General features: G+C 33.1%; 24 protein-coding genes, 1 long non-coding RNA gene and 1 other non-coding gene across 41 annotated transcripts; 13 read left to right on the top strand and 13 right to left on the bottom strand.

Moving 5' to 3' along the window:
• Positions 1 to 37,201: 37,201 nt before the first annotated feature.
• On the top strand, positions 37,202 to 438,149 carry LOC145329363 (pyrroline-5-carboxylate reductase-like). The gene is made up of 13 exons (XM_080173443.1): positions 37,202 to 37,210; positions 430,732 to 430,769; positions 431,684 to 431,777; positions 432,179 to 432,249; positions 432,453 to 432,515; positions 432,896 to 432,963; positions 433,339 to 433,382; positions 433,879 to 433,912; positions 435,353 to 435,444; positions 436,487 to 436,562; positions 436,979 to 437,086; positions 437,233 to 437,355; positions 437,840 to 438,149. The coding sequence occupies exons 2-13, from the start codon at positions 430,742 to 430,744 to the stop codon at positions 437,876 to 437,878; spliced, it is 840 nt and encodes a 279-aa protein (XP_080029569.1). The 5' UTR covers positions 37,202 to 37,210; positions 430,732 to 430,741; the 3' UTR covers positions 437,879 to 438,149.
• LOC145329359 (diuretic hormone receptor-like) lies at positions 74,607 to 192,169 on the top strand. 3 transcript variants are annotated; one of them, XM_080173433.1, is made up of 23 exons: positions 74,607 to 74,768; positions 111,279 to 111,351; positions 112,065 to 112,304; positions 114,390 to 114,404; positions 123,961 to 124,026; positions 125,031 to 125,071; positions 125,586 to 125,657; positions 140,799 to 140,860; positions 142,191 to 142,322; positions 148,727 to 148,784; positions 158,428 to 158,521; positions 161,205 to 161,281; positions 167,440 to 167,480; positions 168,638 to 168,718; positions 170,281 to 170,378; positions 175,393 to 175,506; positions 176,173 to 176,269; positions 179,538 to 179,638; positions 181,228 to 181,269; positions 182,924 to 182,968; positions 186,759 to 186,793; positions 189,150 to 189,349; positions 190,014 to 192,169. In XM_080173433.1, the coding sequence occupies exons 3-23, from the start codon at positions 112,176 to 112,178 to the stop codon at positions 190,103 to 190,105; spliced, it is 1,692 nt and encodes a 563-aa protein (XP_080029559.1). In that variant the 5' UTR covers positions 74,607 to 74,768; positions 111,279 to 111,351; positions 112,065 to 112,175; the 3' UTR covers positions 190,106 to 192,169. The 3 variants fall into 3 exon arrangements, with proteins under 3 accessions (XP_080029559.1, XP_080029561.1, XP_080029560.1); XM_080173435.1 differs by having other exon boundaries at positions 186,759 to 186,789; positions 189,188 to 189,349; XM_080173434.1 differs by lacking the exon at positions 114,390 to 114,404 and having other exon boundaries at positions 74,609 to 74,768.
• LOC145329355 (uncharacterized) lies at positions 267,152 to 276,298 on the bottom strand. The gene is made up of 7 exons (XM_080173426.1): positions 275,939 to 276,298; positions 272,715 to 272,797; positions 271,382 to 271,499; positions 270,690 to 270,920; positions 268,718 to 268,896; positions 268,198 to 268,329; positions 267,152 to 267,867 (listed from the first exon to the last, which is right to left on the bottom strand). Exons 1-7 carry the CDS (start codon positions 276,071 to 276,073, stop codon positions 267,576 to 267,578), a joined length of 1,170 nt encoding a protein of 389 aa, XP_080029552.1. The 5' UTR covers positions 276,074 to 276,298; the 3' UTR covers positions 267,152 to 267,575.
• O-fut2 (O-fucosyltransferase 2) lies at positions 279,985 to 320,317 on the bottom strand. Of its 2 annotated transcripts, XM_080173441.1 has the most exons (20): positions 320,239 to 320,317; positions 315,123 to 315,183; positions 314,229 to 314,305; positions 310,651 to 310,706; positions 309,742 to 309,805; positions 308,917 to 308,976; positions 304,125 to 304,207; positions 303,247 to 303,296; positions 301,864 to 301,918; positions 300,629 to 300,701; positions 299,929 to 300,001; positions 296,093 to 296,161; positions 295,328 to 295,375; positions 294,535 to 294,584; positions 293,063 to 293,159; positions 292,009 to 292,075; positions 290,436 to 290,521; positions 285,419 to 285,458; positions 282,986 to 283,072; positions 279,985 to 282,330 (listed from the first exon to the last, which is right to left on the bottom strand). In XM_080173441.1, the coding sequence occupies exons 1-20, from the start codon at positions 320,294 to 320,296 to the stop codon at positions 282,286 to 282,288; spliced, it is 1,299 nt and encodes a 432-aa protein (XP_080029567.1). In that variant the 5' UTR covers positions 320,297 to 320,317; the 3' UTR covers positions 279,985 to 282,285. The 2 variants fall into 2 exon arrangements, with proteins under 2 accessions (XP_080029567.1, XP_080029568.1); XM_080173442.1 differs by lacking the exons at positions 279,985 to 282,330; positions 282,986 to 283,072; positions 285,419 to 285,458; positions 290,436 to 290,521 and adding an exon at positions 290,672 to 290,755.
• Positions 324,012 to 348,094, bottom strand: Cog2 (conserved oligomeric Golgi complex subunit 2). 2 transcript variants are annotated; one of them, XM_080173431.1, is made up of 23 exons: positions 347,970 to 348,094; positions 346,096 to 346,188; positions 344,331 to 344,449; positions 344,063 to 344,152; positions 343,349 to 343,428; positions 342,978 to 343,060; positions 338,916 to 339,011; positions 337,846 to 337,924; positions 337,456 to 337,512; positions 336,439 to 336,513; positions 335,944 to 336,047; positions 333,937 to 334,016; positions 332,951 to 332,998; positions 332,613 to 332,715; positions 332,356 to 332,513; positions 331,694 to 331,841; positions 331,354 to 331,451; positions 330,688 to 330,797; positions 330,014 to 330,134; positions 327,990 to 328,188; positions 325,748 to 325,893; positions 325,010 to 325,318; positions 324,012 to 324,185 (listed from the first exon to the last, which is right to left on the bottom strand). In XM_080173431.1, exons 1-22 carry the CDS (start codon positions 348,072 to 348,074, stop codon positions 325,213 to 325,215), a joined length of 2,298 nt encoding a protein of 765 aa, XP_080029557.1. In that variant the 5' UTR covers positions 348,075 to 348,094; the 3' UTR covers positions 324,012 to 324,185; positions 325,010 to 325,212. The 2 variants fall into 2 exon arrangements, with proteins under 2 accessions (XP_080029557.1, XP_080029558.1); XM_080173432.1 differs by having other exon boundaries at positions 324,092 to 324,136.
• Positions 348,092 to 362,012, bottom strand: Trax (Translin associated factor X). Of its 4 annotated transcripts, XR_013882876.1 has the most exons (16): positions 361,865 to 362,012; positions 360,682 to 360,759; positions 360,283 to 360,326; positions 359,435 to 359,535; positions 358,729 to 358,962; positions 357,852 to 357,978; positions 357,286 to 357,389; positions 356,757 to 356,865; positions 356,439 to 356,480; positions 352,925 to 353,019; positions 351,911 to 352,136; positions 351,541 to 351,604; positions 350,535 to 350,614; positions 350,009 to 350,098; positions 348,743 to 349,477; positions 348,092 to 348,410 (listed from the first exon to the last, which is right to left on the bottom strand). XR_013882876.1 is itself a non-coding variant. In XM_080173438.1 (15 exons), the coding sequence occupies exons 1-15, from the start codon at positions 362,010 to 362,012 to the stop codon at positions 349,370 to 349,372; spliced, it is 1,647 nt and encodes a 548-aa protein (XP_080029564.1). In that variant the 3' UTR covers positions 348,092 to 349,369. The 4 variants fall into 4 exon arrangements, 3 of the variants coding, with proteins under 3 accessions (XP_080029564.1, XP_080029565.1, XP_080029563.1); XM_080173438.1 differs by having other exon boundaries at positions 348,092 to 349,477; positions 360,682 to 360,756; XM_080173439.1 differs by having other exon boundaries at positions 348,092 to 349,477; positions 351,911 to 352,133.
• Positions 361,967 to 364,126, bottom strand: LOC145329364 (uncharacterized). The gene is made up of 3 exons (XM_080173444.1): positions 363,303 to 364,126; positions 362,760 to 362,900; positions 361,967 to 362,561 (listed from the first exon to the last, which is right to left on the bottom strand). Exons 1-3 carry the CDS (start codon positions 363,395 to 363,397, stop codon positions 362,447 to 362,449), a joined length of 351 nt encoding a protein of 116 aa, XP_080029570.1. The 5' UTR covers positions 363,398 to 364,126; the 3' UTR covers positions 361,967 to 362,446.
• LOC145329357 (acyl-coenzyme A diphosphatase NUDT19-like) lies at positions 373,880 to 404,879 on the bottom strand. Of its 2 annotated transcripts, XM_080173429.1 has the most exons (20): positions 404,822 to 404,879; positions 398,684 to 398,751; positions 397,841 to 397,946; positions 391,970 to 392,062; positions 391,661 to 391,724; positions 391,310 to 391,388; positions 390,665 to 390,732; positions 390,167 to 390,234; positions 389,655 to 389,730; positions 389,367 to 389,418; positions 389,000 to 389,060; positions 381,517 to 381,603; positions 380,902 to 380,980; positions 380,567 to 380,639; positions 379,986 to 380,047; positions 379,271 to 379,326; positions 378,734 to 378,814; positions 375,714 to 375,778; positions 375,087 to 375,143; positions 373,880 to 374,148 (listed from the first exon to the last, which is right to left on the bottom strand). In XM_080173429.1, the coding sequence occupies exons 2-20, from the start codon at positions 398,749 to 398,751 to the stop codon at positions 374,091 to 374,093; spliced, it is 1,353 nt and encodes a 450-aa protein (XP_080029555.1). In that variant the 5' UTR covers positions 404,822 to 404,879; the 3' UTR covers positions 373,880 to 374,090. The 2 variants fall into 2 exon arrangements, with proteins under 2 accessions (XP_080029555.1, XP_080029556.1); XM_080173430.1 differs by lacking the exons at positions 373,880 to 374,148; positions 375,087 to 375,143; positions 375,714 to 375,778 and adding an exon at positions 377,727 to 377,962.
• LOC145329356 (NEDD8 ultimate buster 1-like) lies at positions 404,874 to 419,564 on the bottom strand. The gene is made up of 23 exons (XM_080173428.1): positions 419,490 to 419,564; positions 418,987 to 419,041; positions 418,706 to 418,795; positions 418,282 to 418,328; positions 417,977 to 418,042; positions 417,285 to 417,319; positions 416,787 to 416,896; positions 416,490 to 416,555; positions 416,137 to 416,252; positions 415,801 to 415,868; positions 415,082 to 415,146; positions 414,356 to 414,480; positions 413,534 to 413,613; positions 412,912 to 412,952; positions 411,747 to 411,854; positions 410,923 to 411,015; positions 410,330 to 410,385; positions 409,334 to 409,427; positions 408,638 to 408,745; positions 408,114 to 408,175; positions 407,718 to 407,775; positions 407,281 to 407,388; positions 404,874 to 405,662 (listed from the first exon to the last, which is right to left on the bottom strand). The coding sequence occupies exons 1-23, from the start codon at positions 419,543 to 419,545 to the stop codon at positions 405,582 to 405,584; spliced, it is 1,788 nt and encodes a 595-aa protein (XP_080029554.1). The 5' UTR covers positions 419,546 to 419,564; the 3' UTR covers positions 404,874 to 405,581.
• LOC145329365 (vacuolar ATPase assembly integral membrane protein VMA21 homolog) lies at positions 425,793 to 428,526 on the top strand. Its single transcript, XM_080173445.1, has 5 exons — positions 425,793 to 425,866; positions 426,309 to 426,347; positions 427,045 to 427,138; positions 427,712 to 427,795; positions 428,356 to 428,526. The coding sequence occupies exons 1-5, from the start codon at positions 425,829 to 425,831 to the stop codon at positions 428,398 to 428,400; spliced, it is 300 nt and encodes a 99-aa protein (XP_080029571.1). The 5' UTR covers positions 425,793 to 425,828; the 3' UTR covers positions 428,401 to 428,526.
• A 247-nt stretch (positions 438,150 to 438,396) lies between the features above and the next one.
• Positions 438,397 to 458,773, top strand: LOC145329361 (uncharacterized). Its single transcript, XM_080173440.1, has 13 exons — positions 438,397 to 438,840; positions 439,289 to 439,401; positions 440,116 to 440,195; positions 440,971 to 441,055; positions 441,381 to 441,559; positions 441,816 to 441,903; positions 442,275 to 442,383; positions 453,032 to 453,078; positions 453,459 to 453,589; positions 454,669 to 454,765; positions 456,537 to 456,662; positions 457,492 to 457,657; positions 458,069 to 458,773. The coding sequence occupies exons 1-13, from the start codon at positions 438,604 to 438,606 to the stop codon at positions 458,192 to 458,194; spliced, it is 1,584 nt and encodes a 527-aa protein (XP_080029566.1). The 5' UTR covers positions 438,397 to 438,603; the 3' UTR covers positions 458,195 to 458,773.
• Positions 458,774 to 459,733: 960 nt separating this feature from the next.
• On the bottom strand, positions 459,734 to 482,011 carry LOC145330429 (apicoplast pyruvate carrier 2-like). The gene is made up of 14 exons (XM_080175064.1): positions 481,933 to 482,011; positions 481,118 to 481,183; positions 480,129 to 480,207; positions 479,376 to 479,454; positions 478,494 to 478,559; positions 471,552 to 471,649; positions 470,363 to 470,491; positions 469,783 to 469,867; positions 469,184 to 469,290; positions 468,944 to 468,972; positions 461,622 to 461,704; positions 461,012 to 461,139; positions 460,718 to 460,783; positions 459,734 to 459,971 (listed from the first exon to the last, which is right to left on the bottom strand). Exons 1-14 carry the CDS (start codon positions 482,007 to 482,009, stop codon positions 459,831 to 459,833), a joined length of 1,233 nt encoding a protein of 410 aa, XP_080031190.1. The 5' UTR covers positions 482,010 to 482,011; the 3' UTR covers positions 459,734 to 459,830.
• TRNAT-UGU (transfer RNA threonine (anticodon UGU)) lies at positions 467,041 to 467,112 on the bottom strand. The gene has a single exon. It is a non-coding gene; the product is annotated as a tRNA-Thr (tRNA).
• Positions 482,012 to 484,151: 2,140 nt separating the features above from the next.
• LOC145330518 (uncharacterized) lies at positions 484,152 to 513,778 on the top strand. The gene is made up of 8 exons (XM_080175146.1): positions 484,152 to 484,404; positions 485,135 to 485,302; positions 485,608 to 485,681; positions 507,521 to 507,543; positions 508,138 to 508,193; positions 511,436 to 511,531; positions 512,422 to 512,499; positions 512,887 to 513,778. Exons 1-8 carry the CDS (start codon positions 484,268 to 484,270, stop codon positions 512,942 to 512,944), a joined length of 690 nt encoding a protein of 229 aa, XP_080031272.1. The 5' UTR covers positions 484,152 to 484,267; the 3' UTR covers positions 512,945 to 513,778.
• A 53,446-nt stretch (positions 513,779 to 567,224) lies between these two features.
• LOC145330430 (uncharacterized) lies at positions 567,225 to 626,855 on the top strand. Its single transcript, XM_080175065.1, has 18 exons — positions 567,225 to 567,309; positions 568,243 to 568,302; positions 575,279 to 575,368; positions 576,567 to 576,650; positions 578,313 to 578,355; positions 578,519 to 578,611; positions 586,231 to 586,355; positions 587,198 to 587,265; positions 589,068 to 589,139; positions 594,047 to 594,132; positions 597,087 to 597,152; positions 598,551 to 598,610; positions 606,250 to 606,300; positions 618,406 to 618,464; positions 619,528 to 619,600; positions 621,861 to 622,001; positions 625,797 to 625,862; positions 626,298 to 626,855. Exons 2-18 carry the CDS (start codon positions 568,245 to 568,247, stop codon positions 626,359 to 626,361), a joined length of 1,299 nt encoding a protein of 432 aa, XP_080031191.1. The 5' UTR covers positions 567,225 to 567,309; positions 568,243 to 568,244; the 3' UTR covers positions 626,362 to 626,855.
• Positions 626,856 to 632,498: 5,643 nt separating this feature from the next.
• Positions 632,499 to 734,885, bottom strand: LOC145329366 (uncharacterized). 5 transcript variants are annotated; one of them, XM_080173449.1, is made up of 15 exons: positions 645,085 to 645,222; positions 644,461 to 644,688; positions 643,826 to 643,901; positions 642,836 to 643,031; positions 642,216 to 642,430; positions 641,892 to 641,984; positions 641,659 to 641,720; positions 641,193 to 641,410; positions 640,468 to 640,555; positions 638,846 to 639,002; positions 636,534 to 636,613; positions 635,435 to 635,528; positions 634,700 to 634,852; positions 633,945 to 634,118; positions 632,499 to 633,402 (listed from the first exon to the last, which is right to left on the bottom strand). In XM_080173449.1, the coding sequence occupies exons 1-15, from the start codon at positions 645,180 to 645,182 to the stop codon at positions 633,325 to 633,327; spliced, it is 2,010 nt and encodes a 669-aa protein (XP_080029575.1). In that variant the 5' UTR covers positions 645,183 to 645,222; the 3' UTR covers positions 632,499 to 633,324. The 5 variants fall into 5 exon arrangements, with proteins under 5 accessions (XP_080029575.1, XP_080029572.1, XP_080029573.1 ...); XM_080173446.1 differs by having other exon boundaries at positions 638,846 to 639,014; XM_080173447.1 differs by having other exon boundaries at positions 638,846 to 639,014; positions 644,461 to 644,682; positions 645,085 to 645,199.
• A 55,516-nt stretch (positions 734,886 to 790,401) lies between these two features.
• On the top strand, positions 790,402 to 799,066 carry LOC145330431 (uncharacterized). Its single transcript, XM_080175066.1, has 3 exons — positions 790,402 to 790,538; positions 791,172 to 791,245; positions 792,047 to 799,066. The coding sequence occupies exon 3, from the start codon at positions 792,320 to 792,322 to the stop codon at positions 799,064 to 799,066; it is 6,747 nt and encodes a 2,248-aa protein (XP_080031192.1). The 5' UTR covers positions 790,402 to 790,538; positions 791,172 to 791,245; positions 792,047 to 792,319.
• A 3,875-nt stretch (positions 799,067 to 802,941) lies between these two features.
• Positions 802,942 to 804,225, top strand: LOC145329367 (uncharacterized). Its single transcript, XR_013882878.1, has 2 exons — positions 802,942 to 803,282; positions 804,084 to 804,225. It is a non-coding gene; the product is annotated as an uncharacterized LOC145329367 (long non-coding RNA).
• A 16,729-nt stretch (positions 804,226 to 820,954) lies between these two features.
• LOC145329369 (calumenin-A-like) lies at positions 820,955 to 836,662 on the top strand. 2 transcript variants are annotated; one of them, XM_080173454.1, is made up of 11 exons: positions 820,955 to 821,060; positions 821,805 to 821,859; positions 830,454 to 830,544; positions 831,047 to 831,109; positions 831,875 to 831,965; positions 832,926 to 832,966; positions 833,349 to 833,523; positions 834,046 to 834,153; positions 834,624 to 834,725; positions 835,408 to 835,509; positions 835,981 to 836,662. In XM_080173454.1, exons 1-11 carry the CDS (start codon positions 820,980 to 820,982, stop codon positions 836,065 to 836,067), a joined length of 996 nt encoding a protein of 331 aa, XP_080029580.1. In that variant the 5' UTR covers positions 820,955 to 820,979; the 3' UTR covers positions 836,068 to 836,662. The 2 variants fall into 2 exon arrangements, with proteins under 2 accessions (XP_080029580.1, XP_080029579.1); XM_080173453.1 differs by lacking the exon at positions 832,926 to 832,966 and having other exon boundaries at positions 831,875 to 832,006.
• Positions 836,559 to 852,431, bottom strand: LOC145329368 (gastric triacylglycerol lipase-like). The gene is made up of 13 exons (XM_080173452.1): positions 852,268 to 852,431; positions 850,741 to 850,872; positions 850,147 to 850,228; positions 849,689 to 849,780; positions 849,164 to 849,308; positions 848,629 to 848,753; positions 846,636 to 846,739; positions 840,854 to 840,925; positions 840,135 to 840,255; positions 839,789 to 839,826; positions 839,319 to 839,420; positions 838,129 to 838,235; positions 836,559 to 836,958 (listed from the first exon to the last, which is right to left on the bottom strand). Exons 1-13 carry the CDS (start codon positions 852,353 to 852,355, stop codon positions 836,859 to 836,861), a joined length of 1,308 nt encoding a protein of 435 aa, XP_080029578.1. The 5' UTR covers positions 852,356 to 852,431; the 3' UTR covers positions 836,559 to 836,858.
• Positions 852,432 to 859,940: 7,509 nt separating this feature from the next.
• LOC145329370 (uncharacterized) lies at positions 859,941 to 872,295 on the top strand. 2 transcript variants are annotated; one of them, XM_080173455.1, is made up of 21 exons: positions 859,941 to 860,193; positions 860,690 to 860,782; positions 861,040 to 861,133; positions 861,470 to 861,596; positions 862,135 to 862,191; positions 862,800 to 862,916; positions 864,173 to 864,218; positions 864,597 to 864,677; positions 865,683 to 865,728; positions 865,981 to 866,027; positions 866,510 to 866,570; positions 867,279 to 867,314; positions 867,587 to 867,657; positions 868,400 to 868,459; positions 869,081 to 869,133; positions 869,453 to 869,510; positions 869,801 to 869,842; positions 870,461 to 870,508; positions 870,855 to 870,959; positions 871,856 to 871,911; positions 872,193 to 872,295. In XM_080173455.1, exons 1-21 carry the CDS (start codon positions 860,057 to 860,059, stop codon positions 872,225 to 872,227), a joined length of 1,470 nt encoding a protein of 489 aa, XP_080029581.1. In that variant the 5' UTR covers positions 859,941 to 860,056; the 3' UTR covers positions 872,228 to 872,295. The 2 variants fall into 2 exon arrangements, with proteins under 2 accessions (XP_080029581.1, XP_080029582.1); XM_080173456.1 differs by lacking the exon at positions 864,173 to 864,218 and adding an exon at positions 863,605 to 863,650 and having other exon boundaries at positions 859,949 to 860,193.
• Positions 872,201 to 893,451, bottom strand: LOC145329372 (uncharacterized). Its single transcript, XM_080173457.1, has 22 exons — positions 893,263 to 893,451; positions 892,431 to 892,513; positions 892,108 to 892,197; positions 891,647 to 891,681; positions 890,927 to 890,985; positions 889,526 to 889,634; positions 889,095 to 889,151; positions 887,415 to 887,528; positions 885,465 to 885,537; positions 882,184 to 882,249; positions 879,764 to 879,809; positions 879,104 to 879,202; positions 877,938 to 877,973; positions 877,363 to 877,433; positions 877,033 to 877,089; positions 876,479 to 876,531; positions 876,046 to 876,103; positions 875,726 to 875,767; positions 874,406 to 874,453; positions 873,616 to 873,723; positions 872,459 to 872,514; positions 872,201 to 872,336 (listed from the first exon to the last, which is right to left on the bottom strand). Exons 1-22 carry the CDS (start codon positions 893,314 to 893,316, stop codon positions 872,302 to 872,304), a joined length of 1,449 nt encoding a protein of 482 aa, XP_080029583.1. The 5' UTR covers positions 893,317 to 893,451; the 3' UTR covers positions 872,201 to 872,301.
• An 18,656-nt stretch (positions 893,452 to 912,107) lies between these two features.
• On the top strand, positions 912,108 to 962,940 carry LOC145329373 (somatostatin receptor type 2-like). 2 transcript variants are annotated; one of them, XM_080173458.1, is made up of 17 exons: positions 912,108 to 912,245; positions 929,855 to 930,107; positions 930,386 to 930,523; positions 931,203 to 931,380; positions 931,955 to 932,056; positions 937,211 to 937,342; positions 938,547 to 938,595; positions 941,305 to 941,400; positions 941,633 to 941,745; positions 942,357 to 942,405; positions 945,120 to 945,182; positions 948,450 to 948,522; positions 949,049 to 949,099; positions 950,199 to 950,305; positions 954,591 to 954,671; positions 960,250 to 960,336; positions 960,663 to 962,940. In XM_080173458.1, exons 3-17 carry the CDS (start codon positions 930,482 to 930,484, stop codon positions 960,772 to 960,774), a joined length of 1,335 nt encoding a protein of 444 aa, XP_080029584.1. In that variant the 5' UTR covers positions 912,108 to 912,245; positions 929,855 to 930,107; positions 930,386 to 930,481; the 3' UTR covers positions 960,775 to 962,940. The 2 variants fall into 2 exon arrangements, with proteins under 2 accessions (XP_080029584.1, XP_080029585.1); XM_080173459.1 differs by having other exon boundaries at positions 945,120 to 945,176.
• A 77,702-nt stretch (positions 962,941 to 1,040,642) lies between these two features.
• On the top strand, positions 1,040,643 to 1,056,281 carry LOC145330432 (uncharacterized). The gene is made up of 17 exons (XM_080175067.1): positions 1,040,643 to 1,040,734; positions 1,046,911 to 1,046,999; positions 1,047,105 to 1,047,144; positions 1,047,565 to 1,047,609; positions 1,048,571 to 1,048,666; positions 1,049,015 to 1,049,145; positions 1,049,669 to 1,049,763; positions 1,050,810 to 1,050,973; positions 1,051,411 to 1,051,593; positions 1,051,937 to 1,052,056; positions 1,052,204 to 1,052,344; positions 1,052,731 to 1,052,838; positions 1,053,214 to 1,053,397; positions 1,053,660 to 1,054,083; positions 1,054,458 to 1,054,557; positions 1,055,479 to 1,055,565; positions 1,056,270 to 1,056,281. The coding sequence occupies exons 5-17, from the start codon at positions 1,048,616 to 1,048,618 to the stop codon at positions 1,056,279 to 1,056,281; spliced, it is 1,800 nt and encodes a 599-aa protein (XP_080031193.1). The 5' UTR covers positions 1,040,643 to 1,040,734; positions 1,046,911 to 1,046,999; positions 1,047,105 to 1,047,144; positions 1,047,565 to 1,047,609; positions 1,048,571 to 1,048,615.
• A 782-nt stretch (positions 1,056,282 to 1,057,063) lies between these two features.
• LOC145330433 (uncharacterized) lies at positions 1,057,064 to 1,060,734 on the top strand. The gene is made up of 5 exons (XM_080175068.1): positions 1,057,064 to 1,057,135; positions 1,058,051 to 1,058,122; positions 1,058,523 to 1,058,650; positions 1,059,451 to 1,059,544; positions 1,060,351 to 1,060,734. Exons 1-5 carry the CDS (start codon positions 1,057,064 to 1,057,066, stop codon positions 1,060,477 to 1,060,479), a joined length of 495 nt encoding a protein of 164 aa, XP_080031194.1. The 3' UTR covers positions 1,060,480 to 1,060,734.
• A 1,235-nt stretch (positions 1,060,735 to 1,061,969) lies between these two features.
• LOC145329374 (juvenile hormone esterase-like) lies at positions 1,061,970 to 1,146,823 on the bottom strand. Its single transcript, XM_080173461.1, has 34 exons — positions 1,146,351 to 1,146,823; positions 1,120,208 to 1,120,436; positions 1,119,668 to 1,119,770; positions 1,118,452 to 1,118,511; positions 1,117,978 to 1,118,069; positions 1,116,378 to 1,116,480; positions 1,115,899 to 1,115,946; positions 1,115,330 to 1,115,380; positions 1,114,855 to 1,114,909; positions 1,111,188 to 1,111,291; positions 1,110,577 to 1,110,610; positions 1,109,934 to 1,110,012; positions 1,109,105 to 1,109,180; positions 1,106,274 to 1,106,359; positions 1,105,384 to 1,105,524; positions 1,104,364 to 1,104,436; positions 1,103,651 to 1,103,802; positions 1,092,639 to 1,092,729; positions 1,092,179 to 1,092,271; positions 1,091,814 to 1,091,900; positions 1,081,054 to 1,081,110; positions 1,080,096 to 1,080,143; positions 1,079,419 to 1,079,520; positions 1,076,047 to 1,076,111; positions 1,074,288 to 1,074,353; positions 1,073,032 to 1,073,069; positions 1,072,040 to 1,072,088; positions 1,069,509 to 1,069,605; positions 1,069,001 to 1,069,125; positions 1,068,562 to 1,068,643; positions 1,067,932 to 1,068,025; positions 1,067,212 to 1,067,304; positions 1,063,759 to 1,063,844; positions 1,061,970 to 1,063,233 (listed from the first exon to the last, which is right to left on the bottom strand). Exons 1-34 carry the CDS (start codon positions 1,146,354 to 1,146,356, stop codon positions 1,063,197 to 1,063,199), a joined length of 2,802 nt encoding a protein of 933 aa, XP_080029587.1. The 5' UTR covers positions 1,146,357 to 1,146,823; the 3' UTR covers positions 1,061,970 to 1,063,196.
• Positions 1,146,824 to 1,153,433: the final 6,610 nt, after the last annotated feature.

Consider the following 1,153,433-nt stretch of genomic DNA (forward strand, 5'->3'; position numbering starts at 1 on the left):
GATTTCAACGAGCCCTAGCCTTGAATTATTCTACCAAAACAAACTAGCAGGATTTAGTCATACAGAAATTATATATTTAACTGAATAATATTTACAATGAATGTTTACTATATATATACAACAGATTATAACAATGGTTAGGTTTGAAGGGGGTGTGGGACGCTAGGGCTTAGCTCCCGGCGGTAGACAGGCTGTGGGGGCAGCGGTGGTAAAAGGGGAGGCAGCGCCTCCCGGTTGTATAATCGTGTGAGGGGCGCGTGATAGCTGCGTATTTGAGTCCCTCCCCACATTTAGGCAGGCCAGTTTGACCGCTGGGTAGCGGGGTCAACATCGGTCATGAGATAGATGGTGATATAATAAGATTAGTGCAGAGGGTTTGTTATGATAAGTCACAGCGTAGCAACTCTGTAAACTGCCTGTCCGTCTGGTTGTCGTATTACCACATCTCCACCATTCTCACTTTGATTTCCACTACTTTGAACTGTGACATCATAATAAATGATAGCTATAGTGGCTGGGATTAAAGTCATTGTTACAGAAGAATTGTAGATATTAACATGCTTAAATTGCTATGCTATTTTGTTTTGTATGCTTATTGCTTACGGAGAGCTTAAGTAGTAAAATTTTGATAATTGAAATTTTAGAGCAACCACATGGATTGCTCACAAATAAACAGACTAGTTGCTTTACCACTAGCCTCTAGGGAATTTTAGGTGGGTCATGAAAATAGCCACAAACCTCTAAAAGATATTTGTAAACCTTCCCTGAAAAGCCTTTTCCGAGATACTTATCTACAGATAGAATACCTTACTCCTTCGATATAAAAGGAGGGTTATGCCCAATAATATCTGATAAAAAAAGCATGTTCAGTTGCTTTCTCTCAAAGTGAATAGCCAGCACAAAAAACCTTTTCTTAATTTTGAATTAATTAAAAAAGTTTTAGTTTTTTCTTTATGCTTATTCCCTAAGGGGGGGGGGGGATCTGTGTTCGACCAGGCAATTTGAGGGAAAACTATTGATAAAACTATTATAATGTTTCTTTTAAACCTATGTGTGTAACTGAAATGTTATTTTGTAAAAAAACCTTTATGTCAAGCTACAACTGAGAGAATAATTATACTACACAAGAAACAATTAATTTAGTAACTTCATTTTTACAGGCAAACATTTTATACAATTAAGGTTTGTTTTACCATAGGTGATATTTTTGCGGCTTGGTGACTTATTTTTTTATGAGGCTTTGCTAAAGATCCTCAAAACCCCTTATATTGGGCTGCATTTGACTTTTGACAGTTGATTTAGAAAGCATTTCACCTGCCATTGTCTTAACCATAAGGATTCCTGTATTTTTCCAGATTGTTAAACAAGTGTAATAGTTATTTCTAGCATCGTATTATAAACAGCTTTCCGCGGATATAAAATGTACAATTACAAGATTAAAACTAGTTTTTTTAGTCCCGATAAGCCAAAGGCACGGGCTAAAAAACATGTTTTAATCTTATGTTTAAACATTTTTATATTGGTAGAAAACTGGATATTATACGATGCTAGACATAGTTTTTTTTTTTGTATGGATGAGAACCGGTTCTAATCCACCGGATATTAATCGGTTTTGAATGAATACGAGAAAAAAATTATATATCTAGTACTTGTAGAAAAAATACAAATATTTTTAAAGAATATGAAAAACAATCAAAAACAGATTTATCTTCTAAATCCCAAACCAAATCTACATTGACAATAACAAGACGTAGTTTTCTTTTCTTTTAATACAATCTAGGGCTCGGCAGCCTAAGCCGTGACCTATAAAAGCCTCAGCCGCGGCTAAGATAAAGCCTAGCCAAGCAACTCTAAACCGCATAAGTCATGGTTAATGGTTAATCCATGGATAATCCAACGAAAGAAGATTGTCAAATAATGTAACTAATGTAATAATCCAAGATTTTTATTTACAAAAAGTTTAATACTAAAAAATGTACCTGAATTTCATAATTTACTATTTAAATGGGCCTGAAATTTATAACATAGAAAAATAATATTTCTCCTAATATGAATGTCACATTAATATATTAATCGGTATTACCTGCCAAAATTAAGATAAGAGATTTAAGATAAGATTTATTTTCCTCAATAGGTACAACATGTTAATAGTTTATTAAATTGATACAAATATACATAGGTTACTATGCAGTTTCTTGTTTCTTTGATTCTTGAATTCTTTGTGATGCACAATAACATAAATAATATAGATGGTACCTAGCACAGGATTGACCCAACTACTTCTCCTCCCCTAGTTCCATGTCAATAGTAATACAGCTAGATATTAGGATATTTTAAGGCTGAATCCCATGCGACATTGTACCAGATGGGTGGCGTAACCCTTTAGGGGTTGTTGAGCCTCTGCTGTACTTTAGCGCTTGCCAGGCTATTAGAATGACTCTCTTTCGATTTAAAAATAAAACGTTTGTTATTGCCTCTTCGGGCACTTGAGTTAGGGGGGGGGGGGGGGGTTGAGGTGACATTTGCGTTTAAGTAGTAAAGTATTTCAGTTGATATTAAAGATGTATTATTTTTTTGTGAAGATTCTGTTTGTCGGTCTAGAATGCTCTAAAGGAAATCAAATTTCTGTAAAGGAATTTTTTTTCTCGTATTCATTCGAATCCGGTGGATAGGAACCGGTTCTCATCCATACGAAAAAACTATGTCTAGCATCGTATTATATCCAGTTTTCTACGAATATAGAAATGTACAATCATAAGATTAAAACCAGTTTTTTTAGCCGGTGCCTCCGGCACCTCGGGGCTAAAAAAACTAGTTTTAATCTTATAATTGTACACTCTATATCCGCGGAAAGCCGTTTATAATACGATACGAGAAATAACTATTCTGGTCTTCTGATGAAAATGAAAGGCTGATTTGAAATTGCTGACCAATTCAATCTAACAGTATCTATAATACAAAGTAGCTTGATGTCTGTCTGTATGTCCGTCCGTCCGTCCTTCTGAAGCTTAAGATCTCGGTAACCACTGAACCGATCGGATTCTACTCTTCAGGGAATATACCTACTGGTCCTGTGGTGGTCCTTTTTTTTGTAGAAGATTTCCTTGGTCCTTTCTTTTACGAATTTCACCGTAACTTTTTTTTGATCACCTCTTGGGGCAAAGTCCCTAGAGGCTAGGGGCGAAGCCGCTAGAAAAGTTTATAGTAACAAATCAAAGATAGACTGCTGTAATTTTATGTGAAAATTAATAAAGCCACTGAGAATCTACTCTACAAACCATATGTCCGTCTTTCTGTCTGTTATGCTCAATTTACTTATAATCTTTGTTTTGACTTTATTCTTGTTCTCTTAAAACTTATTGGTATTAGTATATCCTTTGAAAGTGTAAGGTTTTTCTTGTAGTTTAAGATTTTAATAACTACTGAGTTCTCTTTCTTAGAGAAGCTTTCCGTTGGTGACGGGTTTTAGATTATTTTATGTCTTTCAGATTAAAGTAGCTTGGGATGGTAACAAGCTATTATTATGCACTTTCCTAACCCCTTTAAAAAACAGAGGACCCTATATGCTAGAGACCCAATTGCTAGTTATATATAGATTAAAAACAAACGCCACAACCGTAAAGGAATATTTTGAAAGATTTATTCACAAAAACAGACGACACAATTTTTTAGTAGTGAACCTTTTTATAATAAAGTGTTGCAAGTCTTTAATCGTTACAAGAAAGTCTGTACGTCCATTTAACCCTTACAGATCGGGGGGAGGGGGGGTCATATTGACCCCCCCCCTCTAGTTTTTTCAATGTCATTTTTTTGAAGGTAAGATAGAGAGTTGTGACTTCATGACTTTTTAAGTTTAGTAATTATACGTCGGCAAGAGTTGGTCTTATAAGGATATCTGGTCTGTGTCGGTCGTGGCGTCTGGTCAAAGTCGGTTAGGTGGCACCAAATTTAGAAAAAATTCTAAATAAATCTTAATTTCTTCATTATGACTTTAATGTCTAAGTTAGAGACCAAATTTTTTTTTTGGTGAATACTGAGATATCAATGCCCTTTTGAGAAAAGTGGTGTTTTGACCGTTTGACCGGACCATGACCGACTTTATGACCGATTTTTGTCCGGCTTTTACTACAGACAAATATCATGAATATCGTGGCTTCTATTACAGCTACAGACCTATAAATTTTTTTGGTAAATCCTTGAGCAATTAACAGATAAAAATATTAATTGGCGCCGCCAACCGCCGTTTTACCGCCGTAACCGCCGAAAATGGCGGTTTCCGTTATTTGCCGTTTTTTGGCGATGATCAGAAAAAGTAATTTTTTTGTGATGAAACATAAAGTTCGTCCTAAAATTTGGTCATCCTAGCTGCAAAATTGGCCGCTCTACAACTGTTTTAAAATTTAGCGGCTGGCCGCTAAAAAGCGGCTAAGAAGCGGCCTGACCGCTATGACTAGAAAAAGTAATTTTCTCTAAAAATACACATGAACCACCAGAAAAAATTTTTACGTCTTTATCTGTAACAGAAGCCGAGATAGAGGGGGGGTCAATATGACCCCCCCCCCCCCCCCCCCCGATCTATTAAGGTGGGAATTGGGGCCCGATCTGTAAGGATTAAATCATGCTGATTTTTAAAACTTTTTTTTGTCAACAGTTTTTGTATGGTATAATTATTCTACTCATCTAATTTTTGGTATAATAATGCCAAGGACAACAATGTACATTATTATATAAGCGAAGTATCTCTATAATCAAGAACAAAATATGTAAGTTTGTTCTTAAACAGAACCCACAATTTTATGTATAAGTTTTATGATTTAATATTAATTTAATTAAGTTTTAGCACTGTACAAGTATTGATATCCTGTCGTCTAATTTTAAAGCTTTGCTTTATTCGGTTGTTGGTCATCCTTGTTTGTCATTGTTTACCAAAGCTTTTAATACACAATAACATGAAATAGAACGTATATAAAAAAGTAAACAATAAAAATCCTTTTTTGTGTGTGTGTTTTCGTCGTAAATTTTCAGACGTGCCCTACATTCAAATGGCTTTTTTTGTTTGACATTAGCGGACACGTCCATAGACGCCTCTCTTTGGATAGCAGTAAAATAGCTTTAAACCTTCCCAGCACCTGATTCCCATGGGAAGCTACACTGTAAAGGAGAAACATATCGGTTCACAGTGATGAGCGAGATCCTTCAGTGCACACAGACAGACAAACAGAAAATATCCTGTTATTTTTATAAAGGGATAAACTATCTTTTTATAAGAAGCCTAATTGTTTTGAAAACGAAGCTAAAACAAGGATGACAACATCCATAAAAGCGAAGCACTGAAACGGTAGGACAAACAGACATTAACACTTGTATAGTGTCAGAACTGAATAATCAGAATATAAATGTATAAGATTCGAAGCAAAATTGTAAGTAAATTTGTTGAAAAACTCTTTGATACAGGATAATGTTTATGGACATACTTACATTTTTAGGACTTGATTATAAAGTTGCTTCGCTTTAAATATTGTACTTTGTTGTCCCAGGAATTAGTATACCAAAAATCAGATCAAACGGATAATTAGATCACATAAAGATTTGTAGTTAAAAAAGTAAAAAAATCAACATGTTTAAAATGGACATACGGACATTCTAGTAATGATTATAGAGTTGCTACGCTTTCTAAATCGTACCTAACTACTACAGGAATTATCATGCAAAGTTTGAAATCTATAGGACAATTCTAACATGCCTAAATTAACGAATAAAAGCTATCTATCGCGGACGGACGGACCAACCCTAATTATAGAAAAGATTCGCTTTTAAAAATTAATAATGTTTGTTTTCCATCTTTACCTGTTTAGAGTTTTAAATAATGTATAAGATCGATGCATCAAGAAATCAGAAATTTCTTATGTACGTACAATTCCATATGTTCAAGATTAAAATATTATCAAAATATTTAGAAAAAATAATTCAGACTGGACTGTTTTATGCTAGTGACGTTAAAATGGTCCCTTCTTTTGATATGTATTTAATAGTGGAATGTCTGGGCGCATAAGCAGACGTAACGCATTTTCATGCAAACTTAGAACTTCCAGACAGAGGTTGTGCAATAAGATATATAAGTTGGAAGGAATTTTAATGTTAGAGGGAGATTTGAAATCTGCATCAAATTTAAGGATTTTTTTTATAAAATTCGTTTTTTGTTTAACTCTTTATCAAAAAGAGGAAATACAATTTAAGTTAATTAATTTTGACATCTTTGATTGGTAGATTGAAAACTACCTGCGCTCAGATTGGAGATGCTTAGCATTCAACCAATTAGAGCGCAGGTAGTTTCTAATCCACCTATCCTATTGGTCAAAATTAATTAACTTAAATTGTATTTCCGCTTTTAGATAAAGAATTATACAAAAATCGAATTTTATAAAAAAAAATCCTTAAAATTTGATGCAGATTTCAAATCTCCCCCTAACATTAAAATTCCTTCCAACTTATATATCCTATTGTGCAATTAAAGGGTTCCTTGCGCGGGTAGGCTAAAAAAAATTCCAGGTTTTTGAAAATACCCATTTAAGCGGATTGCACAGCCTTAAAGTCACATGTCTTGGTATACTGGAAAAGGTAAAAATCAAATTTTATTTTGGGGGCTTTTTGAGAAAATCCGCAAAATATTTTTTTTTTCATTTTCGCCTAAAATCCTCTAAAAATAAGGTAAAAATGTTAGGGTAGTTCTTATAAAACTATTATTGCTCAGCCCATAGTTATCCTAAAAAAATGTTAGACATACCAATGGAAAGCTTATCTCCTCTAGTTTTCAAAATGACAAACATTTTTAACGTTCATTGTATAAATTTGTATCTATGTTGGTAAATGTAAAAAGTATCATCAAACACATCTAAATGTACATTCATCTATCTTAATATTGCAAGCTGAATAAAAACCTTGGGTACAAGAATAAAAAAACCTTGGGTACTAGAATGAAAAACCTTGGGTACCAGAATAAAATATCTTGGGTACCAGAGTTAATATTGTTTACCCTTCGCCATCCTACAGCAAAATACACAACCTCCATCCCTCCCTGATTGGTCTAAATTGATTGAAAGGCCAAAACTCCAGGGATCTAAAGGGATAAGACAATGGTCGATAAATTGATGTACATCTCCAATAATGAATACCTCTTATGCATATTGACAATAGTGGTTCAAACATCTGGACACTCAACTAAATCTAACAAATAAAAAAACCTTATTTATTATATAAAAATTTGTGGACTAGTGTAATAAACATCCCATATTACCCCCCCCCCCCTCCAAAACACAGAGACATTGTACATTAAATTATACTGGTACACAATGTTTTATAACCACTTTATCTTACTCATAGGCTTAAAAACTTTGGGTCTTTTAATTGAATTTTGATTGGTTGGTTCCAAACTATCAGTGTTAAAATTTTTCTACACATAACTTTAATCTACAGAGGGGGTAATTTAGGGGATTTACATCAATCTAAATTTCATTCTCTTATCCCTTAAGATCACTGAAAAGCCCTGGTTGTGCTTTAAAATGACTATTACTATTGCTATACTAATACTATTGCTATTATTGTCAAGCGCCAGACATAGTAGCAGTGGATATTATGACAGGAGGGGTATTTTTTCTAGGGGCAATTTATCTTGGGGGGTGGTGGTACCCTCCTCCAAAATAGTTAAAAACCTTCCTAGTACCTATGAGAAGCTACCCGCTAAAGGAGAACCTGATCTGTTCAACAGTTAGCAAGAAGTGTGCGCATCTACTAGGGTCTTTTCAGAAAATTGACCAGTAAGGTCAATGAAAAACACCTATGTGATTTTTAAATAAAGACTAGGATGAAAACATCTGTAAAGGCGAAACATGAAAATAATGGAGGGACAAACGGACAAAGTGAGTTAAATAGCAGATGTCATAAAAAAAGTAAGAAACACTCTTTCTCTGAATTTTCACCAAGTGAAAGTCTTGTGTCATTATCTTTTATGAGAAAAAAGTTATTAATTAATTAAAATTTCAAATTGTGATTTTTTGATGGATTTCTTTGATGAAATGACAGGCTGGTCAATTTTTAGGCCATTTTTTGCTGTTTTCGGCCCGCCACGCCCAAACGGTTTGAGATAATCTCACGGGACCTTATGCCCGACCTAAGCCTGGTTATTTGTAAGGTCTAAGAAAAAAAAATCCCGGATTGGATGAAGCACGACGTCGCTGCGTGCCGTCAAAAATCGCTGGTCGGCTCATTTTGCCCCCTCAAACCCTCACCTCGTGCCATTTTTCTGTGTAAAGATTATAATTATAATCTTTTGCGTAAGTCTGTTTTTTTTCCTAGACCTCACAAATAACCAGACTTAGGTTGGGCAAAAGGTCCCGTGAGATTATCTCAAACCGTTTGGGCGTGACGGCCCAAAAACCGCAAAAAATGGCCTAAAAATTGACCGGCCTGTCATTTCATCAAAGAAATCCATCAAAAAATCACAATTTGAAATTTTAATTAATTTATAACTTTTTTCTCATAAGAGATAATGACACAAGACTTTCACTTGGTGAAAATTCTGCATTGTGGGCCGCCTAGACTTTATATTTGGTGACCCTGGGGTGACGGGTTCAGTGCCCCCCACACCCACGAAGTGGGCATACTTTTGAAAATCACGTTTTTTTCAGTTTTTCCCCTTAAAGGAGGGGAAGGAGTCGTTTTAGAGACTTCAAGCATCTCTTTGATGTTGAACAACTTTTTGAGGCAGACATTTCTTTATTTATGTTTCATTCGCCTCCGGATGACCGTTTAGCCGTTATTTGCCGCCGAAGGCGTGATTTTTGGCGATTTTTGCCGTTTCCGAGGTTTTAATGGACATTTAGGAGGGGAAAGAGTTGCCCAATCAAGTTGATAATGAAGTACATTTTTGTAGGCAATTGCATTGGCTAAATTTAATGTGAAGTAAAATTTTTTGTACCTCTAACCGGTTTTGCTCCAGCTGAATCGATTTACAGATACCCCCTAAAAACCGGTTTTTCATAAAATTCACGGCCGGTTTTGGCCGGATCCGGCTCAAAGTTTGCATGGAGTCATCCTTTGATATTCCCAACAGTTGATACTTGACTCAGCAAGATCCCAGAAAAGTGTGGTATATCTAGGGTGCCCCCCCCCCATAATTTTTAATTTTAGTTCAAAAAATTATTTTTTTTTAAGGGGGGGGGGGTATTTTTTATTTTTTTGGGGGGTTAAGGGTTCCCACCCTCAAGAAAATAGTTATAAACCTTCCCGGGACCTATGAGAAGCTACCTTGTTAAGGAGAACCAGATCAGTTCAGCGGTTAGCGAGATCCTTCGGTACAAACACACAGACACACAAACAGACAAACAACCTGTTACTTTAGTATAAGGATATAAGGTAATTTACATAGGACTATAAAATGAAGAACAAGGATAAGCACACCCATAAGTAGTAAAACACAAAAAATCATGGAAAGGAATACGGACATGTTGATTGATTTAATTACAAATCAAGAAAATATTTGTTTAGACAAATTACTAAACCTCAAATCTGTTTTTTTATATCTTTAATAATTATATTTTGCAGGATGACTGACGGACAATGAAGATGAAATATTGGAAGCTCACTCATTGGAATATGAAATCTTCACAAAAAATGCAACCGTAGATCTTGAATAGTAGTCGAGAAAATCATATTTCCCCTATATTGTTACGGACTCTTGGATTGACGTACGGACGGATGAATAGACAAAGTGAATTATAAAGTAGCATTCCTACTAAAACTCGTAGAGTGTCCATCTGTAAATACTGATGGATGGTAACTATTTTGGCAAGGTACCTGCCCCCCTCCCAGAGAAGTAAATGAGCTAGGACGAGTATAAGAACTCAGGCATCTAATCAATCTTTTTGCACTCAGAACAAAAATACAACCAAAGTTTTTAATATTATTTGAAGTGCAGCTACTCTATAATGATGGTATGTACTCACGTTCGTCTGTATGTATGTTCTTCACTGTGTAAAAGTATTCGAGCATGATTTCTAAAAAAAATTAAAGGTAGGGAGATAAAGTGTATAAAAAATAGCCATGTGACGTCATAAAATCGAGGGGGATGCGAGGAGAAGTGGGAAAGAAATACACTAAAAAGGAGATGAACAATCCCTCATTTTTAAGACGTCACATGGCTGATGTTTTGATGTCCTGCGCTGCGTAAAATTACTCGAAAGTGATTTTAAATGATTTCTAAAAAAAATTAAAGGTATGGAGACAAAGTGTCTCAAAAAACAGCCATGTGACGTCATAAAATCGAGGGAGATGAGAGGAGAAGTGGGAACGAAAAACCCTGAAAAGGAGATGAATAATCCCTCATTTTATGACGTCACATGGCTGATTTTTTTGTTGTCTTTCACTGTGTAAAATTACTCAAACAAAGAGAAAATATAACTAAATTATTTTTCATAGATGAAAATATTATATATTTGTTCTTAAATTTTTTGAAAGAATTAAAATTAAATAATCTATAACCCTTCTTTACCCCCAAAATTTGTAATCTTTGCATGTAAAATTTTTTTACTGTACATTCCCTTTAGATTATTTTGCAAATTAAAAAGTTTAGGCTATTTGGACTGGGGTTTTATTTCTATAAATTAGTGAAAATCTACGTTCATTTCCGTAAAAGTACAACTACACTGCTACACAAGTTCTAACAAATTAGATCAAATAAAGTTAAGGGTGTGCAAAAAAATGCATCCTTTTATAAAATACGAAATGTGCGGCTTGTGTTAATGGTTATTAGAATATTAGATTGCCCCCCTGGATAGTAAAAGGAAAGTTTATAAGATTAATTCCCGGGCCAACTAAACTGGTATTGATTTTTATAAACTTTATTGTTCGTGGAAAATATTCAATGATACAATGCTATTTTTCCGTATGACTGAGAACCAGTTCTAATCCACCGGATATTAATAGGTTTTGAATGAAAACGAGAAAACAATATTTTTTTGTTTTCCTTTATGAGTGACTAACTACCAGGGAGTAAGGGAGGGGACAATGGGCAATTAATTCAATTTAAGAGTATTTGCTGAAAGACCTTGAAATCCAGATTAATCCAGAAAATATGGAGGAAATTTTAAAGGGAGAGTTAATACAATACAGAAAACAAGATAAGAAGAAAGTTCCAAGGAAAAAGCATTCATTTGAAAATTATATTACCAGCACATCATACTGACGTAACCATTATATAATTAATAACTAGAAAAATCTTCCTGGAACCCATTCAACCCAAAATTTAATTAGTTTCTTAAATTATTTACTAAACAAATATCACAATAAAGTATTTATCTATGAAATGATATTTTCTGGAGAGAAAAAAATGTTTAAAACCAGCCATATCATAACAAATTAAGTTTATTGATACTTGTCTGCAATATTCAAAATTACCAAACGAGTCATTCTTGCACATTCTCTTTAAGCCAGTACCCAAAGTCTGAGACTCCTAAAAGTTGAATATTCGATCCATTGTCCCCTCCCTTACTTCCGGCTAACTACGCAGAGATAAGAATAACCCAGGAATAACAATATTATTTAATTACAAGTATTATCAGGGATCTTAGGGGATAAGACATTGGACTAGGAATTTATGTAATTCCCCCATGATTAAGTTTAAAATTACCCCTTTTGTAGATTTGAATTATTGGTTTTAAAGTTTGGACACTGCTTTATAAAAACCAACTAAACAAAATTTTAAGCTTACGAATGAGAGATTGGGTTATAAAACTTTGGGCACTAGTAGAATTTTAATTCCATTGTCTCCTCCTTGGATGTAAAAAATACGTGGATATTATGACAGGGTAAATTAGTTGTGAAGTGACCTTGTTCCAATGGAACTCGTTTATTGGTCAGTTCATTCATCCAAAGGAGGGGATGGAATGGGGTAAAGCCATCTGCCAGCTTTATTAGAGAGCATAAAAAACTTGTGCAAGATCCAAATAATAATATATCTATTTTTCCTCCATGAGTATTACGAAGAGTAGGAGAGTGCGCCCTTGACCTATTTAGACTTAAACAGAGTATCTATTAATCATGGAGACTATGTTGTCGGAGTATTCCTTGATGCAATGAAAGCTTTTGATTCTGTTAATCATGATATACTTTTAAGTAAGCTTGATAATGCTGGTATACGAGGTAATGCTCTTAACTGGTTCAAAAGCTATCTGAGTGGCAGAAACCAGAAAGTAAAAGTTGGAGAATCTTGGTCTGAATTACAAAACATTAACATTTCCGTTCTTCAAGGTAGCATTTTAGGCGTAATCCTGTTTATAATATTCATTAACGATTTACATAGAGCCTCTGATAAAGCCCTAACTGTATTGTTTGCTGATGATGCAACACCACTGTTTTCACATAGCAATTTAAATGATTTGAATGTATTAGTAAATAAAGAACTTAGTAAAATCTGTGACTGGTATAGTGCGAATAAGCTTGCACTGCATCCAGATAAATCTAAATTTATTTTATTTAAATCCAAATATGACAATTTGGAACAATTGTCTATTAACAATGCAAGCCCTTATTTTCCCCTTTACCTTAACATGAATGACTCTAATGAATGTAACATAACTAAAATTAAAATGATAAAGCATGTTCCTAATTCTGATGAAAAAAGTGTACGTGCACTAGGAGTTCTATTGGATCAAGATCTAACTCTAGTAGAACATGTTAAATCCCTACACTCAAAATTATCCAGAAATTTATATTCACTTAGACAAATAAGTAATCTATTTCCTACACCAATATTAAAACTGGTATATAATGCTAATTTCCAATCTCATATCAATTATTGTTCAAATATTCTGTCTATGTGTACTAAAACTACACTTGATCCTATTATTAAAATGCAGAAGAAAGCTATAAGATTAGTCTCAAAAGTAAAATATAATGAAAGCACTACACCTCTATTTAAGGAACATAATATCCTTCCAATAATGCAACAAATAGAATATTCATCTCTTATGATTATGCATGACTATTTAAATGAAACTCTTTCTCCTTCTTTTTATCCCACCTGGATTAGAAATAATCACCTAAATGGTAATTATAATCTTAGAAATGGCAATGATATTCATATAAGGCCTCATAGATATGAATATCTTAAAAAACATCCAATTTTCAACTTTGGCATCCTTTGGAATAATCTAAGTGATGAGATTAAATCTATTGAAGATAGAAACCTTTTTGCTAAATCTATCAAGTCTAAACTAATTAATGCCTTGCAATAGCTATTTTTATCAAATAATCTAAGTCTCCAGCTCTGTAAATTTTGTAATTTTTTATTTATGTTATTTATATTTTGGCGATACTACCTAGATTCTATAAGTTTAATGGGATCCAGGATACCTTTGTTTAATATATTTTGGGCAAAGTAGACAGATCCTTAGTGATCTATTCATGGCTACCCGGGCAGAACTGATTAGGATTTAGGTTGTTTATTGTTTATTGTTATAGTAATTTGAATTGTGTTTTTATGTTATTTTTTGATTTTATGACTATGTTTAATTTTTATGCCCAAATAAATATGTTTATGTTTATGTTTATGTTTATATTTTTTTGTAGCGAAGCTTCTATATTATTACAGCTGTGCATCTTTACGTCTTTCTCTCAGAAGAGTTTCAGAGGTATACGTTATGTTTACGGCTTCTATTTACGATACAAAACTTATTTTTTTTGTGAAGATTCATATGAGCAATAAGCATGAAATTTGTTTGTTTGTTTGATTTTTATAAGATAAATTAGATTTACCCGTCTTTAATTAAAGTCGGACGACTGATTTCTTTTTTGCGGAAAGTCCTCTCATTGTTAACCAATTACCCTATAACTTAATTAGTCTGTCTATCTAAGCTAAAATATTATTATTTTTTTTGGGTAGGGGGGGGGGGGGGCCCGGGGGGGGGCTTAGTTTTCTTCGCTGATGTAGGAATAGTTATTTAATGCATCATAATATTGTAAACTGTTTTCTGTGGAAATTAAAATGAAACATTAAAAGATTAAACCAGTTTTGTTAGCCCCGAAGGTCAAGGCTAACCTAACCGTATATTAATCGGTTTCGAAGCCATACTTGAAATTTACTTTTTATTTCTTGATCAATATGCATTTTGTCTATAACTAATTCTGTCCTTTCGTTATTCTGTTTTCATATTTATGTGTATCGCTAATTATGAATATTGTCATCCTTGTTTATTGAAAGAGTAATAACAAGGAAAATTATGTAAATAAGTAGCGCAGCTACAAAACAACAATATTATAAACATCAATAAGAAAATTATACATGTTTAAGAGTATTTCATACTTAATAACAAAAGAAATAATGATATCATAAACCTAATCCTAATATATATAAATCTAAACAGAAGTAAATTTTTTTGTTTAAATGCTTGCAATTATCTAAAACTACTAAACAAATTGAGTTCTCCTTTTAAGTGAAACTTTTTATAGTTTCGGGGATGGTTTTAGGCTATTTAACTAGTATTTAGCTAGTATCTTTACCAAATAAGTTTAAAAAAATTTATTACAATAAGACATTACATATAATCTATAAGCCATTTTGTAGTATAGAAAAAGTAAAACTCACGAAGCGATAAAACTGCTTAATCTCTTAACTTACCAAGTTTTTATTCCTCTGTGACATCGATTAATGAAACTTCTTTATATTCAGACAAACATTATATTAGATTTTCAGGAATAGATTCATAGATACACATTTTTATGGAAGATGATTAAAGTTCCTCCACATATTTTTACGTCATACGATATAATAGCCATTGAGAGGCCAGTATACACTGTAATTGACCAGTGGTAAAATTTAAGCTAGCCTCTCATTGGTTATTCTATCGTATGACGTAATAAGTGACTTTAATCATCTTCTTTTTATAAGTATTGACCTCTTCTGCAATAAAATACACTTTGGCAAAATTCTTAAATTTTTGTAATCCTTAGTAGTAAGTTTATTTTGTAGAAAAAGCTCACTTACTAACTGCTAAAACTAACTGCTGAACCGATATGGTTCTCTTTTACAGAATAGCCTTTTTATATATCAAGGGAAGGGTTATTTTTGGGAAAGGTATCTCCCCCCCCCCCGCCCAAAGAGAAATCACCACAGGTAAATAAGGTGACGCTAAAACTACAATATAAAGTGAGGGGGTCGACTTCCCCATTCACAGAGCTCTAAAATAAGACAGTAGGACTACTGAATATGAATTTATAATTATAGGATACTGGGATCATGGAAAGAAAACAAAGTCATTCCTAAATTAGGACAGAAGTCACCTTCCTAGGAAGGACATAAGTAGCCTTCCTTAAGTGAGAATTTGTTAGATGAAGGGCATAACATGCTTCCCTTAAAAAAGATTTTGCAAGATTGAGGACATAAGTAGCCTCCCTTCACCTCACAAAACCTAGCTTTTTGGTCCATCACATAGCAAAATGTTGGAAAACTTAGCTTTTCTGTCCTTCACATAGCAAATTCTTGCAAAACATAGCAAATTCTTGCAAAACATAGCAAATTCTTGCAAAACATAGCAAATTCTTGCAAAACATAGCAAATTCTTGCAAAACATAGCATATTCTTGCAAAACATAGCAAATTCTTGCAAAACATAGCAAATTCTTGGAAAACTTAGCTTTTCTGTCCTTCACATAGCTAATTCTTGCAAAACAAAGCAAATTCTTACAAAACATAGCAAATTCTTGCAAAACATAGCAAATTCTTACAAAACATAGCAAATTCTTGCAAAACATAGCAAATTCTTACAAAACATGGCAAATTCTTAGAAAACTTAGCTTTTCTGTCCTTCACATAGCTAATTCTTGCAAATCATAGCAAATTCTTACAAAACATAGCAAATTCTTGCAAAACATAGCAAATTCTTACAAAACATAGCAAATTCTTGCAAAACATAGCAAATTCTTACAAAACATAGCATATTCTTGCAAAACATAGCAAATTCTTGCAAAACATGGCAAATTCTTAGAAAACTTAGCTTTTCTGTCCTTCACATAGCTAATTCTTGCAAATCATAGCAAATTCTTACAAAAAATAGCAAATTCTTGCAAAACATAGCAAATTCTTACAAAACATAGCAAATTCTTGCAAAACATGGCTAATTCTTAGAAAACTTAGCTTTTCTGTCCTTCACATAGCTAATTCTTGCAAATCATAGCAAATTCTTACAAAACATAGCAAATTCTTGCAAAACATAGCAAATTCTTACAAAACATAGCAAATTCTTGCAAAACATAGCAAATTCTTGCAAAACATAGCAAATTCTTACAAAACATAGCAAATTCTTGCAAAACATAGCAAATTCTTGCAAAACATGGCAAATTCTTAGAAAACTTAGCTTTTCTGTCCTTCACATAGCTAATTCTTGCAAATCATAGCAAATTCTTACAAAACATAGCAAATTCTTGCAAAACATAGCAAATTCTTACAAAACATAGCAAATTCTTACAAAACATAGCAAATTCTTGCAAAACATAGCAAATTCTTGCAAAACATGGCAAATTCTTAGAAAACTTAGCTTTTCTGTCCTTCACATAGCTAATTCTTGCAAATCATAGCAAATTCTTACAAAACATAGCAAATTCTTGCAAAACATAGCAAATTCTTACAAAACATAGCAAATTCTTGCAAAACATAGCAAATTCTTGCAAAACATTGCAAATTCTTACAAAACATAGCAAATTATTGCAAATCATAGCAAATTCTTACAAAACATAGCAAATTCTAGCAAAACATAGCAAATTCTTACAAAACATTGCAAATTCTTGGAAAACTTAGCTTTTCTGTCCTTCACATAGCTAATTCTTGCAAAACATAATAAATTCTTACAAAAAATAGCAAATTCTTACAAAACATAGCAAATTCTTACAAAACATAGCAAATTCTTACAAAACATAGCAAATTCTTGCAAAACATAGCAAATTCATAAAATGAGGGTCACAAACTCAAAAACGAATTTTCAGCGCGATCTGACCACCGGTTCTCAAGATACGGTGACCTGGTGTCCTTGGTACCAACGGTAAGATTTGGGAAATGGTTCGAATCCTTAGTAAATTTTTAAGTCCAAAAATTTTTTGACACTTAGAATATTTTCGACCTGGTGTCCTCTCAGTAGGTACACTTGGTGTCACCTGGGTATTTTTTCTTCAATATATGTAGCCAAATTTACTAAGGATTCGAACCATTTCCCAAATCTTACAGTCGGTACAAAGGACACCAGGTCACTGTATCTCAAGAACCGGTGGTCGGATCGCGCTGAAAATTCGTTTTTGAGTTTGGGACCCTTAATGCAAGAATTTGCTATGTTTTGCAAGAATTTCCTACGTTTTGTAAGAATTTGCTATGTTTTGTAAGAGTTTGCTATGTTTTGCAAGAATTTGCTATGTTTTGTAAGAATTTGCTATGTTTTGCAAGAATTTGCTATTTTTTGTAAGAATTTGCTATGTTTTGCAAGAATTTGCTATGTGAAGGACAGAAAAGCTAAGTTTTGCAAGAATTTGCTATGTTTTGTAAGAATTTGCCATGTTTTGCAAGAATTAGCTATGTGAAGGACAGAAAAGCTAAGTTTTCCAAGAATTTGCTATGTTTTGTAAGAATTTGCTATGTTTTGCAAGAATTTGCTATGTTTTGTAAGAATTTGCTATGTTTTGCAAGAATTTGCTATGTTTTGTAAGAATTTGCAATGTTTTGCAAGAATTTGCTATGTTTTGTAAGAATTTGCTTTGTTTTGCAAGAATTAGCTATGTGAAGGACAGAAAAGCTAAGTTTTCAAGAATTTGCAATGTTTTGCAAGAATTTGCTATATTTTGCAAGAATTTGCTATGTTTTGCAAGAATTTGCTATGTTTTGCATGAATTTGCTATGTTTTGTAAGAATTTGCTATGTTTTGTAAGAATTTGCAATGTCTTGCAAGAATTTGCTATGTTTTGTAAGAATTTGCTATGTTTTGCAAGAATTAGCTATGTGAAGGACAGAAAAGCTAAGTTTTCTAAGAATTTGCTATGTTTTGTAAGAATTTGCTATGTTTTGCAAGAATTTGCTATGTTTTGTAAGAATTTGCTATGTTTTGCAAGAATTTGCTATGTTTTGTAAGAATTTGCAATGTTTTGCAAGAATTTGCTATGTTTTGTAAGAATTTGCAATGTTTTGCAAGAATTTGCTATGTTTTGTAAGAATATGCTATGTTTTGCAAGGGTTAGCTATGTGAAGGACAGAAAAGCTAAGTTTTCCAAGAATTTGCTATGTTTTGCAAGAATTTCCTATGTTTTGCAAGAATTTGCTATGTTTTGCAAGAATTTGCTATGTTTTGCAAGAATTTGCTATGTTTTGCAAGAATTTGCTATGTTTTGTAAGAATTTGCTATGTTTTGCAAGAATTAGCTATGTGAAGGACAGAAAAGCTAAGTTTTGCAAGAATTTGCTATGTTTCGCAAGAATTTGCTATGTTTTGCAAGAATTTGCTATGTTTTGCAAGAATTTGCTATGTTTTGCAAGAATTTGCTATGCTTTGCAAGAATTTGCTATGCTTTGCAAGAATTTGCTATGTTTTGCAAGAATTTGCTATGTTTTGCAAGATGAAGGACATAAGCAGCCTTCCTAATGTAAGAATTTGTCAGACAAAGGACATAAGTCACTTCCCTTAAGTTAGATTTTGTTAGATGAAGTAGCCTTCCTTAGATCAATTTGCAGTGACTTCTGTCCTAATTAGGAATGACTTTGTTTTCTTTCCATGATCCGATACTGTTTACTGACATACTTACATTTAAGGGCTTTATTATAAAAATGCTTCGCTTCTAATATTATTTTACCATGATGTCCTAGGAATCATTATTCTAAAATAAAGATAAATAAGATAAGAACCTAGTAATAGTGTCTAACTTTTTATCTTTGTGACGTAACAAAAATCGAAGGATGAGAGGGGAGGTGGGAAAGGAAACCCATAAAAAAGAGATGGATTTTTATTAGGTCACAAAGGTAAAAAGTTAGACACTATTACTAGGTTCTCTCCGTTATGTACAAATGTTCGGCCAGATATGCCCTAATTATATAAGAGCTTTACTTTTAAAAACTTCTTTTTGAGAAGGATCATAATTACTTCCCTTTTAAGTTTGTAGGATTACCACATTCGATAAAGGTTCATTACCCAAGAACCACTACATTACTCTAGTCCTCGCAGTTCTTAACATTAAGGTAGGGAAGAGGGGGTGGGAAGGGGGGTGGTTAAAGAAGGACTGCATGGGGCAGAAATAAATGGCGGCCCACAAATCTCAACATTCAAAAATAGTGGCCAATTTATTATATCAAGGGATCCAATGGCGTGCTCAAAGGATATCTTATCTTTATATAAAAGTAACAGGATGTATGTATTTCTGTTTGACTATCTGTTGTAATAAAGAATCTCGCTAATTGCTTATCCGATATGGTTCTTCTTTACAGTGAAGCTTCGGTTTAGGTCCAGGAAAGAATTTTTAAATTATTTATTGGAGGGGGACTACCACCATCCCAAGAGAATTCGCCCCCTCAAAAAAATTTCTACCAAATATTTTTGTACTTTTCTTTTATATTCTGTAGAATTAGAATGGAGGGGGCCAGGGGGGGGGGGTTTATCCTACCCACACCTCAAGTGTCCCTAGAGGACAAACATGGTTATTAAGCTTTTTAAATTTTATTTTTAGCTTGTAGGTAACAGACACCTAGCAGACAAGAATGTACACAAATTTAAAGTACACAGGCAAATAACCCCAAACATACTACCACTAATCTTTTTATGACTACTGAAAATCTGCTTTATAACTATCTTACTTTTGTCCATCCACGATTTTTTTGCGTTTCTCTACTTATGAATCGTGTCATCCTTGTTAAATCAACTCTAACCTCTTGGAGCTTTTGTTGCAAAAGGAAAGTAGAGTTGATTTTTGTTTTAAGTGGAGATTATAAACAACTTGATATTTTTTTTGTTTGGTCTAAAATTATAATTACGCCCTTCCTTTTATATGACCTTGAAACTATTGTAGTACAGGGATATAAAGGGATAAGACAATGACCGATAAATTGTTTTACATAAACAATGATGATACACAAAATTATTCCTCCTGTAGATTACAATTTGTGTTTAAAACATTAAGACACTTAACTTAAAGAACCTACCAATTGAAAAATTTACAACCCTAACGAATAAAAAAAATATTTTTTAAAAATTTTGGGGACTAGTGTAATAACCAGCCCAATGTCCCCTCCCTGTATGTTGTATGTTGTAACCCATGCACGAATATAAAAAGTACAAAGTTAAGTGAAAGGCCCACACTGAACTGGAGGGAAAAAGGATGGCAATTTCCCTCAAAAGTACCTAGTTGAGCACTGACCCCCCCCCCTCCCAACCTCCTTTTTTTAAAATATTGAAAAGATGAGATGTGGTGTAGATTTTTTTACTTTAGGTCAGGTTTGGATATGTTGTATTATGCATTTGGAAGCCCCTTATTTTAAAGTTATTAGAAATTAAAGGGTGTTGGGGGGGGGGGGGTTCGCTAGGTTCTTCATGGGAAAGCACCAAAAAGGTATTTATTCATAGGGAAAACATTTGCAAGTTTCCTTTCAAAGTAAACTAGACCAAATAAAATTATCAAAAGCGTATTTTTTGTGCATATTTAAGGTTAGGCCAGAGTAGGTTAAGGTAAAGAGAACCCCACAGTGACTAGATGATGCACATATTTTTGTCTATCAGATTGTTTATTTCAAATATTTTTGTACTTAATAATCCTACTATACCACTCTAGACATTTTTAGTAGATATATTAAGCTTTATATTCTCAGAAATATTTGCTTTGCTATTTTAAATTAATTATTTTAATTTTTCATTATGTTACATTTTTGTTGTCCTTATTAAAATCTAAATTGATGTTTCTGGTCTAATTCTATTTTTTTATTTGGGGGAGGATTTAATTTTGAAAACTTAGGGATTTTTCTATTAATACTCACACACCACAAACACACTCTCACGCACACACACACACACAATAACTAATATTGTCAATGAAGAAAAAAGATTGATTAATTGTTTTTATTGTGGTAGTTTACAGGGAGGGATCTGAAATTGGGCTGTAAATAATACTAGTACCATAAGTTTATAACAACTTTATGTTATTCGTTGACTAAAAAACCTTGGATACTTTTACTTTTATTTGTTGGATCAAAATCAGTATTGTCTAACTCTAACGTGTCAACTTATATTTTATTCTATAGAGGGTAATTATATTTATCATCATGGGGAGTGTCTTATTCCTTATCAACCCTGAATAGTTTAAGCAATATTTTTTAGTATGTCTGTAGCCTAAGATCTCGCAACCACTGTACCAACATTGTTATCCTTTACTTTGAAGATTGGTATAGGCCCATGGAAGGTTTAAAACTTTTTTAGGGAAAGGTACCTTAATAAAACAACCCCCGCGCTAAAATTATTTTCTTTCTTTTATAACTAAAATGGTAAGTGAAGAGTCAGCATTCTTTATTAGTAAAATATAAAAGTAATGCATATTTTGTTAAAAATTACAAACAAATTAGATACTGAAAGAAAACAAGGATGACAACATTCACAAAAGCGAATACTTGCATTTTTAGGGACTGATTCAAGAAATGTTTCACTTCAGATATTGTACTTTGTTGTCCCAGGAATCAATGTTCCAAAAATTAGATTAATAGGATGATTATATCCTACAAAAAATTGTTGTTAAAAAGGTTAAAATCATCATATTGTAAATGAAATTAAGGACTTTTTGGAAATAATAATAGATTTAATATTTTCTAATAATGATTTCTAGTACGATTATACATAATTTTCTAAGGAAAGCGTCTTGAACTAAGTAATTTAAGAAAAGTCACATGCGAGACATTAATGAATACCTTGGCCCAAAACAGGCTCAACTCATTACCATGCAGAATTAGGACTTTCAGAAAAAGTTCGTACGATTAATAAGTTGGTTGTCTGGTTGGGTGTTATCTAACCGTATACTCCGGGTGTTAGGTTAGAAAAGGAGACATTGGCTATTAGTTATCCGTGGTTGTTGGACCTGAGACGGTAAAATTTCATGAACTGCAGCCTTGCCCGTTTGAGGTCAATTTTAGTGTTCGGATTTTATTTATAATGGCATCCTTGTTAAAAGCGAAGCTTTTCTATGAATAGGGTCGGTCTGTACGTCCGTTCGTCCGGAACGGATAGCTTTTTATGTTAATTTAGGCATAGAATTGTCCTATCGATTTCAAACTGTGCCTGGTGATTTCTGTGGTAGTTTAGAAAGCGTAGCAACTCTATAATCGTTACCAGAATGTCCGTAAGTCCATTTTAAACATGTTAGCTTTCAACTTTTTTAACAACAGATTTTTGTGTGATATAATAATCCGATTGATCTGATTTTTGGAATGCTGTTTCCTAGGACAACAAAGAACAATGTTATAAGCGAAGCATCTCTATAATCTAGTACTAAACAAATAAGTGTGTCCTTAAACATTATCCTATATTTTGGAAGTTTTTCAACAAATTTACGTATAATGTTGTATCGACTTTTATACATTTACATTCTGAATATTCAGTTCTGACACTCAATAAGTTTTTATGTTCGTTTGTCCTACCGTTTCAGAACTTCGCTTTTATGTATGTTTGCATCCTTGTTAATAGAAGATTTGTGCAAATGTTTGTTAACGCCTCATTACCAAAACTAAACGTGTTTGTGAAAAATTAGAAATTTCTTCTCCATTTCATCCTAACTTTTTACCCTTCGACTATTTACTAGTGTTGAGCCGGATATCCGGCCATTTTCAATATCCGACCGGATACCGGTTATTAAACTATCCGGATACCGGATATCCAGCTGATTTATAATGCCGGATATCCGGTAATTTTCCGATATCGGGCAATTTCAATATCCGGCAGGATATCCGGTATCCGGCAAAAAAGTAACCGGCCCAACCCTATTATTTACTCTCTATAATGTACTTTTAACCTTTCTCTCTTTCTTAAAAGCAATACTTTTCTATAATTAGAGCCAGTAGTTCTGTCTGTAACGTTAATTAAGGCACATTAGAATTGACCTATCAACTTCAAACTAGAAAAATTGATTCCTGTTAAAGTAAAAAGTTTAATTATCTATCCATTTTATTTATGAATAACCATTACAAATCAATCACTTAGTCTATCTAGATATCTAAATTTCCATTGATGAATTATTTATCTATCCCTCGTTCTATAATATTCTTACTATAAAAGTAACAGGATGTCTTTACATGTGTGTATCTGACTGGTCGTGTGTTTGTACGAAAAGTTTTCACTTACTGCCCAACTGATACGTTTTCTTTGTAGTGAAGTTTCCTGAAGTTTTTTTTAAAAGCGAAGCTTTTCTATAATTAGGGTCGGTCCGTCCGTCCGTCCGTAACAGATAGCTTTTTTTGTTAATTAAGGCATGTTAGAATTGCCCTATCAATTTCAAACTTTGCTTGGTCATTCCTGTAGTAGTTAGGTACGATTTAAAAAGCGTAGCAACTCTATAATCATTATCAAAATGTCCGTACGTCCATTTTAAACATGTTGATTTTTTTACTTTTTTAACAACAAATTTTGATGTAATCTAATCATCCGATTGATCTGATTTTTTGTATACTGATTCCGGGGACAACAAAATACAATATTATAAGCGTAGCAACTCTATAATTAAGTCCTAAAAATGTCAGTATGTCCATAAACAGTATTCTGTATCAAGCATTTTTTCAACAAATTTACTTACAATTTTGCATCGACTCTTATACATTTATATTCTGATAAATCAGTTCTGAAACTATACAATTTGTAATGTCCCTTTGTCCTACCGTTTTAGAGCTTCGCTTTTGTGGATGTTGTCATCCTTGTTTACTTAACACTTAAATTTAAGGTCTTGATCTAATTTCTCCCTCCCTCTTCTCAGGCTTCTAGGGACATTTACTTGGAAGGGATGAGAAACTAGCTCCGAAAAAAAGTTGTCGGGTCTTTTTAAAAACCAAATAGGTTGAGCAGTTTTAAAATACACATGATGTATCATATACATATAAAAACAAAGCTCTTTCTCCTTTTACCCGTAAAGATATTTATAGTATTATTTTTAGAAACAACTAAACAAATAAAAAAAAAACGTTATTAACAGCAGTTTGAATATAACAAAGCATTTGATAAATAAATATTCTTTTTTTAGTGAAGCTTTTCTTTATTTATGGTATTTAGGTCCAAACACAATGGTTCAATAAATTAATAACAACTTTTGTGAAATATAACATCTTATTCATTTGATTTTGGAACATTGATTCTTAGGACAATAAGGTAGAATATTTTAAGCAAAGCATCTCCTTAATAAACAGAATTCTGAATTCAAGCAATTTTGCGGCAAGTTTATTTTCTGTTTATACCTTTAAATTAATATTTTGCTTTAGAACTTTTGAAACTCTACAATTGTATATGTTCGTTTGTTCTTCACTCTTATGGATGTTGTCATCCTTGTTTAGCTACATTTAACATTCCTATATTTAGAAATTTTCCTTTTTTTAATATTACACCACAAACTTATATATAAGTTACAGAGAGGGAGGGATCATTGTACAATCAATTTTACTGGTACCCACAGTTTTTATAAACACGTTCTCGAAATTGTTGGCTAAACAACGTTGGGTACTTTTATTATTTTTCACAATAATAATTTTGCCACACAAGCGAGTAGCGAGCCTGATTTTAAAAAAAATAATCCACCTCTATTTGAAGAATTCACATTTCAAAAAATTTACTACGAAATTTGGGCAATCAAGTCTGATTCAGCAAAGCTTTAGACTAAGAAATTATACCGTTTACAGCTGATTTTTATCTATGTATGAAATGAAAAAAAAACATACGTTCGTAATAAAATGTGTACACAATTTAAACCAATGAGATATCTTGAATGTTCCTTAACCCTTTACAGTCGGGCCCCTTGCCGCACCTTAATCGGTCGGGGGGGGGGGGGGGGGCGTTCAACGCCCCCCCTAATTATCTCAGTTCCTATTAGAGCTAGAGGGCTAAATTTTTTTGTTCAAGTCCCCTGTTTGATAATGAATTTCCGACCTTTTATAAGTCTAAGTCAATTTTCGCTTCCTTCACCCTTTTATTTAACAACCTTTGTTTTTAGGTCTTTTTTTATTTAAAAATTTCAAACGGCTGTAATTTTTTTATTTTTGAAGCTAGAAGAAAAATTTTTTCCCAGAAAATGTTTATTTTTATGTAAATTTTACATTAGAAATATCAAAATATAAATTTCAGCGGTCGCAGCTGTACTTGGCAGCTGCCAGCCACCGCAGTCGGCGGTCGGCGGGAAAACGGCGGCGGATCTTCATGAAATTTTAATACGTTATGTAGACATGTAAGAAAAGCTTAAGTTTAAAATTTGAAGTCTCTAAGTAAAAAATTGCGGCCACATGAGCCTTTTAAAGATTTCTGGAGACCTGGAGGATCAGAACCTGCAGGATCATACCTGGAACCTAAAAATGACTTGAACACCTGTATTTCATATAAGGATGTACTACTAGAGGATTTTTTAGTATTTTGGTATGATAAAATGCTTTGTTTACGTCAAAAAAATATTTTTGCTCTTTACCTGGATGACCCTGCCAGGTTTGCTGGCATCCTGTGCCCGCCAGGATGGAGATATTCAAAAAATTCCAACTCTCAGTTATGTGTCATACCCATACTTAAAAAGTCAAGCAGTTTGGGCTCTTTATCTTTCACACACAGAAAATGAGATAGAAAAAACCGGATGGGGGGGCGTTCAACGCCCCCCCCCCCCCGACCGTTAAGGGTTAAGGATTCTCCTATTGGTGGAATCAGACATTATGTCTCTTTAGTAAATCTCTCTACTATTGTAGAAAAATTGTATTGCAAATTAAACGAGTACCAAAAATTAAACAAGGTTAGGTACTTTTATTAAATCTTAAATGGTTGAAAGAAATTACCAATTTTCCAACTTTTCTATTAATAATTCTGATCTACAAAAAGGTTAACTTTTTTCACATCCATTATCCTTTAATATCCCTGCCAAGTATAGATTATCTTTAGGTTTGGATAGAAAAATATATGAAATGCGGGTTTCCTCCCTCCCCCCCCCCCCAATATTATGACAATTATCGGTTTATTGATGTTGGACACCTATGCTATACCCTCGAGGTTTTAACTTTTACTTTTTAAAAGCGAAGCTTTTTTATAATTAGGGTCGGTCCGTCCGTAACGGTAGGCTCTTTTCGTTAATTTAGGCATGTTAGAATTGTCCCGTCGATTTCAAACGTTGCATGATGATTCCTGTAGCAGTTAGGAACAAGCTAGAAAGCGAAGCAACTCTATAATCATTAACAGAAAGTCCATTTTAAACATGTTTCTTTTTAACTTCTTTAACAACATACTAGCGGCTACGCCCCTTGAGTCTTCTAGGGGCACTAGCACATTCCCCAAAAATAGTTGTAAACCTTTCAAGGACCTATGAGAAGTTACCTTGTACAGGAGAACAATATCGGTTAAATCTTTCGCTACAGACAAAAAAACCTTACTACTTTATATTATAGGATTTTCATGAGATAAAATTATCCGATTGGACAGATTTTAGAAATACTGATTCCTAGGACATCAAAGTACATTGTTATGAGCGAAGCATATCTATAATCAAGTCCTAAAATTAAAAGTAAATAATATCCTGTTTTTATGCAGTTCTAACACTATACAAGTGTTAATGTTCGTTTGTCCTACCGTTTCAGAGCTTCGCTTTTATGGATGTTGTCATCCTTGTTATATAAAAATCCATAAACCATATAGGAAGTTTAAATTGTCAATATTATTCTTATAATTGATTATTTAAATTTTATATTTTATTTTAAAAATACAATTTATGATATATCCATAATGCAAGACTAAATGATGCTGTCTGTCTGAAGCTTAAGATCTAGCTAACTGATAGACTTTTCTTTTCAGGAAATACACCTAATTGTCCAAGGATTTCTCCTTTTTTTAAATCTTTTTTTTACCCTTTTTCTATCTTATTTTCTGTCTGTGAAAGATAGAGGGCTATAACTCTGTGACTTTTTAAATATGGGTATGACACATAACTGAGATTTGGAATTTTTTAGATATCCCCACCCTGGCCGGCTTAGGATGCCAGCAGACCTAGCAGTGTCATCCAGGTAAAGAGCAAAAATATTTTTTTAACTAAAACAAAGTATTTTATCTTACCAAAATACTAAAATACTCTAGTAATAAACCCTTATATGTATATAATATTAGTGTTCAAGCCAATTTCAGCTTCCAGATATGATCCTGCAGGTCCTGATCCTCCAGGTCTCCAGAAATCTTTAAAAGCATCCTGTGACCGCAATTTTTGACTTAGAGACTTCAAATTTTAAACTTAAGATTTTCTTACATCCTTATACTAAAGTAACAGGATGTTTGTCTGTCTGTCTGTGTGTACCGAAGGATCTCGCTAACCGCTGAACCGATCGGGTTCTCCTTAACAGGGTAGCTTCTCATAAGTCCCGGGAAAGTTTATAACTATTTTGGGGGAGGGTACCACCACCCTCCCAAGAGAAATGACAAAAAAATAAAAAAAAATTAAATTTAGGGGAGACTTCAACGTCAAATAAGGTGGTATCGTACATAATTATAACAAAACCTGTTTGGAATGATCCTATAAGTGATAGTGTTGAATCAGTTGCTCAAGTCATGGTAACCTACCCTCTAAAAATCAATGCTATCCACGTTTTCAAACCTAAACCTGAAACCAGCAAAAACTTTGCTCAAAAAGCTAAACCATCAGGTCGTAAAAGATCACGAAACCTCTCTACAGATAAAGATCAAATTGAAATAATAGAATTGGATAAAGAGGATGGGCCACAAATATTGGAGCCTGAAAAGCAAAAAAAGCGCTAATGTTGAGATTTTGAATATTTGTAACAAAATTTTAACTCAAACAAATGATTTAAAACCTCTGAGACAAGATATAACAAACCTTTCTGCTCAACTCAGCAAAACAAAAATAGACAGCAACACAGAAGAATTGAAGCAAGAATCTAGTTTACTAAGAGATAAAATAGATAAAATGACATCAGAAAACATATCAACTATGGAAAAGTGGAATAGTGAGAAATTGAATCTGTACAATGAAATAGAGAAACTAAAATCAGAAAACAAATCATTGACAAACGTTAATAAAACATTAATAACTTTAACAAACAACAACATTTAAAGTGCCACTAGAGGCCTCTAGGGGCGTAGCCGCTAGTGTCTACATAACGCATATATATTTTATAAAGATCCACCGCCGTTTTCCCGCCGACCGCCGACTGCAGCGGCTGGCAGCTGTCTAGTACAGCTGCGGCCGCCGAAATTTATGCTTGAGATTTATAAGATAAAATTTACACAAAGATAAATATTTCCTGAAAAAATTGTTTTTCTAGCTTCAAAAATAAGTAAAAAAGGACCTAAAAACAAAGGTTGTTAAATAAAAGGATGAAGGAAGCGAAAATCGACTTTGACTCGTTGAACGCCTCCCCCACAGTGGGTTTTTGGGCTAATTTGAGGATTTTTTAACTTTATGAGTCACAAATGCCAACAAAAGCTTATTCTATGTAAAAATAAAGTTAAAACCTTTCATATACAGGTTATAGCTTATGTAATATAACATATTATATACATATTATTGTGATTTTAATAAGAAAAATGTCCCTAGAACTAATCTACTCATATGGTTAAAAATTCGAAATTTCTTATATTATTCTGTTAAAAAGAAAAATTTTTTTAACATCGACTTAGACCCCAATTAAAACTTTTGAAGAGTTTTTAAGGTGTACATATATGATTAATATGCATATTATATGTTTTCAATAAATAGTATACAGGGCTCGGCAGCTGCGCATCAGCTGTGACTAAGCTGTATATTTTAACCCATTTTGATGTTTTAAAAGATCTTTGATAAGAGGGATTTTCATACTTGGTTCAGGTTCGACCTTTTAGTTGATATTTAAAATTGTAAAAGGTTTGCCTGAGGTATACAGGCTGCCGAGCCTTTTTACAATGTCCTTAAAAATTATCCTGTAATTATTCAGTTTTTCAACAAATTTACTTACAATTCTGTTAAACTTTTATACATTTATGTTCTGATTATTTAGTTATGACAATTTATAAGTGTTAATGTTCGTTTGTCCCACTGTTTCAGAGCTTCGCTTTAATGGATGTTGTCATCCTTGTTATTTTCAAATTTGAATAGTTGGATGGAGAGTTTAAGTAATACCTACAGTAAATGAATGTGGATTCAGGGACTACTATTAAATTTAGAAACCAAGACCATTGAAAGGAAAGAACAATATAAATCAAGTATTTTAAACAAAGTTAAAGGACTGACATAAAAAATAGTGGCTTATAAGTCAAATTTAATTTAACTGTTTCAGAAATACAGAAAGGAAGACATACGCACATTTATAAAAATTGAGCAGCTTTGTTCCTAAAACTATTTCATAATAATCATTGTATATGTTTTCAGAATATCCTATAATATAAAGTACTAAGCTTTTTTTTGTGTGTAGCGAAGGATCTCACTCACCACTGAACCGATATGGTTCTTCTTTAGAGGGAGGCTTCTTATAGGATGGGTTTAGGCTATTTCATTTTCATAAATAAGCCTGGGTATTGGAAAGCGTATCAACCCTATAATCATTACCAGAATGTCAATACGTTTATATTGATTTTTAACTTATATTATAAGTACAATATTATAAGCTACGCATCTCTATAATCAATTCCTAACAATGTCCGTTTACCCTTAAACAGTATTTTATATTTAAGAACTTTTGCAACAAATTTAGGCAAAATTTTGACAAGACTTATTTATATATATTTTACATATTCACGCTGTTTGTCTGTCACCCCTTTTCAGAGCTTTGCTTTTATGAATTTTGTCATCCTTTTTCAAATACTAGCAAATGCTACCCTAGCATCTAGGGACTCTATATTCAAAGAAAGGTGGAAGACAGGAAAATAGCCTAAAACCGTACCTACCCAGCCATTTTATTAAAATAAAATAGCCTAAAACCATGCCAAAACCAATATGTAGCTACACAGTAAAGGAAGACTATATTGGTTCAGCGGTTAGCGAGATCCTTCCCTACAGATAAAAAAAGCTTATTACTTTATTTATTACTAGCGGCTTCGCCCCTAGCCTCTAGGGGCTTCGCCCCATATAGTTTTGGGAAGTCAACCCTCCTTAATAGAAATATTCAAAAAATTATTCTTTGTTTAATTTCTCTGTGGTAAAATTAAACCCAGGTTGTGCGCTATATGCAAAAAAATTTTAATTTGTACAAATTAAACCCAGGTTGTTTGCCGTATACACAAAAATTTCAATTCGTAAAAATTAGACCTAGGTTGTAGACGCATACACAAAAAATAAAAATTAAAAAAAATATTTTGATTTTTTTTTCGGGGGGGGGGGGGTATTCATGGGGGCTTCGCCCCATGTTGCAGTGGGGTTCCCCCACCCCAATTACTGGTTTTTGTTTAAAAAAAATAAAAAAAAAATAAATTTTTGGAAGTGGGGAATTTTTTTATTTTTTGGGGGGTCGGGGTGTCCCACCCCCCAAGAAAATAGCTTAAAACCACCAGAGGACCAGTAGGTATATTCCTAGAAGGGTAGAGCCCAATTTGATCAGCAGTTACTTAGATTTTACAAAAAATGTAAAAAAAAAATTTTGGGGGTTGGATTTTTTTTATTTTTGGGGGGGTTGGGGGTGTCCCACCCCCCAAGAAAATAGCCTAAAACCACCACAGGACCAGTAGGTATATTCCCTGAAGAGTAGAATCCGATCGGTTCAGTGGTTACCGAGATCTTAAGGGACAGACAGACAGACGGACAGACAGACGGACAGACGGACAGACGGACAGACATCAAGCTACTTTGTATTATAGATGATAAATCAACTGGTTGTCAGACCATTACCGATAGACTGAAGGACTTAGTAAATTATAATCTGGATGCTTCTTAGTATGGTAATAAAGTCTTTTAAATAGCAGCCGAGAAATTCACGTTTTCCCTAATAATGTTTCTAACGGACAGATGTACCGACAGACGGACGTATCATTTACAGAATAGCTTTACTATTAAAAACGGAAAGGTAACCTTTAAAGATTAAATATGTGTGTTATTAAATTATATCAATTTTTAGTAGTTTGACTTCATAATGGTATTTAATTTATATTAATACAACTTCACAGTATCTATTTTCTAAGCTGGATTTCTCATTTGGGGCTACGAGTTGCCAAGAGTTATGAACTAATCTTGAATTATGAATACTTGAATTTAATCAGGGCCTAAATAACTTTTGGCAACTCGTAGCCCCAAGTGAGAAAAACCTTTAAACGTAAAAAATACATGTTATTTTAAGATGCAATATTAGGTATTCTTGGATTTTAAATTACAGGTTTATGACAACTTTTCTTATTTTTCTTTGCATTTTAAAGTAGAAACATCTGTATATATCAATGAAATATTGTTACATATCATTTAATCGGATTTTTACACCAATTTACTCTAGGAAAAAGTAGGAAAAGCAATGTATGATGATTTTAATGAAAAAATTCACTTTTTAAAAATATTCCTTTGACCACGTTCAGCAAAACGGCTGTATTTTGCCTAATTTTGTAGTATATAAAAAAAATCTGTTGCATGGCAACTTTTGAATGGTAATACTAGCCCCTGGGACATTTAACTCAAAATTGAGGAAATTTAAAAAATGACCAAAAATCCCACTGTGTCCCCCCTGACCGATAAAGGTGCGGCAAGGGGCCCGACTGTTAAGGGTTAATGATTGTAAAAATTTTCTTGCCATTAGCCTTTTTTTGCCCCTGCAGGAAGCTGGGGAAGGGGGGGGGGGGGTTGGAGGGGTTGAATTCTATAAAAAAAGAAATATAAAAGAAGGAAAGAAACTAAAAAAGAAGAACAAATAGAAAAATTTTAAAATATAAAAAAATAAAAAAAGTTATATAAAAAATATAAAAAAACATGAAAAATTAAAAATATAACTTCTTTTTTGGGGCGGGTGGTTGGGGGTTCCTTTTTGGGAGGGTTGGTGGTGTCACACTTTCCAAGAAAATAGCTTAAAACCACCACATGACCAATAGGTATCATTTCTGAAGAATAGAATCCAATTGGTACAGCGGATACTAAGATCTTAAGCTTCAGATGGGCGGACGGACATCATTCTGCTTTGTATTATAGATAAAAACTCTTTAATCTGTGTATTGGATTTATTAAAAAGCATTTCCAAAAATTTTCTAACATTGTACAGTGGGGCAGATTAAATAAAATGTTGAAAATAAAATTTTGTTTATTTCATAGAAGAAATACACTGAGCAGATTTTTTTAATCTTAAAGAAAGTGTGATTAATGGAGGAGGTCATGATCTTCAAAATCCTTTTATTCTAAAAAGGTCTTTGAATAAAATATTTATATTTTTTTATTTTTTTTATTTGGCACATAGTTCAGTATGTTATTTTTAGATTAAAGTTTTGTATAAAAATAAATAAAAACAAGGATAACAACATCCATGTAAGCGAAACATAACAAATCAATCAGGCAAGTCTGACAAATGACAAAGAACTAGTAAAGAGTAACAAAGCATTTAATATTCAACAATATCTAAAAGTTAGTTTGAACAAAATTTCTGTATAATTCTTTAAATGACTCAGATACAAGATGTATAACATATGGATTATGGACATACTTACATTTTAAGTCTTGATCATAGAGTTGTTTGTTTTTATAATTATACATTATGGTCATGGAAATAGGATGATTTAATAAAATAAAAAAGTATTTAGAAAAGCCAAAAATCGTCATGTTTAAAATGGACATTCGGACTTTCTTGTTATGATTACAGAGTTGCTACGATCGTTAAGTTGCACCTAACTAGTACAGGAATGATCATAACAATAATAAAATCGATATGCCAATTCTAAAATGTCTTAATTATATAATGATAACCATTACGGACATACAAACCGAGCATAATTATAGAAAAGCTTCGCAAGTTACCAGCTATAAGGTATACTCAGCAATGAAAAATTGTAAATGTTAATGCATAGTTTTGTATAAAGTTGAGAATGTTTTGCCAAGATATGGGACAACATCATTAATCTACACAATTTAGTGTCGCTGCAAATAAACACAGTTTTTTAGGTTATAAGTTTAGCGAAAATCATATAATATAAATCAGGAAAATGTTTTGTTTGTGTTTTCAGATGTCGCCAACCATAAAGCCGATCGAGTTATCCATTTTAGGGAAGCTTCACAAAGCTTACCCATAACAGCTAGGCCCTTTATCTGTCGGTGGGGGTTGGGTGATTCCAACTCCCCCTCTGTTGATCAAGCTTCTATTAGAGCTAGAGAGTACCCTGCCCCCTTGACCGTTAAAGAATGTCTTGGGAGGGGTTATTGCTTTTTTCTTCCACCCCAAATAGCAAAGATTAATCAAGTTAAAAAGGAGAATATTTTTTATGAAGGGTTTAAAATGGGAGAATTAATTATTCCAATTTACTGCTGTAATTTTGGAATTTTCCCTTAAAGTCTGGTTGGGTTAGGTTATAATGGGTGGGATTTTCTTAGGTTTTTGAAATATGCTCCTTTAAAAAGATGAACCTATATCGATTTAGTTGGTATTAATTTATTTAGGAAAAAGCATACAGACATTCTACTTCTTTTATACGAATATAGGATTATTTTTTGTGTTTTTGTTGATTTTTCTAAACAACCACAATTTTTCACAAAACTTTTACACATTTTTTTCTCCAACTCTTTATTCATTCAAGTTATCTTTCCAGCGTGACAGCAGATTTTTACAAGTCTAGCCACTCTATAACTTCCCCCCCCCCCCTATATTTATCATTTTATGATTATAATGTAATATTCTAATGTATGTATGTCAGTCTAAAACACTTTAATGAAAAATTGATTAAGATTTTCTCACTTCCTATTCAAGATAGACGGATGAAACTTCTTTTCAACATTTCCATCATTTTGGAGCATATTTAGTTGTATTTTGATATTTAAGTATAAAACATCCTTGACAGTACCACTGCTTTTAAGCAGCTTTTTTCCTCCACATATTTTTGGTGTATTTTGGTTCGATTTTCACAATTATTTTTGGTAAATGAAAAAATTTTCCGTTCAAAGAGATTTTTGTGTCTCTCTATATGAAAAAAGAGGTAAATTAAATTTTTTTATCTTACACATATCACGTCATACAATACAAATGACCAATCATTGACCAGTATACATATTAATTGACTAATGGTAAACTGTAAACTGGCCTATCATTGGTCATTTGTATCGTATAAAGTCATTTTTTATAGGCACTATAAGCTGATTCACACATATCTTTGGTGTTTTTGGTCCTATTTTAACAATTTTTGTGGTTAATAATATCAAAATCTATATTCTGGGCCTTTTATGGGATTTTAGTAATTATAGGTACAAGTCCAAATCATTTTTTAAAAAAATTTTAAAGCTATTTACATATTGTTTATGAGTAGAGCTATACTACATTTTGCTTATTGATGTTTTCATCCTTGTTGTTAACAATTGGTTTTCAATAATGCGTATATATTACTAGAAAAGTACATTACTCAAACACACATTATGCTCAAATAAACAAAAAAAAACCAAGGATAACAACATCTGTAAGAGCTAACCTCTTAAATCAGACTTTAGGTGAAACGAATATTAACGTCTTTAAAGTGACATTACTTAATAAGCAAAGTATTAATTTAAAAGTCTAAACAAATTGTATTGTAGTAAGTGTATCTCTGCTATATTCTTTACATTGTGACTTTAGTTTCCACGAGATTTGGCTGTCAAATTATCATGTTTTTTATAGAAATTTTGATTCATAAAACGATTAGTCACCATAAAATAAGCAAGACGTTTCCATAGCTTTTGTAACCTTACTTCAAATATCCCTAAAACATAATAAATGTTAAGATATATCCAGCCGTTAGTGAGATTTTAGAGACAAACAAAACAAGAAGTTTACCTCTTTTTCTATTAAAATATTTGCTAGAGCGCAGCTCATTAATTTCTCATGGCTCGTCAAACAATTTCTATCCAGGGATAAAGGGAAAAAAATATATATTTCAAAAGACAAAACTTTTCTATAATTATAGTAGATCCGTATGTCCATAACGGATGGCTCTTATTAAATTTAGGTATGTGAGAGTAGAGGCTGCGGCTAGTAGTTGCTAATAAATTGTTTGGCCAAAGATAGCTGTGGCTTAGAGAAGCTGACTCTTCCTAAAAACGACCTTGTTGAATGCAGCTGCAGCTCCAGCTGTTTAGAAGCCGTGTAGCTACGGCTGATGGTGAGGCTTATTGGATGTTTTAGTTAGTCGCGCGGCTGACAGTATTAATTTTTCAGTCAAGGGGTAATTAAAGCAAGGGGAGAGGGGGGCGTTAAACCCCCATTTCAAATTTTAGTTTAAAAAAGAAAGAAAAAATATCTTTTTTGGGGTCATTTTTTTCAAGGGCCATTTCTCTTGAGAGGGCAGTAGTACCTGCGGTTAGTGATATCCTTCGGTACACACACACACACAGACAGATACACATCCTGTTACTTCTATATAAGGTTAACGGGAATTTTTTTTATTCATTTACCCCAGATTTCTCATAAAGAGCGCCTCTAATTGTGTGTTATTACCGTTTACATTCCCGGGGACACATTAAGTTCTTTTTATTTATTTTAACCCAGCTCTTTTTTTTGTTATAAATATTTACATGGTACAATAATGTTTTTGTATTTAACTATTTTGCCTCTCAAAAACAATAAATTACATGGTGATATGATTTCTTAATCATTATATAAAAGTAATATGCTGTCTGTCTTTCTGTAACTTATACATTATAATAAGATGGTTGTCTGTCTGTACCGCAGGATCTTAATAGTCGCTGAACCGATATATATTTAGTAGCGAAGCTATTCTATAATTTACTATGTCTGACCGTCCGTCCATTAGTCAGTCCGATACGATAATACGATGTGATAAATACTATTAAATTTTATCATATAAATGGCTTTGCAGTGTATAGCTAGTTGTGTTATTGAGATCCGTTTTCAATATTGCTCAACACTTGAAATTTGTAAATACTGAAAAGAAAAACGATAATATTGATATTTCCATATTGAATTTTGTTCAGAATTATGCTTCAAACTAAATTATATGTAAACTGTATTTATTTTTGGTAATACTTGCGGCGAATGCGCCCCTAGCATCTAGGGAAGGGACGTATTAAAAATAGCTCAAAACCATACCAAAACTGAAATCTACAATCATATAGCCTAAAACCAGCCCGGAATCTATGTGAAACTTCCCTGTGATAGAGAACTCAATCAGTCAAGTAGTTAAATCTTAAAATTTAACAAAGCCCAAATTGTGTTAAAATTGTGTCAAAAATGATCCATGTGACGTAATTAAATGAGGGAGATAAGAGGAGAAGTGGAAAAGAAAACCCATAAAAAAGAGAAGGATAATCCCTCATTTTTATTACGTCACATGGATCTTATTGACACAATTTTAACACAATTTGGAGTTTGTCTTAAAAGGATAGGTATTGTTTTGTATACATTTCATATTTTATTATATTTTTTGGTGCTTTCCTCGCATCGCTTTTAAAAATGGGTAATTATATTTAACGTAATCGAGAAAGGGAGAGGGGGTAAACATTAATTCATCGTCCATTATCTTATCCCTTGAGAACCCTGAATTTTGCAAAGTAGGCCACCAGAGGTTTATGTAATGCAGTACATTTCTGCAGGAGTGTCAAATTTAAAACTGAATCAACCAAAATGGTGTAAAAATAGTTTTATGGCCTATAGGAAGCTTTAAAATAGGGATATCCAAAAACTTTGTTTGTGTGTAACATTTATAGGGGTAGTTGCACGAAATGCATATGAACTTTACCTACCATTGTTGGACGTAACTCAAAAACTGGGTGGTAAGATTTATTTTTATTTTATATGTCGTCATAGCTAACCTATGTATATCACATATTCTACAAAAACAATCAAAGGTTCACTTCTACAAGTACCCCAACTCGTTAAATGCACTTCGTGGAACTATCCTTTTGGTATTTCTTGGCTGATGATTACCGAATTTAAAATTTGTTTCAGCAAAAGATGAGATCCAATCGCTCTCTACCGAAATTTGATGATGTGCCAAAGAACGTAGTATGTATGTTAAAGTCTTTATGAAATTTATGAAATATCTTGGCCAAAAGTTCAGAATTTCAAAAAGACATCTAAAATCATGTTATGAACAAATGTTATCGTCCTAATATATGTATAAGTGTAGATATATAATCCAGACCTGCCCCAATAGTAGAGACCCTTTTCGTCTGCTAGCAAATTGCTTCCTATTTTTGTAGGGACTCGAATTTGTGTATATTTCCGACGCTATTATCTAATACAAAGACCCAATACCAAATCAGGATAGGGTCCCCGCCCACACATGCCCCTCTATTCGTTTACTTTACTATCGTCCATGTTTATAAAAAAAAATTTGGTGGGAGAACCATCTTTACCATCTGTACTTCACATACCTGTAATGGAATATAGTCGCTATTTCTCATGGACATAGGGATAATGCAATGGATCTAGAATTTATTCATTTAATTGTTCATGATATTTGGTATCGAAACCCAGGTATAAGTGTCCAAACGTTTCAACCAATAATTGTAATCTACAGAAGAGTTCATTTTGTGCATCAACAATGAGGATATACATCAATTTATCGGCCATTGTCTTATCCCTTACGATCCCTAACTGAAACAAGAGCAACTGTTTTTATTTATGCAATTTCAATGAATCAGTTTTGTGGGCTATTGGGCTAATAACTTAATCTAATAATTTAATTAGGTATTTAGTAGGTATAAAAGACAAAGCCCAAATTGTGTTAAAATTGGGTCAAAAATGATCCATGTGACGTAATAAAATGAGGGGGATGAGAGGAGAAGTGGAAAAGAAAACCCCATAAAAAGATATGATTAATCCCTCATTTTTATTACGTCACATGGATCTTTTTTGCACAATGATAACACAATTTGGGCTTTGTCGGTATAAAAGATCTAGATACATACTCTCTTTTATCAGCCAATAGGAAAACAGCGGAGGAAAAATCCTGCCATATAATTGGTTAGAATGTGTTCATATTTTGGTACGAAATGAAAGTTATTTTATCATTTCAGATATATCATATAAGCTGTAAATAATCGCATTGTTAAGCTTTGCTTGGGTAAATTATAGCTAGCTTTCGAAAAAAATCCCTTTTTAGGTTTGCCGGATTTTGGGGCCAGATTGACCCTCTAGATATTTATCATATATATTTTTTATCGCTCCATGGTCTAATCCCTCCATTCCTGCCTATTCTCCAGAGAATTAAAGTTAGCTGGCTTTGTTGACACCTAGAAAAAGTTTGAATCATTTATTCATTACTCTTTTACTTACACTTGCGTAAAGAAAAACTTTATTGAGCCAAGCTTCTCTGTATTTTGGGTATGTCTGTAGATATAGCTCAACGTCTTAATCTGAGATGGATTCTTAAAAAAACTTTTTAGCTCACTGGCTCACTAAAATCAGTGAAGCTCGCTAAAAATATTTGTGAAAAATCCTCCAAAATCTCATAAAAAATCTATAAAAAAAAATAAAATCATAAAAGGGTTATTAACATTAGAATTTGTTTAATTTTTGTAGATTTTTTATGCGATCTTGGAGGAGTTTTCATATTTTTTTTTAGCGAGCCTCATTGATTTTAGTGAGCCAAAAAGTTTTTAAGAATCCACCTCAGAGTATATAAAAGTAACAAGATGATCTATTAAACTTTGATTACCAGTATAATTTACAGTCCAATGGCTCCTCCCTTGTAATCTATAATACAAAGTAGCTTGATGTCTGTCTGTCCGTCCGTCCGTCTGTCCGTTCGTCTGAAGCTTAAGATCTCGGTAACCACTGAACCGATCGGATTCTACTCTTCAGGGAATATACCTACTGGTCCTCTGTGGTTTTAGGCTATTTTCTTGGGGGGTGGGACATCCCCAACCCCCCCCCAAAAAAACAAAAAAAATCACCCCCCATTTTTTTTGTAGGAGATATCCTTGGTCCTTTTTTTGCAGGAGATTTCCTTGGTCCTTCTTATTTTTTTTTTTTACGAATTTCACCTTAACTTTTTTTTATCATCTCTTGGGGCAAAGCCCCTAGAGGCTAGGGGCGAAGCCGCTAGTGTAACAAAAGCTCTATACAATAACAGTGACGTTTTCCTTGTAGTGGGACAAAGTGTCTCAAAAAATCAGTATTGTGACGTCATAAAAATGAGGGATTATCCATCTCCTTTTTAGTGGGTTTCTTTCCCACTTCTCCTCTCATCTCCCTCATTTTTATGACGTCAAATGGCTGATTTTTGAGACACTTTGTCCCACTACGTATTCCTTAAACTGAAATATAAATAGCTTATAGTTGCTGCGTTACTTAGGGATTTAACTGTTTTTGTCCCTAGAGCCCTAGAGGTCTCTATGGGAACTTGAAGGGGGGGGGGGGGGGGGTAAGGTATGTTGAACTTCGACTTTTATTTTAGTTTTACAAGTTATTTTTGGGATGGAATTTTTTATGGGCGATTTTTCTTGCGTGGTTGCAGGTAACCTTCCTCAAAATGATTAAAACCTTCCCTTAAAAGCTTCACTGTAAAGGAGAATAGTTTCGGTCCAGAATTTATAGACTCAAAGTTTTTCTACAAACAATAAAGGTCTTTAAGATGAAAATGATAGTTCTGATCTATAAATATAAATGTAGTAATGATAGAATCGTCTTATACTTGATTCTTCTTTTTACAACAAGGTACTACATATAAAGAAAAGCAAACCATGTTGATTTTTAAAACTTTTTACTATAAATGTTTCTTCAAATGGTACCGTATTTAAGCATTAATATACAGCTTTACTTTTATGGATTTTGTTATCCTTGTTATTATTTTAAATTTATATGTATTTCCATTTCAGCATTAAAAACTTTCTGTAGAAAAATTATAATGTTTTTTTTACTTTGCAAAATAATTATCTATTATTTGTTAAAATAACATATTTCCCTTCTGCTCTTTTAAGTTACCTAAAGTTAATGACTTGTTAGAACTTGTACGAAAAAAAGTAAGTTATTCTTATATAAAAGTAACAGAATGTTTGTTTGTCTGTCTGTGTGCACTGCAGGATCTTGCTAACAGCTGTGAGGCTTATCATAGGTCTAGGGAAGGTTTATGACTATTTTGGATGAGGGTATCTATATCCTTCTAAGAAAAATTACAAAAAAATACCTACACCCGTAAAAAAGTTTTCAAGTGCCCTAAATTCTAAATAAAGTTTTCCTATCCTTTCTATATTTGGCAGTGATTTGAACCGAATGAGGATAAAAGAAAAAGTTTGATAATCAAGTTGTCATCTTACCAATGAAATATTTATAAAGTTGCTCAATTTAAAATATTTTCCTACTAAAGAGGGGCTCAGTGCAAGGGCGTACACACGATTGAAGCTGGAGGGGGGGGGGGGGGTTTGGAAGCTTCAAAATATATCTAATCCCCCTAAAATTTCTCTTCTAAACAGATATTTTTACTACTGAGGGGAGGGAGTGGTGGTCTCTCCCTTTTGCTAAACTTTTTTTTACGGAGCGGGGGGGGGGGGTGAAACTCACCTGAAAATGATATGGAATAAGTGCTTTCTCCAATTGATTGTTTTTTTTTGTCTTAACAGGAATAATGGGGGGAGGGGTTCACTCTTACCTTGTCTGATAGAGTGTGCGTTATCGCAAGTAAACGCCATTTTTTTTTACAGTGTATTGGAAGGGGGGAGGTGGTAGTAAACTTACGTGAAAATATTTTGAGGGTGTTCCCAGGGGCGTCCAATTTTTTTTTGGGGGGGGGGTAAATACCCCCTCCTATATGGTTGGGGGTGCCTACGGCACCCCCAGGGTAGGGGTAAATTTTAAATGGGAAAGGGGGGGGGGTAAATGAAAAAAAAATTTTGGGGGGGGTAATCGCCCCATTACCCCCCCCCCCCCCTTGGACGTCTATGGGTGTTCCCTCTCATGTGTACGCCTGGCAGTTTGTGCAAAACTTTTTAGACAAATATTATTTTTCATTGCACACACGTAAAAAATATTTTTTTTTTTAGATTTAGATCTATGATAAAAGTGCTTATTTAAATAATTTATATTTAAAAGCCTAAAAGTTCAGTCCGTCCGTCCATATAGAACGGAATGTCATAATAATTAATTTTGGAATATTAGTATTGTCTTATTGATTCCAAACTTTTCATAATAAATTTGTAACAGTTAGGTACAATTTAGAAAGCGTAGCAGCTCATTAATCGTCAACAGAAAGGTCGTACGCCCATTGATAATATGCTGACTCTTAACCTTTTGACAATTCTTTTGCATTATATAATCATCCAATACATCTAATTTTTGATATAAAGATTCCTAGTTAAGGAGAACTCTATCAGATCAGCGGTTAGCACGATCTTTTGTTGCAGACACACACACACACACAGATATATATCCGATTACTTTTATGTAATGGTGTAATGTATATTGCAACATGAAATGTAGAAACAAAATGTTAAACGACATAACAACTCATTCCCTTGAAAAAAAAATGTCCGCATTGCCATAATTCAAACCTTGATACCATTTAGGCCCACTTCCCCTTGTTCCAGCACCCCACAGTTTAACAACTTTTTCAGTATGGCTTCCAAACCGAATATTATCCAGTGGATTAGAACCGGTTATCAGCTTACTGATAAATCATGTATAGCATTGTATTACAGGCAATTTTCCACGAATATTAAAATCAAAATCATAAAGTTAATACTTGTTTTTTTAGCCCAAGCCTTCGGCTCCTATGGGCTAACAAATCTTTATCAATTTTCAATTTAATATCCGCGGAAAGCTGTCTATAATACGATGCGATAAGTAACTAATATCACCCCTCCCCCCCAAGTGATTTGTGGGAAGGTTTAGGGATAGAGTTTAACTTAAAGTCAAGAAAATAAAACATTATGATAACCTGTTTTACCCCATCCCTTATCCTCTACCCCACTTTTGCTTTCATTACAAAATTCTTCCATCCTAACTTAACAACGCTACTCAATACTGTGGCTCACCAAATTTACACATAAGGTGACGTTAACATGGGAAATACATATAATTAATTATGAAAATAATATATCCAAGTGCGTCTGTCGATAAAAAGAGAAAGACACAATAAATCATTTAGCTCTTTATTTTTAATTTTTTAAGTTTAAAAATATTGTACTCGGCTATTCCTTGGCCGATTTAGGCTTTTAATCATATCCTGGCCGAGACAAATTTAGACCGTTGACTAATCAAAAATCGGTTCAGTTAGAGGGATACCCAACGTCTCAATTTATTGCTACCAAAAGTCTTATAACTACGTTGCAATTATATAAAAACCCGTAAATTGAGTTTAATCAAAGGAGTATACTACATATTTCAATCACGCCCCCATCCCGTGATACAGCGTGGAATTAATTTGTCATCGACCGGTTTAGGCATTTAAACGGATGTTCATTGTTGTATTCCCATTATCTATTATATTTTCCCAACCTATGCACAATGGATTTGCTGGGGACAAAATATTTTACTTTTTACACACACACTTTAGACTCAACTGGAATGATTTTCTACAATCATGATCTGTAAATATGTAACGTATTGCTCTTATAATTAATTTAGGCATGTTAGAATTTTCATATCAATTTCAAACTTTGCATGTTAACAGTTATTTGCGATTTAGAAATCTTTGAAAATCTATAATTATTACCAGAAACACCGTACGGCCATTTAAGACAGTCGACAACAATTCATCCACAACGTGCAATATTTTAAGGGAAGCATCTCAATTATCAAGTCCTAAAAATATAAGTATGTCCTTAAACAGAATCAGATATATTTACTCAATTTTGCAATTTTGCAATAAGTCAATATACAATAATTTTGTTTAACACCAAAAAGAGTTCATGTTCTTTTGTTCTACCATTCAATTTTAAGAGCTGCGCTTTTATGGATGTTGTTATCCTTGTTTAATTTATGAAGGTGCAATCACATCGTATTACAGACATCTTTCCATGGATATAATGCTAAACCGTTTCCGTTCAGAACTGGTTTTAATCCGTCGGATTCGAAGCCATACTGTAAAAAAAACATTTAAGATTTTCCATGATCTATGCTTACTCATAAGTAGCTAAAAATTATCTGAAAATTTTCTCTGCTTTTACTGTATTATACTTAACTATTATTTGTTTATTTTAGCAAAACATAATATCTTTATCTCTAGCCATTCATAATTTTATGATAATTTCTATTTATATATAATTAATTACATGTATGTATATTTGTTACATCATAGTTAATAACCTAATCCTATGGTGTACTTATGGCATAACACGACCATTGTATATAAATAAAAAAATGGAAAAATATGCTCTGTTATTTATGTTTAAAATCCAATAAACTTTTTTATATGAAATAGTTATGTATGTTTCTGCTTTTATTGAAAGCGTTTTGAATTCATTAGTTTGGCTTTAGGCTATTTCCCGACTTCTCCACTTAACAAAAGACTGGGATCTGAAATTAAACAACAATTACAACCCCTTTAACCCTTAACGGTCGGGGGGGGGGGGGGCGTTGAACGCCCCCCCATCCGGTTTTTTCTATCTCATTTTCTGTGTGTGAAAGATAAAGAGCCCAAACTGCTTGACTTTTTAAGTATGGGTATGACACATAACTGAGAGTTGGAATTTTTTTAATATCTCCATCCTGGCGGGCACAGGATGCCAGCAAACCTGGCAGGGTCATCCAGGTAAAGAGCAAAAATATTTTTTTGACTAAAACAAAGCATTTTATTATACCAAAATACTAAAAAGTCCTCTAGTAGTTCATCCTTATATGAAATACAGGTGTTCAAGTCTTTTTCAGGTTCCAGGTATGATCCTGCAGGTCCTGATCCTCCAGGTCTCCAGAAATCTTTAAAAGGCTCCTGTGGCCGCAATTTTTGACTTAGAGACTTCAAATTTTAAACTTAAGCTTTTCTCACATGTCTACATAACGTATTAAAATTTCATGAAGATCCACCGTCGTTTTCCCGCTGACCGCCGACTGCAGCGGCTGGCAGCTGTCAAGTACAGCTGCGGCCGCTGAAATTTATATTTTGATATTTCTAATGTAAAATTTACATAAAAATAAACATTTTCTGGGAAAAAATTTTTCTTCTAGCTTCAAAAATAAGAAAATTACAGCCGTTTGAAATTTTTAAATAAAAAAAGACCTAAAAACAAAGGTTGTTAAATAAAAGGGTGAAGGAAGCGAAAATTGACTTAGACTTATAAAAGGTCGGAAATTCATTATCAAACAGGGGACTTGCACAAAAATTTAGCCCTCTAGCTCTAATAGGAACTGAGATAATTAGGGGGGGCCCCCCCCCCGACCGATTAAGGTGCGGCAAGGGGCCCGACTGTAAAGGGATAAGTAGCAGGCATAACAATTAATTATGGATCCTCAAGTGGACAAAGTTAGGTATAGAGTATATGTTCAAGAGATAAATAAGGATCAGTAGTCTATTTTAAATAGCAAATTAACTCCCAAAATAAAGGATGAGCTATCGCTCCATCTTTTCTTCTCTTGAGCAACAAAATATTCCTTCCTCTATATGATAATAATACTACATTTCCTCTATAAAGTTATGGACGGACTAACGGACAATGTGAATTATAGAGTAGCTCATAATTAACATTTTGTACTTACTTGACCTAGTTTGTGTGAATGCACCTATCAATGGATTTATGATTATTTGTATCGTATACCAGATTATCATGTACTCTAAAAAAGTGAAACTTGTTATGGGCTAAAATAACAATCTTCCCCATCCCCCCTCTTTATAATATACAATCCCCTCCTAGTGGATATAAGAACTAAAAAGTAAATGGTGGGGAATAGCAACCTAAATTGGAAGCTCTATATAGTGCCTATAAAAAGGGGATAAATTAAAAAAAACTTTTGGCAGAAGTATCCCGAATAATGTCATACTAGAAAGTCCAATATTTTAAAATGACGTAATTGGGATACATTTTCAAAAAAATTATCCTCTATTTTATAGATACTATAAAGAGCTACCCTAAACTGACAATAATTTTTCTCCTTTCATAATATCCACGTATATTGTACATCCATTCACCTATCTGATATTTATAATTATACTGCATTGTTTTCATACATATTAACTATCCATATATCTCTGATATTTGTAATTATACTTTATTGTTTTCATACACATTAACTATCCGTATATCTCTGATATTTGTAATTATACTGCATTGTTTTCATACACATTAACTATCCGTATATCTCTGATATTTGTAATTATACTGCATTGTTTTCATACACATTAACTATCCGTATATCTCTGATATTTGTAATTATACTGCATTGTTTTCATAAAAATTAACTACCCGTATATCTCTGATATTTGTAATTATACTGCATTGTTTTCATACACATTAAATATCCGCATATCTCTGATATTTGTAATTATACTGCATTGTTTTCATACTCATTAACCATCCGTATATCTCTGATATTTGTAATTATACAGCATTGTTTTCATACACATTAACTATCCGTATATCTCTGATATTTGTAATTATACAGCATTGTTTTCATACACATTTACTATCCGTATATCTCTGATATTTGTAATTATACTGCATTGTTTTCATACACATTAACTATCCGTATATCTCTGATATTTGTAATTATACTGCATTGTTTTCATACACATTAACTATCCGTATATCTCTGATATTTGTAATTATACTGCATTGTTTTCATACACATTAACTATCCGTATATCTCTGATATTTGTAATTATACAGCATTGTTTTCATACACATTAACTATCCGTATATCTCTGATATTTGTAATTATACTGCATTGTTTTCATATACATTAACTATCCGTATATCTCTGATATTTATAATTATACTGCATTGTTTTCATATACATTAACTATCCGTATATCTCTGATATTTGTAATTATACTGCATTGTTTTCATACACATTAAGCAAATACCCGTCCATCCATTAATCCTGCCCAGCTATTGTCCTCACAAATATATAATTCTTCTGGAACAAAATTGTATTTTTTGCCTATTTATAGATAGGTTGCACCATTAAGCAGTACATACAATATACCTTACCTAATTATTTATCATGGAAAAAATATATTTTTAGTAACAAAGTAATTCTTGCACAAATATGTATAGCAGTTCAACTGTCATCCTAGTAAAATAAAGGTTAAATCATTATGGCATGGGGGGGGGGGACACCATGGAAACTGTCCCAATTTTGTATAACTTTTGCGGAACATGTTCCAGTTACGTCATATTTTTCTTTCCCGAAAAAGAGAAGGGGGGAAGAAAATCTCTTCAAAAGAGATGGGGAAAACTCCCTTTTCTCCCATCTCTTTTTTCTTCCCCCCTTCCCTTTTTTTTCTTTCCCCCTTCCCTTTTTCGTGAAAATATGACGTAACTGGAACATGTTCCGCAAAAGTGATACAAAATTGGGACAGTTTCCATGGTGTCGGGAGGGGGGGGTGAGCGGTTAATGACGACCATTCATGGGCTTGGTGGGGCTTCGGATTCTAAACCTCTCCACGCATCTTGAAACATAATACGCGTCTTAATCGCGGTGTAAAGCGTCCTTCGCACTATAGACAACCAACCCTTTGATTCTTCGACCTTTGTCTTAGAAGTCCTAACTAAGTTGCGCCTGTTTTGGGCCATTGCATTCCCCCCTAATCAAACTATTTATGTCGTGCACCTGGCATAGCAGCAGTAGGAACCATATTTAACGTTTTTGGTTATGACACGGTGTTAAGCCGAGATTCGAACCTATCACCTCCCCGCGACGAGCGGGTGGGCTACGTGTTGAGCCATCTATCTATAGACTTCTTATTTAAAAACTAATTTGTCCGTTTAGCCGTTTAGTAAAAAGATTATATCAGTCTAGGTGTTTAAACTTATTTTCTTCTTAATATTTTTCTATGGCTTTACAAAGGTAAATGTTAAATTACCAGAGGGCAAAAAATTGTTTAATTACAATGTCAACAAAAAAAAGAACATTATACACTAATGTAACATGTAAGGAAACTAGAAAAGGCAAGGTAAAATTACAGTAATTTCTTTTATATTGTTATTTATCGCACCGTTTTATAGACAGCTTTCCGCGGAAAGTAATATAAAAATATATGATTAGTTCTAGTTGTTTAAGGCCTCGACACGACACATGATTTTTCAATATGGTCCAGAATCGGTTCTAATTCTGTGGATGTTGATCGGAAGCCGTGCCTCCAGCCGTGTGCAGCGGCTAAGGGTGGCTGAGGATTATTGGGTCGCATAAGAATCCGAGCAGCTGACTACTAATGAACTAGATGCACGAATTGACCAATAAGTGAATGTCCATGTTTGCAAAAACATTTCCCTGTCATAATATCTACGTATATGCATAGGCGTCCAAGGGGGGGGGACGATTTTGGGGGGGGTATTTACCCCCCCGAACCATTTTGGGGGGGGTAATTACCCCCCCCAAAATAAATGTGCTTTAAAAAAATTTTTTTGGGGGGGTATTTACCCCCCCCCCCCCCAAATTGAATGTTCTTAAAAAAAAAATTTTACTGAAAATTTTTTTTTGGGGGGGGGGGAGGGAGTAATCCCCGCCCCCCCCCCCCCCCCTAAAAAAAGTCATAGTGTGACTCGAGCCTTGAGGTGTAATATATTTTATGTTCCTCGTTTAATCTCCTAATAGTTAATGAAAAGTATATCCTAATGTTTCAATTAAATCAGATCTTGAAGACCATGATAACAAAAAATTTAATAGTTTGATCATGTTTTATTTGCTTGGGCCTTTATAAGGGCTAAAACCATCCCGGGGATCTATGATGTAATTGTAAAGCACTGAAGATTCCATAAAATAGATACCTAACTAAATTAAATATTTCATTAAATAATGAAAAAGAATTTCTATAGGCGATTTCTTTTGGGAGGATGTCAGGGTGTCTCAAAACTAGTTATAAAACTTACCAGGACCTATAAGACGCTTCACTTTAAAGTATAATCATATTGGTTCATTGGTTAGTGAGTTAATTATTGTATTTTTATGTTCTAAGGAATGAGATACTACTATATATTGAATAGTAGTGGCGCCCTTAGCATCTAAGAACTCGTGTTTTCTAAAGGGTAAAAAGGGAGGAGAAAATAGCTTAAAACCACTCAAAGGATTGACCTATAATAGTGTGGAACCATCATGGGATCTATGTGAAGCTTCCTAAAAAGGAGAACTCAGTATTAAAAGTAATGAAATCTGAAGCTATAGTCAAATAAACCTTACTTACTACTTTATGTTATAGGATAGTACTTATTAACTTAATAGATTAGGTAGGTGCTTTTTTTACATAATTAAATTACCCCCCCCAAAAATTTTACCCCCGGGGTAAATTAGTTTGGGGGGGGTAATTACCCCCCCCAATAGATTTGGGGGGAGTATTTACCCCCCCCAACAGACTTTAGGGGGGGTAATTACCCCCCCCAATCAAATTTTACTCCCGGGGTAAAAATTTTGGGGGGGGTAAAAAAAAATTTCGGCGCGCTTCGCGCGCCATTTTACCCCCCCCAAACACGAATTACCCCCCCCCTAAAATTTTTTACCCCCCCCCAAAAAAAAAGCTTGGACGCCCCTGCGTATATGGTATATCAATTGGTATTATAAGGCTATATGCCTGTTGAGTTATTTAAATCATGATTCAATTGCAAACATAAAATATTTTTAGCCAAGATTTGAAGAGAAAATTTATGGCATGGCTTCGAAACCGATTAATATTCGCTTGAGCCATGTTGAAAATCATGCGTAACAACTTTCTGTAAATGATGAATTAATCTTATGATTTTTCTTTTTACCCTCCGCGGAAAGATGTCTACAATACGATGCGATTAATAACCATTTCAAATAGATCAAAAATAAAAAGTTTCAAAATAGAATATACAATTCTTTTTCGTAAGAAACATTTGTTCTTTTATCTTTCTTTATGAAAGAGAAGCTTTTCTGTAATAAGGGTTTTACGTCCGTGTATAACGGTTAGCACCCTTCATTTGTTTAGACATGTTAGAATTTCAGATCGATTTCCATCTTTGGGTGATTTATGTAAAAGTAAATTTTAGACAGCGTAGCATCTCTATAATCGTAACCAGAAAGCTCGTACTTCCATTTCAAACATCCTGATTTTTTAACTTTAAAACTTAAAAAAAACTCTATGTATGATATAATCATCCTATTCATCTGATTTTCGGAACATTGATTTCTAGGACAACAAGGTACAATATTTTGAGCGAAGCTTCTAAATAATTAAGTCATAAAAATATAAGTATATCCTTAAACAGTATACTATATTTATGTATTCTTCTCATTTAGTTCTGACATTCTACAAGTGTTAATGTTCGTTTGTCCCAACGTTTCTGAGCTGCGCTTTTATGGATGTTGTCATCCTTGTTTTATATGATTTTTAAGAGGATTGTAAGAGGTCTATTGATCTTATTTCTTAGAAAAATGGTTCATATATTTATTGATATCTTATGATAAAATATGTTAATTTTTTTATCATTGTTGAATTTTCAAATCGTTTGATAAGTTGTCCTATCTATAATAGTAGAACGATGTATGTCTGTCTAACTGTCTGTCTGAAGCTTAAGATCTCGGTTCTTCTCTTCAGGGAATATACTCACTGGTCCTGTGGTGGTTTTAAAAAAACATTTCATTTTACCATCCGCGGAAGCTGTCTATAATACGATGCGATAAATAACTATTTTCTCTTTAATTTTTTCGTATCTTTTATTTGATGAGTACTTTTAATGAATGCTTTAACCCTAAGTATACATAATTTATAACCATTCATAAAAAGATTGGATATAGAATAAGTGGATAGATATTATGACAGGGGAAAAATTGTCGTCAATTTAGCTTGCCAGCATGGAACTCAATTGTTGGTAAGTTCATTCAGCCAGTATGACGGGACGGGAGGGGGAAATGCGATTGGAGGGGGAAATCGTTATTTTAGCCTGCTGCGTCTTTTACTTTTTTAGAGAACATGAAAATCTGGTGTAATATCCAAGAAAAAAATATATTCATTATTCATAAAAAGTAACCTACATTCAAGATTGGATAGCTGTTTCAAAATAAGAAAAAAAGATATTACTTTAAATAGCTAAAAAATCATAGTTTAAAAATAATAAAAAAATAACAAACATTTGTAAATTTCTATGTCCTGGGTTGGTATAGGATCCTAGTCCCCGGCCCCAGGTAACAATACTTGTGCAAGTAGCCTAAAACCTTCTCTGAAAAAATACTAAACTCATCTATACATTGTGGATGGATCGTTCCGGCTGTTTAAGAGACCTTACTGGATATACACACTTTTACACCTACACACTCATACACCTACACACTCATACACCTACACACTCATACACCTACACACTCATACACCTACACACTCATACACCTACACACTCATACACCTACACACTCATACACCTACACACACATACACCTACACACTCATACACCTACACACTCATACACCTACACACTCATACACCTACACACTCATACACCTACACACTCATACACCTACACACTCATACACCTACACACTCATACACCTACACACTCATACACCTACACACTCATACACCTACACACTCATACACCTACACACTCATACACCTACACACTCATACACCTACACACTCATACACCTACACACACATACACCTACACACTCATACACCTACACACTCATACACCTACACACTCATACACCTACACACTCATACACCTACACACTCATACACCTACACACTCATACACCTACACACTCATACACCTACACACTCATACACCTACACACTCATACACCTACACACTCATACACCTACACACTCATACACCTACACACTCATACACCTACACACTCATACACCTACACACTCATACACCTACACACTCATACACCTACACACTCATACACCTACACACTCATACACCTACACACTCATACACCTACACACTCATACACCTACACACTCATACACCTACACACTCATACACCTACACACACATACACCTACACACTCATACACCTACACACACATACACCTACACACTCATACACCTACACACACATACACCTACACACTCATACACCTACACACTCATACACCTACACACTCATACACCTACACACACACCCATATTCTTATTATATACAAATAACAGAATTTATGTGTGGGTGTGTAGCTTGATATCTAACTAGTCGCTGGACCATATGGTTCTCCTTTATAGTAAAACCAATGTTTTTTAAAATTTAAAATTTTAACAGTTAAATTGAAAGTGGGCGGTCGATTTACCTCCTCCTCACTCCCCCACTCCTTCACACTGTAGATCGCTCTAGTACTAGTTTGTAATAGTTTCTTAATTGTTTTTCAAAATACTTCTCCATATTTATGTTGATGTTTATAAATAGCGGTCCATAAATCAAAATAATAATTTATAGATGAAGTTATTATGTTTATCATTTTATGGATAAATTTATTTTCCATTGTCTTATCTCTTGAGACGGAAGGCATTGCACACCGACACAACAATAAGCATCGACGTTTAGGTTGATAAATGTGGAGGATTATATGAAACCAATAATGGACCAATATTAGTCTTAACTAGGGTTAGGCCGGATATCCGGCCATTTTCAACATCCAGCCGGATACCGGATATTGAAAGTATTCGGATAACGGATATCCGGTTGATATATAATGCCTTACATCCGGTAATTTGTCGGATATGGAACGTTGGCCAAATATCCGGCCGGATCCGGCATTATAATTCCGCCGGATATCTGGTATCCGGCCAAAAAAGTATCCGGCCCAACCTTAGTCTTAACAATAACCACTATGATACACAAATATACAAAATATTATAATAATTATCAAATATTTTTTAGTGTAAAGGAACACATGAAATCCTTATATAAACAAGGATGACAACATCCATAGTAGCGAAGCACAAAAAATTGTGGATGGGAATACGTAGAAGTAGATTTAAAGTGTATTTATTAAAATCAAGAATAGATTTATTGGAGAAAATAAACACAAAACCTTGTTTTATTTTGTATGATGAAGACGGTTAAAGTAAATTACATACTAGATGCACATAACAATGGGGGAAAAAAATTTGAAACTGTTAATGCAAAAAAGTTTTAAAATTGGACCAAAAATACCAAAGATATGGGAAAATATGTCAAACATATAAAAATAGCCAAAAACCTGCTAAAAGGCAGTTTGGCCGCCATTGTTTCTTTTCTTAAAACACCAGAAATTTAATGTTAATATCTTTAACTGAAAAATTTTTGAAAATTGGACTATAAACACCAAAGATGTGGGTAAAAATGTGATAAATACAAAAATAGCCAAAAACCTGCAAAAAGGCAGTCTGACAGTCATTGTTGTTTTCTTCAAATGACAGGAAATTTAATTTTGATATCTTTAACTGAAAAAATTTCGAAAATCGGACCATAAACACCAAAGATATGGGGAAAAATGTGAAAAATATAAAAATAGCCAAAAACCTGCAAAAAGGCAGTCTGACCGTCATTGTTGTTTTCTTCAAATGACGGGAAATTTAATTTTGATATCTTTAACTGAAAAAATTTTGAAAATCGGACCATAAACACCAAAGATATGGGGAAAATTTGGAAAATATAAAAAATAGCCTAAAACCTGCTAAAAAGCAGTCCGACCGCCATTGATGTTTAATAGTTAATAGTGCTCCTTAATGATGGGAATGTTGTCAAAAAATTTCAGCTCTCTATCTTTTATAGGAGCCGAGAAAATCACGTTTCCCCCAATTCATTAATTACGTACGGACAGACGGACGGACGGACAGACGGACAGACTGACGGACATTGTGAATTATAGAGTAGCTTCGCTACTAAAAAACGTCTCTGTTTGTATCGAAAGATCTCGCTAACCACTGAACCGATATGGTTTTTCTTTTGGTATAGCGATTCATAGGTTTTGGGAAGGTTTATAACTATTTTGGTGGAGGGTGCCCTCGCCCTCTATAGAGAAATTGCCCTTAGAATAAAAGAATCAAAAACACCTTCCCCCATTTTTTTAAATTTTAAAACTAAAATTGAAAGATCGACGTCTTTCTGCATGTAAGTCAGTAAAATTCAACGTATTCATATTTCCTTACTTTTTAGGGAAGCTTAAATTTGGGAATAGTTTAGGGAGGAAGGGGACATTGGACTGGTAATTGCACTAGTACCCAAACTTTTAACAGTTATTTCTCGCATCGTATTATAAACGGCTTTCCGTGGATATAGAATGTACAATTATAAGATTAAAAACTAGTTTTTTTAGCCCCGAGGTTCCAAAAGCAACGTCTAAAAAACTGGTTTTAATCTTATGATTGTACATTTTTATATTCGTAGAAAGCTGGATATAATACGATGCTAGACATAGTTTTTTCATATGGAAGAGAACCGGTTCCTATCCACCGGATTCGAATGAATACGAACAAATAACATTATTTTGTTTGTTACCTTTGATTTTATGTTGAGTGTACAAAAGTTTCAACCACTAGTTTTTTAATCTATAGAAGGAGTATTTTTTGATTATCCGCAATAGATAAACAATTTATCGTCCATTGTATAATCCATTGGAATTAAATATTGTAAGTAGGTTTGATGTCTTATTTTTTAAAATTTTTGTTTCTTGTAATTTCAAAGTGGAAAATGTAACTTTGTGAATATGTTTTACCTCTAACAATAGGTATAAGATATCTAGATGGCCAAACATTCAAACTTTAAGTTCTAACACAATTTTATAATATATAATTCATTAAAATAATTATTGATATAGAATACAATGGATGTTATTATGGGGGAAAAAAGTTTTGACTTTCTACAAGTGTTAATGTGGTTTGACCTAATATTGTCTGATTTTTAGAGCTTTGCTCTTATGGATTTTGAAATCCTTTTTTTACAGAAGATATTCATCTACATAACGAGTCTAAATACAATCTTTTTTTCATTATTAAATATTATACGTTATGTACTCTGTAGTGTATATACAAGGGCATGATTAGGATTTTGACAAGAGGGGGAATGTAATATTTAACCCTCTCTGAATAAAAACATTTCTTAAGAAGGTAGGAGTTGTGATATTAAAAAAATGGTAAGGGGGATATCCCCCCCCCCTCTAAAATTCTCCTCATGTGTACACCCATGTAAGAATAATAAGGATTCAGGGATCTTAAGGGATATGACAAAAACCAGTAAATTGATTTACATACCATACATCCCCAATAAGGTTAAAATTATTGGCTAAAAAGTTTGAACACTACTAGTTTGAACCAACTATTTAGGTTTTAAAAAAGTACCCAAAGTTTTTAAGCCAAAGTATTAAAAATTATAGGGTACCAGTATAATTTACAGTATATTGTCCCCTCCCTGGCTGATATGGATTAGTTTATTTGCCAAGATAATGTTATTATGATCATTATTTGTTGGGAAATCACAAATGAATATGCCAACAAATATGTTCTATAAGAAAAGTTGGGTATGAAAGAAGTATAGCTTATTAATATCAAGGGATAAGTCAATGGACGATAAATTAATGTACATACAACACTAATGATGATAAACAAGTTTACCCCTTCTGTAGATTAAAATGACAGGATGAGAGTTTAGTTTGGAACCCACTATACTCAGCCTTAAAAAAATACTCAAAGTTTTCAAGCCAACGAATAAGTAATAGTTATTTCTCGCATTGTATTATAAACGGCTTTCCGCGGATATAGAATGTACAACTATGAGATTAAAACTAGTTTTTTTAGCCGCGAGGTGCCGAAGGCACCGGCTAAAAAACTGGTTTTAATCTTATGATTGTACATTTTTATATTCGTAGAAAGCTGGATATAATACGATGCTAGACATAGTTTTTTCGTATGGATGAAAACCGGTTCCTATCCACCGGATTCGAATGAATACGATAAATGTTTTTATAAAACTTTGGGCACCAGTGCAGTGTAATTTACAGTCCCCAATGTGTCCTACCTCCATGAGTATTTCTACTAGATATTGGAGTATCCAAAGGGGGATAGGGAGGGGGGGGGGGCGTATGTTAAAATTTAATTTTTTGGAAGCACTGCAACTCTGTTTGTACGGATGTCCGACAGCCTGTCTGGGGTAAACAAAAAATCAATAAGAAAATGTCCAGTATGGCATTGAAACCGATAATATCCGCTGGATTAGAACTGGTTCTCAGTCATACGGAAAATCGTTTATAGCACAATATTAAGTAGACAGTTTTCCATTAATATTAAAAAAAAATCATAGAACTATTACCAGTTTTGTTAGCCCGGGGCATTTGGTTTTCATTTTTATCTTAATGTCCGCGGAAAGCTATCTATAATAAGATGCAATAAAAACTATTATTATTAAATTAGAAACATTTACTTTAATTTATTAGAGTCTAAAAGATTTGTTATTTGAATATCCAAAGTTGTAGTGAGACGTTTTTGTGCATACTAACTATACCTTGGAGACCTCGTAATAATAGGTATAGTAGATCTAGATGGCTAACCAGCTCCAAAAATACATCTAATTTAAAAAAAAAACTCCAGCAGACAAACCTTTTTTGATTTTGTTATAAACTATCAATTCCAATTACTTTTTCGACCATTCAATTTGCCAAAAAAAATTAACCAATGAGAGGCCACTATAAATTTTACCATTGGTCAATTACAGTGTACGCTGGCCTCTCATTGGTTATTTTTTGACGTCATAATCTGTGCCGCCACTTTTACCAGCTTTGCCCTGTCCGTAACAAAGTCTGTACACTTTATAACCAATAATATGGCTTGATTGTTAATTCACTGCTTTCCTATTGGCTGATTCAGAGAGTATATATCTATATGCATCTATTTCACAGTGATTTACTCACAAATCTAGGAATTGGCAATTACTACGAATAATGTCTTTATAAAAAGGATGGCAATATCCATAAGTAGCGAAGCACATAAAAATATAGATGGACAAACAGACAATGTCAGTTGTAAAGCAGGTGTTCTGTGTGATAAAAATAAGATTTTTTTTTAGGAGAGTTGATAATTTGTTATTACAGCCGAAAATGAAACCTCAGCTTAAAGTTATTTTTTTAAATATTAATTTAGGTAAGACTTTTTGATAACTTATGCTTATATACGTGATGTTATCTACCTAAATTAGAAAGGGAGGGGATATTGGACAGTAAATTATGCTGGTTTCCATGCAAAGTTGACTCATACGTTGTCTTAAAAACTTTGGTTTCTTTATAGAAATCTTCATTGGGTGGCGAAAACTAGTAGTTTCAATTTGCAATAATTTGGAGATACGGAAAGTGTCATGTGTGACGTCATAAAAAAATACGTCTGAATCCATTTTTTTATATGGGTTTCCTTTCCCACTTCTCTCCTCATTATTCATTTTTAGACGTATTTTTATGAAACTTTTCTTATCTCCATATAATTATGGTCTAAGAATTGGTAGTTTTGTAAGTAAATTTATTTATTGTCTATTGCCTTTTCCCTTATAATCCCTGGCCTACATACATACAAGGACAAAATGTCCTTCCATATATAAGATTAATGTTTCTTCATCCCCAGAAAATGTGAAATAATTTACTCTACCCTGGGGAAATCAATATTACGAAGCTTTGATATAAAGCCATTTTGTTGTGCATATCCTATAATATATATCAGGTTTTTTCTTTCTCAACTAGATCTCAAAATCTCGGAAATTGCTAGTCCGAATGGTTTGTACTTTTTACGGATGCTTTGTAATATACAAAATGGTTTTAGGATATTTTCTGATGACTGTCTGTCCGTGCGTCTGAAGCTTAAGATCTCGGTAACTGCAGAACAGATTGGGCTCTACTCTATTTTCAAATGGGGGGGGGGGCATATATAATCATTTAGAAATAAATAAGGATATTTTTTTTTGGGGGGGGGAATTCCTTGGCCCAAAATAGGCACAAATCATTACGATTCACAGTTTGGACTTCCAGGTAAAGTCGGGCAATCAAAGGGTTGGTTGTCTGCAATAGTAAGGATATTTTTGCCTTGTGGACTGCTATAACGATCTGGCCCTAATTTGTTATCAACTGTACCTGGAAGTATTAATTAGGTATACTTGAGTTTTACTTTGGTTTCAACTTTTTTAAAAATTAACTTTTGATTCATGAATATGAACTAACATTATCAAATTGGTGTCAAATTTTCAAAATTCTAAAAATAGAAACAATTGAATACATCATTATAAAATTTATGGATCTAATGAATGGTAATAAGGGTGTTTACTCATTCTTAGTAAAATTTTCATATCTTCAAAAGTTTAATAATCCGCTAATATCACACCATATATAATTCATCCACCAACGTTATAATAAAATTCAATAGACAAATAGATTTTATTGTGTGTTTTGAAGTTTTATAAAAAAATAATTTGTCTGATAATGTCTTTTCAAAGAAACAAATAAGTATACCACTAATGTGCTTTTAATTTTAGGGAATATTTACTTCTGCATTGTCCTATAACTTGAGGCCCCGACAGGGCTATCAACAACAGAACTCACTACTTAACCTAACCAAATATTATTTAATGAGAGAGCTGGTCAAGTCATAATGTTATTGAACGTGGCAATAGTGGTACCCTCCTATAAAATAGCTATAAACCATCTCAGGACCTATGACAAGCTACATGTTCCTTTAGTACAGACAGAAATCCAGTTACTGTTATATAAGGATCGGATTTTTATTTTATTCCTTGCTTTAAGAATGTGGTAATAAATATTTTTTCGTGTGGTAATGTTTTAACCCCCATATTTAAGGAAATCACGGAGAAGGGGATCATTGCAATGTAAATTCGATTACTGGTACCCAAAGTTTTATAAAAAAAACCCGTTCTCTCATTTGTTGCCTACTATGGGTATTTATAAAACCGAAGCTTTTCTATAATTAGGGTCGGTCCGTCCGTACGTCCGTCACAGACGGATAGCTTTTTTAGTTAATTTAGGTATGTTAGAATTGTCCTATCGATTTCAAACTTTGCATGGTGATTCCTTTAGTAGTTAGGAACGATTTAGAAAGCAACTCTATAATCACTAAAAGAATGTCCGTACGTCCATTTTAAATATGTTGATTTTTTTTTACTTTTTTAACAATAAATTAATATGTTAATGTACGTTTGTCCTACTGTTTCATTGCTTCGCTTTTATGGATTTTGTCATCCTTGGTTTTATTAAATATGGATAGCTTGGTTCAAATTAACAGTATTCAGTGTCAGACTTTTCTATCAATGATTTTTATCATTTTTTATTTTGATTGGTTGGTTCATTAGGTTGCGTGTCAATAATTTGAATTTACCTAAGAGCAATTTTGTTTATTATCATTTGGGATGTTTATTAATTTATCGTCCATTGTCATATCCCTTAATATCCGTGAATGAAAGTCATGAATGGTGCACATTAATAATTGAACTGTTCCAAATAAGTAATAATAATACTTTATTCTATAAATACATTTCTTGAATTTTCACTGAGGAAATGGGTGGGGAAAATCAATGGCTTTGATTTTGAGCTGTGTTTTTAGTAGCAAAGCTACTCTATAATTTGATATGCCCGTCTAACCATCCGCCTGTCCATCCGTATGTCTGAAACATTTTGGGGGAAATCTTTTTCAAATTTTCATGGATTAATTATTTTTACATTCTATCAAGTTTCATTAAGATTTGTCTATGAATTGCGGTGCTAGATCGATTTCTAGATTTCATGATTTTAAAGGTTTCTTGATTTCCCTATTTTATCAAGTTTATTGTATGCTCTGTAGTAAAATTTTCTCCGATATCCCTTTATAAATTTTTAGCTTCGTTACTTATGGATGCTGTCATATTTGTTTTTGTGTATGTAGTCTCTTTAGTCTCTAGTAGAGTTGTTAAGTTAAGACTCTAGGGGGCTAGGTGTCGCTTCGGGTACTAGGTAACTAGACCTCTCTCCACGCACCTTGAAACATACATACAATACTTATGATTGCGGTGTAAAGCATCCATTCCCCCATCAGACAACCAACTCTCTGAGATGCACGACCTTTGTCTGAGAAGTCCCAACTGTGCAAGGTAGCGAGTTGCGCCTGTTTTGGGCCAAGGCATTCCCCCAACTCTAACTATTTACGTCGCGCATCTGACATAGTAGCAGTGGGAACCATTTTTAACGTCTTTAGTTATGACGCGGTGTCGGGCCGAGATTCGAACCTATCACCTTCCCGACGACGAGCGGATGCGCTACGTGTTGAGCCACGGTCGCGGGTTAGTAGAGTTGTTACACTTTCTATCAAAGGATATGACAAAAACATACAGACATAGTCATAGATTTACAATAAGATGGACCTACAGACCAAAAAAAAATTATAGAAAAGCTTCGCTTTTAAAAATAATAATGCATAAATTTAAATTTTCATATCCTTTCGTGAGTGTAAGTTTAGAAATATGTGTTGAAATTATAATTCGTATCACACTTTACTTTAATTGTACAAAACATGTTTTATTACAATTTTACACGAAATGTCTGTAGTAAATTTATATGTGTAATTATCATGTGCTTTAACGACTCATTCATGAGTTAAAACCTAATATAAAATTAATGGGATGTTTGTGTATCTTTAGCTTAATCGCTAACCACTGGTCCGATATGGTTCTTTTTTACAGGTAAGCTTCTTATAGTAACATAGATCATTCTAAGGAAAATTGTTCATGGGAAAAAATAAAAGAAAATGGTCGATTTTCTCCCCTCCTCCTTCCCAAAGAAGGAAAAGAGAAATTTCATTGTTTTCCATGTGATCAAATATCCAATAATTAAACTCAAACTTTTGGGTATAGTCCTTTTTGTAGCAACGCTTCTTAAGGGGAGTTTCGTCGTATTTTCACAATAACTTTTTCCCTATTTCTAGCTATTGCGGGGGTTCTAACCTAACCTAACCTAAAATAATCTAAAGAAACTAATGTGAAAATACGACGAAACTCCCCTAAGAGGAGTTGCCACGAAAGGGACTATACCCAATTTTTAGTAGCGAAGCTACTCTATAATTCACTTTGTCCGTCCGTCAGTCCGTCAGTCCGTAACACTATGGGGGAAATGGGATTTACTCAGCTCCTATAAAAGGTAGAATGCTGAAATTTTTTGACAACGTTCCCATTATTAAGGAGCACAATTAATTATAAAACATCGATGGCGATAGGACCGCTTTTTAGCAGGTTTTAGGCTATTTTTGTATTTTTCACATTTTTCTCCATATCTTCCGTGTTTATGGTGCGATTTTCAAAATTTTTTCAGTTATAGATATCAAAATTAAATTTCCAGTTGTTTAAAGAAAACAACTATGAAGGTTAGACTGCCTTTAAGCAGGTTTTAGGCTATTTTTGTATTTTTCTCATTTTTCTCCATATCTTTGGTGTTTATGGTCCGATTTCCAAAATTTTTTTAGTTATAGATATCAAAATTAAATTTCCTGTCCTTTAAAGAAAACAACTATGACAGCCAGACTGCCTTTCAGCAGGTTTTAGGCTATTTTTTGTATTTTTTACATTTTTCTCCATATCTTTGGTGTTTATGGTACGATTTTCAAATTTTTTCAGTTATACATATCAAAATTAAATTTCCTGTTGTTTAAAGCAAACAACCATGACGGTTAGACTTCCTTTTTGCAGGTTTTTGGCTATTTTTAAATTTTTCTATATCTTTGATGTATATTGTCCGATTTTCAAATTTTATTATGCTAAGAATTTAAAAATTGAATTTCTTTTTAAGAAAACAAGCATGGCGGTCAGACTGTCTTTTAGCAGGTTTTTGCTATTTTTATATTTGCTATTTTGCATATTTCCAATCCCCATATCTTTTTTTTGGGATATCAGTATCAAAATCATTTTTTTCCATTGTTATGAGCATCTTTTATGTAATTTACTTTGACCGTCATCATTATACAAAATAAAACAGGGTTTCGTGTTTTTTTTCTCCAATAAATCAATTAATGAATACACTTTAAATCTACGTATTAACATCCATGATTTTATTTTAGTGCTTCGCTACTTATTGATGTTGTCATACTTGTTTTTATCTATTCCTTGTAAAAGCTTTGTAAAGCTCATCCTTGTTAACATTTTCATTCATAAGATAACAAGAACAAAAATCGTGCGTAGTCGAGTACAGATACCTCCCCCCCTCCCTCAATGGAAAAAAAATAGAGGGGAGCTAGTTTTCGCATGTTTGTGTTTTACTATAGGTCAGGGTAGGTTAAATGGTAGCCCAGCCGGATTGGGGCACTGAAATTATATATAAGGTTAGCTACGTTAAAAACTTCACCCCTTATTTTTAATATTTTTTAAAACAACAGGGGAAGGGGGGGGGGGTTGATTTGCTTGCAAGGCACTCTATAGAGAAAGCATCATATTTTGAATGGATTTCTATTTTGTACTTTATTTAGAAGTTTCTAGCTATTTGACGTAGACATACAGATGTATTAAAAGGAAAGTTGAAGAGTGGTTGCATGCCCAAAAAACGTCAACTTTGCATGAGCAGCATTTAGTTTGCAAGTTTGTTTTGTTGAGTGGGCACTTTTACAATACTTTAAACAAATAAATATATTACAATAGATGGTCAATCCCATAATAGGGGCGACAATTATGTTGGCCAATAAAATGTCCCAAAGCAAATCTTTATCCCTATGAAATTTAACTGTTTACAGCTGACTTTGATGTATACAACCAATTATTTGGTCGGATTGAACCGCCTCTGTTTTACTTAATGCAAAATTAAGGGATTGTTCATCCAGATTTTTATCTTTATTTTTAACCACAAGTACAATAAAACCTTACAAGCTATCTTATTCACTATACGCTATTTCGTCAATAATGTTGCTCTTATCGTTAAGTTAGGTATGTTTAGAATTGTACTATCAATTTCAAACTTGACATGGCGATTCCCGTAGTAGTTAATTACTATTGTAAATAGAATTTTGTACGATGATTCTTGGAACATTTAGGTAATGGATGCTAGTTAGCGGCCAAACGACTGGTTGTACATGTTATGCCCGCACATAAATGATCTAGAATATCCAAGATCCAATAATATACAGAGAACGCTTGACTGAAGAAAACACGCGTGAAATAGTTTTTTTTGCGCATTTATGTGTGCTGCGAGATAACTGTGAATGATTAAGTTAGAGCTTATTCCAATAATTTGTAGGCCTTGTCATATAAATTTTGTGTAAATATAATATATAATTATACACTCAGCCGTTTGTCTGCTAACATCCTTCAAAGTTCATAGATTTTTGTAGATTATCGATCCTAGAAGCGAGAACTTCACCTGTTATCCCTTTATTTAATTACATTTCTCGTATTCATTCGAATCCAGTGGATAGGAACCGGTTCTCATCCATACGAAAAAACTATGTCCAGCATCGTACTAAATCCAGCTTTCTACGACTATAGAAAGGTACACTCATAAGATTAAAACCAGTTTTTTTAGGCGGTGCCTTCGGCACCTCGGGGCTAAAATAACTAGTTTTAATCTCATAATTGTACTTTCTATATCCGCGGAAAGCCGTTTATAATACGATACGAGAAATAACTATTACTCCTTCTGATATTCCTGGCTGAATGTTGTGTACTTTTTCTCCAATACTAATTAAGTAGATATGTCTGTTTTCTTAGCCAACTAAAGGTTTGGCAAATAAACATTAGACGGTGTCCAGGGATTAGACAATGGACATTAAATTGAAGCACATCCCCTTTAAATATAAATTATTCTGTTTGTATTGTTGAATATCATTGGTGGAAAACTTGGTCTTTGTAGGTTTGAACAACCCAATCACGATAAAAGTGCCCAATGTTTTTGAGCCAACAAAAAAGAGAACCAGTATAAATTACAATCCAATGTCTCCTCCCTGACTGAAAGGTACCATATCATATTATAACTCGTACAATTAAACATTTATTTGCGTTTTAGCAACTCTATAACTAATGTTCTCTTAAACATATAGAGGCTAGATTCATAGATATGAAAAACATTACCGTTAATTGAGATGCTTTGCTTAAAATATTTTACCTTATTATCATAGGAATTAATATTCTAAAAATCAGATGAATAGGTTAAATACATCTTACAAAAAATGTTGTCAAAAAAGTTAAAAATCAGTATTTTTTTAATGAACTTTCTGGTAACGATTATAGAGTTGCAACACTTTCTATTTCGAGGAATCATCATGCAAAGCATAAAATCGATAGGATAATTCGAACATTCCTAAATTAAGGTTAAGAGCCAACCGTTACGTACTGACAGCTTAACAAAAGTACGGTCAGACCCTAATTATAGGAAAGCTTCGCATTTATTTAAAATCTTTAATAATTTCCAAGTTTAGGGAATTAATCTGTACTTTACCATGGAGGGAGGAGACTAGCAAATCTAAATTTTAATACAACCCAAAATTTATAAACCAGTTCTGTCATTTGTTCACTTAAAAACTTAATTCAAATCTTGTATCTGCTGTGTTTTTATTAATAATTTTAATTTACATAGGGGTTATTTTATTTAAATTAATAGGGAGACAGCATAAAGTTACACCAAACAATGACGTCATACGATATAATAACCAATGAGAGGCCACGGCCAGTATAAATTTTATGGGCTCTCATTGGTCAACTTTATTGTATGACGTCATGTTTTTGGTGCCACTTTACGCTGTCTCATTAATAGGGGAGTTCATTATAATTTATGATATTTGTCTCTCCTATTAGGATGCCTGACTAAATCAGGGATGCACGGCAAGAACACTGGATGAAAGACTAATACGTGAAAATTTACTTCTATGTCCTTTCCCTTCCTCCTGAATCTAACTGGAAAAATTTCATTTCCTCTCATTTTCTCAACTTTTAAGATTAGGACTTTATTAAGGATTAAGATGAAAATAAAACTACCTCATAACGACAATACACACCAATGGATATTTTATTATTTGGATCTTATATCAGATTTTTATGTTCTCTAATAAAGTGAAACTAGTCAGGGAGTAAGGAAGGGGACAATGGGCAAGTAATTCAATTTAAGAGTTTTCGCTAAAAGGCCATGAAATCCAGATTTATCAAGAAAATTTGAAGAAGATTGTAAAGGGTGTGTTAATCAAATTTAGAAAACTATAAAATGAGAAAAAAGTCCTAAGAAAAAAAACATTCATTTGAAAATTTGATTAATAGTACATCAGACTGACGTAATCATTTTGTAATTAATTACTAGAAAAATCGTCCCTGGAACTCATTCACCTCATATTCCTAGATTTTAAAATTCCATTACATACAAGAATTAAATTTAAAGGTTCTTAGATTGTTTATTACACAAATATTAAGATAAAGTTTTTATTTATTAAATTATATTTTTTGGAGAAAAAAAATGTTAAACCCAGCCATCTCATAACAAATTTTTCTGTCTGCTATATTCAAAACTAACTTAGCGAGTTAGTGGCAATGATGCGCTATTACCCAAAGTCAGTCAGAACCTGCTAAATTCTTGCACATTCCCTTTAAGCCGGTACCCAAAGTCTGAGACTCCTAAAAATTGAATACTCGATCCATTGTCTCCTACCTCACTCCCTGGAAACTAGTAGCGGGGAAAAACAACAATAACCCCCTCCAACCCATTTACCCCGTCCCCTCTCCTCCTACTGGATGAACGAAGTGACCAATATATGTATATGTATATATATGTAAATTCAACATTCATTACCATTACCATTAGCCAGCCGTTTGTCCATTTGCAGCTGTTCAAGTCGAAGAAACTTAGTATGTTGGTCTTAATCCGAATTTCACTTCCAACTTACATTTAACCTTAATGCTAGGTATATACATATATTATATTACTTCAAGGAAATTCTCTTAAAAATCAATTAAAGTTTGTACACTAACTTTCAGTTTGAAAACTTTTGCAAATAATTTCATAGTATAACAGCATGACATAAAAAAACTAAAAGTATTTCCAAACACCATATATTATTAACTAGCGGCTTCGTCTCTAGCCTCTAAAGGCTTTGCCTTTAGAGGTAATTAAAAAAAACTGTGGTAGTGGTGCACTAATGCTTTAAGTAACCGGCATAAAAAACATTGTTTTTTGTTTTTTGGGGGGTTTGGGGGGTGTCCCAACCCCCAAGAAAATAGCCTAAAACCACCACAGGACAAGTAGATATATTCTCTGAAGAATAGAATCTAATCGGTTCAGTGGTTACCGAGATCTTAAGCTTCAGACGGACGGACGGACACACATCAGGCTACTTTGTATTATAGATAACAAAGCTACTCTATAATTAATATGATAGCTTGTCAGTGCATCCCCTAAATAAAAACTTCCGTCGATCTTTCGACCGTGCTACAAAATAAATAAATATTTATTTATAGATTAAGATTGAATAATTTTCTATTGATTGTCATACTTAGTCTTTCTCTAATTTTTTTTTACCACTGAACATCTGCGTTTTTACTCACTTTTACTGTTTGTCCGTCAATCCATGATTTTTTGGTGCTTCCCTACTTATGTATGTTGTCATTCTGGATTTTAGGTAAAACAGTATTTTCCAACAAGTATATCTTTAGTTGCTGCCCAGAGTAATACATTCTAACCCCTAGGGACTAACGAACAGAAGGACAGACACATGAATTTATAGAGTAGCTTCACTACAAACAAGAAATATACTGTTGATATAGAATAAGCTTAATATAAAGGATGGATAAATATAAATAATGTTGAAAACAGCTCAGAATTGATGTATGGATGAGTGAAAGTAAATATTTATTGCCTTTATCTTATACGAGCGGCTACGCCTCTAGAGGCCTCTAGGGGCACTTTAAGTCAAACACACTTTATTCAATTATAGTTTTAAAAAGAAAAAGTAAAAAAAAAAATAATAGAAGGTTTTTTTTCTATGGTCGATTTCTCTTTTTTTAACCCTACCCCAAAATGGTTATAAACCTTCTCGGGACCTATGAGAAGCTACCCTGTTAAGGAGAACCCGATCGGTTCAGCGGTTAGCGAGATCCTTCGGTACACACACACAGACAAACACACATCCTGTTACTTTTTTATAAGGATAATAAAATAAGAATAACAATTTACATTCAAGTAGGGAGGGAGAGAACGTTGGACTGTAAATTGTACAAAATGTTGTTGAATTACAAAATTACTGGCTGAAAACTATGGAGACTTTTTAATCAAATCTTGATTTGTAGGTACAGCTTTCCGCGGATATAAAATCTACAATTATAACATTAAAACCAGTTTTTTTAGCCCAGAGATGCCGAAGGCACGGGTTAAAAGCTGGTTTTAATCTTATGATTGTACCTTATTATATTTGTAGAAAACTGGATATAATACAATTCTAGACATAGTTTCTTCGTATGGATGAGATCCGGTTCTTATCCACCGGATATTAAACGGTTTCGAATATAAACCTTCCAATTTATTATATATTTTGATCAATAATGTAAAGTGAATAGCTGACACAAATATCCTATTCTATATCATAGCCTTTATCCTATCCAGGGAAAAGGGTATGTGATTCTGACAAACAATTCTGTGTGAAAATTTCCCACAAGCCCCCTTCCCTCTTTTCTCCCCTTCTTACCCACTTCCCTTTCAGTTACAGAAAATTATTATTTTTACTCCAACTTTACTCCAACAAAATATTAAATTTTTGGCAATTTCAAATGGAATTAATTGGCTGAATAGCAGCCCCTGATCCTATCATATTTGTATACCTGTCCAACTTTCAATTTCCATACTTTACATTAATAATACATTTTTTAGTGAAGCTTTTCTACTATGACCAACCTAATTGTAAATTGAGGCATGTTAGAATCATTTGGTTGATTTTGAGCTTCGATCGCCTTATGGATATTGCCATCCTCGTTGTGTGTATACTTTACACACACACACATGCATACAAACACACACACACATTCACAAACACACACACACACACATGCATACAAATACACACATACACACACACACACACACACACATGCCCATGTTTGTTTAGTATTCAAAAAGCATTTTTGTTAATGAAAGTTATGTATGCTTTACACATCAGGGATTTTCAGGGATGAGACAATGGAACATAAATTTAATGGGGTATAGTCCTTTCGTGGCAACGCCTCTTAAGAGGCGATTCTTCGTACTTTCAAAATGGCTATGATAGGTTATTTTATCTTAGATTAGGTAATATGGGGTTAGTTGATTGCAATTGGCCCCGCAGGGTTAGAGCCCAAGGCTAAATGAATCTTGTAGATTATTGTTAATGGTGGAAAAGTTTAGACGCTGCTGGTTTATACAAAGCAATAAAAATTAAAATATAACTTCCTATTTTAAGGCAAGGCATTCCAATTATAAGTCGAATATTCCCTTTCTCTCTGGTATACACCATATATGTATGCATAATAACATAATAGCATATTCATTTGAGGAAATAGTTTATTTAGAACCTTTGCAGCGCAGCTACTATATAACTAATGTATGTCCGTAAGTATATCAGCGCAATTATCAACACCCCCTTTCGGACACATAGATTCATACCGATATATAAAATGTATATAGCATACTTAAATTAAAAAGTTTACAGCTAGCATTACTTGACAATTTCACATCCGTTCTTATTTACATTATTTTACATGTTTTTTTTTGTTGTAAAAAAATATTAAATCACAAATAAAAGAAAATAAAAGATATAAAGAAAAAGCTTAAGTGAAAAATTTACATAATATAAAAATTAAGAAAAAAGGAAACAGTTAAGTAATAACTAAGTTTCTTTCAATTTAGAAAGAAAATTGCTTAAAACCATCACAGATCTTATAAGCATGTTTCCTGAAAAGTATAGCTATAGCCCAAGTGGCTCAGTTTTACTATATATTACGGATAGGTACTGAAAATATGCCAGAAGATATTCGTATATGCGCAACATATAAACATGCTTGTCCATGTTGTGCTACACAGTAAGAACGGTAATTAAGAAACGAGGAAAAATTTAAAGTGAAGCTACTCTATAAGTTATTGTGTCTGTCTGTTTGTATTTCCACCTGTACTTTGGTAAATCCGTATTTCCGTATGTCCGTTTGCATGATTCTCCTTCTGTCTATCTATCCTTCTTTCTGTCTGTCCTTCTGTTTATCCTATGCATGTATACCTATCTGTATTTCTGCCCTTATGTATGCCCAACTTTCTATGTTTCTGTCTTTCCTTTTGTATGACTGACTTTATTTCTGGCTGTCCCTTTTTCTACTAAATGTCTGTCGATTTGTCTTGTAGGTCTATCCATCATTTTGTTTTTCCTTATCTATCTATCTGTCTATCTATCTTTTGTCTGTCCTTCTATGTAACTTTACTGATGTCTATCTGTACTTCTGTCTTTCCATCCCACTGTTTAAAATTGTTTTTGCTTTAGTAGTCATGAAGTATATACTTACTAGAGGCTTCGCCCCTAGGGGCTTTGCCCCAAGAGGTGAATAAAAAAATCTTTAAAAAATAGCTTAAAACCACCACAGGACCAATAGTTATATACCCCGAAGAGTAGAATCCAATCGGTTCAGTGGTTACTGAGATCTTGAGGGACAGACAGACAGACTGACGAACGGACAGACAGACATCATTCTACTTTGTATTAGAGATAATGAAGGATCTCGCTAATCGCTGAACTATGTGGTTATTATACTGTCATAGACAAATATTCAAATTGTCAAAGAAAATGATCGTTGAAAACCTTGCAATTAATATGGTTGGTCTATGAAGATAAATTTCAAAATTATTTTTAGTTAAAAAAAAGCCGCTAGGCGTCGTTTTTAATAACTATAATTAAAATTTTCTACTGTTTTAACTTTCTAAAAATAAAAATAAATTAGATATCGTATTTTAAATTTATTATTTGTTTATTTATTTTTTTACTTTGAAGAAAACTAGCTAAAAACTTTTGAAAAAAGAATTAGTATCTAAAATATGTGTGACTTAAAAATAAGATTTGTAATCTGATTACACGATTTTAATTTTTTCTTTAAATATGTTTATGTTTGTGTATAAGCAATCCATGCGATTGCTTAATAAATCCAATTATAAAATTACCACAACTCTCAAACATCATAAAGGGATTAGCCACCCCAACCTAAATAGAGAAAAATTGCCCCTGGAGAAAAAAACACCCTTAGCTTTTTGTTAATTTTTCTTTATATAACTTAAAGGGTACCATCACCCTTCGCAGTTTGTCACTAAAACAAGGATGACAACATCCATAAAAGCGAAGCACTGAAATGGTAGGACAAACGGATATTAACACTTGTATAGTGTCAGAACTGAGTGATAAGAATATAAATGTTTAAGAGACAAAGCAAAATTGTAAGTAAATTTGTTGAAAAACTTCTTGATACAGGATAATGTTTATGGACATACTTACATTTTTAGGACTTGATTATAGAGTTGCTTCGCTTATAATATTGTATTTTATACCAAAAATCAGACCAATCGGATAATTAGGTCACATACAAATTTGTTGCTAAAAATGTAAAAAAATCAACATGTTTAAAATGGACGTACGGACATTCTGGTAATGATTATAGAGTTGCTACGCTTTCTAACTCGTACCTAACTGTTACAGGAATCACCATGCAAAATTTGAAATCGATAGGACAATTCTAACATGCCTAAATTAACGAAAAAAAGCTATTTAAAAAGTAAAAAAATCAACTTGTTTAAAATGGACGTACGGACATTTTGGTAATGATTATAGAGTTGCTACGCTTTCTAAATCGTACCTAACTACTAAAGGAATCACCATGCAAAATTTGAAATCGATAGGACAATTTAACATGTCTAAATTAACGAAAAAAGCTATCCGTGACGGACGTACGGACGGACGGACGGACGGACCGACCCCAATTATAGAAAAGCTTCGCTTTTAAAAATAATTACAATCTAATTAATTCGGGATGGTGGTTGAAGGAAATCATTTTAGTTTTAGAGCCTTGATATACATATATATAAAGGGTGGTTACTCCCCCCCCCCCCTCAAACTAATTTTGGGACCTCTGAAACCTCTAACTAAAATATAATGTAAACGTATTTTTGTCAAGATACAATTTCTAAAAAGAGCATAGAAAACATATTGGAAACAATAGTATTAATATTGCCAATATTTTATTTAATTAATGGGCCAGTCAATAATTTGACCAAAATAATTAATTTATTTCATTAACTTTGCAAAATTATTGACAATAAAACTAACAAATGATGTGCATTTTTGCTAGCGAAGCTACTCAATAATTCACTTTATCTGTCTGCAGTCAGTTCATAAAGGGGAAATGTAATTTTCTCGGCTGCTTTTGAAGATAGATAGCTGAAATTTTTAAATAAGATTCCTAGGACATATGCGCATTTAGGCTATACCTAGTTTTGTCCGTCTGTTTGTCGGTCTTGCTTCAAAAGACAAGAATCTAAAGGTTTCGTTATTTTCTTTGAGTTTTGCACATTCTCTCCCATTCTTTTTCATTATTATGGCAACTGAATACCTGCTCTATAACTCACTTTGTCCGTTTTTCCATTCCATGATTTTTTCGTGGTTTTAATCAGATGCTTGAAGAGGGGGTGTGTTTAGATACGTATCCACCCATTTCAAAATTAAGGATGGTGTATTGCAAAATTTATATTGGCGATTTTCCTGGGAGAGTGAAGTATCCCTTACCTTTTCAGGATCTACAAAAATCTTCACTGCAAAGACCATTGGCTACAGAGAGATTTCCTAATGTCGGTCGTTTACCATACTGTCGGACTCGTTTTTATGGATGTTGTAATACTTGTTTTTGGTAATTATCCTTATAATAAAGTAAAAGGATGTTTGTTTGTTCGTTTGTTTGTTTGTCTGTTTGTTTGTCTGTTTGTTTGTACCGAAGGATCTCGCTAACCGCTGAACCGATCGGGTTCTCCTTAAAAGGGTAGCTTCTCCTAGGTCCCAGGAAAGTATAATTATTTTGGGGGATGGTACCACCACCCTCCAAAGAGAAATCGACCTTAGAAAAAATTAACCTCCCCCCCTAAAAAATAAATAATTTCAAAAAAAAAATCTTTTTAAAATCTTAATTAAAAAAATGGGTTTTGGGATTCATCTCCTCTTTCAAGTGCCTCTAGAGGCCTCAAGAGCTGTAGCCGCTAGTTAGGACTATAATAAGAAAGGTATAATAAAATTTTTAGATAGGTGATTTTTTTCTGGGGGCCATTTTTGGACGGTGGTGGTACCCTTCACCAAAATGGATTAAAAACATTCCTAGGACCTGTGAGAAGCTTTATTGTAAAGTAGAACCATATCAGTTTAGCAGTTACAAAGATCCTTGGTACAGACAGATAGACAGACAGACAGACAGACAGACAGACAGACACAGATTCTGTTATTTTTATACAAGGATAGTTTTTCAAAATGAAACATTTTATGACATCACTTGGTCAAAGCTCTGTTTGCATATGAATTATCTTTTTCACAAAATGGCTACGTCATAATAAATTTATGTACTAAACTCTTTCAAGATATATAAAGTATAAGATGATTAATTTTCCGGAAATGGATTTATTATTACTTGGATCTCACACCAGATTAACATGTACTCTAATAAAGTAAAACTTGAAGCTGGCTAAAATAACGATCCCACCATCCACCCCTTTCACCCCATTACCTCCCCTCCTAATGGATTAACGAAAGGACCAATAATGTCACCATGATGTCCATGTTAGCAACCTAATTTAACGACAATTTTTAAAAGCGACGCTTTTCTATAAATAGGGTCGGTCCGTCCGTCCGTCCGTACTTCCGTCCGAGATAGTTAGCCTTTATTCGTTAATTTAGGCATGTTAAAATTGTCCTATCGATTTCAAACTTTGCATGAAGAGTTCTGCAGTAGTAAGGTATGATTTAGAAAGCGTAGCAACTCTATAATCGTTACCAGAATGTCCGTACGTACATTTTAAACATATTGATTTTTTTTACTTTTTTAATGACAATTTTTTATGTGATAAAAACATCCGATTGATCTGATTTTTTGATTACTGATTCCTATAACAACAAGGTACAATATTATGAGCGAGCATCTCTATAATCAAGTATTAAAAATGTCGGTATGTCCTTAAGCAGAATTCTGTATTTAAGAAGTTTTTGGGTTTAGAGTGGCTCTAGTTCTGTCAAAATTTTTAACAAATTTCTGTTACAGAAAAATATAAGGATGTCTGTCTGTGTTTGTGTCTGTCTGTAACGCAAGATCTCTTTAATGGCTAAACTGATAAGGTTCTCCTATAAAATGCAGCTTCATTTTCTAGGTATGGTATAACTCTCTAAAAAAAATTAATTAACCATAAGAAAAAATTAAAAACTTTTTCTTTTTAAATGGTTTCAAAATCTGAACAATCTGGTTTATTTAAGTCAGCTTGACTTTATGATGGTGTTTAACAATTCAAGTAACAAAATATATGACAAAGCCCAAATTTTGTCATAATTGTGTCAGAAATCATCCATGTGGCGTCATAAAAATGAGGGATTATCCGTCTTTTTTTAGGGGGTTTCTTTCCCACTTCTACTCTCATCTCCCTCATTTCTATGACGTCACATGGATAATTTTTGACACAATTTGGGCTTTGTTATAGATAAAATAATATTTACTTAAAACTAAAAGATTAAAATAATTGTTGGAAAAGTTGGGATACTGCCAGTTTTCAATCAAGTTTTAAAAATACCTAAATTCTGAAGCCAACGAATGTGTTTAGGTTACGTTGACGATCTGTATAATTTACAATCCGATGTCCGCTCCATCAGTTAATAATCCAACAAATCAAATGTTATTTTGGTGGAATTAACTTATTCTTAAGCACAAAAACTTTGGGTACTTTTATTGAATTGTGATTGGTTGGTTGCAAACTATTAATGTCAAACCTTTCAATTAAAAATTAAAATTTGTTTATTTGAATGTACATCAATTTATAGTCCATTGTCTTATCTCTAAAGATCTCTGACAAAAGACCACAAAAACGTGATAAATTTTAAAACAAAATAGTTCCATCCTAGTCTATTTTTAGTATTATTTGGTGGGTGTTTGGGTGTACGGGCATAGGGTATGGGTGTAAAGAGTAATAACCAGGGAGGGAGGGAGGGAACATTGCACCCTAAATTTATACTGGTATTAAAAGTTGTTTAAACACTATCAATCATTCGTTGGTTTAAAAACTTTGAGTTCTTTTCTTTATTGTCTAAACTTTTCAACCAACAATTTTGATTTAGGAAATTTTGTTTGTCCTAATTGGAGTGTACATAAATTTAACATCCCTTAGAATCCCTGGAAATAACAAAAAAAAAGAATGAGTGAAATATTTTGGGGCTGGGGAGATTGGTAGACGGAGGTTAACTCACAATTTTTAGGCATACCAGAAGGGTGTGGATATTGGGAATACTCAAATATACCCACACACACACATACACACTCACACACATACACACACACACACACACACACACACACACACACACACACACACACACACACACACACATACACAAACACCAATATTTTGCGATCTTTCTCGTTTCTCGGCCAAGAAGCGTCAGTCGACTCATTCAACTTTCTCTCTCTCTGTCTCTGTCTCTCTCTGTCTCTGTCTCTCTCTCTCTCTCTCTCTCTCTCTCTCTCTCTCTCTCTCTCTCTCTCTCTCTCTCTCTCTCTCTCTCTCTCTCTCTCTCTCTCTCTCTCTCTCTCTCTCTCTCTCTTCTCTCTCTTCTATCTCTTTCTTTCTTTCTTTCCCTTTGCAACCCCTCTAAGTGTAATTCCGTCTAACTTAAACTCTATGTCTCTCAAATTCTCCGAAGGAAACATATATATATGTATTAAAGAATAAGTTATACATACATATATACATATGTTTAGAATGCATGACAGCGGCGTCAGCCACGATAACTTCGCGGCTGACTCGGTGTGAAAGCATTCCACCTCTCGCACACACGGAGTTACTAAAACACCGAGAACTTTTACTCATATGGAGAGAGATAGAGAGAGTGCATGCTAGGCATGTGTGTGTGTGTGTGTGTGTGTGTGTGTGTGTGTGTGTGTGTGTGTCTGTGTGTGTATGTGTGAGTGTGTGTGTGACAAGACTCGACGAAATGATAGGGGGGGGAAACGGATAGATATTGCTTTAGTCACTATTTACAGTAAACAGCGCAAACAGAACGAATTCTATAACCCCCCCAAAAAAGTCCCTTCAAATAAATATATAAAGTTAAAAAGTTATAAATTTAACAATTCTTAAAATTTGTGAAGAAATCAGATTTTTTGGAGTTTTTTGAAAGGTAATCAATTTTTTGACAAATATAAATAGCAATTAGGAACAATTTGTTTATTTATTTCTATCATTAAAAGGTGGAAAGTTATAAATAAATAACATATAACTAAAACACTGTGGTATACAATAAAATATTTTTTATTTATACCTAAAACAAGGATGATAACATCGTCATCCATTAAAACATCCATAAAAACGAAGTTTTTTATTTAAACGGTAGACAAACTAACATTAACTTTTTAAAGAGTGTCAAAACTTAATAACTTAAAGGTGTAAACTAAATTGTAATGTATATGAATTTGCTGCCAAATTGCGTAAATACAGGATTCAGTGAATTCTTGATGCTTCTTAAGAAATTGTAATATAATAATATAATTATAACATCTTCTAATATTACAATTTTCATGTAATGATAGCTAGACTTACATAAAAATACGGCCAATACAAAATGATACCAATTTTATTAGTTTTAAGATTAAAAAATCAAATCATCTGAAGTTCCCGGTAAAATGATCTTGGAATCGATTATTTTTAAAAAGCATTTGATTTTAAAGGCTGCCAAACGGCAGAACGTATTTAAATCATTCTTGCACATAGCTTTAACTGACAAAAGAAGGCCTACAAATAAATAATATAAAATAAACTTACCAATAATGCACAGTTTTTTTCCGCAACGTAAATAAATGCGCGAAAAAGACTTATTTGACGCGTATTTTCTTCAGTAAAACTTGGCTTTTCCAGTTTATACATGGGCCTTCCTATGCTTATAACGATGTAGAGGCATAGCCTAAATGTTTAACCGTTTGGCAGCTAGCAACTTTTAAAGTTCATAGCTTGTTGGCGATAATAGATTCAAGAAAATTTACCGTGTGCGGCACTAGATCCAAAAATCAATTGCTTTTAAAATTTTACTTTTCAAACTTGTAAATATCTATGTATAAGGACACGCAAAGCTTTTTACACGTATAGAATATGTAACGTGAACTTTTTGCCTATAGATTTTATTCTGAAATATACTTGAAGTATCTTTGCTGCTTCTTTTACTCAATAATAGAGGTATTAAAGTAATGGCAGACAATTTAGAGTAAACTTTCAATATTATACCTTTCTTTTCCTTTACATAAGTCAACTTTATATTAAGCACTAGCGGCTACGTCCCTAGAGGCCTCTAAAGGAACTTGAAGGAATAGAGGGGGTGTGGGGGGGATAAGTTATCCCTCTACTATAAATTTTAGTTTGAAACAAAATGAAAAAATTAAGGAGGGGTATTATTTCTCGGGGTGATTTCTCTTTGGTAGGTTGAGGTACCCTCCCATAAACCCTACATGAACCAATAAGAAGCTTCACTGTAAATGAGAACCATATCGGTAACTTTACAAAGTGTCTTTAAAAAAACAGCCACGTGACATCACAAAAATGAGAGAAATGAGAAGTGGGAAAGAAAATCTCTAAAAAAGAGATGGATAATCCCTCATTTTTATGACGTCACATGGCTGATTTTTGAGACACTTAAAGTTACACAATATCGGTCCAGTGGCTAGCGAGATATTAACAAACAGACAGACAGACAGACAGAAATTCATCCTTTCATTTTTATATGAGGATATACTTACTTAAGGTTATAAAGTTTTAAAAACTATCCTATAATAAAAAGTAGTAAGCGTTTTTTGTTTGTCCCGAAGGATCTCGCTAACCGCTGAACTGATATTGTTCTCCTTTACCTCCTTTACAGTGAAGCTTCTTATAGGTCCTGGGAAGGTTTTAAATATTTTTTACTCTTTTGAAACTCAAATTTAAAATGAGATGAAGTCGACTTTTCCCCCTCCTACATTAAGTGCCCCTAGAGTCTAGGGGCGTAGCCGCTAGTGTAACTAAAATTAATACAAATCATTAAGGGTATCATTTAAATGAAAGCTACTCTATAATTAATTTAGTGCTAAGTGTGCGATGAAAATATTAATTATCCGTGTGTATCTCTAATCCAAATAGCTTTACTAAGAGGCATGGCTGTTAAGTATCAACGTCAGATTTCTTATTCTTATGACAGTCAGAGTTACACTATTTTAAAGAAAGTTTTCTGTACTACGTCAGGGAGGAAGGGAGGGGGAAATTAGACTGTTAATGTTACTTGTACCCAAAGTTTAATAACAACTGTTTCATTCAAGATTAAAATTTTTATTGGTTGTACAAACTATATGTGTCTAAACTGTGTTTGAGCTAAAAAGTGGTAATATTGTTTATTATAAATGGGGTTAAACATAATGTTTTGTCATTTGTCTTATCCCTTAAGATCCCTGATTTTAAAGGAAGTATAGTCAAGCAAAACACCGTTTCTCTAGGAAACATTTTTACCAATTGATAAGTGTAACTGTACATAAATGTAAATAAAAAGAGTTGACCTTATATAGCCTAAGCAAAATACAAACAACAAAATTACCCCTTTTGTAGATTAAAATTATTGGTTAGACGACTCAATAAATATTTAATTAATTAAAGTATCTAAACGTTTTTAAGCCTACGACTGAGATACGTTTTTGGAGATCAGCATACTTCAGAGTCTAAAAAAACAATTCATTTTCCGAAATAAAAACGAAATTCTGTACACTTTCTAACCAATAATATGGCCTATGAATAATCCTTATAGTAAAGTAACAGGATACTTGTTTGTTTGTCTCTACCGAAGATTTTCTTAACAGGGTAGCTTCTCATAGGTCCCGGGAAGGTTTATAGCTATTTTGGGGGAGGGTATTACCACCCTCCAAAGAAAAATCGACAAAAATAAAAAAAAACATAACTAACACCATAGGCGAAAAAATATTTTTGGTAAATAGCTGATTTTAAAATAGATTGAAAAGAAACAATTTTTGTGTCCCTAGAGGCCTCTGGGGGCGTAGCCGCTAGTATACATATGTGAAGGTTGGGTGGCTCTAATTAAAAAGATAAGTGTGATATTATTATTTGCTCTCAGTACATAAACACTTATATTAAAGTAAATAAGCTTGCAAAAACAATTATATATGAGTTCATATCCTATTATAAAATACTAGCGGCTTTGCCCCTAGCCTCTAGGGGCTTTGCCCCAAGAGATTTAATCAAACCAATTTTTCGTATTTTAGATTTAAAAGAATTATTTTTAAAAATATTTTTTTTTGGGGGGGGAGATTTTTTTTGTTTTAGAGGGGGGGGGTAGTCGACCCCACAATTTTAATTTTATTTTTAAAAAGAATTTTTTTGTGGGGGGGGGGAGTAATTTTCATTTTTTGGGGGGTTGGGGGTGTCCCACCCCCCTAGAAAATAGTTATAAACCTTCCCGGGACCTATGAGAAGCTACCCTGTAAAGGAGACCCCGATCGGTTCAGCGGTTAGCGAGATACTTCGCTACAAACAGACAGACAAACAAACATACAAACAAACAGACATCGTTCTACTTTGTATTGTAGATAAGTATTTTTTTATATGTTTGATAAGATTTCAGTTAGTACTTAATTAATAGTTTGATGCTTACTTTAAATACCAAGGCTATAGCCGCCAAATAAAATCGACGTTTTATAACTTTAAAATTCAACTAGATGTCTAAACCTTTTCTTTATATGGCAACCCGCTAAAGTAAAAAAAAATTAGAGTTAAATTAAGACTTTTAATAGTTATTAATCGCATAGTATTGTAGACAGCTTTTGGTGGATAGTAAAATGATAAATTATTAGATTGATTCCAGTTTTATTAACCCCAAGGGGCCGAAGTCCCGGCCTAACAAACTGCTATTATTTTTATTTTGTTATTTACAGAAAATTGTCTAAAATACGATACGATATTCTATTTAACAGTAGGGCTCAAAACCATGATTTGTTGATATGTTGAGCTTTGCTTTTATGAATGTTGTCATCCTTGTTTTAATATGTAAATAATAGGATATAACACAACATCGACTACAGACAATAGAATATAAATTGCATTAAAACAAGGATAACAAAAATCCATGAATGCAAATGTAAACACATGATACAAAGGCAGAAACAATTGTAGAGCAGAAGCATATCTTATTAAAAAATTGTCTTATTTTCTTGAATCAATACTATATGCAAAATAACTATTTAATTAACCTTACTAAAATTCTATTAATATCTAAACAATATATGCTTCTTAGATTATACTTTATTGTTGCAAGAATCTTCATCTAAAGTCTAAATGAACAAATTGAATTTTAATTGTCTTTATTAGAGAAACGGTATTCCTTCATTATTGACAAAAGAAACAAAAGTTTAAAGCAATAATACATAACCCATACTGATTTTTAAGTTGTTAATTTTTTTGGGGGGTAAAGTGGATTTTGACAATACAATATATAGGTAAAATAGGAAACCTGATACTTCATCTTTATTTATTTGTCTATGTAGAAAAAATATGGAAGCCATAAAAAGTGTATAATACCATACGAAAATAAACACACAACGTTAAAAAATTATGTACTTATTTAGCATAGCTTTTTGTTATGCATTCAATATATGCATTCATTGTATTCTAAATGATAATATTGAAATTAAAAAGTAGGATTTTTAATACTGTACATTATCGCTTAAAAAACAACTATCTATAGTATAGATGGTCCTATGACAAACGCAGGAGTCCCAAACGCAGGAGTGGACTCTTAATCTAACCTATTTTAGAATTTCTTTTAGTTTTTTTTTTAATGCCAAACCCCTGCGGGGGGCTTATTTGTACATTCATATCTTAACCTAACCTAATCTGTACAGAAATACTTAATTAAATTAATATTTTAACACTCCTGCGTTTGTCCATTCCTGCGTTTGTCCTGGAACCGTATAGATGTATATACCGATAATACCTCTCCCCCCCCCCCCTTTTTCAATGACCTTTTCGTCTGCTAGCAATTTTTGTCTCATAATCCTTATAAAGTAGTAAGCTTTTTTTGTCTGTAGCGAGAGATCTCGCTAACCGCTGAACCGATATGGTCCTCCTTTATTTCAATCTATTTGTATGGTCCGGGGGATGGTTTTAGGCTATTGCATTTTTATAAAAAGTCTAGGCATGGTTTTAGGCTATATTGTGCCCTTACTTATTCCTTCGAATATAGTTCCCTAGATACTAGGGGCGCAGCCGCTAGTAAAATATAATATAAGATACAGCCGCTAGTGACGTATTCATTTTAAGTCAATCCGTTTAATAAATTTTCACAGGACCCAAGCGAGTTTAATTGAATTATCGGCTTAATTGCGGTGGCCGAAACCCACCCTTAAAAGTTAAATGTTGAATTAAAATTTGAAATAAACATACAAATACACATTTACTTACAAATATAAATATACAATTAGGTGGAATCCCTCTTATCGTATATGGGACAAAGACCAAGCTGCATTACTTTTGTGTCACTTTTGATTCCTGTGACGTCATAAAATTAGGAAGATGTGGAGAAGATGGAAAGAAAACCAATTAAAAAGAGATGGAGAATATGACGTCAAAAGTGGTGCAAAAGTAATGGACGAAAAAAGTATTTTTTTATGCTTATTTATTTTGGTTAGATTAGGTTAGAGGACCCCCACAGGGATAGATTGGTCCCCGCAGGTTTAGAGCTCCCTTCCCAAAGCTAAAATTATGTTCTGTTTTAAGGGGGATGGGAAGTCTAAAAATATGTTTGAGTGAAAGCACAGACAATTGTCTTCATAATCAAATATGTAGAAGAAAAATCAATCTATAAATAATAAATTAGGAGGTTGGTTGGAAAAGAAACAAGGACACTTCTACTATTATTGCTTTAAAAGGTGAAAGTTTTTAATGTGTTTTCTCGTATTCATTCGAATCCGGTGGATAGGAACCGGTTCTCATCCATACCAAAAAAACTATGTCTAACATCGTATTATATCCAGCTTTCTACGAAATTAAAAATGTACAATCATAAGATTAAAACTAGTTATTTTAGCCCCGAGGTGCCGAATTGTACATTCTATATCCGCGGAAAGCCGTTTATAATACGATGCGAGAAATAACTATTCCTTTTTTTGATAAAATCTTCAATATAAAAGGTCCAACCATTTAAACTTAACCTACTTGATTTGATTTATAAACTGACAGACAGACAGACAGACGCACATTCACAAGTTATATATTGTAGCTATGCTGCTAAAAGAAAATGTGTTTGTTCAAATTCATTGTCAGTTTATTGATTTTTGTTTTTACAATTATAGATAATTAATATATGTACTCAATTGTTGTTTTTAATAAAAAATTACTCAAGCGTTAGTAAATATATATTTTTTGGCCTGTGTATAGAAAAACTGGGTATAGTCCCTTTCGTGGCAACGCACCTTAAGGGGCGATTCTTCGTATTTTCACAGTAGCTTTTCTCCTGTGGGGAAATCACCAAACCCAATATAACCTAACCTAACCTAAAATAATCTATAAAAAGCCATTTTAAAAATAAAACGAATCGCCCCTTAAGGGGTGTTGCCACGAAAGGAACTATTCCCGAAAAACTCACTCTGTCTGTAGATAACGTTGTTAAAATGCAGTTTTATAAAATTCCACCTTATATTCGTTTATTACCAGCAAGTTGTTTCGCTTTTATTTTGTTAAAAAGCCTGGACGTCTATGCTCCAAACCTTTTCTTTTTTTTTCAAATGAAAAATAAAAGAAAGAAATTTTGATGTGACATGTTTTAATTTTTTATAATTTTTTTTTAGATTCACATGACCAATATGCAACTTCACAGTAAAAAAATGATTATAACAGTTGTTATCAAGATCTTAAGTGGCATATAGACAATTCGTTGCTTAAATGATTCTGCCAAACTTCGGTTGTTTTTCTTTTTGTTTTAAGGACCTACTTGCAGGGAGTAAGGGAGGGGACAATGTATCGAATATTCAACTTTTAGGAGTCTCAGACTTTGGGGACTGGCTTAAAGGGAATGTCATAGAATAAGGAGGAATAGAAATGAAAACCCTAAATATTTCTGGGAAATTTGAAGGAATCTTTGACTTGCGCAGTAAAGACAATAATGCTAAAGTACAAATCACAATGACTAGTTGTCACTATTACATACTCTTGCTTTAATTTTGGTAAGTACAATTGACCACATTTGTAATTTTAAAGGGTCAGCTAAATGGGTACAGCCCCTTCCTCCCCCATCCCCCCTTCCACAAGTTAATGTATGGATGTAGATGCTATCATGTATAAATCAGCTGTTTAAAAACAAACATAAGAGCGCAACCTAGTTTTATAACATAAATACTGAGACCAATATCTTTTTTGTAAAATTTACATAATTAAATTTTTTTAAGGCTTAATATGCACATTAAATTCATTTTTAATCCATTGTGAATAGGGAAGAGGAAGCTGGATTCTTGGGTACATGGCTTTTAGTAAACTATTGCAAAAGGAATTTATTTTGAATAGTTTTACTGAATAATTACTGAAATCATGTTATTTACTAACAGCCTTATAGCCGTTTTGGTCTTTCAAAAGTTCCAATTTTACTTCAGGCTAGCCAGGCAGAATCTTCTACCTGGATTCTATTCTATACTTTATCTTCTTTGGGGAATGTGCAAGAATTTAGCAGTTTCTGACTGAGTTTGGGGACTTGAGCATAGAATGCCGCTACTCGTTATGAATGTTTTGAATATTGCAGACGGGGAGAAGGGATAAGGGAAGTGGGGGGAAGGGAAATAAACACTCGTTGTGTTAGTTTGGAATGTAGCAGACGGGGAGAAGGGAGAAGGGAGGTGGGGGCAAGGGGCAAGGAAAATAAACAGAATAAAAAGGGGCAGTCATATTCTTGCTAGCAGCTGGCCGGGTCCAATAATCTTTTAATATAAAAATCACACCAAAAAACCTTAATATATTTCATCAAAAACAAGTTGTGATTTCACTTTACATGACGCTATGGAAATCTATTATTCAATTAACAATCCCTTTATAATTATCTACAAATTTATTGGATTAAACTGGATTTCATGCCCTTTCTTTGATAACTCTTATATTGAATTAATTGCCCATTGTCCCCTCCCTTACTCCCTGACCTACTTGGCACTTCATTTATTGATATATGAAAACACCTAACCCAGGGCCAGGGGTTTAGAAATAAGCAAATAAAATTTGTCTGTCTGTGTGTATGTTTTCTCTCTGTTTGTAACGAAGGATCTTGCTAATCGCTGAACCAATATGGTTCTCCTTTACAATGCAACATCCTGTAGGTCCTGGGAAGGTTTATAACTTTTTGGGGGAGGGTAGCATCACCCTTCAAAAAAAATCTTATAAAATCTTATAAAAATTACCATCCCAACAAAACTTTTCCCGTAGGTTCTCATAGGTCACGGAAAGGGTTTGGGGGAGGGTACCACCACCCTCCTAAGAGAAATCGCCCCTAGAAAAAAATTACCCTCCCCCCAAAAAAACTTTTTTTTACTTTTTCTTTTAAAATCTAAAGTAATAAATTGGGTTATCAAATTCGACTCTCCCCTCAAGTGCCCCTAGAGGCCTAGGGGCGTAGCCGCTAGTTTAAAAAATAAGTTGGCTATTACCTCACTTGGTATTTTCTTTTCCCCTGATAAAACCAAACCTGACACACTCTTGATATACCAAAGTAGATTTTGCCAAGAAAAGTCTACACACAAAAATGGCCATGTACAATAGAGGCGAAGTTTTTTGCATGATTCATCCATTAATGAAGTTTGTGTGTTCGTGTTAGTAACTTGTTATTGAAGCTTCCTACTAGTCCTATTATATTTTTTTAAAGGGAGGGGTGAGATTAATTTTCTTTGTAAATATTCAACAATCGAAAATGATACATAGTGTCGTTTTATGGCTGTAATTTTTTTTTTTTTATTATTGGGGATCTACATCCAAAATGTAAAGTAATTACACTGAGACAAAAAAAAGGATCTACGCTGAAAAAAAACTTTGTCTTAGTAAAAATATGAGAAAGAATAATATTATGTGAGAAGGAAATGGCCAGGGCTCGGCAGTCACTCTTAAGCTGTCACCAGGGAGGAGGGGTCATAGGGCTTCATATCAAACAGGGGTATTTTATAACCCCGGCATCTTATTCGTTAGATCAAAAACTTTGGGTACTTTTATTTAATATTGATTGGTTGGTTTCAAACTAGTAGTGTCAAAACTTTTCAACGAATAATTTTGACATACATAAGGGTTAATTTTGTTTAATATTATAGAGGATGTTTATAATTTTATCGTTCATACCTATTATAATAATTCGCCCATTCAGCTAGACTAAACCTGCTAAAACGGGTTTAAAAGGACGGATAATGGACAGCCTATGCGCGGCTGCCGAGCCTGTAAATGTCTCTGATAGCCTGCGGACTAACTTTAAGTTAAATCAACAAAATAAACACACGCACAAGCATAAGTAACAATGTTGTAGGAATCAGTTTTCAAGTATGGGCCGAGTCATCCGGTAATAAAGAAAGTAATATGGTGCGTTATTTTTCTTTTAAAAGATAAAATTCGAAACGGGCATGGGGTCGATTTTCTTGTACTTTTTAGGGAGGCTTATAAAAAATATCTTGGGGTGGTTTGAAGCTATTTTCCTAAATTCCCTGCCATTCCATGGAGGCTAGGGACAAATTAACTTGTATAGAAGGTGAACTATTCTAAATTCTAATTCTGCTTGTAAAATCCAATAACCATTTGATGAAACATTTAATCGGTGTGGGTTTTTAAAAGATATAATAGGAGAATCAGTTTTAGAATTTAAAGAAGGATTTGTACAAAATGAATTCGGTGGTGAAACTACCGTTTAGCCGTTTAAGACATAACATTTTATACTTGTAGCCAAAAAAATTTAAACACGAAAAGTTTGATATTTATGATTTAGCAGCTACGCCCCTAAAGACTTAAGGAAGGGGGAGGGGGGTTGAAATCAACCCTCTCACTTTAAAGTTTAAAGTAAAAAAAAGGTGGGTTTGTGATTCGTTCCAGAGGCGAATTCATTTGGGATGGTCGAGGTACCCTCCCTCAAAATGGTTATAACCACTCTAGGACATATGATAGGCTTCACTGTAAAGGAGAATCATATCAGTACGGAAAGACGGATTCACAGACTGACACACACATTCAGACAGACATACTGTTACTTTTATAAAAGGAAAAATATTCCAAACTTTATACATAGACAAAAATTGTAGAACTACTCTGAGAGCGTCAAGTAGAGTTTATCTTGAAAATGATTTCCGGAATTCAAAAGTAGAAACAATAAAAATATTATCCCCTCTTTTTATATCAAATGATAATATTTAAAATAAAATTATCATATACTTTTATTTTATTTTAAAACCTCAATTTTATAGTATGTTTGGGGTGGAAAGATGAATGTAGGCTTTTGAAATCCTTTTTTTTTGTCAAAAAGATTTTCTAAATTTTGCTCTAGTTGAAAAAAAAGGTCAATACTTTTTTCATATATGTTGAAAATTTTTAGCCTTTATAAAATGATGTTTAAAACACTTATACTGATATTTTCAACTGCAAATTTTGAAGAAAAAAAAATGATTTACAGTTTTGCCTATTGCAAATTATGTCCTTGATTGAGCTTCAAATTATACTGGTACCCAAAGTTTTATATAATGTGTCAACCTAAAAACTTTGGGGACTTTTATCAAATTTTTAATTGGTTGGTAAAAAAAAACTAGCAATCACTTTAATTCCAATAAAAGTAATTTGTTTTATTATAATAGAGCATGTTCATCAATTTGTCGTCGATTTTCTTATCCCATAATATTTGTTAAGTAAGAAGAATGTAGTTTGTCTGCCCTACTATTAAATCTAATAAAAGTTGGGCGCACAAACACTTGAAGAATACTAAGCATAGCTAGCTGGCTGAACCTCAGGGATATTAAGGGAATTGATACATATCTTCAACGATTATAAATAAAGTTACTCAATATGCAGATTCAAATTATTAGTTGAATTAAAGAGTTTTGAGCGCTAACAGTTTCGAGCAAACCAATGAAAATTTAATAAAAGTATCTAAAGTTTTTATGCTAACAACAAAGAGGTCACGAGGTGATAGGTTCGAATCTCGTTCCGACACCATGTCATAACTAAAAACGTAAAAATGGCTTCTACTGCTGTAATGTTAGTTGCGCGACATAAATAGTAAAGATTAGGGGAATGCCTTGGCCCATAAACAGGTGCAACCCATTACCATGCACATTGCACAGTTAGGACTTCTCAGACAAATGTCGTGCAATCAAAGTGTTGGTTGTCTGATAAATGTTACTTAACCTAATATCCTTAGGTGTTAGAGTATCGCATCCCATTACACGCGGATGATGCTCTGGATTTTCTAGATGATTACTTAAGAATCTCGCCCTTACGAGGTAAGATAGGATTAGTGAATTAGTGATTAGTTACAAAACGTTGGGTACTTTACAGTCCAATATGTCCCTTACCTCCCTGCAAAACCTAAACTAGATATTTTTCTACAAGTATTGATTTCTTAGATGCGAAGCATCTCTATACTTCCATTTATAACTGACCTCTTCCCTTTTTCAATCTTTTAAACAGATCCTAAGAAATGCTTTATTCGGGTGGTTGACTTGACACAAAACAAGCTCTTTTAAACTTTTATAATTTTTGTTATTATTTTAGAATATATCCCATAACCTAATTTCTTGTATGATTTAACGTGTCCTACTATAGCTAAAAACTTTTGATAGATATTTTTGAATCATAATTGTGAAGAAGAACCCAATCGGTCCAGTGGTAAGCAAAATATTCCACATAAGACAGACAGACTCTTAAATTTATTCAATTATTGATTAAACAAGGATGACAAACAACAATATGTAGGACATACAGACGGACGGACATTTCAAATAAAAGAGTAGCTTTGCTTCTAAAAAGCGTTTTATACTTTGCATTGAAGAATATTTTCAATATTACTTTATATAACTTATTTGAATGCTTTAAGCAAATAAAGAAAAGCAAATATCGCCGATAAAAATAGAACAATATTGTAAAATTTATAGTCTAAAAGAAAGGGAAAAAATACGGGTTTTTTCGTAGTAGGTCAAAGATTGCATTTATAATATTATTGCAAAAATTTATCTTATTTTGTGTTGAGAATTTACTCAGAAAAACACAATCTGTTATTCGTTGCCTCCAGAAGGAGTAATTTTATTTATCATCATTGGGATATCAATTAATCTACCTGTTTCTTATCTCTTAAAATCAATGATTCTCTAATAAAAACAGGGCTGCTTGTCTGTCTGTCTAAACCGAAGGATATTGCTTACCGCTGAACCCCGATATGGTTCTCCTATACAATGTAGATCTCTATAGGTCCTGGGAATATTTATAACTATTTTGTGGGATGGTACCCCCAGTCCCAACCCTTCTAAGAGAAATAAAACCTGGAAAAAATTGCCCCTAAGAATATTTTTTAACTTTTAAAATTAAATTAAGAAACACTATTTTTGTTATATAGCAAGATTTAGAAAATAAAAGCCTTGGAATGAGTTATCCCTAGAGAGAAAGTATTTATAGCTGGCCACACTATAAGGCCAACAATACCACGTTAGCAACATGGAGTGGAAGTTTAAATAAACAAAGCTAATTTACAAACAAAAATTAAACGACAAACATACAAACAATCTACTGATATATTTCTAAACCTTATCTGGGCATATAAGAAGGTCTAATATATAGTAGAGCCATATCAACATTCTACTGTTAATATTATCCTATTATATAAATTAGTAAGGTCTTTTAGTCTGTAGATTAAGATTTCAATAACTACTGAACCGATTGATTTTTCCACTTTAGAGAACATTACATAGGTCAAGGAATGGAATTATTTGAAACCGCATTCCCCTAGATGCTAGAAGCAAAGTAATAGTATAAGAATAAAAGAAAATTTCTTATTTGTTAGCCTAACAACTCCAGAGACTTTTATGAATTTTTATTGGTTGATTTATTATGTTGAGGGTCTAAAAGTTTTAAACACTAATTGTAATTTACAGAAGGGGTAAATTTGTGTATCCTCATTGGATATGTAGATCAATTTATCGGCCATTGTCTTATCCCTTTTGATCCCTGGGTTTTTCTTCTACACATCTAGCTAGGATGTATTGAATTTTAGTTTCCAAAAGCATCCGCGTCTTATCTCAATATTTACTACTAGCTAAAAAAGCTTCAAACTTCCAAAAAAAATCAAAATTTGAAAAATTGAAATTTTGAATGTATAATGTATAAATCGTTTATACATTATTTCGTTTTTACCTTTGACAGGAATAGCTGAAAATAGCATTTGCAATAATTGGGTTATCTGCTGTAAACATTTGGAAATTATTGAAGAAATAGGCAATCCATTTTCAGCACATTCTAGCTAGCCGGTACAATGTACAGTGTAAGTACAATATCTTATTGACCTAAATGCCGTGATGATAGATACACAGTAGACCAAGAATGTACATCAGTTTAAAAAGTATAATCTTAGTTTCGTAGATTTATCAAGAGAAATATTTCTAAAACTCGAGAGAAAAAAAACACATGTTCAAAATATTTTCTGTACAAAATCAGAGCGTAAATTAATCTCCATCTAATGCTGGTAAAGATTTATTGTAATATATTGGAAAGTCTATGGAAGATAGATACCTCCAAGGCCAACCCTTACAGCCCTCCAGCAGGGAGGTGGAAAACTATTTTAGAAACACAAATTAACAAGGATGACAACATCGTCCACAAAAGTGAAGCACTTAAATCATACCATAGAACAAACGAACATTAACATTAAAACATCAGATAATTTGAAAATTATATTGTATAAATTGACATGTATTTAATAGACCTACGATCAATCTGGTGACGGTTTTAATGTTACTACGCTTACTAAATCATACCTAACGGTCAATGGCATCATCATGCAAAGTTTAAAATCGATAGGACAATTCTAACATACCTAAATTACCGATTAGTGTGCGGACTTACAGACATACCCTAGTTATTGAAGAGCTTTGTTTTGTAAGAAGTGTTTAGACCAATATATGTTAAATGGGGGTCCAGTATAGTTTACTGTCCAATGTCCCCTCCCTCCCTGATTTTAAGTCACATGCACCCTGTCAAATAATGAATGACTAAAATTGCTAATTTGCGTGAAAAAATATACATATGTAATCTTTATAATAGAGTAACAGGATCTGTGTATACAGAAGGATCTCGCTAATCGCAGAACCTATATGGTTCTCCTTTACAATTTAGCTTCTAATAGGTTGAAACCTATTTTGGGGGAGGGTACCATTAACCTCCCAAGATAAATTGCCCCTAGAATAAATTAAAGAATAGTTATTTATCGCATCGTATTATAGTCAGCGGTCCGCGGATAAAATCAGCCCGGATGAAATGTAGCAAAAAAAAACACAAATAGAATATAGCCTAAAACTAGCTTTAAAATAGAAAACTTTAACAATCCAGTGGTTCGCAGATAAACAAAAAAACCTTAATACTTCATTATCTTCTTCTGAAATAAAAATAGGAGGAAGTCGTTCTGTCTGTTTGTACCGCTCAACCGATATATTTCTCCTATTCAGTGAAGCTTCTCATAGGTACAGGGAAGAAAAAAATACCCTGTTTTAAAGATAAAATTCGAGTTTCGATCTCCCTACCTTACCTTAAGTGCCTCTAGAGGCCTTTATGGGCGTATCCTGAAGTATGTGTTATATATTTCTTTAATTTTGCTTGTTATGTTAATGCTGTCATTGTGTTTACATCTTAATCTTGGTGTGTCTTCATTTCCGCCTAGGGTTATATACTTGCAAATACATTAGCTGACTTAAAAATGGCCCGATACAAAATCGGTAAAGGGACTCTGCCCCATGGTAGTTATATGTATCTTTTGCCCCCTCAATTCTAAAACATTAATGAATTTGCCCCTGGCCTCTAGGCGATTCGTCTATAGATGTAATGGGCAGTCCCCTCTCCTATATAGGATCGTTCTTAACGCTATTAGGAAGTTATAAAAAAATTCTCTTATCAAAGTTAAGTTACTCTCTTGTAAAATTATACCAATCTTCAGCTTTAGACAGACAGATGGACAGACATCGTTCTGCTTTGTATTTTAGATAATATAGTTCTGATGATATGCGGAACTGAATGCACATTGTTAATTTTCTGACATTTAAAATTTCCAGGGAGGAGGGGGGGGGGGGACATTGAACTATAAATTACACTGGTATCCAAAGTTTTAAATCTTCATTTGTTGGCTTGAAAACTTTGGGTACATTTGTCAAATTTTGATTGGTTTGTTCCAAACTAGTAATGTTCAAACTTTTTAATTTTGATGTACAGAAGGGGTAAGTTTGTTTATCATTATGGGGAATTTTATCAAATTATCATCCATTGTCTTATCCCTTAAGATCCCTGAGAATTACTCCTACAACAACAACAGACTAAGTAACTCTATCTTTTAAACTTTTATGCAAATCATTTCTATAATTAGGGTATGTCTGTTTAAAAACTTGATTTCTATCTTAGCATGAGGGTTAATTTTAAACTTATTTAAGCTAATTTATAAATAGGGCATTTTCTCCCTTAAAAGTTACTGAAAGTAAATATAAATTCATCAACAAGGGTGTATTTCATAGTTTAATAATTTTTAAAAGCAAAGCTTTTCTTTTTTGAGGGTCGGTCCGTCCGTCCGATTGATCTAATGTTTTGAATACTGATTCCTAGGACAACAAAGTACAATGTTATAAGCGAAGCATCTCTATAATAAATTCCCAAAAATGTAAGTATGTCCTTAATTATTATACTGTATTTAAGCAGTTTTTCAACAAATATACTTTTATATATCTATATTCTAATTATTAAGTTCTGACACTCTACAAGTGTTAATGTTTGTTTGTCCTACCGTTTCAGAGCTTTGCTTTTATGGATGTTGTAATCCTTGTTTTATATACAATTGAATGATTTTATTATATTTCTTAATTAAACAAGTCTAGCTTTGCCCCTAACCTCCAGGGGCTTTGTCCCAAGATTTGAGGGTGTTGCTACTAATGGACATTTTTGTCCTTGTTAAAAGGACTCTCCACAGAAAAATCAACTTTGGATTTTTGAAAATCTAACCTGAAACTATTATTCTCTGTTCAATTTTAGGCATTTTTTGTTTTTGTGGCATCGCGATCGAAGCCCTTTGAAAATTTTGTCCGCCGCCTATTTGTACTGCCGCTATAACAATATATACTACACTTTCCTCCACTCAATCTGGTTCGCCGCTAAAGAACATTTGCTCCATTGCAACCGGCCGCTCTACGATTTATCCTCTTCCTTGACTGGACAATCCAACCGCCTCCATTTTGTGTTCGCCTCCGCCAAATATAACCATCTTTTGCCGCAGTTGCCGCATTCATCGCCCTTCTCCGCCGCTACTCCGCTATACATTGCGTACGTAGCTATACACAACACCCCCAGCCTCCATTTAATTTCTGAACAAGGGAGAGGGGAGCATGTATTAAAAAGCGACGTAGAGCGGAGTAGCGGCGGAGAAGGGCGATGAATGCGGCAACGGCGGCAAAAATAGAAGCTAAAAATCACTAAAGCAGCACAAATTAAATGGCGGGAGGATTCACTTAAAGGAGGTAAAAAATTTCAAAGGGCTTCGATCGCGATGCCACAAAAACAAAAAATGCCTAAAATTGAACAGAGAATAATAATTTCAGGTTAGATTTTCAAAAATCTAAAGTTGATTTTTCTGTGGAGAGTCCTTTTAATTCAAATAGAGAAGCTTTTAACTGTACAACTTTTGTGGATAAATAAGCAGGGATATTAAGGGATAAGACAATGGACGATAAGTTAATTTACCCATTATGTAGATTAAAATTATTGGCTAAAACGTTTTGGCAACGTTAGTTTGAAACTAACCAATGAAAATTTAAAAGTACCCAAAGTTTTTAAGTTTGCCAATAAGCGAGCGCGGTTAAAAACTTTGGGTACCAGTGAAATAAACAATCCCATGTCTTCTTCCTCTCTGATAAGAAGATGTAAAATCATATGTTATTTTACCAGAAATAATATAAATAAACATTTTACAGTTTAAGATAGAGAGAGCGCGGGGGGTATGCATTGACTTCCACATAAATATATTATTATTTAATTGGTAGCGCAAATGATAATGTATAGATTTATATTCCAGACAACTACCTCTCTCAAATATCCAGGACTCTTTAAACTAGCAGATGAAAATTTAAATCATTAAACTTTATTGTCTCAATTAAGCTATTAGGAACTTTTTGTACAATTTTCATTGTTTTGGATAGGCTTTTAACTAAATAATTAAAGTGGCTACAAATTTTCTATGTCCTATTGGGTATTTTATCAGTTTTATAACATAAATAGATAATTTGGAAAAAATTTTAAAACCAATATAAAAACTAATTTGCCTGAAAAAAATATAGAATACATTGCAGTTCATAAAACAATTTAGATTTTGTTCAATTGTAAATAGAATTTAAAGAAATTATGCGGAAACGAATGCGCGCCCAAAAAAAGTGGGCTATTTAAATCAATATATTATTACTTGGATGTTGCACCAGATTTTCATGTACTCTGTTAAAGTGATGCTCGCAGCTGGCTTAAAAACAATACCCCCATAAATTCCATTTACCCAATCCCCTCCCCTTCTACTGGATGAACTATCTGACTTATAAATGAGTTCCATATTAGCAAGCTAAGTTGAAAAAAACAATTTTTAATATATCCACGTATATCATATATCTAATGCTATTTATTTTCTTTCACTTTATTCATTTAATACAATTTGTACCTTTTACTCAGAGTGGAATTGCAAAATTGAAATGTTTATTATTCTTAAAATACTAATATATCAAAATTTTGAAACAAATAAACTTTCTAGATCAAAGGAATATGAAATATTTTATGTAAATGCGTTGGCGTTTTGGTGGGATAAACAGGGTTCAAAATAGACGATAAAATCATTTTTAACCTCGATTGCGATCAATAAAATTACCCCCTAATGTAGATTATATTTATTGGTGGATAGGTTTGTACAAAAAAAGGTCTGAACAACCCAATCAAAATTCAAGTATTTTCTAAGCCAATAAATAAGACATCTTGATTATAAAACTTTAGGAACAACTATAATTTACAGTCAAATGTCCCCTCCCTCCCATGCTATATACTCACTGTAATGATTTACAACCATGTGTACCCCCACCTCCCTCAATCTCATACTTTAGGGGGGTGTCAAAATTTTTCTCCTTATTTTTTATGTTGTGGACACAATCTTTTGCACCTCCGTCAACAAAGGTCTACATCCCCCTGATATATCCAATAATATAGCCAAGGGGGGTGTCAGGTAAAAAGCCAACCCCCCCCCCCCTTAAATTCAAGGTATTTCGCCCGTAAATTTACCATATCAGGGATACTGTTAATTTTTGAGTAGGTGGGGGTTACCCTCACAACACCACCCTACACCCCCGCCCCCTTCTATTTATGCGGGGTGTCTAAAAAAAGCATAAAAATTTTAAATGCTTTTCGCCCCTCCCTTTTACGCACATTCATTTTATGGAAGCTTTTTGATGATTAATATGATATTAGGAAAAAGTTGAGTATATCAATATATTACCAATTTTTATAATGTTAGCTTCCTTTTACGGAGGGAAGGGATACTGGACTAATAATTATTCCAGTCTCTTTCGTTGGCTTCATAACCAAAATTTGTTTATCATAATTGGGGGTTTACACAATTTACCATCCATTGACTTATCCCTTTAGATCCCTGGGTTGAGGTACATCCATTACTAAATGAAAGATATCGTTTTCATCAGACAACATTTGCTTTAGAGGCATGAGTACATTATTTCTTTCGAGGGTGTAGTTACTCCCTCCCCACCCCCCCCTCCTATAATAGTTTTTAAAAGCGAAGCTTTTCTATAATTAGGGTCGGTCCGTCCGTCTGAGATAGTTAGCTTTTATTCGTTAATTTAGGCATGTTAGAATTGTTCTATCGATTTCAAACTATGCATGGTGATTCCTGTAGAAGTTAGGTATTTAGAAAGCGTAGCAACTCTATAATCGTTACCAGAATGTCCGTACGTCCATTTTAAACATATTGATTTTTTTTACTTTTTTAATAACAATTTTTTATGTGATAAAATCATCCGATTGATCTGATTTTTTTATTACTGATTACAATAAGGTACAATATTATGAGCGAAGCATCTCTATAATCAAGTATTAAAATGTCAGTATGTCCTTAAACAGAATTCTGTATTTAAGTTTTGCAACAAATTTACGTTTAATTTTGTCAAACCTTATTTTTTCATATTTTGTATATTCAATTCTGACACTCAACAAAAGTTAATGTTCGTCTGTCATATCGTTTCAGAGCTTCGTTTTTATGGATGTTGTCATCCTTGTTTTCAATGGGAAGGGTGGATTTTTATAAACTCCCCCTGGACCTATAAAAAGCTTCACTGTAAAGGAGAAATATGTTGGTCCAGAAGTTGTTGAGATCTTCTGCTTCAGACACACATCCTGTTACTTTTGAATAAAGATAAACAATCTGGTTCTGTTACTCTCCCCTTTTTTGGGACGTAACCGCTGGTTTTATATAAACAAAAGAAAAATATAATTTAGTAAGAATGGATATATTATTGCTTGGATCTTACACCATATTTTCATGTTCTATAATAATGTTATCTCTGTAGCGGGCTAAAATAACGATATCCCACATCCCCCTTCTTTACCCCATTTCCTCCCCTCCTACTGGATAAACTGCCCGACCTATAAAAACGACGATATTTCTCCTGGTATAATATCCACGTATATTCTACATCCATTATATCTATACGTATATATATTAAGAGATATAAGTTTTCCGGAATTGTAATGTAGGGAGTAGATTTGAAATCTGCATCAAATTTTAAGGATTTTTTATAAAATTCGTTTTTTGTATAATTCTTTATCTAAAAGCGGAAATACAAATTAAGTTAATTAATTTTGGCATCTGTGATTGGTGGATTTAAAAAATCTGCGCTCTGATTGGATGTCGTACATCATTCAACCAATTAGAGCGCAGGTAGTTTAAAATCCACCTATCCTATTGGTCAAAATTAATTAACTTAAAATGTATTTTCGCTTTTAGATAAAGAATTTTACAAAAAACGAATTTTATAAAAAATCCTTAAAATTTGATGCAGATTTCAAATCTACTCCCTACATTAAAATTCCGGAAAACTTATATCTCTTAATATATATATAAGTATAGATTACATACATATTTGCACGTTCATAAGTATAACTTTATCTTGGCTAACAAAACTAGCGTCCGTATTCATGAAATTGACTAATTAGTTAGGACATTATCAGCGAAGTTTTCCTTCATTTGGCCATGCTCGTCCGTACGTAATGTATAGCTCTTATCGTTAAAAAAAAAACATGTTAATATTGTCCTAGCAATTTCAAACTTTACATGCCCATTCCAGTTGTAGTTAAGAACGATGTAATAAAGCCTAGCAACTTTATATTCTTTGTAGAATATAATTATGAATTATCTTCTTCAATTAATTATTCATCTGATTGCCTCTAGGGGAGTAGTCGCTAGTTTTTACCAAAAAATATAAGAGATGTTTAATGAATGCGGGCTACAAGTTTACAAGTTATTAATTACCTTTCCCTTGTCTCGTGTTTTCAACATTTTACCTTGTTTCCGCACATTTAACACTTTGTCGGACATTTCCACAGTCAAATGCTTTGTTTAGGTCAAACTGCAAACGAAAGTGAAATGCTTTCTTGAGGTCAAACTGTATATTAAAGCTTATTTACTACCAATTACAACCAATTGCAGACTTTTCAACAAAAAGATTCGGTCTGTCTGTAATGTTAATTTATGCATGTTAAAATTGTTAAAATTTTGAACTTCGTGATTCGCTACTACTTTAAACCAATTGATTTTGACATAATTTTAAAAATATGTTGTTACATCACTATGAGTTTTGTAATTGTGATTCTCTAAATAATTAACTAATTTTAAACTTTTTTTCAGGTAAGACTTACTAACAGAGCTGGGAAAATCATTGAAAAAAAATAATAAGTTTAAATATTAGAACACAACCAGTTCACAACAAACCAACAAAATTAGCCAAAGTTAATCTTTAGTTACCAGTGAATCTACAGTCCAGTTTCCTGCCCCTCCCTACTTATTTCTAGGTAAAACACCAAACATTATCATGATTTTCTTTGAAAAAAATAAATAGATAAGAAGTTTAATTAATTTTGTATTGTATTTTACTTAAAACTAAAGTTGAACAGCAAAGTGTAAAGTTTTGAAAAATGTCCCAGAAAATTGCGTCGTCTTTGAACACTAAATCCAAGGATTAGAACCTACATTCAAACATTTTAAAAGGCTGTAAAGATTTTTCTCGTATTCATTCGAATCCGGTGGATAAGAACCGATTCTCATCTACACAAAAAAACTATGTCTAGCATCGCATTAAATCCAGCTTTCTACGAGTATAAAAATGTACAATCATAAGATTAAAACCATTTTTAGCCCGTGCCTTCGGCATCTCGAGGCTAAAAAAACTGGTTTTAATCTTATATACATTCTATATCCGCGGAAAGCTGTTTACAATACGAAGCGAGAAATAACTAATATTGTTCTTTGTCCCTTTTCACCCTCAGAGATATAAAGAGATATGAAATGGACGATAAATTGATGAACATCCCTATAATGTAAAGCAAGATCAACCCTCCTGTATATTAAAATTAATGGTTTAAACATTTGAACACTGATACATAATAAACGAACCAATCAAAATGTTACAAAAGTACTTAAAGTTTTGAAGCCCACTAAACGTCATTAAAAACTTTGGGTACTGGTGTAATTAAGAGTCAGATATCCTTTCCTTCCATGTTTAAATCCAGAATCAATAATTTAAAAAAAATATTTTATCAAAATTTGTTTATATTAGTATATTAGTCCTCTGTCTTTGACACAGGATTTCACTCAGTTAGGGAAATTAAGCATAAATACTCAAGTTTAATGACCTTTAATAGTTTTTAAGATTATTTGGATAAAGCAAAATCAAGAAATAAAACAGAAAATTTGGTTTGCAATACTTTTGTGAAAAACGCAATTAATTTGAAATATTATATTTATGTACTTTCTGCCTGCTAATGATTATTGAGTTGCTGCGCTTTTTAAAAATTATATCTAACTTTAGGACAATTCTAACAAGCATAGATTATTTATCAGAGCTCTTCGCTATGGATGGACTGACTAACTGATCATAATTATAGAAAAACATTTTAGCTTTTAGAATTTAAATATTTTTTGAAAAGCTCCAAGCCCCCTAACTGTTAGTTCAGCTTTTGTATGGGAAGTACGAATTTGTCATGTTTTAAATTTGGCCATATTAATTATATATTCTTTAGTCCTAACCTTCCACATACAGTGTTAAACTAGTTTTTTAATGCAAAATTTTATTAACTTTTTTTATCAACGATAAAAATATTTCTTAAAACTCATAACAGTTATTTTTAGTCTACAGAAGGGGTAATTTTGTTTATCAAATCTGTCGTTCAATATCTTATTATTTAAGACAGCGTGGGCAGAGCTATGCCAAAAATATGATTCAATATATTTTTTCCTAATAAACACTCAACTAGTGTTTCTTAGTGTTCAAAAGAATTTATATTTTTTAATGTTTAAATTATATATAGAGGAGCTTCATTAAAAACAAGGCTGCCAACATCTGTAAAAGCAAAGCTCTAAAATCAGACAGGACAAACAAACATTAACACTTGTAGAGTATCATAACTTAATAAGCAGAATAATAATATATATGAGTCTAAACAAAATCGTAAGTAAATTTGTTCCAAAATCGCGTATATACAGGAAACTGTTAAAAGACATATTTAAATTTTTAGAGCTTGATTATAGAGATTTTTTGTTTGAAATATTTTACCTCATTGTCCTATGGGTTATTGTTTCACAAATACTTATTTCATAAAAAAAAAATTTCCGTAAAAACGACGGCATGTTTTAAATGGACGTACGGACTTTCTAGCAACGATTATAGAGTTGCTATACTTAATAAATTATAAACTATTGTTATAGAAATCATCATGTTATTTTTAAGATGACTGAATTAACGGTAAAGCTATCTTTTGCATACAGACGGACGTAAAACCTTAGTTTTTCGCAAAAAAGAAACATTTTTTTTACAAAATGTTTTTATCTAGTTTTATCTTGTAATTTTTTATTGTACCTTGTTATATCAATATCATAGTTATATCTAAAAATATAATTTCATTTCAACATACACATATCAGTAGTCATTCTTAGTTTTAGTACATTTTTTTGTAGTAGGGGGGTAGGGGGGGGGGCGGGGGGGTATATTTCTATGAGCGATTTCTAAAAGGAGGGCAGGGGTATTTTACTTTTCTATTAGGATTTAGCATAAAAACCTAATTGTGAATATGATTTTTATCTTCTTTGAAGATTCCTGTGACAGTGAAAGACAATATAGAAATGTGCAAAAATGTATGCAAATAAAAACATAGAATTTTGCCATAAATAATTTATAAAGCTCTTTATAGTGCCTGACATCGTACAAAATAAATGACCAATAATAGTCCAATACACGGACTAAATTACCAATGGCAGGCCAGTATGCATTTTAATTGACAAATGGTAGGCACTGACAGACAGACAAATTGAATTATAGATTAGCTCCACTACTAAAAAAAATCAAATAAAGTAAAATTGAAAATACGAGAGAGGAAAAAAATGAAAAATGTTTACACATGTGTTTTGAAAAAATTGAAATCTTTTTACATTTTTTTTTCTAATTTCCGCGGCTAATCGACTTCTGTGTAGTGAAACTTTGTGCTACTCAGAATCAGCGAGGGAGGGGACAGTAGGCTGTTTATTACACTAGTCCCCAAAGTTTTATAAAGCGTTGGTTTAACAACTTTGGGGACTTTTGTTGACAGTTTGTTTCATAAAGCTATGTGTCAGAACGTTTAAACCACTAATTGTAATCTACAGAAGGGGTTATTTTGTGTATCATCATTGGGGATGTACGTCAATTTATCGGTCATTGTCTTATCCATTAAAAACCCTGAGTGAAACTTTGTGTTACTCAGAAGAATCCTTGAACAGCGTGTTTAAACAAGGATAATAACTTCATAAAAAGGCAAAGCTCAAACAACCAAAACAATGCTGAGGTGTACAAACATTTTAGCAAAAAACACAATGGCAGATAAATTGATGTACATCCCCAGTAATGATAGTCAAAATTACCACTTCGGAAAGTTAATATTGTTGGTTGAAAAGTTTAGTCCAGTTTGTAGCAACGATTATGGTATAGGAAAATACTCTCCTATTAAACCATTAAACCGATTGAGTTCTCCAATTAAGAAAGTTTTACATAGGTCTAAATTTTTATTTGGAATGGTTCTAAGCTATTTATCTGCCCTTCCTCTCTTAGATGCTGGAAGTGCAGCCGCTATTTCTTCAACATGAAATATTTAATGTATTCGGGTAATCCAATAAATTTGTTGAAAAACAGCTTGATACAGGATAATGTTTATGGACATATTTACATTTCTAGGACTCGATTATAGAGTTGCTTCGCTTATAACATTATACTTTGTTGTCCCAGGAATCAATATACCAAAAATCAGATCAATCGGTTAATTAGATCACATAAACATTTACTGATAAAAAAGTAAAAAAATCAACATTTTTAAAATGGACGTACGTACATTCTGGTAATGATTATAGAGTTGCTACGCTTTCTAATTCGTACCTAACTACTAAAGAAATCAACATGCAGAGTTTGAAATCGATAGGACAATTCTAACATGCCTAAATTAACGAAAAATAGCTATCCGTTTCGGTTGGACGTACGGACTCTAATTATAGAAAAGCTTCGATTTTGAAAAGAAGTAAAGAACAGTCACAGTTAAAGAGTAGATGTGTCCCTAAAAGATTGAAAATGTAAAAATTATCCATATGTATTTTTTCTTTCTCTAGATTGACAGGCGGATATTTGCTATTATTAATATTTTATATTAATAATGAAATCATAGATATTTGAATATACTAACTCAAATATTTTCAATAATCTGAGGTGAATTCTTTAAAAAAATTGCCTCGCTAAAATCAGCGAGGCTCACTAAAAATTTGGAGGGGATAATTATGCCTTACTAAAATTTTAATTTCTGAAATATGAAGTGTCAAGTCTCTTTAAGTTCTCTTGTTTGTTAGAATGCTTCGCCTCTTTTGAATGTTGTTATCCCTGCTATCTTAGTTCGCCCGTTAATTTTCACCAGGTAAAGCAAATAGAGAGAGTGAGAGAGATAGAAAGGGTGTGTGTGTGAGAGAGAAAGAGAGAGAGAAAGAGAGAGAGAGAGAGACAGAGAGAGAGAGAGAGAGAGAGAGAGAGAGAGAGAGAGAGAGAGAGAGAAAGAGAGAGAGAAAGAGAGAGAGAGAGAGAGAGAGAGAGAGAGAGAGAAAGATAAAGAGTGAGAAAGATAGATAGATAGACTGAGAGAGTAATAAGATAAATGTTAAAAAATGTTGCGTCTCTAGATCTGTAAAAGATTTTTAACAAATCTATGAGTTTAATAATTTGTACTAGTCTCGCATTAGCATAGAAAAATATAGAATTTCACTGAAAAATATTTTTTTAAAGTAAGATTTTAAACATCTAAATTTATGTAATATTATGGACAAGATATTATGACTACATACTTACATTCTTACATACAAGTAACAGGATGTTTGCGAGTCTATCTGTATGTCTGTGTGTACCAAAGGATCTTGCTAACCGCTGGACCAATTTGGTTTATCTTTACAGTAAAGCTTTTCATAGATTCTGGAATGTTTTAGACTATTTTGGGGGAGGGTAACTGCACCCTGTAAAAAGCTCCCCCCCCCCCCCACCGTCAAAAAAACTATAATATAAAGTGGAGGTTCGACTCCCCCTCCTTCCCTGCCCCTAGAGGCCTCTAGGGGAGTAGCATCTAGCTGATATAAAAAATACATGATAGTAGCCAAATTAATAATTACTTGGATACTATGCATTAATTCATATCCAATACTAGCTAGCTACAATATAAATGTACATTAATAATATCTTTTGATACTATGTTGCTTATTTGAAAAAAACGCAAGGATAACAAAATACGTAACTAGCAAAGCATAAAAATCATTGATGGACTAACAGACAGAGTTAGTTATGAGAAATCTTATTGGATGATTATTATAGGTATGTCTTTTGTTGCATGAACGGCAGACTTATGGAACTAGTAGGTTTTATACTCGATACTTTTTGGCGAGGGATGTCTTTTTATAAAATCAGATTATGGAAAGAAAACGAAGTAGGTGATTACGTCGTTTTTTCACAGAAGCTTTTCTCCTATTTCTAGTCCCCGCAAGGGTTACTAAACCCTGCGGGATATTAACATTTATCTTACCTAACCTAAAATAACATATCAAAATTTACTCTGAAAATACGACAAAACCCGCTACTTGGTTTTCTTTCCATGATCCAAAAAATCTTCAATAAAAGATGATAAAACTGACAGACGTACTAACGGACATACAAGGTGAACTAAATAGTAGTATGTATTCGTAGTTATAAGTTACAAAATAAGCTACCTGTCTATTGGTCTATAGCGGTGAATGCTGTTAACTAAAACTGACATTTAGTAATGTTCTTAGAGGCCAAGACGGGGGGTAGGAAAATTAAGGGGGGAGGGGATCAAGGGTATTCTTCAGGGGGTTGTTATATATATATTCTAAATTTAGGGTGTCTAGGGATACCCCCCCCCCTCCCTTCCACCAGGCACCTATATGTCCAGGAAGTATCATGCACAAATTCTGGAATGGCGTCAACGCATTAACTTTGTGTAAAGTACAAATTATGAAATACAAGAATGTTTTCTTACATTTATAGCACGGCTTTAAATTTAGACTTTTTTGTAAATCAACCTTACTTACAGTTACAATAATTTGTAGGAAGACAAAGTGTCTCAAAAATCAGCCATGTGACGTCTTAAAAATGAGGGAGATGGTATGAGAAGTAGAAAAGAAAAACCCTAAAAAAGAGATGGATAATCCCTGATTTTTTGAGACACTTTGTCACATTACGAATAATTTTAGTATGACTTTTAAGATTAAGTTTATCATTTGTTTTTTACTTTGTGATATTAAAAAGAGGGTGGTGGTAACAACCCCCCCCCCCCCCCGGAAAAGGAGAATACACTGTTTCCTAACAAATATACTTTTTATAAGTATTAATAAGTTTTTTCCCACTTATACCTAGTCGCAAGAATCTTTAATTTATTTTCTTCTTTTTAAAACAAAGATAACCGCACATATGAAAGGACAAACGAACATGAGCTAATTCTACAAAATATCTGCACCTCTAATAAATACTTACATTTTGTCCGCAAACATAGATTAATTTATTTTAAATCATTTTCGCAAGCACCGAGTAATTTATCACAAACTTTTAACTTAAAATGACCAAAATTTTAAAACATTATCTCTTAAGCAACGAAAAAAATCCCTACTTTCTCGTTTTCCTTCTAATTCAAAAGTAAAAAAAAGTTATAAATATTTTTCAAATAGCATTTTAAACTTAGTTCTAAAAAGATTTGCTGTCAAAAGTTATAAATTGAGCATAGATTTTGCTGTCAAAAATATAACGCTACATTTCTTTGAAAAATGCGTAATGACATTAATATTCAATTTATTTGTTTTAAATTATTTTTAATTCTTAATATTATTGAATTAAATCTATAAAAAATATCAAATATATTTTTAACTTTGACACCATTCAACTGTAGCGAAACTCGTTTACTTAAAGTATTTTATTGACATTCAAAGCAAGCCATACAGTAGAAACTCATTCATAATTTATATCTTCATTTGAAATTTTAGACGTCTATCTACATTATGAGCCAAGAAAATCTTGCTTTTGTATTAACGTAACGGCAGATCTTTAGTTATAGAGCTGCAGTTTTTTTTGTATCTAATGGAGTGTGTTTGTGTGTGTGTATGTGTGTGTTTTGTATTGACAAGGTGACCTAAATTTGTTTGGAATGTTTATGGTGTGACCTCACTTCCGCGAAAGTCATCAGATAGGCATAATATAACAAAACCACAAGTTTCCCCTTACCTTTTTAAAAGCAAAGCTTTTCTATAAATAGGGTCGGTTCGTACATCCATACGTCCGGAACGGATTGTTTTTTTAGTTAATTTAGGCATTTCAGTTGCACGGTGATTCCTTTAGTAGTTGGGTACGATTTAGAAAGCGGAGCAACTCTATGATTCCTGTAGTAGTTAGGTACGATTTATAATAATACATGCGGAAGTATATGCCCATCAATATTTTCTATCAAGTTGAACAGGATATAATTATACATGTGGAAATATATACCCACCAATATTTTCTATCAAGTTGAACAGGATATAATAATACATGGGGAAGTATATGCCCACCAATAATTTCTATCAAGTTGAACAGGATATAATAATACATGTGGAAATATATACCCACCAATAATTTATATCAAGTTGAATAGGATATAATAATACATGGGGAAGTATATGCCCACCAATAATTTCTATCAAGTTGAACAGGATATAATAATACATGGGGAAGTATGTATATGCCCACTAATTATTTCTATCAAGTTGAATAGGATATAATAATACATGTGGAAATATATACCCACCAATAATTTATATCAAGTTGAACAGGATATAATAATACATGCGGAAGTATATGCATACCAATAATTTCTATCAAGTTGAACAGAATATAATAATACATGGGGAAGTATATGCCCACCTATATTTTCTATCAAGTTGAACAGGATATAATAATACATGGGGAAGTATATGCCCACCAATAATTTATATCAAGTTGAACAGGATATAATAATACATGTGGAAGTATATGCCCACCAATAATTTATATCAAGTTGAACAGGATATAATAATACATGGGGAAGTATATGCATACCAATAATTTCTATCAAGTTGAACAGGATATAATGATACATGCGGAAGTATATGCATACCAATAATTTATATCAAGTTGAACAGGATATAATAATACATGGGGAAGTATATGCATACCAATAATTTATATCAAGTTGAACAGGATATAATAATACATGCGGAAGTATATGCATACCAATAATTTCTATCAAGTTGAACAGAATATAATAATACATGGGGAAGTATATGCCCACCTATATTTTCTATCAAGTTGAACAGGATATAATAATACATGCGGAAGTATATGCATACCAATAATTTCTATCAAGTTGAACAGGATATAATAAAACATGGGAAGTATATGCCCACCAATAATTTCTATCAAGTTGAACAGGATATAATAATACATGCAGAAATATATGCCCACCAATAATTTCTATCAAGTTAAACAGGATATAATTATACATGTGAAAATATATGCCCACCAATAATTTCTATCAAGTTGAACAGGATATAATAATACATGCGGAAGTATATGCCCACCAATAATTTCTATCAAGTTGAACAGAATATAATTATACATGTGGAAGTATATGCACACCAATAATTTCTATCAAGTTGAACAGAATATAATAATACATGGGGAAGTATATGCACACCAATAATTTATATCAAGTTGAACAGGATATAATAATACATGTGGAAATATATACCCACCAATAATTTCTATCAAGTTGAACAGGATATAATAATACATGCGGAAGTATATGCATACCAATAATTTCTATCAAGTTGAACAGGATATAATAAAACATGGGGAAGTATATGCCCACCAATAATTTCTATCAAGTTGAACAGGATATAATAATACATGCAGAAATATATGCCCACCAATAATTTCTATCAAGTTAAACAGGATATAATTATACATGTGAAAATATATGCCCACCAATAATTTCTATCAAGTTGAACAGGATATAATAATACATGCGGAAGTATATGCCCACCAATAATTTCTATCAAGTTGAACAGAATATAATTATACATGTGGAAGTATATGCACACCAATAATTTCTATCAAGTTGAACAGAATATAATAATACATGGGGAAGTATATGCACACCAATAATTTATATCAAGTTGAACAGGATATAATAATACATGTGGAAATATATACCCACCAATAATTTATATCAAGTTGAACAGGATATAATAATACATGGGGAAGTATATGCATACCAATAATTTCTATCAAGTTGAACAGGATATAATAATACATGGGGAAGTATATGCATACCAATAATTTATATCAAGTTGAACAGGATATAATAATACATGTGGAAATATATACCCACCAATAATTTATATCAAGTTGAACAGGATATAATAATACATGGGGAAGTATATGCATACCAATAATTTCTATCAAGTTGAATAGGATATAATAATACATGCGGAAATATATGCACACCAATAATTTCTATCAAGTTGAACAGGATATAATAATACATGCAGAAATATATGCCCACCAATAATTTCTATCAAGTTAAACAGGATATAATTATACATGTGAAAATATATGCCCACCAATAATTTCTATCAAGTTGAACAGGATATAATAATACATGCGGAAGTATATGCCCACCAATAATTTCTATCAAGTTGAACAGAATATAATTATACATGTGGAAGTATATGCACACCAATAATTTCTATCAAGTTGAACAGAATATAATAATACATGGGGAAGTATATGCACACCAATAATTTATATCAAGTTGAACAGGATATAATAATACATGCGGAAATATATGCACACCAATAATTTCTATCAAGTTGGACAGAATATAATAATGCATGCGGAAATATATGCACACCAATAATTTCTATAAAGTTGAACAGGATGTAATAATACATGGGGAAGTATATACCCATCAATAATTTCTATCAAGTTGAACAGGATATAATAATACATGCGGAAGTATATACCCACCAATAATTTATATCAAGTTGAACAGGATATAATAATACATGCGGAAGTATATACCCACCAATAATTTCTATCAAGTTGAACAGGATATAATAATACATGGGATTGGGGAAGTATATGCACACCAATAATTTCTATCAAGTTGAACAGGATATAATAATACATGCGGAAGTATATGCCCACCAATATTTTCTATCAAGTTGAACAGGATATAATAATACATGCGGAAGTATATACCCATCAATATTTTCTATCAAGTTGAACAGATTTTCAAAGAAATTAGACATATTTCAAACAATGTAACCAAAATAATTGCCTAAAACAGCTACCTAATGAATAAATAAAAAATATTTTCTTTTTTAGCAATCTAAATTATTCAAAAGCCTTTAAATTTAAAGTGTATTATTATGGGATCATAAGGGATAAGACAATTGACGGTAAATTATTGTACACCCCCAATCACGATAATCAAAATTGTTTAAAAGTTCGGACACAGAAGGATTGTACAACCCAACTAAGATTTAAGCACCCAAAATTTATAAGTCTACAAATGAGAGATCTTGTTTATAAAAGTTTGAGTACCAATATATTTTATAGTGAGATATAGAGTGAGAGATACTACGTAGATACAACAGACTATGGGACGCACAGACATAAACTAGTTAAAGAGTAGCTATGCCTATATACATTACATAATTTTTTATATGTCATTACAAAAACACCTGTTCAGATCAAAAATGATTTTGATGATAAGCTAGCAAAATTTACCCATAATATTTCATGTTTTCGGCCACATGGAGTATAGATATTGAAAAAAAGGACGAGTATGTCAAAATATCTTATCCTTATAATAAAGTAAAAGGATGTTTGTCTGTCTGTTTGTTTGTACCGAAAGATCTCGCTAACTGCTGAGCCGATAGGGTTCTTCTTAACAGGGTAGCTTTTCATAGGTAAGGTTTATAACTATTTTGGAGGAGGGTAACACCAACCCACCAAGAGAAATCACCAAGAAATCGAATATCTTTGTAAATATTCGTAGAGACTTGAACACAACATAGAAATCGCACAATTTATTCTTTAACTTTTTATTTAGCCGTTGGAATTCAATTTCCCTCTTCTCAAGTTCTCCTAGAGGCCTCTAGGGGCTTAGCTTATATTAAAAAGTAAGTCTGACCGTCTGTCTGATTGAAGTTAAATATCTCGGTAACCGCTGAACCGAATGGGCTTTTCTCTTCAGGGAACATTGACACTGGTTGTTCGGCGTTGGTTTTAAGCTATTTTGTTAGAGGATGGGACACTTCAAACCCCAAAAAGAAAAAATATCCTCCTCAGTCCTCTCAAGTAAAAAAGTAAAGTAAACGTTTCGACTTATTGTCCACTGTCTTATACCCGCAAGATCTCATTGTCGAATCCTTATCCCAACTCCTGATATGATGTTAGGACTATTTAAATCTGTTTCTTGTGTCGCGTTGGTGGAATTTATGATTTGATAATTCTTTAATGTATTTCCTACTTTAGATAAGCTCACTTTTTAACCCACAGATAACACATTAAAAGGGACATATCGACTTTTTAACAGCGAAGCTTTTTTTACATTTAAAGTCTGTCAGTTTGTCTATCATTTTTTTAGGCATTTTTTTACTCCCCTATCGTTTTCAAATGTTTTAGTATCTGTAACAATTAGATACAATTAGGGCTCGGCAGCTGTGCATAAGCCAGGGCTCGGCAGCTGAGCATCAGCCTCAAGTTTTAACCTGTTTGGTTGCTTTAATTTAAAAAAAAAGAGATATTGGAATGTTTTTAAAATGTTGCGTTGCTGCCGAGCCCTGGCTAATTCTACCTCTAATGGCTAAAAATTAATTTTTTAACAAAATCTAAAACACAACGACGGGAATCAAGATGAGGAGGGGGGGGGTGGTCCAACGATTCAGAGGATTATAACGCAATTTTTTTTTATTTTAAAAGAGTCTGTTGAGTCATTCTATTTTTATTGCACGTACAGTTAAGCATAAATACTATTTGATAAACCGAATTTAACCATAGAAAACTATATTTAGATAATTAAAGTATTCTCATTTAAAGAATTACGAAATATAGTCGACCTATAAAAAATTCAGTTACATTGGCTAAGATTGACCATTAAAAAATATCAAGCATAATAATCTTTATTAAGCTGATTAAATAAAGAGCTCAATTGGTTTTTAATTTCTTGTTTTGTTTAAGCTTACCAGTGCGGTTAAGCTATTTGATTCGTTGTCTTTAGTACTTTTGGTAGTAGCTACTCAATAATACACCTTGTCTGTCCGTCAGTCAGTCTGTGTGGCTATTGTGGAAATGTGGGTTTATCGACTTCTATTGAAGATAGACAGCTGAAATTTTCAGTAAAAACTCCAATGACAATTGCCTGTCTTTTGCTTGTCATGCTTCAAAAGACAAAATTGTTTAGGGCTTCTACAATCTAAATATTATCTTTCTTTCTTTTCCATTCTATTATTTTTTTGTGTTTCGCTACTTATGGATGTTGTCATCCTTGTTTGTATTTGAGTACAATACATTGAATCTAACAAAAAAAACATTTGTCGCTGAAAAAATAAATCTATTTTTAAATATAATTTCTTTATGTAAACAGAAATTGTATTCATTCATAACAATTCTGCTTACAATTTTGCACATTTGCTAAAGCCTTGTCATATTAAAATTAATGATAATAATTATGTTTTTTTAAATATAAGGTTAAAGAGTAAATTACCCACAAGCCCTAATTAAAGTGTCAAGGGAAATGATGGGAAGGATGCAAAAGTCGAATACGCGTCACACGAAAGACGTTAAAAATGGTTTCTACATGCTCTGGTCGGCGCAGGACATCAAAGAGTTTGAGTAGGGGGATCTAACTAAGTACTGACCCAAATCATAGAAATGCTTCGCGAACCTAGTATTAGTGTCGGACTGATTATGACGTAAGAAAAAAGATTAGCCAATGAGAGGCCACTATAAATTTTACCATTGGTCAATAATGGCCTCTCATTGGCTAATTTTTTTTCTTACGTCATAATCAGTCCGACAGTAATACTAGGTTCTGCTTCGCTTTAAAAACAAAAATAAAACTTTAGTTATGTACTTTTAAAATTATAACTCAGATATACCGAGCATTTTCTAGTTATATTCTAATTCTTTGCAAGAAATATAGAAAATATACATCCCTTTTACTACTTAAATTGACATTGAAAGATCAATCTGAACGTATTATTGGTTAGACCGTGTACATATTTTTGTACAAAAAGCTAGTATTTTTATTTCAATTATTTAAGAAGTTTACTTGATTTTATTAGTAGAAGCATTGTTAGGGAAATCATCGCTAACTTGATATGATTGAGTCTAAAGGACTAATTATAAACAAGTTATTCGTCTGCTTTAAATCTTTTTTTTAAGATTGATGGATTATATTGCCTGATTGTCCACCTAGGGTAATAAATCTACTTATTACTAAGAATAGTAAACTTTGACTGTCTATATTTATGTATATGCAATTTGGGATATCTTAACTTAATGGCGTTTACATGGGGTGGAAAGGATTGGCTCATTGTTTTTTTATTACAAAAGTCAAACAAACAAATTTTGGTTTTAAAAAAGACTGAAAAATTTAAATTTTTATTATGATTTTTAACACTCCCCTCCTTAAAATCAATGGGGTGTGAGGTTTAGGGGGTATAACTGTAGTGATAAGCCCTATAGGATAAGGACGAAGCCGCTTGGAAGAAAAGTTTTAAGGATCATATGGAAGACTGTTATGATAAGTTGGCTGACATTACCAGATAATGGATAAGGCTCCGAGGTTTTACTTTACACCATGATACAATATAATTTTCTGTACAATATTTATAACTAGCGGATACGCCCCTAGAAGCCTTTAGGGGCAATTAAGTGAATTTTAGATTATATTTTTAAAAGGAAAATGTAACAAAATTTTTTTAGGGTTATTTTTTCTAAGGTCAACTTCTCTTGGGAGGGTTGAAGTATCTTCCCACAAAATAGTTATGAACCTTCTCTAGACCTAAAAGACCTAAATTCACTGTATATAGATCCAGCATTTAGAGAGATCTTAAAGTACAGACAGATAAACATCCTGTTACTTTTAAACACGTATATTTCGCTAAAGCGTGTATCTAAGTATACATGAGTTTAAAATCACAAAGGATAACTTAGATAAGTATAACTTTTTCCAGAGTAATTTAGTTTGAAAATGAGTGGTTTCATAGTTAGGACATTAGTAAAAATAGATTTGGGAATTGGCATTTTAAAGGGAAAAATGCTTAAAAGCTTTAAGATTGTTTTTTTTTAAGTTTATACATTCCTAATTATAGATAATATTAGTGAGGCATATACCCAGACTGAAAGGCAACTCAAACAAACAAAAACAAAAAATATAGTTTGTTTGTCTGTCCGTCTGTCTGTTTGTCCGTGCAAGTTTCAAAGGTTAAGTTATTTGTCATATGAAAAAGCTGGGATAAGTGTCAGAAATTGTCAAATAAACAAGTTTAAAAGTTGAGTCAGAAGTAATGAACATTTCAAACTTGTCTTATTATGACATCTTATAGGAGAAAGTACAATTTTTAAAAAAAAATTATTTCCCATTGAAATCAAACATTCGCATGTCTCATTCAAAAATTTTAGTGACAAATTTAGAATTTGGAAAATTCATAGTTCTTTTAACAAAACAAAAATTTGACCTCTAATATTAGCACAAGAACAAATGAACAAAATGAAAATGGTTGCTGTAAAACTTTGGACACCTAATCAAGATTCCAGACTCGAAAGTTTTTAAGCCAAATAATGAGAGATCGTGTTTACAAATCTTTTGGGGACCAGTATAATTTACAGTCCTTTGCCAATCAAAATTGATACACATCGTTTACTCTTTTACAAAAAAAATAAAAATACAGTTTATTAGTAGCGAAGCTACTCTATAACTCACGTTGTCTGTCCGTCAGTCCGTCACGCTATTGGGAAATATGATTTTCTAAGGAACTAGTAAAGTTAGACAGCTGTACATTGTTTTGTCCGTCTGTCTGTCGGTCACGCTTCAAAAGTCTCGCAATTTTCTGTGAGTTGATTTCTCTTTTTCCATTTCTTTGTTATGATAACTGATCGTCTTGCAAGAATGGATTTATAATTACATGGATGTTTCACCAGATTTTCGTGTGCTAAACTAGCGATACCCTCCATCCACCCCCATTACCAAATCCAATCCCCTCTTTGTGGATGAATAAACTGATCAATATATGATGTTCTTGTTTGAAACCTAAATTGACGACAATTTTTACCCTGTCATAATAACCACGTACATTCTATATCCATTCTTATAACTCACTTCAACCGTCTATGATTTTAAAGTGCTCTGCTACTTATGACTGTTGTCATCCTTGTTTTTATATAGCCTACCTACAAATAGAATCTTTGTTCCAAATGATTAGTTCTGTGCTGAAAGTTTGAGATGATATTTATTGTTGTGTTATTTTCAGGTCACTGATATCTTACAGACAATATAGACAGAAGGCGGGAGATAGCAAGCACAAGTATTGCATTATTTCAAAGGTAAGCTTAATGGATTTATTATTACTTGGATCTTACACTAGATTTTCATGTTCTCTTATAAAATTAACCTTATAGCGGGCTAAAATAACGAGCTCACCGATCCCCTCCCCTCCTACTGGAGTAATGGTCCCACAAATAAATGACAGGGGAAATAGCATGCTGAATTGACGACAATTTTTCTCCTGTCATGATATCCACGTATATTCTACATCCATTTGTAAGCTTTTATATTTAGAAATAAACAAGGAAAATCTTTTAGGTGGCATAGCTTCTATATAAATAACACTTAATAACTAATATATACAAGCGGATTTGGTCCTATTGGCCTCTAGGGGCACTTGAGGTGGGGTGTGGTGTGACCTAACACTTTTAAACCTTTTTTTGGGGCGGGGTCTTTCTTTTTCTAGTGGCGATTCCTTTTCGGAGCGTTTTGTAAACCACCTTCCCCCTAAAATTATTAATAACCTTCCCAGGACCTATGAAAAGTTTTACTGTTAAGGAAAACCATATTAATTCATTGGTTAGCAAGATCCTTCAGTACACACAGACAGAGGCCACAGAACCTGTCACTTTTATATTGTTTAATCCTTTTTGTTGGCCGCCCTGATGTCCTTGATAAATATTTTTTTTTGGCTTAGAACCAGTTTCTATTCTTCGGAATCAAAAGAAAATAAAAAAAATATTCGAACATGCAAGTATTTTGTATTTTTTAGGTGAAGCCACAAAAATGGAGATGAATATTCGAAATTCTAAAAAATTGTGAAATCCAAATTCTCCAATTGCTAAAAATCGGATTGAGCTGGCTGTAGGAAGTCGCCACGGAAATGTCGTCTTACGACCATTTTGATGAGGAAAAAGCCCGCGAAGCCTGGGCATCAGCTGATCTGAAACCCAGGCCGGGATTTGGATTTTATCCAGATTATGTTTGGGACGCGCTGGAAGGTTTTACCGCGGTAAGGATTTCATTTTTAGCTTTAATTGTGTTTTTTTAACTATTTTTTGGCAGTAATTGATAATTGAACAAATGTGAAGCACTTTTTTTGACAGCACGATTTTTATACTGTAATTGTGTGTTTTGGGGGATTGGGCGAAATTGATTGCTTTTGCTTCGGGAAGCTACTATTTAGCTTTACTTCAACTGTAAATAAAAATAGCTTTTCAGATTTGGTAAGTCTATAGTAAAATTTTGCTTAGATCTAGCATTTCCTTAAAAACATTGAACTTTCATAGGACCGCTTGCAGCAAAATGACTTAGCGTTCATTTTATCGTTAAACAACAAATAACTTGCATACACATAAACAAGAATATTTAATATATTCGGTTTTCCCACAGTCAACTAAAGTGCGCGAAAAAACTCAACTTTTTATGACTGTTTTCATAAGCTAAGCTCTCTCTGCTCATGTTAGGTTGCTCTGAATTAATTTCAAAAATAAGGAGAGTGGTTTCATTGCTCGAAAGGCACTTTTAGGGAAAGCCTCTGATAATCTAACACTCAATGATTTGGCTTCTAGAAGACAAAAGTTAAAGAAAGGTTCGATTCTTGCAATATTTTATTGTGAACTATACCAGATCAAGTTATAAAAAATATATTTAGTATTTTGCAATTAAAAACTCACAATAACAATTCGCTAAGCATGGTATATAGAAAAGTACAAGAAAATTTTTAAGGTCTTTATAAATTTTTTAAAAAGCCTTGGTTGTAATATTAATTTTTGTATCTTTTTCTTATAAGTAGATTTTTAAGAATAATATTTAAATGTTTATGCTTATTGATATCTATAATACAAAGTAGAACGATGTCTGTCTGTTGTCTGTCTGAAGCTTAAGATCTCAGTAACTGGGCTCTACTCTTCAGGGAATATATCTACGGGTTTTAGGCTAGTTTTAGGCTAATATCTGGGGGTTGGGACACTCAAAAAATGAAAAATACCCCTCCCCCCCAAAAAATATTTCTTTATTAAATTAAAATTATAAAAGGGGGGTTGTTTACTAATTACGCTCCCCCCCCCCCCATTTCCCCCCTTTTTTTAAAGATCTGGGGGCTAGGGGCGAAACGGCTAGTATATTACAAAAGGTTAAAAAACACATGGAATTATGAATTGATTGTTTACAGAGTGACTTTTGTATTGCGTTGCAGAAAAGCTTTAAATGCCACCATAGATTCATAGAAATAGAAATAGAAGATCTAGAGGTTCAATCTGGCAACATAATCCGTTAAACTTAGACGAGCCTTTTTTTATGAGTTCCAAAAAGCTGGCTTTATCCTAAGAAATTTATCTATTCATAGCTGACGTTTGCTTTACAGTTTAAGAGCAAAGAAATTTTTACAAGATATAATTTAACCAAGCAAATTTTTTTCTAAGAAATCCTACTTTTTATAGCTGACTCTATGAAATGAAAAAATGAAATGCCCATTTTCTACCTAAATATGTACACTTTCTAACCAATAATATGGCCGTATTCTCTTCCTATTGGCTGATTTAGCTAGTATGTATCTAGATCTTTTATATCCATATTTGTGTCACTTATCCTTTATTATCCTTCTGCACATAAGCTAATATTTATACAAGATACGGCAAAGGATAAGCATTCAATATTTCAAACTAGGATGTATTCTTGCATAGAAGCGTTATTTTTTAGAATTTTAGACCGAAAAGTAACAAGAATTTATATATAAAACAGTCACTAAATTGCAAAATGTACTGAACGTTTACAATTTTAATAATAGAATGATTTTGCTTACAAAAGGGCGATTTAGGCTTTGTTAAACTATTGCATCTTATAATTTGCCGCTAATATGAACCAACCACGACGCTGTACAATAAAACGCTGGTATTTAGACTATATAGGGGAAACATGATTGGTTTTTATTGGCGGCAAATTCAGAAATTATTTAAATTTTATAAATACAGTTTCAGTATTATAAAAAACATTCAATTGTTGTAAAATTTGAATATATTTTATAAGATCCTAATAGTTCATCTTTTAGGCTAAAAAACAAAAATATATTACTAGATATTAATACGACTTTTTTCAGTTTTATATGAGTCAGGTAACCGTGTATAACACTTTACTATTATTTTCACTCCTCACGTTTTTAAATCAATGTTCTCTAACTAAACCTATTAAATTTTGTTTTATGTTGTAAATGTTGGTTGTAACACAAGAGCTGGATCTTTAGATCATTTTAGTGGTGAGCCAGATCGGGGTGAGCAAAATTTCAGCCAATCACAGCGCAGCATTTCATAAAATGCTGTTCTCTCATTGGTGGAAAGTTGGCTCACCCCGATCTGGCTCACCACTAAAATGATTTAAAGATCCAGCTAAGGTTAGATACATGGATGGATACATGGATGGAGTGCTGTTCATTGGAAGAGCTATTGTACTATTATTAGTCTCAAGGCTACTCTATAATTAACTTTGTCTGTCCGTCAGTCAGTCAGTCCGTAACGCTGTTGAAGATGGACAACTGAAATATTCATTCCTATAAGTTATGCGCAGTTAGTCTATACATTGTTTTGTCCGTCCAATGTTCAATGCTTTAAAAGACATAAACCTTAATTTTTAAAGGTTTTATGATTATCTTTTACCTTTTTAATATTCTCTCTTAGTTTTCTTTTTTATGACAACTTAACATCGGCTATTTGTCAGTTAGTCAACTAACTTTTAATGTGCTTCGTTACTTAGGATGTTGTCATCCTTGTTTAAATAAAATGAAAAGATAATGTACGCTAGCTCTCCAATTATTCTGGCCCATATCGTGTATCCAACTATTATTACTAGGTGTTTATAAACGATAAATATTACATGTTTATATACAAGATTTATGCAAAATGCAAAAGTTATTACTTTTAAGTTGGGCAGCTGAAAAAATGTTCCTTTGTTAAGTAGACAAGAAAATAAATTTCATAAGAAAAATTTTTTATGAAAAATTCCAGGAAGTGTTAATTACTTTTTAACCAGTCAAAAAATGAAGCTAGAAAAAGTGGCTCCACAGATTATGACATCATGCAATAGAATAACCAATGAGAGGCCAGCATAAATTTTACCATTGCTTTATTCTGGCCTCTTATTGGCTATTCTATCGTATGACGTCATAATCTGTGGAGCCACTTTTTCTGGCTTCCAAAAAATAATTATGGTATTATCCTCTTAGAATTTTTTTTTTCAATTTTGAAAATTGGAGTACCCCCCCCCCCCCCACCCCCCAAAGCGAACTATGAACTCTGGCCGCAGCGCTCGGCTCTCTAGCCTAAAACCTAACCTAACCTAAATTAGTTGTTCCTCGTTGTCGGGGGGGGGGGGGGGAGGGGGGGGTACTAAAATTTTCAAAATTGAAAAAAAATTCTAAGAGGATAATGCCATAATTATTAAATCTTCGATTTCCTTTAAGACTTTTTTTTTGAAAGAAAAACATGTTTATCATCTGCCCAACCGAATAAAGTGCAGGCATTTATCATATACATGAAGTGAGTTATCTTTTATAAAAGTTTTTTCAATTTCCTCTTTTGCATGAATCTTGTGTACATAAACGGTAATATTATTTAATTCAATGTTATTATTAATGGAAGCACAGTACAATATATAAGTTGAAAGAGAATTGTCAGTTTCTTAGATGCGTAGTTAATAAAATATAAAAAGTCTTAAAAAATTCTTTTTAGAGGTTAAAATTTTGAAAGGGCTATACAGTGAACTTTGGTGGATTGGTTTTGCACTTTACATCATCAAACTTAACTTTCCTCCCCCTTTTTTTTAGCACTAAAAACTGCCTTTCGGAATATTTTCTGGTGAATTTTAAATATTTTTCGGTGTACATATTTTTTCTGAAAGCCATTAAAACAAAAAAAATTCTGTTTTTTTGCTACGCGTTTCTAGAGCTGTCATTCTTGTTATCTAAAATATTTAAATCAGCACTTTTAAATGATTACATGTTATGTGTTTAAAATGAATCTAGTTAAAAATGATTATTTAACTCTTTTTATAGAATTTACAAGGACATTTATATCTACAGTAGCGTAGATTACGTTATATTACACTTTTTTTAAATTAAAAATGTTAAAGTCCAATACATAGTGTTTTATTGTTTAATTTTAACAAATCATCATTTGGTTTATATATAAAAAACATGATATTTCAATGAGTAATTTAAACTACGCTTAACAGAATAAAGATTCCTTTTTTGCACAGTCAGACAAAAGGTTGTAAGAATACAACACTTTAGATACTGAGTAGCTGCGTTACAATGAAAATTATTCATTTTAGGGGTAAAATAACAAATTACTTAAAACAGTAAAAATGATATAATTATTTTGTAATTTTAGGTGTTTTTTTTAGTTTATAGAAATAATATTAAATTTGCAATTATTTACTAAAATTTAAAATAGGGGTCGATTTCTCCATACCCTCTCTCAAGTGCCTCTAGAGACCTCTAGAGGGTTTAGCTGCAAATTTTTAAAGAAGTAAAATATTAATCTATTGGCGGCTGCCAATGTACAAATTTTTGTCTCAAGCAAGAGTGTAAATCTCCGAAAATTGTTGGTCTGAATGGGTTCTACTTTTAGGGAAGCTTTGTGAACGTCTTGAGATTATTTTGGGATATATTCCTGACCTCCCCTATCGCCTCCTAGAGATTAGCAACTAGAATTCCATAATCTAATATAATTCAATATTAAAATAGTTGTAAATAATCAATATATTAAATTGTAGATACTTTTACTAAAAAATTGTTTTTTTCACTATTTAGTCTTTTTAGAATTTTTTCAGTCAATTAGTATCACAGCAATAACAAGTTTTGGAAAGAATTGTAGAAGTGTAGAATTAGAACAATACAATAATCCTTAAGAGACAGCCTGATTTTTTACAGTTTAATTAAAGAACAACAGATTAGCTACTTACAAAAATATTTGCCAGCTTCAATAATTAATGCTTGTAACTTATTAATTGTTGTTTTTTCTTATATTTCACCCTATAATAATTTAAAATTTTAATAAAGCACATTTTATATATTTTCACTTAATTTTTCACACTTTTATCATGTATTATATCTTAGATACAGATTACACTTTAGTTAAAATATATTATTTAGTTGAAGGCGAAGGAAAAAAAATCCATAATGATTTAGCTGCTTTTAGACCTTGCTTTTTTTATCATGATAGTTTGTTTGAAATTGATTGTCTATTTAAAAGTGTTTTTTAGTACAAGTTGAAACTAGCATAATCATTTCCAAAAAAAGCGCCGCAAGAACGGGAACAGTAAATCTTATTTAGAAAAAATGGTATATAACTAAAATTGTTAAGATAGTTTTTGTCAACAAATTTAAAATATGATATTTTAGCATTAACTTGAATAAACCATCTTTTTAAAATCTAACAATAAACAAGAATATTCAGTCAGAACAGACGCCCTATTCATAAAGTATCTGCACTATAAAAAAAGTAAATGTATAATAACATTATAATTGATTACAATATTTGTAAATAGAATCTTTACAAAAGTTTTTTTCACATGTTTTCAGACACCTTTTTTTAGAAGCGTGGCAACTCTACAAATCTTCTATCTAATCCCTACAAAAAAAGTAAGAAGATGTCTGTGAGTCTTGCAGTGTGTGAATGTCTGTGTGTACCAAAGGATCTTGCTAACCACTGAACAAAAATGGTTCTCTTTTACAAAAAAAAATTAAATCATATTTTGACCATGATAAAAACTTCTAAATTCAAGAAAGGCTGGTGAATTCCTAAAAAGTTCATGTTTAGCTTGAATTATAAACAAACAAACAAAAAAATACCTCTTACCTTTTTTTAAAAAAAGGCGGGGTTGGAGGGAGTTTTTTTTGGCTCAACAAAGCACTTTGAGAGAAATCGTCGGAAGTTCTCTGCATAGGGATTACTCGTCCTTGTTTATATAACACATGTGTGCACTTATTTACGCTGCATTCAATAACAAGAACGAAAAAGGCAATACCAAGCAAAAAATCAAATTTCACAAAATAAACAAAAAAGCATGAAAAAAATTATGGAAACACAAAGTAAATTATAGAGCAGTTTCGCTACTTAACAGACAGGAAAAAATTAAGTTGCAATATAAGGAGTAATGGGTAAATCAAATGAAAAAAAAGGTCAGATTTGGTCAAGAACAATACCATTACAATCAAATAACCCAAAGCTAACATGCACTAAAAGAACTCTATAATGCAATTTTTACCATTAAAGTTAAAAGATATTAAAAAATTTGATGATAATTGAACTTGTAGCCTACTACAATATGTGACAATGTCTAAGAGGAAAACCTTGCTTTACATACATACATACATACATACACAGTGAGGAAAGCTAAGCCATATAGGACAAACTTGCATGTTAAAAATGTCATGTAATCAAATTTTTCATTTAATATAATTTAAAAGTATATGTTTATACATTTTTTATTGAAAAATAAGGATAGAAATTGAATATAACAGAAAGGCCTGTGTTAAACTTACTTTTATAGTACACCAGCTACTTAATGATTCTTTTAAAGAGATAAATTGATTTTTTGAGAAGATTCTTCAAACTTTTTTAGAACAACTCACGACTTTAACATAAGAGTTGTAAACAAGGATGATAAAATTCATTTATAGCGAAAAACAAAACATTTTGGATGGGAATATGGACAAGGTAGCATGACTAATAAACCGCTCATTTGTAAAAGGAACTTTAGCAAAAAAATTGCAATATATCTTGAATAGAAGCCGAGAAATTCCCATTTCCCCTTTAGAGTTACAGGATATGGACGTACAGACAATCAAAGTGAATCATAGAATAGCTTCGCTACTAAAAAAAAGTTATGATATCTGGTTAATGATATTGCTAATATATTTATAACATTTCATGAGCCAATATTATGATATAAATGTCATATAGAGAATATTATTTTATTGGACAGTTGGGGACAGAAGTTGGCTAGACTATACTAAAGATTTTTTTGCCATAATAATCTATAAATCTCATTTTGTAAAGTCAATAAAGGTCGTTAACAAATGTACAGATTCTAAAATTCGTTAGCTTAAAAACTTTTGATAGTAATTTTGAATTTGATTTGGTTTAATTAGTATCCTAACCTTTCAACAAATAATTTTGAACAAGAATTTAAATTTTGTTTTTCATCATTTGCGTTGTACTCCAATTTATCGTCCATTGTCTTTGGACCCCGGCCCTGGGTTACAACAAAACTCTGAGAATCATACATTTTTAAAATTCAATGAAATGAAAAAAAGCAAATGCCAAACTATATTAAAATCAACTGACAAACCCACTTCTAGATACTTGTGCAATTTTAATGAAAGAAAACTAGTATCCCTTCACTGCCGAATATGACAACATTTACAAGTTGAGAAGCGCAAAAAAAAACATTGAATGGACAAACGATCAAAGTGAGTTATAAAGCAGATGTTCAGTTGTCATAATAAAGAAAAAAAAGAGAGATAATATACAGAAAAAAAGAGGGAGGAGTATTTTTTTTGTTTGTTGATTATTTTAGGTCAACCTCAGTTAATCTTTTGGGTCTTGTATAGCCTCGTAGGGCTAGGTCCTCGCAGGTTTAGGAACCACATGGTTAAGTCCTCCCGCAAGGTTATAATTTCTGCTATTATTGGAGAAATTTTAATAACATAAACACAAAGATAAATGTAATTCAAGCAAATAATACAGTGTGTTTTTTTTATGAGAACTTTTTTGAAAGCAATTTTACCCCATTTATAGTTATCAGAATTTAATGATTAATGGCTTATTTTCTTCGTTTTTTAATGCAATTTATGAAACAACAAAAAAATATTACAGTTTTGTTTAAAAAGTACAGTAAAATGTAAAATTCAAAACTTAGGTGTCAACATCTAAAAATGGTTTTAGCGCATTTTTCTTATGTTCAAATCTTCTACCTTTTGCAAGAATGGCTGCAAAACGCTCCAAAGTTGAGATATAGAGCCAAAAATCAATACAGATACTATTGGGGACATGCACAAGTATATATTAAAGTTTGAAGGCCATATCTCAATCAGGGAGGGAGTACTGGCCACCTAAAGTTGACTACTGAAAATCAAATTTTTTTCTTGCAAAGGGTAGAAGATTTGAGCACAAGAAAAATGCGCTAAAACCATTTTTAGATGTTGTCACCTAAGTTTTGAATTTTAGATTTTACTGTACTTTTTAATTAAAACACTAAAATATTTTTTTGTTGTTTCATAAATTGCATTAAAAAACGAAGAAAATAAGCCATTAATCATTAAATTCTGATAACTATAAGTAGGGTAAAATTGCTTTCAAAAAAGTTCCCATAAAAAAACACACTGTATTTGCAATAGTATTGAATTCAGATTAAATTTCAAAATGATAATTAACTCAAGGAAAATACTAAATCAGCAAAAAAATGAACATCAAATTTGTAAATATCTTCAATCTTTAATTACAAAATAATTTTCTAGTATTATATTTCACTTCAAAATTAAATAATTAATTTGATTAAGTATTAAGTATATGTGAACTTAATTATTTAAAAACCTAAGCTTAGATTTAATTTTTTATTGCAAAATTAAATATAACCATGCTCAGTTAATGTTGTTTTTTAAGCTTGAACTGCAAAGGCCGAACCTCACTAAAATATCCTTATATAAAGGGATGATAAACAATCAAGATGGACAAAAAATGTTTTGGTATCAGACAGATTAATCATCATCCTAAAAAGTACCTTCTCATTATTGCCTAAACCTTGCCCCTTGCTCGATTATGACAGTTGTCCTACTTTAATTACCCTAACAAACAAAACCTAAAAACAGTAACAACTAGATATAGAATAGCACTACTGATAGTACCACCAAACAAAGGACGTCCAAGCTTTTTTTATTTGGTGGGTTGGGGGGGGGGGATCACACCTTTACCCACCTTTGGACGTCCCTGCACCAAACACTATCTCCTCGTTATTTTTTATGGATTCCTCACTTCAAATTATGAATGAAAAAAAATTATTTATGCATACTAAAGGATGGCAGGCAAATTTGGGGTCTGACTTTGTACAGCGAATATTCTGTACATATGGTTTTTCTTGAGTTAATATGTTTATTTACCAAAATGTACAATGCAATGGTATTCTTAAACCCGATTAATAATTTAGTTTTTAGAAGCAGTATTTTAGTGGCTAGTCTAACACTTTTCAAACTCGTGTACGTTCTTGGACTACTGGGAAGCTGTCACCAAGATAAAGAGATTCCTTGAAACCAGCATTTATAAGAATTTTCTCTGTTCTAAAATTCTGACAAATGTAGGATCAAATTATAAAATTGTTTGTAATGTTTCCTAGAAATTCAGCTTTGTACCCTTAATCAAGAATTTCTGCTTCTTAGATATTTGACAAAAAAAAGGGTAATTTCAATAAATCACTATAGATCACTTCTTCTTTATTTAAGTTTATATTTTAGCTAAAGAGTCATAGTAGATTTTTTATCATTCAATGTTTAGGCAGTAATATAATAGTTATTTCTCGCATCGTGTTATAAACAGCTTTTGGCGGATATAAAATGTACAATTAAAAGTTTAAACACAGTTTTTTTGCCCCGAGATGCCGAATTCGTAGAAAACTGGATACAAAACAATGCTGGACATACTTTTTTCGTATTGATGAGAACCGGTTCTAATCCGCTGGTTTTGAATGAATACGAGAAATAACTATTCTATATTCAATAAAAGTCATAAAAATCCAACTACTTCTAAATATTCTTCTATAGAGTAGCAGCGTTATAACAAAAACATTTTTAAAAGCGAAGCTTTTCTATGATTAGGGTTGGTCCGTCCGTCCGTAACGGATAGCTTTTTTCGTAATTTAGGCATGTTAGAATTGCCCTATTTATTTCAAACTTTGCATGGTGATTCCTGTAGTAGTTAGGTACGATTTAGAAAGCATAGCAACTCTATAATCATTACCAGAATGTCCGTACGTCCATTATAAACATGTTGATTTATTTACTTTTTGAACAACAAATTTTTATGTGATCTAATAATCCGATTGATCTGCTTTTTGGTATACTGAATCCTGGGACAACAAAGTACAATATTATAAGCGAAGCAACTATATAATCAAGTCCTAAAAATGTAAGTACGTCCATAAACATTATTCTGTATCATGCAGTTTTTCAACAATTTTACTTACAATTTTGCTTCGAATCTTATACATTTATATTCTGATTATTTAGTTCTGACACTATACAAGTGTTAATGTCCGTTTGTCCTACCGTTTCAGTGCTTCGCTTTTATGGATGTTGTCATCCTTGTTCTATAATTATTCTATAGGATAGAACTATTTAAAATTTAATTTCATAAATCTATTTGTTTAGGAATTTCAAACATGTTTGTAAACTTAAGTTTTTAATTGTTAACCCTTTGATAGTTGTTGAAACTTTAATATTCAATTACTCATTTAAAGCTTTAAATTTTATTAAAACATGTATGTTATAAGATTTATAATGATTATTTTTTTAACAATAGCTAGGTTTCGCATAATTGTAAAGAAATAGGGAAAAATCGTAGATGTTAGTTTTATGTGATTAAAAAAAGAATTTTTAAAAATATACTGTTATGAAGTATTAAAACAAACGTAATAACATTGATGTCATTATTGTTTAATTTAAAAAAAATTATTCTAATATGAAATGTGACTCTAAACCAAAGAAATCTTTTTCTTATCCCCTGCTTTATGTACCCCGAGTCTTTTTAATGAAATAATAAATTAATAATAAAGATTTATAATTAGGTATCTAAATCTATTTTGGTTCTATTATACACTTTAAAATAAATAATATGCAAAAATAGTTAGAAATAAAGTGAAAATTTTAATGATTTAAAGGATATTTAAAGCTAGGTTTATCAAGCGAATAAAATCCTCTAAATACACAGCTAAAAAAACATACTGTTAGAGGGGTTACATAAGTTTAAACACTAGTTTTAGACTAATTAAATATAAAAAATTTAGCTGTGCATTTTTAGTATTTTGATTGCTCGATAATTAACTTTCGCTTTATTTATGATAATTTTGATAATATGAACTGAAATAGATCTAACACAACTAAAATGTCAAAATAAAATTAGTTCAATATAATTTGAGTTGTACTTTACACAGTAATATTTCTCTATGTTACAGGAGGGCAGCTATAAACAAAGTTTGGTACTTCAAATAAATATCACTTTGAATTTATTTCTACTCTAGATGTTCTTAAGTAGAATATTTTTTATCGCATCGTATTATAGACAGCTTTTCGCGGATAGTAAAATGAAAATTGTAAAAATCATTCCAGTTTTGAACAATACAAAACATGATTTTTCAGTATAGTTTGGAACCGGTTTTTATCCAGAGGACATTAATCGGTCTTTAAGCCATATTAGAATATATTTTTAAGTTTAAAGTAAGTCAATTGGCTATCTATTTAAAAAAATGAAAACAGAAACTGCTTAGAAATATTTTTATAAAAAAAACTGTAATAATTTAGTTTAGATGATAGTATACTATAATGTAGATTATATCTCCCAAATATTAGCTGCTCTACTGTAATTGTTTTATGTGAAGATTTGATTATAATTTTGATGTTGTAGGAAGAGGCTGAGGGGGCAGGTGTTGACATCAGCAATTACACCATACCTCATAAAGATCTTTTCAGGGTAAGATTTATTTCTGTTCTAGAAGTTTTAGTGTTCTAATTTGTAATTAGCTGATACGCTCCTAGAGGCCATTTGGAAAACAGAAAGAGGTCGAACCTATACCTTTTTGGTATGAATATAGATTTTTAGGTCCTGGGAAGGTTTATTACTGTTTTGGGGTAGTGTAGTTTCACCAAGATAAATCTCACCTGAAAAAGAAACCTTTCCAATAAAAAAAGTGTTTTATTTGATTTTTTCTTTTTAGAAATAAAAGTTGTGAAGGGGCTTAACCGCTAGTTATAAATATTCATTTCCCAGAATATTATATTAATAAGGAAATAATCTCTTTTTTTTGTATAAAAGACTAATCAGTTAACACAGTTGACTTTAGCCAAAAGTAGTTTAAACCACTAATTGTAATCTACAGAAGGGGTAATCTTGTTTATCATCAGTGGAGTGCATTACTAAAAAAGCAGCGAATTAAAGGCATAAGACAATAGCTGATAAATTAAAAACATCCCCAATGATCACACTCAAAATTAACCCATCTGTAGATTACAATTAGTGGTTGAAACGTTTAGACACTCAGCTCTATTAACCAAATCCATTAAAAATTCCCTAAAGTTATTGAGCCAAAAATAAAAAAATGTTATCATAAAACTTTAAGGACTAGAGTAATAAATATTCCAATGACTCCTCCTTACTTGAGAAAAAAAACCAACAATCTGTTTGAGCTATCTGTGTAATAGTTATTTCTCGTATCGTATTATAAACAGCTTTCCGCGGATATAAAATGTACAATTATAATGAAAACCAGTTTTAAGCCCCGAGATGCCAGAGGCACGGGCGAAAAAAACTGGTTTTTAATCTTATGATTGTACATTTTTATATTCGTAGAAAACTGGATATAATACGGTGCTAGACTTAATTTTTTCGTATGGATGAGAACCGGTTCTAATCCACTGGATATTAATCGGTTTCGAATGAATACGAGAAATAATTTTCTAATTTTCTTTTTTTTTCAGTGTTCTGTACTCAACCACACTTGGCAATTCCTATTCCCAGGGTAAGTGGGTCAGATTAATTACGGTTTACAAAGTACACAATCATTAATATAAAAAAAAACTTTATTTATTTCTTAAACAAGGATGATTAAATGCAAAGGAAGAAAATGTGTTTTTTTTTAATTATTATAATAAGTTTGTTTTATTAATGTATCGAAGTAATATGAATTTAACATGTCGTAGAATATGTATGATACCAACTAATAGAGCAATCAAGTGTTTTTGAATGTTCTTTATTGATAACGATACCAGCAAATATAAAATTTAAAGATCATAGATTAAACCTTGTAGAGTTATTTAACAATAAAAATAATCTCAAAGTAATGGTGATTTCCTCGAAGTTCCTAAAGAGTACACCGACCTCCCCTCCCCCTTATTTTTTAATCAAATCTAACCTGACCTAAATGAACACAAACAAACGACAAACAATCCCAACCCTTGAAATTAATCTATTTCAAGAGGGGTTTCTATGATCGACTGCGCACTTTGAGGGAAATAATCTTCCAATTATTTTAGGTTGCATGATTCAGGCATCGGTGTGTGCCCTCCGCTCTGGGATAAAGCTTCCTGTATACCCCCGGTTCTTGAAGGAATACAACATTACAACATTATTGATTATCTTCGCTTATAATATTGCTTTAATTCTTAAACAACAAGCAATTTTTTGGTTATAAAATATTTGGCTATTCTCCCTTTTGTGACAACGCCTCTTGTGTTTCGTCGTATTTCTACTGTAGATTTTCTCCTATTTCTAGCCCCTGTATGTGGCTCTAACCCTGCGGGGCAATCAACTTACCTAAAATAACCTATTAAAAGCTACTGTGAAAATACGAAAAAACGCCCCTTAAGAGACGTTGTCACGAAAGGGCCTATACCCAAATATCTTAATAAGCGAGCTATTCTACAACTAAGGCATATCCGTATGGACTTAATTTAGTAATTTAAATACACAATTTTATTTTTCATATAAACCCCTCAAAATCGAACCTATAGCATGACCTTAAGTTGTTCTGTACCTGGATGACCCAGTAAGTTTTGCCAGGGCCATTTATCTTTTAAGTCTGGAGGTAACCGTCCCCAAAAGTAGTTAAAAACCTTTCCTGGACAATATATTAGAAGCTTTACTATAAAGTAACACATCCTGTTACTTTAAAATAAGGATAATAAATTGAAATATTTGATTAAATGTTTGATATCATCTTAAATGATAATATTAAAACGTTTTCTAAGACTAAATTTAAACCATGACTAGAAAGAATTTTATGAAAATTGAAATATTTATCTTGACATAACATAGACCACTCTAGATGAATTACCAGGTAGTCTGGGAGGGGACATTAAATTTTAATTCATAATGGTCTCCAAAGTTTAGTGTATTATTCGTTGGCTTTGGGGACCTTTATTAAATCTTGATTAAGCAATAAATTCTAGCAATTTCCAAACAAAAAATGTGGAGAAAGACTAAAGTACATAACTTTTGTGTCACTTTTGAGGAAGACGATTCCCTTTTCTCCCATCTCTTTTGAAGAGATTTTTTTACCCCCTTCCCTTTTTTTTCTGATGTGTATATGACGTCACAGAAATCGTCTTCCTCAAAAGTGACACAAAAGTTATGTAGTTTAGTCTTTCTCAAAAAGTGTAGTTTTCCAATTGGGTATGTAGAGAAAGAAGACGAAGAAAGTCCCTCAATGACGTCATAAAAATGAGGGATGAGGAGAGGGGGGTTGAGAAAGAAAACCCCTGAAAAAGAGATGGATAATCCCTCGTTTTTATGACGTAACATGCAGATTTTGTTGAGGGATTTTCTTCGTCTTCGTAGAGAAGGGGTGGTAATTTTGTTTATCATGATTGGTTATGTATATCAATTTATCATCCATTGTCTTATCCCTGGAAACCCTGATGTTGACATACTTATTTGCAAGATAACTCTACTAGGTTTATATTGAAATGTTTATTTTACATAATGGAAAAATTCTTTAAATTTTAAATGGGGTTTACAAGTACTTAAGTAAAATAAAACTAACGGATAAGACAATGGATGATAAAATGTTTATATATTTTTGAGCCTTAGATAAAACTTTATAAACCTTTGGGTTCAAGTAAAATTTACAGTCCAATGGCACCTCCCTCCCTTATACACAAACTTTTTCGCCAATAATTTTAATTTACAGAACGGATCATAATCCAGAGGTATATATATCGTCAATTAAATTCCCTGGGTGTAATAATATAAAATCTAATTTTGAGCGTGATCTAATTAATTCCAATTTAGCAAATAGGTAAATTACCATTAATGGAATTTGGGATAATTTACACTTTTTCTAATATTATTACAAAAAAATAGTTTAGTAAGATTTTCTGAAAACCTTTATTATTTTGATTTACATTTCTGGGGACATTTTCTATTTTATATGGGATGTACAAAAATGTATGATATTTATTTAGGTTGAAGGATAATTGAAATCTAATCAATCTCATTAAAGTTGTAATTACCTCCACCCAGCATAGGAAAGAAAAAATCTCAAATAAAATATGTTTAGCGTAAAGTTAGGAAGACGTAGAAAGTCTCTCAAAAATTAGCATGTTACGTCATAAAAACGTGGGATTATATCTTTTTTAGAGGTTTTCTTTCCCACTCCTCCTCTACTCATTCCTCATTTTTTATGACGTCAGTGAGGGACTTACTTCGTCTTCTAAAGTTAGCCTGGTGATTCCTGAAACTTTATTTATTTAATCTATTTCGCATCGCTTAGATTAATGGTGTTATTCTTATCTAGTAGCCCAGTTACTCCAAAATTAAGTTGTGCCCATACGTCCATAAGATATATGCATTGCTACGCTACTGAAAGAGACGATTGCCTACTTTTTTATTGTTTGTGTAAGAAAAATAAATGAAAATTGTTAGGCAGATGATAAATTATCAGTGAGGGAGGGGACATTGGGCTGGTAATTACACTGGTACCCAAAGTTTTATAACCACTAGGGTTGGGCCGGATATCCGGTGTGGCCGGATATCCGGCCGTATACCGGATATTGAAACTATCCGGCCGGATATCCGGCCACACCGGATATCCGGATACCGGATATTGAAACTATCCGGCCGGATATCCGGCCACACCGGATATCCGGATACCGGATATTGAAACTATCCGGCCACACCGGATATCCGGCCCAACCCTAATAACCACTTTACCTTATTCGGTGTCTTAAAAACTTTGGGTACTTTAACTAAAAGTTTAAGATATTAACATTGGGGATGCATATCAATTTCTTCTCAATCCCTTAATATCCCGGCCCTGTGAATGATGGATTATTATATTTTGTCTCTACCGATCACATACAATTCCATTATCCCAATAACAAAAAAAGGTTCATATCTCGTTTCCCGGGATATAGGAATAGAACAATTGACGACAAATTAATCTTCATCCAATTCTTGTATGTAAATTGTTCATATATATTATATGTAGACTTTGTAAATGGTTTTGTAAAGATTGAGGTGAAGATTAAATTACCTTTTATTGGTTTTTTCCTTCCTGATTTTATGTACAGATTAAATCATTTTCTTGCAACACTTTTTTAAAGGGAAGCTTTATACAATTAGAGTAAGTACATACGAATAGCTCATAGACGTCCAAGCTTTTTTTTTTTTGGAGGGGGGGGGTAAAAATTAAAAGGGGGGGGGTAAACAAATTTAAGGGGGGGGTAAATCGTATTTTTGGGGGGGGGGGTTAAAATGGCGCCAAAATTTTTTTTACCCCCCCCCCAAAAAAAAAAATTTTTACCCCGGGGGTAAAATTTGCTTGGGGGGGGGTGTAATTACCCCCCCTGAAATCTGTTGGCAGGGGTAAATTTTGTTTACCCCCCCTAAAATTTACCCCCGGGGTAAAATTTTTTGGGTGGGGGTAATTTAAATTTTATTAAATATTTAGTATTCAACCTCTACCCCGAGGGTAGGGGTAAATTTTAAATGGGGGGGGGAAATGAAAAAAAATTTGGGGGGGGGGGTAATCGCCCCATTATCTCCCCCCCCCCCTTGGACGTCTATGGGTTAGCTATTTACATATATTTAGGTATATTAGAATTGTCATATTGATTTCAAACTCTGGAGGAAGATTCCTGTAACAATTAGGTACGAATTAGAAACCGTATCAACTCTGTAATCGTTACTTGAAAGTCCGTACGTCCATTTAAAATACTTCAACAACAATATTTTTGTGAGTTAATCATTCATCATTTTTTCTAACAATGATTCCTGGGACAACAATTACAATATTTTAAGCGAAGAATCTCTATATCAACTCCTAAAATGTAAGTTTGCAGGTATAAGGTATAACCAACAAGCGAAAAAAAAACTAAAATAATATTTGGGGGGCAAATGGAGAGGTCGTCAATCTTACGATGTGTTGCCCCCCAACGACAGCTGAAAAACACGTATAGGTTTCGTGACTTTTTCTGAATTAATTTCGTTATTGGTATAAGCTGGTAAGTTTGTCCTGAAACATAATCCTGTTCTTAAGCAATTTTACAAGAAGATAATATACAGTTTTGTTTAGACTTTTAAATTGACGTTCTGTTTATTAATTTTTGACACTCAACAAGTGTTCTTCGCTACTTTACTTACGAATCTTGTTATACTTGTTTTATATTAGCATGAATTAATGCTGTTCTAATTATGCCCAATTTTCCTTGTACTGATAACCAAGTTTGAAGACAGAGCACTACTTGTTGATATGATGGATTAAAACAACTTTGGGAGATATTAATCAAGATTAACTTAGTGTGCAATAACTTCCTCACAGCATCAAGAAATCGCACCGCATAATTTTTTGCATTAAAGTAAAACACTAGAGGGAGAAAGGGTTAAATAACTGTATCTCCCCATTGCAACCGCCTTGTTCAACCTTTCTAATTGGTCATTGAAAATAACCAATGGTGTCACTTATATTAACACAGCCAAGTAGCAGAAAATAATTTAACAGCAGACGAAAGAGGTCTTTGAAAAAGGAAGGGAGGTAGTTGTCTGTATATACATCTATACTATAGATCTATTTGCTTTTTAATCTCATTCTTTGATAAACAATTCTAGTGCTCTTAAAGGATAAGACAATTGATAATAATTGATGCACATCCCCTTTGATGATACACAAAATTTTATTATTACCCCTTTCGTTATTAGTTGAAAAATTGGACACAGTTTGTTTCAACCCACTACTTAAAAGTCAATGCATGTATCTTAAGCATTGAACAAACGCAAGAGATCATATAAGAATTAGATACCAGAGCTGGATCTTTAAATCAGTTAGTGGTGCGCCAAATCGGGGCGATCCAGATCGGCGCACCTAGATATTATTAGATATCAATCTTTAAATCAAAATGGCATGGGCGAACCAGCGCGCCCAGTGGCGCGATACTGGCGCGGCATTGACACTCAACGACCACCGGACCACCTCTGGATCGCCCCGATCTAGCGCACCACTGAAACGATTTAAAGATCCAGCTCAGTATAAATTAAAGTCCAATGTCCCCTCCCTTCCTCATTTATTGTGAATTATTAACGCTCTGGTTCTTTGCGAATATGAAGGATTTAATAATATGGCGGACTTGAATGCACACCGATAACTATGCAGACATGATGAGATAATAATCATGGGAGGGAGGAAACATTGGGCTGTTTATTACACTGGTACCCAAGTTTTATAACAATTGTTGCTAAGAAACTTTGGGTACTTTTGCTAAATATTAATTTGTTAGTTTAAAACTTTGGTGTCCAAACGTTTCAACCATTGATTTTAATCATCAGAAGGGCTAATTTTGTCTGTAAGTTGATGATGTACTTAAAATTTATTGACCACTGTCTTATCCCTTTAGATCCCAGAAAAATACTACTACATCTATCATTTTACATATTAGATTAATAAAAAAAACACTCATGCAATGATGTAAATTATATAACAAAGAAAAACTCTTTTTGTTTGTTTTCATTCATACAATAAATGTATAAGTACATATAGATGTATATTACAGAAAACTTCCTCCCCAAAATAGCAAGGACCCTTTAGCTAGCAGACGAAAATTCAAAAATTTTCCTCTCATAATAAGCTCTTGGTTGTAATTTTCATTGTTTTGGGTAGTTTTTCACTAAAGGGTTAAATCAGCGACAAATTAGCTATGTCCTTTTTGGTTATTGTCATTTTTATAAGATCAATTATCATTTTTTCAAAACATATATCCTGTTTTTCTCTTGTATAAGCATAAAGCGTATTTGGATATGACACAGGTTGGGTCGAGATTCGAACCCATCACCTGCACCAATGTTATAATGACATTTGTTTGACTGCCATTTTTAAACATTCATTTATATACATAGAAAATGGTAAAATTATATAAGAATGTATTAAAGCAAATAATATTTATTATTACATTGAATTCCACATAATTACCTTAATATTCATAATAATAATGACAAATATAAAAAAAGGAAATCTTTTTTCAGAATGGCTTCGAAACCGATTAATATCCGCTGTATTAGAAAAGGGTTCTCAAAAATCATGTATAGCATCGTATTATAGACATTTTTCTATGGATAATGAAATAAAAATCATAAAATTAATATCAGTTTTTTTTAGCTTGGGACTTCGGCCCCTAGGAGCTCACGAAACTGTTTTTTTAATTTTAATATCCGCAGGAAGCTGTCTATAATACCATGCGATAGACAACTATTCTTTGAATAGTGCATGAATTCACAATTTCATAGCCATAGCCATTTGTTCAGATATAGGACAATTATTGATAATTTAGTTTACACCCCCAACCCCTCTTCCCCAATTATGACTAACAAAATAACACTATTGGCGAACTGGTTACTCTCAAGAGTCAATATAATCCCCAATATGATAATTTTTACATTTTCCCTGCGCAAAAATATTTTCAAAACTGTTTATTTAAGCTTCGCTTTTACTGATGTTGTTATCCTTGTTCTGATAATGCATGTATTATATGTTTGATATATCTGCGTTCTAGATTTCTATGGCGAGCATTTTTACTCCTAGCATAATCAACTAAAAAGTAAAAATACGCAATTAAAAAAAAAAAAAAATGAGTTGTTTTTGATAAAAATAGCTCTTAACATTCTGTTTTATCTTAAAATTCAATAGTAAATTGGCCAAAATTTAGTTTTAGATTGTTATTAATTTTATTATAATTATTATTTATTGTAAAGATACTAGGGGCGAATTAAGATAATAGTATAAACATAATAAAAAAATATTCTAAACATTGTAAGAGCCTAGAGGTTGCATTGAGAAGGTAAATTGTTTACATATCCTGGTACCTATAATACTACTTTGTTTGCATCTCACACTGGGATAAAAATTACTTACATTAACATGTATGATGAGTTAGTACTTCTAAACAAACATTGTGTAATTAAATGGATGGATGGCTTTAGCTTTTAGTCATGCACTTTATTAGCAAGATTTTTACAGAATATTGAACAAACTTAAATTACAAATATTTTTTAAAAAAATAGTTTTTGCTTCATTTTTTATATAAATATAAATCATAATATTTTTGTCCCAAATAAACAAAAAGCAAGCATTGTGTGTAAAGTATATACAGAAACATAGTTTTTATTCTTATTCAATATCATAAAAGGTTAATACATTCTTTATAGTCTAGTAGCAGAAAACGGTAGCCGCCATTTTCAGGGTAGCCGATGACCGCTGAATGCTGTTTAAGAAATTAGCGGCTGCTGCAGAAAAGATGGATTGCTGGCATTGCGGCTAGTATCCCATCTGCCATCTCATAATTTTAATCTACTGCCGCGGCTGAATATAATATTATAGTTAATAAGGTGGCTTTTTGACTCTAAGCAGCGTATGATTTTTAGCGTCCATATGCAATAAAGCAGCATTACTTGTAACTTTAGAATTTTAAGAAATAGTAGTTTGGAGACGACTGCTTATTTAAACCAATTGCTTGGCTGCGGTTGCAAGATTTCAAAAATCTGTTATCGGATGAAAAATAAACAACATTTACAATAAGCAATGTCTAGATTGTTTATTATGGTTGTAATATTATCTTCGCCCCTAGTATATTTGGGTTCTCCATTTATGGTATAGGGTGTATGTAGATAGATGCTAGTATATAGACTTTAACTTAGATTTACTATAACATAAAACCAAAATTTGTTAACTTGTTAACAATCGAATTTTTTTAAATAGTGGTTGGGATTTGTCTTGTTTCTTGGCTTTAGTTATAAAAATTTAATGGTTTGAAAGGAGGGGGTTAAGGGGTCGATAAACCCCACCACCCACCCAAAAAATAAATAAGTACTTGATTTGCGGCTGTCATGCCCTGTCTAGTAGGAGAGAAGGAGATAGGAAAAACAATTGTATATCTTTTATTATATAATATACATTTATACATATTAGACCTGTATTTAATGGCGTGTACATGGGGTGGGGTATCGTCCTATTCTTGCCTTTTTCATTAAAATTAAACAAATTAAGAACTTAATTGTCAAGATTATAAAATATATCATTGACTGACAGATCACCAGGCAAAATAAATCATATACTAGATGCTAATTGGTTCAGGGAATCTTCACCAAAAATTTAGTTCGTTTATCTTTAACACCAGCCAAGATATCTAAAATTCCTCAATACCATTTCTAACAGGCTACAAAAGACCAACTCTACAAAAGACCAACTAGGCGTTGCTACAAAAGACCAACACCTACAAAAGAACAACACCTGGTCTTTTGAAGAGTTGGTCTTTTGCAGGTGCTGGTCTTTTGTAGAGTTGATCTTTTGGAGCAACGCCCTAAGACGATCATTTATAGAATGGCTTAACTACTTTTAAAAAGCTTTGTACCCACCCGTGTATAAATGATAGCTACGCCCTTACTGTGCATTCTACATGATAAGCAAAGCATGGATATAAGTAAATTGTTTTTTCCTAGAAAAGATTTACTTCTACGTATATTCTTTTATGATATTCATAAATGGACAAATAACTCTGGCAATTGTTTATTTATCCCCAATTTATTTATACAGTATCTACTCTATAATTTACTTTATCTGTTTGTCAGTCAGTTTGTAATGCTGATATGTGGGAAAATGTGATTTTTTTGTGTTGCTATTGAAAAAAGACAGCTGAAATTTTTAGTGGAGATTTCTGTGACACAGCCGCACCTTGAATGCACATTGTTTTGGCTGACTGTCTGTTGGTCTTGCTTCAAAAGACATAAACCTCATTTTTTAAAGGTTTCGTGATTTTCTTTGAGTTTTTGCATATTACTTTCTCTTTATTTCCTGCACATCTGCTTATAAATATCTTTGTCCTTTAGTCTATTACATATTTTTTTGTGCTTCGCTACTTTTGGATGTTGTCATCCTTGTTAAATGTAAATAAATTTGATATAACAATATTGTGATGGGTTTTACCGTTAAAGTCTTTTTTTTGCAAAATGGACATTAAAAAAGGGATGACAATATACATAAGTAGCTAAGCTCTTAACAAACAAGGATGACAACATCCATAAAAGCGAAGCACTGAAACGGTAGGACAAAGGGACATTAACACATGTATAGTGTCAGAACTGAATAATCAGAATATAAATGTATAAGAGTCGAAGCAAAATTGTAAGTTAATTTGTTCAAAAATTGCTTGATACAGGATAATGTTTATGGACATACTTACATTTTTAGGACTTGATTATAGAGTTGCTTCGCTTATAATATTGATATTTTTTGTCCCAGAAATCAATATACCAAAAATCAAATCAATCGGATAAAATTTGAAGTAGAAAAGTAGAAAAATCAACATGTTAAAAATAAACGTACGGACATTCTGGTAATGATTATAGAGTTGCTACGCTTTCTAAATCGTACCTAACTACTACAGAAATCACCATGCAATGTTTGAAATCGATAGGACAATTCTAACATGCCTAAATTAACGAAAAAAGCTATCCATCTCAGACGTACGGACGGACGGACCGATCCTAATTATAGAAAAGCTTCGCTTTTAAAAATGTAAAAAATGATTTAGCATAAGAGAGAAAGAGTCATATGGGTATTGGGTATAGTAGGTACTGAATAAATGGATTTATTACTACCTGGATCTTATACCAGATTATCATGTACTCTAATCAAGTGAAAATTGTAGCGGGCAAAAATAAATCCCCCTATAGAATAAGGACGAAATTTTCTTTGATTTCCCCCTCTACCCCCTTTACTCTATCCCCTCCTCTCCTACTGGATGAACAAACTGACTAATAAATGACAAGAAATATAGCAGCCTAAATTAACGACAATTTTTCCACTGTCATAATATCCACGTTCAAAATCCTTTACTGCATATAATAGATGATCAGTATTTAAACAAATCTACACACAAAAATTTCATCAATCTTTGATTAAATAAAGATATACTTATATAAATTAAAATGTACAAAACCATTTCTGTTTATTTGTTAAGTTCAGAGAAAAATTACTTTTTCCTTTTCTTTTGATAGAATATGAATTATTAATAGTTTTTTTTTATATTATTAATGATCCAATACAATTTTCAGTATAGGTATAAGAACAAAACTATAAAAAAATAATAAAAAAATGCTCTTATTTTATAAGAGTAAAATGAAATTTCAATCAAACTTCTAAGTTTGTAATTTACTTATCTGTCAGTCTATCATTAAAATTTACAATGGATTAGAACCGGTTATTGGCCATACTGAAAAATCTTGTATGCGTTGTATTACAGAGTATTTTTTACGAATATTAAAATGATAACTATAAAATGGACACAAGTTTTCTGAACACGGGACTTGGTTTTAATATTGTAATTTTTTATCTTAATATCCGCAGAAAGCTGTCTATAATTTGATGCGATGAATAACTATTAAAATTTTAATTCTTATTTAATTTTAGAATACAAACCTATACAACCATTAGGTTACATCTATAATACAAAGTAGCTTGATGTCTGTCTGTCTGTCTGTCTGTCTGTCCGTCCGTCCGTCTGTCTGAAGCTTAAGATCTCGGTAACCACTGAACCGATTGGATTCTACTCTTCAGGGTATATAACTATCGGTCCTGTGGTGATTTTAAGCTATTTTCTTGGGGGGTGGGACACCCCCAACCCCCCCAGGAATGAAAATGTTTTTTTTTGCAGAAGATTTCCTTGGTCCTTTATTTTTGCAGAAGATTTCCTTGGTCCTTTTTTATGCAGAAGATTTTCTTGGTCCTTTTACGAATTTCGCCAAAAATTTTTTTGATCTTCTCTTGGGGCAAAGCCCCTAGAGGCTAGGGGCGAATCCGCTAGTAATACTACAATGTATAACACATTAATTTTTCAATAATTCTTAAGGCCCAATCCAATAACTTATGTGTGTGTGTGTGAGAGAATGTATGTGTGTGTGTGTTGAAGTAAATCAATAAACCTTGTCATATATAAAAATGTATTTACAGTTTGAGTCTAAAAATAGGAACACAGGAGTTGTTTTTCTCCACATTAATAGTAACATTATTTGCTAATAATTTATTAGTTGTAAATGATGATTACTGTGATAATATTAACAGCTACTCTACAATTATGGAAAGTCAGTTGTATGTCCCAATCAATACTGGGCATTAGCGTTAATGATATCGTGCCTGTAAGCTGTCGGGGAAGTGTCATACTCGAGTCAGGACCACACCGCAGCATACTAGAGTCGTTGAAAATGATTTTAGGGATTGCTTTGGCCCATAAACAGGCGCAATTTATTAGAGTACCGCTTTCCATTGCAAACGGAAAATAATCTGGCTAATCTAGATGATCACTTGAATTAGAAGGAAAAAACGCCCTTATCAAGAAAGTTACCTGAATGATTATCTTATTTACTTACTGATTTTGAAGTTTAAAAATATGACTTAAAATAGAAGTCTGAAACTTAGTTATTTCATTCTTTATTGTTAATACACAATAAAAAGAAAAAAAATTACTGTATAATATTTTAATTTTCATTTTTTGGCTTAAATGTTGTTTAGCTTGTTATTGCTGCGCTGCTTTTGGATAAACTTGTCCTTGTTTGTCGAAAAATATTACATATTATTATATTTGGTGCGACGAAGGTAGTAATCACGGTGACAGGAAATTCAAATGTTCCACTTTGTACAGTATAAATTCTGTACATATAGTGTTTATTTTCATATACAAATATGTTTTAAAAGTTTTATCTAACAGAACGTACGACAAAAATATATTTTTAACATCAAATATCAATAACATTTTTTGATTCAGCATTTTTTTATCATTGTACTTTAAAGCTTGCGTACATTCTAAGACTACTTGTTATCTATCACCATAATCAGTACAAAAATATAAGTTTATTTTTATAAGGGATAACAAATTTCCCAGATGGCTTCGAAACCGATTAATATCCGCTGGATTTGAACTAATTCTGCACCAAACTTAAAATAATGGATCGTACCATATTATAGTCAATTTTCAACAATTAAATTTTCGAGCCTAAAAGATCTGGTTTAAATATTATGGTTTTTATTTTAATTTTTACAGTAAACTGGCTATAATATGATAAAATAAAATACATGATTTTTCAGATTGAATTAGAACTGGGTATAATCTAGAGAATTTTTTAACGGAAATACTGGAAATTTCTTACTTCTGTGTGGGTAAGTTGGTTAGGCCATTTAATTTAAAATGTTGTTTCATGCCCGAGTGCTATTCTTAGTGCATTAATTCAATAAATGGTTGTTAAATGCATATTATACCCATAGATCATTGTAGAAATTTATCTGAAACTATATTTTAACTGAAACATCTATAATACAAAGTATGTCCCTTGAGATCTCGGTAACCACCAAACCGATCGGATTCTACTATTCAGGGAATATACCTACTGATCCTATGGTTCTAGTGATAAAATATAGGATGCCAATAACAATTTAATGTCAATCCTTAAAGGTTTCTTAAAATTTTCCTCTGTCAAATGATTAATATAACATTTATATATCAGTGGCAAATAAGCTATTAAAACATTCTTCTATATTTATCTATGTACGTTTTCTTTGGGTTTAACATATAATAAATTTTTATAATAAAAACTATACCCAGCTTTCCACGAATATAAAAATGTACAATCATAAGATTAAAACCAGTTATAATTGTACATTCTATATCCGCGGAAAGCCGTTTATAATACGATGAAAGAAATAACTATTATTAAATGTATACAAAAGAAGGTGTATCAACTTTTTTATAGCTAGTCGGTTCTTTTAGTAAGTAGTAGATGTAAAATTTTTCATAGAATTCAGATATGCAATCGGTTTTTTTGTAGACCTCTTATTTTTTAAGTAATTTAAGTTTTTTTTAAAAAAGATTAAGTCGATTTTAAGGTACTAAAACGCAACAAAAAAAGGAAGAAAATGACCATTATGTACAAAAATAGTAAGATCTTTAATTTGACACCTTACTTTTTGAATTTTGTCAGGTAATTATTGAAAAAATTGATTTTTTTAAACCCACGAGAATAAAAACTTTGAACTTAATTTTATCATTTCACAGGTAAAAAAATATGGGTTCATATATACCTTTAGAATCAGAAAAATATTACGAATCCATTGTAAGCAAAATTGAAAAAAGTAAAATAAATAAAAAATAAACAAATGGCCAATTATATTTTTTGTTCAGGCAACACTTTCGTCTTCCCTTTTTAACCCCCTTTTTACCCCCTCTTTACCCCCTTCCCATTTTTATACTCAATTCAAGAATTAAGACGTTGCCTGTATAATATAATATGATATTTTCATATAATTCCTTTTATTGTAGTTTATATACTATATTGTAAACTTTTTTTTTCAATTTTGCTTACAATGGATTTGTAATATTTTTCTGATTCTAAAGGTATATATGAACCCATATTTTTACCTGTGAAATGATAAAATTAAGTTCAAAGTTTTTATTCTCGTGGGTTTAAAAAATTGATTTTTTCAATAATTACCTGACAGAATTGAAAAAGTAAGGTATCAAATTAAAGATCTTAATATTTTTGTTCATAATGGCAATTTTCTTTCTTTTTTTGTTGCATTTTAGTACCTTAAAATCGACTTAATTTTATTTAAAAAAAACTTAAATTACTTAAAAATAAGAGGTCTACAAAAAAACCGATTGCATATCTGAATTCTATGAAAAATTTTACATCTACTACTTACTAAAAGAACCGGCTAGCTATAAAAAAAAAGTTGATACACCTTCTTTGACTATGAATTAACCCTCCCTTCGATCCTATTCATTTCTATTCAGAAGCGTAGCCATTATTTAATTAATATATATCAGTTGGGCACTTAGTCAGTCTGTCAGTACGTCATTCTGTCAGAGTAAGTATAGTAATTCGTTTATAATAAATCGTTATTCATACATTTCCACACTCCCGCTTTGTTCCGTATTTCACGAATACCTTTAAAGACCATTACCATTGATAGGTTGCTCTGTTTTAAATTAAATTAATCAAATATCATTGTCAATATTAATTCTGAATAATACCAGCTAAAATTGCTGTGCTGAGCTACTTGTGGACATGTTTTACCTTGTACATTAAGCTTAGTTTTCCTCAATTATCTTTTAACAAGGATGACAACATCCAGAAAAGCGAATATCTAAAATAAAAAGGAAGGACGAACGAACATTAACATTTGGAGAGTGTCAGAACTTTATAAGCAGAATATAAATATATAAGTATAAACAAAATTGTAAGTAAATTTGTTGTAAAATTACTCAAATACTGGATACTGTTAAGGACATACTTACATTTTTAGGACCCTAATTATAGGAAAGCTTCGCTTTTAAAAATTGTACAGTAACATTAATCATTCTTTAATTTAATCGTTTTTCATTGAAATTTTGCAATAATTACATTTTATAGTCTTTTTATTTAGTCCAGTAAAATTAAAATCGTGAATTAAACTACTGTAAAACTAGCTGCTTTGCCTTTTGTTTCAAAAAAATTAGGTGGTGGGACGTTAGAATCTTGAAAGATTGCGTATTGTTAAATAAAATGTGATAAAAACTAGTTGTAGAAGTTGTAAAGCAAAGAACATTCGTCCTAAAAAACACACAATGCTAAAAAATAAAGTAAAAAAACTATTAAGCAACTAATAAAGCAGAAATTGGTATTTTATTTATGCAAATCAATGTAGGGATTAAAAAATCCATAATTCAAAAAACGAAGCTCTGAAACTGTAAGACAGACGAACATTAACACTCGAATACACAACTAAATAAGCAGTATTTAATGTATAAGTCTAAACAATTGTTGCAAACTGCTTAAATACAGGATACTCTATACTTATACATTATTAGACTTGATTATAGATGATTAGCATATTCACTGTATAACTTTGTTGTCCTAGGAAAAAGTATTCAAAAAATCCGATTAGTAGGATAATTTTATCATATAAAAAAATTTTCCCCAAAAAGTTGAAAATCAACATTTTTTAAATGAAGGCACGGACATTCTGGTAACGATTATAGAGTTGTTACGCTTTCTAAGTGTTACCTAACTACTACAGAGAGAGCATGAAATCTATAGGACAATTTAAAATACCTAAATTAACAATAAGAGCTTACCGTTACGGACACACTGAACTCTCCAATTTAGAGAAAAGCTTCACTTTTAAAAAGACCTTGAACATTATCCAGGTATAAAAATGTTGTAATGACTATGCCAGGTGAGACTGCAGTATTCCCATGTATGCAAATGTATGATGGAACTAGATATTATGCTAAAGGTAAAGTATTTTTAATATAATACCTACTCTATATTCACTTATAGTCTGTCTGTATGTATGTCCATATATTCCAATGTAAGCAGTTATTTCACTTTTTCTTTCTTTCAAAGTAGTATAATGATTTAGGCGGTGCTTTAGAAGAGGTATTTGAGTTTTTGTAGATTAAGAATTAAATTTCAAAAGTAATTTTATTTGACATATGAGTTTATTCAGGTACATTTTTATAAAACAACATTTAGTTTGCAATGGACGGATAAACATCCTGCTCATTAGATAGCTGCGCTGCTAGAAGCTGTATAATTAGATATTGTAAAAAAAATTATATTTCATGCAGCAGTCTTTATTTTTAAAAGTGAATCTTTTTTATAATTTGTGTCGGTCCGTCTTCTGTACATATGTCCTATCAATTACAAACATTGCATGATGATGTCTGGAACAATTATTAGAATATTGATTCTTTGAACAACAAGGTATAACATTATACTATATATTATTATATATAATAAAATCTAAAAAACGTCCTAATTTCATATCAAGTTATGACACTCAATGGCGTTAATATTCGTTAGTTTGTTCTACCGTCTGACTTTAAAGCTTCGCTTTTATGAATGTTGTCATCCTCTATAATTGATTAATTTCAGGGAAAATATAAAAAATTACACTCGACATGAAATATATTTTATTTGTGTCATAATAATGAAAACTACATGACAGAACAAATTATTAAAATAAACACATTATGATAGTTATTCAAAAAAACTCTATTTTTAACTTTATAATGTGTCATGCAAAGAGGTACAGAAAATGTAACAAGAATGACAATACTATATAAAGCGAAGCTCTAAAATAAAAATAAACTATCATTAAAACGAGTGTCATAACTTAACATAAATTTACAAGTCTAAATAAAAAATTGTATGAATTTTCCTTAATGCTTAAATACAGCATATTCTTTATGGACACAATTACATTTTTAGTACTTAATTATAAAGATGCTTCGCTCATAATATTGTACCTTGTTGTCCTAAGAATCATTATCTAAAATTATTAATTAATAGGATAATTATATTATACAAAAATTAATATAAAAAACGTTTTAAATCTGGCATGTTTTAAATGGACGTACGTTCTTTCTGGTAATGATCATGGAACTGCTACGCGTTCTAAATTATAACTAACTGTCACATGAATCATCATGCAAAGTTGGAATTCGATAATAACTTAAGTCTTGAATTGTTGGGACAAACCACTAGTGTTTAAACTTTTCAACAATAATTTTATTCTACTGAAAGGGTAATTTTGTTTCAATTTATTGTCCTATACATTGTAGACAACGCCACCCGCGTGTGCCTGGCGAACGGGACCTGGGCCAACAAAACAGATTATGATTTCTGTACGGAGATGACTGTGGATCCAGATCAGGAACCTGAAATTGAAATTTCTGTTCACGTCTATTTTATTGGTAGGTGTAAATAATTTTAAATTAAAATGCGTCATGACTAAAGATGTTAAATGTGAGATAAAAGTAGGGGGGAATGCCCTAGCTCAAAACAAAAGCAACTCATTACATAAAATAAAAGTCTTGAAATCAAAGGGTTAGTTGCAATGGTGTGCACAGCGATTCACCAAGCGAAATCATTTGGGGATGAAATCGATGAAAACAGGCCTTCCACATGTTTTATGCTATTTTATGGATAGGATAACATGGTTGTAAAACTTTGGGTACCAATGTAATTTACACTCCAAAGTCCTCTTCCTCCCTGGTCAATACTAAAACCTTGAAGGCAATCATGAAAACACCACACAAAATAGAACAGTATTACGATAAGGAAAAAAATTAGGCAAAACTAATCAACAACAAAAAAAACACATAAAAAATGAATATTTTGTACCACTGTTTTGTCATAAATATTTAATTTGAAACCAAAAATTATATAATTACTGCGTATTAGATAAGATAAAAAAATATAATAGTTATTTCTCGCATCGTATTATAAACAGCTTTCCGCGGATATAGAATGTACAATTATAAGATTAAAACCAGTTTTTTTAACCCCGAGATGCCGAAGGCACGGGCTAAAAAAACTGGTTTTAATCTTATGATTGTACATTTTTGTGTTCGTAGAAAGCTGGATATAATACGATGCTAGACATAGTTTTTTCGTATGGATGATAACCGGTTCCTATTCACCGTATTCGAATGAATACGAGAATAATTATTTCTCGCATCGTATTATAAACGGCTTTCCGCGGATATAGAATGTACAATTATATGATTAAAACTAGTTTTTTTAGCCCCGAGGTGCCGGAGGCACCGGCTAAAAAAACTAGTTTTAATCTTATGATTGTACATTTCTATATTTGTAGAAAACTGGATATAATTCGATGCTAGACATAGTTTTTTCGTATGGATGAGAACCGGTTCCTATCCACCGGATTCGAATGAATACGAGAAAAAATATTCTATTTTTTCTATTGACATTAATTACAGTGAAAAGGGTCTTGTTTAAAGTATGAAAAATACTACATATTTATAAAAAAAACCTAAAAATAATGCTTATAATCAAATAACAACACCAAATTACATGCATATAAAAGACACCAAATCAGTCAAAATACACAGAAACACAGACATATACTAGGGCTCGGCACCCCCACGTAAGCTATAACTAAGCATCAAATTTAAATCTGTTTGGAATCTTTGAATTTTTTTTTGTAAATGTGTATTGTCATAATTGGGTATGGTTTTGACTTCTAGCTGATTTTCAAAATTGTAAAAGGGTGATTTACCTGAGACTCACAGGCGGCTGACACGCGGCTGCCGAGCCCTGATATATACCCTTGGTGCACACCCAGACTCTCACACACACACATACACACAGAAACACCAATTCTAATTTCGGGATCTTGTGCAGTTCACGGTAAAATAGTCCTGGTAACGGTTATCTCAAAAACTCTATAAACTTTAATACAATCTGCTAAACGGCTGAACGTTCATAAGAAGACTAAAAAATATTCTGGAATATCTAAGGGGCAAAGATGCACAGGGAAAGCTCAAGTGAAAAAAAAACGAGTAAAATAAGTCTTTTTCGCGCATTTAAGTACACTGCGAGATGTCTGTGCATTATTGGGTATTAACTATTCCAGATTTGAAGCCCTTCTTTTGAATTAAAATTTTATCCAAGCATAATCTAAACGTTCCACCGTTTGGCCAATTTTGCAGCTTTTAAAGTTCATAGATTTTTGTAGATAATCGTTACCAGGAACATTCACCGTGAACTGCACTAGGTGTCTAGATCCCAATTTTGTTCTGGAGGCAGGCAGACAAAAATAAATACTTATTCCTGATTGGAACCAGAGCTGAATCTTTAAATCATTTTAATGGTGCGCCATATCGGGGTGCTCCAAATTTCGGCCAATCACAGCGCGGCATTCCACACAATGCTGTGCTCTCATTGGTGGAAAGTTGGATCGCCCCGATATGGCGCACCATCAAAATGATTTAAAGATCCAGCTCAGCTTTGGTGAGCTATAAAAACCTAACAACATTTTAGCTTTGCTGGTCCTTCAAATTTTATATACACGTTCCCTCATTCGTTTATCTTAAAAAAAACTTTTCCACCATACTATTAATCTACAATAAAGGCAATTTTGTTATCATAAATTTATCGTCAATTGTCTTATCCCTGAAGGTGCTTGCCTAGAACAAAGATTGATTTTTCCATTAGCCAATGAATCAAGATACAACACAGAATGGTGGTGTCCTTTCACATCCGCTTTGTGTTACATTTTTACAAAAGACAAATAAGCAAAAAAAAATGATAAGAATTAAATTGTTTTTACAGTTATCTCTTGGGGGGGGGGGGGGAATAAAATCCCCCCTCGCCACTTCCTATATTAAAAACTATAAAAATATATCAAGACACACCGAACTGTTTATACTTTTGTGCCGCCGTTATTTACCATTACAAATGGCAATAACGGAGAAAAAAAACCTGAAAAACGATGTTTGATTGAATTTTCTCAATTGACCAGTTGTACGCTATAGCCCCACCCCCTTCCCCCAATTGCCAGCATAGGGTTGGTATTCTTTATTGATATTTTTTGGTAATATTAACAGAGGGAGGAAACATAAGACCCCAAACTTATGTCAACTCGACCATTTGTTAACTACCAATCAATTTAATCTGTAAAAATGTAATTTTGTTTATCATAATTTCGGGTGTATATAAATTTAATGTACATTGTCTTTTCCCTTAAGGACCTTGGATACTTGTGGGGAAGTGAATAAACGTCCATCATAGCACATACACACACACACACACACACACATGCATGCACCTTGCTCAAATAAGGATACATTTTACCTAGAAAAATTATTTCCATATAATGTTTTACATTTTTACTTTATACAGCACAATCAACATTCAATCTTACTAGAGTATAATCTAACGAATGACAGAACGTTTACCAATTATAATCTATAGCCCCCACCCCACTTCCTCCCTTAGATATATTTTTTACAATAATTATCCCTCTCCGATAGATGCTATAACTTTTTAAGGTAATAACCTCGACTAGCCAGTTACTTGAATACAAAATGCACTTTATGTATTAGAATTACATTTATATGTATGTAATCCTTATAATAAAGTAACAGGGTGTGTGTTTGTCTGTCTGTGTGTACCGAAGGATCTCGCTAACCGCTGAACCGATCGGGTTCTCCTTAACAGGGTAGCTATTTATAGGTCCCGGGAAGGTTTATAACTATTTTGGGGGAGGGTACCACCATCCTCCAAAGAGAAATCGCCCCTATAAAAAAAAGTATCCCCCCCCCCTAAAAAATGTACAAAGTTTTCTTAAACTAAAAGTAAAAACGAGGGGGGGGGGCCTTCCCCCCAACAAAAAAAATGTCCACCCCTCCCCCCCAAAAAAGATTTTTTTAACTTTTTCTTTTGAAATCTAAAATAAGAAATACGGTTATCAAATTCGACTCCCCCCTCACCAATGCACCTAGAGGCCTCTAGGGGCGTAGTCGCTAGTCTATAATATAAAGCAGAACGATTCTGTCCGTCTGTCTGTATGTTTGTACCGAAGGATCTCGCTAACTGCTGAACCGATCGGGTTCTCCTTAACAGGGTGGCTTCTTATAGGTCCCGGGAAGGTTTATAACTATTTTGGGGGAGGGTACAACCACCGTTCCTATAGAAATCGACAAAAATAAAAATAAATAAAACGCCGCCCTGCGGACAAATTTTCAATTAGCAAATAGTTATTTCTCGCATCGTATTATAAACAGCCTTCCGCTGATATAAAATGTACAATTAGATTAAAACCATTTTTTTAGCCCCAAGAGAGTTGCCGAAATGCTCTTTGGAAATGGTACCTTCACAAAAAATCTATCTTCATTGGCAGCCAAGAAAATCAATAATATAAGAAAAATATAAAAAAAGCTACATGTCCTTTCACCAATCTTAGAAAAAAAAATTATGGACAGAAGGACGGACTAACAGACAAAGAGAATTATAGAGTAGCGTCGCTATTAATAAAGAACACGGGTTTAAGCAGATGCTGCTAATTAAAAAATGTCATAGAAGTTTTGCGAAAAGAATATATATGCACTATATAGTGTTCAATTATTTCCGTTAAAAATAAACAGAATAGCACTGAATAAAATTGTCATCCTTATATAAAAGTTACAGGATGTCTGTCCGTCTCTCCTTAGGATCTTGCTAACCGCTGAACCTATATGGTTCTCTTTTACAATGTAGGTCCTGGATAGGTTAATAACTATTTTGATGGTGGGTACTACCAATCTAAAAAAAAGTTGTAAGTTGTTCTGGGTTTTACATTAAATTATCGTCCATTGTCTGAGCCCCTTACAATCGTGCAAGCTGGACGCAATTGATTAAACACCTAGTGATATACATTCTAGACAACACACAACTTTTAAATAATTTGTTTAAAACTTGCGAGACTAAAACAGTTTTTAAACATAAAAGATTAAATTAAAAGAAAATATACATAATTTGTATCTTAACTTATAATGTACTAATTATATAATTATAGATAACCAACCAACCTTTTTTATTGTACATCATTTGAATTTAAGTCTTAAGAAAAGATATGTATAGGATTTGTTATAGTTAAGCTTTTTTTAAATCAGAATTAATAGAGAAACAAGGATGACAACATCAAAAAAAAAACGAAGCTCTAGAACAGACGAATATTAACACCTTTAAAGTGTCAGTAAATAATATATAGAAGGTTAATAAAGGATGTTGTTAAAGGTCTTGTTTATAGATATTCTTCGCTTACTCTACCTTGTTGCTTAGGAATCATCATTCCGAAAACTAGATGAATGGGATGATTATAACATACAAAAAAAATTGTCAAAAGAGTCAAACATCAACAGGTTTTTTTATGGACAATTATACAGTTGCTTTGCTTTCTAAACCGTTCCTAATTGTTACAGGAAATATAGAAATATAGAAAAGCGTCGCTTTCAACAAATTCTAAATTAATCAGTATTAAAACAAATTTGAAATATCTGTTAATATTATTAGTTAATTTAGTTAAAGAAAGAACTGTAGTAAAGTCTCTGGTTTTAAATATTAGATTATAAAGTTAACAAAACTTGGCCAAACCAATAAATGTTTATTGGAACTCTTTTGTCCTTTGAATAGGATAAGTTTTCCTAAAAAAAATAATTGTTATAAAATAGATAAGAAATTTAAAGTGTATTTTTGGGTATTCCATAACTATAACCTATGGATTCCCCTTCGTTTTCAAATGATCATCTAGAGAACACATAGGCATCATCTGCTTGTAATGGGATGCAATACATTTTAAACGCCTTTAGTTATGACGCCGTGTTGGGCTGAGAATCGAATCTATCAACTCCCCGATGACGAGTGGATGCGCTACATGTTGAGCCACGGACGCGAGTTTTAGGGTATTCCAAATCCCTTCTGGCCTAATTTATTATTTTGTTTTAGGGTATTCCATATACCTTCTAACCTAATTATTTACTAAGTATATTTGCGTTAACTTTTATTTAATGAAATCTTCCAATTTTTAACCTGTACAAAACGGCCTGCTTAATTGCTTCAAGATCCATGTCAGATCTATATAGGAAATAAATGTCTATAAACGAGCTCAAGTTTTCCAAGGACTATTTGTTGAAAACTCATAGTGCTCCAATAATCCATAATAAACTCTCATTGCCCAGAACGATAAGACCCATTATTTTACTTTATTAAAAACAAATTCATTTTTTTCATTTCATGTTGCTATTTACATTATAATGAAGTATTTAATTTCTAATCATAAAAAAGAAAATTTAAATTTATGATATAATAAATTTAAGAAAACTCTGTTTTAAAAGAATTCGATTGTGGCGACACTTTGTGTGTTCAAATATTGAACTAAAATTGTAATCATATAATAAACCCTTTGGTGATGGTAATGTAAAGAAAAAAATATAATTTAAAAGATCTTTTTAGGATCATTTAAATTATTAAATACTTACTTCCATTTAAATAGTAATGCCGGGTGAGGAAAATAGATTTATTGAGAAATATATATGCATATAGAAAACTAGCCAATAGGGAGATAGTTATATCGAGCCAACTCTAGTTATTTATATTTAGGGTATTCCATATCCCTTCTGGCCTAACTATTATTTTATTTTTAGGGTATTCCATATCCCTTATGGCCTAATTATTATTTATTTTAGGGTATTCCATATACCTTATGGCCTAATTGTTATTTATTTTAGGGTATTCCATATACCTTCTAACCTAATTATTATTTATTTTTAGGGTATTCCATATCCCTTATGGCCTAATTATTATTTATTTTTAGGGTATTCCATATCCCTTCTGGCCCTGATCTTTGCTCTGTGTATCTTCCTTTCATTCAGGTAAAAAATTATTTTAATAAAAGAGACTAATCACAGGATGTTTGACTGTCTGTCTAAAGACTTTGCTAAATGTAGAAACGACGTGCTACTTCTTTACACAGGAGTTTATTTTATTTTTTTCTAAAACTGAAATTTCTGAATTTCTTAAGGACTATTAATGTTTAATATCTATTAGAAGATTTTGACAGTTTTGATAAGAGCTTTCCTTTAAAAAACTAGAAAAACTTTACTTTTGAAAATAGAATAATATGTTATTATGTAAAGTACAACAGAGATTTGGTTTACAAGATTAATCTATTATTAATTCAGAGTCAAAAAAATTCAATGTTAAAAGCTACTCAATAACTTTACTCGAGTGAAAACAGATCAGTTTTTTTAGCTCCGTATCTAAAACAATTCATTTTAATATTCAAATCATATTTTGTACAACATTGTCTTTATAAACCATAAAAAATGGCAGTTCAGAAGAAAAATCCATAAGGCACATTATGGACCTGAGCTTAACTTAAATTGCACCCCCTCCGTATTAAGGGGGTTAGATATTCATTTCTTACTTTAGGTCAGGTTAGGTTAGGTTATATTTGGCATCTTGTAAGCCCGCATGTTAAGGACACCGCAAGTAAGAAATAGGAAAAAGCTACCCCCCACCCCCCCCCCCCCCCCCCACCAAATATTTTAATTTATTTATAAGAAAGAATTACCCATTGTCACATCCCTGCCAGTTTATACGATTTTCTAATTTTACCTCCTATTTACTTGACAAAGACTTACATGTTACAAACATTTTTCAATGTGTCTCACTCAGGAATTTAAAGGGATAAGACAATTAAATTGAAGTACGTCACCGATGATGATACACAAAATTACCCTTTTGTAGATTACAATTATTGATTGAAACGTATGGACACTCTAATTAATGAACCAATCCAAAATCCAATAAAATTTCTAAGAAAACGATATTATAAAACTTTGGGGACTAGTGTTATAAGCAGCCCAATGTCCCTTCCCACCCTGTGTCTCATTTCAAAAAGGATTATTTCTGCGATCATTTTTAATCCTCAATAACAGTATAAATTTTGAATTTTGTCATTAAAAAATATTACTTTTTACAGTACTTTGATGCTATCTAAATGTAAAATAAAGACTATAAAACCTTGCCAAAATTTGTTTAGCAAAAGATACAGATGTTTCTTCTTTCGTATAATGGACCTAAGTGAGAAGCTACATTGTAAAGGAGTACCTTAGCAGTTCAGCGATTAGAAAGATCTTTCGTTACAGACAGACAGGCAACATCTTGTTGGTTTTATATAAGAATTATCATACTACTCTTTTGAAACAACATTTAAATGAGGATTTAAAAAATGTCTGCACTACCGACAAATCAATTAAAAAGTAACTTAGTAATTAAACTTTTAAGTACTATAATGCCATAAATGATGGATGGATTTTTTCTTAAAGACAACTATAGCATTAATTACATACTTAATATTTATATTATAATGAAAGCAGGGAGAAGGGAATGATATTCTGACAAACAATTATAAAGGAAAATTTCCCCACAACCCCCTTCCCTTTTTCCTCCCCTTCTTACCCATCCCTCTTCATTTCCATGAAAAACAAAAACAAAATATACTTCCACATAGCTTAAAAGGTTTCGTGATTTTTTTTGTAGAGTTGATTGTTACAATAGCTACCCCTGGATGAAAACAATTTGGACTTTTATTAACAAATTTATTAAGCCATATAGGTTATGCTATGTCTTATATTAGTTTATCCAGTTATTGAACTGTAAATTACACAATACACATACACTGATTTCCAAAGTTTTATAACACACACTTTTATTAGATTTTTATTGATTTATTTCAAAATTTCCAACGAACATTTTAACAAATACAGAAAGGGTATCACTGTGTATCATCATCGGGAATGTATATTAATTTATCCTCAATTGTCTTATCCCTTGAGATCCCTGGATTTATCCCTACCGCACATTCACAGGGAGTAAGGGAGGGGACAATGGGCAATTAATTCAATTTAAGAGGGTTCGCTGAAAAGCAATGAAAACCAGATTTATTAAGAAAATTTTATCAAAATTGTAAGGGGATCATGGTAACCTAATTTAGAACAAAATTAGTTCTAAGAAAAAAAATCATTTACTTGAAAATTGAATAATCAACACATCACAATGTAGTAAACATTCTGTAATTAATCACTAGAAAAATCTTGTTTAGAACTACCTCAACCCTTCTGATATATTTATAACTGACCCCAAAATCAATCGGTTCTTAGATTATTTAATACATAAATATCACAGTAGAGTTTCTATACATGAAAAGACATTTTCTTGGGAAAAAATATTTGTTAAAACCAGCGATAAATAACAAACTTTTCTGTCTGCATATTCAAAACTAGCTCAGCTAGTTAGCGGGGCATTGATGCGCAAGTCCCCAAAATCAGTAAGAATCTGCTGTATTCGTGCACATTCCCTTTAAGCCAGTCCCCAAAGTCTGAGACTCCTTTAAAATTGAATATTTGATCCATTGTCCCCTCCCTTACTCCCTGGCACATGCATATGATTTTGTTCACTTTGTCCAGTGAGTTTGTTTAGCCAGCCTTATCCAATAATTTTTAACTGACGTATCCCCAACCCCCCCCATCCATCATCCATTTAGTATACGGCATGTTCTCATGAAGGAAGGGGACAATAGGCTGTTTATTACACTAGTCCAAAAATTTTTTTTTTCATATCGTTTTCTAATTCGTTAGCTAGGGGACTTTTATTTAATTTTGATTGGTTGGTTCATTAAGTTGAGTGTCCAAATGTCCTAACCACTTATTAATATCTACAGTAGGAAAAATTTTGTGTATCATTATTGGAGATACACATCAATTTATCGGCCCTGTAGATCCCTGGCATGGTCTACCTTTTTTTTTTGGGGGGGGGGGGGGTGGAGTTTGTCTTAACTTCCAGCTGCGAGTTTATGACACTTTCCCCAATACTATGCAAATTTGTTTGCCCATAACTCTACTTCCATTAAGGAAAAGTTGTTTGAAAAGAATAATTTTATGTTGCAAGTCAATTTGATTAATGTACAAAGGTTTGTTTGTCAGTAAAAAGGGGAATAATAAAAGACTATTGTGTAATGAAGTTTTAAAAAGAGCAAAACAAATTTGGGGGGGTGCCTTTCTTTCAAGTGTCGATTTATCTTGTGAGGGTGGTGTTAGCCTCCCCCAAAATGATAATACACCTTACCAGGACCTATGAGAAGCTACATTGTAGAGGAGAACCATAGCGGTTCAGCGGTTATCGAGATCCTTTGGTACACACAGACAGACATCCTGTTTCTTTTCTATAAAGATTTGCTAAAAAAAATGCTATATGAGTTATCGCATAGTAAGATAGATAATTATAAATTAAATTCTAGTCTTATACCAATTAGAGTCTAAAGTCGAGCCCAAAAAGTAGCATAAAACCATCACAGTAAAATTACCTAAAATAGAAAACCCAATCAGGTAGGTAGTTATTGAGATCTTAAGCTTCTGACAATAAGAACATTTCTACTTTAAGAATAAAGTTTTATATTATAGTAATACTTATTTTGTTATTTGCAACAAATAAATCATAAAAAATTGCAAACACATTTTAAATTTAGGTATTTTTAAAATATTGTAATATCTCATCAGGTTTAAAAAATATATAGGATATTACAATTTCTTTTTAAAATTTTTATTATATTTTTATAAAATAAAAACTTCGCTTCTATTGAGCGTATTTCATTCTTGTTTTGTAGATTGTTTTAATCTGGTATAAAGAAGAGATGGGACAATGTAATTTAAATTAAGTATTTTAATAGTTGAAAATTAACATTCTAACCACTCATGAAAATCATTTCATATTGATGATAAAAAACTTCCATCGCGTCAAAGTTAGACCATACCTACATAAATTAATTTACCATTGTGCTATCCCTGCTTCCCTTGTGATAATAAATTATACCTAAACAGATTTATCATCTTGTCAAAGGCATAAAAGGCTTTTCTTCCTCCGCAGAGAAGGTAAAAGCCTGGCAAAGTATTAGCAAACTTTATACAAGAGTAATTCCAGTTTTATATACTTACTTTTTTATATCTTAGCTGGAGGTTACGCCTCTAGAGGCCTCTTGGTGCACTTTAGGTGGAGGCTTGGGGAAGGGGGAAAGGTAGAACCCCTTCCTTTCATTTTTATTTTCAAAAATGAATAACAAAATCTATTAAACATTAAAAATGGCCTAAATGTTGCTTTTCTGTGTTAATTTTGTTTTGCTTGTCAGTCCACACCTCATAACATATTATCTATACAAGTATTGAATGCAGTTTGTTGGCTAGTGTGTCTTCACTTCCGCGTCCCTCCGTTAGTATGTCCGTCTGACCGTAATTGATAGCTCTGTATCTTTAGCTTGTCAGAATATTTCTATCAAATTTGAGTTTTGTATTTCTGATACAATATGGTATAAGCTAGCAAGCTAAAGAAATCAGTATATGTATTTAAAACCTTTTGTAGTCTATACGGACAAATACTTCTGTTTTAAAGAAAAATAAGATATAATGTATACGCGTAGCATCTCTATAATTACGTCTGAAAATGTAAGTACGTCCATAATAAATTAGGAAGAATTGTGCATATTAATCGATGTCACTGTAGTAGCACCATTTTCTTAGTCTATTAACTTTTTGCGAACATATATCATTTTGCTTATAAGACATATTTGCGCAATTGATTGCACATCTTGAAGCTTGCTTAAAAAATTATTATTACAAACTAACTTTACTGATATTGGAATACAATTGCATTGATAATGAACCCAAATATTTTATAAACACGTTTTGGCATTCGTTGGCTTTTTAATTAAATCTTGATTGGTTGGTACAAAACTTTAGTGTACAAACTTTTCCACCAATAATTATGATCTACACAAGGGTTAATCTGCCTTAACTGGGTTTCTACTAGGGTTGGCCCGGATACTTTTTGGGCCGGATACCGGATATCCGGCTGATTTCTAAATCCGGATATCCGGTTCTGGACGGATATCAGGCCAACGTTCGATATCCGGCAAATTACCGGATATCCGGCCCAACCCTAGTTTCTACATCAATGTATCGTCTATTTTCTTACTTTATCTTTAAGAAATGGGACAATGGAAATATTATTAATTGGATCTTACACCAGATTTTCAAGTAAAAGTAAAGTGAAACTTGCAGCGGACTAAAAATATTCTTCCCTTCCAACCACTTTATCCTATCCTACTGTATGAACGAACGGACCAATAAGTGACAGGGGAAATAGCAGTCTAAATTGACGACAAATTTTCCCCTGTCATATTATCCACGTATATTCTACATCCATTTATGTATGTGATAATTATGTATACAAGAGTACAAAACAGTCTATTACTATACTGCCAACTGAAAAAGATATATCAATTTGCGATCAAAAAAATTGATTACCCATTCCTTCCCTAATTTCCGAAGTTTGCAGCTTTTTTAGCTAGTAGTAAATATATAGATAGGATGAGGGTGCTATGTACACAATCGGAAACTAGAATTCGTCTGACCCTACAAGAGTACAAAACAGTCAAGTACTATACTGTCAACTGAAAAAGATATATTAATTTGCACACATTGTAAAGTATTGGTAAGAAGATAGCGCCAATAGATAATGGGATTTACAAATGAAGCGTTCCACTCTCTTTGCATTTGTATTTGTGTGTGTGTGTGTGTGTGTGTGTGTGTGTGTGTGTGTGTGTGAGTGTGGGGGTGGGTGTGTGTGTGAGTGTGTGATTGTGTGTGTGTGTGTGTGTGTGTGAAAGTTTGCAAGGAGAGAAGGGGACATGGTACTCAAAATAATACTAGTACCCAAAGTTTTATAAATGTCTCAACTCATTCGTAGGCTTAAAAACCCCTTGAGAACCTTTACCAAATATTGATAGTGCTTTAAAAAAATGTTCAATATGGACTCGAAACAGATAAAAATCCGCTTGATCAAAACTGAAAAATCATATATAGCATCTTATTAAAGACATTTTCCACGAATATAAAAATAAAAATTATTTTTAATCTTTTAAATTCATGTTAATATCCGCTGAAAGCTGTCTAAAATACGATGTTATAAATGACTATTCTACCATTAGATTTAATCAACAGAATGGGTAATTTGTAATATCATCATTAAGAATATTTACATCAATTTACCATACTTTGTCTTATACTTTAATCCATGGAGAGTTAGGTTTGCACTTTTGCACAGGTAACTGTTATTCAAAATAACTTAGGTTTCCTTATTTTATAGACGAATCTGTATCTATCAAATTCTTGTTTAAAAGTAACAGGATGTATACTCTGTTTGTGTGTCTGTCTGCCTTTTCCGCTAACCGCTGAACCGTTGTGAGTCTTCTCTACAGTGTAGCCTCGAATAAGTCCTGGAAAGTATTATAATTATTTTGGGTGCACAACCCTCCTTAGGAAAATCGCCCCAAGAAAAAATATACCCCCTTAAATTTTATTTTATATCTTTTTTTAAAACTAAAATTGAATATGGGTACTGGTTTTCGACTTTCATCTTACCAACTCAAGTGCTTCCAGAGGCCTCTAGGGGCGCAGCACAACAACTCCTAATATCTTAATAGTTATTTCTCGCATCGAATTATAAACGGCTTTCCGCGGAAATAGAATGTACAATTATAAGATTAAAACTAGTTTTTTTAGCCCCGAGATGCCGAAGGCACGGTCTAAAAAAACTGGTTTTAATCTTATGATTGTACATTTCTATATTCGTAGAAAACTGGATATAATACGATGCTAGACATAGTTTTTTCGTATGGATGAGAACCGGTTCCTATGAATGAATACGAGAAACACCAATTAAACTATTTTATTATATTTTGATTTTTTTCTTCCTTGTTTTTTTAACTCGAAGATATGTTGTTTGTAAAATGAAATTGTACCTTTAAAATAAATGAATAAATGATGTTGTTATTTTATAAAACTTCTCTTTCTTTGTATCTTTCTAAATTTTATATTCAGAACTTTTTTTTAGTCTTTAAATTGAAAATTAACTTATACAAATGATAATCTATGATGCAAAGTTGAATGATGTATGTCTGTCCGTCCGTCTGCTTGCCTGTCTGTACAGTTAAATGAAGATACCTTAAAAACTGTTTGCCTCCCCCCCCCCCCCCCTACAAAAGAAGAATCACTTTTAAAACTTTTCCTTTGTCTAAAATCTTAGGTGGTGATTCGTCCTACCCTTCCTCCCCCCCCCCCCCTCTTATCTTTATAGAAAACTAATCCTATTGTATAAAGTAGTAAGCAATTTTTGTCTGTACAGAAGGATCTCTAGAATCGCTAAACAGATATGGTTCTTCTCTACAGTGTAGCTTATCATAGGCCCTGGGAAGGTTTATAACTACTTTAGGGGAGGGTACCACCACTCTCCCAAGAGCAATCGCCCATATTGCCCCTAGAAAAAAATGAACCCTCCCAAAAACTTTCAAAACTTTTCATTTTAAAACTAATAATAGAATAATAATAGAAAGTAGAGGGGTCCACTTTCACCTCAAAGGCCCATAGAGGCCTCTAGGGGTGAAGCCATTAGTGTGTAAATAAAAGAGTCGCACTAATAATGTTGTAGCTTAAGGATATAAAAACTTTTTTAATAAAAAAAAACTTGTGACAAAATTGTACGAGAGTTTTCGTCTAAACAAAGGGTTAATGAAAATATATTTGGTGTGGAAAAGATCTTTACTAAAATATTAAGTGACTGGCAGCTACGTCACAAGAGGCCTTTAGAAGCATTTGAGGTAGGTTTGGGGGGGGGGGGGCTGTTAGCTTGTTTATTAGAATTACAACATTTTGTATAATACAGTTATACTATTCATCTGATTTTTGAACGAATGATTCCAAGGATGATAAGGTACAATGATATAGGCGTAGCATGTCTTTATTTAAATCTAAAAAGTGTAAGTATGTCCTTGAATAGTCTCATGTATTTAATAAATTTTACATCATAAATATTTGTATACAATTTTACCCTGACACTCTACAAGTGTTAATGTGTGCTTGCCCTGCCGCTTGATGTTAGAGCTTTTATGATTAGTTGTCATCCTTGTTTTTATATAAAATATATATATTTGTAGGCGCATATCAAATTGATAGGTATAAAATAAAGTACATTTGTAAGTAAACAATTTATGAACATTGGTACTCAAATTAATGGGGCAGCTACAAAAATTTTATAAATAAAAGAACATTAGTCGTAGGGCAGAGCTGAAAAATAGCATAAAACCATCCTAAAAATTAAATCACACAAGTACCCATATTTTTATACACATCTTATTTGTTGACTCAAAAAACTTTGGTATGTTGTTTGAATTTTGATTGGTTGATTCTAAACTAGTAGTGTCCAAACTTTTCTGCCAATAGTTTGAATCAAAATGGAGATTTTTAAATAGGAATAAGGAATAACATTTCTCTGCCCAACTGTGGTACTTAATCATTAGCTCACTGTCTTTTTATTTTCATTAATTATTAACAACTCATGGCTTTATTTTCTTCTTCACAACTATAATCAAACCTCAAGGCCAAACTAGAGTACTTAAATTACTGTTTTTTTTTGTTTGTTTTTACAACGTTTTATTTTAAAGAAATACTATTACATTTGAAATATGACAGCTTTCTTTGGAAAAGTTTTATTTATTTATATTATTACGCCCCATAGAGGAATCTAGGGACACTTCTTAAAGGGGGGGGGGGAGTTTGCCCACTCTTCTTTTTTGAATTTTAGTTTGAAAAGTAAAGGTAAAAAAAAATTAAGGGGTTTAATTTTTAGAGGTGGTTTCTCTTGGAAGGTTGGTGGTTGTACCCTCCCATGATATATTAGAAACCTTTAATGAACATATGAGAGGCTATATTTTAAAGGAAAATAAAATAGATTAGACATCCCGTTATTTTTATAAATGGATAAGAATTAAAATGGAAAAAAATGTATGTATTAAATCAAATGATCCAAAGATCCATATTGGATTATTTCTTACTATACATATTTCAGAGAGATGAGATGCCTACGTCACAAGATCCATATTGGATTATTCCTTACTATCCATATTTCAGGAAGATGATATGCCTACGTCACAAAATCCATATTGGATTATTTCTTACTATACATATTTCAGGGAGATAAGATTTCTACGTCACAAGATCCATATTGGATTATTTCTTACTATACATATTTCAGGGAGATGAGATGTCTACGTCACAAGATCCATATTGGATTATTTCTTACTATACATATTTCAGGGAGATGAGATGCCTACGTCACAAGATCCATATTAGATTATTTCTTACTATACATATTTCAGAGAGATGAGATGTCTACGTCACAAGATCCATATTGGATTATTTCTTACAATACATATTTCAGAGAGATGAGATGTCTACGTCACAAGATCCATATTGGATTATTTCTTACTATACATATTTCAGAGAGATGAGATGCCTACGTCACAAAATCCATATTGGATTATTCCTTACTATACATATTTCAGGGAGGTGAGATGTCTACGTCACAAGATCCATATTGGATTATTTCTTACTATACATATTTCAGGGAGATGAGATGTCTACGTCACAAGATCCATATTGGATTATTCCTTACCTACATATTCACAGACCTGGCTTGGATACTCACCTCCTTGTTACAGGTAAGCCAGTCCGTTAGTTGGACTTCAAAATACAATTATATTGTTAATACTCTTATATACAACTAGCGGCTACGCCTTAAAAAGGCCTCTATTCATTATCTAATTTCTTATAAGATGTTTCTTTTTCATGTTTACGTTTTTAAGACACTGCGAGATTTTTCCAAATGTTTTTTGGTATTTTTAGCTAATTCTCTTGGGAGGGTGGTGGTATCCTCCCTCAAAATAGTTGTAAACCTTCCTAGAGACCTATCAAAAGCTACCCTGTAAAGTAGAACCATATTGGTTCAGCAAATTACGAGATCTTTCTATACAGATAGACAGACAAACATCCTGTTACTTTATTATAAGGATGATATAGAAAGATTAGAAAGAATGCCTTGGTAATGGTATGTAAACTGGCGAAAGTTCATTTCAACACAAAAGAACTATAAGCAATTTTTTTTATCAAAGGAGTCGCTGTTTATTGGTTGTTTTTATAATGTCATGTTATTTTTATTTCTTTAATTTATAAGATTTTTAGATTTTAAAATGGACTGACTGATATAATTTTTTTAAATAAAGATTTTTTTCATGTCAAACAACAAAAAAGTAATTTACCCAATAGAGAAGGTTATATTAACTATGAGTAATTAATTTAAAAATGTTATTATTAATTATATAATGTACATGCATAAAGTACATTTATCAGAAAATCATGCTTTTAAAATAAAAAAAAGCTTTTTTGACTTTTACTTTTACGCAATGTTTAATCCTATTTCTAATACTAGCAACTACGCTCCCGGGGGTCTAATGGGCCACTTAAGTGAAGGAGTGGGGAGGAGCCACTTATTAAAATTACCTAGTAATTTTAGTTTTTAAAAGGAAAAGTTAAAAAAAATTGTTAAGGTTCAGTTTTTTTCAAGGGGAGATTGCTTTTAAGAGGGTAGTTAAAAATAGTTATAAACCTTACCTGGACCCATGAGAAGCCTCGACAAAAAACGTTTAGCAAAATTTATGAAAGGGGCCCACTTAATGCTTATTTAAATGTTTAAGGGAAATTATTGTTCTATTTTCACGCAATAAATTAATCTTTCCTATCCTTTTGGCTGCTTAATACAATCTATAATCTAATTCTATAATCCAGTGTTGCGGAGCCGGAGCCGTAATTTTCTTTTAAAAACGGCTCCGGCTCCGGACTAGATAAACAAAGAGATTTTTTATAAATTATAATTTGGTAACTCTGTTTTGTCATGTTCAAATGCCCCTTTTAAGTTTTTCAAGACCATTTTTATCAAAAAATTAACTTTAAAACCTTTAAAAGTCAAAAATAGACGTGGGAAAAAATATGTCGAGTTTTTTCTTGATTTTAGGTCGGAGCAGGAGCCGGAGTGGCACCAAAATCAAACGGCTCCGCAACGCTGCTATAATCATTACATTCACACACGAAATACAAATGGGACCAGAACAATTTTGTCCATAAGCTGCGCAGTATTATCAGCTTAAAATTATTTATAATAAAAAAAAACTTTCCCTTTATATGGATAGAATGGGAGCCATCTCAAGGCTTAAATCCAAAAATAAAATAGCCTAAAACCATCCTGGGACCTATGAGGATCTTAAGATTCATTAAAAAATCGTCTTTATATAATAAGATTTAAATAGTTAACTCTTTTCACATTTTTTAAATTATTGATTGCTTGCAAATTAAATGACTCGCAAATTATTTATGATGTTTTAGTAAAGTAATTTTTAAAAATTTCAAACACGAAAAGAAAAAAAGTATTATTGCCAGAAAGACACACAAATAGACATATCCTTTTTTAAAGAGAAGTTGCGCTACAAGTAAAAGTTATTTAATAGACTATTCACATAAAAGGTATGTAATTATTCCATTAAATGTATATAAAAGTTTAATTTATTTTTCCTTGTGTAATTTAGAACAGTCTGTTGCAGTAATTTTGGGTGAATTGTGAGAATTAAACATTTTCTTGTCATATTATGTCGTGTTTTAATACTTCATAAAAGTTTACAACTCATATTTTTAGAAATTCATTTTATTCCATTTGAATTTAAAATTTGGTCTTTTTTTAACCTGCTATCGTAGCTCAACACGTAGCGCATCCGCTCGTCGCCGGGGAGGTGTTAGGTTCGAATCTCGGGCCGACACCGCGTCATAACTGAAGACGTTAAAAATGGTTCCTACTGCTGCTATGTCTGGTGCGCGACATAAATAGTAAGAGTAGGATGAATGCCTTGGCCAATAAACAGGCGCAACTTACTACCATTCACAGTTAGGATTTCTCAGACAAAGGATTAGTTGTCTGATGGATGTTACTTAACCTAATATCCTTGGGTGTTAGAGTATCGCATCCCATTACACATGGATGATGCTCTGAATTCTCTAGATGATCACTTAAAATCGAAGGAGAATCCCGCCCTTAAGAGGTAATGTTAATGGTAAGTTTGGTCTTTAAAGGATCAGAGTTTTTAACAAAGTACCAAAGTCTGAAATTTATAAGCTATGATCCTCAAAATTTGATAAGTTATTTGGGGTGTCCAAACCAGAAGTGGCTCTACTTTCCAAATAATTAATTAAATCTTTATTAGTGCTAATTATTACCGGGGATGAACATAAGTTTATCGTCCATTGTCTTATCCCTTTAGATCCCTGTCACATCATAAATTTTTCTTATATTATATTCAGTCTCCAATGATGAACGACCAAGAAGATGAAAATTTGACAATATTTGTGGTCTGGTGTACAATTAGAAATATGCTCAAGTAAGTCTAGATTCTTAACCCGCGACTCTTAATTAACACTTCGCTCTTCGTCGAGGAGGTGGTGAGTTCAAATCTCGGCACCACGCCCCATCATAAATATAAACAAAGACGTTTGGAATGGTTCCTAATGATACTATGGTGCACTTATAACCATGCACAGTTAAGTCTTACAGACAAAGGTCGTGCAATCAAAGAATTTGTTTTCTGTGTTTTTCAACGTTCTTAGTATGGCACATTGTGCCCAAGACTCAAACTCAAAAACACCCCAACAATAAGCGAGCGCATCCTTTTATTCAATAATATATTATACAGTATGGCTTCGTAACCGATTAATTTTCGCGGGATTATAACAGGTTTTAAGCTATAATAAAAACCATGTATCGTATAAAAGACAATTTTCCAAGCATAAATAATCATTAAATTTGTTGTAGTTTTGCCAGCCGCGGCCAAGTATATGATAAAATGCAAATATAATTGTAACTGTATCTTTTCAAATAAAAAAATATGATCAAATGCTTTGTGGAAGTCAAACTGTCTTTAATTAAACAGATAACTAAAGCAACTTCAAGTTCGAGCTAGTTAAGGGGAAAGTAGTTCAGAAAAAATTATACAACCAAAGTATTAGATCAATGTTAGAAATCCTTATGTAAAAGTAACAGGATGTGTAGGAGTTTGACTGTCTGTCTACCTGTGTGTTTGTTTGTACCGAAGGATATCACTTACCGATATGGTTCTCCCTCTTTTATATTATAGATTTTCACATATTCAGGAAAGTCTTTTATATTATAGATTTTCACATATTCAGGGAAGATTATAATTATATTGGGGAAGGTAACACAACCCTCCAAAGAAAAAATCGCCCCTACAAAAAGTTGACCGCTTTCCCTAGTAGCGTAGCCTCTAGTGCAATATAAACCAACGAAATTGCGTTTGGACCGAATACTGCCTGTTTTGGCAGAAATAATCCTTGTTTGATAGAAACCTAATGCATTATGAATATCAATATTCAATACATAAACATATTTATTGGAAATTATTATTTTTATATGAAAACGGACGGTGGGTTAATTCAGGGTTCAATTTTGTACTTTTTCTCGAGTTAAAAAATATCTTTTTTACTAAAATTAACAATACAAATATTCACTTTATTTTTTAAGTGGTTACATGCCCTTATACTTTAATAAAACTTTCGTACATTCTTAGTCTACTGAGTGTCAGTCATCCAAAAAATATCTTTAAGAATAGTAGTATTAAGCTGTCAGGAAATAGCCAATATTCCGTTACTTCTATTTTCTTTTTATAAGCGCAGATTTTTATTTATCATTTTGTCTGTCTGTTTGTCAATTCTTCGGTTTGTCTAAATATCCGTCAATGATAACAAGCTAAGATTTACTCGGCTACAAATATTGAACTGATTTTAATTGTAAAACTACTTTATAACACACTTGTTCTGTCGGTCTTTCTGTCTGTGTTGCTTTAAATAACATCAAATTTATATAAATGTATTCCGTTCTCAAATGCAATCAATGATAGTTTGTAACTGGACAAAGTGTCTCAAAAATCAGCCATGTAACGTAATAAAAATGAGGGGGAAGATCATTTCTATGACGTCACTTAGCTGTTTTTTAAGACACTTTGTCCAGTTACATTTGTTTTTCTACTAATGGATGTTGTCATCCTTGCTTTTATTTATCGGCTTACGGCATTTCCTTTTATCTTTTTACTAGCGACTACGCCCCCTAGAGGCCTCTAGTGGCACTTTAGATGTTTTTGTTTGTTAAAGTCTCTACGTTACTTCTTTATGTTTCGATACCTCTTTATGTTACGTTGAAGTCTCCCATAAATTTTTAAAATTTTCGATTTTTTGTCATTTCTCTTGGGAGGGTGGTTGTACCCTCCCCCAAAATAGTTATAAACCTTCCCAGAACCCATGAGAATCTACCCTGTTAAGGAGAACCCGATCGGTTCCGCGGTTGGCGAGATCCTTCGGTACAGACACACAGACAAAGAAACAGACAAACATCCTGTTACTTTAGTATAAGGATTTAAAATTGTTATAATCAATGATGTTTAGGGGTGTTACTGTTATTAGTAACCAATCTGCTCTGTGTCTGTCTGTCTTTCTGTCTGTCTTTTTGTCTGTCTTTCTGTTGTCTTTCTGTCTGTCTGCCTTTCTGTCTGTCTTTCTGTCTGTCTTTTTGTCTGTCTTTATGTCTGTCTTTCTGTCTGTCTTTCTGTCTGTCTGTCTTTATGTCTGTCTTTCTGTCTGTCTTTCTGTCTGTCTTTTTGTCTGTCTTTCTGTCTGTCTTTCTGTTTGTCTTTCTTTCTGTCTGTCCTTCTTTATGTACATCCATCTGTTTATGATAATGACAATAACAATTGTGTAAAGAAATATGATTATTCGCGTATAGTCTAAGAAGAAATTTTACTACCTAAATAATTTAAAAATTTCATATAATTTATGATAATCCATTATTTTTAAAAATTCCCAGTTCTTAGAAATAGTTTTTTTCTATTTCTTCATCACTGTGTATTCTTATTCTTGTTTTCAAAGTTTTTAAATTCAAAATAAATGACCTAACGCTACTTTTTCAGACGAGTGAAATTATAAAATTTCACACAACCAAATAAATTGGCACGAAATATGAAAACCATATCAACAAAAATTTCCCGAGAAAGAGTTGGGATTAATAATATTTTTGATTTGTTATTTGGCTATGATTATAATCATATTCTAGTTAGAAGCCAGAGAGACTCATTCAATACTCGTTCAATACTAGCCATACATATATAAATATATGCAGCATGCATAGACTAATATGCAAGAGAGAAAGGGGACAATGGGCTGTTTATTACACTAGTCCCTAAAGTCTTGGCTAAACAACTTTGGGGACTTTTAGTCAATTTTGATTGGTTGGTTCATCAAGTTGAGTGTTCAAGCGTTTCAATCATTAATCGTTATCTACAGAAGGGATAATTTTGCGTGTAATCATTGTGGATGTACACCAATTTACCGGCCATTGTCATATCCCTTTAGATCCCTGCTAAAATATACAAACGTAGAGAACCAAATATAATTTTTTAAAAAAACAAGGATGACAACATCAATAATTAGTAAACCACAAAGAATAATGGAATGGACAAAGTAATCTATAAAGCAGATGTTAAATTGTCATAAAAAAGAGAAATAATAGGCAAAATCTTAAAGAAAATCACGAAATTTTTTTTAAAAATTGTTTATTTTTTAAACAGGACATGTGAATCTTCGCCAAAAAATTTTAACCATCTATCATAATAGCCTGCGAAAAATAACACATTTTCTCGCGTCTCGTTTGACTGACTAACTGACATATTGACAAAGTGAATTATAGAGCTTCTCTCCCAAAAAAAAAACGTAACTCAAGAGAAGCTTGACACTATACTCATAAATAAACATATCTTTAATATGCAAGCCTAAAATATCAATCTTATTTATTTTATTTAAAACCTCGCGGTCAAACTTAATTATAAGGAAGCCCAAATACTTTTGATTTGATTGAATATTTGTGTTTTGTAGACTGTTTTCAACAGGGCTCGGCAGCCGCATGTTAACTGTACAAAAGCCGCCAATTCAGTTTGGGTGCCTTAAAAATAATAAAAAGGCGGTTTTCTAAAGAAGGAAACATATCTCAAGAATGGCTTTAAAACCTATAAATATCCGCTGGATGAGAACTGATACTGAAATATATTTTAATGTCTTCTGAAAGCTGTCTATATCACTATGCGATAAATAACTTATACATCCGTTAATTCTTAATATTAAGAAATCATTTCGGATTCTAGGTGAGACTTCATCACGGCTGCCGAGCCTTAGTTTCCGACTAAATTAGGCAAAATTAATTAATATAAATTATTCATGATATTGAATTTAGAGGGAGCAACCTTATTTTATAGTATTTACATGGAGCTACTATTTAAAGCATACTGATTGTATGATAACCTATTCATCAAATTTTTGGAAAAATGATTCCTGTTACAACTAGTATATATAATTTTGTTTAGACTTTGATTAATTAATATTCTTAAGTTCTGACACTCTACAAGTAATACTGTTTGTTTGCTCTACAGTCTTAATTAAAAGCTTTGCTCTTATGGATGTTGTTTTCTTTGTTGTATGATAAAGTAAATGAATAATGGGAAGCCCTGATGAAGATAAATAATGTCATAAGATGTGGATATAAAACTTGAAAATTAAGATTAATAACTGGGAAAGCCTGCTAGGATGCCAGCATATTTATATTTTTACAACTTTTTTCGCCATAGACAAAAAAAACAGTATGATTTATTTTTCTTTTTAATATATATTTTCTTTAATAAAATGTCTTAGTATTGATCAAAAATAGTTTTTTCCATCTGAATTGGAATGCTTTATTACTTTGCCTAACATTTAGGAAAGATGACATGTAGGTTCTTCCACAATTGACCAATTCTTGCAAATGTTTTCTTATTTTCAGTATTGCCTTTTTTAGAAGCACAGTTACTATATAGATACAGGCCGGTGAATGTACAATCATTCGTTCGTTCAACATAGTAACTAAATAATTTAGAGATTTATATCAGCACATACAAACAACGAAATTAATTCGAAAAAATCATGAAACCTAAATTGATTTTTTCAGCTGTCGTTGGGGGTCAACACATAGTAGAATTGGCGACCTTTACATATGTCCCCCAATTATTATTTTATATTTATTTCGCTTGTTGGTTATACCTTTTTCCTGGATTTTTATTACGACTAAAACATTTATTGCTCAATTACTGTTGGGCTTTGTAATAATACATAATGTATTTCGTATGCTAATTTTTAAAATAGACATACGGACTTTCTAGTATTGATAAAAGAGATGCTACACATCTACATTGTACCCTACTGAAACAGGAACCATGATAAAAATTGAGATCGATAGGACGATTCTATCACTACTAAATTAGAACACAGAGCTATCCGTCGCCTCCACACAGACGGACGGAAGGATAGACTTTTAGACTCTATGTAATTGTAGAAATTCTGCGCTTTAAAAAATATTCATGCTGTAAATACAAAGTTTTATTTTTTTTAAATTCACGCAAGCATTCATGAATTTTATATTGTTAAAAGTTTTAATAAATTCATATGTTCTTAGTTAAAGTTTTAATTATGTGACATTCTATTTTCCAGTATGGCTTTGAAACCGCTTAATATCCACTGAATTTAAACCGGTGATAAGCTATACTTTAAAAATCATGTATGCGATAAATAACTCTTAAGCAAATCAGCGGTCGGCCGCAAATAGTCCGCCAATTTTAACCCGATTTCGTACATGATATATTTTTTTGAAGCGGTTGGATTGTCATAATAGCATGGAGCATAAGGGAAAAGACAATCGACGCTAAATTGATATACTATATCCTTAATAATGATAAACAAAACTATCCCATCTTTTGATAAATATTTCTAGTTTAGACTCAACCAATCAATATACAAAAAAGTACCCAAAAGCCAACGAATATTATAATATAATTTAAAAACTTTGGGTACCAGTATTATTTACAGTCCATTGTCCCTTCCCTCTCTGACAGTCAGAATTGAATTATCATGCCTTTAGAAGTAGACACCTAATTTCCGTTGATTTTTCTATTGCTGAGCCCTGATATGCTAATCATATTCATATAAGTCTTGAATTAGAATTAAAACAATGAGTTGCTAAAACAAACATTATTTTACGGGGTGCAATGACTTCCACAAAAGTACCAATAAGCATAAGAAGCAAAAATAGATAGAGTGTTTAATAAAAAAAGTTATGAAAATAATAAAGGGCATAAATATTCTCGTAAGAGGGGTTTATTGAGGTGTTAATAACCCCTCAAAAATGTTTTAGAATTTAATAAAATAATAGTTATTTCTCGTATCGTATTATAAACGGCTTTCCGGGGATATAGAATGTACAAGTATAAGATTAAAACTAAGGCACCGGCTAAAAAAACTAGTTTTAATCTTATGATTGTACATTTCTATATTCGTAGAAAACTGGATATAATACGATGCTAGACATAGTTTTTTCGTGTGGATGAGAACCGGTTCCTATCCACCGGATTCGAATGAATACAAGAAATATTCTTATTTTTTTTATTTTTTTCAGTTACTTCCATCTCACGACGTTTTTCTGGATGTTCCTTGAAGGTAAACCAATCTTTTTATAATCCTAATATAAAGTAACAGGATGTCTACTTGTATGTGGCTTAAGATCTCTATAACCACTGGGTCTAAATGGTTCTCCTGTACTGCGAAGCTTCTTATAGGTCCAGGGAAGGTTTATTACTATTTTTGGGGAGGGTATCTCAAACTTCCCAAGAGAAATCGCCCCTATAAAACTAAACCTAGCTAATAGGAGATATCAGAAAAATAGCCTAAATCCACCCTAAGATATTTTATGAAGCTTCCCTGAGTAGTTCAATACATTCAGGTTAATATCTAAAGCTCCAGATAAAAAAAACTGTGTACAATACTTTATACTAGTGGCTTCGACCCTAGCCTCTAGGGGCTATGCCCCAAGAGGTTTGATCAACCTAATTTTTTTGTATATTAGATTTAAAAGAAAAATAATTTTTTAAAATATTTTTTTTGGGGGGAAGGGTATTTTTCATTTTTGGGTGGGTTGGGGGTGTCCCTTCCCCCAAGATATAGTTATAAACCTTCCTGGGACCTATGAAGAGCTACCCTGTTAAGGAGAACCCGATCGGTTCAGCGGTTAGCGAGATCCTTCGGTACAAACATACAAACACACAGACAAACATACAGACAAACACAGAGACAAACATCCTGTTACTTTTTTATAAGGATTATAGGATAGCATACTATACTATAGTAGAAATAAAAAGTAAAACAATTTTCAAAGTGAATACTTTTTTTGATGAATGGTTTTTTTCACATGATTTAACGTTAATCAATTAAAGTTTTAAGTAAAACATAAAAGAAATTAACGTCATGTCCGAATCATTGACAGTACAAATGTCTGCACTTAATATTGAGAAGCGTCGCTTCTCTACAACTATTGAAATTCGTTCATTAATTCAATGCAAGTAGTTCTAAAATTTAATCTTCAGGGATAAAACAATGGACAATAAATTGATTCTGTATTCCCCTAATCACAATAAACAAAATTAACCCTATGAATATTTAATTTTATGGTAGAAAAGTTTGGACACTGCTAGAATATTATACCTAACCAAGTAAGGATGGTTTTATACCATTTCACTGCCTTATCTTATCTAGACGCAAAGAGCGTAGCCGTCAACATACCTATTTGTAACACTATTCTAATAATTTTTATATTTTAGGATTATATCTGTTTTTACAAGTTCAAGTTCCGCTGAGTTTGGCCAACATTAAACATAAACATTTTCTTATTGTTGGATGGGGTAAGTTTCACACTTTTTTTTAAAACCCGGTGTAATCGTCAACTGGGTACATGCCGCGCTTGATCATTCATCGGAGAAAAATTGTCGTCTTTGCTACATGGAATAAGGAAAGGATTTCTCATGGGCTTTCACATAGAACACGACACAAAAAAAAACTCAAGGGGAACCTTGACAGCGATACAGTATCCTTATATAAAAATAATAGGATGTTTGTATGTCTGTACCATAGGATCTCACAACTGCCAGACCAAAGGTAACATGATGTCATTGAGTATGTATGTCTGTATCGAATGATCTCGCTAATCGCTGGACCGATATGGTTCTCCTTAATCATTATATAAAAGTAACAGGATGTCAAGAAATCGTTGTCTTTCTGTACCAATGGATCTTTAGGTCTTAGTGTACCGATGGATCTTGCTGGACCGATATGGTTCTCCTTTATCATAATATAAAAGTAACAGGATCTCTGAGACTCTTTAGGTATTAGTGTACCAATGGATATTGTTAACTGCTGGACCGATATGGTTCTCCTTTATCATTATATAAAAGTAACAGGATGTCTGAGAGTCTGTATGTCTGTATAGAATGATCTCGCTAACTGCTGGAACGATATGGTTCTTCTCCTTTGTCATTATATAAAAGTAACAAGATGTCTTTGATTCTATCTGTCCATAAAGAAGGATCTTGCTAACCGACTGACCGATATGGTTCTCCTTTATCATTATATAAAAGTAATAGGATGTCTTTAAGTCTATCTGTCCATAAAAAGGATCTTGCTAACCGACTGACCGATTTGGTTCTCCTTTAGAGTGGGGCTTCTAATAGGTCCTAGGAAGGTTTAAAACTATTTTGGCCAAAGACAAGTCTTCCTGGAAAAAATTATCTATTCTTTTCAAACTTAATAAAAGTCAAACAATTCATCTATGCAACGAATATAACGAATAGTTAAAAAGTCAAGTAAACTGAAAAGGGCACCTCAGTTTTATTTTGCAATGACGCAAAAATTACGCAAAAAAAATATTTATTGGATGTTAACTTTCAATTTTAGTTTAAAATATAAAAAATATTTTTTGGGGGAGGGGTATTTTTTTCATGGGGCGGTTTCTCTAGGAAGGGATGTGATACCTTCCCTCAAAATAACTTTAAAAAAACCTTCCCAGGGCCTTTGAGAAGCTACGCGTTAAAGGAGAATCATATCGGTTTTGCGGTTAGCGAGATCTTTCAGTACATGCAAACAGATAAATTGACAGACAGACACCCTGTTAGCTTTATATAATTTTGTATTTAAAAAAGGATTTCAAAAAAAAGTATTTTCAAAAACCAAAATATTTTGCAATGTTATGATTGTTTGGTCTTTTGTCCCCACTCCTTGAATGAAAATGCATTTGTGCAAAATTTATTGGCTCTGAATGAGTCTTTATTTTCACATTATGTGCAAATATTTATGTTTGTAAATGGGGGATTTCCCTTCTATGGTATTTGGAACATTTGGAACTTTTTTTTAAAGTGCGTTGTTATTGGAGGGAGGGTCCAATGGAATATTAATTTATAAAAATGTTAAGGTGTTCCCGGCCTGGTGATACTAGTGTGGGGGATACTCAGAATGTGTTTGGAGAATACAAATTCACCAGCTGACCCTAATGATTATCCAGGCCTAAAGGTAAATATAAGAGCTTTCCAGACATACGGACGGACATACTGATACTAATTGTAGAAAAAACTAACTTTAGAAATACAGATTAATAGATCAATCTTTAGCGTAAAACATTTTCAGCATAACTTCCTCTCCTCTACATGTACATTTTACATTTACTAGCGAAAGCGCCCATAGCATCTAGAGGCTTTTTTATTTGAATGGATATGAAAGAGTTGAAAAATAGCCTAAAACCATATCAGGACCTATAAGAAGCTTCATTGTAAAGGAGAACCATATCGGTTCAGCGGTTAGCGAGATCCTTCGCTATAGACAAAAAAAGCTTATTACTTTTTATAATAACTAGCGGCTTCGCCCCTAGCCTCTAGGGGCTTATAAGTGACACAGATTATGTAAACTATAAATCTTATTCATAGTAAATGTATCTTTCTAGCTTAGTTAAGATCCTAGGTTACTATATACATATGTGTTTTATTATCCAAAATTATAAGCTTACTACGCCACTTTTGGATAAGTTTGTCTTTGATTTTCGTTTTACTAATCATATTTAATATTTTGGTATTGTGATATTTTCTGAATGAAATATTTGCTCGAGTGAAAGAATACATCTTGAAACTTTGATGTCAAGAGAAAACTTTTTCCTTCTTTTTTTTTGCATACAAGCTAGTTATTTCCGTATTGGACAGAGGCTTTAAGGGATAAGGCGATGGATAATAAATAGATAAGCAACCCCAAAGACAGTCCAGAAAATGAAGAACCCCCAACTGTCCTACTTTGAACAAGACGATTCCAGTGACGTCATATACGTTTCGGGAAAGAAAAAGGGAAGGGGGGAAGAAAATCTCTTCCAAAGAGATGGGAGAAAAGGGAAGAGATTTTCTTCCCCCCTTCCCTAAACGTATATGACGTCACTGGAATCGTCTTTCTCAAAGTGGGACAGATTGGGGTTCGTCCAGAAAATTATCAATTCTATAGATTAGATTATTAATTAAAAAGTTTAAACACTATACCAACTAATAAAAATTCAATAAAAGTTCCCAAAGTTTTTGGGCCAACTAATAAGATTAACATGGTTGTAAAACTTTGGGTACTACTAGGTATTTTTTTAGTCTCTTCCCTCCCTACGTCGTAGAACTATTCTAAAATGCTTATAAAATATTAGGATTTTTTACTAACTTAACAATAAGTTTAATCTACTGATTGGGTTTGAACATTAATTCATCGTTCATTGTCTTATCCCTTAAGATAACTAAAGTTGACTCAATTCTTCAAGATTTGAAATTAAATTTTCAATTAACCATTGAATTAAAATTAATTAATAAAAATTAAATGTTAATTCTATCTTTGAATATTAGCGGCTGCTCCCCTAGCCTCTATGGCCTCTGTATTCTAAGGGGGAATTGATGGAAAGAAAAGTTACCATAGAATCATCTCAAGACTTAAATGTAAATAATAAAATAGCCTAAAACCATTCCAGGACCTACATAAATGGAGAACTCAATCAGTTCACTAGTTATTGAAATTTTAAGCTTCAGACAAAAAAAAACTTGCTACTTTATATAATAGGATTTCAAAATGCTTTAAAGTTGCATATTTTCTAATTTGAGAAATAATTTGTCTATGTTATCAGCTGTTAAATCCATGTCTCTACGCAGCGCGACTACGCAAGCGACACTATGCGGCGGAAATATTTCAATTTTTTTCGTTTTTATTGTGATTTCTCTTGGGAGGGTGGTGGAACCCTCCCCCAAAATAGTTATAAACCTTCCCGGGACCTATGATAAGCTACCCTGTTAAGAAGAACCAGATCGGTACAGCGGTTAGCGAGATCCTTCGGTACAGACACACAGACAAACATCCTGTTACTTTAGTATCAGGATAAAACTACGAGTATCTGTAAATATTGATTAAAAAGCAACCAAATAACCAATATTAATATTACTCCTAATGGAGGATAAAAGTTATTTACCGCATATAAAAGATTTTTTGTGAAAAAGGGATCATTAATGTGTATATAAATTCTTAAATAATGTAATATTATTTTTATTTAAAAAATTTGAATATGTATTGCCTCTTGGAGATTCTTTAACGGTTAACCTAAAAATACTTTGCTACGGTTTATTAAAATTCACTCGTAACTTTATTTTTTTAAATATTGTTAGTAGCGAAGCTACTATATAACTTACTTTATCCATTCGTCAGTCAGCCAGTCCGTAACGCTATGTGGGAACTGTAATTTTCTTAGCTGCTAAACAAGATAGATGGATATTTTTTATTAAGATTCCTTGTACCAATGAGCATCTAGTGCTTAATATACTTTGTCCGTCAGTCTGTCAGGTATGCTACATAGTATAGGTATTAAATTTATATAAAAAAAATAAGGGGGAAAGGTTTCGTGATTTTTCAGATATATTTATATCTTTTTATTATAACATATGCTCTCTAAATCTCCTTGTCTGTATATCTATGATTGTCATCCTAATTTCATATCCTATCCTTCCTATTGTATAAAGTAGTAAGCTTTTTTTGTCTGTTGCGAAGGATCGTGCTAACTGTTAAAGCGATATGGTGAAGCTCCTTATATGTCCAGGGAAGGTTTTTAATTATTTTGGAAAATGGGATCTTCACCCTACCAACCAATAAAAAAAGTTCACCCCTAAAATTTTTTTTTTACTTTTTCTTTTTAAAACTTCCCCTCACATGTGCCCCTAAAGGCTTCTAGGGGCGTAGCCGTTAGTCCTATTACATAAAGTAGTAAGGCTTAAGATCTCAATAACTGCTGAACCGATTGGTTCTGGGATGGTTTTAGGCTATTTTATTTTAAGTCTTGGGATGGTTTTAAGCTATTTTTCAATCCCCTTCGATTACAGAACCACTAGGTGCTAGGGACGTAGCCGCTAGTTTTATTTGTTATTTGCGTATCCCTAAATGTCTGAGCACACATGTAAGATTAATTGATTTCCAACAAACCAGAAAAGTCTACCACACGTCCTCTTAATTAAAACAAGATTTATTAAGTATAGTTATTTATCTCATCGTTTTATAGACAGCTTTCCGTGGATAGTAAAATGAAAATTGTTGTATTAATAACAGTTTTGTTGACCAAGGCCATCAAAACTAATTTTTATTTTGTCATATGGATAAAAACCGGTTCTATTTCAGCGAATATTAATCAGTATCGAGGCCATACTGTCAAAAAATAATTTACTTGTATTATACGATAATCATGGAATGATTTTGATATTAATTTTCAATGCCAAATCTTATTTGGGTTCCAGGACAAACGCAGGAGTCCCAAACGTCGGAGTGGACAAACGCAGGAGTGTTAAAATATTGATTTGATTAGGTATTTCTGTACAGGTTAGGTTAGGTTAATATATAAATATTCAAATGATATATCAAAAACCTATACCTAAGATTGTTTAATATAGGTTAGGTGAGGTTAATTTTCCACTCCAATGTTTGTCTACTCCGACGTTTGTCCCAGGACCCTTATTTTGATTAAAGAGTATAGTAATTGTGCAAAGCTCTCTCACAAGAAAAAAACTTTGGTTCAGTGCAAAACATTTATTACAAGAGTGATTTCATTTACCAAAGTTAGAGAGCATCCAGGAAGGGGGAGGTGACATTGGACTGTAAATTACACTGGTACCCAAAGTTTTATATAATCTTATTTGTTGGTTTAAAAACTGAGGTTACATTTATTGAGTTGTGATTGGTTATTTTCAGACTTTAAAAGGACTCTCCACAGAAAAATCATCTTTGGATTTTTGAAAATCTAACCTGAAATTATTATTCTCTGTTCAATTTTAGGCATTTTTTGTTTTTGTGGCATCGCGATCGAAGCCCTTTGAAATTTTTTACCTCCTTTAAGTGAATCCTCCCGCCATTTAATTTGTGCTGCTTTAGTGATTTTTAGCTTCTATTTTTGCCGCCGTTGCCGCATTCATCGCCCTTCTCCGCCGCTACTCCGCTATTCATCGCTTTTTAATACATGCTCCCCTCTCCCTTGTTCAGAAATTAAATGGAGGCTGGGGGTGTTGTGTATAGCAACGTACGCAATGTATAGCGGAGTAGCGGCGGAGAAGGGCGATGAATGCGGCAACTGCAGCAAAAGATGGTTATATTTGGCAGAGGCGAACACAAAATGGAGGCGGCAGGATTGTCCAGTCAAGGAAGAGGATAAATAGTAGAGCGGCCGGTTGCAATGGAGCAAATGTTCTTTAGCGGCAAACATATATTGAGTGGAGGAAAGTGTAGTATATATTGTTATAGCGGCAGTACAAATAGGCAGCGGACAAAATTTTCAAAGGGCTTCGATCGCGATGCCACAAAAACAAAAAATGCCTAAAATTGAACAGAGAATAATAGTTTCAGGTTAGATTTTCAAAAATCCAAAGTTGATTTTTCTGTGGAGAGTCCTTTTAAGTGTTTAAACTTTTCAATTTGCTGTAGGGTTAATATTGTTTATTATCATTAGGGGTATAAGCAATTTATTGCCTATTGTGTTATCCCTTCAGCTCCCTGGAGAGTATCAAACAAACTTTTACCATCAGTTTATCTCTTTTAAACATTCCTAATGGATAAGACAATGGACGATAAATTGACATAATCCCCAAGGCCTATCAACAAAATTACCCCTTTTGTAGATGAAGTTCCTATAAATTTGAAACAACAAATAAGATAACGTGGTTAATTAAGCTGTACGTGCCAGTTTAATTTACATCCCACTATCCATTCCACAGCATAGTTTTAAACCTTAACCAGACTTATTAAAAGCTTCTCTGTTAAGGAGAACCATATCGGGGTTCCATTAATCTTATAAGGGATAATTAGACAATGGAGTGGAGAAACAAAATTATCCCTTCTCTATATAAAAATTATTATTTTTTGAATTGCCTGTACTCTGCTAGATTTTACACACTAATCAAGATTTGAAACCAACATATTTTATTCCCCTTTCTTCCATTACACTACAAGATTGTAAATGATTCATACTGATATCTTTTTATTCTTTTAGAAAGTGAATCGTTGCCCGTTCTACGAGGATCACTCTGTTGACTTCCCCGCCTACAAGATGCCTGTCCTTGTTCTCCTGCTGGCCAACTGTTTCTTTCTGGTTTGGATCATGGTGGTAAGTTTGGTTCTCCAACAGATCTATAATATAGATGTATATACAGACAACTACCTCCTTTTATTTTTCAAAGACCTCTTTCGTCTGCTTCTAAATTATTTTCTGCTACTTGGCTGTGTAATATAAGCGATACCATTTGTTGATTTTTAATGACCCAATAGAAAGGTTGCACTAGGCGGTTGCGATGAAGAGATAGAGTTATTCAACCCTTTCTCCCTCTAGTGTTTTACTCTACTGGTTCTCCCGTCATTTTCGCCTGTATAAGTTTTTTACAATAGTAAATAATTAATCCAAAGATCTTTTGGGATAAGACAATGGACGATAAATTGATGTATTATACATCCCCATTGATGATAGATTGGTTGAAATTTGGGACTGATACCAACCAAACAAGATTCAATAAAGGTACCCAAAGTTTTATCCAACGAATAAGATCAAGTGAATATAAGACTTTGGGTCCAGTGTAATTTTAAGTCCAAAGAACTTACTCTACCTAAGATAATTACATAATCCAGGATAAATTCCCATTGATAATAAATAAAATTACCCCTTCTGTAAATTGAATTTATTGGTTGAACGTTTAAAAATCATTTTTCAATGAAAGTGCCCAAAATTTTTGAGCACTTTTTTCTAATTGTAAAAAAACTAATAAATAATTATTTTTAGATTGTAATATCTAAGCTGCGAGCACAGACAGTTATGGAATATGATAGGAAACATTGGAAAGCTGCCAAAGCTTTAATTGTCATTATTCCGCTGTTAGGTAAAGATTTTCTCAATTTAAAGCCACATTTTATTGGCAGGTGCTTTTACATTTGCTTTAAGAAAAATTCAGGGGTATAAAGGGATAAGACAGTGGCCGATAAATAGATGTACGTCCCCAATAATGATACACTAAAATACGCAATCTGTAGATTACAATGATAGTTTAAACCAAACAATCAAATTATATAATCATATGATATTTTGTAGTTAGTAAGTTATAAAACTATGAGAAAATAAAGTTATAGTTACTAATGGCTAAATAACTAATTTTTTTTAATTAATAGATTTTGAAATGTTAGAGGTGTCTAGGGGTATTGGGGTTAAGGGGTGGATTTTATGTCGACCCTCCACTTTACAATTTAGTTTTAAAAAGAAGAACTAAAAGGGAGTGGGGTGTATTTTATCATGGATGATTTCTCTCAATATAGTTACAAACCTTCCGAGGACCTATAAAGGCTACATTTTAAAGGAGAACCATGTCGGTTCAGCGGTTATCAAAAACAAAAAGATAGACATCATGATAATAAAAATATTTATCCTAAAATGTAGGTAAATGCAAATTTATAAAAACTGAGGTAATAAAACATAGAAAATGTTTATAATAGCCTCAAATTTGCATTTGTAAACTGTTTTAACTGCATAAAATTTCAGATTTAACTCTTATTCGAATAGTGAACCCTCATATAATCCATGATTATTATAATACATTAATAAAAAAGAAAATAGTTGAAGATGGATATAAAAAGAACCCTCTACTTTTTAGATTTAAAAAGAAAAATTAGAAGAAAAAAATTAGGTGGGGGTATTTTTTCAGAGACGATTTCTCTTATTAAGGTAAACCACCCTAAAATAGTTATATTCATTTCCTGAGCTGGATCTTTAAAATATTTAAGTGGTGAGCCAGATCGGGGTGAGCCAACTTTCCACCAATGAGAGCACAGCATTTTATGAAATGCCGCGCTGTGATTGGCTGAAATTCGGCTCACCCCGATCTGGCTCACCACTAAAATGATTTAAAGATCCAGCTCAGTGGTTTTCGGGATCTTTATCTAAAAAAAACTGACATATGGACATCCTGTTACTTTTATATAAGGATTCTTGTGGGTTATCATTTAGTCCAATGTCAGTTTATAAGTTTTTGCCTCAAATTAATGTTTATTTATTCTTTCTAGATTAAGGGTTTACACTTTGCCAAAACTGTTAAAGAAAGAAACACAAATCTTTATTGCGTTATCTTATTAAACAACTAGTATAGCGGTTGCGCCCCCAGAGATCTTTTTCAAGGGAGATTTTTGTTTGGAGAATCGACCACAGCCATTTTTAAAATAAATTGTAAGAAAGAAAAATTAATTTTTGGGTGGTATTATTTTGATGGAGGGTTTTGGTATACTCCCCAAAATAGTTATAAACCTTCCCTAGACCTAAGAGTTGAAACACCTGAGAACCATATCGATTCAAACATCCTTGTACTTTTATATAAGGATAAAACAATCGATAACTTTAAAGTCCACTAAACAAAATATATCTAAAGTAATGAAAATTGTTAATTTTTAGATAAAGATTGTTTTTTTATTCGTTTCTTACAAAATTTACAGCTAATGTTAAAAAACCATTTTAGAAGCAGAACATGAAATCTTCAAGCTATAATTTGAAATGTCCGTCCGTCTGTCCGTCAGGGACAGTAAGGGAAAGCGTGATTTTCTCGGCTCCTATAAAAGATAGATAGCTGAAATTGCCATGGATTAGATATGTTAACATTCTTCATATTTTCACAAAGTCTCATTAAGATTCGTTGATTATTCGGGGTGCTACATCGATTCCTACATTTTTAGGTTTGTATGATTTTCTCAACTCCTATTCAAAGACGGCTGAAATTTTCAGGGAATATTTTTTATGAATGTACTCTATAGTTCATTTATTCCGGATATCCATCCATAATTTTTTAGCTTCGCTACTTATGGATGTTGTCATCCTTGTTTAATTGTCTTCAGCAATCAGATTTGAGAGTTAAAAACTGATGTGGTTATTATGTATTCAAGCTTATTTAAAACACTCTGCAGTAAAACTAGTATAGTAGTTTTGCTTTTAAATTTTTTTTTTTATGTTTTTGTAAAGAAATACGTCATCTGATCTGTCAATTGCATTTGCTGAGTTAACAAAGTATCAAATTTATTTCCCTCCTTCTTCAAATAAAATCAGTCTTTGTCAGATTTGAAAAATTGTTCAACAAAATAAGCTTATTTATAACAGAATTTTTTTTGCATATTATATTTTTTTTTAAATTAAGAAAAATAATTGTTTGAATATTATAAACTCAAATTTGCTACAGATACCAACGGGTTCTTTAATTAAAAATATGAACAAGGATGACAACATCCATAAGTAGCGAAGCACAAAAAAATCTTGGATGAGAGTACGTACAAATAGATTTAAAGTGTATTTATTAAGATCAAGAATGGATTTATTGGAGATAATAAACACGAAACCTTGTTTTATTTTGTATTATGACGACGGTCAAAGAAAATTACATAAAAGATGCTCATAACAATGGGAAAAATTATTTGATACTGATATCCTAAAAAAGTTTGAAAGTTTGAATTTAAAAAAACCAAAGATATGGGGAAATATGTAAAACATATCAAAATAGCCAAAAACTCTGCTAAGGCAGTCTGACCGCCATAGTTGTTTTCTTAAAACAACAGGAAATTAAATTTTTATATCTTTAACTTTTAACATTTGGAAAATCGGACCATATACACCAGAGACATTTAAAAATATGTGGAACATTTAAAAATAGCCGAAAACCTGCAAAAAAAAAGGCAGTCTGGCAGTCATGGTTGTTTTCTTTAAACGACGAGAAATTTAATTTTGATATCTATAACTGCAAAAAAATTGAAAATCGGACCATGAACACCAAAGATATTCTACACATCTACACAAAGACAATTTTGAATAAAATACATCCCCAAGTATGATAACAGGGTGATTTACTATTTAATGTCCCCTCTCTCCCTGACAAAATAGCATATTTATTATTTACACATTGTTTCTATGAAGTATAGGAATAAAATAAATTTATACAAAATTGCATATTTACACATTGTTTTCATACAGGCTATATTTTTTATAGGAATGAAATAATTATTAACAAATTTGCATATTTACACATTGTTTCCAGACAGACTACATTTTGTATAGAAGTGAAATCAATTTATGCAAAATCGCATGTTTACACATTGTTTTCATACAGGCTTTATTATGTTTAGGAATAACCTACCTGTTGACCTTCTCTGGTCCTGACAAGGTTGTGTATCCCATGGCCTACCTTGTATTCCAATGTATTAGAGCCCTGCTATTATCCACACAGGTCAGTCATTTCAAATATTTAAAAATAAAATAAGAAAAGTATTTTTTCGGATCAAATAAAACATTTTCGCCTATAAAGATTGCTAGCTGCAAAACTGCTGGTCGTACATATATATTTAATAAATTGCACTGAGAAAAACGTTCTTTACACGCTTTTACTTTAGTAGCGCGATTCATCTCAATTGTGTTATTCCTGGGTTTTTTTCTTTTTTAATTTTAATGATTTTCTAACGCTTTGTTCAATGCTTATAAAAAAAATTGTGTTGTTGTACTTTAATTTGTACAAAAGTTTGGGTTAATGTTACAGAAGGTTAAACAATATGTTTATTTTACCCTATACTGTTTGATCAATAAACAAGTACGAGTATGTACAAAACCTTTTGACAGGCAAATTCTGTGTCCAATTTGTACAGTACATATTGGGTTTCTTCTCTAGTTTTTTCCTAAAGTACATCACAAAAAGGTTATTTTTCAAATAAAAAATGAATTCAACTTTTTAAGCAATATTTTAGTGGTTATTTGCCCTTGTGTTTTTTAAACTTTTTATTTGTTTAATTGACTTAAGGGAAAAACAAAGCATATTCAATAAAGGGAAAAGGGACCAAGATTTTAACAATTTTAAGTGAAGATTTCCCCACAACCAACTTAACCCCCCCCCCCTCCCATCTTATTACTCACGTCCCTTTTTTTAAAGCACAAAACAAGTTTTTTTTAGAATTAATTTGCTGCTAAATCACAGCCCCTGATTTTATAAAGCTAGACAGACATACACAAGACATGACTTATAAAGTAGCCTCGCTTAAACAAAAAATGAATGCCTATTTAATAAATGACTTCTATACATTATATATTCTCTTCCTGTCATTTTATTATTATTAAAAGCGAAGCTTTTCCTATACTTACGTAAGGGTAAGTACGTCCGTCCGTCACGGTTAGCTCTTTCGTAATTTTAGGCATGTAGGAATTATCCTATCAATTGAAAACTTTGAATTACGATTTCTGTAATAATTTATAAGCGTAGCAACTCTATGATTGTTAACCAATAAGTCAGAATGTCAAGATTTAACCTGCTAATTTTTAACTTTTTGGAAACAATTTTTTGTATGATTTTAATTGTCCTATTCATCTGATTTATGAAACAATGATTCGTAGGTTAATAAGGTAAAAAAAATAAGTGAAGCATCTCTTTAATCAATGTCTAAAAGTTTGATAATATGTCCTTAAACAGATTTACGCAATTTTGTAACATGTGTATAATTTTATTTATAATTTTAATTAAAATTCTGCCTTTTAAGTTTTGACACTCTACTAAATATTTCTCGCACCGTATTATTAACAACTTTCCGCGGATAAAAAATGTACAATTATGAGATTAAAACCAGTTTTTTTTTGCTCCATTTTATGATTATTTATAGCAAAGTTACAAGAGACAAAATTACCCCATCTGTAGATTAAAGTTATTGGTGTAATAGTTTGGACCCTGTTAATTTTCACAAACTTTTGAGCCAACGAATGGGAATAAAACTTTATGGACATTTATAATGTATGGATATTATTAACTTTTTATGTAATTTTATTTATTTTTTTCAGGGGTTTGTAATTACTTTACCGTATTGCTTCTTAAACAGCGAGGTAAGTTGGTATATATACGAACCAAAGTATTTAGATGTTTGTCTGTCTCTGTTCATTACGATCTCTAGAACGTCACAGACACTGAGCTATTAGAATCAGGGGGTAATTTTATCTAAATAAAAAATGGTTTGACCAAATTGTATTTATTAACCTAATTCGTAACTTAAAATATTCTTTTATCTTTAACTAGCGGCTTCGCCCCAAGAGGTAATTAAAAAAATGAATTAAAAATTAAAAAAAGAAATAAAAAAATTAAGTACTACTGTTGCTGCCATTAGTTTTATGTGAACTAACTTCCCCATAAACAAAAACATTGGGGGGGGGGGATTTTTTTGTTTTTGGGGGTGTCCCATCCCCTTAGAAAATAGCTTAAAACCACCACAGGACCAATAGGTATATACCCTGAACAGTAGAATCCGATCGGTTCAGTGGTTACCAGGATCTTAAGGGAAGGACGCACAGACGAACAGACAGACATCAAGCTACTTTGTATTATAGATAAATAAAAAACAAATCCTAAGGAAAACTTATTATTAAAAAGTTAATGATAAATATACATATAATCCTAGGATAATTGAGAACAAAAAGATTATATTATTTTTATAGTTAAAGTATTTTTAGAATAAAAACAATATTAAATACTAAAATAATACTTAATAGATTATGAATATTTGAAGTGTTTTTAATGGGTCAGTTAGATGGTCGTCAATGCAACTAACATTGGGAAATAAGAATGGGACTCAATATTAATATCCTGTACTACAGTTCTTTTTATTAACTGTAGAATAAAACTTGAAGACAGACAAATTAAGGGTCCAAATTTGTACAGTTTATATTCTGTACATATGTTTTTTTTAGAGTTTTATAAATATTTTTTTTTAGAAAATGTAAAAATAAGATTTTTTAAACAAACTATTAATTCAACCTTTAGTGTAGTCATTTGTTATTTCCCTTCATACTTTAACATTTGCGTATATTTTCGGATAAATAGGTATCCTATCACCAATTTTATTTTATTGGGGTCAGCTGAATCTTAGTTTCCGATTTTGTACGTATTACCCTCATCCTATCTCAATATGTTCACTACTAGCTAAAAAAGCTTCAAACTTCAAAAAAAGTTCAAAATTTGAAAAAATTAAATTTTGAATGTATAATGTGTATTGTGTAATAAGTCGTCTTATTATTTATTTTTGAATTAATGATGATGTAGCCGAAAATAGCATTTGCAATAGTTGGAATATCTGTCGTACAACTTTGGAAATTAGGGAACAAATGGGAAATCAATTTTCAGTTGATCTGTATTGGACCTAATTGTCTCTTGTTAGTAGTAAAGTTACTCTATAATTCACTTTGTCCGTCCGTCAGTTGGTTCGTAATCCTACGAGGGAAATGTGATTTTGTCGGCTGCAAGATTCCTATAACATATGCGCATCTAATCTATACATTGTTTTGTTCGTTTGTCTGTCTGTCGGTCATGCTTCAAAAGATTTTTAATTTTCTTTGAGATGCTGCATATTCTCTCTCCAATATGCAATGTTATGAGAACTGAACATCTGCCCGTTAACCCTCTTTGTCTGTTTGTCAATTCCATAATTTTTTGGTGCTTCGCTTCTTATGTTATGGATGTTGTCATCCTTGTTTTTTTGTTGTTCAGGTTCGAAGTGTAATCAACACACGGTGGGAGAGATGGAGATTAGTCAGGAAAATAAATATCATATTTTACCAGGGATCTGTAGGGATAAGACAATGGAAGCTAAATCAATGTGATAAACAAAATTACCTTTCAGTAGATCAAAATTATAGGTTGAAAAGTTTAGACCTTACTGGATTGTACAATTCAAGAAAAGTACCCAAAGTTTTTGAGCTAACAAATAAGATACCGTGGTTATAAAACTTTGAGTACCAGTGTAATTTACAGTCCAATGTCCCCAACCTCTCTGTATTTCACAAACAAAATTTTTTTTTATATTTTTATTTCTAAGAAAAAGCAATCGATTGCAAATAAATTTTTTTTATAAAGATCTCGCTAACCTCTTGATTTTATGGGCTATCAACAACCCCACACTCCCCCCTCCCCCAGTAAAAGTAGCCCCCAAGAAACATTAGATTTTTAAATTTTCTAATTTATCTTAAAAGAATGTGTCTTAACCTTTATTTTTATAGCTAGTCGGTGTTTTTAGTAAGTAGTAGATGTAAAGTTTTCCATAGAATTTAGATATACAATCGTTTTTTTTGTAAACCTCTTATTTTTTAAGTAATTTAAGTTTTTTTTTAAAATTAAGTCGGTTTTAAGGTACTAAAACGCAACAAAAATAGTAAGATCTTTAGTTTGACACCTTACTTTTTGAATTCTGTCAGGTAATTATTGAAAAAATTGATTTTTTTAAACCTTGGTTTAATCAAAACTTTAAACATAAATATATTCTGACACAGGCATAAAAAATATGGGTTCATATATACTTTTAGCATCAGAAAAATATTATGAATCAATTGTAAGCAAAATTGAAAAAAAGTAAAATAATAAAAAATTTTAAAAAATGGCCTAACATATTATATTGTACAGTCAACACTTTTTTCACCCCCTCTTTACCCCCTTCCCATTTTTACAATTACTCTCAAACATGGATTTAAGATGGTTGCCTGTATAATATAATATAATATTTTTGTATAATTTCTTTTATTGTAGTTTATTTACTATTTTGTAAACTTTTTATTTCAATTTTGCTTAGAATCAATTTGTAATATTTTTATCATTTTAAAAGTTTATATAAACACCTATTTCTTATGCCTGTGTAATTATATATTTAAGTTCAAAGTTTTTATTCTCGTGGGTTCAATAAATTAGAATTTTTCAAAAAATACTCAACAATTTTCATATTTTTTGGACACCCTGTATTTTCAAAAAAATGAGAAATTTTTTTTTGTTTTTTTAAATTTTTTTTTCTTTTTTTAAGTTACCTAAAACTGTCATATAGATACAGATTTTGACTAATAACAATAATATTTGCCTATTTTACAAATTTACACACTTTTGGGACACCCTGTGCATGTTTTTAAAAAATGGTGGTTTTTGCCCCTTTTTGGGGGGAAGGAGTTGTTTTAGGGCCAGAGACTATTTCTTCATTTTTGTACATTTTTTCAAGGCACATAATTTGTTATTTATACATCAACCGCCTCTGGCAAACCGTTTTGCCGTTATTCACCGCCAAAGGCGGAATTTTGACCTTTTTTACCGTTCTCGAGGTTTTAACGGGCATTTTTGGTAAGAAGGTGTTGATTTATCAAGATCACTCTGAATTTCTTTTATTTAGGCTATTTTATTTACTAAATTTCAGGTGAAATAAAAATTTTGTATATCCAACCCATTTTTGTCAAAAGGAATTTTAAATGGACGTGATTTATGTTTCTTTTATTACTAATGTTATATCAATTATTAATATTATATTCACTTCATTCACTTGTTTTAACAATTGAAATCCATCTTGACGAAAAACGGTTAGATGCACAAAAATTTACTTCATATGAAATTTAGTAAATAAAATAGCCTAAATAAAAGTATTTCAGAGTGATCGTGATAAATCAACGCCTTCTTACCAAAAATGCCCGTTAAAACCTCGAGAACGGTAAAAAAGGTCAAAATTCCGCCTTTGGCGTTGAATAACGGCAAAACGGTTTGCCGGAGGCGGTTGATGTATAAATAACAAATTATGTGCCTTGAAAAAATGTACAAAAATGAAGAAATAGTCTCTGGCCCTAAAACAACTCCTACCCCCCAAAAAGGGGCAAAAACCACCATTATTTAAAAACATGCACAGGGTGTCCCAAAAGTGTGTAAATTTGTAAAATAGGCAAATATTATTGTTATTAGTCAAAATCTGTATCTATATGACAGTTTTAGGTAACTTAAAAAAAGAAAAAAAAATTTAAAAAAACAAAAACAAAATTTCTCATTTTTTTTGAAAATACAGGGTGTCCAAAAAATATGAAAATTGTAATCTGGTCAGAAAACACTATGGCCTAACACACTTGGATACTTTGTATGCTAATTTGAAAAAAATAATCAATTTGGACCAATTTTTAGCTCCACAGACGCAAAAATCACTTTTACAGGGTGTTTCAAAAATTTCTCAGGTGTCCAAATTTGGAGTTACCACGCCAAATTTACTTCATATGTGTTGTAAAATGGATGATATTCACTCTCAAGGCAAGAAATGGGCAAACTTCGTTTCCTCACAGTGTCAAAAGTTTAAAAAAGCTGTTTTGACATTTTTCTTGGGACACCCTGTAATTCATGATTTTTGTGATTTTAAAGACAAATTCTATATTGTACCCATCTGGGGGATTAATTTGATATATAAAACATGTATGTAAGTTGAAAATTAATGTAAAAATTTTAAACTTGAAAATCATGAAAAAATGCCTTTTTTTCATTGTGAAAACACCACAGTGAGAAAATGCGCAAAAATCGGACTTTAAATGGATTAAAAAGGTTAAAAATCACCCAGCCCTTAGTTTTATGACCAAATGAAGGGGACTGGAAGTTTTTATTAAAATCTGAGACCTCATGCAGAAAAATGTTTTTTTCGTAAATAATGTGCCGATCTACTACTTACTAAAAACACCGACTAGCTATAAAAATAAAAGTTAAGACACCTTCTTTATATTTTTCTTCTAAATTCTAACGTAAAAATAATTCTTTTAATTTGTGTAATGATTTGAAGAAAAGTTTTGATAAAACTCCATTAAGTAAGATAACTTATTGAAAAGGCTTTTATGAAAAGATTTAATATACGTAGCATTTCTATGAATGTGATTCCCCCTCAAGTTTTGTAAATAATTCAATTCATGTAGGGGGACAAAGTGACTCAAAAATCAGCCATGTGACGTCATATAAATGAGGGAGTTAATTGGGAAAGAAAACCCCTAAAAAAGAGATGGATAACCCCTCATTTTTATGACGTCACGTGGCTGATTTTTGAGTTACTTTTTCCTCCTACTTTTTTTATTATTGTAAGGAATTATTAAGCCAGGGGCCCTTGGGAGGGATGGGGTTCTTATACCCCCTAGCGTAATTAATTTTTAAATTGGGTTGGGGGAGGGGGGTGAAAGTTTTTAAAATTTATTCAATTTTTCTCATTTATGTTGATCATAGACGTCTAAGGTTGGGGGGAAAGGGTTGATTACCCCCCTTAAGCTTTAAAATCTATCATTTTACCCCTCCCCCCCCCCAAAAAAAAATTAAATTAAAAAATTCATAAGATAACCCCTCTCAAACCTTTGAAGCACCTCATTTTACCCCCCTCGAAAAAAAACCTGGACTTTTTCAGTTGCAGTTAGGTCCCCTAATTCAATTTCGTGCTTAGAATTTTATTATATTGTCATCCTTGTTTAAAAAAAAAAAGGAAATAAAATATCTGTAATTAGGAAAGTAGCTAATTAACTCTTTCTTTAGAAAAAAAAACTGAAATATGACGATTTTTGAAATGTTTAGAAGTGTTGGAGCTGACTCTATCAGAAATTCTACAGGAAAATTTATTCTTTCAACATCATAAAAACTTATTACTCTAGTTTGATAGCAAAGCTACTCTAGAACTACAGTTTTCCTTCCGTCCATCTTAGCTTAGGTTTTGAGATTTTTTTGATTTATTTGAAGTGTTATTCTATATCAATATATTCTGCTTAAGATAAATTTGTTAAGTTAAAAAATAATTAAAAGAAGTAAATTTTTAATATAATTTTCACAGTAGTTTTTGAAAGGTTATTTTAGGTTAGGCTAGGTTATGTTAGGTTAAGTGATTGCCCCTAAGGGATATCAATTAGCCCCGCAGGTTAAAGCCAATCGCAGAGGCTAGAAATATAAGAAAAGCTACTGTGAAGATACGACGCAACGCCCACTTTTAAAATAATACTTTTAATATGTACTTGTTGCTTCGTCCTAAGCTTCTTAGGAAGAAAGCGAATGTCCAGAAAAACAGCATTAAACCACCCCAGGACATGTATATAGCTTTTTTGAAAAATTTTAGATATCTTTGGCTTGAGACAAGAAAAAACCCTTACATTATAGCAGCGTTGCGGAGCCGTCTGTGATGATGGTGGCTCCGGCTCCAGCTCCGGCTCCGACCTAAAATCAAGAAAAACTCGACATTTTTTTTTCCCCATAAAAAAAAAATATTTTTTATTTTTGACTTTTGAAGGTTCTAAAAGTTCAACTTTTGATAAAAATGGACTTGAAAAACTTAAAAAGGGCATTTGCACATGACAAAACAGAGTTACCAAATTATAATTTGTAAAAAATCTCTTTATTTATCTAGTCCAGAGCCGTTTTTTAACGAAAATTACTGCTCCGGCTCCAGCAAAATATGGCGGCTCCAGGCTCCGGCTCCGCAACACTGTATTATAGGGTAGAATGGATAATTTTTGGATGTTTATAAATTTATCGTCCATTGTCTTTTCCCTTAAGATCACTAGTTATTCTAAATTTTCAAAAAATTTGAAACTCGAACTATTCCTAATTTAAAAATCTACTAATTTTTGTCTTTTAGACCTAAGAAGAGTGTTCGATTTCTTTACTTTAGTTTTTAGTAGGGTTGGGCCGGATACTTTTTTGGCCGGATACCGGATACCGGATATCCGGCTGATTTCAAACGCCGGATATCCGGTAACCGGCCGGATATCCGGTTATCCGGCCAAATTACCGGATAACCGGCCAAATTACCAGATACTAAAGTAGCAAAAAAAAATTTCTTCAGAAATCTTATATAAATTTACATAAAGTTAAACTTGTTCAGAAAAAATGTTCTTCTAGCTTCAATAATAAGAAAATTATAGCCATTTAAAATTTTAAAAAGCAGAGATTTTTGGTGTAAATTATAAAAAAATATAGAGCCGGATATCCGGCCGGATAGTTTCAATATCCGGTATCCGGCCGGATACTGAAAATGGCCGGATATCCGGCCACACCGGATATCCGGCCCAACCCTAGTTTTTAGCGCGTTGAAATACACGGATCTAAAGTGATAAGACAATGGCCGATAAAATGATTTACACGTAATTACCCCATCTGTGGATTACAATTAGTGGTTTATACGTTTGGACACTCAACTATATGAACCAACTTATTCTGAAGTAAACAGCCCAATTTCCCCTCCCTACCTGGTTGAAATAACTTATTTAAGTTTTAGTTAAGCTTAACCCTAAACGGCCGTGCCCCTTTCCGGACCTTAATCGGTCTTTGTATGAACGGACAGACGTACCAAAGAACAAAAATTATAGTATATCCGCTGCGCTACTTTAAACCTCCCTCTCTATCCATTCCCGACGTCTCATAATGATAAAAATCAGCCATGTGACGTCGATAAAAATGAGGGATTAACCATCTCTTTTTTTAGGGCTTTTCTTTCCCACTTCTCTTCTCATCTCCTTCATTTTTATGACGTCACATAAGTGATTTTTAACACACTTTGGTCTTTGTCTATCATAATAATAAAGTGAGAACGTGTAAGAATAATGTTTGTAACCTTGTACCCATAGAGATGCTTCATTTATAACATTGTACTTTGTTGTCCAAGGGATCAGTATACAACAAATCAAATCAATCGGATAATAATATCACATACAAATTTGTTGTTAAAAAAGTTAAAAATCGACATGTTAAAAATGGACGTACGGACATTCTGGTTATGATTATAGAGTTGCTATACTTTCTAAATTGTACCTAACTACTATAGGAATCACCGTGAAAGGTTTTAAATCGATAGGACAACTCTAACATGCCTAAAAAGAGCTATCCGTTACGGACGGATGGACAGACCGACGCTAATTAAAGAAAAACTTCGCTTTTAAAAAGTGTAAGAATAATGTTTTTAATTTTGTACCCTTGTAGCGATTATGCTGAAAACAAGAATAGACTTGACCCCCACTACAGGCTACTCCACGTACTTCACAAGCCTGGACCCGCGCGCGGTCCACAACACCCCCCAACAGACAACTGGCAACAATCTGCACGGCGGGGGCCAGGGGGGTGATGCCCGAGCACGGAGTAAGCTGCTGAATGTACCCGAACATCACCACCATAATCATAGTAAGTAAATATCAACGATTTATACTTTATCAATGATTTTTTCAAAGAAGATAAAGTATAGAATAGAATCCAGGTAGAAGATTCTTCCTGGCTAGCCTGAAATACATTTGGAACTTAACAAAGTCACTAAAGTTATTCTGGCTTTTAGTAAAATTGTATGATTTCAGTAATTATCCAGATATTTTATTAAATGCCTTTTTTTATAATTTACTGAAAGCCAGAACGACTGGCATTCGGCCATTGACAATGGATTATTAAGTCTTTATATTATGTACAAAACCATGCACAAAATTGAATTTAAAGGTGAATTTAGTAAAAAAAAAAATGACTTAGAAATATTTAGACAAAAATAATGATATTGACATTTTTGATATATTTTCTTTTAAAAAGTATCATTTCAGTTTTGTCCATACTGGACAATTGTACGATTCATGTGGATGAAAAGTTATCAATTCTATACTTTATCTTCTTTGGATTTTTTAGTAGTGACACTAAAATTCAATCTGTATGTTGTCTGTCAGTCCCTTCGTAATTCTGTACCTTAAATAGGATTTACTTAGCTGGTATTTTAGAAGAACCTCAAATTTTTATTTTTGATCGAAACGGATAATATGACATTTAAAAATGATTATTTGTAAACGCTTTTATATTTTATTTTTTATAGGTAATGTATATGATTATATAACAAATGGTTCTAATGGGGTTGGCGCTATCAGTATACCAACATCGGAAAGTGGTAAAACAGATGCACTATAAGAATTTTATTCTTAATGTATTTTTATAAAAAAAAAGAAGACAATTGAAAAATAAAGCTGTTTATGTATGTAATTATGTATTTGGGCATTTTTTTACATTATAGTTGTCAGCCCTTAATGTGAATTTTATTAATTATTTAAACAATATTAATGTTTTAAAAGAAGCTCAAAAATATTGCTGTACTAGGTGAGATTTAAAGTTTCTTTATATTTAGTTTTTTAAAGATCAATTTATATTATATCATAGGCAAAGAATAAAGTAATATTGGAGCTTGAAAGCTCACCTAAAGTATTTATAAAATGTCAATTAATAAAACAGATTTGTTGTATGCAGTTTTAAAGGTGAGTTTTAGAGTCGCTACGTCACAATTTTATATTGTATTTATTTAATGCCATTTATTCTGTTTTTTTTTATAATTAACAGTTAAACTTTAAATAAAAGAAATACTCTAGAACAATGGATACAGATTATGTGGATATTGTGAGAGATTGAGATTCTCGCATACACTGATAAAATGTTTCTCCCAGCTGGCTTATATAACGATACCTCTCACCTCCACCCACCCCATTTTTATTACGTATGAGCCCATCCCCCCTCCTGACCATGGAGAAACGTATCGACCAATATCTAAAGACTATATTAGCAACCTTCATTGGCGAATCACAATATCTATATTCATTACTAGAACCCATTTTAAAACGATAACACAACATTGATTTTACAGATTTATTAATTTGCCGCTAAATTAAACCAATCACGTGTCTCCTAGTGAAAATACCAGCGTATTATTGGTTGATCTTTTGACAACAAAGACATGTGGTTGGTTCATTTTAGCGGCATTTTCTAAATTTAAAAAATCCTAGTTATGTATTGTTTAAACCAGCAAGGATAGGACAATGTACTTTAAATCATTGTGTTCTTTGTAATGGTTGAAAATTGGAATAAAAAGGGTTGTAGACTAATATAAACTTTATTGTCCTTTCCCGCCACAAATATTCTAACTAACAAAAGTTTATTAACAAATTGTATTTTTATTGCAATTAAATTATGATCTCAAATATTTCTTTGGTTATTTTAAAAATGAGCAGCAACTCTTTTAATATGGTTTGTCCGTTACTACGACTAATCATGTGATTATAGCAGTAACTTTTAATATCTATTGATATCTTGAAATTCTTACATAAGGGGTTTGGGACAATTTAAAGTACCCTGGTACCCAAAGTTTTATTATATATCTCTCTATCCTTAACTAGCTTTAAATTTAGGTACTTTTGCTAAAGTTAGATTGGTGTCCAAAGTCAGATCAATTAGTGTCCAAAATTTTTCCATGTACTTTCTTCTTAAGTTTCCCGGGTTCTTAATGCCAGACATTATTAGGAGCAGCATTTATGTGGTTAATTTCTCTTGTACTTTTTGTACTTACGTACAATTTGGTAAACTGGGTTGATTGTCATCCTATCAAAGTTGTCAAATTCAGTCGTTTTCTGATTATGACGTTTTCAACTTATTTTTTTATGTAATCGTTCGAAATCAATATTTATTTAATATGAAAAATAATTTTTATTATAGAGATTTTTTACTAGTATTTATAAATATTGTTTAGAGAAAATATAAAAAAAAGTTTAATATCAACAACAGAAAACATGAATTATAAAAATAAATATTATGATAACAAATGATTTTAAGTGAATAAAACAGTTAAGTGCATGAATGGATTATTTATATTACTTTACTTTAATACAATACTAGCAGCAACGAACCTAGATTCAAGGGGCTATACATTAAAAGGGGCAGAAATAGACTAGAAAAATAGCTTACAACCCTTCCAAGACTTTAAATTAGAAATAATAAAAAATATAAATTTATTGCACCTATGTGAAACTTACCTAAAATTTAGAACCCAAACTGTTCAGTAGTTATTAAGATCTAAAGCTTTGACAAACAAAACATTACTACTTTATATCATTTTAAGGTGAACTGAAATTAGTTTCCGAATGTGAACACATTTTCCTAGGTGTTTCCCAATCCTATCTCAATATTTGCTACTAGCTAAAAAACCTTCAAACTTCCAAAAAAAAATCAAAATTTAAAAAATTAGAACTTTGAATGTATAATGTATAAAATTCGTTAATACATTCAAATTTTGATTTTTTTTTAAGTTTGAAGGTTTTTTAGCTAGTAGCAAATATTGAGATAGGATTGGGAAACACCTCGGAAAATGTGTTCACATTCGGAAACTAATTTCAGTTCACCCATTTTAAGCTAGCGAATTAAAATGCGAAATTTAAAACTTCGGGTACTATAATAATTTACATTTCATATCCTCCCCCCTCACCTTTTTTTGACAATACATTAAACAACGAATCATAAATGTTTTGAATAGTTCTATTATGATAATCCATTTGTGCATTTAACAGTTAAAGTTGTAATAATTGTAGTAAAAAGATGTAAATGCACCTCAATTGTTCAATTGATTTTGTATATATATTTGTATTTTAGTTCATCATAAAAAAAGGTTTCAAAACTTTAACAAAAAATTTTAGTCTATCTAAAAATATTCATTCATAAAAAAAGAGAAAGGGAGGAGAAGGTTGCGCTAAAAATTGTGAATTTTAAGTTAAAAAACAGTAGTAGAACGATAAAAATTAAACTTTTTAAAATTGTCTATAGGTCTTTTCAATAAGAAATACACATGTTTAGTGAATATTACCGTTCTATTACTATTTTTATGCCTAAAAACTCACACCTTTACGGATTTTTAGCGCAACCTACTCCTCTCTTTATTTGGTTATATATTATATCTTTAAAAAAAACATAGTTTTATTTCATTTATATCATAGAGGGAGAAGACAACGCCAGATAATTATCATTTTTAAATATTTTTAACTACCAAAGGCAAAATTATTAAAAATAGGAATTGCAGTAGAGTTTTTATTCTCGTATTCATTCGAATCCGGTGGATAGGAACCGGTTCTCATCCATACGAAAAAACTATGTCTAGCATCGCATTATATCCAGCTTTCTACGAATATAAAAATGTACAATCATAAGATTAAAACCAGTTTTTTTAGCCGGCACCTAGGGGCTAAACACTAGTTTTAATCTCATAATTGTACATTCTATATCCGCGGAAAGCCGTTTATAATACGATGCGATAAAAAACTATACATATATTGCCCTATCCCTAATCTATAATACAAAGTAGCTTGATGTCTGTCCGTCCGTCTGTCTGTCCCTTAAGATCTCGTTAACCACAGAACCGATTGGATTCTCCTATTTATTGAATACACCTACTGGTCCTTTGGTGGTTTTAGGCTATATTCTTGAGGGGTGGGACACCCACAACCCACAAAAAATACCCCCCCCCCCACATTTTTTTTGCCGAAAATTTCGAAATCGAAGTGGGGGCCTCTCTAATTTTTTTTATGTTTTTTTATTTACCTCTTAGGGCAAAGCCCCTAGAGGCTAGGGGCGAGGCCGCTAGTTATTATATAAACTAAAGAGGTTTTTAATAAAATGTTAGATATTTTAAGAAAAGAGACAATGGATGGATGGTAAAGTTAATTGATCTGCATCCCTAATTATGATCAACAAAATTACATTTCAAATTATTGGTTGAAATGTTAGGACACTTCTGATCACAATTCAATTCAAGTACCCATAGTTATTAAGCCAACAAATAAGATAACTTGATTATAAAACTTTGGGTACAAGTGTTAATTATAGTCCAATGTCCCCTCCCTCCCTGATAAAATATACAAAACAAAAATAGTCTAATATGAATATGATCAATTTTATAAGCAGTATTTTTATTGTTAATTACCCATGTACTTATTAAACTTGTATACATTCACGGACTTCTGGGTATCTGTTGCCCATTTACCCTGCGCACGCCACTAGTGCCAGACATAGAAATATTCTAGAATAAGCAAAAAAAATAATATTTATTTTCATTATTTTTTACTTCAATAAATTGCAATCCATTTATTAATAGTGAATATTTTACATAAATATAATCTTAATTTTATTTAATATACATTAGACTATAAAAGTTTTAAAGATTTTTAATCAATATAATAGATTTGAAATCTGCTTAAAATTTTAAGGATTTTTTATAAAATAAGTTTTTTATATAATTCTTTATTTAAAGGCGCAAATACAAATCAAGTTAAATAATTTTGAGATCTGTGATTGGTGGAATGAAAACTATCTGCGCTCTGATTGGAGAAGCTTAAGTGACGTACATCATTCAACCAATTAGAGCGTAGGTAGTTTCCAATCCAGCTATCCTATTGGTCAAAATTTATTAACTTAAATCGTATTTGCGCTTTTAAATAAAGAATTATATAAAAAACGAATTTTATAAAAAATCCTTAAAATTTTATGCAGATTTCAAATCTATTATATTGATTAAAAATCTTTAAAACTTTTATAGTCTAATATACATGAAGCTTTTCAAATTTATATACTTAAAATTAAATAAATCAATGAGTAATATTTATAATAAAAATAGTACCTAAAATTGTAAAAGTTATTAGTGAAACTTTAAGTATGTTAAATATTAATACTTTTATGCTATATGAATTTATGAATTTTTACAAAAAATATATATGTAGATTTTAATAATATTGATGTTACCAAATAACTAAAACTGTTTCAAATATTAAATAGTGGCCTCTAAATATTTATTTTTTCATTTAATACATATTTTATTGACGTTAGAAAATAACAAAATTATTATTATAAATAAAGTGAAAATTTTAAGCACTAAAAGCAAGTAGAAAAAAAGGCAATGTACCGCTAAAAGCTAAAAAAACTAGCGGTGCATTTTGAGTATTTCAGTCGTTTGATAATCCTTGTTTTTCATTTCCTGCGAGTGCTGAAAAGAGAAAAGAGAAAGGGAAGGGGGATAGAAACCTTTAGAGAAGAGATGGGGTATAGGCCATTTCCTGACATTTCAATAGCATAGGTAGGCCAAAAGCAGTGACATCTATCCCCATTTTGCTAGGGCACTATCGACAGCTACCGCTTTGGAAAATATAAAAGTACATACTATGTATGTAAATTCCTAAAAAGTAAAATGTGTATAGATATAAAAAAAAATAATAAACTCAGCCCTTTAATGCAAATATAATTTTTTGAATATAACAAAACTAAAATACTTATTATTTAATAAGCTAGACTTAATAATGTAAAATATAAGCATGATTTATTTTGAAATAAGGAGGGGAATGGGATTATATGCTTGAATGTTCAATTTGAGGGAAACCCCCCAAAAGCTTTATACTGGTTTTATATTGATATCAAAGTATCAAAATAAGACTTAATTTTAAGTCTAACAAGTATATCATTTCACGAAAAATCGGAGCTCGGCAGTCGCGCATCCGCCGTCAATCTAATCTTTGATATATCTGCGGCTGCTGAGCCCTGCAATAAAAATCATGTTTGCATTAAAGATGAGTGTAATTCTTCTTATCCCGATGCAAGTTAAAAATTATTAGCTACAAAAATGCCTGATAACAAAAAGAAAAGATTTTATATATATTATAGATGTTATATAAAGTTGTACTAAAATTTATAGATATATATATAAATTATGTATATGATATATGAATGTAATAATGCTATTGTAGAGGAAGATTATATAGAAATAAATATATATGATTCTTTTAAGTTATTTCATTTTTTTAAAGCGAAGCTACAAAATTCACTTTGTAAGTCGGTCGGAGGGATAGTGATTTTCTTGGCTCCTGTTGAAGATAGACAACTGATGTTTTCAGTGAAGATTGTTATGACTTCTGTTCAACTAGTCTATACGTTTTTATGTCCTTCTGTCTTTCGGTCTTGCTACTAAAGATATCAACTTTTGTTGTTTGCTTTGGGTTTTTTCAAATTCTCTCCTTTTTTATTTGTTATGACCACTGATAATCTGCTCTATAACTCACTTGGTCTATTTTTCTATCATTTTTTGTGCTTCTTTAATTATGGATCTTGTCATCCTTGTTTTTTCATTTAAAGCTCAAAACCTCATGCATCAATGGACGATAAATTAATGTGCATCCCCTAACAATGAGAAACAAAATTACCCCTTCTGTAAATTGAAATTATTGGTTGAAAAGGCAGGACATTGCTACTTTGTTTTTCTTAATTAATAAAAGTCCCCAAAGTTTTTGCGCCAACGAATGAGAGATTGGGTACTAGTATCATTTACAGTCCCATGTTCCCTGCCTCTCTGATTATTTCATAAAAAGCTTTGCAAAAAAATTGGATATGTCAAGCAAAATGTTCTAAATCATTTTGGCTGCCAATTTCCTTTCCTTATATCTTGTTTCGGGACACAATAATTAATTTGGTTTGTATTTGTTACTTCATATCATTGATGTTCAAGGGGGGGGGGGTGCAGGGGGTGTTTACACACCCCTAAAACTATGAAATTCCTTATTTTACTCCCATTATAATTTTTAAAAATACATAACATTACCCCCTTAAAACTTGAAACCTCTCATAAAAAACAAGGATGACAACATCCATAAAAGCGAAGCACTGAAACGGTAGGACAAACGGACATGAACACTTATATAGTGTCAGAACTGAATAATCAGAATATAAATTTGATTATAGAGTTGCTTCGCTTAAAACATTATACTTTGTTGTACCAGGAATCAGTATACCAAAAATCAGATCAATTGGATGATTAGATCACATAAAATTTGTTGTTAAAAAAGTAAAAAATCAACATGTTTAAAATGGAGGTACGGAAATTTTGGTAATGATTATAGAGTTGCTACGCTTTCTAAATCGTACCTAACTACTAAAGTAATCACCATGCAAAATTTGAAATGGATAGGACAATTTTAAAATGCCTAAATTAACGAAAAAAGCTATCCGTTACGGACGGACGGACCGACCCTAATTATAGAAAAGCTTCGCTTTTAAAAACTTCTTTGATCTGTTTATCAAGCCTTATTGAATTTAACCAACCAAAAATTTTTTTATCCAATCTTAACCAGACAAATGCCATCTAGCTAAAAAAGATGCGTAGATTTCATTTCTGGCAACCAGAAAATCCGCAAAAATCGAATTCCCGAGATCCAAAAAAGTTTCATTAAAAAAAACCTTACACCAAAAATAACAAACAATGATTATAACGACGACTTAGTTTCTTTTTCCTGTTTAATACTAATATTGAAACTAATTTTCAGACATGCATGTTTGTTGGTATAGTACTTTTTTTAGAAACCAAAATACAGACATATTTAAAACTACGAAATTGTATATTAGTTACTAGAAAGATTATATTTTTGTTCTTGCTTTAAAACAACTTTTTGTACATAAAAACCCGTAATGTCTTCGTTATTGACACAAACATGTATGCTGTATAGTTTTTAATCTTTAACAATTTTAATGTTTTTATTATGTAAATATATAAAGTATTATTCAAACTTAAAGGATTTAATCTTTTTCTTTGTAATTTATATGTCTAAACAGTGTAAAAATGAAGTTCTTAATTACGAATTTTCAAATCATTAGATTTTAATACAGTTTATTATAGAAATAAAGAATAATTTCAACAAAAAAAAATTGCTACAAAAAGGCTTACTGTATTATTAAACTGACTTAATTGTATAATTGCATTCATTTTGTTTATTTACCTTGAAAAAATGAGTGTTTAAGTGCTGCATTGGTTAAAATCAAACCTAAAAGTGCTCTTTATTCAGTGACAGAGTGTAAAAATACCTTGTTTTATAGTTTTTGATCTCTTTTTTTATATATTTTTATCTGATATGTATATCAAAATTTAAAAGTATCTATTTCATTAGATATTCATACTTTGCTAAAACGTCTTGGTTACTTTTTGCACTATATTTGCTCTAAAAAGGATTCTTTATCTGACTTTCACATTTAAAAGGAAAGATTTTATGCCAATTATTTTGTTTACTGTAGAAAAAAATAATTATTTTGTTTATATGCAATTTTCTATAATAAAATGTGAGAAATGCCTTTTTTCACATGTAGGGCGAAAAAAGTAACACTGAAAATATTTTTTATGTCTTAAGCTTCCGGAAAGTATATACTTTCCGAACATAAAATGTGCAAGTTTAAGTATACCACACCTCTTATAAAATCAAGGATTTTGAGGGATAAGACAATGGACGATAAATTGATGGACATTGTAAATGATAATGTTGATAAACATAATCAACCTCTTCTGTAGAGTAAAATTATTGCTTCGCTTAAAACAATTATCCAAGAAAAATATTTACAGTATGGCTTCGAAACCGCTTAATATCCGTTGAATTAGAACCGGTTTTCAGCATTACTGAAGAAAAAACATCATCGTATTATAGCCAATTTTCCACGAATATTTAAATAAAAACCATTAAATTAATACCAGTTTTGTTAGATGAGGAGTTCGGCCACTCAGGGCTAACAAAACTATTTTTAATATTATAATTGTTCATACTAATATTCGCGGAAAGCTGTCTATAATACGATGCGATAAATGATTATTTCTAACATGTATAGGAATATTAGCGGTGCCACAATAAAGGATTATTAAAAAGTAAAAAAATCACTCTTAACAGAGCTCGATCTTTAAATCGTTTATAGGTGATTTAAACCGGGGCGATTCATTTGGCGCACCATCAAATTATTAATATCAATCTTTAAATCGAATTTGCATGGGCGATTTAAATCGGGCAGTGGCGCGGGCCCGGCGCGGCAATGACACTCACCGAGTGGCATTGCCGGTTTAAATCGGGGTGAATCATGCACTGAGCCCCAACGAAAGACCCATTGCATATGTAATAAATGGATATTTTTTTAATTACTTTAATATTTTATTGCAAAACTATCGTGAAAACATTTTTATAGTTATTTTTAAAATAAATTATATATTAATGTTTTATATAAAATACCATACTGACACGGTATTTTATATAAAATACCTTACTGGCACTGCTTAAGTTATAAAGTTGTACTGGCGCGGATCGATATTTTAGTGAGTGCGCAAGCGATTTAACAACACCGCGCCAAAAATCTTTTAAAAATCAGGTGCGCTGTGGCTTACCACCAGCGCGCCTACAGTTCACCTCTGAATCGCCCCGATTCAGCGCGGCATAAAAACGATTTAAAGATCAAGCTCAGAACTCTATTATTGTGAGGTTAAGAGGGGAAAGTTTTACAGTTGTAGATAAGAATTTTATGCTGACGGAAGTAAACCTCAAACTGACCCAATTCTATCTAAAAGATGAATTTTCAAAATACATTTTTAAAAGAGAAGCTTTTCTATAATTAGGGTTGGTCAGTCCGTCCGTCAGTCCGTCCGTCCGTCAGTCTGTAACGGATATCTTTTTTCGTTAATTTAGGCATGTTAGAATTGTCCTATCGATTTCAAATTTTGCATGATGATTCCTGTAGTAGTTAGGTACGATTTAGAAAACGTAGCAAGGCTATAATCGCAACTAGAATGTCCGTACGTCCATTTTAAACATGTTGATTTTTTACTTTTTTAACAATAATTTTTAATGTGATAAAATCATCCGATTGATCTGATTTTTTGATTACTGATTCCTAATACAATAAGGTACAATATTTTGAGCGAAGCATCTCTAAAAATTTCAGTATGTCCTTAAAAAGAATTCTGTTTTTAAGAAGTTTTGTAACAAATTTAAGTATAATTTTGTCAAAACTTATATATTCTTATTTTGTATATTCAGTTCTGACACTCTCCAAGAGTCAATGTTCGTCTATCATACCATTTCAGAGCTTCGCTTTTTATGGATGTTGTAATCCTTGTTTGAATGTTGTAACTAGCGTTTATGAATGACTCCGAAACATAGTGGGACAAAGTGTCTTAGAAATCAGGCTTGTGACGTCATAAAAATGAGGGAGATGAGGGGAGAAGTGAGAAAGAAATCCATTAAAAAATTTATGGATAATCCATAATTTTTATGACATTGACATTGAGACACTTTGTCCCACTACTCCGAAACTGATTAATTTCCGCTTGATTAGAATCGATACTGAGCCATACTGAAAAATACTGTATTGTGTCTTACAGTAGAAAATTTTCACCGAAAAAATATCTTAAAAATCATAAATTAATTCTGTATTTTTAATTATCAATTATAATTATTACATTACATAATTATTACATTACAAAAATCTAAATAATTGTCTAATTATAAAAAAAAAGTTTTATTTTGTCTGTCATCCTTCAGTAACGCCATGAAGGAAAGGGAATTCAGGCTATCTATAATACAAAGTAGCTTGATGTCTGTCCGTCTGTCTGTCCCTTAATATCTCAGTAACCACTGAACCGATCGGATTCTACTCTTCAGGGTATATACCTACTGGTCCTGTGGTGGTTTTAGGCTATTTTCTTGGGGGTGGGACACCCCCAACCCCCCGAAAAACCAAAAAAACCTCCCCCCCCTTTTTTTTAATAGAAAGTAGTGGGGGCACCTTAGTGGGGGTACTTAATTCTTTTTTTTTTATTACCTCTTGGGGCAAAGACCCTAGAGACTAGGGGCGAAGCCGCTAGTTCCTTATAAACATTTAATTCTTTATGTACGTACGGACTTTATGGTAACCAATATAGATTTGCTACGCTTTCCAATTCGTGCATTACATAACTGTTACGACAAAGCCCTTCTTATCCTGTTGTGACGTCATAAGTTTCGGGAAAGGGAATGGAGAGCACCCTATTTCTCCCATCTCCTTTGAAGAGAAATTCTTCCCCCATTCCCTTCTCCTATCCCGAAATTTATGACGTCACAACAGGACAATATTGGCTTTGTCACTGTTACAAGAATCAACATGGAAAGATTGAGATTTATTAGGCATTTTAATCAGGGGCGTCCAAGCTTTTTTATTTGGGGGGGTAAAATTTTGTTAAGGGGGGGGTAATTTGCTTTTTTTTTGGGGGGGGGGTAATTTTCTTTACACCCCCCTAATATTTTTACCCCGGGGGTAAAATTTGCTTGGGGGGGGGAATTACCCCCCCTGAAATCTGTTGGCAGGGGTAAATTTTGGTTATCCCCCCCAAAAATTTACCACCGGGGTAAAATTTTTTGGGGGGGTAATTTGATAATGTATTAATATTTAGTAGTAAAAATGCGCGCGGAGCGCGCCGAAGTTTTTTTTTGTTAAGGATTTTTTAAATGGGAGGGGTAAAATGAAAAATATTTTGGACGTCTATGATTTTAATAGCTATCCGTTAGAGACGCACAGACCGCACACATTTGTAGAGAAGATTCGAATAGGATGTATATTGTACGACAAAGAAAAAGAACAAAAAAGTGAATGAATAAAATTGTTTTTCTGCTCACATTATTGACCACGTTAATGCGTTCAGAGTAACCGACTATCTAAATCCTTCAAGCAGTCACTCTTCTCGATAAGTATAATATGTCGGTTGGTAGGCAAATAAGTATTATTTAATATAAAAAAAAGAACATTGACATATTTTGTGGGGGAAAAAACGAACCTAGTAATAGTGTCTAACTTTTTATCTTTGTGACGTAACAAAAATCGATGGATGAGAGGGGAGGTGGGAAAGGAAACCCATAAAAAGAGATGGATTTTTGTTACGTCAGAAAGATAAAAAGTTAGACACTATTACTAGGTTCTTTGTTTTTGAAAGGATTTAATAAAAAATAGCCTACAACCACCCCTAATTTATTTATAAAGCTTCCCTAAAAAGTACAAACCATTCAAACCAGCATTTTTGTAGATCATTAGCTTTAGACAAAAATACGAAGATGATTTAAGTCTCCCAACAGATTATGACGTCATACTATAGAATAGCCAATGAGAGGTTAGTATACACTGTAATTGACCAATATGGTAAAATCTATGCTGGCCTCTAATTGGTTATTTTATCGTAAAACGTTATAATCTGTTGAGGGACTTTAATCATCTTTTTTAATACTTTTTATAAAAGGTTTATATTCTATTTCTTGAAATGTATATTATTAGCTCAGCAACCACTAGACCGGGTTGTTCTTGGTTGGATAAAAGGCCTAGAATAATGCGCACTTCTATCTACAATAAAAATATTTTTGTTAGGATTTGGGTTATTTACTTCCTCTAAAAATATCTCTCCGTCACAAGCAGGCCTAGCTATTCTAACAATCAATTCTACAAAAAAAATCACGAAACCTTTGGAAGGAAGGTGGGGGTATATCTTGTTTTTTTCTTCATGTAACTGAAGAGGGGTGGGAGGGAAAGGGGAAGGGGGTTGTGGGGATATTTTCCTTTAGAATTGTTTGTCAGAATCACATTCCCTTTTCCTTGGTCACAAGGAATAAGTTTTCAACAAATAAAATATTCATCTTATCTTGTCTAAAAATAGCGGCTACGCCTCTAGAGGCCTCTAGGGGCACTTGAGGAAGAGAAAGTCGAATTTAATAATTCAATTTCTTATTTTAGATTGGGGGGGGGGGGTGCCCCTCCCCCTATTTTTAATTTAAGTTAAAAAAAATTTAAAAATTGGGGTTTTTTTGGGGGGGGGGATTTTTCATTTTTTTGGAGGGTAGGGGGTGTCCCATCCTCCAAGATATAGTTATAAACCTTCCCGGAGAACCCTATCGGTTCAGCAGTTAGCGAGATCCTTCGGAACAAACATACAAACACACATCCTGTTACTTTATAATAAGGATAGCGGCTACGCCCCTAGAGGCCTCTAGGGACATATGAAATACTTTGGATATTTCATCACTTATTGTATTGTTCTTTAAGATCTCTTTGGGTTACAGCAAAGACGACTTTAAGGGATTTTAAGGGATGAGACAATAAATTGATGTACACACCAAATTATAATATACAAAATTGGGTGAAAAATTTTGACAATGCTAGTTTGTATCACCCAATCAATATACAATAAAAGTTTCAAAAGTTTCATACAACCTTGGGGACAAGTAAAATTTACATTCAAACATCCCATCCCTCCCTGTTTATGACAGAATATCAAATTGGTATCTTAATGGATCCGCAAAAATTATTATTATATTTTTCTATAATTAGGGTCGGTTCGTCCGTAGATCCATCCGTACGTCCGTCCTTACGTAACGGATAGCTCTTTTCGTTAATTTAGGCATGATAATATCGATTTCAAACTTTGCAAGATGATTCCTATAGTAGTTAGGTACGAATTAGAAAGCAAAGTAACTCTATAACTGTTACCAGACAGTCCGTACGTCCATCTTAAACATGATGCTTTTAAACTTTTAGAACATCAATTTTTTTGATAAAATTATCCGATTGGTCTGATTTTTGGAATCTTGATTCCTAGGACAACAAAGTACATTATTATAAGCGAAGCTTCAAGCATCTCTGTAATCAAGTCCTAAAATGTAAGTATGTCCTTAAACATTATCCTGAATTTAAGCAGTTTTTCAGCAGATTTAATTACAATTTTGTTTCGTTCGATTTTATATATTTATATTCTGATTATTCAATGCTGACACTATGCAAGTGTTAATGTTCGTTTGTCCTTACGTTTCAGAGCTTCGCTTTTATGGATGTTTTCATCCTTGTTTTAATATACTTTCTTTTCCCGAACATCACTCCTTCTTTTATGTTTCACAATGTTTTGGTGTCAGATATATTAAGAGGACACTAAAACAGAAATATTAAAGAACTAGCGGCTGCGCCCCTAGCATCTAGGGATATAGAAGTGCAGAAAAATAGCTTAAAACCATAACCAAACTTATTTATAAAATTAAATTACCTAAAACCATCTCAGGGTTCTATACGAAGCTTCCTTCTAAAGGAGAACCATATCGGTTCAGTGGTTAGCAAGATCCTTTGCTACAAACAAAAAAGCTTACTAGTACTTTATATAGTAGGATAGGACAATTGATGATAAATTAATTTATATCTGCAATGATGATAAAAAAAATTACTCCATAAGTACATCAAAATTGTTATTGGTTAAAAACTTTGAACACTAAAATTTTGGAACAAACCAGTCATGATTCAATATAAGTTTCCAAAGTTTTAAAGCTAAGAAATAAGAAAATGAGTTTATAAATTTTGGGTACCAGTGTAATTTTCAGTCTAGGTGTATTCCCTCTCTTGGGAAATAGAATAAGAGTGCCCTCTTATATTAATACAAGTATTAGGATGTCTCTTTTTGTGTCTGTTTCTAGCCCTTGATGCCTCTAGGGCCGTAGCCGCTAGTGAATATGAAAATTACACTAGTAACCAACGTTTTAAACCAGATTATCTTATTCGCTATCTTTAAAAAGTTGGGTATTTTTAATTAGTTTTCATTGGTTGGTTGAAAACCACTAATGCCTGAACCTTACAAATAATACTTTTATCTACAAAAAAGAATAATTTTGTATATCATAATTCGGGATGTACACAACTTTACTGTTCATTGTCTTATCCCTTAAGATCCTTGTATAGAACTAAGTATAAGAGTATCCTATTATGTTAGTACAAGTATGAGTGGTTTACAAATTCCGTTGTATAGAACTAAGTATAAGAGTATTCTATTATGTTAGTACAAGTATTAGTGGTTTACAAATTCCTTGTATAGAACTGAGTATAAGAGTTTCCTATTATGTATAGTACAAGTATGAGTGGTTTACAAATTCCTTTGTATAGAGCTAAGTATAAGAGTATCCTATTATGTTAGTACAAGTATGAGTGGTTTACAAATTCCTTTGTATAGAACTAAGTATAAGAGTATCCTATTATGTTAGTACAAGTATGAGTGGTTTACAAATTCCTTGTATAGAACTAAGTATAAGAGTATCCTATTATGTATAGTACAAGTATGAGTGGTTTACAAATTCCTTGTATAGAACTAAGTATAAGAGTATCCTATTATGTTAGTACAAGTATGAGTGGTTTACAAATTCCTTTGTATAGAACTAAGTATAAGAGTATCCTATTATGTATAGTACAAGTATGAGTGGTTTACAAATTCCTTGTATAGAACTAAGTATAAGAGTATCCTATTATGTTAGTACAAGTATGAGTGGTTTACAAATTCCTTTGTATAGAACTAAGTATAAGAGTATCCTATTATGTTAGTACAAGTATGAGTGGTTTACAAATTCCTTGTATAGAACTAAGTATAAGAGTATCCTATTATGTATAGTACAAGAATGAGTGGTTTACAAATTCCTTTGTATAGAGCTAAGTATAAGAGTATCCTATTATGTTAGTAAAAGTATGAGTGGTTTACAAATTTCTTGTATAGAACTAAGTATAAGAGTATCCTATTGTGTTAGTACAAGTATGAGTGGTTTACAAATTCCTTGTATAGAACTAAGTATAAGAGTATCCTATTATGTATAGTACAAGTATGAGTGGTTTACAAATTCCTTTGTATAGAACTAAGTATAAGAGTATCCTATTATGTTAGTACAAGTATGAGTGGTTTACAAATTCCTTGTATAGAACTAAGTATAAGAGTATCCTATTATGTATAGTACAAGTAGGAGTAGTTTACAAATTAATTTGTATAGAGCTAAGTATAAGAGTATCCTATTATGTATAGTACAAGTATGAGTGGTTTACAAATTCCTTGTATAGAACTAAGTATAAGAGTATCCTATTATGTAAAGTACAAGTATGAGTGGTTTACAATTCCTTGTATAGAACTAAGTATAAGAGTATCCTATTATGTAAAGTACAAGTATGAGTGGTTTACAAATTCCTTGTATAGAACTAAGTATAAGAGTATCCTATTATGTATAGTACAAGTATGAGTGGTTTACAAATTCCTTGTATAGAACTAAGTATAAGAGTATCCTATTATGTAAAGTACAAGTATGAGTGGTTTACAATTCCTTGTATAGAACTAAGTATAAGAGTATCCTATTATGTAAAGTACAAGTATGAGTGGTTTACAAATTCCTTGTATAGAACTAAGTATAAGAGTATCCTATTATGTATAGTACAAGTATGAGTGGTTTACAAATTCCTTGTATAGAACTAAGTATAAGAGTATCCTATTATGTAAAGTACAAGTATGAGTAGTTTACAAATTCCTTTGTATAGAGCTAAGTATAAGAGTATCCTACTGTGTTAGTACAAGTATGAGTGGTTTACAATTCCTTGTATAGAACTAAGTATAAGAGTATCCTATTATGTAAAGTACAAGTATGAGTGGTTTACAAATTCCTTGTATAGAACTAAGTATAAGAGTATCCTATTATGTTAGTACAAGTATGAGTGGTTTACAAATTCCTTTGTATAGAACTAAGTATAAGAGTATCCTATTATGTTAGTACAAGTATGAGTGGTTTACAAATTCCTTGTATAGAACTAAGTATAAGAGTATCCTATTATGTATAGTACAAGAATGAGTGGTTTACAAATTCCTTTGTATAGAGCTAAGTATAAGAGTATCCTATTATGTTAGTACAAGTATGAGTGGTTTACAAATTTCTTGTATAGAACTAAGTATAAGAGTATCCTATTGTGTTAGTACAAGTATGAGTGGTTTACAAATTCCTTGTATAGAACTAAGTATAAGAGTATCCTATTATGTATAGTACAAGTATGAGTGGTTTACAAATTCCTTTGTATAGAACTAAGTATAAGAGTATCCTATTATGTTAGTACAAGTATGAGTGGTTTACAAATTCCTTGTATAGAACTAAGTATAAGAGTATCCTATTATGTATAGTACAAGTAGGAGTAGTTTACAAATTAATTTGTATAGAGCTAAGTATAAGAGTATCCTATTATGTATAGTACAAGTATGAGTGGTTTACAAATTCCTTGTATAGAACTAAGTATAAGAGTATCCTATTATGTAAAGTACAAGTATGAGTGGTTTACAATTCCTTGTATAGAACTAAGTATAAGAGTATCCTATTATGTATAGTACAAGTATGAGTGGTTTACAAATTCCTTGTATAGAACTAAGTATAAGAGTATCCTATTATGTAAAGTACAAGTATGAGTGGTTTACAATTCCTTGTATAGAACTAAGTATAAGAGTATCCTATTATGTAAAGTACAAGTATGAGTGGTTTACAAATTCCTTGTATAGAACTAAGTATAAGAGTATCCTATTATGTATAGTACAAGTATGAGTGGTTTACAAATTCCTTGTATAGAACTAAGTATAAGAGTATCCTATTATGTAAAGTACAAGTATGAGTAGTTTACAAATTCCTTTGTATAGAGCTAAGTATAAGAGTATCCTACTGTGTTAGTACAAGTATGAGTGGTTTACAATTCCTTGTATAGAACTAAGTATAAGAGTATCCTATTATGTAAAGTACAAGTATGAGTGGTTTACAAATTCCTTGTATAGAACTAAGTATAAGAGTATCCTATTATGTATAGTACAAGTATGAGTGGTTTACAAATTCCTTGTATAGAACTAAGTATAAGAGTATCCTATTATGTAAAGTACAAGTATGAGTGGTTTACAAATTCATTTGTATGAAGGCTTCAAGTAAAATTGATAGGCATTTTGAAAAGTAAACTAACTTGTTAAAGCTTTTCAAAACAATAACATTTTTTAAATAATTGTTTGATTTTCAAAGGCAAAAAGATAATCACTTACATCAACAATCTACATATCCTTGCATAAAAGAAACTGAAAGTCTATCTGCCTATCTCTCAGTTATTTCCATAGTACATGTCTCAATTCATTTAAATGGTTACAGTCAGGGCTCGGCAGCCGCGCCAAAGCCGCTTGAAAGTCTATGTGAAAATTCAGCTGAATGGTTCAACTTGTTTCTAAACAGACAATCCATCTTTTCAGATTTTCTTTTTTTTGCTACAAGTGGGTTTAAATTTAAATGTTATGCGCGGCTGCCGAGCCATGGCTACAGTGAAGGTTTCTTTCTACGTAGGTTATGTTGATCATGACAATAACAAAAACACAAAAATATTTTGGGGACCATATATTGAAATTATTTTCACAAATTTTTCCATTTGTTTTTAGGTTGTGAAGAAAATATGTTATTCCTCCTAGCATTTTATGTCAACTTTATTCAGTCTTATTGACGTCAATATGTAGCTGGACAAAGTGTCTCAAAAATCAGCCAGGTGACGTCATAAAAATGAGGGAGATGAGAGGAGAAGAAGAAGAAAACCCCTAAAAGATATGGATAATACCTATTTTTTATGACGTCACAAGGCTGATTTTTGATACACTTGTCCAGATACCTAAATATGCTTAGGCAACCACAATTTTCAATAATATGCTGTTTTTTTAAGATTTATATGACAATAGCTGATAATTTAATTACATCCTTAATAATAATAAAAAAAATACCCCTCTGTAGTTTAGAATTATTGGTTGAAAAATTTGGACTTTCATAATTTGGAACCAACCAATCAAATTATATAAAAGTACCCAACAAAAAGTCAATGATTAAGAAAAAGTAATAATAAAACTTTGGGTACCAGTGTAATTTAAAGTCCACTTACTCCTCCCTCCCTGGTAAAATGAGTTAGATAAAGGTATTGAAAAGTGTTACTGACATCCTTTTATATAGAGTAAGGTTTTTTGTCTGTAGCTTAAGGTTTCGATAACTACGGAACCGATTGAGTTCTCCATTTTATTGAAGCTCCACATAGGTCTTAAGTTGATTTTTGTGCTATTTAGCTTTTATATTCAAATCTTAGAATATAATTAGGTTTTTTAGCTTTCTCTACCCTTTTATGCAAGCTTCTAGATGCTAGGGGCGCAGCAGCCGATATTTCAATAAATAGTGGTTTTAGAAAAGCTTAACTCCAAACAAAAAGAAAAATTTAATTTATTTTTGCACAGAATTTTTGTGTAACATTTGCAAATAATATGATAATGGAAATTGAACACATATTGAATTATTTTATGCAATAAAGTTAAAGAATAGAAGGAACAAGACTAATAGCTGTATTAGGATCTAATATTTGTTTAAATTAACAGAAATTTTACAGAAATCGCAAAGTTCTCTATAAAAAGTTGTCTGCAAAAGAAGGGTTCATTGATTAATAAGGCACGTTGTTGTTTGAAGTATAGATCTATCTTATCAGAGGTTGAATTAATGTATTGTCTAAATATCTTATTTGTTGGCTAAAAAAATTTGGTCGTTTTTTTTAAATTTCTACTGGTTCCTTATTAGTAGTGTACACTAATAATTGTAATCTATAAAATGGGCAGTTTTGTGTATAATTACTGGGGATGTAGATTAATTTATCGATTATTGTTTATCCCTTTAGATCCCTGGGTATACAACAATATTTTTTACCTATTTATAGAGACAGCTTAAAACAAGAATTCTAGATATATATTTAATATTTATTATGATTACATTGTTTCAATGGTTATATTATTACTCGCCAGATTTTCATATCCTTATTATAAAGTAACAGGATGTCTGTATGTTTGTCTATGTGTTTGTGTGTATGTTTGTACCGAAGGATCCCGCTAACCGCTGAACCGATCAGGTTGAACAAATTTCCACCAAAAAAAAAATTTAATTGTTCTTTTAAAATCTAAATTAAATAATAGGGTTAGCGAATGCATCTCAAGGGCCCCTAGAAGGTTCTAGGGGGCGTAGCCGCTAGTTCATTAATAGTTTAAAACTCGCAGCGGGCTAAAATAACAATTACTCTCCTCCACCCCGTTTATCCAGGGAGTAAGGGAGGGGACAATGGGCACTTAATTCAATTTAAGAGTTTTTGAAGAAAGGCCATGAAAACCAGAATAATCCCGAAAATATGGTGGAAATTGTAAAGTGATTGCTGATTAAATCTAGAAAACCATAAACTAAGAAAAAAGTTCCAAGAAAAAAAGCAATCATTTGAAAATAAGATTACCAGTATTACAGACTGACATAACCATTCTGTAATTAATTACTAGAAATATCTCCCTGGATCTCTTCAGATGACAGGGAAAGAGAAAAGAGATTTGGGGGCAAGTGATGTGAACACGGAAAAAAGGGGCAGGCAGCCGTGTAGCTGGATGGGCAAGTATATGACCCGCACGCCTTCCTGCCCCTTTTTATCCTGTTTATTTCCCCCACCTCCCTTCTCCATTTCCCTTTCTCATCTACTTTTAAAAAGGAGGTGGGGATGAAGGGAGTGAAATATAGTATGGGAGGGGGGCCGTGTATTTATATTTGAACTACTCTCTGTCTGCAAAACTATACATATTCAAAACTAACATAACGAGTAACGGCATTTCTTGCGCAAGTCCCCAAACTCAGTCAGAAACTGCTAAATTCTTGCACATTCACTTTAAGCCAGTCCCCAAAGTCTGAGACTCCTAAAGATTGAATATTCGATCCATTGTCCCCTCCCTTACTCCCTGCCGTTTATCTCATCCCCTCCCCTCCTACTGACTGAACAAACGGACCAATAAACGAGTTCCATGTTAGCAAGTTAAATTGACGACAATTTTCCCCCTGTCATAATATCCACGTGTATTCTACATCCATTATTGTCTCCGTAATTAATGCGTAAATCTATTCTGCATTCTCCCAACGGGATTAAACAGATTGTTATACAATTAGCAGTAAGATTCTCCCATGGGTCACAGTGTATTGGGAATGTTCTATTGCTTTTTTGTTCTATGACCTGAATAATTTTGGATGACAAACAAAGGTTTGCTTGTATCCTGTGGTCACAATGATATTAAAAAACTTTCAATTAAAACTGTGTATCATTAAAAATAATAATCCGATTTATAATGTGAAAAGATGTTCGTGGGTGGTTTTAGGCTTGATAGATTTAACTCTAGTTTTAGGTTATTTTTCTACTTTTTCCTGTCCATTTAAATACAGAACAGATAGGTGCTAGGGGCGCAGCTGCTATTGAAAATTAAATCAATCATATACTTTCATCTTTTAAATATTTGAACCCTTTTTGAAAAACTTTAAAATAGATAGTACATTATATCTCCATGGATATAGTAATCTATTCATGAACCTAAATAGATAGTTTTCCAATATAATTCATGATTCCCTAATAGCCTAGTACCAGTCTACAAGAGACCTAAATAATATTGTGTTGTAAATACATGTGATTTAAAATTTCATTGAACCAGTTCCAATTAAGGGGTAGTGGACAAAAAAATGCCATTTCTCCCGGTTATACACCGTCATGCGCCATGTTGGGTGGGTGCCGAAAATTTCAGATCTCAGTTTTCGATATTTGGTTTACTATTTTTCTCTATAAGATAAAAGCAATGCTTGCAAGATTATTTGATTCGCTCTAATATAAAGATAAATTTTTCTCAAATTGCGAAATCTCGGATCTGAAAATCGCATCACCCTTCCAACATGACGCATGACGACGTATGACCGGGAGAAATGGCATTATTTTGTCCACTATCCAATTAAGGATGTTGATCAGTGAGGAGAATCTTCTAATAATTTCTAAGATGAACGATACCTAGTAGTCAGAAAATGTAAGTTTTAAAAAGTACAAGGGCAAAATCCATCTAAAGATGAGGCAGTCGACCATCAACATCAAATTTAAGTTGAAAAAGCAAAGTTTTTTTGAAAATAGGTTATACCCTCCACCAAAATTTTTAACAAAATTTTGAACCCAAAAATAGGGGCAAAGAAAAACGATATTTGTTCAGTGGTTAGCGAGATCTTTCACTACGCACACATCCTGTTACTATAATGTAGGTTAAAGGTTATGAAAAAGAATATTTACTGTACAAAAAATAGGAACCTAAATTTGCCTGTCATCAATTTCTGATATTTATCCCAGCAGTCTGCAAACCTACCACCCCCCCCCCCCCCCCCGCCCCCCTCCCTCCCATTTGCCAGGATTCTGACACCCAGCCTGCTACCAGACGATCAAAACAACACTATTATTAAATCAGTGTTTCAGTGCTGGTTGGATTTATAGGAGAAAGGAAAAAGATACAATTTTTGGTGGCATATTTTGAATTTCATAATGAGTCAAAAACTCGAAAACGAAATGAATCCCTTAAGAAAATTTTAATCTATTAAACTTCTATTATTTTCCTTTTTCATTATAAACAGATAAATGGAGGAAAGACATCCTGTTACTTTTTATATAAGAATTACTTTTATATTTTTCCCTAATAACAATTATTCCAGTTAATTACAGGGATGGAGGAGACATTGGACTGTAAATTATACTTTTTCCCAAAGTATGTTCTCTCAATGGTTATATTAGCTAAAAAATTTGGCGTACTTTCATTAAAATCTTAATTGGATTTCTAACTTTTCTACCACCAACTAAAATCTATGTACAGTATAGGTGATTTCGTTTATCATCATTGGGGATGTACATAATTATTGCCCATTGTCTTACCTTCAATTACCTCGTGCGGGCGGGATTGCAGTCAAGGACCTTATCGACTTGATGTACTGTCCAGGTCCTGGTCCAGCAATCCAGGAGAACTAAGGATGACAGTTACGCACCCTTCTCTGTCCAAACACCCAAGGATATTAGGTTAAGTAACATCCATTAGACAACCAACACTCTGTGATGCACGACCTTTGTCTGAGAAGTCGCAACTGTGCATTGCATGGTAACGAGTTGCGCCTGTTTTGGGCCAAGACATTCCCCCTATTCTAACTATTTATGTCACGCATCGGACATAGCAGCAGTAGGAACCATTTTTAACATCTTTAGTTATAACGCGGTGTTGGTCCGAGATTCGAACCTATCACCTTCCCGACGACGAGCGGATGCGCTACGTGTTGAGCCACGGTCTCGGGTTGCCCATTGTCTTATCCCTTAATATCCCTGAGTTTCTTATCTAATGATTATTGTATAATGATCCTGTCCTAACCTTGAGCACTCTAATCATGGAAAACAAATATTTTTAACAAATCATGGATAAAAATATTTTTCACAAAACTATGGATTATTATTAAAATAAAAGTAGTTAATTATTCTCAAAAAAAGGTCAGTTTCCCTGAAAGTCGAGCACAGTACAGTATACACCCCACACCCCCCCCCCCCCCCCCTTTCCTTATTTGAATTAAATTGGAAAGAAAAGGGGGTAATTTTTCGTTTATTCCTTTGGGTCAGGTTAGGTTAGGTCATTTTGGGAACAAGGCACCAGTCCCGTAGGGTTACGCCTTCTCCCCTTCTTATCATTAATTTATTTTAAAAATAATAAAATTTAAACGCTTTTATTGAATATAACAACAAAAATCTCTGTTTTTACAAGTATCTTCCTTGTAGATTTTAAAAACATGTTGGATTTAGATGAATTTTAGTGAAAGTAGAAAAATATTGAATTTTGATATTTCAGTACAAATTTAACTTGTGTATTTGGTCATTGATTATTTAGCTCATTTTTAGCCCCAAAAATCTTGAGTATAAATAGATATATAACATTAACCAGACAACTACCTGGATCCCCTTGTTAAGGACCTTTATGGTCTGCTAGCAAATTGCTTTCTACTCTTTTGTAACGACTTCGCTGTGTTAATATTCCCGACGCTATTGGTTGATTTTTAAAGACCAAATTAAAAATCGGCACAGGGTCCTAGGGAAGGGTACATACAGATATTTAAACCCTTCCCCCTCTAGTCTTTTACTCTGATAGGAGGAAGATCGCTTGATAATCAAAATTTCAATATTCCTAAAGTGCTTAAAAGTTCCAACCCAACGCTTTGACATTTTCTTTAACCCCTGATTTGATGATAACATAAAAAGGCTGTATAATAATCAAGCATCTCCTAATATTTAATTTCCAATCAGACAGATCTGGTTAATTTTTCATTAATTTATCATCACTGCTTTTTCCTTTACTTCTTTCAGGGTTTCATACATTTTGATTTTTATTTTTGTAGATATTCTTTATGATTTTGTGATTCAAACGAGAAGAAATAAATATTTTTATTCGTTGGCTTAAAAAGTTTTAGTACTTTTATTCAGAAGCTTTTTATAGCGCCTATAAAAACGACGTTATACTGGCCTACCATTGGTCAATTAAAATATATACTTGTCTCCTGCTATTGGTAATTTAGTCTGTGTATTGGCCTATCATTGGTCATTTGTATTGAATGACATCATTTTTTATAGGCACTTTTAAGAGCTTCTTTGATTAATGTGATTAATCTACAGCAGGGTAGTTGTGTTTATCATTTATCTTATATCTAAAGAGTTCAGAGCTGGATCTTTAAATCATTTTAGTGGTGAGCCAGATCGGGGTGAGCCAACTTTCCACCGATGAGAGCACAGCATTTTATGAAATGCCGCGCTCTGATTGGCTGAAATTCGGCTCACCCCAATATTGCTCACCACTAAAATGATTTAAAGATCCAGCTCTGTATTTCAGGCTCTTTTACAACGGTATGAATAATTAATGTTAAACCCTTATTTTTATCTATTTTACAAAGTGATGAATTTAACATGGACTGTAATTTACACTGGCACCCAAAGTTTTATTTTGTTCTCTCATTTGTTTGCCTAATAACTTAGGGTACTTTTATTAAATCTTGAATTTTTGGTTGAAGCTAAAGGTGGCCAAACTTTTCAATCACTAATATTAATCTACAGCAGGGTAGTTTTGTTTATATCTATTTGTCTTATAATAAAGATCTCTGTATTTTAGGCTCTTTTACAACTAATTGAATAAATAATGGTAACCCCTCATTTTTATCTATTTTACAAAGTGATGAATTAAACATGGACTGTAAATTACACTGGTACCCAAAGTTTTATTTTGTTCTCCAATTTGTTGGCTCAATAACCTTGAGTACTTTTATCAAATTTTGATTGGTTGGATCAAACTAGAATTGTCTATATTTTTAAGTTACTGATTTGAATCTACACCAGGGTAGTTTTTGTTTATCATAATCTAACGTCTAATCTAACAACATTACCGGATCTTGGACAAAGTAGACTCAGACAAAGTAGCCTCGGACAAAGTAGCCTCCGGACAAAGTAGCCTCTAGGACAAAGTATCATCTAGGACAAAGTAGCCTCGTGACATTTACTTTAGAAAAGTAGCCTTCTAAGGAAAGTTTTAATAAAGGTCATGGCGGCAGCGCTGGGCCCCCTGGCCTGCCTAGCTTGGGCGCTCGGCCCCCTAGCCTATAACCTAACCTAAACATTGTAAAAACAATATTAAAAATTGTAAAAACAATATTTAAAATTGTAAAAACAATATTTAAGATTGTAAAAACAATATTAAAAATTGTAAAAATCTATCAACCAATGTTTTTAAAATCCACGAAATTCTAAACCACCTATATATTTTCCTTAGGAGGCTACTTTTCTTAAGTAAATGTCCAGAGTCTACTTTGTCCTAGAGGCTACTTTGTCTGGAGGCTATTTTGTCCGATGCTACTTTGTCCGAGGCTACTATGTCCGAGGCTACTTTGTTCAAGTTCCACATTACCCCTTCTTAAGATTAAAATCATTGGTGGAAAAATCTTAACACTGCTAGTTTACAATACCCAATCAAGGTTTAATATGCTTTTTAAAAAGGACAAGGTATTTTTGGGACTAGTATAATTTACAGTCTAATGTCCGCTCCCTCCCCCTTTGTTACTATTTAAGTTCGCAGCAAATAAAAAGACTGGTATTTTTATTCTTGATAACGAAGCTATTCTACGATTAGAGTCGGTCTTTCCATGAAGGATAGCTTTTATGATTAATTTAGGCATGTTAGAAGTGTCCTATCAGTTATAAACTTGACATGATAAATCCTTTAATATATAACTAAATTTTAGAAAGCCTAGCAACTCAAAAATTGTTACAAGAAAGGCTGTACGTCTATTTAAAACATGTTGATTTTTAGCTTTTTGAAAACATTTTTTTAAATGTTATAATTATCCTATTTATCTGATTTTTTAAAATAATGACTCTTAGGACACCAAAGCATAATGTTATAAGCATGTTAAAGTCCTAAAATGTAAGTATGTCATATTCAGCTTATTAAGTTCTGACACTGTTCATGTGTTAATGTTCGTTTTTCCTACCATTGCAGAACTTTTTTATGGTTGTTGTCATCCTTGTTCACTGGTCATTAGGTATTACATCTTTCTCTGGCACAATATAATTATAGGATAGTTTTTACAAGGGATCTAAAGGGATAAGACAATGGACAATAAATTGATACCCATCCCCAAAGAGGATTCCCAAAATTATCCCTTGTGTAGATTACAAGTAGTGGTTGTACACTCAACTTAATGAACCTGTCAATCAAAAGTAAATAAAAGCACCAAAAGTTCTTAAGTCAATAAATAATAAACGTTATTGTAAAACTTTGGGAACTATTGTAATAAACAGCCCACTGTGCCCTCCCTCCCTGGTGTTTACAAGGAAAACTAAAAGTAGGTAATTAGAAATAGTACAAAAATAGATATATTATTACTTGGATCTAACACCAGATTTTCATATTCTCTGATAAACTGAAACTTGCAGCGAGCATTAATAATGATTCCCCTCTTCCATCCCCTTTACCGCATCCCCTCCCCTCCTAATGGATGAATATAAACTGACTAATAAACGAGTTCAATGTTAACAAACTATACTGGCGACAATTTTCCCCTGTCATAATATCCACGTATATTGTACATCATTAGTACAAACAATATCATTTTATATGGAGGGATTTATCCTAGAAGATTAATTCAATCCTTGATTAGAACCAAAAGCATCCATTAAAATGAACACGCAAGATCTTGATCCTATTAAATAAAGTAGTATGGTTTTTTTGTCTGTAGCTTAAGATTACGATAACTACTAAACTGATTTAGTTAACCATTTTATCCCTGGATGGTTTTAGGCTATTTTCCTACTTTCCTTACTTCTAAGAATACATAGCTGTTACCTTTAGATTTGGATAAAAACTACTTCATGTTTGCATTTGTCCAGGCGAAACATATCTTCTCCTATTTACATATCTCTGTAATAGTTATTTCTTTCATCGTATTAAAAACCACTTTCCGCGGATATAGAATGTACAATTGTAAGATTAAAACTAGTTTTTTTAGCCCCGAGTTGCCGAAGGCACGGGCTAAAAAAACTAGTTTTAATCTTATGATTGTACATTTCTATATTCGTAGAAAGCTGAATATAATACGATGCTAGACATAGTTTTTTCGTATGGATGAGAACCGGTTCCTATTCACCGGATTGGAATGAATACGAGAAACATTCCTAAAGATTTTTTCTATTTAAATTTCATTCGAAACTGTTGTTAAGAAATTGAAATTAAGAATATATTAGGCTTCCAAAAATGCTTTTGATATGTAAGAAATTATAAATTTAGCTGATGGAATGATACAACAAGGATGACAACATCCATAAAAGCGAAGATCAACAATTAGACGGACAGATATACAGACAGTAAAAAATGTATAGTAACAACAGTGCTTTTAATACTATTCAGAATTCTAAGAAAATTCTGTGTAACTCTATCCCAAAGTTAATTTAATATCAAGAATCATCATGTTAAAACGAACTTTCTGGTAATAATTCAAGATTTGCTTTGATTTCTAAATTGTACCTATCTGATATATGAATCATCATGCAAAAATATTGCCTTAAAAGTTAAAATTTACCTAAAAATAAGCATTGTTTAAATACAGTTGATTTAAACATTTGAATAAAAGAAGCAGAAATGCTGTAAGACATTGTTATAAATTTTATCACTCTTGCTCTATCAGAAGCTGAGATAATAAGCTTATTGAGGCCCATATGTGAACCCTAGCAATTAGATTTTTGAAATCAGATGTTCAAATACCCCATGTGTACCTAGTATAATTAAAGTAATAAAATTTATATATATTAAAGCAAAATATTTTATTTTTAGAATTTATGTTAACACTTTACTTCTTTTGTTGATAAGTTGAGTAAATTGCCATAAAGCTCTCACTTCTTCAAGATTTATGTCTCTTAAATAAAAGCATAAAATATATATGTATACGTAGTGTTTTCAATATTTATACTCGAAAAGTAAACTTTTTTAAACTCTGTAAATTTCAAAGATAAACAAGTGCCAGTGAACACTAAAACGACGAAGACCAAAATACATAACTTTTGTGTCACTTTTGATTCCTGTGACGTCATATAATGAGGAGAAGTGGGAAAGAAAATCCCTGAAAAAGAGATGGAGAATATGACGTCAAAAGTTGTGCATAAGTTCTCTCTTCATGTTAAAAAAAATAGATAAGTGGAAGTTAGTTTTATGTTTTTTTGTTTATTTCTTTTGGTCATGTTAGGAAACAAAATTACTACCCCCCTTTCCATATTTTATTTTTTAACTTTGGGGTGAGGGTTTCAGTGCACAATAGGCACTTTGTAGGAAAGAACCAAATGAACACGCTCTTGCATTCGTTAGCACAGTTTAGATAGTTAAACCCTTAATCTTTCAAACAATCATCGTCATTTTTATTATTCTTGTGATGTATGTTCAAACTTATAATAGATGTTTGTCACATCGTATTATAGACAGCTTTTCGCAGATATTAAAATAAAAATTTAAACATTGGAACCAGTTTGTTATCCCCAAAAAAGGCCGCAGCTTCAAAACTGTCATTAATATAATAATTTCTAATATTCGTGGTAAATTGTCTTAAATTCGATGCTAAACATAGTTTTTTTGTATGGATAAGAGCCGGTTCCAATCCAGCGTATATTAATCGGTTTAGAAGCCATACTGTGAAAAAAAAAAATACTTTCTGATCATGAATGCGCCAATAAATTGTATTGTTCTGAAGAAAAAAAGTGTTATATTGTGTTTTATTTAGACAAACATAATTCTTTTTATGACAGGCAAAGATTATAATTCTGCTTCTCCAATAATTGTTATTTTTTGGCGCTTTCCCTTAATTTGCCTAGCGAGCAGAACTCCCTACCCCTTTTTTAAATAAATTGAGTAAAAGGAGGTGGGTGTGTCCTATGCACTGTGGGAAGCCCTACATGGCGCCTTAACCCAGCGGGGCTACCCTTTAACAAATATACCCTTAGCTAACCTGACCTAAAGTAAAAAACAAACACACCTTATATTTTCAAAGTTTCAATATTTTTTTTTAAAGGATGGTTATTTGCTCGACTTGGCACTTTCAGGGAAACCGCCGGTTATTTTGCTTATTCAGCGAAGTATTATCTACAATCATATGTTATTCTTAATAACCCTTACTCTACAATTTAAGTTGTTTAAGTTCCGTACGTCCGTTCGTCGTTCCGTTCCAGCAATTAGCTTGTTTCCTTAATTCCCGCGTAGAAAATAGGTAAAGTGCTGGGATCTTAAGGGATAAGACATTTCAAAATTAAATGTGAACATATTACCCAATTATAATAAACAAAATATTCATATTGTAAAAGGTTTTTTGTGAAAAATTTTCAAAAATGCAATGTTTGATTAAATACAGGTTTTATATCCTATGAATGAGAGAGCATATTTTAAAAAACATTTGGGACCAGTAAAATTTACAGTCCAATATCCCCTCCCTCCGTGGTATAGCGTAACTGAATTGTTCTAATCAAAGTTTTTGTGACATAAATTAAGGTGTAGTACACTTTATTGACCTTGGCAAGAGGATAACAAGGGCATATGTTTCCATATGCAGCGCAGCTATACAGGGAAGTCCAATGGGTGAGAAGAGGTGATATCCACCCCCAAAAAGCTCTAACAACCCCTCAAAAAATATCTAGAGCTGGATCTTTAAATCAATTTAGTGGTGAGCCAGATCGGGGTGAGCCAACTTTCCACTAATGAGAGCACAGCATTTTATAAAATGCCGCGCTGTGATTGGCTGAAATTCGGCTCACCCCGATTTGGCTCATGCAAGGAGAACAGTTTGCATTCTTGAATTTCTTAATTTGCCGCTAAAATTAACCAATCGCGTGGCTCCTTGAAAAATGCTAGCGTATTATTGGATGCAACTTGACGAGGAGACATGTGATTGGTTGATTTTAGCGAAAAATAAAAAATTAGGAAATTTAGCCACCCTTTGAACTATTGTGAAAAGAAGATGACCTCCGAATTAGTTGCCGAATGTGTACGCAGTTTCCTGAGTGTTTCCCCATCCTAGCTCAATATTTACTACTAGCTAAAAAAGCTTCAAACTTTAAAAAAAATATCAAAATTTGAAAAATTCAAATTTATAATGTATAAATCGTTTATACATTCAAATTTAGATTTTTTGAGGGAAGTTTGAAGATTTTTAGCTAGTAGTAAATATTGAGCTAGGATGAGGAAACACTCAGGAAACTGCGTACACATTCGGCAACTAATTCGGAGGTCATCGAAAAGAAAGAGTGATGGTAAATTAATAGATGTAGTAGATCTAGATGGTCAACATTGCTCCATGATCCATCAAAATTAAATAGGAAATTCAGCAGACAAACACATTTACATGATTATATGATTTGTAATATTCTTACTCATTAATGAAAAAAAATGCCCCTTCTTTTGCTCCAAAATCTGTATGCATAACAACCAATATCATGGTCGGATTATTTTTCCACTGTTATCTTAATGGTTGCATTAGAGAGTGTGCCTCTAGATAATCTCTATTAGTAATGGTAAAGTAAAACAATGGGAAAAGTTTTTCTATCAAATGAATGATGAATAATGGCTCTTGGTAAAAGATGATAAGAAAAATATAAGGAAAGTAAAAGTTGAGAAAAGGTTAAGTAATGTTTCTATTATAAATAGTAATATTTTCAGAGAAAGAGAGGGGACACTGGGCTGTTTATTACATTAGTCCCCAAAGTTTTGTAATAACGTTTCTTATTCTTAATAACCTTGGGGACTTTTAATGGATTTTGATTGGTTGGTTTATAAAGTTGAGTGTACAAACGTTTCAATCACTATTTATAATCTACAGAAGGCGTAATTTTGTGTATTAACATTAGGGATGTAAATAAATTTATAGGCCATTGTCTTGTCCATTTAGATCATGTCAGATTTGAATTATGGTTAATAAATAGCATGAGCAGGGATAAGCTAATTGATCTTAAATAAATTAACTTTCCCAATTATGTTAAACAAAATATTTCCTTCTGTTGATTTAAAAAATAGTTGAAATTTTGGCCAACGAATAAAAATTACGTGGTTATTCAAATTTGGGCAACAGTCAGTCCAATGTCCCCTCCCTTCTGAAAAACACTTATTTAGAGTTAGGGACGGAGGGGCGCTTCCTAGTTTTTTTTTCACAGTCGCTTTTCTCCTATTTCTAGCCCCTACAGGCGGCTCTATCCCTGCGAGGTCATTTGCCTAACTCTATGGGGCAATCACCTAACCCAATATAACCTAACCTAACCTATCAAAAGCCATTTTAAAAATGCGACAAATCGCCCCTGAATTGGCGTTGCCACGAAATGGACTATTCCTGATGGCTAAAAACATTGAAGACTTGCATTAACTATCAAAACATTAAACTTCCGTCTCTAAGCAATTACTGTATAATAATTCTCTTTTATGTTAGATAGTGTTTCTTGAGTACGGATACACCTTTCCCCTTATTCATGTTTTTCTTTTGCTATAACACAGCGGGGCTGTCATGTACCCAATAAAACCTAACACAACCTAATCTAAAATAAACAACAAACAAACAAAAATTCCCCCCTTTTTATTTTCATTTTTTTTCAAGAATAAGGGGGGTTTATCAGGGCTCAACAAGGTTCTTTGTGTGAAAACGCCGCAATTATTTAAATAATTGTAGCTCTATAAAATTATAACTTTAACTTGAAAAAAAAGAAAAATGTTTGCAAAATAAAAAAGAAATGTTGTAAGTGGTTCAATTTTCCTACAATAGTTCAAATAATAACAAGGATGATAACATCAAGAGAAAAGTAACTTTTTCTTTTAAATAATCTCTGAGGTTTGCGGCAGGTTATCTATTAGTTTGTCATATAAAAGAAAGGTTCTCGCATTCTATTGGACTGATATGGTTCTCCTTGAAAACAAAAGCTTTTGTTAGGTCTCATTAAATTGGCATTTTAACACCCCAAAAAGTGTTCGCCCCTGTTAAAAAAATCCACGTGTGTGTGTGTGTGTGTGTGTGTGCCTGCAGTCTGTACCAATCATAACCGCTGGTCCGATATGGTTCTCCTTTACAGTGAAGCTATTTTAGAAAGGTTAACTCCCCCATCCCAAGATAAATTAGCCCTGTAAAAAATATACCTTCATCCATTTTTTCAATTTTCCTATTTAAAATTAAAATTGAAAATAAAGGGAGGGAAGGGTTCGATTCCCCACCTTTTGCGACCCCAGGGGCCTCTAGGGACATAGTCGCTAGCTTCAGAGAAAGGTTAAAAATAACATGACATATAAATCAAAATAATTCCCCTACGTAAAAAAACTAAATTATAAAGAAGCTTAGCTGTGTTAAATTGTATTAGTCCAGAAGTATTTTAGTATACACTTGAAACTTTTCTCAAATCTTTAAATTGGTGTGTTTGTCCGTCTACTGTCCATCTGTCTGTCTGTCTGTCTGTCTGTCACCGAGTCCAAGACAACTTCTGTCAACATGAATTTTCTTTTTTCCCATTGGCAAAAAAATATAAAAAGATTAAAATAAAATTATAAACTGTAAAATAAAATTTAAGAAAGCTAGAAATTGAAGAAAATAAATTTAAAACAAAAAAGTTTTGTATGTATACGATTCAAAGTTTTCATGAAAAGCTACAAAATTTTAATGTTAAGACGATTAAATGCTTTGTTAATATCAAACTGTTCACAATTGCCCAATTTTTATTTACACAATTAAGAAATCCTAATCCTAATTTATATTTAGTAGTAAGATATTTTATCTGTAATTTAAAATTTTAGTAACTTTAAAACCGATTGAATTCTTCATTTTATGGAAGCTTTACATATGTCCAATGGTTTTAGGCCAATATAGATTTATATTTTAGCCTTGGCAAGGTTTTAGGCTATTTGTCATCCCCTAGATGTTAGGGTAGTGTATATACTAAAGTTATATAGTATATCTTTTTTAAGTTACTTTTTTCTCACTTCTCCTCTCATCTCCCTCATTTTTATGACGTCACAAGGCTGATATTTGAGATACTTTGTTCAGTTACGAATATTTTCACTTCCTAAACCATTTAGTTTTTTTAGGTTTCATATTTTTTTGAATTTTAGAGGATAGATAAATAAAATTACCAATTATCAATTAAGATTTAATAAAAGTCCCCAAAGTCAGAAAATATGGGAGTATGAAATAAACTGCATACTTAAGAAATCACGAAACTTATAATCTAAAGTAATTTTACAATATTCTGACAGACGGACGGTCGGATACACCCTTATTAAAATGTAGCTGTGCTCTTAATAATTTTGTTGTTTAAAAGGAACACTCCTAGAATAAGACAGTATTCCCTAAAGGTTTATATTAGAGAAAATATAATACATAAGTTTAAAACATATTTCAGTGCACTACATACATAACATTTTTACTGCTTATGATAAATTCATATGTAAAGATGAATAATCCAGATAACTAACTCCCCCAAATAGCAAAAACCCTCTAGCTAGCAGGAGAAAATGAGTTTCATTGAATTTTTATTGTTTTGGTTAGCTCTAATAGGTTTAGAATGGCCTAATGAAATATTGTCAGTGTTATAAGATCAATTTTAAAATATTTTAGTCCCCTTGTAGGGAAAGTTATATATGTAGTTATTGCCCCCTTTATTCTTTTACTTTAACCTGAAGCCTTATACAAAAGTAACAGGGTGTAGTCTGTCTGTCTGTAATGAAGGATCTCACTTACCGCTGAACTAATATGATTCCTTTACAATGTAGTCTCTCAATGGTCCTGGGAAGGTTTATTTTAAGAGAGGGTACCACCACCCCCCCCCCCTCCCCAAGAGAAATCACCCTTAGAAAAAATATGTGGTTATTAATTCTTTTCAAAACTAAAATTGAAAGTGTGGGATGGTTAAACTCTACTCACCACTTACCCCTATCCCACCCTAGAGTATTTTAGGGGAGTAGCCGTTTGTATATACATATAGTATTACGTGTATCTTATAATATGTGTCAGGGCTGCTTTTTGGAATAAATTATTCATAAATTTTACAACACAGCCAGCAAGATATTTTTATGCAGTTCAATGGAAGTCAGAATATAAATGATTTTGGTAGTACGGCTACTCGAAATTTATCATCAAATATCAACAACCTTTACCCTTACCGTCCCCTCCCTCTTTCCCTAAAGTTATTTCATTTCATCTTCTTTGCATACAAGATTGGAGGTTGTGAATACGTGTCTTTTCCGTCTAGTAATTTTACACAACTAAAAAATATTTTTTTTTATAAATTTGATGCCAGCAAACCTAGCAAGGTCATCCAGGTATACCTGCGACTATAGCACAACACATAGTACATCCAGGTATACCTGCGACTTTGGCATAACACATAGCGCATCCGCTACTTGTCGGGAAGGTGACATGTTCAAATCTTGAGTCAACACAACGTGAGTAAGAAAATATATTGACTCCAACAACGCATTTAAAACGGTCCTAATCTTTAACGTCATGTTACGGACATTTAGAATTATATAGTAGCTTTGCTACTAAAAAAAATAAACTTAACTTGTTAAAATTGAGAAATGGTTTCTGCAGATGTTAGCAAAACTCAGGGTTCTTAAGGAATATGGCATGCTAAAATTTATGTTAACTTCCAATTATGAAAAACAAAATTATCCCTTCTGTACATGGAAGTTAAAAGTGAAAAATGTTTGACACTGTGAGTTTGTTTTAATAAATCAAGATTTAGTCCCCAAAAAGCTGCTTTAGTCAACAAAACTTTGAGTATCAATGTAATTTACAAAATTTACAGGAAGGAGACATTGGTAAATAAATTATACTTGTACCCAAAGTTTTACAAATGCGATAATTTTTTTGGCTCAAAAACTTTGGGGACTTTTTTAAAAATCTTGATTGGTTAGTAGAAATCTCCAGTGTCCAAACTTTTTTACCCATATTTTTAATCTACAAAAGGGATAATTTTGTTTATTATCCTTCATTGTCTTATCCCCTAATCTCCCTGGTGAAACAAGATTTGTTTCTCTTGTAAAAGGTCAGCTGAATCTTAGTTTACGATTGTGTACATAGCACCCTTATCCTATCTCAATATTTACTACTAGCTAAAAAAGCTTCAAAGTTAAAAAATTCTAATTTGAAAAATTAAAACTTTGAATGTATTATGTATAGCTTTTGCAATAATTGGGTTATCTGTTGTACAACTTCGGAAATTAGGGAAGAAATGGGCAATCAATTTTCAGTTAATCTGTAAAAAGCATGGTTTTGGATGGCTCCTTGGTTGGTTCATTAAGTTGAGTGTTCATACGTTTCAATCACTTATTGTATCTACAAACAAGGCAATTTTGTGTATTATTATTGGCGTTGTACATCAATTTACTGGCCATTGTCTAATCCTTTAGATCCATTACTAATTCAATTAAACATAAAAATACAAAAATAAAATATTTTGATGTTACATTCTTATGTTACAATTTTTTTGGCAATAATGTAAAATACTTATGTGAATTCACTAAAACTCGCATAAATCTATCCCAACAAATTGTAAAAGATTATTTATTTACCCTACCAATATACAGAAATCCCTATGTGTATCTGAGTGAGAGAAAAAAAACTGCTAAGATGTGAGTAAAAAAGGATTAAAATAAGGTTTACAAAGATCCAGTAGACTGAAAATGTACGCAAATAAAAAGTTCAAGGACCAGATAGACTTCAAAAAGTTGAAATAATATTTGTTTTGAATAATTACTTTGTATTATTTTTAAACAGATTATTCTGTCAATTTAATGGCAAAAATTGTAATTTCAACATTCTTCGTTCCAATAGAAAGTTTTGCAATGTGATCAGAATATTTAGCATACCAATATTACGAAAATATGATAGAAATTAATTGTAAAATTGGAGATGAAAAAAACTAAATATGTACTGAATAAGCCTGGGATCTAGAGTAAGATATTTCCAGGGGGAGGGAGGGGACAAGTCTTACTTTTATAACATGATCAGAATATTTAGAATACCAATATTACGAAAATACGATTTAAAAAAAATTGTAAAATTGGAGAAGAAAAAAACTAAATATGTACTGAATAAGCCTGGGATCTAGAGTAAGCTATTTCCAGGGGGAGGGAGGGGACAAGTCTTACTTTTATAACATGATCAGAATATTTAGAATACCAATATTACGAAAATACGATTTAAAAAAAATTGTAAAATTGGAGAAGAAAAAAACTAAATATGTACTGAATAAGCCTGGGATCTAGAGTAAGATATTTCCAGGGGGAGGGAGGGGACAAGTCTTACTTTTATAACATGATCAGAATATTTAGAATACCAATATTACGAAAATACGATTAAAAAAAAAATTGTAAAATTGGAGAAGAAAAAAACTAAATATGTAATGAATAAGCCTGGGATCTAGAGTAAGATATTTCCAGGGAGGGGGGGGGGGGGACAAGTCTTACTTTTATAACATGTTATCTTATTCGTTGACTAAAAACATTGAGTAATTTTATTCTATTTTGATTAATTGTTTCCAAAACTTTCCTAGCTTTTAATTAACAATATTAATATACAGAAGGGTTAATATAGTTTATCATAATTGGGTATGGGTACTACCAATGTATCTTCCATTATCTTATCCCTTAGGATCCCTGGATATTCCATGACGTACTTTCAACTGAGATGGGTTTTTGAAAGATGAATGCCGCGTTTTTTCGATTCGCGAAATTTAAACAGAGTATACAACTATTTATTTAATTATTTCGCTTTTGTTGGTATGGCCTTCATAGAAGAAAAACAAATTATCTCCAATCCATTTTTGCTGCATATTAATTAATGCATCTTTTTAGAGCTGTATTAGACATTATACAAATGGCTGAACTAATAATTTTAAAATTTTAAATTCTTAAGTTGTATACTTTGTTGAAATCCTATCGTCTTCGTTCAATCAATGTATAAAAAATGTCGAAAAAACGCGGCATTCATCTTTCAAAAACCCATCTCTGAATTAATATAATACAAAGATTTATTACATGCGCCTAAACATCAGGGATCTTAAGGGATAAGACAACGGATGATATATTGATGTACATCACAAATGATGGTGAATAAAATTAACCCTTCTGTAGATTAAAATTATTGGTTGAAAAGTTTGTACACTTCTAGTTTGGAACCATTAATAAAAATTACCCAAAGTTTTTGAGCCATTGAATATATAAAACTTTGGGTCTTTCTATCTAATGTCACCTCCCTTCCTCCCTGGCCTAAAGTTATCTACATACAAATATTCATGTTTATCAGGGAGGGAGAGGACATTGGAACATAGAATTTAAATTAAACTAATCTTTTAAGTTTATCAACATGTTCTATCATTCGTTGGCTCAAAACTTTGTGGACTTAATAATAAATTTTGACTTGATCGTACAGACGAACAGTGTATAAACTTTTCTACCATTTATCATAATGTAAAGAGGGTTATTTTCTCTATCGTATTTTACTAATTTATTTTCTATTGTTATATCAACTTTAGCTTCTTAAGCTTATTAGTGACACAATAAAAACTGTCCCGAATTTGTATTAATTTTGAAGAACACGACTCCAGTTACGTCATATTTTTCTTTCCCGAAAAAGGGAAGGGGGAAAGAAAAAAAAGGGAAGGGGGGAAGAAAAAAGAGATGGGAGAAAAAGGGGTTTTCCCCATCTCTTTTGAAGAGATTTTCTTCCCTCCTTCCCTTTTTCGGGAAAGAAAAATATGACGTCACTGGAGTCGTGTTCCTCAAAATTAATACAAATTCGGGACAGTTTTTATTGTGTCCTTATTAGTGATCACGAGTGTTCTTTTCTGCGAATACGCCACAAAAAAAGTTTTTTGATGATTTCTATATTTTGTAGATTATTAAGAATAACTTATTTTTTCAATCTTTTTAATAAATTTATATATGTTTATTCCTTATTAAAAAGTAGCAGGGTATTTATCTGTCTATATGATTCTTCTTTACAGTGTAGCTTCTCATGGGTCCTAGGAAGGTTTATAACTATTATGGGGGAGGTTACCACCCTCCTCCCCTAGAAAAAATTTCTCCCCTTTCCAACTAAATTATTTTAACTTTTTCGTTTTAAGACTAAAATTTGATAATGCTGAAGAGTCGACTAAGCACCACCCCGCCCCTAGATATACCACACTTTTCTGGGATCTTGCTAAGTCAAGTATCAACTGTGGGGAATACTAAAGGATGACTCCATGCAAAATTTGAGCCAGATCCGGCCAAAACCGGCCGTGATTTTATAAAACAAAACCGTTTTTTTTTCGGTTTTTAGGGGGTATCTGTAAATCGATTCAGCTGGAGCAAAACCGGTTGGAGGTACAAAAAATTTTACTTCACATGAAATTTAGCCAATGCAATTGCCTACAAAAATGATTTAGGAGGGGACAGAATTGTCCAATCAAGTTGATGCTGAATTACATTTTTGTAGGCAATTGCATTGGCTAAATTTCATGTGAAATAAAATTTTTTGTACCTCCAAACTTGACTTGGCAAGATCCCAGAAAAGTGTGGTATATCTACCCGCCCCCCCCCCCCCCATCTTTAGCCTTATAGGGGACGAAGCCGCTAGTATATTTATATACTATGTGGGTAAAAATAGCCTTTCATGTATTACTATATTTTTACAAAAGAATAAATATGAATAAAGGCAAACAAAGGATATAAAAGTATAGATGTCCAATGTATAAAAAAGTAGCAGAGTGTCTGTCTGCCTATATGATTATTCTTTACAGTGTAGCTTCTCATAGGTCCTAGCAAGGCTTATAACTATTATGGGGGAGGTTACCACCCTCCTACCCTAGAAAAAATTTCTTCCCTTTCCAAATAAATCATTTTAACTTTTTCGTTTTAAGACTGAATTTTGATAATGCTGAAACGTCGACTAAGCACCTCTTCCCCCCCCCCCCCCATCTTTAGCCTTATAGGGGGCGAAGCCGCTGGTATATTTATATACTATGTGATTAAAAATAACCTTTCATGTAATACTATATTTATACAAAAGAATAAATATGAATAAAGGCAAACAAAGGATATAAAAGTATAGATGTACAATGTATAAAAATGAAAAATTTCTAATGGAGTTTTTAAATTGCCCTATTCCCCCCCTTTCCCTACCTCCGGAAAGTAAAATTGTGTAATAGTTACCACAAGATCAATATTTTTTTTAGCTGGTGCAGAAAAAAATCTTAAGCAGTTAAAGCTGAAGATAGCAAATAAAACTGGAATAATGTGTATTTTTTTCCTTGGGGGGGGGGGGGAAGTAATAATTGATACCCCCCCCCCCCCACCTCATCTGCAGAAAATGATTCGCACACCTATGATCATGGCTAAAGAAGCTTAAATTTATATTTTCACCTCTAATTTCTAACTTTATTAGGCAAACATAGAAAATGTGTGTTCAAAGTAAAAATAATGCTTGATATTAAAATACGTACATTATGAACTTATTTTAACAAGGATGACAACATCAATAGAAGCGACCCCTAATACAGTAAGACAAATGAACATTAACACTTGTAGAATATAAGACCTGTAGAGTTTCTACCCTTTCTAAATAGAACCTACCTGTTTCAGGAATCATCATCAAAGTTTGGAATCGATAAGATAATAAGAACATGCATAAATAAACGAAAATAATACCATCCCCCCCCCCCCCCACCCTTTAGAGGGATGTAATACAGACAACAAGATGGGAATAAGTTATCACCAGAGGGGTGAACAAATAGTACCCCCGTTGACTGTTTTAGGGAACAAGGGGTGAACAAGGGGTGTCAAGGGAGGTATGAATGGGCTGACCTCAAGGTATCAACCCCCGGTAATTTCGCCAGGAGGTTGGCTACAACCCAAAACACCCCCCTTCTGCACCCCTGTGGTTCATACATTTGTTCTGAATAAGATGCTCAGAAATTTTTCTTGTTCATGACAAATTTGAATTAACATTCATAGTATGGATAAATTTGAATTCAATGTCAAATTTACATACAATGCCGCATTGAGTTATTTATCGATAGTAACTGCTAAAATTTATATTTAAATTGTGTAGTTATTTACAAGGAAAATCTGGAAAAATATTGTTCCATTTTATTGGTTGTGAATAACTTAATAAACAAGAGTGACAAAATACAAAAGTAGCAAAGCACAAGAAAATCATGGAATGGACAAACAGACAAAGTAAGCAAGGATCTAAAGGAATAAGACAATGGCTGATAAATTTATGTACATCCCTAATGATGATACACAAATTCCATCTTCTGTAGATTACTATTATTGGTTGAAACTTAATAAATCAACAAATCAAAAAAAGTAAGTTATACATAAAGCAGATGTCCAGTTGTCATAACAAAGAAAAGAAAGAGAGAGAATCCACAAAAAATAAGGTATATGTCTTTCCAAGGATGACCTACGTAGTGGGACAAAGTGTCTCAAAAATCAGCCATGTGACGTCATAAAAATGAGGGAGATAAGAGGAGAAGTGGAAGAAGAACACCCCTAAAAAAGAGATGGATAATCCCTCATTTTTTATGACATCACATGGCTGATTTTTGAGTCACTTTATCCTGCTACATAACCGACAGACAGCGGGTAAAAATACAGAATAGATGCGCATATGTCATGGGAATCTTCACTGAATATAATATCTTCAATAGTAGCAGAGAAAATCGCAATTTCCCCCAAGCATTACGGACTGACTGTCGGACTGTCAGTCACAGTGAATTATAGAGTAGCTACGCTACTGATAAAAGGTTGATAAACATTTTGTGGTTCTTTTTACTATTAGTTTACAGCATGATATAAATAAAAGACAAGTAAAGAATTATTAAGATTGTAAAAAGGCCAAATATGTTAATACATTTAATCCTATTATATAAAAAAAAATTGTCTCCAGCTTCAAATACTGATAAGCTTCCAATAGGTCCTGTGATGGTTTTAGGTTAAATGATTTTTAGTTTTAAGTATTAAGAAGGTTTTAAACTATTTTTTAGTTCATCTCTGCCCATCGAATAAAGAACGTTAGATATATATCAGTGTGATTTTATAGCTATTTTCCTAACCTTACACTAGAGGCAAGGGGCGAAAAATTTTCTTTTGATTATTTCTTTGTCACTTTACATTTTTTCTGTCATTTATTTCCATTAATCTCAAAACCTGGTTGTCCATTTATTCTATGGTATATATCCATCCAAAGAATATATTAAATGGGCCATTCCAACTCATAAAACTGAATTTAAATTACTTTCCCTCCAACTTTCTTCTCATAAAGTTTCAATGGATAGATGGAGATTTTCATATTTTCATACATCATTTCAATACATAAATACTCCTATATACATATTTATACGTGTCATAAAAATATATAGAAATATGTTTGATACTGACATATTTAATACTGCAGAAAAATCAAGCTTTTTATAGTGCCTATAAAAAATGACGTCATACTGTCCCACCATTGGTCAATTAAAATATATACTGGCCTGATCAATTTTATTGTTTGTTTGTAATTATATCATGTTATGTATAATGTGTCATAAAATAAATATTTCATTTAATTTTGTTATTCTATAAAATATGCATGTCTTTCGTAGCATGACTGATGGACCATCAGACCATGTAAATTATATACTGTTGCTGATTAGTACAGGGAATCTTTATAAAAAATTCAGCTGACTTATTCTAAATAGGAACTGAGGAAAAAATACTGTTTCCCCAAGAATGTTGATATTGTGTCATCAATGACCACTTTAAGACTAGTCATCATAATTGACCTTGACAAACTATTAACAAATCAACATATTGGGAAAAATTTGACGATTGAAAAAAAATGTCTTGTATCGACGCATTTCAATTTGATATTCATGCAGAATTGATTATTCTGGGATCAACCCTGCTGCAACTTAGCTGTCATTATTTGACCATTTCACATTTGATTCGATTTTATATTTGTTGACTGGCCCTGACAAAAATTTAGATTCAGAGGCGTGTACAGGGGTGGTGGGGAATTAACCACCTTGACATGACTTATGTAGCATACAATTATAATAATTATCAGGTTGTAACAGGATGTCTTTCTATTTGTACCTGAGAATCTCGCTTATTGCTGAACTGATATAATTCTCCTTTACAGAAAAAAATACACTCCAAAAAACTTGTTCTTTTTAAAACTAAAATTGAAAATTGGCTGGGATTGACTTCTCTCCCTCCCAGTCTCAAATGACCCTAGAGACATCTAGGTACGTAGTCGCTAGCACTTGATAAAAGTGGCAACTAACATATTATTGACATCCTGAAATATGGAAATGTTATGCCTTTATACACAATTGCAAAAAATATACATTTATGGGTGTAGTATCACCTCCTCCCCCCCAAAAAGACTTATGAATCTCAAAAGAAAATTCACTGCTTCACACCATGGTTCAAAACCATTAGTTTTTACAAATCAGGTAGATTTTATTTACTTCGTTCTGATTATATTTAGTCCCAAAAATGTAAATAAAAGTTTCAAAATTCAACATAATTTAAGCACCTTCTCCTTGAACTTGGACCTAGCAAGGGCATCCTCAGCCTTGAGCCCACATATTATGCGTAGAAAATTGTGGTTTGTTCTATGTGCACTGTTAAAACAGGCATTGCAACTTTCAACTAGAGTTGTTGATGGTAGGTTCCTGGTTAGTAATTTTAGTGTAGATGTTCCACATCGTAACAGGGAACCTTTGATTCTTGTGGACACCCAACCTGTTTTTCTGGCCAATGTAGGTGGATTGTACATTATACAGATAACTGACCACCTCTAGTACCTCGTCAAAATGTTGCTCAAAGTATTCTAATACAATCTCTGTCCAGGCAAAGCCAGCATCTTCTGGAGGAACCAAGGCCAAGGTTTTGGTGAATTCTAAGCCAACCTGAAAGTTTTCATCATCATTGTTCAGCTAAACACTTTTACATTTTTCATAAACAAAAGATTGCTCACCAGTATGAGTTCTTTTGTGTATAATGAGATTGGAATTTTGTGTAAAAGATTTTTCACAAATATTACACTTGTAGTTCTTTAAATAATCGTTTGTTTCACATGTGTCCAGGTAAATTAACAAAATATAATTCACGAGCTTCACATAAACATATTCATTTTGGCATTAAAAATTAAATATATCATAAAATCAACAAATTTAAAATACAAATACAATTAAAATTACAATGACAGTATACAACCTAAATCCTAATCAATTCTGTCCAGGTAACCAAGTGGTTCTCCTGCACAGAACATCAAGGACTTAGAAGGATACCAGCATGGTTCTACCATGTTGGATGGGCGTAATGAGATGTCAGATTTGTTAAAACAGGTTTAGATGATGAAAGTAGTCACTGCATCTAGTCTGTAACTTTGTAGCAACCTCAGCCAGCACAAATCTTGTAGAAAGGGTGGGGTTTCTAGCTGCGTTTTGTATTGCCTCTTTTTCAACTCCTTTGACCTTTTTTCTCATAGGCTCACTGGAGTGTGTATGTGGTCAGTTATTAAACTTTAAACATATATTCATAGGTTACTTTCCGCTAAAATTCTAGAAAAGTTCATTGCCATTAATTTGCAAGCTTATCTTTCTGATAATAATCTTATTGATGAACTTCAATTTGGATTTCAGGCAAATAATTCAACATATCATCCTATGATTCATTTACTCAATCATGTAAGTAAAGCTATGAATAATAAGGAGTATACTATTGGAATTTTTTGTGATATTCGCAAAGCATTTGATTGTGTGCCTAAAAATACTCTACTTATGAAGCTACAGAAATTTGGTATTAATGGGAACTTGCTTAATTGGTTCGAATCATATTTAACAGATAGAAATCAATTTGTTAAATTTGGCCTTTTTGACTCTGATCCATTAGAGATAGATAGTGGAGTGCCTCAAGGTAGCATATTAGGTCCAATTTTGTTTCTTATATTTTTTAATGACTTGCCTAAGTCAACACTTTTAAAAGTCCTACTTTTCTGTGATGACACTACTATATTAGCCTCTGGTAAAAACCTAAATGAGCTTGTTGAATTTGTTAATGCAGAACTCAAAAATATTTCACAGTGGTTTAGGGCCAATCAAATGTCTTTACATCCCAACAAAACAAAATTCACTATATTTTATCCTACTCCCTCCCTTATTCCGTGGAATGAAATCAATCTCTATTTTGATGATAATGATCCAAATACCCTTAACCCTAACCCTTTACTTAGACATAGAATTGACTTTGTCAACCATGAAAGTGATATTCCAGCTATAAAATTCTTGGGTATTTATTTGGATCCAGCCTTAAATTTTAAAGTTCATATAAATGAATTGAACAAAAAGCTCTCTAAATCATTATTTTGTCTCCGAAAATGTCAAGGTCTACTCACTGAAAAAGCTCTCAAAGCTCTATATTACTCTATTTTTCATTGTCATTTAGTTTATGGAATCCTTATCTACTCATGTGCATCACCCACAAATCTTACTGGCATAATCACTAAACAAAAAATGGCTGTGAGATGTATTAAGCAAGCAACTTACTATAGCCATTCTAGTCCTTTATTTAAAAATATTAATATTTTACCCTTTGAATCTCTGGCACATTACTTCAAACTAAAATTTATGTATGAGTACAAAAATAATTTGTTGCCAAGGTCTTTTAATAATATGTGGCCCAGACGAGGTGAATTAAATGGTAACTTCGTTTTGAGAAACAATAATAATTTAACTGTTCCCTTTTCTCGAATTAACTTAGTAGAGAGGCTTCCTATTTGTTCATTTCCAAAGACATGGAACAGTTTTGATGACCGTGATAATATAAAACATGCCTTAAACCAAAATCAATTTAAGATTAAGCTAAAAAAATGCCTTCTTGCAAAAATAGACATAACATGTTATAGACTTCTTTGCCGTTCTTGCCACCTAAGAATGTAAAACACTTATTCTGTCTGTTCTACAAGTCCTCACTGATTTACCCTTCTTTATTAATTAAAAATGTTTATAGTCAATATTACAAACGCACATCATATTATTTTCCCCTCCAATTCCTTTCCTTTCAATTCCATACTATAATCCCCATCATATATCATTGTGTAAGTTCTTGTTTTAAATAATTATGTTTCATGTTATCTATTATTTTTTTATCATTTTTTCTTATCTGCAAAGGCTACTTAATATTACCTCGAGAGTGATTATTTAGTCCTTTGACACGAATTTTGAATGTGAATAATATTATCTTTATTATTAAACTGTAAGTAATCATGATCAATTTTATTGTTTGTTTGTGATTATACCATGTTATGTATATATATTTTTTTTGTATGTGTCATAAAATAAATATTTCATTTCATTTCAACTTTAGATTAAATCTAAAGAGGACTATCCACAAACATGAGCAAGTGATTTTAAGCACCTTCCAACATTGATCTATAGTATTTTTTTAGTGAATATACTAGGTTTATGTAAAATATTTGGTTTATCAACTAAAAAGTTATGCTTCACCATGGTTTTATATGAAAGAAACTTTAAAATGTAAAGCATTTTTAGATACAATATCATCAACTGCTTTGTTGAGATCTAAGGACAAAATAAAACAAAAGCATCAAATGCTGTAAATTGCAAAAGTATATTAATTAAACTGTTTAAAGTATTACAAGCTACCAACCCTTTTCTAAACATACATTTTTAATCAAAATGATATACTTTTGTGTCAAAGCTTTTAAATAACAGTTTGAACTCATCGAAACATTTGATGAATGTGCACCAAACTATTCTTAACATTTCAAAGTTTTTTTCATGTAAAACTATGGTGAAACCTAACTTTTTAGTCAATAAACCAAATAATTAACACAAACCTAGTATATTCACTAAAAAAATGCCAAGGATCAATGCTGGAAGGTGCTTAGAATCACTTGCTCTTGTTCATGGATAGTCCTCTTTCCTGTTAATTATATATATTTATTCATGAGAAGAAAGGTAAAACAAGTTGAAAAAAAGGCGATACAAAACACAGCTAGAAACCCCACTCTTTCTATAAGAGTTGTGCTGGCTGAAGTGGTATTTATGGTTTATTTGTATAATAAAAAGTTTAGTTATATACATATTTCTTTATTTTCAATTGAAAATTCTTGTGATTTTAATATCTTTCCAGTAACATTAGTGTATATCTTTGACATATGAGCTTATAACTCTTTCTGACTTTGAAATACTTTTTTAGAGATTTTTATCTAAAATATTTTATGCAGAAAAAAAGATATTTTCATTTTGTTGTTATTGATCATGGCCGCAGTGCTCGGTCTCTTAGCCTGCCTAGCCACAGGGGCTCGGTCCCTTAGCCTGCCTAGCCACGGGGGCTCGGTCCCTTAACCTGCCTAGCCACGGAGGCTCGGCCCCCTAGCCTATAACCTAACCTATGAATACATGTTTAAAGTTTAATAACTGACCAGATACACACTCCAGTGAGCCTATGAGATAAAAGGTCAAAGAAGTTGAAAAAGAGGCAATACAAAACGCAGCTAGAAACCCCACCCTTTCTACAAGAAATGTGCTGGCTGAGGTGGCTATAAAGTTACAAACAGATTAGATGGCAGTGACTACTTCCATTATCTAAATCTGATATAACAAATCTGACATCTCACTTTACGCCCATCCAACATGGTTGAACCATGCTGGTGGCCCTCTAGGTCCTTGATGTTCTGTGCAGGAGAACCGCTTGCATTCCTCAAAGGCTCTCCTTAGCTAAAGGGCATTAATGTAACATGTGTCCACAAGAATTCTATTATATAAATTCTCTGGAAAAACTTAAGAAGAAGCATCATCTTGAGACACAAGGAAAGTGACATGGTTACCTGGGCAGAATTGATTAGGATTTAGGTTGTATAGTGTCATGGTAATTTTAATTGTATTAGTGTCGTCTGAAAAGGGTTAAACTGATAAATATCTATTGAAATATTAAAATTTATGCATTTAATGTCTAATTAGTAAAGTTTGTGTAATCTTCATAATATATATAAAAAATTGAGTATTAAAGTTAAAATTATTTTTTGTGTACATCAAATATTTAGAAAAACCAGTTCTACTTGTAATTTGTAAACAATAGTGTTAGTAAGGTATAAAAGAGCGAACAGTAAGCATTACCTTTGCTTTTTTGTGATATAGGCAAAATTTAATCAGGTACTTTCATTTAAATCATTTTATTTTATTTGTTAAAATTTTCTTTTTCTAATTTAAGTAACTTTGTCTTTAATTCAAGTTTATATGGCCTTTTATGCAAATTATCTTTTTATTTATTTTGTAGTAATTTTATGTTTCTATTAAAATTTCTGTTGTATGATCCTGTTATGTGAGGTGTCCTCATTTGAGTCCAACCACTTTTGAAAGATAAACATCCCTTGAAGGGCCAGGTGTTGGTCACTTTGTATCACTTTGTACTCCAGAGTAGTTGTAATCTCTACTGTTCAAGTATGTATTTTTTCACAGTTATTATCAATAAATATTTTAAATGTCATTTCTAAGTTAGTTATTTTTGGCAGTGTGGTCATACATCACAGTTTTGTACTGATATTTTTGTAATGAAATGCCGTTCATCCTACAATTAGTATGTTAAATTTGATGATTTTAAGACTATATTTGAATTTTAATGACCAAATAAATATGTTTATGTCTATGTAAAGCTTGTGGATTATATTTTGTTAATTTACCTGGACATATGCCTATTCATACTAGAGAATAGTTATTTCTCGCATCGTATTATAAACGGCTTTTTGCGAATATAGAATGTACAATTATGAGATTAAAACTAGTTTTTTCGGCTCAAAAAGCTGGTTTTAATCTTGAGATTGTACATTTTTATATTCGTAGAAAGCTGGAAATAATTCGATGCTAGACATCGTTTTTTCGTATGGAAAAAAACCGGTTCCTATCCACCGGATTCGAATGAATACGAGAAAAACAATTATTTAAAGAACTACAAGTGTAATATTTGTGAAAAATCTTTTACACAAAATTCCAAATTCACCATACACAAAATAACTCATACTGGTGAGAAACCTTCTGTTTGTGAAAAATGTAAAAAAGTATTTTTGTGATCAAGTAATCTTACACGACATTATAGAATACATAGTGGCGATAGGCCTTATAAATGTGATATTCAATTGTTTTAATTTTTATTTAAATTCCCTAAGCAACCCTTGCTTAGAGTCCTTTATGTATAAGGAATATCAAAATATCTGGATCATATACAGTTCTCAGTCAAATGTTCCTGAGATGGGTTTTTATAAGTGAATGTTGCGTTTTTTCGACATTTTTTAGACATGTCAAAAAAATGCAGCAGAAAAATTTAAACAGAGTATACAACTATTTATTTCATTATTTCGCTGGTACGACCTTCATTAAAGAAAAACAAATTATCTTAAATCTATTTTTGCTGCATATTAATTAAAGCATTTTTTAAGAGCTGTATTAGACATTATACAAATGGCTAAAATAATAATTTTAAAATTTTGAATTCAAGTCATATACTCTGTTTAACTCCGCGAATGCCGCATTTTATCGACATGTCTTTAAAAATGTTGAAAAACACTGTATTCACTTATAAAAACCCATCTCTGGTATCAATATCTCAAAAAAACCTATGAACTTTAAATTATGCTATATACCAAACAGCTGGATGCTCAAAATTTAAATATAAAGAAGACCAACATATAATCTGGAATAGTCATTACTCAATAATGCACAATTATCATACAGTGCTAATAAATGGGCGAAAAAGGCTTACTTTACGGGTGTTTTCTTTAGTCATGCTTTCATCATTTATTCAAGAATGTTACAGATTATTAACAGGCCTTCTTATAAAACTGTGCGGATATAACATGTACATTTAGCCGTTTAACAGCTATGTCTTTGAAGGTCGTAGATTTTTACCATGAACTGCACGGGATCCAAATATCTATCTGGAGATTTCTCTATAATCCACTGTGAGCCCTCAATATGTGAGGCAAATTACAAAATGCTAAACAATACACAAGTACATAAGTAAATATTATGCTTGTATTCATTCAATAACAAAGACAATTGTGTTCATAATTATCGGAAGCAAAGCACTAGAAATTAAAAATTTTACAATAAAATTTTCGTGATGTATCTTTTGATGTTAAAAACTCAATAGGGGTTATACGTGTAAAATAAATGGGTTATAAAGAGTGGTGTGCATGTGTGTAAGCTTTGCAGGAAAGCTTTTTAAATATTTTGGGGTGGTTTTAAGCTATTTTTCTAATCTTCCCTGCCCGCCCTAAGGGGTAAACTCAGGGATCAAACAATGGCCAATGAATTGATATACATCCCCAATTATAATGCACAAAATTATCTTTTCTTTAGACTACAATTTGTGGTTGAAACGTTTGGACACTCTACGTATTGAACCAACCAATCAAAATGTAATAAAATTCCCAAAGTGTTACGCGTTAAAACGTTAGTGAACTGTATGCAATAATGATCAGTTGGATTTTGACAAAGCATATAATAGGCCGCAAAATATCAGCTTTAATTTTAAAACATGTAAGAATGCAGTGTGGTAATACGACACCCAGACGGACAGGCCGTTTACAGAGTTGCTTCGCTGTGACTTATGATAACAAACCCCCTGCACTAATCTTATTATATCACCATCTATCTCATGACCGCTGTTGACCCCGCACCCAGCGGTCAAACTAGCCTGCCTAAATGTGGGGAGGGGACTCAAACATGCAACTATCACGAGTGCCTCACGCGCTTATATAACCGGGAGGCGTTGCCTCCCCTTTTACCACCGCTGCCCCCACAGCCTGTCTGCCGTCGGGAGCTAAGCCCTAGCGCCCCACACCCCCTTCAAACCTAACCATTGTTATAATCTGTTGTATATATATAGTAAACATAACTTGTAAATATTATTCAGTTTAAATATATAATTTCTGTATGATTGAATCCTGCTTGTTTGTTTGGTAGAATAATTAAAGGCTAGGGCTCGTTGAATCCGAACTCGTTACCCCGTGGGCCGAGAACGCTCGGCTTACCAGAACTTGGTGTCAGCGTGTTTCAATCGAGCCTTACAGAACTAGCCTATTCTACCTCTGATTGGACCCTTTGGCAAGTAAGGGGACAATCAGCCGCCAACTGAGAAGCCAACTGACCCGCGAGACGGCCTTTTTAGGTCGAATTTCCATCATTTTGAACGCAATATGTGGGCCTCTGGCCTACGGCAAGCAGATTTAGCCTGCTAAAAGCGCCAGTTAAGACGCTTTTTCCGTGCCGTGTAGGAGGACGGGACATTCCCTGCCGCTGCCTTCCAGGATTCGAACCCGAGGCGCTGTAGGACGGGCCATTCCCTGCCGCCATTTTCGGGATTCGAACCAGCGGCGCTGTAGGACGGGTCATTCCCTACCGCCGTCACCCCTCTGAACCTTGCAGGACGGACATTCCCTGCTGCCAGTGCTTCCAGAATCACACCTAGAGCTCCTAGTGATAACAACACATCAGTGTGTATAAATGTCAACCAAGTGATAAAAATAAATATAAAATTGTTGACCTAGTGATAATTAATAAGCTCTATTGATTCGAAGCTACAGTCTAAGCCACCATGGTAAGCGATACCACCATAGCTGCGGTTCGGCCACCACCGAAGTTTCTGCCAACCCCAGCCGAACGGGAGGCCCCCTTGTCTCAAGGGCAGGACCTCCACTTCCCCTGCCATATCAGGGTGAGGTTTCCTACTCCTGACCCTGCCCAGCATGTACAGGTTGATGCCATGATCGATTCTGGCAACCGTGTACCAGGGTCTGCTGTAATTTCTGAACACCTCATGCACGCAATGGGCGTGCAACGCATGTTGATTCCGGACAACACCCAAATCCTGACTGCTAACGAGGAAGGCCAGCCCCTCCAGGTAATAGGAAAATTGAAAGAATTATATATGGCAGTCTCACACACTCTTATCCTCCATCTTTACCACGTAACTGTGGTCCGGAACCTCTCACACCCTCTGAACCTAGGAGGGTATTTTCTCAAGGAGTTCGGAACTAGGCTCTGTTTCGACATGCAACCACCTTGCTTGTGGGCGCGTGGGGAGTTTATCCCACTCCGTGGCGTCCCCATTGACCGGGAGACAGCCGAGAGAGAGCTAAGTTATGAGGGGCCTCTGCCAGGCCCCCTGCCAGAGCAGCCGCGTGTGGTTGAGAAAGGCACACACTGGGTGGACGCCGAACTCAACGCACACAAGGGGGCCAACCTGCTAGCCATGGGGTTGCCCCCAGTGCCCAAGGTGCCGAGGGAGAGCCTGCCAACAACGTTCCCTGAGATTGCCAGCCCTCCAGAACCAATCTTCTCCGCCGACACCTTTATCAACGGCCAGCCATGTCCACCTGGCCCCCTCTACCTGGGACCTCCAGCCAGTCCACCAGCCAAGCCCGAGTCCAGACCCGTCAAGTCGCGGTCTGATGTACCCGGAGCCACACTCAACTCTCAGGCCCCAGCCTCTCCCGGCGCCGTGCCCGTCAAGTCGCGGCCGGACGCCCACGGAGCCAAAGCTGGACCCAGCACTTTGGCCTCTCCCAGCGCCGAGCCCGTCAAATCGTGGCCGGACGCCCTCGGAGCCACACCTGGCTCCGACACGTCAGCCTCTCCAGAAGCCGAGCCCGTCAAGTCGCGGCCGGTGGGTCCCGGAGCCAAAGCTGACCCCACACCAGCCACGTATAGGCTAAGCGCTGTCACTCCAACTGATGGCCAGCCACCCCAGCTCCGCACAGCCAAGCGGGTGGTCCTGCCTGGCCGCGGGGTTATGGCGGTCCCTGTTGAGCTAGTAGGCCATCGCACCAAGGATGCCATCCAACTAGCTGCCCCAGAACAGAGGTTTGGGGAGGATCTTGTTATTCCAGAGGGCCTGTATGCCCACAGGCCTGGCTCTGCCACTGTGTTTAGAGTACTGGTGGTCAATGAAGGGGAGGTGCCCCTCTTGCTGGATGCTGGCCTCCCAGTGGCAGGGGAGCTGGTCAAACCTGACATTCTAGAGGTCTCTGATACGCCTCCCCCGCGTCTCCACTCGTTCCAAGAACCTGCTGAGCCTATAGACATGCAGGAGTTGTGGGAGGCCCTGGAGATGGAAGACAATGAGTTCCTACGCAAGGACCCCTTGCTCAAGAAAGAGGTCTGGACTATGTTGTCAGAATACAGGGACGTCTTCTCCAATTCTACCCCCGGCTGCACAGATGTGGTTGAGTTGCAGCTGCGCCTCAAGCCAGGGACCCAGCCGATCCGCCAGAGATTTAGGGATCTGAACCCGCGGCAAGAGGCTGAACTGGAGAAACAACTGGACACCTGGCTACAGGAGGGAGTTATAGAGCCGTCAGACTCCACCTGGAGCAGCCCCCTGGTGCCCATCAAGAAGAAGGACGGGAGCACCCGCTGGGCCGTCGACTACAGAGCCCTCAACAAGTGTCTGGAGCTGGACAGCTACCCCCTGCCTAGGATCCAGCAGTTGGTGGAACGAGCTGGCGGGCACCGTGTCTACAGTGCTTTAGACGCGGTGGCCGCATACTACACCATCCGTGTGTCCGAGGACAGCCGGCCCTGCACCGCCTTCACCACCCCCAGGGGCTTGTATCAATGGAAAAGGATGCCCTTTGGCCTGGCTACGGCACCGTCTGTCTATTCGAGGTTTATTGCAGGGGTCCTAAACCCCTAGGCACAGCCAACCTCCAGTCATACCTTGACGATGTCCTGACCTTCCACCAGGATACCTGGGCCCACCTGGCCAGGCTCCGAGAGGTCTTGGAAGCCCACCGCAGGGGAGGGATCCGCCTCAAGCCAGCCAAGACCAAGCTGTTCCGATCCAAGGTGGATTATCTGGGCCACACCCTCAGCCGTGAGGGGATAGCCATGCAAGATGACTATATTGACCGTATCTTGGACTGGCCAGCCCCTAGCACCCCCAAGGATTTGCTGGCGCTGCTGGGGTTCTTTGGATACTACCGCCTGTTCATCCCAGAGTATGCAGACCTCACCTACGAGATGAATCGCCAGAAGACGGCCAAGGCCCTAACCTGGACGCCTGAGATGGAAGCCCAGCTGCTGCAACTCAAGGACAAGTTCCGCAAGGCCCCCATCCGAGCGCCGCCCAGGTTTGATTTGCCAGCGGTGTTCCAGCTCACCACAGATTTCAGCAGCCGCGCCATCTCTGCCATACTGAGTCAATGTCAGGAGGGCAAGGAGAGGCTGATTGCCGCCGTGGGGCGCAAGACAACCAACCCTGAGACGCGCTACCCGTCCTGGAAGGGAGAGATGGCCGCCATTATGTATGGGATCCGAAAATTCCACGGCATCTTGTCCTACCGCAGCTTCCAAATCAACACTGATTCCTCTGCCTTGCTACAGATGAAGTCATTGAACACATCCACAGGGATGGTGGCCCGCTGGCAGGAGGAGCTAGCGGCCTTAGACTTTACCGTCTGCCACAGGCCTGGCACCCAGAATACCAACGCCGACGCCCTCAGCCGCCGGGAAGATGCCAACATGCCAACGGCTAGCGCCGAAGAATTAGCAGAGCAGGCTGAGTACATCCACAACCTTTGCCAGCTAGGGGAGTCCGCAGCTAGCCGGCCTCCTGCCGCCCGACTGGATCCAGCTAGAGTATTGGAGGCCCAGACACAGGACCCCCTCCTGCTCCGTGTCCGCCAATGGGTGGCTGATGGCAAAGCCCCAACCAAGGCTGAGCTGCGTGGCAAGGAACGAGACGAGCAGCAGTACGCCAGCCGCTTCCCAGCCCTGGGGCTTGACGAGCATGGCTGCCTCACCACCACTGACCAGACTCTGACAGGAGAGAGGACAAGATACCTGCTGCCTTCGGCCCTCCAGCAGGATGCGTTCTTTCTAGCCCATGGGACCCCCATGGCTGGGCACTTTAGGATGGACGCAACTATCGCCCGCGTTGCCATGCACTTCTGGTGGCCCAACCTGGCCCGTGACGTCCGCCTGATGGTACAAACCTGCCCTGAGTGTGTCCAGAAAGTTACCAAGGAGAGGCTGAAGCAGGGGATCCACGTGCCCTCCCGCCAGGGGTATCCACAGCAAGTCCTATTCATCGACCTGGTGGGGCCACTGCCAGAGACCCCAGCTGGGAACCGCTACATCCTCACCTGCCAAGATGGATTTAGCCGGTTTGTCAGCCTCTACGCCATCCCCAACAAGCGCACCCTCACGGTGGCTGAAGCCCTGTTGCACCGCCACCTGGCCACGTTCGGATGCCCCCTGAAGATCCATTCCGACAATGGAATGGAATTTACCGGCCAGGTATTCCAGGAACTGGCCTCCAGGCTTGAGATTGGCCTGACACATCCACCACCCTACAACCCGCAGTCCAACCGAGTGGAGAGGTTTCATAGGACGCTCAACACAGGCATGCGCCTGTTCCTAGACAGAGACGATAACAACTGGGAGCCACACCTGCCTGCCATTGCCTTCGCCTACAACACCAAGGCCTGCAGATCCACTGGCGTGACTCCGTTCCTGGCCTTCTTTGGGAGAGAGGCCAAACTTCCAGTGGACATGGTACTACGGCTGCCAGAGACCGAATATGCTTCAGTTCCAGCCAACGTCCAAGCTCTCTTGCAGCGCTACTATGCAGTGTATGATGCCATCCAGCAGAAAGAGGAGGGAGCCATCAGGAGGAGCGCGGCAGCTTACGAAGGCACGGCCAAATATGAGGTTGGAGACTTGGTCTGGTACCTGGCCCCCCGCCTGGTGCCAGGGAAGGCAGCCAAGATCACCAAGAGATGGACTGGCCCCTGGAAAGTAGTGAGGAAAGCTACAGAAGTCCATTATGTCATTAAACCTGCCTCTCCAGTAGCCAGGATCTCAGAAGTCACCGCGCATGTAGGCCGACTGCGCAAATACACTGGAGATGTGACTGCCCACCAGATCCCAGCAGACATCCAAGTTGACATGGACGGCGACGAGGATGCCACTGAGCTGCCAGTTGGAGCGGCGGCGCCCGCAGCTAGCAACCCAGGGGAGCTCCCAGTGCACCAGCCAGCCGCAGCCGCCCCACAGCTTAGCGGCCAAGATCGTGACCCAGTAGAGGAGAACCTGCAGGAGCAGCCCAACGAACCACCGCCGCCGCCGCCCGCTCCAGAGCCACTCAGAGATGCCATCTGGAATCCTGACGCGGACATGGAGAACCTGCCAGCCAGCAGCGAGCCTGTAGGAGAAGAGCCAGCCACTGCGATGGAAGAGGCCGCCCCAGAAGAAGAAGAAGAAGCCATGTGCCCCCTGCTGATGACAGCCATCCCCATCCGGGTAGGAGCTAGGAGACCAAGCAACCTGAATCAAGCAGGCGCCCCCATGGAGTTCTATGCACCCTTTGCCGTCGCCATTCCACCCTTAGGAACCATCAGAGTCTGCCTAGGCCTCCGTGTCCAGCTACCAGCCGAGACAGAACTAATCCTGCAGACGAGGCAAAATTTCCAGCGGCGGGGCTTGGCCGTCGCCAACCCACGCCTAGAAGCCAACCAGGAGCTGACAATGCTGATCACCAACCACAGCCAGACCGAGCAGCGAGTGTCCCAGGGAGCCTGTGTAGCCCGAGCTGTCCTCCATCGAGCTGTGCCCCAAGAGCTGCCTGTCCGGCGCAGGCATAGGCTGTCGTATCCCCAGGTTCAAGGCCTGGTGGCTCAGGAGCCACGCAACCCTTGAAGGGGAGGTTGTGGTAATACGACACCCAGACGGACAGGCCGTTTACAGAGTTGCTTCGCTGTGACTTATGATAACAAACCCCCTGCACTAATCTTATTATATCACCATCTATCTCATGACCGCTGTTGACCCCGCACCCAGCGGTCAAACTAGCCTGCCTAAATGTGGGGAGGGGACTCAAACATGCAACTATCACGAGTGCCTCACGCGCTTATATAACCGGGAGGCGTTGCCTCCCCTTTTACCACCGCTGCCCCCACAGCCTGTCTGCCGTCGGGAGCTAAGCCCTAGCGCCCCACACCCCCTTCAAACCTAACCATTGTTATAATCTGTTGTATATATATAGTAAACATAACTTGTAAATATTATTCAGTTTAAATATATAATTTCTGTATGATTGAATCCTGCTTGTTTGTTTGGTAGAATAATTAAAGGCTAGGGCTCGTTGAATCCGAACTCGTTACCCCGTGGGCCGAGAACGCTCGGCTTACCAGAGCAGGCCACTCAAAAAGAAAATAACATTACTACTAAGTTACTATAAGTGAATAACGCAGAAAGATAACCAAAAAGATAGCAGAATGGCAAGCGAACAGAAAACGGAAAACAATAGGACAAGATAACTTGCATAGTTGCTGCGCTAATAAAAATAATGAACTCTGATTAATTCCATGAAAATGTATGAAAAGAAATGTCTAATAATGTTCTAGTAAAATATCAATTCTTTTAGTTAGGGCTCGGCAGCCAAGCCTTTAGGCTGACGGGAGGGAAACTAATGTTTCAAGAATGAACCTGTTCTTGAAATTGAAACTCGTTTGTTTAGAAAAATTCTAAATGATTAACATACAACAAAATTAATCTGAAAAAATGCTGATTTTTGGGAACTATCTTATTACCCCCCTTTCACCCCCCCCCCCCAAAAAAAAAAAGGGGGAATAATATAAAACATAAAAATATTTCTTCAGGAACAATTTTAGTCATTGGTTATACCCAAACCAGTCTGCTTTTAATTCAATTCATAAAATTCATAAGAAAAATTCCAAGGAAAACCCACATATGAATAAAATTCTTTTGATTACCAATACTTCTATGAACCTATTAGATCATCGGTTTCAATTCACTCTAGACCATTTCAATGTAAAGATTATTAGAAAATCAGTGGCGTGCACAGGGTTTTTCAAGGAGGGTGCTCGAAGCGTCAAGAAAATTTTAACACCCCCCTTGTGGATCCTTGTTAAGGTTTTAACACCTACGGGGGAGTATCTAACCTCCTTTATTTTTCCATGGGGTGGATACACCCCTCTTCTGCACACCCTTCAACAGTCGAACAGACAGACATCATGCTACTTTGTATTACAGATATTTGCCACGAAAAAAGTTACGAGTTGCAGTCGAATCTACAGAAAGAATATCCACATTTTTTGCGCAGTTTTTGGTAGGAAAATTGATACTGTACAATTTTAATTCAGAAATAAAAAGATATTGATAATACAAAGTAGAACAATGGCTTATAAAAATTTTTTACTGCTGGACCGAATAGGTATAGCTTTTTAAGCATAACATCAACTGGCCATACGAAGGTTTTGTGCCATTTTCTTCTAAAGAAGGATACCCTCTATTTTTGGGGCGAGTTTCTCTACCAAAAGGACACCTCTGTATCAAATCAGAGTTAAAACTTTCCAACAAGAATCATGCAATAAAAGGGTTGATTGTTTGAAATTGTTTTTACCAACTATCCCCTTGGACATTAATCATTTATATGGATTCATTTTAAACATTTTGCGTCTTAACAATAAGTTTAAACTTTAAATATTATCCTTTTTCTTTTCTTAAAGTTTCGCAACATTTAATATTTGCCGATATTATTTTCAATTTGATACAATGGTTGCTAAAATTGAAACAATTTATAACTCACATATCACAAGATAAATTTATTTAAACTTAGATGAGAACAAATAAATCTGTAAGATGGAAAAGTTGATGGTTGGTAAATGGTCTCTACATATGTACAGTACAAAATTTAGGGTTGGTTCATCAATAATAATAAATAGATATACGTGGATATTATAACAGGGGAAAAATTGTTGTTGAATATTCCCCTTTCATTTATTGGTCAGTTTATTAATACAGTAGAAGGGGAATGGGTGTGATAAAGGTTGTGATGGGGGGATTGTTATTTTATCCCCCTAAAAGTTTTAGTTATTTTCAGTACATGATAACCTAGTGTAAGATCCAAGCAATAATAAATCCTTTTCAATAATAAATAGATTTGATAGATTTATTAGAATGTAGAATGTTGGTAACTAATCCATAAGACAATTTAAATATGCGTAGTAACTCTATATTCATAACTAGAAAGTCTATATGTAACTGTTCATTTAATCATAAGATCATACATATATAATTGTACATTTTATATTCGCGGAAAGCTGTTTTAATATGATACGAGAAATAAATATTCTTTTGTTCGACTAAAAATATATTTGTACAGTACACAAAACATAACCAAAAACCATGTAACTTCTAAATTGATGCGACAATCAGAGTAAATAGAAGAAAATGATCCAAGATTATCTGTAATTGTTTCTAGAAATAAAATGATTTTATTTTATGGCTTATAATAGATAAATGAAAAAAAAACATATAAATAATAAAACTGAAATATATAATCTGCCCCTTTACTTTAGCTCGATTCTTACAGATTTTTTTTGTCTTCAGGCTAATGTTAATAAACTTCAAATAATTTGAAAACAAAGTTTAGTTAAATGATTATTTATCTTTCATTAACTTATCCCAGAGTATTTACTATTTATTGGACAAATCTAGGGATCTTAAGAGACAAGATGATATATTTAGATCATATTGTAGGAAAATTGTACCACCCAATCAAGATCCAATAGGAGTCCCCAATGTTTTGTTGTTAAACTTGGGCACCAGTATAATTTACACTCCAGTGACCTCCCCCTCCCCCCACCCTGATTCTGTCTCACTTTGAAACACTTGCACTTAATTCTGTATTGTGACACAGACTGAATTCTTAATATTCTGTTCTAATTTTAAGCAGCATAGCAACTATATAGATAGAGAATGGACGTAGAGTAAGATATATAAGTTGGAAAGAATTTTAATGTTAGAGGGAGATTTGAAATCTGCATCAAATTTTAAGGATTTTTTTATAAAATTCGTTTTTTGTATAATTCTTTATCTAAAAGCGAAAATACTATTTAAGTTAATTAATTTTGACATCTGTGATTGAAAATTATCTTCGCTCTGATAGGAGAAGCTTAAGTGTCGCACATCATTCAACCAATTAGAGCGCAGGTTGTTTCCAATCCACCTATCCTATTGATCAAAATTTATGAACTTAAATTGTATTTCCGCTTTTAGATAAATAATTATACAAAAACGAATTTTATAAAAAAAAATCCTTAAAATTTGATGCAGATTTCAAATCTCCCTTTAACATTAAAATTCCTTCCAACTTATATGTATATCCTAATGTAGAGTATACATACGTGGATATTATGACAGGGGAACAATAGTTGTCTTTTTAGTTTGCTATTTCTGTTGTCATTTATTGGTCAGTTTGTTCGAGGAGCGGAGAGGGTGGGGTAAATGGGGTGAATGGGAGGATAGTTATTTTAGCCAGTTAAAAGTTTCACTTTTTTAGAGTACATGAAAATCTGATGTAAGATCAAAGTAATAATAAATCGGTCCTAGGACAAACGCAGGAGTGGACACTCAACCTAACCTAACCTATTTTAAACCATATTTTATGGTCTTTAAGTGCCTAACCCCTGCGGGGGGCTTATTTGTATATTCATATCTTAACCTAACCTAACCTGTATAGAAATACTTGCTTAAATTGTCCATTGTGTTTGGGACTCCTGCGTTTGTCCTGGAACCAATAAATCCATTAGTTAGAGTGCATTTGCCAGTGATATAATGGGATAAGACAATGGCCTAAAATTGATGTACATCCCCAATGATGGTACACAAAAATTATCTCTTCTGCAGATTACAATTATAAGTTGAGAAATGTAAACTTAATTAACAAACCATAAGTAGCAAAACAATGAAATAAAATATCTGTTGTAATTAACAGGTGGATATATGCCAACAAAAACTCTTATTCTTGTTATTTAATTGAATCAAGTACATTATACATACATTGAATAAAACATAGACAAACAACAGAGAGGGAGGGATATTGAGCTGTTTATTACACTAGTCCCCGAAGTTTTATAATAGCGTTTCTTATTCGTTGGCTTTATGTCTTTAATAAATTTTTATTGGTTGGTTTATTAAGTTATTAAGAGTGTCCAAACGGTCACACAGAATCTACAGAAGGGATAATATGTATAATCATTGAGTATATTCATTAATTTATCTGCCATTGCCATGTCACTTAAAGTCCCTGCACAAACACACATATACAAAACAATTTTCTTAATTTACATTTTGCTTACTTGGAAGGAATAATTGAATCTTAAAATTTGTACTGGCTACCCTTAACAGAATCATATAATAATTTATACCATCGTATTACACACAGCTTTCCGCGGATATTAAAATGATAAATTATAAGATTAAAGACAGAGGGGCCGAAGGTCATGACTAAATTCCAATCATTAGATGAAAAATAATTATAATAAAACAAGGATGACAACATCCATAAGTAACGAAGCCTGATAAATTATGGAATGATTTTAAAAATATATGTCAAAACCCAAAGAAAATCGCTGAGCCAGTAAAAATTAGGGTTTTTGCATTTTAAAGCAGAACAGACAGACAGACGGACAAAGCAATGTATTGAATATATGTGCTTATGCCATAGCAATCTTTGCTGAAAATTTATCGGTCTATATTAAAAAGCAGTCGAGAAAATCACATTTTCTCCATACGAACTGATTATAACTATTGATTAAATTTTAGATAAAAACCTATCTTGAAATAGTTAAAAACCTTTTTATTATGTAATGTATTTTTTTATCTAAAGCTTAAGATTTCAATACTTATAAACTTTTAGAGAAACTTCCCAAGATTACCGGTGTACGGTTTTAGGCAACCCCCCCCCCCCCCCTATCTTACCTCATTAAATGCAGAGCCCTTATATGCTAGGGGCGCAGCCGCAAGAAATATGTATATTATAAATTTAAAACTGAGTGCTTCTCAAAATAAAATCTGTGAAAATCTGGTTCAATTTGACCGCCAAAATGCGCTGAACAATTTGACCGCTGGTTGCTAGTGCGCATCCCTCACTTGTACTAGGTCTAGAAGTATATAAACTAGTGATATCAGAGTATATCAATCATACTGGAATATGTAAATTTAGTATTTAAATTTGGATCATTACATAATGATATAATTTATCTATAACAATATTTATATCACATTTTAATGGTCTTCTATTGAATTTTCTAATTTTTTCGACAAGTTCTTTAAGATTTATTGTTTTATTCTTTCTGTTATTGATATCATTGTTATTTCTAAGAAAATTTATTATCTTAATTCATAGAACATTATTTGGTGATTTGTTTTGCTTATTTAATCACTGGTTAATGTTCTTTGAATTATGATCATGTGTTTGCTACTTACATTCTCTGAAACTATCCATTTCCAATTATTCATAAAGTAGTGTCTCTATAGTCATGGTTATAAAATATACATGACTAGAGTAGACACTGCTTTATTATCAACCATCTACACCATATATTCTATTTAACTATAGACATAGTAGTGTCTCTATAGTCATGGTTATAAAATATACATGACTAGAGTAGACACTGCTTTATTATCAACCATCTACACCATCTACACCATATATAATATTAATATTGACCTTTTACTTTATTCCCGATTAAATCGACCTATTCCTTTATTCCTAAAAAATACTTTACCTATACCTATATCTCTGATTTATTCATGATTAATATTGACCTATTCCTATATCCCTGAGTAATATTTACCTATTCCTTTATCCCTGATAAATATTGATCTATTCCTTTATCCCTTGTTATATTTACCTATTCCTTTATCCCTGATTAATATTAACCTATTCCTTTATCCCTTATTATATTGAACTATTCCTTTATCCCTAATTAATATTGATCTATTCCTTTATCCTTGAATATATTGACCTATTCCTTTAACCCTGATTATATTGACCTATTCCTATATCTCTGAGTAACATTTACCTATTCCTTTATCCCTGATTAATATTGACCTATTCCTTTATCCCTGGTTAATACTGATCTATTCCTTTATCCTTGGATATATTGTTCTATTCCTTTATCCCTGATTAATATTTACTTATTCCTTTATCCCTGATTATATTGACCTATATCTTTATCCCTGATTAATATTGATCAATTCCTTTGACCTAAATAAATATTGACCTATTCCTTTATTCCTGATAAATATTGACCTATTCCTTTATCCCTGATTATATTGACCTATCCTTTATCCATGATTAATTTTGATCTATTCCTTTATCCCTGATTAAATTGACCAATTCCTTTATTCCTGAATAATACTTTACCTATTCCTTTTTTCCTGATTAATATTGAACTATTCCTTTATCCCTGATTATATTGTTCTATTCTTTTATCCCTGATTAATATTGACCTATTCCTTTAACCCTGATTATATTGACCTATCCTTTATCCTTGGATATATTGTTCTATTCCTTTATCCCTGATGAAATTTACCTATTCCTTTATTCATGAATAATACTTTACCTATTCCTTTATTCCTGATTAATATTGACCTATTCCTTTATCCCTGATTATATTGTCCTATTCCTTTGTCCCTAATTAATATTGATACATTCCTTTATCCCTGATTATATTGAACTATTCCTTTATCCCTGATTAATATTGATCTATTCCTTAACCTTGAATATATTGTTCTATTCCTTTATCCCAGATTATATTGACCTATTCCTTTATCTCTGATTAATATTGACCTATTCCTTTATCCCTGATTAATATTGATCTATTCCTTTATCTCTGATTAATATTGACCTATTCCTTTATCCCTGATTATTTTTACTTATTCCTTTATCCCTGATTATATTGAACTATTCCTTTATCCCAAGTTAATATTGACATAGTCTTTTATCCCTGATTATATTGACCTATTCCTTTATCCCCGAGTAATATTTACCTATTCCTAAATTCCTGATTAATATTGATCTATTCCTTTATTCCTGAGTAATATTTACCTATTCCTTCATCCCTGATTAATATTGACCTATTCCTTTATCCCTGATAAATAGTGACCTATTCCTAAATAATATTTACCTATTCCTTTATTCCTGATAAATATTGACCTATTCCTTTATCCCTGATTATATTGACCTATTCCTTTATCCCTGATTAATATTGACCTTTTCCTTTATCCCTGATTAAATTGACCTATTCCTTTATTCCTGAATAATACTTTAAACATTTATCTATTCCTTTACCATTGAATATATTGTTCTATTCCTTTATTCCTGATTGATATTGACCTATTCCTTTATCCCTGATTATATTGACCTATTCCTTTATCCCTGATTAATATTGATCTATTCCTTTATCTCTGATTAATATTGACCTATTCCTTTATCCCTGATTATATTTACCTATTCCTTTATCCCTGATTAATAATGACCTATTCCTTTATCCCTGATTAATACTGATCTATTCCTTTATCCTTGGATATATTGTTCTATTCCTTTATCCCTGATTAATATTTGCCTATTCCTTTATCCCTGATTATATTGACCAATTCCTTTATCCCTGATTTTATTGTCCTATTCCTTTATCCCTGATTAATATTGAACCTCTTCTTTATCCCTGATTAATTTTGTCCTATTCTTTTATCTCTGATTATATTGACCTATTCCTTTATCTTTGATCGGTATTGATTTATTCCTTTATCCCTGATTAATATTGATCTATTCCTTTATCCCTGATTAATATTTACCTTTTCCTTTATCCCTGATTATATTGACCTATTCCTTTATTCCTCATTATATTTGCCTATTCCTTTATCCCTGATTAATATTGACCTATTCCTTTATCCCTGATTAATATTGACATATTCCTTTATCCCTGATCAAATTGACTTATTCCTTTATCCCTGATTATATTGACCTATCCTTTGTCCCTGATTAATTAATAATTACCTATTCCTACATCCCTAATCATATTGACTTATTCCTACATCCCTGATTAATATTGACCTATTCCTTTATTCCTGAGTAATATTTAATATTCCTTTATCCCTGATAAATATTGACCTATTCCTTTATCCCTGATTATATTGATCTATCATTTGTCCCTGATTAATATTGACATATTCCTTTATCCCTGATCAAATTGACTTATTCCTTTATCCCTGATTATATTCACCTATCCTTTGTCCCTGATTAATATTGACCTGTTCCTTTAACCCTGATTATATTGACCTATTCCTTTATCCCTAGTTAATATTGACTTAGTCCTTAATCCCTATTTATATTGACCTATTCCTTTATCCCTGGGTAATATTTACCTATTCCTTAATCCCTGATTAATATTGACCTATTCCTTTATTCCTGAGTAATATTTACCTATTCCTTTATCCCTGATTAATATTTACCTATTCCTTTATCCCTGATTATATTGACCTATCCTTTATCCCTGATTAATATTGACCTATTGACCTATTTCTTTATCCCTGATTAATATTGACCTATTCCTTTATCCCTGATTAAATTGACCAATTCCTTTATCCCTGATTAATAGTGACCTATTCCTAAATAATATTTACATATTCCTTTATTCCTGATAAATATTGACCTATTCCTTTATTCCTGATAAATATTGACCTATTCCTTTATCTCTGATTATATTGACTTATTCCTTTATCCCGATTAATATTTATCTATTCCTTTACCCTTGAATATATTGTTCTATTCCTTTATTCCTGATTGATATTGACCTATTCCTTTATCCCTGATTATATTGACCTATTCCTTTATCCCTAAGTAATATTTAACCTATTCCTAAATCCCTGATTAATATTGACATATTCCTTTATTCCTGAGTTATATTTACCTATTCCTTTATCCCTGATTAATATTGACCTATTCCTATATCCCTGATTATATTGAACTATTCCTTTATCCCAGATTAATATTTACGTATTCCTTTATCCCTGAGTAATATTTACCTATTCCTTCATCCCTGATTAATATTGACCTATTCCTTTATCCCTGATAAATAGTGACCTATTCCTAAATAATATTTACCTATTCCTTTATTCCTGATAAATATTGACCTATTCCTTTATTCCTGATAAATATTGACCTATTCCTTTATCCCTGATTATATTGACCTATCCTTTATCCCTGATTAATATTGACCTATTTCTTTATCCCTGATTAAATTAACCTATTCCTTTATTCCTGAATAATACTTTACCTATTCCCTTATCCCTGATTAATAGTGACCTATTCCTAAATAATATTTACCTATTCCTTTATTCCTGATAAATATTGACATATTCCTTTATTCCTGATAAATATTGACCTATTCCTTTATCCCTGATTATATTTAATTATTCCTTTATCCCTGATTAATATTTATCTATTCCTTTACCCTTGAATATATTGTTCTATTCCTTTATTCCTGATTGATATTGTCCTATTCCTTTATCCCTGATTATATTGACCTATTCCTTTATCCCTGATTAATATTGATCTATTCCTTTATCTCTGATTAATATTGACCTATTCCTTTATCCCTGATTATATTTACCTATTCCTTTATCCCAGATTAATATTTACGTATTCCTTTATCCCTGATTAATACTGATCTATTCCTTTATCCTTGGATATATTGTTCTATTCCTTTATCCCTGATTAATATTTACCTTTTCCTTTATCCCTGATTAATTTTGTCCTATTCCTTTATCTCTGATTATATTGACCTATTCTTTTATTCTTGATGCCTTTAATACCTATTGCCTTAATGCCTTAATAATACTTTACCTATTCCTTTACTCCTAATTTATGTAGTCCTGTTCCTTTTTCCTGATTAACATAGACCTATTCCTATATCTCTGATTGTATTGTCCTATTCTTTTATCACTGATTATATTGACCTAATCCTTTACCTTTGATAAGTTGTCAACAATTTTATTACTCTAAAAAAATTTCTTAATTTAATTTAAAATAGTTGATTTTGTGACATATTTACTGCTTGAATAAGAAAAATAAAGTTTTTATCTTGCTAACTTTTCATTTGTTTCGTTTCTTCACGTTTTTTAGTAGCGAAGCTTCTTTATGTTTCTCTGTGTTAATTTTCAAAAGCGAAGCTTTTCTATAATTAGGGTTGGTCCGTACGTCCGTCACACACGGATAGCTTTTTTCGTTTATTTAGTCATGTTAAATTTGTCCTATCGATTTCGAACTTTGCATGGTGATTCCTTTAGTAGTTAGGTACGATTTAGAAAGCGTAGCAACTCTATAATAATTACAAGAATGTCCGTACGTCCATTTTAAACATGTCGATTTTTAACTGTTTTGACAACAAATTTTTGTATCTTAAAATTATCCGATTTTATAAGCGAAGCATCTCTATAAACAAGTCCCGAATATGTAAGTATGTCCTTAAACAGTATTATCTACTTATGCAGTTACTTAACAAATTTACTTACTGCTAATTCAGTTCTACAAGCGTGAAGTTCGTCTGTCCTTCGCTTTTATGGATATTGTCATCCTTGTATTTTTTAGGAGCGAAGCTACTCTATAATTCACGTTGTCTGTCCGTCAGTAGGTCCGTCCGTTACGTTATGGGGGAAGCGTGATTTTCTCGGCTCCTGTTCAAGATAGACAACTGAAATTTTTATGTAAGATTCCCATTGTATATGCCCATCAAATATATACATTTTGTTTTGTCCATTATTTGGGGTGCTAGATCGATTCCTAGATTTTTAGGTTTTTGTGATTTTCTCTATTCCTATTCAGGATTGATGGCTGAAATTTTCAGGGATTGAATATGCTCATATTCTTCATTTTTCCATCAAGTTTCATTAAGATTTGTCGATTAATTTTTATAAATGATTATAAACTGTGCCTAATTACTACTAGTACTAGAATCATCATGGAAAGAATGATACTAATATCCTTACATTAACAATCACTACAAGGTCACACACGGTCGAAAAAAACTTTAGTATAATAGCTTGTCAGTCAGTCCGTAACGTAATGGGAGAAATTGTTTTTTCTTCTCTACTAGAAGATAGACAGCTAAAATATTAATTGAAGAATCCAAAGGGCATCTAATCTCTAGTCTGTCTATCGGTAATGCTTCAAAAGATATCGTATAAACCTTATTTCTTCGTGATTTTTTTTGCATATTCTCTATCTATCTTTTCTTTGTTACGACAAGTGAACATCTGCTTACTTAATTTGTCCGTTTCTGCTTAGCTATGTAATATACATGGATGTTGTCATCCTTGTTACAATACAAAATGAAAAATTAAAATGAAGATAAAATATGTGTTAGAGTGGAGATTAACACGACAAACTTTATAACTTTTCTTCTATTATCTTTTTATCAAAATTTTGCATATATGCAAAAATTTTACCACAGAAAATAAATTCAAAAGTTGGTTAACTCTCGTTTAGCACGCTATTTCTTAGTAAAATAAAGAGTAATTAAAAAATAAAATAGTAGAATAAGTGGATATTTTGACAGGGGAAATTAGGTTGCTGATATTGTTCTCATATATATGTTTCTCCATGGTCAGGGGGAGGGGTTGGAGTATAGTGATGAAAGGAGTGGGATGGTATCGCAAAATTAGTCAACGATGACCAAATTGATAATCGACAGATTGTCAGCAGTTGTAAGAAAGGTGTCAACACAAAATATGGGTGCCCCCCCCCCTTCCTCCACAACAAAACTTAAAGGGGGCGTATTTTAATTTAAATTTATATTTACAAAAAGATTTACTGTACCAATGATCAACCAGTATGTAATATTCTTTGTCAGTCATACTGTAATAGTTATTTCTCGCATCGTATTATAAACGGCTTTCCGCGGATATAGAATGTACAATCATAAGATTAAAACTAGTTTTTTTTTAACCAGCAAAAAAACTGGTTTTAATCTTATGATTGTACATTTTTATATTCCTAGAAAGCTGGATATAAGTCGGTGCTAGATATAGTTTTTTCGTATGGATGAGAACCGGTTCCTATCCACCGGATTCGAATGAATACGAGAAATATAATTATCCTTGTCCGTATACCCATCCATGATTTTTGTGTGCTTCGCTACTTATAGATGTTGTCATCCTTGTCTATTTTAACAAGAACAGTCCACTGCTATCTTTATCTAAAAGATGCGCTGCATTTCTAAAACAAATTTGTGCTTTTTTTCTTGTAGACAGACATTTAAAAAGTCTTGACTTTTTAAAACAAAATGTGCCATATGCAACTTTTAATTGTTTTAGTCTATCAAAATATTTTTAAAAGCGAAGCATTTCTATAATTAGGGTCGGTCAAACGTCCTTAAAAATTATCCTGTATTTAAGCAGTTCTTTTACAAAATTTACTAACAATTTTGTTTCTACTTTTGTTCATTTATATTTTGATTTTCCAGTTCTGACACTCTACAAATGTTAATGTTCGTTACTCCCACTGTTTTAGAGCTTCGCTTTTATGGATGTTGTCATCCTTGTTAATATCTAAACAAAAAATTATTATAAACCCCTCAAACAATATTTACTCAGGGGTAAAATGTACAAGGGGGAAGCGACCAAGTATTCCTTCTGTAGACATAATTTTCATACGATTTTAAATTAAAATTAACCTATCTGTGAATCCATGAAAACAAAAATATATTGGTTTAGGTGTTGTTTTTCACTTTCGTTAGTCATGTATCCTATTTCAAAGTGTTCCAAATACTCAAATAAACCAGATTTACATAGGTTGCGTGAATTTTGATAGAATTATATTTATATAAAAATCGTATCAATTGAATAATTTTATGACATAAAAGGGGTAGTTTCACGAAAGGCATTTGGACCTAATTTAGTGAACCGCATATTTTTTCCTGTTTAATTGATTAAACTACATTTATATGGCATATATTTGAAAGAATTTCAATTTTCTACAACGTAGTTTTTAAAATATCAAGACTTGAAAATCGTCTTTTTAAATTGCATATATCACAAAAAGACGATTTTCAAGTGTTGATATTTTTAAAACTACGTGGTAGAAAATTGAAATTCTTTCAAATATATGCCATATAAATATAGTTTAACCCATTAACTAGCAAAAAATATGCGGTTCACTAAACTAAGTTCAAATGCATTTCGTGAAACTACCCCTTTGCTGTTAAAAAAGTTAAAAATCAACATGCCTAAAGTGGACGTACGGACAATCTGGTAACGACTAAATCTTACCTAACTACTACAGGAATCACCATGCAAAGTTTAAAATCGATGAACAATAGTAACATGCCTAAATAACCAAAAGAGCTAAGCGTTACTGACAGACTGACGGACGGGCGGATCGACCCTAATTATAAAAAAAGCTTTGCTTTTAAAAAATATACTTGCACAAATTTCCTAAAACTTAACATAAATTTTCTAACTTTGCAAGTTTACGATACAGAGAGAAGATGTTAAGGTTGGTTGCCGCGCAAGAACAACCTGTAAGCCCTAGGGAATCTACGTTGTATTGGTCTGCTGTTAAACCACTATTATAATGTCAAAAATAAGTTTATAGTATGTGCTTTTATTGATACAAATTATGAAAATATAATTTTGACAGCATTTTTCCTTCCTTCCCTTTTTTAGAATGATGCGATGCATCACTACAATTATACCTACATAGTTATATTTTTGTAACAGTCGCTGTTTTGTAATTTCGCCGTTTTGTAACATTAGCTGTTTTATAATTTCGCTGTTTAGTAATATTCGCTGTTTTGTAACATTTTTAACATTCGCCTTTTTGTAATTTCAACGTTCTGTTTTTCGCCGTTTTGTATCCACTCCGAAAAAAAACACATTAAATTTCTAGTTATTTACAGATTTGTGTTTTTTTCTTTGAGATTAAGATTGAAAACCTTTGTTTTTAAAATATATCCTATCATATAAAGTAATAAGCTTTTTTGTCTGTAGCAAAGGATCTCGCTAACCGCTGAACCGATATGGTTCTACTTTACAGTGAAGTTTCTTATATGTCCTAAGATGGTTTATTTTTCTGCCCTTCCATAGACTTTCGAATAAAGAGCCCCTAGATGCTAGGGGCACAGCCGCTACTATTTGATAAAGTAGCCTAGGGTTGAGATGGATCAAAAGCTTTTAAAACTACGTAGTATAAACACAAGCGGCTACGTCACTAGAGGCTGGGGGTCACTTGCGGTGAGGAGTGGGGAAAGAAAAACTAAAAAAGGACATTTTTCTAGTAGCGATTTCTCTTGAGAGGGTGTGGTAGCCTTCCCCAAAAATAAGTATAAACCTTTCCTGTATATACAATAAGCTATATTATAAATCTAAAAAGAACCATATCGGTTCAGAGGTTATCGAGATCCTTCAGTACAGACAGAGACATCAATTTATTTATAAATAAGAAAAAAATATGCTAAAAGCCTAATCCAGTTCTTAAATTTGTATGGTAAATTTTTGAAAGCACCTAAATAGTTTTAAATTTTCTGCTCGCGCGCGGCTGCCGAGCCCTGGAGAAAAATTTATTAAAACTCTTTCAATTTCTCAGTTTGAGGAAACTAAAACAAAGAATGATTAAAAAAGTTTTTGTGTAAATTAAGCCCCAAGAAAATTGAAAATAGATTTTCAATATTATCCTATCTCTTCTAGGTTTATACCCTGTCAACAATAGAAGTTTCAATATTATCCTATCTCTCCTGGGTTTATACCCTGTCAACAATAGAAGTTTCAATATTATCCTATCTCTCCTGGGTTTATACCCTATCAACAATAGAAGTTTCAATATTATCCTATCTCTCCTGGGTTTATACCCTGTCAACAATAGAAGTTTCAATATTATCCTATCTCTCCTGGGTTTATACCCTGTCAACAATAGAAGTTTCAATATTATCCTATCTCTCCTGGGTTTATACCCTGTCAACAATAGAAGTTTCAATATTATCCTATCTCTCCTTGGTTTATACCCTATCAACAATAGAAGTTTCAATATTATCCTATCTCTCCTGGGTTTATACCCTATCAACAATAGAAGTTTTTAAAAACGAAGCATTTTTAAAATTATGGTCTATAAGTCTATCCGACTGTACGTAAAGGATAGCTCTTATCGTTAATTAAGTCATGGTAGAATTGTCCTGACGATTTCAAACTTTGCATTGTGTTACAGTTAGGCACGACTTTGAAATTGTAACTTTATAATCCTATGTTCATTTTAAAAAAGCTGATTTTTAAATTTTTACGATATAACTATCCTATTCATCAGATTTTTGTTTAATGATTCCTGGGACAACAAGGAACAATATTTTAAGCAAATCATCTTTTAATAAAGTACTAAAATGTATGTATGTCCTTAAACAGTATCCCATAATTTTTCGATAAATTTTGAATTAATAGCAATTTGACTTTAGCATAGTAGTTTCTTTTCAACCTATTTACCAAAAATATTTTTTTCGCCGATAGATGGTGTTAGTTATGTTTTTAGCTATTTGCAAAATAGTTATAAACCTTCCTAGGACCTATGAGGAGCTACCCTGTTAAGGAGAACCCCATCGTTTCAGTGGTTAGCGAGACCCTGATGTGAAACATACAAACACACAGACATCCTGTTACTTTATTATAAGGATATGTTACGAATCTAAATTAAAATAAAAAATGAAACTCCTCATCTAAAAAGTATACGTATTTTTAATGAAAGTCTGTCATTTTCTCTTTCGAACTCTAGATTTTGAGTAAACTTTTGAATAATTTTTATTATGTACACTCCATGTAGGAATTTTTTAATAGGGTAGATAATTTATTTAGTACCAGGGATCTAAGGGGATAATAATTAATTAATAACATTCCCAATTATGATTAACAAAATAACACCATTTTGTTGATTAAAATTATTTGGAAAGTTTAAACATTATTAGTTGTTAAAACCAAATCAAGATTTAATAATCCTTCAAAAATACTTTTAAAACTTTGGTTTCCACTGTTCCCTCCCTCCCTGTGTATTACACAACTCTGTGGGAAATATTGAAAATTAAACACACCTCCCAATATTTATTTATAAATATACAGGGTGTCCCCCCCCCCCAAAAAAAAAATTGCTATTTCTGGTCTTTGGAATTAACCAGCAGGAGCATGGAAAAAACTGTTTTTACTGGGTTGTTTATTACACTAGTCCCCAAAGTTATATAATAACGTTTTCTTATAGGTTGTCTTAACAACTTTAAGGACTTTGGATTGGTTGATTCTTTATGTTATGTGTCCAAATGTTTCAACCAGTAATTAGAATCTACAGAAGGGGTAATTTTGAGTATCATCATTGGGGATTTACATTATTGTCTTATACCTTTGGAAACCTGTTTTTTACAGAGAAAATGATTTTTTTATACTCCGATCCTGGTTGTTTCCCAAAACCGGAAAATTCAGTTTTTTAGGGGCACCCCGAATATTTCCTTATTTTTGAATTATATAATTCTAAATGTACAGTACAAAACCGAATTTATATATTGCGTTTTTGTAAGATGTATTTGTAAAGCTTCTCTGTAGTTAAGGTTGTCCTAGGAATCATTATTCTGAAAATCAGATAAATAGGATAATTATGTCATATATAATGAAATATTTCTAAAAATCAACATGTCTTTATTTGACGTACGACCTTTTTGGTACAAAGTCGTTACAGGAACGACCATTCCAAGTTTGAATTGATATGACAATTCTAAAATGCATAAATTAAAGCTTTTCTTAAATTATTAGAATCGGTCCGTCCGTCCGTAACGGATAGCTTTTTTCGTTAATTTAGGCATGTTAGAATTGTCCTATCGATTTCAAACTTTGCATGGTGATTCCTGTAGTAGTTAGGTACGATTTAGAAAGCGTAGCAACTCTATAATCATTACCAGAATGTCCGTACGTCCATTTTAAACATGTTGATTTTTTTATTTATTTAACAACAAATTTTTATGTGATCTAATTATCCGATTGATCTGATTTTTGGTATACTAATTCCTGGGACAACAAAGTACAATATTATAAGCGAAGCAACTCTATAATCAAGTTCTAAAAATGTAAGTATGTCCATATCAAGCAGTTTTTAAACAAATTTATTTACAATTTTGCTTAGACTCTTATACATTTATATTCTGATTATTCAGTTGTGACACTACACAAGTGTTCATATTTGTTTGTCCTAGTGTTTCAGTGCTTCGCTTTTATGGATGTTGTCTTCCTTGTTTATAAATGTATACTAGTCATTGTTGTAATGTTTTTGCAAGAAGAAAATGCTAAAATATCCGAATAGATTAAGTTTATAGAAGGTGCCTAAGCCCGTTGTTGTTTCAACAAATCCTATTTGCAAATATTTTTTGTGGAGTCACTATTCTGCAATTGTCTGTCTGTAAGTTACATTTGTGTACAGTAAATATTTACTAAATACATATACATATGATTATCTTTATTATTACTGGTCCCAGGTATAATCCTCCAGATCTCCAGAAATCTTAAAAAGGCTACTATGGCCGCAATTTTTGAATCTGAGACTTCAAATTTTAATCCTAAGCTTTTCTAACATCCGTACCGGATAGCTATGTTCGTTAAGTTAGACATGTTAGAATAGTTTCATCAGTTTTAAACTTTGCATTAATACTTTTGGAGCAAAGTCCATTTGGACATGTTGCTTTTTTCCAGCATATACCAACAACGAAATTAATTCGAAAAAAAATTACGAAACCTATGCGTGATTCCCAGCTGTTGTTGGGGGGCAGTCTTTTTTTCTGTCCCCTTAATATCATTTAAGATTTATTTCGCTTGTTGGTTATACCTTTTTATATTTCAAAACTAACTTTTGTTATTATATACCTAAACATCTTAATTTTTATAACCTGGTTTATGGAAGCAAAAAATAGTGTTGTAAGCGAAGCAACTCTATAATAAAGACCTAAAAATTAAAGTGTGTTCTCAAAAGCACCGATAATTGTACATTAAGTTAGTATTACTTTTTACAAAGTGCTGACACTCTAAAAGTGACAGTGTTCGTCTTTCTGACTGTCATTACCTTAAGTTTTGCTTTTATGGATGTTTTCATCCTTGTTTTATCCAAACCAGACAAAATTGTCCTTGTTACTTTTTAAATTATACATCAAGATTTTTCTTAAACTCTTAGCCACTGTTTCAGTAAAAATAAAATATTTTTGTACAAATCTTAGTTTAAAACAAGGATGACAACATCCATAAAAGCAAAGTACAAAGAAACATTAACACTTCTAGAGTGTAAGCACTGAATAATCAGAAAATAAATGTTTAACAGTCAAAACTGAATTTAAGTAAATTTGTTGAAAAACTGCATCAATACAGGATAATGTTTAAGGACTTATTACAGAGATACTCCGCTTATAGCATTGTACTTTGTTGTTTTAGGAATCAGTATTCCAAAAATCAGATTATTATGTCACATTAGAATTTAACATTTTTAATATGGACGTGCGGACTTTCAGGTATCGATTAAAGAGTTGCTACATATCTAATTCTACTACTAGAGGAATCACCATGCAAAGTTTGAAATCGATAGGACAATTCTAATCTAACATATTCAAATTAACGGAAAGAGCTAAATGTATGTGACGTACTGACCCTAATTATAGAAAAGCTGCGCTTAAAAAAACAGCATTAAGAGGGTACTTTAGAGTATCTTAAATCTGTAAGACAAGTACTCGAAACTTATATTAAATTTCTAACAAACGGGGCATAATTATTGAAAATCCATTATACAATTTTGAAATCGATAGAATAATTTTAACTGAATAATTCTAACTGCATAATTTACTGTAAGAGCTATCCATATTTATAGAAAAGCTTCGCTTTAAAAAATGATAAAAATCTGAACTCTATAAAAATATATTATCGAGTAGAAATTACTATATAAAATCACAACACAATTAAAAAATACATTATTATGATAAAACATATTTTAGCAATTAATTTTAATAACTGCCTCTACAGTAAGTTGGAATGTTATGTATGGAAGGGTGATTCATAATCATCACATATTTTAGGTACTTAAATTTCATATATTATTGAGTATTATATTTTATATTTTAATTTAAAAAATGGATTTAGAAAAAATGGTTATTTGACAAATATAGATTTTCATTTAATTTCGAATGTAAAAGTATATAAAAATAGAAATATTTTAATGAAAACTAACATTTTTTTTACAAAAAAAATGGAATGTTGAAAATGGATGGAAGTAGCTGAGGCCATAATTATTAAGTTAAGTATCACATATTATATAGTTGATTCCCTTTAACCTAACCTGGACAACAAATATTTCAACAAAAAAAATGGGCATTTTCGCCTCATAGTGCCTTGACGACCCCCTCCATTTTTTTAATTAAGTATTGGGGGGGGGGGGGGGTAGTTTCGTACTTTGGTACTATTTGGTACTGTGAAGCACTGCAATTGAAGGATGTTTGGATAGGCATAGGAAAAAATATCCTCTTATTATCAATTTTTTCCGGAAATAAGAAGGGGGGTATTTCAGAGCTCTATGGTCACTTTGCGAGAAAGCTCCAGAAATATTTTGTTTCAGATTAGGGGCTTGTATCACTTTCCTAACAAAGTAGAAATATTTTAGTGGTCCATACGTCAGTTGAAGGGAATTTACCATTTATATTTTTATCTTTATATTATATACAAATTTATGGAATGTTTGTATGGAATTGTTTAGGCCAATTTAATTTCATTTTATCACATTATATTTAGATAGTTAAACTATTAGATTTAAATAAAACATATAGCCTTAGTTTGATTTTCATGTAGTAGATTGAATTCTTGTCTTACTTTAAAAACTACTAACGGCTTCGGCTCTAAAGGTCTCTTGGGGCACTTGAGTTGACCCTCCATTCTAAATTTTAGTTTTGAACAAAAGAGTTTTAAATATGTTAAATTGCGGTGGGTTATTTTTTCAGGGGCGGCTTTTCTTTTGTGATTATACCCTCCCCCAAAATAGGTTTAATCCTTCCCTCTAAGGAGAACCATATCGGTTGAATGTTAGCGAGATCCTACAGACAAACAAATAAACATCCTGTTACTTTATATAAGGACTAACGGTTTCGCCCCTAGCCTCTAGGGGCTTTGCCCCAAGAGATAATAAAAAAAGTTAAGGTGAAATTCAAAAAAAAAAGACCAAGGAAGTCTTCTACAAAAAAAAGGACCAAGGATATCTCCTACAAAAAAAATGGGGGAGGGATTTTTTTGTTTTTTGGGGGGTAGGGGGTGTCCCACAGTAGGTATATTCCCTGAAGAGTAGAATCAGATCAGTTCAGTGGTTACCGAGATCTTAAGCTTCAGACGGACGGACGGACAGGCATCATTCTACTTTGTATTATAGATATAGATTATTTCATATTTGATAAAAATACCCGCACATTGTGAAGATCAAAATAAAGCATTTTTTTAGCATAAAAATTTCAGCTGCAATATTTAGCTTTTTTTACATTTTACATAATGCATATATTAATATCTATGACACATTCAAGTATTTTGGCATTTTTATAATCAAATGCCATTTACATTATTAAACTAGCGTTTGGCACCTGAGAAGTGGAACTATTTACATATGGAATATTTTTCGGAGAATCAGACAAAAAAGGGGGGGGGGGGTAATGCAACCATCTCGTAATCAATGATTAAATAGCACTTAGAATTCGAATTTCGATCTGAAATTTTTCCCTAAATCGAACAAAAAGTTGGAAAAGTAACGGCTGGCGGCTCAGCCGTTTAGCCGTTTTTTGCCTATTTTCAGGGCAAATTCATCATTAATTACGTAGAAATCAACTTTTTATAACATATTTTTGGTTTAATTCATGTTAAATGATAGCAATAACCATTTTTTATATTTCTAGTACCAACAACTACCGGCTAGAACCGTTTGATAAGGTTTTTGAGCCACAAAATTTATTATGTGGAGATAGGTTTCGTGACTAATTTGCTTTTAAGATATCCAAAAATATGACAAAACGGCTGAGCCGTTAGCCGTTACTTTTCCAAATTTTTGTTCGATTTAGGGAAAATAGACCTATTAGATAAGGATTATTCATGCCAAATTTCAGATCGATATTCGAATTCTAAGTGCTATTTAATCATTGATTACGAGATGGTTGCATTAAAACCACCCCGCCACCCCTTATGTCCATAAGTAGCGCAGCAACAAATCAATATTTGATAATCAAGTCTAGAATAAAAATTAGGGAGTGAGGAAACATTAGACTGTAAACTAAACTGGTACGCAAAAAAATGTACCAATAATTTTAATCTACAAAAGGGGTAATTATGTTTAGCTTAATTAGGGGAATTTTTGGTTTTCTAAAATGTGGAAATTTTCAAGGAATAGTTACATGCAATATATATTCAAGTGAATGTTTTACAGACATACGAGCAAACCCTAGCCATTAAGTAGATTTACTTTTATTTTATTTAAGGCACTATAGAATACCATTATAGTTAATTATAATTAATTTTTTTGAGAACATTTTCTTTAATGTTGTAAATTTAAACATTGAAATTCAGTTTCCTCGTTTTAATACGGATTTAGTTAATCGCCGCCGTTAGTTTATTCTGTGGCGATTTCAAGCTTTGGCGGTAACGGGGACGGCGAGCTTGGTGACATTTCCATGACGGGCATAACACTGGTAATAACGGGCGCCCCGCCGCTACTGCTGGTCGACATAGTGGGGCTAACAGCACCGGTATCGCCACCACCGCCTAGGTTCATGTTGTTGTCCGGTTTGATCTTGGCCATCAGCTCATCCGTCTCGTCCTTGGAGTAGTTGTGTCCGCGGCGGATGTGGTCCTTCAGCCAGTCAGCGGTCTTGTAGGTTTTGCCGCACAGCGGGCAGACAGATCTAGAATTAAAAAGTCAAAATTTAACATGAAAATAGTTGGATAAGGAGGGGACAATACACTGCAAAATTAAGTTTTATCGGCACGCTATCTTAAAACTTTGGAGCTCACTCTTGCTTTGTATGTAGCAGAGTCCAACAAACACCTTAACCAAAAACTTTAATATATAAAAGGGGTAATTGTATTAACGAACATAAACAAGGAATGCTAATTCTCGCAGAATGGTTTCCGGCGGAAGCTACCGCCGTTTCTTCACAGTTCCACGCACCCTTTTGGCAAAAAACATTGCCTTATCCCTTAGGATCCCTGTTCTTTTTGCTTGATTGGCTCACCTTGGTTTTTCCTGCGAGTGTTGGTCCCTGACATGTCTGGAGAGGTTCTTTTTGAGCATGACCATGTTGCACACAGGACACCTTTTGTGCAGGGGACCCAGGTCCTCCATCAGAGATTTCAGGTAGGATTGTCTAAATAAAAGGTTCATTTCTCCATTCAATCAGACAAAACTACTTTTTTAATTTTAGTTTTAGATTGAAAGAAAATTTCAGGAAGTTTTTTTTTTATTTTGCGGGTGATTTCTATGGACATATAGGAAGGCTCATTGTAAAGGAGAACCATATCAATTTTGCGATTAAGGAGATCCTTTGCTACACACACAGACAGACAGGCATACTATTAAATTTTTAAAAGGATAGTCTTATAACGATTATCATTAAAATAATCAACTGGAAAATAAAAAACTGTCAAATTTGGCGTATTTGAAAAAAGTTTACATTATTCCAACTTAACTTTATTTTTACCTACTTAGATCAATTTCATGGAACAACCCCTTAATCTAGAACATAACTAGCTTACCTCGAAATATGCATGGGAAGGGTGGTGATAGGTTCTCCGGAGACAATGATATGATCCCCGCCGGGGGTAGTGACCGTATTCATCATGGGGGAGTCGGACGAATTTTCCGACCACTCCCCGCAGTCCAGCGGATCAGCAGTCTCGGTTTTCAGCCTTTTCTCCAAGCTTTCTGATAACTCCTAAATATCAACAAAAATTTAATTTTAGATATTTTTTACCTAAACTTTCTTCAATTAAGGCCTGTCCGTACATTCTATCGATTTAAAACTTTCCATTGTATCCTTTTTATGGATTCCTAGAATATAAAGTAAAAAGCTTATATGTCTGTAGCGAAGAATCTCGCTAACCGCTTAACAGATATTGTTCTTCATTACAGTGAAGCTTCTTATAAGTCCTGATATGGTTTTATAGTTTTTAATTAAATTAATGTATGTTTTAGGCTATTTTACTGCCCTTCCATATCCCTTCTAATAAAGAGCCCCTAGATGCTAGTAGTTGAAGTAGTAAGGTTTTTTGTCTGTGGCTTAGATTTTACATTAATACTTTTAAAGGACGCCTGCAAGAAATAACACGCTTTAACTGCTGAAAGACTGCCACAAGAAGACCCAATACCCCAAATTTAAAGCCTTCAGCTTCAATAACAAAAAAGTTCTAGGCATTTCAAAATAGCATTTTATGTACAATGGAATTTTTGAAAGATTTCCAATGCTCATAAAAGAAAAAACAATATTAAATTACGTCGCCTAGACACAAAATTATAACCTTATCTTTGTCAGAAACTTAGATTGCCTGTTACTGATTACATTTTTACAATAAAAACACCACATTTCATTGTCAAAATCTATGAAAAAAATTTGATTTAAATTGCATTTTTAAACGAAAATCATAGCGGAAACAAAGGGGTAAACTAATACAAGCTTAGCTGTGATTGGTTGTTAAGCTGATTCAGCCTTCTGATTGGCTACAGTACATTCGGTACAACGCAAGTAAAACTTAATTTTTTTAATGATTTTGACTATAAAAATGGATATTTTTATTGTAAAAATATAATTAGTTACTGGAAACCTAAAGAGGACTATCCACGAACAAGAGCACGTGATTCTAAGTACCTTCCAGCATTGATCCTGAGTATTTTCTTTCAGAATATAATAGGTCACTATCAATAATTAATATATTGACGAGAAAATTTATGTTTCACCACTTCAAGTTGAAGAAAAGAAAAAAAATGTCCACCATTTTTCGTTAAAATTCTATCAAACGTTTTGTTGAGTTCGGGGTGTCTTTAATTGTCCATGTGTTGTCAAATGATAAAAATTAAAAAAAGTCAAAAGCACATTTACTATATCTCATATGTATGTTTATATTAATGCTAATATGGATTAATTTACAATCTATATAACACGAGTATTCGCATATGTAACATCAAATATCCATTTTATTAAAAGAATTCGCTTCATAAAAGTTTTCAAAATCAATTAAAATACCTAAAAAAAACATGGTAAGACATAAATTTTCTCGTCAATATATCAATAATACATGGTGTCCTATTATATTCTGAAAGAAAATACTTAGGATCAATGCTGGAAGGTACTTAGAATCATGTGCTCTCGTTCGTGGATAGTCCTCTTTATGACAAAAATAAGCTTATAATTTTGTTTCTAGGCCACGTAGTTTAATTTCAAAGTTTTCAACATGAGCATTGCAATTCTTTCAAAATTTTCATTGTACATAAAATGTCATTTTAAAATGCCTAGAACTTTTTTGTTATAGAAGCTGAAGGCTTCAAATTTTGGGTATTTGGTCTACTTGTGGCAGTCTTTCAGCAGTTAAAGCGTGGTATTTCTTGCAGGCTTCCTTTAAAAATGACCCTCCACTAATATTTTTAAAATTAAAATTGAAAATGGGTAGACCCCCCCCCCCCTGCATGCAAGATAAGCATTAGCATTTATTTGAGTTTAATAATACCACTCACCGCATCCAGTTTATGCTTGCCAGCGGCGGCCGCATTCAGCAGCGCTTCCTCCAAACTCGTAGTCCTCAGTTTCTTGGCCATTGTTGAGGATAGAGGTGTAGTGGCGCCCTGCTGCAGGCCTCCCATAACCATCGGGGGACCCTGCACCATGGGGGTTGAGGTAGTTGTGTTGATGGGTGCCACCGCGGGGAGCGCGGATGACATGTTATCACGTATCCCGTCTGTTAGTCCCTAAAAATATTGAAAATGATCACACCGGTAAATGGCGGCAGAGTCGGACAAAACTAAAACCAATATTTTAGTACCGAAACTACGGTATAATTAGTTTCATCTTATTCTATTTATCAATTTTGAGATAATGCGACTTTATTCAATATTTCTTCAATAGCAGCCGTGAAAATACAATTTGCCGTACATACAGACGGACGGACAGACAAAGCCTTATACAAAGTAACCGGATCTGTGTCTGAATGTGTGTACACTAGGATCTCGCTAACCGCTGAACCAATAAGATTGTCCTTAACTGTATAGCTTCTCTTGCATAGGTCCCAGGATATTTTTCAACTTTTTCATTTTTCAACAAACTGAAATTGAAAGTAGGTGGTTCAACTTCCTCCCTCGTTAATGAATTTATGGGGCCGTAACCGCTTGTTCAGTTTTATAGCGTTATATCAGGCACACAAGATTCATACCTTAATTTGCAGAACTTCCGCCGTACTGAGGAAGGAGTCGAGCCTTGTCTGTTCCAGGTTGACCTCCCCCAGGTAGATAAACTCCAGGATGGACTGCAGGTCGGTAAAACGGACATCCCTAGAGGAAAAATGATTAATGACGGATTATAAAAACGTACGCATTTAAATAAAGAAAAATCTCGAAATGTATTGGTCTTTTGTAGCAATACCGACAAACCGACGGATCAAGTAAATCTTGTACTGGGTGCAAATGCTCATGGATATAGGCAATCTTTTTTTAAAATCCAGCAGTCTACTTTGAATATCAGCCAAGAATTTTAGCCTAACGGTTTCTTGCGGACGGACTTATCTGTCGAATTACAGAGTTGCTACAACTACTAAAACATGTAATAATATGAAGACGTGCAAAAAAAATTAAAATAACCATTTTAAGTTCTAGAAAGTTTGATAAGGGAAAGTTCGATGAAAGGTATTGAATTATTTAACCTCAAGAGAGTTAAATTGAGACACACATTGTTCTAAGAACTCGTCCACAATGACTCATAAAAGCAAAAATAAAAAATCAGACGATAGGTCAAACTAACATTAACATAGCGTAAATACAGGATACTTTTAAAGGACTGTTTTAGGACTTGATTATAGAAATGCATCGCTTAGAATATTGTACCTTGTTGTCCTAAGAAACATTGTTCGAGAAATCAGATGAAAAGGAAAATTAATCGCTTTTTAAATCGTACCTAACTACTACAGGAATCATAATGCAAAGTTTAAAATCGATAGGAAAATTATAACTTACCTAAATTAACGAAAAGAGCTATCCATATAATAAAAAAAAATTTGCTTTTTAAGAAGATGGACGGAAAATATTGGTTATCGAATGGCTTTGCCATGATTTTATTTCCAGTATGGGTTCGAAACCGATCAATAACCGATTAAAACTGGTTTTAGGCCATAATGAAAAAATCATGTATCGCGTATTAAACAGTTTTTCGCAGAGAGTAGAATTAAAAAAACTGGAGATCATGGAAAGAAAACGAAGTTGCGGGTTTCATCGTATTTTTATAGTAGCTTTTCTCCAATTTCTTTCCCTTGGGTGGGGCTTTAGCCCTGCAGGGCATATTATCTAACCCTGCGGGTCAATCATTAACATTTACTTAACCTAACCTAAAATAACATTTAAAAAGCTACTGTGAAAATACGCTGAAACCAGCAACTTCGTTTTCTTTCCATGACCCAAAAAACTGGAATTAATCTTACAATTTATCATTTTACTATCCGCGGAAAACTGTCTATAATACGATGCGATAAATAACTATTATAAGTTACAACTTACTTTAAAACAAGGACAGGGTGTTGCCATAGAGAAATACCCTTGAGCAAATTCTTGAAATACGTGCTGCAAGCACTCAATACAACCTGAAAAATATAAATATTCATATTATTCATTAATAAAATTCACAGGAAGGGGACATTGGTCCTTAATTTCTACACTGGTACCCAAAGTTTTTCAACCACGCTTTTTTTTACAGTTGGCTCACTACCTGTCCTTTAGGGTATAAAAAATTAAACCAAAAATATAAATCTACAGTAGGGGTAATTTTGTAAATCATAGTTGGGGATATACATAAATATTAAATTCAATATTCATTATTTGATCCCCGGACCCCTTATGGTAATAAACTAAATTAACACCTGTGAAAAATATGTTAAAACGTTTAGATCAACCAATCAATATTAAATAGATTATAGGAGTACTCAAAGTTTTAAGCAAACGTATTCATAGAACTTCAATACCAATAAAACTGTACCCTCTCTCCTCCCTAGTAAAAAAACAAAATTTCTGTAATATCTCTTTGTTTAAGTCACAAAGCAACAAAACATACATTTTCTCTTTTTTTTATAATTCTATTTAACAAAGAAATAAAATAGTTCAACCTGTCCTTAGGGGGAATATTAAGTAAGTTTGCTTTGTTTATTATTATTAAGGTACACGATAAATGTTTACTTGTATCCTTATTTTCAATATTGAAAAAAAATTCTAAGAGGATAATACCAAGGATTTTTCTTGGGGGCAGGGAGGGGGAGGTTGAAAACTTCGTCAAAGGGCACTTTGCTTTTAAAAGCAGTGTTTTAGTGTTTAATTGTCTTTGTAATTTTAAAAACTTGCGTATAATCTGGTACAACTGGGTATTCAGTGATCATGTTATTGGGCAAAACCATGTGCGTCACTTTTGCGTCCCCAAAATGAGGCCCATTATACCAACAACCACCTCTTTAAACCCCTCCGAAATTTATGCTTGGTATCTCCCACCCCCTCCTTCCCTATAAGATGAGCATTTTTGCATGGGCACAGGTATGGAACATTGGCAAAAAATCATTTTTCTTCTCGACATTTAAATTTCAAGGTTCCTAATACCATTTTACACTTTGATTAAAGAAATATTAGGGACAAAATAATTTGTATTAAAATGTCCTATCCCCCAAATCTCTGAAATTGTTAGTATCCCTCTCCGATAAGAACTTGAACAAGCACCCGTGGAGTTTGTAAATGAGGTGCCGTGTACCCAGTATTTCGAGAATGTACGCAGGTTTTAAAAGTACAAAAGAAAATTCCTAATAATAAATATATATCGTTTTTGCAAATAAATTTTCATTACATAAAAGTAACAGGATGTCTAAGAGTATGCTAGTTTGTGTTAATAAGTTTCAAAACTCTTTTATAGTTGAAAGGGGTTTTATTGTCCTTATACGGCTCATAACCGGTTTGAATCCAGCTAAAATTAACAAATGCTAAGACTTAAAGGAAACTATTTTACAGCATATAAATTGAGAACACTATTTATAAAAATTAAAGTTTAGCAAGCACTCTGATTTATATCTAAGAACACAATCTATACATACATATATAATACCTCCCAATTTTCACCTTCCACGATTTTGTAAGTCCACCTCTTAACCTCCTAATCTACCCCCCCCTCTCTCTCTCTTTCACTTTTCTATATCTCCTTACCAACCTGCTAAATGCTCCGTCTTCCCCCCCCCCCCCTCTGTCTCCCAAATACATTTACTATACAGGCTTACTAATAAATTCCTTTCTTTAGAGCTTAGGTACAGACGCACACACATAAACACACACACACACAAATACGCACAGAAACACTCACACAAAATTTGCGTCCCCCCCCCCCCCCTACATCTTAAAACCATACATGGTACATTTTTTTGAGATAGGCGGACATAAAAAAGGGACACATAACAAAACTGAAATGGGTACTATAGATGCATGTATTCAATTTTTGCTAAAGCGTAGCTTTTCATCTATTTGTAGGGTTAGTATGTATGTCCATCCGTCCGTAGGTAAGAATAATGGTATGTTTGTGACATATTCTTTACGTACGTGAAGATGACTATTACAATATGGTAGTTAACATGTTGTAAAATTGTCTTTTTTTAGCAGGAAAGAACTTTTCTTCTATCATATTAAGTATTAAGGTTTTTGTCTGTAGCTAAAGATTTTAATAGCTAGCCACTGAACTGATGAAGTTCACATTTAGGTCCAAGTATGGTTTTAGGCTATTTTTCTGATTTCCTTGCTTTCTTTGGTGCTTGGGGCGCTGACACTAGTATTTTACCATAGAAATAGACCATTAGATTGAAACCTCACACATTTTAGATTTGTTATGCTTAATTGGGATTATTAACTTATCATATAACTAGTTGCTACGCCCCTAGAATCATCTTCGTGCACTAGAGCTAGGAGGGGGGGGGGGGGAAGTTGACCATACGCATTATTTTTTTTTCACCATAGCTTCACCGTAAACGATGACAATATCGTTTCAGCGGTTAGCGAGATATCTTGGGACAGACAAAATCACACAGACATCCTATTACTATTATATAAGTATCATTAAAAAGTTAACAATGCAATATATTTAAAATGGTTTTAGGCTATTTTCTCCTCTTTTCCATTTCAAAAGCTCATTAGTTAAAAAAACGAAAATTAATAAACTTTCACATAGTATATATATAAAAATCTGTAAAAGAAATAATTAAATAAGAGATCGATTAGACTAGTACGCTGTCTCTTCTTGTTGAGTTAAAATCTTCTTGGGAGTTTTTAAGAAAATTAATCTAATCATACTTTTAACATGTACACGTTTAATTTAAGAATCAAAGCAACTCTATAATTACAACACGAAGTATCTCATTAACCACTAAACCGATATGGTTTTCCGTTATAAAGTAGCTCCTCTTAGGTCCTGTGAAGGCTTATCACTATTTTGGGGGAGAGTATCTCCACCAAATAATGAGAAATTGCCCCTAAAATTAAATAAATGCCAACCCCCCCCCTTAAAAACATTTTTGTGTCAATATGATGTCTACGTATGATTGTCCAATAAAATCTCGTAAAAGAATTGTCTGTTCCGGAATGTTTAGTATTGGTCTAATGCAGGTTTTAGGCCATTTTTAAAGGGTACGAGCATAAAAATAAATAAGTATGATAATTCAATCAAATAAAAAGCTATCCGTCAGTCCAAGACAGACGTACATACATACCTTGTGTGCTTTAAGACTCTGTCCCTCTGCGGACAGAGTAACATCCACAAAGTCCTCCTCCTCTAGAATATGCTTGAACGCCGCCGTCAGAGAAATCTGATAATTGTTCCACTTTAGGCTGAACTGCTCCCCCATCTTGTGATATTTCACGTTCTTGTTGTCTTAGATTTTATTTATTTATTCACGTTATTTTAAAACATTTATTATATAACTTTTCACTTTTATATTATGACGGTGAGCGTTGGTCTGTCTGCCTGTCGTCTGGGAGAAAACTGAGAGGGTATTGCGAGAGATTGAATTTTGGTTGTAGGAGACATTATTGTTATATACAAAGGAGGTACAGGGGAGGGGGGGGGGGAGGGGAGTACAAAAGGGGTATTGTCGTACAATACAACTAAAAACATATTTAAATTTTAGCAGCAAAATTGTATATTCAATACAATAAATGAATTTCATTTAATCGTTATATAAAAAAACAGCTAACTATTTTGGTATAGGTTGACACAGTACCCTCCCAAGAGAAATCGACCCTAAAAAATACCCCCCCCCCCCCCGTCCCTACAGAAAATAATGTGTTATTTGGGGCTGGTGATTCCCTCAAGAGCCCCTAGAGAGCTTTAGGGTCGTAGCCGCTAGTTTAATAATTCAATTATCGTTTAAGTGAAAAAATCTAAATGAATCGCAAAATTAAGCTAATTACATAATTGACTTATCACTAAAAATATTTGCTGTACTGTATGAATATTACAAGAGGGGGAGATAAGGGGAGCAGGTAGGAGACACAACCATTGTCCCAAGGTCGGAGGGAGATAGAGAAAAGGGAGTGGAGCAGTTCAACAGGCTGAATATATGTCGTGGAGGGAGGATTAACTTTGTACACAGGGTGGGGAGGAGTGTAATAGAAGGTGGGGGGAAAGCAGCTAGCTTACTACAACATAGCAACCACTTGGTTTGGGCGCCCACTTGTAAACGGAATTTTTTCGCGTCTCATAAAAACAACAAGTCAGCTTTGATTTACTTAAGTATAATTTTTTTTAAATTAAACGAATGAAAAAAATGCACAAAATAAAAATAAATATCATAGTGCAAAGCTAGCTATTTGTTGATTCATGAAAAAAAATGCGCAACTTTGCGCATATGTATGCTGCGAGAGCCTTGTAGGAGGGGAGGGCGGAGAATTGTTCACTCTCGTAGCAATCCAATTAAACACCGTTGTCAAAATTCTAACATGAATACTATTACCGCTTTAAAATTATCTTTTTATCTTTCTTAACGATTCTAAGCGGGTTTTTTTATTCTCAATGTTTTAACGATTCTAAGCGGTTTTTTTTATTCTTAAAAAGATATACCAACATTTTTTTATCATGCTCGATCAACTTACGTATAACTTGTCCCTTTAAAAATCCTAAAACTTCTAAAATCTTTTAGAGATTACTTTTTTTCTTGCTGATATTTGGATTTTTATAGACGTAGCGCATTGAAACTAAATTGCGGCATCCCTGAAAACCATATAAGAAACTAGCAAAGAAGATCTAGGAGGGGGAAATGGCAATAAAGGAAGAAAGCGTAATAGAGGGAGTATTAGCAAGAGGCGCTTGAAAAAGGGGGAGCGAAAGGGGAAAGGCGCCTAGAGACATGAACGGAGGTGTAGAGAGAGAGAGATGGTGTATAATGGATGGTATTGCTAGCTGCTGCTCTATCATCTAGAAACCTACCAGAGTCGCCTTCCTTACAGAGTTCAGATCCCGCAAAAGGACAGTATACATTTTAGGCTTATGTAAATTTTTATAACACATTTAGGTATCATCTTTAACAAATATCTATATAGGTCTTTAAACTTTATTTACAAAAAGAGTAATATTAGTAGATAAAGTGTGTGCAAAGAAAGTACATCTATAAAAAATTCGAATTGTTTGGCTTGTGTAAACAGTAGAAAAATTGTATGTATGTAATTTGAACCATAATAAGCTCTACTTTTCAGAGTTATAAATATCATGTTTATGCTGTTTGTACTGTAGAAGCTAAGTTGAAAAGTGTGAGAAAGGTTATGAAATGCAACTTGATATTTCTATATTCATCACATATTATTTTCTATTAAAAATAGTGTGCATACTATTAGAAAGCTTATAAATCTTAGTTTATCAAATAGGAAGCTTTATTTCAGCCCTGTTAATAACAAATGAACCATAAGTCAAACGTAAGAATAACCAGATACTGCAAGTTATGTTAAAACTTAAATCTTTGCTAAAGAAAATTATTGTCTGAATTTAGATTTCTAAACCTCTTACCTTCATTTTTTCTTATTCTTCAATTTGTCAAATATTGCTCTCTTAAATTCCTACTGACTGTGTAGCTATTCAATATTCTGAGAAGTTCTATGTTTTGATTTAAATAAAATTTTTACTTTTTATTAATTGTCCTTTTAACTAAATGTATTATTTATTAGTTGTAGAAAAAACAAAACATAATTGAACATCTCAAATAGCAATAAAGTCAAACTTAAATTTTTTTAAATGAAACCTTTTAACCTAATGGTAAAGTATAAACAGTAGAAAAAAATATTTTATCATGGAATGAAAATGAAGTAGCAGGTTTTTGCTAATTTAGTAGCTTTTCTCCTATTTTTAGTTCCTGCAGGGGCTCTAACCCTGGGGGGCCAATTATTAAAATTTAGCTATCCCTGAATAACCTCTCAAAAGTTACTGTGAAAATACAACGAAACTCAATTTTTCATTTGCTTTCAATAATTTATAGTAATTATATTTCTAAAAAGTAGAGCACATGTTATACTCTTTACACAAGCCATGCAAGTTTATAGTAGTTAAATTTTAAAGTCCCATAGACCCCAAATGATGTATTAATACTAGATGTACCCATAGCAACTTATAGGAATTCAAAGGAATAAAAAGTGCCAAGTGGGCAAATGAAAAGCCCAAAACCATCCCAAGGCATAAATCTAAAATCATAACAGGATTTAAGTGGAGTTTTTAGGAAAAAGCTTCCAATCAGTATTTTAGTTACTAAAATCTTAAACTTCAAACAGAAAATACCTTTATACTTAGTGTACATAATAGAATATAAGACTGTCCCATTATCTTGTTGGGTTTGGGATATTTGTTAAAAAAAATGGGGCGAGGAATGTGTCAGAGAGTGAAAGAATTAGAATGCTTTAATAAAAAGGGGAGAGGGGATTCAGAGGGCAAACCAGTCTTGCCTGCCCAAACACGCACACACACACACACACACACACACACGTTTCACACTAGGTCATCATAGGTGATACTCTGGCTGCTCTTCAAGATGGACAGATAAGGGGGAAGGAGGGGGACACTTGCAATAAAGTGGTTACTTTTGAGCAGCTTGAAATACGGGGGAGCGGAGGGAGGAGGGGGTTGGGGAGGCGAGATAGAACCAGAGCCAAGAAGAAAATATGGTTGTCTCTATATAAAACAAGGATGATAACATCCACAAAAGCGATGATAAACGAAGAATAACTCGTGTACAGTATCAGAATTTAATGAGCAGGACATTGATTATAGAAGTAATTTGCTTAAAATATTGTACTTTGTTGTTCTAAAAATCATATAAATAGGTTAATTTTATCATACCAAAAGTTTGAATATGCATTTTCAAATAAACTTGCGGACTATCTTGTATTTATTATAGCATTACTACGTTTTCTAAATCATACCTTAAAGTTACAGGAATCAACACACAAAGTTTTGAATCGATAGAACATTTCTAACATGTGTAAATTAACGAAAAAAGCTGTCCGCTTCGGAAGAACGGGCCGGCCAACATCATAGAAAAGCTTCGCTCTCAAAAAAGATATGGGAAAGGGAGGTAGGAGGGAGATAAAACATGGTGTTAGGTCAGAACTCCAAATTTTGGTCTCAGAGAGAGAGAGAGAGCGAGTTTTGGGTGCTATTGTGCCAAATTATTCGCCAGCATCCGTAATTTTATCAAGTTATTCGTCAGCTATCGTAATTCTATATTTAAAAACTTATAATTGTCTTATCTATAGCATATTATTATTAAAAACTAAATCTTCAAATAAATTTATTTTTTTAACCAAAAAAACTGGCGAATTTTGTTTAAAAATATACAATGTATGTATCAAAGCAAAAAGCAAATCTCAAACCAGGAATTAATACTATAGGCAGTTTTAATATTAAACAAATACACAATTTTTCAGAGGAGGAGAGAAAGGACAATGGGATAAAAAAATAATCTACACTTATATTCTTTCTTCCCGTTGAAATTAAAAGTCATAGATATTTGTTTTAGGGAATACTAATTAATATGTGTTGGCACGCAGAAGGGGTGCATATCCAACAACTTGGAAAATTGGAGGCGGGGGATGGATATACCCCCTTGACAAGGGTCTTCTACACCACCATAAACCACCAAGGGGGGTGTCAAGATAAGAAAATTTAAAAATCAAGAGCACAAATCTACTAAATCAATAGGGGATTGACACCTAGGGGGTGTATCCAATCCACCCCCCTAGAAATAAAATGTCTAACTAACCACCCCTTCATAAAATAAGATTTACAATCTATAATACAAAGTAGAACGATGTCTGTCCGTCTGTCCGTCTGACCGTCTGTCCGTCTGTCTGTCCGTCCGTCCCTTAAGATCTCGGTAACCACTGAACCGATCGGATTCTACTCTTCAGGGTATATACCTATTGGTCCTGTGGTGGTTTTAAGCTATTTTCTTGGGGGGTGGGACACCCCCAACCCCCTCAAAAACAAAAAAAATCCCCCCCATTTTTTTTTTTTTTTTTTTTTTTTTTTTTTTTTTTGAAGAATTCTTTTGTAGAAATATTCTTTTGTAGAAGAATTCTTTTGTAGAAGATTTCTTTTGTAGAAAATTTCTTTTGTAGAAGATTTCTTTAGTTCTTCTTATTTTTTTTGTTTGAATTTTTTTGTTGTCATCTCTTGGGGCAAAGCCCCTAGAGGCTAGGGGCGAAGCCGCTAGTATAATAAAATATAACAAACACAATTCAAAATAAATTTAATGACAAAAACTAATAAAAAATAATTGTTTTTTTTTGATACTTTGTACAATCATTTTAACATTATTTGTCGCATCGTATTATAGATAGCTTTCCACGGATAGTAAAAGTAAAAATTGTAAGATTAATTCCAGTTTTGTTAGGCCCGAGGGGTCATATAAACTGGTATTAATTTTATAATTTTATTTTTAAATATTTGTGAAAAATTGTCTGTAATGCGATACTATACATGTATTTTCATTATTGCTGGGGACCGATTCTGATCCAGCAGATTAACCGCTTTTACGTCATACTGAAACCAGATTTACATAAATTTAAAAAAAATGTTTTAAATTGATTTCTAAATGCAATAGTAATTACTAGTTGTTTTGCCCCTAGCTTCACAAAGAAAAAATTTTCAACTTTGAGATTTTAATGGGATATTCTAACGAATACTGAAAGGTATACATAAAGAAACTTCACAACAGTTTTAAACAAGTTATTTAATATAATATAATTAAGCATATAAAGTAAAATTATATAAAAAGATATAAGACAAGAGTTTCATACATTTTTGGCACAGATTTTCAAGAATATAGGTATTATAAAAAATATAAAAATTAACATAGTTTTACAAAAATATACATAACAGAACATAAGAAATACTGATAAAATATATGTGTAAGATAAATTGGTATACATACATCCCAAATGATGATACACAAAATTCCCATTCTTTGGATTACATTAAATGAAATGTTTGGACACTGAACTTAATAAACCAACCAATCAAAAGCTCATTCACCCTACCTCCCTAAAAAACCTTTTCAAAGATGAAATAATAGTATATTTTAGTTATCATATCTAACAATCATAGCATATTATTGTAAGATTTGATCCAGTTTAGCTGGATTTCAGAAAAGTGAAAAGCAAAATAGATTATTCCATAACTGTAAGTTAATAAAACTTTTTTTATTTTACTTTATAAATACTAAAGGGGTAGTTGCACGAAGTGCATTTAAACTTGAGTTTAGTGAACTGCATATTTTTTCCTGTTCAATAGTTTAAACTTCTTCTATAGGACAGATGTATATTAGTAAGAATTAGTTAAAAAATATATAAAAACATGAAAATCATATTTTTTGGATATATGCAACATAAATGGCTGTCCGGTTTTCACAAAAACAGCATGATAACTTTTTTGTTAGTACCTAATTGATTGCTATTTATTGTAATACAAAATTATATATGTTTGATGGTATTTTTGTAACTTATGATTGAAATAATTTTTCTGAAATGCACTTCATTCAACTATCCCTTTGGTGTGACTGCTGTATGTTATATTTTTTTATAGCTCTGAGTGATCTAAACTGTTCTTCTTTAGATTCCAATCCTAAACACATAAAATCAATTTTATCTCCTATTATAAAATTAGAGTTTTTACATTTATAGTGAATCCTTCTATAAAAATAACAGGATGTCTGTCTCTGTGTTTAAACCAAAGGATCTAACTATCTGCTGGAACGGTATGATTTTCCTTTATAGTGAAGCTTCTTAAAAAAATAAAAATGTAAGGTGGAGGATAAATTTCTGCCTTTCTTATCTCAAGTGCCCCCAAGAGGCAGCTAAGAACGTATTTGCTGGTTAAAAGTTATTAGTAGGACCTCAATTGATCGGCAATTACCTTATTGGGAGTTCCTCAATTGACCAGCCATTACCTAATTAGGAGGACTTCAGTTTACCAGCTAGGAACGTATTTGCTGGTTAAAAGTTTAAGTTATTAGTAGGACCCCAATTGATCAGCAATTACCTTATTAGGAGTACCTCAATTGACCAGCCATTACCTTATTAAGAGGATCTCAGTTTACCAGCTACTACATTATTAGGAGTACCTCAATTGATAAGCCATTACCTAATTGGGAGAGCCCTAATTAACTATCCATTACCTTATTAGGAGGACCCAAATTGACCAGCCATTACATTAGACGGAGGACCCCAGTTGACCAGCCATTACCTTATTAGGAGTAACTCAACTAACCAGCCATTACCTTATTAGGAGGACCCCAGTTGACCAGCCATTTGGAACCTTTCTCGCATTTCTCTCCTGGATTGTGACACAGCATATCAAAGGTGTTCTAAAACAATGGTATCACGTATTTAAAATATTTAGTCGTCTTGTCCGTGTGTCCATGTTTTCATAAAGATCTCGATAACAGCTGGACCATCGATTAGGAGGGAGCAAATAAGTCTGCGGAATTCGCGCGATAATTTTACCCTACCAAACTTGAATTATCGCCTAATTGAGATTTTGTACATCCCCACCAGTATCTCAACTAACCAGCCATTACCTTATTAGGAGGACAAAAAATGGACGTCCTTGGTCTAGACCCGAACTAGACATCAAGTCAAAATGTTAGAGGCCTATTTGAATGTTGATTTCCTTGTTAGAGTACAAAAATAACAAGGATAACAACATCCATAAAGCTGAAGCTATAAAATCAGACAGTAGAACAAACCAAAACACATACAAGGTTTGAGTTGGAGGCCTCTAGGGGCGTAACCGCTATTATTAAAGATGGTATTAAAAAATCAATATAAAAATCTATCTTTAGAATTTATATAATAGTACATATTTACACAACAGATAGAGAAATTGTGGGAATTGACCTGTCATTGCAATGTGGACCATCAAAAACATTTACCCCCCCCCCCCCTGACCTTATTAAACAAAATTGGGAGAGTGAACATGTCCAAAAGCTTAAGAAAGACTTTTGTTAGAAAAAATTATTTCATAGTTTTTAGCAGTGTTGTGAAGCCGTTTGATTTTGGTTCCGGATCCGGCTCCTACCTAAAATCAAGAAAAGTTTATTTTTTACTTTTGCACGTTTTAAAAGTTCAATTTTTGAGAAAAATGGACTTGAAACACATAAAAGGTTTTCCAAATTATAAAATGTAAACATTAATTTTAATTAAGGTAGGTATAAAAAATCTTTTTCTTGCAAATATTTTCAGCTTCCCCCGGTTCCAACGACTCCGCTTTCGACAAAATATGGCGGCTCCGCCTCCACAACACTGGTTATTAGAAAAGTTTGAAGGGGTGTTTGTGTGGTTAACTTCAGATTTCAGGTAATTAACCAGAAAAGTAATTGTTATTCCGATGCGTAGGAAGGACCAATATTTCTCTATTTTTTTGCGTTTGGATTTTACACTTCTCCGCAATAAGCATCTTACACAAGGATGTCATTATCCTTAACTTGGACACCTTTTTTCAATACTTTGTTTTCATAGGGTGGTTGGGGAGGTCTAAATTAGATTTGGCAAAATATCTAAAAAGTGCCCCTAGATTACTTTGTGGAATACTTTGCGGTCTGGAAAAAATGGATTTGATAAGTCCCATCCGAAAAAAAAACTAACTCTATTTACCTATTTAAATTTATAGGTAAAAACAAAATTATGTTTATGATTGTAATGTGTAAAATTTACTTGCTTAGTAAAAAATAAGGATTTTGAACCATGACGCGAACCATGTCAAAATTATAGGGGACCTATGGGCGTCAAAGGGAGGGATGGGTAAAGAGGTGTTTACCCCCATCAAAAACACCTCATTTTACCCTCCCTCAAATTTAAAAATACGTAAGATTACCCCCCGCAACCCATTGAAACTCCTCATTTTATCCGCCGCAAAGAAAGCTTGGACGTCCTTGCACCCACCCCCTTAGTTGTTCTTGAGATAATAAGTTTATTTGTAGAGGTGCTGAGCAACTAGGTATAAAAAAACTCTTACAAATAAAAAAGTAAAATTCATTGAAGACAATTGTTTGGATTTATTTCATTTCATTGGTTAAGCAGAAACAGGGAATAGTATTAAAGAATGTTTAAAAGTAACAAGATGTTTGTCTGTAAGTGTGTGTCGAAGGATCTCGCTGCTTGCTAAACCAATTTTTGGGGAAAGGTACCCTTACCAATAACCTCCCAATTGTAACATCTCCTAAAAATTTCCTACAATTTTTAAGACTATCCCCTCTGTCAATTAAAGTACCCCTAGATCCCTCTAGGGAAGTAGCCGCTAGTCTAAAACAAAATAAAAGAGCTGATTGTCATATTACGATCATGTTACATACAGAGGGGCAAAGAAATGTCCTAAAACAGTTTCCTGTATGTATGCAAATTTACATTAAATTCATATTTATATTTATTTAGACTTCTCCCTAATAAGTTCTGACACTCTACAAGTGTTTATGTATTCTATAAAATAAATAAAAATATTCTTCTGGAAATAATGTTAGTTTTATTACCCTCTCAAATAGTTATAAATCTTCCCTGGACCTATGAGAAGTTACATTGTAAAGGAGGACCATATCTGCCAAGCGGTTAGAGAGATCATTCGATACAAACTGATAGACATCCTGTTACTTTTATTTAAAGATTTTTCTCTAGAATACAAATACCTATTCTTTTGGCAATTATGTTAGTTTTATTACCTGTACGGGGAAGCCCATTATCTCTCGTTCTTCTTGAATTCTGTTTTTAAACACTTTTTCAATTTATATAATAAAATTAATCCTAATAAATTTCCAGATTGTTTCTATTAAAGCTATCGGTAACTCCCCTTTTAAATTACTATTTCATAAACAAATCAAGGATGACAACATCCATATGTAGCGAATAAAATAATGGACGGGAATATGGACAAAGAGATGTAAAGAGCATTTGTTAAAATTAAAAATATATTGGAGAGAAAAAACACGAAACCTTTCTTACGTTTTCCTTAATATTTATATTTTGTAACATGACTGAAAAACCGACAGACTTATTAAATTACATACTGGATGCTAACTGGTATAGGAAATCTTCACACACAAATTTCCACCATCTATATTGAATAGCAGCTGATAAATTCACAAAATCAAATTTTCCATCTTACTGTCCCCCCAAACTTTAATGGCCCTCCCCATATTGAAATTTGTGCCTGGATTTTCGTACTTAATATTGTTAAATAAAAATATTAAAACTATGATTAAAGATAACTTAAATAAATTTCTAATATTACTTCTTAAGAAAATATTGATTTTCTTTCATCAATTTTAAATAAGTCTGTCTTATATTTAATAAAGCTTTCTTTTGTAATATTATTAACCAAATTTTATTATTAGATTCTGTAGGGTTGGCAATCCGAATCCGGAATCCGCCCAATTTTGGAATCCGAATCCGGAATCCGTTTTTTAATAGCGGATTCGGATTCTTAATTGGTAGGCTAAAATTAACGCCTTGAGTTTTTCTTTCAACTCCCCCTTTTTGAAGGCAAAGATTATCATCATTATATATAATATCTTTAAAATCTAATTCGATTCTCGGAAGTGAATTATAGAGAACACCAAGAACATAAATTTTTTAATTTAAAAAAGCCTTTTAAAATATTGCTAGAATCCGGAATCCGCTATTTTTTTTGGACGGATTCTTGTAATGGGATAATAAAATGAGAAACTATGAGATTATCCCAGTTTTGTTATTCGTGACATACTTATTAATAATACAATACGATTAATGAATTTTCCGTATGGCTTACTTAGAACCTGGTCTAATCCAGCGGTTTCGAAGCAGGTTTGAAAATTCTTTCCATCCCTAAATTATTCCGTGTACCTTTACACTTTAATCAATAATTCTGGCAAGAATTTATTATCTTTTCATGTGATAATGCACAATTTTATTAAATATGAAGTTTTTCTAAAATTAGGGCTAGTGAGTAAATAGTAAATACATCAATCAATACCCGCGATCGTGGTTCAACACGTAGCGCATCTGCTCGTCGCCGGGGAGGTGATAGGTTCGAATCTCGGGCCAACACCAGGGTGGGGAAAAACCCAGGGTTTTTTTAAAAAGCCCAACCCAACCCGTAAAAACCCTTAAAACCCTGGGTTTTATTGGGTTTTTTCGGGTTTTATTGGGTTTTTTCATTTAGGAGTCAAATACATTTGATATATTGATGAAATATTAATGTTTATGTTGTTGTAGGTAACAGGTAAGCAAGATTTCACAATAAACAAGATAGATAATGAAAAAAACTGGCATTTCGATCAATTATAAACCCTTATTAGCAACGGTGCACAAAATATTCTATTAAGGGGGAGGGGAAGTTAAAAGCTTCAAAACATGGAACCTCCTCCTCTATTCCTAAGCTGTCAACACCCCCCCCCCCCCTCCCAGAAATTATTAAGGTATTCCCCTTTTTACATCCCCTTAATAAAACCCTCTGCACGCCACTGTAACTATTTCCTTTCATAAATTGTTATGTTTTAGTTTAAAAATCAATTATGATTATGTAATTTACACAATTTATATATCATCAATTTAGTAGCAAAGCGTTTTCTAAAATTAAGTTTTGAGAGAAAGTAATTTCATAAACATTTGAACAATAAGTAGAGCATCATTTTTATAGGGGGGGGGGGGGTTCATGCAACCATCTCGTAATCAATGATTAAATAGCACTTAGAATTCGAATTTCGATCTGAAATTTTTCATGAGTAATCCTTGGTAGGTCTATTTTTCCTAAATCGAACAAACAGTTGGAAAAAGTAACGGCTGGCGGCTCAGCCGTTTAGCCGTTTTTTGCCTATTTTGAGGGCAAATTCATCATTAATTACGTAGGAATCAACTTTTTAAAACATATTTTGGTTTAATTCATGTTAAATGATAGCAATAAAAATTTCTAGTACCTACAGCAACCGGCTAGAACCGTTTGATAAGGTTTTTGAGCGACAAAAAGTATTATGTGGAGATAGGTTTTGTGACTAAATTGCTCTTAAGATAGCCGAAAAATGGCAAAACATCTGAGCTGCCAGCCGTTAGCCATTACTTTTCCAACTTTTTGTTCGATTTGGGGAAAATAGACTTACCAAGGATTATTCATGCAAAATTTCAGATCAAAATTCGAATTCTAAGTGCCATTTAATCATTTGATTACGAGATGGTTGCATTAACCCCCCCCCTTACTTCATATTTTTTTTACATTTTTTAGATAAAATTTGCTTTAAAATGTTATTAGATCCTGGTCTTTGAGCAAATAGAGGTTTAATTTGTAAATTTTAACGTGAAATTTCAATGTTTTTTCAAAAACCCAAAAAACCTTGGGTTTTTTTCAATGGGTTTTTCAAAAAACCCTGGGTGGGTTTTTTTGTATGCCCACCCTGGCCGACACCGCGTCAAAACTAAAGATGTTAAAAATGGTTCCTACTGCTGCTATGTCAGGTGCGCGACATAAATAGTAAGATTGGGGGAATGCCTTGGCCCATAAACAGGCGCAACTCACTACCATGCACAGTTAGGACTTCTCAGACAAAGGTCGTGCAATCAAAGAGTTGGTTGTCTGATGAATGTTACTTAACCTAATATCCTTGGATGATGCTCTGGATTCTCTAGATGATCACATAAATCGAAGGAGAATCCCGCCCTTACGAGGTAATGGTAAAACTACATCAATGGATGTAGAATTTACGTTGATATTTTGATGAGGGAAAAATTGTCGTCAATTTAGGTTGCTATTTCCCCTGTCATTTATTGGTCCGTCCGTTCATTCGCTGGGACAGATGGTGTAAAGGTGAAGGGGATCGCTATTTTATACATGATGATATTTTTAATATATGATAATTCATCTCATTACCAAAAAAAAATGCGGATTTAGTACGTTTTCTGGCTTTGAAATGTATCGTATCGAATTATAGACAATTTTGTAAGAATTAATCTTATTTGTTAATTTAAAAACCTTCGAGACTTTAATGAAAATTGATTGTTTGATTCATTAAATTGTGTGTCAAAACGTTTCAATTACTAATTAAAATCTACAGATTGGGTAATTTTGTATCCCATAACTGGGGATGTACGTACTTAAATTTATCGGCCATTGTCTTATCTCTTTAGATCCGTGCATATCAAACCTCGGGGATACTAAAACTGAAATTAATCTTATAATTTTTCATTTTAATATCTGCGGAAAGCTTTAGATTCTGAAGTTTAAATTTTTGTTTCTAAAAGTGTGAAAATAATTTTTTTCTACGGCGATTTTCTTGGGATGGTTCAGGTACCCTCCCCTAAAATAGTTATTTACCCGCTCTGAACCTATAAAAAGCTTCACTGTAAGAAAGAACCATATCCATGTAAGAGAGTTTAAGCTACAGGCAGAAACTACTTAATATAGGACTACTATAATTGGAGTACAAAATTAAGTTCGTTTTTCATAGATTTAATATCTTCGCTTTAATGTATGTTGTCAACCTTGTATATTAAATATATTATTAGATAGGATTTTGACGTCACTTGACAATAGAAGTAAGAAAATAAGGACGTGCAGGGGGGGGGGTGTCATCCCCCCCCCCCATAAAGTTAAGGGTTAAACATTTTATCCACATACCTGAGAAAGGCACAAAAAAAGAAAAATGGGGGGGGGGGGAAGCTGGGAATACCAATTATACCCCCGGGTAAAATTATTGGGGGCGGGGAGGGGGGAGGGTCAGGTAACATTTTATCGCAATGCGCGTCATGTAACCCACCGCACATCCAAACTATTATTCAACATAACCCCCCCCCCCCCTTTAAAAAAGAAATAAATAAATACGTCCTTGCAAGAAACCATAAAGTTTTCCTAATATTTAAAATTTTTGTTAAATATTATGTTATGTAAACGTACAATTTATGAAAAAACCTTATAATAGAATTAAATTCCAATCTAAAGTACAACTTTGAGGGGGGGGGGATAACGTGAACTGAATTATTGCTTTTCTTAAAAATACATCAAAATTTAACAGAGATAACATCCATAACAGACAGACAGACAAACATGCATAGCGTAATAAACAGAGATCTTAAAGAGATAAGACAATGAGAAATGAAGTGTTGTACACCTACATTTTGATAAAAAATATTTAAATTAATGGTGGAAAAGTTTGGACATGTGACTGTAAGTCTGTCTCTTCCAATCGAGATTTTTAAAATTTTAAGCAAACGAATTACATAAAGAAAATAAAAAGCTTTAGAGACCATTATAGTCCCCCACCCCTTCCTTCTCTTTAAAATTTCAAAAATTATTATAATACACATGAATGTAATTCTTAGCTTTCCAAAATATATTATTTATAGAACCTTGCATACCCTGATAAAAGTTTTCTCCCAGCTGGCTAATATAACGACATCTATTTTTCTGAGTCCCAAAATTATGTTTAGATTTGTAGGTCATACCTTATTCCAGGTTAAAATTACTTCGATACAGACAACCAACCCTGTGATTGCAAGACCTTTGACTTGAAGTCTTGACTGTGCAAGGTAGTGAGTTGCACCTGTTTTTGGGCCAAAGCATTACCCCACAATCTCACCATTGATGTTACGAGCCAGCAGCAGTAAATGCCATTTTTAACGTCTCAAGTATGACGCGATGTGGACCAGACTCAACCCCGACAGAAAGCAGACACGCTTTATTTAAGCTAATTCCTAATTGAAAAGTCTTTATTCCTGAATGTAAAAGTAGATTCATAGGAGCCAATAAAGTATTTAGCATGAGAGCATATTATTTGATCAATAATGGCCACGCCTCCATCCTGAAATTAGAGCATTTCATTTTTGTTATAAAGGCCACACCTCTAATCTGAAATTATAGCAAGTTATTGGATCTATAATGGCCACACCTCTATCATGAAATTATAGCAAATTGTTTGATCTATAATGGCCACTCCTCCATCCTGAAATAAGGCAAATTATTTGATCTATAAAGACCACGCCTCAATCCTGAAATTATAGCATATTATTTGATCTATAATGGCCACGCCTCCATCCTGAATTATAGCATATCATTTGATCTATAATGGCCACGCCTCTATTCTGAAATTATAGCAAATTATTTGATCTATAATGGCCACACCTCTATCTTGAAATTATAGCATATTATTTGAACTATAATGGCCGCGCCTCAATCCTAAAATTATAGCATATTATTTGATCTATAATGGCCACACCTACATTCTAAAATTAGATCAATTGTATTCTATGATTATTATCCTACTTATCTAGTTTTGGAATAATGATTCCTAGACAACAACAAGTTTTATAGATGTTGTCATCCTTGTTTAGAAGGTAATTTGCAAATTTTAGAAGCAGTATTTAATCGAACAAAAAGTTGGAAAAGTAACGGCTGGCGGCTCAGCCGTTTAGCCGATTTTTGCCTAATTTCAGGGCAAATTCATCATTAATTACGTAGGAATCAACTTTTAAAAACATATTATTGGTTTAATTCATGTTAAATGATAGCAATAACCATATTTTAATTTCTAGTACCAACAGCTACCGGCTAGAACCGTTTGATAAGGTTTTTGGGCGAGAAAAAGTATTATGTGGGGATAGGTTTCGTGACTAATATGCTCTTAAAATTGGCAAAAATTGGCAAAACGGCTAAGCCGCCAGCCGTTAACCGTTACTTTTACCACTTTTTGTCCGATTTGGGAAAATAGACCTACCAAGGATCACTCACGCAAAATTTCAGATCAAAATTCGAATTCTAAGTGCCATTTGCTCACTGATTACGAAATGGTTGCATTAAAAAAAAACCCCTTATATCATTAAAAATTAATTGTCAACCCATCAAAATATTTCATAACTATTATATCCTTATAATAATGTAACAGGATGTTTGTGTGTTTGTCTGTGTGTTTGTATGTTTGTACCGAAGGATCTCGCTAACCGCTGGACCGATCGGGTTCTCCTTAACAGGGTAGCTTTTCATAGGTCCCGGGAAGGTTTATAACTATTTTTTTTAAGGTTTAATTTTCCACCTCCCCAAAATTTTTTTTTTACTTTTTCTTTTAAAATCTAAAATAAGATATTGGGTTTTCAAATTCGATTCCCTTCTCCTCAAGTGCCCCTAGAGGCCTCTAGGGGGCGTAGCCGCTAGTGTTTTAATAAGGCATACAAAAATAAAATCTTTTTTGAAGTTGCATTGTGGCATGCGGTACTCAGCCATACTTAAAATCATGTATGGCATCGAATTACAAACAATTTTCCACGAATATTAATATTAATAACTATTAATTACCTTATATGCTTGTTTAACATCGTCAGGAGGATTATATTTGTTCACTTCAAATTCTGCCAAGTTCTCCCTTAAATATAAATATAATATCCTTATACTAAAGTAACAGGATGTCTGTGTGTCTGTGTGTCTGTGTATCTGTGTATCTGTGTATCTGTGTGTCTGTGTGTCTGTGTGTCTGTGTGTCTGTACCGAAGGATCTCGCTTACCGCTGAACTGATCGGGTTCTCCTTAACAGGGTAGCTTCTCATAGGTCCTGGGAAGGTTTATAATTATTTTCTTGGGGGGTGGGACACCCCTAACCCCCCCAAAAATGAAAAATCCCCCCCCCGAATTTTTATTTTTTTTTGTTGAATTTTTTTAACTAAAATTAAAAATGAGCGGGGGGGGGGGGGAACCCCCCACCCAAAAAAAAAAAAAAATTCGCCCCCCCCTCTAATTTTTTTTTTTTTACTTTTTCTTTTAAAATCTAAAATAAGAATGTGGGTTATTAAATTCGACTCTCTCCTCCTCAAGTGCCCCTAAAGGCCACTAGGGGCGTAGCCGCTAGTATTATATTATAGTAACAGGTTGTGTGTCTTTAAGGCTGTACTAATATATCTCGCTACAATGTAGCTTCTCATAGATCAAGGGAAAGTTAAAAACTTTTTAGGGGGAGGTTAATACCACCCTTTGGGGTAAAAAGTATCATCTAAAACATTCTCAGACAAAATCAATCTTCGGCGGTTAGCGAGATCTTAGATACTAACTATCAGACAACTATTTTATCTCCTTATAAGAGGACCAGCGGTAAAGTCCCCTGGGGGGGGGGGGAGAACATAAAGGGGGTAGGTGTTTTAATTTAAAAAACAAAAGTAAATTTTTTTGCGAGTCATTTTTTAAAAGAGGTGATTTCTGCTAGTTAGGAGAACCATATCGGTTCAGCGATACTCTAGTACACAAAGACAGACAGCTAGATCATATTACTGTTATATAAGTGCACACATTAATAATTGAATCTGTTCTTTTTACAAAAGCATCTCAATATTGACGAATTTTTTATTTATTTTTCACCTACCTTAGAAGTTGAAATTCATGCATAGGGGCGTCTGTTGAGACAAACAGCTTGGTAAGCTTCTGTTCATTAAGCAGTTTTCTTAGCTGCTCAGCAGCTCCTTAAAGTATCAGCCGCTTAATTTTAATACGAAAATTAACGCCCGGTATATTATGTAAGGTAACACCCTACAGACAACCAACCCTTTATTCGGTTCTAAGAAGAAGGAATTAAAACAGCATTTCAGAACTTTTGCCTAGAAATACGTCTTAAAAGGAGTTTTCATTCTAAAGATCCAAAATGATCGATTCATGTACAAAGAAAATATATAGAACATAAAAAGAGCTCTCCTGAAAGACAGCCCCATCGGACTAACTATAAGCTCCAGACAGATAGACAGAGGCACAGTCGGTTACTTTAATTGATCATGTCCTAGTTATTACCGTTAACTAAAGGAATCCTTAAAACTTACAAGGGATAGAATTCTAAATAAAATAGAATTGAGACCTGAGGCGTGCACAGGGTTTTACAAGGGAATTTTTTAAACCCCCAAAATTGAGGGGGGTTATGAGCATTAAGGTTTTGAAAGATAGACAACCAGGAGATATTATTTTATTGAGAGATGTCCTACCCTACAAAATAAACTAACTCAAAAATCCAAAAAGCTTCCTTTTAATCAGGAATAAGGTATAGCCAATAAGCGAAATAAATCTAAAATAATATTTGGGGGGGCAAATGGAGAGGTCGTCAATTTTACAATGTGTTGCCCCCTAATGACAGCTGAAAAACACGTATAGGTTTCGTGATTTTTATCCGAATTAATTTCGTTATTGGTATAAGCTGCCTTTTAATGGTAAATTATTTTCACAACCCTCTTCCTGTTTTAGGAGGGAGAGATAGACCAGGGTTGTTGAAACCTAGGGTTTTTAATCAAAACATCGATCGATTTTTTCAGACATACAATTAAAATCAAAACAGAAAAGAATGAATATTTTTATCTATTTTCAAATTTTTCTTTTCTTTAAAACTTCCAATATCCAACTCCTAGATATACTCCTAGATATACTCCTTAGATAAAAAATATTCAACTAAATTAAAAAACAATTGTAGAAATCTGTTATAATTTGCTAAACTATAGCTAAATATAGATTAAAAACCCGCGGGTTTTTACAACCTACCCAAAACCCACAAAAAACCGGGTTAGGGTTTTTGGGTTGGGTTGTGAGTTAACAACCCTGGAGACCCTAGTAAAGGGGGGTGGGGTTATGTGAAGGAAACGTAGTTGTAGGTTTCGTCATATTTCCACAGTACAGCTTTTCTCCAACTTCTAGCCCCTGCAGGGCATAAACCTAACCTATCCTAAAACAACCATTCAAAAGTTACTGTGAAAATACGACGAAACCCACAATTTCGTTTTTTTTCACATGACCCGGGGAGGGGGGGTGTAGGAACCCCCCTGTTGCACGCCTCTGATTGTTAGTTATAAAATTGTTAACCTGGTATGTTAGGAATTTGATCTGCACGTGCTCGCACATAATCTTTTCTCCTTAAAATAATTCTAATATAACGATGAGTCTTTTTAAAAACATAGCGGTTGCGCTCTTAGCATATATATATCTAGGGGCTTTGTATCAAACGGGGTAGAAAAAGCCTAAAGCCAGCCCAATACTTGAAACTAAAAAAATAGCCCAGTACCTACGACTTTGTATATAAGGATTATTATTATTTATTACACACAAAAATATTGGATAAGGTGCAGTTTGTGGTAAAAGGTTCCTGGTATCGAATATCTCTAAAAATCTATAAACTTTGAAAAAAGCTTAACGTATACATTTTGATCACTCAAATTTTGACCGGCAAAAGAAGACATATAAATAAATAATCTGGAATTGTCATTGTTTAATAATGCATAATTATCACGCAGCGCATAAAAATGCGCGAAAATGAATTTTGATTCTCGTGTTTTCTTTAGTCAATATATTCCAATGCATGAATCTTGACTCTTCTAGATAATTAAAATTAGACAGACAAAAAGTGAGTTATTGAGCAGATATTCTCTGGTCACAAAAGAAAAAAGTGTGAGAATATGTGATTATTAGGTAGACAGTATACTATAACGAAACCTTTCTTTAAAAAATTGTCTTTTGTAGTATGACCGATAGACCAATAGAAAAAGTTAGTTTATCAAAAGCAGCCGAGATAATCATACTTCCCCCATAGCGTTACGGACGGACATACAAAATGAATTATAGAGCAGCTTCAATACTAAAACTAAAGATATTTTAATACCTGAGGTGAACACAAATATAAGGTCCTCCACGTTCAGATCTTTCTACCCTAAAATAACAAATCCTATATAAAAGTAACAGGATGTTTGACTGCCTATCTGTTTGTACCAAAGGATCTCGCTAACAGCTGAACTGGTTTGGTTCTACTTTGCAATATAGCTTCTCAGAGGTTCTAGGAAAGTTTATGGCTATTTCTAGGGAAGGATACCACCACCCTACGAGGATAAATAAAAAACAAAACAATTTACTTATACACAAGGATGACAACATCCATAAAAGCGAAGCAAAATTGTAAGTAAATTTGTTGAAAAACTGCTTGATACAGGATAATGTAAATGGACATACTTACATTTTAAGACTTGATTAGAGAGTTGCTTCGCTTATAATATTATACTTTGTTGTCCCAGGAATCAATATGCCAAAAATCAGATCAATCAGATGATTAGATCACATAAAAATTTGTTGTTAAAAAAGTAAAAAAATCAACATGTTTAAAATGGACGTACGGACATTTTGGTAATGATTATAGAGTTGCTACGCTTAATTGTAACCAACTACTAAAGGAATCACCATGCAAAGTTTGAAATCGATAGGACAATTCTAACATGCTTAAATTAACGAAAAAAGCTATCCGGTTCGGACGGACGGACCGATCCTAATTATAGAAAAGCTTCGCTTTAAAAAAATTAAATGGTGAGGGAATTTTACAAGATTCCTGGATCTAGCAGTACACAAATTCCCCTAAATTCATCAATATTTAATTAACCTGTGTTGTCTCCAATCTTCATTCATAGTTGTATTATCTTCTGGGTCATTAGACTTCAACATCGACATCCTAAAATAACATAAAACATAATAAGAGGTCAGACAAACGAATATTACCCAAGATGGAGTATTAACGTGCTTAAAATTCAACATTATATAGAAATCTTATACAAAATTGTATTAATCTATCCCTAAGTTACTTGGCACAAGATGCTTAATAAGGATATACTTGCATTTTAAGACTTAATTATAGAGTTTAGACTAAATCTTTATACTTAATGATCCTGGGATAATGATATTCATATTCCAAAAATCAAAGAAAAAGATCGTGCAATCAAAGAGTTTGTTGTCTGTCTACATTCTACAACCCCCATCATTTTCTATTTATTTAAAAATAAGGGGTTTCCGTGGTCGACTAGTGACTTTGAGGACTTTTATGCCTGTTAGCACTAAAACTAATCCACTAAATCTAAATGCATTTAATGTTTTGCTAAACTGCAATGCCGATTATCAATCACATCACTGAAAGCATTGCAAAAATTTGACATAGCCAACATTTTCCTTGTAAGGTGTTGTGCTAAAAAGAAGTAGGATGTATGCAATTGTATGTGTACCAAAATATCTCACAAACCACTCAGCCGCTTATAACTATTTTTTGGTAGGGTACCGCTACCCCCCAAAATAAAAAGCTTGGACGCCCCTTGGGGGGGGGGGGGTAGTAAATGAGGGATTTTAAAGTTAGAGGGGGGTAAACTCTCCCCCCCCTCTACCTTGGACGTCTATAAATTCAGCCCTAAGGGCAATGCTTAAGTAATTAAAGTTTCAAATCGCTGTAAAAAATAATAGAATTTCCTTAATATAAGAGCTATTCGATTCAGCAGTAAGTGAGATTTTAAGGTTCAAACAGATATAATGATATTGATGGATAATTTTTATTTTAAGTTTATAAGAGGTTGTTTCGTCTTTGTATGGATAGTGTATTTACTTGTATTTTCTTGTGTATATTATAATAAATCAAGCTTTCCTTTTGCATATACCAACAAACCTTTTAGACCAGATCCTTTAAAATACACAATATTTTTGAAAGCAAAGCTACTCTATAATTCAATTTGTCTGTCCGCCATTCTCCATAGCGCTATAAGGTAAATGTGAACCTTCTCAGGACCACAGAGAAGCTACACTGTAAATGAGTACCATATCGGTTCAGCGGTAAGCGAGATCTTTAGGTGAATGCACATACAAATTGCTAAGTTTATAAGTTATTTATAAGTTTATATAACGATCCTAGCCGCTACGCACCTATGATCTGTCGACTTTGTATTCGAATAGACAGAGAGAGGGTAAAAAATAGCCTAAATCCATCTTAAGCCATAAATACTAATATTAAGTATACTAAAACCACCAAAGGAGCAATACAAAGCTTACATAAACAGAGAACCCAATCGGTTAAGTAGTTATTGAAATCTTAAGCTTTAGACAAAAAACCTTATTACTTTATATAGATACTAGCGTCTTCGTCCCTAACCTCTAGGTGAAATTAGCTTAAAAACTTAAAACCACCACAGGACCAGTAGGTATATTTCCTGAAGAGTAGAATCCAATCGGTTCAGTGGTTACCGAGATCTTAAGGGACAGACAGACGGACAGACATTAAGCTACTTTGGTTTTCACTTAATTTTAATATACATATTTTATTTTTTTTAAACTTGACAAAATACAAACAAAAACATATTTTAACATATTTACAATTCATGTTGGCTAAAAATAGCAAGTACATAAGTACTAAGCAAACTATTCCCTCAAAATAAACAAATAAAAAAACATGGATCAACTAGGAATAAGTTTTATGAATCACTTGTGTGGGAGAGATGAAAGTACACAGCATTGTACTTTTGAATCTTGTTGAACGTTTAATATGCTATTTATACATATATTCAAATATCTATAATACAAAGTAGAACGATGTTTGTTTGTCTGTCTGTCTGTTTGTAGCGAAGGATCTCGCTAACCGCTGAATCGATCGGGTTCTCCTTTACAGGGTAGCTTCTCATAGGTCCCGGGAAGGTTTATAACTATTTTCTTGGGGGGGTGGAACACCCCTAACCACCCAAAAAATGAAAAATCCCCCCCCCTAAATTTTTTTTTTATTTTCTTTAAAATCTTAAACACGAAAAATTAGTTTGAAAAAACCTCTTGGGGCAAAGCCCCTAGAGGCTAGGGGCGAAGCCGCTAGTACTTAAATAAACCAGTAAAGATTTGTATTTGTCCGTTAAGAACTTGCAAATAGAGAAGATTGGCATAAGTTTTATGTCAGGGCCAAAAAAATGAAACCCAAGTTCTTCAGTGCAAACATGAACAACTGCTAGCTGCTAAAGGACTGCCTGCACATCGTTATAAGCGGCATGAAAATGCCTATAAATAATCTGGAATAAAACATCCAATGATGCACAGGGAAAGCTTAACTGAAGAAAAGAAGCATAAGGGTATTTCATGCCTTTAAGTGCGCTGCTAGATTATTGATACGGAGTATTATTGAGCAATAACTTTTACCAAGTATTTGAATGACGAATATAGCATAATAAATATGTTCAGCCATCCGGATCCGCACTGACCAAATTTGGAGGATCCGGATCCGCATACAATCAATGCGGATCCGCAACACTGATAAATATCTGTATGCTTTGTGGACCCTGTGCCGACTTTCAATTTTAAACGTTGAATATCAGCCAATAGCGTCGGAAATATTAACACAACCAAGTCGCTACAAATGAGCAAACAACCAATTTGCTAGCAGACGAAAAAAGGTCTCATATATTGGATCCAGGTAGTTATCTTCATTTTATATCTATACTTATTTATTTATTGTTTAGCCGTTTGGCCTTAAAATTCACAAATAATTTTAGATAATCGAACCCAGGAACATTTTACCGTGGACTGCACCTGACCCCCAAACCATTTACTTATCCCTGTATCCATGAGTTGAATAGAAAATACTTGTGTGTATGTACAGTACAGGCTTGATTGAAGATCAATTATTTCCACATGTTCTTTTCTCAGCTCAAGTTCATTCATATCTCAAGGAGAAAAAAGCTGCTTTCAAGGCTAACCTGATTATTTTTTTTTTTAACTTGGAATGCTTTTTCAAGAATCTCTTCAAACCGATTAATATCCGACAAATTATAACTGGTTCTAAGCCCTACTTTAAAAAAGCATAGAAACTTTTAATAAAATAAAAATTTTAAAACCCATACAATTATTGTAAAATCCAGCCCTAAAATGTATGTATGTCCTTAAACAGAATCGTTTATTAAAATATTTATGCAACAAGTATCGAATCTTCTCTACAAGTAAATGTCCAAAAAGTATTATATGCTTGTCTGTATTGATATTTCATATCCTTATACTAAAGTAACAGGATGTTTGTTTGTCTTTGTGTCTGTGTATCTGTGTGTTTGTACCGAAGGATCTCGCTAACCGCTGAACCGATCAGGTTCTCCTTAACAGGGTAGCTTCTCATAGGTCCCGGGAAGGTTTATAACTATCTCCTTTTGGGGTGGGACACTCCCAATCCCCCCAAAAAATGAAAAATCCCCACCCCAAAAAAAAGATTTTAATTTATTTACCTAAGTAAAATTAAAAATGAGTGGGGGGGGGGGGGGCACCCCCCCAAAAAAATTTTTTTTTTACTTTTTCTTTTAAAATCTAAAATAAGAAATTGGGTTATTAAATTCGACTCTCTCCTCCTAAAATGCCCCTAGAGGTCTCTAGGGGCGTAGCCGCTAGTACTCATATATATTAATACACATTTAAGGTGCTAAGTTATCTTATTTTTCTTACCTGTATTGATCTGCAATATTGATAAGGTGCTGAGCAAATCTCATTGATCTTCTAACTCCCCAATAATTCTCGTCTACAGCAGAAAAATATTTATTATAGAGTAGCTGCAATCCATGGATCCTAAGGGATAAGACAATGGAAGATAAATTGATATACAATACATCCTAAATAGTGATAAACAAAATGGCATCTTCTGTAGATTAAATTGTTTGTTAAAAAGATAGAACACTACTAGTTTGGAACCAACCAATCAAAATTCAAAGACCAAAAGCGAACAAATAAAAAAACATAATTATGAAACTTTGAGTACCGGCATAATTTACAGTCCTATGTACCCCCATCCCTGCTTTTTATTTGTTTCAGTATTTTACTTTGGTATTTTAAGCCATCGTTCTAATCCTCGCAGGAATCTTTATAAACTGACTAAGGCCAATATTTCTGGTCCACTTTCGGTTGAGGGAAAATTGCCAACATATCAGTTAGGCACTTAAAGTCTTTTACCTCCTCCCAGGGATAGGTCAATGGATGATTTATTGATGAAAGTACATCCCAAAATATTATTTAGTAAATACCATCCAATTAAAAACAAGATTTAATAAAAGTTACAAATTTTTTTAAGCCGACGAATGAGAATATTATTTTTAACTTTGGGTACTAGTATAATTTAGAGTCCAAAGTCCGTTCCCGTTGCCATGTCTACCTCCAAAATAAGAATGAAGCAAAGTTTCAGCTCTGTCCAACATTATACTCTTGTCACCAGAACTTATTAGGAACTAAAATAAATATCATAATAAATGTATTTTAAAAGCGAAGTTTTTCTATAACTAGGACCAATCAGTACATAGGGCTTGTGACGTGTCTAGGGGTAGGTTTTTATGGGTGCTGAGCTCAAAAATACTACCAAAAAAGTGGCGGCCCATCCATATGGCAGCTAGGTAACAGCTGCAGCTTAGCTGGGAGCGGCCAAGATTAGAATGAGTAGATAGGGCTTGTGATGTGTCTAGGGGTAGGTTTTTATGGGTGCTAAGCTCAAAAATAGTGGCCGCCCATCCATATGGCAGGTGGGTAACAGCTGCAGCTGTGCAGTATGCTGTTGTTTAAGACTCACCTGCAAGCTCTTTTTGGGACTATTGAAGGATGACCAAATATTGAATATTTCAGTATGAATACACTTCTTCTATTGTCATTTTATATTATTAATAACAACACCTTATCAATTTAAGGATTTAGTTGATAAACAGCTGAAACTGGCTGAGAACAGTTAAAAATAAAAGTTTAAGACATAGCTTGTGATGTGTCAAGGGGGTGTAAGTTTTTATAGGTGCCAAGCTCATTAATACTCGCAAAAATAGAAAGGCCCATCCATATGGCAGCAGGGTAACGGCTGCTGCTCAGATGTAGCTGTTACCCAGCAACCATATGGATGGGCCCATACCATTATTGGTAGCATTTTTGAACTTAGCAACCATAAAAACCTACTCCTAGACACGTCACAAGCCATATGATATCTACTCATTCTACTCTTGGCTGCTCCCAGCTGAGCTGCAGCTGTTACCCAGCTGCCATATGGATGGGCCGTCACTATTTTTGGTAGCATTTTTGAGCTCAGCACCCTTAAAAACCTACCCTTAGACACGTCACAAGCCATATCTACTCATTCTACTCTTGGCCGCTCCCAGATGAGCTGCAACTGTTACTCAGCTGCCATATGGATTGGCCGCCACTATTTTTGGTAACATTTTTGAGCTCAGCACCCATAAAAACCTACCCCTAGACACGTCACAAGCCATATCTACTCATTCTACGCTTGGCCGCTCCTTCGCTTTTATGGATGTTGTCATTCTATAGTTGTTGAATTTTATATTTGTGAAATTTCTAGGCTTCTCTAAATAAACATAATGTTAAGCTTTAAAATTATGACTTTAGTAAACGTACCTTATTTAAAACATCAGTAGTTCCTTGTAAAGACATACAATCAAACTTATCTGCCCTAAATACATATCATATTAGACATTTTCCTTGCAAACCAATCCTATAATTTATATTGTCAGCCTATCGGTCCATAACTGTATGAGATGAATGTAATTTACTCGGCTCCTATTTAGGATGCCTACTTTTAGGGAAGAAAACTGTCAATGAATAAGTCTATGAACAGAAGGACAGACCTTAATTAAAAGCATGGACTTAAATAATGCTTTATACTAAAATCTACGAGAAGTATACAAAAAATCAGCAAGAAAAACAAGAAAACTTTCACGTACTGTAAAAAGTGTACTACCGTTTCCGCAAAATTTTGTGTTATTTAAAAATCGTAACCATTGTCCTAACATCAGAGTAAAAGCGGAACGTTAATGATGGGGAAGCTAAGACGTATGTTCAGACTCTAATAGTAGAATAGCTTCGCTTTTAAAAAGCATTTTTTTTTGCTGAGATGAATGTACATACAGTCAGATATATGAAAATATAACCAGCAAAACAAAACAAAGCTCAAGAAAAATGGAACAATAATATTTATTTGTGATAAAAGTTTATGTGGAATCGTAATAAATCAAAAACAATAAGCTTCACTCACAGAGGTTTATATCAACACAGGGATCTTAAGAGATAAGACTTTGGACGATGAATTAATGTACACCTCGATAATAATAAACAAAATTACAACTTCTGTGGATCAAAATTGTTAGTTGAAATGTTTAGTCACTACCATTATCAGATTAATCATCATTAAGATTTAAGAACCAAAGTTTTTGAGGCGGAGATGTGAGATGTTGTTTAAAAAGGGGGGGGGGGTGGAACTCTGTTAATAAACGGCCTTTTCTCACAAAAAAGACAAAAAACTTTTACATTTTTTTTAGTTGAGTTCCTTTGACTTTAGTTTAGTTTGCAAAAGGTGTCACACATCCATTTGTTGGTACCATTATAATTTAGATTCCAAAGTCCCCTCCCTCCCTGGGCTTATATAAATAGGAATTTGTAGATTTTTTATTTGTTAGCAAGACCGAAAACGGTCATAGATGTTATATGTATTTATATTTAATTCATCTTATTCTACATTAAATGAATAATAATTATACAATATACAAACAGTGTGTTTTTATTTAAAGTGAGGGGGGGGGGCACACCTTCCTAAAAATAATTATAAGCTTTCCCATGACCTATAAAAAACTTCACTGTAAAGGAGAATCATATCGGTTAGTGAGATTCTTTGGTACAGATAGACATACAAACACACAGACACTCCGTTACTTTTATAAAAGGATTACAACTCAAATGATTTGCAAAGCAAAAATATAATTTCTTCATTTAAACTTTTTATACCTAATATCTTGGAAATCCCAGAAATATCCCTTCCATCGGCCGGAGTCATCCTAAATGTGATATAAAGAACTTTCATTTTTGCGAAAATCAATTTTGAAAGTTTAAAGTTTAATTTTTATCCCCTAGCAGTTCCCGCACAACAATTATGATAAAAAAGCAACAAGAGAGGGGGGGGGGGGGATTTGACACATTTGCGTAAATAGTGAGTATAGGCTTTATCTTTCGACTGAGAGGATAGGTTAATTGGGATAAAAATCATTCTTATATGATTAATTTTTCCAAGTTTGAAATTTTTTGGATAAGTCTCAAGGTTCAGGATCTGCAGGCCTCCAGCTGGTCTCAGGACAGGTGAAAATAATTTTTTTCTTTAAAGAGATAGATGTCAACTTATAAAACAAAATATGCATCTTTAATTTAAGATTTATAAAACCTATCTATCTATTCTTTTTTTTACCCTCAATAATTTTGAGCTCCTATAGGGTGAAATTTGAAATTGAATTTAAAAAATTAATATCCCCAAGATTAAGATTTTTAAGATCTGGTTACCAGAAATAAAATCTAAGCTTCTTGTTTAGCTAGATAACATTGGTCAGGTTAAGATGGGATACTTGAAACCTAATTTCTACAGTAATGAACTGTACACTCCTTTCCGTGCAAACACCTACTTACCCTTTCTCTCATAAACAATTTTTTTTGTCAACATATGTAATAGAAATATGTTAAAAAGTTGATTTTTGACTCTACTTTGTTTTTAAAAAAAACTTTTCATACCTTCTAGCTGCTTAAATAATGTCACATGGTTGCAAGGCGTCATACTAATGCGCAGATGCCGCATCATGAGGAAGGGGGAGGGGGGTCAATGAAGTTATAATACAAACCTTTCTATATTGTGGAGGATCCAAACATTTTGAAATGTCAAATTTTTCTTCAAACTTTCCATCTTTCCACCCACCCTCATATCCCTGAGCATTTCAAGCTTTAACAAGGACAATTATGCTAATAAACAGTTTTGATAAAGAAAATAATATTCAACCTAAAATCACCTATATTATTTCTTTTAAATAAAGGCATAGGGCCAAAGTTTCCATATAAAGCCTAAAACTCTGGTCAGGGGTGTATATTTTTAAATTTGACCCTGCTGAGGGAGGGGGGAAATAAATCATATGTGGGTGGGGGGAAAAAAATATAAAAATGAAGAGAACTAAAAGCATTTTTTTCCATTTTTCTCACCTATTTGGTGAAAATACTAAAAGAATATGTGGGAGGGGGGATACTATGAATAAAATAAAGAGTTTTGAAAATATTTTTCCATTTTAATTCCTTCCTTGCTGGAAAAAACTAGGAGGGAAAAAAAATGAATTTTCTTCAGAATATACACCCCTGACTCTGGAAAAAAAAGTGGCAAAATTTTATCATCAAAGTATCTTCTGTAGATAGAATTAAATAAAAATATTAATTTCACGATAAATAGAAATTACCAAAGGGGTAGTTGCATGAAGTGCATTTAAATATGAATTTAGTGAACTGTATATTTTTTTTTCTTTTCAATAGTTTAAACTACATCTATAGGACATATATTTAAAAGAATTTCAATTTTCTACTAGGTAGTTTAAAAGATATCAATACTTGAAAATCATATTTTTTTGGATATAAGCAACATAAATAGCTTTCCTCTTTTCACAAAAACAGCATGATGACTATTTTGGCGGTGCCTATTTGGTTGCTATTTATTGTAATAAAAAATTATATATGTTTGATGGTATTCTTGTAACTTATGCTTACAATCAAACTTGTTAAATGCACTTCAAGCAACCATCCCTTTAAGCCTAACTGGCTGCAATTTAAATTCTTACAACTTTACAAATAACTCACATCTCCTAACCCATGGCAATGCTCATAATAATGCAGTGTTCAACAAAATTAAAAATTAATCATTATCCTTAAAGAAAAAATTTTTACTCCTTATATTACCTTTACATTATATAACCTTGTGACATGTCTATACAAGCCTCTAAGGAGACAGTGGACTATACATAAATCTTCAAAAAAAAATTAGGAACAGGTTACTCCATTGGTGGTTTATAATTATTAAGGTGAATTGTTGGAGAGGGTCAATATAACAAAAATTTATTCTCCAAATTTTCCACCATTAACATTAATCTACTACCAAAGAAGAAATTTTGTTTATCATAATTTGTGAGAATATCAATTTATCATCTATTGTTTTTTCTCTAGATCCCTGGTTAAACCCACAATTAGATAATGAAAATCTATAAAGTTTTAATAAACTAAAAGCTAGGAAAATTAATGAAACTGGACCCACCCTATGTACAAACAAAAGTAAATAACTCAAATAAGTAAGTATGGTACATTTTGGATTCAATAATTTTTAAAGTAAAGGTTAACTAGGTACTTTAATAGTACATCTTAATTATTTTTTTTTCAAATAAAAAAGAAAAAAAAACATTAGGTAAAAGGGTTGTTTAATAATAAACAATCAATTGTATTAAAATCTTGGATAAAAATATAAAGATGAAATAAATAAATCATTCATGTTAGATGCTGTAATCTATATTATAGTACTGGAACACTTTAAAATTAATAAATGTATTTTCCTTGTGTTGGTATTAAAGTTATTAGTTTTAAGTCCAACTCGGTTTGAACCTTGAAAAAAATGTGGATACTTTCAATAATAACACAATGTTAATGTAATTAAACACATTAAAAGCTCCTACTCTGCATTTAGTCACAATTTGACTTTCTAAAGGTTAGTAGATACTAATTCCATGAATTAATCATTTTAGGAATATCTTTATTATTTAAAACTTCAGGAAGTTAAAAAGATATTGGTGAAAACTCTTTAATTGTCACACAATCAACACACTTGCATGATAATGAATCAAACTTGTCTCAGAAGGCTAATTGCACTTTTGGCTTTTTGTATATTTGTTTATCAAATGCAAAACTCACTTAGTCATTTTCTTGAAAAACCAGTTGTTCAGCAATCAAAAACAATACCCTATCAAAATATTGAGAAACCAATCATCTATGTCTGTCAGGAAAATCAGTTCAATTATGCAAAGGCACTTGCAAATGGCTATGAAACTATTACAGCTTTTACTCTGGGAATACTGAACAAATCTAACAAAGTTTCATGGAAAGGAATTTACAATAACAAAACTTATCAGGAGTTGCTGAGTACCATCTATGAAACTGATTACAGTGATTTTGAAGCTATATCTTATGATGTTGTTGGCAACCAGGAGTTAAAAAACAATATTGATTCTGATGACATATATATGGTTCCTTATGGATTTTGCAAGAAGCTGAAACAGTCCAGACAAAGAATAAATATTGAAGTAAAGAAAAATTGCATCCTGCTTGTTGTAGACCCTGCTAAAGAAAATGCTTTTAGAATAACGAGTATGGAGAATGGGAAAGGTGAATTTGGACCATTAAATGATCAGTTCTTTGTTGGTTATAATTATGAAATAGAAGTCAGCATCCATGATTCAAGCATTTTCAATAGTATTACATGTGTGGACTATGACAAACTTGGTTCAACCTATGGAGAATGTATTGAAAAGGTCATGAGATCAAGATTGGTTAACCTTTATGGATGTATCCCACCTTGGTTACCCATAAGAAACAAAGAAACAACATGTGATGACAATAACTTTATAGATATATCTGATGATAAACTTAGTGAATTTAGAGATGAGATCCTGAGAGTTATCAAGGGACTTGACCTCAGAATGTTCAACCCTTGCCCATCACCTTGTATCACAATGAGTTTGAAGAAAAAAGAGCTCGTCAAATTTTCAAACAGAATTGAAAATGGCTATATTCATGTTGCTTTCCTTGATGCTGTCACCATATTTACAGATGTTCATGCTTATGATATATTTAGTCTAATTGTTGATCTAGGGTCTGCACTTGGTCTTTGGCTTGGTTTGTCTGCTTTAGCAATATTTGATGTTATAATCAACATTGATGGTAATGTTTTAAGAAAAAAATCAGCTTTTTGTTAAAAGGTATTTTGACACAAGAATCCTAAAAATTTCAAGCAATTTTCTTCTAATATTTTTTTTGTAAAGTTTGACTTAAATAGTTTGTAAATACTTAAATTATTTGATAAGGGTGGGGGGGAAGTTTTGACACTTTAGAGGCCTGCAGCACCTGAACATGGAGGCTAATTGTATTTTTTTCTTAAAATATGTAAATAATATATTAAAAGAAGGTTATGTTGTTTTATAAACTTACCTCTTACTGTTCAAATAAGAATTTTTTTTCTTTTTTTTACCTGTCCAGAGAGCACCTGGAGGCCTGGAGCTCCGGAACCTGGAGGCCTATCAAAAAAATCTTAAAACTTCGTGAAATTCATCATATAAGAATGATTTATCCTTAATAACCTATCCTCTCAGTCCAAAGATAAAGCCTAGGTGCCAGGTTTACGCAAATGTGTCAAAACTTCTCCCCCTTTTATTGAAAAAATGTGAACCTACTTGCTACTTAAAATTGCTTAACTTTTAGCAATTGTGCACAAGTATCAAAGATTTTAATCCTTTATTGATTACTTTCTCAATATGTAATTAATGTAATTACCCGAATTGTCAACTTTATAGTTTACATTTCAGTGTCGGGAAAGTTGTAAAGTTATAAGATCTAGACAACTTTGAATCTTTTGTGATCAGCTTATTTAAAAACAAATCTCCTTACAATTGCGCTCAAAATATAAACAATAAGAAATCATTTGGGCTTGAAATTTGCATTACAATCAAGCCATAATACTTTTAGAGTAGCTTCAACCATAAAACAGTACAATTTTCTTTGTATAAATCAAGGTTATAGTTCATTCAACACTGGAGATAAATTAGGAAAATAAAAAGTACAATGAAACTCTCATTTGTAAAAAGAATTTGAGTAATTGTCGCCAGAAAATTGAAAAATTCTTCTTTCTCATTTCTATTTGGCAAGTTGTATTTATTGTATCAAAGTACAATTTTATTTATATTATAAATATTCTATTTTTCATTTCAATGCAATGTTATTTTATGTGATATTAAAGTAGGATAAGGATTTTCTTTGTAGGTAAAGATAAAAAGGTCTTTTCAAGTTTTGCTTTTTAGGAGAGCTTCATTAATATTATCTGGTGGTTAGGGCTAAACCGCCTCTCCCCCCCCCCCCGAAAAAATTTAATTTTAGTAATTTAAATCATTAGAAATTGAGATAATCGTGAAACTATCTATCCCTTTTACTTAATATTCAAATGCATTAAGGTGATGATTGAGCAAGAGCAATGCATAACTTTGTAATCATAGCAAACTAACAAGGATGATGACATCCATAACAGCAGAGCTCGGAAAATAAAACGTTATAACAAAAGCACATAAACACTGACTTGTCGAGAATCAAAACTTGATAGACAGAATATTAATGTAAAGTTATAAACAAAATATTATACCTTCTTGTCCTAAGGATCATTGTTCCAAAAATCAGATGAATAAATCATACAAAAAATAGTTGTAAAAAGTTAAAAATCAGCTTGTTTTAAATGGACGTACGGACTTTCTCGTAACAATATTAGAGCTAAACTTATATACGGACGGACAAACGTACAGTCCCTCATTATGGAAAAGCATTGCTAGTATCCGTTAAAAGCTTAAAATTCCTGAAGATAATATACACTGTTGATAATATTTCCTTCTATGGACAGGAACTCAGCTAACTCTAAAGAATAAAGGGGGAGGTAGGTTGTGCTAAAATTCCGTAAACGTGTGAGTTTTAAGGCTTAAAAACAGTAGTAGAACGATAATATTCACTAAATGTGTGTATTCCTCATTGAAAAGAACTATAAACAAAAACAAAAATTTTAAGTTAACATAAATTTTATTGTTCTACTGCTGTATTTAAGCCTTAAAACTCACACCCTTAGGAATTTTAGCACAACCTACCTTCCCCTTTTTCATTTTCATATTTTCTTATTCATCCTTATGCAAAAGTAACATGATGTCTGTCTATGGGTCTGTAGCTTAAGATCTCGCTAACCTCTGGACTGATATTGTTCCCTCTTTGGAGTAAAGCTTCTTATAGTTCCATGAAATGTTTAAATAAGAACAAACAAATTTTGGTTGAAAAAGGATGACAACGTCCACAATTAGCAAACCAAAAAAAAATCAGGGAAGCGATTATGGACAAGAAGATTTAAAGAGAATTGGTTAAAATCAAGAATAATGTATTGGAGAAAAAATCACGAAACCTTTCTCACGTATTTTACATATTTCTATTTTGTAGCATAACTGTCGGACACAGCAAATAACATACTTAATGATCATTCACATGGAAAATCTCAAAAAAAATTCATCCGTCTAGGTATCTTGTAAAACAGCTAAGAAATTTACATTTCCCCCATAACATTGCAGACTGACGGACGTGCGGAAAAAGTGAATTATAGGGTAGCTTGACTAATAAAGGTGTGTCAATCAAGACACTTACCTATTACAGGTACAAAATTAGAAATGCTGGCAGTGTCGAAAAACAGGCTCCATGGTAATCTTGACTGAATATAAAAATATTAGAACCTAGGACTTTGAATTGTTTAGACGTTTATTTTTGGATTAAACAAAGAGGGAAAAGGTCCATAAGAATCATTACTCGTAATTGCAATAATAAGAAGGTAGCGGCTATAAATTAAGCATATTTTTATTTTAACTCAAAATTGTTGTAAATCTAAGAATAAAAAATAAATTTTTCTGTACAAAATAGTCCCTTAGTAAAAATAAAAACACAAATACTTTAGAAATAGGCCCTTTGGGTTTTATTAACAGTAAACTATAAATATTCATTAAAAATATTTAGAGACACTCGTTTAGGGGCGTCGTAGCTCAGTGGTAACGCACTGAGTTACGGTGATGAGAGTTCAAGTTCTAGTCCCCATGTGGCAACTCGAATTTCTCAGTTGAATACATTCAAGCAACTTCCCCTGGTTGTGTAAGAAGGGGATTATTGAGTAAGTTTGGATACTTAATAGTCACGTACATAATATCAGTACTACCCTTATCCCAAGCTCCCCTGCGGTGAGCGTCATTCATTACGGTGACTTAATTTGGGACACCTGCCATACTCGTCGAGGGTGAGGTAATAATGAGTAGCTCTCATGAGAAAGCGGGTCAAGTCATAATGTGCTTGAACGTGGAGCTTGATAGCCCTAGTGGCTATACAAAAGTGTCTCAGCCTACTCCATGACTACTTAGGTCCAAACTCTAAGAGATTATTGCTATTCAATCAATCAATCAATCAAGGGACACTCGTCTGACTGAAGCATGTGTCCTCTCCAAAAATCCCCTACAGAAGACCAACCAATTAAAAGCTACAGAGTAGCTTCACTATAATTGTATCTATTACCTGGACTCCAATGTCTCTTGATTGCCAGTGGTAAAGATTTCCCCAGGGTGGTAGGACTAAAGTTTTTATGCAAATCTTAGCTTAAAACTAAAAAATTTATAATTTTTTTTGTAATTTCTTTCTTTCAAATGTTTACCTCTATCAACTGAAATATTTAAAAAAGAACCAGGTGGCCTCAATACCTTGATTACGACATTAATATAATTATCACACTTCAATTTTTTCTAATGTTATAAATACATTAATTTGATATTTCTACAAAATAAATACCCTTCTTTTTCCTAATGTTAAAAATACATTGATTTCGATAACTCTACAAAATATTCATACTTCCCTTTTCTTTAGTGTCCTCTTTACCTTGATTACGACATATGTAACAAATAAAATAATCCCCCTTCCTTTTATTACAAATAAGCACCCTTCCCTTGTTTAATCATATTCCAAATCTCTTGATTACGGTAACTGTAAAAAATATAACCCCCATTCTCTTTTATTAGTGTCTAAAAAGTCTTGATAACGATATATCTACAAAATAACCACCTATCCCTTGTTTATTAAAACCTTGGAAAAGTACCAATAAACTAAGTGTTTGTTTTCTATTTTCAAGAATAAAATCATGTTATTGTAAAATCTACTTTTAAAATAAATTTTTAATGCAACTGCTTGATGTGTTCTCCTAAGGGAATTTGTTTAAAGTTTTATTTTTTAAGAATACAAAGAAAATATGAATGAAACTAAAACTAAATTAAAATTTTGTACAATTTTTTTTCTCTAAATACCAAGTAAGACTTAAACCCGAACTCTCCATCACCGTAACTCGGTGCGTTACCACTGAGCTAAAACGCCCGCTTGGATTTGTACTTTTTTTCTTAACGACAAAGAATTTAGCTAAAGACTTACATATATTTGAAATACTGGGTATAGTCCCATTCGTGACAACGACTCTTAAGGGGCGTTGCATCGTATTTTCGCAGTAGATTTTTTCATAGTTCTAGCCCTTGCGGGGTATCACACAACCTAACATAACCTAAAATAACCTATCAAAAGCTTCTAAGAAAATACGACGAAACGCCCCTTAAGAGGTGTTGTAACGAAAGGGAATTAACTGAATACTTGTTTCTGACACAGGTGTTCTTGTATTTTTTTCATGTGATAAAATAGCGGGGAAAATGTTATTGTCACTAGATAAACAATTTGACTGTAACGGTGCAGGGATATTAAGGGATAAGACAATGGGCGTTATATTAATGTACATCACTCAATGAGGATAAACATAATTTCCCCTCCCTTCTATAGATTAAAAGTTTTTAACAAACCAATTTAAATTCAGTAAAATTACCATAGTTTTGAGTCAAAGATTAAGATTCAAATTTTGAAAATCGGACGCAAAACATCAAAGAAACGGGGAAATATTTGAGGGGGGAGGATTAAATGTTTTTTTTTGCAGCAGGGAAAAAAATTAATCTTGCAACGTGGTTATTAAACTTTGGGTACCAGTATAATTAACAGCCTAATGTGTCTCCCCTTCCTCCCTGGTCACTATGTGTTTTCTAAACACAACAAACAGAGCAGTCAAGGAATAATGAAAAAACTTGGTCAAAATCAGGGAGGAAGGGGACAATGTTGGCTCATACACTTTGGGGACTTAATTTTGATTGGGTGGAGCAAACTAACAGAATCTTAACAATAATTTTAAAGTACAAAAGAGGTAATTTTATTTATCTTAATAGAGTTGAACATTGCCTTAACCCTCAGATCCCTTGACAAAATAAATTATTCTTTAGAATAAATATGTTTGTACTTTATATTTTTTTGTCCAGCCAAGTTTTTCTAATTTTAACTAGGTAGTCTGTCTGTTTGTTATCCACGGTAGATCGACAAAACATGATTAATTTTCATAAATAAGAGTTTACATAAAGTGAATACTCAAAAGCTGGTCTTCAGTAAGTTCTCGTAAATGGCTGGACTGTATAATCCACAATTTAAAGCTTAGTGTTGAACATAAGCAAGTTTTTGCCTATTTTGTGAGGGATGGGTATATCCCTCCATCTAATAAGATAAAAGCTATAAAAAACATCCATGGGATAAAAGTTTCCAGTAATTTTTTGTAATGAAATTGGTTTTTTTTATTTTAGAAAAGTAAGGCAACTTAAGTCACATAAAGTAAACTGCTACTTTAAAAGTTTTTGTACCTTCGCTTTATTTGATAGGATCAAACTTGTTATATGAATAAAAGCAATACGATTAAGTTTATTCAGCTGCATGTTGTTATTGAGAACCCTTTTAGATGTGTAGCATCTCTATAGGTATCCTCTTCTCTCACTGACTGACTCACTCACCTTTTCATTCCAAAATTGTTTAATGCTATATTAGAGTGTATGCTACTAGAATGCCCTTAGAGTAAAAGATAACACTTTTTTTTAGTTGACCAATTTTTCAATATTTTAATTTCCCTTTTCGTTGGTGACTGAATCAATTTACTATTTTCTACTTTTAATAGATTAAAAATTTTAGAGAAATTTAAACTCCTTTCCAATTTTTGATTCTTCAAATTTAACAGGAGGGAGAGGACAATGAAACTTACTTCATTATCTCTATTTGCTTCCTTCACTCTCTCTGTTATCTATGTATCTATGACCGTTTTCGGTCTTACTTTCTACCAAACATGATGCTAAGCTTTTCTGCACTCTTTTGTGTAAGATTCTGTTACTTAATAGTTTTATTAATTTTTTAAATAGGGGGTTGGGGTGTAAATCATCAATACGCCTCGCCTCACTGATTGTTAAAAATATTCTATAAGTTGCAGGGTACTAGGCAATTATACAAATGAAAAAATTATACTTAATGTGTTTTTGGCAACATGATTTTATAACTGTAAATTTGAAAAAATTTTACTTTTCCAGATCCAGATATTTTAGAGATATGACAAAAAAGCAACCAAAACTGAAATTGACAAAAAAAAACAGCAACTATAATTTTGATAGTTGCAGAAATGTTAGCACTCCGAGTAGCAACTAAGAGTAAATTAAAGTTGACATGCCTACTCTAAACTAGAAACAGACAATGCAATCTGTTCAATAGACAATTTTCTTTATCAACCAATTTTACCTTTTTTTGTTAATTTAAATAAAGCTCAACATTCTTTTTTTATTCACTTTTTTCCTTAGCTTTTATAACCCATGGATGGTTTTAAATGGAAAATTATGAAAATTATCTTAAAATATAAAATTTAAAAGGAACATTTTGGTTGACCCTTGGTTAGCAAAAACTTTCCCTTAATTAACTAAAGTGTTATCAGGGTAGGACGGGAAATTAGACTGTAAATTGATACAGTTTTATTAACACGATCTCTCATTCGCTGGTTGAAAACTTTCAACCAATATTTTTTACTACAGTAGGGGTAATATTGTTAATCGTCATTGGGAATGTAAATCAATTTACAATTTATTATCTTATTAGGATTTGTAATCTTAAATGTCATTAAGTGACTAATCGACCGTCGGATACTCCCTAATTGATAGATAGTCAAATAGTATCTACGTTGCATTAAATATTATGCCTCTTACAGATTTGCATTCCTAGAATATATTGGGTTGTCTTGTCTTGGATATTCAGCTTCCTTGTCATTACAGCTATCCGCATAAACACATCTCGTCTAAATAGAATTGTTTACAATCTACTAATTTACTCCCACAAAATAGTTATAAACCATCCCATGACCTAGGAGAAGCTACACAGTAAAAGAGAATTTTAAGAGTTCAGCGGTTAGCGAGATCCTTTGCTACAAACAGACAGCTAGACGGACATCCAGTTGCTTTTATGTAAGGATATACCTAATTATCCTATTCACTTGATTATTAAAGTATTGATTTCTAGGGTAATTAGGTATAATGTTCGTCAGGATTTTTAAATAATGTTGAATATGCATTGTTACCCTATATTTATTAATGGTCGTTTGTCTTTACTTTTTTGAATGTTGTCATACCATTTATTTTAAATAACTTATGCCTCTAGATTCTAGGGATATATATGAAAGGGGCGTGGGGTAGTCCACCACCCCTTTTTAAAATTTTTAAATGTCTGTTTTGTTGGGGTATGCTTTATGTATGATGCATTTGCTTTAAAAAGCTTCATTTAAAGGTCAAAGAAAAAATATATAAATTCAAATTAAATGCTTTAATGAAGTCAAACTGCATTAGAAAAAGATTCTAAAGATTGCTTCGCTTTTATGGATGTTGTCATCCTTGTTATCCTTCCGAAGAACCGGTATGGTTCTCCTTTACAATATTTATAAATTCTCATAGGTCCTGGAAAGATTAGGTTTATGAAAATGCCCCTAAAAAATTACCCACCCCAAAAAATGTTTTTTTTTACTTTTCTTTTTAAAACTGAAATCAAACATGGAGAGGGGGGGAGGGTTGAATTCCCCATCCAGCCCCATTTCTAGCGCCCCTAACTTTAAGTATTGTCACCTGAGATTAAAACCTTCTCCAGGATTCACATCATACAGTATATATTTCTTATTTAAACTTTCTAAAAATTAAAAATTATTAGGTTTTACTTAATGCCATATCAATCCTATATAGGGTTTGCAAAAATCCGGATTTTTCTAGAAAAGTCCGCGGACAATTGAAAAAGTCTGGTTTTAACCGGTTGAATCAATGAGAAAAAAAACAGTTACAGTTGAAAAACTGTTTTTTTGTGTGTACATTTTGATTTCTTTCCATTTTTTTAAACAATGGTGTTGTAACTGCCCTGGACTTTTCTTGCCAACCCTGATCCTATAATAAGATTTTATGCCCGAAGCTAAACATCTCAAAAAATACTTGACTGTATTGGTTGTACTTCCGAGGGGATCTTTTATGTGTATTTAAGACCAACTTAACAGGGGCGACTTTTATAGTAGCTATGCTACAAAAATCTAGAAAATTTTAATCTAACTCAGAGTATGCACCCCGTATCTACGCGACTGTACACTAACCCAGGTAGTAAGGGATATTGATCTGTAATTTATGCTAGTACCCAAATTTTATTTTTTGTTGTCTTTAAAACGTTGGGTACTTTTATTAAATACTAATTGGGTTGATTAAGATTTTTCCACCAATTATTCTATTCTATAGATGGTATCAGCGTTGCGGAGCCGGGAGCCGCCATATTTTGCTGGAGCCGGAGCCGTAATTTTCGTTTAAAAACGGCTCCGACTCCAGACTAGATAAATAAAGAGATTTTTTATAAATTATAATTTGGTAACTCTGTTTTGTCATGTGCAAATGTCCTTTTTAAGTTTTTCAAGTCCATTTTTATCAAAAGGTTAAAAATAAAAAATTATTTTTTTTATGGGGAAAGAAATATATCGAGTTTTTCTTGATTTTTAGGTCGGGGCCGGACCAAAATCAAACGGCTCCGCCACGCTGGATGGTATAATATTGTATATCAAAATTGGAAATGTTTAACAATTTATCATCCATTGTCTTATCCCTTGAGATCCCTGAGAGCCAACTGTGCTCTGTTTGTAGAAGAAGATTAAGTGAGATTGACGCCACCCACTATCAAAATATTCCAAGAATACCATTTTAAACATAGATTAATCTAGATGTTGTGTTAGGTCAGTTAATCCTATTAAATAAAGTAGTAGGCTTTTTTTTGTCTGTAGCGAAGGATATCGCTAACCGATGAACCGATATGGTTCTCCTTTACAGTGAAGTCCTTAGATGGTTTTGTGTTATTTATTTATATTAATTAGTCTGGGTATGGTTTTAGGCTGTTTTTCTGCCTTTCCACATCCATTCGATTATAGAGCCCCCTCCTAGATGCTAGGCGCGCAGCGGCTAGTCTTCATATAAAAGTAACAGGATGCCTGTGAGTCTATGTGTGTGTGTACTGAACATAATGATCTCGCTAACTGCTGAGCCGATATAGTACTCCTTTTTAAATGTAGCTTCTCATAGGTCACGGGAAGGTTTTTAACTATTTTTCGAGAGGGTATCAAGAAAAATTAAACTGGAGTTGAAAATGGGAAAGGGGTCAATTTTCCCCCCATCCTCCACTTCAAATGGCCCTAGAGGCGAAACCGCTATTTATCAGTTAAATCAAAACAACTCAAGGTAGAAAACTAATTAGGGTAGCTTGAATGTAAATTATAAGAGATAGGACAATGGGCGGGAAAATGATTTATATCCAAAATTATACCCCTGCCTTGGATTACAATTATTGGTGAAAAATTTTGAACATAATCAAGATTTATAAAAAGTCACAAAATTTTTTTTTGTAAAACTTTGGGTACATGTATAATCTACGGTCCAATGCCCTTTCTCTACCGTGGTATTTCATAGCAATCCTAAAAATATTTATTTTAAAACAATGGAACAATTCTTTCGTAATTGTTGTATCAATGTTTCCTAGCTAAGTAAATGTATCTAATATTTTGAAAACTGTAGGGAGGGCGGGGATATTAGACTGTAAGTAAATTATTCTTGTCCCCAAAGTTTTAATACACCTTCTCTCGTGTGTGAAATAACCTTGATGACATTTATTAAAGCCTGATTGGGTTGTACAAACTTTTCCACTAAAAGTTTCCATAGACAGGAGAGGTAATTTTGTTTATCATAATAAGAGCTGTAAATGAATTTGTCATTCATTGTCTTATCCTTTAAGATCCCGGAAAAATGTGTCAAATGAAACTTTAATCCTAAGTAAAATTGGAAATTTCTTGGGAAAAGATAAATGTATTTAATTTTTATTTTCATAAGACGTGCACAGTGGCAATACATAGAGTTATATAGATAAATAGCCAGGTAGTCTTTATGCATTGTTTATTGAAGAAAAAAAACATTTACAGGGTGCGGCACATAAATCCGGACAAATTCTAATTTTTAAACAAATAAACATAAAATCGTCAATTTTAAAGATTTTATTGAATTTTAAAAACTGAGAGGCAGAATAGGTAGGTATATGACTATTAGATTATCCAAAAAAAAATAGCGGCCAACCTCAATCACCGCCTCTACCCGCCTCCTCAACGTCTATATTCGACCAAAGATTTTTTTTGTGCTAAAAGGTCATTACCTAAGCTTTTTATAGTGGGGTCAAGTAGTTTTGACGCTATGGCCGTTTAAAAAACGTCCGGATTTATGTGCCGCACCCTGTATTGTGAAATTATACTACCTAAAGGCTACATCTCTAGAAGTCTCCAGGGCATTTGAAGTGGGAGGGGGGGATGGGGGACGTTGTGCACCCCCCACCCCTTTCAATGTTAGTTTTTTTTCTAACGGCAATTTCTCTTAGGAGAGTGGTGGTGCCCTCCCACAAAATAGTTATATACATTCCCTATTATATCATTTGTACATAATTCGACTAAAGGACCAAAAGAGTTGTACAATAGATGCAGGCTTTTGGTCAGGGGAAATTTTAAAATAAAATTTAGCCATTAAAAATAATTTTTCACAATACGTTATGAAGGGCCGATGAGTATATAATATATTCTTATAAACAAGTAACAGGATGATTGTGAGTCTCTTTGACTGTGTGTGTACCGAAGAATCTCGCTAACCGCTGAACCGATATGGATTTTCTTTACAGTGTAGCTTTCATAAGTTCTAGGATTATTTTTGAAGAAGGTACCACCATCCCTCCCAATTTTTTTTTATACTTTTTCTTCTAAAAACTATGATTGAAAGTGAGGGGGTCGAACCTCAACCCCCCCCCCCCCCCCAACCTCAAGTGCACCTAGAGATCTCTAGGGAGCGTTGCTGCTAGTAAAAAAGCACTAAGATTGCATTTTTAGTTAAAAATATTTAGCAATTTCCATCACACAATTTTATTATAGTAAATTTCTATAATTAAAGATTCATCACATATATAACAAGACTAAAATTTCCGTAAACATTCTAGGTATAATTTTGTACATGTTTTTTCAGGAATCTAAAGGAATAAGTCAATGGACGATATATTGATGTACTACACCCTCGATGATTATAAACAAAACTAGTAATTCTCTTAGACAAAATTAATGGTTGAAAAGTTTAGCCAATAATAGTTTGGAAAAAAACAATCAAAATTCTAGCTCGGTTATAAAACTTTGGGTACATGTATCATTCAAAGTCCGAGGTGCCCTCTCTCCCCTGGCCCTGATGTTATAACAAGATGGATAGGAGTAATGAAACAAATGATTATAGGATTAGGTCCAGGGATTTATATAAATTGGTTACTTAATGCAATTCAGGGAGGCAGGGGATATTGGACAGTATATTAAAATGGTACCCAAAGTTTTATATACACTTTATCTTACTCATTGGCTTAAAACTTTTGAGAACTTTATTGAATATAAATCTTCCCATTACAAATGAAAAGCTACTTTGTAAAGTAGAACCATTTAAATTCATCGGTAAGCTTGATATTTAGGTACAAACATCGGATAGACATCCTGTTAATTTTATATAAAGGCTCTATAGAGGCTAGGCCCAAAGAGGCCTCTATCAAAATGGCTATAAACCTTCCCAGGACCTATGAGAAGCTGCATTGTAAAGGAGAACCTTTTAAGCTCATCGGTTAGCTTTACATTCGGTTCAGACAAACAGGCAGAGATCCTGTTACTTTTGTATATACACTAGCAGCTACGCCCCTAGAGGCATTTGAGGATGGAGGGGAGGGGGGGAGACACACAGACATCCTGTTAATTAACCCTTACAGATCGGGGGGGGGGGGGGGGGGGGAGGGGGGCTCCAAGAGCCCCCCCCCTCTAGTTTTTTCAATCATATTTTTTTTGTAGGTAAGATGGAGAGCTGTAACTTCATGACTTTTTAAGTTTAGTAATTATACGTCGGCAAGAGTTGATTTTATTAGGATATCTGGTCTGTGTCGGTCGTGGTGTCCGGTCAAAGTCGGTTGGGTAGCGAAAAAAATTAGAAAAAATTCTAAATAAATCTTAATTTCTACATTATGACTTTTGTGTATAAGGTAGAAACCTAAAATTATTTTGGTGAATACTTAGATATCAATGACCTTCTGAGAAAAGTGATGTTATGACCGTTTGACCGCTCCCTGACCGACTTTATGACCGATTTTTGTCCGGCTTTTACTACAGACATATATCATGAATATCGTGGCTTCTATTACAGCTAGAGACCTATAATTTTTTATGGTAAATCCTTGAGCAATAATAAACAGATAAAAATATTAATTTGCGCCGCCAACCGCCGTTTTACCGCCGTAACCGCCGAAAATGGCGGTTTCCGTTATTTGCCGTTTTTCGGCGATGATCAGAAAAAGTAATTTTTTGTTATGAAAAATAAAAGTTCGTCCTAAAATTTGGTCATCCTAGCTGCAAAATTGGCCGCTCTACAGCTGTTTTAAAATTTAGCGGCTGGCCGCTAAAAAGCGGCTAAGGAGCGGTCTGAACGCTATGACTAGAAAAAGTAATTTTGTCTAAAAGTACACATGAACCACCAGAAAAAATTTTACGTCTTTATCTGTACCAGGAGCCGAGATAGGGGGGGGGGTCTTGGAGCCCCCCTCCCCCCCCCGATCTATTAAGGTGGGAATTGGGGCCCTATCTGTAAGGGTTAAGTATAAAGTTTACACAAAGCCTACCTGAACTTGAAAGAGCTATGAAATAGCTAAACAAACTGAAAACAACAAATCTTAACATTTCATATTCTAATTATATCTGCAATCATTTTCAAATAAAATCATTTGTTAAAAATAAATATATTTTCATAAATATCAAACTTCAAAATACATTGTAAAAATTTTATGTAAAACAACAAACAAGTATAAAAATATCACACACTAATAACACAATTGTATAATTCTACATATCTAAAGCGGAGCTTTTCTATGATTTGGGTAATCCGTCTGTATGTAACGGATAGCTCTATTCATTAATTTAGGCATATTAAAATTGTCCTATCGATTTCAAACTTTGTGTCGTGATTCCTGTAATAGTAAGGTAAGATTTAGAATGCGTAGCAACTCTATAATTTTTACCAAAAAATCTGTGCGTCCATATAAAACGTGCTGTTATTTAACTTTTTTTAAATTTTTTTGTTTGATATCATATTCATCAGATTTTTGGAACAATGCTTCTTCTTAGGACAAAAAGGTACAATATTATAAGAAAGGCATCTCTATAATGAAGTCCTTAAAATGTAATAATGTCCATAAACAAAACCCTGTATTCACGCATCTTTACAACAGATTCAAATACAATTTTGTTTAAAATTGTAAAATAATAATCTGCCCTTGGTAAGTGTTAATGTTCTACTACCGTCTGATTTCATAACTTCGCCATTATAGATGTTGCCATCATAGGCGTCCAAGGGGGGGGGGGTAATGGGGCGATTACCCCCCCAAACGATTTTGGGGGTGCCGTAGGCACCCCCAAAATTTTTTTCATTTTACCCCCCCCATTCAAAATTTACCCCTACCCTGGGGGTGCCGTAGGCACCCCCAACCATTTAGGAGGAGGTATTTACCCCCCCCAAACAATTTTGGGGGGGTAAATACCCCCCCCAAAATAAAAAATCTGTAATAAAAAAAATTTTTGCGCGCTTCGCGCGCATTTTTAATACTATATATTTAACCCTTACAGATCGGGGGGGGGGGGGCTCCAAGAGCCCCCCCCTCTAGTTTTTTCAATCTCATTTTTTTTGTAGGTAAGATGGAGTGCTGTGACTTTATGACTTTTTAAGTTTAGTAATTATACGTCGGCAAGAGTTGATTTTATTAGGATATCTGGTCTGTGTCGGTCGTGGTGTCCGGTCAAAGTCGGTTGGGTAGCACCAAAATTAGAAAAAAAATTCTAAATAAATCTTAATTTATACATTATGACTTTTGTTTATAAGGAGAAACCTAAATTTTTTTTGGTGAATACTTAGATATCAATGACCTTCTGAGAAAAGTTGTGTTATGACCGTTTGACCGCTCCCTGACCGACTTTATGACCGATTTTTGTCCGGCTTTTACTACAGACATATATCATGAATATCGTGGCTTCTATTACAGCTAGAGACCTATAATTTTTTTTGGTAAATCCTTGAGCAACATCAAACTGATAAAAATATTAATTGGCGCCGCCAACCGCCGTTTTACCGCCGTAACCGCCGAAAATAGCGGTTTCCGTTATTTGCCGTTTTTCGGCGATGATCAGAAAAAGTAATTTTTTTGTTATGAAAAATAATAGTTCGTCCTAAAATTTGGTCATCCTAGCTGCAAAATTGGCCGCTCTACAGCTGTTTTAAAATTTAGCGGCTGGCCGCTAAAAAGCGGCTAAGGAGCGGCCTGGCCGCTATGACAAGTAAAAGTAATTTTCTCTAAAATTACACATGAACCAACAGAAAAAAATTTTACGTCTTTATCTGTAACAGGAGCCGAGATAGAGGGGGGGGGGCTCTTGGAGCCCCCCCCGATCTATTAAGGTGGGAATTGGGGCCCGAGCTGTAAGGGTTAATAATATTTAAATTACCCCCCCAAACAATTTTACCCCGGGGGTAAATTTTGGGGGGGGTAAACTAAATTTACCCCTGCCAACAGATTTCAGGGGGGGTAATTACCCCCCCCAAGCAAATTTTACCCCCGGGGTAAACATTTTGGGGGGGGGTAAAAAAATTTGCGGCGCGCTTCGCGCGCCATTTTACCCCCCCCCCCCAAACACGAATTAAAATTTTTACCCCCCCCAAAATAAAAAGCTTGGACGCCCCTGGTTGCCATCCTTGTTTTTATACAAAAATTGAAGGAAAATTTTACTTTTTTTAGTGTAAAACAAAATAAAACATGAACAAAGTACCTAGAGATAATTAAATTTAAAATCATGAATATGAAATCCTTTGATCTTAAATTTTATCTTAATACACAAATAAGAAAAATGTGAAAAAATTCTGAGAATGGTTTTCAAAATATAGTATGTGCAAAAGGGTAGGTAGTAATTTTTTGTACAAATATTGACTACACCCCTAGAGGCCTTCTTGAAGAAATAGGGGAGAGGGTAGGAGGTAAGACAATTGTAAACTTTCAATCTTAATTTTAACAATCATAATTTTAACTGGCCCTATAAGAAGCTTCATTGTAAAGAATCATTTAATAAACCATTTAAAATTGTTCTAAAATTGTAGCAGCGTTATTTGATTCGTTGAAGATTTTTTTATTTAAATATTGGAACCCTTTTTTACAAAAAAAAAGTTATTTAAAATCAAATTCCCTAACTATTGCACTAATACTGAAAGAAAAAATTTAGAGGAATAAATAAAAACAAAAATATACCTTCTAACAAGTACGAAAATTTAATCTAATTATCAAATGAAAATAAAACAAAGATGTCAACATAAAAAAGTAACAAAGCACAAAAAAATCATGGAATAGAAAAACGGACAATGAATTATAGAACTGATGTCTATTTGTCATAACAAAGAAAAATTAAAGAATATGCAAAAACTCGAGAGAAAAAATCACGAAACCTTAAAAATTAAAATTTATGTCTTTTGATGCATGACCAACAGACAGAAGGACAAAAAGACTAAATGCGCAAATGTCATAGGAATCTTCACTCAAAATTTAATTTGTCTATTATTAATAGCAACCGAGAAAATCAGATTTACCCCATAGCCTTACGGACTGACAAGACAGACATACAGACAAAGTGAATTATAGTGCAGCTTCAATACGAAAAAAGTTCTTATTTCAACAGTTTTTCTAAATAAACACAGCATTTAATAATGTGTGTTCAATATTGAAATATAATAGGTATCAAGTTTTGAAGTAGTAATTGAAACCCCTATTGTTACGATATTATGTGCAACTTGAACCACACTTCACCATAAACTAATTAAATGCTTTGCTTTTCTACAATTAGGGTCTGTACGTCAGAAAGGATAAGGAGACTTATTTTTACTTGCTTAATGTGCTAAATAGGATTCTCAAGTGCAATTTTTCCAAACTACGAGAAAGTTCAATAAAAAACAATTCCTATCAATATACAATTATTTAATTACCTAAAAAATTAAATCTATTGTAATAAGGGATAAGACAATGGACGTCAAATTTATATACATCCCATATAAGAATAAAAATTACCCCTTCTGTATATTAATATTATTGGTTGAAACATTAGGACACTTCTAGTTTTGAACTAATAAATCAGAATTCATTAAAAGTTCCCAAAGTTGTTGAATCAACGAAAAAGTAAACTTTGGATACCAGTGTAATTTACAGCCTAATGTACCTTCCCTCATTGAATATTTTATCATATTATGTCATAAAGCTTCACTTTTTTAAAGAATATTATCAACCTTGTTAAATATGATATCACAATAAAAAATACAAAAAACTACCTACTTAAATGCAATTTTCTTTAATTTTAGATATAAAATAGATATTAAAGTATGAAATAACTTATTATTTTTATAAAACATCACTGATTTTTTTATCACAATTTAAAAACTCACACACAAACAATTGTTAATAATTACACTTTAAATCTTAATTTCCAGTATGGCTTCGAAACCGATGAATGTCCGCTGGATTAGAACCGGTTCTCAGCCATACTGAAATACCATGCATAGCATAGTATTAAAGACAATTTTACACGAATTTTAAAATAATAATAAATTCCTAATAATATTATAACGCTAATCAGTAATGCTCTTGTTAAGATAACCAAGAAGAACCATCAACTGACTATCAAAGGCCTCGTGAAAGTCAAACAAACAATAAATGGATATTAAAATAATAAGTCACGAAACCTTTGCAAAGACTCACAAAGCCTATCTGCAAATAAGAAGCACACAATACCTACATATCAGGATGGCGCTTATTTCTCTTATTTGACTATTGGATGTATAATTGATGTATTATGGAGATCTCAAATATGTTGCTGCTTTCAGAACAAGCTTTTTATAATGACCGGGTGAGTTGAGTTTTTGTCTTATTTATGTGGTGGCAGCCGAGACAAACTCACACCTCTGACCAGAACAGCCTCCTACCCCCATCGGATATTTCTCCTCTATAAACTTTGGAAAAAAAATAAACGTTTTTCCTCTTGCTTGGAATTAGACAAATTTTAAAGTGATTTAAAAAAAATATAGTGATTTTTTAGTTATTTATTAATCTTAATTTTAAACATGTAATTTTAACCCCCCCCCCCTTTTTTAACTCCCCCTTTTCGGTCTCTATAGTACATCCGGTAGACAAATAAGAGATCTGAGCTCAACATGTCATCAATCAAGATTTATCCACCGAATGTTCTACCTCAAGAAAACATAACAGATGTCCAGTTTGAAACAAAACTGGTTTTAACCTTATAATTTAATTTTTCATTTCGATATCCGCGGAAAGCTGTCTTTAATACGAATGGTTAAATAACTTTTACCAACACCAGTTTTAAATTAATTGTATAAAATAATCTACATTTTAATAACAAATTTTAATCAGTAGCTTGCAGAATTAGGGGGGGTGAATAGACCAAAATTAACAAAATTAAGATGTATGGATAAACCCCCTCTGATATACACCACCCTTAAACATCCAAGTCAAAGCATTTTTTTTGTTTGGGTCCACTGACGCGAGATAATGTTATATTTGTATCGTATGCAGGATATGCGCGGCTGCTTTCTCCACGACCTGCTGAATTTCTGTCAGGTTCTTGACACCACCGCTTACACCAAGATTTCCTAGCTCTCTGAAAAAAAATATATATTAAATATCTCTCAATAATTTTAATCATGGATAGAAACCCCCATCCGCTCGTCGTCATCGGGTAGGTGATTGGTTCGAATCTCGGCTCAACACCGAGTCATAACTTAAGAAGTTAATATTGGTTCCTACTGCTATGCTGCTTTGTCAGATGTGTTACATTAATAGTAAGAGTAGAGGGAATGCCTTGGTCCAAACTCCTTACTATGAAAGTTAGAACTGACAAAATTCGTGCAATCAAACATGGTTGTATTTTAGGTGTTATGTAACCTAATTCAAAAAGAAGAGATCGGCTCCACGCAAAACCCTAATTTTAGAAATGCTTCCCTTTCGAAAATGTACGTATTATGAAAGAATACGTCTAAATTCCTGACTTAAAATTAGCAATAGTCTTAACATGCAGAGTCATACTAACCTAATAAAATACATGACATCAATGTACAGCTGGACCCTGATCTTATCATCATCAGACAGACCCTGTGTTCCAGGTTTGTTCTGGCCCTGACCGCCAGCCCCGCCTCTCTCCCGAACTTTCTTCAACTTTTTCAAACTTTCTTCCATCTAAATAATTTTAAGATTAAAATTCTCCTGGATTCTCCTTTGATTTTTAAGTTATCACTTTAAGCCAGAGCATCATTCGCTTGTAATGGGCGGCGTTATTATACATAAAGCATGTTAGATTAAGTAACATCTTACAGACAATCAACCCTTTGATTGCACGACCTTTCTCTGGAAGTCCTAACTGTGCAGGGTGATACATTGCGCCTGTTTATAAGCTAAGGCACCCGTACTCTTCATGCCATAATTGTAAACTTAAAGTGCCCTACATAGCACTAGGTAACATTTTTAGAGTCTCTAGTCTATTCCTTTATGTCTGTGAAAACCCTTTTCTAAAGAATATTAATCCTAAAAATAAACAAGTCTCAATGTGTACAGCTTTCTAAGTTACAATATGAATACAAAAAGTGAAGCTATTCTATAACCAGTGTGTGTCCGAGCATTGTAACGTACAGCCTTGATCTTAAATTTTGTCTAAATCGTTATACTATTATTTTAGATGTCAAACCTGCATATTCAAAAGTTAGGAACTACAATAAATTTAATCTTGCATTAAAAGCCATAGAAACCGTAGGTATTTTGACTTTATCAAGAAGTCTTTCAAGTCAGGATGGAAGGAGACAATTGACTGTTTATTACACTAGTCCCCAAAAAGTTTATTACCTATAACGTTTAGTTACTTATTCATTGGCTTAAAAACTTTGGAGACTTTTGAAGTTTGATTGGTTGTTTCCCTAAGATGAGTATCCAAATGATCCACCACTGAGTGTAATCTAAAGAACTTTGTATTTTGACATGTACATCAATTTATCGGCCCTTATTTTATTCATTTAGATCCCTGCTTTCAAATAGTTTTATTATTAAAATCATTGCTACTGTGCAATTCTAATATCCGTCAGTCCCGCAGAATATTTTGTTTAGTTTCACTTATATTGATATTTTTATTCTTGTTCTCTTTGAATTATTTGATTAAAACTGTCACTTTCACAACTCTGTTTTATTTATCTTGTTTTTTTTAACAGCAAAGCTACTATATAATTCACTTTGCCTGTCCATCAGTCAGTCCGTTCATAACGCTTTTGGGGAAATGTTTTTTCTTAGCTAGTATGCTTATTTTTTTATGAAGACACCTATGACAAATGCACATCTAATCTATACATTGTTTTGTCCGTTATGCCTTAGAAAACATCAATGTTTATTTCTAAAGGTTTCGTGATTCATTGAGTTTTTGGATTTTTTACTTTACTCTTTAACTCTGTCCGTTTGTTCATTCCATGATTTTTGTGCTTCGCTAATTATGTATGTTGTCATCCTTTTTTTTGTTATAAAATCTGAAAATGTAAAAATATTTTTGTCTTTTTTGTAACGATGTGCGTTATTTGGGCCATAAACACAACTGTAAGATACAAACATATTTTTCAAAGTGAAGCTCATCAATAATTAGAATCGATCCGTTTGTAGCTCTCATCGTTAATTTAGGCATGTTTAAATTAGCCTTTCGATGTCAAACTTAGCATGGTCATTTCTTTAGTAATTAGGTACGATTTAGAAAGCGTAGCAACTCTATATTCATTTCCAGAATGTCCGAAGTTCTTCAACTAAATATGTAAGCAAAGCTACATAATCCCGCGGCATTAGCGTATAGAATAGCGTGCATGCTGTCTAGGAGGTCTTGGGTTCAAATCTGGAGCACAACGCGTCATACTAATTATACTAATAAAATATTTTACATACTGTTGCTATATCTGGCAAGTGATTAATAGAGTACCTAGTGGAAATAAAAAACAGGCGCAGCTCATTAAGACTTCCAGACAATTGTCGTGCAATCAAAAGGGTTGGTAGTTTGTTTGATGTTATTTAACCTATAGTTGGCGTATCACATAGTGGGTGGATGATGTCCTTGGGTTCTCTAGATAATCAATTGAAATCGAAGAAGCCAGGCCAAATGTGTCAATTAATCAGTGGATAAAGCAAAGTTAGGTAACTCTTATCCCTTTATGAATAAAAATGATTTTTTTGTTTGAGGGAGGGGTCATTATTTTTCTAGGGGCGATTTCTCCTTGGAGGGCGTTGGAACTCCCCCAAAACTAGTTAGTTACCTTTGTAACATTAGCCAAAACATCAGTAACATTGACAATATAAACTTCCAGAATTTTTTCAGTCATCTGCAGCAACCAATTTTCTAGACTCTGGTGCGGACACTGGACAATGGCCTGGTGGTTTCTGAACTCTGACATCTTGGTAACAATGGTGTTGATGTACTGGCACGGTTTGCTTGGCGTGTCGCGGTTGGTTCGCCTAAATAAAGGTGTCTTGAGAGGTTAATGCAACATATCAGGGACCTAAAGGGATAGGACAATTTTCGATAAATGAATGTACATCCCCAATATTAATAGACAAAATTACCCCTTCTTTAGATTAAATTGATAAACTCTTTGATAATACCTACCAATTTTTTTAGTGGGTAGGGGTAAAACAAAGCAGCGTGTTACAGGAAATAAAAGCTGCATTGGTTCTGGTGCCCAAAGTCAAAGACAGCCAAAAGCATGAATTTTATATCCATTGTCCCATCCCTATATCCCTGGAAGAACCATAATCTATGTTCCAGTCATTGTCTATAAAGTTATGCTTAGAAACTTTGTTATGCATAACTCTCAGGAAGGGAGGGAGTAGACATTGGACTCTTCATTAACTAGTACCCAAAGTTATACAATAACGTTATCTTATTCTTTAACATAAAAACTTTGGGTACTCTTAATGAATTTTTATTGTTGAGTGTCCAAACGTTTCAGTCAAATTTGTTTATCAACATTGAGTATGTATATAAATTTATCGTCCATTGTCGTATCCCTTTAGACCCCTGATAACTCTGCAGTATTGACAAATTGTAATGGATGGGGCATCTGAGCTGGATCTTTAAATCATCAATTTTAGCCAATCACAGCGCGGCATTTTTAAAATGCCGCGCTGTGATTGGCTGAAATTTGGCGCGCCCCGATCTGGTTCACCACTAAAAGGATTTAGAGATCCCGTAAATAAGGTGATTTGAAAGGGATCTAAAGAGATAAGACAATGTCGATGAATTAATGCACACCCCATTCCCCGATTATGATACACAATATTAACCATTCTGTAGATTATCATTACTGGTTAATACGTTCGGACACTCAACCTAATAAACCAACCAATCAAAGTTAAATAAATTTCCCAAAAATTGTTTAGCAAACGAATAAGAAAACGTTATTATAAGACTTTGGTGACTAGCGTAATCAACATTCCAATGTCCCCTCCCTCCCAGGTGTTTTGTACATTTAGAAAAATCCATTAAAGCTAAATATTCAGATTTAGCTTATTTAAACAGGTATTAGGACGATCTGTTGGATTATTAACATAATTTTTTTATGTAATTTTGTCAACAATGATGTAATTTTTGAAATACTAAATCCATCTAGCCTTGCAAACTACATTCTTGATATAGAAACGGTTTTAATGTTAAAACAAGGAAAATCAATTTACTTATATGATAATCAATCAGGTTTAAAGATAGGTCTAAATTTTGTTCTTTTTAAACACTCTTCTGCAACTACATGTATCAAAAATAATAATATTAATAGGCTTATTCACAAATTGTGATTAATCATCTTAGGAATAATCATGTAAAATATTATGATTATGAAAATTAGGTTTTAAATATTTTTAATAGGAGTGCTTATACACAAAGTATCTTGTTGAGCACTGAAACCCCCATTAATTTAAAAAATTAAATTAAATATTGGGTAGCCCCGCAGGGGTAGGGCCCCCGTGGGGATTAGGCACAAGAAAAAAAACTAATAATAAGTTGGGGAAGAAGTGTACTCATCTACTCAGTGCTTAACAATGACTTCTTAAAATTTTAAACTACTACTTTTATTACCCTAGGTAAAATCTTTATATAGAAGTACTGGATCTCTGTCTGTACCGAAGGATCTCACTAACCGCTAAGCCATTATGTCAATATACTTTTTCTTTTTGAAACCAAATTACAAAATGGGGGTCGAATTCAACCACTACCATCTAAAGTGCCCCTTGAGGACTCTATGGGCGTAGCCGCTAGTACTAGTAGACAGAAATATGATATAATTACCTGTACATCCTTGGAATATCAGCTACTTGTTTAACAAGCTTCAACGGCTCCGTAATTGAGTAATTGATTATACTTGTTTCTATCTCAGGCAATATTGCTTCTAGTGATACACGTGTACTATCTAAAATATTCAGTTATCAAGGGTTATTGAACTGTAAACTATTTTGGTACCCAAAGTTTTATAAACTAGTTAGGTATCTAATTTTTTTGTTGTAGATAATCATTTGATCATGATTGTTGCACATGCACAAACCTTTTGTGTCCAAAATTTTCTTCTTAAGTTTTTTTTATAAAAAGGGTAAATTTGTATTCATACCTAATTGTTTACATTGAACTATCGTTTATTGTCCTATCCAATAAGATTCCTGGCCTGCCTTATCATAAGAAACAAAATAATCCTTATATAAAAGTAACAAGATGTCTAGGTGTGTCTCGCTCTATCTCTCTCTTTGAACTGTTATGTTTCTCCTCTACAATGTAGCTTCTCAGATAGTCTAAAACTATTTTGGGGTAAGGTACCACAACCGTCCCAAGAAAAATCGCCCTAGAAAAAGTTACAACCCCCCCCCCCTATTTTTGAAATTTTTCTTTTGAAACTAAAATTAAATATGTGAGAGGAATAGATTCCCTTCTCAATGACCCACAATGCCGCTAGTATTTTATAATGTGTTCACCTGTGGCTGGTTGTAAATTGTATTGGATAAATTGTTTTGTGATTGTCACTAGAAGTTGAGGTATAATACTGGATAGTTGACCAACATCAATGTATACTAACACTAGATCACTGAAAATAAAATATAATAGTTATTTCTCGCATCGTATTATAAACGGCTTTCCGCGGATATAGAAAGTACAAATATGAGATTAAAACTAGTTTTTTTAGCCCCGAGGTGCCAGCTAAAAAAACTGGTTTTAATCTTATGATTGTACAATGTACATTTCTATATTCGTAGAAAGCTGGATATAATACGATGCTAGACATAGTTTTTTCGTATGAATGAGAACCGGTTCCTATCCACCGGATTCGAATGAATACGAGAAATACTATTAGTGGCCCTTTTGTTAAAGGTTCCTTACTCATAATCCTTACCTAAGTAACAGGATATGTCTGTGTGTGTCTGTTTGTACCAATGGATTTCGCTAACCGCTGGATTGATATGGTTCTCCTTTACAATGAAGCTTCTCATGGGTTCTAGGAAGCTTTTAAAAACTTTTCTTGAGAGGTAAGAACAACCCACAAGTTTTTGCTTTTTCTTTTTAAAACTGAAATCAAAAGTGGTGGTGTTGACTAAAGTAAACACCCCCACACCCCCCTAGTTGGGCTTGAGTAGATAATTTACCTGAAAGAAGTTGGTTTAGACATGGTTGCAACACTTTTCTCTTGGTTAATTTGGGTCATCTGGTCAGAAGCAGATCTTCGGTGAGTTTTATTTATCACCTAATTAAAAGAAAATAGTCTGTTATTTGAGATTGATAAATATAATATGAATTTGAAATTTCGGCAGGGTTTTTCTTACCTTGGCTAATCTAAGAAAAAAAATACTTATTGCAGTTGGTATTATGTGCCAAATTTTAGAATTCAAAATTTAGACCTTATGATTTTGCCTACTATTTACGCCCTTTCCTCCCTTCATAGACACAGTTCTGTGCCCGTGGAATTTATATAATTCTATTTAAAACCTGTAAATTTTGCAGATCCTTGGCTGTGCTGGACTTTGCCAGGCCAGACCTGGTTCCAGGTGCAGGATCATCCTTTCCCAGGTCTTCAACCACCAGGATATCACCCTCGTTGAATTTTACCACACATTCCTGCGCCCACTTTATATACCTAAAAAAATTGTTGCATTAGTTTAAATGATAACGTGCCTGCTGTTGTCGTGGGGGTTTCAGATTCGAGTCTGATGAATTATATTTGAAATTTCTGAAAAAAAACTTGTTTTGGGCTGTAATTAAAGGAAAGTGTGTGTGTGTGGGGGGGGGGGGAGAAAGTGGGTTGTGGAAAAATTTTCACTTAGAATTGTTAGTAAGAATCCTGGACTCAAAACCAACACAAAATTAATAAAATAAGTAGAAAGGGTATTTTTCCAGGGGTGCGGGCAACATTTGACAGTAAATTAGGTAAATAAAGTTTAATGATCACATTCTCTTTTTCGTGAGTTTAAAACTTTAGATACTTTTATTACATCATAATTGGTTGGTTGAAACTAGCAAGCAGTGTCAAAACTTTTAAGTTAAAATATAGAACGGGCAATTTGGTTTGTAATCTATGAGGATGGAAATCCATTTATCGTCAATTGTTTACCAATCAATTTTTTTTTGAAAATTAAATTCAAAACTCTAACCTAGCAACTGCTTGAAAGGACAGCTTGATGAATTTATCACCTAGTGGTCTTAGGTAAATATCTTGATGAAAACAGCTGTTTATAGCTGCTATCAGCTGTTCTGAGGCCGCAAGTTTCAGCTGCTCATGACTCTTAGCTTCGTCTAGGCCCCCATAAATCTAAATAAATAAAAATATTTTTAAAGCTACTCATATTTTGTGTGTCTTATTAAAAAGTAAAACATTTTGAAGTCCAAATAACAAATAAAGCTGTCATACCTCTAATGCTGTTTCAAGTGGAGCAGCTATTTCTTGAAACCTGATCTGGAAGTAAACAGGCAGGTTCCAGCTGGAATTGAACTCCTTGTAAGCAGGATGTACCCTAATACAGAAAAATACACATTATTTTTACAGTCCTTAAATATCGTACTAGGGCAAGCCATTTGAGGCCTCTAGAGACACATGAAGGAAAGAGGAGTGAGGGGGGGGGGCAACCATCTTCTTTTGATTTTAATTTTTAATGGGAGACAAAATTGTGGGAAGGGGGGGGGGTGGCATTTTATAAATTAGAAGAGAAGAAAAATCTGTAAGTGAATTTATAAGATATAAAAACAAACCTGAATCTTTTTACAGCTTCCTCGGTCATAAGATAGCTCTCAAACTCACTAAAATAGTAATACTTATTTATCACATCGTATTATAGACAGATAGATTTCCACGAATATCAAAATGAAAAAATATGAGATTAAAAAAACAATTTTGTTAACCGTGAGAGGCAGAACCCGTCTAACATAACTGCTATTAATTCTATAATTTTGTTTTATTAGTATTCATGGAAAATTGTATGTAATACGATCCCATGCATGCGTTTTCAGTATCGGTTTCGAAGACATGCTGGAATAATCATTAATCATCTATTGTTTAAAAAAAAATTAAATAATCTTTTCAAATTACATTTTTTCTCTTCATTCAAGCCAATTGTTTACATAATTGTTCTTTTTATCCTTTACTTTGTGTAAACACCGAGGTCAAATATAAATATTTATACTTGCACAAAACAAACTTTTGTATCAGGACGGAAATATAACATATATCAATGTTTTTTTAGTAAGGCTCAGAACCGGTTCTAATCCAGCGGACAGTAATCGTTTTCGAAGCCATACTGGAAAGTTTATATTACTAACTTTTAAGACTTTAAACGACAGATCGGCGGTCAGCCAAATTGGCGCTTTTGGATGGAGTGTTTTATTTTTGGGTCTAGACCAAGTCTAGCAAATGCTGTGGAGTCAGCCGTTCGGTCGTTAGCTGCTTTTAAAGTTGATATAAATCAGCCTTCTATTTAAAATAGGTAGTTAGAGGAGAAAAGCACATTTTCCCTTTAGACTTGTGATGTCCTTGAGCAGCCTGACCGACAGATTAACAAAGAGAATTAAAGAGTAGTTACAGATTGGTCACAGAATATCCAAACCAACAACAAATCGGCCGTCTATCTCAAGTACCAACCAATTAATGCACATTTTTCCTTTAGGACGAGCAGACAGACAGCCAGACAAAGTAAGTTATATTTCCAACTTGATCCAAACTTTTAAATGAAAATTTTTACCTGAGAAAATAATTAGAATCCATATAATATTTGTAGAACTCACTCGGATTTCCAGGAGAAAATATCAAGTTCAAATTTTCCTGAAAAAATGTATATAACAGTTCATTACAATCTCTTGAGCAAATAACAAGGATGACAACATTCATAAGTAGCAAAGCACAAAAAATCATGAAAATGGGAATATGAGCAAGGAGCTTTAAGGAGCATTTGTTAAAATTATGAATATTGAATAGATTTATTGAAGAGATAAAAATCACAAAACCTTTCATCACGAAACCTTTCTCACATATTATCATATTTTTTCGCATCGACGGAAAATATAAATTCCAAACTGGATGCTGGAATAGGGAATCTTTCCAAAAAAAAAAATCAGCCGTCTATCTTGAATAACACCTAAGAAAATGACATTTCCCCTATAGCGTTACGGACCAATTGACTGACTGTGACTGGCTTTGACGGACAACTGACAAAGTGAACTATAGAGTAGCTTCGTTACTAACAAAGTGAATGAAAGAGAGACTTCGCTACAAAATAATTTCAAACATAAACAATAGATGTAAATTAAAATTTTTTTTGTGTTTATCTGTCTGTGTGTACCAAGCTAACCACAGAACCGATATGGTTCTCCTTTACAATGTAGCTTAAATAGGTTTCGGGAAGGTTTACAGCCGGAAGAAATCGCCCATAATAAATACCCCCAATTTTTTTTTCTTTTAAAAATTTAATATGGGAAAATCCACTACCCCCTCCCTTACAACCACATAAGGTGCTCATAGGATCAGAAAAAGTTATAGGCTATAGCTTTTTCTTTTGTTGATTCTTGAATTCATATCTATTCTTAGAAGATTAAGACAAATATTATTGTAGTTTATCAGAAAGATATTTTTGTTTTTGTTATTAGTATTTTTAACAAAGCTTATGAATAAAACAAGAAAAATTTGAATATAAACTAATGCATTAAAAAAAAAAAAAACATGACTGCTTTCGTTCAAAGGTGTACAAACCTTAAACATTAAACTTAAATCATGATAATACTTACAAATTAACAAGTTTGATTTCAATATACAACAGCCTCACCTATTGATCTGACCTCAAATTTAATAAAAAAATAACCAAAAACCGTTCATTCGTAGAGTCCTAAGTCAAGTGGGATTGATTTACGATTTCAAAACTGTAAGAACCATTCGTCTAGCTCTTCTAGAGCCAAAGAACGGGTTGACCTACAGTAATCTTTACACTAATAAAAAAATACTTTAATTATCACAAAAATATAAATAGAATTACGGCACCTTTTTTTATAACAAAAGTGGTAATACACACAGACAGACAAACTTTAGGTACTATTTTAAAAGTCCCACCCAAGGGGTATTCAAATCACAAGAAAGAATTCAAATTTTAATTGTTGGAAGAAGTAAAAACTGTATGTCTTTTTACAAAAGGCATAAACATATTAAATGCATTCATAATTCATGTTTCTTAAACAATAACATTCATTTCCGAAACTTTAAACATATATTTGTCATTATTTTATAAATATCTAATATAATGAGATGTTATGAATTACATATACGTGTATGTAATTTAAACGATATATGGATATCATTTCATGTGAACTTCATTTAAAATTTTATTTGGTTGATTCAAACTATGAACGTAAAAACTTTTCCACCAATAATTTAAATCTACATAATGGGTAATTATAATTGGTGTAATGGTGTACATCAATTTATCGTCCATTGTCTGATCCATCAAGATCCCTATTACCTTAGACTTTATAATATAATTAAGAAATAACTTGAAATTCGAACCTCAACTTTCAATTAATTTTTCTTATTTTGAGAAGGAAGCTTTTTTCTAGTTGCGAGGATGGACGTACGCTCCCCCAAAACAGTTATAAACCTTCCCAGGACCTATGAGAAGCAGCATTGTTAAGGAGAACCATATCGATTATCGGTTTGCGTAATCCTTAAGAACAGACAGACACAGATCAAGAAAATAAAATACTACCTTTATATTGCGCCAAATCTCGGGCCAAAACGCATTGACCAGAAAGTGGAAACCCTTGAGGCTGGAGTCTGATTCCAGGCAGGTGTCCTCGCGTGTCAACTCAACTACAACAAAACATTCGATGTAAAAGGAAACAAAGACATTCATGTTAAAAGTAGCATTTTAAGTATTATTCAAGGACGTCCAAGCTTATGAGACAGCTAAAATGAGGGGTTTCAAAGATTTGAGGGGGATAATTCAATGTACTTTAAAAAAAAATTATGGGGTTAAATAAGACTTTCTAAGTAAGTTTCAGGGGGGTAAATAATATTTTGCATCAGGTTTACCATTACCCTAAAAACCAAAAATATTTTTTTCTCTCCAATATTCGACTTGTTACCTAGCATATGATAGCTTAGCTACCTACTCTTTTGTATTCCTTCATTAAAATCAACAACGATTTCTAAACAAACAACTAAATAAAGCATAGAGTTGCTACGCTCCTAAAATATCTACCTAAAGCCGACAACTTTTGAGGAATCAGATTCAAGGCTTCTTTCAACAACCCCTTCAGGCCATGTGCATGATTCTCTGTCGGGTTAATTTATCCATAAATATTTGTTTATCACTTTATAAAGATAAGAGGATGTCTATTTGACTCTCTGTAGCGAAGAATCTCACTTTCCGTCGGATATATGGTTCTCCTTTTCTGAGTGAAACTCCCGTCCGTCCTTCTGTAAGTAATATTAAGGCATTGATTGATTGATTGATTAGCCATAGTTTCTTAGGGTTTGGACCTAAGTAGTCATGGAGTAGGCTGAGACACTTTTGTATGGCCACTAGGGCTATCAAGCTCCACGTTCAAGCACATTATGACTTGACCCGCTATCTCATGAGAGCTACTCATTATTACCTCACCCTCGCCGAGTATGGCAGGTGTCCCAAATTAAGTCACCGTAATGAATGACGCTCACCGCAGAGGAGCTTGGGATAAGGGTAGTACTGATATTATGTACGTGACTATTGAGTATCCAAACTTACTCAATAATCCCCTTCTTACACAACCAGGGGAAGTTGTGTGAATGTATTCAACTGAGAAATTCGAGTTGCCACATGGGGACTAGAACTCGAACTCTCATCACCGTAACTCAGTGCGTTACCACTGAGCTACGACGCCCTTAATATTAAGGCATCGCTAATTATGGATGCTGTTAAACTTTTTATAGATAATAGTACTGTATATATTTCATCGTATTAGAGACAGCTTTTTGCAGATATTATAATGAAATATTATCTAATTATTACGGATTATGAACAGCTTTCCGCGGATATAAATGTAAAATTATTTTATAAGATTAAAGCCATTTTTTTAGCCACGAGATGCCGAAGGCACGGGCTAAAGAGATATATTTATATTCGTAGAAAACTGGATATAATACAATATGCTAGACATAATTTTTTTTCGTATGGATGAGAACTGGTTCGGATACCAATCGGTTTCGAAACCGTACTGGAAATGATATTATGAATTTCCTAGATTTGTTTCTGTTAAAATATCCGCAAGAGCTGGACGAATCATCTTCTCTTGAACTAAAATGTAAAAACATGATTGTTTATTTTTAATAAAAGATAAACAAGGATGAAAACAAATCATGCATGGAGAATCGAGATACGGCCAAGAAGGATTTATGGGCATTTTAAAAAATCAAGAATAGATTTATTGGAGAAAACTAACGGAAAAAGTAAATTACATACTTGATGCTCAACTGTATAGGAAATCAGTTATCTATCTTGATCTTGAATAGCAGCTGAGAAAATCACATTACCACATAGCATTAGGGACTGAATTCAGACGTGCGGACAAAATACTATATAGGAGATAGTTTCGCTAATAATTTTTTTACTAAATAAAATTATTCTTACCTAATTGTTCGGCCGATGAAATTCTATCAATGGTTGCATAAGTTCGACAACATTTACCTAGGGTCACCACGTCTCCTTTCTAAATAAGTTTAGGGTCCTTAAATTAAAATTCATCCCAATGACGATAAAACAAGGATGACAACATCCATAAAAGCGAAGCACTGAAACGGTAGGACAAACGGACATTAACACTTGTATAGTGTCAAAGTAAAACTGAATAATCAGAATATAAATGTTTAAGAGTCGAAGCAAAATTGTTAGTAACTGCTTGATACAGAATAATGTTTATGGACATACTTACATTTTTAGGATAAGATTATAGAGTTGCTTCGCTTATAATATTGTACTTTGTTGTCACAGGAATCAGCATACCAAAAATCAGATAAATTGGATAGTTAGATCACATAAATAGGTGTTATTAAAAAAGTAAAAAATGTTTAAAATGAACTTACGGATATTCTGGATATTCACCATGCAAAGTTTGAAATCGATAGGTAGGACAATTCTAACAAGTCTAAATTAACAAAAACAAAAAAGCAATCCGTTCCGGACGGACGGACGGACCCTAATTATAGAAAAGCTTCGCTTTTAAAAATTACCGCTTTTGTAGATTAACATAAATAGGTAATTATACAACCAATTTAAATTCAATATAAGTACCCAAAGCCACCAAATACGATGCCTAACGTAATTATAACACTGTACCAGTGTAATGGAGAATCATATCGGTTCCCTGGTTAGCGTGATCCTTCGGTACACACAGAAATCCTGTTACTCTTTATATAATACCTACTTTTACCTAGGGTAATAAAAGTGCTAAGTAGTTTAGAATTTTAAAAAGTTATGTTTGAGTACTGAGTAACCCCCCCCCCCTCCCCACTTATTAGTAGCTTTTTTCCTGTGCTCCATCCCTGCGATGGCCTTCCCCCTGCCACAGTTCAATTCTGTAAAAAAAATTTTAGTTTGCAAATCCCAATCTTTACTACTTTACTAGACATCTGCCATTTCGCTAAACAAAATGCGTTGATTTAGTCATTACTTGAAAACAGACATTTATAATTTTTTTTTACCTGTATTGCTTGTATGAGAGTGATATCTAATGAAGAATTAAGCCTATCACAAACAGAACTGATACGAGGCTCCATGTCTTTGATCAACGGACAATCCTTTAAAGAAAAAAGAAAATAGAAATAAAGGAATACAACATCCATAAGTACTAAGTAGCGAAGCTCATGATTTAAAAACAACGCAATTGACAGACAGACAGACAAAATAAAGGGGGGGGGGGGGGGGGGTTTAATGCAACCATCTCGTAATCAATGTATAAATGGCACTTAGAATTCGAATTTTGATCTGAAATTTTGCATGAGTAATCTTGGTAGGTCTATTTTCCCTAAATCGAACAAAAAGTTGGAAAAGTAACGGCTGGCAGCTGGCGGCTCAGCCGTTTAGCCGTTTTTTGCCTATTTTCAGGGCAAATTCATCATTAATTACGTAGGAATCAACTTTTAAAAACATATTTTTGGTTTAATTCATGTTAAATGATAGCAATAACCATTTTTAAAATTTCTAGTGCCAGCTGCTAAACGGCTAGAACCGGCTGAAAACGGCTGGGAGCCGCCAAGAGTATGATGAGTAGATAGGGCATGTGACATGTCTAGGGGTAAGTTTTTATAGTTGCTGAGCTCAAAAATGCTACCAAAAATAGTGGCAGCCCATCCATATGGCAGCTGGGTAACAGCTGCAGCTCAGCTCGTAGCGACCAAGAGTAGAATAAGTAGATGGGGCTTGTGACGTGTCTTGGGGTAGGTTTATATGGGTGCTGAGCTCAATACTACTACAAAAAATAGTGGCAGCTCATCCATATGGCAGCTGGGTAACGGCAGCTGCTCAGCTGGGAGCTGCTAAGATTAGAATGAGTAGATGGGGCTTGTGACGTGTCTAGGGGTAGGTTTTTAGGGGTGCTGAGCTCAAAAATACTACCAAAAATAGAAGCTGCCCATCCATATTGCAGCTGGGTAACGGCCGCAGCTCACCTTGGAGTGGCCAAGAGTAGAATGAGTAGATAGGGCTTGTGACATGTTTAGGGGTAGGTTTTTATGGTTGCTGAGCTCAAAACTGCTACCAAAAATAGTGGCAACCAATCCACATGGCAGCTGGGTAACAGCTACAGCTCAGCTGGGAGCGGCCAAGAGTAGAATGAGTACATAGGGCTTGTGAGGTGTCTAGGGTTAGGTTTTAATGGGTGCTGAGCTCAAAAATAGTGGCCGCCCATCCATATGGCAGCTGGGTAACGGCCGCAGCTCACCTTGGAGTGGCCAAAAGTAGAATGAGTAGTTAGGGCTTGTGACATGTTTAGGGGTAGGTTTTTATGGTTACTGAGCTCAAAACTGCCACCAAAAATAGTGGCGACCAATCCACATGGCAGCTGGGTAACAGCTACAGCTCAGCTGGGAGCGGCCAAGAGTAGAATAAGTACATAGGGCTTGTAAGGTGTCTAGGGTTAGGTTTTAATGGGTGCTGAGCTCAAAAATACTACCAGAAATAGTGGTGGCCTATCCGTATGGCAGCTGGGTAACAGCTGCATCTCAGCTGGGAGCGGCCAAGAGTATAATGAGTACATAGGGCTTGTGACGTGTCTAGCTGAGCTGTAGCTGTTACCCAGCTGCCATGTGGATGGGCCGCCCCTTTTTTTGTTAGTATTTTTGAGCTCAGCACCCCTAAAAACCTACCCCTAGACACGTCACAAGCCCTATCTACTCATTCTACTCTTGGCCGCTCACAGCTGAGCTGCAGCCGTTACCCAGCTGCCATGTAGATTGGTCGCCACTATTTTTGTAGTAGTATTGAGCTCAGCAAACATAAAAACCTACCCCTAGACACGGCACAAGCTCTATCTACTGATTCTACTCTTGGCCGCTCCCAGCTGAGCTGCAGCTGTTACCCAGCTGCCATAGGGATGGGCCGCCCCTATTTTTGGTAGTGTTTTTGAGCTCATCACCCCTAAAAACCTACCCCTAGACACGTCACAAGCCCTATCTACTCATTCTACTCTTGGCCGCTCTCAGCTGAGCTGCAGCCGTTACCCAGCTGCCATGTGGATTGGTCGCCACTATTTTTGTAGTAGTATTGAGCTCAGCAAACATAAAAACCTACCCCTAGACACGGCACAAGCCCTATCTACTGATTCTACTCTTGGCCGCTCCCAGCTGAGCTGCAGCTGTTACCCAGCTGGGATGGGCCGCCCCTATTTTTGGTAGTATTTTTGAGACCCCTAAAAACCTACCCCTAGACACGTCACAAGCCCTATCTACTCATTCTACTCTTGGCCGCTCTCAGCTGAGCTGCAGCCGTTACCCAGCTGCCATATGGATGGGCTGCCACTAATTTTTGTAGTAGTATTGAGCTCAGCACACATAAAAACCTACCACTAGACACGTCACAAGCCCTATCTACTCATTCTACTCTTGGCCGCTTAAAGGTGAGCTGCGGCCGTTACCCAGCTGCCATATGGATGGGCGGCCACTATTTTTGGCAGTATTTTTGAGCTCAGCACCCCTAAAAACCTACCCCTAGACATGTCATAAGCTAAACCTACTCATTCTACTATTGGCCACTCCCAGCTGGATGGGCAGCTTCTATTTTTGGTAGTAGTATTAAGCTCAGCAACCATAAAAACCTACCCCTAGACACGTCACAAGCCCTATCTACTCAATTTACTCTTGGCCGTTCCCAGCTGAGCTGCAGCTCTTACCCAGCTGAGCTGCAGCTCTTACCCAGCTGCTATATGGATGGGCCACCACTAATTTTGGTAGCATTTTTGAGCTCAGCACCCATAAAAACCTACCTCTAGGCAATAGATATGTCACAAGCCTACCCCTAAACATGTCACAAGCCCTATCTACTCTTCATACTCTTGGCCGTTACCCAGCTGCCATATGGATGGGCTGCTTCTATTTTTGGTAGTAGTATTGAGCTCAGCACCCATAAAAACCTACCACTAGACACGTCACAAGCCCTATCTACTCATTCTACTCTTGGCCGCTTAAAGGTGAGCTGCGGCCGTTACCCAGCTGCCATATGGATGGGCGGCCACTATTTTTGGCAGTATTTTTGAGCTCAGCACCCCTAAAAACCTACCCCTAGACATGTCATAAGCTAAACCTACTCATTCTACTATTGGCCACTCCCAGCTGAGCTGCGGCCGTTATCCAGCTGCCATATGGATGAGCTGCTTCTATTTTTTGTAGTAGAATTGAGCTCAGCACCCATAAAAACCTACCCCTAGACACGTCACAAGCCCTATCTACTGATTCTACTCTTGGCCGCTCCCAGCTGAGCTGCAGCTGTTACCCAGCTGCCATATGGATGGGCCGCCACTATTTTTGGTAGCATTTTTGAGCTCAGCAACCATAAAAACCTACCCCTAGACATGTCACATGCCCTATCTACTCTTCATACTCTTGGCGGCTCCCAGCCGTTTACCAGCCGGTTCTAGCCGTTTAGCAGCTGGTATTAGAAATTTAAAAAATGGTTATTGTTATCATTTAACATGAATTAAACCAAAAATATGTTTTTAAAAGTTGATTCCTACGTAATTAATGATGAATTTGCCCTGAAAATAGGCAAAAAACGGCTAAACGGCTGAGCCGCCAGCTGCCAGCCGTTACTTTTCCAACTTTTTGTTCGATTTAGGGAAAATAGACCTACCAAGGATTACTCATGCAAAATTTCAGATCGAAATACGAATTCTAAGTGCCAATTATACGTTGATTACGAGATGGTTGCATTAAACCCCCCCCCCCCTTATGGAATTTTCACACCAAAATTCAGTTAATTTTCTGAAGAAGATTACCTAATGTTCTCTAGAGCAAAGCAATACAGACAGACCGACAAACCAAGAAAGTTATAAAATAGCTGTGCATTGTTTAAAGATTAGACTCTCGGAGAAGTCATAGAAAAAAACATTTAGCCATTTCTGTCCATACAACAGAGAAAATCATAATTCTCAAATAATTTTAAAGTTTGAGGGCGGGGGGGGGGGGGGAGGGGGGTGAAACTGAACACCCCTTTACTCCCTTGGACGTCAATAAAACACTAATAATATCATTTTCTCTGTTTTTTTTACTCACCTTCATTTTAGAGCTAGAGAATAGGAGAAAATTGATATCTCCAGCGATTCTTTCAGTCACATCGCTTGGTATTGTATCGCCTCCTTAAAAATTAAATTAAAAGGTATTATGACCCGTATTATGCACAAACGAGAGCAAGTGATGATATGTTTTGTCAAAACATATATAGTTTACTTAAATTATTTCTAATCAGATTGAACTCAACAAAACGTTCGATACTATTTTGACAAACTAAATTATTTCTTTCATAAATCCGTCGTGAAGCCTAATTTTTCCCCTTCATTTGACCGTTTCAAACAGAAACCTTGGAAAACAAACAAAAAATGTTTGTCCTTGTTTAACCCTTGAGAGACAAGCTAAAATTTCTTTACCTTCAGCACCAAGCATACGTTCAACTTTAGACAAGGTATCAGAAATTTCTTGAAGGTTGGAGAGGCTTGCTTTCTTCTCTCTATAATAAAATCAATATTTATATAAAAGTGCCTGGATGTCGGACTGTCTATCTGTCTGTATGTGTGTACCGAAGGATCTCGCTAACCGCTAAACCGATAAGGTTCTTCTTTACAATACAGTTACTCATAGGTCCTGGGAAGGTTCATTACTATTTTTGGTAAGAGTACCACCAGGTTTCCTGAATTATAACTGCAGGATAGAGGGTGACGTAGATAAGTGGTAACGTATTGAGGTTAAGAGTTCGAGTTCAAGAACCCATGTGGAAACACAAATTTCTCAGTCTGTATACATTCACGCAACTTCCCTTTGGTTGTGTAATAAAGGGAAATAATTGAGTAGTTTGGATACTCATTAGTCAGTCACGTACTTAATGTCCCAACCCTTATCCCAAGCTCTTCTGCGGAGAGCGACATTCATTAATTACGGTGACTTAATTTTGGACACCTGCCATGCTCGGCTAGGGTGAGGTAATAAAGAGTAACTAGCATAATAAGCAGTTCAAGTACTTGTAGTTGAGCGTTAAGCTTCAGCTGGCCTTAGTGGCCAAACAAAAATGTCTCTTTCTACTCTATAACTACCAAGGTCCAAACACTAAGAAACAATGGCTACACAAACACGTAATATTAACTAACCTAATATCTGCTTGTTCTTGTAGTAAATTCTGAACTCTGTCAAGCGTGGCCTGGATGTCAGCTTCTGCTACCCCAACCTCTTTCTGAACTCTGCATAAAATCGTCAAGTCAATATATATAAAAAAATATTTACTTCAATTTGAGATAAATGTGTGTTTATATTGGTAAAACTGCTTTAAAACAGCCGAACTGATTGGCAGACGAACAGACGAAGTAAATTAAAGAGCTTTGCTTCTAAAAACAGGAATGATCCTGATAAAAAAATTACCGTAATAAGGGTTCTTTCAACTTTTCAATAGAGGTATCCAACCCAACCAAGTTTGTGGATAAATTAACAAAATCCGCGTAATCCTCGTTGATCAGTTCTATCATGCTTGACCGCAGAACCTGAATATAACAAGGATGAGAACATTCAATTTCAGAAGTAGCGAAGCACAGAAAATCATCAAATGGACAAACGGACAAGTGAGTTATAAAACAGATGTTCAGTTGTGATAACAAAAAAAAGAGAGGGAAAGTGTATTAAATTATTCAATATGATTATTGTGGTTAAATACTTTAATGGAAATACTATTTTTAATACAATTTTATATTTAGTTAATCAATATATATTTAGTAAAAATAAGTAGGATGTTTCCTAGTATCAAACAATAGTAAGTACCAAAGAAGTGTATCTTAATATATAAATGTATTGATTTTTATAAAGATAGTTTAAAAATATAGACGCTATTTTTTTATTATAGAGGGAGAGAGAGAAGCAACTGCTAACCGTATCTAGCTATTTCTATAAAAAATATTGTATTTACCAAATAATAAAAACATCGAGTATAGTCCCTTTCGTGGCCGATTCTTCGTATTTTCACATTAGCTTTTCTCCTATTTCTACCCCCTGCGGGGGCTCTAACCCTGCGGGGCAATTACCTAACCCAATATAACCTAAACTAGCCTAAAATGACCTATCAAAAGCCATTTGAAAATACGACGAATAGCTCCTTAAGAGGCGGCGTTGCCACGAAAGGGAATATACCCAAAAAATCTTTATAAAAACCTAACAATCCAGGTATTGGTATAACCAACAACTAAAGGGGGGGTTTTTTAATGCAACCATCTCGTAATCAGTAAGCAAATGACACTTAGAATTCGAATTTCGATCTGAACTTTTTCATGAGTAATCCTTGGTAGGTCTATTTTCCCTAAATCGAACAAAAAGTTGGAAAAGTAACGGCTAGCGGCTCAGCTGTTCAGCCGTTTTTTGCCTATTTTCAGGGTAAATCCATCATCAATTACGTAGGAATCGACTTTTTAAAACATTTTTTTTGGTTTAATTCATGTTAAATGATAGCAATAACCAATTTTAAAACTTCTATTACCAACATCTACCGTCTAGAACCGTTTGATAGCGTTTTGGAGTAAAAAGAGTATTAGGTTGAGAGAGGTTTCGTGACTAATTTGCAGTATAAATATCAAAAAAATGGCAAAATAGCTGAGCCGCCAGCCGTTACTTTTCCAACTTTTTGTTCGATTTAGGGAAAATAGACCTACCAAGGATTACTCATGCAAAATTATAGATGGAAATTCGAATTCTAAGTGCCATTTGCTCACTGATTACGAGATGGTTGCATTAACCCCCCCCCCCCCCTTAATTCGAAAATGATATTTCATGATTGCAGCTGTTTCTTGGGGGGCTATATCTTTTTTTGTTGCTAGTACAGTCCCCCAAAATCAGCTGCAATCACGAAATATTTTTTTTATCTATTCCGTTGTTGATTACCTACAGTTGCTAACTTTATCCTGTTTAGAGATATTATATAAATCACAAACATCACACAACTGGCATAGACTCAGGAATAAGGTATAACCAACAAGCGAACTAAATCTAAAATAATAATTGAAGGGGCTGATGGAAAGGTCGTCAATTCTACTATGTGTTGCACCCCAACGACAGCTGAAAAACACCTATATGTTTCGTGATTTTCCCCCCAATTAATTTCGTTGTTGGTATAAGCTGGCATTCACTGGATAAAATTACTAACCTTTAGGTATATTCCAAGGTCATCTCTTAGAGTATCCAGAGGAGTATCCTTTACATTCTGCTCAATAAAGAAGTTGTCTACGGTAAAATCAACCTAAAAATATTAAAAAAGTCATGATAAATCTGGGAACTTAAGGGGTAAGACAATGGACAATAAATTAAAGAACTGTACACACTCAATTATTTATTTAATTCTCACTTATGTAGATCAATGGAAATACTTCTTAAACTTAAGCATTTAGAGACATAGAAGTCAGCCTAGTGTTCACCCCACTCGTATTCCCCATGAGTCTAAAAAGTACCTTTAAATGGACGTCTTCTTAAATGGAACCCTTTAACCAAATAGAAAATTTCCCATAGTTAAGCATAAAGGTGCATGAACTAACTTTTTCCACATACAGTGTGGCCACAACCAAAAAAATACTGATACTGAAGAAAAAAAAGGAAATACTGAAAATACTGAATCCTAAAATAAGAAAAAATACTGAAAATACTGAAGAAAAAAAAGGAAATACTGAAAATACTGAATCCTAAAATAAGAAAAAATACTGAAATACTGAACAAAAAAATACAAATACTGAATAAGTATTTTTTTATATGATTCCTCATTTCAAAATTTCATATATCATACCTTTATAATTTGGGCAATATTTTAAAGACCTTTTAATTTTGCCTCAGAAAATGACTGATAAATATTTTAAATGATTACAAAACTTAAATACTTTTTAGTTAATTTAAGAGCATGCTAAAAAACTTTACCTTTAATAATCATGCAAAGTACTCACCTTAGATTATTCATTCTATTAATAGACAAAAAAAATATCTGAAAAAAATACTGTATAAAAGCATCTCAAATATCTAAAAAATTTATATTTGAGATGAAATTGAAAAAAAAATGTATATTACCATCATAGACGTCCAAGCTTTTTATTTTTTTTGGGGGGGGGTAAAATTTTTTTAAGGGGGGGATAATTCGCTTTTTGGGGGGGGTAAAATTCGCGCGTCGCAATTTTTTTTACCCCACCCAAAATTTTTACCCCGGGGGTAAAATTTGCTTGGGGGGGGGGTTAATTACCCCCCCTGAAATCTGTTGGCAGGGGTAAATTTTTTTTACTCCCCCCAAAATTTACCCCCTGGGATAAAATTTTTTTTTTGGGGGGGGTAATGTAAATTTTATGAAATATCTAGTATTAAAAATGCGCGCGAATCGCGCAAAATTTTTTTTGTTAGAGATTTTTATTTTGGGGGGGGGGGGGGTATTTACCCCCCCAAAATTGTTTTTTTGGGGGGGTAAATACCCCCTCCTTAATGGTTGGGGGTGCCTACGGCACCCCCAGGTTAGGGGTAAATTTTAAACAGGGGGGGTAATCGCCCCTTTACACCCCCCCTTGGACGTCTATGATTACCATAAAAAAAACCAAAATTAATGTACAAAGTTATAGGGTAATTTAAAGGAAAGTAAAGTGAGGCGCGAAGCGCCGAAAAAAATCTGACATCAACTACTTGAAAAAACATCTTATTTATGCAAAAAATTTTGGAATTTAAGAAATAATGAAAATACTGAATCATGAAAATTTCCAAAAACTGAAAAATACTGAATAAAATTTTCAAATACTGAATATTCAGTATTTACTGAAAATACTGAAGCCCCAATTTCCAAATACTGAAGAATACTGAAGATTTTCAGTATACTGAAGAATATGGCCACGCTGCACATAAAAACCACCCCATGCCCCCCCCCCCGCCTCCTGGGGGGGGGGGGGGCATAAACTTTCTTAAAAATGGACCAAGCATTGGCTTTGTTAGGAACCCTTTGACAAAATGGGGAGATTCTCCAGCCAAAGGGTTGATTGTCTCTTTCAATCTTTTTTTTACCTTCAAAAAGTCCTGTTTATTAACGGCCAATCCAGCCGGACAGGCTGGCACTACAGACTCTACCAATCCAGCCGGACACGCGGGCACCACCGACTCTACGCCCATTTTTATTAATTTCTAACTCTGAAAAAATACAAATATGTAATATGTATACAAAGATCTTATAAACCAAAAAAAAGAACAAACATAATGCTTTTCGAGCATATATTTGCTTCAAATTCTGAAACCAAAATTCTTAAGAATGAACTCTTTATGTAAGATGAGAGTGAAATTTGTTTTATATATCCAAATGGGAAAATAGAAAAAGTGTATTTACAATTATAAAAGTAATTTTCATCACAGCCTAAAAAATGATGTTCGTTTTCATATAAAAAAAAATAATAAGAATACACAAAAATAAGAATTTTCAACAAGAAAAATACGAATTTTTAATTGGAAAATCTAAATAAAAGTAACATCATGTCTGTCCGTCTGTCTGAAGATAAAGATTTCTGTAGCCGCTGAACCGACAATGTTGTGCTTTTCAGATTATATGCATACTGGCCCTGCAGGGGTATTAAGTTATTTCCTTGGAGGGTAGAACACCCCGACCTCATAAAAAAAAGTAATTAATAACAATTATGGGGGGTGGGGGAACCTTCACCAAACCTTTGGGCGAAGCCCGCCTTAAAAAAAATTAACTTGGTAAATCATAAAAAATAATAATATTTTGCAAGTGTCTACTTGTCAGTTTAAGAAATTAGAGTGTGCATCAAATTGTGTCATATAGTTACTTTAATTATAGTAATTTTGATAATAAAGCTTAAAGAACTATTTTTATATAGGAGAGGAGTGGGGTACTTCCTATCTCCTCTTGGGGCGAAGCCACTTTTATTAATATAGCACTTTTATTAATATAGCAATAGGTATTACAGTATAAAATTGTATACAGTTTAAGAGAAACGAATTGTCTAAAGATTTTCCACTCTTATTATATTGTGTTTTTAATTAAAATAGAAGTATTCTTCAAACACTTAACCTCGATTTTAACGTTTAGTATTTAACGTTTACCCTTAAAGCCACTTGTTTTTTTAAAATACAATTTTTTGGAGTAATTTTTTCTATGGGCAATTTATCTTAATGAGGTGGTGGTAGCCTCCCTAAAATAAACCTTCACAGGACATATGAGAAGCTACATGGTATAGGAGAACCATATAGGTTCAACAGTTGGCAATATCCTTTGGTACACACACATAGACAGATACAGATTCTGTTACTTTTATAAAAGGATTAAACCACGATATAAAAAATTAATAATAGGTAGGTAAAAAAACATAATACAAATTAAATACGTATCTCTTCGGCCAAAATATCAAAACTTAGGAATTTGAAATTCTTTACAAATAAATACTAAAATGAATTTAATTTTCATCTCCATATTCATCATTATTTTTATCAAACATGTCAACAACAAAGTTGTCAGGAATCTCGGAACCACGAACAGCAATAGCGTAGCAGGCATCCTCAACCTTCAGACACAAGACAGGGTCAATGGATAAAAAAATACAAGAAAGTCGTTCATATTACATCAGTAGAATAGACTAGATATCTATATATGTTACGCAAATTAATACATTCAAGGGGAATGGGGGTCCCTATTTTTAAACTAAACCTAAAACAAAATAGACCTCGGTCAAAATAAGAATAGCACTACGATTATTGTTTCTGAAATCCAAAATGGTCGCTGATTAAAATAAGGCCTCAAGGTGTACAAGTGGTGGTTCATGTTCAATTTAAAAAAAAAACAAATTTTAATTTTTTTGGGGAAAGGTCATTTTTTCCTATGGGCGATTTCTCATGGGATGGTGGTGGCAACCAAACAATCCCTAAAATAGTTATAGACCTTCCCAGGACTAATAAGGAGCTACACTGTAGAGGAGAACAATATCGATTCAGTTGTCAGAAAGATCCTATTGAACAGACAGACAGACAAAAATCCAGTTACTTTTATATTAGGATAGAATTTGTTTATCTTCCATCATTTATCCATGATTCCTGACCTTTCGCATGCTTTGTTTGAGAACTCCCATTTTCTTGCTGACAGAGCGGGGAGCACTCTGCTCCACTGTTAGGAACCCTCCATGAATAGTCTGCAATACAAATATTTCAAAAACATGATTGTCTTTGCTTTAAAAGATCTCACAAACTGTTGCAAATCTTTATATACATTTTTTGGAGGAAAATAGCCATTAAAAAAATTTGTTTCCTAGGAAAATGGAAATAAATGGAAAGGTAAGGGCAAGCTTGTAACTCTTGGAAAGGTCAGATCAGTATCGATATTTTAGATCCAAAAAATACTATAACACAGCCACTAAAAAATTTTAGGTAAAACATAATCAATATGTTTCAGTCTATTATCACATTATACCTGTAGAAACTGGAGTAAAGTAAAAAAGGCAGACCTTTCCTAATTATAGAGAAGCTACTCTACATAGTATATATTATACCTGTAGAAACTGGAGTAAAGTAAAAAAGGCAGACCTTTCCTTATTATAGAGAAGCTACTCTACATAGTATATATTATACCTGTAGAAACTGGAGTAATGTAAAACAGGCAGACCTATCCCCGGAGCTCAGACTATTGATGGCATTTCTCATTAGCTCACCTGTAATTTTTTTAGACTTTTTAAAATTTCATATTGATATTGTATGCGTTAGATATCCGAAAACAGCTGTTTTGCTTTTCAGATAAGATTTTGTTGTGGTTTAGATTATTTTTCATTTGAATGGTGGTACATTAACTGTATGTCATTGTTTAGGATAAAAGCCTCCTAATGTTTGTATAAAAGAAAATTATTAATAGATATAGCTAAAATTTTGAAAATTAATAGGTGTTAAACATTACTTATGGTATCCATATGTAGACAAACAATCAAATACTCTAGGTTTTACTTTGAACCAGATACATATATATTAATTCTAAATTATCTTATGAACGTTTAGTCACATAGGTTTTTTTTTGATGGACCAAAAGTATTGCTTAATTTTACCCACTTACCAAGTTACCATTGACAGAAATTAATAATCAATATCAAAAAAAATAAATTGCAGCTTTTAACAGATTATATCATAAAAACCTAAATATAACTGAATGCAGGGGTGTTATATTCTGCACAAGATTCATTTTTTTCCCTGCTGCAAATTTTTTTCCCCCTCTTGGTTTTTTTCAGCAATGTATGGGAAATATGGAAAAAATATTTACAGAACTCTTAATTTTATTCATATTCTCCCCCCTCTTACATATTCTTTTAGTTTTTTACACCAAGCAGGGGAGAAAAATGGAAAAAAAATGTTTTAAGTTCTCTTAATTTATACATTTTTTCCCCCCAACCACATATTTTTATTCCCCCCCCCCTTTAGCAGGGTCAATTTTACAGAATATACACCCCTGACTGAATGTGAATACTTGTTCCAAATAAAAAGTGTGACTACCATACAAAAAAAAATACTTTTTGAACAAACCAATGTAAAAAGATTATTTCTAAATTGTTGCAAAAGACTTTACTAATTTTATTCATTTAAAAAAATTAACCTGTTAGATCAGCTAGGCCAAGAACAAAATCTGTCTGTGGAACTGTAACTCTCAACTCTTCACCCTACAATACATTAAACATAATCAGAAGAATCTACATATATATTCCTATGTAAAATAGTTGGGGGGGTTTTTCTGTCCGTTTATAAGTAGCTTAACCCTAAACAGATTGAATTATCCAATTTTTGGGAGCATAGCAATCATAGCCCCTAGAATGGTAATCGCCTTATCTTATGTCTGAAATAGATTCTAAGGATTATCTAAGGCGATATGTTATTTAAACAATATTTTTTAACTGGCCAAAAACTTGGAGGAAAAAAGGTTACTTCTTATAGAATATCTTTTCCTGCAATGTAATACATGTACTTACATTTTCAATCATTTGATCAATTTTGAGTTGAACCTCGTCTGAAACCTTAGCGGTAGTACCGTAATACTGCATGGCATACTCCAACATCTCCGCATCTTTCTTCGCCTTCTCTGTGTCTATTTCATTCTTGTTTGCGTCGGGCGGCGATTCTTCACCTGTTTTGGAATCTTTGGCTGTTTCTGATTTGTCATTTTCAGTCCCTTCTTCGTCGGATAATTCGGGGCTTCTATAAGAAAATTAAAGTAAATTTACGCATTTTTGAAGTTTTGTTACTTCAATTTAAAACATACCTACTAACTGCCTAAACATTGCATTCTTAAATCTTAATAGCGAATATACTATATAATTCACTTAGTGGACCAAAACCAACCAATCGAGATTAATAAAAGTCCCAACAGTTTTCAAGCCAGAGAGTTAGAAAACATTTTTAAAAATTTTGGTTCCAGTATTTTCTATGATTTACACTCCATTTCCTTTTCCTCCTTGGTTCAAACTCTACAGTCCAGGGATATAAAGGGATAAGACATTGGACGACAAATTGATAAATACATCCTCCCCAATGAGGATAATCAAAATTACCACTTACTTATGAAGGAAAAAATTATTGGTTGAAATGTCTGGATACTATTTAATATTACCTAGTTTATAACTAATCCAAAGTTTTTGAGTCAACAAATGAAATACGACAACGTGGCTATAAAAATTTGGGTAAAAGTGTAATAAATAGCCTAACATCCTCCCCCTCCTTTGCTACAAATTGCATACATAAAATACATGGTGTATAATCTGCATAATTGACCCTGCTTAAGGAGGGGGGGGGGGGGGGGGGAGGGAGGTAGAAAAATAAAAAAATGTGTGATTGGGGGGAAAAAATGTAAAAATTAAGAGAACTGGAAACATTTTCTCCATTTTTCATGAAAAAAAATTTATAAAAAAATATGTGGTAGGGGGGATAAAATGAATAAAATATAGAGTTCTTCAAATACATTTCCATTTTTCTCCCCTCCATGGTACCTGGGTGGAAAAATGAGCTGATCTTGAACCTCTTCCCAGCTGACGAGTTTGTTGGAGCTGATGTAGTGATAGAATGATAATGCTTCAATCCATTCCTAAATAAATCATACATATATAAAAGCAACAGGATGTCTACCTAAGTGTCTGTCTGTAACAAAGGATCTCGCTAGCCATAGGAACAATATGGTTATCATATACAGATACAGTGAAGGTTTTTAACTATTTTGTTGGAGGGTATCCTTCTTCCTATGTCTCTTTCTTCCTCTTATTTTTAAGGTCACTGAACAAGGGGGGGGGGGAAGTTCTGACACTTTTGCGTAAACAGTGATTATAGGCTTTGTCTTTGGAGATAATGGATAGGTTATTTGGCAAAAAAGTTTCCTTTTGGGATGTAGTTTTCCTATTTTTAAAAAAAAATTGGATTCGGCCTCCAGGTTCCGGTACTCCAGGCCTCCAGGTGGATTCTGGACAGGTAAAAAAAAAAATTCAAGATAGAACAAAACTTATTTAACAAAAGTTTGTACTTTATGGATGGTATGAACTAATTTGAAGAAATTTTTGAAATCGGGCTCCAGGTTCAGGTGCTGCAGGCCTCCAGGTGGATCCTGGACAGGTAAAAATTGAAAATTTTTACTTTAAAAGTTAGAACAAAACTTATTTAACAAAAGTTGCTACTTTCTGGATGGTATGATCTAATTTGAAGAAATTTTTGAAATCAGGCTCCAGGTTCTGGTACTGCAGGCCTCCAGGTGGATCATGGACAGGTAAAAATTGAAAATTTTTAATTTAATAGTTAGAACAAAACTTATTTAACAAAAGTGGCTTCTTTAAAGATGGTTTGAACTAATTTGTAGAAAATTTTAAAATCGGGCTCCAGGTTCAGGTACTGCAGGCCTCCAGGTGGATCCTGGACAGGTAAAAACTGAATTTTTTTACTTAAAAGTTAGAACAAAACTTATTTGACAAAAGTGGCTTCTTTATAGATAGTATTAACTAATTTGAAGAAAAATTTTGAAATCGGGCTCCAGGTTTAGGTACTGCAGGCCTTCAGGTGGATCCTGGACAGGTAAAAACTGAAATTTTTACTTTAAAAGTTAGAACAATACCTATTTAACTAAAGTGGCTTCTTTATAGATGATATTAACTAATCTGAAAAAAATTTTGAAATTTGGCTCCAGGTTCAGGTAAAAATTTCAATTTTTACTTTAAAAGTTAGAACAAAACTTATTTAACAAAAGTGGCTTCTTTATAGATAGAAGGAAGTAATTTGAAGAAAATTTTGAAATCAGGCGCCAGGTTCAGGTACTGCAGGCCTCCAGGTGGATCCTGGACAGGTAAAAATTAAAAATTTTTACTTTAAAAGTTAAAACAAAACTTATTTGACAAAAGTGGCTTCTTTAAAGATGGTAGGAAGTAATTCGAAGAAAATTTTGAAATTTCAAAATTTTCTTCAAATTAGTTAATACCATCCATAAAGTATCAACTTTTGTAAAATAAGTTTTGATCTAACTTTTAAAGTGAAAAAATTCAATTTTTACATGTCCAGGATCTACCTGGAGGCCTGCAGTACCTGAACCTGGAGCCCAATTTCAAATTTTTCTTTAAAGTATTTAATACCATCCATAAAGTATCAACTTTTGTTCAATAAGTTTTGTTCTAACTTTAATAGAAAAAAATTTTAGTTTTTACCTGTCCAGGATCCACCTGGAGGCCTGCAGTACCTGAACCTGGAGCCTGATTTCAAAATTTTCTTCAAATTACTTCCTACCATCCATACAGAAGCAACTTTTGTTAAATAAGTTTTGTTCTAACTTTTAAAGTAAAGAATTTCAATTTTTACCTGTCCAGGATCTACCTGGAGGCATGCAGTACCTGAACCTGGAGCCCAATTTCAAAATTTTCTTCAAAATAGTTCATACCATCTATAAAGAAGCCACTTTTTTAAAATAAGTTTTTTTCTAACTTTTAAAGTAAAAAATTACTGTTTATCTGTCCAGGATCCACCTGGAGGCCTGCAGTACCTGAACCTCGAGCTCAATTTCAAAATTTTTTTCAGATTAGTTAAAACCATCTATAAAGAAGCCACTTTTGTAAAAATAAGTTTTGTTTTAACTTTTAAAGTAAAAATTTTAACTTTACCTGTCCAGGATCCACCTGGAGGCCTGCAGCACCTGAACCTGGAGCCCGATATCAAAATTTTCTTCAGATTAGTTAATACCATCTATAAAGAAGCCACTTTTGTAAAAATAAGTTTTGTTCTAACTTTTAAAGTAAAAATTATCAATTTTTACCCTTCCAGGATCCACCTGGAGGCCTGCAGTACCTGAACCTGGAGCCCGATTTCAAAATTTTCTTCAAATTAGTTCATACCATCCATAAAGAAGCCACTTTTGTTAAATAAGTTTTGTTCTAACTTTTAAATTAAAAATTTTAAATTTTTACCTGTCCAGGATCCACTTGGAGGCCTGCAGCACCTGAACCTGGAGCCCGATTTCAAAATTTTCTTCAAATTAGTTCATACCATCCATAAAGAAGCCACTTTTGTTTAATACGTTTTGTTCTAACTTTTAAAGTAAAAATTTTCAATTTTTACCTGTCCAGGATCCACCTGGAGGCCTGCAGTACCAGAACCTGGAGCCCGATTTCAAAAATTTCTTCAAATTAGTTCATACCATCCATAAAGTACAAACTTTTGTTAAATAAGTTTTGTTCTAACTTTTAAATTAAAAATTTTCAATTTTTACCTGTCCAGGATCCACTTGGAGGCCTGCAGCACCTGAACCTGGAGCCCGATTTCAAAATTTTCTTCAAATTAGTTCATACCATCCATAAAGAAGCCACTTTTGTTTAATACGTTTTGTTCTAACTTTTAAAGTAAAAATTTTCAATTTTTACATGTCCAGGATCCACCTGGAGGCCTGCAGCACCTGAACCTGGAGCCCGATTTCAAAATTTTCCTCAGATTAGTTAATACCATCTATAAAGAAGCCACTTTTGTTAAAAAAGTTTTGTTCTAACTTTAAAATTAAAAATTTTCAATTTTTACCTGTCCAGGATCCACCTGGAGGCCTGCAGTACCAGAACCTGGAGCCCGAATTCAAAAATTTCTTCAAATTAGTTCATACCATCCATAAAGTACAAACTTTTGTTAAATAAGTTTTGTTCTATCTTGAATTTTCAATTTTTACCTGTCCAGAATCCACCTGGAGGCCTGGAGTACCGGAACCTGGAGGCCAAATCCAAAATTTTTTTAAAAATAGGAAAACTACATCCCAAAAGGAAACTTTTTTGCCAAATAACCTATCCATTATCTCCAAAGACAAAGCCTATAATCACTGTTTACGCAAAAGTGTCAGAACTTCCCCCCCCCCCCCTTGCTTGATAATTTACCTTATGTTCGTCAATCCATGATTTATAATGTGCTTGGCTACTTAAGGATGTTGTCATCCATATTGTTTTAATATTAGTTTCACGGACAACACGGTTATGTGAAAATTATTGTTAAAACACCAACCTGAAGCCCCGCAGTGTAGTTTCTTAAAAACTGAAAATGATCCTAAAATAAAAATCAATTAGTTAATAACAGAATATACTTTGTGTTTTACAGTGCTCTGCAATATGAAGAAATCTATCTAACATATCTATCGACCCCTATACCCAAAATAGCTTTTAAAAAAACCACACAAATATGCTGATTAAGTTTTACACTCTACAAGTGTTAATGTTATACAATTTGATGCAGGAGCTTTGCTTTTATGGATGTTGATCATCCTTTGTTTATACTTTTATTTCATTTGGTTCTTACAGGTTTAATATAAAAAGAAAAATGAACCTCATCTTTTAGTTCGAGAGCCACCAGCCTCCAGAGATTGAATCTGATGTCATACAATCTTGTCTCCACGTCTTTCAGAATCACATCTGCTTCTCCTTCGTGTTGAATCCTAACATAAGTTTCCTCAACGTGTCTGTTGAGCAAAGAAATCCCCCCCCCCCCCCTACATTAATAATTTCGAAATAAGAGTGGGGGGGGGGGGCAGGGGATTTAATACGGGAAAAAAACTAACACACCCTGACCTCTCCCCTTAATTAGTAGCGAAACCTCTGTAGTATCCTCCGTCCGTCCGTCCGATTCAGTCCGTAACGCTTTATGGGGAAATGAAATCGGGATGTTATTTGTATTGGGGATTTTTCTCGGTAGGGTGGTAATACCCTCCCCCAAAAGCTATAAACCTTCTAAGGACCTATAAGGAGCTACAGGGTAAAGGAGAACCATATCTGTTCAGCGGTAAGCCATACCTTTCGGTACAAACAGACAAGACACAGACATCCTATTACTTTTAAACAAGGATATTGTTGCTAACCTGTGTAAATGGAATATGATACGTTTGCTCTCAACAGTGATGTCTCTGCTAAGCTTCACAATCCTTTCCATCTTGTCATGACGAGAATCCAATTCATCTGCCAACTAAAACAAGGATGACAACATCCATAAACACAACAAATCCTTCATTGTCTTATCCTTGTATTGTAGAGTATCAGTGTGCCAAAGTTTTCGCAAATTACCAGAGAAAGTTTTTAATATTGGCAGTTGGACGGTTAAGAAGTCATTAATAACAACAATTTAATTCAAGAGAACTATGTACGAACAAGTAAATTTAAGCAACTTTAAACAGTAAATGTCAAGTTTTAATATGGAATATATTAGATTTCATTTAGGTATAGTAAAATTAACGGAATAAATTCTACCATTTTTTAAAGGGTAATTTGCAATGATATAACTATGTGATTAATGTACTACTCCCTTTCAAAGCATTCTCTTCTGTGAATAGTCCCCTTTATCTTTGTTAAATTGTAAATATTTTAATCACTTTTCGTTAACATTACCTACCTTCCTTCTCAAATTTTAAAACCGTAGAAAATTACTTACATTTCCAAAGATGATACTGCATCTTTCTTTGATGGGATCAAGTGGCATTTCATTTGCTTCATTGTTGCTGTCTCTTTGCTTATCATCGTCCTTGTTACCATCTCTTCTACTCCTGTTTTGATTCCTCCTTAAAATTAAGGTATAGCAGTTCAGGTCTTTTTTTTTGCAGGGGTGTTTATTCTGCATGGTTGACCCTGCTAAAGGGGAGGGGGGGGGGGGGGAGGTGAATAAAAGATATGTAGTTGAAGGGGAAAAAATGTAAAATTAAGAAGAGAACTGAAAACATTTTTTACCATTTTTCTCCCCTTCTTGGTGAAAAAAACTAAAAGAATATGTGGGAAGGGGTCAGGGGAAATATGAATAAAATAAAGAGTACCTACTGAAAATATTTTTCCACATTTTCCCCTTCCTTGCTGGGAAAAACTAGAAATGAATCTTATACAGAATATACAACCCTGCTTATTTTTTCCCTAAATAAGTTACAGGGTTTTTGTGAGTCTCTCTGTCTGTGTATGCACCAAAGGATCTTGCATGGACAATGACAAGAAAAATGGTGGGTAGCATCCAAAGTTTTTTTTGTATTTTATTTCACATTAGCTTTTCATGCTTTTTCTAAACATAATATCAAAATACTCCATGCCTTAACTACTACTAACCCCATTAAAAAACTCAGGCTACTTCATTTCAATATGCTTAATTTTAGGTTAGGTTAAGTAAGGGTTAAAAAATGGCCGCTGTAGGGGCTAGAATTTATTTCATATATATAAAGACCTTTAAAAATATTGCTAGAATCCGCAATGCACAACTCGAAAAGGGGGGGGGGGGTGCGGATTTTTATAAGAATCCGAATCCGAATTGCCAACCCTAATATAAATACCTGTTATCATTTCTGCCAAATCTACCCCCACCTCCATCTCTACCCCGTCCCCCGCCATCCCTGCCGCCACGCTCACCACCTCCTCCACCCCCATAACCCCTCCTATCACCACCTCCACTACCATAACCCCTCTTATCACCCCCTCCTCCACCATAACCCCGCCTATCCCCCCTACCACCACCACTCTGACCGCCCCGCCTGTTATTGTCTCTGCTGCCCTCATAGCCTCTATCACTAGGTAAATGATGATACAACAAGGAAATTATTTTATTATAGGTAAGGTACCTACCTATTTTTCTGTATTATAGACAGATTTTCGCGGATATTTAAATGAAAAATTACAAAAATTATATTAATTTTATGATTTTCATTTTAATATTTAAGGAACATTGCCTGTAATAAGATGCTTTACATGATTTTTCAGTATGGCTGAGAACCGGTTGTAATCCACCGGATATTAATCGGTTTAGAATCCATACTGGAATACCTAGTTATTTCTCACATCGTATTATAAACAGCTTTCCGCGGATATAGAATGTACAATTATAAGATTAAAACCAGTTTTTATAATTGTACATTTTATATTCGTAGAAAGCTGGATAATATATAATACGATGTTAGACATAGTTTTTTCGTATGGATGAGCACCGGTTCCTATCCACCGGATTCGAATGAATACGAGAAAATATATTAAATTGTTGTATCCCTATTATAATGATGGTGTGTGTCAGTTGGATAATCTCGTTTCCACTGTTTCCTCTCCTCAATCTTGTCACGCCTCCGTTTCTCTAACATAGCGTCCAAATCCTTACAAACAAAATGATGATTTTATCTCCAGCATGCAGTGATCTTAAGGGATAAGACAATGGGTGATAAACTGATATATAACCCCAATGATAATAAACAAAATAAATTACACCTTCTGTAAACTTAATGGCTAAACAGTAAAGACACTACCAGGTTGGAACCAACCAATGAAAATACAATAAAAGTACCTAAAACTACCAACGCATAAGATATAAGGGTTAAGTGTAATTTACAGTTTAATGTCTCATCTCTTTCTGCCTTTATGGCTTTAAAACCGATCAATAATTCGCCAGGGTTGTATATTCTACATGGGATCCCAGGCTCAGGGGGGGGGGGGGGGGGGAATAAAAAATAAGTGGTTGGAGGGGAAAAAAATGTAAAAATTAAGAAAACTGAAAACATTTTTTTCATTTCCCCCCCTCCTTGGTGAAAAAATCTAAAAAAATGTGTGGTAGGAGGGAAAAAATAAATAAAATATAGAGTTCTTTAAATATTTTTCCATACTTGGTGAGAAAACACTAGGGGGGGGGAAAAATAAAAAAAATTTGTCGCCGGGGAAAAAAAATTAATCTTGTGCAGAATATACACCCCTGTAATTCGCTGAAAAATTTGTTATTGTATAGTATTAAAGAAAATCACATTTCCACCATAGTGTTATGTAGTGATTGACTGACAGACAAAGTGAATAATAGAATCGCTACTAACAATGCACAGCACTTGACAATAAAAACCTTTTTGAAGAAATACCTTCTTGACTTGGTATCCAGTTTTACAGTTTTTACACTCATCTCCTAAAAATTGAATTTATAATCAAAGTACGCTTGTTTGAACATGGGTATGTTGATTAAGTAAGGGTGTGAATGTATCCATCCCCCCCCCCACCCCCCGGACAATTAAATCACCCTTTTTGATGTCTGTATAACACTCCTATAAAACTCACAACCCACTGGAAAAACCCTTTGCACGCCTCTCGTTTTTGATAACAAAGAAACTTTATTGTAGGTAACATGTCAACTACAAAATAAAATGAAAACATGTCTTTTGTAATCTGTGTTAATACGTTAAACAAATTCTTGCATAAAAATGTTTTAAACTTACTAGCAGCTTGTGTCATAAATACTTACCTATGTAAAATAAAATAAGCACCTGAAACCCATTTCTCACAATCTGGATTTGGACATCTCCATCTCTTTTTATATGGCCGTTTGTCCTCTCTTTTTCCTGCTTAGTTGTACTTGTAGAGTTTTTCTCTCGTAGTATTTAACATTTTTTAATAGACATGTATTAATGGTAAAGGGACTATGCACGAATGAGTGCAAGTGATGTTGAGTACCTTCTAGCAGTGATAATCAATTTATTTTTTGTTGAACATAGGTTAGGTACTTTAGAGAAAAACAGAGAGGGAAAGGTTTAAATAACTGTATCTTTGTCTTATAAGTGAGAGGATAGGTTATTAAGGAAAAAAGTTTTGAGGTGCATTTTTCTTATATTTAAAAAATTTTGGATTTCGCCTCCAGATTCAGGTGCTGCAGGCCTACAGGTTGTCTCTGGACAGGTAAGAATGAAAAAAAAAAGAGTTAGAAGTCAAATTATAAAACATATATGCATCCTTTTGAATGCTATTAATATATTTGAAAATAAAAGATGCATATTTTGTTTTATAAGTTGAACTCTTCAAAAATTTTTTTTTCATTTTTACCTGTCCGGAAACAACCTGGAGGCCTGCAGCACCTGAACCTTGAGGCCAAATCCAAAATTTTTATAAATATAAGAAAAATACACCCCAAAAGTAAACTTCTTTCCTTTCCCCCAAACCCATTTTTTAATTTCAGTTTTAAAGAAAATAAAAAAAATTGGGGGGGGGGGGGGGAGATAAATTTTTTCTAGGGGCGATTTCTCTTTGGATGATGGTGGTACCCTCCCCAAAAACAGTTATAAGCTTCCCGGGACCTATGAAAAGCTACCTTGTTAAAAACCCGATCGGTTCAGCGGTTAGCGAGATATTTAGGTACAAACAGACAGACATCGTTCTAATTTGTATTATAGATAAAATAGGATGGACATAATCAAAGAAATTAGATTATATAGAGTAGGAAATTTAGCCGCCTATCACGAACAGCGACTGAGAAAATTAATCTCGCTTAGAAATCCCATGTCAAATAGGTAAAACTTTACCGACAAACTTAATGCTAAGTAACAAATAGAAACCATGCAAAATAATTTCAGCAAACTATTTATCGTAACAGCTGAGAAGTGCAACCAAAGTGTTTTATTATATAACGTCGCTACTGTAAATGAAACATGTTTGGATATCTACAAGTAATAATGCCTTCAGTAGCAGATTCTACAGCCGTACCAACTCTTTCATCTTTATCTAAAGTCATTGTGAGCTCAATCTGAAAGGAAACTACGATAATAGTAATAAAGCAACTTGGGTGTGAAAACTTTATTGGTTCAATCAAATAATAGTACAGCATTATTCGGCAGAACTTTCTATAAAAATATCAGAAAAAAACGTACATAGAAAATGTTTGCCATAAATTATTACACATATTTGATGTTGTTAAATAAAATGTAATAATTAAGAGCCAGAAAGCAAACAGATTTTACATACGAAAAATTAAAATTGATGACATTAAATTTATTTATTTTATATAAAATACAAAGCTATTGATAAATCATTTAGAACAATGAACAATATGAAGTTACAGTGTCTAATCAATTTATTATTATTAAACGTTAAAAACAAAGTAATTCTACACAGAAAAGACTACAAACAACGATGTGGCCAAGAAAAAGCAAAGATTTAATGAAAAAGAATGAACAATTCAAACTTTAAGCAAGCTTTAAATTACAGACATTCAAAAATACTTTGTTTACTCATGGCAGCCACATGTAACAAGAGACCAATCTAGAAAGCGAAGAGAAGGAGGAAGGCCATCATAAGACAGAAGAGACCCATAGCCTCGGACAGGGCGAATCCAAGAATGGCGTAGGAGAACAGCTGCTGCTTAAGGGATGGGTTCCTAAACAAAATATATATAAATTAACAATAGGAAGAAGAAAATACGAATATACCTAGGTCTCATAAAGCCTTTAGAGACTACTTGAATAGTTAGAATTAGTGTTCTGAAAATGAAACATTTTGCAGCCGGGAGAAATAAATAAATCTTGTAAAGAATATAATTATACACACCCCTGTTAAATAAATAAAAACTACAAACCTGGCATAACCAATGATCAGAGATCCGAAGACGGATCCGATACCAGCTCCGGAACCGGCGACACCGACGGTGGCGGCTCCAGCTCCGATGAACTTGGCGGCGGAGTCAATGTCGCTCTTGCCAGCAGAGGTAGACAGTTGTCTGAAAATATAATACTCTATTTTTGTCATGTCTTAAAATGTACAAAAATTTTTCTCAAATTAGACATTTATAATGAATTACGATAACGATCTAAACCCTCGTTATTGAACAAATTATAAAACGGAAAGTATTTAGAAAAGTACATATATTCTAGCAATACTTTACTCTAGACTTCGCTTCAGGGAAGCTATAAATTCTTATCTAGAACATAATATTTAGCCGCATGGTGAAAAATTAAAATCAATTATAAATAAAATGTCCGACATTATATCTTTATTAAGCTTGCTCAATTTTAAACAGTTTTTATTTCGAGATTTATAGCCACAACATAACCCTCTATAAATCAAAGAATAAAAATAGGATATTGGGAATTTGTCTGCGGAAATTAATAACTATTCATACCTGGGGGCGGCCAAGAGCCAGGCGGGACGCTGAGATCTAGCGGCCAGGGTGGCGGCGAGGCGGGGGCAGACGGTCAGGCGGGCAATAGCAGACATTCTGATCTTTGGGTTTGAAGATTAGTCTGAAATATTCATAATTTTTTTATATTAGTTTCAAACTAGAAAACATGTTATTTTTTTGACATGAAATAACTCTAAATCTGAGTACCTAGATTATTAATATTAAAAGATATGGAATCGTTTACTCGTATATATAATTTTAGGCTTAAAGATTAAGAGTCTAGATTTTAGAGTCATTAAAATGCAACATAACAAGCAGATAATATTATAATTTACAGTCCAAAGTCTATTCCCTCCCTTGCTTAAATGAACGTACAAGCACAGGATAGCTACGATTTCTAAAAAGCACCTACTACAGGAATCACAATGCAACGTTTAAAATTAATAAAACAATTTAAAATGCCTAAATTAACGAAAGAAAAAGATGCCCATTACGGAAGGACCGACCAAACCTAATTTTACAGATGACTAAGTGCAAGATAAACCTATGCCTTTAAATTAACTTATTATATAATGCAAAATTATCTGATCAAAACTGGCACGATTTTTCTGCATGACTAAAAAAAAGCTATGAAAAAAAACAGTTTTCTATTACTAGCACAAATGATTATGAGAATAAAATGACAAACGCTAGAAAAGTAAAGCTTTGAATGATAAAAAAATGTTGGCAAAATGCGGCCTCTTCAAATAAAACTGGCATGTTCCCCCAGTCTAGCAGAGCACAGCAGACAAAATCCACCATATTTGTTCCAAAACTAAAATGACTGACTTCTACCCCCTCCCCCTTGGAGGAATTTTCCTTCCCCCCCTCGCTGACGTCAAATGTTCTGTACAAAATTTACCGCGGTCTTCGCGCAACAGGGCTGCCAACTTTAAGAGTTTTGAATAAGGATAACAGGGCTGTCAACTCTTAATAAATTTTTCTTCAAAGTTTGTAAAACCAATAGTTAATAGATTAAACACGATCTCTTATTCGTAGGCTTCAAAACTTTCAGTACTTTCTCATATATATGTTAATTAGTTGGCCTGAGCTAATAATGTCCAACCTTTTCAATCATCATGATCTATATGCAGCAGAAGGGGTATTTTTGTTGAACATCATTGGGGATGTATATCAATTGATCGTCTATTGTCTTGTCATATTTGCAGTCCAATCCCTCTCCCCTGAATTTGGCCTCACACAAAAAGATTTTTGCAATCAGAATTTTTATAAGCGAAGCTTTTCTATAATTAGGGTCGGTACGTCTGGAACGTATAGCTTTTTTCGTTAATTTAGGCATTTTAGAATTGTCCTATCGATTTCAAACATAGCATGGTGATTCCTGTAGTAGTTAGGTACGATTTAGAAAGCGTAGTAACTCTATAATCGTTACCAGAATGTCCGTACTTACATTTAAAACATCCGATTAATCTGATTGTTTGAATACTGATTCCTAGGACAACAAAGTACAATGTTATAAGCGAAGCATCACTATAATCAAGTCCTAAAAATGTAAGTATGTCCTTAAACATTATCCTGTTTCTAAGCAGTTTTTCAACAAAGGACCACCCTCAACGTCACAAAAAACGGTTTTTGATATTATAGCCCCCATAGTGCCTATATGAAAAATTAAAGACCATTTTTCCATACAATTTGGGGTCGGAGATTCCGAATCTGGCGTCCATTTTTATGTAGCTGACCTCCTTGATGCCAAAAAATTGCGCCAAAGTTGACTACCCTTCAAAAAATCCGCGAACAACAATTTTAGCAAAATAAAAATCTACCAAATTATTTTGATCATAAGATAGATAGATAGTTAGATTTAAATAAATATAATTATTTTGTTTCTTTCTTAAACGCCGAGAGAGAGAGAGAGAGAGAGGGAGAAAAGGAGATAGAAAGAAAGACAAAAGGAGACAATTATAAAGGGAGAGAAATAAAAGATATTTTTTGGATAAAATGTATAATATAATATATAAAGATAGAGAGAGAGAGTGAAAGAAAAGGTAAGAGACAGAGAGAGAAAAGAGGAAAGAAAGAAAGAGAGAGAGAGAGGGAGAGAGTAAAGTGGAAAGAAAGAGAGAGAGAAAAGGAGAAAGAAAGACAAAGAGAGAAGGAGAGAGAGAGAGAGACAGAAAGAAGAAGAGAGAGAGATAGAGAAAAGGAGAAAGAGAGTAAGAGAAAAAAGGGCAAAGAAAGAGAGAGAGAGGGGGAGAGAGAAAGGGGGAAGGAAAGAAAGAGATAGAGAGAGAGAGAAAAGGAGAAAGAAAGACAGAGAGAGAGAAAAAAAAAGATAAAGAAAGACAGAGAGAGAGAGAGATAGAGAGAAGGAAAGAGAAAGACAGAGAGAATGAGAGAGACAGAGAGAAAAGGAGAAAGAAAGACAGAGAAAGAGAGAGAGAAAAAAGGATTAAGAAAGACAGAGAGAGAGAGAGATAGAGAGAGAAGGAGAGAGAGAGACAGAGAGAAGGAGAGACAGAGAGAAGAAGGGAGAGAAAAGAGAGGCCGAGGGAGAGAGAAAACGAGAAAGAGAGAGAGAGAGTGAGAGAGAGACCAAGAGAGAATTAGAGAACAAAAGAAAGAGAGAAAGAGAAGCAGAGAGAAAGAGTGAGAAGGAGAGAGAGAGAGAAAGAGTGAGATAGAGAGAGGAGAGAGGAGAGAAAAAAAGAGAGAGTGAGAGAGAGAAAAAGTGAGAAAATGTGTTAGATAGATAAAAAGAGAAACAGGGAGAAAAGGAGATAGAAAGAAAGAAAGAGGGGATAATATAAAGTGAGAGAAAGAAAAGATATTTTTTTGATAGAATAGAAGACCTTACGTGTAATCTCCTTATAATAAAGTTTATCTGTCTTGTTTGTCTAAATGTTTGTCTCTCTGTTTGTCTGTTTGTCTGTCTGTTTTTTTTGTCTATCTGTTAGTCTGTCTGTTTGTTTGTCTGTTTGTCTGTAGGTTTGTCTGTCTGTTTTTCTGTCTGTACCGAAGGATCTCGCTAAACGCTGAACCGTTATGGTTCTCCTTTACAGGGTATCTTCTCATAAGTTCTGGGAATTAAATTATATTGAGAATCAACTCAGGTAAAATATTTAATGAACAAGGATGATAACATCCATAAATGCTTAACAAAATGTGTGGCATTGTAAAGTGACAGCTAGAAAGGGAGGAGACATACGGCTGAAAATTTACTGGTACCAAAAGTTCTTTTAAATAATTATCTTGTTCCTTGGCACAAAAGCTTTAGGTACTGTTATAAATTATGATTGGTTGGAACCAAACTATTATTGTCCAAACTTTTAAATCAAATAATTTTAATCTACCGACAGGGAAATTATATGTTTAGTAATGGGGGGGGGGGGTATATTTATTTACAACCTAATGTCTTATCCCTTAAGATCCCCAAAGTTTGAGAGTCACTCATTCGTAGGTTTAAACACTATTGTGACTTTCTGCATACATAGATACGTTGTACATCAATTTATTCCATTGTCTTATCCCTTCTACCTATCTGCTACAGAAATGGATATGGAATACGTGTCTATTGTGACAGAGGAATGTTGTCGTCAATTTAGGTTGCTAATATATAGTCCTCAGAAATAAGTCAATACCTTCCTCCATGGTCATGGAAAGGAATGAGGTAAAGTCATAAGAGGTGATTGGGTGTATAGTATACTAGCCAGCGGAGAGAAACATTCCCGTATTTTATATCAAACTGTATCCATAGCTACATAAATCTTTTAAAAGGTTTAAATAAATAAGTTGATATTATAATTACTACTACTAGTTGCTTTAACCCCAGCCTCTGGTAGAAGGACAGGAAAATAGCCTAAAACTTCCCAAAGATGTTTGTAAAGCTTCCTTGTAAAGTACAATCCATACAGACCAGTAATTTTTAAAGTTAATTGACTTCAGACAAAGTAAAAAATATAATTTTTCGGGGGTGTATCATTTTTCCTAGGAACTATTTCTCTTGGGAGGGTGTAGATAACCACCCCAAAATGGTTATAAACACTCCTTGGACATATAAGAAGCATCACTCTAAAGGAGAACCATATCGGTTCAGCGGTTAGCGACTTCCATCTAATGGACAGGCTACTTCTCCAGACATATCCATAGCTTCAACATCTTTACTTCCACATATCGAATGGGAAACTGTTACTGCTCTCAGTTCTGATCACTTGCCAATAATTATCAAAATTAAAACGAACATACAAGAGATAAAAAGTGATTTCAGGAAATACGTCAACTTTAAAAAAGCTGACTGGGACAAATTCAATAAAATCACAGAAGAAAGGTTCGCAAGACTCCCAGAACCATCAAATGTCCATACCGCTGAGAAAAAGTTCAGGAAAATAATAAACCAAGTCTCCAAGAAAACTATTCCTGGAGGCCGGATTAAAGACATTATACCAGAAATACCTACCACGACAACAAACAAAATTAAAGAAAGAGACACTTTAAGAGCCTCAAACCCAGACTCTCCAATTATCCAGACTCTAAATCGCGAGATCCTTCAAGAGATAAACGAACATCGGAAATGTAAATGGAGAGAAAAGGTAAATGAGATAACTAGTAGCTGCTCCTCCAAACTGTTCAAATTAATCAAGAACCTTAATGGAAAAAATGGCAACAACAACACCAACCAAGCAATCAGATTCAAGGGCAAATATCTAACATCCTCTTTAAGTATAGCCAACAGTTTCAACAAACAATATACCTCCATTGTGAAACACAAAAGCTCTAAAACATCACGTAGCATCTCCAAAGACATTAAAAAGAACAGCTTGGAGAACCCATCCTCTTTCACCCCTTCTCAGACAGCAGAAGCTATTAAAGCTTGTAAAGCATCCAAGGCTGCAGGACCTGATAATATCTCCAACCTGCACCTTAAACATCTTGGGCCTAATGGATTGGAATATCTTACTAAGATATTTAATCTATCACTTGCTTCAAGCATCATACCTGACATTTGGAAAACTTCGGTCATTATCCCACTCCTTAAACCTGGTAAAGATCCTCAAGACTCCAATTCCTATCGTCCAGTCTCCCTCCTTTGTCCAGCAATAAAAATCCTGGAACGTTTGCTTCTCCCTACTCTTTCAGATTCTCTTCAAATTCCTGTTTTCCAACATGGATTTCGAAAGAATCATTCCACTGTCTCTGCCCTCAATGACTTTAATGACCAAGTTGCCAATGGTTTCAGTAAAGGGAGACCACCAGACAGAACGGTCCTTCTTCAGATCGACCTCAGCAAGGCCTTCGACATGGTCTCACATGACAAGCTTCTGAAAGACTTGGGACAATCACCCCTGCCTGGATTCCTGAAAAGATGGTTTTGCTGTTACCTGAAAGGTAGGCAATCCAAGGTTAACTTCAGGAACACAACATCTAAAAGCAGGAATGTAAGAGCTGGAGTTCCCCAGGGAGCAGTAACATCACCCATTCTCTTTAACTTTTACCTGCGCAACCTCCCAAACCCTCCAGACAATGTTCAGATCGTCCAGTATGCAGATGACATCTCTATCTACGCCACAGGCCTGAACATTGATGATCTTACAAAGTCAATCAATGACTATGTTCCCAAAGTCATAGAATTTCTAAATGAACGAGAGCTAGTTGTGTCACCTGAAAAATCAACTGTAACTCTTTTTACACCTGACACCAAAGAGTTCAAAATCCACCCCATGGTCATGATTAATAACATTCATGTCCCACTCGAACATCATCCTAAACTACTAGGGGTCACCCATGACACAATGTACACCTTTTCCACGCACATTCAAAATGTTACCAATTCAGCCAACACTAAGATCAATATGCTAAAAAGTTTGTGCGGATCTGACTGGGGTCAGGACAAAGAAACGATGTCCATGACCTACAAAGCTATTGCTAGAAGTGGCCTAGAATATGCTTGTCCTATCTGGACCCCTATCATATCAGATGCCAGCTGGAAAAAGCTTCAAAGATCTCAAAATCAAGCTCTTAAGGTGGTAACTGGTAACTTAAAGATGGCCTCTGAACATCATATCCACCAAGAAACTAAGATTCTTCCAATCAAAGAACACTGTATAATGAAATCTAAACAGTACCTATTAACATGCCATCAACCTGACCATCCTGGCTCTAAACACATTTCCAAGCCTTTACCAGCCAGAAACCATCTTAAACCAACCATACAGAAATTTAGAAACTGCATTCGCAAATACCTACCTATAAATGCAGATAACAAGAAGGCCAAACTCAAGGAAATTCATACATCAGAAGTAAAAAATGTACTTGAGAACCTTCCCCCCAACAGGGTACTTGGACATACCCCCCCTGACATAAACAAAGAAGAAATGACTCTCCCCAGACATGTCAGATCACAACTCTCCCAGCTGAGATCTGGCTTCAGCCGCAAACTTAACTCTTATTTACACAAAATTGACGAAAACATTGATGACAAATGCCCCAGCTGCAAAAACTCACCCCATGACACAAGACATCTTTTTAACTGCCCTGACAATCCAACTACATTGGACGTATTATCATTGTGGACAAAGCCAAAACAGGCTGCAGACTTTCTTAATCTTGACGAGGGTTCTACCTGAATTAACTACAACAAAATATATGTAACTGATACATGTGCATTAGCAGATACGTGTGAACGTCCTCTGGAGGCTAACCAACCAACCAAGCGGTTAGCGAGATCCTTCGCTACAGACAAGTAACCTTACTACTTATATAATAGAAAATACTAGCTACTACGCCCCTATGCATCTGGGGGCACTTGAGGTGGATGGAGGATTGAAGTCGATCACCCCCTGTTATAAATTAAGTTTTTAATAGAATTTTTTTTTTAATTGGGGGTTGGAGGTCATTTATTCTAGAACCATATCTGTTAATATGTTGTTACTAGGTGTTTTTTTAATAGGACAAAAATATTGCTTAATTTAACCCACTTACTGTTGACATAAATTAAAGAACTATATCTTATTTTCTTCATTGGGTTGGGGAGTTTTGTATAAGAAAAAAATAGTTAGCGATCTGATGATTACAAGTAATAATAACAAACAAAATCTTGAAAAGCCGAAAAAATCACTTCATGTCGGATGGACAGACAGACGGACGGACAGACATTTGGAATTGTAGAGTAGCTTCCCTCCAAAAAAATATGTTGTTATCTTGTAAACATGTAAACATGAATATGTAGTTTTAATGATATAAATGACAATATTATGTTGGCCACACCTGCTTTTATTTAACCCTTTACGGTCCGTGGGGGGGGGGGGGAGGGCGTTGAACGACCCCCCCCCCCCCTCCAGTTTTTTCTATCTCATTTTCTGTGTGTGAAAGATAAAGAGCCCAAACTGCGTGACTTTTTGAGTATGGGTATGACACATAACTGAGAGTTGATTTTTTTAATATCTCCATTCTGGCGGGCACAGGATGCCAGGAAACCTGGCAGGGTCATCCAGGTAAAGAGCAAAAATGTTTTTTTTTACTTAAACAAAGCATTTTATCTTACCAAAATACTAAAATATCCTCTAGTAGTACATCCTCATATTATTTAAAGGTGTTCAAGTCGATTTCAGGTTCCAGGTATGATCCTGCAGGTCCTGATCCTCCAGGTCTCCAGAAATCTTTGAAAGGCTCGTGTGGCCTTAATTTTTGACTTAGAGACTTTAAATCTTAAGCTTTTCTTACATGTCTTCATAACGTATTAAAATTTCATTAAGATCCGCCGCCGTTTTCCCGCCGACCGCCGACTGTGGCGGCTGGCAGTTGCCATGTACAGCTCCGGCCGCTGAAATTTATATTTTGATATTTCTATTATAAATTAACATAAAGATAAAAATTTTCTAGCTTCAAAAATAAGAAAAGAAGCGAAAATTGACTTTGACTTACTTGAGGTCGGAAATTCATTATCAAACAGGGGACTAGGACAAAAAAAATTAGCCCTCTAGCTCTAATAGGAACTGAGATAATAGGGGTAGGTGCGGCAAGGGGTCCGACTGTTAAGGGTTAAGTGAATATAAACTCTTGCATATATATAGAATGTCAACAAGTATGGCTGGGTATATCGATTCAGGTTCTTTAAACTTTTTCTGTCTGTCTGTCCGTCATTCCTTAACGCCATGGGAAATAATTTTCTCGGCTCCTATTGAAGATAGACATCTAAAGTGAAGATTTTAATGGCATATAATCAATACATTGTTTTGTCCGTCTATCTGTCGGTTATACTATAAAGCAAACATTATTTTTTAAGGTTTCGTGATTTACTTTAATTTTTAATTTTTAAAGAACTGAACATCTGCCCCATAACTCACTTTGTCTGTTTGTCAATTCAGTGATATTTTTGTGTTTATAACTTAAGTTAATCATGAATAGGAATGGAGAAATTCATGAAAATCTAAAATTCTAGAAATCGATCTAGCACCCCAATTAATAAACAAATCTTAATAAAACTTGGTGAAAATATGTAGAATGTAACAGACAGGTGGACAAAACAATGTATAGATTAGATGGGTATGTGTCATAGGAATCTTCACTAAAAATTTCAGCTGTCTATCTTGAATAGGAGCCGAGAAAATCATGTTTCCCCCATAGCGTTACGGACTGACGGACAAACAAAGTGAATTATAGAGTGGCTTTGCTTCAAAAAAGTATGACATCCCTAAAAGTGCAGCTCTAAAATCAGAAGGAAGGACAGACGAACATTAACCATTAACATTAACATTAACATGTAGAGTGTTAGAACTTGTAAACAAATAAGTGTAAACAAGATAGTCCTTGTTTTTGTTGCAAAATTGCGTAAATACTTACGTTCAATTTTAAGACTTAATTATGAAGTTTCCTCGCTTATGATATTGTACTTTGTTGTCATAGACATTATTATTCAAAAGTCCGATTAATAGGATAGTTATCCGCATGCAACAGTTGGTGTAAAAAACGTTACAACCACTGATTGTAATCTACAGAAGTTTATTATCATTGGGAATGTATTTCAATGTATTAGCCATTGTCTTATCCCTCTAGATCCCTTTTATTTGATCTTTTTGTTACGTTTTATTTATTCTCTTTCTCTCCCTAGTATTATCTCTTTTTTTTCTCTCTCTCTCTATATATATATAATATTCTTTTTCTCTCCATCGCATTATCTCTCTTTCCTTCTCTTTCTCTCTTTCTTTTTTTTCTTTATCTATCTCACTCTCTCTCTCTCTCACTTTATGTATTTTTTTTTCTCTCTATCTCTTTTTCTCCTATCTGCTCTCTCTCTCTCACTTTCATTCTCTCTCTTTCCTTATCTCTCTTTCTATTTCCTTATCTTTCTTTCTCCTTTACTCGCTTTCTCTCTCTCTGTCTATCTCTCTCGCTCTCTCTCTCTCTCTCTCTCTTTCTCCTATACTCTCTCTCTATGTGTTTCTTACCTTATCTTTTTTTTCACTTTCTCTTTTTCTCTCATTCGCTCTCTCTCTCTCTTTCATTCTATTTCTCTCACTTTCATTCTATCTCCCTCAATTTCTCTTCCTCTCTCCTCTCTCTTCTTCTCTCTCCTTCTCTCTTTTTCTCTCTCTGTTTCTCTCTTTATTTCTCTCTTACTCTCTCTCTTTCTTCCTCCTTTTCTCTCTCTTTCTCCCTCTTCCTTTCTATATCCCTTTATCTCTCTCTTTTTCTCCTTTTCTCTCTCTCCCTCTCTCCCTCTTTCTCATTTTCTCTCTCTCTATCTCCCGCTCTCTTTGTCTTTATTTCTCTTTTCTCTCTCCTCTCTCTTTCTTTCTCCTTTTCTCTCTACCTCTCTCTCTCTCTCTCTCGTTCTTTCCCCTTTTCATTCTCCCTCTCTTTTTTTCTTTCCCCTTTTCTCTCTCACTATAATTATATTTATTTAAATCTAACTATCTATCTATCTTATGATTAAAATAATTTGGTAGATTTTTATTTTGCTAAAATTGTCATTCGCGGATTTTTCGAAGGGTAGTCAACTTTGGCGCCGTTTTTCGGCATGAAGGAGGTCAGCTACATAAAAATGGATGCCAGATTCGGAATCTCCGACCCCAAATTGTATGGAAAAATGGTCTTTAATTTTTCATATAGGCCCTATGGGAGCTATAATATCAAAAACCATTTTTTGTGACGTTGAGGGTGGTCCTTTGCTTACAATTTTGATTCGACATTTATACATTTATGTTCTGATTTTTCAGTTCTGACACTCTACTAGTGTTAATGTTCCTTTTATCCTACCGTTTCAGATCTTCGCTTTTATGGATGTTGTCATCCTTGTTAAATTTACAAGAATCAAATTGCCAAGTTTGAAATCGATAGACTAGACAAGTCTTAACAATTCTAAATGAACAATAAAAAGCTATCAGTTATGAAGGGACCGTTCCTAATTGTAGTAAAGCTTCGCTTTCGTAATTGCTAGACATAAATATCTTGTTCATGTTCCATTTATGGTTTAAATTACAAATAAAACAAGTTTTATAGCAATATGTTGATTCACAAGTGGAATTAAATTTATAGAAAAGCTTAAAATACAGAAAAATACACTTATCATTATTATTTATTACAAAATAAAATCGCTAAATATAAAATATCAAAAAATATATTTCTTATACACAAACCTTTTAATAATGTTCTACAATGTAAATTTTTATGAGATTGTTTATATACACATAATTATCAGGATGTCTGTCTGTTGCTTAAGATCTTGCTAACCGATGGACCAATATGGTTCTCCTGGTCAAACTTTTTTTTCTAGAGTAGGCATGAAGGTAATTTTCAGAACTTTGTATTTTTGCCCAGATGACTGAAATCTTTATTCCTCATTTTCTTCAGATCCTGCAAGATTTTCATTTTAATTTTCATTAGCACAGCTACTCTTGTCATTCAAAAATGCTATAGGGGAAATGGAATTTCTCGGCTGCAATTTATGATAGACAGCTAGAAGTTTTGGTAAAGATTCTCTATACCATTAAGCATTGATTAAAAATACAGAGCTGGATCTTTAAATCATTTTAGTGGTGAGCCAGATCGGAGTGAGCCAACTTTCCACCAATGACAGCACAGAATTTTATTAAATGCCGCGCTGTGATTGGCTGAAATTCGGCTCACTCCGATCTGGCTCACCACTAAAATGATTTAAAGATCCAGCTCAGTTTATAAATTACTTGGTCCGTCAGTCATGCTTAAAATGATATAAATGGCTTTTATAAGATTTTGAGATTATCTATGACAACTGAACATCTACTCTTTGACTTACTTTGTCCATCCAGATTTTTTGTGCTTCGCTACTTAAGGATGTTGATATCCTTATTAAAATAAAATGTATTTAGGAAGCTTTTTACAAACTTGTATTGGCAATCCTAGAGTGATATTTAAATGATTTTTGGAAGTTTAATTATAGAATTGTTAATACAAAGCGAAGCTCAACAAATCAGACATACAAACGAACAAATTTAATGTTAATAATACTTCAAAGTAAAGGGAAAAATCTGTGTAAATCTGCACATTATACAGAAGATTCGTTCATTATAAAGGGACTTAAAATCAAATGAATAGGATTATTGTATTATATAAAATATGGCGATGAAAAAAAGGGTAAAAAATCAACATGTTTATGATGAATATTAAAATTTTCTGGTAATATTTATGGAGTAGCTACGCTTTCTCAATTATACCTAACTATTACAGAAATCAACATGCCAAGTTTTAATTCGGTAGTACTATTCTAACATGCCCAAATTAAATAAAAGAATTGTTTTAAAATGAAATCTTTCCTTGTCATTAAATCTTCCGGTCCAAACTAATTTGTCCTGCTGAGAATAACAAAACCTAAATAAATCACGAAACCTGTATTAAGAAAAAAATATTTTGTCTTTTAGAGCATGACTGATCGACAGACCGACGGACCAAATACTTCATATACCGAATGCTCATTTGTACAGGAAATCTACCATAAATTTCAACGGTATATCTTAAATAGCAGGCGAGAAATTCCCATTTCCCCCATAGCGTTAATGACAGACAAGAGTGGCTTCTCTAAGGATTAACAAATACTCCCCCCCCCCCTCCATTTTAAGTGCCCCTAGGAGTCTCTAGGGGCTTATGCACTAGTTAAAGACATTTAGTAGATGCTCTTTGATTTTTTAGGGAATCTTCGCAACAAAAATTACCCATTGTCCAGGGGCTGCTATACAGCCAATTAATTCCACTTGAAATTGTCGAAAATTAAATGTTTTGTTGGAGTAAAACTTGTTTTTTTTGGTGTAACTAAAAGGGAAGTGGGTAAGAAGGGGGGAGAAAAAAGGGAAGGGGGTTGAGGGAAAATTTTCACTTAGAATTGTTTGTCAGAATCACATTTCCCTAACCCAGTGCCTATTGTCTTATTCCTAAAGCTCATACCTGATTTGTTCTTTATCACAGAAATAGCAATCAAATCCTTCAACGGGAAACTTGAATTTCTCCATCTAGTAGTAAGAGGATTTTAAGGTATAAGACCATGGAAAATTAATTGATATTGACTCTAGGGGCCTGGTGACGCTTCGGGTACTAGTTCTCTCCACGTCACCTTTGAACATACTCTGCATTTTAAATTGCAATGTAACGCGCTCAATCGCCACCCATAAGACAGCCAACCCTTTGAGTGCACGACCTTTGTCTGAGAAGTCCTAACTGTGCATGGTAATCAGTTGCGCCTGTTTTGGTCCAAGGACCGAGATACAAACATATCCTCTTCTCGACACGACGCGCGGATGCGCAACGTGTTTAGCCACTTTCGCAGGTTAAAAAAAAATAATCAATAATTATAAACATATTACTCTCTTCCCTGTGTAAATTAAAATTATTGGTTGAAAAGTTTGGAATCTCGACTCAACACCGCTTCATAAAATAAAAAAAATTGTTCCTACAGCTGCTATGTCAGGCATCACAGACAGATGTACGTACAGCTAGGCAGTACATCAATAATAGAAATAGCCATTGGGTAACAAAATCAGAGGTCAATTTAATATGATCCAGGTATCCAAAGTTTAAAAGCACTTTCTCGTTTGCCTAGAATCTTTAAGTTCTCTTCAACTGAATTGGTTGATAAAAATTTAGTTTACACTTTTACACCAATAATTTTAATCTAAGATTGTGCTTAAAATATTAGTGCTGTATATCAATTTAACGTTCTATGTCTTATCCCTTAAGATCCCTGCAATTTATGCTTTTATCATTACCATCTATATGTATTTGAGTAGCTTCCACGAGAATAGCAATTGAGCTTGTAATGCAATATACATACAATAACACTCAGCTGTGCGCGAAGCTTACAAACAAATGATTGGCCAAAGGATTCTCACTTACAACAGTGTGCATCTGAATCCTAACTTCAGAAAATCAGGGTCACATACAAATGATGAAAGACCATTAATAGCCTTTTATAAAAGGGTAGTTCAAAAGACAAACATACTTAGTGACCGTTATAGTATGGCCTTATAAACAAAGATTACATCATCCATAAAAGCACAGCTCAAAATATATGCTGGACGGACAACCAAACACTTAATATTCAACATTATTTAGAAGTTGTAACGAAAAGTGTGTTTCAATCAATTGAAAATTATTCAAATACAGAAATACATATATCTAAAAACTTAATTATAAAGATGCTTTCCTTTCAAATTATGTCAAATTGTCCTAGGAATCAAAAACTCAAAATTTTGCTGTTTAAATGAACATACTGTAATTACTGGTAATGTTTAAAGAATAGCTACGCTTTTTGAATCGTACATCACTTAACAGTGAAAATGGAATCAACATGAAAAGTTTTAAATCAATAGGACAATTCTATCATGCCTAAATTAAGTATAAGAATTATCCGTTATAGAAAGGACGGAATTCCGCGGAATGACCGATAAAAATTTAGAAAAGCTTATAAACAAAAACAATCAGCGTTTTTACATCATAAATTTTATTTCTATAAACATAAAAATATAACAATTTAAATTTTAATAAGACTAGAAATAATAAGGCACTATTCAGCATTTAACAAATTTTAATAGCTACTCTATGATTCACTTTGTCTGTCCGTCATTCAGTCCATAATGCTATGAAAAACATTTGCATGACAACGCCTATTAAGGGGCGTTTCGTCGTATTTTCACTGTAGCTTTTTATAGGTTATTTATTTAAGGTTATGTTAAGTTAGGTTAGGTAATTGTCCCGCAGGGGCTAGAAATAGGAGAAATGCTAAGACGAAATGCCCATTAAGAGGCGTTGTCACGAAAGGGACTATACCCAAACATTTTACTATTCTTGTATTTGTTGGAGAGGGGGAAGGAGGGGACATTGGAATAGTTATTTATCGCATCAAATTATTGACAGCTTTCCGCGGATATTAAAATAAAAAAGATTAAAACCTGTTTAGTCTACCCCAATGGACCGGGCTATCAAAACTTGTATTAATTTTATGATTTTTATTTTAACATTCGTGGAAAATTGTCTGTAATACGATGCTTAAGATATAAATTACACTGGTAGCTAATTTTTATAATTCGTTGGCTTACAAAAATATAAGAACTAGTATACATGTTAGTATAAATTTATCATTCATTGCCTTTTCCCTTAAGATCCGATGGCAGGTAGGTTAGAATCAATTACATTTCATCCTAGTAAAAAAAAACAAGGATGAAAAAAACAATAAGTAGCGATAAAGTGTTTGGACACTCAACTTACAGAAAACAACAATAAAAAACTTAATAAAAGTACCTAAAGTATTTAAGCCAACGAATAAGAAAACGTGATTTTTAAACTTTAGGTACCAGTGTAATTAACAGTCCAATGTTCCCTCCCTCCCTGATAAAAAACCTAACTCATTTAGAACCCGAGTTGTTCTAGGAATCCCAATTCTGATAATCACCTTATCTTATAACTACTGTCCAATCTCAGTCTCCGGAATGGGTAGGTTTGTTTATCATTGTTGGGGAATGGGGATGTACAAGAATATATCATCTAGTTATTAACTTTTTTTGTTAGGAACCATGGAGTGGTGTACGTTTCTCCATGTAAATCCAATCTTACAAAATGCACAGAAGGACGAAGACAGGATACCCAAGTTTAGCTTTGCGCTTGTCCATTAATTTTGTTACCTTTCCTACTTTTGCGGATGTTGTAATCCATGTTACGTAAAATACCCAGGGTGGAAGAGGACATTAAACTCTTAAATACAATAGTGCCAAAAGTGTTATGATCAATAACATATTCTCCATTCATTGGCATAGAAACATAAATTGAATTTTGAATGTAAAACTAGTACCTAATGTCCAAACTTTGAAAACCATTAAGTTTAATCTACAGTATTGGTGATTTTTTTCAACATCATTGAGGATGTAAACAATTTATCGTCCATTGTCTTATCCCCTAATATCCCTGAATATCACCTGAAAAGGATGATACTGCACAGGGTTGACGTGTCCATGAGAGGCGAGGATGTTCACTTTCGGAATACAATGATACGTGTCCTAAATATAGAAAAGTAACAGAATGTCTGTGTGTATGTGTGTGTCTGTCCATGAGAGGGAGAATGTTCACTTTCGGAATACAATGATACGTGTCCTATATATAGAAAAGTAACAGAATGTCTGTGTGTATGTGTGTGTCTGTCCATGAGAGGGAGGATGTTCACTTTCGGAATACAATGATACGTGTCCTATATATAGAAAAGTAACAGGATGTCTTTCTGACCATCTGTGTGCGTCTGTCTGTCTGTCTATAAGAGGCAGGGATGTAATTGAGAGTGAAGGATATTGAGTCCCCCTTCCCTGCTCTCAAGTGCCCCTTGAGGCATCTTGGGGGCATAGCCGCTAGTGTATAGACAAAAAATACATAAATACATGATTTTTCAGTATTCCCAGAACCGGTTCCTATCCAGCGGATATTAAGCGTTTTTTTTACAGGTAAACTGAAAATAATATTACCTTAAAAGTGAGTCTGTTTAGATTGTTGGAATTCAAAACGCTGTCCTTTATAGTTCCCTACAAAACCGAAAAGCTTTTCTTTTCATTCTACCTATGTTACTTTAGATTTCTAGAACAGTAATACTATTTATATCTGACACAAAAGTCACAGTAATCCAAAGGGATAAGACAATGGACGATGAAATAATTAACAAAATTACACTTTTGTAGATTAAAATTTGTTGGAAAGTTTGGACACGTCTAGCTTAAGACAACTAAACAAGACATAGTGAAAAGTACCCAATGTTTTAAAGAAAATTAATTGTTCATAAAACGTTTGATACCAATCGGATTTTCAGAGCAATGTCGCCTCCCTCCCTGCCAAAACTATGCCCGAATTTTCATATATAAGGAAGGGATTAGATATTGGACTGTAAATTAAACTGCTACCCACGTTATCCCATTTGTTGGCTGAAAAACATTAGGTACTTTTATTGAATTGTAATTGGTCGGTTTTAAACTAGTTGTGTCCAAAATTTTCAACCAATAACTTTAATCTAAAAAAGGGTAAACTTTTATCATCATTGGGGATATTGTACAATACATACATCAAATTATCATCCATTGTATTATCTATTTTCAACACTCAATTGCCGCAAGTGTACAACAAGTGTATAACTTGCACAACTGCCGCAGCAGTGCAACTGCCGAGCCTTTAAATCAGATGAAAAGCTTTCCTTGTAGATATTTAAATTTTTCTTATCCGGAGAACCAATATAATCTGGATTTTCCGGATACCTAGAAAGAGGGATAAATATATAGACAGATAATTGAATAGGTAGATAAAGAATCAATACTAAATAGAAAGATAAATATAAAATGGACTGATAGATAGATAAAAAAAAGAAATAAAAGTCCATTAATTTGATTTTCTAAATTATACCTAATTGTCTCAGTCTTCCCCTTATTTGCATTGAGTCCCCCAATCCCTAACTTACATACAATCTCCAGAAATAAGGTATGACCCTCTCCCTAACTTACATCAAGTCTCCATGGAGAAGGTATGATCCTCCCTCCTGACATACATTGAGTCTCCAGGAAGAATGGAAAACCGAATTCCCCCCTCCTATCTAACTTACATAGAGTCTCCCGGAAGAAGGGATAACCCACCCCCCTCTAATTTATATTGAGTCTCTAGGAAGAAGGAATACCCCCCCCCCCCTAACTTACATTGAGTATCCAGGAAGAAGGTATGACCCTCCCCTTTACTTACATTATCTCCAGAAAGAAGGAATAACCCCCTCCCCTCCAACTTACATTGAGTCTCCAGGAAGAAGGGATAAGAGACCATCCTCACACTGAAGACGGACAGGAAGCCAGTTTATACATCCTAATATTAAATAAAACATGATTGGTCTTAATAGAGAACTTTTAAAATCAGATGGTGGGACAAGCTAACATTGTCATTTGTATAATTCAGAACTTTATGAGTCTAAACAAAATTGTTTATAAATTTGTTGCAAAATTGTTTAAATAAGGACATACTACAATTTTAGAACTTAATTATATGTTGTACGTCCTAGGGATCGATAGGCAGACAGACAATACATTCTGTTACATTTAAAAAAAGGAATAGAATGATATAATTTTACCTTCTTTTTGTCTGTTTCTTGCAAAATCATTGAGTTCTTGTATGTTTTCAAAATTTAGAAGTCTACACAACTCGTACACCTAAAAAAGAAGGAATGACAACTTCCATTAGTATCCAAGTACAAACAGTTAATGGTTGGACAAACGGACAAAGTAATTTATAGAGCAGATGTTCAGTTTCATAAAGAGAAAAGGAAGGAGAAACAATAATTCATATAAATTCACAAAACATTTCTTAAAATGAGTATTCATATCTTTGACGCCTATCCGACATAGAAAGTAAATTATAAACTAAGAAAAAGGGAATCTTCACCAAAAATTCCAGCTATCTATTTCTAAATTAAATAACAGCTGAGAAAATCATATTTACAGACAAAGTTAATTTCAGAATAGATGCGCTATTAGCAATTATGTACATAAGTCGAGGAGGTAGGGGACAATTGAAAGTCAATTACAATGGTACCCAAAGCTTTAATGAATTTTCATCTAATCAAGGTGTAATATTATTTTATACCTTGATTAATTTATGTATCATTGATTATTAATCATTGATTATGTATGTATATCAATTTATCAACAATTGACTTATCCCTTAAGATTCCTAACAACTACCTAACCTGAGGGGGAGCCAGCCAAAGTTGCCGCCTGTAGAATTCATTCAGAATTGTGGCGGGTTCCGTCCAAGACACGGCTGAAATTTCTTGCTGAAAAAATATGCATGTGCAATGCATTAATAATAAAAAGTTCGGGGGTGGGAGGGGAGGTTTCATGGGGATGTACCCCTCCCCTACTCCTTCTTCTAATCCTTTTCTGGAATTCAAAGGGACCCACCCTTCTCCTAAACCTTTAATGTGTATTCTATATTTATATATTGTAGCATGACTGTTAGGCCGACGTACCAAGTAAATTATATACTGAATGCTTATTAGTGTGGTAAGCCGAAGCGTTTCAGCTCACCGGTTGCGAGTTCGAATCCAACGAGCCCCTAGCCTTGAAGTATTCTACCAAAACAAACTAGCAGGATTTACTCATACAGAAATTATATTTAACTGAATACATTTACAATGGGTGGTTACTATATATATACAAAATAGATTATAACAATAAGTTAGGTTTGAAGGGGGTGTGGGAGACAAGGGCGTAGCCCGCGGCGGTAGACATCTGTGGGGTAAGCTGTAGTAAAAGGGAAGGCACCATCTCCCGGTTGTATAGTTGCCTGAGGGGCGCGGGGTTGCTAAGTGTCCGTGCCCCTCCCCTATTTAGCCAGTCCAATCTGACCGCTGCGCGACGGGGTCATCTGCGGTCATGAGGTGAATGGTGATATAATAGGATTAGTGCAGAAGGCTTGACTTGATAAGCCACTGCGTAGCAACTCTGTAAACTACCCGTCCGTCTGCTGCCGTATTACCACAACCTCCCCTTCAAGGGCTGCGGGGCTCCCGAGCCACCAGGCCTTGAACCTGGGGATACGGCAGCCTCTGTCTGCGAACGACAACATCTTCCTGGGGCACAGCTCGGTGCAGGACAGCCCTGGCTATACAGGCTCCGCGGGACACTCGCTGCTCGGTCTGACTGTGGTTGGATATCAGCATTGTCAACTCCCGGTTGGCTTCCAGCTGAGGGTTGGCGACAGCCAGGCCCCGTCGTTGGAAGTTTGGCCTTGTTTGCAGGACTAGCTCTGTCTCGGCTGGTAACTGAACACGGAGGCCTAGGCTCACTCTAGAGGCTCCCAAGGGGGGAACAACGATGGAAGAAGGCGCGTAGAATTCCATGGGGGCGCCTGCCTTGTCCAGGTTGCTCGGCCTCTTAGCTCCTACCCGGATGGGGACGGCGGTCATCTGTAGGGGACACATCGCTTCAGCTTCACCCTCTGGGGCCGCCACTTCCATCTCAGTGGCCGCTTCTTCTCCTGTAGGCTCGCTGCTGGCAGGCAGGGGCTCCATGTCAGCATTAGGGTTCCAGACTGCATCCCTAGGCGGTTCTGGGGCTGGCGGCGCCAGCGGTGGTTCGTTGGGTTGGTGCTGCAGGTTCTCTTCTACCGGGTCACGATCCTGGCCGCTAGGCTGTGGGGCGGCGGCTGCCGGCTGGTACACTGGAAACTGTCCTGGTTCACTAGCTGGCAACGCCGCAGCTCCGGCTGGCAGCTCAGTGGCGTCCTCGTCGCCGTCCATGTCGCCTTGGATGTCTGTTGGAATCTGCTGGGCAGTGACATCTCCTGTGTATTTGCGCAGTCGGCCGACATGCGCGGTGATTTCTGAGATCTTGGCTGTTGGAGAGGCAGGTTTGATGACGTAATGGACGTCCATGGCCCGTCTCACTACCTTCCAAGGGCCAGTCCACCTCTTGGTAATCTTGGCTGACTTCCCTGGCACCAGGCGGGGGGCCAGATACCAGACCAGGTCTCCAACTTCGTACTTGGCCATGCCTTCGTAAGCGGCCGCGCTCCTTCGGATGGTTCCCTCCTCTCGCTGCTGGATTGCGTCGTACACGGCGTGGTATCGTTGCAGGAGGGCTTGGACGTTGGCTGGGACTGAGGCATATTCAGTGTCTGGCAGCCGGAGTACCAAGTCCACCGGGAGCTTGGCCTCTCTCCCAAAGTAGGCCAGGAAAGGGGTCACGCCCGTGGATCTGCAGGCCTTGGTATTGTAGGCGAAGGCGATGGCAGGCAAGTGTGGCTCCCAGTTGTCATCTCTATCCAGGAACAGCCGCATGCCTGTGTTGAGCGTCCAATGGAACCTCTCCACCCGGTTGGACTGCGGGTTGTAGGGCGGTGGATGTGTCAGGCCAATCTCAAGCTAGGAGGCCAGTTCCTTGAATACCTGGCCAGTGAACTCCATCCCATTGTCGGAGTGGATCTTCAGGGGACATCCGAACGTGGCCAGGTGGCGGTGCAGTAGGGTTTCAGCCACCGTGAGAGTGCGCTTGTTGGGGATGGCGTAGAGGCTGACAAACCGGCTGAACCCATCCTGACAGGTGAGGATGTAGCGGTTCCCGGCTGGCGTCTCTGGTAGGGGCCCCACCAGGTCAATGAACAGGACTTGCTGTGGATACCCCTGTCGGGAGGGCACGTGTATTCCTAACTTCAGCCTCTCCTTGGTGACCTTCTGTACACACTCAGGGCAAGTCTGAACCATCAGGCGGACGTCACGGGACAGGTTGGGCCACCAGAAATGCATGGCAACGCGGGCAATAGTGGCGTCCATCCCAAAGTGCCCAGCCATGGGGGCTCCATGGGCCAGGAAGAACGCGTCCTGCTGGAGGGCCGAAGGCAGCAGGTATCTTGTCCTCTCCCCTGTCAGGGTCTGGTCGGTGGTGGTGAGGCAGCCATGCTCGTCGAGTCCCAGGGCTGCGAAGCGGCTGGCATACTGCTGCTCGTTCCGGTCCTTGCCTCGTAGCTCAGCCTTAGTTGGGGCCTTTCCGTCTGCCACCCACTGGCGGACACGGAGCAGGATGGGATCCTGGGTCTGTGCTTCTAAGACTCGGGCCGGATCCAGCCGTGCTGCGGAGGGTCTGCCAGCTGCGGGCTCCCCTAGCTGGCAAAGGGTGTGGAGGTATTCAGCCTGTTCTGCTAATTCTTCGGCGGTGGCTGTCGGCATATTATCATCCTCCCGGCGGCTGAGGGCGTCAGCATTGGTGTTCTGGGTGCCAGGACGATGGCAGACAGTGAAATCTAGGGCCGCTAGCTCCTCCTGCCAGCGGGCCACCATCCCTGTGGATGTGTTCAGTGACTTCATCTGTAGCAAGGCTGAGGAATCAGTGTTGATCTGGAAACTACGGTAGGACAAGATGCCGTGAAATTTCCGAATTCCATACATGATGGCGGCCATCTCTCCCTTCCAGGACGGGTAGCGAGTCTCAGGATCGGTTGTCTTGCGCCCCACGGCGGCAATGAGCCTCTCCTTGCCGTCCTGGCATTGGCTGAGTATGGCAGAGATGGCACGGCTGCTGAAGTCTGTGGTGAGCTGGAACACGGCTGGTAAGTCAAACCTGGGTGGCGCTCGGATGGGGGCTTGGCGAAACTTGTCCTTGAGCTGTACCAGCTGGGCTTCCATCTCGGCTGTCCAGGTCAGTGTCTTGGCCGTTTTCTGCCGATTCATCTCGTAGGTGAGGTCGGCATACTTGGGGATGAACAAGCGGTAGTAGCCAAAGAACCCCAGGAGCGCCAGCAGGTCCTTGGGGGTGATGGGGGCCGGCCAGTCAAGGATGCGGTCAATATAATCCTCTTGCATGGCTATCCCCTCACGGCTGAGGGTGTGGCCCAGATAGTCTACTTTGGCTCGGAACAGCTTGGTCTTGGCTGGCTTGAGGCGGATTCCTCCCCTGCGGTGGGCTTCCAAGACCTCCCGGAGCCTAGCCAGGTGGGCCCAGGTGTCTTGGTGAAAGGTCAGGACGTCATCAAGATATGACTGGAGGTTGGCCGTGCCCAATGGGTTCAGGACCCCTGCAATAAATCTAGAGTAGACAGATGGTGCGGTAGCTAGGCCAAAGGGCATCCTTTTCCATTGGTACAAGCCTCTGGGGGTGGTGAAGGCGGTGCAGGGCCGGCTGTCCTCGGACACTCGGATGGTGTAGTACGCAGCCACCGCGTCTAATGCACTGTAGACGCGGTGTCCCCCAGCTCGTCCTACCAGCTGCTGGATCCTGGGCAAGGGGTAGCTGTCCAGCTCAAGACACTTGTTGAGGGCCCTGTAGTCGACGGCCCAGCGGGTGCTCCCGTCCTTCTTGATAGGCACCAGGGGGCTGCTCCAGGCTGAGTCCGAAGGCTCTATGACTCCTTCTTGCAACCATGTGTCCAGTTGTTTTTCCAGCTCAGCCTCCTGCCGCGGGTTCAGATCCCGAAATCTCTGGCGGATCGGCTGGGTCCCTGGCTTGAGGCGCAGCTGTAACTCTACTACATCAGTGCAGCCGGGGGTAGAGTTTGAGAAGACATCCCTGTACTCTGACAGCAGGGTCCAGACCTCCTTCTTGAGCAGGGGGTCCTTGCGCAGAAATTCGTTCTCCTCCATCTCAAGGGCTGCCCACAGCTGCTGCATATCTGGGGGCTCAACAGGCTCTTGGAACGAATGGATGCGAGGGGGAGGCTTGTCGGAGACCTCCAGAATGTCGGGCTTTACCAGCTCCCCAGCCACGGGGAGGCCGGCGTTCAGCAGGAGAGGCATCTCCCCCTCATTTACCACCAGCACTCGGAACACGCTGGCGGAGCCAGGCCTGTGTGCATACAGGCCTTCTGGTATGACAAGATACTCCCCAAACCTCTGTTCTGGGGCAGATAGCTGTATGGCATCCTTGGTGCGGTGTCCCACTAGCTCAACAGGGACAGCCATGACACCGCGGCCAGGCAAGACCACCCTCTTGGCCGTACCGAGTTGGGGTGGTTGGCCATTGGTTGGAGTGACAGCACTTAGCCTGTAAGTGGCTGGCACTGGGTCAGCTTCGGCTCCGGGAGCTACCGGCCGCGATTTGACAGGCTCGGCGCCGGGAGGGGCTGAGGTGTCGGAGCCATGCGTGGCTCCGAGGGCGCTCGGCCACGATTTGACGGGCTCGGCGCTAGGAGAGGCCGGGTTGCCAGGGCCAGCCTTGGCTCCGTGGGCGTTCGGCCGCGACTTGACGGGCTCGGCGCCGGGAGAGGCTGAGGCATCGGAGCCATGCGTGGCACGAGGGCGTCCGGCCACGACTTGACGGGCACGGCGCCGGGAGAGGCTGATTCCTGGGGGCTGGGCGCGGCTCCGAGTGCATTAGACCGCGACTTGACGGGCCTGGGCTCGGACTTTGCCGGTTGGATTGCTGGGGGCCCCAGGTAGAGGGGGCCAGGTGGACACGGCTGGCCGTTGATAAAGGTGTCGGCGGAGAAGATAGGCTCTGGAGGGCTGGAAATCTCGGGAAACGTCGTTGGCAGGCTCTCCAGAGGCACCTTGGGCACTGGGGGCACTCCCATGGCTAGCAGGTTGGTCCCCCTGTGGGCGTTCAGCGCAGCATCCACCCAGTGCGTGCCTTTCTCGACTACACGCGGCTGCTCTGGCAGTGGGCCTGGCAGAGGCCCCTCGTAACTCAACTCTCTCTTGGCTGTCTCCCAGTCTATGGGGACGCCACGGAGTGGGATAAACTCCCCACGCACCCACAAGCAGGGGGGTTGCATGTCGAAACAGAGCCTAGTTCCGAACTCCTTGAGAAAGTACCCTCCTAGGTTCAGAGGGTGTGAGAGATTCCGTACCACAGTCACATGGTACAGATGGAGTATAAGAGTGTGTGAGACTGCCATATATAATTCATATAATTTTCCAATTACCTGAAGGGGTTGCCCTTCCTCATTAGCAGTCAGGATTTGGGTGTTGTCCGGAACCAACATCCGCTGCACGCCCATTGCGTGCATGAGGTGTTCAGAAATGACAGCAGACCCTGGTACACGGTTGCCAGAATCTACCATGGCATCAACCTGTACGTGCTGGGCAGGGGAAGTGGAGGTCCTGCCCTTGAGACAAGGGGGCCTCCCGCTCGGCTGGGGTCGGCAGAAACTTCGGCGGCGGCCGAACCGCAGCTATGGTAGTATCGCTTACCATGGTGTGTGTAGACCGCTGGTGGTGGCTTATACTGTAGCTTCGAATCACTAGAGCTTATCAATTATCACTGGGTCAACAATTTTATATTTCTTTTTATCACTTGGTTGACATTTATAAACACTTATGTGTAGTTATCACTAGGAGCTCTAGGTGTGATTCTGGAAGCAATGGCAGCAGGGAATGTCCGTCCTGCAAGGGTCGATGGATGGCGGCGGCAGGGAATGTCCCGTCCTGCAGCGCCGCTGGTTCGAATCCCGAAAGATGGCGGCAGGGAATGGCCCTTCCTGCAGCGCCTCGGGTTCGAATCCTGGGAGGTAATGGCAGGGAATGTCCCGTCCTGCCGTGCCTTTGGCTCAAATTCTGCTATCCGTCGCAGTGGTAGGCCTTACTTGTGTGCTGAAGCTTCGCAGCCACACATTGCCTTATCAGGGAGACCAGCACTTAGCTGTCCGTCTCGTAGGTTTGGCCTGGGTGTCCTGGGGCTTGTCCCAGCTACACTTGCCAATTTAGGCTCAGTTCTGTAGCCGTCTGAGCTAAATTATCCGATTACCGTGGCTGCGCACCTAGCGCTACTCCTACACGGTACGGAAAAACGCCGTAAACTGGCGCTTTTAGCAGGCTAAATCTGCTTGCCGTAGGCCAGAGGCCTACATAATGCGTTCAAAATGATGGAAAATCGACCTAAAAAGGCCGTCTCGCGGGTCAGTTGGCAGCTGACTGTCCCCTTACTTGCAAAAGGGTCCAATCAGAGGTAGAATTGGCTAGTTTCTGCAGGGCTTGATTGAAACACGCTGACACCAAGTTGTGGTAAGCCGAAGCGTTTCAGCTCACCGGTTGCGAGTTCGAATCCAACGAGCCCCTAGCCTTGAAGTATTCTACCAAAACAAACTAGCAGGATTTACTCATACAGAAATTATATTTAACTGAATACATTTACAATGGGTGGTTACTATATATATACAATATAGATTATAACAATAAGTTAGGTTTGAAGGGGGTGTGGGAGACAAGGGCGTAGCCCGCGGCGGTAGACATCTGTGGGGTAAGCTGTAGTAAAAGGGGAGGCACCATCTCCTGGTTGTATAGTTGCCTGAGGGGCGCGGGGTTGCTAAGTGTCCGTGCCCCTCCCCTATTTAGCCAGTCCAATCTGACCGCAGCGCGACGGGGTCATCTGCGGTCATGAGGTGAATGGTGATATAATAGGATTAGTGCAGAAGGCTTGACTTGATAAGCCACTGCGTAGCAACTCTGTAAACTACCCGTCCGTCTGCTGCCGTATTACCACATTAGCACAGCGAATGAATCACAAAAAAAAATTAGCCGTCTATATTGAATAGCAGCAGAGAAACTCATATTTCCCCCATAGCGTTATAACAAAATGATGAGCACTCCATGTATACCATAAAATAAGGTTATTGCACTGGCGTATTCACAAATTTGCTGTCACTTATATTATGACAAAAATAATACAAAACTCATATTAATATAGGGGCACTTAAGATCCTTCGGTACACAGACTGACAAACATTCTGTTAAAACTTACCTTTTCCAATATAGTTTGAGGTAGTTCCAGAAGACAGGCTGTGTAGAACATGGTATCAAACCTTAATATCAGGGATCTTTACAAACAAAGTCAAATGTGTTATGAAACTTTGGGTGCCAATGTTATTTTCATACCCATGTCCCCTCCCTCTCTGATATTTACACAGTTACCCAATTTTTTAAATCATGCTCTTTCATTTGTTGGCTGCAATACTTTGGGCACTTTTATCATATCATGATTGCTTGGTTAAAATATCGAGTGACCAAACTTATTATTTACGGAAGGGATAATTTGAATTATCATCATGGGGATATTTATAAATTTATGATCCACTTTCTTATCCCTGAAGATCCCTGTGTGCACCTACCTCCTAGCTCCCTGCTCATGTAAGTCCACTGGTGTCAACCAATCACTCCATTCTGCAAATAGATAACTTTATATCTCAAGATCAGCTCAATGCATATTTTTTATATAAAAGTGGTGACAGGATGTCTGTTTGTCCGTCAGTCTGTACCAAATAACCTACTTAACTAATATGGCGCTCCTTTTTTAAAAAGATTTTAAATCAACCGTCAAGATCAAATAGTGACCAAGAAATTCATGTTTTGAGTGAAAGCACAAAAGTGTTATTAATTAAAGGGCTGTGGTGTCCTACCTGATAAATTGAAAATATCTGGTAAAAGTTGAAGATCCTGGTACAATTTCAATATTTCATCTGGCTCAGAGTGGACCTACAAAATGGAGAAATATTAGAGATCATCACAATACAGAGGACCTAACATTGAACATCACAATAAAGAGAACCTAAGAGAGCATCACTATAGAGAGAACATAATGGAAAGCATCACTATAGAGAGAACCTAATAGAGAGCATCAATATAGAGAGAACCTAATAGAGAGCATCACAATAGAGAGAACATAATAGAGAGCATTACTATAGAGAAGAATCACAATTTATTTAGCAAGTGAACCAAATGTTAGGTAGAGAAGTGGGAAAGTCTCATCCTGTAAACAGGGTGCAACTAATTACCAATCATAGTTAGACTTCCAGACATAAGTTGTGCAGTGCACTCAAAAGATTGGTTGTCTGTTAATTGTTACAGACGTACGGATATACGGACAAAGTAATTTATAGAGTAGCTTCGCTACTAAAAAATTCTTGCTCACTTTTTTTCTAATAATTTCTAGGTCCTTGCTATCACAGTTAAAATCATATGCTGAGGTAAATCCATTTTCTAAATAAAATTAATTTATAAAAGCATAAATCTTGAGGGGTAAGACAATGAATGATAAAATAATATATATACCTATTCCCCATTTATTATACACAATTACTCCTTCTGTAGATGTATTATGTAATGTAAATAAATGTACCCGAAATAATTGAACCCCGCAGGGTTTCTACATATGAATAGTTTACCGCAGTAATAAAGACCCCGCAGGGTCTAGAAACATATTATGGTGCTTTCCTGCAATTACTTGTATCGAGCACTCTAACTATTCATAGCTGAGTTATTATATCTGAATGAAATGAATAAATAATTACCAATTAGTTGCGAAAATGTACAAATTGTAACCAATACTATGGCCGGAGGATTGTTCCTTCACTGTGTTCTTCTGAGTCTGATTTACTAAGCTGGGATCTAGATGAACTTTATATATTACCTTTATTGTTCCTATCGTAGTACAGTAAAATTCCGCTCTCTTCAAATGTCTCTCTAATCGCAGTTAATCTTAACACAAAAAGGACAATTGTGTGTATGGCACAAATACTGTCACTGCATTTTTTTTGGAAAAATGGTTTTATACCTACACAGTTTTGTTTTTAAATTCACATCTGCATTTTAGGGGCATCACAGCAATATAGTTATTGCACTACTTGCGTTTATACAGTTTTAATGTCATTTATGTATTAAAATTTTATCATTTGGCAGCCTAGTTGTCATTTTTTGTCAGAAGTTAATGTACTTTAGCTTGTTGTATAAATGGCAACAACCAGTAGCGCAATTAGACATTATATATCTGTAATATAATAACACTCTTTTGGCCAAATAAACAGTTAACCTAAAAGATTGTTTTTTTTTATAAAAGGAAGGTTGCCAAATTAAAAGGGTTAAAAAAAATAGCAATGACTTTGACTGCTCTGTAGTTGTAAAATACTTTTGTAAAAAAAGTAAGTAAGTATTGTTGAAGAAAAAGCAAATGCCTGTGTCTGATTCTTAATCTATGATATTTTTTCCAGCTAATCATGGATGTTGTCATCCTTGTTAATTTTACCATCCATTCGTGGGGTGCTTGTATATGTCTCACCTGAAAGCTATGTGTCGGTCCAATTGATCAACAGGATCAGTCTTATGTGGCTCCAGTAAAAATGGCCGGTCCTGCCCTTCTAAAACGAGATTACTTCTTATAAGACCTGATACCTTTTTGAAATGAAAAATAGATCACACTCTGGTCTTTTGTGTACAGACAGAAATTATTTTCTGAAACTTACAAACCAAAAACATTGCACCTAAATCTAAAGGAAAAGTCGAGATAAAAAAAAATTTATTTGGACTGTCAAAACAAACATCCTACTATTTTTGCAGATGGACATCCAATTATTGCAAAGTGAAACTGAAAAGTGGGTCCAAAATATTTAGCCTTTAATTTCCATATTACCTGGTAAAAGATTGTGTAAATCTGAGGCCTGGAACCCATGCGCTCCAAAGTATTCTTTCCAGTCCTGAACAGTCGTCAATTCATCTTCAGGCATAAGACATTGGACGATAAATTTATATACATCCCCAATTATGACAAAGAAAGTTTCCTTATTTTAGATTTAGTGGAAAAGTTTGGACACTGATACTTTAAAATTCACAATATCTTTTTTTTTTTTGGGGGGGGGGGGTGGGGCAAGTGCATGAGAGATCGTATATGAGTAATCAATCAATCAGGTAATCAATCAATCAATAAATAAATCAATCCAACCTTGCTAAAATCTATGTTTGAAGAGACACCACCGGGAAAGACAAAAGCGTTGGGCATGAACTTACTCCTACTGCTTCTCTTTAACATCAATACCTTAATATATTAGGCTCATTATTTATGAAAAAAACATTTTTCTGCATAAGGTCTCAGATTTTGATAAAAAACTTCCAGTCCCCTTCATTTGGTCATAAAACTAAGGGCTGGGTGATTTTTAACCTTTTTAATCCATTTACAGTCCGATTTTTCGCGCATTTTCTAACTGTGGTGTTTTCACAATGAAAAAAAGGCATTTTTTCGTGATTTTCAAGTTTAAATTTTTTACATTAATTTTCAACTTACAGACATGTTTTATATATGAAATTAATCCTCCAGATTGGTACAATATAGAAATTTTCTTAAAAATCACAAAAATTTTAGAATTACAGGGTGTCCCAACAAAAATGTCAAAACACGTTTTTTGAAGGTTAAAATCACCCAGCCCTTAGTTTTATGACCAAATGAAGGGGACTGGAAGTTTTTATCAAAATCTGAGACCTCATGCAATAAATGTTTTTTTTCGTAAATAATGAGCCATTAGATTTATCACCGTAGATGGTCAATCAATCAGTCACAGAAATCCATCTTACTTAAAAGATGATTTTTAATAGCGAAGTTTTTCTATAATAAGTATACGTCCGTCCATCCGTCACGCTCTTTTCGTTAATGTTCGTCTGTTCTATCGTTTTTAATTTCAGAGCTTCTCTTTTTTGGATGTTGCCATCATTATTTTGTTTTTTAGTCTTATACGATTCAATTCCATAAAAACTTTCTAGACAATAATGAGATTAAAGGGATAGTTTCACGAAGTGCATTTAAGAAAAAATAGTGAACTGAAAGTTTTTTTTCTATTTTAAATAACGTAGTAGTGCATAATATAAAGTTATTGATTAAAATTAAAAGATTTGACCAGGGATTTTCCTTAAAAAATGAGTTTTTCATTTTTATTTTCAACTTCGTTGCATGTTATATATGGCAAAAACTTTTTTGTCATAAATACAACTTTAGATAGCATTTACTAGTTAAACTGTTTTTAACCTATTTTTTTTATCATATATCAAAAATATACTATGACACCAGTAGAATCAGACTGCAGAGCCCAAATTTGAATTAAGTCCCCAATAAACTTTTTTGGGGGGATTTAAAAATCAATTTTATATGTTGCTGTGATCATTTTGATGGAAGCAAAAGCATTTTTTAGTTTGGGGTTAAATTGTTTCTTACAGAACAATTTGATGTGATTCAGATTATATCCATACAATAATATAAACTCTACTCTGTTCGATGCAAATAATTTTTTTCTAAAACAATAATTTATATAGAAGAAATTCAACATTAAAATAAAACATATTATTCTGAAGTCTGAACCAATTAGAAGTCTCGTTTCATTTCAGTTTTTTACAATTCAAAAAAAGAGTGTTTTCACAAAGTGACTTATTTCCAATGTAGTTAAATAATTTTTATTTAATTAAAATGAAAAGAATGAAAACTATACACATAAAAGATACATGCTTTTTAAAAATATTTAAAAAAATAAGTTTGAATAATCTTATATTTTATCATATTTGTGTATGTGACAAAAAAAATTTGTTGTATTGCGTAAACGTTTGTTGTCATCTTTCACTATTTAACCCTTTACAGCCAATTTTTTTGTGTTTTAAATAAGTGATGGAAAACAAGCACGATAAAGTTAATTCATTGATATATTGTAAAGAATTAAGTTTTTAATGAATTAATTTAGATGAAATCAAAAGGCCTAATTGTACTCTATACCAGAATACTATATATATGAAGCAAAACACTCTAAAAGCTACGAATTTTACCCAAATAAAAAAAGACCTTTTGCTCTGATCCAAAAAGACCACAGCAACAGTAAAATTAATTTTTAAATCCCCTCAAAAAAGTTTATTGGGGACTTAATTCAAATTTAGGCTCTGCAGTTTAATTCTACTGGTGTCATAGTATATTTTTGATATATGTTTTAAAAATAGGTTAAAAACAGTTTAATAGAACTTCAAACTTTTTATACAAAAAAATACACATAACAACAAAGAATGACCAATAAAATAAGTCTTAGTAGAATATATTAGGCATTGGATAGATATGATTGCGATAAAGAATTTTAAAATTGACCTGACCGAACTTTTTTTATTTGACAATATCTCAAAAAGTTAGTGATTTGCAACATAAATTACATGAGAATGGTCTTTTTATATATACATATATATATGTGTGTTGTATGGTTAGTTGGTATTTCCGCGTGAGATTATGTGTATATTGTAACGTAGGGTTGGGCCGGATAGTTTTTTGGCCGGATACCGGATATCCGGCCGATTTCAAATGCCGGATATCCGGTATCCGGCCGGATATCCGGCCATCGCCGGATATCCGGCAAACTACCGGATATCCGGCCAAATTGCCGGATATCCGGCCGGATAACCGGCCAAATTACTGGCGTCTTATTATATAAAACTGGCGGCTACGCCCTTAGAGACCTCTAGGGGCACTTGAGGGGGGGGGAGTTGAATTTGATAACCCTTTTTTTTCAGATTTAAGAAAGAAAAAAAATTTAGGGGGGGCTGACGCCCCTTATTTTTATTTTTAGTTGAAAAATTGAATAAAAATATTTTTTTTGGGGGGGGGTTATTTTTTCTAGGGGCGATTTCTCTTGGGAGAGTGGTAGTACCCTCACCCAAAAGAAGCTACCCTGTAAAGGAGAACCCGATCGGTTCAGCGGTTAGCGAGATCCTTCAGTACAGACAGTCATCATGTTACTTTACTATAAGGATTCTGGTTAAAACTTAAGAATTATAAACCTATTAAATGATCTTTCTTCTAAGCAATTAATCTAATAAACCATTACTACCCTCAATCTGTAATATTAACACCTGTTGGAGGATGGGCGGGGAGGTGGTATTGAACGCATGCTCTCCCCCCCCCCCCCCCTGTGCATTTTCTCTGTATAAAAGGTAGAGAGCTATAACTAAATGACTTTCGAAATATGGGTATGACACATAACTGAGAGTTGGAATTTTTTTAATACCTCCTTCTAAAAGGATGCCAGCAAATCTGGCAAGGTCATTCAGGTGAAAAGAAAAAACATTTTTTTTACTTAAACAAAGCATTTCATGTTATCAAATACTTAAATATTCTATAGTCGTACATCCTCATATGAAATATGGGTGTTCAAGTCGATTTCTGGTTCCAGGTATAGTCTTGCAAATCCTGAACCTCCAGGTCTCCAGAAATCTTTAAACGGTTCCTGTGACAGCAATTTTTGACTTACAATTTCATAAAATCCGTTGCTGTTTACCTGCCGACCGCCAGTTTGAGGCTGGCAGCTGCCAAGAACTGCTGCCCCCGCCAAAATTTATATTTTGAGATTTCTAATATAAAATTTACATAAAGATAAACATATTCAGAAAAAATAGTTAATATAGCTTCAATAATAAGAAAATTGCAGCCATTTATAATTAAAAAAGCATAAATTTTTGTTGTAAAATATAAAATATTATATTGCCGGATATCCGGTCGGATAGTTTCAATATCCGGTATCCGGCCGGATATTGAAAATGGCCGGATATCCGGCCGGATATCCGGCCCAACCCTAATTGTAAGTAAACCGGACGGTTTTCTTTATTTTTTAAAAAAGAATCTAGGGTAGTGCGGGGTTAATGCGGTCATCGGGTAAATTCCGGTCAAACGACCAACTTTTTTAAAACCGTTTTTAACGGTGTTCTAAACGTTTGCGAGAGATCTTCAGAAAGGCAAAGTTGTAGTTTATTGCCTATACTTTCATTTCTTTCGTCAGCAAAGTTTTGTCAGATCACTCCTTCTATGATTTTTTTGCCCTCAAAAAGTTGCAAAAAATTTGCAAAAAAAAATTTCAAAATAGGCCATGTTCAATCTAAGATTGTGAAAAAATGGTAAGTCCTATCGACCCCCGGGTTTTTGTAAAATGAAAGATATGGCATTCATTTATCGTTTGCAATTGGAGGCGTTGTTCTAACTTGATTTTTTCATAATTTTTTTTTCGTCTAAAAAAAATGGTCTATTCCGGTCACTTTTTTTACTTTTTTTTATTACTGTATTTATAACTGTATAATACCCTAATGTTTTATTTAGGTGATCTGGAAGCATAAACAACCTAAATGCATGACCTAAGATAATCATTGCCTTGCCTGTTGTGTGATGTACATTACTAGTCATTTTACTGCTTGTATTATGTCATGTTTTGTTGCCTAAGCTTTTCAATTTGTAAAGACATTAAAAATTTTTCAGACACATTTTTATAGTAATGGGAAGAGTATATCACCCAAAGGAACGCCTTAAATATTTTCCTGAAGATGTATCAGCTGCATTGGCTCATGTAAGAAGGGGTATGTCTATTAGAAAGACTGCTAGAAGATTTAAAATTCCATATGAAACCCTTGAATCTTTTTTGTATAAGAGGGTGTTCGAGATTTTTGCGCAGTTTGGATTTTTTATGTCAAATCGGCTAGGATTAAGCTAGAAAGGTGTTTAAGGTGTCTATAGAAAGCTCTTTGCATGTCCTAACAAAAACTCCCCAGGATATGGGTTCTATCTCCAAGATTTAGAGTACATATTCAAGATTTTGCATTTTCAAAATTCCTGTTGCATAAAATGTGTTGAAATATTAGAGTTAGACCCCATATCATTTCGAGTTAATTGTCAGGCATGTAATTTTGCATCTTTGGACACCTTAACCACCCTTGTAGGTCAATCCTAGCCAATTTGAGACAAGAAATAATGTATCAAAAACTACTGTCAAAACTGGCAGGATTTTTAAAATTAAAAATTTTTTGGGAAAAATCACTTTTTTCAAGAAATTCCAAGACCTGCGAATCAGAAATTGCCTCTAATTTATGTATAAAGCTTAAAAAAACCTAATCATATAATAAAAAGTATGATTTTTTAAAAAAAGTTTGCATGAAAAAAAATGATGTTTTTTTTGCGATTTTACCGACTTTTTTTATAATGGGGAAAATGTGGTCAAAAAATTGTCTGATCTGCATGCGACTAGTACTGTTAGAAAGCTAATGACCTCAGCTTTCTCCTCATAGTTTATAATGTTAAAAAAAAATATTTTAAGAGGGTGTTCCACCCCCCCCAAAGTCAACTGACCGAAATAGCCCCACCGGTGGGGTTATTCCGGTATAGGCCAACCGCCGCCCTTTAAACCGATTTTTGACCGACTTCTAGTTGCGAGATCTTAATGGGACCAAGACAGGCTTCTTCGTTATTGCCATATCGTTCATTTGCACTCTTAAAAACCGGAAAAAGTTTTTGGGAAGTATGTTTTTTTTTAAGTTGAAGCAAAAAATTTGTTAAGCAACTTGTCCCAAGGGGAACCCCTGTTCAATTTTTTTATAACTCTTGTGAAATATGTGGAAAAAGATTCTCTGATATTGGTGTTATGGCTATACATATTTTGAAAAAAGTAGACCATTCTCATGTAATTTATGTGGCAAATCACTTTAACTTTTTTAGATATTGTCAAATAAAAAAAGTTTGGTCTGGTCAATGTTAAAAATTCTTTAACATATAATCATATCTATCCAATGCCTAATATATATACTACTAAGACATATAAAAGTTCACTACTCTAAGTACCTCAACTCTTTAAATACACTTCGTAGAACTATCCCTTTTTCTCCACTGTGTTTTTATTGTTACAAATAATATTAAATTACTTCAATGTTTAAAATCGATAGAACAATTATAACAAGCCAAAATAAGGGATCGGATCTATCCGTAACATAAGCACGGACAGTGCCTAAGTATAAAAAGCTTCGATTTTTTAAAATAGAAAACCTGATAATCAAAAACTAGGCTCCAGTCTGGAGGCGTATTTTCTTGCGCCTCTGAAAGGGGTGCCCTGACACCCCCGGGGGGAGCATTAAGCGGGGAAGTAGGTAATCTAGTAAAAAAAAAGTAAGAATTAACAAGGCTTCAATATAATTAACTTAGTCTGTCCGTCCAAAATACTATGCGGGAAATGCAATTTTCTCGGCTGCTAATTAAGATAGAAAGCTAATTTTTTGATGTACAAAGAAGCCTCTATTGTATAATTTACGTTTGATGTCGGTTTGTCGGCCATGATTCAAAATATATCTTTTTATTAAAAAGTCAATCTTGAATAACAGGAGAGAAGATTCCATTCTCCCAGAAAAATTCTTACAGGTAAATGGACAGACATTTTAAATAACAGAGCGACCTTACTAATAAAAAAAACACCCTAACAATTAAAACTAGGGCTTATAAATCAATCAATGAATGGAATCAGGGAGGGAGGAGCAATGGAATGTAAATTACACTGGTATCCAAATGTTTATAAACATAATTACTCATTGGATGGCATTATAACTTTGGGCACTTTATTGAAATTTGACTAGTAATGTTTAAACTTTTCTCGTATTCATTCGAATCCGGTGGATAGGAACCGGTTCTCATCCATACGAAAAAACTATGTCTAGCGTCGTATTATATCCAGCTTTCTACGAATATAAAAATGTACAATCATAAGATTAAAACAAGTTTTTTTAGCCCCGAGGTGTACATTCTATATCCGCGGAAAGCTGTTTATAATACGATGCGAGAAATAACTAGTCTATCACTGAAATAAATGGCTAATCAATCAATCAATATTGTAAGTACCTGGCAGGGATAGTCCTGGGTTTGTTAGCTGCCAGAATCAGCGAAGCCGCTTCTCTCCACACCTTCATCTAGAAGATAGTGTCGAAGTTTTCTCTCAAAGTTCCCTGTTGAGCAGAGAAAACCTTATACCCCAATTATATTAAAAACAAGGGGAAGCTTTTCATTGGTTTTTTATTACTCTTGGTTAGGAAGGTTGGGATATATTGGGTAATGGGTAGTTCAGCAGGGTTCAATGTAAATTTATTAAATACAGTATGAAAAATAAGGACATTCTAAGCCTTGGTTTATAGAGATGTTTTGCTTTTAACATTGTACCTCAGGAATTATATTTATCAAACTTAGTGAAAGAATGTTGGTATTATCACATTCAAAATAAATGCTTTAATAAGCTTTAAAATATTTAAACACTAGTCTCTCATTGGACATGAAATGACGTCCAATAAGAAAAAGGAATAGAAATATTGGAAAGAAAATTATTTTTTTCAAAATTGATTCTTGGGATTTTGGAATGATAAATATATGGGAAAGAAAATTATTTTTTTTCAAATTTATTTCTAGTCATAAAATAATATATATTAATTTTTTTTCAATTCTAGTGTCAACCAATAAGAAATAGGCATGCTATTATAAAAGTTTGGAATAAAAATTATTATATTTTGTCAATTCCTTTTTTCAGAGTATGAAATGAGAATAAATTTTCCAACATTATTATTAATTTCTAATTTAACATTTCATACAGTAGGTAATATTTATTTCAACATTTTTTTGTCATTCAAAATCAAGTGTCATAAAAATAATAATATTTAACATAAAAAAGAAATTTTTAAAATAATATTGTTTTCTTTATTTGTTGAAGATTTAAGCCCAAGCTTTTTCTGAGGGGAGAGACCTCCCTCAACCCCCCTTTTCCTGAGGGGGGAAACCCCCCTCGACCCCCCCCCCCTGACGCTCTCTTTTTTATAACTTTTATTATTTCTGTAATTTATTCTCATTATCTTATATATTTTAAAACATGAGATAAAAAGGAAATAATTTGCTGTACATTATTAAAAAATTTAAAAATTGTAAAAAAAATTCCAACATGATCTTTAAATTTTAAATACAAGAATATTTTTTCCAATATGATATGTTAAATTTAAATACAATAATAATTTTGTACTGTGTAATAGAAGAAATAAATGCTGTACATTAGAGTGGCTTGATTTTCAATGATTTTCTAATTTTAAATGTGCTACATACACTTTCGGGATGGGAGACCAGTTACGTGCACGCCGTCCATCCTGCACCGTGCATCAATGATCCTAGGAGCTACACCAGAAGAGTCCTACTGTGCTGGAAAGGTCCTAGGGTAGATGCCAGACTGAATTCTGGTCACTTCCCCCAGTTCAGGGGGTTTGGGTGGGGCTAACAATCCTTCCCTAGAAAAAACCTGCTCACGTTCAATCTGCACAAAGTAAAGACCAATTTAACTTTGGGCTCGGGAACGAAGTAGAGGTTGGAAACAACAATATGATGTTTGGCTGGGAAACCGCTAAAGGACCAGTCAGGCGGATGATTCTGAATTCCCGCAGACCAGCAAAAATTTGCACCTGGAATGTTCGGACAATGTTTCAGTCAGGCCAGACAGAAAACATTTGCCGAGAAATGCTTAAAGCCAAGGTTGATATCCTGGCTATCACCGAATCAAGGTGGACAAATAATGGAGAGTTTAAACATCATTCTGGCTTGAAAATACTTTACTCAGGCCATATGAATGAGGATCTAGGACATAACCAAGGGGTGGCTCTTATGCTGACCAAGCAAGCAGAGCAAGCCATGATCAGTTGGCAACCCCATGGTTCAAGAATCATGGAGGCTTACTTCAAATCCTCAGATAAAAACATTAATCTGAGAATAATAGTAGCATATGCTCCTACAGAACAAGCAGATACAGAGGTCAAAAACGAATTTTATGACCAGCTTGACTCTGTATTTAAGAATGGTCATAAAGAAAAGGACCTGACCATGCTCCTAGGAGATTTTAATGCTCAAGTGGGGAGTAATAATGAGAATTTAGAAGAAGTCATGGGCAGATATGGCCTAGGCTTAAGTAATGGCAAGGAAAATGACAATGGTGATAGACTTGTAAGTTTTTGTACTGAAAACAAACTTGTCATTGGTGGAACCATCTTTAAACACAAGAAGATTCATACTGCCACCTGGAGATCACCAGATCAAAGAACCTTTAATCAGATAGATCACATCTGTATATCTAGACGTTATAAAGGTTCTCTCCTTGATGTCAGGGTTGAAAGAGGACCTGATGTTTATTCAGACCATTATCTTCTATCTTCTAAAGTTCGGCTTAGATTTAAAAAGCAGGACACAAAGCCTAACCCCAGGAAAAAGTATAATTTAACAACCCTTCAAAACTCTGAAAAGCTACAAGAGTTTAAGCTCACTCTAAAGAACAGATTTGAGTTGTTGACTCTTCAAGAGGATGATGGAGTTGAAGATATTTGGCAAGGTATCAAAAAAGTTTATAATGATACTAGCCAAGAAAAATTAGGTTCCAAAAAGGCTAACCAAAAGCCGTGGATCACTCAAAGATGCATTGATCTCATGGATCAAAGAAGAGAGGTAAGACAAAAGACACTCTCCAGAAACTCTCCAGAAGATAAAGACCTGTATAAGATGCTCAGCAGGGAAATCCAAAGAAGTGTCAGAATTGACAAAAAAGAACACTTGGAAAACCTTGCTATGCAAGCAGAAAATGCTGCTAATCAAAATAGAATGAAAGATGTCTATGAGATTACTAAGAGCATTGCAGGTAAAGTATACAAATCAGGATCACACATCAGGGACAAGGATGGTTCACTCCTTAAAACTGATGAAGATATTCTAAATAGATGGGCAGAGCACTTCACTGAACTGCTGAATCTTCCAGTTCCAGAGGAAGAAACTGAGATTCCACCCTCAGATGCACTTGACATTGACTGTCAAGTGCCAAATCTATTGGAAATCAAGGAGGCCATTAAAAGTTTGAAAAATAACAAGGCCGCTGGACCTGATAACATCCCAGCTGAGGTCATAAAAGCAGACCTAGATACATCTGCTGAGGCATTCCTACCTTTGATCACAAAGATATGGAATGATGAGTTATGCCCAGAGGACTGGAAGAATGGACATATCTCAATACTAGCCAAAAAAGGAGACTTGACCCAATGTGGAAACTACAGAGGGATAATGCTACTTTCAGTACCTGGCCGTATCCTTAGTAAAATTCTTCTTAATAGAATAAAGAAGAAGGTTAATGAAAAGCTAAGACCTAATCAGGCTGGATTTAGACCAAACCGTTCCACTATTGATCAGATAACCTCTCTAAGAATCATCATAGAGCAATCCAAGGAATGGAACTCTGAGCTTTTTGTAAACTTCATTGACTACAAAAAAGCATTTGATTCCTTAGACAGAAGATCTCTCTGGAAAATCTGCCGACACTATGGCATTCCAGAAAAGATAATCAATATCATTAAAGCTATCTATCATAAAGGAGGTGGAAATGTAATGTATAAAGGTAAACTATCAACCTTTTTTGAGATTGTAACAGGCGTCAGACAAGGATGCCTTCTTTCTCCCTTCCTTTTCCTCCTTGCCATTGACTGGATCATGAAGAACTGTGAAAGTAATGATGGCATTCGCTGGGAGCTATTTGGCAATCCCAAATATTTAGGAGATCTGGACTTTGCTGATGATATCGCTTTGTTAACAAGCAATAGAAGTCAAATGCAAAGAAGGACTAACAGGATAGCTGAAACCTCTAAGAAAATTGGACTAGAAATAAATGTTCCTAAAACCAAAATACTCAGATTAAATGCAAATTCCCAAGAACCAATTACTATTGGAGACCAAATTCTTGAGGATGTAGATTGTTTTGAGTATCTTGGAAGTAAAATTGATGAAGCTGGAGGCACTTTAACAGATGTTAAAGCTAGAATTAACAAATCTAGGACAGCCTTTGCCAGCCTGAACAAAATTTGGAATTCCAACAACATCTCCATAAAGACCAAGTTAAGACTGTTCAAGTCAAATGTTCTCTCTGTTTTGCTGTATGGGGCTGAAACTTGGTTCCTAAACACAGCAGTGGTCTCCAAGCTACAGACATATGTCAATAAATGTCTAAGGAGAATCCACAAGATCTTTTGGCCAAATAAGATCACAAATGCTGAGCTTCTAGATCGCAGTGATATGTCAGACATTAAACTGACAATAAAACAGAGAAAATGGAGATGGCTGGGGCACACTCTAAGGAAAGGACATGATGATATAACCAATCAAGCCTTGACTTGGAATCCCCACGTAGGAAAGAGGAAACCAGGTAGACCAAAAACAACCTGGAGGAGGGAACTCTTAAGTGAACTGAAAGAAAAGAAAATTCCATCTTTCAGCAATGCCTCAAAACGTGCCCAGAAAAAAGGAAGATTGGAGAACCATTGTGCATGGCCTACGTTCTGCCGAGAACTAAAAGGCAATGATGATGACATACACTTTCTGTCTGAACATCATATAAAAGACCAAAAAATGAAAAGTAAATATTTTTGATAATGGGGAGGCTCGCTGATGCATGTAAACTTTTAGGAAGACACTTGTGGGGAGAATTTTTTTTTTTTTTTGGGGGGGGGGGATAAATTATTTTTTCTTTCAAAGTATAGCTTTATGCACCTTCCCAACTTTGTCTTGAAGAGTAGAATAAGAATAAAAAATCTGCTTTTAAAACTATTGATCCTAACAAGAAAAATCCATAAATAACTTTCAAAACCAAGAGATTTTCATTTAATTTAAGATTTTTCATGTTTGGATGAATGTTTTTTAAAACCAATTTGATATTCTTATTTTACTCAACAAGACAAATTCAAAAAGATGCATAAAGCAATACTTTGAAAGAAAAAAAGTTGCACCTCCAAAATAAACTTCTAAAATTTTTTAATGCATGGGCACACCTTCCCCCACATTTCCCCTCAAGGACAAAATAAATTTTTTATATTTAGGTTTCTTATATGACGTTTAAACTGTAAATGTTGATTACAAATTCAATGTCCAAAATTGATCCACCCTACTGTACATTATTATTATTTAATATTTGATGTGGGTATAAACATTAGACATAGATGGTCAATCTGACCCCATTTTTTTCTTAAAAAGAAACCTTTGTTCACTTTTTGTTGTATATGAAATACAGCCCTATAGGCAACATTATTTGCAACGAAATTTTGCAATGATATAATTTTTAGAAAGTTAACTTTATTACAAGAAATTAAGTTATTTATAACTAACTTTTCATATGTTGTGTCATATGCTTCACATTATATGATGGAAGAAATATTTTCTTTAAATATTTCACCAAAGAAAGTTTTAACCTAAGATATTCAACAATTTATAGCCGACTCATAATGTAAATAAAATGCCCTAGTGCTGTCTCTAGGTTATCTCTATTGTATAAATGAACGTACAAAAGAGGAGGAGAGAGAGAAGGAAATAGACAGAGAAGTGAGGTAGAGGGGAGGGGGAAGAAATATAGAGAAAAATAGACAGAGATATTCATTGTTAACCCTTAGATGATGTAAATTTTTTGATAGACTTACTTTATTGAATTTAACAAAAAGATAAAGAGTGAGACAAAACCAAGTATCATATTTTATTAATATTGCTTATACAAGAAAGGTCATTCAAAATTATTTCACCAATATTAAGGTCAAGTGACAAAAATTTAAATTTCCACCTACTTCGCCCCCAAAGGGGGCATCAGTAGAAGGAAAATTCAAATTTTGGTCACATGACCAAAATTGTTGAAATAATTTTAATATCCTTTCTAGCATTCACAATATTACAAAAATATGATAAATAACTATTATTCAACAACAAGATGAGAGGATAATAAGACTAAAATCAATTAGGTAGTATGTTTAAAATGGACTATTAAGTAATGATTTGAGTAGAACGTTCTACAGCTGCAGCTGGCAGAAAAAACGTGAATTTTTTTTCAAAATTTACCTTGCCCATTGCTAAGTCTAGAAGAGATAGGACAATTCTGACATGCCTAAATTTATTATAAGCGCTCGATTAGCCGTAAATGTTGAAAAGCTTTGCTTAAAAAAATACCTTTATACAAATTTCAAATTAAGCATATACTAAAAACTATAACATACTATAATTATCTGAAAATAGATTAAATATTTCCTTCATCATATGTCATAAAAACAAGGATGACAACATCCATAATTAACAAAGCACAAAAAATTGAGGATAGATCAAAGGACAAAGTTAGTCAATTAAAATATCTATTGGTCTTTTCGACAGACCGGGAAATCTCAATCTCATCAGTAAAGGGAATCTTTCAAAATAATTTCAATCATCTATCTTTAATAGCATCCGAGAAAATCACATTTGTCCAATAAAGTTTTTTAAAGACAGACGGTTGGACATTTAGAATTATAGAGTAGTATTGGTACTGGAATTTTTTTCGCATTATAAATTACAAAAAAATATTATTTTATATATATTAAATTGTCATCGATTTGGCTTTGAAGGCACATTTATTTATTATAAAAAAGTAGTCGCAAATATAGGTATAGAATTATTCTATTCATCGTATTTAAAACGATAATGTATGTATTAAAATAATACTGTAATTCATTTATTTTCATTTCAAATACAACAAAATCATGTATCGTATTTTTTTCTATACAAAAATAGATTTTCTAAATTATTCTGTCAATTTCTAGAAATATTAAGTTTTGCAATATGATCACACATTGCCAGAATATTTAAAATACCTTTACCATCATGATTAATATTAAGAAAGTACGATAATAACTAATACAGAGTTACAGCTCCACAAGTTGATCCACTGGAGCAGGAGCTAGAGGTTGCAAAGCTTACAATATTTGTCAAGGTATTGTTTCTCCAGTTCCAGGTCAATATCCAGATGGTGCTCCTCATCCTATGTACATAGATAGATAGGTAGATAGAGCGATAACATGATAGCAAGTTAGAAAGAAAATAAGATACTAAGGTAGAAAGAAGGATAGATAGATAGATCGATACCAAGAGAGCAAGTTAGAAAGATAGTAAGATACTAAGGTAAAAAGATATCACGATACCAAGAGAGCAAGTTAGAAAGATAATAAGATACTAAGGTAGAAAGATAGAACGATAACAAGAGAGCAAGTTAGAAAGATAATAAGATACTAAGGTAGAAAGATAGAACGATAACAAGAGAGAAGTTAGAAAGATAATAAGATACTAAGGTAGAAAAGTTAGAACGATATCAAGAGAGAAGTTAGAAAGATAATAAGATACTAAGGTAGAAAGATAGAACGATAACAAGAGAGAAGTTAGAAAGATAATAAGATACTAAGGTAGAAAAGTTAGAACGATATCAAGAGAGAAGTTAGAAAGATAATAAGATACTAAGGTAGAAAGATAGAACGATATCAAAAGAGAAGTTAGAAAGATAATAAGATACTAAGGTAGAAAGATAGAACGATATCAAAAGAGAAGTTAGAAAGATAATAAGATACTAAGGTAGAAAAGTTAGAACGATATCAAGAGAGAAGTTAGAAAGATAATAAGATACTAAGGTAGAAAGATAGAACGATATCAAAAGAGAAGTTAGAAAGATAATAAGATACTAAGGTAGAAAGATAGAACGATATCAAGAGAGAAGTTAGAAAGATAATAAGATACTAAGGTAGAAAGATAGAACGATACCAAGAGAGCAAGTTAGAAAGATAATAAGATACTAAGGTAGAAAGTTAGAACGATATCAAGAGAGAAGTTAGAAAGATAATAAGATACTAAGGTAGAAAGATAGAACGATACCAAGAGAGCAAGTTAGAAAGATAATAAGATACTAAGGTAGAAAGATAGAACGATATTAATCAAGAGAGAAGTTAGAAAGATAATAAGATACTAAGGTAGAAAAGTTAGAACGATATCAAGAGAGCAAGTTACAAAGATAATAAGATACTAAGGTAGAAAGATAGAATGATACCAAGAGAGCAAGTTAGAAAGATAATAAGATACTAAGGTAGAAAGATAGAAAGATATCAAGAGAGAAATTAGAAAGATAATAAGATACTAAGGTAGAAAGATAGAAAGATATCAAGAGAAAAGTTAGAAAGATAATAAGATACTAAGGTAGAAAGATAGAAAGATATCAAGAGAAAAGTTAGAAAGATAATAAGATACTAAGGTAGAAAGATAGAACGATACCAAAAGAGCAAGTTAGAAAGATAAAAAGATTTTAAGATAGCAAGATTTTAAAAATCTAAAGATAGGTAGACAAATACGAGAAAGACAGACGACAAAAAGCAAATAAGAAAAAAAGAGATACAAAGATGGAAAAATAGAAAGTTAGAAAGATAGCAAGATTGAAAAATAACAAGGTAGAAAGATAGAAAGATAAAAATAAATCAAGGTTGAAAATTAGAAAGGTAGAAAGACAGAGGTGAGAAAAAAAGAAAGGTATAAAGATGGACAAATAAATTGCAGTCAATCCATGCTTTGTTTGTTTTTCACTACTTATGGATGTTGTCAACCTTGTTATTATGCCCTACCTTGTTTATTGTCCCCTTCATTCTCTCATAACTAGCTTCATCCTCTACTTTCTCCTCTTTTCTTCTTCTTTTCTCTTTTCTCTCTCCCTCCATCTCTGGTATTTCTCCCTAGATAATTAATTAGGTGGAGTGGGTAGTTTTACGCTTGTTTGTTAAAGCACTGTAGGTATCAACCCCGAAAGCAAAGAATCCCCCCCCCCCCCCTGCCTCCCACTACTTACAAAATAAGGGAGGGAGGGGGGGGGGGGCAGTGCTCGACAGACACTTTATGGAAAATTGTAAACCTAACATTGACAAAAATGCATCATCTTATTGCCAGAAACACAGCTAAATATATTTTTGCTCAAAGATCTAGGGATAGGAACAGTTATTTATATTCTAAAATCCCTGGGACAATTTACCGTGAAATGGGCCAAGTCCAAAAGATGTATGCCTACCTTGTATTGAAAGAGATATTCCGCGGCTGCCTCAATGTTCCCCTCTTTTTCCAAAGCTTTCCTAGGCACACGACATTCTTACAACCGAGAGAAATACAGTCAAGGACGTCAAATGAACTTAAATACTTAATATTAATATAAAAATAGGTGGATTTATGTCATAAAAACTGTAAATTTGAAAGCCTCATTGAATTTAATGGATGTAAAAATGACAATATGGCTGTGTTTGTGACAGAAGTATAGCTGTAATTTTGACGGTGGATAAAAAAAAACAACTTTTTGTCAAAAACATAGTGGCTTTATTTTAGCTAGTGGTAAAAGTGGAGTGGCAGCACCCCCTTATTTGTTAAGAATCTGTCTTAATGTATTTCTTTGGCGGTTGTAAAAATGACAGCGTTCCTGCACACGTCTGCTGGATAACCCAGGGAGACAAGCTTCACTATATCCTCTTCATTCACCTAAATTATATCACTGAATAAAATAACATGATGTCTGTTTGTCTGTCTCTATTTGTGTAACCGTAGAGAAGTATCTTGCTAACCGTTGAAACAATAGTTCTCATTAATGCACAAAGAGAATTTTGGGGGAGGATTCCTGCCCAATAAAGGTATCAACGGACGTAGCAGCTACTAAGCAATAATAAAATCGTACTAGACTTGTGATCGACTGATAGAAAGACACACACGCTTATAAAGTAGCTAAGCTAAAAAAACATTACTAATCAATCATGACTCTCAAGGTATAAGACAATGGACAATAAGTTGATGTACATCCCCAATCATGATGAACAAAATTATCTAGTCTGCTGATAAAAAATTATTGGTTGAAAAGTTTGATCCAACGATTAAGATAACAGGTTCATAAACCTTTGAGTACAAGTGAAATTTACAGCCAATTCTCCCCACTCCCATTCTAATTACCTCATCCGTTTCATCAACGGCCAGCTGAATTAGGTCCGGCTGTTCTTGTAGCAGCTGTACGGCCAGGTTCAGACCATTGTTGGACTGCTTCAGGGCAACAATACCAGCCTATTAAATTGGCGCATTTCAAACAAAGTTTCATGTTGATCTCTGAATTCTCCCCCCACACTTCACTTATATTTAAAATAAATTAAAAATATGGGGGGCGGGGTAGTTTTTATTTTGTTTGTTTATTACATTATGTAAGGTTAGGCTAGGTTAGGTTATATTGAGTACTTGGTGCCCCAACCGGGTTAGGGCACTGCAGTTATAGGCCTAACGGGTTTTGGCATCCCACTGAGGTTGGGCATAGAAAAAAAAACCCACCCAGTGCTCAATGGGTATTTTGTATAAAAGCACCAAATTAGTCTTCTAGTGCTTTTTGACAATTCAACAGACAAACCATAATATTTTGGAAATCATTTCCTAGTACTTAAGACAAAAAAAAGGTAAATATGATGAAAAATTACTAAGACCTAACTTAATTTTTTTTTCATAAAATCATAATAAAGTTATTAGGCCAACGAATTAGTAAACTTGTTTCTAAAACTTCTGTTATCAGAGAAATTTATAGTCAAATGTCCCCTCCCTTTCTTATACTTTTAAAACCAAGCAATTTCCTTTTGTACTGCATTACTTTAAAAAACTTACTCTTACCTTTTTAGGGAAGCCCATTCTTAGTAGGGTGTCAAGATATCCAAGATTTACCCAGCTACCATCAGCACATTTACCTACACTCTCTCTACGCTTTCTAGATAGATAGATAGATAGATAGATGGATAGATAGATGGATACTTAGATGGATAGATAGATGGATAGATAGATGGATAGATACATGGATAGATAGATGGATAGATAGATGGATAGATAGATGGATAGATAGATGGATAGATAGATGGATAGATAGATGGATATATAGATGGATATATAGATGGATAGATAGATGGATAGATAGATGGATAGATAGATGGATAGATAGATGGATAGATAGATGGATAGATAGATGGATAGATAGATGGATAGATAGATGGATAGATAGATGGATAGATAGATGGATAGATAGATGGATAGATAGATGGATAGATAGATGGATAGATAGATGGATAGATAGATGGATAGATAGATGGATAGATAGATGGATAGATAGATGGATAGATAGATGGATAGATAGATGGATAGATAGATGGATAGATAGATGGATAGATAGATGGATAGATAGATGGATAGATAGATGGATAGATAGATGGTTAGATAGATGGATAGATAGATGGATAGATAGATGGATAGATAGATGGATAGATAGATGGATAGATAGATGGATAGATAGATGGATAGATAGATGGATAGATAGATGGATAGATAGATGGATAGATAGATGGATAGATAGATGGATGGATAGATAGATAGATAGATAGATGGATAGATAGATGGATAGATAGATGGATGGATAGATGGATAGATAGATGGATAGATAGTTGAATAGATAGTTAGACAAATAGTAAGATTTGGTAAGTGATATGGATAGTTGGATTGATAGTTAGATATATAGTTTTAAAGGATAGCTATATGGCTAATAGATGGAGAATAAGATAGATAGTAAGATGGATTCTAATCCAGTGGATTGAACCGACGCCATGCTGGAAATAATATTACCTCAATTCTCTCTCTTCCTTTTCTTTCTTTTTTATTTCCTCTTTCTCTTCTCTTCTCTACAAAATTTAAAGAAAAAGATACTAGCAAAGCACAATAACTTTAATCTATAGGAAGGGTAATTTTGTTCATCATTATTGAATTTGATTGATTAATTCATCTACTTTGTCTTATCCTAAAAGATCCATAACATTCAGTTTATTCTAGCAACGAAAATAATTCGGGAAAAAAATCACGAAACCTATACGTGATTTTCAGCTGTCGTTTGGGGAGCAACCCTTTTTAAAATTGACGACCTTTTATCTGCCCCCAAAATATTATTTTATATTTATTTCGCTTGTTGCCTATACCTTATTCCTGCCTAACATTACATTATCGCTAACAAGAATAAAAAAAGGATTGTAGCTTATAAAATTATTCTACAATCATTTTGCATTAAAACATTCATGAATAATATTGAATCTTTATTGGGCTGTAGAATGTTACAAGAAACATTTCCCCCCAATAATTTTAATCACTATAAGGGTTAATATTGTTTATCATAATTGTGGATGCTTATTTATATTTATTGCCCTTAAGCTTCATGTTTTAATTACCTGATTAATATGAATAACTGCCGCCTCAATGTTTCCTTTGGCAGCTCGTAGTCCCAGTCTTGACTCAGCCATCCCATAGCCCATGTCCATCAACTAGGTAAACATATCATATAACTAATAGGGTGGGTCGATTTTGGACATTTTTATCTGAAACCTAAGAGGGAACCTGCACTCGATTTATATAAGTATAATACACCTCTGGATAATTTAAAATTAATCTCAAGAATAAAAACCGTTGGGGACCACACATACAATTGGTTACCTTTTTTGAATTGTAGTGTAAAATTTATTGAATAAGAACTATGGCTTAATTGTGCTCCCTAAATAAAGTGCAGGTTCCAAATTAGGTCTCAGATAAAAATGTCCAAAATCGACCCACCCCAATAACTACATCCATCAATTGGGTAAAAAGGATGAAAACATCCATGAGTAGTAAACCACAAAAAAATCATGGATGGACAAACGTACAAACAGGGTTTTAGAGAAATAGAGAGAATATATCAAAAATCAAAAAATAAATTTTTAAGAATAAGTTTTTTTGTCTTATAAATCAAAAACGGCAGACAGGCAAATATAGACTTAATGCGCACAGGTCATGGGAATCTTCATTGAAAATTTCACCGGTGTATCTTAAATAGCAGCCAAGGAAATCATATTTCACCCATAGCGGAAGGACTGATAAAGTGAATTGATGTGAAGATTCCGATAATAATTGAGTATCTAGTAATTTTAACTGTCCGTCAGTCTCGGTTGCTAATGAACATAAATCCTGAAATCTTCAACAAACATTCTAAATTAAATAGCAGCAAAGCTTCGCTACTAACCTGAAATAACAGCTGTTCGTTAACCTCCAAAAGTTGGGATTCAATTTTTGTTTTCTGAAACAATAGCTTGGCCTCTCTCTCCCTGCCAGAGTGGTAGGCTACTATACCCTTAATAGATAGATAGTTGAATATTTAAAAGGGTGGGTCGACTTTAGACATTTTTATCAGAGACCAAAGTGGGAATCAGCACTTGATTTTTATATATATAATAAGAGATATAAGTTATCCGGAATTTTAATGTAGGGAGTAGATTTGAAATCTGCATCAAATTTTAAGGATTATTTATAAAATTCGTTTTTTGTAAAATTCTTTATCTGAAAGCGGAAACACATTTTAAGTTAATTAATTTTGACCAATAGGATAGGTGGATTTTAAACTACCTGCGCTCTAATTAGTTGAATGATGTACGACATCCAATCAGAGCGCAGATTTTTTAAATCCACCTATCACGGATGCCAAAATTAATTAACTTAATTTGTATTTCCGCTTTTAGATAAAGAATTATACAAAAAACGAATTTTATAAAAAAAATCCTTAAAATTTGATGCAGATTTCAAATCCTACTCCCTACATTACAATTCCGGAAAACTTATATCTCTTAATATATAATACACCTCTCGATGATTTGAAATTTATCTTAAGTCTTCAAACCGCTGACGACCAGACATACCTACAATTTTATGGATATTTTTGAAGAAAGAAATTAACGGTAATAGTTGCTCTAAAGGATAAAATATAATTTTTTTATTCATATAAACTTGTTACAATAAATACAATGCAATTTTCAGGTCTTTTTTCCTTGGAAACAATCAGGTATAAAGCAAAAATATTGTTTTGACTTAAACAAAATATTTTATGTTACCAAAATACTTAAATATCATCTAGTAGTACATCCTAATATGAAATATAGGTGTTCAAGTCGATTTCAGATTCCAGGTACGGTCATGTAGGTGGAGATGTCGCATTAGGACGTTTGTCGCATTAGGAGGTTTGTCGTTTAGGAGGTTTGTCGCATTGGGACGTTTGTCGCATTATAAGGTTTGAGCAAACGAATAGGATAACATAGCTATAAAACTTTGAATACCAGTGTAATTTATAGCCCAATATCTCCTAGCTACCTATCTTATACCCCTTGATTATTGAAGGGGGGGGGGGGACTACTCACCTGAAGTAAATGTAATCTCATCAGTAGCGCGGCTTCTTGACCTTAGTCAGAGAATAAAGTTTTAAGAATATAAACATATATTTACCCAAAATTATTTCTTTTAAATTTGCTCACTGTCATTTTCAACCAACCAATCATGATTTAATAAAAGTAGGTTCTCAAAGCTTTTCGTCCAAGAATGATAAAACGTCAACATACCAATTTTATTTTCAGTCCAATGTTCCCTGATGTATAACAAGCTAGCAATATCTATTAGAAACTAAGAAAGAGAACATTTTGATTGATTGGTCCAAACTAGATTCCCCATACTTATCTACCATTAATTTTAATCTGAGTTTGAAAAAATTGTAAGAACATTTAGCACACCAATCTTAAGGGATAAGACAATGGTCAAAAAAATAATAAACACCCATATGTACCTAAAATTTACGCCTATTTGCAGGCCAAGGCACCCCCTATACTCTTACTATTCTTACTATTAGTGTAACGTTCCGTAAACAAAACAGCAGTATGTATCATTTTCAACATCTCTATTATGACACAGTATGGACACGACTTGAACCCAACACCTCCCCAACAGCAAGCAGGCATGCGGATAAGATCTCAAGACTTTATTTCCTGCCTGTTGATCCCTTAATTGTGTTCACTCGTTCCATATTACTTCCATAACTTTCTTTAAACATTCTCTCACAGTTATCCAATCTAAATAAGAGCACTGTGAACTAGATTCATCATAAAGTTCAAAGCTATGTCAATATGAGAAATACCACACACTATAGTCTAGATTTACTATTCATAGTTCATAGTTAGGACAATTTTATAAAAGTACGTATAATCGTTTAAACATCCTCTCATGATCATCCAACCTTCAAATAAGAGCACTATGCACTAGATTCTAAATAAAGTTCAAAATTATGTCAAAATGAGAAATACCACACACAGTGGGCTAGAAAAATTATCAAATTTATGGATATGACAATTTTAAAGGCTTGTTTAATCTTCTAAACATCCTCTCATTGTTATCCAATCTGAATAATAGCACTGTGAACTAGATTCAACATAAAGTTCATAGCTATGTCAATATGAGAAATACCACACACTATAGACTAGATTTACTATTATTTCATAGTTAGGACAATTTGAAAAAAAGTATACTTAATCTTCTAAACGTCCTCTCATAGTTATCCAACCTTCAAATAAGAGCACTATGCACTAGATTCAACATAAAGTTCAAATCTATGTCACTATGAGAAATATCACCACAAAGATTCATTGGAATAGAGAATCTTCACCAAAATTTCAGACATAGATCTCGAATAGGTAGCAGCCAAAAAATTCAGGTTATCCTCTAACGGACAATTCGAATTATAGGGTAGTTCCTCTACTAGAAAATGATACTAAGAGTCATTATTCTAAAAATATTTGTCTAAGAGTTATAACTTACCTGGCCGTGGCATTGGGTAATTCTTGTACAGCCTGTAGCATGAGATAGCACCAGGCAATGTCCAGATTCAGAATAGCAAAGTTGTCCACACTCTCTACAAGTTCACTGCGACAATTGCTAAATTCCTAAAAAATCAAGGCATGTTGTTATTATTATTAACGTAATTCTTTATCTAAAATATCTTATATGATTGGATCTATCAATAAAACTTGAATTTTGGCACATTCCTTCTAGGGGATATAAGTGGGGTAGATCATCCTTCAAAGCACATACTCTGAGCTTATTTTTAAAAATATCGAGCCTATTTTTTAATGAAAACTTTTTTCACTTAACTGATTAAGCAGCCATGACAGGTTTAATTTAGGCACTAGTGGGATAAAAAAACAATCTAAATACTAAAAATTATTAGAAGGAAAGTGCCAAATTCAATTATCAAAGTTTTACAGGTAGATCCAATCAAATAAGAGATTTTACAAAAAACAATTAGGTTGTTCGATAGTAAAATTGATGTAAATTCATCCATATGAGATGAACAAAATTATCCCTTCTGTAAATTAAGATTATTGGTTGAAAAGTAAGGACACTACACACTACTAATCAAAATTCAATAAAAATACCTAAAGTTTTTGAGCCAACGAATAACACAAAGGGGTACAAGTGTAACTTAAAGTCCAATGTACCCTAGCTCCATAATAAACAAGGATGGCAACATACATAAATATTTACCTGTTCAGCTTCCAATAAAAATACAAGAGCCGAAGGATAATCACAATTCTCTAAACATTCCCGACCTAAAAAAACAAATAAAAACGTGCTTTCTATCATAGTGTACATCGAGCAATGACACCCCCCCCCCCCCCCACCCCACTACATTATTTTGTAACTTAATTGAAAATAAGGAATGGGTAGATTTTTTCCCCTTTACCTAACAATTGCGGGGCTGTCCAGTAACCAATTTAACCTAACCAAACCTGGCCTAAAGTAATAAACAAACAAACGAAAATCTCATTCCCCCCCCCCCCTTAACCTTATTTTACGTCTATTTTAGAATAAGGTGGACTTGTAGCTCGACAAGGCAATTTTAGGGAAATTACTAGATAAGTATTTCTATAGATACTAAAGTTAAGCTGAGCATTAAACATAGACAGACGGAAAATACTATTGATCAAGAAGATTCTCAACAGAGACGGAAAATACTATTGATCTAAATAAGACAAAATAAATTAGACAACCTGCTTATTTAAAATAATTCATAGCTAGAGGAATCTTTACAAAAACTTTCAGCCGTCTATCTTTCAAAGATTCAGTCAATTTAATTTTTCTTTTTGAATGTAATGCCCTACATGCTCTACAGACATAAAACATCAAACAATTTAAGAGATATCTCCACTCCACAGTCTAATATCCCATCCTTCCCTACTAACAATATAAAATTATCTTGGTACCTTTTTCATGCAAAGACATGGCGATGATCAAAGCTTTATGTTCAGCCTCGGGCAGGTCCAGTGCCCTTCCTGTCCAGTAAGATTTAGGGATGACTTGTTTGTCAGTATTATCAAGTCATATGAAGTCTGTGTCTGTCCGTCTATCCGGAAGTCTGCTTGTACATCTGCGTATGAATCTAACTTTATGTTTATCAGCATGTCTGTTTGCCTGTCCCCAAGAGCCCCCAGAGGCCTCTAGAGGCGTAGACACTAGCTTATAGTGATATATTTTAAAATAAGAAAATTTTAATTTAGTTATAGTAAGTAGTCATATTGAAAAATAGTCAGCCCTCATTCCCTGATTGGTCAGCAATTTGTAGAGCAAAGTCGTCTTTTCCCGCGGTTTTGGCGCCCAATCTCTCCGCATCCTTCTTGGTCTGGTCCAATAACAAGCGACGTTGTTCATCTACTACCTTAATACATTGATTGATTGATTGATATAGAGATAACTAGATAGATATGTAGACAGACGGATATAAAGTCAGATAGATAAATAGATCCAGGAGTTAAATTGCCCCTTGAAAAAATTTATCCCATCCTACGAAAAACTTTTCTTTCTCTTTAAAACAAAAACTGAAAGTGTGGAGGTCGACTCTCTCCCAACTCTAGGGGCCTCAAGGGGCGTAGCTGCTAGTAGTAAGATATGTAACCTGCGATTGTTGTTGACTGTCACTAGAGACTAAAACTGCCATTATTGTTGAGCTGGTCTTCAGTCCCTACATATAAGAAAATATCCATAAAATCAGGCTCAATAACTAGGCAATCAGACAAACGAATATTACAAATTTTTTTAAAGTACTAAGCTCGAACAAGTGATGTTTGGTACCTTAAACCAGTGCTGTTAAGCATTTTTGGGGTTTATTTACTGTTTTTTTTAATATATCAAAATAAACTGAACCAAATTAATAAGACCACGATTGAAGAAAAATATTAAATATTAATATAACCTGTTCATTAAGAATTTCCATGTTCTGTATAACCTTGCCACCAGAGATTAGTTTTAACATGGCCGGGTTTTTATCAACTAGAACTCCTATCTTAGCCTGTAGGTCACTACCTGGATAGTCAGATAAAAACTTAGATAAATTGATAGATATATAGATAGATAATTGGATAGATAGATATATAGTTTCAACATAGCCGAGTACTTGAAAACTAGACCTCTTATATTTAGATATATAGTTAGAATAATATGTAGGTAGGTAGATGGATAAATAGATATATATCCTAATACAATAGATATACAATTGATAAATACATTTTTATATAGATAGATAGACAGATGGATAAATATACATATGGTTAAATGGAATAGATATACATATAGGTAAATTTACAGATATATAGATAAATATATTTATATTTATCGATAGTTGGGTAGTTAAATAGACAGATAGATAGATATATAGTGGATAGATAGAAAGACATTTTAGTTAATAATCTACCTTTTTGTTTTGAATCTATCTCAACAATTCGAATTCTGTTTAATTTAGCACATTAATAGTAGAGTATGCGGTATTATCAGGGATATTAAGGGATAAGACAATAGACGATAAACTGATAAGGAGGAACAAGATAGCCCATTTTTATAGATTACAAAAATAGGTAGAAAAGTTTGGACACTTTGTACAGTAACTCAAAATAGTTAAAACCAGTGTTGCGGAGCCGGGGGCCTTGAAGCCGCCATATTTTGCTGGAGCCGGAGCTGGAGCCGTAATTTTCCGGACTAGATAAATAAAGATATTTTTATAATTTATAATTTGGTAACCCTGTTTTGTCATGTGCAAATGCCCCTTTTAAGTTTTTCAAGTCCATTTTTATCAAAAATTCAACTTTTAAAACCTTCAAAAGTCAAAAACAGACGTGAGAAAAAAAATATGTCGAGTTTTTCCTGATTTTAGATCGGAGCCGGAGCTGGATCCGGAGCCGCCATCATCACAGACGGCTCTGCAACGCTGGTTATAGGACCTAACTCCCTAGGGCTATAAAAATCTTTACTGTAAAGGAGAATCATAAATGTTAGCGGTTAGCGAGATCATTCTCTACACACAAATAGACAGGCGGATATGACAGAAGGGCATCCTGTTACTTTTATATAACTACATTAACAGGCATCGCTAATATTAAGTGTGCTTTCCTAGATTTGAGGCCTTTGGAACATTTTAGTCTGAGGTACAACACACCACTCTCTTCATACCTCTTCCTGCAACATAAATTATTTGCTGAGGTGGATTCTTAAAAAAAAACAAGAAAGACAACATCCATTAATGCTACCAAAGTACCCAATAAATCCTAATCTAACCTGACCTAAAGTATGAAACAAACAAAATCTCCTAATTGTTTTTTAAAGGGGGACTGGGGAATTATTTGAGCACAGCAACAGTAGCAGAACTACTCTATAAAGCTGACTATCTGACTGTATATCCGTGACCTTAGTCGTACCTGGCTTCTAGTTTCTCCAAAGCATTCTGTTGCAATGACATCATACACTAAAATCAATAGATTATTAAGTACCTTCTAAGGTTTATACATACAGGGATCTGTGGAGATAAGTCAATGAATGTACAATGTACATCCATATCAGTAAAAAATCCCCTCTTCTGTGTGTCAAAGTTAATGGCTCAAATAACACAAGTTTTCTTTAAAAAGCAATAAAAATTGAACATCAGCATGTTCCAAATTGACGTATGGACTTTCTGGTAACGATTATATAGTTGCCACGCTTTCTAAATAGTAATAAACTGCTGAATATTAACCATGCAAAGTTTGAAAACGATAACACAATTCTAACATGCCAAAACTAATAAGAATGTCGGAAATATAAACCAACCCAAATTATAGGAAAATACCCTTTTAAACAATTTACCTGAAATATGTGCGGGACAGGAAGGTCAAGTTCAGATTTCAGCGTCTGTGCAAGTTCATGAATATTTCCCTCTGCACTACTCTTCTGCTCCTGAAATAAAATTGATGCTGGTACTTTCACTTAAACCAATTTCTTGACCACAGAAACACTCAAATCCCCACCCTAATTTAGAAATAACACATATTTCTAGCCTCTGAGGGGCATAATCCCTGCAAAATCGGCTGTAAATATTTTTCTCGAATTCATTTAATTGTTGATTGCAGCTCGGTACAATATCATACCTTATTATAGTATGGCTCCTCCCAAAGTTTAACCTTCTGCTCATTTAGCTTCAATCTAAAATTAAATAAGGATGTAAACATCTATACATCAAATATAGTGCTATGTAGCACCTAGAGTTTTGCCTACTGTTATTACTAGTAAAATTAGTAGGATTGCCTTGGTCCTATAAAAGCAATATTTATGATCGAAGTAAGCTTATCATATTACCAATACCAACACATTAGCAATGTATAGAACTAAGGTTTTATCCTTTCACAGGGATCTTTAGGGATAAGACATTAGACGAAAAATTATAATTGTCTCCGACGCTGATAAACAAAGTTAGCCCTTATTATAAGTTTTAAAGTTTAGACATAACTAGTTAGTAACCATCCAATTGAAATTTGATAATAATATCCAAACTTTTGTGTCAATAAATATAAATATAGCATAAGTTGGTTGTAAAACTTTGGGTACAAGTGATTTTTACAGTCTACTGTCCCCTCCCTCCTAGATCTTGCACCTTATCTTTGTCATCATGGTTTCCTCCATTATTTCCGCCAAGTTTTCCGAATCCATTTTCTTTAATTTCTGAAATAAATAAACGTCCAACATGATTACTCGTTTGGTGCTAGGTACGAATCGACTCGACCTTAAACAAAACTTTATACGTTAAAAATAGCCCTACTGCTGCTTTGTCAGGTGCAAAATAAGGAGCAACACATAACCATGCACAATTAGGACTTCAAGACAAAGGTTGTGCCAACTCACAGGAATTCAATTGAATGTTTGGAGGGCATTTGACCATCCCTAAAATCGTACACATTAGCAAGATTTGGTTTATTGATTTAATACAACGCGAGATCTCTGTATTCTTCCAAGGTTTAAGAATGATATGATCATTCTTTCAATGCGCATATCATTATATAAGCACAGATTTACAACGTAAGCAATCTCCAATTAATTGACGGAATAAAATAAGGTGTCCTGTATCATGGAAAAGTTTCACTTAAAATAATACAGTGATCCGTGTAAATATTATTAAATTAATAATAGCGTACAGACTGCAGTCCTTGACGTACTGACACACGGGGAAAGTGAATTAAAGAGAAGCTTTGCTACAAAACAATCAATTATTAATATATATATATATCTCAATTGTGAACAAGCTACTATCAATTTTTCTTTAAAAATCAAAACTTAAACATAAAATTATCTTAAATAAACAATAATCACGTATATATATGAACAAATATCAAAGTACTTGATGATTTGTGGATTTTTTTGTATTTTTATTTTTGTTTATTTTGATGATTGATTGATTATTAAAAAATTTAACGCGGCTTTTTAAAAGATATGCGCACAGGGCTAACAACATTAGAATTCTTTTTTAAGATAATAAATGAATCAATTGTAGGAGGGGGAATTATACTGTAGATTCACTTGAAAGGGCAAAGTTAAACCCTCTAAGATGCATAAACTTTCCATGAATTTATGAAACCTTCACTTTTAGTAAAGGATAAATGCGAATAAAATTATAAATTAATTATACTAGAAAAAAGTTGTCAGTTCCTAATTTTTCAATGTTAGGACAAAAGTATTTTTACCGTTTTTTCCCGTTTCTATACATTAGAAGAGGGATTATTTTAGTGTTATTATTACTATAGATGGACAATCAAATATAATCATTTCACAAATGATATCTAGCAGAAAATTAAAATCACAATTTTTACAGTCAGAATATTTGACTGCAAATTATAATTAATAGTTTTGTAGCTGCACATTATTGTATTCATTGGCTCCAAAATTTTGATTACTAGAGTACAAACTAGCAGTGTCCTAACTTTTCAACTAATAATTGTAAATAAAAGATTTTATCATTGTGGGTGTATATCAATTTATGGTCCAACCTTGATTTTTGTCGGGAAAAATCGACAAGAGAAAATTTGTCTTAACTAATTTATGTCTGCTACCGAAAATGTAATACAAGAAGTCAGCTGATCAATATTTCTTTTCAAGTTTTTATTGTTGTTTTTTCTAATTTTGCAGTTTCTCTTTCAAAAGATATTTAAAAATAGCCTAAAACCATGAGAGAAGAATATATGAAACTTACTAATAAACTAAAGTACTTAATTGTTTGCTGGATAGCAAGATCTTAACGAATTAAAATAAATTGACATCGGTTAGCAGCTTAGACATAAGTTAAGGGTGCTGTTAAGTGTTTCATAGACCAAACTGAAGTAAATTTAACTGATCATGATAACCGATGTGTGACGTCATAACATAAGTTAAAGCTAAACCAATGTTCACATCAGTTAAGACTTAACCGAAGGTGATAAAAACAGCTTAACCAAAGCCAGCTGTCGAAATTCGTACGGGGCATTTGTACTTCAGAAGAAAAAAATAAAAACAAATAAGAAAAGGGGTGGCATTAATTTTGTAAATTAGCATACAGCTACGATGATTTTGTAGATTTAAAAATAAAATTTTTCAAGGAATAAAATTTTTTTTCTTACATTACAAACCATACCATAACAAAGCTATCCAATAAATATAATTAATTCTAAACATTAAAAATTACTTATTAAAGGACTGCGGTCGCGCCCAGCCCCCTGGGCCCTGCCCCCCACCCCAAAAAAAAAAATTTGAAAAGTTCAGCATTTGCCTTAATTGACAAGAGATTTTAAAAAAAAATTTTATCATACTAATATTAGTCTAGGTTTAAGAACCCAAATAGTTTTTAAACACTGCTCAAATTTTACGCATTTTGTACGCCCAAGGGTTAAGGACGTTCACAAACTAAATTAACCATCTGAATTTAACACTGTATGACGTCACTTAACACTGCTAAAATTTAACCATGGGTACGATCGTTTTACATCATTAAACGCTCTGTAAACACACTTGATTTGGGTCACGTGACCATTAAAATACACTGAATTTTGATTTTGAAGATAATATTAAATGTCTTCTCTCTATAAAAAGAAGGAATTCGATTCTTAATAAATAACTATTATTTTTAAAAATTATTATATTTTAATACAAAGATTAATATTTATTCTATATAATAATTTTTCTATAGACATTTAGGTAATATAGATATGTTCTTGAATTTTTTTCTCTTATTAATAAATTAAATTTACAAAGAGTGTAGGTAATTTATATAAGAAAAATACAAAGAGGAAATCCTTATACATAAGTAACAGGATGTCTATCCTGTATATCCGTCTGTACCAAATGATAATTGAAAAAAATCTCTTTTGTTAGGACAATGTTTGTCTCTGTACTATGTATGTATCTCAGAGAAACTGTGGCAGCCGCGCCGTTGCTGCAGAAAACGCCGCTGCCAGCGGAATTTTTTTTTTAACATTTCTGGCCGAATCAGACAATATTGTATTATTTGAGTACATGTTATTTTTTTCCAAAAATTTTCTACTGCGGTAGGACTTAGTCATTTTTATGTTGAATTTTTATTTACTTAGGCTAAATCCTAATTTAAGGCTTTCAAAGTTTGGTTAAGGCCTACATAATAAAGCAGTTACATCCCCCTTAAAAAGAAATCAATTAAACTCGGTATTATTCCTATATGAAACGACGACATTAGAAATATTAATGCAAAAACATATGATTTTTCTATGGCAACCCTGAGCAAGCGATGTTTACAGAGTTTAAAATTTAACTTTGCTAAACGTTCATTAACACTGACGTATGTAAACAAATGAAATGTCCTTAACCCCTCGATGGTTAATTTGAAGAGTGTTAAGATTTAGCACTGCTAAACATTGTTAAATAAAACGATCTAAAACACTCAAAGTTCTTAAACCTAGGCTATTATATGTACCCTAAATTAAAAATTTCTTCTTTGTACTTTTTCTTCATTTTCTATACTCTTTGCATCTTTTCATTACTTATACCATTAATAAAATAAACACCAAGATGTATTAGGTTTTTTTTATAAGACGACATTTGTCACAAATAGGCCTTTTATGCTAATTTAAATGAATTTTAGTACGGCAACCCTGCCTTTCATCGGTTAACTGCGACAGCTTATAACCTATGTTAAAAATGACGCATTTTCCACATCAGTTTATTTATGAAACCATTATAAAACTTTTGCGTACTTTATGATTGGTAACTGAACTGAGTACAGTAACCTAACCACACTTATTTTAGATCAGTTAGCTGCTTGTTTAAGAAAACGGGCTATTACTTTTATAATTAATCACTTGAGGCGCGCTAGCTAGCTATACCCCGTTTTCATAAAATAAATTGACATCGGTTAGCAGCTTAGACATAAGTTTAGGGTGCTGTTAAGTGTTTCATAGACCAAACTGAAGTAAATTTAACTGATCATGATAACCGATGTGTGACGTCATTACATAAGTTAAAGCTAAACCAATGTTCACATCAGTTAAGACTTAACCGAAGGTGGTTAAAACAGCTGAACCAAAGCAAGCTGTCGAAATTCGTACGGGGCATTTGTACTTCAGAAGAAAAAAATAAAAACAAATAAGAAAAGGGGTGGCATTAATTTTGTAAATTAGCAAATAGCTACGATGATTTTGTAGATTAAAAATAAAAATTTTTGAAGGAAAAAAATTTTCTTTTCTTAAATTGTAAACCATACCTACCAAAACAAAGCTTTCCAAAAAAATATAAATTACTTTTCAACATTAAAAATTACTTATTAAAGGACAGCAGTTGGGTCCGTCCAGCCCCCTGCCCCCCCCCCAAAAAAAATTTTTTTTTTTTTTAAATTCAGCATTCGCCTATTTTGAAGATCTTAATTGACAAGGGATTTTTTAAAAAATTGTTTTATCGACATACATAATATTATATGTATTTAACTTAAATTAAAAATTTCTTCTTTGTACTTTTTCTTTATTTTCTATACTCTTTGCATCTTTTCATTACTTATACCATTAATAAAATAAATACCAAGATGTATTAGGTTTTTTTATAAGACGACATTTGTCCCAAATAGGCCTTTTATGCTAATTTAAATGAATTTTAGTACGGCAACCCTGCCTTTCATCGGGTAACTGCGACAGCTTATAACATATGTTAAAAATGACGCATTGTCCACATCAGTTTATTTAAGAAACCATAATAAAACTTTTGCGTACTTTATGATTGGTAACTGAACTGAGTCCAGTAACCTAACCACACTTATTTTAGATCAGTTAGCAGCTTGTTTAAGAAAACGGGCTTATATGATTATAATTATAGCTAGCTTCTATGCCTCAAGAGGCTTCTATGGTTACCAACATGAGGGAAAGAGAGGGGATCGACCATCCATTTAACAAAAGCTCAATTTCTTGAACAAACAGCTTGGTACATAGGGTTTACTAGGGGGAAATTCCTTATGTGTTACCTATGTGGACTTAGGGAAAGTGATTCCCTATGACGCACTTACAGAAAGTGTCTCATGAATAATACTTATGTTAGCTGTGCGTATTTTTCACATATGTAATTAACTGAGGGAAGTAAGCAGTCATAAGTATTTAAAAGCAAAGTTGCCACATTTTTAATTATTATGTTGTCCAATTTTTTTAACAGTTTAATTTACACAAAGCCCATTTTGAAGATCTTATTAAATGTCTTCTTCTCTAAATTCCGGAAATAGAATCATAAAATGATAATAGTAAACATAACTATTATTTTTAAGTATTAATATAATTTTATAGAAACAATAATTTAATCAATATAATAACTTTTCTTAATTATTTAGGTAATACAAATATGTCATTAAATTTTTTTCTCTTATTAACAAATTAAGTTTACAAAGAGTGTAGATAAATTAAGAAAAATACAAAGAGTAAATCTTTATACAAAAGTAACAGGATGTTTATCTGTATGTTCGTCTGTACCAAAGGATAATTGAACAAAATCTTTTTTGCAGGGACAGTGTTTGTCTCTGTAATATTTATCTTTTAAAGAAACTGCAGCTGCTAAAATCGCTGCCACTGGCAAAATTTTTTTTTTCACCATTTCTTGCCATATCAGACAATATTGTATCATTTAAGACCATGTTATTTTTTTCCAAAAAATTTCCACTGCGAGAGCACTTAGTAATTTTTGTAGAATTTTTAATAATAAATTCTAATGTTAGGCTTTTATTTTTATAGTTTGTTAATGGTCTACATAAAAAAAGCAGTTACATCCCCCTTGAAGAAATTAATTAAAACCGTGGTGGGATTAGAATTAATTAAAGAGTTTTATTTTCTTCCATATAGAACAATTTTTATCATTGTTTATTTTAGTTTTCTGGAGCTTTTTTATTTGTGTTTAAATTCTAATCTACAAAAGGACCTTGAAAAACATATCTACTTAATTCTACCCTCCCGAAATTGTTGTTATTATGCACAAATGCCCCGTAAAAATTGATTCTTTACTCATGTATTTGACAGCTAAGCTTAGGTAAAACAGCTTATTTACATAAGGAATAGCCTGTTCCCCATGTAACATAAGGATTGAATTCACATATGTAAATGACGTCCACTTAGGGAATTTACTTCGGGAATTCACTTCGGTTTTACATCGGGATTGTTCATGATACACTTTTTCTATGAGTTCACTCAGTGAAAGCTGTCATAGGGAAAATCAAATTCTTCAAGAAATCGAGCTAAAGAAAAAAAATATTTAAACCAACTGAGGGGGTTGTTTTTTTAAAGGGACGGGTTGATAATCATTGGTGCATTCTAGCTGTTTTTTTAACAACATGTGAATATTGCCCCCCCCCCCCTTTTTTTATTAAGATTTTGCAAGCCTCCCCCAACACCCTGTGCACACCATTTTAACATGTAATTTAATTTGTTTTCAGATAAAAATATATAAATCCAAATGTATTATTCTTCCTACCATGGATAATGAAATGAATCAACTTCCAACGTTTTTTAGGTAGAAACACAGGGTTAGGTATAGGAAAAAAAACTCTCCCCCTCCTCATTTTTATTTTATTTCAATATATATGGGGTGAGGGTGGGGGGGGGGGGGTCGAAAAGTGTTCAACCGGCACTTTGAGTAATAGAATCCAAAGATTGTTCTATCTTTAGAACTAGCAGCTGCGCTCCTAGCATCTAACAGCTCTGTATTCAATGGAGTAAGGAAATTAGAAAAATTACTTAAAACCAAACTTAGATATGAAAATTAAATAGCCTAAAACCATCCAGGAACCTATAAGAAGCTTCCATAACACAGATAACTCAATATGTCCAGTAAATTAGCTTCACTTTCAAAAATAAGATTTTCTGGGTAAGTGGAAATGGAAGATTTTAAATTTTAAAAGTTTTTTGTAGGGTTTTCTTTATAAGATTTTTTATAAATATTTTTAATCTTTTAGATCTCAAATGCTAAGAAAAGACGAGATGGGAACTTTCAGGTTTGTAAACAATACAGTAGAGCGTCTCTACATTTTGTATGTTCGTGTGTCTGACAACCCTTTATTAACGCGCTTAGCTCTGCTGGTAAATTACGCAGTGATGACAATTCCATTCTATAGATCTCAAACGATTTTTAAAATTTTGATATTAAATTTTAGCTATTTGACTAGATAGTAGGTATTATCCAAGTCATTTCATATTAGAAATATACTCAATTTTAAATCGTAGTACCTATAGTAACTTCATAATTATGTCTGAAAAATTAAGTAAATAGGTAGGTACCTACTTAGATATGATTATGGAGTATTATAAATGAGAATAACAAAGATTTTTGGTTCAGGCTTTAAATTTAATTCTTTGCTACTCTCTATTCGTCATTGTCCATCCGACCATTTTAAAAGGCTGTTTTTCATAAGTTTTATTTTGTTCCATGTAATGTATTTGAACTTATATTTAGTTAATCACATATTTTTTTCCTGTTCAGTGCTTAAAACTACGATTTTAAGGCATATATTCGAAAGAATTTAAACTTTCTAACTTTCGAATAATATTTGCTAAGCTACCTATATTAATAAAAAATATTTTAAGTACCAATTTGTTAACAATGAGTTAAAATAACATTTATATGATATCTTTACCAACAATGCTTATGCTTGTTGCTGCACTACATTTGGACATAATATTTTTTTTCTTCAGAAACGTTTTGTTCTACTGCTCATTGATACTGGTTCTGCCATTGACAGCTTTCTTTACAACTAAGAGCTTTGTATTTGAATATATGCTTGGCCAGGTAATTTTTTATACCTAGTATTTTTAAAGTGTTGACTATAATGTTCTCATGTAAGGGAATGATGATTCATCCAAAGCTTGAGGTCGGTTTCATGAAGAAATTAATTTTCCCCATATGACATATAAGTGAACTCATAGGGAAAGTGTATCATGAAAAATCCTACTGTAAATTCTCTATTTGCGAATATATATATATATGTAAATTAAATCCGATGTGAAGTGAAGATTAGAGCATCCCTTATGTGAAGAAGCTGTTTTACCTAAGTTTCAGCTGTCAAATACATGAGAAAAAAACAGTAAAAAGATGATTTGTTCAATAAGTTATTAGATAACAAAGATGATAACATCATAAGTAGCGAGGCAAATTATGGATGGACAAACATGTTTGTGTGCAGTTGTCAAAAAAATCGAAGAAAATCACGAAATATTATAAAAAAAAAGATAAGTTTTAATGTCTTTTAAAGCATGAACGGCAGACAAACAGACAGATGTGCTTAGGCCATCGGAATCTTCACTGAAAAGTTAAGCTGCCGAGAAAAAAAGTCTTTTTAAGATTAAATATTTTGTATTTTAGCAAGCCACTATTGGAACGAACATAGTATCAGCAGTAGTTGCGGTCATCACATTACATCTAGCACTTGGTCTCTTCATTTACAGGGTACGTCACTAATTTTCAAACAAATAAGGTGGGTTTGGTTTAGGGATGTTAATCCGCCCAATTTTTGGACCGGATTCGGATTCTTTCAAAAATCCGCCCACAAAAAGCGGATTCTTGTTTTATTTTAGCGGATTTCGGATTTTTAATATAGTGTATTACGGATTCTAGCAATATTATTAAAGGTTTTTTTAATTAAGAAAATTCTGGCCCCTACAGTGCCATTTTTCAACCCTTACTTAACCAAACCTAACCTAAAATAGGCATGAAAAGCTATTGTGAAATAAAATACAAAAAAAACTTTGGATGCTACCCACCATTTATTTAAAGCTAAGAAACAATATTTTTTTTGTTTTTGTCTGCCACATTTTAAATTAAAATTTCGAGTGCTATAAAAGTCATAAAAATTAACAATCTGAATCCACAATTTGAATTGCGGATTCGGATTCTGGGTCTAAAAATTGGACAAATTCCGGATTCGGATTGTTTGGTTGTCAGTGCACAACAAGGTATTTTGTGTGTAGGCCCCCAAGAATGTTATACAATCTTAATTATATTTTCAGGCCTATGTTGAGGATGACAAGAAACCAGTCCTCAAGTCAGATTAAGGGAACTTACTAGTTATAGAGCAGCTTCCATCCTCTAGTTACAGAATAGCTGCCCTGCGGATAATGGAAAATATCAGAGAATAATGCGGAAATATTTAATCTTAAGGGAGGGTCGGGAGGGGGGGGGGGATGTAACAAAGTTTGTCCAAATTAAACATATGATTTAATACTACTAGTTAAATTATACATCCTACTATATAAAGTAGTAAGGTTAATCTTAAAATTTTAATATACACTAGGTACACTGTTTTTTTTTTGGGAAGCTTCATATAGGTCACAGAATGGTTTTAGGCTATTTTTAAAAAAATCTTGATGTGGGTTTAGGATATGGTTATTTCATGACCTCTAGTTTTTCTTAAAGTAAAAGAAATTGGCCTATTAAGTCCTAGATTGATTTTGTTGACATATTTGTCAAAACGTTCCCTCGTAGGGCATTACTGACAGAAAAGGAGAGTTGTGTGTGAGGGGGGGAGGTATAGTATTCACCCAACTATCTCGTATTAAGATCTTTTTCTTTACCGCTTAGTTACTCTCTAGTTCCATTTAACTACATATAGCCATTAAATGTATTGCTGAATTAAAAAAATTCAGATAACAAGAGACCTTATGGGATAAGACAATGGAGGATAAATTGATGCACATCACGAAAAATGATTAAGAAAAATTGCCCCTTTTGTAAATTGAATTTATTGGTTGAATAGTTTCAAGACAATAATTTTAATTTACAGAAAGTATGATTTTGTTTATCATTATTGGGATATGTACATCAATTTATCCTCCATATTGTCTTATACCTTTAGAACCAGAATTATGTTTTTTTTTACAACTAGTTATTCACGCGTTTTCTAATTGTTGAACTGCAGACGGGCAAAATGCTCGATTGTTACCTACTGCTGTATGTCAATAATTTAATAACCATAGTTTGGGGCCCGGGAGCTTATAAATAATTTGGTCTTAAAATAGACTAAAAGATAAAGGATGTGCAATGAAAGTATTGGGTGTTACATCTAGTTATAGATATTAATATGCATCAATCCTGATAAAATCTGTTGACATCCAAATTACAAAGTAACGAGTGAATAAATGGTTTTTAGTAGTAAGGTTTTATTGGTTGATTAGAGTTTTTTCATGAAAATTAAAGGATTAATCCTATTCCTGGTTAATCCATTTTTCTACAAATGTCGAAAAATAGTAATTTTTTGTTAGCTTACAGCTTAGGTATTTTACATGCATTTTCTCTAGTCCTGCGCAAAAGTATTATTTGGGAATTTTCCCTTTGTAAATTGAATTGTATAAAGTAATCTTATTTTAGTCATTAAGTGTGTGATATTTATATGTAATCCTGATTTTGTTATTTTTCTTAAAAAAAAATGCATTTGGATTTTTAAAGGCATTTAATTTTATGTCTGTAACTTCATATAAGGTTATAAGATATACGATTTAAAGAATTGTTGTGCTTTGTTAAAATTGTCAGTATTGTGATTTCTAGTTATTTTTTGTCATTTGTAGTATTGTATGTTAAATAAAATATTACGAAATTTCTTTCTTTTAAGATCTGTCTTTATTAGCACCTGAGAAAATTATATTTTCCTAATATCATTACGGACGGACAGACAAAGTAAATTATTGAGTAGATTCGCTCTGAATCAAATTGCTTAATAATGTTCAAATTTATTTGTCAAACGCCCTTCAGATAACTAACTCTTTGATTGCACCTTCTTTGTATGAAAGTCCTAACTTTGTTTTGTAATGAGTTGCACCTTTTTTGGACCAAGGCATTTCCCCTACTCTAATTAAATTTGTTGCACACCTATTAGTAGATGTCATTTTAACATTGTAAGCTATGACTCGGTGATGTGCTGAGATTCTAATCTATCACCTTCCCAAGAGGTGTCCCATGGTGTAGTGGTTATTGCACTGCGCTGTGGTTGAAAAATTGCAAAGTCAATTCTCCTCACAGACTTTGAACTTGAATGACAAATTTGCGCAATTTGTCAAAAATGCTATCCTGCAACCTTCTCCGTGATGCCTCTAGGTTATTAGGAGGGAGATTTTTAGGAAGTTAGGACCCTACAAATCAAGCAAATTAAATCATACCTTCTATCATCCCTGATCTTCATTCGAATCGGAGTGCCATTCATTAGGGTGGCTTAAATGGAACACCTGCCATACTCAATAAGGCCAGGGTGATGTAGTAATTGAGTAGCTTCCAATAATAGGCGCTGATGCACTGCGTGTTACATGTGTTAAAATACAGGTGTGGGATGATGGATCTGAAATGCAATAAGTATCTCATGTATATAAATGTTAAAGGTTAAAATAAATTTTTTCAGATAAAACTATGGCCTCCGTTTCTGTAAGCTTCATAGGTGAGAGAAATTTGTATCCTCTTAATAGCAATACAAGCGGTTAAGCTCCTAGAGGCCTCTAGTGGCACTTGAGGGGATGGGTGGTTAATTTTAATAACCAATTTTTTGTATTTTAGATTTAAAAGAAAAATTTTCAGAAGATTTGGGGGGGGGGGGGATATTTTTTTTAAGTGGGGGGTGATTGGTTAATTGACCATCCCCCTGATCAGTTTTTTGTTTTAAAAAGATTTAAATTTTTTTTTTTACAAACACTTTGGTTATTGCTCATTTAAAGCTAAAAGTAAAATTCTTTGGTATATTTTAAAAAATCTGATAGGTACTTGGCGAGAAATGAAAAAATTTACGGATTTGTTATCTTATTCTTTATTTTTAGTTAAAAAAATGACTATACATTAAAAAAAAGTATCTTTAACTCATACTATGCTTGTATACGCAATTACTTAGCACTCAGTTGGGTTAAATTGGATAAAAACAACACATGTACCTGTTTTGATAATTCAATAAGCACCCAAACCACTACACAAGCTCTCATTCAGCATAAAACAACAATACATTTTGGTTCAAGAATGAATATCTATCCATCCATAACAAAATCCACTCCACACCAAAGAAACGTGCCTATAACAAGCAGATGAAGTGCACATTAACACAAATGCCACGTAAAATTTCACATATACACAAAAGTTGTCTTCAACACAAAGTCATCTTCACACATATCATACTGAAAATGATTCTTACTACCATAATTTCAAAAGGGATTTTTCTTTCCTTTCTTATAACACTCAATTTCCAATACAACTATATTATGGTTGTATCTCTATTTATGAGATCACTATAGTCAACACAACAACAAACCTATACTATGGTTGTATCTCATCCCTATACAAAGTATACATGACAAGACTTTTTGCTAGGAGGTGGAGCTATGGCACAGGCCATTGCTGGAGGAATACTGGAATCTAAAACTCTTGGAAGTGAAAGTATCCATGCCAGTGCCACAAGTAACAGGTCAAAAACATTTATATTTTTAAAGATATTTTTGTAAATGAATAAATTCTATCCCCTACACTGGTCATTTCCTAACCCTTACTTAACCTAACCCTACCTTAAATAAGCATGAAAAGCTACTGTGAAAATAAAAAACTTAAAACTTTGGATGTTACCCACCATTTTACCTGAGGTTAAGAAACAATAAAATACTCTTTTGGTTTTTTTCTGTCACATTTTAAATAAAAAGTCATAAAAATAAAAAATTCGAATCCGTAATGTGAAAGCGGATTGCAGATCGGATTCTGGGCCCAAAAATTGGGTGGATTCTGATTGCCATCCCTAACATACATACTACAAAGTCCTCTATTAATTATTGCGTTGTCAGGTGTCCTTATTATTGTATACTCAAATTTTTGCAGGTTCGAATCTTGGTGGACGTCCAGAGGAATGTCTTTTACCATAGATAATGCAGAATGCCTCAACAAGTCTCAGGAAACAGATAAATTCTAACTTCAACCCCGATGTCTGATGCGTTTTAGTGCAAGCTTAGATGGCGTCATGCTAAAAGATAATCTCAAACGGGCCGAAAAAAAAGCTTTTGTTGTTGTTGAATGATTAAGAGACTGACACAACAAGTTGTTTATTAAATATCTGAAATAGCAGCCAAGAAAATGATGTTTTATCTTGTGGTAAAGGTGATTGTCATGGCAGTGAAGCCTCATTTATACACTGAAGTGTTTCGACGACTAGCCGACCAGGAAACAATTATTAGAATATATAACTAGCAGCTACGCACCTAGAGTCCTTTGGGGCACTTAATTTTTTTTGGTAGGGAGTTAACCCTGTTCTTTTAATTTAGTTTATAAACCTCCTTGAAACTGTGGAGTAGTTTCACTGTAAAGAATAACACATTGGTATACATTCAATTTCACACAAACTCACATTCACACATTGACATACAAATTACAGATTTATATACACACACCCACACATACAGTCCTACACACACACACAGTCTTACTACACACAAACACAAACATAGTTATTTTTTTTTATACCTTATACACAAACTGACTGATTTGTGGACAAAGAAAATGTTTTTATTTCACCCAACTAATAATTGTTTCCAAACATTTAGGGTGTAAAAGCAGAAAACAAACTTTGGGTGTCCATTATGGCAGGTGTTACCCTGGAAGACCTTCAGGTACAGCGTTGTTGTTGGGATATTTTCATCTACAGGGATGAGATAGAAAAATGAATAAATTACTAGGAGGTTTTTTACTTTACTATCACAGATTTTACCTTTTTTTGGCGTTAAAAGCTGCTGCTATGTGATGAATAATGCTCTATACAAATAGTAACAGTAGGGAGGTTGGATGCCAAAAACAGCTGCAACTCACTATCATGCTCTGTGAGGACTTTCAAACAAGGGTAATTCAATTAAAGATGGATGGTTGTCTATCTTTGATGGTATGCTAGTGCCTTGGGATCTGCTGTAAAGGTCTGGCCTTAATTTCTTTCAACCGCCGTTCCTAGACGTATTATTTAGAGGTATAATCTATCGCTTTATTTTTTTAAGGCAGCTATAAGTACTGTTACTGGAGGTTCTGGGATAAATGACAGGTAAAATCATATATTCAAAATGTGTTATTTGTTCATTTGGTGGCCTGCTTGCTGCTTACTGTATCAGGTTCTATCCTGAAGCATACCAAATCATACTAGAGACGTTAAAAAAGTTACATACTTCTGTTGCTACTTCTGGCACCTGACAATAAAAGTTAGTGAGAGTAGGTGGAATACCTTGGCTAGTAAACTGGTCCTACTCATTACCATGCAAAGTTAAGACGTTAAAGGTGGCTGTCAAATCTAATTAAGGGAAAATCTGATTATCTTGGTTTCTATTTAAGCCATTTTTATTTTGAAAATTCCTATGCATGTCAAGTCTATACATTGCTTTGTCCGTCTGTCTATCTCTTTGTATAGGTTTACAACTAATATTCCGTTTCTTTGAATTTTCTAGGTATTTTGATAAATGGTTTTATATATCTGCGATTCACTACTTATGGATGCTGTCATCCTTGCTTTATTGAATGAATTCATGTAATTTCTATTTTGCTAGGGTTGTCAGAACTATTCCAAACACACCTTGCAAGGTAAGTATCAGGGATAGGATAGTGGACGATAAATAATTTTATAGGGATGGCAATCCGGATCCGGGATCTGGAATCCGCCCAATTTTTGAGCAAATTTTGGAATCCAGATCCGGAATCCGTTTTTAATAGCGGATTTTGGATTCTTAATTGGTAGGCTAAAATTACAAATACAAATACAAATAACAGTTTTTTTCAGACAAAACTTATTTAAAATGTGGCAGACACATATCTAAAAAGTATTTTATTGTTTCTTCTTAACTACAGGTATAATGGTAGCTAGCATCCAAAGTTGCGTTTTTTTGTAAGTATTTATTTTCATTTCACAGCTTTTCATGCTTCATTTATGTTTTTTTAAAATACTGCTAGAATCCGCCAAAATTAAGAATCCGGAATCCGCAAGAAATCCGCCACTTTTTTGACGGATTCTTTTAAGAATCCGGAATCCGAATCCGGCCCAAAAATTCGACGGATTGCCATCACTATATTTTTACACCCCCCCCCCCCCCCCTCTATACCAAATTGTTTAACTAAAAATTGTAGGTATTTAAAGTGTTAGCTCCAAAAATAACATATAAAGAGAGGTCACTAGATATTATGAGATCAAAACAACTGTTTTTTTTTGTTAATCCTTTTACCCTTTATCATATTTTAAAATATATTAATTTCTCTTTGATGGTCTAATTTTTTTGTGTAGTGTAAATCTAATACATAGATCATTCTTTGTCTGGTTTTTTTGATATCTTAATATAAAAGTAATAAAATGTCCTTACTTGATAATCATTTATTGATATGGATTTCCTTTTGCGGTAAGCTTATAGAAGGTTTTAACTACTTTTACTATAAACTGGGAGCTTAAGATATAAGACAATGGACGATAAATTAATTTGCATCCTTAATGATGATAAACATAACAAACTTACTATAGATTTGAATTAAAAGTTCACTCTAGTTTGAGCCAAACTATCAAAAAGTACCCATGTTTTACTGCCAACTAAATAGAGATTTTACAGTCTAATGTCTTGGTCCCAAAGGAATATAAATCACCACAATAAAAAATTTAACTACCTAGGTACCTACCTTATTAAACATTATTTTTCTCAAAAATAAAAATGGTTCAATTCCCTCTCCTTACCTGACTTTAATGCCCCCTAAGTTTTTGATAAAATTTTTATGTTTCTTCAATACTTCGCTACTCGTGTATATAGTTGTTCTTGTTAATATAAATAGGCTCTTAATTACACTAGTACCCAAAATTCTTATTCATTAACTTTAAAAATGTTGGCACTTTAATTAAATCTCGAAATGTTGGTTTTATAAGTTGTTTGTTCCAACCTTTCAACCAATAGTTTGAATCTACAAAAGGGGTAATTTTGTCTATCATCATTGGGATTGTACAATGTACATCAATTTAACATCAATTGTCTTATCCCTATTTTATAGGTAGGCGAGGGGAGCGTGGCTGTGACATACAATATGAACTGTTCCCAAGAAGATAAAGTTTTAGTCACAAAAATTTTCTCCGGAGTAGCGAGGTAAATATAATTGTTAAATATTCCCACGCTTCAAAAAAATTTTCCACGCTCCATCGATTTTCCCCACAAAAAGTTTCCATGTTCCTTTGAATTTTCCCTACATAAATAAGTTTCCCTAGACTCAAAATAGAGATATAGTCCCTTTCGTGACAACGCCCTTTAAGGGGCGTTTCTTCGTATTTTCAAAGTAGCTTTTCTCCTATTTCTAGCCGCTGTAGGGGGCGCTAACCCTGAGGGTCCAATTGCCTAACCCTGCGGGGCAATGAATCATCTTACCCAATACAAGTAACATAACCTAATCTAAAATAACCTATTAAAAGACATTTTGAAAATACGACAAATCTCCTCTTAAGGGGCGTTGTCACGAAAGGGACTATACCCCAAAATAGTTTCCTAAGTCCATGGAATTTTCCCACGCCTAAAAAAAGTTTCAAATGCTGTTCTAGGAATCATTACTTATTGAATAAAAGACATACCTATAGTTTTAACTTTTTTGTGTTTTCTCGTCATATGTATGGCCCTGGGCACATCTAAAACGATGGTCTCTAAATAGTTTATCTGTTAGTAAGTGTGTAACACTTTTTGTTTGTCCTACTTTTTCACACTAACTATTTTTGCTATAGTCTAGATATAAGAATGGTTTTTCAGTTTCAAAATTGTTTAACGGAGCCTAATCAATCCTCGTAGAAAGAAAACCTTTTTATATGCCCATAAATATTATTTTAGATTTATTATGCTTAATTTTTGGCTATACCTTATTCCTTGGATGTCTGTCTGTAACTTTAGATCTTGCTAAACACTGGACCAATATGGTTCTCCTTCTTCTGTAGCTTCATTAAGGTCCAGGAAAGTTTCATAACTATTTTTTGAAGGATACCTCAAACCTCCCAAGAGAAATAACCCATGAAAAAAACTCCTGCCCCCTATTTTTTCTTACTTTTTATCTAAACTAAAATGGAAAGTTGTTGCTCAACCCCCTCCCTATCCCTCAAGTGCCCATTTAAGACTCTTTGGGCGTAGCCGTTAGTTTATATTATATTAGGGTGACAGAAATCCCGGAACGGCTGCAGAACGCTTTCGCTGCGATGGCAGGTTCTGGTCCGGCCTATATTTATCAGGTAAACTAACCAGCAGTTTTGCTGTGTCATGCAAGAGTTGCCGTCAATTCAATGATGTCCTATAGGTAATAGCGAAGCAACAATCATCTGAATTTGATTTATAGAAAAACATGGTAGAAAACATCCATAAGTAGCGAAGCCAATAGATAGTTATTGAATTTAGTGCTCCACAGGCATTTTGAGGGAAGCAACATAGTTTAGGTTTGGGACTTTGGACTGTAAACTAAAGTTGTCATATTTATTGGCTTGGTACATTTATTAAAGTTTGATTGGTAAGTTCCAAGCTTTTAGTATTATAACTTTTTCAACAAAAAAATTGATCTACAGAAGTGGGTAGGGTCTTGTTTACTATCATTGGGGTTACATTTAAATTTATTCTCCATTATCTTATCCCCTAAGATCCAATATTATTTCAGGTGATAGAAGGTATGGCTGATGGGGGCGTCATGATGGGTCTCCCCAGGGCGCTAGCTGTGGAACATGCGGCTGCAACAGTCAGGGGAGCTGCCACTATGGTTATGCAGGTAAGGGGTGGTTTAGATATAGTGATAGATTTCTTAGAAACAGTGAGGTTGCATTAATGAGGTCAATTGCAATGATTTCGGGTATAGTCAATTCTCGCCCCATTGATTCTTTAACTTTAATATTTTCAGTCTTGTTTTTGTTGTAGGAGAAAGAGAAGCACTCTGCACAGTTGAAAGACGAGGTGTGTAGTCCAGGTGGCTCAACTATTCGTGGAGTTCATAAGCTGGAGGAAGGGGGTGTCAGAGTGGCTTTCATAAATGCAATCCAGGTACCTTATCTTATATCAGACTAAGCTCCTATACAAATCCAGGCATCTTATAGTGTATCACACTATGCTTCTGGATATATCCATGTATCTTATTGTGTATCACATTATGCTTCTGGATACATCCATGTATCTTATTGTGTATCACACTAGGATTTTGAACACATACAGGTATCTTATTGTGTATCACACTATGCTTCTGGATATATCCAGGTATCTTATTGTGTATCACACTATGCTTCTGGATACATCCATGTAACTTATTGAGTATCACACCAAGCTCAGGGACACATTTTTTGTATTATTTCTAGCTGAATCAGACAATTTGGATTCATTTGATACTATTTGAAAAATACTCTAATAAATAACCCAGCGGGTGGCTTATGGCCAAAGTTTTTCTCCACAATTTTGAACTTGAAGTTTTTTTACTAAAATGATTTTTTCCATTCTCTTTTGGGTGTACTAATGGTTTCTTTTTGTATTTCAGGCAGCCTGTAACAGAAACGAAGAATTGGGCAAGAAATAAACAAAATATTCAAACTATATTCATTATTAAAGTTTTAAAAAATATTTTTATATATTGATTTCCTTAATCTGTAAAAATTGCTGTCAAGTTAATAAGATAAAACATTTGGGATCAGAACTTTTTACTAGCGATGATTTTGATAAAGCAGTATTTTTTAAATACTGGAGGATTTTTTTTTATTTTTAAGATTTTTTTTATAGAAATATTATTTTTAGTCGTTTTATAGTTTAGATTTTATTATTTTTGGTAAATAAACATTTAGATGAGTGTATTTAAATATTTTGATTAATATCTAAAAAATGACAATTAAGGGAGACGACTGAAACTCTCAGTGAAGATTTCTATGATCTTTTTGCTTCTAGTCTGAACATTGGTTTTTACTTCTGTCTTTCGGGCATGCTTCAAAAGACAAAAATACTTATTTGTTATTGATTTTACGATTTTAAGTACCTTCTTTTTGTTGTTGAAATTTTAACATCTGCCCAATAACTAAAGGAGGGGGGGGGGGGGGGGCGGTTTGTTTATCATGACATACCAGCAATTTTACAGCATACCAGAGATAATTGGGTAAATCTTTTTGGATGAGTCATAAATACCCCAAATTTTGGTATATTTCATAAAAAGCTGCGAAGAAACCACTGTAATCTCCGTTATCTGCCGCCTCCAAAACAATTTGTCCACATATCTTGCAGAAATAGGCGATTTGGAATCAATCAATTGAGACCATGTTGATTTTTTCAAATAAAGTTAATCCCTATAATTTATATTTCAGAAACTTTATGGAGGACGAAAGAGCCCCTAAAAGACCTAGAATTGATAATAATGTAGATGAAGAAAGTGAACCTAACAAAGAAGAAGAGTTTCTGCAAGAATCTTCAGAAAAATTAAAAACAATGGATTTGGACCCAGCTGTCCCCAAACCGGAAACTTCAGGAATACCAACATTGCAACAACGACCAGAGGTGGGTTAGGCTTATTCAGGGATCTTAAGGGGATAAGACAATGGAGGATAAATTGGTAAAATATTCACAATGATGATAAACAAAATTTCCCCTTCTGTACTTAGAAAATTTTGTTTTTTTGTCATTGGGGATGTATATAAATTTCATCAGCCATTGTCTGTGTGAAAAAAGGAATTTTATGTAGAGTTTTCACATAAATGTAATAATAATGATGGGATTCTTTGAAGGAAAAATGATTTACAACTTACTTTATATAATTAAATTCTACATGGAGTACTAAACTAACCCCCCCCCCTCCACCCCCTCTTATCTTAAAAATAGTTTCAAAATCATTTTGAAGTAGTTTTTCTTACCTAGTAATCTAACCTTACCTAAAGCAGTAATAATGCATATTATAAACTACTACCTCCCTCTTTTTTAATTTGAAGGTAAACGCCTTTTATTTCAGTTTGATTTGGAACAGAAGTTTGATTTTAAAAAGTTACCAGAAACTGCCCTGCGCAAGATATGTGAGAACTTGTCATTCATGGACAAGTCATCTCTGATGACTTTAGATTCTTGGTAGGTAGTTATTTTACTCTTAGCCTCTAGAGGGATTGCTTAACTGAAGTAAACATGCATAAGATTAGTATTTTTAATAGTTAATAATTTTGGTATAGTCTATTCGAAGGGCCTTTTTTCGGTTACAATTATGCGCGAATATAATACATTTGGCCTCCTTTCAAGTTTTTACTAGTGCTACGCCCTTTTATTCCTTTGTTCTTCCTTGTGATTTCAGAGCTTCGCTTTTATTGATGTTATCATTAGTGATGGCAATCCGTCGAATTATTGGGCCGGATTCGGATTCCGGATTTTTAAAAGAATCCTTCAAAAAAGTGGCAGACTCCTTGCGGATTCCGGATTCTTAATTTTGGCGGATTCGGATTCCGAATTCTAGCAGTATTTTAAAAGGCTTTTTAAAAAAGAATAAATGAAGCATGAAAAGCTGTGAAATTAAAATAAATACTTACAAAAAAAACGCAACTTTGGATGCTAGCTACCATTATACCTGTAGTTAAGAAGAAACAATAAAGTACTTTTTAGGTATATGTCTGATTTTAAATAAGTTTTGTCTGAAAAAAAAACTGTTATTTGTATTTGTAATTTTAGCCTACCAATTAAGAATCCGGAATCCGCTATTAAAAAACGGATTCCAGATTCGGATTCCAAAATTTGCCCAAAAATTGGGCGGATTCCGGATCCTGATTGCCATTCCTAGTTATCATCCTTGTAAAGGTTTCATTGGAGAGTGTCCTCCCTCTGTCCACAAAAGATGAAACTGGGAAAGTTTAAAATCAACATTGCGGATAATGATGGTATAATTTTAATAGCGAAGCATCTCTATGAATCACTTTGTCTGTCCGCTCGTAACAAGTTTATTAACTTGTATTGATATTTGATTGGTTGGTTACAAACTAGTAGGTATTGTTCAAACTTTACAACCAATAATTTGAATATACAGAAGGTTAATTTTGTTGATCATATTGCATTTGTGATTTATTTTGATATACCTTTTATTGATATCTGTTAGCAATTAAATATTCTGCCAGTCAAAAAAATACAAAATTTTAGTTTTTAGTAGCAAGGCTGCTGTATAATTTTACTTCTCTGCCCTTCAATCCATTAGAAATTTAATAGGTCAAACGTGATGTTGTCGGCTGCTAATTTAGAGAGACTAGGGAATATGCCTCTTATCAAAGCATAAAACCTGCTTGGTCATCTATCTATGGATCATGCAATAAAAGCCACATATTTTTTTTAATGGCTTCTTTATTTTCTCTTATATGATAATAATTCATATATTTTCTTGATTTATTTTTAGATTCATGAGAAAAAAAACATAAGATATCAGTGTTCTCATTCAAAGTGCCATGTTAAGAATAGAACAGACCCCCCCCCCCTCCTTATTTATAAAATAAATCTATAAAAAGGCGGGGATGGTTTTTTTGTTTAGTTTTTAATTTAGATCAGAGTTTGGGCTCTCCGCAGGGGATAGACATATGAATTGAACACCCTATCTCCGTAATTACAATTTATTTCCAAATTTAAGGGAGTGGGAGAGAAGGCATCAAAATAACATTTATTTTACAGGATACACAGTCTCGAACACCCAACAATGTTTAACTACTATCAAGAACTCTTCACTAGCTGATTACATGAACTTAGATATTTACTTCAGGAATTTTAATTTAGTTGACTCAGTTTATTATTTTTCCTAGCTAAGTTACTTATACTTTAAAATGTCCCCATGTGTCAGAGAGAAAACATATTTTTCTCGTCTTCTATTCAAGATAGATGGTTGATTATTTTCAAGATTATCTATACTATACTATACTAACTTAGTTGGTCAGTCTGTCAGTCATGCTACACAAAATCAATAAAAAAAATTAAAGAGAAAATTTTAATGAGTTTTTACCATATAGGTATATATTTTTTCAAGCCACTGAATTACTTTTTATTTATGAATGTTTCCATCCTTGTTCAACTAAAGCTCAAATATCCAGTCACATCATAGCGCAGGAATGTTACAAAGATATGAAACAAGTCCTGGATGAATACAAAGCTGTCATATCACGCCTAGCCTTCACCAACACTGGCAAGGAAATGTTTCTGTTGGAACCTGAAAATAATCTTCCTAACCTGACAAAATTAGTGTTACAACATCTTGAGAACAATTCAGGTGCTTTCACACTAAGTTAAGTACTGATAATCTCTATAAGTATTCTAGTGAATTAAAAATATGGGGAGGGTTAGTATTTTTCCTATGCCTAACCCTTCTGGGGCTACACGTACTTAACATAAACTAACCTAAAGTAGAACAAACAAATACTAACCCCCTTCCGTTATTTTCAATTTATTTTAATTTGTTTTTAAAATATTAATATAAATTAATAATACTCAATAAGGTACTTTTTGTGAAAGCCCCTGCATTTTAGTTGATGTAAAAGATGAGGAAGTGGTATATTTGGGTTCAGGACTTATCCAGTTATATGCTGAAAATCTTACCTCACTTAAACTTTACAGGTTATAATCTTTATGTCTAAAATCAGGTATCTTAAGGGGTAAGACAATGACAATATAAATATTCCACTGATAAGTTACACCTTCTGTGGATTAAAAATATGAAATTTTGTACACTACTAGTTTTGAACTCACCAATCTAGATTCAATAAAAGTACCCAAAGTTTTTGTGCCAATGAATAAGATTACATGGTTATCTGATCCTAATTATTCAGTATTTAGTTCTCAGGAGTAACTTTTAAGCAGCATTTTGCACCCATAGGCTTAAAATTAGCCAAAATGAGAGAGTTGCATTGGTTCTAGAATCCAAAAGTCCAAGTCAGCAAAAATGGATTTCCCTGATTTTCTATAACTGATTATTTTAATGTGTGAAGGAGCAAGGGATTCAAATATGATCTGAGTGGAATATCCCTTCCCAAACTGGAAAAATTGGTGTTGTGCTCTATATTTACTGACAAAGCTGTTCCCATTCTCAGAGCATGCAGGAAATGTAAAAACGTTAATGATATATTTTAACCAAAGATGGACTGTTTGTACTATATGTACATTATAAATGTTCTTATTTTAGATGACCAGAGGCACACCCATGAGAAGCAAAGCAAGCCTACATAAACTATTTTCACTCCTGAGCATACCCCCCCTAATTTTTTCTCAATTACTGAAAGTCTTGTACTTTCAGATAATCAATAATGTCAGATTCCTAAAGCTCATGATTGGAACAGTTTTTTCACCTCCTCTATTACCACTCTACTATTACCCCACTATTACTCAATTAATCAGCATTTTCTTATTATCATTAAGAACCTAACAATGGTAATATGTCGTGATTCTGCCTTATAAGAGCTTAAGAACTGTCAGTCATTTTCTCTTCCTAATGAGGTGAGACATTATCAGGAAATATACATCCCTGACAGTGAAAAAACTGACCTATGGTAGAGAACATACTACCTATAGTTAGTTATAAAGTCTTTCAGGAACCCTTGAAAGACACCTATAACTGAAAGTTGACTTGAACAGCATTAGGTTATAGTAAATTTTATAGTTGTTTTACAAGCATTACCTCAGGAGTTTAGAATCAGATCAAGATTCTAAATTTGCTGTATACAGCTATAATCAAATGAGGGAGGTCTGGACTACTAAACAGTCAGAACCATCTCAACAAGCAAGCACAGACACCCGTGCTTGCAAGCGATCTGTTAATAAACAACTAGAGTTTAGCAGATGTAAGTTATGACGAGGAGTTCCGGTAAATAAGAACTCCCGACCTATCAGACGGACATTGTCTGAATCTGAAGTGTTTGCAGGTGAACCAAGCCAGCTCACTGATATTGTTTTTCATGACTGTGAAGATACTGAATCTGGACCAGTAACTAGGTCCCGTAAGTGTACTTTACACCCACCTTTGGACTTCTCTAGAGTAAAACTTAAGAGAAGTGCATCTTTAGACAGTGTCAGACCCAAAGACACTAATCTGGTTTATACTGATAACCAGGAACTAGTACCAGAACAACCATTAAGTGCTAGTACACCATTTGGATCACAGCTCCAAGTTGAGTCTGATAATCCTGATCATCTATCTGGGATTGAAGATAGAGAGGATCTTGATTGGGATCCTTTTTCCCCTAATCTTACTTATAGTAATATACAGTCTATTGTTGACTCTGTTTTTGAGCAAGCTGAGAGAGGCCAAGACGATAACCTCCTTGGAAGCTTACCCAGAGCCTCCACTAGTACACACAATATTTCTGTAGGATCCTTGAGTAACTTATCCACCATGGCTCAAAAAGATCCTAAAGAATTAATGCTAGAGTGCGATAATGCTCACACTCTAGATGAAGACTGCGAAATATATATTACAGATTTGTTTAGTCGGACCCATGACTTTTTGAATAGCCAGAGCAAAGAAATAGACTTTGCTGTTAGAAGGTTGGGTGACAACCTTAATTATTTCAGGAGATACCCAACTCCTGAGTTTACACCTCAGGATATGGAGGCAGGTAAGGCATTACGAAAACGGCTAATGGAAAAGAGCCTTGCAATCCAGGCTCACTTGAGCAAATCTGCCAACTCAGAGAAAACTTCTGAGGATTTGGCTTCTGGAATTGAACAAATGGAAACTCCTAGACCTGCAGTAAATGGCCAACAATCTGCAGGTAGTAGCAATGACAATGATCAGAATGGTAATAAGCAAGGACTTCCATCAACCTTGCTTCCTACTGGTCTAAGTCAGCTACCTATGGCAACCAGAACTACGGACTGCCAAAACAATAGTTTGACTCTAGCAATTAAAAAGGCAAGAGTCCATCAAAAACGAGATCCTGTTTTAGTTGAACTAGCAGATCTTGGTGATTTGTTTTCTGAGTTAATTGCTATGGACTGTAATCAACTTGGTAAATTCAACAAAGCTCACAGCAGATTCAAGGAACTTCTTGAAAAGAGCCAAAGGGCCTTGAAGAAGGCTCGTGACTTGTGTGATGATGCAATGTCGTGCGAGCTTGCTGAGGATGCTCATAACCTCAATGAAGCTATTACTGAGCTTGAAAGCTTAATATATGAATGTGAGGGCCATGTTGATAATCAAAAAGAAAAACATGGATTCTCACATGGTAATATGCCCTCCAAAGATAAGATGGCAACTTTACCATTGCCAACCTTTTCAGGGGGTAAAGAAGATGAACTAAATTTCTACACCTTCAGGGAGAAATTTGATACATACATTGATTCACTCCCCTCCCTAGCAAATTGTGAAATTTTGTCCATCCTTAAAGAGAAATGTCTTAAAGGTATTGCAGCCAAAATGGTATCCTCTGAGGAAACCACTACAGCTGTAATGGATAAGCTTGCTTCTTTCTATGGCAGTAAGGACCTAATTCTTGCCAGAAAGAAAAAGCAAATACTAGAACTTGGACGCTGCCCAACCTCTGGGTGGGAGCAGCAATTGAATTGGCTGGTTGAGGTGCGATCCCAACTTGGATCAATCCAGACCTTTGCTGTTAAATACCAAGCTGAAAACTTGCTCTATTATAAGCTGGATCTTGCTAATGCTGTATCAGGACTTTTGATTAAAGAGCATTTTAAAGAGATCACAAGAACTTTTAGAGCTCAGGTTAGCATGGGATGCTCTGATGGGGAATTATGCTATAATGCTTTATTGCGCTATTTAGATGAAGAAATTCATCAAATATCTTACTGGCTTGCACACAGCGAAAGTAGATCTGTGTTGCAATCAGCCCAACCCCAAATCCAATCTGATAATGGAATTAGGGGGGCCAGGAACCAACCTAAGGCCCAAGGTGCTACATATGTTTCTTCAGAAACATCTGCACCCTCAAATAGTACTCAAATATCAAATATGGGTACTAAGTGCAGTCAATAATTTTTTTTGGGTGGAAAATGGTTGCAGCTACTTTAAAAAAGGTAGTTAAATAATAATTAGTTTATGAAAAAGTAATTTTATGGTAAAAGGTCCATCTAAATCACATTTGTTACTTGTTTGTAGTTCAAAAATTTTCTTAGAGTGACATTTTCATTTCGAAGACGACATTATTATATTTATAATATACGCAGCATTTATAACAACTTTAAAATCATCGTTACTTGACAACCAGTGGACGGATTTTAGATTGGTCAACGGATTTGAATTTATTACGACCAGGACTATTTTGTTGCCACCTTGGCTGACTAAATCGGCCAAGGAATAACCGGCTACGGTATTTTTAAATTTTACTTCTATTTTATGCAATTATTATCATGTCTACAACTTTAAAAACATCGTTACGCCACAACCAGTGGACGGATTTTAGATTGGTCAACGGATTTGAATTTATTACGACCATGACTATTTTTTTGCCACCTTGGCCGACTAAATCGGCCAAGGAATAACCGGCTACGGTATTTTTAAATTTTACTTCTATTTTATGCAATTATTATCATGTCTACAACTTTAAAATCACCGTTACGCGACAACCAGTGGACGGATTTTAGATTGGTCAACGGATTTGAATTTATTACGACCATGACTATTTTTTTGCCACCTTGGCCGACTAAATCGGCCAAGGAATAATCGGCTACGGTATTTTTAAATTTTACTTCTATTTTATGCAATTATTATCATGTCTACAACTTTAAAAACATCGTTACGCGACAACCAGTGGACGGATTTTAGATTGGTCAACGGATTTGAATTTATTACGACCAGGACTATTTTTTTGCCACCTTAGACGACTAAATCGGCTGAGGAATAGCCGAATACGATATTTTTAAACTTAACATGAAGAAAATTTGGGCCGATTATGTTCATCGGCCGAATCCGGCCGAAGTCGGCCGATTTCCGGCCGGCCGATAACAAAAACAGCTTGCTAATACTGTTCCAATTTGGTTACACTTTTAAGGGAAGGTTTATAAATGTCTTAGGGTTGGTTTTAGGCTTTGTGTCTGACCTCCATCAGACTCCCCAATAGGATAAGGATCAAACAACTAATATTCTAATATTATAGCTTCTAAAATCCTTATTTCTGAACCGATTTTTAAAAAATAAAGGTCTAGCAGCACAGTTATGGGACCTGGAAAACGATTAAAGCAATCGTTATATGCGTGGATTGAATCATAACAAAGATATTAAAAACCGCATGAAGATTTAGGGTTAGCAGAGTTATAAAATTAAAAAAAAAATTTAGCTCAAGGATATAAACTTTTCAGATAATTGGCAATTAAAATCCTTATTTGTATCATAAAAGGTAATAGCTGCACAATCATTCCATATGTTATAGCCATTTTAGAGAATATTGACTGCACTTAATGGGTACCCCAACCCCAGCTCTAGTATACACAGGTGCTGGCAAGAAACCAACTCCCATGAAATGTAACTTATGTCATGGGAGACATACTCACATGTACAACTGTGAGCAATACATTCAAGCTCCTATTAAAAATAGGAAAAAGCTTAATGTAACAACTAAGAGCTGCTACAGGTGCTTGCGACTGGATGCACAGGTAGAGTTTACTTCAATTGAAGAATGGTGGAGCAAACACAAGAATGATTGCAGAACCAATTTTACCTGTAAAGTTGGGAAATGTCAGTATTCTGTCCATAGAATGCAAAAACATATTCTTGTGTGCGCCACTCATGGTGATGCTAATGCTGAGAGGATGAATGAGTTCAAAAATTCACTTCCTGTTGGTCAAATGCCCAACACCTCTCAAATCAATTATCTTAATGGACCTACTCTAACTGATAATGAAACAGTTAATGCGTTAGTTCCATCTGAAGATGGTACTATTCCAGATGTAGGAACACCTGCCATATTTATGTGCCAGAAAATAAAGGCGCTAGATGGCTCTCATATATTTGTCTTCTTTGACAGTGGCTGTGGTGCTGCAGCTATTTCTACACATGCTGCCTCCAAAGTTGGCAGCACAGTGTTTCGCCCTGGCCCTACTACTATGAATGTAGCAGGGGGTAATACCATAATGTTACCACATGGTAGTGATAAATTCTACCTGCCTATGACAGAATCCCAGGTCAAGGCCACAATCATTGCTACCAAGATGGATCGCCTTACTGCACCATTTCCTGTCTGGGAATTGCAAGAGGCCTATCCAGATCTTGTCCGCCACTACAAGGGCAATGAAATCTTACCTACAGTACCCAGCAATATAGGGGGCTGTGAGGTTGATATCATATTAGGTATTAAATATAATACCTATTATCCATACTTGGTATGCACATTACCCTGTGGGTTATCACTCTATCATAGTCCATTTGATGGAGTTGATGGCCATGCAGGTGTTCTTGGAGGACCCCATCACTCTTGGGCTAAAGCCAAGGAAACCGTGTCCTTTATAGGTACAGCCTCGTTCTTTACCAATGAACTTAAGGCTTACAGATATATTAACAACTCATTGCTTGAATCCGGAAAGTCTTGGATTGCTGCTAATGAGGATGAGTTTTGGGAAATATAGGCTCAAATGAATTGGTTTACAGCAATGAAGAACCTGTAAAACTCAACAAGGATTATGATCTTCAAGATCTCAGTGCCAAGAAAAAGCTCAAACGTTACCTTGAAATTGAGCTGCTTGGTACAGAGGCCTCATACAGGTGTATATCTTGTAGAGGATGTGTGGATTGCAAGCATGGAGACAAGCTTGAAGCCACCAGCCTTAAAGAAGAGTCTGAAGATGCTCTTATACAGTCAAAGACCCATTATGACACTGAAAGGAAGAAAATAACTGCTTCCCTTCCTTTCACCTCAGATCCTACAAAGGATTTAGCGCCTAACAGGCATATTGCTCTGAAAATCCTGAAAGGGCAAATGAAAAAGCTAGCTAAAGACCCAGAAGCTAAAGCTCAAGTCATTGCCAGCCATGAAAAACTTGCCAGCCGTGGATACAGCTGCAATGTTAAAGATTTACCTCCAGAGCACCAGAAACTATTGGTGGATCTGCCAGGTGAATATTACCTCCCTCGGCGATTTGTTGCCAAAGAAGGCTCTCTTTCAACTCCCATAAGGGTAGTTTTTGATGCATCATCCCGTACAGCAACTGGAAAATCTTTAAATGATGTCCTTGCTAAGGGATCAAATAAGTTGGAAAAGATTTTAGATCTCAACTTAAACTTTAGATCTGGTCCATATGCTTTCTGTAGTGACATTCAGATGGCCTACAACCAGATTGCGCTGAACCCAGAACATTACAGGTGGCAGCGATACCTCTGGTATAAGGACCTTGATCCAGATGGTCCTATTGAAGAGAGGGTTATTTTGACAGCCATATATGGTGTCACTTCATCTGGAAACCAGACCTATGAAGGTATCCAGAAACTTGCAGATCATGTGATCAAGAATCACCCTCAACATGCTAAGGGTGCAACCACATTAAAGAACAAAACATATGTGGATGATACAAATGATACTGCTTCATCAAATGAAGAACTTGATGAGATCATTGCTGGCCAAGTCTTCACTCTTAAAGAGGGAGGAATGGCTGCCAAATCATACACTAGAACTGGAGTACCCCCAGATGAAAGTGTTTCCAAGGATGGAGAAACAGTATCCTTCCTTGGCTACCGATGGAATCCTGTCAAGGATTGCCTTATGTTAGATGCCAAAGAACTCTTTCTTGGCAAAATTAAAAGAGGCAAGCGCCCATTGCCAGTCCAAGGTAATCTTAAAGATGCACTTGCATTGACTTTTACTAAGAGAACCCTTCTTAGTAAAATGGTTGGCAACTTTGACCCAATTGGGTTAATTACACCCTGTTCTGCTAAATTCAAATATGATTTTCATGAAATACTCCATGAAGGTAAAGGTTGGGATGATTTGTTGCCAGAGAAGTATCTAGATGTTTGGGTTGACAACATTAATATGATGGTCCAAGTCACTGATATTAAGTTTCCAAGAGCAGTCATGCCCAAAGATGCCTTAGAACCCATAGACCTCTTTGTTAGCATGGACGCTAGTCAGCATCTTGCTATAGTTTGTGCTCATGCCAGAACTGAGAATAAGCATGGACAGGTATGTGTCAGGTTAGTTGCTGGCAAGTCTAAGATAGTCAGTGGCTCCACTATACCTAGAGCTGAGCTAAAAGCTGGTGTTACCCTGGCTGAAACAGTTATAAAAAATTTAAAAGGCAAAGTGCAAAAAGTCACTTATGTTACAGACTCCTCTGTTGTTCTGTCCTGGATCAGTCAGGACACTAGGCCAATGTCACTTGGCATCAGAAGCTCTGTTATAGAAATCAGACGTTTCTCTGAAGTAGAACAATGGAGACACATACCATCAGCAGAAAACATAGCTGATTTAGGCTCCAGGATGAATGCATCTGTGAAAGACATCGATGAACATTCAGAATGGCAGAATGGTAAGAGATGGATGTACTTAAAGTATGAGGACATGCCACTCAAGAGAATTTCTCAGATAAACTTGGATAAGGAAGCTGAAAATGCTGTCAGCAAAGAGATATCAGTGAACTATACTGATCCCTTACCAGGTAAGTCTCAAATTGAAGAAAGGAAGGTATACAGTAAGTATCTTTACCTACCTACAGCCTTACCATGGCGCAAGGCTGTTAGAGTCATTGCAATCTGCAACAGATTTTGCAAATATGATTTTAAGTCAAGGCTAAAAGCTGACCAGCAAATGACACGTAGTAGCAAGACCAATGCTGCTGAAAAAGCCATGTCTCTCTCTCTCACATTCACACATGATGAGTTAGCAGAAGCAGAAGATTACTTCTTTAAGAAAGCAACAAAAGAAGTATATCGCTTTAGCAATCCCAGGGAGTACAAAAATAATTCCTTAGTTAAGAAAGGGATTTTGATGTATACTGGAAGGATTTTGGAAGGACAAGCTATCAATGATGTTGAAAAGATTATGTCTGACATAAGACCACTTAGTTTTGTCAGACCTATCATTGATAGATATTCACCTGTAGCATACAGTATCATGTTATATGCTTACAATGAACTTGTTCATCACAGAAACACAAATACTACCTTGAATGAGTCTCGGAATATTGCCTTTATATTAGGAGGCAGAGACTTGGCAAAGGAAGTAAGAGCAGCTTGTGTGCATTGCCGCAGGTACAAAGCTTGCCTTCTTGAAGCTGAAATGGCCCCAGTCCATGAAAATCGACTGACCATAGCACCACCTTTTTACTTTGCACAGGTGGATCTTATGGGACCATTTACAGCAATCTGTGAACACAATCACAGATCATCAGTCAAGGTATGGGGCATGGTAGCTAGAGATCCATCATCTGGCGCTATAGCTGCCCATGTAATGACTAAATATAGTACTGAAGCCTTTCTACAAGCCTTCATGCGATTGACACTTCGCTATGGGGTACCTGCTAAAGTTTTTTCTGACCCAGGATCCCAATTGGTCAAAGCAGGTAAAGATACTAAGTTGTCTTATGCTGACATCACTCGCACCCTAAATGGTAAATTTGATGTCACTTTTGACCATGCAGTAAGTCCTACTGCTACCCCTAACTTTCAAGGTTGTGTTGAAAGAAATATCAAAGAGATTAAGAATATCTTTACCCAAACCTATAGTGGTTTAAAATTGGATGTTGTCTCATATGAAACAGCATTTAGTTATTGTGCAAATGAGCTCAACAACATACCTTTATGCCTTTCATCTAAAACAGATGATTTAGGACATGTTGACCTAATAAGTCCTAACAGACTTATAATGGGGCGCAACAACCGTAGAGCCCCTACTGGGCCTGCATCACTAGCCCAACCAGGTAGACTGTTAAAACAGATCCAGTTAATGACAGAATCCTGGTGGAAAGTCTGGCGAACAGAACATATAATGAATTATGTTCCTAGACCTTCCAGGTTCAACAGAACAACAGTTCAACCAGAAGAAGGTGATATTGTCATCTTTAAGAAAGATCAGGAAGAACTAAGTTCTGATCATATTTGGCGAATTGGACGTGTAACTGAATGTATAGTGTCTAAAGACAACATTGTTCGCACTGTCCGCATCCAGTATAGAACAGACTGGAAAAATAAGTTCCGTGAAACTACTAGAGGAACTAGGAGTATTGCCAAACTATTTGCTGAAGATGAGATCCCTTTCATTGATCAGCTAAATGAGAGTAGCCTTCATGCTAATGCTCTCTATTTCAACTATCTGAAGACCAATCAGAAAGTTTATGATCTTAGAGACAATGAAGCTTACCCACTCATTCTACCCTCACCATGGGAAGAAGATTAATTATGTGTGTATAATTCATGTACATAACCTTTAAAATATAAAAACAAAGCAAAAAAAATATATCAAAATCCTAAAAAAAAACCAATATTTAACATTGTATTATTATATGTTTATTAATTGTGATAAAATATTATCAAATAAAAATTTAAAAATACATTTATTATTATTTGTTATATTTCAGCTTGCAATCATGGGAGTACCTACTGGTCATTTCTCCCGCCCCCCCAGTGTACTATATGTACATTATAAATGTTCTTATTTTAGATGACCAGAGGCACACCCATGAGAAGCAAAGCAAGCCTACATAAACTATTTTCACTCCTGAGCATACCCCCCCCTAATTTTTTCTCAATTACTGAAAGTCTTGTACTTTCTTTCAGATAATCAATAATGTCAGATTCCTAAAGCTCAGGATTGGAACAGTTTTTTCACCTCCTCTATTACCACTCTACTATTACCCCACTATTACTCAATTAATCAGCATTTTCTTATTATCATTAAGAACCTAACAATGGTAATATGTCGTGATTCTGCCTTATAAGAGCTTAAGAACTGTCAGTCATTTTCTCTTCCTAATGAGGTGAGACATTATCAGGAAATATACATCCCTGACACTGTTAGGCATAACAATCCGTCCTAAATCAAAAAGGGATTTCTAGCAGACAAAAGTTTTAAAACATATTTAGTCACATATGATACAATCCAATAATATGAACAACAAAAATTTTGGAGGTTAGTTTCAAGAAATTCAACTAGGTATTTAAAACTGACTTATTTTGTATGGATGAAATTATAAAGTAGCTGTCTTTTCACTCCAATAATATGGCCAAATTGTTACTTCACTGTGGTCTTATTAGTCCAATTTCATAGGGAGGTATCTAGATCTAATGGTAGTGTTTTATGTGACATGAATGATGTATCTTTGTCAGTCAATAAAGGGAGGGGGGGGGGGGTTAATGCATTCATCTCGTAATTAATGATTAAATGGCACTTAGAATCCGAATTTCGTTATGAAACTTGGCATGAGTAATCCTTGATATGTCTATTTATTTTCCCTAAATCGAACAAAAAGCTGGAAAAGTAATGGCTAACAACTGGCGGCTCAGCCATTTAGTAATTTTTTTGGCTATTTTCAGGGTAAATCTGTCATGAAACCTATCCCCACATAATTTTCTTTGCCGCTCCAAAATGTTTTCAAACAGTCCAGACAGGATTGTTTAAAACTATTTGTGGAGGGTATCTTCACCCTCCCAAGAGAAAAAGCTCATAGAAGAATTCTCCAAAAAAATATTTTTCTTATTGAAACTAAAATGGAAATTGGTGGGTCGACGAATTCCCCTTACCCTTTTTACTCAAGTTCCATCAGGGGGCGTATCTATTAGTTTTAATTAACGTTGTTCATAAACTGTAGGAGTACCATTACTCATCTAGAAGTAAGTCATTGGATTAACATCAGGTCATTGTCATTCAAAAATATTGATTTTAGAAGCAAAGCCACTCTATAATTCGAAATATCTGTAATTCAGAAATATAATTTTCTTTACTGCTATTCAAGATAGACAACCAATTTTATTGTGAATATTACCTTTATTGATAAAATCCATTAGATTTTCTTTACTGCTATTCAAGATAAACAACATTTTTTTGTGTATATTCCCCTTACTGATAAAATCCAGTAATTAACTTACTTTGTCCGTTGGTTTGTTGGTCATCTTAATTTTTTGCTTTGGCCATAAAACCTTATCTTTACTCTGTGCAGAACACCGTAAGTGCATATTAGGTATAGAAGAGCTTTACTTTAACAAACTCAATATTTGAATGTCATGAGTATTGCAGACCATTGATGCCGGATGATTACCACATACCCAACCTCAAATACTTTTCTGTTCCAAGAGACAATGGAAATATATTACCATATGCTAATTTTATTCGGACAAATGCTGCTACCCTAGAAGTTATGTCTGTAGGTGAGTTGTGAGGTGTAAGTAACAGGGGTAAGTTAGTTCTATGTCTGTCCATCGAATATAGTTGTTTCTAGAACAACATATTCTCCAACTTTATCAAACACTATATTTTAACTAGCAGCTTCTCTCTTTCAACCCTAATAAATTGAAATAAAAATATTATTCATTAAAATCTTTTGGTATGACAGTATCAAAATATTTTTTCCCTTTGTTCTGAGCATCCAGTATATAATTTTGCTTTCATCATTGGTCTGTCATTCACCATACAAAAAAAAATAATGTTTCATGTTAACTTTCTTCAATAAATCTATTCTTGATCTTAACAACAAATACTCTCTAAATCTTCTTGCACATATTCACATCCATGATTTATTGTGCTATGCTACTTATGAATGTTGCCTTCCTTGTTTTATTTAGTAAAACAACATTTTATGAAGAAAACTGTAAAGGAAACAAAGTAGCGGGTTTTGTTGTATTTCCACAGTAGCTTATCTCCTATTTCTAGACCCTTTGGGGGGTTCTAATTCTGCGGGGCCCATTTCCTAAACCTGCTAGGATCATTAACATTTACGTAACCTAACCTAAAATAGCTATATCAAAAGCTACTGTCAAAATACAACAAATCCCACTTCTTTATTTTCTTTCCATGATCCAAAACTTTTTTCTTTCTACTTCAAAATCCGGTTATCTGGCTGGATATCCGGCATTATAAATCCGCCGGATATCCGGTAACAGGCCAAATGTGTATCCAGCCCAACTCTTAACATTTATTTATATATATTGGTCAGCTTTTTCATTCAGTAGTAGGTGAGAGGATGTAATTTTCCCTTTATTGGTGAACATAAATAATCAAATATTAATTACTTTTATTCTTTCATAAATAAAAGAGATGTATTTTTTTTTTTGAAAATTAGATTTTTCTATAATTTAAAAAATTAATGTTAAGCTGAAACACTATTTGTGAAGTTAATTGAAAAAAAAATTATAAAATTGTTTACTAACATCACTATATTTAATATCTTGGGAGGATGTAAATATTCATTTTAGTTTAAGTAAATAATTCATTTACAAAATTTGTATAGGTGTCCTTCGAGCAAGTGTAGAACCTCACTGGCCAGAATTTCCCAAACTCAAACAATTGAGCCTTGTTTATTCTGACATTGTCTCAATACTTCCAAGGTAAACTGAACCATGGGTGCTTTCCCTAAAAGTATCTTGTTGAGCACTGATACCAACCCCTTCCCCCTCTCAAACATTTTCAGGGGTGTATATTCTACATGGGATCCCCTGCTCAGGGGGGTGGGGGGAATAAGTGGTTGGAGGGGAAAAAATGTAAAAATTAAGAAAACTAAAAACATTTTTTCCATTTCCCCCCCCTCCTTGGTTAAAAAACCAAAAAAAATGTGTGGTAGGAGGGATAAAATAAATAAAATATAGAGTTCTTTAAATATTTTTCCATTTTCCCCCCTTCTTGGTGAGAAAAAACTAGGGGAAAAAAATAAAAAATTTTGTAGCAGGGGAAAAAAATAAATCTTGTGCAGAATATACACCCCTGAACATTTTTTTGAAAATAAGGGAGTTTTGTAGTTGTTTCCCTATACCTAACACCCCTACAGTGATATAACCTAACCAAACAAACAGAACCCCCCCCCCCCTCTGTTATCTCCAATTTAAATAAAAAATATGATAGGAGAGGATAGTTATCAGAACTCAACAGTTTTCCCATAAATATTATTTATTACCTTGAAATTAATGAAAAAGCACAAAATCAATCCTATTTTTGTTGGTAACAAAACAAGGAGAATTTTTCAGCTGCTCTTAAGATTGGACAGCTGAAATTTTGGTAAAAATTCCCAGTACAAATGAGCATCCAGTACATAATTCACTTGGTCTGTCAATCATACTAAAAGTATTTAAGGATTAAAACATACAGTGTGTCCCTCGCAAACTGTTTTTAAAAAAAATGTTTATTACTCCCTGTATATTTAGGCTATCAGTAAAATAAAATGGATTTAGCAGCCTACTACTGCCTGTTTTATAGGATAATAGTGATGAAAAATCCACAAAATAAACAGGAAAAAATCTAAGATGTGTTACGTAAGAGGTTGATTTAATTGAAATTAGACTAATTCACAAGAAAATATTTGCCTTGTTAACTTTAGGAACTGCTATAAGCCAAACTTCTAATAGCAAGAATCTGAGGTGTACTATAAGTGAAAAATATGTAAAAATACGGATATTATTAGTCTGTTTTGCTTCAAATGCATACTAAAACCTGAACTCACAATTTTTTGTTGGACTACAATGCTAGTTCTTATAATGTCTGGAGTAAGTCTTTGTGATCCACCATTTGACTACCAGCTGCTTTGAAAGATAACCAAGGCAAATATTCTTGTGGTTCAGTCTTATATTTATTAAAATAAATATGTTATGTATTGCCTTGTAGATTTTAGCTTTGTAGATTTTTCATCACTATCCTATAAAAACAGTCAGTAGTAGATCAAATATTAAGTGAGTAATAAGCATTTTAAAGAGAAAAAAACAGTATTCGAAGGACACATTGTACTTAATATTTTGTTGATATTTAATTCTTCACTTATGACCTTTTGTACATCTGAGCTGGATCTTTAAATCATTTAGTGGTGTGCTAAATCGGGGCGATCCAGTTCGGCGCACCTAGATATTATTAGATTTCAATCTTTAAATCAAAATGGAATGGGCGAACCAGCGCGCGCAGTGGCGCGGTACTGGCGCGGCAATGGTACTCAACGAGTGCCATTGCCGCACGAAACCGGGGTGAACTGGATCGCCCCGATTTAGCGCACCACTAAACGATTTAAAGATCCAGCTATGCTTTTAAACCACATTGTCCCTATTTCCATCCATGACTTATTTGTCTCTGCTACAAATATGGACGTTGTCATCCTTGTTCACAATGTGAATATTTTAGATGCGCAACGTCTCTCGAGTGTTTGGTTGTGTGGAGATGCAGTGAAAATGTTGACATATCCCTGGACTCCCTGGTGCTCCCCAAACTAAGAGACTTGTACCTCATTGAAACTAGTTCATACACAGCTAGGAATGGTTCAGAGATATCCTTGTCATAATTCAATTGCCAGGGAGGGTACTCCACTGGTACCCTATGTTTTCATATTTGTTGCCTCCTCAATTTTGGGTACTTTTATTGAATTTTGATTTGTTGGTTCAAAACTAGTAGAGTCCAAACTTTTCTAGAAATAAAAAGAATTTATCTACAGTAAAAGTAATTTCTAGAAGAAAAAAAATAACTTTATGGGATTCTAGCAATTGTTCATATTTTTTTAACTGAAACTTTTAAACCCTTTTTAAAAACACTTCTGTGAACTATCCAGTAGGGTGCCCCAGAAAAACCATATTTTTTGTTATTTTATTAAGCACACTATTTAAATCTAGTAACCTAATGAAGTGATGACAATTGAACCCAAAAATAAGGTTCTAGGTTCATTATTTCAGCTATGTAAATTTTTATTTTTTATAGGGGTCCAAATTGGAATTGAAGAAATATGGCTTTATGGTGCTCCCAAAAAGGTCTCGAGGAGTAGAAACAGGAATTAAAGTCTGTTTTAAAATATCTTGCTTTAAACCTGATAATCTCAAAAACCTCTAAAAAAATGCTAAATTCCCCCCCCCCAAAAAAAAAAAAATCTTAAATTGGTGGGTTTTTAGCTATTTCTCACATTTGGAGTGAGATATTTTAAAACAGAACTTTGGTTCCTGATACCCATAAGAGAGGAAGTAAAAGAAAATTAAAATTGATATGATTAGGTAATGAAATGGTTTACAATAGTGTGCTAAAAAATCTTTTGGGGACACCCTACCAACCTTTAATTTTAAGCTTACACCGATATCTTATTGAGCATTGGTTTTAGAGATCTAATCAAAAATGCAACAAAACTGGAATTTCTCTATGTATATGGTCTCAATGGAGACATAGAAGATATATTTGACGAGGAAAATGATCTGTCAAATGTTAAACTTGTCCTTCTGAATGAACATTCACACACTAAAACAGAACTAGAAATTTTTGAAAAGGTAGGTACACATTTCTTAAAAGATGACTACATGTAATTCTCTTCTAAAAAGACAACATTTCATTCCACTTAGGTTTTCCCTTGATGTGCTTTTTTTAACTGCAGTACCTATGTGTTTAAACATAGAGATAGGGGACATTTAACTATAAATATTTTTCTTCTATGATTTGTTAGGTCAAAAACTGGGGATTTTTATTAAATCTGGATTAGTTCGTGTGAAATAGCTAGCAGTATCAAAACTTTTAAACCAAGGGTTTTTAAGTATTTCCTAGTATCCCCCACCCCCCTCAACTTATTTTTAACATAATTTGAAAATTAAATAAAGGGGGGGGGGGGGTCTGTTGTTTTTTACTATGCACTTGAGAGGGAATATTGAATTTTAATGACTTGTATAATTCATTATATTTTTTAGGCGCTACCTAATGCTGAAATATCGTGTGTTCAAAGGCGGTCAAGAAGATTAATGATTGAAAACCGCGGGAAAAAACTCGGATACAATCCTGCATTCCTTAATCAACTGTCTGCCTTCTTACATTAACATTTATTAATCAGGGACATGGGGGATATTGGACTTCAAATTACACTAGTACTTGACAGTTTTATCACTGCATTATCTTATTCTAAGGTTTAAAAACTTTGTTTACTTCTATTGAATTTGAATTGGTATTCCTAGATATAAACAAGGATGACAAATCTAAGAAAAAAGACAAGTGACCTGCAACAATTGCAATTAAAGAGCAACAATGCATTTATTCAACATTATTAATCCAAAATTTATTCTTAATCTGTCCCAAAATTACTTAAATACAGCTGAAATGTAGTTAAAGGAAGTGCATTTATAAGAATTAAAATTATGACATGATACTGCACCTTACCTGGAAGGAAGAGTTATCAACCTCATCTTTTAAAGGTTTAGTACAATATAAACAACCTTGTCTTGAGATGGGACTTTTGGTGATCTGCCCAATAAAATATTTCATAGCTTTTTTAGGATACCTTTATTATGCATTGTAATTTATTGACATATCATTGTATTGTTATTTTTTTACCTACTTTTTTTACTTTTACGTATGTATAATATATATAATAAAAAATAAAATAATGATAAAGATAAAAACCTATTTCAATTGATCAGAACACACCACATCATACAAATGACGTTAAAAATAGTACCTACTATTGCCATGTACTACTACTGTTTGTGACACACTAATACATATTGAGATAGGAGAAATGCCATACCCCTAAACATGTGGAACAAATTACAGTGCTCAGTTATAATTTCAGAATTCATACAGCAGTTATAATTTCAGAATTCATACAGGTGGTTGTCTTCTGGTTGTAATTTACCCTAATGATAATAACCTTAAGAGTGCAGGTATAAGGTATAACCAATAATTCAAATAAATCTAAAATAATATTTAGGGGGCAAGGGGAGAGGTTGTCAATTTTACGATGTGTTGCTACCCAACGAAAGCTGAAAACCACATTTAAATTTCGTGATTTTTTCGAATTAATTTCGTTATTGCTGTTAAGAGGGCATTAGAGTATTACATCCCATATCTTTGAAAATCTTTTTTTGTGTATTTTCCATAAATTATATGAAACTAATTTTAAAAAACCGTAAAAGTTGTCAAACGCTTTGTTTTTGTCAAACTGACAGTAATTCATTTTAAATATATTTTAGTAAAATTACTATGAACAACAAAATAATACTTTAAAAAGTTAATATCCTTAAAATAATTGGCAATATTTCAGCAGTGATGTAAGGCATTTTTAAGTTCATATACTTGGATTCTGTTATGTTGGGTTAAATGAATACAAATAGTTAAGGTCTAATATGGTATTGAACAAATTATTTGAAAATAATTAATGTGCTGAGATTACAAATCATCAAATACTTTGACACATAAGTTTACCTTTCAAATAAAAAATGAATAAACAGTTAAGCTTTGAGCTTGACAAAACATTTGATAATATTTCGTCACAAAATGCTTGACATTACAGTCTTTTTCATAAAAAATCATGGTAAAACTTTCTGATTATTAAACGGACCAAGTAAGTCTATTAAGTGTATCTTTATTTGATTTGATCAAAATTTTTTTAAAAAAATTTCTACAAAAAATAATGATTGTACTTTTATCTTGTAAATCAACTATACTACTTGTGTAATTCTATAATTTGTTTTTCTTCTTGATTTCATTGGAGCTAAGTTTCTTTGGGAGGAATGCGACCGTGATGACCCCACAGACACCAACAGCTGCAGCAACCTCAAACATGCCAGTGTAACCAAGGAAATCGTATACTTGGGGTATCTGAACAAAATGCATTCATTCAAAGTGCCTAGTAGGGCACTAATGAACTCCCAACCCTGGCTACTTTAAAATAAATTTTAAATAGCTGAGGGGGTTGGGAAGTAGTTTTTCGTTTGTTTGTTTATTACTTAAAGTCTGTTTAGGTTAGGTAATAGGGGTTAGGTAAAATTTGATGAATCCAGGTCTTGAAATACACATGCTTACAGACTAGAGTATAGGCATGCTTTGCTTATTGCATTATACCAAATATTCCTAAGAATTCACTTTAAAAAATGTAAATTGGATACATGGATTGATTGCCTCAACTACAAATAAATACCTGAAATGATGTTTAATCTATAATACAAAGTAGAATGATGTGTGTCTGTCTGCCCGTCCCTTAAGATCTCGGTAACCACTGAACCGATCAGATTCTACTATTCAGGAAATATATACCTACTGGAACTGTGGTGGTTTTAGGCTATTTTCTTGGGGGGTGGGACACCCTTAATCCCCCCAAAAATGAAAAAATCCCCCCCTCAATTTTTTTTTCCAGAGGTAATTATTTTTTTTCTTTAATTGCCTCTTGGGGCAAAGCTACTAGAGGCTAGGGGCGAAGCCGCTAGTATGTTTATATACAAGCGGCTTCTTCTAAATAGGCGCACTCTTTTTTTTCTTATTGGTAGGGAAGTCATTTAAGATGCTTCGGTACACACAGACAGACATCTTGTTATTTTTTTATAGGGATAAGTAAAAAGTAAACTTACTTTTGTAATAATGAAAATAGCCCCAGCATAAACAAGGCTCTGGGTAAACAACAATCCAAAGTTAGCCTTAAAAACATTAAATATTTATAGTTTTAAACTATCAGCTACAACCCTAGAGTCCCCTAGGAGTATTTTAGGAGTTGATTCTCTATTTTAATTTTGCCTTTAAAGCACAAAAAGAAAAAAAATGGTGGGAGTTGAGGTTTTTAAAGGGCTAAAGTTAATGAATACTATAACTTGGTCATACAACTTTTGTAATTTACAGTGCAATGTCTCCTCCCTTCCTGACATCACCTGATAATGGTCCGGACCAAAAGCATCAGTAATAGTGGCAGCAATGATGGCGTAAATACCAGGGAAGGTGATGTAGAGTACAGACATCAGTAGACCATAACACACCTTGGCTGTCAGGCTTTCAGCCTCTGATAGAAAAAGATACATTATAAATAACATAAAGTAGTAGGTAGGCTGTGCTAAAATTCCACAATGGTATGAGTTTTAAGGCTTAAAAACAGATATAGAACGATAAAATTTGTAAATTAAAAAAAAATTGTCTATAGTTCTTTACAATAAGGAATACACATATTTAGTGAATATTGTCGTTCTAGCTAATCCTTAAAACTCACAACTATTCGGAAAAGCTACCTTCCCCTTTTTATAGTTATATGGTATTAGATTAGGAGTAGATATACAGCAAAATGAATATATCCTGAAAGTTTTTCATTTCATTTAAAATTTTGATTTTGATCATTTAAAGTTAGAAGAACACACCAGGTATATAAATATGTTTTAATATTTATATTTTAGCATGATTGCTTCTTATGGTATAAGGGATTTTCCATACGATTTGATTGACAGTCGGACAAAGTGAATTACGGAGTAGCCCCACTTCTCAACGACCTACCTATGTACTGTAAAAGTGGTAGAATGGCAATTATTGCAGTTGAAATTGAACCAAGTATGAAGTAGCAGCCACGGAAATTTAGTCTGAATTTAGATTTATTAAAACATGCAAAAAAAATGGTTAAGGACACTCTACAATCAGTTTTTTATTTCTCTACATAAAATTGTAGACTGTCCTTGTAAAATTGAAATACCAGTATATAATAATAGCAGGGTTCGGAAGCCGCGCTATCAGCCGCGCGGCTGCGGCTGCGGCTGAATCCTAATTTGCGGCTGAGGCTGCGGCTGCGGCTGCTTAAAGTTATGGAAGTGGCTGAGGCTGAGAGTGGCTGAGGCTTAGTGCGGCTGAGAGTGGCTGCGGCTGAATGCGGCTGAGGCTTAATAAGAATTGGGGTGGCTGAGGCTTACAGTGGCTGAATTGGAATTTTGTGGCTGAGGCTTCGAGCGGCTGAGGCTTACAGTGGCTGAGGGTGGCTGAGGCTTACCGTGGCTGAAGGATTTGTGGCTGAGGCTGCGGCTTACTGAAAGCCGCGCGGCTCATAGCGGCTTCGGCTTACAGTGGCTGATTGGAAAATTAAGCCGCGCGGCTGAGTGAGGCTGAGGCTGAGAGTGGCTGATAACATAATTAAGCCTCGCGGCTGATTCTGAGGCTGCGGCTTACTGAAAGCCGTGCGGCTGAGGCTGTGGCTGAATTAAATTCAGCCGCGCAGCTGAATGTGGCTGCGGCTGGATACAATATTAAGCCTTGCGGCTGATCTTATGGCTGATTATAAAATAAGCTTTGCAGCTGAGGCTTCGGCTAAATTGGATTTTTTAAATGCATTCTAGGACATTTTTTGGAGAGTTGAGGGTGGTTAGGGGTTGTGAGAATAAGAGTGGAGGGAAGAGGGGGGAGGACAGCAGGATTTTTTCAAATGTTTGATTCAGAATTAGTACCCAAATTTTATACTGGTACCCAAAGTTTTATACTGGTACTCAAAGTTTATTCTGGTACCCAAAGTTTTATTCTAGTACCCAAAGTTTTATACTGGTACCCAAAATTATATACTAGTACTCAAATTTTATTCTGGTACCCAAAGTTTTATTCTAGTACCCAAAGTTTTATACTGGTACTCAAAGTTTTATACTGGTACCCAAAGTTTTAGTCTGGTACCCAAAGTTTTATAATGGTACCCAAAGTTTTAGACTAGAACCCAAAGTTTTATACTGGTACCCAAATTTTACTGGTAACCAAAGTTTTATACTGGTACACAAAGTTTTATACTGGTACCCAAAGTTTTATACTGGTACCCAAAATTTTATACTGGTACCCAAAGTTTTATTCTGGTACCCAAAGTTTTATACTGGTACCCAAAGTTTTATACTGGTACCCAAAATTTTATACTGGTACCCAAAGTTTTATACTGGTACCCAAAGTTTTATACTAGTACCCAAAATTCTATACTAGTACTCAAAGTTTTATACTGGTACCCAAAGTTTTTATACAGGTACCCAAAGTTTTAGACTAGTACTCAAATTTTATTCTGGTACCCAAAGTTTTATACTTGTACCAAAAGTTTTATACTAGAACCCAAAGTTTTATACTGGTACCCAAACTTTTATACTGGTACCCAAAGTTTTAAACTGGTACCCAAAGTTTTATACTGGTACTAAAAATTTATACTGGTACCCAAAGTTTTTTACTGGTACCCAAAGTTTTATACTAGAACCCAAAGTTTTATACTGGTACCCAAAGTTTTATACTGGTACCCAAAGTTTTAAACTGGTACCAAAAGTTTTATACTGGTACTAAAAATTTATACTGGTACCCAAAGTTTTTTACTGGTACCCAAAGTTTTATACAGGTACCCAAATTTTATACTGGTACCCAAAGTTTTATACTGGTACCCAAAGTTTTATACAGTTACCCAAATTTTATACTGGTACCCAAATTTTATACTGGTACCCAAAGTTTTATACTGGTACCCAAAGTTTTATACTGGTACCCAAAATTTTATACTAATACCTAAAATTTTGTTTTAATATTGGTACCCAAAGTTTTATACTGGTACCTTAAGTTTTATACGAGTACCCAAAGTTTTATACTGGTACACAAATTTTATATTGGTACCCAAAGTTTTATACTGGTACCCAAAGTTTTATACTGGTACCCAAAATTTTATACTAATAGCCAAAAATTTATTCTGGTACCCAAAGTTTTATACTGGTACCCAAAGTTTCATACTGGTACCCAAAGTTTTATACTGGTACCCAAAGTTTTATACAAGTTTTTTATCAGTAGGAATTTATTTCAACATCTTTAGTTATGATGCAGTACAAAGCCTATCAACTCCCAGACGACGAGCCGATGCGCTACATGTTGAGCCACGGTCGAGGGTTTCTATGACATTAACTCAAGGTCCAAGGGGAATTATATCTTTCCTTTGCGCCTGTTCATGTTGCACACCTAGCACCTAGGAACCATTTAATGTCTTCAGTTATAACGCAGTGTCTGCGCGAGATTCGAACCTATTACATCCTTGATGACAGGCAGATGCGCTACTTGTTGAACCTTGGGGAACCAATTCTTTCCTTTTCTGTATTAGTTTAAGTGACATCTATCCAGCAACCAACTTTTTTTTTATTGAACTACCTGCCTGAAAGTTTTATGGTAATGAGTTATGCCTGTTTATGAGCCAAGGAAATCCTCCTTCTCCAACTTTACATGTTGCACACCTGCCATAGCAGCAGTAGTAACCATTTAATGTCTTCAGTTATAACGCAGTGTCTGGCCGAGATTCGAACCTATTACCTCTCTGATGACAAGCAGATGCGCTTCTTGTTGAACCTTGGATAATTAAGGGGAACCAATTCTTTCCAATTTAAGTGACATCTATCCAGCAACCAACTACCTGCCAGAAAGTCCTATGGTAATGAGTTACGCCTGTTTACGAGCCAAGGAAATCCTCATACTCTAACTTTACATGTTGCATACCTGGCATAGCTGCAGTAGGAACCATTTAACGTCTTCAGATTTCATGCAGTGTCTGGCCAAGATTCGAACCTATTACCTCCATGATGACAAGCAGATGCGCTACATGTTGAGCCATGGTACGCAGGTTAAATTTGTCTTAAAAATAAACGTCTTTAAAATGCTTATCATATGTACACTTGCAATAAATGTATTTGTCATAAAAACTTACCTCTTATGAAAAAAGTTTTTTTTACAAAAGTGCTTTTTATTACAATTATTCATGGGTATAATTTTTATGACTAACTTTTTATGTCACATAATCTTAATGACAATGTAATTATGAAGTTATTACAAAAAATACTAAACAATAGGTACTGGAAAAAGAAGAACTGAATTAAAATAATTTTTTGGGGGGTAGGGTGATTTTTATTGGGTGGGGAAGGCCGGGGCGAGTAAATCCCATTTTTAATTTTGGGGTGATGTTTAATTTTTTTTCTAAGGCAATTTTTTTCTGGTAGTGTGATGGTACCCTCCCCCAAAATAGTTGTAAACCTTCCCAGTACCTATAAGAAACTACCCTGAATAGGAGCACCATATCGGTTTAGTAGTTAGCGAGATCCTGTAGTACAAACATATAGACAGACAAACAAACAGACATCATAATACTTAATGATCTAAAAATAAGACAAATTTTCATTTTGAAATATTGGAGCTCTGATAGCTTTTTGGTACGGTAACAGCTTTGAACCATCTATCATCCGGGTTCGAATCCCAGAAGAAAAAAAAATTTGGGGGGATGAAGGGTGACTTTTATTATTTTTTTATGGGAAAATAGGGGGGAGTTTGGTTGAGCACCCACCAGTTTTAATTTTAGTTTTTTAAAAAATTCAAAAACTTGGAAAAGGCAATTTAAAAAGTTTTCATTAGTTCAGTAGTTATCGAATTCTTAATCTACAGACAAAATAACTCTCCATACTTTATACAAGGTTTTAGAAATAATCATATGTAATTCTTGGTGGAATTGAACAGAAAACCTTTCTTACACATTATGGTGCACTAACCCTTAGAACATAGGTGTAAAGCAATTTTATATTAAAATCTAGTTAATAATATTACAAATAAAGTAAGTTTACCTAGAACAAATCTCCTCTAATCTTTTTTTACACATTATATCCACCCTCCTTTTAAAATTTTTTTTCAACTTGAGAGGAAAATAACTAAATATAAATGAGAGGAAACAAAAATTATTGTCCATTGTCCCAATGTCCATAGCAGAATAAAAACTTTAATCACATTCAATTGGTGGAATTGAACCAAGAACCTTTCCAACACAAGACTGCCACACTAACCCCTAGTCCAAAGGTGACAGAAATTTTGAAGAAAAATTTAGGTCTAAATATCACAATTTAATAAATTATTGGGTGCTAAATTTCATAGGTATAACTCTTATGTACATACTTTCAAAACCTGTTTTAATATGTAATGAGTTAATGGTTAAAGGATACTAGTGGCTGCGCCCCTAAAACCTCTAGGAATACTTAAGGGAAGCAAAAATAATTTATTTTGAGGGTCATCTTTTTTTGGGAGGGAAAAGATACATTTCCCCAAAAAAAATTTTAAACTTTCCCTGGATCAATAAGAAGCTTCACATTACCACTTTATATAATAGAATATGTGGATATATTAAAAAAAAGAAAATTTGTTAATAAAATTATGGACCTCATTTATTGGCCAGTTCATTTATATATCCCATAAGAGGGGAGAGATGGATTAAAGAAGGTGTATGGGGGTTATTGTTATTTTAGCCAGCTGAGATTATTTCTTTATCAGAGTACATGAAAATATGGACAACATCAAAGTAATAATATATCGATTCATGTATTGCTTATAAATTCAGAAATTGTATAACATAATGATAAAGATAAAGAAACATTTTTTTTATAATAATTGCAGTTTCGAAAATAAAATCAATTTTAGTAGGCATCTTTGTAAAATAAACAAAATCGGATGATATATGATAATCATTTAACTATTTCAATCTATCGAGTACATAAAGATTATGTAGATTTTTTTGCATATTATACAGGACAATTTATTGCATTTTAAAGACCTTTTTTTAACCAACTTTAAAAAGTAAAATACATCGCTGTTTAAATTTTTTTTGTTAGAAAACATATTAGGATAATTTGTGTTCAAAATAAACACACACACACACCCTCCCCCCTCCCCAAATCTTAATTTAATTATTTTCATTAATTTAAAAATACTATGAAAAATGAAATATGTTTAAATCTTTTTTTTGCATAACTTTTTCAGTGTCTCTCATCAACCACAAAGTATTAAATACATTTAAAATTGAAGAAATATCTAAGTAGGAGAAGCTTAATTATATAGAACAAGTATTGCGTACCTAAACGGAAAAATAATAGAGAAGCTACTATATAACTTGAGTATCACAAAAATTGATTGCCCCCTGTGAGGTTTGAACTCACGGTCCCTAGTTTACAAGACGAGTGCTCTACCATTGAGCTAAATAGGCCAATTGTACAAGAAAAAAAATTAAGATAATACAAATTCATAGTGAATATTAAGTAAATTCTGAAAAATTTGTATCTTTTAAAAACAATAAAATTAGGCAAACGTCAGTAGGGCAGTTACCCTATAAATAGTATTCAATAATATTCATAAGTATCAACGTTCAAAAACGTATTGCTCCTGGTGAAATTCGAACTTATAACCCCGGCATAACAGTGTAGAAGAAACGTGCGCTAACTGATTGCGCCACAGGAGCTCTTACATTACAGGTTCAAATTTTTTGTAGTTGTTCGAGATGGTAGTTTCTATGTTGTAATTTAAAAAAAAACTTAAGATAAAATTTTTATAAAAGAATATAAAAAAATTTAAAAGTATAACATTTAAAAAAAATATTTTTGGGCGATGGAAATGTCTGACCCCCACCCCAAAATTAGCTCAAAACCATCCAATGTCAATATATATATAACTAGCGGCTACGCCCCTAGAGGCCTCTAGGGGGCACTTGAGGAAGAGAGAGAGTCAAATTTAATAACCCAATTTCTTATTTTAAATTTTTAAAGAAAAGTAAAAAAAAAATTTTTTTTTGGGGGGGGGAATTTTTTTTTTAGGGGGGGGGGGCGTCCCCCCTCATTTTTAATTTTAGTTTAAAAAATTTAAAAAAAATTTTCTTTTTTTGAGGGGGGGGGATTTTTAATTTTTTTGGGGGGTTGGGGGTGTCCCACCCCCAAAAAAATAGTTATAAACCTTCCCAGGACCTATGAGAAGCTACCCTGTTAAGGAGAACCCGATCGGTTCAGCGGTTAGAGAGATCCTTTGGTACAGACACACAGATACACAGACACACAGACATCCTGTTACTTTAGTAAAAGGATTCCTGAGAAGGACAACATTGTCAGTTCAGTGGTTGCTGAGATCTTAAGCTTCAGACAGACAAAATTAAATGAAAATTAAGCCCCGCGGCTGAATTGACGGCTGAGGCTTGTACTAATTTAGCACCTGCGGCTGCGGCTGGGGCTTACAATATCTCAGCCGCGCGGCTGTGTCAAAGCTGCGGCTGAATTTAAAAAATTAAGCTGCGGCTGAGGCTGCGGCTTACAAATATCAAGCCGCGCGGCTGCGGCTGCGGCATAATCATAACTTTGCAGCTGCGGCTGAGGCTTTCTTGAAGCCGCGCGGCTGAGTGCGGCTGCGGCTTCAAATTATTAACAGCCGCGCGGCTGAGTGTGGCTGAGGCTTCCCCAACTATAAGCCGCGCGGCTGATTGCGGCTGAGGCTTAGAGGGGCGTTGGCTGAATGAGGCTTAGTGCGGCTGAGGCTTAATGTGGCTGAATTGGAGTTTTGTGGCTGAGGCTTACAGTGGCTGAGGCTTACAGTGGCTGAATGCGGCTGAGGCTTACAGTGGCTTATGTTTTCTTTAAGCCGCGCGGCTGCGACTAAGGCTGAGGCTTATTGGGTGGCTGAGGAAGCCGCGCGGCTGATTTTGAGGCTTCTCGTAAGCCGCGCGGCTGATGGTGGCTGAGGCTGAGGCTGCGGCTGCGGCTTCCGAACCCTGATTAAAATTACATTTATAAGAATTAAAATATGATTTTTCTATGGGAGTCCCAACCCTACAGGGCTAACAAATCAATGTAACAAAACCTAATGTGATCTACACATAATAAACAAAACCAACAAAAAACTACTATTATTTTTTTTATAAAAGGGGGGGGGGAAGATGAGCTTGACAAGCTACTTACAGGGAATTCCCAATAAATTACCCAGTAATAATGTATTTTTTGTACAATAGGACAACAAGAGTATATGATATATCCTTTAAAAAAAGACAGGATGTCTGCCCTTCTCCACAGAAAGATATCACTAACTTCTGGATTGATGTGGTTCTTTTTCAGTGAAGCTTATTATAGGTCCAGCAAAGATGTATAACTATTTTAGGACAGGTTTCATCAACCATCCTAACCTTCTTCCCTTCTTGGGGACCAAAAAATTCTATACCTTTCTATTTATAACTAAAATTAAAGTGAGGGTCGACTTACGCCTTCGCTAAATTGCCCCTAGAGGCCTCTAGGGTTACTAACCTGTTCCATAATTCCAGGAACCATTTCTACTTCTTTAGCCATTTCTATGTTATCTTCAGACTTTTCATTTACATCAGATATAAATAATGTAGCCACGAGACCCATACCTAATATAAATAATTTAAATTTGTGCACTAAAAAAGTTTAAACCCATGACCATAAATTAACAATAAGAGAATAAGAGCTACAACTTCGCCTCAAAAAAGCTTCATAACTAAAGATTTTTAAAATAGTTTCTATTGCAGCTATGTCACTTGCACATTATTAATAATTAGAGTAGAGGGAATGCCTCGGCTCCAAACATGAGCAACTTATTATCATACACAGTAAGGACATCAGGACAAGGGTCCTAAAGACCTGCAATTAAAAAGTTGGTTGTCTGTTGGTTGTTACTTAACCTAATACCCTGGGTGTTTCAACTGTAAAGGAGCGATTGGCTCCTCATAATAATCCTTTGTTGTTGGACCTGAAGGAAATTTGTCATGAACAGCTGCCTCGTCTGTTCGAGGTAATATATTCTGTCCCATTATTGATTATTAAGATTGGCACAAGGATAATGCCTAAAATTTCTAAGATATTAATGCACAAATGAAACTCACCTGTAAATATGCCACCAAGAAGATAGAACATGTTTGGAACTTGATGAATGACATCTTCATTAGTGAAGTATAAGTCACAAGAAGTCTGCACAATCAAATTTTATTCATTAAGATCAAAAAATCAAACAAAAGTATTTTAATAGGCTAAACAAAAAATGGTTGGAGTATAGTTGTGTGTTACTTTTTAAGCTGGAGGTAAAATACCCCTCCCCACCTCTACCAAAAAACAAATATGCAAATTTCTTGAAGGGGGGGGGGGATAAGAATTTCAGTTGGTACATCAAACTTTAAGAAGTACTATTTCTTATACTAGTTGCTTCTACCCTAGGATCTAGCTAAGGGCGGATGGGTCAGTGAAATAGGCTAAAACCACCCTTTGGTATAAATGAAGCTAACCTGCAAAGAAAACAAATTTGCAACAGGAATTTTGGAGAAAAAGAAACTTACTATCCAAAGTTTTTAAAAATAAGATATACTCCTTTGGTTCTAGTATCCAAGTTTAGACAATCAAATAATACATTTTAGATCCATTGTCCTATCCCTATGTTGCTGCGTGTAGTGATTGTATTAAAAGTTATACCTTATTTTTATCACAACTAGGATCTATGGTTGCATTTTTATTTTCAGGATTAATAAAGCTTGTCTGAATAGGAATCCAAATAATAGAACCAAATCCATAGCCACAGAGTATCAATGAACCAACAAGACCCTGAATACATAAAAACAAAGATGACAAAATCCATAAGTAGCTAAGCTCTAAGTGGTCAGCTTATACCAACAATGAAAATAATTCAGAAAAAAAATCACGAAACCTATACATGTTTTTCAGCTGTCATTGGGGGGCAACATATCGTAAAATTGACGACCTCTCCATTTGCCCCCGAAATATTATTTTAGATTTTTTTCGCTTGTTGGTTATACTAATTCCTGCTGGTACGAATAATAACAATTGTAGAGTGTCAAAACTAATTACCAGAGTCTAAAATATAATTAAGTCTTAGCAAAGTTGTATATTAAACTGTTGCAAAATCACTTAAATAAAGGATTCTCGTTAAGGACATACTTTTAGGACTCGATTATAGAAATTCTTTGCTTATAATATTTTTATTTTACCTTGTTGTTCTAGGAAACATTTTTCCAAAAATAAACACAGATAAATAGGATAATTATATCATACAATAAATGTTGTTAAAAACTTTAAAAGCTTGTTTAAAATTGACGTAAGGACTTTCTGAAACTATGGCTAATCAATCAAGCACTATTGTGTACACAAGTGAGAATACCTTCATATGAAATAGAAACCAGTTCTTAGGAGCACGAATGGCTGTGGTATACAGTGGTATAGAATACCTTCATATGAAATGGAAACCATTTCTGAGGAGCACCAATGGCTGTGGTGTACAGTACACAAGAGAGAATAACTTCATAAGTGATGAAAACCAGTTCTGGGGATCACCAATGGGTGTGGTGTACAGTACACAAGAGAGAATACCTTCATTTAAGATAGAAACCAGTCCTTAGGAGCACAAATGACTGGTGCACAGTACACAAGGTAGAATACCTTCATATGGGATGGAAACCAGTTCTGAACAGCACCAATGGCTGTGGCATACAGTACACAAGAATGAATAACTCTATATGTGTTGGAAACCAGTTCTAAACGGCACCAATGGTTCTAGTGTAAAGTACACAAGAGAGAATACCTTCCTATGTGATAGAAACCAGTTCTGAACAGCACCAGTAACTGTGGTGTACATAAGAGAGAATACCTTCAAGTGTGATGGAAACCAGTTCTGAACAGCACCAATAGCTGTGGCATACACAAGGCAGAATCCAATAGCATGCATTACTGACAATGTAAAAACAGCTGAAACAGAAAATTACATTACCCAAAGTTTTATCTTATTCTTTGACTCAAAACTTTAGGTTCTTTTATTATTTGTTTTCTTAGTTCAAATTTATTATTGTATATACTTTTCAACATTAATCTATAGAAGTTGAAATATTTTTTGTCATCATGGAGATGAATACCAATTTATCTTTATTGTCTCATCCCTTAATAATCTTGTAACAGTTAGTATAATTTACAATAAAGCCAGTGGCGTGCGAACCGAAGTGGGCATTTGGGGCAATCGCCCCCCCCTAGCGACCAAAACGCCCACCCCTGCCCCCCCCTAGCCACCGCCCCACCTGCCCCCCCCTAAATGTTGAAAAATGCCCCATTTTGCCCCCCCCTGGTCAACAAAAATGCCCCATTTTGCCCCCTACCCTACAAAAAGCAAAACTATCCCAGTTTCCAAAAAAAAAGATCAAGAAATACTCAACAAAAAAAAAACAGTTACTATTCATTTAACCTTACCAAATTTTTAAATTAGTGTAGAAATTAGGTTATAATCTTTTTTGACTAAACATAACAAACATAATAGGAAGTATTTTATTTTGTATAATATAAACTTTTTACCAAAGAAATTTTGTACATCCCCAATGATGATACACAAAATTACCTCTTATATAGATTAAAATTAGTGGATGAAATGTATGGAAACTCGACTTAATTAACCAACCAATCAAAATTCCATTAAAGTCCCCAAAGTTGTTGAGCAAACGAATAAGAAAATTTTATATGAAATATTGGGGACTAGTGTAATAAATAGCCCAAAAACCCCTCCCTCCCTGCATATTTGAAGAAAAAAATTTGCGCTTTGCGCCCTTCCAAATGGTTTCTGCTTTTTATCACATTGTATATTTTGTTTTTATTTCTATAAAAACATGTGTAAACAACAAATATTTAATCAAAAAGTTATTTTATATAAAATAATCACCTAAATAGTAATTACAATCTTAGAAATGGCAATGATATTCATATAAGGCCTCATAGATATGAATATCTTAAAAAACATCCAATTTTCAACTTTGGCATCCTTTGGAATAATCTAAGTGATGAGCTTAAATCTATTGAAGATAGGAACCTTTTTGCTAAATCTATCAAGTCTAAACTAATTAATGCCTTGCAATAGCTATTTCTATCAAATAATCTAAGTCTCCAGCTCTGTAAATTTTGTAATTTTTTGTTTATGTTATTTTTATTTTGGCGATACTACCTAGGTTCTATAAGTTTAAAGGGATCTAGGATACCTTTGTTTAATATATTTTGGGCAAAGTAGACAGATCCTTAGTGATCTATTCATGGTTACCCGGGCAGAACTGATTAGGATTTAGGTTGTTTATTGTTATAGTAATTTGAATTGTGTTTTTATATTTTTATTTATTTTATGACTATGTTTAATTTTTATGCCCAAATAAATATGTTTTAAAGAAACAGCGTTGATATTTATCTAAGCCTTTTTCTCAACACTGTATGTCTGTCTAAATGAATAACTATATATGATGTCATATTATTTTCAGGATAAGTTTATCATTTTTTTGGTGTAAATACCCTTATAAAAAGACATGTTTTTTTATGGCAATTTTCATTAAAAACCCTTAAAACTAACTACACTCTATATTCCTAACTTGATAAAATATGCCACTCTTGTCGTCTTTAATTGATTTTAGTTCAAAGGGGGAGTAAATATTTTTAGGTGCGCTTCACGCACCGCCCTTATAAATCATTGGAAACACCACTTAATCAAAAATTAACAGAGTTTTAAAGTGCCATTTAAAGAGGGTAGAATATGTTGATATAACTTTTTAGCTTCTCTATTGATTGATTGATTGATTAGCCTCCAGAGGATCATCACATGTATCTGCCAAAAACATGTATTTTGCATCTTAAAATGAAGTTTATCAGGGGGTTCCTTCGTCGAGCTTGAGAAATTCAGCAGCCTGTTTAGGCTTTGTCCATAATGATAAAACTGTTAGGGTTGTGGGGTCGTCAGGGCAGTTAAAAAGATGTGCCGTATCATGAGGTATGTAGCTACAGTTGGGGCTCTTATCTTCAACTGTATTGTCAAGTCTGGTTAGGTAGGAATTTAGTCTTCTACTGTAGCCAGATCTCAGTTGAGAGAGTTGAGATCTGACATGTCTGATTAGTTTTAGTTCAGCTTTGTTAACTTCAGGGGGGGCCCGCCCCAAAACATTATTTGGGGGAAGGTTGTCAAGCGTGTTTTTGACTTCTTTTGTGTGGATAGCTTTAAGCTTAGCTTTTCTGTTGTCAGCATTTATAGGTAGATGTTCTTCTATGCTGCTTCTGAAGTTCTGAATTGTTGGTTTAAGGTGTTTTCTGATAGGTAGCTGCTTTTCAACATGTTTGTTGCCTGGATGTTCAGGAAGATGGCAAGTTAATAGAAACTGCTTGGTTTTCATCATGCAGTGTTCTTTTATTGGCATCACTTTAGTTTCTTGATGAATATGTTGAAAAGGAGCTATTTTAAGATTTCCGGTGATTACTTTCAAAGCTTTATTCTGAGAGATCTGAAGTTTCTCCCAATTAGAGTCTGAAATAATAGGACTCCAAATTGGACAGGCATACTCCATGGCACTTCTGGCAATGGCTTTATACGTCATTGTCATTGTCTCTTTGTCTTGGCCCCAGTCAGTGCCACAAAGAGACTTGAGCATGTTGATCTTGGTGTTAGCTGTGCTGGAGATGTTCTTGATGTGCTTGGAGAATGTGAGCATTGTGTCATATGTTACTCCCAGGAGCTTGGGTTCATGCTCCAATTTTACCAGGATGTTGTTAATTTTGACTTGAGGGTGGATCTTGTACTCTTTGGTGTCTGGAGTAAATAAAGTAACAGTTGATTTTTCTGGTGACTCAGTAAGTTCTCGTTCACTAAGAAAGTCTATAACCTTGGGTACATATGCATTGATGGCTTCAGTTAGAGCATCTATATCCAAGCCAGTTGCGTATATTGAGATGTCATCAGCATACTGGACTACTTGGATACCCTTGGGTGGATTTGGAAGGTTCCGGAGGTAGTAGTTGAAAAGGAATGGAGATGTTACCGCACCTTGTGGGACACCTGCCTTAACATTTCTGCATTTAGAGGTAGTGTTTCTGAAATTAACACGAGATTGTCGGCCTTTCAGGTAACAGCAGAACCATCTTTTCAGAGAATCTGGCAAGGGTGATTGTCCAAGGTCATTTAGTAGTTTATCATGCGACACCATATCAAAGGCTTTGCTGAGATCAATCTGCAGCAAAACTGTTCTATCAGGTGGTCGTTTCTTGCTAAAGCCAGAAGCAACTTGGTCATTAAAATCATTAAGTGCTGATACAGTTGAGTGGTTCTTTCGAAATCCATGTTGAAAGACAGGGATTTCCAAGGATTCAGTTAAGATTGGGAGAAGCAAACGTTCTAGGATTTTAATAGCAGGGCAAAGAAGGGAGACAGGACGATAGGAGTTGGAATCTTGGGGATCTTTACCATGTTTAAGTAGAGGGATAATGACTGAGTTCTTCCATATATCAGGTATAATGCAGCTAGCTATGGAAAGATTAAATATCTTGGTGAGGTAGCTTATACCTATGGGTCCCAGGTGTTTCAGATGCAGGTTGGAGATGTTATCTGGTCCTGCTGCCTTGGAGGCTTTACATGCTTTTATAGCTTCAGCAGTTTGTTGGGGTGTGAAAGAGTTAGGTTCCTCTAGGCTGTTTTTCTTTAATCCTCTTGAGACAAGTCTTGATGTTGGAGAAGTGACATGTCTTACAATTGATGTATATTGTTTATTAAAACTATTTGCAATGCCAAGTGATGATGTTAGGTATCGTCCTTTGAACTTAATTGCTTGGTTGTCATTGCTTTTGTTCTTACCATTTAAATTTTTGATAAGTTTGAATAGTTTAGAGGAGCAGCCGCTTGTGATTTCACTGATCTTTTCTCTCCATTTGTTCTTGCGATGGACATTAATCTCTTGTAAGATTTCCTTGTTGAGTGTTTGAATATCTGGAGAATCTGGGTTAGTTTCACGGAGGTTGTCTCTTTCTTTCATCTTGTTGGTGGTAGTTGTAGGTATTTCAGGAATTATTTCCTTTATTCGTCCTCCAGGTATGGTCTTTTTGGAGGCTTTATTTAGGATCTTTCTGAACTTCTTCTCTGCTTCATGAACATTGACTGGTTCAGGTTGTCTGTTGAATCTTTCTTCAGTGATGTTGGTGAAAGATTGCCAGTCTGCCTTTTTAAAGTTCACGAATTTTCTGAAATCACTTTTAATTGATTGGATGGAAGTTTTTAATTTGATGATGATGGGTAAATGATCAGAGCTGAGGGCAGTTTTAGTTTCCCATTCTGTATAAGGTAGAAGAGATGTTGAAGCTAATGAGATATCTGGTGATGTGGGTTGGCCATTTGATGGTAATCTGGTTGGCACATTCTCATTTAGAACTCCAAAGTTGGATTCTGCAATCTCTTCTGCAAGTTTCTCACCTCTGGCATCTTGGATGTTTGAATACCATAAAGGATTATGTGCATTAAAATCACCCAGAATGAGAGAGTCTGGTTCTGAGAGTATTGCTTGAAAGTTGGGCTCAAATCCAGGTGCACAACTGGTTACTGGTGGAATATAGATATTACGAATTTTAATATCGCCAATCTTAATTCCATTTGATTCAGTGTGGCCATCTCCTGGAAGGTCTGGTGCTAGTGCGAATAAGATGGATCTGTGGACAAAGATGGCAATGCCACCCCCATTGTCTCTCCTATCTTTACGGACCAGGGTAAAGTTGGGGATAACTGGAGGGGTTGAGTTGACTGATAGTTTAGTTTCTTGAATGACCACAACTTTTATTTGATGTTCATCAATGAATGAGATAAGTTCATTATTCTTGCTTTTAATACCATTACAGTTCCATTGTAATATTTTGAGGTCGTAGTCAAGGTTGTCGTTGTCGAGAGTTAGTTGATGATGTGAAGAAGGTGGAGGTGGGTGAGCAGGTTGGGATGGTGCTTGAGAGGATGGGTAATGTTGTGTAGGAGTTGAAGCGTTGGTTGGAAGAGTCAAAGGATCATTTAAACATTTGGGACAAATATAGGTTTTGTTGTTGTAGTCTTTTTTGGTTGTGGATTTAAGGTTGCTACAGTTGTTTTGTGAACGAAAGTGTATCCATTCAGAACATCTGCAGCATTGGACAGATCTTGAATTTCTTCTAAGCTCGACGTTGCATACTGGACAGATGTAAATGGGTCCAGGGTTAGGTTCTATGCCGGCCTTAAGTAGTAGGAGTTTGACCAGTCCAGCCGACATTGGCTGGTCAATTAGCATAAAAATTCATGGCAGAATACATGTTCCTCTGTGAGGAGTAGGTTGATGGACTTTGCTGGCTGATCTGCTGGTGTTGATCCCCAGGTAGTTGCACGTCGTACACGCTCCATCTCGACAACCTAGCTTCTCTATAATTCACTTTGGCTGTCAGTACGTAAGGCTAAGGGGGAAATGTGATTTTTTCAACTGCAATTAAAGATAGAAGGCTAAAAATTAAAGTTAACATTATTATGGAGTATCATTATGGAGTATAATTAACTATTTAAAATTCATGGAGGTCGGACTGCTTTTTAGGACGTTTTTGGCTATTTTTGTATCTTTTAAATTTCGGGTATAGTCCCTTTTGTGACATTGCCTCTTAAGGTGCATTTCGTCATATTTTCACAGTAGCTTTTCACCTATTTATAGCTCCTGCAGGGCCAATTGCCTAACCCTGCGGGGAAATCACCTGACCTAACTTAACCTAGAATAACCTATTAAAAGCTACTATGAAAATACGACGAAATGCCCCTTAAGAGGCGTTGCCACAAAAGAGACTATACCCCAAAGTTTTCCATATTTCTAAGAAATTTTTATATCTGTAGATGAAAGGACAAGTAATTTTTTTTTTTACATAGTTCTTTATATCTTTGGTTTTTATGGTACGATAAATTTTTTTGTGGATTATAAGATTAAAAAAAAAAAATTTCTCGCTGTTTCGAGCATCCAGTATGTAATTTACTTTGACTGTCATCACACAACATACAGGAAAAAGGATTTGTGACTTTTTCTATCTAAAATATATATTTATTTCAACAGATGCTCTTTAAATCTACTTGTCTGTATTCTTATTAATGATTTTTTGTGCTTTGCTACTTAAAGATGTTGTCATCCTTGTTGTCATACAATAAAGAAATATTTAAAATCAGTTTTACATATTAGGTTAATTTTTGGTAAATTATTTCCAAAATGAGTGTTTTTATCTCCCCCCCCCCAAATCTTTTTAAATTGGGTTATTCATCCTTCCTGCTGAGATTTCCACCCATAAAAAATGTTTTGTGGTGGGGGGGTGGGTGGGTGGAAGGTTAAATTAAATTCTGTACTTTTTTTCCGAAGATGCTTTCTAGCTCCCTTCCCTTCGGTCATTTAAGGGTGGGGAGAAGGGATGGGGGAGAAGAGATGGGGGGGGGGAAAGAGATGGGGGATATAAATGGGAAATAGGGATGGGGAAGAAGGAATAAGGACTAGAAGGCCCATAATCAAATAATCCCACCCCTTAAAACGCCCTTATTTAAAATTAGTATATATAATCAAAATGCCCCCCCCTAAAGCAAAGTGCCCCCCCGGGGCACTTTGATTTAGGGGGGGGGCAAAATTTTACAAAATCTTCAAAATGCCCCCCCCTAGACAAAGTGCTTCACACGCCACTAAATAAAGCTACACATATAACCCTGAGATTAATAAGTTATGGTGGAAATAGATTCAATAGGTTCAATTTTATTAATGGTTTTATTTTAAAAAATACCTACCCCAAGGAAAATAATACTGTGAGGTGTAACCAGTTAATATATATCCAACACTGTGAAGCGTAGAACCTAGAAAAAAAATTATACTATATCCTATCTCTAAAAGATCGTAAGGTGAGGTAAAAATTAGGGTGGCAGCAGCTGTACTTGGAAGCAGCCAGCCGCCACAGCCAGCAGTGGGCAGCTTTACACCAATTTTTATGAAGAAATTTTTTTTACTTCTTCAATATCCGTTTATATGCCGGATATCCGGTATCCGGCAAACAAGTATATGGCCCAACCCTATTGAAAATATGGACACCTAAAAATATTTGATATTCTATTTTCCATTCTACTAGCAAATACTCTATGCAAGGGCACACATTCTACTAGCAAATACTCTATGCAAGGGCACACATTCTACTAGCAAATACTCTATGCAAGGGCACACAGGCAAGATAGAAATCCTGTTACTTTCATATAAGAATATGCATTACGGATGGTGTGTATTTTCGAAAGGAAGATACAAAAAAGGAAAATTTGTGCATGGAAAAGTGTGGTGAAGTTTTTGTCCCCAAATGTGTAGAGCGCAGCATTTCCACATTGTTTGGCTTTGGCCATGATGTAAACAAAGGAAAATGTGCTGAGAGAATGATTTTTGTTTCATTTAGGATTGGAATGGAAATTGTGCTGTGTTAATAATTTTGGTAGTGGTATAGGTGCTTTATTGCTTTCTTATGCAGATGTTGTCCTATTGTTATTATGGCATGAATAAATCACTGGATTCCTGCAAAAGAGTTTCAATCTCACGTCTGGCCAATGCTTCTCTATAATTTATGATCTTCCAGATGACGTCATAGGAAAATATATAGAGGTTTAGATAACTCTCTGTGCCAATATGGTTACCTATAAATATTGATGTTTTAGTTCCCATTTTTCTGGCCAATGCACCAAGAAAAGGCATTGATGCTCCTGTTATAAGGGTCTAAAAAATTATAAATTTTTAATTATTATTAAATAATTTTTTTTTTAAATAACAATTATTTAAAAACTAATTATTTTAATACAGTTCATACATTTTTAATTTGCCATTGTTTTTATTATTAAATTTGCAAATAAAACTGCGCCAATGATATTTGTGCATTTACGTTGTATTTCCTCAACATCGGAACCTCCACCCATACCACCCCCATTTTTATGTAATTAATTGAAAATAAGGAGAGGGGTATTTGTTAGTTTATTTTTTTAAGTTAGGTTTAAGTAAGGATAAGTTAGGTTATTTAGGAAACTTGTTAGCCCCGGAAGATTAGACCACCGCAGGTGTAGGCCCATCAGGATTAAGGGAAAAAACTACCATCCCCCCAACCGTTATTAATTCATTTTAAAAAGAGGGGGGGGGGGGAAGTATTCAGTGATTAACAGTAACTTTTTGTTATATTAATTACTAGGGTTGGGTGGGTTACTTTTTTGGCCGGATACCGAATATCCGGCTAATGTTCAATATTTGGCAAACTATCAAATATAAGGCCGGATATCCGTCATTAAAAATCAGCCGGATATTCGAAATCCGGATAGTTTCAATATCTGGTATCTGGCCGGATATTGAAAATGGCCGAATATCCGACCAAACCGGATATTCTGTTCAACCTTTATATTTACCCCTGAGACTGAAACATAAACAAAATCCGTGTAGCTGAGGTTAGGATTGTAAAGTATAAACTCCCCATCTTTTTCATACCTAAACAAAGATAGTAGAGAGATTACTCAAGAGACATAATGTCTGATTCCACCAATAGAAGAATCCTTAAGGAACATTCAAGATATCTCATTGGTTGAAATTGTAAACACATTTTGTTACAAATGCATGTTTTTTTCATATCATAAACTAGATAAAAGTCAGCTGTATACAGTATAATTTCTTAGTACAAAGCTTTGCTGAATCAGACTTAATTGCCCAAAAATTTCGTTGTAAATTTTTTGAAATGTGGAAGCTTCAAAACAGAGGTGGATTCTTTAAACTCGCGTACTCGCTGGTGAGGCAAATAATTTTTTTGTGAAAAATCCTCCAAAATCGCATAAAAGATCTATAAAAAAATAGAATAAAATCATAAAAGGGTTATTAACATAAGATTTTGTTTAACTTTTTGTATATTTTTAATGTGATTTTAAGGATTTTCCACAAAAATGATTTTGCCTCACTAACGAGTAGCGAGCCTAATTTTTTTTTAAAGAATCCACCTTAGCTTATGTCGAAAGTAAACAATTCTTTCGTCAAATGTTCAGAAGGAAGAATTAACAAACATTATCACTTGTACATTGTCAGGATCAATAACCAGAATGTACATTTTTAAGACTAGACAATGTTGTATATACTTTTTTTTGGCAAAATTGCACATACTTACATTTTTAGACTTGATTATAGAGATGCTACTCTTATAATATTGTACTTTGTTGCCCTAGAAATTATTGTACAAAAAATCAAGTTGATCATTGGTATAGGAAATGTTCGCAAAAAATGTTCAGCCATCTTTCTTGAATAGCAGCCGAGAAAATCTCTTTTACCACACATCGTTATAGATTGACGGAAGGATTGCCAGACAGACAAAATAAACTATTTACATAGTAGTTTTGGTACTAAATTTTTTTACCCCGTTGTTCTCATATATGAAATCATGTATGTGTTGATATTTCCATAGCTGAAATCAACGGCAAAACTAAAATAAACGGCAAAACTAAAATGTGTACATTTATGTTCATTTAGCTTAATTTTATAAGCAATAATTTTATAAACAGGGGCTATTCCTCTTGGAAATGTTATGGTATCCTCCGCCAAAATAGTTATAAACCTGTCCTGGACCTATAGAGAAGCTAGATTGTAAAGGAGAACAATATCGTTTCAGCGGTTAGCGAGATCCTTCGGTCAAGACAGAAAAAATACAGACAGATATCCTGTTACTTTTATAGAAGAATTAATATGAATTTGATATTAAATATTCTAAAAAAAAGTATTTCTTAAAGATAATAATGTTTGGAATTAATCCTCATATTGTTGGCATTGGGCCTTCGGTTACTCGGGGCCAACAAGTCAGGACTTATATCCAAAAAATAACCTATTACTATCCGCAGAAAACTGTCTTTAATACAATGCGATAAATAAGTATTTAACATTTCAAGATTCAAAGTACAGGGATGACAACAACAATAAGTATCTAAGCACAAAAAATTTCACAGTTGGATAACAGACAACAGTGAATTAAATAGAAGATTTTCAGTTTAAAACGAAAGAAAGTATAGCAATCATAAAACCTTCAGTATTTATATCTTTTAATGCCTGTCCGACATTGGGAAAGGGAATCTTCACTGTCTATCTAAAATAGTGGCATTTCCCACATGAAGTTACGGACGGAATGACGGACAGACATATTTAATTAAATAGCTTCGCTACTAAACATTTTTTCTTTGCCTTAGTAGTAAAATAAATCCTCCAATCAAACAGAGAATACCTCTGAGAGGTAAATCTCCTACCCGAAAACCTAACATTTTTTTCTGAAACGAGTATAACAACATCCATAAAAGCGGAACTCAATAAATCAGACAAACAGCCATCAGAACATTAACAGTTGTTGAATAACAACTTATTTAATATTATTCATAATCTATCCCAAAATTAGTCCCGATTTTGTATTGGGTCTTGGAAATGAGGTAATAGCGTCGGAAATATAAACATAGCTAGTCCCTACAAAAGAACAAAAATCAATATGCTAGCAGGCGAAAAGAGTCTCTATATAATCACTATGTAACAAGGAAAAGATACTAAAAAACTATGGATAAAAATTTACTCAAGAAAAAATATTTAACCTTTAAAACGGGTTGAAAGACTGAATAGAATAAAAATTAAAGTAGGAGATGATATTGAATAATTTACAGAACAACTTTCCGCACTGCCCATTTTAATATTCTCGAAAAAAAGCTTTTTTAATCTCTCTCTCTCTTTAACTCCCTTTTTATCTTAATCTTCCTTCCCCCCAAACTATTTTTGCTCTTCTTTGAGTTGCTAAGTCTACATGCCTGATGGTTCAAATACGGGAAAGTTGCGTAATTTACAAAAAAAATAAAATGCAGCAGCAACCGGATGAAAAATTAGTTTTACCACAAAAACATACGCAAAATTTTCTGCCTTTGGTAACAGGAATATTTTTTTAATGTTTTAGTAACTTAATGAATTGTCCGAAGCACTTTATAGTGCCTATAAAAAATATCGCCATAAAATACAAATGAACAATGATAGGGCGATACACAGACTAAATTACCAATGGCAGGCCAGTATACACTTTAATTGACCAATATGACGTCATTTTTTATAGGCATAGGTATTGTTCTTCCCTCTCTAACTTATAGCAGCAAAGTGTTAAAGATTTTCCAAAATTAGGGTCCGTAACGGCTAGCTAGGGTCCGTAACGGCTAGCTAGTATCATTGATTTAGGTATGTTTTAAGTAATTAAAAGTAATTTTTAGAATACTAACTCCTACTACAACAAGGTATAATTTTTTTCCATCCTTCTTTCTTTTATCCATATCAAATCTTTGCCTTTTTTATCATAGAGTTTTTTAATGGCCTTTCTCGTATTCATTCGAATCCGGTGGATAGGAACCGGTTCTCATTTAAACGAAAAAACTATGTCTAGCAACGTATTATATCCAGCTTTCTACGAATATAAAAATGGTTTTAATCCTATAATTGTACATTCTATATCCGCGGAAAGCAGTTTATAATACGATGCGAGAAATAACTATTATTTCTATTTTATCATTTATTCTATTATATTTTTAAAAAAATTTAATACTTGTTTTCTAAAAAAAATATAAAAAGGAACGGAAGTAGTTTTAACAAGGATGACAACATCAATTTTAGCGAGGATGACAAATTAATTTGACGGACTAGCATCCAACATTTTTTTGAAACAATTTTTTTAATGCATGCAAGCTTATAAATTTTTTACTTTACTTTAAGTGCCCGTAGAGGCTTTTAGGGGCGTAGCGCCTCTAGTATATTACAAGGAGTTATAAAAGAGCATTTATTGATCGAATAAATCTAGAATATAAATTGATATTAGATTTTCTAATATTTATATTTTGACAAAAAATGTAGCCGACTATCTTTATTAGCAGGTGAGAAAATCACATTTCCCCCATAGCGTTGCGGTATGACTGACAGACAAAGTGAATTATAGAGTAACTGTTCCCTTCGTATTATATAAAGACACTAGCGGCTACGCCCCTAGAGGCCTCTAGTGGCACTTTAAATGTTTTTGTTTGTTAAAGTCCCTACGATAATTCTTTATATTACGATATCTCTTTATGTTACTTTGAAGTCTCCCAAATATTAAAAAAAATTCGATTTTTTATCATTTCTCTTGGGAGGGTGGTGGTACTCTCCCCCAAAATAGTTATAAACCTTCACGGGACCCATGAGAATCTACCCTGTTAAGGAGAACCCGATCGGTTCAGCGGTTAGCGAGATCCTTCGGTAACAAACACACAAACATCCTGTTACTTTAGTATAAGGATACAGACCCAAACGTATATAAAAGCGTTACTTATAAAATACAGATGTTTTGTCCTTATTATATCATGATACAGATTTAAATAGCGCAAATATATCCTTTAGTTATCTTATTTAATTAGTTTAAATAACAAGTGTGAATTTTTAACGGATAAAAAAACTGTTTTTCATTGAAATTTTTGCAAAATTTATAACTTTTAATTTATAATCATCTACCCTAATAAAAAGGTACACTATGAAGCTAGGCAGAGTATTATTATGCTTTGGAATTTTTCAATTTGTATTTCAAACTTCTTTATCACAAACAACTACAACCACTACAACAACCACAACTACTACAACAACAACTCCAACAACAAATACTACAACAGGGTCATTTTTAAAGTTTTTTTTTCAGCTTTTCGTAGCTATGATTCTTTGCATAAAGTACGTGTTTGTTTGCCTGTCTTAATGATTAACTTGTGACTTGTAGTACCAACGAATTTACAAGCATTTTTTATTGATGACCAAACTTAAATTTTTTGAAAATTAAATTTGTTTTTCAAAACAGTGACGTGCACAGCAATTTAGGGAAAGAAAAAATAGAAAGGTAGCCTACCCAATTACAATTATAAGGGTGGTGTTGACATCTTCCTACCACTGCTATAAAACACCAACGTATTATCGGATAAATTTTGACAAGGGGAAACGTAATTGATTCATCTTAGCGGCAAATTACAAAATTACATGTTAAAATTTATATTTTGCTTTTATTTTTAATTTCGGTCACATAGTGAGATAGGTATAAATAGTCATACTTCTAGGGGTAAATTATATAGAGTGAAATTTCTTCCCTCGTATAATGTGAATTATATGGCAAAACATATATAATAACTCAGCTATTAATAAATCAAGGATAAAAATAGTATTCGTGATTTTATATCGTCGAAAAGTTTTGTCACTGGTATTAATGGAATTATCATCAATTTTTATTTTAGCTGTAAAAGCAGTTTGAGTTTAACTACTTTTTTTATGTACGATATTTGTGGAGGAGCTATGCTTTGTATAAAAAATGATAAAAATCAAAGGTATTAAAAATTGAGATTTTGAAATGACTATGTAGACCTACAACAACTCCTACAACAACAACAACTCCTGTTACTACAACAACAACCACAACTACAATAAACCCAACCACAACTACAATAAACCCAACCACAACTACAATAAACCCAACCACAACTGCAATAACCCCATATACCACAACCACAAATTCTACTACTGCTACTACAGGAATAAATATTTCTCTTAATGCAAAGCCAGAAATATATATTTCTTGCATGATATCAGACAGTTGTCCGCGACTATGTACATAGTTGTAACTTGTTTTGAGCCTTTTGGGTGATGTTAATTAGTTTGCTGCCTATTAGCTTGTGGAAGGGGGTGTAAATACCCTTCTTAAAATTAGAAAGTCCTTCCTTCTCCTTTTTCACATCTCCTGATGAATCACTGTGAACGTTTTATCAAATGTGTGAAATCGAACAACGCAATTCTGTATGAATTTAAAAGGAATATTTCTTTCTTTCTGTGCTGAAAAGGACAGTCTATAACATCAACAAGTACAACAACAAAATCATCAACCCAATCAAGTAGTAGCTCGTCTAGCCCAGGTTAAATTTCAACTTTACAACTTTAATTATTTGATATATATTTTTATCAACTTCATAAAATTTTATCTTTTTAATCCACTCTTTCTCTTTCTCTCTTTCTGTTACACATTTTATCATTAACTGTATAATCTTTTAGTGAAACATACAAAAAAGTATTTGAGTAATTTATATTACAAAGTTTTAGGAGTAATGTAAAATAACTTTTATATATTGGCTGTTGCCCCTTACCCTGGCCCCTCAAGGCTTACAAAACTGAATTTAATCTTTGATTTAATTTTTCATTTTAATATCCGCAGAAAGCTAAAAAACTATGACAACAATCTGCAATCGGCAACAAAAAATTTTATTTTTGTGGTTCTAGACACATATCTAAAGTATAGATGTATCTAAATACATAGATAACTACTTCCCTCCCTGTTTCAATGACCTTTTTCGTCTGCTAACAAATTATTTCTGCTTCTTGTCTGTATATTCCCGCTACCATTGGTTGATTTTCAAAGACCCAATTGAGATTCGGCACAAGGTCATTGCGCTAGGGAAATAAAGTTATTTAACACTTTCTCCTCCTAATGTTTTAACTATAATTTCGGTGGTTGGCTTTTAAAGTTGCGGCTGCCTAGCCTTGAAAATTTACAAAACATGAAGGTTACAATTTGCATACTCTAAATTGCATCACTTTCTTTTATTTAGTTGCGTAGCTTCTCTATAAGTATACCAGAGTTTGCCTGAACAAACATACTTATGCTCGCATAGTAGGACACCAATTAAGTCAATTAAGACTTGTTGAAAGTTTGTTATTAAAATGTTTATCACAGCGGCTACGCAACTAGAGGTCTCTAACGGAACGTAAAATATTTTCTTTTCAACCTATGTTCAGATTAGCTGTTTACCAAAATATGTAAAATCTTCAGCAAAAAAAAAGGACCAAGGAAATCTTCAGGGAACTAAATGGGGGGGGGGGGGGGGATTTTGTTTTTGGGGCGGTTGGGGGTGTCCCCCCTCCCCAAAAAAAAAATAGTTTAAAACCACCACAGGGCCAGTAGGTATATTTCCTGAAGAGTAGAATCCAATCGGTTCAGTGGTTAATGAGATCTTAAGGGACGGACAGACAGACGGACAGACAGACGGACAGACAGACAGACGGACAGACAGACAGACGGACAGACAGACAGACGGACAGACAGACGGACAGACAGACGGACAGACAGACGGACAGACAGACGGACAGACAGACGGACAGACAGATGGACAGACAGACGGTCAGACAGACATCATTCTACTTTGTATTATAGATAGCAGCCATAATTTACTCATATCATTACGGACAGTCAGACAATATAAATTATAGAGTAGCTTTAAATCTAAAAAAGCATAACTAACTAAAACAATTTTTCGTTTCAAATGAAAGTAATTATTCTTGTTTTGTTTATATTTCAATCTTCTTCTTGCTTTTTAAAAAGTTGGTATCAGGGGATTATATATTTGTTTATACTCAGTTTAGATATAATATACATGCATACTATTATATAATAAATGTTTGAAAAATTAGTAGGATTTAAAAACCAGAATGCTAGAAACAAAGATCATTCATAACATCCAAAATAGCTATTTATCGTATCGGATTATGGACAGCTTTCCGCGGATATAAAAAGAAAAAATTATAAGATTAAAACCAGGTTTGTTATGAAAACCAGTTAATGATTTATATAAATATTTGTTAAAAATTCTATAAATACGATGCTATACATGATTTTTTATTGAGAACCGGTTCTGATCCAGTGGCCAATGCGGGAAAATAAAATTATCAATTAGAATTTCATACAAACAAAAATGTTATAAACCTTGACTCGGTCCATTTCTTGACTGTAAAAGAGAACCATATTTGTGTAGTATTTAGTGAGATCTGTTACTCAAGGGTAGGTCCTAATTCCCTAACATGTGAGTATGATTTCCCTTGGCTGATCCATATGGAGTGACTTTACCCCTGTGAAAGTGAAGGTATACCCCCAGGGCCCAGGGGACACATTTACTTTCAAACCACCACATCCACACACACTCTGTTGTATTCACACAGATGCCACACACATACACATACAGACACCCACAAACATACACAAACACACAAAACACCCACGAACATATACATAGACACCCAAAAACACAGACACACAGACACCCACAAACATACAGACACCCACAAACATACACACACACAGACACTCACTAACATACACACAAAAAGACACCCACAAACATACACAGAAAGACACTCAAAAAAAACACACACACAAACAGACACCAACAATCATACACCTACAAACTTACACACACTGACATAAACATGCACACATACACTAACAAATACACACACACACCAACAAACATTCACACAAATTAAAACACCCACAAAAATACACAGAAAGACTCCCACAACCATATGCAAAAGCAGATATCCACTCAAAGACACCCACAAATATACAGAAAATCATACATACACACCCACACACAGACACCCACAAACATACACACACAAACAGACACCCACAAACATATAATCAACAGACACCTACAAACATACACACACCCAGACACCCACAAACATATACCCAAATACACCCACAAACATACACAAACAGACACCCAAAAAAATACACACATTTGCACCCAAAAACATAGACACACCAACACCCACAAAAATACACACACACAGACACTCACTAACATACACACACATAGACACCCACAAACATACACACACAAAAAACACCCACAAAAATACACAGAAAGACACCCATAAACATACACACACAGACACCAACAAACATACAAACACACAGACACTCACTAACATACACACACACATACATCCACAAACATACACTCAAAGTCACAAACAAACATATACACACATACACCCACAAATAGACAAACACACATACACATGTTCACCCACAAACATATTTACACACAGACACCCATTAACATATACACACAGACACCCACAAACATACACACACACAGACAGCCAAAACATACACACATATACACCCACAAATAGACACACACAGATACCACAAACATACACTCAAAGAACCCACAAACATATACAGAGAACTACACTAGCTCAACTCTGTCAAATGTTTTGCTGTGATTACATCAACATAAAAAATAGAAAAGTCTTATTTCTCATTCTCAAAATAGTTTTAGCTGAAAAAGCCAAAGCATTTATCAAAAGGGATCTTTTAGGTTTAATTTCATTATATACAAAACCTTTATTTATATTTTATATGTAAAGAAGATTTAATGACTTATTCTAGTTAAAGAGTAGCTTTGCTAACAAAGCTGTAATAAAATTGAAATAATCAATTTTAACTCCATTTCGTAAAAAGTATTTTTTAACACACAAGATGGATAAACACCATCAAGAACTAGATTGATGTACCTTTTAAAAAGGATTTTTGTAATTTAATTTCTCCAACTTTCAAGGAAGCAAATATTGTGATATCCATTATCCAACTTATTCATAACAATAACAACATTTCTTTTATAGTATGGCATAAACCGATTAATATCCGCTGGAATAGAACCAGTTCTCAGCCATAATGAAAAATCATGTGTTTCAACGAATATTAAAATATCATAAGTACTTGTTTACACTTTGTTGTAGTTGTATACTTTATTTTTATCTGGGGACGATCAACATAAAATATTCAGCAGATAAGGAAGGCCATAAATATGCCTATATCATAATACTGTGTCAAAATATACTATATCATAACTGTATCATTCATCCATTTCCTCAAATCATAATTGTTTTTTTTTTCGGTTGAGGTTCGCTAATCAGGTTTATAGAGTGAGACTAATGCTCTTCGGGGTTGGAGCTCCCCTCCCCCCACCACTCTATGCTATGGGGCTATTTTTTGAATACTTTGAAAATAAGTGATTCTACCGACACAGTTTGGATAATTGAAATGTGATAATGCATATATTATCGTTATCGAAAGTAATGTTTGTCTGTCTGATAACTGCTGTTACAGTTTATCTTTTCTTTGGTCCAGGGAAGGTTTATAACTATTTTGGTAGAGTACCTTCACTCTACAGACAAAAGCTAAAAAAATAAAGTTGACAGTGGAGGGTTCATTTATGCCTCTTCTTTCCTCAAGTGCCTCTAGGGGCGTAACCGCTAGCCCTATAATTTATATTCTTGTCTGTAGCTTAAGATTATGTTATCTATTGAACAGACATCCATTTCAGTAAAGTTAATTTGTGTTTTGAGCGAAAAAGGATAAAGAATTTGATTAAGTTTTTTTTCTGCACCTTTAAAAACATATACTGGATTTACATTGATTTTAGATGGTAAGACAAAATCTTGGGAAGGGGCGCTTAAAATACCCCTTTTCCCCGAATAAAGTTAAGTGTAAAATGTATAAAGTACATATATGAACTATTCAAAACATTCACACTTTAAACTTTTAATTCAACATTTGAACAGGTTTCTAAATTCACTTGACATACAATAAACTTTTATCATACTCAATACACATTGTTAAAATATACAGGGACGTAGGTAACACAAATTTTTACGAGGGAAGTAATTTACAAAATATGATGATTTGCACAGATAATCTATAATAGGGCAATGCTGTATACATGTCGGACCCAGGCCAGAGCCATTTAAATCATAAAACTAAACCTTTGATTGCAAAAAACTTTTTGTGTAGGCTTTAACTGTGCACAATATTTATTGAGGGAGGAGTGTAATGCACCCCTGACTTCCATCATAAAGAATGTATTATCAGTAACAAATAACTAAATCAAATAAAACAAGGATGACAACATCCATAAAAGCGAAGCTCTGAAACGGTATGACAGACGAACACCTCCCCCCCAAGCCCACAAAAAAATATCATTTAAGAAATAAGTCACTTATGGGATATACCTTATTCCTGAGAATGTATGCTCAAATTTAATTCAACTTTATCAAGTACTTTTCGCGAAATAAAATTTATATTATAAAAAGGACACGAACAACAAATATAAAACTTTCTTAAAATTATACAAACAAAAATTTGCATGATTTTTTTAGTAGCAAAGTTTCTCTGTATGCCCGTCTGTCCATAACCATATTGAGGAAATATTATATTTTGCTATTTGATTTTTTTGTGAAGGACCCCATGAGTATCCAGCATAAAACCTACTTGATCCGTGAATCTGCCAGTCACACAATATGGGAAATTTATAAATTGTTGAAATGTAAAGATTTGGTGATTCTTTTTTACATTTATCGTACGCTTATTTGTTTTTCCTTCCCCCCCATAGTTTTTTTATGACCACTGAACATGTGGTCTATAACTTATTTTGTCCGTTTTAACATCCATGTTATTTTTCTTTTGTCTTATTGTTGATTCATTAAATCTCTTTAAATATCTACTTTTATTGTATTTAAAAAAACAAACAAGGATGACAACATCCATAAAAGCGAAGCTCTGAAATGGAAGGACAAAGAAACATTAACACCTGAAGAGTATCAGAACTGAGCTGGATCTTTAAAAGCGTAGCCGTGGCCGTAGTCGTGGTCAGAGTTACAGCCACCAACCTAATAGCGATCTTTAAATCATATTAACCACGCGTAATCGTGGCCACAAAAAAAAATGCGATCTTTAAATCATATTGACAACGCGTAGTTGTAATCGTAGCGTGGTTAACCACGCTAAAAGTGACCACAGTCCGTTGGTGTGGCTAAAGCGTTGCTAAAGCCACGAAGACAGCTGCTTTTGATAATTTTAACGTAAAACTATTGAAAACGTAAATTATAATTGTTAAATGAATGTATGAATAATTGTACGGGCATGGAATATTTTATTTAAAAACTATCATAAAAATATTTTAATTGTGGTTTTTATAAATAATAAAATAAAAGTAAATTATAAAAGTTAGGATGTAGTTTATTTATATGATGTATAAAATAACGTACAGGCATGGAATGATTTGTTAATATTGAACCGTCACGTATGGGTATTGGGTAATACTAATAAAGTATGTTGCCTGTGTTACATAAAGAGACAGTTTTTAGGAAATTAATATGATAAAACTATAAATATACTTAAATTAAATTAAATTCTTTTGGGGATTTATTACTGCAATATTATTGATAAGGTTGGAATATGATTACATTTTTTAAATTTTAGTAATTGAATGTATTTTTTTATTTATTTTGAATTTATTGGACTCTCCCTTTGTCTTGTGTGTAGTGGCTGTCTGTCCAGCCGTGCTGGGCAATTGGCCGGGCGTGCAATGTCGTGCTGTGCCGTTCCCCGGCACGATATAGGCCATACCAGCCGTAGTACCAACTACATTGGCTCATGCCCTTAATAATATGTAAATATTACAAACATTTAAAATGTGTTATTAAAATAGTAATTTTGTATAAAATATAATTTCATTTCTTTGATGAAAATAATTTATTTTTAGGTGGGCCATAAAAGATTTTAGATATCCATAATTCTAGGATAGCCGGCATTGCATTTCTGTAAAATCATTTAAAAATCCATGTTTTATTAGCAGCACTGTGGCGACGACTACGGCTACAGCTACAACCACAGCTACGCCTACGACAACGACTACAACTACAACTACAGCCATGACTACGGCCACGGCTACAGCCACGCCAACGGCTACACATTTAAAGATCCAGCTCAATAAAAATAATATTAATGTATATGTCTATACAAAATTGTAAGTAAATTTGTTGCAAAACTGATTAAATACATGTTACTGTTTAATTTAAGGACATACTGACGTTTTTAGGACTTGATTATAGAGATGCTTCGCTTATAACACTTTACCTTGTTGTAATAAGAATCAGTATTAAAAAAATCTGATGAATAGGATAATTTTAACATTCAAAAATTTGCTTTCTAAGTCTTACCTATTTGTTATAGGAATCAGCATGCAAAGTTTGAAATCGATAGGACAATTCTAACCTTTTAAAATTAACAAAAAGAGCTAACTTTAACGGACGGACTTACGTACGGACCGACCCTAATTAATATTATAGAAAAGCTTCGCTTTAAAAAATAATAAAGGCACATAGTTACAAATATACATTAAGTAAGCTGGTAAGTTTTTGATAAAAATGTGAATCAAATGTTTTTCTTAAGTCCAACATACAAAATAACAAAAGGCGAAGATAATTTTAAAAGAAGATAGGAACAAAATTAAAGAAAAGTTTAAAAAAACAACAAGAGAAATTTTTAAAAAGTTAAGCTGCAGGCAGACGGATTTACATCGTTCTACTTTGTTTCTTAGATGATTTTGTAATTTATTTGTATATTTTTTCAGTATTTTTGTCCTTATTTTAAACATGGACAATTTTTCTTTACAAAAATAATCATTTGGGAGAGAAAGGATATAGCAACGCACAAAGATCTCAGAAAATTCCTCTCCCCCCCTTAATAATATTGCATGGGGAATTATCCCCCATCCCTAATATTTTTGAGAAGGTCATAAATTTACAGAGATTTCAGAGTTTCAATAGCCTAAGGCACAGGAGCCTAGGACCCCCGTCCAACGATTTTTTCTTTGTTATAATGATGAACAACCCTTAGGATACCTTAACTTATATTGAGAATAGTGACAATTTACGGCTTTTGTAAGGCAAAGGTTTTAATTTCATGTTTACGGTTTTTATATTACATTTTTCTAAACAAGAATCAAAACCCCCCCCTCCCCCCCTCCCTAATATATCTTTATGTTGTGCCCCCCTTTCCAAATGTGCAATATAGTTAATGATAACAAATAGAACCACCGAGACAAATATCTTTACCTTACAGCAAGAACAAAATAAGCTGTTTCTACCAAACTGTTCAAATATAATATAGCAATTGGAATTTTTATTTTGCTTTCTGTTGTTGTTTCTGTCGTCGTTTGGGAATTTTTATTCCTCGGGTGACTTCTCTCAGGGTATTGTTGTACCCTCTCCATAAAAATAGATGAGAACCTTACCCGAATATATTTGAATGAAGATTTCTTAAAGGGAGAACATAAACAGTTAGCTAATTGTTTTCGTTAACACAGACAAATCTCCTACCTATTTAATACATGATAGGATATCATTAATATATTCAACAAAATATTTGCTGTTAGGATTTCCATATATACTCCATAATAAATGTATGAAGTATAGATGTATAACCCAGATAAGTATCTGGTTCCAGATGTGGGAACCATTTTTGTTTACTTGCGAATTGCTTTCTGCTCTTTTATAACGATTTGGCTGTGTTAATATTTATGACGCTTTTGATTGATATTCAAAGACCCAATTGAAAGTCGGGATGGGAGACCAGTTACGTGCACGCCGTCCATCCTGCACCGTGCATCAATGATCCTAGGAGCTACACCAGAAGAGTCCTACTGTGCTGGAAAGGTCCTAGGGTAGATGCCAGACTGAATTCTGGTCACTTCCCCCAGTTCAGGGGGTTTGGGTGGGGCTAACAATCCTTCCCTAGAAAAAACCTGCTCATGTTCAATCTGCACAAAGTAAAGACCAATTTAACTTTGGGCTCGGGAACGAAGTAGAGGTTGGAAACAACAATATGATGTTTGGCTGGGAAACCGTTAAAGGACCAGTCAGGCGGATGATTCTGAATTCCCGCAGACCAGCAAAAATTTGCACCTGGAATGTTCGGACAATGTTTCAGTCAGGCCAGACAGAAAACATTTGCCGAGAAATGCTTAAAGCCAAGGTTGATATCCTGGCTATCACCGAATCAAGGTGGACAAATAATGGAGAGTTTAAACATCATTCTGGCTTGAAAATACTTTACTCAGGCCATATGAATGAGGATCTAGGACATAACCAAGGGGTGGCTCTTATGCTGACCAAGCAAGCAGAGCAGGCCATGATCAGTTGGCAACCCCATGGTCCAAGAATCATGGAGGCTTACTTCAAATCCTCAGATAAAAACATCAATCTGAGAATAATAGTAGCATATGCTCCTACAGAACAAGCAGATACAGAGGTCAAAAACGAATTTTATGACCAGCTTGACTCTGTATTTAAGAATGGTCATAAAGAAAAGGACCTGACCATGCTCCTAGGAGATTTCAATGCTCAAGTGGGAAGTAATAATGAGAATTTAGAAGAAGTCATGGGCAGATATGGCCTAGGCTTAAGTAATGGCAAGGAAAATGACAACGGTGATAGACTTGTAAGTTTCTGTACTGAAAACAAACTTGTCATTGGTGGAACCATCTTTAAACACAAGAAGATTCATACTGCCACCTGGAGATCACCAGATCAAAGAACCTTTAATCAGATAGATCACATCTGTATATCTAGACGTTTTAAAGGTTCTCTCCTTGATGTCAGGGTTGAAAGAGGACCTGATGTTAATTCAGACCATTATCTTCTATCTTCTAAAGTTCGGCTTAGATTTAAAAAGCAGGACACAAAGCCTAACCCCAGGAAAAAGTATAATTTAACAACCCTTCAAAACTCTGAAAAGCTACAAGAGTTTAAGCTCACTCTAAAAAACAGATTTGAGTTGTTGACTCTTCAAGAGGATGATGGAGTTGAAGATATTTGGCAAGGTATCAAAAAAGTTTATAATGATACTAGCCAAGAAAAATTAGGTTTCAAAAAGGCTAACCAAAAGCCGTGGATCACTCAAAGATCCATTGATCTCATGGATCAAAGAAGAGAGGTCAGACAAAAGACACTCTCCAGAAACTCTCCAGAAGATAAAGACCTGTATAAGATGCTCAGCAGGGAAATCCAAAGAAGTGTCAGAATTGACAAAAAACAACACTTGGAAAACCTTGCTATGCAAGCAGAAAATGCTGCTAATCAAAATAGAATGAAAGATGTCTATGAGATTACTAAGAGCATTGCAGGTAAAGTACACAAATCAGGATCACACATCAGGGACAAGGATGGTTCACTCCTTAAAACTGATGAAGATATTCTAAATAGATGGGCAGAGCACTTCACTGAACTGCTGAATCTTCCAGTTCCAGAGGAAGAAACTGAGATTCCACCCTCAGATGCACTTGACATTGACTGTCGAGCGTCAAATCTATTGGAAATCAAGGAGGCCATTAAAAGTTTGAAAAATAACAAGGCCGCTGGACCTGATAACATCCCAGCTGAGGTCATAAAAGCAGACCTAGATACATCTGCTGAGGCATTCCTACCTCTGATCACAAAGATATGGAATGATGAGTTATGCCCAGAGGACTGGAAGAATGGACATATCTCAATACTAGCCAAAAAAGGAGACTTGACCCAATGTGGAAACTACAGAGGGATAATGGTCCTTTCAGTACCTGGCCGTATCCTTAGTAAGATTCTTCTTAATAGAATAAAGAAGAAGGTTAATGAAAAGCTAAGACCTAATCAGGCTGGATTTAGACCAAACCGTTCCACTATTGATCAGATAACCTCTCTAAGAATCATCATAGAGCAATCCAAGGAATGGAACTCTGAGCTTTTTGTAAACTTCATTGACTACAAAAAAGCATTTGATTCTTTAGACAGAAGATCTCTCTGGAAAATCTGCCGACACTATGGCATTCCAGAAAAGATAATCAATATCATTAAAGCTATCTATCATAAAGGAGGTGGAAATGTAATGTATAAAGGTAAACTATCAACCTTTTTTGAGATCGTAACAGGCGTCAGACAAGGATGCCTTCTTTCTCCCTTTCTTTTCCTCCTTGCCATTGACTGGATCATGAAGAACCGTGAAAGCAATGATGGCATTCGCTGGGAGCTATTTGGCAATCCCAAATATTTAGGAGATCTGGACTTTGCTGATGATATCGCTTTGTTAACAAGCAATAGAAGTCAAATGCAAAGAAGGACTAACAGGATAGCTGAAACCTCCAAGAAAATTGGACTAGAAATAAATGTTCCCAAAACCAAAATACTCAGATTAAATGCAAAGTCCCAAGAACCAATTACTATTGGAGACCAGATTCTTGAGGATGTAGATTGTTTTGAGTATCTTGGAAGTAAAATTGATGAAGATGGAGGCACTTTAACAGATGTTAAAGCTAGAATTAACAAATCTAGGACAGCCTTTGCCAGCCTGAACAAAATTTGGAATTCCAACAACATCTCCATAAAGACCAAGTTAAGACTGTTCAAATCAAATGTTCTCTCTGTTTTGCTGTATGGGGCTGAAACTTGGTTCCTAAACACAGCAGTGGTCTCCAAGCTACAGACATATGTCAATAAATGTCTAAGGAGAATCCACAAGATCTTTTGGCCAAATAAGATCACAAATGCTGAGCTTCTAGAGCGCAGTGATATGTCAGACATTAAACTGACAATAAAACAGAGAAAATGGAGATGGCTGGGGCACACTCTAAGGAAAGGGCATGATGATTTAACCAATCAAGCCTTGACTTGGAACCCCCACGTAGGAAAGAGGAAACCAGGTAGACCAAAAACAACCTGGAGGAGGGAACTCTTAAGTGAACTGAAAGAAAAGAAAATTCCATCTTTCAGCAATGCCTCAAAACGTGCCCAAAAAAAGGAAGATTGGAGAACCATTGTGCATGGCCTACGTTCTGCCGAGAACTAAAAGGCAATGATGATGATAGGGTCCTCTCCCCGTAAACATACATTTACTTCATCCCTGTCCCTTCTATAGTTTTACTTTATTTACTAGATTTTTACTAGATTTTTAGATGATTTGTAAAAACACTGAAAATAAAAGAAAATAAAGTTCTCAGTTCGAGGGGGAGAGGAAAATAACATGAAAATCCTTTTATTTTACACATCATTCCTTACAATTTCATTTTAGTCTAGGAGAAATTTAACAACATTTTAGGGTAATTTTCCTATATTCTGTCAAATTTTCAATGGAAGATGATTAAAGTCCCTCAACAGATTAAGACGTCATACGATAGAATAGCCAATGAGAGGCCAGTATACACTGTAATTGACCAATGGTAACATTTATGCTGGCTGGAGCCGTTTTTAACAAAAATTACGGCTCCGGCTCCAGCAAAATATGGCGGCTCCACAGCTCCCGGCTCCGGCTCTGCAACACTGCCTTGAACATTTTACTGTGAACTGCACCAGATCCAAATATTCTGTTGAATAATTCCGTCCATAATTTATGACTCATTTCTTTGTTGGTTTTATAAATGAGTTAGACTGGCAAAGTTAAATCTTATATTTTTTTTGTTTTTTAAAACCTTTTTTGAGATTGTAAAACTGTTTTTTTTCTTGGGGAAAATCTTTCGTCAAAATTATAGAACACAATAATTGTAGAGGGAAAGAATTAGACGTGGATTTAATCTCCATTGTTCTATACCTTATTGCTTCCAGTCCTTTATAATATCAAAGATTAGGAAAATAGCTACAATTTATAAACAATAACTGCACTTTCAACTCACTACCTCGTCTATTTTATATTGTTATTTTTAAAAAAAATAGCTGTTACGCCCCTAGAGGCTTCTAGATGCACTTGAGGATAAAGGGTTGTAAGAGTTATCCCTTCACTGCTAATTTTAGTTTTAAGAAGAAATAGTGAAAAACAAGGATAACAACATCCATAAGTAGCAAAGCTCAAAAATTATGAATGGATATCGGGAAAAAATTTACTATAGAGCAGAGTCATACAATAATCATTAAACTTGATAAAATAGGAAAATCACAAAGCCTTTAAAATCACAATACCTTTCAATCACGAAAACTTTAAAATATAGGAATCGATCTAGCACCGCAATTAATAGACATTCCTTAATGAAACTTGATGGAAATATGTAGAATATAGGTATTTCAATCCCTGATGATTTCGGCCGTCAATCCTGAATAAAGAAAATCACGAAAACCTAAAAATATAGGAATCGATCTAGCACCCCAATTAACAAACAAATCTTAATAAATCTTGAGAAAAATATTTTGAATTTAAAATAGATTAATCTCTGAAAGTTTGAGCCTTCTATCTTGAATAGGAATAGAGAAAATCACAAAAACTTGAAAATCTAGGGATCGATCTAGCACCCCAAGTAACAGACAGATGGCCAAAACAATGTGTAGATTAAATGGGCATATGTCATAGGAATCTTTTCTAAAAACTTCAGCTGTCTATCTTGAATAGGAGCCGTAAAAAATCACGTTTCTTCCATAGCGTTACGGATTGACTGACTGACGGACAAAGTAAATTACAGAGTAGCTTCGCTACCAAAGATTTGATGGGGTGGGTGGCCATTTTTTTTCTTCCGGGGGTGACTTCTCTTTGGGGGGTGGAGGAACCCTCAACCAAAATAGTCATAAACCTTCTCAGACCATATAAGAAGCTTCACTGGAGGAAAGGAGAACCATATCGATTATCATAAGGGTAAGCGCAATTATAATTATCAAATATGTGTGGGTGTGAGTTTGTGCGTGTGTATGTTTGTCAAATGAGACACAATTCCCTGCAAACTGTTAAATTAGCCAGCAAATTCATACAAATGCAATTTCCCAATATTTAGATTTAAACCCCCCAAAATATGAATTTGTGTATCTATCTACCTATTAAAACTCATTATTTTAAGATTTACGAATTTGTCATTTGATAAAACTATGGTTCCGTCAAATAAAGAAAGACATCTTCATTATCGAAACAAATTACCGTGTTCAAAATATATCCTATTATATAAAGTAGTAAGCCTTTTTTGTCTGTAACAAAGGATCTCGCTAACCAATGAACTAATAGGGTTCTCCTTTACGGAGAAGCTTCTTATAGGTCCAGGAAAGGTGTTTATTTATTTTGGGGGAGGGTATCCCCACCATCTGAAGAGAAATAGCCCCTTGAAAAAATATTCCCCATCAGAAAAAAAACATTTTTCCTCTTTAAACCTTAAAATGAAAGTGAAGGGTCTACTATTCCCAATCCCCATTACCTAAGGTGTACCTAGAGGCCTCTATGGGCATAGCCGCTAGTTTATCAATAAGAAAAAACTCTTATTTTCTTATTTTTCTTAACTGATATTCTTGTTATATTCACGGTGCGGCATAATATCATTTGTCATGAAAGTATGACATATAGAGTTAGGAAATATTGTTCAATTATGTTATGCTTTTTAGAAGGGATATTACAGGGTGCGGCACATAAATCCGGACATTTTTCTCAGGCTCATTGAGACACACATTTTGCCATGTTTAAATCCATTTTAGCTCGATTTTTCAAGATTTTGAGCCTTAAGAAATCACAAACAATAGGGCCCGACAAGGAAGGAGTTGGAAATTTGACCCAATTTTTTGTGTGTGTCTTAAGCTCATTGAGACACGCATTTTGAGTACTTAAAGTCCACTGTAGCTAAATCCTAGCCCAAATGAGAGCAAAAACATGGATTTTGTCAATTTGGCGGTTACTTATGTTCCTAAGGAAATGTGGCCTCCCAGCAGCCCGATCTTAATTCAATGGACTTTTGGGACTGGGGCTACTTTGAAGCATGCACCAATAGACGTGCCCATACCACAAAGACCTCCCTCATTGCCACTATCAATGAGAACTACGCCAGCTTGGACAGGTACATTTTGACCTGGACCTGCCGGCGGTTGAGGAGGCTGGTAGAGGCGGTAATTGAGGCTGGCGGCGATTTTGTTGAATAATCTACTAGTCATATACATATATACCTATTTTGCTTCCCAGTTTTTAAAATTCAATAAAATCTTTAAAATTGACGATTTTATGTTTATTTGTTTAAAAATTAGAATTTGTCCGGATTTATGTGCCGCACCCTGTATTTTTTCCTTTTTTAGTAGGCAAACTTATCTTTATTCGAAATAACTGTTTATCCATCGGAACGTCTGAAACTTTATGAGGGACAAACTGATTTTCTCTATGCTCCTATTGAAGATAGACAGCTGAAACTTCTTGTTAACATTTACATCATTATGGAAAATAAATAAACATAAAACATCTATGGCAGTCAGACTACTTTTAAGCAGCTTTTTAACTGATTTTATATTTTACAAATTATTGTTGCTGTTTCTTTAAAAGATAAGCTTCTGAAACTTTTTGTTAACATCGCCATTATTATGCAGTATAATGCAGTACATGGCGGTCGAACTGCTCTTAAGCAGCTTTTTAACTGCTTTTACATTTTACAAATTATTTCTATACAATATAAATGGCCGATACTTTGTGTCAGCATTTCCATTATTGTGTAGCATAAATAAGCTTAAAACATCAATGGCGGTCGGACTGCTTTTAAGCTTCTTTTACATTTTGCAACTTATTGGCTCCGTTTCTGTAACAAATAACAGCTAAAACTTCTCGTAAACATTATCATTTTTATGCAGCATGATTAAGTATAAAACATCTATTGCGGTCGGACTGCTTTTAAGCTGCTTTTAGAGGCGTATTCGATAGAAATATCTAAATAAAGAGGTAGTATGTGAGTAACTTTATAACGTTTAAAGGAAAATGTTTAAAGATTATATGTAGATTCATTTCCCCGAGGGGACTTCAACTTTACCCTTGCTAGTCAAAACTAGTACAGAAAATAAAATGCGTAAGATTAAAGTTGAAACAAAAATTTAAAAAAAAGTAAAAAAACAAGTAAATAAATGAATAAAGTAAATAATATATTTAATTATTATATGTATATATTATTAGTTTTTCCTTATTCCCGTATCAAATGTCTTTTATTTTAAAATATTTTAAAAGGCATTACAATAAATATATGTATTTTCAATCGTCAAATGCCTTGTTTTAGTCTAGAACACAAATCAACAATAATAAAATAACGATTGAGCTTTTTACCTTTAAATTAAAGTCTTTTTTATATCATACTTACTAGAGTTGGCTCGATATAATTATCTCCCTTTTGGCTAGTTTTCTATATGCATATCTATTTCTCAATAAATCTATTTTCCTCACCTGGCATTACTATCTAAAAGAAAGTAAATATTTAATAATCTAAATGATTTTAAAAAGATTTTTTAAATTATATTTTTTCTTTACATTACCATCACCAAAGGGTTAATGATGATGATTACAATTTTAGTTTAATATTTGAACACACAAAGTGTTGCCACAATCGAATTCTTTTAAAACAGAGTTTTCTTACATTTATTATTTTATAAATTTAAATTTTCTTTTTTATGATTAGAAATTAAATACATTGATATAAGGTAAATAGCAACATGAAATTAAAAAAAGGAATTTATTTTTAATAAAGTAAAATAATGGGTCTTATCGTTCTGGGCAATGAGAGTTTATTATGGATTATTGGAGCACTATGAGTTTTATACACAATATGTTTGGAAGATTCGAGCTCGATTATAGACGTTTATTTCCTATATAGATCTGTCATGGATCTTGATGCAATACCGCAGGCCGTTTTGTACATGTTAAAAATTGGAAGATTTCATTAAATAAAAGTAATCGCAAATATACTTAGTAAATGACTGTACCTGTGTTGAACTGAGTGTTTTATCGTTTCCTTAAAAATAGCTTAATATATAATAAAGTTTTATTTAGGATGTAAATGTTGTTTTATTTTCAGTTAGATCAAAAAGTTTTATGGATGCTTAGTTTTATAGATAATAATATATTTTCTCGTATTCATTCGAATCCGGTGGATAGGAACCGGTTCTCATAAATACGAAAAAACCATGTCTAGCATCGTATTATATCCAGTTTTCTACGAATATAGAAATGTACAATCATCAGATTAAAACAAGTTTTTTTAGCCCGTGCCTTCGGCATCTCGGGGCTAAAAAACTAGTTTTAATCTTATAATTGTACATTCTATATCCGCGGTAAGCCGTTTATAATACGATGAAAGAAATAACTATACTTAAATTTTTATAAACATGAGAACATAATTAATTACATAAATAACTGGTTAAATCATTATTTGCTGTTTTAAGACTTTTTTGGAGGGTCTTTCACATAAAGTGACCCCTTTTTATTTTGAAATAAATTGAAAATGAAAACGAGGGGGAGGGGTTTGCTAGTTTTTGGTTTGTTTGATTTTTACAGTGATTAGGCTAGGTTAGGTCTTATTTGTTATAGTGTATCCCGTAGGATTAGGACACTGTAGTTATAGGCATATCGGGTTAGTCATAGTTATAAGATTAACTCTCAATTTTTTTTTATAAAGTTAAGGGAGGGGGAGGGGTATCATTGCTAAACAGGGTACTTTGTTTAAAAGCGCTAACAATTTTTGATGAAATTGTTTGAACATATTGAAACAAACCCCTGGTCTATGTTTCTCCTTTCAATTTAAATGCAAATAAATTGAACTGTTGAGCGAGGGTTGGAATTAGAAAAAGAATGCTCACACATTATTACTAAGATATATCTTTTGTTATAAAGTAACAGGATGTCTGTGTGTAGGACCAATAAAATATCGTAGAATGCTTTCCCTTTAGTTCCATAATTTTCGTCAATGGTAGGTTTCATAAAAGGTTTTACTATATTTGAAAGACACCTCCCCCCCCCCCCCCCTCCCTTTGAAGATATAGCCCAGAATAGTTATTTCTTTCATCGTATTATAAACGGCTTTCCGCGGATATAGAATGTACAATTATAAGATTAAAACTAGTTTTTTTAGCCCCGAGGTGCCGAAGTGTAAGTGTGTGTAAGTGTTTAGATTAAACAGGGACATGGGACCACGATTCTGACAAAGGAAATTCGGAAATCTTTTATGTTGAAATAATCTTTTTTATATGCATTTGTCTTTATTAAAATATCCTTGAATGCACGATACTGAGAGGCCTAGGATTAGTTATAGGTAACAATTAGTTTCTATTTTTAACCGGCGTTATCCTCTTAGAAATTTTTTTATCAATTTTGAAAATCGCCTTTAAACATTTGTTTTTTTTATGTATATTCTGAAATATTGAAATGTTCAACTTTACTCATTAAGTTCAAAAGTTGTATAACAAATACAGCTACTTCCAAAAGCAGATTTATAAACAAACAAAAACTCATGTTTTGGCTAAACAGATGCACTTGTGGACGGACGACTAACTAAGAGAAAATTCTCATTAAATAAAGGATTTCACAACTATGTATATCAAACAGCAGCCGAGTAAATAAAATTTTCCTTATGGTCTTTATGTTTTTATTTTATGAATTGTTTCTTTTTTATTTAGAGGTCGACACTTTCTTTAATAGCAGCCAAGTAAATCATATTTCCATCTTTTGAAATTATTTACAGATATTTAAAGTTCTAGAATACCTAGGTACGAAATGAAGACCTTAAATTTCAATTAATTTATTTCTTTTAAATCTAAATTTTGTGCACAATTTGCAATTCTATCAGATTAAATGGACACTCAAAAAGTTTAATAGATTCTTGTATTTAAAAAGCTTAGTTTTTCTATAGTTACTGTCTGTCTGTATGGCCGTAACAGACACTCTCTTCGTCAATTTAGGCATGTTAGGCAACTGTCCTATCGATTTTCAATAACTTAACGATCCCCTTATTTTTGAAATAAAATGAAAATATTGGATGTAGTTTTTTCCTATACCTAGCCTCTACGAAGGGCCCTAAACTTTATTGATACACAAGGATGACAACCTTCATAAAGCAAAGCAAATAAACGGTAGGACAAACGAACTTAACACTTATTTGTCATCATGGTAACGATTATAGAGTTTGAAATAGTTCTTAGAATAACGAAAAGAGTCATCCGTTACTGACGGACGGACCGTGATTATAGAAAAGATTCGCTTTAAATAATTATATAAAAGCTTCGCTTTTAAAAAGAATAAGAGAGTGTCCTATGTCTACCTAATTGAATTGAGAAATTTTCTAACTTATCTATAATCCAGAGTTCAATATTGTGTGTTTAGTCAGGGATGCGAGGGAGAGATAGTGTGTGTTTATTAAGGAGGGGGGGGGGGGGAGTAAGATTTACCCAGTATCAAATATAACCTAATCTTTCCTAAAGTAAAAAAATAACAAACCAAATACTAAATTACTCTCCTTTTAAATTTATTAAAAGATAAAGATGGATGGTTATCAAGGCTATTATTTTTAAAATTTCTTATCTACAACAAATAATTTTAGTTATAAGATGATTATAAAATTGAAATAAAATTCCTTGATGAATAAATATTCTAAGTCCCCGCGTTTAGTAAAGTCTTTGTGCATTCAATTTATAAATCTATTCCCCAATTAGGCAAAATGAGAAAATTGAATGTATTCTTTGTTTCGTCAAATTTCACTTGTATTGTATATTCCCCCAAGTGTCACTCTCCTGCGCCCATAGCTTTTAGGGTATCGTAGCAAATTTCTTCTAATGGCATATTTTGGGTACTAATATTTTCCTAATCAAGACGAAAATGAGAAGTTTTAAAACCACAAAAAGTTTAATGGCATTTCAAAATTAATGATTTCAGAAGCTGTTATAGTGCCTATAAAAAAATGATGTCATACAATATAAATGACCAATAATAGACCAATACACAGAATAAATTACCAATGGCAGATCAGTATACATTTTAATTGGCCAATGGTAGGCCAGTTTTACGTCTTTTTTTTTATAATTGTTCGATTTTAGATGCTTAGAAACTCTATAATCAATATCATAACCAAAAAGTCCGTAAGTCCATTTAAAACATACTGATTTTTAACTATTTTTACCACTTTTTTATTTTCTACATATATATAATAGGGATGTTTGTCTGTTTTGTAGGATCTCGAAACTAAGCTATATGTGAACATTGAAAGAGGAGGGGGAATCTACACTCTGTAAGTTGTACAACTACAGAATTTATCTTTTTCATCGTATACAATTTAATTAAATCCAGCCACACGTCAGCCGCCTGTAAGACACAGAGAAATCAAACTTTTACAATTTTAAAAATTAGCTAAAAGTCTAAACCTAACCCAAATATGACAACCCATCTCAAAAAAATTCAAGTATTTAAACGCGTTTAAATTTAAGCCTTGGTGGCGGCTGCCGAGCCTTGAAAAAATGTAAATTTAGTCTACAGCCTGGTCTATGAACTTTAACCTGTACTTGAAAATTTATTTGCCATCCCATCCTTAACTATCTGTAACTCAACAAAGATAAATACAAACTAAACTTTTTAATTTTCTCATCAACAAGAACGATTGCATCCAATAATATTTATTAATTGTAGGCAGGGATATAAAGGGATTAGACAAAGGTCAATAAATTGGTATACATCCCCAATGATAATACACAAAATTACCCCTTCTGTAAATTAAAATTAGAGGTCGAAACGTTTGAAAACTCAACTTATGAATCAACCACAATCAAAATTCACTAATGTATCCAAGGCTGTAAAGCAAACAAATAAGAAAATGTTATTATAAAACTTAAGGGAATAGTGTAATAAACAGCCCATTGTCACCTCTCTCTCTGAATTGTAGGAGTGGATATAGGATACACATGGATATATTGACAGGGGAAAATTTGTCGTCAATTTAGGTTGCTAATATGGTCCTCGTCATTTATTGTTCAGCCTGTTCATCCAGTAGAAGAGGAGAGGATAGGGTGTAGGGGGTGGAAGGTTGGTATTGTTCTTATTTTAGCCAGCTGCAAGAATCAGAGTACATGAAAAGCTGTAGCAACATCAAAGTAATAATATATCGGTTATTTTATATCATTTTGACGTACACAACTCAAATATAAACCGAGATATTTAGGATTTTGTAGGTAGTAGTTTTGAGTAGTTTTATGAAATATTAATAGCAGTGTCTGAACCTTTTAACCAATAATTTTAAACTACAAATGGGGTATTTACCCTCCATTGTTCTATCCCTTAAAATCCCTAGCAGAGTATTTTTCTTTTTCTTCAAAAATTTTAGAAAAAAAACTTTATCTAAGATTTTAGAATGCTCTGATTCTGTGAAGTTTTTAGGATAATTTTCAGTTTAAAAACTTTTGTATTTTAAGTTTTGTGTTTGCTAAGGATAATGATTAAAGGATTTCCAATATCTATTTTCTCTCTCTCTGTCTCTGTCTCTGTCTCTCTCTCTCTCTATGTCTTCGTCTCTGTTTTTATCTATCTTTCTTCTTTCTTTCTGTAAAGCAGTCTCTCACTATCTATCTGTTTCTATTCATTATCTCTTTCATCATTTAAGATGGGGGGAGGGGATTTGACTGTAAATTACGCTGGTACCCAAAGTTTTATCATGACGTCCTCCAAAAATTATCTCCAAAAATCCAAGAACTCTAAAGGCGTCTAACGGCCAAACGGTGGAATGTATAGATTGTGCTCGCACAAAAGTTTAACCGACAAAAGAAGGCCTACAAATAATCTGGAATATTTATCAATCAATTATGCACAGTTATCTCAATGTGCGCATAAATGCGCGAAAAATTTATCTTACGCTTTTTTACTTCAGTGAAGATTTTCCTGTGCATCATTGTATCTTGGCTTTTTCAGATTATTTATAGGCCTTCATATTCAACTTAACACGGTGTGCTAGCAGCCTTTATAGTTCATCGATTTTTTGAGATAATCGTTACCAGGAACATTTTACAGTAAACTGCACTAGATTTAAAACTATTGGTACTTACATTAAATCTTGTTTGATTGGTTTAATCAAACTTTTATTTGAAAAATAATAATGTGTATAAATTCTTGTCCATTGTCTTATCCATTAAGATCCCTGTTTTCTTGTTAGTTAATCTAGTTTAATATTTCATCTACTTTATATGTCTTTCTACATACATAAATTCCTCTAAAAATGTTTCATATTTTAGCATAAAAAAGTCAAATTGACTACTTTTTCCTTGCTTCACAACAATAACCTTAAATTATATTGTGCTACTTATGGACTGTATCAGTAATGTCTATACTTTTCGTAAACATAAAAATTATTGATTTTTTATATTTTAGGTGGTGTAACATTTTCACAGCAGGTTATTTACCATAAGTTTTAAACTTAAGTTAGGGCACCTATCTTAAGTTGCGAAGTTACTCTATAATAAAATTTGTCTGGCTGGTTGTCTGTCCGTCTGGAGCTAATTTTCTAAGCTGCAATTCAAGAAAGACGGCTGATTTTTTTGTGAAGATTTTTTATAAGGATTAGCGTACAGTATATGATTTATACTCTGATATTAGTAACAAGATGTCTCTGTGTCTGTCTTTCTGTACAAAAGGATATCGCTAACCACTGAACCGATATCGTTCTCCTTTAAAATGTTACTTCATCATAGGTCCTGGGAAAGTTTATAACTATTTTTAGGGAGGGTACTACCATCCTCCGAACAGAAATAGCTCCTTGAAAAATATTATGTAATCTAAGTAATTTTCTGACGCAACTTTTCATCTTTGTCTAAAACTAATATTGGTTGATTCACTTCCACAAGAGGTGAGTATCACCTTGATTTCGCTCAAACTTATCTTTGTAAAATCGAAATAGGGGAGTGGGGTCGACTATACCTCTCTTCCCTCAAGTGAGAAGCCATTGGTTAAAAACATATTGAAATAATTATGGTAAACAAAAATTGTAGCAACAACAGCAGATTCTAAACTTTATAGCCCAGCTATTGGCCTCGCAATCTTCAAGGTATAGTTACTTTAAAACAAGGATGACAACATCCATAAAAGCGAAGCACTGAAACGGTAGGACAAACGGACATTAACACTTATATAGTGTCAGAACTGAATAATCAGAATATAAATGTATAAGAGTCGAAGCAAAGTTGTAAGTAAATTTGTTGAAAAACTGCTTTATACAGGATTATGTTTATGGACATACTTACATTTTTAGGACTTGATTATAGAGTTGCTTCGCTAATAATATTATATTTTGTTGTCCCAGGAATCAATATACCAAAAATCAGATCAATTTGATGATTAGATCATATAAAAATTTGTTGTCAAAAAAGTAAAAAAATCAACATGTTTAAAATAGACGTACGGACATTTTGGTAAAAATTATAGAGTTGCCACGCTTTCTAAATCGTACCTAATTACTAAAGGAATCACCATGCAAAATTTTAAATCGATAGGACAATTCTAACATGCCTAAACTAACGAAAAAAGCTATCCGTTACGGACGGACGGACGTACGGACGGACCGACCCTAATTATAGAAAAGCTTCGCTTTTAACAAGAATGACAACAAAGATAGGTAGCGTAGATAAAAATTATAATTGGATATCGTGAAAAAATTTACTCTAGCGCAGTGTCATACAATAAACATAAAAACTTGATAAAATAGGGAAATAACGAAACCTTCAAAATCACGCAACATTTAAAATCACAAAAACGTAAAAATCTAGAGATTGATCTAGCACCGGAAAAAATAGGTTTAATGAAACTTAATGAAACTTTATGGAAATATGTAGAATATGAGCATATTCAATCCCAGATAATTTCAATCCTGAATAATAATCGAGAAAATCATGAAAAACTAAAAATCCAGGAATCGATCTAGCTCCCAAAATAATAGATACATGGACAAAACAATGCATAAATTAAATGGGCATATGTCACAGAAATCTTCACTAAAAATGGCCGATAAATCGATGAATAACCCCAATGATGATTCACAAAATTAAGCTTAATGAAGATTACATTTAGCGATTAAAACGAATGAACACTGACTTAATGAACCAACCAATCAAAATTCAATAAAAGTCCCCAAAGCTTATAAGCAAATAAATAAGAAAACATTACTATAAAACTTTGGGGACTAGTGTGGCTTGAATATTTCAGCTGTTAACATTAATATTAAGAATTTCATTCCAAAAATATAGAATTCAGGTTTTAATCTCACACAAATTGACAATAAATTTAATTAAAACCTTCTAGAAAATTGTATGCAGAAAGAATTGCAGATTCAATTAACTTTGTGTGTTTTCCAAGTATGTGTTTGAATGCACATATTTGCATGTGTGTTGGGTTTGTTTATGTATATGTAGTATGTGTACAAGGATGATAACATCCATAATTAGCAAAGCACAAGCAAATCATAGATGGACAAAGAGACAAAGTGAGGTACAGAGCAGATGTTCAGTTGTCGTAGTGAGAGAAAGTCACTCAAAAATCATCCACATGACGACATAAAATTATGGATTATCCCTCTCTTTTTTAGGGGTTTTCTTTCCCACTTCTCCCCTCATCTCCCTCATCCGTGGATCATTTTTGAGTGACTTTCTCACCCTACTCAGTTGTCATAAAACAGAAACATATTAAAACTTAAATAATTGAGCATGACCGACAGACCGACGGACCAGGTAAATTATATACTAGATGCTTACTGGTACAAGGAATCTCCAACAAAAATTTCAGGTGACTATCTTGAAGAGTACCTGATAAAATCACATTTCCTCTATAAAGTTACATACGGACAGACAAAGTAAATTATAAAGTAGCTTTGCTACCCCTAAGACATACATCTACATTGTATGTACATGAGTGTGTGTTCTAAATCCTCAGAAGATACTTTGAACTTGTAAAATGAGCCTAGATGCCAACTTGATAATTAGATTTTAGCATTTAGTCCCAGGGAAGGAGGAGACATTGACGCTGGTACCCAAAGTTTTAAAACCACTTTATCTTATTTGTGGCTTAAAACTTTGGGTACATTTATACTATTTTGATTGGTTAGTTACAAACTCATAGCGTCTAAACGTTTCGACCAATAATTTAAATCCACAGAAAAGTAATGTTGTTTATTATCATTGGGGATGTATATAAGTTTTTCATCCATAGTCTTATACCTTAAAAGGACTCTCCACAGAAAAATCAACTTTGGATTTTTGAAAATCTAACCTGAAACTATTATTCTCTGTTCAATTTTAGGCATTTTTTGTTTTTGTGGCATCGCGATCGAAGCCCTTTGAAAATTTTGTCCGCCGCCTATTTGTACTGCCGCTATAACAATATATACTACACTTTCCTCCACTCAATATATGTTTGCCGCTAAAGAACATTTGCTCCATTGCAACCGGCCGCTCTACGATTTATCCTCTTCCTTGACTGGACAATCCTGCCGCCTCCATTTTGTGTTCGCCTCCGCCAAATATAACCATCTTTTGCCGCAGTTGCCGCATTCATCGCCCTTCTCCGCCGCTACTCCGCTATACATTGCGTACGTCGCTCTACACAACACCCCCAGCCTCCATTTAATTTCTGAACAAGGGAGAGGAGAGCATGTATTGAAACGCGACGTACAGCAATGAATAGCGGAGTAGCGGCGGAGAAGGGCGATGAATGCGGCAACATAGAAGCTAAAAATCACTAAAGCAGCACAAATTGAATGGCGGGAGGATTCACTTAAAGGAGGTAAAAAATTTCAAAGGGCTTCGATCACGATGCCACAAAAACAAAAAATGCTTAAAATTGAACAGAGAATAATCATTTCAGGTTAGATTTTCATAAATCCAAAGTTGATTTTTCTGTGGAGAGTCCTTTTAAGATTCCTGTTAATATAACTTACCTACACAGATATAAAGCAAATTCACAGTCTTTTAACTTTCAAACTAGAGTTGAACTTTGCAGGGAGAGAGGGGGGGGGGGGAGTGTTTATTCCGTCAGTCCCCAGAGTTTTATAATAACATTTTCTTTTTCACTGGCTGAACAAATTTTGTCCAAACGTTTCAACCAATAATTATAATCTACAGAAGGTATAATTCTGTGTTTTGTCATAGGAGATGTACTTTAATCATTCGGCCATTGTCTTATCCCTTTAGATTCCTGAAAACTTTAAGACTTTTAAGGCTTAAACAAAATTAGAATATAAAATAAAACTTTTATCTCCACCTGTCTGTCTTGATTAATTTTTTAAAAACTTAATTTTAGTCCATCTCCTACTACAACTACAACCACAACTTCAACTACAACTGCAACAACAACTCGACCATATTATCCAACATTGTTTCCAAGACCAACAACAAATAGGAATGAGTTTAACGCAATCCTTATACTAAAGTAACAGGATGTTTGTTTGTCTGTGTGTCTGTACCAAAGGATCTCGCTAACCGCTGAACCGATCGGGTTCTCCTTAACAGGGTAGATTCTCATATGTCCCGGGAAGGTTTATAACTATTTTCTTTGAAAGTGGGACACCCCCAACCCCCCCAAAAATAAAAAATGCCTTCCCCCCCAAAATTTTTTTTTTTTTACATTTTTTAACTAAAACTTAAATTAAAAATGATGGGGGGGGGGGGGGGTGCACCCAACCCCCACCAAAAAAAAAATTTCCACCCCCAAAAATATTTTTTTTACTTTTTCCTTTAAAATCTAAAATAAGAAATTGGGTTATCAAATTCGACTCCCCCCTCCTCAAGTGCCCTTAGAGGCCTCTAAGGGCATAGCCGCTAGTGCTTATATAATTGAAGACTGAATTAGTTGTATGGCTTGTAGTTTTGGTTTAAGTGCTTTTCTACAGAGGGCTGGGGGTTACATTTTTATTTCATTTAATTTCTAGTGATAACAAGAAAAAGGACTATTTTTAAGTTTAAAGTGCCTATACAAAATGACGTCATACAATACAAATGACCAATTTAAGGCCACTCCACAGATTAAATTACCAACGGAGGGCCAGTATATATTTTAATTGACCAATGGTAGGCCAGTGTGACATCATTTTTTATAGGCACTATAAAAATATTCTGTTTTCCTACCATTGATAGGCCAGTATACATTTTAATTGACCAATGGTAAATATATACTGGCATTCATTGATAATTTGAATTGCATGACGTCATTTTTATATACACAATAGCTTCTTAATGAAATTGTAATAGTATCTCTGTTTTCAAGTTAAACTGAATATGCCTAAACTCTAGACCTAACATGATTCCAACTATACCTGGAGGATCTAATTATCATCAGTATTATCACATACCTGTTGTTCCAATTCAGTAAGTTCATATTTTTAGTAGCACAGCATATATATTAATAAGGTAACTGGCACAATTCCGTTAAATCCGCAGGAGGAAAAAAAATTAGATAAGTGAATGTATTAGAAGTTAAAGGAAGCCTGCAGAAAATATGATGCTTTAACTTATGAAAGAATGCCACAATTAGACCCAATACCATAAATTTGAAGCCTACATCTTCAATAACAAAAAAATATAGATAATTTGAAATTACATTTAGAGTGTTAAAATGTTTTAAATATTTCTATCCCTCATAAGATATTTCATTGACAGCAGTGAATTTCCTGCAGACTTCCTTTAATAATTTTCTATTTGTGTTAACTTTAGCTCGCATTATAACAATTTAAATATAAAAATATTTTATTTTAGGAGATATCCAAATTACAATAACCAGCACAGATCTTATGGTTTCATGAAATTCCTTTAAGTTTATGTTTGCTTGTTTGTTGATTTAATGCTGTTGTTGAGCATAGGGCTTAAAACTACCTTTCCATCAAGTATTCGACAGGCACTTTAATAACCTCTTTTTTCCAAGCATCGAATTAGACATTGTTTCTTATTCAAATTTAAGGAAAAATTATTATTTTCATTGACCTATTTCTAGTTTTTTGTTCTTTTATTTAAAGAAAGAAGTAAAATTCTTTGTCTGTAACTTAAGATCTTGCTAACTACTGGAGCAACTGAGTTCTTGTTTCAACTATTAAACACTTCAAATAACCAAAATTCACTTTCAACTTTAAAGTTTATTCTTTGTTAACATTTTTAAGTATACTTTCAAAAACCATAAACACACTGCCTTGCAATCCTTTCATCGGTCTGTATGCACAATTTGCTTGGTACAATGTTGCAGAAATATTTGCAACATTTTCTATTTTAGGGAAGTTTCACATAAGTCACGGGATTGTTTTAGGCTATTTCAAGTTTAGATTTAATCCTTGACATACTTATAGGATACTTTTCACCTATCTACCCCCTTGAATGTAGAGCCCCCTAGATACTAGTTGCTCAACCGCTGCAGAGCACAAAGTATTAACTAAATTTTAAAGTGTAATTATTTAGAATATTGTAATATTGTAAGAATATTTTTCAACATTGTTGTTTGTGTACTTAAAAAAAACAATAATTGCCCAAGCTGCTTCTATTTTTAGATTTTTCTTCTTGATGTAAAATTATTAAAATGGTTTTAATTTTAAAACTTTAATAGTTATTTCTCGCATCGTATTATAATCAGCTTTCCGCGGATATAGAATGTACAATTATAAGATTAAAACCAGTTTTTTAGCCCCGAGGTGCCGAAGGCACGGGATAAGAAAACTGGTTTTAATCTTATGATTATACATTTTATATTCGTAGAAAGCTGGATATAATATGATGCTAGACATAGTTTTTTTCGTATGGATAAGAACCGGTTCCTATCCTCCGGATTCGAATTAATACGAGAACAAATATTAAAAATTTTATATTTTGTCAAAATTTTTTTTTGTATCCATAAAATGTGTAATGAAAATACTTTATTGATCTTAACCAACAAAATAATAAAAAATAAATTGGCTGATTTAGTATTAAATTTTAAAATTCCCTAAATTATGAATGTTATGTTATTTTATGTTAAGCTCAGAGCAGCCCCACAAGGTTATATCCTAGGACCAAAAGTGTTTAACAACTTTATTTTGAATCCTTTATTCAAACTAAAATATTTATAAAATTATTAATTTCTTATTTGTAATAAAATATTTAATATCAAATTTGCATATAGAATTGGTATGTATTGTTTTATTTTTATTTAAAGAATTTATTGTTAAACTGTTTTTAACCTATTTTTTAATCATATATCAAAAATATACTATGACACCAGTAGAATCAGACTGCAGAGCCCAAATTTGAATTAAGTCCCCAATAAACTTTTTTGGGGGGATTTAAAAATTAATTTTATATGTTTCTGTGATCATTTTGACGGAAGCAAAAGCAACTTTTAGTTTGGGGTTAAATTGTTTCTTACAGAACAATTTTATATGATTCAGTTTATATCAATACAATAATAAAAAAACTCTACTCTGTTCGATGGAAATAATTTTGTTTCTAAAACAATCAATTTCAGTAAAAAATTTAACATAATACAATAAAACACATAATGCTAAAGTTAAACCAATAAGATTCCTTGTTTCATTTCAACTATTCATAATTTCCGAAAGAGTGTTTTCACAAAGTGACTTATTTACAATGTAGTTAAATAATTTTTATTTAATTAAAATGAAAAGAATGAAAACTATACACCTAAAAGATACATACTTTTTAAAAATACTTTAAAAAAATAAGTTTGAATAATCTTATTTTATATCATATTTGTATATGTGTCAAAAATAATTTTGTTGTATTGCATAAACATTTGTTGACATCATGTCATCTTGTCATCAAATTTAACCCTTTACAGCCAATTTTTATGTGTTTAAAATAGGTGAACGAACACAAACATGTCAATGTTAATTCATTGGTATATTGTAAAGATTTAACTTTTTAGTGAATTTTTATAGTAAAATCATAAGGCCTAAGTTTACTCTATACCAGAATACAATATTTATGAAGCAAAACACTCTAAAAGCTACGAATTTTACCCAAATAAAAAAAAGACCTTTTGCTTGGGTCAAAATGACCACGGCAACAGTAAAAATTAATATTTAAATCCCCCAAAAAAAGTTTATTGGGGACTTAATTCAAATTTAGGCTCTGCAGTCTGATTTTACTGGTGTCATAGTATATTTTTTACATACGTTTTAAAAATAGGTTAAAAACAGTTTAATTTATGAAAAGCGCTGCTACTTTGCAATTAGAGTACGTCCATCCGTCTTTCCTTATGTTCTGAAGCTAAAGTTTATTATATCAAAGGTTCTACGTAGGGACAAACAGTGATCTAAAGGGATAAGACGATCGCCAGAAATTAAAGTACATCCCAAATGATGATACAAAATCTTACCACTTAAGTAGATTATGATTGTGGTTGATATGTTTGAACACTCAACTAAATGAACCATTCAATCAAAATTCAATAAAAGTCTCAATTTTTTAAAAGCAATTAGTATGAGAAAAATATTCTAAAACTTTGGGTAGCGGGACAAAGTGTTTTAAAAATCAGCCATATGACGTCATAAAAATGAGAGGACTAGTGGAAAGAAAACCTTTAAAATGAGATGGATAATTCCTCATTTTTATGGCGTCACAAGGCTGATTTTTGAGACACCGCTACGTTTTACAGTTACTAATTTGATTGTTAATGCTACGCTAAATAATTATTATGGACATAATATTCCCTTTTTGCATATTTTAAATATGCAAAAGCAAATTATTATTAAATCAAAACAGTTTTTTTGTTAGTAAACATTTACCTATATTGAAAAGCAAAGAAATTAACCTCTCGAAATATTTTTTAAAAAATAGAGCCTCTTCAATGAAATAATTTTCCTGGTAAGATAATAGGTATTTATTTTGTTTATTAATTAAAAGTTTTAAATATGTAAAACCACTTTATGTTACTTAAGTTCTAAATATATTAAATATTTTATAATATTTTTTTTATATTTTTTAAAATTCTCAGAAATAAATTTGTGACCTTTTGAAGGGAAAATATATTTTAAATATATAGTTGGGAGGTACACCCTACAACCCATTCACCTACAGGGGTGTTTCTTACATTCCAGAAACCAAGTGGAGCCCTAATCCAGAAGTGGGGTTGTATATGGTGGTCGCTGATTTTAAATAATTGTTACATTTTTATTCTGCAGATTTGAGAATCTCTTAAAACATACTAAAAAATCCTAATTAAAACTAACTTAAACTAATATATAAATAATTAAAACAATATTTTACAATGCTAGGGTTAATACGAATTTTACTGGAGGGTGAAATCATATTAATGCAATATTAAATAAAATTATTTGGTCTCATATTTAGATAAACAGTAAACACTCAAAATATTAAACGGATCATGGAAAGAAAACAAAGTCATTCCTAATTAGGACAGAAGTCACTGGAAATTGATCTAAGGAAGGCTACTTATGTCCTTCATCTAACAAAATCTAACTTAAGGGAGGTGACTTATGTCCTTCATCTTGCAAAACTTAGCTTTTCTGTCCTTCACATAGCAAAACCTCACAAAACATAGCATTTCTGTCCTTCACCTAGCAAATTCTTGCAAAACATAGCAAATTCTTGCAAAACATAGCAAATTCTAGCAATACATAGCAAATTCTTGCAAAACATAGCAAATTCTTGCAAAACATAGCAAATTCTTGCAACACATTGCAAATTATTGGAAAACTTAGCTTTTCTGTCCTTCACATAGCAAATTCTTGCAGAATATAGCAAATTCTTACAAAACATAGCAAATTCTTACAAAACATAGCAAATTCTTGCAATATGGGTCCCAAACTCAAAAACAAAGTTTCAGCGCGATCCGACCACCGGTTCTTGAGATACGGTGACATGGTGTCCTTGGTACCGACGGTAAGAATTGGGAAATGGTTCGAATCCTTAGTAAATTTGGCTAACACCAAAAATATTTTGACACTTTGTCAAATTTTTGAAGAAAAAATACCCAGGTGACACCAAGCGTACCTACTGAGAGGACACCAGGTCGAAAATATTCTAAGTGTCAAAAAATTTTTGGACATAGCCAAATTTTCTAAGGATTCAACCATTTCCCAAATCTTACTGTCCGTACCAAGGACACCAGGTCACCGTATCTCAAGAACCGGTGGTCAGATCACGCTGAAACTTCGTTTTTGAGTTTGGGACCCATATTGCAAGAATTTGCTATGTTTTGCAAGAATTTGCTAGGTTTTGTGAGAATTTGCTATGTTTTGTAAGAATTTGCTATGTTTTGCAAGAATTTGCTATGTTTTGTAAGAATTTGCTATGTTTTGCAAGAATTTGCTATGTTTTGTAAGAATTTGCTATGTTTTGCAAGAATTAGCTATGTGAAGGACAGAAAAGCTAAGTTTTCCAAGAATTTGCTATGTTTTGCAAGAATTTGCTATGTTTTGCAAGAATTTGCTATGTTTTGCAAGAATTTGCTATGTTTTGCAAGAATTTGCTATGTTTTGCAAGAATTTGCTATGTTTTGTAAGAATTTGCTATGTTTTGCAAGAATTTGCTATGTTTTGTAAGAATTTGCTATGTTTTGCAAGAATTTGCTATATTTTGTAAGAATTTGCTATGTTTTGCAAGAATTTGCTATGTGAAGGACAGAAAAGCTAAGTTTTCCAATATTTGCTATGTGATAGACCAAAAACCAATTTTATGCAAGATTTTGCTATGTAAAGGATCAAAAAAGCTAGGTTTTGTGAGGTGAAGGGAGGCTACTTATGTCCTCAATCTTGCAAAATCTTTGTTAAGGGATGCCCTTCATCTAACAAATTCTCACTTAAGGAAGGCTACTTATGTCCTTCCTAGGAAGGTGACTTCTGTCCTAATTTAGGAATGACTTTGTTTTCTTTCCATGATCCTATTTAACAAATGGGAAGATGAATAAATAATTCCTCTCTTGAAAAAGTAGATCATATAAGATAACGTATAGAAAAACTAACAAGTAACTGAGCAGCCTGAAAAATGACCTAATTATAACAAAATCCAAACTGTTCCTTCTTTGGAGAAAATGAGGAAAATTTGATTTTACCATTTTTCTCACTTCATTCTTGGTATATATTTTCCAAGCAAGTTCTGATTGTAAGCTGCTAAACACTATTTTACCAGTCGTTTTGATGCAAGCTACTGTCTAATAAATGACAGATTTATGGCAATTGACTACATGTGTCATAATTTTAATCATTTCAGTAAAAAAATCAGCCAGTTTAACCCGTTGGATTAATGGGCTTATATCCAAGAAAAAAATCTGCAGAAATTGTAGTTCTTAACAATCACTGATGCGGTAAAATAGATAGCTGCAAAGGATTAAGTGGTGTACCCTTGGTACCAACTTAAAAGCTTCACAAGACAAAAACTCTATTATCCTTAGAGACAACATCATAAGCAAATCATGACAAAACAGGTCAAAAATAAATATACAAAATTTGACACCCGAAAAATACAGGAAAATGATTAAAAATGACCAAATCATGACAATTAAGCTTTCACTTGAACCTTTAGATAAAGATCTGGAAAGGTGATGCGACTGTTTAATTATAATGATTCTTCATATCTTTTTAATAGAGGAGAAAATTTGTCGGCTACCCTACAGATATATATTATACGTAGTATTAACGTGTGTCAGTGTATCAATATGCTCGCTGTTAAGTGGACGTATATTTTGGTGTACACACTCTTGGTTATAATTATAAATTTACCCTGTGTTTCAGGTACATCACAGGTCTCCTTAACAAAACCTTAGATTAAAAAAAATCTCCAAAGAAACGGACAACAGGGCACTCAAATAGGGTACAGTGGTGGTCAGAATCTGTTGGAGATTAAATCTTAGCTGCTCCTTCTTGTTAGATATTGCAATTTGAAGTTTAGTGGTAAAAATGCCTAAATTTACAAGAATTCCAAGGATATATGCATGAGTAAACACCTTAATTCATCAAATAAAAAGGGTGAGTTTAACATTTGAGGAGTTTATATGTCTCTGCATATGTAAACTACACAGTCCCTCCCCATTTAGAAAATTTTAATACTTTAAAGAAATTATTTAATGAAAAAGGTAAGTTTACAACTTTAAGCTAGAGGCTGTTACCCTGTAACCAGTAGAGAATACCTCAGTTCAAGTTTACATATAGCTAAAGTTAATTTTTAAAATACTCTACCCCCCCCCCCTTCAACCCCCCCTTGCTACCCATAAAATTTATAGGGAAGGGGGTTTGGCAAAGTATAGTTATTTCTCGCATCATATTATAAACAGCTTTTGGCAGATATAGAATGTACAATTATAAGATTGAAACCATTTTTTTAGCCCCTTCGGCACCTCGGGTCTAAATAAACTGGTTTTAATCTTATGATTATAAATTTTATATTTGTAGAAAGCTGGATATAATACAATACTAGACATAGTTTTTTCATATGTATGAGAATCCGTTCCTATCCACTGGATTGGAATGAATACAAGAAATAGTATTATGTTTTACTCAAAACTACTTGAAGTATTGTGAGAAAAAATTATATGTAAAATTCTTAGGCTTGTTGACTACCCCCCCCTCCCCCCCCCCCCTCCTAATGAAATCTAATTGGAAGGGGGTGAAGATCCAGAAGATTTCTTTAGATATCACTAAAGAAATATATAAGCTTTAGTACTTTAACTTTAGTAGGCATCAAAATCTCTTACAAATATTGCTGCAACCAACCCCTCCCTCCTTCTTAGACCACAAATCATTAGGAGGGAAGCAGTGGATGTGGAAAATACTCTTGTGTTACTTTGAAATCACTGAATTATATTAAGCAAACTTTGAATTTAGGCTTTTTTAGGATATTAGTTACTTTTCCAAATATTGCTGAATCCCCCCCCCCCCTCCATCTGTTAGAAATAGTGGCTAGTGGCATAACCCATTGCTCCTTCCCCGAACATTGAAAAGGTAATTCATATAAAGGCAAAGCAATTTGGAAATATAAAAGCTTTATTCCAAAGTTTTCTCCTTATTGCTATAGTGGTTCCTGAGCAAAACACAGGTGGTGAGGTTGTATGGAGGGTAGCTGGAGAGGGAGGGGGAGGGCAAGCAATATTTTTAAAAAAAATTTATGGGGGTGGAGGAAATTGAGCAGCAAGCAATATAATATTTCTGGATGGGGTTGGTTGAGGTTGGGGAAAGGTCAGAAATATTTGTTCAAGTATAAAGTAATTATGGACCTACAAAAGTTTAAATCCAAAAGCCCTCTATACCTTGAGTAATCTCAAAGTAAATCACAAGGGTATTGCTATACTCCCTTCTATTACTTAATTGGAGGGAGGGGGGGGGGGGAGATTGTAAAGAAATAGGGAGTGAAAGGGGGCTTGGAGGGAGGATTCAGCAAAATTTGTAAAAGTTACTGTTGACCTACCAAAGTATATCTCAAAGGTTTGCTTTGCTGCTATAATTCTAGTGTTTCTTAGTAACACACCATGGTAGTACCCTTTCAACTTCAATATCCCCCCCCCCCTCTTTCTCTCTGTACAAAATGTTATGTTTTTGATTTATGATGGGAGGGGAAGAGGTCAGCAATATATGTAAAAGTGCTTTGGGTCCCACAACAATACAAATCCAAAATACAAATATCTCTTGTAGACGAGACTATTGACAAAAAGCTGGCTGACCAACTTTTGCCTGACCAACCAGCAGAAGCGCGAGGTTATGGCTTAATCAAAGTACACAAAGGTGTAGCAGAAGGTAAAAAAATTCCGCCCACTAGATTAGTGATAAGTGGGTGTTCCAGCAATACTGAAAATCTAAGTAGCTATTTAGATTTTAAAGCCAAACATATTCCCCCAATGCTTGATAGCCACATTTTAGATACCCCCGATTTACTACGTTTTCTTGATCAGCAAAATGAAAATATGGACCAATCAGAACAGGCTATATTGGTCAGTATTGATGTCGAGGCACTTTATCCTTCAATTCCTATCAATGAAGGGATACAAGCTTTTAAAGAAGCTTTAAGTGATAAGAAATATGGCGATTGTAATGTATCTATTCCTTTTTTAATTATGTTACTATGTTTTGTTCTAAAATTCAACTCGTTTATATTTAATGGATTGTATTATTTGCAAGAGTGGGGGACAGCCATTGGAACAAAAGTGGCACCAACATATGCCAATATTTTCATGGGAAAACTTGAATCCCAATTACTCACAGATTGGTGGAAACGCTTTATTGATGACATTCTTTGTTTGTTTGTAGGAACAGAGGATGAACTTCTTGATTTTTTAAAATATATAAGTACATTTCATAACACTATTAAATTTACATGTGAATATCGTTTAAAAGATAAAATTGTAAAAACAAAATGGAAAAATGGCCAATTTATTGTTGAAAATTTTCCTATTTTAAATATTAGGCCCAGATCTGTTGATTTTTTAGACTGTAATATTTGGATAAATGAAAATAATAAATTTGAAACTGACCTTTTTGTAAAGGGATCAGATCGTGTAACCTATTTAAAGCCTCAAAGTGCACATGCACCATTTGTTACAAAAAATATTCCTTACAGCTTAGCCTATAGATTAAAACGAATTTGTTCTTCAAATGATAACTTTGTAATTAGATTAAAAGAACTTGAATGTAATTTATTAATTCGTGGATATAACTCTAAAGTTATAAAACATGCTTTTGAGAAAGTAAAGATTATTTCTCGCACACAAGCCTTACAAAAAGTTGTTCATGTAAAAAGTAACAGTAGACCTGTGTTTTGTTTAACATATGACCCTCGTATTGATTCTGTATCTAATTCTATGAAAAAACATTTCTCTTTAGCAAGTAAAGATCCAGTTTTTAAAAAAACTTTTCCTCTGATGCCAATGATAGGATATAAAAGAGCAAGAAATTTAGGTGAACACCTAATTCGAGCCAAGTTATATCCTACTCAGAGATACAACTTAAGAGAAAGAAATGGATTCTTTAAATGTAGCATAAGAGATATTGGTTGTAACCTGTGTAATCGTAGTCAAAATATTTCTGAACATGTTGCCAGTTTTTCTCAAAAAAAGTACCCAATCAAGTCAAATATTAAATGTTCAGATAATTTTGTAATTTATTCTATTCAGTGTAAACAATGTCCAATGCAATATGTTGGACAAACTTCTAATGCTGCCTCTGTTAGATTTAATGCTCATTCTTCGGATATTTTAAACAAAAAAATTTCAAAGCCAGTTGCCAAACATTTTAACAGTAGAAACCATTCATGGTCAGACATGGTTTTTACCCCTTTTGAAAAACTCCACAAAAAAGATAAAACTCTGTTGGATATCAGAGAAAAATATTGGATAAGAGAAAAAAAGACAGTTGAACATGGTTTAAATATAAATTCATGACAATTTTATGTACCTTTTTGCTAGTTGCAATAAAATTTTTTTTTTTTGTTTTGTTTTGTTACATTTGCTCATCTTTTTTAAAAAAAATTTTCTTGGTCAAACTTTTACTTAAAGACTGATCTGCAAAGCTGCACCTATACTGAAGTTTTGTCTAGAGCAAATGATTTAATAACTTGTTTAATTTGACCGTCCAACTTTCAAAAAATTTACAAAAAATCAATCAAAAATTTGCCAGTTTCAATTTGTGTTTTGTTAATAATGTACATGGACGAAAAAAAGTAAGATTTTATTTAATTTTAATTCTATTTTGTTATTTAAACTGCCCTACTTTGAATTTAATTAACCTTGTATAAACATATATCCTATTTATTCACTTTATTTGTTATCAATGTGTAACCATAGTGAATTTTAATTCTTTTTTTTTATATGTAAAAATGCCTATAAAACATATATTAAGTAATAATTGACTTAAAATGCATATTTTGATAAATTTTAATTGCTATTTTTTTGTTTAGTTCCTGATGATGAGGGCAGTTTTGCCCTCGAAACGTTGAATTAATTTAAAAATTTGATGCCTTGAGTTTTTCTGTCTGAGGATTTTACATGTTGGGTCCGTTAACCATTCGTCTTACAATATCTCTAATAGTTTCTTAAAACACATTGGAATGATCTTCTGCCACCCCCCCCCCCCCTTCCCCCCCCAATTATGTCAGGACAAGTTGGAGGGGGAGAAAAGAAGGTCAACATAATTTCTACAAAATTTTTGCCTAAAAACCTTACAGAAAATTTTTTCCTAATATACTTCCATTAGTTTTTGAGCAACACATAATAGTATTACTATGCTCCCCCCCCTCCATCCTAAAGTTTGTAGGTTGTGAGAGTATGGGGAGGGGGGGGGCAGAATTACTAAAAGTAACTTGGGCCATATGTAAACTTGAACTGAAGTTTTTTCTACTGGTTCCAGGGTAACAGCCTTTAGGATTATGTTGTAAATTGTTCCAACCTCTTATTTATTATACTTATTGAAGTTAAAAACATCACTTATAGTAGTAAAAATTGTTCTAAATGGGAATGAAGTGTTTAATTTACATATGAAGGGATATCTAAACTCCTCAAATGTTAAACTCACCCTTTTTACGTGATGAATGAAGGTGTTCACTTATGCATATATCCTTGGAATTCTTGTAATTTTAGGCATTTTTACCACAAAACTTCAAATTGCAATATCTGGCAAGAAGGAGCAGCTAAGATTTAATCTCTAACGGATTCTGACCACCACTGTACCATATTTGAAGGCCCTGTTGTCCGTTTTTTTGGAGATTTTTTTTTAATCTAAGGTTTTGCTAAGGAGACCTGTGACATAATATATGCACGGTCAAGTTTGTTTGGGTTTTATTTTTAAATGCGAAGCTTTTCTATAATTAGGGTCGGTCTGTCCGTCCGTCCGTCTGTAACGGATGACTTTTTTCATTAATTTAGGCATGTTAGAATTGTCCTATCGATTTCAAATTTTGCAGGGTGATTCCAGTAGTAGTTAGGTACGATTTAGAAAGCGTAGCAACTCTATAATCATTACCAGAATGTCCGTACGTCCATTTTAAACATGTTGATTTTTTTACTTTTTTAACAACAAATGTTTATGTGATCTAATTATCCACTTGATCTGATTTTTCGTATACCTATTCCTGGGACAACAAAGTACAATATTATAAGCGAAGCAACTCTATAATCAAGTCCTAAAAATGTAAGTATGTCAATAAACATTGACCTGTATCAAGCAGTTTTTCAACAAATTTACTTATAATTTTGCTTCGACTCTTATACATTTATATTTTGCTTATTCAGTTCTGACAAAGTACAAGTGATAATGTCCGTTTGTCTTACCGTTTCAGTGCTTCGCTTTTATGAATGTTGTCAACCTTGTTTACATTAAGGGTTAATACGTCTGTTACAGATAGCTCTTATCGTTGATAACCAATTTTTAAGTTTTGCATGATGATTCATGTAACAGTTGGGTAGAATTTAGATAACAACTCTCTAATCAATATAGTATGTCTATTTCAAACTTTTATTTGCTATTTTGATACATTTTAGTGTAGGATTCTAAAAAATGACATCATACAAAGTATCAATGATAGGCCAGGTTAAATTGTAATTTACCCATTTAAAAAGGGAGGCGTAGTTTGTGCTTGTATTGCATAAAATCCTTGAGTTAGCTTTATCGAAAGCGATTATTAAGTCTAAGTGTTCTTAATATTGACAAAATGCATAAATATAATTAAACGCATATTTAATAAAACTTAGACTTAATAATCGCTTTCGATGAAGCTAACTCACGGATTTAACGCAATACCAGCACAAACTACTCCTCCCTTTATACTGGCGTCTCATTGGTAATTTGTATTGTATGACGTCATTTTTTGGCGCTGTTTATTTTCATCTGCTACTGACTTGATTTTTGAAATAATTGCTTCAAGGAGGATTGTTTTTAATGTTATAAGTGCAGAAATTCCCTAATGAGATTATGAAATGTAAGGATATCTATAAAATATCAAGCATTCTGCAATTGAATAATTTTGGGAGTTTTGTTAGCCCCGATGGGACGAGGGCCTGGGCTAACAAAACTGGTATCGATTTTAATATATTCATGGAAAATTGTCTTAAATTTTATGCTTTACATTTTTTTTGCAAGCTGTCTATAATACGATGCGATAAATATCTATTAATACTTTTCAAAAGTAAATAAAATTTTGAACAGGTTTGATAACAGTGGCATTAGACATATTATGTCATATTCTCTCTATAGCTGCTGCTACTATGATCTACAAATACTATGGTTCTCTCTCTCAGTCAAAGGTAAATTGAATTTAATCAGAGCTTACACACAAAGTACCTTGATGAGCACTGAACCCCTCCGCCAATTAAATTGTATATAGGGGGGGGGGGGTGGTAATTGTTTTGTTAATTACTTTAAGTTATGTTATATTGAGTACTGGATAGACCTGCATAGATAATTAAGATCTACTGCATGGGTTATGCATACCCTCCCTTATTTTTTATTTATCTTAAAAATAGTAAAAACAAGGGGGGGGGGGGTTATTAAGTGCCCAACACTTAGTAATTTGCAAACTTTATATTTTAAAACATTTTCTATAACTTTAAAGGTGACAATACTCACAATGCTAATGCAATTGTTGATGACAATAGCTATCCTGATCAACATCCATGCTGCACTTGAACTCATAGTTTCCACAGTTTTTTCTGACCACCTGAAAAAGCTGCTGGAATCCTATCCTAACCTTTCCTGTAGCCTACTGAGCAAGCATGGATTTGAGCTGGCTGGCATGGTGACATTTTGCATCATTGGATTCAAGATATTTCTTACAACTCACCCCATGGATTATCTTGAAATGAATCACGAGAGGATAATGATTATCATTCTTTGCAGCATTGTTATCCTCGAAATTGTTGATTGGTGTATAATTCTCAAATTTAGCGGCACGTTTTGTGTTAAACAAAAAGTTGTTGAATTAAATAGCATTTACCAAATAAAGGTTGAAAAGGAAAATTTTAAAGTATCCCTGCCAGTGGGTGCTTTTCTTGGCCTCTTATTGTTGATTCAAGAGACTGTGTACATATCAGTTAAAATGTGGAAAAGGATAAAGTGTAGACAAACAAGAAAAGTTGTACCAATAATTTCCTTTAAATGTCACCCAGTTAAGACTAAAACTAATGATACTTGTGATAAGACTGAAAATTTAGATGACACTGAACATGTTTCACTTGACATAGATTATGAGGAAGAGCAACAGTCAAATGTAATCAAGTGTAAACCACGAGACTTGAACATTAAACCAAATCAATCTGATTTTACTGATAAAGTCATAGACATTGAAATGAATAGAAGCCAAGGCACGAGCACTGGAAATGTCAGCACTGTTCTTGAAACAGTAGAGGGTTGTGACCAAAACATTACATTTGATCATACAAAGCAAATCAGTAAAGTTACACCAGGAGATCAGGATTTTGATTATCAGGAATCTTCAAATTCTATTGGTGTAAAGACTGAGATTGCCCAAAATAAAGATAATGCTATTACAATAAGCAATGAAGCACCTCAAGACAAATATATTGACAAACAATATACTAGAAACAGCAGAGGGAAGGGTAAGTGTGTAACTATATCTAAATTAACATCATATTATCATTTAATATAAAGTTTTCAGATGAAGCTCTTTATAGTGCCTATAAAAAAATGACTTCATACAAGGTGTTTCAAAAAATCAGTTTTGTGAATCAACCAGATAAAGCATGAAAAAAATAATTATATGTCCATATTCTCTGTAAAAATGTGCATAACATTTACTTAAGGTGTTTTTTGATATCTCTAAAAATGCGGCTGTACTGATAGGTACATGTAGGCTAAAAATGCTTGATGTTAAAACTGTGAAAACAATTATTATCAAGTAACTCATTTATTGTGCAACATATAGGTTGAAAAGTGCAATATTAAAATAACAAAAGGTTAAATCAATGTCCCCATTTGAGATTTTTTACATATTTTCTTTTTTTTGTCTACATGCAAAGCACTTTTTAGGTTCTTCAGAATTAACTTTTTTCTATTTCTCTATGGCAAAGTCATTTTTAGTAAGGAATCTCTTTTAATACTGTTCGCATTGAAGAATAAAACAAGTAACTTTTTATTTCATTTTAATATCTTTAAAAATAAGCAAGTTATCTTGGTTCAAATTCTCGCTAAAAATGCCTTTTCTTTAATAACTTGACATTTGAGTTAATATGTCATGTATCAATCAAAGGGATTAGGAGATTAAAGGAGGAGGAGTGAGGAACGAACATGAAGATTTTTAATACTATCAAATTTAATTAGAATTAAAGCAAGAATAAAGTTAGTCATTTGTTTTGTAAAAATAAGCATTTTAAGTTAAATTTTAAATGTAATAATTAGAATATTTCGTTGAGTATTCTATAATGTTGTTTTCAAGTAAAAAAAAGAGAATTTTGTTGAACGTTTTAGCCCTAAATTCTATAAGAATAAAGCAGCACACATTTTGAATTCTTTAAGCTCTAAAAAGCACTATTGTTTCAAGAGATATTAAAAAACACCTTTGATACAATTTATCCATATTTCTATAGAGAATAAGAATATATAATTATTTTTTTCATACTCCTACTGGTTGTTTCCCCAAACCGGAAAACGCAGTTTTTTCTGAAACACTTTGTATAAGAATAGTCTATCATTATAATTAATTTGATGTAATTCGGTACTTTTCGGCCAAAAGTTTTTATATCTATCCCTTTTTATAGGCACTATAAAGGGCTTCTTACAGATGATTTTGTTAATATAATTTTAATTGAAGGTAATCATGGTGTGAAAGATCAAGGTGATGCTGTAACTAAACAGATAGCAGTGTCACTTAATTTAACTCTGGTAGTTGTACTGGTCATGTGTTTGTTAACTCTTGCCACTTTTTACAATAAGGTATTAATACTGCCAATTTTATAGTTATACATAGGAAATACTCAAAACTCACTAAAAAAATAAGTTATCTCCGCCTAAAAAAATGCACACCATTCTTTAATCCTATTATATAAAGTAGTAAGGTTTTTTGTCTGAAGCTTAGGATCTCAAAAATTACTAAACTGATTGGGTTCTCTACTTTAGGTAAGCTACACACGGATTCCGTGATGGTTTTGGGCTATTTCATTTTCAGATTTAAGTCTTGAAATGGTTTTTAGCTATTTTCCTAGCCCCTATATGCTATGTGCACAGCCGTTAGTATTTAACATAGAAATAAATTTAGTTCTTGAATTTAAACAATTCAGGTATAATTAGACATTGTACACCCAATATAACAAGGATGACAACATCCAAAAAAGCGAAGCACTAAAACGGTAGGACAAACGGACATTAACACTTGTATAGTGTCAGAACGGATTGATCAGAATATAAATGTAGATGAGTGGAAGCAAAATTGTAAGTGAATTTGTTGAAAAACTGCTTTATACAGGATATCTACTACAAGAATCACCATGCAAAATTTGAAATCACCAGGACAATTCTAACATGCCTAAATTAACGAAAAAAGGCTATCTATTTCGGACGGACGGACGGACGTACGGACCGAATCTAATTATAGAAAAGCTTTGCTTTTAAAAATTTCTCCCTTGGGAGAACAATTACCAGAGGTAAGCAGCAGCACAAGTGCGGCTTCATACATATTAGCCACTGCAGATTAAGTTGATAGTGGCTGAGGAAGAATGCAGTTTCTAGTGGTATAATTTTCCTTTTCAAAATCTGCGCGGCTTACAATGACGCTTTTTGTTTGGTTTTGTAAGCCAAGTGGCTGACCAGTGGCTGCTTTAACAACATTTCATCAACCCTATCATTAATTTGCATATTGAAATATCCCTAAATTCGTATAAAATTTCAGCATTCACATTGATCTTTACTACTTTGAAAAAAATAGATAAAATTTATATAGCAGCAAGTATTATTAAATTTGTTTATCAGAGCACTGGTGAAATGTCTGTGTGGTTGTACTTCATGGCCAAGAAGATATTGAAAGTTGTGATGCCTCTCACATGGCTTCTCAAGTCAGAGGATATTTCCAGCTACACACACAGAAAGATATCAACCTGGTTCAGAATATGAAATCAAGTTTTCGCAGGTCTCGGCAGCCCATAATAGGCCTAAAACTCAAACCTCTTTGAATGCTTTAAAATTTTTTTTGAAAAAAGTTATTGTTAATATGTTTGTCAACGAAATCTCCCTTAAGAAAAACTATTTTTTTAACTGTAAGCTATAGTTGTTATTGTATTGCAATATAAAATATAAAAAATAGGATGAATTTCAGATTTGTTGGCCCTGAGGGGCCTAAGTGCCCAACGATTGAAACAGGAATTATTTCTTTGATTTTTATTTGATTTTCATAGAAAATTCTTTTTTTTACACAAGAAATAGTTATTTTTCATACTGTGGACAGCTTTCTTTGGATAGTTTTATGAAAAATAAAAAATAAATTCCATTTTTGTTAGCCCTGTATAATAATCGGTTCAGAAGCCACATTAACTAAACTATTTCAAAATTTTGTTAAAAAACGTAAAAAAAATGTATAAAAAAGATATATGTATATATGTATGAAGTTTATAATAAAAGTTTCCATTTGATTCAATATAAAACATATTAATATCATGTTTAAAAATTAGATCATTTTTAAAATCGAAGCTTTTCTATAATTAGGGTAGGTTCGTCCGTACGTCCGAGATAGATAGATTTTATTCGTTAATTTAGGCATGTTAGAATTGTCCTATCGATTTCAAACTTTGCATGATGATTCCTGTAGTAGTTAGGTACGATTACCAGAATGTCTGTACGTCCATTTTAAACATGTTGATTTTTCTACTTTTTTAACAACAAATTTCTATGTGATCTAATTATCCGTTTGATCTGATTTTTGGTATATTGATTATTGGGACAAAAAATAACAATATTATAAGCAAGGCAACTCTATAATAAAGTCCTAAAAATGTAAGTATGTCCATAAACATTATCCTGTATCAAGTAGTTTTTCAACAAATTTACTTACAATTTTTCTTCGACTCTTATACTTTTATATTCTGATTATTCAGTTCAGACACTATACAAGTGTTAATGTCCATTTGTACTACCGTTTAAGTGCTTCGCTTTTATGGATGTTGTCATCCTTGTTTATTTAGAAATAAGTTATAATTTTCATATTTTTTTCTTTTAGGATTCCAGAGCTGGATCTTTAAAAGCGTAGCCGTTGTCGTAGTCGTGGTCAGAGTTACAGCCACCAACCTAATAGCAATCTTTAAATCATATTAACCACGCGTTGCCGTGGCCACAAAAAAAATGCGATCTTTAAATCATATTGGCAACGCGTAGTCGTAGTCGTAGTCATGGTTGGCCACGCTAAAAGAAGCTACAGTCCGTTAGTGTGGCTAAAGCGTTGCTAAAGCCACAAAGACAGCTACTTTTGATAATTTTAACGTAAAACCATTGAAAACGTAAATTATAATTGTTAAATGAATGTATAAATAATTGTACGGGCATGGAATATTTTATTTTAAAACTATCATAAAAATATTTTAATTGTGGTTTTTATAAATAATAAAATAAAAGTAAATTATAAAAGTTAGGATGTAGTTTATTTATATGATGTATAAAATAACGTACGGGCATGGAATGATTAGTTAATATTGAACCGTCACGTATGGGTATTGGGTAATACTAATAAAGTATGTTGCCTGTGTTACATAAAGAGACAGCTTTTAGGAAATTAATATGATAAAACTATAAATATACTTAGTTAAATTAAATTAAATTCTTTTGGGGATTTATTACTGCAATATTATTGATAAGGTTGGAATATGATTACATTTTTTAAATTTTAGTAATCGAATGTATTTCTTTATTTATATTGAATTTATTGGACTTGTGTGTAGTGGCTGTCTTGTGTGTAGTGGCTGTCTGTCCAGCCATGCTGGGCAATTGGCCGTGCGTGCAATGGCGTGCTGTGCCGTGCCCCGGCACGATATAGGCCATACTAGCCGTAGTACCAACTACATTGGATCTTGCCCTTAATAATATGTAAATATTACAAACATTTAAAATGTTTTATTAAAATAGTAATTTTGTATAAAATATAATTTCATTTCTTTGATGAAAATAATTTATTTTTAGGTGGGCCATAAAAGATTTTAAGTATCCATAATTCTAGGATAGCCGGCATTGCACTTCAGTAAAATCATTTAAAAATCCATGTTTTTATTAGCAGCACTGTGGCGACGACTACGGCTACAGCTACAGCTACGAATACGACTACAACTACAACTACAGCAACGGCAACGGCTACAGCCACGGTTACGGTTACGGCAACGCCAACGGCTACACATTTAAAGATCCAGCTCTGGAATCCCAAAAGAAAAAAATATGAAAATTATAATCATTTTCAAAAAAAATTATAACTTATTTCTAAATAAACAAGGATGACAACATCCATAAAAGTGAAGCACTTAAACGGTAGTACAAACGGACATTAACACTTGTATAGTGTCTGAACTGAATAATCAGAATATAAAAGTATAAGAGTCGAAGAAAAATTGTAAGTAAATTTGTTGAAAAACTACTTGATACAGGATAATGTTTATGGACATACTTACATTTTTAGGACTTTATTATAGAGTTGCTTCGCTTATAATATTGTTATTTGTTGTCCCAGTAATCAATATACTAAAAATCAGATCAAACGGATAATTAGATCACATAAAAATTTGTTGTTAAAAAAGTAGAAAAATCAACATGTTTAAAATGGACGTACAGACATTCTGGTAATCGTACCTAACTACTACAGGAATTATCATGCAAAGTTTGAAATCGATAGGACAATTCTAACATGCCTAAATTAACGAATAAAATCTATCTATCAGTCCAAACATTAGAAGTACTTAGGTACATTAATTTTTTTTTATTATTACAAAGAAAATAAAATTGAGGAGAAACTGGCTTATAATGGCTTTAAGTAAAACAAGTAAACTCTCAGTTCCTCATTTAAAATTAAAAAAATTCTTTCTGTGTGTACTAAAGGATCTCGCTAACCACTGAACTGATATGATTTTCCTTTACAGTAGCTTTTAAATTAAAAGGGGGTGAAGGTTCAGTCCTTGCTAAGCCCTTATGGGGAAAGCAAAACATTTTTTATTTTACATTCTGTGGCATAAAAATAAATTGTAAATGTATGAAGTACAAAGTTCTCTTCAGAGCTGGTTCTTTAAATCATTAAGTGTTGCCCACTGCCGTTACCGATGCCACTGCCACTGCCAGTGCATTCAATAACATATGGATCTTATAATCAAACTGGCAGTGTTGAGCCGGGAAACACTTTGAAAACACTCACCGGCTGAGTGGCAATAGTCATTTTGCAAAGCCAGTGAGCCTGTTGGTGTTTCTATAGTTTTTCCTAGCTCACCACTGCCATTTTGAATTAAAGATATATTAGGTGAGCCGCTTTCAAAATCGGCTCAACAGATGTATCGGCAGTGGCATTGTTGTGATTTAAGGATCCAACTCAAAGTTCCAATATATTTAATATTTTGCATAGAATATCCCCAGGCATCATAAATCATCAAATAAAATCATTTTCTCTCAATATATATACTTACAAGACTCAAGGGATAATGTGAAAATCCAAGGAAGGAAGGGAAAAATGGACTGTCTAGTCCACTAGATTTCTTATTTCGTAGTTTAACAACTTTGGAGACTTTCATTGAATTTCTATTGGTTGTTTCATTAAGTTGCGTGTCCAAACGTTTCAACCACAATTGTAATTAAAAAAAGGAGTAATTTTGTGTCTTATCATTGTGGACGTACATCAAATCATCGGTCATTGCCTTATCTTTTTAGGTCCATGTGAAAATACAGTCATTGTATTTTTATTGTTTTTAAAAAGTTTGTATTTTAAACCAAGAAATTAATTACGTATTATTACGAGGAGAGAATAGTAAAAAAATAAAATACACTAGTCTCCCTTTCTTAAAAAAATGTTTATAAAGTGTGCGATCTTGTATTAAAAGATAATTAACATATCCTCTGAAATAATGTGGATTCTTTTATGTTATTAATATTTTATTATTTGCTAAGTATCAAAGAGTATAACAACTCAAATAAGTCCCATACAATGTTAGAGTAGAAACAAATGGTACCACAAAATGATTCTATTTAGGTACCACAAAATAATGATATTTGGAATGCCTTGTCCTTAAAACAAACACAACTACTTTTCAATAAAATAGGACATACAGACAAAGGTTTTATATTGAAAGATTTGTTTTCCATCTCAAGGTATCATAGACAGCTTTCCGCGTATAATTAAATCAGTTTTGTTAGCCCTGTGGGGATATCCAGCGAATATAAATCGGTTTTGAAGCAATATTTTTTACGCCGCTAATGGCCTCTAGGGGCATATCCTGTTAGTTGGAAATAAAGCACAATTGTGGGAGCTCCAAATATGAATATCGATAAAGTAAAATATTCCAGGTCAAAGACACTTTGATCTATATCCCAATACAAAAGATGGCTTATGCAAATTTCTTCAATTTAGGATGGCAAAATTCTTCATACAATACTCTCTTTAAAGCGAAGGTTTTCTAGACCATGGGTCAATTCCTAACGACTTTTTATTAACGATTATAAAGTTGTTTCACTTTATAAATCAGAAAGAACTGAACTTCATTTAGAAATTCGCACATAGGTCCTAAAATGGTTTTAAGCTATTTTATATCTGAATTTTATTTTGGTGATGCTATTAGGCTATTTCCCTCCCATTTTTTTCGGGGCGCAGCAGTCTGTGTATCTATAATTAGATATATAAGTAGAACGAGGTCTGTCTGTCTGTTTGTTTGTAGCGAAGGATCTCGCTAACCGCTGAACCTATCGGGTTCTCCTTAAAGGGTAGCTTCTCATAGGTCCCGGGAAGGTTTATAACTATTTTCTTGTGGGGTGGGACACCCCTAACCCCCCCCGAAATTTTTTTCTTCATTTTAATACTAAAATTAAAATAGTGGAGTCGACTAACCCTCCCCCCCCCAAAAAAAAAAATCACCCCGCCAAAAATTTTTTAAAGAAATTTTCTTTAAAATCTAAAATACGAAAAATTTGTTTTATCAAACCTCTTGGGACAAAGCCCCTAGAGGCTAGGGGCGAAGCCGCTAGTAATAAATATAGTAATTGTAGAAGGGAGGGGCTGTAATTTAAACTGGTACCCAAAGTTTTACGGATAACTTTTCTCATTTGTTGCCGTAAAAACTTTGGACACTTAAATATAGATTTCATCTAAGCAGCCTAAAAATTATAAGATTTAAGAAGGTTTTATTTTACAGTGTTGATTCAGGGAATCGATATATTATTACTTGGATGTTGCACCAATGTTTTCATGTACTCTGATAAAGTAATGCTCTCAGCTGGCTAAAAAAGCGGCACCCCAAATCAACCCCAACTTACCCGTCCCCTCCCGTCTTACTGGATGAACGAACTGACCAATAAATAAGGTTCATATTAGAAAGCAAACAAATTTTTTTCTTTCAATATATCCACGTATATTTTATATCCATTATTAAGGGACCAAAATATGTTAAACTTTACTTCAAAGAGAATCATAAAAACCAGGTATAACCTGGATAACCTCTAGAGGACAGGATATACTATTAGGACATATTTTTGGATATCTCATGGCCAAATCTGTCTACTAAAGAGTTTCACTCATTGAAACATGGCACAGGCAACCAACCTATTAATTGCACATAATTTGTCTTGAAGTTCTGACAGTATATGGTAATGTGTTGTGCCTGTTTTAGGCCAAGACCTCTCCCATAAGAAAAACCAAAATGTTCCTAGATAGTTTGCATCCTTAAATTAGTTTCAAATGTTTATACATAACTGTGTTTAGATTTTGTCGAAACAATATCTACAAAAGTAAACTTCCGACAAAATATTCCTTTATTTGTGATTTAATCTTCGTTGACTAAATGTTTCTAGCAAGAAAGGACAGATATTTTAGTTTTCTGACATTGGAAATTTTGATAATTATTTATCGCATCGTATTATAGACAGCTTCCTGCGGATGTTTAAATGAAAAATTATAAGAAAAAAACCAGTTTTGAAAGCCAAAAGAAACTTTTTTTAATTTTATGGTTTTTTTTCTTAATATTCGTGGGAAATTGTCTATAATACAATACTATACATATTAGAGTAAAACACTAGAGGGAGAATGGGTTAAATAACTGTATCCCCCCATCGCATCAATTTTGTGCAATCTTTCTATGGGGTAATTGAAAATCAACCAATGAAAATTCTTTGAAAAAAGAAAGGAGGTAGTTGTCTGTATATACATCTATACTATAGATCTATTCTATACATGATTTTTACATATGGCTGAGAACCGGTTCTAATCCAGCGGATATTAGTTGGTTTCGAAGCCATAGTGGAAATACTCTTTCTGGTTTTTCCTATTTAGAATAATTACTAGAATAGAAAATGGATAAAATATTAAAGTTCCAGAAATGAAACTACTTTACCTAACTATATATGTGTCTGTGTCCCTGTATGGTTGATGTTGAGAACTTTAATAGTTTTTTTTTTAATTTCTTCCTTTTCATGCAAAAACATGGAAGTCAAAATATCCAATACTTCCTTTTACTAGCTGATACGCCCCTAAAGGCCACTAGTGGCACTTGATGTGGTGGTGGGGAATGGGGTTGAATTCATCCGATCTCATTCATTATTTTAGTTTTAAAAAGTAAAAGTAATAAACCTTTTTATTGTGGGGGTGGGGGGAAGGGGATTTTTGATTGTAGTTTTAAAAACAAAATTTTCTTTTGGAGCGGTAACTTTTTTCTAGGAGCAATTTCTTTTTTCTAGGTAGCTCGTTGAGCTTCAAATAGAAGCAGCTGAAAATGACTGAGGGTGTCTCAATAGGGGTGTAGCTAAGGGCATCTGTGGCTGATTCTTCCTCCAAGGCGCCAAACCTTCTATGAATCTTCAATGCAGCTACAGCTTCTAGAAAGCCATGTTACTGCGGTGGCTGCGTGTGAGGCTTATTTAATGGCTGTGAAAGCTGCGCAGCTGTTTAGTAAGGCTTTTATTTAAGATGACCGGCCAACCATTGCTGATTAAAAACCAGATAAATTGTAAATGTAAGGTTTATTTTACACTATAAAATTACTTTGCATTATTTTTTTAATGTTTGGAATCCATGGCTTGTAAAAAAGTCAAGGTTAAATCAAAATCTAGAAAGGATATTTTCCAGAATAAGTTGTTTCATGTGTATGACATATTTGAATGATGCCAGCATAACCTTTATTTATTTAAAACTTAGCCAGGGCTTTCAGACTCATGGATAGGGACTAACATGTTCGGAGATGTATAAGGTAAGAGTGTGGGGATTGGATCTATTAATAATTCCTCAGGGAATACCTCTGAAACCGCCAAATTATATTTTGGCTTATAGCGCATGACTTAGACCTTTTGGCTTTTACAAATCACAAAATTTTGGATTTTTCACGCCTAAAAAATGTTTTCCACCTATAAAGTTCAAATTGCCCCTCAATAAAAATTTAGCACTGAGCTGTGGGGTAATTTTTTTTTCGACGGGATTTTGTTTGTTATAAAATTTCTCTTTAATTAACACAACTAGAATGAAAAGACGAATGAATCACACAATCACACAGCAGCTGGAGGCATGTGTGTTGTAAATAAAAGAACACTGGTCAACAACAGAATAGTTTTAGAATGAGAGCACTGTACTTTATGAACAAAAACAAGAGGGAGACGTAGCTAATGACCTAATTTCTACGGTTTCAAATAATGTTTTTATCAGTCTAAATTAATAAGGGTTCTTTTAATTTATTAATAATTTTCAGGAAGTTTTTTGCTATCCATCCATGCCCAATCTGAACTATTACCATTATGTCGATATGAGATTTTATTGGTGTACTTCAACTAAATATAATAAAATTGATAAATAATAACATTGATAACACAAACATTTTTTATGTTACTATTAGAAAATACACAAAAACATGATTAAAATAAAAAATGATTATCCGTCCCTATCTTTGATTTAGCCAAGGAAAATTAATTCATATAAAGTCAACAAAATTTCAAATCTACTATAATATCAGTAGTTAAGATGGGTACTTTTCACAGGACAAAGAACATGATTTAGTATAAAAGAGAGAATTAGCCTTTGAATTCGGCCAACAAATGCAGAATAGTTATTATAGGTATTATAAACGGCTTTCCGCGGATATAGAAAGTACAATTATAAGATTAAAGCCAGTTTTTTTTAGCCCCGAGGTTTTAATTTTATAATTGTACATTTTATATTCGTAGAAAGCTTGATATAATACGATGCTAGACATAGTTTTTTCGTATGGATGAGAACCGGTTCCTATCCACCGGATTCGAATGAATACGAGAAAACATGTTCTTACAAATCTAATTTAGTTTTATCACAGAGATGTTAGACACCAGGGATGAGACAATGGCCGATAAATTGATATACATTCCCAATTATGATACACAAAACTACATCTTATGTAGATTACAATTTGTGATAAAATAGTATGGACACTCAACTTAATGAATAAACCTATCAAAATTTAATTAATGTCCAATGTCCCCCCCCCTGATTAGAAACATAAAAATAATCCAACAGTTTTAATAATAGGAAAAAATCGTAATAATTTACTTATTCAGAAAATAGAGATAATATAGAGACATACTCTAAATCAGCCAATAGAATAAAAGTGGAGTAACAACCCGGTCATACTATTGTTAGAAAGGTCGGTTATTTTTAATTTCATTCGCATAATGCATTAGGTATAAATAGTCTCATTACTTAGGATAAAGCTTTGCTAGATTGAATTATATCGTGAAAAATTTCTCTGTGAAGCTTATGACACTATACATGTAATATAAGCTGTGCTTAGTTAAATTCCTTTGGATAGGACAGTATAACAAACATAAATATATTTCCTTTTTAGTTTGACGAATTTTGGGGTCAGATGGACAATCTAAATATATAATGTCTATAAATTTAGAATAAATTTTCTTTTGTCTAGAGTCATAAATTACAAATCTTTTTATCCCTTATAAATAGATATAAAAGATCTAGATGTTCAAACTGGACCCATAATTCGTCAAATTTAAAAAGGAATTTCTGCGAAACCTTTTGACTGTTTTCAATTATATACATTCATCCCAATAATACTTGTGACAAAATTATTCGACAATATATTTTCCTGAAAGCTAACTCCATTCTAAGTAATTCAACTTTATACCAAAGCAAAGCTTTGAAAGTCACATAACTTATATCACAATCATATGTTGATTTACATTGTAACTTAAAAAAATTATATTTTATCTATATTTTACAAAAACCCAGTACTCAGACCATTATAAGCTGACAATGCCATCACTACTACAAGGTGCTTACAAGTTTTTGTAAAATTAACAGGATGACTGTATAAAAGTTTTATAACTATTAAGGAGGGTACAAGAACCCTCCAAAGCGAATTCGTACATAGAAAAACTTTAACCCCCAATAAAAAATTCTTTTGCTTTTAAAACTAAGATTGAAGAAGGGGATGGTCTTGATTTCCTCCTTCTTATTCCCACCTCAAGTGCCAACAGTAGCTTTGAGGGGCGTAGCCGGTAGTAATACAATATTTCAATGTGTTATCATTAGCATATTCATTTTTTTTAAAGCAAAGCTACTCTATAATATTGTCTGCCTGTCTGTCGGTAATGATAGGGTTGTCTGATAGTAATAATATTACTAGTAAAACAATATATTTTCAATACAATGTAAAATATTATTTGGTTGAAAAGGTTTATCTTTTCAAAATTCCACTGTAACTGAACTGTGCATTATCTTATTTAATCTTTGTGGTACATCCATAAACAATTTTCTCTAAGTCCTCTGTCTTACAACAAATCCTCCCCCTCCCCCATTCATTCTCTGCTAGAATAAACTTTATCCTTGTAGCTGGAGTATTGACAGTTGTCCTCATATTGCAACTAGACCACAAATATTTTTTTTATATTTCTGATGCTTAAGTTAAGATAGGTTAAGTAAAGTCCTTCTGGGTTAATATTCCTTGAGGATAGGACACTGCAGAATTTAAACCACCTGAAGCAGTAGCTAAACAAGCTTTTTCTTCCTTCAAAATAAAAACAGTTATTACTATGATTAAATTAAAAAAAATTTCTTCTTTTAGTAAGGATATGTTGTTTTCTCTAACTGTATAAAAAACACTTTCTTTGGCTTAGGTTTTTTTCTTTCTACAATTTTCTAAGCCACCTTAAGTAACGAGACATGGTTTGACAAAATTGCAACATGACTAAATTTTCAGTTTGTCTCATCCTCTGACATTATTAAGGACACAGAAAGATATAGAAACATAAATAATAAACAAGGATGTCATTATCCATAAGTAGCAAAATACAGTTATAAAAACTAATTTACTATTAAAGGCCAGTAAGCTATACAAAAAAGGTAAAACAGAACTTGTATATGAAGAATGCAGATTATGGGAATCTTTCATAATTGTTTGTTATATTTATGCCCAAGAATAATTAATTTAATCTTTATACATTTTAAAATTACATTTCATAAAAAAATACATTTTCAGATAAAGTATGTTAATTTATGAGCTATTCTATTAATAGATGTTGTATTTTGTTTACTTATCAACGATAGGCATAAAAATAAACATAAAAATACAAAAAATATTATTCTTTTAATAAAATTTCTTGTTGATATACTGTGTAAATTTACTTCCTAATTTAAAAATAACTGACATACACTCAGAGACAGAGTTAACAATTATAATTAATAAATATTATTTAATGTTTGTGTGTCATTCTTTTAAGAAAGACACGCCCTTCACAAATGGATATATTTTTATTTGGATCTTACACCAGATTTTCATGCTCTCTAATAAAGAGAAACACGTAGCGGACTAAAATAACGATTCGCCCTTCCACTCCCTTTACCCCATCTGTCCACTCCTACTGGATGAAGGTAGTTTTTTAAATACAATCTGTAGCTGCAGTCAGCAGACTCGTCATGGAATCAGCCGCCAAAACATGTAAGCAATCCATAGTCACAAGTCTGTATCATATCTTTTTTTATAGATTTAAAATCAGAAGCAAAGTAAATTTAGTTATACATTATTAGCTGAAAAATATTTTTAATTTTGAAAATATTTTTCTTGATTGGACTACAAATTATGCTGATACCCAAAGTTTTAAAATCCCGTTATCTTATTCGATGGCTCAAAAACTTTGGAAACTTTCTATTGAATAATTGTTGTTTGGTTTCAAACTAGTAATGTCAAAATTTAAAAAAAATTGTTTTCACCTACATTTTTTATCATCAACAGGCAAGTATTTCCTTTTATTTAAATATCATCCATTGTCTTATCCCTTCATTTAAAAAGTTGAAAATATGTCCGTGGCAGTGTGGCAGAGAAAATTGTGTGTCGGGAACACATACATAGTTTATTATTATCACAGACAGGGCCAGTTATTCTCAAGTAACAAGAGTAAGATGATGATTTCTGTAAAAAATAGGTACAATTTAGCAAGCGTAGTAACTCTATATTCGTTATTAAAAGTCCGAATGTCCATTTAAAACATGTTGTTTTTTTCAACTTTGTTTGAACACCCCTTTTGTATGATATAATTATCTTATTCATCTTAGGATTCTTATGAAAACAAGGTATAATATTTTAAGCAAAGTATCTCTATAATCAAGTCATAAAAATGTACTTCATTTTTGTATTTTATAAATGTCAAGATATACCTTAATTACCTCGTAAGGGCGGGATTCTCCTTTGTTTTAAAGTGATCATCTAGAGCAGACAGAACATCATCCGTATTATCCAACAGACAACCAACCCTTTAATTGCAAGAACTGTGCATTGTAATGGTAGCGCCTGTTTATTGGCCAAGGCATTACACATACTCTCACGATTAGTGTTATGTTACAGACATTTTTAACGTCTCTAGAATGACGCGGATCGGACGAGACTCGAACCCGAAATTACAGTAAACAGGCGCGTTAATATTAACACTAACCCCGCGGGTTAAATAAATGAATATATGTCCCAATTCGATATAATTCTTACTTCTTACATACACACATATTTTCTTGTTAAAAATTTAATATCCATGCAAAAACATTATATTCATGAAAGGTAAAAAGTCTAGTAAAACAAACATAAAACTATATTAATAACAAGGATAACAACATCCATAAAAGCGAAGCTCTATAAGGGAAGGACAAACGGACATTAAGGTTTGTATATTGTCTGAAGTAAATAATCAGAATATAAATGTATAAGTATATATTTTGAAAAACGGCTATATACAGGATAATGTTTATGGACATTCTTACATTTTTAGAACTTGATTATTGAGTTTCTTTGCTTATAATATTGTACTTTTTTGTCCCAGGAATCAGTATACCAAAAATCAGATCAATCTGATAATTAGATCACATAAACATTTGTTGTTTAAAAAGTAAAAAATCAACATGTTTAAAATATACGTACGGTCATTCTGGTAGTGATTATAGAGTTGCTACGCTTTCTGAATCGTACATAACTACTACAGGAATCACCATGCAAAGTTTGAAATCGATAGGAAAATTCTAACATGCCTAAATTAACGGAAAAGGCTATCCGTTACGGACGGACGTACGGACGGACGGACAGACTCTAATTATAGAAAAGCTTCGCTTTTAATAACAAGGATAACAACATCAATAAGTAGCAAAGCATAAAACATCATGGAAGGAAATACAAAAAAGGTGATTTGGGAGCAGATTGTCAGTAGCCATGAAACCTTTCAAATATGTTTATTCTAGTTTAATATTAATATTTATGTAGGTAATCTTCAAAAAAATCATCAATTTTTTGTTGTTGAAATATTCTAAACACGAACAAACTAATTGTTTTCTATTCATGTGTATGTCTTTACGACCGTCCATTTCTAAATCATTATAGGCTAATTTGACTTTAAAATGACAGTAACTGCCTTATTTATTTTTAAATTTTTACAGTATGCAATTATGAAAATCTAATATAAAGTTTTTAGTAGCAAAAGCTACTCTATAACTATGGTCGGGTTGTTCGTCGGTCCAAGAAATTCAATGTTATTTTTTAGATAATTTGTTTGCATATGTACTTTGACTTACCTGGATTTTGAATGTCTCCTGTGGACGCCTGGATGATTGGATCCAAGTTAAGAGGCAGAAAAACTTATTTTTAACAATAAAAATTTAGATATAGTTAATTTTCCAAATATGTTTGTGGCTTAAGAAAAAGACCTAAAAAAGGATAAAATTATGAAAAATGGAAAGTAAGAGAAGGAAGATTTCAAAAAAGCAAAAGCATTAAAAGATAGGGAGCAAGATAGATAGATAGATAAATAGATAGATAGATGGATAGATAGATAGATAGATAGATAGATAGATAGATAGATAGATAGATAGATAGATAGATAGATAGATAGATAGATAGATAGATAGATAGATAGATAGATAGATAGATAGATAGATAGATAAATAGATAAATATATAGATAGATAGATAGATAGATAGATAGATAGATATATTGATAGATAGAAATATAGATAGATAGATAGAGAGAGAGAGAGATAGAGAGAGAGAGAAAGAGAAAAAGAGAGAGAGATAAAAGAGAGGGAGAGAGAAGAAAAGGTATAGATGTGTAAAGCTTATGTATATTCAAAGACAAATTTTAGAGTAAGAGAGGAGTGTACATAAAAGAGGAGAGAGAGAGAGAGAGAGAGAGAGAGAGAGAGAGAAAGAGAGATAGAGAGAGAGAGAAAGATTAAGAAAGGTTATAAGATGGAAAGACCAATTTCTCCTAACTCAAAGTATACTCTGCTATCTTAAGTGCTTGGAAAACAGGGTTGAGAGAATCGGATCAAATTGAAGAGAGAAAAGAGAGAGAGAGAGAGAGAGAGAGAGAGAGAGAGAGAGAGAGAGAGACAAACAGAGATGGAAAGAGAGAGAGAGAGAAGTAAGAAAGAGAGAAAACTGGAGGTAAATTTTCTCTGAGAGACATTTAGCGAGCGAAATTTACTTAGTTGTTGCTAAATCAGTGGTTGAGAGGGTTGGCTGTCAATTTGTCTAAAATATTAGTTATTTTTGTATTAATTATTGAAAATAGTTTTAAATCTTTAATAAATGTTATATTTTTATATATAAAAAAATTTATTAAATTTTATTAATATAGATTAGATATTGTTAATTTTATCTTTTTTATTTTATGTGAAAGAGTTAGTTTGTTTATTAATTTTGATTAGGTAATAAATTATGTATATAACATCTTTTGAATATAATGTTACATTAAAGTATATTAATAATAAATTAGTTTTCCATTGTTTTATCTCAAGCTAATATATTTATGTAAATATTTATTTTAAATATAATAAATGATTGATATTTTTTATTAGGGATGACAACACCCTTAGAATCGGATATAAAATACAAACAAAATTTAATGTTTTTTTGTTGAAAATTTTTTATAAACTAAGGCTAAGCCCCTAGATGCTTATAGGGAAACATGAAGGGGGAATGGATTCGAACATCTACGTTCAATATTAGGTTTTTTAATATTGTTTTCAGTTGTTTTTCTTTTCTAGGGACAAAAAACTCTTATAAGGGTTGGGTGTACCTTCCCAAAAGAATATTGGTACAACAGTTAGCAAGATTATAAGTTACACACAGACAGACAGACACAAAAGACATCCTGTTACTGTATTAAAGCAAACTTTCGTGACAGACGGACGTACAGGTGCGCTTCGTTTTCAAAGATAAATATATAATTTAATTTTTTTCTTGGAAAAAATCTTCATATTAAACATCATAAAATTGATCAGAAATATTTAAAAACACAAACTTGATTATAAATTTAATGTTAAATTGACTAAAACTATTTAGTTTAATATTTTGAAAAAAAAACATATGAAATTTGGAATGAAAGAGATTTGCTTTGATTTTTTTATTAAGGTTTTACTTCTGCATATTAACAGAAAAAAGCTATCGTAAAATTGTCTTTTTTATTGAAAAATAGACGTTTTCTGCAGAACTATTTCTGACATTTGATTTGTTTGTGAGTAGGGGGGATAAGTAAACCTCACCCTATTTTCAAGTTTAGTTTTTAAAAAGTGAGTAAAAATTGGGGTGGGGGGTCCTTTTTTCCAGGGTTCATATTTTTTGTGAGGATAGTGATGACATTCCCCACAATAGGTATAAACCTTCACAGGACCTATGAGAAGCTACATTGTAAAGAAGAACCATATCGGTAGACAAACACAAACACACACACATACACATCCTGTTTTTTATATAAGGATAATCTTGTTTTACCTCAATTAATTTCGTAAAGCTGCAAAACATCATGAAAATGGCGGCTTTTTGGCGGCTGCCAAAACCTAAGTTTGCTACATTCATTAGGCCTGAGTTATACACAAGCGGGGTTTGACATTACTTAAATATAAAATGTGAATAAAAATATTTAAATTTAGATTTTCTTTTCAACTCTTTTCATGTTGAACCCCGAGCATATATTTTACATTTACAAATACAAAATTTAAGGCATTAAGAATCTCAAAAAAACTGCAAAAAATATATCTAAAATTAAAGTTTAATTCCCTCAAAGAAGTTTTTAGTTTTTTAATATATAGTATTGATTTACTGTATTAAAACTGTCTGGTATTTTTTATGTTGCTTTGCTTTTATCTTACTATTTAATTGAATGCCTGTTAATCTAAGTGCAAGTGTGGTAATACGACACCCATACGGACAGGCCGAATACAGAGTTGCTTCGCTGTGACTTATGATAACAAACCCCCCGCACTAATCCTATTATATCACTATCCATCTCATGACCGCTGTTAACCCCGCACCCGGCGGTCAAACTAAGCCTGCCTAAATGTGGGGAGGGGACTTGAACATGCAACTATCACGAGTCCATCATGCACTTATATAATCGGGAGGCACTGCCTCCCCTTTTACCACCGCTGCCCCCACAGCCTGTCTACCGTCGGGCGCTAAGCCCTAGCGCCCCACACCCCCTTCAAACCTAACTATTGTCATATTTTTGTTGTATATATATAGTAAACATAACTTGTAAATATTATTCAGTTTAAATATATAATTCTGTATGATTGAATCCTGCTTGTTTGTTTGGTAGAATACTTAAAGGCTAGGGCCCGTTGAATCCGAACTCGTTACCCTGTGGGCCGAGTACGCTCGGCTTACCAGAACTTGGTGTCAGCGTGTTTCAATCGAGCCTTACAGAAACTAGCCTATTCTACCTCTGATTGGACCCTTTGGCAAGTAAGGGGACAATCAGCCGCCAACTGACCCGTGAGACGGCCTTTTTAGGTCGAATTTCCATCATTTTGAACGCAATATGTGGGCCTCTGGCCTACGGCAAGCAGATTTAGCCTGCTAAAAGCGCCAGTTAAGACGCTTTTTCCGTGTCGTGTAGGAGTAGCGCTAGGTGCGCAGCCACGGCAACCGGATAATTTAGCTCAGACGGCTACAAAACTGAGTCTAAATTGGCAAGTGTAGCTGGGACAAGCCCCAGGACACCCAGGCCAAACCTACGAGACAGACAGCTGTGTGCTGGTCTCCCTAAGAAGGCAATGTGTGGCTGCGAAGATTCAGCACACAAGTAAGCCCTACCACTGCGACGGATAGCAGATTTTGAGCCACAGGCACGGCAGGACGGGACATTCCCTGCCGCTGCCTCCCAGGATTCGAACCCGAGGCGCTGCAGGACGGGCCATTCCCTGCCGCCATTTGTCGGGATTCGAACCAGCGGCGCTGTAGGACGGGTCATTCCCTACCGCCGTCACCCCTCTGAACCTTGCAGGACGGACATTCCCTGCTGCCAGTGCTTCCAGAATCACACCTAGAGCTCCTAGTGATAACAACACATCATTGTGTATAAAAAGTCAACCAAGTGATAAAAATAAATATAAAATTGTTGACCAAGTGATAATTAATAAGCTCTAGTGATTCGAAGCTACAGTCTAAGCCACCATGGTAAGCGATACCACCATAGCTGCGGTGCGGCCACCACCAAAGTTTCTGCCAACCCCAGCCGAACGAGAGGCCCCCTTGTCTCAAGGGCAGGACCTCCACTTCCCCTGCCATATCAGGGTGAGGTTTCCTACTCCTGACCCTGCCCAGCATGTACAGGTTGATGCCATGGTTGATTCTGGCAACCGTGTACCAGGGTCTGCTGTAATTTCTGAGCACCTCATGCACGCGATGGGCGTGCAACGCATGTTGATTCCGGACAACACCCAGATCCTGACTGCTAATGAGGAAGGCCAGCCCCTCCAGGTAATTGGAAAATTAAAAGAGTTATATATGGCAGTTTCACACACTCTTATACTCCATCTATACCACGTGACTGTGGTCCGAAATCTCTCCCACCCTCTGAACTTAGGAGGGTATTTTCTCAAGGAGTTCGGAACTAGGCTCTGTTTCGACATGCAACCACCTTGCTTGTGGGCGCGTGGGGAGTTTATCCCACTCCGTGGCGTCCCCATTGACCGGGAGACAGCCGAGAGAGAGCTAAGCTATGAGGGGCCTCTGCCAGGCCCCCTGCCTGAGCAGCCGCGTGTGGTTGAGAAAGGCACACACTGGGTGGACGCTGAGCTCAACGCACACAAGGGAGCTAACCTGCTAGCCATGGGGTTGCCCCCAGTGCCCAAGGTGCCAAGGGAGAGCCTGCCAACAACGTTTCCTGAGATTGCCAGCCCTCCAGAACCAATCTTCTCCTCCGACATTTTTATCAACGGCCAGCCGTGTCCACCTGGCCCCCTCTACCTGGGACCTCCAGCCAGTCCACCAGCCAAGCCCGAGTCCAGACCCGTCAAGTCGCGGTCTGATGAACCCGGAGCCACACTCAACTCTCAGGCCCCAGCCTCTCCCGGCGCCGTGCCCGTCAAGTCGCGGCCGGACGCCCACGGAGCCAAAGCTGGACCCAGCATTCTGGCCTCTCCCAGCGCCGAGCCCGTCAAATCGTGGCCGGACGCCCCCGGAGCCAAGCCTGGCTCCGACACGTCAGCCTCTCCAGAAGCCGAGCCCGTCAAGTCGCGGCCGGTGGGTCCCGGAGCCAAGGCTGACCCATCACCAGCCACGTATAGGCTGAGCGCTGTCACTCCAACTGACGGTCAACCACCCCAGCTCCGCACAGCCAAGCGAGTGGTCCTGCCTGGCCGCGGGGTTATGGCAGTCCCTGTTGAGCTAGTAGGCCATCGCACCAAGGATGCCATTCAACTAGCTGCCCCAGAACAGAGGTTTGGGGAGGACCTTGTTATTCCAGAGGGCCTGTATGCCCACAGGCCTGGCTCTGCCACTGTGTTTAGAGTACTGGTGGTAAATGAGGGGGAAGTGCCCCTCTTGCTGGATGCTGGCCTCCCAGTGGCAGGGGAGCTGGTCAAACCTGACATTCTGGAGGTCTCTGATACACCTCCCCCGCGTCTCCACTCGATCCAAGAACCTGCTGAGCCTATAGACATGCAAGAGTTGTGGGAGGCCTTGGAGATGGAAGACAATGAGTTCCTACGCAAGGACCCCTTGCTCAAGAAGGAGGTCTGGACTACGTTGTCAGAGTACAGGGACGTCTTCTCCAATTCTACCCCCGGCTGCACAGATGTGGTTGAATTGCAGCTGCGCCTCAAGCCAGGGACCCAGCCGATCCGCCAGAGATTTAGGGATCTGAACCCGCGGCAAGAGGCTGAACTGGAGAAACAACTGGACACTTGGCTGCAGGAAGGAGTCATAGAGCCGTCGGACTCCGCCTGGAGCAGCCCCCTGGTGCCCATCAAGAAGAAGGACGGGAGCACCCGCTGGGCCGTCGACTACAGGGCCCTCAACAAGTGTCTGGAGCTGGACAGCTACCCCCTGCCTAGGATCCAGCAATTGGTGGAACGAGCTGGCGGGCACCGTGTCTACAGTGCTCTAGACGCGGTGGCCGCATACTACACCATCCGTGTGTCTGAGGATAGCCGGCCCTGCACCGCCTTCACCACCCCCAGGGGCTTGTACCAATGGAAAAGGATGCCCTTTGGCCTAGCTACGGCACCGTCTGTCTATTCCAGGTTTATTGCAGGGGTCCTAAACCCACTAGGCACAGCCAACCTCCAGTCATACCTTGACGACGTCCTGACCTTCCACCAGGATACCTGGGCCCACCTGGCCAGGCTCCGAGAGGTCTTGGAAGCCCACCGCAGGGGAGGGATCCGCCTCAAGCCAGCCAAGACCAAGTTGTTCCGGTCCAAGGTGGATTATCTGGGTCACACCCTCAGCCGAGAGGGGATAGCCATGCAAGAGGACTATATTGACCGCATCTTGGACTGGCCAGCCCCTAGCACCCCCAAGGATTTGCTGGCGTTGCTGGGCTTCTTTGGATACTACCGCCTGTTCATCCCAGAGTATGCAGACCTCACCTACGAGATGAATCGGCAGAAGACGGCCAAGGCCCTAACCTGGACGCCTGAGATGGAAGCCCAGCTGCTGCAACTCAAGGACAAGTTCCGACAGGCCCCCATCCGAGCGCCGCCCAGGTTTGATTTACCAGCAGTGTTCCAGCTCACCACAGATTTCAGCAGCCGCGCCATCTCTGCCATACTGAGTCAATGCCAGGAGGGCAAGGAGAGGCTGATTGCCGCCGTGGGGCGCAAGACAACCGACCCTGAGACGCGCTACCCGTCCTGGAAGGGAGAGATGGCCGCCATTATCTATGGGATCCGAAAATTCCACGGCATCTTGTCCTACCGCAGATCAACACTGATTCCTCTGCCCTGCTACAGATGAAATCACTGAACACATCCACAGGGATGGTGGCCCGCTGGCAGGAGGAGCTAGCGGCCTTAGACTTTACCGTCTGCCACAGGCCTGGCACCCAGAATACCAACGCCGACGCCCTCAGCCGCCGGGAAGATGCCAACATGCCAACGGCTAGCGCCGAAGAATTAGCAGAGCAGGCTGAGTATATCCACAACCTGGCCCAGCTAGGGGAGCCCGCAGCTAGCCGGCCTCCTGCCGCCCGACTGGATTCAGCTAGAGTATTGGAAGCCCAGACACAGGACCCCCTCCTGCTCCGTGTCCGCCAATGGGTGGCTGATGGCAAGGCCCCAACCAAGGCTGAGCTGCGTGGCAAGGAACGAGACGAGCAGCAGTACGCCAGCCGCTTCTCAGCCCTGGGGCTTGACGAGCATGGCTGCCTCACCACCACTGACCAGACTCTGACAGGAGAGAGGACAAGATACCTGCTGCCTTCGGCCCTCCAGCAGGATGCGTTCTTTCTAGCCCATGGAACCCCCATGGCTGGGCACTTTGGGATGGACGCAACTATCGCCCGCGTTGCCATGCACTTCTGGTGGCCCAACCTGGCCCGTGACGTCCGCCTGATGGTACAAACCTGCCCTGAGTGTGTCCAGAAAGTTACCAAGGAGAGGCTGAAGCAGGGGATCCACGTGCCCTCCCGCCAGGGGTATCCACAGCAAGTCCTATTCATCGACCTGGTGGGGCCACTGCCAGAGACCCCAGCTGGGAACCGCTACATCCTCACCTGCCAAGATGGATTTAGCCGGTTTGTCAGCCTCTACGCCATCCCCAACAAGCGCACCCTCACGGTGGCTGAAGCCCTGTTGCACCGCCACCTGGCCACGTTCGGATGCCCCCTGAAGATCCATTCCGACAATGGAATGGAATTTACCGGCCAGGTATTCCAGGAACTGGCCTCCCGGCTCGAGATTGGCCTGACACATCCACCACCCTACAATCCGCAGTCCAACCGAGTGGAGAGGTTCCATAGGACGCTCAACACAGGCATGCGCCTGTTCCTAGACAGAGACGATAACAACTGGGAGCCCCACCTGCCTGCCATCGCCTTTGCCTACAACACCAAGGCCTGTAGATCCACTGGTGTGACCCCGTTCCTGGCCTTCTTTGGGAGAGAGGCCAAACTTCCGGTGGACATGGTGCTACGGCTGCCAGAGACCGAATATGCTTCAGTTCCAGCCAACGTCCAAGCTCTGTTGCAGCGCTACTATGCAGTTTATGATGCCATCCAGCAGAAGGAGGAGGGAGCCATCAGGAGGAGCGCGGCAGCTTACGAAGGCACGGCCAAGTATGAGGTTGGAGACTTGGTCTGGTACCTGGCCCCTCGCCTGGTGCCAGGAAAGGCAGCCAAGATTACCAAGAGATGGACTGGCCCCTGGAAAGTAGTGAGGAAAGCTACAGAAGTCCATTATGTCATCAAACCTGCCTCTCCAGTAGCCAGGATCTCAGAAGTTACCGCGCATGTAGGCCGACTGCGCAAATACACTGGAGATGTGACTGCCCACCAGATCCCAGAAGACATCCAAGTTGACGTGGACGGCGACGAGGATGCCACCGAGCTGCCAGTTGGAGCGGCGGCGCCCGCAGCTAGCAACCCAGGAGAGTTCCCAGTGCACCAGCCAGCCGCAGCCGCCCCACAGCCTAGCGGCCAAGATCGTGACCCAGTGGAGGAAAACCTGCAGGAGCAACCCAACGAACCACCGCCGCCGCCGCCCGCTCCAGAGCCACTCAGAGATGCCATCTGGAACCCTGACGCAGACATGGAGAACCTGCCAGCCAGCAGCGGACCTGTAGGAGAAGAGCCAGCCACTGCGATGGAAGAAGCCGCCCCAGAAGAAGAAGAAGAAGCCATGTGCCCCCTGCTGATGACAGCCATCCCCATCCGGGTAGGAGCTAGGAGACCAAGCAACCTGAATCAAGCAGGCGCCCCCATGGAATTCTATGCGCCCTTTGCCATCACCATTCCACCCTTAGGAACCACCAGAATCTGCCTAGGCCTCCGTGTCCAGTTACCAGCCGAGACAGAACTGATCCTGCAGACGAGGCAAAATTTCCAGCGGCGAGGCCTGGCCGTGGCCAACCCACGCCTAGAAGCCAACCAGGAGCTGACAATGCTGATCACCAACCACAGTCAGACCGAGCAACGAGTGTCCCGAGGAGCCTGTGTAGCCCGAGCTGTCCTCCATCGAGCTGTGCCCCAGGAACTGCCTGTCCGGCGCATGAGCCGGCTGTCGTATCCCCAGGTTCAAGGCCTGGTGGCTCAGGAGCCACGCAACCCTTGAAGGGGAGGTTGTGGTAATACGACACCCATACGGACAGGCCGAATACAGAGTTGCTTCGCTGTGACTTATGATAACAAACCCCCCGCACTAATCCTATTATATCACTATCCATCTCATGACCGCTGTTAACCCCGCACCCGGCGGTCAAACTAAGCCTGCCTAAATGTGGGGAGGGGACTTGAACATGCAACTATCACGAGTCCATCATGCACTTATATAATCGGGAGGCACTGCCTCCCCTTTTACCACCGCTGCCCCCACAGCCTATCTACCGTCGGGCGCTAAGCCCTAGCGCCCCACACCCCCTTCAAACCTAACTATTGTCATATTTTTGTTGTATATATATAGTAAACATAACTTGTAAATATTATTCAGTTTAAATATATAATTCTGTATGATTGAATCCTGCTTGTTTGTTTGGTAGAATACTTAAAGGCTAGGGCCCGTTGAATCCGAACTCGTTACCCTGTGGGCCGAGTACGCTCGGCTTACCAGACAAGTATAAGTGCTGAACGGTAAACGGGATAGATATTCAGTAATTGAAATCATCGAATGTGTGTATTTAATCAATAGATATGGACCACTGTTATTTATGGACGAAGACCAAACTGCATTACTTTTGTGTCACTTTTTATTCCTGTGACGTCATAAAAAGAGGAAGATGAGAGGAGAAGTGGGAAAGAAAACCCCTAAAAAAGAGATGGAGAATATGACGTAAAAAGTGGTGCAAAAGTAATGCAGTTTGGTCTTATTTATGCAGCACAGATATTCATTGTAATGGATATAAAAAATCACAAAACCGTTTTGAATAAAATATGTACTGATCTTTTGTAGCATGACTGACAGACCGACGGACCTAAGTATATTATGCACTGGATGCTCATTGGTGTAGTTAATCTTCATAAAAGCATCTAGCAGTCTTTCTAAAACAGCAGCAGTTTTCCACTAAGGGTTTTCTATATATGGACCGTCCTTTTTTAATAATAGAATATGCTTCTTAAAATTAAGTTGTAGATAATTTAAATAGAATGAAATTATTGAGTGTACATGCCCCTGGTGCTTAGAATATATTTTGCATATAAGTATGCAAACACAGTGCCACCCCACTCTAGTTAGATACACAACATTATCCCTTTTCTTACATAATAAATTTTACGATCAATTTTAATACATATATTTGTTTTTTCTCTGTTTTACAAAAAAATTAAAATACGAGATACTTACACCTTAGGACTTAATTATAAAATTGTATCCCAAATAAAAAATGCCGTAATCATCCTATGAATCATTTCTTCTTTGTTTCAACAGTAAAATAAAAGAATAGAGGGGACGGGGGTTAGATAAGTGTATGATCATGGGGTGGGGAATTTTACTGAGGTCTTTGAATATCAGCCAATGTCTTTGGAAATATATACACAGCCAAGTCGCTACAAAAGAGCAGAAAGCAATTTGCTAGCAGACGTAAAAGACCTCTCCCCCCACACTGGAACCAGATAGTTGTCTGGGTTAAACATCTATACTTATACATTTATTGTTACAAGAATGTTGAATTTGCCCTTTATTTGTATGATAACTTTATTCATTAGGTAAAGTATGTCCTTAATGGGTAAATCCTGCGACAATTTAAAAGTCAAGTAATATCTGCAGTTTTTATCAGCGCTGAACAAGGTACTCTGTGTAAAAACGGTAAAAAATTTGCATAAAATTTGTTCCGAGTAAGTCCTTTTGTCCAGACTTGCAAACATCTTGCACAGAATAACAAAAAGTTTTACGCATATTTTCTGCATCTTTCTCCAGGAAGTGACAAGACAATGGCCGATAAATTGATGTACATCTCCAATTACGATACACAAAGTTATTCCTTCTGTAGATTAAAATGAATGTTTGGAAAGTTTAAACTTTCAACCTAAATAACCAACCAAAAAAATTCAATCAAAGTCCCCAAAGTAATATGCCAAAGAATAAGAAAACGTTATTACAAAACTTTGGGGACTAGTGTGATAAACAGCACATACTCTCTCTCCGATCTTTCCTACTATATCATTCTGTTTCTCTATCTTTTCTTTTCTCTATTTTGCTCTATATCTCTATTTTCTTCTATCTTTCTACCTCTATCTAATAGTCTTTTTGTGATGAAAATAGAAAAAGTTTACAAATAATTTTTCTGCATTAATCTTTTTTATATATTTTTATTTTTATGTAAAAAAATCTATAGACCACGCATACACTTTTCTAATTAAAGAATGGAAGTGGGGTTAGTTTTCTTATTTTTCTTACATTAACACACATTTTAGCTAATACAATTATTTACCATTGAGGTTTAAATTCTTTTGGTTGGATTGGATATATTATTTCTTTCTCCAAATTTTCATGTTCTCTAATGAAGTTAAACGTGCAGCGGGCTAAAATTACGATTTTCCCATTCTATTCCCTTTATCCCATCTCTCCGCTCCTACTGAATGAACGAACTGACCAATAAACTAGCTCCATGTTAGCAAGCTAAATAGACGACAATTTCCCCCCTGTCATAATATTCAAGCATATTCTACATCTGTAATGATGGATCTTGGACAAAGTAGCTTCGGACAAAGTAGCTTCGGACAAAGTAGCTTCAGGACAAAGTAGCTTCAGGACAAAGTAGCTTCAGGACAAAGTAGCTTCGGACAAAGTAGCTTCGGGCAAAGTAGCCTCCACTGTTAATCAAGGTCATGGCCGCAGCGCTCGGCCCCCTGGCCTGCCTAGCCGCGGGCGCTCGGCCCCCTGGCCTGCCTAGCCGCGGGCGCTCGGCCCCCTAGCCTATAACCTAACCTAAAATTTGTAAAAACATCATTTTAAAAATTGTTAAAACAATATTAAAAATTGTAAAAATCTACCAACCACTTTTTGTAAAATCCACGAAATTCCAAACCACCTATATATTAACAGTTGAGGATATTTTGCTTAAATAAATGTCCTGAGGCTAACATAGATTAGGTTAGGTTAGGTTATAGGCTAGGGGGCCGAGCGCCCGCGGCTAGGCAGGCCAGGGGGCCGAGCGCTGCGGCCATGACCTTTATTACTATTGGAGAATAATTTTTCTTAAGAAGCTACTTTTCTTAAATAAATGTCCTGAAGCTACTTTGTCCTGAAGCTACTTTGTCCTGAAGCTACTTTGTCCGAAGCTACTTTGTCCGAAGCTACTTTGTTCAAGATTTGTAATGATTGGCTAATCAATACCTCTCAAAAATGATTAAATAGTCAAGTTTGGTTGGAGGTGATGTGTTCAAATCTTGGAACAATAACGTCTGATGCGTGACATTAATATGAAGAGAAGGGTGAATGCCTTTGCTCGAAACTGGCGCAACTCTTTAGGACTTCTTGACAGAGGTCGAACAAACAAATTAAAGGGTTGGTTGTCTGCAAAAGTTTGGATGTTAATGCCTTGGGACCTACTAAAAACGTTGTTATCATCCTTCAAAGAGTTATAAGGGCAAAAAATATTCCGTCTACTTGAAAACTAAAAAAAATTTAATGAGACTTATGACAAGAAAGTAAGTGACCTGATCATTGATCTACGGCCGTTTTATCCATATAGGACACCCCCCAGACGTTTTTCTGTCAACAAAAAAAACTTATCATTAATGATGTATAGATTATTTATTCCCACTCTCTGGAAAACAAAGTTTGAACATTTGACAACAGAACTCAAGGGAAAAAATCCCCCTTTCTTCAATAGAAGCACTTTTGACCATACCTTATTTATTTTAGTGGCGCAAGTTATTTAAATGACTGAATAGCGTACCTAATTTTAGAACAATAAGTGTTTAAACAGATTGATTTATTAAATTGACATTGTTTGCTGGTAATGCCCCTTGCATCTAGATGCTCGAAGGGGAAGGGAAAGCAGCAAAAATGGCTTTAAAACATATCAAAACTTAAATATAGAAATAAATAGCCTAAAACCATCATAAACACTTTGTGCATAGGATAAATATGGGTTTTCAGGATGAAACTTTTCTTACACTTTCTAATAAAAGATTTTACCAGCTCAAGTTTTATAGGTTTTTTAGTCTGACTTTCTTGTCAACTGTTTCTTATTAGTTAGACATTTGGTTAGGTTTTACAACATTTTTATTAAAATGAAAAATCTACTAGGAAATTCTCATTATGAAAACAGTAAAAGTGTCGAACTATGACGTCAGAAAAAATTAACAATTAACCAATGAGAGGCCGCTATATATTTTACCACAGTGAATACTGGCTTCTTATTGGTTAATTGTTGATTTTTTCTGACGTCATAGTTAGACACTTTTACTGTTTTCCTCATTATTTTTACTATTTTAATTACTTATATTACGAGAAGCGAAACTACTCTGTAATCTGAAATGTCCCACCGTTTGTCCGTCCGCCTTGAAAACAGTTTGGTAGAATCATGAAAACTAGAATATATGTAAAGAGTTTTCATACCATTGAACACCAAATATATATAATTTATAATTCACTTGGTCCGTCGGTCTGTCGGTCATGCTTAAAAAGACCAATACATTTTTATGCGAAAGGTTTCGTGAGTTTTTTTTACGCAATAGATATCTACTCTAAAACTCACTTTGTCCGTTTGTGCATCGAAATTTTTTTTGTGTTGTGTTAATATAAAAGATAAGGGTTTAAATTTGTTTTAACTTAAATAGCTTATAAATATTATGTTGAAAAAATGGATGTAGATTGTCGAACAATTAAATATCCATATTCTTTCCTGTTTTTTTATACAATACCTATAATTTTTGCCAGGAATAAAAGATTAAACAATGTATGACAGATCAATGCTTTTCCCAATTATGAATATAAGATTACCCTCTTTTACAGATTAAAGATGCTGTGAGTATTGGTGCAAAAAATATGACGTAACAAAATAAATTAGCCAATGAAAGGCCGTTATTGACCAATGGTAAAATTTATAGTGGCCTCTCATTGGCTAATTTTTTTTGTTACGTCATATTTTTTGCACCAATACTCACAGCATCCAGATTAAATTATTTTTGGAAAGTTCAGAACACAGATTTAACATGAACCCCCAAAGTTTTTAACTAACAACAAGTGGCTAAAGTAGTTTATAAACAATAAACATTTGGGTACAGTACATTTACTTTCCATTGCCTTGTCAATTACAAATCTGTGGTTATATTTGCATATTTTTTCAGTTTTTCAAAAATTTCTTTAGTAAATTCATTTGCACCGCCCTCTGATTATCTCAAACAAGTTCAAAAATTATTCCCTACTCCTCCTCATAAAAAGTCATGTTTTATTCTCTTTTTTTCAAACTTTTTCAGTTGTCATTTAGATTTCCCGTTATCTAATAGCTTATACCTATATTTTTTTAGACAAAATGAATTGAAAATGATTGCTAAAATCGAAATATATTTTCATGTCTTAGAATAGTGTAATTTAAAAAAAAATAGGTTGAAAAACATACTAACTTTAAAATCTTATTTTCATAAAATAACAGCGCACAGACATAATTCTATAAATGCTGTGCTTCTAAAAAAGAGAGAAGTATATATTGCAAATTTTGATTGATCTTGCAACTTTTTGCAATGTAATTTCAACTTTTTATATCAAATTAAGAATAGTTAATTCATCCATCAATATTTTTGTTCTTTTTGAATTGGAGTACATTCTCTTGTATTATGATTTGAATTTTTTAAATATGTTTTGTCGAGGACTGAAACACCCTGCCACCCCCTATAAGTAAATTGAAAATAAGTTGGAAGGTTTAATTTTGTCCTATGATTAACCTAGGGCCTAATATTGCGGTTCCCTTACCCTGCAGGCTACCCAATAAAACCTAACAAGACCTAAAGTAATAAACAAAAAAACAAAAAAACTACTCATTTTTTTTTTTTTATTTTTTCAAAATAAGGGGGGAGAAAGGTCAGTTTTTCAGAAGTCACTCTAAGGGAAAATGTGGTATCCGCCTAGGGTAAATGGCAGACACCAGAGTTCGAATAAAGACTACGGCAGTGTGAACAGACGTGGACACCTATACTATAGAGAAGCTACGCTTCTCTAGCAATCACTAAATAATAAACATAGTCTATTCAGTTGTTTCTTTATTGCAGGTTTAAGGATAACTGAAGCTATATACAACAAACAATAACTACTGGATAGGAATAAATAATCATAACATAAAAGCATTATAATACATATACAATAGTCAGTTTGGGCAATCATGATCCCCCATCCCTGGAAAGGGTGGGGGGAATTAAGAATACAGTTAACCATAATATAAATACATATGGATTAGGAATAAAGATAGTTAAAGATAAATCATACAGTAAAACATAGATAATTGCAATGGTTAGGTAGATGGCTATCCCTGTCTGGGGCAGGCAGGATAGCCCATGGAACAGCACAATAGGTAGATAAGCATAGAGGGGTTGAGTGGTAGGTCTGGGTACTAAAGAGGGAAGGTTTGATGATTACTTTGACAACAACAGTCTGTGTGGGGGTGATTCTATCAGGTGAGGGAAGGCTTAGATCCTTTATCCTCAGGGTTGAGGTGGTGCTGATAACTTGGTGGTTGAAGGGGAAGGTTCTGGTGCTCAAGATGGGAGAGGGAGGGGTAACACCCCTCCCTCCATTTGCAGGACAACTGAGAGATGAAATCAATACCGTTATCTGACATATTTTCAGGTGGCTTTACAATTGTAGAATAACAGGATTTAGCTGGGTGCGTAGCATCACTATAATGTCTTGGTTTCTGCATGGTCCAGAGTTGCCGCATACCACAACTCTCCCCTCGGAAGGCTGGGAGGGGTTGTCTGCACCGCCAGACTTCCGACAGTGGTTGCGGCCTTCAGTTTGTTGTCCTTGTGGAATGGGTCCGCCAGGCTACCAGTTGCTGGACGGTGGTGGACTCCAGCCCTCCCCAGGTCGAACGGAATCTGCTATATCTGCTGGAGTAGCTGGTCCTGTTGGATATTCTGGCCGTTGGATGTGTACCTCTGAGGCCACCCTGGCAACCTCCAGGGGTGGCACAGCACATGAGGGGGCTTGGACCAACAGCCGCCTGGTATACACCTCTTCAGGTTTCTCCACTGGGCTGGTGGTCTCCATCGTGTTGGTCACCTTGCTGCTGGCAGGCTGGCTACTGGATGCAGGCGCAGCTTCTTCGCCCTCGGGGCTGGTCAGGTTCATTCGGCTTCCAGGGTCTCTGTCAACGCGGGCAGGTGGTGGTTGCCATACTGTAGGAGCGTTGCCTCCCTCAGGCTCATCCTGGACATTGGCAGGGTGGTGCATGGCCGTCCGACCTGCGGGGTAGGGGAAGGTAACAGTCCATCCTTTATGCCGGAGGCTGTCTTGGATCTGCAAGGGTGGCTCCGCTCTAGTTGGCTGGGAGACAGGCCCATCCACGGCCACTGCTGCTGGTGGACTGGAGGCACAAGGCTCCGGATTTCCTCCCCTAGCCTGAAGGGGTCCAGGCACATCATCTCCATCCTGGGTAGACATAATTGTTGGGGATCCTCTACTTCTATGGTTAGGCTCGGCACTTGGCGCATCTAGTTGTGTTACTCCCCAGGCAGCGGTCAAAGCTTCTTCGGTTTGGCTGGTAATGGCTGATATCCTGGTTCCTGGGGCAGATGCAGGGGGCGCAGGCAAGTTTGGCCCAGCCCAAACTTCCTGGTACACCAGTGCAATACAATTACCCTGGCTTGGTTGAGGGAGGTAGACAGCTGGATGCAGTTGAGGGTGAGGGACAGCTGGACTCTCCCTGCTGGCTGGGGGCTCTGGCTGGCTGGGGGTGACGGGTGTCACCCCTTCCTCTGGGGCTGCGGGCTCATTCCGGGGTCCAGGTATCTCGGTGGCGGCGACGGTTGTCGCCCCAGGCACCAGTGTGGGGGCGCTGGATAGCACCCCCCAGTCTTCACAGGGGTCCAGGTCTCTCGGTGGCGGCGACGGTTGTCGCCCCAGGCACCAGCGTGGGGCGCTGGATAGCACCCCCCAGTCTTCACAGGTGGCGGCGACGGTTGTCGCCCCAGACATCAGCTTGGTGGTGCAGGGAAGCACCTCTCGTTCCTTCCAGGTGGCGACGCCGGTTGGCGTCCCATACATCGACTCAGACTCGCTGGCTAGCGCCTCTTGCCTCTCCCACTCGGCGGCCGCCAGGGCCTCCCCGTACACCGTCCCGGTGGCGCTGGGTAGCGCCCCTCGGCTCTTGCTGGGGGTGACAGGGGTTACGGACGCCGGTCCCCTGTGGTTGAGGCTGAGGTCCAGGCCAACCCGGTTGGGTTCAGCCGCTCCTCCCAGCACGTTGATCCTGGCCACTATGGTCCCAATCTGAGACACAGACTCCTGGGTAGCCGCGGCCCCAGCGGCGGCAGCTAGTTGGGGTGACGGCTGGGCATCTCCCTCCAGGTGGACCTGGGTGGCAGACTGGTTGCATGCAGGTTGTTGGGCGGCCTGGTGTTTCTTCATTGCCTGGTCCCAACCGGTTCTACACTTGGCGGCTGTGTGGCCGTTGAAGCGGCAGCGCCCCTTCGTCCAGCTGGGTCCCATCAGGCCGGCTTCCCCAGGGTGTATCAACCTGCCAGGTCTCTCCTCCTCCAGTTGGGGCACCAGCTGACAAACAGGGTCTCCCCTACCAGGGGTCAGGCGGTGCTGGGCTGCTTGTGGTGGCTCCTTGGTTACATTCAGCCTCCTCCCCATACACACAGGTTCCTTCCATCCAACAGCGGCTCTCCTCCCCTGGGTGGCGAGGCCAGCCTCGGCCTTAGCTTCTGCAGGTGCTTCTCCACATGAGGGATCCTGCCTCTGGGTATGCCAGGTAGTTGGTAGCAAAGGCCGTTGATGGTGCCAGTCTGAAAGGGGGCTATGATCTCATGGGGGTACCTGTGGCCAGTGTGTGGACAGGTACCCACAGGTGGACCAGCAAGGCCCAGAAGATGCCATACTGATGGTAGCCTGAACTGTATTCTGGACTGTCAGCAGACTGTTGGTAGCCACCTGAGTTGGGCCAGAGTTGCCAGCTGGTATTGCGTCCCTGCCAGGCTCCGTCAGCTGCTGGTGGGGAGCCCCTGCGGTGGTTCTGGTTTTGGCAGGGGGTGGCCTTCTTATTGACTTCCCTAGTTGGAGCTCTGCATCCTGGTGGGCCTCCATCTTCAGCAGCATGGGGGAACTTGGCTGGGACATGTGCAGTGGTTCAACAGAGTAGAGGCATCTGGTCTTGGAGTGTGGGGGAACAGTCTCACTGCTGCTGGTCAACCCTGCTCCCTCCGTGCTGGGTAAAGTCCTCCACTGCAGCAGGTCACCAGTCCCCATCCTTAGGCCGGTCCCCAGTCGTTCCATGCCTGGGGGCTCCCAGGGAGGCTTGGGTGGCGGCTCCCCCACCCCCAGGTACGCGTCGGGCATCTGGGTGAAGAGCCTATTCCCCTGGGACAGCTCCCCATCCTCCAGATTGGTGAGGCCAGCGCCAGAGAGAACCTTTCCACCCCAGAAACAGGTGGTACTGGCCCTAGGGCTGGGCCCCTTTGGAGTCTCAGTTCTGGTAGTAGTGTCCATCTTGGGGCTGGCCACTAAGTCTCTGAAGCTTGTCACCTTCTCATTAGGCTCAGTTGCATCGTTCAACACCCCCAGGAGGACACCTACAGGTTCAGCAATCCCCAGTCCAGTATTGCTATTTCTCGTGCGTTGAGCACCAACTGAACAGGAGCTGTGCAGCGGACATTCAGTCACCCTTCCAGACAAGGGCGTCTCAGGGACCAGGGGTCTGTGACCTGGCATGTGTTTGATGTTCACTGTACTCAACACAGTAGGCCAAAGTAATAACAGAAGCAGTATCGTGTATGAAGAAGCAGAGAGTGGTGGGGTACAGATGTTGGTGGTTCTGGTCCAAATGAAGACTTCTGTCCACCACAGTGCCAGCAGCAGGCCTAGGCACACAGTTAATGCCCAATCATGAATGTCTTCTATTTCCGCACGTCGGGCTAGGGGCTGCCAAGTTCTTATCGTGTAGATGTAGGAGCAGAGTAGAGTAGCCGCGCCGCAAGGAGGTTCGAGCCGGCTCACCCCTAGTATAAATACTATAGCTGTGTAATTAGGGTGGTAGTCCACGTAGCCGTAGGCTCGGTCCTCCTGGCTCAAGAGTTTCTGTGGCTGGCGCGTCCCCATGATAAGTAGCAGGGGGTTGGTCTGTTGGTGCCAGCGTCTTGTTTAACTGTTGAGCCTGAGTTGTTCTCCTTTCCAGTATAGCTCTTGATTTCTGTGATAACCAGCGGATCTTAGCTTAAAGGTAAAAGGAATATGTTAGGTATCCACAGATGTCTCTAGGAGCGTATCCGCTAGTAGATATATGGATAGGTAGGCTAACTATATATATATATATGGCTACACTCCCATATATATATATACGTGTATAAGAATATCCCCAGAGCTAGCTAGCTTTCCTCCTTGCTCCAAAAAAAATCACGCTTCCTCTGTATATAGTTCACAACTATGAGGTCGATGGTCCAGGTACACACCACCACTGCCCAGTGTGGGGCATCAAGTCAGGCTATGTCCACAGGGTGGGCGTACTTTCGTTCAGTTACCATATCAGTTTCCAGTGTTGTATGGTGAGGTTAGTATTCACTTACTTGCACCCATGATACAAAAAAAACAACACTGTTTGTCACTTGGGTATTTATATATATACATATATTTGTTTCACTAACCACTCAGCTTTGAAGTAGGGTTGGCAGGGCTAGGAAGATGTTGAGGGTCTGAGCGGGTTTAAGGAACTGGTTTAGTTTTCCTTATCACACTGTAGATAGGGAGGGAGGAGCTTGCAAGTTTTTTCTCCTAAAAAAATATCTCTGTTGTATGCTATAGAGTGGCCCCTCTCCTGTGTGTGTGTGTGTGTGTGTGTGTGCGTGAAATCTCCTTTCCGTGCAGCGCGCTTATGCACCGTCAATCCGCGCACACAGATAAAACGCGCACTTATCCCTCAACTCGCTCTCTCGTTGGTCCGCTTTGTCCGTTGAACTTTATGATATTTCCGCACTCCGTTGCGCTACCCGTAAATGGCGCTCTGTGTTCCCGGTCACTAGCTCCACACCGGGGGCGGACTTAGTCAAGTGTGGGTAGGAGGGGGGAAGCGCGTGAGGGGACGGGGTAAATCCGTCCGTTCCCCCTGTGAGGAAGGGGGGGGAATGCCGTGGGTTTGAGGTAACTGTGTAATGAGGTAATGTTGCCCTCTCTCCTTAATCCTAGGTTTATTTTTATATCACCTTGATTGTATTCTCTTCAATGGAGAGTGAGCCCCTCCCTTTCCTCTGAAATAAGGGGTGTATTGTTGTTGTGCTGTAGGCTTGAGGTAATTAGATTGTGTATCAGGGCATTTGTTATATTACATCTAGCTTCTATTTTTGTCCTTATCACAATTACATAACAGATTTGTTTACCAACCCTGTTCTATTTTTAGTTGTTATCACAATAAACAGTAAATCCAAGCCTGTTCTATTTTTAGTTTTATCACAACACAACAAATTGTTTGCCAATCTTTGCTCATAAATCTATTGTTTAACCATCACACCAGGGTGGTAATCCCTGCAATGTGATATAATATCTGTTTTTCTAGATGGGTGGCTGCGTTGTAGCCTCTCAGGATACTTGGAGTTGACGTAGTTTTCTCTGCTTTGGTGCACTACACTCGTATGTTGGCTCGCAGCTCGCAGCTATGTGGCGTGTTTCAGCCTATCGGCGGCAGGGAATGTCCCGTCCTGATAGCGCCGCTTGCAGCTATGTGGCGTGTTTCAGCCTATCGGCGGCAGGGAATGTCCCGTCCTGCTAGCGCCGCTGATCCAAATCCGGCTGATGGCGGCAGGGAATGTCCCGTCCTGCTAGCGCCACTGGTTCGGATCCTGCTATCTCTTGCAGTAAAGTTGGCCTATTTTCAGCCGTTTACACTTATTTGGCTTGTTTCAGCCGGTCCGCAGGCCTGTTTCAGCCCTTTGAGCGCTCAATTCTCCCTTAGATGTCGGCGCTTCTCGCGGTTCTTCGTCAAGTTTCGCTGTCTCGCTTCCACAACTGCCGGATGCAGAGTTAGACTTTGCTGTCCAGGGTGGGTAATTCAGGTTGCTTGTGTCAGTTTTGCCAGTTTCACTGCTGGGAGTACCTTAGCCTCAGATGCGCGTCTGCTCTACACTTGTGGTTCGCCGTAATCTCACACAGCTGTCACCAAAAGTTGTGGTATCCGCCTAGGGTAAATGGCAGACACCAGAGTTCGAATAAAGACTACGGCAGTGTGAACAGACGTGGACACCTATACTATAGAGAAGCTACGCTTCTCTAGCAATCACTAAATAATAAACATAGTCTATTCAGTTGTTTCTTTATTGCAGGTTTAAGGATAACTGAAGCTATATACAACAAACAATAACTACATGGATAGGAATAAATAATCATAACATAAAAGCATTATAATACATATACAATAGTCAGTTTGGGCAATCATGATCCCCCATCCCTGGAAAGGGTGGGGGGAATTAAGAATACAGTTAACCATAATATAAATACATATGGATTAGGAATAAAGATAGTTAAAGATAAATCATACAGTAAAACATAGATAATTGCAATGGTTAGGTAGATGGCTATCCCTGTCTGGGGCAGGCAGGATAGCCCATGGAACAGCACAATAGGTAGATAAGCATAGAGGGGTTGAGTGGTAGGTCTGGGTACTAAAGAGGGAAGGTTTGATGATTACTTTGACAACAACAGTCTGTGTGGGGGTGATTCTATCAGGTGAGGGAAGGCTTAGATCCTTTATCCTCAGGGTTGAGGTGGTGCTGATAACTTGGTGGTTGAAGGGGAAGGTTCTGGTGCTCAAGATGGGAGAGGGAGGGGTAACACCCCTCCCTCCATTTGCAGGACAACTGAGAGATGAAATCAATACCGTTATCTGACATATTTTCAGGTGGCTTTACAATTGTAGAATAACAGGATTTAGCTGGGTGCGTAGCATCACTATAATGTCTTGGTTTCTGCATGGTCCAGAGTTGCCGCATACCACAAAAACACTGTTCCTTTCAGTAAATTAATTAGAATGAGCAAAATTTCTTAATCAATTTTCCGACTTTTTGTTGAATATCATAATTAGATTATATATAATTTTATGTGCTTTCTTTTGACTATGCTTTAAACATTAGCATTTATAATTTTTTTTCTTCATATATTTAAATTATTCTAAAATATGAAAAGGTTAAAATCTCGTAAACCCCTTCTAAATCCTTTTGTAAAGGAAGGTATGAAGATATTCTTAATATCAATTTTTCTCTTTCTTCACTCACACCCACACTATTTTATAAGTACAATATATTTTTCTTCAATATTTATATTTGTAACGTTCTTTTTTTTGAATTTTGAATTATATTCTTGATGTGTATTAATAAGAGATATTCGGTGCATTCACACAGAGTTTCTGTTGAGCACTGATGCACACCCCACCTTATTTATAAAAGAAATTGATAATAAGGGGTAGATTTTTCCCTATGTCTATCCTTTGATGGGGGGGGGGGGGTCAACCCGCTTGTTGTTTTAACTACGTGGAAACCCGATACCTAATATGACCAGAAAAACTTTTTTAACATTCCTAAATTAACAATAAGAGCTGTCTGTTTCTGAAAGAAGGATATTCCGACGTACGGACAGACTCTGTTTATAAAACATCTTCGCTTTAAAGATGCTAAAAATGTTCAGTTTTTTAAGTTTTTAGACCCACATGCATTTATTTGGAAGTGGAATTCTGAACTGTAAAAATATATATAAATATATTTATTCTTCCTCTCATCTTTGTGTGGTTAAACTAAAGTCTTTTCTATCTCAACATTTATCTTTTCTTCCAGATTATTATACAAAATTATTACCAGGGTTGCCCAGATATTTAAAAAAATTATTATCAGGTTTGCCCAGATATTTTAAAAATTATTATCAGGGTTGCCAGAATATCTTCAAGATTATTATCAGGGTTGCCCAAATATTTTCAAAATTGTTATCAGGGTTGCCCAAATATTTTCAAAATTATTTTCAGGGTTGCCCAAATATTTTTAAGATTAATATCAGGGTTGCCCAAATATTTTTAAAATTATTATCAGGGTTGCCCAAATATGTTTAAAATTATAATCAATTACCCAGGTTATCTATGGATAGTTTTAAGCCATTTTCTTTGAAGCAAAGGTTTAAAAATATTCTAAATTATAGGTACTTTGAGTTTTACAAAACATTCGACTTATAAATTTAGTTTTTATTAGGAAGGCAATTTTTCTCAAAGTGCCTTGTTAAGCATTTAAGTTTTAAAAACATTTTTCAAAAATTTTAATAAAGGGAGGAGTTGTTTTTAGGAGAATTGATAAACAAATGAAATATAAACTGAACTCCTCCTTATTTTCAATTTATTTATATTACAAAGTAGAACAAAATGTCTGTCTGTTTGTACCGAAGGATCTCGCTAACCGTTGGGTTCTCCTTTACTGGGTAGATTCTCAATGGTACTGGGAAGGTTTTTAACTATTTTCTTGGGGGGTGGGACACCCCCAACCCCCTAAAAAAAATGAAAAATACCAACTCCCCCCTCAAAAAAAATTTCTTTTTAAAACTAAAATTAAAATATTTTTTTCTTTTAAATCTAAAATACGAAAAATTAGGTTGATCAAACCTCATGGTTCAAAGCCCCTAGAGGCTAGTGGCGAAGCCGTTTTTTTAAGGTAAGGGGGCGTGTGGTTATAAGTGTTGAAGAAGGTACATTGTGTGAAAATAATGAACACAGTAAAAGTGTCGGACTGATTATGACGTAACAAAAAAAATTAGCCAATAAGAGGCCACTATAAATTTTACCATTGATCAATAATGGCCTATCATTGGCAAATTTTTTTTGTTACGTCATAATCAGTCCGACACTTTTATATGTGTTCGAAAATAATTGTAAAAAATATCAAAAACAAAAAATAATTGCTTAGACGTCAGCTGTTTTTTTTACGATTAAATTATATCCATAGTTTTTTTTACGATGAAGTTATACCCATAGTTTTTTTTACGATGAAGTTATATACATTTTCAGATTAAATAAAAAACTATGCCATTGGCTCGAAGTTCCACCCCGCCACCGCCACCCTCATCTTCTCAACACCTTCAACAAAATCAGGGAAGCAAGGCCATCATTATCTCTTCGTAGTAGAATATAGGCCACGCACAATGGTTCTCAAATCTTACGTTTTGAGACATTGCTGAACAGTGAGGAAGGACATGGTATCCTAAATACTGAAGTAAAGTGATGATTGTATGTTTCTATGCCCGTTAAGATTGTGAAAATAGCTGGACGAACCAATATTTTCATGATTTTTTGTTAAATATTTGTTAATTATTGGCCCAGTGCACTGGGGGGGGGGGGGTCATATTTCCTACATTGCAGTGTAGGAAAAATGCCCCCCCCCCCTCCTCCACCAAAAAAATATTTTTTATACACCTTTAAATTGTAGATAATATCAGACCAAAAAAAGATACAAAGACAAGGATTTTTAAAATTTTTTGATATTTGAACAAGTTGTCAAGCTAAAAAAAAATATAGGGCACATTAGGTATATCAGACAGGATACTTACTTCTTATGTTTGAAATTCTACATTTTATTGCTTATAATCAAGGAGAAGACAAACCCCAAACTGTCCCAGTTTTGAGCAAGCCGATTCCTGTGACGTCATATAAAAAGGGAAGGGGGGCTGAAAATCTCTTCCCTTTTCTCCCGTCTCTTTTGAAGAGATTTTCTTCCCCCCTTCCCTTTTTCTTTCCCGAAACGTGTATGACGTAACTGGAATCGTCTTGCTCAAAACTGGGACAGTTTGGGGTTTGTCAAGGAAAAGATATATTTGCCATTTTTTTCTTTTTATAAACCAAAACAAGAAATAGTAACGATTTTTGAATGGTCTTGCTTGCAGGGAGGCGGGGAATACAACCAGGATTTGATCCATCATATTCACGATGGTTCAGCTGGTGTTGCTGGTATCACCTGTTGTGGAACCGCTCAGGGATCAATACTTAAACCTTATTCAATAATTCATAGTCTGATTCTTAAATTTTATTTTTATGATTTCTCTAAAAGAGATCTTTTCAAACTTTATCTTTGAATTTCAACCTCAAACTAGTTTTTAGAACAAGGTTCTTCCAACTTTCGGTCAATGATTACCAAGAAGTAAAGTATTATTGACTTTTAGTCACTATAGAAACGTGTTTTTTTTCATTACTTGTTCTTTATTTCAAACTCATTCATAATTACCAATATCTTTAGAATCTAAACGTACAAAAAAATTCGATTCATCTTGAGCCAAAGGTCGCACATAGGAATATTTTTCTTGTATTCAAAATGTTTGTTTTGATGCTGTTTTGTAAGCAAAGATGCAATTGGAATCTAGAATCCAGCCGCAATCAACTGCACATTCTGCGGTTATGAATGCAAAAGCGTTTTTTGCGGCTGTGGTTTTAGAGTTTCCTACAATTAATATTAATTTTCTAAAATATAATTTTTGAAATAGTGGCGTCTAAGTTTTGAGAGTAAAAAAGAGAGGAGTTTTAAATTTTGATTATAACCCTTAACGGTCGGTGGGGGTGGGGGGGGCATTAAACGCCCCCCTCCGTTTTTTTCTATCTCATTTTCTGTGTGTGAAAGATAAAGAGCCCAAACTGCGTGACTTTTTAAGTATGGGTATGACACATAACTGAGAGTTGGAATTTTTTGAATATCTCCATCCTGGCGGGCACAGGATGCCAGCAAACCTGGCAGGGTCATCCAGGTAAAGAGCAAAAATATTTTTGTGACTAAAACAAAGCATTTTATCATACCCCCGACCGATTAAGGTGCGGCAAGGGGCCCGACTGTAAAGGGTTAAGGAGGGCATTTAACACCACCTCCAAAACCCTTATTTACATTTTGTAATATATAATGTTACGTATTGATCCTATAGATGACATGTTATGGAGATAGACAAAGAAAGTCAACTGGATGCCGAGCTATATTAGCTGGTAAGTGGTCATGCTAAATAGTCTAAAACCTGGCCAAATTACAATAAATTCTACCTGAAATGTGTAAACCAAATGTTTTACTAGCCAGTTTTTCCTATGGTTAATCCTTACGGGGTCTTACCTTGTGCTGCACCAACCCTACAGGGCTAACTAGTACCTAATTCAACCTAACCTAACCTGACCTAAAGCAATATTTTTCTTGAATATAATTAGGTGGTGGAGGTATAAGTGTGAAAGCAATTTGTTTTCTTATGTTTGAATTATATAATATTCTTTGGCACTATTAATTTCATAGGAATAATAACTAATGTAAATACACATTCACATCCCAAGGGATTATAACAAGGATGAAAACATCCATAAGTTGAGAAGCAACAAAACGATCATGTTTGGACAAACGGTCAAATTGAGTTAAAGAGCACATGTTTAGTTAATAAAAAAAGAAAACAAAGAATTTAAAATAAATACAGTTTAAAAATCAAGAAATATTTATGATAATAGAATGTATGACCTTTGAAGCTTGTCAGACAGATTGACGGTCACATTAAATTATACAATAGAAGCTCATTGGTACTGGGGATTATCACCAAAAATTTTAGCTATCTATCTCAAAAAACAGCGGAGAAAATAACAATTTCCCCGTAGCGTTACAGACTGACGGACGGACTGATGAACAGACAAACAGATTAGACGAGTAGCATCGCTACTAAAAAAAGGTAACTTTACAGATGTGGTAACTAATATAATATTTCTTCATTGTTGTATATCTTATGCATAATTTATATCTGTTACGAGCAGGGAGATTAAGGGATAAAACAATGGACAAAAAATTGACTGATACATCTCAAATGATAAAAATAAAATTACCCCCTTTGTCGTTAAAAATTAATGATTGAAAAATTTGGACACTATTAGTTTGGAACAAACCAATCAAAATTCATTATAAGTAACCAAAGTTTTTGAGCCAATACATAATATAACAAGGTTTTAACACTTTGGGTACCCTTTTAATTTACAGTCTTCTTCCTCGCTGATTACGAGAGAAATATATTGTCAACAGGGATTCGGGGATGCGTCAATGATCAGAAAAAAAGGTGAAAGTGTTGCCAATTGTAATCATCTATAATATAAAGTAGCTTGATGTCTGTCCGTCTATCTGTCTGTCCCTTAAGATCTTTGTATCCACTGAACCGATTGGATTCTACTCTTCAGGGAATATATCTACTGTTCCTGAGGTAGTTTTAAACCATTCAAAAAAACATACTCCCATTTTTTAAAATTACCTCTTGGTGAAAAGCCCCTAGAAGCTATGGGCGAAGTCGCTAGTTATTTATAAAGAAGAACAATATAAATACAAAAAAAAAATAAACTTTACAAGATTCAAATGTAACAAATTGTTGAAAGTTTTGTCTATTATGAATAAGTTGAAAAATGGTATAATTTATTAATAATTTTATTATTTGCTAACTGCAAAAATTTCTTTTGTTGTTTTAATGGAGTGATAACTAGTTTTTAAAAAATTTGGAGAGCTGGTTAAAGTAATTATTAAAACTATTAATTTTGATATTGCAGTTGAAATTTCACTATGTATTTAGTAATTTTTTTTTAGCTCATTTATAATTCCCAATATCTTCAGAATCTAATCAAAAGTAAAAAATGTTGACAGTGGAACAAATAATGCCATTTCTCGCGGTCGTACGCCGTCATGCGTCATGTTGGAAGGGTGACGCAAATTTCAGATATCAGTTTTCGCTTTTTGATTTACTATTTTTCTCTATAAGATTATTTAATTCGCCATAATAACAAGATACATTTTTCTGAAATCACAAAATCTGGAATCTGAAATTTGCCTCACACTTTCAACATGACGCATGACCGCTTACGACCGCGAGAAATGACATTATTTGGTCCACTATCGAAATGTTGTGGTACATTTTTAGGAGGAGGATCGCTTGACAATCCTAGTTTATATTTTCCTAAAGTGGTTAAAAATCCGACTTGTCCATTTATCTCTGATTATCTATATATGAATATATATGGGAGTTTTGGCGGATTATTGTGTCAACATTTTAATATTTATTACATAGTTTTTTTTATTTTTCATTCTCTTTTGTATGCTGCATTTACACTTTTTCTATCTCACGTAGATGGAATCAACAAATTACCAATGTTTTATATTACTATATAATCTATTATTTAAAGTAGTAAGGATTTTTTTTGGTCTGTAGCATAAGGTTTCAATAATGACTGAATTCTTCATTTTATTAAAGCTTTACAATTTACATGGCTCCGTGGATGGTTTTAAGCTATTTTATTTTTAAAATTAGAATCCTAGGATGGTATTAGGCTGTAATTATGTTTTCCATACAGATTTGAATACAGAGCACCTAGATGCTAGGCGCACAGTCGCTAGTATTAAATTAACTACAAGGTGTTTCCCCTCAAATTGACTAATGCGCACATAACCCTTATACCCCTTATTTTTGTAATATATTAAAAGTAAGTGGGATTGTCTTTATGCTTAACCCCTTCAGGGGCTATAAACATGCCGCAATATAACTAGCACCATCCCTTATTTTAAAATCATAATGGAGGTTTTTGTGCTCGCTATGGCCTTAGAGCGAACTAATTTAGGCCTTTAAGGTGTTCAATGAATAGGGATTTCCTACCGTTTTTATTTAATTAAAGTTATTTAAACTTATGGAACTGTACACGTATCTTTTCTGAATCAATATTGTCCTCTTTTTATATTATTTATTCAGTCGACATATGCCACTGAAATTACTGTCCATTTTGAAATGGCTTCGCTATTTATATATAATTTGTTTTTCTTTTCAAAATAGATAGCTTTTTCTTAATCATCCTTTAATATCCTAAGGTTGTTTGTCTGACGCAAATGTACTTTTCAGAGAAGGTAAATAAATATTTCAGAGGGGTTTTAGGCTGTTTTCCTGGTCTACCCCAAATTACCCTAGATGCTAGGGGTGAAGCATTTAGTAATCCTTATAATAAAGTAACAGGATGTCTGTTTGTTTGTCTGTACCAAAGGATCTCGCTAACCACTAACTACCCCCCCTTAGAGAAATCGCCCCTAGAAACCCTAGTAAGACCCACGAAAAAGGTTTTAAGTTGAAAGCATTTTTTACACAAATTTTTGGGTCTTTTTAGGTTAATGATATTTTGAAAAACTTACTTGTTAGGCAAAATTGTTTTACATAAAATAACCAAATAAATATTTATGAATGTAGCAGGAAAATGGTTTTTGTTTTATAATTCTAACTTTAATTACAAAAAAGATATAAAGAAAATAAAATTACAACATAATGATTTTTTAGTCTAAAAAGCATAATTAATCCCCTATTAAATGATTGAGATGTCAGAAAAGTATGCAGAGTAACTGTCATAATTAATCCCTTTCATAAATAAGGGTAATTAAATAACCTGAAATTTGCATATAATCAATTCATTCAGTACCTAGTATTTTTTGCCATTAAAAATTGATATTTTTGTTGGAATAAAAAATAAATAATTAGTTAACTTGTTTTTCTTTGTGTTTCATTCTTCAGTTACCAGAAAGATATAATATAACCATCCAAAAATTATGAGAAACAAAAAAAATTCTTTTTCCTCAGTCACTTTTTGAAAACTTTAGCTCTTAAAATCTCCGGTGTTAATGGAAGTAGAATAATTTTTTTTATATATTCTTGTGTGAAAATGTACAGAGAACAAGGACATATGCTACTTTTGATGATAAATTAAGAAATAAGAGCTCTACACCCTAAAAGATACTTTTTCGTGGGTCTTACTGTATAATATAACACTATAATGTATTTTGTTTGCTAATGAATATTTATTGACTTGAGAATAATTTCCCTCCCTAAATGTAACTCTGTGTTGGTGAGCATAATTAATTTATGTTAACCATACCCAAATCCAAGTGTATAAAGATACCTGGAAAAAATATAACAAGATATTACCATTAGTTGTCTTTTTGCCTAATCAATTTTTAATCATAAAGTTAGACACGTTAGAAATGATACAAACCGCTACAATGCCTGTCACCTCTGTATCTGGTCAAAGTGTATTAAAATCAGCCATGTGACGTCATTAAAATGATGGAGATAATAGGAGAAGTGGGAAAGAAAACCCCTGAAAAATAGATGGATAATCCCTTATCATTATGACGTTACAGGGCTGATTTTTGAGACACTTTGTCCAGTTACGTCACCCCTTTAAAAAAGTCGTGTCGTTGTTATGTAATTATAGTGTGACTTGTCTAACTTACTACAATGAACAGATAAAGGTCGTGCAAGCACGGTTATGTTTTGAATTAAAATATTATCCGTATGAAAAACGTAAGGAAATTAGTAAATATAAATATTAAAATGAACCAACTGTCAAATAAGCAACAAATTACCACTATGAATGTTATTTAATTAGCTAGAACTGCGAAACATATATCAATACAATAGTGTAAGTGCTTATATAATATATTTATGTCTAGTTATATTACAAGTTAGCATTGCACTTCATTATCTTCGCCTTATATTAATGATTTTTAACCTTTTTTTTGTAAATATAAAGCTAAAGAAAGAAGATTTTATTTGTATTTTTGTAATAATCTTTTTTTTAAAACTTTTGTAAACAATAAAAAACATTAAACCATCCATTATACATTATACTTAAACATTCATTAAAAGATATCTTGTAAAGTTTAGAAACTAATCTTTACATGTTATGCTTATAAAAATCAGATAGTATTTATTAATCTATACATTCATATAAACACACACACTCACACCCTCACTTACGCACACACACAATACACACACTTACACACACACAAACACACACACAAACACACTTAGACATAAAAAGTTTGGAAGTCATCAGACTATTCTAGACAATGAATAAATAATAACCATGGACAATTATAGGTTGAGGGTAAGGTAGTTATTTTATTCTTAGCAGAAAACAGAAATAAATGTGCGTATTTTCGCGCACGTGCAATAAAAAAAACTTGATACTTTGAGGCTTATTTTCGGTTAGTTGAAGTTAATTAAGGCTCAAGAGTGCCCCGCCGGGATATTACCCATTAAAGAAAGGATTCTGCAGGGTTATTCATACCAGCAAGGGCTACTTAAGTATATTTTGTTTATAATATTGCAATTGAGTAATCTAAAAGTTGACTATTTTATTACATGTATTAATTGCTTTGTCAAAGTTAAAGTGTATTTAATTAAGCCAATTAATAAAAAAAACAGGGTTTATTTACAGTAAGAGTATAGATAAATTATTTAGACAACTAACTGCTCCAAATGCCAGGGACCCTTTTTGTCTGCTAACAATTACTTTCTTTCTTTTTGTGACTCGGCTGTGTTTATATTTTAAGGTTCCCGCATAGGTCTCAGATAAAAATGTCCAAAATCGATCCACCATAGTGTAGATCCTTGTCAAAGGGGGTGTTTTTGGCAGTAAAGGGGTGTATTACTATTCACCCCCCTTAATTTTACACCACCTCTGCACGCATCTGAATGAAAACATAAATGATACACAATAAGGACTAATTAGTAATTAGGTTGATTAATTATAGTATCATTAAATAGTTTTTACATAATTATACACCCTTAATGGAAAATATCTTCTATTTATGAAGTTATATTGAAAACTTTTTTTCATTATTTTTTTACATATATATTTTCTTTTTTAATCTAGAAATATTAAGATTCAAATTATGGATTTTATTGTTCATGTTTGCTAGAAAATAAAATAAAAAGTTAAAAAGGTGCTCTCATACTACCTTCTATTTTGAAATAATTTGAAAAAATGAGAGGAGGTACAACATCCCTTACTGTCAATTTAAAAAAAAAATATAAAGGAGTGGGGTTGTATTAGTGCTCAATGGGCACTTTTTGCGAAAGCACCGATAAAATTACCCAGAAAATTTATTCTATTTAAGTTCATTAAATGTTGAACAGAAAAGATTATGCATCAAATAGACCAAAACTATTTAATTTAATTTAATCTGACACAATCTCACAATATTTATAGTGTTACTCTTAAAAAATAACCAGAATTTTCAAAAAAATTATGTTAAAGGCTTAGCAGTCGTATTTTTACATACATAGCAAAAATGAATATAAAACAAGTATGACAACATTTTTAAGTAGCAAAGCTCTTAAATTTTGATATTTGAGCAGCTAAAGAAATAATGGACAATACGATTTATAGAGTAGCCAAGCATAAATCAGCAAAATTTTCACTTAGAATATGCCTTCTATCTTAAATAGCAAAAGAGAAAAAACAATAGCTACTCTATAATTCACTTTGTCTGTCTGTCAGTCCGATATGCAATGGGGAAAGTGTGAGTTTCTCAGCTGTTATTTATGATAGATGGCGAATTTTTGAGAAGATCCCCTATAACCATGAACTGTCGGTCTGTCAGTCACGCTACACATTATAAATATTGAAAAATAAAAATAGGTTTCGTGATATTTGATTTTAACAAAGGCTCATTAAATCTCCTTACCCTTATTCCCATCTATGATTTTTAGTGAGTTACTAATGGATGTTGTCATTTTTGTTTTAAACTCTCCTGTCGTGCAATGAGGAAACGAGTAAATAAATTATTTTGTCTAACATGAAATAATTTTTCTATGAATGATCCTGTAAAATTCCATTGGCACACATATTAGGTAAAGTGGGGCTTTAACAATATTTGGGGATTACAATTCCATCAAATTTAATTCATTTTCATTAAATTAAGTGTTTATTTTATTTTTATTGTAAAGTTTATATCTAGAGTGTAATATACTTTTGTAGTCAAAATATTTTAAGGAATACTATAAATTAAGATAAAAAAAATGCAATTCCAATAACTTAATAAACAATTTATCGAATCGTATTATAGACAGCTTTCCGCTGATTTTAATCAGTTTTTTGGCCTGAATTCTATACATTATTTAATTTTCTTTAGGTTTGTTATCCCTGACAACCTTGGGAATCTCCATTACCCTACCCTTATGGATCAGAACCCACCATTATGTCCGCCAGGAACAAGAATCAGGTTAGAATTATTAAGGCTCGGCAGGAGTGTGGCAGCCGCGAAAAAGCCTCAAATTTAAACTCATTTGGACTGGGTGATTTGAAAAATGTTTGAAAGCAGGGATTGCGTTATTTGGGTCAGGTTTAGACTTCCAGCTGATTTTAAAATTGATTTAAAGGTTGATTTCCCTGAGGCTTATGAGGCTTATGTGCGGCTACCGGGTTATGATTATTCCAAATAATTATATTTTTATTAGATTTTATGCATGCTATTTTACTTTTTAGATGAACAGACACTGTGCTTTATCACAAAGTTCCTGTCGAACTGTAACCCCCCCCCCCCCCACCCTTATTTTTAAATAACATGAGGGGGTATGGACCTTACGGGACTCATGTCCCTTTAATGTAGAATAATCATGTAATTTTTAAAAGGATTACCTACTTCATAGAATAGCTTTGGTTACAAAAAGAGTTATTGAGTTACTTTAGAATATCGACATTTTCTAAGTTAAACTGGATACATTTTCAATTTTATCTATTTAACCAATTTTAAAGTAAGAAATTCTAGATTTGACCCCTAATTTTTTTTTATAAGTATTGCTCTGCAGTCGTAATAAAACCGGGAATGAGCCTTTGATTTAGGCAGCTTAGAAATATTTCTCAATATACCAAACACGTAATATCATTCTTTTACTTAAAAACTTTATGGAGACTTCAATTAAATCTTGATTGGTCAGAAAAACATATAAACTTTTCGTTTTAATTTTCAAAAAAGGCAGAGGAGTTTTAAATCTGCTTGGCCTATTCTGAGGTGCCCTAACCCTGTAGGTCTTACCAGGGATCTAAAGGGATAAGACAATGACCGATAAATTTATGTACATCTCCATTGATTAAAATTACCCCTTCTGTAGATTAAAATTAGTGTTTGAAACATATTAAATCAACAAATCAAAATTTAGTAAAAGTCTCCAACGTTGTTAAGCCAACGAATAAGAAATCGCTATTGTAAAACTTTGGGGACTAGTGTAATAAACAGCCCTTTGTCCCCCCTCTCTCTCTGAAGGCTTACCCAGTGCCTAACATAACCACATCTAACCAGAAATAAATAGACAAACCATCGTAAAACTCCCCTCCTTTATTATCAGTTTAATTAAATATAAGGAGGAGAGGTCAAAGCTCAACAAGGTTGTTTATGTGATGCCGTTGTCATTATATTTTAGGTCTATTAGAGCTGGTAGTAGACATTGGTATTTTGGCAGTTTGTCCCCAGATCAACAGTCATAATGACAACCATATCAGTATGTGTAAGTATAACAGTTTTTGTTAGATTCGCAACCATAGTATCCGCTCTTCTTCAGGGAGCTGATGGGTTTGGAACTCGGCTCAACACCCCGTCACAACTAAAGATGTTAAAATAGTTTTTATTGCTGCTATGTATGATACGCGACAATAATAGTTAGAGATTTTTGAGTGCCTTGGTCAAATTAAGGTTCAGCTCATTTTAATGCCCAGATGGACTTTTAGAAGAGTCAGTTTTCCGTTGGGGGTGTTATTTGAATTCATTCAATGTCTGTTTGTCTATTGACAGAACTTTTTTCCATTCAAAGGGCATATCATAATATTTCATAAAACTAATTATAAAATCATAAAAAGAGTTAATTAAGAGAGGTTTCATACATTATGAATATTATAATCTGTTTAAATATAGATTCCTTTTGGTTGGGCTTGGCAGCCGCGACAAAGCCTCAAATTTAAACTCGTTTGGATGCTTATTTAAAAAAAGAGAGATTGCCATATTTGGGGTAAGTTTAGACTTTCAACTGACTTTTTAAAATTGTGAAAGGGTTATTTCTCCTAAGCTTATAGGCAGTTGACGCGCCGTTGCCGAGCCCTGCCTTTTGGCATCAATAAAATAGTCACGTTCCTAATATTCTGTGAATTGATGTAGTGTTGGATAATATCCCAGTAGTATAAATACTTTTATACGATTTCTTTAACATCCAGTGGTTATTGGGGAGCTACTTGTAGAAAAAAATATTTTGCATATAACTTTTAAAAAATGTTTATTAAAAGACCAAACTTTATACTTAAAAAATCAAAATTTTGATTTAAACAAAACATTAAGAAAATATCTCTAAATTAATTAAAAGTTATTTCTATTTTGTTAGCCCCGAGTGGCCGGAGGCCCAGACTAACAAAACAATTGTTGATTTTATGATTTTTATTTTAATTTTCGTTGAAAATTGTCTGTCATTCTGGCTATACAGTATACATGGTTTTCATCATGGCAGAGAACCAGTTCTAATCTACCGGGTATTAATCGGTTTCAAAGCCATGCTGTTATAATTCTTTCTTGCAAAGTATTATAAACATCTTTTCGCTGATATAAAGTGTACAATTATAAGATTAAAACTAGTTTTTTTAGCTCCGAGATGCCGAAGGAAAGGGCTTTTTAAAGTTTTTTTTTGATAAATTTTTTAACATCGATTTTTTACATTCTTTGTTTTGTGGGTGTCCTTTATCATGTTTATATTAACCAATCTTTTAAAATTCCTATATGACTAATAGATTAGTTGGTCATTAGTTTTTGCTGACTATCTAAGGCGATTAAATATTTGTACACAAGCTTACTTGTGGTATACTATCTATTTAGATTAACAAAACTTATTATTCATCAGAATATATATTTCAAGTATGGCTTCAATACTGGCTATGGTTGGATTAGAACTGGTTCTCAGCCATAAAACCATAAAATCAAGTATAGCATCGTCTTACAGACAATTTTCAACGAATATTTAAATAAATAAAACATAAAAATAATACCAGTTCTGTTAGTCCGGCCCTTCGGTCCCTCGGGGTTAATAAAACTAGTTTTAATATTATGATTTTTCATATTATAGACAAACAGATAGAAAGATACACAGACAAACGTTATGATACTTTTATACATGTTTTTTTTTTTGTAGATGATTACGGTCCTGAGAGCAATTGTACAAGCATATCAATATTCAGGAACAATTTATAATTTACAAAGAATATAGAATACGTGGATATTTTGACAGGAGATAATTTGTCGTCAATTACACTTAAATATTTTCCCCCTGTCCACTCTATTCTTTTATTTTAATAGTGAAACCGTGGATAAATATATATAAAAATAAAATTGTTTTGACAGAGGAGGTGTAGAACAAGTTGTGTTCTCAACCGCCAGAAGTTGGGATTCTTCAGCTGCTGTTCCAAACGCTGATTTAATACAAAGCATCAGGTATTGACCAATCATATTCCCAGATTTGATACAAATCATCAGGTAATGACCAATCATATTCCCGAATTTGATACTAAGCACCAGATATTGACCAATCTTATTCCCGGATTTGATACAAAGCATCAGGTATTGACCAATCATATTCTCGGATTTGATTCACAGCATCAGGTATTGACCAATCATATTCCTGGATTTGATACAAAGCATCAGGTATTGACCAATCATATTCCCGGATTTGATACAAAGCATCAGGTATTGACCAATCATATTCTCGGATTTGATTCAAAGCATCAGGTATTGACCAATCATATTCCTGGATTTGATACAAAGCATCAGGTATTGACCAATCATATCTCGGATTTGATACAAAACATCAGAGGTGAATTCTTAAAAATCTTTTGCCCCACTAAAATCAGTTTGCCCCACTAAAATCAGTGAGGCAAACTAAAAATTTAGAGGGGATAATTTTGCCTTACTGATTTTAGTAGGGCAAAAGTTTTTTTAAGAATTCACCGCAGGTATTGACCAATCATATTCCCGGATTTAACACAAAGTATCAGGTGTTGACCAATCATATTACTGGATTTGATAGATAGAAAGCTTTAGGTATTGACATATTTCCGTATTTGATACAAAGCATCAGGTATTGGCAAATCAGGTTCCCTGATTTGAAAAAGACCTTTAGGAATTGACCAATCAAGTTCCCGGATTTTTGTTTGAATAATAACAAAAGAATAACTCTTGAATATGAAATAAATCATAGAAATATATCAATAAAAAGTCTTACATTTTGTATTCAATGAATAGCGTGGAACTTAATTAAAAATAATTAATAGTTATTTCTCGCATCGTATTATAAACAGCTTTCCGCTGATATAGAATGTACAATTATAAGATTAAAATCAGTTTTTTTAGCCCCGAGGTGCCGAAGGCACGGGCTAAAAAACTGGTTTTAATCTTATGATTGTACATTTTTATATTCGTAGAAAACTGGTTATAATACGGTGCTAGACATAGTTTTTTCGTATGGATTAGAACCGTTTCCTATCCACCGGATTCGAATGAATACGAGAAAAATAATTAAAATATTTTTTGTTTTGTAAAAAATCTTACTAAAATCACTTTTTTTTAATGTAAAAGAATTAAATATATATTGGAATGAAGATCACTATAAAACTAGCTTTTATAAGACTGAAGAAATAAAGAATACAATTTTCTATATTTAAAATACAAAATACTTTTCTCCCCTTCTATTACTCTTTTGCTTGAATCCAGAAACTTTCTGGAAATGGCTAAGTCGCTAAAAGGTCTCTAAATCCTTTGTAAAATTCTCCAGGGTTCCTGCTAATGTAGGGTGAAACTCAGAAATTGTAGAAAGTTGTAATAACATATTTAATATAAAGTGTGTTACTTTATTTTATGTTTTATTATTATTTGGTCACAACTTGGTCAAAAATGCTCACAAATCAGACCTTTTTCGACCAAAGATACTCAAATGGTTCCTTTACAAGCCCAATCAATCAATTTTAAGATATCTTTATATTTCAAGGAAAATTGATGAAAATACTAAAAAAAGGCAAATTTGGGTGTTACCTTTTATATGCACAGGTACCATAAAATCAACAGAAAAAATACTTATTTTTACTTTTCTGTCATTTTTAAAGTATCATTCTGTTAAATTGGCTATTCTTGAAGGGATTTATGCATTGATTATACTGAAACATAATATTGGACAGAAATTAATGTATTTCAAAGAAAGAAATTTTGGAAAATAAGAAATTCGACCTCTATCACTTCAGAGGACAGCTGCCAACCTCCAGTTGACAGGATATAGTTAAATACTTGTTAGCAATAATAATTAGCCCAAAAAGTAAAACATGAAATTTTTTAATATGGTAAAAAAATGATAATCTAAATCTTAATTTTGGGGATGATGATCTTAAAGATGCTCTTGCTGTTGGTGATGATGACCCAGATGGTATCCAAATACATGAGCATTATGACAACTTATCTATTAAACTATGGTCCGATTTTTGTATTTGTAGCATTCTCCAATCAAGAGAAATCCCAAAACATACAATTTTGGTTTTTAAATTCTCCAATTCATAAGGTAAATATAGTAGTTTTTAAAAGATGGTTATATTTCTTGTTACAACTTTTAATTGGAGGCTGCTACAAATACAAAAATTGGACCATAGTTCAATAGATGAGTTGTCATAATGCTCATGTACTTGGATACGATCTGGGTCATCATCACCACCAGTAAAAGCGTCCTTCAGATCATCATCCCCAAAATTAAGATTTAGATTATCATTTTTTTACCATATTAAAAAACTTTTTGTTTTACTTTTTGGGCTAATTATTATTGCTAACAAGTATTAAACTATATCCTGTCAACTGGAGGTTGGCAGCTGTCCTCTGAAGTGATAGAGGTCGAATTTCTTATTTTTAAAATTTTCTTGAAATATAAAGATATCTTAAAACTGATTGATTGGGCTTGTATAGGAACCATTTGAGTATCTTTGGTCGAAAAAGGTCTGATTTGTGAGCATTTTTGACCAAGTTGTGACCAAATAATAATAAAACATAAAATAAAGTAACACACTTTAGTCCTTTCATAACTGTGTTACTATATAATAAAGTAGCGGCTACGCCCCTTAGATGCCTCTTGGGGCACTTAATGGGGGAAGGGGAGGCAGTCAATCTCCCTCACTTTTAATTTTAGTTAAAAAAAGAAACATTTTCTACCGACTCAACACGATATAGAGAAGTGTTTGATTTCAGTATAGTTATTTTAGGGAAGTAAGGGCATCCATATATCATATGTATTATATTATCCGTTATGAATAAACCAAAGGAAAAACAATAAGATAATAAAATGATATAATAAAATCTTTTTTATATTTTACTAGAATAAAGTTTGTGAAGCCTTGAAATATTCTGTTTACAGCCCTCACATTTGTTCTTCAAGATTGAAAGCATAAAAGTTTTACAGCAAAATTCAGAGAGGGAGGGGACATTGGACTGTAAAATACACCAAAGTTTTATAATTTGTTGTTTTATTTGGTGGATCAAAAACTTTTATTGAATTTAATTGGTTTATTCCAAACTATTTGTGTCGAAACTTTTCAACCAATAATCTATAATACAAAGTAGAACGATGTCTGTCTGTCCGTCTGTCCGTCTGTCTGTCCGTCTGAAGCTTAAGATCTCAGTAACCACTGAACCGATTGGGCTCTACTCTTCAGGGAATATACCTACTGGTCCCGTGATGGTTTTAAGCTATTTTCTTGGGGGGTGGGACACCCCCAACCCCCCTAAAAATGAAAAATACCCCCCCCCCCAAAAAAAAATTTTTTTTTTTACTTTTTCTTTTTAAATCTAAAATACGAAAAATTAGGTTGATCAAACCTCTTGGGGCAAAGCCCCTAGAGGCTAGGGGCGAAGCCGCTAGTTTAATATACGATACAATGGTTAATTTTGTTCTTCTATATATGGATGATGTGTGTGAATTTATTATCCATTGCCTTATCCCTTAAGATCCCTGACAAAACAACAAACACAACATCATACACTCAAATTTATGTAGTAAAAGCAAAGATTGATTTATCCAATTGTAGCAGAGCTGTTTCTACAACTAAAAAATAAAATTAAATAGAGTAATGGGTTGCTTATAGAGCAGTTCGGCTGAATTTATTCTTTGTAAATTCTAGTATACTAATACTAATACCACAAGGCCAATAAATCTATAAGTATAGATGTATAATACTTACACTAACCTAGCTAGAAAACCTGGTAGAAACACTTTTCTTCTGCTAGCAAATTGCTTTCTATTCTGTAGGGACTTGGCTGTGTTTTTTACACGGTATTATCTAACTTTAAAGACCCAATACAAAATCGGGACAGGGTCCCCGCCCTCTAGGCAGAGTTACATAAAGCTCATGCCCCCTCTATTCTTTTACTTTAATCATCCTTTGTAAGTTGTGGCTTTTAAAGTCTGAAATATTAAAAATTAACCTATGGAACAACTCATATTTGAATTGCTGCTAAACAGACTGACATTTTCAAATGTTGAAGAAGAGTAGCTTCACAACTAAAAAATCTTAAACTAAATTTCACAAATACACCATTTTTACCAACTTTATTATTCTGGGTTTTATTTTAAATTTTAGAAAATGTGTTGGGCTATTCGCGGAAATGAAAAGATTAAAGTTAATACAGAAACCAGGGCTCGGCAGCTGCACTTCATCCGCGTGTATGCCTCAGTGAAATCGTCATGTTATAACTTAAAAATTTAGTTGGATGTCTAAACCTATTTCTAAACAGATAATCTATCTTTTCGGATTTTTTTTTTTTTGCACACAAGTGGGTTTCAATTTGAGGCTTATGCGCAGCTAGGGCACGGCTGCCGAGCCCTGACAGAATACACACACATATATATTTTAAAGTTAAGTCTAATTGCAAAATAAATAAGATTCGGATTTACAATGCAATAACATTTTGTTCTTTAAATTTTTGTATAGCAGCGAAATAACTCTGTGACTCATTAGCGCAATATGGTAAATTTTATTTGCTTTGCTGATGTCTAGGGTAGAAACAAGGGCGTTCAATCTTTTTTTTATTTGGGGGGGGGGGAGGGTAAAATGGCGCGCGAAGCGCGCGTCAAATGTTTTTCCCCCCACCCAAAAATGTTTTTTTTTTATCCCAGGGGTTCAATATGCCTGGGGGGGGGGGGTAATTAACCCAACTAAAAAAATTTACCACCGTGTTAAATTTTTTTTGGGGGGTAATTTAATAATGAATAAAAAGTATTAAGTATCCCCTGTATTAATGAGCATATAGTATATAAATTACCTGGTCCGTCGGACCAAAAAGACCAATGCAAATTAGGTTTTGTGAAATAGATAAATGTTTATCTTTAATATTAGATCCTGCTCAATAACCAACTTTATCCACAATTTGTTGAGCTTCGCTATTTATGGATGTTGTCATGCATGTTAGTATCATAAATTCAACATTGAATTTTCCAAATTGCTAGAAAATTTTGTATGAAATAAAAGTTTTGACCGCCATGGTTAGATTCAGGGGTTGTGATTCAATAAATTGATTTCATTTGAAATTGTTGATATTCTAGTGGCGTATGTTGGCGTGAAACTTATTTTGTGCTGAAATTAAAGGGAAGTGGATATAAAGGGGGGAAAAGATTGATGAAGGTTATAGGGAAACTTTTCAGTGGAAATGTTTGTCATAATGCTAGTTCCTTTTCCCTGGTTAGATCTAATGTTGTGCTCTGGACTTGTGTGGCAGAAAAACTTTTCCATTAACTTTACCAGAAATTCACAACAATTCAAATTGAATCCATTTTGTGGAAATGTTGAATTGTACGTGCATGCAGTCCTTCATAGAATAATAGGGATAGAATTGTACGCATGCAGTACGTCAAAGAATAATAGGGATAGAATTGTATGCATGCAGTACTTCATGGAATAATAGGGATATAATTGTTTGCATGCAGTACTTCATAGAATAATAGGGATAGAATTGTATGCACGCAGTACTTCATAGAATAATAGGGATAGAATTGTATGCATGTAATACTTCAAAGAATAATAGGGATAGAATTGTATGCATGCAGTACTTCATGGAATAATAGGGATATAATTGTATGCATGCAGTACTTCATAGAATAATAGGGATATAATTGTATGCATGCAGTACTTCATAGAATAATAGGGATAGAATTGTATGCATGCAGTACTTCATAGAATAATAGGGATAAAATTGTATGCATGCAGTACTTCATAGAATAATAGGGATAGAATTGTATGCATATAGTACTTCAAAGAATAATACGGATAGAATTGTATGCATGCAGTACTTCATAGAATAATAGGGATAGAATTGTATGCATGCAGTACTTCATAGAATAATAGGGATAGAATTGTATGCATGCAGTACTTCATAGAATAATATGGATAGAATTGTATGCATGCAGTACTTCATAGAATAATAGGGATAGAATTGTATGCATGCAGTACTTAAAAGAATAATTTGGATAGAATTGTATGCATGTAGTACTTTATAGAATAACTAATGGCTTCACCCCTAGCCTCTAGGGGCTTCGCCCTATTAAGTAATGGGAAGTCAACCCTCCTAAATAGAAATATTTTAAAAAGTTATTCTTTGTTTAATTACTCTGTGGTGAAATTAAACTAAGGTTGTGCGCTGTAAGCACAAAAATTTCAATTCGTTAAAATTAAACCTAGGTTGTTCGCATACACAAAAATTAAAATTTAAAACAAAAAAATTTAAATTTTTTTTGGTGGGGGGATTCATGGGGGCTTCGCCCCATGTTGAAGTGGGGTTCCCCCACCCAAATTACTGGTTTTTGTTTACAAAAATTAAAAATTTTGGAGTGTTTTTTTAAAGTTTTTTTACCAGTAGGTATATTCCCTGAAGAGTAGAATCCGTTTGGTTCAGTGGTTACCGAGATCTTAAGGGACAGACAGATAGATAGACATCAAGCTACTTTGTATTATAGATAGGGATAGAATCAATATTTAATTGTACAATTTCTATTTTTCAAACAATTCATAAATTGTAAATAAATTTTTTCAGTATGACTTTAAAACCGAATAACATCCTCTGGATTAGAACCGGTTCTCAAGCATCGTATTACAGACATCATTAAAAAGAATATTAAAATAAAAGTCATAAAATTAATACAAGTTTTGTTACACCAGGCCTACGGTCACTAAAGGCTCACAAAACTGGTTTTAAATTTATCCAGAATGGATTCGAAACCAATGTATATCTGGATTAGAACTGGTTCTCAGGCCATACTGGAAAAATCATGTTTAGCAACGCATTGCAGACATTTTCCAACAAATATTTTTTAAAAAGTCATAAAATTAATACAAGTTTTGTTAGACGGGGCCTTCGGCTCCCCGGGAATAACAAAACTGGCTTTAAATTTGTCCAGAATGGCTTCAAAAACAATGAATTTCCTCTGGATTAAAACCAGTTCTCAGGCCATACTAATAAATCATTTACAGCAAAATTACAGACAATTTTTCATAAAGATTAAAATATAAGTCATAAAGACACTTTGATGGAAAACGCCTAAAAATCAAATAATATTAATTTCTATTATTAAAAAGAATATATGTTTTTAAATAATAGCAAATGAAAATATAATATAAATTATTTTCAGCTTACATAATAGAAAATAGATTATATTATCTTCCTGATTAAACATCAACTATTATTATGAAATAATATCATTCTATTTAGGGTTTGTCAGGTGTTTGTAGTGCTTGGTCTAGCAGCTGTTATGACAGCTGTTCTACTCTCCCTGTTATTCATTCTATTTAGGGTTTGTCAGGTGTTTGTAGTGCTTTGTCTATTAGCTGTTATGACAGCTGTTTTACTCTCCTTCCTATATTTATTCTATTTAGGGTTTGTCAGGTGTTTGTAGGGCTTGGTCTAGTGGCTGTTATGACAGCTGTTCTACTTTACTTACTATCCATTCTATTTAGGGTTTGTCAGGTGTTTGTAGTTCTTTGTAAAGTAGCTGTTATGACAACTGTTCTACTCTCCTTACTACACATTCTATTTAGGGTTTGTCAAGTGTTTGTAGTGCTTGGTCTAGTGGCTGTTATGACAGCTGTTCTACTCTCCCTGCTGTCTATTCTTCTCCGGCAACATTGTTTACTTATAGCTGCGCTACTCTTCACACTTGCAGGTTAAAATTATAGCTGCGAGAACGAAGCTTTTTATATATTTAAGGCATGTCCGTCTCCACAGCGAGACTACTCTATAATTCCCTTTGTCGTTTCACCAACCGTCCGTTAGTACGTCTTCTTTTTAATGTTTCCCTATATAGTTGACTTGGTCCGTCGATCTTTTTTTTTTTTAGAAGTTTTCATTATTTTGTTAAATGATTTATCTTATATTTCTTTTTCATGAAATGAAAACACATGCTCTATAACTCACTTTGTTCGTTTGTCCATCCATGATATTTTTGGGCTTCGCTACTTATCAACTGTTGTCGCTCTAGTTAATTAATCCTATTATATAAAGTAGTAAGTTTTTTTTTTGTACGTAAGTTAATGAAATCTGCTGAATCAATTGAGTCATTCATTCTAAGGAAACCTCATGTAGGTGGGAGGATGGTTTTAGGCTATAATGATTAAGTCTTGGGATGGTTTTAGGCCCTTATCTGCCAAGGGTGCAGCCACTAATTGTATAATAAATAAAATATCTGTTAAATAATGTATCCTTGTGTAATGGAGTAATTCACAGTTAATTTACATTTAATTAACTCAACATTCTCAAGAATGGATTTATCATTACTTGGATCTTACATCAGATTACCATGTACTCTAATAAAGTGAGCCTTGCAGCGGGCCAAAATAACAATTCCCACCTTCCAATCGCTTTACCACAACCGCTCTCCTCATACTAAATGAACGAATTGATTAATAAACGGGTTCCATATTAGCAAGCTAAATTGACGAGAATTTTTCTCCTGTAATAATATCTACATATATTCTACATCCATTATTAAAATTATCTAACTTTCAGGGCTTTCACTGGGTGGCTGTTTAGTTTCCATTGTTTCAGCTGTTTCACAAGAATATTCAATTCATCAGGTAAAATTTGGGAGGGAGGGGATATTGGATTATAAATCATACTGGTACTCAAAGTTTATAACCACATTATCTTATTCTTTGGCTCAAAAACTTCAGATGATTTTATTGAATTTTAAAAGGATTGTTCTACACTAGTAGTGTCCAAACTTTTCCACCAACAAATTCAATTTGCAAGGGTATATTATCATTGAGAATGTATATCAAATTATCGTCAATTGTCTTATCCCTTAAGATAGCTGAGTAAAATAATAATAACAAAATTATTCTTTAATTAACGGAGATTTTAAGGGAATTGACAATGGACGATGAATTTATGTCATTTTTATCATGATAAACAAAATTTCCCCTTATCTTAAGTGTACATTTTCCAGCAGTTTAAAAATTGTTATCATTTATATGTGCATACATTACTCAAATTTGATATACCATAGTTTATATGTATTTTTTATTCACGGGCTAAAATACATCTAAGGATCATAATTTTAACTTGGATAAGGTTAAAAATTTAGCATATAACCACCTTAATTTTAGATATTTATGTCCCTAAAATCAACAAGACCTTTTTAGAGATATTTTGCTTCAGACAGATGGTCTGCTTTCCCCTCTTTTCATTCTCTAAAGGTTTTCACCCCCCTGGCAAAACTCTGTGCATGCCAATTAAATATGAATGTTAGATTATTCTTACCATTCATAATATGTAAAACTTTGTGTATAAGATACTTTGTATATATATATCTACACAAATATAATATAGAAACTTGTAAACTTTTAGGAAGTAATTTTATACTATTACAATCTAGAATAGTGCCAAATATTCTGTTCTTTATTTATATACTAGCAGCCAAGCGCATAAAGCCCTCTAGAGACACTATAAAATATTTTTTGGTATTTCTTTTCTAAGGGTGGTGATACCCTCCTCCATAAGAGTTATAAACTTTTCAAGAGAAGCTGCATTGTAAAGGAGAACCATATTGGTTCAGCAGTTAAGAATATCCTTCAATACAGACACACACAGATCCTGTTACTTCAATATGAGGATAATTTTTTCACCTCTTTTCCTAATTTTATACTGTTTTATATTTATAATCTTTTAAAGTTACAATGTTAAAAATTGACTTTTTGCTCATAACGTTTAGTATCTAAGTGTTATTTGATTGTCAAAGACATAAATTTGTTTAAGTCAGTTTTGAAGGTATTTTTAAAGGTCCCTTTGGTTTTATTTCCAGAGAAAGATCAAAAAGGAATAATTTCAAAATTTAAAATGATAATATCTCTGAAGTAAAAGTTATCGCAAATATAGGTATTAAATAAAATGGTTTGAAATCTTTGAATAATGGTGCATGTTTGTGATTAGAATAAGTTGGTAATATAATATACAGAGCAAAGTAAAACTTCATATAACTATGGATATATTATTTCTTGGATCTTACACAGAATTTTCATGTTCTCTAATAAAGTGAAAGACGCAGCTGGCTAAATTAACCATACCTTCATGTTCCTTCTCCTTTACAACATTCACTCCACTCCCACTGGATGAACAAACTGAACAATATGCAATTTCCATGTTATCAACCTAAATTGAAGAGCACAGAACCCGCCCCCTTTGCTCCCGGTTTGAAATAGATTGAAAAAAGGGGGAGGGGGGGGGGGTGGGGTGCAGGGTAAGGGCTTCTGAAAAGTATTACCTTACCATCCAATATTTTTCATTTATTAATGATAAGGGGAAGTGGGTTTAAAATGTTTTTTTTTAGAATTTAAGCAAGCTATCCAGTGTAAAACTAATGACGTTATTTTTTGTTTAGGCTGACAGAACTGGAGATTATGAGTATAATATTTCTCTCTTCCTTGCCATTTTGTCTTTCTTAGCTTCTGAGGTAAATATATCATATTTTTTTCAGAAGCGGAGCTTCTCTACAACTTATGTAGTCTGTCTGTTCGTTAAGCTAGTGGGAAATGTCATTTACTCCTCTGTCAATAAATTTCGGCGGTGATCCATGGTAGCTGCCGGCCGCCGGTGGTCTGAGAGAAAATGGTGGCAAATCAAAATTCAAGTAAAAAATTAAGTTCATATTAGTTGTTTCAAATATGCTTAAGACCTGGAGAATCAGGATTTGCAGGATCCTAGAACCTGAAATTTACATGAACACCTATATTTCTAATTGTTTTGTACTGGTGTAGGATATTTTATAATTTTGGTAAAATAAAATGCTTTGTTTAAGTCATAAAAATGTGTTTGACCTTTGACCTGATAACCCTGCCAGGTTTCCTGGCATCCTGTTCCCGCCAGGATTGAGATATTTAAAGTATTTAAACACTCAAATATAGAAAAAGCACCAAAGGAATAGTTAGGGTTAAATCAACTTTTTCCCAAGATATGTAAAACTTAACATTAAAAATTCCAGAAAATTTTCACTAATGCCATTTCTATTAAATGTAACCGAAAGAGATTTTTTTTATATTGCTCACAGATAGTTCTGCAGACGGTAGAACATCATAACCTAGTTTAAAATTGAAGCAAATTAGTTATTATCCTTGGCCTATAGATTAAAAGTGTGCACTTGGTTCTGCGAATTTATTTCATATTTGCAATAAAAAAAACATATAAAGTTTGAGAAAGGAGAAATTTTTGCTGTTGTGATAATTATTTATCGCTTAAAATACATAAAAGAAGGCAGCTATTTTAGTGACACCACCAATTAAAACATACAAAAAATTCTAAATGTGTAATCGTATGTTTTTGAGCCAACTAATGAGAGAACGTGTTTATAAAACTCTGGGGACCAGTATCAATTAACAATCCAATGTCCCAATATTCCAGGGAGGGAATATTGGATTGTAACTTTGACTGGTTCCCAAAGTTTTATAATCATGTTTTGTTATCTGGGTAATTAAATTTTTATTAGTTAGTTTCAAACTAACAAAGTCTAAACCTTTTAAATGACAATTTTATTTACGGGGTAAATTTGAGTATTTAAATAAATCTAGCGTCCATTGTCTTATCCCTTAAGATTACTGCCCTATTCCCTGGATTTTTTTGTGTGTGGGAGTGATAGGACACCAGATTATAAGTCTTGAGAGAGATGCACACAATTAGATTTTGGAAAATGTTTGATTGCTCTTATTATCAGGGAGGGAGGGAACATTGGGCTCTTTATTCCACTAGTCCCCAAAGTCTTATGATAACGTTTCGTTTTCTTGGACTAAAAGACCCTGGGGACTTTTAATGAATTTACTTTGTTGGTTCATATACCTGAGTGTCCAAACGTTCCATCCACTAATTGTAATCTACGTACAGAAGGGGTAATTTAGTGTATCAACAAATAGGGGATGCACATCAATTTATCGGCCATACCTCATTCTAATTTTAGTTTTAAAAAGGCAAAAAAATTTTGGTGGGAAGTAATTTTTTTTACATTTTAAATGAGAACCATATCTGTTCAGTGTTTAGCGATATTCTTTGGTACTGATTGACAGATAGACACACAAACATACAGACATCTTATTACTTTTATAGTTGCTTTTTGTTGATTTGGGCTTTTCTAGTGAATATTTTTTAGGAGGGTTTAATTTTGGGTTATTCCTATCCACTGCTAGTATACAGGATTTTGCCAATATTCTTTTATTATCAAATTGATGCAGAATTTTCAAATTTTGCCAACTTTGCAAATCAGTTCTATTTGATTAGGCCTTAAATTCAGGGGTGGGATGGGGGGGGGGGGGGATATTTTTTGAAGCAGACAGTGTAATAGTCAGGGATCCAGGGAGATGATAATAAACTATAAAATTAAATTCAGCTTTTGTTAAGTAAGTTTTAGGAACTGGAAAAAGATATAAGATAGACAATTGGTTAAGGGTTTGAAATGCATTATGATTTTGGGGGGTAGTAAATACTAAGGTTGTCCCCCAAAACAGCTATTGTTAAGATATATTTTTTTCAAATTTATTCAGTTGTTGGTTGTACCTAATGCTAGATTTAAGTTTGATTTGAAATAATTATTAATTTTCATAACATATGTCATGTGCTTGTCCTTCTGTAAGGTTAGTGCAGGTCTATTTTTATTAATTTTGAAATGCTCTTTCAGCAATTAGTGGAATAATTAAGTTTTACATAAAAAATCAATAATTAAAACAATAAGAGGTTTTACTAATTAGATTAGTCTTAATTACTAGTTACGTTGAATTTACCAACCAATATAATAGATATATTATTACTTAGATGATGTACCAGATTTTCATGTACTCTAATAAAGTGATACTTGCAGCTTGCTAAAATAACGATACCCCCTATCCACCCCCTTTCAGTCCTTACTTATGCGTTTGGTCATAGTTAAGAACAGGTGGACCTAATAAGTGCATTTGACTGGAAACTTACACCATAATTTATGACATTCTGCAAATAATTGACACTCTTTTTCCCTGTCAATATATCCACATATTCTATATTCATTATATCCTATATATAAAGTAGTATTGTTTATGTCTGATACCTATGATCTCGAAAATTGCTGGCCTAAATGTTTTGTATGCTTCAGAGAGAGTCTTTAGGTGGTTTTAGGCTATTTTCCTGACCTCTCAAGAGGATAGGTGAGAAGCAACTCGTCCTTATAACAAAGTAACAACAGGATCTATGTTTGTTTATATGTGTGTACCGAAGGATCTCGCTAACCACTGAACCGATACGGTTCTTCTTTACATGGTAGCTTCTCGCAGGTTCTGGTTAGTACTAAATTGTTTAATTTTCATATCTATCTACGTATAGTAGGCCATATTTTGAGACACTCACAAAAACAAACATTTAACCTTAAATGCACTGAATCTATTCAAGATAAGTTGGTTGTCTAAATATTATGATAAATAAAAGGATGAACGAAGCGAAATATGACTTTGAATGACTTATAGTCGAAAATTCTTTATCAAACAGGGAAACTGCACAATTTTTGAAGGCATCTAGCTCTATTAGGAGCTGAGATATAGTGGGGGCGTTCAACGACGCCCTCCCCCCTCTCTACCAATAAAGATCCGGAAGGGGGCCTGATTGTAAGAGTTAAAACAAAAGGTATTTAATGGTCGGACGGACGGAACAATTGACTGAATAATTTGCTGAATACCCTAGTTGTAGAGCATCTGCGCTACAATAAAAACACATCAAAGTTATATTTAAAATAAACTGAAATGCTAACTTGAAATATGTAGATTTTCCATAAATTAAATGCACTGAATTGGATTAAATAAGCACAGTATTTATGTCTATGCAGGGAAAAGAATTTGTTTTCAGTGGTTTTAATTAATTTTTATGTTATGCTGCGACACTTAACAATTTACTTTATCACTTACTAGCAGATATACCTCTAGAGGCTTTTAGGGTCAAATACAAAAACCCCATTGTTAACTTTAGTTTAAAAAAAAGTGTTAGGGGGAAGGTTTATATTTTATTTTTATTTTTCTTTGGGGGGACTAGAAAGTTTAGTTTTAAAAAGTAAATATATGTATAAAAACAATTGGAGGGGGGGGGGATTTTATTTTTGAGAGAGTTTGTACTCTTTCCCAAAATAGTTATAAACTTTCTCAGAATCTATGAGAAGCTGCAATGTAAAGGAGAACCAAATAAATTCTGCAGTTAATGAGATCCTTTGGCACAAACAGATAGACAAATCCTAAAATTTTGTACAAGGATTTCATCTTACAAGGATAGGCAAATACCTACATTAATATTCACACCTTTCTTTTCGTCAATGTTTAATAGGGGACATTGTTTCGCCAGTCATAAAGCTTTTATAATAATGTTTTCTTATTCGTTGGCGTGACAACTTCGAGAACTTTTATTGAATTTTAATTGGTTGGTTCATTAAGTTGAGTGTTCAAGCGTTTCAAGTAATAATTGTAATATACATAAGAGGTAATTTTGTGAGTCATCATTGTGGATATACATTAATTTATCAGCCATTATTAGATCCCTGAAAAAAGCACACAACATTATTTTGCAGAATTTTTGTCGTAGGTCCCTGGTATCTTGAAGGAACCTACATTGCCAAATAAATAGTCTCGCTGTAGCAGGGATCTTAAGGGATAGACAGTGACCTATACATTTGTATAAATCTCCAATTATGATAAACAAATTTACCCTTGATTTAGATTAAAAATTTGTACACTCACAGTTTGGAACAAAAATAAAATTTAAATACAAACACCCATTGTTTTTGAACTAACAAATAAGATAACCTGGTTAAAAAACTTTGAATGCTAGTATAGTTTACAGTCCAATGTCCCCTTCCTCCCTGTTCAGCAAGATTTATATGCAAAATTAAACAATTCACAGACTCACAGCAAAACATTTATTTTATTTACTTCTTTTGGTTTTAGTAAATAAAACAACAAGATTGAAAATCCGACAAAAATTATTAAATTGTTTTTAAAAAGATAACGAATTGGGCAAAGACTTACACCCATTCCCTTTATCAAACACTAGTGGCTACACTTTCTATTTTGAAGGAAATATCATTATCTCCTTGAACCTTTTTATCTTGGGATGATAAAGGAGGTGCCCTTTCCCAAAAAAATATAATATATTATATAGAAACTTCACTGTAAAGGAGAACCATATTTGTCCAGCGGTTAGCAAGATCTCAGACAGACAGATATGCGACATACATACATACAGACAGACGTATAGAAAGATAAACAGACAGATAGACTGACATTCTATTACTTTTAAATAAGGATACAACTGTCGCATTGACAAAAGCACAGTTTAATGGTTTCTTATTTTGCTTATTCCTTCTAGGCATCTGCTGTGCTTTGTTTCTCAGCGTACATGGAGCAGCTTGGATCTCACCAACAATTTCTACTTATTATACCTGGAATGGCTAGGTAAGCTTGGATCTCACTAACAATTTCTACTTATTATACCTGGAATGGCTAGGTAAGCTTGGATCTCACTAACAATTTCTACTTATTATACCTGGAATGGCTAGGTAAGCTTGGATCACACCAGCAGTTTCTCCTTATTATACCTGGAATTGCTAGGTAAGTTTGAATCACACCAGCAGTTCCTCCTTATTATACCTGGAATGGCTAGGTAAGTTTGAATCACACCAGCAGTTCCTCCTTATTATACCTGGAATGGCTAGGTAAGTTTGAATCACACCAGCAGTTTCTCCTTATTATACCTGGAATGGCTAGGTAAGCTTGGATCTCACCAATAATTTCTACTTATTATACCTGGAATGGCTAGGTAAGCTTGGATCTCACTAACAATTTCTACTTATTATACCTGGAATGGCTAGGTAAGCTTGGATCACACCAGCAGTTTCTCCTTATTATACCTGGAATTGCTAGGTAAGTTTGAATCACACCAGCAGTTCCTCCTTATTATACCTGGAATGGCTAGGTAAGTTTGAATCACACCAGCAGTTTCTCCTTATTATACCTGGAATGGCTAGGTAAGCTTGGATCATACCAGCAATATCTACTTATTATACCTGGAATGGCTAGGTAAGTTTGAATCACACCAGCAATTTCTCCTTATTATACCTGGAATGGCTAGGTAAGTTTGAATCACACCAGCAGTTTCTCCTTATTATACCTGGAATGGCTAGGTAAGTTTGAATCACACCAGCAGTTCCTCCTTATTATACCTGGGATGGCTAGGTAAGTTTGAATCACACCAGCAGTTTCTCCTTATTATACCTGGAATGGCTAGGTAAGCTTGGACCATACCAGCAATTTCTACTTATTATGCCTGGAATGGCTAGGTAAGTTTGAATCACACCAGCAATTTCTCCTTATTATACCTGGAATGGCTAGGTAAGTTTGAATCACACCAGCAGTTCCTCCTTATTATACCTGGAATGGCTAGGTAAGTTTGAATCACACCAGCAATTTCTACTTATTATACCTGGAATGGCTAGGTATTCTTGGATCACACCAGCAGTTCCTCCTTATTATACCTGAAATGGCTAGGTAAGCTTGGATCATACCAGCAACTTCTCCTTATTATACCTGGAATGGCTAGGTAAGCTTGGATTACACCAGCAGATTCTCCTTATTATACCTGAAATGGCTGTGTAAGCTTGGATCATACCAGCAATTTCTTCTTATTACACCTGGAATGGCTAGGTAAGCTTGGATCATACCAGCAGTGTCTCCTTATTATTGTACATGGAATAACTAGGTAAGCTTGGATCATACCAGAAGTTTCTTCTTATTATACCTGGAATATCTAGGTAAGCTTGGATCATACCAACAGTTTCTACTTATTATACTTGGAATAGCTAGGTAAGCTTAGATCTCACCAGGAATTTATTCTTATTATACTTGGAATGACTAAGTAAGCTTTGTTTCTCAGCGTACATGGAGCAGCTTGGATCACACCAGCAGTTCCTCCTATTTATACCTGGAATGGCTAGGTAAGCTTTAATCATACCAGCAATTTCTCCTTATTATACCTGTAATGGCTAGGTAAGCTTGGACCACACTAGCAATTTCTCCTTATAATATCTGGAATGGCTATGTAAGCTTGGATCATACCAGCAGTTTCTCCTTATTATACCTGGAATGGCTAGGTAAGCTTGGATCATACCAGCAGTTTCTCCTTATTATACCTGGAATGGCTAGGTAAGCTTGGATCATACCAGCAGTTTCTCCTTATTATACCTGGAATGGTTAGGTAAGCTTGGATCATTCCAGAAGTTTCTTCTTATTTTACCTGGAATAGCTAGGTAAGCTTGGATCATACTAACAGTTTATCCTTATTATACCTGGAATATCTAAGTAAGCTTTGATCATACCATCAGTTTCTCCTTATTATACCTGGAATAGCTAGGTAAGCTTGGATCATGCCAACCGTTTCTCCTTATTATACCTGTAATGGCTAGGTAAGCTTGTATCATACCACCAGTTTTTCCTTATTATACCTGGAATGGCTAGGTAAGCTTGTATCATACCAACAGTTTCTCCTTATTGTACCTGGAATATCTAGGTAAGCTTGGATCATACCAAAGGTTTCTCCTTATTATTCCTGGAATATCTAGGTAAGCTTGTATCATACCAACAGTTTCTCCTTATTATTCCTGGAATATCTAGGTAAAATTTGATCATACCAGTATTTTCTCCTTATTTAATAAGCTTGGATCTTAGGGATACATGGATAGAAAATACACTGTAATTTAACCATCCCCTCCCCCACAAAATTTTCAATAAATTTACCTTGCCTAGCTTGGTATCTAAGTAAATAACTGGTTAAAGACTTAGATTATGAAATCTATTGTCAACTATAACTACGAAATGTATCTTTTCTGGTTGTAAAGTTAGCTTTTTATATTGCTGCATATGTTCAGATTTTTCTATACAAAAACAAAAGTAGAAAAAAAATCATTTTTAGAGAGTGGGGGTGGATAGGATGTTAATAGGAAGGAATAGTTCCTTGAATAGAAAAAGAAAAGATTGTCTATAATACGATACAGTACATGATACAGAATTGATCAGAACTTGTTCTAAATTCAGTGGAAACTAACCTTATTCGAAGCCATGCTAATGTGTGTTGTTGATTTTTTTTTTACAGTCTATTTGAAATACTATACCTGTATGGCTTAGAAACTGATTAACATCCGCTGGATTAGAGCCGGTTCTCAGCCAGAGTGAAAAATCATGCAAAGTATCATACTACGGACAACTTTCCGCAAATATTAAAATAAAAATAATAAAATTAATACCAGTTTTGTTAGACCTGACTTTTGCCCACGCGCGGCAAATAAAACTTTTTTTATTCCGTGGAAAGATGTGGAATTCTATTCTACCCAAAATTTAATAATAATTTTATACAGGAAAATATCTGAGGTTGGCCTAAGGTTTACAAGGACAAATGGAGAGCTGCCAAGCGTTGAGACAAGGTATATTTGTCACATTTTAACTTTATATTTCATTCGTTTTAGTTGTTTTAAGCAGTAAAACCTCTGTAAAATTTAACCTAATTCATTTGTCATTTTAAAATTTATTTATAATTATCGTAGACCTGATTTTATTTATTTAATTTTTATCATAATTTTGTTTAAAAATAGTTTATTATGGTATCTTTTTTGGTTCAATGTTTCCCTTCTTACAGACCTACTGACCGACATTCATTAATTGTGTTTTTTTACTGATATAGCTTCTATACAATTGGGGCTCGGCGGACGTGCATCATCTTCCTCAAATTTAAACCCGTTTGTGCACATTTCAATTTTTTGCCAGCCATATTTGGTGCAGGATTAGACTTCCAGCTAAGTTTTAAAATTATAAAAAGTTGATTTCCCTGAGGCTTACAGGCGTCTGACGCGCGGCTGCCAAACCCTGGTTGTAATTATTATTATTTGATTCTTTATTTGTCTTTATCATTTACATACAAAAATTACATTTAAAGTTTATCAATATTATTTTAAAAGTCATTCACAATATTCAAAAAAAAAAAAATGGATAAAAATTATTTATGTACACATATATTAAAGAATATCATATCAAAAATACATTGGTTATAAAAAAAGATTTTTACATACTGTGACATTCCCTTTGTTCAGTCATAATTTACGTCTTCATAAAATAATAATGGATCACATTTAAGATGTGATTAGCAGAATGAATAAGTAAGGGAGGGGCATGGACAGTTTTATTAACACTGTTAGGTACAAGGGTCGCCAGAGGATGACTGGTCCCTTACCTTGTTATTGCCCCTTTAATTTAAGTCAGACATCCTGTGGTATTCCCTGAGCCCAGTCATCAATAAAGCCTCAAAGAAATAGTGTATCACATATAAGATGTGCTTGGCAGACTGAATTAAGATGAGTGGGGCAAGGACAGGTATTCTGATAGTAGACAGCTCTGACCCTGTTAGGTTTAAGAGTCGCCAGAGGATTAATGAAGGATCATTATCAACTGGTCCCTTACCTAGGTATTCACCCTGTATAGCATACTTGAGCTGAATAACAGACAGAGTAGGAATAAAATCTATCCAGGGTCAAATTGAATTGTTGTTAATTTTTCATATCCTAGTTTATACCTTTTGTTTTTAAGCAAAAATTTCCTTTGAAAGGAAATAAATTCAAGTAGATTTGACTTTAATGGAAGCTTTTTTTTCAGTCTTGACTGAAAGATGAAATATAACACAAGTATAATTTCAATATTTAAAACAGTTATCAAATTACTTGTGAGCGTTTTTGGAACTCCTACTAACAGCCAGCTTGCGTCAAAATTGAGTTGAATATTATGAAGAAAGTCTGTGAAGTAGTTGGTAGTAATCGTCTTGATGTTTTCAGGTTGCACAATGGTGGGGAACTTGTCACAACAACAAGGGCAGATTCTGTTGATTTATTAAGGTAAACACAATATTTATAGACTAAAGGCATCTAGGGGCCCTTGATTGAAGAAAAGATAGTGTTGGGTAAGTCGATCTTCCACTTTCCACATTACGGTTTTATTAAAAGAAAAGTAAAAAAATCGAAGGGTAGGTTTTATTAACAGGAGTTGGGAGTTGAAGGTACCCTCACCAAAAATAAATCTTTGCGGACTAAAAAGAAACTTTACTGTAACACTATCGGTCCGACAGTTAGAAAGATCTTGAGTTACAGACACACATGCAAACAAACTCACATCCTTTTTTTTATAATGATACAGTAGTTACGCGTCCGTGTAAAATATAATAATCAAATTCCCAAATCAGGGGGTGGGGGGATGAGGCATATTCGGCTAGAAATCAACCTTATTAGACAAATACTCAAAGCCCAAAAATAATGGACTTAAAAGTGTATTAAACTGTATATAAGACATTTGCGGATATATTGATACCATTAATTTGCCTATTAGATAAAAAAAAGTATGTTTTTTTAATATTTTTCTCTTGCTACAAATCAAATTTCAAATTTGAGTCACCAAAAATGCTTAACTAATTTTTGCTCTAGAAGAATCATTTTTTGGAGTTAGAAAGTGCTTAATACCTCATTTTAATCGCCTGGCATTGCTTTATAATATACAGGTAATGACTTGGTTGTTTATAGAACAGCTGACTAAAAAACCGAGGTTTTGTGATAATCCCACTTTTGTTGTTGCTCCATAAATGATATTTTTTTTCTTAATTTTTTTGGCTGTAAAGAAGCTTTATATATTCATATAACATCCACCTAAATTTGACTTTTGATATATTATTTATAACATCACCAGAAGGGATTGAATTTTGGAAAAAAATATCAATTTATATTTTACACTGTTATGCATTGTTCTTGTTCTTGTTTCTAAAAAATATTTATATTATTAAAAAGAGAATTATTTAACGCTTCTATAGGTATGTTTATCATTTTTCTAGGCTAAATATAACTATAATTACACCATTTTAAAGTTAAACATCATAACATATAAACTCACTTATTGAATCGGTCTGTATTATTAAGCTGCCAATCCTTAAAACAGCTGCATTTCATTATTCTATTATATAAAGTAGTAAGCTTTTTTGTCTGTAGCTTAAGATTTTGATAACTAATGTACCTATTGACTTCTCTGTTTTATGGAAGCTTCTTATAGGTCCCGGATAGTTTTAGAATATTGAAAAAAAATATCAATTTATATTTTACACTGCTATGCATTGTTCTTGTTCTTGTTTCTAAAAGATATTTTTATAATTAAAAAGAAAATTATTTCACGCTTCTATAGGTATGTTTATTATTTTTCTAGTCTATATATAACTATAATTTCAGCATTTTTTAATCATCATCATATTCAAGTTATTGTAATTTTTTTTAAAAATATCAATATCAAGAACTATTGGAACAATTTTTACCATGCAAAACAAGGTGTTAGAAAGTGTAGGATCCCTCACAATATCTATATGTCTGTCTATAATGCATTACACATGTAATGCTAATAGAGATCATAGACATACAAGCTTTTTTTTTTTGGGGGGGGGGTAAAATTTTTGCAAGGGGGGGTAATTTGGTTTTGGGGGGGGGGGGGGTAAAATGGCGCGCAAAGCATGTTGCAAATTTCCCCCCCAAAAAAAAATTTTTTCCCTGGGGGTAAAATTTGCTTTTGGGGGGTAATTCCCCCTCCAGAAATCTGTTGGCAGAAGAAATTTTGTTTACCCCACCCAAAATTTACCCTTGGGGTAAAATTTTTGAGGGGGAGAAATTTAAATTTAATTAAATAATAAGTAAATGCGCGAAGCGCGCAAAAAATTTTTTATTTTAAGGGAGGTATTTACCCCCCCAAAATTGTTTGGGGGGGGGGGGTAAATACCCCCTCTTAAATGGTTGGGGGTACGGGTAAATATTAAATGAGGGGGGGGGGGTAAATGAAAAATTCGTTTGGGGGTAATCGTAACTTTACCCTCCCCCCTTGGACGTCTATGATAGAGTGGATGCTATAAGAGTGCTCTTATAATGTGAACTTCTTATAACTGAATGGGCTTCCAGAGACCATGAAGTTGGCCTAGTCACTACAAGGGAGAGTGCAGAGATATCCAGGGGGGGGGGGTTCCTGTAAAAGTGTAATTTTTTGGGGGGATAGGGGTAATCACCCCCATTAATATATTATGGGTGGTATAAACCCAGCCTCTTTAAATTTTTTGAATAGGAGTAAAGAAAATCAGGAAAACTTAACAATCTAGGAATCAAACTAGCACCCCAACCAATAATCGGTTCAATGCCAAATGTAGGAGTCCCAAATGTAGGAGTGAAAAAACATTGGAGTGGTCAAACGCATGAGTCCCCAACTTCAGAGTGGAACAAATGTAGGAGTGGGACAAACGTTGGAGTGGACAAACGCAGGATTTTTGGGACAAATGTTGGAGTGGACAAACACATGAGTCCCAAACTATTTTTTAAATTTTGAATTCTCATTTCAATTTTGATTTTTTTTTATATAAACCCAGCCCCCCCCCCTTCGTCCAGTTACTTTTCTTAGTTAGGTTAGGTTAGGTCAGGTGGCCGAGCGCTGTGGCCATAGTCATTATTTTATAGACAGGGGAATAAAAAGATTCAAAATTGTCATATTATTAAAATAGCAGACACTCCTAGGTTTTATTTAAGCAATGTCCACTCTAACATTTGTCCACTCCAACATTTGTCCACCTCGACGTTTGTCCACTCTGATGTTTGTCCCATTCCTACGTTTTACTCCGATGTTTGGGACTCCTGCGTTTGTCCACTCCAACATTTGGGACTCCTACGTTTGGGGTAGGACTCCAATAAGTAAATCTCAATAAAACTTGATAAAATTATGCAGAATATCAAAGTTTTCAATCCCTGAAAATTTCAACCATCTATCGTGATAGGAGTAGAGAAAATCATGAAAACTTGAAATGTAGGAATTGATATAGCCCACCCCAGTTTATTGAAAAATCCTAATGAAACTTGATGAAAATATGGAGTATCGATAGAGAGAGAGAGAATATTCAATCCATGAAAATTTCAGCCTTCTATCTTTTATAGATGATGAGAAAATCACGTTATCCCCCTTTCTAACAGACGAACAGATGAACAGACAGACATACCAATGGACAGACATACAGATGAATGGACAGATAACGGACGGAGGGATATTTTGAATTATAGAGCATCTTTGCTACTAAAAAACAGATGAAAAGGATAATCGTTGTACACAAATTGATTTCAGTATGTTTTAAATAAGCTTACATAATCAAGGACATACAAACTTTTTGATTTGGGGGAAATAATAAATTTGGGCACCCCCATGTTCATTTTGTGGGGTAATTTTTATATCATAGAGGCAAGGATGTTTAAGCTTTTTATATTTTTTTTTGGGGGGGGGGGCGGAGGTTAAAATTATAAATTTAAAAATTATGGTGTTGTCCCAAATTAATTAGTAACCCTTAACCACCTAAACCCCCCCCCCCCCTTCCCACCTGGACGTCCCTTTACATGAAGTAATGATTGTAAAGTTGCTAAGTACCTAACTGCTACAAAAATCATCATCCAACATTTAACCCATTAGTGACGAACCGGCTAGGCCACTTTATGGTCTCTGGAAGCCCATTCAGTTATAAGAAGTTCACATTATATAGCATCCACTCTATCATAGACGTCCAAGGGGGGAGGGTAAAGTGGCGATTAACCCCAAACAAATTTTTCATTTACCCCTCCCCTCATTTAATATTTACCCCCCCCCCCCCCAAACAATTTTGGGGGGGTAAATACCTCCCCAAAATAAAAAAAATTTTGCGCGCTTTGCGCATTTACTAATTATTTAATTAAATTTAAATTTCTCCCCCTCAAAAATTTTACCCCAAGGGTAAATTTTGGGTGGGGTAAACAAAATTTCTCCTGCCAACAGATTTCTGGAGGGGGAATTACCCCCCAAAAGCAAATTTTACCCCCAGGGTAAAAATTTTGGGGGGGGGAAAAATTTTACCCCCCCCCCCCCCAAAAAAAAAAGCTTGTATGTCTATGATCTCTATTAGCATTACATGTGTAATGCATTATAGACAGACATATAGATATTGTGAGGGATCCTACACTTTCTAACACCTTGTTTTGCATGGTAAAAATTGTTCCAATAGTTCTTGATATTGATATTTTTAAAAAAAATTACAATAACTTGAATATGATGATGTTTAAAAAATGCTGAAATTATAGTTATATATAGACTAGAAAAATGATAAACATACCTATAGAAGCGTTAAATAATTTTCTTTTTAATTATAAAAATATCTTTTAGAAACAAGAACAAGAACAATGCATAGCAGTGTAAAATATAAATTGATATTTTTTTTCAATATTCTAAAACTATCCGGGACCTATAAGAAGCTTCCATAAAACAGAGAAGTCAATAGGTACATTAGTTATCAAAATCTTAAGCTACAGACAAAAAAGCTTACTACTTTATATAATAGAATAATGAAATGCAGCTGTTTTAAGGATTGGCAGCTTAATAATACAGACCGATTCAATAAGTGAGTTTATATGTTATGATGTTTAACTTTAAAATGGTGTAATTATAGTTATATTTAGCCTAGAAAAATGATAAACATACCTATAGAAGCGTTAAATAATTCTCTTTTTAATAATATAAATATTTTTTAGAAACAAGAACAAGAACAATGCATAACAGTGTAAAATATAAATTGATATTTTTTTCCAAAATTCAATTCCTTCTGGTGATGTTATAAATAATATATCAAAAGTCAAATTTAGGTGGATGTTATATGAATATATAAAGCTTCTTTACAGCCAAAAAAATTAAGAAAAAAAATATCATTTATGGAGCAACAACAAAAGTGGGATTATCACAAAACCTCGGTTTTTTAGTCAGCTGTTCTATAAACAACCAAGTCATTACCTGTATATTATAAAGCAATGCCAGGCGATTAAAATGAGGTATTAAGCACTTTCTAACTCCAAAAAATGATTCTTCTAGAGCAAAAATTAGTTAAGCATTTTTGGTGACTCAAATTTGAAATTTGATTTGTAGCAAGAGAAAAATATTAAAAAAACATACTTTTTTTTATCTAATAGGCAAATTAATGGTATCAATATATCCGCAAATGTCTTATATACAGTTCAATACACTTTTAAGTCCATTATTTTTGGGCTTTGAGTATTTGTCTAATAAGGTTGATTTCTAGCCATTCGTTGGTTTAAAATCGTTGGGTAGTTTTATTAAATTTTAATTGCATGTCCCAAACTTTTCAATCAATTTATTGTTCATCGTCTTATCCCTTTAGATCCCTAGGTAAGATGAAGAATTTATATTAAAATATTAATGTTAGTACAGCTACTCCATAGCTAGGACCAGACTACCTTTCTGTCTGATTTGCACGTATCCACACTATACAGTCTGATACATAGAGACACAACTATTAGAAATCAGGGAATAAGGGAGGGGACAATGGGCAATTAATTCAATTTAAGAGTTTTCAAAGAAAGGTCATGAAATCCAGATTAATCCAGAAAATTTGGAGGAATTTGTAAAGGGGGTGTTAATAAAATTTAGAAAACTATAAAATAAAAAAAAGGTTCCAAGAAAAAAGCAATCATTTGAAAATTAGATTACCAGTATATCAGACTGACGTAACTAGTCTGTAATTAACTACTAGAAAATCTCCTTAGAACTTGTTTAACCCATTTTCCTAGATTTTAAATGCCACTATACACAAGAATTAAATTTAGGTTGTTAGATTAGGGTTCTTTGATTACTTATTACACAAATATCACAATAAAGTTTTTATCTACGAAATGATATTTTTGGAGGAAATATTTTTTAAACCAGCCATATCAAAACAAATTCTTCCGTCTGCTATATTCATAACTAACACAGCGAGTAGCGGCATTTCATGCGCTAGTACCCAAACTCAGTTAGCAACTGCTAAATTTTTACACATTCCCTTTAAGCCAGTACCCAAAGTCTGAGACTTCTAAAAACTGAATATTCGATCCATTGTCCCCTCCCTTACTCCCTGATTAGAAATACTTATAGTGGCTATGTTATTGCATTTAAACGTATATTTCAGAATAAACTTACATTATTTTTGTATTGAAGTTCTGTTCACTGGTTTTTTTTTAGTAATTTTAACTGTCTACTAGTATTCCTCTTTTTTGTTGAGATAGCTGACCTTGTTTGTTTATACAGGGTCAGTACAGTAGATTGGCAAACAAATTTTATTCAATAGTTTAATTACCGGCAAGCAATTTTAATAATAATAGCGCAGCCACTTTATTGTTATAAATGTCCCTTAGTCTACTGAAAATGGTATATACAGTGTGTTTTTTTTATGAGAACTTTTTTGAAAGCAATTTTACCCCATTTATAGTTATCAGAATTTAATGATTAATGGCTTATTTTCTTCGTTTTTTAAGGCAATTAATAGAACAACAAAAAAATATTTCATTTTTTATTTAAAAAGTACAGTAAAATCTAAAATTCAAAACTTAGGTGTCAACATCTAAAAATGGTTTTAGCGCATTTTTCTTATGCTCAAATAATCAACCTTTTTGCAAGAATGGCTGCTAAACACTTCAAAGTTGAGATATAGAGCTAAAAATGTATACAGATACTATTAGGGACATGTACTAGAACATATCAAAGTTTGAAGGTCATATCTCAACCAGGGAGGGAGTACTGGCCCCCCAAAGTCGACTACAGAAAATCCATTTTTTAAAGAAAAATGCGCTAAAACCATTTTTATATGTTGACACCTAAGTTTTGAAATTTAGATTTTACTGTACTTTTTAAATAAAAACTGAAATATGTTTTTGTTGTTCTATTAATTGCCTTAAAAAACAAAGAAAATAAGCCATTATTCATTAAATTCTGATAACTATAAGTGGGGTAAAATTGATTTTTAAAAAAAGTTCTCATAAAAAAACACACTGTAGGAAATTAAATCTTACTGAATAAAATTTGATTCATCTAATTTTTATTTACTATGAAACCAACTTTATCCTTCAGTCTGTCTGTTTGTCTATACTTCGTCCGTCTATTTGCCAGTTCTAGAAGAATAATAGCTGCTTTTAATATATTTTTATATGCTACGCATTTTTAATTAAATTTTACACTATTAAATATTCTTTTTAATAAATAATCAACTTTTTATTACAAATGTTTTTTGTCACACTGTAGAGAAAAAGAATTTTTAGATATTAAATAACATTCTCATAATTTCTTTCCAACAAAGATAAATTGTCCAATAAGGAATTATAATCATTTTGTCAGATATTATTTGGAATGGGGACATTTATATTTACTTTTTATTTTGTATTCGTTTATTGTTTGTGTCAAACTAAATAAAAGGTACACCGACAAACATTTTAGCGAGAAAACGTACTCGTGCGACATTATCATTCTTGTTGTAAATTGGAAGTCCATTTGCAGTGATCTTTTTCTCATACATTTATTTTGTTTTTTTCCAAGTTGTTTGAATATCCTTTTTGTGTCGTTCTTTAACTTATATTGACAACATATTTTTAGTATTTGCTCTACAAAAAAAAATAATATAAATATAATTTTTAGGTGTTCGTTTGTCCATTGTTCAACGCCTGATTGTAGCCTCGACAATTTAAGGTAGATACCAACAACAATACTTCAACAATTTATTTCAATTAAAAAATTGTATACAGTATACCTTTCTGGAATAACTGGTTTTTGCAATTTAACTACTAAAGTGGCTTCACAGGGCCGGGGGTTTTACCAAGATAATTTTGACAAACACCTTACGATTTTTGATACCCCACTTAATCCAAAATCGAAGAAAGTGTAACCCAGCCAACAAGAGAGGTGTTATTTCATTGTCAAGGGGTGGATACGCCCCCCCCCCCCCTAGGTGTTCAGCCCCCTACATAATCAACATACTCGAGTGTCTTAACCTCTTTTCGAGGAAGCTTTGTGTTTATCAAGTTCGAAATTAAATTCCTTATCATTAACCAAAAACTAAGCGCAAATGTCGTCTTTTCATGGCTTTCCTTTCATAATGTGGCGCGGCATGGATTGTTTTGTTTATTATGATGCGCACGTTCTTTACTTTTGAATGAGATATGAGAGTGTGAAGATTTCGGAGAACAAAATTGGGCCTATCATTGGTCTCATAGTGTGTGAACGACCCTAGTATATCAGGGATTTGAAACCATAAGAGCTTCAGGTAGAATTTGTTATTTTTATTAAGAAGTATGGTGTATAGGACGATTATATGTAGTTTTAAAAAGGCTTTAGCCAGCTAAGCATGAAACTTAATTATGATTAATATATGTTTTAGTAAATTTTATGTGCCTTATTGTTGCATTTAACAATGATTTATTAAACCAAATAATTTTCCTTTAAAGCCAAAGTTTCCAAAGATTTTTTACCGTAGAGAAAAATGATTTTTAAAAAGCAAATAAGATTACGTGGTTATAAATAACTGGAATTATGAACTAATTGATATTGTAATTTCAGGTCTTTGAAATAATTTCATCAATAAATCTATATTCAAACCTGCTGTTGAAACTTGATGGTTCCTGGTATTGGGGGTTTGTATGTTCGCCAACTGATCTCGTGAACTTCCCGCTAATTCGGAAGTCAAGCTCAACCAAAGTGTCATGGTTGAGACAATTTCAAAGTATCTGATGAATAGGCGTTAGCATTCATCAAGAGATCAATAGCATCCAGTGAATTATTGATGCAATAAACTGTGACAATTTTTCTGTGAAATAAGTACCTAGTGAATCAATATGCCACTAACCAAAAAGCAGAAAATTGAGCGAGCTATCGCTATTGGCAGTGAAAGGCTAGAAGTTTTTGATGAACAGTTAAAAGTGTTTTATGACAATCTAAAAGCCTGCCAAAGTTTTAGTTCATGTGAAAATGTGACTGTAAAATCAATTCGTGACATTTTTAGTGAGGTCAAGGACCAATCTGACCTAATAAAAAGTCTAAAACCTGCCGTGGAGACTAGTGAGCTGCGCGAGTTCAAGCGTGATTTGGATGAAGCTAGTGAGCAGAAAACTGTTGCAGATAAAGTTTATGCGTCGTTGGAGCAGTGTACAAAAATTCTGTACTGGCTTGACAATGATTCAGATGACGCGAGGTCAAGCACTGTCGCCAGGAACCTCGACGTCATTGAGAAGGTGAAGATGGACATGGGAGTGCTTAAAATTTCCGTGGAGTTGCGCCAAGAAGTACGTGATATGTACCGAAGGCTTAGAGAGATGGAACGTCGTTCGTCTAACCTGGATGAGAGTGGGACACCTGCCATGCTCTCCAGAAGTATGTCTGCCGTGGATATTCGGAGTTCCAACCCGCAGTATGGGCGCTGGGACAACAGTTTGTTGCCGTCGTTCAACGGTACTGACACGGATTACCCAAACTTTAAACAGGTCTTTAAAGATCTATGTTCTGGTTATGGATTTGCTGACCAGAGGTTAAGTCTGATGTTGTGTATGGAGAAGGTGATAACCAACCCGGAACTACGCAAGCAAGTGTCAGCGATTAGAGATCATAATGAACAATGGGCGTTTCTTGATCAGATGTTTTTATCAAACACTCGCCGGTTCATGAGGATTTTAACTAAGTTGAACAAGATGAAACCTGTGGATAAACCTGTGGACGTGGTTAGCGCAATTGCTACCTTCAAGAGCATGATGCAGGAGGTAGAAGCCATCGTTGGTTCTGCAGCTAAGGATTACAACCACCTGACTCTTATTCATATTTTTAAAGACAAGTGCCCTGAAAATTTGAGAGACAAAATTATGATGGAGCTAGGTAGCATGAACCAACCAAACATCCCGAAGATTGTTGAACTGCTGGAGAGGACCAGGGGTGCCATGTTGGCCGGTGATATGTCCTATGACAGTGGTGCCGACAAGAGAAATCGTGACAGAGCTGCCGCCGCGCAAGTATCTGGCCGCAGCGACAATAAGAATGGAAAGGCTGGGAAGGACAAGGCTTCCAAGTGGAACAGTGCATGTCCTGTGGAGAGCTGCAAGGAGAAACACCCGATTTTCCGTTGCCTCACGTTTAAGAAGATGGATGTGGTTGACCGAAAGAAAGTTGTCCAGCAGAAGAAATTATGTGAACTCTGTTTGTGTGACGGCCATACTGCTGACAAGTGTAATAAATCAGATAAGCTTGGTGTTTGTGGTACCAATAATTGCGACAGATACCATTCCAGGTTACTCCATGAGGCTAATGCTGGTGTGAATACAGTCTACAAGTCAAGTTCTGCACCCAGCCCCTGTACCTTCTTACTTCAGTTAGTTCCTGTTGTAGCACCTGGCGGCGGCACCTGCCACGCCACGGTAATGTTTGACTCCGGGGCAAATTTGCCACTTGTGTCTGAGAAATTATCCAACAAGTTGAAGCTGAAATCTACCGGCAGATATACAACTATTTCTGTAGCTGATGGCAGTGAGTCTTCCTGCCGCAATGTTGTGTTTTATCTGAAGGATAGGGACGGCAATCTGAGGGAGTTTGAGGCAGCTGTCATGCCTACCCTCGGCGGGGCCAACGAGATGCGCTCGGTCCACCCCGAAACTGCCGCCGAGATATTTAAAATGCCGCCAGAAAGGTTTACATATATTAGTGGAGGCTTAGATATCATCATTGGAAATACACATCCTGACGTGTTTCCATCAACCTACCAGAAAGTGGGCCAGTCTATGTTGTGGCGAACCATTTTTGGTAGTGGTTTTATCTGTACGAGTGCTGACGGTGGAGCTGGAGATCAAAAGTCGGCTTATAAGGCTGTCAGTGTCAGTGGAGGCACTTTGCCAGACTTTCTGACGTCTGAATCGTTTGGCGTACAGCCGCAGGCACTCTGTCCAGGATGTACTGCTTGTCAAGAGTGCAAGGCTATGGCCGACGGCACTACCTGGGACCAGCGCGAGAGGCAGAGGATAATTGAGGCAGGTTTAACACTAGACTTGCACTCCAACAAGTGGACAGGTCAATATGATTATATTGAAGATCCTCACACTTTACCCTACAATGAGAGTTTAGCCCGCAAAATTGCTGAAAAGGATCGTGCCAGGATGGTCAAGGAAGGTACCTATGGAATGTATGTGGAGGTATTCAACGACGCCATAAGAAGAGGCGTTTTTCAAAAAGCCACGCCTGAAGAATTGCAGTATGAAGGACCTAAGTCTTGTTCATCAATAGTGGTTGCTTTCAAGGAGGATTCAAGTTCCACACCCATGCGATTGTGTGCAAATAGTTCTCTGACGTTCAAGGGTACCAGTTTTAATAACATAATGCTGGGAGGCCCGCCGCCAATGCAGAAGATTTTTTATCATTTGATGCCTTTCCGCGGTTACAAGGTTGGTATAACCGCGGATATCTCCAAGTTTTATAACTCCATCCTGGCCACAGAGTTCGACAGCCAGATGAAGAGAGTTTTATTTTCCCCGACGCCAGATGGTCCACTTGAAATTTACCTGACCAAAGTTGTGAATTTCGGCGAGTTGGCTGCGGGAAACTTGGCAGTTACAGCCCTGAAGTTGACGTCCCGCCTGTTCGGCGGAAAGAGTGAAGCGGAGGTCAAGGAGATGTATGGAGAGGGGCAGATAAACGGTAGTGAAATTGTTGCTAAACCTGAGTTATGGAAGGAGCCACCAATACCTACCTACCCTGATGAGGAATTCAAGTTACCTCAGATTCCAGTTGCAGTCAAGCTTGAGAAGCACAGCTTCATAGATGACGTTATTTCGGGAGCAGGATCGAAGCCAGAAGCCAAGGAGATGATGAAAGAGGCCGACAGAATTATTGGCAAAGGTAGTTTTTTCTTCAAACAAGTCATTTATTCTGGAGATGATTGCCAGCCTACCAAGGTTCTCGGGCTGATATGGAAGCCAGCCACTGATGTGTTGTCCATCGCCACAAGAGTCAACCAAGATGGTAAGGTCAAGGGAAGGAAGGTGAAAGAGGATGCTGATTTGTACAACCTCCAGGACGCCTTGGACGAGAATCTGACAAAGAAGATGGTCCACAGGTTCGCCGCCCAAACCTTCGACCCGATCGGGCTTTGCAGCCCTATTCTGTTGAGAATTAAACTTGTCCTGCGGAAAACATGTTTGCTGAATTTGGGCTGGCAAGATTTCATTCCAAAAAGTCTACGGGATGAACTTGTTCAGTCGCTGGAGGACAGAGCTGAGGTCGCTAAATTGGAGTTTGACCGTTGTGTGGTCCCGGATGAACCAACTGGCCTTCCATCCTTGATGATGTTTTCGGATGGGTCATCAGAGGCTTATGCATCTAATGCATATTTGAGGTGGCCAACTAGACAAGGATTTGAAACGTTTCTGCTAGCCACCAAGTCAAGAGTTGCGCCGGTCAAGTGTGAGTCAATTCCACGCCTTGAGTTGATGGGATGCCAAATGTCCACAAGGTTGGCAAAGTCCGTCAGAGATGCCCTGCCCTTTGATATTATCAGAGTGATGTACTTTACTGATTCATCGTGTGTTTTATCACAAATAGTTTCCAACAGTGCTATGCTGAACACATTTAATTCTCATCGTATTGGAGAAATTCAATCTGCAACCAACAAGGATGACTGGAGGTGGGTCCCGGGGACGCACAACGTTGCAGATTTGGGCACCAGAAGCACCTGCAAGGTATCAGATTTGGGACCAGGTTCCAGGTACAGATTGGGCCCAGAATGGTTGCGCCAGGATGAAAGTGCGTGGCCGGTGAAAACTGCCGAAGAAGTCAAGCAGGTTTTACCCCCAGAGGAGTTGAATACCAAAATGGTTAAGTTATGTTCAATGAAAGTTGCCGGAGAAGCCGCTGAAGATGTCTTTAGGTTTAAGCACAGGAGATCATTTGGACAGGCCAAACGTATTATGGCAGCTGTCCTGCAAGTTGCGAACACCTGGTTGAAGAAGCTAAAGAGCAGACAAGAAGATAAGACTACAGCCGCTGGTAGTCATGTAGCAGCCGCAGATTCTGTGTACAAGCCGTCTTTGTACAATTTTATGGCGGCGGCGGAACTTTTCATTGTGTCACGAAGCCAAGAGGATGAGTGGATAAATGACGCTAAAGGCAATTATGCGTCATTAAATCCATTAGTGCATGAAGTATCATTGACCTGGCCTGTCGTTGGTCCCGGAGGAAATTATGTGACCAGGGAGATGAGGATTCTTAAAATGGTTGGTCGTGGACAGCCAGTCATTGACGCCATTACTGGTGGCCGTAAGATGATATTTGAAGACATGCCAGGTTTAATAATTTTGGAGCCTGGTAATTGGTTAGCTGCTGTTTTTATGAGAGAAGCGCATGTTGAGCTTCACTCTGGTGTCCGTGGAACTTTAGCTGAGAGCCGCCGTTGGTGCTGGATTGTGAAGGCAAGGAGGTTGTCCATCATGGAGGTGAAGAAGTGTTGGCCCTGCAGTGTTGAGAGGGCTAAGGAATGTCGTGCTACCATGAAGGACGTGTTACCTGACAAGTTGGTCCCGAGCAGGCCTTTTGAAGCTGTGCAAGTCGACCTGATGGGTCCGCTGGTTACGAGGAGAGCTGCCGCCAAAACGAGGAATCAGACAGCAACGAAGAAGGTGTGGGTGTTCGTGGTGGTCTGCAGATTCTCAGGGGCGTTATGGTTAGATGCCTTGGAAAAGTATGATACCAGCAGTATCCTGTTGTCCCTGCGCAAGTTGGAAGCTGTTCATTGTCTGCCGAAGATCATAGTAAGCGACATGGGCACACAATTATCCGGTGCTCGCAAAGTTTTAGAGCAGAAGTTGGGCAGCCAGGTAGAGTTTTCTTGGTCTCAGATCCCGGCCCGAGCCCATCATTACATTGGGCAAGCTGAGAAAATGGTGGGATTAACCAAGAGATTGCTGTCCAAGAAGTTGGTGAATAGTTCTGTTAATTTCAACGAGCTCCTGGTGCTGTTGGCGGAGGTTAGCAAATTGATGAATAGCAGACCATTGACGATTGAAGCTGCGAACGACGTGGAGAATTGGCGGCTGATTACCCCTGGCCAGCTGCTGGGAAATGTTGACCGCCAGCCGTTGTGCAATGTGGCGATGAAACCGGAGGACCAAATTTCCTCCAGGTTGAAGTTGTTAGAAGATTTATCTGCCCAGTTTTGGACTGCCTACCGCCAGGAGATCCTACCGAAGATATTACGGATGTCCAAGTGGAAGGATGAGATGGCGGAGCCACTAGCTGACGGAGATATAGTTTTGGTTACGAGTACCAATCCGCTGATGAGATGTTTGAGGATGGGCCGAGTGACGAGAATTGAGGATGGGAGAAAGACTGCAAGAGTCTTGTTCAGGCTGACAGATAAATCTCCCCTAGAAGAACATGCTGTATCAGTCAGGCAGTTGTTAAAAATTATGATTAATAATTGATTCTTATTTTATGGAAATTGAGATTTTTTTAGTAAAAAGCCACATTTTTCATATGCCTATTTTTATGCCTAAAATAAGAATCAAATGAAATGCGATTAAATATTCTTCTATTTCATATGCTCAAATTTAATTTTATTGAGTTTAATTTCTTTTCAAAAGTACAATTCATTTTAAAACTTACCTGAAAAGTTTAACAAAAAGGAATAAATGTGTCGAGGTTGCGTGATTCGATATTTATTCTAAGAAAAAAATCAAGTATTTTTTTAGCAGATTTTTTTAAAATTATATATGAATTTCAATCAAGTAAAACATTTTTATTCAGATCAAGGAATGATTGAAAATTCATATTTAAAGTCTCATATTTTTTTACAAAGAAAAATTGGTATTTTTTTTATAATTCCGATGAAAATTCTAACGAAGATATTATTATTTGCTATTCTTTAAGTATTAAAAAGTTTTATTGTTGATTAAGATATTACAGTTCTTATTCATTAGGTTTGAAAAACTTTCTGCCCAAGGATTTTGAAAAATTTTTTCTTACTACTCTTTTTGATGCTTAACAAATTTAGTTTTAAGTACCTATAAATCTTAATTTTCTTGTCTAAGATTTATTTCGTTTTATTTTACCATTATTTGTTTACATTTGCATTTCAACCTGATTTCGTAGGTACTTATTGATTTATTAATAATGATTTATTACCTATTGATTATGAAATGATTATTATTTAGTATAGTTGTTATATTTACAACATCATGATTAATAGGATTATCTATTTTAGGATTTGTGTATGTGATCTTGTGATTGTCATGTGCATGGAATGTTGTATGGTACAAACCAGTCCCCATCCTTCTATCCTAAAATGTGAGGTATTATGAGTCCTAGTGAGGAGTATAATATTGTGTATGCATTTCACGGGGTTTCATTTAGTTAGGAGCAAAATTGTCACGTTTTCGGGATGTGGCCATTCTCATGTGATTATGGTGAGTTGAGTTTAGTGAGAAATGTTGCTAGTGCTCAGCGCGAAAAAAAAAACCTTGAATCTCGTTAAGGAAGTTAATTTGACTTTCAAACGGGGGGTGTGTCTTAACCTCTTTTCGAGGAAGCTTTGTGTTTATCAAGTTCGAAATTAAATTCCTTATCATTAACCAAAAACTAAGCGCAAATGTCGTCTTTTCATGGCTTTCCTTTCATAATGTGGCGCGGCATGGATTGTTTTGTTTATTATGATGCGCACGTTCTTTACTTTTGAATGAGATATGAGAGTGTGAAGATTTCGGAGAACAAAATTGGGCCTATCATTGGTCTCATAGTGTGTGAACGACCCTAGTATATCAGGGATTTGAAACCATAAGAGCTTCAGGTAGAATTTGTTATTTTTATTAAGAAGTATGGTGTATAGGACGATTATATGTAGTTTTAAAAAGGCTTTAGCCAGCTAAGCATGAAACTTAATTATGATTAATATATGTTTTAGTAAATTTTATGTGCCTTATTGTTGCATTTAACAATGATTTATTAAACCAAATAATTTTCCTTTAAAGCCAAAGTTTCCAAAGATTTTTTACCGTAGAGAAAAATGATTTTTAAAAAGCAAATAAGATTACGTGGTTATAAATAACTGGAATTATGAACTAATTGATATTGTAATTTCAGGTCTTTGAAATAATTTCATCAATAAATCTATATTCAAACCTGCTGTTGAAACTTGATGGTTCCTGGTATTGGGGGTTTGTATGTTCGCCAACTGATCTCGTGAACTTCCCGCTAATTCGGAAGTCAAGCTCAACCAAAGTGTCATGGTTGAGACATCGAGACTCAAATTTTTATTTGACTTTTTATGCTTCCCACCCTTCTTGACTGCTTTGGGGTGTGTCAAACGGGTGTGTACGATTGGCAAAGGGGGTGTAGTAGGGGGTAGATACTTGGTATAGGGATGTATCCCCCTTTTACATGCTTCTAAATATGAACAAAGGAGGTTGGAATACATTGGTAAAAATGACATAAGCTTGAAGGAAAGTTTTTAATTAGGTTTGTAATGCCAGAATCATGGTCCCTTGTCCATAAAATTATTTATACCCTATAAACTTTTAGTAGCTAGGATAATTTATAATCTCACATGACGTAATGTTTGTTTTTTAACTTTAATAGTAATTCATCGCATCTTATTATACACAACTTTCTGCGGATTAACAAAACTGGTATAAATATCATGATTTTTATTTTATATTTCATGGAAAATTGTCTGCAATTCGATGCTATGCATGACTTTCCAGTATGGCTGAGAACCAGTTCTAATCCAGCGGATATTAATCAGTTTTGAAGCCATACTGAAAAGTGCTTTCAACAATTCTAAGATATAAAAAAACTTTCACTATTATTGTAAGTAATGTTCTTATGCTTGATATTATTATGTAAGAATAATGGCTTGTATTGCAAACAATTTACTTTAAATAAATCCAGGTATACAGTAATAGGAAAAAAAAGATATTCAAACATTGCTCTAATAGTTCCTTCAAAAATCGTTGTGTTAAATTTAAAGCTTACAAAGATGGCTATAGCCTAAAACTACCCCACGACTTATAAAAATGAAATAGCTTAAAATCACCTTTGTGAAGTTACTCTAAAATGGAGAACTTAATCAGTTTAGGGGTCAAAAAAATCTAAAACAAATACCCTACTACTTTATTTAATAGTGTTTCAATGGGATTACTATTTGATACATTAAAATGTATATCAGAAAACTCTTATCGTATGATGGTGTAATTGAAGTCCAAAATAGACGGCGTTTTCCTCTTTTTTTTTCAATTTTGAAATTTTGAGTCCCCCCCCCCCCCGAAAACGAACAACTACTTTAGTTTAGGTTGGGTTAGGTTATAGGCTAGGGAGCCGAGCGCTGCAGCCAGAGTTGTTCGTTGTCGGGTGGGGGGGGGGGGGGGGGTGGGGGGGGGGGGGAAATTAAATTTTCAAAATTAAAAAAAAATTTCTAAGAGAATAACTTTTTTTTTAGATTTAGGGGAAAATTAATTGACATATCTCTTAAATCCTGAACTGAATAAGAAAAAGCAGCCTTCCCTTTTTGCAAAAGATAACAATTTTCTGATCAATATTGAAACAATAGATGTAAAACTTAAAGAGAAAATATTCTCATGAAAAAGTTTTCATTAATGTGAAAATTAATAAAATCATTTTACCCCCCCCCCTCCTCTTTCATCTTTTAGGATTGTCTGTCTGCCTGTAATCACCTGACGCATACCCCCATAGAAAATTCCTTTGCATGAACCTGTTTGAAATTATCATTAGAATCTACATATTTTATTTTAAAAAGGGTGGTGAAAGCATGTTTTTTAAAAGCGAAGCTTTTCTATAATTAGGGTCGGTCCTTTCGTCCGTACGTTCGAGACGGATAGATTTTTTCGTTAATTCAGACATGTTAGAATTGTTCTATCGATTTCTAACTTTGCATGATGTTTCCTGTAGTAGTTAGATACGATTTAGAAAGCGTAGCAACTCTATAATCATTACCAGAATGTCCGTACGTCCATTTTAAACATGTTGATTTTTTACTTTTTTAACAACAAATTTTTATGTGATCTAGTTATCCGAATGTTCTGATTTTTGGTATAATGATTCCTGGGACAACAAAGTGCAATATTATAAGCAAAGCAACTTTATAATCAAGTCCTAAAAATGTAAGTATGTCCATAAACATTATCCTGTATCAAGAAGTTTTATTCATTTTATTCACATTTTTGCTTTGACTCTTATTCATTTATCTTCTGTGTATTCAGTTCTGACACTAAGTGTTAATGTCCGTTTGTCCTACCTTTTCAAAACTTCGCTTTTATGGATGTTGTCATCCTCGTTTAAGTAGGGATTTATAACACGTCCTTAGACTTTGGTTCATATTTATTAAATTAGTTGCAATTTACCATAACCATTCTTTCACTATTTAAGAGATCTTAAGTAACAAAGAGATTGTTTGACAACATCCTGTTGCTATTTCTATATAAATTTGTGTTTACTTGCAAAACTGTTTATATATTGTTCACTCTTTACTATGTGAAATATTGAAAAGGCTCTTTGCAAGAGTATAAACAGAGATATCCTTTTGCCTTCAGTGTGGGGAAGAATCCCCCCCCCCCCCCCCAACTCAGTACCCTACTGGAATACACAAAATATACATAATCAAAGAGTATCTTTGCACTTTGATCCATATATTTACAATTTATTTCCTATTTTGCAATAAACTAATTAAATTTATTAAAGTTTGTGATCCAACGAATAAGATAACGTGGTTATGAAAATTTGGGTACCAGTGTAATTTACAGTTCAATGGCCCTTCTCTTCCTGAACATATCTGGGGGGGGGGGGGGGGGGGTAGATGGTCCAGTTACAAAATTTCAGAAATTTCGTGTAAAATATTATGCATTTCTTTACCTTCACAACAAAGTTACAACAATTCTTGCAAATTCTTACTTTGGAAAAAAAGATGCAAAAAGCCATTTTCATTGTTTACTCTCCGTCTGCCTGTAAGTCAGTTTGTCTAACGTCAGTCTGTTCATTTTGTTTGTTTGTTAGAGTATGTTTGTAGTTCAAAAATTTATTGTCTTGAATGTTTAAAACTTTATATTTGAGATGGGGTAGTCAATAAGTTTTTCACACTAGGGAGGGAGCGGACAATTGTTTTTAAATTAATCAACAACCTTTTATTCTCTAAGCAATATCAGGGACAAGGGAAGGATATTCTGACAAACAATTCTAAAGGAAAATTTCCCTCTCATCAACCTTCCCCTTTTCCTCCCCTTCTTACCCACCCCTAACGTACATGAAAAAACAAAATATACTTCCAAATACTTTAAAAGGTTTCGTGATTTTTTGTAGAATTGGTTGTTACAATAGCTACCCCTGAGCAATATGAGGATTTCAAGTGCACTTTTTTTTGAGAAATACAAAAGTGTTAAAATTACTCAAAATAAGGATGAAATTAAAGAAAGAAATGAAAATTAGAAATGAAAAGATCAAATGTAATAAAAGATGCTTCAGCACTTTGACTGTAGTGACTGACACACAAAACAGATAGTATTTGTAGCCTTGCTTGTAAAATAATTTCCAGTATGTCTTCGAATCCGATTAATATCCGTTTGATTAGAACCAGTTCTTAGCCATCGTAGTACAGACAATTTTATATAAATAATAAAATAAAAATAATAAAATTAATACCAGTTTCCTTTTAGCCCAGCCCTTCAGCTCATTGGGTTTAACAAAACTGATTTTAATCTTTTATTATTTTAATATCCGCGGAAAGATGTTAATAATACGGAGCGATTAATGACTATTCTTATTTAGACACTCAGCCCCTGTAGAAGAAAGAATGCTATCAGAAGGTCAACATATAAATTCGTCAGGTTAGCATTCGCTTGGAGGATGGAAATATCAAATTTCAATATTCTTACTTTATTAAAGTTTGTTGTTCTTTTTTCTCTAAACTTTGGGTAATAATTGTGCTCATCTCCTTAGCATAGCCCAAAAAATCAAGAGTAAAAATTTCTGATAATATAGATATGAAATTTAGTTTAAAAAAGAAAAAAAATCATAACCGTGTTTTATAATGACAAGACTAAAAAATTTTAAAGAAAGAAAAAAGATTATTATCAAAACAATGTGTATTATTTTTGTGTACATGATGTTGTTGTTTCTGTTATCAAAAAGCAATTTAGAGGGGCCATCCATGAAAACGCCTAACTCAAATTTAGAGTATTATTAGACGACGATGATTAGAATAAGACCCAAGATCTTCATATAAAATGTCCCTATCTGAGATTTTGTTCGTTGAAATACGAATTGCAAATTAGATAATTGAATTTAATCCTTTGTCTAAAAGTCTGAAACTTTTAAATATGTAAAATTAATTCAATTTTATAAATTTTACTTTACATTTGATATTTAAAATCTGTTGTCCTGCAAATACAAAGCGACAATGTTTTGTTTGTTTGTAAGTAAGGATCTCGCTAATCTCAAGACCATTTGAGTATTCCATTTCAGAAAACCTCCGGTATGACATTATATTTTAACATTAAAGTCAATGTATTGTTTTTGGCTATTTTATGAATATCAACCTCTACAAAGCACCTAGATGCTAGGGGGAGAAGAAACTATTATCCTTATAATAACGTAATATGATGTATGTTTGTCTGTCTGAGGGTCGAAAAAAATAAAAAAAATCACCCAATAATTTTATAAAAAGTCTTTATAAATCTAAATTAAAATAAACAACTCCCCCTCCTCAAGTACCCCTATAGGGGCGTAGCCGCTAGTCTTACATAAAGTATTTGGTTGTATATCCGTCTGTCTGTTTGAAGTAAAAAATATGAGTAACGTATTGACTGCCTTTAGAGAGGCTTCTCTCTGTTCATATTTTAACCTTTAACTCAACATTTTTTTTAACTAAAGATTTTAATTTGTTTGTAGATGTATCATCTGATGATGAGAGGCATCCTGATGAATATCAGGATACTGTTCCACCTCCACATCCTGATTCCAGGTACAATTTAATAGATAGGTGGCTTTTGTTATTGTCTATTTTAACCAGCTTAAGAGAAGTTTTTAAAGTACCTTTTTATTGTCACCAATATTGGGGAAAAATCGGCGACAGAAAAACCACCGCTTTCTAAAAATGGAAATAAATATGTTGTGTGGTAAAAAAAAACATTTCCTGAAAGATTGTTATTTAGAAACTTAAGTTTAACTACATGGTGAATCTCAACGTAATTCTTTGGAATATTTTACAAATAAAAGTTAATAGTTGAGTGGTTCTCACCCACAAAGTTATTTTTTTATTTGGGGGTTGACCCTAACCATACGGGCCAATATCTAGTATCTTATAACACCTAACCTCACCTAACCTAGAGTTTTAAACAAACAAACAAACAAACGAAAAACCCCATATTTTCAATTTTGTTGCAAGATAAGGCGAGGAGTGGGGGGATTAGGGGGAGTCCGGTACTCAACAAGACACTTTGAGGGAAAACGCTAGTAGAATTGATACCAAAGTATTCTTCGTTTCTACGAAGGACTGATATAGGTAGAGAAAAGTCTGAAAACAAGGAAGACAGAGTTAATAGATATGATACATAAATAACAATTTTATAAGAAATATTATATATGATCATTTCACTTTATATTTACCATTATTCAAAGAGGGAGGTACGTTCATACTTATATTTAAAGATACAATAGCCTAACTACATAAATACGGGATTAAAAACCACCACAAGATTAGTAGATATATTCCCTGTAAAGCACAGAGGTTAGCGAGATCTTAAGGGACAAATGAATGGACGGACAGACATCGTTCTACTTTGTATTATAGATAATCGAATCATTTTTTACTATTTTAAACCTTTAACGTCAAGAATCAAATTCAAAGAAAAGAGCAGAAGTTTAGGGGTTAAAAAGACGTATTAATGGCACTAATTTTAAAGTGTTGACCGACCAAAATGCCAAATTGATAGACTAGCTTTGCTGATAAAAGATTAAACTTTTTCAACATGATTTCTGTTTCTAGGAAAATTAAGAAAGGAAAAGAAGCAAATTTTTGCATTAGACGTTTTAATAGGAAGACTTCAAGAAGAGCTTTTTATACAAAGCGTTTTTTTTGACTAAATTACAAAAATGCCCAATTGTGCCAGGAATAATTAACCAATAAATTATGATAATTATTTATCACATCTTATTATGTACATCTTTCTACAAATATCAGATTAAAACAATGTTAGACCAAAACCAGTTTTGTTAGCCAACAGGGGCCAAAGGTGTCGAGTCGAGCCTTACTGAAAAAATATAACGCCAACTCCATGAAGATAACAATTATTTAACGTAATCCAAATACTCCATATCTGTCTAAGGATCGAAGATAAGCATTGATATGATAATTCTAGCATGCCTAAATTATAGATCATTGCTATTCAATACGAACGGATGAATAGACCAACAATATGATGCATAATTGACCATTAGTTTTGCCTTTTGTTGTTTTTAGTCGTTACTGTCCGCGTTTTTCATATATTTTTATATTTTCCATTAAAAGAGAAAGTTAAAATCAGATGAAAGATTAATAGGGGTGAAAACCACAAAGATTAGAAAAAGGATTAAATTCAAACTTTATAGTTTTTTAATCCAAAAAGTTTGAAACTTTTATAAAATCTGGATTGAATTATGTAAAATATCCATTTCCGTAATGTTAAGTAAAAATATAGATTTGCATTTGAATGTTTTAACCAAAAATATTAAATAATAGTTAGCGGTTTCCATTAAAGTGACTAAAAGAGCACCCCATCCTCTTTATTTTTAAATGAGAGCGGGTTAGATTTGCTAGTTTGTTTATTACTTTAGGTCAGGTTAGGTTAGGTATTATTAGTTAGATACAATGGGCGCAGGCAAAGGTCCCACGGAGTTATGGACCCAGCAGGGGCTAGGCTTAGGGTTAAGTGTATTATTTAAAAAAAAAACATATTATTGATCATAATAAAGTAGGAAGTATTAAAATCCCTGAGTTTAATGGCTTGTGTTGGGAAAAAAATACAAGAAAACTGTTTTTTCCTTTGCTTAAACCCTTTGAAGGTTCCTAATAATACCCAGTACCCAATATAACCTAACCAATCCTGACCTAAATTAACAAACAAGCACTTGAAAAACTTCCCTCTCCCTTATGATCAAATTAATAAAAAAATATGAGAGGGGGGTATGGGTGCTAAACAACATGGTACTTTGTGTAAAAGGACCAAAATTTAAAATTTGTCCAGGTTCCCACCCCCACCACCAGAGTTGGCTGATATCAGGTTGCAGGAAACCGACCTGGAGGCCATCAGGATGCGACAGGATACAAATCTGGAGGATATCAGGATGCGACAAGAACCTCCTCTACCTGAGATTTGTTGGACAAGGTAAAATATAACAAGAAAGATTCCAACCAAAATATGCCATTCTGCTTGAAAAAAAATGATAGAAAAACTCAGTTATTGTTGTGGTATCAATATGCAAATTCAATGTTTAACAAGGATGACAACATCCAAAAGTAGCAAAACACCTAAAAAATCATAGAATGGACAAACATCTAAAGTAAGTTATATGTAGATTAGAAGTTTGCATTTCATAACAAAAAAGGGATAATTAGCAAAAACTTCAAGAATATCACAAAATTTAAAAGAATACATTTTAATGCATGACCAACAGAATGACGGACAAACCTATGTAAAGATTAGATGCGCATGTCATAGAAATCTTCACAATTTTAGTTGTCTTTCATTAATAGCAGCAGTTAAATTTCCTCCATATCTTTTCGGACTGACGGACAGGCAAAATTAATTATAGAGTAGCTTCGCTACTGAAAAGATATTTTATATTTGGCTGCATATAACCCATATTTTGGTATTAATAGCATTTCAATTAGTTGTCTTGTTTAGTAGTTTTTAACTTTTTAATGAGCCTTTTTTTGTATTGTAAAGTAGCTTTGCTACTAATATATTTTTATCGTTTATCAGGTAAATAATTTTGACATTAACGTTCATGTATTATTTATTTTTAAAAATTCAAAACCTAAAGTTATAAAAGAGTATTTTGTTAATTTGACTTTATACAATTTTGTTTAAATATAAAATGGAAATGTTTTTAAAGCGAAGATTTTCTGTAATTTGGGTAAGTATATAAGTTCGTAACGGACAACTATCATCGGTAAATTGTTTTATACTATTTACAAACTTGTCATAATGATTTCTGTATCAGTTAGGTACTACTAGTTAAGATAGCATAGAAACTCTATAATCTTTACCAGGAGGTCCGTATGTCCATTTCTAACTTTTTTTGACAACAAATTATGTATGATCTATACTCTGATTTTTGGAATAATGATAATTAGGACTATAAGTAACACCATTATATTCAAAGCATCTCTATAATCAAGTCCTAAAAATGTAAGTATGTCATTAAACAGTATTTCGACAATTTTGCTTCAAAATTAATGTTAAGACTTAAAGTAAAAGTCTGCTTATTAAGTTGTGACATTCTACAAATGTTATTGTTCGTCTACTCTCTTGCAGTTGGTTTTAGAGCTTCGTTTTTATGGTTGTTCTGGTCCTTGTTTTTATGAAAAATGTGTATATGGTGTTGAATGGAATGTGTGGATGAAAAATGATTGAAATAGTATGGATTGAATTAGGGATTGTTAGGGATATGGGTACAGCACCTCCACAAAAATATAACTCCATTGGGGGGGGGGGGGGGGACCCCCCTCCTATTTGTCAAGGCTTCAACTTACTTTATATTAAGTATTTTACTTAAGATTTTTCTACACCTTTCTGAATAAAATTTTGGCTAGAAAAAACTTAGTGGCCTTTTCAACGAAACTTTATTTTAATTATGGTTTTTAACACTGTTTAAAGCCGGTTTTTAATCCAGTTGAAATAATAAGACATTCACAAACTAATATTCTAATGGCAAGTCTTATGTTTAGTGCCCTAGGAAAATGGGGATATATGTCACAGCTTTAATTTAGTAGAGGGAAAGATAAAGGGAAATGGGAAAGAAACTCCCTAGAAAAGAGATGGTGTATAGGGTATTTGATGACGTAAATAGAATAGGTAGACCAAAAGCAGTGACAAAAAATATGTAAATGGTAATAACAAAATAATCATATCAGTCCTCTATATGCCCTATCCTTTTAGTATCCCTGTGAATGTGGAACTATTTCAAAGGAATTTATAATATCCATGGATAAATGCAAAACCAAAATTGTGTTTTGCAATAGTTTCCTACAGTTTGGCAATGGTGTTCATATAATTATGTCAAATTTTAAACAAAACTTGTGGTGAATAGTGTTGATTAAGTGTAATCAAACTTTTAGAATAAAAGCTTTTCTCGTATTCATTCGAATCCGGTGGATAGGAACCGGTTCTCATCCATACGAAAAAACCATGTCTAGCATCGTATTATATCTTGCTTTCTACGTATATATCTGTTATAATACGATGCGAGAAATAACTATTCTCTCATAAGAGACGGCGCGTCTGTATGTAACGGATATGTCTTGAAATAATGTTAAAATTGTCCTATATAATTTCAAACTTTGCATGATAATGCCTGTAACAAGTAGGTACAATTTAGAGAAAGCGGAGCAACTCTATTACTATTATAAAAAGTAAATTTTTTGTATTCAAAATATGTTAATTTTTTTATATGATATAATTAATAAAAGTATTCATTTCATTTTTTGAATATAACTATTGTAATCAAGGCATCTCTTTAATCAAGTAGTGCGATTTTAGAGTCTCCCTTTTATGGATGTTTTCATTTTTGTTTTTATAATGTAAATAGATGAAAAATGGCGTAAAAACTAAAGCTCTCTAAAGTTCAGAACCAAATTGGTCCATTGGTAAGTGAGATGTACATATGGACAGATATGAAATCAAATTAAACAAAAAATAAAAAGTTATGCGGTTGCGTATAAACGCTTTTGAATAGCTAGATTTTCTCACAACAATATTTTAAAATTGGTAAAAATATAATGTGTGAGTACTTTTTTTGGATATTTTTTTGGGTAAAATTGGACAGAATAAATTTTTTTGACCAAACTAAAACTTTCATAGAATATAGTTTACTATTTGCTTCGCCCCTGGGCTCCAGGGGAGGGCGGAAGGTATGTAAAGTAGCCTAAAACCAACTCAAGACATTTATAAAGCTTTACTGAAAACCATCTGGGTTGGCAATTTCAGAGGTCTTTAGCTTCAGACAAACAAAAGCTTACTACTACAAAAAGACTCTGTTTTTTTCTAGTAGCAAAGCTACTCTGTAAGTGTTTGTATCTGTCTGTAAAGAGAGAAAAATAAGCGGGATATTATAATGTAGAGTTTCAGTGGATGTGGTTTAAATGGGATATGACGAACTGTTGTGAGAACTTAAAAAAACTTGGCTATTATTGGACATAATAATTGTTTTGATAGTTTTTAGGATACTAGCGGCTTCGCCCCTAGCCTCTAGGGGCTTTGCCTCAAGAGGTTTGATCAAACCAATTTTTCGTATTTTAGATTTAAAAGAAAAATTTAAAAAAAAAATTTCTTTGGGGGGGGGGGGAATTTTTTTTGGGGGAGGGGGGGTAGTCGACCCAACTATTTTCATTTAAGTTTTAAAAAGAAAATTTTTTTTTTTTTGGGGGGGGATTTTTAATTTTTTTGGGTGGTTGGGGGTGTCCCCCCCCCCCCCCCAAGAAAATAGTTATAAACCTTCCCGGGACCTATTAGAAGCTACCATATAAAGGAGAACCCGATAGGTTCAGCGGTTAGCGAGATCCTTCGCTACAAACAAACAGACAGACAGACAAACAAACATCGTTCTACTTTTTATTATAGATTATTGTATGAAGCTCTCAGTGCTCAACAGTTAGTAGCTTTACTGCAAACGATGCAGCAGTTTTATAAAAAGATAGAATTTTAATTTGTTTTAGTCGGAACGGATCTGTTGGTTTGACCGCTGGTAGCGTGAATATTACAGAAACCTTGTTTTAGTCGGGACGGATCTATTGGTCTGACCGCTGGTAGCCTGAATATTACTGAATCTTTGTTTTAGTCGGAACAGTTCTGTTGGTTTGACCGCTGGTAGCGTGGATATTACTAAATATTTGTTTTATTAGAAACGAATCTATTGGTCTGACCGCTGATAGCGTAATTATTACTAATTCTTTGTTTCAGTCGGAATGGATCTGTTGGTCTGACCGCTGGCAGCGTGGATATTACTGAATCTTTGGCCACATTTCCTAGGAATTATTTTGTTCATTTGATTGAAAAATAAAATTAAAAATAAGTAGGGGGGGGGGGTGATGTTGCTCTTGTTTAACTCAAACGAAGGGCCTACCCCAGTGGGGCTACCAAATATTCAATCTAACCTAATCTAATTAGAACTAAAAAATTAACAATCAAACAAAACCAACCATATTAATTTTAACGATTAAAAATATAAGGGAGGGGGGCGGTGTCAAACGAGACATTATGAATAATAACGCCCAAATTTTTTTACTATGGCTGAGAAATTAAAGACAAAAATTAATTTAACTTTAAACGTAGACATGCTATCCATCAAAACAGGTAGTAAACCATACCCATAAAACCACCCTTTCTTCTTCAAGTAAAAAAATGTTTTAGTAACCTAACATTTTTTTTTCAAAAAATTATAATAACAAAATAATATTTTTTTAGATCTTTGGGTAAGAAAAAAGTGACCATCATAGAAAAATACAACAGACCAGAAAATGTATAAAATAAAAAAAAATATAATATTTAAGAATAAGTACCAAAAAGTACAACAAGTTTTAATAATGTTTCAAGTTTTTTTTTACAGGGAGAGAACATTGGTGGATAAGTTTTAATCCACTAAGTGTTCGATTCTATTCCTTCAATTAGGACAGATTGATAATAAAGAGGGTAGAAAGAGTTTTGGATAAATTTAACCGCCAATGCCATCTCCTTCCCTTGTTTAAATAATTAAATATGACAAGTGATGCAGAATTTTTAATAATTGTAAAATACAAAGAATTTACCTGATTTGTAAAAAATCAAGAACTTTTAACCCTGTGTCGATGGCTTATTGAGTGGTTTTTTTAAAAGCTGTGCCCATGGCAACCCCAATGGCAATGGCAAATTTATAGAGGGGGTTGGGAGGTACAATCAGATATATTTCTGTTACTTTTTCCCTTATCCCATCTTGGACATTCCTGGTTAGGATTAGTAGAGTATATAAATATATTTGTCAATTTTGGCACATTTTTAGAATAAAATCTCAATGACTGTTTTTGAGATTAATTTGATGTGTATAAATATCTTAGTTGTTAAGGTTCTTGCCATTATCATTTTTTACAATTTTATTATTTTTAAAATCAACTTCCGAATGTATATTGCTGTAATGAATGTACTATGTACTATTTCTTTTTGTTTAAATTTTTAAATATATTATTAATTAAAAAATTATTTTTCCTGTAAAAGCTGCTGACATTCGGTCGATGTGCATTTTCGATGGTTTATGTCGACTTTATAAGATATTGATGAAACAAAATTGTCATTATGCTGTAACTTTGTTGATATATTTTGGCAAATACTACAGGCAGTTTCCTTTTAGTACCTAGTCGGGCACACAACCCTCCTCTCCTCTTATATTGAATTAAAAGCTTTATTTCAAAATTTGATGTATCTAATTCAAAATTATGCCCAACAATGTAAATTTTTTGGACACTTAAAGGATCAGGAACTGTAGGAGTTTACCTGTTTAATAATGCTTTGCTTAAGTCAAAAAAATAGTTTTACTTTTTGCCTGGATACCCCTGCCATGTTTGCTGGCATCCTGTGCCCGCCAGGATTGAGATAATATAATATAAACGTTCAGTTATGTAAAATCACCAAACTTAAAACGTCAGTTAGATATAGGTCTCTATCTTTTACACACAGAGAATGAGATATAAAAAAGAGATAAATTGATATGCATCCTCAATGGGGATTAACAAATTAGGCAAATCAATTGGGCACACTATTGTGAATAATTGAAAAAGGGTACCCAAATCATTCAAGCAACGAATAAGGTAACGTGGTTCTAGGTAGACGTGTATTTTATGGTCCAATGTCGTTTGCTTGTCACTTACCTTACTTGAATAATAAATCTTAAGTATATAAATGTGTTTAAATAGAGTTTAATGTGTATTTAAGATTACACAAAATTAGATTGTTTCTTAACATTAACCAAAATTTTAATTTAGTTGAAAATGTCTTATTTATTGTAAAAATGTAGCTTAAATACATAAATGTTTAGAATCCACCTCAAATCCACAGTTAAATTTAATAATCAAGGGTTTGTGCTACGCTCCATACCATTACACCTTAATATAAGCTAAACATCAAAATAAATGTAGTACAGGAGAAAATCATTATTATTTAATTGTCAGGGAGGAAGGGGACATTGGGCTATTTATTACATTAATTCTTTTAAATTGAAGGATCCTGTATGTTGGACTTTAATTTACAGTTTCGTGGATTTGGAATCTGTTGCACGGAGGGATTGTAAGGGATAAGACAATGGACTATAAATTGATGAACACCACCAAATATGATTTCAAAATTACACCTTCTGTACATTAAATTCATTGGCAGAACAGTTGGGACACTGCCAGATTGTACATCACAATAAAGTTTTAATAAGAGTAACCAAAGTTTTAAGTGCAACAAATGAGAAAATCTTGGAGACCAGTGTAATTTTCAGTCTAATGTCCTCTCCCTCCCTAATATATATTTTGAATCTTATTGTGTGAATATTTGAATTGAAATTGAAATGAGAGTCTGGCTAATACAGATATATATTTCAAACCCAGGGAGGGAGGGGACATTGCGCAGTTTATTACACTAGTCCCCAATGTTTTATAATACCCTTTTCTTATTTGTTGGCTTCACAACCTCGAGGACTTTTAATGAATTTTGATTTGTTGGTTCAATCACCAATTGTAATCTAAAGAAGGGGTAGTTTTGTTTATCATTATAAGGGATATATGTATATCAATTTATCGGCCATTGTCTCATCCCTTTAGATCCCTGGGCTAATACAGATATATTTCAAACCATTATAAAGAACGCACGGATAAAGGGAAAGGACAATAGGACTAAATAATTTCAATCTGTTGAATTCTGATTACATAATATTTGTAATAAATAAAAAAATCAATTTTAGGTGTAAATTTACGGCTTACTCTTAAATAAATACTATTCTAATATGTATATATTTACCAGAGGCCTAGGTCTACTTTCAGAAAAGACTTTATGCCCATCCTTATATCCCTAAAATTATCTAAGATTCATTAAATGTTCAATAGACAACAGATTTGTATTATATCCTATACACTAAAGTAACAGAATGTCTATCTAAAAATATACCAATAAAGGAAAAAATATCATTATTAAATTTTTGGGTATAGTCCCTTTCGTGGCAACGCACCTTAAAGGGCGATTCTTCGTTTTTTTACAGTAGCTTTTCTCCTATTTCTAGCTCCTGCGGGGTGCTCTAACCCTGCGGGGCCAATTATCTAACCCAAAATAACCTAACATAAAATAACCTATAAAAAGCCATTTTAAAAATACGACGAAAGGGACTATTCCCATTTTTAAAATACTTAATCAAATATGGTTGAATGGTTTCATTGCTTAAGACGACATTTATGTTATGCTTTAAATATATCAAACTATTTAAATTAAAATCCTTATAATAAAGTAAAAGAATGTTTGTGTATGTTTGTGTTTGTTTGTACCGAAGGATATCGCTAACCGCTGAACTGTTATGCTTCTCTTTTACAGGGTAGCTACTTAAAGATCCTGGGAATGATTATAACTATTTTAGGTTAATAATTTTTTAAAATCTAAAATAACAAATTGGGTTATTCCATTCAACCCCCCCCCCCCCAAATTTAAGTGTCCCTAGAGATCTCTAGGGGTGTAGTCGCTAGTATATAAAAAAATTCGTTTCTTGTCCATTTTTTGGAATACAAGTGGCTTCGGCCCTTTCCCCGAACAAAAGCAGTTGTTTAAAATAGGTGGGTGCGGGAAAGTTTAATTCTTGAAACTTTGTGTAAAGATTCTTCTGATCAATGTACATCTCTTCGCCTAGCTTATTATCTAAAATGCAGTTGAGTAATGGGTTACAGTTCTTCAATTATAAAGACACTTGCGGCTACGCCCCTTGTGGTGACGACAAGCAGGGGGAGAACTCGACCCCCCAATTTTATTTTTTTTTAAAGAGAAAATAAGAAAACTTTTTAGGGGGGGATTTTCTTTTCTAAGGGGTGATTTTCTAGGAAGGTTGGTGGTAACCTTCCCTAAAATAGTTATAAACCTGACAGAACCTAAGAATCTACACTGCTGTAAAGAAAAACTATTTGGTTTAAAAGATTAGAAAGATACTTCAGTATACGCAGACAGACAGACACAGATCCTCTTACTTTTAAATGAGGCTGGAATTTTACTCACCGCTGTGCAATAAGATGTAAAACTTCTAGAACTACTGGTATACCATGGTAAAGACATTTTTGTAAAATGTATCCAAGTACCTTATCACTCATTATGGTTGACCGTGAAGCTGTTAATAGTGCCTATAAAAATATGACGTCATATGGCACACCATTGGTGAATTAAAATGTATACTGGCCTTCCATTAGTAATTCAGTCTGTGTATTGGCCTATCATTTGTCATTTGTATTGTATGACGTCATTTTTTTAAAGGCACTATCAACAGCTTTGTTGGCCGTCCATCCTACAAGAATGAAAAATGACAACTATGTGGCTGCTATACCAGAAGCTTTTAAAATGTTAAGATTCCCAATTTCCTATGACCAAGTAACGTTCACTCTTAAAGGAAGCCTGCAAGAAATAAACCGCTCTAGCTGCTGAAAGACTGCCACAATTAGACTCAAAACCCAAAAATTAAATCCTTCAGCTTCAATAAAAAAAAAGTTGTAGGCATTTTAAGAGGATTCTTTAGGTATATGAAAATTATGAGAGTTTTCTATTGCTTATGATAGAAATTTATAAACTAAACTACGTCGCCTAAAAACATTGGATCTTTTGAGGCAGTCATTAAGCAGCTAAAGCGATGTATTTTTTGCAGGGTTCCTTTAATATCTAAATAGAAAACTGCGAACGATTGTTAACTTCTGGTGTATATAGTAGGTATCCTTTTTCTAGTTATGAGTCATTGTGTGGTAGTCGGACAGACAGACTGTCACTTCCTAGAGCACGCTATGCTCTGGGACTACCGATAACGCCCAGGTGGTTAATCCCCTCACTATCACAATTTTAGCAAACCCATTCTTCCATTGTTTGACCGTCAGAGAAAGCGGTCAAAGTTATCACCCGCCGATATGGGGAGGGAGTTGCCCCTCCCCCCCTGCATGTTCCAGTAACCTACCCTTTTCCGGGGGACGTCTACCTTACCCCCTACAGGGGCCTGCCCATCTGCTATTCACCTGGCTGCAGCCCCCATCTTCTCCACACCCATTTTCTACCTAACCCACTATTGAAATCTGTTTGTATATAAAGCCATTAATTTGTTGTGTATATTCAGTTCAAATAAAACATTCAAACTGTAACTACTTGTAGTACTTTATTGATAGAATCCTTAAGGCTAGGGGCTCTTTTGACCGGACTCGCTCAGTAGGGTTGAACTGCTTCACCCCTACCACAATTGAAAATAGAAAAAAAACACTAAAGAAAAATATTTAATTAATGTTTTATTACAATATCTATTTATTATCACAATTTAAGTTAAAAAATATTACAATATTATTTCAACAGACTATTATTATTTTCTCTAGACTATTTGTTTCATAACCATATATTTATTTTTATAATCACACTATTTTAGAATAGAAAATAAGTTTAAAGAAAAGTATTCGCTTTTGTAAAGCCAGTAACTGACCATCTGAGCAAACATGAACACGCAGCAAGTTTAATTTAAAATCTATAATTTTAATAATTTTACATTTTTAACCTTAAACTTATTTTATATTCCATCACAGTGTGATATCTATAGATGAATAGATACATGTTTAAAGTCACTGGTGTACTGAAGAAAATCACAGAATCTATTGTCATAAGGCATTCTATGTTTGTTTTAAATGTTTTTCAGTGATCTTAAGGGATCAGACAATGGACGATAAATAAAACTACAAATGTGATAAACAAAATTACTCCTTCTGAAGATTGAAATTATTGGTTGTAAAATAAAAGTTTGAAACTAACCAATCAAAACCCTTAAAAAATAAAAAAAAATTAAGCAACGAATAAGAAAACGTGTTTGTAGAACTTTGAGTTCCAGTGTAATTTACAGTCCAATGTTCCCTCCCTTCCTGATGTATTAGGCTATTGATGGAATTATTTAAGAAAAAATTTAATAATAAGAATTTTTTTTAGTTTAAAAAATAAATTAGCATTTTATATATTTTCAAAACTACTTATTTCGATATCTAAACAATTTATAACAATGTATAAGTTTAAATTACCTAATTAAATTAAAGCTGAACTTACATTAGTTAAAATTATAACATAAAAACCTTTACAAAATTATACAATTAATTAATACAAAAAAACTATACAGTATATTAGAATTGAAGGCACTACCTTTGCATTGAATTGTATATCAACAAGGATGACAACACTCATACGTAGCAAAGCTAAAAAACTTATTAATGGAAGTACGGACAAAGTAAGGAACATAGCAGATTTTCAGAAGTCATAAATCATCAATAATTTAGTAGTGGAAAAAATTAAACCTTTCACATATGCATTTATTTATATTTTTGTAACATGAAAAACAGAATGACGGACATATAGACAAAGTTAATTATAGAGTAGCTTTGTTACTAATAAATATTAATATTGTTCATTTATAGTTGAAACCAGTGTTTGGCAACTGCATAAGCTACGGCTACAAAATGCAACCAGGGTCTTTATTTTAAAAATATGTGCTACCGCTGTAAAAAAAAAGACTGATAGCGGTTAGAAACATACAATTTAAACGCAACGGTCCAAATTTTAACTATCCGCAGCTGAAGACACAGCTGACAAGCCGCCCTTTTGACTTTTTTTTTACAAGTCGTAGCCGCAGTTTTTTCAACTATCTGCAGCATAAAAAAATATGCGACAACGAGTCCTGATTTAATCATAATAACTAAAATCACTTTTTGTAGTTTTTTATAGTCAAAACACAACAATGTTTTTTTCACCGGCTAAGCATTTTCATATTAACATGAACTTTAATAATTTTTTTTATCCACTATTAATGTCTTCTTGGTTATTTAATAACCCTTAATTTTTAAAGTTTATATAATATTGTCCAGAGATCAGAAGTGCAGGGCACCATGGCGTTGCATTGTCAGGCGGGTGTCAAATATCCTCACTTTTCATATACACACAGAGATCGTGGCTTACTTTACAATTAGCTCAATGGATTGTTTTCATAAAAAAACTCACATTATTTTCTATAACTTCATAGTTAAAAAATTTTATTAAAATATATAAGCTTTTGTCCATTTTAGTTTTTTTTTATTGAATTTAATATTCTTTCTTTGTTATTCACTTTAACTTAAAAGATTGTTTATGGAAAGTTTATATTCAAAAACTCAGGTTATATAATAGATAGAATTGGTTGTAGGGGGTCTTTAGGTTCTCATGACGGGTGCATAGGGTGTATAGGTACTCATGATGGGTGCATAGGGTGTATAGGTACTGGATGTTGGATTCCTCCCTGTCTCAGACCCATGTTGTAAGCTCGAGTCTGAAAAAAGTTTATGTTAGGTTATATTTGGTAATTGGTATCCCCGCCGGGGTTAGGGCTCCTTATTTTAGAAATATTGGGAAGAGGGTTTGTAATAAATAGAAACTTTTTAGGAAAGTACTGTGATAATACAACAATTCAATCAGCTTTCTATTCAATATGTTGGAATTTATACATTGATGTCAGCAGAGAGCAGTTTGTCATACATGTGTAGATACCGAGTGCTAACCTTATATTAGTTAGTCTTGTTTATGTTGTTGAATCTATGCATAGGCATTAGATTCACTGACATTAAAGGCCCCAACTAGCTTATATAAAGGTTAGCTTATTAAAGTTATTGTTTTTTAACATACCTTAGCCTTATCTAACCCTGTTATCACGGGACCGAATTAAATCAGTACATTAGGTATAGGCCCTGCATGGCAAGATCAAGGCCCATTGCAGAAGTTATAATTGGAATAAAAAACTAATTCCCCCCCCCCCCCTATGAGACGAGAGATTTTAATTCTGGATTGGAATTTAAGGGAAAGTTGTGGCAGTACCTTGTCATTAAGATGTTCATGATGCATAGCCAGCTGATGGTCCATTACCAGAGGATCATGCTGTTGACCTCCTCCCCTGCCATGGTGGTCTGTCAGCATGCCATGACCGCCATTTCCTCCGCGTGGATCAAACATCCCGGCGCTACTACTCCCAGGTCCCCCACCAAGCCTTGCCTGAAACAAGAATATATTGATATATAATGCCTTTTTAGAAAAATGTCCATCCTTATATTCTCATAATTTGGAAACCTAATACATTCAGTTAAAAAATAGAGAAGGCAAGCGTTCAATAGCTGTACCAAGATCTAGGATTAAAAACTGAATTTAACCACTTTAAATACATGATTTTTTAGCTTGCATTTAAAGATTTTATACAACTATTTCTAATATCCTTTTACTATCGGTTGAGTTGAAAAAAAATCGAGAGTTAAAACAAATTTCTTAAGAAAAAGTCCTTTTCAAATTGAAGCGTCAGTGATTAAGGCAGATAATTTTCTAAAGTACTATGTGTGTAGTCCCCTAGGTTTTTCCAGCTATCCTATCATATAAAGTAGTAAGGATAAGAAGCTTATATTGACATTCATAATTGCTGAACCGATTTGATTTTCTATTCAAGGTAAGATTTAAGTAGGTCCTGTCATGGTTTTATACAATCTAATATTTTAAATAGATATAAATTTTTGGATGGTTTTAATCAATTTTATAGCCTTAACTCACGCTTCAAATGAAGCTAGGGGTACATCCGGACAAAATACCTGTTCATGTTGCATACCAGAATGATGGGGGCCAGGGTGGTGATGTGAGGGCGCCCCCCGACTATGGTCCGGAGGATTTCTCTGGACCACGTGGGCCTGCCGACTACTCTGCTCTATCTCAATGTCGAAATATACAGGGTCGTGACCCATCTCCTAAATTTGTGACAATCATTAAAAAAAAACAAAGACCTCTCACACAAAGTTGAAAAACTAAATAAGGGGGAATGGAGTGAGATTTCGTTTGTTTAACTAAGGTTAAGTTATATTGGAAACAGGTTAGCCATGCAGGGTTAGGGCAACGCAGTTATAGGCCTCACAGTGCTAGAGCCCCCCACCCCACAAGGATAGGACAGAGTTGCTTAAAGTTATCCTAATGAAATATTGTTAATGCATTATTCAGAGTAGGGAATCTATCTTAATTCTGGCAAAGTATGTTCTTACATTTTTCTACTAGGTGGTTTCCGATTTTTTAAATTTTTAAGGAAGCTTTAATTGAAATAGAGTAAAACTTGAGCACTTTAACACTTAAGAACCTTTACATACATTTGTAATAAATTTTTAAAAAAGAAGTGATAGTTTATCGTTTGTTCAGTTCTTATGGTTACGTTAGGTTATATTGGGAATTAAGTAGCCCCAAAGACATATTAAAAACTCACTCCCCCTTATTTAAAAAAAATAAAGTGGTCGGGTTTTAGCGCTCAATGGGTATTTTGTGTGAAATGACCGATTCTTTACCTTAAGTATGTAATCTTGTAGTCTGTCAGTAATATCTGTCCAGGTTGTCTTCTGATGGATCAGCTTTTCTCGGTCTGTTAAAAGCTCAGTTTTTCTAGAAAAAAAACATTTAATTTATTCCTTTAATTTAAAGAAGAAATTGTTTTTCTTCTGAAGCTTAGGTTTTCTTAAATTGCTGGTCTGAATGGGTTGTACTCTTCAAGGAAGCTTTGTAAATGTCGTGGGATGGATTAAGGCTATTTTTTCTGACTTTCCTTATCCTCCTCTAGATACTAGGGGCGAAGTAAGTAGTGTTACTTTTTAGTAAAGATATTCTATTGCCCAGTTCACAAATAACTTTTAAAGGTCGACCGACTTTTCTTGTAGGTCAACCTAAACAAGTATAACCCATGAAATCAACCAACCTAAAATTTCCAGAGGTCGACCTTTGTCTTTTGTGAACTTTGCTTACATCCAGCCCTTTTGTAGCATACATACTGTTGTTAGGGGAGTTTAAAACTTGATGGGTTGAAAAAGAGGGGAGGGCAGACCATAGACGTCCAAGGGGGGGGGGGGTAATGGGGCGATTACCCCCCCACCCCAAACGATTCTGGGGGTGCCGTAGGCACCCCAAATTTTTTTTTCATTTTACCCCTACATTTAGGGGTGGGTAAATACCCCCCCAAAATAAAAAAAATCTCGGCGTTATCCTCTTTTCAATTTTTTTCAATTTTGTAATTTAACCCGGGGGTAAATTTTTTTTTTGGGGGGGGGGGTAAACTAAATTTACCCCTGCCAACAGATTTCAGGTGGGGGGGGTAATTACCCCCCCCCCCCCCAAGCAAATTTAAAATGTTAAAATATATACTACATAAATTAGGTCATGCAAACATGAAGTGTACATAACAACATTCGTACAGTTCACTGAATGACCTTGCCAGGTTTGCTGTCATCCTGTGCCCGCAAGGATGGAGACATTCAAAACATTCCAATTCTCTGTTATGTAAAGTTATTATCTTAAAAAAGTATAACATACAGAAAATGAGATATAAAAACCGAAGGGTTGGGGATTGAATGAGTTAATCCAAACATAAATGAATTATTTGGCTCCGCTACCAACCTGCATTTTATTCTTGTAACTTCAGTTTCTAGTTGTTTTATAATGTCTATCTTTCTCTTTCTACAATTCTGAGCTGCTACCTATAATTTAAGAATTATACTAATAAATATATTTGAGATTATCATATTTTTTCTTAAAATGTTTAAAATTTTCCTTTCATTATTTTTTTCAATAAATCTCGCTTTTTAAAAGCAAAGCTTTTCTATTATTAGGGTCGGTCCATCCGTCCGTCCGAGACAGATAGCTTTTTTCCGTTAATTTAGGCATGTTAGAATTGTCCTATCGATTTCAAACTTTGCATGGTGATTCCTGTAGTAGTTAGGAACTTAGCGTAGTTACTCTATAATCATTACCAGAATGTCCGTAACGTCCATTTTAAACATGTTGATTTTTCTACTTTTTTAACAACAAATTTTTATGTGATCTATTTGTCCGTTTGATCTGATTTTTGGTATGCTGATTCCTGGGACAACAAAGTAAAATATTATAAGCGAAGTAACTCCATAATCAAGTCCTAAAAATGTAAGTATGTCCATAAACATTATCCTGTATCAAGCAGTTTTTCAACAAAGAAGGTGTATCAACTTTTTTGCTTTTTATTTAAGATAGCTAGCCGGTTCTTTCAGTAAGTAGTAGATGTAAAATTTTTCATAGAATTCAGATATGCAATCGTTTTTTTTTGTAGACCTCTTATTTTTAAAGTAATTTAATTTTTTTTAAAAAATAATTAAGTCGGTTTTAAGGTACTAAAACGCAACAAAATAAAAGAAGAAAATGGCCAGTATGAACAAAAATAGTAAGATCTTTAATTTGACACCTTACTTTTAAAATTCTGTTAAGTAATTATTGAAAAAATCTATTTTGTTAACCTCGGATTAATCAAAACTTTGAAATTAAAAATATCCTCTCACAGGCATAAAAAGTATGTGTTCATATATACTTTTAGAATGAGAAAAATAATACGAATTCATTCTAAGCAAAATTGAAAAACTTTTATAAAACTAAAATAAAAAATATAAGTTTATTTTAAGAATCATAATTTTCGGCTTTAAAGGGTTAGCTTGAATAAAACCTGAACAAAACCTAAACAAAAGACAATGCAATGTAGCAGATATTTTTTTAAACACAAGAAACAATAATGTATTTTTAAATGCATTGTTTTGAAGTTTATAAACAGACTGATGCATATTTGTTCATAATTTTTCATTCTTTACATGTTCTGTAATATCACTATATTCATTGTAGTATCTATTGTATATATTGTATGAACGATCTCCTTTTTTTTTTTGGCAATTCTATTGGTTAACTTTATAGGTTAAGCTTCGCGATTCGTCAATTTTTGCGATTTGTGATTGGCTAGTTTAGTAGTTACAATTCTTAAAATAAACTTTTTATTTTTTTTATTTTTTATTACAATTTTTTAAAACTTTTTCAATTTCGCTTAGAATGGATTCGTAATATTTTTCTGATTCTAAAGGTATATATGAACCCATGTTTTTTATGTCTGTTTGAGAAAATATTTAGGTTTAAAGTTTTTATTAAACCGAGGTTAAAAAAATAGATTTTTTCAATAATTACTCAACAGAATTTTAAAAGAAAGGTGTCAAATTAAAGATCTTACTATTTTTGTTCATACTGGCCATTTTCTTCTTTTATTTTGTTGTCTTTTAGTACCTTAAAACCGACTTAATTATTTTTTTAAAAAACTTAAATTACTTAAAAAATAAGAGGTCTACAAAAAAACCGATTGCATATCTGAATTCTATGAAAAATTTTACATCTACTACTTACTGAAAGAACCGGCTAGCTATCTTAAATAAAAAGCAAAAAAGTTGATACACCTTCTTTACTTACAATTTTTACTCTTATACTTTTATATTCTGACTATTCCGTTCTGACACTATACAAGTGTTAATGTCCGTTTGTCCTACCGTTTCAGTGCTTCGCTTTTATGGATGTTGTCATCCTTGTTTTCATAATGTTTAGAAATATGAAATAGCATCAAACCATATGAATTCAGGGAGGTAGAGGACATTGTAATGTTTTCTACACTACTCCACAAAGTTTTGTAATAACGCTTTCTAATTCATTGGCTTTGTGGACTTTTATTGAATTTTGATTGTTTATCTTATTAATTTGAATGTCCAAACGTTTCAACTATTAATTGTAATATACAGACGGGGTAATTTTGAGTATCCTCATTGGCGATGTTCATCAATCTATCCATTTAGATACTAGATATGAATTATTTTCCTTATCTTGTAAAAAAATTAACTATTTCAACCTTAATTGACTTTTGTTAAGAAATCTACCTTATTCTTTCCCCTTCTCCTGATATCCCTACACAGTGTCAGCTGTTCCTCTGTGAGTTCGTGCTTGCTCAACAAGTCGTTGAACTCGTCCATGGGCAGGTTGATGATGTCGTTGCAGGATATTGGGAGTCCCATGGCCTGCGCCTTCCTCTCATCCCTGTCATAGCATCTTATAATAATAAGGTGCACAGTTCAAAATATGAGTGACATTGTTAATTTAGGCATGCTAGAATTGTTCTATCGATTCCAAACTTTGCATGAAGGGTTTTTTAACAGTTCGGTGCGATATATAAAGCGTCGCAACTCCTTACGTCCATTTAAAGCATGCATATTTTAACTTTACAATTTTTGTATGGTATAATTATCCTATTTATCTGATTTTTGGAATAAGGACAACAAGGTCAATTATTAAAAGCAAAATAGTAATTACTGTTTTTTTTTATCGATTTCTAATGACATTATAACTGTATACTTTATTACTTATACTAGTGGATACGCCCCTAAAGGCCTCTAGAGAGGGGAGAGTTTACCCTTCCCTACTTTAATTTTAGTTTTGATCAAAAAAAGTAAAAAAACCTTGGGGCGCTTTCTCTTTGAAGAGTGGTGGTAACCTACCCAAAAATAGTTACACACCTTCCCAGGACCTATGAAGAGCTAATATGTATAGGAGAATAATAACGATTCATCGGTTAGCGAGATCCTTTGGTACAGACAGATACACTAAGACATCCTATTACTTTTAGGGGATTGAAAGGGTTTCCTCCGGAATGAATAAAAGTTTAGAAATATAAATAATATATGCTTACCTTGTCATAGTGTTACCCCCGGGTAAACTATCATGATGCTATGCTTACCTTGTCATAGTGTTACCCCCGGGTAAACTATCATGATGCTATGCTTACCTTGTCATAGTGTTACCCCCGGGTAAACTACCATGATGCTATGCTTACCTTGTCATAGTGTTACCCCCGGGTAAACAATCATGTTGCTATGCTTACCTTGTCATAGTGTTACCCCCAGGTAAACTATCATGATGCTATGCTTACCTTGTCATAGTGTTACCCCCGGGTAAACTATCACGATGCTATGCTTACCTTGTCATAGTGTTACCCCCAGGTAAACTACCATGATGCTATGCTTACCTTGTCATAGTGTTACCCCCGGGTAAACTATCACGATGCTATGCTTACCTTGTCATAGTGTTACCCCCAGGTAAACTATCATGATGCAATGCTTACCTTGTCATAGTGTTACCCCCAGGTAAACTATCATGATGCAATGCTTACCTTGTCATAGTGTTACCCCCGGGTAAACAATCATGTTGCTATGCTTACCTTGTCATAGTGTTACCCCCGGGTAAACTATCATGATGCTATGCTTACCTTGTCATAGTGTTACCCCCGGGTAAACTATCATGATGCAATGCTTACCTTGTCATAGTGTTACCCCCGGGTAAACTATCATGATGCAATGCTTACCTTGTCATAGTGTTACCCCCGGGTAAACTATCATGATGCTATGCTTACCTTGTCATAGTGTTACCCCCGGGTAAACAATCATGTTGCTATGCTTACCTTGTCATAGTGTTACCCCCGGGTAAACTATCATGATGCTATGCTTACCTTGTCATAGTGTTACCCCCGGGTAAACTATCATGGTGCTTCTTTCTCTTCTCCCGCCGTCCCATGTGGGCGTAAGGGTTTACTAGACCTAAACATTTAAAATGATAAGAATTTTGTAGTTTTATTCTGAGAAGAAAGGTTTATTTTAATAAAATATTATTTTCATACAAAGAACCTGTCGAGCACAGACCCTTCCCACCTCTTCATTCTTAATTCCTTTTTTAGGGTGAGGGGCTTTTCTATGCCTATAACTGCTATGCTCTAATCCTGCGGGGCTTCCTAGTATCCAATATAACATAACCAGATAAAGAAACAAACAAACAACTACACTTCCACCCTTTTTCCAATTTTCTTTCAAAATAAGTGGAGGTTTCAGAGTTCAACAAGACACTCTGAGACAAAACTCTTATTATTAAAATTTAGAGTTACTTTATTCAGTTATATTCTCATCTTTTTCAAAAATTCTAAAAGATTTCGAATGGTTTAAAGAGATTTTCTTACCAAAAAATCACGAAACCTTTTAAGTATATTATTAAATCATAAATGTCTTTCTAAAGTCAAAAGATAATTAAGAATTTTCTTCAAAAAAGGTTTAAAAAGAAGCAAAAAAATTACTTAAATAAAAAGCATCAAAATTTGTCAATATGGTTTTAAAATTAGTTTTTTGACATTTTTTAAACGTTTGAGCAAGCTTAAACTAAAATAAGATGAGTTTACAAACTTACTTTCAGCGCCATACGCAGCATAGGCTGAATAATAATCCGGCCGTAGGGGCTCGTCCTTTACACCATACGGGGCCGGATAACCATGGGACAGAAAGTCCCCCATGTAGGGGTGGCTTCTTAGGGGATCCCCCGCGCCCCCAAGGGAGTCTGATGCACGGGGAGATGTGTTGTTCTTGCTCCATTCACGAATTATTTTCTTTTTTCGGTCTGTGTAACATCTAAAAAAAATTCAGGATTAAAAAAATATTTGTTTCTATATTTTTTAAAGCATTTTCTGTTGTTTATTAAAGTTTCTTTCAATTAAAACCTTTAATTATTTTTATAGATGTTTGAAGTTTGGTTTTGAAGATGCTTAATAAGTCACCCTCATTATTAGGGAATGCCGTAGGACAAAACGGGTATAGTGCCTTTCGTAGCAACGCCTTCGCGGAAAGCTGTCTGTAATACGATGCGATAATAACTATACCTGTAATCATATTCTTGATGTGGAAATAGTCCAGCATGCAAGGAGGGATCTAGCCAACCACCCTAAACAAACAAAGGTTGCAGTAATAGTTACAGATCAAGTTTCACCACAAGTATTAATGACATTGGACTAAGAACTGTACCCCAATGATGATAAACAAAATTACCCAACCTGTATAAGATTATCATTATTGGTTTAAAAGTTGGCCACTATTTGAATAAATGTAATAATACCTCGGATAAAGAATCATGGTGAGGTAAATCTGGAGGCGCAGGCTGGAGGTATTGATGGAGGGTCTGCATAACATCCTGGTTCTCTAAACCTCCCTATAATATAAGATATATTATTAGGCAGAGAATTTCCTAAAAATTAGTGTATAGGAACTATCAAGAAAAGCACGAAATTTTCTTGTGTTATCCTTTCCACTAAAAAAACTAGAAGAAAACAATTTTATAAGGAAATCAGATGAATAGAAGTTACATAATAAATTAACGAAAAAAGCTAACCGTTACGGACGGATGGACCAACCCTAACTATAAAAAAAATATCAGACTCACCTGAAAGACACTAGAAGCTGGGTTGTGTGGGTCCCCGGACTCTGGCCCGCCGTAATACATAGACGTATCCATAGGCTCCATCTTGTACTGTGGCTGGCTGACTGGCGGCTGACTGCCCCCTGTCTCAGTGCTGGAGACGGGTGGACCTCCCCCCTGGGACCCGGAGGCTTGAGCTGGCGAAGATTCAGGTGCACTCAATGGCAGGCTACTTAATCCTAAAGGATAAATCCTAATGTTTAAATATAAAAGCAATTTTGTTAAAGACATGTAAAACACAAAACAAGGATGAGAACATCCATAAGAAGCGTTGCACCAATTAATGGATGGACAAACGGGTAAACTGAGTTATGAGCAGGTTAAGCAGAACGGACGAACAGATAGACAAAGTATATTATACAGTAGCTTCGCTTCTATTTAAGATAAAAATAATCGAAACTTACAAGGTGTGAATTTTGAAATTTTAATATGATCTTTAGTCCATTTTAGAATCTATACGTAAAATTTTTTAGCTGCCTCGCAAAAAGGTTCAATTTTGCGCGTGTATCTGTGAATAAGTTATTGTTTCTTTATATTCTGATGGTGTGCGCAAATCTTTTAACTCCAAGTAAATTTATATTTACCTGGAGCGGCTGACACTCCCATGGCGGCTGCTGAGAAGCTGTAGCCTGACGATACTTCTGGCGGCTGCAGGGAATGTAGGTGGTGGTGGGGACTGTAGGCAGACGGGTGGGGCGGAGGGGCAGGATATCCCGGGGGATAGGACAGGGAGGGGTCAGGGGGCTGCAGTAGGCCCGCCAGGTTCCACGTTACACGTCCCTAGGAATAAATTTATTTTTAATTTAAATTATTTTATACATTTGTTAGAGCCATGATTTTTAAAAAGACAGTGGACGATAATTTGATTTTCACCCCCAATGGTAATAAAAAATTACACCTTCTGTAGATTAAATGTATTTGTTTAAAAGTTGGAAATGGGAACTAATCATAATTAAATTAAAATTATAGTTTTTAAACCAACAAATATGATACCGTGGTTACAAAACTTTAGTAAATAAACATAATTTGCACTAATTTTTAACATGCATAGATTATTTTCTTGAATTTTGAAACAATTTAGACAAATTTTATTTCTTATTGGAACCTTATTTATACATATTTATATATATGATACATACATAAAATAAAGATATATTCTATATATATATATTATATATATACTAAACATACAGTAAATTTATAGTAAATGATATGTTTTTGGTATTTTTATTTTTTGCTTCAATATGATTTATATAACAGAAAATTATAATATTAATTTTATCTGATTAATTGTAGAGTAGCTAGGAATATTTATTGGTAGTGGATGTATAATTTACGTGGATATTATGACAGGGGAAAATTGACGTCAATTTACGTTGCTATTCCCCTTGTCATTTAATTGTCAGTTTGTTCATTCAGTAGGAAAGGAGGTTATGGGGTAAAGGGAATGGAAGGGGGTAATCGTTATTTACGCCCGCTGTGTGTTTCACTTTATTAGAGAACATAAAAATCTTGTTTAATAATAAATCTATTTGTTGATAATAAATTATTAATTTTCAATCATTTTGAAATACCTTTTCCTCGTGTAAAGAATCTTCAGTTTTCTTTATTTCTTGAGTAGCAAGGGACACAATATCCAAGGGTGACATTCTACAACAAGTTTATTTTCTTTTAAGGAGCAGCATACAGTGCATATAGGTTAATTTTTAGAATTTATGTTTTCTATTTTGTGAAATTTTTGTACATATCGATTGCACCCCTAACAACTAGGGGAGTTAGGGACAGTTTTATAGCCTAAAACCATCCAGAGATTTATATTTGAAAGTAAGATGTGAAGCTTCTCAATAAAACTTAATTGTTTCAATTGTTAGCAAGATCACTACAGACAAACATAAACTTTCAATTTTCTAATGAAATATAAGGGAAATATAATTATAATAATTAAGAATAGCCTTTTCTTATAAATCTAAATATGCTGAAATAAGAAAGGAACATGTTGATATTGACTAAGCATCAAATAACAAAATACTTTACTTATACCAAAAATCAACAAATGCACTGTAAAAATATTGAATATTTTTATTTACTGAACGTTCAAGGGGTAAAAGGGTGTTAATAAATTTTAAAAGAAACTATGCTACTATCGAAAATAATCATTTTTTAACTTTGCATTTTTGACAAATTTTTTAGAGTGGAAAGAAACTCGAACCTTTGGTTTGGACTAGAAATATCTTCAGGTGATCTAATACTGTGGCTTCCACCACCCCCGTAGCTCTGCAGCCCTCCCCCATGCCTGTCCGGCGAGGGGGAGGGGGTAGGAGCCCCTCCGGGGCTGGAAAGGGATGGGGGCAAGGGGCTGGCACCCTCCCCACCTCTGCTGTAGTGTTTGTTTGGAGAAGGAGATGGAGATGTGGGGGTGTAGCTCAGGTAACTGGATCTAGTTGTGTCAATATTACATTTACTCAATTTGCTTTCAGGGACAGGGGCAAATAATTGATGAACAAATGAACATGACAGTTTGTATACTAATTATTTCCTCCCCACAATTGTGAACCTAGTAATATATACAAATAGGTTGTCCTATCTTGAAATGATTACCATTCTCCTAAATATATTTAACCAACTCCTAAATAAGACTAAATGGTTTGCTTATATATTACTTATTTTATTTAAATTTAAATTACTTGAAAGTCAGTCCTAAACTCAAGATTTTAATTTGGTTTTGTGAAAAATTCCAACATCTTATGGCTCTTATTTTAAAATAATTTTTGAAATATGTGGTTTAGGATCTCAAAACGGTTTGAATATTTTGTTGATGTATATTGTTAATAACCTAAGGATAAGCTTGTGTTCTGTATTGGCTGAAGATTGGGGTAGCAAAATTTCGTGTAATGAACTGAAACCATTTTCAAAACATTGTAACTTTAGCATGGAAAGTTAACCAGAAACTACTCTTTCAGTCCAATGTCCCCTACCCCCCAAAATTATGAGACATTTTATTCGGAATCTATTAAAATTTAAAAGAAGGATCTAATTTTCAGTTTAATGTCCCCTTCCCCCCAATGTTATAAGACATTTTATTCGGATTTTACTTGGTACTGTCCAATGATAAACTTAAAGCTAATTTAATAATTTAGATATGATATTCATCTAGAAGATAGATTAACCTTTCTCATAATATAGGTATACCTAATTATTATGTGAATTCTCTTTATTTTATGTTTGAAATGCCTGTATTCTCCAAGGTTAAAGGCGACATTTGATTCTAGGTTCACCATTTAGAACAGTTGATCAACCCAGGTAGATTTCAGGTTCACCATTTAGAACAGTTGATCAACCAAGGTAGATTTCAGGTACACCATTTAGTACAGTTACTCAAACGAAGTAGATTTCAGGTTCACCATTTAGCACAGATAATAAACCCAGGTAGATTTTAATTTTCCATACTGGTTCTCATTTTCTTGCAAAAATTTAATTCATTTTGTTTCACAGTTTTCCATATCTGTAAGTTTAAAGGTTGACAAAGTGTTGCTTTTCATTATTTAGGTTTATAATAGAATTTAAAAAATTACCAAGATCTTTAGTTACCACGGATCTTAAGGGTAAGACAATGTAGAGAAACGTTTGGACACACTAAGTGTGGAACTATTCGATCCAATTCAACAAAAGTTTTTGTGCCAACGATAGCGGGTTTATAAAAATATAAATACCAGTGTTATTTACAGTCCAATGTTCCCTTCCCCTATTTCAGTTAGGATTTTTTTTTATAAAATAATTGGATATGTTATATAGCGGATATCCTTTCTCTTCATTTGACGAACAAAAATGTAGAAGATATTTTAAGCTTTTTATTATTGTTTATATATTAATCTTTAAAAAGTTTATCTTTTTAAACGAAACAAGTCCTATGCTTTTAAAAATAAGTTTTTGTTTTCATTTGTGTTTTGAAGTAGCCAAAATTTGTTCAGCTCCTCCTTTAAAACCAGTTGCTACCATGGATTAGGGAGGTTTTTTTACAGCAAAAAAATTGAGCTGCTTGAGAATCAAAGTACCCTGTTGGGCATGCACTTTGAAATAAGAAAAAAATTGGGATGGTTTTTCCTTTGATTGTTTATCACTCAAATTTCTACTAAGTAGCCCCACAGGGTTAGGTTAGGGTATCTTATTTTAAATTAATTTAAATTGAGGGGAGCATGGAGCATTGGTGCTCAATAGGCACTTTGTGTGATAGCACCGATATAGCACTTTTACAGAAAGTGAGAAAAAAGTTTAACAGTTGTGATTATACTATAGATTTTACTACTAGATTTTATAATAAATGAGTATCGATGCCTAGCGTCAGTCTGTCCGTATGTAGGTTAAGAACTCATAGACTGCTAGACTAACGCTATTTTTATTATTGGCGAAAGTAAATTTTTTCCTCATCCCTTGATTTATATATCACCTTTTCCTTACATCCCTGTAAATGCAGAGCTCTCTAAAGCTATTTTGTTGACTTATTTTCAAGTGGTATTCAGGGACATGGATGGACAGTCAGAAATTTTAATCAAATGTTTTGTTTTAAATGTTTGATTATTCCTGCCGAGCACTGATTTACTGGACCGATTATTCAAATATTAAAAATTACACCTATCATAACATTAAATGATTACATAGACAAAAATCTCTGATTATTAATCTATGTCCCTGGTGGTATATTGACTTAACTCGACATTGAATACTAGAGAACAACAGGGAAGAAGGATCCATTGGACTGTAAATTACATTGGTATCCAAAGTTCTATAACAAAGTTATCTTAAAAACTTTGGGTACCTTTATTGAATTTTAATTGGTTAGTTTAAAACTTTAAGTGCTTAAATTTTTCAACCAATAATTTTGATATACGAAGAGTTATTTTTTATCATCAATGGGAATGTATATTAATTTATTGCCGTTTGTCTTATCCCTTAAAATCCCCGAGAGAACACACACTAAAATATTCTTCAACAACAGTTCAATAATATCCAGAGATCTCAAGGAATAAGACAATGGACAATAAATTGATGCCAGAACACAATATCAATAAAAAATTACACCTTTTTCATAATTACACAAAAGTCTTCGATTTTGTTTCATGATTTTCTTTCAAATCTTTTTTCCAACCTATTTGTCATATATAATCCAAAATGAATCGAATCGAAGTTTTACTTTTAAGAAGCGAAGCTACCCTATCAAAAGGTTATGTTTTATGTTAAAAATATATTTCGACTTTATGTCACGTGATTCAGCAACCGTTCTTATGCAGCTTCATTATTAAAGTAAAATAATAGAGTGGGCTGTGGTTTGTTTACTGTATGTCTATGGGGTGGAGACCCTGTGCCTACTTTCAATTAGGATATTGAATATTAACACAGCTAACTCAATACAAAAAAGCAGAAAGAAATTTTCTAGCAGACAAAATAGGTCCCCACCACTTGAACAAGGTAGATGTTTGAGTTATACATCTATACTTGTAAATCTAATGCTTCATTATTGTGGATGTATTCTAACATAAAATATTCAAAGAACAAGCTTATGCCATACAAGATTATAAGGTTTATATTTAGCATTCCAATTAATTGTTTAACTAGCGTCTGCGCCCCTAGCATCTTGGGGCTCTATATTCGAAGGGAAATAGAAGGGTATAAAAATAGCTTAAAACTATACCCAGACTTATTTTTAAAAATAAAACAGCCTAAAACCAGCCTAGGGCCTATACAAAGCTTCCCTCAAAAGGAGAACCATATCGATTCAGTGGTTAGCAAGATCCTTCGCTACAAACAAAAAAGCTTAGTACTTTATATTATAGGATAACATGTGAGATTGTTTTCACTGCGCTACTCTAGTACTCATGAACACAGTTGTGCTTTTTATGGCGATAAAACTTCATGTCATTTGATTAAATATATTTGGTTAACACCTTGTGATCAAACCAATGAGTATACAATGTACAAAACCAGGCGGGGGTCCAAAAGAAACTTCTAGAATAAACAAATGAAAAACCATAAAATTTGATTTTTTGATTTTTCCTCTTGTTAAAGTTTCCTTAAAATAATCATCTATTTAATTGTATGACTTTTGTTTAAAAGTAATAACTTTGCATAGTGATGGAGTTTATCTGTTTATGAGCTAAGAAAAGTTAATCCATATTTTAATGTTGATGTCATACGCCCGGTATTGCAGATATAACTTTAAAAATGAATCAAAATGCAATGATACAAGATTGAAAATTATTTTTCAGTATGACCTCAAAACCAAAGAACATCTAGAATAGAACCGGTTGTTGGCTATACTGAAAAATCACGTATAGCATATTTTTTCCACGAATGTTAAAATAATAATAATAACATTAATTCCAGTTTTGTTAGCCTGAGCTTTCGGCCCCTAAGGGCTAAATAAATTGGTTTTAATATTATAATTTTTCATTTAAATATCTGCTGTAAGCTGTTTATAATCTATGCGATAAATAACTATTTTCTCACATGGCTTCCTTTTGTCCTTGTTCTAAAATAAAATTTGTTATTACATAAAAGAATAAAAAATACGTTTTACTTCTAATTTTGAAAAACTATTAAAAAAATGGAAAATGAAATTAGATTTATTTCTGATACTTTTTCATAATATAACATTTAAACAAAATAAGTTGAAAAAAATTACGCTTAATTTATTGTCCGCTGTTTAGTAAATGGAGTGGATTGTAAGAAAACAAGGATGATAACATCCATAACAGCGAAGCTCTAAAACGGTAGGACAAACGGACATTAACACTATATTAATATAGTGTCAGAACTGAATAATCAGAATATAAGAATCAAAGCAAAATTGTGAGTAAATTTGTTAAAGATCACATAAGAATTTGTTGTTAAAAAAGTAAAAAAATCAACATATTTAAAATGGAAGTGACGGACATTCAAGTAATGATTATAGAGTTGCTACACTTTCTAAATCTAAACATACAGGAATCACCATGCAAAGTTTGAAATCGATAGGACAATTCTAACATGCATAAAATATGAATAAAGCTATCCGTTCCGGACGTACGAACTCACGGACCGACCCTAATTATAGAAAAGCTTAGCTTTTAACAAGAACGATAACGTCCAACTAATTGGTGCTTTCACACAAAGTGCCACTTGAGCACTGAGAAACCTTCACCTTTTACTTTAAAAATTAATTGAAATACGGGGTGGAGGAGCCTTTTCCAATGACTAAACACTTTGGGGATACACTGTACTTTACATTACCTAGATTGTCCTAAAGTAAATTTTTTTTCAAAAAAAGAGGGGGGGGGTATCATTGTTCAACAAGGAACTTCATGTGAAAGTACCTTTAATTATATCAAATAAAATGCGAATAAATGTCTTAATAGGGCAGTATGTTCTACCGTTTAAACGACGTCCTAAATGAATTACTACCAAGGACGTCCAAGCTTTTTTTTGGGGGGAGGGGGTCTATCATCCCTTTTCCCCCTCCATTAGACGTCCCTGAATACTACCAATTCCTTTCAATGTGCACATTTGATGAACTAATCAAAGTACACTAGAAATGAACCATCAGATTATAATTGTTGAGTGTCTTCACAGCTAAAAATGGCAAACGACAAGTTTTGTGCTTCACTAACTTTGTGGTGCTTCAATATAAACAAGTAATTGCAAGAAGAGGTGACACGATTATTTTCAGGACAAATCAAGGACAATCATGTTCATATGTTCTATAGCATAGCAATAACAAAAGTAATAGGATGTCTATGTTTGTGTGTCTGTCTGCTCCAAAGAATCTAGATAACCGATATCGTTCTACTTTGGAATGTAGCTTCTCAGACATACTAACAGTTTATAACTATTTTGGTGCAGGGTAATGCCACAGCATTCGCCAATAGAATCGGACATAACATGAACGTTAAGCCGTTTGGTCGCTAGCAGCCTTTGAAGTTCATTAGATCACATTTATTTATGCCCAGTGTTCTATCTTATCTAGAGTTACTCTTAGCACATACACTTGCTATAAAACAGGGACTCGTAATACGTAACTTTAATCGGGTTCATTCATATTGTGTTTGTGTTTTTGTATTTTTAAAATTATTTAAATAAATGCAAAATTCGTGGTAGTTAAACATTAGGCGAATTATTGACTGCAGATAAACTTTGAAAAATAGTGATTTGCTGCTGCTTAAAAAGCTTAGAATTATCTAAAGATCATTCAGCATAGCAAAGAGCTTGAAGATCTATATAAGAACTCCGTTTCCAAAGCTATTTAATATTTCACACAAACCAATTTCAAAAATTATGTCTATGTTTGAAGGAAAGGAAACAGGTTGCAATTCTTAGTAATAGTAAAAATGCACTTCACATTTTATATACATCAAAATAACATCCACGATATGCTCTTGGACAAAAAAAGTTATAGGTAGCACAAAAAGAAAAGATAGCCCTTTTAAATATATAAAATACAACATAATTTATTAATAGTTATTAATCGTATTTGTAAAAAAGAAAATGGTATTGATCTTATGATTTTTATTTTAGTATTCGTGGAAAACTATCTATAATACGATGGTATACAGGATTTGAATCCAGCGTTTTGGAAGCCATACTAGAAAATACTTTCTTCAGTGAGAATCAATAAATCAAAATTAAATTGAAATTTTTAAAATGCTCAAAGTTAAAAATGTCTAACTTCCCCTTACTACTAGAGCACTGCTTTATTATAATAGAATATTAACTTTCGGTCAAAAGACTTATTACCATCACTTCATACAACTAAAGATTATAGGGAAAGGACAATGAGAAAAAATCTGTATATAAAATGTTCCGACTTTGTTTATATAATAGTTATTTCTCGCATCGTATTATAAACGGCTTTCCGCGGATATAGAATGTACAATTATAAGATTAAAACCAGTTTTTTTGGCCCCGAGGTGCCGAAGGCACCGGCTAAAAAACTGGTTTTAATCTTATGATTGTACATTTTTATATTCGTAGAAAGCTGGATATAATACGATGCTAGACATAGTTTTTTCGTATGGATGAGAACCGGTTACTATCCACCGGATTCGAATGAATACGAGAAAAAACATTCCGGCTTTAATTAATAACTCCCCGTCAACAAGTAGAATTATATTCATAGAATCCAAGTTTTTTTTATATAATGTTATTCTTATATTAAAGTAACTGGATCTGTGTCTTTGTGTCCTTTTGTCTTTTTCTTCTCCTTTACAGTGTAGCTTCTCATAGGTCCTGGGTTACTTAGGGAGGGAGGATTGAGTCTATCCACCAATTTCAAATAAAAAAATAGTTTTGTGTTGCGTATATTTTTTACTGCAGGGGAGATTTTTCTCGAGAGGTATAAATAATAATTAACTTTCCCTAGACCTACACAAAGCTTTATCTAAAAGAAGAACCATATCGGTGCAGCAGTTACAGAGATTTTAAGCTATAGATAGACATAAGGATACATAGACCTTTACTACTTATTACTTTATAAAAGTATTTGTCTTTGTTCCTGTCAAAAACATCATAGACACGGTGCATTGAATTTTCTAAAGTAAAACAAGAATAGCAATATACAAAAAAGCATCTAAAAAAGTTCACGTCATTTATTCGTCAAGTGCACTTTACTAAGATATTTTAATCATGGTATGTGTTCTTTGAATGATGCCTTAAAAAGCTGTTCTCTCAAAATTGTTTAGAATACAAAGATAAATGAAAAAACAATTAAAAATCTAAAATCGTTTGTAACATGTTCAATTTTGACGAAGACCAAACTGTATAACTTTTGTGTAACTTTTGATTCCTGTGACGTCATATAATGAGGCAGATGAGAAGAGAAGTGGGAAAGAAAACCCCTAAAAAAGAGATGGAGAATATGACGTCAAAAGGGGCGCAAAAGTCATGCAGTTTGGTCTTCGTCTCAATTTTAAGGATAAAACGTACCGAACAATTATTAGAAAAAGTTTGCTTTTGTCAAAATAGTTATTATTAAATTAAAAGTGTTTGTGCACCATTTTGCAGGGTTCTTTAGGGAGAAGACATAAAAAATAAATTAATGTATATACCATTCGACAATAAAAAAGTTACCCCTTTTGTAGATATATTAGTTAGGCGTTTGGTTATCAAAACTTATATACAAACCAATCAAAATTTAATGAAAGTCCCCAGAGTTTTAATAAAAAAGATTCTTGGGTACTCGTGTAATGTCCCCCTCCTCCCTGAATATTAAATACTGCACCACAAATGAAGGTCTGCACTGAAAGGTGCAATTTTAAACACAAGCTAATGTGCAAAAAAGGGTAAATAAACGATTAAGATTAATAGCAATAAGATTTTTAAAAGACTTCATAAAAATAGATGAAAAGAGAATTTTAGCAAAGAAGTTTACTAAGGAGAGAAAGAAAGAGAGAGAGAGAGAGATAGAAGGAAAGAGAGAAAGAAGGAGAGAAAGAAAAAAAGAGAATGAAAAAGAAAAAGAGAAGGTAAAAATAAAAAATAGAGTAGTTCGAAACAGAGAAAGACAGTATATAAATTCTTTTGCAACAGGGAAAGGAAAGTGGACAATATATTGCTCATCACTGATTAGAATTGATTGAACTGATATTGAGTTTAATTAGATATCATTTTGGGTTAATATTGTCAAAAATACTTGGAGGGAGGGAACATTGAACAATAAAAGTTTTGGTCATTTTTATTAATTTTTTATTGGTTGGCTCATACAGTTGAGTGTCCCAACGCTTTAACCTATAGTTTTAATCGACAAAAGGGTAACTTTGTATATCATCAATAGGTATATAAATAAATTTATTATGTATTGTCTTATCCCTTAAGATCATTGCAAAAATGTGAATTTTAAGGAATGATCATCTTAAAAACTAACCTGGTCCATAGGGACAGATTTGTAGACATGTATTAGTTCTTTTAATGATTGTATGTTAACAAGTTTTGTATTGAATAGGCAGCAACAATTAAACAATAATAAAATGGTAACATTAAGTAATTGTTTTCTAATTTCCAAGAATTTTCAGCATAAGCCTGAAATTAGTGAACAAGAGAATACCAGCACCTTTTAGTCAGACTTTTAGCACGAATTTTTCTACTTGGCATTTACATTTTTATTTTTTTACACAGTTTTCCCCTAATTTTCTACAAATCTATACTTTTTGTTGTTGTTAATTTTAAGGAAAAAAAGTGTCCAGAATTTTTTTTTCTCATATAATTCTAAGCTTTTTTAGAGGCTTTTAATATTATACAACTCTTTTTAGGCTTTAAGCAATCGCAGAGTGCCTTAATATTCGCAAATAACCCTGTTAGTTCTTTTAACTTTTGATCAAACTAACAAAACTTTCGTTTGGATCCAAATGCGATAAGGGGGAAACCACCATGGTAATTATGGAAGACCTATAATCTTATAAATGTATACTAAGAGATTTTTCCTAATTTAGAGTATTTAAAATTGTTTAAGATTTAAAATTGTACAAGCTATGAAAACTCCTATTTAATTAAATATTTGTAAAAATAATGTGTATGCAACTATCTTATTTAGATAAAAACTTATTTTGATGAGTTTCTTAAGTGCATAAAAGGTCTATTTAAAGGCAGAGCATAAATTGCAGACTTAAATATAGAAATAACCCCATACATAGGTTTCACATATAAAATATTTGGTAAAATCTCTTATTCTCAAGTGAAGCACTAATACACATCCAAATAATATTAAATAAAATTACTCACGGAAATTTCCAAGGACGTTCAATCCTTTTCAGTTAGGAAGAGGGGGTTGCACATTTGATTTTTTGAGGATTAAAGTCATTTGTATGTTGGGGAGGAAGGGATTACCCCACCTAAAAGATTTTTGTGCCTAAGGGAACTTAACTTGGTAACATGTTTGCCACTGGGGGGTGGAAAGGGGGGGGGGTTGTAATATTTTCTGTTCTTTTTGTATTTTAGTACTTTTTAACCTATCTTATTACTTGTTACTTGATTTGTCATAATAAAGTATTTTATTGATAATACCTGCTAAAAAACTGTCTTAATTTCATAGATTATAATGTGTATATATATTTTACTTTAAAATTGATCCTTGATGTTCAACTTGTCAATAAAAGGATTTTGCTTAATATTCAATATATGGGAAAGAAACCTTTTGAAGAAATCTCTATTGTTGAACATAGTATATTAGTTTAAATGGATGAAGATTTACGTGGATATTATGACAGGAGAAAAATTGTCGTGAATTTTGCTTGCTATAATGGAACTCATTTATTGGTCAGTTCATTAATCCAGTAAGAGAAAAAGGAGATGGTTCAAAGATGGTAAAATAGAAAATCGTTATTTTAGCCCGCTGCGTGTTTTACTTTATAAGCGAAAATAAAAATCTGGTGTAAGATCCAAGTAATAACACATCCATTGTAGTTTTACTGGTTATTGCATAAAATTATGCCAAAAATATCTTTTTTTTAGCAAAAACCTTATAATGTTAATAGCAAAAAACTTATAAAAGAAAGCTTAAGCTGATATAAATGAAATAAAAAAGAGTAAAATAAAAACTATAGGCATAAAAAATCATATTGAAAATAAAATCTAAAAATATGGCTTGAAATTAAAATCTTAGGTGTTTATACTGTAAAAAATAAAGCTTAGATAAATACTATAAAATCAATTTCTTAAAATAAACTTATAGCGGCCGTTCTAGAGAATTTAAATGTATTGCAGATTGTAAACATTATCTAAACTCTTAAAAAACACAAAAGAACTTAGAATTATTTTTTATAGTGCTAATGATGACCATATGTTTGATTATGTTATGTGTATGTATTCAAAGGTTTTCAGCACAAAATTACGATATTTTTCTCTGCCCATTCAAATTACATAAAATTAATTTGTAATACTTATCAAAAATAATCTTTTAAGCTTCTACAATTACTTATTTTTGTTGTTGCTTATTTTAATTCAAGAACATGAAAAGAGAAAAAAAACTTTATACTCCCCATGTTATTCAAAAACATTTTATGATTTAAGAATATTAAAATATTTTTAAAACATATAAACATATTCTTTCCAGCAATAGACAAGAATAGCAAAAATATGGAAGATAAATTTGTATTATTCTCCAATATTACCTCTTCTATAGTTTACAAAGATAAGTTGAAAAGCGTATCATTAGTTTGAACCAACCAATTGAGAATAAACAAATTACCCAAAGATCTTAACCTAACGAATGAGACAATGAGTTTATAAAACTTTGGAAACCAGAATAATTTACAAACAATCCAATATCCCATTCCTCACAAATTCTTCCTTACGTTTTTTTTTTGTGTCAAATTATGCCTTTGGGAGCTTTTAATTACAAGGGATGTGAAAAATATTAGAGAATGCAGGAATCTAAAGGGATAAGACAATTTTAGATAAATTGATGTACATTACCATGGAATAGTGATGTACAAAATCACCCCTTCTACAGATTACAATTAGTGGTTAAAATGTTTGGACACTCAACTTTATGAACCAACTAATCAATCGCCAATTGCCTTAAATGGGTGTAGAATATACGTAAATATTATGACAGGGTAAAAATTTAGCTAGCTAACATTGAACTTGTTTATTGGTCAGTTCGTTCATCCAGTAGGGATAGCATAGGTTAATGGGGGATGGAAGGGGGGAATCGTTATTTGAGCCCGCTTCGTTTATCACTTTATTAAAGAACATGCAAATCTATTGTAAGATCCAAGTAATACTAAACCTATATTGTCTTATCCCTTAAGATCTGTGCTCAGATAAAGATTCTACATAGATCATAGTGTCGGGATACAAGTATTATCAGATGCTGGTGTCAATGCAATGAAAAGAATTACAAATTACAGATGTGTCTTTGCTCTCCTCTGGCTGCACAACTCGTTAAATCTTTATTGTCATTAGATACTCTTTATTACAACAACAAAACCAGGGATACAGGGATAAGACATTAGTTAATGATATTTTATACCCCTATATTTCCCTCCTTACAGCTAGATAAAATTAGGTTTATTAAGGGCTGTAGATTTACTGAACCAAATTGGCTTACACTTTCCTGGTAAAAATAGTGTACAAGATTATTAGAAATGTCATCAACAAAGCTTTTCTATAATTAGGGTACGTCCGTCCGTACGTCCGTAACGGTTAGATCTTTTCCTTTATAAAGACAAGTTAACATTATCCTATATGTAGATTTCAAACTTGACATGGTAATTCCTGTTGTAGTTAGGTATGATTTAGAAGGCGTAGCAACTCTATAATATTTTAGCATATTAGCGTTTATAAATTAAGGTCATTTCCGTACTTCCATCAATCTAAATAATATCTTTAATGATATATTCATAAACCATGCCAAAAATAATGATTATTAAATAAATATTAATTAATAAACTGTTAAACATTTGGTTATTTTTTGTCCATGTTTTTTTATGATCCTAGTATCAAATTTGTTACCTATTTTGAATTTACCCAAAAAAAGGTTTAATAAAAATTCGGGTATAGTTCCTAACGTGGCAACGCCTCTTAAGGTGCGTTTCGTCGTATCTAAACAATAGCTTTTCCCCAATTACTGGCACCTGCGGGGGGCTCTAAACCTGCGAGGCCAATTGCCTAAAACTGCGGGACAATCACCCAACCCAACTTAACATAACCTAACCTAAAATAACCTATCAAAAGCTAATGTGAAACTACGACGAAACGCCCATTAAGAGGCGATGCCACGAAAATGACTATACCTTAAACTTCTTTATTACATCTTTTAATAATATGATGTAACTTTTAGTTGTACAAACAAATCAGAATTTTTTTTTTACAAATAAATTGATTTGAGAGGATGTTTTTTATTACATCACATACCTATTATTTTAGAAATATTATTTGTTCTTATTTTTGTTTCTAAAAGATAATGATAAAAAAGCTTAATTGTGAAAAAAAATCTATTTATTGATCCTGAAGCTTATAACATAATTTATCATGAAGGCTAACACAGAAATGTGTAGCTAAGTGTCAAAATAAAATTCGATATGGTAGCACACTATAGAAGCAATAACATAAAAAGCCATCAAAAATTGGCAAAAAAATCATAGAGCGCGAAGTTAAATGAGTCGAAATGGTCTCCTTTTATGTATTTTTAATATTCTTTGTCAACCTTGTGCCTCTGGTAGATGCAGAAAAGAAAACGCAGCAATTCTTTTTTTTTAACTTTTCATAAACAATAATTAATCATCTTTCACTGGAATCACATGTGCAAAAAATGCGCTGAAAAAATTGCAAAAATTTGTCTGTTTAGTTTTCTTTGATGATTTGTTGAATGTTGACACCACGAAACTGTCGCCGTAATTTTCTGTTAGCGCTCTGGGGTCCCCCCTCCTCCCCCTCCCCGCAATCTCCGTAACTTCTTCCTTTACCCCCTTGCACTTATCTACGCCCATCTATTATCCCACCTCCTTTTATATTACTACCCGCTTCCCTTTTTTAATGCCACCTAGTACCCCCCTATATTTTATTGTCCGTCCCTTTTTTCTTTGTAAACCTATTTATCTCCACGGCTACCTATTATTTTGTTTACCTATATAATTGTGCTATAGCAAGTACATTTTTGGTACCTTTAAAAAATATAGCTATTCTATAATTCATCTTTAGAACCTTTGAATTCATTTTTTCAGATCTTATTATAGGGATCTTAAGGGATAAGACAATGGACAACAAGATCATATAAACAAAATTACCATTTCTGTTTTGATTGAAAAGGTTAGACACTATATTAGGTTGGGACTAGCAATAAAAAGTAAAAAAAAGTATAAACAGTATTTTAGCCAGTGAATAAGAAAACGTTTGTATGAAACTATTTGGGTTAATTAAATATCAATCTATCTATCCTTTCTTGTCTGCTAAGTGCTTTGAATTTACAGATCTTAATAATAATAAGTAATAACAGTAATAGTAATTTTAATGAAACATTTATTAGAAAGAATGTTTATCTGTTTGTTTGTCTGTCTGCCTGTCCTTTGAAAAGTTAAATTCTTGCTATACTAAAGGTACTGTGTAAGGTTTCACCAACTTTAGGGAAGAAAAATTCACAAATATCCCAATACCCTAAACATTTTTAGTAGCGAAGCTACTCTATAATTTGAAATGTCCGTCTGTCTGTATGTCCGTATGTCCGTCTGTCCGTCTGTCTTAGTTTGGGGGAAACGTGATTTTCTCGGCTCCTATAAAAGATAAAAGGCTGAAATTTTTTGACAACATTCCCATTATTAAGGAGCCCAATTAACTATAAAACATCAATGGCGGTTGGACCGCTTTTTAGCAGGTTTTAGGCTATTTTTGTATTTCTCACATTTTTCTCCATATCTTTGGTGTTTATGGTCCAATTTTTAAAATTTTTTAGTTTTTGATATCAAAATAAAATTTCCTGTCTTTTCATAAAAAAAATGACGGTCAGACTGCCTTTAGGCAGGTTTTAGGCTATTTTTGTATTTTTCACATTTTTCTCCATATCTTTGGTGTTTATGGTCCAATTTCCAAAATTTTTTCAGTTTTTGATATCAAAATAAAATTTCCTGTCTTTTCATAAAAAAAATGACGGTCAGACTGCCTTTAAGCAGGTTTTAGGCTATTTTTGTATTTTTCACATTTTTATCCATACTTTTGGTGTTTATGGTCTGATTTCCAAAATTTTGTCAGTTATAGATATCAAAATTAAATTTCCTGTCTTTTCAAGGAAACATCAATGGCGGTCAGACTGCCTTTTTGCAGGTTTTTGGCTATTTTTATATTTTTCTCATTTTTCCTGATATCTTTGGTGTTTATGGTCCAATTTCAAAATTTTTTAAATTAAAAATATCAAAATTAAATTTCCCGTTGTTTTGATCATCCAATTTACTTTGACCGTCGGTCTGTTAGTCATAGTACTGATATATAAGTATTAAACAAATAAAAACAAATATTGAAAAGGTTTCGTGATTTTTCCCGATGCTGTGAGTATTGGTGCAAAAAATATGACGTAACAAAAAAAAATAGCCAATGAGAGGCCACTATAAATTTTACCATTGGTCAATAACGGCCTCTCATTGGCTAATTTTTTTGTTACGTCATATTTTTTGCACCAATACTCACAGCATCATTTTTCCCTAATATACATGTTTTTGACAACTAATCTTTAAAATCTTATACATAATTTTTGTGCTTCGCTACTTATGGATGTTGTCATCCTTGTTTTGTTTAATTTAATTGGTTAAAGATTGTCTCTTACTACTCTGAGATGATTCTAGAGTCTATTGGCGAAGACGCAAAAGTTATTAGGGCAAATATACTAATCTTAAATATGTTTACAATTGAAGGGAATCTCTTTATATTAAACGGTTTCGTTTTAGCAATTTATCTAATTAACGGGGAGGGTGGGGCATTTCAGCATTCCTACCCTAAATTATGTAAACCGAGAAATGGACCTTCTGTTTTCTAATCAAAACTTTTTTGATTGGGGGAGGGGATTATCATAAAACATCTTAGAGCTCTAAAAAAGGATTAACATAAAATTACATCATACAACCAAATTGTTATTTCAAAATTTAAAGCCACCTAATATAATTTATATAAAGCTTTGAGTCCAAAATCCATTAACAATTTTAGTTTTATTTGGGTTTGGACATGAAATTAATTACACAGATTTATCAAAACATTTCTCACTGATATTCTATTGATTCAAAGTGACAGTTTTTAAACATATTTGCTCAGTGGCTTATAATTTATGTTTCCGAAAAAAAAACAATAATATTTTTTTTTGTAAAAGGTATAGCTATTATCGTTAATTTATGCATATTAGAATTGTCCTATCGTTGGCAAACTTGACATGATGACTCCTGTAGCAGTTAGGTACAATTTAGGAAGCGTAGGAACTCTATAATCGATACCCGACTTTTCATAACTTTTTTGACATCAAATTTGTATACGATATAATTATCATATTCATTTCATTTTTAGAATAATGATTCCTAGGACAACAATTTTGCAACAAATTTACATACAATTTCGTTTGTCCTGCTATCTGATCATAGAGTCTCGCTCTTATGGATGTTATCGCTCTTGTTACAGATTAACATAAAATAAACTTAAAATAGTAAAGTAAATAGGTATGATTTTTAAAAACCCTACCACATACGGCTGACTTTTTGCTACTATTTGACGCTTGTTAGGGGTGGCTGTCTTCTCTCAAAAGGAATGAGAGTGAAAGCAAAAATATTAGGAACCAAAAGGGATAAGACAATGGCTGATAAATTGATGTACATCCCCAATACTGATACTCAAAATTCTATAGATTACAATAAGTGGTTTAAAAGTTTGAACACTAAACTTAATGAACTAACAAATCAAAATTCAATAAAGTTTTCGAGCCAACGAATACGAATTCGTTATTATAAAACTTTGGATACTAGTGTTATAAACAGCCTAATGTCAACTCTCTCTCTAAAAAATACACAACCTTTAACTACAAATGTTGACTTAACTATTAACCTTTATTAACCAAAAGGTATGTGAAAAGTAGCAAACTATCAAGACACTATTATAACTTGTAAGATGGAAACAATTTTCATTTTGAAAATGAGTTTATATTAAATAAATTTTTGCATAAAATTAAGATCTAGTTTTTTGAGAGACCTCTAATATATCTATCTATAGTGAAGTTCTGCTACTTTTGTTTAAATTTAGACCTATTATATAAAGGCTAAGAACTGGGCAAAAACTTTCATTTGAAGCGCATCACTTTTAGTAAAGCTGTTTACAAGACGGCATTAAAATCAATGATTTATTAAATAAAATGGTAGAAAATGCACTTTCGATAAAAATATAAAAATATTGAACTTTTCCAGTTAACTAATTGTCCATTTCAAGCGTTTAAACGTATGTGATAAAACAAGTATGACAACAGCCAATAAATCATAGCCAATACAGAGAATTTGATAAGTATTGCTTCATTATAGGAATTAATATTGAAGTATTATACACTACATAATAAATGTGTGTTAGTGTGATCAATTAATTTTTAAATTCGCTAGACGGCCTGTTCTTAAACTTTCAAGAAGGCTTCATATTGGTTTTGGACAGGTATTAAGCACTTTGGCAGAATTGATAGGTCACCCACCCAAAAATAAAAGGGCAAAAAGTCACTTAAACAAGGAGGATATTGGACTGTAAATTGCACTGGTATCCAAAATTTCATTACCCCGTTATCTTATTTGTTGCATTAAAAACTTTGGATAATTTCATTGAATTTTCATTGGTTTCTTTTTAGATAATATTGTCTTAATCCTTATGACCACTTTAGAACTATTTTTGTAATATGCATATTAAGTCTCTATTTTACGTATTTTCTTTACATGTAGAGAGGCCTCGCATTCTAAAATATTTGCCTTGACTTAAATGTTTGAAATCATAGCGATCACACACTTCTTTTAATTTATAGTTCATTATCCCCACTTCACTGAACATCTTACACATACTAGAGGGTTCAGCATTTTTCAGAACTTTATTCAAATATAAACTTAAGTAAACAAGATTAATTTATTGAAAACTAATTAAAAAAAGATTACTGTTCCTTTTGAATGTCTAGAAATTCGAAGAAAAAATGCGAAGACAGACATAAATACATCCTCTTATTTAACAGACTAGCTGCTTAGCCCCTACACTCTAGGGGAGAACGATGGGGTCAGGAAAATAGCCTAAAAACACCATAAAACATTGGTATAGCTTTCCTGAAAAGTTCAACCAATTACGACAAGCAATTTCCGATATCATTAGCATCAGACAAAAAATCTTATTACCTTATTAGTTCAATATTGTATTCAAAATATCAAAACTTAAAAATCATACGAAATGTGTAACTGTTTTAGTGTAACATATTTTAACTAAATAAATAACGACTATTCTGTAGGTGTTGGATGAATCCAGTAATTCTAGGTTTAATTGGACGAATTTTTATAGAATAATCAGAGTAGCTTCAACCAAACTAAATAATGCAATAATTTATAGATTAATTTAACATATATTTACAGTTAGGAACATTAAACAAGTGATATGATGGATGAATTGATTTAATATACTATCTGGTCTTATTTTTACCAGCTTACTATGATGATCGGTAGACTCTTGACTGATAGGATCATTTACTGCATACTAGAACCGGAGCATCTCTTCAATAGCTTCAACACCAGAACAGTTGGGGCACTGGAGACTCTTTGTTGAAACTAGAATAAATAGAATTATTATTATTTCATAAATAATCATGGATATAAACCTATAAAAACTAAAGGTTCAAATTAGCTCAATAAGTAGAACAGAGCAAACAAATCTAGTGAACTTTTTACTAAATCAAAGCAGGACAGACTTTGCTATCATCTAGTTGCTTTTACTTTCAATTTAGCCTAAATAAGTATAAAGTTTAGGGCTAAGACAACTAAACACTTAATGCATTAAAGTAAAAAATATATAACTACCTTAAATTGCAGGGATAGGCTTCGTCCACAACATCTACGGGGGCTTCTCCTTTTGGTAGCTATTTTAGTACTAGGGTGTACTAGGTATATATTAAGTATTATGTACTGTTATATGTAAAGTACAAGCTGCTATTAGTACCTACTAAGTAACATATCTAAAGGTACTGTTCTATTAGCTAATATAACAACAAGTAGCTAGCTAAACTACTAATGTGTAAACTATGTATATTTATACTATACTGTTAGTATTTTCTTACTATTTGTATTTATAAAGCCTGGGATTAGAGTAGGTCAGCAATCAATTGTCAGCAGCAGCACAAATCTCGGAAACAGCCATCCTGGCTTGTCAACCTCTACTGCTGGCATCTAGGAGTTTCTCTAGATTCAAGGCGCTGCACCTAAAATAATAACAATTTTATTTCAGTGCAATTATAAAGGTAGTCTATGCTAATAAGTCTATTATTTCAATTAATAAGTCTGTTATGGCCAAGACTTTCAAATTATATAATTCTGACCAGGCTAATAACATTGATCACTAATCAAAGGGAGTCAAGCTATGCACTGTGGACCACACCGGCCTAAAACATGATTAAACATTATATATAATTACTATGGACTTTATCAACAAAGTAACTGAGCCACACTGGCTTAAAACATGATAAAACAATGTATATGATTACCATAAACTTGATTAATAAAGCAGCTTAAACTTTTCTTTAATAAAACATTTTCCAAGACATTTATATTAATTCATATTGGATACATTTTATTGCATATCAATAACATTTACATTTTAATTAATCAAAAATATAATTTACCTCACTGTGACTGTACATTTTCTCTTATATGTACTATGCCAATTTTGACACAATCTACGCCACCACACAGCACAGAATCTAAGCAACGACTGACGATAAATTTCCAAAATGTACATATTCGAGTCTCCTCTTTTTGGCCTATTTTATACATTTTGTAATTATAAACCAATAGAAATTTATCATAAACTATTTTAATGCAATAAACTATATTATTTTTTATACATAAATCTAATGAAAATTAATTTCTGCAGTTTGTCGACATCTCCTAGTAAATCATGCAACACTGCGCCACTTTGAGATGCAGAAATTAATGCTATTTACTATTTTTAGAACAATTTGATCTAACATATATAACAATTACTATTTATAGTGGTGACACACTGTGTATTTGGGGGCGGTGACTCACACCGTGTATTTTGGGGTGGTGCCTCACACCGTTTATTTGGGGGCGGTGCCTCACACCATGCATTTGGGGCGGTGCCTCACACCGTGTATTTGGGGGCGGTGCCTCACACCATGTATTTGGGGGCAGTGCCTCACACCGTGTATTTGGGGGCGGTGCCTCACACCGTGTATTTGGGGGCGGTGCCTCACACCGTGTATTTGGGGGTGGTGCCTCACACAGTGTATTTGGGGGCGGTGCCTCACACCGTGTATTTGGGGGTGGTGCCTCACACCGTGTATTTGGGGGCGGTGCCTCACACCGTGTATTTGGGGGCGATGCCTCGCACCGTGTATTTGGGGGCGGTGCCTCACACCGTGTATTTAAGGGCGGTGCCTCACACCGTGTATTTGGGGGGTGGTGACTTACACCGTGTATTTGGGGGTGGTGCCTCACACCGTGTATTTGGGGGCGTTGACTTACACCAAGTATCTAAGGGTGGGGACACACACTGGTGTCTAGGTGCATTGATGTACACCTGAATCTATTCTGCTATACATAACTCATGTAATCTGGATCCATAATTTGACTATACTGTAGTCTTAAGCAACATTGTTGACATGGACCAAGATTTCTATTTTGTATCAGGTTTAATAAATCATTTACTTGATATCTAAATGGCAATTGAATATTGTGTTCATTTGCATATTGTGGCAACTGTTTAAATGAAAAGCATGACATATGATGATTGTCATGCTTAGGCAATAGGCAATAACTATGAGTAGGCACTTGTCTAAATTGTCCATACTGAGATGTTGGCAACAGTGAACAATACTGAGATGTTGGCAACAATGAACCATACTGAGATGTTGGCAACGAACTATACTGCTGTGTTGGCAACGAACTATACTGGGGTGTTGGCAACGAACTATACTGGGGTGTTGGCAACGAACTATACTGGGGTGTTGGCAACGAACTATACTGGGGTGTTGGCAACGAACTATACTGGGGTGTTGGCAACGAACTATACTGCTGTGTTGGCAACAAACTATACTGCTGTGTTGGCAACGAACTATACTGCTGTGTTGGCAACAAATTATTATACTGGGGTGGTGGTAGCTGTCCATACATTGGTGTTGTACCAAAACTGGATCTATGGGGTGGTGGTACACTAAAACTATGTAATGGCAACTGGGTCTTGTTTAAAGTTGGTTTTCCTATAGAACAATTACTATCAGTCTCGGATTTTCTCCTCTTTCTAAGCCTTTTGATTTTTGTTTTAGAAGCAAAAGGATCCTTTTCAATTTTAGTATTATCACTGCTATTCTCAGTGTTCTCATTAGTAACAGCATTATCAACTAATTCAGCTGAGCTAATACTAAAGCTAGGGGAAACATTTGAGGGTATTTCAATTAAATGATTTGCACCTGAAGCTGTAGCAGGGCAGTCAAAATCACATTCTTCAACCTGAGTTTCTATATTTGTATACTCTTTAGTGTCATCAATTTCACTGTGACAACCTAAACAAAAGAAATTTAATTTGTGTTTGATGTCACACTGCTTTCCATGAAGTTTATGAACATCATTCACACTTTGGCCAAACTCTATTCTACAAATCATATCATTAATACATAATATAAATCTTGATGCATTAAATAAAGCTTGTTGGGCCATCAATAGCAATTTTTTATATTGTTGCTCAAATTCTAACAACTCAATATCAATCATGACAGCTCTCTGTAAATAAATTATTTTGGGTACTATCAATCTTCTTAACTCTATAAGCTCTTCAAGCATACCATTGTTAAAGGGGCATGGTAGGATGAAGGATTTTATTCTATCTATTCTCTGTGCTAATCTTAATGCAATTGTTTTCACATCATCCTCAAACTCACTGAGGAGAATATTACTATTTTTATTCAAGGGTTCCATATCTAACAATCAATAAACTATTGCATATAACTTGTTAACAAAATAAAAGAAATTTTGTTCTATCTAATGTCAAAGGTTTCAGCTTCCTATGAGGTTCGAATGGGAGCTAATGAAATTATATCTAATTTATTCTATATTATGCCTAGTGGTTTACAATTTTAAGTTTCAATGATGGATGAATCCAGTAATTCTAGGTTTAATTGGACGAATTTTTATAGAATAATCAGAGTAGCTTCAACCAAACTAAATAATGCAATAATTTATAGATTAATTTAACATATATTTACAGTTAGGAACATTAAACAAGTGATATGATGGATGAATTGATTTAATATACTATCTGGTCTTATTTTTACCAGCTTACTATGATGATCAGTAGACTCTTGACTGATAGGATCATTTACTGCATACTAGAACCGGAGCATCTCTTCAATAGCTTCAACACCAGAACAGTTGGGGCACTGGAGACTCTTTGTTGAAACTAGAATAAATAGAATTATTATTATTTCATAAATAATTATGGATATAAACCTATAAAAACTAAAGGTTTAAATTAACTCAATAAGTAGAACAGAGCAAACAAATCTAGTAAACTTTTTACTAAATCAAAGCAGGACAGACTTTGCTATCATCTAGTTGCTTTTACTTTTAATTTAGCCTAAATAAGCATAAAGTTTAGGGCTAAAACAACTAAACACTTGATGCATTAAAGTAAAAATCTATAACTACCTTAAATTGCAGGGATAGGCTTCGTCCACAACATCTAGGGGGGCTTCTCCTTTTGGCAGCTATTTTAGTACTAGTGTGTACTAGGTATATTAAGTATTATGTACTGTTATATGTAAAGTACAAGTTGTTATTAGTACCTACTAAGTAACATATCTAAAGGTACTAATCTATTAGCTAATATAACAACAAGTAGATAGCTAAACTACTAATATGTAAACTATGTATATTTATACTATACTGTTAGTATTTTCTTACTATTTGTATTTATAAAGCCTGGGATTAGAGTAGGTCAGCTATCAATTGTCAGCAGCAGCACAAATCTTGGAAACAGCCGTCCTGGCTTGTCAACCTCTACTGCTGGCGTCTAGGAGTTTCTCTAGATTCAAGGCGCTGCACCTAAAATAATAACAATTTTATTTCAGTGCAATTATAAAGGTAGTCTATGCTAATAAGTCTATTATTTCAATTAATAAGTCTGTTATGGCCAAGACTTTCAAATTATATAATTCTGACCAGGCTAATAACATTGTGCACAATGGAACACATCTAAAATATTTAAATGTCCAAATAGTTCATCTTTCTATGGTGTTTATTAAATTTAAGCTAAAGGACATTTTATAGTATATTCTAATAATTAAAGACTTACCCGATCACTAATCCAAGTTTATTACCATAAACTTGATTAATAAAGCAGCTTAAACTTTTCTTTAATAAAACATTTTCCAAGACATTTATATTAATTCATATTGGATACATTTTATTGCATATCAATAACATTTACATTTTAATTCATCAAAAATATAATTTACCTCACTGTGACTGTACATTTTCTCTTATATGTACTGTGCCAATTTTGACACAATCTACGCCACCACACAGCACAGAATCTAAGCAACGACTGACGATAAATTTCCAAAATGTACATATTCGAGTCTCCTCTTTTTGGCCTATTTTATACATTTTGTAATTATAAACCAATAGAAATTTATCATAAACTATTTTAATGCAATAAACTATATTATTTTTTATACATAAATCTAATGAAAATTAATTTCTGCAGTTTGTCGACATCTCCTAGTAAATCATGCAACAGTAGGTATAAAAAGGATTTCATTTAAGGCTTTTTGAAATGTATTATATCCTTGATTTTTTAATTGTTTTCAATTTCAACTGTAACCAAAGGAAAAATTGAATTAATACCAAGTACTCATATGTATTACATTAATCACAAAAAGCAAATTGAAAAAAAAACATTTTCTAACTTTATATATCTATTTCAAAACTTTATTTATAAGCTATTATTAATGACATAAAATTGGGGAAATTCAAAAATCAATATTTATGAAACCCTCTATTTTATTTTACAAACTTACACACACACACACACACATAACTTAGCTCCAATTAATAGATAAATTAGGCTGTAACCATAGATAAGAAAAATAGAATACAGTTTAGGGATGTAAAAAATCTTAAAATGTTTATTTTGTGATTGTAGCAGTAGTTTTTTTCACTTCTAAGATATAGAGGCTGTTGGCATCTTAGGAAAATTCTTGAATATACAAATATTTTCTACTATTTTATTCTATGTTTTTTTCTGTAATCATAGATAAGAAAGTATACTTTTAATTGATTTAATTTTTAATTTTTCTGCAAATCACTGTTTCATTAACCTGTATAGTTATGGTTTTTAGTAGCGAAGCTACTCTACAATTCACTTTGTCTCTCCGTCCGTCCCAATGGAATTTTTATTTATATATTATATGGATGTTCGTATTATTCAAATCATATAAATTTTAAAATGAAAATTTTATATTTTCCCTTAATATTTTTCCTTTTTTGTTGTTGACATTTTCAATATAAATTCATTATAAATAATTCAATTTTACAGTTATTTGTTACTAATTAATGATAGTAGTGATACACGGCGAACACAGGTATACTTAAGTTTTAGAAAAGGTACGCTGTTCTATTATATAAAGTATTAAGTTTTTTTTTGTCTGAAGCTTAATTAAGAACCTACCACGGAACCTAATTAGTTTTCTTTTAAGGTAGCTGAAATAGGTCCTGGTATGGTTTTAGGCTAGTGTATATTTAGATTCGAAACTTTAGATGTTTTTAGGCTATTTTTCAAATCTTTGATTATAGAGCCTTCAGATTAAAGGCGGTAGGAACTAGTTAACAATACAGGCGTATAAGAAAATTTAACGACAAATAGAGAAACATCGTAAATCATATTTACAAAACAAAATAAGAAGAGTTACAAAAGCTAATCTATAATATAATCTGTTTGTCTTATATTTTTGTTTTTCTATTTAAATTAGGCGGTTGAAAATTTTTAAATCAACTACAGCATTTAGTATAAACGTTACTTGGTGAGTTTGTTTGTCTATGACATTATACAATAAAACATTAATACATATCTTTATATGTCTTACAATTTTCTGTTTGCTTTTCAGAGTGTAATTCATCTTTTATTGAACTATTCCTATTTCCCTGATTATTATCCTTTACAAAATAAGTTTTTTTTCTTCTAAGTACTTAACAAGGATGACAACACCCATAAAAACAAAGGTCAAAAATACAGTTTAGATTTGATTGCTTCAATTAAAACCAGGGAAAAGGGAATGATATTCTGACAAACAATTCTAAAGGAAAATTTCCCCTTAACCCTCTTCCCCTTTTCCTCCACTCTTACCCACCCCTCTTCAGTTCCATTAAAAAAAATATACTTCCACGATACTTTAAAAGGTTTCGTGATTTTTTTTGTAGAATTGATTGTTAGAAATTGAATAGATACCCCTTAATCATAACAATGTACCTACTCGTCCAAGTAATTAAAAATTCCAAAAATCAGGGTAGATGGAAAATTACATAATGTAAAACTTTTTTTTCAATGTTAAAAATATACATACAGGCTTTCTCTGTTGTACCTTACTTTTACAGGAGTCATCATGAGAATTGTGAAATTCTGACTTGCCTAAATTAACGATAATAGCAATCCGTTACGGACGGACAGAAGAACTTACCCATTTATAGAAAAGCTTTGCAAGCAAAAGATAGACATTTCTTTAAGATAATTACTACTTACGTAATAACCTTTTTTTTTACATCAACTCAATTTTACTTTTTATATAGAGTTAGGATCATTTAACTTCAAAAGTAAAATTCTATTTATAAAATACGAATCTGTTCTTAATATAGGGTTTTTAAAAACGAAGATTTTCTATAATTAGGGTCGGTCCGTCAGTCCGTAACGGTTAGCTTATTTCGTTAATTTAGAAATGTTTCTATCAATTTCAAACTTTGCATGGCGATTCCTGTAGTAGTTAAGTGGGGAACACAGTAATAGTGTCTGACTGATTATGACGTAACAAAAAAAAATTAGCCAATGAGAGGCCGTTATTGACCAATGGTAAAATTTATAGTGGCCTCTCATTGGCTAATTTTTTTTGTTACGTCATAATCAGTCAGACACTATTACTCTGTTCTTAAGTGGGACTTAAGTAGAAAGCGTAGCAACTCTATGATCGTTACCAGAATGTCCTTACGTCCATTTTAAACCTGTTCATTGTTAATTTTTAACTTTTTAACAGCTAATTTTTATGTGATATAATCATTCGATTAATCTGATTTTTTGCATACTGATTCCTAGGACAGCAAATTACATACAATGTTATAAGCGAAGCATCTCTATAATCAAGTCCTAAAAATGTAAGTATGTCTTAAAATTATTCTGATAATTCAATTCTGACACTCTACAAGTGTTAATCTTCGATTATCCTACCGTTTCAGAGCTTTGATTTTATGGATGTTCTCATCCTTGTTCTGTGTATGTACTATATGTACATACTAGCGGCTTCGCCCCTAGCCTCTAGGGGCCCTGCCCCAAGAGGTATATTTACATCTTTTATTACCCACTCCACCACTATTACAGATAATTAAAAAAAATGGCGGGGGAATTTGTTGTTTTTAGGGGGTTTGGGGGTGTCCCACCCCTTAAGAAAATAGCCTAAAACCACCACGGGACCAGTAGGTATATTCCCTGAAGAGTAGAATCCGATCGGTTCAGTGGTTACCGAGATCTTAAGGGACAAACGGACAGACAGTTGGACAGACAGACGGACAGACAGACAGACAGACATCATTATTCTTTGTATTACGCATAGCTTTGATAATTAAAGTGTTGGAAGTTAGGACCGGTGGGACCATTGTTGGTTTCTATTATAGCGTATATGTAGATTTCTGTGACTATAAAGAATAATAGAATAAAGGAGCTAAGTTGTTTAAATATTTTTTTGATATCTATGACGATTGGGCAAGCCTTGGCGTAGCTTCTTATTTCTGAGGTATCTATTTAATTCGCTGTCTCTCTATGCAATTGTCAATTTATGTAATTTGTTTATCTTTTAAAGATGTTGTCATCCTTGCTATAATTATCTTTTCCTTTAGGCAATTTTTGCCTTTGAAAGCAAATGCATCTAAGGGGTTTAAAACTGTTACTTTAGCCGAATTTTTAGCCTTAGCCACGAGTTATTTTCAGCTTATTCTTATTCCTTTAACCAAATATCTCTTTAAAGAATAACGTATAGTTATTAGTTATAGTTCTACTATAAATAATATGAAGTTTTAAACGAAACAACCCGGTTCTTTCACACAAAGTGCCGGTTGATTACTGGTAACTCCCCCCCCCCCCCCTCTAAAATATTGGAAATAAATTGAAAATAATAAGGGGGTATTATTTTCCATGTCTAACCACTAAGGGGACTCTAATCTTGTTGAACCTATACCTGCGGCACCTTAACCCTGCAGGGCTACCCAACAACTTAACCTAACCTGACATAAAGTAAGAAACAAACAAAACAAAACTGCTTTTATATACAAAAATTTTAAAGATTTATACAAATGGTTTCTGTAGTCTTGAGAGACATAAAGACCGACAGAAAATCAACCATTTTATATTTAGAATTCAGTAAGAAAAATAAAATTTTGTCCTTTCGAATTCAGCAGAGCAAGATAGAAAAGGTATAAAAAACTTTGTAACAACAATTTGATAAACTTAAATTACAAAGGAAACAAAACAAGAATGATAATATACAATAGTTATAAAAACTCTTAAACTATAATACAAAGTAGAACGATGTCTGTCTGTGTGTTTGTTTGTTTGTAACAAAGAATCTCACTAACCACTGAACTAATCGGATTCTTCATAACAGGGTAGCTTCTCATGGGTCCCAGAAAGGTTTATAAGTATTTTGGGGGAGGGTAACACTACCCTCCCAAGAGAAATCGCCCCTAGAAAAAAATTACCCCCCCCCCAAAAAAAAAATGTTTTTATTTTTACTTTTTCTTTTAAAATCTAAATTAAGAAATTAGGTTTCAATTGCCCCTAGAGGCCTCTATGGGCGTAGACGCTAGTAAGTAAAATAGAAGATCAACTTTTTGAAGAAGCATATATTTTATATACTTTTATATCATTGTAAAAAGAAACTTTTTTGACTGCCAGAAAAGCTAGCTGCAAAGTTTGTTTTCTAAAGAGGTCTTAAGGCTTATCTTGGAAGCTATGTATCATAAGGGGAACGGACAGGAAAAAAACATACAAACACTTGTATGGCTTGTAGAATAGATTTTCTGTCAGAAAAAAGCTTTAAAAATTGCAATCCGAACGCAAATTAAGCCAATTTAAGATTTAGCGGAGTCACTTTTAGGCAGGGTGCTTCCAGGGATGTTAAGGTATAAGACCATGAAAGGTAAATTGATCTACGTACCCAATAATGAAAGACAAAAGTACCCCTTCTTTAGATTTAAATAATTTGTTAAAAAATTCGTACTCCTCGAGTTTCAACAATCCAATTAAGATTTAATGAAAGTACCCAAAGTTTTTAAAATAACAAATAAGAGAACTTGTTAATAAAAATTTTGGGTAACATTGAATTTTAAAGTTCTAAGTCCCCTCCTTCCCAGGAACTGTCAGAGACACAAAAAAGGGAACAGAGAAATTGGGGGTAATGGTAAAAGAGAGAGCTGGAGAAAAGAAAAGGGGAAAGAGAAAGAGATTTAGTGGATGGGGATTAGAGGGCTGTTAAAAAATGTTTTGAAATTTATTTTTCATAATTAATTTCTTTTCTAGCATAAGTTATGGTTAAAAAATACAAATTTTCAAATTAAGATGAATAATTTTCTAGAAATCATGGACTTTAAATAAATTTACCAATCTGTTAATAGCTATATATATGCCATACCTCCTTTACTATCGTATCGTTTTAAGAATCAACACTTTGGGTTTTAATATATCTAAAATGGACGCAAAGACTAACAATTTTTGTATATATTATGTGATTTTGAGCATTAAACAATTAAAATCCCTATATAAAACTAATAAGAGGTCTGTCTGTGTATACCTTAATATCTCGCTAACAGCTGGACCGATATGGTTCTCCTCCACACTGAAGCCTTATCGGTTCAGGGAAGATTTTAAATCTATTTGGTAGAGTGTACCTCTATCCTCCCAAGAAAAATTGTCCCTCAAAGCCTCCTCCCTTCCAAAAAAAATAATTTACTCTTTTTCTTTTTAAAAATGGTCGAATCATAACACCCCCTCCCCTTTTTTTCTCAAGTGATCCTATAGGTATCTAGGGACGTAGCCGCTAGTTCAACATAAACAAGGTGCTAGTAATTTCTTAAAAGCTCTGCTAGGTGTGCAATGATTTGGCTGTTTTGTCGTGTCCAAAATTTGATTTCAATGGATATTTTTTTCATTCCTTGGACTTATGTACCAAAATAAGAGAATGGAAAGGAACAGTGGAGTAGTTCCCAATGTTTTCTCTCTCTTAAAAGATTTTCATAATTACATAATATAATTTGCATATAGAATTATATTATATTTTGTATCAATTGATTTTTTAGTAGCGAAGAAGTCTGAAACCAATACTTTTTCATTTTGAAAAGGGTAGGTTAATAATATTATTTAAACTTTTAACATTTTATAACACTCATACAATTTTATACCAAACGGACAATATCAACCTTACTTAACCTAACCTAACCTAACCTTTTTTTGGGGGAAGGTTTGATTTTTGTTTCGTAGCATAAAATGGCTGATTAAAAAATCTGGGAAAATTTATAGCATATCTAAAACAATTATCCTCTTAGTCAGTTATGAGTTTTAAAAGAAATGATTTTTTTGAAGAGAGGTGAATTGTATCTACCTCCTAACTGGCATGGAAGGCCTTATTTTCGTTCTCATGATCTTATTTATGGATAAATAATAACTATGTTTGTCTGTACAATGCTTTATCAAAGCAAATCTAAATTTTCTCATACAGACTATTTGGAAAAGAATTATTTTTTTCAGTTATTTTTAAACCGATGATATCCGCAGTCATATTGAAAAACCATGAATCGTATCGTATAGAAATATAAAAATCATAATTTTAATACTAGTTTTGTAAGCCCAGGTTTTCGGGCCCTCGAGGCTATTTAAACTGGTTAATCTTATTATTAATCATTTTAATATCCGCGGAAAGCTCTCAATAATACGATGCGATAAATAACTATAAGCGCACTTGCTCCTAGTCTCTGAGATATATTCAATTCAAATGTTTATAAATACTTTCAAATAGTAAATACGTAGCCTTATTTATAAAAAAACTTTTTACATAGATTTTGTTTGTTATTTTATTTTGTATAATTCTTTATGTTTAAAAAGAATTTTAGTATAGATTTTCATACATAAAGATATGTATTGCTTTTAAAATCCTAAACCCTGATGCATTTTTAACAGGCATTGTAAAGTCTATGTAAAAATTAGTTAAAATTTAAAACATTTCAATTTACTTAATTTAAATTGTAAGAAGAATTTAAGACAAGTCACTGTTTTACTTTTATTAATCCTAGTTAAATGTTATTCTTTTCCAATTATCAGTATTCAAACTAGATGCGTGCACAGGGTTTTGCCAGGGGTGGGTTGGTGGGCGCATCTGAATGTTTTGACAACCCTCTTAAACTTATCAAGGGGGTGTAATACATATAACTAGGGGGTGTTCTTTTATTGTCAGGGCTAGATCCATTTTTAATCAAAATACTGAAAAATCAAAGAAGCATCGTTTGATTGATAAATTATAAAATGCACATACAAAGCGCGCAAAATTCTTTCACTTACCCTTAACTTTTAGGTAGGGTAAGACTTTTTAAACTTGATATCCTTTCTTGGCTGTTTTAGTTGTGTTTATCAGGGAGGTGTTTTGTATTAAACCTCCATATTTTTTACAGATGGGGTAGATAGAGCCCACTGCAAACCCCTCCTGGACTCTTATAAAACAACCCTTAAAATTTCCTTTAAAGAAACAAAAAAGTATTTTACAACTTATATAAAAAAAGTTTCTCTACTGTACGGAAAAGAATGGAACGCGTAATTAAATTAAGATGAAATCTTTGGTGTATTGTTGTTAACATCTGCGCTAGATATCTTCTTCCCACTTTTGTAACTGAGAAGATACTCTAGAATTCTTTTTCTCGTATTCATTCGAATCCGGTGGATAGGAACCGGTTCTCATCCATACGAAAAAACTATGTCTTGCATCGTATTATATCCAGTTTTCTACGAATATAGAAATGTACAATCATAAGATTAAAACTAGTTTTTTTAGCCGGTGCCTAATAATTGTACATTCTATATCCGCGGAAAGCCGTTTATAATACGATACGAGAAATAACTATTCATACGTTTGTTCTTGGGTTATCGTTGTGGAATTAAATTGTATAATTTTGAGTATTGTTTTAAGCATTTTTTCGCAGTAAAAGGGTGAAAAACTTACATGTTATTATAATAATGTCTATATGTCTGTGTGTAGCGAAGGATCTCGCTAACAGCTGAATTGTTTTGGTGCGCTTTCATTTTGAAGTTTAATAAGTATTCTAAGGAAGGATACCTCCATCCACCCTTTAAAATTGGAAGTAAAGGGTCGAATTTCCCTTTCCAATAGGGGCTAGTATAAAATAAAGACAAATTTTAACAATTCAAACGATTTACATAAAGTTAATAACACTTAATAAGGGAAAAAAATTAAATGTATTAGTCTATATGCATAAGCAATAATCAGTCACAATAATTAAACAAGTTAAATAATAATTGTCGGGTATTTAAAGGATTTGCTGTTCTTGTATGAACTTTTTTGTTCCTGTTAATCAAAGAAAACTAAGCTTTTATTTGAAAACTTTGATTATAATTGATTGTTTACTTTTACAACTTAAATAGAGAGATTAAGAGAAAAAAGATAAATAGAGAGAGAAAAAAGAGAGAGAGAGAGAGAGAGAGAGAGAGAGAGAGAGAGAGAGAGAGAGAGAGAGAGAGAGAGAGAGAGAGAGAGATACTGTGGAAAAGGAGCACAAAAAATGTAAAAAAAGACACAAAGCTATCTTTGATTTGAAAGTAAGGACCCCCCCTGAGGCTTTTACCCCAAAATATGGGGGGGTTGTAAGGATGCTAAATGCCCACGGGGTAAGTAGAAACCCCTCCTCCGCCCCTGGAAGGATAGTAAAAAAGGGAATCTGTGCGGTTTGATGTTTGTAGGGGGGTAAATTTTGTGGTTTGGGCCCCCTGGGGCTTTGGTGTTGGAAATGTGTATTGTTTTCAAATCTGTATGTGTAGGGATAAAAAATAATTGAGTAGAGAATCTTTGTTCCATTATTTTCCTTCTCCTAGAAAAATTTTCTTGATGTGGTAAGCAATACAATTCGCTTTTGTTTTGTCTAATGTATTTGTTGCTGTACATGTTACCTAGAGTGTGTGGTGTTTGTGATGAGTCACACAAATAAAATCTTTACTTAAATGGCTTTAAACCATCCCAAGACTTAAATTCAAAAGTATAATAGCTGGAAACAAGTTTGTGTTTGTTTTTGTGATGAGTCACACATTATTAATTCTTATCAGTCTAAACTGTGATAGTCTAATGTGTGGATGTTGCACGGAGACATATGTGTGTGTTTGTGTGATGAGTCACACATACTTAATTCTTGTCAGTGTGAAATGTGCTAGTCTAATGTGTGGATGTTGCACGGAGATACCTGTGGGTGTGTGTGTGTGTGTGTGTGTGTGTGTGTGATGAGTCACACATTCCTAATCTTTATCATTCTAAACTGTGCTAGTCTAATGTGTGGATGTTGCACGGAGACATATGTGTGTGTTTGTGTGATGAGTCACACATACTTAATTCTTGTCAGTCTGAAATGTGCTAGTCTAATGTGTGGATACTGCACGGAGATACCTGTGTTTGTGTGATGAGTAACACATTCTTGATTCTTATCAGTCTAAATTATGATAGTCTAATGCGTGGATGCTGAACAGTTATACCTGTGTGTGTTTGAATGTGTGTGTGATCAGTCGCAAATTTTTAATATTTATCAGTCTAAACTGTTAATAGTCTAATCTGTCGATGCTGGACAGTTATACCTGTGTGTGTGTGATGAGTCACACATTCCTAATTCTTATCAGTCTAAATTGTGCTAGTCTAATGTGTGAATGTTGCACGAAGATACATGTGTGTGTGTGTGATGAGTCACACATTCCTAATTCTTATCAGTCTAAACTGTGCTAGTCTAATGTGTGGATGCTGCACAGTTATACCTGTGTGTAAGTGTGTGTGTGTGTGTGTGATGAGTCACACATTACGAATTCTTATCATTCTAAACTGTGCTAGTCTAATGTGTGGATGCTGCACAGAGATACCTGTGTGTGTGTGTGTGTGATGAGTCACACATTCTTGATTCTTATCAGTCTAAATTCTGATAGTCTAATGTGTGGATGCTGCACAGAGATACCTGTGTGTGTGTGTGTGTGTGTGTGATGAGTCACACATTCTTGATTCTTATCAGTCTAAATTGTGCTAGTCTAATGTGTGGATGCTGCACAGAGATACATGTGTGTGTGTGTGTAATGAGTCACATATTCTTGATTTTTACCAATCTAAATTATGCTAGTCTAATGTGTGGATGCTGCACAGAGATACCTGTGTGTGTGTGTGTGATAAGTCACACATTCATAATCTTTATCATTCTAAGCTGTGATATTCTTATGTGTGGATGTTGCACGGAGATACCTGTGTGTGTGTGTGTGATGAGTCACACATTACGAATTCTTATCAGTCTAAATTGTGCTAGTCTAATGTGTGGATGTTGCACGGAGATACCTGTGTGTGTGTGTGTGATGAGTCACACATTCCTAATTTTTATCAGTCTAAGCTGTGATAGTCTAATGTATGGATGCTGCACAGAGATTCCTTTGTATGTGTGTGTGTGTGATGAGTCACACATTCTTGATTCTTACCAATCTAAATTGTGTTGGTCTAATGTGTGGATGTTGCACGGAGATACATGTGTGTGTGTGTGTGATGAGTCCTACACTATTAATTCCTATCAGTCTAAATTATGCTAGTCTAATGTGTAGATGTTGCAAGGAGATACATTTGTTTGTGCGTGTGATGAGTCACACATTCCTAATTCTTATCAGTCTAAATTCTGATAGTATAATGTGTGGATTTTGCACAGAGATACCTGTGTGTGTGTGTGTGATGAGTCACACATTCTCAATTCTTATCAGTCTAAGCTGTGCTAGTCTAATGTGTGGATGCTGCATGGAAATACCTGTGTACACATTCCTAATCTTTATCATTCTAAACTGTGATAGTCTAATGTGTGTGTGTGTGTGATGAGTCACACATTCTTGATTCTTATCAGTCTAAACTGTTAATAGTCTAATGTGTGGATGTTGCACGGAGATATCTGTGTGTGTGATGAGTCACACATTAATAATTCTTATCAGTCTAAACTGTGATAGTCTAATGTGTGGATGCTGCACAGTGATACCTGTGTGTGTGTGATGAGTCACACATACATAATTCTTATCAGTCTAAACTGTGATAGTCTAATGTGTGGATGCTGCACAGTGATACCTGTGTGTGTGTGATGAGTCACACATACATAATTCTTATCAGTCTAAATTGTGCTAGTCTAATGTGTGGATGCTGCACAGAGATACCTGTGTGTGTGTGTGTGATGAGTCACACATTCTCAATTCTTATCAGTCTAAGCTGTGCTAGTCTAATGTGTGGATGCTGCATGGAAATACCTGTGTACACATTCCTAATCTTTATCATTCTAAACTGTGATAGTCTAATGTGTGTGTGTGTGTGATGAGTCACACATTCTTGATTCTTATCAGTCTAAACTGTTAATAGTCTAATGTGTGGATGTTGCACGGAGATATCTGTGTGTGTGATGAGTCACACATTAATAATTCTTATCAGTCTAAACTGTGATAGTCTAATGTGTGGATGCTGCACAGTGATACCTGTGTGTGTGTGATGAGTCACACATACTTAATTCTTATCAGTCTAAATTGTGCTAGTCTAATGTGTGGATGCTCCACGAAGATACATGTGTGTGTGTGTGTGTGATGAGTCACACATTCCTAATTCTTATCAGTCTAAGCTGTGCTAGTCTAATGTGTGGATGCTGCACGGAGATACCGAAGCTAATACGGAGCCAGAGGGTGCTATTACAATTCATCTAACATTTCATATTTTTTTTTTATCAAAAGCGTAATATGATCAATGACATTGTAATAATATTTCCCATTGCTACTTTGTTAGTCGCGTGACCACATTTTCAACATAAAAAAACATAAACAAACATACATGACAAATGATTTACAGTCAATAGGTTGTCTGATGAATGTTTCTTAAAATACCTGTATGTTTCTAACATAAGAATAGCCTTCAATTAATTGTGGCTATCCTGTTGTCTTTGGGTTATTCTTTCTTAAATTTTACTATTATTCATAAGTAGGCTGCGTAAGAATCTCCCTTGAATGCTAAGACCGAGAAAATGCATCATACACAAATGCTAAATTGTAGGACTGTATTATTATTTGGTGTATTGTAATTATTGCATATGCAATATAATTAATGGTTAATGCTTTTGTAGATTAAAACTATTGGTTGAAACGCTTGAAACTAACCAAGAAAAATTAAATGAAAAGTACCCAAAGATTTTGATCAAACGAAAAATATAACGTGATAACAAAACATTGGGTACTTGTGTAATATACTATCGATATTCTAATGGATTAATGAGTGTTTTGTATTTTAGTAGTCAAAAGTAAATAGGACAAATGTAGATGACCCTATGTGGATTCAGTGATCAATACCGATGTCCACGACTTGGGTTGCGCTTCGGATCACAAACATTAATTCATTGCATCAATTTTTTTAACATACAGCGAGGTCTTTAGAACACTTTCATTATTTTACTTTTTTCAAATAAACTAGCGGCTAGACCCCTAGTGACATGTAGGCTTATAGCTTTTAATTCAATGTGTTAGTGGGGGGGGAGGGGGGGTTTGGGTTGATAAATCCTGGGTACACCACCCAACCTCAAGCCTAAGAATTAACCTTTTTAATGCAGTATACATATAAAACTGTATAATTAAGTGAAGAAAAGTGGTTGTAGAGTAGCTACAAAAACAGCATTGCCCAAAACTCCAATACTGTGCAACTATACATTATACAATTTTAAAAGCCATCTTTAAATAATTTTGAGTAGGCCTACAAACATTTATTTACTTATTTAAAAGCATTACGTTGATTTGATTGTTCTGCCCTTCCCCACCAAAAAATAAAAGCTAGTAAGAATCAATATAAAAAACCTCTACGAAAATATGATCTGAAAAGTTCAAGTTGCTAGACTAATAAAGACTAGACAGGCAGACAGACAAACATAAAAACATTCTGTCAGATTTTGTATTTTACAGTTTAAATCTTAAAAGATGGTTAAATTCTTATATTTTGTAAGTCTTCTTTTAATTTTGATGGGAGTTTTATCCCTTTCAATAACACATCAGAGGAAAGGGAATAGATAGAATGTTTTTTTTTATTGTTTTGTATATTGTGTAAATATTTTGTTTAAAAAGGCCTAAATTCCTCATGCTTTAAGTAAACATATTGACTATTTGGTAAGGGTTATAAAGTGTACCTTACTAATACAGGAATCATCAAGTTTGAAATTAAAAGGATAATTTTATTATATCTAAATTAACGATGAGGGCTATCCCAGACGGATGTATGGACGGACGAACTGATCCTAATTATAGAAACGCAATGCTTTTGAAAATCTGAAATCACTATTATTTGACTAAATCTCCACATGTAATTTTTTTAACTTTTGGTTATTTTATAAAGGGTGTTTATAAAAAAACCAATCGCTTCACTCTTTTCAATATAAACCCTACAGTTTTGGTCAAAAACTAACAAAAAATGACACAAATCATGTCCAAGCAATGAGATAACACTATTGAATCTTGATTTCTACTCACCTCTCCTGAGCACTACAGCTCGAGTCCTAGTCCTTGTGGAAAATTTTTCTCTACGTGGAGAGTGGATATATAATTACAAATTTAGACAGTTTTATCATTTTTTAAAAAAAGAATAAACTGTCTAAAGTACTTGAAATCTTGTAGATAGACCCCATAATGTTTTGAGTTTTTGATGGGGCTTGTAAGACCTTTCTATAGACGCCTTAATCAGATTTTTGACCCAATCCTAGCCAATTTGGCATCCAAAAGACAGACCCATCAAACATTGAGACATGACTGCTCTGTCTTTAAAAAAGAACAAACCCTCTTAAGTACTTAAAACCATGTAGATAGACCCCATAACGTTTAGAATTTTTGATGGGGCATGTCAATATCTTTCTATAGACACCTTACTCAGGTTTCTAACACAATCTTAGCCATTTTGACATCGAAAAGAGGGATCTGTCACACATCAAGAACTGGAGAGATCCTTCATGTCTAAATGTTTGATGGGTCTGTCTTTTTATGCCAAATTGGCTAGGATTTAGTTAGAAACCTGGTTAAGATGTCTATAGAAAGGTCTTTACATGCTCCATCAAAAATTCTAAACATTATGGGGTCTATCTACAAGATTTTAAGTACTTAAGACGATTTGTTGATTTTTAATCTCCATGCAAGGAAAAATTCTACACAAGGGCTAGGACTCGAGCTGTAGTGCTCAGGAGAGGTGTGTAGAAATCAAAATTCAATACTGCTTTCTCATTGTCATTGCTTGGAAATGATTTGTGTCACTTTTTGTTAGTTTTTGACTAAAACTGTAGGGTTTATATTGAAAAGAGTGAAGCGATCGGTTTTTTTAAAACACCCTTTATAGCGAGGCATAAACATATCCCTAAAGCCCTGCCAACGAACAACTGCTCATTAGAATCAGCAAAAAACTCGAGATTCGTTTTCAATAGGACTTGGTTGGGCAAGGCAGTCGTCAGCTATGGGAATACAAATTCATAGATTTAAATCTTATGAAATCTGTAGAGGTTAAAACTTGATTACATCAACACTATCCGGTCCTTATTTTATAATTTGATTGCCTCTTTAAGGTTAGGTTAAGTAAAAGTGCCCTTAAAAGTTAGAACTCCATGCAACAAGTTAACAAGTTTTTAATCTAGTTGGAGTTGGTTGGGAGGGGGGGGGGGGGTTGGATACGTTACTAAAAAGTATTTTGTTAAAGGGAAGGGAGAAGACAATGTAAATTAAACGAATCTACATTATTTTCTTTACATTTATTGCTGTAGACTAAATTTGGGTATAGTCCCTTTCGTGACATCGCCTCGTCGTAATATCACAAAAGCTTTTAATAGGTTATTTAGTTTAGGTTATGTTATGTTAGGTTATTGCCCCGCAGGGTTAGAGAATTAGAAGAAAATACGACGAAACACCCCTTAAGCGGCATTGTCAAGGGACTATACCAATAAATTTTACACGTAAAGTAAAAAAGGAAAGATTAATCTACTTTGGATTGCCCTATCTCTGAATATCTAATAAATACAGATAGACACAAAAACATTTTATTATTAAAAATCTGTATAGTTATACATGTTCCTGTCCCTTCTTAAAGCAGTGTTATAATAGGTAATACACCAAGGAGTGATATTTAAAGATTGGAAAAATGGGGAAAAAAGGTTCATAGTTAATTGTCCATACACATCCAAAAATTACATGTGTGAAAATCTGACTTGTGGTGTTGAAAGATGTATATGCATGATGGGACATTGGTTTTGTTAGCCATTAGTGCCCAAAACTGGTATTAATTTTATGATTTTTATTTTCATACTCGTAGAAAATTTCTGTAATACGATGCTATACACGATTTTTGAGAACCGGTTATAATCCAGCGGATTTTATCAGTTTCGATGCCATACTTAAAAAAACACATTAATATTATAAATCGATATAAAAAAACTGAATTTCAGAAGATCTTAATTCCACGCTTTGAGTAACATTATCCTTGTAATAAATAAAAGGGGAGGACAAATATGAAATATACATAAAAGAGAAGGCTAAAAATTCTTTGTATGTAAAGAAACAAGGGTGACAACATCCATAAAAGTGAACATCTGAAATAAAACCGTATAACAAACAAATATAAACACTTGTACCGAGTGTAAAAAATTAATAAGAAGAATATTAATTTTAAAGTATAAACTAATTGTATATAAACTTGTTGCAAAAATTGTCCTGAGCTGGATCTTTAAATCGTTTAGTGGTGCGCTAAATCGGGGCGATCCAGTTCGGCGCACCTAGATATTATCAGATTTCAATCTTTAAATAAAAATGGAATGGGCGAACCAGCGCGCCCAGGGTGAACTGGATCACCCGATTTAGCGCAACACTAAACGATTTAAAGATCCAGCTCTGGTTGTCAAAGGAATAATTATTCCAAACTTTATTTTAAATGGACGTATGGACTTTCTGGAAATGATTATAGAGTTGCTATGCTTTCTTAAGCATACCTTATTGTCATCATCCATAGTTTGAAATCGATAGGACAATTCCAACATGACTAAATTAACAAAAAGAGCTAATCGTGACGTACGTACTTACGTACAGACCTTAATTATAGAAAAGCTTCGCTTATAAAAAATATGAAAAGATTCATATAGGGGGGAAAATTAAAAGGTACATGAGAAAGAAATTAAAAATTAAAAGGGAAGGTTAAAAAGTCCCACAAAAATGTTTCAAATTTAAATCACTTATATAATGTTTTTTTCATGTTTTTATATCATTATCAAATAATATTAAATTTAAGTATTTTTTAACAATTACTAATGTTGTTTAACTCACATAATTAATAGATTCTCTTACTTTATCCCTTTTATTAAAATTATATTATTTTGCAAAATGGTTTAGGTCAGACTAACAGACAAATACAATGTTAGAGATGCGTTCCAGCTAAAAAGAACATGGAGGCTATGAATAATATTTGTTGTATTGTAGTAGGACCTCAATGGCTAGATTTATCATTAATTGTCCAGATCAACAAAAGCCTAAGAATCTTTAGCTCAATTACGGAAAGGGAGGGGTATCATAAAATTTATATTCAAATTTTGTTCAATATAAACAATCATTTTAAATGAAATAAAAGTAGCTGAGAGTTTGTGTGTGTGTGGACTATAACCTAAAGTCATGTTGATTAATTATGCCCTAAATAGGCCCCTTATGCCTGACCCCTGCGGGGCCTATAACTCGATTTCCGGTAACCAATATAGCACAGCCTAACCTGAATTAAAGTAAAAAAAAACAAACGAAAATCTACCAACTTTTTTAAAGAAAGGGGGGAGGGTGTATGTGCTTAAAAGGCACTTTTAAGGATATGGCTGGTAATATTTGTAATAGTACTAGATGGATAAAATTATAATTTAATGTTCATTATCTACCCTTTCTACATACAAATTTTAGCTTTGCTTTACACAAGAATTATCACTGTACGTGGTACATGGACTTTCTTATAGTTGTAAATAATTAAAGAAAACTTATGACACCTTCACTAATGGTTGTCAAGGAATAGAGCCCTGGGGTACAGGGATAGTTCAATAATCGATAAATTAATCTTTCCTCAGTTTCCATTATTGTCAGATAAAAAAAATATTGGTGGAAAAGTTTAGAGACTTCTCAATTAAGATGAATTGCTTAAAGTTCATAAGCCAACTAATTGAGAGAACTTTTGGAACAAATACAATTAAAAATCCAATGTACCCTCCTTCCCTGGATTGGACCAATGCAATGGATACATTGCTTGGACTATAAAGATAAATCATCCTTCTTTGGCAGACTAAAATCATTGGTGGAAAAGTTTAGACACTACTTTATTGTACAACTCTATCAAGATAAAAGTATCTATAATTTATAATTCAATTAATCCGAGAACTTATGGGACAAGCATTATTGACAGTCCAACGTATAAAGTTGTCGTCTTCTGACTTTTCAATCCAACAATTTAAAGCTATAGGCGAAAAATAGTTAATAAAAGTTTAGGTTTTAAAGTTAAGGTTTATTTTTCGGTATTTGGAGATGATAGTAGGTTTCATTCCTTTAACCCTTACAGATCGGGGGGGGGGGTCATATTGACCCCCCCCTCTAGTTTTTTCAATGTCATTTTTTTTGTAGGTAAGATGGAGAGCTGTGACTTCATGACTTTTTAAGTTTAGTAATTATGCGTCGGCAAGAGTTGATTTTATTAGGATATCTGGTCTGTGTCGGTCGTGGTGTCCGGTCAAAGTCGGTTGGGTAGCACCAAAATTTAAAAAAAATTCTAAATAAATCTTAATTTCTACATTATGACTTTTGAAACCTAAATTTTTTTTGGTGAATACTAAGATATCAATGACCTTATGAGAAAAGTGGTGTTATGACCGTTTGACCGCACCCTGATCGACTTGTTGACCGATTTTTGTCCGGCTTTTACTACAGACATATATCATGAATATCGTGGCTTCTATTACAGCTAGATACCTATAATTTTTTTTGGTAAATTCTTGAGCAACAATAAACAGATATAAATATTAATTGGCGCCGCCAACCGCCGTTTTACCGCCGTAACCGCCGAAAATAACGGTTTCCGTTATTTGCCGTTTTTCGGCGATGATAAGAAAAAGTAATTTTTTTGTTATGAAAAATAAAAGTTCGTCCTAAAATTTGATCATCCTAGCTGCAAAATTGGCCGCTCTACAGCTGTTTTAAAATTTAGCGGCTGGCCGCTAAAAAGCGGCTAAGGAGCGGCCTGACCGCTATGACTAGAAAAAGTAATTTTCTCTAAAAATACACATGAACCACCAGAAAAAAATTTTACGTCTTTATCTGTAACAGAAGCCGAGATAGAGGGGGGGGTCAATATGACCCCCCCCCCCGATCTATTAAGGTGGGAATTGGGGCCCGAGCTGTAAGGGTTAACTTTTTCATGATTTTACTTGATGGGAAATTATATCCATTTCTTCAACTGAGGGTCATGTGATTTTTTACTTTCCTACGACTGAAGTTTAAAATATGGATGTAATCTACCATAAAGTTAGTTTCTTACTTACTGATTTCATAGGGCTTAACTTGGAGTGTATTTTTTTCTTCTTTCGCCACTATGGTAAGGTTTATAAGAGATTGAAATAAAAACAATATCCTTATATACATATACTTTTTTCCGTCAACTATTGTAGATATGGAACTTTAAAGACTTTTTACTGGCCCTATTATAAAGGGTGGGAAAGCTACTTGTCTTTTTGTAACTTTTCTATTCAAAACTAAAAAGATAAAGAGAATATTAAGAAACCATAATAGATTTTTTTTATTGGAACTTTTATAGTAGCTATGTACTAACATACAATCAACCCAAATATTTGCTAATTTCATGTCAAATTATTTTTAAAAGGTTACATTTTTTATAGGAAATTCTAAATGACAGTGTTTCCGTGGAATGGTTGAATATCTAAATAGCAAAAGGTAGAAGTATAACTTTACAAAAAAAAAACAGCCAGATTTAAGGACATTGGACTTCTTTTTTGATCTTTTTTTTATGTTTTGGCTTTTGGAAATTAAAATTGTTTTCCCCGCGTCATTAGCTTTGAAGACGGGGAGGTGTCGGGTTCAAGTCTGGTCCACATTGCGTCATACTAGAGATGATAAAAGGGTACCTACTGCTACTATGTCTGACATGTGACACTAATAGTGAGAGTTGGGGGAATGCATTGTCCCATAAACAGGCGCAACTTAATACTATACCAAGTTAGAACTTCAAGACAAAGGGCATGCAATCAAAGGGTAGGTTGTCTGCTTGAATGTTTTAATGTTTAAATATCTGCCTCTATAGCTGAGTTATAGTATGGTTTGACAAGTGCAAAATCTATTGGTCCTTTTCATACCATTCATAAAATCTTATCCAGTAGATACTCATTAGACACATATTCGCATGTAATTTTAGTGGTCTATCTTTTTTAGCAGCAGAGTAAATCACACAAAAAAATAGATGGACGGACATTAAAAATTTAGATATAATGTAGAAGCTTATATTTTCAGGAAAATCTTCATAATAAATTTGAATAAATCAAGCAGCTAAGTGATTCATAGGCTTACGAACAGACAGACGGATAAAGTTAATGATATAGTAGCTTCGCTTATACTAATAGATGAAATGTTAAATTGCACTCTGGTACTTTATCAGGCTGCGTTATAGTAGGCATCAAGGATTCACAGGGATCATAAGGGACAAGACAATGGGCGATAAATTGATGTACATTCCACTTGATGGTAAACAAAATTTTCCCTTCAATCAAAATTCAATAGAAGCACCCAAAGGTTTTTAAGTCTGTGAATAAGATTAGTCGGTTATAAAACTTTGGGTACCAGTGTAATTTAAGGTTTATTCCCTTCTTCCCTGAATATTCGGGATTTCCAAAAGTTAACCAGGAAGGGATTTAAAGCGGGTTCTAGGTTTTTCAAATCCTAAAAATTACAGTAGATTCTAGAACTCTGATTTATGAAAACAAGAACGAAGAAGTCCAATTTTTGCAAAGTTTATTAAGAAATAAGCTAAAGCAAGATTATAATTATTCTATTATGAGTAAAATTCCTTTTTAGGGAAGATTTAAAGAGGTGTCGAGATGGTTTTAGGCTATTAAATTTCTTAAACTAGTCTTACAATTCTTTTTACTTGCCTCTCTCCTTTTGATCCTAGGGGCGCAACCACTAGTTTGAAACCATAAAAATTCATGCCTTCAAACCAACACTTATTTAGAATAGCTTTGCTTCGGGTGTTTCAAACTTATCATTATTATCACAACAACTTAAACATTATTACTTTATGATCATTCTATAAGTGCCTAATAAAGAATAGAACCAACATTTGTACCATGCAAAAAATCTACGCCAGATAACCGCCCAAATTTTCTCAATAACGAATCTACTATATTACTAAGGCATGTCTTATTGTCCCTACACCTGTAATTGGCAGTAGGTCTCTCTAAAATGCTTTTTAAAAGCGAAGCTTTTCTATAATTAGGGTCGGTCCGTCCGTGAGTCCGTCCGGAACGGATAGCTTTTTTTTTGCTAATTTAGGCATGTTAGAATTGTCCTATTGATTTCAAACTTTGCATGGTGATTCCTGTAGTAGTTAGGTACGATTTAGAAAGCGTAGCAACTCTATAATCATTACCAGAATGTCCGTACGTCCATTTTAAACATGTTGATTTTTTTTACTTTTTTAACAATAATTTTTTATGTGAACTAATCATCCGATTGATCTGATTTTTGGTATACTGATTCCTGGGACAACAAAGTACAATATTATAAGCGAAGCAACTCTATAATCAAGTCCTAAAAATGTAAGATTGTCCATAAACATTATTCTGTATCAAGCAGTTTTTCAACAATTTTACTTACAATTTTGCTTCGACATTTATACATTTATATTCTGATTACTCAGTTCTGACACTATACAAGTGTTAGTGTCCGTTTGTCCTACCGTTTCAGTGCTTCGCTTTTATGGACGTTGTCATCCTTGTTTTATCAATCGCCTTTTGCATGAGAAACCAATGTGAATTATGTTTCCCCAACAGTAAAATCAAAACTGACAGATAACGGAGTTTTAAAGTATCTTCGCTCATAAGAGAACCAGATTTTCTGGAATTAAACAATATTTTATCGTAAAAAGCGTAATTAAACTAATTACTTAAACTATTTTTTATGATATTTTTAGATATTATGTAACAGAAGTAATTACATTAAATTTTTGTCTTAGATTTTTTTTCATCTTTTTTTTATGGTAGCCGATAATTTTATTGGGTCTGCTACTGGCGGCTGTAGCTTTGATAGCAGCTTATCTAAAAGTCTTGCTGGCTTAGGTTTTACTTATTATATTTTGTTATTATAATATCGTTATGTATAGATTATTTCATTATGAAAACGTTTTAATTCTTCAAGCCGTATAAAGGACGTAAATATTGGCAAAACATACATCCTAAAATGTTTTTCATAACTATGCAAAATTATCTTAAATATTGCATGTTATTATAATATCAGTCCTACTTGTTTTAATGTCTAGTTGTTGCAAATTACAAAAAGAAAGTAGCTGTTGAATTTTGCTTTAATTAATAAGTAATTTAAAATATGGTCTTAATTAAAATTTGTAGGCATGGCTTTCATTACTCCTGGGGGTTAATTAGAGACTTATTCTTAGAGACTAAGGGCTAAGCCATCAGCTGATTTAAAAATGTATTTTATTCCCTATTAAAGTTGACAAACAAAAACAAAGAAATTCATGAAAAATATTTGCAATTTTTATCAACAAACTAAATTTTTACACATTTTTAACATAGCATGTTTGTTTCTAAGAATATTAATATATAAAAAAAAATAATTATGACAAAAAAGTTGTGCTTGTTGTTTTTTATGGGCAGTTGATTTTTATGCCCTCTTGGCATTTTGAGGTAAAGTACCAGAAAGCAATTTTGCGGGTTAGTTTTTTTTTCAAGGGCGGTTACTATTTGAAGTAATACACTTTTTTCCTTTCATATATGATTAATCTTTTTGATTCTTTAAGATCTTAATAAACACGAAACATAGAGAAAACACACCAAAAGGATATAAAAAACATGCGAGTATAAAATTGCAAAGGTGCTTAGAATTTTGTGCTATCATATTTCTGTGGTATATTGGTCAGGGCTCATATCATTTCTAATTTTTAATACGTACGTCTTGTTTTATCATTCTTAGCTTCCCTCATACATAATATGTTTTACAAATCTTAGATAAATCTTAAAGAATAATAATTATAGAATACGCGGAAATACAAGGGAAAATTTGTCGTCAATTTATTTTACTGATATTTATTGGTCAGTTCGTTAATCCAGTAAGAGTGGAGGAGATAAGGTAAAAATGGCAACATCCAGGTAACTATTTATCGATTTATAAAATTTATAATAACGTTCCATAAGAGATTTTAAGGGGTAAGACAATGGACGACTAAATTATTATTGTTGAAATAGACCCTTCTGATGATTTAGACTGTTGGTTGAAAAGAATCAATTATTTCTAAAAACTTTAAATTCTATCTAAAAGTTAAGAAGAAAGAATTTTTAAAGTTTTAAAGTCAAACCTTTTTTTTCTACGTACACAATTAAATCTTTGTATGTAATGAATTTACACGTACTTGTTATAGAATGTTTCTGCTTCATTTGGTATGTACAGAGATAAATGGAGGCAAACAGGAAAAATATTTTTAATTGTAGCTCCGACGTTTGGGACTCCTGCGTTTGTCCTGGAACCGTCCAAATTATAAACAAGCCGGTCATAGTTCTTTAATAGTCAGTGGAGTCTCTATATCCCCAACCCCCCAACTTTTTTTTAGAAATAAAGACACTTTAATCATACAAATAAGGTTAAATAAAGTTCTCTAAAGCTAATAAATCAAGAAACAAGGATGACTACATTCACCAAACCGAAGCTCTAAAATAAGACATAATTTAGTAGAATATAAAATATCTAAACCAAATAGTTGCAAAATTAGCTTTTAACATTATACCTTTATTATCCTAGGAATCATTATTCAAAATGAAATTAAGATTACAATCATATTATATACAAATTTGTCGTAAAACTCTGCAAATAATAATGTTCGTTTGTCCTACCATTTCAAAGCTTTGCTTGGGATTATGTCATTCTGCCCTTATTTACCAATAGTTTTAAAAACTTGTTATTTGCAAGAATATTAAGGAATAAGACAATGAATAATAAATTGATAAACTTCCCCAACAATGATAAACATAATTATCTCTTATGTTGATTTAAATTATTGGTTAAAAGTTCGGACACTAGTAACTTGAAACCAACTAATCAAAATTTGAAAGTACCCAAATTTTTTGAGCAATTATGAAACTTTGGGTACTACCAGTATAATTTCTAGTCCAATGTCCTCTCACTCCAACATCTTACTTGACCCTTGTCTATAATTTGACATCCGAACAAAAACAAAACAAAAAAGTGTACAAATTCTTTTAAAGAGTTTTAAACTATTTATCAGAAGGTTAAATATTTCTACAAAGAAATAATTTCAATTTTCTCTCTTTTATGATTGATAAGAATAATCCTAATTTCAATAAAGTTGTTCAATTATATCATTTAAACTTGATTTTAATTATTTTAGTTTTAGTTTTTTAAACAGACATTTCGATATTTATTTGGAAAGATAATTTTCGTATGGTCGGTCAAAGACATGGTTTGGGTTTTTCCTAATTTTGCTAATTTAACATGTAATGATGGTGCATATTGCAAGTTTTAGCCCACTTAAATTACATATTCCACAAATACGTGGATATTATGGCTGGGAAAAATTGTCGTCAATCTTGGTTGCTAACATGGATATCAATTATTGAATATTGGTCAGTTCATTCATCCAGTAGTAGGGGAGGGGATGGAGTAAAGGGGATATATGAGGGAAATCGTTATTTTAGCCAGCTGAATGTTTCACTTTATTAGAGTGCACTCTAAGTTTAAATAACGGCTACACTAAAGGCCTCTAGGGACCCTTAGGGTGATCAACACAGTATTTTACATTTTAAAAGATGGAAAAAGATTATTTTTTCCATCCTCTTAAATAGCTATATACCTTCACTGGCCTTATGAAAACTTAACTGTACCGTATTGGTCCAGCGATTAGACGCGAGATCCTTCGTGACAAACACACAGTTACACAGGCATCGTTTTATTTGTCCATATGAATTTAATAATCTTTTCAGAATGATTCTTCCTGTCACTGAAGATTTTTGCAGAAAATGCGACGTTTGGTTTTCATTTATCAAATTTGTCCTTCGTGTTATGCAGTTGTAAGGTTGCAGTACATGATAAAGCAGCTCTATAAGTTGAAGGGTTGCAGTACATGATAAAGCAGCTCTATAAGTTGTAGGGTTGCAGTACATGATAAAGCAGATCTATAAGTTGAAGGGTTGCAGTACATGATAAAGCAGCTCTATATGTTGAAGGGTTGCAGTACATGATAAAGCAGCTCTATAAGTTGAAGGGTTGCAGTACATGATAAAGCAGCTCTATAAGTTGAAGGGTTGCAGTACATGATAAAGCAGCTCTATAAGTTGAAGGATTGCAGTACATGATAAAGCAGCTCTATAAATTGAAGGGTTGTAGTACATGATAAAGCAGCTCTATAAGTTGAAGGGTTGCAGTACATGATAAAGCAGCTCTATAAGTTGAAGGGTTGCAGTACATGATAAAGCAGCTCTATAAGTTGAAGGGTTGCAGTACATGATAAAGCAGCTCTATAAGTTGAAGGGTTGCAGTACATGATAAAGCAGCTCTATAAATTGAAGGGTTGTAGTACATGATAAAGCAGCTCTATAAGTTGAAGGGTTGCAGTACATGAAAAAGCTGAAGGGTTGCAGTACATGATAAAGCAGCTCTATAAGTTGAAGGGTTGCAGTACATGATAAAGCAGCTCTATAAGTTGAAGGGTTGCAGTACATGATAAAGCAGCTCTATAAGTTGAAGGGTTGCAGTACATGATAAAGCTGAAGGGTTGCAGTACATGATAAAGCAGCTCTATAAGTTGAAGGGTTGCAGTACATGATAAAGCAGCTCTATAAGTTGAAGGGTTGCAGTACATGATAAAGCAGCTCTATAAGTTGAAGGGTTGCAGTACATGATAAAGCAGCTCTATAAATTGAAGGGTTGTAGTACATGATAAAGCAGCTCTATAAGTTGAAGGGTTGCAGTACATGATAAAGCAGCTCTATAAGTTGAAGGGTTGCAGTACATGATAAAGCTGGAGGGTTGCAGTACATGATAAAGCAGCTCTTTAAGTTGAAGGGTTGCAGTACATGATAAAGTTGGAGGGTTGCAGTACATGATAAAGCAGCTCTGTAGGTCAATGTATTGGAATGGATTTATTATTACTTGCATCTTGCACCAGATTATTATGTACTCTAATATATTAAAACTTGTATCGGGCTAAAATAACGATACCCACTTTAACCCATTCCCTCCCCTCCTACTGGATTAACGAACTGGCAAATAAGTGACAGGGGAAATAGCATCCTAAACTGAGGACATTTTCCCCCTGTATTAATATCCACATATATTCTTTATCCATTGTTATAAGTTGATTACGTCAAAGAGACAGCTTATATTTTTTAATATGATAAATCAGCATTGGGCTGTTTATTACACTATAGTCTCCAAAGTTTTATAATGATGTTTTCTTATTCGTTAGCTTAACTATCTTGGGAGCTTTTATTTAATCTTAACTGGTTTGTTCAATAAGTTGAGTGTCCAAAAGTTTTAACCACTAATTGTAATAAAGTGAAATGGTAATTTTGTGTATCATCATTGAAATGTCATCAATTTATCGGCCATTGTCTTATCCCTTTAGATCCCTGAGTTGAAGCACTTATAAACACACTCTTAAAATGTTTTCTAAATAAATACATTCATATTTTGTTGGATTTTTTGCACAAATTTTATTTGCCCTTTTTAGAAAAAAAAGGCAAACTTACAAATGACTAGTGATATGGCACCTCAAGATTTATTTCTGTCCTTTAAATCTTTTAAATATCATATCAAATTTCTTACTGCTAACAAAAAGAAACTTTTTAGGCTTTGTTTAAATTAAATTTGACTATAAATTACACTGGTACCCAAAGTTTTATAACCATGTCCTCTTATTTGATCATCTTTAAAAAAAACCTTGGGTTCTTTGGATTGATTTTAATTGGTTAGTTGCAAATTAATAGTGTCCAAACTTTGCAACCAACAATTTTCATTCCATTGCAAAAAACGCGATCTTTGGTTTGTTTAAATGTCCATTTATTTAGCATTTTTCAAGAATGTCAAGCGTGGGAAAATTTTTAGAATGTGGGAACCATTTATTTTGATTTAAATGGTACATATGATTTTCATTTAAATTCATTTTTTGGACCCGTGAGAAAATTTTTTTAATGTGAGAACCATTTAATTTTCATTGAATTTCATTTTTTTGAAGTGTGGGAAAAAACGGGAGAAAAATATGTTTTAGTATAAAGAAATGTTCTATCAGTTTCAAACCTTTTTCATTCGATAGATCATACTGACTTTGGAAAAACTGTCAGACCGATTTTTGAAATTCAATCTGTGAAAAAAGATATTCAAGTTTTAATTTTTTGTTTTGAAAATATTATTTTACATGTATTGACGCCATCTTGGATTATGATAATTTTTTTTGTTAGAAGATTTTTTTTCTAAAATATTTCTAAAAAATTAACTTTTTACAATAAAAAAATCTTTGAACCTACATTGACCAATAATTCAAAGATTTTTTCTCTTTGATTTGGAAGATTTTTTATGATTTTTATTTTTAATGTCAAATAAAAACACAACAGTGAAAAAAATGAAAATTAAATGAAAAAACGTTTTATGATTTTATTCAAGAAATTATTTGCTAACATCACCTTTTTGTTGCAATAGAATGTTATTTAAGCAAACAAAATTTAGCATAAATGGATATTTAAATCCCTCGGTATTAAATGATGAGCTAACGCTCGATCATTTAATACCTTGGGATTTAAATATCCATTTATGCTAAATTTTGTTTGCTTAAATAACTCATTTACAGAATTCATTGAGGATTTATATCAATTGATATCGTATTGTATATCAATTGATCGTTCATTGTCTTATCCACAAACAAATGAGATGACAAACCTTAGTTATAGAATAGCTGCGATTAGATAATTCTTGCTATTTCTTGATCTTAAATATGACAACTTACACACAATTTAGAAATACCAACTCTTATATAGTGCGGATATTAAACATATTACTGACTTGTAAAGCATATATAGTACATTTAATAGTTAAATTTAAATTATTTTAAATTGTCGAAGGATAGTTTTTGTTTCAATACAGATTTTTTAAGAATTATGTATATTTTTAAAAATAATCCTTTGTTTATTATATATTTTTATAGAAATCTGCAGGCATTTTATATCATTTAGATATAAATGATTAGTTATAGATTCCAGTATGACTTCGAAACCGATTGACATCCACTGGATTATTACCGGTTATCATCTATACTGAAAAATCATGCATAGCATCGTATTACAGACAATTTCCACGAATATTAAAAGAAAAATCACAAATTAATACCAGTTTTGATAGCACGGGCCTTCGGTTTTAATCTTATAATTTTTCATTTCAATATTCGCGGAAAGCTAAAATACGGTGCGATAAATAACTATTATAGGTTTAAGCACAATATTAGCAATTTAATTTCCTAATTGTTAAGAGCTTTTGAAACCCATTTACGTAATACCTCTTGCCTTTAAAGCATAAAAATAACAACACCGAGAACAAAATATAAATGTACTCTTTAAACCTTGAAAACATTTTTATGTAATTTTTATATTAATAAAATTTAACGAACTAACTTTCTTTTGTGTCATATAATAATTGTTAGTTATCGCATCGTATTATAGACAGCTTTCCGCGGATATCATAATGAAAAATTATTAGATTATTTAAAACCAGTGCTAACAAAACGTATTAATTTTATGATTTTTCATTTTAATATTCATAGAATATTTAATATGATACTATATATAATTTTTCAGCATGGCCTACAATCGGTTGTTATCCAGCACATATTATTTAGTTTCGAAGCCATATGATTTTTTCCTCTCCCACTTTCTTTATTTAATTTCTCTTCTTTTTTCGTAATTTTTACTTTTGTTTTGCTTTTTGTTCTTCTTCCCTTTTCGTTTATGTTTTTTTTCACTTTTCTTCTAAAAAACTTGCTTTCTTTGATTTTACTCTATTTTTTATTCATTGCTCGGTTTATTTTTATATTTTCCTTCATTCGCATTCTTAACCTTTTCTTTGGGTATGTTAGAACTGTCCTATTGATTTAAATCGTGGGTAAATTCACTAATTTCGGGCAATTTAGAAAGCGTAGCAATCCTATGATAAATACCAGATGTGGATTCTTTAAAAAAATTTGCCCCACTAATCACTTAGTGGGGCAAAATTGTTTTCGTGAAAAATCCTCCAAAATCACAAATTAAAAAAAAAACAAATTTGCCCCAATTTTTTTTTAAGAATCTACCTCAGAATATTGATTTTTAGGTTGATGGGGCACACTGTTTAAACAAAACATCTTTATAACTATTCCTTAAAATATAAATTTGCCATATTAATCGTCTTGTATTTAAATAGATTTGGGAAATATTTACACGGAATTTTTGATCATACTTCTAAATTTTAATGTGGAATATTTAATAGTCTGAATAATAAATGTAATAAGGATATTCATAGATGCATAACCGAGTCTTGGGACCTTTATAGTCTACTAAAAAATTGGTTTCTAATCTTTTGTAGCGTCTTGGCTGTGTTGATATTTACTGTGCTATTGGCTGTTATTCAATGGCCCCAATTGAAAGTCGGCACAGAGTCCACGAGGTTAGGACATACAGTTATTTAATCCCTTCCCCCTTTATTGGTTTACTCTAATATTACTCTCACTGTCGGATTTGTTGATCTTTGCTTTTATGGATATTGTTACCCTTGTTCAGTTCAATTTTTCTTTAAATCCTTATACTAAAGTAACAGGATGTTTGTCTGTGTGTCTGTACCGAAGGATCTCGCTAACCGCTGAACCGATCGGGTTCTCCTTAACAGGGTAGATTCTCATGGGTCCCGGGAAGGTTTAGTACTACTCTGGGGGAGGGTACCACCACCCTCCCAAGAGAAATGACAAAAAAATCAAATTCTGTTTTAATATATGGGAGACTTCAACGTAACATAAAGAGGTATCGTACGTAAAGAATTATCGTAGAGACTTTAACAAACAAAAAAATTTAAAGTGCCACTAGAGGCCTCTATGGGCGTAGCCGCTAGTCTGTAATAAAATAATACTAGGTAAAAAAGATAATCTAGCGAGTGGCTTCGCGTGTTAAAGTTATTGTTTTTGCACTGCATACTTAGTGCTAAGTAAACCCTTAGCATGTCAACTTATATTATTAAAAGGATAGACAGAAAAACAATGCATTCACAAAAGGAGACAATTCTTTAAATGTCAAAACTCTTTTCAAGGACGTCCAAGCTTATGGATTTTAAGGGCAACTAAAGGAACCTTAAATACTGTAGTTAAAATGTAAAAAATGGTATAATCTTATTTTTTATTATTTTTTTGGGGGGGGGGGCGGGAGGGGGGGATATTTCCCAAATAACCCCCCCCCCCCCCTCTATCTTAGAAGTATACTGCAAATTTCAAAATGAGGAATTTACAAATACTTATTAGTTTTACCAATTGATAGACCTTAAAATAAAATTGCATATGATCAAGCAATATTTAAAGAATTTGGTCTTTATATCTGCAGTTTATATGCAGGGGTAATGCTACTTTATAAACTATAGTGTTGGTTTCTAAGTCTTTTCATAAATGTATTTAGATGGTACCTATGGTACCAAAAGTTTATAATTCGTTGGCTTAAACAATTTGAGTATTTTATTGAATTGTGAATAAGAATTTATGTTCTTTTTCAAGGGATGTATGCTTATCATTAATTGTTTTTGTAACTATTTAAAACTTATCTGAATGTCATCTTAATGTTAGCATCTTATACTTCTTATAATTATTTGATCTAGGCATTGTTTGGGCTTAAATCTTCAGTTATTTGTTTATTTCTTTCTTTATCCTGTAGGAATACCATTTTAAGTTAAAAATACAAGGCTAAATCCCCCTGTTTTTTTTTACATTTTGACAAAAAAAAAAACACAAATTTAAATCAGTTTCCAGTATGCCCTCAAGACCTATTAACACCTGCTGGTTTAGAACCTAATCTCAACCATACTGCAAAATAATTTTTCACAAATTCAAAATAAAAATCATATAATCAATACCAGTATTGTTAGCCCGGGCTTTCGGCCCCTCGGGCCTAACAAAACTGGTTTTAATTTTATATTTTTTCTTTTATTATCTGCGGAAAGATGTCTGTAATACGATAAATGACTATAAATCATATTGTTTATATTGATTTAGGTTAGTTATCTTCTTACTGTGTAACTAGTCAATATAATCAGAGAAAAAATTTATATAATAGTTATTTCTCGCATCGTATTATAAACAGCCTTCCGCGGATATAGAAAGTACAATTATGAGATTAAAACCAGTTTTTATAGCCCCGAGGTGCCGAAGGCACCGGCTAAAAAACCTGGTTTGAATCTTATCATTGTACATTTTTATATTCGTAGAAAGCTGGATATAATACGATGCTAGACATAGTTTTTTTGTATGGATGAGAACCGGTTACTATCCACCGGATTCGAATGAATACGAGAAAATCATTTATAATTATGATTTGAAATTTGTAGAAAGATATTATGATTTAGTCAGGGTTAAATTATACATGTGTGTGTGTGTGTGTGTGTGTGTGTATGTGTGTGTGTGTGTATGTGTGTGTGTGTGTGTGTGTATGTGTGTGTATGTATGTGTGTGTAATATTTATGAAAACAAAGGCTCAAGTATATTGTCAAGTGGTCATAAGTGACAAATATGTACGTATATATCAGGGAGGGAGGGGACATTGGACTGGTAATCATAATAGTACCCAAAGTTTTACATCCACATTAATTATGTGTTATTTATTGAGTAAAAATTTTTGGGCACTTTTATTGGATTCAAATTGATTGTACAAATTTTTAATCGATGATTTTAATATACAGAAAAAAATTATATTCATTTATCATGCATTGTCTTATCCCTAAGATCCCTGGTATATATGCACCCAATGGAGGTAGCAAAGAGTGATTAAAAACCCTTTTTGGTCAAATTATAATAAAGTTGTACTACATTTTTGTTTTGTTTACAATTTCGAACACTACTGAAATTTGATGAATCTGAGTTTGAGCCGTTGCCAGTGAGTTTCATAGAAATATGACTATTCTATTATCAAATGCCTATTAAAAAGTTCTTAGTGACACAGTGAGATATTTGTCTAATGGCTACGCTTCCTTCCCTCTTCAATTTGTCCTTGATCTCGTATCAACGTCAACTTACAGACAATAATTTTCAATACTCTTTAAAATAATTTCATTATTATAGGGGGGGGGGGGGGGTTAGGTCAACCCTACACTTTCAGTTAGAGACAGCACAAAATGGCACCAAAAAAATGACGTCATACAATAAAGTTGTCCAATGAGAGGCCAGTATACATTGTAATTGACCAATGGTAAAATAAATACTCGCCTCTCATTGGCTATTTTATCGTATTTTTGGTGCCATTTTGTGCTTTCTCTTTCAGTTAATTTTATAATAGAAAAAAGTTAAAAATTATTTTTGTGATTAGATTTTTTAGGGGCAATTTATCTTGGGAGAGTTGAGGTACCCTCTTCTAAAATAGTTATAAACCTTCTCTGGACCTATGGAAAAGCCTCACTGTAAAGAGAATCCATTTTGATCCTCTTGGTAGAGAGATCCTTTGTTACAAACAAACAGACAGACAAACAACATGTTACTTATATATAGATACTTAACTATAACTATTCAATTTATAACTTTAACATTTATCTATTTGCTATGCACCTATCATCTAAGGAATCAACCTTCTAGCTTTATTTTGAAAGTGTGAAACACGCTAATGACTTATAGAGCGTCTCTGTAATTCAAATTAATTAGCAGGCGCTCATTTTATCTTAGAGAAAAGCAGTAATGTTTAGACTTCATTTTAATTAAGTTAAATTTAAAAAAATAGACTTCTTCGAATAGTAGAGAGCCAGCTGAAATAAAATACTTTTATTAATCATCTTTTTGACGAATTAGCTTTACAATATGACTTTGAAACAGATTTATATCTGCTGGATAAGAACCGGTACTGAGCCATACTGAAAAATAATGTATCGTATCGTATAATAGACAATTTTTCACGAAATATAATGAAAAAATCAAAAATTCATATCGTTATTATTGAGATTTATAATGAAATAGTAAACACTGAACAGTCATAATCATTGATTTATAGACTAAAATTTTTGCTTTAATTTTATTCTTTACATAATATTTTAACATAAAATGGTTTTAAAGAGTTTATTTAATAATAAATTTCTCTTTTTGATATCAAAACATGTTTGTAAAATTTCTTTAAAAATATGTTTAGAAATCATTTTAAGATTTTACTTGAGCATTTTAACACAAATAACTTTATTTTCTTTCGTTATGTTAAAAATACAAAATACTGTGAGCATTAAAAAAGTGGTGAAAAAAAGTTGGCATCCGTTACAAAATGAACGTTGAAAAAATTAGAGCAAATGAGAAGTTTTACTTTGTTATCTGTCTGGAATATTCAATATTTACAATTTGGCGGCAAAATTTCGACCAATGAGCGCGCTCTCGACACTTCGTGGCGGCAAATTAAAAAAAGAGATAGGTCAGGAGAGGTCGTGGCAGAGGGTTTGCGGCGCTCATTGTTTGAGGAGGGAGGGCAGATGGGGTGTGGGAAGGGGGGGGGAAGCACAGTGAATATTTTTTTAAAAAATCAAAAAAGTAGAAAGACAAATTTTCTTAATAAAAGCTAACTTTTAAAGTTTTTTGTTTTCTTTTTCTGGAAGATTAAAATCTCGAAAACGGCTAAATTAATTAGTTTAAGCTTTTCAGGGAAGCCTTACAAAGCAGTTTCCTGCCTTAAGCTTTTTAGGGGAACAAAAACATATATGCTTTCCTGAAAACGTGTAACACTTAGAAGCTAGGGACTTCTTATTTATCTAAATTTTTAATAAATTTAGAGAATTTATATAATTTTTTAAAAAAAAATCTCTAATACAAATGTATATAAAAATCTGCAGTAGGCATAGGGCATTGGATGTTATATTAAATCTCCCTCTAAATCCGTTAAAAGAAAATTCTGTCCGACTGTGAATTCAAAAATATGAAAACGAGTTTCCAAACCGTAGAAAAAAGGGGAAGGGTAGAATTATAGACAAAAATTTGCAAACGCAAAATAGAAAACATATGGCAAAAATTCAAATTATATAGAAATATAATTTTAGCTGCAAATATGTAATAATAATTATTAATTCTATTTTTCCATCTGTTTTTTTTTTCATAATTTATGTGATTAAATAAAGTAAATATGCTTTTAATTTAATAACTAAACAAAACAATAATTTACATTAAAATTAAAAATAAAGTTTTGGTATCGATTATTATTTTTTCAGTATGGCTTCAAACCCGATTAATATCCGCTAGATTAGCAACGATTCTCAACCATACTGAAAAATTATGTAATATATCATATTACAGACGATTATTCATGAATATTGAATTAAGAATAAGAAAATTAAAACCAATTTTGTTAATATCCACTGAAAGATGCGTTGAATACCTATTCTAGTCTTTTATAGAAAAAAATACTTAATTAATTGAAATACTTTATACACTCTAAGCAATGAAAATAAATTAAAATAGAAAACTAAAAATCTACAATGGCAATTTCTGTCGTAATAAATGTAGAATAACTAGATATACAATTCTTTAACTGGACTAACAGGAACAATTCGGCAAAAAGTCACCTATAAGCAAAGAATAAATAATTAATGATTTTTATGGGAGAGTTTAAAGTAGAATTTTCGCACAATGACTTCAGTAATCATATTAGACATTAACTCAAATCAAAATCAAAGATAAAAACCTATCATTGTTATAAATTTTTTAACATATGTAGTTACTAGAATAAGATAAACACTAACTGCCTTCTTGAAATAGGTCTTAATATCTACGTAAAAGCAGTCAAACTATCTCTTTTATTTGATACCATGTTAGTGGTAGTGAACTGGTTCTAATCCAGCATAAATTATCTAATTCGGAGCCATTTATAGACATCTTTCCATGGATATTAAAATTGAAAATTATTAGATAGATTCCAGTTTTGTTGACCAAAACGTGCTAAAGGCCCGGTCAAGCAAAGCATACAGAAAAATAACCCTCTTCCTTATAATTGAAGTGAGTATGTGACTGTGGCTAACTGAACCCTTTCTTAAAATGAAAGATGACACAGCTTGTAGTATGATTTGTTAATATGTTGTTTATATATTGACATTGAGAACAAACAATTCAACATCTACTGAAATTAAGGGATTAAATTAATAGATTGCCAAAATTAATTTTTATTGCCTTTTTTCACCTATACTATTTTATAAATAAAAAGTACCTACATTTTTTGACATTTTTTACAGGAGATATTTTCTACTATATTTTTTTACCAACTTTTAGCAATGTATTATTTATATATCAAATCTATTTTTGCAAATCTAATAATAAATTTTTTTTTATGTTTGTTAACCACAGAGCTATTTAAGTTCTCTTACCTTAGAATTTTCACACATATCCAAGGATGGTTTTAGGATATTTACTTATGAATAAAAGTTTTAAGGGTAGTTTTTGGCAATGTTTCAGCCCTTTTCACAAATAATTAAAAATACAGAAACTCTAAGTGTGAGGGGCGAAGCCACTAGTATAAATAAAAAGAACCTAATCGTATAATTTTAAGTGTTATTTACCTTCCCTCAACCCATGGAGCTTTCTCCTCTGATAGAAAGGAAAAGTATAGGCAATGACTATAAAAGTTATATAAGTTTAACAAATCATTGAATGACTATTAGTATTAGGTGAGAAATATACTTTTCTTCAACACTTACTTTATTTATCATTAGTTTGTACCAAAACAAGGATGACACTATGTTTTGACGGCAAAATATTTTAGTCATTCATTTATATGGCAGACGAAAAAAGATATTATAACTCTCAAATCTGACTATAGAACAAACGGACATTAACACTTGAAGAGTATCAAGACTTAATAAGAAAAATATTATTAGTTTTTAAGCGTAAACAAAATTTACAAATTTTATGTATATTAACTTGTTGCAAAATTAAATCAATACATAATACTGTTTATTGAAATGCCTCGCTGATAATATTGTACATTGTTGTCCTAGGAATCATTGTACCAAAACTGATATAAATAGAAGAATTTGTCTTATTTTTGTTCATAAATGACATCAACATATATCAACATAAAATTATATAGAACTACCGACTGCCCCCCTAGATCTAAAGACTAGCGTTACATCAGTCCAGAAGAGGTTTATATATGGATATATATTTCAAATTGAAAGATTTTTTATTATAGGCTAGTGGCGCATTGCTAGTATTTTTTAAAGACTTCAAAAATTTAGTTAACCATAATGCCAACGTAAATAAGCTGTTTATCAAAGGCTTTGCGCGTCTAAAAAAAAGTTTTTGCTTCTCTACTTTCATGTTTATGGACATGATTATGTTATTTTCTTTCCTTATACAAAAATACAGTTATATATGATCCATTTAAGCCAAATAATATACCTACAATGGGCTTATATTTCCTTATAATGGCACACAAGGTACAATTTTAGTAATAACTTTAAATATATTGTAGATTAAAATCTCAAGAACTGATAACAAATCTGTAATTATTTTTTCAGTAGCGAAGCTACTCTTATATGGTTAGATAAGTTAGTTGCTTGTCACCATGCAGTTGTCGTGTAATTTTAGAAAGTTGCTTTAAGAAAGAAATGTGTTCATTTTAGAAGGTTAAAATCAATTAGGAGAACAAGGGTAATTATGTTCATAATAAGCACATCATTAGAAGTTAACAATAAACTGTTAAGTTGTAAAGTTAATTTTAAATGAGAAATTTAGAACATGTATTGTTAACAAAATTAAAATTTAAGAAATAATATTTGATTACTGCAAAACAAGGAGAGAAAGTAAACGTCCTAGTTTTAAACTTAAAATATCCCCAAATTTTAAGTTAACAGTTAAATCCAGGGATCTTAAGGGATAAGACAATTAAAGATAAATTGATATACATCTATCAAAAATTTGAACACTACTATTCATCAAAGTATTTGGGTCGACAAATAAGATGACGTGGCTATAAAACTTTGTGCACCAGTGTAATTTGAGTCCCATTTTCCCTTCTTCCCTGGTAACATCTTAAAAAGACTTATCTGTAAAATATATTATGAAAATCTTATGATTGATTAAATTATATGTTTTCAAACTTGGGATAAGCCCCCCATAATATACACCTCTGACCAAGAGGAGGGAGACATATTCTGAGAATTAAATCGTATTATATTTGTGTGTACCTTTGTTGTTCTGTGTCATAAATTTTCCTTAAAATAAACACTAGACAAGTTTTGATACTCTATAAAGCAAATTGTCTGCCTGTCTATTAAATTTTAAGGGAACAGAACTTATCGTACGCGTACCTGCTATTTTAGACAGACAGCTGAAATAATTTAAAAGATATCTTTTTTCCTATAGCATTAAACACCTAGTGTATAATTTCCTTGGTCCGTTTGTATAAAAGACATATAATATAGTTCAGACGAAGCCCAATCTGTACCATTTTTGCACCACTTTTATTTACTGTGACGTCATAAAATGAGGGAGATATGAGGAGAAGTGGGAAAGAAAACCCCTAAAAAAGAGATGGAGAATTATGACGTCACAGGAATCGAAAGTGGTGCAAAAGTGGTGCAGATTGGGCTTCGTCTATAGTTTAGTTATGTTTTTTATATTTAACAGATTCTATCGTTTTCCTCCGTTTCTTTTTAATGACCACTGAACATCTGCTTATAGTTTTAGAGTAGCTCAAGTTCATTAGTTATCGGTTGTTCGACCTTACACTTATTATAACATTGATGTGCTTTTAAAAATCCTCCAAAATAATTTAATTTTGTAAAACAAGAATTAGACAAAATTACATAATAGTTATTTCTCGCATCGTATTATAAACAGCTTTCTGCGGATATAAAATGTACAATTGAAAGATTAAAACCATTTTTTAGGCCCGAGATGCCAAAGGCACGGGCTTAAAAACTGGTTTTAATCTTATGATTGTACATTATTTATATTAGTAGAAAACTGTTTAAAATACGATGCTAGACATAGTTTTTTTCGTATTGATGAGAGCCGGTTCTAATCCACCGGTTTCGAATGAATACGAGAAATGATTTTAGGGTATTAAAACTGTTGAATATTTGTCTTTAACCTCTACCTTTGACTTTAGTAGAATTTTAGGGAGGGGGGGGGGAGGACTGTATATAGGTTGGACAAAATATTATAATAATATATAAACAAGAAAAATTATATACATAAGTTGCACAGTTAAAATATAGAAAAAAATCTTGCTTAAAATCTCAAAAATGTGTTAAATCATATTGTTTAGGCATGTGAAAAAATTTAACAATAAAAAAAGAAAGAAGGTCTAAAACTGACAAAGTTTTAGATTAGTTGCGCTACTTATGATAGAAGGAGAAAAAGGAGGAGGGGGAGAGAGTTAATTTTTCTACTACCCCCCCCCCCCCCCCCCCCTCCTCCCTTCCATTATTTGTAAAGCCTCCCTGATAAGCTGTAATATCCTGGGCGTTAGTAAGTTTAGCACATATACAAACATAGACTTGTATTAGGACATTTTATTATTATTTTTTTATCAATATGGAGGGGACATTGGACTGTAAATTTCGTAGTACCCAAAGTTTTTAATACGTTAACTTAAAAACTTTTGGTACTTTTGTTGAATTTTGATTGGGTGGTTGATAACTTCAATAGATCCAAAATACAGTAAGGTTTATTTTGTTTATCATCATCGGGGTTGTTAATTATTTTATCCTACATTGTCTTGATCACTAAAGTGTTTTAAATCAATTAAAATTTCTGAACATATGTCCATGTCACTGAACACTCACATATATACATCGTGAAAAGAATTAGCTCTACTTGGGGCAGAGTTCAGAAACATAAATACTTTTCTCTATTGTAGCAGAGTTTAGAAATGCATTAGGCCCTCGATTATACACGATTTTTGGATTGAAGAGAATTAAAACGGCTTTTTATGATAAAAATTTGAGTTGAATTAATACCAAAAAATATTTTTTGTATAATGAAAAAAGCAAGATGAAAGATGAAAGAAAGAGAGAGAGAGAGAGAGAGAGAGAGAGAGAGAGAGAGAGAGAGAGAGAGAGAGACAAAGACAGACAGAAACCAAACAATAATTAGAAGGATGTTTAATCAAAGAATGAATTAAAGAGTTTAAGTTATAGGCGGTTTCCTCTGGCACTGTGTTTGGTAGGTCAGGTGTTAGGATATATCGGGTAAGGGTAGCCCTACAGGTATAGACTCCGCAGGGTTAGGGAATAAAAAGACTATCCCCTTTCTTATCTTTAATTTAATCTAAAAAAGGGTTTGGTTTCTGTGCTCATGGAAGTTTGAAGGAAAGCTCCAAATTTTATATTTTGGTTTAATTAAAATTCCATAATATAAAAAATATTCCCATTTAGGTTAGGTTTACAGATTTCATTAATGGTTATTTTTTGATGGTTTGTGAATTGGGCTATAAGGACGTGCAACCTTAAAAACTACACAAATTGAAGCTAAGTAATTAGGCACTGATTAAAGGTTTATTTGTACTGGGGATGGATAAAAACAAGGACGATTAAGTATACAATAGATTGGTAGGAAATACAACTGAATCATGAGACAAATTATGGAACTACTTCAGATTTCATTCATTAAACAATAAAATAAATCGATTGGTTAAAAATTGGTTAATAAGGGGGGGGGGGGGATAATTAAAATTAAAAGCAAATATATCAGTACTTTCATGTAAATGTTTTTATTTGTTTGTTTATTACTTTAGGACAGGTTAGGTTAGGTTAGGTTATAATGGGTACTGGGTAGTCTTACAGGGTTATGTTCCCCGCAGGGGCTAGGCACAAGAGAAAAAACTAACCCCAATTATTTTCATTATATTTTAAAATAAAAGGAGGGGAGATTATTAGTGCTGAATAGGCACTTTGTATAAAAAATTACATTACAAGAAACAACGACGAAAATGACTTTAAGAGCAGCTATGCACCAACAATAAAAAAGGGAGAGGGTTGAATTAATGAAAAGCCCAAGGTTTCCTAATGAAGTGTTTGTCTGAAACTCACATACACAGCAAAAAACATCTTTGCTCTAATCCCCTAGGATTTAATCAGGGATCTTAAGGGATAGGACAATAAACATAATAACCCTTCTGTAGATTAAAACTATTGGTTGAAAAGTTTAGATACTATAATTTCTGAACAAAATTATACAAATTCAATTAAAGTTTTCAATGTTTTTAAGTCAATGAATAAAGTAACGTTGCTAATAAACTTTGTGTACCAGTATAATTTACAGTCCTCTATACCCTCCCTCCCTGAGTTTAGTCATGGAGCAAGGAGTTATTTTCAACAATTTCAATCTGTTACTTCTCAGAACAACTATTTTTCCCCTGTATAATTTTGTTGTTAACCATTTTTAAAAATATCTATCTATCTATCTATCTATCTATCTATCTATCTATCTATCTATCTATCTATCTATCTATCTATCTATCTAACTATCTATCTATCTATTTATCTATCTATCTATCTATCTATCTATCTATCTATCTATCTATCTATCTATCTATCTATCTATCTATCTATCTATCTATCTATCTATCTATCTATCTATCTATCTATCTATCTATCTATCTATCTATCCATCTATCTATCTATCTATCTATCTATCTATCTATCTATCTATCTATCTATCTATCTATCTATCTATCTATCTATCTATCTATCTATCTATCTATCTATCTATCTATCTATCTATCTATCTATCTATCTATCTATCTATCTATCTATCTATCTATCTATCTATCTATCTATCTATCTATCTATCTATCTATCTATCTATCTATCTATCTATCTATCTATCTATCTATCTATCTATCTATCTATCTATCTATCTATCTATCTATCTATCTATCTATCTATCTATCTATCTATCTATCTATCTATCTATCTATCTATCTATCTATCTATCTATCTATCTATCTATCTATCTATCTATCTATTTATCTATATATCTATCTATCTATCTATCTATCTATCTATCTATCTATCTATCTATCTATCTATTTATCTATATATCTATCTATCTATCTATCTATCTATCTATCTATCTATCTATCTATCTATCTATCTATAATATAACTGAATCTCATACCAAACTCTGCATGAATTCTTGTTAATTATCCTAGGACTATATAATAATACTTTAATATATTTTAACATAATTGATATTTTATTTTCCATTTGAAGAAGAAATCATAATGAAAACAAGGAATATTTAGTCCATAATTAGCGCAGCTACAATAAATAATATTTTTAAATCATCAAATATATTAATAAAGAACCCAGTAAAAGTGTCTGACTATGACGTCAGAAAAAATCAACAATTAATCAATGAGAGACCGCTATATATTTTACCATTGGTCAATTACAGTGAATACTGGCTTCTCATTGGTTAATTGTTATTTTTTTCTGACGTCATAGTTCGACACTTTTACGAGGTTCATTAATAAACTGAAGAAAAAGCGGAACAGTCAAATAGAATTAGGGAAAAACTCCCCTCTTATTTTCAATCTGGTACCATTGTCTCAATATAGTGCACTAAAAACTGAAACAGACGTACATACTTGGCCAAATAATGAACTAGCTGCGCTACTTAAAAAGTAAAATTTATTAATTAAGTGCCAAATCATCTTTTTATTGTCAAAAACATTTGAAAAGTCATTAAATTTTAAACCCAAAATTTTGGAGAAAAAAGTGTCAAAGTGTACGAATGTTCCATTTTTGCTAAAAAAAGACACTTCTTGCATTTTTAGGATAATTATCTGACTAACTTAATTAAATTCATTATATTTATTTATGTATTTTGGCACAGATCAAAGTGATTCATAAAGATGTTGTGTGGTCCTAAAAGAAAGAGAATGAAAATGTTGCTATTAAAATGCATAAAATCAAAAATTATTTCAAGACCGAAAGACTGACAAAGCAAGTAAATTGTTAACTGGATTCCTTTTAGTAAGACGAATCCTACCAAAAAAAACAGCAGTATATCTCAGTTAGTAGCCGAAAAAATTACATTTAAGATTTTACAGACAGACAGACTGCTGGACGGACAGATAAAGTAAATTATAGAGTAGGTTCGCTTCTAATGCTCAAAAAATGAAAATGGTCAGCTAAATTAAAGATGCAAATAGGTAAAGTAAATCAAGTTTTAATTCTATTTCATGGAGGGAGGTTATAGATTATCTTAGTGAAAATATATCAATATCACCTAATTTAGACAAAGCTACTAATGTAATTTGATCGGATTTATTCATATACAATAAAAAGCTACCTGAACCTTCACCAATAAACTTATGGCCTCCAACAACGACAGTCAAGCCAGACAAAAGTTAGGAATTCCCTGGCTTATACTTATAATTCCATTTTGCAAAAGATAAACATAGGCTTTAGTGCCTAGCAGAATAAGGTGTACATGTAAAAAAAAAATAATAATAAAAAGTTAAAGTACCGCTTCTCTTTAATATTCTTTCGGGTCTTAAAAATAAGTTATTTAGTCCGTCTGAACAAGGCACTACCGTTAAATGATTATATCTTCATTTTAGTAGTAATTATTTTCAATATTAAGATTTTAAAAAAATCTTTAAACATTGAAAACCTAATCTTCATGAGAATCGTTAAAAATTGTTGTTTTTTTTTATAAACAAAAACCGGGTATAGTCCTTTCCACGGCATCCCTCCATAAGGAGCGATTCTTCGTATTTTTCACAGTAGCTTTTCTCCTATTTCTAGCCCCTGCGGGGGGCTCTAACCCTGCGGGGCAAATTACCTAAACCTGTGGGGCAATCACCTAACACAATATAACCTAAAATAACCTATAAAAAGCCATTTTAAAAATACGAAGAATCGCTCTTTATGGAGGGATGTCGTGGAAAGGACTATACCCCAAAAACCTTTATTAAATGTATAAGATACATATTCCCGGGAAAAATTCTGGCTATTTTCAAGATATTGTATTCGGCTACAATGTATTGGCACCAGTGAACGTGGTTTATGTGCCACACCTATACTCATCAACGCACTAAGTAAACATTGGAAGAGGCGTGCATTGTAGTTTTATATCAGGGGTTAAGGTAGAAAACTTTAAGGTTGGAAACACCACAAAAACCTAACTTTAATGATGGTTCGACCTAACCCCCCTTTCTATTATATACATATGTATATCCTTTGATAACACGACTTTGTCTGCAAAGTTTAATTTCCTAATTAGCACATATTGATAATCGTGCTAATATATATATCAGTTTATTTTTTAAAAGAATATATTTAGATTTCATATGGAGAAGTAAAAGTTATAAAAAAAGGAAGAAAGATAACATAAATAGACTCTTATTATCAAGACTTTAGACTGTAAACAAACTGACCTGGTACCTAATATTTCATAATATAGTTAACTTATTCGTTGCTTCAAGAACTTTGGGCACTTTATTTAAATTTGACTGGTTAGTTCCAAACTGAGAGTATCCAAACATTTAAACTATAGGAGTGATAATTTATGTTGATAAAATTTGATAAAAAAAACTCTCTCCTGACAACGCCTATACGTGCAAACAAAACAAAATATTATTATTTATCTTTCATCATACCTCGTTATCAACAAAAATAATTTAAATTTGTTACAGCATAATTTGTTAAATATTATTATTAAAATTATTTTGATTTCATGATAAGTGACAGTGAGCATAAAATAAGACTTTATAGTTGTACAGTTAAAAATCATTTCTTAAATTAATTTAATATAAACCAATGAGGTAAGGGACATTGGACTGTAAATTACACTGGTACTAAAAGTATCTTTTTTTATTTCTGGCTCAAACACTTTGGGTACTTTTATTAAATCTTGATCAGTTGGTACTTAAGGTTAAGTGTCAAAACATTCAACCAATAGTTATTTGTTTATCATCAGGTATCGTCGATTGTCTTATCCCTTAAGCTCCCTGATTTGAACACTCTTTTTCTCTGATGGACACATTGGTTTGAAAATTAAAAGCTTAATCAGAAATCAGCGCAGCGGAGCAACTCTATGTGGGATGAAGTTACGGGAATACTACAGCAAATATCATTTTGTAGCAAAATTAAACATAGATAAGTCCAAAGGTATGTGTTTATATGTTTTTATGTAATTAAAGATCTTTTAAATGGCTAGACAGAGATGTCAGTGCTTGGAGAGGACATTGGCTGTAAATTACATTGGCACCCAAAGTTTTATAACCAAGTTATTTTATTCGATGATTACTTTTATTGAATTTTGATTGGTTGGTTTCCAAATTCATAGTGTCCAAACTATAATAATTTTAATCTACAGAAGGGTTAATTATGTTAATGTTTTTGTTTGTAGTGTAGTTGCCAAAATTAGTTTGCTGTGTTCTCCCAACACTAACACATAATCTGACCATGAAAACTTTTTCATAAAGGAAGAAATTTAGTATTTAGGCAACTGGCGGATTTTCTTATTGAAAATGTGTTGCCTGAATATCCCTAGAATCAAGGGTCATTCATTTAAAATAGGCTAAAGCCTCTCGTGGAACAATGAAGGGAGTTTCAAGATAATTTATGCCGTTTTAAAGATATTACTGAATAAACGAATATAATAATTAGGAATATTATTACAAATTAAACTTTAGATTATATTTCATTATTAGTAATCCAGCGATTTTAATCAATTGTTATCATTTAATTTGGGAAACTTATATTTTCAATTAATCCTAGAACTCCCATAAAATATAATCTTAGAATGTAAGATACTAATTTAAAGTTTTTATTCGAAATTTCGACATAACCCTAACTTAAGGAAGGGGAAAATTTGAAGATGAAGGAAATAATTTGAAACGGAGAGCGAGGGGGGAATTATGATACAAAGGGCATTGCGAGGGTGAGAGAGAGAGAGAGAGAGAGAGAGAGAGAGAGAGAGACAGAGAGAGACAGAGAGACAGAGAGACAGAAAAGAAAAAGAAAAAGAAAGAGAGGGAAGGAAGAGAGAAATTAAGGTTTAATTAATGAATGTAAAGTTTGATTTGACAGTGTGGTTCTGTGTGGACGAATGGTTTTGAAAAGATGTGACTGTTCTGCAGGCTGAACATGAACACTATCTCCCTCTGTATGGCGCTGTTGGGCGCATAACACGGGATAAAACCTTTAGTAACACTCCAGGCATCTTAAGGGATAAGACAATTGACGCAAAATTGATATGCGTCCCCATTACTTCTATAGATTGAAAATATTGGTGGAAATGTTTGGACACTAAAGTTTTGTCATCATCCAATCAAGCGCTCAAAGTTTTTGAGCCAACGAGTAGGATAACGCAGGATAACTTTGGTTACCAGTGTAATTTATAGTCTAATGTCCTATCCCCCCCCCCTGGTAACACTCACATATGTAAACAAGGATGAAGAAATTCAACGTAGGGTTAGATATAATGTAGAAAATTACCCATCAAAATCTGGGATCTTAAGGGATAAGACGATTGGAGATGAATTAATAAAAATCCCCAATAATGTTAATGAAAAATGTTATGTTAAGAACGGACGGACGGACGGACGGACTGACGGACGAACGGACTCTAGTTATAAAACAATTTTGCTTTTAAAAATAACTGCCGCTCCTTACCAAATGTATACACATAAAAACCAATAATATAGCAAGATTGTTCGTTTACTGTGTTCCTATTGATTACTTATGTGACAGACTTACGGAATATTCTGATAATAGCATAGCTTTTCTTCTTACAAGTATATAAGGTACAAAATAGCGTAGCTTAAAATATTAAAAACTACCAAACATGAAGTTATACATTGCATAGCAAAGCATCGAGCCTAAGTATTGAAGAATAAATATGTATTTAAGTTCAAATGTTGACTAAAAATAACGAGAATAATAAAATACATACATAGCGCAGCAAAAAGATTTTAAAAATTGTCAAAACTGTCTTGCAATATGCAACAAATACAAATATACGATAAGAAGTACGATACATTGCAAATAAAAATAAAAAGATATGATACAAAAGTAAATACAGTATATTAGGAAATGGGTTGTTAACACCCCTATGGAAAAAAGGAGGTGTTTCCATAAAACCCCTTGCAAATATACAAGGAATTGTATCAGGGATCTAAATGGATGTAATAATATTTTTTTTGGTGCCAGTGTAATGTCCCCTTCCTTCCAAAAATGTTTAAATATTTATCATATTAGTTTAATATTCATGTTTTACACCCCTAGATATATATTAATACCCCCTTTCTTTCTTCGAGCACCTCACTAAACTTCCTTAAACTTTAAAAATATGAACCAAAATCATGTGCACGCACCTAATATAATGTTTTAACGGACCCATTTATAAGCAACAAGTATAAGTTTTGTGATTATTAAATATTGTAAAGGTTGCGTGATTATACAATTCAGAGAATTTACAAAGAATGTAATCATACACCTACATTAAAATTATAAATATATATTAAATAACTATTATGATATAGTAATACGTGATATATATGTATCATTTATATATTTACTGTATTAAATACTAGCAGCTGCACCATTAGTCTGTAAGAAGGGTGAATACAAATAGCCTAAAACCAAATTAAGACCTACGTCTAAATGATGAACTCAAACAGTTTTTAAAATCTTTAGTTTCAGACAAAAAACATTACTACTTTATATTATTGGTTATAATAATAAATATGTACAAACTGATATTTACAAAAACAAATAAGGTTCCAACATAGCATTTTAAGTATCATATAAAATTATTTTTATCTTTAATTCAGGTAGAAATTGGAAAATAAGTCCAGAGCTGGATCTTTAAATCATTTTAATGGTGATTTAGATCGGGGTGCATTTTTAAAATGCCGCGCTGTGATTGGCTGAAATTTCGCGCACCCCGATCTAAATCACCATTAAAATGATTTAAAGATCCAACTCTGATATTTTCGATTTAAATCGGTTAGAATCATGCAAAATTTTTGTTTTACCAATAGATCACTTTGATTTTTGACTACATTCAAATCGATGTAATTCGGAAAATAACAAAAGGACAATAGCATTTAAAATTTAATCTATTATTTTGCTACCTAATACTCCATTGTCCAAACCCTACTTATGTTTGATTCCTACCTGAAGTGAACGATCGTGTTGAGCTGTCCGAATCATCTTACACCTAAACAAAAATTAAATAAGTTACTATACATTTCTCAAAGTCGCAATGTGACTGTTTTTTTTAGCTGCTGGAATGGTTTTAGAAAGCAGCACGGCTGTAGATGTAAGCGGCTGAGGGTTATTTAGCTGATTACAGCTTACGGGTGAATTTAAATTTAATGACTTCAAAGTTATAAACGATTATTAATTATAGAAACTAGAGTCAATATCTTAGCCACTATATATAAAAACAAATATATTAAAGTTTATTAAAAGGCCAAATTTAGAAATTACCTAAACGGCAGGCCCCTCCTCCCCCCATTCTCCAACCTTACATTTACAAGCTTTCTATGCTTAGAATAATCAAGAAAGGTGGTTTCTAAAAGGTTAGAGTATTCATGGTTATATGCAGTTGTAAAAAATTCCTGCTTCTAATTTTAAACCAATATAAAGGACAATGACGTCATGTTAAATAGACAAACAGACAGACAAGGACATTAATAGAGTAGCATTACTACTCATTGTAAATATGGTGCTTTCTCTAAAAGTGCCTAACCCCATGTGGTGCCTAAACCATGCGGGGTTATCCTATACCCAATATTACCTAACCTAAGGTAAAACACACAATATAAGGGAAGAAACTTGGGATCAGTGGTCTATTGGCATTTTTACAGAAACGACCACAAAAAATAAAACGTATACAACGTTTAACAAAATTAATTTCTAAACTTTTGGTAAAAAATTGTTTGAAATACTTGACTCAAGGATGACTTGAAATAATATTTTTAATGTTTCCGCCCACAATCTTCTAATTCTCACCTCCCCTATTTCTATAGTACCTTCTTTTTCTCTTTTCTCTTTCTTTCTTTTCCACTCTATCTATCTATCCCTCTTTCTTTCTTTTTCACCCAATCCTATATCTTTCTCTCTATTTTTTCTCTTTTTTGTTTTTTCCCTCCCTTTCTTTCTCCTTCATTCTCCATTTTCAAACAACTTAAAAGAAAATGGATTAATCAGAACTTTTTTTATATTATATATTATGGTAAAACCCAATAGTGCTTTTTTATACTTAATCCCTCTTTTTTATGGATCTTAGTACACCTCTTACATGCATATAGGGTACTCCAGTTTTTGCGCCCCTTCACCCCACCCACTCAACTTGTTACCACCTTTTCTCCCTCTTCAAAATTTACTTTATAAGTTAGGCAGTTGCAAAAAGTTTGCTTGCTTTAACAATTATTTCATATTCATTTAATATAATACAGACATTATGAAAAGATATTTAATTTGAAACTAAGGGGAAAGGGTGCACAATTAGCATGATTAAATCAAAGTATTTCTGTGGTCGCTAGTCACTTTTTGTTAAAGCACATTTTTATTTTCTATAGTAGCATAATGTGTCTATTAGAATATCTAAAACTATTTGATTTTATCGGTACACAAATTAGGGAAGCTCTGTAATTGTGTTGGTCCTGATCTGGTAGTAGACTCTTTTCAGGCTGAAAGGTCATTCTTAAACGAGATTTTAAATTCGAAACCAAGATATAATATGAGGTGTCAAATTATAAATGTTTTCATTATTTGATCCAGAGGCGTTTAGAAGGGGTATTATACAATCCCTTAGAAATAACCAGTCCCTTACACCTCCATTGACAAGGCTAAACAGTTAAAGGGGTGTTAGAGTAAAAATAGTCACACCACTCTTAAATTTAAAGGAATTGTTAAAAAATAATTTAAACACTTTAGTGCTAACAATTCAGGGATGCTTGTTTGATTTTTAGTGGGTTGGTAGACATCTAGGGGGGTGGATATATTTCTCTGACAATAAAAATACACTGATCTGATTTACTTAAACTGTTACCTCCATTGACTATAAGACTATACAAAAGTAACCAATGTTCAAAAAGAACTGTTAATTTTGACTACATTGTAAAATACAGTGATACAAAGTTTGACATAATAATTATTGCTATCTGTTACATTCCGACCAGCCAACCCTAATTAGAGCATATCATAACTTTTGAAAAATAAACATTAGGGAGAAAAATTTAGGAAAGAGTTCTTTTTTCATCTGCTCTACTGCGTCAAGCCTCCTTCCCCTTTTTAAAGTCATCCCCCTCCTCAAAGCAAAGCCAACCTATTTGAGGGGTTCATTTCAGGGAGGAAGGGGACAAAGACTCTCAATTACAATGGTTTATTATACACGTTTTCTTGTTCGTTGGCTCAAAAAAATTGAATTTGGATTGATCTAAACTCGTCAACCAATAATTTTAATCTACTGAAATGTAATTTTATTTTCACTGTTGGAGATGTAGATCTATTTATCGTCTATTGTCTTATCCCATTAAACCCCTGGGTCAACTTTAACACATTCAAAATCAAAGTCTAATTCATAGAAAACTCAAGAAAGATAAATTTATTTTCTCTTAAGCTTCCCCCAATATTTATAATTGATACTAGTAGATTCGCCCCTATCAAGAAAATAACATAAAACCACCACAGAACCAGTAGCTATCTCCCTGAAGAGAAGAGCCCAATCGGTTAACGGTCACCGAGATCTTGGCCTTCAGACAGACGAACGAACAGACAGATATCGTTCTACTTTTTTTTTATAGATAAAGTATCTCTCAAAATATCATTATGTATGTAAATAATTGCCCTTGTATGAATCAAAATGTTGTAATTTTGATCTTTATATTATGACAAAATCAACTATCTAACTAATACTCTATAGTTATCTATGGCCCAACCGTTTTATATAGTTTAAAATTGATGATTATAATCTGGAAATTGTCTTAAAGACCCACGAATGAGTTGCACATTTTTTATCTACTTCAGAGGCGTGCAAAGAGATATACTGAGTAGGGGGAGGGTAATCCTCAATAGGACTAACAAATAATAGATTTAAGCATTGAAATGGTTTTAGGTTACTTTTCTGCCCCTTAGAATGCAGAGCTCCTAGATGTAAGAGACGCAGCTTCTAGTATTTTATGTAAGGGATGTCTGGCAATATCTATAGTAAAGCTTCCCTAAAAAGGATAAGTCGATCAGTTCAGTAGTATTTAAAATCATATGCTTCAGACCGAAAGCGATTTATATTTAGATTATTACTTCTAAACCTAAACCGCCGCCAAAAATGTTGCGATCCTTGTTAAAAATGCTACTTTAGAAACTAAGAACTATAAGAATATTAAAACAACCATTAGCACAAAATATTTGGTTTTAAGTTAGCGTTCTAAATAGTAAGTGTTTTAGTAAGTATAGTATAACTGTATAACAATTAATTTACCAATCAATTTTTTTGAAATTTTTGGCAAATAATTTATTTATTTTATATAGCAAAACTATTACATATCATTTTTGTCTCACTAAATGAGAGCTCGGCAGCCTCAGCTGCATTCAGATCAACAAGACTCAATCGCAGACTAAACCAACGTAGCCACGTAGCTGCCGAGCCCTGCTAATGATAATAATTCAAACATTTCCCATACTGATAGATAATTAAATAGATACTTAATATCTTTAAAATTCTAATTTATATTTATGATTTTAAAAAGAATAAATCCAGTGATCTTAAGGGATAAGCCAATATAAGGTAAAATGAAAAATCACCAATGATAGTAAACAAAAAAATATTTTCTGTAGATTAAAACTATTGGTTGAAAAGTTAGGGCTCCACATATTGGTACCAACCAATTTTATTTCAATAAAAGTACATTTAATTTTTGAGCCCACGAAAGCGATAAAGTAATTATAAAACTTCAGATACCAGTGTAATTTACAGTACAATATCTATAAAACAAAGTAGTACGATGTCTGTCTGTCCATCTGTCTGTCTGAAGCTTAAGATCTCAGTAACCACTAAACCGATTGGGCTTTACTCTTCAGGGAATATACCTACTGGTCCTGGAATGGTTTTAATCTATTTTCTTAGGGGGTGGGACACACCATCCCTCACCAATTTTTTTTTACTTTTTCTTTTTAAATCTAAAATATAAAAAATTAGGTTGATCAAACCTATTGAGTTGACGCCGCTAGTATTTAATAATTTTTCTAGAATTTAGTATTAAGATTAACCATATATCGCTTTTCTAATAATGACACTGTTGTAATTTATTGCTATATTATCAGTATGCCAGACTGTCCCTTAGGGGATATCCCCAATGATTACATTATTACTCTTTTACTTTTTTTCTTAGACTTAAAAATGATGGCACATTTTTTAAAAACTTTTATTCTAGACCTTCCATGATTTTAGGAAAATTTACATGATTTCAAATCTACAGAATCATAGGCAAAGGGCAAAACAAATTGTGTCGGGGTGTGGAGAGGGGGCTCCCCGACCTTGGCTAGAAAAGGAAATTTGTGCTGACTCTCCAACTAACATTGATGATTTGTCGCTTTTTTCCAAAATGTTGTTTGGTCACCCCTCACCTTCCCTATTAACACCCTTAAACAATTCCCCCCTCCCCCCCTTGCTTGCTACCCATTTATATATATGTATACATTGAAACACACATATCATAAAGTCACTACATTACGTAGGCCTTTTTTAGGTGATTCTTACATTTTTGTTGTGTGGTGCATCCAAATTTGATAATCATTTTCTCTTAGCTTATTCTCTCTCTTTCTCTCTCTCTTTGTTATTGAACTCACCCTGTCCTGCTAGCCCCTCGGGGCTACCTGGAAAAGAGAAGGAAGGAGAAGACTGCTTACATCATTCTTATTGATTCAGTTCTTCTTGTGTCTCAAAAAATGTTGATAATCATTGAATAAACCTGTTTCAATTGTCCATTTTCAAGTGCAAGGGTCCTCTGTTCAGGAGAAAGCAGGAAATTTTACTTTGTTTTTCGTGAAAACATTATACAAAGCCAAAAGGAAATTCCCAATCCCAGGTTTGTTTTGATATGCTACAGAAACTAGTCATGGAGGGAGGGGACATTGGACTGTTTATTAGACTAGTCAAACAAAGCTTTATAATAACGTTGAATACTTGGGGACTTTTATTGAATTTGCATTGGTTGGTTCATTCAGTTTAATGTCCAAACTTTTAAACCACTAATTGTAATCTACAAAATATATAATTTTGTGTATCATCATTGGGGATGTATATCAAATGATTTGTCATTGTCTTATCCCTTTTGATCCCTGGAAGTAGGTGCTTTTACACAGAGTGCATGTCGAACACTGATATCTCCAAGCATTGGAAAATGAAAATAATCTCGGTGGTTAGTTTTTTTTTATGGCTTACCATGCGGGGGTCCTAATCCTAATTCCAAGTATCTCCTACTACATGGCCTCTAGATGCTAGGTGCGCAACCGCTTCTATCAATTTAATTAAAATCAATTATCGATAACATCTTTCTTAGATAGCTAAATTCAAAGCGTCAATGTTACTTTTTAAATAACCCTTTGTCTTTTTTTAGGGGTTTCAGAATTAAAAATACACTTTTTGGAATTCATTTTATTACATAATGCATTTTGTATATTAAACAAGAGATTGACAACCGCTAATTTTTAATGTGCTATGACCGCGCATTCAAAAGAAAATAACTACGGATTATTGACATATTGATACCAGCGACTTTTATTGTGACTGTAAATATGTAGGCAGCCGAGAACTGCCGTGCCTTGCTAAAAATTAGGGGATTGAAAACATCTGTCGAACCCTGCATTATAGCATTCAAAGAAAAATAGTTTTATGCAATGTTGTGGTATTTATAAACTAATCTCCGCAAATTATAAATAAAAATGTGCATTAGTAAAAATTATAATATGTAAGAATAGCTAAATAACAAACAACTACCTTTTTTTATTTTTAAAGAATAACTATGGTAGGACTTAATAATCTGAAAATTACCCCTAAAGGCTGAGGGCCAAGCTGATATATTATTTATAATTTCAACTTATATATATTGGGATAAAAAAATTTTTTTTAGTTGATATCGCGTTAAACTTTAAAGTTGAACCTATTAAGCTTTTCATATTAGGGAAGCTTCTGATGGGTCCTGGAATTGTGTTCATTCATTTCTTATACCAAAGTCTTAGGAGGGTTTTAGGCTATTTCATTGCCCTTCCTTCCCTAAATTCTAGGGGTGTAGTTGCTAATATGAAAGTAAGATTAATAAAAAAGGAAGGGAGTGATTATTGCTATGATACAATTTAAAAAAAGGGAGACAAACCAATCGCAATTAATGTCATTAAACCATTTTAAAGATAAAAAGTTTCACCAAAAATGAACCAAACCTTTTTTTCCATAAATGCATAAAAATGCCCTGCTTAGCATTAGAAATAAACTTTTTATGACGAACTAAAAAGTCTTTTTTTTCTTGGAAAATTTTAGAACTTGCATTTTAGCTGTTTACAGAATTTAATCTAGATTTAACTTGAATTAAAATATAAAAAATTCTCTTGTACAAGTGCCGCTAAAAGTAGGTCTTGAATTCAAAACAGGGTAAAGTTTTCTTCCATTATTGCCTCGAAACCGATTAATATCCGATGGATTAGAACAGGTTCTCAGCCATACTGAAAAATCATTTATAGCATTGTAATACAGACTGTTTTCCACAAATAATAAAATAAAATTAATACTTCAAGCCTGGGCCTGGACCTTAGACCTCCGGGGCTATCAAAACTGGTTTTAATCTTCTCATTTTTTGTATCTGCGGAAAGATGTCTCTAATACGATAAGATACGAGCTAAGACGTACAGAGAAAATATACAAAACAATACTAATTTTTTGAAAATCTTTATATAAAGAGTAAGGGATATTTGTCGAAAGGATATGGTCTCAATAACTACTCAGCTGATCGTGTTCATATTTTTGGGAAGCTTCACATACCTTTTTGAAGGTTTTAGGCTATATTATTTTCAAATTTAAATCTTGGGATTGTTTTAAGCTATTTTTGAAGACCTTTTCTTCTCTTCGAATAAAGAGTCCTTAGATGCAAGGGTCATAGCCGCTAGTCTCATATAATTTTAAAATCAAAATGCATATAGAATTTGTAGGTTCTTCCTTTTACTTATTTTGCTAATAGCACAGTGTATGCGCGCATGCAGCTACACTACAAAGAACACGTTAGTTAATGTAATTCTGACCATTGAGAAAAAAAACTAAAATACAGGGAAATGGAATTTTATTCAGTAATTTTATTATTTTTACATCAAATAATGTTTGTGTGGTTTCAAATTCAGAATAGTTATCTATCGCATCGTATTATAAACAGCTTTCCGTGGAAATACCTAGAAATGTACAATCAGAAGAATAAAACCAGTTTTTTTTTAGCCCCAAGATGCCAAAAGCACGGGCTGACAAAACTGGCTTGAATGTTATGATTGTACATTTTTATATTGAAAGAAAACTGGATATAATACGATGCTAGACATAATTTTTTTTGTATGGATGAGAACCAGTTCTAAACCACCGGATATTAATCAGTTTTGAAGCCATACTGAAACTGATATATGCATTCTGACTATCTTAAACTTTTAGATCCTGATTCCAGCTTCTACAGAAATACCTTACAAGGATGAAGATTTCTACCCTTTGATTGCCAAACCTTGTGTCTGTGGGACCAAGCTGTGCTAGGTAATGACTTTCGCCCAGACAAGAGCCAAAATGTCCCCGACAACTAATGGACATTTCTAACCCTGTTGAGATTTCTTGAGCTTTAATTATAATTACCTAACCTATTTAACATAAGAGTTAGTGGGGGGTAGTTTTGTATGTTTATTACTTTAGATCAGGTTAGGTTACATTGATTACCATGTAGCTCCACAGGGTTATGACCCCCCGAAGAAAAAGAAATATAATAAAGGTAATTATGTAAAAATCCTTACACTAAAACTAAGCGATTTCTATGGATTAAAATCCAGAATTTTCTTCTCCAATCCTAAAAGGAATGAATTGCTGTTTTTTTGTCCAGCAATAAAAGTTTCATAAAACTGCAGGTATTTCCAAAAAATCTGCTCGTTATGGCTTTCAACATGTGATGCACTTTTTTTTGCTGTACTTTTTAGTAGCGAAGCCACTCTGTATATGAGTATTACTTTCTTGTTTGTTGATGAACTAAAAACAAATACTTCTTTTAAGGTAATAAATTATTTTTGAACTGCTAAAAATAATAATTTTTTTTGTGAAATTTTTTATATGTTTCTAGCAAATGTTGTATTTCTGTGGTATTTTGTTCTTGTTTTTAAGCATTTAAAGAAAACTTCTTGTACTTTGTTATTTTTCAAAACTAGAACGTTTGTAAGCAAAAATATCTTTTAATTGTTTAATGTTTTTTTTTATATCCTTGCTTTCTGTTGCAAGATATTGCTGTGTTTAAAATTCATACTTCCTCTTATATAGCAAGATATAGAACTTTGCACACCAAATAAAGGTTTGGTTTATCTATCGTTGACCTGTCACTGTGTTACAACATTTGGACGAAATTAACGCCATAATAGAAAGGAATATACATCGGGATGGTTCGGCCAAACATTGCATTGGAACATTTGTCCACTTTTTGGAGACACTTTAAGCAGCTCCCTGTATTGTACAGTAAGATATATAAGTTCTCCGGAATTTTAAAGTTAGGGGGAGATTTGAAATCTGCATCAAATTTTGAGGATTTTTTTTTATAAAATTCGTTTTTTCTATAATTCTTTATCTAAAAGCGGAAATCCAATTCAAGTTAATTAATTTTGGCATCTGTGATTGTTGGATTTAAAAAATCTGCGCTCTGATTGGATGGCGTACATCATTCAACCAATTAGAGCGCAGATAGTTTAAAATCCACCTATCCTATTTGTCAAAATTAATTAACTTAAAATGCATTTCTGCTTTTAGATAAAGAATTTTACAAAAAACGAATTTTATAAAAAAAAAATCCTTAAAATTTGATGCAGATTTCAAATCTCCCCCTAACATTAAAATTCCGGAAAACTTATATATCTTATTGTACAGAGAGAGGTGTATTATCAAAAAAATAAATAAATATTTATTTTTACAAATAAATTACTTCAATAGTGTCCTATAACTATTTTTTTATAAATACAAAAATATTATTTGATTTTCTAAGCTTTTATTCTTCATCTCTCAACCAAAAAGATACAAGTAATAATGAAATAAAAAATAAAAAAAGATGAGGATTTACAAAAATAATATACTTTTCTACATGTATTGCATCTAAAAGACAAATTATTAGAGAACGAGGAGACTTTGTTCTGTTAATATTATTACAGTGGTGCCCAAAATCCAAGTTGGTTCGAAAACTTTGAGAACTTTGATTGGTTCCAATTTAGTAGAGTCTCAACTTTTCAACTAATAATTTTAATTTAGAGAAGGGGTAATTTTGTTTAACACCATTTGAATGAATTTGTATAATTTTTTATCTTGTTTTTCTTAGGGAATCCAAATTATATATAAAGAATGGATCAAGTGAGATCCATCTATAACAATGACAAGCGCTCAAAACCAGGCAGGGACGGGATATTGGACTCTAAACCGGTACCCACAGTTTTATAAGTTTTTAAAAAAAAGATCTTATGTCAAGTAATTTTTTGGCAGTTATTGCCAATGTACTAAATAGAACATTATCGTTGCCCAGTTACTATAAAACAATTTAGGTTTTATCCCAATTTTATGTTTAAAGAGATAACTATGTAGTTTGAAAAGTAAAAACTTTATATTGCAATAAATAAAAGAAATACCAAGAACTAATTTGACCTAATTCTTACAAAAGTTTTTGGAGAAATTAGATATTAAAACTTACTCGTATTTCTTTCATATAAAACTTGAACAATATCCTTTACTATCTGGTTTGATGGCCCAGACAACCAACTAAATAACTGTCCACTCTAGCTGTAACGCGCCTGACTTTGTAGCAGTGTTTATGATTTATGTTAGATTGTACTTTTAGAGTGTGTCTTATTTCTAAAGGTTTCAAGGGATAAGATAATGTAAATTGATGTACATCAGCAATAAAGAAAATTACCCCTCCTGTAGATTAATATTATTGGTTGAAAAGTTTGAACACTACTAAATTAGAACCAGCAAGTCAAAATTCCCCAAAGTTAACGTGATTATAAAACTTTGGGTACCAGTGTAAATTACAGAACAATATGGTAAAATAAAACAAAGCATTACTGACCAGAAGACCAATATAGTAAACTTGTAGAGCAGGATCAAGCCAGGGATCTTACGGGATAAGACAATGAACAATAAATTGATGTACAACCCCAATGATGATACACAAAATTACCCTTTTTGTAGATTACAATTAATGGTTGAAGCGTCTGGACACTTAACCTAATGAAACAACAAATCAATATTCAATAAAAGTCCCCAAAGTTGTTCAGACAAACTCCAAAGGGTAAGAAAATGTTATTATAAAACTTTGGGGACTATAGTGTAATACACAGCTTAATATCATCTACGTCCCTGGCTACCAGCACAAAATAAAAAGAAAATGACATTGCTACTCTTCATCAAGAAACACATTACTTACTTTCAGTTCAGCAGTGCATCGTTAAAGTTTAAATGAGTAATTAAAAACAAAGATTTAAACATTAGAACAGCTACTCGTTTGTAAGGAAGTATAATGCAGGTTTTAAGCTATATTCCTGAGCTTCCAATAAAATTCAGTTTTTGTTGTTTAATTTTTAATCCTCTAAATACAAATTCGAACATTTTCTCTAATTACATTATTAAAATTTTTTTTATCGATTTCTTAAAGTCAAAAAAAGAAACTGCATTTTTAAATGCAACAAAAAAAAGTTGGCTGTAGATTCCAACTGCACTATGTTCCATACCAAACACATCTCACACAAAATCGATTAAGTCAAAAGATCATTACTCATATTTGTCGTTGTAGACTATGGGTCCCCGGGGGGTCTCTCCCCCCTTTCTCCCCACCCCCAGAAAGTGGTGAGTTGCAGCCCCATTTCTATCATAGAAAACACATATATAAAACAGAGTGGGTTCATAACATCAAACGCATTTTAATTGATTTGGTAATTTTTGTATATGTTCATTGTTCAATTGTCTCTTCAAACTAAAAAAAATAAAGAAAACATGGAAATATTGAAACAGAAAAAGCAAAACACACAATTGTTAAAAATTGCAACCTAAATACTGAATTCTGACTGTAATTTTAAATGTGATTTTTTGCTTTTTATAACATGCTACCATATACCCAATCTTTATAGGTATAAAATGAATACAACTTTGGGTACTTTTATACAGGGCACTTTTTTGCTTTAATTTTTAATTATAAAAAATATTATGAATGAATGTTTTATATTTAAATTTGTAAGTCTAAGATTACATTTAAGTTTGGTTTGTTTGTTTAGAAGTAATCTGACTTTATTAGACTATTAAAGGTCAAGTATTTCAATAGACTATTAATAAAACAAGAACGAAATAAATATATACAAGAATGAGCATAGCTATCCCTGAATTGCATGCAGACACAAGGCAGACACAACGATACAGATAAAACCATAAAAAATGTTAAATTTTGAATTCCAAACTTGGCAAAAATATGAATTGTAGGCCCAGTTGAGAGAGTTGAGACATGCTAATGGTTTTTTTTTCTTGGTCCCTACCCAAGGTTAGCTTGGAATAATTCAGAGATTTATGGAAGGGTAAATGGTACTTAAATTTTGGCGGATTTTTTCTTCCTTTCTTGGTTTTCAAGTCCATATAGCATTTCATTGTTTTATTTTGTAGGGAAGGTGATGGGTTCGAATCTCATTCAAAATCGCGTTATAATTTGTAATTAATGTAGCTATTTCAGTTGCGCGACGTTGATAGTAATGGTAACAGAAAGGGCAATACAAAGGTTGGACATTCAAATGGTTTACTGTCTGCAATAGTTAGGTCTAGCCTTACTTTGAAACCACCATCCTGACAAGTATTCATGAAGAGCGTTTTATGCCATATCCTAATATATAAAGTAGTAAGCTTTTTTGTTTGTAGCAAAGGATCTCACTAAACGCTGAACCGATATGGTCCTCCTTTACAGTGAAGCTACTTATAGCTCTTGGGATGGTTTTAGGCTATTTTATTTTTATAAAAAGTCTAGGTAAGTATGGTTTTAGGCTATTTTTCTGCCCTTCCATATTCCTTCGACATTGAGCCCCTAAATGCTAAGGGCGCAGCCGCTAGTAATTAATATAATAAAAGTCATAATGTAGTTTAACAACATTTTTGAGTAATTTTGCCTTGAGACAATTCAAGACGAATTCAAAATTAATATAAAATCAGGTTATTGGTTAGTTTTTTCTTATGTCTAAGCACTACAGGTACCCTAACCCTGCAGGGCTACCCAGTACCCAATATAACATAACCTGTTATGACCTTAAGTAAATATACCACCCCTTATTTACAATTTCTTTCAAATAAAGGATTGGGGGTATCAATGCTTAACATGAAACTTTGTGTGAAAGTGCCAATATTAAAGTGAATTTATTGGCTCTTTCAGTTTTACCTGACCCTTAAACACTGAGAGGCAACTGCATTCTAGCAACATATATCACAAATAATATAAATGGGGAAAGGGAATCTAACTTGAAAGGGAGGTCAACACAACAGTACAACACCTTATACAATATTTAATGGTTTTTCTGGAAAAATAAACAAGTTAGACATTTTTAAAAAAAAACGGTTAATGCAGTTTTTTTTAGGTGCAGTGACTTGGAAAAAAATGTACTTCTTCTTAAAAATTTCTTCTTGATTTTAAAAAAAGACTTTCATATTCCCAATATGTAAAGAAAATACATAAAAATATAATTCAACCATATTCAGACTAAAATTAAACTTGTTACTTGATTTCAATTTTATCATTCAAAATTTAAAAAAAAAATGTTTTCAGTTTAGAATCATTTCTCAGCCATACTGAAAAATCATGTAATGCATAACGATACTGGTTTTTATCTTATTTTTTTTTTATTTCCATATCCGCGAAAACTTTTCTATGTACCTATACCAGTATGGCTTCGAAACCGATTAATATCCACTGAATAAGAAACATACTGAAAGATCAATTTATAGCATCGCACTACAGAAAATTAAAATATTTTTAAAAATTCATAAAATTAATACTCGTTTTGTTGGGAATTCGGATCCTAAGGGCTAACAAAACTGGTGTTAATCTTTTATTGTAATATCCACAGAAGCTGTCTATATACGATGGCCAGTATGGCTTTGGAACCGATTAATATCTGCTAGATAAAAACCGGTTCTTAGCCATACTGAAAAATCAAAAAAATTAAATAACTACCATAAAAATTCCTTTTTAACGCCGCTGCCATATTTTTGTATACAATAGATGATATAAAAAAAGAAAATAAAAGATAATTACAGCAGACCGAATATAGGAGATAGGAATTTAGTTTTCAAATGTGAAAACTGTCCTATTGTAGATAAAGTCAAATTGTATATATTTTACAGGTACGAGGGGGTCTTTCCGAGGCGGGGGATAAGTATTCGAGGATTTTTTGGCGAACTTTTCACTAAATATGTTAATAAAAGGGCTTTTTATCTAAAGTTTGATTAAATTAACAAAAACAGCTAAATTTTATACAGTTTAAGTAAAAAATAACAGTAAATTAATTTCCAGTATGATTTCTATACCGATAGATTAGGACAGGTTCCCGGCCATACTTAAAAATCAATTATAGAATCGTATTACAGAAAATTTTCCACGAATATCAAAATAAAAATAATACCAGTTTCGTTAGCCCGGGCCTTCGGCTAACAAATCTAGTTTTAATCTTATATTTTTTTTATTTAATATCCACGGAAAGTTGTCTAGAACATGATGCGATAAATAACTATTCTTGATATTACATCCAATAAGCGTATAAATGTAACTTACAAAGTGAGAATGGGGAATAATTGAATAAGGTAATCACAAAGTAAACCCAAAAGTTACATAATTCAAATTATTTTTTTAAATTTTGGAATAACTTACCCTACCCACGGTACTTTCAACATATCTCTCTTATTCTTACATCTTTTATTAAAAGGACAGTCCAAAATTTTACTTACTTTTAAAAATGTATTTTCAACTTCTAAATCTAATAATGTCTGTAGTTTTAGCACCAATTGGATAGTTTTGCATTATTTAGTATTTTGTTAAAATGTGAATTGATATTAAAATTTTTATGTAAAGTTAAAACACTATTTGATATAATTATTACTAATTTTATCCTTTGATTTAAAGCAGTAAGTTTTTTTGTCTGTAATTTAACATTTCAATAACTACTAAACTATGAAAGCTTTACTTAAGGTTATTTTTTTAGATTTAATTCTTCGGATGGTTTAAGCTATTTTTCTGGCCTTTCTTAGGTGAAAAAGTGCCTAAAATTTATTTTTATTCCCCCAAAACACGGAGCGATGCCATAATAATCTATAATACAAAGTAGAACGATGTCTGTCTGTTTGTTTGTCTGTGTGTCTGGTTGTCTGTTTGTTTGTAGCGAAGGATCTCGCTAACCGCTGAACTGATCGGGTTCTCCTTTACAGGGTAGCTTCTCATAGGTCTTGGGAAGGTTTATAACTATTTTCTTGGGGGGTGGGACATCCCCAACCCCCCCAAAATGAAAATACCCCCCCCCCCCAATTTTTTTTCTTTTAAAACTATTAAAATAGTAGGATCGACTACCCCCCGCACCACAAAAAAAATCCCCCCCCAAAGAAATTTTTTAAAAATTTTTCTTTCCAATCTAAAATAAGAAAAATTGGTTTAATCAAACCTCTTAGGGGCAAAGCCCCTAGAGGCTAGGGGCGAAGCCGCTAGTATAAAATAAAGTAGACTAGCGTCCTCTAATATACCCTATGCCCCCCCTCCCCCCCACTACTTCTATATCTCTAAACGGGTCTAACTTAACAATACAAATAAAGGCATAGGACATAAGGCATACCGTGCTATAAAGGAACAGAGATAGATATAAACAAAAACAAAACGTTTAATAAACTTCATGTAAAGGTTATAAAGCAAAAGCAAATTAAATACAAATTTGTTATTTGATTATTTCCCTTGCTTTGGCCGGAAGGGCCGTTTGCTTGTGACCAACTTAAACAATTTGTCATTTAAGTAGCGAACCTGACATAGCAGCAGTATGAAATATTTCTAAATCTTTAGCTTTTAGTGTTGGGCTGAGATACGAACCTATCACCTTCCCGACAATAAACGGATGCTAACGTAAAACGCAATAGTCGCGGGTTACAATCTACTTTACCAGAATCCAAATCCCAATCCAAGGTGGTATAGAGGGCCTGTAAAATTATAATAATTGCAGGAGAACTGAAAGTTGAAATAAGAGCTAATTTAGTTCTCTCGCCCTCTCGCCTTATAGTTCAAATATATTATTCTCTTTACAGATAAAAAATATATATTATATACATTTTTGTTAACATTTTCTTTTAAAATTAAATCCATAATACAAAGTACAATAATGTCTGTCGGTATTGTGCGTTTCAGGGAATATACCCTCTGGTCCTGTGATGGTTTTAGGCTATTTTTTTGGGATGGGGAGAAACTCTTTTGTTACTTACAAAAATAAAATTAAGGGTTAGGATATGGGCTATTAATGTTTCCATCGTGGTTATCATGCAATATTGAATTTAATTAAGGGGGGCGTAGGGTTATTGTTAATACCCTCCAGCTAACACCATTTAACATGATCATTTTGATAGGTAAGTAAAATGTAGATAAAATCGAGTTTTTAAAAGAAAAAGTAAAAAAATTTAGGGGTGGGGTCATTTTTTAGAAGAAATTTCTTTTGGAAAGGTGTTAGTACCCTACCCCAAAAATAGTCATAAACCTTCCCATTACCTATAAGAAGATACACTGAAAGGGAGAAACATATTGGTTGAGCAGTTAGCGAGATTCTTTGGTACAAATATACAGACAGGCAAACAGTCTGTTACTTATATAAGGATATGTACATAGAAAACACAGATCTTTATATTGAATTATGACTTTGGTTGATAAAATTATATAACCCTACCAAAAATAGTTTCTTTTAAGCTGGGAAAAAATGAGTAATGAAAAATCTGCTTGAATTTATTCTCTTTTGATAACTTTATCCTAAATATTTGTATGCCATTAAATGTTTCAGTTTTGAGTGGCATAAAATCAAAAATTCTGCAGCTACCATTGTTATAAAAACCATTAACAGTTAGGTGAGTGAAAAGACTTTTCTTCTCTTGATAAAAAAATTTTGTAGCATGTAATTCAAACGAAAAATAAAAAAAAATCCTCAACATTTCATGAAGACAGTTATTAGGACAAAAAACACTGTAAGAACAAAATTATTCATAATAATCCTTGGAAAATTGGACCTTTTTTCTGAAGAGAACAAAATCATATTTGCCCACCTAACTGATTAACTAATATTTCATCTAAAGTTTCATTAAAACCTTTATATCAGAAAATAGATGAATTGACCCATTTTTTTCATTAAATTCATGGGAAGATGGTTTTATATAAAATTGCATTAATAAATTGTTTTTAAAAATATTAGGCTAACAAAAGCTAAAAAAGTAAAAAAAAAAAATATGTTGACAGAAAATATTTTCTCGTATTCATTCGAATCCGGTGGATAGGAACCGGTTCTCATCCATAGCATTGGGGATGTTCATTGTCTTATGCCTTTAGATCAATGCTAAGCCTCATTTAATCCAAAGTAATAACTGGTAGAACATAATTGCTTACTTCAAAAATTGAACGTTAAAATCTCCAAATCCCCACCATTAAAAATATTTAGTACATACTGTAAAACCTTTATATAACCTAAACTAAAAGAATTTTTTGTGGGTCCACTCTTAAAATAAGGTAAATTGCCAGATTAGTTAATGAAATATGAATGTGGACTGAAAAGAAGTTTATTATCAGACTTGATTGAGAACTCAATAAAGATATTAAGATAAAAAGCGGGTTCTAGGGTCAGACAAAATCTTACATACATTTTTCCATCAGCATTAATGGTAACAATTTCTAACAAACATCTGGTTCGAGTCTAAACCGTGCTTCGTCATAAGAAAGACGTTAAAATTGTATCTAATAATGCTTCACTGGCATTGATTGTTGGTTTGGGATAAGTTTTTTTATTTCCAGGGATCTAAAGGGATAAGATGAATTGATGTACATTTCCAAATTACCACTTCTGTAGATTACAATTAGTGGTTGAAATGTTAGAACATTCAACTTTTTGAACAAACCAATAAAAATCCAACAAAAGTCTCCAAAGTTGTTAGGCCAATTTTTAAAAATTTGTTATTATAAAACTTTGAGCACTAGTGTAACAAATAGGGCAATGTCCCCTTCCTCCTTGATTATTAGCTCATAAAAACGGTTCCGATTGCAAAAATCCGATTTTATGTTTAGTGATATTAGTTTGTTACAATGACTCTAGAACCAACTTAAAGAAATATGCATTGTCTATTCTTTCAACAGAACAAATACAGGAATTTTATTTTAATTCTTCTGTATTTATATTTTAAGACTATTGAATTAATAATTATATATTTTTTATATTTCATGATATTAATCAAATTTAATTATGCAATACTTGAGTGTAGATTTTCAGATTTATTTTAAAATTTTGTGCCAAAATAATGTAAAGTAATTTTTAAAAAATTACAAATATACTTTTCAGTAAAGAGCATATTAAAGTTTACAAGAGTATGGTAGTTTGTCTGATAACAATATTGTTCTTTTCTCGGCCTTCTGTAGATTGAAATTATTGAAAGGAAAGTTTAAACACTTCTAGTTTGGAACCAAACAATTAAATTTTAATAGAAAGTACCCAAAGTTTTTGAGCCACCAAATAAAAAAACATAATTTTAAAACTTTGGGTACCACTTCCAGTATAATTCACAGTCCAATGAATCCTCCCTCAAAACATTCACGTTCGTTCAAATGAAATATAACTTGATCTACATTTAAGTTCCTTATTTTTGATAGATTTAAAAACAAACATTTAATTTAACAAGGATGACAACATCCATAAAAGCTAAGCACTGAAACGATAGAACAAACGGACATTAACACTTGTATAGTGTCTGAACTAAATAATCAGAATATAAAAGTATAAGAGTCGAAGCAAAATTGTCAGTAAATTTGTTGAAAAACTGCTTGATACAGGATAATGTTTATGGACATACTTTCATTTTTAGGACATGATTATAGAAATGCTTCGCTTATGATATTGTACTTTGTTGTCCCAGGAATCAATATACCAAAAATCAGATCAAACGGATAATTAGATCACATAAAAATTTGTTGTTAAAAAAGTAGAAAAATCAAGCTGTTTAAAATAGACGTACGGACATTCTGGTAATAATTATAGAGTTGCTACGCTTTCTAAATCGTACCTAACTACTACAGGAATCATCATGCACAGTTTGAAATCGATAGGACAATTCTAGCATGCCTAAATTAACGAATAAAAGATATCTATCTCGGAGGGACGGACGGACGGACCGACCCTAATTATAGAAAAGCTTCGCTTTTAAAAAGCTGCATATATTAACAGTCTAATTCAGTAATTCATTTTGTTATTGGATACCTCTGACTATAATTGTCCTTGTTATTTATAAAAACTTAGACATTTTTGTCATGTCTTGAGACTTTTTATCAGTGTAAAAATCTTTATGGCCGAACTTTTATGATATAAAAATATTTTATCGGCCTCTTTTTGATCTATTTCTAATACATCTTGATAATAATTTGATATTTAAACAATTATATATAAAAACAAGGAGGAGTATATCCAAAGGATTTATACAAAAATGTATTTAATAGAGGAAGTAATTTGACGGCTTAATGTGCTTTAGATCAAAAAAGAAATTTAGCTATTTTTTTTCAATTCAAAGACTTATTTTTTTTTCTAAAACCAATGATTAGTTTTATCACTTAAAGGCCATGAAAATATTATATTACATGAGAATCGGATTATTCAAAATTAATAAATATCTAATGCATAATGATACAAAAATTGATAATCAATCTTAGCAACAATAAAAATAATTGTCTGTTCTTTATTGCTGCGCTACCTATAGTATACATGATATGAGATTGCTGCTGTGCGTCTTATTGGATCAAATACAGTTAGTCCAACACATATCATTATAGCAGAGTAGCATTACACCTAAAAATGTAGTTGAAAGGGTTGGAAAAGTGAACAAAAGATGCATTATTTCTAAATTTTATCTTCCTTTTATTTTAGGATCTTTAAATTTACTCTGGAATTTTCTCACAGCTTTTGATGCATTTATTTATCTTTATATATAAAGAAAGAGGATATCAGTTTGTCTGTCTGTCTGTGAAGCTTCTGATAGGTCCAGGCACGGTTTTAGATTTTTGGGAGGGTACCCTTAGTGTGCCTAGAGGCCTCTAGGCGTGTAAATATACAGTTGGATGTTTATGTGTATGTAAATAAAGAAGTATTTATGTTCAGTAACGTCTTGTGCTTGACAGATGAGTTCACACTTTCCGGGGAAGGTTTTATGCTATTTTTATGCGCATGATCAGGGGTTATTTACAAAGAAGATGTCAACTAAGGACAGTTATTTAGGCTAGTCTCCAATGTTTTATATACACATATTCTTCGACTTAAAAACTTTTGGTGCTTTTATCCTAAATTTATTTAGTTGTACAACTTGCAGTTCAAACTATTTTTTAACCTTAGAAGACCCATAGGTATATCAAACCATTTGAGATATGACCCAAGAAACAATCTAACCTATTTCTCTTATATACAAAATGTACTAACCCCCACCATTAGGGACGAAGTCATCAATATTAAAAGTATGAAATTTGAACTGTCGTACATTCTTAAATTAACATTCATAGAAAATAACTAACCTCTGATTTAAAGTATCAAGTTCTTTTTGTCTGAGGCAAAAGATCTCAGTAACCACTGGACCGATTGTGTTCTATTTTCTGGGAAAACTTACGACTGAGTATTATCATTTATATTCTTCAGAAATAGATGACGCCTGTTAGAAGAAAAATAACCTCTTTTAAACATATAAGAAATGTATGGGGCCTCTAGAGGCTGGGGGTTGAATGAACAGTATGTATGAATGCAACTAAGGCTGCTTACAGAATCCTTGTTGACATACGTACATACAGACAGACAGATATACACTATTTTTATGAAAAAGCTTCATAATTACAAAATGTCTTTTATGGTTTTCGAATGTCAGTAATTTTTTGACCTTAGAAATCATAAATTAGTTTAAACTATTAGAAAACCTTTTTAGATAATTTAGAGACATATTATAGCTTTTTTCCACCTTAACCAAGTAATTGACATTAAATGAAGGTTTTTTTTTGATTAAGGGATTTTAATTACCTCTGTTATTTACTTCCGTAAAGCTGTATGCCTCATTAGCAAACCTCTCCGTCCAGAAAAACGTATAAAATGCCACTCAAATTGACCTTTCTCGCTTTAACCATTTGTATTGAGATTCTAATTTCACTAAATCACGTCATTTAAAATTGCAAATCCACCAAAAAAATGTATAAAATCACGGAGTTGAAAATCCAGTGTCACGCGCATAAAAGTTTAGAATAGCTTTACAGGAAGACAAAAAAATCCACCAAATGCCAGTCACTTTTTGTCTTCAGTATATGTCACTTTTAAATTCACATTTCAAAATTTAGCAACTTTGCAATTATGATCACCTATAGTAATAAAAATGGGTTGAGTTATGTGTACATATTTAGATCACAGAGTCTAACTATATTCTGAATAAATATATCTCAAAATGTATGGGTGTGTGTGTGTTATTGTGTGTATGTGTAATAGATAAGAGTTGCTTGCGTCAAGATCTCCGCTAATATTTTTCCAACTCGCTGCTTTCAAAGCTATTTTTGCCGCCGCCGGTTTTAGCTGGCGCTACCGATTATCTGTCTATCACTCTCTCTCCTATTTTATCTCCCCTTTCTCTTTATGTAGCTATCTTTATATATATAGGATGCTATATATAAGTGAAGCTTGCATATAGTTTGAGTATAGGGGAAGGAGGGGATGTTGAAGGGGGGCAAAAGTAAGGGGAGTGAGCGCCTAAAAGATAGTCGGATGGTATTTAGCGTGTTTCAAAAACTGTGAACTTTTCATTTTCATCATAAAGATGCCATGATTATAATTCAGCTCATGGAGGGAGGGGACATTAGGCTGTTTATTACACCAGTCCCAAACTTTTTTCTATGCGATGGCTGACCAACTTTTGGGGCTATATTGAATTTTGATTGGTTGGCTTATTAAGTAAAATGCCTAAATTCTTCAACAACTATTTTCAATCTACAAAAGGGTGTAATTTTGTATCACCATTGTCTTATCTCTTTAGATCCCCGAAAAAAAACTAAAGAAAATCTTAAATATATTTTGATTAAGTTCATATTTTATCTCCTTTTTAAAGATAAAGGCCAAATTTTTCATTTTCGCCGTCTAAAGTGTTTTTACTGTAAAGTTTTTAGCTGATGGTATAAAAACTTTAATTTCTAGTTGAAATTGGAAATATATTTACATGCATTTTGGTATATTGATTTTAAGATAAATAAAATTCACAATTTCAGAGTATTTTGACACCCGCTAATACTTATAAAGCCGTGTGGTAGTAGCAAGCTAGGAGGTAAAGGATTAAATATGGGAAAGGGGGGGGGGGTAGGGGGAGGCGCAACGTTCCCCTAAAATGGGTGGCTTCAGGGTGTTTTCACAAAAGTGTTTAAAACCATTTAAAGACAGCAATATTTTTTTGAAAATAAAAAAATCCATTAAAACAACTAGGAGAAAATCATCCATAAATAGCGTAGCAACAACATACGAACAAAATTTCAAATCTAAATTAACATTTTAATAAATAAAAACATTTCAAACAAAATAAAGAAATTGGTAACCTAATTTCATTTTCGATAAAACTACTAATAGTAAAATAATAGCTAAGCTGCCGTTAATGGTTGAATTAAAGACTTTGAAGTTACATTTTTGCTAAACAAATTTGCAATTTTATACGAACACTTCATCATAGCCCAAGCCCCCCTAAACATAAAAAGAAACTATTTTAAAACGTGCATGGGGGTCGGAGTTTGGGGGAAGGGGGCGGAGGGTATTTTAGATAAGGGGTATAAGTGCGAACTTGGGCGTTTAGACTATCTAATCTTTTTTTTGCCACAGCTCAGGGTGTTTTTAGGAATTGCTGAAAAAAATTAGGGTTTGCAAAACTATCTTAATTTGAACCTATTGACTGTTTTTATAAAGTTAAAATAAAATTGAAATTCATTAGAAAAAGCAAAATATTATAGATATAAAGAATTTAATCAATAGATAGTATACATTTTTAGAGCAGATGCTTACAGAGGGAAAATATCTTTTATTATACTTACATCTTTTAATGCTATACCTACATTCTAATTTTAATGTTTAAAAATATTTTGTATTGGTGTGGTGGTGGGGTTTCTCCTCGTAGCCCTCGTAGAAGTTGACAAAATAGCCCAAAACCTGACCTTAGAAATAACCATGCTTCAGACAAATCTGGCAAGCCAATTACGAGATCTGATTATAAATTTTTGCACAATCTATTAATTTAGAGCTGTAGAATATAGGATTGTTATAATTTAAATTTTATAAATGTAAAATTTATGTTTCTAAAAGGTGATATATACAACATTTTTAATCGTTGTTGAGGGGGGGAGGATGTATTAAATATGGGGGGTTAGAATAGAACCGTAAAATAATTTGAATGAATAAGATGGCCGTTCTTGGGGAATCCTATGGTCTACAATGAGAAAAGGGGAAGGGAAAATAGATAATGCTTAAAAATCCCCCCAGCCAACCAATAGGAAAGATTTGCACATTGTATCTGCAAATCCATTACTATAGCACGTATGGTCCCTCAGATGTCAAAACTTTATTTTAGTGTTTGGCCAAAATGACTTAGCAATTGTATCTGTAAGTACGTCTAATAACACCCTATGCTATTTTTAAAATCCTAGAAAATTTTTTTTGCAAGAAAATTGCATAAATTTGCAACCTTTTTTAGAACCACTACATAACTCGAGTTTTAAAACTTTTTATATAAAATCCTTTTTACAAAAAATATCAATAATTACTTAAAATTAAACCTGAAAGAAAAGAAATCTCATTACACGTGTTAATTTGCATGTTTTAGGTCTTTTTTTGAGGAAAGTATAACTTCCACATTTTTGACAATAATTATATTTTTTAACATTTCAAAGTAAAATATAATAAAACTTAAACGATTTTTCTTGAATTATCAGTTGAAAATTTCATCAAACATGCAATTTAAGTGATGAAAATTTAATAAAATCATTTTTTGAATGTTTAGAATTACCAATTTTCTACATTTAAAACAAACTGTTAACAAAATTTAAAATCATTCTAATATATAACTTTAAAAATCAATAACATTTTATAAAATGATGTTTTAAAAAATAAATCATTAAAAGGTATTAAAATGCATTTTAAGTTGCTTAAAATTATAACGAGAATATCTTTTTACACTTTATTCTTTGTAATAGAGATTAATCGTAATTTGCTGAAAATGAAACATTTAATAAACTAATTGAATCTTTTTGTGACCATATTTAAAATTTTTAATTTTTACACTAAGGTGTTTTTTAATAAAAATCTTTGTTAATTTCTGTTTTACGACAAAAAAAGAAAGGGACTTTTTTACTATTTCTAGGTTATCTTATGCAATTTAAACTATATAATATGAAATAAATTTTAATTGTCTTTCTTTTGAGCCACAAAATACTGTAAAATGTAACATATATGCAAAAATAACAATTTTTTTAATGAATATTATAATATCCTTATATGACATTGCGTCAGAGCTTATTCTTTAGATCATATGTTCATGAAAAGTAGCCATAACTTGGAGGGTTGCACTATTTGTTAGAATATTAAATAAACTTGAATGGTAAAAATATTAGCATATCCTTTGTTAATTCAAATGCTTTAGGTATATTATTCGGAAAGTTAGTTAAAAAAGAGAGCATTTGCTGTGTATACTGTTGAAAGACTTTCAAAAATGTGAATTACAAAGCAATCCTAAAAGATCGGGCCGTAGGCAAGTCTTGGTCGATTGGGGGGTACGGGGGTTTTCTGATAGCAATTTGCGTTATTGGTATACAAGGTAAAAAAACAACATTTTAAAGAAATTCTTTAAATAAAACCCAACGTGTATTGGCAGTACAAACATCTTAATGCTAGCAGACATATGTTTATCAAAATTAAAGAAAAGTATTTCCACAAGAAAAATTATTCAGGTTTCTACTTTATAATTTTAAATATTTTTTTTCTGATAAAATGTTTGACATATATCATATAATCATTTACCAAAAAAAAATATTTTGATAATTTAGATTTCAGAGAATATGAAAACCCTCAAAAACTAAGACGACATTTTGCATCTTCTGCTATGACATTTAAGAAAAAAAATTAAAAAATCAAAATTTAGTATGAAAACTATTTTTATCGATTTTTCTGAAGGTATTATCGTATTCTATGGGTTTTTCATTATCATTTACTTATATCGAAAGTGCCAAACATTGTACCCTAACTTATTCATTTAATAAAAAACCAGCCGTGATAGATAAACTAAACATATGCTAGTTTAAACATGCTATGTACTAGCGGCTGTGCCCCTTAGAGGCCTCTAGGGGCACCTGAGTGAAGAACCTTCAATTTAAACTCTCTAGGAAGGTTTGTACCCTATTCCAAAATAGTCATAAACCTTCCTTTGACCTATGAGAAACTTCACCGCAAAGGAGAACCTTATTGGTTCACACAGAAACATAGACATCCTGTTACTTTCATAAAAGAATTAAAGTAACAAGGATGACAACATCCATAAAAGCGAAGCACTGAAACGGTATGACAAACGGACATTAACACTTGTATAGTGTCAGAACTGAATAATCATAATATAAATGTATAAGAGTCAAAGCAAAATTGTAAGTAAATTTGTTGAAAAACAGCTTGATTCAGGATAATGTTTATGGACATACTTACATTTTTAGGACTTGATTATAGAGTTGCTTCGCTTATTACATTATACTTGGTAGTCCCAGGAATCAATATACCAAAAATCAGATCAATCGAAAATCACCATGCAAAATTTGAAATCGATTCTAACATGCCTAAATTAATGAAAAAAGCTACCCGTTACGGACGTACGGACGGACCGACCTTAATTATAGAAAAGCTTCGCTTTTAAAAATTGAAGCTGTAAACTACTTAATCTAAACATAAAAGATTTTTGGGAACTAATTTTCTTGGGCAGGTTTAATCTAATGTCTATAATATTGTGTTCTTTTTTGATTTCACAGGATGTTTTTAATTGAAAATATAAGAAAAAAAGATCTAAATTAATTCTTTGTATGCTTTCTCATTGAATAGATAACATTTTTAACCAAGTTTCCTTTCAACCTTTTATTAGAGAAGTATTTTCTACATACAATATCCGTCCGTCCATCCATTCATACGTATTGGATCGCTTTGCTTGTTTATTCAGGCATTTTACAATTGTCCTCTCGATTTAAATTTTCCTGTAACAATAAGTTACAATTTAGAAAGTGTAGCAGATCTACAATATTCGTTATAAGGTCTATATGTCTATTTTAAACATAATCATGTTTTTGTCGTTTTGACAAAAAAATGTGTAAAATCCCTTTCGTGGCAACGCCTCTAAAGAAGCGTTTAATCGGATTTTCACAGTAGCGTTTGAAAGGTTATTTTAGGTTAGGTTAGGTTATGTGATTGCCCCACAGAGTTAGGAAATTGGCCCCGTAGGGTTTGAGCCCCCCGCAGGAGCTAGAAATAGGGGAAAAGCTACTGTGAAAATACTACGAAACGCCCCTTAAGAGGCGTTGCCACGAAAGGGACTATACCCAATAAATTATACGAAATACTATTGATTGATTTTAGGTATTTTAATTCCTAGGGCGATTAGGAATTGTTAATGTTCGGTTGTATTGCAGTTTGTTTATCTTGGCTTTTATGGATGTTGTCATCCTTGTTTTCTTTAGTTTTAGAAGCACAGATTTCGGTTTGTCAACATTTATCCATTTTTCTTCAACGATTTATATAAATATTATGAGATTTTATCTAATTATATTATCCTTTTTAAAACTTTCCCCTTTATCTCTTTTTATCTCCTTCTCAGTATGTATTTGTTAGAATAAAAGAATGTGTGTGAGTGTGTGTATATGTGTGTGTGTAACGTGACTGACGGATTTTTCTTCTGTGGGTAAATCCATTGGTTTTATGCCTCATGACTGAGAGATAATACATATAAGAGGTAAAAGAGGGTAAATTTTAATTTTTTTGTAGAAGACTGACGGACATACGGACTCATGAAGTAGCTTTTGTTATTTGACTTCTATTCTTGTAATTATCTTTTATAGTTGCACAATCCAGAAAACGACCTGGCCAAAGTGTTGGAGACCCTTTTCGTTCTTTTGTAGAGACTTGGCTGTGTTTCCGACGCTAAAAGCTTATTTCAAAGACTCAAAGACCCAATACAAAATCGAGACAGTGTCCCTAACCTGTGGGCAGAGTTACATATAGCTCATGCTTCCTCTATTCTATTACTTTAATAATTTGATAACAGCATAATTATAAATATCTTAAAAGAAAATAATTGGTGGATCCTTTTTTATATTTATATTTTTTGTAATCTCAGGTAACTGACTATAAATAGAATCTCCATTACAATAAGCTTATTAATTGGTTTAAGTCTACCTCTATACGGTTGGAAAAGAGAAACAAGAAAACATTTTTATCATGTAATCTTTATAGTAAAATTTATATTTATTATAATTTTTATTCCCCAAAATAGACTGAAAATTACAAAAATCATCACTTTCACACAAAATACATTGTTGAGCGCTTATACCCCCATAGGCATTATATAAAGGAAATAAGGGTTGTTATAATTGATTTTATTGCATATGGCTTTAGGTTTGGTAAGGTTAGGCTATATTGACTAACCACAGGTATAGATACCGTAGGGGAGTTAGTTATGAATATGTATCCATATCCCTAGTTCTATGATGATAGTAGGGTATGACAGTTGCTACCACAATTCAATCCTTTTTTACCCCTTACAGCACAAATGTAAAATAATTATTTGTCCAGAAAATGAAACCTTTAAGGCGTATAAAGACATATAGACTAAACGAAATATACTTTTATACTCATTTCATTGTCTGTTATATACTATTTTCTTGTGTTTTGCGGCTTTGAGAAGCTCATCAAAGGCGGCCGGCTAAAGCTATTTCGTTTTATTTTTCAAATTTAGATTTAAAAAAAAAAAATAAAGCTGTAAAGGGTTAATGAATCCATGTGTGTATGTGTGTGTGTCCGTTTTAATTGTCTGTTACCTTTCCTTGATTTCATTAGCACAATTTTATCACGTAGCTCATGCTCTATAGAGCTTAGCATTATATTTGCATTTCTGAATTTTTATTTATTTATAAAGAATTTTTTGATAATTATAAATTGTAGGGAAGCTCCTGGGACGGTTTTAGGCAGGAATAAGGTATAACCAACAAGCAAAATAAATCTAAAATAATATTTTGGGGGCAAATGGAGAGGTCGTCAATTTTACGATGTGTTGCCCCCCAACGACAGCTGAAAAACACGTATAGGTTTCGTGATTTTCTTCCGAATTAATTTTGTTATTGGTATGAGCTGGGTTTTAGGCCTTTTCTTTTCTTTTTCTCCCCATGCTACTAGTATGCCAAAAACTTATAAAAACAAACAAACAAATTTTTAGGCAATTAACCAACAACCGACAAAAAAGAATAAGTTATTTTTTTCCCAGCATGTTAATTATTTACTTTTCAATGATTGTTTAAACCCCTAGCTTACAAAGTTACAGGGATGTAAACTTATAGTCGCTTAGGAAACTTATCCTTTATTTTCGCTGCCAATAAAAATATTAGTTTAAACTTTTCATTGGTTTTGAGATCTTACTCTACACACACACTTTCACACATTCACACAAACACAAGCATCCAGTTACTTTTTTTTCATATAGGATTTTAAAGTTTTTTTAACCTAAAAAAGACAGTAAATGAATCGTGAAGAGTAAAATCACGAAGAAAAAAAACCTACATGTAACATATGGAAAAGGCAGAAAGGGAAATTGATTTGAAAATATAAAAGAAAAATGGATGACAACATCCATAAAAGCGAAGCTCTGAAACTTTAGGTCAAACGGACATTAACACTTGTATAGTGTCAGAACTGAATAAACAGAATAATGTATAAGAGTTGAAGCAAAAACATAAGTAAATTCGTTGAAAAACTGCTTGATACAGGATAATGCTTATGGACATACTTAAATTTCTAGGACTTGATTATAGAATTGCTTTGCTTTTAATATTATACTTTGTTGTCACATAATAATTTGTTGTTAAAAAATCAAAAAAATCAACATATTTAAAATGGACGTACGGACATTCTAGTAATGCTTATAGAGTTGCTACGCTTTCTAAGTCGTACCTATTTACTACAGGAATCACCATGCAAAGTTTGAAATCGACAGGGCAATTTTAACATGCCTAAATTAACGAAAAAAGCTATCCGTTCCAGACGGATGTACGAACGAACCAACCCTTACTATAAAAAAGCTTCGCTTTAAAAAAAATGGGAAGATTTCATGAATAGCTCCGATAAAACAAAGTAGGTATAAAATTTAGTTTTTTTCTCTTTGGCGAGCACAACCCCAACCCCTCCCATCTTTTTAAAATTAGTTTGACCCCTACCCCCATTCCCTCACAGCTATTTTCCTTATTTTCAATTAAATTAAAAAAAGGGGGGGATCTGTACCTACTAGGTGTTTTGCAGGCTATTAGTTTTTATGATAATATTCTTTTGCTATCCAACATAATACATAAATTGTTTAATCCTGAATGTTTGTCTCTTTACACAAAGTACATTCTGTATAAGCTCTTTCTTTTAATCACTTTGGCTTCAGGAGGGATTTAAATTTAATTAAATCAATTTGAACTGTAACAAATTTAAAAACAATAAGGACAATTGAACTTTGAAAGTTATAAATGATTAATGCCCAGTTCACAAATAACTTTTAAAGGTCGACCGATTTTTTCTGTAGGTCAACCTAAACAAGTACAACCCACAAATACCTTTATAAAATCGGTCAACCTAAAGCTTCTATAGGTCGACCCAAAATTTCCAGAGGTCGACCTTTGTCTTTTGTGAACTGGGCTTTAATCTATGATTACAAAAATAATTCGACTTTAAATAGTTCTTTTAATTGATCAGCTTATCGGTAAGGCGTTTATTTGCTTCAATGGCAATAATTTTATCAAATATTTAAATTATCTAAAAGATAATCGCGCTATTTTAATTCAATTTTTATTTATATTTAAAACAAACTTGTGTTTCATTGGAGTATCCTTTTGTTGATTTTTTAATTTCCATTAGCTAAAATTATATTACAAATTAGTATAGAATAGTTATTTATCGCATCGTATTATAAACAGCTTTCCGCGGATATAGAATGTACAATTTTAAGATTCAAACCTTAAAATCTTAAAATCTTAAAATTGTACCTTTTTATATTCGTAGAAAGCTGGATATAATACGATGCTAGACATAGTTTTTTTCGTATGGATGAGAACCGGTTCCTATCCACCGGATTCGAATGAATACGAGAAATAATGATTCTATCATACAGCTTAGATAAGTCTATTAGTGTTTGGGATAGAGGGAATATTGGACTGTAATTTACACAGGTTCATAAAGTTTTCTACTACATACTCTTATTCGCTGGACGAAAGACGTTGGATACTATTCTGATTTAAAGGTAAAGGAGAACCCGATCGGTTCAGCGGTTAGTAAGATCCTTTGCTACAAACAAACAGACAGACAGACAGACAAACAAACATCGTTCTACATTGTATTAACGATAATTCATGAGCAGTAGTATTAGAAAATAAGTGACTTAATATTATGTTTATGGTTTTATTTCAAAAGGCTATAAAAGCACCTATAAAAGAAGACAAAAAAGGCATTTTAAGTGATTTTGACAAAAGGGACATTGGATTGCAAATTATACTGAGGTGGATTCTAAAAAAAATTTGCTCCACTAATCGCTTAGTGGGTCAAAATTGTTTTCGTGAAAAATCCACCAAAATCACATTAAAAATCTACAAAAAATAAACAAAACCATAGAAGGGTTATTAACATATGATTTTGTTTAATTTTTGTAGATTTTTAATGTGATTTTGGTGGATTTTTCACGAAAACAATTTTGCCCCACTAAGCGATTAGTGGGGCAAAATTTTTTTAAGAATCCACCTCAGTATAATTTGCAATCCAATGTCCCTTCCCTCCCTGACCGAATGTATGAAATAGTAGAGTATTATGATATCCACCAATGTTTCTTCCCTCCCTGATCGAAAGTATAAAATAGTAGAGTATTATGATATCCACCAATGAAAAACTATAAATAATCAGGGAGAGAGGGAAGGAGGGATATTGAAATTCTAGAAGATCAATTAAAATATATAATACTTATTTTACTCTCCAATCTTAATAATGGTAACACGGTACTCTTTAAAACTATCTAGACTTTAATGAAAGGAATGATAGCATCATATAAAATAATTCTTTTAATAAAGCATTAGAGTAAAACACTAGAGGGAGAAAGGGTTAAATAACTGTATCTACCCACCGCAACCGCCTTGCGCAACATTTCTATTGGGTCTTTGAAAATCAACCAATGGTGTCGCAAGTAGCAGAAAATAATTCAAAAGCAGACGAAAGAGGTCTTTGAAAAAGGAAGGAAGGTAGTTGTCTGTATATACATCTAAACTATAGATCTGTTTTTAAAGCTAACAATCATCATGTTATAATGGGCTTTCTAGTAAAGAAATAGATTTGCGAGGAACCCAGTAAAAGTGTCTGACTATGACATCAGAAAAAATTAATAATTAACCAATGAGAGACCGCTATATATTTTACCATTGGTCAATTACAGTGAATACTGGCTTCTTATTGGTTAATTGTTATTTTTTTCTGACGTCATAGTTCGACACTTTTACGAGGTTCAGTTGCGAGCCTAACTAAACCATGCCTAATTGTCACAGAAATCATCATGCCAAGTTTAAAATCTATAGGACAGTTTTAGCATGCTTAAATAATTCTAAGAGTTATCCGTTATGGACTGAAATTAGGATACACGGACTAACTCTAAATAGAGAATTGCTTTGCTTTTTAAAAGATCAAATGTCTTAGTTAAATTATGGTTGGTGTGGTAACTATGGTTGCAATATCTTTGTAATGGCATCTCTTGCTGTTTACTTACATTTACCCATCATAAATCATACATTCAACTTAATACTCAATCACAGGAGTGTAGGCTCAGATTTGTTAGGCGTTTAAATAGTCAGGCGGCTGACCTATAGTGTACATCTTACAAGGAAGCAGGAAGGTTAATGGAAAATACACGTGGCTATAAATTAAAGATGATTATAAACAAAATTACCCCTTCTGAAGTTTTTGATTATTTGTTGATAAGTAATTTGTACCATAAAGTACCAAATGGGATAACCCTTTAATGAAACTTTGGGTAAAATGCCACTTTACATCATTAGCACTTAAGGACTATGAACTTGCAATCAAAGGGTTGTTTCAGTTGTAAAGCCATTTCAAAGATACATTCAATATTTATCTATTCGTTTTTCCATGATGGGGCTACCCAATATTTTCTTAATCTTGAAAATTGGGGTAAACATTTGCCATTATGAGAGAAGCAGGGATCTTAAGGGATAAGACAAAGGACTTTAAAAAGACCAGAAGTATGTACATTAAATCACACTTCTATAAATTAAAACTAATGGCTGAAACGGTTGGACACTCAACTTAATTAACCATCCAGTAAAATCTTATAAAAGTACCCGCAATTTTTAAGCCAACGAATAAAAGATATGATTACATAACATTTGGGTACTATTATGTAATTATCAATCCAATTTCCACTCCCTCCCTGTGAGAGAAGGCAGTATTAAACGAGGGATAGGAAAAGATATTCTAAAATTTTAATTTCTAATATTAATGTGCCTTAGTTCATTATTTTGCAGAAAATTCACTTAATAACAAACTGTTATTAGATACTAAAACACTAATTTTAATCAAAATAAAATTATTCTATCAAATAGTTATTTGGGCAATTCATTATTCAATAATGATTTTTATCTCTAAAACTATATTCTATATAATATATATCCCTATTTATTTTTCTTTAACCTTGACTATTCTAAATAAATGATGTTGAATTTATAAATTATTGTCACAAATGTTGTTTTGATCTTAAAAATTTCATGCTTTGCCTTCAAATTGTGTCAACTTTTATTAAAAAAGGGACCTTCTTCCATTTCAATTTATGGTCACGAATCATCATTTATAGTGCAGCGGTTACTTAGTCAGGGTGCATTCGTACTATCGACAGACCAGAAAGGTGGGGGAGTTGGTTTCACTCCCCTAAAATAGACATAAACCTTCCATTGTGCTATGAGAAGCCTCACTGTAAAGGAAAACTGTATCGGTTCTGCGGTTAGTGAGATTCTTCAGAACACCCTGTTACTTTTATACAATTTTTAAAAGCGAAGCTTTTCTATAATTAGGGTCGGTCCGTCCGTCCGTAACGGATAGCTTTTTTCGTTAATTTAGGCATGTTAGAATTGTCCTATCAATTTCAAATTTTGCATGGTGATTCCTTTAGTAGTTAGGTACGATTTAGAAAGCGTAGCAACTCTATAATCATTACCAAAATTTCCGTACGTCCATTTTAAACATGTTGATTGTTTTACTTTTTAAAAGCGAAGCTTTTCTATAATTAGGGTCGGTCCGTCCGTCCGTACGTCCGTCCGAGATAGATAGCTTTTATTCGTTAATTTAGGCATGTTAGAATTGTTCTATCGATTTCAAACTTTGCATGATGATTCCTGTAGTAGTTGGGTACGATTTAGAAAGCGTAGCAACTCTATAATCATTACCAGAATGTCTGTACGTCAATTTTAAACATGTTGATTTTTCTACTTTTTTAACAACAAATTTTCAAGTGTTTTGATTATCCGTTTGATCTGATTTTTGGTATATTGATTTCTGGGACAACAAAGAACTGTGAAATAGACAGACTTACATAAGTTAATGATAGAGTAGACTTAATATTCAATTCAAAATGCAAACAGATTTTTAAGTATTTATTATATTGGATTAAATGCAGTTTTTGAGTAAATAAGATTATATATTGATACTATATTTAGAAATGATTAAATATGTTAATAAGTCAAAACTACTGATTATTCAAAGCTGGAAAGTTCTGAAGTAGCAGGATGTCTGTCTGTATATCAGGACACCAAGCAACAGCAAATATGCAGGATTCATTTTCAATCCATCGGCACTAATAATATGCCCCAAATAATGGCATTCTCTAGTCAATAAATCACACTTATCTAAATTCAATTTCAGGTTGACCTGCCTAAGAACTTGAAACAGTGCCTGCAGATGCTCTACATGTTCCTCTGGACTTGATGAAAACACGATCAGATCGTCCAAGTAACTGATACAGAATCCATACATACCTGGCAGAATAGACAGCACCTTATCCATCAGAGCACAGAACAGGCTGGGTGCATTACACAACCCAAATGGCAACCTGTTAAACAAATACATCCTGTTTGCTGCACTAAAAGCTGTCAACGGTTTAGAGTCTTCATCCATAGTCATCGAATGATAGGCAGCTGTCAAATCAAGAGTACTGAACACCTTGCCAGAACCCAGCTTCGTCAGGTTATCAGAAATCAGTGGCAGCGGCCACGCCACCCGCTTAGTCACGTTGTTCAAATTGCGGAAGTCGATGACAAACCTCAACTTAGCCTCTGCTCCAGGTGCAGCCTTCTTTTTCACAGCAAAAATAGGACTAGACCAATCCGAAAAACCCTCTTCAATAATGCCGGCGTCCAGCCATTTGGTTAACTGTTCTTTCAACTTAGCATCGTACTCTGGATTCAATGGAATATTTCTGGCCTTCACAGGTTTAGCTCCAGGTAACAATTCTATATTATATGTCATTAATCGACAATCACCAATATCTGAATCATTCATTGAAAAGATATCAAAATTTTCCAAACAAATTTTAATAATCCTAGGTTTCAATTCTGGATTTTCCTTAATCATCTGGTTTTCATCTAACTTCAATTTTTGAATAATAAACTGTACCCGTTCATGCATTTTTTGCCCCGACAACTTTTCTGGCTTATCCAACTCATTAATTGTTTTATTACAGGTGACATCTTGATTATCCATGACGAAACAATGCCCCATCTTCACATTTCTCAGCAAGGTAATAGGTTTTATTGACGCATTAACTACATTAACCACGCAGGACCCATCTTTCCGTGGCTGATACACCCCCTCAATAATCATAATCCCATTGCCACTTGTCATCTTAGAAGAATTAGGGGACACGTACCAAAGCCCATCATTCTTTAATCCAGTCACATGCACCACAGCTGTAGATCCTCCAGGATAAAAAATAGTTTTGTCCAGCAACTTCACATTATACTTCGTTGAATATAACTCTCCAAACCCACCCCCCTCCTTTATCCCTGGCAAGGTAGGTTTAGATGGAATTTCAGAGTTCATTCGTCCGGACAAAATAGGAATTTTCTGTACCTCCGCCACCACCTGTTTCTGTAAACAGGAATTAATAGGAACAGATTCCCCACAAAATTCAAACTTATCCTCATCCAAACAAATGTTAATTTTATTATTTTTCAGGAAATCAGATCCAAGATTCACCAACCTACTCGTCACCTCAGGTACATAAAATGTCTCCGTAAATACAGCTTGAGTTCCAGCAAATCTAAATTTCAACTCGACATATCCAATAATATTAACTTTCTTTAAATCTACTGAATATGCTGATAATTTAGCAGGACAAAACTCAATTCCATGTTTATCAAGAATTTCTCTAGATATTAAAGAATTAAAATTATTCCCTGTATCAATAATTCCTAACTCCTTCACCCTAATATCAGCCCCTGGCACAAAGAAATCTAAATCCGCACAAATAGGCATTTTAGTTATCTTCAAAAACTTCACAATCTCTTGAAAACACTAGTCATTTCTATCCATATATCTTCGAATTAAAATCTCCATGCAGGATTACAAATAATTAATATATCCATGTCAATTAATTTCAAATTTTAGATATACATCATTCCACTACACAGCAGCCAGCCCTCCATCCGTTACCAGCCGCCAACATACTGTTCGATTTATGAAATCCCGTACACCTTCCAGACTACCAGCAACACACAGCTACACACCAAGCCTTTTGCCATCCAAGTAAGTACCTCTCAAAGTTTTTAACATTTACTTCAACTTTGCATAGGTACCTATCAAAATATAATATATAGAATATATATATATATATATATAAATATACATATATTGTTTTCATTAACACGATCACACCTTGACTGAAGAATAAACAAGACAGTAATACTTTATAAAGTTGAGAGCAATTATCTGAATACAAAACAGCAAAATTAACTAATTACACATAGCAAACGCAGAACAAATTAACTACAGTACTATAGCCTATATAATGAATACGAATAAAAGAACGATCTATAAATTTCATTCATTTCAAATGAAATTTATATATCAAATCAATCATATCCATTACATAGGATATTGCTGAAAATTGTTCCTAGCTATGTCAGCAATCATAGCCTCATACTGTTTCTCATCTCTGCTCTTTTCAGAATCCACAACAGGCCCCACCTGATTGACCGTCTTCTTCAGAAACTGCTCAGGTATTACCCTATTATTAGGCACCCCAGGACCTTCTTTCTTCTCGCTACCCGCTGAGAAAAACCTAGCTTTGGTCTTTCCTATGCGAGAATCAGGAGCTGGCGGCTTACCGTCTCTCTTCTGCCAGCAACTAGCCACTACATGACCTTTTTTCCCACAATACCAACAAATCATAGTTTTAGCCTTCGAATTCAAAGCCCCAATCACGTTCTCAACCTGATCCCAAGGAATATCATCATCCCCTTCAATCCACGCATTATTATCGCCAATCTCAGTCCTGCCCTCCATATCAGATACATGCACTTCACTGATTACAGGCCTAGCTTTTACCTCCCTAGAATCCTCTAGCCTCAACCCTTCCATAGCCTGAGAATAACAGGACGTTACATTTTCAGGTGAAACGTGTCCAGAACGGGCCCAGCTTATATAATGCTGACCTCTGCGAATCAAATAAGTCAAGAAAGCACTGTAATCTTCCAGGTAATGCATAGATTCAATGAAATTAGCCATATCTCTAGCTAAATCAGAAAACAGCAAATTCTTAGCCACATTATTGTAGAAATCACGCCAAGATTGTCTAGAAATTTGACCAGGATGCATAAGCCTAAATAGCCGTAACTTAGCATTGAAAAACACATCCACATTCTGACCACTCTTTTGTTTCAGGGCGTAGAAGAATTCGGTAGCCGACTCTGTATCAGCAAAGGGTATCACCAACCTTCTTATCAACAGGTAATAACCTAAAGCACTTAGGGAAGCATTAGCCTCCGGCGTAATAAGCCTCCCCATCTTCTTCCCTTTGCACTCAAAAATCCTATTGTACAGGACGTCCTTGAAAAGCATAGGATCCTCCAACTTTGCGAACCGAGCAACCCTCCATAAGGATAAGAAATAATCCTCAAAATCAATGTTTCCATCCCAAAATGGAGCATCCCTCACAAAATCACTATCCACTTGACTCCTCTTACAAGACAAAACTCCTTAAACTGCTCCTCTACAGTCTGTTGGCTTACACTACCGCCGGCCACCTTTTTATAGGCCTTAAGCACTTCAGCCCTTTCCTCAATTAAAGGAAATATATCCAACAATTGATTCTCATATTCGGTCAGACAACTCTCACGAACATTCATCCAATTTCCATTCCCAACAGGACCCAAAAACTCAATCTGCGAAAACTTCAAATGTCCAGGAGCACTTTTCACCCTTTTAGCCTCAAAATTTGTAGAATCCAATTTAGCCTCCACACTCAAACGATTAATAAAAGATGTATTAAACGAATCATCTCCTGTCGCTTTGACTGCAGATACACTAGCCCCCATACTTGTCTCATACAAAAAACCGCTAATATCCCCATCCGCTGGCAATTGCGCCACCTTTTTCTTAATAGTAGCCAAATCAACATCATAGCCTAACTTCTTATGCTCATCAGAGATGGGTTTTTGAAAAAAGAATGCCGCGTTTTTTTGGACATTTTTTAGACATGTCGAATAAACAAAGTATACAACTTTTTATTTAATCATTTCGCTTTTGTTGGTACGGATTTCATAAAAGAAAAACAAATTATCTTAAATCTATTTTTGCTGCATATTAATTAATGCATCTTTTTAGAGCTGTATTAGACATTATACAAATGACTAAAATATTAATTTGAAAATTATGAATCCTTTAGTTGTATACTCTGTTGGCATTTACATAATAATGATTGATTGAACGAAGACGATATCGTCTTCGTTCAATCAATCAATGTCTAAAAAATGCCGGAAAAACGCGGCATTCTTTCTTAAAAACCCATCTCTGAATTCTTGAACTCTTTCACCTTATTCTCCAGCCGTTTATTCGCCGCCGTTAGCTTATCCACCTGACCTTTGACAGTCGTATGCTCCTTTAACATTGCCCTAACATATTTTTTTATGCTTTCAGGCACAACGTCATTCTCCACCTCGCCCAACGCCGACTCCACATTCGCATTGGCACCTGCACCAACATCCTCAGCCGCAGCATCATCCTCCTCCCAATTTTCGGGAGTTCCATCATCATCCTGACTGTCAGTCTCCCTAGGACGCTTAGGCGGCCGTCCACGCTTGCCTTCATTTTTACCCCGCTCTCCTTTTTCTCCATCAGCCATATCCGAGCACTAGAACTAGATCCGCCGTGAAATTTAGATCAGAAGAGTTAAAGAATGAAATTCCACAGAAACCTGAAATATAAATCAAGTTAGAAATATAAAAAATTAAAACAAAACTGTGAAAAATCCGAGATAAAAAAATCTCAAAAAGTGATTGACTTCAAATTAAACACCACTTCCCCCACCCTTAACTCAGCAGCAGGTCTAAATAACACGTAGCACAATAAGACTGCGCCAAATGTGAAATAGACAGACTTACATAAGTTAATGATAGAGTAGACTTAATATTCAATTCAAAATGCAAACAGATTTTTAAGTATTTATTATATTGGATTAAATGCAGTTTTTGAGTAAATAAGATTATATATTGATACTATATTTAGAAATGATTAAATATGTTAATAAGTCAAAACTACTGATTATTCAAAGCTGGAAAGTTCTGAAGTAGCAGGATGTCTGTCTGTATATCAGGACACCAAGCAACAGGATGACTGTCTGTTTAATTAATACAATGTATTAATTAACTATGCACTTTGAAGGGGTAGAATATCTGCCTATGCAAACTATCTAAAGTAGTAGGATGTCTGTAAATAGCTGTATTGGTCTTAATAAAGACTCGAACCCAAACCAGATAATGTTCTGTGTTAGGACTCTCAATATCAACTGACTTAAATATATTTTCTCTTTATTCTTTCTGAGAGCAATTAAAGAGTAATTAAGAGTAACAACTAACATATGTCTGCAAACTTAAATATATGACATCACAACATAAATATATGACAGAACAATATTATAAGCGAAGCAACTCTATAATCAAGTCCAAAAATGTAAGTATGTCCATAAACATTATCCTGTTTTTAAGCAGTTTTTCAACAAATTTACCTACAATTTTGATTCGACATTAATACATTATGTTCCGATTTTTCAGTTCAGATACTATACAAGTGTTAATGTCCGTTTGTCCTACCGTTTCAGTGCTTCGCTTTTATGGATGTTGTCATCCTTGTTTAACAACAAATTTTTATGTGATCTAATCCTCCGATTGATCTGATTTTTGGTATATTGATTCCTGTGACAACAAAGTATAATGTTATAACCGAAGCAACTCTATAATCAAGTCCTAAATATGTAAGTATGTCAATTAACATTATCCTGTATAAAGCATGTTTTCAACAAATTTGCTTATAATTTTGCTTCGACTCTTATACATTTATATTCTGATTATTCAGTTCTGACACTACATACAAAATCCGCGAGTCGGCTCCTATTTTTTTCTGGCTCCCAATATCGAATCTCATATGTATTATAGTAAAGATTATAAGCAAATTTACATATATAATCCCAGAATTTTGGGAGCTAAATAATTTCTTCAAAGGCGATTTTTTTCAAAGATTTTTGGTGTTTAGGAGCCATTTTACAAATCTGATATGTAACGGTAATAAAGATGTTAAAGATAAGAAAGTATTGTTTATAAATTATCATAAACTTAGTAAAGTTTAAGTTTTATTGAATGCAAAAATTCACCCAATCTCTTACTTATATTAATATGAAATTTAAATTCAACTGGAGCAAAACCAGTTAGCAAAACCTAACTTCTTTGTTTATGAACGGATTTCAAAAATTCTTTCACTAAACCCAGGGTGGGGAGGTATCGAGTGGGGTTGATGGGGGAAGAGGGGGGCGACCTCACCCCCCTAAATTTTTTCATTTTTTGTTTCTTAACCAATTAAAAAAATTCTTTCACACATGACATCACCAACCCCCGGAGAAAGAGGGAGGGGGGTGGGAGGTATTTCCCCCTCTCCCCACATTTTTTTAACTTTCTTGTTTCTTAACTTATTTCAAAAATTCTTTCACACACGTAATCACCAAACCTCAAGGGAGGAGGGGGTTAGAGTAAGTCCCTGCATTCCTTAATCCAAACCTCCTAACACTGCGGGCAAACCTAACCTTAACTTAACACACCCTAACCTCCCTTTTCTGGACCCTGCGGGGATCTCCAATCCTACAGGTCTTTATTTCCAACCCTGTAGGAAACTGCTTAACCATTACTTAACCTTACATAACTAAACTAAAATGACAACATTCAGTAAAGTAAATTTAAAAAAAAACAGACGAATATTGAAATAGAGAGTAGCTGCAAATTAGCCCTCTTTACTTTAAATAAAGAAAACTTAAAATTTGTCGTTTTTTTTTGCTTATTGCTTCAGGGAGGAGACAATGGAATGTAAATTCTTCCCCCCCCAAAAAAAATCGTCTAATTTGTCTTTACGTAGTTGGTACTTTCTTATGATAAGATGGGATATTTTTTCGGCATTGACTAATCCCTCCCTGTTGTAATCTGAAAAAGTAAATTTCATTTTATTAGAAAAAGTAGCCTTTTGATACTGCCTCGTTGTTGAAAATATTAATTAATACCTAAACATTTCCCGAATAAAAAAAGTAAATAAAAGATGCTGCAGTTTTTAATCGCATGGGATGTCAAAGTAACCAATTTCATTGAAAGGCAATACATTTTTTAAACAGTTCCCATGGAGGAAGGATTTTCTTCATTCTTCATCATACAGGGAGGGAACATTAGGCTGCTCATTACTCTAGTCCCCAAAGTTTTATAATAACGTTTTTTTATTTGTAGGTGTAATAACTTTGGGGATTTTTTAGAATTTTATATAGCTTATCCCTTTAAGTCTCTGAGTTTATGGCTAATATACCCATTATACAAGTTTCCGTTTGCTAAAATCAATAGATTTATTGCTTTAGATGGTTATTCAGAAACACATATTAAAAAAAATTTTTGGCAGAAGAAGATATTTTTTATAATTGACATATGTGTTACATTGAGTAATAAATACCTTAAAAATTAATGATTTGGTCGAAAACTTCCTATACTATTTTCCTTATTGGTATAATTTTGAAATTGTAGATCTAAACCTATTATGTCTATTGCCAAATTTTCCAAAACTTCAAAATAAGTGTTCTTTTAAAACAGCAAAAAAAATAGTTTTTCTATGATTAGGGTTAGTACGTCCGTCCGTCAGTAGTTAATTTAGGCTGGTTAGAATTGCCATATTAAATTCAAACTTTCAGGGACAAACCTTTAGCAAATATTGCTGTTAATTGTATCCTAAGCTTCACAATCAATAATTTTGTAAGCCTTATTATTTATTCATATAAACAAGAAAACGGGGAAGTTTGTTACCAATGAAAGACTATTGCAGAACAGCGAGGAGGTACAACAAACATTACCAGAAAAATGAAATGTGATAGTTTTTTGTTGTTTTCAATGTACACTTGGTGCATCTGTTTAGATTCCTCTCATAAATTAGCATTTATTTATACTTTTTGTCCCTGTCAGTCATGCTAATAAAGACATGGATTTGCCCAAAGTTTTATAATAACATTTTCTTATTCGTTAGCTTAAAAACTTTAGGTACTCTTAATGAATTTTGAATGGTTGATTTATTAAATTGAGTGTCCATACGTTTCAAGCACCTACATAAGGGGTTATTTTGTGTATCAACATTGGGGATGTACATCAATTAGTCAGCCATAATCTTATCCCTTTAGATCCCTGTGAATTTTTTTTTATTTCAAAGTTAGAGACAATGTTTAATTTTAACGGAAATTTACAAAATAAGACACATTTTTTTGCAGCTACTCTTCATCTTACTTTGGCTGAATCTTCTCACTAACTACTATGGCTGTCCTTCCGTATGTCAGGTTTAGGTGATAACGCAATTTTCTCGGCCACTAATTAAGATAAAGGACTCTTTTTTTCTGTGTCAATTCTGTAAATATTTGTCTCAGAGTCTGTTAGTCAGGTGACCAAAGGTATAAATGTATAATTATAGAAATGTGAATTTCCCATTTGTTTTTTTCAGATGGATAGATAGATAGATATATTGTATATTGAATGTCATATATATTGATAGGTATATGATTAGCGCACCCCCCTGGCAAAACCCTGTTCACGCCACTGAATAATGAATTCTACAGAGAGAGAGGGACAATGCGCTTTTTTTACACAAGTACCCAAAGTTTTATGATAACGTTTTCTTATTTATTGGCTTCACAACTTTGGGGACTTTTGATAAATTTTGATTGGAAAGTGTCCATACCTTTTAAACACTAATTGTAATCTAAGGGGTTATTTTGTGTATTAACATGGGGATATACATCAGCCATAGTCTTATTCCTTTAGATCCCTAGCATATTTCCATAAAAAGGCTTCAATCAAATTCATAATAAACTTCTGTTATGGAGATTTACAAGGATAAAAAGTTAAAAACATCCTTAAAATCAGATCTTTAAAAAAATCAAATTTTTAATTATAGTTCTAAGCAAGGTAACTATGTTTTGGTTGTTAAATTTTTGGTCAAATTACAGAGTTGCTTACCTTATAGAAGAATCGCTATTATAATTCAAAATGGACGTACTTACCGTTGTAGATAAAGATTATAACAATAGAGTTGTTTTTCTTCCAAAATGATAGCTTTTTTGTTATCAGAATCAAAAACAATTTTGTTTAAGATTTATAACCAATAGGACAATTCTTTTATTTTACATGAACTTACTGATAGAGTTTTCTGTTTTTCTGTACATAAACGTATGGACGTACTGGAATACTAAAGTTATAGAGTAGCTATTCTACAAATAAAAAGGAGCTACACCACAATACGTCACCTATTATGTTTTATATACAGGCAATAAAGTTGGGTGGGTGAATATATCCAACTCGATTATCAATTATTAAATTAAAAGTATTGCTCAGTATAACCCACTTATCTTTAATACCTTTTTTTATTAGAAACAAGAATTATCAGTTTTCAATAATTAAGCTTCAAAACTTCTTTATCAAAATAAATGATTTGTGAAATAATGAGAAAACAAGTTGTCTTCTCAGTTTTCTGTGGTTTAGAGTTTGTCAACTTCCTGTGCATTTGTAGTCAGAGAAAGAGCTGAGGGGAGATTATGGTGTTTTTATGCTAGTCCCCAAAGTTTTATAAGTACGTTTTTTATTCGTTGGCTCAACAACTTTGGGGACTTTTATTGAATTTTGTTCTGTTGGTTTATTAGGTTGAGTGATAAAATGTTTCAACCACTAATTTAATTAACAGAAGGGATAATTTTGTGTATCATCATTGGCGATGTACATCAATTTATGGGCCATAGTCTTATCCCTGATTTATAAATGGATATAGAATATACGTGGATGAAATCAAAGGAGAAAAATTGTCGTCAATTTAGGTTGCAATTTTCCCCTACATTTTTTGGTTGAGCCGTTTATCCAGTTGGAGGAAAGAGGATGGGGGAGATTGTTATTTTAGCCCGCTTCAGAGTTTACTTGATTATTATAGAACATGAAATTCTGGTGTAAGATCCAAGTAATAATACATCCATTGATTTATAGTACTTTAATTCATAATCCATGCCCTGCTTTTAACAGTAGATGCCAAGTTGGCAATAGAAGTTTAGAGGGAAGAAAAAAATCATTTTTAAGAGAGGAAAAAAATTCAACCTTTCCAACTGTAATATTTAGAATTTAGATAGCATTTTATCTGTTTTCTTGCATTTATCAAATAAATAGCCCAAAACCACAACAAGACACTTATCTTAAGCTTCGCACAAAAAAAACTTTGTACTAAAGGGATAAGACAATGGATGATAAATTTATTTTGATCTTCAGTGATGTTAACTAAATTGCACTCTTTCTGTTAATTAAAATAATAGTTTAAAAGATTTTAAAAGTTAGGACACCATTCTAGCTCAATTCGTTCGCTAGTTATCGAAGAAATAAGTAATTTTCAAACCTAAACAGGTGCCGCTGAAAAATTCAAGTTTTGGCCACTATCTGGGCTAGGATTGAGCTACATAAGATTTAAACACGGCAAAATGTTCGTCTCAATGAGTAGAATAAGCACACAAATTTTGGTGAACCTAGGACAATTTTAAGGGGGCTGGACCAAACAATGTAACTTCCATCGATACAAGTTTTGGCTCACTCTCACTAATTTCTGCCTCTCACGTATTGAAAAATCTAAGTTTTCTCCACCATTTGGGCTAGGATCGAGCTACCATCGATGTTAAGGTGTCTAAATGAGCGTCTCACCGAGTAGAATTCACCCTCCAAAGATGAAGATCCTAGGACAATTTTTAGATAGGCGGACCACAAGATGTAAGTCCATCGATACAAGTTTTGGCTCACTAAAATTGAAGTTACAAGTCGTGGTCCAGCCCCCTTAGAGTTGGAATCTTGACCCCAAATTTTGTACATGTGTGTAGCATATTGAGACGGACATTTTGCCACCTTGAAGTCCAAAATCGGTTGAGAAACAAAAAAGTTTTCCTAGGAAAAACTGATTTTTTGGATTTTAATGAGCCAAAACTTGCATCAAAAAATCAAACATCGTTTGGTCTACCCCCCTAAAAGTTGTCCAAAATTAACCAAATTTTTTGTGTGGGTCCGTGATGTTGAGACGGTCATTTAGACACCTTAACATCGATTCTAGCTCAATCCGTTCGCTAGTTATCGAAGAAACATGGATTTTGTCAATTTGGTATTTAATGTTTTTAAACATATTTAATAAGTGTAATTTTGAAATCTAGTGTATTTTCTTGGGGAACTATGATGTGCGTCTATCTTGGTGACCCTTTATGGACTTGATGGAGGTTTTAGCGTTAAATGGCAACACAAAAGTGTCTACTGAGCTAGTCTACGATGTAAAACTGTCCTTTAGAGGGTAGATAGAGCCCTCTTAGCTTAGTATAGAAGGCTTATAAATAGACTACGGTTGGAGATATCTTAACAACAGTTAGTTAAAGATCTTTAGTTCTAGCTTCCAGAGGGCTACTTGGGGGATACCCTGGCTTAGCTGGGTAGTAGATAACCTGGGTATTGGTGTCCTGGCCTAAGGAAGAGTGTCTTGAGGCTGGATTACGGTAGTCTAATTGCGCTTAAGTAGGGAAAGGGAGCCTATAACTGGGCGAGGGTTAGGGGTAGAGTAGTGTAACCTTCTCCCGCTTGACAAGGGTTACTGTATATGCACAATAAATGGTTTCAATATCTCAATAGACAAACAATAAATTAAGCCATTTTCTACTTTCAATGCAGGGATTCGAACCTTAAACATTCATCTAGAACTGTGACCTGTTAGTATGTTATAACTGAAGGTCAGACATTTCTAAAAATGTAAAGACCAAATTTTTGTGACACATATTGCCATTTGTAGAAGGTAAAAATGAATAAAAATTAATTTAATAAATAATCAAACTTTGAAAGGGCCTGAAACCTGCAACCTTTGTGATATGAACTTAATTTCTTGTGCAAAAATTGTAAATAGATAAGTCTATTAGCTAGTTTTGAAATTTTGTTAAAATGTTAAAAGACCTCGAAGCTAGAGTGCTGGTTATGGAAAAACCAGAAAAGATAAGTTAGATTAGATTAGAGTTGACTGATTTCCAAAAAATCACTTGGAAGTGGTACATAGTTATAAGAAATGTATATACACAATAAATGGTTTCAATAACTCAATAGACAAACAAGAATTACATTGTTGTAACCTAAAAAAAACACTCAAAAATATCAAAACTTTAAAATGGCCTCACACCTGCCACCTATGAGATATGGCATTGATATGTTGTGCAATAATGGCAAATAAATAAGTCTATTATCAAGTTTTGAAATTTTGTTAAAATCCTAAAAAAACTCGGAACTAGAATGCTATTTAGGTTAAATCAGCAATGTTAGGTTAGGTTAGGTTGTAGTTGACTGATTTTCAAAAATCAACTGGAGGTTGTTGATAGTTATGAGAAATGTATATGCACAATAAATGGTTTCAATAAAAGACAAACAAGAAATTGAATTTTTTATGAGCTAATTTCCAAAATACAGCCATTTTCCACTTTCAATGCAGGGTTTCGAACCTTTAACCTTTAGCTAGAGCTTTGACCTTTCAGTATGTTATAACTACAGGTCAGACAATTCTAAAAGTATAAAAACCAAAAATTTTGGTCAATTAGGAGCTGAGCTACGATTTTTTAAACATCAAAATTGTCATTTTGGATTGTTTTTTTGAGGCTCGAGGCCGCCAGAGGCCACCAATCACTTGCTTAAGAAGGAGCAAAAATGACCAGCTCGTCAAGCTGATATCATTAGACACTTAAACTTAATCTGATTTGATTAAATCCATTAAGGTTAAAAACTGAAGTTACCTCTAAATTTTCAAAATTGGATTATGTTTTCTTCCCGGTCATCAAAAGTAGCCTAAAACCTGCTCTAATAAAATTTTTGAAGATTTATTATTTTGGCCCATTTATGAGGGGGTAGTCGAAGCGGACTTTAGCCCTCCTGAGCCTCTGAAATGAAAATGTCTGCAAAATTGTAAAAGTGTACCCAGATTATTGGTTTGCTGAACCTAAAATAAGTTCATTTTTTGGCCACTTAATCTCTGGCCTCCGAGGCCGAATTTGGTCATTCTGAAAACACTTTTACTGTAAAAAAATTTCATTTGAGTATTTTTCCAACTGTCGTTGAGCCTCTATGGGCAGGTTTGATGCCAGAGATTAGGCCTTATTTTTTTGCTAAAAACACGAAAAGACCGAAATGCTTCTAAATGCTGTTCTTAAAATACACTGATTTATAATTCTTTCATTAAAAAATGTATAGAATAAGGAAAATCTGTAGGTAAATACGTTTTTTATGAAGTTTTTAAAAGTTTACATTGCTTTAAAAAAAATGTAATTCGTCATTTATAACTTTAAATAACTTTAGAGAAAACAGGATGACAACAATTACTAGAAGCAAAGATGTATCGATCAGACTGTCATTCAAACGAACTTTAACAAATGTAAACGATTCCTTTAATCAAACAATTAAATATCAGCTGAATTAGAATTCTGAAAAATCATCTATAATACAAAGTAGCTTGATGTCTGTCTGTCCGTCTGTCCGTCCGTCTGTCCGTCCGTCTGAAGCTTAAGATCTCAGTAACCACTGAACCGATTGGATTCTACTCTTCAGGGTATATACCTATTGGTCCTGTGGTGGTTTTAAGCTATTTTCTTGGGGGGTGGGACATCCCCAACCCCCCCTAAAAATGAAAATTTCCCCCCCCCCAAAAAAAAAATTTCATATTTTTTTCTAATTTTAATGTTTTTTATGTTTTTATATATTTTTATATGTTTTTATTAATTTTTATTATTTTTATATTTTTTTATACTTTTTTATACTTTTTTATATTTTCTTTATATCTTCAATTATTTTTCTTCTTTTTAAATTTCTTTTCTTCTTTTAAACTTTGTTTTATTACATTCAAAAAGATTGTGAAAACATCCTTCTCCTGTGGGGGCAAAGCCCCAAAAAGACTAATGGCAAAGAAAAATTTCAAAGGTTTTAAATATTATAAATCAATATAAAAAGTTATAAAGAGTTATAAAATGTTATAAAGAGTTATAAAATGATATAAAGAGTAATAAAATGTTATAAAATACAAAAAATATCTAAAAATATGTAAACAAAATTTTTTAAATTCTCCCCTGAACCTTCAAAAATAAAGCCCCTAGAGGCTAGGGGCGAAGCCGCTAGTTTATCATAAAGTATTATGGACAATGTGCAACAAATAAACAAGGATGACAACATCCATAAGTAGCGAAGCACAAAATTTCGTGGATGGGACTGACGGTCATTGTTGTTTTCATCAAACGACGGGAAATTTAATTTTGATATCTTTAACTGAAAAAATTTTGAAAATCGATTAATAAACACCAAAGATATGGGGGAAAATGTAAAAAATATTAAAATAGCCAAAAACCTGCAAAAAGGCAGTCTGACCGTCATTGTTGATTTCTTCAAATGACCGGAAATTTAATTTGATATCTTTAACTGAAAAAATTTTGAAAATCGGTCCATAAACACCAAAGATATGGGGGAAAATGTAAAAAATATAAAAATAGCCAAAAACCTGCAAAAAGGCACTCTGACCGTCATTGTTGTTTTCTTCAAACGATGGGAAATTTGATTTTGATATCTTTAACTGAAAAAAGTTTGAAAATCGGACCATAAACACCAAAGATATGGGGGAAAATGTAAAAAATATAAAAATAGCCAAAAACCTGCAAAAAGGCAGTCTGACCGTGATTGTTGGTTCTCCAAACGACGGAAAATTTAATTTTGATATATCTAACTGAAAAAATTTTGAAAATCGGACCATAAACATCAAAGATATGAGGAAAAATGTGGAAAATAAAAAAATAGCCTAAAACCTGCTAAAAAGCCGTCCGACCGCCATTGACGTTTTATAGTTAATTGTGCTCCTTAATGATGGGAATGTTGTCAAAAAATTTCAGCTTTTTATCTTTTATAGGAGCTGAGTAAATCCCATTTCCCCCATAGCGTTACGGACTGACGGACTGACGGACTGACTGACTGACGGACTGACGGACGGACAAAGTGAATTATAGAGTAGCTTCGCTACTAAAAATAAAAATGTCATTCCAAAATATACATATTTTAGACGATCTTATAGTGATGCTTTACAGTTACAGACAGACAGACAGACGAACAGGTCTACCAAATCTAAAGTTAGAAAAGCTGCTCTTTTAAAAGTTTATATTTTATCTTAAAATATATATTCATAAATTGCAGAATTACATTAAAAAAGAATCCCAAATGTATTGAATCTCAAATGAACCATCATTTTTGCATTACATGAATATTTGCAAATTTTTTATATAAAGAAATAACAAATCAAATAAATTTTTGTAAATAAGTCGGATTCAAGTGATTTATGTTATTGAAAAAATATGTAATTTTATTTTCATAAGTAGCGTGGCTTCAAAAAACTAACATCGAGAGAAAAAAGACCACATAAAAAATATAATCATCTTATTTCTAATAAATCCTTTATATATATAAGTGCCCAAAATTTTGTGCGAACATCCGAGAGAATGTGTTTTCAAAACTTTGAGCAACAGTATAATTTTCAGACCAAGAAAGCTTAATTTATTTTTAAAAATACGAAAAATAATTGAGTATATGCAATGCCATAGGTCCTGTGATGGTTCTAGGCTATTTCAATTTTAGATTTAAGCCTTGGTTTTAAGCTATTTTTGAAGCCCTTTTAGATACAGAGCCATCCTAAAAATGAAAGTATGTCCCATATTTAATTTATTTTGCAACAAATTTATGTTGTCTGATGTTGTCATCCTTGTTTTGGTAAATTTATGTGCTGTGTTCATTTTTAAAAAATTATTATCCAAAATAATCCTTCTATTAAAGTAACAGTGTGTGTGTGTGTGTGTGTGTGTGTGTGTGTGTGTCTGTCTGTGTGTGTCGAAGGATTTCGCTAACCACCGAACCGAGATGGTGTTCTTTTACAATGTAGCTTTTTATAGGTCCTTGTAAGGTTCATAACTATTTTGGGGGAGGGTACCACCACCCTCTGTTACAATACCTATAACTGTTTGATTTTCATTCTATGTTAACTCGTACATGAAAACTTTTTTCATGTTTAAGGAGTTAAGAAACATAGAACAATCTTAGAAGTTAAATAATAAAGTTCAATTAATTCAATTCATTTATAAGTAGCGAAGCTTCTCTTTAATTTACTTTTTCTATTCGTCAGTCCGCCAGTCTGTAACGCTATGGGGGACATGCAATTTTCTCAGCTGCCATTGAAGATAGACAGCAAAGATTCTATATCAGTGAGAATAAGTGTAAATTTATCTTTATCTGTTAAAGAAAACAAGGATGATAACATCCATAAAAATAAATCTCTAAAAACGAAGGACCATAGAACATTAACACATGTAGAGCGTCAAAACTTTGGGTACTTATATTTAAATTTATTAGTATACTGACTTCTTAGATTTTAAGATGTCCCAACCTTTTAACCAATAATTTTAATCTAAAGAATGAATAAATTTGATAATCATCATTGAAGACGCATAAACATTTATCTTCTTTTGTGTTATTCCTTAGAAACCCTGCAGAAAATAGATGTTTTAAAGGTGAAATGCTAGAATTAAATAATTTATTGTCTGATATTTTCGTAAACTCTAATAATCACAGTTAAGTACAATTTAGAAAGCGTAGCAACTCTATAATCGTTACCAGAAATTCCGTATATCCAATTAAACATGCTGATTTTCTTGACACTTTGACAAAATAATTTTGTATTACATAGTTATCTCATTCATCTGATTTTTTAAATAATGATTCTTAGGACAACAAGGTAAAGTATTATAAGCAAGGCAACTCTATAATCAAATCCTAAAATTGAAAGTATATATTAGAGAGAGGGAACAATGGGCTGTTTATATCACATGTCCCCAAAGTTTTATAAAAAGCATTTTCTTATTTGTTGGCTTAACAACTTTGGGGACTTTTCCTGAATTTTAATTGGTTGGTTTAGTAAGTTGAGTGTTCAAACGTGTCAACCACTAATATCAATCTACAGAATGGTTAATTTTTTGTGTCATCACATGGGATGTACATAAATTTAACAGCCATTGTCTTATCCCTTTAGATCCCTGCCCAATTATTTCCAAAAAAACAAAACGGTCACGTATTAATCTCTATTAGACTATAGACTATTGTCTGCCCATTTATTTTTATTTGACGGTCATGAGTTAATCTGTACTTGATTTTACAAAATTGGGGTTAAACTACCCTCCCCCCCATCCCCACCTCTACAACCAAACAAGGAGAGGTTAAAAGCCTGCCCAGGATTTATATAATAAATAATTATTTTAATAGAGATGCTTTTCCTAATACATTGAAATCAGATGAATGTCATACAAAAAGATGTTGTAAAAAAAACATTAAAAATCACCCTATTTTAAATGGACATTTGGATTTTCATAGAGTTGCTATGCTTTCTAATTCGTACCTAACTGTTATTGGAATCATCATGCAAAATTTGAAAACAATAGAACAATTCTAACCCATCCAAATTACCATGCAGACAGAATTGTTGTTTTTATATAATTTATTTCGAGTTAAACATGAAACAAACTATGAATTTATGTATTTTTAAATGTTTATAATAGATAAATTACGAATTACGGGATATAAATCATGTACATTTGAAGTATGAGATATTATTTTTTTGTTTTAATAGAAACTCAAGAAAATCATTAAGAAAATCAGAATTTAGACCCATATTATTTAAAATTGATAAAGCAGATTTTACAACAAACAATGATTGAGAGAAACAGTTTAGAATGGTCCATCTTGATAAACATTCATCTTTACTAATTTTTAATGAGCGATCTTTGGCAATTAGAATTAGCAATGATAGTTGAAAAAATATTTCATTTTTAGCAAATATAGGGTACCAAACATTAAAAAGATAAAAATTTTCTTTGAGATAAATGAATTCAGGGGTATCATTATTAAAATAATAGTCTAAATATAAAGCAAGTGCATTTATGAAGAATTTTGGGTAAAGGCAAAAAAATAATGAATGTTCTATACTACTTTCTACATTACATAGATTACATTTGGTAGAGTCACTATGACCAAAAAGACCTAGTTTTCGTTTTGATACAAGAGTGCGGCATATTTGTTCAAAAAAGAAACTTTTAAAATATAGGGGTAGAGGAAGAGAGAATAATTTATTGAAACTCAATTCAAAAGACTCAGTGTCAGGAAAAAATAGACCATCTCTCAAACGAGTTTTTATTGCAGGATGTTGTTTTTTGAATTTATTTCTTAACATGATTTTGAAGTGTAGAGAAAATATTTGTGGATTAAAATTGTTTAGGTTAATGAGGGGTTTTCCTAAATTCATAAACTCTTTTTTGGTGACTACTGGAAAGTGGGATGCAATAGATTTCAAAACATTTAATTTATTAACTAGAGTAGTACATGCAGGGTTATTTGTTATTTTAGTATGTATAGTAGGAAGTATGATAATTCTATCTCCAATTATTCTGTGGTCAAAAATATTTGCAACTGTAATGATATTATTTTGTTTAAGAAGGGAAATTTCATTTGATGATAATTTGTGTTTAAGCATAGAAGTAGAGGTTAATGAAATTTTTAAACAAGTGTTTTTATTAGTTTCCAAATCTTTTAAAAATGTTATAATTTGATTAAAATATCTATCATTACAGTTAGGGTATATCGATTTAATGGAGTTCTTAAAAAAGTTTTGTTTAAAAAAAGGTTTTCAAGAAATTTGAACAGTATAATGTAATAATGGAACATATATAGTCTGGATGACATAGATCTAAAGGGATGTGACAATGGCAGATATATTGATGTAAAACTCAAAAAATGATACACAAAATTACCCCTTCTGTAGATTACAATTAGTGGTTGAAACGTTAAAACACTTATTGGACTAACCAATCATTATTCTTCAAAAGTCCCCAAAGTTGTTAGACAAAAAGAACTTTGTGTACAAGTGTAATAAACAGCCCAATGTCATCTTCCTCCCTGGTATAATGTAATAAGTGAAAATGTATGTAGCCTTGATGTGCATAGGTCTTACAAGTTTTCACCAAAAATTTCAGCTTTCTACATTAATAGTAGTCAAGAAATTCATGTTTCCCCTTAGCCATACAGATGGACAGACGCACCAAGTTATTTCTAGAGTAGCTTTGCTAAAAAAATATAACATTAAATGATATTTAAATATTTCTGTATAACAAATTGTTATAATATAACGAGGGATCTAAAGGGATAAGATAATGGCCGATATATTGATGTACAACCCAAAAGATGATAAGAAAATTGCCCCTTCCGTAGATTACAATTAGTGGTTGCAACATTTAGATACTCAACTTAATGAACCAACTAATAAAAAGCCAAGAAAAATCCTCAAAGTTGTTAAGCCAATGACTAAGAAGAAAACATTGTTATGACTATGGGGACTAGTGCATTAAACAGTCCAATGTCCCCTTCCTCCCTGAATCTACAGAAGGGCTAATCTTGTTTATCATCATCGGGAATGTACAAGATTTGACTATTGTCTTATCCCTTTAGATCCCTGAGGTAACACCATGAAAGAAATGTGAATTTAAGATTGTTTTTTTTTCCAAATATAAAAGGGATGCTAGGAAAATAGCTTAAATCCGCCCTCTAAGATATTTATAATAGAGAGAGGGTATAATGGGCTTTTTATTACATTAAACCTCAAAGTTTTATGATTACATTTTCTTACTCATTGGATTAACAACTTTGGGGACTTTTAATCAATTTTGATTGATTGGTTTATCAAGTTCACTGTTTAAATGTTTCAACCACTAATTTCAATCAACATAAGGGGTAATTATGTGCTTCATCATTGGATATGTACATCAATTTAGCGTCCATTGTCCTATCCTTTTAGGTTTTTTCTATTGATGAACACTTTGTCTCTAGCCTCTGGAGGAAGACGTGGGATGTCAGGAAAATAGCTTAAATCAACCCTTAAGATATCTATAAAGCTTACCTGAAAAGAACAACCAATTGGGATCACCAATTTTCGAGAATTTTACTTTATATTACTTTTTAAGTGGATAAAGTCATAGTGATTTATTCTATAAATTGTAAAGTATCTGGATGTGTGATTGAGTGTAAGTCCTATAAACGGCTTAACTATTCAATGTTAAATTGTCATAAAAGCTTAGCTTTGTTATATGGACAGGTTTCAGGTTATTTCTTTTTATTTGATTCGATCTATCTATCTGTATATCTATATATCTAACCATCTATCTTTTAATCTATCTATCTATCTGTTTGTCTGTCTGTCTGTCTATCTGTCTATCTATCTGTCTGTCTATCTATCTATCTATCTATCTATCTATCTATCTATCTATCTATCTATCTAACTAACTAACTATCTATCTATCTATCTATCTATCTATCTATCTTTCTATCTATCTATCTATCTATCTATCTATCTATCTATCTTTCTATCTATCTATCTATCTATCTATCTATCTATCTATCTATCTATCTATCTATCTATCTATCTATCTATCTATCTATCTATCTATCTATCTATCTATCTATCTATCTATCTATCTATCTATCTATCTATCTATCTATCTATCTATCTATCTATCTATCTATCTATCTATCTATCTATCTATCTATCTATCTATCTATCTATCTATCTATCTATTCATCTATCTATCTATCTATCTATCTATCTATCTATCTATCTATCTATCTATCTATCTATCTATCTATCTATCTATCTATCTATCTATCTATCTATCTATCTATCTATCTATCTATCTATCTATCTATCTATCTATCTATCTATCTATCTATCTATCTATCTATCTATCTTTCTATCTATCTATCTATCTATCCATCCATCTTTCCATCTAACTATCTATCTATTCATCCATATTTCCATCTATCTATCTATCTATCCATCCATCTTTCCATCTATCTATCTATCTTTCCATCCATATTTCCATCTATCTATCTATCTATCCATCCATATTTCCATCTATCTATCCATCTATCATTGTCATTGTTAAAAAACAAAGTTTAACCTTCAGTTTTTCTAATTGACTTTCCCTTATTTTAAACATCTTTTAAACAGTTGAAAAATATCATGGATAGATAGATAACATTTGTTTTGTTTTATGAGCCCTAAAAGTAATTAAGGGGGGTGGGGGGGGGGGTAAAGAAGAAAGGGGAATAAGTGCTAAAACGAGCTTACAATAAACAGGAGGATATGCGCCAACTCTCGGAGCCACTGTCTTCCCCTACTCCGTAAACTTTCACTCATATTATAGAGTGAAGGGGAAAAAGGGAGGGGGGGGGGATATATGTGTGTGTGTGTGTGTGAAAAAGATAGACTCCTTCGTTAGACATTATTGTAGATATTTTAGTAGCAAAGCTACTCTATAATTTACAATGTTTGTCCTTTAGACACAAAATAGGGGAAACATCATTTTCGGATCCTATAAACAACCAACTATTAAACATTCATGGTGGTCGGGCTGATTTTTAGTAGATTTTAGGCTATTTTTATATTTTTCATCAGACTTTTGGTGTTTAGGGTTCAATTTTCAAATATTTTCGTATATACAATTTTTTGTGCTTTTCTAATTATGGATGTTTTCATCCTTGTTTCTCTTTTCAACAGTTGACATATAAGAAGGATATATGGACCAAGATATGTGAGAAAAAAACATTGTAAACATGGATATTAAGGGATAAGACAATGAATGATAAATTGATATATGTACATCTCTAATGAGGATAGACAAGCTTACCCCTTCTGTAGATTGAAGTTATTGGTTGAAATGTTTGGACTAGTTTTGAACTAACCAATCAAAATTTAGTAAAATTCCCCAAAGTTTTAAAGTAACGAATAAGATATCGTGGTTATGAAACTTTGGGGACTAGTGTAATAAACAGCCCATTGTCCCCTCCCTCCCTGCATTGTAAAGAAGTACTATATCTGAGAGGGGGGGGGGGGGAAGGTGTGTGTGTAACCGTCTCCTCTAAAATTTTTTACTTTTTTCATAATAAAATACAATGACCAGTACTAATTTTAATAAATACGATTTTTTGTCTGAAGCTAAAATTCTCAGAAATTACTGGTCCTAAGGGTTTAATTTTCAGGAAATCTTTATTAATGTCTTTGGGTTGTTTTAGACTATTTTTCCAAACTTCCCCTGTCCTGCCATAGAGGTTAGGGACGAAGCAAATAGTATGTTAAAAAGTAGTAGAATTTCTGTCTATTCATTCTACTAATTTTTAGAAAAACAAGGACAATGTTTAAAATAACAAGGACAATCTAGTTTATGTTGATATGTAGCGCAGCATTTAAAATTTACACATTTTAGGATGAAAAGGTGAAAGAAATGAAAAAAAAGATAGAGACAGAAAGAAGAATAGAAAGATGGACATACTGATATGTCCTTTAATTAGTTTATTTGTGAAAAAAGTCGTTGAGTTCAGACCTTTTTGGGCGTTAAAAGATATTTAATGCTTTGATGGCTTCAATAAATCTTAATGTGTGTTAAAAGAATATTTAAAATTAAGGACAATAATGTTGACAGGTAGCGCAGCATTAAAAGTTTGTTAACCCTAATAAATAAAACAGATGATCTCACTAATGGATGAACCGATATGGTTCTCCTTTACAGAGAAGCTTCTTATAGAGACTGCAAGGGGGCAAAACTGCTAGTCTTAATATAAAGAGAAAGAGAGAAATATCAATTTAAAAATAATTGAAGGAACAAAAAGTATGGATGGACATACTTTAATCATAGAGTAGCTGCACTTACAAATTAGCAACTTTCACAGGGGGGGGGGGGGGCAGGACAAGGATTAATATAAGCTTAGCTAGAGGTAGCTTAACAATTATACTAAAGTTTTTTTAATAACAAAATGTTAATAATTCCAAAATACCTGGTTGTATAGTTTTACTAAAACAATAAACCTTGATTGGTTGGAAAAGATTTAAACAAAAGTAATTTTGATTATCATCATTGGGTGCAAACATTAATTTATCGTCTTATCCCTTAAGATCCCTAATTACATAAACATATGTACTCAAGCTACTCATATGTAAAACCCACAGAGATATAAAGGGATAAGACAATGGCCAATTATTAATGCACATTCCTAATGATAATTCACAAAATAATTTCTTATTTATTAGCTTAAAAATAAAATCTGATACTTTGCAAGAAGGGAGGGGACATCTACCTTCCTTTAGTTTTAGACTAACCCATTCTATTTTCTCCTCCTTGTTTATCTTATCCTGTTTTAAATACATATGAAAATTGTTGAATAAAAAGTTTTTAAAATATCAATATGTTTTAAATGGACATATTTAATTTCTGATAACAATTATGGAGTTGCTTCGCTATAAAAAAAATTTATTCAACTGTTACAGGAATCATCATATAAAGTTTGAGATCGATATAACAATTCTAACATGCCTTAACTTAATTTAAAAATCAATATTTTTCAAATCATAGGTCAACCTATTTTCTCTAACAATGATAGAGTTGCTAAGCTCTGTAAATTGTACTTAAATATCACAGAAATCATCATGCTAAGTTTAAATCAATAGGCGAATTCTAAAATATAATTATATGCAATATGCATCATTGACAAAAATTTTAAATATTTGAAAGATTTAAAAAGTGCCTTGTTAACTTGTTAAGACTACCTTTGTTATCAATATACCCTCCTACTATTATTTAATTTTAAAAGCGAAGCTTTTCTAATATTAGGGTTGGTCCTTACATCCCTCTGTCCGTCCGTCACAGATAGCTTTTTTCATTAATTTAGGCATGTCAGAATTGTCCTATCAATTTCAAACTTTGCATGGTGATTCCTGTATTAGTTAGGTACGATTTAGAAAGCGTAGTAACACTATAATCATACATGAATGTCCGTAAGTCCATTTTAAACATATTGATTTTTTTACTTCTTTAACAACAACTTTTTATGTGATCTAATTATCCGATTGATCTGATTTTTGGTATACTGATTCCTGTGACAACAATATACATTATTATAAGCGAAGCAACTCTATAATCAAGTCCTTAAAATGTAAGTATGTCAAAAATGTCTAAAAAACATTATACTGTGTAAAGAAGTTTTACAACAAATTTACTTCCAACTTTGCTTTGACTCCTATAAATTATATTCTGATTATTCAGTTCTAACACTATACAAGTTTTAATGTCCATTTGTCCTATCGTTTCAGAGCTTTGCTTTTATGGATGTTGTCATCCTTGTTTAATTTAGGAGGGGGCAGGGTATTTTTTCATTTAACTTTGGTTTAATTTATACAGCTTTTTGGTTCCGATATCTAAACAATGTATACTACTAAATTTGTTGGTTTCATTAAGTTCGTTTGTCATTTATTAGCTTTACTTTTAAGGATGTTGTCATCCTTGTTTAAAAGATAGAAACTGAAAAATTTGGTGAAAAGATATTTAAGTTGTAAAAATAACATAAATAAATAAATAACAAGAACAAACATATTGAAATATTATCTCTTTAGAAACATAAGAGAGAAGAAAATATAAATCATTTACACATAATGTTAAAAATAAGAAATATATTATCAAAGCTTTTAAGATATTTTATTTAACATCAAGTTGGTTTTACTAATTTTGACGAATTTATTTGAATCTATTGGATTGGGATATATGAATCCCAACACAATAATATTTAATGAAAAATAAAACAATAGCCTCTCATATATCAGCAAGGCTTATCTAAAATTCTATAAAAAATGGCCAGCCCATTAACAAGTCCTACTAGATTTTTATTTTGTTTATATCAATCAAAAGATAAATCATTAGTAAGCTTTGCTCCTACATATTTGTATGTTGCCCAGAGGTAATTTGTATTTTTTAACAGATTTATTTGAGGATTTTTAGTGGTCCTTTTTTAAGGAAAAAATTATAAATAATACAAAGGGAAAAGGGGAGATATATAGGTAAGTAATTTTAAAATTTAAAACAAAGGTTGTTAAACATTATATAAAATGGTGAAGGAAGTGAAATTTGACATTGACCTACTTTGGGTCGGAAATTCATTATAAAACAGGGAACATGCACAAAACTTTTTAGCCCCTTAGCTTTAAACTGAACTGTGATAATAGGGGGGGGGGGGGGCATTCAACACCCCACCCCCCTGACCGATTAAGGTTAGGCAAGGGTCCCGAAAGTTAAGGGTTAAATGAGATGCCAATTAGTTTAAATTATGAACATAATAAATGTATTCAAGTTACTAAATATCATTATGTAATTATTCCTAGCTTATTTACTTTTCTCTATATCCACGGAAATGTCGTTTTAAGTGGGGGGTTGACAAGGGATAGGGAAAAATATGCTTCAAGTATTTCAAGAACTCTTTTTGTATTGAAATCTTTAAATCTTAGAAAAGAAACTGATAGGAAGGGTTAGGTAGGAGGGATTTGGGAAGATTTACTAGATGGTTTGCAAAAAAAGTAATTTTTGTCATTATGTTTAGAAAAAAATCATATCAAGCACATAAACTAAACATCTAATAACAATTTTTGATTACATATTTCTGTCCTAATGTGTTATTTACTTTTTCTTTTACAAGTTCACTTTTATTACTAAGTGAACTTGAAAACTCTTCCAACCTTTGTAAGATATGCTTAAAAAAAACAAATGATAATGCACAAAATTACCCCTTCTGTAGATGAAAATTAGTAGTTGAACACTGAATTAACCAAATCAAATTCACTTTGGTCACCCAAGTTGTTAAGCCAACAAATAAGAAAACATTATTATAAAACTTTGGGTACTAGTGTAATAAACAGCCCATATTTCCTTCTCCCCCCCCCCCCCTCCTCTTCCACTCCATCCTATTCTATAAAGTAGTAAGCTTTTTTTGTCTGTAGTGAAGGATCTTGCTAACCGCTGAACCGATAAATAAAGTTTTTTTTTTATGGGAACCCGTCAACACATTTAGCTGTGCGGACGAGATAGCACATCATTTTATATGATTAAAGAAACAGAAATACTTTGCAGTAGGGGAGATTTGAATATGCTTTTAATCTAACATTTATGTGGTGATGAATAAATTATCAAATTACATAAAATTATTAAATTCATAATGAAGCTACTCTGTTATTGAAAATTTCGTTATCATTTACGTAAAATACTGTCCAACAAACAATTAACCCTTTGATTGCACGAATTTTTTTCTGAGAAGTTCTAACTGTAATTGTTAACGAGTTGCGCCTTTTTAAAGGCCAAGGCATTATCCCTTCTCTAACTGTTTATGACGATCACATGACAAATCCAAAGTAGAGAGGATTTTTAATAACTTTAGTTATGATCTAGTGTCAGTCTTACATTCGAACCTATCACCTCAATTTTTAAATTAACAAAAAGAGCCAACCGTTACGAACGGACGACCTTAATTGTAGTTTTATAAAAAAAATACTAAAATGAAAATTATTTCATATTTCATTCTGAATACTGAAAAAGAAAAAAAATATTATTATTACTTATCATGCTGTGCTAATTTTGAATAATTTCATCCTTTTAATCAATTTTATCAAAATCTTTGGAAAGGTTGTGTGATTTAAACAAGACATTTTTGGTTTTCATATGTGAAAACTCTTAAACTGGCTCTAAAAAAAATATTGAGAGCCACTACATATTAGATTCCAATGTTTATCTCTAGATCAAGGTATTTATGACTTGGTGCTTATCTTAGCTAAAATCTTTTACATATAAGATTCAACAATGGCTCTTTAAAATTCTCCAATGAGCCGGCTCTCGGATTTTATATTAATACATAAGTGTTCATGACCGTTTGTCCTACCGTTTCAGTGCTTCGCTTTTATGGATGTTGTCATCCTTGTTTCTGTTCTTCTTATGGAAAATTTGATTGTAAAAAAAAATAGTAAAACAGCATATATGTATAAATAATTTTATTAATATCTAACACACAAAACATAATTCTATAGTGTTCCTTTTCTCTTAAAAGATATGATATGAAATCTGTATTATAGGATGTACCAAGTGGTAATAATATAAACATGATAAATGTTTGTTGTCGGTGCTTTATACTCAGTGCTATATCAAATCATTTTGGTCAAAGTGTACCACCAACCCAGGATTCAAAGGGATAAGACAATGGCCTATAAATTGATGTACATCCCCAATGATGAAACAATAAATTGCCCTTTTTTTAGTGGTTTGAAACGTTTGGACACTCTACTTAATGAACCAACCAAGAAAACATTATTAAAATATTTTTGGGGACAAGTGTAATAAACAGCCCATTGTCCCCTCCCTCCGTGATACTTACCAAGATTCTCAAAATTATGAAAATCATCCTCTCTGTATTTAAACTTGTTTTATACAATTATTAAGGCAAAATTACTCTAAAAATAAAAAAAAAGTTACTGTTCTTAAAATTTATAGATTATAGAACTCTTAATATATTTTAAATATCAGGCCAAATTTTATAAAATTTGTATACTTATATATTAAAAAATATGTTTGACTTAGGTTTGGCTTAGGAAACCCTAACACCCAGGTTAGCCTGAATATTCTAAGGATTTGACCAATTTTGTTATAAATCATACTCGGCTATAAAACAATAAGAATATGTTATTAATTATTGAAACAAATAAAATTATTTTAATTTGCGGTTCTGGGAGATCTATATGAACATCCCAATTGAATAGGGTTAAGTAAGTATTATAACTACCTACCTTTATGATCCATATTTACTATGAATCTAAACTATTAATGATGTAAATATTGTCATTAATAATTGAAACTTTCTCTGTGCTCTATCAATTCAATAGAGGTTATACCACTAATACTTTACTTTTAATATCAAGTACGCCACTAGAGGCCCCCAAGGGAAACTTTAAAATTCGAATTAGGAGTAAGGTTTGGTAAGTAAATTTGGTAAGGTAAGGTTGGAGTTGCCTTTCCCCCAAAAGAAAACAATCTTATCGTGGCCTAGTAGAAGCTTCAATTAATAAGAAGATTTTTGGTACAAGTATACATACAAATAATTTCTACTTCTACCACTTTTATATCTAAGGATTCTAATTTACAAACTAAAAAATATCTGAACTAATCTTTAATTTTTTAATATGTAAATAAATAAGGATGGTTTGATTTTATAAGTACTGCACTTTAGTAATTATAACAAACTGTGAGTTACAAAAATGTAAAATCATATTATGTAAATCTATATAAAGCATTTAACTCTTTTTTCTCTCCGGTTCTTTTCTTAGGATTTGTGCACGATTTTTATGAGTTGCATATTTTTAGGTGTGCTGTTATAACTGCAAATAAACCTGTTTAAACTTTAATAATAAAGAACCTTATTCTGTTGATCTTGTTGTAACAAGAATAAAAACTCTATAAATAACGCAGCAATGCATGCAATATAATATGTAGCCATTACTCAATACTTTATACTGTGCGTTTAGTGAAAAAAAATGTGCGAGAATGATCGCACACCGCCATTAAAACTTTTGGTTACCCAATGTAGAAAAAGGATGGATTTATACATACTTGGATCTTACACCAGATTTTCATGTTTTCTAATAAAGTGAAACTTGAAAATGGCTAAATTAACGGTCCCTTCCTTCCATCCCCTTTACATCATACCCTCCCCTCCTGCTGGATCAACGAACTTACCAATAAATGGCGGGTTAAATAGGAACCTAAATTGACAACATTTTTTCTCCCTGTCACAATATCCACGTATATTCTACATCCATAAGAAAAAGATATTGTAATTCAAATATATAATCCACATTAAGTCCTATATAAACTATTCCATAACTAAACCATGTAAATAGATAATCATGTTAAGAATTTTATATATTTAATGTATGTCTTTTTTTTATGTCAAACAAAATTAGATAAATTATAAACAGATTTTTTAGTGTTTTCATTGTAATTTAATTTTGATGAAATAAATTTATATTATCTACCTTCATTTTAAACCTTGAAAACTATCCCAAATTTAAACGATCCTTTAGTCGTTTCAGAGATCCTTTGCTACTGCTTACATCTTTGATTAATTTATTTTTTACATATATATAGCTACCTTAAAACACAACACAGACTATCAGCACACTAACTCACGCATTTTTTAGGAATCTACCATCTAGGGGCTCTGTATTTGAAGGGGCAGGAGGGTGGCCTAAAACCACTCTTGAACCTGTGTGAACTTACCCAACAATAAATAACGCAATCGGTTCATTGGTTAGCGAGATCTTAACAAACAAACAAAATCCTTATCTTACATTTAAAATGAGTTATGATTGAAAAGGCTGAACACTTTTCAATTTTCATAAAAACCTACTATGGGTATATTTGTATTTTGGATTAAGACTCTATGAGGAAATATTTTTGAGATTTTAGACTGGAATTTGAAAAATACTTCACAATTTGAAATAAAAAAAGAAAGTAGAATAAGAAAGAGTTAAATTTACAATGGCGATTAGGCCTAAAAAGAAAAAAATATAGTATTTCCAAACTTGTAACATATGTACCAAGTCATAGCCCAAATTTGAAGACTTTATTACTTCATAACCATGTAACCTTTTCTTTTAAAGGGAAGCTCTATACTAATTTTATACATTAAAAACAAAATTTTAAAATTTCAAATATTGAGGAAAAAGTGAGAGGCACATTTTTTCAGAAACTTCAAACCCTTTGATTGCACGACCTTTTTTTCTGACGGAGCATGCAAATAAGTTGCGCCTGTTTTGGATCAAGGCATTCTCCCTACTCGTTCTATTAATAAAGCACATTTTAGTCAATGTCTTTACTTATGACGTAGTTTTGGCCGAGATTCGAGCATATCACCTCCAAAACAACGATTATTTTATTAATTTACATATAACAAAATCATATTTTATAGTTTCCCTTTGTTTAAAACAAGTATGTTACACAAAACTCATAAAGCCAAAATTTTGTAAACGATTAGGAGCTACCTAGCAATCATTAAGACTGGTACCTCCTGCTGATTTTAACTATACTATACTCAATATATATGTATATTAGAAATAAACTATAACCATAGAAAAACAAAATAGACAAGTAATACAACAAAACTTAATCAAACTTTATTCAAATACAATTATGGCAATGTGAAAATTATTATGTAGAAATAATAATTCACTGTGTAATCAAATTTGTATATAATAGACAAGAGAATCTTTACGGAAAAAGTAGGACTCATATCAAGGGCGTCCAAGCTTTTTATTTTGGGGGGGGTAAAAATTTTTTAGGGGGGGGTAACTCGTGTTTGGGGGGGGTAAAATGGCGCGCGCCGCAAATTTTTTTTACCCCCCCCAAAATTTTTACCCCGGGGGTAAAATTTGCTTGGGGGGGGTAATTACCCCCCCTGAAATCTGTTGGCAGGGGTAAATTTAGTTTACCCCCCCCCCAAAATTTACCCCCGGGGTAAAATTGTTTGGGGGGGGGTAATTTAAATTTTATTAAATATATAGTTTTAAAAATGCGCGCGAAGCGAGCAAAATTTTTTTTTTATTAGATATTTTTTATTTTGGGGGGGTATTTACCCCCCCAAAATTGTTTGGGGGGGGGTAATCGCCCCATTACCCCCCCCCCTTGGACGCCTATGACTCATATCGTAAAAAAAGAATTCCTTTTTAGTAAAAATTATGTTGCACAAAATGTAAATTTACTTTTTCTAAGGTAAGAGTTTATAAAAGACATATTTTATTCTGTCTCTCCTATTTCTCTCTCTTTCTCTCTCTCTCTCTCTCTCTCTCTCTCTCTCTCTCTCTCTCTCTCTCTGCCCATTTAAAATGCTTTTTCTTTCAGCTTTTTGTTTTAAGAAAGTTAAACGATTATTTTACACATTGGATAATATTAAAGTGTATTAAACACAGGAGGGGCAGGGCAGTTGATCCATAAGTTCGACTTGTATCGAATTCGATATATGTATAATTACTTGGATGTTGCACCAGATTTTCATATACTCTAAATAAGTAATACTTTGAGCTGAATAAAGTCCACCCCTTCTGTTTTACCCTACCCTCCAACTGGATGAACGAACTGACCAATCAATGAGGTCCATAATAGCAACTTATATTGACGCCCAATTTTCTCCTGTCAATATATATCGACTTGCTTTCGATCGGAAGCTCTCTTCAAAGTTGTTGTGTTATTTAAATCGGATCTACTGCAGTTCACGGTAAAATTTTGCTGGTAACGAATATTGCCAAAAATCTATGAATTTTAAAGGCTGCTAGCTGCCAAACGGCTGAACGTACAGATCATGCCCGCACATTGTTTTAAGCAGCATAAGAAGGCCTACAAATAATCTGGAATAGCCATAAATCAATATTGCATAATTATCTCGCAGTGCAGAGAAATGCGCGAAAAATGCCTATTTACGCGTTTTTTCTTCAATGAAGCTTTCCCTGTGCATCATTGTATCTTGGCTATTCCAAATTATTTGTAGGCCTTCTTATGCCTCTTAAAATGGTGTGCGGGTATGATCTGTACGTTCGGCCGTTTGGCAGCTAGCAGCCTTTAAAATTCATAGATTTTTGGCAATATTCGTTACCAGCAATATTTTACCGTGAACTGCAGTAGATCCTTTAAATCATTACTTTGATCAGCGATGCTAAGAGAGAGGATAATTTATCATGAATTAATGTATACTCCCAATGATAATAAACAAAATAACCCCTGGATATAAAAATTATTGTTGGAAGATTTTGGACAATTTATCAAAAAAGTATCAATTGTTTTTAGATCAACAAATGATATAACATGTTTTAAACCTTTTGGCATCGGTATAATTTACAATCTTAAAAATTTTTTATTCTAGATTAAACGGTAAATAGACGAAAAATAAAATAAAAATCAAGGAAATTGAAGATTTTAAGAACATGATCAATATAATTTAGTCTGATAAACAAGAGACTTCTATGGGATTCATTTATCAACTTTTTTTTGGTATCAAACGATTTTCTCCCCATCCCAAAACACCCCCTCCTCCATTCATTTTCCACTCTGTCTTAAATTTAAGCCTAAAAAAAGATCAGTAGTTAATGCCAGGGATAGAGAGATAATACAATGGAGTTTCAAAAAATCTTCCCCTATTTCTTTATATTGAATTGTCCACTTGAAGTATTTTAATAATGAAAATTAGAAGTGTGTAGATTTTTCAAAGCTCCATTATCCCCTTTTTCCCTGAGTCACAGCTATTTGGATCATACTTTTATAAATGAGTTTTGGGGGGTTTGTTTTAAAGTTTTATCCAATAGGAAATTAGAATCATTGGTCTTATTTTAGCTCCATGTGGGGTAGCAAAGCCCACTAAGATAAAGGGGAAAGGTAAGAGATAATTAATGAGTGCTTCTTTCTTTTTTGGTTTTTAGGGGGCAAAAATTAAAAGGGGAGGGGGAAAAATTTGTAATTTTAAGGCGCTTTGTTCTTATTTTGTATATCTTTAATATTTTAGATATAAACTTTGTATTTGAAATAAACATTTTCATTGTCTATAAGCTAATATATGAGAAAAATCAACGGGTATTTAAATAAAGTTGAAAAATCAACAGTAAAACACCATTTGTACATAATTAAAATCTTTAATGCATATCAAAAGTTTTGCGAGTAGGTTCATTTTCCAAGAATTATGTCTTTTTTGGACAATAAACATCGGCTGGACGTGAGCCATACTGAAAAAAAAAACATGTATCGTATAGTATTATTGACAATTTATAACGAATAATAAGATAAGAATCATGAAATTCATGCTAGTTAGAATCAGATCTGTGCCGTGCTGAAAAATCATGTATTGTTTTGTATTATTGATAATTTTAAATTAATACCTGTTTTGTTGGCCCGGGCCTTCATGCAAAGAATAATTGTGCGTGTTCCAGTGTTATATATGCAAAGAATATTAATAAGTTTAGGACCCCCTCTTATTCTCTGTAAACGGAACAAATATTCAATAATTTTTTCCCGTTTTTTTTCATGCACTGTAATTTTATAAAACTAGTTATAGCGCCCCTAGCATCTAGGGGCTGTGAATTCTAAGAGGGTAGGGAAAGTAAAAAATAGACTAAAAAATCCCGAGACTTGTAATAAAGAATAAAAAACCTGTTCCGGTACCTATGACAAGCTTACCTTAGGTGCGTAACTCAGTCAGTTAAGTATGTTATATAAATTTTAATCTACCTACAATTAAACTTGTTGATTCGCCCCTAGCCTCAAGGAGAAAGCAACGCATTATAGGTCTCTAGGTAGACTTTAGGTGAGGGGTGGAGGGAAGGGGGGGGGTTCTAAAAGAATAAGTAAAAATATAGTTTTGGGGTAGGTAATTTTTTTTCTAGTTGCGATTTCTCTTGGGAGGTTGGTCTTACCCTCCACCCAAATAGTTATAAACCATCGAAGGACCTGCTTCGCTGAAAAGGTGAACCCTATCGGTCCAGTGGTTAGCAAGATCCTTTTGTAAAAACAGACACACAGACAGACATCCTGGTACTTTTATATAAGGATGAATAAGAGTCTCTGTTCATGTTCATACCAATAATAGAATCATTCTCTAGAGAAGGATAAAGAATCTGCAATTCAAAACATTACTATTATAGTGAAATGTTGTCTGTTTTTTCGTCCGTCTCGGATGCTTACTAAATAGGCAGTTATAATTTTTAATGTACATATACTTCTGGAAAGATAGAAAATTAAAAAAATATAAATAATTTTCTTATAAGGATAGAAAAATACCTTTATATTTTATTTAAATTGTTTCTATCTAATGCTAGAAAAAGCAAAGGTTCCGACCAATATCAGTCTGTCCGATAATAAATAAGCTGTAGTCAAAATAGTTTTTTTCTAAGATGACATATCCCTACTTGGTGGTATTACAGCCCTAGCAAGAGGAAAGGTTCATACGTCGAGTCTAATCTTCAGAACTATATATCTAACTCCAGGTGATAATACTAGCAAAAACCCAGGTAATTTCCCTTAGAATTCCATTGGACCACCCGTAAAGCTACCGTAAGCATAAAAAAATCAGCATTTTTAAAAAGAACATACGGATTTTCTGGTAACGATTATATAGTTGCTACGCTTCCTAAATCGTACCCAATTGTTACAGGAACCATCATGCAAAGTTTGAAATCGAGAATTGCAATTCTACCCTGTTTAAATTTAAAAAAAGACTGTCCGTGACCGACGTGCGGACGGATGGACCGACCCTAATTATAGAAAGCTTCGCTTTTAAAAAGGGGGAATATTTATGTGGTTCAGCTGCGATTCGTGGGATTCTACTGAAAACCATTTCAAACAAGCCAATCCCCTTCAATACCCCTTTTTATGACATACAATATATATACCCCTCTTTTAAGAATAATCCATTTGCCCCCCTCTTTTCAAAAATTCCCCCATGGTAAAATTCGTTCCCTTTTTTTAGCATTTGTGTCTTCTAACAGAGATACAGACGGTTATTCAACAATTTTAAATATAATATCCTGATTTAGTAAGGTTTTTTCTGACATTAAAGATCTCGGAAAGTGCTGGTTAGAACAGGTTTGACTTGTCAAGGAAGCTTTATAAATGATTTGGTGTGGTTTTAAGCTATTTTCTTGACCTCCCCCACCCTTCTTCTACAGAGTTCAACTATAAAGTATTCAAGGGAGAAATTAATATTTGTGTGCAAAAATTATTTCATTCTTAAATTTTTCATTATTGCTGCGAAACCGATTAATATCCGCAGGATTAGAACCGGTTCTCAGCCATACTAAATAATGTATAGCATTGTATTTTATACAATTTTCTAGGAATATTAACATAATTTTATTATCCGCGGAAAGCTGACTATAATACAATGTGACAAATAGCTATTAAAGTTGTTGTATTAATGTAAAATAAAATTTTATATGGTATGCCTAGGCCTCTTTACTAATCAATGAAATTGGACATAAACTGATTGAAATTTTTTTTAAAAATCAGCTTAATAATTTGTGCCGTTTCTGTGATCTTTTGCTAGAAATGCAAAACCAAACCATTTTATAATGGAATATAGTTTATACCCTATTTCATAAAAAAGTATTCTTTTTGTATTAGCAAAAAAAGTCAAGCTTCAAAATGAAAGGGGAAAAAAAAACCACTATGTGGGGTAATAAGATTTATCGTTTATTTTGTACAGATCTATAAAAAATGTTTGATTAACTTTTTAAAATTGAACCAATGAAAAACTTTAAAATATCCATTTTAAAATTGATATCTCTAAAGCTTGAACTGTATTAACATAGTAATAATGCCATGATAGTCAGTCAAAACCCTTTTTATCTATTTTCACATAGTCGATGGTGTTTTGAAATGGCAAGTCGATATTAGGTCAATCATAGCCACTTTTGAAATAATTCGAACATGCTACACAATTTTAAAAAATAGTCATCGAAATTAATTACGACTATAAAGGATTAAAAAGTACACAAAAACTGTGAAATCTAAGCACAAACATAATTTGAACAATTTTGGCAAGCTCACAGCACCGTGATCAGAATTGACCTTTATTTTTAGACATGTCAATGCACCTAGACCAAACCAAAATATGATAAATGGAAAAAGACACGAGGCCGATTTTGGAGTCCTATAATATAAAGATTTACACAAAGATAATTGTTTTAAAAAAATGAAACTGAACTGTTACTTGTTAGATATTTTCGTCTCTAGAAATATAACATAAGCAACGCAGTATTTACACAAAGTTAAAAAAGTATTATTAGAAAAAAATAGCAATAGAAGTAGGTTGAAGAATAGTTATCCATCGCATCGTATTATAAACACAGTTGTAAGATTAAAACCATTTTTTTAGCCCCGAAATGCCTAAGGCACTAGCTAAAATACTGGTTTTAATCTTATGATTGTAATTTTTATATTCGTAGAAAACTGGATATAATACGACGCTAGACATAGTTTTTTCGTATGGATGAGAACCGGTTCTAATCCACCGGATAGTAATCAGTTTCGAATGAATACGAGAATAGTTATTTCTCGCATCGTATTATAGACGGCTTTACGCGGATATAAAAATGTACATCGGTTCCTATCCACCGGATTCTAATGAATACGAGAAATGTTTTTCTATATCTCACATCTGGTTTTTTTTTTATTTGTTCTTTGTGCTTTTGCACATATTATTTCAAATTTTGCTAGGCTACTTATGAACTACAATTTTGCTGTTTTGAGAGTGAACTTTATATCAGTAACAAAACTAGAACTATATGGTATTGTGATTTTCTGTTGTGCTATAGAAATTCATAAAAAAATATAAAATTTATTTGAAGATTAATAAGAAAAATAAAATAATTGAATAAAATATTATGAAATTTATAAAGGAGAATTTTTTTTGTATTTCTCATTTGTCTGACTGTCTGATTTGTTTACCTTTGCTTTTATGGACGTTGTCATCCTTGTTTTACTATACTTTAAAGACTAAAAATGGCTTACCACATTCTGGATTAAAAGGAGACAGACTCTTAAGATCTTTGACAGTCAAGGATAAAAACAAAGACAAATAAACTCCCCTAAAAGGCCCATATGCACATCACCTATCCGATCCAGTTATAAAATGGTAGAAATATAAATTGTGTTTATATAATATCAAAATTGTATTTAAATAATCTATAATACAAAGTAGAACGATGTCTGTCTGTCTATTTGTAGCGAAGGATCTCGCTAACCGATCGGGTTCTCCTTTACAGGGTAGCTTCTCATAGGTCCCGGGAAGGTTTATAACTATTTTCCTGGGGGATGGGACACCCCCAACATCCTCCAAAAATGAACCCCCCCCCAAAAAAAAAAATCATTTTTCTTTTAAATCTAAAATACGAAAAATTAGGTTAATCAAGCCTCTGGGGCAAGGCCCCTAGAGGCTATGGGCGAAGCCGCTAGTATCATAAAAAGTAGTAAGATTTCTTTTTGTCCGAAGCTAAGATGTAGATGAAAAGGGAACATATTGAGTTCTCCTTTTTAGGTAAGCTTCACATGGGTTCAAGTTTTAGTCTATTTAATGTCTAGTTTTAAGCCTTTTGGTGGTTTAAGGCTATTTGTGAACAGCCTTTTTAAATACAAAGCCACCAAAATCTAGGGGTACAGTCGCTACTGTAAATGTTATACAATTTTAGTTATGTAAGACAAAAATGCCATTCTCCTGCATTTTCCATTTTTCCATAAAAATAATAATAAAGTTTATGAACCTTCCTTTTGAAATGTTTTACATAGTTTTTACAGTGTATACTTCAAAGAATTGGGTTTACACGAATGTTTAGAAATTATGATGGCTTTTTAATCAGAAATAAAGGTTAATATAAATGAACTGCAAACTTTTTGAATTCTGTGTATCCTAATTAGGCCTAAACTATATAAATCAATTACAAACTTCAATATATAAAATAAAAACTAGTGGCTACGCCCCTTTCCATTCCTGGAAGAGAGGGGCTAGAAGATCATCCCAAGGCTTTAATGTGAAAATAAAATGGCCTAAAACCATGACTGGAGATCTTTGATGCACACCTAAAAACGAGCACTTAATCTGTAGTTATTGAGATCATCAGCTTCTGAAAAAAAACCTTACAACTTTTTATAATACTAGAGGCTTTGCCCCTAGCATCTAGGGGCTTTGCCCCAAGAGATAATTAAAAAAAAATTAAGTACTATTGGTGCTGCCCGTAGTTTTATGTGACTAACTTCTCCTTAAACAAATTTTGTTTTTGTCTTTTTTTTTTTTTGGGGGGGGGGGTTGAGGGTATCCCACCCCCCAAGAAAATAGCATATAACCACCACAGGACCAATAGGTATATACCCTGAAGAGTAGAATCTGATCGGTTCAGTGGTTACCAAGATCTTAAGGGACGGACAGACAGACGGACAAACAGACGGACAGACATCAAGCTATTTTGTATTATAGACTTGGATAATTTAGTACGGTAGCATACAAAATTCTTTAAATTATCTACAAAAAAATGATTCACTAAAAGTATTTTAAATACCTATTAAGTTATATTTATTTTATTTAGTTCAGTATAATTTATATCTCGTATTCATTCGAATCCGGTGGATAGGAACCGGTTCTCATCCATACGAAAAAACTATGTCTAGCATCGTATTATATCCAGCTTTGTACGTATATAAAAATGTACAATCATAAGATTAAAACCAGTTTTTTTAGCACGTGCCCACGGCACCTAGGGGCTAAAAAACTGGTTTTAATCTTATAATTGTACATTCTATATCCGCGGAAAGCCGTTTATAATACGATGCGAGAAATAACTATTCGTATTCTTGCTTTTTTACATATTCTTTTTTTCCGTTTATAACTTCTCTGAATTGCAAGGTTGTAAAAAGTGCATTTTGAACAACAAAACCATGTTTTTCATATTATACATTAAGGCTTTTAGGTGCATTACCTCAAAGTGCGTATCAAGCACTGAACCACCCCGTCGTTATTTTTCAAAATGAATTGAAAATAAGGTTGGGATAGTATTACTCCTAAGCCTAATCCTGTAGTACCCTAACCCTTAAAGGCTACCCTGTAATCTATATAAACCCAACCTAACCTAACTAATCCGTCGGTTCGTAGGTTCGTAACGGATAGCTTTTTTCGTTAATTTAGTCATGTTAGAATTGTCCTATCAATTTCAAACTTTGCATGATGAATCCTGTATAAGTTTAGTTTAGAGAGCGTAGCAACTCTATAATCGTTACCTGAATATCCGTATGTCCATTCTAAACATGTTGATTTTTAACTTTTTTAATACCAATTTCTCATTTGATATGATCATCCGATTGATCTGATTTTTGGAGTACTGATTTCTTTTACAATAAGGTACAATATTATAAGAGAAGCATCTCTATAATCAAGTCCTAAAAATGTCAGTATGTTCTTAAACAGTATTCTGTATTTAAGAAGTTTTGCAACTAATTTACGTATAATTTTGTCCAAATTTATATATTTATAATTATATCTACAAGAGTTAATGTTTGTATGTCATACCGTTTCAGAGCTTCGCTTTTATGGCTTTTATGAATATTGACATCCTTGTTTTTAAAATAAGGCTTGATAGGGTTTCGTGCTTGACAAGGCACTTAAAGAGAAATTGCTGGCCTTAGAGATTATGGTACACATACAAAATATATGCAAAAAAAATTCTAAATTTTCTTAAGTTGCCTATAATAAATTTTATTAGGACATAGATCTAAAAGGAAAACAAGAAGAAAACAAAGCATTTTATTTCATTTTTTAGGTTACCTCCATGGATCTAAAGGGATAAGACAATGGCCGATAAATTGATGTACCCCAATGATGACACACCAAATTATCCCTTCTGTATTTTTACAATTAGTGGTTGAAACGTTTGGACACTAAACTAATTGAACCAACTGATCAAAATTTAATAAAAGTCACCAAGGTTGTTAGGCCAACGAATAAAAAAAAACGTCATTATAAGACTTTGGGGACTTTTGTAATAAACAGCCTACTGTCCCCTCTAAACATGGTTAATTCAATAGGATTTATGTAAAATTTATAAAATCACAGTGTTAGCTTACAATTTTAATGAAAAAAATATTGATAAAAGGCACAAAGAATTCTAAAAGAAGGGGTTAATAACCAATAGAGTATAGGAAAGGTTGTGTATTATATTATTATATGTAGAAATATAAAAAAAAAGTCGACTCAATTTTTGTAGAGAAGAGAAACTGTAAAGGGGCTTTGGTGTTTATACAAAACGCAGGTTTTTTTGGTCCCAGCACTACTGGAACCTGGATTTGTGTGCAAGGTAAAGAGTATTATCATATCAACAGGCACCTTTGCCGTCTTTTTGATTATTTAATAATTGTGGTATTATGAAAAGTATCACAAACTGATTTAAAATCATTAAAGAGCCCTCTTTGAAACGGTTTTTTATTTATCATTATACTTGGATTTTGAAAACATGCATTAATTAGGCATATTGCAATAATTAAAAAAGTATTTTAGTTATATTCTCTTCAAATTAATGTTGTTTGCCTCTTAGCTGTTTAATTTTTTTACTAGTTTTTATATGGGCACTTAGGGGCTGAGCAGAACTGAGGGTTGGAGCCATTTTCAAGTTTGCAGCGTCATGATTGGATTTTCAAACTTTTTTTGTGTCTTCATATCGGAGGTAAAAGAATAAGTCAATTTAAAATTAAAATTTAACTTGAGATAATATTATTAAAAATATTATTATTTATTGTCATATTTTTATACAAACATGATATAATTACCATATTCCCAACTGTTCCAGTATTTAGACGTTCAAAATCAAATATGAGAAAAATTAGACTTGCCTAAAGTAAAGAGCTATGTTAACTTTTTGTTTGCTAAAAAATGTAACACATTTATTTCATCTATATTACAAAGTAGAATGATGTCTGTCCGTGGTCCTACTGGTCCTGCGGTGGTTTTAGGCTATTTTCTTGAGGGGTGGGACACCCCAACCTCCCAAAAAAACAAAAAAATACCCCTCCCCAATTTTTTTGTTTTTTTAAAGATTTTTTTGCATATATTTTGCGAATTCGCCATTTATTCGCAAAAATTGGCGACTCATTCGCAATTTTTTCAGCTGGGATTGGCTATTTATTCGCAATTTTTCTGCTGGGTAGGTAATAGAAGATGTAATGATTCCCATACTCACATAATTTTTTTAAAAATTTCGTTTTAGGGCACAGCCCCTAAAGGCTAGGGGCGAAACCGTTAGTTATGATATAAACTAGTGTTCGCTCCTAAATGCCTTAAGAGGCACTTGAAGGAGGGAAGGTCAACCCTTCAATTTTGATTTTAGCTTTAATCAGAAGACAATTGTTTTGATGGGGTGTTTATTCTTGGGGTATTTTTTGACAGGCTGGAGATCTCCTTCCTAAAATAGTATTAAAAGCCTTACCTGAACCTAGAGAAAGCTTCACCGTAAAGAAAATCATATCAATTCAGCGGTTAGTGAGAGATTTTTCACTACTAACAAAAACATAAAGTCATCCTGTTACTTTGACATAAGGAAAAAACATTCATTTTTGATTCTTTGGTTTGTCCTTTAAATGATTTTTTAAAAAAATAGTGGCTTATGATGAAAAATTAGGATTGCTTTGTTTTCATATTTTAAACTGTTTTCCCTTTACTCCTGCTTCATACAAAAGGGGAGCGAGACCCCTTTTTTTGAGAAAGGAGTTAAAGTAATGGGTTTAATCAGAAGGAAGAGGGCAGGGGGAATGGATGTTAAAAAAGGGTGGGGAGCTCTAAAAGAGACCATTGGTAGATCATAGGGGGTCTAAAAGGTTTAGTCTGGAAATGCACCAGCAAAATTGGCTGTTTTAAAAAATATAACACTTTATGAGATTCTATATAACAAGTGAAGCTAAATATTGGATAGTTTATGCTGTTTTCTGCTCTTCCTCCTTAGATTCACATAGCTCCATGGATGGCCTTTATTCTAAATTTAAGTCTTGGAATGGTTTTGTGCTATTAGCCACTTCTTTCCTCTTTTAATTTTCTAATACAGAGCACTTAAATGCTAGGGGTGGATTAGCTAGTTTATTATTGTAATTATGACAAAAAATTCCCATTATTAGAATTTTAGATTTAATAACATAAAAACAAATATTTAGTTGTAATATACCCATTCCATTTTATGCTTAAATCTTTCATTGGGGAACACTAACGCATAAAGAAACGCACATACACACATACACATACACACACACAAACACATATACACACACTCACACACATGTACATATATTCAACAAAGTTTGTACAAAAATCTAAAGTATATTTCTCGTATTCATTCGAATCCGGTGGATAGGAACCGGTTCTCATCCATACGAAAAAACTATGTCTAGCATCGTATTATATCCAGTTTTCTACGAATATAGAAATGTACAATCATAAGATTAAAACTAGTTTTTTTAGCCGGTGCCTTCGGCACCACGGGGCTAAAAAAACTAGTTTTAATCTTATAATTGTACATTCTATATCCGCGGAAAGCCGTTTATAATACGATACGAGAAATAACTATTCTAATATCTATATTGTAATAATTTGAATTTAACTTGTTTACTTCTTTGACAAAATAAATTAATTTAGAAACCTAAATTAATTACAACAAAGAATCATATTTATAACTTATTGCATATATCTTATAAAAATAATTTAAGTTTAAGTAACACTTTCCATAATAACCAAAATGTTTTCTTTTAAAACAATTAGGTATAATTGATGCACTAATTATAAAAATCATAAGCTTAATAATAGATAGATGGATAGTAAAGAAAGAAAGAGATAGAGAGATAGAAAGGAAGCAAAGAATGGAGACAGGAAAAGTAAAAACAGACAGACAGACAGTATAGATCACTAATAAAGGTACTAAGAAAGAGAGGTAATCAGGCTCCACCAATAAAAATATACTGGGAGAACTCGGCCGACCTGCTATTGGGTAGAAACTGTACACATTTTGGTATGAAAGGCCTTATTTTTTTCATTTCTTCCCAATAAAAAAGTCGGCTATAAACGGTCAAATTTCTTAATTAAAACCCATAGATCAATTAGTTTCCATAGCTTTCAAATTTCGTTCGGACGGGTGTTACTAACAATACTCCTGTTGTGTGACTGACTGACCCACTTGGAGTTGGCGTCTGATATTGAAAATTATAAAATACGAACATTGAAAGTACATAAATAATGATCAAATTACATAAACAATTATCGACAGATACACTTAAAATACCAAATTGATATTTAAAGAACATTTTAAGAAAATTAGGGTTTTTAAAAAAAACTAGTTTTAAATTCAAAACAAAACCCCTATAAAAGGCCAGAATCGCCAGTACAAAATTGCCTTTCTGTTCAGAAACGTTGATTGTAAACAAAGGTAATTAAAATTAAAGTTATAAATAGTGATTTTACTGATATACATTTAATAATATCTTAAGTGAAATTATGTTTAAAGTTTAGTGCAACGATTTGGAATTAGTCATAATAATTTGTTTCATACTGTGTTCATCAAATGATAAATATTAAGAAACTATTGGCCACCAAATTTCTTTATTAACACTGGGATACGACCAGTAATATTTTTTTAAACAAAATTAGTTTGTCGTGTAATTTTTTAGTCACGGTTCGCTTCTACTATTAACACTGGGATACGACCAGTAATATTTTTTAAACAAAAGTAGTTTGTCATATATTTATTTTGTTGCGCCACAACTCTATTCTCTGTTTAGACACTGGGACACGACCAGTGACATTTTTTGCAAATAATAATATTTCAACCATTGATTTCGGCATTGTCATCCTATTTACCATTATACACTGGGATTCGACCAGTGACAGTTTAATTGTTTCTAGAAAGCTTACTAGTTTACCATTTTAATCTATCATAGTCACAGGGACACAACTAGTGGCTGGTTTTATCTGTCAATCTATACTGGGATACGACCATATAGCTTTAAATTTAGTTTCCTTCAAAGTATTAGATTCTAGAATTAACCTATATTATTATTAGAATTTGTGACTCAGCCTGTCCTGTCCTGGAGACACCAGTCCATTGGGTCAACATGGAGACTGCGGTACTACAAAGTAGGTCAATTCTATGCTAAATAAAGCAACCTCCATAAAGCGAATCTAATACATTAGGTAAACTGAGACCAGAAAATCAACCACAGTAGTGTAAATTATTAATTTAATCTATCTAATCTATCTAAAAATGCTTGTTATCCTTTTCCTTACCCCTTTATTCCTGACTGGGAAGAAATCAACTGGTCATTCCTTTTCCCTATTTCTTTACTCCTGACTGGGAAGAAATCAACCGGTCATTCCTTTCTCTTATCCCTCTATTCCTGACTGGGAAGAAATCAACTGGTCATTCCTTTTTCCTATTCCTTTATTCCTGACTGGGAAGAAATCAACTGGTCATTCATCTCTCTTATCCCTCTATTCCTGACTGGAAAGAAATCAACTGGTCATTCCTTTTTCCTATTACTTTATTCCTGACTGGGAAGAAATCAACTGGTCATTCATTTCTCTTATCTCTCTATTTCTGACTGGGAAGAAATCAACTGGTCATTCATTTTCCTTATCCCTTTATTCCTGACTGGGAAGAAATCAACTGGTCATTCCTTTTCCTTATCTCTTTATTTCTGACTGGGAAGAAATCAACTGGTCATTTATTTCGCTTATCCCTCTATTCCTGACTGGGAAGAAATCAACTGGTCATTCATTTTCCTTATCCCTTTATTCCTGACTGGGATGAAGTCAACCAGTCATTTCTTTGCTTATCCTTAAATCCCTGCAATTTTAATTAAACCGGGAAGCCATCAACCGCGATATCTATGAAACTGTATTTATTTACTTGTTGTATTTATTTATCCTTTTTTTTAGTTATGAACCTCGTTACATAATTGTCCTGCCACTCCAAACTGAAATTACTGATCACTGTTATTGCCTTCATGATATCCTATGAAATGTGTTTTTTTTGTTCCATAAATTGCCAAATGTAATAAACATTAACATTTTTTAAAAATCCTTTGTTGATCTATCAGACCGTAGCGTATTTTTTTATGTGTTTACCGAGAAACACAACATTCATAATTTGTAGAAACTGATAGCATTAACATTGATTTAAACAACAAAGTGATACAGTGAACAATCTTAATGAGTAGACCATTAAGAGACTTACCAAGGATAAACTATAACTGGCAAATTCAGGCCAAATTAGCTGAAACCAATAAGGACAAAACAAGAACAGGCAAACCACAAAGAAGGGGCACAGGTAGCGAAGAAATGGAGGACGAGGAAGAATTTCAATCCCCAATGGATAGGGATAAAGACCCCAACACTTCAATGCTTACAACTGCGGATGAAGCAGACTTTACTGGTCTCAATGAAGATCAGTTAAAACGAAAAATCAAGAACAGAGCTGCCAAATTGAATATCTACCGGAGGAAGTTCTTGGAAACTGAAGCAATCATGATAGCAAAGGCGGAGATAATCAGATATGTGAACAAGATCAAGGATCAAATGGAGTACCTTGACATTCTTGTTACACACTGTGAAGAACAAGCTTTTGAAGAAGCAAAAGAGGAAGCTGATGAATTGATTACTGACCTGCAAGAGATTGTGGAGGTACTTGAGAAACAAATATCCAAGGAGCAGACCACTAAGAATGACGCAGTTACCGGGATAACACCAATAAGTAAAGTGAATGGTGAATCAGGAGTAGTGACAGCTGAAAATCAGATTGGATGCCCAAAGACTACCCAAACAGTAGATAGAGAAAGAGTAAATAAAATCAATACATCTACTCCAATAAACGTTACAGAGACAACACCAATAGAGAAGAGTCAAGTGACTATGTTGCGGAAAAGAGTGGAAATGCTTAACAGTGTGATAGAAGCAGTTTCTACTAAACAGCTTAATGTAGGTGAGGACAGATTAAGATCAGTGAAAGCTACAGACTTACCAAAGATTGAACAAGCCAAGAATGAACTATCAAAATTATTCGACACACATATCAACCAATGCGAATATGAAGAATTATGCAACAAAATGTTAGAATACATTGGAAAATCAGTTATATGGATACAAAATTGTCATGAAGCTATTCAAGAAGCCAGATTAGATATAACAGATGACTCCAGAAATAACATAGAACCTATAAAATTGGAAAGATTTATGGGATGGAAATCTGACTCTGATATCTATATGTTTCTTGAAGACTTTAATAGGCACCTAAGTTCAGCAAGAACATCCACAAAATTATCTGCACTGTACAAGAACTACCTTAGCCAAGAAGTAGCTAAGGAAGTAGAACATTATTATTTGTCAGAAGACTACCATGGTTTGATTGACTTCTTAGTAACCAAATATGGAAACTCACGAAGAATAATAGAAAACAAAAAGAAACAGATAGCTGAATTAAAATACAATTTTAGGGACTTGGAGAGCCAAATCCATTACTTTAGATCCTTTCAACATGTCCTACTGAATCTAGAAGCCCTAATTAAGAAACATGGGGACAAAGTCCAAGATCTTGACAATGAAATCTACAACCTTTCTTTCTTACAATCACTAGCACATTGTTTACCAGATTTTCACAAGAGAGCGTTTATAAAGATAAAAAACAAAGAAGAAAGAAAGAAAAATCTAAAGCTCAGTGAAAAAGAAGAATTTGAAATGTTTAAAACATACATATCATGTGAGCTTACCGACTTAGAAACGTTCCTATTAGAACATGGTAGTTCTAATACTAAACATGATACTAGCAAAGATGAGAGAGGAAAGAAGATTGCAGTTCATAATGTTGACACTGGAAACAAGTATGAAGAAGGATTTAAGAAGAAAGAAGTTCCAAAGACAGGAAGAAAGTTTGAAGCAAGGAAAGTACTAGTTAAATGTCCAATGCATGATTTTATTACAGATTTCAAGGGACATCCAGTAGGGAAATGCAAAGACTTCTTATCTGCAACACCAAAACTGAGACTGGAGAAAATAACAAACTTAAAGATTTGTCCAACGTGCCTTGGAGATTGGTGTGGCAGGAACAGACCAGAATGCTGTAACATAAAACTTGTACCCAAAGCTCTGATATGCCAAGACTGTCAACAGAAGGACATAAAACCCCTTAGAAACATACTTGTCTGCCCAGACCACAAATCTAACTTAGACCAAATAAAAGGAAGCTTAGATTACTTATACGGTTACGAGAAAGGATCCAATATTCAAATATCACATGTGGTAGTCAACCACATGAAAGCAGATAACAACTACTTGGATGAACATGCTTACAATGTAACGACTGGTGAAGTTCATCCAGTTAAAGAGTGTGGAGAACTGATGGAAAGTAGGTCAGACTCATCAATTTACTTATTTCAAATGTTAAGCATTGGAGGCGAAGACTGCCTTACCATGTTTGATTCAGGAAGTAATGGCGAAGCAATTGAGGGTGAATTTGCTGAGTTAGTAGGTTTCAAGTGCATAGACCCAAGCAATCAAAATATCGCTGTTGCAGGAGGAGCAACTATTCCAACTGGATATGGAGTATTTAGATGTATAATTGGTCCCTTAACAAATGGAAAGTTTGTAAACAAAACAGTACTTGGCCTTAAACAAATTACACAACACATACCTGAGTACGAGATATGTGAAATAAACGATGAATTAAGGAGTTACCCTTCATTCAGTAATGAGACTCTACCACCAAAGATTGGCGGAATGACCACTAAAATGTTGATCGGTATAGGATCAACAGAAATATTCCCTGAAAAGATAATGGAACTACCAGATGGACTTGGGGTGTATAGAGGTAAAATCACGGATAAGTACAACTCAACCATAGTTTATGGTGGACCTCACAGAATCTTTACAAAGGCAAATGAGGGTAACTTTCATCGCATGACTATTCTATTTACAGAGCTTTACAATTCCTATCAACATAGTCTAGTAGTCAGCTCAGGTTTCAATTTCCGAGCCAAAGATGATCAATTGATATGTGCAGAACCATATTTCAATTACAAAGGAAAAATTACAGATTGCGATAGTGAAATTAATGCGACTCCTATTGAGAGAATTGATCGTGAAAGTATCAACACAGTACACATAGAAGCACATCATGACACTGCAAGCAAGTATAATCATAGTGTATTGTACATCTGCAGCAATTGTGCAGTAGCTGAGGGCATTGTAGATGCAAATGAACAAGTACATGTCCTATTGAATCCTGATGTCAGTATCAACAAGATAAGAAAACCCATTAAATATCTTAAGAAAATGGAAGAAGATGATGAACTGTTAACCTACACTTACCGCTGTTCCAAGTGCCAATCTTGCAGTGTGTGCCTATCAGCTGATAAAACTAAGATGTTGAGTGTTCAAGAGGAGGAAGAAGATAAATTAATTGAGAATTCTGTCAGATGGGACAAAGATGGTAAGAAAATGTATTGTTCATACCCCTGGATCCATGACCCCATATCAACATTAAGGAAATTCTGGGGCAAAGATTCTAACCAATCGCAAGCTATGGCAATCTTCAAGCAACAAACAAAGAAACCTTTGGTGTACAGAGAAGGAGCAATAAAATTCCATCAAGAACTTGTAGACAAAGGTTTTGTGAAGAAAGTAACAGAACTGAGCCAGAAGCAGCAAGAGTTGATAAACAAATCACCAGTCCACCACTTTTTCCCGTGGCGCACTGTTTGGAAACAGGACAGTGTATCTACCCCTTGTAGGATTGTTACTGATCCCAGCATAACGCATTTCAATGAATTATGTGCAAAAGGAAGCAACAACTTAGCAAATCTATATGCTATGTTGGTTAACTTCAGAACGTATATCCACACATATGCATTTGACATAAGCAAGATGTACAATAGTGTACGCCTTGAAGACCACATGTTACCATTCTCTCTGTATTACATGTCACCCAATTTGGGACCAAATGATCCGATAGAGTTATGGTGCTTCTTGACACTTATCTATGGAATTATAAGTGCTGGAAACATAGCAATGTTTGCTGTAAGACACTTAGCAGAACAATACAGAGAGAAAGAACCTTTAGCCCATGAAGCATTGACAAGATATTTATACATGGACGATGGCTTTTCTGGGAAGAATGATATGAATGAAGTGAATGCTACCATAGAATCTATTCAGAGAGTGCTACCCCAGGGAGGTTTTGAAGTCAAATGCATGACTAGATCTGGAGATGATCCTTCTGAAAAAGCTTCTTCAGATGGTATTGAAGTTGGTCTAGCTGGTAATCGATGGTTAAGCAAACAAGACCAGCTAAAGCTAGGCACTGGTGAAATCAATTTCAACCCTAAGATAAGAGGATATAGAACACCCAATGAGACAGAGATCAAGAATGAGGATGATCTTGATAAAATTATCCCAGAGAAGATCACAAGGAGAATCACGTTAGGCAAGACAGCAGAATTCTGGGAAACTCTTGGTTGTTTAGAACCACTCAAGGTGAAATTTAAACTAGATTTAAAGGAACTGCAATGCTATGATTGGGATGACAAGATATCAGAAGCTTTAGCTGAAATGTGGAAACGAAATTTCTGCTTAATGATCAAAGCCAGAGAAATTCCCATTAGAAGATCAGTAGTTCCTGCCAATGCAATTGATCCAAACTCTATGGAATTAATAGCAACTTGTGATGCTTCTGCACGAATGTGTGCTACTGCAATTTATGCAAGATTCAAATTAAGAGATGGAAGTTATTCATGCGCACTACTAACAGCCAAATCTAGGAGCTCAGAACAGACAGTTCCCAGGAACGAATTGTCTGGAATGGTGCTTGCAGCTGAAACAATGCATACTATACTGAAAACCTGCAAAGACAGAATAAAGAACTATATCATTTGCAGTGATTCAACCATAGCAATCAGCTGGCTCTGCAACACCGAAAAAATCTTAAAACAGTTTTGTTTCAATAGAGTAAGACAATGCTCAAGACTTGTTGACTCATCATGTTGGAGACATATACCCGGCAACCTGAACCCCAGCGACTTAGCAACTAAGGGTGAAGTAAATCTGGATGATTTCAAAGAAGACTCATTCTGGTTCAGTGGCTACCCTTGGATGAGGGAAGACCTTGATAAAGCCCCAATCAGAACTTATAATGAAATTTGTGACAGCCTTAACAAGGAAGAAAGGGAGATCATTGAGAAAGAAACAGTTATAGATCCACAGATCAAGATAAACCACATTGTGAAAGAACCAGCAGTTCATTTCATTGACTTCATCAAACTTGGATTTCCAAGGGCTTTCAACAGGCTCATGCTGGTGTTAAAGTTTGTCAGTAAAGTCAAACATAGGATCCACAAACGAGTCAAACAAGCAGAATATGACGAAAACTGTAAATATTGTTTCTTGTCCAAAGAAACTTTTGATTCTCCAGCCTTTCAAGAAATAGAAGCTGATATTACAAACCATTTGAAGATACCAGAACAAACAGGACAAGTTACAACATCTCCAATGGACAATTGGATTACCTGGAATTGGATCCACACCAATCTAACAAGAGATGTAAAGTCAACATGTACTAAATCTAAAACAGAATCTTATATTGAACACAATGGAATATTGTATTCAGGTGGTCGATTAAGTACACTAGACCACATTGAGACAGTTGATGATTTGAATAACAGAATAACTCCATTCTATCAGGAATTACGTTATCTGAATCCAGTTGGATTGATAACAAACCCTATTGTTTATTCTCTTATCATATATCTACATGTAGCCCTATCACACTGTGGAGTGGAGCGTTTAATCAGCAGCATGTACAGGTTACTGTATGTTGAGAAGATGAGACCAGTAGTAAGAAGAATAAGAAACGAGTGCACCATGTGCAGATTAAAACTGTTAAAATCCTACAGATTGAGAGTCCAAGATCAAAGCAGGTTTACCTACACACTAGCACCACCATTTTATGCCAGCCAGGTTGACATAATCTCTAAATTCAAAGCCTACGATATCAATGTTAGATCTACATGTGAGTGCCATGTACTGATACTTGTATGCTGCCTAACACAGGCAGTAGCTTTATATGTCCTAGAAAGATATGATACAGCAAGCGTCATTCAAGCATTAACTAGACATTCATCAAGGTACGCTTATCCTAAATACCTACTACCTGATGAAGGAGCTCAACTTTTGAAACTGAAGGATCTTCAGATAGAGTTTCGTGATTTACAAGCTAGACTTTGGACACAACAAAGGATAATCCTTGACACCTGCAACCCTAAAGCCCACAACGAGCATGGGCGGGTAGAGAGTCGTATTGCTAGTGTCAGAGACTCCCTCAAATCAATACTGAAATTCAAACATAGCCTACTGGGTTGGGAAACCGTATTTGCACACATATCCTCAGTCTTGAATTCAATCCCAATCACCAGAGGAAATGATGACAGAGGAGTTATTAACCATGAATATGATCTCATAACTCCTTTTCTTTGCATATTAGGTCACAATAGCAACAGAGCTTTAGACGGAACAGTGTTACTAGAAAAACTTCCTAGTAGACACATGGAGAAGGTTAAAGTCTCTCTCACAGAATACTACAAGTTACTCATTGGAATCATGCATAGACTAATTCCATCACCTAACAAATGGAAGTCTTCTGATCAAATCAAAGTCAATGATGTAGTATTGTTTCTGGAGGGAGAAGGTATCAAGTATGATAGGTGGAAGTATGGCAGAGTAGCTGAAGTCAATGTGGATGGAAAAGCATCCAAGATAAGAGTATCATATCGTAATGCCAATGAAAAGAATAACAGAGAGGTATACAGGAATCCAAGGAATTGTGTACCCATATGGAAAGAGGATGATATTGACTTCAACACAACAGCTCATTTCAGAGCAGTTACAGCTCAACTCAAGCATGAGAAACCATAACTCTAAGCCTTAGATCTTCTGGGAACCAACCAGAATTGTACATAAAGACATATTGTATTTAGAAAGTAAGTGGAATATAACTAAGCAACAGTTATAATCATTATTATCTGGGACACAACCAGAATATGTATACAGTTTATAAATTTGTTAGGAGTTTGTGTTTTTTGGGAAACGACCAAACATAACCTTATATTTTTTCAGATAATTGGGATACTACCAATCTGGAAATGTGGGAAACTACCAATCCATGTCTTATCTGGGATACAACCAGGCTGTACTGTATCTGGGATACAACCAGTTTGTCTTTAAACCTGGGATACAACCAGCTTGTACTGTATCTAGGATACGACTAGATTGGTACATTTCCTTATTTCAGGCAAAATGTATTAGAGTATTGTATTGTAGCACCCAGCTAGTAAAAGTAGTGCTTTGATTAATATAAAGTTAATAAATACATACCAGCTACCAGCCAAGCATAATATTTGTAAATTTCTAGGTAAAAGAAAAGCACTTGTTTATCAAGAAGATCTTCAGCTGTCAACTGGAGTACTGAAGAACCTTCATTGCTGCATGGACAACCACAATGGAGTACAACATTTATCCTGTGCCACTACATTCTTTGAATGTTTTGAGGATGGGGTATTTGCCCCAAATTCTTATAGAAACTTTGTTGAAGAAAATCTAATTAATAAAAAAACACTACTTGAGCAGGTCTTGGAAGATAAGAATGCTGGGGAATGGGTGGAGATAATTGGAGATGTAGCTGAAAAGATAGTAGCTACTAGACAAGTAGAAAGTGACTGTACACCAGAAATCACAAGAATTGATATGTCAAGACCATCCAAGGATCATGGGGACATGATTGCAAGATTTTTTGCAAGATGGTCCCAACTTCAAAGACAACATTACAATTGTTTAGTATCAACCACCATCCCAACCATTGTTTGTAAAGTACCTGGCATGGGAGTTGGAAGTAACAATGGTAGGATGATTTCAAAGATTCTGATGGGTGATGGCCACCATCTAGTGTTGGAGATAATGTTACCATTGGAATTAAACTTATCTAGAAATAACTCAGATAGCTTTGAGAGACTTGCAGGTGCTGAGCTGCCTAGAGAACTTGCTGATCAACTAGATAACATTGTTTTTATCCTGTGTGGTCAGGAAATAACTGTTGACATAGTTGAAGTGTGGAACTACATACAACATATGGTAGGTGTGGAGATAAAACCACCAAGAACTATCAACATTGAAGAATTGTGGCAGGAATCAGGTCTCTGGGCTGCTAAGGATATTTCTATACCCCTGATAAACTTCTACTTAACAGGAGCTGTTATGTGTCAGTCAACAGCAGTTGAAGAATTTTCAAGCTACCATAGGTCACTGGATAATGTACCACCTGTTGTAAAACAGTATTTGTTGGATAAGTTGGTAGCAATTCGAAACTGCATGTTAGGTTTTCAAATCTGCTTTATTCCACAAATGTTCCCTGATGTCAGCGAAGTCAGAGAGTATTCAAATCTTTGTATTCAAGATGCCCTCAGGATCATAAGCTCAGCAATAGAAGTAAATTTTACCTACGTGGTCCCAGACAATGAGATTTTAAATATAGCCACAGACGAACCATATTTCTTTAACCAACAAGAAGTTCAAAGGGGGTGCTTGCTAGAATTCTCACTCCTAGACCTTGATACATATGGGAAATACACTGAAGGTCTGAAGTGGGGTAAAGGACCCAGTATAGAAGGGAAGAGCATATCGGTTACAGTCAATAATATAGATGAACTGTTGGACTCAGTTGATGAAATTGAGATACCTGAAGAAGCAGAGGTGTACCTCCCCACCGAAACTGATGACTATATCACCCTGAAGGCTATGACCAATGCGTATCCAGAATTATCTGATGAAGAAAACTTAAAGAAGTGGATTAAACACAATAGTCATGAAGCACTCAGACTGTTGAAACGTTCCAACAAAGAAGGTCAGAATCCAGGCCTACCCAGGTTTGCGTTTGGAAAGCGGCAGAAAGTCCGCTTATTTCAAGAAACCCTAGCAGAAGTGGGCATAACAGTAAACTACAAGCACCACAGGAAAGTCCGACCACCACCAGCGATCAGACGGCATGTTGATAACAGATAGGTATAGTTCTCCCTTATAATTTTCCATTTGTGCCGGGAGTGTTGTGTGACTGACTGACCCACTTGGAGTTGGCGTCTGATATTGAAAATTATAAAATACGAACATTGAAAGTACATAAATAATGATCAAATTACATAAACAATTATCGACAGATACACTTAAAATACCAAATTGATATTTAAAGAACATTTTAAGAAAATTAGGGTTTTTAAAAAAAACTAGTTTTAAATTCAAAACAAAACCCCTATAAAAGGCCAGAATCGCCAGTACAAAATTGCCTTTCTGTTCAGAAACGTTGATTGTAAACAAAGGTAATTAAAATTAAAGTTATAAATAGTGATTTTACTGATATACATTTAATAATATCTTAAGTGAAATTATGTTTAAAGTTTAGTGCAACGATTTGGAATTAGTCATAATAATTTGTTTCAATAGAATTATGAGAGAAGAAGACTAATGTATAGTAAAGAACTTGGTCATAATGAAAAAGGAACTATTAGATGGTTTCTTTATTAAGAAATTGTAACAGTTGAAACCTTATTAGAATCAGCTAAAATCTTTTTGTTAAAAAAGAATAAAAAAACAGGTAAGGTAGAAACTTAAACAGTTTTAAAAATCATTTATTCTTTTAAAAAGTTTTAATCACCGCACGTTTATTCAGAACCAAAACTAGTTTAATAGATTTCTTTAGTAATTAAAGTATTTATAACCATTACAAATAATATTGTACATTTATTTTTTACACTGCATATGAGAAAATTATTTTAGATTCCAACATTATCTTTAAAAAAAAGAAATTGAATATTTGTTAATTAAGAACTGATATGTAATATTTGAATAAGTGTACGCTAACCAGATTCTTTAATTAAAAGAAGATATTTAAAGAAAATTAAATAGGGTTGAGCATGGTATGTCTTTTAAGATCTCGTCAACATATAAAATAAAAATAAATGCTCAATTATTCAGGAAGTGTTTATATCGGCTTGTAGTTTTTTTTCATATTAGAAGATATCAGTTCATATATAAACCTAGAAAAGAAAAAACAATCAAGTATCATATGCCATATTTTTTCAATCTTTCATATTAGGGTTACTTTCATCCACCTCTTTAGCGAATCCTCTAAAAACTTGTGACAATTAATTTCAAAATTAAAATTGCACTTATAAAAAATGGAAAGGGAGTTTTTTTTTATTATTTAGTTGTTTCCCTATTTTTAAAAAAATCTATTATAAATTAAGGAGTAGTGTTACTAGCATCAATCTCTCACTAAATTTGAAAACTATTGAAACGAATTGATCTATGGGTTTTAATTAAGAAATTCGACCATTTATAGCCGACTTTTTTATTGGGAAGAAATTAAAAAAATAAGGCCTTTCATACCAAAATGTGTACAGTTTCTACCCAATAGCAGGTCTGCCGAGTTCTCCCGGGATATTTTTATTGGTGGAGCCTGATTACCCCTCTTTCTTAGTACCTTTATTTTTGTTTCATACTGTGTTCATCAAATGATAAATATTAAGAAACTATTGGCCACCAAATTTCTTTATTAACACTGGGATACGACCAGTAATATTTTTTTAAACAAAATTAGTTTGTCGTGTAATTTTTTAGTCACGGTTCGCTTCTACTATTAACACTGGGATACGACCAGTAATATTTTTTAAACAAAAGTAGTTTGTCATATATTTATTTTGTTGCGCCACAACTCTATTCTCTGTTTAGACACTGGGACACGACCAGTGACATTTTTTGCAAATAATAATATTTCAACCATTGATTTCGGCATTGTCATCCTATTTACCATTATACACTGGGATTCGACCAGTGACAGTTTAATTGTTTCTAGAAAGCTTACTAGTTTACCATTTTAATCTATCATAGTCACAGGGACACGACTAGTGGCTGGTTTTATCTGTCAATCTATACTGGGATACGACCATATAGCTTTAAATTTAGTTTCCTTCAAAGTATTAGATTCTAGAATTAACCTATATTATTATTAGAATTTGTGACTCAGCCTGTCCTGTCCTGGAGACACCAGTCCATTGGGTCAACATGGAGACTGCGGTACTACAAAGTAGGTCAATTCTATGCTAAATAAAGCAACCTCCATAAAGCGAATCTAATACATTAGGTAAACTGAGACCAGAAAATCAACCACAGTAGTGTAAATTATTAATTTAATCTATCTAATCTATCTAAAAATGCTTGTTATCCTTTTCCTTACCCCTTTATTCCTGACTGGGAAGAAATCAACTGGTCATTCCTTTTCCCTATTTCTTTACTCCTGACTGGGAAGAAATCAACCGGTCATTCCTTTCTCTTATCCCTCTATTCCTGACTGGGAAGAAATCAACTGGTCATTCCTTTTTCCTATTCCTTTATTCCTGACTGGGAAGAAATCAACTGGTCATTCATCTCTCTTATCCCTCTATTCCTGACTGGGAAGAAATCAACTGGTCATTCCTTTTTCCTATTACTTTATTCCTGACTGGGAAGAAATCAACTGGTCATTCATTTCTCTTATCTCTCTATTTCTGACTGGGAAGAAATCAACTGGTCATTCATTTTCCTTATCCCTTTATTCCTGACTGGGAAGAAATCAACTGGTCATTCCTTTTCCTTATCTCTTTATTTCTGACTGGGAAGAAATCAACTGGTCATTTATTTCTCTTATCCCTCTATTCCTGACTGGGAAGAAATCAACTGGTCATTCATTTTCCTTATCCCTTTATTCCTGACTGGGATGAAGTCAACCAGTCATTTCTTTGCTTATCCTTAAATCCCTGCAATTTTAATTAAACCGGGAAGCCATCAACCGCGATATCTATGAAACTGTATTTATTTACTTGTTGTATTTATTTATCCTTTTTTTTAGTTATGAACCTCGTTACATAATTGTCCTGCCACTCCAAACTGAAATTACTGATCACTGTTATTGCCTTCATGATATCCTATGAAATGTGTTTTTTTTGTTCCATAAATTGCCAAATGTAATAAACATTAACATTTTTTAAAAATCCTTTGTTGATCTATCAGACCGTAGCGTATTTTTTTATGTGTTTACCGAGAAACACAACAACTCCTTAACTTTTTATAGATTCATATACATTTAAAAAATTGAAAAAAATAGGAAAAATACTATTAAACTTAGATAATAAAATACGAGTATATTCCCTTTCCATTTTTATAAGTGCAATTTTTATTTTGAAATTAATTGTCACGAATACGATGCAATTTTTTTTTTATTTCGTCTTTTTATATATTTTAAGGTGTTGAAGCAATAATACCCTCTCATAAAATCAAAACCCTGTATCCGAAGAGATCTTAAAGTACATACCACGCACAATCTATTTAATTTTTTAGAAGTATCTTCTGTAAACAAAAGGGATACAGTTTATACTCAGGTAGTTAACATATGCTATACCAGTTTTAAAAACAATTATTTGGTATCTTTTATAAAGATAATATTGTAGTCTTAATTTTCTCATATAAAGTAAAAATAATAATAATAAAGTAACGTGCAATATTTTTTATAATGTATAAAAATAATTTAAATTACAAAAAAAATCTCATAAAATAGTTTTAGTTAATACTGAATAAACGATGATAAATTCTTTTTTAAAACTATCTAAAAGTTCTTTTTTAATAGCGACAAATTGTTTTACTATACAATATTCTTCTTGTCTCATAATTCTATTAGATCACTTAAAAAGTTACTATACGTCTAAACAAGGATGACTACTGTCATAAGTAGCGAAGCACATAAAACTAATTTTGTCACATGTACAAAGTGAATGAAGCAAATATTCAGTGGAACCAATTGGTTTTAAGCAAACAAAAGAGGAGAGAACTTGTTCAAAAATTTTTGGACACCAGTGTAATTTAAAGTCCAATAACCACTCCCTCCCTGTGCAAACTATAAAAATCCATACTACATTCTATACTAACACAAATGTTGACCAAAAATGACAAAATATTATCCATGTATTTAATAAAATCCTGTTTGGTTTAATATTTAATGTATTATAATAATCACGGATTAACAGAAAGTTATATAGAAAAAAGTTTTAAGATTTCCAAATACAAAGACCTTTTTGTTTTTGGTAAAGATCTTTGGTAAAGTATTTAGGCATTTCATCTTATATCTTTGAGTAATGATACCACCATCTCCCCCCCAAAAAAAATTCTTCAGAACAGATGCAAGTTTTTGTCTGTTTGTGATCATTACCTTAGGTCAGGTTAGTTTAGGTTATATTGGGTACTAGGTAGCCCCGCAGAGTTAGAGCACCGCAGGTATAGTCCCGCATTGTAAGGGCTCCCTAGGCGTAAAAAAAATTCTCCAAACTTTACTTATCTTTTTTTAAATTAGGGGGGGGGGCCCGGGGGGGGTGTTACAAGACCTCAACCGGGTAGTTTTGTTTGAAATCGCTGCATCATCTTTCTATTACTAATACAACTTACCCATCCCTTGGACCGTGGGTATAAATGTTGGAATGTTTGTGTATGATCATTAGTCATAATGTCGCACGGATTTTAAGGATACGTAAATTGATGCTAAAAGGTCAGTTACACAAAGAATTACCATATTTCATTTGAAAGAAAATAGCCAAAATTGACGAAAAAAAATTCTCATTAAAGCAAAAACAGATTGATACATAGCTAAATAGTTTCTTGTGTTTATAAAGATGCCACTATGAAATCTAATGCAAATTTAAAGGCTTCACTTTACTCAAGGTATTATCAGATAGACCTTATTCAAATTTAAACAAATCTTAAAATGTTAAATATCAAATTTACTAATAATTCAAGAATTCTACAGCATTTTTCTACTAAAATAAATTATCAAGATTTATGGAAAATAAAAATTGTATAGCTTTAAAAAAGAGATTGTTTCTTACTTTTATAGATTTTAAAAACAATTTTAATTTTGTTTATCCCTGCAATTGTGCAACCTAACCATATTTCTTCATTCATTTAACATTTCATAGCTAATACAGCCAAAATCATTATCAATCAATATCATATTCAATAAAAGGTTTAGGAGATCTAATATTATTATTATTTTACTATGTGATATTATTTCTTTTAAAAATGTAAAATTTCTCCATCGTTGTAAAATTAAACAGAATTGTAAAATATCTAAATCTAACAAAGATTTTATTTCCCCAATTATGATAAACAAATTACTCCTTTGGTAGATTAAACTTGTTTGTTGAAAAGTTTGGACACTGCGCGTGTGGGTTCGAGGAACCAACTAATCAAAATAAAAGTACCCAACAAAAAAGCATTGGTAAAAATAGTTTTCATTTGAATTTATTTTGATCTTTAATTAATTTAGCAATGAGCAGTCGAGCCACATCTTTAAAAAAGGTGCTTACCGCAACATGCATTTCGAGCAATAAAAGCCTCCCCCCTTAATTTTGAAAAAAAATACAATGAAGGTTAATTTTTTTCTATGCATTACCCCTGCGGGGTCTATGTATACCTGCGGTGCCATAGCCTTTGCGAGACTACCTAGGACCCAATACAACCATAACTTGACCTAAGGTTATAAAGAAATGATTGAAATTATAGAAATAAAAGGTTGGGATTCTATGGTTTACAAGTTTTTTTGATGAAAAAAGGAAACAGTCAAACCATGTATTTTTTAAAACTGTGTTTGTCTTTTTTTCAGAATATACAATTTTTTGTTCTCAATATTCATTATGAATTCATGTTGGCGTCGAGCTGTCTAACATTTCATTTTAAATTCATTAATAACATAACAATGATGAAGACATCCATAAGTAGTGAAACTTAAAATAATGGTTATATAAACACACAAAGTTGCTTATAGAGCATATTTTTAGAAACAGAGAAGACATTCGGAAAGACAAATAATAAAAGAAGCATTAACCAAAATTTCAGCCGTCTGTCTTAAACCTTTACAGGATGGAGATATTCAAAAAATACAACTCTCAGTTATGTGTCATACCCATACTTAAAAAGTCACTCAGTTTGGACTCTTTATCTTACACACACAGCCAATGAGATAAAAAAAACCGGAGGGGGGGGGGGGGCGTTCAACCCCCCCCCCCCCCCCCCCCGACTGTTAAGGGAAAATCACATTTCTCTTCTAGCGTTACGGACAGATGGACGGGCAGACAGATAAAATTAATTATAAAGTAACTTCTCTACTAACAAACAAAGAAAATACTATTCAGTGGGCTTGGAGATAAGGTCTCTTTTTTTTGCATTAAGAGCATTTTAAGCTACAGTTTAATAAGGGGCATTTCAAACCCTAACCTAATCAAAAAAAGCACCCTCAAAAAATTAGAAAGTTAGAACAATTTAGACTCCTATCTTCAACAACAGCCAAGAAACTTAATTTTCTGGAAAGAACTTTATCGGCAATACAGATGGACTGATATACAACATTTTCAAATAATGATTATTGGCCATTGGAATTTTTAAGAGAAAGTTTAGACTTTCTTGTAATATAGCAGCCGACAATATGCGGTTTCATCTTTAGAATTTCTTCTAACACCTTTACAAAGCAACGGATGAACACACAGACAAAGTATGTTATAGTTAAATATTAAGAGCCATTAAAAGCTAATATTTACATCTGTTCTGTTCAGACAGATAGACAAAAAATGAGAAATAGAGCAGTTTCGCTACTAAAAATTCTTATCTAAATTATTTTAAAATGAAAGGTTTCGTGAATAATTAAATATTTGACATTTTATTATTGAAATCAAGTCAATATTTTCTTTTGCTTAGGATATGCTATTTGCTCTTTCTTTATGTTCTTCATATCTTAAAGCCGCATTTTGTAAATTTTTTTAAATGACAATTTTTTAACTTTTGAATATGTTGATTATTGAGAGAGAGAACAAAATTATTGTTGTCTGAATTTTAAAAAGCATTCATTTAGGTATATTAGAGTTGTCCTATCGAAATTACCTAACTACTCATGATGATTCCTTTATATAAAGACTTTTAGTCTATAATTGTTACCAGATATCCGAAGGTTCATATGTTCAATTATTAACTTTTTGGCAAGAAATTCTCGTCTGAAATTTGAAATAACGACAACAAGGTACAATGTTATAAGCGAAGTATTTCTATAATTACTGAAAATTTTGGTATGTTTCTAAACAGTATCCTGTAGCTATTTGTTGAGACTTATAAATTCACATATATCTTACACTCTACAATTGTTTATATTCATTCGTCCTACTGTCTGATTTTACAGCTCTGCTTTTCAGGATGTTGTCATCCTTGTATGAGTAGCTTTTAGTTTCTTGCCAACTTCTAACTTTGTTCAACTAATTTATTTATTTTAAAGTTTACATATGTTTTGAATAACTGTACTTGTTTTTAGTAACAAAGCTACTCTATAAATGTCCGTTCGTCTGTAAGTAAAAAACTGTATTGGATAAACATGATTGTCTTGGCTTCTTTCCAAGATAGACAGCTAAAATATTTTGTGAAGACTCCCATATACTGATGAGCATCCAATATATAACTTACTTAGTTCATCAAACTGTCGGTCATGCCAAAAAAAATCTTTAAAAAAGGGTTTCGGAATTTTGTATTACAAGTATATATTTATTTTTTATGACGGTGAATATCTGCTCTATAATTCACTTTGTCCGTTTTTCCATACATCATGTCTTTGTACTTCGATACACATGGATGTTGCCATCCTTGTTAAAATTAATGAGAACTTTTTAACAAAGAAGGGATAAAATTAGGGCTTTAAAGCATAATTTTTACTGGTGAAATCTGGATTTTTATTAAGTTAAGATGACCCGACCTTAATTTTGCATTATTTTTCTATTTCTAGTAGCAAAGCTACTCTATAAATTCTAAATACCTTCCATCTGTATGAAAATGTGAATTTATCGGCTGCTGTTTAAGATAGACGGCTGAATTTTTTGCGGAATTTTTTTTTACCTGTCGGTCACCAGTCATACTGCAAAATTCCAATTTAATTTTTATGCAAAAAAGAGTATTTTTTTCTATCTAGGTAGGTATATGTTTTGTTTTAGATAATGAATATCCACTCTATAACTTACTTTAATCTGTTCGTTCATCTACGCTGTTTTTTTAACAAAGCTACTCTACAAGCTCTATCATTTGTACTTTCATCTTCTCGTTTCCTTTTTCTTTCTATTTAAGTTACATACAAGATTGCATAAAGTACGAGATTTCTATTTCCATATCAATTAACATTATCAAGATTTAAGAACTGTGTTGTTTGTTTATTTCATACTAGCGGCTACGCCCCCCTAGAAGCCTCTAGGGGCACTTAAGGGGGAAAAGTCGACCTCATCCCATTTTAATTATGAGTTTCAAAAGAGTAAAAAAATATTTTTGTTAGGGGGAATGAGGGGGTGAAGACACCCTTCCCAAAAATAGTTTCAAACCTTTCCAGGACCTATAAGAAGCTTTACTGTAAAGGAGAACAATACAGGTTCAGCGGATAGCGAGATCCTTCGGGACAGACAAAAAAGCTTACTACTTTATATAATAGGATTGGAATATTAAATAAAATTTGTGTCTTGTCCTGTGTTTTGTAACAGTTTGATAAAGAGAATTGTGTAGAGGTTATTTTCAATGTTTTATCTATTGCAGCTAAGCTGAGGTTAGATCATAAATATGGAATTATGAATTAATTGATTTTGTAATTTCAGGACTTTGAAATAGTTGCCTCAATAAATCTATAATCAAACCTGCTGTTGAAACTTGATGGTTCCTGGTATTGGGGGTTTGTCTGTAAGTCAACAAGATCTCGAGAACTTCCCGCTAATTCGGAAGTCACACTCAACCAAAGTGTCATGGTTGAGACAATTTCAAAGTATCTGAAGAATAGGCGTTAGCATTCTTCAAGAGATCAATAGCATCCAGTGATTATTGATGCAATAAACTGTGACAATTTTTTCTGTGAAATAAGTACCTAGTGAATCAATATGCCACTAACCAAAAAGCAGAAAATTGAGCGAGCTATCGCTATTGGCAGTGAAAGGCTAGAAGTGTTTGACGAACAGTTAAAAGTGTTTTATGACAATCTAATGTTAATGTCGTTTGGGTGAGTTGCACCTGGACTGAACAGTCAACTTGTCAACTCAAGGCCAGACTCTTGGTCCTTCACCTCATACCCGTAGTACAGTACATTACAGACAACCAACTCTCTGTGATGCACGATCTTTGTCTGAGAAGTCCTAACTGTGCATGGTAACGAGTTGCGCCTGTTTTGGGCCAAGGCATTCCCCCCACTCTAACTATTTACGTCGCGCATTTGACATAGTAGCAGTGGGAACCATTTTTAACGTCTTTAGTTATGACGCGGTGTCGGACCGAGATTCGAACCTATCACCTTCCCGATGACGAGCGAATGCGCTACGTGTTGAGCCACGGTCGCGGGTTATGACAATCTAAAAGCCTGCCAAAGTTTTAGTTCAATTCGTGACATTTTTAGTGAGGTCAAGGACCAATCTGACCTAATAAAAAGTCTAAAACCTGCCGTGGAGACTAGTGAGTTGCGCGAGTTCAAGCGTGATTTGGATGAAGCTAGTGAACAGAAAACTGTTGCAGATAAAGTTTATGCGTCGTTGGAGCAGTGTACAAAAATTCTGTACTGGCTTGACAATGATTCAGACGACGCGAGGTCAAGCACTGTCGCCAGGAACCTCGACGTCATTGAGAAGGTGAAGATGGACATGGGAGTGCTTAAAATTTCCATGGAGTTGCGCCAAGAAGTACGTGATATGTACCGAAGGCTTAGAGAGATGGAACGTCGTTCATCTAACTTGGATGAGAGTGGAACACCTGCCATACTCTCCAGAAGTATGTCTGCCGTGGATATTCGGAGTTCCAACCCGCAGTATGGGCGCTGGGACAACAGTTTGTTGCCGTCCTTCGACGGTACTGACACGGATTACTCCAACTTTAAACAGGTCTTTAAAGATCTATGCGCTGGTTACGGATTTTCTGACCAGAGGTTAAGTCTGATGTTGTGTATGGAGAAGGTGATAACCAACCCGGAGCTACGCAAGCAAGTGTCAGCGATTAGAGATCATAATGAACAATGGTTGTTTCTCGATCAGATGTTTTTATCAAACACTCGCCGGTTCATGAAGATTTTAACTAAGCTGAACAAGATGAAACCTGTGGATAAACCTGTGGACGTGGTTAGTGCAATTGCTACCTTCAAGAGCACGATGCAGGAAGTAGAAGCCATCGTTGGTTCTGCAGCTAAGGATTACCACCACCTAACTCTTATTCATATTTTCAAAGACAAGTGCCCAGATGGCCTGAGAGAGAAAATTATGATGGAGCTAGGTAGCATGAACCAACCAAGCATCCAGAAGATTGTAGAACTGCTGGAGAGGACCAGGGGAGCAATGTTGGCCGGTGATATGTCCTATGACACTAGCGCCGGCAAGAGAAATCGTGATAGAGCTGCCGCCGCGCAAGTGTCTGGCCGCAGCGACAATAAGAATGGAAAGGCTGGAAAGGACAAGGCTTCCAAGTGGAACAGTACATGTCCTGTTGAAAGCTGCAAGGAGAAACACCCGATTTTCCGTTGCCTCACGTTTAAGAAGATGGATGTGGTTGACCGAAAGAAAGTTGTCCAGCAGAAAAAGTTGTGTGAACTCTGCCTGTGTGATGGCCATGCTGCTGACAAGTGTAATAAATCGGATAAGCTTGGTGTTTGTGGCACCAATAATTGTGACAGATATCATAGCCGGTTGATCCATGAGGCTAGTGCTGGTGTGAATACAGTCTACAAGTCAAGTTCTGCACCCAGCCCCTGTACCTTCTTACTTCAGTTAGTTCCTGTTGTAGCACCTGGCGGCGGCACCTGCCACGCCACTGTCATGTTTGACTCTGGTGCAAATTTGCCACTTGTGTCTGAGAAGTTATCCAACAAGTTGAAGCTGAAATCTACCGGCAGATATACAACTATTTCTGTAGCTGACGGCAGTGAGACTTCCTGCCGCAATGTTGTGTTTTATCTGAAGGATAGGGACGGTAATTTGAGGGAGTTTGAGGCAGCTGTCATGCCTACCCTCGGCGGGGCCAACGAGATGCGCTCGGTCCACCCCGAAACCGCCGCCGAAATATTTAAGATGCCGCCAGAAAGATTTACATATATTAGTGGAGGCTTAGATATCATCATTGGAAATACACATCCTGACGTGTTTCCATCAACCTACCAGAAAGTGGGCCAGTCTATGTTGTGGCGAACCATTTTTGGTAGTGGTTTTATCTGTACAAGTGCTGACGGTGGAGCTGGAGACCAAAAGTCGGCATATAAGGCTGTCAGTGTCAGTGGAGGCACCTTGCCAGACTTTTTGACGTCTGAATCGTTTGGCGTACAGCCGCAGGCACTTTGTCCAGGATGTACTGCCTGTCAAGAGTGCAAGGCTATGGCCGACGGCACTACCTGGGACCAGCGTGAGAGGCAGAGAATAATTGAGGCAGGTTTAACACTAGACTTGCAATCCAACAAGTGGACAGGTCAATATGCTTACATTGAAGATCCTCACACTTTGCCCTACAATGAGAGTTTAGCCCGCAAAATTGCTGAAAAGGATCGTGCCAGGATGGTCAAAGAAGGTACCTATGATATGTATGTACAGGTATTCAATGACGCCATATCCAGAGGCGTGTTTCAAAAAGCAACGCCTGAAGAATTGCAGTATGAAGGGCCTAAGTCTTGTTCATCAATAGTAGTTGCTTTCAAGGAGGATTCAAGTTCCACACCCATGAGATTGTGTGCAAATAGTTCTCTGACGTTCAAGGGTACCAGTTTTAATCACATAATGCTGGGAGGTCCGCCGCCAATGCAGAAGATTTTTTATCATTTGTTGCTTTTCCGCGGTTACAAGGTTGGGTTAACCGCGGACATTTCCAAGTTTTATAACTCCATCCTGGCCACAGAGTTCGACAGCCAGATGAAGAGAGTTTTATTTTCCCCGACGCCAGACGGTCCACTTGAAATTTACCTGACTAAAGTGGTGAATTTTGGCGAGTTGGCTGCGGGAAATCTGGCAGTTACAGCCCTGAAGTTGACGTCCCGCCTGTTCGGCGGAAAGAGTGAAGCAGAAGTCAAGGAGATGTATGGAGAGGGACAGATAAATGGTAGCGATATTGTTGCAAAACCTGAATTATGGAAGGAGCCAGAAATACCTACCTACCCCGAGGAAGATTTCAAGTTACCTCAGATTCCAGTTGCAGTCAAGCTTGAGAAGCACAGCTTCATAGATGATGTTATTTCGGGAGCAGGATCTGTGCCAGAAGCCAAGGAAATGATGAAAGAAGCCGACAGAATTAAAGGTAGTTTTTCCTTCAAACAAGTCATTTATTCTGGTGATGATTGCCAGCCAACCAAGCTAAAGAGCAGACAAGAAGGCAAGACTACAGCCGCTGGTAGTCATGTAGCAGCCGCGGATTCTATGTACAAGCCGTCTTTGTACAATTTTGTGGTGGCGGCGGAACTTTTCATTGTGTCATGTAGCCAACAGGATGAGTGGATGAATGACGCTAAAGGCAATTATTCGTCATTGAATCCATTAGTGCATGAAGTATCATTGACCTGGCCTGTCGTTGGTCCCGGAGGTAATTATGTGACCAGGGAGATGAAAATTCTAAAAATGGTTGGTCGTGGCGAGCCCGTCATTGACGCCATTACTGGTGGCCGTAAAATGCTATTTGAAGACATGCCAGGTTTAGTAATTTTGGAGCCTGGTAATTGGTTAGCTGCTGTCTTTATGAGAGAGGCGCATGTTGAGCTTCATTCTGGTGTCCGTGGAACTTTAGCTGAGAGCCGCCGTTGGTGCTGGATTGTGAAGGCAAGGAGGTTGTCCATCATGGAGGTGAAGAAGTGTTGGCCCTGCAGTGTTGAGAGGGCCAAGGAATGTCGTACTACCATGAAGGATGTGTTACCTGACAAGTTGGTTCCGAGCAGGCCATTTGAAGCTGTGCAAGTTGACCTTATGGGTCCGCTGGTTACGAGGAGAGCTACAGCCAAAACGAGGAGTCAGACAGCAACGAAGAAGGTGTGGGTGTTCGTGGTAGTCTGCAGGTTCTCAGGGGCGCTATGGCTGGATGCCTTGGAGAAGTATGATACCAGCAGTATCCTGTTGTCCCTGCGCAAGTTGGAGGCTGTTCATTGTCTGCCGAAGGTTATAGTAAGCGACATGGGCACACAATTATCCGCTGCTCGCAAGGTTTTAGAGCAGAAGTTGGGCAGCCAGGTAGAGTTTTCTTGGTCCCAGATCCCGGCCCGAGCCCACCATTTTATTGGGCAAGCTGAGAAAATGGTGGGATTAACCAAGAGATTGCTGTCCAAGAAGTTGGTGAATAGTTCTGTTAATTTTAATGAGCTCCTGGTGCTGTTGGCAGAGGTTAGCAAGTTAATGAATAGCAGACCGTTGACGATAGAAGCTGCGAACGACGTGGAGAATTGGCGGCTGATTACCCCTGGCCAGCTGCTGGGAAATGTAGACCGCCAGCCGTTGTGCAATGTGGCGATGAAACCGGAGGACCAAATTTCCTCCAGGTTGAAGTTATTAGAAGATTTGTCTGCCCAGTTTTGGACTTCCTACTGCCAGGAGATTTTGCCGAAGATATTAAGGATGTCCAAGTGGAAAGAGGAGATGGCGGAGCCGCTAGCTGACGGAGATATAGTGCTGGTTACGAGTACCAATCCGCTGATGAGATGTTTGCGGATGGGCCGTGTGACGAGGATTGAGGATGGGAGAAAGACTGCAAGAGTCTTGTTCAGGCTGACAGATAAATCTCCCCTGGAAGAACATGCTGTATCAGTCAGGCAGTTATTAAAAATTATGATTAATAATTGATTCTTATTTTATGGAAATTGAGATTTTTTTTAGTAAAAAAGCCACATTTTCATATGCCTATTTTTATGCCTAAAATAAGAATCAAGCGAAATGCGATTAATTTTTATTCTATTTCATATGCTCAAATTTAATTTTATTGAGTTTAATTTCTTTTCAAAAGTACAATTCATTATAAAACTTACCTGAAAAGTTTACGAAAAAGGAATAAATGTGTCGAGGTTGCGTGATTCGATATTTATTCTAAGAAAAAAAATCAAGTATTTTTTTAGCAGATTTTTTTAAAATTACATATGAATTTCAATCAAGTAAAACATTTTTATTCAGATCAAGGAATGATTGAAAATTCATATTTAAAGTCTCATATTTTTTACAAAGAAAAATTGGTATTTTTTTTCATAATTTCGATGAAAATTCTAACGAAGATATTATTATTATTTTGCTATTATCTAAGTATTGAAAAGTTTTATTGTTGATTAAGATAGTTACAGTTCTTATTCATTAAGTTTGAAAAACTTTCTGCCCAAGGATTTTGAAATATTTTTTCTTACTACTCTTTTTGATGCTTAACGAATTTAGTTTTAAGTACCTATAAATCTTAATTTTCTTGTCTAAGATTTATTTCGTTTTATTTTACCATTATTTTTTACATTTCAACCTGATTTCGTAGGTACTTATTGATTTATTAATAATGAATTATTACCTATTGATTATGAAATGATTATTAATTAGTATAAGTTGTTATATTTACAACATCATGATTAATAGGATTATCCATTTTAGGATTTGTGTATGTGATCTTGTGAGTGTCATGTGCCTGGAATATTGTATGGTACAAACCAATCCCCATCCTTCTATCCTAAAATGTGAGGTATTATGAGTCCTAGTGAGGAGTATAATATTGTGTATGCATTTCACGGGGTTTCATTTAGTTAGGAGCAAAAATTGTCATGTTTTTCGGGATGTGGCCATTCTCATGTGATTATGGTGAGTTGAGTTTAGTGAGAAATGTTGCTAGTGCTCAGCGCAAAAAAAAACCTTGAATCTCGTTAAGGAAGTTAATTTGACTTTCAAACGGGGGGTGTGTCTTAACCTCTTTTCGAGGAAGCTTTGTGTTTATCAAGATCGAAATTAATTCCTTATCATTATCCCAAATTAAGCGCAAATGTCGTCTTGTTTGACTTTCCTTCAGTAATAGATGCGGCATGGATTGTTTATATTTTGATGCGCCCACGTTCGTTACTTTTGAATGAGATATGAGTGTGTGAAGATTTCGGAGAACAAAATTGGGCCTATCATTGGTCTCATAGTGCGTGAACGACCCTAGTATACCAGGGATTTGAAACCATAAGAACTTCAGGTAGAATTTGTTAATTTTATTTAAATGGAATGGTGTATAGGACGATTATATTTAGTTTAAAAGGCTTTAGCCAGCTAAACATGAAACTTTATTATGAGTAATTATTATGTTTTAGTAATTTTTTATGTGCCTTTATTTTTGCATTTAACAATGATTTATTAAACCAAATAATTTTCCTTTAAAGCCAAAGTTTCCAAAGATTCTTAACCGTAGATAAAAATGATTTTAAAAAGCAATTAAGATTACGTGGTTATAAAAAACTGGAATTATGAATTAATTGATTTTGTAATTTCAGGACTTTGAAATAGTTGCCTCAATAAATCTATAATCAAACCTGCTGTTGAAACTTGATGGTTCCTGGTATTGGGGGTTTGTCTGTAAGTCAACAAGATCTCGAGAACTTCCCGCTAATTCGGAAGTCACACTCAACCAAAGTGTCATGGTTGAGACAGAAGCAGAAGTGTTTGTGTCTACGTGTATAAACCCCGAACCACTTCATTATGCAATCTACATTTTCCTGGATATTTTGTCTACGGTAGTCCATAAGTGTACAGCTTTACAGTACATTGTTTCTATTTGTTAAAGCAACACGTATGATAAAAGAAAAAGATTCTTTTTAAAGTAAAATGCTTATATTTCAATCAAAATCTATATTTTTTTATTTTTTACCGATCCACGTCATTATGCAAATTAAAAGAAAATCAATGAGAAAACGTTTGTTTTGCACTTTTCTCCAATTTTAAAAATGATTCTGATAAAATAGCAATATTTTAAGGGATTTATCCATTAATTATAATGAAAAACAGTTTAAGGTAGATTTTAATGATTTTTCTAAATAAGAAATAATTGAAAAAAGAAATTCTATCCTTATCACTTTAGAGGACAGCTGCTGACCTCAAAGTCTTATGGATGAAGCTAAATACATGTTAAAGATAAAAATTACCCTGAAAAGAATACAAAAATGTTTTTTGATGTGTTAAAAAAATCCATTTTAAAATCTTGATTTTGAGGATGATGGCCTTTAAGATGCTCTTACTGGTGGTGAAGGTGAGCTAAATGTTATCTAAGTACATGACCATTACAACAACTTGTCTATTAACCTATGTACCATTTTTTGTAGTCATAGCAGCCTCCAGTGAAGCCTCTCGACATGAAATATAACCATTATCTAAAAACTACATTATTTACTTTATGAATTTTAGTAATTAAAATTGCAATTTTTTTCTTTTTTAATATTGCTTGGCTGGAGGCTGCTATGACTACAAAAATTGGACCATAGTTCAATATATAAGTTTTCTTCAAGGGCATGCACTTTGATAACATTTAGCTCACCATCACCTGCACCAGTAAGAGCATCTTAAAGGCCATCATCCTCAAAATCAAGATTTTAAAATGGATTGTTTTAACACATCAAAAAACATTTTTGTATACTTTTCAGGCAAATTTATATTTTTTACATGTATTTAACTTCATCCATAAGACTGGGGGTCGGCAGCTGTCCTCTAAAGTGATAGGGATAGAATTTATTTTTTTCAATTATTTCTTATTTAGAAAAATCAATAAAATCTACCTTAAACTGTTTTTCATTATAATTAATGCATAAATCCCTTAAAAAATTGTTATTTTATCAGAATTATTTTTTAAAAGTGGAGAAAAGGGCAAAACAAACGTTTTCTCATTGATTTTCTTTTGATTTGCATAATGAAGTGGATCGGTAAAAAATACAAAAATATAGATTTTGATTGAAATATAAGCATTTTACTTTAAAAAGAATCTTTTTCTTTTATCATACGTGTTGCTTTAACAAATAGAAACAATGTACTGTAAAGCTGTACACTTATGGACTACCGTAGACAAAATATCCAGGAAAATGTAGATTGCATAATGAAGTGGTTCGGGGTTTAGTTATTCTTCTGTCTATTCTACTGTCTGTTAAATTACCACATATATATATTTATATTATATATCTATTAGCCATAGTTTGGCTGCAAAAACCAAGTAGTATTGGAGGAACCGCAACCGGTCGGCCTATAGAATATTTAACTTTCTGGGTTGTCTCTCCTTTAAGACTAGAATAGTTATTTCTCGCATCGTATTATAAACAGCTTTCCGCGGATATAGAATGTACAATTATAAGATTAAAACCAGTTTTTTAGCCTCGAGGTGCCGAAGGCACCTGCTAAAAAGACTGGTTTTAATCTTATGATTGTACATTTTTATATTCGTAGAAAGCTGGATATAATATGATGCTAGACATAGTTTTTTCGTATGGATGAGAACCGGTTCTTATCCACCGGATTCGAATGAAATAAAATTATTAGTTTTAGTAGGGAAAATGATTCCTTGTGACAAAAACGAGACATCCTAATGCAAAATAAGTTTACGTGGCCCAATACGAATTTTACAAATTAGCATTATCCACTTTATATAAACAATAACACACGTTGGGGTGTAATTGAAAAAAAATTAAATTGAATATAAAAATGATGAATTAAACTAAAGTATGCCTTTTTAATTACTTGTTTTTCTTCTTGACGTATTCAAAGTCACTCATATTAAACAAATACATATGCAATATTTATTATTTCTGATAAACAGACAAAATTAGTAAAAGTTACATCTAATAGCTACAACTAAAGCCGTCTTCAGCTGCAAAGTCCGTCGCCATATTTTGTTTAAAAGTCTGACCCTGCAGCGGTCAGCCGTTATGCAATGCCAATCTCAAGATTATCAAATCTCAGCCGCTTGTTTTTAAAAGCGAAGCTTTTCTATAATTAGGGTCGGTACGTCCCTTTCTGTCCGTCCGTCCATCCGAGACGGATAACTTTTTTCGTTAATTTAGGCATGTTAGAATTGTCCTATCGATTTCAAACTTTACATGGCGATTCCTGTAGTAGTTAGGTACGATTTAGAAAGCGTAGCAACTCTATAATCATTACTAGAATGTCCGTACGTCCATTTTAAACATGTTGACTTTTTACTTTTTTAACAAAAAAAAGTTTATGTGATCTAATTATCCGATTGTTCTGATTTTTGGTATACTGTTCCCTGGGATAATAAAGTACAATATCATAAGCAAAGCAACTCTATAATCAAGTCCTAAAAATGTAAGTATGTCCTTCAACAATATCCTGTATTTACGTAGTTTTTCAACAAATTTACTCACAATTTTGTTTCTACTTTAATACATTCATATATATTCTGATTATTTAGTTCTGACACTATGCAGGTGTTAATGTCTGTTTGTCCTACCGTTTCAGAGCTTCGCTTTTATGGATGTTGTCATCCTTGTTTATTTAAGACTATGATCCCAAGCTAAGCAGCATTTATAAAAATGGACTGCAAACACGCCCTACAAAATATTTTCCGATGACATATTTCTAGATTATTTGTTTTCTTGCCTACTTGTAGAAACATAATTATGCTTTAAAATCCCTCTTTTCATACAAATATACACACATATACATATAATCAGGGGGAGAGGTGACATTGGAATGTTTATTACACTAGTCCCCAAAGTTTTATAATAACCTTTTCTTATTTGTTGAACTAACAATTTTGAGTACCTTAACTGAGTTTTAATTGGTTGGTCCATTACGTTGAGTGTCCGAACATTTAACCACATATTGTAATCTAAAGTTGTATGATTTTGTTTTTCACCATAAAGAATGTAAATCAATCTTTTAAATATTGGCTTATCCCTTTAGATTCCTGCATATAGTAAACACTATATATATGAAATTGAGCATTATTTTATGCACATGTTAGATTTTAGTTTGAAGGGACACATAAACAAAAACCCCAGTCTTACATTTAGTCTTTACTTAATTCGCTACTTGGAAAGTATGTCTCAGTTATATTAAAATTTTATGTGACTTTTAATGTGATTCGATTTATTAATTCATTAGAATTTAAAAAAGATTTTAATAGGTGGTTTGATCTTAGCCAATTTTTGTAAGAATAGGCTTAAACCTGTCTCCAAAGTATCCCTAAAAATCTAAACCCCATAAACTATAAGGGAGATATGAGTGACTGTAATTATAAAAAGTTGTAAAACCACGTTGTCCTTTTAATTGGGCCAAAAATTTGGTACTTTTGATTTGTTGTTTCCCAACTAATAGTTTTAAAATGTTTTAATCTAAAGAAGGGGCAATTTTGATTATCATCAATGGGGAAATAAGATTTTAAGTGAAACTGCTACAGGTACAGACAGACAAACATACAACGAGTTCATTTTCTTTCAGTTCCTTATGACTTTTCAAAGTATAATTTTATTTTCAAGTATAGCTACGAAACCGATAGATTTCCGATGAATTAGAACCAGTTCTCAGTCATATTGAAAATCATGTATAGCATCGAATTACAGACAATTTTTAATATCCATGGAAAGCTGTCTATAATACGATCACGATGCAATAGATAACTAATATATATCTAATTTGGAATTACCTTTCTGAAATGTAAGAGTAAAAACATCTTTACTTTAAGAAATTACATTTTAAACTGACAAAAAGTTAAACTTCTTATAGGAAAGACGACATTCATTCCAGACTTGAAAATGTTTGAATTTGGTAGAATAGGAGTTTTAGTGATATTGTGCCAAATTATAATCATTACAAGAGCTGGAGTTTTAGATAAGGTATACTTTTAATTTTATTCTCGTATAATCAAAACTGTTTTTTTTTGTTGTTGTTTTTATTTTTGTGTTTTTTGTTTTTGTTCATTTTTAATAAAATTGTTTTACTTTTAAAACTTTTAAATTAAATGATGTATGGAATATCTAACTTATTTATCGTTGCTACTGTATAATTGCTAAATATTCGTGTTCGTGTCGATTTATTAAGCGTATACCTTGTTTATTTAGATATTTGCATCTTTTAATAAGTACTACTTTAGGTAGCAATGTTAAAAGTTATATTTATAAAAAGGTCTCAAATTGAAAAAGAAATAATTTTTAAGGATCTAAAAAAAAGCAAATTTTGTTAACAGATTTATACACAAGAAAAAATAACTTTCATACAGAGCAGACATTATACAGACATTCAATATAAATAAGTAGCGAGGCACATAAAATCATGGATGGAAATACGAAAAAAAGTGATTTAAAGAGAAGATGTTAAATATTTAAAATCAAGAAAAAAAATCACGAAACATTTCACATATTCTTTATATATTTTAATATTTCCATTTTTATAATATCATGACTCCAGACTGACAGACCAAGTAAATCATATTCTAGATGCTTCTTGGCATAGGGAATTTGAACAAAAAATCAAACTTGTATATTGAATAATAGCCAAGAAAATTACATTCCCCCATAGCATTACAGACTGACAGACGGATGTACTGACTAACTTAACTACCATAAACTACAATGTTGTAGGATGCTGCACATAAATCTTCCAATAACAGAGCCATGCATGGACATAAACTTTCAGGTAACAAATAATTTGTTTTCTCGTATTCATTCGAATCTGGTGGATAGGAACCGGTTCTCATCCATACGAAAAAACTATGTCTAGCATCATATTATATCCAACTTTCTACGAATAAAAAAATGTACAATCATAACATAAAATCCAGTTTTTTTAGCCCGTGCCTTCGGCACAACGGGGCTAAAAAACTGTTTATAATACGATGCGAGAAAAAACTATTACAGTATGGCTTCGGAAACGATTGATATCCGCTGTATTAGATCTGGTTCTCAGTCATACTGAAAAAATCATGTATAATATCGTATTAAAGACAATTATCTACGAATAATAAAATAAAAAGCATAAAATTAATACCAGTTTTCCACTCATTTCGTATTAATTTTGACCATAATAAAGTATGTCGTTAAACAGTATCCTTTATATATTTAAGCAGTTTTACAACAAATTTACTTAATTTTTTTAAAAACTTATGCATTAATATTCTGCTTTTTAGTTCTGACACTCTACGAGTGTTAATGTTTGTTTGTCCTTCCATTTCAGAGCTTCGCTTTTATGGATGTTGACATTCTTTAAAACATATATGAAAGAAAGCATAAATAATGTACATCCAACTGCAATGCTATAAACTTTATCTGGTGAGAGCTCCAAAAAGATATATGTGAGAAAAGGCACACTTATTGTAGAATTATGGTGTGCAAACTATTCCGCTAAATATTTGTTGAAAACGGAAAAAAATTCAGAATCTAATTATATCCATTAGACTATAAAAGTTTTAAAGATTTTTAATCAATATAATAGATTTGAAATCTGCATAAAATTTTAAGGATTTTTTATAAAATTCGTTTTTTATATAATTCTTTATTTAAAGGCGCAAATACGATTTAAGTTAATAAATTTTGACCAATAGGATAGCTGGATTGGAAACTACCTACGCTCTAATTGGTTGAATGATGTACGTCACTTAAGCTTCTCCAATCAGAGCGCAGATAGTTTTCAATCCACCAATCACAGATCTCAAAATTATTTAACTTAATTTGTATTTGCGCCTTTAAATAAAGAATTATATAAAAAACTAATTTTATAAAAAATCCTTAAAATTTTATGCAGATTTCAAATCTATTATATTGATTAAAAATCTTTAAAACTTTTATAGTCTAATATCCATACTGTAACAATACAGGTCTAATATAACTTCTTACAAGTCTCTTTTTTTTGTTATAAACTTTTGAGTAGGAAAACTTCACTCTCCAAAGAGAAAAATATCCTATGAAAAAAATTTCCCCTCACAGCATAAAATAAAGGCAACTAATTTTGGAACACTGATTCCAATTACAATAAAGTTAATGTTAAAAGAGAAGCATTTCTATAATCAGGTTCTAAAAATGTAAGTATGTCCTTAACCAGTATTCTGTAATTATTTAGTTTTGCAATAAAGTTACTTACAATTTTGTTTAGACTCATACATTTATACCCTGCTTATTATGTTCGTTTGTCCAACCGTTTCAGAGATTCGCTTTCATGGAAGTTGTTATCCTTGACCTTGTTGATATTAAAAGAAAAATTTCAACAGATTTCTCTGGAAAGCTTTGAGTAAAGATAAAATATACAAACATTTGTAAATATATTATGTGCGAATAACTCTATGCACAAGTTTCACTTTTAAATATTTTTTTTTTTTTGGGGGGGGGAAGCTTCAGCCTCCTGAGAGAAATCTCTCATGAAATAAATTTCACCCTTCATAGCATAAAATATACTTTTGAAATTAAAACAAAAATATCTTTTTAAAGATTTCTATTAAAAGCTTGGAGTAAAGATAAAACATAAAGTGATTGTAAGTAAATATAGTAGTATGTGCGAATAACTGTATGCACAAGTTTCACAAATAAATAATATTACACAGATGCAACTAAATACAATTGGAGTTGGCATTGCACAGCAAAAAAAATACAATGCTTAAAACAGAGTAAGTAAGGTTATGCTTTTTGCAATAGTCTTTGTTAAAATAGTAAGGGAGGAGGGGACTTTAGACTTTAAATCACACTTGCATCAAGAGTTTTATAACCACGTTTTGTTATTAGCTGGCACATAAACATAAACATTGGGAATGCAAATAAATTTATCGTCCATTGTCTTAAGATACTTTTTAAAAAATTACTAAATTTAACACATGAATGGCATACTTTAATATTTCTTTTGCACATATATGCACACATAAAGAATAAATTTGAGATATATTTTTATAAATTTCTTGACCCACTTTCTCAATATCTCAATATGAAATTCCCGGATTTTTTTCCTAGTTTTCTATGTTAGATCATTGTAACCCTCCTTACCTATCCTTTTTGTGTTACGTTTGCAATTTCTTGTTTTTTGACCATTTTTATAATATTCAATACAACAATTTTTTTATAAAAAAAAGGAAAAAACGTGGGTTTATTAAATCCTTAAAACGCTGATTACTTATCATTTATCTACAATTGAGCTATACCCGTATTAAAAAGCTTTTAAAATATCTGAACTGACTCTAGACAAGAGGCTACACAATCACAAAGTAATGAAAAAAGGTAAATCTCCAAACTTATTCTTTAGAATTGAATGTTAAAATCAGGGATAGGCAACCATCTCATTTATTTTACAGAGCTGCGTTGGTACTTTTAGCTTTTTAAACAAGGTTTAATATATCTTACAAAAAGAATGAATAAACATAAATTTGTTCAAAGAGCGGATTTTCAGTAGTCATAAATCAAGAATAAATTTATTGTAAAAAAACCTTTCATCACGTGTGTTTTTATATTTGATAACATTTATATTTTGTAGCATAATTGCCAAACCGACGGACCAATCAAATTATAGAAAAGATACTCATTGATACAGAGAATCGTCACTGAATAATACGTCTGCTAATGTGGGATGCGACTGCGACTGCGAATGCCGAGCCCTGGTTAAAATATTCTGGACTCAATTCTTTCAATGTTCTATCATCAATATTCAATATCATATTGAGTGTAGAGCCATTGATCTTTTTTTATTGAAAAACAAGGACGATTCTTTTCCTATAGAATTGAAGATGTTTGAATTAAAACAAGGATGACAACATCTAAAAAAGCGAAGCACTGAAACGGTAGGACAAACGGACGTTAACACTTGTATAGTTTCAGAACTGAATAATCCTAATATAAATGTATAAGAGTCAAAGCAAAATTGTGAGTAAATTTGTTAAAAAAAAAACTGCTTGATACAGGATAATGTTTATGGACATACTTACATTTTTAGGACTTGATTATAGAGTTGCTTCGTTTATTACATTATACTTTGTTGTCCCAGGAATCAATATACCAAAAATCAGATCAATCGGATAATTAGATCACACAAAAATTTGATGTTAAAAAAGAAAAAAAAATCATCATGTTTAAAATGGACGTACGGACATTTTGGTAATGATTATAGAGTTGCTACGCTTTTAAAATCGAACCTAACTGCTAAAGGAATCACCATGCAAAATTTGAAATCGATAGGACAATTCTAACATGCCTAAATTAATGAAAAAAGCTATCCGTTACGGACGGACGGACGGACGGACGCACGGACGGACGGACCGACCCTAATTATAGAAAAGCTTCGCTTTTAAAAATTAAGATAGAGACAAGAGTAGAATTTTATGGAGCCGCGCAGTTTGTTTTGAATGGTTTAATGCCTTTAGTCATGACGTAGTTTGGCCTGAAACTAGATCACATTTTGAAGTAAAAGTTGTAATTACGATGTAAAAATCATAAAATCTAATTGTTTAGTTGTAAACAGCAACAAACTGACAACAGACTCTAACAGTCATATAATAGCTTCGCGACTGTTAATGAGCCGAGGAATTCACTCTTCCCTTCCGTTGCTACCGCAAAAACCTCTATGAAAGCACGACACGTCACAAATTTCTAATTTGTACAATGCTATAAAAATGACAATGCATAGTGAATATTTTTAAAAGCGAAACTTTTCTATAATTAGGGTCGGTCCGTACGTCCGTCCGAGATAGATAGCTTTTATTCGTTAATTTAGGCATGTTAGAATTGTCCTATCGATTTCAAACTTTGCATGATGATTCCTGTAGTAGTTGGGTACGATTTAGAAAGCGTAGCAACTCTATAATCATTACCAGAATGTCCGTACGTCCATTTTAAACATGTTGATTTTTCTACTTTTTTAACAACAAATTTTCAAGTGTTCTAATTATCCGTTTGATCTGATTTTTGGTATATTGATTCCTGGGACAACAAAGAACAATATTATAAGCGAAGCAACTCTATAATCAAGTCCAAAAATGTAAGTATGTCCATAAATATTATCCTGCTTCAAGCAGTGTTTCAACATATTTACTTACAATTTTGCTTCGACTCTTATACTTTTAAATTCTGATTATTCAGTTCAGATACTATACAAGTGTTAATGTCCGTTTGTCCTACCGTTTCAGTGCTTCGCTTTTATGGATGTTGTCATCCTTGTTACTGCTATGCGTAGGTTATGTAAGTTTCTTAGTTGTTAACTTAAACCAAAAGAAAATGTGCATTTTTTTCAAAGTAATATTCTTAAATGTAAAAAATTCTTTCTGAATGCAGATGTCGAAAATTTGAAAGAGTTTTCAAAGTTTGACAGAATATTCATTAAAATTCTTCCAGGTTCTGTATAATTGGGTCATACATACACAGAGATTTTTAGGGATAAGACAATGGAAATTTGTATCCCCAGTTATGATAAACAAAATTGTCCTTCTGTAGAACAAAATTATTATTAGTTAGAAAGCAAACAATTCAATAAAAGAATCTCAAGTTTTCACGAATAAGTTAACGTGGTCATAAAACTTTAGCTGACAGTGTAATTTACAGATCAGTGTCCCCTCCCTTCTCCCCTGGGTCATACACAAGGAACACTTTCTTCGGATTTTAAAATAAAACTATGAGATTGAAACCAGAGGTGAATTCTAAAAAAAAACATTTGCCCCACTAAAATCTTAGTGAGGCAAAATTATCCCCTCTAAATTTTTAGTTTGCCTCACTGATTTTAGTGGGGCAAAAGTTTTTAATAATTCACCTCAGTTTTCAAAGCTCCGAGGGACTAAAGGTCAGAGCTAACAAAACTAGTATTAATTTTATTTTATTATCCATGGAAAATGTAATACGATGTTCTAAATGATTTTTTATAGTATGGCTGAGAAACGGTATTCCAGTGGATGTTAATCGGTTTCGAAGAATAAGGATTCCAAAAATTGAACGAACCTGAAATACGGCGTAAAAATCCTTATATATGTAAGTTTCCAGACGAAGACCTTTCTTGGGGGATTTATTTCCCACTTCTTCTCTCATCTCCCTCATTTTATGACGTCACAAGAATCAAAGGTGGTGCAAAAGTGGTACTGATTGGGCTTCGTCGAGTTTCCAAGGGACGGATTTGGCTGAGGACCTTAAAGTAACATTCTGCTTGATCATAAGCTACCAATTATAATGATATGGAGTAGAATATTAGGTAAAAGTGCATTGTGTATAAAGGTAATGGATGTAGAATATACGTGGGTGTAATGACCAGCGAAAAATATCGTCAATTTAGGCTGCTATTTCAATTCTCAGTAGGAGGGGAAGGGGTGGTGGTAAAGAGGTGGATGAGGGATCGTTTTTTTATTATGATAATCTGGTGTAAGGTCCAAGTTTTAATAAATCCATTGTCCAGGTGAGGCCAACAATCTTAAAATTCTAGCGGTCCTAGAAAAAGAATTTTCACAACTCATTCTTCAAGTTTTGATTAAGCAAAGTATAACCTTTACACATGTATTGTTAAAAGCGAAGCTTTTCTATAATTAGGGTCGGTCTATCCGTACGTCCGTCACAGAGAGTTAGCTCATTTCGTTAATTCAAACAGGTTTTACTCGTCCTATCGATTCCAAACTTTGCATGATGATTCCTGTAGTAGTTAGGTGCAATTTTGAAAGCGTAGCAACTCTATAATCAATACCAGAATGTATGTTAAAATTAGCGTTTACATCGTTTCAATGATCTATTTTTTTGTAAACTACTTGAACTGAAAAAAGCCGCATTCTTAGTCTACAATTTATAATCAAATATAGCTTTAGATCCTGAAAGAGCTTTACGCTTTATCAATTTATACCAAATATACTTAAAACAAGGATAATAATAAAAATAACAGCAACGATTTGAACATTTTAAAAAATATTTTCATCATTATTAATTTTCATATTTTTTGGTTTATTTTTAAATTTGCTAAAGGGGTAGTTTCTCCTATGCGGAGAGCCATGCAAAATGTGGCCAATACCTGCGGTGCCCCTAATGCTACCAGTACCCAGTACTCAATATGACCTTAACTAACCCGACCTAAAATGATAAACAAACAAATGAAAAAATCTCCCCATCAATTCATATCATATGAAGAAGGAAAATTGTTTAATTTTTACCTAATAAGAAATATGTTTTGTCCTAAATATATCTGTTTCTTCAATAACAGAATGAACAACCAACAGGTAGACTTGTAGACAAGTTTTGCTAAGAAAAAAACATTTATTCCCAACATATTTATGGAAATATGAATGTATTACTGACGTAATTTAGGTTCTCTTTATTTCAGGGAGGGTGAGGACACTAGCATTGATTTCTTTAGCAACTAGTTTTTGTTCTATTATCTATTAGCTTCTAAAGGTAGAACTTTACAAAGTAGAACTATTTATAATTCATTGATATATTCCTATATCCTTGGTTGCTATACCGGCTTTTATCAAATAAAGAAAAATATTATTTATTTTTAACTAAAAATGAAAAACAATTTATAAGAAAAAAGAAAATGTATTTTTTGGGATTTATAATTCATTTAAACCTTGATTTAGAGATATTTATTAAATCGGTAAAATCCTCTTAGAAATATTTTTTTCAATTTTGAAAATTTTTATATCCCCCCCCCCCCCTTCCAACAGAACTATGAACTCTCGGCCCCCTTGCCTGCCTAGCCGCAGCGCTCGGCTCCATAGCCTAAAATCTAACCTAACCTAAAATAGTTATTCTTTTGTCAAAACTTTAATCCACAAAAGGAGTAAATTTGTAATTATGAATATTTTCCAAACCTGGAATGATTAATTTAGGTTTCAATTATAGTATTAACTATTTTTTAGAAATAATTTATCTGTTCTTTTATTTTCAACATGCATAATTAATTATTTGAATATTCCTACTTTTAATATATATACAAGGACAATATCTTACAAATGTAGTGGAGCTAATTAAAGAAATAATATTGAAGTGTGAATTTGGAAAATTTAACTTAAAAGTTTAGAAAACAGGGTCACATCTAAAATATTGTTTAGACGGCTACGCCCCTAGAGACCTCTAGTTACACTTGAGGGATGGGGGAGAGGAATTGAAACCTGTACTTTCAATTTGGTTTTGAAAAGAAAATAATATTATTTTTTAAGGGAGGGGCGATTTCTCGTGGGTGGACCAAGGTACTCTCCCACCAAATAGTTTTTAAAGTCAGGTAGGGAGGGGCCATTGGACTGTAAATTACACCGGTACCTAAAGTATATTGTTTTTTGGGTACTTTTTATTAATTTTCGATTATTTGATTCTTAGCACCTAGATGTGCCCTAACTTTAAACAATAATTGTAATCTACTGAAGGGGTAATTTATTTATCATCATTGTGGGTCACTTTCTCAACCATTATCATCCCACAGATCCCTGATTTTAAGTGCACCATTTAAATGATCATAATTTAAATTAATCTATTTCTTTTCATGTAGATAAGCGTATGGATATTTGAATTAATCTATCATTAATGGATGAATTTTATAATAAAAGTGCAGATTGATCAATGAAAATGTATTTTATTTTTCATAAGTATTTGGTCATACAAAGGAACATCCACAAAGAGGTAGTTGCACGAAGTGCATTTAAACTTGAATTTAGTGAACTGCATATTTTCTTCTGTTCATTAGTTTAAACTACATTTATGGGACATATATTTGAGAGAATTTAAATTTTCTACCTGGTAGTTCCAAAACTATCAAGACTTGAAAATCTTTTCACAAAACAGCATGATGAATATTTTTGTGGTGCCTAATTGATTGCTATTTATTGTAATGCAAAATTACATATGTTAGATAGTATTCCTGTAGCTTATGCAATCAAACTTTTTTAATGCACTTCATGCAACTATCCCTTTAACACATTTGGTATTCTACAATATTTAAAAAGCTGAACTAAAACTATTTTGAAGCTGAATTTCAGAAAATTCAAGTTAGCTTTATCATATTACAACCCTCTTTAATGCAATTACAAATATTATAGCCATTTTTAACAGTTAACAGTGTTACGGCGGTGAAATTAATTTTTATCATCTTAAATTTTTATTTTGAACCCTCTTTAAAATAAAAGCTTGAACGTCCTTTTTATTAGTTTGTTTGTATCTTTTATTGTCTCCAATATATTAGGTGGTGTCATATAGTCAAACTCTCCACATAATCATCCAAGGGGATTTTCAGGAGCCCCTTCTAGGAATATGACGAAGTATTTTTTAGAAAGACCATTATAGAAACAAACATTTGTTATTTAGGAAAAGAAAAGAGGGACACACCAGGGGACTATGAATATGATCATGGAGCATTCTTGGGTGATGATTACAGTGAAGCTTTTAATGAACTAACGTAAGTCATCTTAATTCCTGAGATATCTAAAGATGTCTTTGGTTGAACTTTTTGGATACCTCAATTGGGTAGTACTTGATTATATAGTATCATTTTTATCATATAATGATACTATATAATCAATAACGGTTGCGCCCCTAGCATCTAGTTAGGGTGAGTATTTAATAGCCCAAAACCCTCCATGGATCTATTTGATACTTAGCAATATTGAAAAACTCAATCATTAGCAATTCATAAAAGACAAAAATACCTTACTACTTTATAGTATAGAATAGTTACGTTACTAACCTAACCTTTTTTTAAGTATGTAACACAACAATTCTAATTATATTCAAATAACAGAATTTTAAAAAATCAACAAATTTAAAAACTCTACACGATAGACAATATCATTGACAAACAAACAAATTGTTCTTTTTTTCATTGTTTGTATTACTGTTTATAAATATATATGACCTATTGTAAAACAGCAAAAAACTTTAATTAATAAATTTGTTTGAAGGCCAGAAGAATCTCAAAGAAGACTGATGATAATTGTTGATAAGATAGATACTGATAAAGACTTGTAAGTATAGCAATCTTTGTTATCCTTATACTAAAGTAACAGGATGTTTGTCTGTTTGTTTGTCTGTGTGTCTGTACCAAAGGATCTCGCTAACCGCTGAACCGATTGGGTTCTCCTTAACAGGGTAGATTCTCATGGGTCCCGGGAAGATTTTTAAGTATTTTAGGGGAGGATACCACCACCCTCCCAAGAGAAATAAAAAAAAATCGAAAATATAAACGTCAAACGCAACATAGACATATTTTAAATATAAAAAAAAACATTTAAAGTGCCACTAGAGGCCTCTAGGGGCGTAGCCGCTAGTTATGATATAAGAGAGATAATACGTCTGTCTGTCTGTCTGCAGACCTTGTCAAAATTTGATGATATAAACAATGTGCAAAATCTTTTAAAATATCTTAGGCTAGTCTAGAAGTTTTTCAAATCCTACATATTGCTTTATAACTAGGTTTTATTAGACTTCAATTAATATATGTAGATCATCATATAATTGTACATTAAGATGCAGAAAATTTTACAATAGTTATTAGTTGTGAACATACTCTAAGATTCACTTTCTATGTCTATCTGCCCCTAGTCCGTAACGCTGTGGTGTTAATGTTATTTTTTAGGCTGCTATTCAAATTAGACGGCTGAAATTCTTCTTTGAAGATTCCCTGTACTTATGTCAGTCATGCTACAAAAATATAAATATTAAATTAGGAAAGGTTTGGTGATTTCTATAAATTTATTCTTGTTATAACAACTGAACATCTGCTCTTTAAGTCATGTGAGCGAAGAAGAAATAAAAGTGTGGGTCAAAGGAGTCCAGGAGAAGGAAGCAATCAGAGACAGCGAGGAGCAATGGTTGGAGAAAGTGGCTCCGGGAGCTACTCAACTCACCTGGCAAGAATACAGGTATTGTCTATAATCAATAGTCAGAGAGAGAAAGAGAGGAACAATGGTTGGAAAAAGTGGCTACGGGAGCTACTCAGCTTACATGGCAAGAATACAGGTATTAAATATAATCACGAATGAGAGAGATAGAGGAACAATGGCTGGAGAAAGTGGCTCCGGGATCTACTCAACTCACCTGGCAAGAATACAGGTATTGTCTATAATCACTAATGAGAGAAAGAGAGAAGTAATGGCTGGAGAAAGTGGCTCCGGGAGCTAGTCAACTTACCTGGCAAGAATACAGGTATTGTTTATAATCACTACTAAGAGAGAGAGAGAGGAACAATGGTTGGAGAAAGTGGCTCCGGGAGCTACTCAACTCACCTGGCAAGAATACAGGTATTGTCTATAATCAATAGTCAGAGAGAGAAAGAGAGGAACAATGGTTGGAGAAAGTGGCTCCGGGAGCTACTCAGCTCACCTGGCAAGAATACAGGTATTGTCTATAATCACTACTAAGAGAGAGAGAGAGGAACAATGGTTGGAGAAAGTGGCTCCGGGAGCTACTCAACTTACCTGACAAGAATACAGGTATTAACTATAATCACGAATGAGAGAGAGAGAGAGAGAGGAACAATGGCTGGAGAAAGTGGCTCCAGGAGCTACTCAACTCACCTGGCAAGAATACAGGTATTGTCTATAATCACTACTAAGAGAGTGAGAGAGAGAGGAAGAATGGTTGGAGAAAGTGGCTCCGGGAGCTACTCAACTTAACTGGCAAGAATACAGGTATTAACTATAATCACGAATGAGAGAGAGAGAGGAACAATGGCTGGAGAAAGTGGCTCCAGGAGCTACTCAACTCACCTGGCAAGAATACAGGTATTGTCTATAATCACTAATAAGAGAGAGAGAAAGATAGGAGCAATGGTTGGAGAAGGTGGCTCCAGGAGCTACTCAACTCACCTGGCAAGAATACAGGTATTGTCTATTATCACTAATAAGAGAGAGAAATTGGTGGAGAAAGTGGCTCCGGGAGCTACACAAATTACCTGGCAAAAATACTGGTATTGTCTATAATCATCCATTTTTATCTAATACAATAAACTCGACAAACCCATTAAAAAAATTATTTATGGGCAAATTCAAAGTCTAAAGCCATAGGTTAGCTTATAATGGATAGTCTGGCAGGATTAGAGACCCGGGCAGGGGTTAGGCATGGGAAGCAAAAACTACCCTCCACATATTTTCATTTTATAATGGGGTGCGGATATTAGTGCTCCACAGTCACTTTGAGTGAAAGAACCAATTAAAATAATATTGTTGGTCTGTATAACTGGATACAACAATTTGATTATGATAGGAAAGAAACCTATGGATTCTTTGAGGACGAAGGAGAAAGTCACGAAATAATAATTCCCTCTGGTTATGATTGGTCGGTACAAATGGCCAAGGACCAGAGAAGATTCAATATGGCCGACTTAAACAAAGATGGCGCCTTAGATAGAGTTGAGTTTCAAGCCTTTGTTCATCCAGAGGTAAATAATTTTTAAATTATTCCTTCTTAGCAATACTATACCAGCTATCCCCTTTATTTTCAACTTGTTTAATTGTGTAACTATGGGGACATTAAACTGCCAATTACACTGGTACCCAAACTTGTACAACTATCTTGTCTTATTCGTTGGTCTAAAAACTGAGGATACTTTAAGGGAATTGTGATGGCTTGATTACAGACTCGTATCATCCAGATTTTTTTAATAAATGTTTTTTTTTAACTACAGAAAGGGTATTGGTCAGCTGTACCCAACAATTGAGTTAATTCGAAAAAATATTTGGTTATATTAGCAGATTTTTTGTTATTTTTTTTTTTGGGGGGGGGGGGGGCAACGCTTTGCAGTAAGCGATGGCCTTTTTATCTGCCACACAAATATTACTGTAGATTTATTTTACTTGTTGGCTATACCTTATTCCTGGGTATTTGTGCTTATCGTCATTGGGGATGTATAATAGTTGATCCTCCATTGTCATATACCTCTCTGATTTTTGTTTCATTACAGGAGCACATTCATATGCAAGACATTGTTGTTGATGAGACTCTTGAGGATATGGACAGGGACAAGGATGGTAAACTTAGCATCCATGAATTCATTGTGGATATCTGGCAGGTATAACAACTTTTAAACTGGTACTTTAACACAGAGTGCCTGTTGAGCCTTGATAACCACCCTTTATTTTTTTTTAAGGAGCAGTGTTTTCCTTACGGGTAGCCCTAACCCCGCGGGGCTATCTAGTACCTAATATTACCTAACCTAATTTGACAAAAATAAAAAAAATTACAAAGGACTACTCTACTTTCTTCATTATTTTCAATTTATTTTAAACATAAGTTACGTCAAAATTATTTTATATTTACTGTAGTTAAGTTAAGTTAAAATTTAGGAATCTAACAATAAACAGACCAATTTCGTCATTGAAACACTTTTTTATCCATTTTTAAAAAACACTTTTTCTTGCTATTATGTTTGTTTCTGTTTCTTAGTTTTGTTTCTGGATGAAAATTAAACTATTTTCCACCGCCTTTTTTTATTCACGTTACTGTTCCTACCTATTTGATTATAATTATATTCCATTACAGCCCCAAGAAGGAGAACAAGAGCCAGAATGGGTCACAATTGAGAAGGATCAGTTCACTAATGTCAGGGATAAAAATAAGGATGGATTTCTGGATAAACAGGAGGTAAGACTATAGTATGGTATATTTTAGTAGGAAATTATTTTAAACTAGCGGCTACGCCCCTAGAGGCCTCTAGGGGCACTTGAGGAGGAGAATTTTTTTTTGGGGGGTAGGCCACTCCTCATTTTTAATATTGGTTAAAAAAATAAAATAAAAAAATTGGGGGGGTGGACTTTTTATTTTTTTTGGGGGGTTGGGGGTGTCCTACCCCCCAAAAAAATAGTTATAAACCTTCCCGGGACCTATGAGAAGATACCCTGTTAAGAAGAACCCGATCGGTTCAGCGGTTACCGAGATCCTTCGTTACAGACACACAAACACACACATAGACATCCTGTTACTTTAGTATAAGGATTTCAGTATAACAAAAGAACATATTTCTGTTAAAATTAAAGATACCAGTATTTAGCTATAATCAAAAGTAGGGAGATGTCTATATGTCAGACCATCTAAAGCTTAAGATCTCGGTACCCGATATACAGATCAGGACCTGATTTTCAGGAATGCACCTATTGACATGGAAATTTGAATTTTTTTTCTTGGGTTTTCTTCAACAAAAAAAGAAAGATTGAAGAAACAGACGGACAATAAAACCTAAAGTATATTAATTTCAAAAGCAGTTTGTTAGCCATTAATATATAATGAATATAAATAAATATTCATTAGATAAATAATATTTAACCAGGTTCGTGACTGGATCATACCTGACGATATAGATCTTCCCCAGATAGAGGCACATCACCTACTTACAGTTGCTGACTTCGACAATGATGGCCGACTTTCTAAGGTTTGTAGTTCATTTTCTTTGCCGACCAGAAAAACAAAACCCTAAAAACATATTTGTATTTAAAAATCGCCAGGACAATCTTAAAACCTGGAATAACTAACATTTTTTCTAAAAATAAATTTGGGATAGGGAATATGAAAAGAAAAGTCAAACGGATTCCTAATTTTTTTTTAAATTTAAAATTTACAAATGTTACATGTATCTTTCTTTTTAATTGAGCCTTAAGAATCGATACATACATACTTGGATGTTGTACCATAAATTCATGTACTCTAATAAAGTTATTCTCTCAGCTGGCTAAAATAATAACCCCCATCAACCCCTTTACCCCATCCCCTTCATTCCATGTAAATGAACGAGCTTACCAAAAAATGAGGTCGATATTAGCAACCTAAATTGACGACTTACTTGTAGAGAGGCTTCAAACAATATAAAGGATAAATTATTGATAATTTCTGTATGCTTTTTTAGAATGAAATTTTAAACAAATGGGAGGTGTTTGTTGGATCTACAGCTACTCATTATGGTCAACTGCTCATGAGACATGATGAATTCTAATAAAATGGAATTTTCAATAGAAATACAAAACTAATATGTTTATTGTTAAATGTTTATACTTGTGCAAAATAGCTTCACTGACGTTGAAAATTGTCTGTTTGCACAAAGAAATGACAATTAATTTAACATCATTTTGTCTTAATAAAACCATCATTAACATCAGCACAATTAATAGATCTTTTTTTCATTTTATCTTGACATAATATGTTTAATTTCTGTACAGTCCTTGTTGCGCTACTTTTGAAGAGTATTTTCCTTGTGTGTACTTAATAAATGAGACACTGTTGTTTGATAGTTTTGCAAAAATTCACATTTTTACTCAGACTGCACTGGAAAGTTTTAGCGATTCCCATGAAGATTAGGTTGTACATTTTTTATCTTGGAATCTAATGGTTTTTTTAAACTTTGTTTAAAAACTTTCTAATGCAAATATTTTTAGTACTTCATGTAAAAATGTATAATTTTGTTTGGTAGATTTTTAAAAATTAAATTGTTAATTTTGTTTATTTTTACTGCCTGTAAGTGTTACCAATATATAATACTTTATGTATGCTATTAGTTAGATAAATAACAGAATAATAAAAAATAATACAATCTTATTTATTTCATTTAAATTAGTATTGAATTAAATACAGAAATATTAAATAATTGAGGGACTTTGAATTGAATTAAAACCATCTTGGCAAAACTCTAACAACAGGTGGACAAATAAAAAAATATCTTTTTTTGTTAGCCGACATACAAAAATGATAAAATTAATTGATATTTTCGTATCTATGGACAAATATCTATTAGTATTTTTTCATAAGTTCCATAGTTGGTCCATAGACAAGATCCAAATTGTTCATACCCCATAGGAAATCCAAATGGGTGTAGGCATCTTCGTTTACTCTATAAATATACATGGTTATTAAAACATGGCATATATCATAGGGTTGAGCCGGATACTTTTTTGGCCAGATACCGGATATCCGGCTGATTTCTAATGCCGGATATCCGGTTCCGGCCGTTTATCTGCCCAACGTTCGATATCCGGTGAATTACCGGATATCCGGCCGGATAACCGGATATTCGGCGTCAAAAATCAGCCGGATATCATGTAACCGGATAGTTTTAATATCTGGTACTCGGCCGGATATTGAAAATATTTGGATATCCGGCCGGATAACCGGCCACACCGGATATCCGGCCCAACCCTAATATTTCATCAATCTTAGTTATTTTCTAAGGAAATCTGTATTTAATAAGTTAGGGGGGGGGATCCTACACCTAACCCATGTGAGGTATATACCTGCGGTGCCTAAGCCCTTTGGGACAACCCAGTACCCAAAATAACCTAACCTAACTTCGCCTCTTATTTCAATTTATTTAGAAAACAACAACAAGGGAAAGGGGGTTTCTGTGCTCAAAAAAAAAAATAATTAGTCATTGAAATAATAGTGTTCAGTCAATCGACAAATATTTACACCATTATGCTTCAGACGGACAATTTAAATTTAGGAAAATAAAACTATTTTTAAAAACGAATCTTTTCTATAATTAGGGTCGGTCCGTAACGTCCGTTCGGAACGGTTAACTCTTTTCGTTAATTTAAGCATGTTAGAATTGTCCTATCGATTTCGAACTTTGCATGTTGATTTCTGTAGTAGTAAGGTACGATTTAGGAAGCATAACAACTCTATAATCGTTACCAGAATGTCCGTACGTCCATTTCAAACATGTTGATTTTTTACTTTTTTAATAGCTAATTTTTATTTGATAAAAGTATTCGATTGATCTGAATTTTTTAATACTTATTCATGGGTCAACAAAGTACAATGAAACATCTCTATAATCAAGTCCTAAAAATGTAAGTATGCCCTTAAATAGTATCCTGTATTTTAGCAGATTTCAACAAATTTAAAACTTAAAACTTGAAATTTTGTTTCTAGTTTTATACATTTATATTCTGAATATTCAGTTCTGACACTCTACAAGTATCAATGTTCGTTTGTCCTACCGTTTCAATGCTTCGCTTTTATAGATGTTTTCATCTTTGTTGTAACTATGACATTAGTATACCTCGTATATTGGACAACATTAGGAAGATTTTTCCTTAGAATTTCTACATCTTCCGGGACTACCAACCAATCATCTGGAGCCCAAAAGAGAGCTACTGGAGACGTTACCTGGATATAATTTCAATTTAATGTAAGAAACGTTAAACATTGTCTCTTAAGGGGCGTTTCATCGTATTTTCTTTTATTTCTAGCCCCTGCGGGGGTTCTAACAATGCAGCGCCAATTGCCTAACCCTGCGGGGCAATCACCTAACCTAACCTAAAATAACCCTAAAAAGCTACTGTGAAAAAACAACGATACGCTCCTTAATAGGCGATTGTACACAATGATCATTGAAGCAGGGGCGTCCAAGCTTTTTATTTTGGGGGGGTAAAATGGCGCGCGAAGCGCGCCGCAAATTTTTTTTACCCCCCCCAAAATTTTTACCTGGGGGGTAAAATTTGCTTGGGGGGGGGGGTAATTACCCCCCCTGAAATCTGTTGGCAGGGGTAAAATTTGTTTACCCCCCCGAAAATTCACCCCCGGGGTAAAATTTTTTGGTGGGGTAATTTAAATTTTATCAAAAAGTTAGTATTAAAAATGCGCGCGAAGCGCGCAAAAAATTTTTTTGTTAGAGATTTTCTATTTTGGGGGGGGTATTTACCCCCCAAAATTGTTTGGGGGGGGGTAAATACCCCCTCCTAAATGGTTGGGGGTGCCTACGGCACCCCCAGGGTAGGGGTAAATTTTAAATGGGGGGGGGGTAAAATGAAAAAAATTTTGGGGGTGCCTACGGCACCCCCAAATTCGTTTGGGGGGGGGGTAATCGCCCTATTACCCCCCCCCTTGGACGCCTATGCATTGAAGGTTGCGAAAAATTTGATGTAATTGATTAATAGTTATTTCTTTCATCGTATTATAAACCGCTTTCTACGAATATAAGAATGTACAATCATAAGATTAGAACCAGTTTTTTTAGCCCGTGACTTCGGCACCTCGGGACTAAAAAAACTGGTTTTAATTGCTAGACATAGTTTTTTCGTATGGATGAGAACCGGTTTCTATCTACCGGATTCGAATGAATACGAGAAAAAATATTCCTGTGTTTTAATGTTTTAAGGGTTAGTAATTGAACAACCCTAGCATCACTGATAGACAGACAAAAGAACAATAACTGTTATAGAGTAGCTTCACTACTAAAAATATACTTACAACTGAGTAGTTATAATTTGGAGGTTTCTCTGAATTCCAGTGTTTGAGATTAGCTTCAGTACTTCCAAAATCCAGTCCTTTCCATTCTCCGCTCTCAACAGACTGTTACAGGAAAAGGATTACTGAAGGTTGTAGAGGGTCCCATAGTGTAGGGGTTTACGCACTACCCTTGGTTGGGAGAAAAGTCCCTCCATAGACTATTTACTTGGTTAATAAATGCCGTCACAATTTGTCAAATAGCGCAACTTTCCTTGATATGTTACAAGGTCATTCCTTGTTTTATCTTTGGAAAGGTTAGGTTATATTGGGTTTTCTATGTTTGTGAGACAATTAGAGGGAAAGCATTAGATTAATAATTACAAAAAAAATAAAGTCAATTTTAACAATTTTTTTATCATTATATCAAAGTAAATTTGTTTGTTCTAGATTTTAGTGAAACATACACTTTTATTTCTATTCATTGGTATTACCTGAGCGTAGTGAATCATATTCCATGTTGAAGTTCCCGCTAAAAAAATATAAGGTATTATTATTTTTTGATTAAAATTTATGGAGAATGTATTTTATATTAAAGTGATCCGCCATTATCAAACTAAAATAGCATTAAAACTGTAAAATAACTAGAATATTTTTTTATTGCACCAATTTAATGATTTAAATAGCACAATTTCAGGCATAACAAACAGACTTTTTAAAATCCAACGGGACAAAATAAGATTAGTAACTGTTTATGAAACTTGTAGGTTAACTTCGCTACTAATACATTAACACATTTTATCGTCCATTATCTTATCCCTTAAGCTCCCTGATCTATACCTGGTGTATGGCCCATAATATATGGTAGAGTTGTGCTATTGATTTCATGCTTATTGTATCCACAAATGAGAAAGAGTATGTTGCTACACAGAGATTCATACTGCATATCTTTACTACAAACCTAAATGTACACAAATGAATATATTATTACTTGGATCTTACACCAGATTTTCATGTTCTCTACTAGAGTGAAACAAGCTGAGGGCTAATGTAACGATTTCCACCTTCCACCCCTTTTACCTCATCCCCTATTCTACTACTGGATGGATGATGAACTGAACAACAAATGAGTTCCATATTAGCAAGCTCAAATATTTACGTATATTCTAGCTAAAGTCATTTAGTTATATAAAACTTACTTTCTCAAAGTGCTTGTTGAGCACTGAAACCCAAGCCCCTTATTTTTGAAAAAAAAAATAATAATAATGGTGAAGGGGTAATTGTTTATCCATGTCTAACAATAACCCCTAAGTTGACCCAACCCTGCGGGGCTATCTAGTACTCAACATAGTTTAGTAGCCTGCCCCACTTTAAAGGAAAAAAATACTCCTCATTAAGGCCATTTATTTTTAATTTAATTTAAAAATAAGTAAGTGGTGAGCACTACAAGCACTTTGTTGGAAACCACTAGGTTAAATATTTCAAAAGACTTTTAAAAAAGAAACTACATTGAAAGCTCTGTTTTAGAGATCTTATATTACAATCCCAAATCTAGTTACCTTAGCTGCCAGCCAATCCAGTAATACATTACTTGGCATAAAATCATAAACACCAAGTTTGTCAAACAGCCACTAAAAACAAAAAAAAATTAAAGATCTTAATAGAATATTGCTTAATAAATGCATTTAAGGATTGCCAAAACATTTTTTTTCCAAAACAAAAACTAAAGCTTCCCTAAAATGGAGAACTTAATCGCTCCAGCAAGCAATACTTTAACAGTCAACTTAAAATAAAACTACATTATTTAATAGGATTGAAAGCCATTCAGACAGACCAAAGAAGATAAAGTATACACCTAGATGCAGAGGCGAATTATACTATCCACATCTTTCCGCAAGAATCCGCAAAGTGTGGCGATAAAATTAAGGCCTATATTTCATGTTTTCATTTACAGTTAAATCCTTCTTTCCCCTTCTTCAGAGATATTTAGTTTTTAAAAAAAAATTAAAATCCTTATCATGAAAATCACTAAGACGACTTTCAATTTTTAGGATTAATATATTGCCTATCAAAAATATATTATATTGAATTACGATTATTGACAATTAATTAGATTATCTTTCAAAATGAAAAAAATTCTAAACTTATTTTTCATATCCCTGAAAATTTTACCTTTGTAAATTTGAAATAAATAATTGTCTGCTAATATGTTCATAACATTCACATAAACAACTCCCAGTGGTAAAAAAAAATAATATTAATTTGTTGTTATTTATAATAGATTTTTAATGTAATAGTGTTCGTATTTGATTTTATAAGATATAATCATTTATAAAAAAGTGTTATTAGGCAATTAGCATTGGAGTTTTTTTTATTACAGTCATGGCAGTGCCGCATTATTGCGGTAACCAAGACGAAATTTAAATTATCTCCCGCAAACATGTATTCAATTTGCAAATGAAAAAATAGGGCCCAGATGCAGTAGTCAGAAAGGATAGTTTGAATTATCTAGGTTAAATGTTAAATTTTTATAAATGGGGGGGGGGGAGTTCTAACACTTTTACATAAATAGTGATTATAGGCTTTGTCTTTGGAGTGAGAGGATAAACTATTTCACAAAAAAGTTTCCTTTTGGGATGAAGTTTTCCTATTCAAAAAAATTAGGATTTGCCTCCAGGTCCAGGTACTGCAGGCCTCCAGGTGGATTCTGGACAGGTAAAAAAAGTTCAAGTCAGAACAAAACTTATTTAACAAAAGTTGCTACTTTATGGGCAATATGAACTTATTTGAAGAAAATTTTAGAATCATGCTCCAGGTTCAGGCACTGCAGGCCTCTAGGTGGATCCTGGACAGGTAAAAACTGAAAATTTTTACTTTTGAAGTCAGAATAAAACTTATTTAACAAAAGTTGCTACTTTATGGGCAGTATGAACTAATTTGAAGAAAGTTTTTAAATCAGGCTCCATGTACAGGTACTGCAAGCCTCCAGGTGGACCCTGGACAGTTAAAAACTGAAAATTTTCACTATTTAAGCTAGAAAAAAACTTTTTTAACAAAAGTTGTTACTTTATGGATGGTATGAACTAACTTGAAGAAAATCTTGAAATCAGGCTCCATGTTCAGTTACTGCAGGCCTCCAGGTGGATCCTGGACAGATAAAAACTGAAAATTTTTACTATTTAAGTTAGAACAAACCTTATTTTAAAACCTGCTACTTTTTAGCTAGTTTACCTAATAAACTTAAGATCTCGGTAACCACTGAACCGAGCGGATTCTTCTCTTCAGGGTATATACCTGTATAGGTCCTGTGGTGGTTTTAGGTTATTTTCTTTGGGCGTGGGAAACCCCCAACCCCCCCAAAAATAAAAAAATTCCCCCTCATTTTTTTTTGAAGATGTAGAGCCAGTGCAGTGCCTCAATTTTTTTTTTTTTGATGATGCAAATGATGAAGATGAAGATCCACCCCATGAACTACATTTTTTTTAATTACTTCTTGGGGCAAAGCCCCTAGAGGCTAGGGGCAAAGCCGCCAGTAAATTTAATAGTAGAAATCTTAGGTTTTAACTGTCCAGGATCCACATGGAGGCCTGCGGTACCTGAACATTGAGTCTAATTTCAAAATTTTCTTAAAATTTGTTCATACCATACATAAAGTAGCAACTTTTGTAAAATAAGTTTTGTTCTGATTTCAAAAGTAAAAATTTTCAGTTTTTACCTGTCCAGGATCCACCTGGAGCCCTGCAGTACCTAAAACTGGTTTTAATTTTTTTTTTTCAAATCAGTTCATACTATCCATAAAGTAAGTTTTTTTCTAACTAGAATTTTTTTACCTGTCTAAAATCCACCTGGAGGCTAGCAGTATCTAAACCTGGAGGCCAAATAAATTATTTTTTTAAAATAGGAAAACTACATCCCAAAAGGATTTTTTGTGTGAAATAATCTCTCCTCTCACTCTAAAGACAAAGCTTATAATCACTGTTTACGCAAAAGTGTCAGAACTTCCCCCCACCCCCCCATCTTAACACTAATTGAAAGGCCATAATTTATTGAATTGAAATGTGATTATCTTCCTATTAAATAAAGTAGTAAGCGTTTTTTGTCTGTCCCGAAGGATCTTGCGAACCGCTGAACCGATATTGGTCTCCTTTACAGTGAAGCTTCTTATAGGTAATGGGAAGGTTTTAAACTATTTTTGGAGAGGGTGTCTTCACCCCACTCCCCCCCAAAAATATTTTTTTATTCTTTTGAAACTCAAATTTAATATGGGATGAGGTCGACTTTTCCCCCTCCTAAATTAAGTGCTCCTAGAGGCTTCTAGGGGCGTAGCCGCTAGTATTATTTAAAGTAGTAAGCTTTTTTTGTCTGTAGCGAAGGATCTTGCTAATCACTGACCCGATATGGTTCTTCTTTACACTGAAGCTTCCTATAGGTCCTGAGTTGGTTTTAGGCTATTCTATTTTATAGATAAAGTTTGGGTATGGTGTAAGGCTATTTTCTGCCCTTATTTATCCTTTAGAATAGAGCTTCTAGATGCTAGGGGCGCAGCCGCTTGTATATATCAAAGAGCGAAGCTTTTTTATCATTATTAAAAGCGAGTTTTTCTATAATTAGGGTTGGTCAGTCTGTTCGTCCGGAACGGATAGCTCATTTCGTTAATCATGGCATGTTAGAGTTGTCCTCTCAATTTGAAACTTCCTTTCATAGTAAGGTACAATTTAGAAAGCGTAGCAACACTATATTCAATACCAGAATGTCTGTATGTCCATTTTAAACATGTCGTTTTTTTACTTTTTCAACAACAAATTTGTATGTGATGTTATTATCCGATTGATCTGATTTTTGGAATACTGATTCCTAGGACAACAAAGTACAATTCCATAAGTGAAGCATCTCTATAATCACCTCCTAAAAATGTATGTATGTCCTTAATTATTATCATAGAGAAAAAAATAAAAGAGAGTAATCGAAGCAACTAGAAGATGAAAATAGGCAGTGGGCCTAGAGGCCTACTTAGCGCTGTTGCCGCGCTAAAATTTATTGCTATTCCACTACTTTTCAAATGGGAGGATTAAAAATTATTTTAAAAATATTTTTTTACTTTTTACTATTTCCACATTTAGGGCAAGAATATTAGATTAGATATTTTCGTTTAAATGTTTTAATTAAAAATTACATAGAATTTTATTTTTATTTAAAAAAATTTGTTCATGAAAGATGAATCCTTCTATTTCTAAAAAGGGGGAAATTTTTTTCATAATGAACATTCAGCTGATTCTGACCGCCCACGGCTGTTTGCTAAATATCGCTTTTCTTTTTATTCACATTATTATTTATGATCGACTTACAAAAAGCCCTGGGCGGTTTTTGATTTTCGTCTGCTTCTAAATTTAGGGATGGAGAAGTAGTATTTTACCATGAAAAAGGGGTGAGTATTCATCCTCTTATCCTTTTTCCTTATGATTATTATCCTGTATTTCAGCAGTTTTTAACAAATTTACTTACAATTTTTTCGTCTTTTATATATTGATTAATGAGTTCTGACAATCTACAGGTGTTAAACTTCGTTTTTCAACTGTTTCAGAGCTTCACTTTTATGGATGTTGTCATTCTTGTTTTTTAATGTCTATTTTTGGGGCGTCCAAATAATTACTGTTTGGAGGGAACAGGGGGCATAACTTCATTTTCACACAATTGAAATGAGAGTGCGATCTAAATTTATGATCCAAGTATGTTAATGCAATTTTCAAACTTAATCTTATTAATATAAATATAGTTTTTAATTGAAATAACAGGGTTTAGAAGCTGTGGGTAAGCATCAGTGAAATCGTCATATTATAACTTTAGAATTAAGCTGGATATCTAAAAATGTTTCTTAACAGCCATTCTCCTTATTAAAATCTTTATTTTGCACACCTGCGGAATTTGAGGCTTGTGTGCGGCTGTCGATCACTTGAAATTACTATTCTTAGCCCAACATAAGAAAACTGTATATTCTTTGATAACAGCTGATTTAGTAAACAAAACTTCCTTTTAATGAAAAATTATCTATTTTTGCAAAAATCGTGTTATAATTTTTTTTTTAAAGTTAGACAGCTTAAAAAATAAAAATAAATTATTTTTATTTTACACCTTTTTTTATTTTGCTGCCTTAATAAGGAAATATTTAATATATTTGAATCGGCTTAATGCAATTTTTTTCTTTTTTTTATGATTATTCAATACGTATGAAAAAGTAACATTTAAAAATCTCGCCACAAGAAGATTTAACAAACAAAATATTGATTTTGAGTACAATTTGATTTTTAAGTTTTAGAAAAACTATAGAAATATTCATAGTTAAGTGTATGTTTACATTTTGAAAAAATTATTTTGCCCTGTTCTATTTAATTAGAACTTTTCAAAAAAACTTCATTTAATAAAAGATTAATATTTTTTAATGTTTTTTAAAACATATTACTTTAGATTGGTTAAAAGTTTATTTTTCTATGTGATTTAGGGGTTGCAATTTTTTTGCAAATTACGTTTTTTGGTTTTCATTCAAATAAGTTGCACAATTCTGGTTTTTACTGTATAAATTTATTAAATGACTTCAGAAAAACATATTATAATCCTTACATTTACCTTTTTTTCTAACAATCTATTTTTTAGGAGACTTTTTATATCGCTGACAAAAATGGCATTATTCTGCAAAAAAATATTTTTTTGTGCAAATTTAAAGATATGAAAGTATTTGATAAATGGTTAACTTTAATTTTTGTTTTAGCAAAATAGATTATTATTTCTTATAAGATGAAAATAAGGTATCGCAAATATTTGTTGCAATTTTAATGCGATTTTATTGCAAATAGGAAGACATAGGATTTTAGTTTTAACAGATTAAGATTCTGGACCCAAAATTACATAGGACTGAAGTTTTCGTTTGTTGATTGCTGAAAGTTAAAGTTTCTTGCTCTAGAATCGCTATGTGTATACTGTATAGAATTGAAAACCTCAAATATTTCTTGGAAAATTGAAGAAAAGTCTGGCTTGTGAAATAAAAAACGTATTACAAACTTGAATTGTACAATTGTCCAGTTTGGACAAAACTGAAATAATAAAAAGAAAATACATTGAAAATGCTTAAATCGTTATTTTTGTCCAAATATTTCTTTTACTAAATTCATATTTAAAATTTAACTTCAATTTTGTACATTGTTTTGCACATAATACAAATTTTATTCAATAGCCAGGCAGAATCTTCTACCTGGATTCTATTCTATACTTTATCTTCTTTGAGACAGATATACGGACATTCCCCAGTTATACAGTAGCTTCTACTACAGTCTAAAGAATAAAACATACCTCAATATCATTGATATAATCCGCCATAACCCTGAACAGTGGACTGAACAGGTGTGGTACAACTGTATGAGGTCCATATCCGACCATTAATCTTGTTGATTCACCTAAAAATATAGAACTCATAAAAGGGAGAAGTACCTTGTGCAATATTGCGTAAAATTTAGAGTAAGCTTCCAATCAAAAGCGATTTTTAATGCTTACTGTTCTTAATATTGAAAAAACACATAGTATAATTAAACGCATATTAATAACAGTTAGACTTAATAATCGCATTTGATTGAAAGCTTACTCACAATCTTATGCCATATTGCACAAGGTACTTCTCCCTATGTATTAATCGGTGCAGTGAAAATAATAGTAATAGCCTTATTGAGGATCAAAGTACTCTGTTGAGCAACTGTTATTTAAAACAAAATTTAAAATTAGGGGAAGAGGTAGATGTTTGTTTGTTGATTACTTTAGGTCAAGTTAGATTAGGTTATATTAGGTACCGGGTAGTCGTGCAGGGTTAGGGCCCACAGAATGGTTTGATTTATCATAGTAAATAACTATGGATTATCTATCTATCCAAGGATGGTAATTACAAGCAGTTTAATATGTTAGATTGTCCATACTATGCCCAATCCTTATACTAAAGTAACAGGATGTTTGTTTGTCTGTGTGTCTGTGTATCTGTGTGTCTGTACCGAAGGATCTCGCTAACCGCTGAACCGATCGGGTTCTCCTTAGCAGGGTAGATTCTCATCAGAGGTCCTGGGAAGGTTTATAACTATTTTGGGGGAAATATCCCTGCCGCATAGTGTCGCTAGCGTATGAATGTCTCTACATAGCGTAGTGGCGCTGCGTAGAGACATGAATTTAACAGCTGATTGACCATAGACAAATAATTTCTCAAATTAGATATTTAAAATATAAAAAAAAAACATTTAAATGCCACTAGAGGCCTCTAGGGGCGTAGCCGCTAGTATAAAAATATTGTATCATAGATAGATAATTATAGAATGTTAGATAAATACTTAAAGAATATTTACCATCCAAGGATGATAATTACAAGCAGTGTAATATGTTAGAGTACCCATACTATGACATTGACCAATATAGAAGTATTTTATCATAGATAAATAAGTGTAGAACGTTTACTTATTATATAATGATAACTATAGAGTATTTACCTATTTAAGGATGATAATTACAAGCTGTATAATATGTTAGAGTGCCCATACTATGACCAATATAGAAGTATTTTATCATAGATAAATAACTATAGAACGTTTACTTATCATATAATAAGTATAGAACGTTTAATTAACATAGATAAATAATTATAGAATATTTACCTATCCAAGGATGATAATTACAAGCTGTGTAATATGTTAGAGTACCCATACTATGACATTGACCAATATAGAAGTATTTTATCATAGAAAACTAATTGTAGAACGTTCAATTAACATAGCTAAATAATTAAATAATATTTACCTATCCAAGGATGATAATTACAAGCTGTGTAATATGTTAGAGTACCCATACTATGACCAATATAGATGTATTTTATCATAGATAAATAAGTATAGAACGTTTAATTAACATAGATATAAATAATTATAGAATGTTTACCTATCCAAGGATGATAATTACAAGCAGTGTAATATGTTAGAGTGCCCATACTATGCCCAATATAGAAGTATTTTATCATAGATAAATAAGTATATAAAGTTTAATGAACATAGATAAACAATTATAGAATATTTACCTATCCAAGGATGATAATTACAAGCAGTGTAATATGTTAGAGTGCCCATACTATGCCCAATATAGAAGTATTTTATCATAGATAAATAATTATAGAATATTTACCTATCCAAGGATGATAATTACAAGCTGTGTAATATGTTAGAGTGCCCATACTATGACCAATATAGAAGTATTTTATCATAGATAAATAAGTATATAAAGTTTAATGAACATAGATAAACAATTATAGAATATTTACCTATCCAAGGATGATAATTACAAGCTGTGTAATATGTCAGAGTGCCCATACTATGCCCAATATAGAAGAATTGTTTTTGCCCTGTCACTTTTTGCATATGTGATAACATCTTCGGTAAATCATACCTAAAATTTAAATAAATATTCATCAGCATAAGTTGAAAAAATCATTTTTTTTGTTTATTAAATCAAAATTAGGTACTTCAATGTAATTCAAATATCAACATGAAGTGAAAAGCTTAATTCATTCCATAAACAAATAGAATAAAGGTCTTATCGCTTTGGTCAATGAGAGTTAAATTAGGATTATTAGAGCACTATGAGTAGTAATTACTCTACTATTAGAAGACTCGAGCTCATTTATAGACGTTTATTTCCCATATAGATCTGTCATGGATCTTGAAGCAATAAATCAAGCCGTTTTATAAAAAAAACAGTCAAAAATATTTCATAAGGTAAAAAATATAAAAAGTTGTCGCTCATATATGTAGGTATAGTATAAGCACTTTGAGGTAAGACTTCAAATAATTCAATACTTTGCCATTTCATCCCAGCTGAAGGTCCAATAATCCTTCTTGGATAATGTATCATTGACATGGCCTCTGCTGTACGTGTTTCCTCTGTAGTTACCCATCCACACATCATACCCAGCATCTGATAGCTCATAGGCCAAGGCATGTCCTGAAAAAAAAAATTCTTACTAACTTGCAAGAGTATTGTTGATGGGCATCTTCCCTTTGCAATGGGATGCACACTGTAGGATATCAGGTTAAGTAACATTCAACAGACCAACTACCATTTGATTGCATGACCTTTATCTGTAAGTCCTAACAGTGCAGGGTAATGAGTAGAGCTAAAGCACACCCCCCCCCCATCTCTTGGGCAAGACATAGCAACAGTATATATTTTTAAAGTCTCTGATCCAGATTCAAACCAGACATCTCTCTAATAGCAAGAAGGCATGCTATCATTTAAACTAATGCCACGGGTAAAAAGATAGTGGAGATATTGTAGCTTATTAACATTAGTATTGCCATGTCTCTTTCTAAAATTCAGTATACCTGGACCCATGAGTACATAGTCAGCAGAAGATGCCAGAAGTCCATGTTGCAGAAAGACCACAGGTCTCTTCTTTCCATAGTCAACATCATTTCTACATAAATTCATACAGTAATCCATATATAACAATAACAGGATGTATGTCTGCCTCTATGTGTGTCAGTCTGTAGTAAAGGATCTTGCTAACTACTGAACTTTACTGTGAAGCCTTATATATGCCAAGGGAAGGTTTATAACTATTATGAGTGAGGTTACTCCACCCTTCCAAGAGAAATTGCCCATATAGAAATGCCATTCCTTATAAAGCAAATTTAATTGGAGGGTAACATTTCCCCCTTCCCTTAAGTGCCGCTAGAGACTTCAATATAAACTTGCACAAATAAAAATCATTTAAAAGGCAAGAATTGCATGTGGCGGAGTACAGAACAAATATTCAGCAAAACAAACTATTGCGTTTTACCTTGAACAGGGAATTCTGTGAACTTTGAGAATATAGCCATCATCAGTGACCAGGGTGTGTGTTTCTGATGGATACCCAGCTTCTGAAAATATAAACAGGGTTGTAAAAATAAGATCTTAACCACTAAATATCGGATCCTCAGTGCGTCCTAAATAGTTGGGAGAAGGTTTGGTTGGTTACCCCCCGCCCCCCCCCCCCCCCCCCTGATAGATTAGGGTTAAACATAAAGGTACAATAATTTCCTGATCTATTTGTTCATATTTATAACTAACTATAAGTGTAAATGTTTGAATTAGTGACAAAGCCCCTAGCCTCTAGGAGCTATCTATTCGAAGAATCATGGCTAATAAAATAGCTTAAAACCATTTTAAAAAGATTTAAATCAGAAAATAGAATGACCTATAATCATTACAGGAACTATATGAAGGTTACCTATAAAAGAAATATGATAGGATACTTGCGTGACAAAAATGGTATTTATCAAAGATGAATAAATATAAGTCACTATTGTACCCTTTTTTCTACAATCAGGAATTATATTTAAATAAGATATTAATATACCATTTTTAATGATAGATTATATATAATATATACCTGCTATAATTTGATCTGTAGGTTTGTTGACGTTGATGGTAGATTTGGGATAATGATCATTTTTATCAAATTCTTCGTATCCCTTGATGGTCATCTCGTACATGTACCGGCGAATCTTTTGCACCTCATTTTCTAAAAAAAACAAGGATGATAATATCCAAAAAAGCGAAGCACAGAAACGGTAGGACAAACGGACATTAACACTTGTATAGTGTCAGAACTAAATAATCAGAATATAAATGTATAAGAGTCGAAGCAAAATTGTAAGTAAATTTGTTAAAAAACTGCTTAATACAGAATAATGTTTATAGACATACTTACATTTTTAGGACTTGATTATAGAGTTGCTTCGCTTTTAATATTGTACTTTGTTGTCCCAGGAATCAAAGTACCAAAAATCAGTTCTATCAAATAATTAGATCACATAAAAATTTGTTGTTAAAAAAGTAGAAAAATCAATATGTTTAAAATGGACGTACGTACATACTGATAATGTTTATAGAGTTGCTACGCTTTCTAAAACGTACCGAACTACTACAGGAATCACCATGCAAAGTTTGAAATTGATAGGAAAATTCTAACTTGCCTAAGTTAACGAAAAAAGCTATCCGTCTCGGACTGGCGGACGTACGTACCGACCCTACTTATAGAAAAGCTTCGCTTTGAAAAAATATTGTACGGCTCAGGGAGGGAGGGGACATTGAGCCATTTATTTCACTAGTCGCCAAAGTTTTGTAATAATGTTTATTATTCGTTGGCTTAACAACTTTGGGGACTTTTGTTGGATTTTGATTTGTTGGTTCATTAAGTTGAGTGTACAAACGTTTCAACCTCTAATTGTAAGGGGTAATTTTGTAATTATAACCAAAATTACACCATCTGTAGATTACAACTAGTGGTTGAAACGTTGGAACACTCAACTTTATGAACCAAACAATCAAAATTCAAAGTCCCCAAAAGTTGTTGAGCAACAATAAAGACGTTGTTTCTAAAAATCAAACAGTTACAATACAGTATCTACCCCGTTCTTCTTTTAAAATTTCCATTGTATTATTTAATTCTAAGTTTTGTTAGCCCGGAGAGGCTGAAGGCTCGGTAAAACAATCTGATATAAATTTTCAGATTTTTATTTTTTTAATCGTAAAGTCCCGGGATAACAAAACTGGCATTAATTTTATGATTTTTATTTCAATTTTCTATAATACGATGCTATAAATAAATTTTTAGTATAGTTCCAGTTCCAATCCAGCGGATATCAATCGGTTTCAACGTCATGCTGGAAAATATTTTCTCGTATTCATTCGAATCCGGTGGATAGGAACCGGTTCTCATCCATACGAAAAAACTATGTATAGCATCGTATTATATCCAGCTTTCTACGAATATAAAAATGTGCAATTATAAGATTAAAACTAGTTTTTAGCCCCTTCGGCACCTCGGGGCCAAAAAAACTAGTTTTAATCTTATAATTGTACATTCTATATCCGCGGAAAGCCGTTTATAATACGATGCGAGAAATAATTATACCTGAGTATTCGAAATCAGCATTGATTAAAATACTTCCAAATAACGTCAATATGAAAAGGCAACAACTAGTTCTCAATAATGTTATCATTGTATCACTAAGAGTCAAGAAATGACTAATTTTGATAATTGTTATGATATCTTATCATGTTATATCATCAATTTTTATTATAGCGCAGCTTCTCTATACATAAATTGGGTATAATTGTATGTCCGTCCGACCAAACGAGGTTTAAACTTACGTTGATTGACTAATATTAAACGACGATTCCAGCCAAAATTGTAACATACTGATTTTTTCTAACATTGTGTACGTTTGCTCTAGATGTTACACTTATGGATGTGATTATTCTTGTTAATACAAGTTTGATAACAATAACTATAAATGATAAATAAAGAGTTAAGGCAATCGATGTATAATTACATGAACATTGCTCCAGATTTTCGCTTACTCTAATAAAATGTTACTTTCAGCTGGCTGAAATAACGATATCCCCCATCAACCCTATTTTACACAATTCCCGCCATTTTCACTGGAGAAACATACTGACCAATTAAGAAGGTGTATATTAGCAACCTAAATTGAAGACATAATTTCCTCTGTCATAATATCCACCTTTTTTATATCAAATGTTAAGGCCAAATAAATACAAGATTATATTTGTTGTCTTCTAGTGCTCCATAAAGATTGTAGGAGTTTTCCCTAAAAATGCCTTATTAAGCACAGAAGCTCCACTCTTAATTATATCACTAAATAAGGAGTTAGTTTTATTTAGTTGTTTATTATTTACTTTGGGTGTTTGGCCCTTCCCTCGAGGCACGGGTTGAGGCAATCAATCAGTATTTAATTATTCTAAAAAGAACCTTCTCTCAAATTCATTCTAAAGGGTCTTATTAAGGGATAAGACAATGGACAATAAATCGATATACATGAATTATTGAATGAAAAGGTCGGACACTGCTAGTTTGCAACCAACCACTCAAAATTTAATAAATCAAGTTCCCAAAGTTTAGTATTAATTTTCTTTGATCTCCTCTACCTTTAAATCAGTGCAAATTTGAAGACAATATAAAAGTTTACAAACAAATATTTGTATATTGCATGCTATTTTATATGTAAACATTTCGTGGTAAAATATAATTCTTTGGTTTTGTGAAGTTTAACATTTTTTCTATACAAACATAGTCAAATGTAACCGAAATATAACAGAGATCTTTGGGATAAGACAATAGACAATACATTGATATACTTCTTCAATGCTTATAAACAAAATCACCCTTCAGTTTCTTAATATTTTTGTTGGCAATTCTAGTTTAGAAACCACCTATCAAAATGGAAGTACCTAAAGTTTTTAGCGAACAAATAGACTTACGTGGTTATAAAACTTAAGACACCAGTGCAATGTACAGCGCCCCCCTCCCCTCTCTTAAGTTTACCGAAGGATTAAGACAAAAAAAAATGTTTAGTTAAATAGTGTGGACATTGGACAAAGTCATGCAGTTTCTACCACTTAATTTAGATTTAATTAAAGTCCCCAAAGTTTTTAAACAATCAGAATAAATATTTATGCAAAGCTTAGGTTCATCAAACTTAGAAAGCGCAATTTGATACAGTGCTTTAGATTTTAAGAAGATTTAGTTTGTATTATTAAAAATTTTCTGTACATATATACTATATATTATCATACGTATGTATCTGAATTATAGAAGAGCTTCGCTCATAATAACATGACTAAAACTATAAAAAAGGTTTCTATGACTACAAGCTTAGAGAAAGTTTAAAAATTGAATTAGTCATAGTAATATTTTTGCAAAAGGTTGAAATACAGTTTATATATCATAATGTTTATTGTTGTAAATTTACTGGTTTAATGTTTTTAAATGTGAGCATTTGAAGAGAAATGGGATGCTCATTTTCATTAAGTTGCTGTAGTTGAAAAGTTTTACATAATATGCAAAAGACACTGTATGTTATATAAATATTTCACAGTGATGTTTTATTAAATACATAATAAGATATATAAGTTGGAATGAATTTTAATGTTAGAGGGAGATTTGAAATCTGCATCAAATTTTAAGGAATTTTTATAAAATTCGTTTTTTGTATAATTCTTTATCTAAAAGCGGAAATACAATTTAAGTTAATTAATTTTGACATCTGTGATCGGTGGATTTAAAACTATCTGCGCTCTGATTGGAGAAGCTTAAGTGTTGTACATCTTTCAACCAATTAGAGCGCGGGTAGTTTCCAATCCACCTATCCTATTGGTCAAAATTTATGTGCTTAAATTGTAATTCCGCTTTTAGATAAAGAATTATACAAAAAATTAATTTTATAAAAAAAAATTTAAAATTTGGTGCAGATTTCAAATCTCCCTCTAACATTAAAATTCTTTCCAACTTATATATCTTATTATGTATTTAATAAAACATCAAGTTGGTGCTTTCCCTCAAAGTGCCTATCAAACCTTGACCCCCCTAACCCATTTCTCACCCCGACTAGGCACTAACAGTGATACCACCACCGCACAGTGGGCCAGAATTGGCCAAAACGGTTCAAAATTCAATAACTCAAAAACTATTGGTTTTAGAGAAAAAATTGTAAAACATGAAATGTCTATCTATGCAAAAACTAAAAATTTGCTTATTTGTGTATACTCAGTTTTGGGGGAATTTTCGCGGATTTTTTTTTCAATTACTACTAAACTTCATTTTACAGTTTCAACATCAAAAGAACAATTTCATATTTTTAAATTTTAGGCAACTTTGCTTTTATGTACAATTAACCTCTGACCACTCCCTCATGTGGTTTTGGTGTATTTTTCGCGGATTTTTTTAAAATTACCACCAAACTTCATTTTACAGTTTCAAAACCAAAAGAACAATTTCATATTTTTAAATTTTAAGCAACTTTGCTTTTATGTACAATTAACCTCTGACCACTCCTTCATGTGGTTTTGGTGTATTTTTCGCGGATTTTTCTTTTAAATTACTACCAAACTTCATTTTACAGTTTCAACACAAAAAGAACAATTTCATATTTTTAAATTTTAAGCAACTTTACTCTCATGTACAATTCACCTCTAACCACTCCTTCATGTGGTTTTGGTGTATTTTTCGCGGGTTTTTTTAACCTACAGAACTTCATTTCACAATTATTGGTTGAAACGTTTGAACACTCAACTCAATGAAACAACTAATCAAAATTAACTAAAGCCCCCTAAAGTTGAAAAGCCAAGGAATTAGAAAACATTTTTATAAAACTTTGGGGACTTTTGTATTAAACACATTGTCCCCTCTCACTCTCTCTGGAAAAAGCAGTATAGTAGTTTGGGAGGGAGGGGGCATTGGGCTGTTTATTACTTTAGTCCCCAAAGTCTTATAATAACTTTTTCTTATTCATTGACTCGAAAACTTTGGGGACTTATTATTAAATTTTGATTGTTTGGTTCTGAAAGTTGAGTGTCCAAACATTTTAACCAATAATTGTAATCTACAGAAGGGGTAATTTTGTGTATCATCATTGGGGATGTACATCAAATTATTGGCCATTGTCTAATCCCTTTTGACTTCTGAATAGTAGTATAGCTATGCATAAGCAACAATTGTTAAAGGCTAAGCTTTTCTATAATTCCGGTCGTTCTATCCGTTTGTCCGTTCAAAACGTATAGCTCCTTTTAATAATTGAGACAAGTTATAATTGTCCAATCGATTTCAAACTTTTCATAATAATTCCAACATTAGGGTACTATCTAAGAATCTTAGTATTCAATGCGTTTTTACTTTGTAAAGATGCATGGTTTTCATTCTTGTTCAAGGGCGTTCAAACATTTTTAACTGGGGAGGGGGGAAATACCCAGTTTGAAAAAACTAGACTGAGGAACATTAATAACAAGGATGACAAAATCCATAATAATCAATATAAATATCTCCACAACTAATTATATAATATTATTAATTTATTTTATCCAGGGATCACAGGGGATAAGACAATGGACGGTATATTGATAATGATAATAAATTAACAAAGTTCGGGGGGAGGGGGAATAGGAATGTTAAATACACAAATACCAAAAGTTTTAAACTTATGCCTATTTATTCGCTGGATTAAAAACTTTGGGTACCTTTATTAACTTTGAGTTCTATAAAAGCTTCTAAATGTTTCAACTAATGGGTAATTTTAATCTACAGAAATGTTAATCTTGTTTGTCTTATCCATTAAGATCCCTGACAAATTTAACCAGGTTGAATAACATTATTAATAAGAAATTTGGGACCAACAACAAAATTCAATGAATGGTTTTGAGCCAACAAATTATACCACGGGGTTATAAAGCTTTGGGTATCAGTATAATTTATGGTTTAATGGTCCCTTCCTCCCTGTGTTTGCTTAAAAAACGTTTAAGTAATGATGCCCTACTCTCACTATTAGTGTCATGTATCAGACATAGCAGCAGAAGGTAACATTTTTAACGTCATTAGTTTAACATGGTGTAACAAGAATCGAACACACAGGTATGCTATCATTTACGCCAGGTTTTTAATATCAAGCTTTACAAATGGTAATATTCGTTTGTCCAACCGTTTCAGAGAGCTTCGCTTTATGGATGTTATCATTCTTGTTAACATAAAATTAGTTATTTCTGCACTATTTCAGGACATAATACAAGGACATCAATGCTTTTTTTATAGGGAAGGGGGATAAATTAAGGGACTTCATATTGTAAGGGTTAGTTTTATGTAGCATCAACACTTATGAACAAACACATACACACACACACACAGAAAGAGAGAATTATAAGAAGAGAGAGAGAGAGAGAGAGAGAGAGAGAGAGAGAGAGAGAGAGAGAAAGAGAGAGAGAAAGAAAGAGAGAAAGAAAGAGAGAGTGAGAGAGAGAGAGGGAGAAAGAAAGAGAGAGAGAGAGAGAGAGAGAAAGAAACAGAGAAAGAGAGAGAGAAAGAGAAAGAGAGAAAGAAAGAGAGAGAGAGAAAGAAAGAGAAAGAAAGAGAGAGAAAGAGAAAGAAAGAGAGAGAGAGAGAGAGAGAGAGAAAAAAAGAGAGAGAAAGAGAGAGAGAGAGAGAGAGAGAGAGAGAGAGAGAGAGAGAGAGAGAAGGAGAGAGAGAGAGAGAGAGAGAGAGGCAGAGAGAGAGAGAGAGAGAGAGAGAGAGAGAGAGAGAGAGAGAGAGAGAGAGAGAGGCAGAGAGAGAGAGAGATAGGGAGAGAGAGAGAGAGAAAAAAAATGAGAGTATACAAAATTGTCACATTTACACATATAATATTAGGTTTATTTGAAGAAAAAAATGCGCAACTCAAATTATTAACGTACGTAAAAATTGTAGTTTTCAAAATTCAACCAGCAAATTTTAAAACTTTCTAGAATGCACGGCTGCAAACGGCTGCAGCTAAAATCTTTTCTCCTGGCCTATGAATGAGCTAAATTTTATGAGAGTTAAGATCTTAGACCGGGCAAGTCTGGGCAAAATTTGCTACAAGCTTTGAAAGTTGAGCTATGCTTAAAAATAAGCAAAATTTTAGGAATATTTTTTATATAATTGATTGTTTAAATACCATTTTATTTATTTATTTCTAGTTTTACTTTTATTATCTGATTACAATTGTTGTAACGTTTATCTGAAGCTTGATTTTTCGAAAATCGGCCATCATTAGCCTGAGAAATCTTGAATTGAAGAAGGGTTGGTAGTGGTCAAAAATAACCTTAAAAGAATGCGACCCTACTCTACTTTGTTAGGCACTGGACGCACTCAGAAATACACCTGGACCTTGAAAATATCATTTTTAAAAGCCCTAATGTATGTAATTTAGTCATATAAAGAAAAAAATATAAATACCAAGAAACCAAATACCCCCCCAATTTTTGTATTTTGACACCTGCTGGCCCACTGTGCACCGGTAAGCTAAAGGAAGGAACAGTTTGTGCTATACTAAAATTTTAAAACAACTGTATAAGTATAGATGTATTACATAGACAACTTCCTGATTCCAGTGTTGGGAACCTTTTCTGTCTAGTAGCAAATTTCTTGCTGTTTTTTAATGCAACTTGCAACTTGGCTGTGTTATTATTTCCAACGCTATTGGCTGATATTCCAGGACACAATTGAAAGTCGGCACAGTGTCCCCATCCCGTGAACATACAGTTATATTAACCACTGCCCCCTCTATTAGTTTACTTTAATGTTATAAACACATACTTGTATAACAAGAGCTAGAGTAGCTATGCAATCAAAAAGTTCAAAAGATCAAATATATGAAAAGTAGAGTTTGTTGCAACTTTGTTATTTATCTAACCATAAATTGCATTCTTAATCCAAAATTATTTCTCAAGTTTTGACTCTGGTACATGTTATGTTATGTTCTTTGCTTTTATTCAAAAAGAGACAACTATACTGCACCCAAAAATTTGAGCTAGGTAGCACTGTATTTTGTCACAGCCAATTCAGCTATAATCTTAAAAAAACAAAGCACAGCTACAACTTTAGAATAGCTATAACTAGAAATATATAAGCCGTTGTGAAAATGGATGGTTGCCTGGTCCGAGTAATGCTCTTTATAGTTCCTATAAAAAGAGGGGATAAATTTTAAAACTTTTGGCCGAAGAATTTAGAATGACGTCAAATTAGAATATTATATTATTATAATATAACGTCATTGTAAATACCGTTTTTAACATTATTTTTGTTCATAGTCTAGGTCGGACAAATGACAATCTGACAAACTTCTTTTGCAGAGTGTAGTACATAATTATAAGTTGAAAGTATTTAAGTTTAATAGCATGGAGTCCTCAAAGGCACTTGGCTGAAGTCTTCTATTTAAGTTTTAAAAGCAAACTGAAATAAAATTCGGGTAGTATTTTTTCTAGATGTAATTTCTCTTGAGAGAGTACCCTACCTCAAAATAGTTGTGAACTTCTTGGACCTATAAGAAGCTTTAGTGTAAAGATGAACAATATCTTTCCTGCGGTTAACGAGATCTTAAGCTTCAAACACACAGATAAATAGCATCTTACTTTTATTTCAAGAAAATCAGTGAATATCTTACCCTCTCCCTGTGTGTGTTGATGCACTTTGATCAAGACAGTAATGCTTGTCGCAGAGAGGAAGGGGACATTATACTGTGAATTGCACTGATACCCAAAGTTTTATAACTACATTATCTTATTCGTTGCCTTAAAACTTTGGCTTCAATAATCAAATTTTTAACTAACAATTTAATCAACAATGCTTATAAGTTGTTTATACTCATCGGGGATGTATATTAATTTATTTTCCATTGTCTTAATCCTTATTTCCCTGAGAATCAAGACGCTGCCTAAAAGGCTCCACATCTTTTGAATCAGGTCAACCCACATAATACATAATGCATTTGTTAAACTGTCTCAGTTTTTATTATGTATTTATCTATTTTCTTAAGTATTAACAGAATGTCTATTTGTGTAATTGTATGTATCTTGCTTAACTCAGAACCGATATGGTTCTCCTTTACAACGGAGCTTTTCATAGATTCTGGAAAGGTTAAAAACTATTTTTGGGGAGGGTACCACGACCCTCCACAGATAAATCGTAAAACAAATACACCACAAACAATTTATACTTGATAATTAATAAAGAATCAAAACAAAACTTCTTTAAAGTTACTTGCATCAAAACTTGATTTTATCATATGTAATTTTAAAGCAAGATATATATTTTGATAATGTTTTATTGCAGATTTTCATATTAATTTTTTTTAATTTACATCATAAAAATGAAAGATTAAGTTAAAAAAGCTTTTAAAATGGAGCTAAAACTTTTATTTTGTATTATTTTTGTTATATTGAACAGAACCAATGCAAGTGATATTGAAAATCTAGAAAAAAGGATTGTTGATCTTGAACAATATATTCAAACTTTGGAAGCTAATTTGGTAAAAAAGTGAGTATAAATATTTTGCTTTTATAAATTTGGATTTTTAAATTTGGAATACTATATTTTTTTTACTATGGTTGCACCATCCTCCAAAATAGTTACAAAAACCTCCCAGGACCTATAAGAAGCTACATTGTAAAGGAGAACTAAATCAGTTTAAAGGTTAGCAAGATCCTTTGGTACAAACTGTTAGACTGATCCTGTTTCTTTAGTATATAGATAGAGAAAAAGTTCTTAAATGTCGTAATTATTCTACCTACATTATTTTCTCAAAATACCAAGAATTTTTTTATGAGAAAGCCTAAAATGTCACGTGTGACATCATAAAAATATGTCTAAAAAAAGGATGAGAGGAGAAGTGGGAAAGGAGACCCCTCAAAAAGAGATGGATTTTTATGACGTCACACGTGACATTTTCTCTTTTTTTTATTATTAGTAGGGTTGGGGTTGTAGTTATATTCTTGTTCTGTTTGGGAATAATTTTCTAAAAACAGTGTTTTAGATATGGACTAATACAGCATTGTGAAACACCAGATGTTCCTCATGGACGTGTAACATGTTCCTCTCAATTACTTAAACCTGGAGAATCCTGTAGGTAAGGAATTGATCCTCCCACTCGAACATACTTTTGAACACGGAAACCGTCAGGCTATTATTATTAATTTAGAGATGCAGTATACCGTAAATGAGTATCCAAATTGCGCCTGTTCACATTAAAGTACGTTTATGGTTAAGATGCTGTATTATGTAAATGCTTTTAATTCATTTGTCATGGAAAAAAATGTTTTAGTGTATCTAATTATCATAATGATTACGATTACTAATTTTTTGATGATTAAACATTTGATTTAGAGTTCTATGTAACAGTGGATACATAGTTACTCCTGGACATGGCAATGCTACCTGTCAATCTGGTGGACAATGGTCACTACAATTAGAATGTGAGGTAAGTGCTTTCCTTCTAAGTACCGACTGAGCACCCCCCCATAACATTGAAATTTATTGAAAATAAGAGGGGGGGGGGGGGGAGTTTTATTCTGTGCCAAATTCTGGGTGGCAACTCAGTAACCAATGTTAAATATTACCTGACCAACAAAAAAAACGAAAAGCAACCCTCAGTAATTCCCTCCATCCCCCCTTTAATTTTGAAATATATTAAAAATGAGGTGAGGGGGGGGGGGTATATATGCCAAATCATTTGTGGCAACTTAGTTCTCAATATAACCTGACCAACAAGAAAACGGAGAGGGGTGCATGAGTGCTTAACATACTTTTGATCTAGGTGCCTGTGATAATACTATCTGGGGGTCAGACAAGTCTATCCAACTGGGGAGGGGATAGTTCCTCTGACTCGTCTGTGGAAATTTTAGATTTAGAGAATCAAAAGCACTGCAAACCTTACATTCCAGGTATTTAACAATCCAATCCTATATTTAACCCTTAACGATAGGAGGAGGAGGGGGGAGTTGAATGCTCCCTCCCTCCCTCCCCCTCCTCCCTCCGTTTTTTCTATCTCATTTTTAGTGTGTGAGAGATAGAGGGCTGTAACGTTTTAAATATTGATATGACACATATCTGAGAGTTGAATTTTATTTAATATTTCCATCCTGGCGGGTACAGGATGTCAGTAAAACCAGATAAAAAGCAAAATATTGTTTTGACTTTAACAAAGCATTATATGTTACTAAAATACCTATGCATAGTAGTACATCCTTATATGAAATATAGGCGTTCAAGTCAATTTCTGATTTCAGGTATGATCCTGCAGGTCCTGATCCTAGGTCTACAGCAATTTTGAAATGATTTCTTTATCCGCAATTTTTACTCAGACTTCAAATTTTAAACATAGGCTTTCCTAACATATCTAAATGACACATATAAAAGGGGGGAAGAGCATAAACCATCTTTTGAGAATATGTTCAATATCTAAATTAATTTAAATTTTAGATATGCCATTTTGGAATAATACACACAGAATAATTCACAACCTTATCTATAGTCCAGGTAAATGTAATTGAGATAATATTTTCCAATGTGGCTTCAAAACTGAATAATAATAATTGTATAATAGACAATTTTAAAATAAAAACCATAAAATTAATACCTTGGTAAACACGCGGAAAGCTGTCTAGTATGCGATGCCATCAATAACTATTATACAATCCAATTTTCCAATCATCTGTCGTTTTTAAAAATAAAAAATATATTTTTTTTCTCAATAACTTTATTGTAATCCTTTTACTGGAATCAGACACAATTGTCTGTATTCAGTATTAGTTTTCAAGTATTTTTAATTATGGAAGCTATTCTCTTTCCCTTTTTTCTGTCTGCTCGACCTATCAGTCAGTCCATAATGTTATAGGGAGATTTGATTTTTTTTATGAAAGCACCCTATACTTCTGAGCATCCAGTATATACTTTTATTGGTCCGAGAATTCATCATTCATACAACTACAAAACTATTGATATTTAAACATTTACAAGTCATATGTAAAAGGTTTTGTGATTTTTTATAGTTATATTCTTGATTTATGAAGCTAAACATTCGTCCATTCAGACTTTTGTTGTGTTTTACTACTTATGGATGTTGTCATCCTTGTTTTTGTATTTAGAGACCTCTGAGATATTATCTTGTGGTGGGTTGAGTGGTGAGTCCCGTGCAACTTGTGACAGCTGGAAATTTAAACCTGCAGCAACAGAATGGAGCTTTCATAGTTATCCACATAAAGGTTACCAATCATTTCTTAATATATTTTTCAGTATTCCTTCAAAACCGAATATTCGGTGGATTAGACCGGTTCTCAGCTAAACTGAAAAATTATGCCTAGCATAGTATTATATCTAGATTTCTACAACTATAAAAATGTACAATCATAAGATTAAAATCAGCCTTTGGCATCTCGGGGCTAAAAAAACTTGTTTTAATCTTATAACTGTACATTTTATATCCGCGGAAAGCTGTTTATAATACGATGTGAGAAATAAGTTCGAATGGCCTAAAGATTAAAACTTCTTCCTAGCTATACTGAAAAATCATGTATGGCCCCTATGGTCTAAAAAAAACTGGCTTTAATCTTATATATTTCAAATTTAATATCCGCAGAAAGATCTCTATAATACGATGCGATAAATAACTATTATTACCCTATATTTATCAATCGAGACCAATAATCCACCCAACTTCTTTTTCATATTTAGTATAAAAGGTCTTTGTAAAAACCGGTTTTTAAGTCATAATTTGTTAAAATAATTAATTTTAAATATTTGAAACTTAAATGTCCTATGATAGGTTTTCAAAATATATAAAGCATTTTATATAATTAAATTTTTAAAAATCTCATTTCTCTTATAAAAACCCTGTAGAAAAAAGTCCAGATTTCTTTATATCTATTATGATAATTTAGTTGTATTGATCAGGACCTGGAATTGAGGAGGCAATGGACGCTTTTGCTGGAATCACAGGGTATGCTCAAATTAAATCTTTTTGGCTCGAAATATGTATCATCTATCATTGATTTTCCTTGCTGTTATTTAAAGGTCCTGATCAATACAACTAAATTATCATAATAGATATAAAGAAATCTGGACTTTTTTCTACACGGTTTTTATAAGAGAAATGAGATTTTTTAAAACTATATAAAATGCTTTATATATTTTGAAAACCTATTATGGGACATTTAAGTTCCAAATATTTGAAAATAATTATTTCATCAAATTATGACTTAAAAACCTATTTTTCCGAAGGCCTTATTTTTGAAGATTTATGGACGATGAACAATTTAAAGGTTGTGCAAAAAAAGGCCTTTGTAAAAACCGGTTTTTAAGTCATAATTTGTTGAAATAATCATTTTTAATTAATTGAAACATAAATGTCCCATGATAGGTTTCAAAATATATAAAGTATTTTAGATATTTTTTTTTTCTATAAATAATTAGGTTTTTAAAAAACTTATTTCTATTATGATAATTTTGTTGTTTTGATCAGGACCTGGAATCGAGATGACAATGGACGCTTTTGCTGGAATCAAAGGGTATGATCAAATTAACTCTTTAATGGCTCGAAATATGGAGAGTTCGACTAAATTTACTGCCATTTTCTATCATTACATAGTTTTCGACAACTAAGTTACTCAATAATTAAAAATAATCACCCGTTCTTCCATCATCTCTTTGTCTATATTTTACAAAGCTAGAAACCCAGGGAAGAATTGAGAAAAATGGTTTTCCTAGCTGCTATCTAAGGTGAACAGCAGTTTTTTTTATTGTATGAAGAATCCCTAAAATAATGATCATCCATTATTGATTTTCCTGGCTGTTATTTACGATAGTCGATGGATATTTTTTTTGTGAAAATTCTTTGGTCCGTTGTCAGTAATGAACAACCTCTAATAATTGTCTTTTCCCTGCAGGCGTGTAGACCCAGACAAACTAACGCATCCTCATGTTGAGAAAGGAAGATATGCGGCTGAATCTTTTACAATGGACTCAACGTAACCTTTATTTAGATATTAACATGGAGGATTATACCAGTGGCGTGCGAAGCTAAATTTCCCCCAGGGGGCACTTTGCTTTTTTTTTTTGGGGGGGGGGGGGGTTGATTATGTATACCAATTTTGAATAAGGGCGTTTTAAGGGGGTGTGGTTACTTCATTATGGCCATTCTAATCCCTATCCCTTCTTCCCCATCCCAATCCCCCTTCTCTTTTCCACATCTTTTGTCACCATCTCTTTTCCCCATCTCTTTTTCCCATCTATTTTCCCCATTACCTGCCTTGTTATATTCAGCAACAAAAGATTGAAACTTTTATCTACACTAGTTAAAAAATGTATTGAACATAATTGGCAATATTAAAATTTGGTGAGATTAATTGGATAAGAACTGTGTAATTGGCGCGAAGCGGCAAATTTTTTTTTTTTTTGGGGTAATTCACGTACTTTTGGAAACATTGAAACAGATTTGCTATTTAAGGGGGAAGGGGGCAAAATGGGGCATTTTTGTTAACCAGAGGGGGCGAAAAGGGGCATTTGTGAACATTTAGGGGGGGGGGCAGTGGCTAGGGGGGGGGGGCGTTTTGGGCGTTAGGGGGAGAGCGAGCGCCCTAAATGCCCCCTTCGGTTTCGGTTTGCACGCCACTGGATTATACCCACAATTGGCACAGCAAAAGTAAACTTTACAGCATATCTTTCAAATCAATTTTAGCTCTAGATAAATTTCAATTAATGATAAATATTTTGGTTATGTATACCAATGAATGAGTGCGTTTTAATAAGATAACTACTACAAACTCTTATGGTTGCAGTATGGATTATTCATGTAACACGGCTGACTTGTTTTTACAAGATTGCTTATACCATTGAGCATCTATAGTATGATTTACTTGGTCCGTCAGCCTGGCAGCCATGCTTCCATTTTTTTTTCTGACAGACAAACGGACAAACAAACAGTACGGCATTTCGAATTATATGTTAGTTTTCAAACAATTAAATTATTGCAGACCCATGATTTTGGGAGGTATGGTGTTTGATGAAGAAAGTCATCAGGTAATATATTTTTAATGGGTGTATGTAGGCTGTTTTTTTTCTGCCCTCGAAAACATAAAATTTATTCATAGCGAAGCTACTCTACAATTAACTTTATATGTCCTTCAGTCCGTCTGTCTCTCTTTAAGGGATATGCAATTTTCTTGACTGTTAATTAAGATAGACAGCTGAAATGTTTTGTTGATGATGTCCTGTAGTATATCCTCTTCAAACATGGCTGCCTTTGGAAGTAACCATAATCATATTTTTTAGGCTACAAAAACATCAAGAGCGTTTCCTGTTGATTGGTATAGTCTCAAGTAAATGTTAGAAATACCTTCAAATACATCTCAGGGGACAATGTATCGCTTCGTGTTCGAGCTATCTCAGCACAACTTGAAACTGTAATTGCTGGTTTAAAGCGTGCATGTACCAAAAGGGTATTTAGTTACCCAACAGACAACCAACACTTGAATTGTACGACCCTTATCTGAAAGTCCTAACGGTGCCTACTAATGAGTCGCACCTGTTTCTAGGCCGAGGCAACTATTGATATATTAGGCCAATAACAGTAAGCTATAAGTTATTTTAAGTTAAATCAAATAAATGGCAAAAAAATAAAACATTATCAATCAAGTTTGCTATAATGTAATGAAAATATTTCTATGGATATTGTAATCCTCGTTTTAGATAATATTATAACTTCAAATTACATGCAGGAAGAAGAGGTTTAAGAATAATTTGACCCCTTCCCCCCCGGGTTTAAATATCTCATATATCAAAAGTTATGTTTGTTTAATAGTAAACCGAAACCAAAAGGTTGGAGAGGAGAGAAAAGCAGGTACTCAGCTATCCCGTGTAAGGTATTTGTATAACAATTAGTATCGAAGATACTCTATAACATAGACGTCCAAGGGGGGGGGGAGGGTAAAGTTTCCCCCTACCCTGGGGGTGCCGTAGTCACCCCCAACCATTTAGGAGGGGGTATTTACCCCCCCCCCTCAAAAAAAAGCTTGGACGCTCCTGCTCTATAATTCAATTTCTTTGCTTGTACGTCTGTCCGTCCGTCAGCCTGTAATGTTAGGGGTTTGGTATTTTCTCAACTGCCATTATTCAGGATAGATGGCTGAAAAACAAGGAGCATTAATTATATAATGTACTTGTTCCGCGTTTTCCAATATTTTAATAATTGATTTATTATATCTTAATTTCTGCTTCTTAAATAACTTTGTCCATAAGTCTAACCGTTATTATTCCTGCATTACGAATTATGGTTATTATTGTACTTGTTACATTTTAAATTGCTAGAAATGATTGGGACACCCCTAACCCCCCCAAAAAAATAAAATCCCCCCCCCCATTTTTTGCGAATTTTAAAAAATTTTGCGGATTCATTTTTTTTACGAATTTTGCGAATTCGTCATTTATTAGCGAAAAATTGCAATCCATTCGCTTTTTTTTTCGGCTGGGTAGGTAAAAGAAGATTTAATTATATCTCTTGGGGCAAAGCCCCTAGAGGCTAGGGGCGAAGCCGCTAGTAATACTATATTTAAATGTCTTTAATGTTTTAGATGAATATACCGAGAGCCTTTTTTTGCTCTGTAAAGGTAAGTAAATTTGCTATCATATTATAGATATTTATTTTTTTTTAGTATAGACAGTTTTCCGCGGATAATAAAATACAAAGTTATTGATCTAAGACAAAATAAATATAAATGGGCGGAAAGTATGTTATCACTCCCCCTCCCCTCTACCCTTTCTAAGAAAAAAGGATTTACTGTTACTTTCCCTAACTATATTTGGATGCCATAACCTTCCAGTGCCAATTCTTTATTTACTTTATTTACTAAAATAACTTTTTAAATTTCAATTTTCCCAGGTAGATGATTATGGGGTGGTAAATATTGGTGGATTCAGCAATAAAACTACAACACTCGATGTTGATTTCAGGTATGTGGCAACGTCCAAGTTCAACAGTGAAACTATTGCCCCCCCCCCCCCCCCCACTTGCAAATAAACACCATCTAAGTTAGATGATATCATTTGGACCCTCCCGTATAAATTTTAAACAAACTCCTATCATTTTTTAAAAGCGAAGCTTTTCTATAATTAGGGTCGGTCCGTACGTCCGTCACACACGGATAGCTTTTTTCGTTAATTTAGGCGTGTTAGAATTGTTCTATCGATTTCAAACTTTGCATGTGGATTCCTTTAGTGGTTAGGTACGATTTAGAAAGCGTAACAACTCTATAATCATTAAAAATATGTCCGTACTTCCATTTTAGACATGTTGATTTTTTTACTTTTTTTAACAACAAATTTTTATGTGATCTAATCATCCGATTGATCTGAGTTTTTGTATGTTGATTCCTGGGACAACAAACCATAATGTTATAAGCGAAGCAACTCTATAATCAAGTCCTAAAAATGTAAGTATGTCCATAAACATTATTCATCAAGCAGTTTTTCAACCAATTTACTTACAATTTTGCTTCGACTCTTATACATTTATATTCTAATTATTCAGTTATGACACTATATAAGTGCTAATGTCCGTTTGTCCTACCGTTTCAGTGCTTCGCTTTTATGGATGTTGTCATCCTTGTTTGTCATACAATTCATACAATACATTTTGAACATACATGTTATTTCAGTTCTACTTAACTTTAAATGTTTTTTGATACTATTTTAGAGAATGTGTTCATAGAAAATTTGAAGATATTAATGACAACCAATATCAACAATTTCTTATGTAAGATCATGTTTTTAGTAGCAAAGCTACTCTATAATTTGAAATGTCCATGTGAAACGTTTTTGGGGAAACGTGATTTTCTCAGCTCCTGTTAAAAATAGACGCCTGAAATTAACAGGGATTAATTAAGTTGTCATTCTTAACCAAGTTTAATAAAGATATGTCGATTAATTGGGGTGCTAGATCTATCCATATTTGTTTAGCTTCGCTACTTATGGATGTTGCCGTCCTTGTTTTAAATGCTTTTGTTGTGTTAACAATAATTTTTAATTGTAATAAGGATGACAACATCCATAAGAAGCGAAGCACTAAAAAACATGGAAGGTCAAACGGACAAAGTTATTCATGAGGAAGATTTTCAGTGGTCATATCAAAGAAAAAGAAAAAAAACATGTGTTTTTAATTTAAATTAAATAATTAAATATTTTTTTAAAGTATACTTATCTTTTGTAGCATTACCAGCAGACTGACAGACCAAGTAAAGAGTATCTTCACCAAAAAAAAATCAGCAGCATATCTCAAATAGCAGAAAAGAAATTCACATTACCAACTTGGCTTTAAGTACAGACGGACAAGTTAAGTTATATTAAATATGTTACTAAATTTTATTTTATTATTAAGAAGTCACAAAAATTTGACTGATGACATGCCAAATTTACCAATTCCCCTGTCAGGTAAAAGTACTTCTTAAATAAAAGTAACATGACGTCTATCTGTATTCTTGTATACAAGTATCACTCTGTAGATCTTGCTAACCGCTGAACCGATATAGTTCTCTTTTAAAATCTAGCTTAAAAAATAGGTCCAGGGAAGGTTTAAAACTAGTTTCGGGTACCATAATCCTCCTAAAAAAATTTCTTTAGACAAAAAATTACCTCAACTCCTATTTTTTCTTTTTTTTTACATAAAATTGACCCCCAAAATCAACTTAACGTGTCACTTAAAAGAAAACTTTCAAAAAAGTTCCAAGTCTAGGTTATAATTTTATTTTAGGTCATGCATGTTCTGCATTACCAAATTCTAGAAACATTCTATTAACTGGTGGAAAAAGGCAAGTAGAAATAACTTTATGTCAAATATGGTTTTATTCAAAAGCTCAAAATATGTGAAATTTTAAAATGCTTAAATAACATTGATTTTTAGCTATTAAAATGAAAAATATAAATATTTTTTTAGCCACGATATTCAGATGGTTCGGGCTTACGAAACTAGTATTACTTTTGTGATTTTTATTTAAATATTCGTGAAAAGTTGTCTGTAATACGATGCTACACATGGTCTTTTCAGTACCGTTCGAATCCAGCAGATCTTAATCGGTTTTGAAGAATTATATTTTTTCAGGCATGAGAAGGACACATCAAAATCACATACATATTTGTTTGAGTAAGACAACCTTTTTTATTCTTTAAGAAAACGAAATTGTGTGGAATAACTATAAACCTACTGATTCTGTGGTGGTTCTCAGCTATTTTAGAGGGGGGTTGGCTTCCTTATCTTACATTACCCTTCCAAACAAAAATTTTCTTTAAAAAAAAAATTCGGAGCTGGATCTTTAAATCATTTTAGTGGTGAGCCAGATCGGGGTGAGCCGAATTTCAGCCAATCACAGCGCGGCATTTCATACAATACTGTGCTCTCATTAGTGGAAAGTTGGCTCACCCCGATCTGGCTCACCACTAAAATGATTTGAAGATCCAGCTCTGATCTCTCCCATTCCCTGCAATAGACGCTAGGAGCTAAGCAACTAGCAAATATAAAAGAGAAAATATTTTCTTATTATTAAACCTAGTTACAAATATAAATATGAAATTCCCTATCCAAATAACCCATGTTTCGATTAAATAATGGATAATTATTCGATGTAAGTACATCCCCAATAATGATAAACGAAACTTCCCCTTCCGTAGAACAAATGACAAGACTTTGGGTACCAGTAAAATTTTCTGTATAATATCCCCTCCCCCCTTGAATAACCCCATTATATTTATATTTATTTTGTAGCTGGAAAGATGGAACATGGAAAAAACAATGGGATATGGTGAAGCCAAGGTTTAAAAGCTACTAAAAATTTATAATCTCAAAGTTTTGCTACTATATAAACAAACATTAGCAGAGGGTCCTCAAGTCTATTGTCAATATAAGAAAGACATATACGATATATGGAGTGGCAGTTTCTAGTTTTGTTTGTTTACTACTTTAGGTCAGGTTAGGTTAAGTTATATTAGCCACTGGGGGGTAGCCCCGCAGAATTAGGTCACCGCAGTTATAGGAACAACGGAGTTAGGGTTAGAGGCATAGCGGAATAACTGCTTCTCTGCTTAATTTAAACTTATTATTTATTATCTTGTATGGAAGCACAATTATTTATTTATTTATCATCAATGTTATATTTGAGGTTTGGTCATAAGATGATAACAGTTGGTGATAAGATGTATGCTATTGGTGGAAGTTCTGAGGATAATGTTGTTGATTCTATAGAACAATATGATCCCATTCAGGGGTAAGCATCATTTTGTGATGTAGGTGCTTGTACAGTAAGATATTAGTTTATTCATCACTAGCCATCTAGCAACTCTAGCCCTAAGGCACATCTTTAATTTAAGGAAAAAGTAAAAAAAAAATACTAGGACCTATATATAAAGCTTCAGGGGCGTCCAAGCTTTTTATTTTGGGGGGGGTAAAATTTTTTTAAGGGGGGGTAATTCGTTTTTGGGGGGGGTAAAATGCGCAAATTTTTTTACCCCCCTTAAAATTTTTACCCCGGGGGTAAAATTTGCTTGGTGGGGGTAATAACCCCCCCTAAAATCTGTTGGCAGGGGTAAAATTTGTTTACCTCCCCCAAAATTTACCCCAAGAGTAAAATGTTTGGGGGGGGTAATTTAAATTTTTTAAAAAGGTTGTATAAAAAATGCGCGCGGAGCGCGCAAAAAATTTTTTTTATAGAGATTTTTTATTTTGGGGGGGGTATTTACCCCCCCAAAATTGCTTGGGGGGGTAAATACCCCCTCCTAAATGGTTGGGGGTAAATTTTAAATGGGGGGGGGGGTAATCGCCCCATTAGCCCCCCCCCCCCCTTGGACGTCTATGAAAGCTTACCTAAAAAGGAGAGCTCAATTGATTAAAAAATTTGCAATAATATATAAGTCTAAACAAAATTTTGTATAATTCAATTGCAAAATAGCGTAAATAAAGGATACTGTTTATGGACATACTTACATTTTAAGGACTTAATTATAGAAATTCTTTGGTGATGATATTATACCTTGTTGTCCTAGGAATCATTATTCCAATTTCCAAAAATGTACGCAAATTTGCATATACAAATTTAGAAATCGAAAATACAATTAATCAGAATTCTTTAATTTTCTAAATTTCATTAATTGCAATTAATTGTAGGAAATGGAAAGAAATTGAAATTAAATTGGACAAACCCCGAGTTCATTTTGGTCTAGGTAGGTTTATTTCTTTTAGCGAGGCTCTATAAATGACATTGTATGTGTGTCAGTCTGTTCACCAGTCAGTCAGTACGTCACTCTATGGGGAAAAATAATATGGATGTTGTCATCCTTGTTCAATTATTAATCAAAATAAGAATAAATAAAAACATGCAATGGAATTATGATAGCGGACTACAAATGACAATGTAAAGAGGGGAAAATGTTAAAAAAGAATTTTTACACAATAATTAAACAAAATCTTTAACATACTTTTATAGTTTATTTTTAATTTTTAGTTCTGGTACCAAGATCTATTTTAGCAGTTTGTTGAAGTTAAATGTTCATTGATATTAATTTTGTAAAATGTTTATTATAAAATAAATATTACATTATGTTTTTCTCTTTTTAACATTCAGGCATTACAGATTTCGGGACAAGGGCTGAAAATAAAATAAAAATACATTAGCGAATATAACCTTTTAGTAATGTTTATATATAGTTATAATCTATTTATATGTTTTTATGGAATTCTAAGTAAGTTGATTTTATTTTAAAAAATTACCTAATCCAAAATGCGCTCTTGGTTTGTTAAACTTTAAAGGTACTTCACTCCAACCACTAAAAAAGAAAGAAGGATGAAAAACAATTTTATAATCTTATAAATCTTTAAGGGTTTGTAGTTTTTACTGTTTAAATTACAAGCGGTTATGTCTCTAGAGGTCTAGAGACATCCTTTTACTTTTATATAAGGATAGGTACAGGCAAGGAAGTCCAAGGGGGGGGGGGTAAAGGGGTGATTACCCCCCCCCCATTTAAAATTTATCCCAACCATTTAGGAGCGGGTATTTACCCCCCCCCCCCCCCCAAAAGAAAAAATCCATAACAAAAAAAATTTGCCCGCTTCGCGCGCATTTTTAATACTAAATATTTAATAGTGTTTCATTATTAGGTAGGTACCTTTTTACATTATTAAATTACCTCCCCCCCCCAAAAAAAAAAAAAAAAATTACACCAGGGGTAAATTTTGGGAGGGGTAAAAAAATTTACCCCTGCCAACAGATTTCAGTGGGGGTAATTTCCCCCCCCCCTAAGCAAATTTCGACCCTGGGGTAATTTTTTTTTTTTTTTTTGGGGGGGGGGGGGGTAAGAAAATTCGGGGGGCGGCGCCATTTTACCCCCCCCAAAAAAAAAAAAAATCACACCCCCCTTAAAAAAATTTTACCTCCCCCCCCCCTTCAAATAAAAAAGCTTGGACGCCACTGGGTTCAGGGGTAGCGTTGATGAAAGTTTTTCATAACTCAATTCATATCAATTTACATTGCCCCCTTTAACTATTGCAGATAAAGGGACATTACAACATGGAAGACTTTTAACGTGTCGTCGCTAATAATATCATCATAAATAATGTAAAATAAACATAGATGCCAACATCCATACATAGCGAAGCACAAACAAATTAAAAGATGTCTAGAAAACAAACAGAATAAAAAGTTACATCTAGAGTGGATGCTAATAAATCAGATAGATCATCTAAAATAATTTCAGCAACATATTTGATATTGCAAAGCTACTTGCCCATTTATCTACAATTACACAACTTTTTGAACAATCAGCACGCAAGTTCTAAACATTTTTTTATCGTTAAAAACTTACGGACAGTCACAGACGAACGAAAATTTGAAATCTAGAGTAGCTTCGCTACTAATACTATTTGTTTACCCTGTGCTAGTGTTGTATTCTTCTATGCTGTCCAAAAAATTTATTTCATTATATTTTCCGCCAATGGCAAATATTCTGCCCCCGATATTTACCACTTGGTGTCCAAATCTAAATTACAATATAGCTAGTTTGAAGCGCAGAAGCGCAGCAATATAAAATATAGAAGAAACATGGATATTATGAAAGGGTAAAATTGTCGTCAATTAAGGTTGCTAACATAGACATCATTTATTAGTAAGTTTGTTCTTCTAATAGGAGGAGAGTGAATGGGATAAAGGAGCTGGGTCGTTATTTTAGCCAGCTAAAAGTTTCATTTTGTACATAAAAATCAAAGTAATGATAAATCCATTGCATCAAGAAATAACCTAACTGGCGCTTTCACACAAAGTACCTTGATGAACACAAAAATACCCCTTCCCTCTCCTCAAATAAATTAAAATAAGAAGGGTAATTTTACGTTTATTTCTTTATTTAAGGATATTGGGTAATGGGTAGCTCCGTAGGGTTAAAGCATTGCACATGATTTTAGCTCCCGGAGGGGTTAGAAATATTGGAAAATTTATTTGCAATTTATTTCAAACATAGATCTTTAAGGTTCAACTGTCACTTTGAGAGAAAGCACCAAAGTATGATCTTATATACTTTAAACTTATATGTCTAATTGTAAGGTGAATCAATCTGTAATTTATATCTGAGTGTATGTGCATCATCTTAGACGAATAGACAGGTCTAATTATAATGTAGCTGCACTACAAAAATATAAATTAAAGGTTAAAATTAATATCTTTACCTTGGTTTCTTCATATCCCACTGTTTAGACCAAGTATTATTGGCCCAACTGAAAATAAAAATAAGTTTTTTTTGGAAGCATTGATGATCTATAGTTTGGGTTTAATAAGACTTTTCCCAGTATCGCTTTGAACCCTATTAATCCGCTGAAATAGAACCGGCTCTCGGCCATGATAAAAAAATCATGTTTAGCATCGCATTACAGACAATTTTCCACAAATATCAAAATGAAAGTAATAAAATGAAAATCAGTTTTTAAAATCGTATAATTTTCATTTTGATATCTATGAAAAGCTGTCTATAATACGATGCAATACCTATTAATTATCAAATATTAAAATACAGGAGGGAAAGTGTAATGAGACATTCTAAATCATGTCACTTTTTTATCAATTACTGTCCCTATTTCTAAATTCAAAATAATACTTGGGGGAGGGAAGTTTACATAGAATAAGGAGGAATAGAAGTGAAAACCCTAAAAATTTCTGGGAAATTTGAAGGAATCTTTGACTTGCGCAGTAAAGACAATAATGCTGAAATACAAATCACAATGACTAGTTGGACAAAATTTAATTTTTATCAAAATCTAATATATACTATTAAAAATTTATTTGATCTTCATGATTTAAAATAATGTATTGTAGTGTACACGCTTGACTTTAGAACTATTTATATTACTTTTAAGCATTCAGAAGGTAATTATTAACCCTTAAACATAAGTATCTGATTAAGACTAACACCTATGATATACACCTCTTATTGAAGTGAGACAGCATTAGCTGCTTGGTCGATTTAGACAAAGATAAAAAGTTACTTAACAATATGTTGTTTTAATTTTGGTAAGTATGATTGACCACATTGGAAGGGACAGTTAAATGGGTACAGCCCCTTCTTCCCCCCTACCACATGTTAATGTATGGATGTAGTTGCTATCATGTATAAATCAGCTGTTTAAAAACATACATAAGAGCGCAACCTAGTTTTATAATATGAATACCGAGACCAATATTTTTTGTAAATTTTCTTACATAATTAAATTTTTTAAGGCTTAAATGCACATCAAATTCCTTTTTAATCCATTGTGAATAGGGAAGATAAAGCTGGAAGCTTGGCTACAAGGCTTTTAGTAAATTATTGGAATAGGAATTTATTTTGAATATTTTTTCTGAATAATTACTGAAATCATGTTATTTACTAACAGCCTTGTAGCCGTTTTGGTCTTTCAAATGGTCCAATTTTATTTCAGGCTAGCCGGGCAGAATCTTCTACCTGGATTCTATTCTATACTTTATCTTCTTTGGAAGTTTATAGATAATCTGACCTGTAAACAAAGGTTTGAGACTGGGTTTGATCAGATTCAAATCTAGATTTAAATAAACAAGGATGACAACATCAATAAGTAGCAATGAACAAATAAAAAAGAGAGAGAAAAAAAAATTTGATAAAACGTAAAGATAAAATAAAATCACGAAACCTTTATAAATTGAAATTGTTTTGTAGAAATAACGATGGACCAATTAATAGACACAGTAATATAAATCTTTTTTAAAAAGCTGAAAAATTCATGGTTTCTCAAAGAATATCAATTTAATATATTAAACGTATAGAGTAGCTCCACAACCAAAAAAAAGCTTATACTACCTTTGACCACCAGTGACTATAATTTCTTTGTTATTTGGTAGTACAGCACATCCATGACCTATAAAATTGAACAAGGATAATGTTATCCATAAGAAATGCTACACTAATAATTGCCAACCTGCCACTTCATACTGTTAATTATACTGCCCCCCATCAACAAAAATGTTTTCTGTCTCATTGGGTTTAAAACTTTGAGGACTTGAACAAACGTGCAGTGTCCAAACTTTTCCACCAATTGTTTTAATACATAAAAATAAAAACTTATGTTTCTTAATCTGGATTGTATATAAATTCAACTTTTATTGTCTTATCCTTTAGGATCCTTGATAATATTACCAATAAATGTAGTAGTCTAATGCGACTAATACAACACTGAACATTATAAAGAAAAAACTCTATAAACTGTTATACAGTAGAAATATAAAAAAGCTACCTGACAAAGGATAAGGTAAATCTGCCATTTTTTCCACTGATTCAGAATTTTCTCTGAATTAAATGATATTTACATCAGACAATAGAGATAAATTTGAATTCATCAATGATTCAAAAGACGTTCTAACTTTGTTTTTATGTGCATTTTATTGATTTTCTTACAAAGAAGTTAAATTTTTTTTACAGGTCTGATTTATTTTAGGTGAAAAAGATTATTAGATTTAGGTTTTAGATTTGGGTCAGGAAAGTACCACAAGGGATCTCTTTAGCATTTATGTAATTAAAAAAAACAGGCCAGGCGAAAAATTTAAATTAATAAATTTATCTACTTTATTCTATTTAGCTTGCCACTTGCCTTTAGGGGATTCATCCCAAATAAGGGTGTTCCCCATCAACATCACTATCTTTTTAAACAAAAAATTGAAAAAAATGAGAAGGGTGGAGTTGGGACCATTACTAAACTTCCCTGATAATCGGGCTTGCCGTTTACGAGATATTTTAGAACACACATGCATGGACCACTACTGTAATGATCATAAAAAATGTAGTTCTTACTTTTTCCACAACTTAAATTCTTTATCATCGTTAGGAGGTGAGATTCTATAGCATCCACTAAGACACAAAAGTTACGTTTGATCATTGAATAATATAATTAACTTTACTAATGAGATTATTTAAATAGAAATTGATATATTGTTTTTTTATATCAATGGACAGGGGCAATTTAGCTTACTAATATTAAACTCGTTTATTGGTCAATTCGTTCATCCAGTATGAAAAGGGGCGGATTGGGTAAAAGAGGTGGAAGGGATAATGGAAGTTTTAAAGAACATGAAACTCTGCTGTAAGATTCAAGCTAATAATACATCCATTTTTTTAACTAACCTGTAGGAAACATTTGAAATGACTTGATTGTTGCTAAACCCACCAGTAAATACTACAGCTCTACCATCTATCTTTATATAGACAAGGATGACAACATCCATAAAGAGTGGGTACAATAATCATTGATAAACAAACGACTAAAGTTTCATGGCAGATTATCATTGTTTATGTCTCATAAAAAAGGAAAAAGACAGAAAATAACAAATCACAAAACTTATAACAGGATTAAGTGTCTTTGTCATTTTAAGCAGAGCGACAGACATACAAAACCAAGTCAATAATATACAGGATGCTTAATAGTACCGAGAATCATCACCAAAAATTTCGGTTTTCCGAATTGGCAGCTGTATAAAATCTCATTTCCCTAATAGCTTTACGGACGGACGTACAGAAATGTAAATCATGGAATAGCTAAATTAGTAAAAGTAGTAAAGAACACACAATACAAAAAAATCAAGGTTGTTAAAGGCTAAACGTTTTCCGTACAAACATCTTTCATAACATTTAGCGGCTGAAATTAGCATAACAAAAGTACAACACCTATCATAACGGCATGCGTCTTCCTAATTTATTACCTGAACAGCACAAAAGAATGCTCGTGGTATTGAAAGCTGAAAATGTAAATATTAAATAGCAAAGATACTCTATAAAGAAACTTTAAAATGTAGTGAATATAATGTTTATAGTTCTATCTAAAATGGAAGAAATCTCTAAAAGCAAAACCCTCCTCATATTGGCTTAATTATAAAAATTTAATATTAAATTGGTTTTTTGAGGGGTTGGTCTATTTTAGTAAGATGAATTTTGTTGGTTATTAAACCTAAGTTAGGTATAGAGTAACCATGTCGGGATAGGTTTAACATAACTATGTCTCCACAGGATTATTATTTGATTCTTTATTTGTCTTTATCATTTACATACAAAGATTACATTTAAAGTTTATCAATATTATTTTAAAAGTCATTCACAATATTCAAAAAAAAATGGATAAAAATTATTTATGTACACATATATTAAAGAATATCATATCAAAAATACATTGGTTATAAGAAAAGATTTTTACATACTGTGCAGACATTCCCTTTGTTCAGTCATAATTTACGTCTTCATAAAATAATAATGGATCACATTTAAGATGTGATTAGCAGAATGAATAAGTAAGGGAGGGGCATGGACAGTTTTATTAACACTGTTAGGTACAAGGGTCGCCACAGGATTCGTAAATACCGAAGCATAAAAAAATCGGGTATAGTCCCTTCCGTAACATCGCTCCTTATGGGGCGATTCTTCGTATTTTTCACAGTAGTTTTTCTCCTATTTCTGGCCCCTGCGGGGGCTCTAACCCTGCGGGGCCAATTACCTAACCATGAGGGGCAATCACCTAACCTAACATAACCTAACCTAACCTAAAATAACCTATATAAAGCCATTTTAAAAATACGACGAATCGCCCCTTATGGGGCGATGTTACGAAAGGGACTATTCCCAAATAATTATGAGTGAACAAATAGACAAAGTGAGTTACGAAGATTAGGTTCAGAAAGAGGGATTTGTAGCATAACTAATATTAGACAGGGACCAAGTACATAATACACTTCATTTTATTGGAACAGTAAATTATCAAACAAAATTTCAGACATCTATCCTAAATAGCACCCGAGAAAATAAAATTTTCTCCATAGCAATACGGATGGGCTGACAGATAAATTGTATTATAGAGTATCGTTGTTGCTATAAATACCGTGCAATAGGGTAGATCCATGAGATAGGCATTTAGCAAATTATTTTCAGACCTTCCCTTCCAAAACTTGCCAGATAAAACTCGGGTTGTTGAGGTTGACTAAATAAATAAAAGTGTCAAACAAGGATGACAACATCCATAAGTAGCGAAGCACAAAAAAATCATGGATTAATGGTTTCAATATTTAATGTAGCACTCATAAATCTGGAATAAATTAATCTAAAATAAATCACGAAAACTTTTATATGTATGTTTTAATATTTGTTTGTAGCCTGACTGACAAAATGACGGAAAAATTGAAGCATGTACTGAATGCTAATTGGTATAGAGAATCCTCCCAAAAATGTGACAAAAATTTTTAATTGTTTAAAAAAATAAAACTGGAAGGATTAATGCTCATGTCTATGAACCCCTAAAGCAAAATATGTTAGGGAATGAAATAGCTCTTTATTCTCTTAAAACTAGAAGAAACTGAGCCCACGACAATGGCAATAAAAAACAGTACATTTTTGCGAAAAGGGTGTATTAGATGTGTAGACTCTTGTCAAGGGGGTGTTGAAGGGTGGAGGGGTTGTATCCACCACCCTTATTTTGTACAACCCCCACATCCACCTTCTGTACGCCTCTATAAACAGTGCAGTGTAAATAAAAATATACGACCTGGTGAGTTTCTTGATCAAAAATCATTCCTCCAAATGTCATTACTCTAAAACAGTTACAGACAGTTAAAAGTAAAATTTCAAAATTTTAGTGATACCAAAGCTTAATAAACGTATATTAGCACCAGATTTATAAAGAAGGTGTATCAACTTTTTTGCTTTTTATTTAAGATAGCTAGCCGGTTCTTTCAGTAAGTAGTAGATGTAAAATTTTACATAGAATTAGATATGCAATCGGTTTTTTTTGTAGACCTCTTATTTTTTAAGTAATTTAAGTTTTAAAAAAAAATAATTAAGTCGGTTTTAAGGTACTAAAACGCAACAAAATAAAAGAAGAAAATGGCCAGTATGAACAAAAATAGTAAGATCTTTAATTTGACACCTTACTTTTAAAATTCTGTTGAGTAATTATTGAAAAAATCAATTTTTTTAACCTTGGTTTAATAAAAACTTTAGACCTAAATATTTTCTCAAACAGACATTAAAAACATGGGTTCATATATACCTTTAGAATCAGAAAAATATTACAAATCCATTCTAAGCGAAATTGAAAAAGTTTTTAAAAATTGTAATAAAAAATAAAAAAAAATAAAAGTTAACCAATAGAATTGCCAAAAAAAAGGAGAACGTTCATACAATATATACAACTAGCGGCTACGCCCCTAGAGGCCTCTAGTGGCACTTTAAATGTTTTTGTTTGTTAAAGTTAATTTTTTATGTACGATACCACCTTATTTGACGTTGAAGTCTACCAGATTTTAAGAAAATTTTCAATTTTTTTGTCATTTCTTTTGGGAGGGTGGTAGTACCCTCCCCCAAAATAGTTAAAAACCTTCCCAGGACATATGAGAATCTACCCTGTTAAGGAGAACCCGATCGGTTCAGCGGTTAGCGAGATCCTTCGGTACACACAGACAGACACACAGACAAACATCCTGTTACTTTAGTATAAGGATAGATACTACAATAAATATAGTGATATTACAGAACATGTAAAGAATGAAAAATTATGAACAAATATGCATCAGTCTGTTTATAAACTTCAAAACAATGCATTTAAAAATACATTATTGTTTCTTGTGTTTAAAAAATATCTGCTACATTGCATTGTCTTTTGTTTAGGTTTTGTTCGGGTTTTATTCAAGCTAACCCTTTAAAGCTGAAAATTATGATTCTTAAAATAAACTTATATTTTTTATTTTAGTTTTATAAAAGTTTTTCAATTTTGCTTAGAATGAATTCGTATTATTTTTCTCATTCTAAAAGTATATATGAACACATACTTTTTATGCCTGTGAGAGGATATTTTTAATTTCAAAGTTTTGATTAATCTGAGGTTAACAAAATAGATTTTTTCAATAATTACTTAACAGAATTTTAAAAGTAAGGTGTCAAATTAAAGATCTTACTATTTTTGTTCGTACTGGCCATTTTCTTCTTTTATTTTGTTGCGTTTTAGTACCTTAAAACCGACTTAATTATTTTTTTTAAAAACTTAAATTACTTAAAAAATAAGAGGTCTACAAAATAACCGATTGCATATCTGAATTCTATGAAAAATTTTACATCTACTACTTACTGAAAGAACCAGCTAGCTATCTTAAAGGAAGCCTGCAAGAAATACCACGCTTTAACTGCTGAAAGACTGCCACAAGTAGACCAAATACCCCAAATTTGAAGCCTTCAGCTTCTATAACAAAAAAGTTCTAGGCATTTTAAAATGACATTTTATGTACAATAGAAATTTTAAAAGAATTGCAATGCTCATGTTGAAAACTTTAAAATTAAACTACGTGGCCTAGAAACAAAATTATAAGCTTTTTTTTGTCATAAATTTAGGTTTCCAGTAACTAATTATATTTTTACGATAAAAATACCCATTTTTATAGTCAAAATCATTAAAAAAAATTAAGTTTTACTTGCGTTGTACCGAATGTACTGTAGCCAATCAGAAGGCTGAATCAGCTTAACAACCAATCACAGCTAAGCTTGTATTAGGTTACCCCTTTGTTTCCGCTATGATTTTCGTTTAAAAATGCAATTTAAATCGATTTTTTTTCATAGATTTTGACTATGAAATGTCGTGTTTTTATTGTAAAAATGTAATCAGTTACAGGCAATCTAAGTTTCTGACAAAGATAAGGTTATAATTTTATGTCTAGGCAACGTAATTTAATATTGTTTTTTCTTTTATGAGCATTGGAAATCTTTCAAAAATTCCATTGTACATAAAATGCTATTTTAAAATGCCTAGAACTTTTTTGTTATTGAAGCTGAAGGCTTATAATTTGGGGTATTGGGTCTTCTTGTGGCAGTCTTTCAGCAGTTAAAGCGTGTTATTTCTTGCAGGCGTCCTTTAAATAAAAAGCAAAAAAGTTGATACGCCTTCTTTGCTGAAAAACTAAAAAAATTAGAACCTACTTTGAGTCGACAGTTAATGATTCAGCTGCATATCTTCCCTTCTCTGTATGTGGATGAGATGATAAACTAAAATATCAACACATAGAGGGTAAAACACCCTCAATAAAATTATAAACAATGATAATTACAAACAATTAAAACAAATAAAATGAACATTGGAAAGTCAGAGAAAAAAGGAAACAAAGATAGAAATATGTACACCTCCAAATTTCATTAGGTAATGTTATCCTAATCTATGGTGGAGGGGGGGAGGGGCCTAAGATCTCAGCCCTCTCATTTCATTGCTCAATTTTTTTTCAATTAACATACAGACTCATATTTGAAGAAAAGTGTAATTTACAATACAATGCTCTTTGCCTACAATTAAGTGTCTAAACTACAAAGACACTGTGTTGTTAAAATCTTAGCAAAATTGATGTTAGGGCCCCAGCAGGTATTAGACATAGGGAAAAAACCACATCCCCCTATTGTCAATTTATTTTAAAAATAAGCGGCGCAGAAGGGGGGGGGGATTCAACAGCAACTTTGTGTAAAAACCCGAATAAAAAATATTGTTCTGTAATAATTTTACCTTTCTTTTGTATCATAAATGTTGGAATAAAATCTGGATTTTACCTTTCTTTTGTATCAAACATGTTAGAATAAACTCTGAATTTTACCTTTCTTTTGTATCAAACATGTTAGAATAAACTCTGAATTTTACCTTTCTTTTGTATCATACATGTTAGAATAAACTCTGGATTTTACCTTTCTTTTGTATCATACATCTTAGAATAAACTCTGGATTTTACCTTTCTTTTTTATCAAACATGTTAGAATAAACTCTGAATTTTACCTTTCTTTTGCATCATACGTGTTAGAATAAACTCTGGATTTTACCTTTTTTTTGTATCATACATGTTAGAATAAACTCTGAATTTTACCTTTCTTTTGTATCATACATGTTAGAATAAACTCTGGATTTTACCTTTCTTTTGTATCATACATGTTAGAATAAACTCTGAATTTTACCTTTCTTTTGTATCATACATGTTAGAATAACCTCTAGATTTTACCTTTCTTTTGTATCATACATGTTAGAATAAACTCTGGATTTTACCTTTCTTTTATATCAAACATGTTAGAATAAACTCTGAATTTTACCTTTCTTTTGCATCATACGTGTTAGAATAAACTCTGGATTTTACCTTTTTTTGTATCATACATGTTAGAATAAACTCTGAATTTTACCTTTCTTTTGTATCATACATATTAGAATAATCTCTGGATTTTACCTTTCTTCTTATCATACATACAGGGTGCGCCACATAAAACCAGACTTTTTTTAAACGGTCATAGCATCAAAACTACTTGACCAATCAGGACGTTTGACCCCACTATAAAAAGCTTAGATAATGAGCTTTTAGCTCAAAAAAAATCTTTGGACAAAGATGGGCTCGTACTCCGAGCTGGCCGCGCTTATGTTCAACAAGGCAGAAGGCAGATTCGAAATGCGCTGGTGATTTAATCTGGATTCTCGACTAGGGCCCACTAAATCAAACCTCAGCCCATCTGTAGATAAGGTAGAGTTACGCAACTGGCTGGGTATACTGTTAGATACATAAGTAAGACACTAGAAAAGACCAGAGCTCTCTATCTAAAATGGCTTAGCTGTAGTACACCGGCAAAGTAAAACGTGGCAGATTTAGAGATGTCAAAAACGTCAAAAATCTTGTAAAATCGTGAAAATTTCTCGGTTCTCGACGTTAAAGACTCATATGGAACTTAAAAACTCATTTTAGACTATGGATTGCGCTGACAACCCTGAATCTTCATGCCATTTCCAAAAAGGTATAGAACGTCGTTCTAGCTCAACTGTGGTCCAAATAAAGACCTCCGTGACAAAGGGTAGCTTGAAAGTTGGGTGAATTTGGATCCTGCGGTTACTCACAATCCTAGGAAAATGTGACCTCCCAGCAGCCCGATCTTAATTCAATGGACTTTTGGACCTGGAGCTACTTTGAAGCATGCACCAATAGACGTGCTCATACCACAAAGACCTCCCTCATTGCCACTATCAATGAGAACTTCGCCAGCTTGGACAGGTACATTTTGACCTGGGACTGCCGGCGGTTGAGGAGGCAGGTAGAGGCGGTGATTGATGCTGGCGGCGATTTTATTCAATGATCTAACGGTCATATACCTTGTTTGCTTCCTAGTTTTTAAAATTTAATAAAATCTTTAAAATTGACGATTTTATGTTAATTTCTTTACTATTAAAAAAAAGTCCGGTTTTATGTGGCGCACCCTGTATTAGAATAAACTCTGGATTTTACCTTTCTTTTGTATCAAACATGTTAGAATAAACTCTGAATTTTACCTTTCTTTTGCATCATACGTGTTAGAATAAACTCTGGATTTTACCTTTTTTTTGTATCATACATGTTAGAATAAACTCTGAATTTTACCTTTCTTTTGTATCATACATATTAGAATAATCTCTGGATTTTACCTTTCTTCTTATCATACATATTAGAATAAACTCTGGATTTTACCTTTCTTTTGTATCAAACATGTTAGAATAAACTCTGAATTTTACCTTTCTTTTGCATCATACGTGTTAGAATAAACTCTGGATTTTACCTTTCTTTTGTATCATACATGTTAGAATAAACTCTGGATTTTACCTTTCTTTTGTATCAAACATGTTAGAATAAACTCTGGATTTTACCTTTCTTTTGTATCAAACATGTTAGAATAAACTCTAGATTTTACCTTTCTTTTGTATCATACATGTTAGAATAAACTCTGAATTTTACCTTTCTTTTGTATCAAACATGTTAGAATAAACTCTGAATTTTACCTTTCTTTTGCATCATACGTGTTGGAATAAACTCTGGATTTTACCTTTCTTTTGTATTATACATGTTGGAATAAACTCTGAATTTTACCTTTCTTTTGTATTATACATGTTGGAATAAACTCTGGATTTTACCTTTCTTTTGAATTATACATGTTAGAATAAACTCTGAATTTTACCTTTCTTTTGCATCATACATGTTAGAATAAACTCTGGATTTTACCTTTCTTTTGTATTATACATGTTAGAATAAACTCTGAATTTTACCTTTCTTTTGCATCATACATGTTAGAATAAACTCTGGATTTTACCTTTCTTTTGTATCAGACATGTTAGAATAAACTCTGGATTTTACCTTTCTTTTGTATCATACATGTTAGAATAATTCTTGAATTTACCTTTCTTTTGTATCATACATGTTAGAATAAACTCTGGATTTTACCTTTCTTTTGTATCATACGTGCTAGAATAAACTCTGGATTGTATTTTATCCATCGCCATGTCCCAGTCACTTCCTATTTAATATACTAGCGGCTTCACCCCTAGCCTCTAGGGACTTTTTTCATAATTTAGATTTAAAAATAAATTAAAAAAAAAAAATTTTTTTGGAGGGGGAATTTTTTTATGGGGTGGGGGGGGGGTAGTCGACCCCCACTATTTTAATTTTAGTTTTAAAAAGAAAAAGAAATAATTTTGTTGGTGGGGTATTTTTAATTTTTTGGGGGGGTTGGGGGTGTCCCACCCCCGAAGAAAATAGTTATAAACCTTCCCGGGACCTATGAGAAGCTACCCTGTAAAGGAGAACCCGATCGGTTCAGCGGTTAGCGAGATCCTTTGCTACAAACAAACAGACACACAGACAAACAAACAGACAGACATCGTTTTACTTTGTATTATAGATTAGCAGTCATGTGTTTAGTATGATTTTTTAAATCCGCGAACGTGGCCTGGCTCAAAATGTCGCATCTACTCAATGTCGGGGAGGTGATAGGTTTGAATAGCTGTTTAACATTGCATTATAACAAAAGACGTTAAAACTGGTTCCTACTGCTGCTATGTCAGGTGCGGAACACTGCTATATAGAGTAAGAGGAATGCCTTGGCCAAAGAAAGTGCACAACTCATTACCATGCATAGTTAGGACTTCAAGGCAAAGGTCATGCAGTCAGAGAGTTGGTTGACTGATGGGTGTTACTTAAACTAATAACCCGAGTGTTGGTACAGAAAAGTTTATATCTGGCTCCTCTTTGTTATCCTGGGTTGTTGGACCTGACATTGGAGTGTCATGGACAGCAGCCACGCCAGTATGAAATAATTGATAGGTAATTTGCACGATTTTAATTTATACCAGAAATTCTCTATCCATTGAAAACAATATTTTTTTATGATATAAAAATCCTATTCGTCTCAGTTTTGGAAAAAATGCTTTTAAGGACAAAAAGTTATAATATTAAAAGCGAAGCATACCATAATTACAATTACCTCGTAAGGGCGTGATTCTCCTTCGATTCTAAGTGATCATCTAGAGAATCCAGAGCATCATCCACTCATCAATGGGATGCGATACTTTAACACCCAAGGATAATAGGATAAGTAAATTCAATCAGACAAACAACCCTAAGATTGCACGATCTTTGTCTGAGAAATCCTTACTGTGCATTATAATGAGTTGCGCCTGTTTATGGCCAAGGCATTCCCCCTATTCTTAACATTAATGTCGCGCACCAGACATAGCAGCAGTAGGAACCATTTTTAACGTCTTTAGTTATGACGCGGTGTCGGCCCAAGATTCGAACCTATCACCTCCCCGGCGACGAGTGGATGCGCTACGCGTTGAGCCACTATCGCGGGTTAAAAACAAAGCATAACTATAATTTAACAATTTATGCAAGTTTAATGAAAAATTACATAACTTCTAATTTAAGTGTTTCTTATTAAGTTCTGATACTCTACAACTTTAAATATTTTATTGTCCTACCATCTAATTTTAGAGCATCGTAATTTATGTATGTTGTCATTCTTGTTTTTTTTTTGTGTATCTTAGAATATATAAAACAATTTGACGAATAATAATATTGTACATGAATTCTTTCTAATTTTAGTGCAGATTCTAGTTTGTTTCCTATGAATTTCCTCGATTGCATGTAAATAAATTTGTACGTACTCAAATGTTTTGGACTTTATTAGGAAGATGCTTCGCTTATAACATTATATCTTATTTCTGAGCATTGAGGAATCATTTTTCAAAAATATCTAGGCTGTCAAGAGTGTGGAGTGTTGGATATCTAGAGTGTATAAAATTTGCACACCCCCTACTACATGGCTCTGATCAGAATATACGTTTTAAGTTACACAAGTCTGATATGTAAGATAGGAACTCAAAGTTTTCTTACCTTTATGTGGGTAACTATGGAAGGTCCAGGTGGAGGCTGGAGGATCAAGCTTCCAACTGTGACAGGTTGCTTCTCCTCCAGATAGACCATAGCATGCCAAGATGTCTTTACCAACTAAACATCAAATAATCACAAACCTATCAAATCAGTTGGATCTACATTAGTATTTTAAAATGATAATTTAGCTAGTAAATAACTCATTAAATTAATTAATAATAAAGTGAAAAAAGCAGGGATAAGGGATGGGAAACCTGACCGAAAATTAGGTCTCAGCCTCCTTTTTAAAGTGATGGGGCAACTTTTCTTTTTTGCCTATAAAATCAACTCATTTTCGCCAGTTCATTATTGGCTGTAGGCTAATATCCAATAGCCTGAAACTTGCTTTTAGCATTAACCAATTATTAATAACAAACGCGTCCCCCAGTTCATTATTGGCTAAATTAATTCAAGCAAACATAAATTTCTGCTATTAGAAAGACAACAATGGAAAGTTTCTGCTATCAGAAGGACAACAATATATATGACGTTCAATCACATCAACTTATTATTAAATCTACACATTGATAAATGTCCATATAGCAAAACATAAATTGAGAGATCGTTTTTTGAAGACTGAGTAGGATTCAACATTTTATACTTTAGAACAATGTGAAAAACTCATTGTCTTTAGACAATTTAAAAGTTACATTTCATGTGGAATTGATAACCCACCTAAATGATTACAAATACAAAACTAGTTCAATATGTAAATAAAAGTGTACTGTGTTTTGTTAAAAAAAAATTTTCATTAATTTTGGTAAAAATTATTGCACACTTAATTGAACTTTTCTGTTAATATTTAACGTAAAATAATTTTTTTTTTAAATTCTTAATTTATATGTATGCTATGGAACAATTAGTTGATAGAATGTTACCCATGTACTTATTCAAATCTACTTAATTTATTTATTAAAGCTGGGGGGCTAAAGCGGTGTTTATTTCTAAATACAAATTTTGGGGTGAAGTAGATCCCCCCTTAAAATGTTTGAAAATAAATCAGATTTAACCATCTCAAAAAAAACTTTTTTTTTAAATGGGGGGGGGGGGGGTTGGCGAAGTAATAACGGGATTCTACTTAAAGCCACTAACATATTGGTTCTTTGGAAAGTTTTTATTATATTTTATGATTGGTGAAATCAACTACTTGAATTCTATTCTATACTTTTTTTCTTTGCATTCATATAATAGCTATTTCATCATTGTTCATAGTTTTCAAATCTAACTACTGCGTCATCCCGAAACTAGTTTTTTAGGCCTAGTTGGAAAATAGGCCTGGAATAATATTTTCTTACGTTTCCCATCCCTTATCCCTGGAAAAAAGGATAAATAAGATTTTTTTTCAAATTATCATGAGAAAAAACTATGCACGTCATTAAACCAAATCATTGAAAATCATTGGACCAAATCCTATAAAATTTATTAGCCTAGCCTAAGAGTTTTCTAAGTTTCCTCTTAAAAAATTAACAGGATCTTTTTCTGCCTTTGTGTTTATACGAAATAATCTTGCTAATCATGAATCGATATAGTTCTCCTTTACATTGTAGCTTCCAATAGGTTCTGGGAAGGTTTATAACTAATGTGGGGGTGGTTACCACTACTCTCCCAAGCATAATTGTATTCACTGAAAATAGTAATCCTTACCAGGATCATACATAAGATTATGCAGCATTCTGTCTGTATTATTCACTAGAGGCATCCCTAAATAAAATACAAGATTGACCATTGAAAAATATGTAATTGAAAAGATGAAATAAAATAAATAAAATATAAATTTAAGGTCTTGAGATTTGTTCTCAAATTAGTATTTATTGTCTTTGCCTAGCCTTTATATACATAAATAAAGCTGCCCTATAAAAAACTCAATTTTTTTAAATAACAATCTCACAAACCATCAAACATAACATATACTACCTTTTGTATCAGACTATATTGACTATTTTTGCTCTATTCAAAGTCTTGATTTATATACAAAAATAGAAATGATTATTTTAAGGTGGTGGTGGGGGGGGGGGGAGGGGGATGTAAGGCCAGAGGGTCCATTGGAAACTGAAGGGACATTGTCAAAAACTCACCTGAAATAAATGGTTTGCATTGTTTCATATTTTGTAGATCAATAATTTCCACAGTAGAGTCAGATTGTCCATCTTTAACATTACCTCCCGACAAAATTATCATGGGCAACTGAAAATAATAACATGGCCTTGAAACGGGTTAATATCCTATGGATTAGAACCAGTTCTAAGCCATAATGAAAATTAGGGTATAGTCCCTTTCGTGGCAACGCCTCCTAAGGGGCGTTTCGTCGTATTTTCACACTAGTTTTTATAGACTATTTTATGTTAAGTTAGGTTAAGTTTGGTTAGGTGATTGCCCCGCAGGGTTAGAGCTAGAAATAGGGGAAAAGCTACTGTGAAAATACGATGAAACGCCCATTGAAAGCGTTGCCACGAAAGGGACTATACCTAAAAATTATATATTTTATCTTAACAATTTTCCCTGTTTGATAAATTATAAATCATAAAATCAATATCAGCTTTATTGAACTATGCCTTCAGCCCCTTTGGGGCCAATAAATGTACAATCAAAGATAAACTAAACTTTATAAGAGAACGTTTTAGTGTTTTTCCCATGTGCTTTTAAACTTGAGGAGATTCTTGTACTACTGACAAAGCTTTATTCTACGCAATGCTGACTCATTTAGCATAATCAATAAATAATCACCATTTCTCACTAAAATCTGTACAATTTCTAACCAATAGTATGACTGGGTTGTTCCTCAGGGAGTAAGGGAGGGGACAATGGGCAATTCATTCAATTTTAGAGTTCTAACTCAATATCTTCAAAACCAGATATATCTGGAAAATTCCAAAAATTTAGATATTGAAATCTTTATTAGATTTGTATAATAAGAAATTATAAAACACTGAAAGAAAAGTATTTAACATTAGGTTATCCTGTCTTATTTTCCTGTGAATAGTCATAAAAGGTATGACCTTAGTACTGGCTGTTTCTTAAAAATAATACCATAATTGGGGGTTGTTCTCATATTTGACAAGGGCTTGATTAGAATGGATAGTTACAGAAGTATCACAGTAGAATTTCTGGTTTATCCCACCCATTCTCAGGAGAAAACTATTTTGTTTAAATCCAAAATAAACTTGTTTTGAATTTTTTTTCAAATTGTCTGCTAGTATTTGTATTGGTTAGTTCAGTAAGAGTCGTCTGCTTTGGAATAATTGTTTTAGCGGCATTCTTTGCGCTGGTACCCAAAGTCTTTGAAATTTGGCAAAATAATAAAAGTTGCATGTGTTCTGGTACCCAAAGTCCAAAACTGTCAGAAATATGAATTTTAGATCCATTGTCCCCTCCCTTCCTCCCTGGTTGTTCCTCCACTGTTTTCCTATTAGCTGATAGAGAGTGTGTGTAAAATAAATAGATATATGTGCCTCCAAATGGTCTAATGAATTGTGTACCTCACATTGTAGTTGATGACTCCATCTTCCATCTGACTGACATACTGTTGTATCCTGACCTTAAATTATAACAACATTTTGAAAGAGCAGATACCAATGTTCTGTTTGTGGGTTTATTTTTAGTTTATAAAGGAATGAATCTTATAAAAATGAAACTACTCACTCGAAATAGAATCTATTTACTTCTTAAATTTTCTTTCGTCATATTTCAAAAACTTATCCTCACAATTTACAGTTTTTAAATTGATCAATTATGTGTCATAGTTAATGTTTGTATTTACAGTAAATGACATAATTATAAGTATATGTAGATGAATAATCTAGACAACTACCTATCCTAAGTGGTGAAGATCCTGCTAGCAAAAAGTATTACGTTCTTTTTAGGAACTTGGCTGTGTTTATATTTCCGACTCAATTGGCTGCTTTTAAAGACCCAAAACAAAATCGCCTGTTGGCAGAATTCATGACTCATATATTCCTTTACTCGAACACAGTAATAGTGTCTGACTGATTATGACGTAACAAAAAAAATTAGCCAATGAGAGGCCACTATAAATTTTACCATTGGTCAATAACGGCCTATCATTGGCTAATTTTTTTTGTTACGTCATAATCAGTCAGACACTATTACTGTGTTCCTTTACTCTAATATATTACTTAAAACAAACACACACACACATCATATTACTTCAAAATGAACCTAATTATTAATTTAATTACCTGGTGTCATGATAAAACCAGGTTTGCAAATACCACTAAAATTATTTTAAAAAAATTTGTAACTGGACAAAGTGTCTAAAAAATCAGCCATGTGACGTCATAGAAATGAGGAATTATCCATATCTTTTTTAGGTTTTTTTCCCACTTTTTCTCTCATCTCCCTCAACTTATTACGTCAAAGGGCTGATTTTTGAGACACTTTGTCCAGTTACAGAATTTTTCATACAAATTACTACTCTACAAATAAGCCAATTCATTTGTAATATCTTTACAAATATCTTGACAATAGTTTACAAAAATTGTTTAAAATTAAAGGTTATGAATAAAAATATATTTTTTTAATATATAACAATGGCTTAAACTATTTTGAAACACTATTAACTGTTTTTTTTTATAAAATGAATTTATTATTAAAATCTTTTTGTTTTAGTCTTCAATAACTGAACTTATAAAAACCTTACTAGCATTTTGAACCAGTTTTGATTATTTTGGGACATACAGATCTACCATTTTCAGTATTAGGAACCTCACAATGCCGAATTAATCCATATCTAAAATAATTTCAGAAAAATGCAGAAAAAATATATGTAATCAGTTTAGCCTTGTGATAATATAATTTCCTCAAAATTTCAATCGAGCACTGACCCTCCCCCCCCGCCATGACAAAATTATTGGTATGGTTTGTCTCTTTTGAAGCCCAGGTCTTCTTAGAAAAACTTTGCTCATTAAGTACTAGTTAAGGGAACCTTACTTTTGGTCCTGATTTATATACAATATTATTTACCTTCTAACCAACAAATCTTCGAAACTAGTAATAAAGTTTTCCAATGTTTCTACTCTTTGGCTCAAGTCTTGTAACTCATCCGCCTAAATTAATATTATATTAATTTAAATCATGCAAGTTTTGTGTCTTTGTTTTCAAACTCAAAATCGCATAAATTGTTGCAAAATATTAATCGGCAGGTATAGGAAAACCAGTGATAAGACTATGATATGATGATTTTTATCCTTAATAATCATTTTACTAAACATTGCCCGCTCTGTATATTAAAATTATTGGTTGAAATGTTTGGACACTTAAGATTTGTATAAATCAAGATCTGATTAAAAGTATTATTCCCTTATTATTAAATTCCCTCCACAGTTTATGACGTCATACGATAGAAGACCAATGAGATGCCAGTATAATTGACCAATGGTAAAAATTATTCTGGCCTCTCATTGGTTTTTCTATCATACGACGTTATAATCTGTGAAGGGACATTAATCATCTTCAAATTTTGGGTACCAATTTAATTGTTTGTATTCAACCAAATAAATTACATTATCACATTCTTTGCTTTACTTTTATAAGTTTTTGTATTTTAGAAGGGAGAACTACACTAGTAACCAAAAAATATAAACACATTTTCTCATTGATTGGCTTAAAAACACGTTTAACTTCTATCAAATCTCAATTGCTTTTAAAAAGATTTCTAACTTTTTAACCTATCACTTTTATATCAATATAGTTTTTTTATAATTAATTGGGAACATATTTTAATTTAACGTTCATCGGCTTATATCAATTTAGATTTTAGAGGCGTATTAAAGAAAAACAAAAAAAAATGAAAAACCTTGCATATATTGAATGTTACTAACAGCCAATGAATCCAAATTATAAGATTCATGTTCACTCAAATCTTTTTGGTTGCTCTATAAATGCATCTGTTACTATATGTTAACAAAATGATTGAACTGATACAATATCTAAGTGTACTTAAATAAAACATTGGAGAAGAATAGAAGATGGGTCAGGTAGATAATGGACTGGATTGGATATAATAAGCATACATTTTTTGGAGGGCATCCACATCAATTCTTTTGCATGAACTTGAATTAATGAAATAAAAGAGAATATGTATTTGGTCAGTCAATTTTAACTTAAATACAAATCCCAATACTTTTATTTTTAAAAAAAATTCGCGGCATACTTAGACTAAGGTTTTATATATTCTCCATTTAACCCGAATCCGTAATGAATTACTGACTTTGTAGATACTGTTGATTATTTTTTTTTTTAAATTTTGTAACTATGATTACAAATAGTGATGATTTAAAATTAATGTGAAATAAGCAATCCAACTTTTGTGTTCTAAAAATTAAGTTTTCCATGAAAAATCTCAAAATGATAACAGAGACCCAGTAGACTGAGAACATATATAAGTTTTACGGGAACAAATTCAAGTTACTGCTAAAATACTGATTATGAAAGTAATATTAATATTTTGTTTTAAAGATCATTCTGTTATGATATTCTGGTAAATAATTTTATGCAGAGGTAGACCCCTAATTCAAAATATATATTCTGTACAAAATTGGGCTCTGAACTAGTCAATCGTTCTCAAAACATTTCAAGCAATTGAACTTAATTCAAATAATTAACTGTGCTATTGTGTACATTAGAAAATATAAACAAGAATGATATCATACATAAGAACAAGAACATTGACTTAGGGAAGTTGGGAAGTTTTACAGAAAGGAAGAGGACATTTGACTGTAAATTACACTGGTTTCTATAGGGAGGTTTGTGGTACACTCCCAAAAAATATTATAACCTTCCCAGGACCTATGAGAAGCTTCACTGTAAAAGAGAACCGTATTTGTTCAGCGGTAAACTAGATCTTTTGTTGCACACATACAGACAAACTGACATCCTATTAATTTTATAATAATATAAAAAAAGTATAAAGTTTTCCTGTAATAGTTGAGTTAAGGAAAAACGAAAATACTATGTTAAACCAATTAGTTCTAGACTATTCAAAAACAGGTTTCTAAGTGGTACAGCTTAGTTTTGTTCATACATACGTCTGTATAATACAAAGAGATAGGTTTATGATTGCCTTAATTTCATTTTAAAAGCTTGTTAAATGTAAACCTAACCCCTTAGTTACTTAACCAACATATAATGTTATCCTTTCATAAAAAAAATATTGAAACTCAACTTTTAAAAAGGCCTCAATGATATATTTTAACTGAGTTTAATAAAAAAAATTTTAGAACTGTCTTAAATGGTAAATAGAGTATTTTCTTTATGTCCATTTGAACTCTATTTTCTCTAATCTGAGGATAAGGTCCCATAGATTTTGCTACGCTGGTTTACATGACCCAGCCGATTCTTACAAGTCAACCTAAACAAATCACTTAAGAAATTTCCTAGAAACTGTAGGCTTTTGAGATTGACAGAAAACCTATGTCTGCCTGAAATGTAGTCTAATCTTTTTTATATGGTATGTTCTTGTTTTTCTGCTCCAACATAGGAAATTCTATGGGTCCTATGGTACATACATATAGTTGGAAGAGTTTGATATCCCCAGAGATCAATTTCAACAAATTTTACCAAGAAATAGTTGTAAAGTTAGACTAAGAACCCTTACCTTACTTTCATGAAGCAGAGCTACTCTATAACTACAAATAAGTTGGTTGCTCCTATATTTTGGGCAAAGTAGACAGATCCTTAGTGATCTATTCATGGTTACCCGGGCAGAACTGATTAGGATTTAGGTTGGTTATTGTTATAGTAATTTGAATTGTGTTTTATATTTTTTTTTTATTTTATGACTATGTTTAATTTTTATGCCCAAATAAATATGTTTATTTATTTAGTTACTATTAGTAAGAAAGGAAAGTTAAATGTTAATTTAAATTAAGCAATGCCCTGTTGAAGCCTAGTATTCACATTAGATTTTAATAAATTATGTCAGTATCCAGCAATGTCAAACAAAGTACCACCTTGAATAGGGAGGGAGGGGGGGGGGGGGGTCTGATATTATAACATAAAATAATCGAGAGTTTTTATAATAATAAAAAAAAACAATTTATCAAACAATGCACAAAATTTATGTTAAAGGATAACATATATGCAAATAGTTCTAAAAATATGACAAAGGGAATCATCCTTGTTCTTATCTAAATAAGAGTTTGAGAAAAATGTATGATCTTGTAAAAGAATGTTTTTTTATATGTATAAAAACAAAAATGTAAAAGATGTCTTTAAAATCACGAAACCTTTCAAACTTTATAATGTAATTTTACTTCATAATTTTCTTGGCTAAAAAGCTTCTTCGATAATTATAATCTAACACAAAACTTGGAATATTGTGATTACCTATAACCCGGAAAGCCTCTAGAGGCTGGGAAAAACCATTAGGTCATAATTTGATGCATCTGTTAACCCTTTGATCGCAAGGACCTTTGTCTGGAGGTGCATAGTTATGAGTTTATTTCTTAAACTAGCAATGTCGCGCAGTTGTATTAATTTATGTCGAACTAGCGGCTACACCCTCTAGAGGGCCTCTAGGGGCACTTGAGGAGGGAGGAGTTCGATAACCCCAATTTTTTTTAGAGCGGGTGATTTTTTTCAGGGGGCGGTTGTGGTACCCTCTTCCAAAATAATTATAAACCTTCCCAGGACCTATGAGAAGTTTTCCTGTAAAGGATAACCATCGTGGTTTAATGGTTAGCGAGATTCTTCGGTACAGATACACAGACAGACAGACGGACAGACAGACAAACATAAAAACATCATGTTACTTTATTATAAGGATTGTAAATATATACATCTAAAAGAAAAATTTAATAAAACACAGTTTACTGAGAAAATATGCTAAATTCTAAATTATCTAAAAAATAAAATAAAAAAAGCTAAAAAAAACAAACTTTTTAGATTTTGTTAGAAGGGGAAAAATCCTAATCTTTAGGGAGGGGATGAGGGTATTAAGTGAAGATTTTACATATATACTCAAAATATCTTCTCAAGCTGAAGAAGTAAATGAAATAAATCTAATTAATGAAAATGAGCGTTGGTTTTCTTTTGGCCAAACTGTAATATCTATGGCAATTTATAAATTTTTCCCAAATATAGTTTCATTTATCATGTAATCTAAGAAAAATATATGTAATAATGAAAATACATCTATTCTTTAAAAGAAGTTGTTTAAGAAAGATAAACGTAATTAGTTAGTTTACAAACATATTTTTTAGCTCCGTTTAAAGATTTTCTTGTCATGCCTCAAAAAAGTCAACAATTTTAATTAAGCTGTGTAACCCAAAAAGACATTTACCTCAATGCCATTATCCTCAGACCCACAAGTCAAGTTTTAGCAGGAAGGGAATGGACATTATGATTGCTACCCAATGTTTACTCGGTGGTTGGCTTAAAAATTTTGAATATTCTTATTAAGATCGTTTTCTGAACTTATAGTGTCTAAGCTTTTCAGCCATAGAGAAAAAAATAAAAGAGAGGAATCGAAGCAACTAGAAGACGAAAATAGGCAGTGGGCCTAGAGGCCTACTTAGCGCTGTTGCCGCGCTAAAATTTATTGCTATTCCACTACTTTTCAAATGGGAGGATTAAAAATTATTTTAAAAAATATTTTTTTACTTTTTACTATTTCCATATTTAGGGCAAGAATATTAGATTAGATATTTTCGTTTTAATGTTTTAATTAAAAATTACATAGAATTTTATTTTTATTTAAAAAAATTTGTTCATGAAAGATGAATCCTTCTATTTCTAAAAAGGGGGAAATTTTTTTCATAATGAACATTCAGCTGATTCTGACCGCCCACGGCTGTTTGCTAAATATCACGTTTCTTTTTATTCACATTATTATTTATGATTGACTTACAAAAAGCCCTGGGCGGTTTTTGATTTTCGTCTGCTTCTAAATTTAGGGATGGGGAAGTAGTATTTTACCATGAAAAAGGGGTGAGTATTCATCCTCTTATCCTTTTTCCTTATGGGAAGGTGGTATTGGACTGAAAATTACACTGGTACCCAAAGTTTTACTACTCCGTTATAATATTCGTTGGCTCAAAAATTTAAGTACTTTTCTCGTATTCATTCGAATCCGGTGGATAGGAACCGGTTCTCATCCATACAAAAAAACTATGTCTAGCATCGTATTATATCCAGCTTCGGCACCTGGGGGCTAAAAAAACTAGTTTTAATCTTATAATTGTACATTCTATTTCCGTGAAAAGCCGTTTATAATATGATGCGAGGAATAACTATTGAATTTTAATTTGTTGGTTCCATTCTAGTATTTTTCAAAGTTTTAAAGTAATAGTTTTAATCTATAGATTTAGATAATTTTGTTTATCATCGTTGGGGATAAGCACTAATTTACAGTCCATTGACTTATCCTACGACCAACAAGTCACGTTTCAGTTAATTAGCATATGGAATCATAACATATGTAATAATGTATGCTCATATTAATATTTTAGTCACGATAAAATCCCAGACATTTTAATTTGGTATATTAACCCCAACCCACACCCACGCGCTTTGTTCAAAAACATTTACAAGAGTCAATGAATTGAAAGCAAAAAACAACATTGGCAAAACAAGCAAGCCTGGCGTGGCAGGATCTTCCAGGTAAAAATAATCATCATATTGGCAGCGCAAATAATGCCAGGAAACCTGGCAGGATCATCCAGATAAAAAAGAATGCCCGCTAACCCGGTAAGGTGCCTTTTTGTTTTGGCTCCAACCTCCCCTTTCTTGGTCCGACTGAGAGCCCGATCCTTTAGGGGTAAGTTTTTAATTACATGAAAACAAAAAAGTTGCCATATAAATAGGTTAGGAAAGCAAAAAATAATTTTGTGAGAATATAGGAAACATCTTTAGTGTCCAATAAAGAATGGCGATATATAATACAAATGACCAATGATAGGCCAGTATGCATTGTAATTGACCAATGGTAAATAATATACTGGCCTATCATAGGTCATTTTTTATTTGTATTTTGTTGGGTCAACTAACATAATTAGGGATATTACCTATTTTTTTCTTTTTTGTAATAAAGAAGTACAAACAATAATATTATTGAACATATTGGTATAATATTTGTAAATTATCCCCTACATATCTATGAACAAACATAATAATAAAAAAGGTCACATAAGCATATATATACACATACAGAGCAAATATTAATATTTTGGATCAAAACACTTGTTATTGCTTTAAAATAGATGTTCCATCAATTCTTAAGGTTCATTCCATGTTTACCACCTTTAAAAAAACCTTTCCAACTGTAGCAATTTTTTTAAGTGATGTGGGTTTATGTCTTTTTGGGGTGGATTCTACATAACCCAATCCTAGTCTTCACATTAAAAATTGTAAGGAGGCAAGCCTTATGTAAATGTGATGCAATGTCTTACTGTCTTTCTGTTGTCTTGCAAACAACTGAACCAATTAGGTTGTTCTTTACAGTAAGATTCTGTTTAGGTCCAGGAAAGGCTAATAACTTTTTTGGAAAACCTCCACCCTCCTTAGAGATATAGTCCCTTCAAACTAAAATTAAAAATCTTCCTCTAGAGTCGTAGCCGATAGTAAGCTCAAACAAGCGTCCAAAAATTTTATTTTATTATGTTGCAAACTGTATTTGATCCTTGTGGCTTATGTGTTGAAGGTTGTATAATAATACAGGATTTTTTACAAAGAACATTGATGACATTAGGATTAGTTACAAATACGCATAAGCCTTTTGCTTGTAATCATTAGGGGTTTTCAAAATTACTTGCCCTCACTGAATTTAGGGGCAGTTTACTGTGCTTTCCCTTAAAGTCCGTAGCGACCACAGAACCCCCCATCCCTATTTTTAAATAAATTGAAAATTAGTGTTGAGGACGAGGGTTTTTCTCAATGCCTAGCCCCTCTAAGAAGCCCTAACCCTAGGGGGTTATCCCTAACCCAGTGGGTCTAACATGTTCCCAATTTAACCTAATTTGACAATAAAAAAAACCTACTATTATTTTTCATTGATTTCAAAATATGGTGGGGGAGTTCTGTACTCGACTAGGAACTTCGAGTGGAACCATCCAGTTTAGAAATAATGTTATTGTTCATAAATAATTATACTCTTTTTAAAAATCCTGTTCATATTCTATGTTTATACATTTTGTTTGTATTTAGCTTTATTTAGATTAATAGGTATTAAAATTGTTTCAGTTTCTGTTCATTTTTCATGTAGCAATTTCAGTTCCAGAGAAAAAAAATAAATAGAAAGCAAACGAAGCTTAAATAAATCCTTTTTTTCTGGTAACAGGATGTTTATCTGTCTGTGTGTTGCTACGGAATTTATTTTTTTACTTTTCTTTTTAAACTATAATTGGATCGGCTTATACCTCCCCCCCCCCCCCGGCCCCCCCCCCTCCATAGCCAACTCTCACGTTCACCTAGAGGCATTTAAGGGTGCAGCCACATATGTACTAATTCATTAGAATTAAGATGTTTAGCTAATTATAGTGCAGCATTTTTTGTCATATCCAGTTGCTTTGGGATAATAAATGTGAAATAAACATACAGGTCTTTATAACTAGTGTTTTCTATTGAAATCAGAAGGAGTCAGTAAGTGAGGGAAGCTGATAATAAAAGAGATTCTATACATAAAAAATGTACAATTTCATAAAGTTCTACATACCAAGCATATGATTGTTTCTATATTGGAAGCAGAATTGAGTCAGACAGTGAGGGAAGCTGACAAAAAAGAGATGCTATCTAAAAAATGTACAAATTTGATTTAAAGATCCAGCTCAGGTCTATATACCTAGTGTATGCTAATTTCTTGTATTTCCTAATCTTTGCTCAGACGAGTTTTTGCTATCCAAATTTAGCAAAGAGAGAAATGACCAGGAATTAGGGGATGGATAAATAAATGATAGATATAATCCTAATATATAAAGTAGTAAGGGTTTTTGTCTGTAGTTTAAGATTTTGGTAACTACTAAACCGATAAAGTTGTCCATTTTATGAAAGCTTCACATTGGTCTTGGTATGGTTTTAGGCTATATTATTTTTTTAGATTTAAGTGTTTGAATGGTTTCAGGCTACTTTTCTACCCTTCCCTACACCATTAGATACTAAGGCCCTAGAATGCTAGGTCTAAGCTGCTAGTATTTCTATAATACAAAACAATTAAAATTTTGAAACTTTATAGCCCTGTTCTTAGAGGCCTTTATTCAGGGATAAGGGATGGGAAACCTGGCCGAAAATTAGGTCTCAGCCTCCTTTTCAAAGTGATGGGGCAACTTTTCTTTTTTGCCTATAAAATCAACTCATTTTCGCCAGTTCCTAATTGGCTGTAGGCCAATATCCAATAACCTGAAACTTGCTTTTAGCATTAACCAATTATTAATAACAAACGCGTCCCCCAGTTCATTATTGGCTAAATTAATTCAAGCAAACATAAATTTCTGCTATTAGAAAGACAACAATGGAAAGTTTCTGCTATCAGAAGGACAACAATATATATGACGTTCAATCACATCAACTTATTATTAAATCTACACATTAATAAATGTCCATATAGCAAAACATAAATTGAGAGATCGTTTTTTGAAGACTGAGTAGGATTCAACATTTTATACTTTAGAACAATGTAAAAAACTCATTGTCTTTAGACAATTTAAAAGTTACATTTCATGTGGAATTGATAACCCACCTAAATGATTACAAATACAAAACTAGTTCAATATGTAAATAAAAGTGTACTGTGTTTTGTTAAAAATTTTTTTTTATTAATTTTGGTAAAAATTAATGCACACTTAATTGAACTTTTTTGTTAATATTTAACGTAAAATTAATTTTTTTTAAAAATTCTTAATTTATATGTATGCTATGGAACAATTAGTTGATAGAATGTTACCCATGTACTTATTCAAATCTACTTAATTTATTTATTAAAGCTGGGTGGCTAAAGCGGTGTTCATTTCTAAATACAAATTTTGGGGTGAAGTAGATCCCCCCTTAAAATGTTTGAAAATAAATCAGATTTAACCATCTCAAAAAAAACTTTTTTTTTTAAATGGGGGGGGGGGGGTTGGCGAAGTAATAACGGGATTCTACTTTAAGCCACTAACATATTGGTTCTTTGGAAAGTTTTTATTATATTTTATGATTGGTGAAATCAACTACCTGAATTCTATTCTATACTTTTTTTCTTTGCATTCATATAATAGCTATTTCATCATTGTTCATAGTTTTCAAATCTAACTACTGCGTCATCCCGAAACTAGTTTTTTAGGCCTAGTTGGAAAATAGGCCTGGAATAATATTTTCTTACGTTTCCCATCCCTTATCCCTGCCTTTATTGCGAACATATTTTTATATGGAAGAGAAATTGGGCGTTTTAAGCAAAATCTTTTAAATTAGAGACTTTTACCATTTTCATTAACCTATCATGAGCCATGCAGATATGAAAAGAGATTATACAAAGATTTAAGACTGATTCTGTGGCAGCCAGAATTTATTCAGGATTTAAAATTATTAAAGTTATTTTCCTAATAAAATGGTGTAAAATCCTTATAATCAGGCAACAGATATCTGTCTTCTCATAGGTCCTTGAAAGGTTTATACTCATTTTTGTGGAGGGTACCATCATGCTCTCTCTTAAAAGTAATCGCAAAAAAAGCATAAAACCTACCTGGCCCCATCTAGCGGCGTTTTTTTTGTAAACAGCTGATCTGAACAAAGATTGAAATGAAAACATTTTACTTGCCTATAGAGACCTCTAGGGGCGTATTGCAAGTCTATAATAAGATAAAAAGAATATCCCAGTGGTGTATACCTGCATCCCTGCCACATGCTAGAAATGAGCGCAAGGATACGGAAATTACCTCAATATTTACAAAGTGTGGGCAGGTTAAAATAAGGGGACCACCATGGAATTTATCATAGCCCACAAGGACTTTTGAAAATCTGCTACCTTTTTTAATTGTATCCCATTTTTTAATAAATTAGAAAAAATAAATGCAAGAATAAGTGCAAAAGTAGAAAAAATTAGGTAACTAGTTTGTTGGTCAGTTCTTTCATCCTGTAGGAAGGGAGGGGATTGGGTAAAGGATAAGGTAGTGGAAATCTTTAATTTAGCCCGCTGCGTGTTTTCTTTTTATTAGAGAACATGAAAATTTTGGTAGAAGGTCAAAGTGATAATATACCCATTAATAAATGTAGAACATTTTAATATTAAAATACAAAATGAAGAGGAAATTGAAATAAGAAAAGATATGCAAGGCTGTTATCCAGGCCATATCAGTCAGTGAAAGGCAAACAAACCAAACAGAATGTAGACAAACCAACGTACTCACTACATCATAGTATTGCTAAAAAATAAAAAGTAATATTAATTTTCGCAGTGCGAAGAAAAACTGAAATGGGAGAGGAAAAAGATAGAAATTAATATCGTTCGCACAACTTTATAATCATTATTTCACACGTACACAGTTTTGCAAACTTTATGGGTTTGCACGCAGGGATAAAGGGATGATTGCAAAAAAATAATCTCACCCCCATAGCTTAGGTTTTTAGCAGTGTGGGAGGGGACATTTTACTCTAACTTAAACTGGTACCCAAAGTTCTGGGATCACGTTATCTTATTCGTTGCCTCAAAAACTTTTAGGGGTGTACTTCAGTTTACCACCGATTGCCGTATCTCTGAAGGTCCCGGGTTATAGGGTTGTTAATAAATTCCACTGACCCCCTTGTCCCTTGATTTTTGGGTAATAGTTTACTTTTGGTGAAACAGTTTATGTTACAAGATACTTTTATGTGAGGAAAGATAATTTAGGTTTCATAAAATTAAGGTACTTTTGAATATTCATAGGTCAAACAAAGACAGTTAATGCCTAAGTAATACAGCAACAACAAGGGCTAAGCAGCCGCGCGTCAGCCGTCTGTATGCCTCAATAAAAAAAAATAAAATCAGCTGGAAGTCTTAACCTGACCCAAATACGCAAATCCAACTTTAAAAAAAATAATTCCAAATCATCCAGGTTTAAATTTCAGGCTTTGTCGCGGCTGGCCGCGCAACTGCAGAGCCCTGGGCGAACAACAATTTAGATTCCATGGCAACTATGATTCAAAATGGCAAAAAACCTTTTTCAAATTCGAAGGAAAATTTTTGTTTGGTGGTTAATATCTCGCTCACCGTTAAAACATGCAGTTTAGACAAGTTGTAGATAGGTTTCTGGTAGGTTTTTAATAGTCATCTAAATTAAAGATGCCTATATAGTATAAGGGCTCATTTTCATATTTACACTTTTTATATACACCAAGATTTAATGAGCTTTATTTTTGTATGTATCAAATAATAAACTTAAAAATAATATAATATAATTTCTCGTATTCATTCGAATCCGGTGGATAGGAACCGGTTCTCATCCATACGAAAAAACTATGTCTAGCATCGTATTATATCCAGCTTTCTACGAATATAAAAATGTACAATCATAAGATTAAAACCATTTTTTTTAGCCCGTGCCTACGGCACCTAGGGGCTAAAAAACTGGTTTTAATCTTATAATTGTACATTATATATCCGCGGAAAGCCGTTTATAATACGATGCGAGAAATAACTATTAATTTGAAACTAATCATTACATATATAAAGAAGGATATATACAGATGAATGACAAATATACAATATACATGCTGAGTACTGACAAACATTCAGATATCCATACAAAGTTAAATAAGCTATATATTTAACAAGGATGACAACATCCATAAAAGCTAAGCTCTGAAACGTTGGATTGGGGGTATGGTCGGACCTCCACGTGGTCCAAGCGGGAACATCCATCCGGATGGCTAACCGACCAGGAGGCCAGAGGAGACAAAACTGTAATGTACAGGGCAACCTGGAACCTGCAGCCGTCTTTTTTTGGCAACGGAGGGGGAGATCAGTAGCCGAGTTCTCTCTCTCCTTAAAAACATGTAGGCCAGACATTGTTAGTGCAAACGCACGAGCAGTAGGCAGTGTACCATCGGTACAGAACGCCCTAGAAGAAGAAGAAGCTCTGAAACGTTGGGACAATCGAACACTAACATTTGTAGAGTGTAATAACTGAATAATCGGAATAAAAATGTATTAAAATCGAAACAAATTGTAAGTAAATTTGTTGAAAAACAGCTTAAATACAGGATATTGTTTAAGAACAATTTACATTTTTAGGACTTATAAAGATGCTTCGCTTATAACATTGTACTTTGTTGTCCAAGGAATCAGTATTCCAAATAATAGATCAATCGGATAATTGTATTACATAAAATTAGTTGTTAAACAAGTTAAAAATGAACATGGCGTACGGATGGACCGACCCTAATTATAGAAAAGCTTCGCTTTAAAAACTTTGCCATACTGAAATATTGTTCTAATGAATACAAAAACTGCTGAAATGTGATCTTTAAGAATTTGTTTTAAAAGTTATACTTCACTTATTTCCATTTAAACAAACATTTTACCTCTTAACCTTTACATTTATTATGAAAAATAATATTTTAATAGCAGATGCCCCAAAACTTGCCGTTTCAGTATATTTTAAAGACTTTATTTATAAAACTAGGAGGCGCACTTGTATTATGCAAGGGCGTGTAACGAAACGTCATTTTTTTCTGGGGAGGGGGAGGGGGTGGACCATATAAGTAGACATAGATGGAGGAATAATCATTTATCGCATCGTAATATAGAAACAAAAAAAATTAAAGATAAAAACCAGTTTTGTCAAACCCGAGGTACCGAAGGCCCTAAGGAACAATTTCTAATCCAGCGGATATTAATCGGTTTCAAAGCTATACTGGAAAAAAATAAAGTCATTGGGGGACATTTAATAATGGAGAAGCTACTCAATAATTTAAAATGTCCGTCCATCCGACAGTAAGTGACTGTTAGGGAGAAACATGAATTCCTCGGCTACAATTCAAGACAGCTGGATTTTTTTGTGCAGATTTATGCCAAGCATCCAGAAATAATTTGGACTGGTCAGTCGATCATGCCACAAAATTTTTTCTTTCTCAATAAAGTTCCGTGATTTTTACTATCTATATATATGTTTATTTTTTATGACACTGAGTATCTGCTTACTTTATTCGTTGGTCCATCTAAAATTTTAGTGCTTTGCTTCTCATGGATTCTTGAATGAGTATACAATACATGGGTGATGTCAAAATTTTCCAAGCTTCGCGCACCCTTAGTCAATTTTTTGTGCACGCACTTTCATGTGTGTATTTTATATGTGTGTGTGTGTGTTGTATTTGTTGAAAAAGTTATGAAAATATACAAATGTTGTGAGGAAGGATACTCTAACAATTTTAGCATGGCGACATATTATTTTAAAAATGATTAATTAAAAATATCAAAGTGAAAAGTGAAAACAATAATTAAACATATTAAAGGGTAGTTGCCTGTATAATAATAAGCATACTTTTGTACAGCAGCATACAGAAAGTGGGTGTAGAGGGTTGTAAATTCGGATTTGCACTTTTATGTTACCACCCCCCAAGAACAGTTAAGAGGTGTCGAGGTAAAAAAATCATAACCACTTTATAGTGAGTGAGAGGTGTCAAAAAGCGTAACAGGAGTGTCAAAATTTTGAGTCTGCTTCGCGAACACCTGTGGCAAAGCATATAGAATCAAGAAATTATGCCAATATTAATTAGTATCGTGCCTAAAAAACAGACCCGGTCTAAAGACATAAAAAAAGTTTTAGTAAAGGCACTCACACACACAAACATCCATGCATATTATCAGGACTTAAACACCGCAACCGCGTTATGTTTTTTTTAATTCGCTGTTTTTCTTTCTATGAATAGCTGCAAAATAATATGTATAATATTCGTGTTTTTCAGCAATTGCCAGCCAAAATTAGGCAAATAAAATTATTTCAGACAAAGTGATGCTATCAGTCACTGATAACCCCTCTGCCCTTATTTTTAGAAAATTGAAAATAAGTGTTTGGGAAGGAGGAGGATTTGTTGCCTAACCCCTGCAGATGGCCCTAATCCTCTTGAGCCTAAACCTGCGGGGCTTAAGACCTAACCTTATCTGACCTAAATTAATTAACAATCAAACAACCCCCCCCCCCCCCCCAATCTTATTTTCAATTTATTTCTAAATATCAGAGCACAACAAGGTAATTGAAGTGAAAGCACCTATCATTAAGTTTCTATGGCAAAGTTTAGAAAAATTAGATTTTCCAATTTTCCAACTGGAGCCGAGCCCTATATACCAAGCGCAGCTGTCGCGCCCTACATAAAACTGTATATATACACAGTTCTTAATTGCTTTCACAGGACTTATCTTAAAACTAAGATAAACAAACTAAGCAAAGGTAAACGCTACTTTCTTATGCCTAATAATGCATAACTCAACACTTAACCTTTCTAGTGGGGGCCTTTAGGGGCAACTTATTTCTCCTGTAAATACAAACCCCACCCCCCTTTCCAATTGACCCTTCAAATTAAACTTCAGGGTATCATGAGAAATTCCTATCTTTTTGACCTTAAATAAATATGTAAATCAATTTTTGGGGGGTGAGGGCCGAGGAGGGCTAATTTGCCAAATTTGCCCACACAACCAAACAGGGTTATGAAATTGGGGGCAAAAAATGCCTAAACGCAAATACACATTCATTCACGCATTTATTTTCTTTTTGATGTATGTTATTTTTGCTGACACTAGGCACAAATAACCTCAACTTTTCTGAGCACACTAGCTTTAAAATAGCTTTTCTATAATTATGGTCGATCCGTCTGTCTGTACGTCCGTAACTACTAGCTCTTTTTTGATTTAGACATGTTAGAATTGTCCTCTTAATTTTGCAGTATGTATTATGATTCCTATAACAATTAGGTATGATTTGGGATGCGTGGCAACCAGAAAGTCCATTGAAACATGCTAATTTTTTACAACAAATTTTTGTATGATATATTTCTAGAGGCATCTCCATAATCAAATCCTAAAAATGAAAATATGTTATTTTACTGTATCCTGTATTTTATTAATTATAAAAAAAAGTTTGTGATCAATTTAGACTTCTACAACTGTACAAGAGTTATTTTTCGTTTGTCCTTCCTTATTATTTAGATCTACGCTTATATTAATGTTACTGTCCTTGTTTAACCCTTTACAGTCGGGCCCCTAGCCGCACCTTAATCGGTCGGGGGGGGGGGGCGTTCAACGCCCCCCATAATTATCTCAGTTCCTATTAGAGCTAGAGGGCTAAATTTTTTTGTGCAAGTCCCTTGTTTGATAATGAATTTCCGACCTTTTATAAGTCTTAGTCAATTTTCGCTTCCTTCACCCTTTTATTTAACAACCTTTGTTTTTAGGTCTTTTTTTACTTAAAAATTTCAAACGGCTATAATTTTCTTATTTTTGAAGCTAGAAGAAAATTTTTTTTCCAGAAAATGTTTAACTTTATGTAAATTTTACATTTGAAATATCAAAATATAAATTTCTGCGGCCGCAGCTGTACTTGGCAGCTGCCAGCCGCCGCAGTCGGCGGTCGGCGGGAAAACGGCGGCGGATCTTCATGAAATTTTAATACGTTATGTAGACATGTCAGAAAAGCTTAAGTTTAAAATTTGAAGTCTCTAAGTCAAAAATTGCGGCCACAGGACACTTTTAAAGATTTCTGGAGACCTGGAGGATCAGGACCTGCAGGATCATACCTGGAACCTGAAAGTGACTTGAACACCTGTATTTCATATAAGGATGTACTACTAGAGGATTTTTTAGTATTTTGGTATGAAAAAATGATTTGTTTTAGTCAAAAAAATATTTTTGCTCTTTACCTGGATGACCCTGCCAGGTTTGCTGGCATCCTGTGCCCGCCAGGATGGAGATATTCAAAAAAATCCAACTCTCAGTTATGTGTCATACCCATACTTAAAAAGTCAAGCAGTTTGGGCTCTTTATCTTTCACACACAGAAAATGAGATAGAAAAAACCGGATGGGGGGGCGTTCAACGCCCCCCCCCCGACCGTTAAGGGTTAAGTATTTCCCAAATTTTTTTTGCATCTATCAAAAGTAGGTAACAAGGTAAATCTACTCTATAGCTGTTAATGTCTAACTTTAGTTGCAAAGTTACTTTATAAGTGTTTTTGTTTGTTTTTTACCAATTGTTATTTTTGTCTGAATTTTATCATTAACATTTAAACATACACATATATAGTTGTAAAATAACAAGGATGACAACATCCATAAGTAGCGAAGCATAAACAATTAAATAAGAATTTAGATATTAGTTGACAAAAGCATGCATATTAGGAAAAAATCACGAAACCTTTTCAACATTTGTTAATTTCTTAATATTTATTTATATTTCATCACTATGACTAACAGACTGACGGTCAAAGTAAATTACATACTGGATGCTCAGAACAACGGGAAATTTAATTTGGATATTTTTAACTACAAAAATTAAAAAAAAAACTGACCATAAACACCAAAGATATGAAGAAAAATGTGAAAAATATAAAAATAGCCAAAAACCTGCAAAAAGGCAGTCTGACCGCCATTGATGTGTTCTTGAAACGAAAGGAAATTTAATTTTGATATCTATAACTGAAAAACTTTGGAAATTGGGCCATAAACACCAAGGGTATGGAGAAAAATGTGAAAAATAAAAAATAGCCTAAAACCTGCTTAAAGGCAGTCTGACCGTCATAGTTGTTTTCTTGAAACGAAAGGTAATTTAATTTTGATTCTACTACTGAAAAAATTTTGGAAATCGGACCATAAACACCAAAGATAGGGAGAAAAATGTGAAAAATACAAAAATAGCCTAAAACCTGCTAAAAAGCGGTCCTATCGACATTGATGTTTTATAGTTAATTGTGCTTCTTGATAATGGGAATGTTGTCAAAAAATTTCAGCCTTTTATCTTTTATAGGAGCCGAGAAAATCACGATCCCCCAAACTAAGACGGACAGACGGACAGACGGACATACGGACAGACGGACAGACGGACATACGGACAGACGGACAGACGGACAGACGGACAGACGGACAGACGGACATTTCAAATTATAGAGTAGCTTCGCTACTAAAAAGAAATATCTTTTGCATTGATACTAAAAAAACATTACTGTACGGCCTTTTTTCTTTCTCACACACTTCATTATTTGACAATATATTTTTCTTATAATTTCAAATTGTAGGTAATCTTTGTCTTATAACTCCAAAATTACTTGAAAATTGAAATACGGATATCCTGGCATTTAAATTAAGGAGTTTATAGGCTTGCTAATTTGTACCTAACTGTTTCAGGAATTATCACGCCTTAAAATATATGTATATATAGGTTAAGCTTTTTTGTTAAATCCAGTACAATTTAGGTTTTATTTGTTTTAATTGTCCAATAGCTATGTTTACTAGAATTATCGAGTTAAAATTACAAATTAAAAATATTTTAGGTATTTTATTTATTCAAAGGTATACTCCATTACCTAGTATTTTATGAGCCTATGCTATTATATAGCTAGCCTTCAGAGGCCTCTAGGGGCACTTGAGGTGTTTCAATATTATTTTTATCTATAATACAAAGTAACTTGTTGTCTGTCTGTCCGTCCGTCCGTCCGTCTGAAGCTTAAGATCTCGGTAACCACTGAACCGATCGGATGCTACTCTTCAGGGAATATACCTACTGGTCCTGTGGTGGTTTTAGGCTATTTTCTTGGGGGGTGGGACACCCCTAACCCCACCAAAAAAACAAAAAATCCCCCCCTCCATTTTTTTTTGCAGAACACTTTCTTGGTCCTTTTTTTTGCTGAACAATTCCTTGGTTCCTTTTTTTTGCTGAAGATTTCCCTGGTCCATTTATGAATTTCGCCTTAATTTTTTTATCCCCTCTTGGGGCAAAGCCCCTAAAGGCTAGGGGCGAAGCCGCTATTTAATAAAAAAGTGAAAAACAAATTGTTTTATCTTGGGAGTATTTCTTTTAGGAGGTTGGTAGTACACTTCCTAAAGATAGTAATAATATTAACATTCCAGAACGTATTGTAAACTAAAAGGAGAACCATATCAGGTCATACAGACAGACACACACACCGACTCTCAGACATATTGTTACTTTAATATCTATGTAACGATAGATAAATCTTTTCCATAATTATATGTATTCAACTTATCATTAATGGGTTGAGTTTTAATTTTGTTTAGTCGCCTTTATGTTTTTACTTTTTTCTTGAATTATAATGTTTTTAAATGCTTTACTAAGGTCAAAACTTCATAAAGTTTGATTATGTAGATATGCCAGTGTTATAGATATTTAAAACAGGGATGACAACATCCATAAAAACGAAGCTCTAAAATCACACATTAAACAAACGAACACAAACCCTTGTAGAATTGAATAAGCTGAATATTAATTTAAAATGGAAACAAAATTGTACATATATAAACATGTACGTAAATACAGAAATTTGTTTAAGGACATAGTTACATTTTGGGACTTGAATGGGAAGAGTTCCTACGCTTTCTTAATCATACCTAATTGTTACTGGAATCAACATTAAAAGTTTGAAATAAATAAGACAATTTAAAATGCCCAAATTAACGAAAAGAGCTAATTGGGACGTACAGAGGCTTTTAAAAAGCTTTGTACATAAAAATATTTTTTTTTAAATGTTTTATACCAGAATGTTTGAATTCATTAAGTACAGTAATGAGCAAAAATAGATTTCTGTTTTATGTCAATTTTCTTTTTCACAGCGGATCTTTCTTATAAATAGGGTCTGTCCGTCAGTATATCCGAACGGATAACTATTCTATTATAATTAAATTGACATGTTAGGATTGTTATGTTGATTTCAAACTTGGCATGAAGATATCTGTTACTAAAGGTAAAATATAGAAGGCGCAGCAGCTCTCAATTTTTTTTATTTTAAATGTTTTTGATATTTTTACATTTTATTTGGCATATTAGAGTTGTCTTAGATTGATTTTAACATTTTAAACTAACAACAATTTTTATATGATATGAATACCTTATCCTGATTTTTGAGTTTCACTTTTATGGATGTTGTCATCATTGTATAATTATTTATTTTTGGGTGGGGACGGAGAGAAACATTTAAACATTGTATGACCAGTACGTATGTTCCCAGTTAAGCAGAACCCAATTTGTTGAGCAGTTAGTTTGGACAAAAAATCTTTCTCCTTTGAAATAATATAAATATGAAAATAATGATTTTTTCCTAAATCAATTGCCCTATTTTTTTCTCTTTTCTCTTTCATTCCGCAGACATACTCAATCATCAATAATTCTTTAACAATAGACGGGCATACAACACAAAAAAATGTGTACAAAAAAATCTTGCAAAGCAATCACTTCCCTTTTCAATGTTTAATAAAAGATATGAGGGATTAGATTAGAGAGAGAGACAATTTGGGGAGACAATTATATAGAGAAAGATATTTAAGAGAGAGGGTTAAGACACACAATAATTATAAGAAACTATGAGAGTGAGAGACATACAAAATAGTGCTTGCTCCGTCAACACGGAGAAAAAGGGGGAATGGGCCGGAGCCGGGTTGAGGGAGAGTGAGGGGGTCTGAGGGCTAGACACACGTTATGATCCTCCGCTTATGCTCGTGTGTATAGTATGTGAGACGGAAAGAAGAAGCATATATAGGGAGGCCGAAACCTCCTGAAGTAATCAGTTGGAATTGTCTGTGTGTCTCTAGCGGGCAAAATATTATTGTGTTCTGCTCATTTGTGTTTGTGTGTTCTAGGATTCTAGACAAGGTCCAGCTTTTATTGTTAAACAAGGTTTGTAATTTTTTTTCATTCAAAATATTACTTTAAGCTAAAACAAATTATGTAAAAAAAGTATAGTTTTCTTAAATACTTACTATAAAAATAATACCTGAAAATCTCTTGTAAGATTTATTTTCATATCTGTAAAATTTGACCGGGTCTCATAAATCTTGGGTTGGCAATAAAAGAGTTTAGTCCTGTGTTAAAAGGACAGTTGAGGCTTAATTTTAATCAAATTTATTATAAAATGAACTGTATTTCCTAAATTTTGAATATTTTGTGTGTGATTAGTTAGTTTTTTTGGAGTTAGTTTTAAATACGAAGAAACTCTAAAAGACTTACAATATAAAAGCTGTGCTAAAAAGTGAGTAGATTTTAAAAATTCAACTCTAAATTTATTGAATACTGCAAGTAAAATTGTAAAAAAAAAAGAAGACTTAATGTAGGACCTTTCTGTGTGTATTATTGTTTATTTTAGAAATTGCTTATTAGCGCAATGCAAATATGGACTATTATAAAAGTAACTACCCTTATCTGAAAGTCCTAACTGTGCATTGTATTGTTTTACAATTATTAAGGCAGGCATAGCAGCAGTAAGTACCATTTTTAACGTCTCCAGTATGACATGGTGTTGTCTAGACTTCAACCTGACATTAAATGGATTGGGTCCGTTCCTTCGTAATTTTTTCATGATCCAATTTTGATGGTTGTGAGCAAGAATAAAAATGCATCCAAGAATTTTAAATTTGTTGAAAGGTTAATCTAATTTTAATGAAATTTTCTCCAAATTTTTTAAAATTTAATTTTAACTTTTTAATCAAACTTTATACATGATTGTAAAAGTAAAAAAATACTCAACTGAAAAGCAAGCTAAACCCTATTTATATGATATTGCAGCGCTCGGCCCCCTTGCCTGCCTAGCCACAGCGCTCGGCTCCCTAGCCTATAACCTAACCTAACCTATAATAGTTGTTCGCTCTTGAGGGGAGGGGGGAGGGTACTCAAATTTTCAAAATTGAAAAAAATTCTAAGAGGATAACGCCGATATTGCTTTGTTATGCTTTAGGTAAGGATAAAAAAAAATTAAATTAGAACAAAAAAAGTGAATGTAAACAAGAATGACAGCATCCATAAGTCGCGTAACACAAAAAAACATTGATATAAATACTGACATTGGGTATAATAGATGCTAATTGCTATATATCATCTTCTCAAAAATCTTTCAGCTGTCTATCTTTAATATACATATCACCTTTACCCCATAGCCTTACGGACGGACAGATAAAATGAATAATAGAATAGCTTCTAAACGTTGCTGCTTTACTCTCAGTGTATAAAGCTGTACATAGTATAGTGTATGTATACAGCTGTAGATAAGCTGCGTCATTATTTGCAATTATTGATACTAGCTTTGCAATTTTCAGCAAAATTATTATTATTATGTTATATGTTGTTATTCTTGTTTACATATGATATACTAGCGGTTGTGGGCCTAGAATCTAGGGGCTTGATCTTTAAGGGACAGAGAAGGGTAGAAAAATAGCCTACATCCATTTTATGACCACTAAACATTTATTCATTGTGTCCGTTTGTCAATCCATATTTATTTGTGCTCCGCTACTTATGGATGTTGTCATCCTTGTTTTTAATCTTTTTCACTGTTTTGATAAACTGAAAATTGTGTTGAAATAAAGAAATTGGCGAAGCCCAAATAGTAATATCAAGTTACCTACTCATTTTTCATTCATCCAACAATCAGGAGAATCAATTCATTCTTATTTCTTGACAAAATAGACTAAGATTATTACATCCTTTTAGCTTGTGGGGTGAAATAAAAGAAAAAAAAACTTAACACGTAGCAAATCCGCTCGTCCTTGGGGAGGTTATAGGTTCCAATCTTTGACAAAGCCGCGGCATAACTAAAGATATTAAAAGTCAGTTAGACGACAGTAATTGTAAGAGTAGGAGGAATGCCTTAGCCAAAACAGGTACTAATCATCACCATGCAGACTTCAATTCATATGTCATGCATTAAACCGGTTAGTTGTCGGTAACAGTAAGGAAATTTTTTGCCTTGGGACCTATCATAATGGTTTTGTTCTACTTTTTTATCAACCGGACCCAGAGGTATTCTATTTTAGAATAATTATACTATGAATTTATGACAGGAAAAACATTTTCTTCCTTCCAACCTTTTCATTTCTGTATAAAATATCCTACATGGTAAATTTGTTTATCTTTAGTTTGATTTATAACTTTTGGCGTAATAAATCGGTCTACAATATATAAATTGACCTTTTTTATAAATAAACATGAAAAAAATTGCGTTTTAAGATTTTGAATAAATTTTACCATATAATTTTATAATAAATTTATTTGAAAATGTTAAAAGTTTCACTTAAAAGGTGTTTATTTCTAATTTTAACTCGAAAACTATAAGAGTTATCAAAAAACACGCAATGAAAGTTATTCATTTGTAACAACGTGGCACCGTTATTTATGGTTACAAATTCAATTTTGCAACTGTTTCTTAAAAATATGCAACAACTTTTTTTTGATTATGGTATATTTTCAGCCTTTTCAGTATTCTTTCTATATTTTCAAAGTTACTTTAAAAAGTGAAGAAAAATGTGTTTTGAGACAAGAATATTTCCTTTTGATGAAAGGATCCTAGTATGGGGCATATTACTTAACTGTGGGAGGGAGTTTCTAGGTAAAATCCTTTTACGAGTTCAGTGTGGCCTTCAAGATCCCCTAAAACATTAATTGGTGCAATTTTCATCCTTATATAAAAGTAACAGGTATTTGTTTGAGTCGTTGTGTCTGTCTGTTGCTTTAGATCTCGCTACCTACTGGACCGATATGGTTCTCCTTTACAGTGAAGCTTCTTACTGTAGGTGCACGAAAGGTTTTTAACTTATTTTAACCCTTTCCTTTTAAACTAAAATTCAAAATAAGGGGGGAGGGTCAAACTTTAGTTTCAACCCATAATAAAAAAAAAGAATGGGTAGTCTTTTTAATCATTAAAAGTGATGAAATTGAATTTATCATCAATTGGCTTGTCCCTTAATATCTCAGATACTTGTCGACAATGCTATTAGATTTGATGGGGTGTCACCACAAAAAGCGGAGATCAACTTTTACAATAAGGGATTTTTCCAGCAAGTACAAGAATAATTGGATAGGACAATGGCTACATAAATTAATCTTCAATCTTCGTATGTTCTGCTTTTGTTAGCTAGTAAAGAATAAATTGAATAGTTAATATCCTCTTACTTTAACTCTGTGTATGATAGACAATCAGACATGCACATATATGATAGAAAACTAGTAGCTAGTTGGAATTATTTATACCTATCAGGCAAACTACAGTGGGATTCTTTCAAGGTGACTGATTTTTTACTCGTATCAATGTCACTTTCGCCCTTCTTGTGGAAGCTGGGTGAGAGATTGACCCCAAGACCTTAGAGTTTTCTCTTTGTTATGTCAGTATCTTTCTATAACACCTTAACATCGAAGATTTGTCTACTGTAGCTCCCCTGGTGATTCACCAAAGTAAAAATTAGGATTAAGCTTTCTGTCACATTGTAATGCTGACTGTTTATAAGTAGTATAAGTGGTTGTTGTTTTTTATTGCTTTGGTTGCTAATCAACAGTATAGGTTGGTTGACTGCAACTGCGGGGCAGCTGGAAGTTGTTATAAAACATTTCTTACTGTGGTTGCCAAGCCCTAGCTGTGATACTCCAACTCATGTGCACTGCTTCATCGGAAATATTGCAATAAAACCTAATATTCTTTTATGATATATAGAAATCTTCTCAATAGAGATTCTACAAACAATTTCACTAGTTTTTCACACATAATTGCACACTATTATTTAAATTGAAAATTTTATTAGAATAAAATAATAGGCAAGGTTAACAATCGAAACTTCTCTATAAATAAACCTTCCAGAGGCCTATATATATAAGAATCGTAAATGTAAAGTAGTATTATCCTATTAGGATTTTTTTTTTAATTTTGAAAATTTTGACCCCCCCCCCCCCCCAACAAAAATATGACCGCGGCCCCCTGGCCTACCTAGCCGCAGCGCTCGGCCCCCTAGCCTGCCTAGCCGCGGCGCTCGGCCCTCTATCCTATAACAACCTAACCTAATATTAAAAAAATATCGTTCTTAGCCAGAGTCTAGTTTTGTCGAGGGGGTTAAAAAAATTTCCAAATTTCCAAATTGAAAAAATTCTCAAAGGATAACGCCCGTTTGCTTTAAAAGTTCAATTCCGACTTTTGCGTATTTACGGCATTAATTTGGCTTCTATCAACTTTTACTAAAAGAAAATCTGATAGAAAAAAGAGTTAATAATCAATTGTCTTTAATATCAAACATACGTAAAGACAAACAAGCGGATTACAAAATACAGTGTTTCTGCGCTTATTAATTTAAATGCAATAAAGCTGCATTAAAATACTAAACATTGATACAATACAAGCATTCTAGGTCAAATCTAAATATCAAGGCTCGGCAGCCGCGCGTCAGCCGTTATAAGCCTCAGGGAAATCAACCTTTTACACTTTTAAAAATCAGCTGAAAGTTTAAGGATGACCCAAATATGACAATTCCTCTTTTGAAAAAAATTAAAACATCCAAACGGGTCTAAATTTGAGGCTTAGTCGCGGCTGACGTGCGGATACCGAACCCTGCTAAATAGTTACAAAAAAAAGACTATTGATTCAAAAATACTTAAGTAGTGAAAATTGCAATTTTAGGTATTTCAAAGACATTTCGAAAATAAAAATTACCGGTATTTGTGAATTTATTTGGATATACTAAAGTTTTTAAACTAATTTACTTAATAACAGAAAAATATAAAGAGATCAATCTAGAACAAAGTTGTTTTCTATTTTTATATAAAAAAATATATAAAAAGTTCAAAAAATATTCACTTTTGTAACACTAGCGGCTTCGCCCCTAGCCTCTAGGGGCTTTTTCCCTAAAGGTTCAGGGGAAAATTAAATTTTTTTTTTACATTTTTTTTTAGATATTTTCTGTATTTTATAACTTTATATAACTCTTTATAACATTTTATAACTCTTTATAACTTGTTATAACTGTTTATATTTATTTATATTAATTTATATTTTCTAAATGCTTCGAATTTTTTCTCTTTTTTCATGTTTTTAAAAATTTCTTTGCCATTAGCCTTATTTATTTTTGCTTATCATAATTTTATAAAAGGAAGCAATATACCTTTATTATTTGTAGCGTTATATTAAGATCCTATTGTAATAAAGTAGTAAGACTTTTTTGTCTGTAGCGAAGGATCTCTCTAACCACTGAACCAATATTGTATTCCATACAATGAAGCTTCACATAGACGTCCAAGGGGGGGGGGGGGGGTAAAGCGGTGATCACCCCCCATCCCCCCAAATAAAAAAGCTTGGACGCCCCTGAAGCTTCATATAGGTCCTGGGATGGCTCTAGACTATTTCATTTTCATAAAAAAGTAAATGTATAGTTTTAGGCTATTTTTCTGCCCTTACATATCCCTGCGATTATACAGCTCCTGGAAATTATAAAAACATATAATAAGTTAGTAAACTTCTTATTGAAAGGAAATTGTTGCCAGCCGCCCAACTTTGAAAGCATCTATCATTGATTTGTAATCTTGGTGCTTACCTTTAAAGGAAATAGACTCCATTAACTTTATATTACAGTTCAAGCCGAGGGTTCAATCCTTAAACTATTTTTAATGAAAATTATTATCAATTCTAGATTTAGAATAACAGCGTATTTTATAGTATACTGATAAATTTGCAATATCATCATAAACAATAACTTGCATGAAAAATTGAGAGAAAACTAAAAAAAATATTTAAGTATTGGCCAAAAAGTTAATACACTGTTTCCTTACTTTTAAATATAAAAAAGTTTATCTTATGTTTATTTATTGCTCTTTTTACTTTTCTCACAAGAAATATTTATATTTTTGTTATGTAGAAATAATTACATGTTATCTTAAGTAAACTTTAATAGGGCATGTTTTAAAATACTTTAAAAACGTCGATATTTAGTGTCATAGGATAGGTTGGCATAAAAAAACAGTTACCCCCCCCCCCCACTCCTGTAAAAATAGTTTTAAATAGCCTTTTAAAACGTGCATTGCCCTTATTATAAGGGGGTTAAATTTGAAATAAATTCAAAATAAGGAAAGGGGCAATTTTTTTATATGCCTAATCCCTGCGAGGGGTATGTAACCATGCGGGCTTATACCAGCGGTAACCTAACCTAACCTAAGTAATAAACAAACAAACGAAAAACTAACCTCTCAATTATTCTATTTTTTTTCAAGTTACTTTGTGTGAGAAAGCCATAAATGTTGATTTATCATCCATTGCCCTACCCCTATATTCCTGGTGAATTATGAAGTCCATTCATTATTTTGGACAAGCAGCAGCATTCCATGTTTTTACAAGCCGTGCATTTTAAACATAATTTCAACACACATTTCTAACAAGGAGGGAGAGAACAATGTATTTTAAACATAATTTCAACACACATTTCTAACAAGGAGGGAGAGAACAATGTATTTTAAACATAATTTCAACACACATTTCTAACAGGGATGGAGAGGACAGTTGATTTTGAAGATAAATTCAACACACATTTCTTACAGGGAGGGAGAGGACAATGGCTTTTAAACATAATTTCTACACACATTTCTTATAGGGAGGGAGAGGACAATGGATTTTAAACATAATTTCTACACACATTTCTTACAGGGAGGGAGAGGACAATGGATTTTAAACATAATTTCTAAACACATTTCTTACAGGGAGGGAGAGGACAATGGATTTTGAAGATAATTTCAACACAACTTTCTAACAGGGAGGGAGAGGACAATGTATTTTAAACATAATTTCAACACAACTTTCTAACAGGGAGGGAGAGGACAATGTGTTTTAAACATAATTTCAACACACATTTCTAACAGGGGGAGAGGACAATGGATTTTAAACATAATTTCAACACGTCATTTCTAACAGGGAGGGAGAGGACAATATATTTTAAACATAAATTCTAAACACATTTCTAACAGGGAGGGAATGGACAATGTATTTTAAACATAATTTCTACACACATTTTCTAACAGGGAGGAAGAGGACAATGCATTTTAAACATAATTTCTAAACACATTTCTAACAGGTTTCTGGGGGGGGGGGGAGTACAATAATAAGGAAATAAATCTGCAGCTTTTTCTTTTTTTTTCCCCGATATAAAAGGTATTACTTTGGTATTCTAACCCCTGTATTCCTGAACTTTTACTCGTTTTAGTCTTGAGTAATTACACATTACATGATAAAAAAAGGCATTAGTAAAAAAAAGGTTGGCAACATCCATAAAAGCGAAGCTCTGAGATGGAAGAAGAAACTAACATTAACACTTGTACAATGTATGGAATGAATAATCAGAATAAAATCTATGAGTCTAAACAAAATTGTAGGTAAATTTGTTGCAAAACTGCTTAAATAGATGATACAGATTAAGGGCATACTTATATTTCTAGAACTAGATTGTAGAAATGCTTCGCTTATAACAATGGATTCCAAAAATCAGATGACTAGGATAATTATATCACTTTAAAAATTGTTTTAAAAAGGTTAAAAAGCAACATGTTTTACGGACTTTCTGGTAACAATTTTAAAGTTGCTACGCTTGTTAAATCGTACATTACTGGTTTATGAATGAGCCTGCAAAGACTATAGTACAATTTTAACATGTACAAATTAACTAAGTGAGCTAACCGTTAAAACAATAATTATAGAAAAGCTTCGCTTTTAAATATAATGAAAACTTATAGATACAAATTTTTTATATGAATTTCTTTTTATCTTTTAATAATTTCAAATATATATTATATATAATATCAAGAGCTATAGTTTTGGTAAAGAATTTAAGTTGTAAAGTTAAAAAAATTGCTAAACCTTAAAAATGTTAGACCCTCTTGTTAACTAAAAAGATTTTTCCTAATACATACTTTGGTAAATTATAGCTCTAAATTAAACAACTATAAATTAAATATTTATTTTATCATAATCAAATGGATATTTAGCTCAATTAGTTTCATAATATTTTAAATGTATGTTTATTTTTTTAGCTTTAAGTTTAGTACGATTTGATAGTCTAAAAGTTTTTGGATAAACTAAACTTAAAGAAATGCCCTATTACTGAAAAAGCAAAGTATCAGAAGTATTCCTCTTACAGTTGAACAAAAATAAACAATTTAAAAAGGAAAGGCCTAGAAAATGTCAAAACACTTCGCAACTTTCATTTTTCCTCTATTTAGAAAAGATTTGTTATGGACAGTAAAGATTCAAATTACTAGACAGACATATATTACTTGACTTTTTAAATTAATTACTTCTAAGTGGATTTTTATGTTAATGGTATTTGAAGCTCTAAACTTGGAAGGTAGAACAAACAAACACAATCACTATTATATCAGAACTTAATCAGTATAATATAAATTTAAAAGTCTTAACAAAATTGTTAATTTGTTGCAAAATTGCTTAAATAATAGTGTTTAATGGCATATTAACAATTTAAGACTTGACTTAGAAATGCTTTGTTTATGGCACTAGAAATTATTATTTCAAAGATCAAAATAGACCTATGGACTTTCTGACATTATTAACATGCCCAAATTAAATATAAGAGGTAATATGGCATTACAAAAAATAGACGATGGTAATGATAAATAAAAAAGTTTATTCCTCCCAAACGTACAAAAATATGACATGATTAAAATCGATCTAAATTTTGAAAACTCTAATATCTTAAAATTCTGAAGTTTTTTTTTCATCACAACATTTTTTTTTCAAGTGCCTCTAGGCAATGAATATATTATTACTTGGATCTTACACCAGATTTTCATGTTCTCCAATAAAATGAAGCTTGCAGTGGTTTACTATAATGATTCCCCACTTCTACCCCCTTTTCCTATCCCCTCCCCACCAACTGCATGAACGAACTGGCGAATAAACGAGTTCAATGTTAGCAAGCTAAATTGACTACATTTTTCCCCTGTTCTAATATCCATGTATATTGTATATTATACATCCATTCGCTGGACGCAAAATAAAAGTTGAACAGTTTTAAATAGTTTGTGTAAATGTAGGTAAAGATCAAGGATAAGGATATTGCTTTCGAGAAAAAAATTATTTTGACACCAGTCAAGAATACTAACGGCTACGACCCTAGAGGCCTCTAAGGATACTTAAAGATAGGACTGAGGGTGGGGAGTATGTTTACCCTCAACTTTAATTTAATTTTAATTCGAACCTCCTCTATAAAAAGAGTTATAAACCTTTCTATAAGACCTGTAGGAGGCTTCACAGTATAGGAAAAATAAAATGATTCTGTTGTTAGCGTGATCTTAAGCAACAGAAATTCAATATGTAGGTTAAACACCTTACCATAAATAGCTATACTTTTTTTATGAGGATTTTTCAATAAATCGCAAAATATGTTATGATAGGTAAATAAATTTCTAGTTTAATTAATTAAGAGTTTGTGTTTAATTCAAGAGAAAGTAAAAAAAATACTTTTTTCATTTTCCAAAGATATTTTAAGATGTTGACGCCTGATAGAAACATAATTACAACATTTTGTCTCAACAAAAATTCAAAAAATGCAATTTTGTTCCCAACAAAGCGTCTCATTTTCAACATTCATTGTCAAAGTTGATTTCAAGGTACATTTTTCTACCCCGAAAAAAGTAGAATAGTTTCGGTCTAGTACATTTTAAAACTTGCAAATTTTTTATAAAAAACAATATTTAGTAATTTTAGATAATTTGTTGTAATTATGAAAAATTTGACAAGAAGATAAGGTTTTGTTATGATTCTGATGCACTGTGAGGCATCATATTATTTTGTGATACTTAAGATATCTTGAACGGCTAGAAATCTGTTTAAAAGAGGTAGAAGAAGGGGGCATAAAAATAGCCTAAAATTCACGACGCAAAGCGGAATAATCGTGTATTCAAAAATATGTAGGTTATACTTAATTCTTATTCAATTTTTGGCCATTTTTGAAAAAGTGATTTCAAGCTTTAAGACTAATTTTTAAAAATTAAATTGATTTAAAACATATGTATTTTTTGCATCATAAAACACTATAATTTATCTAATACGCAAAGTTAAAATCAGCTTAAATTTAACACACTTGTGATAAATTTAAAATAGGGCTCGACAGCCCTTGCAACATTTTGCAGAATGTGTTTAATTTTGCAATTTTGCTGCTGAATTTTTATTTGCCAATCCACAGCCGAATCTTTAACTGCATAAAAAAAAAATTTTGGTATTTTTTATAAAAAAAAAATTCTACAGAAAACCAACCTTCCGCTCTTAAAATTTGCTGCTGCCGAACCGTATTATAGTAAGTTTTATTTTACACATTTTTGATAAAAGGTAACAGTTTTATTGCCATTTCAATGTGTTTCTTGTTAATTTAATTAAAACAACTAATTGTGTAACTTAGGGAAGTGATTTAATTGTTAAATGTTCATCACACATTAGTTATAGAAATAACTTTCAAATAAAAAGGGATAAAATATTATCTATAACGATTTTCGTAATAAAATTTCACTAGGGAATAGCTTAAAACCATGATATAACCAGTATAAATTTCCCTTTAATTTGAAACATATTCTTAGTACTCAAAAGACTTAAAAACAAAAAGCTAGAATATTATGTTTTTGCTATGATTGTTACTTATTTGCAAAAAGTATCTATCTACATCATGGATGTAGGGAGGAAGGGGTCAATGAACTGAAAATTACACTGGTACCCAAAGTTTTATAGCCACGTTATCCTATTCGTTTAATCAAAAACTTTTGGTACTTTTATTGAATATTGTTTTGTTTCTTTTCTAACTAGTAGTACTAGGGGTAATTTTGTTTAACATCATTGAGGATGTGTATCATTTATCCCTCTTGATTTTATACCTTTAGGTACAAGAATTGACCTTAGATTAAAAATCTCTAAAGATATAACATGAACAATCTCTCTTCAATGAATGGCATGGTGTTAAATGATTTAACCTCCATTGTCCTCTCCCTCCCTCCCTGTTTTCTACTCTGTACTCCGTATTTTCTATTAGAAAAGCATTTTTATGTAATCTCTTTTGCATACCAGATTATCTCTCACTTACTCTATATATAACACAAGGAGGCTACGCCCCTAGTTACATCTAGGGAATCTGCAGGCTGTAGGGAGAAGTCGACACTCAACTTTTAATTTTGAACTATGGGAAGTTTTGAGTATCTTCGCTAAAAATGATATACGCTTAAGAGTGTCGGTTTGAATAAATTGCAAAATGTAGTAAAAATGATTACAGTCGAGACTTAAAATTAGGGGTAAGGTTGGGGGGAGATAATAAATAAAGTGTATTTTTCTGGAAGAGGAAAGGGTAGGGTGCGGGGTATCTATCTAAGAGAGATATACAGAAATAAAAGGATAGAAATAAGATTTTAAAAACTGATTATAGATCCTGCAAAAGTGCTTTAACTGCAAAGTGATTCTATGCAGCCAAAGGCCTTTATCAAAGGAAGCAGTTAAAGTTAAGTTGAGCCTTATAAGTATTTGGATAAAGCTTACTTTTATATAACTTAACTTAATTATACTTGTTTTAATTTGTAAAACATTTTATTGAATAAAATTACTAGTCCTATGTCCCTTCTATCCCTGATAAAAAGCTGTGAGTTAAGTATAGGCCTAGAAATGAAAATAAACAATGAGAATGGACACTCCTAAATTTTGCAACAGAGTTGCCATTTTGCAAAAAAAATATATATTACATACATTTAAAATTATTTTGGGTTTATTTGTTGGTACATTCATAACATCGGCATTTCACAAGAAAATCAGCGGTGTACCTTGAATAGCAGCCGAGAAAATCACATTTCCCACCAAAGCGTTACGGACTCACGGAAGTAAATTTTAGAGTAGTTTCGAGAATAAAAATAAAATCTTAGACTCTCAAGTTTTTTTAAAATCTGGGAACTCTGTTTCATATTATTTATTTTGACCATCATATCTCACACAACTTTTAATATACATTTTCTTACGAGTCACATTTTGCTTATATTTTAGTTTAGTTTTTACCCTCTAGCTACAGATTGATACAACCTTTTAGTGAAACTTAATATTTTTTAGTAGTGGAACTACCCTACAATTCACTTTTGCTGTATGTCTATTGTCTATCCGTCACTACGTCCGTACAGCTATGAAGAAAATGTGATATTATCGGTTGCTATTCAAGTTAGATGGCTGAAATTTAATTGTGACGATTCTCATAACAATTAGTAGGCACATTATATACGTTGTCCGTCAGTCTGTCAGTCATGCTTCAAAAATATACATTAAAACACATGTGAAAGGTTTTGTGTTTTTTTCCCAATAAATTTGTTCTTGATTTCAATCCATGATTTTTTATGCTTCGCTACTTGTGGATGTTGTCATCCTAACTTACATAGATAAAACTAGGATAGATTTATACATAAGTCGACTTAAAGTAAAAAATCATTATATTTCTTCTAACTTTACATCAAATATAGATAAAATTAGAAGTTTTGCTAAAAAACATTTCAGATAAATCATCTTTCTACAAATTTTCTTAAAATTTAACAAAATATTTACAATTAATCTATAAATTATTATTGTTTTACATTTTTCGAGGGAAAAAATATATTAGCTCTGCAAGTTCATTGATATTTTGTTACTTTAATTCAGGTTATGTTAAATTAGGTCAAAGAGCATTAAAGCTAGAGGCCCTGTAGGGCTTGGCTCCTCCGCAGGGGTTGGGTATAGGTTACTACCCACACTGCGCCAGTATTTTCAACCGCCACTGTGTGTGATAAAGAATGTTAATATAATAACACATCATGTTAGCTATATATGCAGAGTAGCTTCGTACAAAATAAATAGCATCCCATGAAAGGTCCATTAATAGCATCACGCTTACAAATATCTTCAATCAGTTGTTGCATGTTCCGCGTATTAGAAACATGACAGCTGCAGTTTTAAGATTTAAAATGATAAAATAGTGATGTAGGAATTAATCTACAACCCTCTCTCCCTCCTAAAATTTACAAACTACTAAATAATTAGGTACACTTCGCATTGAAATATTTTAATGATTTATTTTGATTAGTGAAAAAGTTTAAGAATAGTTATTTATCGCATCGTATTATATACAGATTTTCGTGGATATTAAAATGAAGTATTATAGAATTAAAATTAGTTTTGTTAGCCCGAGTGGCCTAAAGCTCGGACTAATAAAACTGGTATTAATTTTACGATTTTTATTTTAATATTCGTGGGAAAATTTTTTTTTCAGTATGACTAAGAACCAGTTCTCATCCAACGGATATCAATCGGTTTCGAAGCCTTACTGGAAATAAACTTCTATAGATAAAATAATTTCAAATTGTGCCATAGTTAACTTTTTTAGATGTGAAAAAAATTGTAATATTAAAAATAAAAATACCCTACATAATTTAAGTAAGAAATTGAAATATTTATTTGATAAAATGCTACGTATTTGAAAGTGACACTATTACAAAAATTTAAGGCATGAGATGAAGGTATATTGCAACTGAATAAAAAGTGTGTTCTACTCAAAATTTAAAATTCTGACTCTACATGAAGGTTCTGTTTGTCTGGATGTCAGACCAAATTTATTGTTTATTAATATTAGTATAACATATTACTGTGTCTTTATTTATTGGTAGAAGTATATTTCTTTAAATGTCATATCCCTTTTCCGCGCGTAAGGAATGTTTGATTTTGTCAATATTAGGTTAAATTAAGATAACTTAGAAATACAAAAAATTGTTTGAATCTTATTGCAAAAAATATCCATTAAGTTTAAAATATCCATTTTGTTTAATGAAAAGGTGCCCTTACCCTCCTGGAGGGAAATGTAGGAATAACCTAAACAACTTTGATCAAATCTATTTTTTATATAGAGTTTGGAAAAAGTTTTAGTATAAAGTACTTTTATTCAAATAGAGAAAAAATACTTTTACTTAATTACAGTTTAATAATATTTTTTTTATTTAATACTTTTCTTTTGAGATAGAGAAGCTAAAAGCACTTAAATTAATTGTCATCATCCCTTTCTTTCCCCAAAATAGATTTGATTCTAAAAAAAACTAAAATGTGGGGGAAGAAAAATATATTCTCTCATGTCCTATCCTTGCACCTTGCTGTTCCCCCTGAATTTTAATATAATGCAACAAAGGTTCTTTGAAACATTGGGAAAGAAAGGGTGACTGTAGCTAAAGACATTTGTATTTCAGAATGCATTCAAAACAGTTAAATATTTAAAATAGCTAAAACTGCCATTTTGAATTTAAACAGCTGTAAACATTACCTTATAGTAGTTAGATATACGAACACTTTACCATTAACTAGCGGCTATGCCTCTAGCATCTAGGGGCTCTGTATTTTTATAGGGGCTGGAAAAATAGCCTAAAACCATCACTACCTAAAGTAAGGAAATGAAATCGGTTCTTAGGTTAATGAGATCATTCGCTACAGACAAAAACATTTTACTAGATTATTTCAAAGGTTATGATGATAATCTAAATTTAATATGATCAGAAAGCAAACTTTTTATATTTGATTAATTTGACTGTATTGTTTGAGCTCCTAATATCTAAGTGTGAATGTGTTAGTGACAAATAAATGCATTCATTGTCCTGTGGGGGGAGAGGGATAATTATTCACAGATTCTAATTTTAGGGACGAAGCCCATTTTGTTCCGAATTTGTATCACTTTTGAAAAGTGCGACTCCAGTTACGTCATATTTTTCTTTCCCGAAAAAGGGAAGGGGGAAAGAAAAAAAAGGGATGGGGGGAAGAAAAAAGAGATGAGAATAAAGGGGGTTTTCCTCATCTCTTTTGAAGAGATTTTCTTCCCCCCTTCCCTATTTCGGGAAAGAAAAATATGACGTAACTGGAGTCGCACTTTTCAAAAGTGATACAAATTCGGAACAAAATGGGCTTCGTCAATTTTATGGGTTCTTTTATATTGAATTCTAAATAACTATGTCAAATTGTTGGACTTTTAAATACTGATTTTATTCTACAGTAATTACACCTATTACTGACATAAAATTTTGTAGGAATTCTTATTACCAATTGGGGAAATGCCTTGGTCCACAGAAAGAGCAACTAAATTCCATTCATGTATTGGACTTTTGCACGAAGATATATTTTATATTTATGTTTATTTCCACGATGAATTTACTTCACTTTCCCTGAAGAATACAATTAGCTGCCTTAATAAGTTTTACTCCGACTAAAGGCCTAATTATTAGACGTTATACTCATTTTTGGCAAATATATAAATGTGCACATAAATTAAAAATTCAAAACAAATTATTTTTCTTTGATTTTAAGTATGATGTCGGGTATGCTTTTTTCGATATAAAATTAATTAAATTTTATAAAAATGTCTACTTTTCCAAGTTTTTAAATGTAGTATATTTGGACTAAGCAATTTATGAGTTTAACCTACCTTACAATATATTCTTTGATGATTGAAAAGGTATAATATTATAGTCAAATGCGGAGATTTTTTATACCTCCTCCCCCCCCCCCCACTTAAACAAAAATTGAAGGGTTGTGAGCGTTAAGGGGGTGTAATGTAAACCACACGTATTTTCATCAATTTAAATCGAATTTGGTAATTTCATTTTTGTATAATATCAGAAAATGTATCTTTTTGTCTTTTTTTTTGTTTGTTTAAAAAATCACAAAAGGTAAATAATACAAATAAAATTTTTCCCTTTTCCATAATTGTATAGCTGAATAATTACTTATGTTGATAGATTAATTTTGTCTAGTTTACATTCTAATATATAATATACATATTTCTGTAAGCACAGCTCTTACAAACTTTAGCCTGTTCGTCATAAATTACCACGTACAATAAAAGAAAAAAATCTATACTGAAAAATCACAAATTTTCATCATATTATAAAATCATATTTTTTTATTTTACTATCCGCCGAAAGTTGTCTATAATTTAATGCGATAAATAACTATTAACGCATCGTCTTTTAGGTGGTTTTGTGGGAAAAGTAAAATAAAAAATATAAGATAAATTAATTTTTTTGGGGGGCTTAGGGGTAGATTCTTTTGTAGAAAGTTATGCTTGTTCATATTATGCATTTCAATCCTTCACAAAGATTAATTGTTTTTGCCTTCCAGTGGACAATTATCTTTGACAGCTCTATACCTTTATTTTAGCTCAAATATTTCTTTAATTGTTTTTTAAATCATACAAATATAAATTACTTTTTTTATGTATATACTTAGAATAAATAGGTAAATAAGTGAATATACTTCTTAGTTGTAACTTTGATTATAAAAAACATTCCTTACACATAAATAAGCAAATAAAGATTGGTTGGTCAAATAAATATTGTTTCCAGAATAGCCTCGAAAACCGATTAATATCCTCTGCATTAGAACCGGTTCTTAACTATACTGAAGAAAAAAAACATGTATAGTATCGTATTAGAGACAATTTTCCAAGAATGATAAAATAAAAATCATAAAATTAATACCAGTTTAGTTAGCCCGGTGTTCTCCAGGCTAACTAAACTTGATTTAATTTTTCGTTTAATATCTGCAAAAAGATATCTATAATACGATGCGATAAATAACTAAAAATACATTGACAATGATAATTGTAAGAATCGCATTTATACCTAACAAGCTAAAAAATATTTTTGTCCAATATAATATAGAACATTTTAAACTTTAGTCAACATGGAAAATTTTCTCGAAAATAGTCGGTCATTCCGACGTATGGAACCCCACACTCTATTTTAGAGTGACTGCGCTGCGGGAAAAAAGTTAAATCTGATTTAAGCTGTTGTACAAAAAAGGTAAAAAATGGGATATCATTCTTTCTACCTAAATCACAAAAATTCTTTGTGTGTATGAGTGTGTGTGTGTGTTAGTGTGTTGGTCTTTTTATTTGAATGGAAACATAGTTCATTTACTAATATTTTGAAATAAAAAAGAAATATATGAAAAAGTTATTTCACCATTCTTTTCCTAAATGTAAACCTGCTGTCATTTTTAGATTACAGTTTAGAGTTCTTTGGTGCTTTAATATATAAATTGAAAATAAAGTGTGGGATTGACTTTTTTATCTTATGCCCATATCTGCGGTGCTTCAACCCTTCGGACTTACCATATCCCCAATAAAACTGACCGAAAGTAAAGCAGAAACTCCCCCCTACCCCTCAACTAACTTACTTTCAATTTATTTCAACCAAGGGAGGTTTTGTACTCGACAAGGCATTTGAGGGAAACCACAAATCTCTTATTTTGCTAAGTTATACTCTATATCTGTATTTTTTCCACACTTTAAATTTGGGCCCATGCCTAACATTACATAAATACATTACAATTTCTTTGTTGTACATAAAAGTAAATATTGTATGATAGTATCTAATGTTTATTATGATGAACTACATGTTGCAAGAAGAACGAGGTCACTGAGTAGATTACATACAATGTATTTAGCTTTTTTTTTCAGGCTCAATATTATGGCAGAGATGGGGACAAAGAATAAAGTACTTCTCTAGTCTCACACTGGGATCCTTTATTCACTTTATTACAAGAAAAGGAAGCTGAAGAAAGAGATTCTACAACGTATAAAAAAAGATCAAGAAGTTATAGAGAGAGGTGGAGAAGATATAAAGGGGAAGAAAAGTGGGTGAAATTTTGTGCATTCTCTGACAAAGGCGGCGCAAAAAGTGAATTGCCACCAAGACTTACTTTCAATCAAGGTTTATAGATACAAGGTTAAGTTTTTTAGTTGGCGCTTGCTAATTTGTTTTAAATATAAACATTATTAGATCATAACTAGTAAAGTTCATAGTAACTTTAGGACAAAGATAAACAGTTACTTGATGTTCTAATAATACCAATAAGATATTTATAAGTTCAAAATTATTTCTTTTTTTTACCAAGACATAATCAATACATGTATAAAAGTACTGATTTCTCGAATATATTTAAGATTATAAACTTATAATGAATAACCCTGTAATCTATTATAATGAAGGAAACTGAAAGAAAGTTTCTGACTGTGAGCAAAATTTCAAACAATTAGATTCTGAAATGGAATTGTGAAAGAAAAGTTTAAGAATAATCCAGCATCATGGCTACAGAACTAAGTCTTGCAGAGCAGATTAATTTGCAGGTAATTGATATTTTTTGAGAAAGAGGAAAGATATCATTTTGGATTGCAGGGTAAATATAAAATTGCCCATCAAACTAAAAAAATACTGAATATTTGGACACTCAACTTAATAAAAAAATCAATCAAAGAAAAGTCCCCAAAGTTGATAAGTTAACAAATTAGAAAACGTTAATATAAAACTTTGGAGACTAGTCTAAGAACCTAGTAATAGTGTCTAACTTTTTATCTTTGTGACGTAACAAAAATCCATCTCTTTTTTAGGGGTTTCCTTTCCCACCTCCCCTCTCATCCTTTGATTTTTGTTACGTCACAAAGATAAAAAGTTAGACACTATTACTAGGTTCCTAGTCTAATAAATAGCCCAATGTCTCCTCCCTCCATGCATCTGTCACAATATAAAATTTTATAACTAACATTATTATGTTTCTAATAAAGTTCATATCTGCTCTGTTACATTATCTATGTTAATAGAGTGTAAGCTTATGGTTTGGTCATTCCAAGACAACATTTACAAATTCTAAATCCTTGTTTATGGACTCTTGCTGATCATGGCTTACTTTCACATACTAAACTTAGTAAGTTTTATAAACTTAGCTATAAAACCCAGCAAAATTACCTTATAAACAGGACAATTATTTTTTTCTTATTATTATCACTTTTAAACTTGTTTTTTTTTAAGGAGGACCTTATGGCCAGGATGAATATGAGCCTGTGTGAGCTTCCCTTTGAGATGCACAACATCAGCAACCTCTCTGGTATCTGTGATCCCTCTGCACCTCCTTCTGGTGGTCTACCACATTCTATCATGACTATTATTCAAATATTTTATGGGCTTATCTGCCTATTGGGTCTCATAGGTATTATTTTACATTCAAAAACTGAGAAATTTGTAACAGCTTTATCTACTCCTTTCCTAATAATTATAGAGTAGAATCGCAACTGAAAAAAAATCTTACATCTTTTTGGTGATTTGGCATCTTCATACTTTCCAATTCTGATGAGTAGACAACCAGTCAAAAACCTTTTAGAAAAAGTGCATTTCAAATCTTTTCCTAACAGTTTCCCTCAAAGTTCCTAGTCAAGCAACTCCTCCCCCCTTTAAAAAAAGAAAAGAAATAATGTTGAAGGAAAGTTTAATTTTAGTGTGTTTTAAAAAAGTATTTAGGTCAGGTATAAGCCCTGTAGGGTTGGGACCCCCTGGCAGGGGTTAGACATAAAAAATATCTTATATGAAACATAAGGGGTGGATTTATGTTCTCACTTGGCACTTTGATGGAAAGCACCATTTTATCTTTCAAATTTTTTTCTTTTTATTAGATAAAAAGATTGTTACATTCTGTGAAGTCTAGACTGCATAGATAATGTAGTATCTAATGTAAAATATAGTGATATAGATATAGTGCGTAACCTTAGTAAATCTATTTGCTTTAGGAAACTCTTTGGTGATCTATGTAGTATTACGGTTCTCCAAGATGCACACAGTAACAAACCTGTACATACTCAACCTTGCTATTGCGGATGAAGCGTTCTTAGGTAAGATTAAACTTGTAAATCAATAAACCTTGAAAAAATATGTAATATTTAGAGGAACGGTGACAAATAGTTTATGTTTCTATTTTTGATCAGTTTCTATTATTTCAAAATTGATGTTCCTATCAGTAAAATAAAAACACAAATTATGCATGATTAGATTCAATATAACAGTTAATATTTTATAGTAGAAATAAAGTTCAAATTATAATCAAAGACTTTTAAAAAGTCAAGCTACATTAAAAAATGGCGATAATACGACTGGTTAGCAATAAATTTAAGCACTGAAATAGGTTTCAAAGATTATATGCTAAAGCATTACAATTCTGACTAATAGCTTTATCAATCTAAATTTTGTAAAATGAAAATGGTAAAATGGTGAATGTTAATATTTTTGCCTTGGTGTACCTGGATTTACAAATGTCTAGACAAATCAGGTTTTATTAAAACATTCCTGGCTAAAATATTATCTTTCTTCACTAGTATTTTCATGGGTTGTAGCAGATATGTGTAAGAATATTAGTAGCAAAGAAACAGCAAGCAACATTTTCGGCCATAAAAATCTGTTGCATAAGCGGACAGACGAACGGACGTAAAAATAGAGTATTGAAAAACAAAAAGAAAATGAGTAAGAAATTTGAATTTGGAGTTTGGACTGAACAGTTTAGAAACATTTAATTGACACTTCTTTAAAAGTTTTATTTTCTATATTTCAATAAGCTATATTTTCTTTTGGCGATCTCTAATTCTTTATCGTTATAATATAATAGGTGTCAGAACGCAATAAGCAAAACATAGTACGATTTTTAGGACTTTATTAGAGAGATTATTATTGTATTTTGTTGTCCTTGATTTCATTATTCCTAAAATAGGATGAAAAGGACATGCCTAAATAGACGATAAATTCTATCCATTATGGACGGGCGGGTATACCCTAATTACAGAAATGCTTTGCTTTTACAAATTCGCAGAAACCTGTAAATAAAACATACACACAAACATCCATACACACTCCCTTACATACAAACACACGGCCTACTTTGTAGAGAATTTATATTTAGCAAGGAAATTTGACTTGAAGCCTAATTTATGTGTTTTGGCTTATCATACAGATTTGCTGCTATACAATTTTATGCCATTAGCCACGTAAATTGTGTCCTGTGTAGAGACAGAAATACACTTTTTGCAATATTATGCTCCTTCAAAATAAGAGAAAATCATATGCTTCCCTCCTAAGCCGTCTTTTTATTTACTAGCGGCTGCGCACCTACCATCTTGTGGAGAAAGGGATCAGAGGTGGATTCTTAAAAAAAATTTGCCCCACTAATCGCTTATTGGGGCAAAATTGTTTTCGTGAAAAATCCACCAAAATCACATTAAAAATCTACAAAATCACATCAAAAATCTAAAAAATGGTTATTAACATAAGATTTTATTTAATTTTTGTAGATTTTTAATGTGATTTTGGTGGATTTTTCACGAAAACAATTTTGCCCCACTAAGCGATTAGTGGGGCAAATTTTTTTAAGAATCCACCTCTGAAAAATGTCCTAAAAATAGCTCAAGACTTAATTTTTTTTTTAAGTTTTAATTTTTGCTTCTATATCATAACAAAATAAAAGAAAAATGGCTATAAAGCATTAAAACTTTGTTAAATCTTGTATAATATTCTAAAAATGTTTATGTAAATGTATAGAAGAAAAACAAAAGACGAAAAGAAACTTTAGGTTAAACGTAAACTTTTAAGAAAAATTAATTTTGCCCCATGCATAACTTCAGAAATTTAATCCTTCTTCTAATATTACAAAAATACTATAGCTATTTCAATCAACTTGAAATTTGTATTATTAATTTGATCAAATTTAACCTTTTTGCTATTTTTTCCATACGTATTTATCTTTAAAAGAAAATGCTTATTATTAAAAGCAAAGTTTTTCTATAATAGGGTCGGTCCGTCCGTCCGTCCGTCCAAGACAGATAGCTTTTTTGTTAATTTAGGCATTTTAGAATTGTCCTATCGATTTCAAACTTTGCATGGTGATTCCTGTGGTAGTTAGGTACGATTTAAACAGCGTAGCAACTATATAATCATTACCAGAATGTCCGTACGTCCATTTTAAACATTTTGATTTTTACTTTTTTAACAACAAATTTTTATGTCATCTAATTATCCGATTGTTCTAATTTTTGGTATACTGATTCCTGATACTATTTATATTTAGCAAGGAAATTTGACTTGAAGCCTAATTTATGTGTTTTGGCTTATCATACAGATTTGCTGCTATACAATTTTATGCCATTAGCCACGTAAATTGTGTCCTGTGTAGAGACAGAAATACACTTTTTGCAATATTATGCTCCTTCAAAATAAGAGAAAATCATATGCTTCCCTCCTAAGCCGTCTTTTTATTTACTAGCGGCTGCGCACCTACCATCTTGTGGAGAAAGGGATCAGAGGTGGATTCTTAAAAAAAATTTGCCCCACTAATCGCTTATTGGGGCAAAATTGTTTTCGTGAAAAATCCACCAAAATCACATTAAAAATCTACAAAATCACATCAAAAATCTAAAAAATGGTTATTAACATAAGATTTTATTTAATTTTTGTAGATTTTTAATGTGATTTTGGTGGATTTTTCACGAAAACAATTTTGCCCCACTAAGCGATTAGTGGGGCAAATTTTTTTAAGAATCCACCTCTGAAAAATGTCCTAAAAATAGCTCAAGACTTAATTTTTTTTTTAAGTTTTAATTTTTGCTTCTATATCATAACAAAATAAAAGAAAAATGGCTATAAAGCATTAAAACTTTGTTAAATCTTGTATAATATTCTAAAAATGTTTATGTAAATGTATAGAAGAAAAACAAAAGACGAAAAGAAACTTTAGGTTAAACGTAAACTTTTAAGAAAAAATTAATTTTGCCCCATGCATAACTTCAGAAATTTAATCCTTCTTCTAATATTACAAAAATACTATAGCTATTTCAATCAACTTGAAATTTGTATTATTAATTTGATCAAATTTAACCTTTTTGCTATTTTTTCCATACGTATTTATCTTTAAAAGAAAATGCTTATTATTAAAAGCAAAGTTTTTCTATAATAGGGTCGGTCCGTCCGTCCGTCCGTCCAAGACAGATAGCTTTTTTGTTAATTTAGGCATTTTAGAATTGTCCTATCGATTTCAAACTTTGCATGGTGATTCCTGTGGTAGTTAGGTACGATTTAAACAGCGTAGCAACTATATAATCATTACCAGAATGTCCGTACGTCCATTTTAAACATTTTGATTTTTACTTTTTTAACAACAAATTTTTATGTCATCTAATTATCCGATTGTTCTAATTTTTGGTATACTGATTCCTGATAAGTACAATATTATAAGCAAAGAAACTCTATAATTAAGTCCTAAAATGTAAGTATATCCATAAACATTATTCTGTATCAAGAAGTTTTTCAACAAATTTACTCACAATTTTGCTTTGTCTCTTATTCATTTATATTATGATTATTCAGTTCTGACACTATACAAGTGTTAATGTCCGTTTGTCCAACCGTTTCAGAGCTTCGCTTTTATGGATGTTGTCATCCTTGTTTTTTTTATTTAAAACTAAACAAGGATGACAAGCACAATAAAGCACCAACATTTAAGGGGATGGACCAACGGACAAAATAAGTTCAAGGACAAATATTCAAGGTCATAAAAAATGCGTGTTCTTTTAAAAAGCACGACACCTTTTCCATAAAAAATGTTTAGGTCTTTTGTAGCATTGACGAAAAACAAACAGACAAATTTGAATTTCTTACTGAGAAATACAATTATCCGTCTAGTTTCTTGCAGACGGACAAACATTTCAAATTATAGATAGGCTTTGCCACTAAAAAAGCTCTACAACTATAAATATTACTAATTTTGAAATTTACTTTAATGTTAAAACGCGTAAAGTTTGTATAATGTTAGGAAAATTAATTAACTTTATTAATATTTGATCAAAGCAACCTCTTTGAGGTGTTAAACAAGGATCAGAATATTGCGCAGAAAGGTAAATTAGGGTTATTTAAAACTTTAATAAAGATGCTCCTTTGCAAGTAAAAAATGTGAAAAGCCTTAACAAAAGTCAATGTAAAATTTAATGCAAATTTTAAAACATACTGAGTTTAAACTTTTTGTATGATATAATTATCATATTCATTTATTTTTAGTAGCGAAGCTACTCTATAATTCGAAATGTCCGTCCGTCTGTCCGTCCGTCCGTCTGAGACAAAGTGGGGGAAACGTGATTTTCTCGGCTCCTATAAAAGATAGACAGCTGAAATTTTTAGTGAAGATTCTTATAACATATGCCCATCTAATCTATACATTGTTTTGTCCAACCGTCTGTCATTTGGGGTGATGGATCGATTCCTACATTTTCATGTTTTTCTGATTTTCTCAACTCCTTTTTAAGATAATGGGCTTAAATTTTCAGGGATTGCTTAAATTTACATTTTACATATTTTCCTTAAGTTTTATTACGATTTTCTTATTAATAGGGGTGCTAGATCGATTCCTAGATTTTTAGGTTTTCTATTGTTTTCTCAATTCCTATTCAAAATTTACGGCTAAAATTATCAGGGATTGAATATGCTAATAGTCTACATATTTCCATCAAGTTTCATTAAGATTTGTTTATATATTGTGGTGCTAGATCGATTCCTAGATTTTTAATTTTTCGTGATTTAAAGGTTGCGTGATTTTGAATTTTTCGTCATTTCCCTATTTCATCAAATATATAGGATGACACTGGTATATGATAAATATATTCATAATATACATTCATAATTTCTGAGTTTCGCTACTTATGGATGCTGTCATCCTTGTTTGGAATGATGATTCATAGGATAACATTGCCCAATATTATAAGCGAAACACCTATAATTAAATCATAAAATTAGATTAGGTCTTTACAAAGATTCCTCAAATCACTCAATTTTGCAACAAATTTAATTTAATTTTGTTTAGACTTTAACATCGATGATCTGCTTATTTCTAGCAAGTTCTGACACTCCACATAAGTTATTGTTCGTTTGTCCTTTCTTTTTTACTTTTTGGATGTTTTAATCCTTGTTTTTATATTTCTGGTGTTTATATGAACTGATCCAATGATTATATTCAGTTGGAATCCCGTTCCTGGTGACGACCATGGCGCTGCGAGAGTGGCCGTTTGGCTCCATTGTCTGCAAAATATACTTCACAACAACCTCCATCAATCAAATTACAAGCTCCATCTTTCTCACTGTTTTATCAGGTATCTTGATCTTTAAGGAAAAGAAAATAAACGATAAATAGATGTTCACAAAATTACCCCTTTCTCAGATTAAAATTACTGGTAGAATAGTTTAAAAATTAATTAATTAAAATTGCTTATAGTTTTTAAGTCAACCAATAAGATAACGTTGGAGGTTAGGGTAATTTACCGTCCAATGTTCCCTCCCTCTCTGCGTATTACAATTTATAAGAATCTTTGCTACTCTAGTACACACTTTGTCTGTTGATCTGTAATTTATAGAAGTTAATGATATAATAAACAAATATTAGATTTTTAAAAGAAAAAAAAAACCATTTTTTTTGTATATATTACACTATCTAATAATAATATTATTTCAAAGATACCGCAAGGTACTTTTAATGTACTTTCCTTTATTGAAAATAAATCAAAATAAATATGTATGTACTATATATATGAAAAATAGATATAAGCTTAGATGGTATATTCATAAAACCTTTTACAAGGGATATATTATTTGCAGAAAAAAATATATAATATTTACATCAGACTTTAAAGATATGAAATAGCAGTTTTTATTCCTGTTATAATATTATTTTGTTGGAAATAAAGAAGAGCCATGTATGATAAATTTCTGTAAAGGTTAAACATAAGTACAGGTCAAAATGATTTTCCCTTTTCACATGACAAGTTTTGAAATTTGTTGAACACTAAGGTGTAACAGTAAGATTTGAAATTTTTCAATGATTTTAAAGTAATGCTATACTGATGTGATTACAAACTTTAGGCCCCCTCCAAGTGCCTGAATAAATCCCAATTTCTCATGCAATATTGTCATTGATGGATATATATGTTGTGTGGGTCTGTTTGTGTATGTGTGTTTATGTGTGTATTCACGTGTGCCAGACTGCATGATAATAATTGATAATCGTATCGTATTATAGACAGCTTTCCGTGAATATTAGTATAGAAAATTGTAAAACAAAAACCAGTTTTGTTATAATTTTATGATTTTCAGTCTGGCTTGGAACTGGTTCCAATCCAGCGGATATTAATCGTTTTCGAAGCCATACTGGTAGAGTGTAGCAGCTGAACAAACATACAAACATACATTTATCGGTCTTCTGTACAGTTTGCAATTACAGCCTTAGCTAAAGTTATGCACAATTTACCATAATGATTCGAAATTTCAAAAATTGTGAGCTAAAGTTTTGTTTATTTTCAGCTGACAGATATGTTGCAGTGTGTCATCCTATCAATTCCCCAAAATATAGGTAAAAAATTATTCTGTTTACATTAGAAGTTTCTCTGGTAGTAAGTAACAAAAATATCTCGCGACTGTAGCTTAACACGTAGCTCATTAGCTCGTCGTTGGGGAGGTGATGTGTTCGATTATCTACCCAACCTACGCCATAACTAAAAATGTTAATAGTTACACTTACTGCTTCTATATCAAATGCGCGACATTAATAGGAATATTGTGGGAATTACCTTGGACAAAAACAGGCGCAACGCATTACCATGCACAGTTAGGACTTATAGACATAGATCGTGGAATCAAAGGGTTGGTTGTCTGCGATTGTCGGGATGCTAGTGCCTTGGAACCTAATACGAAAGTCTTGCCTTACATATTATGTGACAAGAAAAGAACCATGCAAATAAGCACTTTCATTGTATGGCTAATGTTTAAGGGAGACTTTTGGCGTTATCCTTCAAAGTTTCTTGTTAAGCAGGGAAACCCCCAACACTTCTTATTTTGAAACAAATTAAATTGAGGGAGTTTTTTCGTTTATTTGTTTACTTATGTAGGGGCAAGGTTAGTTTATATTAGGTACTTGGTAACCCCGCAGGGTTAGGCATATCAGAGTTAGGGTATAACTTTTGGTAAAAGCCAAACATTTCGACTTACACACAAAATGTATTTACTTTTTAAAAATCTGCAGTGAAGTTTTTGCTTTATACAGACAAAGAAGATATGTTAAACATGGAATAGATGAAACATTAATTCTAGAAAAGCTAAGTTACAATAAAAAAAGTTTAGAATAAAAATTCAGAAATGTCTAAAAAAGAATGAATATTGCAATTGAGATTTTTAAAAATAAAAATAACTTAAAACAGTACAATTTTCATTGATATTGAATATTATTCTGATAAAAATATGTATGATTCTTAAGTTAAATTAACAAGAATTATGATTTCAAATTTAAAAATTTCAAGCTTCATTGTAAAGAAGAACCATATCGCTCAAGCGGTTACAGAGATTTTATGCTACTGACAGACAGACACCCTGTTACTTTTCTCTAAAGATTGTCTCTGTCTCTGGCCCAGCAAGAAAAATTCTAAAAAGTGAAATGTTTATTCACCTGCCAACTTTTTACTCTGGGATTCAAATCATAAAAAAACTAGCATTTCTTAATAGCTGCGACGCTACCCTGTGTGTTTGTCTGTCTCTAGTGAGGATATTTCTAACCGCTGACATTGCTAAGATTTACCTTTGCAGAGAAGCTATTTATTAGTCTAGGGAAGGTTTATAACTATTTTAAGGGAGGGTACATCTATCCTCAAAATTTAAAAGTAAAATTGAAAGTTATGGGTCGACTCCAACCGCTTCCTTCAATGACCCAGTATATTTTCTATATTTGCTCTCTACTTCTGAGCATATTTTTCCTTTTTCTTTTAAGATTTGACAATTTGTCACATCGAGTTTTGTCATTTCATTTTTGTTATCATCGTATAAATGTATCTATCTAGAACACAGCTGATTGCTAGAGTTGTTAGTCTATCAGCCTGTATGATATCTACTCTACTAATACTATCTATCTATCTAGAACACAGCTGATTGCTAGAGTTGTTAGTCTATCAGCCTGTATGATATCTACCCTACTAATACTATCTATCTATCTAGAACACAGCTGATTGCTAGAGTTGTTAGTCTATCAGCCTGGATGATATCTACCCTACTAATACTATCTATCTATCTAGAACACAGCTGATTGCTAGAGTTGTTAGTCTATCAGCCTGTATGATATCTACCCTACTAATACTATCTATCTATCTAGAACACAGCTGATTGCTAGAGTTGTTAGTCTATCAGCCTGGATGATATCTACCCTACTAATACTATCTATCTATCTAGAACACAGCTGATTGCTAGAGTTGTTAGTCTATCAGCCTGGATAATATCTAACCTACTAATGATATCTATATATCTAGAACACAGCTGATTGCTAGAGTTGTTAGTCTATCAGCCTGTATGATATCTACCCTACTAATAATATCTATCTATCTAGAACACAGCTGATTGCTAGAGTTGTTAGTCTATCAGCCTGTATGATATCTACCCTACTAATAATATCTATCTATCTAGAACACAGCTGATTGCTAGAGTTGTTAGTCTGTCAGCCTGGATGATATCTACCCTACTAATGATATCTATATATCTAGAACACAGCTGATTGCTAGAGTTGTTAGCCTATCAGCCTGGATAATATCTGCCCTACGAATAATATCTATCTATCTAGAACACAGCTGATTGCTAGAGTTGTTAGTCTATCAGCCTGGATGATATCTGCCCTACTAATAATATCTATCTATCTAGAACCCAGCTGATTGCTAGAGTTGTTAGTCTATCAGCCTGGATGATATCTACCCTACTAATAATATCTATCTATCTAGAACACAGCTGATTGCTAGAGTTGTTAGTCTATCAGCCTGGATGATATCTACCCTACTAATAATATCTATCTATCTAGAACACAGCTGATTGCTAAAGTTGTTAGTCTATCAGCCTGGATGATATCTACCCTACTAATAATATCTATCTATCTAGAACACAGCTGATTGCTAAAGTTGTTAGTCTATCAGCCTGGATGATATCTACCCTACTAATAATATCTATCTATCTAGAACACAGCTGATTGCTAGAGTTGTTAGTCTATCAGCCTGGATGATATCTACCCTACTAATAATATCTATCTATCTAGAACACAGCTGATTGCTAGAGTTGTAAGCCTATCAGCCTGGATGATATCAGCTCTGCTTATGATTCCTATTTTCCTGTATGCTAACACTATCGTCAGGTAAATTATATTTTTAAAAAATACATAATGGTCCGTCATTCTGTAGGTCATGATACAAAATACATTTATGTAATGGTTTTGTGATTATGTACTATTACACTTTTTTTTCTTTTTCTTTCCATATTTTTATTCACCTTTTATGTTTTTAATCCGTGATTCTTTAATTATTTGCTACTTATAGATTTTATTATTCTTGTTTTGAAATAAATTTTAAATCAACTTTGCTTTTCAGGGAAGATGGTGGTGAAACATGTAACGTGTTTTGGACAATGAACACAACTTCTATCGGATTTATCAATGAACAATCTGCCGTCACTTTCTATTCATTCATCTTCGGATTTGCAGGTATCATTTATTGACAATACTTGCGTTATTTTTAAATCTTAAAAGATTGTGATCTCAGCCGTACCTTAAAAAAATTTGCTCTGTACCTGGATACCTTAGCAAGGTTTGCTGGCGTCATGCACCCACCAGCAAAACTTGTGTCTTTATATCAACCTTTAATTGTGGCTTTCTATCTTGTGAACAAAACAAAAAATATACAAAACAATAAAACAGAGAGGGAGGCGTTCCCGCACTTTCAGGGTTAACTTAGGTATCAGCAAATTTAACAAGTATGTCAACTTATGTAAAAACGAAAAGTAAATACGATAAACGCGTGCTAACGTAAAACTAATATTATTAAGTTCTTCGCTATGAAAAAAAATAATATGGGTTTAATAATTCAATTATTGTAGCTTTGACTTTAAGATAGCACTTGATAAAGTTTTACTTTTATTTTAGACAAAGCCCAAATTGTGTTGCAATTGTATCAAAAATGCTCCATGTGACGTAAAAAATGAGGGACAATTGATCATTTTTGACACAATTTTAACACAATTTTGGCTTTGTATTATTTGAGGGCATCAGAAACCCTAAAATAATCATAGATAATAATGATTTTATTATATTTTTAGGCCCACTGACATTCATTCTTATTTTCTACATACTGGTTATTATTAGACTCAGGAAATTTGTCAACCATTTATTTAGCAAAACAGGGATGACAACATCCATAAGTAGTGAAGAACAAAAATCATGGATGGAAAAAGGGATAAAGTAGGTTCAATGGCGGGTAAAAAAGATTGGGTGGGAAAAAGATAATGATTACATAAAAACAATCACGGAGGCTTTACATATCATTATAAAAGTGAAAACCATCAGACTATCTAAAATAGTAGCAGTAAAAATCGCTTTATCCCCATGACGCAAAGAATTTTAAATCTGATTACTACCAAATGTAACAAAATTTTACAACAAATAACTTAAAATATATTCCTTTATCCCTCAAATTAATGTGCTATTATCAAATCAACCTAAATAAAGTATATAGAAATAACAAATAAAGTATCTGATTATCTGTTGCAAAGAATCTCGCACACCACTGAACCGATATGGTTCTTCTTCACATTAAACCTCAACTCCAAAAATATTTACTGTAACATTGTGCCATTGGAAATTTTCTTATGAAATAGATGATTGTTATTAAATTTGTACTGTAAGGCAAACAAAACCCATTTTTTTTTATAAAACTTATTGCATTTTGTATGCTAGGTAAAAGTAAAAGACATTACCATTATCATCATAATCTAACTTTTGCTTGTATCTAAAGTCTTTAAATATCAAATAATCACAAGAAGTAGGGGGTAAGATAAGGGTGTTATTCTGATGTTATACTGTCCTGTATTTATATCTTTAGTCCAGATTTTTGTCTTCAGAACAAAACTGTTGTAAAACTCGTATTAATACTGTTATGGGTGTTTGTGTATGTATATGTGTGTGTGTGTGTGTGTGTGTGTGTGTATTAGAAACTGGGTTACAGGACGCTATGAGAATATATAATTTCTGTGTTGTCAGACAACATACATGTCCACGGCACAACAATAAACATTTACACCATAAAATTATTAGGAAGGAGAGGATATTTGACTGTAAATTACACTGGTAGCAAAAGTTGCATAATCATAGTATTCTATTTATTGGCTCAAAAAATTGTACTACTTTTATTGAATTTTGATTGGTTGGTTCAAAACTTATAATGTTTAAACTTTTCGACCAAACTTTAAAAACTAACCTACATAAATATAGAATTTTCCGAGAAAAAAAACCTTTACAAAATCTTCAGCTTTATAATTTTAATTTGTTCATATCCAGCGTGGACAGGACAAATGAAGAAAATAAAGAGATGACCAAAGAATTCTTGATGTGTTAGTGTATCATGATAATAAATGTGTTTGTTTGTCTGTCTGTCTATCTGTCTGTCTGTCTATCTGTCTGTCTGTCTGTCTGTCTGTCTGTCAGTCATGTTGTGTGATATGTTTGTCTGTATTATGTCTGTGTTTGTATACTTTTGTATTATGGACAATACAGTTATACATATATTTTTATATTTTTGTATTTGTGTTTTTGGCAATTTTCTACAAAGTGCCTTGACGAGCCAAAAACTCTCTGTTCCTTATTTTGAAATATTTGAAACTAGCGGCTACGCCCCTAGAGGCCTCTAGGGGCAATTGAGGAGGGGAGAGTCAAATTTGATAACCCAATTTCTTATTTTAGATTTTTTTTTAAAGTAAAATTTTTTTTTATGGAGGTTTTTTTTGGTGGGGGCGATTTCTCTTGGGAGGGTGGTGATACCCTCCCCCAAAATATTTTATAAACCTTCACGGGACATATGAGAAGCTTCCCTGTTAAGGAGAACCCGATCGGTTCAGCGGTTGGCGAGATCCTTCGGTACAGACAGACAAACATCCTGTTACTTTATTATAAGGATAAAAAGAGGGAGAAGTTTGTCTTTACGTCAGGATAGAATAGGTTAGTTAGACTAAAAAAGCTACGCCCCCCTTCCCCCCCTTATTTTAAGTTAATTTTAATAATAACAGGGGGGGGGGGGGAGTTGACTGCTTGATTGAGGGAAAGCCTGTATTTATTCTGTATATTTTGCTAACGTTGCATAATTAAAAAGACTAAAATCTCTGAAAAGTTGTGCATTTTATGTGTATCTGTGAAATGATTGGAAAATATGTCATCTTGTTGTTTATGAGCGTGTAATGTTGTGACTTAGATGAATATATTATAGTTATACAGATATACAGTCAATAGGCACAACTATAACTAGGATGGCAACAACCATTAAAACAAAAATCTGAAGTCAAACGGTCGAACGAACAAACAAACAGGAACTCTTGTAGAGTGTCAAAACTTAATAAGCAGAATATTAATTTAAAGATATAAACATAAAAAAAGTATATAAACTCGTTGCATAATTTTGTAAAAACAGGATTCTGTTTAGGACAAACTTACATTTTTAGGATTTGATGAAAGAGATGCCTTGCCTAAACTATTGTACCTGTTGAAATTGATAGGCCATTTTTAAAATGCTTAAATCAAAGAAAAGAGCTAACCTTCATACAAGGCTGGGTGGACGGACGTAGATTGTCTAATTATAGAAAAGCTTCGCTTAAATATATTGTAAGAAGTAAAATAGAGAGAGAATGATTAACTGGCCGACTCACTGACTTAATTGTTAAAAATTTTATCCCAAGAGGAATTGTAGCATTAATTAGAATATACTCAGTAACTGTACAATAAGATCTCGCTACCCGCTGAGGATTAGCCGCTAGTATTTAGTAGTAAAACAGCTTTCTGAATCTGTATATTTATTAACTGTTGACAAATATGAACAGGTCTGTTGGTCCTAAAGGCGTGGAGAAGTCTCAGACAAAGAGGAAATCGCACAGGTATCAGTAAGTATTAAAACATCATAAAACCCGCATCCACGCCCCTAGTATTTAGGGACGGAGCCGCATTCGGATGGGACAGAGTGAGTGGGAGATACCGAAAAGTCATAGCGATTGGGAACAGTGGAGTGTGGTATGGGAGTATAGTGGGGGTGTCAACACACCACTTGATATTGAAATTAGGAAGGCATGTCTACCTCCTTTTTCTAACCCCTAATGGTTTCAAATATTGATTGCATAAATGATATAATAATACTCGCAGCTGGCAAACCCAACTTACCCATCCCCATCCCCAATAAATGAGGTCAATATCAGCAAGTTAAATTGACGACAAATTTTCCCTTGTCAATATATCCACGAATATATTATTTATTGCTACAAATATCATTGAATTATTGAATATTTATCCGTGTGTGTGTGATTATGAGTGACCCCAATCTGGAATTAGATTTTCCTTATCATAGTTAACCATGAAAAGTCTGAGTATTATGGCTCCCCCTAAAAAAAACTTTACTCTTGCAGATTTACTTTACTGGGGCATAAAAATACGCAGCCAATAGCCAGTCCCACTTCACTTTTTGATAATTTCTATAAAAGCCGCAAAAATCCATCGGAATTTTTGACTTTATCCCTCAAAGTACCTGGGCAAAAATATCCCCTTTCTTTTTCCTTATTTTTAAAATAAATCTAAAGAAAGTGGGAGGGGGTGATTTTTGTTTGTTCTTTTATTACATTAAGTCAGGTTAGGTTAGTTTATGTTGTGTATAAGGGAAAGATTTACTGTGAGTGAGGGTATCTATATCTAGCTTCCCAAGATAAATCAACCTCTCTTTAAGAGCCCCTACAGGCCTCGAAGTGTGACGCTAACTCTAAGTTTAATTGCAAGTAAGCTTAATTTTGTCTGTAGCGAAGGATCTCGCTAACCGCTGAATCGATATGGTTCTCCCTAACTGTGAAGCTTTTTATAGATCAAGGGAACGTTTTTAACTATTTTGATTGAGGGTATCTACACCCTCTCAATATAAAGATGACACCCCCAAAAAAAATCTTTTTGAATTTCAAATTGAAAATGGGGGGGTCGACTTTTTCCCCTTTCACCCTAATTGCCCCTAGAGGCTTCTAGAGGCATAGCCGCTAGTTTTTTTTATAACATGGTAATAATTAATGAGGATAAACAATTTTGTAGAAAAATTTACACCTAAAATAATGACGTTGATTCTATTTTAAAAATTAAATAAACTATTGGTGTAAATACCTAAAAAGAAAACCTACGCATATAGTTACTCATTTGTTTCTTATTAAATAAACTGTTTATTTTTCATTAGAAAAGTGTTTATCGAAACATCGTTATTTTTAGATTTGTACAAAATAAATTACATTTAACACAGCCAAAAATAAGATGTTATTATATAAAGGTAACAGGATGTTTATCTGTTTGTGTGTCTGATCTCGCAAACCGTGCGATATGGTTCTCATTTTTATAGATCTTGCGAAAGGATAATTATAACTATTTTGATGCAGGATAACACCACCCTCCCAAGAGAAATCGCCCCTAGAAAAAAATGAGCCCCATTCCAAAAATTTATTTTTACTTTTTTTATACAACTACTAGCAGCTTTAAAAAAAATAGTTTTAAAAAGAATTTATTTGTGGGGGGGGGGTTCCACTCTAAGAAAAAAGATTAAACGTTCCCGGGACCTATAAGAAGCTACCCTGTAAATGAGAACCCGATCGGTTCAGCGGTTAGCGAGATCCTTTGGTACAAACAAACAGAAAGACAGACAGACATCGTTCTTCTTTGTATTATAGAAAATTTAATATGGGGGTCCAATATCAACCGTACCCACCCCCAAACCGATTTTGCCCCTAGAGGTCTTTAGGGGAGTAGGAACTATTCTAAATATATTAGAAAGCCTTACGTTTATTTAATTCCTAAATCCTAAATGAAAAACAAGTTTGTACATCCTTTCTTCAACTCCCTGACAATGTACCATGAGTTTTATTTTAAGAGAAACTTTTTTAATATTCTGCTCTGATAAACTCAGTGTTTCAGGGATAGAATAATTAAAGATAATAATTTTCTTTTTCCCAGATAATTAGGATAAAACTCGGCCATTGATAGTTCATTAACCCTATTTTCCAAATACTAGATGTTATTTAAAGAGAAAATATTTTCAATGCATTCATATGTATATAAAAATTTGAAATGAATTTTAAAAAGTCACATTTTTTGGTATCTCTGATAACTTTCCTTCCTGTAAAATATATATTATTTAGATATTTTACACAATATTTATGAATTTTAAAACATTTTTGTCAGAAAGAGAAAAATTAAACAAATACACATGAATATTAATCCATGTATAAAGATATGATTTTTGTTTACAGTGATGTTTTAAAAGGTTATAAATATTTATTTTTTTTGGAAATCACAACGAACATTTCTGAAAAAGTAAATACCTACCTCCCCCCCCCCCCTCCACGGAAAAAAAGATGGGTCGAATTATCCCCCCCCCCCCACCCCTTCTCCCTACTTCTGTGTCTCTAGGGGCGTAATCGCTAGTTTTAGAAAAGATAAGAACATTGCAAATCAGAAAATTGGCAATAATTGAAAGCAGATTGGTTTAGAAAAAATCAAGAATTTATCTACTGCAGTATTTTGGTTCCAAACTAACTGTGGCTTTCTACATAAAAACCGACAGACCCTTACAAAATAGCTGACGTACTAAAAAATCTAGAATGTTTTCTAGAAGTATATAATGTTAAATAGACCAAACAACTTTATGAAATGGCACTTAATATAATGTTTTTTGGCTAAGAATCATCTTACACATACAAGAACAAATATGTATATAACTAGCGCAGCAATGAGAAGCTGAATAAATAAAATCGCTTTTAGTATCGATAAATTAATATATTTCCCCAATACTTCTAGTTTGGAACCATCCAATCAAAATTGAATAAAGGACCCAAAGTTTTGGAGCCAACGAATAAAATAATTTTAAAACTATGTTATTTACAGTCCATTGTTCACTAGCTTACTAATAGTCCATGTTAGCTACAAGTGATACACGTACGGACAGTCCCTAACTATAGAGAAGCACCAATACTATAAAATATAATTCTTAAAACAATTTAGAAAAGTAACGAAATTGGTTTTGACTGTAATTACTGTTGTTATACTGTTTTGGCTACCACAGACAGACTTACGGACAGTCCTTAACTATAGAGGAGAGCTTTTTCTATAAAAATATAATTCTTGAAATAATTTAGGAAAGTAACAAAGTTGGTTTTGACTGTAATTACTGTTTATATTCTGTGTTGGCTACCACATTGGATTACTCAGGTATAATGGGATACAGGGCTAGGATAATGGCCGATAATCTAATCCCCAATTTTTATGTGTAAAACTTCGTTCTAATTTCATTTAGAGTGGTAAGGGGGTTGGGGGAGGTCTTGAAGAAATTATATTGTTAGTAAAATACAAAGGACTATGGCGTAACACGTAGCGCATCTGGTCGCTGTCGCGAAGGTGAATCTCCACCCGCGTCATAAATAAAGACGTTAAAAATTGTTCCAACTGCTGCTGATGATGAGAGTAGAGTGAAAGACTTAGCTCAATACAACGCAACCCATTACGGTTAGGACTTTCAAACAAATTAATGTTATCAAAGAAATTGTTGTCTAAAAGACGTTTTGGCATATAATCATGCACATCATTAAGCAAGATTTAATTCAGAGATACACCAAAGATAGGCTATCCGAGTCAAAAATATGGAGCGAAAAAAGTTTTTTGGTCATAAAAAGTTTTTTTTATTTTTTGTTAGATAAATTTAAATCTGACGAGAAAGATGAATTTGTTTTAATTTCAGCTTGCTCTTATAACCCAAGAACCCGGATATCAAAGTGAAACAATAGTTTTGGTAAGTACTTCACAGATTTAAAAGTAGGGCTTTTGTGCATTAAGGTTCTGTACGTCAGTTGTATGTACTGTAGACACATTCGTTATGGTCTTTTTATGGTATTAGCTTGTCATTAAAAAATTTGTTTCAGTGTTTTTCTGCTAAAAGTTCTATTGTAAATCCAATATTATAATTCAAACTGTCTTAAAGTCTATTTTAAGTCTTCTGTACGCAATTTTAACTCAATGAACAGTCTGATTTAAAGATTTACATTTTTAAACTTCATTATGCAGATGTTTAGCTTTCAACATTATACCTTGATGTAATAGGATTTATTATTTAAAAAGCCAGATAAATAATCTTAACATATCAAAATTGTTGTTAAAAATCAACATGTTTTAAATGAACGTGCGGACTTTCTGGTAACGCTTATAGAGTTCTTAAATCATACCTAACTGATACAGGAATCATCATGCAAAGTTTGACATCGATAGGACAATTTTTATATGTCTTAACTAACGAAAAGAGCTAAATAATTTCATGAAAAAAGCTAACTGTTACGGACGAACGGCCTCGCTACGCTTTTAAAAAATTTATCATGATCATAATTGCTTTGTAATTCTTAATAGTTATGCTTCTCTTCATGATTGTTGTCATTCTTGTTTAATTGGTTAATTGTTTTTGTTTTTAAGTCTATTGACGTAAATTTTCTTTATTATTGATGAAAAAACTTGCCTAACAAGAAGATAAATTATTAGGTTTTTAAAAAATTGATAATAATTGTGTGTCTCTCTCTCATTGGTTATTTCAATTTTTCACATGTAATTTGTTTTGTTTTATACAAATATAGCATAATTTAAATGAAATTAAATTTCACCCAACAAGATATTGTTGTTTTCCTTGTTTGTAGCCAGCACAGAACACCCCTCCCCCCCTTATTTTCAAAATAAAAAGAAATTAAGGGGGTCAGTATTTTTAATTTATGCCTAACCCGATGCTGGAGGTAACAATTAACACCAGATATACCCCCCACCCCACCCTCCATTGTTTTATGAAATTAGAGAGAGCTAAATTATGCATAACAATTAACAAGGCATGTTTTTATTGATATTTTTTTTAGATTTCTTTGTTGGCCAACTGTTTGTCGTACTCTAACTCAGCTATGAACCCTGTTCTGTACGCGTTCTTGTCAGACAACTTTAAGAAGAGCTTCATGAAGGCTTGCAGGTTAGTTATAAATAAGCTTTTCCAGTATTGCTTAGAAACCGTTTAATATCCGATGTAGCTGTGTATAGTGACCTAGCAAAATAGGGATAAATGTCACTGCTTTTGGACTACCTATGCTATTGACGCCATAAAATACCCTATCCTCCATTTCTTTTCCAGGGGGTTCTTTCCCCCTTCCCTTTCTCTTTTTCTCTACTATGACGTCAATAGAATAGGTAGGCCAAAAGCGGTCACATCTCTCCAAATTTTCCTAGGGTACTAAACACAGCTACATATCCGATGGAAAAGACCATGTATTTCATCGTATTGAATCCGGTTTTCTACAAATATGAAAAAGTACAATCATAATATTAAAACCAGTTTTATTGCCCCAAAAATTATAGGGTTAATTTAGTTTAGAATTATTTTGAATTATAAATCAACATACCACATTGTGTATCGTGTATCCTTAGGGATAAGACAATCGACGATAAGTTTTTGTAGAAGCCAAAGAGTAATAACTAAATTTTACCTTTTATTCGGGGCCAATAAAACAAGATTTATTTTTTTCCTCAAAATATTTTAGAGTATTAAAATCATATTTTTTTGTTGAAAATTAAATGCTAAATTCATGTTTTTAGATAATTTCAAAAAGTCTGTGTCAGTACTTTTAATATTTCTTTGAATACAGTAATTAATAAGCTGAAAAAAATTAGTTTTGCAGTTATTTAGTTTATTTTTGATTTATTGATTTTAATTTTTTATTTTTTAAAAAAACTTTTGAAAGTATTGAATTGTGTGCAGGATTCAAACATGTACCTGTTGGGACTCACCAAAAATTCAAATTGAAAAATTTACAGGTTGTTAATAAATATATGTTAAAAATAATAATAATTAACAAATATATCAATGTTATAATAATGTTACTATATTACATACTAGCGGCTACGCCCCCTAGAAGCATCTAGGGGCACTTTATATTAGAGCGGCAAAAGTTACCCTACCCCTCGCCCCATTTTCAATTTGATTTTTTTTATAACAAGTTTTAAAAATATTTTTTTTTTTGGAGGGGGGGGATTTTTATTTTGAGGGTGGATATTCTCCAACAAAATAGTTCAAAACCTTCCCTTGACTTTTAAGAAGCTTCACTGGAAAGGAGAACCATATCGGTTCGCGGCAAGAGAGGTCCTTCGCTACAGATAAAAAAGCTTAAAACTATAAATGTATTATAGTATTAGCTCTTTTGAAGAAGTTTAAGTCCTTTTGACAAATTGTCAATTGGTTAAGGGGCTATAAATTGTATATAGAATTGAACTGAATATTATTGTGTGTATATTATAATCCCAGCTGTGCATCTAACATTTACATATAAATGGATACTAATTAAGTATGCCCCCTCCCCCCTCTTCCATACTAATAATAAATAATGGCATACCATTAATTTATAGTAAGTTATACTAATTTTATAATATACAAATTATTTCATCTATTAGACTTGGAGCTTGAGATATTCATCACACACAATGTTTTAGTAAATAACAACTTAAAAATTTCTTTGGTGCTTTAACACAAAGTGTCTGTTGAGTACTAATATCCATCCACCTTCATTTTAAAATAAACTAAAGATGATAAGGGGGGGGGGGGGAGGTAGTTATTTTTGTTCATCTATATAAGGGAAAATATAAAAATTAGACATGAGATTATTATTTTATTTTTAAGATATAAAACGAAAATACAATGTATATTAAAATAAAAATAGATTGGAAGGAGTTAGCTTTTTTCTCAGAGCTGTTTCTTTTGGGAGAAAGGAACTATTTTACTTAAGAAGTAGATGAAAACCTTCCCATGACCTAAGAGAAGCTTTAGTAAGGGATGTTCAGTGATTAACGAGACCAGTTGTTATAATGTAACTAGCGGCTACCCTGGCCTCTAAGGGCTCTGAGTATGTAATTAATATATTAAAAATTGAATGGCATAAAACAATCACAGGCGCTTACCTAAAACTAAACTCAATCGCTTCAATAGTTATTGAGATCTTAAGCTTAACCTTTACTGCTCGATAAAAAAGGAGGATTTTTCTTAACATAATACCAGCCAAAACCCGTCACAACCCTTTTACACTAGACAGACCTAATTTTCTATCTGAATGCTGAGGAAAAAACTTTTTCTGATCTACATATAATAATGGATAAAGATTATGCGTGGATATTATGACAGGGGAAAACTTTAGGTTGCTAACATAACGTATATTGGTCAGTGGATTTGGGGAGAGGGATTACGTAAAAGGGCTGGATGCGGGGATCGTTATTTTAGTCAGCTTCAAGTTTCATTTTTAGAGTACATTATTATTTGGTGTAATATCCAAGTAATAAAAAGTCCATTTATATAATGTACATATATGTACAAATATATTTTTGTAGTACATGTTTTACTAATATATATTATGTTTTTTCATGTACATAAACTAGAATAAACACATTCATAACTAGGAAGCAAAAGATATTTTTAAAATGAAAATAATAATTTTTTACAGTAGCGATTTCTTTAGGGGTTGGGCGTGGTGGTACAATCGTCCTAAAACGTTTTAAAGCTTTCTTGGACCTATGAGGAATTTTTGTGTAAAGGAGGGAGAACCATATCGGTTCAGCGGGTAGCCAGATACTTTCCTGTTTTTATAAAGATATACAATTAATATGTTTATATTGTATATGTACATATCATTTATGTGTTTTTAGTTGTCTGTAGTAAATATATTTACCAAGAAAAGTATTTTCTACCAAAGTTGTTAGACTTGTTTAGCCAAGAAAGTAAAAGTTATAATCTACCAATACTTACAGACAAAGTGAAAGGAATAACGTTTTCATTATTTAGTATTTAATATAGGTGTAGTCAGAATAGAGAGACAACCCACCAGAATAATATATAGAATATTATTTATAATATAGGTGTAGTCAGAATAGAGAGACAACCCACCAGAATAATATATAGAATATTATTTATAATATAGGTGTAGTCAGAATAGAGAGACAACCCACCAGAATAATATATATATATTATTTATAATATAGGTGTAGTCAGAATAGAGAGACAACCCACCAGAATAATATACAAAATATTATTTATAATAGGTGTAGTCAGAATAGAGAGACAACCCACCAGAATGATATATAGAATATTATTTATAATATAGGTGTAGTCAGAATAGAGAGACAACCCACCAGAATATTATATAGAATATTATTTATAATAGGTTTAGTCAGAATAGAGAGACAACCCACCAGAATAATATATAGAATATTATTTATAATATAGGTGTAGTCAGAATAGAGAGACAACCCGAACCTAGTAATAGTGTCTGACTGATTATGACGTAAGAAAAAAAATTAGCCAATGAGAGGCCACTTTAAATTTTACCATTGGTCAATAATGACATCTCATTGGCTAATTTTTTTTTCTTTTGTCATAATCAGTCAGACACTATTACTAGGTTCAGACAACCCACCAGAATAATATATAGAATATTATTTATAATAGGTGTAGTCAGAATAGAGAGACAACCTACCTGAATAATATATAGAATATTATTTATAATATAGGTGTAGTCAGAATAGAGAGACAACCCACCAGAATAATATATAGAATATTATTTATAATAGGTGTAGTCAGAATAGAGAGACAACCCACCAGAATAATATATAGAATATTTTTTATAATATAGGTGTAGTCAGAATAGAGAGACAACCCACCAGAATAATATACAAAATATTATTTATAATAGGTGTAGTCAGAATAGAGAGACAACCCACCAGAATGATATATAGAATATTATTTATAATATAGGTGTAGTCAGAATAGAGAGACAACCCACCAGAATATTATATAGAATATTATTTATAATAGGTTTAGTCAGAATAGAGAGACAACCCACCAGAATAATATATAGAATATTATTTATAATATAGGTGTAGTCAGAATAGAGAGACAACCCGAACCTAGTAATAGTGTCTGACTGATTATGACGTAAGAAAAAAAATTAGCCAATGAGAGGCCACTTTAAATTTTACCATTGGTCAATAATGACATCTCATTGGCTAATTTTTTTTTCTTTTGTCATAATCAGTCAGACACTATTACTAGGTTCAGACAACCCACCAGAATAATATATAGAATATTATTTATAATAGGTGTAGTCAGAATAGAGAGACAACCTACCTGAATAATATATAGAATATTATTTATAATATAGGTGTAGTCAGAATAGAGAGACAACCCACCAGAATAATATATAGAATATTATTTATAATAGGTGTAGTCAGAATAGAGAGACAACCCACCAGAATAACCCAGAATATTCTGCAACAACAAGACGAAGTCGTAGAGGCCCAAGGTGACTATTTTATCATTTTCTTAGCGAAGCTACTCTGCATGTATTGCTCTGTATGTCTGTTTATTGTTCTCTTTTACAATATATTACTCATCAAGAAAGGGGCTGATAATATAATGACAAATGCGCAAATATTAAATATTTATTTTGCTGCAATAATTTTGCATGATTATATCTTAAATATCTAAATCCAAAACATTCTTATGAATGATTAAATGGGCTGGAATCTTGTTAAGATTATGAAATAAACAGCTAAATTTTTTAATGGGAAACTTTTGCTGCTGATTTGATCATTTTACTCGCAGCCAGGGACAAGGGAATGATATTCTGACAAACAATTCTAAAGGAAAATTTCCCCACAACCCCTTTAACCTTTTCCTCGCCTTCTTACCAACCCCTCTTCACTTACATGAGAAAACAAAATATGCTTCCAAATACCTTAAAAGGTTTCGTGATTTTTTTTGTAGAATTGATTGTTACAATAGCTACCCCTGCTTGCAGCTAGATTTCTCCATGTACGAATATTTCTAGTACTTTCTTCTTTTCCAAAATACTGTAAGGGAGGTCAGGAAAATAGCCTGAAACTAATTCAAAACGTTTAAACAGCTTCCCTGAAAACTGCATCCAATTCGAAGCAATGTAAACCGAATACTTCAGCTTCAGACAAAAACTGTATATCATATTATAGGATAATAAAGTATCTATCTTTTATTGTATGAATAAATCTTATTCTTTGTTGATATCAGGGAGGGAGTGATCTTTTTTGGTTTTAATTGATTAACTTACCCTTTACCTACAATAAATTAAACCTTAAAAAACAGAATTCAGAGGGAAAGTTAAATTATTGTCCATTGTCCAATCCCTGCATTCCTGGTTAATGCCTTTTTGTTGTGGCAAATTGGCACCTGTCATTGTAAATACATGCCTTCAATAGTCACACAATACAACAAATCAGAAACGATAGCGTTGAGTGCAACGTGGTTGCTTGTTGTTCAGCAAAAATAGCTTTTATTAAAACTTCTAAGTAAGGTTGTGCAGTCAAATTATCATTTCTGGGAGATCTGTTTTGGAGTAGGAGAAAGAAAGAAACTGAATTTTCTTTAACATAAATTTTTTGGTCAACTTGTAGGGTAACCATTGGCTTAGATTTTGTATCCATCCATGGACAGAAACCCTCTACACAAAGAGACTTAGTTCTACATTTTTTTGTGTATTTGCATCAATTTTATTTTGTCGAAATTTTTGTGATAGTTTTCAATGGTTAAACTTTTTTATATTTATAGAATGTTAACCCTTACAGATTGGGGGGGGGGTCATATTGACCCCCCCCTCTAGTTTTTTCAATGTCATTTTTTTTGTAGGTAAGATGGAGAGCTGTGACTTCATGACTTTTTAAGTTTAGTAATTATACGTCGGCAAGAGTTGATTTTATTAGGATATCTGGTCTGTGTCGGTCATGGTGTCCGGTCAAAGTCGGTTGGGTAGCACCAAAATTAAAAAAATATTCTAAATAAATCTTAATTTCTACATTATGACTTTAGTGTATAAGGTAGAAACCTAAATTTTTTTGGTGAATACTGAGATATCAATGACATTATGAGAAATGTGGTGTTATGACCGTTTGACCGCATCCTGACCGACTTTATGACCGATTTTTGTCCGGCTTTTACTACAGACATATATCATGAATATCGTGGCTTCTATTACAGCTAGAGACCTAAAATTTTTTTTGGTAAATCCTTGAGCAACAATAAACAGATAAAAATATTAATTGGCGCCGCCAACCGCCGTTTTACCGCCGTAACCGCCGAAAGTGGCGGTTTCCGTTATTTGCCGTTTTTCGGCGATGATCAAAAAAAGTAATTTTTTTGTTATGAAAAATAAGAGTTCGTCCTAAAATTTGGTCATCCTAGCTGCAAAATTGGCCGCTCTACAGCTGTTTTAAAATTTAGCGGCTGGCCGCTAAAAAGCGGCTAAGGAGCGGCCTGACCGCTATGACTAGAAAAAGTAATTTTCTCTAAAAATACACATGAACCACCAGAAAAAAAATTTACGTCTTTATCTGTAACAGAAGCCGAGATAGAGGGGGGGGTCAATATGACCCCCCCCCCGATCTATTAAGGTGGGAATAGGGGCCCGATCTGTAAGGGTTAAAAAAAATAATAAGGGGTAATTGAAGATTAATTAACATACATCCATTCTTTCTTAATAAAAGATTTTAAAGGCTGAATTTTTACACAAAAATCCAGGAGAAAAAAAATATTTTATATATATATGCTCTTTACATGGATCACTGGAGTAAATGTAAGTCTAGAAAGTAAAAAGTCTAATAACCATTACAAATAACTATTGTTAAAAATCAATCTGTAGCAGTTTTTTTTTCTGAAAGCTTAAGTAAAGAAGTTTTCCAAAAGCAAACCTTTTCTTTAATTAAACTCGGTCCGTAATTTTTTGACAAAAACTTTTATGTGATATAATTATCCTTTTCATATGATTTTTTGTATAATTATTTCAAGGACAAAAAGGTTTAATATTTTAAACGAAGCTTCTCTATAATCAAGTCCAAAAAATATAAGACTGTTCTTAAACATAGACCATTTTATTTTACTTCTGCTTATTTAGTTCTGACACTCTACAAGTGTTAAGAGCTCCGTTTTTCCTGGTTGCTGTCATCCTTTTTCATGTACCGATAAGCCAATACTACAAGTTTGAAAAGAAAAACCTTTCTTACTAATGGTTGTCTGATTATTTCTTACACAAAGTACTAATATTTTAGTTTTACATAAAACCCTATTCGGACAAACATTTTGTGTATTTAAAAAATAGTGCCGTTCCTTTAGTACCTATCGAGCAATGATTGCCCTCCCCTCTTATTTTTTTTATTTTTCAAATAAATTGAAAATAAGAGGTAGGGATGTTTGTATGCCCTATAACTAACCCGAAGGGGTCTATGTCTGCGGTGCCTTAATTCTGCAAGGCTACCCAGAACCCAATATAACCTAGCCTGACCTAAAGTAGTACAAAAGCAAAGCAAAAACCCATTCCCTCCACTTATTAAAAATTAATTAAAAAACAAGGATGACAACATCCATAAAAGCGAAGCACTGAAACGGTAGGACAAACGGACATTAACACTTGTATAGTGTCTAAACTGAATTATCAGAATATAAAAGTATAAGAGTCGAAGCAAAATTGTAAGTAAATTTGTTGGAAAACTTCTTGATACAGGATAATGTTTATTGAGATTATGGACATACTTACATTTTTAGGATTTGATTATAGAGTTGCTTCGCTTAAATTATTGTTCTTTGTTGTCCCAGGAATCAATATACCAAAAATCAGATCAAACGGATAATTAGATCACATAAAAATTTGCTGTTAAAAAATTAGAAAAATCAACATGTTTAAAATGGACGTACGGACATTCTGGTAATGATTATAGAGTTGCCACTCTTTCTAAATCGTACCTAAATACTACAGGAATCATCATGCAAAGTTTGAAATCGATAGGACAATTCTAACATGCCTAAATTAACGAATAAAAGCTATCTATCTCGGACGGACGTACGGACGGACGGACCGACCGACCCTAATTATAGAAAATCTTCGCTTTTAATAAGGGAATTTTTTATGCTAGATAAGGTACTTTGATGGAAACCGCTAACAGAACTCTTTGTAAACATGGAAAATTGTTTAACTATTGAATATCTAATAATTTACAAATGCAAAACAATCTTACAACCGATAAGCATAACTTAAATCAATTTTCTTATGTCTTTCTATTGTTTGTGACATAACCTTGACAAGTATATGATATTGAATTAGGTCATATAATAGTAATTATATTAATATGATATGTGGACATTTTCCTTCAATAGTAAGTGTGCAAATCAGAACCCTCTCTCGTCTGATATTAATTAAATAACCAAATGGCTATTTTTATATCATTCAAAGAAGGTTAGCTGAGAATAGTTATTTCTCGCATCGTATTATAAACAGCTTTCCGCGGATATAAAAATATACAATTAGAAGGTTAAAATTAGTTTTTTTTCAGCCCCGAGATCGGTTTCGAATGAATGTTAAATGAAAATAGTTATTTCTCGCACCGTATTATAAACAGCTTTCCGCGGATATAGAATGTACAATTATAAGATTAAAACCATTTTTTAAGACCCGAGGTGCCGAAGGCACGGGCTAAAAAAACTGGTTTTATCTTTTGATTGTACATTTTTTATATTCGTAGAAAGCTGGATATAATACGATGCTAGACATAGTTTTTTCGTATGGATGAGAACCGGTTCCTATCTACCGGATTCGAATGAATACGAGAAAAATCTTATACTCTTAAAATAGACATAATGTATCTAGACCGTCAAGGTGACCAAATAATACTTTAAAAAATAATTTAATTGTTCCTTTTTTATTTCCAATTAACTACCCTGTCCTATTATCCCCCCCCCCCCTCCCCCAATTTTTAAATTCTCAAATGATGAGCCTAGGGTGGGAGGGATTTTTCCTTTTTCACCAACTAGCAGAGGGATTTGATCTTGATGTTTTTGATTACACAATATCTAGTATATAATATAATTACTATTCAGATCAAATTATCTTCAGACATATGAATGCATGGATATATCTTATAGTTTATGTTTATTAGAACAGCTACTCTATAAATAGGTACTGTCTGTGCCTAACTGTTAGTATGAAAGTATAAAAAAAGGATAATTAAAAAAGTTTAAAGAAATTTTTTTTCAATTAAGGGATAACTTAAGGGACGGTTGAGGTAACCTCCTCTAAAATAGCTATGAGCTTTTATGAGCATTTATTTCTATAACCTCATATAAGTAAAGGAGAACCATGTAAAGCTCAGTGGTTTGCGAGATATTAAGCCACATTCAGAAAGACACATGGGATAAGACCATGGACGATAAATTGATATACATCTCCAATCATAACAAAAAAAGATTACCCCTTCTGTAAATTAAAATCATTGGTTTTATTGTATTGACACTACTAGTTTTGATCTAACCAATCAAAATTCAATAAAAGTACCCAAACTTTCTGTGCCAAGAAACAAGAAAATGTGGATATGAAACTTTGGGTACCAATATAATGAACAGCCCAATGTCCTCTCCCTCCGTGATGAATACAATTTTTCATTTAAATTATGCAAAGAATTTTTTTTGTGTTAACAGTTATTTGTCAAACGCTGCAGTTAAGTCAAAGTGTGTATAAATCATTATTTATTCATTAAGTTTGTTTTCAACTAGTTTTTGAATGAAATAAAATATTTATATTTTCGTTGAATACATACTTCCAATATTACCATTATAATAATTTTCATTATTTACATTTTGTATTAGCTAGATATGTCGATACCTACTGGACAAATTAAGTTCTTCATCTCAGGGAGACTTCACATAGGTCCCGGGATTGTTTTAGGGTATTTCATAAATTTTTACTTTTAACCTTGGAACAGTTTTGGGTATTTTTCTGTCCTTCCGTACTATTTTGAATTCAATTCATAAGGTTTTTTTTTTAAAAGTAAACAGTGTTTCATTAATTTCTGTATCTGTTTTAGATTTACAGCTGTTCCCCCTGGGCAGGAGTCAGGTGATGAGGAGAGGGGTGGAGGGGATCTATCAACTGGGGTCACCGTAACATCCAGGTCAGTTTCCGTGGTTTCCCACAAAGTGTCAGTTGTGCACTATAACTTTCTCTTCTTTCTAAAGTAAGTTGCAAGTATTAGAGTAGGTAGTTGTTTCTCTGCCTAACACCTGCTGGGTGCCACAAGCACGAAGAGCCTATTTCTGTGGTGCCATAATCCTGTGAGGCTAAACAGTATCCTCAATATAACCTAACCTAATTTATATTCCCTGGTAAAAGTTAGGACCTTAGGAAAATAGGGGCATAGCCGCTATAGTAATACACCATTTTCTCATTTAAAAAATGAATGAGGAATTCTAGGATTAAAATGAAAATGTTTTTTTTAAGAGCTTCAAAGTTTAAAGAGAGTAACAGCACAACCGCCACCATTGAGAAGCCACCGCCAGCCACCGCAACTGTTCTCAATGGAAATCTAGCACCACCCCCAACTGTAATTTAAATTTTATGGGATTTGCTATAAATTTAATTGAAGATTTATTATGCTAAAAATACAATTGTTTTACAAATATTTAAAAAAAAAACGTAAACAAATTAACTGCCAATTTTCACAAAAAAAAAACAATCTATAGATCAAGCTTTAAAATTAGATTTAAAAAAGAAAAACCAAAAACTGCCCTTTTTATGAAATTTGAGATGAAATATTTTATTTAATACCTAAAATATACCTTAATATTGTAAATTAATACTTAAATTATAAATGAAAAAAAAATATTATTCAATGTTATTTTCGACACATAAAAAGTACAAAAATACCAAAGAAATTAATTTATTTATTTTGATTATTTATTTTGCTTATATTATAAATTCATGCAGTAAATAATTGCTTTAGAAAAGAAAAAAATATCATACATGTTATAAAGAATTTAAAAGAGACACAGCTATTAGATTTTTTTGACTTGCTTTGTAAAAGATTATTTAATATTTATTACACATACAAATCAAATATTTTCATTAAGAGACCTTTTTATATATTCAGTTTTTAGAACATGGTTCTATTTTAGATTAAATGTTAAATAATATATAAATATCAAATATGATGTATTTTATTTATAAATGGTTGTGCGAAGAAATATATTAATGGTTACGCCTCTTCAATTAGTGTAATGCCACTTTTGCGGAAAATAACCAGGGCTCAGCAGCCGTTAGAAAGCCGTGACTAAGCCGCAAATAATTTACACTTGTTTCGTCGCTGAAAAATGTAACTAAATAGATAGATACCAAGATTAATACAAAGTTCGGAGCCCTGTTAGTTTTTATATCTTTATAAACCCTTATTTTTACACTGAGCCCTAGAAATATTAGCATTATCATTTGTTTTCATTGGAGGATTTTTTTTCATGGTTGACCAAGTAAAATTTGAAGATTTTTAAAATGTTTTACAACCTAACCTAACTTCATTGGAATAGCTAAACTTTTTAGTCTGTGTAAAAATGGTAATGTCACCCCTTAGGGGAAAAAATCGCAAACACGTGCGTAGCTATTTTATAGAAATTAAACATTACCTTAATTTTTGCGGCTTTTTAGCGGCTACCCAGTCCTGGAAATAACTTTCATATCATGTAATATATCATCATATGTGTATGTATATAGTTATGTTTGTCTGTAAGAGATAGAGAACACGAGTTTTGTAGGATGTGAATGAAGCAAGGACGATTGTGGCCATAAATAGCGCTGCTAAACAAAAGTATAGCTTTGGAATCAATAGAAAACACTAAGCTTAGAAATTTAACGAAATATGTTTGAATGCTTACAGGATATACATGGATTATTAACGGCAGGGAAAAATTTGTAGTCAATTTAGATTGCAACTATGGTCCTCTTTTATCGGTCAGTTCGTTCTACTAGTAGGAGGGGAGGGAATGGGGAAAGTGGTGAATAGTGGGGTGGGGTATCGTTGTTTTAGCTAGCTGTGAGTATTACTTTATCAGAGCACATGAAAGTCTAGTGCACTATCCAAGTCATAATATGATATTTTATGTTTGTAATTTACCTTCAATGAACAATAGGTCCTATTATCTTTAAGCCCTGATTAAAGAGAATCTGCGCTACTAAAGTGGATAAATGTATAATTAGTTTATAGATAAATAAATTATATTATTTGTGCATCTAAATGGCTGTGATAATTTAGAAAGTTAGTTTTAAATTTTTTTTAAAGCTTTTAGTTTTATACCAAACAATTAAAATTTGCCTGAGGTACCCAAAGTTTTTGGACCAACAAATGCGATAAAGTGTTTTCAAAATTTTGGGTACCAGTGTAATTTACAGTCTAATGTCCCCTCCCTCCTTTTTTTATTTTTATTGCATAATATTTAAGCTTAATTTAAATATTTTTCTGATGAAATTTTAATATTTTAATAATTTGTTATTTTATCTTTTAATTCATTTTGAAAGAAAAAAAAGACAACACAAAAAACGAAAAAACAGCTACTAGTAATTTAAATTATTTATGAATGAAAGATGAACTTGACGGTTAACATTAATGTTTTAACAATCTAGTCAATTGTGAAATTAATAAACATAGTATTTTGCATCAAAATTATATGTTTCATGTTTAGATAACTGTATGAAAAAGTATATTTGTAATAAATGTTTATATATCAGACAAGTATTAAATCTTTTAATTTTACAAAAACTTTATTTGTAATACCTTTGAATGATCTTTAGTGAATGTACCATGTGTTTACAATTATGGGCCAAGACATTTCTCTTACATGGTTCAATTTGCAGACATGTTTTCACTTATAGAAATAATAGATTTCTTTATGACCAAAATTAAAACAAAATATTTGCTTAAAAGACCTTTATCTAGAAGAACTAAAAGTGCGTGGAAAAAAAATTGAGACTAGTTGCGCTTTGTGGATATGATAATCTTATATTGAAGAACAACATCTAGAAAAGTCACTAAAACTGGTGGTTTTTAAGTATTTATAATACAAAGTTGCGCAATATCTGTATGAATATTTGTCTGTCCATCAGGTTGTCTTTCTGGCTGTCTGTTTTTCTGTCTGTATGAACAGCTGTCTGTCTGTCTGTCTCTCTTTTATGTATGTCTGTCTGTCAAAGTGTCTATCTTCAGCTTAAGATAATCTGGTCCTGCAGTTGTTTTAAGCTAATTTCTTAGGGGCTAATATATTTCCTAGTAAACATAATATTAAATGTATGAATTGTATAAAGTTTTAGGGATGGTAAAATGAATGAGAAACTAATCTGTCCCCAAACTTATTATATTTAAAATTTTGTCTAGAAAGGGGGAGGAAAGGATAATAGGTTAATTTGATTAATTTTGGCATCATTGTCCCCTCCCTCTCCCTGATTATACACGTAAATATGATAAATGTGAAGGAAATATGTCAAATGCATCTGCATATCACAATTATAGAGGTAGGCAATTTAGGTGGAAAAGATATATTTATAAATAATAAAAAATACACATAACAGATTCATATATCTAACCAGTAAATTGGACCAATAAGATCAAAGTGAAGGTACAATCCTGCCATATTATGGGTAAGAATGTTTACACATCTTGGAAAAACTAAGGGCTCTTAACCGTTGCGGTAAGAGATTTTTTGTTGGAGGTTGGGTGGTTGATATTTGTTTTCCCCTGGTAGTCCTTAATGTTGTTATCCATCCTTGTTTGATGTTGATATAGAATTACTCAGGGATCTAAAGTGATAAGACAATGGCCGATAAATTGTTGTACTCCTTAATGAAGATAAACAAAATTACCTCTTACAATTAGTGATTGAAACGTTTGTACACTGAACTGAATGAACAAACCAATCAAAAGTCCCCAAAGTTCTGAAGCCAACGAATAGAAAACGTTATTATAAAACTTTGGGGACTAGTGTAATAATAGACAGCCCATTTTCCCCTTCTCTCTCTCTCTCTCTCTCTCTCTCTCTCTCTCTCTCTCTCTCTCTCTCTCTGAGAATTACTACTACATGTACTTAATAATCAAGGTTATTGCATATTGCATTACTCATATGAACAGGCATAACAAATCAACTTAAGATAGTATCAAAAGGATCTTCTGAACATTATGCATATTTACTTGAATAATTATAAACATAAATGTACTTTTTCAATCAACTACGTATTTAGTTTTTCTTTTGATTGTTTACTTTAGGTCAGGGGTTAGATATTGGACCCAGAAAATCAGTAATCGAAAGATGAATCGGATGATTTTAACATACAAAATTTTTTTGTCAAAAAAGTAAAAAATCAGCATGTTTTAAATGGACGTACGGACTATTTGTTAACGATTAGAGTTACTACGCTTTCTAAGTCATAAGGACATACTTAAATTTTTAGGACTTGATTATAGAGATGCTTCGCTTATAACAATGTACTTTGTTGTCCTAGGAATCAGTATTTCAAAAATCAGACCAATCGGTTAATTTTATCACATAAAAAAATGATGTTAAAAAAGTTAAAAAGCTACATGTTTAAAATGAACGTACGGACTTTCTGGTAACGATTTCAGAGTTGCTTCGGTTTCTAACTCGTACCAAACTCCTATAGGAATCATCATGCAAAGTTTGAAATCGATAGGACATTTTTAACATGCCTATATTAACGAAAAGAGCTATCCTTTACGTACGGACTGATTATAGAAAAGCTTCGCTTTAAAAAATGTGTGGAGATTATTTGAATTTTTGTAATGTAGGTGAATGTAACCTACATTATATACACTACATGCAGGCCAGTGGCGTGCGAAGCACTTTGTCTAGGGGGGGGCATTTTGAAGATTTTGTAAAATTTTGCCCCCCCCTAAATCAAAGTGCCCCGGGGGGGCACTTTGCTTTAGGGGGGGGCATTTTGATTATTTATACTAATTTTAAATAAGGGCGTTTTAAGGGGTGGGATTATTTGATTATGGGCCTTCTAGTTCTTATCCCTTCTTCCCCATCCCTTCCCCCATCCCTTTTTCCCATTTATATCCCACATCTTTTCCCCCCCCCCAATCTCTTCTCCCCCATCCCTTCTCCCCCATCCCTTCTCTCCACCCTGCAATGACCGAAGGGAAGGGAGCTAGAAAGCATCTTTGAAAAAAAAGTACAGAAGATAATTTAACCTCCCCCCCCCCCCCCACCACAAAACATTTTTTATGGGTGGAAGGGGATGTTATAAAATCTCAACAGGAAGGATGAATAACCTCCTTAAAAAAAAATTTTTTGGGGGGGGAGATAAAAACACTCATTTTGGAAATAATTTACCAAAAATTAACCTAATATGTAAAACTGATTTTAAATATTTATTTATTGTATGACAACAAGGATGACAACATCTCTAAGTAGCAAAGCACAAAAAATTATGAATAAGAATACAGACAAGTAAATTTAAAGAGCATCTGTTGAAATAAATATATATTTTAGGTAGAAAAAGTCACAAATCCTTTTTCCTGTATGTTGTGTGATGACAGTCAAAGTAAATTACATAATGGATGCTCGAATCAGCGAGAAATTTTATTTTTTTAAATATTATAATCCACAAAAAAATTTTTTGTCCTTTCATCTACAGATATAAAAATCTCTTAGAAATATAGGGTATAGTCTCTTTTGTGGCAACGCCTCTTAAGGGGCATTTCGTCATATTTTCATAGTAGCTTTTAAAAGGTTATTCTAGGTTAAGTTAGGTCAGGTGATTTCCCTGCAGGGTTAGGCAATTGGCCCCGCAGGAGCTATAAATAGGTGAAAAGTTACTGTGAAAATATGACGAAATGCACCTTAAGAGGCAATGTCACAAAAGGGACTATACCTGAAATTTAAAAGATACAAAAATAGCCAAAAACGTCCTGAAAAGCAGTCCAACCTCCATGAATTTTTAATAGTTAATTATACTCCATAATGATAGGAATGTTAACATTAAGTTTTAGCCTTCTATCTTTAATTGCAGTTGAAAAAATCACATTTCCCCCTTAGCATTACGTACTGACAGCCATAGTGAATTATAGAGAAGCTAAAAAGTTATATCAACATATCCTACCCTCTTTAAATGGCACTTTAAAACTCTGTTAATTTTTGATTAAGTGGTGTTTCCAAAGATTTATAAGGGCGGTGCGTGAAGGGCACCTAAAATTTTTACTCCCCCTTTGAACTAAAATCAATTAAAGACAACAAGAGTGGCGTATTTGATCAGGTTAGGAATATAGAGTGTAGTTAGTTTTAATGGTTTTTAATGAAAATTGCCATAAAAAACATGTCTTTTTGTAAGGGTATGTACACAAAAAAATGATAAACTTATCCTGAAAATAATATGACATCATATATAGTTATTCATTTATACAAGGCTTAGATAAATATCAACGCTGTTTCTTTTTTATATAAAATAACTTTTTGATTAAATATTTGTTGTTTACACACGTTTTTAAAGAAATAAAAACACAATATACAATGCAATGTGATAAAAAGCAGAAACCGTTTGGAAGGGCGCGAAGCGCAAATGTTTTTCTTCAAATATGCAGGGAGGGAGAGGTTTTGGGGCTATTTATTACACTAGTCCCCAATATTTCATATAAAATTTTCTTATTCGTTGGCTCAACAACTTTGGGGACTTTAATGGAATTTTGATTGGTTGGTTAATTAAGTCGAGTTTCCATACATTTCATCCACTAATTGTAATCTAAATAAGAGTTTGTGATTTTGTGTATCATCATTGGGGATGTACAAAATTTCTTTGGTAAAAAGTTTATATTATACAAAATAAAATACTTCCTATTACCTGGTTTGTTATGTTCAGTGAAAAAAGATTATAACCTAATTTCTACACTAATTAAAAAATTTGGTAAGGTTAAATGAATAGTAACTGTCTGGTTGGCGCGAAGCGCCAAAAATTTTTTTTTGGAGTATTTCTTGATCTTTTTTTTGAAACTGGGATAGTTTTGCTTTTTTTAGGGTAGGGGGCAAAAAGGGGCATTTTTATTGACCAGGGGGGGGCAAAATGGGGCATTTTTCAACATTTAGGGGGGGGCAGGGGGGGCGGTGGCTAGGGGGGGGCAGGGGGGGGCGTTTTGGTCGCTAGGGGGGGGCGATTGCCCCAAATGCCCCCTTCGGTTCGCACGCCACTGATGCAGGCTGCCATGGTAATATAGGACGATTCATATATTTAGGACTGCAAAGGGATTCACTGACCGACTTTATGACCGATTTTTGTCCGGCTTTTACTACAGACATGAATATCGTGGCTTCTATTACAGCTAAAGACCTATAATTTTTTTTGGTAAATCCTTGAGCAATAATAAACAGATAAAAATATTAATTTGCGCCGCCAACCGCCGTTTTACCGCCGTAACCGCCGAAAATGGCGGTTTCCGTTATTTGCCGTTTTTCGGCGATGATCAGAAAAAGTAATTTTTTTGTTATGAAAAATAAAAGTTCGTCCTAAAATTTGGTCATCCTAGCTGCAAAATTGGCCGCTCTACAGCTGTTTTAAAATTTAGCGGCTGGCCGCTAAAAAGCGGCTAAGGAGCGGTCTGACTGCTATGACTAGAAAATGTAATTTTCTCTAAAAATTTTACGTCTTTATCTGTACCAGGAGCCGAGATAGAGGGGGGGGCTCTTTGAGCCCCCCCCCCCCCCCCCCGATCTATTAAGGTGGGAATTGGGGCCCGATCTGTAAGGGTTAAAAAATAGGTTGAAAACATACTAACTTTAAAATAAAAATATGAATGAAACCCATAAATTTCATTATTTGTAATTTGCTTTTCTAGTGCGACATATGAAATAACCTTTGTCTTTTTTTATTGATGTAACCAAGTACAAATGTCTTTAAAACCGTTTAAATAAAGTACGTTTGCATATTCCCAATTTACTAAAAACCAAAATATAGTATTTACACTATGTAAGGTTATATAGCATGCAACAAAGTAATTCTAACTTTCTCACTTTCAATTTTACTCATAGCGGTTCTTTGCGTCATTTTTTTATCCCCGTTCCATATTTTTTTTTTTTTAATTTCATTGTCAAAGGCAATCCTTTGAACGACTACAAATCGTCGGATTATTTTTGGTGAACACAGTAATAGTGTCTGACTGATTATGACGTAACAAAAAAAAATAGCCAATGAGAGGCCGTTATTGACCAAAGGTACAATTTATAGTGGCCTCTCATTGGCTAATTTTTTTTGTTACGTCATAATCAGTCCGACACTATTACTGTGTTCATTTTTGGTGTCAAAAGTTTACTGTTCAAAAATATTGTAATAGCTATTGTTGATGTGCTTGATATGGACAAACTTGTATGTGCGTAAGAAGAATCAAACACGGACTTAAATAATTACAGAATTTTGTATTTGTAATCTTCTTATTGGAACAAAATGCCTTTAAATTGACATGGAGGTAGGGGAATTTGTATTGTTAATTACACTGAGCTTGATCTTTAAATCGTTTTTATGCCGCGCTGAATCGGGGCGATTCAGAGGTGAACTGTAGGCGCGCTGGTGGTAAGCCACAGCGCACCTGATTTTTAAAAGATTTTCGGCGCGGTGTTGTTAAATCGCTTGCACACTCACTAAAATATCGATCCGCGCCAGTACAACTTTATTACTTAAGCAGTGCCAGTAAGGTATTTTATATAAAATACCGTGTCAGTATGGTATTTTATATAAAACATTAATATATAATTTATTTTAAAAATAACTATAAAAATGTTTTCACGATAGTTTTGCAATAAAATATTAAAGTAATTAAAAAAATATCCATTTATTACATATGCAATGGGTCTTTCGTTGGGGCTCAGTGCATGATTCACCCCGATTTAAACCGGCAATGCCACTCGGTGAGTGCCATTGCCGCGCCGGGCCCGCGCCACTGCCCGATTCAAATCGCCCATGCAAATTCGATTTAAAGATTGATATTAATAATTTGATGGTGCGCCAAATGAATCGCCCCGGTTTAAATCACCTATAAACGATTTAAAGATCGAGCTCTGGTACTCAAAGTTATATAACCAAGTTATCTTATTTGTTGACTTACAACTTTGGGTACTTTTATTGAATTTTGATTGGTTGATTCCAAACTATTAGTGTCTAAACCTTCAGAAGGGGTAGCTTTGTTTATCATCCCTCGGAGAAGAATACCAGTGTATCGTTCATTGTCTTATCAAAAAAAAATATAAAAAAAATCATTTATTTTACCATAAGATCATACAACTACCTCTCGATCTTAAAATCCCAAGAAAATGTTCATGCCTAGACGTAAATCATGCTTAAACAAGTATGACATCATCTAATATGCTGAAACCAAAACTATTGAGTTAGTGTATTTGTATTATCTATAATTCAAAGTAAACTATGTCTGTCTGTCTGTCTGCCTTGAGCTTAAGATCTTGGTGAACGCTAAACCTATTAGGCTTCATTTTACATGGAACATAGCTACTAATCACGATGTGGTTTTCAGCTATTTTCTTGGGAAGCAGGACACCCCACTCCCCAAAAAATTGTTTGATGAAAAAAAAACAGACGTAGTGGGTTATTCAGTAGAAATTCAGTTGAAATAAAAAAGAAAAAAGCAAGAAAATATGTGGCAAAATAACCACTATGTATTTTAAGCAAGCCCGATGGACCGACGGACCAAACTCATCATAAACATTGTTTTCTTGGTAAAATTTATAAAATAGCCACATATTAAATTTTTAGCTAGCTCTTTTTGTGTCTCTTATACTTAACATAATTGTCCTTGTTATGAGTCATACATAACATTATATTATAGTTGTAATAAACCTAGTTTTACAATAGCCATATAATCAGGGATCTTAAGGGATAAGACAATGGACGAAAAGTAATAAAAATAAAAATTTACCCATTCAGTAAATTAGTATTATTGGTTGAAAAATTAAAAACAACTATTTGTAACCAACCAACCAAAAAACACTAAAATTATATGAAGATTTTGTGCTAACTAATAAGATAACGTTGCTAATAAAGCTTTGGATGGATACAAGTGTAATTTACAGTCCAATGTCCCCTCCTTCCCTGACATATAATATAAACATATACCTCATACTCATTTGCATACAAACATTATTCATATTTATATAGTGCTAATAAACTTGCCTATACTTTTCGAAGCCAAACTACTCTATAACCCACGATGCATATTGTCCGTTTGTAAGTACGAAATATGGAGAAAAATTGATTTTTAGGTCTTCTGATTCCTCAGACTTATAGCAATCAGTATGTGATATAAGCTTGACTAAAAGTCCATATTGTTTTTCTTATTTAATTTAATTATTGTGATCTTATTATCTAACTATAACCCACGATGCATATTGTCCGTTTGTAAGTACGAAATATGGAGAAAAATTGATTTTTTGGTCTTCTGATTCCTCAGACTTATAGCAATCAGTATGTGATATAAGCTTGACTAAAAGTCCATATTGTTTTTCTTATTTAATCTAATTGTTGTGATCTAACTTTTAGTAGCTAGTTGGACCGCCTTCTTAACTTTTTTTGTGTGTTCTTTTTCTATGGGCAATTTCTTTCTGGAGTGTGGAGGTACCCTAACTCAAAATATTTCTAAACCTTCCTTGGGCCTGTAAGAATCTTCACTGTATAGAAGAACCATGTCAGTGTAGCCAGCAGTTAGATCTTAAGCTACAGACAAACAACACAAAAGATAGACATCCTGATACTTTTATACAAGGAAAATGGTTAACAAGTGCCTTATATATGAAGTACATAGTATGTACAATTACATATCAATTTTCTACCATAGACAAATTGGATCCTTCAAAGAAAAGAGAGATAGAAAGAGAGCGAGAGAATTAAGAGAAAGAGAGAGTAAGCAAATGAGAAAGACAGAGAGAGTGAAAGAGACAAAAAAAGAGAGAATAATGGATTATATTACAACAAATCGAGTACTGCAACAAAATTATCATATTTGATGAAACACAAAAGACACAATACAATCTGTCCCGATTTTGTATTACTTTTGCGGAACATTTTTCCAGTTACGTCATATTTTTCTTTCCCGAAAAAGGGAAGGGGGGAAGAAAATCTCTTCAAAAGAGATGGGTAAAACCTCCTTTTCTCCCATCTCTTTTTTATTCCCCCCTTCCCTTTTTTTTCTTTCCCCCTTCCCTTTTTCGGGAAAGAAAAATATGACGTAACTGGAAAAATGTTCCGCAAAAGTAATACAAAATCGGGACAGATTGTATTGTGTCAACACAAAAATGCCTATTTCTTCAGTTTTTAAAATTCTAGAAATTGTTACTCTAACTAGTAGCTAAGTCCATAGAAGCCTCTAGGTGCATTGAAAGGGAGGGGGATAAAATTCGATGTACCACCCCTCTTTTAATCTTAGTTTTAAAAAGACAAAGTAAGGGCGATATATCTTGTGAGGGTTGTGTTAACCTCCCATAAAATAGTTATAAACCTTCCCAAGACATATAACAAGCTAAATTGTAAAGGAGAGCCTTATAGGTTCAGTTGGTTCCAGGACAAACGCAGGAGTCCCAAACGTCGAAGTGGACAAACGCAGAAGTGTTAAAATAAAGTTTTACTTTACAGATTAGGTTAGGTTGAGATATGAATGAACAAATAAGCCCCCCGCAGTGGTTAGGCATTTAAAAAACCTATAAGATGGTCTAAAATAGGTTAGGTTAGGTTAAGTATCCACTCCGACGTTTGTCCACTCCGACGTTTGTGACTCCTGCGTTTGTCGTAGGACCGGTTCAGTTGCTAGCTAGATCTATCAATACAGACATACATAAGACATCATGTTACTTATTATTAAATAATGAATAATCTATGTCACTTTGACTTAAGTAAAACAATGGATGCATATAGAATCTTTGTTTAGGAATTAGGTTAATGTATTTATTGTAATATATCTAATATAAAATACTCTGTACATATATAGTATATACATATCAGGACAGCCAAAGTAAAGAAAACAAGGATGATGACCACATCCATAAAAGCGAAGCCAACAGTAACAATTATAGAGATTGCGCTATTAATACAAGTCTTTATGAAATTAATTTTATAAAATGCTAAATATAGCGGAATATTTATTTACAATGTGATTGATAAGCGTTTGACATTTTGCTTTCTTGTCCTAGGAATCATCATGTAAAAATTAAACTAATAGTGCTTTTTAATAGTTATGGAGTCTATTTAAAATTTTGATACTATACTTTTAACTTTTTGTGGTGCTTGCTTACATGTGAAGACCGGAGCACCAAACCCCCCCCCCCCCCGCTTAGTTTTGACAAAAATCAAAAATAAGGGGGGGGTAGTTTTTTAACCCCCCGCTTAGTTTTGACAAAAATCAAAAATAAGGGGGGGGGTAGTTTTTAACCCCCCCTTAATTTTGAAGAAAATCAAAAATAAGGGGGGGGGGTAGTTTTTTGATTTACTTCACTCAACTTTCTGGCGTGTTGTACAGTGAAAAAACTACCCCCCCTTATTTTTGATTTTCTTCAAAATTAAGCGGGGGGGGGGGGGGTTCGGTGCTCCAGTCTACCACATGTAAGCAAGTACTCTTTTTGTTGTTCAATCAAACCTCATTACAGAAAATATTCGCTTTTAAAAAGAAGGTATATGAGAATAGAAGAATGTTTTTCTGCCAATCACAAAAACTGTAGGTATAATTTATACAATAACGACCGGTTTACGTGGGCCAATATTCATAGAAAAAAGTGTATTTATAAGCCTTTCTTAATTTCTTTGTGTTTTATTTCACAAAAAGAAACAAGAAAGTCTTATACAAATATCGTCAAAAAAGCTCATCGAATTTAAATAAACTAATGTTTTTCATTTAAAAAAATGTATTTCAACAAGGATGACATTATTCTTTTTTACGGTTAAACTGGCATTTAAAGGCTAGATTATAGAGATGCTTTATAAAATTATATCCTGTTGCCCTAAGAATCTTTATTTCAAATATTCATTGTTTGAAAAATTTATATAAAATAAAGATTGTTGTCAAAAAAAACCTAAACCAACGATAATAGCTATCCTTTACAAACGGGCCTACTAAATTTTTTTTAAAACCTTCGTTTAAAAAAAAAGAAGTTTATTTAATTTAAAGCAAATAATACGGATCAAATATAAATCTTAAAAGTGCACATCCAAGTACTTTAAAATATGGAATGAAGACTTGGATTAGTTGTTTGTAATTTATGTATGTAGCCCCTTGTCTCGAATGTTGAGCAGTATCAAGTTTTTGCTCAACAACATTTCCATAAGATCATTTTTAACAACATTGCACAATTCATTGTGAACAACAGGGCTTGACAGCCGTAGCCATAGTTATCCGCCAATTTAGACAGCCGCAATGGTAATGTTTGTTTGTTATACCGTTTGATTTTTGAGGTTCACTTTTGTGAATGTTGCTATCCTTATTACAGTTAGTGTGCAGCTTTGGTCATAACATTGTCATGAGGTCATTTTCAACTTCATTACACAGTTTACTATGACTATCAGGCAAGGGAGCTGGATCTTTACCTTTAATCAGCTGTAAAAAATATACCTTCCTTTTTGACAAGCCATGTTTGAAAAAAAAATCTGGCCACTCAGCCGAGAGTCCAGCTGCTGAACGCTACATTTTTATTCTCAGCCACAGAAATGCTTTCCTCTTACAGTCGCCACCAATCTGTAATCTTCAGTCGCTTACAAACCAATACGTTGTAGAAGCAGAGCTGTTTCAAAATTGGCGGCAGCCTAACCTTATATACAGTCCTTTGTTCTCGTTTACAATTCACGTCAGTGACCAGTTTTAGATGAAAAGAAACAAGGAGGAACCATTCCATGAATAAAACAGCCAAAAATTTAAAATTAAGTAATAAAAGTAACTTCATGATAATGAGTATTTATTAGAATTTATGGGATAGTTGTATATTGCTAGCAGATATTATGAACAAACTTATTGATGTGTTCACATAAAGTGCCTGTTTAGTACTGTTACCCCCCCCCCCCCCCTAGTTTGATATAAATTGAAAATAATGCTTAACCCCAGCAGGATGACCTTTTCCCGGAGGTCTATAACCCTGGCTTACTCGGTACCCAAAATAACCCAACTTTACCTGACCAAAGAAATAAGCAAACAAACGAAAAACTTCCCCTTCCTTTTTTATTAGTGATTTTTTTCAAAACTAATTAGGGGGATTATCAGGGATAAAGGAGGAACTTTGCATGAATGCGCCAACCTTCATCAGAAATATAGATAGAAGATCCACAGATTTTACCATGTTATAGTTTTAAAACATGACCCCATACTTTGAAAAAATGTTGGAAAACACCACAAATACTGGTGAGTTCTTTAAAAAAAATAATGCGATGCCTTTTTTGAAAACACACAAGTCTCAGAATTCAAATTGATTAAAACAGCATTACATTTTCTGTATCTCTGAAAGTACTTTTCATAGTTTTGTGTGGCTTGTTAAAACTTTACCCATTAATTAAAACAAACTTTGACTCTACACTCTTACAAATATCATAGGATAAATTAATTCTAAAATATAAAATTATTTATCTAAATCATGGATCTTAAGGAATGTAAATAATAAAATACAACGATTTTGAATTGACTACTTATTTATTGGTGGAAAAGTATGGACACAGTTGCTCTGAACATCCTATTAAAGATTCAATGTTACCCACAAGAGTTATTTAATCCAACAAATTGCAGATTGAGTTTATAAATTTATTGGGTTAGTTTAATATACAATCTAATGTTCCAATATGAAAGTAACAGGATGCCTATATGTCTGTGAGTGAAAACTTGGCTAACCACTTGACCGATATAGTTATCCTTTACAGATAAGCTTCCTATAGGCCCTTGGGAAGTTTGTAACTATTTATGGGGGAGGCTATCTCTATTCTCCCAATAGAAATAGCCCCAAGAAAAAACTCTTTACAATTTTTTGTTTGTTTGGAAAACTAAAAGTAGAGGGTTTACTTCATTAACCTTCTTCATTGAAGTGCCTCTAGGGGTGTAGCTGCCAGTAATAACATATTTTGCTATGGTCTTATGCCTGTCTGTCCTAATATAGAACATATTCTAAGATAGTCTAATACCTGTCTGTCTTGATATAGAACATATTCTAAGATAGTCTAATACCAGGATTATTCGGGGATTACAATTTGCAATACTCATTTATTTTACAAACACACACACACACCAAAACCAACACACTTACATACACACACCAACAAACACACACAACAAGACAACTTGTGTTCAAATGATGTTTAATGTGATATTTTAAACCCATATATGGATTATATTATTATATCCTCCAATGACTTATCACTGAAATGAAAGGAGTTTACTTGATGCATTCCCACATAGTAATTGTCGAGGAATGACCCCCGCCTATTTTTTAAAAAAAATGAAAATAAGGGGATGGGAGATTTCCCCCTAAGCCATACTTCATCGGGGAGGCCAATTCCTGGGGTGCCTTTACTTGTAAGGCTAACCTGTACTAATTAATATAACTTATTCTAACCTGACCTAACCCCCCCCCCCCCATTTCCCGCCCTGTCTTTTGCAATTAAGAGGCGGGGTTTTTTTGTGCTCAACAAAAAACTTTGAGGGAAAACGTTATTTACTTTTATATGTTTCACTTTTCTAGAGTTGAGAAAATCTATGAAAGGGTAATATTACAATTTCAATACCAGGCACCTGCCACCTCCACAAAACTCACATGCACGCCCTTACACAAACCCATTTATTTTCAAATTAACACAGTACATATTGTACAATAAATTCTTAATTTTTTCTCCCCATACATGCAAAGTTATTCGAATCTCGTTAAATGGTATTACACAAGTAAAAATTTAGACTTTCTTTCAAATTTTTCCTGTGAAAACTAATTTTAATTCTAATCCATTCCTTTCATTAATTCTTAGATTCTTCACACAATTTCTTAAAATCTTCCTTTTTTATACATAAACAAGGATGACAACAGCCATAAGAAGCAATGCAAAAAACAACCAATGAGCAATTTAGTTATAGAGCAGTTATTCAGTGGTCATAAAATACACTTTAACAAAATAAAATAAAATAACAACGGTCAATAAAACATCTCTCACCTAACGGACAGACGAACGTTTAAACAAAACCTAGATGAAGCGTTGATACAAAACTAAAATTAAATCTTACAGTTGTGCTTTTAAAACATTTTGCTATGCTTTTCATCAGTTTTCAATAATTACAGCCAGACCCAACTAAAGGTGAAAATTGTTAAGTAGCTTCGCACCTGAAACAAAAATGCGTTTTATTCTGAATTGAATGAAAGCATAAAAATTGTAAATACTCTGACCTAATTATTCACTAATATAATTACCCTGAAAGGTATATGTATTGAATCTTTGATTGACCCTTTAATAATTAATTAATATCTGTCTGGGCTTATACTAGTTTACAATATTACCATATCTATTTATTAGAAACAGATATATTTTGAATCGATTAATTGAAATATCTTATGCATTTAATTTGAAACAGGTTTATATGGACTTATTAATCCTAAAAGATCGGAACTTTAATAGATTTGGGAAGGGGGGGGGGCGTATTTTAGTATTTAAACATCCAGCAAGGTTTGCTGGCATGCTGTTAAACAAGAATGACAACATCCATAAAAGCAAAGCTCTGAAACGGTAGAACAAACGAACATTAATACTTGAAGTGTGTCAGAACTGAAAAATCAGAACATAAATGTATAAATGTCGAATCAAAATTTAAATTTTTGTTGAAAAACTGTTATTCTTCTTCCCCCTATCTTTTACTGTAAGGTTTATTAATCTCAATTAGAGTTTTTTTTAGTTTTCAAGATAAGACTATTAAGAGTTTTTTTTCAGATTTGAAAGATATTACCTTAAATGTTCTTTTTTTGATTAAACTGAATGTAACGGTGTATTCTAAATTTTGACCGTTTCTTCTTGGCAGAAAATGCAGTAAATGTTCAAGATTGTAATTTTGTAATAATGCAAAAAATAGCATATAGCAATATTTTTTTTCCATTTTTAAAAAAGTGACGTATCTACATTAATAATTGCGATAAAATTGCAAGTCAACTAAATTATGTATAATGTAAGATAATTTTTTGTTTATTTTACTTAAAATACCAGCTTATTTTTCTCTTAAGCATTACTCTGTGATTGAACTATATCTAGTGCATATTATGTAAAGGCTGCTAATTCTTAGTCTTAAGATTCACACAGCAAGTTGAAGAAAATGATTCCTTATACCGATAACTATACTCTTTGAAGTTTAAATTTTGCCTGTACAGTTTTTTTTTACAATTTTCGTCGTTTTTAACGGCAATGAACGGTGCCAATGCGGTAAAATTTATTTCAATCTCCTTTTTTTATAACAGGCAACTTTGCTTTTAATTGTATCATTTTATCTCTTTTAGTTTTTAAACATTTAGATAGCAGGTAGGCGTTAAAAGCCCGAAGCTTCCTGGAGTTTTTTTAGGAACCCCCCCCCCCCCTTCCCCAAATGACGAGAAAAAAAATTACTGATGTAGTCTAAAATTATTAGTTAAAAGGTTTGAGCCAAAAGAGTCAAAATTTAGTTAGGGTTTTAAAGCCAACAATTTTAACTTTTAGTAGTGGTAAATTTTAGGTCCTTTTACTGTACAAATCTTGAAAATAAGAAATGGTTGGTCTATGTAAATGATGATATGTAATGAAACCTCTGCTATAATGTGCATACATATACATTTCTCCATATATATTTAGTATAAACAAGAAAAAAAATTGCCTAAAGCAAGGCAGTACAAAATTTCAAATGGATTGTGATATTATGCATTGATTGATCATAATTATTTAAAGTTTCAGATACCAGCTACTTTATAAAATGTGTCTATTTATTACGGAATTTTAAGAGACAGTAATTCATTTACAAATGTAACTCGTGCAGGACCTAATATTAAAGATGCCGTAAAAAGTTTCTAAATATTTTGGGGCTCATACATGAACTGCAAACTACTGATCAAATACTGAACAAATACAAAAAAATTCCCTTTTTAGATATTGTTTAACCATCTCTCTAACTGATAAAATGTTACAAATTATACCAATTCAGTAAGTATTATTTAAAATCACATAAATAAAATTTAATTATTTAAATTTCTATTTTACAAATTATTGGCAGTAACATTTATACATAAGCTAAAAGTCTTAAATATTTAACTTTTTTATTTTTTAAGATGTATGCAGTACACCCTAGCAGCAAATCTTATTGCAGAAGAATATAAAATTGTTCTATAGTAGTTTTATACATTTAATAACACTACACTTTTAGATAGATTGAACTGTAATCTTGCTATTTTATTATCTCCTTTGGAACCAGTGTATAGTGTATAAGACTGTTAATGGGTAATGCTACCTCATAAAGTCCACATTTTGTGTAATTAAGTCTTCAAATTTACTTGTCCGCAAATTTTAACAAGAGATATTTTCATTTCTAAAATCTAATGGATTGTGAAACTCCTTTATGTTAAATAAAATAATAATTTAATGGATTAAGTGTTTTTGATTAATATAATTCAGTTAATATTGTCCTTACTTTACAGCTTGGTAGTTTTGTGAAAAATGTAAAGTTTAAAGCTATTTAAGTTTAATACAAATCCTTAAAATATTTCTAAAATAAAGTATAACTATCCTAAATAACTAAAACTTTAGGAAAACACTACTATAAGTTAGTAGAAACATATTTTTACTTCTACACAACATAATACTAGATTACATCGCACTTTGTTCATTTTTATATAAAGCTAGCTAGTAACCTAGGAGTTACTACGTAATCACAAAACCTTTAATTACATATACATTTATATTTTGTAGCATAACTGATAGACTGACGTAACAAATATGTTGTGTACTAGATGCTTTGGAGATTTCACAAAAATTCGGATGTCTATCTTAATTATAACCCAGGAAAATCACATTTCTCCCAAAATCTAATGAAATGAGGGACCGACGAACAAACAAAGTTGATTACAGAGTAGCTTCGCTACTAATGGTTAAACCTAACTTTGATATAAGCCTAGCTAGTCCCCAGGGAGTTAATAACTATCTGCTGCGTGTATAATTAGGGCTAGGTTTATTTGTAGCTAATCTACTCTATAATTTACTGTTTCTTTCAATCAATCCGTTCGTCCGGTGTGCAATCGGTTTCTCGGCTTCCATTTAGACAGCTATTTTGTTGTGAAATTTTCCTATACAATTATCATCTTGTATATGATTTTATTGGTCCGTCGGTCATGTCATGTCAAAAAAATATAGATTTTGAAACATATAGAAAAACATGTGAAAGGTTTAGATTTTTCCAATAAATGTATTCATGATTAATCTGGAGATTTAAATTTCCTTGTCCGTATTTCCATCCATGATTTTTTTGTGCTTTGTTACTTATGTTTGTTGTCATTCTTGTTTAGACTGTATTTCATTGCTGGCTATTTAACAAGAAGAAGGATTACGTCCATAAGTAAGAAAGGTCTTCCCAAGAAGTATTATATTCTTTCCTCTAGTGCTTCTATGGAAATCTAGGGGTGAAGCCGCTAGTTTAAAATAAAGTAAAAAAATGTTATACATTATTAATGGCGTTGCTACAAAAGACCAACTCTACAAAAGACCAACTAGACGGTTTTACAAAAGACCAACGCCTACAAAAGACCAACTCTACAAAAGACCAACGCCTACAAAAGACCAACATTCAAAAAATCGTAATGCTAGAAGTTCATAGCCGCAGAGCTCGGCCCCCTAGCCTGCCTAGCCGCGGGCGCTCGGCCCCCTTGCCTATAACCTAACCTAACCTAACCTAACCTAACCTAACCTAACCTAACCTAACCTATATGTATAAATGTTTAATGTACATTAATCTATTTATAGTTTAGAATATTGTGGATTTTACAAAAAGTGGTTGGTAGATTTTTTTTCAAATTTTTAATATTTTTTACAATATTTAGGTAAGGTTAGGTTAGGTTATAGGCAAGGGGGCCGAGCGCCCGCGGCTAGGCAGGCCAGTGGGCCGAGCGCTGCGGCCATGTATTGATTATGTAATACATTATTAATAGATTTAATGTTTATATAACAATATATAGGTGTTGGTCTTTTGTAGGCGTTGGTATTTTGTAGGCGTTGGTCTTTTGTAGAGTTGGTCTTTTGTAGGCGTTGGTCTTTTGTTGAGTTGGTCTTTTGTAGCAACGCCTTATTAATAACCAACAGGAGTCCTGGAGTGTTATTGGATTCACAGCATTATTACAATTTCTTTATCTATTAGGGAATAAACAAATCATTTCTTGTAAAATCCAGATCCCCCTTTAAAATTGAAATTGGAAAGACCTTCCTTCAATTTTTTAACCCCAAAATAATTTTACACACTCCTGAGGTGGATTCTTAAAAAAAAATTTGCCCCACTAATCGCTTAGTGGGGCAAAATTGTTTTCGTGAATAATCCACCAAAATCACATTAAAAATCTACAAAAATTTAACAAAATCATAGAAGGGTTATAAGATCACTGTGCACGCCACTAATCTTATTAACCGTATTGAACATAATACAGACTAGCTTTTGATTAATATACGATATGATAATTATTGCTTAAATTTTATTTACTCAAAACAATTTTACATTTTACCTTTTTTTGTGTTATGACCTTAGCCTTTTATGGAACCTTGTGAAATGTACAATAAAAAACTTTGCGCTGATGATATGCTCCAGTACATTTACCAGCATGGCTCTAAATTTAATTAATTTCAGCTGGATTAAAACTGATCCTGAGTCATACAGAAACATCGTATCCTTTTATTTGTAACGAAAATTTAAGTAAAATCAATAGAATTAATCCGTGTTTTGTTAATATAATATATTTATCGAGTAGCTGCGCTACTTTTAAAAATAAACCTTGCCTGAATATTGCACTCTGTAGAAAAATAATTAATCATTAAGAATCCATTTTCTTGGATATATAATTATTCATATTCTCTTTTCAAGTATAATGATGGGATTCTTTTCAACATTAACCATTAACGTAACCATAGATAATAGATACTAAACTAGGTAATGTTTTCCAATATCAGCGCAGCTATATTTTAAATAATAGAGTAAAATAATAGAGAGGACGGTGTTAGATAACTATATGTCCCCACCCCGAGGACCCTGTGCCGACTTTCAATTGGGTTTTTGGCTTAATAGCATCGGGAATATCAACACAGCCAAGTCGCTAAAAAAGAGCAGATAGTTTTATTTTTCATTTAAAATATATCTAAAAAGTTTAATTTCTACCACTAAGAAGGAAAAATTAATAAAGTAGTTTTTATGTTTTATACCTAAAAACTCTAATGTGTAAAATCACAATAACAAGAATGACAACATCCAAAAAAGCGTAGCTCTAAAATTATATAGTATAACAAACGAACATAAACACTTGATAAGTAGAATATTAATTCTTATAAAATTGTATATGAATATGATGAAATTGATGAAATGAGGATGCTATAAGAGGGCATACTTACAATATTCAAACTTAATTTTGGAGATGCTTCGCTTATAATATTGTACCTTGGTGTTCTAGGAATGAATAGTTAAAAATCCCCTCAAAGTCATTAGTTAATCACTGATACCCCCTCCCTCCTTTTTCTTGACACACTATTGAAAATAAGGGATAGAGCATTTTTTTTTTAGTTTTTTTTTATTTAGTTTATATTCGATACAGGGTAGCCCTGCATGATTAAAGTCCCCTGTAGCGGTAAGACAGGCACTTTAATGCATTAGAAAGATACCTACGGATAAAAAAAAGATAATACTTAGAGAATAGCCACGCAGTAAAATAACAGAATTGTTTAAAGAAGAATGAGGTAAAAAAAAGTATTTTTCGCTGAATTAGATTATCTTTCAAAAGGTTTCTTGAAACCCCATAATTACGTGTAAGATAAAAATGGAAAAAGATGATAATATACATAAAAAAAAGAAAAAAATCTTGGATGGTCACATAGAAGAGGTGTTTAGTTAATGTTATGCTGGAGAAGGGTAAAAAGAAGTCAAACCTTTTTGTTTCTCTCTTTTAAGCATAACTTACTGATCGCTAAACCAAGTACGTTGCAAGATGGCTGTTTCTGGTAAGGTATATCTTCACACACAAAATAAACAGTCAATCTCAAAGCGCAGTGAAGAAATCCGTTTCCCCCATAGCACTGTGCTTTTTAAATCTCACTTTATATAAATCATCATGCGAAGTTTGAAATTGATAGGACAATACTAACCAAATTTTCGATAACAGTTCTCAGTTAAGGACAACCAGTCGGACGTACTAACCCAACCTAAATATAGAAAAACTTCTCTTTAAAAAAAAACATTTTGGCTTGCATGATAAAAAAAGACCATTAATGATTGTAACACTTTGGAGTAACAGCCTTTACAAGAGAGGTAAATAATGAAAGAAAAATTGTCTTTGGAAGATGTGTAAATTAGGTCATTTGGCTGGTGGCCGCTATACTGTGTACGTCACACATACATACATTATTCATTATTTTTATCAGGTATAAAGGGATAGGAAATGGAGCATTTTTTCAGGGCTCTTCAGTTACCCGTCAGTCACCTAATTATCGTATTACTACGACTTTAGTGTTCAGAAATGGATGCTAAACATTTTACTTATACACTTGAGGTTATATCTCTAGCCTATAAAGGCTTTCTTATTGCGAAGTCAATAGACTAAAACCATCCAAACTGTTAGATATGAGTTTTCTTTATAGAGAATGCCTTTATCAGACCAGCCATTTTCAAGACATTTGCTTCAAACAAACACAAAACTTACAATCTCCCTGATATTCGATATAGAATATAGATATAATTTTTGGGTAAGGACAGAACTGAGCTAATTACTTTAAGCCTGTGATTTGAGGTAAAGAAGCAACTTCCTAACTAAAGCATGTACCTACGTCTGTTGCTAACTGTAACTAATGATACTCTGACATTGGTTGAATAGTTAGGACACTACTAGTTTAAAAATATGTGATTATAAAATAAACAAGTTTGTATACCTGAAGCTTAATAAAAACCTAAACTAGTTGAGTTTTTATTTTCAGAGAAGTTTCACATAGAGATCCCAGAACCGTTAAGGCTATTTGGTTTCTGCCTTCTGTACATTTGGAATATAGACCTACTAGATGTTTGGGGTGTAATTATTGGTATAAATACGATGCAATATAATATATAGGTTTCCAAGTTAAGGTGTTTATTTGTTTTTTCACTGCTCTAATTTATAATTTTAAGATAATATGTAGTTTGTTTTAGTAAAGAATGAAGACAGAATTTGTTTAATTTAATTTTCCTTGTTTATTGTTTATTTCGGCTTAGACCAAAAGTTTCCAACAATCTGTCAAAACTATATTCTATGATAGAAAGTAGAAAGTTTTTTTGTCAAGCTATAGAGCCTAGGGGCGTAGCCGATAGTGTCAAAAGTACAGCAAGCATTATATAGTAGAAGTAGAAAAAAAAATTCAGATTTTTTTAAAAATAGACAATACTTTATTTTTAGATTCTAAAAACTGCCAATTAAGCAATTAAGAAGGACTAAAGAGAAACTTGTAACCATTCTTATTTGACAACGTAAGGACCGTCGTATTAACATGAATATATTTAGTTATAGAGTAGCTGCGCTGCTTAAAATGATAAAACTTGTAAAATATTTTGTCTAAATTTGAAACATAAAGAAATTATGGTAAACTTTGCATTTAGGAAAAAGCAAAATATTCTGAAATGTATATACACACACAAGAAATTTTTGTCATGTTAGAACACAGAAACCAGATCATAAAATAAGAAATTTGGGTTATAGTCCTTTCCACGACATCCCTCCATAAGGAGCGATTCTTCGTATTTTTTAAATGGCTTTTTATAGGTTATTTTAGGTTAGGTTAGGTCATATTGTGTTAGGTGATTGCCGCACAGGGTTAGGTAATTGGCCCCGCAGGGTTAGAGCCCCCCGCAGGGGCTAGAAATAGGAGAAAAGCTACTGTGAAAAATACGAAGAATCGCTCCTTATGGAGGGATGTCGTGGAAAGGACTATACCCGAAATTTGTATACAAAATAATCCTTAGATAAAAGTAACAGGATGACTGTCTGTCTATTTATCTGTCTGTGTGTAAGATAAGATCTCGCTGATCGATTTGGTTCCCCTTTACAGTGAAGCTTTTTATATCTAGGGAACATTTATAACTACTTTGGGTTAGGGGTAACCACATTCCCAAGAGATATCAGATAACGCCTAATTCTTAACGCTTGCCTATTTAAACTTAAATTGAAGTGCCCCTAGAGGCCTCTATTACAGTCTCACTCTAAACTTGTGTTTTACTTTCCCAATTACCCTGAAATCTAGAGAATATAAAGTTAAGGGAATGTTGATGTTCCAAAGATTTGAATAACATTATTCTCAGCAAAGATATTTCATAAAATTCGAATCATACACAATTTTATGCAGTAGCGTGCTGAGGGGAGGGTTAATACTTACACCTCCCTCCCCCCCCCCCTTCTTAGAAAATAGTAGATTAACCAGTCCCTGAAACTTAATGATCTTATATTCTTTATAATTTATTTTACACCGATTCTTGAACAGGGGGTGAAAAAAGAGAATGAAGTTACTACAGAAAACCTTGTTTAAGAGAAGGAAGGGAATTGACACCTTCCTACACCCTCATTTGCACATTTATGATTTAGGAGCAAGTCAAAATTTTAGTCCGCTTCGCGCACACTTAGATAAAATTCCAATGCATGAACAAAATTATATTATAAAGCAAAATTTGAAATATACATTTTATGAATTTGCGTCTGTATGCATTTAGAATAAAATCAAATGTCTGGTCCATTCGAGGCAAAAAAGTGTTCTGTTCATAATATTTTATTTTATTTATTTTTAAAAAAATATATTATAAAAGATTTAATCTTTTGTCTTCCAAATTTGAAATTCATTTAGTGCTCAAGAAGGCATTTTAGATTTATAATTTGTATTAAGAAAATCCTCTAAATTAAAATATATATATTGTGTATCTAAATGTAATGGGCTGTTAATTTCACTTATTCCCAAAGTTTTAAAATAACTTTTTCTAATTCGTTGCTTAACAACTTTGATTAAATTTGATTGGGTGATAAATCAAGTTTTGAGTGTCAATATGTTACAACCATTTATTGTAATCTACAGGTGAATAATTTTGTGTAACACCATTTGGGAAGTACATCAATTTATCGGCCATTGGCTTATCCCTTTAGATCCCTGAAGTTGATGTACCTTATCCCCCTTGTATAAACATTAGTACAAGGTTTGTTTAACTTGCTTATTTAACACAAAGAAAAACACCATGTTTAGTTCTTAGTTGTTTCTTCTTCTCTTAATTAACAAAGGAAAGTATAAAGTTTTTAAAATTAAAACAAGGTCCCACAAGTCGCAGTCGTAATCAACCACTTTTTAAAGAAAAGAGTCATAAAAGTTTAAAATTCATATTTAAGCTACATTAAAGCTGTCATAAATAGCAGCCGTTGGTTAAAAGCCGCCTAACTTTGTTTACAGCCCGTTTACTGAAGAAATGGTTCAAAATTGTGGGTCGTGTTTTGACTAATTTATGAATAGTTTTACTTTAAACATACAGATAATGAGCAATGGATTACTAAACTAATTACTGTATCTTTGACTTCAGAATGACATTTGATTCAATATTTACTGCACAAAGTATAATAAATCTATAAGTTTCCTAATTAATGGAACAGTCAAAACAAAGTGTAGGAAGGTTTTGGCCATATAGTTGGTAAGAACGTGTATACAGTAGTACAAAAAGACGATTATATTTAAAGGGTGTGCAAAAAAAATGCGGACATTTTAAAAATTGAAATTGCGCGGCTTGTGTTAATAGTAGAAAAATGTTATGCACATCGTTAGAACCGCTAGGAAGTTTATTTTTTGGAAATATAAGAATGATTCCTCTGCTACGTATAGTTACGGAGCTACGTGTTAAAATGTCCCAACTGATTTAAAACTTGACTTGCGAGTAAATCATTAAAGATTAAATTAAAGGGTATGCAAATAAAATACGTACATTTTTAAAATTCTAATTGCTCAGCTTGTGTTAATGGTAGAAAAATGTTTTGCATACCTATGGAATAGCTATAAACTCTATTTTTTGGAAATATAAGAACAAAAAAATTGTCGGCTAGAAAATCCTTTTTAAGTTTACGGATTATTGTGTGTGAAAGTACATCTAGAGTAATAAATGTATTTATATAGTACATAACCAAATCTAAACTGTAATTTGTCTCTATGTATATAATTAACGTTTACAACGTTTAATTAATTATACATAGAGGAGCTTCACTTTAAACTTTTAAGAGGCTTAAGAAGAACAATTTACCATCCAAAAGAAATTCTCTAAACATAAAAAAAATCTAATAAACCTTAGGCGTATATAAACAAACAATAATTATTTTTGATTCTGTATATGGGTAAATAAAAAAAAGTCTATCTAATTCCGAGGCGTGCAGAAAGTAAACGAGGGGTTAAAAATGGTTATATAAATAAATCACAATAGATAAGTAAATGATGTTCAGGATATGTGTCTAATTTTTGCTTGTATTCCTCTAACCAAAAAAAATGTTTTTAGCAATTTAAATTAAAACAGGCTCACACCCCCTGACGATAAAATAGCACCCCTTTAGAGCTCTCAATCCCCTTAAGAGGGTATTTAAAAAGTTAAGGGGTGTCACTCCCTGGTAAAACGGTGCGCACGCCACTTGTCTAATTGTAATACTAATTATCTTTATTTATTGCAGACAGCAGTCTCTATTAGCCTCTAGTTACATCTCAGACTATCCAACTATAATATAAGAAAATAGGCTAAATCAGTTTCCCAGTCGCTATACCTTGCATAGGTGATATTTTTTTCTATTTTCGCCTAATTATGGTTTGCAATTAGTTTTGCCTGGTATAGGGTATAGGTTTTTCCTACACTTTTACTTTTGATGTCAATTAAAAACGTTAAAAATCATAGGCCTTAAGGGATAAGACATAGGACGATTAATTGATATACATAATAATGATAAATATAATTATTCCATATGTAGAAAAAATTATTATGGTCCAATGTACCCTTCCTATGTTAAACATATTACTTAATACTGATATGACTGGCATCTAACTTAACATTTAGATTAAATGTAATTTATTGGCCCTTAAACAGGTGCAAGACAATATCATTTCAACTGGGGTGGTACACTCCCTCAAAATAGTTATAAACCTTCTTAGGAAATCCTGTTATATAAAAGTTAAATAAAATGTAAAGGAAAATCCGATAAAAATTACGAGGGGGGTTAAAAGAGAGAACCTTAGTTGTAAGGATAAATATTGTGTCTAATTATCTGTGGTGGAAGTGTATAATTATTGCTAAATAGTCTGGCAAGGTAACATTTACAACTCTAATTGTACACTAGAGTCTTTATACTAGGCAAATAACTTTTACAGTATGGCTTAGAAACTGATGGATATCCGCAGGATTAGAACCGGTTCTCCGCCATATCGAATAATCATGTATAGCATCGTATTACAGTCAATTTTCCACGAATATTAAATCAAAATCATAGATAAATACTTTTTTATGTTAGTCCGGGCCTTCGGCCGCGCGTGGCTAACGAATCTGGTTTAAATTTTTATAGTTTTACATTTTGACATCCGCGGAAAGCTATCTATAATACTGTGCGATATAGAACTATTACAATATTTATTTTATTTCTCTTATGGGGCTTGTTTTAAAAATTGTAATTTTCTTTGATTATTATTCATAGATCTACTCTACAATACAGCAGCCAATCCGCAGGGTTAGGGCACTGCAGGTATAGGCCCTTTAGGGGTTAGGCATTGCAAAAATATCTTCCCCAAGCTCGTATTTTCTATTATTTGAAAAATAAGGAGGGGGGTATCAGAGTTTGTAGTTTGTGTAAAGTAACGACATATTTTAAAAATGTCTTTTATTAGATAATTGGGGAATAGTCCCTTTCGTAACATCGCCTTAAAAGGGGCGATTCGTCGTATTTTTGAAATGGCTTTTTATAGGTTATTTTAGGTTAGGTTAGGTTATTTTAGGTTAGGTTAGGTTAGGTTAGGTTATATTGGGTTGGGTTATTGCCCCACAAGGTTAAGTAATTGGTCCCGCAAGGTTAGAGCCCCCCTCAGGGGCTTGAAATAGGACAAAAACTACTGTGAAAAATACGAAGAATCGCCCCACAAGGTGCGATGTTACGAAAGGGACTATACCCGATAACTGTTCTGATATATTTTTGTTCTTAGAATTAAACAATATACAAATAGGAAATATTTCTTTGTTTGAATATCTTTGTTGACAAAATAAAGAAAACTAATAAGAATAGTAAATCATTGATTGGTTGAAAACTTTTCTTTGTAATAAGTATTTAATGTTGCTTTCCTTCAAAGTTGTCTAATGAGCACTAACCGCTCCATCCCCCCCACCACACACACACACACACACACATATTACTTTTAAAATGAATTTTAAATAAAAGGATAGTTTTAACACATGCATGTTTTATTCAGTACCCAATACCTAACTAAACCTGACCTAACCCCCATCCGCCTTATTTTAGATTTATTTAATAATAAGAGGGGGAACTTCTAGTGCTCAACAAGGTACTATAAAGGAAAGTGCAGTATTTAGTAACAAAGAATAAATACAGTTACGTCAAATAAAACATTTCATAAAAAAATATTTACAATTTCGAAAATGAAGTTATGAATCATAAATAAACATTAAATAAAAATTAACTTGACAGAAGGCATTTTGGATTAATGGGCATTACCTTATAATAAAATAAATTACCCCTTATATATGTAGATTTTAAAAATCTGTGGAAAAGTTTAGATGCTGTTATTTTGTACAACCCAATAACGAATGCTTCATTTAATTTAACTTCAATAGAAGTTAGATTTAAAAGGAACAAATTCACATTTTGCTATGATTTTAGAAAAACTGCGCTCAAGTATTTTTGAAAATATGTTCAATTAACTTTTAATTAAAAACCCATCAATTTTACAAAATTAAAACCTTGACCTAAATTTCAAATACAAACATAAATATTGTTATTTAACCAGGAATGGAATCCGTTTTCTATCCGCCATCTAATCATTATTTTGTAGCTATCTAGCCGCTATTCAGACACTATCTACCCGCAAATTAGCCGCTATCTAGCATCTATGTAGCCACCACAAAACCACTAGCTTAAATATTTTAGTTATAACAAAAAATTTAATTCATATTTATTGTTGAATGTTACCTACTGCTACTATGTTAGGTGCAGGATATCATTATAGATAGTGTAAAGCCTTGGTCCATAAACAGGCGCACCTCATTGCCATTCACAGTTCAGACATTCAAACAAAGGTCGTGCAATCAAATGATTAGTTGTATGTTGGGTAACCCAATACTTCGGGTGAATGATCGCTTTACACTACAATAACAAGACACGGAGTATGTTTCAAGTTTCGTGGAAGGGGATAAAACCTGAAGCTTCAACACGCCCCAGATGATAATTGTAGGTACTCCACAATTGCATATTTATACCAAAGTATCCAAATCAAGTACCAGGTACCCTGTAGTATACATCTGGAACTAGGTATAGAACATCATTACAGAATACTTTACTTTCAGGTTTTTATAAAATTAGATGTATTATCAGTGCTAAGGAAATTTGAGCTAAAATGAAAATAAAAAAACTTATTTTAACTTTAGAAAAAAATTAAAATAGCTAAAATTTAGTCATTCAACGAAAAATTTGAAAAGAAACATTTTGGCGTGAAAACTTTGTTCACCGAAATGTAAACATAAACATTAATAATTGATTATTGGTGCATTTAATAAACATTTGGGGGAAATAAATTTATAGCCGCACAGCCATTAAATAATGGTTTCTTTATTTATTTACTAGGCATTTGTGGTAATATAGTAGAAATAAAATTTCTGGAGTGTTACACAAAAAAATAGCCAAAAATAAAAATGGAGAACTCAATCGGTCCAGTATTTATAGAAATCTTTATTAATCTTCATAAATTTTAAGGTACAGAAAAAAATCCCAGCACAAAAATGTAAGGACTAGCAACTTAAGGAAAGGGGGTAAGTCATCCCTTCACTTAAAATTTTAGTTTTTAAAAAATATGTTTTTCCAATGGCGATTTCTCTCAGGAGAATTGAGGTTACCCTGCTTAAAAGTAGTTAGTAACCTTCCCTAGACTTATCAGAAGCTTCACTATAAAGTAGTACCATATCGGTTGAAAAGTTACCGACAGACACACAGACAGAAAGATAGATATCCTGTTGCTTTAATAAGGACAAACTGTATAACAGATTGTAGAGTTATCTATAAATATATTTTAAATTGTGTGCTTGTCTATATTTTGGTTTTCCCTCAGGGATAAGACATTGGGCAATAAATTTATATACCTCCCCAATGAAAATACCTCTTTACTAGATTAAAATCTTTGATAAAAGTTGAAACCAATCAATTAAAATATAACCCTTTTCCATTGGGCTAGGTTTACCCACAGTCAAATGCCTTTCTTAGGTCAAAAAAAGGCTTTATTAAGCTTATTTTCACTGTACTTTGTGTTTAGAGCATAAAAGGGCTTAGTGATTTAGTATTTTTAGGAACATTTAATTATCTGAATTTTGAATGGCTCCTGTGGCCGCCAGGATTAATGGGTTAAAAAATAATATAAAGAAAAGAAGTCAGACAACTTTTTAAGTCTATCTTCCACACAATAACGCCGCCCATACTCCCCCCCCTTTCCCCTCCAAAAAGTACCAACGCTTTTTAAACTAACGAATATGATAATGTGGTTACAAAGTTAATCTACAGTGTAATTTACAGTCCAATGTGCCCTCCCTCCCTGACATCTTGGTTTTCCCTAGACAGCGGAGCATGAATTATTCAATATTCTATCAAAGATTGTGTTGCCAGCCAAGCAAAATTAGATTTACCCAAATCTGGGTCAATAAAATTGTATAATGTGTCGGCCGCAATTACAAATAAGAATAACAACGTCCATAGCACGGAAACCTAGAAGAATATTTTTAGTAAAAAAAAAAACAAGACTTCATACAGAAATAATACTAATTATTACTTTTTGAATTCAAAATAGAAAACGCCCCTATAGAAACGGTTAAATAAAAACACCCCACCCCCCTCCCTTTTGTTTTAGAAACTAAATTTGAAAATAAACTTCCGCTCCTTTTTCCAAGTACCCCTAGAATCCTAGGGGCGTAGCCACTTGTAAGTTACAGAGTACTACCAGAGTCACAAACACCTATTGGCTCATGGTTTATTTTCATTTATATTATTTTGGCCTAGTCCTAGTATAATTCAAAAGAATATCCCTCTAAAAATCCATTTTTTAGATTTTAAGTTGTAGAGTAGATACTTATTTGTTAATGAAAATTTTTTCATTGAATCAGACAGATGGACAGACGGACATTTGAAATTAGATTAACTTCACTCGTAATAATGTGTTTCGTTTAGTTTCTACAAGCGCCAATTCATTTTACTTTTTGGTTCATAGAATAAGGTTGTAGAAAACTTTTAGCATGAACAATAGGTTTTATTAAAATTACAGCCTCATGGGGCCTATCATCAAACTAGACCCTAGCCCCTGCATAGGGTAAGAACCAAATTAAAATTTAAAAAAAAAAATATTTAGAAGTCTCATCCTCTTGTAAAAAGAAGTAAGATTTTTTATCTGATGCTTAAGATCTCGAGAAAATCGGATCCAATTGGGTTAGGCTTTTCAGGAAAATCTTATATTTCATTGCACCCTGTCAGAAAAGTCTGTGAAGGGCGCATCTATATCCATGATATACAGTAGCAAGGTATTTTTGTCTGCTACAGTTTTTAAAGTTTCTTTTTAAGTCGCAAGGTGGTTTAGGGCCATTCTATTTTTAGTTTTAACTCTTCTTTTTAACAAGACATGTATTCTATTGCATTGCATTTTTCTATGATACTGTTTTGTATGCAGCCTAGAAATTAGGTTGGACGTATGAGAGTTTTCATTAGTGAAAAAACAAGAATGAATTGTGAGATGACAGACACTCAGTTAACTGAGAATGTACACAAGAATAAAAAGTAAAAGGATAAAATTACATCGAAAGTACATTCTTCCGAAATTTTGATTACTGCCCTTCTTTTATAAAATCTTTGCACATCTTGGGAATAGTCCCTTTTGTAACATCGCCCCATAAGGGGCGATTGGTCGTATTTTTAAAATGGCTTTTTTTAGGATAAATTCACTGAGTGAAAAAGTCTTTGATACTTCCCAGCTATTTATTGAAATATATTTCGGTGGACATTGCACCCTCATCAGTCTAAATGACATAAATCATATTAATTTAATTTACATATTAAAAGATAGGTAAAAATAAAGAAATTTGTAGAACTATAAAGGCAGAAAATGTTGCTAAAAAAAGAAGAAAATAATATGATCAACCTTGAGTTTAGTTGGATGTTAAAAGTAAACTGGAAGGGATTTTTTTAGCAAGAGACAATATCAGCAGGGGGGGGGGGGTTGTTTGAAATATATTAATATACATAAATTTTAATATTTAACATTTTTATATGAAAAAAACTATTTTCTTTTTTATTAAATTATCATTCAAAATTAAAGCTTATTTTTATAAATAAAGTATTTAGGATTAGGTTATGCTGTATAGATACTGTAGAATAAAATTAGTATTTAGAAGTCAAGCTGTTTATACATTATTGTTGATAGTCAAAAAACAATCAAGATACTAGCAGCTACGCCCCTAGAAAATTTGAGGGGGGGGGGGAGAAAATCGACTCTTCCACCTCAGTGTTAGTTTTACAAAGAAAAATTTTGAAAATTGTTTGGGGGGTAATTTTTATTTTTCTTGGAAGGCTGGTGGTACACTTTCCAAAATAGTTATAACCCTTCCCAGGACCTCTGAGAAGCTACATTGTAAAGTAGAAACATATCGGTTTAGTAGTTAGAGAAATCCTTCGGTACAAATAGGCAGACAGACGTACATACTGTTACTTTTAAATAAGGATTTGTTAAACTTGAGCAAATCCAAAATGTACCAATGAAATATGTACTGTACATTAACTACACATTAATTAATCTTTAACATATTATGAAGTAAAGTTACTGTTAAAGTCAAGTTATTGGTTGGTTAGTCGTCTGTAAAGAATTTTTTTCTTTTGAAATGGGACATACAGCAACTTACCAACAAGGTAAAAAAAAGTTTAACCAAAAATACCCAAATTCTCTACAATTTTAATTTAATTTAACTTCAATTTAACAAGTTGTCTTAATAATCTAACTGTATCTGTCCCAAAATCTTTGATTGAAGTCAATAGCTTCAAAACAACAAGAAATTTAAAACACAAAACGTTTAAGCAAATGTATATTTAGATTCGTTTACTTTAGAAAAAAGATCCAAAAAATTTCCATGCAATAAATTGTTGAAGAATTAAGAATCTAAGCTAATATAATTCTAGAATATAATTTAGTTTTGCAAATGAATGGAGGAGGGGGCTGGTGGTGTAATCCCCCCCCCCCCCCTTCACCCTCTACAGAGAAAATTAATTGTCTGCAATTATATTGCTCTAGTCTGACTAATCTAGATAATTCATACACATTATGTATTTTATTAGTAGCGCAACTAATCTAACTTTTAGCTCAATTCAAATCTACTTTTGGAACTACAATTATCATTTTTGGTGAGGAAAAAAATTGATATCCGAAAGAATTGACCTGACACCCAAGGAGGGAGGGGGGGGGTTATTACACTAGTCCCCAAAGTCTTATCTTATTCGTTGGCTTAAACACTTTGGGTGCGCTCATTGAATCTTGATTGGTTGGTTCATTGAATGGAGTGTTTAAACGTTTCAACCAATATTTATAATCTACATAAGGGGAAATTTTGTATTTTATCAATTTATCGGCCATTGTCTTGTCATCTTAGCTCCCTACCTAACACCTGAATTGTAATACTTAGCTTTTACTAGCTTTAACTTATATTAAACTTATGCAATATGTATATGGTTGACCTTGTTAAATACTTAATCTTGTGATAATTTAATTAATATCTAAAAGAATATGCAAACTGTACAAAATTTGGTTTAAAAATCTTTTTATTTTAGTAATTTTAGTATATAAACCCTATTTGAATTATTATTTTTTATTTGAAAAATACAACCCGGGGCACGAACCGCACCCCTTCCCCCTTGAAAATATGAAATATCAATATTTGCATGTAATTATTAAATCAACCTATCCATGTATAGCATAAAGTAGGTTATCAATCTCAGTGTGTGTGTGTTGATGATATTCATTAAAGTAATGCAAAGATAAAGCACGTGCCAACTGGGACGTGCAGGGGTGTTTGGTATAGGTGTGTGTAGGTGGGTGCCAACAGGGACGTGCAGGGGTGTTGGGTATAGGTGTGTGTATGTAGGTGCCAACAGGGACGTGCAGGGGTGTTGGGTATAGGTGGGTGTCATCACATTGGGAAGAATGCCGGCACTTTCACACAACTTGCCTGTTGAGCTCCGACTACTCGACAAATTAATTATAGTGGTGGTAAATATTTTCCTATGCAAAACCCCTGCGGTTGATGGTCTATTCATGCAATGCCGAAACCCTGTGGGGATACCTTGTGCCCAATATAACGCAATCTAACCTGAACCAAAATAATAAAAAATCAATCAAAAAACGAACCCCCCCCCCCCCCAATATTTTCAATTTATTTTAAAATATGGGGGAATGACAGTGCCACCCAGAGTAATTTGTGTGAAAGCGCCAAAGAAAGTTTTTGTCTTTGGCTATTGTCTTTTTAAGAATCAAAGATGAAAACCAAAATAAAAGAACAATAAAGTGAAGATGTGTTATCCTAATATAAATGTAACAGGATTCCTATCTGTGTGTACCGAAGGATCTCGCTAACCGCTAAACCGATATGGTTCTTCTTTTCATGGGTCCTGGGAAGATTTATAACTCTTTGCGGGAGGGTACACCACCTTTCCAAGAGAAATCACCTCTGAAAAATTTACCGTCCCAATTTTTTTTTACTTTTTCTTTTTAAAGCTAAAATTGAAAATGATTGGGATTAGACTTACTCCCCCCCCCCTTCCCAATCTCTCCTCAAGTGCCTACAGAAACATATAGGAGCCTAGCCACTATATATAATACAAAGTAGAATGATGTCTGTCCGTCCGTCAGTCTGTCTGTCTGTCCGTCTGTCCGTCCCTTAAGATCTCGGTAACCACTGAACCGATCGGATTCTACTCTTCAGGGAATATCTATAATACAAAGTAGAATGATGTCTGTCCGTCCGTCAGTCTGTCTGTCTGTCCGTCTTTCCGTCCCTTAAGATCTCGGTAACCACTGAACCGATCGGATTCTACTCTTCAGGGAATATACCTACTGGTCATGTGGTGGTTTTAGGCTATTTTCTTGGGGGGGTGGGACACCCCCAACCCCCCAAAAAACAAAAGAGTCCTCTCTTTTTTTTGCTGAAGATTTCCTTGGTCTTTTTACGAATTTCACCAAAAAAAAATTTCTGATCACCTCTTGGGGCAAAGCCCCTAGAGGCTAGGGGCGAAGCCGCTAGTAATTACATAAAGTATTTAATGTTATATGTCCTTCCGTTTCTTATGCTCATTAGAGGAATAAAAAATTTCTTTATTGTCTGTTCTTTGTTTGTACCAGGGATACAGACACATAGTAGCACCTTTTAATCAGGGATCTTAGGGGATAAGACAATGGACGATAAATTGATATACTCCCAAATGATGATAAAACAAAATTACCCCTTCTGTAGATTAAAATTATTGAGGGAAAAGTTTGGACACTTATATTTAGTTTAGATTTTACTAATCAAAATTCTATAAAAGTAACCAAAGCTTTTGAGCCAATGAAGATGAAAATCTTCAATTGAGCTCTTTTGAGAAAAGGTCAAAAAAATATTCTTCCTATTTATGTACTGAATCATTCACTGTAAAAGAATAGAAATTCTGGAGAGGGCCAACAAAACAGGGATTAATATTATAATCTTTAATTTATTATTCAATGAAAATTTTCTATAATATGACTGGATACAAATTATTCAGTGTAGTTAAACAATGATGACAACATCCATAAAAGCGAAGCACTGAAACGGTAGGACAAACGAACATAAACACTTGTATAGTGTCAGAACTGAATAATCAGAATATAAATGTATAAGGGTCAAAGCAAAATTTTAAGTAAATTTGTTGAAAAAAACTGCTTGATTCAGGATAATGTTTATGGACATACTTACATTTTTAGGACTTGATTATAGAGTTGCTTCGCTTATTACATTATACTTTGTTGTCCCAGGAATCAATATACCAAAAATCAGATTAATCAGATGATTAGTTCCCATAAAAATTTGTTGTTAAAAAAGTAAAAAAATCAACATGTTTAAAATGGACGTACGGACATTTTGGTAATGATTATAGAGTTGCTACGCTTTCTAAATCGTACCTAACTACTAAAGGAATCACCATGCAAAATTTGAAATCGATAGGACAATTCTAACATGACTAAATTAACGGAAAAAGCTATCCGTTACGGACGTACGGACGTACGGACGGACCGACCCTAATTATAGAAAAGCTTCGCTTTTAAAAATGGATGTTGTCCAGCTGAAATTAACCGGGTTCGAAGCCGTACTGGAATATATGTTCCCGCCTCTGCTGTTGTGGACAAATAATGTGATAATTATTACAACTCATGTTGACTTTCAGGGATAAAGGAATCAGAAAACAGATGATAAATTAATAACCTTAAAAAATCTAATTACACAAAATTATGTCTTTTGTTGCTTTCAATCCTTAGAAGATTAGGGAAAAGAAGTCATTTTGTATTCTCATGCACTTCCCTCATGACATTTCTAAGCTTACTCGTTACACGTAGCGCAGGTGCTCTGAAAAATTGTAGGTTCGAATCTCCGCCCATCACCACGTCATTTCAAACAATTGTACTGTGTACTCGAAATAAATATTTAGATTAGGAGGATTTGCTTTGCCCAAGACAGTCTATAAGCTTTCCGAGAATAACATTTCCATTCTACAAAAGGTAAAAATTAGTTTATGATATTTTTGGAGTAACAGTAAAAACAGTAACAAGCCCTTTTCACTTCACAGGGGGAGCATAGGCCGCTGACAATATGTCAGTGTTTCTGTAACAATGTGGATTTTTTATGGATATGGGATAGGGTTGTCAGCCCTAAGCCCTATGATTGCGGTGTAATGCATCCATTTGCCCATATTTTTTGGGTAGGATTAGAAAATCATCCATTAACCCTTTGTTCCATGGCCCTATGTGTGTAAGTATCATTAATTTGTCTTTATATTTGAGAGCTAAGAAATTTCTTATTAAATAGTAAAAATGCTTTTAAACAGATGAGCTTTTAGAAAAGTAAATTCTTTATAATAATTTTGTTGGTTTGTTAATCTGCTTGTAATGTACCTTTGTCTTCATTATGTTGGTTTTAAAAGACGTTCATTTATGCAAGACGAGGACACATTTTTAAATAAACCAAAAATATCTTTACTATTCTAAATTTGATATGCATATAATGTTTTAATACGATTGTCTAAACAAAAATATACAACTATAAAATGTACAATATATTAAGATCTTATTAATGTTAAATTATTGTATAATAACAGAAACCATTTAAATCCAATCGTAGCAAAGCTGTTTTAAATTATAAGGACGTTCATTAAGAGTACAAAAGATGGAAGAAAGTGAAAACAAAAGTTAATAGATATAGAGGAAATCAGTGGCGTGCATAGAAATTTACCACGGGGGTTGTAAAACTATTAAGGGGTAAAAAGAGAAGATAACAGGCCTTCTAAATTTTAATTGTAAGAGGGTTGTCTGTTGACACCCCCTTAACAAACAATCAATTTCAGTCATATTTAAAAATTAAACAGTCACATTTGAGCATCAAAGGAGATTTAATACTTAATTAGTATTGGCTATTTTGCGCATCTACGCCCAATTTAAAATAATTCATCATATTTTACCACGCCCTCCTTGAAAAAGGCTTTCAACATATTTCTCAAAACAATTGTATATATTTTTTTAGATTAGTCCTAATTATCGGATAACCCTTACATAACCAACAGACAGACAGAAGACAGCGGTCTGTATTATAATAGCTTTATATTATAACAAGGATGACAACATCCATAAAAGCGAAGCACTGAAACTGTAGGACAAACGGACATTAACACTTGTATAGTGTCTGAACTGAATAATCAGAATATAAAAGTATAAGAATCGACGCAAAATTGTAATTAAATTTGTTGAAAAAGTGCTTGATACAGGATAATGTTTATGGACATACTTACATTTTTAAGACTTGATTGTAGAGTTGCTTCGCTTATAATATTGTTCTTTGTTGTCCCAGGAATCAATATACAAAAAATCAGATCAAACGGATAATTAGATCACATAAAAATTTGTTGTTAAAAAAGTAGAAAAATCAACATGTTTAAAATGGACGTACGGAAATTCTGGTAATGATTATAGAGTTGCTACGCTTTCTAAATCGTACCTAACTACTACAGGAATCATCATGCAAAGTTTGAAATCGATAGGACAATTCTAACATGCCTAAATCAACGAATAAAAGCTATCTATCTCGGACGGACGGACGTACGGACCGACCCTAATTATAGAAAATCTTCGCTTTTAATAATATTATTAACATAGTTATAGTAGTGTAGGTGACAAGCCAATTAACTTTGTGTAACATATAAAGAAAAGAAAAATAATAAATATGTTTTTTATAACTTTTGTCTAGCCTAGAATAAAGCTTATTTATAGTTGTTATTTTGAAACCTGGAGGTGAGAATAAGGGGGGGGGGTGGAAGTCGATCCCAACCCACTTTTAATTTTAGGTTTTTAAAGTCATTTTTAGGGGGGGTGATTTATGTGGTTCTACTTTATTATATTAAAGCTTCTTGTAGGTCTTGAAAAGTTTATATTTTTTGATGGGAAGTTCCTTCACTCTCCCAAGAGAAACTGCACCTGGACAAAAAAAAATCCCTACCCCAAATTTGTTATTTTCACTCTTAAAATTAAAGTTGAAATGGACTCCCCCCCCCCCCTCACTCAATACCCATAATGACATCTAGGGTCGTGTGACCACAAATGTAAAATAATACTAGAACAATAGTTAAGATTTTTGTCAAAACTGCAGAGATCATAGTTCCAGATATTTGACCAACACAAGCCAATTATAGAGTACCTACGCATCTAGCAAACAAGCTCTGCATGTATCATGGATAAATATAAACGCTTAATACGCAGACCTCCTGAAATAATAACAAAATAAGCAAGGAAGACATAAGGCAAAGGTTTTCAGCTAAATTTTAGAAAATTCAGAAAAGTAGTTATAGTAGTTATATTGTGTCGTCGGTTTGATTTGAATGAATATCAATTAAAATTTGATATTTCTCAAAATATGAATATCTTAGATTTATCATTTAAGTTATGTTTAGTTATAAAGCATAATTATAATTTGCTGAAAAATCTAATTTATTTTTTATTGGTTTTTATGATTGTAACCATAAGCATGCAGCAAGGGGGGTGTAGAGTCCAACCCTCTACACTCTATTTGACAAAAGTCTACAATCGCATGGAGGTTTAACCTATCAAGTTAAAACGTCAGACCTTCCTTTAACTCAATGTGAGTGAGCGTTAGAACAAAAAAACTGGCAAAACCCTGTGCAGGCCACTGATTGTACCCAACAAGCATACCCTCACAATGGCATAGACTCGAAATAAAGTATTACCAAACTTTACCAATAAACTGTAAAGAGATATGATAAATATACAACCAAAATAACAAGCTAATGTTGAAATTCAAATCCTTCTCGTTCCTTCTTGTATATAAAATGAATTTGAAAATTTTGAAGATATATTTTAATTTCCTTATCAGGATGATGTTTTTATATGTCATCTTTATGCCAGGTTATTATATTATGAATATATTTCTTAAATTATGTATATAAAAGAATATTGTACGATAAAATCAAATTAAATTAAAAATAATTTATTTTTTATGTTTTTTTGTTCCAAAATCATCCCTGCATTAAAGAAAGAAAAATGTGTGTTTTGTTTTACAAAGCAGACTAAATATATTATGATAATATAAAACGTCTCTTTGTGGGTTCATATTTATAATATTGATTTTTATAAATGAATTAATGAAAAAATATTTGTTTGAAATTTGACTAAATATCATATCGTATAATTTACTTAACCCTTTTATTTAACAACCTTTGTTTTTAGGTCCTTTTTATTTAAATATTTCAAACAGCTGCCTTTTTTTATCTTTAAAGTTAGAAAAACAATTTTTTCAGAAGATGTTTATCTTTATTATTATTTTATATTAGAAATCTCAAAATTTATTAGCGGAACCATAAAGTATTTTGAATTTGGGCTGTGGTAAAAAATCTTGATAGTGGACATAAAAATGCACATGAAGCTCTCTAAATTTTTTTTAGGATTATTTTTTGGGGGGGGGATATTCACTCCCCAATTAAAAAAACTGTTTGGGGGGGTAAATTTTATATGGGGGGGGGGAATAATCACCCCTTTACCCCCTCCCCTTGGACATCCTTGTAGTTGTTACAAAATGGGTGAAATTTACTACAGTTCTGATCCCACAATGTAAAAATTTCAAGTTAGTTTGAAACAGCATTTTGACACTCCTAGTATCATTTTACCCACAAACCTGTCGCATAACTCTTTTTTTTAATTTGAATACCAAAAAAAAGCTTGAACATCTTTGATTTTTTTATCCTTATATAAAAGTATCATGATAACTATTTATCTATTTGTCTTAAAGAATCTCGCTAACTGCTAGACAGATATGGTTTTTCTTTACATTAAAGCTTTTTATATGTCCTGGCAATGTTTATAACTATTTTGGGAAGGGTGCCTCCACCATAAAAAAATTGCTCCTGAACAAAAAATAACCCTCTAAAAATTTTGAAAAACAATCATCTTAAGTATAGTTAGGACTCTCCACCCCCCCCCCCCCCACCCTCCCCTCCCTATCCCCAAGTGCCCCTAGAGACTTTAAGGGTACGTAGCCGATATTCCTTATATGGAAATAATGAGATGTATGTATATCTGTCTGTAACAAAGGAACTCGCTATTCACTGAACAGATATAGTCCTTGGTTTTTTTTTTGTAAAACTTAAATTTAAAAATGGAGGAGATCAAATTCTAGTGCCCCTAATGAGCGCTGGGGGCGTAGCCGCTTGTTTTAAGTATGTCAAGCATCATTTTAAATTAAAAAGAAAATAAATGTTTCAGATAATAACAAATAACCCAACAAATTATGTCTATAGCAATTTGATCAGCTGATTGGCCTTTGAATACTAGATGTTTTTTTAAGTAGCGCAGCTACTCTAGATCTAGGGGATAAATCTAATTTTGCTTAAAATTTACTTTCAGGTGTTTTAAACGTTGTAAATTGAAGATTTTATTTTGATAATTAATATTTTACAACAATATCTGCTATAAACTGTGAGTAAGTTTGATAAAATTACGTTTTTTTTGCAAGCTTTTTGGAAAATACTTCATTATTTTTATAATTCTGACAAAATAGAATTTCTGTTTAAGTAAATAACATAGCCACAAAAAGGTTTAAGTGGTTATTGAAATATTTTATTACCATTCTTGATAATTAAATAGTCGTTAACTATGTTTAATTTGCATTTTTAAAAAAGACAAGTAAAATATCCTACTTTAATGCTACTTTTATGAAGTTATCTTAAACCTTTTCCAAAAGTTTATTTTATAAAACTATTTTATTTTCCATTGATTTTATTGATTATATAGGTTCAAAATATTAAAAGTATTTTTTAAAGGCTATAGATTAATTTTGATTAATTCCGATTTTTAATTTTTTAATTTTTTTTCAAATCTGAAAGAATATGCATGTCTTTTCAAAGAATAGATTAAATATAAAACGAAATTAAACATATTCAGGCTATCAAAAAGCAAAAAATATTCTTCTTTACCATTAAATCGCAAATATTTAAGATCATTAGTTTTTAAGCTTATTTTGCATGGAAACACATTTTTTCAGTTATTTCTTCTCAACAATGGATCTTAAATGATTATTACTGAAAACTTTTATGAAAATTTTATTAACAAAAACTTCAAATAAAGGAAATAATTGCCCGTTTGCGAAAATGTGTGCAAAAAGTTGCCAATATCTCGTTAGAAGGGAATTAATAGATTTTAATTCTTACTGCTTACGACTCAGTGGACTATAAACTATTAGAAAAGTATCACTATAAGGTGAAATTTTGAGGGTCAACTTTTTTTCTTTTAAAATTCGCAGTGCCTAATTGTAGAAAAGTTTGCTGCTAAAAAAAAACATAACAAGATATTATTCTATGTACAAATCTTTAAATTTTCCCATAATTGACCAATGGATCAATATCCCGTTCCACCCCACTTAACAATGTTTAAAGCTAAGCTTCTGCTATCTCTGTCTGACCTGTAATCATTACGTCGATATTAACTTTCAATGGTTTTCTGATGTCGACATTTGAGAGGCTCTTTATAGTCATATTAGATTTTTCGACCAAAAGATTTTTTTAAATTTAGTGGCTTAAAAAAGGAGGTATAAAAAATACCATATAAGAATAATGGACTATTCTAAAAATAGTCATTTTTTATAGGCACTATAAAGCGCTTTACAAATGATAATATTTAGAAGTGGTTATTGATAACATTTCGGTATAACATTACAAAAGGAATTTTTATATCATTAACATTATTTACTAAGTATATTTGCGACAACTTTTATTTAATGTAATCTTCCAATTTTTAACATGTACAAAACGGCCTGCTTTATTGCATCAAGATCCATGACAGATCTATATAGGAAATAAACGTCTATAATCGAGCTCGAATCTTCCAAACATATTGTGTATAAAACTCATAGTGCTCCAATAATCCCTATTAAACTCTCATTGACCAAAACGTTAAGACCCATTATTCTACTTTTAGCATCATAAATTCAGTTTTTTAATTCATGTTGCTATTTAAATAACATTGAAGTATTTGATTTCTATTCATAAAACAGAAAACTTAAATTTATAATATAGTAAATCTAAGAAAACTTAGTTTTAAAATGAAATGATTCATGCGACACCCCCGTAATGCGGTCAGATATTAAACAAAATATTTCAACCCTTTGAGGACGATAAATTGAATTGAAGAATATAAGGATTTCAATCTTTAAAATATGATAAAAAAATGGAGCAAAACGTTAAATCGTGTATTGTTACATTGGGTGTAAATATAAAACTAATAATTATTGATTAAATATATATTAAACAGATATTCTAACGTAAGACGTAAGTCGTAGTAATTGAATCATTATGTGTAACGTATATGAAGAGAGAGAGAGAAAGAAAGAGGAAAGAGAAAAAGAGAGGGAGCGAGAGAGATAGAAAGAGAAGGGGGGGGGAGACCGAGAGAGAACGGGGGAATGTGAGAGAGGGGGAGAGAGAAATTGAAGAGATAATAAAAATGAACATTTAATTGAAGAATAAGAGAATAAAATTTGTAAGGCAAAGAGCGAAGGTATTTAAAAAGAGTAATAATCTCTGATAATTAATAACATTAACAAGGATGACAAAATCCGTAAAAGAGAAACATTAATCAATTCTACTAAAGAACATTTAGAAATATAGAGTAACTGCACTTAAAAGAGAAAATATCTAGATTTCAGCAAAAATTTAAGTAAATATGTCATTTAATAGCTTAAATAAAAGTTATTTTCTACTATATTATCTATACAACTCTTTTACCCCATTTCTTTCCCTCTTACTGGATGAACGAACTGACCAATAAATAAGGTCCATACTGGCAAGCTATGTAGGGAATATTAACACAATTTTCAGCCATTGAATAGCAAATGAGAAAATTACTTTTTCCTCTAATCCTAGCCAACAGACGAACGGACGGACATTTTGAATTAAAAATAAGCAATAAACAATTTTAATAACAAATGTCTATTATAATCTTGATTAAAAATTTAAGCCATCTAATTTTTATAGCAGCTGAGAAAACAAATATTTTAGAGTGAATTATAGAGTAATAAGGATAATTTCAATTACAAAATTTCTTTTCCTCAGGGAAGGAGGTAACATATGACTGTAAATTACACTATTAACCAAAGTTTAGTAACCACTTTGACTAAAAAACTTAATCAGTGTTTCGTCAGTTCTAAACAAGAAGTGTTCAAACTTTTAAATCAACAGAAGGCTTACCTTTGTTTATCATCATGGGGGATGTAAAATAAATATAAAACATTATTTACTAAGATCCCTGAGTTTAAAAATCATCAACAAGGATGATAATATCCATAAGGAACAAAGTTCCAAATTGTAAAAGTAAAAACACAAAAGCAAAAAGAAGAAAACGCGGCATAAATTTCAGAAAGAAAAATAAACATTTCCCCTACAGTAATTCTATTTATTTCAGAGCACTTTAGACGGAATAACGGACTAAGTGTGGAATAAAACTTTTTAAATTTAAACTAATTGACTTCGCTACTAACATTTAACAGGTAGATAAGGATGACAACATCCATAACTATAGAACCTCTTAAATTTAAAAAACAAAAGGCAAAGCAAATGAAAGCAAAAAGGGTGCACAACAGACTGACATATAAAGTAATGATGCATAGTGAATCACAAAAATATCTTTGATAAAAGCTGGGAAAATTATTTAAGAGCATTACTGATAGACCGACAGACAATATTATACTTAGAGTAGACGTTCATTGGTCAGCAAACATAAAATAATTCTTCTGTCATAACCCTGAAAGATGGGGCTCTCTACAAATTCTTAACTGATCGGATTTTATACCTTAATAATTGCATTAGCCTTCTACCTTTCCAGTAAGGATATTTAATATTCTCAAGAGCATTACAGACCAGTGCACAACGTGAGCTGTAGGCTAGTGTATCAATATTATGATCTTATATCTACTATGCACAGGGGCGTCCAAGCTTTTTATTTTGGGAGGGGTAAAAAATTTTTAGGGGGGGGGGGTAATTCATGTTTGGGGGGGGTAAAATGGCGCGCGAAGCGCGCCGCAAATTTTGTTTACCCCCCCCAAAATTTTTACCCCGGGGGTAAAAATTTTTGGGGGGGTAATTTAAATTTTATTAAATATATAATATTAAAAATGCGCGCGAAGCGCGCAAAAATTTTTTTTTATTAGCGATTTTTTATTTTGGGGGGGGTATTTACCCCACCAAAATTGTTTGGGGGGGTAAATACCCCCTCCTAAATGGTTGGGGGTGCCTACGGCACCTCCAGGGTAGGGGTAAATTTTGAATGGGGGGGGGTAATCGCCCCATTACCCCCCCCCTTGGACGCCTATGACTATGCAGGTTTTTTTTGATTGATTGATTGATTATCCATAGTTTTTTTTTAGTTTTTGGTTCTAAGTTGACATGGAGTAGGTTGAGACACTTTTGTGATATTATAGCCACTTAGGCCAGCTCATACTTCACGTTCAATCACAGGATGACTTGAATCGCTATGTCATGAGATATCCTAATCATTAACTAATCCTCGAGTTTAACAAGGAGGGTGTCCTAGAGGTGTTATTGTTATCAAAGGGATATTTCTAAATCTATGGGTATTTATTTTTCATATTTTTACAAATATCTGGGTCATACTTAATTGGAAAAAACATTAGAAGAAAACGACGTATTGTTTTTTAGGGGTCTAATTCTAAAATATTTCTTTATGGAAGTTTTAATTTGTTTTGATTTATCAAATTGGAATGGGTATAAAGTAGACTATATAAGATGGAAAGAATTTTAATGTTATAGGTAGATTTAAATTCTGCATCAAATTTTAAGGATTTTTTTGAAAACAGTAAAAGTGTCGTCAGAAAAAATTAACAATTAACCATTGAGAGGCCGCTATATATTTTACCACAGTGAATACTGGCTTCTTATTGCTTAATTGTTATTTTTTCTGACGTCATAGTTCGACACTTTTACTGTTTTCATTTTTTTTTATAAAATTCGTTTTTTGTATAATTCTTTATTTAAAAGCGCAAATACAATTAAAGTTAATTAATTTTGACATCTGTGATAGGTGGATTGAAAACTACCTGTGCTCTAATTGGTTGAATGATGTACGACACTTAAGCTTCTCCAATCACAGATGTCAGAGTTTTTGCGGTTTTAAATAAAGAATTATACAAAAAACGAATTTTATAAAAAAAAATTGATGCAGATTTCAAATCTACCTATAACATTAAAATTCTTTCCATCTTATATAGTCTAGTATATATTAAGTAACAATAAGAAAATTGAGACATTTACATGTGCTATCAGCTAAAATGTGCTCTTTTTTGCCCCCTAGTGCCACTAAAGCCCTTGAGACATAATGAGCAAAATATTTTTTTGGGGGGAGAAATTTTTTTCTAGGAGCGATTTCTCTTTAGATGGTGGTGGTTCTCTCACCCAAAATAGGTATCAACCTTCCTCCTAGGACCTATGAAAAGCTACACTGTAAGGAGTAGCTTGAGTGGTTTTGGTGCACACAGACAGACACAAATCCTTTTATTTTTATATAAGATTGGTGGATTTGGGTCATGGCTGAAAACACGTTATAACTAAATTTATAATTTTTAAAATGGTGTAATTCGTTGCAAACAACAAATTCAATGAAAATTTTTGTGAAAGTGAATCTTTCTTTAATAAAATTTTTCAGAGTTTAGTCCCTAAATTTTGAAAACAACAGAGACAATTTTAACTGTAGTGAGGTTCAGGGAGGGGGAGGACATTGCCTATAAAAATTTCTTTCTTTTAAAATATATACAAGTCATTCAAGGCTGACAATAAATCTTAAGAATTCGAGGTTAAGATTATTTTTTCGTCGATTGTCATATCCCGCAATCCCTGAGGGAGAGGACAGACAAATATTTTGTCAATTTTAAGCATTCTTAAATACCCAAGGTGCATCACTCATATACACAGGGATTGGACAATGAATGAAATTCTCAAGAAGGAAGAGGACACAGGACTGTATATTACACTGGTACCCAAAGTTTTATAACAAAGTTTGTTGTCTCAAAAACTGTTGGTACTTTTATTTCAGTAAATTTGTTAGCCGCTGTTTTTTTTTTGAACTATGAAAATTAAAAATTATCTTTAGCAAATTTCTTGATTTTATCAAAGCTTGGCTTATTTTGTTAAGAACCGTGCTCTGTATATAAAAGCATGAAAGGAGAGGACATTGAGCTGTTTGTTTCACTAGTCACCAAAGTTTAAAAAAACGTTTTCTTATTCTATAGCTTAACAAGTTTTGGGACTTTTATGAATTTGATTGGTTGGTTCATTAACTTGAGTGTCCAAACTTTCAACCACTACACAAGTGGTATGTGCATCAATTTATTGGCCATTGTCCTATCCCTTTAGATCCCAGGTATAAAAGTGCAGACACAAAAGAATTATTATGTTGGACAAGAGATAAGATGCGTGTGGACAGGAATGGGGTAAAAATGATTTATTTACAGGTAAACACGCACAAATATTTCCCTTTTACCTCAAAGTGCCTTGTTGAGCACCCGAAACCCCTCCTCCCTTATTTTGATCCAAATTTGAAATAAAGAGGATAGTTTTTTTATTTGTCTGCCTTTAACTTTAGGATAGGTTAGGATAGGTTATGTAAGGTACTGAGTAATTCAGCAGATATGGGCCCAGCAGGATTAGGCATATGTAAAACATTAACCTCCTTTTTTTTTAATGTATTAAAATTAAGGGGTGGGTATTTAATTGCTCGATAGTTAATTTGCAGGAAAGCACCTAAATATTTGAACTATTTCTTAACAACATTTTTGCTTTTATATAATGAGGATGAATATGTTAGTACACCAGGGACATTTAAGCCTACTTGAGAATATTTATTTATCGGATCATATTATAGACAACTGTCCGAGGATATTGGAAGGTAAATTTAATTTTGCTAGCCCCCAGGATGTCTGGTATAACAAAACTGGTATTATTATTATGGTTTTTATATCATTGTTAGTGAAAAATTGTCTGTTATACGATATTTTTTCAGTACTGCTCAAAACCCATTACAATCCAATGGATATTAATCGGTTTCAAAGCCATACCATTAAGGTTTTTTGATTTTATAGTAAGTTTTGCCATTTATTTGTGCATGCAATTTTTCATTTTTAAAAGCGAAGCTTTTCTATAATTAGGGTCGGTTCGTCCGTACGTCCGTCCGTCCGTAACGGATAGCTTTTTTCGCTAATTTAGGCATGTTAGAATTGTCCTATTGATTTCAAACTTTGCATGGTGATTCCTGTAGTAGTTAGATACGATTTAGAAAGCGTAGCAACTCTATAATCATTACCAAAATGTCCGTACGTTCATTTTAAACATGTTGATTTTTTTACTTTTTTTAACAACAAATTTTTATTTGATCTAATAATCAGATTGATCTGATTTTTGGTATACTGATTCCTGGTACAACAAAGTACAATATTTTAAGCGAAGCAACTCTATAATCAAGTCCTAAAAATGTAAGTATGTCCATAAACATTATTCTGTATCAAGCAGTTTTTCAACAATTTTACTTACAATTTTGCTTCGACATTTATACATTTATGTTCTGATTATTCAGTTCTGACACTATACAAGTGTTAGTGTCCGTTTGTCCTACCGTTTTAGTTCTTCGCTTTTATGGATGTTGTCATCCTTGTTTACAACAAGAATAATAATGTGCATAAAAATGTATAAATAATGAGTATTTAAGTTTTCTATTTAAATTGAGTAGTATAAAGCTTATGTAAAACATTTGTTTGTTCTTTTTATCTTACAATTAAATACTTAATTGATAGCAACTAAACAATACTCTTGAAACATTTGTAATAAAACCTCTCTCAAACAGTCAGGGAAGAAAGGGATATTGAACTGTAAATGTCCCTCTAAATTATAACATGTTCTACTCATAATTATCCTAATTACTCTAGGGTGTATTTATGAACTTTCAAATTACATTGTTCCAACTTTTCTACCAGTAATTTAAACAACATAGATAACTTTCTTTTCAGGATAAGGAAGTGGGTGTCCTAAATATTTGATCTATTGTCCAATCCTTTAAAATCCCTGACTAATTAATTAGCCAAGATTAAAAGTTTTCAAAGGATGAAAGAAACGTTGCTTCTGCAAGGGCGTATTTAGGCGAGGATAACATCCCTTTTTTAAAAAAATTTAAATGTCCTTCTATTATGTCAAATTGTCTACGATTAAGCCATGGGCGTTCAAGTGGAGGGTTGTAAGGGGGGAGGGATTAAGTTTGTTTTAATTCGCACACAAATTATAATCTATAATACAAAGTAGAACGATGTTTGTTTGTCTGTCTGTTTGTTTGTTTGTCTGTTTCTTTGTCTCTCTGTTTGTTTGTCTGTCTGTCTGTTTGTTTGTTTGTAGCGAAAGATCTCGATAACCGCTGAACCGATCGGGTTCTCCTTTACAGGGTTGCTTCTCATAGGTACCGGGAAGGTTTATGACTATTTTCTTATAACCCCCCAAAAAAATGAAAAATACCCCCCAAAAAAAGAAAACAAATTTTTAATTTTCTTTAAAATCTAAAACATGAAAAATTAGTTTGATAAAACCTCTTGGGGCAAAGCCCCTAGAGGCTAGGGGCGAAGCCGCTAGTTAAATATATAATTTTCTTTACACTGCTGCACTTTGACTTGGTAAAATGTTCTCATTTTCATAATTTTACTTTTCCATATTTGTTTTTGTGTGTCTGTACTTTTATTTTTGATTTCTATATTTTCTGGATCTTTTATTTTTCAGAAAATAACATTGTTATCATAAAAGCACAAGGTTAATATGAATGATTCTCAAGGAGGGAGGGGACATTGGAATGTAAATTACACCTGTATCATAATTTTTTATAACCACATTATCTTATTCGCCAGTTCAATAACTGAGGGTAGTTAATTAAATTATTATTGGTTGGTTCCAAATTAGAAGAGTTCAACCAATGATTTAAATCTATCGAAGGTGTAATTTTTTTCATCCCCATTTTGGATGTACATAAATTTATCATCAATTGTCTTATCCCTTAAGATCCCTGAAATCTCATGTTGATTCGTGGAGTAAAGAAACTCTATAATACGCCTATAATATAAGATTATGTTGGTCTATTTCAGTATTTATATTTTTGCAGTCCATAAATTTAAGCCTTACACATTTATTTTCATATTTTTGTATTTAATTTTTAGTTTAACGTCCTTTTTATAATTGTAAAGGTTCATCTATTTGTCAAAAAAAATTCTGTTACTTTTAGAGTTAGATGTATTTATGTAATTTCTCTGAGAAAATCAGAGTTTATTTGAGAAATTTGATTTTCTGAATTAGACCTTAGGCATTTTTTATACATAATTGGAACCAGTTCTAATAAACTTAAAATCATATCATTTCCTGTTTTGACAATTTTTCATGGAAAATAAAATAGAAATCTTAGAAATAATCCGTATTTTGTTTGACCGGGCCTACTACTCTCAACAAAATTAATCTTACTTTTTATATTTTACTATCCACTGAAAACTGTCTATAATACGATGCGAAAGATAAATAACTATTCTCATCAAACCCTGATTTCCAAATATTTTTGCTTCGCTATTACTTGACCGTCTAGTCCTTGCTTTTTTATATATTTTATTAGTGCACAATAAAGATTATTTGTCTAACTTATTCATTCATCACACGTCATTATATTTGTGACATATTAATACCATTATTCCCAAGTACAATGTCTTTATGCCTGTTGGTCTTTTTTTAAGTAACGGGATCTGTGTCTGTCTGTTTTGTGTACCGAAGGATCTCGCTAACCGCTGAACTGATATGGTTCTTCATTAAAATAAAGCTTTTTATAGGTCCTGGGAAGGTTTATAACTATTTTAATGGAAGGTACCGCAGACCTCCAAGAGAAAACACCCTTAGAAGAAATAACCACAAAAAAAAAAAATTCTTCTTCATTTGAAAACTAAAAATAAAGGGGCCTAGCCACTGCACTGGTTGATATTTAAAGTAATATTTTTCTTTGAAAATGTACTTTAAACTTATTTTTAAGAAATATATTTATATTATCTTTTTATTAAGAAAGGCTTGATGGACATTTTGGCTGATATTAGAGCACCATCTTTTATATCCAAAGTAACAAAAAACCAAGGAAGTAGGGATGGGCAATGGATGATAAATTTATCTTCAGTCTTTCAACTATTGTATGAAATATTTTGTTTTCGTTAGGGGGTAGAAAGTAGTAAAGATTAATTTATGTACCATTGTCTTCTGCGTCCCTGCCTAAAACAAAGCAGCCATTTGTATGTGAGAAGCACATTCTGTAGGTTGCTAAATTATATATAGGTTAACTTTTAAATAATTTTTCATGAATATGTTCAATAAATAGTGTCAAAAAGAAGCTGGTAAAAGTGGCAGAACAGATTATGACACAAAAAAATTAACCAATGAGAGGCCGGTATACACTGTAATTGACCAATGGTAAAATTTATAGTGGCCTCTCATTGGTTAATTTTTTTGACGTCATAATCTGTGCCGCCACTTTTACCAGCTTCGTCAAAAACTTCTTTGGGTGGTTTTAAAGATATGGAGTTTTGGTTTAACCTATGAACAAATGCATAAACAAAGAAATGTGATTCTGAAAGATGTAATTAATAAAAGTAGAACAGATTAAGAAAAGATTTCTCATTTTGCAAATCTTAATCTTGAGAAAAGAAAATATTACATTCTATATACAAAGTAATACGCTGTCTGTCTGTCTGCAGCTTAAGAACTCAGTAACCACTTAACCAATTGGGCTCAACTCTTCATGGAATATACCTACTGGTCCTGTGATGGTTTTAAGCTATTTTCTTGGGGGTTGGGACACCCCCAAACTCCCCAAAAAATTAAAATACCCCTCCAAAAAAAAATTTCATTTCAAAAAACTAAAATTAAAAAGGGGGATCGACAAACCCCCCTCCAAAAAAAAAATTTGTTACTTTTTCTTTTAAATCTAAATAAGTCAAAAATAGGTTGACCTAACCTCTTGGGGCAAAGTCCATAAAGGCTAGGGGCGAAGCCGCTAGTCTGTAATACAAAGTAGAACGACTTTTATACATTTTCCAGCCTGCCCGTCCGTTCGTCTGGACTGTAAAGACTTTGTTTTTCTAGATATAGAGTATCTACTTTATGTAATTTTAATTGTAATTCCAGGGTGTTTTCACAAAAAGTACCTAGTTTAGCACTAAAATCCTACCCTCTCTCTCTATTCTTTTTTGAAAATAAGGGGGTGGGTAGTTTTTTGCTGTTTGTATATAACTTCAGGTTAGTTAAGGTTATATTGGGCATTGGGTGGTAGCCTCGCAGGCATAGACGTCCATACTTTTTATTTTGGGAGGGGGGTAAAATTCTTTTAAGGGGGGGGGGGTAATTCGCTCTTGGGGGGGTAAAATGGCGCGGCAAATTTTGTTTACCCCCCCCCCCCCCCAAATTGTTTGGGGGGTAAATACCCCCTCCTTAATGGTTAGGGGTGCCTACGGCACCCCAACGGTAGGGGTAAATTTTAAATGAAGGGGGTACGGCACCCCAAAATTCGTTTTGGGGGGGGGTAATCACCCCTTTACCCCCCCCCCTTGGACGTCTATGCTCGCAGGATCAATGCATAGCAGGTATATGCCCTGGAGGGCTAGGTATAGAACCCTCGAACACTCATCCTTTTTTTGAATTTATTTAAAAGATTCGGTTGGGTTGATGTCAGCCTTCAACAGTCACTTTGTGGGAAAGCCCAAAACTTTTTTTGTAGAAAGACAAGTAATAACTGTTAAGCAGCTTTCCTCTCTAACTAATAATTAAAAAAAACAAATATATTGCCCATAAATTCAAATTAAACCATATGCAATAAATATTTGACATGTTTCGTGCTAGACTGGTATTTTTCAAATCAATTATTCATTGGAATGCTGGGTTATGCCATTTCATATTTGTATTTGGTTTTTTATATTTTTGGTTGTAAAAATATTTCTAAATAAATAAAAAATTACTTGGATCTTGCACCAAATTTTCATGTTCTCCAATAAAGTGAAACTTGTAGTGGGCTAAAATAACCTTCCACCCCCTTTACCCCATTTCCTACCCCTTTATTCTACAATCTACATCCAATATTTCTTATTATTGAGCTTTTTTTGTTCTGAAATTCAACAAGTGTTAATATTGATTTGTCCTTAGGTCTGATAATGGAGCTTTATTTTTATGGGTTTTGTAATCATAGACGTCCAAGTGAGGGTGTTTTTTCAAAAAATTTCAAAGATACATTAGATCACCCCCTCCCCCCCATATCTTTGAAAACACTAAATTTAACCCCCTCAAAATAAAAATCTTGGACGTCCTTGGTTGTCATTCGTGTTCCTACAAAAAAAATGCGTTAAAATAATGAAATTAGCCTTAAATCTAATTTTTTGCCAATCTAAAATTGAATGAAGTTGGTACACTTCTTGTTTATTTTAAGCAAATATTTATCAAACACTGACAGGTAGGAAAAGGATAGGGAATGTTGACATCTTGCCGGATTAAATCTAAAAACCTCCTCCACACTCCCTAAACTCCTTCAATTTCAATATTATATTTGTTAAGGCTAACTAGGTTAAAAACAAGGATGACAACATCCATAAAAATGAAGCTTAACAAATTAGAATATAGATTGACAACGCACTTAATACCTAACATTATATAGAAGTTTAAACAAAAATTTCGTATAAATCTTACCCAAAAAGGATACCCTGCCCTAATAAAAGAAAGGCTGTGCTTAAAAAATTCAAAAATATCAGTAGATTTATAAATCTCTTATTTAGTTTTGTTCAAGGTTGAGTGAATACAGAACGATATATATGTGTTGCGTAAAAAAATAATGAATCATTATGTGGTAGGGTGAGCCGTTTCGAACCCTACTTAGCGGCGCAAGGGCTGATAGATTCCGCGGACTTAAATGGCGGCCGGATTGAAACTGCAGATGTTGATTCAAATGTGGTTTATTCAGAACTAACTTTAATTACAAAACTTATCAATATAAATAGTAAAATGTACAAGTTAAAGATAGATGGTGTTGTCAACAATAGCCTGTCTGAGGTGGTCTTGGACACAATGATGGGGGAGAATGGGGGTGAGATAATGGTGGTGAGAAGGTGAAAGGAAAGGGGAAGGCTTCTTGGCTGGTAGGGGAAAGGGGAAGGGGGAAGGCATTCCCCCTGCCCCTTTGGTGAGCTGCAGCTGGTAAATAATGGTAAAGCATAAAACCTTTATCTAGATTCTAATTATAGCCGGGTCTCTTGATAACAATGGCAAATAAACAAGGCAAGAACGTAGCAACTCTGTGATACTGTCAAGTGTCAGTCTACCACAATTACAACAAATATCTTATTTTATTTAACATTGATAATTTATTAAGTTAATCCATCCCTTTCATCCCTGGGGACAAACATTTGTTCATCCTCACTCTGTCACCAAAATTGATGAGTTGATACAGATAAATTTTCTAAACAAACAAATTCTTTTTTTTTAGTTTTAATAGAAAAACTAATTTCCTTTTTTTTTCATTGTTTACTTTTTTAGGTAAACAAAGTTGAAAATGTCCATAGAAATATTGGATTCACATACAATTCATGCCAAATCTGTAAATTAAACTATAGGTTGAAAATAAAATTTAAATACAAGTAACCAAAGTTTTTAGACAAAAGAATTAGATAATGTTGGTTAAAACTTTGGGTTCCAGTGTAATTTACAGTAATATGTAGGGCCCGTTGTTTGGTGCTACAAACAATGTTACGTTCAGCAACCGTTTTAAAGAGAATATAATACTTTAGATTGAGCAAAACAATTAAGCCAAAAAATATGTTATTGGAAATGTATCCTATTATATGAAGAAGTGAGGTGTTTATAAATTAAGATTTATTAATAAATATAACTTTTTGAGAGGTTTGTGGCTATTTTTCTGCCATTTTCTTCCCGACCCTTTCAATTACAGAGCCTCTAGATTCTAGGGACACAGCTGCTTATATTAAAAATACAGAAACTTTGCTGAAAGAAACAAAAACTAATATCCTATTTTATTGAAAAAGAATAATTATATTTTTATGACTACGGATATAGTTCAATGAAACATAATACAATCTTTTCTAAAAATGAATTAGAACATAAATTTTGTTTACCTTTATGAAGATGTACTAGTGAAAAATTTTAAATCAATTTATGTATCCTTGCATGGTGCCATTGTTATTTAGAAAATTTAATCTGATCTATAATCCATTTTTCAAAGAATAAGATTTATATGCACGAATTGGAAATATGCAAAGTTATTGTTCTGTCATATTTGTAGCTTCGTCCCTAGCCTATGAATGGGTTAACTCCCCCCCCCCCCCCAAAAAAAAACCCTTTGATTAATTTTATTCTCAAATTTATCCTTTAAGATTCATGTAAACTGCAATTACTAGTACAAGTATTATAATATAACCAGGGAGGGAAGGGGTATTAAAATGTAAATAAAACTGGTACCCAAAGTTTCATAAACACGTTTTCTTATTCGTTAGATCTAAAACTGTGTGTACTAATACTACTAATAAAAATAATAGTGTCCAAACTTTTTAACCAATAATTTAAATATACAGAAGTGTTTTCTTGTTTATCATTATAAGGTACTACATCAATTAGACATCCATTGTCTTATCCCCTAAGAATCTTAGATATTACAGTACAAATGAATTATATTGTTAAATATATGAGCATTTTTATAACAAGGAATTGTATCCGTCCATTATTTAGGGAAACATTGGTTGCATTTTTTTCTTCTGAATATTGACATACAACTAGCAGCTAAAATATCAAAAAATGATTAGGAACAATAGCACCTTAAATCTAAATTTTCCACAGGTATAAAAAAAATTTCCCACTTTCCGCCCTAAGTGTTAATTACCCCTCTAATCAGTGTTTTACCCATCTCCCAAAAAAGGCCTTGGACGTCCTTGGTGTGGACTCGCTGTGGCTGATTTTTTAAACGTTGTTTAACGATCTGCTGCGACTCAATACGGCTGCGGCTGTGCGGATCAGCGCCCTATTGTATTTGTTTTATTGTTTATCTCCACTGCATATAGAATACAAAGCCTCACACAAATGAGGTCATAAAATTCTTCCTTTAGGTTCTGTAGAATATTCGATAAATCAACCTTGAATATCAACAAACATAGATTTGTTCAAGATATTTCAATGAAAAAAAAAGAAATAAATTTCTAATGCCCTAATGCATTCATTATATCGACGCGCGTATGTATGAGGCATATAATATATATCTATTTAACCACTGAACCGATTAAACTCTTCCACCCCACAAAAAAAAAGAAAAAAATACCCCTCTCTATTTTTTTGTGGCTCAACTTTCCTTGGTTTCTCCTCTCAAGAGGCCTCTGGTCCCTAGATGCAAAGGGCGAAACAACTTGTCTCTAATAAATTAATACTTATTATATGTTTTCTAAGCATTTGATTGAAATAATTGTATTACATTTTTCTAAAATTTTTATTTTAAAACTATTTTTTATTATGCAGAAAAATGTTTGTGATATTGAAAAATTTTATTCAATATAAATTAAAATCATAATAAAAGTAAAACAATGTATGTTCGTCCGTTTGTCAGATCGTTCATCCCTTAAGATCTCCCTATCGCATCTGGAACATCCGCATCTAGAAGCTAGGGTCGCAACCGCCAGTAAAATATAAAATAAGCATATAAATGTTTTTATGTTGTTCCAAGATTGAAATTCATTGAATTTGTGGCATTTATGTTCCACAATGGACATTGAAATGGGGCAAGAAACCATTTCCTTTTAAAATCTTTCCTCAATTCTCTTCCTTCCTCCACACTAGGGTTGGGGAGGTGCATTGTATATTCTTCATTTTAAAGTAACAGGATGTTTTAGTGACTGTGTTCTTGTACTGAAAAATCTCGCTAACCGCTAGACCAATATGGAGCTTTTTTTGGCGTGAAGCTTCTTTTAGGTCCCGTGAAGGTTTTCATCCATAAGATGTCTTTAGAGGCTAGGGGCACTGCTGCAAGTCTATAACAAAAGGTAGTAATATTTTTGTCAGTCCTAGCTTTAAGATCTAGCTAACCTATTTATATATATAAGGTACGCTTCATATAGGTGTTTGGTACGTTTTCATGGATTTTATGATAGTTTATCCATACATCCATTTCTGTCCCTCACGAATCTTTGTAATTTCAATATAATTATTTTAGTACTTTCACACATAGAGCCTGTTGAGCTCTAATAACACCACCACCTTTATTTCTTAATAAGTTGAAAATTATGTGATAGTTTTTTTCCCTATGCCTTATAAAAGTGAGTCCTATCCCTGCAGTGCCCTAACCTTGCTGGGCTACCCTGTGCCTAATATAACCTAGCCTGACCTAAAATAATAACCAAACGAATGAATACAGCCCTCCCCCCCCCCCCCCTATAATTCATTTTTTTTTAAAATGGGAGTGGGAGGTTATCAGAGGTTATCAGGAACTTTATGTGATATAAGCGGTATATTCTTTTTATATGTAAAATAAGAAAATGTGAAATATGAATATTCCATCTATGATTTTTCAACAGAAAGTAATGTATCATCAATCTTTATTGGAGCGAAGCTCCTCTTTAACCAAAATAATCTGTTAGTCTGTTTCTTCATTTTATCTTTTCTTTGCTTTTGGACTCTTCGAGATGTTTTTTTTTCATGTTTGTAACTCCTATAAATCGTAATTTCAAATTTATTAATTTTGGGGGATTTTTGAATCGTCTCTTTGGTTTCCAAATATAAGAACTAACCTCTTATAAACAAGGATAACAACATCCATAAAAGCGAAGCACTGAAACGGTAGGACAAACGGACATTAACACTTGTATAGTGTCAGAACTGAATAATCATAATATAAATGTATAAGAGTCAAAGCAAAATTGTAAGTAAATTTGTTGAAAAACTGCTTGATTCAGGATAATGTTTATGGACATACTTACATTTTTAGGACTTGATTATAAAGTTGCTTCGCTTATTACATTATACTTTGTTGTCACAGGAATCAATATACCAAAAATCAGATCAATCGGATGATTAGATCACATAAAAATTTGTTGTTAAAAAAGTAAAAAAATCAACATGTTTAAAATGGACGTACGGACATTTTGGTGATGATTATAGAGTTGCTACGCTTTCTAAATCATACCTAACTATTAAAGGAATCACCATGCAAAATTATAAATCGATAAGACAATTTTAACATGCCTAAATTAACGAAAAAAGCTATCCGTTACGGACGTACGGACCGAACCTAATTATAGAAAAGCTTCGCTTTTAAAAAGTAGTAAAGATTTTTTTAAATAGCTTAAGATTTCAACAATTACTGATTCAATTAAGTTCTCTATTTTATAAGTCTTAGAGTGTTTTCTTGCTATTTTCTGCTTTCCAAATGCAACACCTTTGTAAACAAAGCACCTGGATGCTATGGGCTCAGCCGCTTAGTTTAATATAAAAGTACTAGTGGTTACGTCCCTAGAGGCATCTAGGGGCATTAAGTGTGTAAGGGGAAGTCAACCAACCCCATTTTTATTTTTAGTTTAAAAAAGTTTTTCAAAATTTTCTCGTGGGAAGGGGTCAAAAGTTATAGGGTTGTTTTCTTGGGAGGGTGGTGGTGCCCTCTTGAAAATAAACATTCACAGGTTCAGCGGTTAGCGTGATCCTTTACTACCGACAAAAGAAACCTTTTACTACTTTATAGAATAGGATTGATAAAATGTAATAGCTTTTTACTATTTGAATTAATTGTTCTTGTGATATTTGTTCTTCTAGGAGATTAAACAAAAAAATTTATGTATTTTAAAATAGGAGGGGGAAGAAAATTTAATATAATTTCTTGTTCCTTCAATTTAGATTTAAATAAAAACAAATCTTAAATTTTGGCTTTTGTTTCAAATTTAATTAAAATCACAAAACCCATTTCTTTAAGTTGAATTGTCGATCACAGAAATCCCACGTCCTATATAGCAATTACCCATCCCCCCCCCCCCCTCATCACCGGAGATTAAAACCTGTGCACGTCCGTGAGTGTGTATAATGTCAGGAAGGAAGGGGATATTCGGCTGTCTAGTACTAGTCCCCAAAGTTTTGTAATAACGTTTTTTTATTCGTTGACTTAACAACTTTGAGGACTTTTGTTGAATTTTATTAAGTTGTATTAATGTTATTTTACAGATTGTAATCTACAGACGTGTAATTTTTTTGTATCGTCATCGGGACGTACATCAATTTATTGACCATTGTCTTATCCCTTATATGTACATAATTGTTTGTATACATCCAACCTTTCAACCCATTATGCAAAGGAGAAAGCATTTCTGTAAAATGATACCCACTATTCACAAAACATAAATAATCAAGCATCATTCATTCCATTATTGGCAGAGCCTTTTACACAAAATGATTTAGTAATGGGCAATAGATCTTTTCATGAAAATACCCTTTCTCGAATTTCATTCTTCTGCTAACCTAAAAAGTTACTTTAGGGGCCTAGAAATACATGTACAAAATTTCAGCTCTTTATCTCTACTGGCGACCTAGCGCCAGGCATGTAAAATATCAACAGATAACGGTAGCACGGCGGTTTTAACAATTTCTCAGTAATGTGCAGGTTTTAAGCTCTTCTGCATATTTCAATTTTAACACATAAGGCCAAAGATATTATATCCAAAAAATCTTTTGTCAAAGTCTACTCTACACCTAGCGCCAGTCAGTTTTCTAAAATCATGCATTTTATACCTGTGAAAAATGAAATCGCCAGCGCTAGGTGTAGAGTGGACTTTGACAAAAGATTTTTGGGATATCATATCTTAGGCCTTATGTGTTTAAGTTGAAATATGCAGAACACCTAAATTCACCTTCCAAGCCATTCTCTATGCATTTTAAATTTTTCTATGAAATAACGGGATTTCAAAACTGCCTTTTGAAAAGGCCTAAAAAGTATCTTTTTTTGTCCTTTTTTTCACTGTTTATAGTTACAACTTATTAATATATTATTCTCAGTTAAAAAAAAATTGGCGCTACCAGCACCAAAACCGGCAAAAACAGGCAGTTAAACTTCTGTACCCCTACTTAACCCCCTAACAGACCCCCCCCTCTATCTCGGCTCCTGTTACAGTTAGGACGTAAAACTTTTTTCTGGTGGTTCATGTGTATTTTTAGAGAAAATTACTTTTCTAGTCATAGCGGTCAGACCGCTCCTTATCCGCTTTTTAGCGGCCAGCCGCTAAATATTAAAACTGCTGTAGAGCAGCCAATTTTAAAGCTAAGAAAACCAAATTTTATGACGAACTATTATTTTTTATAACAAAAAAATACCTTTTCTGACCATTGCCGAAAAACAACAAATAACGGAAACCGCTAATTTTGGTGGTAAAATGGCGGTTGGCGGCGCTAAATAATATTTTTATCTGTTTATAGTTACAATTTATTAAGATATTATTCTCAGTTAAAAAAAAATTGGCGCTTTCAGCACCAAAACCGGCAAAAAACAGGCAGTTAAACTTCTGTACCACTACTTAACCCCCTAACAGACCCCCCTCTAACTCGGCTCCTGTTACAGATAGAGACGTAAATTTTTTCTGGTGGTTCATGTGTATTTTTAGAGAAAATTACTTTTCTAGTCATAGCGGTCAGACCGCTCCTTATCCGCTTTTTAGCGGCCAGCCGCTAAATATTAAAACTGCTATAGAGCAGCCAATTTTAAAGCTAAGAAAACCAAATTTACGACGAACTATTATTTTATAACAAAAAAAATATCTTTTCTGACCATCTCCGAAAAACAACAAATAACGGAAACCGCCAATTTTGGCAGTAAAATGGCGGTTGGCGGCGCTAATTAATATTTTTATCTGTTTATGATCACAATAAAAGACTTCATACAAATATTGGCAAATTTTGACAAATAAAATAAAAATGAGGGACAACAAAGGGACAATGTAGTACAATAAAACTATTATTTTTTATAACAAAAAAAATCCATATTTTTTTATTGTACTACATAAGTTTTGTTGTCCCTCATTTTTATTTTATTTGTCAAAATTTATTCAGAAGGTACCATGTGATCAAACATATATATTTATTCATAAAACTATTATTTTTTATAACAAAAAAAAATCCATATTTTTTTATTGTACTACATAAGTTTTGTTGTCCCTCATTTTTATTTTATTTGTCAAAATTTATTCAGAAGGTACCATGTGATCAATCATATATGTTTATTCATACTTTTCTACACTTTTTGTGTGTCAAATCAGATTGATTCCTAGATTTTCAAGTTCTTGGGAAGGTGGTGTTACCCTCCCTCAAATTAGTTATAAACCTTTCCAGGACCTAAGAAAAGCTACCCTGTTATGGGGAACCATATCAGTTCAGCAGTTAGTGAGATCCTTCAGTACAGAGAGACATAAAAACAGACATCCTATTATCCCCCCTAAATGAAAATATCCTTCCCCCCCCCCTGCCTAATAAACACATTGGACATCCTTGAAGGGGAGAATGGTAATATTACTACAATTATTTTTTACACTATATCAATATTAAATATTTTATAAAAGTTTATATAAAGACAACAATAGACACAATTTTTCTCACTATCACTGATTATAAACTTTTTTTGTTAGATACTATAAAAATAGGTCCTTTACTTATTGTATCCACCTTTCAACTAAAATCAGAAGACATTTCTAAAGTCATTTTATGCATACTAGCACATAAGAATCACTGGCAACTTCGTTTTCTGTCAATGATCCAGAATCTTTCTATCAACAGTTAAATTTTGAAAATACATCTTGCATTTGAAAAGGAAAACAAGAAAGATAATATGTAATAGGATGGAAAAAATCATCTTGATGTTTTTAAAAATTAGATTTGTATATTTTGATTTTGTTTTTAACCCTTTGAAGACAAATTGATAATATTTCTAAATGTTAATTTATTTCATTGTCTGCGTCTGGCATCTGACTAAAATAAAAATCTATTACATTAGTTTCAACAATTAACTGTGTTGCCCCTTTCCGGACCTTAAAGGAAGCCTGCAAGAAATACCACGCTTTAAATGCTGAAAGACTGCCACAAGTAGACCCAATACCCCAAATTTGAAGCCTTCAGCTTCTATAACAAAAAAGTTCTAGGCATTTTAAAATGGCATTTTATGTACAATGCAAATTTTGAAAGAATCTCAAGGCTAATGTTAGAAATTTTGAAATTAAACTACGTGGCCTAGAAACAAAATTATAAGCTTTTTTTTGTCATAAATTTAGGTTGCCAGTAACTAATTATATTTTTACAATAAAAATACCCATTTTTATAGTCAAAATCATTAAAAAAAATTAAGTTTAACTTGTGTTGTACCGAGTGTACTGTAGCCAATCAGAAGGCTGAATCAGCTAAGCAACCAATCACAGCTGAGCTTTTATTAGTTTTCCCCTTTGTTTCCTCTATGATTTTTGTTCACAAATGCAATTTAAATCGATTTTTTTCATAGATTTTGACTATGAAATGTAGTGTTTTTATTTTAAAAATGTAATCAGTTACTTGCAATCTAGATTTCTGACAAAGATAAGATTATAATTTTATGTCTAGGCGAAGTAATTTAATATTGTTTTTTCTTTTATGAGCATTGTAAATCTTTCAAAATTTTCATTGTTCATGAAATGCTATTTTGAAATGCCTAGAACTTTTTTGTTATTAAAGCTGAAGGCTTTAAATTTGGGGTATTGGGTCTACTTGTGGCAGTCTTTTGGTAGTTAAAGCGTGGTATTTCTTGCAGGCGTCCTTAAATCAGCCAATTTTTGTATGAAGTCTTATATTGTGATCATAAACAGATAAAAATATTAATTAGTGCCACCAACCGCCATTTTACTGCTAAAATTGGCGGTTTCCGTTATTTGTCGTTTTTCAGCGATGGTCAGAAAAGGTATTTTTTTTGTTATAAAAAATAATAGTTCGTCGTAAAATTTGGTTTTCTTAGCTTTAAAATTGGCTGCTCTACAGCAGTTTTAATATTTAGCAGCTGGCCACTAAAAAGCGGATAAGGAGCGGTCTAACCGCTATGCCTAGAAAAAGTTTTTCTCTAAAAATAAACATGAACCACCAAAAAAAAGTTTTACGTCTCTATCTGTAACAGGAGCCGAGATAGAGGGGGGGGTCTGTTAGGGGGTTAAGTAGGGGTACAGAAGTTTAACTGCCTGTTTTTTGCCAGTTTTGGTGCTTGAAGCGCCAATTTTTTTTTAACTAAGAATAATATCTTAATAAATTGTAACTATAAACAGATAAAGATATTATTTAGCGCTGCCAACCGCCATTTTACCGCCAAAATTGGCGGTTTCCGTTATTTTTCGTTTTTCGGCGATGGTCAGAAAAGGTATTTTTTTGTTATAAAAAATAATAGTTCGTCATAAAATTGGTTTTCTTAGCTTTAAAATTGGCTGCTCTACAGCAGTTTTAATATTTAGCAGCTGGCTGCTAAAAAGCGGATAAGGAGCGGTCTGACCGCTATGACTAGAAAAGTAATTTTCTCTAAAGATACACATGAACCACCAGAAAAAAGTTTTACGTCTCTAACTGTAACAGGAGCCGAGATAGAGGGGGGGGTCTGTTAGGGGGTTAAGTAGGGGTACAGAAGTTTAACTGCCTGTTTTTGCCGGTTTTGGTGCTGGTAGCGCCAATTTTTTTTTTAACTGAGAATAATATCTCAATAAGTTGTAACTATAAACAGTGAAAAAAAGGACAAAAAAAGATACTTTTTAGGCCTTTTCAAAAGGCAGTTTTGAAATCCCGTTATTTCATAAAAAAATTTAAAATGCATAGAGAATGGCTTGGAAGGTGAATTTAGGTGTTCTGCATATTTCAACTTAAACACATAAGGCCTAAGATATGATATCCCAAAAATCTTTTGTCAAAGTCCACTCTACACCTAGCGCTGGCGATTTCATTTTTCACAGGTATAAAATGCATGATTTTAGAAAACTGACTGGCGCTAGGTGTAGAGTAGACTTTGACAAAAGATTTTTTGGATATAATATCTTTGGCCTTATGTGTTTAAATTGAAATATGCAGAAGAGCTTAAAACCTGCACATTACTGAGAAATTGTTAAAACCGCCGTGCTACCGTTATCTGTTGATATTTTACATGCCTGGCGCTAGGTCGCCAGTAGAGATAGAGAGCTGAAATTTTGTACATGTATTTCTAGGCCCCTAAAGTAACTTTTTAGGTTAGCAGAACAATAAAATTCGAGAAAGGGTATTTTCATGAAAAGATCTAATGGGCAATTTAATATTTATAATTCTAATCTTAAATAGTTCTTAAATTATGAATTTTAATAATTGCTGTGCCGACTTTCAATTGGGTCTTTGGATATCAGCCAAAAACGTCAAAAATATTAACACAGCCAAGTCGCTACATAATTGCAGAAAGCAATTTTCTCGCATACGAAATAGGTCGCCAACACTGGATCCAGGTTGTTTTATGGGTTATATATTTATGTATATTTATAGTTTTATTATACATTTAGAAAAGGTGCAAAAGGATTATCGTCATAATAATTTTGTACTGAAAACAAACAAGCGACTGAAGTTTAAAGTAGCTTTGCTACCATAATCGATATTCCCTCTAACATATTTATCCCAAAATATAGTTATAAAACAGGGATGACACAATCTAAGGAAAGCGCAGCTGTGTTGGCTTGAAAACAATTACATAAACATATAATGTCAGAAATCAATGCATTTGAAATAGATAATCAACAGATATCTTAGGAGATAAATTCAATGTACACCCCCCAATTATGATAAATAAACTTTTCCTCTTCTGTACATCAAATTTATTAGTTGTAAAGTTTTGGCAATACTTATTCAATAAAGGTACCCAAAGTTTTGAGCCAACCAATAAGACAACCTTTAGTTCCAGTGTAATTTACAGTCCATTTTCCCCTCCTTGCTAAATCTCATTCGTAAATGCTTTACTTTTATATTCATTTGATTGCTTGAAATCAAAAGATTTAGACCCCCAAATCTTGTTAGCAAAATAGAAGAAATAAAACTATATAAAGTGCAATAAATAGAAAAAATAACAAGATTGTTTCTGGCTAAAACTATCAAACTTTTAGAAATACAATAATAATATTTTTTTGAGTGTTTTGCAAAAATAAAAAAAATGATTTTCTTTATCACATTGTTTTTAAATTTTAAGGTTTATTTCATAGATGCTATGTCATATTTATTTACATCCAGATTAGGTTTCCTATGATTTCTGATTATATGTATTGGTCACGGATCTAAAGAGATAAATGACCGATACATTGATGTGCATCCCCAATGATGATACACAAAATGATCCCTTAAGTAGGTTACAATTATTAACGTTTGAACACTTAACTTGCCCAACCAATCAAAATTCCCAAAGTTGTTACGCCAATATATAAGAAAAAGTTAATATAAAACTTTGGGGACTTTGGCAACAAACAGCTTAATGACCCCGCCCTCACTGGTATTGGTCCGATTGTTGAAATTATTTTATTATTAGTTTTTTTTTTTATAAAAAGAGAATTTTGTTTTTCTTTATGATTATTTACTATAAATATATTCTTCATTTGCTCAAATGAATGACAACTGACCAATCAAATGAAAGTGCCAAATCGTAATTGTCGTTTAACAGAAAAATTATTATAATTATTGACTCTTGTTTAACAAGAATGGCAAACTTCCAAAGTAACGAAGCATATCATTACACACTTTATTTGAATTTGTAAAAGATAAATGCTTATTTGCTAGGATCTATTTCAGCTCATGGAAATTTGTTACTTGATTCGAGCCTTTCTAAAAAAAGGAAAATTACAGACTTTTAGCAGGAAAATAGCTAGGTGTCCGAATTAGATTTATTGATTGTTTAATTCGCTCCTAAATTTTGTTAAGATTTTTAAGAACGCAAAACATATATCATTTTAATTATAATCATTGAGATTCTATATCCAGGTATATAAAGTACGACAACTTCGGAAACGATTGGGTTCTCTATTTTTGGGGAAGTTTCGAATAGGCCAGTTGAGTCCCTAGATGCTAGGGGCACAGCTGTTGTAATGTGTAAAGCAACTTAAATATGAATTATTGAACATTTTTCCTAACTTAAGCAAAAATAGACAACAAAAAAAAGATTTATAGAGCAACTGCATGCTGATACAAATGTGAAATTATCTGAATGATGCTTAAATACGGAAGTGCATATATCAACACTTCATTTCCGGAGAGTCTATACTATTTAAACATTAAGGACAATTTAGTTATTATTATTACAAAGCTAAGATATGGATAAAGTTTGTCATTACAACTGAAAAAGATTGTTTTTTAAAATGCGAGGAGGGGAAGGAGCACTGGCCTTAAAATTACACAGGTACCAAAGTTTCAAACCCCTTTAATTTACTTCATTGGCTGAAAATCTTTGGGTACTATTTATATTAAATTGTGAGGTAATTTGCAGGGAGGAAGGGAGGGGACAATGGATCGAATATTCAATATTTTAGGGTCTCAAACCTTGGGGACCAGCTTAAAGTGTTCGTGAAGTATTTAGACTAAATTTGGGGACTTGCGCATAATTGCCGCGGAATTTGTTATGAATCCAGCAGACAAAAATAAAAAACAAACAATTAACACATTATCTAGCAGACAACACATTCATATAGTATAAAAATATTTCGGCTGGTTCTAAAAAATATTTTTTTCCTCATGAAAATGTCATTTCATGTCTAGAAACTGTACAGTGATATTTGTGTAATAAACAATTTTAGAACCCTTCGTTTTATCCTGAATTTTGGTGGAAGATAATAATAAGGAGAAGGAATACAGACGTTGAAAAGAGCGATTTTTCTAGTGAACAATTACAGAATGTTTACTCCATTGTGATATACTGGTAACCTAATTTATAAGTAGATGTTTTTTTTCTTAGAACCCTCTAATCATTTTGAGTTTCCTATTTTTAATAACAATAAACACTTTACAAATTTCTGGATATTTTCAGTATAAATCTGGTTTTCATGGTAATTCAGGGAAAACTCTTAAATGGAATTAATTGCCCATAGTCCCCTCCCTTCCTCCCTGGGTAATTTGCATTTTAATTGTGTTGAACAAATATTCATTAATACATAATAATTCTAATCTTCACCTGTATCAAAAGGGGTAGTTTCACAAAATGCATTTGAACTTAATTTAGTGAACCGCATATTTTTCTTAGTTAATGGGTTTAACTACATTTATATAGCATATATTTGAAATAAATTCAATTTTCCACCACGTAGTTTTTAAAATATCAAGACTTGAAAATTGTCTTTTTGTGATATATGCAATTTAAAAAGACGATTTTCAAGTCTTGATATTTTTAAAACCACATGGTAGAAAATTGAAATTCTTTCAAATATATGCCATTTAAGGTAGTTTAACAATTTATCCAGGATAAAATATGTGGTTCACTAAATTAAGTTCAAATGCATTTCGTGAAACTACCCCTTTGTGGGTATATTTATTTATCATCCATTGTCCAATCCTTATGCACAACTAATCTTTGAAAAGAAGAGATAAAAAACTTTGAGTTTTATTATTGGTTAAAAGTTTTTTCTTAAATATTTAGCAACGTTATTGTACGTTTAAGTATAGTGTAAAAACACAATTATTAAATGCACCTAGCTTTTGAACCTATGTCTATTTTCAATTGAATGGAATATAGTTATTTATCGCATCGTATAAAAGACAGCTTTCCCTGGATATCAAAATGAAATTCATAAGATTTACCCCTCGGACCAAAAAACTGGTTTTAATTTTATTATTTTTCTTTTAGTTTTCGTGAAAAAATGTCTGACTTTAGCGGTTTCGAAGCCATGCGGGAAATATATATTTCTTAGATCAGTGACAAAAACTTGAATTGCAAAAATTAATCTTAAAAATATCAAAACAATTTTATCTATGTAAGATAAATAAAACTGAAGTAATCTATATATGTATGTAAATTATCAAATATGATAGCGGTAACTGTCAAAATATACCTAATTCATAGTTTTGTTGTTAGGACTTTTTAATATAAACAAACATACAATACCGCTATCTAAAATGGTCTAATTTAAAAATAATTATATTTTTACTAATTCAACATTTCTTTGTGAAGTATAACAACATCCATATGCATTAAGTGATGCATTAAATAATCAACATTTTTAAAAAGTCTGAACAAAAATTTCACACAAATCCTTATCATTCCTTAAAAAATCAAAATAAAAGAAAATTATTTTTTAAAGCTAAAAAATTATCATGATAAAAACCATCTTACGGACTTTTTGGAATGATTATAGAGTTGCTTAATTGAAGGAATTAACATCTCAAGTTTGAAATCAATAGGATTATTCTCATATTCCTAATTTAACATTAAGAGATGTCCGTTATAAACGGACCTACCCTAAATGGTGAAAAGCTTCGTATTAGTAGATTTTGTTTGTCTAAAATTATCAAATGCTGTTTATTATTTACTAGCGGCTGTGTCTCTAGCAGTTTTAAAAATTCCGAGGGGGGCAAGAGGGGTATCGCTAAGCCTGCTTAAATTTAAAAATGTAATTTTAAGTTCATTATAACCTTTAGAATTTTCCATTATTTTTCTAAGAGGAAAATCAATATGATATGATATGATATTTAATCCTGTGCAACTGCGCGTCTCTTGCACGGCAGCTTGCAGGCCTACATGACCATTTGCACCAACATACATTACATTAATGGCCTTAATAATAACCTTATTAATTACAAAATTTTAAGCTAGGGGCGCTAACTCGCTGCTGGTGCCAGTACAGCGAGTTAGCAACAAATATGTTTATTAAAAATTATAATAATAAATCAATGTAGGCTGCAGCTGCTGGACAGTTACACTTGACCCATTCTTTCTGGTTCCTCCTTAGCCAAAAACTGGTCGGCTCTTAGAGGTCCTGCGGGCGTGCAGGACCCTTCTGGGGTTCCAATGGGGGCTTGGCTGTCCATGGGTATGGCCGCTGTTCGGCGGCGGGGTGTGTGTGTGTGTGTGTACTTCAACTTCGTTTCGCTATCAGTCGGGGGGTGTGTAAGCCGTCAAAATGCCTCCGGTTGCGTCAGGGTGCGTCAGGTTGTTTCAGGTGGTTCAGGTACGTCAGTGTGCTATTTACCCTGCTCTCCCAACCTCAATGTTCAGGTGACTAAAAATACAATAGTTAACTTGTCCCATAGGGGACAAGGAGAGAATTTTTTTAGATATCTTTGAGGCAGTCCTAACAGATGTGAGGATATCATTAATTTTGAACTGTGTAGAGCTTAGTTGAGAAAAAAGTTAATATACTGAAGTTAAGATAAAATAAAATAAAAATTAAAAAAAAAGTAAAGTATATTTATATATTAGCGTACGAAAAAATAATAATTGCGTAGGTTTAGATACGCAATTTATTGCGTACATATATACGCTGTGTAGAGTACGCAGAAAGTGAGAGTGAATGAACAGAAAATGGAAGTGGGTTATTTATGGAGTGTGTTTGGTCTTTATTAAGACTACAATGATAAAATAAAGATAAAACTAGGAATGTAAAATAAAAATAAGTCTTTTCATGTAAAATAAACAAAAATCTCCTTAAAGAAAGAGAGATATTTTGCAAGTTTACATAAAACATATATAGAGGGGGGGGGGGATTAAAGGGGTCTGTGGAGTAGGGTAAAAAATAAATGTATGGATATTTTTGACTTACAACTTGGGGATTATATTGCTCGCAAGTTATGTTCTACATGGATTGTCTGCAGTATTCCGAATTACACCTAAATTACAGAAAATATTCATTAGTTAAAATAAATTAAGAAAAGAGGGTAATTTATTCAATATTGTTTAACAAATGATTAAATAGTTTTTTATGGAATATTTTTTCATTTTGAATGTTTTTTATGTTTGCTGGTAATTCATTAAAGATACGTGGGAAGCGGAAAAGTGGAGTGTTCATAATAAATGAATTTGAATTTGTTCTTGTAGCAAAATTGTTATTATTACGTGTGGGGTATCCATGTATATCATAATTAAATTGCCAGCAATCATCAAATATACGAGGTGTTAAGTTATTTTTAAATTTATGCATAAATTTGCATATGTTGAATTTCATTAGTTCACTATAAGGAAGAATTTGATATTGTTTAAATAAGGGTTTAGTATGTTCCCTGTTATTTTTCGATTTAGCTATTATTCTAATGCAATTTTTTTGAATTATTTTTATGGGATGGAGGGTTTCTTTATTAACACCAGTGAAAAGAATGATGCTATAATCCATGAGGGATATTTAAAATATCAGCATAATCTAGGAACAATGATAAATTTTCAATAATAGTATTTTTTAAACTTTAAAATGTTTTGAAATGGTAGTATAAAAACAAGGAGAGGAGAAAAACGGTTGTAGATTAAAATAGTATACGGACACATCAATCGATATAAATGGATTACAATTGTTGAATATATGTTCTTATCATTACTGAAAAATGAAATTAAACTCAGATTTGTAATTAAAAATATTGATAATTAAAACAGGCGCATCCTTGATAAAAAGATTCACATATAAAATCACGCACAAATACACACACACACACATACGCACACGCATGCACTGTGCGCGTAGTTTTGACAAAAATTGGTTGGTTATGGTCGGTTGGTTGACACTGTGCGAGTATTTGTGTCCCACGATATAATTAGATGATTAGTTAGTTGACTAGGTGATATTAGGTGATAAAGGATACGCTGGTGAAATCATATTTATAAATAATTAAAATGTTCAAGATTTATTTTAAAAATCTGTTAAAATGGTTTTCTACTAATTTTATCTTTTACTCGTGTCCACACCCTCTCATTAGCCTTAAACCTTTCCTTGACCAATAATAAACTTGTCTGAAAATTGTGGACCGATTAATCCAGCCTTTTGCGAGACCTTAACGGACAAACAGACAGAAAACACAGACACATATCATTTTACTTTATAAATATTTTTTTATGTTCTTTCGTCTATTTGTCTAGCATTCTGATATCTGAAGAATTGCGCTGGTTTAGAGCAATTTTTTTGGGAATAAAACCTTACATTTGAGAGAAAAAAAAATATCATAATTCCAAAAAATAATCCTTTATTGTTTTGGGTAAATATATGTGCACTGTGTTCTTATAAATAGTAAAATATCTCGCCAACAGCAGGTCAACTTGTTCAATGAATACAGAGAAAATTATTTTAAGATAGTAAAAAGAAAGAAAAAATTCTTCCTATTGGAATTGAAGGGTAAACAAATGAGTAATTCTTATAGAAGTCTGAGTCACCCTCATCATATCAGATAAAAAAATGAAATAAGAAGTTTCCCTTAAAAGTCCAAATAAAATTTAGCTTTAAAAGCTCATATATAGTAGACCAACATAAGTACATTAGTTACACCTTGTAGTCGGCTACAAATTAATTTAACAAAAAATTGGTACATTTAAATTAATGATTCAAATTATGCACAAAAAATGAAGAAACCTTAGTCAGGGTTTAAGGGATAGGGTAGAGAATAATTATGTACCTTTAATATCTGATGATTTTTTCGGCCTTGTTTTATAAGCTTAAAGTCAAAGCTTTTATCAGATATATACATATATAATTGTATATTAATTAATTATGATAACTGAATAACATTTTTAAAAAAGAAAATGTCAAACAAATTTTAAATAATCTTTCAAATAAAATACATGAAATATCAATATAACAGTTTCAAAGTTTTGAAATCAATGGTAAAACTGTGAACAAATTAAGATTTTGTATTAATATTAATATTATCAAATAGACTTTTTTAAGGACAATAAATAATAGGTATGCCTTTATGTATACGTTTTTGGGGTCCAAGAAATGTATTTTCATAAATTAGTGAACAAACTATGTATGATTATATTATATCAAAAGTGTAATCAAATATTTAAAAAAATGCGAAATATTTTTTTTTATTTTTATGATAATTGTCGTTGTCCTATAAAATTATGGGAACTATGTTTGTCTCCCATGTCAATCTAGAATTAGTCTAAAGATAATGTTAGAACGATGAAATTAATTTAAAAGCTTAAAAAATATCATGCAATTTCGATTTACTTGCTCTTAGACTTATAAAAGGAGAAAATGTTTGCAAAAATTTTATTGTTATGTTACATTTGTTTGACTAATTTGTTAAGGCGACATCTTATGCTGGTAAAATTAATCTATCACCTTTTCTTCCCTTTCAATACATAACAAAATATCCAAAGGGAAAAAAATCAAATTTAAAAAAAATAAAAATTATCATTATCGCTATCAACAAAAACGTCCCTCCACTTTTAATTTATTTTGACAAGGGGAAATTTTGGAGAAACAAGTAGTTTTCTACTGGGTAATTTTCCTTTTAAGACTTGAAAATCCCTACCCAATATTAGTTTTATACCTTCTCAGCACATATGAGAAGCTTCACTGAAAAGGAGAACCAAATCAATTTCGCAAGATTAGTATTTTCAGTGGTCGATAATTGATTTGAGGACAAGCATTTTTATAACAAACAAGATACATTTCCACCCTCCCAACTAATTTAAGATTATATATCTCCTATATTTACAGATAGAAAGAAAGTGACATCAAAATTGATAGAAAATCCAGGGGAAAAATAACCTTCCTTGTAACTGAGATATTGAATTAAACTATCTTTAATCAAGAACAATTATATCCATAAGTGACGCAATAAATACAAGATAGCAACATTTCCTAATGGATAAAAATAGTACAGTGCAGGCTAGAAAAGAATCAGTAATATTTAGTAATATTTGCCAAATTTAATCTTCGGAAGGTATTATCAATCAATCATTAAATATGATGTTTCTTAAAAACAATTTATGTATTTTAGATTTAAGAATAGTTATTATCGTATCGTATTATAGACTGATTTCCTCAGATATTTTAAAAAATATAAGATAAAAACCAGTTTTGTTAGACCCAAGGGGCCGAGTAGCTTTAAAACTAACAAGAAATAAAGAAGAATACATAGTTCAAATAAATGAAAACTTTTTAAAGTATCGAATGTCATTATAAGATAAGTGAAACGTTGTTAGCTTAAATCTAGGATAATAAATATAAAATAACAAAGCAATTAGAAAATGTGGTTACTGTAAAGTGTAAATAAACAAAAATTGAAGAAAATAAACATGATAGAAAAATTTTAAAAAAGTAACCATCACATTAAAGTAAAAATGTCCTCCCTTTAATAAGTAATTATGTCAAATAAAACTTATTTGGTATCGTCCCAAGTTTTAGAGGTTGACAAAAGTCTAACCCACCATTAACATTAACTTCAGGGATAAGACAATGGACGATACACTACAAGCTTAGAATCAACCAATTAAAATTCAATAAAGGTTCCAAGGTGGTTAAGACAACGAATTAGATAACGTTTTTATATTACTTAGGGTACCATAGTAATTTACAGTCAAAGTTCACCACCCTCCCTACATTTACTTTTATTCTACCCAGGGACGTGTGGGAGAAACGGTGTAAACATCCTCCTGTTGAAATAAGGGATCTTCAGGGCAATTAACGATAATTTTATAATTATGTCTTTAAATATCAGCTAATAGCGTCGGAATTATTAACATAGCTAAGACGCTACAAAAGAGCTAAAACCAATTTGCTAGCAGACGAAAAAGGTTAACATAAATTGAACAAGGTAGTTGTCTGGATTCTACATCTACATTTTTACATTTATTTGCAGATGTTTGTTTGTGGTGGTTGGGGGGGGGAGACATGTGAACAATTACAAAATTATGGGATATTGACGCTGATTATTATGATTATAAAACTTGTAAATACAGTCTACAGGTCAACAAAGTATGAAAAAAGTAATTTATGAATACTAATACACATAATATCATAGTTTTTACGTAATAATATAGCTTTATTTTAGTTTTAATTATTGGTATATCTAACTATTTATGTTATAAAACCATTATAAATCATTAGTGAGAAAAATTATTTGATTTCTATTTCAAAGCATTTTGTTTTGATATTGGACAGATTTCTAAAGAAAGTCAATTTTGATTGTAGCTTGGGACATTTGATTTTTTTAAGATCATATCTGAAGAAATGCCATTTTAGAACATTAATGTATGCTTGTCGCTTCGCTTCTAGCAGCAGAGCTGGATCTTTAAATCGTTTTTATAGTGCGCTGAATCGGGGCGATTCAGAGGTGATTTGTAGGTGCGCTGGTGGTTAGCCACAGCGCGCCTATAAAACATTGATATTTAAAAGATTTTCGGCGCGGTGTTGTTAAATCGCTTGCGACACTCAATAAAATATCGATCCGCGCCAGTACAACTTTATTACATAAGCCGTGTCAGTAAGGCATTTTATGTAAAATTCCGTGTCAGCATGGTATTTTATATAAAACATTAATATATAATTTATTTTAAAAATAACTATAAAAATGTTTTCACAATAGTTTTGCAATAAAATATTAAAGTAATTAAAAAAAAATATTTATTTATTAAATAAATCACCCCGATTTAAACCGGCAATACCACTCGGTGAGTGGCGTTGCCGCGCCGGGCCCGCGCCACTGCCCGATTCAAATCGCCCATGCAAATTCGATTTAAAGATTGATATTAATAATTTGATGGTGCGCCAAATGAATCGCCCCGGTTTAAATCACCTATAAACGTTTTAAAGATCGAGCTCAGGTGAATTACACCATCCCGCTTTACACATTTTACCCTTCCCACAAATAAATAAAATAATAAAATTGCTAAATTAAATTAACTCTACAACGAACCTGTCATATTCAGTGATTTATTGACAAAACTGCCTTTCATGGACCTAATTGTCCTTACATTTGCTTGTAATATGTAACATGCAAAACCAAATTACATAATTTTCCCTGCTGTTTTAATGATAAAAAAATACCAACAAAAATTGTAAATTTTATGGATCACGGAACATAATCAATCTGTAGTGTTATGTATGTTAGACTGGTCCAAAATCATAAAAAATATTTGAATATACAAAACTAGTAGTAACAAGGATGACATCATTCCAAAAAATCAAATCTCAACAAAACAGCCGGACAGCAAAAAATTAACAAAAAAAGCATAGATTTCAAAATCTGAGCAAATATTTCTAAATATTTTGTACCAGACTACTTCTATATATTAACATAATGCCCTGGAAGGTTTTCTGATAACGTTCAAAAGGATGATGTATGTGTAATACAAGGACAAGGACCATATGCAGGGAGGGAGCGGGCATTGGACTGTAAATTAAATTGGTACCCAATGCGGTATAACCAAGTTATCATTTTTTGGCTCATAAAGCTAGGAATGCTTTTATTGAATTTTAATTTGTATTATCCAATCTTTTCCATAATTGATTTTAATCTGCAGAGGGAATGATTTTGTTGATCATAATATTAAGGATAATTATAGATTTATCGACCATTGGCTGATCCTTTGGGATCCCTGGGTATATGCAAGGTGCAATATTCAGAATTTTTACGATGGGTTTGATTTAATTCAATATTAGAAAAAAGGATGATCTTGGGTAGCCCCGCAGGGTTAGGGCATTGCAGTATAGCCCCCCACCCCCGCAGGGTTAGGGCACCGCAGGTATAGCCCCCCACCCCAACAGTGAATAGGCATAGAAAAAAATCCCCGTCCCCCCTGGAAAAAAACGTAGATAGCATTACAGTTTATTCACTAATTGAGATTATTCAATTTTGAAAAATTTAATTTGATATAATAAATTATAGAATAATATTAAAAATAAGATATATCATATTTTAATTTTTAAAAGCGAAGCTTTTCTATAATTAGGGTCGGTCCGTCCGTCCGTCCGTACGTCCGTACGTCCGTACGTCCGTAACGGATAGCTCTTTTCGTTAATTTAGACATGTTAGAATTGTCCTATCGATTTCAAATTTTGCATGGTGATTCCTTTAGTAGTTAGGTACGATTTAGAAAGCGTAGCAACTCTATAATCATTACCAAAATGTCCGTACGTCCATTTTAAACATGTTGATTTTTTAACTTTTTTAAATAGCTTTTTTCGTTAATTTAGGCATGTTATAATTGTCCTATCGATTTCAAATTTTGCATGGTGATTCCTGTAATAGTTAGGTACGAGTTAGAAAGCGTAGCAACTCTATAATCATTACCAGAATGTCCGTACGTCCATTTTAAACATGTTGATTTTTTTTACTTTTTTAACAACAAATTTGTATGTGACCTAATTATCTGATTGGTCTGATTTTTGGTATACTGATTCCTAGGATAACAAAGTACAATATTAAAAGCGAAGCAACTCTATAATCAAGTCCTAAAAATGTAAGTATGTCCATAATCATTGTCCTGTATCAAGCAGTTTTTCAACAAATTTACTTACAATTTTGCTTTGATTCTTATACATTCGCATTCTGATTATTCAGTTCTGACATTATACAAGTCTTAATGTCCGTTTGTCCTTCCATTTCAGAGCTTCGCTTTTATGGATGTTGTCATCCTTGTTTATATATAAAGAATAGGTTATGATTAAAATGCAAAAACCCTTTAGCAGTTTTTCTTTATAGCAGACGAACTATTTTCTGGGGGGGGGGGGAAGTGATATTTTATAATAAAAAAGGGGTGAGTATTCATCCACTTATCCTTTTTCCTTATGGTAGAGAAGCACCATAGAAATTAATCAGAAAAAGTTTTTGTCTTGTTAAAAACTATTTTCGACCATTTTAAATTATGATTTATTATGGTGATCTAATTAATGACAACACCATGACATTTTAAAATAATTTTATTAACATCTTATTTGTGGTTAAAAATAAGGATGACAACAAACGAACATCAATAAGCATGATATAAATTTATAAGTCAAAAAAATTACTGTAATTAAATTGCAGAATTGCTTAAATATGGGTTTCTTTTAAGGACATACTTAGATTTTTAAGCCTTTATTATAGAGATGATTTTCTAATGACATTATACCTTGTTGTCATAGGAATCAAATTGGATGTATTTTTGCCAGTGTTGGATGTATTTATGGCATGAAAAAAAGGAAGAAAACATTTTGCCAAAAATACATCAACTGTAAATTGCTGGATGTTTAAGTGCTATGGACAGACCCTAATTATAGAAAAGCTTGGCTTCGCTTCTACAAAAGATGACATTATAATGTTTCCATAAAACAAGGACAACTACATAGGTCAATAAATGACAGAGCAGTAAAAAGTTATGCATTCCCCAATATGGAAAAAAAACTATAAAGGCTAAAAAAAATATAGAAAACAAAGGTTGCTAAATAAAGGGGCGAAAGAAGCCAAATATATCTTTGAATGCCTTATATAGGGTAGGGATATAATATGAATAATCTATCAGAAATATACGGATTTGTCAGGAAGGTAGCCCGACTGTTTAGGGTTAATCATCATAAATTTTCGTACTCCTAAAACGTCCTACGGAAATTAAAATTTACCTAAGATATTCACGAAATCTTATAGGCCAAATAGCACTGTGATCTTTTAATTTGAAACCTTTTTCGGAAGTCTTAACCTTGAAAGTACTTTTAACAGAAAAATGAGAAATTTTGCCAAAAATCCGGGATATTATTTAATGGTCTGTTGGTAACACGGACATGGATATATATATTCAAGGAGATTTTGTTTAATTTGTTTTACCTTAAAGTAAAATTTCTAACACGCAGAAAACAACCCCACTCCTTAATTTCATTTTTTTAAAGAGGGAGGAGTTTTTCTGTGTTTCAAGCATTTTGAGGTAATCACCATAGTAGGTAAAAGATAAAATCCATGAATATTTGTTTCTATTTCTGATTGATAATTAAGAAACTGCAACAAATAAATTATTTAATTTTAGTTCTACAAAAATGTAGCTATAAGTTTCTGTACAAATTTTCAGGAATCTAAATAAGACAATGGCCAATAAATTGTTGTAAAGCCTCAAAGATGATATACAAAATTACCCATTATGTCGATTACAATTAGTGGTTCAAACGTTTAGACACTCAAGTTTATGAACCAACCAATTAAACTTACGGTTACGCTACTATAAATGAGTACTATACCACACTGAACGTATATATCAAAGGCTGACATCCCCCTGACGATAACAATAAGTTCAAGGGGGCGTGGGGGGGGGGGATCAAAAATCCTAAGAGGTATAGCAAAACCCGGTGTACGCCGCACAAAGAAGAACTAGTTGTATCCTTTGGCATTTTGCATGTCCAAAAAGAAAGCATAAATACGAAAAATTTAAAGCCTTTTTAAAAAAGGTATTTCATCCTTTAGCTTCCCCCCCCCCCCCCCTTATTTTGTTTGTGGTGGATCTTCTATTATGAAATATACAACTTTCAAAAGTTAATAATTAAAGGTCCATAAAACACGAACAATAGATACCCTTGTTTTTCATTTATTAATTATAAGTAAAAAAAAGTAACTTTATAAAGATATAAAATCATGTTTCATTAACGTTTGATTTAGTATTGAAGCAACTCTACAATTTTATTAAGCTGTTAGTATGTCTTCAATTGGATATCTTAGATAAATTGATTTGATAAACTATTCCAATGAGATAAACAATAGTATACCTTTTGTAGATTAAAATAATAGTTGAAAAGTTTGGACACTGCTAATCTTAAATAGATGAATAAAGATTTAATAAAGTACTCAAAGATTTTCGACCAACAAATGAGAGATCGTAATTGTAAAACTTTGGGTATCAGTAAAATGCACATTCTATACTAATTGTTTGTTAGGTTTAGAACAATAGATATATTACCATAGATGGTCAATCAGACTCAGTAACCGGTCTAATAAAAACGGAATTTCAGACAAACAAGGATTTTTGTTTTTATTTAGTCACATGGATGGATGAATGTGTACACTTTTTAGTGAATAATATGGTAGGATTGTCCCTACACTGTGTTACTATATTGTTTCGTACATTAAGCGATTGTCCATCTATTCTACCATTATTTTTTCGACAAAATGGTTAAAAACTGAATCTTATAATGTTTGAAATTCTATCTCATCAATTCTTTAGATTTCATTGTCGTCAAGATTTTTTTAACCAAAACAGATATAGAATACGTGGATATTATGACAGGGGAATTTTTGTCGTCAAATAATTTCCTAATGTAGTCCTCATATTTTACTACAATATGTTACTCATAGTTAGGGGATGGGATGGGGTAAAGTCTTATTGGGGGGTGGGGGGTTGTAGTTATATTAGCCAGCAGGGAGAAACTTTTTATCAGTTAATGCGAAAATGTGTCACAATATCCACGCATTCCATATCCATTATAACAAAAGATTAACAGACGTCAGTAGATTTTGCAATAAATAGACGACAAAAGAATATTTTTCTAAATAAAACGTTTATACATGATATCATATCTACGTCAAGATAAAAAAAATACATTTTAAAAAACTAGCGGCTTTGGGTAAGTAAAAAGAGGGATAGGGGTTGGATAAAAGTAGCCTAAAACCACATCAGCCCTTAAAAATAAAACAAAACAGCCTAAATCTTTCCTTAAATAGAAGAGCTCAATCAGTTCAGTAGTCAATAAAATCACAAGCTTAAGAAAAATATCTTACTTTTATGTAAAAGGATATTTAACTCTTAAATTTTGTCACTAAGGTTTCTATCCAAAGCTGAAAAGATGATTTAGACAAAAATTCGTTTGTTTCAAAAAGTCCTTATTCGAGAAAGATCTCTATTCTGCAAATAGACTAACACACGGTTGCCATACACTCTCGATCCCAAATTAAAATTGAGATACTTCATAACCAACTACCAACCGACAGTTCAAAGAACATATAATTTCAGATATTAAAGTAAAAAAGTAGAGGGGGCAAGGGTTAAATAACTGTGTGTTAACAGGGAGGAGACCCTGTGCCGACTTTCAATTAGGCCTTTGAATATCAGGTAAACACGTCGGAGATATTAACACAGCCGAGTCACTACTAGTTGTCTAGGTTATACATTTATGCTTATACATTTATTTTCAGATGAAAGAATGGTATTACAAATGTTTGGTGATATCCACGCTGGTCTTGGGTTCACATACATCCCCCCTGGCGGCACATAATGAAATACAAACACAGGTAAACCACAGGGAGGAAGTTTAATGATAACATTTTCTTATTCATGGCTTAACAACTTTGGGGACTTTTATTGAAAATTGTTTGCTCGTTCATTAAGTTAGTGTCCAAACGTTTCAACCACTAATTGTAATCTACAAAAAGCGTAGTTTTATGAATGAACAATGTGGATGTACATCAATTTATTGGTTATTGTCTTATCCCTTTAGATCTTTAAGTAAACTATCTTTATTCCTAACAAAAATGGCTTATTGGCAGGAATGTGGGAGGAGGTTGTAAGGGGGTGTCAACACCCCACTATAATGACAAATTGGTTAGGACTGCCTTCCCCTTTGTTCACTTCCACAAGGCTTTAAAACTCATTGGTAAATTCCTGTGTACAGGCCACTGTTTTTTTCGGTTATCTAAAATAGTTTGAAAAATTTTAATAGGTATATGTTGTTACATTAATGTTTTTTGATTAGCAGAAAAGTCCAAGGCAAATAATCAGAGCTCGACAATCACTTTTTCTTTATTTGTAAACATTTGGACTTTTTTTATTATTTAAGTTAGATTATAATGATTACTGGATATCCCCAAAGGCATAGGGAACTTCAGGTATATTCTCCGCACTCTGAATGAGTTCCGCATAGGAAAAATTTTTACCCCTCCTTATTTTCAATATATTTAAAATATACTTGTCTTCTTTAAAACTTAATGTATAACTCATTCTGTTTTGCTTTATATAAAAGTACACTATTTAAAGACTGCATTTTACCATAATCAAGTAATTTATAAAGAAAAAAAAACAATTATAAATGCATTTATTATGATTAATTACAGATTAGAATTTATCCTTAAGATTAACAAGGATGATTATGTCGCATAGTTATGATAAACTGTTCTAGTAGATTATTTGTCATTAAAATGGAAGCTGAAATAATCCACTGGCAATCAATGCTAATCCTATATGATAAAGTAGTGAGGTTTATTTGTCTGAAGCTAAAGATCTTGAAAAATACTTTTCAGAGAAGATGTTACAATGTCTAGTTGTGTTTAAGGCTATTTTCCTGACCCTACCCTCCTAATGAGGCTAGCAGTTAAGTAACTAGTGCATTATATATACAGAGTGCATCTACGACTCTAAATTATACATAAATAACAAATTAAAGGCAAACTCGTGTAAACTGAATGAGAATATAATGTGCATATAATTTTAACTACCGCCACATTATCCCTGCTAGGCTCGAGTGTTGTTATTAATACCAACTCTGTTATCAAATTTTAACATTCTATCGATATACAATAGGGTGGGTCGATTTTGGAATTTCACATTAGTAGACATTGGCAAGGGTTACTGGGCCAATATAAAACCCTGTGAAACTTGAAAGAGGTTTTTTAATCCAAAAACAACTAGCGCGCGGGGGGTGTAAATGTGCCCGCCCCCTTATAAAACTAAAAAATGAAATTCCTTCAAACACAGGCATGTTGCATATCAAAATGACCGCATTGAAATGCTGATTACAGATCTGGAACCCGTTTTGAAAAATATTGATTCAGTCTGAAATGATTTTCAAATAACCTACCAAAATGAACATTTTTGACTATATTTAGATTTTTTGTTTTTAGGTACTAAGTGAGATGTAATTCGAACTAGGAGCAATATTTTTCAAAACGGTTTTCAGATTCGTAATCAGCATTTCGATGCGGTCATTTTAATATGCAACATGCCTGTGTTCGAAGGAATTTAAATTCTTGATTTTATAAGGGGGTGGGCACTTTTTATACCCCCCACGCGCCGGTAGCCATAAGAGCCAAGTCACTTTTGAAACTTGAATGGGGCTTATCATACATACATATGACTTCCGCAACTTATGATAACAGTAAAATCTAAAAAAAAAAGGGGGGAAATGGACCCACCCTAATATACAATTGTAAGGTTTCATGTCGACTATAAGGCTTTGATAAAAAGTGGACGTGGCTGACATAAAATCGACTTTTTCTTTTTTAATCTTTGAAAATATGTACACAACTATTTGTTTTTAATAAAAAGTAGCCTTGGCTGATATTATATCGACATACACTATAACTACATACTTATGTTGTGCCTCTAGATTCAACTGGGCACGGAACCCCTTTCAAGGTCATTAACTAAGATATAAAAAGATATCTGTAAATAAGATTTTGTTTAATTTCTCACATTCAAATGCAGCCAAGGACAAGCACGAAAAAAGTTGAAAATTTTTAAAGAAAATCAATATTTGTTGCAGATTTTATATTAGGGAGGTCTGCATTACATTTTTAACCCCTCAGAGCTCACAACCTCTCCTAATAAAACTCTGTGCAGTATGGTTACTTTAATTTTCATTAGATAATATAACAGATCTAAAGTATAGTTGTATATACAGACAACTACCTCCCCTCATTTTTCAACTTTCGTCTGCTTCTAAATTATTTTCTGCTACTTGGCTGTGTAAATATAAGTGATACCATAATACCATTGCATTGGTTGATTTTCAATAACCCAATAGAAAGGTTACACAAAACGGTTGCGATGGGGAGATACAGTTATTTACATCCCTTTACAATTAACAATTAGAAATTTTAAATACCAAAACTTTTATGTTTACTTTCATTTGATTGATTTTTTAGTTTGAAAAAGTATATTTTATAATAGATTGCTACAAAAAAATAGACTAAAAATACAAGAGGTTTGTCTTTAAAAGCAGCTAAGGAATTCACGTTTTTTCCATTCTGTTTCTTACAGACATACGGACGGACATTTCACATTACAGAGTAGCTTCACTAATAAAAACATAATTATACATAAATACAAAGCAACTACCAGCAAAAAGTTTATTGAAATATTATTAATCTCATCAAGACGTGTATTAATAATTCTATGTTTAAAATTATTTTGGAATTTCAATATGGTTTTTCCCATTATTAGCTGCTTAGAAATGTATATTATGTATATATTTATAAATATTTATGTTGGAGCTACTCTATAATTCATGAAGTATGTCCATTTTAAAATTTATGTTGACACACTGTTTATGCAAACTAAAATAAGGGGGGGGGGCGGATTCAAGTTAAACAGAACTCCCCTAAAATGTAATGAAAAGTGAAATGTGAAAAAATTTTAATTAAATTTACCAATCAAGGAATGTTTTTTTTACTTTTATGTATGATAATTATGTAGAGAGAGGGGGGGGTGTCTGTATTACACCTACCTAACACCACTTGATTTATGTTTGAAGGCGGTTCAGGTACGCTTCTTGTAACCCTCTGGTAAAACCCTGTGCACGTTACTAAATATTAGCACCGCGCAAATAAAGGGAGATGCGGAAAGTAGCTTGTGTTACGTCATAAAAATACGTCTAATTCCATCTCTTTTTTAGGGGTTTCATTTCCGTCTTCTTCTCTCGTTCTTCCTTTTTAGATGTATTTCTATGACGTTACACACGACACTTTCTACAAATAAAGTCATATTCATGTCTATAGCTACGCTTCATATGGACTATTTATTCCTTGTTTATTTATCTTTCTTCCTTTATCTTTGTTTCTAAATGTGATATTATGTATAGTTGAAGGGGGTTTTAACAGAGCTTTTAAGAAAGAGCAAATCGACATTAGTTATTTCTCGCATCGTATTATAAACAGCTTTCCGTGGATATAAAATGTACAATTATAAGATTAAAATCATTTTTATTGGCCCCGAGATGCAAAAGATACCAAAGGTTTTAATAATATGATTGTACATTTTTATATTCGTAGAAAACTGGATATAATACGATGCTAGACAATTTTTTTTCGTATGGATGAGAACTGGTTTCGAATGAATACGAGCACAAAAATCTCAGATTTTACAAAAAATTAAAAACATTAAGAACCAAATCTTCAAGGGAATCGCTAAAACTTTCTGTGTTATGTTGAACAGTAAATAAATTTCCCTCTTAATTCTTATAGGCATACCTTATTTTTTGTAGCTTGTTCATATTGTTAAAAACCAGACATTAATTCAATTTCTGTAGTTCACTATTTGTTTATTATTGAATAGAAATTTAAAAAGAGGTCATTTACAAGACCATCACGTTGATTTCAAGTCCAATATTTAAGTTTTCTAATATAAATATTGATAATTAATGGCATTAATGTTATTATATGTGATAAATTCAATTTTTTTAAATGTAAATTCTTACAAGGTCCTTTCATAAAATTTAAAGGGAAAAAAAGTTAGTAAGTTGATAAACGGTGGGAAACTAAAATTATATTTAACAGATAAACCAAGGATTTATATTTAATATTTTATAAAAAGCGAAAGTTTATTATTATTTTGCTTAGAGGGAGGAAAGGTTATAGGGAGGGGACATGGGCTGTTTTAGACACTAGTCCCCAAAGTTTTATAATGACTTTTAAACAACTTTGGAGTCTTCAATTGAATTTTGACTGGTTAGTTCATTAAGTTGAGTCAAACGTTTGATCCACTATTTGTTACCTACAAAAGGGTTATCTAAAAGCTTTAAATGCCCCTATTATTCATGAAAATTGTCTTAACAGCATGCTTTTTCAGTATGGCTGAGAACCGGTCTAATCTAATCCAGCGGATATCAAAAGGTTTCAACGTCATACTAGAAAATACATTCATAGGATGTTTGAGTTTGATTATGTAAATTCATTTTCATTAATTTATGATTAAATTACACAGAAATAGATATAAAATATTTTAATTCATTTTCAGCCAAATATATTTCATTAATATATATTTGTAGTTGTTTCGTAATATGTTTTAGTATATAGTAATTTGATAAAAATAATAATTGAAAATTCTACTTTTTGGTTAAATTGTACTTTATAATCTATATATCTTAATTTAGCGGTGACTAAAAGATATTGAAGAATTTTTTAATTGAAAACCATTTTTTTTTTAAATAGACATTCTATGAAGCACATATATTTACTTTTTTATAATGAGTTGCGCCAGACTACGGGCTAAGGCATTTTTTATGCTCCTTGTTTTGACAATATCCATTGTAGTATATTATTTTAAGGTTGAAATTTTAATTTTGCTAGAACTGTGTATTATTGACGACATATCTTGAAAATTGATAAGAAAATTATAACCTGTAATTGTTATTAATTGATGGTAGTTATTTAGTAACTTTAAATACACCTTATTATCTTGTATCACAGTTGGGAGGGTGAAATAAATGTGTTCTCTAATACTGATGTTAAAGGTGTTTTTTGAGATAGGGGTTTTCTGAGATGGGCGTTTTTTGAGATAAGAGGATGTTATGTAAGATGTAAAGCGTTAGCAATAACAATAGGGGGAAATATTTGGTTCCTAAACAGGCTTCGAGAAAGCAGTATTTCATTCAAGGGTTGGTTGACTGTAGGGCCTTTAAGTCATTGAGACATCATTATGCAACTAAAGAACATTGCTGACAAATTATTTTATAATTAGTTAAAACTGAAAATGCATATAATTCGCCAAATGTTGTTTTTTGGTAAAAACAAGTATCTAATTATTTTAAAAATATGGTCCTTAATATCATATCTTTATCATGGTTCAAAATCAAACCCAATCTCTAAATCAAATTATCATATCAACTATTTCAAGACACGTCGCGGCTAAGAGCGACCGCAGTTGAAGATACCTGTTTAAGAGAAGAAAAATTATTCCAACTTTCAACCATGTTATCCTATAACATAAAATTTTAAATATGTTATAAAATTTTTATCAAAATGTTATGTAATTCATAATACTAAGCTACTCTTTTGGTGTTGATGGTCTGTCTGTCTGTCGGTAATGATAGGGGTTTGCTGATATTAGTTTTGGAAAAATTTACTTCCCTTTACTCTCCCATTGCTTTGCTACATTTCCCTTCCCTCCCTTTCCATTAAGTCTTGGCCAAAAAGTGTTTGATTTATATTGACTTTAGATTTTTAAAAATGTGGATTGAATTATTGGTCTCATAATTTTGAAATGAATTGAAAATATGAGCCAGTGCAGTGGGGGTAGTTGTTCGTTTGTTTGTTTATTACTATAGGTCATGTTAGGTTAAGTTTTTGGGGGGTTCTGGGTAGCCCCGCAGGGTTATGCATGGGGGATAATCGATCCCCTTGTTTTCCATTTATTTCAAAATGCTCAACTGAGACTTTGTGTAAAAGCATCGAATTGATATTAATATATTTTCTAGGTTGAAATAGAACCTGGGGTTTACATACAGTATAATCTTATTTATGAAAATGGTACAAAACCAAATCAAACAGAAGATGTTTATGAAAGGTAATCAATAGAAAATGAATAAGAAATATAATTAATAATAAACGCATATAATGAATACTTAAAATTGAAAAGTCAAAAAAATAATGATGAATATTTATTTTTTAGGTTACTGAGTATAGCAACTAATTTAGCAACTAAAGATTTGGTAAGAATATATTTTAATGCGTTTTTTGTAATAAAATCATCTGGGGATTTCCCTCTCAACGCGCCTGATCGAGCACAGAATCCCCCACACCTTTTTTTATTTTGAAATAAAATGTACATACAAGGTGGGTTTTGTGTGTTTTTGTTTAACTTCAGATCAGGCTAGGTTGATTTATACTGGTTAAACTTTAGCCCAGAGGGATAGATCTTATTTTTTAAAATGAGGGGTCTTTTGTGATAGCTAGAAACTTTGAGGGAAAGTACCAAAAAAATTGATTAAAATCAAAATATCCCAACACCTTTGGATAAAGACAAGTATGAAAATTTATGATACTTCACAAAGCAACAAAGCTGATTTTTGCTGTGGCTGCAGCTGCTGAGCCCTGCAAGATAGTATCAAATAATTAATTTTTTTCCTTAGACAGAGCATATTTTAAGAGAAGACCAGAAGAAGTCAATTGATGAGGTATGGTAATGGATATAGAATACACGTGGATATTGAGACAGATTCTCGCATACCCTGATATAATATTTCTCTCAGCTGGCTAATATAACGATACATCATCCCATACCCTAACCACAGAGGAACGTATTGTTTAATATATGAAGACTACATTAACAACCTGAATTGACGACAAAATTCCTCTGTCACAATATTCACGTATTTTTTATCTATTGGAATAGTACAATTAAATAACTTAGTGGTTTGTGAATTTTAAAATAAATTTAGTTTGAAAAGAGGTTAAACTAAATAAAATAATAAAGGAAAAAACATGTATTTGTAATTGAATCTTAACTCTTTAAGTAATATTTATAATAAAAAGTTTAAATGTTCTAAAAGGTATTCTTTTAAAAAAGAAGAGTACTTACTAAAGACCAAAGTCAATATTGCGCCCGCTGATATTTTGCACAGCACCCAAATTTGAATTTTTGCTCTAATCTGAATCAGCTTTTGTCTGTCAAAATCCGTTGAATATATGTATTATATTATGTAATAATAATTGATTCATAATATGAAAAATTATAAGTTAAAAGATATAAGGCCCGGGCTAACAAAACTGGTTTTAATCTTAAGATATTTATTTTAATACTCGGGAAAAAATTATCTGTAATACGATGCTATATATGGTTTTTAAGTATGGCTGAGAACCGTTCTAATCCAGCGGATATTAATCAGTTTTGAAGCCATACTGGAAAATTACTTCTGACATTTCTTTTGTATTGTATACAGCTTAATTATTCTGATCCTTTACCATAATAGTTTTATGAATTAAAATCAAAATATTTCTTTTTTATTTTAAGCACCTATTCACGCTGATTTTTATTTAGACACTTGTACTCACGCTTTTTGCTTCTTCACATTTCCTCATTTAGCTAAATGTATTTTTTTTCATAAATGACATATTTTAAGCAATTTTTATTCTAAGGCAAATGAGGAAAATGAGATAGATTCCTTCACTGTAAATGCACAAATGAATTTTGGTGGAGTGGACCTTGAACAATTTATTATTAGGGATTTTGAGGTAACATTTTTTGATACAGTTTCTTAACCGCCATAAAATGACCCACTTATTACTAATTATCAAACACACACGCACCACACCATGAAGGACAGATGACGGATATTTCGTATTTTAGAGTAGTTTTGTTCCAAAAAAAAAATATTTATCGCAAACATAATATGTTTCAAATCAATAAGATTGACCTAACATATAAAAAAACATATATATACATAAGAGTCTGTTGAGCACTAATAACCCCTACGCCCTTATTTTCAAAAAAAAATTAAAATTTCCTATGCCTAGCCTCTGCTTGGGGCCCTAACCCTGCAGGGCAAATATCTGCTACTCAGTACCCATACTATTTTCTAGTCCCGCAATGATAATAATCCTGTGACAGTAATCTACCCAGACATAGATCCAAACACGGAGGAAAGTCACAAATCTTTTCACAAGTCACAGAAATGGGGCTCAAATACCACTCCAAGATCTGCAGAATCACAGTAAGTTGAGTTTTATATTTTTAGTGAAAACAGGGCTCGGCAGCCAAGCGTCCGCCGCGACTAAGCTACAAAATTTAAATTAAATCCATTTGGATGTTTTTAAGATTGTCATAATTAGGTCAGGTTTAGACTTCCAGCTGATTTTTAAAAATGTAAAAGGTTGATTTCCCTGAGGGTTACAGGCAGCCCTGGTAAAAATATTATAGTTTCATATGGTTTTCCTTCACAGTGAAGTCCCAGAAATATTTAACTTTTAATTTTTGATATTAGAGTAAAACACTAGAGAGGGAAGGGGTTAAATAACTGTATTTCCCTATCACAATGACCTTGTGCTGAATATCAATTGGATCTTTGAAAATCAACCAATGGTGTCGTTATTATATTTACATAGACAAGTAGCAGAAAACAATTTGCAAATATATTTGTATAGATATAATAAAATAATAGAGGTAGCAGAGACAGGTAATTAGATAATATATTAAGATACTCACACACAACTGTTATCTCTATTATATTTGTATAGAAATAATAAAAGAATAGAGGTAGCAGAAACAGATGATTGGATAATGTACTGGGACACCCACACACAACGTTGGTTCTACTACCACAAAGAATCAGGTAATATTGTACTTTAACCTTTTTATCAGCGAAGGCATTACTTTTATTAGGGAATAATAAACTCTAACAACCACAGGGATTGGTTGCACGAAATTTGTCTGGAAGTCATAACTGTGCATGGTAATGAGTGTTGCCTTTTTATGGGACCAGGCATTCTCCATACACTCACAATTAGTGACATGTAGGATATAGCAGCAGTAGTTACCATTTTTAATGCGGTGCAGACTAGACTCGTACCCGACACCTTCCACATAGAAAACAGTCTTGCTAGTATTAAGCAGAGTGTTTATCTGTCCGTCCATATTTTATTTATTCTATTGAGATTACTTGACAAGATGTCTTTTCGATGAATGGATTTTAATTATGTGTTTTGTCTCTTTCAATGTTGTCATCATTGTTCAAATTATTGTTTATTTAAAAAGAAATTTAAATATGAAAATGATAAAAGTAAATTTCTATAATTTGAACATATTTTACTTAAATTGTAGACTAGAATTTATATTACATGATTTTTAAAATTCAGAACGTGTGTAAGACATAAATTGCATAGAGATTTAATTTGATTTTACAGAAAGGTATCTGAATAAAAATGTATAAAAGGAAAGTTTAATTTTTATAAAAAGAGAGATATTGACTAAAGGATAACAATATCCAATGTTAGTGAAGCACCAATAAATCATAAATTGAAGAATGGCTGACAGAATGATGGACCAAGTAAATTCTTTTTTGGATTTTTATTGGTAAAGGGGAAAAATTTAGCTGTCTATCTTTAATAGCAGCTGAAAAATCATTAGCCCCCCCCCCCCCCCCAAAAAAAAGTATACTATTAACTGACGGACTGACGTACAAAATAAATTATAGACTATTTAATTAAGCGAAGCAATGATAATTTTACAAAATTTCTTTATTATCTCAATGATTGACATATGGACATCCCTTTTTTTAGAAAAGCTGCACAGTTACATGAACAGCCATTCTTTATCTGAAGCTGGTCTATCCGACTAGCCTAGTGTTTTTTAGCCCACTAATTAAACCATTTTTTTCAGGATATTCAAGTTGGAAGCGACCTCAATCATTGAAGCACATAGAAATTCACCCGCCCTACTCAGCAGCCACCCCAGGCCCCACACAGAACAAGGAAGATTTTGTTTTACCACGTCCAGTTATCCCCCCTCCACCTAGATCCTACCCAGAGAAAAATAAAAGACAGGTATGGGGTGGTGTAAACTTATAAATGCTCGTCCCAATGAGGTTGGGGACATTAGACTAGTCCCTAAAGATTCTTATTCATTGGCTCAACAACTTTGGGTACTATTATTGAATTTTTTACTCGTTGGTTCATTAAGTTGAAAATCTAAACGTTTTAGCCTCGAACATAAGGGGTAATTTGGTGGATCATCATTGGGCATGTTCATTAATTTAACGACCATTGTTTTTTTTTTAATTGTGAGGGATTATTTCCGGAGGCGATTGGGGGATTGGGGTTCTTTCTTTAAAATGAGAAGCCTCACTAAGATTTAACCATATCAGTTCTGCAGTGGTTAGTGATATAGGGAATACAAAGTTAAGTAAATTTAATTATAGATAATTAAAAGACATTTTAAGTATATGTACCAAAAAAAATTTATAAATATTTGTATTGTATAGGTGGTAAAGCCAAAGATAATTAAAAAGAAGCCACTCTTTTCCCCTCTTAATCTTAAGAAGAAGCCACTCCACAAACACAAGATTCTGATGCCTGCTAGAAACCTGAAACAGCCGGCAAGACGGCCAACTCAGTACGACTATCCACCGCTGCCTCCTATGCCGTCTATGCAGGAATGTTTATTAGTTTACACTAGTAGACGTGCCGCCCCAAGCATCTAGGGGAGATAGGGCAGTAAAATAGCCTTAAACCATCCTAACCATTATTTTTCTAAGGAATAGTCTTTTAAGTATTGCTCATTAGCAGGTAGAATACAAAAGTTTTATTGATAAATTGCGACACACAGAAGGACAAATTGAGTTTTCAAAAAGCTCATTGGTCTCTTGGAGAATTTCAGAAACCTTTCTATAAACCAGCTTAGTAAATTTTCCCAACAGAAAAAAACGCTCGGACAAAGTAAGTTACTTATTAGCCTCGGTACTATAAGTTTCGAAAGTTTTACACATCCAATAAATATTATATTGAAAGGAGCCAAAATCAGGAGGCGGACAGACTTCATTCCCCAACTCTATCCAGGATAAGCTGGTTGCTGTTAAAGTAATGGGACCCCATGTGGATAATAATAAACCTGTCAAGTTCCCTAGCCAGGTATACACTTATTTAATCCATTGATCTTGAATGGATTAGTTTTTGTAACATTGGAGACATTGTTTCATTCATTTTTGGAGTATTATTTAAATTCATTTATTATTTTATGTTGATACAATAGCAGTACAAATTTTTATTTGTATTTAGGATTTCCAGGTACACGGATCCTCTCCAGATCCATTTATCCTGTCCGAGTCTGTGAGGAACCAGGTTGTCCATCCAGATTATGTCTGGAACCCAGTCCCCCCGCCTGGCTCAGTCACATACTCAGCTGATATTCCTAAACATGTAAGTTTCTGATAATTATCTAAAAATATTTTAAAATATTAGATACTCTATATTAAGCAAGGAGGGAGTGGATATTGGACTGTAATTTATTTGGTCAGTTCTAAACTAATTGTATTTAAACTAATAATTTGTATCTACATTTTTATCTTCCATTGTCTTATCCCTTAAGATCCCTAATGATAAGAGTAGTCTGGTTGTTCGTTAGTGGAAACTATCTTCTCTTACGAATTCTCTACAGAGTAGAAAAAACGTTGCTTTTAAAAAACGAAAAAACGAAGCATTTAGGGAAACCGCCGAAAAAAATCAACAAAAACTTAGTTCTAATGTATCATTAACTTTTTTGCAAGCTGATTCTTTTAATGCAATAAACTTTGTTTTTATCGCAGGCCAAGCCAGTGTTCCCTGTAGAGTTACAGTACAGTAATGTTGACAATGACTACACAGATATTGATTATGTTGATCCATACGTTCCTTCATTTGGAGATATGCACAAGGTTTGTTCTTGTTGGTATGGACCAATGGCAGAAGTTTTGTAGCTAAAGATATTTTTTGATGTTTAATCATAATTTTTATAAATGACAATTCCTACATAATATAGTAAACTATTAAACATATATTTTGGTCAAAGCTTTCTTTATTCTTGTGAAGAATATTTGTCTGTGCTAAAAGATCTCGCAAACCGCTTGGCTGTTTTTTTTGGTCCTGCAAATATTTTAATCTATTTAGAGGAATGTGAAATGTTAATGTTTGTGGTTCTTCTCCCCTTCTTTAATGTAAATAGAATTAGATGAAAATGTAACTAACTAAAACCATTTTAAATTATTATTTAAGTTCTGTTACTTTTTCTGATTAAACTTTCTATTCTTTAGGGTGAGGTAATCTCTGTGATAGGTCCAGCTCAGACCATACCCACACAAAATAAGGCTACGCAACTCAGGCGTAATATTGACCCTGTTAGTCTGGATGATGACAAGTTAGCTGAGTTTCAACAACAACTTTCCAAAGGAAATTGGTCAATTTTTGGGTTTTCTAATTTCATTATAATTTTAAGACGTTTTAGATTAGAGGAAGGGATAGGACAATGTTGCCTAAATAACTATACACCTTACTAATAATATAACTAGTTTTCGGTATTATAACTTTCAGTTTACAAAAAAAATATGCTCTATAATTATAGGAATGTTGAAATTAACTTTTAGCTGCATACCTTTAATAGGAGCTAAAAAACACCACATTCCAGACGAACATTTCGTATATTCTTATAGAATAGTTTCACTACTAAAAAGATATTCCAATTGATCAATAATTACTCTAGGACCTACAGCAACTAAACTACCTGAAGATAGATTAGATCTTGTCAACACAACAGTTCAATCTACTCCTGCCCCTGAAGTTGTTTCTGAAACAGAGAAACTTGCCCCAATAGATATCACTAAAGATAACCTGACTCCAGACGAACATGAGGAAGAGAATAAACAAGAAGTAGTTGACCAAGAATCAAAACCTGAACATATGACACTTAAAAACTTTTATGAGCAGCTTGGGGCCAGGGATAAGCTGTCACAAGCTACTACAGAAAATTATAAGCATCTGCTGGGGCGGGAACAGCTTATTCCGGCTGCAGCTGATGATTACAGGGAGAAGTTGAAAGCTGCTAAAAATAGAATAAGATCAGAGCAGAATCTGAATAGTTATGATGTGAAGCCACCTAGAAAAATTTATCGTCATACATTACCAAGGTAAAATCTATTATGGATTATCTTAATTGAATAAAACTTTTAAAATTATTGGTGCTTTCCCACAAAGTACATAACAAGCACGGAACCCCCCTCATCCTCTTATTTTCGAAATAAACTTACAATAACAGGTTTAGCTTGTTTTCATAGGCATGACCCCTACAATGGGACCTAAACCTACGCGGCCTATACCTGTGATACCTTAACCCTGCAGGGTAAAATATAATCTGACTGAGAGTAAGAAACAATCAAACGAAAAATTATTCTACCGACATCCCCCCCCCCCTTCTCCGGCCTATTTTCTTTTTCTTTAAAGAAACGGGGATTATCATTGTTCAACAGGCACTTTGTGTGAAAGCATCAATTGCTGTGTCCAGGTATAATTCTGGAAGTGTGCACCCGAACCATCAGTTGACCTACACAGGATACACCACCACTACAGAAGACCCATACCTGGCAAGATTGAATCAACAGATCAGGAATTTGTCCTTAGCATACTCTTACTGACATAGATTTAAAGCTTATACAATATACAAAGTGTCAGTATCTTAAGTTACAATAGGTGTGTTGTTATAGGGTTATCAAGAATCTTTTATAGAGCCTAAAAAATTAACTTCATACTGGCCTACAATTGGTCAATTAAAATGTATACAGGCCTGCCATTGGTAATTTAATCTGTGTATTGGCCTACTATTGGTCATTTGTATTGTAGGTTCTAATAAAAAGCTTCGGTTATCCAGGATTGAATCAGATCTATATGATAAGACCAAGCATTTTTTATAATTTGTTTTTTTAAAGTAAAGTCAAGTGATCATTATTAACGGACCAATCTAAATTCAAAATAAAAGTCAATTAAAGGAATGTAAATCATTTGAAATTATCTAATAATAAACAACTGATTACCGAAAGTAAACAAACGGACATTTAGACATAATATAAACTAGATATTAGGCTATAAAAGTTTTCCGGAATTTTAATAAATATAATAGATTTGAAATCTGCATAAAATTTTAAGTAATTTTTATAAAATTCGTTTTTTGTATAATTCTTTATCTATAAGCGCAAATACAAATTAAGTTAAAAAATTTTGACATCTGTGATTGGTGGATTGAAAACTATCTGCGCTCTGATTGGAGAAGCTTAAGTGACGTACATCATTCAACCAATTAGAGCGCAGGTAGTTTCCAATCCACCTATCCTATTGGTCAAAATTTATTAACTAAAATTGGATTTGCGCTTTTAAATAATGAATTATATAAAAAACGAATTTTATAAAAAATCCTTAAAATTTTATGCAGATTTCAAATCTATTATATTTATTAAAATTCCGGAAAACTTTTATAGCCTACTAGATATGCAACTTTAATGAAAATTATGAAAAGTTAGGGACAAACTATTAGGGCTGAGATGGGAATATTACCCCCCACCTCACCTGCATACGATGATTATGACTATTATGCAAACTATATAGACACAGGCAAGGGCGTAAACACAATTAATAACTGGGGAAATATTTCCCTAACCGCGGAATCGATATGGTTCTCCTTTAAAATGTAGCACTTATAGGTCCTGGGATGGGCTGTAACTATTTTGTTGGAAGGAACCACCACTTCCCCCAGAAGAAATCGCCCCTGGAAAAAGAATTACCTTTCCCTCTAAACTTTTTTTTCTTTTTAAAACTAAATTTATAAATGAGGGCTATCGAATCGATTTCTCCTCGCAAAAAATATGATTGAAAAAAAATAATATTCTTTTTTTTAGACTAAAGTAAAAAATTGGAGGGTCGAATTCAACCCCAACCACCTCTAGTGTTCCTAGAGGCTTCTAAGGGCGTAGCCGATAGTATGGAAAAAGTATTTTACCTTTGATTTGCATTATGTACATTATAGATACTTTACAGAAATAATATTACAAATATCCCTCCCCGATATTAATATTTACGGCCATGAATGTAGGAGCTCCCTATCCATATTATGTGAAAGAATCACCAGAATTAGCTGTTGCTGAATTCTTAGAGGTAAACTATTTTATAACAAGATGAATATGATCGATTTTATGTTTATCAATGTAAGAAACTTCATGAGATAGTCACATGTTTAGTACCGAAACTACTCTATGCTTCACTTGAACTGTTTGTCTGTTAGTCCGTAACGCTATAGCGTATATGATTTTCTCGGTTTCTATTTAAGATAGACGGGTGATTTACATCTTTCCAAAAAGTATCCTGTCAGTATGTCGGTCATGCTATAAAAATACAAAATATTTATTTTTTAAATAGTTTCGTGATTTTATACTTTAAAATAATCATGTGAGATATTTGTGCTAAGCTACTTAAGAATTTTGTTATGCTACATTTGAAAATAAATTTTAAATTTCTTTATTTGTAAATATTTAGAGGCCAAGAAGATTTATTATTTTATTTTCTGTTTGTACTATTTGTATACAGGGGCGTGTAACATAACCACTGTGCGTGCAGTATTTTGATTTTAAAATATCCCAGGGATTATAATGGATAGGACACTGGTCGATGAATTGATGTACATCACCAATGAATATATTTAATTATTGGTTTTTAAAGTTTGAACCTTGTTATTTGGGGACCATCTTCCTATTATATAAAGTAGTAAGCGTTTTTTGTCTGTCCCGAAGGATCTCGCTAACCGCTGAACCGATATTGTTCTCCTTTACAGTGAAGCTTCTTATAGGTCCTGGGAAGGTTTTAAACTATTTTTCGAGAGGGTGTCTTAACCCCCCTCTCCCCCAAAAAATAATTTTTATAACTCTTTGGTTTGGAAACTCAAATTTAAAATAGGATGAGGTCGACTTTTCCTTCTCCTACCAGTGCAGTGCCCCTAGAGGCTTCTAAGGGCGTAGCCGATAGTATGGAAAAAAGTATTTTACCTTTGATTTGCATTATGTATATTAAGATACTTTACAGAAATAATATTACAAATATCCCTCCCCGATATTAATATTTACGGCCATGAATGTAGGAGCTCCCTATCCATATTATGTGAAGGAATCACCAGAATTAGCTGTTGCTGAATTCTTAGAGGTAAACTGTTTTATAACAAGATGAATATGGAATTGATCAATGTAAGAAACTTCATGAGATAGTCATTTAGTACCGAAACTACTCTATGCTTCACTTGAACTGATTGTCTGTTAGTCCGTAACGCTATAGCGTATGTGATTTTCTCGGTTTCTATTTAAGATAGACGGGTGATTTACATAATTCCAAAAAGCATCCAGTCAGTCTGTCGGTCATGCTATACAAATTCAAAATATTTATTTTTTGAAAAGTTTCGTGATTTTATACTTTAAAATAATCATGTGAGATATATATGTTACGAAACTTAAGAATTTTGTTATGCTACATTTGAAAATAAATTTTAAATCTCTTTTTTTGTAAATATTTAGAGGCCAAGAAGATTTATTATTTTATTTTCTGTTTGTACTATTTGTATACAGAGGCGTGCAACATAACCACTGTGCTTGCAGTATAAAGTAGTTTGATTTTAAAATATCCCAGGGATCATAATGGATAGGACAATGGACGATGAATTGATGTACATCACCAATGAATATATTTAATTATTGGTTTTTAAAGTTTGAACCTTGTTATTTGGGTACCATCCATTCAAAAATCAACAAAAAGTTTCCTAGACAACCAAAACACCAGACAAATTCATGTGCACGCACCTCTTTGTATTCTGAAAACATAATCAATATTCTATTTTCAATTTATGCAAAGTAATGTTTGAAAAGAAAGTAATTTTTATTAAATTCAACAACAAAAAAGAAATATATATATTGTTTAGCTTTAGCTTTGAAATAAGGATAGGTACATATTTTTAACCATTTTTCATCATATAAGTCTAGTTAGAATTATCCTACAGTTTACAAAGTACAAGATATAATAATTTAATTTAATAAGCTGCCTTTTTTTATTATTTAAATTCGATTTCAGGAGTTTAACGCCCCACGCCCCCCAGTGCCTCCCAGAAGTCAACGATACCTCACAGAATCACCAATAGATAAGGTAAGTCTGACCTTTTAAAGAAAAACATGTTAATTTTTAACTTTGTTCGTCCATCTGTACCGCTCGGATATCAGAAATTTCATCTATAAACATCGATATGAAAGCCATACAATTTTACTTTTTTGTATTTAATTTGTTGAATATCTAAAGCTTTATGTATTTGCAGGGGCTTCCAGAGGATGGGGGGTTTTAAAAGGTAATAATCAACCCCCCCCCCCAAGAAAAAAATTGAATAACCACCTATTTTTAAGCACCCCTCCCCCCCTCCCCAAAAAAAAATATGCTTTGATGTCCAATTGTTAATTTATAAAAGATTTTATATATAAATTATGACTTCTATGATAGGTTATTATAAATTTTACTTAAAGTGATTTCAATATTATTATTTATTTTTTAAAAGGTTGAAGAGACAACAACAGAAGCGTCCACATCCATTTTTGATCCATTGAAAGCTGTTCCCGGATTAATCTGGGACTCCTGGGCTAGATATCTTACTGATGCCGTCTTCAATGGCGGAGATGTCGACAGGTTTGTATGCTATTTAGGTTTTGATTGCTGATTTTTCGTTCCAAGCCACTAAGGGCTTTGCCACTAGAGATGCAAGGTGAAATTTTGAACCTTTTTTGAAGAAAAAAATTTTAAACATTTTTTCGGGGGGGATTCTTTTGTAATCTTTAGACGTACAGGCAGATAACATCGTATTATAAATAGTTACACTGTTTTTGGCCCTATAGGCATTGTGGATTAGAAAGATACACTTGGCAAAAAAAATCTAAGAAATTTTAGCATGCAAAGAGATAGTTGCACTTAGTGCATTTGAGAAAAATGATTTCAAGCAAAAGTTACAAACATACCACCAAATATGTATAATTTTGTACTACAATAAATAACAAACAATTATACATCACTACATTAGTCGTCATGCTGTTTTCGTTAAAATAGCCAGCTATATAAATTGCATATATCACAAGGATACGATTTTTAAATATTTCAAAAATATTCCGTATAGATGTATTTTAAAACATTGAACAGTAAAAAATATGCGGTTCACTAAATTCAAATTTAAATGCATTTGGATTTATTTTCTTATTATCCTTTGATCAGGGCTCAGCAGTTGTACATAAGCCTCAAATTTAATCCCAGCTGTGTTTAAAAAAGTTTATTCCGAAAAGATGGATTGTCTGTTTAAGAACAGGTTTAGATATCCAGCTGAATTTTAAATATATAATATGACGATTTAATTGAGGCTTTCATGCGGCTGATGCACGGCTGCTGAGACCTGCTTTTGGTAACAAAAGCCTACTCATTAATATTAAACTGTATTACAGAGACAGTAAGAAGAAGAAAGGAATAGAATTTAAGATATTAAATAAGCTGACGGATAAACTAACAGAAACCGCTGCAGAATATATTGCTAACAAGGTAATGTAAAATACATTTGTTATAGAAAAGTCTTTTTTTTAATTTTGAGCATATAATTGTCCTTTAGTACACCCACTTTTGCAGCTCTAATCATTGATAATAGTGTTTTAGAAACATCTAAAACTTTGTATAAAGATTACAATGATGATTAGGTTCATTTTCATTTGGTCATCATGTCCAGTTTAAGATTTATCAACGATCTTCTGATTAAATGATAAGAATATATCATGAGCTATATATTTTTGAAATGGTGATTCTTAATATTATAAGACAATATGCTAAACGCTTAGCATCTCTATAATTACGTCTTAAGATATGTGCATTTCCAAATTAAGTATTTTTAGACCCATCCACACCCAAATTTTAGTTGAACTCTCAATTCAATAATGGATCTATTATTTAGAACCTTGCAGGGGAAAGGTATTTGATTAACCTGCGTAAATAATAACTTGCCTGCTTGCTGTGTGGGAGGAGTCGGGTTCAATTCATATTAGAGACTTTAAAAGGGCACCAATTGCTGATATGCAAGCTGTGTGATAGCAATGGTAAGAGTAGAGGAAGAGAGGCCTGTATACAGAGGCGCAACTCTTTACCGTGCACAGTCAGAACTTCCAGACAAATGTTCTACAATCAAAGGGTTGGTTGTCTGGTGTTAATTTACCCAATATCCTATAGTTGGCATTAGAGTATACAAGCGAATGGTACTCTTGGGTTATCTAGATGATGTTTTCACAGGAGAAGCACGCCCCAACGAGTTAAAGGGTAACTTGTTGGAAATGTTTTTAATTTGTAAATGTTATTTTAAGTTATTGGGTGATGGTGATGATAAATCTGGAGAGAAAGGTGATGAAGATGACAGAATGCTTCATGGTGATGAACAATACCTGGAGGAAAATTTTAATAAACTTATGGATGATCTTGCAAATCAAATTTAAATTATTATCATATAATGTAAAGTAGTAAGGCTTTTTTGTGTAAAGCTAGAGGTTTCAAAATTGTTGGTCCGACTAGGTTGTACTTTACTGGGAACTTTTTGAAATGCCTTGGGGTAGTTTATTAAAAGTTTATCTATTTCTAGTAAAGGATGGGATATGGCCGATGTAACTAAACTAGTAGATATGTAATTTTTAAATGCATTATAGACAGAAAAAGGGATTAAATTACTTTCTACATATGTATATGTTCTTTCTCCAAATATTTCATACTTGTACATTAAATATTCAATATTTATCTGTTTTGTACTTTACCTAATTTTTTATTGTTATCAATCATCGTTAATTAATGTTTTTTAACTCTCTTTAGAAGAAAAAATTTAAAAATCTAACAATATTTTTACAAAAAAGGCGTTAACTATAAATCGCTTAATTTTCAGTATTATTATTGAATTTGCGATACCAATGCAATAGATAAGTATTTGTTTTCTCAAAATGTAAATATTTCAATTAAATCAAATATTTTCTTTTATGGCTTCGAAACCGATTGATATCCGCTGGATTAAAACTGGTTCTCAGCTATACTGAAAGCTCATGAATAGCATCGTATTACAGACAATTTTCCACGAAAATTAAAGTCAGTTTAGTAAGCCAGGCCCTTCGGCCCCTCGGGGTTAACAAGACTGATTTAAATCTTTTCATTTTACTATCCGCTGAAAGCTGTCTTCAATACGATACGATAAATAACTATTATAATTAATTAGTTTTGTGTTTAATGTTTATAGTCTTTATAAAACTTTTTTGTCTCCATGAATTTTAATTATTAGTTAATATTTTTTTATGTGTCATTTGTTTGTTATATTTTTAATAAATTTATATTGTAAAATTATTTTTTTTAGCAGCAAAGCTACTGTAGAATTTACTTCGTCCGTCAGCCCGCATGGCTCTAAGGCTTTATTTTCGACTGTCAATCAAGATAGAAAATATGTATCAAGATTTCCTTTACCAAAGAGTATCCAGTATTTAACTTGGAAAGTAAGTCTTTCATGCAAGCACTGCTATAAATTTCCAGGATTTTTTTATGCTTCGCTTGTTTTGGATGTTTTAAAATTATAAAATAAAAATTGTATTCTGTTCAATACAATAAAATTATTGAAATATTTTTTTAACAATTTTTTATTTAATGCATAAAAGAGCAAATATTTGTTGTATAATATAAATCTAGTAAAAAAATATTGTATTGAAAAAAATCAGGGATCGGAAGCCGCGCGTAAGCCACGTGTAAGCCTCAGTAAAATCGTCATTTTATCACTATAGAATTTAGCTGGATGTATAAAACTGTCTCTTTAGTAGACAATCCTTCTTTCAAAAATTTCTTTTTCTGCTCACAAGCAGGTTTAAAACTGAGGCTTATGCGCGGCTGAGGCGCGGCTTCCGAACCCTGAAAAAAATTACAAAATTAATCCCAATAACTAGTATAATGGTATTTTTACAAGTAAATTATGTCTTTATTTATACATGTATAATTTTTGATTTTTTTGCAAGTAACAAGAGATAAAACATATTTTTAAAATATAGTTTTAAATGTTAAAAAAGTTTTTTTTTCACATTTATTATCCTTTGTTATCTAAAATAATACAGAATTACTTTAAATCTGAAAACCTTGCACATATTAGGTTTTAAGGTTTACAGTAAATTTCTGTTAATGAATATTTTTATAAAGTAAAGTTTTTATTTATTTTCAATAATTTTATTTTTGATAACTAAGGTAATAATTTTACTGATGGTATTTTTTTAAGTTTTAGGTAATTTTTATAGAGGTAATTTTTATTGGTTAATATAACAATAGGTATAAAAGTGGTACAGAAATACGTTATAATATATGAAAAAAAGTTGAGCAATATATACAATGACATATTAAAAGAATCGTAATTGAAAAAGCATATGTTTTAAAATCATTCTTTTCTAATATTTGTTACTTTTTCTAATTTTCTAATCTTTGGTGATTGTGTTCTGTTTACATAGGTGGGAAAATTTCTACTGGGTTTAGATTGGGATAAATCATAGGGTCATTGAAACAGGGCTCTGTAGCCATTAACATACTTATAACTTTCTATATTTGCTGAACTCAAAATCACTATATCAAAGGTAAAAGATATTTCCTGGTTGCACATTTTTAACCGCTGCCCAGCATATATAATAATTATCAAAAATAATTTAAATTTTGTAAAAATAATTAAAATAACCCTATAATTCACAATCTTTCATATAAGTAGTCTAAAAAACGTATAAATTTTTATCAATAAAATTTCATATAGACAGTACTTTACTATGTACATTTTATCAAAAATAAATTAACATTTTTTTTTACAAACTATGTAAAATAATCAGACTTTTTAACAAATAATGCACATTATTCCATTTTTTTAAACCTAAAAATGCCTTATTTTTTTCTTTTGGTAAATCAGTTCAGACTAGAGGTATTAAAATTGTTTGATTTAATAAAAATTGCAATAAAAATGCCTTTCCAATTGAAAATGCCGATTTTTAATAATATAATTAGGTAATAATTGATTATCATGTAAGGTAATAACCAATTTTCTTAATAATTTTGTAGATAATCTTCAATTAATAACATACAAAACACATATAACAGCTAAAATTTTTCTTAACAAAGCACAAAATGGCAAGAAATAGATTTTATAAAATCTATCTTTCTTCTACACCTTTCCAAGAATATCCTCCCAAAATTTCATCCTGAAAAACGTACATTTTAAAGAAATTATAGGAATCTGCAATTGAAGTAAATTTTAAAAATATTATATTTACTTAAAGATAGTTACAAAAAGCTTGTGCATAATTTAAAAATCTTTTTTCATTTGAAGTTTAATTTTGACACATTTTCTTTATCTGTCAAAAAAATATAAAATTATTAGATAACTTAAATAAAACTTAATACTTAAAATAAAATTAAAATGATTTCTTTAGCTTTTACAACTGCTTAGCAAATGCTTTGCTTATGTCTAAAGTAGATTAAATAAAAGTAATGGATGTAGAAAATGCGTGGATATTATGACAGTAGAAAAATTTAGCTTGCTATTATGGAACTCGTTTATTGGCCAGTTCCTTCATCCAGTAGAAGAGGAGGGGATGAGTAAAGAGGGTAGAGGGGGAAAAAAAATTTTATCCCTCTGCAAGTTTCACTTTATGAGAGAACTTGAGAATATGGTTCAAGATCCAGGTATAATATATCCATTATGAAAGTACACCAAATTAAATTACCTTTTCTCCCAATTTTGGGACCTCTGCATTTTAAGATTCAATGAAATGTCCAGGAATTCCCAGGGCCCGTGACCTGTTTCTCCATCCTGAATACAAATAATCAGAGATAATTGAATACACTGCAAAATTTGATGAATAGACGATTTTTTATACATTTTAAGTGCCTCTTAAATATAACCCATATTTTAAAATTCTTTATAAATACATCCCCCCCTTTTACATTTTTTCCCAGTCCTTTCAGAATATAAAAAAAACCTTCAAAATGTAAAGACTTTCATTTTTAATTCTTTTTAACATCTTAATTGGAAACGATGATCTATTAAATTAGTGAAACAATTGTTTTCCATGAAAAAAAAAAAATAAGTGCTGTTTCTCTCAATAGTAAACAAAAGTAACAGGGTGATTTATAAGTGTCTTTCTGTGTGTACCAAATGATCTTGATAACCGTTGAACCAATATGATTCTCCTTTACAGTGTATCTTCTCATAGTTCCTGGGACTCCTTCTCCCCCCCCCCCTAGAGGCCTCTGGGGGCGTAGCCGCTAATATGTGATAAAGGTAAAACTTTTGTGAAGATGTCCTAGTTATTAGATATATCAAACTTTTCAATAAAGACTTGTATATAAAATGTTTTGGCTACAATTAGATTATTTTTTACAGTAGAAGGATAAAACACCTACATATTATAGCGAATTTTATATTCATTCAATTATGCCAGATTGAATTTGAGATTTTTTTTTATAAAAGTGTTATACTGAAACACCCTAGCAATAATTTCTAAAATTTGAAATGTTAAAATCCGTGAATTTTATAAAATTTAAACAAAATTTTCTATGTCATCAAATTTAATAAATTTACAACAAAAACATAAACAGGGACAAAGAGTATATAAATTTAGATAGTAGCACTCTACTGGCTGATTTATTTAGATTAAAATTAGTGGTTGAAAAATTTGAACACTGTTTGTTTGAAACAACCAATATTTTACAGAAGTCTTAAAATTTTATATTTACAGTAAGAAAAAAGACTGATCAATCTCTGATGTTGCTCTATGGTATATTCTTTAGAACTTGATGAAAGAGATGCACCGCTTATAAAAATGTACCTGGTTGTCCAAGTAACTATCTATAATACAAAGTAGAATGATGTCTGTCCGTCAATCCATCCGTCCGTCTGTCCCTTAAGATCTCGGCAACCACCGAACCGATTGGATTCTACTCTTCAGGGAATATACCTACTGGTTCTGTGGTGGTTTTAGGTTATTTCCTTGGAGGTGGGGGGGGGGGGGGACATCTCCAACCATTCCCAAAAAATAATCCCCCTCAATTTTTTAAAATCATCGATTGCATAAACAATCAAACAACATTGCTTGAATACAGGATATTATCTAAGTATATATTCTTTAGAACTTGATGAAAGAGATGCACCGCTTATTACAATGTACCTTGTTGTCCAAGTAATTATTAGCCAAAAAGTCGTTCTAAATCGTACCTAATTTTTCGAGAATAATCAAAAAATCTATAACGATGATAGCCTTCTTTTACGTCGCAACTTACGGTCAGAACCTTATCATAGAAAAGCTTCGCTATTAACAATAGCATTAAAATAGGATCTAAGATTAGAGAATAACGTCTTTTGACCGACGTAAATATCAGGCCAAATATAAATTTTTCGTCCTTTTCTTTCTTGCAACTTAGTTGAAAAAAATTCGATTGACAGAAACATAAAAATATCATGAATAGTTATTTATGGCATCGTATTATAGAGAGATTTCAAGGGTTTTATATTTCTTATTATATTTTAATATTCATGGAAAATTGTCTGCTATAAATGATTTTTCAGTATGTCTGAGACCTGGATTTTATCCATTGGATACTGCAATCGGTTTTGTAGCAATACTGGAAAAATATTTGTCCCAACCAGTGAGACTTTTAATAAATTGTTAATATCCATCGAGATTTGCAGCAAATGCAATTTACTATAAATAGGATTTAGTCAGAGAATGGGACATTTTTCCACATTTTTAGTGGATTTTTTTCTAAATTGTCAACTAGCTGGTAACTTCCTAGAGACATCTTCGGACATTTGAAAGACGAATTGGGGGGTCGACCCCCCCTTTCCAGTTTTGTTTTAAAGGGAAAAAGTATTAAGGGGCGATTTATCATGGTAGGGTGGCTAAATATGTATATGTTAGGCTCAGAAAATCCAATTTTTAAATTAGCCTATGAAGTATTTTAGGATTTGGCTCAATTCAAGTGATCAACAATCCTTTCTTAACCAAAAAATTACCGTCTACTTATAATCATACAATAATTTGACAAATAGAAATTGTAGGGGAGGCAGGGACGTCCAAGCTTTTTTTTAGTGGGTAAAATGAGGAATTTCAAATTTTAAGGGGGGACTTAACACCCCTTCCCGCACAACTGAGACGTCTATGGGACGAATTGAATAATTTTATGAAAATCGTCCAACCATTCATGCCTCCAAATCATTTAATAAGATTTAGGTCAGCAAAATTTTAAAATTATAAATGTAAAGAGATTAAATAGTACAACTTTAATTTTTCTAATGATATGATCAATATTGGATACTATTTGGACAATATTTACCAAGGAGAACAATCATTTCATACAAATACCAGATATCCAAGAAATAAGACAATGGCCAATAAATTGATGCACATTGCACACCCCCAAAGAAGATACCCAAAATTACCCCTTCTGTTGATAACAATTAGTGGTTAAAACGTGTAGACACTCAACTTAATTAATCGACAAATAAAAAATTTTAAAGGTCTCCAAAGGTGTTAGGCCAACGAATAAGAAAACATTATCATAATACTTTTTAACTGACTGACGATATAACAAGTAATATTTACAACATATTATTAGTGCCAACCATAAATCTTTCCTTTTTATAACATTTAATCAATAAATTGTCAGAATCAGATTCGATGCATTTATGTCCAACAGATCATTTATATTTCCCAAGTGATTTTTATTTATATATACTCTCATTAATTCTTTTTGTCTGTACGTACGTCCGTCAGTCCGTAACGTTAAGGATTAATGCGATCCTATCGGCTGTTATTAAAAATAGACGGCTAAATTTTTTAGAAAGGTATTTATACCAATGATCATAAAGTACATAGTTTACTTGGTCAGTCGGACTGTCATTCACTCACCAAAATGTATAAAAATTTTAAACATGCAAAAATTCAAATGAAAAATTTATTATGGTATTATGACCACTGAAAATCTGCTCTACAACTCACATTGTACATATGTCCATCCCTAATTTTTTATGCTTAGCTATTTTCTAATGTTGACATCCTTGTTTGTCGTTTAACTTACAGCCTCCGCCACGCGGCTAAAGGTGCAGCTGTCGACCTTACCAAGTTTCAACGATATATTATCCTAATATGCAGATTTTCAGATAATCTTACTATATTTACCTGTAAGTCAAGAGTTCTATCAACTCTGTCAATCTGAAGGAAGTCCTCAGCTAATTTAACTTCTTTCTTCTCTTCTTCTAGCTGTGTTATATTCTAAAATGGAAAATTTTGTAGTATCAGATTTATTATTACTGGGATACTACACCAGATTATCATGTACACTATTAAAGTGACACTTGTAGCTGGCTAAAATAACGATACCCACCAACCACCCCTTGTCCCCCATCCCCTCCCCTCCTACTGGATGAACAAATTGATAAAAAAAAACCATGTCTATATTAGCAACCTAAATTGTCATAATAATCATGTATATTTTACATCTATTTTTGTAGCACTGATTGGTTGGCAATATGTACAGACTACAAACAATCTTGAATAGTCATTACTCAATATCGCACAGTTATATCGCATGGAACAAGAATGCGCAAAAAATACTTATTTCATGCGAATTTTTTGTTAGTGAAGCTTTCCCTGTACAAGATTCGATCTATGCAATTCCAGATTCTTTATAGACCTTCTTATGCCATGCACGTTCAGCTGTTTGGCAGCTAGAAACCTTTAAAGTTCATAGATTTTTCGAGAACTGCACTAGATCCGAAAATTTAATATTTAATTTTTTTGTTAGATTTCTTAATTCACGTATTAGAAGTAAAGTTCTTCTGATTAGACATATATAGTGACAAACAAAGGATCTGTGCTTCTCGAGTTAAAACAACTCACCTCTTTTTTGGCCAGATTTGTCCATTTCAACTCTACCGGAGACAGTCCACCATCTCCGACGTCTTCAGAAGATATCTTCCGAGAAGATCTGGATCTAAAAATAGCGGGAGTAGTAACATACATAATATTATTCCTAAATAGTGAAGCACAAAAAAATCACGGATGGACAAAAAGACTGAATGATTTGTAAAGTAGATGTTCAGGTTTCACAAAGAAAAATATAGGTTCCTTTTCAAAATCACGAAACCTTCATAAAATCACTTTTAAAGCTTGGCCGACAGACCGACGGACAGAGTATTCTCATCAAAAAATTTAACCATAATAGTCAAGAAAATCCCATTTCTCCCAGAGCGTTACGGATGGACAAGTTAAATATAGAGTAGTTTCTTTTCTAAAAAAAATCTCCAAATTTATTAGAAATCGAGTATAACTATAGCTTAGCTATACAATATGTGAAAGTAGAAAATCGCTCAAAAAAATTCTGACGTGATAAAAATGAGGGATGAGGAGAGGGAAAGAAAACCCCTAAAAAAGAGATGAATAATCCCTCATTTTTATGACGTCACATGCTGATTTTTTAAGCGGCTTTTTCCTTTTACCTACAATAGTTGATCATTTATAGCTCTGTACCTGAAGGACGTGGTGGGCTGCGGTGAAGGATTTCCAGATTTTACAAAGTTGGACCAGATTGTCGTCAGCTGTCCAGATAATTCTAAAACAGAACGAATAATTCCAATTAACAATTTATATTTACCCCATTGTATTATAATTTTTTTGTTTATTAATCCACAGTCCACTTCAAGCTACAAAATACATAATGTTATATCTTATGATTAGTGGGAAGATATGACTTTTCTTCATATGCATGGTTCTACCACTATATGAAAGAAAGGTTAATATTGCCTTTTATTTACGTTTTTGTACACAATTTATATTAATTTATGCTATTTTTTCTGAGATAACAAGATGAAAAATTATATTGCTTTTTAATAAGCTAGAAATCCTTATTTTTAAAATTTAAGGGCATCCTGATTACAAATTCTGTGCAGTAAAAAAATTTAAATTTTACCTAGCTCTTCCTTTGATTTGATCCATCTCTTTCCCTTATGAGTGCCCCAGAATAGAGGTATCTCTGCACTATGACCAGGACCACTCTCCCCGGCATAGCTGTATACATACTGGAAGGTGTTTCCCCTAAAAAAAAATAAATCAAAATAATATTCTAATTAGTTTTAGTAGAGCAGCTATCCTATTATATCTTTTTTCTGTAGCTTAAGATACTGAGTAAAATACTGAGTTCCCCATGTTATGTCCTTAAGCATAAAAAGTATGTTTGTGTCTGTCAGTCTGTCTGACTTTACCGAAATATCTTGCTAACCCGATATGGTTTTCCTTTACAATGCAGCTCCTCATAGGTCCCAGGAAGCTTTATGACTATTTTTTGAGAGGTTGCCATCACCTTTCCAAGAGAAATCGCCCGTAGAAGAACATATTCAATATTGAATATTTTGTTTATTTGTCTAATTTTTGAGCTTTGCTTTTATGAATGATCTCATCCTTGTTTAAATTGGACTAACCTCGTATGTTTCAAATGTTCCTTTAAGAAGTTATGAACTCCAAATGAGAAGAAAGAATCTGTGTACATATCAGTTATGTTGTTCAGTTTCTCTGGACCTAAGCATTTCAATTTTAAGTAAATCGCCTTTTTGACAATGACCAAATTGCTGCAAAATTGTGTCAAAAATCATCCATATGACGTCATTAAATGAGGGATTCTTCATCTATTTTTTAGGGGTTTTCTTTCCCACTTCTCTTCTTATCTCCCTCATTTTTTTGACACAATTTTGCAGCAATTTGGTCCATTTCGCCTTTTTCATCAAATATACTGATCTGAACGGGGGATCGCCATTTACACATCCAGCAAATTTACAGTGGATGTGTTTTCGCCAGTGCAATGGATGTATTTATGACAAACTGAATTTTTACTGTATAAATGACAGTAAAATCGATTCTCATGCCGTAAATACATCCAACACTGGCAAAAATACATCCAATATTTTTATACATATGTCAAAAATACATCTGACACTGGCATTTACACATCCATACTTTTTCAATTATATGTCATAAATACGTCCAACACTGGCATTTATACATCCATAGAAATTTAATTTAAAATAATAAGAAAACAATTTGTATATTATTTGAGTTATAATATATTTGTCAGGTTAAAATAAAAAGCATTATAAAGATTTAAATTATGATATATATGTCAGGTTGTCTTTATTTATAAGGACATGTTCTTTATGGTATCTTTTTTTTTAATACAAATAAACAGTTAATAAATCAACCAGTAAATAAACTATGTACAAAGATGGATAAAGTTGTAAACTAAAAAGTAGATTCTAAATTAAGAGAATTAAGATAGTTTGAATTTATAGAAAAATTGGGGATAGGAGAAAAATATTGGACGGAGTAATTGGGGAATTGGTGTATTAAGGCTCATCCAAAAAGCACATCATTTTGAATCTAATCAAAATAAGCAGGAATATAGGATAAACTCAATTTAAACAACAGCTATATAGGTCTGATTATTTAAAAGCATAATGTACATTCAATGAATATTACTCCTTGTGTTTAAGATACACTGCAGATTTATATTTTAATTTTTAATATATTATATATTCTTCTAAACATAATAAATTTTTTTGTTTTCCAAACTATTTATCCCTTTCTTAAACCTTACCCTACCCAAATCTCACAACCCTATTTTAGAATTTTTCTAGAAAATTTACAAGGCTTAGTCATATCTACAACATTTTAATTATGATTTATTTATCAAATGTTTGTATTTTATTTATTGAAACAATGAAATCTGTTATTTCATCTTTAGTTATTTAACTGAATTGTAATTTGATGAAACAAAGAACTTATAATGTAGTAAAGCATAACTTGATAAATTTAAATCTTAATATGCTTTAAGCTAAACCTAATAAAGAACAATACTTCAATATAGCTCGAAGTTGTTCATCTTGTTGTTATAACTAAAAAGGAAAGAAGGGTGTAGTAGATATTTAAAAAAAACTTAAACAAACTTTTAAACATGAATCAATTGAAAATAATTGAATATTTATTGGTGGAAAAGATTAAAACCTTTTGTATGTTCCCCAAAAATTCAAAAATTAAATAGCAGGGAATGTACTTGAGTGGTTTTATCCACAATAATTTGACCACCTGTGCAAATGTATTGATGTTTTGTAGGGAGCATCTTGAGAAAAAGGGAAGTAAATAGGGGGAGAGTAACTAAAATAGGGCAAAATTTTAAACCTATACATACTGTACACAACCTAATTAATTGTAAATAAATATTCTTATAAATTAATCTAGATGTATATTTGCCAGTGTTGGATGTATTTATGACATATAATTGAAAACGTATGGATGTGTAAATGCCAGTGTCAGATGTATTTTTGACATATGTATTAAAATATTGGATGTATTTTTGCCAGTGTTGGATGTATTTATGGCATGAGAAAAAGGAAGAAAACATTTTGCCAAAAATACATCAACTATAAATTTGCTGGATGTGTAAGTGCTATAGCCCCATCTGAACATATCTCTTCAGTAAGTCACAAAATATGTTTTATTTGTTGTACAGTGCAAACAGATGCAAACTGTTTGATGTTTATTGTAAAATAAATATATTTTCTTGAATTTTTGTCGATCTTTGCTTTTCTTGAACGTTTTAGCTCTTATTTTCTCTGCTTAAATAACAGGTTTCTACTTCATCCATAAATCTTTATTTTATTTGGAGGGTATTGTAGGCAAAACCCTTAAAAAAGAAACTCCCTCCCTTCAGTGGAATAATACACGTCTCTTATTTATAGCTAAGGTAATGGAGGCTATGTGGAGGCTAAGACGAAGCCCAATCTGCAACACTTTTGTACCACTTTTATTCTTATGACGTCACAAAAATTGGGATTCTATATCCCTTTTTAGAGGGGTTTTCTTTCCCACTTCTCCTTTCATCTACCTCATTTTTATGAAGTCACAGGAATCAAAAGTGGTGCAGATTGGGCTTCGTCGAGGCTAAATTCTAAAAACTCACCTATATCAGTCACATTACCAACATAGAAGCGTAATATTTCATTCACAACCTGCAATTATACTATTATTTATAGATAAGAAAAAAAATATTTAGGTATGGTTTTATTTGCATTACTTCGAGTAGATAATAAACGCTTGTTTGGTAATATAATTAATTTTTAAAATAGTTTAATTACACAATTAAAATAAATAAAAAGAAAAAAAAAGAAACTATAATTATTAGGCAAAATTCTAAAAATTTCCTAGGCCAGCCTATGGGTTAGGTTCTCTTTAAATAGAGGTCAGGGGGTTGCATATTCAAAATTTACTAAATTTTGCTACCCACAAAAAAAACCAAAGTACATAAGCATTAAGCATTTACATTAGATTTAACGGCGCATTCCCACAAAGTGTTTGTTGAGCATTGAATTACCCCTCTATTATTTTTGAAAAAAATGAAGAAAAAAATCATTTTGATTGTTTTTTTATAAAAGGGTAGGAGTTATCAACAGGAAATTTGTGGGAAAGCACCTCTTTAATACTTAATCTTTATGAATATAAATCTAGTATTTGTTTACCTTGTAGTATTAATATTGATTGATATTACAGACCAAATGTAAAAGCCAGACGATAAAACAGATTTGTACAATTATTTCTTTCTTAATTTATTGGTTATCTATATCCAATAGCGTATCCTAGTGCTTTCACACAAAGTGATTGTTGAGCATTAGTCTCCCTCCCACTCTTAGTTTTTAAATTAACTAAAAATAAGGACGTTAGTTTTTTTCCCCTATGCCTAACCCATGCGGGAAACCCTAACCCTGCGGGACCCATTCTGCATTACCTTTCCCTATGGGAACATAATCTACAAAATATAACCTAACCTAGTAATAAACAAACAAATTAAAAACTACTCCTTATTATTTTTAAATCAACTAAAAGAAAAGGGGGGGGGTTGTTATTATTGATCAACAGAATACATTGTGTGAAAAAGCCATTTCCTCCTTTTTTTACCTTTCTGTCTTTCTCAGTGATGTCACTATGATGCCTTCCTGTACAAATAAAACATTAATATACATTACAAATAATATTTTATAAAATTTAGGGATCTAAAGGAATAATATAAATATTAGGGTTGGGCCGGATACCGGATATACAGCTGATTTCTAATGCCGGATATCCGGTTCCGGCCGGATATCTTGCCAACGATCGATATCCTTCAAATTACCGGATATCCGACGAATAACCGGATATCCACCATGAAAAATCAGCCGGATATCCGGTATCCGGACAGTTACAATATCCTGTATCCGGCCAAATATCCGGCCAAACCGTATCCGGCCAAACCCTAATAAATATTAATATATTTATCCCCAAGGATAAATTAACTTACCTTTCTGTAACTGAAAATGTTTGGACAATATTTGTTTGCAACATAGTACCCAAAGTTTGGATCTACTGCAGTTCACGGTAAAATATTGCTGGTAACGAATATTGCCAAAAATCTATGAATTTTAAAGGCTGCTAGCTGCCAAACGGCTGAACGTACAGATCATGCCCGCACACTGTTTTAAGCAGCATAAGAAGGCCTACAAATAATCTGGAATAACCATAAATCAATAATGCATAATTATCTCGCAGTGCAGAGAAATGCTCGAAAAAGGCCTATTTTACGTATTTAGTGAAGCTTTCCCTGTGCATTATTGGATCTTGGCTATTCCAGATTATTTGTAGGCCTTCTTATACCGCTTAAAATGGTGTGCGGGTATGATCTGTATGTTCAGCCGTTCGTCAGCTAGCAGCCTTTAAAATTCATAGATTTTTGGCAATATTCGTTACCAGCAATATTTTACCGTGAACTGCAGTAGATCCCAAAGTTTTTTAGCCAACACGATGGTTACCATTGTAATTTATTCTAACTTCTAAAGGATGGGATACAATGCAATATTTTTTATGTATCTCTAGACCAAACTTTGCTTATTAAGTGCATAATGAATGAAGTCAAGCACCTTCAAGCAACCAACCCTTTGATTGCACGATTTTTGTCTGTAAATTCTAATTGTGCATGGTGAAGTTATACGCCTGTTTTTGGGAAAAGACATTCCCCAAAATCTAACCAATTTTATGTCGTGTACCTAACATAGCAGCAAAAGAAACATTTTTAACGTCTGTAGTTATAACGCGGTGTTGTGCTGAGATTCGAACCTATCACCACCTTCCCAACAACGAGTGAGTCACGCCACAGTCTTAGAATGAAATATAATATTTACCTAAGAGAGAGAAAGGGCCTAAAACCGGCCATCCTGCCGCCATAGCTGTGTACAATAATGGGAAATCTTACAACAAATTATCTTCATTCATTTATCATTAAATTGTTAGTTTAAAACTTTAAAACAGGGAAAAGTTTTAAGGTTTTAAAAACAAAATAACAAAATTAAAGAAAGGTTAACTTTCCCTCAAAGTGCTAGCGGGCACAAAATCCCCCCCCCCCCCTCCAACCTTTATTTGAAATAATGAAGGAAAGATTTTCTGTGCTCGACCAGGCACTTTAAAGAAAACCATCAACAAAATTCTTTTTTTAAGAAATTGTTTTATATTTCATTGTAATTAGATTTGAGACAAGCATTTGATCATTAAAATCATACGGTATTACAAACGAACATTAACACTTGTAGAGTGTCAGAACCTAATATGCAGAATATCAATTATGAATCTAACCTTTTTCGGACTTGATTATAGATATTCCTTACTTTTTGTACTTTGTTATTCTTGGAACTAAAATTTAAAAAGATTCCCCCAAAAAAAATCAGCATGTTTTAAATGGACTGAGTTGCCAGGCTGTCTAAACCTACTAATACTGTAATCATCATGCAAAGTTTGAAACCAATAGGACAATTCTAGCTTGTCTAAATTATTGATAAGAGATATCCATTATGGACGGACGGAAGGCCAACCTAATTATATAAAAACTTTGATTTAAATAAAAAAGATCTAAATCACGTAGATTTTCTTTGACTATTGTTACTTTTTCTTTTCTTTTCATCACTAAATGATGATAATCTAATAATAAATTCTTTAGGAAAAATCCCTTTTTCTGAAAGTATAGCCAGAAATCACCCGAACCCATCCCCCCACACAAAAAAAATCAAGAAGTTGTTTGTTACATTTAAAAATGAAGCTCATTTTAATTGACCAATGGTAGGCCAGTATGACAATTTTTATGGGCACTACCAAAAGCTTCTTTAAAAATACTATTCGTATTTTAGTTTAAGTCTGGTTTGGTAGAAACCTATCTGAACCTCTCGGGTATATTTATTCATTCCATACAATATATTCTAAGTGATTCCTATAACTATGGTACCCACTGTAACCTAACCTTACATGACCTAAAGTTATAGTAAACATATCAAGAACCATTCCCCCCATCCCTAAAAATTTGGTAAAAACAGGTTTATTTTAAGGGGTATGATTATTTTGTCCACTATATAAAAAAAGTATTCTTCCATTGTTCTTAAAAAACGACGTAAAACATTGTACAATAGAAAAAGGTTTTATAAATAGTAAATTGTTTCATAAATATTTATATTCTAATTATAATGTTTTACCATTTTTATCTTTATTTTTAATTTATTCAAATAAATAGGGAATAGATTACAGTGATCAACTATAGGTAGTTTATGTGAAAGCGCGAAATTTGCTTAGGATTTTAAAAAGTTTAAAAAAGAAATTTAAGTTGCTAGAAACGGCAGTTTCATAACCCAACTGTTATATTGTAAAAAAAAAAGATCTTAATACTCAGAAATATGGTATAACCAGTAAGCGAAATAAATCTAGAATAATATTTGGAGGCAAATGAAGAGGTCGTCAATTCTACGATGTGTTACCCCCAAACGACAGCTGAAAAACACGTATATAATTCAAGTATCCAAGGACTGAAAAACGCCTGGGGGCGGTGTTGAGGTTTAGTGATTTATATCCGAATTAATTTCGTTATTGGTATAAACTGATAAATACTTAATGAAGATATTCCTTTGAAAAGAGATGTAACCATCAACCCTTCTTGACTGTTAAATCCCAACAGAATGTCAACATCCCTTAAAAAAAAATCAAAGTTAAGTATTGTTTTAAAATTTAGGGACTGATATATAGTTATTTTGAGGGATAAGAACGATAAATTGATAAACAAAATTTCCCTATCTATAGATTTAAAGTGTTGGTTGAAAACCTACCACTCAAAATTTAATTAAAGTACTCAAAGATTTTAAGCTTTCGAATAGGATTACGTGTTTATAAAACTTTGTATACCAGTATAAAACCTCATCCCTCCTTGTTAAGGATTCTTCAATGAAGATTCCCTATACTAATGAGGATATAATTTACTTGGTCCGTTGGTCTATTAGTCATGCTACAAAATTATAAATATTAAAACATTTGTATGTCAGACAAGACGCTTGTAGAAGGGTGGGTATCCCCCTTCCTAGAAAATTAATGGGGGTGGATACACCTCCATAGGGATCCAATTCCGACCCCCCTCTTCAACCTCTGAGATGGGGTTTTAAAAAATGCCGTTTTTTTCGACATTTTTTAGACATTGATTGATTGAACGAAGACGATGGGATTTTAACACAGAGTATACAACTTAAGAATTCAAAATTTTTAAAATTATTATTTTAGCCATTTGTATAGTGTCTAATACAACTTAAATCCATTTTCGCTGCATATTTATTAATGCATCTTTTTAGATCTGTATTAGACATTATACAAATGGCTAAAATAATAATTTTAAAATTTTGAATTCTTAAGTTGTATACTCTGTTAATAACCTTATTTGATCTTGAAGATCAATGCCCCGTACGATTTTAACAGAGTATACAACTTAAGAATTCAAAATTTTAAATTATTATTTTAGCCATTTGTATAATGTCTAACACAGATCTAAAAAGATGAATGAATTAATATGTAGCAAAAATGGATTGAAGATAATTTGTTTTTCTTCTATGAAGGCCGTACCAACAACAGCAAAATAATTAAATAAATAGTTGTATACTTTGTCTTGTCAATCAATCAATCAAAAAACGCGGCATTCATCTTTCAAAAACCCATCTCTGAAAATCATAAAATATATTATAAAGTATTTTTCATGTTCATAATTTTAATACTTAATATCCCTATTGGAGATATTCAGGTAGAAGGGGGACATTTCATTGTAAATTACACTAGTACCCAAAGTTTTATAATTATGTTAAATTACAAAATTAGAATTAGTAGAGTCCAAAATTTTAATTACAGAAGGGGTATATTTATCATCATTGGGTAAATATATTGATATGCCGTCCATTGATTTATCCTTGCAGATATTTCAACACCACAAACTTTAGAAAACTGTCAGTCAGCTGTACAATTTTAATCCATCATGAAGGGTTTCTCAAAATTAAATTCCATCCAAATTTTTCAAGAAATCAGGAGTATGGAATATAGATCTTATGTCAAATTATAAAAAAAAAAAAAAAAAATGGAAATTTCATTAGAATCTTTTGATTGCACAATCTTTGGCTGTGGATCTTACCTATGCAATTGTATGTGAATTATAAATCCAATAATATATCATAAGTACTGGGTAAATTGTTTTAATCAATTAATCTAGGAAGAGGGGACAATAAATGAATAAGTATGAATTGTACTGTTACACAAAGTTGTAAATTTACTAGTTGAATCAAAAACTTTGGTGTATTTGTATTGAATTTTAATTGGATGGTTCCAATCTCGTAGTGTCAAATTTAAAAAGTATAACATAGTTTTAACGTAAAAACAAGTTTCTTTATATTCTGGATCCATCGTTTTTCTGTGAATAAATTCTCTCCCCGTTAGATGTTCAATATTGGTAAAATGTTCACTGGCTAAATGTATTTTGCAAGGGGTGTCAAAAAGTTTTGTGACTTAAACAATTGCCAAAAAAAATCTTTATGTATACCCTGATAAAAATATGTTCTGACCGCTATTTTAATCTGGTTCATTAATTTTTCTATGATTAGAATTTGATTATTGCAAAAAATCACAGGGGACAGCTACGTATCTAATAATTAATCTTGAGGCAACTGAGTGCAAAATTATTTAGAAAACCCTATATAATGTATATAAAGTTTTATATCTAATAAAAATATTTTTTTTTATAAACTAGGTCAACTGTACTCAATACCAGGATAACAAAGATAGGTTAATCCTTCTAATAAAAGTAACAGGGAGTCTGTATGTAAGCATGTCTATCTGTTTATTGATTAAGATGCTGCTTACCAATTGACCAATTTAGTTCTCCCTAACAGTGAAGTTTCTGGAAAACAATCACTCTGAAAATGTTTTTTTTACGTTTTTTACTTGTTTTGAAAACTTACACTCCTTTATCCAAGTTCACCTAAAGGTTCCAAGGGGCGTATCCGCTTATAGTTTAAACAGTACATGAGTATGTCTTTTTTGAAGAAAAATATTAAAGATAGAAGAAGGAAAAATTAATTTAATTTTCTATTTACAAATCCCTTTATCCCTGAACCAATATTCAACATGCACTTTACTGGAACAAGTAACCATAGTCAACTATTTGAATCATGAAACGTCTGTAAATTTGGGACGTCAAAGTGGGTTTTTGTAGGGAGTTTTACCTTCCCCTAAACCTCTAAAACGCCTTAAACTAAATTTTGGCACTCAATGCCTCAAAGTCTTTTTTTTACAAATCAGGTAAATTTTACATTAATCCCTAACCGACTCCTAAACTTGAATTACTCTACCTATTGAGATTTTGTAAATACCCATATATGAAAAGCTTGGACGTCCTTGATTTCACCAGTTTTTCGTCTTTGTTCCTAAAGCTTAGTTCAATACAAACGCCATATAATTCGAAAAAGCTTAAAACTGCTTATTATCTATCTCCTTGCTCTGTGGGTTTATTGGAAAAACTTTTTTTAAATAAAATAATGCAGCAAGTACGTGAAACAATTTTCACAATTTAATATAAAAACTAGTTTTAAGAGGTTTTTACTTTTAGTAATGCTTGCAGTTAAAAATGTAAAAACTATTTTTGCTTTAAATGCATAAGCTCTCTAAAATTTTCCTCTTCCCTCACTTACTCTTACTCCTTACTCAATCCAACAGAAAGTTGTATGCCGTAATAGTGTGTATGCTAATCGACTGCCCTTAATTAAAATTGGCTATTCAAGTTTATTTGGGTTAAGAAGGGCCAACACTCATGTTAATAAAGCATCCAATCAAAATTTACAAACAGTCCCCAAAGTTTTTTAGCAATTAATAAGCTTACTTGATAATAAAACTTTGGGGACCAGTGATATTTACTATTTCTTTTTTTTGTATAAATTCGATTAAAAATAAAAATAAACTCAAAAAATGTCTTACTTGTCATAATCGCCACGCTTGATCATTCTACGCGGGTCATCTGGTAGAAAAGGGTTGTCGCTAAAATTTCCGTCCACCACTGGCTGAGAGAGAAACTCATTTCTAAAACAAATATGTGTCTTAAAAAAGATTTCAGCATAATGGAACTTCTAAATAGTTTTCTTCTCTGGAAAATTTTAAGTCGAAGTCTTCATAAAAAGTTTTTTATACTGCTGCAATGTCAGACACATTACTTAGGAGTTTGGAAATACCTTCACATATAAACAGTCATAACCAGACAAAAACGTATTATTGATGGATGTTTATTATTAATGGATCTTTATAGATTTGGTGGTTTCCCTCAAATTGCCTACCGAGCACCGAATCCTCTTGCCTTTTTTAAAAAATTAAGTGGTGGTAGTTTTTATGCCTAATCCCTGCCCGGAGCCAAACCTCTGCCAAATACAGCGGTGCTACTTAATGGCCTAAAATAATCAGAATACCACCCAGGCCCCCCCTCTCACATTCTTATTTACATCAATTCTAAAAAAGGTTGAGGGGAATCCTGTGCTCGACTAAGTAAGATGAGGGAAACTTACCTTACAAACTTTACTATACAACATCCGTTACATACCTAAGAACTAACAAGTAAGAATAAACTAGAAGTTTTGCTTCTAAATTTAATTTTAAAAATGTACCTAATATCCATGGACATAATTTCTGACACAGGTTTCTTTCTCAAGCATCTAAATATAAAGTTTATGTATTTGGGATCATACTTAGCGCAACAATGATCACGACCAGATAACAACCTTTTAAGTTTTTTCATAAATTGCTGATTCACAAGTTATAAAGTTTTAAATTATATGGGTTTAAACTATTTTTATAACATTTTAGAGACGCCTTTTGAATCTGCTTTACAAAAAAAAATTATAAAATTATCTTAATTTTTACTTTATTTGAATTAATCGGTTAGGAAATGATAATGCCATCTTAATTAATTTACAGCCCTTCTTTCCCCCTGAACAACTAACCAGGGGAAACTTTTATACTTAGTACTTTGAGGAAAAGATTAATTTATTATTCATTGTCCTATCTCTAAATTTTGAATTAATAGTTTCTATAGAAAATTTCCTAATCCTTTCTTTTGAATAAAAGTTGCAAATTTGTTTCAAGATTATCCTGATTAAACTATTCAAACTATATTCTAAATAATTTATCCTGAATTAGCAAATTAAATCAAGATATTTTCTAAGTATTTAAAATCCAATTTATCTTTAAAATTTATGTTAGTCAAATAGGACAAACATATTGTACACTGAAACGCAGATAATAATTGTGATAATCCATAAACAAATGTAACAGGATCTGTGTCTGTATGTACCAAAGGATCTTACTAACCGCTAAACCGATATGGTTCTCTTTTAAAGTGTAGCTTAACACAGGGCCTGGGTTAGGATCATAACAATTTTGGAGGATGGTTTCACCATCCTCCAAAAAGAAATCACTCTAGAAAAATATTAATTACATATTTTTTTGCTTTTTCTTTTTAAAACTAAAATTGGTTCAGTGGTTAGTGATATTATTTACTCACAAACAGACACAGATCCTGTTAAGGATGATATAAAAATATCAATCCTTACAGTTTCTACTCACTTTAATTGTGAATCTTCTTCTGTACATCCAATTAAAGCAGCAGACTCGGCACCAAACCTACAATAATAACATATTTATAATTCACTTTGTCTGTCTAACAGTTACTCTGTCCGCAAAGCTATGGAAGAAATATAATATTGTCATCTAGTATTCAAGATAGACGGCTCATTTTTTTCTGACGATTCTCTATACCCATGAGAATCTAGTATGTGTTTTATGTGTCTGTCAGTCTACTCAAATATATGAATATTAGAAAAATTAAAATTACGTCACAAATGTTTCGTGATTTTTTTCTCCAATGGAAATAAATCTTTTTTTACAAATGCTCTTTAAGTCTCTTTGTCCTTATTTCAATCCATGATTATTTGACTTTCTACTTATGGATGTTGTAATCCATGTTACCTAAGAACGTTTTCAATAAATATAGCTTCCCCCAAAAGTTTATGATTTTAAATTTAATTATTTTTCATTCTTTAGTCATTTTCTATTAATTATAATTGTTTACAAAAAATTCTAAGCAGAACAAAATCTATGTCAGTTTATTTTCATGTTTTCTCTATTTTTTACTCAGTAGTATTTGAACGTATTTGCATATAAAGGTAAAATAAATGTTTCAAATTTATTGCAGCTCTTATGATTTTAAAGGAAAATAAATGTCCTCTACTCTTGTAAAATTTTTTAAACTTCTTGACTTTATGGCAGGCTACATTTTACCTAGGGCCATAACTTGTATGAAATATAAAATGAAATTAGCCAATCCAGAAGTTCAACTAGTGGCTGCACCTGTAACCTTAAGGATCATTTTAGACTTCAGATTTTTTATTTTCTCAAATTTCTTTGACTCCCCATTACAAATAAATGTCCATGACTATTATGAATCTTTACAGAAAAGTAAAATCAAATAAGTCTAGTGATTATTTTAAGGTAAACATAAAACATCGAATGTGTCAAACATGTGTTAAAACACATTAAACATTTTACTAAAGTCAAACCTACTTTAAAAGCTAATAATTAGTCATCGAATCATGTTATTGACAGTTCTCCACGGATAGAAAAATGAAAAGTAATATGATTATATACATTTTTGATGGAAATTTAAATACATACATGAATGCTCTTCATGAGTGCGTTTTTTAAAGCAACAAAAGTACTAACCATACATGATACATTTAGAGAAGCTTTAAATGAAATGTATTATTAGGATTTATAAAATGTTTCAGTTCCTACAAAATTTTCTCTTCAGCTTTAATGTTGTGTGGTAAAAGTAAAGTAACAAGGCCGTATATGTCCATAACACATACAATAAAAATAGTTAAGCATCTTGTAATATGGTCAAAGAATTACTAGAAACAGTGATAACAACATCTATATGTAAGCTCAAAAGACAGAGGTCAGGTAAAATAGATTATAGAAAAGCTGCCCAGAGATTATGACTTTCTTCACAAAAAAATCGATGATAGATAGATATAAAATTACTTATAGATAAATGAGAATCTTCACCACATAATCTTAAATAATAACTAAGAAATTTAGGTTCCCTTACTTTGCTTTGCTACTAAAAACTAGTATACTTTTTAACAAAATATAAGCATTAATGATTGAATATATAAATCAAAGAAACTATAGGCTTTATGGAGCACAACTTGCATGTGTAAAAAAAATGGGATGCATAAATACATATTCGTGATAATCCCATAAAAACTTGTTATTTAGTTAATATCAGCAAATAAACCTGAAAAATCCCATATTGCTTGACGCAGGCCATAAAGACACTCCAAAAAATAAAGACGCACCACTTCAACCAAAATCGAGGGGACAGGAGGGGTTTAACAGGTTGTGAGCTTTGGATGGGTTTGTTATACAGACCAATCCGGGAAAAAATATAAGCTGCAGTACTTAAAATTTTTATGAAATAGTCGTTTTGTACCAAAACAAGGAGGATGATTTCCTTTTCAAATCCAAATGTTGTTCTTAAATTAAACTTTTTTTATTTTTTATAAAGAAAATTTAAATGAGGAGAGTGACTAAGTTAACATATCCGATTTATAAGGAGACCTTATTGGATAGGTACACAAAAAAAAAAATATTCTAATTTCAATTGGTGCTTTCCCTCAAAATGCATATTGAGCACCGAACCAACCCCCATCCCTTTTTTTCTTGCTTTTTTAATAAATTGAAAATATGGGGAGGGTTTTCATTCTTGGGCCTAAGCCTTGCGGGGAGCCCTAACCCTGCGGCACCATCGACTACCAAATCTAATTTAACCTAACCTGACCTAAAGTAATAAATAAACAAACGAAAAACTAACCCCCCTTGTTTTCAATTTAAGGATAGGAGGGGGTTTTCTATTCTCTACAAGGCAATTTGAGGGGAACCTCATGATTTATTCAATCAAAAGATAAAAGCAGATAGACCTTCTTACTAACTAGTCATGAAGAGTAGCTTAACTTCAAAAAAGCTGTCTGAAAGCAATGCTTATATTAAGTTTATCTATGTAAATATTATGGAGTAAGGAATAAAGTTTACTTACTTCAAAGGTAGAAATGTCTTAAATTAGTCAATCATGATAAAAAGTAGAACAATGTCTGTCCGCATGTCCGTCTGGATGAATCTGGATGCTGTGTTTTTTAAGAGAATATACTAACTGGTTATACTACGGTTTATGGCTATTTTCTTGGAGGACAAGACTATAACTCTCTCATTCTGTAAGATGTCCCCTTCTAAATTTTATTTAGTGGTAGAATTTTTATGTGTTGCTTAAGATTTCTATAACTACTGAACCGATTGAGTCCTCCGTCATAGGAAAGATTCCTATTGGTTCCCTAATGATTTTATGCCATTTTCTTCTCTTCCCCCTTTCGAATACAAAGCTCCCAAATACCAGTTAACATATAAACATATATCAAATACGTACGTTATGTTTGTCTAGAAAGAGTATGTTGTTTTTAGATGCATAACATCTCTATGAGACAACTCCCTCAATCAAAATTACATTTACTCTTTCATCTTCTCATTAATAACTTTAATAATACCATTCATTTTGCCCTACACAATGAAAACTTGAGCAAAATGCATCAAAAGATTTAAGGAATTACATGAGATATAAAACTTTATTTCTTAGTATGTATATGGTATGCCAAAACAATTCTGTAAATTGGTAAACATGCGTCGTTACCATAATATTAAATATTCATAATCTTCCAGAGAACATTAATACTCTGGAAGGGAGGGGACATTGGACTGTGAATGACACTGTTTTAAAACCACGTTATCTTATTTGTTGGCTCAAAAACTTTAAGTACTTTTATTGCATTTTTAATGCCAAAGTAGTTTTGTCAAAACTTTTCAACCAATAATCTATAGATGGATTAATTTTATTTGTTATCATTGCTGATGTATAGCAAATTATCTTCCATCGCCTTATTACCTAAGATCCCTGACTAGTAGTAGATATAACAAGGATGACAACATCCATAAAAGCGAAGCACTGAAACGGTAAGACAAACGGACATTAACATTTGTATAGTTTCAGAACTGAATAATCAGAATATAAATGTATAAGAGTCGAACCAAAATTGTAAGTGAATTTGTTGAAAAACTGCTTGATACAGGATAATGTTTATGGACATACTTACATTTTTAGGACTTGATTACAGAGTTGCTTTGCTTGTAACATTATACTTTGTTGTCCCAGGAATTAATATACCAAAAATCAGATCAATCGGATGATTAGATCACATGAAAATTTGTTGTTAAAAAAGTAAAAAAAATCGACATGTTTAAAATGGACGTACGGACATTTTGGTAATGATTATAGAGTTGCTACGCTTTCTACATCGTACCTAACTACTAAAGGAACCACCATGCAAAGTTTAAAATCGATAGGACAATTATAACATGCCTAAATTAACAAAAAAAAGTACGGACGGACCTACCCTAATTATAGAAAAGCTTCGCTTTTAAAAAGTGCTATATAAAATGATGTTAAATTTTAGATGGAAAAAAGATATTCTTACAAGAATGACCAATGACCACTTTACCGAACAAATATTCCTTTATAATGAAACAAGCACCATCTTATCCATTTTTTGGATGGTAAGTCAAACTTCTCTAAATATTCCCCCACCCCAAATTGACTATCTTAATATTTTTTTTAAAAGCATAGTTTCAAAGTTATAAATACACAAATGTTCAACTTAAAAATAGATCATTGAATATCACTTTGTGTTAGTCTAATTTATTTCTATTATATTTATGTAAATTTACTATATAGGACATTAAATTAATTTTATTATGTATATACATTAAACAAGCTTTTAGATTTTTTTTCTTAGAAAATACCACCTGCACATAATTTTAAAAAAGCTAGGTCAAATACGTCCAAAGATTTTACATGTAAATATTGTAATAGAAGCCTTAAAATTTAACAAATAAGGTCATTTTAAACACAGTACAATCAAAAGCTCAAATGCTGTAGAGTAAAAGATACAAATATACACATTTAAGATAGGTAAAATAAAGTATAAAACAATTGTTCAAAAACACGTTGATGAGAAAAATGGCCTATAAACAAACAAATTAATTTTTTTAAAGAGTAAACGTTATAATGTTATAAAAATTGAATAGTTAATAAAGTTGAGACTGATGAGCACTGATAACCCCCCCCCCTCCCTAATTTAAAAAAAAAATATAAAATAAGGGCTGGTAAGTTTATATTTTTGCTTAACCCCTAGGATGCTACACAATAATTCTTACCTTAGCTTACCTTACCTGAAGTAATAAACAAGCAAAGGAAAAACTACCTTCCCACTCCAAAATTTTAAATTTATTTCAAAAATAAGAAAAGTGATGGGGGGTATCAGTGCTCAACAAGGTACTTTGTGATAAAGCGCCGTGCAGCACTTACTATGCAAATAGTAAGGCAGACTTTCGTGGTATAATAATTGCACAAACAAACATAGACACAAACATGGGGTAGGGAAAAGTAAAGAGAACATAAACGGTAAGTATTGCATATTTATTCTTCAAAGGAAGCCTGCAATAAATATACCGCTCTAACTGCTGAAAGACTGCCACAAGTAGATATAATACCGAAAATGTGAAGCCTCCAGTTCAATAACAAAAAAGTTAAAGGCATTTTAAAATGACATTTTAGGTATATAAAATTTTGAAAGTTTTCCAACCGTCTTGATAGAAATTTAGAAATTAGATTATGGTTCCTCGATTTATTTCTTGCAGGCTTCCTTTAAGTAGCGAAACTACTATATAATTAACTTTTTTTCCGACCGTCCATTAGTGCATAACGATATGGGGGAAATGTTATTTACTGGGACGTTATTCAGAAAGTACATCTTATTTTTTGGTAAAGATTTTTCTATTATTGTATCCAGTATATAAATTATTTGGTCCGTCGACATGTCAATTATTCTTTGATATTTTAATATCAAGGATATTGGTTGGATTAGTAATTCATTTAACAATATGGTCCCTTTTTATACCACAGTTTTAATATTCTAACCAGCGAAGATGATTAAAGTCCCGATAAAATCACCAATGAGAGCCAAGCATGAATTTTACCATTGGTCAACTACAGTGTATACTGGCCTCTCATTGGCTATTCTATCGTTTGACGTCATAATCTGTTGAGGGACTTTAATCATCTTCCTAACCAGCTTGTGTATCCATTACTGCTTGAATAAAATCCCAAAAATGTATGTGTTTGTGTACTGTATATGTAAATAAAGAAAGTTATAATAACAACCAATATGCATATGGAAATGCTTACTTTAACCAAAGTTTTTAACCCAAAACCATTTTTATCACTTTAAGCATCTTCTTTTATTATGGTGTTTCACCTCAAAATAAAATTAAAGAAATTATATTTCTTTTCCGTCTTACCCCTTCGAGGGCCCTAACCTTAAATAGAGAATACATCTGGTGCCCTTTGCAGTAATCAGAAAATCTAATCCTAAGTATCTTTTTTTAATCAAAGCTACGCTGTAGCTTAGATTTGTCCGGCCGTCTCAACGTCAATGTATATGCCCTTAATGCAGGAAAATAGGCAATATTTAAAAGCGGATTCTATAGCTTTTCTCACCCTCGCCCCTCGCAAAGTTGGAAAATGTCTGTGTCCGCAACTGGTAACATATTTATATAAAAAAAATTTGGTGCAATAATTAAAAATGTTAGACTCTAAAGTTTTCTATATTCTGTATGGCTCGCCATCCTATTATCTGACTATTTTCGTATTTAACCATATACAAATTGCATATAGACCACAAGTTTCATGGATATATCATTGCTCATTTTCATTAAGTGAGAAAGCCCAATCTGTCCCGATTTTGTATCACTTTTGAAAAGTGCGATTCCTGTGACGTCATATAAAAAGGGAAGGGGGTAAGAAAATCTCTTCCCTTTTCTCTCATCTCTTTTGAAGAGATTTTCTTCCACCCTTCCCTTTTTCTTTCCCGAAACGTATATGACGTAACTGGAATCGCACTTTAAAAGTGATACAAAATCGGGACATATTGGGCTTAATTTCATTAAGTATGTATTATACACTTTTCTGTAAGATTTTATTTCGCTGTGCTTTTAGGGATGTTGCCATTCTTGATTTCCCCTTAAATTCAATATTTGCTTATGGTTAAGTTGCCAGTTATAACCCGTTAAGACAAAAGATGGTAGCCTTAAAATGAAATTCAAAAGTTTAATTTTTCATTTACTATTTGCCGAAACTTGTTATAAAACCATGCAATAAATATATGTATATATTACCCCGTACCGGATTTGAAAAATTTTGTTAAAATTTTTGCCCCCAGCCAAAATATGGTTGATTTATGCATAAAAATGACCCATGCAAAATATTTTTTCTGTAATGCAAAAATTGCAACGGTACAAGCACTGCAAAGTTTTTAAAATCTGCAAAAAACCCTGTTTTTATGGCTTTTTTGGGGCTTTTGTACCATCCCAATTTTAATGATTTTTACAAAATTTCAATTCAAGTGTGTTGATATATACCTGAAATTTACCAAAAAAAATGGGGGCAGTCTCAATTATAACATATGAAGGTGTAGCAAGTAATCTTCCAAATACAAAATTGTCAAATTGCATACATATATAATAGGGTTGGGCCAGATACTTTTTTCGACGGATATTGGATATCTGGCTGATTTATAATGCCGGATATTCGTCATCTGGCCAGATATCTTGCAAATATCTGGTAATTTGGCCGGATATTTGGTTATTCGACCGGATATCCGGTAATTTGCCGGATACCAAATATGTTGCATTTTAAATCATCCGGATATCCGGTATCCGGCCAAAAAAGTATCCGGTCTACCTCTATTATATAAGTTTGATGCACAAAACTATCCCTTCTGTAGATTAAACTTAGCGGTTGAAACGTTTATACACTTAACTTAATAAACCAACCAATCAAAATTCAATAAAATTCTCAAAAGTTGTTAACCTAATGAATTAGAAAAACAATTATAAAACTTTGGGGACAAGTGAAATAAACAGTCCAATTTTCCCTCCCTCTCTGAATTATACCAGTATGTACCAAAAGTCTAATAATAACTAGGGAGGCAGAGCACAATGGGCTGTTAATTACACTAGTCCCCGAAGTTTTAAAAACTTTTTCATTTGTCTGCTCAACAACCTTTTAGATTGTTTGAAATTTTAATTGGTTTAATAAGACGTTCCTACCACCTATTGTAATCAACAGAAAGGGTAAGTTTGTGAATAATCATGGGGTATATACACGTCCATTTATCAGCCATTGTCTTCTCTATCTAGATACCTGTACCCAAAGTCTAATAATAACTGAAACAATTTTATTTTTATTACATAACAAGAAATAACATGTTATTCAAGAATCTAAAGGGATAAGACAATGTCCCCAATAATGATACAAAAAATTATCCCTTCTGTAGATTAAGACTAGAAGTTGAAACTTTTAAACACTCAACTTAATAAATCAACCAAATAAAATTTACTGAATTTCCCCAATGTTTTAACCCAAATGTAAGAAAACACCGTTATAACACTTTGGGGACTAATTTAATAAACAGCTCAATGTCCCCTCCCTCCCTGAACTATACAAGAGTGTATCACAAGTCTAATAATAACTAGGGAGGGAGGTGACATTGGGCTGTTTAATACACTAGTCCCGGAAGGTTTATAATAACATTTTTTTATTTCTTGGCTCAACAACTTTGGAGACTTTTGTTGAGTTTTAATTGGTTGGTTCATTAGGTTTAGTGATCAAACGTTTCAACCACTATGTAATCAACAAAAAAGGGCCAGTTTGTATATCATCATGGGATATACAAATAAATTTATCAGCCATTGTCTTATCCCTCTAGATCCCTGTACCTAAAGTCTAATAATAACACTTTCATTTTTATTACATAACAAGAAATAACATGTTACTTAATGATCTAAGGGATAAGACTATGGCTGATGAATGGATGTACATCCCCATTAATAATACACAAAATTAACCCTTCTGTAGATTAAAATTAGTGGTAGAAACGATTGAACACTCAAATTAATAAACCAATCCATCAAAATTTATTGAAAGTCCCCAAAGTTAACGAATAAGAATTATTTTCAAACTTTTGGGACTAGTGTATTAAACGGCCTATTTTGTCCAATCTATTTCTGATACTTATTAAATGCAAATCTTTTCTATAATATGAGTCTGAACGAACTCCGTAAAGGTTAGCTCTTTTATTTAATCTAAGCAAGTTGAAATTTTTTGATTGAAAACTTTGGTTGATGATTCCTGCAACAATAAGGGTTTAGAAAGTGTAGCAACTCTGCAATCGGTACTTCTGCTTTATAGCTTTAGTTTTTGATATATTGAAGACGTAAGTTTAATGCAAATTATTGCCAGTTTCCCAAGTGCCAAGTCGAGCACATACCCCCCCCCCCCATCTTCCGACCTTGAAAAAAGGAAGGGATACTTTCTAGTTTGTTTCTTAATTATATAAGGTCAGGTTAAGATAGTTTATATTGGCCACCTTAATACAAATTAACAGAAATAAACAATGAATAATGACATATAAAAAGATAATGTTAAAAATTATCTAATTTTCACAAGAAGAGCTTCTCCATAGTACTTTCTAGCGGTAACGCTCCTAAAGGACTCTTGGGCACCTGAGAGAAGGGTCGAACCTCTAATTTTATTTAAGTGGTAATAACTGAAACATTCCCTGGATCTATCAGAAACTTTACTGTAAAGAAGAAACAATTGCATACATATATAATAGGGTTGGGCTGATACTTTTTTGGCTGGATACCGGATATCCGGTTGATTTCTAATGACAGATAATCGTTATATGGCAAATTACCGGATATCTGGCCGAATGAAAGAACATCAGCCGAATAACCGGATATCTGGCCGAATAACCGGATATCCGGCCAAATAACCGGATATCCGGTCGAATAACTGGATATCAGGCCAAATAACATTTATTTGCCGGATATTTGGCATTATAAATCAGCCAGATATTCAGTATCCGTCCAAAAAAGTATTCGGCCCAATCCTATTATATATGTATGCAATTTGACAATTTTGTATTTGAAAGATTACTTGCTACACCTTCATATGTTATAATTGAGACTGCCCCCATTTTTTTTGGTAAATTTCAGGTATATATCAACACACTTGAATTGAAATTTTGTAAAAGTCTTTAAAATTGGGATGGTACAAAAGCCCCAAAAAAGCCATAAAAACAGGGTTTTTTGCAGATTTTAAAAACTTTGCAGTGCTTGTACCATCGCAATTTTTGCATTACAGAAAAAATATTTTGCATGGGTCATTTTTATGCATAAATCAACCATATTTTGGCTGGGGGCAAAAATTTTAACAAAATTTTTCAAATCCGGGACGGGGTAGTATATATGTATTATTTTGATTTCAAAAATTTTTGTGATTAATGTTAAAATATTATTTTCCATACATCCCTTGCATATACTCAGATAAAGTGACCCAAATACATTTTAACTGGTTGGTTGTACATGACTTTCATAAGTCTATACTTTATTCAGGTTGGACTAAAAATTGTAAATAGCTGATGAAAACTAGTAATATTGTGGTCTTTAGTTTTATGAATTTTCTATCCTTCTATCTATCTGTCTATATATAAATATATCCATCTAGCAAACAATTTATATATCCACATTTCCTTACATCTATCCATCCATCTTACCATCCATCTATCCATCCATCAATCCATCTGTTTATCTATCTATCCTTCAATCTTTCCTTCCATTTATTAATCCATCTATCCATCTATCTATTTATCCATTTATACATCCATATATCCATCCATTTATCTATCCATCTATCCAAATATCTATCCATCCATCTATCCATAAAACTATCCATTAACCTGTCATTTAATATATCCATCCTTCCATCCATAAATCTTGCTATTTTTTTATATTTCCATTTAATTTAAATCCATCAATCCATCTATCTATCCAATCCAATCATCTCCCCACCCATTTATTTATCCAACAATCTATTTTCTATCAATCCATCCTTCTATTAAATATTTTCATCTATTTGTCTGCCTTCATTCATTTATTTATCCATCTGATCCTTTCATCCTTCCAAATATACATCCATTTACCCTTCAATCTTTTAATCTATCCAGTATCCATCCATACATCCATAAATGCATACATACATCTATCCATCTATCTATCTATATTCAACAGCTATCCATCTATCTATCTACAAGTATTACCTAACAGCTTGATCTGTAGAGTATTGATGGTAGCTGGGAGAAAATCCCCCCACTCCACTATGGGCTATTACTCTCTTAAACAAACCCCTGAAATGTAAACTCATTCTTAAAAATAATGACAATTAAATTTTAAGCATCATATTTAATTGCAAATTAATTTTAAGACTCGTAATCGCAATAGCTCCCCAACCAATAAGTAATTCTCAATGAAACTTGATAGAAATATGCAGAATGTAAACTTATTTAATCCCTAAAAATTTCGGGCGTCTATCTTGAAAAGGAGCCGAGAAAATTACACGGACATGTCTAGAAATGATTAAACATGATTTTTGCACACAAAAAAATCTGCTAAAATGTCAACGTACCTTGACAAAGGTGAAACAAGATGGTAGGTCGCTGAAAAACTTCCGGCACTCTGGCCCATTAATGTCACTTGGGTTGGATCCCCTCCATATGATCTTAACAAATAATATCATAAAAGTGACAGAATATCTGTGTGGCTGTGTGCAGCTTAAAATCTAGCTAACCGAAGGTTATCCCTTACAGTGAAGCTTCTTAATAGACCTAGGGAATGTTTAGGTGAGGGTACTAAAAGGAAACATAAAAATGAACAACTGAAATCCGTAACTTTATTTTTTGTAAAAAAAAAACACGTTTCAGTTATTGTTGCCTTTAAGTGACTGAATCTGAACCATCATTAAAATTAATTGGATAGAAATTCACCAAAATAGTTTTTTTCCTATTCATACCTAACCACTGCGAGGGCCTAACACTAAGAACCTCCTTATTTTCTTAACCCAACAAGGCACAAAATTAAATAGTTACCTAATATTTTCCTGGATCCATTGCAGGGCCTGAACCTGATCCAGCATGCCAGCATTCCCAGGTATATCCTTGTTACCAAGAGACAAGTAGCCTGAAAAAAATAGATTTATTAATTATTTAGATGCTTTGCATTATGACAGACATAAAGAAATGTATAAAATATCATGAATGGACAAGCGGAAAAAGTGAGTAATAGAGCAGATTTTCAGGTGTCATAAAAAAAGAGAGATAATTTGCGATAAATTGTAGGAAAAAAATACTGAACAGATATAAAAATAAGCATTTTTGTCTTTTGAACATACCGACGAACCAAGTAAATTAAATACTGGATATTCACTGGTTTAGGGAATAATTCCAAAGACTTAAAGCTGTCTATCATTAATAGCATCCAAGAAAATCACACTGCCTCAATAGTGTTAACCACTAATTTGATGGACTGGCGAAAAGACAAAGAAATTATAGAGTAGCTTTGCTTCTAAAAAAGATTTATTTATTCATTCTGAATTTCTTTCATCTCTTCTATTGTTACTTTTAAATTGAGATTAGTTTCAATTTAAAATGTTTTACAATAGAATGACAAGGACAGTCCGGAAATAACGAATAAACGTATAGTTATTTTCAAAGTTATAGATTTTAAGGGATAAGACAATGGATATAATTCAAAGTGCTCTAATTAAATTGTGAGAGAAAAAATAATCCCTTTTGAAAATTGTGGACACTGCTTTATGGACAATCAAGATTTTATATAGGTACCCCAGCCAACGAATGATGTATCATGTTTATGAAACTTTTTGGAATACTATAATTTAGAGTCCATTTTCCCTATCTCCCTTCCCTGTAGATTAACAGCACTACAATTTATTTTATACAGTAGCTGCGCTTACAAAAGAAAAAAAGAAAAATCAACAAGTTGAATAGACTTGAGAAATCCAATTTTCCAAGATGGATCTCCATTCAATTTCTGTGGAAGCAATTCAAATTCAATCCAAAAGTTTGACTCCCCAACATTAATCCTGCCTACATCACGGCAGACAGAAAAGCGAGACGCAGTTTCATGTAATTTGGTGATTTCGCACAAAGTACCTTGTCAAACACTGATACCTCTCCCCATTACCTTTTGATAAATTTAAAATGATGGAGTTTAGTTCTTCTTTTTATAATTATTTTAGGTAAGGTTAGGTTAGGTTGAATTTAATATTTTGTAGCCTTGCTGGGTTAGGCTTCCCCACAAGGGTTAAGCATAGGAAAAATGCTACCCCTTATTTTCAATTCATTTCCAAAATGAGGAGATAAATTATCAGTGCTCAACTGGCACTTCATGTTAAAGCATCGACTATTACATCACGACAGCCAGAAAAGCGAGACGCTTTTATAGTGCTTTTGATGAGAGTTTATTAAGTTCAAATCTTGCTCTAAGTTGTGTCATAAAAATGGTGTTTTGATATACTTGATAAACTACTATGTCAGTCACATGACCCTTAATAGTATGAATAGGGGGGAATACCATTGTCATCATAATACCTTACAACATTAGGTACTGTAAAAAAAAAGTTCGTGCAATCAAATACTCTGACTCATTAAAATCTTAACTACACACAATAGGTCTATATGCATAAAAATTAGTGGTTTTTGAATTTTTCTAGAGCCACTCCTCTTGAGAAGCTTTATTGTAAAGGGGAACCATATCGGTTCAGCGGTTAGGGAGATTCTTTGCTGAACAGACAGACAACAAGGGCGTTATCCTCTTAGAAAATTTTTTCTCAATTTTTTTCAATTTTGTACCCCCCCCCCCCCCCCCCCCCCCCGACTACCGACGAACAACTATTTTAGGTTAGGTTAGGTTTTAGGCTAGGGAGCCGAGCGCTGCGGCTAGGCAGGCAAGGGGGCCGAGCGCTGCGGCTAGGCAGGCAAGGGGGCCGAGCGCTGCGGCTAGGCAGGCTAGGGAGCCGAGCGCTGCGGCCAGAGTTCATAGTTCGCTGTCGGGGGGGGGGGGGGGGGGTACTCAAATTTTCAATATTGAAAAAAAAATTTCTAAGAGGATAATACCACAACAAGCACACAGACATCCTGTTACTTATATATGTATACACACACTCACACACTAAAATATACAAAGAATCAAATTCACTTACTTTAAAACTTTATCGAAGTTCTATAATCAATAATTCTTAAATTCTTTTTAAGAACTGAAGCTATTCTGTAATTTATTTTGTCGGTCAGTCCGTCCGTAACAATGTGGGGGAGACGTGATTTTCTCTGCTGATTTTTATGATACAGTACTGATTGTTATGGTGAAGATACCCCTTACCAAAGCGCTTTTATTATATATCTGCCTTTCAGTCTATTGGTACTGATACATGACAAAGAGAGGGGTAGCTTTCTGGTAAAATCCGTAAAGGTTATGTGTTATAAGTAAAAAACAGTAGTAGAACGATAATAATGTATGCTAACTTTTAAAAAAAAATTGTCTATAGTTCTTTTCAATTAGAAATACACATATTTAGTGAATATTATCGTTCTACTACTATTTAAAGCCATAAAACACACACCTTTACGGATTCTACCAGAAACCTACCCCTCTCTTTATTTTAGAAAGGTTTCGTGATCTTGTATTATTTCATAATCACATATTTTCTCTGTTTCTTTTTCATTTTTATGACCATTGAACATATGCGTTGTCAATCAATGTGTATTTTTTGTTAGAATTAAAAATTTGTTGCAAATCTGTAGTGAAATTGCTAAAGTACATACTTTAGATTTATCATAGCATTGTACCTTATAGTTCTAAGAATCACAATGCTAAGAATTATGATGAATATTTATAAAAAGTAAAAGTTGTTGTTAAACAACCAGAGATAACCGTTACGTGTAGTCGGATTTACCCTAAATGTAAAAAAGTATAAATATAATGATTCTATCAAACTATTTTCTATTATATTTGAAAACAATAGAACTATTTCTCTTGATCTAATAAAAGCTTTTTGTGCTCTTTTCATTTTTAATGAACAATTAATAAAAGATTTATTATTAAGAATCTATTCTTCAAATCTTTCATGTCGGTAAATGTACCATCTTTATTTTTTATCAGGAAGGAGGAGATATTGGACTGTAACTTTAACCCCCACTCCAATTTTGAATTTAGTTTTAATAGGTGAAACACTCTTCCAAAATAGATATGAACCTCCCTGGGACCTACATGAGAAGCTACATTGTAAGGGAGAACCATATCGATTCAGCAGTTAGTGAGATTTTTCGGTACAAATAGACAGACACACAGACATCCTGTTACTGTTTTATAAGAATTAATTCAAAGCTGCATGAATTGTTTTTATTTTTTAAAGCTTTACTGAACCTTTAAGTTATTTCTTGCTTTTTTATCTTTTTTTTAACCAGAATTTACTATAAATTATAAATGTAAATAGAATACGTGGATATTGTGAGATTATCTCGCATACCCTGATAAAATGTTTTTCTCAGCTGGCTAATATATTTAATATTTATACCCCCCTCATCCCCCTAATGACTTTAACCTCCTCTGATCATGCAGGAACGTATTGACAAATATCTGAGGACTACATTAGCAACCTAAATTGACTACAAAAATTCCCCTGTCATAATATCCACGTATTCTACATCCATTTTAAATTAAAAGTAGAGAGAAGATAATACTTTCTTGATGTTAAAGGTTCTAAAATAGGAAATTGTGATAATGTAAACCAGAGATTTGGATCCAGACAATTAGAAACATCTAGGGGAATCCCTTTAAAGTAGATATTACGAGTATCTATCTATTGTTTGGGTAACCTCTATATTATATTAGGTGTTCCATTTTGAAGATTTTATCTAATTTGTATATGTAAGAGACATGATGTGTCGAAAGATCTCGCTTACCGCTGGCGAAAGAAGCTTTAAGAGGCGAAGCTGCTAATAAAATGTATACTGAAAATTCAAGAACTACGTTTCATTCTATATTTCTATTTTTAAACCGCGACTTTGGCAAAAAAAACTTAGTGCATCATCTCGTTATTTGGTAGGTGGTAGGTTCGAACTCATCCTAAATAAAATGGTTCCTACTGCTAAAATGTTTAGTGCGCGGGATTAATAGGAGATAGCCTTGGCCCGAAACAGGTGCAATTCATTAACATTTACAGTAAGGACTTTCAGACAAAGGTCGTGCAATTCGTTGTCTGAAGACTGTATAGTATATCCCGTCCAGGAAGATTTATTGCAAAGTTAGAGTAAAGTTCCGCAACTCTGAAAGTGTAAAATGTTCTTAAACATCAATTTATCAGCTTCACTGGGGCAAAGGGTTCAGCACAAAATGTGTTCAGGTTTGTCCTGGGATAAAATGATATGTATGCAAATTCACAAATCAAAAGACAAAAGTTTTTGACCTTTTATCTTATAATACAAAGTAGCTTGATGTCTGTCTGTCCGTCCGTTTGTCCGTCCGTCCGTCTGAAGCTTAAGATCTCGGTAACCATTGAACCTAACGGATTCTACTCTTCAGGGAATATACCTACTGGTCCTGTGGTGGTTTTAGGCTATTTTCTTGGGGGGTGGGACACCCCCAACCCCCCAAAAAACAAAAAAATCCCCCCCTTTTTTTTGTAGGAGATATCCTTGGTCCTTTTTTTGTAGGAAATATCCTTATTTTAGATATTCTTATTTTTTTTTACGAATTTCATCTTAACTTTTTTTTTCATCTCTTGGGGCAAAGCCCCTAGAGGCTAGGGGCGAAGCCGCTAGTGATATAAATAGTAAATATACATATCTGAGTTAAGTTTAAATCCCAGAAAATAAACAAAAGTTACTAATGTAGCTTTTAAATCTAATTTTTAAAGTTTATTAGGATCATGTAAAGTAAACGAATTAACGGGTTTCGTCGTATGTTAACAGTAGTTTTCCTATTTCCTGTCTCTGCGGGGCAATCATTAACATTTACCTAACCTAAAATAACCTTTCAAACTCTACTGTGAAAATACGACGAAACCCGCTACTTCTTTTTCTTTTCATGATCCAGTTAATGCTTAACAAATTATTTTTTCAATAATTTTTTTTTTATCTGAACACTTTTTAACTTATCCATTTCTCTCTAATTTTATCGCAGAGTTTAAAACTTCATTTATCTTTCATGCTTACAGATCTGTGTTAAGAGTTTAGTGTGTGTGAGTGTGGGTGGGTGGGTATGTGTGTGTGTGAGTGTATGGGTGTGTGTGTGTGTTTTTGTGTGTCTGAAGGTTTATCCTATTACATAAAGTAGTAAGGTTTTTTATCTAAAGCTTTAGATTCAAATAACTACAACCGATTGAGTTTATAATTCTAGGAAAGCTTTACATAGGTCTAGGGATGTTTTTTTGGGTTATAGTTTTGCCATCTCCCTACCTAACCAAAAACAAACACATAGATGATATGGGCGCAGTCACTAGTGTGTAGATATTGCAAAAAAATGAATAAGAAATGTAAATTTAACTATTATGGATGAGTAATATGGTAAAAAAATGAAATATGAAATGTAAAAGTAACTATTTTAGATTTTTGTAAGTTAAATCTTGTAATTTTACAGGTATAAAGACCTGAAATACAGAATACAGGAATAAAGAATATAATTTAAAAGAAAATTTTTTTTAGATCAAACTTAATCCAGATTAGAGTACTAATTATTAGTACAAAATAAAAGATTCAAAAACCACTCTAATAACAAAAGGTTTCGTGATTAAAATTAAAAACCATTCTTCAATCAATTTCTACCTTTTACTTATAAACCCCGAACCACTTCATTATGCAATCTACATTTTCCTGGATATTTTGTCTACGGTAGACCATAAGTGTACAGCTTTACAGTACATTGTTTCTATTTGCTAAAGCAACACGTATGATAAAAGAAACAGATTCTGTTTAAAGTAAAATGCTTATATTTCAATCAAAATCTATATTTTTTTATTTTTTACCGATCCACTTCATTATGCAAATCAAAAGAAAATCAATGAGAAAACGTTTGTTTTGCCCTTTTCTCCACTTTTATAAATTAATTCTGATAAAATAACAATTTTTAAAGGGATTTATGCATTAATTATAATGAAAAACAGTTTAAGGTAGATTTTAATGATTTTTCTAAATAGGAAATAATTGAAAAAAAGAAATTCTATCCCATCTCTTTAGAGGACAGCTGCCGACCCCCAGTCTTATGGATGAAGCTAAATACATGTAAAAAATAAAAATTTGCCTGAAAAGTATACAAAAATGTTTTTTGATGTGTTAAAAAAATCCATTTTAAAATCTTGATTTTGAGGATGATGGCCTTTAAGATGCTTTTACTGGTGGTATTGGTGAGCTAAATGTTATCAAAGTGCATGCCCTTGAAGAAAACTTATATATTGAACTATGGTCCAATTTTTGTAGTCATAGCAGCCTCCAGCCAAGCAATATTAAAAAATAAAAAAAATGCAAGTTTAATTAATAAAATTCATAAAGTAAATAATGTAGTTTTTAGATAATGGTTATATTACATGTCGAGAGGCTCCACTGGAGGCTGCTATGACTACAAAAAATGGTACATAGGTTAATAGACAAGTTGTTGTAATGGTCATGTACTTAGATAACATTTAGCTCATCTTCACCACCAGTAAGAGCATCTTAAAGGCCATCATCCTCAAAATCAAGATTTTAAAATGGATTTTTTTAACACATCAAAAAACATTTTTGTATACTTTTCCTGGTAATTTTTATCTTTAACATGTATTTAGCTTCATCCATAATACTGGGGGTCAGCAGCTGTCCTCTAAAGTGATAGGGATAGAATTTCTTTTTTTTCAATTATTTCTTATTAAGAAAAATCATTAAAATCTACCTTAAACTGTTTTTCATTATAATTAATGCATAAATCCCTTAAAAAATTGTTATTTTATCAGAATTATTTTTTAAAAGTGGAGAAAAGTGCAAAACAAACGTTTTCTCATTGATTTTCTTTTGATTTGCATAATGACGTGGATCGGTAAAAAATAAAAAAATATAGATTTTGATTGAAATATAAGCATTTTACTTTAAAAATAATCTTTTTCTTTTATCATACGTGTTGCTTTAACAAATAGAAACAATGTACTGTAAAGCTGTACACTTATGGACTACCGTACACAAAATATCCAGGAAAATGTAGATTGCATAATGAAGTGGTTCGGGGTTTAAATTAAAATTTTGTATTGAGAAATATGAATTTAACATCCAGCCATCAATCATATAAAGACACTAAGAAATGACAATGCACATCACGGACAAGAAAAAGTGATACATTAAAGATAGTAATCATTTTTAAACTTTTTTTTTTACATCCTAATGTCCTTTTGATTCTATCTCGGTATAGAAAAAGTTAGCTTTTACAAATAACCAATATCTACATATTTTTACTTTTTTCAAAAAGGGATTATGTCTAAATAAAGGATTTCTGATTTAAACTTTGAACCGCAAGAAAAAAATATTTATAATTATTTTAAATCATTATTTTAGGTATCCTTTTAACATTGTAGGTGACCTATCATCATTTATTATCTTTACCATCAAATATTTGGAACTTGAGAGACAGGGATACACCGATATGCCAATGATGTAAATATTCTAAAAGGGGGGGGGGGGAGCAGGGGAGATACTTGCGAATTGATTTTTTCCATTTTACATTTTTAACAGGAACTGAGTTATTCCAAAAATGTTGTAAAATATTCTATAGAAATACTAAAAAATTTGAAAATCGTCGAAAATGGATTTTATTATTACTTGGATCTTACACCAAGCTATCAGTGAAACTTGTAACTGGCTAAACTAACGATCTGCCCCTCCCCATTTACCTCTTTACCCCATCATTACCTCACTTACTGACCAATAAGTGATAGGAGAAATAGTAACCTAAATTGGCGACTATTTTCCCTTATCTTAATATCCACGTATATTCTACATCCATTTCGAAAAAAATATGTTAAAAATTTTGCACTAAACACCAGGAACTTGTAATAGAATGATCACATCCCTCCTACAAAACATATAAAACAATGACAGAACTGTTCATCCAATTTTGTTATCCAAATACATCAACAATTTTTCATGTAATGCGAGAAATGTAAATATTTATCTTCTATGTATCCATCCCCTTTTCCATGGTTAAACCCATTATAAGGATAAAACTGACACTACTACTCATTTTAACTTAATAAATTGAGAAAAGGTTTAGCAAAGGATGAACAAAATATCAAACAAAAAAGGTTAAGCACTTCTATATTTTAACCTAGTCCAAACTTTTTCGTGATGTATTTTTTTATTTTATTTTTATCTCTCTATCAAATAATAGTTGTAGAACGTATGCGTATTTATTAATATCTTCACCTTTGCTTTACAACGTAATATTATACAAGTCCTTGGCAGATTTAGTTTAAATAATTTAGATCATTCCTTCGACGAAAATATCTTAAATTTAAATTTAAATTGAATTATTAACCCGCCCCTACTCTTAAAATAATTTTCTCCCTTTTTTAACTCTTAAACTGTTTCACTGGTAAATCGTTGTACATGCCTCTGATATACAGTAAAGCGCGTTTTTTTAGGGAAAGGAACCATCTTTCGAACTGATTAATTCACTAAATGCTAAAGGCAAAGCTACTCTGAATTATTAATAACAATAAACATGTAAAAGAATTAATAATATTCTTATTCTAACTGTATAATACAAATGTCAGACAAAATATCTTTTTGTTCTCGTTCTCTTTATTTTCTTATTTTCTGGTAATTTGATTTTTCTTTGATTGAAACAGATGTAGCAAATTGGTATTTCTCTGGTCAAATACAAAATATTTGACAAGTTTTCCCCACAAATGCATTGTTTAGCACAGAACCCCCCCCCCCCCCCCCTCTTATTATTATAAATAAATTAAAAATATAAAAGGTGTTTTTTGTGTGTGTTTACTTTAGATCAGACAAAGTCAGGTTACATAAGGCACTTGGTAGGTCCGCAGAGTTATGGCCCCCTGTAGAGGCTAGACCTGGGGGGAAATACACCCCTTATCCCTCCCCTTATTTCAATTCATTTTAAAATAAGGGGCTGGAGGGGTTTCAGTGCTGCACTAGAGAGGCCCTTTGAGGGAAATAAATTAAAGTCCTTAAAATAAGTAACTCATAAGGAATACAGACCATTGAATAATTGTTCAAAATGTATAACAGTTATTTAACGCATAAAAAAAGAGAATTGTAGAAAAAAATGTACCCTCATCCTATACAATCCTCTATCAAATTCCTGTGCACGTTTATATTCAATGTGTACTATTGGGATTTTAAGAGATAAGACAATGGACGATAAAGTGATATGCATCAAACAAGATTACCCCTTATGTAGATCAAAATAATTGGCTGAATAGTTTGGACACTCTACTTTGAAACATACCAATAAAAAAATTCACTAAAGGTACCCAAAGTTTTTAGAGTCAATGAATACGATAATGTGGCTATAAAAGTTTGTGTATCAGTGTTATTTCCAGTCCAATGTCCCATCCCTCCCTGACTATTTAACAATTAGACTGTACAATATCCCATCCCTTCCTGGCTATTGTACAATTAGACTGTACAATATCCCATCCCGCCCTGGCTATTGTACAATTAGACTGTCCAATATCCCATCCCGCCCTGACTATTGTACAATTAGACTGTACAATATGACCAATGAGACATCAAATTAGGTAAAAAAAAAAGTTTATACACAATAATAATTCCCCATATAAATAAATGTTCAACCCACCAGCAAAATTAAACTTATATTGAATTATTGATTTTTCGGTTTAAAACTATTTAATCTATATCTTTTTAACCAGATATTTTAGTCTTCAGAGGGGGTAGTTTTGTTTACAATCATTAGATATATCTTTATAAAATCTCCAAAACATTGAAAGGCTAAAGCTTGTAATGAGAAAACTGACTTAATATGCAAGTATGAATAAGCTGAGTAGGTAAATCCTCCTAAGATAAAGTGGATGGGAAACTGTCAATATTTATATAAATATATATTTATGTGATCAAATAATAATATTAGAATAACAATAGGTGTAAAGAAAAGAAAAAATCAAGACTCTAAGAATGGTCAAATCAATGAAAAAATATTGGATTTTAACAGAAAACAAATATTATTCGGCTGTCTATTAAAAAATCTAATTAAAGGCACTTAAAAAATCAAATTCATCAACTTGTGTATCAAATCACCCCCTGCCCCCCAGAGGGATCTAAATGGATAAGACAAGGGCCAAAAAATTGATGTATGTTCCAATGATGATACACAAGATTAACCCTGCTGTACATTACAACTAGTTTGGACACTGAACTAAATGAATCAACCAGTCATAATTCAATTGAAGTCCCCAAGGTTGTTAAACCAACGAATAAGAAAACGTTATTATAAAACTTTAAGGACTAGTGTAAAAAACAGCCAAATGTCTCTCCCTCCCTACCTGACCCCTAACATTTAATTAACTTTAGTAAATTTTCCAGTATGGCTGCCATAATGATAATCCTATTCTTTTGGCAATCGTAATTGGAATTCACGGGGTAATTTTCATCCTACTAACCACCTAAAGCCGTCTATAATACAGTGCAATACAAAAAAAACTATTGCCTATTGACCTATCCATGGTATCCCAGGAAATAAATAAAGATTCCAGACATCGGCCTTCAGTTTTGAATGACAATACAATAATGACAGACATCACAACAATGACAGGTAGAATTACAAAAGAAAAGAATTTTTTATTATTGAATTATCTTTTATTAGCGGCTACGCCCCTTATAGGTCTTTAGGGGCACTTGGGGATGGTAAAGGGAGACATCCCTCATTTTTAAATTTTAGTTTTAAAAAGATACAAAATATATTTAGGTGAATATCAGGGCGATTTCTCTTCGTTGGGTGGAGTTACCTACTCCAAAATAGTTTTAAAACCTCCCCAAGACCTATCATGTATTATACAGAATATTAAATGAGAAATACAAACCTAAAGGTCCAAGCCTGTAGTTGAACGTGACAACCACGATATCGTGAATCATCCAGAACTCAGGTCCATACCAGCAGGCAGACCCAGATCCGAACATGAAGGCTCCTCCATGGATGTACACCAGAACGGGACGCAGTCGCTCCGTGTCTATACCTGGATTAACCATACATTTATTTCATTCCAACATTTGGAGAAATATTTTTTGGTTATTTGAAATAATTAGCGCTTTAACACTAAGTTTCCTGTTCAGTACTAATAACTTCACTCACTATGATTTTAACTTTAGGTCATTTTAGATTAGGTTATATTGGGTACATAGTATCCCAGCAGGAATAGGAATAACATCCCTCCCTCTGGCAGAGTTATGCATAAAGAACAGAAAAAACTATTTATCCATCTTATTCTCAATTTTTTTTTAAATAAGGGGTGTACTTTGCTCGCTAGGCACTAAAGGGAAAGCACCATCTTTTTCAAGGTAAACTATATAAGAAATTTACTATTTTCAGGGGTAGCTATTCTAACAATCTATTCTCAAAAAAATCACGAAACCTTTTTAAGTAAGGTGTAAGTATATTTGTTTTTATGTAATTGAAGAGGGGTGGGTAAGAAGGGGAGGACAAGGGGTTGTGGGGAAATTTTCCTTTCGAATTGTTTATCTGAATATCATTCTATTTTCCCTGACTATTTTGAAAAATGATTGAAATAAATGTATTCCTGTATAATTATTTGGTTGGGGAACATAAACATTCAGGTACAGACAATCCTCTACACTTCCAGGAACCAGACCTAAGCAATAATCATCAGTGCGTCGTATTATAGACAGCTTTCCGCGGGATAGAAAAATGATAAGGTTTATTCCAGTTAAATGGTTCTAATCCAGCGTATATAATCGGTTTCGAAGTCAAACTGGAAAAACACTAGTGTTCATGAGATAATTTTGAATATACATGTTAAAGGAGGAGGGCGTTAAATTAACACCTCATAATAACCCCCTTCAAATTTGAAACAAATCAGTTTAACTCCCTCTACGTTTAAAAAGTACATTAGATTAAAAATGCTTTTATTTTATTCTTACGATCTTTATAAACTTTTTGTCTGATATTATTAGAAAAATATATTATTTTCATTAATCAAAACTTTACTTAATAAATCAATTAGACCCTTCAAAAATACTTTTCCAAGACATGAAAAAGAATACTGATCAATTGTAAACTAATCTTGTGTAAAGTGTGTTCTTATTAAGAAATTGTTATACGTCATGTGAGGTTTTAGGCTATTTACGCCACCCTTCCTCCCACAATAATGCCCATATATGCTAGGGGCAAAGCCACATTAATATTATATCTTCCTTCTTAAAGATGTAGATATTAAAGAAATTAAGAAATATACAAAAAAAATTATTAATAAAAAAAAACATGAATTATTTTTGACTTTTAACTTGTATTTTGATATTTTTCACGTTTAATTTTTACATTAAATGCTTTGGAAAGGTTTAAGAACTGTCGAACTTTTCAGAAAAGAAGGGGACGTTGGTTTGTAAATTACACTTGTAACCAAAGTATTATTACAACCTTATCTTTTTGGTTGGCTCAAAATATCGGGTACTACAAGCGGGGCGGGGCAATTTTGTGGGATGTACATCAATCTATCTTTCATTGTGTTATCCCTTATACTTCCTGTGAATTTTTAGTGAAAGACCTAAATAAAGGTAATAAAGGTCAACTAATTGGTACCTTCATCCTCCTGACCAATGCTGACTTGTGGGCACATCTTGTTCCTGAGCCTGGTGGCATCGTGGGGACACTTCCAGGGCGTGACCCGCCTCGGTGGGGCGTACCGGTTCCGCCCAATTGGCGGTCTAGCGTATGGCAAACCTTAAAATTTTAAAGTATTGCTTTATTAGCCCTTTAAAAAATGTAAAAAATCTTTTTAAATCCATTATAAAAAATTTTATGCAAACTAAGTATATATATTTAATGATATTTTAGGTGCGTTCCTTCAAAGAGCCTAGCGAGCACAGAAACCTCCCCCTCCCCCCTAATATTATAAATAAATTAGAAATAAGAAAGGGGTAATTTTCTAAAGGCTAAATTACCCCGTCCTTATTTTTAAGATAGTCCTATATAAGAAGGGGGAGGTTTCTGAGTACTAATCTCTTTTATGGGGAAATCCACAAATTTATGAAACTTAAATTTAAGTAAAATATTTAAATGAATCAAATATTTTGCCAACATTTAAATAATTTCAACAAAATTTGGAATGAATGAGTCCAAATAATTCATTGTATCTGGTAATCTATCCTCTATTCAAAAAGCACTTTTAATTTAGATTTACAGATATATAATTCAAAATGTCCGCCCGTTTGTCTGTCCGTTAAAAACGGCTTTGGGAAACGTGATTTTCTTTGCTGCTTTTTAAGATGGACAGCTAAACATTTTCATTACTGTAAAAAAGAATCCAATAAATAAAAGAGACGAATAAAAGATGACTAGTTGGTCATATGTACCTGTGAAAGCTAGGTAGAGTACTAGTTGATCATATTTACCTGTGAAAGCTAGGTAGAGGACTAGTTGGTCATATTTACCTGTGAAAGCTAGGTAGAGAACTAGTTGGTCATATTTACCTGTGAACGCTAGGTAGAGGACTAGTTGGTCATATCTCTCATCCTTAAACTTATCTTTTCTTCCAACTACAGGGCCCAAACTTGTACTGTAATACCACACAAATAATTATATTTTTATTTTTTTTAAACTGTAAAAAATATATATATTCCTTTCTCTCATCCCCATCCAACCAATTATTTTTGAAAACAAAATTGTGAAAACTCTTCCCCCTTATATAACAATCAGTACATCCGTTTAAGAGTTGATAACAGACACACATACATTTATACACCTAGGCAGACATCCTGTTACTTTAATATGAAGGATTTGCTTTAGTGTTGTGAGGATGCAGAAATAACTAGAATTGTTTCATAATATTTACAATGTAATATGTTTGTTAATGCTTTCTCATGAAATATCCATATTAGCAAACAACAAAATAGGTTGACCTATTTTTAGAAGAAAAAAAAGTATTTCTTTTCGTTAAAAAAAACATTACAAATATAAAGCTATGTTAGTCGAGTGTGCGCTTATAGTCCAGTAAGATCTCTAAAACCATCGAAACGTTTTAAACGCCAATCATAAATATGGTAGAGGGCGAAGCCACTATTATATAAAAGACAAAGTGTTAGACAAACCATTTAACAAAACAGTTTTTCCAATATATTGACAGATAACATTTTGTAAGTTTTATTGAAGAAATAAAACTATTCTCTGTATAAACAAAAGTTTTATGGAATATTTTATATTCCAATATTGAGATTGCCCATTTTTAGTAGTGATGCTACTCTTTGATACTTCAGTAAGAACGTCGGTTTTACACAAAATCGTTTCTTATGATCATAAAAAAATATTTCAACGAAAATAAAATATTGGATTTCATATATCAATAGTTAAAAAACGGGTGATGGAATAATAGGTACTTTAAGCTTTTGTAACGGCCAACCCAGGTTATGAAAGTATTAAACAATGCACGCAATTATGCAAATATGTGTAATAATATCATTATCATTTTGTATGCTTATGTTGGAAATACATATCTATCTACATAATTTGCATATAACACATTTTTCCAACCTATATTTAATAATTATAGTCTACAAAAGGCAGAATTCATCACATAAAATTTTAAAAGAAGATCAGAAATTCATCAATTTCCTATTCCTGTAAATCTGTACTAGTTGATACGCCTCTAGCCTCTATAATAGGGTGGTTAAGGTCATGAAATTAGCCTAAAACCACCATAAGACATTTATAAAGCTTTCTTAAAAAGTACAAATAATTTTCAATATTTTTTTTTAATTGGCTCCTTAATTTCTGTATAAAATTTTGAATTTTTCAATTATAAATATTAGATAAGCTTCTTTATGAATAATGTTATCCTTGATAAATCTATTCTTTTGGTTAAAAGTTTTGCAAAATCCAATTTGACGCGCGGATATGTCAAACTTTTATTTTTGCACATTTATCAAAATACAATATATACCATGGTTCCAAATTTGCAGGAAAAACGTCGCAGATTTCGAGAGATTTTTCGTGAGTTAGTGTTTTGATTTACGTTAGGTTAGGTCATATTCAATATTGGGTAGAAGGTAGTTCCGCAGTGAAGAGAAACTGCAGGTATATGCCCTTCCGAAGGGTTAGGGCACCTCAGTTTCAATTATTTTCTTCCTGGTAATATGAAACAACCTCTAAAAATTGGTAATCAAAATTGATAGTTTTTATAATTGATTTTCGGCAACCCCTCAAGATCCATCCAATTTAGTAGATTCATTCTCTTACAAACTTTATGTATGTATTACACACAGGGAGGAAGGGGATATTAGAATGTAAATTTAGTATATTTATTCTCTTACAAACTTTATGTATGTATTACATACAGGGAGGAAGGGGATATCAGACTATAAATTTAGTAGATTTATTCTCTTACAAACTTTATGTATGTATTACACACAGGGAGGAAGGGGATATTAGACTGTAAATTTAGTAGATTTATTCTCTTACAAACTTTATGTATGTATTACATACAGGGAGTAAGGGGATATTGGACTGTGAATTAAACTAATAATTAACATATCAGCAGTAGATCTTTTACGTCTTTAGTTAGGCTTAGATTTAAACCAAGGAAAGGTTCCTGTCTTTTTCAGGGAAGGGTAACTCCAAATTTAGATCAACCCGAAAAAAGTTATCCCCTTAGCAAATATTTTTTTACTTTTTCTTCTTAAAAATATAATAATTAAATTGGACAGTCGACTTAAGTAGACCTTTTGGGCATAAAAGTGTTAGTTTTTTGTTTGACTTGGTTATCTAATCAAAACCCACTTTATATCCACAAAAAAAAATGGATATAAAATACTGGACCTTCATGCATAAAAAGAGGAACAGACAAACAGAATGTTATATAATACTATTAGATCAGAAAATAGTCCAAAATCATACTAAGACTAAAACTAGATTTAAACAACAAAACCTTACTACTTTCTTTTTATAGACTATCGTTAAAAGAATATCATAAAACCATGCAGAGACTAAAGCATTAAAAATAGTCCCTTTCGTGGCAACGCCCCTTAAGGGCTTTTTAGAGGTTATTTTAGGTTAGGTTAGGTTATATTGGGTGAGATGATTGCCCCACAGGGTTAGGCAAATGGCCCCGCAGGGTTAGAGCCCCCCGCAGGGGCTAGAAATAGGAGAAAAGCTACTGTGAAAAATACGAAGAATCGCATCTTAAGTTGCGTTGCCACGATATACCCAAAATAATAATTAAGCATAAAAACTTACTGTTTTTTTTAAATATAATCGTCTTGCATGAATAAAATAGTAAAATATTATTTTGTAAATATTTGTGTCCTGCCTTATCAGAATTTCATTTTGTTTAAACTCTTCTTGACAGCTTCCATCAGTCTTCTTGTAGCTTATTTTCTCATCATCTAAGGTAAAAACAAGGATTGCAATATCTATTCCAATGAAGCTTAATACAAATAATATAAAAGGCTAAAAATAAACAACAATAGATATTGCTAATTAGTGTAATTTATATGAAAAAATTATGAAATTTGATCTGCCTTAAAATTTCTTGAATTACAGAGCTTTTATCGTTGTTCCGGTACATTAACTTCAGTTTATATTAGGTTAGGTTATGTTGGGTACTGGGTAGCCATGCAAGGTTAGAGCCCCTGCAAGGATGTAAAATAAAAAAAACTTCCCTACACCCTATTTTTATTTATTTAATAATACGAGGGGGAGGTTTCAGTGCTCAATAGCAACTTTTTTTAAAGCAGCGTTGTGCCTCATTGTCTTAGCAAACACCACTACAATAATTAAGTTAATAAAACAAACATTCAATATGTATTCCATAAAGCCAGGGGTAGCTATTCTAACAATCATTTACAAAAAAAATCACGAAACCTATAAAGTAACGTGGAAGTATATTTTGTTTTTTTATGTAATTGATGAGGGATGGGTAAGAAGGGGAAGAAAAGGGTAAGGGGTTGTGGGGAAATTTTCCTTTAGAATTGTTTGTCAGAATATCATTCCTTTTTCCCTGCATAAAGCTAAAAATAAGATCAACTTTCAAACTATTTATTATGACGAGTGACACAGTATACACCTTAAATGTATAAAAATTTCGCTTCAACAAGGAAAATCTTTTCCATAAAAACATAAAATTTGAAAGTTTCTACCTGGAAGAAGACAGTAAGCTGAAATACATCCAATCTCATTTATATCCTCATAGGTACAATCTGGCGTTGAAAATAATCCCTGAAAATGAAAAAAAAATAATTTGACAATTTTCTTGAAAAGCATATATAACTCTGCGGGGCTAACCAGTACCCTTTGCAACCTAACCTAACAAGACCTAAAGTAATAAACAAACATACGTTCCCTTACCCCTTATTTCCAATTTATTTATAAATAAGGGGGAGGGGCTTTGTGATCAACAAGGAACTTTGAGGGATAAAACTAAAATCTGCAGATGAAGACAGGCATCCTTTTTTGAGTCATGGAGGGGACATTGGACTGTAAACTCAACTGTTACAAAAAGGTTATTTTAATACGCTCATAAACATGGGATATGATACTTATCGCATCGTATAATAAACATATAAAATTGTACAATTTACAATTATAAGATTTGACCAAGTATTTAGCCCCGACATGCTGAAGGCACGGGCTAAAAAAATTGGTTTTAATCTTATGATTACACTTTTTTTAGAAAACTAAAAATATTACACGGCTCTACATAATAGTATGGCTGAGAACCGGTTCTAATCCAGTGGATATCAATCGGTTTCGAAGCCATACTGGAAAACAAATTTAACTAACCTGTAGGAGTCGTAACTTCACAAAGGCAATATCACTGCAAAAATAGATAACATATCAAATAGTGGCTTCTACTCCTTAGGCCTTTTGTTGAAAGAAGGGGAGTTGGTCAAGTCGACACTCTACTATAAACTTTAGTTTGAAAAAGATAAGTAAACATATTGAATGGGGGGATATCAGAGTGATTTCTCTTGGGAGGTTGGTGGTACCCTACCCCAAAATAGTAACAAACCATCCCTGGAACTAAAGAATCTACAATGTAAAGGAGAAAAATACCAGTACTGCGGTTAGCGAGATCCTTTGCTACACAAACAAATAATCATTATCCTAAAATATAAAGCAGTAGGAATTTTTTGTCTGTAGCGAAGGATCTCGCAATGCACTGAACCGATACTGTTCTCCTTTACAGTGTATTTTCTCATAGGTCCTGGGAAGTTTTATAGCCCCTGGGAAAATCTCCCCCCTCCCCTAAAACAACTTTTAAAACTAAAATTGTCTGAATGTTCAACATGCCTACAATGGTAACTATAAGTCTCTAGGGGCGTAGTCGCTAGTATTAGGAAAAATATTAGGTATAATTTCTTAGTCTAATTGATAATAAATATGTTATTTTCCTGATAATCCTGGTCCCAGAAACCAGAAGGTTGGCACCGAATCCAAAAATATTCTGATCCTCCTGCGACCGCTGGTCACCGACTCTTCCAGCTACTCTGTTTGGCTAAAAATATTATCATTTAACTAAGGAGGGAGGGGACTGTAAATTACACTGGTACCCAAAGTTTTATAACCTTTGTTTTCTTATCGGTTGGCTCACAACTTTGAGTACTTTTACTGAATTTGAAATGGTTGGTTCCAAACTTTTTAAGTTCTAATTTTAATCTACATATGGGCTAATTTTGTTTATCATTATTTAGAATGTACAATTCAATTTATCCACATTGTCTAATCCCTAATATCCCAGCATTCATATATTGGTTGCGGGGACGGTTTCGATGAATTTTAAGTTTATAAAAATTTTGAATATTCTTATGTAAACTGCATACAGCTAACTTTTTAGTAGCGAAGTTACTCTATAAAGCATTTTTTTCTGTCTGTCTGTCAGTCAGTCAGTCTGTAACGACATGTGACTTTTTTCAGTAGCTATTCAAAATAGACAGAAAAAAATTAAAGATATGAAAAAAGATAAAAGTTTTTGTGATTTTTCTACTAAATTTATTCTTGATTTATAACACTGAACATCTGCTTCGCTTCTTATGGATGCTGTCATCCTTTTAAAATCATATTTCCAACTTTTTCTAAATTGAATATAGGTTGAAAAGAAAAGTTTTTAAATTTAATATGTTAATTCTATTCCCTGGAACTATATGTAAGCCATTAGATACTGACAAAACTTTCAGTCTGCTAATTAACTTTGCAGTTTTTCTCATAAATGGATTAAGTCCAATTTTTGCATATTTCAAAACGAAGAATATCTACAAATAAAGACGGTCTGAACGAATTCATTTATTTTTTTTGTCGACTAGCTAGGCTTTTCATATCAAATTAGGTAAAATTTTGAACGTTTTTCAACTCTATGATAATTGGGTAAATTTTCGAGTGCTTTCCCTTAACTTTTATATCGAGCACTGAAACTAAATTTATATAAAAATCAATCACAATGTTATTATAAACTTTATTAAAATTTAAAATGTTTTAAATCCAAATGGACCTTGCCTTTTTAGTGTAGAATAAAGATATATGTACAAACTTTTATCATATGAGCTAAAAACTTTCAAAGTTTGACATTTTATATAAGATATAAAGATATCTAACAAGACAATCATGTTCAAAAGAAGCGAGTTATTTAAACATTGGGTAGTCCCTACCCCCCTCTAATTATTTTCTAAACTATTTTTTCCCTTGAGACCTCTAGTGACACTTAATGGGTGTGAGGGGGTGGGGTCATCCCTAAACTTTCAACTTTAGTTTTAAAAAGTGGAAGTTAAAACAATATTTTGAGTGGGTTATTTTTTTTCTCGGGGCAATATTTCTTGGAAGAGACGAGATACCCTCCCCTATATATACTAATATCCTTCACAACAATTAGACAGACAGATATCCCATTACTTTTATGTAAGGATTGAAAGAAAAAAATTGTTATTATACTTTTAGATTTTGTAAGTTACTATTAACAAGTAGCTGGACAAAGTGTCTCAAAAATCAGCCATGTGACGTCATAAAAATGAGGAAGATGAGAGAAGAAGTGGGAAAGAAAACTCCTTAAAAAATGGATAATCCCTCTTTTTTTTGACGTCACAAGGCTGATTTTTTGAGACACGTTGTCCAGCTACCAAGGAAATTTTTTAGTCCCTAAAGAATTACAACAGAAAAGGTGAGTTATAGAATAGACACAGTTATCATTTTTAGATGATTTCTATCTCTAATTGCAGCCGAATTAATCCAAATTAAGAACCTTTTGTTTTTCCATGATCAATTTGACAAACTGACCGACCATGTAGTATATAATTTATCTGTCTATCTGCTAAGTAATTCTAATTTTCTACCATAAAGTTTAGGAATGACCGACAGACAAACGAAGTTAGTTAAAGGTGGCTTCTGTAACCCTCAGGGAGAAAGCAGACTGTAAAATACACTGGTGACTGGTACCCAAAGTATTACATTATCTTTGGGTACTTTTATTGAATCTTTTTGAGTACAAACTTTTAAAGTAATAATTTCAATCTACAGGATGGATAATTTTGTACCATCATTGGGGATGTATAAATCAAAGACAGATTAATTTACAGAGAAGACAAAAGAATAGACAATTGAATTACATGGGGAAATTAGTGACATAGGTGAGGTACAAATCCTATCACCGGATAGACAAGACCAATAGACATCAATGATTATAAGCTTTGCTATTGTTAAAAAAAAGTTACATAATGTGATAAAAGTTAAGATTAGAAAAGTTTGTAAAAATGTGAGGTTTATTTATTTATTTATTTACAAATATCATGAAACTGTTTCAATATTTGACCATGTGTTCCTTATTTACTTTTATATTAACTTTGTATTCAGAGGGGTGGGAAAGGACAGAAATATAGCCAGAATTTATTCTGGTATAACTTAAATTTGAAAATAAAATAGACTATAATCATTCTGGGACCCATGGCAAGAGTTACTAATAAGCATAACTCAATCTATTCAGTAGTCATCGAAATCTTAAGCTATAGACAAACAAATTTTACAAATATGTAATAAGTAGCGAGTCTACTCAAAAATAAATCCAGTACGTATTTTACAAACATTGTAAGTACTAGAGTTGGGCTCGATATAATTATCTCGCTATTGGCTAGGTTTATTCAATGTTTTATTTACTTTCTTTTGGTTATCTGAATTCTGACTATTAACCCTATTCTTCCATTATCTTCTCCCTGACGATTTCTTTCTTTAAACTATATTAGGATCTTAATATTTTTATTTCAAATTATCGTCCTGAAAGGGTTAAAATGTTCAGTTAACTGTTAAATTTTAGTTCAATATCTGACCACATCACGCACGTAGCGCTAGTATCAAATTATTTTAAAACTAAGTTCTCTTTTATTTACTATATTATTAATTTAAATTTTCTGTTTTATGGATAGAAATTTAATACTTCAATATAATTCAAATAGCAATATGAAATAAACAAAATCAATTTATTCTTCATACAGTAAAATAATGGGTCTTATCATTCTGGTCAATGAGAGTTTATTTCGGATTATTGGAGCACTATGAGTTTTAAACATTTATTGCTTGGAAAACTTGAGCTCAAATATAAACATTTATTTCCTATATAGATCTGTCATGGATCTTGATGCAATAAAGCAGGCTGTTTTGTAAATGTTAAAAATTGGAAGATTTTATAAACAAAAGTTCCCGCAAATATAAGTATTAAATAACATTAACTAAGTTATATTGAGGATGATTTAAACTCTCAATAACAACACTTAGACCTCAACAAGGCATTTGACACATATGATATTTTTATAAGCTTTTCTGTACTTTGAAAAGGTTCATTTGTTGGTCTGTAGGGACGTAATTATTAGTTCTAATAAACTGCAAAAATAATTGTGAAAATATAGTTCAAATTTGAACAGCACCGAATTTTGTTCTGAATTTTTTATAAAATTGTCTTTCTTGAAGTGTTGACCCTCTATATGCATCAGGATTCGTTTGTCAAAAATTCTGAATTGACAAACAACTCCTTTGTGGATGTTACATCCTTGTTAAGCAAAACTTTTGAATACTTTAATTTACCTTTAGATCTCTGCCCTGCTTGGAAAGACTTTGACAGTTCTCTATTTCACATAGTCTAAACAAAATAAGACGAAAAAAAATACACTGTCAAATTAAATAAAATACAGGACAACGTGAAAAATAACTTAATTATGGCTAGAATAAAATATGTAAGTGTAATATTTATCCTGTCCAGTAAGATAAAATATGTATTCTGTCTGGAAAAACTCGCCACTAGCCTTCACGGGAATTTTTTTGAAGTATCATTTCATAAAACGCTATATCATATAAATAAATTGAAAAAATTGCACTTTTCATTATATGAGTTAGGTTAGGTTATATTAGGTAAATGCTAGACCCCGCAGGATCAGTGCAATTGGCAAAACCCTGTGCATGCCACAGGACCTAATAGTCTTTAAGGACAAAATTATAGTTATGTTTAACATTAAAGTTTATTGTATTTTATTTATTTTTAAAAATCAATTTTTTATTTTACCTTTTTTCATTTCCTGCTCTTATTGGACAAATAAACGCACACACCAAGCCTCTAGAATCAAATATTAGATTTGTATATTTATATCCATTGTCCTTTCCCTACATGTTCTGTAAGAATTAGGATTAAATTTTTGTCGATAATGGACAGAATCCTCAATTTATATACAATAAAAAGATTCATCTTTAGTATACTTACCCAGGATCTAAAGGTAAATACTTTTTAAAATTACAGCGGTTACGCCCCTTGCATACAACATTCTAATGGGAGCTGGTAGAAAATAGCATAAAACCATCCTAAGACTGGTGTATAAAACCAACCTGTGTGAAGCCTAGCTTAGTGGTTAACGAAATTTGAAAAAACCTTACTTCTTTATATAGCATCTAGGGGTATGTATTAAAGGTGACAGGGAATAGCATAAAACCATTCTAAAGCTTAAATCTAAAAATTAAATAGCCTAAAAAAACACCCCAGGTCCTAAATAAAGCTTACCTATTAAGGAGAACTCAATCAGTTCATTAGTTTAGACAAAAACCTTACTACTTTATATAATAAAATCTTTATAAAAGTACCTTTGAGCTTTTGTAGCAAACCTTGAGTCTTGATGGATTAGGTCACCGCTATAACATTTTTTACAAATAATTTTATAAAATTAACAGGATCTGTGTCTATTGAACACAGTAATAGTGTCTGACTGATTATGACGTAACAAAAAAAAATAGCCAATGAGAGGCCGTTATTGACCAATGGTAAAATTTATAGTGGCCTCTCATTGGCTAATTTTTTTTGTTACGTCATAATCAGTCAGACACTATTACTGTGTTCGTGTCTATTTGTTTGTCTGTGTGTAAGTATTGTCTTGCTTACTACTTTACCGATATGGTTCTCCTTTACAGTGTAGCAGGTCCAGGTAAGGTTTATAGCCCTTCTAAGAGAAATCTACCTTAGAAACAAATGACAACCACATATATTTTCTTTACTTTTCTTATAAACATAAAAAAATAAAAATAGCGGGTCGACTCATCTTTATCAAAGATATTTGTAAATTTCCCTGTGTCTAGCAACTAGACTTGCAGAGTTGAGAACAGCCCCACTGTGTTCTACAGCTACCCCCACATGGGTTAGAATCTCTCCTCCACTTCTGACTAAACTTCCTGTAATATAATATAGTTAAGAACAGCCCTACTGTGTTCTACAGCTACCCCCACATGGGTTAGAATCTCTCCTCCACTTCTGACTAAACTTCCTGTAATATAATATAGTTAAGAACAGCCCTACTGTGTTCTACAGCTACCCCCACATGGGTTAGAATCTCTCCTCCACTTCTGACTAAACTTCCTGTAATATAATATAGTTAAGAACAGCCCTACTGTGTTCTACAGCTACCCCCACATGGGTTAGAATCTCTCCTCCACTTCTGACTAAACTTCCTGTAATATAATATAGTTAAGAACAGCCCTACTGTGTTCTACTGCTACTCCCACATGGGTTAGAATCTCTCCTACACTTCTGACTAAACTTCTTGTAATATAATATAGTTAAGAACAGCCCTACTGTGTTCTACTGCTACCCCCACATGGGTTAGAATCTCTCATCAACTTCTGACTAAACTTTCTAAAATATGATATAGTTAAGAACAGCCCCACTGTGTTCTACAGCTACCCCTACATGGGTTAGAATCTTTCTTCCACTTCTGACTAAACTTCCTGTAATATAATTTAGTTAAGAACAGCCCCACTGTGTTCTACAGCTACCCCCGCATGGGTTAGAATCTCTCCTCCACTTCTGACTAAACTTCCTGTAATACAATATACAGTTAAGAACAGCCCCACCTGTCCAAGGGTGTGAGTGTGGGTTTAAAGGAATAATCCCCCAAAATTTATATTTTTTTACTCCTTACCCTATAAGATATAAAGATTATCCCCCCCTCCAAAAAAAAAGCTTGGACGTCCTTGACCCCACTGTGTGGATACTCTTTTTTAGTGTTAATCTGTACAACAATTTTGCTTTACAAAATGAATCTAAAAACAGAAATTAAAGGGTGAGCAAAAAAAAATGCGTACCTTTTTAAAATTGAAATTGCGCGGCTTGTGTTAATAGTAGAAAAATGTTATGCATATCGTTAGAACCGCTATAAAGTCTATTTTTAGGAAATATACAAACGATTCCTTTGCTACGCATAGTTTAGGAGCTACGTGTTAAAATGTCCCAACTGACTTAAAACTTGACTTGCGAGTAAATTTTGGGACATTTTACCATCTGGCTCCTAAACTATGCGTAGCACAGGAACCGTTCTTATATTTTCAAAAAATACAGATCATAGCGGTTCTAACGGTATGCGTAACATTTTTCTACTATTAACACAAGCTGCGCAATTTGAAATTTAAAAATGAAGGCATCTCTTTTTGCAAATATCTTCTCTAATTTTTAGTTATATTTTAAAATTTACTCGCAAGTCAAGTTTTACATCAGTTGGGACATTTTAACACGTAGCTCCCTAACTATACGTATCAGAGGAATCGTTCTTATATTTCCAAAAAATAGAGTTCAAAGCGGTTCTAACGATATGCATTACATTTTTCTACCATTAACACAAGCCGTGCAATTTGAATTTTAAAAAGGTACGCATTTTTTTGCTCACCCTTTATTACCTGAATTATAAAGAACGTTTCCCGCGTGTTTTGCCACCTCGCCAGCTATACCAAGTAAGCCTCCGCTTAGTTTTACAATGGTTCCCAGTATCCTGAAGTAAAAACAAGGATGACGACATACAAAAAAGTAAAGTTCACTAAAAAGCATTAACCGCGAAAGACATAACAAGACAAGCATCCGATATGGGGTTCAAATATATGCTCTAGCTGCGTCATAACTAAAGATAACTAGATAAAAGTTGCATCTACTGCTGATAGACTTTTATGATAAGAGTTTTTCCAAGCCCAAAAGAGGCAAACTATACCTTGCAATGCACAGTTAAGACTTGCAGACAAAGGTTATTTAATATTTAATAGTTAGGATGTTAGTGCCTTGGGACCTTCTATAAAGGTCTAGGACTATTCAGCCTGCCTCATAGGTAAAAATAAGAAAATATATTATGGTCGTGCAAACTATATTGTAATCTAACTTACTTATTAGATTCTGGTTGCTTTGTTGGCTGCGGTATATATCTCAGTTTTCTCGGTCCAAACCTGCAACATGTATTGCATACAATTTAAAATACTCATTTTGGTAAATTCAAGTGCCTTTTGAGCCCTGGTACCTCCCCCATCCCTCTTAATATAAATTTAGGATCTACTGCAGTTCACGGTAAAATATTACTGGTTAGCAATAGGGCCTATGAAAAAAAAGAAACTCAACCCCCCTCACCTTATTTTAAATTTAGGATCTACTGCAGTTCACGGTAAAATATTGCTGATAAGCAATATTTCCAAAAATCTATGAATTTTAAAGACTGCTAGCTGTCAAGTGTCAAACGGCTGAACGTACAGATCATACCCGCACTCCATTTTAAGCGGCATAAGAAGGCCTACAAATAATCTGGAATAGCCAAGATCCAATTATGCACAGGGAAAGTTTCACTGAAGAAAAAACGCGTAAAATAGGTCTTTTTCGCGCATTTCTCTGCACTGCGAGATAATTATGCATAATTGATTTATGGCTATTCCAGATTATTTGTAAGCCTTCTTATGCCGCTTTAAACAGTGTGTGGGCATGATCTGTACGTTCAGCCGTTTGACAGCTAGCAGCCTTTAAAATTCATAGATTTTTGGAAATATTGCTTATCAGCAATATTTTACCGTGAACTGCAGTAGATCCTAAATTTAAAATAAGGTGAGGGGGGTTGAGTACGGTGCCCTAAACCCTGCGAGTTTAAATAGTACCCCATAAAACCTAACCAAACCTGACCTATAGTCATAAACAAACCCCCCCGCCTTATTTTAGAAAATAAAAGCTGGAAAACAGTGCTCAAAAAAGTACTTTGTGTAAAAGTTACAGTTTTCAACAGATTGATAAGATAAGGGTAACAACAACAATAAAAGCAAAGCTTAACAAATCAGACGGAATTATAAAATCATTAACAAATGTTCCATCGCATTAAGTATTCAACAATTCAATTTAGAAGTCAAGAATTCCGAATAAATTCATCATAAGATAACTCAATTAAAGGGTGCAGAATATGGACATACTCCGCTTTCAAGACTTGATTATGGAGAAGCTTCGCTTGTAATATTATATTTTAAAAAGTATATTACAAAAACTAACTGTTACAGGAATCCTCATACTTTAACACGATAGAACAATTCAAACCGACCCTAGTGTAGAAAAACTTCGCTTTCAAAATACCTTTCAGGTAGACGTAATGTTCTTCTGTCTGCTGGCGAGCTCTCCAGAAGTTGTCTGACCGCCTCATCCGCAAACATCCGGGATTTTACTCCCTTTGGTCCTCCTAGAAACAATATATCGTCAAAACATCAAGGCCAGACGTTTTAATTGTGCTGGATTACATGTTCTTATGCTAATCAATAAAACACAAAGATGACAATAAGTTTCAGCCGTCTATCTTTTATTTAATACGAGAAAATCATGTTTCCCCAAAAACGTTTCAGTTAGACAGACGAATATTTCAAATTATAGAGTAACTTTGCTATTAAAAATATTTAATAAACTGTTTTTAAATGTTCTCGTATGTAAGTATAAAATCTTTTTTTTTTTTTTGTATAGGCACAGTAACATGCACAGGGTTTTCCAGGAGGGTGTAAAGCTTAATTGTCGAAAGAAAGAAAGAAATTATATTCTTATGTTGTGTTTACATACCCCTACTACCCGCTAATGGATTTAATTATTCAACTATGCAATGCATATTATTGGATATAAATAACTTACTTAAATGAAGTTGAAGTTTGGATTTCCTAAAGTATAATTCCTCTTCTCTAATGTAGACATCATCTTTGCTGGTCGTTGTGTATATGTCGTCTTCTCTACTCTGTGTATAAATGTCGTCTTCTCTGCTTTGTGTGTAAATGTTTTCTTTTCTGCTTAGTGTGTAGATGTCGTCTTCTCTGCTCTGCGACTCGCTATTTACGAACAATGCCAAAGAGAGAACTACGAACACCTGAAATAAATATTCTATTTTTATTCTAAGAATTATAAGTAAAGAAGATTATTTTTCATAAAACTAATGCCTTTTTTATAAATTGTCTTTTTGTTTACATTCAAACAAACCAAATACAACGCATGCAACAGACACACTGACAGACAGACAAACTTTTTGGAGACTATTGTTTCGGAGGTCCCAAGGGACCAGATAGCATTAAAATAAAGTTTAAATTAGTGTAAAATGTAAAACATATATTTATTTTACCTATGCATAAAAATATAATACAGAATTACTCTTTAAATAAAGTAAAAATAGCAGGACTTTGCAGCCGCGACGAATATATGGTAATCGTAGATTACCATATTTTAATTAGGTTTAGACTTCCATCTGATTTTTTAAAATGTAAAAGGTTGATATCCCTTAGGCCTACAGGCAGCTTAAACGCCGCTGCCGAGCCCTGATAAATACAGGCTGGTATTCTGACCCTGTGTATGGAAATTATAATATTGAACTACCGACCGATTTAAAAATTTCCGCTAAAAGAAACCGATCAAGTGTCTCTTAGTCAAAAGACAGGGAGTCAAAAGCCCACCTTATTATTGGTCAACTTCTGAGAGAAAAAAGACAAAAGCAAGGGGCTGATTTTAACGGCAAATTTTAAAGTTCAGACAATCCAAAATTGTGTCATCCTGCGTATGGATGTAAGTCTGTTATTCTTAAGAGTAAGACGTATAAGCCTTTTAATTTTATAATCAATTCGAATATATATTAAAAAATAATTGAATGAAAGGTTGCGTGAATTTTTATTCTAAAAGTATTTTTTCATTGATTCATTTTCTTTATGTGCAGAAAAAAGCTAATGGTCTATGAAAAAAAATGGAATGCTCCTTTAAGTGAATTATTTTACAACATTATATAACTTTGTAAGGTATTTTAGAATGGCTGGACCAAGTTGTTCAAGAAAGCAATGAATGGTTTTATACTATACAGTAGTAAAGTTTATTTAATTCAAAGCAAAGCATCTCTAAGTGTGTAAATACTGGAAGTGTTAAGTTGTGTTTTACCGACAATCTTAGCATATAGCTTGAGGTTGTCTCAGACTAATAATTAGGCCCCTAGAGACTATTGCCCCAGCCACTTATAATGTTCAAAAAGACTGTAAGATCGAAAGTTATGATTACTTTCTTACATAAAAATTATACACATTAACATTTTTACAGTTTTAACTTTAGCTTGCAGTGGAGTAGGTCGTATATATTAGGGATCTTAAGGGATATGACAATAAACGATAAATGTACGTTCCTAATTAGGATAAAAAACTACCCCTTGTCAGAATAAATTTATCAAAAAGTTTAGCATCTAAAAGATTGGAAACAGCCAATTAATTCAAAATTCAACAAAAGTGGCCAGAGTTCTTGGTACAACGAATAAGATATCGTCCTATTATATACAGAAACAAGCTTTTTTGTCTGTAGTGAAGGATCTCGCTAACCATTGAACCAATATGGTTCCCCTTTATAGTGAAGATTCTTATAGGTCCTGAGATGGTTTTAGGCTGTCTTATTTTTTATAAATAAGACTTGGTCCGGTTTTAAAATATTTTTCTGCCCTTTTTTATATCCATTCGTATATAGAGCCCCTAGATGATAGGGGCGTAGCCTCTAGTGGTTATATAAAGGTAAAATACCAGTGATATTTACAGTCTAATGTTTTCTCCCCCCTGTATGTATAGTATATGTATTACATATTACATTTAACATACCACCACAAAAGGAGACCCTGTACCATCATTTTTTTTTGGGGGGGGGGGCAACAAATTCTCAATTGGGGGTAAAAATATTATGAGGGAGGAGATAATATAGTTTTGTGGGTAGCTATGGTACCCAAATTGGACGTTCCTAACTGTAACATTGGCTTTAACCCAGGGAGTAGTAGTGAGTCTTCTCCGCCCCAACCCCTTACAATAAAAAATTAAGGAGCTGGTAGAATTTTGGCCAATACTGTTTGGAGGGTTTAACTGTCTTTCAAAAAAAAAATATAAAACACCCTAAGACCTTCATATGGAGAATCTAAACGATCTAATGGTTATCAAATCTCTTGGTACAGTAAGAAAAACAGACATCCTACATCTTATATCTAAGGATTTTCAAAAGTTATTCTCTTTAACTTTTTGATTTCCTAAATCTGCTATAATTTTAAAACCCTCTTACGCGACATTGTTCCTTTATACAAACGTTGTTTCCTAATATCAAAGTTGAGGAGTTTACTTTAGACAAACAAATACTAAACATAACCACAAACAGCTAGGATATTAAAGACTCGTGCATATAATATTTGTTTATTTGCAAGCGAATGTTTCTGTAAAAATTCCCATCAAATCATTTCCTATTAATTATACTTGAAAGGGTGAAGAAATACTATTATGTTAATTTTTCTTATTTTTACTAAAATCACACTTTAGGCAAATTTATATTAATATTTATTTTTAAAGTTTTCTTATATTATTGTTCCGTCTTTATAAAATTAAAACATGCCCCCCCCAAAAAAAGTAAAAGTTTTTTATAGTATTATCATAGTGAACTCTTACCGTAATTCACATTTTTTCTTAGATATCTTATAAAAAGATTTTTAACCCATTTCAAGTTTATTGATGAGCCTTTGTTAACAAAAATATTGTTGGAATTCTATTGCTGCTATATATTGTTCTTGTCATCTCTGTTATTAAAATAATTTTAAGCAGCCAGGCTACTCTATAATTCATTTTGTATGTCCGTCCGTCCGTGCGTTAGTTCGTAATGCGATGTGATTTTCTCGGCTGCTATTCAAAAAAGATTCAAAATACCACTGAAAAACTACTATATAATTTACTTATTACATCTGTCTGTCGGTTATGCTACAAATACATAAAAAAATTATACATACAAAAATATGAACGGTTTAGTGATTAAATAAATTAATTCTTGATTTATGACCACTGGACGTCTGATCTTTACATCACTTTGATCGTTTTTTTAAACATCCCATGATTTATATGTGCTTCGTTATTTATGGATAAAGTCATCTTTGTTTAAGTGTTGTTGTTTTCTATAACTAGTTGTTGCTACCCTTTTTAAGATGATGTTTAAAAATCTCTATTGCTTTCTCCATTTAATGGTTATTGATGGCTCTTTGTTGAACAAAAGTCAGCAACAAAAAAGTGTACATCTTTCAGGTGCAACCATAATTGAAGGATAGGTCAACACAAGATTAATATTTCTCTAGATTTCTAGAAATGTATAGACTTTTCGAATTTGGACGAAGGATTTTACCAAGAATGACAACAACCAAAGTAGCGAAGCACAAGAAATCTTGGAATGGATGAACGGACAAAGTCGATTATAGAGCAGTTATTCAGTAGTAATAACAAAGAAAATAAAGTGAGAGACTATGCAAAACTCATAGTTTATGTCTTATGAAGCATGACAAACAAACATGCGGACAAACAAAAGTATAGACATATGAGCATTTGTCATAGTAATCATCTCTGAAAGTTTGCTTTATCTATCTTAAATAGATGCCCTGAAAATCACATTTCCCTCATAGCATTAGAGGGAGGAGGGTAGTTTCAATGCTTAACCTGAACTATGTGAGAAAGCGCCAAAATACGGGATAAGATTTTTTTATAAAAGCTACAATGGAAATTTAACACACAGAGAGGGGTCAATGGGATTTTAATTATACAAGTCCCTAAAGTCCTATTCTAACGTTTTCTTATTCGTATGCCCAACAACTTTAGGGACTTTAGTAAATTCTGATTGGTTGATTGATTAAGTTGAGTGTTCTAACGTATTAAACATTAATTCTAATTTACATAAGATCTAATTTTGAGTATCATTATTTTACATAGGTCATTGTCTGATCCCTTTAGATGCCTGGAAATTTTATCTTGAACTTGCATAAAAACTAGAATTATTTTACATAAAGGATTAGCACCCTTAAACAAAAGATGAAATTAAATTCTTATCCTTTAAGTTAAACAAGGATATATACAACAAAAATTGCAATGTTTGTTGTCCAACAAGCTCATATGAGAAGAAATAACTTTTTAAGTTTACGCCTAATACCGTAATAAAGACTAAAGACGTATAATTTATACCTACTGTTGCTATGTCAGTTAGTAATTCAAAACAAGGGCTGACAATTAAAAGAAGATGTGCAATATTGAGGCCTACTACAAAGGTCTGGCCCTAAGTTGTAATCAACCATCCCTAGAGGCAGCATGTCGGAGCCGTTAAATTTTGATGCGGCTCCGGCTCCAGCTCCAGCTCCGACTCCTACCTTAAAGTTAATATATCAATTTTTGTTCATTATTGAATTTGATAAAATAAAATAAATAATATAAAATATTTTGCTTTTATTTGATTAAAGCTATATAAAAGTAGAAGGATGTGTGTCTATTTGTTAAGTAACAATAGTTTTTTCAGTTTATTATATGGAAATAGACCGTTGCCAAATTATAATATTAATCAAAAAATCATTTTTAGCTAATCTGGAGCCGGAGCCGTTTTTAACGAAAAATACGGCTCTGGCTCCGGCTCCACCAAAAATGTTGCTGCTCCCGGCCCCGGCTCCGAAACGCTGCCTAGAGGCGGCATGTCGGAGCCGTTTAATTTTGATGCGGCTCCGGCTCCTACCTTAAAATTAATATATCAATTTTTGTTCATTATTGAATTTGATAAAATAAAATAAATAATATAAAATATTTTGCTTTTATTTGATTAAAGCTATATAAAAGTAGAAGAATGTGTGTCTATTTGTTAAGTAACAATAGTTTTTCAGTTTATTATATGGAAATAGACCGTTGCCAAATTATAATATTACTTTTAAAAAATCATTTTTAGCTAATCTGGAGCCGGAGCCGTTTTTAACGAAAAATACGGCTCCGGCTCCACCAAAAATGTTGCTGCTCTTGGCTCCGGATCCGAATCGCTGCGGCTAGAGGTATCAATCAAGACGTATATATCTCTTTACGACGTAAGTACAGCCAAACTGACTTGTACAGTGAACTTTAAAAGAAGCTACGCTCCTACAATTCTGGTTTATTGTGTAAAAATATGATAGTAATCATGTACGTATAAAAATAATTCGAGTTAAATTCATTTAAACAACAAAGGCAACTGTGTCCATGAATAGCACAGATATTAAGGGATAAGATAGTGAAAGATGAACTAATGTAAAATTATAGGTTGAAAAGTTTGGACACTACTAGTTTTAAACCAACCAATCAAAATTAAACAACCAAATCACATAAATAACGTTAGATACCGTTCATTTAATTTCAAGTTCCTTAAAGCCAAATTCGTGGCTGCCTCAAAGCTACACAGCTGAGTGCGGCTGAAGCAAGCCTTTACTATATAAAAATCATAATGGTTTATTCTGAACTAGCGGCTTCGCCCCTAGCCTCTAGGGGCTTTGTCCCAAGAGGTAATTAAAAAAAAATAAAAAATTGGAGCTGCAACCACTAATTTGAAACTAATTTTTTTAAAAAGTGAGAGGGATATTTTTTTTTTTTTTTTTTGGGGGGGGGAGGGTTTTGGGGTTGTCACACCCTCCAAGAAATAGCCTAAAACCACCACATGACTTTACTTTTTAAAAGTTATTTCTAATTTTGAATTTTCAATAAAAAAAAAACATTAAATGACCCAAAGAAGTACAAAATCTAGTTGGATTCTATTGCCATAATTAAAATTGATTTTTAAAATCACAAAAGAAACCATAGGCATGGCAAGCCTGTTTCTTTTGTGTTGAAAGCATGACTCAAATAGAAATTTTATTGTTAAAAGAGTTACAAAGGTTTTGTAATCTACAAAAATAGTACACTTTTAGCATCGGTGTTTATACGAAACACAAAATATAATTAGCTAAGCCCCACCAAAAATACAAAAAAAAAACAATGCTTTGGTCCATTAAAAGAAGCGACTAACCAAATAACATAAAAAAATCTTGTCTGTTCTAATACCTTGTTTCAAATTATCGATAGACACTGGACAGACCAAAATGATAAATTTGCTTTTTTTTATTTTTTCTGCTTCACAAAGTCACAATTTTTAGGTTGATGAACCGTAAAAATAAATTGATATAATGAAAAAAATTAAATTAAAATATTTAAAATTGTTTCTTTATAAGCATTTACATTTTTTGTATGGCCCCTTATTTTTAAAATTCAGCATACCAAAGGCCTATCTAAAGAAAAGCCATACCTTTCGCCAGCCTTTATTAGACAGCATTAGCTTCTAGGTTTTTATAACTTATAAATAACGCTATTAAAATAATGACATTACGATTCCGTGTAATATTTACATATTAGAAGCAAAAAGTTAGACAGGGTGATTTATCCCAATATACTAAATAAAGTATTTTGCCACGTAATTTATAAAAAAAAATTTATTTTTTTATGAATGGCATCGTAAAAGATGTAAATTGTACATATAATATCTGGAAATCACTAGAAAAACTCTGAAAAATTTGGCTGTTATGCTATAAAAATTATGTATATAGCATAAAGAATTCATAGTTAACAACTGTATCCATAAGTAGCGAAGCACTTTTTAATGAATAAAATAGGAATAGTTCTGCAGAGGTTTTGATTAAGTAATAGACATACTATCTCTCTCTACTGATAAAGTAGAGAAGATGCACATTGGTGAGGGGAAAACATCCCTCACATAAAAATCAAATATTATGCTTTTTATAAATTTACACAAACCTATTTTTGAACCACCGACTACTTCACCCTTTAAAAAAGTTTTTTTGGCCCCCGTGGGTAATCTCACCCGACCTTAACCTAACCGTAAAAAGCTTTTACATATCTTCTTTTCAGGAAGCCGTTTATATGAAATTTGAGTATAACTGATTTTATGAAGAAATTTCATATTTCAATATCACGAAGAGTAAACTACTAGTCGAACGGTTCTATAAGAAATAGATTAACAAAAAATGCCTCTATTTTAGATAGAAGCTGACACAAGCACGTCTGCCCAATATAACCCTTAATAACAGACAGACTTACAAAGTGTGTTATATAGAAGCTTTGCTACTAAAAAAGGCGTATAAAGATTTTCTGCAAAATTTATTCTTCATTTGTTAATGGCAACCGTTCAATTTCAAACTGAAATTTTTGAGATTAAATTTATGAAGAGTTGTTCGATTTATTTCAACTTTTGAATGCGGTTTCCTGTATTAATAAAATATAGTGGTAGTCTAATAATATAAGAAGTAAATATGTTCCTTTGAAATGTATATTATCTTTAAAATTTAAATATCGCCAAATTTTCATTTCACAATTTTAAAAATTGATTGCTTGAATACATACAAATGTACAGAAATGTTAATTGTTTGTTGTGCTTCGTAATTATGGATGTTGTCATTCTTATTACTACATATCAGGTAGGGAAGGAACACTGGACCATAAAATATACTAGTTATCTTATTCATTAGCTCAAAAAACTTTGGGTACTTTTAGTAGTGTGTTCTACTAGTAGTGTCTTAATATTTCAACTATTAATTTCGATCTACATAAGGGGTAAAATTGTTTTTCATCATTGGGATATATGTAATAATATCGTCTATTATCTTATCCCTTAAAATCCCTGCAAGAGATAGACTTACGAAACCATTTAAGCATGTTTGAATGTTATGAAAGCTAATTTAAAATAATTATAAATGTAGAAAGTGCCCGAGGAGTTATAAACCACTATAGTAGCCATTGGGTAAAGGATAGAGTAAAATTTTGTTTTATAAGCATTTTTAGTTGCGAAGCTACTCTATAACTAGGAAAATCCAAGAGGTAGGGGTGGAGGGATGATTCCCCCCCCCTCCCCCAGAAAAATAATTTTCTTTGTATATTAAAAATTTTCACATTTTAAACCAAAAAATCTTTTAAAATAATTACTTCTAGCTTTGTATAATACGTTTTATCTAAGTAATTCAAAGCTTATAATGGTAAAAGATTAGCAGAAGACTTTAAATTCGATTACCACAAGAGTTATCTAAAAAATTAGATTGGCTTTTAATTCATAGATATGTGTAAATGGTAGACCTTCTCACAGTCACCGAAGCACTCAAGTTCACCCCACCTGCTTATTTTGAAGGGGAAAAAACGTATTTTGTTTCTTGCTGTTTTTTTCAAATGAAAATATAGTTGTAGATTTTATATTATCATTCAAGATGTATATGATATGATTTTATCGTATCATGGACAGAGTTATCCGTGGATAAGAAAATTGAAATTCATAGAATCAAATCTTATTTTTTTCAGTCTATGTCAGTTTTAATCTTTCAGAAGTTCATCAGATAGGAAGGGGGATGTTTGTTCCATTATTAGATTCGAGGGATTGTGCCTTATAGATATATAATATTTCTTAAAATCTAACAGTAATTTTAACAGAAAAGTCATAAATAAAGAATTTAAATTAACTCAAGTGCAAAAGTTTTACAAACTGTGCTTTTACCAATGCGTGAATTTTTCAAATATTAATATTTTATCATGAACGGAAATGCAACTTATGATTTGAATATTTATTTTGAAAAAAAATTCTTATTACTTACCCTACAACAACAATTATCATCAATGTAGGAATGTTAGAATTGTCCTAAAGATTTTAAACTCCATATGCTTATTTGTGTACAGAAAGCATAGCAACTCTTTAGTCATCAGAAAGTCCGAATGTCCATTTAAAAAATGAAGATATTTTAGAAATTATTATCCTGTTTACTAGATTTTTAAAATATGGATTCCTGGGACAATTGTCATTATTGTTTGTAGTTAGGTTGAAGCCAGCTGTAACCAGCAACTGAATTAAATCGAGAAAAAAATCGTATTTCGGCTGATTTTGGGAGAATGTCCAAGAAAATATCAAGGTAGCACCCTCCCCCCCACCCCCAAAAAAAATAAAATAAAGAGAAGCTGAAATCAAGAAATGTTTTTTTGAATCAATTCAGTTGTTGATTATAATTATACCTGGGTTGAAGCTATAATTAGGACCATTAATTAAGTCGATGCAGGGAGTACATAAAAAATGGTTAGATAATTTGTACATCAAATTAAAGCCAATAATTGATCATTTACTTGACTAGTCAGGTTAAATTAAATAAAAAAGTGCAAAAACAAAATTGGACACGGACATTTAATCAGCAATTCTTATAAAATCCTTACCCTATAAGGATTTGAATATAATATTGAAAGTGACTTCCTTTTTGCCCTCTATACTCAAGTACCATTGGTCAATTACAGTGTACACTGGCCTCTCATTGGTTATTATTTTTGATGTCATAATTTGTGCCGCCAATTTTACTAGCTTCATAATTTATATCTGCATCTGTGAGCAATAAGCAAAAAGTTTTCCTAATATTTACATATTTAGTAAATTAATAGCAGCATAGCCAGTCTATAACTACAAAAAGGTTTAAAATTTTATATTTGATTTTGTCTTTTTTATTACTCTTTTCTTATTAGCAGCGAGGCTACTTTATAGTTAGGGAGTGTAAGTACGCAAGTCTCTAACACAATCTTAATGTTATAAATTGGTTTATTTGATTAATATTTTTCTTTTAAAAATTTTGAAAAAGTTTCGCTCCTACTATTTGTATAAATATTTGATTTAGTTCATGCACCAATAATATTTATTACTTGTTGTGCCTTCATCTCCGCACAGGTTTCTTATAAAATCAGCAAGTAAGGGGACATTGAACTGTATATTATACTGGTACCTAATTGGTACAATTGAAGATGGTTAAAGTCCCTCCACAGATTATGACGTCATACGATAGAATAGCCAATGAGAGGCCAGTATATACTGTAATTGACTAATGGTAAAATTTATATTGGCCTCTTATTGGTTATTCTATCGTATGACGTCATAATCTGTGGAGGGACTTTAATCATCTTCGGTACAATTTATTATATTGATCGTTGCTACCAAAAAAAAAATTGTACTTTCATTGAATTTTTATTGATTGGTTTCAAACTTACCAACCAGAAGGGATAATTTTGTTATCATCTTATTTTTTTTTAGATGCGATTGATAATGATTATTTTTTACTTGAAATATATTTCGGAATGTTAAAATAGACTTTTTCATTTTAAATTGGGTTGGTAAAGATTTCTAACTGAATAATCGTCTTGTAAATGCATATTAATTTATCAACCAGTGTCTTATCCCTTAAGATCTTTGGATAAATCTTAATTTGAATAAATCACTTATTTTACACTAGCGGCTTACCTAGCCTCTAGGGGCTTTGCCCCAAAAGGTAATCCAAAAAAAATTAAGTATTTCTGGTGCTGTTATTTATTTTGAAGTAGTTTCCCCAGAATTTTTTTTTTTTTTTTGGGGGGGGGGTGGGTTGGGGGTGTCCCACACCCCAAGAAAATAGCTTAAAACCATAACAGGACCAAAAGGTATATACCCTGAAGAGTAGAATCCGATCGGTTCAGTGGTTACCGAGATCTTAAGGGACAGACGGACAAACGGACGGACAGACAGACATCATTCTACTTTGTATTATAAATTAGCAAAAAACGTTCCTCATAAACGGTAAGATCGACAGAGCACAGAATCTTTGGCAATTTTGAAAAATTAACGATAGACCGACGGACCAAGTAAATAATATACTGGATGTAAAGTGCTATAGAAAATATTCATAAAAATTTCAGTCGTCCATTTTGAATAACAGCTAAGAAATTCACGCTTTCTCCATATTATTTCTTACAGACAGACGGATGTACGGACAGACATTTCGTTACAAACAAAAACTTTTAGTCATGCAACTTGGCCATGTATTCATTACGGTATTGATAACGCTCTTTTTAATTCTCGGTTAGCAATATTGTCTGAAGTGACTTTTAATTTGATGAAACAAAAAATGTTATTACTTACAATTTAATTTGGAGGGGGGGGGGGGGTGTAAATCTACAAAATTTCTATAATATTTGAGGGGTGGGGGTTATCACAACTTTTAACTCCAACCTCAAGGGCCTTCCCTCCCTCTGTAAAATTCGGTAATTGTCAGGGATTGGACAATAAAATTAATTAATGTAAACCCCGAAATATGAAAAAAAAATTTCAACCCTGTGTAGATTTAAATATTGGAGAAAAATTTGAACACTGGTGCTTTTGTACAACCCGGCCAATCAAGATTTAGAATTACACTCCAAAGTTTTTAAACCATTGAATGACAGAACGATTTTATAGAGTTGGGGAGGGAGGAGGGTATTTTTATTTTCCATTGTCCCCTTCTTTTCTGGATAAAATTTAAACAATACATGCAATATGCAGTATCACTGCTTATCCTCCCCCCCCCCCATCTGTTCTTCCCTGGGTTGTGGTCAAATTAAGGAAAAGGAACTAATATTCAGCGATTTGAATTAATATATCATGTTATAATTGTGCTTTGCTGATACTTTAAGATTTCTATGATATTTTTGTGTATTACAGTATTCATTTCTATGAATACTTTCAGCTACCCTAGCATCTAGTGGTCTAGAAATATGGTTTTAGGCTTTTTTCCTGTCCCCATCGTTCCCCTTTAAATCCAGCATTCCTAGATGACAGTGGCGCAACCGCTAGTGATAAAATCGAATATCATGCCTATTTAGAAAGACCCTAAACCCTATTAAAGTTTCAAATTAGCAGCGACGTAAGAAACCGTTCCAAACTTCAAACTGTATTTTTATAGGCCAGTTTTCCTTCTATTCTTTATACATATATTTTATGAGCTTTTTTTCAAATATCTGTCCTAAAAATCTTCAATTGTATCTTTTTTATAACTGATTCTACTTAAATTTATGGACTGGGATATGAACAAGGCTTCTGAAGAAAAAATAATTTTGCCTAACATTGTCCTTTTTTACTTTAAAAAAGTAATGTTCTCTCTTTCAATGCAAATCAATATATTTTGTCTCAGCAATGATCATATTTGCAAACTATTTTATTTATTTAATTTATCTAAACTAGGTAGGTGATAAGGTCCTAGAGGTCTCTAGGGGCATAAGTTTTTAGTTTTGAAAGAAAAGTAAACAAGGATGACAGCATCCATAAGTAGCAAAGCTCAGAAATTATGAATGTATATTATGAATATATTTACAATATACCAGTGTCATCCTATATATTTGATGAAATAGGGAAATGACAAAAACTTCAAAATCACGCAACCTTTCAAGCACGAAAAATGAAAAATCTAGGAATCGATCTAGCACCACAATTTATAAACAAATCTTTATGAAACTTGATGGAAATATGTAGAATATGAGCATATTCAATCCCTGATAATTTTAGCCGCAAATCCTGAATAGGAATTGAGAAAAGAATAGAAAACCTAAAAATCTAGGAATCGATCTAGCACCCCTATTAATATAAAAATCGTAATAAAACTTATGTAAAATATGTAAAATGTAAATTTAAGCAATCCCTGAAAATTTCAGCCCATTATTTTAAAAAGGAGTTGAGAAAATCAGAAAAACATCACAGTTATGGAATCTCAACGACAAAGATTTTTTTATCCAATCTTGACAAGTGAGGTATTTTTGGAAAGAGGAATATATATAGAAAACGCCTGTGAAAATTAGAAAATCCGCAGAAATCATATTTGCAAGTTATTTGCAAAAATCTGCAATGCTAATTTGCAAAATTAATTTCATGCCTTAAATGACTTATTTAGAAAAAATCTTTTTATGAAATGTGTTTATTTATAAGCTTAGAACATACTTAGGGCAAAAAAAATTTCTTTAGTGTTACTTTTTTCACCTTATATATGAAAAAAGCAGTTTCTCACATTTTATGATAAAGATGGTATAGGAACAAAAAATATGATTTTTCTTGATGTAAACACAATAATTGGCATAAAATCTATCATCCTAAATGTAAAAATCAGATATAGAATCCTTTTTAGAGCTAATATAGTGCAAAAAGTAACCAAGACATTTTTGCAAAGTATGAAAATCTGAATAAAATAGTTCTTTTTGCTTTTGATATACATATCAGATAAATGTATATAAAATTAGTGATTAAAAACTTTAAAACATGTTATAAGTTTTTTCAACACTGTCATTGATTAAATTGCACTTTTGGGTTTAAGAATTACCAAAGTAGTGCATAAAAACTCTTTTTATGGTGTAATTAAACAAAATAAATGCCAAAATAACCAACTACAAAATGGTCTACTGCATTATAAAAAACGCCTAATTGTTGATTTTAATTTATTTTGTTTAATAACTTAATAAAAAGAGTTTTTATGTTCTACTTTGGTAATAAGTAAACCTAAAAGTGCATTTTAATCAATGATAGGATTGAAAAAGTTATAACTTGTTTTATAGTTTTTGATCACTAATTTTATATACATTTATCTGATATGTATATCAAAATCAAAAAGAACTATTTTCTTCAGATTTTTATACTTTGCAAAAATGTCTTGGTTACTTTTTGCACTATTTTTGCTCTAAAAAGGATTCTATATCTGATTTTTACATTTAGGAAGATAGATTTTATGCCAATTATTGTGTTTACATCAAGAAAAAACATATTTTTTGTTTCTATTCCTTTTTTTATCATAAAATGTGAGAAACTGCTTTTTTCATATATAAGGTGAAAAAAGTAACACTAAAAAAATTTGTTTTGCCTTAATTATGTTCTAAACTTATAGATAAACACATTTCATAAAAAGATTTCTTTTTAAATAAGTCATTTAAGGCATGAAATTAATTTTGCAAATTAACATTGCAGATTTTTGCAAATAACTTGCAAATATGATTTCTGTGGATTTTCTAATTTTCATAGGCGTTTTCTATATATATTCCTCTTTCCAAAAATACCTCACTTGTCAAGATTGGATAAAAAAATCTTTGTCGTCGAGATTCCATAACTGTGACATGAAAATGTAGGAATCGATCTAGCACCCCAAATAACAGACGGTTGGACAAAACAATGTATAGATTAGATGTGCATATGTTATAAGAATCTTCACTAAAAATTTCAGCTTTCTATCTTTTATAGGAGCCGAGAAAATCACGTTTCCCCCACTTTGTCTCAGACGGACAGACGGACGGACAGACGGACAGACGGACAGACGGACAGACGGACGGACATTTCGAATTATAGAGTAGCTTCGCTACTAAAAAGGTATTTGAGGATAACTTTTCAAGGAGCAATTTAACTTATAATAGCTCCTTTTACTTATGGACATTTTCTGGTCGTATGAGAAGCTAAAGGAGAAGATAAAGAAGAACCATATCGGTTCGACGGACAGTGAGATCTTTTGATAAACAAAATCTGTGAATAATTGTTCTTGTCCCTTGGTATTAAACATGTTAAATATTACTTTGACAGTTATGTTTCCCTAACTGACCAACACATAACTTTTACACATTAAAAAAAATAATTATAACTATCATTATAAGCTTTTGTTCTAGTTTTCTTAAACTTAACTTAATGACCATTTAAAATACATATTTTTCAATTTTATGAGTTATAATTTCGGTTTTCTGTAAATTCAGTTAATAATTTTTAGAAGCGTAGCATCTCTATCATTAACTTATATGCTTATTCTATAACTGCCTTTATAAATAGATGGAAATAAAAACAGTGCCTTTCATTTTTAAAGCTTTTCTTGGGATAATTATAAGTAAAGAATTGGCTATGAATATTCAAATTTCTTAGGATAAAGTTAGCTTCCTAGAAATTATATCCTCGAAAAATAAATTAAGGCGTTTTTCTGCTATGGCATCCCTATTTGAGTTTGACAAATTATGGGGTTACATAAACTACATGTATCTCTGTTTTAAAATTATAAATATAAATGAATTTTGAATGATATTTAAATGTATGTATACATTCTTTATTAATGTTAGAATTTTTATTTAAAATTTATAAACAATGCTCTCCTTCAAATTGCCTTGAGAGCAACAAACCCCTCCTCCATTAAAATAAATTGAAAATTAAATTCAAATATTTAGAACCTAAAACAAGGACTACAAAATATTATTCCTTTATTTTTGCTGCGCTTCTTATGGATATGATTATTATTGTCATAAAATTAGAAGATCATTTATTTATTATTATTGGTTGTAAATAAGAAGATAATAAATATATAAGTAGCATTTTAACTGTAATTAATTGACAGCTTCTTATATTTATTGCATCATTGGATTTATCATATTAATCTTGTTTAAACATTTCCTACTATATAAAGTAGTAAGATTTTTTTGTCTGAAGCTAAAGATTTGGAAATTGCTCGTCAGATTGGGTTGTTATTTTTTTAGGAAGCTTTATAAATGTTTTGGTGTGGTTTATGTTTTTTTCTGACCTTTTCCGCTCTTCCCTAGAGGCTAGTATGCTATAAAAGTAGTAATTATTTTTGTCTCAAGCTAAAAACCTCGAGAATTGCCAGTTTGTATTTATTGTACTTTTCAGAAAAACATTATACATATGACTTTGAGTGGTTTTAAGCTATTCTACTTACCTACCCTATCACTCTTAGAGAATAAAACAATGATGAAAAAATGCATAAAAGTGAAGATCATTGAATCGGGAAAACAAACCTTAGTTATTATAAATATACTTCTGAAATCTGAACAAAATTTGAAGTTAATATTTCATAAAATTGCATTTTATTTTAAAAGTTTTTTTTTAAATGAGGAAAAAGAGGAAACACGCAATTATCTCGCATTGGCCTTTCCCTGATTACTATGATGTACTTAATATGTACTCTGGAGCAAGTAAAATTATCATACTAATGGATGTAGAACATATGTGGATATGACATGTGAAAATTGTTGTCAATTTAGCTTGCTAACATGGATCTCGTTTATTGGCCAGTTTCTTCATCCAGTAAATGGGGAGGGGATGGGGTTTAAAGGGGGAATCATTATTTTAGCCCGCTGCAAGTTTCACTTTATTAGAAAACATGAAAATCTGGTGTAATATCCAAATAATAATACATCCATTATCAAACTATAGTAATCTATATAACTGTCACATTATCTAGCCTAACGCCCAAGGGGATTTATTCATTTCTTAAACTATTACTTCTAAGTTTATTTTATTTTATTATTTTATAAAATCACTAGCGGCTTCGCCCCTAGCCTCTAGGAGCTTTGCCCCAGGAGGTTTAATCAGCCTATTTTTGTGTTATTTAGATTTAAAAAGAAAAAGTAAAAAAAAAATTGGGGGGGTGGTGTAGTCAAAATCTCTTTTTTTATTTTAGTTCTAAAAAAAATTGGGGGGGGGGTTGTATTTTTCATGTTTTTTTTGGGGGGGGGGCGTTGGGGGTGCAGTGGTTTCTGATATCTTAAGCTTCAGACAAACAGACGGACAGACAGACATCGTACTACTTTGTATTATTTACTAAGTATATTTGCGATTACTTTTATTTAATGAAATCTTCCAATTTTTAACATTTACAAAACAGCCTGCTTTATTGCATCAAGATCCATGACAGATCTATATAGGAAATAAACGTGTTTAAAACTCATAGTGCTCCAATAATCCTCATTAAACTCTCATTGACCAAAGCGATAAGACCTTTATCCTATTTGTTTATGGAATGAATTAAGTTTTTCACTTCATGTAGATATTTGAATTTCATTGAAGTATTTAATCCTTATTTCATAAATAAAAAATATACGTTCATAATAGAGTAAATCTAAGAAAACTGTATTTTAAAAGAATTCGATTGTGGCGACACTTCCTTTGTGTTAAAATATTAAAACTAAAATTTTAATCATATTAACCCTTTGGTGATGGTAATGTGAAAAAAATATAATTGAAAAAATCTTTTTAAAATCATTTAAATTAATAAATATTTACTTCTTTCTTTTAGATAGTAATAGCGGGGGAGGAAAATTGATTTATTGAGAAATAGATAAATAGATATGTACTTATAGAAAACTAGCCAATAGCGATATAGTTATATTGAGCCAACTCTAGTAGATGATATAATAATGAGGACTTTAATCATTGAATAAAACAAGGATGACAACATACATAAGAAGTGACGGACATTGTTTTGTTTTTAACGATACTGTCCTATTTGACGTTTATTTTACTTGAAAGTCATATCATGTAAATTAGAAAGGGTTTTTCTGTGTGTCGGTTTAAATCTCGCTGACAACTACACTGATTTATTGCTCAATTTTAAGGAAGCTTTACTTGGGTCCTGTGATGGATTTATTATAGTTAGTATATTTAGTTATAGGGCGAGAGGGGGAGGGTGTTGTGAATTGTAAAATGAATGTTTCATTCACTGGCGTGCATTGTGTTTTGTTTTGAGCATTTTTGTGCATTGAGATTGTAAACATTAAGGGAAAAAGAGAAGACAGGTCTTCCAATTTATATTTTAAAGAGGTGGGGGGGGGGGTGTTGCAACCCACTACACCCCCTTCTAAATGCGTATGCACATGATTTCATTTCCTACATACAGTAAATGATTAAGACTGTTAATAACCTGTCCTTAGCATTAATACTTTTGTGTAAAATTATTCATTGGTTGATAATAGAATTGTCAAATGTCCCCCAAACTTATTCATAACTAAACTATTGACATATGTAAAGGATTTATTTAGATTAATTTCACGAATAAACAGAACATTACATTCTTTAAAAATATTTAGTACTAGCGACTCGACCCCAAAGGAGCTCTATATTTCTAAGGGAATGGAGGAAACGGGGAAGAAAATAACATTACACCACTCAGAGACTTATATTAAAAGTAATAAATATCCTAAAACCATCCTCCGACCAATGTGAGACTTAGTGGTTGGCGAGTACTTAATGCACAAACAAACAAAAAAGTAATTTATATAATAGAATAGTAGCTTCTCCATAAGTAGGATGTGTCTGTTAATAATTACTGTATTTGTAATCTTTGACAATTCATTGCTTGAAATGTAATCAAATATGTAGTTTTTTATGTTTTCCTAATTAAGGTTTTTAAAATTAAAAACTTAAATTTTAAAAACTTTACCTTTTTATCGGCTGAATTTTAGTTTTAGAACCCCAAATGTGATGTTAAAAAATTGTGGTTATAGAGGTTTTTACAAATCTTTACCATTTCATTTATTCCTGAATATACTTAATGTTAATTGATTGATAATATAGTAATCACAACATAGATTATATGAATACAAATTAGGTTTCTCTTTAGAAATTCAATCACTACCCTTTTCCATTCATACATCCCCTTTCTCTGAAATCAGATAGGGAGGGAGGGGACATTGGGCTGTAAATTACACTGGTTCCCAAAGTTTTATAACCACGTTATCTGATTCGCTAACTTAAAAACACTTTACAGTTTTACTTAATTTTAATTGGTTCATTCCAAACTAATAATCTCCAAACTTTTCAACCAATGATTTTATTCTAAAGAAGTGGTAACTTTCTTTATCATCATTTGGTATAGATGTATATGAATTGTATTGTATTGCCTATTGTCTAATTTGAGATGTACATATATTATCTTCCATTGTCTTATCACTTAAGATCTGTGCACAAATACCCAATTTCCCCCAAAATTGTCAAAGTATAGCAAGCAAGGTTTGACCTTGATTAAAATTAATTTTTGATAAACTCATGAATAGTAAATATTTGTCCTTTAGTGTCATCAAAATGTTAAAGGGGAAATCTGTGTAAAATTGAAATGGTAAAACAAAATGATATCAACACTACCCCTCCTCCCTTTTTTTTTAAATAAATGTAAAATAAGGACGGAGGAAGAGTTAGGGAGCCGCAGGTAATAACTTTGCCAAGTTAAGACATCTTGCTGGGTTTAGGTATAGGAATTTATTTATTTGAATTATTTTAAAAATAAAGGGGCTGGGATGGTCATCAGTGCTCAACAGTCACTTTCTGTTTAAGCCATTTGAGTGCAGAAGAGGTTCTATCCATCCCCTGCCCATTGAGGTGGATGGATTCGATTTTAGTTTTAGGGGGGTGTCAAAATTTTGCTTGCGCTTTGCGACAGCACCCAATTTTATTTCCTAACTTTGAAAACATACATTAAACAATATTTCACTAGAAAATGTCAAAATCGATGCAAGTTGCAAACTAATTCCAAAGCACAAATTTAAGTTTTAAATTTTGAAAGTATTTGTTTATTAAACTTTGGGGACCAGCAAGATTTACAGTGCAATTGCACTCATCCTCCCTGCGAATATTACACTATTATCACTTGCATATCTCCTCTATTACAAGTAGAACTAATTTATATGCTTAGAATTTCTTTAACATTTGCTTACAGTAATTTAGCCCACTACCGTTATATGGTATAATATGTTAATAGTGGCATAAAAACAAGTTGGGAAGCTAAAATGTTGCTCTTAAATCACATGATAATTAATTAGGAATAAGACAATGGACGATAAAATGGATAAACATTTCCAACAAAGATGAAAATTATTGGTTAAAAAATTGAAACTTTCGTAATTTTTTTTCTGGGTTTAATTTTGCCAAAAAATAAATTTGATAAGAGAAACTTTTTTAGAACGATTGTAGAGGATAGGGGCGAAGCAGCTATTGATAAGATTAATTAATATGATTACTTTTAAAGAGAATAAAATATATTTAATTACCCAACTGTTGCAATCTTACATTCTTACAGTGTTTAATTTTGCATTTTTGCCGCGTGTCTTCTATAATTATGACAAAATAAGGAAGAATTTTGTATCAAACCAAGGCATATTTTGTCAAAAGCAGCGTAGGTTCTAAAAGTTAAAAATAGGAAAAATTAAAATGGACAAAGCATTAGAATTAGAGTATTAGTGTTTTATTATATTTTTGTTTTAATATTCAATTTTTAGGAGTCTCAGACTTTGGGTACTGGCTTAAAGGGAATGTGCAAGAATTTAGCAGGTTCTGACTGACTTTGGATACTTGCGCATCATTACCTCTAACTCGCTGAGTTAGTTTTGAATATAGCAGACAAGTATCAAGTATTGTCCCCTCCCTTACTACCTGGGTTGTAAAACAGAATATCTAAATAACAAAATTAATAAATGAGTGTTTCATGGGAGCTTGGTATGTTTGTTATGCTAGATTCAATGGTATTTTGACATTCTTAAAACATAAAATGTAATTAAGTTTGAAGTTTAGATTTGTCGCAACATAACTGTAGTAATTAAACACATAAAATTAAACAATGGAAGAACAAGAACGATTATGCAAATTAGAAGCGAAACTGTAAAAACAAATGTTCAAATTAATTTTAAAGCAATAAAAGCTAGTAAAATTAATTGTGAAAATTGTCAAAAACTTATTCCCTATTCAGGAAAGTAATGTTTAGAAAAGATAAGCTAAGAATAAGTAATTCATGAAAGCATAAATGAATTTAAAAACATAAATAATTTAGCACCAAAAGTTGGGTTTGATGGGATAAACCAGCTTTCCCCTTTTTAATGTATTTACCTTCATAATAAATATCTACGATAATAAAGTTTGAAATTCGAAGGATAACTCTATCAATTCATAAAAAAAAACAAAGTTAAAAAGTTATTTTCTTTCTAACCAGTTTAACCTGGACACTGGAAAGTATAGTAGGGGGGTGTCACAAACCCCCTACTATCAAATTTGGAAGTCCCCCTATAATTTCTCTGAACCCCTTGGCAAATGTCTTTACATGCCACTGTTGGGGAAAAATAGACGAATTACTAATTATAATTTATTTATTTTCTTTTATTTTCAATTATTGGAATTGAATGAAAGAACCATTAAATGATTTGAAACCGCAGATACATTTAAACATATAATTTCTATATAAAATTAATAATAGATAATTGTAAATGGATTTTCTTTTGTTATTTTTATAGCTTTGATTAGATTGTAAAATCATATATTTATGTATTTATACCATTAGAATAAAACACTAGAGAGAGAAAGAGTTAAATAACTGTATCTCAATAATAACAATGTCCTTGTGCTGACTCTCAATTGAGTCATTAAAAATTGACCAATGGTGTTGGGAATATTAACACAGCCAAGTAGCAGATAACAATTTGATAGCACACTAAAATGGTCATTGGATAGGGGAGGGAGGTAGTTATATGTATATACATAAATACTATAGTTCATTATATAAATTAACTATAAATTAAATATCGAGTAGCTCATTATGACCATGGTCAGCTTCGCTTCTTTAGTTGTATGTTATCCTTGTTTATTTAACATCTATTTAGAATTCAAAAGAAAATTCAACAAGGATGACAACATCCACAATTAGCGAAGCACAACTAATTAATTGAATGGACAAACAGTTAAGTTGTATAACAGATGTTTATTTGTCATAACAAAAAAGAAAGAGTGAAAATATTCCAAAAACATTAATCCTTAATAGCTACCTAAAAAAATCACATTTCTTCTATAGCTTTACGGTTTGACTGGCTAATTAAAGGACATACAAAGGGAATTATAGAGTAAATATTTGTTTATGGAAAAGCTTTTTTGAATAAATTTACTAAACAAAGCATTGTAAAATCAAAGTTATGAACTTTGAATTTTTGATTTAGTAGCGAAGCTACTCTATAAATTTTAGAAAATGTCAGTTTCACGTTCAGTGTTTTGACAGAAGTTGCCCTCCTTCTCTTAAGAAATAGACTATCACTGTCGTATGGCTAATATGTATATTTATTTGTTAATATTTGTTTATGGAAAAAGCTTCCTTGAATAAATTAACAACACAAAGCTTAATAAATTAAAATTTATGATCTTTAAATTTTAATATTATTAGCGAAGCTATTACATGAATTTATAAAAGTTGCGCCTAACCCCACTCTATTTAGAAAATACCATAAAACAATGATATGACTAATATGGATATTTCCTTGCCCATTCGGTCCAGCAGTTACCAAAATATTAAGATTAATCCAGAAATACAAACTGACAGACATTATTCTTCTTTGTATCTTAGATGTGATAAAGTTATAGAATTTAAAATTTCTCAATTTCCAATAATGAGAATAAGTAAATGTACTATTTAGAAACTAAGAACCATGATATTTTCCTTTCAGAAAATACAATTTTAAAACTGCAAATTCATGGTTCAAAATGGATAACCATAGGAAAAATAATTTGAATTTCTAAATCTATAAAAGCAATATAATATACATTTAATACATATAATATATCTAATGATAAAGTTATAACTCTATTTCTACTCTTATTAATTTTCTACTATTTAAATAAAACCTAAATAGATCCAATTTCTAAAATATTCAAAACATTCTCGTTGGATTGTATAATTAGCAGCTCATATATTTAAATCCCATCCACTTTATTTTTGTTAACAATCATATTGAAAAGCTACAGTCAAGTTGTAATATTTTTCTAGTATTCATTCGAATCCTTGTGGACAGGAACCAGTTCTCATCCATACGAAAAAACTATGTCTAGCATCGTATTATATCCAGCTTTCTACGAATATAAAAATATGCAATCGAAGGATTAAAACCAGTTTTTTAGCCCGTGCCTTCGGCACCTCGGGGCTAAAAAACCTGGTTTTAATCTTATAATTGTACATTCTATATCCGCGGAAAGCTGTTTATAATACGATGAAAGAAATAACTATTCCTATTGCAGAAAAGCTTCAATTTACTTTTTAATTAACGATCTATTCCTTAATCGTGTTGTATGCCATTTGAACAAAAGTTCATCTGAATAATTTTGGTTACACAGCTAATTGAAAAACATGCGACCACTGCACTGTTCAAAAAGTTGAAAGGATGATACTGATTATCTTCTATTAAAAAGTTATTAGAGATTACTTTTGTTCTATAACTATAGTAAACTAGATCAATGGTTCAAGAAAGACTATTTTGCATTCAAGCTTATTTTATAAGCGGATATAAGCCATAAGAAGGCTCTAGGGGGGTACTTAAATTAAAGAGGGGAAGGGGGGTAAGTAAACCCTTCACTTCAAATTTCATTTTTAAAAAGAAAATTTGGTCGGGGGGGAGAGGTTACTTGTTTCCAAGATCGATCTCTTCTGGGAACTTTTTTTTGTGATTCATGTAAAAGAAAACAATGTCAGTTAAACAGTTAATAAGATCTTAAGCTACTTATGGACAGACAGACATCTTGTTACTCTTATATTAAGGGATGGACAACAGTTTCAACATCTAAACTGTTTTTACAAAGTTTAACGCCTCTAAAGCGGTTTAAACTGACTTTGCTAACAGCTATAGGCAATGTTATTATTAATTTCTTCAATTATAATTTATCTGAACCCCAATTACTAGGATTTTCAAAACAAAATTTTCCATTAAGGCAAAAAAGACATCATACTCTACAAATAAAGTTTACTTTATAGACAAATTTTATAAAAGTATATCAAGATTGCTAATTAGTAAATTAGACCATTAAGAACAAAGTGTAGGAACAAACCGAGCATACTATTGGTAAGAACGTGTACACATTTATGTACGATGGGACAGTTAATTTTTTTCATTTAATCTATTTATAATAAGTCAGCTATAATAAGTTACATTTCTTAGGATAAAGCTTGCTTCTAGGAATTTAAATCATATGTGACTAAATATAACCAAAAATCTTTGTCTGAAATTGCAATACCATCCATTGCAATAAATTGATTCTAACTTTTCTGCACACTTGAAACAAGTAATACTAATAAAATTTAAGTAATCTTAGACGTAATTTTTTAATAATTATGCTTTTTAAAAGCGAAGCTTTTATATCGCTAAGGTTCATTACGTTCATTACGGATGGCACTTAGTTAATTTAACTATGTTAGAATTGTCTTATAGATTTCCAACTAAACGTGATGGTTCTTTTGACGCAGTTTAGTATGATTAAGAAAGACTCTATAATCGTTGCAGAAATGTCCGTAGTTCCATTTAAAATTTTTTGATAATGTTATTATACAGGGTCATTCAAGAGAAATGATTTTTTTAAAAACTTAATTATGCATAGAAAATAAAACAATTATGTAAAATCCTTTATATATTTGGAAAACATATTATGAGACATTTATGTTTTGAATATTTAAAAATGATTATTTCAACAAATTATGCCCCAAAAACCGGTTTTTCCAAAGGCCTTTTTTTCGAAGATTTATTGATTTAAAGGTTGTAAAAAAAATGCGCACCTTTTTGAAATTCAAATTGCGCAGCTTGTGTTAATAGTAGAAAAATCTTATGCATATCGTTAGAATCGTCATAGGCTCTAGATTCTTAATATATAAGAACCATTCCTGTGCTACGTATAGTATAGGAGCTACGTGGTAAAATGTTACAATTACTTAAAACTTTTCATCCTTTTTCTCACATTTTTCAACGTAGCTCCTAAATTACAAATAACACAAAAACGGGTCTAATATTTTCAAAAACTAGAGCTTATGACGATTCTAACGATATGCATAACATTTTTCTACTATTAACACAAGCCACGAAATTTGAATTTAAAAAATGTGTGTATTTTTTTAACACCCCTTAAATCCATAAATCTTCGAAAAAAAGGCCTTTGGAAAAACCGGTTTTTAGGGCATAATTTGTTGAAATAATCATTTTTAAATATTCAAAACATAAATGTCTCATAATATGTTTTCCAAATATATAAAGGATTTTACATAATTGTTTTATTTTCTATGCATAATTAAGTTTTTTTAAAAATCATTTCTCTTGAATGACCCTGTATGTTATAAGCAAAGCAGCTCTATAATCAAGTCCTAATAATATAAGTGTATTGTTAAGTGTGTAAGTATAAAAATTTGCAATAAATTTATGTGCAACTCTGACACTTTACAAGTGTTAATGTTCGTTTGTCCTATTTATGGATGTTACCATCCTTGTTACCAGGGTTCGGGGGCCGCGCCTCAGCCGCGCATAAGCCTCAGTTTTAAACCTGCTTGTGAGCAGAAAAAGAAATTTTTGAAAGAAGGATTGTCTACTAAAGAGACAGTTTTATACATCCAGCTAAATTTTATAGTGATAAAATGACGATTTCACTGAGGCTTACACGCGGCTTACGCGCGGCTTCCGATCCCTTCTTGTTACATTTTTAGGTAATAAGAAACTTAGGCAATGGGCAATATTGACCAGAGACACAGAGATAGTTCAATGGAAGAAATTGAAAGACGGAATAAACTTTATTCAACGTTTGATTTTTGTCAAGGATTTTGTAATGATTTCCCTAAAAGTGCATGGAAAGCACAGAATCCCCCCCCCCCCCCCCACCTCTACTCCCAAATCGCCTGCCAATGACTTAATTTAAATATTTTCAAATAAGGCAGAGGGGTGTGCTCCACAAGGCCTAATTGACCTATCTATTTATCCCTGAATAATAGGGCAACCCCTTTAATGTTGTTGTATATTTATGTACCCATTGTTATTGGACATTTAGGGTCCCATTTTAACCAATTTAAAGTTAATTTTGTAGTCAGGGCTAGGCAGCCGCAGTCATGCTGTCATTCTACTGACCAGCCCTGTGTAATAATTTACTTCCTCCCCCCCCCCCCTGCTTGGAGGGAGGTGCCAACATCCTGGATGATGAGATCAAAACAAAATTTTTCTGGCGCTTCGTGTACCTTTCTTTAAAATCCTGTACACGCACCGAGTAAATAACTTTTGTTCAAACTTTTAGTAGCTAGGCCACTCTATAATTCACTGTTTCTAATTAAATGTGGTTTTCTCGGCTGCTATTAAAGATAGACAGCTGAAATATTTTATGAAGATTCCCTGTACCGATTTTAATTGGTTGGTCTGACTGTTGGTCATACTTTAAAAGACTTAAATACTTCTTCTTTTATAGGTTTTGTGATTTTTTTCTTAGTTTTATTTATGGCAACTGAACATTTGCTCTATAACTCATCTTGTCTGTTTGTCCATGCGTGATTTTTGTGCTTTACCACTTATGTATGTTGTCATCATTGTTTATTTGTTAAAGAAGAAAATAGTTTTACCTTCATTTCAAAATTGTTTCACTATTCACTAAGTATAACTAAGTTAATAATTTTAAAAATCCACCAATAAATTTTATTTTATTTTTAGTTATCACTATTTTACATAAAATTTGTTTTTCTCACTTATTATATTATTATTATTATTATCACAGAAATAGTACAATGCTAAAATTTATAACTCCATTGAGTTTATGGAAAAATGTATTTATTAGTATGGCATGTATAGGTAATTAGATAACAATTAGAACAATAACATGAGTATTATTTTTCTTATTTATTGTTGTATTATATATAAATGTGTATTTGTAAGAATATTGTCTCTATGTGTAAGATTATTTATGTGCGTTTAAGCACAGTCCAAAATTAGTGTGCGCGGGTGTGTGTGTGTGTGTGTTTGTGCGTTGATGTTAACCCCCTCTAAAATTAAGGCGGACGATATGTTTTGACTTAACTACGAGGGGGTAGCTGCTTAACTAAACTACTAAGGTGTTGATCACTGATCACTTGCTTACAAATTTAACGCTGGTTCTGTGGTCGTTATCGTTATATTAAATCACAGTACAATCATAGTCCTATCGGGCTACTGGATTAGATATATTTATTCTAGTTTGGAACCATCCGTTAAATCTCCGTGGTTGCAAAGTGTTTCCGAGAGGGGTTGGTGTTATTCAAGGGGAGGAAAAGAGGAAAAGTTATTGTATTGGTCAGGGGGTAAGGGGGACACCTCTGAATGTTCATTCATTGTTCATATAACATAGTTAATGTTAAATTTTTTACAAATGCTTTGATGGTTTTAGATTTTCTAATTTTTAAAGTCTTGGTATTGTTTTAGGCTATTTTTTCAACCTTCGATTACAGAGTCACTAGCTGTCAGGGGCGCAGCTGCTAGTCCTATGTGACATAGTAAGGTTTTTTGTCTGTCAGTTGAGATCTCGGTAACCACTGAACAGTTGGATTTATTGTCTCCAGGGAAGCTTTATACAGGATCTAGGCAGGTTTTTGTCCAAAAGACTAGTTGCTCAGTCGCTAGTAATTAAGATTCCTACTATATAACAAATTAGTTGCTTCGCCCCTAGCCTCTAGGTGAGGGCGAAGGAGGTCAAGAATATAGTCGAAAATCATCCAAAGACAATTATAAAGCTTTCCTGAGGAGTTCAACCAATTAAGAGATCATTAGCTTTAGACAAACTAACCTTATTACTTTACATTATAGGATTACATAATTGTTTGTCTTGATCATCAATATGTATTTTTAAAATCAACTTGTCATTCCACATAAAAATAGTTTTAATTATTGTCTCTAAAAAAAGAAGCTAGCTATTAAGTAAAATTTATATTTAGCATTTTTATATGGTAACTATATCCAAGGGGTAGTTCTGGTCTGGTTCGACTTTATTTTACTTTACTTAGAGGGTGAATTTAATGCTGTAATAGTTAGGGTGCTTAACTATTTTAATCCTAAGGAGCTTTTTTAATAAATTGAAAATAAAATCTAATTGGCGCTATCACACAAAGTACCTTCGAGCATCCTCTTATCTAAAAAAAATTTAATATCAAAATAACCAAACCTAACCTGACATGGTGATAATAAAAAAAAAACATCCAAACCCCCTTATTTTAACCTATTTTAGAAATAGGGGAGGGGCCTTTAGTGCTTAACAAGGAACTTATTGTGAAAGCGCCCTATTTTTTTCTCCCTTTTTAAAACTTTGATTGACTATTGACTCTCGGGGTACAAGTCCATACTCTGCATTTTAAATTGCAATGTAACGTGCTCAATCGCCTAGGGTATCAACACCCATCAGACAACCAACCCTTTGATTGCACGACCTTTGTCTGAGAAGTCCTAACTGTGCATGGTAATGAGTTGCTCCTGTTTTGGGCCATGGGATTTATGTCGCGTATCTGACATAGCAGCAGTAGAAACCATTTTTAATGTCTTTAGTTATGACGCGGTGTCGTACCGAGATTCGAACCAATTACCTTCCAGACGAAAAGCGGATGCGCTACATGTGTAGCCACGGTCGCGGGTTTTAAAACTATGATGCACCCTAATTTTTTCAGTTATTGTTATTAGTACAAAATAAGACAAATTTACAAAATTCTTCAAAATGAACGGGAGAGAGAACGAGAGAGATAGACAGAAGTGAGGTAGGGAGAGGAAGAGAGAGAGAGAAAAAAAGATACTAAGGGAGGGAAGGTAATAAGAAAAGCCGATGGACAGGGCGAGTAAGAAAAAGCGCAGCAACGCGCGCAACCACAGCTAACCAAGGGTGGTAGATAAAAGTTTATGATGATAGGGGAAAAAGTGGGAGGGAGGAATTTACTTAATCATACTCCGGTATCAGAGAGTCACAGAGAAAGGCAACTAAACAAGACTGAAAACGGTCATAGATGCGTAGTGAAGACAGGGAAATTCCCTTAAAAATCAGCATGTTACGTCATAAAAACGAGGGATTATCCATCTCTTTTTAGGGGTTTTCTTTCCCACTACTCCTCTCCTCATTCCTTATTTTAATGGCGTCATTGAGGGACTTTCTTCGTCTTCTATATAATTCAAAGATTGTTAGTTGTAGAAGTTGGATTTTTTAGCACTTACTAGGATTATCTATTCTAATATCCTCATAATGCACTCTTTGGTGAACTTATAAATTATCTTTAAAAAAAATGAAAAAAAAAACCATAATTTAAATCTGTACTAACTATCAAAATTCCTCCCTTTCAATAGCTAGCGCAATAATCCCTCAATATTTTTGATTACTAAATTAAGCTATTTATTACTTAATCTTAACCGCAAAAAAATAGTAGCGAATTATTTGTAATTTTGTTGCATTATTTTACAAATTTTTAGCAGTAATGAAATAAAAATCTATTTTTACTAAAACTTGTATAAATCCAACTTGTCTGAGGGAAGTGCATGGATACTATAGAGATTCTACGCATCATTAAAGAAAGAGAGAGAAATAAAAGGAAAAGAGAGCTAAAAAGAGAGAGGGAGAGTTGAATGATTCATAAGAAGACAACAAATAAAATATTAGACAGCTGGTATATAATAACTTTTATAAATTTATGTAATATATTAAAAGCGAAGCTTTTTACAACTTTCGGCGCGTACGTCCGTAACGAATTCTTTGTTAGGATAGAACCTTTCTATCGACTTAACTTTGAATGATGATTCATCTATAATACAAAGTAGAACGATGTCTATCTGTCTGTATGTTTGTCTGTTTGATTGTTTTAACGAAGGATCTCGCTAACCGCTTAACCAATTGGGTTCTCCTTAACAGGGTAGCTTTTCATAGGTCCCGGGAAGGTTTAAAACTTTTTTGGGGGAGGGTACAACCACCCACCCAAGAAAAATCGCCCCTAGAAAAAATTACCTCCCCCTAAATTTTTTTTTCAATTTTTTTAAAATAAAATTAAAACGGGTAGGAGGGCATCCCCCCCCCCAAAAAAAAAAAATTTTCTCCAGCCAATTTTATTTTCCTTTTTTTAAATATCTACATTAAGAATAGTTTATCCAATTCAATTCCCCCCTCCTAAAGGGGTCCTAGAGGCCTCTAGGGGCGAAGCCGCTAGTGTAACTACAAAGTGTAAAATTGAAAGCTTATTAGCTCTATAAACTTTAATAGGAAAGTTTTAAAGATCTCTAAAATTGAAGCTGTAAATATAAATGCAGAAGTTACAACAATAATTTTTTGCATATTTAATATGAAGCGTTTCTAAATTCAGCATCGGTCCGTCTAACAATAAGTTCGTCCGTATCAGATAAATCTTATCTTTATTTTAAGTATTTTAGAATTATCCTATCGATTTCAAACATGAATCATCATACCACAAAAATAAACAGTTTAGAAATCGTAGCAACTCTATAATCATTACAAGAATTCTTGTATGTCCAATTTTAACAAGGTGACTTTTTAGTCCATGATATATGATATATTTTTTTCATATTGATTCCTTTAACGATCAGGTACAATGTTAATAATAAGATTTGCGAATATGTATAACTTTGTTTCAGTATCTATCGGACAGACGACAATGTTCTACTTTGTAAAATGTTAATAAACAGCATCTGCATCTAACATTTTCCCCAAACAACACAATTCCTAATGCAAAATCCTTTTAAGGATCTTAATGGACAGACACTCTGGACTTTATCTTAAATACAACAAATTGCATTTAATTCCGTAAGTATTAATTTGTATATCTGTCAAATAAAATGCCAATTTTTAGCCAGAGTTGTAATTTTAAGTAATCAGTATTGCGGCCAACATTATACCACTGCTACTGAACATAGAAATTTGAAACAGTTCAAGTCATTAATAAGGGGATATGGGATGGTTAAAAATCTGATTTTTGTATTTTCTTAGTAACAAAGGTCATTCCTTCCAAAGTCGTCTTTGCAGTTTTTTTTTTTTGTGGGGGGGGGTGGTAGAAAATATCACAAGGAAAGGGAAGATCAACCCTTCTCCCCCCCCCCCCCCGTTTTACATTCTTGTTCATTTCCTTATGTCTGTCTGTAATGTTGCTGCTATCTTTCAGTTCTCTTTATTAATACATCATTAAACTATCACCTTATTAATTCTGCATGCATGGTATTTCAATGTTAAATTGAGGATTTGACAGACAGAAGAATGAAAGCTTTAGAGACTTATAGACCCCCCACTATTTTTTAAAAAGGTGGGGGGGGGGAGTATCAGTGCTCATCATTAACTTTGTGCGATAGCAAATATTTTTGCTTTTGTATAGTACAGTTTTGCAAGCTAAATTAAATTTTTGCAACAACGGCTCAGCAGTGTGGCATTATTGATATTTAGCAGGGGAAGCTTCTGACAAAATAGAGGCTTGGGTTGGCAGCGGCTGAGCTGAGCCGCGCTGCCGAGACCAAATATTTTGGTCTCAGAGCATATAAAATTAGATAACAGTTACCTACATTTTAATATGAATTCCAGAGCAACTCAACATCCAATAAATTTCGCGCACTATTTATTTTTTGCTAAAGTAACACTATTCGTGTGTTTTGTGTATGCATACATGAAATGTGACAGATATTCAACAATTCTAACATAGAAGCCTCTAAGGGGACTTTAAATGGAGTGAATAATACGACCCCCCCCCCTTTTTTATCAATTTTAGTAATAAGAAGAAAATGATTTGGGGTAATTTTATTCTAGGGGCAATTTATTTTGGGAGGTTGGAGATTTCCTCTTCGTAAAAAACTATAGGCCTTTCCTAGACTTATAACAAGCTCCGTTGTAAAGAAGAATCATATCAGTTCAATTTTTAATGTGAGATCATTCGCTAAAGAGCAGATCTGAGCACCAGTTTCATTTTATTTTTATAAAATCGTTACATGATTATAATTGTTTAATAACTACTCGTGTGCTCGAGCAATAATAAAATGCAATAATCATTAAACCATAAAAAATGTTTGCATATTTATTAAATAACAGGATAATTTTATGCTATATTTTATTTTGATAAAAAATTGCAAATTTGGTTTTTAAATTAAAATGAAGGTACTTGCTTACATGTGGTAGACTGGAGCACCGAAAACCACCCCCCCCCCCCCCGCTTAGTTTTGACAAAAATCAAAAATAAGGGGGGGGGGGTAGTTTTTTAATGTCTGGAAAACGGCAAGGAGGAAAAGTGCTCAGCAAGGCAAAGACTTAACCCCCCCCCCCCCTTAATTTTGATTTTTGTCAAAACTAAGCGGGGGGTTAAAAACTACCCCCCCCTTATTTTTGATTTTTGTCAAAACTAAGCGGGGGGGGGGGGGTTTCGGTGCTCCGGTCTTCACATGCAAGCAAGCACCAAAATGAAAATAAAACATTTTAAAATCTAATTTTATATTTTCCTTATATACATATATACAATTTAAATGTGGATAAAAATCCTAAGAAATTGTTATGTATAGATATTTTACAAACAAGGATGAAATCATCCATAACCAGCAAAGCTCTTGAATTTAAAAATAAGATCAATAAAGGAAGTAATGTGATATTTATCTTCAATAACAGCTGAGAAAATGTATTTTAGGTATTACTGATGGACAATATTATTTATACAGTAGGCGTTTATTGGTCAGTAAAAGTTCACCAAAATAAATTAGCCTTTTATCTCAAATTTTAAAGGAGAAAAACACATTTCCGTAAAAATTTTATGTCCTTTAGAGCCTTACAGACAGACTGACGAACCAAGTGAGATTTAGAGCAGGTTCTCAACAATCAGAAAATCTTCACCCGAAAAAATCATCGGTTTATCTAGAAGTAAATCAAATAGAAATTAAATGAGCGTCAGAGCATTACCGATAGAATGTCGGACAAAGTACATTTGTACATGATGTTTCTCATTGACATGGAATATTCTTTAAAAACTTCATCCGTCTCTGTCGAATAACATCTTAGAAATTCACGTTCTCTCATACCGTTTCTAACATGCAGACGGACAAATGTAAGACATTTCGAATTATAAATTAGCTACGCTACTAACAATTCAGATGAAATTTACTGAAGCTTCCTTCGATTTCTCCCAAAGTAGAAGATTGATTTATCGTCCATTGTCCTATTCTATTAAATAAAGTAAGGTGTTAGTCTATATAGTTTAAGTCCTGTGGTGATTTAAGGTTATATTTCGGCTACCTCCCTACTCCTTAGAATATAGAGCCGGCCTAGATGGTTGGGGGACAGCCTCTATAACATATATAAGAAATAATCTAGATAACCATGAAATTTTCAAGTTTACAAGTATTAGTTTCCATGGATATTAGGATAAGGAAATAAAGGAAAAATTAGTCTTTCTCTAATTCTTCTGTCTTTAAATTCCGGCTACTCCAAACAAATATTTATAGCGTTTATATAATTAAGCTATTTTATTTCTTTCCAATGTCCTATCTTTTATCCCTGTCTAATCCCTGTTTTCCTTAAATGCAATGATAAATATCAATGCATGATTTAAGATTAAATGTTAATATTGAAAATTAATGATGATCAGTTCGGATACTTTGGATTTTAAATCAATGCCTCTTAAAGGGCGTCCAAGCATTTCAAAACAGTTTTTTGCAAGTAACATACATATAGG

The sequence above is a fragment of the Acartia tonsa genome, chromosome 10 (genome assembly GCF_053477335.1).
Source record: "Acartia tonsa isolate MP-2025a chromosome 10, ASM5347733v1, whole genome shotgun sequence".
NCBI lineage: Eukaryota > Metazoa > Arthropoda > Copepoda > Calanoida > Acartiidae > Acartia > Acartia tonsa.

Coding starts and splice junctions, on each gene's coding strand:
- LOC145329359 (XM_080173433.1), top strand. CDS start 112,176: ATGTCGTCTTACGACCATTTTGATGAGGAAAAAGCCCGCGAAGCCTGG. Junction 167,481..168,637: donor TTTCTGGATGTTCCTTGAAG/GTAAACCAATCT, acceptor TTTATATTTTAG/GATTATATCTGTTTTTACAA. Junction 186,794..189,149: donor GACTCTATCAGAAATTCTAC/AGGAAAATTTAT, acceptor TTGTACCCTTGT/AGCGATTATGCTGAAAACAA.
- LOC145329355 (XM_080173426.1), bottom strand. CDS start 276,073: ATGGGGGAGCAGTTCAGCCTAAAGTGGAACAATTATCAGATTTCTCTG. Junction 272,798..275,938: donor AGAGTCTTAAAGCACACAAG/GTATGTATGTAC, acceptor TATATTTTTCAG/GTTGTATTGAGTGCTTGCAG. Junction 268,330..268,717: donor CTTCCCATGCATATTTCGAG/GTAAGCTAGTTA, acceptor CCTTTTATTTAG/ACAATCCTACCTGAAATCTC.
- O-fut2 (XM_080173441.1), bottom strand. CDS start 320,296: ATGTTAAGATTTGTTGTTTTCAGTTTGTTTAGCTATTTCATAGCTCTT. Junction 301,919..303,246: donor TGGGATTTCCAAGATATTAG/GTATAAAAAGTT, acceptor ATATGTATTTAG/GGCAGATAAGTTTGATTGTA. Junction 300,002..300,628: donor GCTTCATTCTTATTTTGGAG/GTAGACATGGCA, acceptor TTTCTGCTGTAG/ACGAGAATTATTGGGGAGTT.
- Cog2 (XM_080173431.1), bottom strand. CDS start 348,074: ATGGGCGTAGAGTCGGTGGTGCCCGCGTGTCCGGCTGGATTGGTAGAG. Junction 344,153..344,330: donor TTGAAAGAACCCTTATTACG/GTAATTTTTTTA, acceptor GATTTTATGCAG/AGTTCAGAAAGAGGTTGGGG. Junction 331,452..331,693: donor AGGATCTGCAAAATTTACAG/GTTTTAAATAGA, acceptor TCTTTTAATTAG/GTGATAAATAAAACTCACCG.
- Trax (XM_080173437.1), bottom strand. CDS start 362,012: ATGCTGTACTATTATTTGATTGAACCAATAAAGTTTTCACACCCAAGT. Junction 356,481..356,756: donor CTCTCGAACTAAAAGATGAG/GTTCATTTTTCT, acceptor TTTTTATTTTAG/GATCATTTTCAGTTTTTAAG. Junction 349,478..350,008: donor TCAAACAAAGCATGCGAAAG/GTCAGGAATCAT, acceptor TTGTGTCTGAAG/GTTGAGGATGCCTGCTACGC.
- LOC145329364 (XM_080173444.1), bottom strand. CDS start 363,397: ATGTCTGCTATTGCCCGCCTGACCGTCTGCCCCCGCCTCGCCGCCACC. Junction 362,901..363,302: donor TGGCTCTTGGCCGCCCCCAG/GTATGAATAGTT, acceptor TTATATTTTCAG/ACAACTGTCTACCTCTGCTG. Junction 362,562..362,759: donor CTGATCATTGGTTATGCCAG/GTTTGTAGTTTT, acceptor TATTTTGTTTAG/GAACCCATCCCTTAAGCAGC.
- LOC145329357 (XM_080173429.1), bottom strand. CDS start 398,751: ATGAAGGTGTGGAGAGAAGCGGCTTCGCTGATTCTGGCAGCTAACAAA. Junction 397,947..398,683: donor CCCAGGACTATCCCTGCCAG/GTACTTACAATA, acceptor TTTTTTTACTAG/ATTACCTACTTCCCCGCTTA. Junction 375,779..378,733: donor TGCAGTATCATCCTTTTCAG/GTGATATTCAGG, acceptor TCTTACTACTAG/ATGGAGAAATTCAAGTTTCC.
- LOC145329356 (XM_080173428.1), bottom strand. CDS start 419,545: ATGGATTCGGAAAACTTGGCGGAAATAATGGAGGAAACCATGATGACA. Junction 416,253..416,489: donor ACAGTCAACAACAATCGCAG/GTTACATATCTT, acceptor CAATGTATTAAG/GTAGTAGATGAACAACGTCG. Junction 414,481..415,081: donor TTTTATTGGAAGCTGAACAG/GTAAATATTTAT, acceptor TTGATTTTTTAG/GAATTTAGCAATTGTCGCAG.
- LOC145329365 (XM_080173445.1), top strand. CDS start 425,829: ATGGATAATGAAATGAATCAACTTCCAACGTTTTTTAG. Junction 427,139..427,711: donor TTGAATATATGCTTGGCCAG/GTAATTTTTTAT, acceptor TTTGTATTTTAG/CAAGCCACTATTGGAACGAA. Junction 427,796..428,355: donor TTGGTCTCTTCATTTACAGG/GTACGTCACTAA, acceptor TTATATTTTCAG/GCCTATGTTGAGGATGACAA.
- LOC145329363 (XM_080173443.1), top strand. CDS start 430,742: ATGGCCTCCGTTTCTGTAAGCTTCATAG. Junction 432,516..432,895: donor GTTTCGACGACTAGCCGACC/AGGAAACAATTA, acceptor TTCCAAACATTT/AGGGTGTAAAAGCAGAAAAC. Junction 437,356..437,839: donor CTTTCATAAATGCAATCCAG/GTACCTTATCTT, acceptor TTTGTATTTCAG/GCAGCCTGTAACAGAAACGA.
- LOC145329361 (XM_080173440.1), top strand. CDS start 438,604: ATGTTGATTTTTTCAAATAAAGTTAATCCCTATAATTTATATTTCAGA. Junction 441,056..441,380: donor ATGAACTTAGATATTTACTT/CAGGAATTTTAA, acceptor AGCTCAAATATC/CAGTCACATCATAGCGCAGG. Junction 456,663..457,491: donor GAAACTAGTTCATACACAGC/TAGGAATGGTTC, acceptor GAGCATTGGTTT/TAGAGATCTAATCAAAAATG.
- LOC145330429 (XM_080175064.1), bottom strand. CDS start 482,009: ATGTTAGGTTTTCGGGTAGGAGATTTACCTCTCAGAGGTATTCTCTGT. Junction 481,184..481,932: donor GGATTTATTTTACTACTAAG/GCAAAGAAAAAA, acceptor CGTTTATTTTAG/TTTTGCCGTTGATTTCAGCT. Junction 468,973..469,183: donor TTCCTGGAATTATGGAACAG/GTTAGTAACCCT, acceptor ACATCAATCCAG/AAGTTAGTGATATCTTTCTG.
- LOC145330518 (XM_080175146.1), top strand. CDS start 484,268: ATGAAGCTAGGCAGAGTATTATTATGCTTTGGAATTTTTCAATTTGTA. Junction 507,544..508,137: donor GTGTAACATTTTCACAGCAG/GTTATTTACCAT, acceptor CAAAAATTGTAG/CAACAACAGCAGATTCTAAA. Junction 512,500..512,886: donor ATACCTGTTGTTCCAATTCA/GTAAGTTCATAT, acceptor ATTTTATTTTAG/GAGATATCCAAATTACAATA.
- LOC145330430 (XM_080175065.1), top strand. CDS start 568,245: ATGACATGTTATGGAGATAGACAAAGAAAGTCAACTGGATGCCGAGCT. Junction 578,612..586,230: donor GATTTAATACAAAGCATCAG/GTATTGACCAAT, acceptor CATTCTATTTAG/GGTTTGTCAAGTGTTTGTAG. Junction 606,301..618,405: donor TGTAGCCTCGACAATTTAAG/GTAGATACCAAC, acceptor ATTCTTATTTAG/ACACTCAGCCCCTGTAGAAG.
- LOC145329366 (XM_080173446.1), bottom strand. CDS start 645,182: ATGCTAAAGTTACAATGTTTTGAAAATGGTTTCAGTTCATTACACGAA. Junction 641,985..642,215: donor CAGCTTCTAGTGTCTTTCAG/GTGAGTCTGATA, acceptor CTTATATTATAG/GGAGGTTTAGAGAACCAGGA. Junction 635,529..636,533: donor GTTACAAGAATAAAATGCAG/GTTGGTAGCGGA, acceptor TTTTTTTTCTAG/AAAAACTGAGCTTTTAACAG.
- LOC145330431 (XM_080175066.1), top strand. CDS start 792,320: ATGAGTAGACCATTAAGAGACTTACCAAGGATAAACTATAACTGGCAA.
- LOC145329369 (XM_080173453.1), top strand. CDS start 820,980: ATGTTTGAATTTGGTAGAATAGGAGTTTTAGTGATATTGTGCCAAATT. Junction 833,524..834,045: donor AAGCCTTTGTTCATCCAGAG/GTAAATAATTTT, acceptor GTTTCATTACAG/GAGCACATTCATATGCAAGA. Junction 834,154..834,623: donor TCATTGTGGATATCTGGCAG/GTATAACAACTT, acceptor ATTCCATTACAG/CCCCAAGAAGGAGAACAAGA.
- LOC145329368 (XM_080173452.1), bottom strand. CDS start 852,355: ATGATAACATTATTGAGAACTAGTTGTTGCCTTTTCATATTGACGTTA. Junction 850,873..852,267: donor TGCTGATTTCGAATACTCAG/GTATAATTATTT, acceptor TGTTTTTTTTAG/AAAATGAGGTGCAAAAGATT. Junction 849,309..849,688: donor CTATGTACTCATGGGTCCAG/GTATACTGAATT, acceptor TTTTTTTTTCAG/GACATGCCTTGGCCTATGAG.
- LOC145329370 (XM_080173455.1), top strand. CDS start 860,057: ATGGAGCTAAAACTTTTATTTTGTATTATTTTTGTTATATTGAACAGA. Junction 866,571..867,278: donor ACTCAGCTATCCCGTGTAAG/GTATTTGTATAA, acceptor TTAATGTTTTAG/ATGAATATACCGAGAGCCTT. Junction 869,511..869,800: donor CTATTAACTGGTGGAAAAAG/GCAAGTAGAAAT, acceptor ATATTTTTTCAG/GCATGAGAAGGACACATCAA.
- LOC145329372 (XM_080173457.1), bottom strand. CDS start 893,316: ATGAATCTTATAATTTGGATTCATTGGCTGTTAGTAACATTCAATATA. Junction 892,198..892,430: donor GAAGATTTGTTGGTTAGAAG/GTAAATAATATT, acceptor AAATTATTTTAG/ATATGGATTAATTCGGCATT. Junction 887,529..889,094: donor TAATCTTATGTATGATCCTG/GTAAGGATTACT, acceptor TTTGATGTTTAG/TTGGTAAAGACATCTTGGCA.
- LOC145329373 (XM_080173458.1), top strand. CDS start 930,482: ATGGCTACAGAACTAAGTCTTGCAGAGCAGATTAATTTGCAG. Junction 948,523..949,048: donor TACCACATTGGATTACTCAG/GTATAATGGGAT, acceptor TTTTAATTTCAG/CTTGCTCTTATAACCCAAGA. Junction 960,337..960,662: donor GGGGTCACCGTAACATCCAG/GTCAGTTTCCGT, acceptor GTTTTTTTTAAG/AGCTTCAAAGTTTAAAGAGA.
- LOC145330432 (XM_080175067.1), top strand. CDS start 1,048,616: ATGAATTTTGGTGGAGTGGACCTTGAACAATTTATTATTAGGGATTTT. Junction 1,049,146..1,049,668: donor CCAAGATCTGCAGAATCACA/GTAAGTTGAGTT, acceptor ATATTTGTATAG/AAATAATAAAAGAATAGAGG. Junction 1,052,345..1,052,730: donor CAGCTGATATTCCTAAACAT/GTAAGTTTCTGA, acceptor TTTTTATCGCAG/GCCAAGCCAGTGTTCCCTGT.
- LOC145330433 (XM_080175068.1), top strand. CDS start 1,057,064: ATGAATGTAGGAGCTCCCTATCCATATTATGTGAAGGAATCACCAGAA. Junction 1,057,136..1,058,050: donor CTGTTGCTGAATTCTTAGAG/GTAAACTGTTTT, acceptor ATTCGATTTCAG/GAGTTTAACGCCCCACGCCC. Junction 1,058,123..1,058,522: donor CAGAATCACCAATAGATAAG/GTAAGTCTGACC, acceptor ATTTTTTAAAAG/GTTGAAGAGACAACAACAGA.
- LOC145329374 (XM_080173461.1), bottom strand. Junction 1,118,512..1,119,667: donor ACATTACGTCTACCTGAAAG/GTATTTTGAAAG, acceptor TACATGTTGCAG/GTTTGGACCGAGAAAACTGA. Junction 1,103,803..1,104,363: donor CAACCAAATAATTATACAGG/AATACATTTATT, acceptor GGTTAATCCAGG/TATAGACACGGAGCGACTGC.